The sequence below is a fragment of the Zonotrichia leucophrys genome, chromosome 18, assembly GCF_028769735.1.
Source record: "Zonotrichia leucophrys gambelii isolate GWCS_2022_RI chromosome 18, RI_Zleu_2.0, whole genome shotgun sequence".
Taxonomy (NCBI): Eukaryota; Metazoa; Chordata; class Aves; order Passeriformes; family Passerellidae; genus Zonotrichia; species Zonotrichia leucophrys.
This window is the reverse complement of record NC_088187.1, coordinates 11387811-12261182: the sequence shown is the minus strand read 5'-3', so window position 1 is coordinate 12261182 and position 873372 is coordinate 11387811. Positions and strand designations below refer to the sequence as shown.

Genomic DNA, 873372 nt, shown 5'->3' with positions numbered 1-873372 from the left:
CGCGCTTTACGGCCGTTTTACGACAGTCGCGCTTTACGGCACCTTTTACGACAGTCGCGCTTACGGCCGATTTGTCGACAGTCCGCTTTACGGCCCCTTTTACGACAGTCGCGCTTTACGGCACCTTTTACGACAGTCGCGCTTTACGGCCGATTTTACGACAGTCGCGCTTTACGGCCGATTTTACGACAGTCGCGCTTTACGGCACCTTTTACGACAGTCGCGCTTTACGGCCGATTTTACGACAGTCGCGCTTTACGGCCGCTTTTACGACAGTCGCGCTTTACGGCCGATTTTACGACAGTCGCGCTTTACGGCCCATTTTACGACAGTCGCGCTTTACGGCCGATTTTACGACAGTCGCGCTTTACGGCAGTTTTTACGACAGTCGCGCTTTACGGCACGCTTTTACGACAGTCGCGCTTTACGGCACCTTTTACGACAGTCGCGCTTTACGGCCGATTTTACGACAGTCGCGCTTTACGGCACCTTTTACGACAGTCGCGCTTTACCGCCGATTTTACGACAGTCGCGCTTTACGGCACCTTTTACGACAGTCGCGCTTTACGGCAGATTTTACGACAGTCGCGCTTTACGGCCGATTTTACGACAGTCGCGCTTTACGGCCGATTTTACGACAGTCGCGCTTTACGGCCGCTTTTACGACAGTCGCGCTTTACGGCACGTTTTACGACAGTCGCGCTTTACGGCCATTTTACGACAGTCGCGCTTTACGGCATTTTACGACAGTCGCGCTTTACGGCCGATTTTACGACAGTCGCGCTTTACGGCCGATTTTACGACAGTCGCGCTTTACGGCCCTTTTACGACAGTCGCGCTTTACGGCCGTTTTACGACAGTCGCGCTTTACGGCAGTTTTTACGACAGTCGCGCTTTACGGCACCTTTTACGACAGTCGCGCTTTACGGCCGATTTTACGACAGTCGCGCTTTACGGCACTTTTACGACAGTCGCGCTTTACGGCCCCTTTTACGACAGTCGCGCTTTACGGCCGATTTTACGACAGTCGCGCTTTACGGCACCTTTTACACAGTCGCGCTTTACGGCCGTTTTACGACAGTCGCGCTTTACGGCCGATTTTACGACAGTCGCGCTTTACGGCCGATTTTACGACAGTCGCGCTTTACGGCACCTTTTACGACAGTCGCGCTTTACGGCCATTTTACGACAGTCGCGCTTTACGGCAGTTTTACGACAGTCGCGCTTTACGGCACCTTTTACGACAGTCGCGCTTTACGGCCGATTTTACGACAGTCGCGCTTTACGGCACCTTTTACCACAGTCGCGCTTTACGGCCGTTTTACGACAGTCGCGCTTTACGGCCGATTTTACGACAGTCGCGCTTTACGGCAGTTTTTACGACAGTCGCGCTTTACGCCGCTTTTACGACAGTCGCGCTTTACGCACCTTTTACGACAGTCGCGCTTTACGGCCGATTTTACGACAGTCGCGCTTTACGGCACCTTTCACGACAGTCGCGCTTTACGCACCTTTTACGACAGTCGCGCTTTACGGCCCGTTTTACGACAGTCGCGCTTTACGGCAGTTTTACGACAGTCGCGCTTTACGGCCGATTTTACGACAGTCGCGCTTTACGGCCGATTTTACGACAGTCGCGCTTTACGGCACCTTTTACGACAGTCGCGCTTTACGGCCGGTTTTACGACAGTCGCGCTTTACGGCACCTTTCACGACAGTCGCGCTTTACGGCCGATTTTACGACAGTCGCGCTTTACGGCAGTTTTACGACAGTCGCGCTTTACGGCACCTTTTACGACAGTCGCGCTTTACGGCCGATTTTACGACAGTCGCGCTTTACGGAACCTTTTACGACAGTCGCGCTTTACGGCACCTTTTACGACAGTCGCGCTTTACGGCCGATTTTACGACAGTCGCGCTTTACCGCCGATTTACGACAGTCGCGCTTTACGGCAGTTTTACGACAGTCGCGCTTTACGGCACCTTTTACGACAGTCGCGCTTTACGGCCGATTTTACGACAGTCGCGCTTTACGGCCGCTTTTACGACAGTCGCGCTTTACGGCCGATTTTACGACAGTCGCGCTTTACGGCACCTTTCACGACAGTCGCGCTTTACGGCACCTTTTACGACAGTCGCGCTTTACGGCCCGTTTTACGACAGTCGCGCTTTACGGCAGTTTTACGACAGTCGCGCTTTACGGCCGATTTTACGACAGTCGCGCTTTACGGCCGATTTTACGACAGTCGCGCTTTACGGCACCTTTTACGACAGTCGCGCTTTACGGCCGGTTTTACGACAGTCGCGCTTTACGGCACCTTTTACGACAGTCGCGCTTTACGGCCGATTTTACGACAGTCGCGCTTTACGGCAGTTTTACGACAGTCGCGCTTTACGGCACCTTTTACGACAGTCGCGCTTTACGGCCGATTTTACGACAGTCGCGCTTTACGGCACCTTTTACGACAGTCGCGCTTTACGGCACCTTTTACGACAGTCGCGCTTTACGGCCGATTTTACGACAGTCGCGCTTTACCGCCGATTTTACGACAGTCGCGCTTTACGGCAGTTTTACGACAGTCGCGCTTTACGGCACCTTTTACGACAGTCGCGCTTTACGGCCGATTTTACGACAGTCGCGCTTTACGGCCGCTTTTACGACAGTCGCGCTTTACGGCCGATTTTACGACAGTCGCGCTTTACGGCACCTTTTACGACAGTCGCGCTTTACGGCCGATTTTACGACAGTCGCGCTTTACGGCCCCTTTTACGACAGTCGCGCTTTACGGCCGATTTTACGACAGTCGCGCTTTACGGCACCTTTTACGACAGTCGCGCTTTACGGCAGTTTTTACGACAGTCGCGCTTTACGGCCGATTTTACGACAGTCGCGCTTTACGGCAGTTTTACGACAGTCGCGCTTTACGGCCGCTTTTACGACAGTCGCGCTTTACGGCACCTTTTACGACAGTCGCGCTTTACGGCAGTTTTACGACAGTCGCGCTTTACGGCACCTTTCACGACAGTCGCGCTTTACGGCCGATTTTACGACAGTCGCGCTTTACGGCAGTTTTACGACAGTCGCGCTTTACGGCCGCTTTTACGACAGTCGCGCTTTACGGCAGTTTTACGACAGTCGCGCTTTACGGCGTTTTACGACAGTCGCGCTTTACGGCACCTTTCACGACAGTCGCGCTTTACGGCCGATTTTACGACAGTCGCGCTTTACGGCAGTTTTTACGACAGTCGCGCTTTACGGCACCTTTTACGACAGTCGCGCTTTACGGCAGTTTTACGACAGTCGCGCTTTACGGCACCTTTTACGACAGTCGCGCTTTACGGCACCTTTTACGACAGTCGCGCTTTACGGCAGTTTTACGACAGTCACGCTTTACGGCAGCTTTACGACAGTTTTACGACAGTCGCGCTTTACGGCACCTTTTGCGACAGTCGCGCTTTATGGCCGATTTTGCGGGAGGTTGTTCTTGCCCATCTTGGGATTTTCCCGGGTTTTTTCTTGCCAGTCGTGTGGGTTTTTTCTGGGTTTATTCTTGCCCCCATCTTGGGTTTTTTCTCAGTATTTTCTGTGGGAGTTTTCTGGTTTTTTTCTTGCCCGTCTGGGGGTTTTTTCTGTGAGTTTTTTGGGTTTTTTGTTGATTTTTTCTTGCCCATCTTGGGGGTTTTTTCTGGGTATTTTTCTTGCCCATCTTGAGGTTTTTTTCTGGGTTTTTTTTGCCCATCTTGGGAGTTTTTCTGGGATTTTTTTCTGGTTTTTTTTCTTGCCCATCTTGGGTTTTTTTTAGGTTTTTTTTCTGGGTTTGCTCTTGCCCACCTAGAGCTTTTTTCCTGGGATTTTTCTGATTTTTTCTTGCCCATCTTGAGGTATTTTTCCTGGGTTTTTGTGGGGTTTTTTTGTTGCCCATCTTGGGGTTTTTTCGGGGTTTTTTCCTGGGTTCTTCTTGCCCATCTTGGGTTTTTTTTGGGTCTTTTCTCGCCTATCTTGGGGTAGTTTTCTGGTTTTTTACCCGACCAGGACCAAGAAAAAAAAAACAGCGGGGGTGGGGGGGGAAGGCAGCTGGGGATTTTTTATTCTAAATTTAACAATGAGTTGCAAAACCTGAAAAGCAAAAGTCATAGACACACGGTTAAATCCAGTCAGCATGTGCCCACACATGCAGAGACGAGCAGACACAGACACAGCCACGTGCTCTCACACACGCTCACACATTCTTTCTACTTAACACGCTCGCTGCGTGAGACGCTGAAGAACATGCTTTGACACATCTTCTGGCTGCCACTCCTTGACATAAATGGCAGATCCTGGGGAAGTCAGCAGCGTCGGGGACCTGTGAGATGACAGGAAGGGTCAACGAGTGGCTATCTGACAGCTGGGACTTGTCCCCAATCTGGACTGATAGGTTTTCTACCCAAAATCCCATAGAAGACAGTTGAACAGTAAAATTTCTATAACTGTTCTACCTAACTGTGACTACGTACCAGGGCAGGGCAGCTCCACCATAAGTGGTACAATGTAAGTACACACAATATAAGCTGATGCATACAGTGCAAGTATACACAGGTGCAAATACACATAATATAGGGCGACGCGCTTACATACAGTGTAAGTACACACAGTACAAGCCACCATAGGTACATACAATGTGAGTACATACAACATAGGTCAATATAGGTACATACAATACAAGCCAGGACTGGAGATAACTCTCTGGAAGATGAATTCTTGAGCCCTATACCCTTTGAGAAGTTGGAATCTATAGAACTACTGCAGTCACGTGAGAAGTCCAAGAAAATGGAAAAAAGGCACTACCAAAGCTGGTAGTGAGAAGGAAGATGGATGGGAACATCTTGTCCTTGTGAGACATTCCTGTCTCAAAGAGTAAAAATGTAAAGATGCCGGAATAAGGGATATCCGGAAAGGAATGTGAGTAGAACACGGCCTATATGGCACAGAAAAGTGCCAATAAAGCATCGAGACGTAACAAAGGCCTATGACGTGGAAGACAATGGACACACGCTACATACCACAGACACGGACGACATAACATAGACACAGATAACATAACAGAGACAAATGGCAACTGCCTGGAACTTTCCCCTTAGTTACCTGAGATTCCTAGCACAAGATGAGCCAGAGGCTGATGATGCCAAAGCAAAGGAAGCCCTATGACAATAGCATGTGATGATGAAATATAACTCGTTAAAAGAAGTTAGTGCCAAAGCAGTTAAGAGGATGCTCGAGAGGAAAGAAGCAAGCCTAGAGAAGAAAGTAGACTGCCGGGTGACCGTGGCTATAGCTCCAGACCTGAAGGCAAGCTCCTCGGGGTAAAGATCCATGATGATGTCGAGTCGAGGAAGGCTGATGACGCAAAGTTCACGAGAATGTGGAGATGGGTCGGAAATGCCCTGCCTGGCAAAGGCTCTGGTGAGGCCGAGGAGAAACCCTCTCCCTTTACTTCCAGAGAGCCTGTCCCACTACAGACCTCTCCACTAAGCTGACATCAGATTGCCTCCTGTGACAGTAAAGGTTTTTCCTCTTCTCCAAACCACTGGCCCCAAGGCTCAGCTTTTGGAAGAGGAGAGGACAAAATCCATCCTCGGCTGGATGTGGACGTTGAGATGTGCTCCATGTGTGCTTCGGTGCTGCCATTTCCAAGCTTTGGCTACAAGCCTCCTCAGGGGACCTAAGACAAAACAGGACATGTGACTATTGCTCTCAAAAACAGTAATCCCCAGGAGTCCTCCACACCACTGCCCCAGCTCACCTCAAATCTTGATTTGACTCCAGAAGCCGCCCAGAAGACAACTGCAAAGAGAAAAAGTACACTCTTAGCATGCTGCTGCATAATGTTCACATATGAGTCAGCCTGCCTAAACGCCAACTTGCCTGCCCTTCTCTGTTCCTGGGCATGCCTAGGACAGCACCTGCAAAGAAACAAAGCAGAAAAGCATGCTGAGATACTGTAAAAACACAACATCCCTACCCTGACAAGTATGCCACACCGATACATTAAGCTTGCACCCACCTGGCATGGGTGTGCTCAGCTAGGATAGACTGCATGTGGAACACCTAAAATAAAAAAAACAAGAGGAGATGCTTGGAGCTGCACCAGAAACTGAGACTTCAGCAATAACAACTGCTTCTGTACCCTACTCAATGCTCACCTTGCCCACTCGGTCTTGACTGCTGCTCTCGCCCTTGACTTCCTAAAAAGAGAGGCAAAGAACAGTGCTGTAACAGCCACCATTTATGCTTCCTCTACAGCGACAAACAGTGACTGACCTGCTCGGGGAACCTCCTCACCTGGGATGGGGTACTCTGCCCTGGATTTTATCCCTCTGCATCTGAAAGAAAGTTAGGACAAGAGTCAAAGGGCTGCAGGATAACTTAAGGGCTCCAGATATCTTGTGTCCATCTACAAATCCCATCTAGAGTCCACCTACACCTCACAATACAAACTTCAGGTCCCCAGGATTTCCCCTATTGCACTAGGCTATGCGGCAGGGCAGAGCAGCTCCGGCACAAATGTGTGCTGACACCCGTGACACAGGACAGACAGGATGTGACAAACAAAGGGCACAAGACACGGACAGAAATCTCTTGGCAAGGAAAATGGCTACGAGGACAGAGAGAATGCAAAAGGAGATGACCGAGGCGAGACCGATGGTGAGATGATGAGGCTCAGAGAACCCTGGAGGAAGAAGATGCTAAACTGAATGATTTATACCAAAAACAGCAAAGATGGATGCCCAGGAATCCTACAGTCAGAAGCCTGTACCTAACCTCATATTACTACAAGTCCTAATCCACCACAATGGATCCAGGTGGGGCATAGCTGTCCGTACAGCTCAGAACAAGACCTGAAAAGACATCTGACAGGATGCTTCCAAAGAGAGAACTTTTGACTCGGGAGCTCAGACAGGTATCAGAATCGCATCAATGCTCTGGGTGCCAGGCCAAGGAATGCAGAGATCACAGATGCTAAGAATGGTGCCAGGGTTTCTGACAGGCTCCTCAAAGGCCTAAGGTAAAAGACATGACATACACAAACAACACATAATGCAAAATAGACAAGGCACACGAGACACACCGGGACTGCTCCGCCCTGCGCACCTCAGCACTTCATCAAAAGTAAGACTTTGCTTTTATGGGGCCTAAGGGGCCACTTCATGAACACCCCCCACCTCCAAAGCGGACTCAAAAACCTCTCCCAGTAATTACCAAACCAGAACCCTGCTTTCATCCCCTCTGTGGGTCTTAGCGCTCTACTTATCTCTCAGATATCAGGGAGTGCTGCTCCATATCAGGTGCAAAGAAAGGCCACCTCGTCAGCTGGGAAGATCCTGCTGGCACCGCGCTGGTGTCTCTCAGACAGCTGTATAAAAGAAAACCAAACATCAGTGCCTGATCTTGGCACCACATCACCCAAAACCCCACCAGTCTGCTACTCACCAGGCTTCTAAGAAGGCCCGGCACCTCCTAACCCTGACCCTCTGCCATGGATGCAATGCATCTGCACCTGAAAGAAAGTTAGAACATATATCAAACACCACCAGGATAACTCACAACATGCAAACAACTTGTCAATCTTGGAATAGCATCTAGAGCCAATGTACACCCAAATTACAAATGTCAACTCCCCAGGCTTGTCCTATTGCAGCAGGCTATGCGGCAGGGCAGAGCAGCTCCGGCACAAATATGAGCAGACACCCGTGACACAGAACGTGACAAAGGGGGACATTAAACACGACACATCATGCTTGTGGTGAGAGCATTGAGGGGAAAAGGCAAAAGGGACCCCAAAGACACACTAGATAACACGGCACACCGGACAACACGACACAGGCCAGAGCTGTTCTGCACTGCCTGCCTGAAAGCTGCCATCAAAAGTAGAGCCTCTCTCTCTCCCTATCCTAAGAGGCCCTTGGGGAAGATTGCTTTTCCCTCTGCTAATTTTTACATCTGCCCCAAGATCTCCCAACCCACCACTCTCCCATCTCCAGGCCGTGGCCCCCAACTTATCTTTTGGATGATGGGTGATGTGGATTCATGTCACGCCTGAAATGAATCTGCCTCGGAGAGCCCTGTGATGGCCTGTTAGGCTCTCGGTCAGCTACAACAAAGAAAACCAAAAGCAAAGTATGAGCTCAGAGTTATATGGGCCAAATCCCAGCAAGTCAGCTACTTGCCCTCTCCTGAGTGTGCCTGGCTCCTTCAGGCTCCAGCTTCATCCTGATTCCAAGGCTGTGGCCTTCATTAGGAGTGGCACCTGGGTTAGAGAAAGGCAAAGTTGAATGGCATTTCTGTGAGTGCAGTAGATAACCTTGTGTGCTGTAAGACATGTGAAAACCTCTGCTAGGCTTTTGAGAATCCTGGGATTGAGGGGGGGGGTCCTCAAATAAACATCCTTTTTCACCCTGCTGCCTTCAAACCCCCCCCCCTCCGCCCACAAGAATTCTTAACTGTATACCTGCTTACCCTCCCTCTCCCAGTCACAATCCTCAACTCACCTGAAGCCTCAATCTCAAACATCATCCTTGACACTGGGCAGATCCCTCTTGTGACATGATGAATCTGCTGAAAAAAGTGTTGTACTTGACACAACCAGGAACCTCTGGAAGCTGCATTCCTCCTAAAAGAAAATACAAAACAAAACAAGAACAAAACCAGAAATTACAAATGCACTTTACCACCCCTAATCACAAAATCCAAAATCACGAATCTAAATACTCCCTGTATTCCATGCTGTTTACTTCACAGAATCTTCAAAGCCTCTGTGCTTTAGATGCCCAGAAACACCTGCTGGAAACAAGCTGAGATGAGCTGAAAGAGCCTCTTCACTGAAATGAGAGGAGAGCTCTTATCCCAGCACATCCCACAGAGGGAATGAGGCCTCTCAGCCAAGGCTGGGGTTCATATATCCCTGATGGTGCCCGCCTCTCGTTCCCATGGCACCCAGGAAAAGGGAGGGGGCAAATCCCACCGGGTATAAAAGCCCTCAGAGCAGCTGCAGCTGTTTGGATCCTCTGACTTGAATGCAAGGGGAGTAAAGGGTTTGTTGTAGAAGAAAACTCTTCAGGAAAATAAGAGCACTTTCTTTTTTGCAGCAACTGCTTGGAGCAAAATGGCAGAAAACTGGTAAGAAATAAAACTTTCTGTTTAGGCAGCATAACTAGATAAATTAGGTAATTTGCTGTTAGCTTACATAATTATTCCTTAGTGGCTACAAAGTAGTACTTCCCATATGCCTAAGCTGGATGGAGAAGAATACTAATGATCTGAATAGTCTAAGTCTCCTTGGGACCTCTAATTCAGGCTATCTACATTATAAAGAAAAATAAGAAAAAAAAAAAACTCCTGGGCAGTGTAAGGGGTAAGTACGTGCTAGGCTCACCCTCCTCTGAGATACCTGGTCCAAAGGCACAGAAAGAATTTCTGAGAAATAAATATTTAAATCCTTAAAATGCTAAAAAAGACAGAGCTTCCTTCAAGTGAACCCCTAAAAATGAGAGAACAGGGCAATTACCCCCACTGAAACTGATAAAATGGCAAATGAACTGCTTCTGCCCTTTAATTTAATCTTTAAAAATATTGTAAAAAGAATTTCTCCTTTAATTTAAATCACTCCAGCAATTAAAAAAGATGCGTTTTTCCCCCAATCAAAACCCTTAACATGGAGTGACAGCTGGAGAGGGTTTGCAGGATGTGCTTGGGACTCACAAAGTAGCCTAACATTGCAGTGGCAGCAGCTTGGGTCTGGGAGACATCCTGTGTAATGCAGAATTTCCACGGTGGCAGCAGCTTGGGTCTGGGAGGCATCCTGTGTAATGCAGAATTTCCACCATGCAGCAAGCCACTCTGGGCCACAGGCCCCTGAACACCAGTGCCGGCCCCTTCTCCAGTAACAAAACTCAGCAGGTTGGGTTCCTGATTGCAGATTTTAGGAGGTGCTTGGCATTGTCAAAGCAGCTCGAATTGGCACTGGGACCAGCTTGGGTCTGGGAGGCGTGTTTTGCAATGTAGGGGGCCTACATGGACTAATGGGTCCAGGACTCATCACAGCTCCCACTAACAGTTGCTGTGGGAATTTGACAGTTCAGATGTGTCTTTGTCTCTCTCTCCCTCTCTTACTCTGTACTTCCAGTGGCTCAGTTGTCAGCCACCTAAGACATTAACGTCTTACAACTTTTACAGTATGAGGCTTCACAAATACACAGCCTCACATGTGCAGACACTACATGGTTACATATACAGGCCCTGCAGTGCTCAGCGGCGGTCTGCTTAGAGAAATTCTTCCTCACCCGGAGAGAGAGAGGAGATCCCAACACTCCTCTCCAGCAAGAATGACATGGTTTTCCCCTGAAATTTGTCACTTCTCAGACTTTGTCCCTGCAGCCACTCCCCCCACCTCCTTCCGCCTTCCCGGTCAAACGGGCACTCCTCGGAACGCAGTGCTGCCGGAGCTCCATCTCCACTGCGGTGACCGACGGCCTCGTGGACGACGACGCCATACGCACCGGGAAGACCGTGGGCTTCATTCGCCGCCCGGCATGTGGCTGGGACGCGCGGTAAGACGGGGCAGGCACTCCCGCCGAGACGAGCACCAAGAGAGCGGCGGGCGGGGGAGCTGGGACGGCATCCGCGCCCCGCCCGCCGCGTGCCCGTCCCTGCGGCAGCGCGCCCCGCCCCCGTCGCTAGGGAAGTGAGGTCACGCAGTATGGTGGCTGGGGGCCGGAGGGGCTGAGGCGCCGGTCGTGTCGGGAATCCGTGTCCATCTTGCTCGGGAGGTGCGGCGACGGGCTTGACTGTCTCGCTAGTGTCGAGCGGCGAGACCAAAGCCGCGATGGCATCCGAAACCGTAGGACTGTGAGGCATCAGAACGAGAGCCAGCAGACCGGGCAGAGCAACAGAACCGGGTCGCGGACGAGCCGAGCTGCCGCCATGGAGCTGAGGGTTGGGAACCGGTACCGGCTGGGCCGGAAGATCGGGAGTGGCTCCTTCGGGGATATCTACCTGGGTAAGGAGGATGGCTCGCTGTAGATTCAGCTGGCCGTTTTGTAGCTGTGTGGAGAACATCGAGGGCCTAGCCAGGTCGGGCAAGTACCTGGGCTAGGGACACAGCAGCAGTAATTTAATATTTCGTTGACATCATGTCCTAATTTGTATGGTGCGGAAATCGGGAATTCTGGTTTACTCGGCTGTCTCTTCTCATTGTTGTCTAGTGACCTTGGGCACCGTTCGAGTCTGTAAAATGGGCATAAGGGTAAAAATCGCTTCATCTCAAAACAAGGAAGGAAAAAAACCCAAAATCGCATAAACCCTGAAAACCCCACAACCCATTCGGAAAAAACCCCATTGCATTCGGAAAAACGTTTCGGAAAGGAAACATAGCACGGTTAAATATCGCTGCAGTGGACTAGGAAAAATTGTTGTCAGAAGGATGTTTCCTTCTCCTGTGAGGCCTAAAAAAATTACACAAGTACAAGTGAATAGATTGCAGTAAAAAAAAAAACTTTAAATCCTGATAGTTTGGCTAATCCTGTTGCTGACCATTACTAATCGTGATCGCTGTGCAATTGTAAAATATAAAGGCTTGGAATTGTCTTTGCCAGTCCATTATTATAGCCCTCTAACATAGCCTACTGCTACTGTTTATGACAAGCACAGGTAGCGGGTGCAAAACATTTTGAAAGCGGATGTTTTTAAAATACTTGCATATTTCGCAAACTCTCAAGCCATGTGAAGTGGATTAAATCCAAAGAAATATGAGCATTACGTCCCGCCTGGTAGACACAAGTGTTCTGCTTTTGAAAATTATGTTAACCTAGAAAAGCAAATCAGGGAAGGGGGAACTTGCAAGGGTTAAGTTTCATTGACTGCATATTTGTGGAAAATAAAAATAATGTCACTTGCTAGCTTATGTGGTACGCTTGCAGTGCATGCAGTATGAGAGGTGGGGGTTGTTTTTCCGTACATCTTGCAGTGCACAGCTGGCATTCCAACGTAATTTGTTACCTAAAGCTGCTTGTTTACAGCAAATGAAATACTGGTTATCCATAAGACAGATCATATGCTTGATGAAAAATACTCATTTCTAACTGAAGGCATGTGATGGTCTAGAGTCAGAGAATGTGATTCTTCCTCTCTACAATGCATGTATAGAAGATTGAAGATGTGACCATAGAAGATTGTGGTAAAGCTAGTGCAAAAATCCTTGTTAGCTTCCACTGGGATTTTGGGGGACAATTAAGACAGCAGTTAAAATCTGAAAAGTCTTAAATGATTTGAGAAATTTAAACTTGACTATTGCTCAGATAAATCAGATTGTATTACAGTATTTATATCAAGTGCCAGGGAAATAAACGTTTGTGTGTGACTTTTATCTCTATGAATACAGCTTACACCAGTGAAGTTGCACAGAATGTAATAGTTCCCTGTATGCTAGTGTATATATTAATGCTGTACTGAATTCTATGCAATAAATCCTCTGGGTTTTACATTTCTTTTTATTTCTGTATAATTGTCATGAATTTAGTCTCAGGGCTTATTGCAAATGTCATCCCATTTATATGAAGCATGGCTCAGGCATGGAACTAGCCTGGAAGTACATTAATGGAAGATCCTGGTGGCCTTTATTTTTCCAGGGAAAATTACTGTCTTTCAAGAACTGAAGCCTTTTGTAGAGTCCCATTTGCTTTGCCATCCATTATGTGGTAGGACAGATGTTTGAAAACTGTGGTTTTTTGTGAAAACGAAATGTGGTCAGTTTTTTAAAAATTCCATTTACTGCTCTGTTGTTCAGACTGTACAGTAGACACAAGTGTCTTAAAATAATGTCTAAAGTTATTTCAGAAGCCAATATTTATTTTTAAGTAGACGTGCTTTCTGATAGGCCTCAGTGAATTTGTGGATTATTTCAGCGTACATTCCCAGCTCAGTTTTGTGCTTTGAAGATGAAGATTTGACTATTTTTGCCTGTTTCTAGTCCCCAGGTTTTGTCTTAAATGCAGATACAAGGGTGTTGAAGACATGTCAGACTAGAGAGGAACTTCTAGTTAGGCTTTTGAAAGTGGGGATCAGATCGAACTATAGGTGGTGTACTTCACATAATCCTGAACCATGAGGTAAAGCAGAAAAGGGCCAAATTCCTGAAGTAGAGAGACTCGGAGATAATGTCCATGAAGTGTCACACGTTTCCTTTTGCTATTTCCTTTTTTTCTTATAGCTTGTAAGTTGCTTGGCTGTGACAGTGTGTATTTTCTTGACTGTTTCTATTTAAGAATGTCAGTTTCTCCCTACATACTTTGAAAGTGAACAGGTAAGCCTTTTTTGATTCTTAAAACAAGAATTTAATGAGATTTAAAAGAAAGCTTTTGCGGACTGCACATTCTTTAGTCTAGATAAGCTGCCTTCCAGCCAAGTAAAATGAGGTGTCAGGGTATAGCCGGACTATGTTGAGATCTAGGGAAATTGTAGCCTCTATTTCCAAGACATAAGAGGAGATGATTTGAATTCTTAGTACTTCTTCCATTGGCGGGTCAATTTGCCATGTTCATAAAGATTAATTCTGACCGTTTTTACCACAAACTGGAAGTGGAAAGACATTCCTGAGAAGACACACTTGATTTAGTTTTGTTGTTTATCTGGGGTTTGTTTGTTTGTTTGTTCCAATGGGATAGCAGCAATTTTGGATTCTCATTATACAATAGTTTTCTCTTGTAATCCTAGTCTGTTGGAGAGTGTCTGTAAAGTTTCAGAAGAATTTTTAGGTAATTGTGGCTGAAAGTACTTAATCACTAAACTACTCCTCAGTGGTATGTTTGCCATTGAGGAGTAGTTTGTTGATGCTCATTTTGTTTCGGTCTTGGCAAAGGAAATGCATCTTAAAAATATTTTGACCAATGTTTTAATTCTTCTGGTTTTAGGAACTGATATTGCTGCCGGAGAGGAGGTTGCAATAAAGTTGGAATGTGTGAAAACCAAACATCCTCAGCTCCACATCGAGAGTAAAATCTACAAAATGATGCAGGGTGGAGGCAAGCAAACTATTTTCCTTCTTCAAAGATTTTACTGCTTTTACACCTTTGATCTGTCTGCCACCTGACAGTTAATGTTTGGGATCTCTTTTGAGAAATAAGGAGAAGGTGGGAAAGGCAGCAGGATAGATAAAGAGCAGCATTTTAGTTCTGCAAGGGTTGTAGAGGAGCAGTTCTAAATCCACGGCTATCATGCTTCATGATAACCAGTAAGATCCTCCAAAGTTTCTCATGGTTCCCAAAATATTGAAGTGGGAGGACCTTGTGCAATGTGAAACAAAGTTTCATCTCAGAACAGTGCTTTATTTCTGATTCTCGTGGATCAGTGAAAGATGGTAACCGCTACTTTGGACCATTTCACTTGACTTGCGTATTATAGTAGCACAATTCTAAACTTTTAGCAATCAGGTTAATTTTTGTTGTGCATGTTAGTATTATTTTTGTCTGTGGTACAAATATTTCCTTGCTGGGAGAGTTCAAAGACAAAATGGCTCTGGTAGTGGAGAATTGGAATGCAGCAACTTCTTAGCTACTGTGTGTTGCTTTGCTACAGTAACTTGCTCATATATTTTGGAATTCTGGAAATGTAACATTCCTATGCAGTTCTGGGACATAAACCCGGTGTAGTTCAGTTTTGTGTTTGTTTTATAGTCCCTTGAATTCTTCCCAAATGAGGATGTGCTTTGCATGAAGAGTACATTCCATGCTGTATCTCAAGTACATGCCAAGTAGGGTAATAAGACCTCTAGAAATTGATAATAGTATGTATTTGCATTTAGTTACTTTTTAATTCCCTCATAATTCGGTTGCCACCTGTATGTAACCGAAATAGCCTTCATAGAATATCATGCTTCCTGTAAATTCAGCGAATTACGGCATTTCACACCAAAATGCATAGAATTAACTCTGAGTAAGGCATTTGAAAATCTGAATAAGGCTACCTACGTGGTGATTTATTTCAAAATATTTGAGCATTTCTGTTTTTTTTTTGTGAAATAAGGTTCCTGACTTCCTCCATAAATTTGGGCTAATTATCATACTGTAAAACTGAATGAATAATGCATCTCATGAACAATGCTGCTTTGGTAGAGATTCACCAAACAGCAAATACCATGAAACTGAAGGAAAGACAAGAATATGAAGGAAGGGCAGAAATTCATTGCAAATTTTGATGGAGGACACAGATATTTCATGGTGATTTTGTAGGCTTTAAAACTAAGTTAATTTCTAAGGCTTTCCTCGTAGTGGGTGGTCAGGGTTTTATTTTCAAACTCCTGATTTGTGCCTTATTGCATCCTAGAGACTACATGAATATTACTCTTGGTAAAATGCTTAGGGTTCAAATCCAACAAAGATGCTCAATACTTTAAAGTTACAAGATAAGCATGAAGACTAGAAGGTTTCTGGGGAAAAGAAAAAAGGCTCTTTTTAGACCTCTGTTGCTAGAATTTTGTATAGATTCTGCTAGAAGTTGTCCCACATTTAATTTGGAATGTCTGAACATAAAATATTAGGCTTTGCTGTAAATGGAAACATTAATGGGAATGACACTCAGAATTAATATTAAGAGCCTTGAAGATTTGTGTGCATCAATTATATAAATCAAAATGTTATACTGAATAAATTATTTATTTTTTCCTAGTGGGTATTCCCACAATTAAGTGGTGTGGAGCTGAAGGGGACTACAATGTTATGGTGATGGAGTTGTTGGGACCGAGTCTTGAAGATCTCTTCAATTTTTGTTCAAGGAAATTTAGTCTCAAGACAGTCCTATTACTTGCTGACCAAATGGTAGGTAATGACTTTGTTACCTTGGTAGTCAAATATGTTGGGATATAGAATTTTTTTTATCATATTCATTTTATTTCTAAAATTTAGAGCTGAATAGGCTGTATTAATAGAGCAAAAATCAAAAGTAGCTCTGTTTTTGTAAATCCAAACTATCCCATGAAAAGTGATTAGCCGTTCTTCTTTAAAAACTGAAACTGCACTGTTTGCAAACCGGGTGTTGCACTGTTCAAAGACTAAGAAATTTCCCCTAGAAAGTTTTTGGAAACAGATTGTCCTGGTTTTGTAAAATACACACGGGCAAAGAGCTGGAAAGGTTTGTCTGTTGTCTTCTAAATTGTTCTTTTTAATTCCCTTATATTTTACAATAGAAAGGGGAGTTGCCTCTTTCATTATTTAGACACCATTTCTAGTGTTTTTGTCAGAAAAAGATGTGTGCTTAGTCTCTTGACAATGATTTTTTTTTTTTTGTGGTTCTGTATTTAGATTAGTCGAATTGAATATATTCACTCTAAGAACTTCATCCACCGAGATGTGAAGCCAGATAACTTCTTAATGGGCCTGGGGAAGAAAGGCAATCTTGTCTACATAATAGACTTTGGACTAGCAAAAAAGTATCGAGATGCTCGAACTCATCAACATATTCCATATCGTGAAAATAAAAACTTAACGGGAACTGCCCGTTATGCATCCATCAACACTCATCTTGGAATTGGTGAGCTGGGGAAGGCAATAAATAGAAACTTCAAGAGTGTCGGTGCATGTAATCTTAGTTCAAGTCGATGTTGCTTTGGGGAGGCATAGGAGACAGTCCCTATTTTTGACACTAAGACTACAACTTGCATGGCCTTGTATATCTTTATTAAGTGGGATTCAGTCTATATTAGTCTGTTCAGTCTGAGTTTGTAATGCTTGGGATGTAGCAATTTTTTAATAACTGTAAGGATAAAAGGCTTTTCTTTTACTGAATGAGTTTGTCATGGGCATAGTAACACTCAACTGTCTCTTGTTTTGGAAGGGTTTTTATAACAATCTTGTTGCACAGACTTTTGTTTTGCCAGTAGAAAATGAAACCTAATGAGTTCACTTTTTTATGCTGTTGTAGAGCAATCTCGCAGAGATGACTTGGAGTCCTTGGGCTATGTACTGATGTATTTTAACCTGGGCTCCCTCCCCTGGCAGGGACTGAAAGCAGCAACAAAGAGGCAGAAATACGAACGTATCAGTGAAAAGAAAATGTCTACACCCATTGAGGTTTTGTGTAAAGGATATCCTTGTAAGTTACTCTTCTGTGACACTAGGACTATGTGTTCATTTTTTAGTGGTACATCTCCTTTCCTTATGTTAAATTCTGCTACTCTTTTTCACCATCTGTCTCTCTCCTTCTCCTCTTCCCCTTGCTTATCTCCCCATGATTTTACCACACGTGTGGTAAAAATACTATGCTGAAGACAGATCTTTTGTGTTCATAGAGCATTTCTAGGGATCCCTTGTCTCAACTGTTAAGTGCCCTCAAGAGGAAGGGTAGCATGGTACCCTGTTTTGTGCTGTAATTTTTGTGTGCCTGTTGGCTGGATAATTGGCAACAGACAAATAGCATTTTAACAAACTGCCTTTGTCTGTGCGGGTACTGTTTCTTGGATGAATTGGATTGTGTAGTCAGATGCATCTCTTATCTACTGCAGTTGTTTTGCTTGGGAATTATCATCTCAGGTTCATCTGGTTTCGCCTGCTGATGGATTAGAATTTGTGAGAAGCATAAGAAACACTGCTGTATCCTAGCATCATGCCTCGGAGCAGTTCTGTTCCTCAGTTTTTTACACCTCAACAACAATAAGCCATTTTTGAGTATTGTAAAATGATACTTCAGTTTGTTTTAAAACATAGTTACACTGGCTGTCATCAGAGACTATTTTAATTTCACAAAGAGTTCTGTCTCTTCACCCTCTTGTTACAATGACAAGAACTATAGTTTTTGTTTGGGTTGTGTGAAAATGCATCATTATGTGTTTCAAGTGTTGCTTCGTGCATGTTCCTTTACATTCATGAATTACATGTTTTCTCTGGGGTTTACAGGCAGGGAAGACTAATCAGATTCTCTTGTGCCGTTAGTTAGAATTTCTTTCTTAATATAAATTATTCTGTTATTTCATTTGGGAAAATCTAAAGTCAAAAGCTATTATTTTGATACTGCTGCTTTTCTCTGGTGCACTGAATTCACTACAGTATTCTTTTTTTTTCCTTTGTAATATTTTGCTTGCCCTTTAAAAAAAGTGTTCAGACTATTGTAAATTAAAAATGTGGCGTTACTTACCTGGGAGACAAAGTTTTTGTGTGTTTTGTGACACAGCAGACATGAATCTCTTGTGTGTCTTAACAAAGAAATGCTGTTCCATGTCCCACAATAAATTGTGTTCAATATGTTCCAAGCAAAGTTTTGAAACTTTTCTCCCCCACCCGCCAGCTGCTGGTTAAAGAACTGTGTTATTGGGTTCTCTGTGCTGTCGAAAAAGTGAGATCTTTGCCTGCTCTGTGATAGAAAAATAATTTCTTTTTCAGAATTGACATGACAGTGTTTCCTTTAGTGAATTTCTAGTATTAAATCATTATTCTTTTTCTTATGTTAAGAAGATTCCCTGCTTTTCAAGTTTGGAGTGGTTTGGGTGTTTTTGACACAGAATTACAAAAAGCCAGTGTGAAGCTCTAGATAAAAAAACAGGTTTCCTTTAATTACAGCTGAATTTGCCACATACTTGAATTTCTGCCGTTCTTTGCGTTTTGATGACAAGCCGGACTATTCCTATTTAAGGCAATTATTCAGAAACCTTTTTCATCGGCAAGGATTCTCCTATGACTATGTATTTGACTGGAACATGCTGAAATTTGTGAGTAGCTCACACAGCTTTCTAAAACTTGGAATTTTTAATTGTTCTGGATGGGTTCTGTTACTGCATTGTTAGTTTTGAGTACCTTAACTGATACTGTAAGATTGTCTTCCATATTTCCTCTTGGCAACTCTACTGTATAGACAGAAAGACCAGGAAATGAGGAGAAAGGCAGGAGATACAGGATCCATGCTATAAGGCTTGGATGACAACTGAATTGCAGTTTCAAAGCTGTTAATGTGGACAGCTTCTTAGATCTTTTAGGGCAGTCACCAGGCTAGGTTGTGGAATTACTACTTTCTCCCACTTTGATCTTTATCAAAGGTCATTTGCAACATTTGAGGAGGTGTCCAGCTGCCGTAACAGTACACGTGTACATTAACATTTTGAAGACTGTCCGAGCAGCTGTATGAACACAACTTACAGCAGTTCTCAAGAAATTTTACCAAAGCAGCTGTTGCCTTCTCAAACTTCAGTTCACACATTGTCCAGTACTTCTTTTTCAGTACTTTTATAAACATACAGTTGTAAAGAGTAATCCCCAAAGTTGTTCACTACTCTTGGCCCATAGGGTGCAAGCAGAGCAGCTGAAGATGCTGAACGTGAAAGACGGGAACGAGAGGAAAGATTAAGACATACACGAAATCCAGCTGTACGTGGATTACCCTCCACTGCTTCTGGCAGGATAAGAGGAACGCAAGATGTAGCTCCTCCTACTCCCCTTACCCCAACTTCACATGCTGGTGAGTAAGCAAGTAGCTGGGTAAGTGCTTTCTTGTAGACTACTCTAATTGGCAGTTTGTGTCTGGGCAGAGTTTGGCCTTTTGGTTTGGTTTTTTCTCCCTTGATTTTTAGTAGATTGAAGATATTTACATATGCTGCTTGCCTGGCAGTTGATACTTGTATTTCTATGAAATGGCGAACAGCCTTGATTCCTCGTTTGGTTATGTGGAATTTTTGTGTGCAAACAGCAAGAGTGTAATTTTTACAGTGACTGTTAACATGCCATTTCTCATTATGAGAATCTAATACTGTTTTTCTCACAGCCAACACCTCTCCTCGGCCAGTATCCGGTATGGAACGAGAAAGGAAAGTGAGTATGAGATTACATCGTGGTGCCCCAGTCAATATCTCCTCGTCTGATTTAACAGGCCGACAAGATACCTCTCGCATGTCAACTTCGCAGGTAAAAAAAAAATAAATCTGTGTATTGGAAAAAATGAGGGTGATTTGATAAAGTTAATTTGCCAAAAGAACTTGCCAGGTAATTGATGTAATTTCATACTGATTTTGCAGGTGATGTTCATTCATGTAAATGCTCAACATTTAGCCTGAATGATGTGGGCATAAAGAAATTTTTATTTTTATTTTTACCTTTACAGCAATGAGAGGATGCAAAATTGTAGAGGTGCAGCATTTTAACCTGCTGTTAAGGGATGTAGCTCCTTGACTCATAGAGTTTCTTATACCTGTTATAAGTGAGGAAGCAGAGTAAGAGACAATAGCGAATCTTGTTTCTGGATCAGCAGAGCACACAATATTGGTACAGAAAAGGCAAGAAGCATTTGGTGAAGAATAGAAGGTGCAATAGTGAAGAAACAGCATAGTGAATTAAGAGCACTGCACTACAACACTACGGTTGTAGTGCAGTGCTCTTAATTCAGAGCCCATAAGAGGCCACATACATGGATGCTGGATGTGTTGCAGAAGGCTCATTTCAAGAGAATGGCAGGAGGATAAATAATAATGATTCATAGTTGCACTGAAATCATCCTTGCTGCTCACAGTGACTTAGCAAAGAAATTCTAAGAATGTTTCTTTTTAGGGCTAACAGTGTTAAATGTGTTTCTATCCTTCCTCAGCATATTGACAGTCTTGTCCCAAACAGTGTGTGCCTTGGCTTTGTACAATTTACTTTCAGTCTTACTTACAAAATGGAAATCAGCCAATCTGTAGACATTCTGCAACATTTCTGGGAAAGCAGTATGTTAGGAGGACTATTGCAGTGACCTAGGGGTTTTTCCATCATGCCTCACTACTGTGCAGGAGCTCCAAGTGCATAATTTTTGCCAGGGACTTGTTCCTTGTTGACAGAGCACATTGACAAAAAATTAACTTGCTTCCTTTTAGCTTCATCATTTAATTGGCAGAGTTAATTACTTTTGGATAGTACAGGTTCTTACGTATGAAATCTTACTGCTTGAAAGAACAGTTTTTTAGATGGAGGCTGGGTGGATATGGATATTCAGACTGTACATCCCGATCTAATGAAGACTGAGAGTGAAGTGGGTTGGAGAAACAATTCCATTGTGATAAAAGCCAAGTGGCATTTGGGGTGGCGGGGAGTTTAAGCTGAATGATTTGTTTCACCATGTAGCTGCACAGATACTTGTGCTTGCACAAGGGGTGAACAGGAACAGAAATGACTGGGCAAGAATAGAGTGTAGGTGAGGTTTTCTGTACTGGCTTTGGTACAAGTTTCACCATCTTGTACTGTTCACTGAAGTGCTATTCTTGCCACCAGAAATTCTCACGTTTAAATATTTTTAATTAGTTTGAAAACAAAGGGGAGAATTGTGCATAGTTATGGATCTTGTAAATTTCATAAATACCTGGTAGAAGAATGTAAAGAAGGTGCAACCAGACTGTTTGCAGCAATATCAAGTGAATGGACTATGGAGAGTGGGCACAAATTGAAATACAGGAAATTCCGTTTAAACGTACAGAGAAACTTTCTTTTACTATGAAGGTGGGCAAGGAATGTAACAGGTTGCCCAAAGAAGTTGTGGAGTCTCCCTTTTCCAAATTGCTTGGAGCCCAACTGGACATTGTCCTGAGTGTCTTGCTCTAGTTGACTGTGCTTTGGGCAGTGGGATTGGGCTACATGATTTCCAGGAGTCCTTTTTGACCTTGAATATTATGTGAGGCTGTGATGCAGACTTCTCCCTGAACATTTACTTTAATATAAAGATGGTTTTGTGGCAAAATGTATATGCCAGATCTTTGGCATTCTGAGCAAATCTCTGATGCTTTGTCTCTGTTAACAGTCACATAAATGAGTTATAGCAGTAACAGACAGAAATGTAGCAATGCCCCTTGATTGTTTTAGGTGCAAGTACATCTTTAATGTTTTTGCTACGTTTGTGACATGTCACTCATTGTGCAGGTGACACTATTGTAAACATTTCAAAATACGAGTAATACAGTTGGTCTTGTACATCCATTTTGGTTCTGCCTGGCCTGTAGAATGTGAACATTGTGAGAGCAGTGAGCAGTTTTCTGAGTGGTCTTTGGGCTGTTTTCTGAGTGGTCTTTAAACATCCAGATGTGTAATTTGTGATATGGGCCCATAGTACCATCTGGCTTAATGGCACATTCCATATTTGCTCTTTTTCACACTCTGCTCCAAGTACAGGTCTGCTTGGTTGACTTCTTTACAGTCTCAAAAGCGGCCTAGTCAGTATCTTCTCTTGAGTTTGTTAGAACTAATAATTCATTGACTGCTGTATTCATTTAGTTCTTAAGACAGTGAACCACTGCTGGTATCTACTCATGGTGAACAAATAACGGTGTGTAACTAGTATAATTTGAACAGATTCCCATGGGCCTGTTGCAATTGGAGGGAAAGAGAGATTTGCAGGGGAAATGAGTTGGATTGGAAGGGACCTTAAAGATCACCTCATTCCAACCCCCCTGCCATGGGCAGAGAACCTTCCAGTAGGCCAGGTTACTCAGAATCCCATTCAGCCTGGCCTTGAACATTTCCTGAGATGGGGAGTCCACAACCTATCTAGGCAACCTGGTCTAATGCCTCACTGCCCTTATAGTAAAGAATTTCTTCCTAATAAATAAATCTACCCTCCTTCAGATTAAGGCCGTTCACCCTTGTTTTGCCACTATGTGCACTTTTACCTGCCATGAGAATAGCCCCTCTTCAGCCTTCTTGCAAGCCCCCTTTGGGTACTGCAAGGCTACTCTCAGTTCTCCCCAAAGTCTTCATCTTCTCTTCTCCAGACTAAACAGCGCCAACTCTCTCCGCCTGTCTTCGTAGGAGAGGTGCTCCAGCACTGTTGTCAACTTGTGGCTCTTCTCTGGACTCATTCTAACATTGTCAGCTTTGTTCTTGTGTTGGGGGCCCCAGAACTGGACACAGTACTCCACGTGGGTCTCACAAGAGCAGGATAGAGGGTAAAAATCCCCTCTCTCAAGTTGCTGGTCACTTTTCTTTTGATGCAGCCCAGGATATGGTTGGCTTTCTGGGCTGCAGGTGCACATTGCTGAGTCATGTTGAGCTTCTAATCCATGAACACACCCAAGTCTTTCTCCCCAGAGCTAATTACGATCCATCCATTCTTCACCCAGCCTGTACTTATGCTTGAGGCTGACCTGATCCACATGCTGGACCTTGCAGTTGACCTTGTTGAACTGCATGCAGCTCCCAAAGACCCACTTCTCAAGCTTGTTAAGGTCTCTTTGGATGGCATCCTTTTCCCTACAGCCGGTTGACTGCACCACACAGCTTGTTGTTGTCAGCAGATTTGCTGAGGGTACACACTTGTTTCCACTGTCCATGTTGCTGACAAAGATTTTGAACAGCGCTGGTCCCAATACTGAGGGACAAACACCACTCATCGCTGTTTTCCACTTGGACATCGAACTCACTGACCACAATTCTTTGAGTGCAACCATCCGGCCAGTTCCTTATCCACCAAGTGATCCGTGCGTCAAATCTGTGTCTCTGCAGTTTAGAGACAGGGATATCATGCAACACAGCATCCAGTGCTTTGCACAAGTTCGGGTGGGTGATACATGTGGCTCTTCTCTCATCCACCACTGCTTAGCCACACTGTAAAAGGTCCCTAGATTTGTTGGACTCAATTCAGCTTTTGTGAAGCTATGTTGTCTAACACCAATCACCTCCTTATTTTCCATGTGCTTTAGCATAGTTTCCAAGAAGATCTGTTACATGACTTTGCCAGGCACTGAGGTGTGACATATTTCCCTTTATAAAACTGGGGGTTATGGTTTCCCCTTTCCAGTCAGAGGGAGCTACACTGGACTGCCATGACATCTCAAATATGATGGATAGTGGTGTAGCCATTTACTCGGCCCGATCTCTCAGAACCCGTGGACGGACATGTGTCATCAGGTCCCACAGACTCGTGCACTTTCAGGTTCTTTAAACAGTCCCAAAGCCAGTCATCTTCTGCAGTGGATGGTTTTCATTTTCCCAATCCCTGCCTTCATCTTCTGCAACTTGAGTGGTGTGGCTGAAACACTTTATTTAGACTATAGCTTATAACACTACTGCTTGAGCTTGCTCGAGAAAATTCACTTTTCATTTTCCCAGTTGTCACTCTCTTGCAGGCAGGATGGTGCAAGTTGTAGGCGTTGATAGCTTATGCTCTTTACAGTTTTCATAATACTAAAGTAGCTCTTCTGTAGTCAGAATTTATCCTTTGATGTTAGCCAGGTCAATAGTTATAGCCATGAGTTTTCCATTATCTGTATACCTCGTTCTTAGGAAAACCTCAAGTATTTGAGACATTAGTTTTGTTATTTCATTTACTTTATGCTTTGGTTTGGTAAGGCAACAGTGCATCTGCAATCTCCACCTCTGTTTATCTAAAGGACAGGTTGCTGCTTGTTAAATTCTGGACAATGAAATGTACAGATGTTACTCAGACAAGGAAAGCTACTGGCCTCTAAGTAGAGTTCTTAAAGATGACAATTCCACGTGTTTATCTTTCTTTTTTCCAAACTGAATTCTGATCAAATAAGACTGAAACTGAAAAACTAAGGCTGTGAATGCAAATAATAGGAACCAGAGTTCTCTTAGGAAAAGGAGGCATTCTCAGAGAAATTTGATAATAGGAACTGCAGTTCTATTACGAAAACTAGGCATTCTCAGAGAAATTTAATGCTTATGGAAAAATGGTAATTGCTAAGCATAGCAAAATAGATGTCATTCCCAGCATCCAAGATAGCGTCTGCATAGCACCTAAGTCATTCTTCTCAGAAAAGACATGCAGTTTCTAACACTAAGTAACAAGCATTTATTGAAGTACTGCTGTGTCTTATGAAGTGGTTCGTGAAACTTAAATGTTTCTAATGAAATTATGTAAATTCTATGGCACATGTTATTCAGTACTTTTCTGGATTATATGAAGTGAATGCAACAGCAGAAAACCTGCAAGTTGTGAGTTCACAATGATAAACATCAGTGGGAGCCGAGCAGTCAAGCGCAGTCCATTCAAATGTGTGTTCCTGAAGTACTCCAAATTCTGGTTAGGATGAAGAAGTGGAGGCTGTTTTCCTCTAAGGGGGAGCTGTATCTGTGGTAAGTAATGACTGAGGAGGCAGATGTAATGTTGGAGAAGTTAGTGTGGTTTCCGTAATGAAAAGGCACAGTTTCCTCCTATGTATGATACAGTAATGAACAGAAGTGGACATGTTATTTTGTGTCATTAGTGAGATGGATTGGGAGAACAGATTGTACAGTGTAAGAGTTTCAAATCTACTTCCTTCAGTTTGTACTAAAAGCTAAGAAAATGTCATGAGTGAGTTGGTGTGGTGTTTGAGACAAAATGATTTTAACAGGAATTAATGTTTAAGGAGAAAATATGTGAAGAACCTAACACATAAAATTAAAATTAAAACCACTCACAAGTAAAGAAAGGCAAAATAGAGGTCTAAGTGAAAGTAGTTACCTACTGAAACAACTTCTAAAATAAGTAGATCATCTCTCCTCTCTGCCTTTGCATCGAGACTCGATTCATTTCTAAGTGTTGTGTTCAAGTTTAAAGCAAACCTAAATTTCAGCTCTGTGTGCAGTGTGTTAGACAGAAAGTCATACCAACTGTTAAAAGATCCATCTGCTCCTGAACACTCTGAGTTGTTCCCTAAGTCTCCTTTACACAAAGTTTTTAAGTCTCCTTTACACAAAGTTTTTAAACATTAAGGGGTGTAATAAAGGAGGTAGTAAATAAGGTAATGAGTATTCTAGTAAAAACTACTTTGAATCAGTTCTGCTGGTCCACATGCACAGACTGAATCCTGAAAGCATGATCATCTCAAGAGTCTAGTTGTGGGTGAGTAGTCTTCATTTCCTTCAACGAAAGGTTCAGTCTGACTGCTCGTGGTTACACAGTAAGTTGTTTAATATTTTTTTTCTTGAATGTAACATGTTCAGCACCCAACAGTCAAAGCTGTGGCAAATTCCAATTGGTAATAGAGGTATTCTCTGTAGTTGAAAGGAAAGATTGAAGTTCTGCACAAAGAAATATTTGATTATGGCTCTTTGATGGAAGAAAGTTTTAAAAGACTATAGCCAACACTGGCATTGAATAACTTAAGTGTTGTGCCATACTTCAAGTGCTTCTTCATTTTTCATTTCTGTATCCACAAATCTTTCTCCACCCATCTTAATAGGCATCATACTCTGCATTGTTCTTCTGACCCTGTCAGCTTCCTTTGAGGATTAATGATTTGTTTCTTTTACGCGCCTCTTAATATGATGGAAATGTCTTATAGAAGTCTGAAATCAGAGCTTCTCAAAAGATAGAGTTGCTACTACAAGTTCAGGTTGGATTTTTATTAAGACATCTTTATATATTGGGGCAGTGGAACTGTTAAAAATTACTGTCTTTTCCCCTACCTCAGAATAGCATTCCTTTCGAACACCATGGCAAGTAGCTGCTCGTCTCCTTTCGTTGGAAGGCAGCACTGGGTGAGTGCTTCTCATTAGACACCAAAACATTGTATGGGATGGGGAGAAAACTCTTTGGAAACATCCGACTTTGCTTCTTCTACTCATGTGATCTCATATTGTATCTGTGCCTTCTGGTCAGATGCTTGATGAAGCACTGATTTTTCTCTAACTTAAAAGCAAACGTCTTTCCAAAAGCTGAGTTACTACTGCTGTTCCACTTGGACTTATAAGCAGAGTTGACAATAATGTGACTTAAAAAGGTCCCTAAAATTGTTCAAGTATCAACAATAAAGTAAAATAACCAAGTCAAAATTTTAGCTGTATGAGAATTACGTGTCTTTCCAAGGATATTGATGCAGCAGTATGTCATCCATTAAAAAACAGATCTGCTTCAGAATCATAAAAGCAAAATACCTGTATGAAGACTCAATTGACAGTATTGCTCTGACGAGGCTCTGTCTTGTCTTTTCATTAATGGAATGTTCTACTACAGCCATGTCCATTTTTCACTGTTTTATATTCTTCTCCATGCCTTATGAACTCTCATTTTAAAAATACTCAGATCTGTTCAGATCTATATTTAAAACAAACGTTCACATACTAACAGGAATAGTTGACCATGAGCATCTCAGAGGTAGGCAGGCTTGAATTTAGGTATTACCAAGTCCTTTCCACTGTTCAGTGCAGTAGAAATCTCTGCCTTTCTGTGTGCAGCTTTTGGCTTTTTAGTCTGTTCTGCTTTTGGCAATAATAGGTTTCATATGAGAAATAACAGCTTTCAGTTGGAATCTGAACCTTAGTGGCTGAGGGATACTTTTCTTAAGTATTTCAAAAGCTTCTTTGATTTGCTATATATTAAAAAAAAGCTGTGAGATTTTTCTGTTCCTTAATAAATTCTGTTGTGTAACTCTTGTCTGCTGTCTCACTTTCTCTATAAAGCTTAAGCTTGCATTAATCCTGTATCTCTAGTTGGTGAAGAGTCCTGCTATTTCTCTTCTGTTTTCTCCTTCTGCTTTGTGTGCTTGGCTGACTCTGCACAACCTGCTTCTCGAACAGTGTATAGCATTAAAAAGATCCAACTGTAAATGACAGCTTAACACTTTAAAGACCAGTTATCAGATCTTAGTAAACAAATAGATGTTACAAAAAATGCAGAAAAGTAAACCTAGAGCTTTGCATTGAAAAGCCTGTATGCAGGAAACATGCACATTCTGGTCTGGTCTGGTATGTGGCTGCATTGGTTGGCCTGTACTGTATGCCTTAGTATTTGTAGTTGTTCACAACTGAAACAAATACTGAATACCGATCCAGCTACTTAGATGTTTCTCGCTTCTTAAATTGCAGAGATGTATGGTTTTTCACTTTCACAGTGAAAGTGGTAAGAAATAATGCTACGCTTGCTTCAGTAGGTCAAGCTATGGAAATACAAGAGGTATCAGTGTCCCATGGACAGAGAAAAGCTATTGAAAATAATGAATTTCTTTTTTACCTTCTTAATATTTTTTTTAATTAATTATCCATTGAGTCTATTACTGTGCGTTGATAGTGTTTTGATCTGGTTGGTTCGTTCTTCTGCACATGTTTATGCTCTAATTTTCTTCAAAACATCCCCTCTGACTGGAAAGGTGAATTTTCCGTGTTAACTTCTAATAAAAGAGGAAGATTGTAGGGAACTTTGTGTAGCTATAGGTGGATGTGAAACATAATATTGCTCACTGAATTTTAAATTCACACACTTATATTTTGGCAGTTGATAGTTTAGAAGTACATTGCGAGACACTTGTATGTTAACTGGAAGGATGTGTGCTGATGTTGTCTTGTTTTTTGGCTTTGGTAGATTCCTGCTCGGGTTACTACCAGTGTTCTCCAGTCTGCTGTGCACCGGTGAAAATTATTTTGCCATGGAGGGCAGATAATGCATGGCTGATCTCCCATGTTGCCAGTGGCTTTACTAGCAAATATACCCTAAACTAGAGCGGAAATTGGAGTTCTCCATGTGACCTAAAAAGCTCTTGGAGGAACATGCAGAGACTCCAGCAGCTGCCATTACAGGACGCTTTTCCCAGAAACCCAATGACCTTAAGAGAACCCTGTGGTAACAGGGCTGGAAAAGAAAGATGGTTTACAGAGTTCACCGCCTGTTACTGGATGGCCATTTCAGTTTTCCCTCCACAGGCGGCAGACTTTACTCCCTTTTTATTATTCTACTGTAACTATAAATCTTTTACTTGGTTTAAGAAAGTTTTTTGTATCATTTTGCTAAAATTATTGGCTTACTTCTCTGTAAAGAACTCTTGCTTTTGTCTGATTTAAAAATGTAGAGTATAAACAAACCTGAACTAAAGATAATGACTTGAAATTTCTTGTTTAAAAGATTAGTCTGCCAGGGAACATGTAAATGAATCAAAACCATCTGCTGTTATTTAAATTGTTTACTTTCACGTATTGTCCCATTCTGAGTCGGTTTTTTCATGAAGATTTTAAAACTGTTAGAGGTTTATGTTACTGTTTGCTGTCTTCATTCACACTGGACATTTAACTTTCTGTGTAGCACAAATGAATTTTTAAATACTCATTGTGTTTCATAGAAGAGGATAACAAAATACCCTGCAGGAGAGTCTTAAGTATAGTAGAGATTGTAATGATGAATTTCTTTTTTTGTAAAGAACATTAAGAACAAAGTAAAAGACTGACACTTGAGGGATTTAGAATTAGAAAGCTTGTTCTGTCTCTCTGCTTAGTTTGGGTGAATGGATACTTTCAAACATTGTTTTTACTCAGAAAATTTTGTTTCTTCTCCGCTGAGGCTGATTAGCTTGGAGACTGTTACAAGTGCAAAATAGACATTGCTGCTGAATCTTCAGAGAATTTGCATGTTTCATTCAGAATCCACATGTTTATAAATACATTGATTTAGGCCTTCTGTTACATGCCAAGACTCAAAAAAGGAATTCTTATACAAAAAAAAAAAAACCTAAATAACACCCCACAAACATAATAACCTATTCTTGCCATAAAATCCTGAGAATTTTTACAATTCAGATGCATATCATATTTAATTCTTAAGTATATTTAACCTGAGAATGCCCAGAGTAATTATCTAGGCATGAATGACTCAACATGCTCAGGTTGTTGCAGGTATTGTTGGCTCCTGTTGGTTATGAAATATGGGAAATTCTTCATACTGTCTGTTACTGTAAATGGTCTTGTAAAAGTACGTGTTCTGTCCTTATGGTACTTGGAACAGTACCAGAACTCTTTATGACTGAAATTATGGGAAGTTCTGTGCTGGAAAGTATGTACAGAGATTTTGTTTGAACAGTTAGGTATTTTGAGAAATGGAGACAATTTTTAAAGGTATATTGGTCTGCAGATTTTTATGAAGAGTAGTTTTTATTTTTTGGGTGTTTACAAATTCTTTTTTGCCCCCTCAAAAGTCCCCGTACCAAGAATTATCATTCTTCTTTGGATGCTTTCATAACAGTAGCTATTTGCTTGTGTTTACTCTGGGTCAGACTGGGGAAATGTGTGTTTGGGGAGAGTATAGTGGAAAAGCGCAAGAATTTGATTGACTGGTAAGTTTGCATAAGAGAATTATTTCCTCAGTTACTATAAACTTTGGTATTTTAGGCATGTGCACTACCATTTGAGCAGTTTTACACTTCACTGTGCTTTTCTTGTAAATATCTGTGGTTAATAGTGTAGTGTTTGAGGGACTGAAAAAAGCAGACTTTTTATTTCCTATGTATCTGGACCATTAGATTGCTGTACTATACTTAAAAGTTAACTGCAGATTTCTAGAATTGTACTCACTTGTGGGCAGTTTTTGTCCTCATAATAGCTAAATTCCATCATGCAGAAAATAGTTGGACTGTCTATATGAACCTGTGTATAAACCAGTATCTCAAAGCACTTCATTTGTACTACCACTGTATTTGTGTAATTTAACAGTTGTGTAAATACATTCATAATAACTTCTGTTCTTCTTGGTGTAACTTACTGACTTGCAATGAATCTTCACCATTTACCTGATGCAACTCTTTTCTTTTTTCTCTTTTCTTCCTTTTTTCTTCTCTTTTCTCATTTCTCACTTCTTTTTTCTTTTTTTCAAGGGATTTCTGTACCTACAAAGAATATTGTCAGTTGCAAACATTTGAAGATACTATCTTGGTAGCACAACTTTCAGTGAAAGAGTTTGGTAGTTATAATCCTGGGGTGTACAGGAAGAAAGAGAAAGCATTAATTACTTTGCTCACAGAAAGCATGCCTTTTTGCCAATTTAAAGGTAAATGTTTTTGTTTGGATACTTCTTTTTTTTCCAGAAGTTTTTTTATTCTGTACAAAAGCTTTCGCGTATCAAGTAATGCAGAGTATTGATAAGAAAGTATAGTAGGGGAATTGAGATTAGATCAGTTATGGGAGCTAAGATAAAGGCAAGAAAAATAGTGAGGTGTACTCACAGTGGTGCCCTGTATAATAAAATTCCAGATTTTGCTATATGATTCTCAAAAGTCTATTGTAACCTGAGGGTAGGCACACCTTCAGGAACCCTCCGTGTTTTCTTATTATCAGACATTTAGAAGTTGGAAGGATATTTTAATTTCTTCTCATGGTTTTCGCTTAAAATTGTGTATATGCTTTTATATGGAAAATACCACCTGTGCCGCTGTTTTACATAATCTTGAGTGGTTACAGAGTCCTTGAGTTTTTGCGGTACAAGTACTTTAAAAAAAAAAAGAAAATAAATCCTCTGCTTTAAGAGAGCCATTAAGAGAAAACATTTGAGTCCATGTATTCCACGTTAGCTTCATGAAAATATTCAAAGTACTCCTTGGAGGAAGGCACGTTGATGAAGTCATCGTTTCCAGTAGGAAAAATGTCATGAGTATAACTACTTGTCTTTGTTTCCTTATGTCCCAGACCCTTGAGGATAGCATTGGCTAGAGCAGCATACGTGTTGATTTCAAGAATATTTAGTTTCTCTTTTAAAATAATTAAATAAAAAGGCGTTTATTTTGTTCTTTGACTTTTGCTTTACAAGAGCTGCACTTTGTGTACAAAATACCAAATTAAAACAAACAATGCTACTGTTTTTTTAATAGTGCTGGGCCATCTGTTCAGAAATCAAAATTTAAGCTTTGAGATTGTGAGCAAGTGTAATCCATCATGAACTTAATCCTACAGCAGCTTCTAAAATTCACTGGATGAGTTAGGTTAATAATAAAAAGGTTTTACTGTGAAAGAATGCAGTATTTTGTTATTAAAAACAGTACATTTCCCTTTGATTCATTCAAGTGACAGTTATTGATTTTACATGCATATGTATAGATTTCAGTGACTGTCTGAACCTGAATTGGTATAGACTATGTGTACTGTTCAATACTTTTGTGCAAGGAGAGTGCTCAGAGGCCTGGTCTTCAGTAAGAATCTGTTTCACAGCCAAATCATACCGACTTTTTCAGCAGATATTTGCACAGTATTAACACTTTACAACTTCTTAGATATTGGTGGGTTTTTTCCTTGCTTAAGATTATTAAGACTAGTATGGTTTGGTTCTTCTGTCAAACCCATTATATGCTTCAGGCAGAGGGATAGTAGAAAATGAGCAGAGAACTGTACACAGAGAATCTACAAAAATATGCCTAAAATGTTCTTTGTTAATCACATTTTGGGCAATTTTTGATTCAAAATGCTTAAGGTATAGGTCTGAGATATATATGTATGCCTAATGGACAAAGAGGAATGTGAAAAAGTGGAAAAAGGGAAAAATGTCGTGGATCATCTTAAATTATTAAGCCCTAGTCTACAGTGTCTTTACCGTGACCAATCCAGGATGTTTGGGATGGGATGTGGAACAAGAATTCATTTGGTACATTATACACTAAAAAGAAAATACTTAGTCCTGAGCACTACAAGGAAAAAAAAATTGTTCAGTTACGGTCCTCAGCTTGGTTCAGACCTGCAAGCATTACAGGCACAAAGGCAGGACACAGCTTCTGGTATTTCCCTTAATCCTTAAGGAAAGGATAAGCCAGGGTAATTTGAGATCATGCACAGTTCTTTTTCTTAGATGACCCCTAACAGCAAATGTTTCTCTGCTCTCACGGCCAAAAAAAATGTATTTTGTCTGACACGTCATCAATGGATCTTAAGGCACGTTTTTCAACGAGACTCAGAAGGTCTTTTGCTGTTTAAGAATTTTAAATACTAAAATCTGTATATACTTTTTCATTGGGTTCAGAGTTTTATTGTGAAAGGTTTTAAACTGTTGAAAGAGTAGTAAATGAAAAGTCAGAAGAGCAAAAGCTATCCTTTCTTAATGCTCTGAAGTATTCATCTGGGAGTAGTGAGGAAGGCTGCCAGCTGAAATGTTGCTGACATGATGAAGCAAATACGGAGCTCAGTCAAGGAAATAACAGTGTATATCTAGAGGTAAGTAGCTTTTTACTCCGTATCTTAATTTGCCATACATTCTCAGACAAATACAGGACTGCTGATCTCACTGACTGTGTCACTAGCAAAATGCTTTTAAGAGCATAAGCATTTTAACTGACACAAAAATAACCTCTGTTTCAGAAGCATTGAGAAAGCTGCTGAAACAATCCATTCCAAAGCTGTTGCTTCTCATTCGCGGCGCCACTGCTGTTGTCAAGGTTTAGTCTTCCAGAAGTAGAGGAGTACTTTCTTCAACAGGTCCAGCAGCAGGAAACAGCAGCTGTGCAAATCAGATCAAGCACATTTTCCCCTACAGTGATTGGCCCTACTTCTTTCAGACTCAAAGACAGCCAGAGGCAAAGATAAATTCTGGTTTTCTGTCACAAGAGTGGGCTGACTACATGCTAGTAAGTTCTGTCATTTTAGTCCACTGAGTAATATTAATTCCTGCAGCAGTATATGGCTTGGTTTGGCCATTGGGTTGCAAAGCATTTGATTACACCTTAAGTCTTGCCAATTTAATTAAACTACCATAAAAGGTAATCGTGTATCTATTCAAATACTAAGGGGAGGATGTGTTTATGTAAACTAGACCTGCGACCTTTTCAGTGTAAATATACAGAGAAACTTTTTTAAGTGAGCTTTGAAAGTTTTCTCAAAGATCTCTTGACACAGATTAAGCACAAGTATGTACCTTCAGATTCCAAAAGATCGGTCTTGCTTGTGAATTACATTGCTTGTAATTTTGATTCACCTGGATGTAGCCTTGAGATTATACCTTGAGGAGCTAGTCCTAGCTGAGGTACCATAGGAGCCAAAAACCCACAACATAAATGTATGCCTGCACTGTGTTTTCTTAGGAGCTTTCAAATTCTGAAGAGCATCACTTGACAGTACAGACAGCTTGCCAACATGTCAGTGTTCAAAATATTTTGGGCTTTATAACTCAAGACAGTTCATAAAACTTTACCTGCAGACAAAATCTGGAGCACTATTCAAAGGAGAACATTAATATTTTTTACAAAGCACAGTACAAAATTAATTGCTGTTATTTTAAATTAGATGATGCTTTAAAGTAGTTTTCAGGATCACTTACAGCAGAAGCACATATCCATTTTGGAATTGGCCAAACTATGAGTCATGACAAAAGCAGTCCCCTTGCCCACATTAAATTGTGGCTGCCTGTCAGCTGAGTGTCAGCTCTTCTCTATAAACACTCTTGTCCCTGTATAGCGGTTTAATAGGTATGTGCAAATGAAGCCTAATATCCATATTGGGGTGCTAAAGTTAATTTTTCCTCAGCTTATTTTCTCAAACCCACAGTTTTTGACAATCAGATATTTATTTATTCACTACATTTGCAACAGTTTACTAGAAAAGCATAAAAAAAATTACTAAGTATAAATATACACATTACATTAAAGTGCATTAACAAGAAACAAAATGTCATCTCGCACAAAATTAATTGCTTCTCATAATCCTATAGATGAGTGTGGCAAAGAGACACAGACACACTACATAAGTCAATACTTACATGTTGTAACGTGTAAGAGTTTGCATTCTGAAATTCTTCCTTTTATAATTGTCTACCAAACTAAACATTTTCTTTGGGATGTGCCAATGGTGCATATATGAATTTTGCTTTTTCATTTTGAAGATTGGTTGCTTGATTAGGGGAATGTTCTAATTTATTTTTAAAGAATGATTCTATGTGGCCTAATACCCGTTTGTGTAGATGGAATTTAATATTACACAAAATCTCTCCAGTCCTTTACACCATATCTTCATACCATCCATCTCAAGTCTTAACTTTAGGGGACTGGCTTATTTTGAAACAGCTGCATTACTTTAAGACTTCTAGTTCTGCTGAGGTCTTCTAGGCTCCAAATGGGTACAAAATATTTAATTTAGAATTTTCAAAAAAGCAAACTGATCTTTGTATAGGAGGAAGAAAATAATTTTAACTCTGCTCACTGTCTAATAAATGGGCAAACTGTCTGTAATCTACTCCTGTGGGTATTTTGCGTGTTTACGTATATATTTTTATTCATGTATGTATGTATGTATCTACACACATATGTACGTATGTATGTGCAAACACATGTATTCTTTTTTATCTAGTCTCTGTGTATTACTGGCATTTATGCACATTTAATCTCCTTGCATCAGGCCCTTACTTTTCTAAGACCTATTACATAATCAATCATACAATACTTTGCCAATAAATCCTATAGTACACAATTTATAGAATGTGTGAAGATCCAAAATGCTTTCAAAATTTTGCCAGCCTGCGGGGTAAAAGACTATTCACGACTTTCAGAGAAAGAATCTTGGAAAACTGTTTTGGTTTTTTGATTGTTTACTTTCCAGACTTCTTAGATATATTCATGATCTGTGTGTCAAAAGAAATTATATATGTTTCAATAGTGTATGATGTAGGAGTAAACTAGAATCTTTGGATGCTTCGCAACTTGGTTGCATAATTACCTACATTCCCTTCCTTTTCCTTTTCCCTTTTTTCAAATCACAAAATTTTAATCAAGTGAAGGTGGAACAAAGGTTCATCTGGGTAGATGTTGCATGAAACTGTTCTGCCTGTGACCCTGAGCAATCAGTGTCTCCTTAGCAATGCTTTATGGCTTCGATGTGTACATCCTCAAAATATGTGGATGAGCACATCTCGCAGACCGCTCTTAAGGGCATCTCAGTTGGTACTGAGATTAAAGAAATAGAGTAGCAAAGTATCTGGAAGAATTTAAATCAGTTCCTTGCTTTTAAATATACAAAATACTTTTAAAAAAATATTTATCAATCTATTTAAATATTTACAGTAAGCAGAGTTAAATTAAAAAGAAGCCTGGCTGGACAGTGCTGGGAACCTAAGGACTCGATGCTTGTGGGGTTTAGTTTTGGTTGGTTTTGAGTTTTTAACACACTGGGGTAGAAGGAGGGAGATCTATAAAATAGGAGATGTATTGACATGGCCACAAAGGGTTATTGGAGCAGTTGGGTACATGCTTCAGCCCAGTCTAGTGTAATGGCCAGCAGGTGTTCAGCCTGGATATCTGGCATGGAGGTTTCCTTCCCATCAGTTTAACGAATCTCTTTCCAAGAAGATAAAGGCAGCTGAACAGAATGAGGACTGGAGGGCTACCACACACTTTGGTGTTACCTTGAGTGGAACTGAATGGGAGCAAGGAGCTTAACTGGCTCTAAAACTCTGAAGTACTCTCAAGCCTGCCACTTTGGATGTTGCTAAGAGAGCTACATTAGGAGTTTCTCACCTTTGTATTGATGCTTCTTGCAATTAATTAAAATGATAAAAGATTTTACACTGATAATATGTTTTTTTAAACTGCTTAGTGAATTAAATTCTAATCCTTTTTTTCCTCACAGTCAATAAAGGAGTCCTTTGATTTGACCACTGTCATTCAGTAAGCATCTCCTGCTGTCATAAATACTGCAAGCCATTGGTAGGCCTGTGCTGAAAACAGCACAAGAGCATTGGCAGTCCCAGTCAATGGTATTGGTCTTTGAGTGGAAGAAAATAACTTGTATTGGCAAATGAGGCCTTTCTATTAACACCAGTTTTGCTTACAAGATGATTTATGGTTTCTTGTTGAACCGTGTCTCCTTGTCTTCCTAACTTCTTTTTCTGTCTCAAATCACATAAAATTACAGCATAAAATTTTTTCCAGCTTAACTGTAAAAGTATTATGTATGGAAAATGAAACATAGTCTGGAAAGTCAGTATGATAAGCACAAATGACATTCTGTCACCTATAAAGCAGTCTGGACAATTTGCAGAATAACCATTTCATTCTGTGATAACTGCATAGCATTATCTAGCAAAGAAATCCAGTGATCAAAGCACACGGTAAGTCAGAAATGGCTGTCTGAGAATCTGAATTCACCTTTGGAAAGGTTTTCAGTTTCTGCTTTTTGAAACAACAGGGAACTCCAATCTGAAAGCTGTATCAGGCTTTCATGTATCATCTGAAGCAGCCTCCAAGGATATAATAAATTACTCTGTGGATTCCGTTTTTCTCTTGCCTTCTGGAGTTATCAGTGTTGTGCTTCAAGTACCAATTTAGTCTTTAGCAAACTGGAGCTAAGTTCAGTAAGCAAGCTGTTACAACTGGAAAATACCATTCACTACGATTGCTGCCACTAAATTAATAAGACTTTAAAATAATGCACTACATAGGATGTAAAACCAGTTTATTCTATGTCGCATCCATTTCTTTTTAAAGTTATATTTCTAACCTTCCGATTTCTGTGCAAGGTTGTCCTAACATTGCAAAACCATTTTGAAGAAACTTCCAAAATGGAAGTTGGTATCATTCATTAGAGAATGGTTCATGGTTTTGGCACTTTGTTTCCGTTAGAAATTTTAAGTGGATACTGAATTGTAAGGGATTAGGGTCTTTCAATTTTCAGTTATTAAGCAGAACAATTTTGGCACCTGAAAGCCAGTATTCCTTTGCTACTACTAAGAAAATTGAATCTGTTACATTTAGTCTGTTTTGAAGATTGTTACTGCAGTTACAAAGCCTATTCAGTTTTTTATAAGCAGATTTGAGAGATGAGATGCAGTAGCATGATTTTATATTTTTAAAAATTACATTTCTTGAGTGGTTTTGGGTGGGAAAAAAAACACAATGCCTTCCTTTTCTATTCAGTACCATGCCATCATAAAAATTATCAACAGTTCTGTCATGTTTCCTCAAACAGCAAGAATGGCACTTTGAACTTCCATAGATTAAGCTGGGGGGTAGGGAAGTGGGATAAATGGGGTAGAAAAAAACCTCAAAACTAAACATATTAAAACCTTTCCATGATGCTAACATTGCATTTTATGGATGACTAACATGTTTCAAAGTAGTTCAGTCTCTTCCCAAAGTCTACCCACTCTGTAAGTCATCCAGAAACTTGCACCATCATTTCTTTTGTATGCAAAATGGACACTTTTTCAGACTATTCTACTGATCATCTTGTCCATGTTACTTGGAATATTTTTCAATGCTCTAGAGAAATTTTACTGAAAACAATGCATGGATTTGTGGACTAATTTTGTTTCCTCAAGGTCTGTCAGGATCCATTCTGCTGTTTGGGTTTTTTTAGTACTATCTCAGAATACCACTTGTGTGATCTGCTGAGGACACTGTCTGTAATGTGCCTTTCCAAAAACAGGATTTCCAGGTGATTATTGCAAAGGTTACAGATTTAGGCAGAAATGCATTTACATAAATCAAAGTTACAGATCTTATCAAAATTAAATTAGGGCTGAGCCAATTATCTAAAAAAAAATCTAAAAAGGTAAGAAATTCTAAAACCTAATGGAGACCTTTAAGTTCCTGAGATTTTTATCCATCTCAAACTCTTTTCCCTTCACAGAGAACGTAGGGAAATTATATTTAGCCACACAACACAGCAATTTCATCAATATTGTCTGAAAACATACATATAATTCCACTTTTCTGAAAATATGCTTTTCCCGTATCTTCCAAGTGAGCAGTTTCTGGTGATGCATAGCAAGAGCCTACTTGTGTTCATAAAAGCTTTTTTAGTTTACATAAAATACATAACCACAATGTTCCACCTTTTACCAATAAAGCTAGTTTTCCGGTAAGATGTTGTCTAGCTAATCAGCTTCCAAAGAGACCTGATGAGCTGACTAGCCCCAAGTTACTAAAGCAGATGGCCCAACCCTAAACTATTTCTGTTTCTAAAATAAATAGCGTTGGAAATCTTTCTTTTCTAAACACTTCTCAGTTCCTTGTTATGCTCATACACATGTTTCTGGGTTAGTTACAACTTCGCCATTTTTTTCAGGCTCATCTTTCAGAAACTGCTCCACTTCAATAGAGTCCACTTTGGCATCTTCAGGAGTTTTGTTTTCACATTTGTTTAATTCCTCTCTTTCTGCTGCTTCTTCTTTTGTATGCGGTTCTTCTGATTTTTTCTTAATGCAGAAGAAATTTCCCAAGGCCAATACAAGGGCTGAGGTGGTAACTTCAATTCCAGCAATAATGAAAACAAACATGTACCTCCCCGTTGCATCCAGGAGTTTTCCTGAAAAAGGCAACATTCCAGGTAGTTAACAAAAGTGATTATCTTGCAGTGAATATTTTTCTGATTTTTAAAGCATTTTGACTCTCCTGTCTAGAATCACCATGACTACCTAACAAGATTTTTTGAAATAGGATTAAAACAAGTTTATAACAAAATATTTCTCAATTATTTCGGTTCAGTTTAACAGTCACTGACACTGCATGAGATATCAAAACACATAGTCTGCTGCACACAGAGGCATGCAATTCATCTGAAATAAAACTGGCCTCGCCTTCAGATGCGAAAGATCAAACAGATGCTTTGTATTTCAGATAAAAATATGGGCATCCATGAATGGTATCTGTGTCATCTGTATCATGATCTGATCATCTTTATCCTCTTGCTCCCAATTTCATTTACCTTTCTACACGGGTAGTGGACTGCCTGCTTAAAATGAAAATGTTATTCAGTAGTCAGTCTGGAGTAACTGACTGATTCTGACACTGGGAAAGGTAAATTTTTACAGGATGCAGTGGATGTGAAAGAACAGGTGGGAGGATATGAAGGAAGTGCCTCTCCAAACTTGAAGATTGGAAGAAGTGGTGCATAATACTGGTTTTCCCATGAAGGAGGTTTTGTTAAAATTGTCTGGTATAAACAGTAAGCATTCTATGGCAGTGACCTGGTGGGTTTTGGGAGGGAAAGTGTGTTTCAGTTCAGGGTCTGTAAAATGTATGTTCTTTGATTAGTAATTAATTTGTGTTTTGACTTCAAATTAATGAATTTTACTATTTTGTCATGTCCCCCTATTCTTGGGTTGTAAGATGTGCAATAGAAGCACTCCACCTTCCTTAAATCAGTCTGGTTTTATAGGCCTCCTTGTAGGATTTTATTTCGTCTTTCAGATGTTTTCTTTCCTCCCTCAAATCTACCATGGATATAGAGAATGTATCCTAATATTTCCCAAAGAAAATTGACAGGTTTCATATTCTGAATCCCAGTCAGCTATCTACCAATAAGAAGATCAGTGCAGGATTTCAGAAAGAAATAGCAGCATCTCGAGATGGCAGTTTAACCAATCCTGAAATAGACCCAAGAAGGAAACGGGTTATTCCATCCCTTCTTGGAGTATTTCAGAGTGCAACTGCAGAAAGCCTTCGAAAGATGTGCAACACTAGCACAATCTGCACTTCTTGAGTGACTCGCATCTTTTTCTCAGCTCCCTTATATTTTGTGTAAATGAATGCAATGCACACAATTTTAAATTCTGTGCTAAATGGCATACTTGCCTGCTGATGGTGGGCCAATCAGAACAGCCATAGCTTCTGCCAGGAGCACTAAACCGATAGCACTGGAAAACTTCTGCGTACCAACGATAGCCATGAGAACTTCAAACTGAAGAGCACCTACCATTCCATAAGAAATGCCAAAGAAAATGCAAAAGACCACCAGTCCACCATAATCAACAGACATAGAACCCATGAGATCTGTAAAACCATTAAAAATCATAGCAAAACTGAAGAGGTAGACACAGCGTGGTCTAACCCATTTAAGACCAGCTACCATTCCACAGATTGGGCGAGCAAAGATATCAATGAATCCCAGAATAGTCAGAAGAAAAGCTGCTTTGGTGTCTTGATACCCTAAATCCTTGGCATAACTCACAACAAACACTGGAGGAACAAAGAGGCCAAGCACCATGATAGATGCTGCTAGTGTATAGATTACAAAACCACTGTCTTTAAACACACTGAAATCCAGAAGTTTTTTCTTCACTTTCTTCTCAGCTGGCTCTTTGGTAGCTTCAGCCTTTTTGGGTGGCTCCAAAGGTCTCATTAGTGCTCCGCATACACAGCAGTTGAGCAGCATCCCACCCAGGATAAGGAATCCTCCTCTCCAACCGTACTCATGCTGTAATATCTGCCCCAATGGTGAGAGAGCACAAAGAAACACTGGACTCCCAGCAGCAGATAGCCCATTGGCTAAGGGCCGGCGTTTGTCAAAGTAACGGTTTAACATGATGAGTGAAGGCTGAAAGTTTAGTGCCAAACCCAAACCTGTAGTAGAGGGTACATAAAAATTAATACTGGCCTACAATATCATTGTTAAAGATATTCTAATTACAGTTTTTCTGACTCATGACTTAAGAGAAAATAGTTTTGTTCCAAATGGGCAGAAGAATCCTAAGATAACACAAAATATTTTACCCCCATAGTATTATTGTACTTTACGATTACACTTCATGCTAATAACAAAAATAAATGACCTTTAATTCCACATTTATCTGCCATCTTTATAAAAGCCCAGTTGGGTTATCCTTATGCTTCGGGTATTTTTCACTTAAACAAAACTTCAGCCTAAAGCTAAGATATAAGTGAACTCATTTTCAGCATAGTACTTACCAGTAATCACACCTGCAGTTAGATAGATCTGAACGATGCTTGTGCAGAAGGAAGCTATCACCATCCCCATTGAAGCAAAAAGGCCACCCACCAGCATGACAGGGCGACAACCAAAGCGATTGACACATACGCTACAAAGTGGACCTAGGCAAGAAAAGCAAATTACAGTTGCTACAATAAACCAACTTTACAACTGATTTTCTGATACTTTGTATTTCTTTGGTAGACTTCAAAGTGCAACGTTCATAGTAGGAATCAATTATCTTAAAGGTCTAAGGTCTTTCCAACTTCAGTGATTCTGACTTGTTTTGTACTTTGTCCATGAAGTCAGGCCAATCAGGAAAAATGTCCTTCCCTCTGTAGTCAAATACTTTTGTAGTCAAATACTTTTGACTATTTATAGTCAATATTTTTTGTCTTCATAGTGCCCTGTGATTTTTCTTTTTCATCATCTTTAGCAGCTACTGACTTACAAAGACATAATTTTAAATAAACTGGATGGGCTTAAAAATCTTCTGATTTATGTGATTATTAGTAATTCTTCCTTGGAATGCCTTATTTGCACACAACTAATGATATGCAGTCATGATACAGACTGTAAACGGCTGTAAGATTTACAAACTTAATTGTATGACAGTAATAATTGTAATAACAATAATTGTAATAAAAAAATTGTAATAACAATACTGTTTCAGATAACTACTCACCTGTTCCATAAAGCATGGCCAACAGAATGGAGGAAATCCATGCAGTGTCGCTATATCCAATGCCAAATTCCCGGATAAGTTCTTTAAAGAAGACACTAACTGCCTTAGGAAAGGCATAGGAGAATCCTGTGATGATAAAACAGCCAAAAAGGACAGCCCAGCCCCAGCCTCCATCAGGGGCTTTAACACCTGAGGGACCATCATCAGCTACTACAGCTCCCATGATGAAGAAGCTTGTGTGTTCCCTAAGAAACAAAAAGCAATTAGTATCTCTAAAATTGCACAACCATTTAAACTAAGGCTTGGAATTACTTTTAAAAAACAGTCTTGTAAATGCAGTGCAATTTTAACTATTTCTTGTTTAGGTTTTTACAAAGCTTGCAAAAGCACATGAAAATGAGATGCACGCAGCTGAGTTTTAAATGAATGGCCCTGCACAGCTCTCAAAGTCAAAGCTGGATTCCATCCAAAGCACTGCTTCATCAAAAAACTGAAGCCGTAACAGCATTTCAGGGGTGTATCTTTCACAAATATGTAATAATTACTGCATTAAAGTCTGCAAGATATTTTATATAAGACCTTTTTACATGAAGCTCCTGGCCTACTCACTTAGGACACCTGTTGCATCACAAATGCTCTGTGAAATGGAGGACTAATCACCCAGATTTTTTTATTCCGCACTGAGGACAGCTGTACAGCCCTGATACCCTGTTATCTTGAAAAGATAGAAAGGTCCCCTTGAGATGATGATGAGCTATCATTTTTCACACATCAAGTTCAAATGATAAACTGCAGTGAAAATCCCCAAGAGCCATTTTTGTGGGTGCTGGGAGTTAGTAACTGAAGCAATGCTCAGTACAGCTGCCTGCCTGACACAAATATTTGCCATTGTTGTTACTACATGATCAGTAAGAAAAAGTAATATATGATGAATCTCGGCTCAAATGTATAAAGAACAGGAATAAGATGTAAAATTGAAGCACTTCAGGGAGTATTGTCTCTCGCGCTACTTCCAAGTTGTCCGAATACTTCATTTGAAGTGAAGGTTGAAAATACTGGGGGAAGGGTTGGGCAGTTTTCCTTCATTTCCATTACCCGTCTAATAGCAACACAAAGTTAGTAATAATACATGAGCACGCTTTGTTGAAATACAGCAACTGGCAATCTCCCCAGACTGCTTATACAGTGCTGGGTGGGGATATTCATTGCCTTACAGCATTCGCCTCTGGGCACAGGCTGGGACTGTGTCCTTTACTGCGTCTACAGCAAAGTTGTTATAAGGGCAGCCTCTGCAGACCTAACAGGGCTGAACCCCGATAGCAAACTACATCCATGCCATATGAAGCGGCGAGTGGCTTTGAGAAGAAACACCGTTAAGAACTATTTGGCAGCACGCTTCTTCCTTTCAGGAGAGAACTGTCCAAGATTTTCAGGGGGAGAGAAGTCAACTCGGCACGCGGCGCAGCGAGCCTGGTGCGGCCGCGGTTCGGAGGAAGAGCCGTCTCCCCCCGCCGCACTCCGACCCTCGGGCAGAGGCTGCCGGAGCCGCCCCGCCCGCGGCCCCGCCTGACCCGCGCGGTGATGCCCCAGCGGGGCGCGCGCGGCCGCCGCACTGAGACGTGCGGGACGTGACTCCCGGGCCGGGGGCGGGCGCTGCCCGCCAGTTGCGCGCGCGGCCCGGGCGGAGCCGGGGCCGCACCCCCGCCCAGCGCTCGCAACGGCCGTTGCCGGAGCTCGGTGCTCCCACAGGAGAGGGAAATATCCTCCTTCCTGGCCGTTCTTGAGCTCTACCATGCCCAGCAGAGCAAGTCAGCCTGAAAGAGACACATTCTGATGCACCTGCCTTACGGAGCTTACCATCTTTGCCATGAGGAGCAGTCTCTAAAACGGTTTTATGTTTTGCTGTGATGAAAGAGGTAGACTTGCTGATGTGAGGGAACCTGGCCTACTTTCCAGCATTTCATAAAAAAAAGGTCTACAGGGGAGCACACAGTAATATCCATTTACTCTTTACATCACGACTACTACCACATTTGACTAAAAATCACCATAAGCCAGCACACCAGATCTTCAGGCACCATCCTTTCAAGAGTGGTTCACATTTGCACACACATGCCTCAAAAACAGCTCTCTTAAAGGGAAAGGCTGAGAGAACTTGGATGGTTCAGCATGCAGAAGAGGATGCTCTGGGGAAGCTTTATTGCACCTTTCCAGTGTCTGAAGTGGCTACAAGAAGGCTGGAGAGGGACTTGTTACAAGGGCATGCCGTGATTGAACCAGGGGGAATGACTTCAAACTGACAGTAGATTTAGATTAGGTATTAGGAAGAAATTCTTTAGTCTGAGGGTGATGGGGCCCTGGTTGCCCAGAGAAGCTGTGACCGTCTCATCCCTGGAAGAGTTCCAGGCCTGGTTAGACAGGGTTTAGAGCCATGTGGCCTGATGGAAGGTGTTCGTGCCCACAGCAGCGGGTTGGAATGAGATTAAAGTTTCTTCCAACCCAAACTACTCTATGATTCTACAATCAATGTTATTCATCTGGTTTTGTCCATTGATCATTCATGTTAACACATCAAAATAAAAAGACCATTAACCAGAACTAAATGAACCCTGTCTCCATAACCACAGCAAGAATGTACTTCATCCTGTTGCGGTGTACCTTACTAGGCTGGGCTGCATTCACCTCCTTAAGAGGTGAATAATAAATAATAAGGAAGTAGTGCAGAGGTTCCTTTACAAAATGTATAAACGAGGGGTACCACCTTTAGAAAAGGCAGGCTTCTGGTTGATCTGCACTGGCAAAATTTTTACTTAGGATTTCACTACAGTGCTGGGATGCCATCAAAGCCTGCTAAGATAGAAGGCTACTGCCTAACTATTGCAACAGCTTGTTTTGCTTTCTGCTTTTGCCAGCTCAGCCCTATTTAGAGGCAAAGGATTACATTTAACTGGCTGCAGCTCACTTTCATATCTCCACAACAGACATAACAGTATTGTCAGTATTTGTTCCAGATTCCTTCTATCATGAATGGATTCTTGCTTTGGTAATGTGCAAAACAAAGGTAGCATCTGGGGTTTCATCTTCCTGATATTATCTTCTTGTTGTCATGGAAACTAATATAGACTCAGTTAGGAGGAAATATTAGGTAGCATTGTGGGTGGTGTGATGGTGTGGTTTCTGGGATGACGTATTATAAAAAGGAGCAGCTAGAAAAGGCAAGAATCTCTTATTTGTGTTTAGCCACTAGTCTTATTGGCAACATAGCTGTACTTCATGGTCAGCAGTATGGGTAGGAAGGACACTTATGAGCGTGTACACTGACTTATATAGCTTGAGAACTTCATGTTCTCAAGAATTAATTTCAGGAATTTTCAAGAATAATTAATTTATTCTAACTACAGCTGAAATCTACACAACCTTGACTTTCTATGATACAAATAAGAGATGGTTATCAAAAATAGAACATAAGCCTCCGAGTAGGGTACCCAGTTCAGCCTAGACTTCAGTCTGGAGCCACACCCCGGTGAGATTTGTATAACTACAAAATAAGGAAGATGGGATAAGCTGAGTAATGTAGACATCCTCCTTCAGTTTCTCTTAACTGTGAACAAAGAAAATAATTTCTCTCTTCATAGGGTATTGGAGGTATGAATATCTTGAAAAGCATAGGCTGCTTAATGTTGTGCTAATAGGAATTATAAACCTCCTGTATTTGCCCAAAGGTATTAAAATCTAACTAAACAAAATATGCATGTTATTCTTGATTTTAAGAATTCCTAAGACTAACCAACTCTACTGAAATTTTTCAAGAAATGATTCCTGAAAAAAGTTTTTATTTTAATATTCTCCAGATCCTTATGGTGGCCCTCTACATATAGAACAACGACCCTTTGTATTGACATCACTGACATCTGCCTATTCAGCATGACTTTAACTCCTTCCTGCTTCTCCAAAGTACAAATGCATAAATCTTTAAATCAGATTTTATTACAACTCAGGTAACTCATAGTAGCCATTTAGATGGGCCACTGGTATAACCCACTAGTGCATTTCCTGTGGCTTACCTGCTTAAATATTAGCCAGTAGAATTATATGCTCATTCCAAAGGCTGTTCCCCACAAAATCATTACCATATTTATCAATGCCTATTTTGACCTCCTGTCCTCCTTGCAAGGCCCCACAGTGACTGCCACTGTCCCATTTTGGCCTCCTCCATTTCAAATGAGACAATTTTTCGAGGTCTGCTGCCTTTCTTAAGGGTTTGCCAGTTTTCCCCATTCTCTCATCTCCCTCTTAGAACTCCTAGAATAATTCTGTGCTGTCTGTAGCTGCAAGTGATGTTCCATACCAAATCTTGTCTATTAATTACTCTCCAGTCCCCATTTAGCCTCAAAACAGCTGTTCACTGCTGCTGCACAGTGAGTAACATTCATCACAAGTTATTAGCAGACCTCACTAACAGTAAATTCACACTGCAATTTTATGTGTAGCAGATAATGATAACAAGTTTAAATTCTATTATCTGGGTAAAGTGCTCTATAGGGAAAGTTGTGACTATTTATTTGCTTGTCCTATTTTATATCATGAAAAGTTGCAGAATCCCAACTTCACTTGAGAACAACTTACAATTAATTTTCATGCATCATGAAAATTAATTTCAGCTCTGTGACTGTGATGGCTTTGCAAAATGTTGAAGCTTTAGAAAAACATAAATGCTTGACAATTGCTTATAGTGAAGAAGTGTCCTTATATTGTTTAGTATAAATCCAGAAAGTGTCAGAGATAGATAAAAACTAATTAAGGGTCGAGTCCTGTCACCAGCTGGGCATCTCTGCTTATTTTTGCAGACTATAATGGAACTACCTTTATATATAAAGTGCTCACATGCACATGCACTGTATCTCAAGCTAGGTGAGCACTTGTAGCAGAATGTAGTGAGGAAAGATAATCTGGCTCAGAGGTAATTTTCACTTTGGACAGTGCACTTTCATAATAGGGTGTCACACATTGAGATATGTGAATTGCCACCTTCAGTCACAATTTAAAATGCCAGCTTTTTATTTCTGTAATATACCTTGAGTTATACTTCTGACTGAACCACAGAAGGTGTACTGTACTAATAGATTCTGATTTACATTTTAAAACCGCTGCCACACTGCTTCCTCTGAAATAAACACTGCAAAACCATACATGGCTTTACTCTACGACATCCTAAATTGAACGGATTGCCCAAGAGGAGTGCATTTACTCTAGTGCTAACGGTCTGCCCCTGTGAGGAAGCTGAAATACTGAAATTCAACTCCAGCTTTTTGTGCTTTTTCTTCTCTCCACAGAATTGCTTAGAAGGCAAACCGCAGACCCCTTCAGGTGGATTGCGAGCAGCATCAAAACAAGGCTCTTTCCCAAGAGATGGAGGGGCTTCGGCGGCCGCCGCGCGGGAGAGGCCCTGGGGGAGAGGGCTTGGGAATACAATGGTGGCGGTAGCGGCGTCGCCACGGCCACGACCGCTCGCGCGGCGCTCCGGGGCGGGCACGTAGTCCGCGCAGCCCTCAGCCGAGGCGGCTCCCGGGGAACGCTTGGGTCGCCGCCGCAGCCCTAATGCTCACGCAGACCGGGGAGACGCCGCGCGATTCCGTGCCCGGGTGCCCCACCGTTCTTAGTGTGCTCGCTGAACCGAGTAACGGGGCTCCTGCCTGGGGCTGAGACGATGTCCTTATGAGGGAACAGTCCCTCAGACTGCTCGTCATTCGCTTTGACGGACCTGAACAGTCACCGCTATGACAAAAAATTCCGAAATTCACTTCCGAGGGCTCTACACTGAAACAGGAGCTGAGCAGTAGCGAAGGGACAGCGGAGGCGAGAGACCCTCGTTCCCCAGTAACGGTGTGAAGCCACGAATGGCGGAAACAAAGCCCGAGCTCGCGGGCGTCCCACGAGCCACCGGTGTGGCACTGTACGTGCCCTCGGGCCGGCGGCACTACGTGCCTAGGCGTGACCCGGCTGCCAGAGGGGAAGCCGGGGGCCACGCTCTCTCGTAGCAGGCGGAGTGCTGCTCGGTGGCCAGCACCGCTCAGCGCCCGGACAGCGCTTTTAGGCTGGTGGCGCTGAGGACGTTGGGCGACCCATACGGCAACGCGGGTTTCCCGACGAAGAGCTGAGCCCGCGTGGCCCCACGAGCGAGGACAAAAGCAGCCAGTGGGACGACGCCGCGCCGACCCTCGTAGGGTGGTGCCAAGGGGTGCGAGAACAGTCCGCGTCGTGCCCACGTCCCCGCCGGCGCCCAGCGTAGCCTCTGGGCACAGGATGAACCCGTGACTCTTACGCCGCGCTTTGCCCAAAGCTTGGGCGGCGCAAGGGCTCGTCCGCCGGCCCGGAGACCCCCACGCAGAGAAGCGCCCTCGGTCAGGTCGGCGCTCTGGGTTCGGCTCACCCGGCTCCGGACCCCCCATTTAGCCCTCCCCGCGGCGTTCGTCCGCGTGCCCCCGGCAAGGACTCCGCAGCATCAGCCTCAGTACCTGAGTCACGTCCCGCGTCTCGGCGCGGGGATGCCCGTGCTGGAGCCGGACCGCAGCCCGCTGTGCCCGTGTGCCCGCGCAGAGCCGCACGGCCCGTCTGCTCCCGGGCTGGGGAGCGCTCCCGCGCGGCGGCTCTGGAGCTGCTCGCCCCGCCCTCCACACGGGGCGCGCCCTGGGTCCTATCGCCGCCGCGGCGACTCCCCCTCCGCTACAGGTTCTTCGGCGCCCGGGCCCCGGCTGCGCGCAGCGCGACTCCACCGGCGCCGGCTCCGAGCGGGGCCCCGGTGCCTCACAAGGCATCAGCACGAGCTTTGCGCTGCTTGCGTACAGTGCAACGCGGGGCTGGACCCTGCCGGCACGAATGCTGGGCTGGCTGTCCGGAGGAAGAGGACCTGAGCAGTGGACTTCAACTTATGAATGGATTTCTGCTGTTGAGGTTTGTTCTGTGCTACCGTTTCTGTTTTTTCGGGAGCGATCAGTTTCCTCATTGTCTCCTCCCACGAGAATTACTCCTACGAGCTTCCTTGCTTAGTTGTTTTCTTCTTAGAAATTTGAGTGTGATAGTGTGCATTCTGTAGACGACCGTTAGGCTTCCCTCCTCATCCTTTACCAAGGGAGTAAATATTATATTACTCCCTGCAAATGCAGTTTCATAACATACTCCTCCTTTTACATCCGGATGGACTGAGCTTTCTGCATTAATCTCTTGGGACTCAACTGGGATTCCTACAAACATTTGATTATAAAACTGATGTGCTGATCTATGAAAGTTGTGGTGGGATTCTTAAAGGCACCAAAAGTAGCACTCCTATGGATACCAGGGGCTTAGAAAATTCAGGAGTAGGTGACTCCATTCTTTTGTGTGCTTCTAGCACACAATCCAATATATACGGGAATGACACCACACCTGTGTTTGGTTTTCACTCCCTCACAACAAGACAACATTGAGGGGCTGGAACATGGCCAGAGAAGGGCAACAGAGCTAGGGAAGGGTCTAGAGCACGAGTCTGATGGACACTAGCTGAGGGAGCTGGAGAGACTCAGCCTGGAGAAAAGGAGGCTCAGGAGACCTTATCACTCTCTACAGCTACCTGAAAGGAGATTGTACCAAGGCAGGCATCTGTCTCTTCTCCCAGGTAACAAGTGATAGAACAAGAGGAAATGGCCTCAAGTTGTGCTGGAGGAGCTTTAGTTTAAATATTGGAAAAAATCTCTTCTCCAAACAGGTTGCCAAGCATTGGAATGGCATGTCCAGGGAAGTCATGGAGTCACCATCCCTGGAGGTTAACAGCTGAACTCAACGATCTTGGGGAAAAAAAAATTTCTAAATGATTCTATGATTCCTATAACCTATGTGGAGTTACCCAGGGGTAGGATTCTAAGTAGGAGAGGACAAGTAGGATACAATATTATCTTTTGAGAACTAGGATATCGCACAGATTAGTGGCTTCCAATGTAAAACCTACTTGCTGGAATCATGTAATACCAAGGCAGGAACTGAAGCTCTTTTAATGACTTCGAAGTTTTTTCTTTCCCTTGCGCATTATGTTTGCATTGGCTATTGGTTCAATTTTGCTGAAATATAGTACCCATTTGTACATGCTTAAGGATTCATTGCATTAATGTGTGAAGATGAGCAAGGCCATGTGGTTTATTTTGAGCAGATAACATACAGACAATAAGATTGACACTGCTAATCTTAAAGACTAGTAAAAGTAAAACCGGTTTTTGACTGTCCTGCTGTTATCTGAATTCAGGCCATTCACTTGCAAACTAGGTGTATTCAGATTTCAACATCAATCCCTGAAATGACATTGTGTAGTCTGTAATCTTTTTTACTCACCATTAAAGTTTGTCTGTTTGGGACACTACTGAATCACTGTAAGTTATCAATTACTCATTTAGGGAACTAACATGCATTTAACTATGTGACTAGGGGCTGATTGAAGGTACATTGGAGAAGATGACAGCTAATTTGAAAGGGGGGGGCAGGGGTGAGGAAGGGTTGAAAAGATAATGTGGTTGATAGGTTAGGCAATGGCTAATATAAGGGTGTAAAGAATGCCAGCAGTCAGAATGGTGTACGGACTTGGACATTTGCCTATTATGTGCTGATTCTGATGAGGGCTCTGAGGGGCCCACTGCACAATATAAATTATGCCGGGACTTGCGCTATAATTTTTGTGTGTTCATATATAGAAAATCATTTTAAGCCAGGTTTCACCATTGTATTTTAAACCAGAGGTGATTCATATAAGTAAATTAACTAAATCTCTTTAATAATTGCAGTATTCTGTAACTATATTTTGCTAAATATGGAACTTGCTTTATTTCGAAAGTCAAATTGTTAGTTCTGATTCTAATTTTCATTGTTAGTGGTGGAAATAAACCCCTTCTTTCTTTAACTGGCATGGGGCTGGACACGCAATTCCCTTCTGATGACATAAGGAAAATTATATAAGAACTACTGATAATGCTCTATCTTCTCTAAATTAGTGTACTTCAGATATCATTTGGGTGCAGCATTCGAGTTTCTGGAAGTTTATATGATCTAGAAAAACAGAAGACTGACACAACATTACAGGAAGTTTGCCTCATGACTTCCAGACAAGCAAGTCATCTAGTGTGACTAAGGGAAAATCATGCTTTAGGCCTGCTGCATGTTACATCTTCCTCTGTCTCACCTAGACAGTGTAAAGCAGTTTAGTTGATGGATACAGTTTTTAATAATTAAGTGCCAAGCTTTTTAAAGTTTTTCACATGATGCAGTGGGAGTTCAGAGAGGACGGGAAGTTTGTTCATATCTGTTAACGGCTGTACTCGTAAGGGGCAAAGAGTCTCCTTCCTGATCTGCGCTAGGGAGAAATTGATTAAAAATAAACGGTTGGATAAACAAAATGTATAGGAAGACAAGTGAACGAGAGAGTGAGATCTGAGAGTATGGAACAAGTACTAGCTGTCTTTTGGGAGAAGGGGGTCTTACTGAACGAGACGGGGGCTGCAAAGGAGCGTGCCTGCGCTCACACGAAGCAGAGAAGAGGCTGCTGCGTGAGAGCAGTGAGGACGGAACGGGGAGAATGCGAGGAGGAGAGAACACGCTGCCGGTTCCTGGAAGTGAATGCAATACGAGGAACCGAGAAACAGGAGGCAGACGGGGGCTGGCACTGCCTCCGGGAGCGAGGGCCGGAGCGGCGGCGGCAGCAGCGGCCCCGCACCGGCGGCGCCATGGAGACGGGCCCGCCCCCGCGGGGCCCCGCCCGCCGCGGCCCGAGCGGCCTGCGGCCGGGAGCGGAGCCATGCGGAGGTTCGTGCCGTCAGGAAGCCGGTCGCCACTGGGCTTCTCCATCGGAAGGCAGTGCGGTCGCACGGCATCCCGTTGTGCCGCAGGTTGTCCTTCGGAGCTCCCGATGCGTCGCCTGCGCATCTCGCGCCCTCTTCTCTCTCTGGGGACCCTCTTTCTTTTCTGTACTCTTGCTGCAACGTGCCCTCTCTTGTGCTGTCCCTGAGTCCAAAGCATTATCTTGTGCTCCTCTCTACTGCCTACATCTAACGGGTTTATCTTCGACAGTCTGCCTGCCATCTGCTCTTCTGCCTCAGAGCCCTCCATGGAATCCTTCCTTGTGGGCTCTGCTTCCTGGCAGCCAGTTCCCTTGGCAATGTTGTCTTTTGCCGACACTCGATTGTCTTTTCCTCCCACTGTGCACTTCAAATTTAGTTAATCTTTTTAACTGTAGTTAAACTGTGGTTTAACTTTTTACCTGATCCATTTGGAACAACTGTTGCTGAAAATGTGATACTAAAACAGCAGATCTTTCAGTGTTGCATGTTATAGGCAGGAAGGCAGTACTGTTCATTAATATCCATAATTGTGACTTTTTAAAAAGTCATCTACTTCTTACTCAAATGAAGAAGATGTTACTTACAGTAACACTAGCACGATCGTGGGATTTGAACATTGCCTACAAGAATCAGAATATGAAGAGAAAACACTGTTTTAATTAACTTAGGGATAAATGTGAAATCTTGGCCAGCAGAGTTGAAAGACCATCAGATCATTGTCCTTTAGCACCGTTTGTTCCTCAGTATACCTGGGAAGACCAAACTCGAATTTTTTTATACTTCTCACTTCCAACGATCAGTGACTCATTTTTCGATCCTAGAGACCTGGAGTTGTCTAGATTGTTTGTGAAGAAAAATGTTATTTAAATTATGACATCCTTTACCATAGAGATATTGCGTAGCATTTTCTGATCTGAAAAATCTCTCATTTAAAGAGATTAAAGAGACACTATTTGAAAGGCATGCTTGTCTGATTTGTTTTCTGCATCCCTGTGCTTATTCAGAAGGGATTATCTGCAAGCAGTGACACAGAATAATACTGTACAATGAGAGAAGCTATATTTCCCCAAATCTCTGGAGAGAGCTGAACAGAAATGACAATTTTTTAAAGCATCCATACTGCTTAAAAATGATGGGTTTTTTCATCTACAGAATTTATAATCAGATAAGAGGCAAATTGGAGAAAAAACAATATGGAAGAGGTGGATGTGAAACAAGTAAAGGGTTTTGCATGTAAAAGCACAGGCTCTCTCTGTTGGTTATTTTCTTTTTAAGTAAAAGCAGACAAATGGGACACAGCAGCTAATATTGTTAATGAAAGAGAGGGCTGAACTGTTCCTTGATTGGTCATACATATCTCAAAGAAAAGGTAAATATGTGTGCAACGTGCAGGGTGGAGGGAATAAACACTTATTTCTGTTCTGTCTGCACATAATTCTTGTTTAATGTAATTACTGTCTTCAGAAATAACAGTCTCTTTGGGGTTATTCTCTGCTTAAAATGGTAATTGTTATAAAATGCTGTAAACTGTGCTGGATCCAACTGCATTTATAATGTAGAGATGGCTGGCTAAGTTTTAAATAATTTTTTTTATTTACTGTGGGTGATCTGGTCAAGATTCTGGAATTCATCAAAGATTACTAAATGATTGATGTTAATATGGTGCATATGCAAATTCATTTAAAGTCAGTTTAGGAGTTTTACATGGAGCATATCCTTTGGGATTGGAATGAAGAATTTGAGTCTCTTAAATCCAGCAATTGCTTCTTTGCCAGGCTCAGCTGGATACTGATCACAGTACAGCAGTCGTTCTTCTGATCTGCCTTGCCCTTAAGGGTTTGGGGATGAACAAGGGAAGTGCAAAAATGTATGTCTAGACTACACTGAGACAGCACTTCTGACAGACTTGGTTTGTATACATGAGTGCTGGCTATGGGATTCAGAGTACTTCAGGTGAAGTGTAAATTTATTTTAGCAAAATCTAGCAGAATCTGAAAGTGAATATGCATTTAGCTGTTTGTTACTCTCCAGTTTTAGTTCAGAGTTTTGACTCTGTAGGTATTATATGATCAGTCTTATCTAATCTATTGCAACGGTCATTCAACTACACAAAAACCCTCTAATATAGAGTTGAAAGTAAATAGAAGGTTGCAAAACAGCACGATAGTAATACAGGTTTGTTTGGCTGTGTGACAGGCTGCTGCAAACCTGTTAAGTCTTTAAGGGATTAATGCAGAGCTTTAAAGGTTCAGTGTATCATTAGAGAACTCACTGGTCTTGATAGCAGTATCAGCTCCTCAGATTTGATCCTGACGTTACTGGTATTTTTCCACTGGATCACAGAGAAACTTTTTTGTTGATAGCAATTAAGAATATTGGGAGAGGAGGGGAAAAGATACAGAGCTGTTTCTATTTTCAAATGTATCTAAAAGATCAGATTTCTGCTGGTCAGCCCTTGTTCTGCAAATTTTTTCTTAACAGAAAATTTTGAGTCGAGGAGGAACTCAGTTATACTTGAGTGGAGATCTTGCACTACTTTTCAGCAGATCCTCTATATTCTGTATGCAACTAACCTTTGGAAGGATTGTTTGGGAAATAACATATACTGTTATAATTGGTTTCCACTAACTCATGGGGAAAGATGTTATGGTGCCTGTTTCTTTAGGAAATTACAGCATCCTCTATTAATAGGTACATGTTATTGTTCAAAAGATTTTATACGTGGATCCCTCATGCTTTTTAATGTAAATTTATTTTTGTTAGCTCTAAGAATAGTCATATAGGTCATCTGCTTGAGGATTATGTGAACCTGAAACTTCACATGGAGCAAAAGATTCAAGAACTGGAAGACACTGATGACAGAAATTGGTGTAAGCATGTTGGAAAAGCAATTTTGTGTTGCTGCAGTGCCATCTAGAAATCATTTTTCAGTTTTTTTTTTTTTATTATTAGCATGTTCTGGTTTAACATTGCTATAGTTGTATAAGCTTTTTTTTTGGTCTATTGTTTTATCTCTCTAAAAATTGATTACACTTGTAATTACAGTTTAGAAAATTATGCCTTACTTGTGTAGTAGCTGTTGCTTTGCTTGTTTGACAGCTACCCCTTGTAAGGAATTGCTTAGAATATGTTTAGTAATGTGAGAGTGCATAAGATTATTTTATGTAGTAAGCACGCTGCTAAATTCGTTAACCTTGAAACTACAGGAAAGGTCAGCATCTAGAAAGCAGAGGTAGTCTTAGGCAAGATGAATAAATGTACACTGTTTATCATACTCCTAATTACAAGGTGCTTCCCCCCTGCTTCTCCTTCTTATATTCCTGTATTTCACCAAAAAAGGATCATCTTACTAACGGTGAAATTTTATCTTCAACTGTGATACCCTAGGGAGGCATTATACCATCTCTTTCTATATAACAAACTTTAAAGAAAAACAAAACATTCCTTCTTTGTCTCTGTATAAAAATGCATTTGATATTGGAATTCCTTTTACTAATTTACATATGAATGTGTTTAGTCCTTAGACCTAGAACACTTAATTTTTGTCCTGCCAACCAAACCAATATATAATATAAATGGAAGCGGTATTGTTAAGCAATTATGTCTTCCACCCAACACCTGACAATCCAAGTCTCACTGCCCTCAGTACAGTAGTCCTGCTAAAATAATGAACCTTCATCCAGGACTCTCTTTCTCATGGGCTTCCTAAAGACAATTTATGAACCTACCTGAAGAAGTGTGAGAACCAGAAGAATATTTGATAACTGGCTTGGAAGTTATGGTGTTTTCTGTGGTTGAGCTGTAATGTTAAAGTTGGTTAGCTGCTGTCCACCAGCGTAAGGCTACATCATCTAATACACATGACTTCTCTTACCACACTGGAGAAGAAAAAAATTATCTCAGTTGTTTATGCTTACAACTAAAGAAGCACATCTTCCGTCCTTGCCACTGGATCTCCTGCAGTTATTCCCCCTAATCTAACATGACTTTGTATCAATTAGACAAAAAGCCTTGTTATCTCATTCTTTTGTTTTCAGTTGTATTTTATCAATTTAATTCATCTAAGTAGTTTCTCTCAAACACTTTTAAAAATACTTTATCAGTTTAGCCACTGGATGGCAGCTCACTGCAACCATTTAGTTTTCTGGAAAATCTATGGCTTCTTTATGAACAGTTTTTCACATACTTATAAAACATAGGTGTTTTGAGGCAAGAATTTCACATTTGTTCGTATCTTTACTGTGGTATCTTTACTGTTGTCTTTAATTTTCATGTTTTGGAGTAACTTGCAATGTTACTTCAGGAGAATTTCACAGTAAATGCACATTCTGTAGAACTGTACTTGAGTTTGAAATGTAAAGTCTTCTAACAACCGGTGATTCCCCCCCAAGAATGACAAACAAACAAAAAATACCCACAAAACACCCTTAGTTTTTATTCTGCTGAAATCAACAGCTTTGCTCTGTGTATCATAGGTCTAAACAACAACTGTCTCCGGCAGCTGAGCTAGAATGGATTCTGAAACAGAGTAAAATGCAAGCAGAAATTAACTGGCAGCAGCTCTGTGAGAATGCTGAATGTAATTGGTATCAGAAATCAGAGGATCCAACACACAACCTGTCTTCATCAAGAGAGGAGGTGAGAATTTCAAATTTACACTGTTTAAGAATCATCTACTGCATAGAGAGCTATGGAGTTTGTCACCATGGTGTTTCTCAGGGAAATATGAGTTTACCTTTCTTTCAAAAACCTGTAAAATTTACAATACAGTATTTCTGTATTGTGTACAGCAATTCATCGCATGTATCAGAAATCAGATTAATTTTCATGAACAATCTCTAATAGTGGCCTTTTCTCCCTTTCCGTGTAAGCAAGTTAGCTTGAGAGATGTTTTTCCTTTGCCATTGTAGCAAAAGAAGAAAGAAGTCTCTTAGAGCAGCCCGAGGGCAGAAAGAATTTCAGATCACAGTACCACTTGAATTCTATCAAGGGATCAATATTAGTTCTGAAAAGCTCTTGGGTACTTTTGTGTGGAAAAAACCACCTATTTTGTGCAGTGTAAAAACTTCAGCTTCTGAAAAATTAAATACATGTTTATTGTTTAGAGACTATTACCCAATGGTCTAACAATTCTCAATGCCCAGTTGCGCTGAACTCACAGGTACAGAGGAAACACTTGTTTCTGAAGTTCATAATGCTGGCATTTACTCTAGTGTTTTATTTTATCATTGTCTTTCCAGAATTATTCATAGGCATTAATAGCTGTAGCTAGTGAACACATGAGAGAGATAAATAATAATTTTCCATTTTACATGAAGAAGATAAGACAGTTATGCTAAATTATTTGTCTGTTAGGGCAGTTTTTGACAGAGACAAAAGGAATGTGCTATGTTTTAAAGTATCCTTGATTTCCTTCTTTTTCTTTTAACTTCCCTTCTCCTTTGCCTTTCCCTTTCCAGTCCTTACCTTTCTTTTTTTTTATCCCTTTGTCCTTGAGCTACTGACATCCTCTGCCTCCCCTCCATTCCTTCTGTCCCAGGTTCAAGGTGATCTACAGAAAACAGACTACAGGTTGCATGAAGTGAAGAGTGTTCTTTCTGCTTTTTCTGTTGAGAGAGAACAGACAATACAAGCATCGTTTAATCACAGTATTTCACCTGAAGGGGAGAAACAGGTTAGACAACACTTAGTGTAGACATGGATGAATTCATTCTAAGATAACAGTATTATGGGCCTTGTTTCCACTGAACTTATTGTAGGCAGTTCATCTGTTTCATATGTTTCATTCAAAATATAGGCATATCTATCCTGGAAAACACATAGATTGGGTGCCATGGGATTAATTATGGCTCTGATTCATTACCCACTAGCAAAAGGAGCAAGCTGAATATAGACAGCTGCTCCAAAATGTGACAACATACTGTACCACCGTGGTAATCAAATGGGAAGAATGAATTTCTGGAACCTCGTTCCTGAGGTTCTGTAGAGTTCAGGGTAGATTTTAAAGTTTAAAAGTTAAAATTTTAAGGCAATGTTTCAAAATACTAATATACCAGCCGTTTAAAATATTTTAATGTTTTGTATTTGAGTGTCACTAGCTAGTTTTCCTTTCATTGCTGCCTCTTAAACTGCTCATATTTTAAAAAGCCATTCAAAGTTGTAAATGTAATGCTGGTTTGAAGTCATGCTGAAAGATAATGCATTAATGGTAGAAAACTGCCTTCGGTAAGAGTGAAAGCAAAGTGTATGCTGCAGTGCACTCTACTGGGTGGCTACAGGTGCTCAACAGTGACCAGTTCAGAACATGTAACCAGAGCTTGCTAAGAAAAAGCAGTTTTGGTTTTGTTTGGTTGGTTTTTGTTTTTTTCCCCGGGAATTTTCTTCCCATTTGTTATCAGGGAGATGGTGAATGGACAGCGATCCAGAGACAAAAGACGTGGCCTTGGCATACCATTGTAATGGTTCCGGGGGAGTGAGAGAAGCGGGGGGAGGGTGCAGACATATTCTGGCAGTTTCTTAGCTGGGGGTGGGTAGTCCTTGCCCTGTTGGGAGCAGAGACGGTCGTGTGGATTTTCTTCGTCTGGGACCTGTCCTGCGCAGCGGTCTTTCAACACTGGCGCGGAGTTCCGTCTGCCGCCGGCTTCTGAGTCTGTTGCTTGCAAGAGAGAAAGGGCGGCTCCATTGACTGAGACTTCGCGGGCTGCCAGGGCCGACAGAGACCAGCACAGTCCCCGCGGGTGCCTGGGGAAGCCATTCCCTCCGCCCTCCTCCCGGAACCGCCGCTTGGAGGGCCCCTGAAGCTGGAGCAGCACGTCCGCTGCACCTCTTCTCTGTTCCGCAGTGGGACATCATAAAGCCCGGCCTCCCTTCCCAGCGTGTACCGGCTGCCGTTAGCGATGCCGAAGACCGATCACTGCTGGCGTGGGTGTCTGGGGGAGTCAATCCTTCCCCATCACCAGCGGGGAGTTCCCGATCTTGCAGCTGACTCCGCGGCAGAGTCATCGCAGCCTACAGCGCCCCTTGTCGGTTGTCGTCGTAACTACACCAATGGGGAAATGCTTGATGGGCGGGCAAAGGCTGTTAGTGGATTTTCTTCTTATCCTTGCTCCTGTTGATCGTTTTGTGTTTTTATATATATATATATATATATATATATATATATATATATATATATTTTCTAGTAAAGAACTGTTATTCTTTTTCTACATCTTTGCCTGGAAGCCCCGTAATTTCCAATTCATAATAATTCGGAGGAAGGAGGAGATCTTTCCATTCCAGGGACATTCCCCTCTTCATTGGGAAATATGTCTGTTTTAAACCAGAACAATGTTATTGTCAACAGATGATCTCCAATGACACTTTCAAGAATTTGACAAGTCAGAAAGGGGACTGCTGTTGAGCCCATAAGTTCCTTAAGGGGAAGTTTTACCTGCACATGGAAGAGAGATAAACCACACCTGCAGAACAACAGTTACAAAGCAGCTCTGGTGCCATGGTCCTCTCCATGTGTACCTCCTCCTATGATGTTCGCAGTACAGCACTTCTTTCCCAGGCAAATCTTCAATTAAAAAACACATTTATTTTCCTTCTATGGTACTTTTCTCCCACATATGTTCATGGGTTGAAAGTATTAGGATCTGTGTGTGTGGTGGTGGTGTGGAAAGAATATGTGTCACTTATTCATGAAGGGTTCTTTTTGTCTTGTACTTTCATTTTCCAGATATTTCCGTATGATGAGGAAAGTTCTCTGTATAAATATATCCCTGCTTTGGAAATAAAAAAGCTGCAGGAACAGAATGCCAGCCTTCGGGCTGCTATTGCACAAATGAGGAAAGAAATGGAGAGTCTTGATGAGCAGATGTTGTCTTCTCTTCCTCAAACAGAAGACAGACAGTTTGCAGAGCAAGGTGAAACTCTTGACAAAGAACTTTAAATTCAGTTAAGGAAGTTTGGGAGGTGCAGTCATAACCTATGAAGGCTCCCCAATCCATGAGTGTGTAAAAATTGTTTTTTGATCGCACCGTACACAAGAACACAGTGGTCTGAGATTCTGTTTACAAAACAATTATTAGTAAAAAGAAACACACGCACACACACTCGCACGCTATAAGTCACTACAAAATTACCACTAGAAAAGCAATCATGTCTTGATTTTGCAAGAATAAAGCAATTATATGTATATTACAGAATTCCTGATAGCGAAGCCAGTATGTAGAATCACAGAATGGCTTGGATTGGAAGGGATCTTTAAAGATCTCCTAGTCCAAACCCCCCTGCCATGGTGCTTAACAGTCCATTTACAGTGTATCTACTGAAGTGGTGTACAAAAGGAGGTTCAGGGGAAACTTACTACTATCTACAACTACCTGAAAGGGAGTTGTTGTGAGGTGGGGATCAGTCTCTCTTTCCTAGTAATAAGCAATAGGACAACAGAAATAACCTCAAGTTACGCCAGAGGAAGTTTAGATTGGATATTTTAATTAAATATTAAAAATTATGAAATATTAAATAGTTAAGTATTAAATTTTTTTTTTTTAAAAGACTTCTTCAAGCATTGGCACAGGCTGCTCAGGGAAATGGTTGAGTTACCATCCCTGGAGCTGTTTAAAAGGTATGTGTGTGTGGACATTTGAAGATGTGGTTTAGTGAAGGACTTGGCAGTGTTAGGTCACTGGTTTCACTTGATGATTTTAAAGGTCTTTTCCAACCTAAATCTATGGTTTTATGATTCTGTAACTAGACAAACTAGACATTTATATGCATAAGACAGTGTTCTGAAGCAGCTCTTGCTATGAAAGCCTAAACTCTCTATAAATACATATACATTCCTATTATCCTCCTCTTTTAGGTTCATTAGACACAAACAGAATTTCAACTGGAACCACACTGAGCAACATCAAAGTCAGTTCAGCTAAGTTGGATTGTTTAGTAAACCCAGACATGGAAGAGGTATGTTGAGATTTAAACCACCTAAAAATATCTGGATATATGTGCGTGTGTGTAATTAAATACCTAGTGTATTATTATTATTTGAGTAAGTATTATAAATGGAAGTAATATGTGCTTATGGGATTGGTCAGATAAAAGCCAGTAAAGATTTTTTTAGCCAAACTTACTCTTATTCTTTCCAGGCAATAAATTTTGACCAGTCAACCCTTGGCACAAGTCACTTCTGATCTTGCAAGCTGGTCTTGATTTTTTTTTTTTCCTACTTGCAAATGCTTAAACTACTGTGTGTTACTGCTTCAGGTTTTCCATTGCAAATCCATATTTTAATGCTGAATTACTTATGCTTTATATGTTCAGACATGTAGCAAATAGGGGATATGGAGGCCAAAACTTCAAGTGAATAAAATGCTGGAATTGTAGTTGATGCTGTCTTCACTGAAGTTAGACTATTGTTTCTTGCCTATTTTTTCAGTCTGCTTTATTTTTAGTTTTTTCAGTACATAACAAGCCTTCTTAGACATAGACTGAGCTGAAAGCAGTCCTGAAAATATCTTAAAAACAATGGGCAATACTTAATTTTACTTTCCTAAGGGATTTTGCAATTGCTTATCATTAGCACTTTTCTACTCTTTCTCTGTGCTTCTTACATTTATTTTTTAATTGCATACTAAGGATGTACTTAGGGCCATGAAGAATTACAGGCAAAAATATTTCTACCTCAGGGAGCTCAGAATCTGTTGAGCAATAATGGTAACTAAACATAGGGGTGCAGGTGAAATCAGTAAGCAAAGCCATATAGTGATAGTTTTCTTTTTTCCATTTAAAATAACAGAGTTTCTGTGATTACAATCGGGAAATTATAGGCTTCAGCACTAAAGAAGAAGAGAAAAGTTTATTGTGGAAACTAGTAAAAATAGCATGTAAACTTTTGCTTGTACTTATATTTTTCTACTTTTCTTTTGTATCAGCTACGAGGAGAGTTCTTCTTCCCACTCTTTTTTAGTATCCATCTTTCCAGTGTTTTCTCTGTTTTGTACTGCAGAATTTTGCTCTGGGTCTAAAGGTTAAAAGATTTCTGAGTTCCACTCCTAATTCTACAGCTTACAGTCTGAAAAAAAAATGTTCTGTGCAATGCTGTGGAATATTTTTCAGAAAAGTTCAGGGAAAATAAGTTTAAGCAAGTGGCATTCCTTGCCCCAGCCAGGTGATGTGCTTTTGTCTTTTGATCCGGTGAAGGTGATCCACAGCGTGACAGCCAGTGGTCCTATGACTAGTCATTGCCTTCACCTTGCTTTATGTTAAGCTTTAGTATGCCAATTTCACCAACGAAGGTAGACTGTAATAATTTCACAATCACACACACACAATCACACAGAATCACTGGGTTGGAAGAGACCTTCAAGATCATCGAGTCCAACTGAGCCCCAACAGCTCAACTCAACCCTGGCACCCAGTGCCACATCCAGGCTTTTTTTTAAGCACATCCAGGGATGGTGACTCTACCACCTCCCCATTCCAGAACTTTATCACCCTTTCTGTAAAGAACTTTTTCCTAATATCCATCCTATATTTTCCTTGGTGCAGCTTAAGGCTGTGTGCTCTCTGCCAGTTGCTGCCTGGTGAAAGAGACCAACCCCACCTGACTACAACCTCCTTTCAGGGAGCTCTAGAGACTGATAAGAGCTCTGAGTCTCCCCTTTTCCAGAATTAAACAAAGAAGGATTTGTAGCAGATTGCTATTTGGTATGAAGAGCTTTTTTCCACATTTTATCTTAAAATTAAGTGCTTTTTAGTTAACAGTTATACAGTGTTTATCCTATGTGTATTATTTTACACTTACAGTTGACAATATCTGTGGGAATGTCTCAGGCTGTTACAGTGTTTTGCTCCACAGTTTAATTTGCCTGATACTGCTAAAAAATCTGGAAAATGGGCCCGAAAAAATGGACTGTAGCCTTCAATTTTACTCTTTTTCTTCAACTGATCTCTCATGCATATTTGTACAAATCTTGAACCTGCAGACTGCATTTTCAAAATATTTATTATAAGCATTATCTGTTTTATTTAGGGGCCAGAACCCAAAGTTCTTGAAGAAAACATGGTCAATTTTGGACAACAGCTACCCGATGTAGGTACTGGTAATGGTTGTCAATATAGTGTCAAACACACTCTACAAGGAATGCAAAATAAACTCAAGGAAGCAGCAAGAAAAATTTCAATTCTGAGCCAAGAAAAGCGGCAGCTGATTGAAATGGGAAACAGACTCAGGGCAGAACTTGGAATGGTGTCAAAGGAAGGTAAATTTATTCTAAAGAAAAGTGCTAGCTTATATATTTAGAATAAAATTGACAGGGAATCAGTTCATCCTCTGAGCTGGAGAAAGCTAGGCTTCATTATGAAAAAAAGGTGCTGAACCTTAGTGATCCTTGATCTACATAGCTCATGTGAGACTGTGGTACTAATGCTTGCAAGTAAGATTAGGGTTAGGATACGAGATGCTAAGATAGAACAAAAGACTTTTGCTGATAAACATCTTAGATTCAGAACTCTCTGGTGGCTAGATGTCAGTGCGGGAACTGGAACTGTAAGACTTTGTTTATGAGCAGAAAAGAGGTATTGTATCTCTTGGAATAAAAACTAACACTTTAGGAAAGAGGAAGAGAAAGCAGAATAAGTTTACTGTAGAGTAAACTTGAATTAAAAGTATATATAATGTAAAAAGATTTCACTGTGGATATCTAAGTTCCATGCACAGTTTTTCTGGCAATGAAATAAAGGGAAAAAAGCATGAGGCCCATTTCTGCATTTGCAATGAGAAGGCCTGTGTTCTGTGGTTCGTTTATTATCTGCTGTAAACACTTGCTGGAAATGCAATATGGTTGACAAAATATCAACAAAGAATGCCTTCCTCACTATATTCTCTCTTTTGTAGGAGTCTGGCATCCTGTTAGCTCTAAACACTGCACAGTTTGTATTGCCTCTGGTAGTCTTCTTCCAAGAGAACTTGTCAAAAGAACACAGTGTCAGCTATCAGTTCTAAAGCATCTACAGCACAGACTCACAACACAGGTAATTGTATGCTGTTTGAAATTTAGCGATAATAAGCCATTAAGCCAGTTCTGATTCCATCAATATAACCTAAAATTCTGCATTTAAATTACTCTGAGTTTAGCTCAAATCTATCTTTGGAAGATTCCGTAGAATCATGGCATATCTGGAGCTGGAAGGAACCCATGAGGATCTTTGCACCCTGATGTCACACAGGACAACCTGGAAGTTAAGCCATTTAAGTTAGAGGCATTGTCCCAAATGCTTTTTGAACACAGAAAGGCTCGGGGGCCATGACCACACCCTGGGGAGATTGTTCCACTGCTTGACCACCCTCTCAGGGAAGAATTGTCTGAATTTTCCCTGATGCAGATTTAAGCCATTCCTTCACATCCTATCACCAGACACCAAAAACAAAAATCAGTGCTTCCTACTCTTTCATCATGAAAGGAAGTTATAGAGAGCAATGAGGTCATCTGCCAGCCACTTCTTTTTTTAGTTGAACAAGCCAAATATCCCCAGCCACTCCTCATAAATCTAGCCATCTAACCTTTTCACCATCTTTGTTGCCCTCCTTTGGACTTTTTTTCTAATATTTTTACATTCTTCTCATATTGTGGAGCCCAAAAATGCACACAGTACTTGAGGTAAGGCCATATCAATGCTGAGCATAGTGGGACATTAGATTCTTTTGGCCGGTTAGCTGCGCTGTGCTTAACACACTGAAGACACAGCTGGTCCTCCCGGCCAGCAGGATGCACTGTTGACTCATGTTGAGCTTGCCAACAATCAAAACCCTTTCTTCAGGGCTGCACTTCAGCCTCTTGTCCCTCAAATGTACGCAGTCCATGCCTGTAGTCCCAGGTACGGAATCCAGCCTTTTTGCTCTCATTAAATTTTATGCAGCTGGTAATTACCAAGCATTACAGTCTATCGAGGTCTCTTTGCAAGGTCTCTCTAGCCAGAAGGGAATCAATGAGTCCTTCTCATTTAGTATCGTCAGCCAACTTCGTGCACACTCAACTCATGCGTCCAGGTCATTGATCAAGGACTGGAGAATATTGACCCTAAAACTGAGCCCTGGCAAACACCATTAGTGACTGGCCACAAGCCAGATGGTTCCCCATAAGTTTAATTGGTTTGGGACTTCAAAAGTAATATTTTTAAACATGATCTTCAATCAAGGTATTTCAGAAACAAATGTATTTATGCAGTGTAAATGCAATCCTAAATTACAAATTTCGTAAGGCTTACTTTTAACTGAGCAGGAAAGGCTATTTGAAGGATTTGCACTATGTTCTGACATAAACTTTAAAATGATTAATCAGTCAGGGTATTTCCAAATACTCACAATGGTGGGATTTTAAAGCACCCATGTCCAAATAACTGTAATAGCACCTTTTCCATCTATAAAAGCAAGATATATAGTTAACTTGTCTCATATATTTTGTAATTAAAATGCAACATTTAATAGTTAAATTGCAGCTTTTATCAGAGAGACTAATGAAAAAAATCCTGGCTTCCCTAGTAGTTAGTGGCAGACCTCCCAGTAACTTCGATAGTCAGGATTTCACTATGTACTTTACTTAATTGATCAGCAGATTTGCTCCTGTGAGGATTGAGTCAGAGCAGTTGATTGTTGTTGTAGTTTTGAAGGCAGTAAACAGTGTTCTTTTAGAAAGGGTGAGGTTGTTGCTCTGAGGTATAAAACTCCAGTAGAATTAGCCAAGTTTAGCTGGGGAAACACTTCCTCTGGGAACCACTCTGTGCAAGTTGTTCCAGGGTTTGGTCACCCTCACAATAAAGAAGGCTGTCATTTGGTTGGGGTTTTCTTCCCCCTTATACTTAAGCGAGGTGTCCTGTACTTACCTTTTTGCTCATTATCCCTTGGTCTTCCACTGTATAGCACTGAGATGTCTCCAACTCAGTCATCTTTATCTCCTTATAACATCCTTATCAGATGCTTATACATGTTGAAAAGATTAATCTATCTCGTCTGGAGGCCAGCAAGGCCAGCTGCCCCAACCTCTTTTTCTACATCCAATGTTCCAATTCACTGATCATCTTTTTGGCTGTTTGCTATTTTGTGGAATGCCTCAGCGTGCTTGTGGATTTATAATTTTTTCTGTATGCTTGTGATCATCTCATTAACCTAAAGTCACAAGATTGGCATCCTTTGTTCACTTGAACTTTCAGTTCTCTGTTTCAGAAATAGTGACCTGTTCATTAAATGCTAACACTGAAAATAATTTTTACAAAGAAATTCAGGTTCAGCAAACCACTTGAGGAAACCTCTTGTGACCTACTTGTTTCATCTGTGCACTGCTGGGATTGAGGTCTGAAAAAAATTGGCAAAATGGTTATACCAAACATACATAAAAGTGACTTCCAGATCTGGGCAAAATTACCAAAATTCAAAACCATGTTTTTTTTCCTTTTCCACCTCTTTAATTATTCTTTCTTTCATAGCTCACCTTAGAACTTTGCTGACTCTCAAATTAAGACCAATGAATAGTCATATCCATCCATCCCAATCTTCTCTTGCCTTATTTTTAATGAGCAAGATACTGTGTTTGTATTTTTCTACATATCTTGTGTCTCCCATGTTCTGTTAAAAATCATTAAAGATGATTCTTACTTTTGTTAGAATAAATAGATTTTTAAAATACAGTATGACTATTGCACTTGGAGAGGTAGAATTTGGCTGTGACTTTCCAGATGGTGAGCTAAATGCTGGGAGTAGTAGTTCAACTGCTTCAGCTGATGGGTTGCTTGGAGGTCATGGCTGAAATGGCTGTCATTGAGGATCTTTCCACCTCTGGAACCTTTGAGTTCATAATTTGCCTATACTAGAAAGGATAGCCCTTCTTACATCCAAGCTCATACTCTCATTCCAGGCTGCTCTTTACTCAGAATATATCTGCTGAGGCTTCAGCTCCTACACAAAAGCTGAGCTCCAGACTGACTTTCCAAAGAACACCATTATTCTAGTTTGGGTGTTTTGATTCTAGGCGATCCTCTTACTGGCCGGGCTACATTTGCTCCTGCATTCCAAGATCTTGATCCTTATAAAAAACCAAGAAAATTTATTACTGTCAAAGCTACAGGAATTTTACTGTCAATTACTTTATGTGATGGGCTTACGTTTTTCTTTAGTCTTAATTACATAACCAAAGACTTCAGTGTTTATTTGCATCTCCTTTGACAGGGCTGAAGCAGTTAGCTTTTCATCAAATCTCAGTTTAGTTGCTATAAGTTGAAAGTTGGTGAAACTTTGAGAGGTAAATTAGTTCATTTTGGCTGCTAACTATTTACTTTTCCATAGCTGCTTTATTTTAGTTGAGATTTTAGGTATTGTTTTGGAGTTTTTCTTCTGTAGTTTAATCACGGGAAAATATGAAAGTGAAGGACGCTGATGATATAAGCTTGAGCAACAAGCAAGGTGACAGTAACCACACCAGGAAATGTAGATATTGAACAGATTTGATACTAGGTTTATTATAAAGGTAGTTTGACCCTGTTGATCCAAAGAGAATATAACTTAGTTTAATATTATTTATAACTGATTATTTTAAATCTAGCAGTGCAACAGCAAACTGAGCTATAAGGATGTTAGTTTTAGGGACCATGAGTTACTTGTGTTAATGTAATATTTCACATTAGGAGCTGCAGTGCACAAGGCAACAGCATCCTTTAAGGTTCGCTTCTCTTACTGCCTGCCCTAGCTTAAAGGAAGAAGAAGCTCCAAGCATCTGTGGAGAAGAAACAGGATTACCATCCAGTGAGGTACAGTGCAGTTTTATGACCAATGTAATTCACCTTCATTTGGCTTTTTCAATTTGAATTGCTCAACAGTCATCTCCTCGAAGACTTAAAAACCTATGTCTTTTTTAAATGCATTGTCTTTTTTATGCATTGTTCCTGTACAAAATAGTATTTGTTAACACTAAATAAACTAGGGTTTCTCAATCACTGCCATGATGTTGTAATTAATCTTCTTGTACAACCTTTCAAATTTAAAAATAATAATTTTCTTTTGTCTTGCCTCTTGCCAAAATCCTCTTTCTTTCCAAGTCCAAGATGCCACTATGAAATGTAACCAATTTTCTGATCTCTTTGATATGAAATGTATGTATGTCTGTAAGATTGTGTTTGAATTTTAACAGGTTTGGATAGATTTCTCTATTGAAAATCATGGGCCAGATACATTCCCAGCAACAAAGGAAGACACAACCACAGAGAGTTTTCAAACTCAGCTGCTCAGTCAGAGTCCTAGTCATGTCCAACAGGTTCAGCTTTCTTCATCTAGAATGCATAATTTCTGTCAAATTTTAGATACGGGATCAAGCCATTCTCTACTCAGTCCTCAAAAGAACACTAGCCAGGGTAAGCCTGCTTTGTAAAGCAGTCACAATATTTGACTCTTCTAGAAGTGTGCAATTATGGTGGATTGTGTTGTTGTTCACTAATTCTTTTACATGCTGCTCCTGGTGTTACAGCCCTGTGATCAGAATCTGAATGAGTTACTTGAAGGGAATTTCACGGTTGCCAGCAGAAGTAAGAATTAAGAGGAATGTCCATATAGCTGTCTGGTTTAAATGCCTTCATTGCAAATACTTCTTCACTGTTTTTAAGTACTCCTGTAGAATGCAAATTCTGTTTTGACATGCTCTAAAACTTAGCTGGGGCAGATAAAAATGTGTCTGTTTGAGAACTGTACAATCATATTCATATGCAATTAATCACATACAGACTGCAGGAACAAGAATGCAATCACTGGATTAAGGGAAGTGATTTGTTCCCCTAAATTTGACATTTGTGAGGCCACTGTGTCCGCCTTTGGACCCTCTTGTACAAAAGTGTGACAAGCTGGAGTCCAATGGAGAGCCACTCAATGGCTGGGGCATGGGAACACATTACACAAGAAGAGGTTTAGAGAACTGGGTTGTTCAGTGTAGAAAAGAGTAGGTGAGTGGTCTGATTAGTGCTTTTTAACTCTCTGGTGAGGGATTTTGGAGAAGACAGAACCAGACTCTTAGAGATGCACAGTGAAAAGTGGCAAATGGACACAAGCTGTGTCAAGATACATTCTGAGTAGGGAGTGATAAGCACTGTGACATTTCACCCACAGGTCCCATCCAGCCTATGTTACATCTATTTTTAAACCAGTGTATGAAGGCAATGAACCATCTTTAGTAGCTCACAAGAAAAAATAATACTTAAAAGGGCTTTCAAAATGAAGAGTGGATTATAAGTGTATTTATTCACAACAGCAGTGCATTGCAGGGACAAAGTAATGTGCACTGACAGACCTGTAGGACTGGAATGGACATAGTGCTGAGATTCATGATTCTCGTGCTTTTTTTGTCAGGCTAGGACTGAAATAGGAAGAGCATTTCAGGCCAGGCCGATATTGACAGGATAAAGCAAAAGGATGTCTTTGAAACATTACTGATAGTGCCATGCAGTTTCGTGCTGTTGGATGTGTGATGCAACAGCTCTGGCAGCCTTACAAGGACATCAGTTTCTTAATGTCTAGAAATTTCCAGCCACTGTTGCAAAACTTAATGTAGATTTTCTGGGATCTAGAAATAGCAAAAGGGACAGAGGATACTGCCAACGTGGAACAAGTGAAATGTGAATCAATAAGGGATAATATTTTCCTAAGACCAAGTTTAATTTGATCTCTGCATCCAGATTTATATGAGGCATACCACAGTGGAACTTCTTACTCAACTGTGCAGGCTCAGAAATACTGCATTGCAAGAATACGATTTTTAAACACACTATATTGCTGCTTAGCTTTCTCCTCCAGGAAAAGGTGTCCTTAATTCCGCTGGACTGAATTCTGTATTTCAGAAAAAAAAAAATGAAAGAAAAATCTTTCTCTTTTTTTGGAACAACATCACCTTAGAAGCATTATATACAAAATTTTCAAATTCTTCTCCTGATTTTTAGCAGAGGCTTGTATTATTTTTCAGGCCTGAGCTATGGAAATGAATTCAATCTTTCCTGTTTAAAACCACTGTCATTGAGACAGAGTGACTTGGAGCTGGGCTTTCAGGTGCAAGTGACGCATCCAGAGACTTGGAAGCTCAGTGGCAAAAAATGATTTGCAGCAAAGCATGCAAGTTAGTTTGCTTATTCAAACCCTTTTTTTTTCCCAAGTTCAATTCTGTCAAAATTGGTGACATCAGTAGATGTATTTTGTGGGAATTTCTGGTGAAACGAATTGTAGCTTGAAAATTATTTTTCTGAACCTGTTAAACAGTTTCATTTTTTTCATGTTACATGTACCAAACAGCCTACTGGCACTCAAAATGGTTGGCATGTCAAGTAAGCCCTGTAATTTGTTGTATTTCCAACCTATTACACAATGCAATGACTAAATGTGTTTTGAAGAGTTAATGACTACATCTTAATTACTGAAGTGGACTGTTAATATACTTTATTCATTTCACCATCAAATTCAGACCTTGTGTAAGCTTCCAAGCAAGTCAAAAGGCTATGAGATATTTTAATTTTCTCTCTCCTTACTCTACCTGCTAATTTTCAGTTTACTGTAAAAATTAGATGGATTTCATAGCTTGTATGTTAATTCTGCAGATAAGTAGAAGGAAGATGTTTAGAAGGATCACAGGTCCCTTCTTCAGGGGTTTTTATTGTTCTGTATTATTGAAAGAAAAAGAACCTCCTAGAGATAGACAGATACAAGCCATGATGATATTAAAAGACTAAATAGGATGCATAGGCTGTACAAATAAGAAATACACCTCTGTATTTCTTTACTTTTTAAATGCTCTATCCCAGAGTTTGAGAGCAGGTGGAGATTTTGATTGGTGATCCACATCATATGCACCTTGAATGCTGACAACAAGCCTCCCTCAAAGGAAAGCAGAGCCTTTTTTGATTTTAGAAGAAATGTCAGGCAGGAGGAGGGGAAGATTTGTAAAACATTTAGAAAATGGAAATTTATTTTCTTCTGTTTATCTTGATAAGTTTACTATTCTATTTGCTATATACCAGATACCAGTTTTTCAGAGGGGAAAAAAGCAAACATCACCTATAGAAGTTCAGCTGTAATAATGCATTTAGCATGAAGCCAGTACTGTGAAGGGTTTGGTGTGGTACTGTGTGAAATGCTCCTTATCAGCTCCAATCAGCTATCCTTGGGTTAGCAGAGGATGGGTCAGTGCAGGGGGAATATTGGTGTAAGGCAAGCTGTGTCCCCACTAGTCACTTGACTTATTTAGTATAGATGAAACTTTGTATTTTCCCATTCCACACCCCACCACCACAAGTATTCAGAACTCTGTCCTCAGTTTAATAATTTGGGTTTACATTGTAGCCTAACAAAGAACAGGAGTGAGCTGCTTTGAGGTAACTTTTTTTATTTACTACTTGAGTTTAGATAGGGAAGTTTCTTGTACTGTAATTCTCACTGTAACTTGCAAAGCTCTGTCGTCTGAAATTCCACACTTCATGGATCAAAAGTTATCTTAAGTGTTTCCACACTAGACAGAATTTCAACAGCTTTGACATCACTGACAGTTCTAAGAGCAATCCATGTGGGTAAAAAGCTGGCCAGAGAAAGAATCTGGTAAAATATTAACAAAGAGAAACAGTGCTCTGGCTCGGGCTTCATTCCAGCTCCAATCAGAGAAAAACTCATGATCTCTTTTCTGCATTACGTAAAACTTCATCTTTGAAGTGTTTCACAAATATTAACTAATGCCCTAGCTACATTTTCTTCATTTCTGTGTTCTTCTCCTGAATAGGAACTTGTTTGAGTTGGTGTTCCTTCAGAAGCGCTGTTAGCCATAAGCAAATATCTAGTGACAAATTTCTTAAATGAAACCTCCATCTGAGGAAATTTCAGTTTGCCTATACAACATGCCTGCATATATATCTTTTATCCTGAGGGGAAAAAATCTATGAATGTTCATTTGTGACTGAAGTTAGCACACGTCAAATGGAAGATATGTTAAGCATTTCAATACACTAAACACTTAGTTCCATTTTCAAAAGCAGTTTAGATGCTTAGCTATGATCTTGCTAGCTCTGGTTGCCACGGTCACTTCTGAAGTAAGTTGCAGGCTTGTAAATTAGGGGTGTTTTTTCATTGGTGTGCAAACCAAGCTACAGCATTTGAAGAGTATTTCTAATTCTGGGTATTGATTCTTTATCTTTTCCTAATTTTTGGAACTAACCTTACAAGATTGCGGTGGTTGATTTTAAATTTCTGTGTTAGTACACAGTTTTTACAGTCCAAAATTTAAAAATAGCCATGTAGAATGCTTGTATTCTGTGCTGTTGTTCCAAATACCTAACTAAGAAGCCTTTACTAGTTACAACTATAGTTTCTCTACTAATGACAGGAGACAAGCAGACAGAAGCCTTCACAGGAAGGGATGCAGTCATCCATTGGTGCTTGGTTACTTTGCCTTTAGAATTACACAATTAAGGCCTCCCACATTAATTTCTGAAAGTCATCCCCTTGGGTGAATACAAAAGGCCCTTGAAAACTGAGTATTTTAAAAAACAGACTGTCTGTAAGCAGTGTTAACTGTGTGCTATGGAGCACTGGATCTGCTCATTCCTGTTATTTAGACCACTCACAAGAAGTAGTATTATTCTACTGCTGTTCCTGTTCAAGACAGTAATCTTCGAAGCAATACCTTTCAGACACTGCTGCCTGCACTTTTTTAAATGGTTGTTGTTGTGAAATTCTGCTTTCTTATCTGCCAGATGTGGGAGAGGCATTCTAATGATTAAAGTCCATTTCCCATGCAGGAAAATACACCCAACGATCTTCATGGGCTCCAAGCATCCTCTTCCATACCTTCTACATCTGTAGGAAACCACTAGGTGGCAAGCTGAACCACAGGATATTGCATCCACCGCTCAGGAGTCCACTGAGCTTTTGTCACCAAGCTGATTCAGTGCAGAGATCACACACATGAGTGAACAGGTGGTTCAAGCTAAGCCAGTGTATAAAAATTATTTTGAAAAGTGTCATGTTTTGACATTAGCCACAGTGTCATGTGTTGCACAGAGCTATAAACCTTCAATCGATCAATCCATTCCATAATTCAGGAACATGCTGTATTTCCTGTTATGTAGAATTTTGTTTAGACTTTCTACCATGTTCAATCGACTTTGAAAATTTACTTTCTCCTACTAGTAACTGATCTTTGTCAATTTGTGCACCGTTTATTGCTGTGATTGAGTAGTATCTGGGACTGCAGACTGATGCTTATAAAATTAAACTAGTACATAATACTGTAGGGTGTGTCATCACAGGTTTATTATGACTACTTCTGCTGTCCGCTTTGGCTCTCCATAGAAAATCTAAAGTTAAGTCTCAATGACTTGAAAAATAAGGGTTAAGTGCCCGGAGCCAAACACCTGTATATATTATCTATAGTTTACAGTGAATAATGCGAATGAACAGTTCCACTTATCCTACCTAAAGAAATCTGTGATAAGACTGAAGTTCAGTTAGTTGGAGATAATAGTTTTTGGAGAATTATGTGAGAACTGCAAGATGCACTCTGACTGGTGTTAGGACCAGTCCCACTGCTTCCTAAACAAAGATGTTTCTTTTTGAGTTAGTCATTTTTGTAAAGACAGATATTTTAGATAACAAAACCAAATATTTACATACTAAATGCTTTCCTAAATGAAAGAAGATTGAAAAAAGACCCAAAAGATAATGGTAGTAATACAGCTTTGTCAAGCCAACAGTTACCTCTGAGTCTTTTATATTGTGCATATCCAAACACATTTTCTCAAAATGGAGAGAAGGGTAAACTTGTAAAATATGATGTTTTAAAACAGCTGAGCAGATAGGTAGTGCTTGACTTGAGCTGTTACACTGACCTTCCAGATGTCTTCCTTTCTTAAGCAATCTGATGCTAATGGAGAATGAACACGTACAGATGAAGGGGGGTTTGAGCAGAAGATACTGTGTTATACCATCAGTATGGCAAGCCTTAATGGACTGTTCTGGGCTCCTATGCACAGAAATGGTCGTGGTAATATAAGATTTTGATAATGTGGCACTATGGCAGCAGTATATTTAGAGGAAAAGAGTAGACCAGGTCTCTTCAACTATTCAGTCTCATAATTGGATACAAACATAACTACAAAGTATTTTTCTGTCTGTTTTTTGAGCAGGGGAGTTTGAAGTTGTACATTCAAGCAAGCAATCTGAAGAATCTTGGCAAAATGTCAAAGCCAAGGATAACCTTGAAACATCAGCTGAAGATTTGACAGTCAGAGGAACAAGGCTGGAAGTTCAGCAGAAGTTAAAATCCAGGAGTTTATTTTGTGCTCATCTATTAAAACCAAAAATCTCTTCCAGCATGACAAAAATCCGCAATTATAATATTAAAGACTGATTTCTATGTTGTCAGCATGTTGTAGGTTCACACTTGCTATGAACTTACTTTGACATCTGTATATCAGGTCTAATTATCAGCCTCAGTTTTGTATGTCAGGTTGAGATATTTGCAGCCGGAAGAGAGAACAAATACCCTGCTTCATACAGAGAAGCCTAAAATAAAGGGTTAATCTGTGTGCATTATGAGGTTACAATCTTTGTTGTTGATACTGATTTATTTTAATTATATATATTAAGATTTTCTTGCATCATGGATTTAGAAATGCTCAGTTAACACATAGGTAAAGCCTTGTGCCTTCAGGCAGGACTTGCACGACTTCAACAGATGTTTTGTTGAGAAACTATAGATGTGATTTAAGCTTAGAAGTGGGATGCCTCAACCTACTTGTCTTCTAAATAACAATGCAACCGTTAATCCTGTGCAGCTATCTTTCTACTTGATAGAAAGGGGTTTCAAAAGATTGCATCTGAGTCTGTATTATTTCTCATCTTCTCATCTTCTGTAGCTCTTTCCACTTGTTCAGAGAGCATGAAAGAATATAAAATTAAATTTCTATTGTCACACCAGTGATTGCATTTTCCCTTGACAAGAGATTGTTTGGACTTCAAAGCAGTGACAAACACTGCTACAATGTTAGAATCATATATTCATAATAATACAGACATGTTGTAAGAAGTAAGTCTTAAAATAGATGAAACTAGAAGAAAACTTGAATGAGTTGTGATGTAAGAAAGGATAGCTATGTAGTAATGATCATGCCAGGACACTAATACAAGTGTTCTGGCTATGTTTAAAAAAATCATTATTTTTGTAGCATTTCCAGTCGTGCTGAGCTGTCCTGCAACATTACAGAGATGACCTTTCCTATAAGTAAAGGAAATGCACATGAAAAATTAAATAAAAAACTTTTAATTGTGGGGATGGTCAAGCACTGGAACAGATTGCCTGGACGAGGTATGGGGTCTCTGTCTGTGGAGATACTCAAAACTCAACTGGACATGGGCCTGGCCAGACCGTTCCAGCTGACCCTTGAGTTGAGGGCTTGGACTAAGTGATGTCAAGAGGTACCTTCCAATCTAAGAGATTCTGTGATTCTGCAAGTGGTATCACTGAAGTGAATAGTACTTATCAGGTGCTGCTAAATATATAAAATCTAAAAAGGAAAAATGAAGGAAGAAAGCTACTTATGCATAAGTGGTTTTTTTGTGGAGTGTTTTTTTATAGAAATGCTTGCCTGATACACTTTGCAAAGAAGTGTTCTCTTCAGCACCTGATAATATGCTGAAGAGCATTTGAGAATTGGAATAATTATTTTGTATTACCTGCTGAAAATATTCTGCTTTAGTGCAAAGGTGCAGTAATATTATAATCAGATGCTAGAAATATGCAATTTCATGAGATTTCAAATTTCATGACATGTTGCTAAGTTAATATAAGGCCTGAGAGACCTTGTGAGCTTCTTTCTAAACATTTTCATTACTTGAAAATCCTGTCATTTGATTCAACATTGTTCAAAAGCCAGGACAACATGATGCACTCCCTTGAACCAGGCCCTGAATGAGTTCTTTCTGTAGCACAAAGCATAGTGGTTTCTAACAACTACAGGAATTTTGGCCCAGATCACACCAGTTAAAGCACTCACTGGTTATTTCTAGAACTCAATGTGTAAATTCCAGATTTTATAATAGCTGTAGATCATCCTGAAAATGTTTTTGTTATTTACGTGTTTAATATTGACCTACAGAGATGCAAAATAGTTTGGTGGTATGAGATTCTGTGCATGTTAAAAGCAGCATAAAAGAGCAGTTTGTTCCATGGTATTTGTAATACTACATCTGAACCTGGAAAACATTTCTCTTTATTCCTTACACCGTAAGTGTAAGCTAATGGGCTGCAGACTTCAGAAATGCCGTTGTGTAGGTTTGTATGCAGGTTTCTGTGGCTTGTTTGTTTGTTTGTTTGCTTGTTTGAGGGTGTTCTGTTGGGTTTTTTGGGGGGAGGGGGTTGGTATGGGTTTTTTTGTTTTGGTTTGGGTTTTTGGGGGGTTTTTTGGTTTTTATTTGTGGTTGTTTGGTGTGGTGTCCCACTTACTCCCCCTCCCATGTCAACTGGCATGCCTGTTCATGCAAATGTCTTGCCAGTAATGCAGCTTTAATTTATTCAGTTTCCCTGAGAAACAGGTTTCCTTAAGTCAACTGTAGGTAAGGAAAGATGATTGCTGGATTGTTTCATTTTATTTTATTTGTAGTAGAAAAAAAAGTAGTTGAGTTATTGAACAGAGTACATCTGAGAACATAGCATGTAAGTATGAAAATTAACAAAGCATGCATAATAATAAATAATATGGACATACTGTGTGGGGCAGTTGTGCTAAGGGTGTACTAAATACAGCAGGAAAATTCTCATATATTTCTCTTATGACCAAAATATTTAACAAACTGGGCACTGATTTCTAAGAAGCAGATTAGAAGAGTGGCAGCAAGGTACTACTGTGGACGCTATTGAATTGTACAAAGAAAGGAATGCCTACAAAGAAGAGAATTCAAGCAGATCACAGAGTACTGAAAAGGTAAAAGAGGACATTATTTATTGCTGTCCTTATCAAAGGGTTAAAAACCTGTTATGTTGAGGAATATATAAAGGCAAAAAGTCTGCCCGAGAAGGTCTAAATGGAGCTGTATTGCGAAGCGGCAGTGCAAGCGCGACCCGGGAGCGGGGCCTCTGCCCGGAGCCTGTTCAAAGCCATGAGGGAGAGACAAGGAGGGGAGACTTTCCTGCGTCCCCGTGTTCAAGCCCACATTTGCCGACCGAAAGACTTTTTTGTTTCGGAGAGGCAGTCGTAGGCAATACACAAGAAATTTGAGATTCGTTACTGTTCGTGTTTACCGAAGGAGTGCAAGTTAAGGGAAAGTGGATGAGAGGTGCCGGCACGCAGAGCGACCCGCCCCGTTCCGGTGGGAAGGGGGGCGTAGCAGGGGCACGGCGGGGAGGGAACCTCTGGCGCCCGCCCCCCGCCTCCGGACTCGCTCTGCTGCCGCCAGTCAGAGCGGCGCGACGGGCCTGGGCACGGGGCAGCGCATCCCTGGCCGGCGTGCCTGCTGCCCTGTGGTAACCCCGGGACCGCGCTCCGCCGGGGTGAACGACCGCCGCCGCCGGAGAGCGATGGGCGCTGCTCGCTCTGCCTGCGGCCCCAGCCACCCCTCAGCCGTCACCACATCGCCTTATCGCTTAGCAACACCGCGCGGGCCCGCGATTGGCAGGGCCGCGCCCCCGCCCACGTTCCCCCGCCTCCGCATTGGGTGCCGTCCCGGGATTGCGCGTCCTGCCCCGCGTCCTTTCCCATTGTGCGCCGCGGATGCGCGCGGGCGCTGCGCGATCCCACCGCCCTTGGACTGGCGCCCGTCGAGCCTTCGCCTCAGTCGCCGAGCCACGGTGCCGGCACGGCGCGGTCGTACGCCCCACAGTGTACCTACCCGCGGGGAGGTGGGAGAGGGACACGACAAGGTCCGCGCCCACGGGGGATCGGCGCTGCCGCGTCCCCGGCCAGGCCAGGCCAAAGCCAGGCACGCCCGCAGCGCCTAGTCTTCCACGGCCTCCAGTACGGGGCGGTGCAGGGCGCGAGAGCTTGGCCCGGTGCCCGAGGGCAAGCGGGCCCGCCTGTGTCCGCCCCGGCCTGGCCAGGGCCCCCTCCTCCCGCGGAGCGGCTCTGGCGGACAGGGGTTGGCATCACCCCGGGTCTGACCGGGCCGGCCCTGCCCCGGCTCTCATTGGACTGCGGCGAGGCGTAAACTGTCAGCCCATGTGGCGTGGCCGCTGGAGGTGGCGACTGCTTAAATAGGAGTGGGAGCTAGAGGGAGATAGTGAGGAGAGCGCGGAGTATCGGCCGTGCGCAGCCCGGCACCCGCCGCCGCAGCGTCCACCCCGCAGCATCTCGATCCCGCACTGAGCTGACGACGGAGTGTTACCGACACGAAGCCATCCGCACTTGTACAGGTATCGGCGGGAGAGCGGCTGCGGCTGCGGCGTGGTCAGGAGAGCGGCAGCTTCTGCTCCAGGCTCCGCGGGCCGCTGTGCCCCGCCGGTGCGCTGGGGAGGCTCCATCTTGCCCTCTGCGCCGGGTAGCCGATGAGGGTCCCTGGGCTCGGCGTGAGTCCGCGGGCTCGGTCCGCGCGACCGGAAGGTTCTGCTCCCGGCCCTGGGGTTGCCGCGCCCTGTTGCTGCGGGCCGCTCTCTCGTGGCCCACCGCGGTCGATCTGGGGACAGTCCCCCACTTCAGCGGCCGGTTACCGCGCCGCAGCCTCGCACTCCGCCCGCCCGGCAAGGTGGCTGCATTGTGGTGCTGGCGCTCGGCCATCTTGGTGGCGGACGGGGCCCGTCCCGCCGCCACGGCCGCGACCTCCCGCAGCCGGGCCGAGCGGGATCGGGAACGCGGCCGGGCCCCGCTGTCCGCAGTCCTCGCGCGCGCCCGGCGGCAGCAGCAGCTGCGTGAGGGGCCGCGCCCGCCGCGGGCCGGGTGGCCTCGCGCTGCCGTAGCTCGGGCGCCGAGCTCCGCCCGGCCTCGAGTGGGCGCCAGGGCCGCACGGGCCGCTCTGCCCGGGCAGCGGGGCCGCGTTCTGCACGCCGTCCCGGGTTAGCGCGAAGGCACGGTCCTGGCAGGCTGAAGAAGCTTGTGCGGGAGGATATCGGCGCTCGATATTGGGAAGGGAGATTCGCCAGTAGGTTCTGGGAATCCATCTAAGAAAACGTGCCGTGTGTATTGCTAAACTGTTCTTTCCCACTTCAGTATAAACCAGCGGCCCACACGAAATAGCCCGGTGATCGTACACCAGTATGGATTTGACGATGCGTTTCTATTAGGAATGTGATCTTCTCTCTTTGGTTGGTTTTGCACCTGCTTGGTTCTTAGTCCGAATTCCTTCCCTGGAACACAGCCCTATAAGATACCAAATGCGTATTGTCCTGGCTAATAGCTTTATTTGGATGCTTAAATTTAAACAGGCAGTGTTAAGGGTGTGTAAATTGCCTGCTCCGTCAGACCACCTTTGGGGGCTTTGGAGTATGTCTTGTCTTAAAAAATGGGAGAAGAAACCTCAAGCCACGTGAGCAAAGGATTCACCTTTTCCTGCAGCCTCTATCCTTCTTGAAACAAAGTGAAAAGAATAGTACATTGTGAAAGGCTGCATTTAGTGGGTGAATTCAGAGAATGAGGGCAGTTATGAACAGCTGTTTTACAAACATGATATAGTCATACTGGGGACTTTAGATTTTTATACAGGTAACTTCTGACAACTTGGGAATCAACCAAGCTGTGTTGATTCCATGAATAAAGCCTAACTTACTCTTTCTCCAGTTACAGATTTGAACTACATTGCATTTCCCCCTAAGTAGTGCTTTTTAAATATAAACACAATCTACTGCTTTTCATTTGTGTTGTGGTTGACAGGACAAATACTTACCTGAAGCAGAGGCATTTGAAAGGTCTTTGTTAAATTGAATCTGTAACATACAGATTGATGGTAGCCAAATGCTGTCAAAAGAATGAAAGCCAGACTGTGTTTGCCTCTCTTCTGTGAATGGGGTTTTTGGAGGCAAGCGTTATAACTCTTTGTAAGTTCAGTTTCTGTGTAAGGACAGTTTATTACAAATTTTAGAAATGATAGCCAGAGATTAGGAAACCTGGGTTGTGATGTAATCATACTGAAAAACAAAGAAAACAGTCCTTTTGTCAATATCTCTGCTGAGGAAGGCTATGGAGGAGTCATGAGTGTTTCATTTTACAATAATGAGAGATCCAGAAGAGGTGAAGATTTGGACTGTCTAGAAACAATAGCAGAACTAACTTTAAGGATTCTGTTCCACCATGATGAGAGCTATCAAAATAACAGTGAAATAAATACTTTGATCCCAAGAAAAGGAAATGTGCATCAGGCAAAACAAGATTTGGGTTTTATTTATCATTCCTTTGCAAACAGCTGTTTCTCCCTCCCTCTCCCCTTCCTTTCTTCACCAAACCCTAGGTGAACAAGGTACAGCAGAATAAGTTTATGTCCAGTGGTTGGCAAGTCAAGTATGAGCGGGCAAAGGCATCAGATTATACCTTCACTTCGTGGTTTGGTTTTGGATTTTTTGGCTTTTCTTTCTCTCTAAAAGCTTATATGCTTAATGGTCCAAGGGTAATTTCTGTAGGGAAGCAGTAGAGAAAAGTATTGTAAAAAAGTTGTACAGCTGCCAGGGATGGTAGAAAATGATGGTTAATACTTTTTAAATTAATTTTTGGTGCCCAGTTAGTGAGGGACTGGAAAAAATATTTTAAAGGCAATAGAAAACAGTATTTCAACTTAAGAGCAGCTTTGATACCAGAAGGGATTGTTAGTTATTACTAGTCACAAACTGAATGAGTCAGCAACACAATAGAATTGCTAAAAAATATTGTGCAAATCCAGCAAGATGGTAGTTTAGGCTCAACTGAGGTGTCTACTGCACCGATACTTTGAGGGGAAGGGAGGGAAGGGAAGGTCAGCTGTAGTGTGTTTGCTTCTCTCCACTCAAAAAGGCTAGCTGTCTGAGGAGAATTCACAAACTCAGTTCAAGCAAACACATAGGATAAACTGAGGAAGAAGAGTGGTAGATGTCTGGTTGGATTCAGAAAATACAGCCTTAAGAAACAGAAGACTCCTGTTTGTCCCTCTTTATCTTCTTTGTCTCCTATTTGGACCTGTTGCTTTTGAACACTTCACTCATCAGAGGTAGTAGGAGCAATCTGTTTGTATGTTTTCTGTAGTCTAATCTCCTTTAGAACATCTGTAGAAATAAATGTTCTTTCTTGATCTGTGCTATGCCCTATACTTGAAAATCTGTCAATGTACTGTGTTGCTGCATATAGTCAAAAAATGCTCTATGGAAAACACATCTCTAATAAAGTAAAATAATAATGCAATACACCATTTGGGGGCAAAGACAATCAACTTTAAAATTGTTTACCTGCTTACTATCTGTCAAGGAAGACTGAAAACATTGTTGGTAACTGTAACAACTACTGTAATCACTGTTTAATTGGGGATGGCTTAATATTCATGACTTTTCTTCTGACCACTCTTGTTTTTCAACAGCAGATGCTCTCTGCTGTCTGCTGCTTAATCCATAATTTTTATTTTATCTTAGATGTATGCATTTGGAGCTCTTTGTGGCAAGTCTGAATCTTTCTGGTTCTTTGTGTATTAAAATATTTTAATTTGTGGCTCTTCTTACCCAAGTTAAAATTATCTTCTTGGCTCTTATTCTTCTAATTTTGATTACTGCAACATCTTTTTCTCCACCTTTGACATAGTCTTGCTCAACTACATTCAAAACAAGTTGGCAAAAATTGTTTTGTTAATGAATTTTATTACTTCACTGTCTGAAAGCAATGTTTTGTGGATTGGTTTTACCCAGATAGAGTTTTTCTGATACTTCCGGAAAAGAGATGTGGGATGAGAAGGAACAATCAGATAAGTCATGTTTCAGTCCCCTGAAACAGAAATTATATTTCTTTCCCTAGAGATCATCACCCAAAGAGCTGAGGTATAAAATTGGGTCATACTTAAGTTATCGTTCTTGTATCTCATATCTTAAATAGTACACTTTGTGCCCAAGATCTCTCTTTCCCTGCCCCAGCACATAAATGCTGAAAGTGTAGTAGACTTGTGGCCCTGGGTTGGTTTTCATAGGTACAGTGATGAAGCCAGTAATAAAACTGACTTGCTAGTTTTGTGTGAGTGGTAAAGCTCTTCAGCTCTGAGTGGACTGGGCCTATTACTACCGACTTAAGTTTTGGGGACTAGTTTCTCAGTAAGGGCTTTGCTCGATTTGGCCTTAATGTTTTTGGCTTTTTTTTTAAACGAACAAGAGTTGAATAGACCTTCTGTTGCTTGGGTGTTTGACACAAGACCTAGAAATCCAAGATGTCCTTGTGGGAGCGCTTGTTTCTGCTCCCAGAAGGAATGGACTGGGTGAAGTAATCATCTCTTCAGCGTTAGGTATTGCATAATTCCACAGTTACTCCACAGATGTGAATCAGGATTACTGCTGAAAGAAAGAAGGGTGAAAGAAATCGGGCAGCCTCTGTGGTGTTACGTTCTGGCTGAGCTACACCTCAGCTGTACGGAGGCTCTGCTTTCCTTCTGCACAGCCCAGCAACCTCGTGCAGCTATGGGAAAGTGTCATTGTGCCTGAGCAGTGTAGTCCGTGGATGGAAGAGGGGCCTGTTTCTTGCTCAAAGGCATCAGGAAGTCCCAAAAGAGGCTGCAAAACAATGCCCAAATGAAACGTACTGAGTTGGAAAACCAGCCACTAAGCACTCATCAGAGAGACTCCATTAGTGCTGTATTTTGGAGAAGATGATCAAGCACCAGCAGCACTTAAGCAATGGGCCTGCATGCCACTATGTAGCATAATACCTGATGGAAGTCAAACTTCAGGTCTTTCATAACAAACCTTTTCCTTCAAAGTTTTTAAGGCAGACTTGCAGTTGTTTGAATGCCTAGTTTCCTTTGTGTTTTTTACTTGTTTAAAATCCCATGCATTAAAGAATAGTTTGCCTCTGCTTACCAGAAGGATTATTTGAGGAAGTACTGTGAATGTTTACTTTCTCTTTGGTTCCTGCAGCTGCAACTTTTATTTATTTTCATATTTAAAAAAGCTCCCCTCATATATATGGGTATTTCCACTACTCCTTTAACTTGCCTACTTAGGATCTAAAATTATAATTTGAATTTAACTTAAACATCAAGTTACCTTGCCTCCTCTCTACTTAGTTGTTAATAGGATTTTTACTGTAGTAGAAGATAAAGGAATGTATTATACGAGCTATCATTTGGTGCTGTGGTCTGATACAGGTGCCCTGCCATGCTTTGTTATGCAGCATGATGCTCTCCTGTGGTATTTGAGATTGGGATGTTGAATACAAATTTCTTGGGACAACAGCTGATGGTTTTCATCCTGTATGTATTCCAGATCTGTTCTGCCAAAGCATATCTTAAAGCACCACTCTCTATCATACAGTCAGTACCACATTCACAGTTCTTTAAACATGTGGCAGTGCAGAGTCCAGTTAGGAAACACTTTAGATGTAACACTTAATTCTTTGGTTTTAACATTTAAAATTATCCTGAATTGTACTGTAATCTTTGTGTTTTGTGTGGGTTTTCTCCTCTGTGTGTTTATAGGGGGGTTGTTTGGTTTTTTGTTGTTTGGTAGGTTTGGTTTGGGGTTTTTAGTCAGGTTTTTGTTTGCTCAGAGTTATTGGGGGGGGTTAGGGTTGTGTTACTTACCTGGGGGGGTGGTTTTGTGCAGTCTTGTAGTTTTGTTTGTTTGGGGTTGGTTTTTTTTTCACATCCAACAAATCTTTTGATTATTGATTCTTAAGTTAGCATTTAACTTCGGAATGATTGTAGAACTTGTTTTGCTACCTGTTAGGTTTGCCTTGTAATTATGTATTTTACTATATGTATTTCATAATTTCTCCACCCACCTGTGCTCCAGCATGTTAATCTTTCTTCTCTGCTGACTTCACAGAGGCTCCACATTTAGTAGAGGTAGATTTACTCATTTTCTGATTGTCATACAGAAACTGGTGGTTCTCTGAGCCTGATGCTCCTTCAGGATCGGGTTTTTTTCATCCTTATCAACCCCACAGGTCTTATGGTCCATTTGATTAGTTGGGATATCATTTTCTTTTTATTTTAATAGTAGAGACTCCGTGGGTTGTTCCTGTGTGGGTGTTCCTGCAAATATGCTTGTTTGTCACAACATGTCAGGAAGACAAGACACATATACTTTCCTCTGTGTGAAGTCTTACTAGCCTTATTGCTTTGTGGATCTCAGCAACAGGGAGAAGTTAAGAGATGGAGGACGTGGTGATTGCAGGCATTGCAGGAAGGCTGCCAGAATCTGACAACTTGCAGGAGTTTTGGGAAAACCTGCTTAATGGAGTTGATATGGTCACAGAGGATGATCGGAGGTGGAAACCAGGTGAGTGCTTATTGTCCCTCCTTTTGGAGCGCTGAGTTCTGAGTGTTTTAGAGGAATTATCCTATGAAAAGAGAATTTATGAGATTAAAATCCTTCCAGACCTGAATTAACTTCTGGTAAATCATCGAGAAATTCCATAACAGAATACTTTTTTGAAGTGATTTGCAGAAGTCAAAAGCAGCTTTTCTTTTTCTTTTAATTAGTGACTGACTGGAACCACTGCTTAGACTATATGTGCTTGGTACAACTTGCCAAATTAAAAATGGTTAAACTGGATAGTTGTCTTTTGCTGCTATATCCAGGGAAATCCTAAAAATTACAATTGTTTTTGCTAATGCAGCATTCTCATTCCCAGATGAGGTAGGTCAGTAGATACTCATGCAGCCCTCTGAGTACTGCATGTGGGAGTGAGGTTTCATGTGTAATTGAAAATCAACTGTGGTCATTCTGTACTGTCTCTCAGCTTGTAGCTGCTTCACTGTTTATGGATTTTGGGACTCTGTCAAATTTTTCTTCCCAGGAATTTATGGACTGCCCAAGAGAAATGGAAAGCTCAAGGACCTAAGCAAATTTGATGCCTCTTTTTTTGGGGTTCACCCCAAACAAGCTAACACAATGGATCCTCAACTTCGCTTGTTGTTGGAAGTTTCTTATGAAGCTATTTTGGATGGAGGTAAGTGGCTGAATGACTGAAGAGGGAGAATTAAGCTGTATTGTGTCTCTGTAACAGGTGTAGACATGCACTTGTGTGATGAGAACTCTGACAAGGGAAAGCCATCACATTAGAGAGGAGATCCAAGACATGCTATGGGGTTACTAGATCCCAGTATAAGGGTTACAACAAAGCTGTTGTCTCTGGAACGCAAACAAAGAAATCAGTGCTGACTGCTAGTAAATCTGTACCTGTATCATATGGTACAACCACAAACCAGTATGACAAAATCACTTCAACAGTCAATGGTTCTAGAGCTTTTCTGTTTTCTTCTACCCTAACATTCCATAATAATTCCTTTGTAAAAGGAAAATAAGGATGACTTGATTAGAATTCTCATGCATGGTCTAAAAGAATGACAGATGGCCTGATGTATTCCTGTCTAATGGCCAGATTCTTGGAAAGCCTGTAGAATTTGATCTGTTCCTAAAGAAGGCTTTCCTAGGAAGTGTGCTTTCAGAAATAGGAGTCTCTCTCTTCTATCACTTGCCAGTGTTTTGAGATTTTGGGTTACTTATCCACCGAGCCAAGAAGTTTATTCTTCATGTTAATTAGTTTCTTGTCAGAACATAAGCAGATAGGGAAAAAGTTGGAACCACCTCACTAGTACTGACTAGTTACAAATTGAAAGAGGGTGAATTTAGGTTAGATATGAGGAAAAAATTCTTTACTATTAGGGTGGTGAGGTATTGGAAGACGTTGTTCAGGGAGGCTGCGGGTTCCCCAACCCTGGCAGTGTTCAAGGCCAGGTTGGGTAGGGTCTTGAGCAGTGTGGTATAGTGTAAGATGTCCCTGCCTGTGGCAGTGGGGGTTGGGACTAGATGATCTTTTAAGGTTCCTTCCAACACTTAACATTCTGTGACTTACTGAAATGAATTTTTGCTTCTCTGCTTGTAAGCCCCCATCTGGAGATGGAGTATTTGTCTCCAGAACGCCTTAAGCACAGAGAAGAAACAGCAGAGGTTTCTGACAGTAGACCTTGCCATGTGTTTTTTTTAGAGCAAAGTTGTTTCTTGTTCTGGTTGTTGGCTGGTTTTATACTTAAGAATTCTCATGTCTGTCTTGTACTCCAGATCTCAGCTGGAGATAGATACTGATGTGCTCACATGATTTTTCTCCCATTCAGTCTGCTCCTTTTCTCTCTGCTGGAAATCAACAGTTAGCTTCTCCTGTCAGCATTTGTACTTTCCATAGTCCATACACTTTTTTGCACAAGACTCTAGCAATGCCCAGCTAAGCTGAAAAGCTTTGTCAGGGCAAAGTATGTTCTGGTGGAAAGCCAATACCAAACTTCTGATGGACTCTGAAGTAAGACATGTAAGGTCTGCAGTTGAAACTGTTGAAAGGTTAGTAAGGGTAAGGGAACAATGCTGCAGGCCTGCCAGAAAGGGGCAATAAAAAGTTTTTGGGGAACTGATGCAAGTGAACCTGATATCTCCCCAGTTTGCCCTTCATTTTGTTTACTATAATCTACCTTCCAATCCCCATAGGTATTAATCCAGGCACCCTCCGTGGCACAGATGCAGGTGTATGGGTTGGTTGCAGTGGGTCAGAAGCTGGTGAAGCCTTTAGCCAAGATCCTGAAGAGCTTTTGGGATACAGTATGACTGGCTGTCAGCGTGCTATGCTTGCCAACAGGATCTCCTACTTCTTTGACTTTAAAGGTAAGTGTCCCCCAAACCTGTTGATGCTGATCAGCAATTGCAGTTTCAACATGATTGTACCACAGTTGCTGTAGAGGACTGGAATGGGTATTATGGCACAGATTCCTTTTGGAAAGAGAAAATAGCATGTAACCGTTCTTAGGAGGCATACGAAAAGTAAAAAATATGTAGTGACTATATGATAGGACTCCCTGTAAGGCTTTTTATAACTGAGCTGCTGCTGCTGGTGTTCATTTGAAAGGCAGTGATGTCAGGAAGCCTTTATGGCCTTTGGACTGCTGTTTTGTACCAAGATGTGTGGAAGTCGGCTAGACCAGAGATAGACTGCTGTTGATTGTAGCAGTTGGGGTTTTTTTTTGAGTAAAGTGGAAGAAGTAGGTGAGCCACAGAAATGATGCAATTGCCAGCATGGGTATGATTCAGTCCATGTATGGTATTGAAGGGAATGGAGAAATGGTAGTTGATGTGGATTGCAGCAGAGAACAGAGATAATGGCAAAGGCAGCATCAGGAAGGACAAGGGATTTTTATTGACGAGAATGGGTAATTAGATGAGACTTTGCTGTAAAGCTGTGTTCTCTTTTTGATGGAGAGACAGAATTTTTAAAAATGCCCTTAAAGCAAATCTGTTCACAATTTTTTCCCACTTTTCTCATGCCATACCTTCTAAGTAGGCAGAGATGGTGATTCTAGCCTCCCATGGCATCAGGTTTATGTGCTATGTTCTGAAGCAACTCTTATTTAACATTGTTTTTAATATGCTTCTTGTAATCCCATCGTGTCATCTTTGGAGAAGAATTTAGGATATTAAGGTTGTTTTTCCTTATGTTTTTTAAGGACCAAGCCTCACTGTTGACACAGCCTGCTCCTCTAGTCTTGTTGCTCTGGAAAACGCTTATAAGGCAATTCGTCATGGGCGGTGCAGTACAGCCCTAGTAGGCGGGGTCAACCTCTTGCTGAAACCCAACACATCTGTGCAGTTCATGAAACTGGGTCTGCTTAGTCCTGATGGTGCCTGCAAGGCTTTTGATGCTTCAGGTAAGGCATAAGTACAAAAGCTTATGTTGTACGAGAGTAACTTACTGTACAGTTTGTGACCAGCTACTCTTTCAATACAGCAAAGAGCTAACCTTGTAGTTGTTCCAATGTGCACTGTTTGGGCCATACCCTGATCTATGTTGCATCTTCTATTGAACCTGGAAAATTAACTGTGAGGAAGAAACTGATACATATGGTTCATCCCTCTGCCTCTGGAGAAAAAATAGCTGTCTCTTGATGGAAAATTTCTGTTGTGAAATTTATGATGAGCACTGTATCTTTCTAGGTCATGACATTTTTCTTTAAAAGAAATAGATCTGTCATATTCTCAAAACAGTCTATTATAAGCTGTAATCTTCCTGCATGGTGTTTGGCAACATTTTACAAAGCAAAGCAGAAGTCATGACTTGTTCCCTCTCTGTTCTCAGGAAATGGATATTGTCGCTCTGAAGCTGCTGTTGTTGTTCTTTTGACCAAGAGATCTATGGCTAAGAGGATCTATGCCACAGTTGTAAATGCTGGAGTTAACACTGATGGCTTTAAGGAGCAAGGTAGGTCTTGAGCTGCTGAAAAGTGAGATACCTACAGAACTGTTCAGTCTAGAGTCTTGGCCATAAAAAGTGGTCTGTTGTAGGGTTCTTTAGATGTTTTAGAAATTTTTTTTGTGTTTGGGGATTTTTTTTCATTTTCTGGTTTTGATAATGCAAAGTTCAGGACCCTGTTTTGTAAAAAACTTAAAGGAAAAAAGCGGTGGTTTTTACTGAAGTAATAGCAGTGTTCTCTTGCTAGTTCAGCATTCCTTAAGACATCTCTGCAGTAACTTCTGCAGTGATGGTAGAAATGTAGGTATAGTATTATAACTGTAAAGCTCTTACCCTGCTGTTGTCCAGCTTCTCCTGCTCTCCAGTTGTGGTGACAGAAAGCTTCACATGTTTTACTTAACCTAGAAATCTAGTATTCTGTTAACCAGTATCTTTCCAACCTAGCCTAACTCATTGCTTTAGGTTAATTCCTGGTTCCTCTGCTCTTCTTACAAAGAGCCTGAGAGTTTGGTGCTAAGAACATGGTGAAAAGTTCTTTAGTTGGTTTTTGGGGAGAGACCTGGCAGCCTAAAGTAAATGAAAGGATGCTAAAATCAGAACAGGAGGTACCTGATAGGAGAGTGGAATTGATGGCAATTTTGATCCTAGGTGTGACATTCCCATCTGGACAGATGCAGGAGAAGTTGATCAGATCTTTGTACAGCGAAAGTGGTGTCAAACCTGAAGAAGTGGAGTATATTGAAGCTCATGGGACAGGCACCAAGGTCAGCATGGTCCCTTAGGGACTGAGTGTTTTCTTCCCTTGCATTTCTTGCCACACTTTCCATTAAATTATTCTTTGTTTTCCCAAAGTAAAATCCTTTTGCCTTCTACCAATTAGTAGAGTATATTCTGCTTCACAACTTTTGGACTTTGCCCAAACACCATAATCTTTCAGATTTCTCTTTTGGGGTGTGTTTTGGAAGTGCTGGCTAATAGCCATTCTGATTCTCTTCATACTAGGTTGGAGATCCACAGGAAGTAAACAGCATTACAAGTATCTTCTGTGACTGTGAGCGGGAGCCACTGTTGATCGGATCAACCAAGTCAAATATGGGTCATCCAGAGCCTGCCTCAGGGCTTGCTGCATTAGCTAAGGTAACAAGAGACTTGAGAAGGAAAATTTGGGATGGTGGGTAACACCAGTGTGTGGGGTTTTGTTTGTTTGGTTTAGGGAAAATCTGCATTGATTTCGGGTGTTCACTGATAATTATAAGAACTCAGATGTTTCTCATTAACTACTTGCCTCACATGTGAATACTTTTAAAAGCTCATGTGGCTGTCCAGCAAACCACCAAATGCTTAGGTGGCCCTCTGCTGTGTTCACACACTTCAGTTCCCGCTTCCTACTGAATTCTGTAGGACCGTAGCTCTGCTCAGAATGAAGGCTTTGGGATCCTTTTGTTAATCCTTGTTGTTTACTTTGTCAGTCCTTACACTGGACCTTCCAACAGAGCTCTGCTGCAAGTCGTTTGGGTTTGAGGCACATACATGTAGAGAGATTTAGATGTTTGGAGTAGATGACAGTGACCAAAGATGAGAGGCAGTGTGGGCTTTCAGTGCCAAAAGAGCAGCTGATCTTCTGGCTTTCTGTCAGGGATGTGTCATCTCTTCCTCTTCTCTCTTAGGATGGCAGGAAGCCAGGTGAGTTCTCTGGGATGAGGCTACCAGCATGAATAACTGTGTGTCTGTCTGTCTTAGCAACCAGCTTGCTAACTACTGCTGTAGGCAGACAGTCATCTAGTGGCTCTGGCTGCTAAACTGCTTAGCAGAGAGCTAGCTAATGTTCACACTTGTTTGTAAGCCTATTACTATAGAACCTTGCAAACCAAAGTCACATATACTGCCACTGCTAGAATTTTAGACTCTTCGAAGTGGTTGCTTGTGACCCAAATACAACTCACTGTGTAGTAGCCTCACCTGCATGGCAATAGCAGTGTCCATCTCTCTGTAGAGAAAAGTTTAGGGTTTTTTAGTGCCTTTATCTCTGACTGACACATTCTTCATAGAAAGAATGATAGCCTAGTCATAAAATAAGCTTCTCAATCCATACTGTGTTGTATGTAACAGTTTGTTTAGTGTAGTTCTGTGATCTGTCAGGACAGGATCATAACTTTGAGGTACTGTTGCCCCCCACCTCTACACCAAAACCAGTGTTTCTTAGACAGTAACTGTCTCAGTATGTCTTCAGTTTGTATAAGTGTTTTCTTCTGGAATTCCATAAAATGCTGCTATGTGAGGTGTCAGGAAATTTCATCTTGAAAGTATCAGGTTTCAGACTTGAAGATAATCCATTAATTATATGGATAGGTAGGAATGAAACTAAGGCTTGCTGAGGCCTCTTCAGTCAAATTCTGATGAGGAAGGGAAAACTCACCTGCATCTTTGAATTACTCAGCCTGTCTAATTACTTGCCTTGCAGCCAAGACAAAGCTTTTTGGTGGCACTGGTGGTATGCTCTCTATACTGTGCTCTCAAAACTAGGTAGAAACCATGGCAAACCTAAAGTACAATATATATCTGTGTAAACCAGCAGCACATTCAAAGTGCATAGTATTGTAGGTGTAGGACAGTGTGCATGAAAATCCTTACAGCTTTAAACATGTTGACTGTGAGTTGAAGTTGTATATTTATACTGGTTGTTCTCCCAGGTAAGCTGCCATGTCTGATAGTCAACTTGAAAGAGCAGTTCCCAAGACAGTATGTCTCTCTGACCATTCTGGGGTGATGAAGGAACTGTCAGACATACAGAGCACGCTGTGTTTGCAGCTGACCTTGTTGCCTGCAATTTACTGGGCTTGTTCTGCAGATGAATGTGGGCTTGGTGTCATGAGCTGTATGTAGAGAGAAGCTACTGAGAGAAGGGAGCTCTTGCTTTTTTTGGCACAGATATTTTGGTCCTCACACTGTTTCAGTACTTTCCTTTGGCTCTGCCAGTTCTGCCCAGTCTGCTGTTTCTGCTTTTTTGAATCAAGAAGACAAAAAATGGGTGTAAAGCATCAAGCAGACTTCTTTACCAGTGCTTCAGCTTGATTCTCTCACAGCAAAACAAGAAATAGGAGCATTTTGTTGCAATAAGGAAGAGGATTTGTGAATGCATGTGACTGGGAAGGGATGGAGTGGAATGTGATAAAGGGATAGGATCTGAAAGGGAAAAAAGATGATGTGATAGTCTTAGTACCTAGGCTGTTTTTCCAGCAAGACTGCATGGCTTGCCAGTTAGAAAGAGACTGGAAGCTGAACGCTCAGCTTCCCTGCTGACTTCCTGCATGGTCTGAAAATTTGCCTAGGTGATGCAGTTGCTACCTCAGTAACATCAGTAATGCTATTCTCTGAAATGTCCCCTTATCCAAACATAGAGAGCTGTTTCAGAATATGCTACATGGTCATTTGTAGTAAAAAAGTAACAAAAGAATGTGTGTCATGAGACAATGTGGAGCACAGAGCACTCTGTTTTTTCTTTCAGGTCATTCTCTCTCTGGAACATGGGCTGTGGACTCCAAATCTTCATTTCAATACCCCAAATCCAGATATTCCTGCCTTACAAGATGGCTCCCTGGAGGTAGTTTGTAAACCAACACCAGTGAAAGGTGGCCTTATCGGTATCAACTCTTTTGGTTTTGGGGGTGCTAATGCTCATGTCATTCTGAGGCCAAATAAGAACAAATGCCAACCTCTGGAGACTAGTAACATGCCAAGGCTGGTTCAGATTTCTGGCAGAACCCAGGAAGCTGTGGAAACACTAATTCAAGAGAGCAGAAAACATGAAGAATGCAGCCCATTTGTAAGCCTGCTCAGCGACATCTCTGCAGTTCCTGTGTCCTCCATGCCTTTCAGGGGCTACACACTGGTTGGCACTGAAAGTGACATAAAAGAGGTTCAGCAAGTTCAAGCATCTGGTAGACCACTCTGGTACATATGCTCAGGTAGGTGTGCAGCATTGAATCCAGGCTTTTCTATTCCTTTTTAGATCTGGGACTTGAGCAATTGTATTCTGTGCTCTAATGTTATTTTACAGTGTAGCATGAGGAAGTATTTTGCAACTCTGTGACACGTTTAGGAGTCTTGTGTTTTCTGTATTTTATCAAAACCTTCCAACTTAACTGTCTTCTGATTATAGTGAAGCCCAGCAAATAACAACCAGTGCCCAGTTTAAAGAATGTAAGAAATGTACAATGCTTTGCTCTTAGTTAGAATTCTTTAACTGCCAGAGGAAAGTGTGTTGTGTCTACTCCTGTTTCAGAGTATTACTAAAAGCCAGAGGAAAGTGTGTTGTGTCTACTCCTGTTTCAGAGTATTACTAAAAGCTCCTTGCATATCCTGCAGGCATGGGAACACAGTGGAAAGGCATGGGCCTGAGCCTTATGAAGCTGGATCTGTTTCGCCAGTCTATATTGCGTTCAGATCAGGCTTTGAAGAACACAGGCCTTAAGGTCTCAGAGCTGCTGCTGCAAGCAAATGAGAGCACTTTTGATGACACTGTTCATGCATTTGTTGGACTGGCTGCTATTCAGGCAAGACTCAGTGGGCTCGGGGAGGGGGGTAATGGACTCAATCTACATAAGCACCTTCTGCCAATGTGTCTGTTTGGCTGGTAACACTTTATATCAATTTGTGGAAGCTTGTTTTGTGTAATCAGCAAGTGGCAGCTGTTGGAAATACCTCTCTGAGAGGAGGGAGTGCATTGTGCCCTTGGCGGTTTCAGGCTTTGGCACTTCGAAGTACATGACAAACTTTTTGGTATAGATAGTCTTGGCTTCACTGCTTTTTTCTTACAAGATGTTTGGACTAATACTGGTCTGAACTGATTTCCATGTGTATCCATGTGTATATGTGACACAGTTTCTTCCATTAAGAGCTTTAGGAATGTCTTTAAGTTTCAGGCAAATGTTTGTGCCAAGGAGCAAGGTTCCATTTAATGTCTTCTAAAATTTGTTCTGAAATGAACTAAGTCAAGCTGAATGAAGCATCTTCATGATTCTGAGTGTCAATGTGGTACTCGTGGTTTCTTAATAAACTAGAGGCCAAGCTTTTAAAGTGATCTGGAAAGCTGGTCTTAGCCTCTTAATTTGTACAGATACATTCTTGGCAGCCTTTTATCGTTGGAAATACTTTCTCAGTGAAAAATTACATTGTGAAGAGGCCCAGACAATACTGGAGTTGCATGATGTTTCTTGGGATTGCTTTGAAAGGAGGATGGAGCTGTAGTTGTGGGGAAAAACAAAAGCAGTGAGGCCAAGAATGTCTGAACCAAAAAGTTCATTATGTACTTGCTACATGTGTGTACCTTTGAGGCCTGACACCTGCTTACTCTGGCATGGCATCTAATTTTACTTCTGCTTGCAGATTGCTCAGATTGATATGCTGAAGGCTGCAGGTCTGCATCCGGATGGGATTGTGGGCCACTCAGTGGGAGAACTGGCTTGCGGCTATGCAGACAACTCCTTAAGTCATGAAGAGGCCATTCTTGCTGCTTATTGGCGGGGACGATGCGTTAAAGAGGCCAAATTGCCACCTGGAGGAATGGCTGCTGTTGGTAGGTACACCCTTACCAAAAGAGTGATACAGGAATGTGCATCTGTTCTCTACTGTATGTCATTGGGATCAAACTGGTCTCTGAAACTATAATGTAAAATCTTGGCCACTGTATCCTCCTCTTTGTTTTCTTCTGATGTAGAACAGGCTCTTAAGTATTTAAGTGGATAAAATGGTAGTGATCTCTGTCCTGGAATACATCAGGATTTTGGTAACCATCCAAAATTTAAGTGGAAATGGAGAGATTTATTGCCAAGTGACCAATGAAAGGCTTCGTAAATAATACCTTGAAACAAGGTAAAAATGTAAAGCATTGAATTTTTTTGCTCTCTATAGATTTGTATCATACACACACAGATGTGTGTGTGTATGTATTTTGGGGTTTTTTTGTAATTTTTTTTCCAAAGGAGACTTGTGATTGTCTGCAGGAGTAATGAGATGTGAAAACAGTAAGCCACTGTGATGTAGCGGGCAGCTGGCTAGTGGAATTTACTATGGCCTAATAGCACTTGGGAATAAGCTTTGTCCTGAACAAACTTTACTTTGTGTCTGTGTAAGTCATATAGTTTTACCTACTGTCAGGTAAAATTTTGGACCCAGCAGTTTTGCTTTGTAGTGCAACTTTATAGTGACTTACATGCTTAAAAGTAAAATTATTATTGGTAGCACTGTTGTTTTTCTGTTTCTTATTGGATGCAGGGTCAATTAAAACCTGAAAACACTTTGGAGAAAAGTTGTTGCAGGTATAATGCTGTCTGTTGGATTAGAACACTTGCTATAATCTCAGATTTCTTAATTTAGGTAATGCTCCAAAGGACTACCTACCTAATTAAGCTTTTTTCCCCCCTTGAGATTAAATAAATTACACTCTTATCATAGAATTTGGAAGTCTACATATAGTATGTTTTTGATAATCTAATGTTGAGTTCAAGTTCTTCCTGTGACTTGTATCTGTGTAATGTTATGACCAGATGCTTCATATTTAATCTGACATGCCACTAGAGTTACTGATTTGTATGGCTATTTTCTGTCTCTCAGCAATCCAAGCTAAAGCAGGGGAGAGAACACATGGGCTTGGCTCCTAGAAACTAATGGCAACATGAGACTAAACAACCACTTCTGCAGCTTCTTTGAAAGTGTGGGGGTTACCCCCACCTCATTCATTAATGGGATGGTGCAAAGATTGGGCCTTGTGTTCATCTTAACTGTGATAAGTGTCATGGTAAAGCTCTAGGGTAAATATTCTTAGCTTTTGCAGAATTGCTTTGGAGGGGAGAGGGAGGTACCCATCAGTCTCTTGCGAGTATTTCCCAATTTTGCAAAGTGCTGAATTGAGCAGAGTGACTGTGCACTTAATATTTCCTCCTCTTATGAGGCTCATAACTAAAAACCCTTTTGTTTTCCTGTGGCCTTCCTTCTGCAGGTCTGACATGGGAGGAGTGTAAACAACGCTGTCCTCCAAATGTGGTACCAGCCTGTCACAACTCTGAGGACACTGTCACTGTTTCGGGGCCTCTGGTGAGCATGAAACTGACACAGTGTGTACCGGGATTGTGAGTAGGACCTGCAAAGTTCAAGTTTGAAGAAAGCATGAAGCTTACTTAGAGTGCAGCTGCTTGAAAAGGGGAGCTGATTGAAGTGGTGGAGTGAACATAATACATTGTATAAACTTACACAGTCAAATAATCTGTAAGAGGAAGTGATATTGGTGCCTCAGTAAGCTAGTAATAAAATCTCTTCTATCCATGGGCATAGAGGATGGTAAATTATAAGACTGAGAAGGGCAATAACTTCATCACTGCTGTGGCTCCCCTTAAATGGTAACTGATGAAGGGTATGGAGGGACTACACTGGCTTGTACAAATACCTAGTATTTTGTGAGCTTCTCTCTTAGTTCACTTATGTTTTTGTTCTTAGGACTCTGTGAATGAGTTTGTAGCCAAACTGAAGAAAGAGGGTGTGTTTGCAAAGGAGGTGCGCAGTGCTGGCGTCGCCTTTCACTCCCATTACATGGCATCTATTGCCCCAGCACTGTTCAATGCTCTGAAAAAGGTAATATTGCCAAACCATGACTTGCATGGCTTATGCTCTGACACCTGGGTTGCCTATAGGTTATGTTGAGCTTGAGGGGACTCCTTTTTTCAGAAGGAAGAGAAAATCTCTTGAAGAGCATGTAGACCTCTGTGAGATCTAATGTTTGAAATCACTTGGCCTGGAGCAGGAGGATGTCCTGAGCAATTAACCTGCAAAAAGGAGGAGCTGCTTGCTTTTGCTGATCCTGTTGTTCTCTATGACTTGTAACTCTTTCTCCTGTCCTTCTTTCTTGACTGTCTGTAGGTCATTCCACACCCTAAACCTCGCTCAGCACGATGGATCAGTACATCTATCCCTGAATCTCAGTGGCAAGGTGATCTGGCTAGGAATTCCTCTGCAGAGTACCATGTGAACAACCTCGTGAATCCAGTGCTGTTCCATGAAGGTCTGAAGCATGTTCCAGAGAATGCCGTTGTTGTAGAGATTGCTCCACATGCTCTTTTACAGGTATCCTATTTGATCATCATGCTCTTACAAGGAGTTTGAAGGTCTGATGACCCTCAAACTGGGGAAAGCTGCAGCTTTTTTTTTTTTTCCCCCTAGTTCTGAGAGTACTTGCTTCCTTCAGTACTTCTGAGCTTTTCCCAGTTTTAATGTTTGGTTTTTTGTTTGTTTCTTCATGATTTTTTAGGGGGTGGTGTATGTTAATATTAAAAATAAAAAAATTAAAAAAAATCCCTAACACACTACCACTTCCTTACTCAGAAATTCACATTACTGCTGCTATTTGTTCCTATGCACTTCAGATAACTGATAGCCAGCTTTCTGAACTGCATGTAATGAGTAAGGAAAGCATTTCATTGTTTGGATCTAATGGAGAGTGTGTACAAAATTTATGGTGGAGTGAGACATGCAAAGAATTAACGGACCTTCTCTATGAAAAAAATCTTTTACCATCTGTACTCTGAATTTGGGTTGAGGTTTTGTCTTAAGAGGTGGTGGATAACAGTGGTGTTTTCCCCTCTTCTCCTAGACCAAGTAGACTGAAACCACAGAAGCTTACTTTCTTCTTAAACTCCTTTCTCTAATGAGATCAGATCATTATTCTTTTCTTCCCACCCTATCAAAATTGATTCTCGTGGAATTAGCTCCATAGTAGAGAGTGCAGAGCATGAGGTGCATTGGGAAACACTTGCTCTTCAGGATCAGTGGTGTGGTCTTGTCTGTGTCTCTTAAGTCTCAAGGACTGGTCTTTTTTTATTTGGTCAGTGGCACGCAAGAGGAGAAGTCTTAGGAAGAATAATAATTACTCATGATCAAGATTAATAGTTACACAGTGCTTCTTAGTTTCAGCCCAGTGTATTTTTGCTATGTCATGTTAGTCTCATGCTTTGAAAGTGATTTGAAGGGAGAATCAAGAGTACTGTTTTTAAATTGGGCATATATTTTTTTCAACAGAGACTTTATGCCTCATGTTGAAATCATTGAACAATTTTGGACTCTAATGCAAGTGACTAAGACTTCATTGTCTGTGTTTGAAAGTATCCTGATTTTCTCATGTAAAGACCATGGGATCAAATTGAAGAGAAGATAAAAAATTGGGTCAGGTGTTCGAGGCTGAGTTTTTTGGTCTAATAACTTATGCTTGAAAGATGCTCTAGGATACTTCAGACCATAAGGTGCTGCTCCTGGCAAGGGAGTGTGTGCAAGTGGGAGGCATGAGACGGTGACTTAGCAGTTTTTCAAGTGCAGCTTGTGGTTTTACCTCACAGTCTACCTGGGAGTGTTTTGGCAGAATTACATTAATATTGTGTAGGTTCTGCTTTATTAGATGTGCAACAGCTAGGGTTGCTGGAAGGGTACTCTTCCCTGTTAAAGTGGTGTTTGTGCCAGCAGCTAGCACTGAACTCTTGGCACAGATGCATAAGTGGTTTGGACACTATAGACAAAAATTCTGAGACAAAGTAGTAAGTAATGCCTTCCACCAGTGATGTATGGATTCTGCTTGACCAGGCTATCTTGAAGAGAACTTTGAAACCAACTTGCACCATTCTGCCATTGATGAAGAAAGATCACCAAAATAATTTGGAGTTCTTCCTAACACAGATTGGCAAGATTCATTTAACTGGGTAAGGAGACATGGGGAAGAGGGTAAGTGGGATAACAGAAGGGAATTCAGGTCTCTTCTCTAATATGCATGTCTTCATATGGAATCAAACACTCCTTCAAGAAACCTTGAAATAAATGGGATGTGCGTTTGTGCTTTACATACTTAGCATGCTCACTTGTGAAGTGTTCCTGTGGGTTAGAGACTGCTTGAGCAGGGAAGGTGCCTTCGAAAGAGAAGTCCCATTTTAAAGGCCTAGGAACCTGGCACTAGCTTCTGGAAATAAATTTTGCATCTTATAGACTGTTAATTATAAATTTGGCTGCAGTAAGTGTTCATGGTACATCTGACATGGAGTTTGAGACCAATTACTGCCTGACCTCTTAATTATAACCAATTTTTTTCCTTACTTTTTCTTCCCATCCCTTCTCCCATGTCTTGATTATTTTTGTCTTTTTAGGATAAATGTTCTTGGAAATAACTTGTTCCCGTCTATGGAATACCCTGTCCCTGTGGGAACACCCCTTATTTCTCCATGCATCAAATGGGACCACAGTCAGGACTGGGATGTTCCGACAGCTGAAGACTTTCCAGCAGGTTCCAAAGGCTCTGCATCTGCTTCAGTCTACAATATTGGTGTGTTGCTCATTTGGGGTTTATTATTTGTTTGTCACTTTCCTGCTTTACCTGTGTGTTTGCTTTTGTAATAGTAAGAATAGAATACTCAAAACAGCATCCTGGAAGCCATCCTCTGAAGCTTAAATGTTTGGTTTGGATTGACAAAAACCTGTATCTGTTTCTGAAATGGGATGAGAGAACATGAACAAACCAGGAACCTCTATTGCTTTAGACTAAGAGTAATTCTAAGGGCTTCATATTGTCAGGCAGGATAGTTGGGGAAACTAGAGCCTCTTGTGGATATTGAGGGAGGAAAACCTCTTTTTTAGTGTTTTTATTATTTTTCTTCTCTTTGTTGTTTGACAGATGTGAGTCCTGACTCTCCTGACCACTACTTGATTGGTCACTGCATTGATGGCAGAGTTTTGTACCCTGCAACTGGGTACCTCGTGCTGGCTTGGCGAACACTGGCGCGGTCTCTTGGTGTGGCTATGGACGAAGTGGCTGTTACGTTTGAAGATGTCACAATTCATCAGGCAACTATCATTCCCAAAAAGGGTGAGTGAGGAGTGCTGGTATAACTGCACAACTGTGTAGTGAAGATGGAGGGAGTGGAAGGAAAGGAATGCATGGGAAAAGTGAGGAGGAATGCAGGAAAGAGACTAAAGAGGAGTGCAGCATGACTGAGCAAAGGAATGGATTCATATAGTCAAGTAGTATGCATTATGGTCATCTTATTACCTGTTGTGAGTGGTAAGTTTAGGGATAGTGAAGGAAAAAGTTCTGCTTGAGGATGGTAGAGATAAATGACCTCCTGTCTTCCTCAATGTTTCTTGCAGGATCAGTACAGCTGGAAGTAAGACTTATGCCTGCTTCCCACTGCTTTGAGGTATCAGGAAATGGGAATCTGGCTGTCAGTGGTAAGTGAAGGAAATATAAGTGTATATGTACAATCTTAGTAAATCCATAATTTATAAATAATGGTAATGATCATTATTCTTGTTACTGTGCCCTTCAGGGAAGATTTCGCTCCTGGAAGACACTGCTCAGAACAATTTCCGTAACCAGACAGATGGCCTTCGGACTCAAGCAGACAGGAGCTCAAAGCCTGGGCTCTTGAAAGATGACATTTATCAAGAGCTGCATCTGCGTGGATATAATTATGGACCAACTTTCCAGGGTGTTCTAGAATGCAACAGTGAAGGTAAATTTCCTTTCAGAAGAAGCACAGTGAGGCCTGGGTATCATAATGATGACTATTTGATCCTTTAATACCATTTGTATTAACAGTTCACCTGACTGTGCCTTGTGAGGTAATTATACTTTGTGTGATAGGAGATAACAACAAAGAGCATTGAGAAAGCTGTTCTTTCCAGTGTAGAACTGTGTGGTGGAATTTACAGGGGAAGCTGGGTACATACACCAAACTTGGCATTTAATAAGCAGTGACATTCTAGCATCTGATGAATGATGAAATAGTGAGGCTTTCTCTTCCTCTTCTGCAGCAACTGCAGGAAAAGTTCTGTGGAATGGGAACTGGGTGACCTTCCTTGACACTCTGCTGCATATGCTGATCTTACCTGAGACTGGCCGCAGTCTGCGCTTACCCACGAGGATTCGCTCAGTCTGTATTGATCCAGTGCTGCATTGTGAGCAGGTGTGCCAATACCACGACAATATAGAAGGTAATGTCTCTCATGCTTGAACTTCTGCTGGTTGCTTTGACTACTGGGTGAATGTGTCAATTCTGAAGTAGTAGGATGAATTTTGATGGGAGGGTCCTCTTAGTCTCCAAGCTCTTCTGCAACTCTGTAACCTCTCTATGAAAGAGCCCCACATAGCACTGTTCATCAAATCACCCTGAACAAAATATGTTTTTGTTTCCCAACTTACATTTCTTTCCTGACTTTCAGCTTTGGAAGTTCTGGTGGACCGCTGTCTTGATAGCCTTAAAGCAGGAGGCGTTCAGATCAATGGTCTTCATGCTTCTGTGGCACCACGGCGACAGCAGGAACAGATACCTCCCACCCTGGAAAAATTCTGCTTTGTGCCCTACACTGAGAGTAGCTGTTTGTCTTCAAGTGCCCATCTTCATGCCTATCTGGAGCAATGCAAAGGTAGAGTGGGATTGCTTTCTTGTCATACTAGGAGAGTCTTCTAGCCCGAGAGAAGCTGAATACTCCTTCAGAACATCCAAGATATTAAATATTGGTCTCTGTAGAAGACTTCAGCAAGGGTTCTCTGTATGATTGCTGGAAGCTAAAAGCCAGTTCTGCCTGAGCTCTGTAGAATGTGAGAAAGAGTAAAAGCCATGAAGAGGGACATCTTTCCTTCTATAACAGTCAGATGTGGTGTTAGATGGCACAACCCCTTCTGCAAGCAGAGAGACACAAATCATCTTTAAGGAGAAATCCAACCTAGTTGCTTTAGACACTGACAGGAGAGCTCACTTAAGTGAGATTTTAACCTTGGTTTGTTTTTGCTTGTGAACTGCTACAATAGGCACTTTGACTGCAGGCACATATCCAAACAGGGAAAATGATGTAGTGAGGCACACATCAAAGGAATTGTTTGCCACAAGAATAGAATAGGAGCAGTTCAGTCTGTTGTGAAACTGGTAGCTAAATATATTGTTTTTTGATGGGGAGACATCCACTAAACTAATCACTTTAAGTGCCTTTTCATCAAAGAGAAAAATGTTACTTTTTAAAAAAATTTTTACTCTAGTGATGAATTTTGCTTCATCTTGAGAGAATCATTTTTTTCATTCTGTATTGGTAGAGTGTCTTCATGCTCATCCTTAGATTTGACAATAGATTCTAAAGATTTCCTTTTTTTTTTTTCTTTCTCCTTAGTTTTCCCCTGCAGCATCCAAATACTGTCCCCAGAGCATATTTTTTCTAGGCTGTGGTGGGAATATTTTGTTTTTTTGTAATCCAGTTCCTGATCCTCAGTCAGGATTAACTATTTCCCATCAGTTTATAAAGCAAAAGGGCATTTTAGTATTTTTGTATCTTCAGAAACTTAAAATTTTCCACCACAGCTCCCTAAATCAATCAAAAGTTTTCTGTTAGTTGCCCTCTTTAGTCAGTCTTACCACAGGTAATTGTGGGGGTGTTGTTTGTTTGGCTACAAAGCCTACTTATTTGGGGCAACTACTGCACAATACATAATTATGTGAATGTAAGAGGCTGCACTGTATCTGTGTGTCTGGGCTAATGATATAGGATGCTGTGGTGCTGATCAGCTGGTGTAGCAAATGGAGGCAAGGAGGAAAAGAATTCTTGGAAAATCTTGACTCTTTCTTTCATTTCCCCCTTCTATTCCATAGGTCTGATCCAAAAGTTGCAGTCTAAGGTGGCAGTGCATGGGGTCAAATTAGTCATCCCTGGAGTAGAAAATGCAGTGGCTGCTACGGGGTCCTCGTCCACACAAAAGGGCCTTCAGCATATCCTCGCTGAGATCTGCCGCCTGGAACTGAATGGAAACCTCCATTCTGAGCTGCAACAAGTTGTGGTTCGAGAGAAAATGCACTTCCGAAATGACCCTCTTCTCAGTGGATTGCTGGATTCTGCAGAGTTGAGGACTTGCCTGGATGTGGCATTGGAGAACATGATCAGTCATAGGATGAAGATAATAGAGGTTAGTTGAAAGCCTGGGATGGGACTGTAGCTAGTGTTTCTAGGCCTTCCAGTAACCTGATTACATACTGCTGTTGTTCCGGTTATAATTCTGGATATCAGTCATGTTTTGATTTGGTTTCTGCTTTTCCTTCCCCTTCTTTTTCTCACAGGCTAATGCAGGAAGTGGACAACTGTTCTCTCGTGTGAAAAGTATTCTGAATGCTCAGCCCCTGTTGCAGCTGGACTACATTGCCACTGACTGCATCCTGGAAAACCTTTCAGCTGTTGAAACAGAGTTACAAGATGCTGGTGTTGTCTCTAGCCGGTGGGATCCATCTAGCCCTCCCTCTGGAAATCTGACCAATGCTGACCTGGTGGTATACAACTGTTCAACAAGTGTTTTAGTGAATACCACTGAAATACTCTCTAATTTGGCAGCTGCTGTGAAAGAAGGAGGGTTTGTTTTGCTACATACTCTTCTTAAGGGAGAAACCCTTGGAGAAATTGTCAGTTTCCTTACAAGCCCAGATCTGCAGCAGAAACACAGCTTCCTAAGTGAGGTAAGCCTCTTGGAAGGACAGATACTTTCACCATGGATAGTCTGAGTCTGCTGCTTGTAGATGCCCTGATGGTAAATGTATAGTAGGCATTGCTTGCATGCCTTTCCATTGAGGACTTCTGCAGAAATATCTAATGAACACTTCTTAAGAAGAGAGGACTTGCAAATTACTACATATTAGATTGAGAGAGTAAACTGTAGGTTCAATCAGGAAAGCCTTTCTTAATGCACTGAAAATTATTAATTGTCTTTTGAGCATCTGTCTAATCTGTATGAAAACACTGGCCAGGACAATTCCTTTATTGTTAAAATCATGTTGCTGGGTGGGGTACAGCTCTACCACTGTAGAATCCTGAAATGCTTCGGTATCAGACTATCTCTCTTACTTTTGATACTACTGCTTAGAGTGCGATTTTACAAGCTAGTAATTTCTTCTAATGTTAAGGTCCTCCCAGAAGGAAGGCTTTTCTCTTGTATTTTTCTTTTCTTCCTTTCCTCTTCCCTATGTTATCTGATCCCATAATGAGATACAGTAAATAAGCCCTGAGAAGCTGGAGAAGGGAGAGAAGAGTGTCAGCATTGTATCTTCCAACCAGTATATCATACAGATAAACTAATGCCAAAGCTGGTGCAAGAGGAGGAGAGTGAAAGGCAAGGGTAAGGGTGGAAACTGGGGCATCATCTTCTCTTGACATCTGTTAGACTCAGCAGTAATGGAAAAATGCACCTCTGCTGAACTTACCTATTTTTCCTGATTTGAGGGGATGCAGCCTCTCAGCTCTCTTCTTTTAGAACAAGAAGAGAATAGCGCTTCCAAGAGTTTGGGTTTTGTTTATAATTCTGGGGTGGGGTTGTTGGATTTTGAATTTTGCAATTACATGGATTCTAGCCCTTCCTGAATACATTTTTTCAAGGGGATTTGAGAAGAAAGGTTAGGTTCTTTGCTCTGAATCTTTCCCAGTGAACAGGAGGATAAAGAGAAGGCAGAGATGCTACTGGCACCAATAACAAAAACCAGAAATTTGTCATTAGTATCAGTAGCCTGGTATTAGCAAATCCCCGGGAGAAGATATCTGTCCCTTGAATGTTCCTTCTCTGAAGGAAATTATACAAGCCAGGCAAGAGTGTGCAGGACTTACATAGTTCTCAAAGTTTTCTAGATACAGACACTGTCCTTGGACCTTGATATAAGGGATCACACTGTAAAAAACCTTCTGCTGGTTTGTGCCTGACATAGGAAAAGCAAATGGATGCTTTTCTGAGAGACTGCATTCATCTTTATTTCATTCAGATAGTAATCCTCAAGTGTTTCTGGATATGCCATACATGCATTTACATTCCTTTGTTTTCCTGAAATGCCATTTCAGTGTAACTTAGACATATGGGTGCTTCTCCCCATCTCTGTGCAAACAGGGCTTATGTGACATAGGGTCATAGACACATTCAAATACACTGTGGAATTTGGTGGTATGGTCACAGCTCAGGTTTTTGTTTTTTGCACATCTGCTAGTGTGCTAAGACTGGTTGCCTAACTTGGACTTTGAGGTATTTGTACTCCCACTTTTGGAAGATCCTTTAGGGAAGAAGGAGTAGTCTAGATGTGGATAGAACATTATTATGTTAATCAAACCTGTATTTGTACTGTGACAATACAGAACAAGTTTTCAAGAAAAAGCAAGAAAAAATGACTTTTGATTTTGCTGTTAATTTTGTTGCTTTGCCTGATTTGACAGGCACAGTGGGAGGACTTATTCAGCAAAGTTTCATTGAATCTTGTTGCCATGAAGAAGTCATTCTTTGGCTCAGTTATTTTCCTGTGTCGTCGGCAAGCTCCTGTCAAAGCACCTGTTTTTCTGCCAGTAGATGAGACGAACTTCAAGTGGGTTGAATCATTAAAGGTGAGAATTCTTGTGTCCTAGGTATCTGAATTTCCAAATCATTATACTTTCTGAATGAGATATTTAGTAGTGTTGAAAGAAGAATGTGTGTGTGTGTGTGTTCAGTTACTTTTACTAAAATAGAAGTTACTAATCTCTGCCAAGGATATGAGGGCTATTTTCTTTGTAGTTCCTGGTAAAACAGTTTGGGGTTTGTCCTGTAGGAGATCTTGGCTGACGCATCAGAGAAGCCTGTGTGGTTGACTGCCACCAGTTGTGCGAACTCAGGAATTTTGGGAATGGTGAACTGCCTTCGCCTTGAAGCAGAAGGCCACCGAATCAGGTACGCGAGCATGCCTTTGAGTCACATTTGGGAGATGAGATATTTGTGTTAGTTTCTTCTCAGACCTATAGGAAAACAAACAAAATGACAACTCTTGTCTTCAGGTGTGTGTTCATTTCCAACTTGAACTCTTCATCTGCTGTCCCACCCACAAGTCTTTCTTCTCTGGAGATGCAGAAGATTGTTCAGAAGGACCTGGTGATGAATGTGTATCGTGATGGAAAGTGGGGCTCCTTCAGGCATCTTACATTGCAGCAAGGTACAGTCTTTGAGAGCTGAGGATCACTTGCAAGGCCTTGAATCTGAATGAACTTTGAATAGAAAATGAGTAGCTATTGTTCCTACGGTTACCTTTTATTATTATTTTTAATTAACAATTTTGAATTCTTCTGTTTCAGCTCAAAGTGAACAGTAGAACATTGTGGTGCTAGAAGGGATAGGCTATTTAGGGCATCAGTAGTATTGCAAAGCAAGAAAGGGCTCTCAGGATAGCAAATGGAGAAGGAGGTAGAAATTGCACAAGGAGTTTACTCGTTTTGGAAAGCACGTACCTTTGTTAATATGTCTAAGTTCTTACTGTTCCTTCTCCTGCAGCACAACCTCAGGAGCTGACAGAATATGCCTATGTGAATGTGCTAACTCGTGGAGATCTCTCATCTCTTCGCTGGATTGTCTCCCCACTTCGACACTTCCACACAACTGATCCCAATGTTTTACTCTGCAAAGTCTATTACGCATCTCTCAACTTCCGGGACATTATGCTGGCCACGGGGAAGCTTTCTCCAGATGCTATCCCTGGTGAGTTAAAGTTACACTTAAAAGGATATGTATTGTGGTTCTAGAATTAATCTCTTGATTGTTCGTTATGCACTGGCTAGATTGTATGCCAGAAAGCATGCTTTTGAGAAGGAAGTACAGCTCTGCTGCAGGGCTGTACACCAAAAAGTTCCCAAGTTCTACTTCGAGTTACAGTTCCATTTTTTTCCAATTAACAAACTATGCTCTGAGAAGTGTTGCTCGCCACATTGCACAGATACCAAGTGTGAGATAAAATATGTTGATAGAGGTTCCAGAGATGGGCATGGTAAATACCAAGGTGACAATGTCAAAGTTGCCTTTTGCCATGCTGATGGACATGCTTGAATTTCAGGGAGGAAAAATGCACGATGAAGTAATTGCCTGTTTACAAAATGGAGGTAGTACTAGCTTTATAGCAAGTTAAGAATTAATGTAATGTGTATGAAATGGTTTTAAAATATGTATTTAAAAGAGAGGGGATGGAGCATGTTAAAATTTGGTGATTTGAGTAGGGCTGGGTTTCCTTCATGACTGAACCACTTGGCATAATGAAAGTTGCCTCTGTGTATGGCAGAAGGTTGGAAGTAGATGATCTTTAGTCTCTTCCAACACAAGCCATTCTATGATTCTGTGACTGACATAAGTGTCTGCCTAAAACATGAATTATCAAAAATTCGTATTTTGCAGTGATCATCTTTATAGTTTATATATAATTCTTTTTCTGAGGGACAGAATTGCCTCTGAAACAAGGTGTTTTCATGACATTTCTCAGATGAAAACTGGAAACTAATGCAATGTCATCAAGGATAAGTGCTCATGATTTAATGAGACCAAGTCCTTTTCCACTACTCTTGCAGTGAGCCATTAACTATGACAATTTATGAACTGTGTACAGAAGAGACAAATCTCAGAGGTTTAGACTTTCAGGGTCTGCTGCTGTAGAATAGGAATTTTAGAAGATAATTTTCTTTTTTTGTAAAGGGTGTTAATGTTCTTTCAGGTAATTGGGCTTTGCAGCAGTGCATGCTGGGCATGGAGTTCTCAGGACGGGACACGGCTGGAAGAAGAGTAATGGGATTGCTGCCAGCAAAGGGGCTGGCCACAGTGGTAGACTGTGAAAAAAGGTTTCTATGGGAGGTGCCTGAAAACTGGTAGGTCAGCTTCTGTTTTCTGGTTAAGATTTGCCTTCCTGCCTGAGGCTGATGACAGCTCTGATCAAACCTGAGTGCTGCACAATGGCTAGATTCATCTCTGGCAAATGTTAACAGGGTTATAGTGTGCCAAGAAACTGTAGAATTTTGCATTAGATTCACTGCAGGAGTTCAGCAGCACTAGTTTTTGTACAGTGGCTTACACAAGGTTCTCATCTTTTTTTGGACTCTTAGCTTCACATGTTTCAGGATACTCTGGGATATCAGTGTTCGTTATGTTACTGGTTAGTTAGTGAAATATTTTTGCAGAATAATGAAACCTGTCTGTGTTTGGCAGCTGCGGTAGTCTGCTGTATGATTGACGCTTTATTATCTATATTTTCTATCTATCCTATCTTAACACTTTCTTATCTGTCTCAGCAGCAGAGCCTTTCTGTTGGAGAAAGGCAGATTTCATCAGGAGAATCTAGTAGTCTTTCCCAAGGCTAAAGATACCTCCTTCCACTTTGCTCTTTAGGACTCTGGAAGAAGCAGCTTCAGTGCCTGTGGTTTATGCCACTGCTTATTATGCTTTGGTGGTTCGAGGTGGTATGAAGAAGGGTGAGAGTGTCCTGATTCACTCTGGCTCAGGAGGTGTGGGCCAAGCAGCCATTGCCATTGCCCTGAGCATGGGCTGCCGTGTCTTTACTACTGTAGGTGAGTACTGAGGGCCCAAAGTCATGGGGAGAGAGAGATTATAGCTAATAGAGGAAGCATGTGTGTGTACACATATAGAAATATATATACCTATTTAGGTATATACTTACTCCCCTCCCAATGTGATCTGCTGTAGCTTTGATCTAGTTTCCAGGCTGAGAACTGGTTACATAGTAAATACAGCTACTGACTCTGTGCTTGAAAATTCCACAGCACAGTCAAATGTATCTGTCTCTGTACATTATATAATCAAAAGCCTGGAAGAAGAGCATGGCTTCCTCATTTTACATTTAGTAATATGGATCAAATGCCTTCCATTGAAAGGCTGTCATCTGTTTCTGGTCCTTGCTCTATCTCATAAATGAGCAGTAGCAACCAGACAGCCTTTGTTCTAAAGTCTGACATCTTGAGAGACTGAAAGCTTGGAGATGGCTTCTTAGATTTACAGTCCTTGGGCGAAAGATGTGCAGTGGAAAATGGGCTGTTTCATCATAAAAATGAAATTAGTGACATCTTTCAACCTGTCTTCTACTTCCAGGTTCCGCTGAGAAACGTAAGTATCTCCAAGCAAGATTTCCACAGCTAGATGCTAATAGCTTTTCCAGCTCCAGAGATACTGCCTTTGAACAGCATATACTTCGAGTTACCAATGGAAAAGGTGAAGTTCAATAAATATTTTTCCTTTTTTTGTCAGCTAAGCCACATTATCAGTTGTGCATTCTAAAGACAATATGAGTCACTAGAAGACAGGGTTAGGCTCTCAGCAGAGTTAAGTAGGTGCTTCTCATTTCATTGCAGGTGTCAACCTCGTGTTAAATTCCTTGGCAGAAGAGAAGCTGCAAGCCAGTTTGCGTTGTCTTGCTCGACATGGCCGCTTCTTGGAAATAGGCAAATTTGATCTATCTAACAACAGTCAGCTTGGTAAGATGGGGCATTGGAAAGCACCTCTCATTAGGTTTTAGCTCCTGCCCAACACCCCATGTGCCCTTTTCTGCAGGACAGCTCTCCAACCTTCCCAAAATTTATACTTATGTCTGGTGTTACTAGGGCTCAGGTGCACAACTGACATTTGTTAAATTTTGTATCGCTTATGATTGCTTGGTGTTCCAGTCTATCCAGACCCCTCTGCAAGGCCTCTTGTGCCTCAAGGCAGTCAACAGCATCTACCAGTTTTGAAGGCACAGGGCAAGATAACCCTGATTGCTCTTCTATGGGAAAAAATTTTTGAATTTTGTAAGGTGATGTGTCAATGAAAAATTACAGCAATGTTCTCCTGTTGTAGAATGATTGCATATAGCGTTGACAGCCTGCTTCCTTATTCTAATTAAATTTCAAAAATCCTATCATATTGGAAAACCTTGCTATGAGGAAGAGTCTCCTGTGGAGGTAGACATGATGTATGCAGGATTATAGCTCCCCTGGGACTCTAACTCAGCTGTCACTAGACAAAACCTGTTCTTTTTAATATCAGACTGACCATGATATAACTTGTCCTCTCAACACACAATTTTTTGGAGTTGCATTTCTGTGAAACTGGTCTGCTTGTAAGAGAACAACATAATGTTATGAATTGGAGAATATCTGCAAGAATGAGTTTGCAAAATGTAGAATTCAAGCGTGTGACTGCTTTACTCCTGTAACCTGCCCAGAAATGTTTCTGAAGCAGAGGGTAGGCTCCATTTTGAGATGTCAGCAGCATCAGATCATAACTAAGTTGCTTTTTCTAGGAATGTCTCTCTTCCTCAAAAATGTGGCATTTCATGGGATCCTACTAGATTCAATATTTGATGAGGGAAACCAAGAGTGGGAAGTAGTATCAGAGCTGTTGAAGAAAGGCATAAGAGATGGTGTAGTAAAGCCCCTGAGGAGTTCGGTCTTCAACAAAGAAGAGGTAGAAGCTGCCTTCAGATTCATGGCACAAGGAAAACATATTGGCAAAGTTATCATCAAGGTAATGCAATAATGATTTTGATTCTCTGATACCTCTGGCCATCCTCTGGTGACTGTTGGGTATTTTGATCCATTTTGAGTTGAAGGTCTATCAGTAGGGCAGCACAGGGTCAGTTTTTACTGCTGACACTGTCACAATTGTAACTGTCAAGTCTGGCACTGATTCTATGAGGTCCATTCCTATTGACTGGAGTAGCATAGCACGAAAAGATAAGAAATGCATTATGTATCTGATTATCTAATTGTAACTACCTTCTTTTTTGTGTGTGTGTTGTTTCTGGTTCTTGGTTGTTTTTTTTTTTTCGTGGGGGAAGGTCCAAGAAGAGGAAAAGGAGTATCCTTTAAGAAAGTCTGAACCAGTTAAAATCTCTGCAATCTCCCGAACCTCCTGTCCACCTACGAAGTCCTACATCATCACAGGGGGCCTGGGAGGATTTGGGCTGGAGTTGGCACAGTGGCTAGTTGAGAGAGGAGCACAGAAAATTATACTGACGTCTCGTTCTGGCATACGAACTGGTAAGCAAAAATTGTAAGGGAGCAGGGAATATGACTGCCTTTCAACAGACCTCAGTTTGTAGTTTCTCTCCATTTTAAGGGTCCTGTTGGTGACTAATAATGTCTAGATCTCTTTTCTTTCCTGTATTATCTCACTTCAAGTATCCTGTATTATCTCACTTTAGTTATTGTAAAGGAGGAACAATCTTTTCGCTTGACCTTTTATTCCAATTACTACTTTCCCCCTTTTATGCTTCCTATTTTTATCAACCCATTTTCTCTCTTATACAGGGTTTTTTTCTGTAGCCTTTCTTTTATCTTTATGCCCTCTGCAAAATCTGGCTACCTCGCTGACTTGTCCACTGGCTGTAGTATGTTAGATCACATGCCACAAGGAAGGGCCTAAAAACTCCTTGTTAAAGATACTTTGTTCCTCATGTGTGGATGCTCACTCTGGATCCTTAGATAGCTCATCTGTAAAGATGAACCTTACTATCTGATAGCATCCATAAACATTTTTACTGAGATTTAAGGCATTAGTTTGATTACAGTGGCAGCATTGAGATTTATCAGTGATAGTCTTCAGTATTTCCTCATACAAATTCACTCATAACTCAAATCCTCTCTGTCTCTACAGGTTTCTTCTTTCTTTTGGCAAGTTCACAATCACACCACTTGTGTGTACAAACCCATTGATCAAATACAACTTTTCAATTTCTGGTTGTGCTACTATAATCTGTTGCTTTGCTCTAATCTAACCAATTTTCCCTATCTCAGTACCCAAATTTTTGTTAATTTCTCTTCACAGTTGTTTGTTTTTTTCCTTCCTTCCTCCCACCACCACCCCAGCCCTTAGGTTCTCCCAGTGCTGTTCTCCACTTTATCTATGTAGAATTTCTGAAATTCAAAATTTTGAAATTTTGTTCAATTTTTATCTCATAGCTGAATCAGGAATTATTTAGCTATTCAGTCCCTATCTAGTCAGAGAAGCATAAAGGAGCAGCTTAACCAAAGCCTTACATTTGGGATTCTTCATGCAAGGCACTGTCCACCTTTATTTCTTCTAGGTTATCAGGCTAAACGTGTTCAAGAGTGGAAGGCACTGGGAATCAAAGTGCTGGTATCTACCAGCGATATTGGAACACTAGAAGGAACACAGCAATTAATAGAAGAGGCTTTGAAGCTTGGACCAGTTGGAGGCATCTTTAATTTGGCTGTGGTAAGTGACAAAAATGCTCAGGACTTGTAAGAAGCAACATCCATTCATGTGACCTTTTTAACTAAAGGCAGTCAGGCTTCATACAATTTTAGTTAAGTTCTCTGTGTTTCAAAGGACACTATACTTTGGTCCTACCTGGTGATTAAAGGCTTATGGGCCTGTTCCCTTGACCTGAGAAGCAACAGTATTTGGCCAGTGAGTTCAATTCTGTGATGAGACAAATGTTGTCCTAGCCTCTTGTGGACAAGAAAAGTCCCACATAGAGCTTGCCAGAATTTTTGCAGTGTCAATACAGAAAAAATACTGAAAAAAGCAGACTTGGCACAAGGCATGTTGTCATATTTTGGGATATTCCAGATATGTCTGTACTGTGAATTTACAAAAATACATTGTGTAGTGATATCCTCTCATATCTCAAGCCATGTGGCATATTTAAACAGAGAAACTAGATATACTGAAACTACACTTTTTTTTTAAATCCCTCTTCCCACCCCCCCATAGGTCCTTAGAGACGGCATGATTGAAAATCAGACCCCAGAATTATTCTGCGAGGTCAACAAGCCAAAGTATTCAGGCACCCTTCATTTGGATTGGTAAGTGTCTGTAGAAGGGACAAATAAGAATTGTTTTTGAAGTCAAGGAACTGATCAAGCTTAGTTGCTTTAGTCTTGCACTAGCCTTTGACAGTAATACACTACGCAGGCTTTTCTGATGAGGTTTCTCCTGCTCTGTTCCAAGGGTGACTCGTAAGAAGTGTCCAGACCTGGACTATTTCGTTGTATTCTCCTCTGTAAGCTGTGGAAGAGGAAATGCTGGGCAAAGTAATTACGGCTTTGCCAATTCTACCATGGAGCGTATCTGTGAGCAGCGGCATCATGATGGACTCCCAGGTAAGATAACTTTACTCATTGCACAGTATGTACTATCTTGCCAAACATCCAGATGAGGACCAGCTCACCAGAAACCTGTGCACTTATCTGGAGTTATAAAGTCTTTTGAAGGCTGTTTTCTGCTCCTAGATGTTATGCTGAGTCATTCACGTGTGAATGAATACTCACCATTTAACAGTACAAAGGAAATGTAGGCCTTAGCATAGCTCATTATTAAGTTCCTTTTTTATTAACTCACTCCTGTTCCTGCCAACTGCTTTAGTTAGCTGCTTAGTGTGTTCTTCTAATTTCTTCTCCAGGCCTGGCAATCCAGTGGGGAGCCATTGGTGATGTGGGTATCTTGATGAAGACAATGGGAAACAAAGACATTGTGGTGGGGGGAACAATTCCCCAACAAATGAGCTCATGCCTGGAGGTGCTCGATGTTTTCCTGAATCAACCTCATCCTGTCATGTCCAGTTTTGTCCTAGCAGAGAAAGTCTCAGCGAAAGCTGAAGGAGGTAGTCAGCGGGATCTTGTAGAAGCTGTTGCTCACATCCTGGGTAAGTGCTGTCACTCAAGTACTACTGGATGGTGCCTACTCTCTCATTACCTTTGGAAAGCAGTGGTGCTGCTGTAGGTCCTCTGCTCAGCATCTCTTCCTGGTCCCCTGTGTTGTACCAATGTTGCTGTTGTGAGACTGTTGGCGCTTTTTTTTTTCCCCCTTTACACTGCTCCTTCTCTCAAATAAGGACTGTTTCTTTTATGGGTTTTCCTCCGTTAATGTGTTTACATAGATATGCATATATACTCCAGAGTCTTGGGTTTTATTTAGAGTGAGCTGGTACCTTTCTCCAAGTGGAGAATCAACAGGGAACAGTCCCCAAGAGCAAAATTCTGGGACAGCACATAAGACAGTAAATACATAATTAACTTCCTGAGTATGGTTTCAGCTTTCAAATATTCACCTTGATATGTCACCATGCCACAAAAAATAGCTTTTTTCTACTTATTGCTTAACTGGTATTTTATTCACTTACCAACTCTGTCATCCCATGTGAACATCTAGTAACCATAGCTTAACTATGCATTACAAGTGCCATGTCCTTCTGTCTGTCTTGAATCTGCTTTCTTTTACCATTGTGTCTCTTATTTTTGTGTTGACACTGAATAATTGCTGTCAGCTCTGTCTATTATGTCCCACTTCAGTTGTCTCTGTTGCAGGCAGAACTGTCTAGTGACCCTTTGTTTTTTCCCAAAAAAGGTACTGATAAATAAAAGACAGTCTCCTGAGTATTACTTAAGGAGTTGTATGCAACTCACTGACACTGAGAAATCTGATTTCTCAGGGCAGATGTGGCTTTTAGAAGCAATAGGAAAGGGTCTGGGAAACCACACTGCTACGGGGTTACTTGGAAGAGGAGAGTATGAAAGCAACAAAGGAGGAGCTAGTAATGAAGCCTGATAGTGGGAAGGGTGGCAGCATGGGGCTGTTCAAAGTGCTGAAGATGCAAGTGTTATTATTAGAGGCCTTCTGCAGGTAAGGAAGGAGTGAGAGATTGAACAGTGAGAAAAATGAAGGAGAAAAGGGATATGAAGCCTAAATGTATCACCTCCTCCTCCAGCGTTGTAGACATCAAGTGTTGCAGCCAACCATCACTGACATTGATAACTTCAGTCTCGGTGTAGCTGAGTGTTAGGTCTAGGACTGCAGTTTTCAATTAGAGCCTCCAGTGTGTGGAATCTGTCTAGCTGACTGACTGATCTGTATTTGGTCTAGAGCTGATGTGAAAATATTCACAGCTCTTTAGTTGGGAGTGAGGTATCCCCTGTCATAAATCTGTGCACATTAATATGTACTCTAAATACTAGATCCCATATGACAAGGTGGGGGTTATAGAATAGGTGGTTTATGAAAGTACTAGATGATCCTGAAAGGTAAACTGCAGCTCTACAGCAGAAGTTTATTGAGAGAGAGAAGAGAGTGGAGAAGGCTGCTAGAGAGACCAAGAGCTGAAAAGAAATTGCCATTATGCTAGTATGCTCTTTTGTTCTCAGGGGTCCGTGATGTGAGTAGTCTGAATGCTGAGAGTTCCTTGGCTGACTTAGGCTTGGATTCCTTGATGGGTGTGGAGGTGCGCCAGACACTGGAGAGAGACTATGACATCGTTATGACCATGAGAGAAATTCGTCTCCTTACAATCAACAAACTGCGTGAACTTTCTTCGAAGTCCAAGACAGCAGAGGGTAAAGTGTCTGAATTAAGGTTGCTACCAGTCACCTGAATCCAAATAATTAAGCTTCCAATCTGTTGCTTTCATCTCTAGTGACATAAACCTCTATCAGATCATGAAATAAGGTTATAATTGAATAGCTTTTTAGTGACAGACATGTCACAGAAGTGTTTTGACCACTAGGACAGGCCCATCATTTCTGGGAGCAGGGTGTACAAGCAAGGCAAGTGTGCAATCTGCTTTCTTGCATGGCTAGCAGCTGCATGCATGAGTACTCTCATGTAGCTAGGTGTGGGATGCAATTTGAGACCTTTTACTTGTCTGGGGAATAAACAATGTAATGTCACACTCACAGGAAGCTAAAATCATATGCAGTTGCTGCAGAAGCAGCTGACAGTAGGAAGATTTCTGCTTCTATGACCTGATGATGTAGTGAGGCAGCAGGCTAATCTAGGGCAGCCCTAGCCCTGAAGTTTTCCTTTAGGAGTATGGCTGCATGACCAAAACTGACCCTGAAGCTAATTGGGTTTGTCTGGTGTGCTTTCCTTCAAAGAGCTGAAGTCATCCTCACTGATGAAGGCAGGCCCAGGCGAACCTCCAAAACTAGATTTGAACAACTTACTGGTGAACCCAGAAGCACCAACAATCACTCGTCTAAATGATGTTCAGAGCATGGAGCGCCCTCTTTTCCTCGTTCACCCCATTGAAGGATCCATTGCAGTTTTCCACACTCTGGCCTCCAGACTTCACATGCCTTGCTATGGGCTCCAGTGCACAAAAGGTATCTCAGTTCTTCAGCATCTTGAATTTGCAAATATAACATTCTGAACTGTAGTTGCTTTTAGAGAGGGCTTTGTTTCTAGACTATTAAACTTGGAGGAGCAAGTATCAGGTCTATTAGTCTGCAGAGGGTCATGTCAAACATCCCCGGTATCAAGAAGAATAATGGATGAAATTGAAGAGTTTACGTATACAAAAGTCAAAGCATCCTGTTCAACCTGTCCTTGGAAGGCAGCAATATTACTATTACTTGTCCTAAATGCAAGTTGTTAACAATAATTTAGTAATTTACCTGCAAAATAACCTGAATGTTTCCAACAGGATTGTTTCTGAGTGCATGAAAACATCATTTATCTCTGCCAGTGTCTTTTCACGAGTCTTTCTAACTCACTTCCATGTTCCAGCCGCTCCTTTGGACAGCATCCAAAGCCTGGCAGCCTATTACATTGGCTGCATGAAGCAGATACAGCCTGAAGGACCTTACCGCATTGCTGGATACTCTTTTGGTGCCTGTGTAGCCTTTGAAATGTGTTCCCAGCTGCAAGCACAACAAAATGCTTCCCATGCACTCAACAGTTTATTCCTTTTTGATGGGTCTCATTCCTTTGTGGCAGCATATACCCAGGTAAGGGCCCAAAGAGACTCTTCTTTCTGGGGACCCCATCCTCTCTCATCAAGGCTCATTTTTCTCAAAGCTTACTATTCTGGATATGAGCAATCTGAAAAGCTGACAGACTTTCACAAAGATTATGAAGACAGCTGTAGACAGTGGATGCTTAGAGATGGCTGAAGGGTAGAAGCACATGAGAGGTGGTCTTCATTAAATGGAAAGAGTTCAACCACAAATGTTGCTCTTGCTATGATAAATCATAATATTAGTATGTCTTCTGGAAGATCCTAGTGCAAGTCAAGATCCTCTCGTAGTGGTGTGAGGAAACCTTGCTTAAGGGTTCCCTTTAATTTTCACTGTACTTTAGAGAATACTAGGCTCTTAGCAATTGCCACCTGTGGATTTGCTTTCTAATCTGTCTTGAAGGGATTTTCCCCCTTCCTTTTTTTTTCCAGTTCACACCTTTGGTTCTATTATTATTTTTATCTGACTTTTAATATCGGGCACATTCCTCTCACATTCACATTGTATTCTTCTCTCTTCCAGAGCTACAGAGCCAAACTGACCCAAGGAAATGAGGCTGAACTGGAGACCGAAGCACTGTGTGTCTTTGTTCAGCAATTTACGGGCATCGAACATAATAAGGTACTGTGTCTTATCTTCAAAATCCATGTCTTGATATTGCACAAGAGGGTGTATGTTTTTTTTGTTTAATTGAGATGAATTCTCAGCTGTTGAGACTAATGTGAAAAAAAAATTTAATATTTCCAGCTGCTGGAGGTTCTTCTGCCCCTGAAAGATCTGCAGGCTCGTGTGAATGCTGCTGTAGACCTAATAACTGAGATTCATACAAACATCAATCGTGAAGCACTCAGCTTTGCTGCTACTTCATTTTACCATAAGCTGAAGGCTGCTGACAAGTATATACCAGACTCCAAGTATCATGGGAATGTGACACTGATGCGGGCAAAGTCTCGCAATGAATATGAGGAAGGTCTGGGTAAAGACTATAAACTCTCAGAGGTCAGTCATAGCCCCACTGATGACTGTTGAATTTCTTCTGGTATTTGGGGAAGCCAAAGGAAAGCATGGGAAATCACCCTTACTGAGAAAAAAAGGACAAAACCAACCTTCAAGACATTATTGTTCTGCAGCTGCTGTGCTCTAACAAGAATAAGAAGTCCCCAAAAGCAAATAAGTTTATTGGTTTCAGGCATTTTCTGTGGGTAGTGAGGGCCAGAAAGTCTTGCCAGTATATAGGAAATGTTTTCTATAGCTGATTCTTGCGGCTCTCTAGAATGACTTTGGATAATAATGATGTTAAAGGAGAGCAATCTCTTTTCACTGTAGACCCTGAAGCTAATTCACGGAATGAGGGCAGCCTTCTGAAGAGCAAGTGTCAGTCTTAGGACAATAAAGGCAGCTTTTTCTGAGTTACCTTTTTTTCACTTAGAAGGTAGTAGTTAAAGTGGGTTTCTTGTGGTCTAAAAAAAGTTGGGGTTTGGCCCATAGTCCAGATAAGGTTCTTCAGCTCCTGCTCACACACAAGGCTTAAATTGGTGCAAATACCAGGGAAAAGGAAGGGATTGTCAGAATTCCCTTCCTGCTTCTGGCATCTCCTATCCTTTCAGATACCCAGCTTAGTCATTATTGATTCCAGGCTAACTTATAGATTATTAAAGTTATATAATGACCTTCAAGGAAGCTTTCTGGTGGTGGGAGAAGGCGTGGGGGGGTGGGGGGGTGTTTTCTTTGTTTCAGGGCTTGGAAGTAGCTATTTTATCATTCATTCTTTGATACTGTTGGTAAATTATTCTTTTGGTACTAGGTTGGTTAACTTCCTGCCCAGCTTATATTTGAGTGGATCACCTGTCAGGTTGTCAGACTATTGTGCTTTAAAACACCCGTTCCAAACAGTGCACCACAGCTGATCTGTGAAAATGTGTCAGAGTAAAACTGGTGCCATTTTTAGCTGAGTTCGATAGAGACAGTGGTCTAAATTATGACTAACTTGGAAGACTCACAAACCCAAAGTGGCTAGGTGACCAGCTGGTTGTAAATTGTGAATGAAAAGTTTTTCTTTTTCATACTTATGCAGGTATGCGATGGGAAGGTATCTGTCCACGTTGTTGAAGGAGATCACCGCACCTTGCTGGAGGGAGATGGTGTTGAATCAATTATTGGGATCATCCACAGCTCACTGGCAGAGCCACGTGTCAGTGTCAGAGAGGGTTAACTTCTACTTCCTCACTATCAATGATGAAGAAAATGCCAACAACATTCCTAGTTATGACAGGCCCCAAGGAACTCTTCCTGTTCAACATCTCATCTGCTCTGCTGCCAGAGCTGAGAAGTCCAGCTGGACTCAATTGGTCTTTTTTGTCTCTTTCTTGCTTATCTTTTCCCACATTTATGGGTTCTGTCTCCTTCCTTTCCTATGGCTGTTTTTCCCCCTAGTCTCCCTGTCCATGTTAACTGCAGTGCTGTGACTCTGTCACTGTGCACTGCAGTGAGGGTTCCCCACAGGTGGTTGCTTCCTACACCCTTGGCAGTATAAAAAAAAAAAAAAAACAAACAAATTTAGGAGTAGATTTCTTGTGCTTTATGTTGTTTTTGTCTTAACAGTATTCCAAAGGGTATGTGATAGCACTTGTTGACCAAGCCTAGTGAACAGGGAGAGAAGAGGAGCTGCAGCTGATTTTGGAGATACTTTTTATCTGTGAAGAATCTGTCTGCAGTTTAGGTCAGAAAGAGAATTCCATTGAGGGTTTTGTAACTATATTTTTTAATTTGCTATATTCTAAGTATTTATTGTGTCAAACCAGAGACTTCTTACTTGGTTTTAATTTATTGTGGGTTATAGGAGCAAAGAAACATCCTTTGTTGGAGGGAAAGGTTTATTCTACAAGGGAAAGTTGCCCATCTTTGAAATAATCTAATTTCTTGTTGGTTTTGTTGGGTTTTTTTTTTCTTTCTCCCACTGCCCTGACCTTTTCAGAAAGCATTAGGTAGAAGGAAGGATTCTTGCCATCATGTACTCTTCAGGGGAGAGAGGGGCCTGGAGGATAGGGTGGATTGTTTGACAGATGCTGCTGTATTGAACAGCCATAACTTGGGCATGATAAAAACAGGCAAAGCTGTCCCTAGGCAGGTACTTTGTTTATATTTGTGCAAGGTTCTGTGGCCTGTTCTATCAGAACCTTAGTAAAGCATTAGGATTATTGCTTTACCTTATTCCCTTTCACCTCCAGTCTTGCCACCCAATGAAAAATTTGGAATGGGGAGGGCGAGGAGTAGAATTCCTTAACAATAATTGAACAAATCCTCCCATCCCTGCTCTCCCATAATCAAAGCTCAGGCAAACATACAGGTATCTGCCCAAGGCCCGTAAATATTTTATTTAGCACAGGGCTTGCTTAAGCCTTGTGTTCATTTTCCTTTTGGTAATGAGACTGGAAATCCCACATAAGTTAGCTAAGTAATCAGTTTGATGGTCTGATTTTAAAATACAGTAGTACCTTTTTAAAGGAAATTTGCATAAAATTGAATTGAAAAATTTCTTGCCTTTGCTATGCTGGATCTGTCCTTTCCGAAATCAGTAAATCCTTGTTACACTTATGATACAGAGGAGACCTGGGTAGCAACAAAGCACCAGCTAGGAGGAGTTATTGTTCTTCTCCAAACTGCTGTAAAACCCTTCTTCTCTTCATTCCCCAGTAAAGTATTCTGGTGGTACAGGAGCATTCCAGTGACAGGAACAGATGGCTCTTCACTGCAGGTTCTGACCTAGTGTCTTTTGCTTATACCACCCTCTGTTGATAGTGGCTGGGTTAACTGATTTTAGTTTTATAAAGTATTTCTTTTGTGAAATTGAAATAAAACAACATAATGTCAGCTTAAACCATTTTGAAATGTCTTGTTCTTTTTTCTTTTCTTTTTTTTTCTTTTAATTAATACTTTTTGGTCTGAAGAGTGTCTTTTTGGCTTTCCTAGAATTAAACAGAATTCATCACTGGTTGGGTTTTGAATTCTTTTCTACCATTTCTTAATTCCATGTTTCATCTGGAGTCTCTCACTTCTTGGTATAAAGCAAAAAAACTGCTGCTAACATATCTGATTTGTAGTCTATAGAAATAATAATAGTAATAATGATAAAAATAACAACAATGAAGGCTTAATATTCTGAAGCATGGCTTGTTGTTGCCATGATTTTGGTACCTTAGATACAACCAATTTACAGCCATAATATTCAAGTGGGGACTTTTAGATGGGCTTCTGTTTGCAGTATTGGACAAGCCATTAATACTCCTGCTTCAGTTTCCCTGTCTATAAAATGGGACCATAGCATCTGCCTCAGGGCCTCTCTGAGAGTCAGACACGCAATGGCTATAAATGCTCTGAAGTTTTTGGTATGATGTCCAAGTGTTAGACAGTAACAGAAGGAGGAAAGTGTCTGCTGTGTGAGGCATACTGCATACTAATACTGGAGTGGCTGTGTAAGCTGTGTGCATATACCATGGGCCTTCATGATATCTACTGCCTACTGTCCCTGCGCCTGCTGGCATTGGGTATTACATAAAACAAAACCAATGGGGACTAGTTGGTTTGGTTTAACTTCTGGCAGTTGTAGTGAGCCTGAAAAAAAGGGGAAAGAATCCTACTTTTGTGTTGGTTATATTTAAAACTGGAAGGAATAAGAAAGGATTAAATGTAAAGCAAACAGGTACAATAGTGCTGTGCTAATGTGTGTAAGATCTGAATGGACTGTGTGGAAGGAGCAAGGACTAATGCCGTCCCATCTCTTGAAGCAGGAGTTTGATAAGCTCCCTGTATAAACAAATCTGTTTGGTTTCATCTAAGCAGAGCTTGAAAATACTGTTTTAGTCAAAGAAGTTGCTGAAGAATAACTTACAGCTCATATACTGTTAATGTTCTTGTGGTTGTTATTTGAAAAGCAGAAGATTGTTATGTTTAGGGCTTTTTTCCCCATAATTATCTGATTATGAGCTACTGCCATGTAAACCATTATTATAACTGGCTGCTGGATGCAGTGTGCCAAAAATAAAAACCTTATTAGTGCTGGTATTGCTTGTTTCTCAGTAGCCCATCAGATTAGACACGTAGAATAATATCAGAGGGCAAAATCCAATATTGCAGTTTCTTGTTTTGAGAAGACAAGGACAGAAGTGAAGTCCCTCATACCTACCCTTTCTGTGAAACTGAAGTGGGGATTCTTGTCAGCTGATGCATTCCATCCTTTTCAGATAGCTTCTCACAGGCTAAAACCATGCTGATCTCAGTCTCAAGACTGAAGAGCAGTTCTCTGACTGGGGAAGTGTTTAGGATCACAAATGCATATTGCCATTTTGAAATGATGGACCATGTACCTTAAATCTGCAATAGAAAGAGTTCAAGAATGTATGGCACACAGCATATGTTGTCACCAGTATTAAAGCTATTATTTTCCTTTTCTAGTCTACCACTTTAGAAGGCAAAGAAATACAGCTCTCTTGCTGAAGATAGCAGTAAAAATAATGCAAGAAGGGCCACCGTTTAATAGAACTAGTTACATAAAATAGCACTACTGAAGCGATACACGGAATAAATAGACTCCACAACCAGAGATAGTTATGAAGTGGGTATGTATGTCGGCGCCCGGCACAAGCGAGATAGCTCTCGTGAAAAACTTGTGCCCCGAGCTTCAGTCTGACCCACCTCTTTATTCACAAAGGTGTTCCATATGCAATAATTTGCACAATTTTTTCATGCATATTCAACCCCTGGCCCCGCCTGTCCTCGCCTCGTATGCTAAATAGTTCCACGCCCTTCTGGGCATGCGTGGTTCGTGGTTCGCTGTGGTGGTCGCACGGGGGTCTTTTGGTGGTCTCTGAGGCTGAAGGTTGTGGTCTTCCTCCTGGCTGAACTTTTGAACTTTTCCATTTGCGCATGCGCCCTTGGTCTCTTGGTGGTTCTCTGAGTATGTCTGTGGCTTTGATTAACTTGGAGCCAGAGGAGCTCCTTTATCTGGGTTCCCTTGGTCTCCTCTGGTATTGTTCTTTATGCAAGAAGCTTCAGAAATTTGCATTTCCTATGCCCTTTGTACCATGGCAGGGGTTTCTTAATCAGCAGGGTTAAAATTCAACACATTTAAAATGTGTTGAAACTTAAATGCTTAAATCATATTGCTAATTCAAGTGCATTCAAAAAATCTCTATTTCACTACCAGAAAGTGAAGTTCTCTGATGCTGAGAATGGAGGTCAAGTAAAACCCAAAAGACTTAAGGTAGAATAGGAAGCAGGTGTTTGTTTCTTTTGCACTTCAACAAGTTAAGAGACATCATGCCTGCAAATCAGGTCAAAAGAAAGAAAAAAATACCTCTGGAGCAGTTTCATCACAGGAAAGGAGAGTGCTAATAGCAGGGGTGCAAAGGCTGTATATTTAAAATAGCAATCTTGTTCTTTAGGCTGCAGAGAGGCAGACTTAACAGGCTTACTGAGCAATGGAGTATACATGTAACTCTGTGTACACTATGGTGCTTTGTTACGATTTTGTTAGAGTTTTTCTCTCCTGAAGAAAAGAAGTCCTGTAACTCAAGTTACATTGCTGTTTTGACTGGAGTAGAGATAGAGCATTTTTTATATGCTGGAAGGTATTGGCTGAGAGAAGCAGAACTCCTCCACTGTACTTATCCTGGTGATGATCAAAAGCTTTATAAAATGATGCAAAATGAACGATATTGCCATGGATGCTGTTACATTTGGTTCAGTCATGTGGACCATTTTCACCTCTCTGCCCCTACCATCCGACACCAAGGACAGGACAGGCCTCGCACTTTGTCCGAGCGCTTGCAATGCTCAGTCACGGCGTTTCCCGTCGGCACCGGCTGCGGCGGAGGCCCAAGCGCTCAAAGACGCCTGGCTTAGGTTCGGGGACAAAGGACGGGAGTCGCTGCCGCGCTGCGCGTGGCGCGTACCGGCCGAGCGCCGGGGCTCCGTGCGCCGCCGCGGCACATGAGGGGAGACCGCCCGCGCACGGCGCCCCTCAGCCGCCCCGCTGCGGCTCCTCAGCCGCCCCGGGCAGCGCGGCGGGGCCCCACGGCCGCTGCGCCTCTCCCGCGCGCGGCCCCTGCTGGCAGCGCCGCTGTTTCTGGAGGGGACGGCGCGCGGCTGCACCGCTGAGCCGGCCGGAGCGAGATGGCGGTGGCACCGTCCGGCTGCGCCGGTGCCCGGCCCGGGCGCAGCGGTCGCGGCAGCCTGCGGGCCTCAGGCCGCGAGCCCCGGGGCGGCGGCGCGGGCCGCCAGCGGCCGCAGCGCTGCACGGGCGAGCAAGCGGGAGATGCCGAAGCTGCGCGGAGAAGCCTTCTGGAGGGAGACGTTGCGGAGCGCCCACTACGTGGTGGCGCCCATGGTGGACCAGAGCGAGCTGGCCTGGAGGCTGCTGAGCCGCCGCCACGGCGCCCAGCTCTGCTACACACCGATGCTGCACGCCCAGGTCTTCCTCAGGGACGCCAACTACCGCCGCGAGAACCTCTACGACGAGGCCTGTCCCGAGGACCGCCCGCTCATCGTGCAGGTGAGCGCGGCCCCTGCCCCGACTTCCCCTGTCAGCCCCAGCACCGGGAGCAGCGGCGGCGGCTGCCGAGAGCAGCTTCCCTGGGCTCACCTTGCGGTGCTGTTCTCGGGTAACTTTGAGGACGCGAGTCAGCGTTGCCAAACGCACCTATGCCTTCCACCCGCTCGTGCTAACAAATCCAGGCCTTTCCCAAATGTGCATGAGTTGAAGGTAGTCAGCCTCATCCACATTTTAACGTGATTCTAGAGAATGACAGAAATCTCATTTTCTTCATCTAAATACCGCTGACAGTTCATGAAGATGTGTCTTTTTCTGTTTATCCCACGTTTAGCAGAGGATTTGCTGTCCTAACCCAGGGGCCTGGAGCACTGGACTTCTCAGAGGGTTTCAGTCCCCCGCAACTCATCTTTAGAAACAGATTGCAGTTGGTCTTGTAGAGTCTGGGTGTGTCCTGGACCTGGTGCCACTCGAGGATCACAGCTTTTTTGAGTATTAATCTGAAACCCTGAACTCAGTGTTTAGCTATAGAGAAAGGATGCAAGGAAGATAGGACAGACTTTAAAGCATATGTTGCTTCTGTTTCTGGTCTACTGTGTGATGTTAAGGTATTTCACTCTAACCCAAAGAGGGAAAGTGGCTTGTGGAGCTGGAGAATAATGCCGGCAAAGACGGCTGTCATGAGCAGAGGAATGACTGATTTCTACACGTGGAGCAGTTAAATGGATGAGGACTCTTTACCCTGGAAAAGAAGTGTCTCCCTTGACAGAGGGGAGAGATAAGAGGAGCCTGTGGAAGTATTACTGGCTTGAGGATGATGAATGGGAAACAAGTAAGCGTAGTGGTAGTTATAAACTGTGAAATTCATTGCTGTGGGATGTACTGGATTCTGGAACATTACATGAGTCTAGAAAGCAAATGAAGGAAAACGCTTGAGGGTGTTTAGGTGCAACAAACACACCTTCTGTTTCCAAAGTCCATAAAGAAACTTTTTCAGCTTCTGGTGTTCCCTAGACATTTTGTTGTTGACCTTTGATCTGTCTCAGTACAGCTGTCACAGAATCTGAAATATTCTGGGTTGGATGGGACCCACGAGTCCACAGCCCACAAGTACATTGAGTCCAACTCTTAAGTGAATTGTCTGTACAGGGATAGAACTCACAGCCTTAGTGTTATTAGCTATACCATGCTCTAACCAAATGAGCTAATCTCAGCATCTCATACATTCTTCTTCTGTGGGAGGTAGTTTCGTTTGACACAGAAAAATAAAAGTGGCGAAAATTGAAGTGATCTTAGAAAGCTGTAAGTCACAGATCTTCAGCTCAGTAAGCTGTGTGTCCTGGGTGACACTACCAGAACAGGATCAGTTTCTGTGAGCTTGCTGTGTTACCCTTCTTCCCGCTGACCACTATTGGATATAAAGTGTGGAACTAGCTGATCTTTGGATTGATCTTGTGCAGCAGTCCTTAAAGATTTGGTCACACAGACTTGGAATTAGATTAGACAGAGGTACATCTGAGCTCAGCCTGCTCTGAAGACTTTGTTTACTGTGCTAACATTCTCATTATATGACATGGTTGGAGGCTTTCCGTAGTTTCAGTTGTCTCAGAGAAAGCAAAATATTTTTTTTATTTTAGTAGGTGTCAGTCATAATTTAATGTAGTGCTATAGGGTTTAAGTAGCACCTTCTGCTGAGAAGTGTTTAAATTTTGTTTCAGGTTTATTGAAGACATGATGGAATTGCTTTTTGTGAAAAATGAAGTTTAGAAAATCTGTTTAAAACCATAAATTAGAAGAAGAGTTTGTCTCTGTCCTCTTCAACAAATAAGCTTCAAATTAACTAATTTTATTAATTTGCTTTTTGCACAGTTTAAAATGTAATATTAATTACATTCAGTTAAGACTGAGCATTTGACTATAGGCCATATATCTGTTTCACATGCCATGGGAATTCATTTTAGAGGCAGTTTTGCTTATTGATATCTACAAAGTTTGAGCTGTCTCAAGACCCAGAGACATTATGGGTAACTGTTTTCTTAAGCGCTGCCTTTCTGTACTAAAATGCTATAGCTGTTGTTATGCAAAGGATTTTAAAAGTTGTTTCCACTTATTCTTGGGTACAACACGTAAAATATTCATCTGATATTTCTTTGCCTCTTGAATGCTCATCTTTCTCATTTTGTCATTTGAAGGTTGAGAGTCTTTAGCTGGTAAGTGTCACAGATTTTGTTTTGAGGTTTTTTTTAATAGAATCATTGAATATCCTCAGTTGTAAGGGATTCACAAAGTCCAACTCCTGCACAGAGCAGCCACCGGAATCCCACCAGTGTTGTCCAGATGCTCCTTGAGCTCTGCCAGGTTTAGGGCCATGGCCACTGCCCTTGAGAGCCTGTTTCAGTGTCTGACCACCCTCTGGGGAAGAACTTTTCCCTGACATCCAGCCAGAGCCTCTCCTGACACAGCCCCAGACATTCCCTCAGCAGCTGTCACTGGTCGCAGAGAGCAGAGCTGTCCCTCTGCTGCCCTTGTGAGGAAGTTATGGACTTCGACAGAGTCTCCCCTCTGTCTCCTCTTCCCTAGGCTGTACAAGCCAAGTGACCTCAGCCACTCGTATGGCCCCCATCTCTGTAAGCTCCTTTGAACACTCCCTAATAGCTTTGGATCTTTCTTATATTGTGGTGTCCCAAACTGTCCCCAGGACTTGAGGTGAAGCAGCCCCAGTGCAGAGCAGATGCCCCCCAAGGACATAGCTGGCCTTCCTGGCTGCCAGGGCACTGCTGGCTCATATTCAGCTTGCCATCAACCAGGACCCCCAGGTCCCTTTCTGCAGCCCTGTTCTCCAGCCTTTTGTTCCCCTGTCTGTCCATACATCCAGAGTCAACCTGTCCCGGGTTTAGAATAGGCTGGTTGTCTTTATTGAACTTCATATGGTCTGTGATTGCCCAGCCCTCTTACTGTCACAGTCCTTCTGCAGCGCCTGTGTGCCTTCCAGGGCGTGGACAGCTCTTCCCAATTTAGTATCCTCAGCAAGGTAACAAATGTCAGCAAGGTTACAAGGCATTTATGAAGCTGTTAAAGAGCTCTGGCCCTGTCTAAGATGGAGCCCTGCAGAACCCTAATCATGACAGGTCACCAGCCTGATGTCATCCCAGTCACTGTAACCCTTTGCACTTGACTCATGAGCCGGTTGTTTGCCCATCACACAATGTGTTTGTCCAGATGTGGGCTGGACATTTTGTCCAGAACCATCCTGTGAGAAACAGTATCTAATGCTTTACTGAGGTCCAACAAGATTACATCACATGGCTTCCCTTGATCATTTTGAGAAATAGTGTTTGGTGTTATTAACTCTGCATATTTGCCTATTTTCTGTAGCAGGTAGTTGCTTCATAACTACATCATAACTTTTTGTCAGTACTTGAAGAAAGCTATTGCCTGATTATTCCACTTCTCTTTGGTTTTCACAGTTCTGTGCCAATGATCCTGAAGTGTTTGTCCAAGCAGCACTGTTGGCTCAGGATTACTGTGATGCCATAGACCTAAATTTGGGTTGCCCCCAAATGATTGCAAAGAGAGGTATGTGCAAATCTGAACCCTGGATAAGCAGAGAAATGGCAAGTGGCATTTCAAATGGGAATGTTGGCAGTAAAATATCAAGAGGGCCAAGTCATGCCTTGGGGAGGCGACAGTACTGCTGAAGCCAGACTTAGTTACACCCAATGTAGCAGGTAATGCTTTTTGTAGTACCTAAAGCAAAAATTAGATATAATTAATTCTGATTTCTCTTAAGTGGCAGCTCCTGTGTCTAGAATATCCTTCAGAAACATTATTTTTAGTAAGAGCTTGGTTTTCTTTCTGATTTTTGCTCAAACAGCTTATTTTTAAAAAACTGCACTTAAAATTAGATCATTCAGACCCTTAGGATCTCCTGTTTCCCTGACACTTGCAGAGTTTTTTCACAGTAGTGTAGAAGAGGATGACACCTACTGAATCCCTTAGATACTGCATGTTTGAAGACCAGAGGCAGTGAGTGAAAATTTTGGATCAGTTAAGGTATTGAGAAAATATTTGTTCAGTAACTGCCCATTCTTCTTCTAAAATACCTTTCAAAGACTTATAGGAAATGATTAATGGTACAAATAAATTTTTCAGTCTGATCATCTGTTACCTAATAGGATTTATTAAACATCTGGTATAAACCCTTAGAAGTTGGACTTTCAGCTGCAAGTGTCAACACATCAGCCTTGGGGAGTACCAGTGAAAGTAGGGTGTGGGTATTCCTTGTTTATCCTGTAAATTTAGGGTGGCAGGGAGAACAGAATGATCCCACTCTTCCAGTTGGGGCAGGACAGAGCAATTGTGTTTCTGCCAGTGAGGCATATGAGTGTCTGGATCTTTGTGAGAGTTTATGAAAACTGTGCTTCCAGATCTTACTCTTCTGCGCAAGTCTGTCATGTGCTATTTTATCATAGGTCACTATGGAGCATTCCTGCAAGAGGAGTGGGATCTTCTTCAGAGAATGAGTAAGTATTTAGAGAAGGAATAGGATAAAGTAATTATTGAGAGGAGGTTTGGGGATTTTGGGGGACTGGAGATGCATCATATTTCTTTAGGCAGAGTTGTGTTTGGGTTTTGAAGAGATAGTTGTATTCTTTTTTTTGTTCTTTTATTTTTTTTATTTCATATGGTATTCCAGTGGTACCCTCAAGATACTTGGTGGTATCCCACAGCAAACTCACACTACGTCTGCTAAAAAACGTTTGTACCTGAAACAGACTTCAGGTGAAAGTGAGTCATTTAAGTCCCAGTCTCATATGATAGCTTAGTGGCTCTCCAGCTCTAGAAACAGTAGAAGTCCCAGTGCCTTGCTTTTTCATATTGAAGTTCTCAGGTGCCAAGGGTCGTGCTTCTGCTTGAAGCCACAGTTTCCCTTTTCTGATCAACTCCATGTACTCTTTCTGTCCAGAATATAGCAAATTATGCCTTTCTTCTCCTAATTCATGTAGGTTATTTTCAGGCTATCAGTAGCTGTTGTGATCAGCATCATATTTTTTTAAGAAATACGTTTGTAACTGATATAAAAAGCAAAGTTTTGGTCATTTTGTAGAACTGAGAATGTGCCTTCATCCCACTTCAAAGCAAGTGTTGGAACCATGAAGTTAGACAGTCCTATTTCTCTTTGCATTCCCAGTAGTGTGGGGAATCTTGAGTGATGTTTGGTACAAAGACACTGCTGGGAACCTGGAAGATAAGACAGTGCATCCTTGCCCAGCATGTAGTGTGGCTGTTGAGAAATATGCAAATCAAAATGGCCTCAAGGTGTGAAGAGAACCCAGGTCATCTAGTTGGGTGAACCCAGGCTGTCTAGTAAGAGAGGTATCTTGGGCTGTCCTCTTCCTCGTTCTTTTCCCAGCTGCCTTTAAATGGTGGAGCACTCTTTTCTGCTTGCATCTGTATACACCTTGCTTGCTCCTTTGAAAGGGTGATGGGAAGTACCTATCATTAGAGCTCATAGGATTTAGATTAGAAGACAGCAGGTCACTTCCTACATTGTATATCCAAGCTCTGTAAGAGACGAGAATTTCAGACGCAGCATTACTCACTGTTTTCCAGTTGGTTCTCTTTGTTAGCTCTCTTTTTGGTATTTTTGTGATTCCATGTACTGTGTAAGGACTGTGAGTTTACCATGTTCTAGATTTCACCCTGACTCTATAACCTACATTTACTACTTGATTGCATCTGCAGCCTACCTCACTTGATAAGCCTCTGCTTGCCATGGATAAGACTCTACTTATAATGATTTTTTGGTGATAAGTTGCAAAGAAGTGAAGTACCTTTTTGTGGGAAAGGTAGACAAGCAAGTGTTAATGTTGGAGGAGTACAAGCCATGAGGACTGCATAGCAGTAACTTCTTAGGCTTTTTACATACCATACCCAGTATCAGATCTTGAGGAGAGCAGACACTTTTCATAGCATTGTGCAGCCCACTTACCTGTGTTTTCAATCTTTCTCAGTTTTACTGGCTAACGAGAAGCTCTCTGTTCCCATCACATGCAAAATCCGCGTTTTCCCGGAGATTGACAAGACAGTGAAGTATGCACAGATGCTGGAGAAAGCTGGCTGCCAGGTAAGAAGGCAGCTGCTCTGTCTCCTCCTGCACTGGACACGTATCTTTTTGTAAAGTATCTGATGACCAGTTCTTGGTATACTGTGGATATGAATAGGCTGCATTATTTTACAGACAGAGCAAACAGAATGCAGACAGGTTCTGTGTGTTTGCAGCCCTAGGCTACAGGTCAGTGGTGTGGTACAAAAGACACAATGATTTCAGTCTTTTGTAATCACTGCACTGGGCAGCATCCTTCACTGTGGTTGAGCATTTCAATATTCACATAGTGCTGCAGGAGGCATGTGTGAATGCATAAAATCCACGGTACTGTAGAAGAAAAAAGGTATCAAAAGGTATCACTAGAAGAAGTAAGCAGCCTTCTAGGATTTAACTCCAATTAAATTGGAAGAGATGGTCTGCAGTTAGAGACAGTACTGACAGTATTTGGACTTTCTGCTGAGGAGAAAGGTAGATCAGTATATCACAAATTCCAAAGTGAATCACAAATTGAATCCAGTAGGAGAAGGAAAGGAAACCTGTAGGTTCTCCCATGATAGAATCTTTTCATGCCATGGAATAGCAAGATGAAAGGAGCCTAAGACCATGCCACAGTAGGTGAGCTGCTGATACTTTTCGGTGTTGCTAAACTCCCTGCACTCTTGAAATAGCAGCAGGAATTCAGTGGCATCCCTGAAGTGGTAGGGAGCAAAAGGAAATTTTTTTCAGTGGATTTATTCCAGTGGTTCATACATGTGGAAAGCAAATGTAATGTTCTGTTCCAGCTGCTGACTGTGCATGGCCGTACTAAAGAACAGAAAGGACCACTTGCTGGCGTGGCATCTTGGGAGCACATTCAAGCTGTAAGGTTAGTGAGCAGTACCAGTCTTAGTGAATTCCTGCTAACACACTGGATTTTAAACAGATTGTACAGTGGTATTGAAGAGCAAACAAATTTATGTGACAGGAGGAGAATTCCTGGGTTGACTCTAATTCTCAGTTTTATGCATCTGTTTTATTCATTGGAATAGAAAAGCTGTAAACATTCCTGTATTTGCAAATGGAAACATCCAGTGTCTCAGTGATGTGGAAGAGTGCATCCGTAAGACAGGAGTACATGGTGTCATGAGTGCAGGTAAAGAAAATTAACACTTCTACTCTGATGAGAATATGAGTTGTTTCTTATTCCCTTAGCAGCCTCACATACATTTGTTAAAAACTTATGTCAGATTGACTTGGTGAAGAGCTTTGCTTGACAGCTGAGTGGCCATTCTCCCTCATCTTACACTGGTCATCTCATACCAGGAATAGGAACCCCTTAAGATTGGTAAAGAATCGTTTTGTTGGACTTGCAATACCATTGACTCATTGAGCTCAAATGTAATTACCTGACATATGGGAGGCATATGGGGCTCCTGTGGTCCTGGAATATTTTTGTGACATCTGTTAATCAAATGGAACAGTTTTTGAATGGTTCTCAATGAACTAAGTGCATCTGTGGGTTAATATTCCTGCAGGTGGTTCATGTTGGGTTGGGACAAGAAAAAATTGACATAACTTCCTACAGGAAGAGCTTGGATAGGCATCAGAAAAGCTTCTAATCACTCACACAATCAAAGAAGGGTTGTAGAATCTTGGTTTTAGAGAATACTGGTTAACAAAAAGCTTGTGAAGCCAGTGGAGAAAAGCACAGTGAGAAGCTGTATTTGTGAATTTGGGCCAGACAAATATCAATACAGACATAAGGCAAGACACCTGTCATTTCAGTATTTAACCACTGGGCAACAAAAGCAGTGATTTCTCTATTTATTAATTGGTTTACTGTCTTCCTGTCAAGGTTATATGCCTTTCTAGAAACAGAACTTTAATTAGATATGAGCTGTTCAGTGCAATTATGAATTGCATAGTGAAATATAGTATCCCAAGGTCAGGCTGGAGTATTACGGACCCTGTGTTCCTTTTGAGAGTATGTGGGTGATGTGTCTGTGGCTCTAGGATCACAGAAGAGATGATCAAACTCCAGAGCAGAGATTTTGGCCTTTGTTTCAATCCTGAAATGAAAGTTTGAGTATTTATTTTCGTTCCCTAGAAGGTAATCTTCATAACCCAGCTTTGTTTGAGGGCCGGAACCCATTGGTGTGGGAGATGGCTGAGGAGTACCTGGAGATCGTGCGGAAGTACCCCTGTCCATTGTCTTATGTTAGGGCTCATCTCTTCAAGCTCTGGCATCACACGTGAGTATCTCCATAGAACTCTTTTATGTTTTCAGGGCTCATCCTGCTTAGAAAGTGTGTGGGCTTTCTGGACAAGGATTTGTTTGGCCAGAATGAGTATGCTGCAAAGTTTTCTTTCCTGGACCTGGCTGGAGAGGGTGTGGGCTGAGGTCTTTACCCTTTATTTCATATCAGGGAAACAGGGCATGGGGAATGAACAAGTTGCCACAAGATCAGCCAGGGTGTGATCTCACAGCACGCCAGCTGCAATGTGGTAATTGCCCATCTGCACACACTTCATGGCAAGCACAAGTTAACTATCTCCTTGTTCATTGTGAGGCAGAGTGCTGTTGCATTTGTTGTGGAGTGAGAGCATAGCTATGGGCAGTTACATAGTTATGGGCAGAGAAGCAGCTGATGGACTGTACATTCACGTTAGTTTATGTCAAAGTACCTTGGTTGTCTGCTGAGTCTTTATCTGGAAGAGACATATGTGTGCTTCTCTCTGGACTTACAAAGACGAATAAAAGCTTCTACCAAAGGCAAACGAATCGGGAAAAGTGTATAAAATGCTTTTATGCAGTTATTTTTAGTTGATTGCAGTCTAAATATAACTGATGTTTGGGCTTTACCTCAGGCTTCAAGTTTACCAGCAGCTGCGTGAAGAATTAGCAAAAGTGAAGACTCTAGAGGGCATTGTAGATGTCAACAGGGAGCTGAAACTGCGATGTCAGGTACCAAGATGGGCTCTAATCTCCCAGAACAGCACTGCCTGCACTTGGTGGCAATGTACCAAGTATGTCATAGAGTTGACATCCATTAGTCACTTCTCTGGGATTTGTGGCTTACTAATCTTGATATTCGTAGCTTACTACAGTAGCATCCCCTTAAGCCTGGTCAACTTTATGTGGGATAAAGTTGATTTAGGAGTTAGAAATGTGCTTCACTTCATCTGTCATGGATGGTTTTTTAGCCTATATGTAATAGTCAGTAATTGTTAGCTTAAATTTCAATTTATGATTTCCTGGAGTTTGAAGTGTTATTTAGTGTATTTTCTGACAACTCCAGGAAGACTGACTGTAACTCTATGCTGCAGGAAGAAATAGCTAATCAGAAAGAAGGAGAAAAGCCAAAAGAAGGGTTGCCTTTTTTCCACTGGATCTGTCAGCCATACATCAGGCCAGGGTGAGTTACTTTTATTGATACTTACAGGTACTCATAGGACTTTCCCACCCATACCATAAAAAAAAAAAAAAAAAAGAAAAAAGCCTTGAAGAAGACTTTGCATTATTTGTATTCTAGTTTGGTTGTTTCCTAGTTATTGCTTTGTTTGTGGGGATGTGGCTCATTGTTTGCATCTTCGCCTTTGGATCCTCCTCAAATTTCTCTCTCCCTCTCTCTCTGGAAAGTAAAACTTAGGAATCCCACAGCAGCTAGCAGCTGAGAACAAGAACCTGATATGCCCAATTTAGCGGGCCAACTTTAATTGGCTTTCCTACTGATATATCTGATAGTGTGTCTGTTATTAACTGCTAGTGTTAACCAAAACAGCTAGGTTTGTCTATCCCATTTCTAAGGGCAATGACACTTCATTTCCACAATAGAAAGGTTTATGGTTTACCCAGATTTCTGTAAACCAAAATAATGGTCAGGGAACAGCTACTCCTTCCCTCCAGTCAACTTATGATTAAATTCACTGTTTCAGGCCAAAGGAAAGATGCAGGGAGAATGGAGATAGTGGAACTGAAAAAGGTGTGCGAGGAAAACGTGCTCTGGAAGAAGAGGAAGATGGAAATTCTGAGCTTCTGTCAAAGAATAAACAAAAAAAGAAGTTAAGAAATCCAAATAAAAGCTTTGATCCATCTTTAAAACGTAAGTTCCATTTATTGGCATAAATATATGGAGATATGCTGATACCACTTTCGACATAACTTGCCGATAAGAATTTTCCTGGCTTGTGTACTTGTAGAAACTTCTTTGAAAAGAGGAGGAATTGTTGCTATTGAAATTTCAATAGCAGGCAACATGATTCAAATAATGTTCACTGGTAAAGGAAACAAGGTTTAAAGTAGTAGGTCACTGATTCTCTCTAAGCATCTTTTTAAGATCAAAATTATTTACAAACTGTATTGTAGCTATCATTAGCATTTGAAGTAGAAATTTTGTATGAATTTCAAGCTGATATTCTCCTGTTTTATGCTTGACTTGAGGATTAAAATTTTCAATGTTTGGATTTTAGCATAGAAGCACTTAAAAATTCAAAGTATTTTTACCTTTGTACTGTTACTGGAGGTACTGTATTTTAATTTCAAAATGAGTCTCTGTCTAGAAAAGCACCAAGCTTTTCTGGTTCTGATTTTTTTTTTAAACTTACTTCTTCCACATAAAAATACCATTGGTGAAATCAGGTTTCTCTCTCTCTCTTTCTCTCTCTTTCTCAGCCAAGTATGCAAAATGTGATCAATGTGGAAACCCTAAGGTAAGTCAGTACAGGCATCCATCAAAGCTTTTCCATTAAATGGAAATGAAATGTCCATGTAGGGATCAGTGTCTGGATGGAGATCAGTGACACGTGGTGTCCCTCAGGGGTCTGTACTGGGACCAGCACTGCTCAATGTCTCCATCAATGATGTGCGTAGTGGGATCAAGGTGTCCTCAGCATACTGGCAGATGACACCAAGCTGAGTGGAGTGGTGACACACCTGAGGGACAGGGCCATCCAGAGGGACCTGGACAAGCTCAAGCAGTGTCCTGTGGTAACCTCTGAGGTTTGACAAGACCAAGTGCAAGATTCTGCACTTGTTCAGGGCAACCATGGTATCAAATCCAGGCTGGGGGGAGGCACAGACTGAGAGCAGCCCTGCCCAGGACTTTGGGGTGCTGGTGGGAGAGAGGCTGGTCATGACTCACCAATGTGCACTCACAGCCCAGACAGCCCCTGTGCTCTAGGCTGCATCAAAAGCAGCATGGACAGCAGGTCACGGTGGGGGGGCATTCTGTGCCTTTGCTCTGGTCGCACCCCCGCCTGGGGCTCTGCATCCCCCTCTGGGGCCCTTGGTGCAGGAGACACAGGGAGCTGTTAGGGCAGGCCCAGAGAGGCTACAAAGATGATTGGGGGATGAAGTCCCTCTGTCAAGGAGACAGGCTGAGACAGGGGGGCTGTGCAGCCTGGAGAAGAGAAGGCTCTCTGGGGAGCCTCACTGCCCCTTCCAGTGCCTAGAGGGGACTTAAAAGAAAGACAGCAATGGAATTTTTAGCAGGGCTTGTTGGAGTAGGACAAGGGGCAATGGGTTTGAAGAGAGTAGAAGTCGTTTTTTATGGTGAGGCAGTGGACCAGGTTTCCCAGAGAGGTTGTGGATGCCCCATTCCTGGAAACATTCAAGGTCAGGTTGAACAGGGCTCTGAGCAACCTGATCTAGTTGAAAATGTCCCTGCTTTTTGCCTGGGATTGGAGTAGATGACCTCTACAGGCTCCTTCCAACCCAAACTATTCTATGATTCTATTCTGTTATTCCAAATCCAAAGGTAGGTCTGTGCCAGTGCCCAGTGACACAGGTGCATACCAAGTCCTGCTGATAAGTGTGTGTGTGGGGAGGAAAGCCCATACTTGGGCAAAAGCTTTTTAACCATTAACTGTAACCAATCTCTGAGGTTGAAGGTGCTGCACAAAAATCCTTAACATACATAACAGATTCTTTGAGAGACTTTGAGAGACTTTGCCTTCCTCTCCAAAAAAGTGCAGTCCTGCTGCTGCTCAGGGTATTTATTGCTGAGACAGTTGAGTGAGTTAATTGAATTTCTGAAGATATCCTGGAAACAAATCTCCAGACTTCTACACATGTATGACATGCATATTTTACTGTGAAATGAAAAACAACCCCCTCTTATTTGAGTTAGTGGTGGATGGAGTTTTTCTGCAAAGGGAAAATTTGAATAACTGGTGTGGTTCTTAGCGTAAAATAAAAATACTTCATGTCATCGCAGTACAGCCTGCAGCGTCAGGCAGCACCTGCAGCTGTTTTGTGTTGTGTTTGGATCTCTGCCCTTATCAAAACAAACCTAAGCACCTCCTCATCCTCAGTCCTGCCTTTGCAATAAATTAACATTGACTTTCACTATTAGCAGAGCGAAATGAGGCAGCTGGTTTTACAGGTTCTGTATTGAAATTTCAAATATTTTGATATTTGCAAAGAGCTCGTTTTGCTTTTGCTTGATTTATTTTTTCCCTTGGGGGAACATAGCTATTTGCTTGACAGGGTGATGTTGCTGAGCTGTGTAAGCAGAGTGTATTTATTGCTGCTAATATACCTGTAAAGTGGGGTGTAAGATATAAGTAATTTTGTGTTCTAGCTTAAAAATTAGCATTACATACACCTCAGGGGCAGGGGAGCCTGCAACACAAGCATATGATGTTGCTCCGTGTTGTAACACTGTTACTGCAGCGAAGCAGTGGCAGCCAGCTGGGGCTTAATTTGAAGTTGCAGCTACTGAAAAAAATGGGATTTTTTTTTGCTGTGTTCATCATTGGGAAAGCATTGAGCACTAGGCTGGTCTGCTTTCAAAGCCATCCTGTTTCATAGCTAATCCAGGTGTCATTGCTTGGTGCATAAAGCAAGATTGTCTGCACCAGGGCTTAGACTTATTTTTGTTTTGCTGTTGCATCACTGTAATGTTGCAGGTAGCTCTTGAAATCTTCTGACCAGGTCTGTAATTATTTTTTTTCCCGCTAGATTATGTGCTTCTGAGCTATGTCATGAAATGGGGTAGGGGTGTGTGGAGAAGGAAAAGGATAAGGAACTCAACTAAAGCCTCCCTAAACATGAAAGGTTTTCTGACTAGGGTGAAGGGAACCATGGTACACAATATCAACCCCCTTTTCTAAACTGTATGAGAGCAAAGCAGCCCCAAGACCCAGGCTCATTCTGCCACCTCATCAGGTAGCCAAGACTCAGCTGCTGCCGTCCCCTAAGGGTCACACATTATACTTTTAATAAATATGCAGGTGTATTTTAAGATACAAGTAGGGAAGTAATTCTGGTGGTAACATATTGTAGGCATAGATGCAGATGGTAGCGCTGTGTTTCATGCTGCAGAGAACTAGAGCAGGCTCGCCAGCACCAAATGTGTTCATGCTTGTTCCAGAGGGCTTATGGCATGTGGCCGCTTGTGGTGGGTAGCTCGGGCTGCCCAACAGGCTGTGGGGGCTGCACAAGTTGAATGAGGGTTTCTTTTTTTTGGTCGGTCGGGTTTTTTTTGTTCTTTATGTGCAAACAGCAGATAGCACCCAATATGACATCAACTCCATCATCTTCATTAGGCTGAGTACACGTTTTTTTCCAAAGATCTGAAAGTGCAGAGCTGTATTGTTACTTATTATAGTAAACAGTAATAATTTTATTTTCACCGACACAAGCTTCTTTATACCACTGTCCCAACCCAGGGCACTAAATGTGTGTTTAACATGTGCCGAGGATGCTGTAAGAAAAGAGCATTCAAGGAGGTAGCAGATTGTCCAGGTAAGTGCATCTGGCCTTAACAAGCAAACATCTTATCCACCTCCCATCTATATTCATTACTGAATCTTTGGGTTATGGGGTGTAGGTGAGTGTTAAAATCTACATACTTACCTACGTGTTATGTAAAAGTTTGTAGTACGATTTTAAAAGACTGCTTTTCCTTCTCTGTGTCATTGCTCCTGCTTCCAAAGCCTTGGGATGCAGTTTCCAGTCTGTAATGACCCGGTCTTTATAAGGCATGAGGTATTCCGTTTACCACTGTAGTCACCTCATTTCAGGATGTTGGTTTGGGGTTTTTTTCCCCCTTTTGCTTTTTCAGGTCATGGACTACTTTTTAAGACCAAGTATGAAAAATCCCTTTCATGGCAGCACAGCCAAAAAGGAATTCAGACCCCAGAGATCAGTCAGAGAGGAGACACAGAGGTGGGGGAGACAGCAGTGCTGAAGGAGGCTGGTGACAGTACAGGGTGAAGCTTTGGAAATGAACAGTCCAAGAGCTCCTGCCAGACCACTACACTACTTCCCTGGGCCAAAGAATGTGTCATCTCCAGCTCACTGTCAGCTGTGTGAACTTCTTCCACATAATTAAGTTCTGGAAAAGTTTTATTTAAGTAAAAAACTGCTTACTCAGGGAATTATCCTGCATTTGAAATAAAAGAGATGCAATTAAATGTCTAATGCTGTATTTGAAAGACTGAAAATGCTGCATTTTTGGGTGGAGACAATTTCTGTAAGCTGCCATTACACTCTGCCTCCTGTATGCTCCTTAACCCTTCATGTTCTGTTTTTAATACTGGCAACTAAGTTTATTGTATTAGAACAGCCTTCTGGCATACTAAAAATAGCAGTGTAAGTGACTTCCTCACAAACAGAAAATGTGTCACATTTGTTAGTGTTTTAGTAGGCTTCATTTTTAATGCAGAAAGGAAAACAGCAGTACTTGGAAAATGTGAATGTAAAACTGTAAGATTTTGCTATATCCACATTAACAATTCTTAGTTTCTTACAGTATGATCACACTTGACAGTCTTCCATGAGCCAAAGGTTGGGGGAGGATGAAATCTCTATTTTAACAGAGAGGGTTATCTAAAAATATGTGGGAAGTTGTAACCAAGTCCAGTAGTAGTTCCTTGCTCAAGGTCTCATACTTCATGATGTAGTCATTTGTCCTTTACATGTGATAAATTCTGAGAGATGTGACAAAACCAGATGCAGGTCCTACACGTGCCTTTTTTAAAGACGGAAACTTGAAACCACCTCTTCCACTTCATGTGGAAGTAGTTCACTTCTTCCCTTGCACAGGCATACATGCTAAAGCTGTCAAGTAGTCTGAGTTTCCTGGTCTGTTCCCCCTCTTGGAGTAAAAAACCCAAATATGTGTTATTCTAGAATTTCAAACTGTTTAATTGACCTCTCCCCATTAACAGTTTCCCAAAAAGATCAGAAAGCTCAGACATTCTCCTGCTCAAAGTCTGCAAAGGCAAAACAGCCAGTTCCAGCACAAGAGAACTGGGGCCGTGTGAAACACACAGATTTTATTTTAGATCACCCCTCCCTCTCATAAATACAGTGTCGTCACTGTATTTATGAAGTACCAGAAGTACTAGACCAGTGTGAAGGAACAGTCAAGGTGGCTTTTGGCTCCTAAATTCAGGAGGAGCCTTACACTTGAGAGTAGTAATTGGATACCATTCTATAAAGAAATTAGTGTTTAAGGTATATTTGTCCCTCCCTCCATACCAAGGCATTTCTTAACAATCACAATGGAGAAATGCAGGTAGACCTTATCTTGTCCACTCCTGTCCATGGCATGGCTGGAGGCTGCCACACCCCTGACACAGGGCTGAAAAACTGCTCAGTTTGGCACTGCAACATAGACCCACCTCTGTGCATCCAACTGCAAATCACCACACAAATGGAAAAAAGTTTCAACCTGAACTTTTGGCAGCTGTGCAAGAAGATGCCAGCCTTGCAGTACTACGGCAAAGCTGTCCAGATGAGCCACAGCTCACTAAGCAATGCTTGTGAACTCGGAGGCCCAATTGCAACATGAGCAAAGCCAAGCCACTTACTGTTCACACTGAGCACACCTGCACTAACAAGGGATTACTTTCAGGCTAGGCAATATACTAATTATTCTGTTTATCTCTAATCAAAAGATTGTAGTTTGCCAGCTCGGTAAGGTCAAGGCCTGTTTTGTTTCTGTTTCACAGGCCCTTAAGGAGATACACACTATTTTATTTTCATGGAGTAGGGGAAGAAAGGGCAGTGCTCTGAATGTAGAATGATGCTGAAAATGATGCTCAGTCTTCAGGAAAATGGGTTCTCACATCTAAATTATTTTCAGAGGCACACAAGAAAAAGCTGGGGTATTTCACATAAGAAAAAAAGAAAGCCAACTGCCTTTATTTGAGAAACAGGTTATGACATGAGATATGAGAAAGATCTAAAAAAAATTTAAAGACAAAAAGGTGCATCAAAACAAAGACTGAAACTCCGAGATTTCAGCATGTATTTATGGGGTACAAACTTTGAAGTGCAGAGAGTTCACAGTTGTATCAACTACAGGCAAAGGGAGTATAAAGCCTGAGCTGAAGGCTTAGAGAATTGAAACAGTGGCACCTGTAGGGTCAGCGATAAAAAGAATACCCAGCCTGATCTACCACCTAAGCCAGATTTTTCAGGTCCTGCCACTTGAGTTCTTGTTTAAATTAGACCATCTCTTGCTAATGTCCTGCAGTCTGTAGCTTCAGTAACTCTACCAAGGCCTAAGCTTATTTCTTTGATGTCAAAAACTTAATTGCATTATGAAGTTACCAAGCTTCTAATTAGTGAATCTTGTACATTTTCTCTTAGAGCTTGACATGACCTATTAGCCAGTTTCTGTTCCCCTTTCTAACTAATTTAGCCTAATCAAGTTATCCTATGAGAGAATCTAAAGCTACACAGCAACCCTATGAAATGTTGAATGGAGTTCAGAGATTCTTAAGAACACAAAAGCCAAAATAACATTACTTTAACTACAAAGTTCATTTGCAAAGCAGACAAGTAATCCTTTCCCTATTCTCTAACAGCATCAGAGGAAGCAGAATTCAGTTCCACACCAGTTTGGTGGTTTTCACCCTACTGCAAATTCACAGCTGATGGAATACCAGAGAAGTAAAACACTGACTTGTCTCAACCTCAGCTGTCACAAGCAGATGGTATAAAACATACTTAGAGCACTGTCTCATGCAGCACACTGCTGCCCCACTGCTATCTGCTTCATAAAGAGTAATGAAGATGGCAGAAGAATCTCAAATAGTCAAATTTATTTGGCTGAGACTTTAAAAGAAAAATGAATCAGTGCTTGACAAGCACTTTCTACCAATACACAATGTGTCTTTGTCAGATTGAAGTTTCCTCTTTATTCTTTCCCTGAAAGTTTATATTACATTGCACATATCAGAAATAATACCTTATTCAGTGGCAGTTTTGGGAGCTATCCAGAGGATGGAACAGTGCTGAGACCTTTGCTGCAGAGTCACAGAAGAGATGTACAGGTCACACTCACATGGCCTGGGACAAAGACCAAGCTCTGTTATTTTCTCCCTCACTTACTGACACCTTTCAGCCAAAAGCAGCTCATAGATGATGCTGCAACAGCCAAGGTCCTCTAAACAGACCTCCCCCTGCAAAACCTAGCAACACAGACCACAGTGCTGGACAAGTTCTGGGCAGATAATTACCAATCACCCCAAACTAACACTAATCTCACAGTGGCAGCTTCTACATTACCAGTTACAGTGAGTGTGCTAATTAAAACTGCCTTTGCCAAAAGAATAAGGTTTTTTCAACTGTTTTTCCTTTAGTCCTAGCAAGGCCATGTAAAGAAAGCAGGATTTACACTGCATGAGGAACCTGTCATGGCCTACCAGTGGCACTTCCTTAACAAAAAGGTGCTGCACAAGTTCATTAAATCCATATGAATGGGCCCCTCTGATCATATCTTAGACATACCAACATGCTACACATTCCACAAAACTTCATCACTGAATGACCTTGGCGGTCACAAGGAATCACTGAAAATTCAATCTTTGTTGGTCACTATTTCCCCATTTATTACTTGGGAAATTACATTGAGATTTAAGGTAAGAATCATTTTTACTGGGGGAGACTGCTTATGAATACAATTTTCCTAGAACTATATGCATACTGTGTTGTACTTTGCGGGGTTTGAGACTGGCAGGCAGTTAGGACTGAGGCAGGTGTTGGACAATATCTAGAAGAAACATGCCTGTACAGCCCTGACTCCCATCTACAAGATCCAAAAGCAACAGCAGCTTCTTTCACAGGCTAAAGGAGAGAGTTACATGCCAGTAATTCTGCACAAAGCACCCACGATGCCAATGTAATAAAAGAGAAATGCTTGATAACTCCCTAAGAGGCTGCAAGCACTTTTGTCTGGGGGGACAAAAACTTAACCATGCCTGCCAGCATACAGAATGGCCTCGGGCCACAGTCAGAGCTGGAAACTGCTGCTGCCACCTTGTGGGCCCCTTGTGGCTGCTGAGGGATGTGTGATGCCGCTGGTGTCTGGAAATACAGAGACTCCAGTCAGCTCAAGACACCACTGAGGAGTCCTGCAGCAGAAATCCTCCAGCAAGTGACTGATAAAAATAAATAAATAAAATAAAAATCCCAAAAGTGGGAGCACAGATGGTCACCTGGCATGGTGCACTTCACTGGGATGCAAAACCACCTCCTAAAGAGCAGAGTGTAACATCTTTTCCTGATAAATACTATCACTGGCCCATCTGCGGAAGAAAGCAAAAATGTTTGAGTAGCATTCAGGACTGAAAAGCTTCCCTTCAACACAAACAGAAAATGTAAAAGTACTTTCCCTGCATCTCTTATAAGGATATACAGCAATTTACCCAAGGACTCAACTTGCCTTTCTCACTAAACTGGCCATCAGCGATGCTTGACACTCAGTTCTTCCCTCAAAAATGGGAGAATTTTTCCATGCCAAATGTAACCAAAGACCTCACATACACTATTGCTTCCATTTTCAGCACCTAAGTAATAAAAAGCATGGAAAGCCAGGAGAGACCACTGTTGCTACAGGAATTTTGCTGTTCGAATGTTCCTTCAAACTGCACTTTCTTTACATTTCATCCAAGCTGCATCTCCCACCAGATCAGAAAGCAAAACAATCACCTATGAAACATCATGAAGCTTAGCAAAAAAACAGAGGCTTGAGATCAAAATACCTAAAACCCAACTTTAACACAAAATTCCAAATACTCAGAAGTTTTTTAATCCTGCTGTTTAATGCACTAGATATAACAACTTATTTTTTTTTTAAAAAAGCATGAACACATTAAAAGTAACATCTGTAGTCACTTGCCAGACCAGTCACGGATGGATCAAAATTCTCAGCTTGCCTTATGGTTTAGATGAATAAAAGGCAGCAGTGACTTCAGAAAATTCAGTGCATATCTCTTTTCATGAACACAGGAGGATAACACACACACACACACTGGGCTGCCACCTTTAACCCCTTTATAAAAAGAAAAGCAGAATAAATGCACCTGGAGAGTGGGCACTAGACTTACTCTTTTTAGGGCTTCCACAAGACTTGAGTGGTGTTCTATGGCATTTATCCAGTCTACCCAAAACAACTGTTGCACATGCGGGGAACCCATCACACACTATGGCAGTAAGACTGGGCAAGCGGCAATATTTGCATGAAGTAGAGATTTACTGCTATGATAACACTGGACCCTAAAGCCAGGTCACACACAAGAGGGAAACACATCAGGAAACAGTTCTTTGAAAATAGAGACCAGAGAGAGAGAGAACCTGGCTGCAGGTAAACATAAAACCCTAAAATAAAGGCCTGTGACTGAATGCATGGAAGCAATGCCATGTTTTCTGGTACAGGTGAAAATTCTCCAAGAGTTTCTCAAAGGAAATCTCCTCCCCCATCAGAACTCTAGTTCCATAATTGAGAGCAATGCACTTGTAAGTTTATTTGGAAAAAAGAAAGCTCAGCATTGCTCAAAATCGAGGCAATACTTTCAGGCCAGCAAAATTCACCTTATATCGTGTCTGTCCATTCAACTAACTATTTTTGCAACTTTGAAACAAGAAAACTATTAGCAACTGAAAAACTCTCAACTCAGAATCTGTACGGATAACCTGAAGCTCTTTATGGAGTGGTGGAAGGAGAGTGAAGGTTTCTACCAAAACTGAAATGAAGACTCATTTTTAGGGATGCTGTTTTTAAAAAGAATTTCTTTTCAAGGAGAATTGAAGTTATTGGAATATTCATATTATCCACCACCAAACCCTGACTCAATCCGAGCAAGAAGTGAGGGAGATAGGGACAGTTTGTGAAGCTCAGCAGTTAGTGGGTGAGACACTGGGTACAGTCCTGAGGGACCATTTCTTTTGGTAGTGCACGAAGTTTTTCACATGTTGGTGCTCATTCTGGATTGGCTGTTAGCTGGAGTGAGCTCCCCTTGGCTACCTTCCCTCGGAGGAGACTGCAACAAGACCAAAGCACATCCGAGTTAGTGATGTGTAAATATTCTGCAGCCTGCTTCCTGAGAGACAAAATAAAGCACAGGTGAAGCACAGCAGGATGGCAGCAGGGGGAGAGCATACCCCCAGGTTCATTAATGATGGTTTTGTATTAACAACTTCTACAGTTCACAAAAAGTTTTCATAAAGAAGTCAAACCAGAACTTTTAAGCCACTCTTGCCAACTATGTACAAGGTGCTGTTGACCCCAGGAATTGAATCCTATCTGACATTTAGTAATCACAGGGATTAATATACTATAGAAATTAACACATTTTGTGCAGATGGCCTATCCTCCCTAAAGGCATCCTTTTCAAACTGCAATCCAGAAAGAATACTCCTAACAATTAACGCTTCTTTTACTTCCTCTGCTGAAAAAATTACTTCAGACAATCTTTATTGAGAAGGTAGAAGATACGTCTACCAAGGACTGGACCAAAGGAGTTATTCAGAATTAACCCAACCATATAAACTTCAAAGGAGCTTCTGAGCTGTACAAACAGGTTAATCTACTGGCTAAAAACACTTGTTCCTTATATATGAAGTATTTACTACTGTAAGAATTTGTCCAATCAGGAACCTGATAGATTCGCTCCCTTCCAGAATCCTCAATTCACCAACTTTCATAGTTTTACTTAACCCTGCCTTTAAGTCTCAGATGAGCAGGGCCATACCTTGACATGGATCTGGTTGCGCAGGACTGCGGCTCGCAGGATCATTGCTTTGGCACGGCGCTGAAACTCTTTGCCCATCTGTAAAGACTTCTCAAAAGTTGTGCTGCGCTGATCTACATCTCGAGCATACAGAATCTGTAACCAATACAGAGAACTGAACATGGGAGCTGTGCCAGGGTTCCACAGCAGGAAAACAGCTAAGGCATTATGGAGCCTGAGGTCACACACAGTTCACCCCTACTGAACACACCAGGCCCAAGAGATGAATGCACCTTTCCAAGCCTCTCAGGAATGGAGAGTTTCTAAACTTAGTAAGCCTGTTCAGTCTCTAATTCATGGGTGAAATGCACTCACCTTACTGTGCGAGTCTATTCTGGCATTGATCAGTCCCTCCAAGATCAGCTGAGTGAGTTCATCTTCCAGAGCAGCCACTGTGGTGTTAAAAGCAGTGGCCATCTTGCGCATGTCTGCCGACACATAGGGGCTGAAGTACTAAGAAGAAGAAGAAAATATTCAGTTGCACACTCCACCCTTTAAGAAACTAGGAGAAAAGTAATTGCAAAGAAATGGCCTATCTCCCTGTTTATCTACCTCTGGGATGACAGGAACAATTACCTGGATAAGGGCACGATTTCGAATCTGGGTATAAAGTGTCCTGACATGAGGTGCAAGGTACATATCTAGCAGCAAGTTGTCCTGCGCAAAACAATAAACCACATCAGAAGCTGAGAAGCAATCTGGAAAAATATATTATTCCTGTGTTCTGAAACATTTATGCGTATATACTTAAACCTTAAGAATATTATACTACAGGAAGACAATACAATAAAACAAGAATGAATAAAAAACATAGGAATATGTTTTAAATATTTATAATTTCTCTCTACAAATAAACTGTTCCTAATTTCCATGCACCACACCAAGAGACACAGAAGACACAGAAGACCTGAACATTTAGTATCTACTTTTGACAATCACTGCTTCTCACAAAAGCCTAGGCAAAGGGAACTTTTAGGGTCTGCTCTGCACTGCTCTCCTGCAACTCACCTTCATCTCATCCAGCATCTTCAGGCATGAAGCATACTTCGATTCATAAAACTTGAAGATGATGTCACGAACCTGTGGCTCCAGCTCCAAAAACAATTTGAAGGAGCTACAGATAAAGATGGCAGTGATCAGACATTGGAACCTGCCACTTATATACCCCATAACCTCATCACTCCAAGTCACAAGGTTAAAAACTCTCACTATCATTCCAAGAAGATTCCAAGAATTTACCCTCTAACAGACCAGACAGCCCATTTTCACCAGGGCTAGGAGCCTGGAACACAGAGAGATAGAGCACAGCATCAGAGCTGTGATGAAGGAAGACAAAAGACTTTTGACAAACCAAAGAGTAGAAGTGTTTGTCCACACAAAACAAAATCATGAATGTGAATAGGTCAAAATCAGGCAAACAAATGCCATACTGTAGTCCATGCTGGCCAGCTCTGTGTCCCCTTTCAAAGCACAGCCTTCATTATGTAGAGCATGCCATAGACAAGACAAGCATGACAATTTCTCTGAGAAACAAGCTATTGTGAGTGTGGTAAATCTTAGGGATGTACACTTTTCCTCAGCACACTCCCAGTTCACCATCATAGATTTTTAAACCTTGAGATCTCACCCTATTTATCAGCCCATAAAAGAGAGTAACAACCCCTTTTCCACAGCAATTTAAGATTACTGCTTCTGTACATCTAGCTCCTGTACACCTAGCTGACAGGAATTCAGTAGCATTGCAATTAAATCTATGACACTCAATAACCACTTTCTTCCAAAGACTGTAATTATCTTAACCTTCTGTATAGTAAGATTACACTCCAAGGTGTACTAATAATTACTAAATTGTTTTAATGATTAACATACACCACAACAAGGGGCAACATGAAGGAAAGCTGCCTTTGACAGAGGACTGTGTCCCTCTACTCAATATCTGATATGAAGTACTGATGAAGACAGACAACTGGGCTATGCAGATGCTTAGCAGCATAGCAGGATTTAACCTGGGTAGGAAACTTATACTAAAAAAATTTCAGCTGTGATTAACCACTGTGTTTTAGACAGTGAAACACCACTTAATGCTAAAGGCAAATTAGTGCTCAGTGATTCTTTCTCTCCTGTATGAGAAATACTCCTGCCAAAATCCACTCTTAACCAAAGTCCCATGTTCCAAAAGATGTCCAGTACATACAAACATCACTCAAGGCATCACTCACCTACTGGAGATAACATTTCGTTGCAGTTCCTGACGGTCAAATGTAGCAAGGGCACAGAGCCCACCATACACAGCCACATTGCTGGGAGATAACAGCTACAGAGAGAGGGAGAGACAGAGAGCAAGCTGTCACTGACTACCAAAATGGTGTAAGGGTGGCATTGAGTCTTCTACCCCAGGCCTTTCTTTCAAGCAGTGACAAGATTAGTCCTTATCAAATGCAGTGGAAGCACTCAGGTTGCTCTCACCCACTGCGTAAGGTGACAGAGTCAGAGCAGTAACACTGCTAAGAGAGCAGACATCAATTTCAGGAGCTTTTGGTTGATTGAATTATAAATTATAAATCATAAATCTCACAGGTAACTCTTATGTGATCTAGAATAGAACATTTAGAGAAGCCAAGAACAGAGACTTAAAAAACCAAAACAAACCAACCAGCACAGTTCACAGCACCACCAAACTATATAGGAATGCTGCAAGAATAACTACAATATCTGAATTTTACAACCTAATACTAAGAAGAACTGCATCCCCTCCAAGACCTGCGTACAGCTCCCTCTTGGTCCTCACCTCAGGGAAATCACAGTGATCAAATGATGCCAACAAGAAGCACTTTGCTGCCTGTTTGTACTTCCGGGCAGCTAGTTCGGCCAAGCCTAGGAACCAGAAAAAGTTAGTCCTTTTTTTATGACAGTATACAAATTAGGGAAAATTGAAAAATCTAGGGAGTAGGAAAGGCCCCCATGGTTGCTAATGCCTTCACTAGTGAAGTAAAACAAGATCCTCAGACTGTATCAAGCATCCTTTGAACTACATTGACTCATACAGGTATCCTCTCTGAAGAAACTCAGGGAGATGGCAAAAACCAGCAGCTCTATCTCACCAGCTTCATTAAATTTTGCATGTCTGGTATGGAAATACAAAGTCTGTCAAATATGAGAGAAAAAATAAACCCAAGAGCCCTACGGACAGCTAACAGATAGAAAGACAGGCAAACCATACAGGAAGCTGAAGGATTCACTCACCTGCTGCACATTTCAGTTTGGTGAGAATTGCTTGTGTCTGGCTATCTCTTTCTCCTCTTTGCTAAAGCATAAAACAAAGCAGTAGTGAGCAAGCAGTATGAAAGCTATTTTGCTTACAACTAGGATAATGTCCCCAGGATATTTCACCCTGATAATTAACTTGCCAATTTCAATGGCAAGAAAACTTAATTTTATTTCTCTTGGGAAATATGGCAAAACTGAGGACAGGAAGTACCCATTTTTACCATAAGTCAGATTTTGTACACGTGCATCATGAGAGAAGTCATAAAGGGGGAAAGGAAGAAATCATTTTACAAATTTAGAAACAGAAAACAAAGGGAAAATGTATGCAAGTTAAAGAGCAGGAGCTTACTTCTGCAATTTCTGGTGTAGACTCAGCCTTGCTAACATAGCTCAGAACATGAGACCAATTCTGGAGGTAGACACTGACCTGTAGAGAGGCAGAAATAGTGTGGGGCAGGCACAGATAAACGGCACTCCTCAGCTAAGCCGCATCATTGAGGGCACAAGAGCCAAGGATGGGGGGCAACTTCACAGCAGGTATCACAAAGACACCAGGTACCTCTGCCTGCAAATCCTCCTACCTTGATAACATTGAGACACATGTTGATGACATGTTTAGCACTGGTGCAGTAATCACGGGCTCGCGAGTAACACTTGAGAGCATTGCTGAGGTCTCCACAGTCCAGGTAATGATCACCCAAATCATCGTGGCCTCTCCTGGAGGACGGCAATTAAAACATCAGTGAACTGTATGCTCAGAAACGGACAAAGGCAGTTTGTTCTCAACAAGTAACTCAACACACTGACCTAAGGGCACATCCCACGTTAACTACGGAGAAACAAAATGCTCTTCCTTGCTCCAGAAGAGCCTTTTGCATCTCACCTGATACTCTCCTTGATGGAGTTCCCTTTGTAATTTTTCAGATCTGTATCGAGTTTCTCCAGTTTAAGAAGAGCTTTCTTGCGTGTAGCTTCAACCCAAGCTGTGTCAAGAGGAGGAGGTTCAATTCCACTATCAGGGACAGCATCAGGTGTATTTTGCAGTTCTCTGAAAGAAAAGTATTTGAATGAGGCTATTAGGCTGAATATGTTTCAAAACAGAAGTCTGCTAAGTGCCTGGCAATGCTACCCTAACAAACAGTACTGCATACACAAAATAGACCAAAGAGAAAATAAAGGTAGTGGAGAAAAAGAAACATATTGCTAAAATGTCCAGTGCAAACAGTAACACAAGCATCACAGATGTTTACAAATACTTCACAAAATTATCCTAATGATCTTAGGATGAATATACTGTCACACACATGGTAAAGACTCCCCATGCAAAACAGACAAGAAATCATGAAATAAGCATAGCAACAAAAATAATACAAAGATGGGAAGCGTGGATGTATAAGTGAGATATTAAAGGTGATCCTTAACATCAAGCCTCTTTCTAGAGTGGGGGACAGAAAGGAAACAATAAACCAAAACAAGGCAAAAAGTTAGATTAGATATTAACTTATGAAAATAAAAGCATCTAGAACAGGCCTCCATAATCTGCCTCAGGAAAAACAAATTTATTCATTAATATTTGAGGCAGTTGCAAGGACTAAACTCACCTCAATATCTACCTGCAGCTTTTAAAAGCACAAAGATTTCAGAATGAGATAATGCCTTCTGTGCTCTATCTTTTAAAAAAGCATGAACACACATGTCGCTGCTATTAACTCTAAGGGCGAAGATAATTTGCATAAGGTACGTGCTGGTATTACATGCAAAGTATTCCATTGCAGCACATCACTCTTAACTCTGTCAGGAAAGCTCCCCACGTTCCCATGGCCTCTTAGTACCTCGTGGCCTCAGACAGCTTTCTGTGGATTTCTTCATACACATCAACATTAAAAGTTCTCTGGACAAATGACAGAGCCATCTTGAGAGCTTCCACCCGCAGCTGTGGGCAGTGGTCAGCGATGAACTGCAGCCGCTCGATTCGCATCAGCCCACTGTAGCTGGACGCATACTGCTCCAAATCCTGCCAACAAAACCTGGCCTCAGAAGGTGAAAATGGACAACTACATCAGCCTACTGCACTGTGACCTGCACAGCTTTTCCTGCAGACCTGATCCCCTCAAGGAGGGCAAACAAAAATCAGTAAGATTAGTCCATGTCTGCTTTCTTCAAATATAAGTAATTTCCTCAGAAATATGCTCTACACTACAATTTACCATTTCAAAATTTCAGTTGTGATGCTTTTGTGTTTAAGACTAACCAGCGTTAAGATTTTTTCAGAAGGGTCTTTTTCAAAATTCTTCAAGGAAGAGACCATGGGCAAGAAATGTACCCACAGCCCTCAGCAGCACGTACCAGCGTGGGGTTCTCCACCACATAGTTGATATCAGGTGAATTTTGCTGATCTTCTTGTGGATCTACGTCAATCTGCATGGGCTCCACTGCACCCTAAAAGAGCAAAACAAGGTCAAAAGCAGCTTATATGTTATTCAATTTACTAAGGATTTGCTTAAATATGTGTTAAATTTTAAAAATGAAAAAGCACTCCTCAGTCTTTTGATATATGCTTAGGACTTTTCTCTAGCAGCACCACCAGTCAGCATGATGCTTGGTCTAATGCAAGCAGCAGTATGGCTTAGCATTCACACAGAGCAGTTTACTTGGCTTGGTAAATTATCAAGCAAAAAAATGAAGGGGTCAAATAATCTGATTATACAAAGTATGTGAGGTATGCATATGCATTCCATTTCTCTTCCCTGAGCAAGAGCAGGTGTTAACACTCAGATCAAGAAGTTCCAAAAGGCAAAATGTACCAAAAAACTCACCACAACCTTTCAAAATTGCTTTAATGCTTAGAAATAATATTTCTGGGGGAGGGGGAAGAGGCAAATATTGTTAAACTTCTTAGAAGTATTAAAAGCCATAAAGAACAGAACGCCAAATGACAACTTCAGAGTTTCCAACACAGCAAGGAACAATTTGACTGCACTGCATGGATGTGGCATTAGTCAAACTATCTTACTATAGTTTTCAAGTTCAATTGCTCAGATAGAGCCTCTTTGGAGAAACAACAGAATTTTATTCTCCCAGTATATCCTGCACTGCTTTGAGTCATAAGGACTCACAGCAATGCAGTGACTTTGGCACAGCTGCATTGCTTCAGCTCCTGCATGTACTCCAGGTAAGACCAGCTTGCTATCCCATTCCACAAACTAACTGCTCTGCTGGCACAAAATTCATTGTCTCCTCCTAGTCCAAGTGTGCTGAACAGTCCTCCTAGGAATTACTGTGAGGAAATAAAGTGAGGAAAACTTAGCAGACTGTCTGCTTATAAAATGCTGACTTTGTGCACATAGTATATAAGCTTGATTTGCAAAAGTGGATCTCACAAGACAGACATGCCAACCACCTTGCCCCCATAAACATCCGATTATTTCCATATTTTTACTGTCAAGAAATCAAAGATTGAGGGGTTTTTGGACTGGGTTGATTGTTTAGTTGGGTTGTTTTGTGACAGGGAACAGGGCAGATGCAGATTTCCTATCTCTAAAAATTACACTCACCCACAGTCTGGAGGTCTTATTCTTTCACAAACTGATACATATCAAATGCACATCTCACCACTGAAATCTCCCAAAATCTGAAGTAAAAGCAAGTGAAGCGCAAAACCATCTGTTTCCTAGTTTACTAACCTTTCCATGAAGGAAAGGGAGGCAGGGAGGGCACAGAGGAAATTTTGGTTGTTTAGACCACCCCTCAGGCAAAATCCGCATAAAAACAGGCAATTCAACATATGCTGAGACCGCTACCTTTCCCACTTTTATCTACCTTCTATCTTTTCTAATATCACAAACACTACGTGCCAAGGTTAGTTTGTTTAGGCGGCACTTGCCTACCATAGTAAAAACTCAATTACAGACTCCTTAGAAAACAGCAAAAAAGGTAACTGTAATTCCAGCTGGTGGAACAGAACAATTTGTGTCTTGCTACAGTGAGAGTCTGCACTCTGCATTTCTCACTTAACTCCCAGACAAGGAAAAACAAAAGTGGGTTGAAAGCCCCAGTAGGACAAGCAAACTCAAACATTTTCAAGCTCTTTATTTTGAAAGGAAGATGCAATGCCAACTCAAAAACTACTCACAGAGCAAATAATAAACAGCCACTCCCCAAGATTTCCTAAGCCCCAAGGGCTGCTCTGCTGAGGGTACCTCACCAGGCCTCACATAAGCAGATATGTTGGTGCCTGAGCTGAAGTCTCCTGCTGTACTCGGCAGGAATAGGTGTGATCTGCTGCTGGACGGGGTGCAGTACAGATCTATTACTAACGAAGGGGCCGAGTTGGATGCTGAACCGTCCCTCGTCCTCTCTGCCCAAAGCCCCGCGCCCTGACGCAGATATGCTACTGCTAAAACTGGCAAAGAACAGCCTCCGCAGGTACGTCGTGTCACCGACCCCCTCGGCGCTCCCGGGGCTTTCCCTGCACGACAGACTCTTCAGTTCCTCCTCACTGGGCCACCTCACCGTACCCTCCGCCACCACTCCAACCCTACCCACGGCGGGGACCAAACACAGGGCCATCGCAGCGGCGGGGACACCACGGGTGCCGGAGGATGCTCGGCGGAGCATTGCTCCTCGCGAACGGCGACGGAAGAGACACAGACCCGACGGAAGGGCGAGCGAAGGCCCAAGGCCAGCCGAAAGCCGCTCCATGTCCGTGGAGCGCAAGGAGAGGGCCGCACGGAGGCCGCGGCCGAGCAGGGGTCTCAGACCCTGCCCGGGAGGGACGCGGAACGCGGCGGAGCGCGGCAAGGCCCGAGGGGCCGGGCCGGCAGGACGCGGCCACCCCATACCTGCAGGTTAAAGACCTGGACGGGCAGCGGCATCCTCCCCTCACGCCGCCGCTTCCGGCTACCCGCCCCTCCCGCTCCGCTTCCGCTTCCGTTTCCGGGCCGCGCGTCGCGGCGAGGCCGCGGCCGACAGGTGAAGCTCTTAAAGGGGCCGCGGCCCCGCGGCGGCGGCTCGACGACCTCCGGGCGCTCCTTCCGCGGGGCCGCCGCCACCTCCCAGAGTGCGGGGCCATGCGGTGGCCGCACCCTGCGGCGGGGGCCCGCGGGGCTGCAGCATGAGCGGTCCTTGCCTGGGGCTGCGCAGGGCCGGGGTTCTGCTGTCGCTGGGCGCCGCCGCGCTCCTGCTGCTGCTGCTGCCGCGGGGGCCGCGCCCCGCCGCGCCCCGCCCGCCGCGCCCCGCCGGGCCCAGCGCGGCCCCGCCGCACCGCGCGGGCTCTGCCGGAGCGCCGGGCGGCGGGCTGGGGGCCGGCGGGCTCGCGGGGAGCTCGCAGCTTGCGCGGAGGGGCCGCCTCGGGACTGCCGGCAGCGCGGCCAGGGAGAGCCTGGAGCTGAAGGACATCTTCATTGCCGTGAAGACCACGAGGAAATACCATAGGAGCCGGCTGGACTTGCTCCTCCAAACCTGGATCTCCCAGGCGAGAGGACAGGTGAGAGACTTTGCCAGCGGGCAGGGGCAGCCGGCAGCTCCGGCCCTGCGCTTCCAGGACAGCGAGTGCGCTCCCACCGAGTTTTTCTCTCTTATGTTAAAAAAGACTTTCTTTGTAAGACTGTGGAAAGTCGTTTTATATAAACGCTTAGTGTGAACATACTTCCAAAAGAGTTCGTTGCTGATTAGGCCAGTTACTTACAATATGGGATCGGTAGTCCAAGCAGACATAGTTTGCTGATTTTTGTATTACTGTAGAAAGTGCTTTCATGATAGTGAAATATTCCTGATTATGATGCATCTAAGCTAATATGTTGGACCAAGTACTTAAGGTTTTCTGTAGGTCATAAAGTTTGTTCCCTTGTTTCAGAATTTTGGTCCGTTCAAGTATATTAATGAGATTTTATCCAGCCATTGGAACAAGACTGTGTTAACCACCTCCCACTTCCCACCCTGACTTCCATTTTTTCTTCTTTACCTGCTTGGCAGCTGTGGATGATTCCTAGCCAGAGAGAGGAGGTAGTACCAAAAAAAGATCAAAATCCTTTCTGTCTGGAAATCAGATGTCTGTACCATGAGACAAGGAGGGTAAAATGCAGCCTGCTTTATTAAAATGACATTATTCTGGTTTGTAATGAAAAAATGTAACAAATAAGGCAGGGGTTGAAGTTGCTGGGGGGTCTCTGCACCCCTACTCCTTCCCCCTTTCCAGTGGCTGTTGTGAAACAAACTGCCAAGAGAGACAAAACACTCTGAATTCTAACTGAAACTGAGCAAATTTAAAATTAGAATCTGAAGTTCTTAAATGTGGACACACGGTTTTTGTCTCCCACAGACATTTATATTCACAGACTGGGAGGATCGGGAGCTGCGCCTGAAAGCAGGTGAGCTGTGTAGTAGCAGAGGTGCATGCTATGTATTATAACTGAGTTTTGTTTCTTTCATACTCTCTATAGAAGTCCTTATTTCATGCTGTACAAGCAACTAGGGAAGTTAAGATGGAGAAAATAGAGAAAACTTCTCTCTAATTGGCACCTGGACAAGATGCCTGGAACTTCCAGAATACTGGGTTCACTTTTGCACCCCTTTTCTTCTTGTTAGTAAACTTAAGCTTATGTGGTTCAAAGTCATAGTTGGTATTTCTTTCACACGCATCTCATGACACTGCTTATATACCTTTGCTTGTTTTAATGCAGTCACACAGTTTCATGACTCTGCAGCTTACACGCCAGATGGGTGACCTGTGAGCCCTGCCTGTCCTGCAGCTTCTTCTCCATGCGTGCACCATGTGCACCTCAGATGTACAGTATTAGTGCCAAATGTGCGCTTCTTTTGTAGTCTTTTTTGACTACACATGCTTCTCAGACCTGAAAGGGCTGATCTTTATTCTTCTAGGGGATCATATGATCAACACCAACTGTTCCGCTGTCCATACCCGGCAAGCTCTCTGCTGCAAGATGTCTGTGGAATATGATAAATTCCTGGAATCTGGGCAAAAGTAAGTGAAACACATTGTTCCGATTGACTTTGTTTCTTCCAGTTCTGTGCTTACAGGAAACTTGAGTAACCATCTCTGTTCCAGTAAGGAATGTAGTATTAGCTAAAATGTAGGGATGAGTGCAGGAGAGGGAGCACAGCATGCAGCAGTGTTTATAAACAAGCGCCATCTGAAAGGTGGAAAGGATTATAATCTAAGGAAGTTATTAATTTCAGCTTCTTTGCAGATTTAGCATCTGTGGGTGCTTTCATCTTCCCTATTCTGTAATTTGGGACAATAAGGAATACTTTCTGCTCCAAGCCTGAAAGACTATGACTCAGTTGTAAACTTATAACTCATTTCTTTGTCCCTATAATTTCTTGATTTGTTTTGTTTGAAGATGGTTTTGCCATGTGGATGATGACAACTATGTGAACCCTCGGACTCTTCTGCATCTCCTGTCTGCCTTCTCACACAGCCAGGATGTGTATGTGGGGCGACCGAGCCTGGACCATCCCATCGAAGCAGCTGACCATGTCCAAAGTGATGGATCAGTAAGCAAACTTTTTCAGTTTGCCTGAGAGACATTCCAATATTCTAAGCCTTTAAAACCTTGACAATTCATAGGATTCCCCCATAAACCCAAGGGATTTAATCTGCAAGAAATGAACCTAGTGATGGTCATTTTCAGAGGCAGGATGCTGAGTTAAATGCACCTTCAGCCTGATGTTGTGTGCATACATATGCACAATGGAGGTTTTCTTCTGGATGGCTGGCTGTTTCTGTGCCTTTACTCATGCATGCTGCGATCTCCCTCACACTGAGCTTAGTAGGGCCTCCCCACCTTGACTTATACCTTTCCTTTAGTGGCTGTGGGGGCAATATTCCTTATTTTAGGACTTGGGAGTTTGGGTGGGAGTTCAAGGGGTTTTTAATTTGTTTTGAGTGCAGTATCACACACATTGTCATTATCTTTAACCAACTTCACATGGGTGACAGAAGCTTTCTGGATAGATAAATCATTTGCAATATAAAGTGGTTATTAGGTTTCCAAGAACCAGAAGCAAACATATCTCAACCACAAGATAGATGTGCTAAGGAGAAAATCCTAGCCAGGTCACCTGCACTGGCAGATCTGTTTAAAGATATATCAATCCACTGGTTAGAACGGCATAAAAAGCTATAAAGCAGCTTGTTAGGGAAGACTGCACAACAAAATCTCCTTGGACATAGAGCCAATATATATATGGACCACCTTTGACATCCTCAGTAACACTGAGCTGGCTATGACCCTTGGTTAAAATGAATAGAGGACAGATGTAATTGTGTGGAAGTGGGACTATCCATTCATGTGAGCTACCTCCCTTATACTAATTTGATGATTCACCTGCTGTCTGTTTCAAGATAGTTTCATTTGAGAGAACAGCTAGCTGCTTTCAGCAGCCTAAACAAATAGGGATTCATCTGTAGGCTTGTTCTGACTCAGATGTAATATTTGATATGAAATAGAACCTTGAGTTCCCTTCCCTGCCCAGCGAATTGCAAAAAGCTGATTGTCAGTAACTGCTATGTGTTTGGTTTTTTTTTGCTCTTCAGAAGACAACGGTGAAATTCTGGTTTGCCACAGGTGGAGCTGGGTTCTGTATCAGCCGAGGTCTTGCCCTGAAGATGAGTCCCTGGGCCAGGTAAGCATTGTCCCTAGCTGAGCTCCATCAATACATGTCTGGGAGGTTTTAAAACACATTTTGGCTTGTCTCCTATGCTCTCTGTCACAGCCTGGGCAATTTCATTAGTACTGCAGAAAGAGTACGTCTTCCTGACGACTGCACCATTGGCTACATCATCGAAGGGCTGCTGGAGGTAAAGCTGCTGCACAGCCCATTGTTCCACTCCCACCTGGAAAATCTGCAGAGACTGCAAGGGGAGTCTGTTCTGCAGCAGGTAGAGCTATGCTTCATGTCCTGTTCTTATAGTTACACCTCAGTCTGATCAGAAAGAACAGACTATGTAGACTTGGCACTCTTCAGCAAAGAAGGATATCTACAGACTCACTCAGAGCTGTGACCTGCTCAATTCCTTCATTTTGGTGAAAAGCACTGTTTCACTCTAGCCAAGTAGGTCATGTAGCTGTCCCCTCCTTTGGGGACACATTCTGCTACATGAAGCCTAGGTAGGGTGGTACCTCATCTCCTCCTAAACCTTGATTTTTTGCGTGTAGCTGTAGCAGAAAGTGTAGAAGTTTGCTAAATAGTGTTCCTGGTTTTGCCTAACAAAGTTGCAGTCTTAATTCATGCTGTTAAGAAAGGCAGCTATATAAGTACTTGACAAAACTAAATGTTAATAATTTTAAAGAACAATTTGTATGAATCTCATGAAACTTAAAGTTGCTTCTGAAAAATCAATTTGCTTTTTAGTTGCTGGGCTACATTTTACCTCCCTGGCAGCAGATGGAGCCACAAGGCCATCCAGCAGTGTTGCCTGCATCACACTGCTTGGCACCATGAGTAAACAGGAGTGTGGTTTTCCCCTGCATGCTGGATGGTTATATTTTTCTGGCAATTGTATTAGGCAGCAGAAATGTTTGCTTGGGGCCAGATTCCACCGTGATGTCACCTCCCTTTATGTTACTGAATTTGACTGTAGCAACAGTCCAACAACTGGCCATTGTTTCACTGGTCATCATTGGTTCCATGAGACGAAGATAGCTAACCCAAAACCCAGGAAATGTACAATTGCAAAGAAAATACAAGTCTTCTTGCACCTGACACATGAAAAATTGTGCAGTGCTTGTGTGGAGGAACCTGGGGTTCCAAAGATATAAACTTTGTTTCAGATTTGAAACATGACAATCCTTTCTATGCTACTTAATATGCAAATATTTATATTTTCCCCCATGCTAAAATATTGCTATTGCAGACTTCAGGCAATGTCTGGTAAGGATGAAAATGTTATTTAGTGAAGGTACAAACAGTAGCAGAATTCATGTCCTTACAAAGCTTACAGTTGAAACTCATCTTGTCCTGTGTATTCTCCCATGTTGCCCTTAGTGTCATTCAGCGCCAGCGTTGCTTACGTCAGAACTAATCACTGTCCTCCAAATGTCATCCATGTTCAGATTAGACAGCATCTTTGGAGACTTTCTTGGTACCTCATTAATAACCCTGCTACTCCACTCTGGTTTTCTGCATTAGTGTTACAAGTTTTGAATACTTCCTCATTTTTACAGGTAACCCTGAGTTATGGTGACCCTGAGAACAAACACAATGTCGTTAGCGTGGGAGGAGTGTTTGGCCTTCAGCAAGATCCAACCAGGTTAGTGTCCTCTTCCAAAACAAGGTCTTCCTACCTTGTTCATGTTAGTCACCTGTAAGATGATCAGACCCACTAATGGGTTTATTTTGTCGTGTCAGCTCGCTACTGTGCCAAAAGCAGGTAGACGCACCCCCTGCTCCATCAGCCTGCTGCACATTCAATGCTAGTATGTCCCATGTATGGAGAATTCCAATCTAATGCTGTCTTTTTTTTTTTTTTTCTTTTTAATATAGATTTAAATCTGTCCATTGTCTGCTTTACCCTGACACTATTTGGTGCCCTGCTAAGAAGATGTCATAATTCTTGACGAGCCACTGACACCTGTGTCTTAGCTAGTTTGCATAATGCAGGAGTTGTGGAGTTTTTGGTGGTTTTATTCTTCTTCTGGGAGACAACCAGTGGTATCTACAAAGGAGGTAGACAGACTCTGCTTAGAAAAGCAATAAGGTATGGTTTGTTCAGCTGCAGCCTGGGACATTCCGGGAAGAATCTTTGTTCTTTTGTCTAGTGGCTCTTCATAAGATGGCCACAGTTCTGTGTGTATGAGTCACTTCATACTTTCATTTGATGTCATGTGAACCTGTGCTTGGGCACATCTGAGGCAAATGCAGTACTGGGAGTGAGAGTGTTTTTACTACCCTTAGGGGTTATTGGAAGCCACTGTGTTGAAGCTGGAGTGCTAGAGCAGACTGTAGTCCCCATGGTGACAAGAGAGGGGAAGTTTTCACTCGTCTTTCTTGGGAACAGAATTATTTAAGAGCTTCTGTGGCCTGACAGATTAAAACTGCAGCTGGCTAGAATACAGAAATCCTGGAATCACTAGGGTAAACAAGGCTGAAAGCCTTTGTCATGAGAAAACCCTGTGTGAGGGTAAGCTTACTCAAGACTAGATGAGTTGCTTACAATGTACATTCTCCCCTGTCATCCATGTGTACCTCCTGTGGAGGTAATTGTCAGACCTGGCTCGCATGCCAACTGAATTGCAATGGTTGATGATTATAATCTATTCCCTTGATATTTGATATTGAAAAAATATTTGCCTGACAGGATGGTAATTGTTCCTCCTACTTGGCTGATAGTTGGTCACATGAGCTGGGGAAGCTTGTGCTGGCAAAACATGCAGTGTTTCTGAAGTGTGAGAGGGGAGAAATGCTAGGTAGCTGCAATGCACCAAGGAGAGTTTTGATGGTATCATTTCAGGACCTTTAATTGTATGGCCATGGTTACTCCAGCTTCTTCAGATAATCTTTTAATTACCATAAAGCCAAGATCAGTGCTTGTTTTTACTCCTTAATAATTCAACAATTAGTTCATGCAGTCACTAAAAGGAGATTGCACATTTACAAGCAGAAGTTCAGTGCTCTAGCAGTATCATCTGCTGCTGCTTTTTAAAGAAAGCAAACTTAAGTTTTAAAGTGGATGGAATGGGGCTGCATATGTTTACTTTTTTGTTAGCCCAGACTCTGGCCATGCGCAAACCCTGCCTGACCTGAAGAATACATTACAAAAATATTCCTTTGCAAAATCACTGTTTACTCTTATAAAAAATACTTGCTGGTTTAGTGCTAGAGTTTGAGGCCAAATTAAGGGAAGAATAATAGAATGCTGTTGTATGATCTGGAGCTGTGATTGTTGGCTTGATTGTGGATCTAGCAGAGGTTTCAGGTTTCTAAATGGCTGCACTCAGCTGTACTGTGGGGTTCACCTAGTTTTTTAACTTCCTGGCAAATGCCTGTAGAGTATTCAAGTGTGCCACTTAGCACAGGGGTCAGCCTCCTCAATGTTCCCTGCATTTTAACAAACCTTTCAGTGTTTACCTCAGTACACATTGTCCTCTTTGCATGATTTTAGGTAGTTCTGCTGAGGAGCAAACAAGCTGACGGCTAGTTACTACAGTCCTGCAGCTCATTCTTGTATTTCTCCTTCCTATCACGTGTACTAAGGTACACATGAGGTATGGAAATGAGAAAGCTGCAGGGAGCTGGATCAAAGCCCAGCTAGCACACTGGCTGTTCCATAATGGGCTGTCAGTGTTACAGGTGTGCCTGTCACAGAAAACAGAGGAGGATTTGTGGCATAGTAGGTTCTACCTCTTTATTAGATCTTCTGCTAACTAGAATTGAGGCATCCTGTGGTTTAATTATTTTGTCATTAATAGTTCTGGAGATTTCCTGGTATGCATGTATTTTTTTAATATGGTTTTAAAGTCCTGTAGCAGAAAACTGTGAAACTTCATGAGCTCTTGAGGTGATTTTGTCTTCAAGCACTGCTTCTGAACTCTCCTCTTGGAAATCTTCTTCCCCTTCCACTGGAAGCACCCTTTTGTAAGACAACAGAGATCAAGCAAGGACTGGGCAGCAATTGTGGCAAACTGCATTTGAAAAAAACCACAACACTTTATATTGATGGCAGCAAAACTAAATGGTAGAAGTTTCACACTGGTCACTGGTCACACTAGGTATGCCAAAGAGGCAAGTGCCCTCAAAGCTGGGAGGGTGTTTATGGAACTTAAAAAGAACCATGTTCTCCTGCAGGGCAATAGGAAACTTCAGTGTGTTCAGGCTCATTCCAAGGTTTCTTGTGCTGAGAATGCATTAAGCTGTGTGGATCTATCAGGATGCAGCTTTTTTATCAAACTACTTTTTCATACATAAAGTGATTCTATAAAATAAATATTTAAATATGTCAAAGGCTGTGTTTTGTAATATTTCTTCACGTGTGCTCTGTATCAAAAATGGACCTTAAACCCACTAATTCAGAAAACTATGCCCTCCTGTCAGGCTTATGTGATGCCAAGGGCCAAAAAACAAGTAAGGTCAATGACTGGGATGTGCAGAACAGAGGTGGATGAGAAGAATCCTTGCAGCTGCTTCTTAATAGTACAATCAAAGAATTGAGATAATAAGGATTTTAATTGTTATCTTCAGCAGCAACTTCGATGGGGCAGAGCTGCAGGATTTTTTCACCAGACTCTAAAAAGCCTGTTTTTCTGTGGTCGCTAAAAGGAAACGTCACGAGTGAGAGCCACGAAACTTCACCTCTGCCTGACTCGCTGGATGAGCCTGGTGCCAGCTTCGTGCGCTCCCTCGGCGGAGGCGGGGAAAGATGGCCCCGCTCGCTGGGGCCGCCCCGCTCCCGGCCCGCCCCGGGCCCGCCCCGGCCACAGTCCGGCCGAGACATGGAGCAGCATCTCAGCTTCCGCGGCCGCCGGGCCCTGGTGACCGGGGCCGGCAAAGGTGTCCGCGGGCGGAGGGCCGGGGCGGGGGTCGGGCCGGGCCGGTCTGACGCCGTGTCCCTGCAGGGATCGGCGAGGCCGTGGCCAGGCCGGTCTGACGCCGTGTCCCTGCAGGGATCGGCCGCGCCGTGGCCGTGGCGCTGGGCAGGGCCGGGGCCCGCGTGACCGCGCTGAGCCGAACGGCGGCGGACCTGGAGAGCCTGGCGCGGGAGGTACCGGTACCGGCCCCCTCCTCCTGTCCCCTCCTGCCCCCATAACCCCGCACCGACCCCCGCCCACCGCGGCCGCCCTCGCCGCAGTGCCCGGGCATCGAGACGCTGTGCGTGGACCTGGCGGACTGGGAGGCTGTGGAGGCGGCGCTGGGCGCGGCGGGGCCGTTCGACCTGCTGGTGAACAACGCGGCCGTGGCGGAGCTGCAGCCGTTCCTGCAGGTGACGCGCTCGGCCCTGCAGCGGTGAGTGCCCGGGCCCGGCCCGCATGGCACCGCAGCTCCACGGGGAGCTCTGGGGCCGATGCCCGCCGAGGTCTCACCAAGCTCTGAACGTCAAAAACGGCGGCAGAGCTTTCCAGAAAAGGGTGGCACTAGAGGGGAAGCAGCTGGAAAGAACAAAGTCAGCAGCTGGTGTATAGACACACTGGACAGGCTGACATACACACTTTTAGCAATGCCCAGTGGTCGACTGTTACTCCGTATGTCCTTTCTCTTTACTGTCTTTTCATCCTTTACATCATCACCTTTCACCCCTTAAACAGCAAAAGGAAACAAAGCACTGGCTCTTACATCCATTTCTAAGTAGCCAGAACCTTCAGTGTCACCTCCAGAACGGCGGGGTGCACCTGCTATCCCGCTGGCAAGGCAGGAGAGTGCCTTTCTGCTCATCAGGCTCAGAGCTTCCAGTCTAGTTCCAGCTCGGTTAAATTGAAAGGCAGTTGTTGCTAAGACAACTCAGAAATAGAGACAACAAAGCCAGGTAAGGAAGTAAAAAATGGTAAGGGTGGGAAATTAAATTTCTTAACTACAATAACATGACTTCTTTATTCTCTGAAAAGGTCCATAGTTTTGTTGTGAGTATGCTTTAGGATACAGGCTATATTGACCACATTCTTCTGAGAAAATGAGTCATGCTGTGTCCATGAGTTAAAAATGGTTGTTAAGATTCTACAATAAAGGTTTGCGACTAGAATGTCAAATGTATGGATACTACTAAGATCATTCTGCAGAACTGGCAGGTGGAAGCCTAAGGAATCTTCTGTTGTGGCAAACAGAAGAAATGCTGCCTCTACCCACCTTACAGCAACTTTGCTTTGTAAATCTGCGTGAAGGGTTTGCTTGACCTAAGAGTCATCTGCCCTGGCTGAAGCCCAGGGCTCTGTTTAAACTTTGACAGAGGAATTCCATTACACTGCAGAAGAGCAGAGTCCTGTACAAAATGCACCTGATGCATGCGTGCACCTCCTCACACAGTGACAGGCTTGCAGCCAATGGATAGTTCTGGTTCACTGCTGAGATCCCACCTGACCATTCTGGCTCTCCTGACAACTTGGCATCTCTGTCCATGTCCTGGAATATCACCAGTGTTTCCAAGACAGCAGCAGCAGCACTTGCCCTCTGCTGCCTCCCAGAACAGCTCCCTGGGCTGGGCTACAACCACTTGGTAACTTAAATTTGATTTATTTGTAGGTCTCTTGATGTGAATTTTGGGGCTGTGCTTCATGTTTCCCAGGTGAGGAAGAACTGTCACTGCAGCTGCCTCCATGAATAGCAGTGATTAGACTGTTGTACATAGAGGGGTTTGTGTCTACTGTGGGGCCTGAAAGGACTGCAGTCCAAAGTCAATCCAAGAAATTACATGTACAGTCCCTTCATACTCTTGCTTTGACTCTCTTGTAAGCAGGAGGCAGTGAGGGCTTGGTTCCTCCAGATGTTTTTGTTCTTTGATCTACCATAATAGCCCAGCAAGACTCCTATGGAGTGAAATGATTTCTCTTGTTAGGATTCTGGCATTATTTTATTTTTTTCTCTCCTTCCCCTCCCAGATAGTTGCTCGGCAGATGATTGCACAAGGAGTGCCAGGGGCCATTGTGAATGTCTCCAGCCAGGCATCGAAGCGTGCACTGAAGGATCATGCTGTTTACTGTGAGTGTGTGCAGCTTTAGCAGTGCCCCTCTCAGGTTTGACCAGCTGGACACCCACAGTCAGCAAGCTGCCAGTTTTGGGCAGCGTGTTCCATAGCACCTCCAGACCAGGTGCTGTGCAGTTAAACATCTCCTCTTCTTCCCTGCTCATAAAGGTTCCACAAAAAGTGCTCTGGATATGCTGAGCAAAGTAATGGCAATGGAACTGGGACCCCACAAGGTAGGAGTCTGTGAGAGAAAAGTGTGAAAGCTGAACCTGAGCACAAGCACAGCAGCTGGATGAGACTGTTTGTTGTTCCTGGTCCCAGATTAGGGTGAACACTGTGAACCCCACCGTGGTTATGACTGACATGGGGAGAATTAACTGGAGTGACCCTCAGAAATCTGCTGCCATGATTAATCGGATTCCCCTGGGAAAGTTTGCAGGTCAGTGATATATGTGTCCCCCCAGGCTGTGCTCTCATGTTTTCTCCAAGCCTGCCTTCTCACTGACATCACAGCTGGAAGTTGCTGATTTTTGGGCAAAGTGATAGCTCTGCTGAATGCCTTTTAGCTGAATTCCTGCAGTATTTGATCAGGACAGGGTGAGAATCAACCCTCCTCTCGCTTTTTCTACAGCCTACTCATCCTGGGACAAGTGAAATGAACTTGCTCTATTGTTCATAAACCTGACAGAGTGTTTGCTGTCACCTAAGCGCCATTTGATCACAAGGACACTTTGATGTCCAGCTCTCAGCCACACTGTCCCAGACACTTCATCAAGCACAGTTTGAAGGCAGAAACATTTTCCAGCTCTAATTACCTGTAGATGTCAAAGGCAGACCTTTTTAAGTGCTTCTTTTTCTGATACACTTTAGGTGGGCATCATATGTTCTCTGTGTTTGATTGCAGAGGTGGATGATGTGGTGAACAGCATTCTCTTCCTGCTGAGTGACAAGAGTGCTATGACAACTGGCAGCTCACTGATGATTGACGGGGGCTTTCTTGTCTCCTAAGATGACACCTGCATTTCACACCTGGCCTCAATTTTTATATTAATACTGCCTAGATGTAAACTGGATAGAAAACAATGACTCACTTCTTGCTGAAGGGGCAGCAGGGCTGAAGACTGTATTAGAAGTGAGGCAGAAAATCAGCTTTGCAAGGCTGCTATATAATAAAGCTCACATACACCTTCATGGAGAATGTTTATTGCACCAAATAAGGTTTTATCTTGTCACTCTACATGATGATTAGAAATTGGACCTCTCTTCCAACCCTGTTCCCCCCCCACAACCCTTCAGAAGCTCTCCCTGTTCCATTCAAATCCAGAGTCTGTCTGAATTTTCAGTGGGAAGGGAAAGAAGTTAGCAGACTCCTCACTGCTTCCTTTGTTGTCTTTAGTAGAAAAGAAAAAAAAAAATAGAGGCAACAACCCCAGCCCTGCTCTGCAGAGACTGGATTTTGGGGGGAGGCCCTGCTAAAGACTAATGGGGGGAAGCAGCACCATGCTGTCCTAGGGTGTGCACACACAAAAAGGCAAATGCATTGATTGCAGAGCTGTTTCACAGAGTTTGGCTAGTACCCAATAAAGCACCTCATGATTCATTTTTCAGCTTCTCATTTACTCTGACCCCTTCCAGGGCTGGTTATGATTTTTCTAACAGTCTTAGGAACACTCTGCTAGAGCACCAATTTGTTAACTGTTAGCCACAGCAGGCTGGGCAAGGAGACCCTGCCATCCTCCCAGCTACTCTTGTCTTTCAGCACCATTGAAATCAGCTCCCTCCCTACTCCCACCACGATGTTCACCACCTGTTTCACCTGCAGGTTGAAAACAGGTGTTTCCAGAACAGGATGGATGTCTCAGCCCTTTCCACTTGGAGTTCAGGAGAGCCAAAACAGCTTGTTGCCTGAAGGAGCTACCTTGCCTTCCCCGCTGTACCTCCCCTGGGGGCTGTATAGTCCCCAGCTGGTCTCCTGTCCCCACTGCCCCTTCACATCAACACTGACGTTAAATCAAAGAGACATTTAAAAAACACTGACTTCGTACATGATGAAGGGCCCTACACATCCCAGCCCCCTTCAGAAACACCCAGCTTAATATGCAATCTGTCAGAGGATGACAGCATGCTGAGCCAACACCAAGGCCACAGCCCTCAAAACATGGTACACTTTTTGCCAGGCTTCTTCACAGGCGGTGGGCAGAGCACAGCCCGGATGGCTTCATCAAACACCGTCTTCAAGCCCCGCTGCGTCAGGGCAGAGCATTCGAGGTACTTTACTGACCCTGGGGAAAGAGAGCTGCTGCTCAAGCACTCCAGTTCCACCAGCACGCACTGTCGCTCACCCGCTCCCCGCCTGCTCACGCGACTCACCGATCTCCCGAGCCATGGCCAAGCCTTGAGGATAGGTGATGGGGGCCAGTTTCTTATCACGTAACCTTTCAATGGTGTCCTTATCATCCCTCAAGTCCAGCTTGGTGCCCACCAGGATAATAGGTGTATTTGGGCAATGGTGTCGGACTTCAGGGTACCACTGAAACAGAGAGGCATGATGAGAAAAGTAGTTATATGAGTGGCCATAACCATAAGGATCCATTTCTACTGTTGGGAATGAAGAGGTTCACTACTGACATGGTGGCAACACCTGAATAGGATACTGCTCCTACAGTTCTGATATGCTCTGCAAAAAGAGACTGGTGCAGATGTAATAATGAACTCACCAAGACAGAGAATCCTGACAGACACTGCCAGCCAACACTGTGCACAGTGCTTTCCTTAACTGCATGTTAGCTTTTAAGATATCCCTTATCTTAAAACACAGATTCAGAAAGGCAATAACCTAGCCAAAGAAGTCATTAATAAAAAGCAGGCTCCACTTAAAACCTGCAGACTATGATTTTCCTTCACCAAAACATTATTGCTTGAAGTTTTGGGCTTGTAGGTGTGGTGCTGGGTGGGGCAGGGAATGTCACTGGTTCTTCCCTTATACTGTTTCACCCAGGAGGAGAATACTTTACCTTAGCTCGGACATTCTCAAAGGAGGCTGGACTCACAAGGGAGAAGCAGATCAAGAAAACATCCTGTGCAGAAAGAAGAGGGTCAGCTGTGCAGACAGAAGCAGCTAGAGTAAAGGGAGGCTGCAGAGGGAGCCTGAGAAAGGACAACCTCCTCCCACAAGCAAGGGCTGCTGTGGCCATAAGAAATTCTTCCCCATTAAGGGTGTTAAACTAATTCAGAGAGGGAAGAAATGGACCATGAGTGTGTATGATTACATCTTCTTTCACAATGCTGGGCTCTGTATGTTAAGAGCCTGAGGCCTCAAACATCTTAACAGCACTAAGGGCTTCACCAGCAGCACAGCTGCTTAGGAACTGCTACACCCAGAAACACTCCTAGGGCAGCCCAACGGGGATATGCCCTGCTGAGAGAATGGGAACATGGAACTGGCTAGGCTGCACAGCAGCCCTACAGCATTCCTTCTACTTGAGCCTCCCTAGGGCACCCGTAACTCTTCAAAGATCATCACAAAGAAAAGACTAGAACAGGACAATGTCTTAGGAGAAAATCAGCTGTGATACTTCTTAAACAACCAGAATTATGGGTGTAGCTGCAGGAACTCAGACTCTCCTCCAAGGAAGGAAGCATGCCTGTCCTTGGGAGCCTCCCCGTCCCAAGGCAGTCCAAGCCCAGCACTCACCGTCTGTGGATAGGAAAGAGGCCGCAGTCGGTCATAGTCTTCTTGTCCTGCTGTGTCCCAGAGGCCCAGGTTCACTGGCTTTCCATCTACCATCACATTGGCAGAATAATTATCAAACCTGCCAATGAGGAGTCCCCATCAGTGACAATTTTGTGGTGACCTTCACATCTTTGTACAGAATTCAAAGGGGCAGTGAATCAGGAAAGGATACTGCAGCACAGTTCCAGTGGGGACAATCTGCCTTCCTCACACACACAGCCACAGCACCACCCTTACCTGTCAAGTTCACAGTCTGATTTGCAACAGCCACCTCCTCACACACAAACCAAACTTCTACACACACAAGCATAGAGATCAAAAAGCAACAGAAGCCCAAGCCATTACTTACACAGTGGGAATGTATTCTCCAGGAAAGGCATTTGTGGTGTAACTGATCAGCAAGCAGGTCTTCCCTACAGCTCTGCAGAGGGTAAGAGTGACAAGCATAAGGAAGGGTACAACATGGAGCACTAAGGCAGTAAAACTCACTCTTCCCACACTGAAAACACATGGTTAGGTAAAAAGCTACCATATGAGGAAAACAAACCTGTTGCAGGCTGGAATCCCCCAGTTGTCACAGATATGGCCTGAACTCAAAAGGTGCACCTTGCCTGAGTGCTTCCTAACCCTGCTCTCTACCACTCCTTTTCCCTACCCATTCATCAAAACATCAGTCAAAATAATACTGGTTTCACGAACCAAGAGGGGGAATAAATTAGAGTTGTGTGCTGGGCTCAACAGATGCACAGTACTTCAGCAAAATGGATAAACAGTGAGGTTAAAAGCATGCAACAGTGCAGATTTGCAAGCTTCTCAGATACAGGAATTCAGTATTAATAAACACAAAGGAGAAAAAGTAAGTATCCATAAACAAAAATGGACTTTAAAATTGACTGCAGGCAGTTTGGAAAAGATTAGTGAAAAAGGATAAAAATACCAGCTCAGGACTTTGCTGAAGGTTGGTGGGATTGGTCAGCCTGGCAGCGGCAGCTGGCAAGGGCCAGGCCAGCAATAGAATGAGCACAGGGCCTTTAACCAGCTCTGCAGATTTCCTAAGTTTCACTGTAGGAACAGAGGAGTACCAGCAGTGTGAGCTACCTTTGTATCATGGAGAAAGCTGTGTACTGCAGACAACATTCCAGAAAGAGACTGTGAGTGCCAGTGCCAGGGAAAGCTGGCTTTGAGGTGCCTGGGTGAAGCTGAACAGCCAGCAGAAATGGGTATCCCCTACCTAACTCTGCAGCCAGACTGACCTAAGAGCGGGTGTCAGAAGAGAGGAAGAGAGTTGACATCCCCTGCACACACCAGCATGACAGAAAGCACAGGGAGAACAAACCACTATTACAACTTTTCCTTTGGATTAGGTCCCCTCGGTCTGAGAAGAAAGAAGTTTTGTCATGAACCACAAGGCTGACTGGTCCAACTTTCCTCCTGAAGTGTGACTTCTGTTTCCCACCAAACAGGGACAATTGTAATTCACAAAAACCTGTGTATCTATGTGTTTCTTTCAGTCTGCACTACTGATTTAGTCTTAAGGCAAAACACAGGACGGCAAACCTTCAGCTGAGCTCCACTTACGACATCCTGAGCTCCCAGTCATTCTCCCCTCTGCAATAAGGCTGTACTTTCTCCTACTCCCTTTCAGCCTTCACAGGCTGGAACCTGGAAGGCCTCACCACAAATGTGTATTTGAGGGGATGGCATGCATGAGAAAGGGAAAGCCTAGTCCCTGCCTAAGACCAGTTCACATTTAGGTCTGAGTACCTCAGCTCCGTTCTTGCTGAGGCGATCAGAAAAGTAAGCTGAAATTGTGAGGAAAAATATGCAGGATGAACTAGGAAAGTTACAAAGCAGTATAAATCTAGTGCATGCCTGCATCTTGCAGGCAGATGTGTTCCCAAAAAAGAAGGCATTAAGGAAGAGCCTTAACAAAAAAGTAAAAAGGGCCACAAGGAGCACATGGTGAAACTAGAAAGAGAAATGCATTTCACCTCGGAACAATCAATAATAGGACATACGAGACCTGCGATCATCAAGATTTTCGGAGGACTCTGTCAGGAATCAAGTAGGTACAATGAAAAATAGCAAAATACCGGCACCCAAATGAAACAACAAGGAGACAAACGTAAAACCCAGGAGGAGGCTGTGTTTGCTACTCAGGCAGCACCCAAGTTCACGAACCACGAAAGGAGCAGGGCAGGGTTGCGGGGCCGCCGCAAGGCCCCCCGCTCCCGCCGGGACGCCCCGGCAGCCCCGCTCCCGCCGGCCCCGGCCCCGCCCGAGCCAGGCCCCGGTGGAGCCAGGCCGAGCGAGCCTCGCCGCCCGGCGCGGGGCCTGCCGCCGGCGGAGCGGCTCTGCCGGGCGCTGCCCCGGGCCAGCCCGCCCTCCCTCGTCCCCTCGGCGCCGCCCGGTGCGGGGCTGCGGGCCCGGGGCGCGGCCCCTCCCGCACTCACCCGTCGCCCACCACCACACACTTGATCGCCTGCATCTGCCCGCGATGGCGGCGCCGCGACTGCGCCGCAGTGACCGCCCGCGGGGTGGGGCGGACCGAGCCGAGCGCCGAGCGCCGAGCCGAGCACCGGGCAGGGCCGAGCCGAGCACCGAGCCGAGCACCGGGCAGGTCCCGCCGGCTCCGCCCCCGCCGCTCGCGCGGGGCCGGCTCGGCTCCGCCGCGGGCGCGGGGGAAGCGGCGGCCCCGCCCCGCCAGGAGCGGCGGGCGCTGCTTGGGCCCGGCCAGCGCACCGGGGCCCGCCGGCTCAGGGACAAAGCTTAAACCTGGTTACGTTGTAGCTGCATAGCGCCGCGCCATCGGCCCAGAGCTGCCGAGGAACAGAGACGGGGCAGGGAAACCCTGCAGGAAGATGGCTTTTGGCTTCCCCCACCTCCCCTGCCAGCAAAAGAGATGCCCACAGCAGCGGCCCTGTCTGCAAACGACAGCCTTTGCTTTTCCCTTATCTGTGGGTCTGCCCACCAGCCACAAACTAAGTGGTTATTGACACAGGTTCTCTTGGTTATGACTAGGGAACAGCTTTCCAGCTTCTTTGCTTTTATCTTAGTCCTGAACCGAAACCATCCCCATCTCATCCACCTGTAACAGCCGTTTAGCTGCAGGACAGGCTGACAGGGTCTTCAGGACAGCAACACGGCAGAGGGCCCCACCCTGCACATCAGCCAAACATGCACTGTGCCACTGTCCAGTGCTAATGGCAAAATGCAAAAGTTCTTTATTAAGCAGAGCAAGTAAAGAACCCAGTATAAAAATTGAACACAAAGCAACCAGTCCACAGAGAAACTTTCGTTTTCCAGGTGTCTCTTAAAAATATGTACTCTAAGGTATGTTCCCATCCAAGACTCACAGGAAGGATTCCTTCAAGGCTCAATATTGCTGTCCTGACAACAGCTCCTGCTTTCTCCAGTTCAGGCTCTAGCAACCCTTCACTTTCTCCAGGCCATGCAAGGACTTGCACTGTCTGTAGAGGAACCACCTTCTTCCCTTGTGCTCTTAGAAGCAATTCCCCAGTGTCACACCAGAAGCATCGCTCCTCTCCAGGTTAAGGCCACAGCACTCAGTTCCAGGAGCCTGAGAAGCCAGGAGAACAGTTCTGCCATTTGCCATAGTGCAATACTGGCCACAAAATCTTCAGCTAAGGGCTGCAGCTCACAGTGAAGAAGCACAATCGCCTGCTCACCTTTCCCTGCCACTCACTCTTGCAGAAGTAGAACCACTGCCAAAGCCCAGCTGTCCCACGGGGACATGGACAGCACTGCACCCAAGCCCCTTGGTGCACCCGGTTCTGTCTATGCCAATGTGTTTCTACAGCCCACCAATATGGCCAGAGCCACAGAGGGTAAACAAGCAGAGAGGGCCCCATCAGACTCTGCTTCTGTCTGTAAACACTGGGTAAAAAAGCACAAGTGGGTAATATCTGGTGTTTCCAGCAGTTTCAGGATTCCATCAGCAAGGCAAATTGCTGCAGCCCACAGCGAACTGTGAACACTCCTGTAAACATTCCTGTCACTTTTTCTCACGTTTCTCTGTGAACAGCCTGGCATCCAAACAAATGCTGCAGCAGGACCTTGCCAGGGAACACAGAGACCTCCCAGTAACCTCCTGCACCAATAGGCTGTGGCAGTGCAGGGGAGGGGGCTCAACATCATGGACTCAGAGCCACAGGCCCAGACGGTTGTTTCTTCCTCTCCTTCATGCTGTCAGGAGGAAGATTTTTGAACAGCAAGAGCATTTGACTATTTGCAAGCCTTTGTATCACCCCACTCTTGACAGAACTGTCCATTTAGGAAGAAGGAGTTGTACCTGAATTCTCACCCTTTCTCAGACTGCAAGCAGGTATTTGGACCCTTTAAGTCACAGTCTCACTTCCTAGAACTGTGGGTTCCCAAGGGAGATCCCTGCACATATGCCATGATGGCATTCTGCAAGAAACTTGCTCGCTGGGCCTCCTCTTCCCTCATCCTGGAGATCTCAGCCTCCTTCATTCTCAGCTTCTCCAGCAGCAAAGAGATCTCACCCTCCTTGTCCAGCAGTGCTTCACGGTGATTACTGGATAGGGCTGTGAAAAAGCAGCATTAGTAAAGAAAATCAAGGTATCCCTGATAAAAACAGGAGCAGGCCAAAGGCAATGAAGTGCTACAGCCGGCTAGCACACAAGAGGAGCAGCATGAGACAATATGAGAGGTTTTGCAAAGGCAGCAGGCACGCTTCACTACGCAGGAAATCCAAATTTTGCCTGCTACGCAGCTTTGGGTGGTCATCTGAGTCTTGGTCTCTACAAAATGAGGACAGGAATCCCTGTAAATACACATGGGTGGAGAGTACAACTCATAGGTGTACTCACAGGCAGGAAGCACAGCTGAGTTCCAGGCCCAATGCAGGGTAACTCAGAGTTACCATTTGAGAAGCAGGAAAGGACCCCTCACCTTTCAGCTGTCTTTCCAGAGCTGCAATCTTCTCTCTCAGCCCATCCTGGGCTGTGCGTTCAGCCTCCAGGTGCCCAATCTGTTCTTGTAATTCCACTTTCACCTTATTTAGCTCTGTCACTTTCTCCTCTTCCTTCCTGTCCACGTGCTGACACACAAAGACAAATCCATGAACAACCAAACAACTTCAGCAACTTGTTCTGGCCCTGCGGTGACTATCTCTACTCCACTCCAAACTACCTGCTGAAGTTCCTCCAGCCTCCTCTTGAGTCCATCAGCATACAGGCTCAACTGTTTGGCTTTAGCTTGGGCCTCAGCAACCATTTCCTTTTGCTTAAGGCAGCAGTTCTGAGCTTCATCCCTTGACTCAGTCATCAGCCGCAGCTTCTCTTCTAGGTGTTCTAGGCGTTGCTGCTGTAAGACACAAAGGAAAATGAATATTAAACAGTCCCACTTCATTCCTGTGAAGAGATTCTCCCCTCTCTGTTTCTAATACAGTGAACCCTTTATTGAGTCAACTGGCACTGACAAGCAGAGGACACAGTCCTGCTCCTTGCACTCAGGAGTGACTCCAAGCTCCTTCCTCTTGCCAGGGTGGCTGGCAGAGGACAAAACACTCAGCTGAGAAACAGAGACAGGTCCTTGGCAGATGCACTGATGTCACAGCCAGTATTTACAGCCAATGCTCCACCTTCACTTCCTCCATCCCTCAAATGGCTCTGCAGCACCACTGCATGCAACCCAGCAACTGCTGGATCCCATATGTCAGATTTCTATGTCTGTAATTCAATGAAGCATTTTCTTTTGTGATGCTACAAATAAGTAAATATTCTAATAGTTTTTGTGTATTTTCCTCATCGCTTGTTCTGTTTCACTATTAATATAGTGAATATTAATAGTTAATATAGTGAATATTAATAGTTAATATAGTGAATACTCATTAATATGAATATCCTATAATATAGGATATTAACTTAATTGACATTTTCACAGAGTTCAATACGACAGTGACTTTATTTACCTAGTAGCAGTAGCCACCTGAAGAAATTTCTCAGTGTTAGAGGAACAGGAGCACCCCATTAAAGTTGTCATTTAAAAGAAGGATCAACATCTGGGTGTTGGCTTCAGATGTTGGCAACTTAAACTGAATCTGCCATGACAATATTGACATCAGTTCTGTTAGTACTGAAGACAGCTCAAATTAGACTTTTCAGGGCTCCCTCCTCAGCAATCACACCATTTGTGGGTCAGTAAAACCCAGAGAGCAGTGAGTTAGCAGCTCCCCAGGACTAAGACTTAGCCTGGGTAGCCAAACCACTTGGTTCCCACAGCCAGGTCTGTCCTTACCTCCTCCAGGCGCGCCTGACTCCGCACTTTTATCAACTCCTCCTCTGCCCGTCCTCGCTCAGCTAGTGCAGCTGCTTTGGCTTGGCTCAGCTCCTGCCACAGGAACACGGAAAATCATTGCAGACAGAGAAGCTGCATTGCTGCCACACTGACCAGGAAACACGAGCAGCTTCCAGTCGCAGGCTATAAAATGACACAGCTCTCCTCACTCAGGGGCAGCAAAAGCAAACAAAGATACAAACCCTTCCTCAGTTCAAGACTGCTATCTAGGTTCAATGTGAATTTCAGTTATATGAGGGCACGTATTGGTTAAACCTTTCCAAAAAAGGGAACAGGAAAGAGCACTGCTGGATGTAGCTGGGGAAATAGATATGGATGAACATGCTACACTACTCGTAACAACATGAGAATCCTGTAAAGTCAAATCTTAGTAAGACTCTAACCATGTTCAATGGAATCCTCATTTTTGTCCAATCTGAATTTACAAGTTTCTCCTCGGAACCTTCTTTCTTAGTCCAAAGCAGTAAAAGTAATTTTAGCTGGTATACTGCTGTTTTCTGTTCCCCTTACAGCACATGACAATCTTTACAAAGGTCTACAGTCAGAGACTCCACAAAGGTTTCCTGAGTGTTCAAATGTGCCCAGAGCACTTTTTCTCACCTCGTCCAGAGATATCCTGATGGCCTCCAGCCTCTGGATCCTGTCGTGCATGGAACGTTCACTGGCCTCCATCTGCTGTGCCACACGATCCACCTGCAAAGCAGCAGAAACCAGCAAGTGACAGAAAACCATTCCACCTCCAGGCAAAGCAAGCAGCAAGACTACTCATCATGATAGTGAAGCATCCTCTCACTGACCCACCTACCAGCAAAGAAAAATTCTTACCTCCCCCAGAACTCCACCAGGAAACAGTACTACAGATGGAATCTGCCCTCTAGAAACTAGGAATTTTTTGACAGAGACCCCTCCCAGGCCACAAGGAGGGAGTCCAAGCTCTCGTCAAGTGATACAAAACACAACAGATTCATTTTTTAGCTGTAATGTTGGTAAAATCTTCCTGGCCTGTGACTTTTCTTAGAAGATTTCAATATCTTCAGAGAAATCTATTAGTATAATTTTATTTTGGAGAGATTTCAAACCTCAGTAACACTGCAAAGATAATTGGTTGCAGTCTGTTGGCCTGTCCACACTCAGACACAACCCCCTTTGAAACATAACAGAGAAGGAACTAGCATGCTGAGCCCTGTTAAAGGACTGCTTGTGTATAAGCAATTAAAACATTCAAATGTATTTATTTCAGAAGCTGGAAAAAATTCCTCATTTGTAATTACCTCTGTACACAGACCAACACAAAGGCCAGCCTCCCAGCCTCTCTTGTAGCATCACATACCACTCTGGCCCATACTCTTGAAAGCTAGAAAATCTTACTAGCTGGTAGAAAGTTTTGTGATCTCTTCAGTCAGGCTTTGCTTGAAGAAATGACCCATTATTCTCACAATAAATCTGAGGCCACTAAGTTCTAAACTTTTTTAAGAGCACATTACAGCAAACAACGACCTCCACTGGTCATGTATGTCAGGACCAAAGAAAGACTAACCAGGATGCTGCAGAAACCCCACTCTTACCTCTTTTACCCGAAGGGATTCCATGTCTTCAAGGCTTTGTTTAAATCTTCTTTTCTCCATTTCCAGACGTTCTGCAGATTAAAAGCAGGCATATCACAACTCTGGCATGCCTGCCACACAGCTGTATTCATACTTTTTCACACTCTGGCAACCCTTTCTCCTTGGCTGCCTGTGAAGGAACAATGATCCCAATCACAGGTGTCCCCAAACTGTTTCTACTCCCCCACTCACCTTCAGCCTCCACAGCCCGCAGCTTCAGCTCTGCTGTTGTGTTGGTCAAGTCTTGTTTCACCTGGAACAGCTGATCCTGCTGAACTTTGCACTTCCTCTCCAACTCATCCACCTACATAAGGAAGTTACCACCACAAAGGTTTTTCTTTTCCTATTAGCACAAAAAGTTGGCTGTACAGGACAATGAAGTGACACCCAACCAAGGATCAAAGCAGAGACCATAACATCTACGGAGCAAATGTTATACATGCTCAATTGCCACTTCTCAAACTTGGACTTGGTTTCCTACCTGATTTCTCAGCAGCAGGTTTTTCTCACTGGCAGCAGACAAGTCATGCAAAAGCTTGCTTTCCCGATCAGCACCTTCCTGCAAACAGAACCAAAATTAAAAACCTGTACTCCCCCTAGTTCTTGCACTACCAGCCTGTGCCAACCAACATCACACCCAGCTAAGTCCAACCTACACCATAAATAACAGGGCTCCTCATCACACCTGGCAACTATCTATCTAATTTACACAAGAATTTTTGTCATGGTGGCTTTAGCTAAGCAGTAATGGTAAAAATCATGCTTGACTATTGCATCCAGCATCCCCCAAATCTACACAAACCAGATATGACCTATAGCCCTGCTCCCAAACATAACTAGGACGTATCCAGCTCACCTGCTTTTGTTGCTGGAGCTCCCTGAAGTGGGACTCAGCCACAGAGTTTTGTTCCTGTTTCATGGCACTCAGCAGCTCTCCCAACGTGTGCACCTTCTGCTCAGACAGAGTCAGGGCAGCTTCAGTCATCTGCAGCCTATAAAGAAAATCACTTTATGGAGCCTTTTCCAAGGCAGACACTGCAGCAAGCTCTCTATGGCACCTGGTACAAGGTGCTAATGTCCATCTTGCAGTAGGTGAAATCAGGCTACCCAAATGAGGCATTTTTTGCTTCTGGGAAAAGGACACCACGGACCTCTGTACACAGCAGCACTGCAGTGACCTGGGACTTCTGAGGGCCCAGTGTGCTAGTGCCCACTGCATTAGCCCTGCACTGTCCTCCATGAGCCAATTTCCCTGCCCAGACCCCTCCAGGATTTGCCTGCTCCCACAGAACAAAGCCGGCTATTTTGTATCACTGCAAAGTTGTTTACAATTAGAGACAGGATTTTAAATGTGAGTAGCAGAAGCAATTTACTTGTTCTGTCCAAGAGGGACATGTCCACATCACTGCATGGCATGAAACACTGCCTTTACCTGGCAGAATTAAACTAGGCAGGCTCAGCAGTGTTTGAAGTCAAACCACGGCCACGTGCATATGGCTCTGCATAATCCAACACTTCTTTTGAGCACCCCTTCCTCACCGTTCCCAAGCCAGGCTCCTCCATACCTGCAGTGGTTCCCAGAGAACACCATCAGCTGCCAGAGGATACAGGCAGAGATTCCTGCCAGGCTGTAAACCATGCAAGGAACATGTCCCCATCCCATCTGCACAGTCCTTCTTCTTTCTTCCCACCTTCTGTAATTCACTTGCTTTTACACCAATGTAGTAATTTTACTTAAAAGCAAGCTAAGTATCTAGTGTGGCAAACTCAAAGGCTTGATCTGACTGTAATTTCTGGATATTACTGCAGAACTAACCAAAATAGTAATCCAGCTACCCTACAAGATTATCCCCTTTCTTAGAAGCTCTGCTTGGCACTGCTTATACAGCACAAACAGTGGGAAGACAAAGGTTTTCCTGCTCCATACTTGGTTTTCAGTGAATTCATAATGGAGTACTGCTCATCCAATGCTTCCTGCAGCTGGCTGACTCGTGCTGCAGACATTCTGCATTTGAGAGGAAAAAAAAGGAAAAAAAAGGTGGGTAATTTCTGACAGGAAATGGAGAGTGCTCAATTCTGCCATCAAAGAGAAGAAAACATTTAGAATCTAACTCACTTCTCACTCCTGGCTCTTTCTTCTTTCTGCTTGTCTACAGTATCCACAAAATCCATGAACTGTGAGCAAGGCAAAATTCAGTGAGAAAATTAACAGCATCAGCTACAAACCCTTACATTTCTCATCTTTCTCTTCCCAGCAACAGCTGAAGACATGTCAAGCCACTCTACCAGAAGCAAAGTGGAAGTCTGATTAGTTTATTAGCACATCTGAATAGGGTCATCAGCTACAGGGACTCTGCATCCCAAGGTGTCAAATGGAAAAACAGATCTCTAAGTTTACACCACTTGGAAAATATCAAATTGCAAAAGAAGGAACGAAAGCACAAATAACCAAAACTCCTCCAGAACCCAGAGTAAATATGTTCGGCAGGGATGTCCATACTCACACTGTCACTCGAATAACCCAGCTCAGAGGACTGAGCCTCAATGTACTAAATCATGCTGTGTGCATGCCCATAAAAATGCACGCGCAACTTCAGGTGCACAATAATACTGCCACTGAGCGTTCTGGGGGGCCTCAAGGGAAAGCAAAGGATTCCAGGTACCCCATTTGAACTGCCAACATCTGCTGACCTGCTTGTTCTTCTCATCCTTCAGACTCAAAACCTCCTTGCTGAGGATGTTCACTTGGTTCTGGGCCTCGCTCAGGATAGTCTCACGGTCTTGGTTGTGATCCAAGGCTTGTTCTGATGCAGACAGAGCAGGAGAACACGCATAAGCTTCTAAAGCAACAGAATAGCAAGCACTGCTGAAAGAGACAGCACTCAGGATGACCACTGGATATCAGAAGCACCAGGACAGTTGCCCTTCTCAGGCTGGCCCATGTAGAGATAGTCCCACCATACATCACAAGGTGGGAAGGGATCAAAGAGAGCAGTGTGTGTGGGGTAATCAACTCCTTAGCCTCAGGAAAACTCTTAACTCTGCTGTGGGCAGGACAATGACACAGCATGTGCTGCATAAGCCACATCAAAACTTGGCTCATCAGAGGCAAACTATGAGCAAGTCTCAAAGTCTCAGGTTCTCCCATATTCACATGGCACATCAATCTCTAATAACTCAATCCAATTTTTTTTTTTTTTTTTGCTTTTGCCAGTCAAAGTGACACTTCCAACTTGATTAGCCCTCACTAAAGGACAAGAGAAGGTGACACAGGGCACTGTGGAAATGCTATTGAGAAAGGGAGGGAAAGAGGGTTAGCTCTCTTCTGGAGCAGCAAGTGCCCTATATCCCCCTAGTGCTGGACTGGGAAAGAAGTATTTCATTACTGTACACACATCACACTTACCCACAGCTTTCAGGATGTCACCAGGAACGTTGTTCCCTGCCAGCTCCAGTCTCTTCAGGGTCTTGTTGCTATGCAAGCAGTTCAGCAATGCTCGGCCACCCAGAAGCCCAATGTTATTCCATCGCAAATCTACACAGAAATCAAACTTTCACCGTGGCAGTCACATCTGCTGAGATCCCAGATGGTCCTAGCAAAAACACAGGTGAATACTGTGGCCCCTTTCAAGATGAATGAGAGGGAGAAAAAGTGACAAAGCAGGAAAGGCAAGGATAAATCTTTATTAAACTGCAGGAAGCCATGACAGTTACAAGTCTGCGTCTCACATTTGGCTCTCACGAGCCTTCCTTCCACAGACAGAATCTGTGGATGAGAAAGAATCAGCGACAACAGCCACATTCTCCTGAAATTCCAGCAAAATTCCATATAAGGACAAAGTGAGTGTGAATTAAGTATCAAGAATCTGTCATGCGGCATTCCACAAATAGGAATGAAAACACTTCTTCCTCCACTCAAGACTGTTCTGCCCCAAGTACTCTGTTTTTCATCTGTAGGTTTGGTTCCAGAGATGCCAGTTTCATCTGCATTCAAAGGCCATGGGGCTGTGACCACTCCCTGCACAAAGCCATCAAAGCACTCCAGACTGACAGGAACTGGGAATGACACCAACCAGTTGGAAGAAATTGAGGCAAGAAACCTGAAGGCACATGTGCGTTTGCATGCATATATGTATACATGGGCAAAGAACTCTTACCCAGCTCCTGAAGACTGGTATTTTGTGTCAGTGCCATGGCCAGCTCTCCAGCCCCTTGATGGTTAATCTGGTTATTGCGCAGATCCAGACGTTGAAGAAAGTTGTTTGCTCTCAGTCCTTGGCAGAAAAAGGAGAAGCCCTCCTCCCACATGCCGAGGCTGTTCCATTCTAAGGTCAGGCTAGGGAAATCAGGCAGGATTGGTGTTTGTGGAGTCAATGGACAGCTGTGAGAACTTGAACGACACGCGGATCACGGCACACCCGGTCACACACCCAGCTCTGGGAGCAGACTCGGCTTCAGAGAGCAGGATGCTGCCAGGGCCCAGCATCCTCCAAAAGAGCACCTCCAGTTTTCGTGCCTTTGCCCATCCCACCCCTCACAATAAATTGCACCACTTGGCATTCCTCCCACCCCAATAAAAAACACCCTCAACCCCTTTCAAATCTTGGGCTCCATCTGGCAGGAATAGCACAAAGAGAGGTAGATACATTTTTTTACCTCCTGATGGATTTGTTCTGCCTAAGAAGTTTTCCCAAAGCCTCAGCTCCCGTGGTTCGCAAGTTATTTCCCTGAAACAGAAGCTCAGGTGATCAGCTAAGCCTCTCCCAGTCCACCTAGACCACAAACACCACCAGACACATCCCAGCTATAACGCAAATTTCAGCTGGGCAAAAATGGTCCAATCAACATTTGTTTCACGTATCGATCAGGCTTCCACAAAATGAGAAACCCTGGAGGAACAGTGGATCCATACACACCACTGGTCTTATGAGGGTACCATGACTGAGAGCTTGCAAAAATCACAGAATAGCACAGGATCAGCATGGACCACGACGAGGTGGAAAACAGCAATTCCAGATAAACATAACTATTTTAACACACTTCATTAAGAAGGACTCTGTTAATACTAGCACAAATGAGTAAGAAAGTTATGATGCAGTTTGTGACTGTGGAAATAGCTGTATGCCAAGGGAATACAGACAGAAAGTCACTCTCAGTAGAGAGACAATCACATCTGAAGGCAGATGCTTAGTTCAAAGCACACGCTAGTCAAAAGAAAGAAACACAAGTAGAACAGCTCGTAACTCACTGATCAATACAGAAATCCCAAAAAATCCTACATATGCCTGATCTGCCCAAGCAGCAACTGACAAAAGGTACATAGCAATAGCTTCCTATAAAAATAGAGTAACTGAATAAAAGTGGATAAAGATGACCTGCAAAGTAACTTCGGAAAATTGTGACATGGTGTTAACGAGTCAAGGAATGAGTCACTTGAAAACAAAAAACTTACAGAAGTATGCATCTTGTTGAACAATCCTGCACCAGGACTGTCCAGTTCTCTTTCTCATTAAGCCTGTGCTTTTTCCTTCTCCACCATAGAATACTGTTAATTTTTTTCAGACTCACCTTCAGATCCAAAGATTTGACTGTGGTGTTGGTGCAAAGACCATTCAACAAAAGTCTTACACCTGAGCAGAAAAAAAAAAAAAAAAAACCCTGTTTATTTCATCTGCGAAACTCTCTGCCTAAACCAGCTATCACCTCAGGGTATCACTCTGTTAAACAGCCAGCTCAGGAGACGTGGCTGCCATAAACAAATTATTTGATAAAGTGCCACTGCTGCTGGAAAGCTTGAGCCTGAGCTTTCAGGGCAGGAGAGTGTTTATATATTCTCAAAAAGGTGTCGGGGCAGAGAACTACCTGTCAGCTTGTACATCTACCCGACTCAACCCTGAAAAATCCCCACGTCTAGAGAGGCTCTGCGGGCTCGGACGGGCTGCCCACGGAGCCCCCTCTCACTGCGGGCCACTTTAACCGGCCGCACCGTCCCGTCCGTCGGCGGCCAACAGAGGCAGAGCTGCCCTCGCCGCCGGAGGGAGACCCGAGGGTGCGTGCCCGCCGCACGGCCACGGACCGGGCACCTCGGCCGGCCTCCCGCCCCGCGCCACAGGGAGAGCGGCCCCGCCGCACCTTCCTCGCTCAGGCCGCAGTCGCCGAGCGCCAGCGCGGCCAAGGGCGCAGCCCCGGGCAGCAGCCGGCCCAGCGCGCTGCACGTGGGCAGCGAGAGGCTCTGCGCCGCCAGGTCCAGGCGGCCCCCGCCGGGCCCCCGCAGCCGCCGCAGCACGGCCTCCTGCGGGGCCGCGCCCGCCGCCGCGCACAGCCGCGCGTACTCGCGCCCGAGCTGCTCCATGGCCGCGCGCGCTCCCCCGGAACCGCTCCCCCGGAACCGCTCCCTGCCCGCGCGCGCTCCCGCCCGGCGCGCCCCCGGGAGGCGGGCCCGGCCGCGCGCGGGCCATGGAGGAGCGGGGCGGCCACGCCGGCGGCTTCAGGAAGGTACGGCGGCCCTGGCGCGGCCCCGAGCGGCGGGCGAGGCCCCGGCCCCGCTCACCCGTTCCTCTCTCCGCAGGACACCGTGGATCGGCTTCTCCGCCTCCATTTCCGGGACGGGAGGACCCGAGGTACCGGGGCGGCGGCGGCGGGCGGGTCGGGCCGCGCCGCGCCCCCGCCTCCCGTAACCGCCTTGTCCTTGCAGTTAACGCGGACGCGCAGCTGCTGATGGCCGAGCTGCTGAAGGTCTTCGTGCGAGGTGAGCGCGCAGGGCCGCCCCGGCCCTGGGGGGCTCCCGGCTCCTCCCGGCACCCGGCCGCCCTGCGGCTGCTCCCGTCCAGCCCTGACCGGCGTGCGGAGCCTCCCGGGGCCCCGGGCCGCCTCCCTCCTCCCAGCACAGCGGCCCTGGGTCCCGGACGGGACGCCCCAGGTGTGACAGCTCCCGGACCCCCTCACTGCCCTTCCCTTTCTTTCGTTGCCCTGCAGAAGCAGCGGCACGGGCAGCTCGGCAGGCCCAGGCAGAGGACCTGAACAAGGTGGACATTGAGCAGCTGGAGAAAGTATTGCCACAGTTGGTACGTAACTGTGGAACTGAACAGCCTAATCCTCGTCCTTTCGGGAGTTGTTTTGAGAACCCAGCCTCTGTCCTGACTCACTTGCTGCTCTTTCATTGCAGCTTCTGGATTTCTAGAGGCCTCCTGAAGCACATGTCACCTGTCAGCAGACAGTCCTGGTCTGACACGTGTCTCAGCCTCAGAGATACTCTGCGACAAACAGTCTCAGCTTTTTCTTCCTCTGCCATTTTGCCTCTGTTTCCTCTCTCCTTTACCAAGCACAACACAGCCCAAAGCAACGATGCTATCAGATACCATTTTTGAAAAGAGGGTACCACAGGCTTAATTTGTTCAGCTGAGTACATAACTGGTTTCCATCTTGCTGCCTTACTTCTGTAACAGAGGCCTGTATTTCACAACATGGTAAGAAGCTGTTGCTTTCTCAGCTAATGTGAGAAAGAGGTGCTGCTTCACAGAGATGCATGGAAAGACTTAATGACTTAATGGGAATACCATCCAACCTTCAGGCTCTCACTGCCTCAAGCAGGCAGCTGTAACAGCAACTCCAGGTGCAGCTCCAAGCCTTCTTAATGAATAGGTCATTAACAGGAGCTTAGTCACAGGCTCTTGCCAAAAGCAGGTAACTGATCTTTATTTTATAAATAAACAGTGTGTGTCCCTCACTACCTTCCAGTATGTCTCGGGCTGTGACATCAAAGAATGCCTGAAACCTTTTAACCATTCAATATTCTCCTCAGAGGCTGCTCCCCCTCTGCTATAAATTTGTTCTCACAAAGAAACATCAGTAATTTAAAAACAAGTCCTTGTGTAGGCTCTTTGCTGCAATTCATCATCAAAAGTCAAGTTGCTTCAAAGACTTGCAGAGCTTCCCCCTCACCCACCCTCTTCCCTAAATCTTTGTAGGGCGAAAGGAAAAAAGGACAAAATAACAAACAGCATGTGTGAGAATCCCACATCACGGGACAGGCTGGCCCCTCTGGCAGCGCGGGGGGGCACTGTGAAATCAGAAACCTCACACATGTGGGCAGGAGCCAGGAGCCGGGTGGCGTTGCTGAGCGCAGGGCTGGCTGCACGGAGCGCTCCGGCGCTGCCCCGCTGCAGCAGCAGCCAGAGCAGCGCTCCTGGGCTCAGGCTCAGCGGGACACTGTGAGCTGGGCGCTATCGGGGTCATCCTTCAGGAAAAACTGCCGTTCCATACACGTTCTGTGACAGTACCAGCCTAAGCAGTGCCCAGCCCTCGGCACTGCGGCTTCTCAGCCAAAACAACTGTTCAGCTGTACAACACATGCAGTGAAGGAACTGACCTAGTTCAGTTGTCAGTCCCACAATCATAGGTAAAAAGAAAAGCCAATAGCAAAAAAAAAAAAGAAGCAAGTGATACTACCTTTGAATGCCCTAAAACCACAGGGATGAGTTTGAGTTCAGCTACTATAGCAAAGTGATATTTAAACAAAACCAGCAGGTACTGCTCTTCAGCAGGGCAGGAATCCTTGTAGCAATCCCTCCTTTAGTGAAGAGCTCACCATTCTAAATGTGGGGGTGTACTGTCCCCCTTAAAGAATTCACTCCTACTTCCTTGCCTTTTCCAGATTTCAGGTCCCTGTCTCTGCCTTCACCCTGACACCTACTGAAACAGCAGTGCCAAAGATGCTGCCCTAAAAAGTCTCAAGGTCCTTTCCCTGACACACAGAGAACTGCTGATGTGGACATCCACAGTAAAGCAGCAATTGAACAGCAGCAGCAGCTAAAAGTAACTCTTTGTATAGGGAAGGGGAATAAGACCTCTTGTCTAGCTATTGAAGGTAGCAATTTTTCATTATTGTGGTTAAAATGGGTTTGATGACAGCTGAGTTACACAAAGGACAAGCATGGCCAGAACTGCCTGAGGGAACACAGCGATGCAAAGCCCTTACACTTAACCCATGAAACTGCCCCAGGAATACTGATATTACTGTTTGTGTACCTAAACTTGTTTTTCCATGTCAGGTACTTGCAGGGGATAGTTATGGACCTAACCCTTTACAAAACCTGACATAATTAGAGCAGCTAAGAAAATCAGTTAAGCAGATAATATTTGATGTCACCTGTGCTCTTCAAAAAATAAGGACTAGCACATCTGAAGGCACACTGCAACTTCCTCCCAACCACACTGCTTCTGCATGTTCCAATCCTGGAAACCAAAAACACCAGCACAAGCATTTCACCACCTATCATTACCAACAGCTCCTGGTTTCCCCACGGGATATCCTGTACAAATTCAGCAAGGCAGCTCTACTTCTGATTTGTGTGACATGAGTAAGCCTGACACAGCACCTGAACCAAGATACTAACAGTCCTATGCAGCGTGGGCTCAGCCCACACTTAATCCACTAATAAACTTTAGAGTAATAAACTTTAAACATTATTATTTGACTGGAGTTTTTTGTTTGCTGTGGTATGTCTTTTATAGCCTATCAAGTGGCAGAAGGGCTTGCTTTCCACAGGGAGGGTTGAGTGCAGGAGCTGTACACAGTGCTCTCACGTTCCCTGTTCACGTCTGGGTGTCAAGTAAGAAATCAATTTTTTTTGCTAAAGCATTCTGCACTCCTGCTTTGAGTCTCCTTCTTCCTCTTCCACCTTTCTTTCATGCCTCCCCCTCCCTCCAAGTTTCTTCAAAGCATTTGTGAGCATTTGGAAGTAATTAGACCTGAAGGGAAATGCTGGCCAGGCAGGGAGACAATGACAAGTGCCAGGAACCCAGGGTGCCCTTTCTAGCCACTTTGAAGTTCATTCAGATGGTACAAAGCTCCGTTTTGCTTTGTTGAAAAAAAATGGGAGGAAGGGAACGAGGCATGACAGGCCAATTGAAAGGAGAGCAGGTTCCTGTGAACTGACAGACACACCAAGTGCCAGGGCAAGAAGATATCAAAGGCACTGACCAAAAGGGCCCCCGTGGCCACTCTGCTTTATTACACCTACAAATTGTGCAGATGCACACCTAGTGCAGAGAGGAAACAAGGAAAATGGAAAACATGGTATTACTGTACCATGGAACCCTAGCTCTCCACAGATCACTGATCCACGGAGAAGACTTCAAATAAAACCCAGCACCATGACTGCCATGGCACAACAGAGTTCATCTCCAGTGTAAGGGCAATTCTAACCAACATTCGTCCTCCCACGTCTGCAGGAGACAAAGATCTGGGCTGGGCCTTTTCCCTGGACACCCACTGCAGTGCAGAGCACAGCTACCCTGCTCTGGGAATACTCAGGCCACCAATCAACTGTCATCTGAAGAGACCCTTCAACTGGATGTTTTTTCCCTGGCTCTAACTAATTACAGATGGTAATTATACACAGTGAAAACAAAGCTAGAGCTTAGGGCAGAAACAAGCTCAACAGGCATTCCATGAACAGACACCTGTGTTCCTTGTTAACAAGATTCTGGCAACTGAACACAATACGAGTGCAGCAGCTTGGGTGCTTCACAGGAATGTTCACTGTTCTGAACTGGTTTAAGTAACTTAACTGCTTACTCTTCATTTATTTTCCAGCCATCTATGTCCAGAATTATCAGCAGCACTAACCCTAATCACTAAGAAGCAGCGAGAAGTCTTGTTCTAGGCACCACTTAACTATTATAGGTAAAACTGAACCAGATTTTATCTTGCCACTAGAATTGAGGCTAGACTCAAGTGATCTCTGAAGGTGGAACTGAGAGGATTTGAATTTAAAAGTAGGGATAGAAACAAAGTCCTTTGCAGAAAGTATATAGGAATCATGTCTCCCTTAATTCTCTATTCTTGTTATTTGCATGCAAGAAACCTTAAATTTAACATCTAAGCTTGCTTCTGTAGTCACAAAGACCACAAGCAGGCCCTCCACTCCTCCACCAACTGCAACTGGTATCTGAAATAGCCATTCTCTTTTTATAACTAATGTTCATACAGATTAGATCTCTCCATGGCCACCAACACCTTTTACACATTCTTAGTAAGTTCGCGGAGAAGAAGGCACAGCTGACAACTCAGTGATCCAGCAGCCCAGGATGCTTCATCTCTTCCCACCTACAAAATAAACAGAGCACCATTAAAACAAGAAAAATGGAATTATCACTTACTCATTTCTCAATAAAACAAGAAAAAATTATAATGGACACTTGGTTGCAATCTTAATTATGGAAAACCCCTACTGGTTTGCAGTGAAGATTAAAAAGAAGACCAACTAAAAAATTTAAGAGAAGTAAAAGTACTAAGACTACAGCAGCAAAAGCAAAGTTATGCCCAAGATTTAACAGATTACATGGGCCCTTGGTATGTACAATACCCTGCCCATTAGTATTTGAACTACACTGGCAGAGTGTAGAGCTCAGCATACCAAGAGCAGAACACAGCTAAAAATGCTACAAGATATGGATTAGGTATCAGACTTCCCGGTGTTCAGAATCTGCATTCATATACTTCTCCAATGAAGGCTGACGTTCAAGTCACCAACAAATTTGTGACTGACAAGCAGTGAACCAAATGTCCTGCAAGCATAAGCTGACATCTGCACCAATACCATCAATATCCAGCATGTCTGGCAGAGAGGAGGCTGCCTTTTGGGGCAGTTCAGAAGGAGCAGAGCTCTCCTATGATTCATTGATACCTGGAAGCTTCAGCCATTTGGGTATTTTCCCAGGGGCTTTTCTAAGCACTTGTGGAGCTCCCTGAGTGCTGGCTGCTTCTGGCTGCTCAATGGTCTCTTTGTCACTTCCCACTTCTGGTGCAGATAGGGATGGAACCACTGATGCTAAAGTTGATGAAGCAGAAGGAACTAATGATCTGGACAAACATCAGAGAAAAGAAATAAGCAAATAGAATTAAGCTTCATTTTTCATAATAGCCCCCTGTACCACCACCACCTTTAAAGTCAGATTGAAAAAGCTCTTCTTTTTCCATTATAGAAGCACTAGTATTTACTTAAGTCACTGAAATCCTACTTTGCAAAGGACTCACAAAGCTATGAAGTCGAGTATGACACTACGACTGCTTCTGGACAGGAGGAAGTCCTAGTATCTTCAAAGCACTTTTCTCTGTAGTAAGATGGGCTCATTTCATCCTTCCCACTCCTGAAATACTAAGGTATTTGCAACTCTACTCAACCCCAACATACCTGGCTACCAATAAATCAGCTGAAGAAGGAGAAACTGCAGAGCACAGCAGGTCTGATTTCAGGTAACAAGCTGTTTAGAAATGAAATCAAATCGATAATTTTTAACATAGATACATCAATCACCACAGTTTCACATAGCTCTCAGCTCAAAAAATATCTGCTATGTACTACAGTAAACCTACATCACCTTCCTCCAAATGACACAGAACATTACTAAACCATGCCTGTTTCTTTCACGACTCAGAGGTGTCCTATTTCATCATTCAAACCTCAAGACCTTGACGTTTTCTTTCAGTGCTCATCTCAGGAACTTTTCTGTGAAGCCATGGCATCCTCTGGGCCCTACAGGGATTCTAGGCATAAACCAGAGATGCCAAAGATTCAGATCTGCTCTACCATCCCCAGCCAGTCCACTACCACAGGAGCTCTGCAGAAGCATTTCGTAGACATTTGTCTGGTTAACATTTTGAATGGGATTTTTTTTCCTATGGAGTCATTCTTCCATCATTCTTGATCCCAGGGCAGACGATGCCCACTCCCCAGCCTATCAAATCCCATAACAGAGGTACAATGTCTACATCTGTGCTCAAGGTAACTGACCAAACCAGCTCTGAAGAGCTTTTGCCAGTCAGAATGGGGACATTCATCCCCAAGGACTGCAGTTTCTTTTGACAGAAGAACTCTGACAGAAAGGATGCAATACTGACTCTACTGCAGGAACTACACAGTCAGCTGCATGAGAAAGGAAATGCACTCACCCCTGCGCTCCTTGGATCCAAAATGAATCACAGCAGTTGGGAAAAGGTTAGCCTGAAGCAAAAGGGGAAAAGAAGGTATCACTGTCTGTAGATGCTTTCACAGTTCACTGTGAACATCAGAGGCAGGTTAGACAGCTACAGACAAATTCATGGAGTTCAAGTTAAGGTCACTAACCATCTGTAATTCAGGAAAACTTAAAACTTGTGCAGAGCACAGGCCACTCAGTGTAAGACATGAAGGAAAATGTTATGATCTGATGCACTAAACAGGTGATGAGACCTCTACAGCAAGTGCTCACTGCAGGAATGCCCTGCCATTCCTTCTCCTCTGTCCTCATATCTCAGGCCATTGTATTGCACCCAGATTCTCTACTGCTGAGCAGATAACATTAATATGATGAAGAATATTCTGAGTGGCTGATACCGAGAGAAGAAAAATTCAGCTATGCCTTTCCAAACTCTATTCTAAATAATTTTATTACATTTACACCCTGTCTATAGTTGAAACTTATCTAGTTTCACCACCTTTCCAGGATTAAGTATTTTCTTTTATAAATCCAACCTGAACTCCTAGTTCCTACTTATCAGAATAACTGCCATAACAAAACATTTTTTTTTCTATCCAGTGGGTTTGGTGGTTATTTTTTTTCCTTTTATTTCAATGGAAGTCCCTGTAATTGGTGTCCATTTCCTCTTGTCCTTTTACAGGGCACTGCTAAGCACTCTGGACCATATTCCCAGCTGTTTCCATCTCTTTTACTACACACATTGACAAGACCCCCCACAGAGCTTCTTTTTTTCCAGGCTGAACAACCCTGACTCCCTCTCTCCCTCTCCCCAGATGCAGGTCACTTCAGTGTCTTTTGGTCCTTTTCTGGGCACCAGAGAAACTGTGCGACTGGACTCGCACACCCCCTGCTCAACTGAGGAATCACAAATGCACCTGCAGGGATCAAGGAGGGACCTACCCATGGAGGTTGCTCTGTCACCTACAGTGGCCCCAGTGTCACACCACCTCTTCAAAAACCTCAGTGATACATTACAAAGCACTGCAACACCACACCCAGTGGTGAATCCAACTGTTACGAAGGGAAACACAGAGCAAGAGAGACAAACTGACTAAATTTCATTCTAAAAACTGACACTACTGCAAGCTCAGGCTCAGATTTTTAAAAGGGTATGATATACAGAAGATTAATATGATATGGCATAACCAACTGTTCCAGAAAGAATTCTGAAAAAATAACCATCATATTTATTACATGCATTATATGCCACTATAATACCACATAAAGAATAACTAGCTGAAACAATTCTGTTAAGTTTTTAGGAAGCTTTGTACTAAGAGACAGGTAAAAAACCAAGTCATTATGGTGTAAAAGAAGGAAGTACCACTGTAGCCAGAAACTCTACAGCCATGTTAATTAACAGTCTACATCTTCCCTGGCAAAATGGTAACATTAAACTTGTGACACGGATCCAATAAATAAATAAATAACCAGATAAAAGCAAGGCAATGCCCCACTTGGTATCACTCATACGTACTTGGGAGCTGTGTAGGGCAGACTGACTGCTCTGGAGTTTTCTTGAGCCTCTGTTGCCACCATCAGCCCAAGCTGGATACTGGAATGATGGTCCTTGGACCCAATCCAGCACAGCAATTACCAGAGCTCAAAAGAACCCTGATCTTCACAGAGGAGGCTGTGGACTGCTGTCTAATATGGAGACTAATAAAATTGTATTAACTGAAGGCAAAATGAAATAGCTTCACCTCTCTTCCTGCCTCCAAGCTTCAGAGGAGCATATGGTGTTATGCATTTCTTTGACATTAATCCAGAGGCCACAGAAGGCTGTGTCATGCAGCACAGTCAACATCACGCGAGGCTGAAACAGGAGACATTTATCACTCTGCTCCAAGACTCAGCTCCTGCTAAAGCATCCAGGCAAATTCACATCCTTGAACTGACATTTTAGCAAAATAATTATTTATTAGGTCTTTTAACATTTCATTCCTCAGTCAACAGGGCCTAAGGTTGCCTGTTCCAGTCACAAAGACAGCTCTCCATAAACTTTTTTAATTACAAAGTACCAGACATGGTTTAGAAATCCCAGGAAAAACTCTCAAAAGAGCTTTGATGTTCCTGCAGCATTCGTCTATTTAGGAAATGGGTGCCTTAAAAAAAGGCCCCCCCCAACACACATACACTCAAGCCCTTTTACACACAACATCCTTTTCATGCCAGCTGCAAGTTGGAAAATGAGGTTTTTGTAGTGTGTTAGTGTTGGAATTTTTTAATAACCTCCCCTCTCTTTTTTTTGCCTCCCGACCAATTATCTTGGTAAATAATTAACATTCTGAAGGAGATAAGTAAGCACAGAAACTCAGAACTCAAAGCCCTTTAGTTCAAAGCCCTGCCCTTTTCTCTCCGTTTCCCTGCTGCTGCCACTGAAACTTCCTTGTCAATCAAGCTCTGGGCACACACATCAAAGCCTTATGTGGGAATGGCCCCAAGGGGTCAGAGAAAATTCATGGCAGGGCCTGTGTGAGGCACAAAGAGAGAAGGAGTGAGAAATACAGACCAAGAGCTAGACAGACTCATTCAACAAACAAACATATAGACAGACTGTGCCCCAATATAAACCTCTACCCTATTTACTCACAGGTCATCAAATAACCATAGTTCACAGTTTCAGGATCCACGCTCACAACCATTTCCTACAGCTGGCAGAACACCAGTTTGAATGTTTCAGTTCAAAATCTTAATTGAAAGAAGCTTAAGGGGGCTACACAGCAGCCCTGCAGTACACAGAATGCAACATCCTCCCCAGGGCTCCTTTCCCTACATCCTATCCGTTCCTAGGGGTCAGCCAGCATGGAGTCCCTTCTTTCCAAACCTCCGCCCAATAAGGTTTTTTTCTCCAGTTCAAACAGACTATTGGCTCATGCACAGAGCCTTTGGTCTAGCTTTCTTTGTGTGGAATTGTCAGGTACCACCCCAATCCCAGCACTCCCTGAGGCTGCAGCACAGAAGGCAGCCAGCTACACCTCACCTGGGAATTCTGCAGCCAGTCATGGCAGGACCTAACACTGTCCCAGAGTTTTTTGTAACCTGAAGTATTTAAATCTGCAGCATTTTCACATGAAAAAAATAAAAGCAGGCCAGTAGAATGATTCACTGTCCAAGGACTGTCTCGGCATAAAGAGGAGAAGGTTTTAGATTCTGTCCATGAAAACACATGGGCCCAAAGTCAAAGCCTTCAGTATTCTCCAACACCTATGAATGTAATGATCAAACACTGGGCAAACCATCACCTGAAAACTGTATCCAGGTGTCAGCTGCTCTAATGTTTGAAGTTGTTCTAATGCATCTGACAACGTTTCTAGAACAACTCTGCAGTTCTTCACTGCATAGGGTTCCTGCAAGAACATCTGTGAATCAACAGATTTTGAGACCTCTTAGGAGCCTGCCAGGTTGACCAAAAGAATCAAAGGATGTTCAAAACAAGTAACTCAAAAAGCTCCACTCACTTATGTGCAGAGAATTACTACAATAGGATTGAGCCAACAGCCAGTTACTACACTCCAACACCCAGCATTTATCTTCCTTGCTGCTTTGATTTCCAGCCAAAAAACCTGCCATTCTGACCGGGGAAATTGATGCTATTAATCTATTGAACCATAATGTTCAAATCACACTGTCCAAGATGTATTTACAACATACAGTCATATTTACTGCACCAATACCTAAAAATTCAACTGAAAATGGTGTCCCGTAGTGCAATTATATAGATGCAATGTAACTAAAAATACTTTGAGTTTGTGGGTTGTTTTTATTTTTGTGGGTTTCCTGTTTTTCTTTCTGGTTTTGGGGGCTTTTCTTTTTTATGCAGATGAAAAACTGAGACCTAAAGAGATAACTTACTCAAGGTCACACAGGATGGCAGCAGCAGCAATAAGAACTAAGCACGCAAGTCTCAAGAGCCCCATCCAAGGTCATAATCACAGAACAGCTTTCTTCTGAAGGAACAGAAAGTCACTGAGGCAAGAAGGAAAGGAAGTCAATATCCTGCTTATTACTCTTCTCATTTAATAAGTATCATTCTAAATGATACTTACTTTTTCAAATCTCCTCAGATTTTAAAAAGATGTAACACAGATTGATCCATCTGCTTGGTTACAGTTGCAGAAGTTTAAATGAACACTTTCTATTTCAGAGATCAGAAGACCTCACCAAGCCCCATTTAGTCTGAAAGTAGAGCTGAGTAACTCCAATTTCACCCAGGGATAGCGAACGGCTACTCAGACACTGCGGCGGTGAGCGTGGTTTGTGACAGCCTGGCTGTGGAGTGGCACTGGGGCTGCTGCATCTCACATTCCATGACTAAAATATCCACTTCAGAACAACAGTCCCTGGTGAATCCAGCTGTGATACAGCAGAGACACATTTCTGCTTTGTTTTGCTGCATGCTTCAGTAACTTGTTCTCTAGAACAAAGAAAATATTTCAGGCAGAACCCTCCTCAAATAACACCTCAATACTTCCTGTTTCTCAGACATACATATGCAAAAAATCCTAGAACAGAGCATTGCAGATGATGCACATTATTCTCGGGGAGCCGTTCTCTTCCCTGGCAGCAGTGCTGTCAGCCAGGCAGAGGCTGCTGCTGAAGGGAGCTTGCAGCTGCCAGAAGGAGCAGCATTCTTTCCGTTACACAATCCGAGAAGATCAGAGTGCCACAGGTCTGCTGCTAGACTGATGTTAGGAAGATGAATAAGAACATAAGCACTTCAAAGGAACACGCACATGGAAGGAGAAACCCAAGCTACCAACATGAAATACTGCATAGTATACACACCCCAAACACATAAACTAGCTCTTGGAAAAGTCAACTGGAAGGCCGGTGGATCAAAAGTTTCTCCAGCAAGACTGCACAGCATTGCTGAGACAGAAATAAACACCACAGTCATGGTGAAAGAGGCAGATCAAGAGGTTCAAGTTTATAACCTGAGAACAAAGCTGCCCAATGTGGGCTTCAACTGCCAGAAGAGATGGAAATTCTGTGGCCAACATGGAGGAGATCTGATCCAGCTAGGGCAAGGGACCTTTAAAATTCATAAGGCAAAGATAAGATTTAAAACCATTGTTTTGAGAAGGCTACTTACAAAGACATCCAAGTACAAAGAACATTCATTGAGACCTTGATAGCTGAGATCAGAAAGATCTGGCCTTCAAAACTGGCAGTAGCAGTGAACATTCTGGGCAGGATTTCCACTCCAAACTCAGTTGCGCAAGAAGCCTCTCTTGGACCAAAGAACCCAGCTGTCCTGGAAGCCAGCATCGTGAGGCAAGTATATGTAACAGACCTCACCACAAAGGGAAGGTGAGATTGCTACCGAATGCAGTCAGACGATAAAATCCTGGATGGAGAAGACTAAGACTTTTAGGTGAATGCCATCCTCTGTGCTGGATGAATTTCAGTATTAATTGCAATTTTCTTTGCCAGTGAGTGCAATAACCACAAGGCCTGCCACAGGAAATGCCTCTGATGAACTGACTCTGATGAAGTAATTTTTTCTGAAATTGCATTCAGATTCTTGCCAAGGGAGAAGGTTTCATCCTGCCTGAGTCGCAGTCAGGTTCACCGAACAAGCCCGCCAGACACACTGCCCAAACTGGCATTAATAAATGGGATATGGAAAGAGAACCAGAGACAAAGAAAAGAACAAACAGCTCATCTGGATTTCTGCCTCATGGTATGTGACAGAGGAAACACTCAGCGCACTCTAAGATCTGACTAGAAGACCTAGGTATTTATGTGGAAGCCTGTGGAGTGCTGTAGCTCCTCTGTAGACAGAGGATGGCCTCCTGCCCTCTCTGCTGCCTCGACTTTTCCAGTGACTGGTACTCCTACTTTCTGCTAAATCTTTCCTAGTATTAACACAGCAATCAATGATTTTTTTTCCACTAATCCACTCCAGAAATGCACTACAAAACTGCCTGTTTCTGGGAGGAGAAAGAAGCTAAGAAGCAACTCTGAAAAGCTCAGACAGCCTAGAAAAAACACAAACAAGCCACTGGAGCTACAAGGAACTCAAAGCCAAGTGCTACAACAGGGAAGCCTGTGGTTGATCAGCTCTGGAGAGCAGAACATTATAAAACACTTCAAGGGACATGAGGAGAAGGCCGCCAGCAAAAACAGCAACAACAAAAAATCAAAGCAGTGCCTTGAAGTCTTTATGGGTTCCAAAAACTCCACATTGCTGCCAATTTGTGTGCTCACTATACTGTAAATACACACAGATTTTGGGAGCATTCACTTCAGACAGTTCTTTCATTCCAAGTATCTTGGCAAACAAGTCAACAACAATGGTCTTCTTTTCCTGGTTCTGCTAGCAGCGTAAAGGTTCTCCCTTCATTGTAAGTGGTCGAATGTAATGAATGTGGTGCCAAACTTGTCAGCTTGAATGGAGGGAGAGGGTGGAAAGAGCAGAAGTACTGGCAATATGGTATTCCACCATCTGCAGTCACTTCTGCTATTTGGCTTCAGCACAAATTTCAGTAATTTATAAATATCTGAATGCGCAAATGTGCCCACATTACTGCCTCAGACATCATCCATTTTTCCTTGCCAAGTAAACCAACACCATCTTTAGAGTGGAGGATAACCTACTGCTAACTTAGGACCTGGGATAACATGAAAATTAAATGTTGGAAACAAATCCAGAATGGATGGATACACTATGGTAGTACCTGCTTTAGAAAAATCAAGAGTCAGGTTATGTGCAGGCTTCTCTGCAAGGGGAGCACATCAAGTGCCAAGCATCCCAAGAGGCCACAGCTACCATGAGTGACATGCAGCATTTGGGGCAAAAGTGGCGAATTTTGGCAGTTGCACGATACAACCGGAACCCTTAAAGAGATGTATTACCACTAAAGACAAATTTCTTCCCGAACCTTTCACATATCCTCCAAACCCAACAAAGATACATCAAAAAACCTGAGCAATTAGTTGTACTGTTACTTTACCCAAGCTCTCTTTTTCCAATGATGTCTGGAAGAACTGCACACTCCACAGCACTTCATTCACAGTCACATCCTATGCACCACAACTCTGTTATTTCAGAACAAGCTTTCTCACTACAGGGGTGCTGTGTACTGCCAGGCCACCTTAGAGCAAAAGCTCCTCTATCCCCAGCCCCAAAGGCACATTATTTTACAAAGTACCTTAACCATCTCCTATCTTTACAGAGCAGCTTTGTCCTTTCACCTGTCTTCTCCCAGATCAGGGAACAGAAGGGGAGCTCTGACTAAAGTTCAAGATGTTTCCCTTCCATGGACCACAAGACGAATGAAAAGGGAAAGGTCTCTACAAATCCCCCTGCACAGAGCCCAGCCCCATCCAGGGCACAGTCAGGCACTGCAGCCTGCCCTATAACACTCAGTTTGCAGCCAGTGGGGACCCTTGGCCCACACGAACCTCCTCCCAGACTGAAGACTTCTCCGTTTGGAAGGCCACAGCCTCATGTGAGAAGCAGTGTGCAGGTGCCAACCCCAGTAATGAAAGATTACCTCTTTCATTCTTATTTCTGCTGAGAGCCCCGAGGCTCAGGCAGTGCAGCCTCATTGGGAACAGACACTTCCAAACACGGCATCCAACAACGACACAGCAGGCATGGACACAACAGCTGGAGTGATTCCCACATCTGTCTCTGTCCGCAGCAGAAAGGCCCTTCAGCCCCTTTTCTCCCAGGCACCCAGACCCCAGCAGAAGGGAAAACTTACCAAGCAGGAAAATTATGGCATGGGGCCTGCACTAACATGATGAACGTTAAAGAGGAATAAGAATTTACATTGGTTAACAGCAGCAAAACTTCTCCCACAATCAGCCGGGGCAAACAGGGATAAGGCACCATCCTGACAGGTCAGAGTTCTGTGGTCTTTGACAGCAGTTTGGGTAACCAGAAAAGCATGAAAAGTTCTCGTCAGGAATTGTTTCTTTCATGTTTGATGCTTCATCCAAGTAAAATGTTTATAAACACACAGAATCATTCCTGCCATAACAGACCGTGACCTGAAAGGGCTGAAGGGCCCCCAGCAAGGGACACAGGCTACACAGCCACTGGCATTAAATACAGCTCTCCCAAGGACAGAAGAACCATAGGCAGAGCAGAAGTCCATTCAATCCAGCCAGTACCCTAACACTGAACAAAAACCAGACCAACAAAAAAGAGTATCCTTGCTTACAAGTGATTAGCTAGCAATGGTTTTCAGTTCAGAAGCTTCCTGAAAAGGCTTCTATATATTAAGACACACTCACTAAATATCTTCCTTGAACTTGTCCAAATTTCTCTCAAATCAGTACATCCTTTCAGTATATGGCACCCCCTGACAAGGAAGTCTGCGCCTCAGTTTTCTGACACACAAACAACCACCTTCTTCCATCTATTCTAGCTCCTGCTTGCCTCACTTGATGCCATTCACTCACACTCAAGAACTCAATGCATTCCAGCTTCTCCTTGGCATGTAATTCCCTTTCCAGTTACAGCTTTTACAGACTGGCAAGTCCTGACCTATTCAGTCTTTCTGTGGACGGGAGACATTGCAGATCTCTGATGAACCTCACTCTGGTCTCTGAAGATGTGAGACCAGATCTGGATGTTATTCAGACAAACCCTGGTCCCTACACAGCGATGTTCTCTATTTTGTTCAGAATACTTCACTTTTGGAAGGAGGTTGTTTTTGATTTGACTGCTATTCAGTAATGAGCTGATGATTTCACCACCTTTGCTGCAAAGCCATAATGATCAATGCAAGAGCTCACTGAGCTGCCTCAAATTACTTTCCCTGCACATCATCACATTTATCTATGTAGAGCTAGCTGGGTAAGCCAAAAATACAAAGTCATACAACTGTTAACTAATGCAATAGTAATCTCTTTGTAATGTCATGTTACAATCCCTAAAAAATATTCTAAGGATGAGATTTTACTTGCTTTCCACATTTGGCAAGTAATTGTACAGATTCTGTATAGTTAAGATTGTGCTTAAAAACTCCATTTTACTTTAATTACACCCAAATTCTCAACATAATCACCAGTCTAATTTGACTATGGTGTGATTACATGTGGCATGAATAAAAACATATCTTTAATTAGGTTTAGATTTGACCCTTTATCTTAGTTGGATGTTACTCCTCTTTCATGGTGACAGAGAAGATATGAGAAATGAGAAAAAATATTTTCCTTAAAACAGTCCATTTGCAAAGAATTTTCCACTTTTGAGCACAGCATCTTGAGCAGTCCCAGTTCTGTATCTAAGCCAAGGCTTTTGCACCTTTGCCATGTGCCACAGCAAGCACAGCAATCCATGGAAAGCCACTGCAGACTGGAGATGTCTGACACTAAAATCGATCTGGTTCCTTACAAAGCTGTGATTTCTAATGAAGTCTCTAAGACTGGGCTGTAAGGCACCTCCAAGTCTTCAAAGAACACTAATTTAACATGTGTTCATGTCTCAGGGAGCTGCCATGAAGAATGAATTTCACAGTAAATGTCACAACTAGGAAACCGGGAAATTGCCACACGGATAACAAGCACCAGTAATGGTGCCAGGTACAGAACAAAGGCTTTAACACAGCAAATTAAACAAAATTCCTGCCAAAAGGTTTCTTATTTCAAAGACAACGAGATGCAATTATTCCTGTGGTGCTTTACTGAAAAAGTCATGTTTCAGGAGACATCCAGAGAAACATGAGATGTGCACTGAGAAAGAGAAAATAGAAGAACAGAACTGCAGGATGGGGGAGGCAGGCAAGGAGTAAACAGAGGTGAGTAAAGGATTTAGAAGATTTTAGAAAACAGACCAAGGTGAACAAGGGAAACCAGAACCAGCATCAGAAGATCAACAGGAGGCAGATACAGGTCTGAATATTCAATCATCTAAAAGCATCTGCCTGTGTATTTCTTCCACATGGCCTGGTCACAAGTTGTGGAACTTGGAAAACTCCATGGCAAACAACTTCCAAGGCATGCTAATCACTACCTAATTCACCATGCTGCCTGAAAAGTCCCTTTCTCTATTCCTCTCCCCACCCCAGCCTTTCTGCTCCCTCAGGGGCATCAAACAAGAATTCTCACTGCTGCTGCATGAGCCCTTACTCTGAAGAATCTCTGGTGCACCAGTCTGGAATGGTCCATGCAGTTCTGAATGACAGAACATTTTAAATACTGTGAGTTTAGGGCAAAGTCACATCTACTCCTAATGTAGATGTGTGATCTACACAGCCAATAGTCTCTGGCTAGGGACATCAAGACCACCTTATTGGACACTTGCAAAAAATCTCAAAGAATCTGTATGTGAAAACCTGTATTTCAGTGTTTTCAAAAAGAGAATGTGTATCCTTCAGCGCACATTGACTCTCACATAGTGATTTCAAAGAAGTCAGATTTTTGTCTAATATGGCCACTATCTCCCACTGCAGCAATTGAAAACAGTTCCCTGTCCACACTGAGTCTCATCTCTTACTATCCTAGTCCAGCTACAGATAAAGCACACTGAGCACAGCTCAGCTCTCACAATAACATTCCAGGTTAACTGCAGTGTGTACCAAACAATGGGAATCCCCAGCCCTGCCCAGCGTGCCTCTGCCTATTGCTGCACAAGGTGGACCTCTTCTGGTGAAGAGCTTGTGCTCCAAAACACCTGGCTCCACTAGCCTTGGCTCAGCAGAGGCCTACAGCACTACCCAGCTTCTTCTAAAAGTAAATAAAGCCTGAGGCAGGGGTAAGGGGAGCACAAAGCAGAGAGAATCAGAGCCCATGTGAGAGTCCTTACCTCAAACAGCGTCAGGCTTTCATCGCTCAAGATGATTCTGGGAGGTGCAACAACTGAAGTTAAAAAACAAGTTATAAAACACCTAGCAACCAGAACATCAAACATAGGTATGGGAGGCATCCCTGCTCTCTGAAGGAGTGACACATTCACATGTCCACAGAGGCTGCTTCTCAGGCAGAAGCATAACATGGCTAAGGGAGCGGGTTACACCCTCTTTGCACTGTGAAGCTGTGTTTTAGGGAAGGCATTCCCTTCCAGGCATCCCTCAGGCATCAACATCCCACAGCTAGAAACAGGCTTTATAAAGTAAGGCCAAATATTACCAACAGCACTCACATAAGTAAAATGGCAACTCTGCATTGGCAAGGTGGCTTCTTACAAAGTCTCTCAAAATGCCAACTGTGGAAAAAGGAGAGAAAGGTTTGCTAAATTACATTTGGTTCTTCAAATGTTGGGCAAGAAGACTAACTTGTAACAGCAGAAATGTCTTCTAGAAGGTATGGAGATTGCCTTTTACTCCAAAGTACACAACTGCTCTCACAAATTTCTTGTAGAAAAAACAAACAAATCACTTTGATGTGCTGGTCCCTTGGAAAAATCTAAGGATGCCTACAAAATTCTCAAAAAACTTTGTGCAGGTAACCATGGCTGACAGCTGAGAATAAGAGGATCTCCAGTAATAACAGTAAGAGCTACTTGGTGCATGGTCTGATTGCCTTTTGTAAACTGACAGAACCATAAATGTACATCCTCTCTTAGTAGAGTTGAAGTTCATTTTTTTAACTCCTTCCTGCTTTTTGCGGTAGATTTTGGCTTGGGGAAGGGGGTGAAAGACGTTTTACACACTAAGTCAGAGGAAGTCTCCAAATGCATCCCAGTAACACATCATTTAGACACAAACAGGGGGATAGCAAGTGGGACAGCTTCCTGTCTACACAAGGACAAGTATTTTGCCATCTCCACCAAGTAGCCCTTAGCTAACTTAACCAGCCCAAGGTCCCTTCTTAGTCCCTTCAGGGCCCTACAATGACAGTGTAACTACCTTCTGCTGCTTCCTCAGAGCAGCTTTACTTTGCCAGGCAGCAGTGTGACCTGTTCAGACACACTCTCATTGCGTCATTGGCTGGTCTTACCAGTCTCAGTGGGATGGAAGCAGCCTTGCAGAACGTGACGGTCTGGAAAATGAACTCTCACCACCACCTGAAGCAAAGACAATGCCCATCAGGACAGTGGTTCATCACTGCTCTGTAACACCTGTCCTTGGCTTAGAACCTGCAAGTTTTTATTTGTTGGTTTTCTTTAGCGGGGAGATCTGAGGTATTTACAGGGACAGAAGTGCAACCTGGCTAACAGTGCTGTGCAGCTCCTCAGGGAACAATGGCTCTCTGCCTTTCAGAGGGGGCACAAGAGCTCAATATGTGATGTAAAATGCAGCAGCACTTGCTCAGAGAGTAGGAGCTCCCTGTGCTAAATGATGCACCAACAGCAAAGACAGACCCTCATGGACAGGTGCAGACAGCTCACTGGCATCCCAGTGCGTCCACAGCAGTAGGAATCCTCCTGAGGTACCCCTCACCTTTGCACCTCCAGCTTGGTCAGAAAGCCCCTCACTAGGAAACTGCACAGGGATCAGAGTTGGAGAGTAAAATAAACCCAACCTGTAACATTGAATCATTTCACTTTCAATGAGTTTCTAACAAAATGTCTACAGAGAGCAGGCAGGAAGGCTCAGTGATACAGACTGATGTGTGCAAAACAGAAAGGTTTTGAGACATCTGGAACAGAACAGAAGCAACTCTACTGCCTGTCACTCAACCAGTGACATATTACCATATTACAGTACAGCTGTTTTCACATGGCACTCCTGTTATGCAAGTCCCAGAAACAGTTAATAGGGATGGGAATTTGAAAAGTCTCACAACTGAATCCCAAGGTACTCAATCCCTGAGTCTGGGATAGCTAGAGGAAGCGGAAAATGAACAAATACTACCTTGGGGTAACGCTCCAACTTCTCCTTCTGCTGAGACTCCCTCAAGGACTTTGTCATCAGTGGAGCGTCTTCCAGGCGTTTCCTACAGACATGGGAAGAAGGCAAGTTGTCTGTAATTTTACAATGTATTTTTACTTTATTAAGCTAGCACAAGATCCAAGCAGGGCTGATGAGAACTGATCAACTGTTTAATGCATCTCTCACAGCATTTTCCCTACCTCCTGAAACTACTGAGCATCAGCAACAATACTATATAAAATTACTTTTATTGTACAAGTTCATGACAGCAGATGCAAAAAAAGATTCTAAGAGGACAGGAAAGTCTGCTAAGACTACTCAAGAAGAGGTGGACTTATTAGTCCAATAAACCAGAGACTAGGGTTGACATTATTACTCCACAGGGGCAGAAGAGCTACTGAACTTGAAAAACAATGCCAGCACAAAAAATTAATAAGTATTAATTAGCAACAAGGAAAAAAATGAAAAGTTTCAGATCATTCAAGAACTGGCATTGTAGACGTCTATTAAAATAAGTAGTGGGTACAAAATAAAAGTCTACTTGTATTTAAGAGGAAACAATAAATGTAAGAAAATAATTACGTATTTTCCCATAAGCAAAGAAACTAGCTCCGACCCAAGAGATCCTGTGCTCAGCTTCAGTACATTTTCTTTGTATCCAAGTAACTGATGTGTAACTTGCCCTTATTTTTATCCCTGGCTGTAAGGGGAAAGCATCAGCAAATTTGGAAATTGGGTCTTTTTGGGGGGCCTGTATTCCAGTAATCCTCAACCAAATGACTCTACATTTGTACCACTAAATACTCCAGACCCACAAACAGCAGAGCAATTTTCAGGCCATATTCTGTGTACTCAGTGGCCTGTGGGAAAAAAATCAACTCTAAGTAAAAAGTTCAATTTGGACTTGGCTATAGCATAAAAGAGACTGCTTCACAGTCCTGGAGAGTTATTGCAATGTTTAAAGGAATGCTTTGACCCACTTCAAACTAAATACATTCATGAAATTAATTTCTTCAAGAAACATGCACACAGCAAAACGGTGCTGTGACAGGAAGGGCAGTTTATCTTCATCTGAGTTTTTACTGAACTGAAGTCTGATGAAGTAAAATCATGAATATTTGAAAGCCAGCTACCTGAACAGTGCGTGTGTGTGTGTGTGTATGCCTCTTCCAAACATTCTCAGGTCTTGCTTGTGGCTAAGTTGGTCTTTCTGATAAGGTCTAATAAAAGGCTAATTCAGTTACTTAGAAGATAAGGTGTTTCTTACAAGCTCTGCTGATCACTGTCACTCTGCTCAACAACAGGACACTCACAGCAGAAAGGGAACTTGCCTCTCATTCTGCAGCTGTGCCAAACGTTTCCGTACATCATCCACTGTGACTTCAAAAAATTCATCAGGAAGCTCTTCTGGGCCATCAGAAAGTTGTTCCAGTAGGTCTAGGTGACATATAAGGGGCTCACGTTCTACAAGCTACAGAAAAAAATGAGCTCAAATTACTTTTAAATGCATTGCTCTGCTTATCTTATAAGGTTCCTGAAAAAGAGTAACAGGACAGTATTTACAAACTGTCTTTTGACCTGTTCAGCTCTCTGAACTAAACCACTGCAGGGTTTCGTTGCACACCTTTTGAAGTTTTATCCTGGTTTCTCATGTGCAGAAAGATCCCTTAAACAGTAAAACTCTTGTTTTGCACTTACAAAGTGAGAGATCAGCCTTTGCTGCAACCAGAGCACACAGACGCAGGAGAGCAGTTCTCCCTGGACACCAGCTGCAACAAAGGTACTTAAAGCATTTACTGGCCAGCTGCCCTACACAGCAGAGCTGCGAGCAGGCACTCCAGGCTGCACTCCTTCTCACCTGGCCAGCAGGGCACAGAAAGCCTGGCTGCCTGCTCCCCCAGCTCCAGAGCCCAGGGCTGGGTGTCATGATGGCAAACCTTCCAGCGCAACTGGGCCTAGCCTACAGCTGTGGTTGCAGTTATGAAACAACCAAAACAAAACAAGCCAATACCCACAATCCCCTAAAAAGCCCAAACTGGAGCCCCAACCACTGAGATCAAGAGCATTTGCCATCTCTGCAGGCAGCAGGACTTTAATGGATCCCTCCCCAGGAAAGGTTATGTGCTGGCTACTCTCTCTTTTGCCCAAAGCAGCAGCTGTGCCTGTGTGAATACAAACCACGACCAGAGTCAAGCAATCGAGAGGCAGTTACATCTCCTGGATCTCAAACAAGTCAAACTTCCTAAATTCCAAAACTGTTTAAAGGAACAAAGCTTGCAAACAGAGAACAGCATACTGAAGGCTACAGGAGATGCAGGGAGGACACAGCTCATGGCTGAAGAGGCTCAGAGGAACAAAAATTTTGGTAGTTAATGCAGCATTTCTTCCTAGTCAGCTGCCAGCTTAACAATGCCACAGGCTCTGTGAATGAACCCACAGCCCATTTCTTCTCCCCTCATTCTCTCATACACTCTTTCCAATCCTAATTAACACCCAGATGTCCTCCATCCACTCACCCCTCCCCCAGGCACTGGCCACTTGGGAACAGGAGTCTTCTCAATTGTCTAAAGCACAACACAAATTACAAGGCAATGTTCACTCTACTTGTGGGCACTAAAGGGTAATTTGAGAAATTAAAAGATGGAGGTTGTGTGGGTGGGACCTTTGGCTACTTTTAGAAAGTTGAGCAGGGTCAGCCCTAACGAGCGGGTACAGGAGCCTGGCTGCAGCTTTCCCCAGGCCCGGGTGGGGTGGGGGTGCCAGTGCTGCAGGAAGGACCCCAAGTGCCCAGGACCATCTGCTGGGAAGCAGGTTGCACCGTGATCCAACCACTGATGCTCCAGTGAGGGCACATCTATGTCAGAGGCCAGAGGAGAATTAATCAGGCCTCCCCAAGAACCCAGTGTATTTTCATCTCCTCAAGCAGGCTTGAGTTTCATTTCATTCTAAACATGTAGTGAAAATAGATGTTTTCTGAACAAGCCCAAACCCAAAAGACTGAGGAGGTATATCCTATGGCGTGTTGTTAAGGGTGCAAGGATACGATGGAGAGAACTCCAAAGTATCCAAACTCTGCGTTAGCAAATCCTAAAGTTACCATTTAGTATTGGCGCTAACAAGGACTTTCGTTAATCCCAACAGCAGTGGGATTCCAAAGGGAAAGAGTCAGCCCCCATCCAAATTACAGTGACAGTTAATGGCATCTGCCAAGGCATTGGGAACCCAAGATGGCACAAGGCAGACATATATTCCAGTCCTAAGTGTTCCCTCCTCTTCCTTGTTGTGGGCTCCAACAATCCTAAAGTGCGGACAGAATCCAAAAATTAACTTCTCACAATGATTATGAAAGAGACTCCAGGAATACTAACCCACTTCCCAGCCCACTGCACACGCAGTGTTTTCCGCAATTGTGATAAAAAATAACCATCTCCTGTAACAATAAATGGCCGGATGTTCTACTTTCCATTATGTAAACCGGAGGAAAGCAAGCTGTGCATTTTGGTGTCCTACTTCTTCCAGGAGCCAAAGATGCTATGCTAAGGTTTGCCATCTTCCTTCTTCAAAGTCTATTCTTCCACCAAGGCTGAAATGTCAGGCACTTTTCCCCATGAGGCTGAAGCTGTATGTTCACAGCAGCATCTACTTAAGTGCAGCCTATGTGACAAAGCCAGGTGTCAGGAAGAATGCACTCTGGGGTCACCATCCTGCTCCCAGGGAAGCAGGTAAGCTGAGGAAAACTCTTATGATTTAAGTGAAATAGGGGTCATTGTGCTTTCCACAGCAGCAAGCTCTCCCCAGAGACCCACTTCCTCCCCACCACCTCTGGGAGCTCCAATCTCATGCTGAATCTGGTTTAAAGTTACCTTCTAATAATTAACATTCTGACATCAAAGTCAGCTTGCAGCTGTCTGTAAACCATCTTTAGCCCAAGAAACGAAGGGATGCCGGCACAGATTTTATCCAGCCTCTCTTCAGCTTCAAAAACCACACACAGGCAAAGCATTAATGAGAAGATTCTTTTACAAAAATGGACCTTTGATGTTTAAAAATAATTTGTTTTGTTTTGGGTTTTTTTTCCTCGGGACTGAAAAAGGACAAAAAGCAGATGCCATGTGGCTAGCCTTACTTGGCTGTTGCTGCTGGGAGGAGAGTGGAAGATGGCAGGAGTGGAGGAGGGAACAAAATGTAATCAATCAGCAGCAAAAGTACCAGAGATCAAAGGGCTTGAAAGCAGCCGTCAAAATCACATGCTGTTTAACACAAGGACACAACTCCCCCAACAGAATCTGCAGCTGCTTCCCAAGCTGCTCTCAGAGTGGAAGGCGGCTGGCTCCAGAAGTGGTTTGAACTGGACTGCGACTCCGAGAACGACGTCGCTCGGTGTGAGTCCGTCAGCCACCAGCACTCAGCCATGCCCAGGAGCTCAGCGGAATGATGGAGCTCTGCCTCTCCCACCAGGGCACAGACAAGTGTGGGCAACAAGACTGCTGAAGGGGAGCACCACAAACCCTTGCACTTCTTCTCTCTTCCCAGACACAGCACAAACTCCTCCTTTCCAAACCCCTCACAGACAAGAGTGCAACTGAAGCAAGCAACACATGAGACTGGACAAATCACCCAGCCTACTGTTTAATTCTCCATGTTAAGGGTCTGCTCCAAAAGGTTAAATAATACTGATTAGACAGACCCAAACACGCTTCTAATACACTCAAATATTCACCGCTGCAGGTTGGCATGGCCTCTTTCTGCTACTTGTGCAGTTCACAGCTGCTCCAGAGTCCTTCCACGGTCTGGCTTCTGCTCCTCAACAATTCAGAACTCATCAAAAATAGGCTGCAACCACAGAGAAGTCAACTAAGGTAGAGTCTCTACATCAACGTGAAAGCATCCACAGTCTTGCTAAATTCCTCCTGGACTAAGCTCCCTTTGAAGCTCCCCAGGCATCCTTTCTTTCTACTTATAGCTTTCTATTGTTCAATCCTGGCTGGATCAGACCAGCGGAGATTCAAACCTCCAACTCTAGGAGGTACCAAAGAGTCAGAAACAACAAAGGGGATCTGTGACACGAAAGCTGGCCAGTGATGAGCCAAAGGAGCAAGAAAAGAGCTGCTCACTGAGAATCCAGAATGGGAAACTCTCAGTGCATAATAACAAGGAGTAAATTATTAATTAAATGGCTCCTGTACTTCATGCTACGCTACTTGCCAGACATACCCAACCTTCCTGAAGGCATTCAATTCCATACAGCTGGCCTGCACAAAACACACTTCAATGTCATTCCCAGGTGACTCTGGGATGGCATCACAGCACTTTTCAGCCATCAGTTCTGGTATCTCAACATGGGCTCAAGCACTTTTCAGTTTTAACAAACACAGTTTTATTTCAGAGACCCAACAATGGTGAGATGTGCAATCTGTCCCTCTGGGAGATAGTTAGAGACAGGAAGACTACTTCAGAGGCAAGATATTTTAGATTAAGACAAAAACTACTTCTATAAGCAAGGAGAAGGACAAAAGGAAAAGGATGGAAGGTTTCTGCTTCATCTGCAATACAAAGAAAATTAAGTCACAGGGTCAGGTAACAAAGTGGCCATTTGTTCATGAAATCTGTGGCACTGAGGTGCAGGATCTTCTGGACTGTGATTTAAGGCAGCTGTGTTGTCTCTATTGCCTAACTCTGGACAGCAAATTCTTAAACTCAAATCCTTCCTACTTCCTTTCTGAACTCAGACAGAACTGTCTGTCATTAAGGCACCTAATTCTGTGACACAGGGAAAAAGTCCTAAATCTGGAAACATCTTTTTCCTCATGGGAGTGCAGCCTCAGGCAAGGCAGGATATAAAAAAAGCCCTCGTTGCCCAAACTGCAAATACATTTTCCCTTACCTGTTCTTGCTCCTTTCGCAGTTCTTGGCTGTTCTTAGACTTCTTTGGCTTAGAAGGACCGCCAGGGCTCGAAAAAGTTGTTGGCAGGTTTGAAGATGGTACAGCTACAGGAGAGTCCCCCAGATGCTCTCCCTCTCCAAAAAAAGGGCCAAGCGGGTCAGGCTCAGGCTCTGGGAAATGCTGCAGCTCCTCCAAGCTAGCATGAGAATCTTTAATCGAGTCTTGCTTGTGTGTGCAGCTGTTTAAAGATACAGCCACATCCCTGTGCTCCAAGTCCTTTGGAAATGTGTTTTCTTGAGGTAGTGGCACATCCATTGCTTCTTCCATGGAGCCTTGCCTCACTGTTGGCTCATTACAAGGCACCGTGGCACCCTCCCCACCAGATGAACGGCATTTCTTCATGACAACTCTTGAAGAAGACACCAAAAGGAATAAAAATAAAATCATAATCCTAGGACTGCTGCCCTCTCTATTCTTAATGTTTCCATGACACAAAGACAACATCTGACTCAAATACACCCTGATTTAATAACTTTCTTCTTCCAGGTCCTTACAGAGAACAAGCTCCAATTACTGTGAAGTGTGGGGTAGAGGGCCAGGGGGTTGTGCAGAATAACAGAACAGGGACCCACTCCTCTGCAAGAAAACTGCCTTCTAGAGAAAATCAGTAGGCAGTTGGAAAGCACAGCCTTCTAATCACTCCTGCCTTCTGTATATACCACAAAGAGCTGGTCAGGAGATCACAGAAAGGTTGTCCCTGTCCCAAACTCACCCCCCAACAGCCACCAGGGCCTGCAGCAGCTGGGAGTTAAGTGCCTGAGATCCAGAGCAGGGAAGAAGGAAGTGGCAGCTGATTGCCCTCTCTGAGAGACTTTTAACTTTGAATTGTCTGTTCCACTCAAAGGAGGAAGAAAAAAAAATAAATAAAAAAAGAAACAAACAAACAAACAAGCTCTTTTAATCTGCACATGACCGATCAGTGCCAGAATCTGCTGCTGTGCAAAGCACATCTGGGCAGCAGTTTGAGATAAACAGGCAAATGCAGTAATTTCTGAATGCCGCAATGTTTTAATTTGGCGTCTTTTCTTGTGACTTTTCTTTTTCTTTTTTTTCTTTCTTTTGGTACTTGAAACAAAATAAATTCACCATCAGAGTGGAAAGGGAAAATAAAGAGGCCAAACTTTGCTTCTCCCAACCTGATAATGGCATTGCCTCCAATCAGGCCAAGTGATTTCAGTGTTGTCCTCTCCAGGGCCTCTTTTCCTGATATCTACAACAAAACCAAAGGAGAGTAGTTACGGCCTCTGATTCCCCAGGAAAGCATGTAAAGCTCTTTACAGAAAGAAACCTGTATCTGAAGAAATACCACACAACACAAGAAACAGGTGAAGACACACTCCTGCAGTTGAAAATCAGACCTGAAATCCATCTGTATCAACTTGTACTGTTTCACCAAATTCGCAGTTTATTAAATCGTCTCAATGGAAGGTGACCTACATATATTTTCATCCCATACACACATCCAAGTGGGATCCAACTACAGCAAAGCTACTTTTATGTCAGGAGTTAAATGACAGGCAACATCTCAGGGCTGCAAGACAGACGATTTCCTTACACACACCTCCTATCTGTCTGTAATGACCTATTCCAGAATAAAGACGATCTGTCCACAGAGGTCAGTGGGAAGTAAAGGGGACAGCTAGGGAGAGCTGTCCATAATTCCATAATATCCACATACAAAATATTTAACAAAACATTAATAGCAAAAGATCAAAACAGAGAAAAGCAAATATTTATTAAAATGAAAACACTGTTTTGACTCAAGCTTTAAAAGAAGCTGGAAAGAAAAACACAAATAGGTCATTGAGCTCATTTTATGGGCTCAGAGGTCTCAACGGCACAAGGTTACGTTCCAAGAGAGCTTTTTTCCATACAGACACGTCATGCATTGAAAAGACCAACATTTTTTTACTTCCCCTCTCAAGAAAGTTCAAAAGAAACACTTTCCAGGTTGGAAAGCAGAACTAAGTTTTCTTATGTTTTAGGGACATGAGACAGTTGAGAGGCCTTTGCTGCCTTACCTCATCCCGCATGTAAATACAGACTGGAGACAATTCACCATCCTGTTCCATCAGCTCCCTGCAAGAAAGAGCAAAACACTGCAGCATCTGCAGAACAGCCTGCCCCCTCCAAAACCAGCGCAGAGTAACAGGACAAAGTGAAATCAGCAGGAAACACTGTCCTCCGTTTTTCTCCAGCAATAACCACTACACAGTTCACAGGACCACTATGAGACATTAAGTAAACAATTTGCTTCAATGCATTCATGCAAAATATTGTGCCTTCAGCATCACATAATTTAAACACTTATATTTTGAGATGCAATATTACCAGAAACAAAGTTATGTCAAGGAGTTATGTAGGAAAAGAATCCCTTAAATAACAGTCAAAATCCACACAGCCACTGAAGAGTGTGGTTCTGAAGTGACTGTGCATTGCACAGTCTGTCTGCTGCTCTTAGAAAAGCTTGGAACTCCACAAACAGACATGCAATATATCCAGGCAGCAGGGAAAGACCACCTCAGGACACAGGTAGCATTTTCTGTTATGTTAACAGGGAAATCACCTTTTGCACTTTAACAACCTGCTTGCCCAGCAGAACTCTGGAGTTTGCATAACCAACCTTAGCCCAGCATGAAGTGACAAAATAAACTGAACTGAGAGGGAGTCAACCAGCCTATGAACTGGAAAATTAAGGGAAACAGCCATCAAATTCCATGAAAATTCATCAAGGACATTTCAACTGAGACTTAAAACTCAGCTACAATGACATATAAATGAAACCAGAAGCCACTCAGGATCAAGAGAGCCATTGGAAAATTATGATACTCAATCTTTGAGTAATTCTCAAGAGCCAGAGAACATCAGTGGTTTCCAGTTGAAGCATATGAAGGACTAAATCTGTTAAGCAAAAACCACAACTGAGATGTCAGGCTTAATTGTAGCAGTCTATATGCCATCCTGATCAAATGGTTAAAAGCTTGCAACAGCACAGCGGTATGGGACAAGGCGAGTCACAATGAAACCCAGAGGTAGAGTAAATCCAAACAGAACAAACTATAAAACCAGTCCTGAGGGTCAGGTCTATTTTAGGAAAGACAGCAGCTGAGAACTGCTTCCAGACCAGTTGCAACATATTCCAGGGAGTTCATAGTACCAAGACTGCAAGACCACTATTTCAGAACACTTCTCCCAGCCACCACAACAAATCCCATTGTGCAGAAAGCAACAGACACACCACAGCATCCAAAATACTATATTCAAGTTTCAGATTATGAAACACAGTTAACTTCAAGGTGAACAACCAAACCAACACTACAATAGGTTTGCCTCCATTTGTGATTCTGCAATTAGTTATTCTCTTTCAGGAACAAAACACACTATACAATGCTCTGCAGGAATCAAGAGATTAAGTTGCTCATACAAAAGAACATTGTCTTGTGATATAAGACCCAGGCTCCAACCTCCCTCGCTCCTCTGGCAGCAGTACCCGAGGAAATTCCCAAGGCCAATGCCTGATGATGAAAGGCAGAAAAAAAAAATCTTGTCTCAATTGGAGAATTGGAACAAAAGATCACCATTAGCACACCATAGCAGGTTACTGCACTCAGACTTCTCCAGACAATCCAGGAAAGATACTCATTCCCACCTTATTTTCAATAGGATTTGCTTCCAATTAAGGTTAGCTGCATCCCTGGAGGAATCCTCAATAACAGTGCACAAAAGATAAAAGGACTGATGAGACACAGAGAAACAGTACAGAATCACAGAAAAGGCAGACAGAACAGGCCACGGAACACAAGCCACAAGCTTGAACCTCAAGCTGCTGTCTGTCAGGAAAGCTGGATGACAACCATCTAAGAGAAAAAAGTCTTAGGTGGAATGGAACATGTCCTCACCAAAGACTAATAGAGAGGAAGCCAGTGTGAGTTATAGAAATAACCTAGTTTCATTCACTTTTCCAAAAACCGCTTTCCACTTCAATCCAAGAAATTCTTTGAAGAGTTTTCTAAAAATGTGTGGAAAATATCTGAACCAAATGAATGACCGGTGTAGAAGAAGAAGCAGTGAAGCAGTGAAGAATTATAATGATTATCAAAGATGTCTCTGAGTCTCTGCATTGCAACTGCTCTATGGAGAACAGCCCATAAAGCTGCTGAAGTTGAAAGCAGGCAAGAGTGGAAGATAGAAATGCAGGATTCTTGCTCACAGGGCAGACAACAGTGTGCTTTCAACCAGCCTCTGCAGCACAGACTCCACACAAAGATCCCCAGAGACTTATTTTTGTCTAACTCTTGGAAGCAGCAGGCTCCTCCTCCAGCTGCTGCTAATCCATTACATGCACCCACTGAGGCAAGCACACACATCAAACATACTGTCCTCTCTTTGATGTGCTGCTCTTCAGAAGGGGAACGGCAAGCAGATTAGATTCCTTCATGTAGTGATCTGACAGGGCCTGTAAACATCTTGTGCAAGGACTGCCGCACGCTGAGAGGAGGAGCAGCCCTACAATAGCTTCCAGACCTTCTTCAGACCCAATTAGCCAAGATGGATGCTGGAAACCCAGGGGAAATTCCAGTGGATTTAGAATACTTCCCCTCACGCACTTAGAGCGGCCAAGCATTCCAGGAAAACGTCTCCAGTTGGAGAGCCCAAGGAAGGATTTCAGCAAACATCAACAACTAGCTGACTAGTTAGTCAACAGAATCAAAACACATTGAACAGTAACTCAGCCCATTAAATCCATACAGATGCCTGTAGATTCAGCTTGTTCTGTGACTAAACCACACACAGCACCTTTGCTGCTTGTTGAACTTAATCAAGATTGTAAAGTCCATCCAAACATCTGAAGTCAGCTTCCAGAGGCCAGAAAAGAGCAGCTGTGTTCTGAAGTTATGAATGCTTAGCACACTGCCGCAGTTAGAAGCTTAAGAAGAGCAACATGTATATGAGCTAGTAGTATTACAATGACCTGTAACCAATAAAACCACTTCAAAAGAGCAAAATTATATGAAAAGCTCAAAATTTAAACCAAAGAAACAATCAACTAATATGTGACAAAGCCACACAAAGGTTATTTGTCATTGTCAGTAACTACCACCTTCCACCAGTCTAGCAGTCCCCAAACTGCAACAGGCACTCCTCTCCTCACAGAGGATGTAGTAAGGGACAAGAGGGGGCTTAAAACCCTCAGGAAAATGATACCTGTGGTTTTTTCCTACCTCTTTCCTCAATTAAAAGAAAAATAGTTCATTTATCTCTAGCATTTACATGAATACTGTTCCTTTACTTATGAATAAATGTCACATTGTAGACATGGTCCATGATTAAAAACAGAACGGCTGTCACAGCTTCAAGGCTTCCTCTTCCAAACCATGAAAAATAGAAAAGAAGTGCCTCTCTCCGAGAAGTTTATTAGCTTGCCATTTCAAAACAATACAGCCTTCTAAAATCAAAACTAAAGACAAGAGGTAGCACTCAACGTAGACTAGACTAAAACAAGATTTCTAACCCATGTACATGTTCAATAAATACAGAACCAGAAATTCTTCCATTTAAACAGGATCTAATCAGTCTTTTGAAGATTCCACATAAACCTGCTGAGAGCTCCAGATTTCCTTGAAAAACTTGCACAACAGCAAGCCTCAAAAGCAACAGCAACCCATGTGAAAGAATCCCCTGCACTACAGGGAGCTGCAGCACAGAAATAGTGGGGATGGAGATCATCCAGGCTTGACACACACATCTCTAGCAGCAATCTGACTTCAAAGAGATATGTATAAAAGGAAGGTGGTGCAACATATCCCAGTATCTTCACAGCTTCAGCAGTTTGTTACCAGTTTATGCCCTGAATCAGGAGTGGTACTCCTGGATTAAAAAACAATAATAAAACTATGGATTGTCAAATACGAAAGAGCAAGGAAAATGCAAACATCTCTGTTATAGGAGAAATCACAATCAAATAAATGTAAATTCTACAAATTTGAAGGATTTAGCTGGGTCACTGTAACAAGTAATTAGTGGCATGCAGAAATCAAAACAAGTATTTTCTCACTGCATTGCTCACCTGATCTTTGCAAAATGGTTGAGAAGTTCCCACAAGGTCTGTTGACAGAGGAAGGTGTCTTGCAAGCGGGAGCCATCATCTAGTTGTAATGCTATCCGAACCTATAAGAACACCACAATTAATTCATCTGAAAATTGAATGAAAACTTATTTTTCTTCACAACTTTTTAAAATATTTTGGTGTTTCTTTTTCATCAATGCAGGCATTCTGGCCTGGATTCCTGTTCGTTGGGAAGAATGGCTCCTGAGTGTGGGGAAGGCCATCCTGGAATACTAACCAGCTTTCATGGGCCCCTCTCCCCTGCCCTATCTTGAACTGCAACATATTCAGAAAAATGCCAATGCAAACATCCCAAATAATGTGCCATCATGAGCAACAGAGGTGTTCTGCTTTATACCAGGTGAAACTTTACAGTAAGGGTCTTCACAGCTGCATAAAACAAATTCCAATAACCCAGACATGCCTGATGCAGCTGCACCATCTAAAACACCAACACAGAGCTGGTCTACTCCAGCGTCATTCTGCAGAACAACTTCCATGGGACAAAACTGTTCACTTGCATATCCACACACAGAAGCAATTAACACATTCCCATCCATCCCTGCTTTACTGAAGACCTAAACAACCGTTAGCAGTCTGAAGGAATGACGTTTGTAACTTGCAACTCACTAATGCTTCCTAACCACCACATTTTGACATACAATTTAAGAGTGAAGTAACAAAAAAATCTCAACAATAATTCTGGTCATTAAATTATCGAGTTCTTGAACACCTGCAAAAAAAGACAAGAGCCAGCTAGCTGCAGATTTTAACAGATCTTTTCCAACCTGGAATGTGAACATCCACGTATATTATAAGGCACCACACAATCTTTAGAGAATTGCTTCCGTACTGCTCCCCCACAAAAACAAATAAACAAAACAAAACAAAACAAAAAAAAAAAACCACCAAGACATTTCTAAAGTGAACACATGCTGGGGTCAGTCCTGAAGAGCTTAAAATTCCTGACCGTCCCAAGGGAAAAGTTTAGCAGCTAACCAAGAGGTAGACAGGTATCTATTATCTAGATAATATTCTGCAGAGCACTTTAGGTGTTATCTTAACCTTTTAGAGAATATTCAGCCTTTTCCAGAATGTCTAACTCTCAAGTTTTCCCAATTAGCTCACTTGTCTAAAGAAAAATCACACAAAGCCCTGCAGCCACTAGATACAACCTGGTTTCTCCAGTCAACTTTAGTTTGCAGAAGTCCACAAAAACTAGCCTTATTCCAAAGCCTGAGAAGGACATTAGGCCAAGATAGCCAAAGCCACTTTCTTTCATTCTGTGTTTTCATGTGTCCTTACTAATACTCTCAGCGCAGCCTCTCACCAAGTGCAAGGTGTGTGTGCAAGCATGAGGGCAGGAGCTACAGAGAGGTGGGAAAGTTCCAGTAATTCACTGTGATTTCCATGGAGGAATACATTTGTCATCTGCCTTGGCTCCCACCAGTCCTCACAGGACTACAAATGCTGATCTGCTGGAGACAGGAATTTTTCTGCATAAAGGAAACAGTGGCATCATCAATAATGAGCTGACAGTACAGTGTCATTACATCCCACCACTAACACAATCTCCCGGTTTCTCCTACATGGGAGACAAGCTTTAGATTATTCTCAGCTACAGCAGAGCGATGACAGCTGACATCACCATTCTGTAAGAATCCAGGCCAGAAATTCAGACTATCAGTTGCATCAGTTTTTGGGCAACAGTTCAAAGACAAACATGTCACGAAAGTCCTGTTCACTCCATTAGAAAAGTCGCTTCGAAAACCCCAGGTGCTACTTAGTATTCCAACAACCAGTGCCAATTATCGTCTAAGTTTACAAACATTTAAAAAAGAGGCTGACAGCTTTAACACCAGAGCTGTACTGATGGTGCTCCTGCATCACCCACTATCACAAAGGGAATTTGTTCCATTTTTCACTAAAGAACTGTCTTACAGGAAACAGTATTTTCCACAAGCACAGGCAAATCCAAAAGCTTTCTATTTTTAAAACATCAGATTTGCTGACCAAACTCATGATTTACCAAAACCTGTATTCTGTCTCTAGGGTAACTGCTGTCACTAAAGGAAAGCACACCTACTTCCACACACATAATCTTAATAGAACATACAGTAATAAAAGACACAGAATGAAATTCATCTCAATATTACTGCAGCCAGCTGGCATGACTGAGTCTGCATCTGAACTGCCACTACATCCCAGTCACACTCATCTGGCTGTTACGGAATTCCCTATTTTTTAACACATACTCCCTGTGGGAGGGAATTCTTTTTAGTCAGTTGTTCTGTACAAAGTCTTTTCTTACACTGTGAAATTCTCCCAAGTAAAATCTGCTCAAGTTTGTGGGGCAGGGATTCTTTAGGCTCCACTCTTTACATGCACATTTGCTGCATCTTCTCACCTTCATGACAGAGCAACCAGCACTCCCAGGGCAGCCTCACTGCTGTATATTGTGCTGTTCAACTGCAACTAAATAGTAACAGCTTATACTTCTTTTAGCTCTTCTCTTTTGTGATCTAATGTAACACTTCCACACTATAACCCTCTCCTAACAGTGAACAGTCCTTCTTGCCTTTTCTCGCAATATAATTCAGGGGAAAAAAAATAAAATCATTGTTTTCCTTCAGTACCTCCCAAACTGGATGCAAATGTCAGACAGTCATCACTGCACCATTTCAAGAGAAAGACTTTTCTCTGGAAGAAACCTCCATTCCACCACAACATTTCACTGAAAATTTTAAGCAGATGCTACTGTTTTGTGGTATTTTTTAAAGTAAAGACACTATTTCAAGCACAAATGTCCTTCTACCCCCAAATCAGAAAAAAGGCATGAGTGCCAAAGCTAAGAACATGGAAGTTTTACAGAGAAAAGTATGAACATCAGGGACCTCCAAAACTACGTTACAAAGTGAACTAAAGAAGAGACTCCAAAGCCTTCTCACACCACAAAGTTCACTGATCAGTTTCTCTCAGATTAACTGCCTATAACAAACACCACTAACACTGCTTGGCTGACAGACATTAAGAGATCAGCAGCAACAGACCTGAAACTTCCATGAAAATGGAGAAACTTCCTATGAGGAAGTTAACAAATAACAGGATGACTTAGTGACAGTCAAATTTCCATTGCCAGGCTACTTAAGTAAGACCACACATCATTTTTACACCACGAAAAGTTCACACTCAGTAACACCTATGCATCGCTTGAAAAGTTAGGCCTATGGCCACAGGAGTATGTATAGAAGATTTTTACACTCCTAAAAGTGGCCATAATTTCTAGAGAAAACAATGTCCAAAAGTCCTTTGCAAATAATAATACATAGGGACATTTGGCCACTGATGAACACAGAACATGTCACTGAAGACTCTAAAGCTGTGTAAACACACCATGAACACCAATGCTGGGAAAGCAGCAAAACAAGATTCTGTAAGAATCTGAGATTTACTCAAAATCCAGAGCTGGACAACAGCAACTGAAACAGAAATTAGGAAAGGGAAGTGAATTAGTCGTCACTGATGTTTAACATCTTAGCTATCCATGACCACTAGTTTTTCTCCTCTAGCACAGCGGGTATCCCATGCTCATGCAGACTCTAAGCAAAGACTTTCAGTTACCTAATTACTATTCTCGAAAGCACTGCAACCAGTCTTCAGCCGGCCTCTTGGTCATTAGATCTGATGAGATCCTATCAGCACAACTGGTAACTGAACAAAACAGGTCACATTGTGTAAATGAACATACCGTGGTTCCAGCTCCTGCTCTGCTGGAGACTGGCACCATCTCCAGTTTGGCATTGTTGGGCAGCCTAGCAAATCTCCACTGCAAAGACAGGTCCAACACATTCCTCTGAAACCTGAAGGAGAACACAGCCTATGATCAATACAAAGTCCAGGTATTGGGCAAGAGAATTCCCAGAAGGAATTCAACAAAATCAACAAAAGCTATTCTGCACACCAAAGGAGCTGCAGTTCATAGAAGTCACAGAGAAGGGACTCAAATCTATGTTCTTCCTTTAAAGGTTTTAAAAAGATAAACAGCAACCAACTACGTAGCCAAGCCTCGTTAAATACCAATGTACTTCCAATGTACTTTTTTTTTTTTTTTTTTTTTTTTTGTGTGCTACTCAGACAAACGAGTTGCAATGAAGACACCATAAAGCGGAGGGTCAAACCCCCAGGTAAGAGGGGAGACGGGCGCTGCTGATCTGTGCTCTGGATGAGGTGCACGCGTGGGTGTCCCGTGGCAGCGGCATGGGGCCTCGCCGTGTGTCCCGGCACCGAAAGATGCGTGGCACAGGGAAACCGGGGCGAGCCGCCCTGGGCAGAGCTCAGTGTGCGTCCCGGCCCCTCGCACTCCCACCGCCCGCCGCGGGCTCCGCCGGGCCCCGGCCGAGCCGCGGGCTCCGGCAGCGCCGGGCCCGGCGCGGAGAGCGGCCGCGGGCGGGGCCTCTCGCACGGCCGGGGCAGCCGGAGCCGGCCCGGCCCCGCGGCGACACTCACTTCAGGCCGTACTCGCCAGGGCTGCCACCCTGCTTCCTGCAGACCTCCTCGAGGACCTGCGGAGAGAACAGAGGCGTCACGGCCTGCCTGCTGCCCTGCCACCGCCTTCCCCGCAGCCCCCTCGCCCCGCGGACCCACCTGGAGCAGGACCGTGCCGGGCCCCACCCGCACCGTGACCCGCCGCCCGCTGGGCGCCAGCACCGACACCGCGGCGCCGCCCCCGCCCGCCGCCGCCATCTTCCCCTGCCGTGCCAGCCCTGCGCGGCCGGGGCGGAGCCGGCCTGGGGCCGTCCCGCTGCCGGCCCGCCCCGCCGCGCCCCGACCGCACCGGAGGGGAGGAGGACGGGGGCGCTGGCCCGGCCCGGCCCGGCCCGGCGGCTGCGGGAGCGAGCGGTGGCGGACGGTCCCGGCCTGGCGGAGCCGGCCCGCGGCGGGACGGGCCGGCGGCTCTGCGGGCGGAGCGGAGCGGAGCGGAGCGGGGCGGTTCGCCCGGGGCGCGAGGGGGGCTGGCGGCGGCCCCTGGACACGGCGCACGGTGGGCGGCCCGGGCGGCTCCCCCGGCGCTGGGCGGGGGCTGCCCCCGGCCCTGCCCGCCGGGCCGCGCTGGGGGCGGCTCCGGAGCCCCGCGGGGAGCGGGACGGGAGCCAGGCGCGCCTCCCGCTGTGGCTGTCGGCGCCTGTGTTGTCCCTTGGGTTTCCAGTGTCGGCATCCTCCCCCAGGGAAATAAAACATTCTCGCTTTACCGGGACCCTGGCCGGCAGCGCAGGCGGCGACTCCTAACCCAGGGCCGGCCGGCCCGGGCATCCCCAGGCAGCGCCGGGGCCAGAAATGCCTTGGGCAGAAGGGTTCGGATCTCCCTCCCAGGCAGTGGCACCGAAAATCCCCGCGCGTACAGGGAAGGCTCTCCTGGGCCAAATAACAGCCCTGGCGAACGCCGCATGTCGCAGGGGAATGGGGACCGTCCTGCCGCCTTCCCAGCGCCACGGCAGCGGCCCGGCACTGCCACAGCCGGGGCGCCGTTGGTCAGACAAAGCACAGCATCCTGCTGCTCCTGAGAGACATTTCATCTGGCAAAAAAAGGAGAAAAAAGTTCATTTGGAACCTCGTGGTCAGTGCTGCAAACTCAGATGGCCAGGAGACATGGCTGCAGCCAAGGAACCGAAATTATCATACATTTCACAACACACAATTTCCCAGAGACTTTATTTCATTTATGGGTTTTCCCTTCAGTCTCAACATGGCCACTGCATCAAAGGCACTCTCAGATTCGATGACAGTCTGTTTAGTTTGCTATCATAGAAAGAAAACAAAACAACTCACCAAAAAAAAAAAAAAAAAAACAAAAAACAAAAACCAAAACAAAAAAAACAGCAAACAAAACCCAAAACTTTTAGTTTAAGTAACCACTGGAATTTATTTAGCCTAAGTTGTAACCACATGCCAAATACTTTCTCCTTTCTCTACTTCTTCTATATTTATCCTATATGTTAAGTCTCCACCTCTACCCCAGCACCCACAAAAATGTCTGCTTTGCTTGGTTTATAAAAGAAAAAGATCCTTTCAAGGAAAGACACTTTCATAAAAGATAACGCTTGCTTGTGTTAACCACATCAGCAGTGTCAGAGAAGGGAGAAACATGGGAATTTTAGTGATGGAGAGACATCCCCTAGCTTATGAATGGGGACTCCGAAGTCCCCCCATTGGGCAGTATCATTGCCACTACATTTATAGAGCCACAGTGTTCAGGATATTTAGTTTTCTACCTTTTCAATTGTGTTATGCTGTAAATATACAGGTGAAGAGGTGTGAGCATTTAAGGGAAAGATTTTCTCAAAGTTGACACACTTGTCTAAAAAAGGGTGCAACAAATATCTGATATTCAAGTCAGATAGTCTGACTTCTTAGTCTTTAAAAGACAGAGAGATCCAAAGCTCTACAATTATCTCACACATAATGAAGATATCCCATTCTTCCACTAATTAATGCTTTTGCTGGAGGCGAATAAGCAATTAAGATGATTTTGTTAACTGCAGTGACTATCCCCTGCTCAGGCAGAGCAGCCATTCCAATCTGAAAGATACACGTTGGGTTTCGTGGCCCAAAACACTGGTCTCATTTCTGGATGGGTGTAGCTCCTATTTGATGTCTGAAGCAGGCAGCTGTTTCATCTTTTGCACCTTTTTTGCATCTGGAAGTGACACATCCCTTACAGAAATGTTGCTCCTGTTAAAAAGACACCAATGTAATTTGAGCTGAACATTTCCAAATTGTAGGATTAGAGGTGATTGTGATTATTAATAGTACGTCATAATCATAGAGTTGCATGGAGGAGAAGGGTCACATTTCATACCCAGAGCCACTTCTAATCTCAAATATTTATCTGAAATTAGAAGCATCAGGAAAGAAATGGGGGAGGTGATTACAACCTGGAGTCCATTAAAAGGCCACAAAGAAAGAGGATCTCATTTGGGAATGGCTGAAAACACCCTTATATCTGATTTCTGCCACTGTCAGGCTGGAGGATGCCTGCAAATCTACCAGGTGAGCCCCAGCCAAACATCCTCTAAAAATTGTCTTAAATTGCATTTTTTTGGTGATTAGAGTGAACACACTGCAGAATGACTTTCCCTAATCCCACTTTTCAGGCAGCTGGTGCCTTGCATTCAATACATAGCCCTGGCACTGTCTGCATCTGCATTGTCACAGGCATACAGGGAATAACACATATCTGCTTCTTCAAAAAGTAGCAAAACCTCACCTGCTTTTATTTTTTATTTCTTCTTTCAAAATGAACAGGAAATTAGCTGTGAACATCTAGAAATGTAGTAACAAACTCCAAAACATGATGCAGGACAAGCTGCTTATCACTGTAACAATAATTCTGGAGTGTTTCAAGAGATGGTTCCTACCAGAGCATCACCCAGCACATCACATCACATCCGTTCCCAGGTTTTAAGAGGGCTCTGCTGCTCTCCTGGGGTTCTTGGCAGCCCCAGGCCTCGGGGTCAGGAGGCAGCAGTAGCATGACTGTGTGAAAGCAGGATTCTGTCGGTGAGTGGTGCTGCAGGGGGTGATTTACACACAGCGCCAGGGCCAGGCAATGAGCCAGGGCTGCAGCGTGGCTCAAATCAGGAATGAGAGGTGGCTGTGAAGGGGAACCACACCTGTGGCACAAGCCCTTACACAGGACACAGCTGTCACCCTCTTGGTACTGGGTTTCCTTGGTAAACATCTAGAGGGCCAGTGCTGGGGCTGCCTCAGTCCTGGCAGGGTGTGAGGGAATTCAGAACTGCCTCATAAGCTTTGGTACGGCATACTCCAACACACTGAACATACGGGGACATATCTCAGGACCTAGTGGAACACATTATGCAGGACATTTCACTTTCAAGGGTATTAAATGAAAACAATACTTCCCACAACATTATTCTCATAAATTATTAATTTATTCTTATAAATTATTCTTATAAATTATTAATCATTAAAAGTCTCCTGCTCACCTCCTATATGCTTCACTCCTACCAATAAAAATGCCAAATCTCCAGTGCCTGGAGCAGGACTCCAATTCTTTCAGCTTTCTCTGGGCTTCTTTTTGCACTGAGGCCAATCTATTCAATGTAAGGAGGCTTCTTACCAAAAGATTAAAACTCAATGAACCTTTCATGCTGAACTATTATAAAATTCCCTAAAATATGCGTCACTTTGATGTTCATTCAAGTTCAGTATGTCAAGGAGTTGAACGGTACCAGATTTAAATGTTTAGAGATCAGAAAGGCTGTTACACCAGACCTACTGAGTTACATTCTTCCTCATAGCCCCTTGCTCAGCCACGAAAAGTAATACAACATTTTCCTGAGCTTTGGAAGGACAGCAAGAGTGCTCTGAACGAACCCTCCCCTGAGTGACCTGAACCAGAGGTCAGAAAGCTGAAGAGGGCTCAGTAAAGCCAAGCCACACAAAATTTGAATTTCTTTGCTTCACTTCTCAGGACAAAGATCTGCAACTTTAACATGCATTCCTCTCTGCCATAAGATGCCTCCCTGGTGCATCATAATCAGTCACCCCTCGATGCGCCAGCTGGTTACCAAGCAAGGCATTACAGAGTGCAGGAACTCAGCCCTCCGCGGAGAGGAAGAGCAGGGACACCAGGAGGAATGCAAGCCTGGCAACGGGAGGCACAGCAGCTTTGCTGTGAAGGATGCAGCTCAGCAGTCTCACCCCTTCTGGCTTCGTGCTGTACCTCGTGGGCTGTGGGGTGCCCAAGTTGTTTATGCCATCTTTTCCAGGGATCCTGGAGCTCTCCTCGGACTCAATGCTTCAGACTGTGCCCTAACTGACCAGATAAAGCTCTGCTCGGGCTGACTGACGAGCTCTTTAACTTGCCATAACTAGTCTCAGTCATCCATTGCTGGGACCTGGCAGGGACAGTGAGCAAGGGAGGTTTAGGCCATCGCAGAGAAAGATACAAAGATGCAGAAATGTGCTGGGACCAAAAATTTGTCAGGAGTGAACGTGGTGTACCTGAGGAGGTGCACAGTCAATTGAGTAGCTTGTCTTGGCTTTAAAGACACTGTTATCAGTATTAGCAGTTAAATAAAACATTTGAGGGTAAAAGTCTTAGTGAGAACAGAGCAAGAACTGAGAATACGTAAGAGTAACTGAAAGATAAAAAAACCAACATAGCAAGCAAACCAAAACCACATGCTACGTGTGTAGGAAACATAGAGCTGAGCCTACATTCAGAAAGTCCAAACACAGTAAGGTAAAAAATGTAGTTGCAGCAGTTGGACAGCCCTAATTCCAGCTTGACAAAAAAAAAAAAAAAACCTTCCACGTGCTATTTTAAGATTATACTATTTTCACCTTTTCTGATCCCAGATAGATTATATTTCCCAGTAAAGACAATCCTCCTGTTCCTTTCTGGAGGGCTGATGAGGAGCGTATTACTCAAAGCGTAGCATTTTCTCTGTTTTTCCTCGGTGTTTAACTCCGAGGTCTGCAATAAGGCCATTTGCAGGGAATTCCCCCTCTCCCAGATGACCAGCACTCTGGTGACAACACGGCTTTTTCTCCAGGATTTTTCTTGCAATTCCTGGAAACGTCCGGGCCCCGGGGGAGCGCGGCCGGCGGTAAACCTCGGGAGCTGCGGGGAGCACAAGGGCGCAGCCTCTACGGCGCGGAGACTCCGACCCCCGGGCTGCAGGGAGCCGTTACCGCCGCCCCCGGCCTGCCGCGGCTCCGGCGCGCCCGGGGCCTCCGCGTCCCCGCCGGTTGCCGGCTGCAGCATCCTCCGGCCGGGGGCGACCCGCCGCCCCGGGCACCCGCGCAAGCCGAGCAGACGGGACGCCGATGTCGGGGACCAAAGGGCCGCTTCCCGCTGCCCCGCGGGAGCCGGAGCCGGGCTGGAGCGCGGCATCGCGGGCCGGCGCGCGGGATCCCACACGGGAGCGACCGGGGGCGCGGGGCTGAGCTCCGCCGGCGGAGCGGCGGCGGCACGTCCCGGGGCGGGGCGGGCAGTGCCGCCGACGCGGAGCCGGGGAGGAGCTGCCGTCGGGGCTCCGGGGGGAGAGGGGCGGGCCGGGGGGCGCGGCGAGGGCCTGGGGCGCCGCCACGGGGGCTGCCACGTGCGGGGTCTCGCGCTCGGGCGGCCCGGCCGCCCCCCCGGCCCCGGGGAGAGGCCGCCCCGGGCCCCCGCCGCCCTGCGGGCGAGGCTGTCGGGCGCCGCCGCCACCGCCGCGGCCCCGGCGCCGGCAGGGGCGGCGATGGCGTCGCCGTCGAGCGCGGGGCGCGCCCCGACGGAGCGGCCCACCGTGCCGGTGCGGTGCGGCGCAGACCCCCCGCTCCCTCCGCCTCGCTCCGAGGGGGCGGAGGGCAGGGCAGGGCGGGGGCTGGCCGGCTGCTGCCCCACGCGGCGCCCGGGCTGGCGGCGCCCCCGGCGCGCTCCCCGCGCACTCCGTGCCCCTCTGTCATGCTCGCCGCCTGGGAGCGGGCGGCGGGCTCCTGTGCCGGCAGCCGCGCCGCCGAGCCCGCGCCGCCGGCGCTGCCCTCTTCGCCCGCCGCCGCCGACCCCCGTCCCCGCGGGTGGCGCGGCGGGGCGCGGCGGAGCGCGGGCGGCGCTGCCGGCCGCCGGGGACTGGCTGCTGCCGCGGCGAACGGCGGGTGGCGGCGGGCGGCGATGGGCACGGCGGCGGTGCACCTCCTGCTGCTGCTGGGGCTGCTGCACGCCGGGCCCGGCGGCGAGGGCAGGAAGGGCTGGCGGCGGCGAGGCCCGGCGGTCCGCGAGCGCGGCGAGGCGGCGGCGGCGGCGGCAGCCGAGAGTTTCCCGCTGGACTTCACCGCCGTGGAGGGCAACATGGACAGCTTCATGGCGCAGGTCAAGAGCCTGGCGCAGTCGCTGTACCCCTGCTCGGCCCAGGCGCTGCCGCACGACCTGCGCCTGCACCTCCTGCACAACGCCTCGGTCACCTGCAACGACGGCAGCCCGGCCGGGTGAGTCCCCGCGCCGCGCCGGCCCCTCCGGGCGCCCCGGGGCTGCCCCGCGCGGCCGCCGCCGCTCCCCCGGCCCGGCCCCGAGGGCTGCGGCGCCACCGCGCGGCGGCGCGCGGCACCGGCGGCGACAGGTGCAGCGAGCGCCTCCCGGGCGGCGGCCCCGGCCCGACCGGCGGCGGAGCGGAGCGGCGCGGCGCGGCCGGGCCCGGCTCCCGCTGAGGCGCTGCCCCTTGCCTGTGCCCGCAGCTACTACCTGAAGGAGTCCAAAGGCAGTCGGCGCTGGCTGCTGTTCCTGGAAGGTGAGCGCCGGCGCCCCCGACTTCCGCAACGGCGCCCACGAGCGGGGCGGCGACCCGAGGCTGCCCTCGGTGCCCCCGAGGGCCGCCGTCCCTCGCCCGCGAGCCCCCGGCCCTGCGGGGCGGCTGACCCGCTGTCCCCTCGCCAGGAGGGTGGTACTGCTTCAACAGGGAGAACTGCGACACCCGCTACGACACCATGCGGCGGCTGATGAGCTCCCGCGAGTGGCCCGCGACCCGCGTGGGTGAGTCGCCCCCTCCGCCCCGTGGGGCAGCCCCGAGGGACCGCGGCCGGGACCGGGCTGAGGCAGCGCCCGCCGCACCGCCCGCACGGTGCCCGGTTGCTGCCCCGCGGGCACGGGCTGGCTTTGGGTGCGCAGGTACCGCCGGTAATGAGTGCTGCTCCCTTCGCTCTCCTCTCGCCCTGCAGCCTCCTGGGCACCCAAACCTCCGTCACTCACACACATCGTCTAACTGAGTGTATTGGAATTTACCTGCTAGGATTTGTCTTTTGGGGAGGTACTTAAACAGGCATCACGGGTCTATTCTGTGCTACATGAAGCTTCTAGACGGGTTTCATCTGTAGCATGAATCAAATTCTGAATGTCAAATCTGCCTAAGGGCAAATTTAGAAATGTTCCTTCCACTTCCCTTGCCAATGTTTTTCATCATGGATGTTTGTTTTCTGTGTGGTCAGAGGTCTTGCATGAGGTTCCTACGATTCCTCTGAAATCACAGACTGTCATCTGTATGTTTTTTGTTTCTTTGTGCCCATCTGCAGGAACTGGGATCCTGTCCTCTCAGCCAGAAGAAAATCCCCACTGGTGGAATGCAAACATGGTGTAAGAAGGGACAACGGAGGGAAATAGCTTTACACTTAAACAGCATCTCATGCCTTTTAGGCTAGCAAGAGTGCTGCAGAGACAGGTTAAGACTTATACTTGGAAAAGGAAATTGTGTGATTCTTCATTTACTTCAGTTCAGCTCTCTAACACTTAGGGCTAACAAAGTCGAGAAACTCAGGTTCAATCTCCTTGGAGTTGTGGGGTAATCTAATGAAGAAAAACTGGGGATAGCTTAGAGAGCCTTGTCAAACAGCTGCAGTGGTGAATCCATCATGAGTGCTGGGCTGATAGTGTGTTACACATCTGACAATTTGAGAAGAATGTGGAGCAGCTCTCCTAGTTCGAAGAAGAGAAATGAGAGACACCAGTTTATATATCCATCTATACAGAAGGGATGTTAATTTGTCTTCTGCAAAACAGAGACATGTGAAGTTAATTCCTGCAAAAACCTCCAGTGGTTGCAGTCAGCATTTACACTGCACTGACTAGAGTCTTCTCATTTTCGTGTGAAAAACTGAAACATAGAGAGTTGCCCTGTGACAGGCCATCCACTGTGTTGGCAGAATAGCTGAGAGCAAAGTCATGCTCCATCGTTCTGTCCACTGAGCTTAGTGATTCAATTAGATTGATAAAAGACATGTTATTTATTGATTTAACTCAGTAAAACTATTAGTGTTGAGGAGAAAATTCAAGAAAATTACAGTTGTCACTTGGTGTGCAGGAAGGTAAGTTGTCAAACTGGACAGAAACTTTTCCCTTTTCCCCTTCCCTTTTCCCCGGGATTTATTTTTCTTCCAGTTAAGTGACCGCATCCTCACCCTGTTGTGCGTGTCAGAGGCACAGCAGGACTCACACAGCTCTCTCTTACAGATTCATCCCATATTGCTCAAGTGATGTTTGGAGCGGTGCCTCTTCCAAGTCTGAGAAAAGTGAGTGTTGCTGATGGGCCCTTGCTGCCCCAGACATCACACATTAAAGGATGTGGCCAGACTTCTGTGAAACCACGCGGACGAGAAACAGGCTTTTTCTTGCTGAAGGGCAGGAAAGAATATCAAGCTACTTCCAGATAAAACATCCTGATCTCTTTAGCTCAGGCTGTTTTGACATAGTTCAGAGCCACTGCTTCAAGAGATGTTACACTGATGCAGTATGCGAGGATTAGAAGACCAGAATTCCTTTTAGATGAATCCAGGTTCCAGCACGTAGCAAATTAATTGGACCGTGGACTGTTGCATGTAACTTTAGCACAGCTGACCTGAGAGGCAGGACTGGGAATTTAGTGTCAGACTTTAATCAGGAGGATACTTGGCCTTAGGCAGGAGCCCTTGTGTGTCAGGCTAAGGCTGTCTGCAGGTTTCTTTGGGAAACAGCATCGTTCATGTTAATGCAGGCTGCATTGCCATCCACGGTCATCCCAGTGGTGTCACAGTAAGGGAGGGACCTTTCCACTCCATCCCAGCTCCTTGGCCCTGTTCCTGTGGAGCCGTTACACATCAGCAGCCACGGATGGAAGCAGTGTCTTTGTACATGTAACATCTTGTGAAGCACTGCTTCTCTGAATTGGCTTCATGAACTGGGAAAAAGGGGAAGCAGTAAGTTGGAACTGAGACTCCAGGTGGTAGGAAGGTCTGTGTTTGTTTCTGCAGCATCTTCCTTCTCGTTTTCCTTTTCCAAGGCTGCTCATTTTTTTAAGCATTTTCAGAGAGGAAATAGACGCCTGAGCCTGGACAGGAAGCAATTTTGTTGACACTGAGCTGTCTTCCAGATGAATATGCCTTCATGGGGGCCCTGATCATACAGGAGGTTATAAAGGAGCTGGTGGGAAAAGGCCTGAGCACTGCAAAAGTATTGCTGCTAGCAGGGAGCAGGTAGGTATCCACAGGATTCTGTTTCTTGAAGTCAGGAGCTTTCCACAGTAGAAAGCTCTTAAGGGAGGAGGTCCAGCAGCTCCTGAAACATTTCTCCTAGGAGTACAGTAACACTAGCAGCAAACCCTGTATCTCTGGTTAGTTTTCTCAAGTCTGCACCAAGAATTCTGATTCCTGTTGGCCCATATCCTGTTGGCCTATATCACACACGCCTTCTGTGAATTGATTCAGGACACCGAAATAAAAACCAAATTTGCCTCGCACAGGTGCTCTGGATCATCCTGTGTTTCATAAAGCTCTGGTACACTCAGTGTATTACACAGAGCTGTAATAGAGAAGTTGCTAAGAGTGAATTTGTCTCACTTCAGATTCTTTTCATTTTTGGACAGCCAACCCCCTTGGAAATGATGGAGACCACATGTATTTCCCAGGAAAGAGAGTAACAACTGGACTTTGTTTCTGGGCTACCAGATTATTATTCAGCACTGGTTTTATTTCTGAGCGTTGCAAAGCAAGGAAATAATGTGGAGTCTCCCAGGGTGGTGGTGGATGGTTGGGTGTCTGTGCTGTGGCAGATGCAGGTGTGCACAGCTCGCCACTGCTGAGGGAGGTGTGTGTGCCAGCAGGGTCTGTGACAGCCTGAGCCCCTCGTGAGCGCAGTGCTGATGTTGCTGTTGCAGTGCTGGAGGGACAGGAGTGCTCCTGAACGTGGACCGAGTGGCAGAGCAGCTGGAGGAGATGGGTTACCAAGGGATTCAGGTGCGAGGCTTGGCAGACTCTGGATGGTTCCTGGATAACAAACAGTACCGCAGGACCGACTGCATCGACACCATAACGTGTGCTCCCACAGAGGCCATCAGGAGAGGAATAAGGTACAGTCGGGTGCTCTAAAGTGCACTGCTCTGAGTGGTTAGAGTGTGGAAAAGATGTTCTCCTTCGCTGTGTTCCTTCGTTTTGATACTTAAGGAGTAGTTATTGTCTACATCAGTGTTTTTACAATGATTTTATTGGAAAAGACAATAAAGTCTAAATGTTCAAAAGAATGTGTACAGTTACAGATGCTCTAAAATGTGTTGATGGGACAGTGCTGCCAAGAAAGCTGTTCTATCAGTTGAAATTCTAGTCAGAACAGGAACTAGGATTTGGAGAGGATGCATTGTTAGGATTGCCCTGTGCCTCCCATTCTTTTAATGCTTTCTCCTCTAGATACTGGAATGGCATTGTTCCCGAACGCTGTAAGCTGCAGTTTAAAGAGGGAGAGGAATGGAATTGCTTTTTTGGATATAAGATTTACCCCACTCTTCGATGTAAGTAGCAAAGGAGAGAGATCAAATGGTTTAGGGTTCCCTCTGTATTTGTAACTAACTCGGAGCAATCCCTTTTCCAAACTTTTTGTCCTTCCAGGCCCAGTCTTTGTTGTCCAGTGGCTGTTCGATGAGGCCCAGCTTACTGTAGACAATGTGCACCTCACTGGCCAGCCTGTTCAGGAAGGACAGTGGCTCTACATCCAGAATTTAGGTAGAGAGCTGAGAAACACCTTGAAGGATGTGACGTAAGTGTTTCATTGAGAAAAACCTGGCATATTTGTTTCTAAAGGATGTTCTTATCTAGTTCCTTGTGTTCTCAGATCTCTGCTGAAAAAGGAGAGCTGTAAATGTGGTAACTATTAGTTCATCTACATCAAGAATCTTGCCTTTTTCTCTTTTGTGTAAAATTCCACTCTTTCCCTAGTCTGGGAGGTTCAATTCAGCAGGTCCTACTTTGTCCTTCAAGACATAATCCATGTTTCTGTTTTCCTTTAGTGCGAGCTTTGCTCCTGCCTGTTTGTCCCACGAGATCATCACACGCAAGTAAGTGCTTGTGCAGGTCCTGCAGAGGTGAACAGGGATGGGGATGACCCTGTCCTGGCAGCCTGACCCCTCTGATGTCATCTGCACTGTTTGTCTTTTCAGTCACTGGACTGACATCCAGGTGAAGGGGACATCATTGCCCCGTGCCCTGCACTGCTGGGATCGGAGCCTCCACGAGAGCAACAAGAATGGGAAAGCTCCTCTGAAAGGCTGCCCAATTCACCTGATTGACAGCTGTCCATGGCCTCACTGCAACCCCTCGTGCCCCACAATCAGGGACCAGTTCACAGGGCAGGAGATGAATGTGATCCAGTTCCTCATGCACATGGGTTTTGATGTTCAGAAGATGGCACAGCAGCAGGGCCTGGAGCCGAGTAAACTCCTGGGGATGCTCAGCAGTGGTAACTAGAAAGGTCTGAGGGGCAGAGATTAGATCAGGAGGAGAGAGACTCTCAGCACTTCTCCCAAACTTTCTAATCTTCTTCCTAATGTTCCTGCAGGCAGATGCATGCTCATACCCATGGCACACTCACACCTGTGCACTCACATGCTCCCACACTCTTGCACGCTTATGGTGTGTCAAGAAAAAAAAAAGAAAAAAGGAAAAAAAAAAAGGCAAGCAGCAATTTCTTGCTTACATTGTTTGGCTGGAACTTGTTCCCTTCCTCCAAACTCCAGGGCTGAGTTTCAGCTGGTCACATCCTCTTCCTGTGCTACACAAGGCAGTCAGATACAGGGAGTAGCAAAGCCATAAATAGCAGCGATGAGAACCTTCCCCAGATCTGGGACATCTTCCCTTGCCATCAGTTTTACATCATAGACTTGTTACAAGTGGTGAAAAAAGCAAGCACTGGATTTCTTCTGTCCAACTAGGAGCGAAGGAATGGTTACATTACTTCCTGGAGGTTAGCATCTCATGCTGAATCACAGTATACAGACCCAGGACACGTGCTAGGGATGGACACTCTTGTACTCAATTTATTCATATTATTTTATAAAATGACTTTTTAATTACTTTTTTAAACTAAGCAAGAAATATAAAGGATATTGTAACATATTTTTTTTTTTAAATAACGAAGAAACCTCTTGCTACTTTGGCAACGTGGACATATTTATTTTAATATGTAAAACGCTATTTATAAGGGCTGACCAGAGAACCATACGTATGTCTTTGTAAAGTTGTATATGCTGCTCATTTGGATGGGTTATCCTGATGGTCACTTGTGCCTGGGAGAGGGCTAAGGGTGGTGGTGATGTTTTGTATTAATTAGATTTCTGTGTTCCCCTTGCAGTGTGCCTTGTCATTGTTTCTCTGATGAAGAGGTTGTAATGTAAGGTTTAAGTACAGAGACTTTCACCCAGCGCCTGATGTTTGCAGACTTTCACTGTGATTCCCCAGGTAGTCCAGGGCATTGCACTGTAAGGTGGAGGGAGATCTGGCTTTGCTGCAAAGGCCTCTCTCCCAGTGAGGGAAATGTTTGATCCGAGCATCAGAAGCATTTGGAGCAGAAAGGGCAGAGAACACAAGACAAGCACCAACATATTTCTCTTGTAATAATTTGGGAGCACACCCACCACAGCAGGGAGAATCCCCTTTGATGGCAGTGGGAGGAGAACAAGGGAGGGATGCAGCATGCAGGGCTGAGGCTGGAGAGGAGCGGGGGCTGGAGCAGAGAGCAGAGCCTCAGCCTGCAGGGCAGGGCGAGGGAGCCCTGTCCCAGCAGCGGCTGCACGGCTGCTGCACGGCTGCTGCCTCACCTGTGTGCACCTGCACTGCTGCACAGCTCCACCTGAGTGTGCCTGCACTGCTGTGCACGGCTCCTGCCTCACCTGTGTGTGCCTGCACTGCTGCACAGCTCCACCTGAGTGTGCCTGCACTGCTGTGCACGGCTCCTACCTCACCTGTGTGTGATCTCTTGTTTTGGGTAAGTAAACCCAAAAAATGAACCAAACTGTTGCCCTTTGGTTCCTCTTCTTGGACCTCAGGAAAAGTCTGGCAGGACCACACGCAGATCACCATAATCAGCTGTCCTGCTGTGCATGATGGGATTAACACAGACTGAAGATAAACTAAAGAGAAAAGGGTTGGTGCTCACAGTGAAACTGAAAAGCAGGAAAACATCAGTGGAGTTTGCCTGTGATCAGTTTGGAGATTACTGATATCCTTTATGTTTTACTGACTTGGGTATAAAAGTAGAATTGTCCTGATTACGCTTTTCATCTGTTTTGTGCTGTGCAGAAGCCAGTGACAAAAGGGCAAGACTGGAAGTCTTCAGTGCCATGTGTTTGTACTCTGTGATCTTTTGACTGGATCGGTTCTTTATTTCTGAGGGGACCGAGGCTGTGCTCTGTGAGGTGTGCTGCCCGCAGTGTGAGCTCTGATTTCGGGCACCTTTGCCCTCTGCCAGCACCAGCTGGTGCTGAGGGCTCTCCAGAGGGGCTCCACTTGCCACGGGAAGCAGAAGCTGCAGGAGCAGCTCTGCCTTGAGCCCCGGTGTCCCTGAGTGTCCCTGTCCCGGGCAGAGCGAGGGGATGCACCTCACGGTGCCACAGGGCAGAAAGTGACCCCTGCCAAAGAGACCCTGAAAACTGCTGGAGGTGAAGCATTAATAGACAGTCAGGTAGGGCAAGATTTCGGTATGAGAACCTCTTCACCTGAAGTGCCTCAGCCCTCCTGCTGCATTTCCTGGTTATTGTGATGTTAATTGTGCAGCTTCCACCCCAAATGAATGCAGGCTTTTGTACTTTTAGCACCAGAGGCCTCTCAAAGGAAAATGGAAGGGACTTGAGATGAATGAAAGAGATACTGAGGTTACAAGATGGTGACAAAGCTGAAGGTAGGCACATTTTACCATTATAGCCAAAAAAAGCACTGTTTTCATGTGAGCCATTCCAGCCGGGAAGTTTTGCTGCTTCCATACTGGGATGGGTACTGCAGGTGAGGAGTCAGCAATGCTGCTCTGGGGCAAGGGAGGAATTTCTCTGCTATGTTGTGGTGAAAACATTCACGCATTCCCATTCTGAAATTACATCAGAAATTTTGTTTGGGGCTTTTAGAGATATAATTAAGAGACTTCTGGGCAGAGATGAAGTCTGGGAGGCACTGTATACCAGGAATGGCTCACTGTGAAAGCTTTGATCTCACAGGAGGGAGAGTTTTACACTATTTATTAAAATCTGTGTTCCAAAACAGTGCTAAGAATATCAAAGCAATTTTTTTTTAACAGTTGTATTCAGTTACTGCATTCAGAGATACAAGAAAAACTGATTCCCACATAAGTAAAAGAGAGACAGGGAAGGGTTTCAGGAAATGTTGAGGACGGGCGCTTGTCAACCTTCACAGCCACAAGCTGTCGCACAAAGCACAGCAGGTAAATGTATCGCTGCTCCAGATCAACTGCAGCAAAGTGAGTCAGCTTTTATTCAGCCTCTGGCCTAAATCCCTTCTTTTATAGGGCTTGTGCTGCCTTTGGGCTTGTGCCCCCGCTCAGGGGCTCTTGGGTGTGCAGGACTGAGCGCTCGTGGATCGCAGGCAGAGCTCCCCTCCGCGAGCAGCAGCATTCCGGCGACCCCAGAGCTCCTGCAAGAGCAGCACAAGGATAATCAGGAGCCTTTGATGGAGCTCGCAACCCCAGTGTTAAATAACACCCGCTCCCAACAGCTGAGCGGGGGCAGGACTCATTCCAGAACTATTAATAAAGCCCCTATTTATACTGCAGGTTCCTGTGAAGGGTGCAGCAGAAAGCTACAGCTGCGGAGCTAAAATGGAATAGATGTCAGCCTGCGGGGGAAAGCCCCATCCCGAGGGGAAGGCGGCGGCCGGAGCGCAGCCCTGGGGCCGGTCCCGGAGCTGAGGGAGCGGAGGGCGAGCGGCCGCGCCCGGAGCGCGCCGGCGGTGGGCAGAGCCCGGCGGCAGCCGCAGGTCGGTGCGGAGCTGCCGGCGATGCCGCGTCACGGGCGGCTCCCGCTGCGGCCGGAGGCGCCGGCGGGGCCCGGGCCGAGCCGGCACCAGGTGTGACTGCGGCGCGGCGGCGGAACGGAGCTCGGGGCGGCTCGGAGCGCCCTGTGCTGCCGCAGCATGATGGAGAGCACGGGAGGGCCGTACCTCAACACGGCCGCCGTGACCTCCCCGGTGGGAATAGCCCGGCTGCTGCAGATGACCTTCGGCTGCGCCACCTTCAGCCTGGTCGCCCACCAAGGGGGGTTCAGTGCCGCCTACGGCACCTTCTGCATGTTCGTCTGGACCTTCTGCTTCGCCGTCACCGTGTTCATCATCGCCTGCGAGTTCACACGCCTGCACAGCTGCCTGAGCCTCTCCTGGGGGAACTTCACGGCGGCTTTTGCCATGCTGGCCACGCTCATGTCGGTCACGGCGGCGGTGATCTACCCGCTCTACTTCGTGCAGGCGGGCTGCTACCCCATCGGCTGCCAGGTCAGGGATTTCCGCATCGCCGCCAGCGTCTTCGCGGGCCTGCTGTTCCTGGCCTACGCCGCCGAGGTGTTCCTGACCAGGGCCAAGCCGGGACAGGTCACCAGCTACATGGCCACCGTCTCTGGCCTCCTGAAAATCGTCCAGGCCTTCGTGGCCTGCATCATCTTTGGGGCGCTGGTGAACGACAGCCAGTACGGTAAATACGTGGCGACGCAGTGGTGTGTGGCTGTCTACAGCTTTTGCTTTGTGGTGACGGTGGTGGTGGTGGCCTTCAGTGTCACAGGTAAGACTGCCTTGCTGTGGTTCCCCTTTGAGCGTTCGGTGGTCATCTACACCTTTGGGGCCGTGCTGCTCTACGCGAGTGCTGCGGTCATCTGGCCAGTGTTCTGCTTTGACAGCAAGTACGGCTCCCCACGACGGCCCGGCCTCTGTGCCAAGGGCAAGTGCCCCTGGGACAGCCAGCTGGTGATTGCCATCTTCACCTATGTCAACCTGCTGCTCTATGTGCTGGACCTGGCCTACTCCCAGCGCATCCGCTTCGTCTCACACATCTGAGCCGTGGCTCGGCCTCCGTGGAGGCGTCTCAGAGTGCCAAGCCCTGCAGGTGCCGAGGCACGGGGCAGAGCGCTGCTGGCAGGCGGGCACACACCACCATCAGCCAAACTGCAGTGAGGACTGACTACGCTAAGGAATTAATGACCTGGAGCAGGGGGGCCGAGCGGGCACCACACAGCCCAGCTCCCCGTGGTTCTGCCTCACCTGCCCAGGCCAGCACGGAGGAATGGCACAGCTCCACGGGCATCTGCAGACAGCAGGAGTGCTTGTGGCCACAGCAGTGGGGCTGGAGGCTATCAGGTTACTGAGCCAAACATTAGGAAACACATCCAGGATTTTGAAACTGTTAACCAGCGCCTAAGAGTAACCAAGTGACTTCTTGGGAAGTGGAAAAGTTAAAAGATGCATGAAGGAACACCAGTTCAGTAGATGAAAATCAATCCCTTGGAGTTTGTGTTAGTTTGGACTGTGTTGGGAGATGTGGAATGCCTGCAAGTGTGGGCAGTTCCAGGCTGGGTGTTTCTGAGAAGAGCATCATAGCCGTAACAGTATTTTGAAGGTTGCCAGTCATTTCCTTTCCTCTCCTTTGCTGTCTAGCACAGAAAATGAATATCCTCAAGTGTACACTTTGGAGGAGGCCTATTTAATGTAATATTCCTATTTAGCAATCACTGAGTCACTGCAGAAATGAAAATTTGTAAAGTCGGGGCTGTACTCTGAGGATCAGGGTGCAGAGCAGAGCCATCCTGCAGAGTGACCGAGTGTGACCTGCCATCCTCATCCTCGCTTGAGCAGCGCAAAAAATACCTTGGCACGTGCTCTTGTCTTGATCCATGGGCCACCATTTCTTTACACTGGGGTCAAGGGGTTTTTCTGGAGGCTTGACGATAAATTCTGGGGCATGGCAAAGGGGAGGCAGAGAGTGAGTGATCTCACAGTGCTGCACAAGGGACCCAGCCGGGCGGGGAGGGGGCACGGGCAGGACGGGACAGGGCAGAACTTGTGCCCGGTGCAGCTCGGGATTCCTGAGCACCCTGCATCACTGGGCAGCCCAATTTCCCAGACCTACCCCTGACCAAACACCCTCTTTAAAGCCCCACACGTCTCAGCTCAGATTCCAGGCCCCACAGGAATCCTCATTTGTCGCAGGAGAAGCCAGCGTGTCCAAGTGCTTGTGCAGCACGTGCAGACTTGAGTGCTTTGATTAAAATCTCCAGTAGCTGCCTGTCAGAAGCAAGATTTATTTTTTAACCAAAACAAAATAAAGCTGAATGGTTGATGTATGCTTACATCTCCTGAGATCTGTGTGCTGTCATCCTGCTCTCCACACTCATTGCAGCAGACACTTTCTGCATGAAGGCAGAGCTCAATTTATTCTGGTGCACAAAGCCTGAACACAGAACCAAAAAGCACAGCAAGACCTCTGAGGGGGTTCTCTGCAGCAGAATGACTCAGGAATAAGAAAGCAAACTTACTTTTCATCAGTGCTTTGTGTGGGGTTTGAAAAGCAAAGGGAAAACTTGTTGGGACAGACGATGTTGAATAATTCTGAGCAAGGACCAGCCCTTAGCAGTGGGAAGCATCAGCCAGGACATGGGGCAAGAATTGGGATCCAGCACAGAGGAACAGCCTGCCGAGGGGGTTCTCTCTTCTGTGAGTCCCAGGGAAGGGCAGGAAATCTGGAAGAGGAGGCTGTCAGGGCAAGACCCATGGCTATCTGCTATAGATATAAACCAGGAACTTTATTTCTTGCCACCCAAACAAATCATGGGTTGTACAAGAACAAAATGCTGACTTGGGAAAGGAAATCCACTTGTGTTGGAGGAGTCAATTTACAGGAGCCACTGCATACAAAGGGACCTCGAGCAATTATGATATATTCCTGTTAAACCCACCAATATGGACAAATTAAGCCATGTAATACTTGAAAATTACTCTTTTTTTTTTTTGGTTGTTGTTATTTCAGATTACTAAAAACCAAACAGGTGCCTGTGAAGGACCATGGCTTTTGTTGTAAAACCCAACCCAGAGGGCCCAGGAGCGTTGCTTGCCCCGTGCTGGGCTGGCTCTGGGGGCGCCAGGCCGGGGTGCCCGTCCCCAGGGATGGCACTGCCAGGGCCATGGCAGCAGCAGCAGCAGCTCCTCGGCTCCGCCAGGCACTCCCGGGCTCCTGCCAGGGAGATTTCGCACCGAGTAGGAGCAAGAGCAGAAACATGGTAAAACTGACAATGCCATGGGTTGGTGCGACTTACACCCAGCCTGGGTCCAAGGGCCAGAGAGGAACTGGTGCTTGGGAAACAATGAGGGCAAAATGGAGTGTCTTCAAATAAGGAGAAAGAGAATTTAACATGGAAACCATGATCCCACTGACTGGAGGAGTGGAAACACAAGTCATTGCCAAGAACAGTGTGTTCAGATTTAGCTTTCTCATCTGCCAGCCAAAGACTGAGCAAAAAATGTGAACATGGTCAAAATGGCAAAAAAAAGATTGTGTGGACAACAATCCTCTCTTTTAGGAGAAAAAAAATAATAAAAAAAAATAAAAATCAAAACCTCATGCTTCAGTGGTTTAAACATTCCCCAACCATTGGAAACTATGAGATTGCCCAATCCAGAACAGAGAACATCTGATATCTACTCATCAGGATTTACCAACCAGCTCTGTCATGATTCAGTTCTCCAGACCTCCTTCATTTCCAGAGAGCATCTCCCCCCCTTAATTAACAGATGATGATCAAGTAGCTCCCCATGAACCTGGTTGCCCCAGTCACCAACCATTTCCAACCTCTTTTGGTAAACTAATGTTAGCATTTATGTGTGTTCATTAATTATGGACTTGTGGCTGCAGCCAATCCAGTCAGCACCCAGAGGATTCCAGCACGGGTGGGTTAAAGTCAGAATTATTAATGGGTTTGGATTGGAGTTTTCCCTTCTTTTTAGGAAGCCCGGGGTTCAGTACTCATGAAAGATCAGCATTTAGGAACATTTATCAGCAGAAAAAACACTGAGATTTATTTCTGTCAATGAAAAAGTTAAAAAACCCTCAAAAAACTAGCGAGGTAGGACGATACTTAGGAAAACAATCATTGCCGGCTATGGGTTTTACAGGAACGCTCCGGTCCGGGCTCTGCACAGCCCGGGGCCACCCCGGTGCTCGGGGGCAGCACGGCCCGGCACGGCCCGCGGGGTCGGGGCAGCACAGCACGGCACGTCACGGCACGGCCCGGTCTGTAGGGCTCGGGGCAGCGCAGCACAGCACGGCACAGCGCAGCACAGCACAGCACGGCACAGCCGGCACGGCGGCACGCCGTCTGTAGGCTCGGCAGCGCAGCGCGCACGCACGGCACGGCACGGCCGCCGGTCTGTAGGCTCGGGCAGGCAGCAAGCACGCACGTCTGCGGGGTCTGGGGAGAGGGCGCGCCTGGCGGCGGGGCCGGCGCGGGGCGGTGCCGCGGGCGGCGAATGATGCAACACCGGGCGCCGGTTGCCCCAATCGCTGGCGAGCGCCGCGACGCTGGCCCCGCCCCCGCCCGCTGAGTGGCGGAACGCTGGCCGTGCCCCGCCTCCCTGCCCGCCGATTGGCTGCGCGCCCCCGTCCCGCCGCGCGGCCTCGCCTCCGTGCGCGCGCGGCCACGTGTACGGCGGCGGCGGCGGCGGGGCCGGGGCGCCGCGATGAGCGTGGGGTTCATCGGCGCGGGGCAGCTCGCCTTCGCCCTGGCCCGCGGCTTCACCGCGGCAGGTGCGCGCGGGGCAGCTCGGCCTGGCTCCGTGGGGGCGGGCGGGCGCGGGGCGGGTGCTGCCGGGGGTGCCGGTCCCTCGGGCTGACACGCGGGGTCGTTCGCAGGGGTCCTGGCTGCGCACAAGATCACGGCGAGCTCCCCGGACACTGACCTGCCCACCGTGAGCGGGCTGCGGGTGAGTGCGGCCGGGTAGCGGGCACCGGGTGGCGGCGCTCCCCTCCCGGCCATCCCGGGCCTGAGCGGTCCCGTTTCTCCCCGAACCGGTGCAGAAAATGGGAGTGAACTTCACGGTGAGCAACAAGGACACGGTGAAGAGCAGCGATGTCCTCTTCCTGGCCGTAAAGCCACCCATCATCCCGTTCATCCTGGAGGAGGTGGGCCCCGACATCGAGCCCCGGCACATCGTGGTGTCCTGCGCGGCCGGAGTCACCATCAGCTCCATCGAGAAGGTGAGCGGGGACCCGGCACGGCCCTGAGCTGGCTCCGCTCCTCTGGCCCCGAGGAGCCCATGCCACGGACTCGTGCTACTCAGGACTAAAGTCACACAGCAGCAGCCAACCTGTGTTCATCGGCAAATGCTGTTAGAGGCTTCATCCAGCTCTTGTCTCACATGAGGTGCTGTCCAGTCATGTTTATTTTAACAGCAGTGGGTCATCTCCCCTGAATTTCTGCAGATTTTATGCTAAGTGTCTGCAGGAGCTGTTTTGGAGATCTGCGGGTTGATGTGGGATTGAGGCCTTTGGGATGCTGTTTCCAACTCAGCTTTGCCCAGCTCCTGCTTTGCTGGTGCTGAGCAAGGCTTCACATTCACGGATGGGCTGCTGTGGCTCAAAGCAGGACATTTGAGATACAGGGGTCTCTCTTTTCCTTCTGCTTGTATTGTTCTTGCCCCTGGGGGGTCCTTTCCTGAACAACCCGTTGATGAAACATATGCACTAAAGCTCATTTTTCTCCCTTCTTTCTTTTTTTCTTACTTTCTATCTTCAATGATTTTCTGCCCTAAGAAACTCTCTACCTTCTGCCCCGCACCAAAAGTGATCAGGTGCATGACCAACACCCCTGTGATAGTCCGGGAAGGTGCTACGGTCTATGCCACTGGCACTCATGCGGATGTGGAAGATGGGAAGCTGTTGGAGCAGCTGATGGCCAGCGTGGGCTTCTGCACCGAGGTGGAAGAGGACCTCATCGATGCTGTAACGGGGCTCAGTGGCAGTGGCCCTGCGTATGTATGTGCTGCTGTTTCCTCAGCTAGTGCCATCCTAGGGAGAGCAGTTGCCTTTGCCTGCCATAAACTCTGTGCAACTTCAGCTTGTCTTTTTTTTTTTATTTTTCCCATCATGCATATTTGCAATGGGACATGTATTCCAGGTGTCCAGCTGGGACAGCAGGACAATTTTTTAAGAGTCAGATGAGTCTGAAGTCCATAGCCAGTGTGCAGTGCCTGCATGTCCATGTTGCAAAACTTGGGCCTGTAGTTGCATGATCAGAAGCTGAATTTCTGCCGTTCCCCCCACCCCTGAGCTGGAAGTGGTGGGAGGGAAGCCTGGCATGGCATCCATGAAGGAAAGGGGGAGGCTTTTGTCACGTCTGTGAGTGACAGGAGTCACAGAACAGTCCTGAGGCCCTGGATTCTCTCTTCCCTAAGCCTTACCAGTCTTTCAGTGCCCTTCTTTCCTTCTGTTCTCAGGCATTCACTGCCCTGGATGCTCTTGCAGACGGAGGAGTGAAGATGGGCCTTCCCCGCAGGCTGGCGGTTCGGCTGGGAGCGCAGGCTCTGCTGGTCAGTGTTACCTGCTGCACAGCACATCGAGCCTGTGCTGCCCTTTGCAGAGCAATCTGCACCTCTCAGTTTGAGGTGGTCGTGGTGCTCTGGCAGAATCTGCTTTAAGGAATGTGTTTGGTTGGAATGCACACAGTTCCTGGCGAGGGGCTGTAGGAAGAGTCTGCAGCAATCTGCTGGTGCTGGTGGGGTGGGAGCTGGGCCCTGGGGAACTCTGCTGCTTTGAGGCCTCATCAGCTCTGAATAGTGTTTTGGCGGCCTGCAGGAGCCCAGGTGTGCCTGTTGTGAGTGTTGGTGCTGCTCTTGCAGTGGAGAACAGGAGGGTAAGACAGTGGCTTACCCTCCTCAGTCAGCCTCTGGCACGTGTTTTCCTTGCTACAGGGTGCTGCCAAGATGCTGTTGGAATCGGAGCAGCATCCGGGTCAGCTGAAGGACAACGTCTGCTCGCCCGGGGGAGCCACCATCCACGCCCTGCACTTCCTGGAGAGTGGTGGCTTTCGCTCTCTCCTCATCAACGCTGTGGAGGCTTCCTGCATCCGCACAAGGTGGGCGCCTAGGAGCTAAAGAGCTTGCAAGACTTGTACCCCCACCCTCCCCATCTTATTTTTCCTATGTCTTCCTCTCCCACTACCCCACTGTAGGGAGCTGCAGCATTTGGCAGACCAAGAGAAGATTTCCCCGGCAGCCATAAAGAAAACATTGCTGGACAAGGTGAAGCTGGACTCTTCTTCTCTGTCTGTGGCATCTGCTAGCAAAGTCAGTCTGTTCACCAGCAAGAGCAAGAAGAACTGACCAGACTGCTGCGTTCTGGCAGTGCTGAATGTCAGTGTCCTGGCTGCAGCCAGGACTGGGTTAATCTTTGCATTAGCCAGGAATGGCATGGCCGGGACCCTGGTTATTCTGTAGACGTGGGCAAAGGGGAGGGGAGGGTTTGCAGCAGGGGAGAGGGGCTGAAGAGGGGTGGCGAGAAGGGGTCCCTGTGCCTGGGTGCATCAGGTGAGCAGTGGGAGCAGCATCATGTTACATGTGGTGAGCAATCGTGGGAATCCTTCCCCTCTCTTCTACACTCTTCTTAATATTGTCGCTGTTATTATTTGTTTTCTTATCTCATTACTGCTTACAGTAAATTGTTCTTGTAGCAAACCATGTTCTCTACCTTTTGTGCCTCCAGTTCTCCTCTCCAGCCCACCACAGAGGGAGAGGGACAAGAGGGCAGTGAGTGAGCAGCATGTGGTTTTAAGTATTTCAGTGGGAATGCCATTCCTAAGCCACAACTGTTAGTGTTCTCTGTGTTATTTCTGTTTTGTCCATGGGAAAACGCTCAGTCAGCATGCTGGTGTCCCCTGTAGCAGGCTTGTGGCTTGCAGCAGCTGTAGCAGAGGGTGATGCAAAATGCAAGGGAGTGTTGTGGAAAGAGTTCCCACTTGGCTGAAAAGTGGGATGTGGAATGAATGGATGCCTGAGCTTGAACCCCTGTGCGGGGAGATGTTGGGGATGCCCCTGGGTCCTCCCAGAGAGACAGAGCTACAGGTGAACTTCCTAGATGGTTATAGGCCCGTAGCTGTAACGGCAGCAGATGGAGCCCAGCCCATCAGGGGCTGCCACAGCCCCGCAGGGCTGGCGCTCACATCCCCTGTGCGCGGAGCAGAGAGCGGCGGTCCGGGACAGAGGAGCGGCCCCGGCCCGAGGGACTGCGCGCTCTGAAACGCGCGGGGTGCACCGGGGACACCGGCGGGCGGCCGTGGCTGCTGCCAGAGACGCGGCCGACCCCGTACTTCGGTGGAGCGGCAGCGCTCGCCGGGGGCCGGGCAGGGCAGGGCAGGGCAGGGCCGAGCCGGGCGCTCCCCGGTGCCCCGGAGCGGAGCGCGGCCCCCTTAAGGCCCGGGGCGGTTGCGCCGGGCGCTTCATGAATGGAGCCACGTGACCCAAATATCACGTGACGACTCCGTGAGCGGCGGCGGCGGCGGCTCGTGAGTCCCGGTCCCTCCAGCGCGGCCTCCCCGCCCCGCCCGGCCCGGCCCGGCCCGGCGGCCCCGGCAGGAGGTGAGCGCCACCGGCAGCGAGCGCGGGCGCGGCCGTGGCACCGGCCGGGGCGGGGCGGGCCGGTCCCCGGGGGCGGGCCGGGGCGGGGCGGGCACGGCGGGCCCCGGGATGGTGGCCGGGGCCGCCGCGGGGTCGGCGGGTGCCCGACGGGCCCGCCATCGCTGACTCACGGCGGGGCGTTGGGGTCGCGCCCGCTCGGCCCCCGCCCCGCCCGGCCCGGCCCCGCTCGGCGGGCGAGCAACAGGTGCGCGGGGCCCGGGGCCTGCCCCGCCCCGCCCCGCCCGCCGCTCCCGGCTCCACCCCGGGCAGCGCGGGCACCCGGCCCCTCCCTCCTTCCCTCCCTCCGCGGCTGCCGAGCGCCCCGATCGTGTTGCAGCCCGGCTGCCCTCGGGCTGAGCCTGCCCCGCTCAGCCCCGCCGCACCTCGGGGCGCTCCGGCTCCGCCGGTACGGCCGCGACCCGGCCCCGGCGGGGCCTCCCGGTCCCCGTCCCTCCGGGCGGCCCCCGCCGCGGTCTGTCATTCTTCTCCCGAGGACGGGAGGGCCGGCAGGCAGAGGGGCCATCGGGGCGCTCGCCCGGTGCCCAGAGCAGAGGCAGGCGCGGCCCCGCTGCCCGCGGTCGGTGCCGTGCCCTCGGGCCGCTCGGTGGCCGCTGCCGTGCGGGCGGAGGTGCCGCTCCGCGGGGGCTGCCCGGTGCCGGGCGCTGCGGGTCCCCGAGCGGAGCGGCTCCCCCGGCACTGCGGTGTCCGACCCGCGCCGAGGGGCCGCGTCCGTCTGTGCCGGGCACGGCTGTCCGGGATGTGTGAGCTCTGTGGTCGGGGGAGGGAGTCTCGGAGCTGGCCCGTTGCTTTAGCAGTGTGAGCAGAGCTAGGACCAGCTGGGTGGGCAGATTCCTTGAGGAAAAAATTGCTGTGAAGTGCTCAGTGTCGGATGACATCGCCAGGGGAGCCCAGGGTGGGGAACACAGCAGGCGCTGTCTTGGCTACACAGGTAATTTGGGGAGTCGTTGGATGAGACTGTGTGAGGCAATTTGCCGGCAAGCAAATAAACAGAGTATGAAATCCACGCTGGGAGGGAGTGTTTCTGTGCCGTGTGCCCCGTCGCTGCTGACAGACCAACCACGCTCCTGTGCCTGCCGGAGCCCTGGGGAGCACAGCCCTGCTCTGCCCGCTGCAGCAGGGACACCGCCGTGTTTACATGGGCTCGGGGCAGGGTTCTGCACCAGGAGCTGGAGAAGGGCCCGTGCTGGATCATGCGTGCTGCTGTCAGCTCCCCGTGTGCTGCCGCTGAGCTGAGGGGAGAATTGGCTGTGCTTGTGCTGAGTTCAGGCCTTTTGAGCTCTGGGGAAATGTGTTGAGGCTGCAGTTTCTTCATTGCAGCCACAGTGTTTGGCACTTTTCAGTGTGATCTTTCTTCAGGAAGCTATCAAAAGCTGATCCGTCAGCAGTCTGGAGAGTAAGGCAAAGTTTGGTCTCTGCTATGTAACCCATTCTCTGGGTGTCCTGTTTGTGAGCTGCCAAACAGCCTGGTTAAAACGGGACCCAGGAAACTCTTTGGGTTGTTCTTTCCGTTCTACTGGCTGCTGCTCCTTGGAAAGGTGGGATCACCAGGTTTTTGGGGCCACTCGTGTGGCAGCTCTGATGGCTGTTGAGAGAGGCTCCTGCCTGGGAGGTGTTGTGTTAGAGTGCGCAGAGGCAGGAATGAGTAGCTGCCTCTGCTGTGTGCAGCTCTGCCAGCAGTTCCCCAGCCTGCCGAGGAGCATCTTCCCAGTGCCCTGCCTGCTGCAGCATGCGTGTGCCCCGTTTGTTTCGGTTTGGGTCTGCTGTAATGAAGGCAGCCTGTGTTTACAGGTAGCTGTAAATTCTGTAGTGCCGCAGGGCAGGCAAATTCCTGTGTCCCACTGCCCATACCTGCCCTTGACTCCTTCCACTTGCAGGAGGATGGGGCACAGAAGTGCTGCAGGGGCAGGCACATTGGTCTCTCCAGCTATTCCCTTTCCTCTCCCCTTTTCCCAGCAGACATGTTGTTTGCCAGGTAGGAACAGAAGGAATAAGCAGCAGTCTGGGAAGGAGGGAAGAATTGATTCTGTGCAGCAGTTGCTTGCATGCTGCCTGTCCTGCCTCACTGCAGCTGCCTTCCTGGGGCAGCAGATGACCGTGGCTATGCCAGTGTGGCTGGGGGCAGCAGACATCTTGTTGGAAGGAGCATTGTCCTCTAGGTATGTATAAATAGCCTGGCTCCTGGCAGGCTGCGGGCTTCAGGAATATCTCTGCTGGTGTTCTGGGGACTGCTGGTCCTGTTCACCTCCCGTAGGTCGTAGATGCACTGGAGGGAGCCTGTGCCACAGCTGCTGAAAGAGCACTAAGCCCTATTTGCTGATGTGTGCATTTGGTTCTGGTCTGTAACTGGACATGAGTCCTGCTGGGAGCAAGGCAGGGGCAGACAAAATTGTTGTTTAACACCTGCAAGATGAAAGGGGCAGAGGCACCTGGAGGCTGCGCAGGAATGCTGGCCAGGGCTGCGTGGGTGCCGTGTGGGCTGTTTGAGGCACAGCCATGTCTGTCAGGGAGTATCTGTGTGCATCAATTCCTTGGGCAGCGTAGGAGCAATCTGAAAACCCTGAGGGGAGGAGATACGTGGGGAAGGAAGCAGGAGCCTGGGAATAAGTCTCTGTAAAGCAGGCCTGGGAATTGCTCTTACCAGTTCTGAAGTCTTGTTTTCCATGGCAGGGAAGGAGTCTGCTCTGCTCTGGTTTTCAGCACCTTAAATCTTTGTTTTCTTGTGAGCACACCTTGGCTCTTAAGATAAGGAGGAAGAAGGTGTTTCTGGGCTCTGGCATGCCAGGGATGGACAGGTGCCTTCTCACAGAAAAGACCTACAACTGGGGTCACTTTTGTATGACTGGGAGAGGTGAAGGCTGCTGAGGCATCAGCCCAAATTTGTGATGGAATTCCAGTGTACCCTTGCTCAGGGTTATGTCTTATTGAGCCATCCTTGGCAGGATCTGGAGTCTGGTAGGAGTGGGGAGCTCCTGGGCTGTGCTTGGGCACCTGTTGGAGGGCCGTGTGAGGTGAGCTGCCCTGCTTGGCAGTGACAAGGACGAGGCTGGGAGCGAGTGGTGCAGAGTGCCAGCCTGCTGAGTCAGCATGACTGGCCTGGAGCAGCCATGCTCTGGACCCTGCCTGCTGCTTGCAAGGCTATTTTTAAAAATGTGGCTTCCAAGTCTTCTGACTCCTCCTAGTTCTTTAATTTCCCACACCATAAACAAAAGCAGCATTGCCACAGAGTCTCCATGGGAGCAGAGGTGTGTAAGGGCAGCAGGTTCTGCTTAGGGACACTCTGCTCATTGTGAGTCCAGCCCAGCTGGCTGCTTGCTGATTGTCTTCCACGGCAGGGACCAGGATGTGGAGCACCCCGTGGCAGGGGCCAGGATGTGGAGCACCTCGGGGCAGGGGCCGGGATGTGGAGCACCCCGTGTCAGGGGCCGGGATGTGGAGCACCCCGGGGCAGGGGCCAGGATGTGGAGCACCCATGGCAGGCCGGATGTGGCACTGGCAGGGGCCAGGATGTGGAGCGCCCCGTGTCAGGGGCTGGGATGTGGAGCACCTCGGCGGGGCCGGATGTGAGCCCCTAGCAGGGCCGATTGGAGACCCTTGTCAGGCAGGATTGGCCCCCGGGGCTTGCTGCTGGACCTGCCAGAGGAATGCGTGGCTCTCAGTTCCCAGGTGCAATGTGACTCCTCCTTGCGAACAGCTGCCAAGGCTGTCGTGTTATGACGACCCCCAACAAAGGAAACAAGGCCTTGAAGGTAACGTGGCGGGGGAGGAACGGGGCGCGGGATGGGCGTGGGCATCACCTCAGGCTTCACAGGTGCGTGCTGCCTCTCCCCCAGGTGAAGAGGGAGCCGGGCGAGAATGGGACCAGCCTGACAGATGAGGAGCTGGTGACCATGTCTGTGCGCGAACTGAACCAGCACCTGCGGGGCCTGTCCAAGGAGGAGATCATCCAGCTGAAGCAGCGCCGGCGCACGCTCAAGAACCGCGGCTACGCGGCCAGCTGCAGAGTGAAGCGCGTCACCCAGAAGGAGGAACTGGAGAAGCAGAAGGCAGAGCTGCAGCAAGAAGTGGAGAAGCTGGCCTCAGAGAACGCCAGCATGAAAATGGAACTTGATGCTCTCCGCTCCAAATACGAGGCCCTGCAGAACTTCGCCAGAACCGTGGCCCGGAGCCCCGTGACCCCTGCACGGGGGCCTCTCACCTCCAGTATGGGGCCCCTCGTCCCTGGCAAGGTGGCTACCACCAGTGTCATCACAATAGTGAAATCCAAAACGGACGCCCGGTCTTAGTGAAGCGAGCGTTGCCTGAGCTTGTCTGTGCAGGGCAGTTAGGCACAAAACCAGCCTGGAATCCCCAAAGCACAAGCCCTCCCCACATGGGTCCGGGTTCCTTTGACTTGGCCCAGGACTGGCCTGCTGATCGCTCCAGTTTATTTTGTTGTGTCCAGATTGGTATGAGCAGTGGTGATGCATCCCTTGTCCTGTGCAGACAGAGCTTCCCACCCAGCAGTCTGTAGCCCTCGGATGCCCTGGGGACAGGCTGTGAGATTTTGGTTTTCTACCCAAAGAAAATCTGTGCAGCGTGGCTGAGAGAAGGGTGGAGGAGTGGCCCAAGGAAAGCTTTCTTCCTGGGGGCTGGGAACCCTTATTTTCAGTTACTTCCAAAGGCTTTATTCCATGACTCTTCCAGGTGGTGCATCTCAGCGCCTGAACCTGCTGCTTTTGTCTCCTTTGGTACCTGTAGTTACAGTTGGAGTGTTCTGTGTCCTAGGTTTTATTCCTTTCTAGGTGTGCCTCTGTGCCCTAGCCGTGGGTGTCCCTCGGGCCGTGCCGTTGGCTGTGTGAGCTGGCAGTGCTGGGGGACGGCGCTGCCGCGTGCGGAGCCCCCGCAGGGAGGGAGGGAGGGAAGGAAGGAAGGAAGGAGGGAGGGAGGCAGCAGCAGGACTGTGTGGACTGCAGGCCGGTTTTGTGCCTAATGTGTTGCACTGAACAAGACCAAAATCACTAGTTGTTCCCGTGTTTCGAGGGTATCAAGTGTCTCTAGTGTGATGGTTTACACAACCAGTTTATGTGGTTAAATAGCCCTTTATTTAAAGAGAGAAACATCATTTTAAGAATTATTAAATTATCTAAGTTTAAAATTGGACAGAAGAGAGAGCGTATTTATAGTCAGCTTTTTTACCTGAGAAGGCGAGAATATTTGACCATATGAGTGGGGAAATATTCTCAGAGACTTTGCTAGTTAAAAGTTAATAAATAAATAATTTTAAAGTTTCTCATGAACCTCCCGCAAACTGTTTGTGGCTCTGAGGTTAGTTTTTATAAAGAGTTATCAGACTTTATTTATAAAACTTAGAAAAAGACAAAAAAAGAGGCAAGTCCTGTTTGATATCTTTTTGCAATTGTACCAAAAGTGACTTATTCTTGACCTGGCTAGTTTCTGTGGTGTCCCCTGGTGTTGGGCGCTCTCTCCCGAGCTCTCGTGCGGCGCTGTGGTGTGCTGGTGCCTTTGCCATGTGCTGTCATTTCACACTGTTGTCGTTTTCCCTAAACTCGACTGAGAGGGTGAGTTGCAATCTCTCTGGATTCCTCCAGAAGGGTTCTGGTGCACAGGCGAAGGCGCTGCTGCTGTTTTTGGAGGCAGGAACGGCTGGCTGGTGCAGCGAGGCCTGCCCCAAGGAGCTCCTGCTCAGCAGCCAGTGCCAGGCTAGCTCGGTTGTCTGGGGAGGAAATCGCTGCGCTCTTGTTGTGCAGCAAACCTGTCAGAGAAGTACCGTGAGGGTCCAGGCTTAGGGGAACACTGATGGGATTGAGCTCTGGAATTAGGTCCTGTGGTCAGAACTTGTGTTGTGCTCACCTCAACAAGAGGGGCAGCGTGGGACAGGCTAGTCCTGGTGTCTGCACATTGCTGGCCAGCGAGCTGTGGCAGCCTCTCCAGGGCTTTAGGAGAGGGCTCAGACTCGCAGCTGGGATGCAGCTGGGAATCTGTCTGTGGCCAGGCTCTGTTTCCACAAACACTTTGACTTCCCTCTCCCCTTCCCAAAGATCTGAGCTGATTTACTGAGTTTTAGAGAAGCAGGGCATGAGGGGGAAGCCCGTGTGGTCTCCTGGCTGCTGAAGATCTGAGTGGAGGGGGCAGACTGGGGAAGCACGAGTGAAGCCACAGTCTGGTGGTGAGGTACAGCTGTCCTGGATAGGTTTTGGGGGTGTTTCTGAGTGCTGAACTGATACTGCTGTCCCCTGAGCAGAGGGGCAGGCAGCCTGAGAACAGCTGCAGTGTGGCTGCAGTGTGGAGAGGAGCCGGTAGCTGATGGGGATTTCCTGCTGGAGATCAGCTTTGCTCTGATTGATAGGGAGTTTAGGGAGTTGTTTAGGATGCTTTTCCAAGTAAACTTCCCAAAGGAGGAGCAGGTTAGAACATTGCCTCCACATGTCCCCCTTCTGGCCCTGGACTTTCTCTTCTCTGAAGTGTCTGGTGTGCCACTTGCAGCCATTCACCACAGCCCACACACTGCGCAGCACTCAGCAGGCTCTGGTCTTCCAGCTGGTTGTGTGGTGACTGGGACAAGTGAGATTTTACAGAACACAGAGGTGTCCAGTTGTCTTGGGGTCCCTCTTAGAGCCAGGCTGAGACTGAGCCAGGCAGAGCCCTTGGGACACAGCTGAGTCCTGATGTGGGCCAGCGCAGCGGGCAGGGTGCGGATGGGGCTGGCCAGGGTCTGGGTTCCACAGCTGGAGCCTCTGGTGTGAGGAGAGCCCGGAAGGGCGGCAGGCAAGGATGGGCAGCCCTGCAGCCGCGGAGAGCTTGGGTTTGGTGGTGCCGGGTGTCGGGGAGCTGCAGCCGCTGCTGTGCCGGGGCCGGCAGCGCTGCTCGAGGACAGCCGCCCTTCCTGCAGCTTCCCCCGGGCCGAGGTGTGCTCAGGGAGCAGGGGAAGGGCAGGAGCAGCCGTGCCTCAAGGGAGGCTGAAGGGTGCCCCTGTGCTAAACGAGCTCCGTTTGCCGCGCTGGATGTCAGCGAGGCCCCGGCGCCCTGAGCGTGGCTTGCCCGTGCTTTGGTTTTGTTCGCAGTGCAGTGTAGGAGCAGTGATGGATGGGATGTGTCTCCGCAGTGTCCGAGCGCTGCGGTCCGGCTCCGGGCTGCCGTGCCCGTGCCCTGCCCGTGCCGGAGCCGTCGCGCCGCCTTCTCTCTCGTATATAGTGTTCTGGAGTGTGACAGTTCTTGTTCCTGAGGTGCTCGTCCGTTTGGTTTTCTGCTGTGAAGAGTGTCGTGTTCCCGTTCTCCTTTTCCTGGTGCCGTTCCGGGCCGTCGGGGAGGGGTCGGTCCTGCCCAGCCCCGCGGGAGCGCCCCCGGCCCGCCCGGGATTTGTGTATTGTGAATTGTGTGCGGTCGCTCCCGGGCCGAGCCGGGGCTGGCGGGCAGGGGGTCCCGCCGGGGGCTCCGGGCTCGGTGCAGGCGGTATTTATTGCTAAGTTATTGCCGTTATTTATTCTGTACAGTGTCGGCCGCCTTTGTACTGACAATAAAGCGCTTCAACAGCCGCCGCCTGCGCGTCCTTGGGGGCCGCCAGGGGGCGCTGCCGCGGGGGGGCGCTGCCGGAAGCGGCGCGCGCGCGCTCCGGCCGGAAGGCGGAAGCGGCGGAGCCGGGCCCGGTGCGGCGGCGGCGCGGCGGGTCTGGGCCATGGCGGCGGGCGGCAGCCTCAGCCGCTCCGAGCGGAAAGCGGCGGCGCGCGCCGAGATCCTGCAGCAGGAGGAGCAGCGGGACCGTCGGAGACAGGTACGGTACGGCGCGGCCCGGCCCGCTCCACCCCGCCGCTGCGGGCCGCCGTGACCACGCGTGTGCGCCGGGCAGGTGTCCCGCATCTGGAGGAAGCCGCCGGCGGAGCGGAGCCCCGAGGAGTGCCAGGTGCTGAACGAGAGCGAGGACATCGTCAGGGAGCTGGAGCGGCGCCGCAAGCGGCGCGAACGGCTGCGGCGGCGGCAGGAGGAGGTGGGCGGCGGGGCCACGGGGAAGCCGTGCGGGGATGGCGCGGAGCGGGGAGGCCGTGCCGGGGATGGCGGGGAGCGGCCGGGGATGGCGGGGAGCGGCCCCGGGCGCGGAGAGGCGCGGCGGAGGCCGCCGGGCTGGCTGCGGCCGAGCTCTAGAGCCGCAGCAGGTGAACAACCGCCGTGCCCCGGTGCCGGCAGCCCGCCGGCCCTCCGGGCACTGCCGGTGTTTGTCTCCGGTCAGCCGCGCTCCAGGCGCCTCTGGCTGTGCGGACCGGCCTCCCGAGGGGCTGGGTCAGCAGCTACCGGTCTCCAGGAGGTTTTTTGCCGTGATCCTCCCACGAACAATGCCCACGTCCTTTTCATCTGGAAATGGCTGCTGATGCTGTGTCTGTGTTGCTTTTCCTGCGTGGCCCGAGCCGTGTGACCTGCCGGGTGTGTTTTGCAGGTGTGCGATGAGCCCGAGGAGCTGAGCAGGAAGGTGGCGGAGCTGGCGGCAGCCGTGCGCGGCGCCAGGCACCTCGTCATCTACACGGGCGCTGGGATCAGCACGGTGCGTGCCAGCCCCGGCCCTGCGGGCTGCTCTGGGGCCAGCACAGCGCCTGGGCCACGAGTCCTGCAGCTTCCGGGCTGCAGCCCAGGGCATTCCTGCTGCCCCGGAGATCCTGTGGCTGCAGGGTTGCTCAGGCACAGCCTGAGCCAGAGGACACTGCTCTGGCTTCACTCGAGTCTCTTCCACGACTTGGTCTAAAACCTCAGACCAGTTAGCTCAGCAATGCTATATGTGTTATCTGACATGCAGAGACAGCTGGGGATTATTGGGATTTATAAACAGCACTTTGAGAATTGCTCTGTGGCAGTAGCCTGGGACAAAGCAGCAGTCTGGTTCTACCTCTTCTAATGTGTCACCTCCCCCTTTGTGTGAGCTCTGTCACTCCCTTCTCTGCTGAAATGGAGCCTGACTCAGGGCAGGGGGCTGGGTGCTTGTGTCACCTGCATGTTCACAGAGATGCTGAGTGGGACGGGCCAGAATAGAGTCTAGGCAAAATAATAGAAGGCTCAAGAATGGAGTGCTGTGTAGCAAAGTGGGAAGTACCAAGGATGAAAAAGAGTTCTGGAGGGATTCCATAATCATAAAATTGGAGAAAGCTGACACTAGAAGTAATAATGAGAGCTGAAACGTAGAAGAGAGAGAGAAAACGGATCAAGAGGTTTCCCTGTGTTCAAGGAACAGCTATGCTGGAAAACTGGGAGTGAATGAAAAAGCAGTGATGGCTGGACTTTGTGTTGGTTGCCTGTGTCTGGTTGTCCTGGGCTGGCTGTGGCTGTGTCTGTGCACAGGAGCTGTGCCAGCCCCCCCATCAGCCCTGCTGTTCTCTCTGTGACAGGCAGCTTCGATCCCAGACTACAGAGGCCCCAATGGCATTTGGACCCTGCTGCAGAAGGGCAGGACCATCAGGTGAGGAGCCAAATTCCCTGAAAGCTGATACTGGAAGAGGTTAATGGCAATTCCAACTTTTTTTCCCCCCCTTGCTTCTTATCAGGGCTGCAGACCTGAGTGAGGCAGAGCCCACACTCACTCATATGAGCATTGCCTGTCTGCACAAGCACAACCTGGTAAGATATTTTTACCTCACCTCACTTGTGTTCCTCTGCCTAAAAATGATAAACCCAGCAGGGAATAGTCAGAGAATATTGCCTGACTGCATTTTTGGCTCAAGTGGCTGCATATCCATGTAGGAAAACATGTCCAAGCCTTCCTCAGTCAGCTGCAGGCTCCAGCTCTGGCAGTTTCCCCCAGTGCCTTTTCTTTAACATGTTGTATTTGTCCCTGGTGAGGCTGGTCTGGGGAGCTGGTCACAAATCAGCCAGCCCTAAAAATGTTCATTTTAGCAGGAGGAGGTTTCTGTTTAGCTTTCACAAAGGTCTGTTCACCAGGCTCTTCCCCTGTGGGTCCTGCCCTGATGTACAGGCTGTTGGTGTGGTTTGGGACACGTGCATCACTGCTTGGAGGGATCCCTGTGTGGTTTGCAGGAGCTCAGTGTTGAGTTCCCTGCAAGGTGCAGCACGTGGATCCCTGTGTGGTTTGCTCAGGGTTGTGTTCCCTTCAAGGTGCAGCACGTGGTGTCTCAGAACTGTGACGGGCTGCACCTGCGGAGCGGGCTGCCCCGAGCTGCAATATCTGAGCTGCACGGGAACATGTACATAGAGGTGAGTGGCCAGAGCAGGAAGAGTCAACGTTAAGTGGCCTCACAAAAAGAGAATGTAAACTCTTGATCTTCCACTAGCTCAGAAGGAATCAGTACAAGGGCTTGGCCTGTGTGCAGTTCCTGCCTTCAGACCCTTGGGTTTGGGGTGAACTGCCTAGGAAATGCCAAACACAGCTCTGTAGCTCTTCCTCTGTACATACTGGAACCTTTTGATTCTGGCACCTCTTCCTCAGCCCTTCTCTGAAATCCCTCCCAGCATGTAGCCAAAGGCTGCCTGTGGCTGGTTTTCAAAAAAACCTTGAGGTTTTCCAAGTTAGCATCTGATCCCTGATGTTTCTGTCTACAACTTCTGCGTTGTCCCCAAAAAATGCTTTTCTTCCAAGAGAAGAGGCTTGCTCCTGGCCTGGAGTGGGTGTGATGCTGATGGTGTGACGGGGTTTCTGCTTTCGTCCTGCGCCAGGTCTGCACGTCCTGCACACCCAACAGAGAGTACGTGCGAGTGTTTGATGTGACGGAGCGCACGGCCCTGCACAGGCACCACACGGGCAGGATGTGCCACAAGTGTGGGGCACAGTTGAGAGATACAATCGTCCACTTTGGGGAGAAGGGGACATTGAGACAGCCCCTGAACTGGGAAGCAGCAACAGAAGCTGCGAGCAAAGCAGATGTGATTCTTTGTCTGGGTTCCAGCTTAAAGGTAACTTTAGAGACTCGGTGAAGATTGTTAGCAGCATTCCCTCTTGGTGATACACCTTGGTGCTGAGCAGTCTCCTCCCAAACAGACAACTGTAAACTCTGGTGTCAGGATTCGCCCAACATCTGTGATAGTCTCTCTTCCTCCCTCTTTCCCCTCCTGGTAATACATTCCTTTTCCTCTCGCTGATACGGTTCACGGCTGCGTGTGCCTGTGGCTGTGCTGATCCGCTGTGCTTTGTGGCAGGTTTTGAAAAAATACCCACGGCTGTGGTGCATGAGCAAGCCCCCCACACGGCGGCCCAAGCTGTATATTGTGAACCTGCAGGTGAGACAGAGCCCTCGGCGCTGGGCTGGCCGGGTGCGAGCCGAGGGGCCGCGGGCGTGCGGGGCCCGGAGCCCCCGGTCCTGCCGCGGGGAGCCGCCTGCAGCCGGCTCTGCTCTCGCTCGCAGTGGACCCCGAAGGACGACCTGGCCGCGCTGAAGCTGCACGGCCGCTGCGACGACGTGATGCGGCTGCTGATGGCGGAGCTGGGGCTGGAAATCCCGCGCTACGACCGGTGAGCGGCGCGGGCCGTGCGCGTTGGGAGCCCGGCCCGGGGCCGCCGCAGCGCCCACCGCCGCCCTCTGTGCTTCCTCCCGCAGGGCGCGGGACCCGATCTTCGCGCTGGCCGAGCCGCTGCGCCCCGGCGAGGAGGGCACGCACTCGCGGAAAGCCGTGGCGCCGCCCCGGGAGCGGGAGGAGCCCCGCGAGCAGGAGCAGCCCCGGGAGCGGGCGGAGGCGGCGGTCGGGCGGCCCGGGGGGTGGCTCGGCCGCGGCTGCGCCAAGGGCGGCCGGCGCAGGAAGAGCCGCTGAGCGCGGGGCGGGGCGGGCGCCGGTGACAGCGCGGCCATGCTGCGCAACGGGGCGGCGGGCGGCGGCGGGGCCGCGGCGGGCGGCGGCGGCCACCGGCCCGTGCGCGTCTGGTGCGATGGATGGTGAGTGTTGGCGGGGCGGGCCGGGCCGGGCCGTGTCGCGGCGCCGCGGAAATAAACCGTGTTGGCTACGCCGGTGCCTCCGCCTCCTCTGTCAGCGCGGCGGGACGGGCCGGGCCGCGGCTCCGCGGCGCTCTCCGTGCCGGGCGAGCGGCGGCGAACGGGGCTGGGCACGAAGCGGCCGGGCCGGCAGCGCCCCTTCGCTCGGCCGCTTAACGGGCGCCGGTGCGGCCGGTGCGCTGCCCCGGGGCCGGCCAGCCCTGCCGGGCAGGTGCACGGAGGGAGCGGCCCTGGAGCACCGGGGGCTCCCGCGGGGGCCGGGGCAGCCCCGAGCCTGGACCGGATCGCCCGCAGCTGCCCGGCTGAGCCGGCCCTTCTCTTTGCAGCTATGACATGGTGCACTACGGCCACTCGAACCAGCTGCGCCAGGCACGGGCCATGGGCGATTACCTGATCGTTGGGGTCCACACCGATGGTAAGAGGTTCCACCAGGATTCCTCCCGTGCAGCCCCTCAGATTGCCCAGCAGCATTAGCCCCAAGAGCTCCTGATAGGGTCAGGCTTCATCCTGCATCTGCTCCAGCATCAGTAGCCTCCAAGAGAAACATGTCCCTTCTCTGGGAGTGGAGTTACCCCGTCATACTTTTGGACTGAGGATTAGGTGGGTCAGGTCTTGCAGGCTCCGAGGGTTAATCTGCCTTCTGTGCTATAAAAACAGTTGAAACAGCCAAAAATCAGTCTGCTTTTGCTGGTAGGAGGTGCAGAATTTACGTTTCTAAACAAATTACCTTGTGAAGAAAACTCTTTTTAAGGCAATCTGGAAGTTAAGTGTCAGAAACAAGTTCTGGCATGTCAAGATGTATTTTAAATGGGTTTGTGGATGCAGAATTTCCAGTATGAACCAGGGGTAGTATGAAGTTACTGTTTAAGAGGGAAATTTCTCCTGAGGGGATGCTGGGAGCCCCAGCTCATCCCTTCAGGAAGAAGTATCTGGGTACAGGGAAGCACTGAGACATTTTGCCCTCTGAGTGAATTCCAGGGCCCTTGTTAAATGTTTAGGAAATGCAACCGAATCAAAATATTTTCTGATCTATTTTGGGCTTCCTTTGCTACCACAGACTGATCCAAATCTGAGCATAAGCCTGCAGTGAAGTTCACCTGCCCATGAAATGAGAGGGGCAGTGGCTGAGAGTCACTGGAGTTGCAGGACGTGCTTCTAACTGGAATTTTGTTTCTCCCCCAGAGGAGATTGCCAAGCACAAGGGTCCCCCCGTCTTTACACAGGAGGAGAGGTACAAAATGGTGCAGGCCATCAAGTGGGTGGATGAGATTGCTCCTGGAGCTCCTTATGTCACCACGCTGGAAACCCTGGACAAGTACAGCTGTGACTTCTGCGTGCATGGGGGTGAGTGGGGATGGGGCAGTGGCTGTGCTGACCTGGGCTCCAGGTGTGCTCCAGGTGCCCTGCTGCAAACCAGCAGGGGCAGGGCTACCTGCACAGCTCTGCCTTCTCAACACCTGCACTGGGCAGCACAGCTGCTTCGGGTCTCGTGGTCTGGAGAAACATCAGTGTGCTCAGAATCTCGAGAGTGGCCTGGGCCCTTGGTTTTAACTTACAAAGGTGAAATGTGTCATTTAAAATTATCCCGAGGTTGCCCTTAGTACCAGCAGAAATTTGTGCAAAGGGGAAAGCCATTTACAAAACTTAAGTGTGAAAAACACTATTGAAAAGGAAAGCATGCAGAAATACAACCATGTTTATTTCTACTTATCCTGGGACAAGGTTAGATCTGAAAAGCTTCTCTCTTTATCCAGCTGATAAGCTGTTCAGTGGCTCAGCTGACTGTGTGGCCAGAGACCTAGTTCTTAGTGTGAACACTTTTGGGTGCACTGTTGCTAAAGAGCACCAGTGTTCTGAGGAAACGTTCTTGCTCTGGGACTCTGTCCCTTCCTGGGCTGCTGCCAGTGCTCATTAAGCCTCAGCCCTTCTTCCCTGCCCCTCTGAAGCAATTTTGTTACTTTGACCAGGAATAGTCTTTGCACTCATTTCGTGTATCTCTCATCTGATCCCAGCCACCTGCTGGTGATAAGCCAAGTATTTCACAAAGTGTAAATAAATCCCTAATCTTTAGAAGATAAATATTCTTTTTTCACGTGGATGGAGTGGTTATCAAATTCCTCATTACCTTCATTGCCTGCCCTGAGGGTGTCTGGTGTACGTGATCCCTGCAGGGGTGCTGAGGGGTTGTGGCAGCACAGGAGTGCCCGTGGCCCTGCTCCAGCTGCTTGCATTCGTCCCCTGTGCCACTCGCTGACCTGTCGCAATCACCCCGTGCTCTCCGAGCAGCACCCTGCCCCGGCAGCTTGGCCAGGCTGTGTTTGTGCAAAGGCTGAGTGTGGAAATAGCTGAGCTGACCTGAGGTGGTGGCAGCAGCCCTGCTGTGTGTGCCCTGCTGGCAGTGTGTGCCCTCCTGGCAGTGTGTGCCCAGCTGTGTGTGCCCTGCCCAGCTGTGTGTGTGCCCTCCTGGCTGTGTGTGTGCCCAGCTGTGTGTGCCCGGCTGTGTGTGCCCTCCTGGCACGCCAGGCTGTGCTCTGAGGGGAGGCTGTGGGGCTTTAGGGAACTGAGCAGGACTGAGGCACCCTCTGTGTGGGCACACTCAGGGCTGCCCACTGGCTCCTTTGGCACAGGGAAACCAGCTTAGCTTTTGCTTGTGAAGGCTTTGCACCATCACCAAAAGTGTGAGAGGTGTTTCTGCAGGGGGAGTTGGGAGCCGTGAACCAGAGATGAGCCAGAATGGCCTCTGTGGAAGGGTCCTGGATGTCACTGTGGGAGGAAGAACTTTCCACTGGATTAACTGTTTCATTGACTGAAAACTTGTAACATGAGCCAAGGGTTAAAACCAGTCCCAGAATAGCTAAAATGTTCATTTTTAACATTGATACAGATAGTGCTTGTTTATTGTCATTCAGACAATAGTCAGCTGTGCCTGCTGCTGCAGAGCACCCAGCAGTGCCCCAGATGGGTGATGGTGTTAATGTCCAGGAATATCCCTGTCTCCACAGACACAGTCGTCACAGTTGTCACTTCCCTGACATCTTTGCGGGGCACAGGACGTGTCCCCTGTGGAGGCACAGGGATTTGGATTGCAGAGTTGTAGGTGTGTGGGACCTGCACAGCTGCTGCTTTTGTGCAGGAGAGCTTGTGTCCAGTTCTGAGGCTTTTCTCTCCCTGCAGATGACATCACCTTAACTATCGATGGCAAGGACACCTATGAGGAAGTAAAGACAGCAGGGCGATACAGGTAACCTCTTGCTTACCTGTTTATCTTGTTTTGGGCAGTTAGACTTTGTGCCTTGAAGGAAAGTCAGATGAAACATACCATTCTTCAGGTCACACCTGAATTTGGCTGTGTGTCAGAGCTTCTATTGCTGCCAGCATTTTGGCTTCAGGGAAGGGGGGCAGCCATTCCTGCCCAGTGGGGCTGTCTGGTTCCTGGCAGGGCTGGCTCTGGCTTTAAAGCCTCCCTGAGAGCTGGCTGGAGGGCAGCCTGGGCGAGGGAGGCGTTCACACGAGCAGTGGCTGTGGCCGGAGGGTGATGCCGAGGCTCAGCAGATAAATGCTGCTCTTGAGAAGGAAGGCTGAGGAGGCCAGCCCCTGGTTTGGGTTTATCAGGTGTCACAGGTGCCCTGTGGCAGTGGTGGGAGGACAGAGCCTTGGCTCCTGCCTCATCCTTTGCTTGTCTCTGCAGGGAATGCAAGCGCACCCAGGGCGTGTCCACCACTGACCTTGTTGGCCGCATGCTGCTCATGACCAAGGCTCACCACAGCAACATAGTGAGTCAGGGGGCTTGGGGGGAGGTGGGGCACAGGGCGCGAGCAGCTCTTCCCTCTGCTGCCCGACTCGGAGCAGAGTGGAGGCCAGAGCTCCCGGGCCTGGCTCCTGCCTGCAGAACGGGCAGGGGCAGCAAAACAACCTGCTCATGTTTGCTTCAGCGCGCCTGAGATCGCACTGTGATGGGACACACTCTGGTGCCTCACGATCAGGGTGGGCCTCGGAACCTTAGGGGAGCTGCAGCAAGCCCATGACTCCTCCCAGGGTGAAACAACACAGTGCAGGCACATGGATCTGTCAGCCAGGTGCTGCCAGAGTTAGAAACTCCTCTCCCTTTCCACTGAGCTTCATGCTTCTGCCTTCTGTTGTCTCTAGTCTAATCAGACCTTTCTTGAGTCTCCTCAGCTCTCTCTGGCTGGGAGCTAACCTAGCCAGGGAAAAGTAAAGTCAATGGTTTTATGTCAGGTAATGAGTTGAATTTACTGAGTAATGAAGGAATCGGGGAACAGAATCACCTGGGCAACTGCAGCAACAAGTGACCCACAGGCGAATTGAGGGACAGAGGGACATGTTTTGGTGTGCTGAGCTGTTAAATTGGCTTAGCTGTAGCACAGGAGTTGAGAGCAAGATCTGCCCGGTGCTGCTGGCTGCTGCAGGTGCCTGAGCCTGCCTCTCGTGAGGGTCTTTGGCAGGAACAGGGATGCTGTCCTGTCAGGGGCTTGCTGGGCCGAGGGAGCATGCAGCTGTGCAGCACTCTTGGGGCTGCAGGTTGGGCAAGAGCCACCTTTGCTGGCAGTGCCAAGCTGGGATCAGATAAGGACACATTTCCTGTGACTCATGCTGGGACAGGACTCTGGTTAGGTATTAACCAGTTTGGCAGCATTCAGTGACAGGATCCCTGGTGTGCGTTTGAGCCTGGCCTTCCCAGCACTTCCCACACACAAGCATATCTTGGTTGGATGAGCTGTGCAAGTGCTTAAACATTTTGACTCTTTATCTCCCTTCAGGATGAGGACCTAGACTATCGGAAGCACACTGACAACTTTGGGAAGGTAATGTGAGTTCTGGTCGTGGACGTCTGGTTGTTGTCCTGCCTGAGAAGGATTCCCAGTGTGCTTTCTGGCCTGTTGCAGGCTTGTTTGTCCTCCCACGTGTAGCAGCCATGTCTCAGTGAGCGTCCGTGTCCCCACATGGCAGTGGGTGTGATGGGCAGGTGTGGCACAGGGTAGCATGAGCTGTCCTTGAGGGGGGCCGCAGGGCTGCTGTGCCCCCTGAGCCTCTGCTGGGCTCCCTCCTTGCTTGTCAGTTCCTTCCTGCCACTTCCCGAGTGCCCGTGGCTCCAGCCTGGGACAGCCTCTGCTGCTCCCTCAGTGCTCGTGTTGTTGTGCAGGTGCTGCGTTAGGTGTGGACACAGCAGGTGTGGCCACGCTGCTGCAGAGCTCCAGGGCAGCACAGCCCTCTCGGTGCTGCAGCTGCCAGGGCCAGCCTGGGGCTCACACTGCTCCTAAGGAGCCAGCCCTGTTCATTTCCATTGTCCCTGCTGGATGAGCTGCACCAGCAGCTCGAGCAACTCTTTTTTTTACTCACAGGGGATTTGCTGACTTGTCTGAATCTTCCTTAGTTGCCCACTGTTTTGGGGGTCTTGAGTAGGTGTTTTGGGGCATGTTGCTCTAGCATGGCTGTTTGCTGGGGCTTGGATCTGGGTAGGATGGCTCAGGGCACTGGGTACCCTGGGTGACCCTGACAGCTGAGCTGTCTGCGTGCTGCCCTTTGCAGGGCCTGCTCTGGCCTCAGCTGCAGCGTGGGTGTCCTGCCAAGGGCCATGGAGCAGCTTTGGGTGGCAGAGCAGGTGATTGTGGCTGCTTGCAGAGCTGCCACGCGGTGGGGACCGAGCTCTGTGCCAGAGCTGAGGGCCAGGCAGGCGCCCTGGGGCTGCCAGAGCGTAGCTCGTTCGGTGTTGTCTTGCTTCTCATGGAAATTCAAACCTGCCCTGTTGTCTTCCTCCTTCCTGAGCTTTCCTCTTGGCATCTCCTGAGCTGTCTGCTGAGGTGATGGTTTAGACAGGGCATAAAGGGCTTTTGTGAAACTGTCTGAACACTCGATGCCAGGAATGTAGAGAGTCCGAGGCGCTGGGAGTTGTTACAGTGGCCAGCAAATTCAGATGAGCAGATTGCCCAGCACTGTGTGTTGTCCCAAGCCCCTCGCAGAGCCTGAAAAGAAGCTGTGTCTGGTGTATGTTTCCGCAGGGGCCCAAGGGTCACAGTCCCTGGACTGGTGTCTCGCAGTTCCTGCAGACATCCCAGAAGATCATCCAGTTTGCATCAGGGAAGGAGCCCCAGCCAGGAGACACCATCATCTACGTGGCTGGAGCCTTCGACCTGTTCCGTATCCTTCGCTCTCTAGGGCTGCACCGGGGCTCTTTGGCTGATGTTGCCATGTTGGGAGGCACCACACTGCGTATTTGCCTCGTTCTTCTTCCTTTTCTGTAGCTGTGTGTGAGGGAGGAGTCAGGAGTGAGTTCTTCCTGGCAGTGTCTTAGTCACAGCATGCTGAGAAAGAGGCTGTAGCTCCTGTGTGGAGCAATCTGTGGCTGTTGGATTTCAGGAAGGCAGATAGATGGATATTCTCAGCACTTCAGTGATTGTGGTGCGGACTGGCTGCCACAGCACCTGGAGCTGACACGCTGTTCCTGGGGCAGGCTTTGAGGCTTCGTGCCAGAATATCTGAACAAGCAGAAATTCTGGATAGAGGCAAAGCTGAGTCCATGTAAGTTGGAGCTGAAAAAGTCTCTGGCTTTTGCCCAGAACCAGTGGAACCTGAGGAGGGAGGCAGCAGCTGTTCTTGGAAATAGGCAATAAGAGTGCAAGAATAAAATCCTAGGGATTCCTGACTCCCGCTGTCGTTTTTGGGTGATTCTATTTCTGTCCTCCTTCCTCTGTTTTCCACGTGAGCTTCAATTCCTTAAACTGATCTGCAGATGTTGGCCACGTGGATTTCCTGGAGAAGGTTCACCAGTTGGCAGAGAAGCCCTACATCATTGCTGGGCTGCATTTCGATCAGGTCCGTGTGGAACTGTCCCAGGGCAGAGCAGCTGGGCCTGCTCTCTGAGCCAGGCAGCCTGTGCTCCCACAGACAGGACAGGGATGTTGTTTTGGGACAGGGAGGAGGGAAGGGAGTTGCTCTGTCTCCCTCTGACTTGCCTGGTGCTCTGCCCTAGGAGGTGAATCGCTACAAAGGGAAGAACTATCCCATCATGAACATCCACGAGCGAACCCTCAGCGTCCTGGCCTGCAGGGTGAGTGGTGTCTCTGCACTCTGAGAGCTGCCCAGGGCCTGCTGGTGGGCACCTGTGCTCAGTGACCTTGCACGAGCTCCTTGGTGTGCCCTGAGAACACAGACAAGATGAATCACTTGAGGCTGCCAGAGGTGCTCTTGGGAGGCTCTGCTGGGCTCCTGTGCCATCCTGGCTGATCCAAGCTGTGCCCCATCCAGCTGCTCTGCTGGCAGGGCAGGGCTGGACGCCACAGAGGGAGCTGTGTGGTCAGACAGAAAACTCTGCTCCCTGCAGCAGGGGAGAAAATGCCTGAGGCAAAATCGTGGGGAACCCCAGAAATGTGTGCCTGGAGCAATTAACTTTTGGATTTGCTCTATAGGCACAGAAAGGACATTCTGTAGAGGAACAAAAAGTTGTTGTGTGACAAGCAGTTACTGCTGAACCCACTCCTCTGTTCCCTTATTTGAACTTGTGTAGCCAGGTGACCTGCTGGGGTCTCTTTAAGAAGCAGCTGGCTTCTGGCTTGGGATTGGGTTTTTCTTTGATGGTTTTTTTTAAATTTAAAAACGCTACCTGGTTCCTTTTTCAGTATGTCTCAGAGGTGGTGATTGGAGCTCCCTACGCTGTCACTGCTGATCTGCTGGATCACTTCAGGGTGAGTCCTTGCACAGGGCTGGACATGGAGATGTGTGTGGAGCTGAAGTGGTGCAGGACAGCACAGGGGGGCAAGGAGGGAGGGTCCTGCTCGCAGTGGGACTCAGGCTGTGCATGCACGATGGTGCCTTTGCTGGTCTCCAGGCTGTGTTCAGTGGGAGTAGTGGCAGGAAATAAATGCCCCTGGCATCCTCTGGATCTTGTCAGTGACTTTTGTGTCCTCCTCCAGGTGACACTTGTTTGCCATGGGATGACTGAGGTGGTGCCGGACAAGGACGGTTCTGATCCATATGAGGTAAAGTGCCACTTGCTTTGTCAGCATTTGATGGCCAGGGCCTGGCTCTGGTTGTGCTTCTGGACTGAGAAGGTACTGCAGAGGAGGCTTTGGCAGCTTTTCATCCATGCCTGAGGGCAGCATCATGGAGCAGTCAGTAAATCACTCCCAGCAGCTCCACTCTCCAAGCACTGCTTTGCTCTGCCTGTTCCCGATGCCTTTGTGGCAGAGGGAGAAATCCTGGTGCTCTGTGCTGGGCAGCTCCTGTGTGTGTGGAGCTTTGCTTTCAGCGAGTGTTTGCTGTGCCTGCGAGGAGGTCACTGTGCATCCTGCCTGTGCCACGGCTCAGCTCAGCTGGGCTGCACTCCCAGGGTGTCACAGCCCTGTCTGTGTCTCTCTGCAGGAACCAAAGCGACGTGGCATTTTCCAGCTGGTGGACAGTGGCAGCAATCTCACCACAGATCTAATTGTGCAAAGAATCATCAAGAACAGGTTGGATTTCTTTTTCTCCTGGTTCTGTCACGTACTGTTCCCTCCAGAGTGTCTGGGGACTGATGGATGGGACCAAACTGGGAGAGAAGGTGTTGTCTGAAGGCACAGAGCAACAAACTTGGCTTCCTTCCTCTGTCATGGCTTGGGCAGGCTCTAAATGTGATTGCATCAATCTGTACAGGGAAGGGAACAGCTGAACTCTGCTGTGTCAGAACGTGCTGCACTGCACATTTATTGGTTTTCTCCTTTAATGATAAATTTCCCTTGCTGTATCCCAGGGGAAAGGGCATGTTGCTTTTGGTCTTTTTAGGCCCGAGTGCTTTCAGCACCTTGGCTCACATCCGTGATAAATTTGATTTTGGTATTACATCAGCCAGAACAGCCCAAGAATGGAATAGCAGCTTCCACAGAGGGAGAAGGAAGGCAGTGTGACCAGTGTGGGAGTGCAGAGGGCTGGCAGCAGCCATGGGAGGCTCTGGGGGTCCTGGGGGGTTTCTGAAGGGCTCTCAGAACTGAGCAGCACAGAAGGCAACGCTGCCCTGCTCCAGGGGCTTTTGTCTACAGGCAGCGTGGGTGAATGAGAATCTCAGGCACTGTGTGGTACTTGCAGGCTGGAGTTTGAAGCTCGCAACCAGAAGAAAGAAGCCAAAGAGCTGGCTGTGCTGGAGGCCATGAGGAGGCTGGAGCAGGAGAAGCACTAGGCTGCAGAGGGGCGTGTGTGAACCACCGAGAGCTGCAGCTTCACCCTCTGCGAGAGCAGCTGCTCTGCAGGAAAGGAGCCCTGGAGGGGGCAGCCCTGCTGGCACGCAGGATGCGCTGCCCTAGCTCCTCCTGCACTAATTATGCAGACATAACGAGTTGGGATTCCGTTGCCTAGTTTTATCTCCGTTAATCAGTCCCTGTCCCCTTTCCCAGGAGGAGATTTGACAAAACAAAAAGGTTTTAATTATAACTAATGTTTTAACACGTTGATGTGCTTTTACCTTCTGCCATTTCTGGCTCTTGGAGGGAAGTGGAGGAGCTGCCCGCGCCCCCTGCCCTGCCAGCCTGGGCTCAGCAGTGCAGAGCAGCCCCTGGGCAGGGCTTGGTGGCTGCACAGGCCCTGGGAGCAGCCTGGGAACAGGACAGGGCTCCTGCGCTGCCCTGCAGCTCTGCTCAGGAACCAGGGGCTGCCTGCCAGCGGCGGTGCTGGCCCCGCTGTGCTGCCTCTGCTCAGCTCCTGCCCCTGCCCACACCCAGAGCTGCCCTGGGCAGTTCCTTTGCTGCAGGTGCAGCTGCTCAGGGGCAGGTGGAGCCGGGTCAGGCATTTCTGCCCACGAGGCACAGGGCTCCTGTCCCCAAAGGCTGTCCCGTGCAAGGCAGCAGGACCCGGTGCCTCGTGTGGGCTGTGCTGATGGAGTAGCTGAGGGCAGGGCCTGGCCAGGGGCAGGTTTGGGGGTGTCTCCTGCGTGCTGCCTCCAAAGGGAGGTGCAGCCTGCGAGATGGGTCCTGAGCTGTGAGCCCCCTCTGCCTCCCACATTCCAGGATCCTGAGCAGCTCACTGCACTGTGCCAGATGGTCCTGCCGGGCTGTGTCTGGTGTCCTCTCTCTTGTAAACTTTTGTTGCTGATCATTAATAAAATGTTGAAGAGTTGTGCATTGGTGTTTTTGGGGCCGAAGCGAAGGGGGCACGGGGCACACGTGCCCTGCTCCTGAGAGGGAGCCCCACACTCCCCGACGCTCCATGGCATGGGGGCTGCTCAGCCCCTCACCCTGCTGGCCCTTCCTGGGCTCTGCCTGGCACAGCAGGGCAGCTCCACGTGTGTCAGAGCTGCAGCCAGGGGCACTGGGGGCACTCCTTGGCTTCTCTCCTAATGAGCACGGTACCCATGTGGGTCAGGCAGGGCTGGCACCGTGTCTGGGATGGGCACTGCAGCCAGGCAGGGCTGGCATCTGGAGCTCCCAGGTCTGGGTGGGCTCCCCCTCCCCAGCAAGGACAGACAGACAGACAGAGCCATCCCGAGCACGTTTATTGTCATCCCAGGGCCCCCAGCCCCGCTCACTCCCCGGGGTACCGGGGCAGTCAGGCCCCGGGCGGCCCTGTTCCTCACCGCGGTGCGGAGCCCCGGAGGAGCGGGCCGAGCTGGGCAGAGCCGCCGGTGTCGGAGCTGAGAGCGGCAAGGGCCGAGAGCGCCCCGAGGTCCTGCCCACCGGGCCGCCCGCAGGAACGGGGCTCGGCGGGGCGGCACAGCGCGAGCAGCGGCACCCGGGCGGGGGTCCCGCCTCGCCCGCCCTGCCGCAGCGGCGCCGCTCCGCTTCCCGGGACGGCGGAGCCCGCGGGGCGCCCGGCGGAGTCACTGACCGGCCCCGCTCCGAGCACCGAGCCCGGGACACCGCACACAGACACGGACACGGACTGGCGTCGCACGTTTACTGGGCGGGCGGGCCGGGCCGGGCCGGGCGGGGCGGGTCACGGCCGTGCCCGGTGCCCGGTGCCGCCGTCACTCGCGGAACTTCCACTCCTGGCGGCACATGGGGCAGTGCTGCTGCACCTGCTGCGAGTTCAGCCACTTGAGGATGCAGTGCATGTGGAAGCAGTGCGAGCACTGCCCCCACACCAACGGACAGTCGTCTCCGGGAACCTTACCTGCGGCACGGACACACCGTCAGCCATGGCCGGCGCGCAGCGCCCGGTGCCGGTGCCGGTGCCGCACTCACAGTCGGGGCAGCAGCCGTTGAAGGCCATCCGGCAGATGCCGCAGTTCTCGTCGTTGGCCACCCACAGCCAGGACGCGACTCCGTGCCAGCTCCGCACGCGCACCCGCATGTCCCGCTCCTGCTCCCGGTCCCGGTGCCGCCGGAAGTGCCACCCGCCCCACAGAGCCTCGCGCGCCCGCCGCGCCGCGCCGCAGCCCCGCCCCTTCCGCTTCCGGCGCGGGCGCAGCGCGGCCGGAAGTGCGGGCGGGAGCGGTGCCGCCATCATGGCCGACAAGATGGACATGTCCCTGGACGACATCATTAAGCTCAACCGGAGCCAGCGCGGGGCCAGCCGGGGCGGCCGGGGCGGCCGGGGCCGGGGCGGCACCGCACGCGGGGGCGGGCCCGGCCGGGGCGGCGTTGGCGGCGGGCGCGCGGGCGGCGGCCCCGTACGGAACCGGCCGGTGATGGCCCGGGGCGGCGGCAGGAACCGGCCCGCGCCCTACAGCCGGGTACGGACCGGGCGGGCGGGGCTTGGGCCGCGGCGGCGCGGCGGGCTGGGGCGGCGGGCCCGCGCGGGGCGGGGAGGCGGGCGGCCCCTTTGTCCGGTCCCGGCGCGGCCGCGGGCGGCGGGGCCCCGGTGCCGGTCAGCGAGCTCCGGTCTCGTTGCAGCCGAAGCAGCTCCCGGAGAAGTGGCAGCACGACCTGTTCGACAGCGGCTTCGGGGCGGGGGCCGGCGTGGAGACCGGCGGAAAGCTGCTCGTCTCCAACCTGGACTTCGGCGTCTCGGATGCGGACATCCAGGTGCGGCTCGGGGAGAGGGAGGGCGGCCCCGTTCATCGGCCGGGCCGGTGCCCGCGGGAGCGCCGCTGGCCCTGCTCCGGCTGGCACCGGGGCCGAGCATTCCCGGGTGAATGAATCCCTGGTGATGGGGTTGGCACTACGTGTACCTGCTTTGGTGATCTCCTTGGGGCTGGAAAATTCGGTTTATAAGTGCTCTGTATGGGGCTGCCCGGTGCACAGAGTGATGCCGTGGCTCTGCTGGGTCACGCTGTGATGGGAGGGTGCAGTGTGACTCTGTGAGCTCCTGCTCTCTGCAGCTGTAGCTGTTCCTAGCGGTGCTGTGGGCTCTGGTGGGTGTCAGGGGTTCCCAGGGATGCACCCCTCCGTGCAGCCAGGTCGTTATTTGTCACAGCTGCCCTGGTGCCGTGGTGTCCTGTGCTCCACCTGTGATGGCCGTGCCCCTACAGGGGCTGCAGTCGAGTGCATTGGGGTGTCCCAGGCTCAGGAGTGGGCTGTGAGCTCTGCAGGAATTCAGTGCCACAGAGGGCTGCCATCACCCTGGCCTCTGGCTCTCGTGGCCTCTCCAGGGAGAACCAAACCACTGCTGCCAGACCTTCTTCATCATTCATTCCTTCATTCATTCATTCATTCATTCATTCATTTAGCCTCTCCGCACACCCACCTGGCTGCATGTGGGGAACTGGGAAGGAGCTCTGTCACTCACTGGGTAGTGTGCTGCCCTCCTGTAGGTTCAGACTGGGTTTAACAAGTTCCTGTTTGTTGCAGTGAGGCAGCAGTGTGTAAAACTCAGCCCCTGTGCCTCAATTGCAGCCGGGACTCTCCTTCCTGCGGCTGCATGAGCTCCCACTGGGGTTTGTTTAGCAGCAGCAGGGCTGACAGTGGCTTTGGCCTCCAGCCCCATAATTTGGCATTGCCTCAGATGTGGTTTTTCTTGCTGTGCCAGTGCCTCTTTCTGTGGTGTGAGAGGCCCAAGGTGCTCTAGTTGCTCTTGGTGTCCCCTGAGGCAGGAGCAGCTGACCCCAGGCTCTGGGCAGAGCTGACACAGCCTTGCCTGCCACATTCTGCCCAGAAAGCATCAGCCAGCTGCCCTGTGCAGCTGTGCTCCTGCAGCCCTGCCAAGAGCCCTGCTGTGCCTCGGGAGCAGGCTGACACAGGCTGTGCAGTAACCTTGCTGGCTTCCCAAATGTGGTGCCTGACAAACAAAACTGGGGGGCTCTGTGGCTGCCTCTTTATTTCCAGCCTTTGTGGCGGCACATGCCAGAGCTCAGCACAGGCCTTGGTTGGTCTCCATTTCTGGGGTGTGTTCCTCAGGGCCAGGAGTCCTGCACAGCAGAAGTGCTGTGCTCTCGTGGATCCCTGCACTCACATGGCCATTCTCCTCTGAGAAAGGTGTCTGGGCTCTGGAGTGTTTTCAGTTGTTGCTGCTTTGACTCGTCTTCAACAAAGGCCCCCAGTTCCCCTGGGGAAACAGGTCAGCATCCCTTGAATCTGCGTCCCTGGCTGTGGATGTGCCTCCTGCAGGACACGACTGTGGGGTCCTGCTTGCTTTTGCCACCTGTGACCATGCCTGGACTCTGGCTGAGGGGCTTGCTGTGCCTCTGGGAGCTTCTCCAGGCTGTCTGAGGTGGTTGGACGAGCCCTGACCCCGAGTGTGGGGCACTGCAGCGTTTGCAGCACTGATGGACGGGCGTGCTCCTTTCCCTCTCGTTGCAGGAGCTCTTTGCAGAGTTTGGGACCTTGAAGAAGGCAGCTGTGCACTATGACAGGTCTGGCCGCAGCCTAGGGACGGCAGACGTGCATTTCGAGAGGAAGGCTGATGCACTGAAGGCCATGAAGCAGTACAACGGGGTGCCCTTGGACGGTGAGGCTGCCTGGCCTGGCCCCACAGCTCCTGGGGCTGGGGCAGGGCCCTGCACGTCCCTGTCCCTCCTGCCCGTCCCTGTCCCTCCTGCCCGTCCCTGCCCCTGCCCGTCCCTGCCCGTCCCTGTCCCTGCCCGTCCCTGCCCCTGCCCGTCCCTGCCCCTGCCCGTCCCTGTCCCTGCCCGTCCCTGCCCCTGCCCGTCCCTGCCCCTGCCCGTCCCTGTCCCTGCACGTCCCTGCCCCTGCACATCCCTGTCCCCCCTGCCTGTCCCTGTGCCCTGCCCCGTGTGTGTGTGTCCCTCTCGGGCTCACAGCTGCTCTCCTGTCCCTGCTGCTCTCCCTGCAGGCCGCCCCATGAACATCCAGCTGGTCACGTCACAGATCGACACGCAGCGGAGACCAGCACAGAGGTGGGGGAGCCCTGCCCGAGCAGGGGGAGGGAAGGGCAGGAGCCCTCCCTGCTGGGGAGCCTGGCTCCTGCTCAGCTTCACTGGAGGCACTAAAACTGTTGCTTTTCAAACTTGCAGTGTAAACAGAGGTGGCATGACCAGGAACCGCGGGGTCTTGGGGGGATTTGGAGGTGGAGGCAACAGGCGAGGGACTCGTGGCGGGAACAGAGGGAGAGGCAGAGGAGCTGGAAGAACTTCCAAACAGCAGCTCTCTGCAGAAGAACTAGATGCACAGCTGGATGCTTACAATGCCAGGGTAAGTGCTGCTTGGGCACGGTAATGGGCTCCCCACAGCATCTCATCCTGGAAAGCACTGGCAGTCTGGAGCTGGCAGGAAAGGGAAAGCATTCTCCAGGGCCTTGCACGGAGGCAGTCTCGCTCTGAAGCTGCCTCTGTGCCTTGGCTTGGGCCTGAGCTTTGCTTTCCAGAGCAGTTTGTCACTGTTCCTGATGGCTGAGGAACAGGCTCTGCTCCTGCCAGGCTCCAGAGCTGGAACAGCCACTATGAGCAGCAGCTGCAGAACAAAACTCACAGAGCTGATGGGATGCAGGAGTGGGAAAACCAAGGAAAATCTCATGTGGAGGAACTGTGTGGTGTGCTGCTGGGAAAGGGCGTTGTGCTGGTGGCAGAAATGAGCCCCAGCCTGGGGAGCCACGAGCAGGTGGCAGCTGTGGCTGGAACTTGCTCAGCCTGTGCCAGGACCCCCGCAGAGCTGAGGCCACAAGGACACCACGGCAGCAGAGTGGGTGGTGAGGATGGGGTAGGTCAGGCAAGAGCGTGGAAGGAGTGGGATGAGCAGGATTCCAGGAGCAGCCTTGGAGCAGCGTGGGGTGCAGTGTGCTCAGCACGGTGTGCTGGGGCGTGGCCCCAGCTGTCCCTGTCCCCCCAGTGCCTGGGGGCTCAGCAGAGCCAGGCTGCCTGCAGAGGGGCTGGCCTGGGGTGAGGGGGTGCTGCAGGGTGCCGGGGCCGTGCCAGGGCCATGGTGACATTGCTCCCTCTCTTGCAGATGGACACCAGCTAAAGCGGCAGCAGTGGGCCAGGGAAGGACTCCAATCTTGCTCCACACTCCCGGCAGGGGCTGCGGCTGTGGCTACTACTACCGAGGATGGGATTTGTTTTACTTTTACGTTCTGGGATAGGTTTTAACTCCTGTAAAGGTTTTTTTTAATTCTCAGCAGACCTGTTTTGTACCGAGTTATTTTTGGGATAAATTTTTCTGGTTGCCTGTTGGGCCAAGGTGGCTTTTTCACCTTTGCCGTAATAAAATAGAACCATGTCTAGAGCTGTGGTTGCTGCCTTGCCGCGCCGGGCCCGCGCATGTCCCGCTCCCTCACATACCGTGATGCTCCGTGTCCCGGTCCCGTCCTGCCCCGCTGGTCCCGTTCTTGCTCCCGGGCCGCTCTCCGGGACCGCATCCCCGTGTGCCCCGCCCTGCCGGCTCCGCCCCGGCCCCGCCCCGCCCTGCCGGCCCCGCCCCGCCCGCGCGCGCGTCCCCCGGGCCAATCAGCGCGCGGCCCGCGGCCGGAAGCGCGGCGGCGGCGCGGGGCCGAGTAACGGGAAGTGCCGGGCGTGTCCCGGAAGTGCGGGGGCGCGCGGGGCCTGGGCGGATCCGCGGCGTTGGCAGCGCAGCGCGGAGCGAGCGAGCCCGGTACGGCGGCGGCAGCGGCGGGAGGGGGTGCGGAGCGGCGGGCAGGGCCGGGCCGCGGGAAGGGCCGGGCGCGGCCGGGGGGCGGGAGCGGGGCCCCGCGTGCCCTTGCGCGACCTTCCGAAGGCCGGGGGAGCCGCCGCCCCCGGTGGGGCCGTCCCGGAGCGGAGCGCGTGCGGCGAGGGCGGGGCGCGGCGGCCCGGGCTCCCCGGAGGGGCTGGGGCGGCGCCCGGGGGCCGTGCCCGGTACCCGGTGCCCGGCGGGCCGTGCCCGGTACCCGGTGGGCCGTTCCCGGCGCCCGGGGCTCGCTCCGAGGGGCGGTGCAGGGGATCGCCCGGCCCGACGCGTCCCGGGGTCGGCCGTGCCTCCGGCGCGTAGGGGCTGTCCATAAATGGCCGCTGGGCACGGAATGAGGAACTGGGAGCCGGTACCGGGGTCGGGCTGCTCCGTTCAAGGCAGGGCCTTCCACCGCGGGCCGGGTGCGCCTCCAGCCCCGGCGGGGTTCGCACGGCAGCCGCGGTTCCTGCGCTGCCCCACTCGCATGACCCCACCGGGAGCAGCGGCGTTTTCCCGGGAGCTGGGTGTGAGCCGTGACCGCCGTTTGTTTGTGCTGAGAAATCCCCGGCCACCCTTGTTCACTCGCGGGGTTCGGGTCCGCTCTGTTGCTCCGGCTGTCCAAGCGTTTTTGCAGCGTGCAGGATCTCATTCCGTGACTGCAGAGTGGGGACAGTTTCACTGCTGTGGGTTCAGCTGCTGACACGCAGGGATGGGTCCCAGCCCCGGCTCCGGGCACACACAGTGCTGGTTCCATCCCTGGTGCATCACTGCCAGCAGCCTTCGTGCTTCTGGAGCTTTGTGAGCCCTCAGCCTGGCTCTGCACCGCTCAGCCCGGCAGGTGAACGACAGGTCGGGGATGTGTCAGAGCAAAAAGAACAAAACATAAAACCCTCCTCCATGCTCAGGCTGCCGAGGCCCCGCTGGGCAGCAGAGTGTCCTCCTGTTGCCGAGTGCCTCCTGCCGGGGGCTGTGGAACACCCGAGGGGATCGGGCGGGATGGGAATTCCCTGGGTGCTCTTACAAAGCACCGGGGCCGCAGCGGTACCTGGGTGTGCCCTGACAGCCTCGGGCGGTGCCGGCTGGGCTCTGGGCTGTCCGTGTGCCCCGGCCGGGCTCTTTGGGCTGTCCGTGTGCCCCAGCCGGGCTGTTGGGGCTCTTTGGGCTGTCCGTGCGCCCCAGCCGGGCTGTTGGGGCTCTTTGGGCTGTCCGTGTGCCCCAGCCGGGCTCTTTGGGCTGTCCGTGTGCCCCGGCCGGGCTCTTTGGGCTGTCCGTGCGCCCCAGCCGGGCTGTCCGGGCTGTCCCGGCTACCGTCCTGGCCCAGCAGTGGCACAGGGCCCTGGGGCAGCCCTCGCTCACATTCCAGCGAGTTCTCCAGGGCCGCGCGGGAAGGAGGAAGGGTGGGGACGGCTGGAACGGGCCGTGCTCAGTGCGAGGCCTGGCGGGTGTCGGGGGAAGCTGATGAGCTCATCTGACGCACTCTGACTAATGCCGGCTCCGCGCTGCCCTGCGATGGGATTCCAGAGCCGGTGTTCCCAGCGTGCCGGGACGCAGCGGGGATGCAGGGACGCTGCTGGTGCTGCTGCCCGGCCCTGGCTGCTGCAGCTGCTCTGTCCTGCACAAAACGTGCTGGGAATCCGGAACAGTCTGCCGGGCTGAGGGAGCAGGGACAGCAGATTCCCGGGTGGGGATGAGCCTCCTGCTGCCTTCTACAGGCTGCTGGGAGCTGGGGTCCGTTTGTGGAGGTGCAGGAGCCCTCCTGTGCCCGTCCTGCAGCCCTGGCAGTGCCTGGGGAGCAGGGCAGCCCCAGGGCCTGTGCGTGAGCTGATGGGAAGGGTGAGGGCTGTTCCCCAGAGCCAAGCCCAGCCTGGCCTGCAGTGCTGACTGGAGTCACGCTGGTTGTGTCCCCAGTGGTGTTTTCAGTCCTGGTGGGCTCCTGTCACTTTGGGAATCCTGAAAAGATTGGGGTGGGTTGTGATTCATCTGTGTGCTAGGTGCAGCTCTGGGTCACAGAAGTAAGGCTGAAACACAGGAACGTGACCAAAGAGCTGGGGATTTGGGGTTTGGTTGGTTTGGGCTTCCTTCTGTGCCCTAAAATACCAGTTTGTGGCAGGGGCTCCTGGTGGCTCTGGTGGAGATGGGGCTTGTGATGTGTGGGAGAAATCTGTCACCATTGTGTTACCCCAGGGCTCAGCTGTGCAGGAGTGGCAGCTCTGTGCTGACACCAAACCAGGGCATTTCCAAACTGCCCAGGAGAGGATTCTGGCTCTTGGAGGTGCCCAGCTGCTGGCAGTCAGGGCTGTGAACACCAAGTTCCCAATCAGTGCAGCTGTCTCCCAGCCATGGGAGCTGTGCTGGGACTGGTGCTGTTGTTCACAGAGCACTGGCTCCAAGATCTCCAGGTGCTGGAGCAGAGGCTGCCCATGGCTCCTGCTGCCCCTGATCTGGCTGTCTGTGAGAGATTGTGTCTCTGCTTGGTCTGGAAATTGGAAGGTGGAGGGTGCCCGTGGCTGTGTGTGCCTACCACTCTGGAGACAGCTGTGTGGATGCTAGTGGATCCTCTGCCATTAGTGTGCTCTCACAGAAGGCTCGGCCGCAGAATTTGAGAGCCACCACAAGTTTGGGACCTTGATTCTGTAAAGCTGAAATTCTGTCACTTTCCTGGAAGCCGCAGGGATCCTCAGAGCAAGGTGTGAGAGTTAGAACAACCGTGGCCCACGGGAGGTGGGATCTAGCCCAGAGGTGAGCCAAAGGACGTGAGGAGGGGACTGGGCAGGGTGCAGGGAGGCGATGGAGCAGTGCCGGTGTGTAAGTGAGCGTTTGCTCAGCGCTCCTGGGAGTCCTCGAGCCTGGCAGCTGCTTGGGTTTGATGTGGAGGCACTGGCATGAAATCTCATCAGCTGTTCATCTGTGACATGAGGCTAAATGTCCTTTTGAAGAGAAATTTCCACATCGTTCAGTGTGAGGATGTTGGAGGATGCCGTGTGGCAGGGCCAGCTGTTTGCTGTGCAGCTGCAGCAGGAAAGGCTCCTGGCACAGATGCTTGTGCCACGCAATGCCAGAGCCCTGGTACAGCCCTGTGTGTCCCTCATCCCCCGGTGCCTTTCTAGAGCTGTGCCAGAGTGTTCTGAGCCTTCAGAGAGTCCACGTTGGTATTTGCCACAGGATAACCCTTCATACAACGTGCCCTGTGGAACCAAGAATTCCTGAATGTGTCATTGGCTTTTACTGAGGATTTTAGTGGAGTGTTGGCATCACCTTTGCCTTGCCCTTGGCGTGGCTGGGCATTTCCTGGGCAGAGTCCTGAGCAGGTTCCACATCTTGTTTATTTCATTGCCTGTTTCCCTGGCTGTGTGTGCCACAGATCCTTGCAAAAGGCTGAGCCAGGTGTCTCATCCAAGTCTGCCAAGGCACCTGGCACAGAGCACGGATGTGGCAGTTACAAAATGTGGGCACCAGCTCCCAGCAGAGGCTCCTGGCATTCGGGCCAGTGGTGAAACAGAGGCCTATTCTTAGCTGGAATCCTGATGTGGAGAGCAAAACTGGGTTTATTCTGGGCTCTAGTTTATTCCAATTGAAAGCCTCACCTGGTTGATCTTGTGGAGGAGAATGTCTCCCCTATGGCTTTGGGGTATTTACATTACAAGCAGAGCACTGAGGTTGAATTTTTTCTCACTCTTGCCTGGGCCTCTGTGGGCTGAAAATGAGACCTGGAGGGTTCGGCAGGGGCTGGGGACCCTGGGCAGGGCTGTGTCTCCGAGGGGCCGGGGGTCCTGGGCAGGGGCTGAGGGTCCTTGGCAGGTCTGTGTCTCCCATGGGCCGGGGGTCCTGGGCAGGGGCTGAGGGTCCTTGGCAGGGCTGTGTCTCCGAGGGGCCGGGGGTCCTGGGCAGGGCTGTGTCTCCCATGGGCCGGGGGTCCTGGGCAGGGGCTGAGGGTCCTTGGCAGGGCTGTGTCTCCCAGGGGCCGGGGGTCCTGGGCAGGGCTGTGTCTCACGGCCAGCAAGAAGGGCCCAGTGAGAGTGGGAGCCTGCAGAGGGACAGCAGGGCAGTTTGGGGAGTGCTGCTGTGGGGTGGCTGCTCAGGGCAGTCACAGCTCTGCTCTGTGCTTCAGTGTGGAGCACGTGTGCCAGGATGGCAGAGCAGGAGCCCACGGCAGAGCAGCTGGCCCAGATTGCAGCGGAGAATGAGGAGGACGAGCACTCTGTCAACTACAAGCCCCCTGCCCAGAAGAGCATCCAGGAGATCCAGGAGCTGGACAAGGACGACGAGAGCCTGCGCAAGTACAAGGAGGCCCTGCTGGGCGCCGTCACCGTCAGCGCAGGTGAGCCCTGTCCCTGCTGGCCTCTGCTCCCACGGGGAGCTGCTCTCCCAGCCCGGGTTTGGGCGCAAGCACAAAGCTCAGCCTGTGCTGCCCCGTGCCCTGGCTGGCCCGCAGTGAAGGGCTCAGGGACTGGAGGGAGGGTGGCACTCTGCCTTTGCAGGCACTCTGGGCTGCGCCTGCTGCAGTGGGAGCCTTTACAGAGGTGGAGCCTGTTTTTGCTGGGTTTTGTGCTCTTTCAAGAAGTTCTCTGGAAGGAAAAGGAGCTGTGTTGGCCAGCACTGGGGGTGAGTGTTTAACAGCTTTTTCTTTTGTCTCCAGATCCCAACGCTCCAAATGTGGTGGTGACCAAACTGACCTTGGTCTGTGCTACTGCTCCAGGCCCCCTGGAGCTGGACCTGACAGGTGAGCTGGGAGGGAACGCCAGGAGCACTGCTGGCAGGTGGGTGAGCCCTCCTGTGTCACAAGGGCTGGCAGCAGAGCACAGTGTTGGGCCCCAGCAGGTTCTGTACCTGGAGCCAGCAGCAGCTCCGTGATACCTGGGTGTTGTGTAGAGGTGTGAGGGGCCAGGTGGGGCAGGCAGATTCTTCCAGCCTGCACGGTGACATTCATGGCAGCTTCGAAATGGTGACAGCCTTGGAGCAAACATCTGCAAAGAAACAGCTTGGAATTAACTGCAGGGCTGTGCTTGCAGTGTCCTGTTGCAGGGCATTGCTTGCCTGGCTCTGGCAGCAGAGGGGGCTCTGCAGCTCCTGCAGCTCGTGCTCCAGCTGCTGTGCCACAGAAATTCACCCCAGAGCACAGCACAGCACAGGGAGCTCTGACCCTCTCCTGTCTCTATAGGTGATCTGGACAGCTACAAGAAGCAATCATTTGTGCTGAAGGAGGGCGTGGAATACCGGATAAAAATCTCCTTTAGGGTAAGGATTCTGGTCTGGAAATGGAAGGAATGGAACACCAGACGGCTGCAGTCCCAGCTTGGGGAGTGCCCATGCCCTGCAAGTGGGGTTGTGCTGGAGAAATGGGCTCTGCCCGCGTGGGGTGGGCAGCGTGAATGGAGACAGCCTGCTCAGTCCCCGCTCCTCTCTCTGCAGGTAAACAGGGAGATTGTGTCAGGATTGAAGTACATCCAGCACACGTTCCGGAAAGGGGTGAAAAGTAAGTGCTTCTCTTGGCTTGGTGAAAAGTGAGTGAGTGAGGGCTTCCTGCTCATCTTGCTGCTGTGACAGTGACAGGGGCTGCCCAGCAGCTCCTCACGGGAGGGGACAGTCCTCAGTGCCACGGGCCCGTGGAGCTGTGCAGGGCTGGGGCAGCCCGTGGTCCTGCACAGCGTGGATCCCAATGCTCCCGAGCAAGCAGGTCCCGGCTGAAGCACTGCTGGGGCTGACAGGTCACTCCCCGCAGGAGGGGCCGTTCCTGGGGGAAGGGAGCTCCGAACTGGGGGAGATTGCTGTCGTTGCAGCTGCTCTGTGGATTGTTGCAACAGTAACAGACCTTTCATTTGCTGCAGTCTTGCTCCAGATGCAGGGGAGGCTCCTGAACCTCTGGTGCCTCCACGATGCCTCCATACATTGTTTTTGTCTTTTTAGTTGACAAGACCGAGTACATGGTTGGGAGCTATGGCCCCCGAGCAGAGGAGTACGAGTTTCTGACTCCCATGGAAGAGGCCCCCAAGGGCATGCTGGCCCGGGGCAGCTACAACATCAAATCCAAGTTCACAGATGATGATAAGACTGACCACCTGTCCTGGGAGTGGAACCTGACCATCAAGAAGGATTGGAAGGACTAGCCCTTCCCGAGGCCAAACCCCAGAGAGCGTGAATCAGACAGTGGCTACCGTAGAATTCCCCCCCTGTACCAAAGTGCTGACATTGGAACCCTCTTACCTGTCACCCCCTTTATCATTTGACCAGAGAGCTCAGTTTTTTATGTGCCCCCTCCCCAGAGAATTGCTGAGTGCATTGACCAAACCATGCTGTCTGCATCTGGTCTCCAGCTGCCCGTCCTGGGGCTGAGCTGCCCCAGCACTGAGGGGAGTGCCCCCTCCCTTGCCAGGCCCTTTCTTGCTTCCCACCTTCCTTTATCCAGGAGGTGCCAAAGGGGAGGAACCCCGTTAGGATCCTGTGCTTGGCTTTCCTGCGCACAGCTCAGGGTAGCTACTGCCTCCAAGTAGCTGAAGAATTTTGGTGCCAGGCAGCTGTCAAATCAGTTTATTGGCTCCAGTGTTGTCTGCCTGCCCTTTCCGCCCTGTCAGTGTCCTGGGCAGCTTCATTTGTGGATGTTCCCTGTAACCATGATGCCTTAAATGTGTAACATGTATCCTCTAGGGAGGGGGTCCTGCCTCTGTTACACTTTTTAAACGCCACCTGCCCTCCCCGTCTGTTGGCATGGGCTCAGCTTCGTCACGCCCCTCATGTGTTATTAGGAAAGATTCACAACTTCCCACTTCACTGCTGGTCCATCCCTCACCCGAGACAGGACATCTCCAGAGGGGAGAGGGAGTGACATCCTGGGTGACACCTGCCCCCGAGCCCTGGCCTGGCTGGCCCCAGCCTGGCCTGCAGAGCCCCCCGAGCTCTCTGGGTGCCCCGTGGGGCAGGGCGTGCAGGGCTCACCAGGGCTGCCATCACCTCGCACTTCTCACTGCAGCCCAGGAGCTGCAAAGCACTGAGATTGCAGGACAGCACCTGCCCTCCCGGCTGCTTTGGGCTGAGGATGGACGAGTCTGTCTCTGCAGCTGCTCCTGATGCCATCAGCAAAGAGCTTGCGATGGACAAGTGTTCTGAAGCGGTTAATGCCTTATGTATCTGTTCTGCCTTTAAAATCTGTGCCTGGCCTGTAGTTACTGCCTTGACACTGGGCCCCGTGCCTGCCTCCACCCTGGGCTGCACAGCTGCAGCTCCTGGGGCAAAGCAGCCCCAGGGCCCTGCAAGGCCCAGGGCTGGGCAGGCGTGTGCCACCTCTGCAGCCCTCCGATCTGGATCTACCACACCGAGGTTACAACTGGGACCAAGTACATGTGGCTTCTCGTAGCTACGTCTTTGCCTCTAACTGCCCTCGCCCTGCCCCTAGAGAGATTTTTTTTTTGTTAATTTGATTTGGTGCGTATTGTCTGTAAGTCCTAGACCCAGGTTAACAGGTTTGGAATCATCGTCTGCTTCTCCTTTTATGACAGTTAAATAAAATCTTTGAACTGACCGTGTACTGTCCATGCTGGATCTTCAGCATGAAGTGGCTGAATGGGATTTCTGCAGACACCTAGGGTGGGAGAAGACCAGGATCTCTGGGTTTGCTAGAATGTGAAAGGGGAACTGGGACAGGAGAGGCCCCATTGGCAGCATGTGTGCAGGATCTGTCTCTTGCTGTTTGCCCTGTTCTGCAATGCCCATAGTGTGAGGGGTGGGGGTGTGTGAGGCTCTGAAAACAGGGATTTCCAAGGGGGGCCTCTTGGCAGCAGAGGAGCAGGCAGGCTCCAGCTGCACACACAAAGGGAAATTCCTGTGCAGTCACAGGAATGAGGGAGGCAATCAGAAAACAGTCCAGGAGAGGCAGCACGATAAGAGCCGGCGGATGTTTACAGAGCATGTGGCATGTTTGTGTTAAGGATAAAGGAAAGTGTAGCCATGAAAAGCTCTACAGAATCCATGGTGTGAGAGAACCTGGAGGAGGGGACTCAGTAACTGAGAACTCCATAGGCTCCCTCTGTATTTGGAGCTCACAGCACAGGCCCTTCCTTGGGCCTTGGAAAACTGCTGAAGGAAATGATGGAACTTGGAAAGGACAAGGACTGAAGGCAACAGTCTGGGCCGGGTAGGAGCTGGCATGTGGCCAGTGCCCTCTCGTTCTGCTGGCTATGGAGAGCAGCCCCCAGCCCTCACCCTCAGTGTGTCAGTTAGACAGAGCCCAGATGTGCCCGATAGCTGAACAAAGGCCCCTGTGCTGGCCCCAACAGCCACTCTGCGGCCAGGGGACGAGCACCCAGCTGATGCAACCCCAGCGCTTTGGCAAGAGTTTCCACACCCTGGGTGTCAAGGTTTCTGTTAGATGGTTTTTCCGTGGCAGGAGGCCTGCAGGGCCAGGACAGCTGTGCTGTGCTCCAGCTTCGGGGATTCTCTGCCTCTCTTCTTGGCACATTCCTCCCCCAGCAGGGTGACAGCTGTGCTCCTGTGCCTGGTGCATGCCATGAGCTGGGGATGGGTGGCTCCAGTCACAGGCTGTGTGGGACAGACCATTTGCATTAATTTGGTTCCCAAAGTAAACCCTTGGCTCCTTGCAGGTGACGCACCTTAAGGACCTCGGCCAGAAGTTGTGCAGGACCAGCCCGGGCTGTTCCCCTTTTCCAGCGCTGCAGCAGCTCCGTCTGACCCCACAGTGACAGTGCACATGCAGAGCTACCGCGGGGCAAGGTGGGCCCTTGAGCAGAGCCATCGCTGCCGGGGCTCTCCGGGCAGTGGCTTCCAGCCATGGAACCCGACAGGCCCCGAGGTGGCCGCACTAATGCAGCGCTGATTCCCTCCCTGCCTGCCCGGCCCTGGGTGGCCGCGCTGCCCTCACCGTGCCTTCCCAAACCTCGCTGCGCTCTCCTCGGGCCTGACAAGAGCGCGTGGTTCAGCACGGGCCGCAGCAATGAGCGGGCCGCAGCTCCTGGCAGCACTCGGGTTCGGTACGGGAGCTGGCGAGCTCCGGGCGCGGCCCTTGCCCGGAGCACAGAGCAGCAGCGGCCGCTGGCGATCCCCGGGATCCCGCAGCCCCAGCCCGGCCCCGCTCCGGGCCCTGCGCGCGCGGGAGCGGCGGCGCCGGGAGCCGGCCCGGGCAGCGCCCGGGGCCCTTCCCCGCCCGGCGCGCACCAGTAGCAGCAGCAGCCGGGACCCTCGGCAGTGCTGCAGGCAGACCGGGGCGGCGGGGTTTGCCGTGCCACGATCACCGGGCTCCTCCGTGCCCGACCTGTCTCCGTGACCGGCGAGCTTGCAGCAAAGCAAACCGGGCCGGTGCTCGGCCCAGTCGGAGCCCAGCGCCGGAGGCAGACAGACAGGTCGGGGCGGGCAGTGCTGCTGCCGTGACCCCGAGGGGAAGGCCGTGTCTAGGGGAGGTACGGGCAGAGCGGGACAGAATCGAACCTAACCGGGCCGGGCCGGGCCTCGCGCGCGGGGCTGGTCACGTGGGGCGTGCGACCCAGTCAGGATCCACCACGCGCCCGTGGCCATGCGCATGCGCAGTGCCGCCCAGCGGCCCTTCCCCACTGCCACGTTCGAGGGCAGGGGCCACGCGAGACGGCGGCGCCGACCAATGGCGAGAGGCATCGCGGGGAAAGGAGCCAATGGAGGCCTGCGGGAGGGGAGCGCGCCCGGCGGCCAACCCGAGGCTGCGGCCGAGGGGCGTGTCCGGAGCTCCAGCCAATGGGCGGCGCGCAGTGGCCGGGGCAGCGGCGCCCGCCAATGGCAGGCGGGCGGCGCAGCCAATAGCGCGCAGCGGCGGCCGAGGGGGCGGGTTTATAAGGGGGAGGCGGCGCCGCGGCCGCGCCAGCCCGACCCTGAGGCCGCCATCAGCCATGGCGGCGGTGCGCGCTCTGCTCCCGCTGCTCTGCACGGCCCTGCTGCTGCCGCTGCCCCACCGCGCCGCCGCCCAGGAGGAGGAGGATGGCGTCCTGGTGCTGCGCGCCAACTCTTTCGAGCAGGCGCTGGCCGAGCACCGATACCTGCTCGTCGAGTTCTGTGAGCGCGGCGGGGCCGGGCTGGGCCGGGGGGAACGGGCGGGCGGGGAGCGAGGGCGCGGCCGGGGACGGGGACGGGAGGGTCGGGCCGGGGAGAGGCGCTGCGGGACGGGCTCCCCCGGGCGGGTGTGGGGCCGGGCCGGGGCGGGGGTCTGCGCGGCCCCCGGCCCGCCCCTCCCCGGGGCTCCGTGAGTCCCGGCGGGCCTCGGTGCGCCCGGGAGTGGCGGCGGGGAGGCCCGGCCGCCGCTGACGCCCCATCCTGCAGACGCGCCGTGGTGCGGGCACTGCAAAGCGCTGGCGCCCGAGTACGCGAAGGCGGCGGCGAAGCTGAAGGCGGAGGGCTCGGAAATCCGGCTGGCCAAGGTGGACGCCACGGAGGAGTCGGAGCTGGCGCAGCAGTTCGGCGTGCGCGGCTATCCCACCATCAAGTTCTTCAAGAACGGCGACAAAGCTGCGCCCAAGGAGTACACGGGTGAGGAGGGGCAGGACGCAGGTGAAGCGGGCCTGGCTGCGCCGCCAGGGTGCAGAGGGCAGCAACGTGGCGCCGGGTCCCAGCACATGGCCCCGTGCTGGAGCTGTGCTGCTGTGCCCGGACAAGGTCCACTGTGACAACGACCTGGGGATGGTGCTGGGCCCATGGGGAATGGGCCAGCCTGCGATGGCCTCCCTCTGGAGAGATCCCTGAGGGCAGCCAGAGTGGAGGAAGCTGCTTTTAGCAAAGTGACTTGAGCTTGTTTTTTGTGTGGCTTAACTTGACTCAAGCCTTTCCAGAACTGGAAACACACCTGGGCCATTGGGTGAGGAGGCAAACACGGGTAATGAGAGGGCTGCAAGGAAGGCCAAGACAGAATTCAGCCAAGCCAGGCCCCAGAGTGCTGGTAACAGAGGGTGACATCCATAATAGAGATCCTGGAAGGAAAAGGTGCTGTGATAGCATAAGTAATACTGAGGTCATGGAGAAGTGTTGCATTACTGGTCAAAGTTTAAGGACGGGAGCAGGAGGTGAGAGAGGAATGGATTTGTGGGAGTCCCTTGTACCTTGACTTATCAATTAGGGATAAGCTTAATTACACTGTGAGTGAAAGGGAAAGAGTTGCGCAAATGTGATCCTGGTTCTTGCTGATCTCTTGACCAGCTGCTGAAAATCTTGTCTCTCCAAGCTGTAGGGCTTTGTGCTCTTGGCCTTGGCGGGGGGAAGGTGACTCCTTGTTCTCTCCTGTAGCTGGCAGGGAGGCAGACGACATCGTCAGCTGGCTGAGGAAGCGCACGGGCCCGGCTGCTGCCAGCCTGACTGATGTGGCTGCTGCCGAGGCTCTGGTGGACTCCAGTGAAGTGGTGGTGATTGGTTTCTTCAAGGTAGAGTTTGTGTTTCCCCTGGCGATGCTCTTGTGGGTGTCCAGAGCCTTCCCTGCTCCCTCCTGGCTGGGGAAGGTTCTGTGCCTTGTGCAATACTTGCTGCATTGCCTTCCTTGATCTTCCAGTTCTTCGGGCTGGGCCCTGGGATGGGAATGCTTGAGGTGATGTGGCTCCTCTGAGACACTTTTCTTTGCTCCACAGGATTCGGCATCAGAGGCAGCAAAGGAGTTCCTGCAGGCAGCAGAAGCTGTGGATGATATTCCTTTTGGGATTTCCTCCAGTGCTGATGTCTTCACCAAGTACCAGATTAGTAAGGACAGTGTCATCCTCTTCAAGAAGGTACTGGCTGGTGCCAAGCCTGAGCACCACATTGGGCTCTGCTGTCTCTTTCCTTTTATTTAATTAGTCAGACTCCCACAAGGTCAGTCCTGGATGAAGCAAAGGCCCCATGCTGCTGCTGCTGTAGCTGTTCTTGGGCCTCAGAGCCTGTGGCCCCTTTGTGGGCTGGGGAGCCTCAGGGCCCACAGGGTGCAGCTGTGTCAGTCTCCCCGCCCTGTGCTGCTCTCCCAGAGCTGCTGGGCTTTGGGTGCAGGTTGTTCCTTCACTCCCTTCCCTTTTACCCAGCTCTCTGCAGTGCAGCAGTGTCACACAGTCCTGGACAGGCCCAAGGGAACAGTAGATGAGCCCTCTGGCTGCCATGGTGCTGTTTGGCTGTGTCTTAGCAGAGTTGCTTTTCGCTGCCCACTGCTGACCTCTGCTGTGTCCAGGAGCTGCTCTGTCTCACTGCTGTGGCTTCTGCAGTGCAGGGATGCCAGAGAAGCTCCTAAGAGGATTTGCACTTCCAGCTGACTGGGCTGGGGCAGTGGATTATGTGCAGAAGGGTGCTGACTGCCTGCAGAACCACAAATGCTCTAATGGAGGCATGACAATCCCTGTCACTGGGATGGATTTCCAAGTCTGAGCAGACAAGAAGAGGTTCTTCAGGCTTGGTGGCTCCTCACCCAGAGGTGCTGTGAGGCAGGACTGAGTGCTTTGGGTTCAGATTTACTAAAGCTGTAATATCATCAATTGTGACTTTGCCCAGCGTGACCTAACACAAGACTTCCTTTTTGTTCACCTGAAACAATTGTTTTATTATACTGTACCTCTGACACTGTAGGTTTTTTATGGTGATAGAAGCTTGTAGACTTCAATTCTGAGTCAGAGTCCCTCAGGTCAGTGTGGCTGAGGAAATATCCGGCTAATGAGCTCAAAATGCATTAGCAAAATGGGGGGAGAAGGGAGGGAGGAGTGTTTTGTTCTTGTCTCGTTTGGTAGTTGTGTGCAAATGCATGAGTAGCTCTGTATGTCAGCTTTGTGTGCCCTGCTCTGGGCCTGGCAGCCTTTTGTGTGTGCTGGGAGCAGGAGTGACCATGCTGTGCCAGGCTGGGGAGGGGCAGGAGTGCTCAGCTCTGTGGGAGGAGCAGCCCAGATCTGCCCAGCCACTGGGGCTCCTCTCTGTTCTGTGCAATGGCATGGCAGAGCCACGGCAGCTCCTGGATAGATCTGCTCTGAACCAGGCACAAAAGGAGCACCCACAGAAATCAAAGGGCAGGAGACCTTCATGGCCTGTTTTGGGCTTTGGCTCCATACCATTGGTTGGGTCTGAACTGAGAGGGTTTGGCTCATTGTTCTTCTCTTACTCTGAGAGTTGTCCAGACTTGCAGAGGGCCTCACACAGCTGTCCTGATGGTGCTGAGGCAATCTGCAGAGCTCCTCAGAGTGTTTGCAGAGTTGTTTTCCTCAGCTTTTCCACTGAGGCTGGTGTACCTCCCCTTAACAGAAGGTTATCTGAGTCCACACTCTTCCTTCTGTCAACAGCCTTAGTGTGGCCTTGCCAGGGCACTGCTGTGCCCTTCTGCACATCCTCCCTGCAGCCAGGATGGGCCCTCTGCAGCTGTTGCTGTTTCAGGCTGCCTGAGGGTTCTGGGAATCCTGCTCGGGGCTGACAGGGGTGATGACCCTGTGGAACAGGACCTGGCACCTCCAGTGTGGTGTGCAGCCTGTGCTGTTGTCCTAACACAGACTGGAATGAGTCCCCTGAGCTGGGCAAGTCGCTGTTTGCTGTCAGGTGTTCCCAGCACTGTGTGGCTGCAGTGGCTGCTCAGGGCCCTTCTTGGTGACTTGCACCATTGGTGCAGAGCAAGGCTGAGATCAAAGCTGGCTGTTGCTGCTGCTTGCCTTCTGGTGGGGGGTGATTTAAAGCTTTGCTTGCAAGGAAGATGGGCACCTTGATCCAGGTTTTAGGTGGATTTTTGGTAACCTCGTTGAGATGGAAGCCTGCTCAGAAGGAGTGCAGCTGAGATCCCTTGGGGCAGTGAGAGATTTGTGTGAGATGCACAAGTGTTCTGATGAAAAATGTCTGTTCTTGCAGTTCGATGAAGGCCAGAACAACTTTGAAGGGGATCTCACAAAAGATAATCTGCTGAATTTCATCAAGTCTAATTCATTGCCTCTGGTCATAGAGTTCACTGAGCAGGTGGGTTTTAGATGTCCAACAAGGCCTTCCCATTGCTGCTGCAAGAATATAGCAGAGGTGCACTTGTAGATTGCATGGCCGTGTTTTATTGTGGAGCTGGCTTTGGGGTGTGGAGGAGTGGGGAGGACACAGAATACAGAGATGGGAGCTTGCTGTGCAGAGCAGGCCTGCAGCATTGGAGGCTGCTCTGGGCTGCTCAGCATAGTGGAGTTAAACTGGGCTGGATACTGATATGCCTCTGTTCCAAAAATAAAGTTTATTTTTTTACTCCTCAGACTGCTCCTAAAATATTTGGAGGAGAGATCAAGACTCATATTCTGCTTTTCCTACCAAAAAGTGTGTCTGACTATCAAGGGAAGCTGGACAACTTCAAGAGTGCAGCTGGGGACTTCAAAGGGAAGGTGAGCTGGATTTCTTGGATCATGAGCTAGGAGACCACCCACCTCTGCAGAGAGGTGTAGCACTGTCTTTAGCCATGGAGCAGCTGTGGAGGGGGACTTTAAGCCAGCTCTCTCCTCTGGGACAGGGGAGGAAAAGAGCCAGCTCAGCTACACTTGGTGTGAGCATGCACCTGAAGTGTCAGTAGCTACAAGGTACTCGTGTTCACCTCCTGCCTTTCCCTTTTTTCCTCCCAAGATCCTGTTCATCTTCATAGACAGTGACCACAGTGACAACCAGAGGATTTTGGAGTTCTTTGGCCTGAAGAAGGAAGAGTGCCCAGCTGTACGTCTGATCACCCTGGAGGAAGAAATGACCAAATACAAACCTGAATCTGATGAGCTCACAGCAGACAAGATCAAAGAGTTCTGTAACAAATTCCTGGCAGGCAAGATCAAGGTATGTGGATTAACAGCAGTGGTGATGAATGGGGTGGCTGAGAGGGAACAGAAATGCTCCCTGTGAGGGGCTGGAGAAGCTCCTCCACCTTGTGCACGGAGCATCCCGTGGGCTTTGTGCTTAGGAGTGAAAGGCAAAGCTGCAGGAGGGACCTGGCCCAGCAGGCAGCTGTGCTCTCCCTGCAGGGACTGCACTGTTGGTCCAGTTGCTCTTTCTGCCAGCAGTGTGTGGAAGGTGTGAATTCTGTGGCACAGGGGAAAGGGTTGTCAGCTCCCATGTGCTGAGGAGCTCTGTGTGGCTCAGCCGGCAGTGAGGGTGCAGCAAAGCCCAGTCCTTGGGGAACAGGGCTGTCAGCAGGGCTGGGGGCTTTCCTCCTGCAGAGCTCTGTTGTCATTCTCTGCTCAACAGCACCTGCTCCTCCTGCTGGGCCGGGGTGGGAGGGAGACTCTGTGGGAGAAGAGGAAGTGACAGTTCATCTGGTTGCTTACAGCCTGTGACAGGCACCAGTGGGGTGTTGAAACCTGGCTTTTCCGGGATGTGTGATTGCATGATCAGCCCCAGTAGCTATGTAGCAAACAGTTTGACTGAATTTCACATTTTATTCCAGCCCCACCTAATGAGTCAGGATCTTCCTGAAGACTGGGACAAGCATCCTGTCAAAGTTCTGGTTGGGAAGAACTTTGAAGAAGTTGCTTTTGATGAGAACAAGAATGTCTTTGTGGAGTTCTGTGAGTATCTTTCTACAGCTGATTCCAAGTAACTGATGTGAAAGGATTGCCAAAACCCCTGTGTGACCAGGATTAGGGGAAAAGCCTTTTGCAGCCCGGGCCCCAAAAGCAGTGCCTTGGTTGCAGAGATGTGTGAGAACTGTCTGGCTGGGGAGGAGTGGTGCCTCGTTAGATTGCTGGTGCAGCTGTGTGTCTGTGATTAACAGATGCCCCGTGGTGTGGTCACTGCAAGCAGCTGGCTCCGATCTGGGACAAGCTGGGAGAAACCTACAGGGACCACGAGAACATTGTCATTGCCAAGATGGACTCGACGGCTAATGAAGTGGAGGCAGTGAAAATCCACAGCTTCCCCACGCTCAAGTTCTTCCCTGCAGGCTCTGGCAGAAATGTAAGCAGGCAGCTGGGCTGGCCAGGGAGCACAGAGCACTCGCTGCTCGCTCTGCACAGGACTGGGGAGGGCTCTGCATCCTGTGGGCACGGAACACAGCGAGTCTGCAGGACACCCAGGGCCCTGTGAGGGGTCTGGGCTGTAGGGAAAGAGCCTGGGGGGCAGTGGGAAGTGGGAATGGGGAAAAGAGGGAGCATAGAGGACAGTGTGCTCATCTGCAGGCTATTCTTTCCTCGCAGTGATCTCTGAAGTCTAGTGGCTGAGCTGTTTTCCTTCGTCTCATATGGGTGAAGGTGAATTTTTAAATTCCCTTTTGCTTGGCATGTTCACTGTTGCTCAGAAAGAGAATTCTCCTCTCCAGGGGTGTGGGTCTGTAGTGCCCATAACCAGCATCCTTGTGTTTTCCTGTGTAGGTAATTGACTATAATGGGGAGAGGACACTAGAAGGCTTCAAAAAATTCCTGGAGAGCGGAGGTCAGGATGGGGCAGCAGCTGATGATGTGAGTAATGTGCATGGTTACTCTGGGCCCTTGGGAGCAGGGAGCACCGTTCTGTGCCTGAACCCTCAGTCCTAAATAAGATCCTGTGTTGTTTTCCATATCATGTTGCTGGTGAGCAAAGTGCCCACACCAGTGTGGTCTGGTTTGGGTGGCTGTGGGCCTGCAGTGGGCTCCTGTCCTGGAGAGCACCCCAAGGGTGTCAGGCAGCACTGCTGGGGCACTGGGCTGTGTGATCAGTGCCACATACCTGTGTGTCTGCTTGGAGGCTCTCACCTGCTGGGGGCTGGGGAGGCTACTACAGGTGTACAGGTGCCATCTTCTATAAGGCTTCCTAATCCTTAATGTCCTGAGTCTGAAGCTCTTGATAGAGGTCTCTGGATGTGTTGTTAGGATGGCAGCAGAGAGCAGTGACCAGATGAGGGGTGCTGCTCAGTGCTGGGTTCTGGGTCTGCCTCATGTGCCAGAAACCAGGAGCTGTCTGTAACCTCCGCAGGATCTGGAGGACCTGGAGATGGATGAAGAAACTGAACTTGAGGAAGGTGATGAGGATGAGCAGAAACTCCAGAAGGATGAATTGTAAAGAGAAGACTGATCTACATCACCCAAAAAAATCAGACACTAAATTGGCTGCTATGATGCAGCCCAGTGAGTCAGAAACCCATTAAGATTTAAAGCAGAAGGTAAATGACTGGAAATCCAGGGATTGGCTTCTAAAGTAACACTTTACCCTCACTTGTCTGTACACTTACCTTTTCTTTCTTTTGGCTTTTGAAAAGGGAACTGTCACTAGGGAGCCAGCCCAGCCAGCTGGGCTCTTTTTTCTATTGTGATGTACTTTTTTGTACACAGCTTTTGTCTGGAGAACTCTGTTCTTCTGGGCAGCAGGAGGTTGTGAGGTGGTACCAGGAGTTCAGTAGCCTGACAATCTGGAGCCTTGCCACTAACATCTTCCAGACAGCTTTTTTTTTCTCTTTTTCTTTTAAAACTAAAGCCCCTAATTGATTTCTGCACCTGGCAGGGTCCTTAATGGTGTCAGCTGTTCTTCCCTGGAGCTGGCCTTCAGCAGATGTGGGGGCAGAAGGCTGATGGCTTCCTGGGGAAAGGTGTATGTGAAGGTGCTTCTCTTCATGCTAGCCAGACGTTTCCTTTCCCTTCTCCTTTAAGACACTTGGAGATGTCTATTCCAAGCTCCTGGAGGGGTGGAATACTGTGTGCACTGGCTGTGGCAGGCTCTGAGGGTGGAGGTGGCTGCTGGCTCACCAGCTGTGTTGACATCCTTTTGATCAAAGACAAGAGTTGCAATCCCTTTCACGAATTATTTTGAGTGGGTTGACCCGGCAGGTGGGTGGTGGGGGAGGGCCTGATAAACAGATCAAACAGGACATTTGCAATTACTGGGGTTTGGGAATGTGGCTGAGGGAGTGCCTCACAGGCCTGAGCTGCATCAGGCTGGTTCTTAGCATTCTGCTACAATAACATTGGTACTGAATTTGATGGCCAAATAAAGTTGAGATTTTAATACTATTATGTCTCTTTGTCTTTATCAGCATGTAGGATATTTGAACCTACCCTGGAAGGGGAGATCAGAGTTGTAGGATGATTCCCAAGGGACTCTGCTGCAATGGGGTGTGTGTCACGCTCTCCAAGTAATTAGTGAAGGAAAAGAACATTCCAGTGCCGGTGTCCTGTCCGGATTCCAGGGCTGGTGCAGGTGTGAGCGGCCGTGGCTTGGCCCTGGGAGTGTGCAGCCCCTGGGCCAGCTGGCCGGGCTGAGGGGACATTGCTGCTGGGCTCTGCTAGTCAGGCTCACATGACCCCCTGAGCCACGCTGCTATTTCCAAACCTGCTGCTTGCTGCTGAAGGTATTTTGGTTAGAAAATATGCTATAAATGTCACAGGGAGGGCATGGCGAGGCTAGAGGACAACTGGGGGCAGCTCTGTGGATGGGATGTGTGCTGGAGCAGTGGCACAGGGTGTTGGACGACACTTGTGTCTGTCTCCAGCTCCAGCCTTTGCTGGGCCCCAGATGTGGTGTTCCCAAACTTGGGGCACAGCAGCGCCAGGGCTGGGGCTGAGCAGGCCCCCACTGAGCACGGGATGAGGAAGGGCTGTCCCTGAGAGAGCAGCAGCCAGGTGTATGTGAGACCTGTACCTGCAGTTACAGGGAGGAGCTGCCTCCCTCCAGGGCTGTGACTGAAGGCGGGCAGTGGCCGCTGCTGCCCCCACACACACAGCGGTGCTGGGGGCCTGGGCTGGTTGGTGACAGCTGCTTTGTCTTTTGGAGTGGGGAGGAAGGGAACCTCACTAGTGCAGTCCCACTGAAAGGAGGGACTAGAATTTGACTCCAATGGGTCTGTTTTGCACAGCCAGTTGAACTGTGACCAAGCCTGAGCTCTGCAGAGCTCTCCTCTCTCTGGGCAGACACCCACTGTGCCCGGCTTACAGGAGGTGCCTCCCCTAGCCCAAGGCTCCCTGTGGCAGGGCAGGAGCTCAGCAGCCATTGGCTGTACATGCCTAATTGCTGTTCCAAGAAAGAAGGCGGCAAGTGTTCTGTGCCGTGTTCAGGCTCATCCACAAGCGGATGCTCGGCCAAGGGATCGATGCATTTGCCAGCAGATAAACAAGTGCAGGAGTTGTGGGGTGTGTGCCTGCCTGTGCTGCTGGGGTCAGGGCGGGGGTCTGCAGCAGGGAGGCAGAGTGAAACCCCTGACTCCTAAAGCAGCACAGGGATTTTTTCTGACACGCCCGCCTGGACAATCCCCATCACCGTGACAAAGCACAAAATGCTTAATTGTCTGATGTGCCCAAACCTGGGTGGGAGAAAACAGTGGTTGCTTAAACCCTGATGGACCTGAATGACTCCTCTGTGGCAGATGGTTCTGTTTTGGGTCACGACAGTGTAGCTGGAGAGTATCAGAGGCAGGGGCTGTCTGGTGGTGGTGCTGTTCTTCTGCTGTTCCTCGAAGGCTGCTTGCAGTAGCCTGCCCTCAGCAGCAGCTGCTTCCCTGTCTCTAGGACAAGGAACAGCAGGGACCAGCAGGGCAGGCTTCTGGTTCTGCGCCTGTCCTGGGATCACCAGCAGCACCTCAGTCCTCGCAAGGGCACAGGGGCCATCAGACACTCAGGCTGTGCTTGCTGGCTGTGTGCTGTCACAGCTGGGCCGGGCAGCACAGCTCCTCCTGCTCCTTTCGAGTTGTCCCCTGCAGCTACAGGAGGGTGACAGCTCTGGATGTGACGGTGCCCACAGCCCTGGCACACCCACACTGCGCTGGGACAGGGCGGCCAGTGCCCCTTTCCCCACAAGGGCTTGATGTTGGGAAATTCCTTCCAGGCTCCCCTGAAGGACTACCCAAGCAAGAGTAGATCTGACCCCTTGGACGGGGCACATCAACAGGTGGGTGGTAAGATGAGACACCAACTTCTGCCCAAAAGTGGGAGGCTGCAGGCCCGGGCGGCTCGATTACGAAGCATCATGGCAAATAGCATGAGCTGCATGTCCCCAAAATAGCCCGGGGCAGCCTTTATAATGCGGTGCTCCCAGAGAACCATCAGTCCTGGGCCAAGGGCCTGGAGGTGAGCTGCGGGTGCCGGTGCCACGTCCTGCGAGTGCCCCGGGAGAGCAGCACGGTGCCAGCCACATCCCTGCGGCAGGGGACACAGCGGGACACGGCGGGGCCAGCACAGAGCCGCAGCCGGGAGGGCCGTGAGGGCCGCAGAGGAGGCAGCAGGGCAGCGAGGGGCCGGGCTGCGTGCTGAGCAGCCCCATGCCGCTGTGCCTGAGGGCTGCTGCCGCCAGCATGAGGGACTATTGCCCCGCGGTGCCGCGGTACGGCCGGTGCACGCCGCGGTACAGCCGGTACGCGCCCCGGCTCCGGGCCTCCCGCACCGTGCGCTTCCCCAACGACGTCGTCTTCCAGGACCACATCAAGCAGGGGGACCTGGAGCAGGTGGGCAGGTTCATACGGGCCAGGAAGGTGACGCTGGACACCATCTACCCTTCTGGTGAGTGCTGCTGGGCCGCAGAGCTGGGCAGAGCAGCGGCACAGCCTGGTGGGGCTGAGGGACACCAGGGCTGTGAGGGACACTGGAGCAGGGCTGGGCCCTGAGGGACACCGGGGCTGGGCTGGGCCCTGAGGGACACCAGGGCTGCGCTGTGGGCCACCCTCAGCAGGACTGAGCAAGCTGGGCCCCTCAGCAAGGAGCAGAGCCCCAGGGTGGCCCCAGCATCTCCCCTTACCAGCAGAGTCAGCGGAAAGGGGGAGCCTGGCCCCGGTCCCTGTGAGGCACCATCGAGCCCCCACAGCGTGCCCAGCGTCCCCAAAGGATGGCGGCAAGCACAGGCTGCGGGCTCTGGGCAGCACCCCGGGGCTCCTGCCTTTTCCCCTGACTGCGGGATCTGCATTTGTTCCTGGCTCTGCCCGTTCTCACAGGCACTGCTCCCTCTTGTAGGTCTGACTCTGGGGGCTCAGGGAAAGCTCTGTGTGCACAGCCTCACCAGAAATTGTTCATCATGGAACGCCTGATCTGTACAGGCTGATGCAGAGCCCAGATCTGTCCTTTCCTTGCGCTTGGCTTCTGCTCTCACAGGGCCATGGAGACCCTCCCAGACAGGGCCGTCATGCTGCCGAAGGGCAGCAGGAACCCACAGCAGTTCCTCTGGCTTTCTCACTCTGTGTTTCCTTCCCCACCGTCCTCTCCCTGAGCAGGAGAGTGCCTGCCCCCCTTTCCTGAGCTGCGAATGCAGCGTGCAGAGCGCTCCCTTCCCGGGCAGGGCTGACCCGCTGTCCCCGCAGGCATGGCAGCGCTGCACGAAGCCGTGCTGACGGGGAACCTGGACTGCGTCAAGCTCCTGGTCAAGTACGGCGCTGACATCCACCAGCGCGACGAGAACGGCTGGACGCCCCTGCACATGGCCTGCAGCGACGGCTACGCCGACATCGCCAGGTACGGCCCCGGGGCATGGAGCACAGGCACCGGCGGCTCCTCGGGCTGCCCGGGCCGGGCCGGTTGCTCAGCTCCACGCCCTGCAGGTACCTGCTGTCCCTTGGGGCCAGCCTGGAGGCCACCACGGACGACGGGGAGAAACCCTCGGACCTCATCGACCCCGAGTACGAGGACCTGGTGCAGCTGCTGGGAGGCGCCGCGCTGCGCTGAGCCGGGACCGGAACGCCGAGCGCCGCGGGCCGGCCCGGGGGCTGTGCCGGACCGGGAACCGGGGCCGCGTCTGCCCGGGAACCGGGGCTGCGCCGGACCGGGAACCGGGACTATTCCGGACCGGGAACCGGGACTAAGCTGGACCGGGAACTGGGGCTATTCCGGACCGGGAACCGGGACTAAGCTGGACCGGGAACCGGGGCTGCGCCTGCCTGGGAACCGGGGCTGCGCCCGGGCTGGGCCCGGGCGGCCAAGGGGCAGCAGCGCCCGGTACTGCGAATCGCGAACCACTTTGTACTTTTCCAATAAAGCATCTCGGTTGCCACCTCCGGTACCATCTCGGGTACCGCCTCCGGTGCCATCTCCGGTTTCACCGGGGAGGGGCTGTGGCGGGCGGGGGCGGGGCGTGGCGACGGGGGCGTGGCCAGCGCCGTGCGCAGGGCCGGCGCGGGGGTGTGTCCGCCGCCGGGAGGGGGCGGGGCCGCGCCTGCGCGGTGCGGCGCTTCCGTCTGTGCGGCTGGCGCAGGCGGGAGGGCCCAGGTGAGGGGCGCGCGTTGCCCGGCGACGGGCGGGGGGCGCCGCGCGGCCAGGCCCGGCCGAGCCCTCCCTTCCTCCCGCAGCCCCGCCGAGCCCCTTCCGGCCCCGCCGAGCCCCGCCGAGCGCCGCTGCCGACATGGCCAGGTGAGCCCCGCCCGGCCCCGGGCCCAGCGCGGCCCCGGGCCCGGCTCAGTTCCCCCCGCGCTCCGCTTGCAGCTCCCCCGTCTCCCGGGTGGTGTACAACGGAAAGCGGAGCGGCGGCCCGCGCTCCCCCGGCGCCGGCAGCGAGATCTTCACGCCGGCCCACGAGGAGAACGTGCGCTTCATCTACGAGGGTGAGCGGGGCGGCGGCCGCGGGGTGGGGGCGCGGGCGGCTCGGGGCGGCCGAGGCGAGCGGCCCCGGCCCTGGCTCTGGCCCTGTCCCCGCAGCCTGGCAGTGCGTGGAGCGCGACCTGCGCAGCCAGATGGGCTCCGAGCGCGGCCTGGTTGAGGAATACGTGGAGAAGATGCCGAACCCCAGCCTGAAAGGTGCGGGGGACGGGGGCACCGCGCCGGCCGGGCCGGCCCGGATTGGGCGCGCCGGGCGGGGGCTGCCCTGCCTCTGCCCCCAGAGTCTCTCCTGTCTCCCTTGCAGCGTTCAAACCCGTCGACCTGGGTGATCTGAAGAGGAGGAACACACAGGATGCAAAGAAGTCCTAAAGTGGATCCTCCCTGCGGGTCGGCTGCTCTCCTGAGGTCCTCAAGCAGATTTAATTTGAGATTTTGTGTTGATTTCCTCCTCTGGTCTGTCCTTCTAAAAGCCTGTGGGAGAGCCAGTCAGCTCTGGGGCTGGCTCTGAAGCTGCCTGAGGTCGAGGATGCTCAGGGCCTCACCGAGACTGCCCAGAGCCTGTTGCAAAGGATTCCAGTCCCCCGCTCATAGCTTTCTCTGGCGTCAAACCGCCCTTCCCCACTTCATGCTGAGCAACCCGATCCCCTGTTCCCCTCCTGTCGCTGTCCTCTGTGCCAGACTAGGCAGGCCGAGGCAGATGCGCTGTTGGATCGGGCAGCACGGGGTCTCGCTTTCCCCTGTGCGCCTCAGCTCCACCTCTGCTGGGGCTGGCCGAGGGCAGGTGGCACAGTCGAGTCTGTTCCTGTGCCTCCCGACACAGGGACAGCCCCTGTGCAGCCCTGCTGTGCAGCTGAGGGCTGGGAGGCCATAGCCAGGCTCCTCCCAGTTCCTCTGTGGCAGCAAGCTGCTGCCTGGGCTGCTTGCTGCTAGAGCACGTGGACCACATCTGAGGCCACATTTTCTACCTGCTTAGATCAGGCCTGGTCCCTGTGGTGCTGCAGGGGAAGGTGTTCCTCTCCCTGCAGATGGAGAGGTGGAGTGTCAGCACCAGCCCCAGGCTTCTGAGAGGTGCTCAGAGGGACCTGGGCCACCTGCAGCCCCACAGGAGACAGTGGCCGTGGGGACAGCCGTGGGGCTGCACGGAGCAAGGCCCGGGAGCTCCTTGCCCTGGCAACGCTGCAGTTTTGTACTAACACCATTTTCCAGATACGCAGCCCTTGGAAGAGACCCGGCCCCTCAGCCTGCCCTGGGTGGCCACAGTGGTGGAACCACACCAGGGGTGCTTCCTTTAGCCCCTCGCTCGTGGCACTGCGTGGATGGTTCCTGCGTCCCTGCCTGAGCCAGAGAGTGGCTGTGCCAGCTTTGCCCAGCCGAGCTGCGGGGCTGCTCCGAGGGAGGGCTGGCAGCCCCCTGCCCGCCCTTGCTCCGGGCTGGCGGGGATGGGGCTGCCAGGCCCGTGCAGTGCCAGTGGCTGTGGGGAGGGCTGCAGGGACTTGGGGCTGCCAATACCTTTCCTTTGTTGAGTCCTTGAGTTGTACTGTACCCTTTCCTTTCTGTGGTATGTCACTTGAGGAGTATTGTAAATAAACGCTGGTGTCCTTTTGGGGCGGCCTTGGTGTGGTGCTGCAGCCTGGCCCAGCTCTGGGGCGTGGACGAGGGGCAGAGAGCTGTGTTTGGTTTTGCCCTTGCTGGGCTCTTGGTTTCCCTGCAGGCAGGTGCAGCGTGTCGGTGGCACAGTGCCCTTGGGCTTGGGCAGCCAGCATCCCGGGAGCTGTGGCTGCACCCAGGATTTAAATGTTGAGACTATTAATACCCTCATATCCTCTTCCCTCTCCTGCTTTAATGGCATTTAGGCTATACTTAGCATTGCTAGAATTTCTGCTTGAGTGCATCTTGACACTTGCCATGACCCTGTTTACCTCCCATCACCAAAACATTCCTGCTGCTTGGTCCTGGCACAGCAAGATGGAAACTCAGCCCCTATTGCCTCCCGAGCCACCCCAGGCCCTGCATCCGTGCAGCTGCGGGCAGTGGGGGACAGGAGTGATGGTGTCACTGTCAGAGCCCCTCTCCTTTCACTCTTGTGTTGGGATAAGCCCTGTGGTGTGTTCAGGGAGCCTGACAGGCCAGTGGGGTGCCCTGCTCAAAGCCCTTAGCATGCCCAGGGCTGTGTCCTGTGTCCAGGCAGGCCTGTTCAGCTGCCATGGAGCCCAGCACTGCCCCCCGTCTGGGGCCATCCCAGCTCTGCAGCCCCCCACACGCCCTGGGCATGAGGGCCCTGCTGCAGCACCCCCACTTCTGCCTTGTTTTCCTCTGCTTGGGCACAGTAAAGCCAGAGGCAAAGCAGCTGCTCAAGCTCTAATGAAATGTACAAAAAATATCCTATAAGCAGGTGATTTTTATAAAGACTGATGCCAAATTGCAGGGCAAGGATGGTGAGGTGGTAGGGGGAGGTGGTGGGTGTTAGGGGTGTGAGGAGTGAGGCCACAGGCCAGAGAAATCAGGCTGTTTACCTATAAAAATCGACCTCATCAGAGTTTATTTCCCTGTGCCTTGGACACAGTGCTCTTCATTAGATTAAAGGGTGGGAGGAGGAGAGGAACGTGTTTGTCATCAAATTAGGTGGTGGGGAAGAGGCCTGGCAGCAGGCAGAATCGACTTAGGAGACCAATTTGTGGTGCTCAATTCCCTTGATAAAGTGGGAATTTTCCTACGAGGCGCCGCGCCTAGGGGTGCCTGCTGGGCAGGGCTGGGCTGGGCTGGGGGGCACTGCCCGCCGTGCCTGGCTGTGCCAGGAGGGCACTGCCTGGGGGACACAGCCCCAGCCACCAGTCTGGGGGTGAGGAACTGCCTCAGCCCCATTCCATGCCCCGGGACGAACTCACAGCCAGGGGCTGGCTCCGTGGCTGCGCTGTGGTTCTGCAGAGTCTCTGCTTAGGGCAGCGTGGTTCCAGCGCGGGCTGCCTGAAAAGGCAGGGGGTGCTTGGGTGCTCCATCCCTGGAGACACTCAGTGCCAGGCTGGACGGGGCTCTGAGCAGCCTGGTGCTGCAGGTGTCCCTGCTCACTGCAGGGGCTGGGCCAGAGGACGTTTAAAGGTCCCTTCCCACCCAAACCATCCTGCAAGTCTGGCCAGGCTGCTGTCAGCACCTTCATCCCTCTGGATACCAGGAATGAGCGGCTCCCGTAGGGCGGCTGAGGGCGGTGCCTGCCTCTGTGTGTGTACACGTGAGAGTGTGTGTGTATGTGTGTGTGTGTGTGTGTGTGTGTGTGAGTGTGTGTGTATGTGTGTGTGTATACATGTGTGTGTGTCTGTGTGTGTGTGGCATACATGTGTGCTGTATGTGTGCACACACCTGCACAGGGCTCAGCGCCAGGGGACACAGGACATTTCCCCAGCTCACCCATGGGCTGGGGCTGGCTTGAGGTCCCTGGAGGGTCCCATCATTGTGTGGCACACACAGGGCCACCCTTGCTGGGCACGGTCTGGGGGCCAGCCTGGCCCCAGCGGGGTCGGGGGTCCGCAGTGGGTGTTGCCACAGTAACGCTGGAGCAACAGGCGCAGGGCACAGCTCCGTGCCATGCCCATATTTACCTTCCCAGAAACCGCTTGGTGCTCCAGCAATTTGCCTCAATTAGGCTCGTTACCGCGTCAGGAAGGCCGCAGTGACGGCAGCGGCTGTAGGGCCGCTGGCTCCGCGGGGGCTGCCGGGGCCGCTCGGGCACCATGGCTGTGAGCGGGGCAATCCCTGTCCCTCCGCCTGTTCCTGTCCCCATCCCTGCACTTGGGGCCTGGGCAGACCCCCAGCACTGTGCGCCCCTTCCCTCGCCCGCTCCACGGCGCTGCTGCCCCGGCCCCACGGCCCCGAGCCCCGCCGCCCAGAGCCTCTGTGCCCGTCTCTGCTCCTCCCATCCCCGCTGCCAGCGCTGCTCTGCCTCTCGGGCGCCGGCTCCTGCTCGGCCAGGGCAGACAGCGAGTTGTCGAGTAAACAGAGGAAAATTACTGCGCGCTGGGCTGGGCTCTGCTGCCGGAGCCAAGCTCTGCGTGGCCCGGGCCATGGCTTCTTTGGCCGTGCCACGCCAGCCCCGGCGGTGCCTCGCTGTGGCCGGGAGCCTGCAGGCAGCGCGGCTCCCGAGGGTACCAGGGCAGCCGTGGGTGTTGGGGAGCCGTGGGTATCAGGGCAGCCGTGGGTGTCGGGGAGCCGCGGTTTCCGGGGGACCCGCGGGTGTCGGGGCCGCGGCCGGGCGGGCGGTGCTGCGGCTGGGTGCGATTTTCCGAGGGCAGCGCCTGCCCGGTGTTCCCCGGTGGGACTCCCAGCTCTCAGCCCCTGCGCCGGGCCGGGTGCGGGCCTCGGGCAGCCGGGGCCGTCACCCGCTCGGGAACGCTGAGTGACGGTGCCGGGCAGTGCCCACGGTCCGCGGGCGGCGGGGTCACGGCAGGGCGGCCGTCCGTCCCGCCGCCACCCTCGGGCAGGGTGAGCCCAGCCGGGGAGCAGCATCGGCCTAATCCCCACACACCAGGCGATTGTGGCGCCCAAAGCTGCGGCATCCGGGCTTAGCGCTCATGTGCGCAGCACAAGCCTCTTAGGGCACGGCGTGAGCCCGCCGCACGCAGCCCAGGGCCGGCACCGGGGTCCCGCAGCCCCGCACCCCGCGGCGCTCACCGAGCCAGCGCTGCCGCCGGCTGGTGCCCGGCCACGGCCCGGGCAGCGACCGGGAGAGCGGGGGTGCCGCGGGCAGAGCCAAATGATTTAATTAAGGGCTCCTGGCAGCGAGAGGACAGAGCCGATTAGCGGCCAAAGGAAAGCGCGTGCTGGGGAGCTGGAGCTGCCCCCGGCCGGCAGCGCTGCAGCGGCTGCACGTCTGCCCCCTCACCTGTGCGGGGCTGGGGCAGGCAGTGGCACAGGCGGTGGGGCTGGGCTGGGGTCTGGCAGTGGGGCTGTCTTCTGGAGCATCCCATCCCTGCCGGGTCACTCAGCTCCCCATCCATGGCTGTGGAGCATCCATGGGGTGCTTAGGAGCACGGCCCACACACGTGCAATGTCCCCAGAGTCCCCAGTCCCCACAGCAAGGCACACACAGAGCTGGCCCTGCAGCCCGGCACGGGCCCACACCTATTTACAGATATGACAGATAAGTTACAGCACTGTGCACAGGGACTCGAAGGTGCACGAGGAAGCACCACAGGACAAACTCCCCCCCTACAGATCCCCCTGGCCCCACAGTTCTCTCCTCCAGAGCTCCGGGTCCCCCTTGCCTGCCTCACTGTGTCCGTGTGCCCAGGCACCGGGGCGGACGGGGCCGGGCACGGCTCAGCGCAGCCCCCGCAGCTGGCTGCGGGCTCAGAAGTGGCTCTCGGCCGTGGTCTCCGGGAACTCGTAGCAGTGGTGGTGGCCCCCGAGGGCGAGGTGCTCTGCGGGGCTCCTCTCCAGGCGCTGGGAGCCGCCCGGGGGGCCCAGGCTGCGCCCCAGCCCGTTGGTGCAGCCGCTCACCAGCTGGTGCTTCTCGCAGGTGCTGCCCGCGCCGTTGCGGGCGCTGGGTGCGTGGCTGTAGGTGTGCTTGTACTCCTCAGCCAGGTCCTTCCCCAGCTTCCAGCGCTGCCAGCGCTTCAGCAGCTCTGCCTGCACCTGCGGGAGCAGCTGTCAGTGTGAGCCTGTGCCCTCTCTGTCTGTGACCCTGCTGTCTGTGCCTCGCTGCCCATGCCGCCTATTGCCTGTGCCCCCTGCCCGTGCCCCCGCTGCCCATGCCCTCCATTGCTCATGCCCCCTGTCCGTGCCCCCCTGCCCGTGCCCCGCGCTGTCCTGCTCACCTCCTTGTTGACGAAGCAGTAGAGAATGGCCACCAGCAAACCCTGGGAAGGGGGAGGAGAGGCGTGAAGAGCATAACCAGACCTCAGTCCAGTCCCTCCTGAGACTGCGTGTCCCCAAGGAGGGCTGGGCTCACCTGGAAGGAGCTCAGGAAGAGGTCGAAGAAGAGCTTGACGTAGCGCAGCGTGCCCTGGGCGTGCTCGTCCGTGATGAAGGCAAAGACCACCTCGTGGATGCCCAGCAGCGGGATCAGCGTCAGCGTGGACCTGGCCAGCCTGTGGGACGAGGGTCACGGGTGGGCACGCAGCCCTGTGTGCTGTGGGGACACGGGATCCACCCCACAGTGTACCCCACAGTGTACCCCACAGTGTAACCCCACAGTGTACCCCACAGTGTAACCCCACAGTGTAACCCCACAGTGTACCCCACAGTGTAACCCACAGTGTACCCCACAGTGTAACCCACAGTGTAACCCCACAGTGTAACCCCACAGTGTACCCCACCGTGTAACCCACAGTGTACAGCCACATCCAGCACCCACCTGAACTTGTAGTCAGTGTAGCGCATCTGGTGCGCACGGAGCTTGGAAACGAGGATCTGAATGATGCGGATGAAGATGAAGAAGTTGATCTGCAAAGGAATGGAGTGAGCCCTCAGGGGCACAGGCAGAGCCAGAGGAGGGGCAGACAGGACACCTCTGCTCCCCTGCCCTGGGCAGCCCCTCCACAGCCATGCTGGGCCCTGTGACACAGACGTGGAGCAGGGGCTGCAGGGGGCTCACCAGGATGGCCAGGAACACGGGGAAGCGAAGGATCCACCAGAAGCCCATGTTGTTGTTCGTGGACCAGCACCTGCAGAATGGAGGGATGGGGACTGCCAGGAAGCCCCTTGACCAGGCAGCTGCTGGAGACTGGCGTGGATTGGCAGCCCGAGTCAAGCAAGCACTAAGGCCCAGAACCCTGCTCCTTGCCATGGGCAATGGTGTGGAGTGACTCCAGAACCAGCACAACATCCCTAGAGTCCCCCACGCACCTCCCTGTGCCCTGTGCCCCCCGCCAGCCAGCAGCTGGAGCTGGTACTCACTGGATATTTTCGTAGAGGAACTTCACAATGACCCAGGGAACGAGGAACAGCATGGGTGCCCCTGAGGGGAGGTGAGCAGAGCACGGGTGAGGCCCAGCAGGGCACAGGGTCAGGGGCCCAGCCCGCCCACACTCACCCCAGCCGATGCACAGGTAGAGGGTGAAGTAGCTCCTCTCGGAGAAGACGGCCACCACCAGCAGGTTGTGCAGGTAGATGCCTTCCACCAGCAGCCAGCAGTAGTTGGCCACGATGCCGTACTGCATGAAGACTGTGGCTGCCCTGCAGCCTGCAGCTGCCTGTGGGCAGGGGTCAGGGCTGCAGCACTGCCTGTGTGTGTGCCCGTGCCCCCAGCCCCACCAGAGCCCCCAGCCCCACAGCACTGCCTGTCCCTGTGCCTGTCCCTGTCCCCATCCCTGTCCCTGCGCTGACCTCGTCGCTCAGCCACACTTGCACGTTGTAGCCGTCGATCTTGTCGCTGTAGTGGGTTTTGAGCAGGGCGTCGATGACCAGCACGGAGACGCCCTTCAGGATGAAGGAGGCGAACAGGTTCATGTGGATGTAGTTCCTCATGCAGTGCAGCTTGCTGCGGATTTGGAGGCCATTGTCAATGCCCGTGCGTGGGCCCCGGCGTCCCCCTGCCCAGCCTGGGGACAGCCATGCCCAAAGTCCCACCTGAAGCCCAGCAGCAGGGCCAGGGCGAGCAGCAGCGCACACAGGGACACAGAGTAGCCCACAGTGTACATCACCTTGAAGCTGCCATAGGTCCTGGCAAACTTTTCCTGGAAGAGGAGGGAGCGAATGAGGGCAGGGGCAGGCAGGGGGGCAGGCAGGGGGGCAGGCAGGGACCCCCACACCCCTGCTGCCCAGGTCTGCCCACCTGCGCCTTCAGGTCCTCGTCATCCTGCTCACACTGTGTGGCATCGCGCAGGGACTGTCCCCGCGGGCCTGTCACCCACCGTCCGTCCGGCCCACAGGTCTTGAAGACGTGTCTGTGCTTCACTGCGAGGGGAGGGATGGTGAGGAGTGCCAGCGCCCGTGGGCAGCGTGCACCGGCCCCGGTGTGACTGCCTGCAGCAGCACATGCACACAGCACACAGGTGTCCCAGCACAGCTGCACACGCGTGGGAGCACACTGCACAGGTGCGCACACACCCAGCACACCTGCGCACGCTGCACAGCTGCACACACCACCCAGGTGCACGTGCACACGCCCCTCCCCGCGTTACCTTTCTGGTACCAGGGCAGGAACCAGGGGCAGGGCACGCTGGCCGTGCTGTTGGGCATCGTGTCGGGCCAGCAGGAGAACTTGTCGAAGGTGCGGTTACAGACCAGCTCTGCAGGAGGACAGCAGCTTTGGCCTCCCCCTCCCCTGCCCCTCTGCCTGTCCCCATCCTGCCGGGCCCCATCCCCATCGCAGCAGGACCCTGGGGACGGCGGGGCACTGACCCGTGGGCGCGGGCTGGCGGCTCATGTTGCGCTGGCACTCCTCGCTGTACTCCTTCCACCTCTCCACGACGTTATCCGTGATCTGGGCAGAGGGACCCTGCGGGCACCAGGGACCACCCGTCACTCGTGTCCTGCTCACGGGGGCACGGTGCTGTGCCAGGCAGTGACCCCAGCTGGTGCTGCCGAACATGCCGTGCCATGCCATGCCATTCTGAGCCATGCCATGCCATTCTGAGCCACACCATGCCATTCTGAGCCACGCCATGCCATTCTGAGCCACACCATGCCATTCTGAGCCATGCCATGCCATTCTGAGCCACGCCACGCCATGAGGAGGCACAAAGGGGCACCAGAGGCTGTACCACATGCCATGATGAGGGGATGCAGTGGGGTGGGTGGCTCCGTGGCAGTCCTGCGTGGGTACTGGGCTGAGCGTGGGGCAGAGCACCCTCGTGTGTGACAGCTCATCCTTACCTGGCCGCAGAGCAGCAGCACCAGCAGGGTGAGGAGACGTGGCTGGGACATCCCTCCTCTGGACCCCATGCATGGGACACAGTGCAGGGCACACAGCTTCCTACTGGCCCTCAGCAGCTTCTCCAGGCTGGTGGTGCCGGCCCTGGCATGTGGGCAGCCCTGTGCAAGACTCCTGGTCACGGGGACTCCTGGGACACAGCTGGGGGAGATGGGGCTAGGGCAGGTGGGGCTGGAGACGGCCGCTCTGGCACAGAGCCTGTCCCCATCCCCACCCGGCCCTGCTTGGTGTCCACATTCAGATATTTGTTCACTCATTTTTGCACCGAGTGCCTGTATTATCCTCCCCAGGAAGGCACTGGGACAGCGACCATGCAGGTTCTCTGCCTGCCAAGCCAGTTTCAGCCCCCGTGTGGCTGGAGTGCAGTGGCAGTGCTGCCCCCAGACCCTCACAGGAAACCTGGGCTGGTGCCACCCCACGCTGCTGCTGGGGCCCCGCTGGGCATCACTGCTGAGTCTGAGATGCAGACCCCCGTGGCAGAGGAGACCCCTCCTCACAGCTGAGCACCCCCTCAGGCAGAGAGCCTGGCACCTGGGCTCTCCCTGCCTCCACGGGCTCTCCTGCCTGGGCCACCGACCCCCAGCCATGGTCTGGCAGCAGCACCCCGGGGATGGCCAGGGAGGGCACGGGGCAGCAGGGCAGGGACACTGCCACTGACCCGCAGGGATCCTGGGGCTGCTGGGGGCCTGGGACAAGCTCAGCTGGGGCTCCATCTCCCCCAGCCCAGGGCAGTGAGCTGGGGCCTGGCCTGACGCGGGCTCCGGGTGCTCCACAGGCCGTGGCTCACGAGGTGCCGTAATTCCCTCCAGCCCTAAGCCGGTTATGGGGCTCCTGAGCAGGATTTTGGCTCTTCCCACAAGGGCCCATTTTGGCAGCAGCCCCACGGCACAGCCCACTGTGTGGGGTGAGGGCAGCCGGGCCGGGGGCACGGACAGCGGTGCCAGGGCCAGCACGGGCACTGCAGCATCGCCGCAGCCCCTGGGCTCCCCCCGGGCACCAGCCACAGCGCCGCGCTCCCCATCAGTCTGCTCCCAGGGCTCGCCGCTCTGCCTGTGCCTATTTTTATCCCTGGGAAAGTCGCGTTTCCTCCGTCCGTGCAGACCCACTCGCCATGTCCAAGTGGCTGCTGGAGCAGCTCATTAATCAGCACTTGGGGCTCCAGATGCAGCTCGGGGAGCAGGACCTGCCATGGCCTTATTTAGCCAGTCCCAGGACAGAGGGAGCTGTCTCCGGGGACAGCTCTCACTGGGTGGGCTCTGTGAACAGGGACCTTTCTTGGGTGCCCATTAGCCCCCTCACCACGGCAGAATTCCTGTTTTTGTCATCACCCCAGCCCCACCCCAGCAGCACAGCTGCCCAACCACTATTCCTGTCCTAGTCCCTCTCCCATCCCACCTCAGGATCCCTGTCTCTCTCCTCCCACAGCCCCATGCCAGCATCCCTGTCCCTGTTCCCCACCATCCCTGTGCCGCCCTCCAGCACACCACCAGCCCTCCCTGTCCCGTACCACTGCCACTCTGTCCCAGCCCTCAGTGCCAGTCCCTGGCCAGGCATCAGTCCCTGCCCTGGTTGGGAATGGTCCCCCAGTCCTTGGGTCACAGGGATTTGCTGTCAGCCCCTCTGCGCGGCCGGGGAGCAGCTTTGGGGCAGAGGTGCCGCTATTTTTAGTGGCTGCAGTGGGATTTAGCAGCAGGGAGGCCTCTGCCCTGGACTCCCCCCATCTGGCAGCCGCTGCCAGCCCTGCCCCAGCGTGGCCAAGCCGGGCAGACTGCACTGGGTGAGGGGTCCTGGCACGGGGGCCAGTCACGCTCCAGCCCCATCATGGTCTTCCCCTGTCCCTGCCCAGGCCCTTTGCCCCAGCTGCTGCGGTGCTGCTCAGCCAGATCCCCACCAGCCACAGGAACAGGGTCCCTGCACACAGGGGCTGCTCCCAGCACAGACCGGGGGTGCAGAGGCAGCCGTGGACCAGCTCTCCCTGGAGCGGGGCCAGTGGGCAGTGGCAGAGAGGGAGCAGAGGCTCTGTGTGCTGGGACAGCGAGGTCTGGGCTGGCCGGGAGCCCTGGCAGCACGGGCCCCTCCCCGGGGCTGGCACTGCCCAGCAGCAGCACCAGGGGTGCCCTGGCAGTGCCTCTGCCAGCTGGACGGGCTGCAGCCCCTCCCAGCCGTGCCTGGGTGCCACAGGCAGCTCTGCACAGGGGGCCTGGCCCCACACCCTCATCGCCTCTCACTGCTGTGCCCAGCCGGCTCCCAGGGCCACATTCCCTGTCCTGGCACCTCATCCCCGGCTGGGGCCAGGCTGTGGGGATGCCCCACCACACCAGGGCATGAGCAGGACGGTGCCTGGCCTTGAACTGGTGCCTCTGAGGGGCTGCAGTGCAGGACAGCAGGTGTCCAGGGCACTTTTGCCCCACGCTGGTGCTGGACACTGGGGTTTGCTCCTGTGTCACGGTCTGTGGCTGCTGACCTTCGTGGAGCCAGGCCGCAAACACCCAGTGCAGCTCCACCTGGGGCCGCAGCTGTGGAGGAGAGACCTTGTGCCAGGAGAGCAGGAGCACAGCACTGGGACATGTGCAACACCACTGCTGGCAGCCCCTGTGCTGGGGCAGAGGGGTCACACACAGGTACCACCATCTGCCCTCACAGTGTGGCTGTGGCTGCATTTGCCTTTCCCGAGCCAGCAGTGCCAACCCTGCAGCCACAGGGGCAAAGCAAGGACCCCCACTCCCCTTGGCCTGTGCCCCTGGCGCCCCTGCAGCCACAGGGGCAAAGCAAGGACCCCCACTCCCCTTGGCCTGTGCCCCTGGCGCCCCTGCAGCTCATGGCAGCTGCCCCTGGCCCCAGGGAGGTCAGGAAGGGCCAGCCCAGGCAGGGTGCAGGGCAAACGGAGGCCGTGGGTGCACTGCTGCCATGGCATTGCACCAAGGGAGGGGGCATGGATGGGAAAGGGCCTGTGCTGGGATTTTGCTCCCCACTGGTGGGTGTGCAGCCTCCACGCTACCCTGCAGCAGCTCTGTGCCAGCACGGACCCCCACTGAAGGCTGAGGGCCCAGCCCTGCCCAGGAAGAGACTCCTCATCCCACCATGGCCCCTTTCCCCTGAGGATTTTGCCACCCCAGCCCCTCTGGCACTGCTGCCATTGCACGTGTGAGAGAATGAGCTCCACATCTGGGATCTCTATGGATGGTCATGTGGATCAGGGCTGGGTAACGTCCCCACAGGACACTCATGGGCATCTGCAACGTGACCTGGGAGCACCTTGGCACAGCCACAGCCCCGCACAAGTGCAGCGAGGCTGGCACAGCCCCCAGAGCCTGGTGCCACAGGACTCAGTGGGGTGGGGGCTTGGCCTCGTGTGAGCACAGCCCCACACCCAGCAGAGCCCCGTACCCAGCCCCTCACCCAGCACAGCCCCACACCCAGCACAGCCCCACACCCGGCACAGCCCCACACCCGGCACAGCCCCACACCCAGCACAGCCCCAAACCCAGCACAGCCCCACACTCGGCACAGCCCCAAACCTGGCACAGCCCCACACCTGGCACAGCCCCACACCCAGCACAGCCCCACACCCAGCACAGCCTCGCTGGCTCGGAGGCAGCTGTGAAGCTGTGGGGGCTGTGGAGCTCTGGAGCTCCGGAGCTGTGGGGCTGTGCAGCCCCTGGACACAGGGCTTAGCCCCCCGTGCGCTAATGCGGTGCTTTCCACGGCTGGCTTGGCTCGGAGCTCGGAGCTACATGCCAGCACGGCAGGGGCTTTGGCACTTGGCAGGGGAGGGGACGGTGCTGGGCCAGAGCCGATGCGGTGCCAGTGCCAGCCTGGCCCTGCAGATGCTGCTCCACTTCCCACCCGGGCCCAGGGCGAGCGGGGCAGGGCAGGGGACATGGCCCTGGCAGGGAGGCCCAGGAGCTCTGTCCTGCACCGTGCCTGCCCTGTGTCCCTGCCGGAAGCTCAGGGAGGTTTCCTACTCTCCTTCTCCGTTCTTTCCTTGAGAACTAAGTGCGAGGAACTTTGGCAGCAAAGGAGCAGCTGAGCAGCCCAGAACAGTCCTTGTGCTGCAAGGCTGTGGCTTGTTTGCACAGAGCTACGTGATTGTGGAATCGGTGGCACACGGAGAGAGCCAACATCACCAGGCCCTGGTGATGGCAGATTCTGTCTAACCCTGGACCAAGAAAACCCAAACCAGCCCTGACAGTGTTTTCATCAACAGGAGCCAAGGATGCTCTTTGCATCACCTCCACTTCAGCCTGGTCACCACAAGCCATGGTCAGGGGGCACCTGCACAGCTGCCTTGTACCAAACAGGGACCATGATACAGCCTGGCAGCAGCCAAATCACCTTGCTGCCCAGCTGGCTCTGGCATGGGGATGCTGAGCCACACAGCACCTCATCCCTGGCTCGAGGAAAGGGGTGTTTTTGTTCATCACGTTGCATGAAAACCGGTGAAACAGACGGAAGGCACAGGAGGCAGTGCGACACGTGTGGTTAGCATGTCACAGGGGAGGCACAGGGCTGGGAAAAGCCTAGGAAAAGGTCAGTGCAGACAGGCTGGTGCACACACTCCCCTGCACTGGGAGCTCCACAGCCGAGCAGCAGATCTGCAGCCCCAGCAAGGCAGGGGTGCTGCGGGGGCCACACGTGCCCAGCCATCCTCTGGCACCACAGGCGTGCGCACCCGACCCCAGAGCTGGGGCAGATCAACAAGGACATGGGGACGCAGGACAAAGCAGGAGGCAGTGGTGGAGCACAGGGGATGGAGCAGAGCAGCCATCCCATCTCCCCCATGTCCGGCTTCTCCTGCCCCAGTCCCTGCCTGGCACAGCGAGGTGCATGGAGATGCTGTGCTCAGTGGCTGGTTTTAGCCCTGTGCTGCTGATCAGGGTTTGTGGTCACATTTTTTCATTAACTATTTTTAATCCACATTTTGCCTATTCTCTGTTCAGCCTTTTCTCTTTTCCCCTCTCTAGGCAACAGAACATAAAAAAAAAAAAAAGAAATGCACCGCAGTGTGCGGAAAGGAGCAGGATTGGTGGGAAGCCACAGGAGCTGGCAGCTGGGGCAGCACTAACACGCTGACGAGGGGTCCTGCAGGCCCTAAATTTTCCTGCTGATGCACAGACAAAATCACAGGGGCAGTCACTGAATTTGGTGTGGGTCAGGACACCGCGGCAGGCGCCCCACGGGCAGGGGGCTCGGCAGAGCTGATGCTCCGTCCTGAGGCCATTCTGTGCCGGGGAGCAGGCTGGCCCCGCCGCCCCTGCGTCCCTCACCACCCGGGGGAAGTGCAGGGCCGGGCAGAGGGGACCCGCAGCAGCTTTGGAGATGCACTTGCAACCAGGAGGACGGCAAGGTCACATACCCGACATGTCCTGGTTAAACAAAGCCATTTACCAACACCGTGTTGACACAGCAGAGCTCGGGACAGAGTCACAAAGGGCACTCGCACCAGGCCCCCGTAATACCCATAGAGCTTGGGGAGAGCTGGGACCTGGCAAAGTGTCCCCTGCCTCGGCCCCTCGGCAGGACACGCGTGGGCACCGCTGTGCCCGCGGCAGGGAGACCACGCACGGCCCGCCCCGACCGAGGCTGCTCCGGGAATCGCTCCCAAAGCGGCGGGGTCCAGCCGGAACCTCTGCCCGGGGCAGAGCCCAGGGGTGCCGTGAGTCCGACGGCAGCGCCCCTGCCCAGGGATGCCAGCGGGCAGCGGGCACAGCCCTGCGGGAGCCCCAGGCCCAGAGCACCCAGGGGCTCCTTTTCCCCGGGGCCGGCGCCCAGCACCGGGGCGGCTCGGGGAGCTGCGGCTCCGGGGTCCCGGGGCTCCATTCGCTGCCCCGGGGCTGCGCAGTCCTCCCTCGAATCCACATCCCCGCGACGGGACCGGCGACATCCCGAGCCCCGAGCCCGCGGCTACGGGCGCTCCCTGCCCTCCTCCCTCCCTGCCCTGCCCGTACCTGTCGGGGCTGGGCTCGCGGCGGCTCCCGAACGCATCTCGGCACCGGCGGGGAGCGGGTCCGGCGCGCTCGGCGAAACTTTAGCGGAGCCGCGACGGCAGCGGCTGTGGCGACCCAGGGGGAGGGACCGGCTCGGGGGAGGGACCGCGGGCACGGAGCCGCGTCCCGCCGCCCCGCTCCTCCCGCCGGCACCAGGGGGGCACAGCCGGTGCCCGGCCCCGCCCGAGCGCCGGGCGCTGCCCCCGCATCACCGGCGGCCGCTGCCGGGAGCGCCGCCGCTTGTCCCCGCCCCGCCCCGCTCCCGGGCACCGGCTCGGCGGGGACGGGGACGGGCGGAGCGGAGGGGGCAGATAGACCCGCCAGCCCCCGGGGAGCGGGCCGGGGACCCGTTGCCCGAGAGGTTTCCCCGGTCCCAGCGCGCCGCCCGCTCCGGGGGCTGCTCGGAGCCTCCGGGAGCCGGGCGGGTCTCTCCGCCGGCCGCCTCAACACCCGCGCTCCGGCCGCCGCCGGCGGTGACGGGTCAGTGTCGGCCGCCGCCGTCCCGCTGCAGGTAAACACAGCCGAGGAACGCACCGGGACCGGCTGGCCGGGGCGGCAGGGGGACCCGGGGAGCCCCGGCCTGGGGGTGCCCTGTGCCGGCCTCCCGGCACCAACGCATTTACCCGGGCCGTGCCGGTTGAGCCCGCACGAAGCCCGGTGGGCGCTCAGCGCAGCCCCGCATCCCCGGAGCCGCCTCCCGCAGCAATTCCCCTGGCTGCGGGCACAGGAGCGCGGGGACCCGCGGGGGTCTGGCCTTTGCCACGAGGATCGGAGCCACCGCTGCCCCCGGAGATGGCCCCGGCACCTTCCAGGCCGGGAGGGGGCTTTGCGGAGGACGGGCAGCCCCAGCCGTAGCTGGAGCGGGCAGAGGTGCCCGGGGAGCCGCTGCCGGCAGCAGGGCGGGAGCAGGGGCAGGCTGGCACCGGCTGTGCCAGCCCCGCGTTCCCCGATGCGCAGCAGATCAGCGGTGCCCTCGCACTGCAGCTGCGGCTCGCGGCCGTGTCTGGCACACGCTGTCCTGCCTGCCAGTGTGGCTGCGGCAGTTGGGCTGCCACAGGGGATGGGGGACAGGGAACGCGCACACGGGAGCGCAGGGCTGGGCAGGGCTCCGTGCTGCGGGGGCCATGGGGCTCCATCGCTCTCCTGCTCCACGCGGGCCCTTTGCATGGCACAGAGCAGCAGCCGTCGCCCCCAGAGCCTGGGGTGCTGCAGGACGTGGGGGATGAGGAAGCACAGCCTGGCAGGGCAGCCCCCAGCTCCACGAGCCTTCACCTGCCCATGGCCTCTGCTGCAGCTGGGCATAAGCCCAGAGTGGAGATGCCAGCCAGCATCATTAGGCCTCGTTAAGGTGACGAGCTTTCAGTGCTCTGCTGTGCCAGTCTGCCGGAGCCCAATTAGTGTCACATCCAGGAGGCAGCTCCCGCAGGGGCGACGGGCGCCCTTGGCACAGCCCTGCCCTGGAGCTGCCGTCCAGCTGGGACCGGGCACAGCTCAGCCGTGGAGCCTGCCCACACGGCCAGGGGTGCTGGGCACAGAGCTTGGCACACCACCAGGGCCAAGCCTTGCTGCCCTCTCTCAGCTCTGGGGGGCTCAGCTCCCGGCCCATGCCCCCAGCCATGAAAAGGAGTGCAGCATCTCTCCCTCCTAACAGGACAGCAGGCCCTGCGCCACCTTCACTCTTTATTATACAGCAAGGTCTCAGATATTCCAGTTCTTTGATTCCTTGGGGCCAGCTCACACAGGGGTGCCATAGCAGAGGGGCTGGTGCTCACAGCCCCCTCACACTGGGCAGTGTGGGGTGAGGGGGCTGTGAGGAGTGGGGTCTGCCCAGCCGCAAGGTGAGAGGGGCTGCGGAGTGGTGGTGGGGACGCCCCCACAGAGAGCAGATCCAGTGTGGGGTGGGTGCAGTGTGGTAAGAGAGTACTGGGTCCCCAAGCAGGCATTGGCAGCCCTGCCAGAGCAAGGTCCTCTCCCCACCATCATTGGTATGAGGCACAATCCCTGAAGAGCCCAGCAGCCAGCGGTGCTGAGGAGCTTTGGCCAAGCAGGAGCAGGGGGTGGGAGGCCAGGAGCAGGGCAGGAGGTGCAAGCTGGGCTGGGCTTAGGGAGGAGCACGGGGGCTAAAGGCAGAGGGAGGACACGGCCTCACAGACCCTGCCCCAAGCCCCAGCCCACAGCTGCAGGGGCAGCAGCCCCACGGGCTCTGTGACAGAGCCTGGCCTCTGATCTCCGTACTCCCTGAGACAGCACAGTCCTGCTTTGAGGGCACATCAGGGACAAGGCTCAGGGGGGGCAAGGACACAACTCAGAGCCAGTAGAGAAGTGGGAAGACAGAAATCCCCCCCAAAACCCCCCAAAGCAGTAATGCAGAGGTGGAGATGCTGAGAACAGGGGTGAGAGGAAGGGTGAGTTTGTGAGGGGAGGTTGGCCACAGGTGCTGGCAAGGCACAGGAGTAGAGTTGAGAGGAGGGGGAATGGCACTGGCCCCAGAGAGCAGAGAGGGGTTCTGGGATCTTGGGGGTAACCCACACGCTCACCCCCCTGGGGCAAGGCAGGGTCCAGTCCCCCAGACTCAGGTGGTCACTTTGATCCCAAAATATTTGCGCAGCTGCTCCAGGAACAGAAAGGTGAGAACAGTCTGAGGAACCAGCCGGACAGCAGCAGGAACGAAGCCCTGGAAGGGGACAGCAAGAAGGGGAAGAGTCAGTGTGTGCCTGCCACTGGCTGTCCCAGCAGCCCAAGCCTGGCAGCAGCACGAGTGGGCAGGCGTGGGTCAGCACGGGCCGGGCTGTGGAGCAGGCACTGTCACACCACGGCCACCACGGTGCACACAGGGCTCAGCACCACGTGCCGACCCCTCTGGCACCTGCACTGCTGCTTGGGAGCTCGACGGGTGCAGCAGGGCCACAGCTGTGCGGTGCCTGGCCCAGCCTGAGTCCCACTGAGGCCAGGGCTTGCCCCGGGCCGGGCAGACAAAGGCCTGAAGCAGGCAGCAGCTGGGCTGCCACAGCAGAACCTGCAAGGTTCCCTGCCCCAGGACTGCTCTGGGCCACAGCCTCTGCTCCCAGCGCGGCCCAGCCTGCCCCACCCCTGCGCCCCCAGCCAGGTACCTTGTAGAAGGCAAGTGGTCCGAGCTTGGCGGTTTCCACGGCACAGTGAGCGACTCCCTGGAGCGAGAGGGCGACAGATGAGCTGGGAGGGGCTGGGAGGCAGAAGCTGGCACGCGGAGATGGGAGGACAGGCAGCAGCAAGGTGGGCAAGGTGGGCGACTCACCTGGTACTCCCCGTGGGAGTTCATGAGGCGGGTCTTGAGCACATCCAGGGGCTGGCACAGGAATGTGGCACACAGGCCCTGCAGAGAGCCAGCCAAGTCAGGAGACCTCTGTGCCAGCAGCTGCTGTGGTCACTGCAGAACCTCAGAGCCACCCTGGGACCTGGAGCCTCCTGGAGGCACTGTGCTGAGCCGAGCGCAGAGCAGCAGCTCTGGCAGCCCCAGCCTGACACCCTGACCCTGCTGCAGGCAAACCCAGCACTGCCCCCGGCCCCCAGCCCCACTCACAGCGATGACGCTGGACAGGAAGTGAGTGAAGACATTGTCTGACAGAAATCCAGTGGCGAGAACCAGCTGCTTGGCCTGGTCATAACAGGAAAGCTGCAGAGACATGGTGAATCAGCGACATGCTCCCCGTTCCTCGTGCACCAGGGACCATCCTCGTCCCTATCCCAGTCCCCTACTGCCCAGCAGAGCTGCCCTACCTGTCCAACAGTGACAAGGGCCCCACGGATTGATGCCACTGATGCTCCTGAGAAGAGATTCTTCACGCCCTCTGTGGACAGACAGATTTGGATCAGCACGGTTCTCTGCCATCACTCAGACTCCATTACCCCGGGAGTCTCACATGCCCAGTGTGTGTCCACAACTCTGCACACAGCCCTGCTTGAAGCCCACCATCGCAAACAGGCTGAAGGAGTCCTTCAAAGCAGCATGACCTCCTCCCTGCCTCTGCTCATCCTCTGCTCCACCCTCCTGTGCTGCTCTGTTGCAGCTCCCAGCAGCTCACCCTTTCCCACCAGGTATGTGCAGGCTGCCAGGCCCCGGCAGACCTTGCCCAGCCCCTGCCCCAGCCAGATGATGAGAAGATGCAGACCCTGCGCTCCCCTGCACACCCCCCGCCCCAAGGGCACCCCCGGCCCCTCTCCCTGCCCCGGCTGAGCGAACTTCCAGGGCGCCCTGACCCGGCACCTGCTAGGACACCGGAGCAGGCTCACCCACGCGGCTGGCACTGCCTCACCTTCCCGATAGACACGGTACATGCCATCCAGGGCATGGGAATAACTGGAAGGAGGGAGAGGGGAAGGGGTCAGGGCCCGAGGCTCCCCACACGGCGGCAGCCCCGCCGCTCCCCCGGGCACCGGCGGCCCCGCCCGGACCCCACCGAGCGCCCCCGGTGCGGTGCTCGGGCCGCGCCGCCGGTGCGGTGCTGCCCCCCCGCGGTCGCGCGGACCCCGGCCCCGGTCCCGCCGGCCCCTCCAGGCCTCCCCCCTCGGCCCCCGCGCCCCTCGCCCTGCCCCTCACTCACTTGCGCCGCTGATTCGGCGGCTGCTTCATGTCGTTCTGCATCCTGCAAGGCAGAGCACCGCAGGTGAGCGGGCAGCCGCTACCCCGCTGTCCCCTGCAGCACCGCGGACCCCAGCACAGGGCAGTAGTGTTGTGCTGCCCATTTACAAAGGCCCAAGAAAGCTGCCTTCAGTCCCACTCGCCCTGAGGGTCACACACTGCTGGGTGCGGTCACCAAAAGGCAGAACAGCTCTGGCCATCCTGGGCACAGAGCTCCCGGCCCACTGGCCACGGGGCAGGCTGGCCGGGAGAGATGTCAGGAGAACCCCAGCACAGCCAGCACCCCAAATGCCGTCATGCACGGGGGGCCAAAAGCCCTGGTCGTGCAGACAGAACTGACCTGACGTTCACCATGTCTGCCGGGGTTCCCACAAGCCCGCCAGTGAAACCTGTGGCCAAAGAAGAGCTGGGTCAGGGCGTATCCATCCTGAGGGAGCCAGGGCCAAGGGCCCCAGTGCCTGGCTCACCTCCTGCTGCAGCCATGAGCACTTTCTGGTAGAAGGGGGGAGGTCCCTGGTTGCTCAGGCGGTTCTTTGCGCTCTCATAGATGCCAAAGCGAGTCAAGGAATATGTCATCTGCATGGGGGACATGAGCGGCTGTGTGTGCACAGGGCAGCTCCCCGCGGCAGCAGCGGGGGCTGCAGGGGCTCCAGCTCTCACCTGCCGGCACAGCGAGGCGCTCAGCCCGTTGTAGAGCGCCAGGAAGCCGTCGGTGCGGATCACGTGCAACGCCATCCCCGTCATCCTCATCTTCACCTCCTGCTGCGTCTGCAGGTGCACCTGGGGCAGAGCGCCGCGCGTCAGCCCAGCGGGGCTGGGCAGGGACAGAGGGGCACGTAACAGGTGGGGACTGGAGCTGTGCCAGGACAGCAGCACTGGCACAGGAGCCAACTGCAAGACATGGACGGCCCGGAGCAGGCTGGCCCAGCCTGGCAGCGGAGGGGCGGAGGCAGAGAGGGAGGGAGGAGCGCCGAGGCTCCTGCCCGCAGCACCGCCCGGGCCCTGCCCTCACAGCCGCCCAAGGTGAAGGGTGCGCCTGCCCTCCGGGGCACCTCAGGGTGGAAGGTGTGGGTGTGTGGGTGTGCGCCCTGCAGTACATGAGTGAGCCCTGTGTGGGTTTGCTCGAGGGGATGCAGCTGGGCTGGTGAAATCACGGCCATGCAATGCAGCAGGCCTGCAGAGCCACTTCCCCTCCTCCTCAGTGCAGGAAGAGAACCCCACAGCTGGCCAGGCGCTCCCCTTCCTGCCTGCAGCAGCCCAACGCTTCCCACCATCTCCAGGGGCAACGGTGACAGGCACAGGGGCTGGCTGGGACAGGGCAGCCGTGTGGGCTGATGCTGGAGCACGCTCTGAGCGCTGCGGAGACCACATGTGGGTCAAAGGCCCCAGGAGATAAGCAGAGCAAAGGGCTGCTGACAGGGGATCAGGCCACTACGGAAGCTGTGGCACAGCTGGGTCGTGTGACTCTCTGCAGGATATTGGGAACAGCCACTGTCTCTCATATGAAGCAGCAGCAAGGGTGCAGGGGCCTGCCTGCAATCCCCACAGGTGGATTTTGGACATCAGGGACCAGAGCTTGTGGCAGTTCACAGCCTGGGGCAGCTGAAGCGGGCAGGGCCATGTAGGGACACGGTCCACTGCCTGCAGTCCCAGCTCTGCAGGAAGGGCAGGCAGGCATGGGACGGGCTGGCCAGGCTCTGGTCACTGCTGGTCGCTGCAGGGCCAGCAGCCCGTGGGCAGCCAGCAGCTGCACAGTTGGCCTAAGGGCACAAGCACTCTGTAGGTGAGCTGGCCAGGGCCTCTCACTGGGGCCAAAGTCCAGAGGTGCAATGAAGCGCCCTTCGTCCCCTGCCCTGCCAGAGCCTGAGGCCCCTTGTGCCTCCCCAGGCCTGGCACCAGCCCCTGCTGCGGGGGAACACATGGCCAAAGAAGGGTCTGCATTCAATTGTCAGTGCGATTATTGATCTGGCAAAAACAGCTGGCCAGGTTGTGGTGCTCGCACTGCAGGAATGCAGGGGCTGCTCATCCACACAGGACAGCATGGGGGTGCAGCCCAAACGTCACAGCCATCACGCTGGCTCGGAGACAGACCTAGAGGCAGGTGCCAGACTAATTCCCTTTCTTAGCGCCTCGCCAGGCACCCCACACAAGCTCCCACGGGCTGGCAGCCACCTCCACTGGGCAGACACGGCCAGCTGGGCAAGGCAACAGGCCGAGCGCTGGGGAGGCGGCACTGCCCTGCCAGGCTGGCTCCTCTCCTGGGCCTGTGCCTGGAACATCTTCCCCTCTCTCCGCAGGGTGGGAAGGGGCCGTGTGTCCCAGCCTCACCCACAGGCATGGCCCTGGGAAGGGCAGGCCCTGTCCTGGGCTGCCTCCTCCCTCCCCCTCGCAGCCTGCTCCGCTGCCAGGCTTGTCGCCGCTTGGCCGGCGCACAAGGCTCTGGGCAGCGCTGGCATTTGCCCCGCGTGTGGGTGCTGGCAGCGCAGGCTGCGCGCGGCGCCCTTTGTGCAGCAGCAGGCATGCCAGGTCATCTGCGGCGCCTAGGTGACATCTTGGCCGGAGGGCTCCGAGCCCAGTGGGCCAGCGTCCAGCACTGCTGGCCCCGGAGTCACCGCCGTGTCCAGGCAGGGCACCCTGCACAGCTCCTGGAGCTGGCACCCCAAGCTCCCGGACCCCTCAGCCACACACCCACCCATTCCCCTGCCCAGGGTCTTTGTGACCCCTCAGCCGTGTCCCTGCACGGCCACGAGACAGCTCCTCAGAGCAGCAGCTCTTTCCCCAGACCTCTACAGCTGTTCTCCAGCTCCCTCCGTTGCTCTGGGACCCTCACAGCCGTTCCCGATTCCTTCACAACCCTTCCAGAACCCCAGAGCAGCTCCCCATCCTCTCGAAGTAGCTCTGGGACCCTCACAGCCGCACCCCCGCAGCCAGGTCGCTCAGAACCGGTCCCGCAGCCGCTCCGGGACGCTCAGACCCGCTCCCCGTCCCGTCCCGGCCGCTGCAGCCCAGTCCCCTACGGCCGCTCCCGGGACCCTCGGAGCGCCTCCCCGTCCCCTTACAGCCACTTCCAGCGCCCCAGAGCCGCTGCAGGACCCTCGGAACGCCTCCCCGCTCCACCGCAGACTCCCCAGAACCCCTACAGCCAGTTCCAACTCCCCCAACCTCCTCCCCACCCTCTCCGGGACCCTCACGACCAATATCGCCCCCAAGCCCTAACCGATACCTGTCCCCATAACCGCCCCCAAGCGCTCACCGACACCGGCCCCCATAACCGTCCCCTCACGCCACCCGCCCCCGTAACCGCCTCGCCATCCCCTCAGAGCCCCCCCAGTCACCGCAGCCATGGCCAGCCTCTCACACTGCCCGCCGTGCCCCCGACGGGCTCCCCGCGCCGCCGGGGCCGCCCTGGGCCGGGTCCCCCCTCACCTTCAGCAGATCCAGGGGGTGCGTGCAGCAGGCGGCCCCGGACGACGCGAGGCCGCCGAAGTACCAGCGCGAAACGCGCTGCTCCGCCATGGGCGCCGCTGCTGCCACAAGCCACGCCCTCACCGGGACAAGGCCACGCCCTCTTCCGTTAAGCCACGCCCTCTCCCGGTACCGGAAGGGGGTGGGGCGGGCCCGGGGCTCGCATCCCCGACCTGCGGCGAACGCGGCAGCCGCAGGCTCCGGAATCCTCGCTCCCACCCCGCACGCATCCCCATTTCCAGCCCGGGGAAGGCCCTTCCCAGCCATCATTAAGGGATTAATTAATGGGGAGCTGAAGCCATCAGCCAGAGTGAAGAGGGGCGGGAGGCACAGGTACACAGGGCAGCGTTCCAGCGTGCACACACTGAGCGCAGGGACAATCACAGCTCCAGAATACACCTTCCCACCCCGCACGCATCTCCACAACCTGTGGGAGGGTGTTCTTCTCGTAAATAACTAACAGAGAGGTGAGGCATCAGCAAGAGGCAGTGTGAGGAGGTGGGTGATGCGCTGGTACACGCTTCCAGTACCTGAAGGGAGCCTACAAGAAAGATGGAGAGAGACTTTTTACAAGAGCGTGTCGTGACAGGACAAGGGAGAACGGCTTCAAACTCAGAGTAGGTTTAGATTAGATATTAGGAATAAGTTTTGGCTGTGAGGGTGGTGAGGCCCTGGCACAGGCTGCTGTAAAGAGAAGCTGTGGCCGCCCCATCCCTGGAAGTGTTCAAGGCCAGGCTGGACAGAGCTTGGAGCAACCTCGCCTGGTGGAAGGTGTTCCTGCCCATAGCAAGGGGCTGGAATGAGATGATCTTTCAAGGTCACTGTCGCCCTAAACCATTCTGATTCCATGACATGGGGAGCACGGGGACAATCAGCACTTGAGAAAGATGAACCACTGTACAGGTTTTTTTGGGTATTTATAAGGTAGAGTTCATGGTGATGGCAGAAGCAGCAGCTCTGCCCAACCGTACAGCATTCTCTGGGAGAGTGCTCCCACTGTGCACTCGGAAAGGTCCAGAGCCCGGCCGGGGCAGCAGCTGCAGCACCAGTCCCTCCACGGCGAGCCTACTCCAGAACAACAGTCCCTCCTGCTGCCTCCAGCGCTGCTTTGATCTTCTCTGCTTCCTCCTTGGAGGCGTTGGCCTTGATCTCCTGCGGAAGGGACTCCACCAGCTTCTTTGCCTGCGAGAGGGACAAAGTACAGGCTTGTAAACAGGCTTTCACTAACTGGATTATTGGATTTAGAGCCATGATCCTGACCTCTGCTTAAGCCAACCGTGGAAACTCAGTGACCAGCACAAACCCTGAGACTCGCACTTGAACTGCGGCACATCCCACAGAAGGCAGCTAACCCGGGCTGCCAGTGGTGACACACCTGCTGGGAAACCTTTCCTTCAATTCCTGCACAGGTGCTGCTGGCGTGCAGGCCACCCTGAGAGGAGGGGGTGCAGCAGAGCCCCTGCAGTGCCCTGCTGGGCAGCATCCGCCGGGCTGGCTCTGCTCAGGACCGTGTTTTGGTTCACATTCTTGTGCCAGCAGGAGGGGAGGCCACTGCAGGGAGCGGACACAGCTCCAGCACAGACTGCTCGACAACACAGCACTCTGACATTTCAGGGACTTTTAAAGCAGAACTACTGGTACTAAGCAGCACTGAGGCAAGCTGCAAAACTATTGCGCTAATTTAAAGAATTTACTGCAGTGCTGCTATAGAGAAGGAAGTGAGCCCAGGGGGACAAGCCCCTGCTGCTCTTACACACAGCAGCTCTCTGCCACAGCACTGCAGGTGTTCAGCACCCACTGGACTGGCCACTGTGCTGGCAGGAAGGTTTTGTCCCTTTAATTCCTGCTGGGTTCAATGCCTCTGTATCTGTGGTGGAAGAAAAATGCTTTTTTTGCTGGGGTTGGAAGGCACAGATGTGTGAGCAGTGGGCTGGTGGGGCAGGAATGCCTTTGCTCACCAGGACAGGATTTGGACAGGAGCCTGGACAGGCTCACTGTGATGAGCACAGGCAACACAACACAGGTTATTAATTTCTGAACTCTGCTCAGGAAGGCGTGACTCCATTCTAAAGCAGCCCCAGTCCAGAGAGGCAGCTGTTCCTGGTGTTCAGTGGGAAGAGGAGCAGAGCCCAAGCCAAGTGGAACCCGTGCAGCAGCAGCTGCAGCAATGGGGCAGAGCAGCAGCTCCCAGTGCTGCCAGAGCCCAGGGCTGGTGGTGACAGGGGGAGCATCTGCTGGGCAGCTCCCAGTGAGCTTCCTGGGCTGCAGCCAGCCCTGGTCCCGAGTGTGCTGGTCACACACCTGTCCCATCACACAGTTATTGCCACAGGACTGATGTTTGGGTCCCAGCAGTGCCCAAGGTAAGCACTGCCTGTGCTTCCCTCCATAACACCAGCAGCCCTAGAGACCATGGGCAGATCCACCCGAAAACCTCATAAAAACACCTTGACTGGATGGCAGCAAAATTTACAATAAAAGGGCTTTGGCTCCTCTTTGAACAGAGTCCCTGCAGGTAGAACCTCCACAGCTGTTTGTGTTGTGTGTGTGCTTCACCAGCGTGCTGGGCCTGGGTACATCACACTTGAGTTTAGCTGCAATAACTGGCACCACCAACAGCTCATGCAGCAGCTGCCACGTGCAAAGCCAGGCTCACTGGGCATCAGCTCTCCAGTTAATTATCTGTTGATTGTGTCCTTTACAGGGTTTGGTATTTTCATGTTTGCTTGGGGCCAATAACAGATGAACAAGTTCCAGGATAACTTCCTGACAGTCAGGAAATTATCCCCACAAGACAGCCAAACTTGTACCTGTGCCACTGACTCTCTGCTGGCTTTGCAAGGCAGCAACAAGAATGGATCAGAAGATTATCTGCAAACACTTCTGCTCTCCTGGGTTACAGCAGGAGCAGACATTGCAATACTCAACACTGCAGCTGGAATACTGGAAGTGCTACTATTGACCCCAAGATATGAAAGCACCACCCTGGAGATGTGCAGCACATTACATGCTTTGGCAGTAGCAGCTTCATCACCCAACATGCTGAGCCCACATCCAAGGTCAAGGGCTGAGCTCAGACACTGCCCAGGGCTGAGGCCTGACTCCTCCAAGGAAAGAAGTATCACCACCTATAAAATGAAGGGCCCTGAAAAGAGCTGGAAGCCTGGACTGCAAGAAGTGTGAATTACAGAGGCTCATTTAACTTCAGAAATACACTGACTTTGGGAAAGGCAAACCAAACCCAGCTGTAGCAAGAAATGCTGGCTACTCCTGAGCTCTGCAGGAAAGCTCATGCACGGCAGCTCTCAGGTTTGGAGAAGTGGAGGCTGGCATGGACATCTCTGAGTCCTTTGCTCTGAGCCTCCTCCTTATCACCCTGTTCTGACAATGGAAAATGCCAGATGAAGGAGCTACCAAATGCTGCTCCGCACGTCTCCCTGCACTGAGATGCACGCAGGCAGGCTGTGCTTCTGAATGCACACATCCAGGCTCCCCTTTGAACAGAGAGCCAAGGCTGCTGGACCTGGGGGCAAAACCCCAGAGCTGGGGCAGCACCACCTCACCTGCACCAGGTTCACTCCGGGCACGAAGTTCTTCACCTCCTTAATCAGCTTCACCTTGTCAGCGGCTTTAAACTCGGTCAGCCGGACGGTGAAATGAGTTTTCTCCTTCTTGAGCGGGACCACCTCCTCCTCCTCCTGGAAGCAGCCGGAGCGCGGTGAAGCCCCGCGGCCGAGCCCCCCGGCCGAGCCCGCCCAGCGGCCCCCGCGGCCCCGCTCCCGCCCCTCCCGGTACCTGCGGAGCCGCCTGGGCGGGCAGCAGGGAGGCGGCGGCGGCCGCGGGCATCACCCCCACGTCCGGGATCTTCAGCGTCTCCTGCGGGAAGAGCGAGCGGCGGCACCAGCGGCCGGTCAGGCGGCGCACGCGGCCGGGCCGGGCCGAGCCGAGCCGAGCCGGGTCAGGCCGGGCCGAGCGGGGCCGGGTCCCGCACCCACCTTGAGCAGCGCGTTGAGATCGGCCACCTCCAGCAGCGTCAGCCCCGCGATGTCCCGCACCAGCTGCCGCACCTTGGGCGAGTACTCCTTGGCGGCCGTGTCCAGCGGCGCCCCGGCCAGCGCCTCCGAGCGCCGCGCGGGGCCGGTGCCGAGCGCCCGCAGCCCGGCGGGGGCCCCGCGGCGTGGCGGCAGCGGCCGGAGCGGCAGCAGGAGCAGCGAGGGCCGCGGGAGCAGCGCCCGGCAGGCGGCGGGCAGCGCGGCGGGCAGCATGGCGGCCCGAGGACACCGAACGCTCCGCCCCGCCCGCGCTCCCGGCGGGCCCCGCGCGCCACTCCCAGCCAATAGCGACACAGCGCCCGAGCAGCGGTGCGCCATGGGAGATGTAGGCCAAAGCGGGCCGATGGGAAAGCAACAGCCGCCGTGATAAATCCATTACTATTTATCATTTCTAAACGAGATAGAAAAAATTCCATGTCTGAAGGAACAGAAAGTGCTTCCTCTCTGGAACGTTTGGAAGGAGAATTGGTTATATTTCTACACTGCACAGCACGGTTAACAGTAAACCTGAAGCATAATGAATGCAAATTAAAAGCAACAAGAATAGTCTAAAAGCCTTGTCATTTTACTTTTCTGACTTTCACTAAGTGCAGTATAACACATTCTAATGCTCCATAAAGCTTAATAATTTAGGACTAGGCATCTACAGCACAGATACATTCCAGACATTGTAGGGAGGAAATTTCAGTGGCCAGAGCTCAGTTTGAGCTGCAGCTGGCCGGTGCTGCGGGTGAGGTGTGACGGGAGCTGCTGCCCCCGGAGCTGCTGCCAGCCCGTAGCAAACACCGCCCCGTTCGTTCGCGGGGGATGCCCAGCACAGGAGCCGCGGTTCGTTCCAACACTTTATTGTCACCGGTAGCGCTCGGTCTCCGCCGGGACGGGCGGGACGGGACAGGCCGGGCCAGCGCAGGGCCCGGGCCGTGAGGGAGCGGGGCGCGGCGGGGACGGGGCAAGGCTGGAGGCTGCGCCCCTGGGGCCGTGCCACAGCCCCGGGACAAGGACAGGGACAGGGCGGGAGCGCTTGGGGCCCGTGCCCCAGCCCCGGGACAAGGACAGGGGCAGGCTGGCACCGCGGCCGGGCAGGGCTGGAGGCTGCACCCTCGGGCCCACGCCACAGCCCCGAAAGACAAGGACAGGGGCAGGGCTGGCACCGGCGCTGGGCAGAGGCCCGTGCCACAGCCCCGGGACAAGGACAGGGCAGGCCGAGCTCCCGCCCGGCCCCGAGCCGCCGCTGCCGAGGGCGGGTGGGGAGCCAGGGCTGCTGCCCCAGCTGCAGGGCCTGGGGCTGCCCCCCGCCCCTTGGTCCCCAAAGCCGGCAGCAGGAGCCTCGGGCCCCACCGCCCCTGGGGCACGGGGCCGGGGGGCAGCGCGAGTAGTCGAAGTACAGAGTGATTTCGGATGAAGAGTAGTGTTACACCGGAGCCCTGTGTCTGCCATCAGTCAAACGAGATGAGCTGGGCCTCCCCGCTGCCCGGGGGCTGCTGCCCGGGGGCAGGCGCTGCCGGGGGCTGCTGCTGGGGGGGACCCCCAGCTGGGGCCACCTGCAGCAGAGGAAACACCTTTGTCAGTGTGTGCCTTCATTAGCACACGTGCCCCACTGTGTCCTGACCCCCAGGGCTGGCGGCACTCACCTGTTGGTAGAGGGGCTGCTGACCGGGCAGGTAGGATTGCTGGGCTGGCAGGCTGCTCAGTGCTGTGTCCTGGCCCGGCAGGGCAGACATAAGACCCTATGGGAACGAGGGGGTGGCTGTCAGAGGGGTCCATGGGGTCCATGCAGCACCCACAGGGCAGTGGTGGGTGACTGCCCCCTGGATGGGTCCATGGGCTGGAGCCCAGCCATGCCCTGTCCCCCACGCCCAAGCAGGGAGTGCTCACCTGCATGCTGTAGGGCTGGTAGCCCATGGAGACAGACTGGCTGCCCATGTAGCCCATGGTGCCCGACTGGGGTGCCTGGGAGATGGCTGGGATGCTCTGCGACTGGGAGGCTGCAGTCTGTGGGGAGAGGTTGGTGAGAGGTGGCACAAACAATGGCTCACTTCTCCAGACAAGTCCCTTGAGCCCAGAACTGGATCTCACTCCAGCCCACTTCCACAGCAAGAGCAGCAGATGTGGAGATCTGGAACCAACCAGCCCGTCCTCCCTCCTGCTCAGAGATCTCGCTGCTGAGTTTGGGTACGTTGTCCAGCCCACAGAGCCCCCAGCCCCTGTCCCAGCTGGCTGCAGGCCATGCTGCCTCACTTGCCTGGTAGCCCTGCGTGGGTGTGGGCTGGTAGGATGAATACGCAGGGGTAGTGGTGGGCACCGCCGGCCCCTGCTGAGGCCCCTGCCCACTGCTGGCACCCGCCTGGTACATGTAGGCATTCACCATGCTGGGATCTGGCGGGAGAGAGCAGAGGTTGGAGAAACCACCCCAGACTCTCCCCTGTCCCCACAGGCTGAGCTGCCCGACGTACCAGTGCCGGGCATGGCAGCGTAGGGCCCAGTTCCCCCTTGTGCAGCCTGGTTCATGTACACGCTGTGCATGGGAGAGCCCTCCACAGAGCCAGCTGGGCTGAACGTGCCAGGGAAGCTGGTGGGCCCAGAGGGCTGGTAGATCACCCCGCTGGCTGCGGGCATGGCCTGGAGCTGGTGGGAAAAGGAAAGCCAGGTTAAAGCCGCAGCCCCTGGAACCTGGAAGGGGGAGCCTAGCCTGGCAGCTGTACCTGAGCATAAGGCAGGGAGAAAGCTGGCATCTGGGCTCTCATCTGGATGGTCTGCTTCTGCTGCTCCAGGCGCAGCTGCCTCTCCTTCTCCTGCTCCTGCAGCCTCTGGATGGCCAGCTGACGCTGCATCTCCAGGTACTCCTGTGGGAACAGGGCTGGGTGGTGGGAGGCACCACACCACACACCCCCGCCACCAGGGCAGCCATCCCTGCCCGCCCTGGGCTGCCCTGCAATACCCCGGATGTGCTCCCCTGCCTCACCTGCTTCTTCTGCCTCATGATCTCCAGCTTCTGTGCCAGCTGGATCTGGCGCTGGCGCTCTGCCTCCTCCGCGGCACGGCGCAGCTTCTCCTGGTGCTCCTCCCGCAGCGCGTTCAGGGCCCCGCGCGCGTCCCGGATCTGGGCCAGCTTGTCCTGCAGGCCCTCATAGTACACTGGGGAGGGAAGGGACAGCCTCAGGAACAGGGGACAGAGCGCTCGGGCTGCCCCTGCACTGCACAGCAGCCCCTCTGCAGTGAGCCTGTGCCGCGGGAGCGCTGAGCCCCGACACTGGGGAAGCCCCGGCTGCCGCCCACCCGCGCCCAGGCCCGCAGCTCCCCCAGCCCCCCCAGCTCCCACGCACGCCTGCGCTCGTCCAGCTGGTTGAGCAGCTCCAGCAGCTGCGGGTGCATGTTGTTGATGGACTGGAAGAGGGACAACACGGCAGAGTCGTTGGTGATGCTGCGGCCTCGCATGTGGTTGCTCTTCATGCGGTTGACGAACGTGGTGACCGCGTTCTGCAGTGCCTTCAGGAACTGCTCGTGGTTCTCCTCGGACTCACCGTTCTGGTACTGCTGCTGGAAGGAAGGAAGGAAGGATGGGGCAGCCGGTCAGCTGTGACCTCCCAGTGCCAAGAGCCAGCAGAGCCCAAGAGTCGGGTGCTTCTTGCCCCTCAGTGGGTGCCAGACGCAGGCCCAGGCCCCCCCTTACCTCAACCACCCCAAGAGGGGCAGGGTGGGCGTCCCCAGGCTGCACAGCAGGCTCTGTCAGGGACAGGGGTGCTGACGGTGTGGGGCTCTTGCGAACCTCCTCCTGCTTCTTCTCCCAGTAGTTGCGGTTCAGGTACCGAGCCAGCTGCCAGGGAGAGAAGGAAGATGAGCGTCAGTGCCTCGCAGGAACAAGCCTGTGCTGCAGACTAGCAGGGCCAGGACCCTTACCTCTGGGTCAATATCCTCGGCCAAGGGAGCAGAGGAATTCTGGAAAGAGACAAATGGAGAAAGGCAGTTGAGCAAAACCAGAGATCCCCAGGTCCCACACAGGTGCTCAGCTCAGAGCTGGCCATGTATGACCACCAGTGGTGAGCCTCAAAGTGGACACAAGCTGGGAGGCAGTGGAGGCACCTCAGTCCTGGCTTAGAACACACCTTCTTGCTCAAAACAGAGTGAACAAGCAAGGAGTTGAACGGGACAAATATTTTCCCTCAGTATGGGGATTAAACTGGACACAATCAGGGCAGGCTTGGGCTCAGGAAGGGGCTTGTGTCCAGGACTTCACGTGCAGGAGCTCAGGAAGGGGCCTGTGTGCAGCCACTGGACGTGCAGGAGCTGCCAGGGACGTACCACGGGTGGGGAGTAGAGTGTGCTGACTGGGGGAGCCGAGGACGTGACAGGAGTGGGCTCAGCCTTGGGGTACATGGAGTAGGTTGTTTTCTGCCTCTGCAAAAGAGAAAATTGCCAACTCAGAGAGAGCCCAGGCTGCTCCAAACCAACCATAACACAGCCTGTGCCAGGCCTGCTTTCACCCTCCCACTCCACAGGCTTTGATCCTTGCTCACACCAGGACATGTCCAGAGATCCGTTATGGCCCAGCACAGCTGGGCTGAAGAGCACCAACCCCTCCCGGACCCCAGGAGCCAACAAACCATTCTCTCCTTCTCCTCAGCCTCTGACTGAGACAAGGCAATAGCCAGCTGGAGCTCCTCTTCCTCTTGCAGCGCTGTCTCATCACGCTTTGGAGGCAGCTGCAAGTGGAAAGGTAAGGAGGTGGTCAGTAATGGGATCAACAAACAGGTCAGGATCACCAGATCACCTATGGGGCAGCTGCTCACCTGGGACTGCTGAGAGAGGGGGCTGGTCAGGTACTCAGGGGGCAGTTCAGAGGTGGCAGCAGCTTTACCCTCAGTTTTCCTGTAGTGACAAGTGATAGTATGGACTGAAACCTCCCTTCTCTGCACCAGAGCCCAGCTCTGCACCATGTTCCAGCAGCAAAGCCCACTCCCAGGAAGGAAGAGGGCCCAGCCCAGCCTGCACAGCCAGGGAAGCCCCCCTTGTGCTCTGCAGGGAGCTAGTTCCACACCATGCTTCCCCCCTCAATGTCCCAGCTGTCTCAGGCAAAGAAACCCACCACGAAGGGTACTGACTTGTTGAGATGCTCGTAGCAGGGCTCACAGACTCTCACTTCCTTCTCAATCCCAAACTTGGGGATGGTGGAATACTTGGAGGAGCATTTTCCACAGAAGATCTGCCCGCAGGCCCGGCAGTGGTGCTGTGAAGGGCAGGAGACGTGAGTGTAGTGGCAAGACATTCCTTCTCCCTTAGCCAACATCACTCAGACACTCCTTTCCCTGCCAGCCGCCAGGAAACGTGGCCTGACCCAGCACACTTCACACAGCAAGTCCTGCAGGGAGTCCTGCAAGCGCCAAGGGCTGTGCAGAGCAGGGAGCCCAGGAGCAGCACCCACCTTGCGCGTCACGACGCCAAACTGCACCCGGCACCTGTGGCACTCCTCTGCATCCACCCAGTCTGGAGCCTGCAGGGGCCAAGGGAAATGGAGTCAGGAGGGAGGAGTGCATTGGCACCGGCCCTTTCAGGAGCTCTGATGGCAACAGGGCTCTCTCCTGTCTCGTGGGGAGACTGGGGGCATCTGCAGCTCAACAGGAAATATTAATCCCCAGTTATCTCCTCTTGTGTTCCTCAGAGACTGTGATGTTTTCCCAGCCAGTACAAGATTTACTATGAAACTGTCTGCACAGCAATCGCTTCAGCAATGCCCTGCTGCCTGCCAAGCTGCTGCAAGGCCAGTGAGCAGGAGGAATGATGGCTCTGACCCCCTGTCCTGGCCGGTTCTCCCAGCAAGGTCTCCAATCAGCACAAAACGGGGGAATGTGAGACCTGCAGGTTTGCAGAAGGAGATGGGGAAGGGATGGGATGTCTGTCCCACGGCTGCTCCCCCACCACAGAGCTCACCCTCTCTGCAGCGAACATGGCGTCGCTCTCCTTGAACTCCGGGAAGACGTGCCCTGCAGGAGGAGAATGGAGAGAAAAGGGAGCTCGTTGTGAGAGGAATCCTCTGGCACAGGGAGGCCACGTGCCTGCAAGCTTGTGCTACAGGTGCCAGCTCAGCACCACCTCTTGTCTTGACCAGCACCCCCCTGTGACACACCAGGAGCAGGCTCCCCTCAGCCATGCTCTGAGGACAGTCCCCAACTGTTTCCCTTACACACCCACAAGGGACATCACAGGCCTCTGGATAAGGGGCCTCTTATTTATTTCTCAGTACTTTGAACCGAGGGGGATAAAAAGCACACTGGATGGGCAGGCAGGGCTGTGAGTTTCAGCCCTTCAAGGGCCAGAGCTTGGCAACACCAGCTCAGGATGCTGGACTGACCCTCCCAGCTTGTGCCACTGCCTGCAGAGTTTCTGGAGCACAGAAGGAAGCAGAGGCAGCAGCATGTCCCTGCCCCAGAAGTGAACACTGCTGTCCTGGACAGAAGGGAAAATGTCACACCAACACTGTGTCAGCAAGTGGGACCGTGGACCCATGACAGGAGCAGGAACAAAAGCCTGTGAGGAAGGAACTGCCCCACAGCAAATCCCTCCCAGAGGACACGATGACTTGCGGCCAGTCTCCCCAAGAACAGTTGCAGCTCCTGCTTTTCAGGTCTCCCTGGCAGCCCTGAAGGCTGGGCTGGAGGCCTAGAGCAAGGCTGCCCTGGTCCATTGCACTGTGCCATGTCTGCAGCAGGGTTTGGTCACCCTGAAGGGTTTGTTGGGTATTGGGAACCAAGGAAGAGCTCAGTGCTGCAAGTCCAGATTTTGCTCACACCAGGCACTGAAGTGCCAAGGCTCCTGCAGGGCAGAGCTGTTTGACCAGGTGCCCCCTCACCTGTAGCCACAGTCCTCACCTTCCACCTTCATGATCTGGTAGGTGTCCTGCACCACCTTGTACTTGGGCTCGTTGCGGAAGGCGTGAGCCCAGGCCTGGATGAGGTACAGGATCTTACTGCGGACACTTGTCTCCACTTGCCTCTGCACAGGAAGGGAGGAGAAAAAACCTCTCAGAAAATGCCCCTGAAACCCAAAGCATGGTGTGAACCCCCTAAGGAGAAGCCAGAAATACCACTCAGGAAAGAGAGACTTTAGAGTCCTCAGGAGAGGTAAGAGCTGTCAGAAACCTGCAGCAAGGACAATGCACAGCACAAACAGCCCCTTCAGCTGCCCCACTGTCCCCTCCAGCACAAAGAACACAATGTCCTTGTGCAGCACAGACTGAACAGAGCTGTGGCCTTGATGCTCAGAGCAAGTGCCAGCACCCCCTCACCAGAGCCCCCCATCCCACACCCAGAACTCTGCAGGAGCCCCAGCTGCCCAGGACAGCAGAGCCCACCCTGCCTGCCCCTGACAGCGCTGGGGGTGCCTGCAGGCTGCCAGCAGTGCCACTCCACGAGAACTCGGAGCCATCTCAGGATGTGACAGTGAGGACAGCTGGCACGGCTGCCCTTTGGAGGCAGGGCAACTGCACCACACTTCGGGGAACTGCAGGAAAGTTGGCAAGCCTGTTCTGACCTCAGCCAGCCTCAGGGCTGCCGTGTCATCAGCTGCCCAAGTGATCACATCCACATGACTGGCTCTTCCAGAAATCCCCAGGAAGCACAGCAGCACTGTTGAGCTCTGATGTTAGCCAAGACCTCGGCCCACACAGCATCACTTACTGACAATTCCTGGAGCTCCAACTTCTACAACATTTGGCAAAATCCTGCATTCCATACATGTCACAGCCCTGAACCTCTTCAGAACTTGGACTGTTTTACCAGCATAAAGTGTTCATAAGAAGCAAAGCTCCAAGTGTGGAAGGAGAATGGGGCAGTTGTGGAACTCCTGAGGCAGGCAAGGACTGAGAGAACCACGAAATCCCTGGATGTGATTCGATCTCCTCAGCCCTTGGAGTGGCTGTGCTACCACACCTGGCTGTCATGCTGTGGCAGTGCTCCTGCCTCAGGAGGAGATCCTGCAGGGAGACTGAGTCAGCCCTAACAGGAAGGTGACACATGGCTCACAAAGCTCGGCCTCCAAGGATCTGGGTCACCTGTTTGTTTATTTCTGGTGGAAGACAGAAGTACAATGCTAATGAGCTCTTGCCTGGGCACTGCTGTTCTGAGCTGGGAGCTGGAGACAGGAGTTCTCATTTCCACTTCACTAAAGGAATTCCCCAGTCCAAGGACACATGAAGCTCCAGCAGGCATCAGACTGGTGACAGCTTGTAACAACAACTCATCAGTGCCAGCAGCCATGGTCACATCCTGAACAACTCCAATGACATGGCTGTGATACGGAGGCAGCTCCAGCTGGTTTTTCCTTTGTTGCTTTACCTGCCTATGTGTCTCACACTGTTCCATGAGAGGGAAGTCACCTTGTCACTGCCCAGGTCCTTGGTACAGGTGCCCGGCCATCATCTGTTTTCCTTTGCTGTTCCAACCCAAGTGTTGCATCCAGGAGCATTTACCATGGAATGGCCCAGGCCCCCACAGCACATTCCTGCCATTTCACAGTGCAGGCAAACCTCTGCTCCCACCACATCTCCTCCTCCCAGAAGCCCTCCTCACTGCCTACACTCATCCTTTCACAGCACACGATAATCTGCTCTTTTCTGAAGTGCATTTCTAGTTTCCCTTCTGCTCCTTACCCAAAGAAGACACAAGAGAGGACACGTACATTTCTTCCTGTTGCTGCTGCTTTTCCATAGGAAAGAAACTGACAGTAAAATAAATCTATTTACCTTGAGTATTTCCTTCAGCTCCTCCATGGTCTGTTTATTGGCCACCTCGTCATGGACTGTTTGGCCACAGTTTTTAACCACCGACTCCATGACCTGCAAGGGCCAAGACAACATCAGCCCACAGCTTCCTGCCTCCCCTGCAAGCTGTGGGGGTCCCAGCACACACTGCAGGCTGAAGAGGGGGCAGTATTTAAACTGTGAGCTGTACTGGGGCCATGCCAATCCACTCCCTGTACTGAGAGCCAGCTGCCCTTCTCCTCCCTGGGGGCTGGGGGCCTTCTGCTCTGTGGAACCAACCCCAGTGGGAGCAGCCCAAGCCTCAGCTCTGCCTGTTCCAAAGCCAAGATGGAGCTAAAGCATGAAGGCCCTGGCCTGATCACCCCAAAGCGTCAGTGCCAGAGCCGGGAAGAGGCTGGCTCCACGCTGGGCTGCAGGGAGCTGTGCAGCCTGAAGGCAGTGGTGGGAAGCCCCTGCCTGCTCCCAGCCAGGTGCAGTTACCTCCAGCGCGTACAGGGCCACGTGGGGATTCTTGTCATTCACCTTCTTCTTGATGGCGTTGACGGCGTATTTCGCCCTGGGCAGGGGAAGAGGGGACACGTTCTCAGGGAGATCCCACCTGCTGCTGACAGCCACCAATCCCCACCGTGACACAAAGGGCACAGCGAGCTCAGGGGTGTGTGATGCACTGAGTGAAACCGGCAAGGAATAAGCACACTCCAGCTTGAGTTTCCCTGAGCATTTCAGGCCAGGGGAAATGTGCAGCTGCCAGGCTCTGGGAAGCACATCAGGGTGTGCCGTACAGCCCCTGCGATGCTCTCACGGAAGGGTATGAGAGATGTGTGTTACACGTCCGAGACCCTGGCAGGGTGTCTGTGCTTCCCCCGCAGCCGGCAGAGCCGTGCCCGCAGCACTTACTGCGTGTCTCCCTGGCGGATCATGTCGCAGATCTGCAGGATGGATTCCCAGTCTGTCTCCAGCAGGAGCTGGCTCGTGGCCTTATCTGCAGTGAACAAACCCGGTGCCGCCGTGAGCCGCGCTGCTCCCGCGGCTCCGCTCCGCCACCGCCGCTCCCGGAGGCTGCGGGCGTGGCGCTGCCCCGAGGCTCGGGGTAAACAAACCCCGATGGCACCGGGACAGCACCGACCCTCCCGGTACAGACACCCCAGCGCTCGGTGACCTCCCGGGCGGCACCGGGCTGCGGCACCGCCACCCGGCCCGGTCGGCCCGGCTGTGCCCCGGGCCCGCCCGCTCCCGGGGCCGAGCGCTGCGGACCCCGACCCGCTTCCCTTCCCTTCCCGTCCCGCCGAGGGAGCCGCGCCGGTACCGAGGAGCCGCTCGAAGGTGCCGCCGCCGCGCCCCATGGTGTCCGCCCGCCGCCGGCCCGGCCCGCTCGCTCCAGGCCCGGTCCGGTCCGGTCCGTTCCCCGCCCCGCCGCGGCCCTTCCGCTTCCGGCTTCCGCCGGGGCGGGGCCGCTTCCGCCGGGGCGGGGCCGGTGCGCGGGGCGGCTCCGCCATGGCCGCGGGCCGCTCCCCGCCCACCTTCCTGCTGCTGGGGGCGGCGGGCGGCGGCAAGAGCCTCCTGGTGCGGCGGCTGCGCCATATCCTGGCCACGGGGCGCGGGGCGCGGGGCACCGGGAGGGCTGGGCCGGGCTGCGGGGCCGGGCGGAGCGTGCCCTGGGCCGTTCCCGGAGCCGCCGTGTCCTTAACGCGAGGCACAGCTGAGCGCCGAGCAGCCCGCAGAGCTGGGCGAGCCCCCGGCCACGCTGCCCACGGTAGGTGCGGCCCGGCGGGCCCGGGCGGGCGCGGGGCGGGCGCGGGGCTCGGCCGCACCCCGCGGTACCGGTACCGGTGCCCGTCCCGCAGGTGGGCACCAACCTGACGGACCTGCGGCTGCCGCGGAGAGTCACCGTGCGGGAGCTGGGCGGCTGCATGGGCCCCATCTGGCCCAGCTACTACAGCGAGTGCAGCGCTCTCCTGGTGGGTGAGCAGCGCCGGGGCCGCGCTCCCGGGGTGCTCCCGGGGACACGGGCTTGTGGGCCGGTGCCCCGGTTTCGCCCCGGTGCGGGACCCCCTCCGCCGTGGCCGCTCTGGCCCGGCCCGGGTTGCTCCCGGCACTCCCGCTCCCCGCTTTCCCTGTTCCCTGCAGTTCGTGGTGGACGCCTCCAACCCCACGCAGCTCTCCTCGTCCTGCATCCAGCTGCTCTCGGTGCTCTCCGCCGCGCCGCTCGCCTCCGTGCCCGTCCTGGTGCTCTTCAACAAGATGTGAGGAGGAGCCCCCGGGGGTGCCGGGAGCGGGCTGTGCTCTGCTGCTCGTCCCAGGGGCTGGGGAGCGCTCAGCCGGGGCTGGCCGGCGCGGGAGCCTCGTGCTGGGCTGATGCTGCAGCTGCCGTCTCCCCGCTGCAGTGACCTGCCCTGCTACATGTCGCTGGTGGAGATGAAGTCGCTGTTCCGCATGCAGGACGTGGTGGCCTGTGCCACGCAGCCCATCACCATGCTGGAGACCAGCGCCCGCGACGGCACCGGGCTGGCCGAGGTGCTGCAGTGGCTCCGGAGCGCCCTCCGAGAGCCCTGCTGAGCCCAGCCGGCAGCCCAGGACACTCCTGCCGCACGGGGAAATGGCCCAGGAGCAGCTGCCCTCCTGGACAGCGCCTTGGGCTGCTGATGGACTGCATCCCCGTGGGACTTCACAGTAAAACCCCCACCACACTGTCCAGGCTGGTGCCTGCCTTGTGCTTGGAGGGAAATCCCGGGCTTTCAGGGAAGGGACAGGCAGAAGCCACAGAGGCCAGACTGTGCTGGCAGCTCCAGGCACAGGAGGGGTTCCTGCAGCAGCACCTGAGCTGAGCTAAGCATGGCAGGGGTGGCAAGGGGCCCCGGGTTTAGAAGTGAGTGCACGGGGGCTCCAGCCAGCAGCTCTGGCCCTGTGAGCCTCATGCCAGCCCAGGAACAGTGGGGTGACCCTGGGGAAGGCCTGGGTGACCTGCTGGGTGTCAGGAGCTAGGGCAAGGCCAGTGATGGGGCTGCTTCAGTAGGGATGTCTCACAAGCTGCAGCAAGTGCCAGCCCACAGCTGCTCTCCAGCACTCCCCTGGGCTCAGCAGCTTCAGAATGGGTCACTGGAAGGGATCACCCTGGGTCATCCCAGAGGACATGGCACAGGATTGCATCCAGGCAGTTCTGGACTATCTCCAGTGAGGAAGGCACCACACCTTCTCTGGGCAATCTGCTCCAGAGTGCTGTCACTGGCGCAGGGAAGTTCTAACAGAGTACCACAGAATATTGGAGGGGGTGCATCGAGATCATGTTCAGGTGGAACTTCCTGTGCATCAGTTTCTGCCTGTTGCTGCTTGTCCCACTGCTGGGCACCGTGGGGCAGAGCCTGGGCCATCCCGACACCGCCCTGCTGACAGAGGATGAGGTGCCCTGTCAGCTGTCTCTCCTCAAGGCTGAACAGGCCCCGTGCCTGGTCTCATTAGAGAGGTGCTTCAGTCCCCTCACTGTGTCCGTAGCCTCTGCTGGGCCTGCTCCAGCAGTTGATGTCCCTCCTGTCCTGAGGAGCCCCAAACTGGACACAGCGCTCCAGTGCTGAGCAGGGGGCAGGATCATTGTGAGCAATGCTGTTCCTGATGCACCCCAGAAGAGCTGGGGCTGTGTAGAGACTCTGCCCTGTGCCCACACCACTAAGCACTGTCTATCCATGCTGATAACACCCTGTGCCCTCAATGGTGGCAGCTGCCTCAGCTGGCAGCCCTGGTGCCAAGCCTGGCACTGGTGGCTGCCCGTGCCTGGCACAGCACAGCACAGCCTGCCAGGGCCTGTCAGCGCCGTGGCACCGGAGCAGCTCCATCCCAGGCATGTCAGGGAGTGGCTCCTGGGGCTGGGGGCTGCAGCTGCTGCACCGTGATGGGGAGGGGCAAGGGGGCGGCGGTGCCCTTCACTCCAGCAGTGTGGGCTCTGCCCCAGGCACTCCAAGGGAAAGCAGGCTGTGCCAAGGAGCCCGAGCACAGCCCTACGCTGCTGCTGAGTCACCACCACCAGCAGCACTGACACCAACCCTGCCTGCTTCCAGCCCGACAGGTCCAGACACCAGCCCGAGCACTCCTGCACAGCAGCACTTTAATTGGGCCCGCAGAGCCCTGCCCAGCCCAGCCCTCGGCAGCACGGAGATTCCTCCAGGTCTGTCCCACCAGGCAGTGCTGGGGGTGGCCCAGTGACCTCGTTTGTGTGGCTGCAGTCAGCCTGCTGCTCTCCTGGTGAGCACTGGGCTGCAGCTGGCCCCAAGCCTGCTGCCCCTAGGCAGGTGAAGGTGGTTGTGGAGAAAGCTCATGGTCCCCAAAGGATTCTGAGAACAGCCAGGGCACGCTGGCAGAAGGGAGAGCTGAAGGGCAGTCCTCTGCAAGTAGTGAGCCCCATGGAGCAGGGCTGTGAGGTGAAGCAGTCCTGCTGTGCCCTGGGGTGTGTAGGCAGGCTGGGTCCCGCGCCTGCTGCATCCCAGCAGCTCCAGGCAGCAGGAGCTCCTGCATCCCTGGGATGCAGCACTCCCAATGACACCTCCCAACGGGTCCTTGGCCATGGCAAGAGGAGGATCTTCCCCAGCACTCCATGGTCCCCCAGCTTCCAGCGCTGTGTTGTGATGCACAGATTCAGTCCCAGCTGCAAGCAGAGTCTGTTCCATCCCATTCCTTCCTGTGCACACCAAGAGGACAGAGTCCCTAAGATCCTGGGTCCCTGTCCCAGACCTGCCTCCATCCTCTTCCCTGTCTCTGGGCCTCAGTAACACAAAGGCATCCCTCGGGACAGGCAGAGGAGCGTGTGTGCCCATGGCTGAGCTCTGGCTGCCTCCAGCCCCTGCCCACTGCCCTTCCCGCTGGCCTCACCTGGCACTCAGGAGCGCCTGCCTCTGTACTTGTACACGGAGCGGAGCTTCTCCATGAGGAACAGCTTATCCTTCCCTTCCTGCAACATCAGAGACAGCACCGGGGGGCTGAGTGCCTGCCCTGCTGGGGCCAGAGCCCACACTGGCAGTGCTGGGGCTGCAGCAGGCGGTGAAGCAGCGGGGACGGGCAGGGCAGTGCTCACGTTGGCAATCTGCTCCTGCAGCAGGCAGATGACCTTCTGGCGGCCTCTCACCACCTGGATGTTGAAGTAGATCACAGCTCTGTAATGACAGCAGGGTGGGATGGTGGCATCAGGCAGGAGGCTGAGGGACGCTCTCCTGGCACTGGGATGGGGCACAGGGCTCTGGAGTGACACCTTGGCTCCAGCCCGCTCAGGGCTGTGACAGCAGGACCCTCAAAGGGAGAGCCTGGGGTTCAGCTTTGGCTCGGGTCCATACTCACATCAGGGCCACAGACATGAAGAACAGTAGGCATGTGTTCTCCAGCAGGTGCTGGTAGACCCAGGCAAACCAGGTGATGTTGGGGTTGGACTGCTCCAGCACTAGCACCCACCTCTTCCCTGACTTGTAGATGGTTTCCAGCCCCCGGAAGGGGCCGCAGGTTTCTGATGGCTGCATCCTGAGCAAACAGACCAACAGGGCGTTCAGAGCAACGGGCAGCTGTAACTGCTGTTAAAGCAACTGCTGCCCCCAGAGCAGGGCACTGCCTGTCTCAGGGGCCCAGCCCTCCAGGGACCCAGCCTCACTGTCCCCAGCACCCCCAGGGCTGGACAAGCGGGTCCTCATCCCTGCCCTGCACCAGGAGCAGCTGCAGGACGCGAGCAGGGCCAGCAGCAGGGAGGGAGGCACCTGCCCTGCCGGGGGCAGCCCGTCACAGCCTGCAGCTGGGCAGCGCCAGGGACAGGGGCCATGCTCGCCCCAGCCCTCCTGCTCCAGGCAGCCGGGCTCCGTGCCCGGGGCCGTGGCCTGGTGGGTACTCACGACCAGACGGTGTAGGAGAGGAAGGCAGCTGCACCCAGGAAGGAGGGGAAGCACAGCAGAGTGATGAACACGGTGCTCATGCGCGAGGCCTGCCAGGGCTTGCTGGGGGACTGGCAGTTGCGCAGCAGGCTGGTCTGTGGGAGGGAGCAGCGTCCCGTGGCTGCCAGCTCCTGAGAGCTGTGCCCTCCCTGCTGCCCGCGGGGAGCCAGCCCATGAGCTCGGCCGTGCTGTCCCCAGGGGCTGCACTCAGCCCCACAGGGACGAGTGCTCCGGGTGGCACCGCTGCAGCACAGGCTGACAGGGCACAGTGCCACCGCAGGGACTGGCAGGGGGTGGGGAATCACACCTTTTTGATATAGAACAGCAGCAGCAGCTTCAGCATCTGCACGGCTGGCAGGAGCGGAGCGAAGAGAACGCCCAGCCTGGGAGCAGGGGAAAGATGAGCTTGCCTGGGTCTGAGCCCCAGGGGACGCAGTGGTGGGCCCAGCCACAGCACCCACAGGGCTCCTGGGAACCACAAGGCATTTGCCAGCAGAGGAAGGAGCCACGCCAGGCAGAAACGTCTCACCAGGTCAGGGTCTGCCCATAGATCAGCTCCAGCACATTTCGGGCGATGTCAAACTCCGGCCTCTGCTTTGTCTTCAGCCTCTTCTCCAGAATCAGCCTGGGTGGAAATGAACTCTGCCCCACGCTGCCTGGGGGTGCTTCACACCCCACCTTCCCCCTCTGATGGCAGCAGAGCCTGGGTGCACCAGAGAGCTGGGGCCACGCAGGGATGGCACATGGGGGGGACATGTCTTGGGGTCTCTCACCTCCAGATGAGCTCCCCGAAGAGCGTGTCCAGCAGGGTGAAAATGAAATCCATCACCATGAAGCGATACAGCTCCTGCCCCACACACGTCTCCCAGCACTGGGGAGACAATCAAGCGTGGCATAGAATCACAGACTGGTTTGGGCTGGGAGGATCCCTAAAGCTCATCTCTCTCCCCACCCTCCCATGGGCAGAGACACCCTTCCACTAGACCAGGTTGCTCTGAGTCCTGCCCAACCTGGCCTTTTACAGTTCATGGGATGGGGCACCCACAGCCTCTCTGGGAACCTATGCCAGAGCCTCACCACCCTCACAGGGAAGAATTCCTTCCTGACATCTGACAGGGCAGATGCCACCAGCTCCTTGTGCTCAGCCCAGCCCTCCATGGCCCCGAGGCAGTGGTGCTCACCTCCTCTGTCGAGCAGATAACGCTCCGGCTGAGCCAGTGGTAGCACAGCAGGCTGAGAATCACCACCTTCAGGATGAGGTTCCTGGGGAGCAGGAGCAGTGCCAGAAGACCCTGAGCCCGGGGGACGGAGGGGCCAAACCCCACAGATGGGGTGCCTGGCCCCAAAGCCTCCTTGCCTGCCTCAGGTGCAGAATGCTCCCTCCACCAGAGCCCAGCCAGCCCACCTGAAGATGGCCACGGAGACCTGTGTCACTGGGGAGTCCTGCTTCTCCCACATGGCCAGCAGGTTGAACAGGTGGGGCATCAAGGCATTGAGGAGGGACACCACAAGGGGCAGGACCAGCAGAATGGCTTCTTGCTGCCATCTGCCACTGCCCTGTGCTTGCTGCTCCTGCTGAACCTGGTGAGCAGGAACTGGCTGAGCGCACAGCTGTTGGCAGCCAGCTGTGGTGTCCTGGGCAGAGCAGCAGATGCCCAGGCCAGGAGCAGAGCTGCAAGGGGCTGTCCCTGCCCCTCTCCCCAGTACCCCAGCCCTGTTCCTCCAAGGCCAGGGCAGGGATCCCGGGTGAGAGGCGGCACTCACCGTGTGCATGTGCTCCACGAGGTAGTGCACAGCCAGCACGCAGCCCGACACCCAGCCCAGCGCCAGCAGCCAGGCCAGCAGCACCACCAGGCCGTGCCGCAGGCGCTGGCCGCGGCTCTGGGAGCGGCAGCGGGAGCGGCGCTCTGCCAGCAGCTCCTGCGAGAGAGCAGAGCAGAGCTGCCAAATCCCCCGCGGGTCTGCAGCAGGGCTGTGTCCCCCTGCAGCACAGCGGGACCCAGAGGGGTGATGGACAAAGCACAGCCAGGCTGGGGTCCGGGGTGCTTTGCTCCTCCACCTTCAGCTGGGTGCAGATGTTCTCGCACTGCAGCTTCACCGAGCGCCTCTGGATCACCTTGAAGTCCCAGGCACAGAAGACCTTGATAGCCAAGTCCCCCGTGGCGCTCTTCACGCTCTCCCGAAAAGAGCAGGACACGCTGCAGCGAGGTGAAGGGCATCAGGGATGGGGGCTGGCTCAAGGGGAAGGCTGCAGTGCCACAGGTGCCCCTGACCCACCTGTACACCAGCAGGATGCAGGTGACAAGGAAGGAGGCCCCAACACTGAACAGGTAGGCCAGTGGCAGGTTGTAGGGGAGCAGGGGGGCTGGGAGGGGGCACACGCTGCCCTCAGGAGTGGAGGCGCAGGGGTCGTTCAGGGTGGCGTTGCTGTAGTAGCCGTAGTACAGCAGCGAGTGAGTGAAGTGGCCCTGTGGGAAAGCACACGAGGGGCCCACGGTGACCTCGGCAGTGCTCACAGCTTCCTGCCCAGCCTGGCACTGTGTGCCAGCCTCAGGACACAGAGCCTTGGGCTGGGGCAGCCCCACCCTGTGCACCCACAGCACTGCTGGTCCTGGGGCCCAGGCTGGGCAAGGGCAAGAGCTGGGGTATCATTGCAGTGGGAAAGCGGGGCTGCCCGCCAGGCCTGGCACAGCCTGGGGTGCCTGGGCCACGCTTACCGCTCCTGTGAGCAGCTCCAGCCCAGTGAAGGGCTGGGGGCTCACTGATGCAGCGGGGTACACAGCCTGCAGGACCACCACGAAGGCCAGCAGGATGAAGAATGAACAGAAGTTCAACATAAGGAGTGTCTTGAGAAAGAGGAAGTAGGACAGGACACTGGAGCCGAAGCGGCCACCAATCTGCTTCAGGGCATAGTGCCCGGGCTGGGCAGCGCGGAGCAGGGACAGGAGCCTGTACCAGAGACCTCGGCAGCCCTGGGGAGAGCAACGAGGGAGAGCAGTGGGGCTGGAGCCGGCACGGAGCCCTCCCAGCCTCTGTGCAGAGCTGTGCCTGACTTACGAGGCCGACGCAGACCCTGGACCACGCACAGGGTGAGAAGGGGTCCCAGCGCTGGGCGCGCGGCCTCACGGGGCCCCTCTGCCCGCTCAGCTGCCGCCTGCCGGGAGAGAGGGGTTCAGGGGTCCCACAGGGCCCGGGACAGCTCTGGCTGGGGGAGCCCTGCCCAGCAGGCGCTCAGGGAAGGGCTCCTACCGGAGGATGCGTTTCTCCGCCAGGCTGAGGGGCATGGTGAGCAGCATGTGGCTGCACTGGCTGGGCGAGAGGCTCAGCAGCTCCTTCACCAGCAGGCACCGCTTCTCTGGGGCACAAGGGCTCAGTGGGACACGGCCCGCCGGCTCACGGCCTGCCTGTCCCTAACCCAGCACGGGGACAGTGCCAGCCCTCCTTTCGCGGTCCGGGCACCCTCACCTTGCAGCGTGGCCCTGCTGGGGTCGCTCTCCAGGTCGTAGTGGCGCAGGCTGGGCCGTGCCGTGCGGCAGAGCTGCTGCAGGGGCGGGCGGACGCTCCGGCGCCGCAGCCGCGCCGTGCGGTTGCAGTACTGCGAGATGATGGCCCCGAGGCTGCGTCCTGCGGGCCACAGCAGGGCTTGGGCAGAGCTCCAAGGGCTCTGGGAGCTGGGGAAGGGGGGATGTGGGTGGCACCTACCGATGGTGCGGCTGGGCATGCTGGCCAGGATCTGCAGGGAGGCAGAGGAGTGGCTGGGGTGCTCCTCACCTTGCCTGGGCTCTGGCCAGGCCATGGCACAGGCGTCTGGAACAGCCAGGTAGGCTGGGGACTCTGGGAGGGAGAAGGCAGGATGCAGAGAGGCCATGGCTCATCCCTGCATCCCTGCTGCTCTGCTCCAGCACACAGGCTAGGTGTGTGCTCCTCCCAGAGCACCCCTTTCTCCAGGGATGCTTTCTGTGTCCCCAAGGTCTCCCCTGGATTGCCCTGCTCTGCTCTGCCAAGGCACCAGCAGGCTCCCGTGAATGCTTGGCCCCAGCATTTTGGCACAGCTGGCCCAAGCAGAGGGAGAGCCCTGGGCACACACACTGTCCCCAGCCTGCCCTGGCTGAGGCTGCAGTGCTTTACCTCTGGTCATCTCCTGCATCTCCAGCTCCAGACCTGCCTCGATCAAGCTGCTCTGCTCCAGGATGAGCTGGTGGAACGAGGTGTGCAGGGCTCTCTCGTTGTCCGGACTGGGCTCCTGGCTGAAGGAACACAGGGACACGGTGGCACGGACACCTGGCGCCTGCAGGGCGCGGGGTCGTAGCCCATCGTACCTGGGCACGGCAGGGCAGCGGGGAGGTCACACTCACCCATCGCTCTCGGAGCCCTCGGGGACGTGCAGGGTGATGGAGGGCGGCTGGGACATCCTGCGAGGCCGGGCGGGCCCCTCCTGCCCGGGCCCTGCCGGGGTGAGCAGCCCCGCTTACCGCGGCTCCCCGGTTTCCGCCGCTCCCCGGCGCTGCGGGACGGAGCCGGAGCCGGAGCTGCGGCGTGCGGGCCGGGGGCAGCCGGAGCGCGGACTCCGCGGGGCTAAGCTGGGACTAACCCCGGCTCCAGCCCGGCCTCAGGAAGGAAGAGAGGGCGGATGGGGCGGTTCCGCGGCCGAGAGGTTCCGCCCGCAGTCCGGGACCCTTCGGCTCGGGCACGAAGCCCCGAGCACCAGTCCCGGAGCTCGGCTCGGTTCGGGCCCGGACCGGCCCTGAGAGGTCCCGTCGGAGCAAAGTTCCCCCGTGCCCCCACCGTGCTCCCCGCCCGGTGCCGTCTCCCTCCTCCCCTGCTCTCCCTCTCCGCCCCGGGGCGGGCTAAGGCTGCTCGGGGCCGGTGGCCGCGCGCCCCGGTACCGGGCACCGACGGGACGCTCCCCGGCGCTCTCGCCGCCCGGGCCGGGGGTGCGGACCTGCGGGGAACGGGGGCTGCCGAGCCCTGTCCGTCCCGTCCCGTCCTTCTTGCCGCCTCCCGGTACCGGGCGGGGGCGGCGGGAGCCCCCCGAAGCCCCCGTTTCCCCTCGGCTGTGCTCACCGGGGCCCGGCGGCGGCCGAGGGTCGGGCCGGCGCTGCCGTCCCCCGTTCCACCGGGGCGGAAGGAGGGCACCGGGACAGGGTGCGGGACGGGCGCGGCGCTGAGCGCCCGGGCGGGGGAGCCCCTGTCCCGCCGGAGCCAGCCCGGCCGCCCCGCCCCGGCGTCCCGGGCCGCCAGGACCGGCCCTCCCGGGGCGGTGCCGCGCAGCAGCCGCGGCCGAACGCCATGGAGGGCGGCGGAGGCGCCTACGGGGCGGCCAAGGCCGGCGGTGCCTTCGATCTGGTGCGCTTCGTGCAGCAGCCGCAGGTGGTGGCGCGGATCGTCAGCGCGGTGAGTCGGGACGGACGGGACGGGACGGGACGGGACGGGAGAGCCCCCCGCGGGCCGGCGCCCCTCGCCCAACGGGCCCGGCAGCCCCCAAAGCGCTCCCCCGGTCTCGGTGCCGCCCACCGGACACCGGCTCCGCCCCGCAGGTCTTCGCCCTGATCGTGTTCTCCTGCCTGGTCGGGGACGGCTACACGAACCTTGCCGAGGACCCGGGGCTCTACTGCATCTTCAACCGCAACGAAGACGCCTGTCGCTACGGCATCGGCATCGGCGTCCTCGCCTTCCTCGCCTGCATCTTCTTCTTCATGGTGGACGTCTATTTCCCCCAGATCAGCAATGCCACGGACCGCAAGTACCTGGTCCTGGCCGACCTCGGCTTCTCAGGTACCGGGGGCAGCGCGGGCCGGGCTGTGCCACAATGGCCGCCTTGTCCCGTGACGTGGCTGCCGGTGCCTGGCCCAGGGAGCCGCTCCCGAGTCGCTGCCGTCTGGCGTGCTGCCCGCGGGCCACGCGCTGCTGCTGCTGCTGCTAATGCTGCTGCTGGTGCTGCTGCTGCTAATGCTGCTGCTGCTGGTACTGCTGCTAATGCTGCTGGTGCTGCTGGTAATGCTGCTGCTGCTGCTGCTGCTAATGCTGCTGCTGGTGCTGCTGCTGGCGCTGCTAATGCTGCTGGTGGTACTGCTGCTGCTGCTGCGAATGCTCCTGCTGCTGGTACTGCTGCTGGTGCAGCTGCTGGTGGTGCTGCTAATGCTGCTGCTGCCGCTGCTGCTGCTGCCGCTGAGTGCCCCGAGGAGCGGCTGCCCCTGGCCGGGTGCCTGCGCCAGCCTGCACGGTGGAGCAGGGTCTGGGCCCGGGGCTGCCCAGGAGCAGCAGGACCGGCCCTGGCCCCTCATGCCACTTCCCCCCGCAGGTCTCTGGACCTTCCTCTGGTTCATCGGCTTCTGTTTCTTGACCAACCAGTGGTCCTGGACACGGGCCGAGGATGTGTTCATTGGAGCAGACTCTGCCCGCGCTGCCATCACCTTCAGCTTCTTCTCCATCTTCTCCTGGGTGAGTGAACCCCTCTGCCCCACCTGGGGGGAGTGCAGAGGGGCCCCCTGCACTCGCAGCCTGGAACGGCCTTCGTGCTGCTCCCCTTCTCTCTGCAGGCGCTCCTGCTCACCTTCGCTTACAAGAGGTACAAAATGGGGGTGGAGGACTTTGCTCAAAGCTACACCGACCCCAGCCCGGGGCTTCCGACTCCGTACTCCAGCTATCCCAACATCAGCCACGAGAGCTACCAGCAGCCGCCCTTCACGCACACGGCGGAGGCCCCGGAGGGCTACCAGCCTCCCCCGGTGTACTGAGCCCGGCTGGCTCCCGCGGGACGGCTGAACGGTGCAATTCCTAACGCGGGGTGGGAGGGAGGGGTCTGTGCCTTGGAGGCCACAGCGGGGCGGGAGGGTGGTGGCTGCTTTGTTTGAAGGTGACTGGGCCTTTCCAGGGGGTGCAGGAGGGGCTTCTGCCTGGTCCCAGAGCTGAGATCCTCGCTGGAGGGTCCAGAGCGCGGTGTGTGATTTGGTGGGTGATTTGGCACACCATGATTTGCAGCTGCTGGTGAGCAGCGCAGCTGCGGGAGGTTGGGTGTGCGGGCAGCCCTGGCACGTACAAGCCTCTGCTTTGGCTGTGCTGCCGTGGTGGTGGGCTGCAGTTCATGGCCCTGCCCTGGCCAGGCTCTGCCCCTGTGACCGTGCCCTGGCCCGTCCTGTCTGCAGTGCCTTTCAGCCCTGCTGGCTGCATTCCCCCAGAGCCATCTCGCTGCTGCAGCACAGCCAGGCCCAGCTCTGCCTTCCCCCGCCTTCCCCTGCGGCTGCTTCTGGGCCAGCTCTTGCCAAAGCCCCCTCTGCCCTTCTCTAACGCCGTGCTGTGCCTTCCCCAGCCTGCACTGCAGCTGCTGGTGCTTGGATGATGTGGCTTGGGCTCTGTGGGAGCGGTGAGCACTGAGATCCTCAGCAGGGCCGTGGCTGAGGACATCCTGGAGCACTTTCTTTCCCTGGTGTGCCTGCCCGAGCGCTGCTGCGAGCCCGAGCTCCTGCGGCCTGCCCGCGGCTCCTGCCTGCACTCCAGCCACACCAGGAGCCCGTGGGCCTTTCTCAGGTTGTGTTTGCTGCTGTGCTGTGGTAAAGCTGTGCCCAGCAGCCGTGTGCGTGGGCCATCCCTGCTGGGGCCAGCGTTTGAGTAGTTGTCACTGTAGGTTGGAATAAACTTTTTCACCAAGCCACCCTGTGAGCCACCCTGTGCCTTTCCAGGGAAGGGGAAGCAGAAATGCAGTTCCTCAGGGGAAGCAGAAAAGGCTCCTGCAGTCCTTCTGCCCCTGCAGGGTTCGGGGCGCCCCTGCAGCTGCTGTGCTGCAAACAGCACACTCATGCTGGGGCCTATTTTTAGGCCACCCTCGTCATGCTCCAGCCCCTGCTGTCTCACTGGGCACTGCCAGGAAGCCTTAGTGGAATGCTCTGGTAAAAAAATACACACACAAATTAATTAAGTTATTTATTAACTTAAAGCAGCAGCAGGGCCTTCTCCAGCCCTGGGGAGAAGCCCAGCCTGGCAGTCAAATGCTTGTGAACAGAGTAATTCTCACTTGAAGCATGGGGGCAGCAGGCAGCTCTTGGAGCCTTGCGGGGCACAGGCAAACAGCAGCCCTGGACTCACAGATGCAGAGGTCTGGCCTGGCCAGAACAAAGAGCTGCTGCTCAGAGCCTGTGGGTGCTGGGAAAAAACACTTCAGGGAAAAAACGCTTTTGCAGACAATAAGGAAACAACAACCTTCCAGAATCTGAGTCTAACAAAGAGAGAAGAGGATCCTTCAGTCAGCTTAGAGCAGACTAAGAGCCTCAAGAATTTTGGAAGGCTGAGGAGAAAGCAAGAGACATGACTGGACTGGAGAAGCAGCTCCTCAGGAGAGCCCCTTTACAAAGCAGCTGGATCTTCCCTGGAATAATTGTCCAAATCTTGGTAGATGAAACTCTGGGCCTCCAAACCCCTGAGAGGTAACAGAGCACCAAAATGGCAGCACCAGCCTTGAACCTGAGAAAAACAGCCCTGAATTTGGAGGAGGCTCTTCCTGGGACCAGTTCCTCCAAACGAGTCTGTCCCAGCCTGCTAGAACACAGCCAGGCCCCGAGGCTCAGCACCTCAGGAGAGTCAGCTGCCAGGCCTCCTTCTGTTTCAGCAATAACTGACACCAGTGGGCAGGCTGGCAGAGCCTGGGGGCTGCCCAGGGCTGGGCTGACGCGTGTGTCAGTTTAAAAGCTGTCACAGCTCTGTGACAAGAGACAAGTTACCTCAGACTGCTAAGGAAGGAAGCTAAAAATTGCATTAAAAATACTAATGGCTGTACAATGTCTTGAGAAACCTCGAATGTAGCAACAGCGCACAAGGGCTGCATTCACAGGCAGCAGAAGCAGCACGGTGCCAGCCTGAGCCCGCCTGGAGCCGTGTGAGAGCCGGCCAGAGGCACAGTGAGCAGCAGTGCTGCAGCCTGGCCCCACGGGCAGTGCCCACAGGGCCTGTGTGTGGCAGCACCAGTGACTGTGCTGGTCTCTCTCCTTGTTCTGAGATGGGAACTCGCTCTAGCCAGGCTTTTGCTTCCGCTTCCACCAGCATCAGGTGTGGTGGATCCTCAGTTGTGACGCTTGGTGGGGAGGGCTGAGGCCCTGAACAGTTTGTTAAAGTATAGAGGGGCCTGTGCGCCACAGCCCTGAGCTCCCTCGCCCTCCGTTGTCGCAGCAGTCAAGTGACGATGTTGCGAGGGGCAGCAGTCTCCAGCTGCCTCAGGCCCAGGGGCACGTTCTCCTTGTTGTCTGGCCCGGGCTGCTGGGGCCGCGCGCGGAAGTAGCAGGCTCGGCACACCGAGTGGTACTTGTCAGCTCCTCCGATCACTTCCACCTGGCAGGGAAACACGAGTGGCTGCAGAGAGAGAGCCCGGCTCCCGGAGGGAGTCTCTGTACCAGCGGGACTGAAAGTGAAACAGTTTCTGTTCCAAGGGCACTCACCTCCCGCTCTGCTCCCAGCCTCTTGGTGTAGGAGGCCTCTCGGAAGCACTCCATGCACACAGCGTTCAGCTTCACCACGCTCTCCGCCAGCGGCACCAGGTTCAGGATGCTCCCAAAGGCCTGTGAGACAGCATGGGAGGTGCTGCTGGGTGGGCTCCACGAGGGTCCCAAAGCAGCTGCGGTACCAAAATGGGTGTTTTACCTTCCTCTGGAAGGTGCCATCCAGAGCAGCAACAATGACGGTTTTCCCAGTGTTGGCCATTTTCTCACAGAACTCCACAATGTCTGGGAACTGGAGTGGTACAGGACATTGTAAAGAAGGATGGGGGCAGCACTTGGCTCCAGATCCCACAGTGCGTGCCCAGACAGCAGCACCAGGAATAAAGGAAGTCAGAGCCACGCGCCCTGTCTGTGGAACGGGCTGCAGTCCCACCGTGCTGTCTGCAGGGACTGCAGGGAAGGAGGCTTTGATTGTGAGCACTTTGTCTGCAAGGCCACACGGATCAAACTCCCCAGGGCACGACCTCCCACCCTCTCCTACAAGGACACAGAGCCTGCACAGGAGCAGCGAGCAGCGTGTGTCCTGCGGAGCCCAGCACACCCAGCCCGGCCGTGCACTTACGAACTGGCCCTCATCGATGCCGATGACGGCGGCCCTCAGCGCCTCCTGGTACACGTCGTGGAGGAGCCCGGCGGGCAGGGCCTCCATGGTGCTCCTGCGGGCAGGGAGGGAGTGAGCCGGGCAGGCGGGCAGCCCCGTGAAGCGGGGAGCCCTCCTGCCCGGAGCTCACCTGTCGTGTGTGCAGACCCCGGAGGAGCTGTAGCGCGTGTCCTTGGCGTACTTCACCAGCAGGCACCGGTACTGGGCGAGCTGGAAGCGCCGCACTCGCCGCATGAGCTCCGTGCTGCAAGACACGGTGTCAGCGGCGCCCAGCCCCAGCCCGCCGCCCTCCCGCCCCCCGCTCCGTGCCTACCTCTTCCCGGAGAACATGGGCCCGAAGATCACCTGGGGGCGGAACGGTGCGCTCAGAACGGCGGCCAGCGGGCAGCCCCCTCAGCCCGGCGCGGCATCCACACCTGCCCCCGGCCCGTGCGCGGGGCAGCACCGTGCCCGTATCTGCTGCCCCCGGCCCGTGCGCGGGGCTCCGGGCCAGTACCGTGCCCGTATCTGCCCCCAGCCCGTACCTGGGGCAGCACCGTGCCCGTATCTGCCCTCGGCCTGTACCCGGGGCAGTACCGTGCCTGTATCTGCCCTTGGCCCGTGCTCGGGGCAGCACCGTGCCCGTATCTGCCCCCGACCCCTGCCCGTATCTGCCCCCGGCCCGTATCCGGGGCAGTACCGTTCACGTATCTGCCCCCATCCCGATGCCCGGCAGCGTTGCCGTACCCGTATCTGCTCCCACACCGGTGCCCCGAGGTGGCACCTGTACCTACCCCCCCGCCCGTGCCCCGGGGCGGGCCCGTACCTGAATCTGCCCGCGGGGCCGGCTGGGGGAGCCGGGGTGGACACCAGGCACCGTCAGGCAGTTCATGGCGGACTGCCGGCCCGAGCCCGCGCGCGCCGAGCCGACCGGCCCCGTCAGCCAATCGGAGGAGGCCTCTCCCACACGCGCCGCAGCGCTAGCCAATCGCGAGAGAGTCTGGGCTGCCGCGCGGCAAGCCTGCCCAATGGGGGTCATGGGCGCCAAAATTTTTATTTTCCTCTGCCCGCAGGCTCCGCCCTCCCGGCCCCGATCGACCAATGGGACACGGCCCCGCCGCCGGGCTCTGGCCTCGCCTCCACGATCTGGCCCCGCCCCCCAGCTCGGGCCTCGCCTCCGGGACAGCCAATGGGAGCCCACCCTCCCGCCCACTCCCCGCTCAGGCCCCGCCCCTCGGCGGGCAGGCGGCCGGAGAGCGGGACTGGGACCGGGACCGGGACCGGGACCGGGATCGGGACAGACACCGGGAGCGACACCGGGAGCGGCCCCACGATGGGAGGGTGGCGGGACATGTCCGCGGAGGTACGGCCCGGGGCAGGGCAGAGCTCGGGTCCGGTCCGGGCAGCCGGCCGGGGGTGCTGGCGCTGCCCCGCCGCTGCCCCGCCGCTGCCCCGCCGCCTCCCCGCAGGCGCTGGAGGACCACTACTCCCCCAGTCGCTGGTCCCCCCGCCTGGACCGGGACACCATCATCGACGCGCACCTGGCGGTGACGGCGGCAGGTGGGGATCGCGGCACCGGGACCGGGGCTGCGCTCGGTGCCACCGCGCCGTGCCCCACCGCCTCTCCCCGCAGGAACCGAGCGGGCCCGGGCCAGCGGGCAGGCCCTGCTGCACGTGCCCTACGGCGACGGGGACGGCGAGAAGCTGGACATCTACTTTCCCACGGAGCCTTCCGAAGGTGAGTGTCGGGGCGGCGGGGCCGGGAGCGGGAGCGGGCCGGGCGGACACCCGGCTCACCCCGCTGTGCTGCGCAGCCTTCCCGGCGCTGGTCTACATCCACGGCGGGTACTGGCAGTGCATGAGGTGAGCCGGGCTGCGGGGAGGGGCTCCTCGCGAAGGGACCCCTCACCGACTCCGGCTGACCCCTTCTCCCGACACCGGGGCTTGCTGCGGGGACACGGTCTGGCCGGTCCCCGGCGGCCCCGCCGCTCCTGCAGCCTCTCTCTCCGCAGTAAGGACGACTCGGGGTTTGCAGCCCCGCCGCTGGTGTCGCAGGGGGTGGCAGTGGTGGCGGTGGACTACGACATAGCCCCCAAGGGTAGGTGCTGCCCTGCAGGGGCTGCGGCTCCTGCGCAGCCAGCGCCTGCAGCCCTGCCCTTTGTCCTCTGCTCAGGCCACATGGACACCATGGTGCTGCAGGTGCGCCGCAGCCTCGCCTTCCTGGTGCAGCACGACCCCAGGATCAGGTGGGCAGCTCCCGGGCCGGGGCCGGTCTGTGGGAGCGGCCGGGGGGCTTCGGCACCTCAGCAGTGCCTGTGGCCACAATCCCATCACTGCACAAGGCAGCGGCTGGCGGATCGGGAAACATCTGAGCTGACACATTCGGGCTGTGCCACCTCCTCTGCACGGGGCAAAGCGTGCCCAGCTGTCCCCAGCTGTCCCCTGGTGTCCCTCTCAGTCGCTCCCTCCTTCCAGGGGCATTTACCTGTGCGGACACTCGGCAGGGGCCCACCTGGCGGCCATGGTGCTGTCCACGGACTGGACAGAATTCCAAGTGGTGCCAGATATCAAAGGTAGCGTTGCCACGTCCCAGGACAGGGTTGGGAGGAGAACAGGTCTCCCCACCTGGGACAAGGCTGAGGGGCTGGTTATGCTCAATATGAGGTCCCGGGGCTGTGGGAGCACCCAGGCTGCAGCTCCTCACCTGCAGCTCCTCCTCTGCCCCAGGAGCCGTGCTGGTGAGCGGCCTGTATGACCTGGAGCCCATCCTGCACACCTACGTGAACGATGCTCTCAACATGAGCCGGTGAGCCCACGGGCTGTGGGACAGAGCACGGGCAGGGGTGCCGGTGGCTCTGCAGCCCCTCTGCCCCTGCGCCCGCCCAGCTGGGCAGTCCAGCTGATGGCACAAAGGGCTGCATCAGCTCCACGGCGTGGCTCCTGCAGGGAGGAGGCCCAGAGGAACAGCCCCATGAGGCTCGTCACCCCAGCCGTGCCACCAGCCTGTGAGGTGCTCGTGGCTGTGGCCCAGCATGACTCCCCAGAGTTTCGCAGGCAGTCCCAGGAGTACAGCCAGGTGAGCACCAGGTGGTTGCAGGAACATGGCCAGGTGAGCTGCAGGCAGTCCCAGTACAGCCAGGTGAGCACCAGGCAGTCCCAGGACTGAAGCCAGGTGAGCTGCAGCAGCACCCTGCTCGGCTCTGGTGGGGACACTGCTCCAGGCAGCCCTCACCAACTTACCCAGCTGGGAGGAACAGCTTCTGCGCAGATCCAGAGCAGTTTCTGGCTCACTGGAGGTCCTGGCCAGGACATTATTCCTGCTGCTTGTCCGGGGCAGGGGGAGCTTGGGGTCCATCCTACACACTGCTCTGTCCGCAGGCCCTGCGTGCAGCAGGCTGGTCTGTCTCTGTGCTGGACCTGGCTGGCGTGGATCACTTTGATGTCATTGAGAGGCTGTCAGAGGACAGCTATGTCCTCACTCAGGTGGGCAGGAGGGCTGTGCCAGGGCGGATCAGGTGGGCTGCCACCTCCCTGAGGAGAGGTGCAGGGTCAGGGGCTTTTCACAGGGTTTGGTTCCTCACCCCAGGTGATTCTGAACATGATTTCAAGAGCATGATGGCACCTCAGCAGTAGAGAGATGGGGACCATGGCCCTGTGTGGTGGCAGTGGGCACCTGGCATCCCCTGCCCTCTGCCCCCTCGGTCTAACACAGAGCCACGGCTGTCTCAGACCCACACTGTGCCCTCTCTGCTCAGCCCAGCCCAGGCTGGTGCCCCTTCCCTGCAGTGCCCCTGCCCACTGGAGCAGAGGGGACTGAGGGCTGCAAGGCTCTGACTGGGCAGCTGGACCATGAACTTTGTTCCCTCAGTGTCCTTTAAACCGCACATTGGCAATACAAATAAAATGGGAGTTACTGCTGCCTGGGGTGGTGCTTCCCAGGGAGGCAGTGAGTGCACACCCGAAGCAACTGCTGCTGAGAGAATCCCTTCTTCCAGTGCAGAGCTCTGGGACTGGCTGACCCAGAACGTGGGGCCTGGGGAGCCCACCTGCTGCTGTGGGACAGAATCACATAGGCCTCTGTGAACAGGAGTGACACAGACATCTGGGCCAGGCTGGGCTCACGCTCTGGGACAGTCCCAGCCAGACACAAACCTTGGCACTGATGTGCAGCAACCCTGGTCCTGTGGCTGAGACGGTTCCATGTCCTCAGGAGCAACTGTCCCTCCGTGGGGACCTTGGCTGTGATGATGTCCCTGCTGCAGAGCAAGGAAAAGAGAGAAAACACCCCACACAGCGACAGCACCACCAAAGGGTGTTTATTTTGTGCACTGACTGCCTCAGGGGCTGCGGGCTCCCCTAGGCTGGGCTCACACTGGTTTGTCAGGCTGCCTGTGAGGGCTGATGTCACGTTTCAGACGGCTGGGCACACATCTGGAGCACAAAGGGGCCGCTCCCACTCCTTGCTCTGGGCTGCCCAAGTGCCGCAGCTGCGGGGCTGGCACAATGCTCAGGCTCCCCCCGTGCCTGGAGGCGCTCGATGCAGTCCCGAGGCCAATTCCTCCTGGCACTTCCTGGCCACAAACTCCAGCTTTCTCCTGGCGAGCTCGGTGCCGCGGGCCGAGACGTCGCGGTGCCAGACGGCGCGCAGGGCCCGTGCCGACCAGGGCAGCAGCAGGACGCTGACAGCCTGCCCGGCCTCAGCCTCCTCCTCCTCGCTGACGGCGCGCAGGCGCTCGCAGAGCTCGGCGGGGCACGGCCAGGCCCCCGGCACATCCAGCATCACGATGTTGGTCTCCACTGCTGCCAGGCTGACGGAGCACAGGGGAGAGTCCAGCGCCTGGACACCTGCGGGAGGCCCAGGTGTGCAAGCCCACTGCCCAGCCACCTGGAACAGGCTACCTGCCCTTCCCAGCGGTTCTGGGGGAAGGAGAGCCCTTTCTCCCGCCATGTGGTACCAGGGTCACTGAGCACAGCACGGGGACGGTCATGCCACGATCCTGGCACTGCAGCCAGGTGAGGATCCCAGCAGCATCCTCACCCGGCTGGAGACCCAGTGTGGCCGTGCAGGGATGTGCCCAAGGCACCAGCAGCAGGGCGGTGCTGCTGGGCAGTGCCAGGCGTGCCGTTACAGCCCAGCACCCTCGGGGCCCTGAGGTACCTTCTGCAAAGCTCCGGGCGTGCTCGTGGTCCCTGCTCAGCGTCTCCTCGGCGTGCTGCAGCCCGAGGAGAGCGGCGGCCGCCAGCACCCCCGCCTGCCGCATGCCCCCGCCCAGCAGCTTCCTCACGCGCCAGGCCTCGGCCACAAACTGCCCGCTGCCCGCCAGCACCGCGCCCGCCGGGGCGCCCAGGCCCTGCAGAGCCACCGCCGGGGTCACCCAGCCGTGCCCGGGCAGCTGCCCTGGCTCCCAGCCTGCCAGGGCTGCTCTCAGCCCAGCACCTGCAAACAGGGCAGGCTGCGGCTTGTGCTGGCCCCTGCCAGCCCTGCTGTCCCTCCCCACACAAACAGACCTTGGAGAAGCAGAGGGACACAGAGTCACAGTGCTGGGCAATCTGGGCTGGCTCCACGCCCTGGGCCACTGCTGCATTCATCAGCCGTGCGCCGTCCATGTGCACCCGCAGCCCGTAACGGTCTGCAAGCCCGCGCACCTGGCAGTCAGGGGGACAGCTCGTTTGGGAGGGACCCCGGGGCATGCAGTGCCACCACCACGAGCCACGTCTGAGCTCCAGCGTCCCCGCAGTGCCATTGTGCAGGGCCCAGCTGCCCACGCCGGGCAGGACTGTGCCAGCACCGTCTGTGGGCTCTCACCTGCCTGAGATAGGTGAGGGGCAGTGCCCGGCCGCCCGCCGAGCTGTGCGTGTTCTCCAGGCAGATGAGCTCAGGACGCGGGTGGTACCGGCTGCCGTGGGCCTCGCGGATGGTCAGCTCCAGCTGCTCCAGGTCGAAGGTGCCATTCGGCAGATCTGGCAGTGCCTGGGAGTGCACACCGGCGACCTGTGCCCAGGGCAGGGAAGAGCAGGGAGCTGACAGGGGGCAGTGGTGGCGCACGGCGGCTCCAGCCCTCTGTGCCCTCCATCGGGTGCGTACAGCCTCACTCGTGCTGCAGCCCGTGCCGCGGGACAGCGATCCAGGGGATGCCCTGGCAGCAGATCCTCCGCGGGGCCGGGCCCTGGCAGCCAGCGGAGGGCAGCACGCGGCCGCCCTCCTGCACTGCCACCAGTGCCACCGGCACCACCAGCGCCACCGGCACTGCCGCCGCGCTCACCTGCGCGGCCCCGCCGTGCTCGTAGACGTGCAGGTGGGCGTCCCGGCCCAGGAAGAGCTGAGCCCCCCTGCGCTGGCAGTGGCACATCACTGGGGGAGAAGGGCAGTGAGGGAGGGAGCAAGGGCAGCATCCCCAGCCTGGGGGCACGAGGGGCTGCGAGCGCAGCCCCGGACTCACCGGCGATGAGGTTGGCCATGGTGGCCGTGGGCACGAACAGAGCGGATTCGGTGCCCAGAGTGGCCGCGGCCCGGCGCTGCAGCTCTGCGGGGACACGGTTGTCGGGGGAGGGCTCGGGGACCCCCGGTGCCGGCTGCCCCCGGGTCAGGCAGGGACCCCCGGGAGCCCGTGACCCCCGTTCCCCCGCCCACCGTTCACCGCCGGGTCCTCCCCGTAGTCGTCGTCGCCCACGGCGGCGCGGGCCATGGCCCGGCGCATGGCGGCGCACGGCCGGGTCACCGTGTCGCTCCGCAGGTCCACCACGAGCGGCTGCCGACCCCCGGGCCCCCCCCCGGGCCCGGGCAGCCGCCCCCGCCGCAGCGCCGCCCGCATGGCCCGGACCGCCCCCCGCAAGGGCTCCCGGGCGGGGGCGGGATCGCCCTTCCTTCCTTCCCGGGAACGCGGGGCGGGAACGGGCAGCGCCTCCTTCCCGGGAACGCGGGGCGGGAACGGGGCAGGGCAGCGCCTCCTTCCCGGGAACGCGGGGCGGGAACGAACGGGGCAGCGGCTCCTTCCCGGGAATACCGGGCGGGAACGGGGCAGCGGCTCCTGCGCGGGCACCGCCTCGGAGCGCCGGCCCCGCCAGCCCCATCCCTCCATCCCCACCTCGCACCGGTGGGGGCTGCCCCGGCCCTGCGCTGCCCCCCGGCCCCTCCCCGTGCTGGGTGTCCGAGGGAGGGAGCCGGGGGGATCCTCTTTCCATGGCTGAGCCGGGGGGATCCTCTTTCCATGGCTGCGCGGGAATCGCTCCCGCCCCGCTGCCAGGAGGCTGCCCTGGTCTGGGCGCTGGGAGCTGCTCCGGCTGCCCTGGTCTGCCCCGGCCGCAGCCGATTGCCCTGGCGTGCCCAAAGCCCGGTGGCACCGCAGGTGGGCTGGCGCTGCAGCGGAGCTCTGGGGTCTCCGGGCAGCTTCGCTATCTCGGCACTCTGCCTGCCCTGAGGGGACCCGGGAATTGGGGGATTTCTTGGCAGGAATCCCCGCTGCCCCCCGGCAGGAGGGCTGTGTCCAAAGCAGCGGCGAGACCCCCTCGCCTCCCCTGCTGGGCGGGACCAGCCGGACCGCACTCCCTGCTCCCAGCACGGGGGGCACCGCTCTGCAGCGCCCAGCGCCTCTCCCGGCCTTTGCAGGGCACCAATAGGGCAGGTGCACCCATTAAGGCGCCTCTGCCCCTCAGCCCTGCCCGCCTGGGGATGCTGTGTGCTCCAGCCCGTGCCAAGCTGCTGCCTTCTCCCTCCCTCTGCCATGTGCCCCCCAGCCTTGGCCGCCCCAGGTCCCCCATCCTGAGCCCCCACAGCCGCCCCGCTGGTGCCCGCTCTGCCCATGGCCCTGCTGTGCCCCTGTCCATGAGCCCCTCCCTCGGTATCGCCCCCCGCGCTGTCAGCCCGCAGATGAGTGAGCCATAAACAGTCCTTCATGAGACGTTTCTCACACGCAGGGCCACATGTTAACAGTTTTTCTTTATTTACTGCCTCCATTTCCTCTTTGTTCCAGGAACTTGTCCTCCAACTTCAAGCTGCTCATGATTAGGCAAAAAGGCCTCTAATCTCCCCGATCTGATTTACCGTCACTGAGAGCAGACGCTTCCCGTTACTGGCCCTGGACCTGGGAGCACGGACAGCTGAGCTGTGCCGGCTGCTGAGCCCAGCTGAGCCTCCCCAAAGCTGCCCCGCCGCACACGCCGCCTTCCCGGCAGCTTCCCCTTCCAGTAAGCGCAGCCGGTCAGGTGAAGGGCTGGGGAGCAGCAGTGCGGGGCCCCAGACAGGGATCCCCCAGGGCACGGCAGCCTTGGAGCCGCTCGCTCTGCCTGGAAGGGACGGATGGCTGGAGCACCCCTCAGCTTGGCCTTCCCAGACACTCACCCATCCACTCCATGGCACCTGATGGGCTGGTTGGCTGCCCTGGTGTGCCCAAAGCCGGAGGGCAGCTCAGGGCTCTGTGTGCCCACAGCCGAAGGGCAGCTCAGGGTTCCGTGTGCCCAAAGCCGGAGGGCAGCTCAGGGCTCCGTGTGCCCACAGCCGGAGGGCAGCTCAGGGCTCTGTGTGCCCAAAGCTGGAGGGCAGCTCAGGGTCTGTGTGCCCAAAGCTGGAGGGCAGCTCAGGCTCTGTTGCCCAAAGCCGGAGGCAGCTCAGGGCTCCGTGTGCCCACAGCCGGAGGGCAGCTCAGGGCTCCGTGTGCCCACAGCCGGAGGGCAGCTCAGGGCTCTGTGTGCCCAAAGCTGGAGGGCAGCTCAGGGTCTGTGTGCCCAAAGCTGGAGGGCAGCTCAGGGCTCTGTGTGCCCACAGCCGGAGGGCAGCTCAGGGCTCTGTGTGCCCAAAGCTGGAGGGCAGCTCAGGGCTCTGCTGTGGGCAGCCCCCCAGCCCAGTCAGGGTCCGCAGCCGAGCAGGGGCTCCTTCAGTGGGCAGCAGCCACAGCTTCTGCAGCACTGTGCAATGTGTTCCCCAGAGCCCCTTGTCCTTCAGCCCTGTGCCTTTCCCTGGAATTCGCTCTGGGACCTGCCTGGAGGTCCCCCCTTGGTACCAGCACCCAGCAGGGCCACAGCAGGGCCAGCATTGGGACTGTGGAAGTGCTTGTGGCCTTATGTGGAGCGGCTGAATGGACACCACGGGAGCTGGGCACAGGGTGGGCAGTGCCAGATTCTGGCCAGGGGCTTGGCTGGCAGCTGGGCACTAGCAGGGGGCTCACCCAGGACCACACTGCACCGCAGGACTGCAGTCACCACCTGCCCACGCCAGCCTCTGTGGTGGGCTAAGCCCCTGCCCCGCTGGGCTCAGCTCCTGCTCCAGCCGTGCCTCCCCAGGGCTAAAATTAGCAGCTGAGGCCTGGCTGGGGAGCCGGGAGTGGAGCCCAGATCCCACCGCGGAGGATCGGGTTTCCCCCCTCCCTACCACAGGCCTGGCAACCACTGGGGCCGATTCCCGGAGCTGGGCCCCCCTGCTACCAGCCCCACTGGCAGCCCCATCCCAGCCTGCCAGCCCCAGCCGCTGCATCTGCACGTCCCCAGGGCTGAGCCTGGCGCATCCCGGCCGCAGGAGGGGCTGTGGGATGGGGGAGCACGGTGCCGCAGCTCCCGGGGCACCACCGGGCTGGGGCTGAGCCCTCTGCCCTGGCACAGGCTGGCAGCGGGCTCTCAGCCCAGCGCAGAGCATGGCTGCGGCCATGGAGCTGTCAGTGGCCAGGCAATGCCCCGGGGGTCTCGTGCTGGGTGCCCAGGGCTGGCTCAGGACTGGCAGTGACCATAACCCGCTCACCGTGAGCTCGGGGTGCTTTCCTGTCGGCTGCCTCAGCCCTGCGGCCACACCGCCGGTGCTGCTCAGCCTGGCTGCCCTTTGGGCTCCGCGGCTCGGCCCGGCACGGCGGCACCGGCCCGGCCCGTTCTGAGAGCCCCGCTCCCACCGGGGCCGGGGCAGCTGCCCTGCATCGCCCTCGAGGGACCGGGGCCACGGAGCCGAGCAGTTTCCTCTGCCGGGAACGGCTGGGCGATGCCCGGGAGCGCGGGGAGCGCCGGCTCCAGGCTCAGCCAGGCCGGGTCGGGCACCCGGGACCGGGACCCCGGTGCCATGTCCCGGGCTGCGGCAGTGCCCGAGCTTCGGCCCGGGACAGACCCCGACGGACACGGTGCCGGGGCTGCCGGGGCCGTGCCCGGTGCGGGAGCCGCGGGCTGCCCGGGGAGGCTCGGTCGGTCCCTGCCGGAGCCCGGTGACCGCGGGGTCCCGGCCGGTGCCCCGGCCCCAGCCGGCGAGGCCGCGGGTGCCCCCCCTCGCCGGCAGCGACTTTTCCAGTAAAACCGCCGCAGAGATCCCGGCTTCCCGACAGGCCCGGCCTCCGCGCCGGGGGGGCGCCGGCCGCCCTTAACCCTTCCCGGCCCGGCCGGCCGCGCTGCCCGCCCCACGGGCGGCTCCGGGCCCGGCACCCGCGGTGTTCTGCCCGCCCGGCCCGGCCCGGCCCGGCTCGGCGGCTCCGGGGGCTCTGCCCGCCCCGCCCGGGCGGCGATGGCCCCGCTCCCCGGGGCCCCGGCGGTGCCGGTGCGGGGCCGGCCTGACCCGCCGGGCACCGGGACCGGCGCTGCCCCCGTGGGCTCCGGCCGGGCCGCGAGCGGCCCCCCAGCCCATCGTGCCCCCCGTTTCCCTCCTCAGGGTGCTTCTGAGCAGGGGCTGTTCTGCGGGGCAGATGGGACACCCCGAGGGCCAAGGAGCCCGAGAACCGCCGGGGAGAAGCCCCCTCTGCCCGGGGTGCCCGGGGGGCTGTGGGGAGGGAGCAGCCGGGGGTCCCTGCCCGAGCCCTGAGCCGGGGCAGCTCCGGGGCGCCCTGGAGAGCGCTGGGGCCGGTCACGGCTCAGGGCTGGCGGCTGTGGCCGCTCCACAGCCCCGCTCCAGGGCTCCGCGGGCCGCCCCGGCCGGGTGGGCACGCCGGGCATGGCCGGGCACCGCGGGTCCGTGCCCGGAGCGGTGCCGCCGTGCCCTGCCTGCCACCAGCTGCTGCGCTGGCTGAGCCAGGGCTGAGGTAAGTGCTCTAATTGTTTTCTCTGTGGCCCGAGATGAATAATTGAGAGGTCTTTGAGGAGAATTAATTAGCCCGTTTATTGGCAGTAAATGCTTTTCTCCAGATGATGAAATAGATCCTGAGCCACACGTGGGGCAGGCAGATGCAGGTCATTGATGCAGCTCTGGAGCACGCCGTGCCGGGTCCGCAGGCCGCCGTGCTGGTGTCCCGTGCCCACTGTGGGCTGGCACCCTGGTTCTGGCTCCCAGAGCCCAGAGCTCACTGCACCCACGGCCAGCACTTGTGTGGGGAGCCTGGTGTTGGTGGGAGCAGGGGCACGGAGGGGCAGGCTGGGCTCTGTGGCACAGTTCTCTGCCCCCATCATGCCCATGTAGCTTCCTGCTTCCCCCCAGCTCACACCCCATCCTGGTGCAGACCCTGATCTGTCCCTTTGTGTCTCCTTCTTGGTTCCCTGCATGCCAGGGTGGTGCCAGTCTGGGGCTGGTAGCCTGCACCTCCTCCTCACCTCCTCGTCTTCCTCCTTCTCCCCTGGGTATGGGGTGAAGGGCCTTGCATGGCCAGAAATGCTTAAACAAGGATTTCCTTGTTGCTGCATGAGCTGTTTGCCTTCTCCCGGGCCAGCCGTTAATGAGGTTTGGCAGGAGGCACCGTCAGCCCCAGGCTCTGGGTTTCTATAAATCAGCCTGGAGCTGATGTGTGGGGCTGGGATGGAGCTGGTGCGTGGATTTCAGCCTGTGGGTCCTGGGAGCCCCTCTGGGAGTGGGAATCCTGGCACGGGGGAGAGGGGCAGGGGCTGAGTGGGGCAAGGGGGCTGCTTGACCCAGGCGGGTCAGGGCGGGCACTTCATGCATTTCCAGGAATGGCAGAAAGTGCAAAGCAAAAAATAAAGCAGTTTCCTATGGCTGAGGTGCTTTGTCCTGATTTTTCCCACATGCCCACCTGAGTGCTCTGAACTGGGATGATGGTGCTGCCCTGCCTTGGGGTGTGGGGCTGTGGCTGTGTCCCCGGGCAGCCTCAGGCATGCAAAGTGGGGCAGGCAAATCCTCCAGGCTGCTGAGAAAGCTGCTTCCTCCTGCTGGAAGCAATGCCCCAGGGGCAGGGCTGCCATGTGGGCCCGTTGTGCCGGACCGTGGTGGCAGAAGCGCTGTTTGTCACTGGCACAGGGACCCTGCCGGGCTGCCCCGTCCCTGGGGGGCACAGGGACACCCCAAATGTAGCAGAGAGCAGGTTCCCATTGCAGAGGGTCTCCCGGGAATGGCTGCTCCTGGCAGCCCTGTGTCCAGGAAAGGAGATGCTGGGAATGCTTCTCTCTGGGCTCCCTCAGCCACTGGCTCTGCTCTGCTCACCTGTGGGACGGTTTGGGAGCCAGCACAGCCCATCTGAGCTGTGCCAGGCTGAGAGCAGCCACAATCTCAAAGGTGATGTTTCATTTCCTGCTCTGAGTGCGCTTCCCCCTTATCCAAAAACACCTCTGCTCTCGCTGAGTTCTCACAGAGTTTCTGCTGTGTGTTGAAACGGAGAGAATCCCCAGTCCCAGCATGGCTGCAGGGCTGCTCGGGGTCACCTCAGTCTGCTGGGAAAGCTCTGGCCGCTCCTCCCCTTCTGTCTGGTGGCCTGGCCCGTGCTGGGGGCAGTGGTGTCCCCCCAGAGCAGGACAGCTCCAGGAGGGTGGCAGCGGCAGCTGGCAGGGCTTTGCCAGGGGCTGCCCCTCCGTCTGCAGCCTCATGCCTCCCCCTGCCCGCACTCAGCCTGGGGAGCCATCACCCCAACGGGGATGGGCTGTGCCTGTGGCAGAGCGAAGATGCTCCAGCAGAGCCCGCACTGCAGCTGATCCCCTGCACGTCCCCTCTCTGCACCGCTGCTGGGTGCGAGTGCAGGCTCGGTGCTGCAGCACTGCCTGGCGACAGCGACAGCCACAGCCACAGCGCTGAGCGGGGGAGCCCTCGGCCCTGGGGACCCGCTCGGGACAGGGGCAGCTCTGTGGGGCCCGGGGGCGCAGCTCCGAGAGCGGGCAGCTGCGGAGGCTGCGAGCCCGGCTGGCCCTGTCACCCCTGCACGGGCTGTGGGGCTGCGCTCCGGGCGGGGACCCCGTGTCAGGGTCCTACCGGTGCAGGGACCTTGTGCAGGGACCCTGTGCAGACTGGCAGGACCTGTGCAGGGACCCTGCTGACGATGGACCCTCTGCATGGACCCTCCGCAGGGACCCTCTGCAGGGTTCCCCCGGTGCCCGCTGCGGCTGCAAGGCCGGCCTGGGAGCAGCAACCCCGGCGAGAGGTTGTGCAAGAAGGGGGGACCCGGGAGGGCACGGGAGGCCAGTGTTGAAATTCCACGCTCTTACAGAAAAGCCCCCGGGCAGAATTCCTGACCGGGGTGATTCATCCCCCACTGGAAGCGATGACTTTGCCTCTCCAGTAAACACTCCTCAGTTCACGGGGTGCCGCTGCTCCCGTGGGGTGACAGGGCTGCCCCGAGCGCCGCAGGCAGCCCCGGGGGTGCTGAGGAGGGCCAGGGGGGCAGCGGGCGGCTGGGAGCCAACGCTGGGCAGCAGAGCGGTGGGCACCAAGGGCAGAACTGAATCCTTGGCTCCCTGCCCCGGCTGCCACCCAAACCCGGCGCGGGCCGTGGCTGTTGCCAGGTGCTTTGGGGGCCCCATCTCCCGCTGGTGAGGGCACACGGGACAGCCTTTTCCAGGAAGCACGCGAGGGCAGCCAGGCTGTGGAGTTCCCGACAGCAGCTCTGGTTTTAATAACAGCAAATCAATGTGCTTCCTCCCTGGCCTCCCCCTCCAGTGGCTTCCCCATAAGGCAAAAAACCCATAGGAGAGCCCCAACTCTGGCCATAGGACGTGGGGCTCTGAGTGCTGTTGGCCCAGGCCGGCCTGCCCTGCCTGCTGCAGCCTGCTCCAGCATGCTGCCTGAGCCCCAGCCCAGCTGGAGGGAGGGAGGGAGGGTTGGGGGTCCTCAGTGCCCCTGCCCTTCTCTGCTGTGCCCACTGCCTGCAGGGCTGCTCCACGGCTGGGCATTCCCAGCTGCTCCGGCGCCTGGCCTCCCGAGTCCAGCCCCGTGCTGTGATTCCGCCTCCTCCCGTGGGTTTGCACAAACCTCGCGCTTGCTTTGTGCTTGTTTTGAGAACAGATTAGTCATGGCTCTGAGCTGGCTTCCAGCAAATGCACAACAGCACCATGGAAAAACGAGAACAGCGAAGTGATGACTCAGCAGGGCTCCCACTCTGTCCCTGGGGTGCCCTGTCCCTGCTCCTGGCTGGCCCCAGCACCAGTGAGGGCCGCCCGGGGATGCCCGGCTGAGCCAGGGCGGGTGGGCGATGGCAGCAAAGGGCCGGGACAGCTCCTGCCTGGAAGCTGCAATAGGGCTGGCAGGGTGGGACGCCAGGTCCATGGGGGTGACAGGCAGTGTCCCCCTTCCCCTGTCCCCTCCTGCCCCTGTCGGGTGGGGAGTCCCCTCGCAGGTGCCTGCTGGCACCCTGGTGCCCCAATCCCCCGCTGTGTGTGTGGCTGGATCTCCTGCTGCTGGCAGCTCCAGCTCCGCGCCCGCAGCCCTGGCGTGCTCCGGGGATGCCACAGCGGCGGGTGGCTGCGGGGACCCTGCCAGGAGCTCACGGGCGGGGGATCCCGGCAGCCCCGCTCGGCAGGGCCCTCCCGCCGCCACCTGCGCGGCGCTGACGGGAACTCCCGGGCGGGCCCTTCCCGCACCTCACACCTTGCTCCGGCCCTTCCCTGCCCTGCCTTGGCGGCCTGCCCGGCAGCGCAGCGCCCTGCCAAGCCTCACTGCCAGGTGGCTTATCGCGATCCCGTGGCGCTGGACACCGACCGGTGTCGGCTGCCAAGGATGAACAATGTAATTACTGGAATTACAGTAAAGCGCTCCCATTCCCACTCATTAAATGCTGAGGCAGGGCCCTTGGGTCCATCTGGGGAGCATCTGCTCCAGCTGTGCCCGTTGCCAGCCGCACTCCCCATTGTTGCCCAAGTGGCGCCACTGGCACCCAGTGCCCGACCGGGGTGGCTGGGGCTGCTCTCTGCTGATGGCAGCCAGAGCCACGGCATGGCAGAGCCCCCCAGGCTGGTGGGGACCTTCGGGACAGCCAGCAGTGTGCACTGGTGAGGAGAGGGCGGGCAAGGAGGGCAGGGATTGCACACACAGGGTCCCACATCCCGGAGCTCTGTCCCCAGCCCCATGTGTGGCTCTGCCACAGCCGGCTCCTGTGCCATGGCTGAGGCCAGGACTGATGTGAGGCCAAGGGATGCTCCAGGGCTGGGCTTGGCACCTGCCCACGGCTGCTCTGCCAGGGTCATCTGAGGACTCTGTGCTGTGCTGGGCAAGCACACGGCAGGCAGCTGGCACCCTGCTGCCAGAGCACCACAGGGACGTCCCGTGCCATGCTGTGTGCCCGGAGTGACCACAGCCAGGCTGGCACACCACTGCTCCCTGTGAGTGCAGGTGCAACAGCAGCACAGCCCCGGGCCTGGGGCTCTGCCAGGGAGCAGAGCTGGGCCGGGGGGGCCGGGCAGAGCTGCTCTCCTCGCTGCTGATGGAAGGAGTGAGGAATCCACAGCTGCTGGCTCCCTGGCGCTGGCGCGGCTCTGGCGGGGGAAGCAGCAACAAAGCAGAGTTTCCATGGGGATGTACACAGCCTGCTGGGCTCAGCTGCATCCCAAAATTCTTCCTGGCCTGGGCACGGTGTCCCGCTGCCACCCCTGCTCCCTGCCTGCTCATAGCCCTACCTGGCCCAGGGAGAGCCCAGGCCAAGCCAGCCCCCCTGGCTCCCCCAGCCACCAAGGCTCTGCTCCAGGTCCCTGGCAGCTGAGCTGCTTCCAGGACAGGGGCTTTGAGCAGTACTTGAGTGCAGAGGCGCAATTTGAGGGGCAGTTGTGGAACCGAGGGGCTCTGGGGACACAGAGCTGCAGCCCTGCTCCCCCCCCAGCACAAGCAGCTGTCTCTTGTCCTGGGCCTGCAGCTGGGACCACCACTGCCAGCTCTGGGCTCTGCTGAGGAGCTCGTGCCTGTGCTTCCTGGCAGCTCACTGGGAGCAGATGTCCCAGTCCCCGTTCCCAAGCGTCCCCGAGGCCCTGGCCTGAAGAGCAATTGCCACGTAAGGAGCAGGTGGAGGCATTTACAGTAAGTTCCCAGCTGCTGCACAGCCCTTTCCTGCATTCTACTGGGAAGCGTGCTGGTGGATGTGGGAATGTCCTGGCGCTGCAGAGCCAAGCAGGAAGGAGTGCGTGAAGGGAGTGCCGTGAGCGCTCACAGCAGCTCCCTGCCTGCCTCTGCGCCCCAGGGACCTCCCCCGCCGGTCCTGGGGTGCTGCTTGGGGCTGGGGAGCCCTCGTGGGCCTGCCCCGCTGCCCTGTGAGCAGCTGGATGTTCTGCACGGCTGGTGCAGAGCTGCGGTGCCGGCCGAGCCCTCTGCTGTGCCCGCAGCAATCTCCGGCTGCCGTGGTTTCCTGTTTTGGCTCTGCAGGGGCTGGTACACACCAGAGCAGGTTTCCTGCACCCCTGACCCCGCAGAGTTCAGGTTCACCATCCCGGTGGATGCTTCCTTCTTGTGCCAGTAATGAGCCAGCAGTGTGATGGGAAGCACTGGTGGCCACCCTGCACCCCACGGGGAGGCCAGGCTGAGGCAGGATGGGGGGCTGCAGGGGCTGTGGGGCCTGCCCCTGCCTGACCACCCTTCTGTGCCCCAGCGCCTTGTCGGGCTCTCACTGGGGCTGGTGCCCTCACCCTGCTCGGCATGGCCACCCTCACAGCATGGAGGAGCTGATGGCACGGTGGGCATGCACTTACAGCTGCACTGGGTTCTGCTGCTGCTGCTTAGTGCCAGCCCCAGGAGATCTGGGGTGTGGAGAGCTGCAGGACACCAGTGTCCCAGCCCTGCCTGTGCAAATTCCAGCCTGGCTCCTGGCACCATCACACGGTGACAGGCTCTGATCACCCTGATAACACCTTCCCCATCCAGGAGCCCTCCCAGGGGGAGCTCAGCCGCCCAGCGCTGCCGAGGGGCAGAGGGGAACTGGCCACGTTTGATAGACTGCTTGCGAAACGCGGGGCCAAGTCCGCTCAGCTGCTCTGGGGCAGAGAGAGGTTTGTGAAACCTTCGGCAGGGATTTGCCCGCGGCCGCCGCGTCACTGCTGCCGCCAGCCTGGCCGCATTCCAAGGGAGCCGCGGGGCTGGCGGAGCTTCCCGGATTCTTGATTCAGCCGCGGGTTGCAGCACCGCGAGGGAAGAGGCCCTCGGTCGGCGATGCCAGGGCCCTTCTGGGAAGTGAAGGAGCTGGGGCTGCTCCCACAGAGATGGGAAGGCTGGGGTCCGGCTGGGAGGACACGGGCAGGGTCACTGCGGGCAGCCTGGCTTCCCACTGCCCCACGCTGGGGTGCTGCGAACCCCTGGCTCTGCCCGGAGGGCTGCGTGTGCTCATACACCCCCAGGGTTTTATTTTCATCCCTGATTCACCTCATCCTGCCTGGGGGAGTGGGGATGCTTCTGCCAGCTGGGGGATGTTGTGCCTGCAGCACTGCTCCCACCCCATCGGTGGCACGGGCTGGAGTCACCCGTGCTGCTGGGAGCCCCAAACTCAGGGATGTGCTGCGGGGAGCCCTAAGCTCACTCAGGGATGTGCTGCAGGGAGCCCTAAACTCAGGGATGTGCTGCGGGGAGCCCTAAACTCAGGGATGTGCTGCGGGGAGCCCTAAACTCAGGGATGTGCTGCAGGGAGCCCTAAGCTCGGGGTTGTGCTGTGGGGAGCCCTGAACTCAGGGATGTGTCTCGGCAGGGCCTGGCAGGCGGCCACCCCTGCGCGTGGGCATTCCTTGCATAGCTGCAGCGGGTGCCTGGGCAGGCCGTGGCACTGCTGGCAGCACGCGTGCCACAGCCACACGTAGTGGCCCCAGAATAGCCACTGGGACTGTGCCATGCCCACAGCCCGGGCCGGCACACTCACCATCCCTCTGCTCCAGCCTGACTCCTAAGGAAATCCTTTTCCCAGCAGCTGGGGATCCCCAGGGGGAGGGAGCACTGCTCACGATGCCAGGCATAATGCCTACAGCGTGGAGATTGCAGACTGGGGCCTGGGCACAAAGCACCTTGGCACAGCCTGCTCCGCACAGGCAGGGGCTCTGGGGGAGTTCTGGGGGCTGACCTGCTCCCAGGGGATCACCCACATCCCTGCATTCAGCCAGGCACAGCTGCAGGTTTATTCCCACACGCATTTCCTGCCCCCAGCAGCAGAGGACAGGCACTTCTAGGGCCAAGGACAGCCCCAGGAGAATCGAATCCTCTCCTCTCCCTTGGGCATCTGTACCCAGCTAGGGCTCTGCACAGGACAGAGGCTTTCTCTCCGTGCTGTGGGGGTGAGCAGTGTCTTGGCAGCCCGCTACACTCCCAGAGGGAGCACCTGCAGACCCTTTCCTACCCACGCCTCAAAGCGCCCTGCTCCTGCAGCTCCTCACGCTGGCACGTGCTGGGGGAAGGCAGGACTCGCTCAGCCCTTCAGGAGCCCTGCACTGGGGCTGTGCCACGGGCCAGCCGTGGCCCCCAGCTCGGCCCCTCCTGTGCCCAGGGCCGTGTCTGCTGTCCCGTGGCTGCGCCGTGTGAGCAGATCCCATCCTCGCGGCTGGCAGGCGGGGACGTCGCAGGGCTCAGACATACCTGAGTGCTGGGACAGAGCTTACGCAGCAGCCGGGCTGAGTCACCGGCGGGATCACCCGGCGTGGACGGGGCTCCAGGAAACGGTGCTTACGTGGTGTAAACACATCCCAGCATTGTGCCTTGTGCCGGGGCCAAGCGGCCTCGGGGGTGCGAGAGAGAAATCAAACCAAATCTGATGGTTTTCATTAAAAAATAGTGCTCTTTATTATAAATTATGGAAACATTTTCTTTCTGAATATAAATATAAATATGTGCAAAGTTTCATCTGAGTTTGGTTTTGGTTGAATTTTCAAGCATTGTTTTGCTCAGCCCTCAAGGCTGGAGGTGAAGATGGAATCTTTATAAAAGACAGTGATTCACGTTGGCCTGTAAACATCCCTTCGGTTAAAAAAATAAGAATAAAAATTAAAAAAAGCCAGAAAACCCAACCACTTCTCTGGGCGGACGCAGAAAAGCACTCACGAGATGACACGCTCCAGGGGATGGTCCTGCTGCACTCTCAGGGAATTGGGGCCCTGCAGAGGAGCACAGAGGGCTGCGGGAGTGGCTGGGCAGAGGGGGGTGTGACTGCAGGGAGTGGGGGCCCAGCGTCCTCGGGGGGATCCTTGCAGATGCGCTTGTGTGGGACTCAGCAGCACTGCTTCCTCTCCAGCTTCACGGCACATCAGCAGGACCATCACTGCGTCGTCACCAGCTGAAGCGCACTGACCCAGACCGCCGGGCAGGGGGATATTAAGGCTTAGTCCCCTGGAAAATGGCAACGCGGGGCAAAGGCATCGACCTCTTAGTCTGGGGCTTGATGTGAAAGGAGCTTTCACCCACAAGGAGGCAGCAAGAGGTACAGTATGGGCAAAAAACACCTTCCCCTTAAAACTGAGGAAAAGTGATCAGGCACTCCTGGGCTCCAGTGCTTTCCGTTTCTCAGGATGGAAGGGGCTCTCACCAGGACACCCCCAGGATGCGGCTGGCAGGGCACACGTTCCCCCGCGCTGTGGGAGCTGTCCTGCTTGCCCAAGCCCACAGGGGCTTTGCCATGGGTTCACTGTAACATCCACAGTCTGCTCGGAGCCGTCTTCTTCCCCGTGGAGAGGAGGCGTCACGCTTGATGAGGAGTCCCCGCAGCACCAAAGGTGCCCAGCTATGCTGGCCACAGCCCTGTGGCAGCCTGCCCCAGTTCCCCTCTCTCCTTGCCGTATGGAGAGGCTCGGCGTGCCCTGCCAGCGCCTGTGCCGGAGGGGCATTGTGCCTGTCCCCTGCTCTTGTGCTTGTAGATGAGACCTTGCCCCGCTGGCCCCTAGAGAGGGGCATCGTACTGGTCCAGGAACTCCTTGATGGGGGCTGGCAGCTGAGTCATCTTCTCATAGGAGTCCAGGTGCCCGTTGACGGTCTTGCGGCAGAGGTGCTGCAGGGTGGAGACGCTGGAGGAGAGCGGGCGGCTCAGCACCAGGGGGATCTTCTCGCCGCCCGAGTAGATGTAGTAGGTGCGCTTGGGGTGCAGGGCCGCCCCAGGCTGCTCGGGCACGGCGCAGGGCGTGGGTGGCATGTAGTGATGGACCAGCTTGAGCACGCAGTCGAAGCGAGGCACGGGCTGGCTGCTGTGGGGATCGCTCTGCAGGGAGAAGCTGCCGCCCTCGCACTGGATGCGCAGGTTCTTGGTGCCCGACTCCGTCTTGACGCTGAGGGTGAAGAAGTGCCTCTGGTCCGAGCTGTCCCTGATGAGGAAGGTGCCGGCCGGCTCGGTGCTCAGCAGCAGGTTGGCCTCGCCACCTGTCACCGTGCTCCAATAGAAGCCGCTCTCCTGCAGCTTGCGTACGGTGTTCACCACCAGCTGGTACTCGCTCTTGGAGCTGAACGTCTTGAGGCGCAGGCTGGTGTCGAGGGGGCGGCTCATCCCGGCGGCGGGGAACTTGCTGTGGGTGACCATGGCGCAGGGAGCCAGCTTCGTGTGCTCTGGATGCTGCTGCCAGCAGCAGCCGCTGCTACACCATCACCTGCGGCGGAGAGAGCGGTGAGTCCCGGCACTCCGGTCCCCGACTCTCCCTCCCCTCAACACCTGCACCCCCGGTCCCTGGTTGTTATCCTCCCGCAGCAACAGCGCTGCCGGTTCCCGGCAATGCCCTTCCCCAGCTCTCGTTCCCAGAAAAGCCGGCAGCCCCCCTGCCCAGCTCTGCCTTCCCGGGGGAACCGGCAGCCCCGTTCCCGGCGACTGTCCTCTCGCGACAGCGGCACTGCCGTAGCCGGCTCTTCCCTCCCGGGAGCACGGGCTCACCTGCACTCTCCCGCTCCCTCCCCTCGCTAGAGCACCGCTCCTGATGGTCTCCTGCTCTCCTACGCCTGGGGGCACATCGGTACCCAGCGCACCGGTTATCGCCCCGCTGAGGCACCAACATCCCCGGCGATCCCCTTCCCTGGGCGGCACCGGCATCCCCGGTGCGCGGCGATCGCCCCCCCTCGCGAAGGCATCCCCGCTGTCCCCCCGTCCTCTCCGGGATCCCTCCCGCGGCCGTACCTGTGGCGCGGGAGCCGGTCCTGGCGGCAGAGCGGGGCCGGTGCGCGGCGGCGAAGCTGCCGAGGCGGCCCGGGGCGGCCTCTTATAGCAGGCGCAACGCCCGCCCTCGGGTTCCTGGAACTGCGCGGCTTCTTGTAACGCGGCGGCACCGCCCGCGCCCCGCCCGGCCCGGCCCGGCCCGGCCCGGCCCCCCGGCGCGCCGCCAGCCCCGCTCTGCCAGCGCCGGGCCCCCGGCCTGGCCCCACCGGCCCAGCCCCGGCCCTTCCCGCTCCGGCCCGGCCCCGACAGCCCATTCTGGGCAGGGCGGCTGCCCCCGCCCGCGGCCTGCGGAGAAGCGGAGAGTCCGGGCCGGCCCCTGGGGGCCTTCGCCGCCCCCCGCTCTGCTGGGGCAGCCGGGCCGCGGGCCCGCCCTGGCGAGAGTGTGGGCCCGGCTGATGGGGGGCACACCGGGGGTACACCGGGGCACACGGAGCGGGGGCTGCCGGTCCCACGTTCCCAGCCCTGATTTCCGAGCAAGGCCAGCGTCGGCCGCGCTTCCTGGGGGACCCGCGGGCTACCCTCGGGCCGGGGACAAGGGGGAATCCGCGCCCGGGGCTGTGCGGGGGCTCCCGGCTCCGCTCCGGGCGGCGGAGGTTACGGGAGCCCCGGAGATCCGCGCGGTTGGTGCTTCGGCCGGTCTGCGGGCCGTGTGGGCTGGTGGGGAGCCCGGCGGAGCCGAGCTCCCTGCCCGTGGCTGCTCCCCGGGGCTCGGGGACTCCTCAGCCCCCCGCCCGCCCCGGGCCCACGGCCCGAGCCCCGGTGCGGACCGTGCCCGGCGGGAGGATCGGCGCCGGAGCTCCCCTCCCCACCCGTTTGGCAATTGTTGGTTCCGAGCTCGCACACAACCCGAGCTCTGTCCGTGGGTTTATTTTAAACAGTTTAATTTGCCCCGGAGGAGCGGCCGCTGCCCGGCAGAGACCAACCCCGTGCGGCAGTTCTGGGAATCAGCGCCGGCGAACCGGCTGCTCTGAAATGCAAACGAGCCCCGGAGCGCTGCCGGGGCGGGCAGGGATAGCGGGGGAGGGACGGGACGGGCACGGCGCGGCTCCGGGGCTCCCCGCCGGGACCGGCTCCCCGGGCTGGGGGGAACCCTGGCGGGGGGACCCGCGGTCCCTGGCTCTGACCTGCCCGGCGGGGCGGCGAGCGCCGGTTCTGCCGCGGGCAAGAACCGTGTACGTCCCTTCGGAGCTGTTCAGCCGCGCCGAGGCTCGCCCAGAAGGGAGAAGAGACACCGGGGGGTGACATTGCCGGGCAGGCGATCCCGCTCCGCGTGAGCCCGTCCCACGTGTGCGGATCGGGGGAGCCCTGGCGCGGCCCCGCCGGACAAGGAGCCCTCCGTGCGCTCGTCCCGGAGCCTCCCCGGCCCTCCACGGGCTCCGCGCTCGCAGGCCGGGCGGCACGGCGGGGAAGGGCGGCGGACACCCCGCGCGGCCGGGCCGGGGCTCCCGGGGGTCGCGGGCCGGGCCGGGCGGGGCGGCGGCGCGGAAGCGGAAGCGGAAGGCGGTGTCGCCATGGCAGCGCGGAAGCGGAAGGCGCCGGCGATGGCGGCGGGCGGCGCGGCGCTGTGGCGGCGGCTCTCGGCCTGGCTGCCGCGGGGCCGCCTCGGCCTGGCCGCGCTGCTTGGCCGCCTCTCCGACCGCCTCTCCCGCGGTCGCGACCGCCGCGCCCGCAGGTAAGGACCAGCCGGGACCCCACCGGGGCTGCGAGGCAGCGGGAGCCCTCGGCGGCCCCCGCAGTCGGTGTCGCGTTACCGGGGCATCCCCCGCTCGCCGCTTCCCCTTTCCGGCCCGGCCCAGTCCCTTGGAAAAGCCGCGTGGGTTGAGAGGCGGCTCGGTCCCCCCAGGCCGGGGTCGGAGCCGGGTTCGGCTCTGCTCTCGCAGACCCCTCTGGCTCGCCCCAGTGTCCGATCGCCCTCGGGAGAACAGCTGAGCGTTATTTCCCCTCCATTTCCCATTCCCGTGTCTCCCGCTGTCCCCGCGGCTGTCGCAGCTCAGCTCTCGGGGCGGCACCGGCCGGGTTTGGGTTCGGCTCAGTCCCCCCGGGCCCGGTGGTCGCGGAGGGCGAGCGGGACGGGGCCGGAACAGGAGTGAGCCCCCTCTGTGTCCGTGGGGCAGGAGCCGTGAGGGGCAGGGCACGCCGTGCCCGGTGGCTGGCACCGGGGACAGTGACAGGGACCCGCCAGCGGCTGTCACCGCGCTCATCAGTCTGTGCTCTTGTTCACACCAAGGAAACTCTTGCCACACTTGTGTTTTGGTCTCGCCGGTGTTTTTAGGGCACGTAAATCCGGCTGAGCCCTGGAAAGCAGTCGCTGCGCTGGCAGAGCAGCGCTGTGGATCCCCCGTGTGCTGCTGTGTGTGGGTGAAAGGACAGCGCTGTGTCCCGCAGTTTCACTTCACCTCCCGCTCTGAAGATGAGGTTTTACAGTGAATAGGGGTTTCAGCTGCATTGTGAGTTTCGTACCAAACCTACGTTTTAAAAAGTAGAACGCACCTCAGAAAATCCCTTGTTTCTATTTAGGGTAAACTTTTTATTCAGAAGGGGTCTGAGGTGGTTCCTTTTGATTCCGTTTTCTCTTTCTGGTTAACTCAGTGATGTGAAGTACGTGGAAAGGCTTCCCCCTAGTTCACTTTCTGTTCCTCTGAAACCTGTTTTGTCACAGTGTGGAATTTTGATGATTTCTTCATAATGTTACATGGTTTCTGATAGCTGTGTGTGCGTGGTTGCAAGGGTTGGTTGTACCGGGCTGATGTCAGTCACTGGTGAGTAGAAGCTGCTGCTCTGGGAGCCAGTTGCTCTGCCAATGGCTCTGTGGCCAGAGCAAAATACGGATTTATTTGATAATTCTAAAAGCCAAAGGTTCTCAATGCTGAATAAGGTGTAAATTTCAGTATTGGTTTGAAAGAGCAAACAATGTTGACACACTGTAAATTACTTAGGGAGTGAAAAATCTGGAGGATGCAATTAGCGAGGATAAATTGACCTATGCAGAATTAATCTGGACCAAACCAAATAGTACTGGTGCTGCAGGTTGAAGTTCTCCAAATGTTCCAGTCAGAGTCCAGATGCTCCAAGCTCACCCCATCGCTGCCTGCAGCCTTCAGAGCTGCCCTGGGGGCTGCCCCTGGCTCCAGGCAGGCAGGTACAGGGCCACAGGCAGGGAGGCAGGTGCAGTTGCACTCACAGTTCCAGCAATCCTTGCTAGAAAATGCCTTTGGGGAATCATGTTTCTGGAAAGTGTCTGCTCGGCCACTGGTCTGGCTTCTGGAAGGGTAATTGGGTTGGCCAACGGCATAATGAGGACAATATTATTCTTGTTGATTGTTATTGTAAAATACATAAAATTTTCTCCCTGGGAGTAATTCCAGAGGATGTTGTTTGTGACCTGCAGGGCTGGGTTAGAGCCCAGTGATGCCACTGCTCTGTGGGGTGAGCATTGGGTGGGTTTTAAAACCCTGTGTTTTTGGATCCAGTGTGAATTGCTGTAGCTCTGTGTGCCATGCTCCCTTGCAGAGATGGAACAGAGGGAATCTGCTCTCTGTGTGTGGCCTGTGAGGCTTGAGGTGAGCAAAGGTGTGTGAAGGTTGTGCTCAGGTTCTGTAGAGACTTAGGAGAATGTGCCTGAAAGGTGGCATTTCTTGTGTTTCTGTTCTGCTTTAATTTTCTTCTGCGCCTTTTAGGGGATGTTTGCATTGTTTTTAACAGCCTGTGCTGGTGATTTCTGTCACTTCTGGGTATTCAGGCTGAGCCCAGTCCACATGATCTGTTAAAACCCACCATCCCAGGAATTCCTGCGCTGACTGACTCAGATTTCGGTGCTCATGAATAGTCAGTGACAAACTCGTGGATTTGCCAGGAAACGCCACTGTGAACTGGTTTCCTTGTAAGGATGTTTGGAAACCTTGTGAAGATCCAGTGTTGTATCATGAACCAGATGAGTGAAATCATCTTCCTGGAATCTGTGTTCATTTGGGCTCTGGATTGTGGTAAAAAGCCAGAAGTTCCTCGTAACAGATTCTGGTAAAGGTTGTGATCAAGTTTCCCCTTGGTGTGTGGTGATGGTCAGGGTGGGATCATCAGGATGGGCCACGGGACAGTGGCTGCTGCTGGTAGGGGACCTGCTGTGCTCAGGGTGAGACAGCCAGCCCGCTTCCATCCCAGGAACCCCGGCTCCCATCAGTGGGGTTTGCGGACTGGAATGGTCCCTGTGCGTCCAGGGATGCACTTCAGTCCCTTGCTCATGGATTCCTGGATCTCCTGGGAGCTGCTGCTGCTAATTGTGCTGAAATGTGGTTTTGTCATGCGAGCAGACTCCTGCCGGGGGTTATTCTGTGACTGGATGAATTTGCATGTGGGAAACCTCGGAGAGGAGAAGTCGCCGCTGGCTTCCTGTCACCCGCTGCGTGATGCTGGCAGTAAGCTGGTTTCTTCCCAAAGCGACTTCAAAGAAATTCAATTTGTTCCGAAATTTCCTTTTGAAGAATGAGTTTCCTGACGTCTCCCTCACAGGGTTGTGAGGTTTTCAGGGGAAGTGTGACCCTCTGTCGGTGGCACTGCTGGAGGGGGATGGATCCCTGCTGTGGGATGGCCCTTGGCACATTCCTGCTGGGACATAGTCGCTCCTTTTTGGGGTCATTCTCGGGGTGTCATTGCTCTCTCTGCCTGTTCTGGGACTTGCACCTGGTTACCTTGTGTGCTGTAGATCTGTTTTTGGATAAGATTGAGGGATGGAGGCATTTTTTCCTTTAAAGCAGCATGATCTTTAAACCCGAAATGTGAACTTCAGCCCAGCTGAGAAGAAAGCTGACATGAAGGGAGTGTTGGCTGATGTGTGTGTGATGGAGATAATTCAGAAGTGTCTGGTTACAGGTACAGATGGTACCCGCACAGCACTGCCAGACACTTGAGCATCCCCACTCTCATTTGCTGCAGCTCCCGGCCTCCTTCCCCTCCCATGTTGTCCTGATGAAGCAGTTGTTTCCCCTCATCTCTATGCCAGCTCAGGGAGGGAGCTGGTGATGTTCAGATCTGTTCTCCCACATTTTGCCTGTGTCTCTCTGTTTCTACGTTTGGCTTTGGTGATCCAGATCAGATTATGGAAAGGGAAAGGCATTCTTGCCATTGTGGATCCCTGCCATGTATTGGCTCTGGCTGCAGCTCTTCCTTTACCTGCTTGGAGTCTTGCTGGGAAGCAAAAGTTTCACTACAAAGAATTTCTCCATCTTTCTTTGCACAGATCATCATGGCTCCTTCTAGCCCCACTACTCAGCCCTCCTGTTCCAGTGGTCACGGCCCCACCGTGTTCCCTCTGTCCAGAAGGAGCACACAGGTTCCAGTGGATCAGGAATCTGGTCCCAGAGTTTGGGATCTCCAGCTCGCATGTCAAGGTGCTTTCATCCCCGGCAGAATTCTATGAACTCCTCAAGGTAAGATGTGGGCTGCAGCTTGTGGGAATGGTTTGGTACAATCCCAGTTCTCCAGCTGCTGCCTGGTAACTGCTCTCATATGGAATAGGTTTAGCTGCAGGGAGTGTGCTCTTCAGTTTCCAGAAAGCACTGGTTTCTTCCTTCAGTTTTAGAGGCAGCAGTGGTGCTGCTGTGGCCCTGCAGAGCTCCGTGTGTTTTATGTCACCCCTGTCCATGTGTTACCTTTCCTCCCTCAGGGCCAGGGAGCCAGAGCAGAGGCTGAGGGCATCCTCCCAGGGGAGTGCAGCACTGCCAGGCCTGGGCTGATGGCTCCTCAGGCCCAGGCACCCTGTGTGAAATGGAACTTGTGTTTTGCTGCTCCCAGGTGCAGATCAAAGCAGCCAAGCAGAGGGTGGTGATGGCCTCGCTGTACCTGGGAACAGGAGTCCTTGAGCAGGAGCTGGTGAGTGGGGAAGGGTTGGGAAGGCCAGGAGGGGAGTGCAGGGGAGGGGTGTGCAAGGGAGGCACGCTTCTGGTTGAGGTCTGGTATAGAGCCAGGGAAGGGAACTGCTGCACTTCTTTGGGGGATAGTTAGCCTGGACATGTCAGGAGGGACTGGCCTGCTGTTCAGAGTGCTCAGGGGGGCTTTGTAAAACTCAGGTTGTGGGAATCTATTTTTCCCTGGCGTTTTTCTTGAACGGGATTCGAGCTGTAGGTGTGTAGTGCTGTGTCTGGTGCTCCAGGTGCAGGACACAGATGAAGGGTTGATTTTCTGAATTTGAGACTGAGATCAGCTTAGTTTCATGGTATTTGCGTTTTTTTGTTCTTTCCTCTGGAAACAAAAGAATTTTGCCCAAGGGCTTGAGGAAGTAGCCTGGCCTTGGCCAGGTTCTGATGTTAGGATGCAAATGCCCTGGCAGGGTAAAGGTGGATGGAACCTGCATAGAATTTATGCCCAACTTTGTCTGGACTTGCACACAGGATTTGAATTTGCATGTGACAAACAACCTTGTAATTCAAGAATAAAACTGCAGTGAATTCCTGCCAATGTTTGTCTTTGGTGATGTGAGTCTGTGATTTGGGAATGATATTGGGACCTTTTCTGTGAACATTAATTGCTCTTGTGGGACCTGAAGAATGTGGACATGTAAAACTGAGGCCTTTGATCTATGGCTTTAGGCTGGTGGAGGCTGCCAGGCTGGCAGATGCAAGGGCTGAAGTGGCTGTGCTTGGCACAAGGAGGAAGGACTCGCACCACGGTGTGGGAGCTGTCTTGGCCACAGTCTCCTGCTGCTGAGCACCTCCCTTGGAAAGTGTATTTGCTTTTGTAATGAGGAGAGAACTCTCTCTGCAGGTGTATTGCTTAGAAGAAACACTGGAGAAGTCACTGCAAGCAAAAGGCTCACCCGACCTCAGAGTTTCCATTCTCCTCGACTACACCAGGGGCTCCCGGGGTAGGAATTGCTGCTCATTGCTTTTGTCTGATTTTACTGTTAGGCTGGAGAGACAGTTCTACCAAGAGTGGGTATCTTGGCCAATTGGACCTAGTTGCTTGAAGCATGCACATTTCAGGATTGGCCTTTTGTATTCCAGAACTGCACATTCCCAAAAAAAATCTTCAAGCTGAACAGCTTTTCTTCCAAAAATAGGTGGTAGGGGCAAGAAGGGCCAAACTACTCTGTGCAACTTGTGTAGTCTTGCTTGGTTTATTTGTTAATGCATTTGCCCTTACCCATCATGCTCACTTACGTTTCATTTTGAAAGGAGAATGGGAATTGTTGGAAGCAGCAGCACACTGAATCAGGAACCTGTGGTCATCTACAGTGACTCTTGTAGATGTGTTGCCAGTGCTGGTGAGGCTTGGTTAAGAAGCTTGAAAAGTGTCAGAGCTGCCCTGTGGCCGATTCTGAATGTCAGTTTCAATATTGACATAGTACAAGTGAAAGTGATCTAAAAAAAACAGAGAGAAAAGGAAAACATGTGAAGTGCCAGTGGATGGGAGGGGTGCTCACCCTGTGACCAGCTGAAGAGCTGTGTCACAGTGTGTCCTGTCTGTGTGATGTTTGTGTGAAAGTCCCTTTCTGTCCCAGGCAGGAAGAATTCTAGAACGATGCTGGTCCCGTTGCTGCAGCGATTTCCCGAGCAGGTCCGTGTGTCCCTGTTCCACACCCCAAACCTGCGTGGGCTGCTGCGGCTGCTGATTCCAGAGCGTTTCAACGAGACCATCGGGCTGCAGCACATCAAGGTCTATCTGTTTGATGACAACGTGATCCTGAGCGGGTGAGTCGTGCTGCCTCCAGCCTTGGTGCCATCGTTCCCTGGCCTCTGGGCAGGGTGTCTGTGCTGCCAGCCTTGTCTGAGCATCTGGGCTCCATTGTGATGCTATCAGTGCTCTTCTGAATGAGACAGCAACCACAGCTCCTGCACATGAGATTCTCAGATGAAAGCAAGCCTTTCTTAAAGGGAGAAATATTTTGAGGTTCTGAAGGAAATGGCCAATTTGTGCTTTAGTGCAGCTGTCCCAGAGTGAGGCCCTTAGCCCGGCCTGGGAGGTTGAGAGTCTTGTGCCTGCTCTGAACCTGTGTCTTCCCTTTCTCTTCAGTGCAAACCTGAGTGATCTGTACTTCACCAACCGTCAGGACCGCTACGTCTTGCTGCGGGACTCTCCCGAGATTGCAGACTTCTTCACGGAGCTTGTGGACGCCATTGGAGACGTGTCCCTGCAGCTGCAGCAGGATGATACAGTCCAGATGATGGAGGGAATGGTGCACCCATACCAAGGTAGGAGGGAGCTGTCTCACCTGCTTGGGTGATGGCATCCAGAGAGAGGAGTGACAGCCAGGGCTTAAGGATGACTTAGACTCCATCCATGCGGGAATTGCTGGATGTCTGACCATCGTTCAGGCTGTGGGCTGTCTTGTTTTGTGCCTTCCAGTATTACAATCAAGATTGCTTGAGTTTCAGGACTGGGTCATTTGGGGTTTTCCCAGCACAGTGGCTGTCACAGGCTGATTTGACAGGGCATGCAGAGACTGGAAGTAAATCTGCTGCCTCATAAATGTGCTGCTTTTGGCCTTAAACAAGAATTCAGTCCTTTGAGAAGTTTTTCTGATATTAGCAGCTGCAATTCCAGGTGCTCTGTGTGTGCGTGTTCTGAAGGGTTTATGAATGTGCTGCTATTGTTGGTAATTAATCTTTTGTCGTAGAGGTTGTTCTGGGAATCAAATGGGAATCAGTTCAGGAAGACTGGGAACAAGCGTAAAATTGGGCAGAGAAGGGCAGTGAAATGCCAGGCTGATTGCGTCATCAGTTTTTGTCCTGGCCTTGCACTGCTGGGTGATGTAAGTTCAGGCTGGGGGTGGGAGTTTATTTGTTTGTTCCAGCTCATTCTTGGTTGTCAGCGTAGCCTTGCGCTTGCCCTCTCCTTTCTCAGAGGATTTTTCAGGCTGTTGCCAGTTGCTGAGCATTTCTCTTCTGTAATGTAGCTCTGCTGACCTTGAAACAGCTGGTTTGGGATTAAGACAGAGAGTCATGTGCAGTCTGTGTTGGCTCCTGTTTGTTCCTGTATCCATGTGCTGTCAGTAGTTTTCCCTGGTGTGTAAGAGGTGACGTGTAGCTGTGTGCCTGTAGACCTCAGACCCATCTCTGTGACTTTTCCTGCAGGAGACAAAGTGGCTTACTGTGAGATTGCCAACAGGAGGGTCATGGAGGTCATCAACTCTGCCCGCACGCGGCAGGAGCGCCTTCACGCCAAGACTTTCCACAGCAGCCAGCCAGGCAGCTCCCTCTTGTCCCAGCAAGGCTCTCAAGCACCTGGGAGTCTGAAACCAGAACCCGACACCTGGATCTATCCCTTAATCCAAATGAAACCTTTTGGGATTCAAATAGACGAGATGGTCACAGAGACCCTGCTGACAGAGGCTGAGCGGGATGCCAGGATATACCTCACCACTGGCTACTTCAACTTGACACAGGCCTACATGGACCTCATCCTGGGCACGAGGGCCGAGTACCGGATCCTGCTGGCCTCGCCCGAGGTCAATGGGTTTTTTGGTGCCAAAGGGGTGGCGGGTGCCATCCCGGCTGCCTACGTTTACATTGAACATCAGTTTTACAGCGAGGTCTGCTGCCTGCAGCAGCAGGAGAGGGTGCAGCTGCAGGAGTACTCCCGTGCTGGCTGGACGTTCCATGCCAAAGGTAAGGAGCCCTTGTCCCCAGGGGTCTCGTTCAGAGGTGTGTGAGAGCTGTGCATTTGGATTGCGAAAGGAGTGAGGGGCTGGCTGGGTGCCAGTGTGGGCTTAACCTTCAGAACACTCCTTTGAGGTTCAAGCAGCGTGCTTGAGTAATCCTGGAGGGTTGGATCACTTGGGGGATGCCTTGCCTTTGCCTTTGGTTCAGTACAGTCACAGGGATGATGTGAGAGCTGTCCCTGTGGTGGCACTGAAGCACTGCCTGGATGACAAGGCGATGTGAAGGAAAGGAAGCATCTGGATGTGTTTATGAGGCAGTCGGTGCCCTGGTGCAGTTTCGTGTATCCCCTGGCTGGTTTCAGCAGGCAGGAGTGCTGGCTCTGCTGGGGACCCTGCAGCAGTTCTGGGGGCAGGTGCTGGCAGGGAGCTGCTGCCGGGGCCTTCCCAGCAGCAGGGCTGTATGGGGACAGTGTCAGTGTTGGGGGATTTGCACCAGCTCCCGTTCCCAGCTCACAGGGGTGCAGTGTGAGGAGCTGCAGCATGTGCTTATGGGAGTCAGGGCAGCCAGAGAGCAAGGGCTGAGCAAGGAGTATGGGCTAACATGCAGTGAGTTAATGAACGCTGCCCTCGAGGTCTTCTCTGGGAGAGCCTGGGTTCCTGCTGGATACACTGTGCCCAGCTCCAGGGGCTCAGCACCGTGCCCCAGCTGGAGTGTTTGGGCTGTGATTGGAACACTGGGGCTCTGGCTGTGCCTGTTTTGAAGAGAGCTGTTGGTAGGAATGGCTCCATCCCCCTGCTTCTCGCAGGGTGCTCGGGGGAGGCTCAGAGGTGGCGGGGAGGGAAAGCTGCCCAGTCAGCCTTCTCTCGACTGTCGAAAATCCCTGGGTGCTGCTGGGTGCCTCTGTGTTGAAATGACAAACAGATCGCAGAGTGCCCCTCCCCAGCCCAGCCAGGAGTGCAGGGAAACCCTTATCTGACACAGGGCAGCACGAGGGAGGGCCCTGCCTGCCTGCCTGCCCGGGCTGTCCCGTGTCTTTCAGCATGTACGTGCTTGAGCAATCTGTGATTCCCAGATTCTGCCTTTGCTGAGCACTGCTAACTCCCAGTGGGATGAGGTTTGGCATAAACCAGAAACAGGGGCTGCTTTTCCCGGCTACCAAGGTGCAGATGGCCCTTGCTTTGGGCTCTCTGCTGTGGGCTGTTTGCTTGGAGAGGGATGCAGGGTTGGAGTTCAGCAGCTCCCGTGCTAGCAGCAGGGACAGCTGGAGACATTTGCTGCCGTGTTTCCATTCCCCTTCAGAGTGCTGGGAGGATCAGTGTGCAGCTCCTCCTCCGGCATGCTCTGCCCTTGGCACACGTTGGATTCACCTCATTTCCTTCTGCAGGAGCCACGTGGTGTGGCAGAGAGGACAAGGACAGGAGAGGGAAGGGAGGAAGCCTTGGAGATGTGAAGGGCATGTGCACAAGGAGCACATGGAGCCTGCTCCTGGCTGAGGACAGGAGATTCCCAGCAGCAAACAGGGCCTGTTGGTGTATCCTCTCTGGGCTGAGACCTGAGACACCCTTGAGTCTCCCATGGGATCCCCAGACACGGGGGCTGTGCTGCACGCCCCTCCTGCTCCCCTTAGCATGTTTGTATCTGCACGCAGAATGTCTCTCAGGGCTGTCTCTCGTGGGTGCCCATGCAGGTGTGGCAGAGCTCTGCACAGGTGGGGTGCACGTCTGAGCAGGACTGCCAGCAGCTGCCCCTCCCAAAGCCCACCTGCCACTGCCCTGGGTGCTTCCCTTGGGGTCAGGGTCCCTCCCAAGCCCGCTGTGGTGGCAGGGTGCTGGCAGGTGCTGTGTGCTGTGGGATAAACCCTGTCACTGCTATTGACTGGCGCTGGGAAGCCGCGCTTCCCCTTGCTGGAAGGTGAGTCACTGCTGGAGCAGATCCTGCCAGATGGCCGTGAAACCAGAGACCTCTAAAGGCTGTGGGGCTGCCACAGGACACTCGGGAAGGCAAGGAATCTGCTCCTCTGGCTGCTGCTTGGGCAGGGCTCCAGCCTTTGGCTGGGCAGGCACTACACAGCCCCTGGCAGGGTCCTGCTTGGTGGCAGAAGGTGACAAGCTCTGTGCCATGTGCTGCCAGGGCCCGCGGTGGGCTGTGCAGCCCTGCTGCGCTGGGTGAGCCCGCAGGGCTGGAGGCATCAGGGCAGTGCCAGCCCTGTGAGTGTGCTGTGGGGGCGGGGAGCAGCTTACAGGAACTGGCAGTGAATCGGCAGCATCTTACTCAAGGCATTCTTGGAACTGCTCTGGGGCTGAGTTGGGAAACCTGCTGCTATTTTAAGGCCGAGGTGGTTTTTATGCTACGGGTTCTTTGTTGCAGTCTGTGTGTGACCAGCCATGGGGATGAGCCTCTCATCCAGAGACTCACCCAGGGCTCTGCTGAGGAGAGCAAAGGCTTTCTGGCTCCATTTGTGCAGAGTGGCCACACAGCCTCTCCTTGGCAGCAGTCCTGATTCTCCTGTGGCTGTTCCTTCTTGCCCTGCTGCAGTGATATGCTTGAGAATAATTCCATCTTTCCCTTGAAAACCTGTCCTGGGCTCTGTCCTGCTCTCTGTGCTGGCAGAGCTGTGGGAGCTGTGTTGGTCAGTGGCAGTGGGGGCCAGGTGCCCTGGCAAGAGGCTGATCTCAGTCCTGGTGGCTCCTCTGGAAGTGAGGGTGTGAAATAATTTGCACTTCTCATCTATGTCTCTTCACAGTGGCATGTGAATTCACCTGCCAGAGCTGGGAGATGCTCTTCATGTCATGGTCCCAGGATGGGGGCTGCTCCCTGGTCCTGGGACAGGCTGGACAGACTTGGCCTGTCTGGCTGGGACTTTGGGGCTGGTTCCTTCACTGGAAACCTGTTTGTCTTCTCTTGGTGTTTGTGAATTCACTGTGGTGCATAACAGCCTTTAATGCAGTGACAGGACTTGCTCTGGGTTGTTCTGGGGCAGTGTGTTCCTGGGGCAGGCTGGGGGTGTTGTACTCAGTCAGAACACTGATTTGGGCTGTGCCAGGGCACCCCACACATGGCACACACCACACACAACGAACACACTGCACACACCCCACAGTGGCACACACTGCACACAGCAGAGCAGCCCTGCAGGCCCTGCTGGGCTGCTCTCTGCTCTTGAGCTCCTGTACAGAATCTGTAATCCATGTTTAAAGCATTTAAAATTCACTCTGAGTGAAGGCACCATGTGAGCCCACCCTGGCCATTCCCTTGGCTCTCACGCTGCCTCTCTTCCTCATTTTCCTGCAGGCCTCTGGCTGTACCTGGCAGGGAGTGACCTGCCCTGCCTGACCCTGATTGGCTCTCCGAATTTCGGATATCGATCAGTTCATCGGGACTTGGAGGCTCAGGTTGCAATAGTGACAGAAAATAAAGCCTTGCAGCAGCAGCTGCATCAGGTAAGCTGCAGATTCAGGGGTGCAGTGGGGATGTTGTACTTCTGGGGCACACAGGGAGTGCTGAGGACGCAGTGGCAGTAAAAACCTGCAGCTCCAATAACTCAGAAGCTGCTGGAGCATGGGGAGTCCTGAGGAGCTGTCAGTGAAGTGACTATTGATGAGCTGCCTGCTGCGAGTGCCCAGTGCTGGGAAATGAGGCCATAACGGGAAGGAATGTGTGTCCCCAGTGACCCCGGGTACCGGGAGTGCTCAGGGCTGGCTGTGCACACAGCCTGTGCAGGACCTGCTGACTCCTCTGCTGCAGCCACGCTGCCCCTCTGAGCCTTAGCCCCGCACTGAGCATTGCCAGGGCATGGCAGGCTCTGGGCTAGTGAGGCCGGGCCCTTGGAATGGCTGAGCTCGGACTGGAGGAGGGATGGCACTGGCTGGGACGCCCGTGAGGTTCTATGATAAAATTCTTATCTTGAATAATAATAATGACATTATATAATCTTGACACAAACATTTTGGAGTGGTTTGATATTCAATGTCCCAGGGTTTTTCTGTGCTGTTTTTAGTTAGGAAGCTTGTAATGCTCAGCAGTTCTGCTGCTCCTCCCGGTCCTGCCTGGTTCTCCAGCTGTCTTGACTGAATCTTCTGCTGGAACTGACTGTCCCAAGTCATTTCTCCTGCAGGGTTCTGTTTCAAAGCAGATGTTTGGTGCCTCTGTGTGACTTGGAGCCCTCAGAAATGCACTGTGTGAGGCAGGTGCTGGCAGAATTGTCTGCAAGATCAATGGGAATTGCCCTCTTGCATCAGGGCTCTTCCCTGGGATGAGTCAGAGTGTATCTAATCAAAAACAATTCTATTACTGGAAGAGTTGCTTGAGTATTTCAATTCATATCTTGCCTCTGCTTGTTTCTAATGGAAGGGGAAAATCAATGGAAATGTGACACAAAGGAATTTTCTCACACGAGGCTGCAGTGATCTCATTGAAAGGGCTTTAAACCATTCCCGATTGCTGGAAGCTGATTCTGAGATGGCCTGGGTGTTTACTTTCTGTGGTCTTTTTTAGAAGACTTAATCCATTCCTGGGATGCTGCCATGAAATCACTTTGCCTGTGTAATGTTCAGTTCCATTTTAAAAATGTGTGCTGAGATTTGGGAAGAAATGTGAGTGGTCTGGGTGTCTTTGGGTGCTTCTGTGAATGAACTGAGATCGATTCAGGGAACTGGCCTTGCCTCTGGTGCTCAGATCTCACCATAATGGATGGTCATGGAGCAGAATCCTCACAGCAGGGCTGCCTGTAGCTCTTTCAGCATTTGAGGGCTCTCAAATTAGAGTGAATTGGCAGATTAATGTCTTGATTCATCTTTTTAGTGTTACTTTCCAGTACTTGGTTCCTGCTTCCCTGTTCCACCCTGAATTTAAATAGTGCAGAGTATTTTCTGCTGTTTGTGACAGCTTCAATTATAAAAAACAGATGATGAACAAACTTCCAGGAGCTGTTCTGCTCCTTGTTTGCCTGCAGATCCTGAAACCTGACTGTTTGTGCTGAAACCCCCAGTTAGCTGTGATCAAAGCGCTGCTCTCACGTGCTGTGAGTGTTGTTATCAGCAGGGTGGTTCGTTTCCTCCCGGTGCAGTTGGGTGCAGGCTGGGGGGGCCCGAGTGTTTCTGGTAATTTAGCTGAGATCACGGCTGCACATTCATCTGCAAACACGGCGCCTGGGCCGTGTCTAGAAAGAGCCGCATAAGCCAGTCCCAGGAGGTTTGGGTGAGGTTTCCTTTTCTGGCAATTACAGCCTGGCCTTGAGGAGTTTTCTGAAACTGAAGCTCAGCTCATGCAGCTGTGGGGCACAAAAAGGCAAAGCCCTCTACCCTTGTTCTCTGTAGAGTTTTAATTGCAAATTCTTGCGGAGAAATGGTGCATACTTGTGGCAAGATCCCTGGTCAGCTTTATCTGAGAGTTTGCTTCTCTGAAAGACCATTATATAATTTAACACATGGGATTTACTGAGATGATGTTTCTTTCCTGTTCAGGAGCAAGAGCAGCTTTACCTCTGCTCAGGTGTAGTCTCAACATCAACGTTTGAGCAGCCAAGTCGTTATGTGAAACTGTGGGTGAAGCTGGTGACACCTTTGATCAAGAATTTCTTTTGAAAGGAGAGAAGTTGCTGCTTTGGGTGAGTTTGCTGCCATTATGGGGAATTATATTGCACTGACTGTAGTGAATAGCTGCAGTGCTCTGTCATGAAAGAAAGATTTGAACAATTAGTTCATGGACATGCAGATGATTGAGGGGAAAACCAGAACTTGTCAATTCCTCTGGGGTACTGGCTGCCATGGACTGGGATCAGTGCTCAGGTCCTGATTGAATTTTGTCTACTAGAATTTCTGGAAGGGCCACTGGCAGAGAACCCATACAGTGGTATTTTCCATGCCTGGAAATAAAACTCCCTTTCTGAAATGTCCCTTTCAGAGTTTTGCAGAGAGAGACTGTGTTTGTGCTGTCTTGACCAGCCAATTGAAAGCATTGCTGGAATATTTAAAATGTTTTGTCTTTGTATCCAGTCAGGGCTTTGCTTTGCCCCTGTAGTGTTGGTTAACAGGGGCAATTGGTTTTGCTTTTCTGTTTTGTGGTGTCCTGGGGTTCCTGGTGACTCCACTGCCCCGTGACTCCAGCCCTTGTGAGCTCCAGGCTGTCCCTCCTGCCTGTTCCTGTGCTGGGCACAGTCTGTGCAGTTGGCACTGCTCTGTGTGTGCCAGGTGTTCCCACATCCCTTTCACTTGCCTGGCCATGGCCTCCCCTCAGCAGGGTTTGCCTGCCTGCTTCACAGTCAGATATGTTACAAGTGTCAAAGGGCAGGAGAAGACTTCTGGTGCTGGTGTGGGTTTGGGATGTTCCTTGCTGGAAGTAGGAGGCTTGAACCATAACATCCTGCAAGGAAGGTGTTTGGAAGCCAGGTGAAAAGGTGTGAGAGTGCAGGGTAAGGTGTGAGCAAGGGTTTCTGATCTGGCAGTGCCACAAGCAGGATTTCTGGCACCTGAAATAAGCTGATGCTAAGTCTGAAACTCAGTAGTAACTGATTATAAATACTGCTGCTCTGTAACGAAATGAGCTGTTCTCTGGGGCTTGTCTGACTGTGAGCTGTGAGGGAAGTTTGAGGTAACTATTTTAGAGCTAATTGTTCAAATATTTCACAGGCTGGGATTTTGGTGAATTGTTTTATGCCAAAGGGACCAACCTTGGCAGATCTACTCACCTTAATGTGTGTTAATGCTGATACAAATTATTTGTTGTGAAGAAAAGGCTAAGTGGGTTCTGTACCCTAGAAATAGAAATAACATATTTCAGAGAGGAGCCTGTTTGCAGCTGGACCTTCTCTGGGCTGTGCAGGTTGGGTGTGGGTGAACTGGGCCAAATCTGCCCCTTTCTTCTCCCGTCTGCCCCAGGCAGACAGATGCTCCATGCAGGAGCATGAGGAGTTTCTGTTCAGTTTGCACTGAGCCATCACACAAAGAGCTGTGGGAAGATGGAGAGCCAGCAGAGGGAAAGGAGTCAGCGCTTGTGTGCAGTTGTTCTGTCTGGCTTCCCACGGTGGTCTGGCTCCCCACCAGCACCACGTCAGAAACCACCAGTGGAAAACCAGTATCCGCCCTGAGAACCCCGTGTGCTGCGAGAGCAGGCTCCTCACGGCAGCGCTTCCAGCACTGGCTTTATTCAAACTTTGCTAAAACGGTTCTGGTACAATCAAACATAGGCTGAGTTACACAACGGGGAGGTTTTTACAACTAAAAGTACTGCTGTTTTCCCTTGTCATTAAATCTAGGCCTCTAGGAGCAGAGCCACACCGGCCAGGACCCACTTGGCAGCTTTTTCTTTCGTCTTCAGGTTGAAGGTCCAGACGTAGGTGGGCCCTCGCGTCCGTGTCTTGTAGACGGGGCACTCGTAGACGTTGATGGTGTCCATGCGGTCCACGGGGATGGCCCTGAGCAGGATCACCGGCATCTCGGGCGTCAGCTCCTTCATGCGCGCGTCCGCGATGGAGCCCGTGGGCACGTCCCAGCGCGCGCCTGGGGACAGCGGGGACAGCGGGGACCGCGCTCAGGGACTGGCACTGGCTGGCACTGGCTGGCACTGGCTGCTCCCCGGGCTGTCCCCCAGGGCTGCTCCCCTGCCGGCCCCGAGTGGCTCAGTGGGGGCAGCTCTGACATGTTCTCATCTCACTGTGACCCACGACTGCATTTGCCTTACTGTGTGTGGGATGTCTGAATAAATTCTGTCCCCACCCCTCCCTTCAGCACGGCTTTTTGTGGGAATTGCAGAGTTTAAGGTGAACTGGCTGTGCTGGGATGTGTCACATGCTGTCCTGTGTGCTCTCTGCTTTCGTCCAAGTGGACCCCTCAGCTGCTCTGCTGAACTGCGTCCTTCCCTGTCATTAGCAGTAATTATCATGGATTTAAGTTTCTCAATCTGTCTTACTCAAGCATCAACTAACAATGTGACATATGTATTCACTAGAGCCCTGTAGCTCCAGAAGCCCTGGGGTTCATCAGCTGGAGCCTGAACTGCTAAAACACAGATCTCTGGTTTGGTAGGGCTGTGAGATGCGGGCAGTGCTGCCCTCAGCTGGCGGCTGAGCCAGGACCCAGGGGGACCCAGATGGACCCAGATGCACCCAGGGCTCCCTGCTCTGAGCTGCCGCCAGCAAGTGCTGACACTGCACGAGGGAGAAGGGCTGAGCTGGGCCTGCTCCGTGTCTGAAACACCTCAGAGATGCAGCTTTTACCTTCCATGAACAGCCCGTGCACGTAGGAGCCTTCTCTAGGGGGAAATGTTATTTCCTCGCGGGTTTTCTTGGTCACCTCCGCTGCCAGACACATCTTGTCCAGTGGCCACTGCTTTTTCCTGGCTGTGGACTGCATGATGGCTGTGAGGAAGGACTGGGGGTTGAAGAATCCCGCCAGCCACACTGTTGCAGGCAGCACAAAATCTGTTGACCAGACTTCCAGTTCCTGGAAAATAAAGCAGCAGAGTCCTTTAGGGTGGAGGGCATGCTGTGAGCTGCAGGGCACTGTGGCAGAGCTGATGCTCTGCTGTGCGTAAGCCAAGCTTCAGCTGATCTTGCAGAATGGAGGCTGGCTGGAGGTGGTGTGGGAGGAATAAGCAGCAGATTCCCCTGCAGCAGTGAAGCTGAAACCCTGAATTCATAGTGCAGAAAATGCTGCTGTTATTTTTTAACAAGGCCAGTTTTATTAATACTTTTTATGGGACACCCAGGGTTGTAATAAGAGGGAGGGGGAGCTGATGTTCTTTTGCCACAGTGATGTACTGTAATGGGAACCCTGGTCAGACTTTTGCTCCCATTCCTGCAGTACCAGCCCTTTTCAGGTACTTGAGGCTGGTTAAATTGACACTGAGAAATAAATCAGTTACCAATGAAGCAGGGCACTGGTGGCAGAGTCCTGGGCACCCCAGGCTCTGGCAGTCACACACACTCTGCTCACCCTGATCCGCAGGAGCAGGTCCGCGTACCAGTTGGCCAGGGTGAGGAGGGAGGGGTAGGCATAACGTGTCCATGATTCTGGAACGTTGTCATAGAAGAGAGCATTTGACAGCTCCTCCATCTCGGATGTAATCGTCAGCTCTCCCTTTGAGAAAGAGAAAAGCCCAGGCAGTGTTGTCACTGGCAGCTGCTGCTGGGACAGCCCGAGGGACGTGTGTGGGCCCGGGGAGCACAAGGCTGGGGCTGCCCGGTGCTCCTGGCCCAGCTTGGTGGGTGGGAGCTGCAGCAAAGGCAGCACAGAGGGCTTTGCAGTGCTGGGAGATGACCCAGGCGCCGCCCGCTGTGTACCTGCAGTCCCAGGTCCAGCTCCTTCAGCGAGCGCCTCATCTCGTTGGTCAGGATGTTCATCCTCTCACACTCCTGGAGGGCTACAACCGTGTATGGGGTTTTTTCCTTTGCCTTTCCCATCATCTCCTCCATGTTGAATGGGTCTGGCAGCTGCTGGACGATTTCATCCAGGACTGCCTTCACCTGAAATGAGAATGCCATAAACTGCTCTTGCCCAGAGAAAAGTGCTGCAGGAACCATTTAATTAAGTTGTTAAGATTTTTTTCTTTTTCTGCCCTGGTGTTTCTTTGTACCTCCTCCTCTGTTACTAACACTCCATTCTGTTATTAACTGCTCTTGGGTCTGTATTAGGGCTGGAATCCCCTCCCTCTGCTGTCCCTTCCTTCCTGCTATGGGCTGCTCTCTCAGTTGTCTCCAGACCTGTATCTGCCTCCCCTCTCTAGCCTCGCAGTTGTCACCCTTAAGAGGTTTTTTTCCCCAAAGTAATTACTTTCCCCACCTTATAAAAAATCAGTTATTTCTGCCACAAAGGGCTTGACTCGCCTGTTCCTCTCGGGAGACACCCGAGCCTCCGGCAGCCTCGGATTCCTTGGGCTGCAGCTCCAGCACCGTGCGGAAGAGCCTGTCCGAGGTGACGGTCAGGAATCCCATCTCTGCATTGGGGTGCAGCCCGTACAGGTGGGGGCTCTCTCCTGGCAGGTTGTCATCGATGTACTGGTGGTAGGCCTGGGTGCAGGGTCAGCCTTAGCTTGGAAGTGCAGGCAAAGGAGCCCAGAGTTCCCTGCAACCTTGAAAGCCCATCACCACTCTTGGGGCCCTTCACGGCACCTGCCCGTGGGCACGGAGGCTCTTTTTTAACTTGTGTCTCACCCAAGCTTTTCCCTTTCCATCTCAACCACAGGAATTACTTTTGCAGCAATTCTGCATATTCCCAGGGGACTGACGAATTGGTTGGCGAGCGAGGGGGAACGTGTGCTCATGCCCGTTTTTCCAGAGCAGGGGTTTTCTAGAGAAGATTGCAATGTTTCTCACCTCGTAATCCATGCGGGGAGGGATCATGAACCCTGGAGCCAAGGACACCTCCCCGTCCAGCATCTCGGGCTGCACGTACTCGCTCAGGTACGTGCGGCACAGCCGGCGGTCCCAGTCGTCCGTGATGTGCCCCCCGTACATGATCTCCCCAAACAGGTACCGGAGGTCATCCCACGGGACCTGCACAGAGAGGCTCAAGCTGGGGCTCTCCCTGGAGTTCCCCATGCAGCCACAGAGCGACGGCTGCAGGATTGTGTGTGAGGGAGGTGACGGTCCCTGGACACACAGAGGCTTGGGAAGAGGGGTGTCTCTTGGTCACCCACAGATTTCTCCCTGTCCCAGTATGAACACAGTCATCTGTGTTTGAATCCTGTCTTTTTTCCAACCAGCTCTGATCTCGTCTGTGAGGGCAGGTCTAAAGGTGAGTCTTCAGCGCTGCTCACTGCACCTGCATTCTTGGGGCAGGCTTTGCTTTTTAGGTGGAACCACCAAGGCATGGGTTGGAGCAGGCAGGTGGGCAGAGCAGGCACTTGCCTGGCTGGTGCTTGATGCCTTTTTCAGCCATCTCAGTCAGGCTGAGTACTCATCCCCTTCCCCTGCCTGAGCGTGCAGGGAGCAGAGCAGGAGCTGCTCCTGGCCCTGGGCTTTGTGAGATGATGTTTGTGCTGCAAACTGGTGAATGTTCTGAGCAAGGCCAATTGCTGCATGTGTGCTGTGCTGTGCTGAGGAGCAGTCACCTCGCCATCCCTCACCTTGGCGTTGGCCTCCAGGTAGTTCTGCAGGACGTTGACAGAGACGGTCAGGTCGCCGTTGTTGAAGGGGTAGGACCTGTTCCAGCCCTGGGTCCCGAACCTGCGCCGCTCGGCCACCGCGGCGTGGAAGTAGCAGAGGGCGAACAGGATGCACCTGAACTCCGACTCTTTGCTGCACTGCTCCAGAATTTCCTGCAGAGGAACAGTGAGGATGGGTTGCAACTGAACACTGCTATCAGATGCCCCTCTCATGAAGAACATTCATAGGCAAAAGAGAACCGAAAGTGTTAATTAGAAAAAAAGGCACACAATTGTATTTTAATGATTTCCTAGTTGGTAATTTTTGCACTCATTTGTTTATGAAGGAATTCGGAGTTCACACCTCAATGCCCTGCTGACAGCTGAGGCAGCTTGTTCCTGGCAAAGCTGCAGCAGCTCCAGGTTCAGCCTCAGGAAAGGCACCGGCAACCTGGCACTTCCTTGTGTTGGAAACCCTCGGGCAGCTCTGGTTACCCCTAAACCCCTGCCCGAGGGGGCCCCTGGGCACTCCAGGAGGACGTGCTGGTGAGGGCTGGCTCCAGGTGCAGTGTCCCTGGCAGCAGAGACACCCCCGAGGTGAGGTGCTCAGCCTGTGGAGCCCAGGAGAGGATGAGCCGTGCCTGGAGCCCAGAACGGCCCCAGGAGCACAGGGGTACCTGATTGAAGAGGTCCAGGGCTCCGTGCAGGTTGGCACGCATGCCTGTGGGCGGCTCGTTGGTGATCTTGATGGAGTTGTCCAGCAGCCCCTGCGGGATGATGTGTGTCTCGGGGCTGGGGGCTGGCTCGGCGCTCATGTACAGTCGGTACTCGGGGTGGCTTTCTAGGCTGTGGTGCTCCACCAGCTTCTCCAGCGTGCTCAGCCACCGTGCCACCAGGTGGATGTTCTGCAGAAGAAACTCTGCACCCTGAGAATCTCACTTCCCCCCACCCCGATTCCTGCTGTGGCTCCACAGGGGGAAGCTGCTGGGTGCAGCCAGCCAGCCCAGGCAGTGTCACTGCCATGGCCAGCAGGGTCACCCTGCGTGCTGTGCCTGGACTAGCAGGACTGTGTGCCCTGTGCTGTGTCCCACTGCCCCCACCCACCTGCAGGATGACCCAGTGGCCCTTGGCAGCCGCCACCTCCATGGCGTGCTCTGCCACCACCTCCTGGCCCTGCCCCAGGGACACGTTGTGGATCTTCCCGTTGTCAATGGTGAAGCCCAGCCTCGTGCCTGCGAGGGGAATGTCTGCAGTCAGTATCAGCACTGAGTGGGTCCCTGCAGCTCTGGCCGCTTGGCCAGGGGGCTGGTGCCAGTCTGGGGTGGGCAGCGCCTCACCCAGAGCCTCCACGTCCTTCAGTGGGTCAACACCAGGGGAGAGGATGAAGAACATGGGCGAGGAGGGGCTGCTCTCCTTGTACACCTCAGAGAAATCAATGCTCCTTCCTTTCACATACTTGCTTCCCATTTTCTCTTCCACAAAGTTCCTACAGAAAAATAGAACCACCCTGTGAGATGGGAACAGTCCCTGGTTGCAGCTGGAGTGGTGACACTCTGGGCTCTGGCAGGAGAGCCCTGTGCTGGGCACCAGGTACCTGATGGCATAGGTCATCCTGTCGGGGCGCAGGCACCGCAGCACACACAGCTTCTGCAGGGCTGTCTTGTTCTTCCAGTCCATGGGGAGCACCTCGTTCTCTGGCGCCTCCATCTCCACAAACCTTTTCCATCGCTTTGCTGAGCTCTCGATGTCGTTCTCCAGGCTGGTGAACTCGTCCATTTCTGAAAGCGCCTTCAGGTTCCCCAGAGAAGGACTGAATCACTCCTGGGCTCTGCTCATCCCCAGGGCCCCCCTGCAGGACCCGCTGCACCGTGCTGGCATTGCCTTGGCACAGCGGGTGACTGCACAGACCCACCTTGACAGCACCCCAGTTCTGGTTGGGCAGGAAGTCCACAGGGGACGTGACTCCAGTCTTGGAAGGGAAGCGCAGGAGAAAGTCCAGCTCTGCTGGGTTCACTTCTTTCTTGAGGGCCAGGACCTGAGAGTTGGGAGTGCAGCATCACAGCCACCCAATGCCCACGGCCCCAGTGTGAGGGGTGAGAGGCTCTGAGCATCCACAGTAAGAGAACAAGCTGCTTAAAGCCACGTGAATGCCTGTGGTACAGCAGGAGGGATTACCTGGAAGGTAACCTGGGCCAGGAAGATGAGTTTGTCTCTCTCAAAGAGGCCCTGAGCAGTGTACACATAGACAGAGAAGGTGATCTGGTCGGTCAGGTTGATCACCCTTTCCCGGGTGTCGTCGCTGGGGACTGCTCGCTCGATGGCTTTCTCAAAGACCCCGTTGAAGGCCTGAGGAGATCCCAGCAGGCATCAGCCTGTGGCTGCTGGGGTCTTGTCAGCAGCGTGAAAGCTCAAACACTGACTCTCCATGCTGCCCCAACTCTGTCCCACCCACAGACATCTCTGTCCCTCCTCACTCCCCAGCTACCTTGAGAGAGAACTGGTAGATGGGGTTGATCTTGCAGAGGTCACTCAGGATGAAGTACAGCAGGGATGCACGCTCTGCTGCCGGCCGGTAGTTCTCTCTCGCAACGTTTATTTGTACTTCAGTGACTTTGGCTTCTTTTACCTGGAGGTGCAGGGGGGTGGGTGTCACCAGAACCCCGTCACACAGCAAAGCAGTGCCCACCCTCCTGCTGGGTGCCCAGCCGAGCTGTCCCTCTGCCTGTGGCACCAGCTCCAGCGAGCACATTCACCTTTTCCTCAATTTCCTTGGCTGTGCGCTTCGTTATCTCCAGGTTCTCCACCAGTGCTGTATCCCGCAGGAAATCTCCCCCGGCAGCCGACAGCCGGGCGAGCAGGGAGTCCTCCAGCTCCTTCAGCTTGATCTTGAACTCGTTCTGGCTCTTGGTCAGGCTTGCCTGCAGGAGCAGCACCCAGGGATGTGTCACTCGAGAGCACACCCGAGGGCTGGCGCCGGTCCCCTGCCATAGGGGCACCAAGGTGCCGGTGGAGGGGGGGTGGATGTGGCCCTGCTGGCTCCCAGCATCAGCCCAGGGCGAGGTGATGAGTGCACCCAGGCAGTGCTGGCTGCTCGGAGCTTCCTTGGCTCCTGCTGAACAGCAGCGGGCACAGAGGGAGCTCTGACACTCCCTGCCCAGACCCTCCACAGTGCCCCGGCCTCCCCACCCCTCTGAGCAGCCCCCATGCCCCTGCACCTTCAGGGCCTCCAGGTCTGGCCGCTCCCGGGCCACCACAGCAGCCAGCAGCTGGTCCTCCAGGCCCTCCCGCGTCACCAAGAAGTTGATGAGAGTGCACTGAGCCTGCACCTCTGGCTTGTAGTGTGGGTTGAAACTTCGGGTATGCAGGATTAGGCGGAACTGCTGGTTATACTCTACTTCTTTATCTCCAATCCTAATGTATCTGTTCAGTTAATTAAACAAATTAATCCCCGCACACTGGGCAGTAACTCACCACCCACAGATGCCCTCAGCCTGTGTGCTGTTCCTGCTGGGATGAATTTCTTTGGTTGGGAAAAGGCACAGCAAGGGCAGAAGTACCAAACCAGACTTGGCAGGGCAAGGATGGAGGAACAGGAGCTGGAGGCTGCCCTGCCACAGCCCCTCATGGCCTCTGGGGTGCAGTTCCCCCTCCAGCTTTTCATGCCACATGGCAGGTGTCCCAGGGAACGTGTCCTTGAGTCACTAAATGAGCTGGATGCTGGGGCCAGGCCACATTCAGTACAGATGTCCTCCATGGGACATACTGGGGAGCACTGGGGATGTGGCCAAAGCAAAAGAAGGATCAGGCTCCCAGGCTGCCCACAGTGAAGGTGCATCTAGCAGCATTTTGGGGCAGCAGTGGCTGATGGGGCCGGTGAAACCCCTGAGCACTGGGGTGTGCTGACCTGCCCATTAAGGTCCTGCCCAGCAGCGGGTCCAGCACTGCCTCTATGGTCTCCCCGATGTCCTCGATGAGCAGCGTCTGTCCTTCAGAGACCGCCTGGGCAATGATGTCCAGGTATCTGAGGGGCGACAGGGGAGGTGTCTATGGCAAGCTTGTGCACTGTGGGGGGCTCGGGCTGCTGTGGGGGGCTCACGGAGTGCTTTCCACCCACTGTGCCCTGTTGGGACCCCGCTGTGCTCTGCCAGTCCCCCACAGAGCTTTTGGAGGTGTTGGGTACACCATCAGGGCTGCTGCCCTTGGGTGCCCTGGCTCTGATGGGGGACGGGATTGCCCTGACTCTGCACCCCTCAATGGCAGGGAAAGGGGGGCTGGTGCAGCCTGGGCCTGTGCCCACCCCACAGCCCCTGGCGCACCTCTTCTGGCCCAGGCGGACGATCTGCAGGTCCTCCCCAAATTTGTTCTTGATCCACTTTCCGCCCTGCTGCTGGGCGTCCACGAGCAGCGGCCAGCGCTGCGTGCTGCACAGGATGGCCGCGTTCTCGGTGGAGGTGCGGTCGCTGGGCAGCCCCTGGTTGTTCCAGGCAGCCACGTCGGCCGAGTCCGTGAGGAGGCTCAGGGGGTCCAGGTCCGGGGTGATGGGGATGGGCACCTGCCGGGAGGGGCTGTCGGTGCCTGGGGCAGAGGGGTGGGAGCCCCCGGTGCTGCAGGGCAGGGGGACGCCCTCTGGGGTGGAACCTGCGCCCCTCACCTTCTGCGCCTGGAGGAAGGGGAGCCAGTGCTTCTCCATCAGCTCAGCCCTGTACCTCTTGGTGAAGTATCCGATGTAGGACACGAAGGCAGAGACCAGCAGCACGTCCCCGCACAGCGTCTTCTCCTGCACTTTGAGATCCTCCACGGACTCAGCCCAGCGCACGTTCTCGGACGCCAGGCCCCCAACGAGCCTAGGGGTAGGAGGGGATGGTGCTGGTGCTGTGGTGCTGGTGCTGTGACCAGGCCAGGGGTGGGTGGCAACTCAGCCATGGTGACCTGGGGCCTTGTCACCAAACATCTCCATGGCTGCCTCCCCCCATCAATGTCTGGCCCAATTAATCTCAGAATTTTTTAATCTGGGGAGGGTATGGGGGCTCTGCTGCTCCCATGCCCCTGGTGTCAGGGCCACCAGGCAATGCCAGGGAGCAGCAGCTTGCCTTGGTGCTTCAGAGCCAATGCTTGCATGGTACCTGTTTGCCAAGTTGATGACTTTGCTGGTTTCATCAGCCTCCTGCTGGCATTTGATCTTCTCTGCTGTGGCTTTCTCAAACTGAGCAGTGAGAGTCGCCAGATTTTGATTCAGGGCCTTTGAAAGAGAACAGCCCCAGAGCTATTCCCTGCCCAGATGGGAAGCTCCATGGTCCCAGAACTCTGTAGCATCTCCAGCCCAGCGCAGTGTTTGGGCCGGGCTCTGGGTACACAGAGTTCATTTGCTCCTTTGGTGGCTGGGGGCTGTGGGGACGCACACTTACCACAATTTTGCTCTTGATTTTACTCAGCCTTGCCTGCGCCTCTGCCAGCTCAGCATCAGCATCGGCCACTGCCTGTCTCTTGGGCTTCACTATGCAGTGCACCTCGTAGAAGCGCACCATGTTGAGGCACCAGGAGCACAGCCCTGCTGCGGCCGTGGACTTGGACTTGATGAACTCGGGATTAAAGCTGGGGTCGTTCCGGTAGGGCCTGGAGCAGGACGGGAGGACAGCCGTGCTGTGGAGCTGCTGGCACCTGTCCCTCTCCTCCCGGCGCTTGGGCTGCCTCTGGGTGGCAGCGTGGCAGAGCAGGGCCAGCGCCTGCATCCCCTCCTGTCCCCAAACCCTCTGGGTGGCAGCGTGGCAGAGCAGGGCCAGCGCCTGCATCCCCTCCTGTCCCCAAACCCTGCTGAGCTCTGCGTCCCCCTGGCCTGCCTGCCAGGGCAGCTGGTGGCAGGGGCTGTGAAGGGGCAGGAACCAGCCATGGACTCACTCAAATGCCTTGAGACAGGGCTCAGGGATGTTTTCCCCATCAAAGTTTTTTAAGCTTGCAAGGAAGGTGTCTGCTTTTCCTATCTTGACTTTTCCTGCTGTCCAGCTCTTGTCCTTCGGAATCTTGCCGTTTTCAGCTGTCAGAATCAGCACAGCTGCCATCACGTTCACTACCTCTGGCGGTGGGGACCCAAAGGACTTCAGCTCTGTCAGGTTGTACTGGGGAGGGACCACAGGGCCCTGAGCATCCTCCTGGGCAGGGCTGCCGGCCCTGCTGGGCACCTGCCTCCCCTGAGAGCTCACCCACCTTGTTGAGCGTGTCGAGCGCCTCGCGGGCGGCCGAGAGCACCACCTCTGCTTCTGCCAGGTCGCTCGCGCAGGCTCGCTGCTTCTCAGCCACCATCTGGGGAGGGAGGACGTGGCATGGGGTAAGTGGCTGTAACCACAGAGCTCACGCTGCCCTGTCCCACGCTGGACACCACTCAGCACTTCGCACCTTGTTGATGGCCTCGACCTTCAGCTCCTCCTCATCAGCAATGGCTTTCTCCTTGCTGACCTTCTCCGTCTCAACGCCCACCACGTGGATCAGTTTGTCTGTGTCCTCATTCTTCTGCTTCAGCTCCACCTCCTGGACTGCCAGCATGGCTTTCAGGTCATCCACCTCAATGAGGGAAGAAACAGAGCAGATAAAAGGGCTGATCCTGCCAAGCCCTGCCTGGTGGAGCAGCAGTGTCTCGTTATGGGGCTTGGGGACCTCACAGACACTGTGACCATCCTGCAGGGATGTGCCTGCTCTCTCCCCCTGTGCCAGACCCAGAACAGGCATGATGCACAGGAGGGGCTGTGGGCAGGCACCTGTGATGCTGTGCTCCGCAGCTTCATCAGCCCCTTCTCCAGCCTGTCGATGCTGCTGGAGAGGTTGTTCCTTTTATCTGCCAGCAGGTTCTGGTAGAGCTTTATCTGCTCCAGGAAGGTCTTTGGCGTGGTGTAGTTATAGCGTCTCTCCACGGTCAGGTAGATCTTGGACATCTCCTTTGAGCTTGTGTGGACGAAGGACATGAACTCGCTGATGGAGGCCTTGACCTCTGGCTGCACAGGGAGCACAGACAGGGAGCTGCTGCAGCAGCTGGCTGTGGTGTGCAGGCTGCACTGAGCCCTCCTGCAAGGCTGGCTCTGTGTGCAGCCACAGAGGCCACAGCAAAGCGACCCCTTTCATCAGCAGCACAACGCAGAGCTGAGACAGAGCTGGTGGTGAAGGCGCTGGTGCTGCTTCCCATGCCCAGCTCTGTCCCTGACGTCCCTGTGTGGGAGCAGCTGCTGTTGCCTGTGCAGGTGTTTTAAGGACAGAATGGGAAGGGAGGGCTCATCCTCACCAGCACAGCACAGGCTGCAGGCTCTGATGCTGGAACCAGCAGTAAACTAATCCCAGGACCTATTCCCAGCTTGCTGTTCCCAGCCCTGTGGGTCATGCCAGGCCCCATCCCTGGGCACACTAAAGGCAGGGAGCAGCAGAGGAGCAGCTCACTGCCCCGTGCAGCTGTGCTGGGTCCCAGCTCACCTCGATGTCCGGGGTTTCCTCCAGGAAGCGGCTGCTGACGGACACGAGCGCGTCCTCGGGCCACTCGTGGAACCAGTCGATGGCCGTGCAGTTGACCACAGCTGGGAACCTCCTGGCCCGCACACGCAGGGTGGAGCCCACGGGCGAGAAGCACAGGACGACCTGGGGCAGAGCAGCAGTGCCTGAGGGTGGGGCAGCGTCTCTGGGGCTCCACAGGACTGCAGGGATCCTGCTGCAGGCCTGAGCTTTGCTGCCTTCCCATTGACTCCCACCAGGGCTGGAACTGGGTTCCTTTGGTGCCTGCAGTCAGCAGCTGAGCTCGGGGCTCCTGTGGGTGTCCCTGGGAGTGCCCAGCATGGTCTGTGGCTGTGGAAGCCACTGATCTGCTCTGCCCGCAGGGAGGTCAATACAGGGCTGTTCTGCCCTGTGCCTCTGGGGCTGGGGGCACCTGGGGAGTCTCTGACAACACCTTTTGCCTAAACCCACCATCCTGGGATGAAACCTCAGTGTTCTGTGGCCTGTTGCAAAGAGGTTTTGGATGGGGTAAATCAGGGCACAGAGAAATCAACCTGGAGAGCAAACACCCACCTTTAACTGGCGCCTGACTTTATCTATAAATAATTTCCAGCAGTTTTCCTTTGTATCCTCCAATCCAAGCGACTTCACTTGAGGCCTCATGGACCCGATGATGGTTTCCATGTCATTATCCTGAAAGAGGCCTGGCACCTCCCCGGACGCCAAGAAATCATTGATCACAACCAGGAATGATTCTTCAGCCACCTGGGAGTCTGTCATCAGGAACACGCTGGGGATGTTCTTCACAGCTGCTTTCATGTACTGGGAGGCAAGGTCCAGCTGGGACAGAGAGAAACGGTCACCCCCCAGTGCAACCCCCACGAGGTGTTCTCCAAAGTGACCAGTTTGGAGCAGCCCTGGGCTGCCCTGGAGCTGCAAGGGAGCCTTTGGGAAGGGAGCCTTTGGGAAGGGAGCCTGTGGGAAGGAGCTGGTGCCAGGTGCTCTGCCCAGGCACAGGTGCAGCACCAGGGCTGCCCACACCACCACCCCCAGTGTCACCAGCAGCCCCTGCCCATGCCTGGCTGGGGGAGCACTGCGGCCCCTTGGGGCAGGACTCAGGGGTGTCACCTGTGGATCCTCGTGTGCAAACGCAGTGTCACAAGGAGAGCAGAGCCTGTGAGCCCCCCAGGCACTCTCACTGCCAGTGCAGGACCCAGCCCCAGGCAGATTGCACTGCGCCAGGGCCCAAGGCTGCTCCTACCTTCAGGTCTGGGATGCCGTAGCCTTTCCTCAGCGTGATCTGGAACACGCTCAGGTTGCTGATGTGAGCTGCCAGCCGAGCCAGGCTCTGCTTCCCACTGCCTCCCACCCCCACCAGCAGTGCATTGCCCCGAGGGGACTCCAAGATCCGGCTAATTCTGCAAATGTGAGACACTGCGTCTTCAAAGAGCACCTGAAGAGAACAGGAGGGGAAGGTTTGGTGCTCTGGATCAGGGCAGAAAGAGCAGTGAATGCCCCATAATGCAGCAACCCAACCAAGCAGTGCAATGCTGCAGTCCCACATTTCCAGGCAGACCTGCCTGACACAGGCACTCACCAGATTCATCGCTGCATTCACCTCATTGTAGCTGTCCAGGGCTTCCCCGAGCAGGGCACTCAGGGATGCCCAGCTTGTCACTGGCATGTACTTGAACTCATCCATGCCCTGGGCAAAGTGGCAGTAGATGTTGGGCTTGGCGAACATCAGCTCCTCATTGATCTCCTGCGAGAGGTAATTCCAGCTGTGGGGCTCAGCTGTGGGGCACCTGGGGGCACCTGGGCTGGAGCACCTGACTTTTCAGCACAACTCACCTGAAAGGAGGCTTTGCTGATGTCAGCCATCACCTTCTTGAAGCTGTACTGATCGTCTTCATCGACAAGCTTGTCTCCATACACCCTCTCTGCTTCGTGGAGCCAGAGACGCACCAAGTCCACGGGGGTTTTCAGGCAGTCAGGCGTGGAGAACAGCAGCCCCTGACAAACAAATCCCGCAGCCCTTAGGGTCATTTTAGTGCTGCTCAGAGCTGATTGCAAAGGTTTGCTCTGGGGAGAGGCCAAGGCCCTTTTCAGGGACATGGTATGCTGCAAGGATGTGGGATCAGGAAAGGGAGGAACAAGGGTGATTTAGAAGAAACAGCTCTCCCATACCTGGAATATATTGGAGAGGTCCCGCAGGTTGAAGATGTAGTGGAACTTGATGGCTGTTGGCAGGAAGTTGGAGGCAACCTTCTGGTGCAGGGCTGTTGGCAGGACAGGGCGGTGAGCAGGTCCCCAGAGACCCCCGAGCATTCCCCAGGGGCCCGTCCCACCCTGGCGGGGCAAAGGCTCACCCAGGGCTGCTGCCACCAGCTTGGGCTGCATCTTCTGCACAGGCATGGCCATGTTGTGGCGGGCCAGGTGCTGCTCCAGGATGGTGCCGTACACGGTGATCAGAGCCTCGCGGCTGGGGAAGCACACGGCCAGCACGCAGAAGTGGCGCTGCACAAAGGGCACAAATGCACGTGGGCATTTGGTCCCACAGGGGCTGGTGCACTGCAGGGCGCCCTGCCTCGTTCCACCCTCTGCCCACCTGCAGCCGTGGGTCGATGGTGAAGGAGCCCGCGGTCGGGTTCATGCAGGCCACGTACTGGCAGTTGCGAATGTCCTTCAGGGTCAGCTTGTTCCTGTCATACCTGTGTGGGGACCAGCACCGTGACGCTTTCCCTGGGGATGGGCACAGGTTCCCCCCATCGTGCCGTGCCCCTCCAGCACCCACCAGTGCCCGTGGTCCAGGTGCTGCCGCATCAGCGTGTGTGGTGCCACCGTGCCGTACTTGTCCACCTCTGGCATGTTCATGTCGTCGATGAAGTAGATCAGCCTTTTGGTGCCAGGTGGGCCAAAAACCCTCCCTGATTTCTTCTCCAGGGGTTTCTCAAGGACGGCTGCAGTGAGAGGAGTGGGTGGGTGGGGGTCAGCACTGCAGGACCCTGCAGCACAGCCCAGTGTGGGGGCAGCTGCTGGCTCTGTGAGCCTTACCCTGCAGCATGGCCGAGGTTGTGTAGAAGTTGAGGGGCACAGACTGCACCAGGTATTCGTCTGTGCCGAGAGCTTCCAGCTTGTCCCACATCAGGACTGACTTTCCCGTCCCTGCGTTCCCCACCAGCATCACCGGCCGCTGCTTCTCCATCAGCAGGTCCATGAAGTAGCGGAGGCGAATGGTCTCTGTGGTGTGCACCACAGCAGCCTGGGGAGAGGAGAGGAGAGGCTCTGTCAGCCCCTGCACTGCCCTGGCACTGGCAGAGGCAGGATCCTCGGTGGGGGCAGCGTGCCAGAGCCCTGCACAGCGCTCCTGGCAGCTCCAACAGACCCTGCTCTCTGCAGACAAACCTGGTCCCTCTCTAAAGCAACACCTCTGGTGTGCTCTGTCGTTCTAAAGACTTGCTGACCAAAACCTAGTTATTACACAGAACAACGTGAACAGCTCCTGAAACCACCACACAGCCACAGCTCCTCGCCCTTTTCCCTGACAGCTTAGATAAAATCTGCAAGATGCCACTGCAGGAAACAACAAATGAAGTGCTAAAGGACAGTTTGCACTCAGGCAATAGTCACAGCTATTTTGTGAGACTCTCTGAAGCTGCAGGTTAATCTGAAGGTAAAGGAGACATGGAACTCACAGCCCTTGCCTGAGGCTTCTGTGGGGTAAAGAGAACCACTGGAAGCCATTGGGTTTCATGGGTGCTACCAGTCTGAATCCTGATGATGCTCCACACATTACTGAGGGCAAGATTGTGGAGTGACAGTCAAACAAACCAGATAAACACAGTGCTCGTGGGAAATACCTGTAAGGGGACGTCGGGGTCGAGCTCGAACGCTGGCACTCTTTCATCCCAGAGATTGAATGTCTTCGTGTTTGGATGAATGTAATAGTCAAAAACTGTCCCCTGACTAGGAAACTTGATGGCTTTAAATTCTGTCAGCCACCACTTGCTGAACTGCTGACGGTGATCCACCAGCTGGAGGACAAAACAGAGACACTCAGAGCCCAGCCACAGGATGGGATGCAGAGAAGGGTGGCAGTGCTGGGCAGGCCCTTGGCTGTACCTGGTCCTGGAACAAGGCCCCACCAAAGGCCCAGATGCAGGCAAAGACGAAGAAGAGCTCGTATTGCTCCCGGGGTGAGTCTGGTGGGACATTCTGGGGTGTCAGAAAACATTCCAGCAGAGACAGAACTGTCTGTATGGCCGTGACATCAGGAACAGGGGTGATTGTCTTGAACTCAGACTTGAGCTTCTCCAGGCATGGTGGCAGGTACTTGTCAAAGAGGATCGTCAGAGCAGCCTTCTCAGACTTCTCTGTCCTTGTCTCAATCCAGCTGGCCACAATGCTGTGGGAGAGACAAACAGGGCTGCAGCAATACCATCCATCCCCACCGTCCCATCTGCCATCCACCATCCCATCCCATCCCAGTCCCGTTGTCCCATCCCCCCATCCCATCCCATCCATCCCATCCTCCATCCCATCCACATCGTCCCTGGTCCATCCACCCCATCCCATTCCGTCCCATAGATCCCACCCTCCATGATCCCATCCATCCATCCCATCCCATCCCATCCATCACCATCGTCCATGGACCATCCCATCCCATCCATCCAATCCCACCCATCCTCATCACATCCATCCCATCCCATGGATCCGTCCACCCATCCCATTCGCCAGATCCCATCCATCTCATACCATCCATCCACCATCCATCCATCCTCCACCATCCATGGATCCCGTCCCGTCCCAGCTCACGGGCTCCAGCCCAGGTCTGCGGGGTTGATGTAGAGGATCCCAGCCCGGGACACGGTGGCCGGCGTGGCCGTGCGCAGGTGGCTGATCTCGAAAATGAGCCTCATGGTGGGAGTGAGGGGGATGCGCTCGTTGCTGGCCAAGGTGAGGACCTGGGGGAAGGGGCTCGTTGTGGGGGATGTCTGGAGCTGGTCCCCCCGACATCACAAATGAGCAAAGCCCCTGGGCTGTGATGGCACCAACCTTATTGTCATCCATGACTGTGTTCAAGGACTCGATCCACATGGGATCAATGTCTCCATCAAGGATGATCCATTTGGGCCCATCATGGGTGATGTTGGCCAGGTCACGCATGGCTGTGGAGAACAGACCTGCCCCAGAGAGAGACTCGGCTTGTTCCTCTCCACACGCAGTCCTTTGCTGGAGGACACGTGGGATTGGTGCTCCCATGAAACACATCCCTTCTCCCTCCCACTCTGGGAAAGAGCCCCAAGGAAAAGTCTTCCCATTACATCTCACATCCCACAAACTGAGCTCACAGCACTGGTGTCTCACCATCCTTCCATTCCCGTGTGGCTGGATGGATGATCCCAAACAGCTCATCACAGGTCACAGCCTTGGGGTCCAGGTCCATCGTGACCGGCCTCCTCTTCAGCATTTTGTATGTCTTGTTGAGCGACTTCAGCACCTGTGCAGAGAGGATGGTGCAGCCACAGGTGCTGATCCCACTGGGGCAATCTCAGCCTCTGCCTGCGGTGGGGCCATGGGGCCCTGCTCCCGCCTGGGTGGGAAAGCCCTGAGCTCCCTGAGCAGAGCCAGCCCCTGGACAGGGCCCCGTGTGAGCCCAGCCCTGCCCCAGCCCTGTCTGTCACCCTGCCGGCACCACAGCACGCCCAGGGTCAACCCTGAGAGCGCGCCCCTGTCTGCTCTCTGTCTTTGTCTCTGCTCTGCCCGGGGTATCCCTCAGGGCAGCCCCTGAGCTGTGATCCCAAACCTGCTCAGCTGCAGGGCTGGCACACGGTGCCCGAGCGCCTGGCACAGCTGTCCTCTGCCCGAACATGCTCTGGCAGGGCTGGGGGCTGCACAGCCCTCACCAAGGAGCCATGGGAGGCCACGGGATGTGCTTGGCCAAGGTCAGAGGGGGCCCAGGATGGTCTGGCCCTACCTGGGACTTGCCGGAGCCGGCGTTGCCGACGATGAAGACGGAGTGTCGCACTTGGAGCAGCTCCTCCAGCTGCACCACCTTCAGCACAAAGTTCTCCTCTGCCTGCAGCTTCAGCTCCACCACGGCCTCACGGATCACCTGGGAGGGAGAGCAGGCACTGAGCACCAGCAGCCTTGGAGAGGCCCTGCAGATGAGCCAGCTGCCCCGGGAGCGCTGAATAGAGCATCAGTCTCTGGATCCTGCCAGGACTGGCACATCTCTGGGGATGGTGCCCTGCTTGGGCTTGCACCTTCTCAAATTCGAGGTTCCTCTTCCTGGGAACGTCCAGTGCTGGAAACAGGTCTCCAATCAGCCCCAAGAACACAGGCAAGTCATCTGTCACGATCTTGGGGATATTGAAGTCTCGTAAAGCTCTCATCAGGACCTGGTCCTCTGCAGAGCCGGGGTCCCCCCTCTTTAAGGAGCCTGCCACCACCAGCACGGACTTGATGGCCCGCAGCCCCCAGTCATAGTGGTCCTGTGGCAGGAAGCAGAGAATCACCATTTCACTTTGGTGGGGGAGAACTGCTTCAAACAGCACTGCCGAGGAACACCCTCTCCATCAGCCAGGTCATCACATGGCACCCACTGGGCTGGACCTAAACTGGGCTCATCTACAGGAGAAGCCTCTGTCAGTCATGGGGGTGGTTTGGAACTGGGAACCTGACTTCCTTCTTGGAGGCACCTTTATAGTGTAAATCACCTCTCTTGAGATGAATAACATCTGAATGCTCTTAACTGGCCTAATTCTAATTCCATGTTATTCTGCTTTTGGGCTTCTTGATTCCTTCCTTAAGGCAGAAAGGTGCCATATGATGCACCTGGTAGAAGAGGATCTGTCCAGCCACAGACCTGAGCTGTGCAGAGCTGTCACTCTGTGTGTCACCTCCAGCAATCCCACCACAGAGTGTCAGCTTTGAGGATCAGATGGACTCTTTCCTCTCCCAGCCAGCACTGTGTAATATTGTTAATTACCTGTTTCGACAGCAGCTCTTTGCAGAGCGTGTAGAGAGTGATGAACTTCCTTGCCAGGAGCCTGGCATCGAGAAACCCCTCTGCCACAAGCATGATTTCGCAGATCAGTTCAAAATCGGGGACCACCATGGCGCAGGGTCTAGAGAGGAGCAGCTGCAATTGTCAGGGCTGCTTACCACGTCCTTACCCTCCCACAGCTCCCAGGGTTTGCCCCCAGGTTTCCAGTGTCACAAACACCCAGCTGCTGCAGTTACACCTGCTGGGGTCTCCTGCCCAGACTCCTCCCAAGCGGGGCTCATGTCCCACCAGGCTGGGGCACACCAGCCCTTCTGCAGCCACAGGCTGAGTTTCACCAAGGACAGGGTCCCACAGCATCTCTGTGCCTCCCCTTCCAGTGCTTCACCACCTTTTGGTCAACTCTCTGTTGAGGGTGGCAACCCACCTGAGCATGTTGTCCCCATGCTGAGCAGCCCAGCTCACCCCACCTGGCACCTCTGGGGAGTGACAGGACTGTGCTGTGGTGCCAAGGGCTCCCTCACACCAGGGCCACCACCCCTGGCTGAGGGTGCTACGGGTGTGGAACAGGAGTGTCAGCATGGAGGGAAGGGCTGCAGTGACACCGACCCACCTGCACAGAGCTGGCACCGACCCACCTGAACAGAGCTGGCACCGACCCACCTGCACAGAGCTGGCTCTGACCCACCTGCACAGAGCTGGCTCTGACCCACCTGCACAGAGCTGGCATTGGCCCACCTGAACAGAGCTGGCTCTGACCCACCTGAACAGAGCTGGCTCTGACCCACCTGCACAGAGCTGGCATTGGCCCACCTGCACAGAGCTGGCTCTGACCCACCTGAACAGAGCTGGCACCGACCCACCTGAACAGAGCTGGCTCTGACCCACCTGAACAGAGCTGGCTCTGACCCACCTGCACAGAGCTGGCACCGACCCACCTGAACAGAGCTGGCACCGACCCACCTGAACAGAGCTGGCTCTGACCCACCTGAACAGAGCTGGCTCTGACCCACCTGCACAGAGCTGGCACCAACCCACCTGCACAAAGCTAGCACTGACCCACATGAACAGAGCTGGCACTGACCCACCTGAACAGAGCTGGCTCTGACCCACCTGCACAGAGCTGGCTCTGGCCCACCTGCACAGAGCTGGCTCTGACCCACCTGAACAGAGCTTTCAGGTTCTCGGGCAGCTCGGTGCGCCCGGCGTAGCCAGGGTTCATGGTGATGAAGATCCCCACTGACGGGACCAGCGAGATGGTCTCCCCAAGGAAGTTGAATGTTTTCTTCCTGGCACGGATTGCATCCTGAATGCATTTTACCTGCCAGGTGAGCAGAGGTGTTGGCTCCCTGCCCAGTGCCCTGACTGCTCCCCAAGGTGAGCCTGAGGGTTTGGCTTTGCTAGGAATAATATTGAGGTCTTGCTGGAGCTGCAGCAGCAGGAGAGCTGCCCTTAAACCAGCTCCTTCCTAATCACCCCAACTCCCTGTGCCAGGTGATGGCAGAGCTGGGGGTGACAGGTCACCAGGATGGTACAGCTGCGCTGTGAGGTTTAACAGTGCCCAAATCCCCTGCACTGCTGGGATTCCACCCCCCACCCTGTGTCCAAACAGGACATAGTGGAGAGAACAGTGGCAAACTGTCCTGTGAGCCAGGTTTAACTGGGGCAGCATGCAGGACGTGAGCTGGGCAGTCTCTCTGGCAGCCAGTGCCACTGTGTTGTGGGGACAGCACGCACCTGCACCGCAATGACAGACAGGACCTCCACCAAAATGCGATTGAACTCGTCAAAGCAGCCCCAGGCGCCGGTCTGGGAAAGTCCTTTGTAGATGTTCCCACAGGACTGGAGAGAAACAGAGCGGTGGGACAGGGCTCAGGCACTGCGATCCCTCACAGTGCAGTGGGGGATTTGGTGACAGAACTCGAGTGCTGAGAGCTGCTCGTGCCTTACGGACTGTGCTCTTCCCGAGGGAAACTCCGCACAGGGGTAAAGCCTCCCTGCCGAGGCTCCCCTGGGCTCCCTGACACGGTCCCTTGTCTGGGACACCCCGTGGTGCTCACCTGGGTGCCCCCATCCCGGGCCTACCTTGTAGTCCATCTGCTCGGAGCAGTTGAACACGTAGACCATCATGCCCACGGCCCGGCCCAGGTCCTTGGTGGTCTCTGTCTTCCCGGTGCCCGCGGGGCCAGCGGGGGCTCCCCCCATGTACAGGTGCAGGGACTGGGTCAGGGTGATGTAGCACCTGTGCAAGGACTGTGTGTGTCAGGGGGATGTGGCACCTGTGCAGGGACTGTGTGTGTCAGGGGGATGTGGCACCTGTGCAGGGCCTGTGTGTGTCAGGGGGATGTGACACCTGTGCAAGGACTGTGTGTGTCGGGGGGATGTGGCACCTGTGCAGGGACTGGGTCAGGGTGATGTGGCACCTGTGCAGGGACTGTGTGTGTCAGGGGGATGTGACACCTGTGCAAGGACTGTGTGTGTCAGGGGGATGTAGCACCTGTGCAAGGACTGTGTGTGTCAGGGGGATGTGGCACCTGTGCAGGGCCTGTGTGTGTCAGGGGGATGTGGCACCTGTGCAGGGCCTGTGTGTGTCAGGGTGATGGAGCACCTGTGCAGGGCCTGTGTGTGTGTCGGGGTTTTGGAGCACCTGTGCAGGGCCTGTGTGTGTCGGGGGGATGTGGCACCTGTGCAGGGACTGTGTGTGTGTCGGGGTGATGTGGCACCTGTGCAGGGCCTGTGTGTGTCGGGGGGATGTGGCACCTGTGCAAGGACTGTGTGTGTGTCAGGGTGATGTGGCACCTGTGCAGGGACTGTGTGTGTCAGGGTGATGTGGCACCTGTGCAAGGACTGTGTGTGTGTCGGGGGGATGTGGCACCTGTGCAGGGACTGGGTCAGGGTGATGTGGCACCTGTGCAGGGACTGTGTGTGTCGGGGGGATGTGGCACCTGTGCAGGGAGGGCCGGGGCTGAGCGGGGCCGGGCCGGGGCGGGGCAGCCGAGCCTCACCTGTCGGTCAGGGGGGTGATGACCAGCCGGGGCGTGTTGCCCAGGTACTCGTAGGCGTAGCGCAGCTGCGCGTCGCAGATGTTGGCGAAGCAGTGCTTCTCCCCGTCATCCCAGCGGTGCCGCAGCTGCGACTGCCACGCAAACGCCTGCGAGTTCTCCACCTGCGGAGCAGCGGCCGTGGGCAGGGGGCACGGGGGCGCTGGCACTGCCCGGCTGCTGGGACAGCCACACACCCTGCTCGGGGCTGTTGCCACCTCCCAGCGCTAGCACAGGGGGCAAAGGGGTCCCAGGTCATGCTGGGGTGCGTGGGGACCATCCCTCCTCACGGCCCAGCCCACGCCCACCAACAGAGGTGCCCAGTCTGACTGCAATGGAATGACAGGAAACCTGTGCTCCAGAGTTCTGAGTGATGCTGCACCAAAAATTCCCTCTGGTACCAAATACCTTTGTTTGGATCATTTTGATTATAACATCCCTTGCATGGACATCAATAGTACAGATTGTCATGATCTTCATTCTGTCTCCAGCACTCAGGTTCCCAAGGAGCAGGGAAATCAGGGCATTCAGCCGAGCGATCTGGGCAAGCACAGAAACATTGGGCATAGAGACGATGCCCTCGTTTGCCACCTCTCGATGACTCCTGGCCTGGCAGAGGGGCTCAGGCCGGCTCCAGGTCAGGTGCAGAAGATGCCAACCTGCTTTTTGTTATAATCCTTCAGGGCATTCTCATAACCTTTCTCCAGACTCGCAAAGGCAACTCCAACTTCTGTAGTCCAGGCGATCTGGGTGCCCGTGAGAGCGATCTGCAGCAAACCATGGGGACAAGACGGCCATGAAGAGGAACCTGCTGTGGCTCCCGGGGCTCTCTGCCCCTCCTCCTGCCCCTCTCAGCAGCACCCACCTGGGCTGGGTAGTCAAACACCCACTCCTCCCGTGGCTTGTCCTCGTAGGTGCCCAGGGCCTGGGGCATGAGGCTGCGCAGCGTCGAGCGCATGCGCTCCAGCAGCCGGTTCAGCCACACCTCCACCTGAGGGGCACACCTGCACAGCTGAGCGGGCAGCTCCAGCCCTGCCAGGCTGCACAAACCTCCCCCTGCACCTGGCAGTGCCCTCAGAGAGAGCCCGGTGCCAGTCCCGCAGGGCACATCCCGCAAACCTCCCCCTGCACCTGGCAGTGCCCTCAGAGAGAGCCCGGTGCCAGTCCCGCAGGGCACATCCCACGGGATGTGAGGAGGGGTGGTCTGAGGGCAAACAGCCCAGGGGAAGCACCCTGCAACCCTCGAGGGACGGGGAGGCTGAGCAGGTTTACACCACTGTGCTGCTCTCCACCTACAATGCAGGTGCCATTTCTGGGGCTTTTGGCCAAAAATCTCTGTAATTGCATTTTTATACTCCTGCCAGGCTGTTAGAGCACAACCAGCAAAAGGCTCAGCCCATGCCCAGCCTGCCCCCTGCCCCAGGCTCCCTGAAGCCCAGCTGACCTGGCCAGACAGGTCACACTCTGCATCAAAGTCCATGTACTCCCCGTCCCGGCTGAACATCCCGAGGGCCACCTTCTGGGGCTTTTTGTCTGCGTCCTCCTGGAACTTCAGCTTGGCCAAACTGTCAAACAGCTTCGTCAAGTGCCGGGACACCTGCGAGCAGAGCACAGCCACTGTCAGGACCCCGTCACCTGCAGAGGGGTGATCAGCACTGGATCTACCCCTGAGCACTGCACCTGGGCACTGCACCCCCGGGAAGGCAGAACAGGGATGGTGCTCTGCCCATAGCAGTGAAAAATGTTCTAAAACTGCTCAAACAAGTGCGGGGAAATGGCAGAGGACTCAGCCCCATGCTCACACACAGCCTATACCTCAAGGGGCTCGGTCCCCTTGGATAAAATATCCAGTAGGTCTGCAGAGGAGACAAAATAGAACCGGGGAAAGGCCAATCTTTTGGTCTCCAGGTATTCAGCCAAGGCCTTCTCACAGACTGCCAGCCTGCAGAAAACAGAAAATCCTGCTTTAACCCCCATACATGGGCTTTAGCCTTTGCTCAGTCCTTGTCTTGCTGATGCTTTGGAGAACCAACCCTTCCGTTGGCCTCCCAAATGCTTCACCAGGATCACTGGATCCTTACCTGTCCTGCAGCGCTTCCAGCTTGGTGTGCAGCCCGGGCTTGTTGGTGCACTCAATCACGTTGGGAGTTTTTACTGCATCAGCCACTAGAGCCTGAAGAGGAAAAACACTTCAGCCACCCGAAGTGGCAGAGAGCTGCAGGGAAAAGGAGAGGTGGAATGGGCTTCTCACTCGGAAATCCTCGTCAATGGTGTCAAATTTCTTGGACTCCTCTGGCAGTTGACTTCGTGTGTCTTCGGATGCTATGAAGATTGTTTCCAGGTGACTCCACTTCCTCTGTACCTCAAACCAGGTGTTGATAACAGTGTCAGTGGTTGACAGCTTCTCCTGCCAGTCCTGTGCCCTCTGAAGGAAGAAGGCTCGGTACTTGGATGCCAGCACGTTCTGCAGCTGCATTTGGTTGTCCTCCAGCGTCTCAATGAGTGCCTCATCCATCTTGAGCAGTGGGAGCTGGGTCCTGCCGTGGGGCTCATACTCAAACGCCATTGCTGCCCAAGTAGTGTCCAGGGCATTCAGCACCTGTGGTTGGGGCAGGAGGATGAGCTGGGGGCCGTGGTGAGGCCCCAGCCCTGTGGGGCAGCAGGGGGATGGAGGAGTGGCAGCTCCAGGCGTGGCTCCACGAGCCCTGTGTGCTCCCTGTGGGCCCCAGGAACCGTAACACAGGGCCTGGCAGCCACGGAGTCACGCTGGCACAGGGGCCCAGCAAGGCAGGGGAGGAGCTGAGCCCCCTTTACCTTCTCCATCCCGGCCTCCTTTGTCGCTTTGTCCACAATGCCGCGAACCTCCTCCTCAAACTTGTGCAGGTTGAGCTGCAGCAGATCCGCCAGGGTGGTGTTGTCGGACATGGTGAACTCCACCTGGAGCAGAACCAGCATGGTTGGGCCATGGGCTCCCCTCCACAGAGAGGAGTCCAGCAGCTCACCCAGACCAGCCCTTTAACACCCACAGCTAGAGATGCCACACAAACATTTGCATGTGGCCAGATTTGAGCCTCACGGCCCCCTTCCCTTGCTGGGTGTGGATCTGGGGAGCCTCCTGGGCCGGGGATGGGCAGGAGGGCTCGGAGCACCTTGGCTGTGTGCATGAGCTCCTGCCAGTGCCGGTCCCTGATGGCCGGGTTCTGCAGCTCGCTCACGGCGCGCAGGGACGTCATCATGTTCTTCACGCTGCTGTCCAGCCCCGTGAACGCGTTCCAGCCCTTCACGTCCTTATCCAAACCCCGGATGTCTTTAGCAAATTTCTTGCACTCAATATCCATATCCTCAACGTTGAGCTCTGCCCACTTGGTTGTGTTCCAGCTGGTGATGCTCAAGTTCACCTGGACCAGGATACATTCGCACAGCACGGGATTAGCAGGAGCATTCCTGCCCGGGCAGAGGAGCAGCATACCCAGTGCCTGCACGCCCTGTGTGCCCACAGGGCCCCACTCATGCACACACCACGCAGACCTGCTCTAAGAGTAACAACCTGCCCCATGTCTCATCTTCCCTCTGATGGCCACGAGCTCTCTGAGAAGCTGCAACAGCCCTGCAGCTTTGGTCGGCAATGGCAGCTGGCACCAGGTGCCTGTGCTGGGTGCCCATGCCAGCCACGAGCAGCCTGCTGCCCAGCCCTTGCCTGGATGCAGGGTTGGGCACTGTGCCCAGCTCCCAGAGCACAGCGCATACCAGGGTGACCATGTCCCAGAGGTCCTTCAGCAGGCGCAGCTCCTTGCGGCACATTTTGAGCTGTTTGTACTCTGGGAATGACACCTCAAACAGCGCAGCTGAGGAGGCCAGGGCTTCCATTTCCTTCTCCAAGGCCGTGATGCTCTTATGTTGCTGTATGGAGGAAAGGAAAAGGTGTCAGCCAGGGACTGTGCATCAGGGACATGTCTCTGTTCCTGCAGGGGCTCCATCCCTGCTGCAGGTCCAGAGGAGAGCTGGAGCCAGACCTGGAGCAGCTGCCCCTCCCCAGCACCCAGTGTCAGGATGGCCAGCGGGGACAGCAGTGGCCCTGGTGTCCTCCCCTTCCTTACCTTGTTCAGTGACTTGTAGGGCTCTGGTTCTGTGTACGAGAAAGGAGCATTTTCCTGGAAGCTCTCCCGGAAGGCGAGCTGCTGGACCTGTGTGGGAGCACGAGGAGCACGGGGCTCGTGAGGGCAGCCGGGACCCGGCAGTCGGGAGGAGCAGCAGAGCGCCCCCAGAGCTGCCCCGGAGCTGCCCCCCTGCCCCGGCTGGCACCTCGAAGTCCTGGCACTTGTTGCGGATGACGGCGGCCTCGGCCGCCTGCAGCGGCGCCGCGCTCTCCGACACCCGCAGGCACAGCTTCTTGTTGTTGTCCCAGCTCTCGGGCAGCTTCTGCAGGGGGCACCACGTGCGGTCACCAGCCTGGCCCCAGCGAGCCCCTGCCCGGCCCCCGCACCCTGGCAGCCCACCTGGAGCAGCAGGTGGATCTCCTCCGGCATCTTGTCCCCGTAAGTCTTGAGCAGCGCCACCGTCTCCTTCAGGGGCTCAAACATCATGTCCGTGGCCTCCTGCCTCTCCCTGACCTTCGCCAGGTGCGCCATCACCTCCACCAGTCCTTCATAGTCTCCCTCCTCCAGAGGCTTACTCAAGCCGGCAGTGGACTCTTTGATGAAATTCTGCAGCTCCTCGAGACTGAGAGGACAGTGCTGCTCACCAGGTGTCCCTGGGCTTGGGGCTCACTCTGCAGGCCCCCAGAAACCCACCCCTGGAGGTGCCTGGAACCTTCCCATGGAACCTGCACCTCCAGGGCCGTGTCCCTGGGTCAGCCCTGCCCTGGCACACAGAGGTGCCTGTGCCACAGCTTAGCCAGGCTTCACTCAGTGGGAGCAGCCCGTCCCTGTGCCAGGCCTTACCTGCTGGTGACGTGGTGGGCGAGGAACTGCCGGAGCACCATGCTGTGGCCCCTGATGGCGCTGAGCAGCGCCTTCTTGAAGGGGCGGCAGTCGCTCTGCAGCCACCCCCCAAACACCCTGGTTTCCTCAAACTCCAGCACGTCTTCATGCAGCGCCTCCAACACGTCGATCTGGGGACAGGAACGGGTCACGGGCTGTGGCTGGCACCTCTCTGGGCACCCAGCATCCTCCAGGGCACCCAAGCACCCAGCACATCTCCAGGCACCCGGCCCACACCTCCTGTTTAAAGAGTCCCAGGGGCGGTACCCCAGGCGCCAAGGGCTTCTCTGGCTCTGCTTTGGGCTCTGCTTTGGGCTCTCCTTTGGGCTCTCCTTTGGGCTCTGCCTCGCCCTCTTCAGTGGCACTGTCCAAGGTGAGGAAGCGCTGCAGGAACTCATCGGGGGTCTCCTTCCACAGGTGGGAGTGCTCCTCAAAGCTGGCACTGAATTCTTCACCTTCTGCCATGGTGCTGACCACCAGTGACATCAGGTGCTCCTGCATCCTCAGGAGATCCTGCTGGTCCTCCAGCGCCGCCTGAAGGGCCGGGCAGGGGTCAGGGACGGGCTGGGACACGGCCACCCTCGCCCCCTCTCTGCAGAGCCGGAGCTGCTGCCCGCCGTGGACTCACCTTGTAGCTGATGGCCCCCTCCAGCAGCCGCGGCATGGAGGCTGCCACCGCCTCCGTGTCCCCCAGCAGCCCCTCCACCAGCACCAGGAAGCTGTCGCCGGCCCCCACCTCCAGGGAGGGCTGGTACTGCACGCGGCCCTCGGCCAGCTCCATGCGCACCTCGAACAGCGGCGACACCGGGGCCTGCAACGGGCCGGGGGCTGCTCATGTGCCGCAGCCCCACAGCCCTGCAGGCTGCAGGGAGCGCGGGCACAGCCGCCTTTGGCACTGACCGAACCGGCACCCGAGCCCAGCACCGGGACACGCACGGCCACAACAGCAGCACCTACCTCGGGTTCCATGTTGGTGAGCAGCAGCTGCAGGGACCTGTGGACGAGCATGCAGAGCCCATCCAGCACGATTTTGTCGATGTGTGCCATATAGTTGTGCCATATCCGTGAGGCTACATCGGCCTTAAACATCTCTGCGTTCTCCTGCCACGAGAAAACCAGCCAGGAGTGAACACCCAGCAAAGGCATCGGCTCCTGACACTGCTTCAAGCCCTTCCTCACTCCCCTGTGAGCCACGCAGGGCTCCAGGGCCGTGTCCCACCTGCACCATGCCCTGGATCTTCTCGCCTGTGCTCTCGATGAGGGCACGGCGCTGAGCTATGGCGTTTTCTCTGCCTTCGAGGTCCAGGAGCGCCGTTTCCTTGTTGTCCTTTCTTCCAAACAAGGGAGTGGCTGAACAGTCCTGCAGGGAGGAGAGAACGGGGCTGCTCTGCTGGGCCAGGGAAAGGACAGTCCCAGCTGGATGTGTCCCAGAAGGATGCTTGTGAAGTGCCAGCAAACGTTACCTCCATCAGCTGGGTGATGCTCTGCAGGTTCAGCTTCGCTGTCTGGACTCGTCTGTGCAGGTCGTGCAGGGTCTCCCTCATCTCCTGGATGTATTCCATGACACCTGGGGGGGAAATGGGCACACGAGCACATTGCGGACACACCCCAGGGCAGTGGGAGGTCGGTTGGTACCAGGGACCCCCAGAAGGAGGATTGCCAGCCTGGGATGGCCAAGGTGAGGGTTTGTACCTTCATGGCTCCAAAATAGAGTCTTCTCAGCACTGGACAGACGGACATCCAGGGCCTCCCGCTCCTTTGCCAGCAGTGGCTGCTCCACTGGCATCAGCTGCTGCTTCACCTGAGCCAACACACCACAGGTGAGCCAGCACACCCACAGGTGAGCACCGAGGAACAGGTGCCCACCCCACAGTGCTGGATGGCACAGCTGTGGCCTGGCCGAGCCTCGGGAGGGGCAGGGACCTGAGGTGCCAGTGGTGTGCCTGTGGTACCCAAACCTCCCAGTCCCTTCCAGCCTGGAAAAGCAGCTGGGATGCCTCCCCTCCAGAACCTGCCTCGTTGTACCAGCCCACGATGAGCGCCAGGTTGTCCCCTATCTTTTGGAAGGTCTCGTTTTGGGCAAAGAGGTTCTCAGCGTTGGTGGGGATGTCCTGCTGCTGCTGGATGTGCAGGTACTTCACCTCCCGCAGGACGGCCGAGAGCTGCGAGGGACACACCGCGCCCGGGAGGGCTCGTTATCACCGGGGCAGCGATGCTGGGGCCGCTGCCGCTGCTGCTGGGGCTCTGCCGTGCCGGCACCCACCTCTTTGCTGAAGTTGACGCTGAGGAAGCCGGACTCGGGGTCCCGCTGCAGCAGCGGCTGCTCCAGGCTGAAGTGGCAGTCCTTGCCGGGCCCGCTCGCCCATTCCTCGTAGATCCGCCGTCTGTAGCTCTGCAGCAGCCCCATCATCTCCTCGTACTTCCCGGACACCAGCTCAGCCTCGGCGCCCACCATGGCCCTGCCAGAGCAGCAGGGAAGCCGCTGAAAGCAGCGGGGCACGGAGGGGACCCGCTCCGGGCTGGGTCCTGCCCCACCACTGCCCCGAGGGACCGGAGCTGCACCTACGGGTGCCTCATGGCCAGCAGGTCCTGGCGCGGCCCCTCCAGGCGCTGCTGCAGCTCCAGCGCCCACTTCAGCTTCCCGGCCACCGGCGGCATGTTCTTGTGGATGGCGGGGCCGCCCCCGGGCGGCGGCGGGGTCAGGAACCGCGTGTCGTACAGCATCTTCACGCTCTCCAGCTCGGCCTCGAACATCCCCAGCAGGGCCAGGTAGCAGGGGGAAGCCTCAGCCTTGATCAGGGGCCGCTCCAGCACGGTGGCAAACATGTGCACCAGCTGCAGGAGAGGCGGGCACGGGTTCCTGCACCTGGAGCGCTCCAGGACAGGAGACACCCCCGGGTCCCGCGGGAGCTGTGCCCGTGCTGGGGCTCAGGTACCTTCACAGCAGCTGTCAGGCGGTTGCAGTCGTCAAAGCCCTGGCAGAAGATGGCAGCCAGCTGCTTGTTCGCATCCTCAACCTTCTTCTGGAACTCTGCAAAGTCTGTGTTCCACTCCTGCCATTGAGAGCAAAATGGTTCAAAGCAGCACAGCCCCTGTGCCTCCTTCTCAGATCCTTCAGGAAGGGTTTGCTGAACCCAGAGGGTCCAGAGCCCCATGCCGTGCTCCAGAGCCAGCCCTGTGCTGCTGTGGGGCAGTCCCTTGTGTGACTGCAGCCCGTTCTCACAAGAGATTTTTCTCTTTTCACTAAGCAATGTTAACATCTCCATTCCAGCACCCATTACATTTCCACTCCAGCGCCTGCTCCTCACCTCTTCATCGGGATCCAGGGGATCGTATTTGCAGTCAGCAAAAGCCTTGGTGGCTTCACAGATCTCCTCAGAGATCCTCAGCACCCAGGTCCCAAGGAAGTTTCCTCGCACCCCTCCCAGCACCGTCTTCTCCAGCCTCTGGAATTCGATGGCTGCCTGGAACAGCTCCTGGCAAGCACAAAGCCCCGTGTAGCTGGCTCCCCTGTGCCAGCCTGCAGGTGCAGGAGCTGCAGCACCAGCACAGCCCAGCAGTGCTGAGGAGCAGCCCCACTGGGGTGGCATGGCCAGGCTGTGCCCATCCTGCCGTGGGGGCTCGGGGAACCTGCCCTGGCAATGGTGGCACTGACTCCCAGTGATGTCCCACCGTGCCAGCAGCCCCAGGCTGCAGCTGAGCCCCCCCTGTGGCACTGCCTCCCCGGGATCCATCCCCAGGGCAGGGAGGCCTGGCTGAGGCTGGCACTGTGCCCTGAAGTGCTGTGCTCTCACCTTGATGGCCCTGAGCCTGTGCAGGAAGGCATCCATCCTCCCAAAGATCTGCGGCGGGGGAAACTCCCAGAGCTCCTTCTGCTCCTGGGAGCAAGGGGAGAGGGGCTGTCAGCCCGGGCGCTGGTGCGCAGGGTCAGAGTTCCTGCACCGTCCCTGCACCCACCGGGAAGAACGTGCTCGTTAGCTCAGAGCAGTAGGTGCTGTAGGACTGGAAGAACTTCTCTATGATGGAGATGGCGTGTTTGAGTCCCTCCAGGGTCTCCTGGGGCTCTCCTTGCAGCCCCTTCATCATGTCCTCTGGGTTCAGGTATTTGTAGGTCTGGGACAGACACAGGCAGGGTGTCAGGAGGACGTGCAGGCTCCTGCTGCCCCTTTCAGCCCCACAGACTTGCTGTGGTTGCCTGCAGCCCGTGCCTGCCCCAGGCTGCCCCCAGCCCTTGGGGGGCTCTGCTGCTCCCTTGTCTGGGGTGTCTCCACATCACCGTGACTGGATTCTCCACATCTGCCCGCGGAGGCAGCAGCTGGAGGGATCGGGGTGGGTCAGTGCTGGCCGTGGGGCCGTACCAGGCTGATGAAGAAGTTGCAGGTCTCCTGCAGGATGCGGGCTATGTGGGCAGGCGAGTGGTAGTGCACGCAGTGGGCGCGGAGCAGGCAGATGGTGCACAGCACCTTGGGCACCAAGGGCCGCAGCTGCGGGAGCAGAGCCTCGTCAGTGTTGGGATGTGTCCCCCCACAGCCTCTGGGGCTCTGCTGCTGCCCAGGTGAGGCCAGCAGGCTGTGCCTGGTTATTTAGCCACACATCAGTTACCTCGGGGTACTCCATTTGCTCCATGTCCTCCAGCAGCCCCTGCAGCGGCTGCAGGTGCAGGTTGACATCATTGGCTTCCTCCAGACCTAGGACAGGGAGAAAGCCCGTGTTGGGATGGGGACACCTGGCTGGGGGCAGCCACCACCCTGTCACGGGACCTCACCCCCATTGACGGCCCTGATCATGTTCTGCAGCGACGGCCAGTAGCAGCTGTCAGCCTTCTCCAGGGCCTTGGCCAGCCCTGTCACCTGGGGTGTCACCAGCTGGGGAAGAGGCACCAGGATCAGCACGGGCGGCTCAGCACGAGGACACCTGGCCACAGGTGGGTGGGACAGTACCTGCTCACTGATGCACTGCAGGCTGGTCACCCTGGTCTGCCAGAAATCAAACTCCACCTTGGGCAGGGGGTGCAGCCCCTCCTGCAGCTGCTGCGCTGGGTCCCGGCTGAAGATCTCCTCAACCAGCTGGAACCACTCGATGACCACGGTCTCGATGGAGTGCAGCACTGTGCCATCGATGGGCCCCACCAGGCTGGAAGGCAGAAGGGTTATGCCCCTTGGGAGGCCTGAACTGCCCCAGGGGAGCCCCAGACAGCCCTAGGGAAGCCCTCACTCCTGCTTGAGGCCATCTCAGCCGGGGCAGATGCCTGTCCTCAAGCACTGTCTGCTGCAGGGGATGGCTGTGCCCAGGGCTGTGCAGGGACCCAGCTCCCATCCCTTCCCGAGTGATGTTTGCTGCCCTGGGCCCCTGCCAGGCTTTTCTGGCCCCAAGTGGTGCCACCCACCAGTCCAGGGCGGCGCCTGAGTCCTCCCAGCTGACCAGATGCTCGGGCAGTGGGAGCAGTGGCTTCCCCTGGATCTTGCCAGTCATCATGAACATCTTGTTCTGCAGCTGCTGAGTGTGGTGCACGATGTCCTCCGCCACAATCCTGGGCCAGTTCAGCCCCTCATCCTGGCTCAGGAGCAGAGGGGTCACAACCTGCGAGACAGGGCTGGCTCAGGCACTGCGTTGTGACCTGCTGTACACAGGGCACTGGGCATTTCCCTCTCGCTGCACATTGAGGCAGTCTCAGTGCTGTCACGGCTCTCTTGGCCACAGATGGGTGCTGCTGGTATTTATCAGTGTGACCAGAAGGCCCTTTGCTCTGGTTTCCAGCTGTCATGGCCTGGGAAAGGCTGGAAGTGGCACAGTGAATGCATCTGGCAGAGTCAGGGGCTGGCACATGAGCAAAAGCCCCCAGCAATGAGGGGGAATAGTGGGGGCTCCTGGAGCTGATGAAGCTTTTGGGTGCTCTGGGCTGGCAGCAGGAATATTCATGGGAAGTTTGAGGGAAGTCCACTTCGACATTTCCCAGCTGCAGGGTAAAGGTAAGGGGGCATTATTGAGTTTCTAAAATTGCAGGGAGGAAGTGATCCAGTAGGGGCCAGAAGCAAACCAGCTTGGTGACCTTCACCCAGCTCCTGTCCTTGTGGGGTTTGTTCAGCATGGGATGGGAGCCACTGCAAGGTCAGGGTGAGGACCTGGCACAAGTTTTCTCTGTGAATTTTAGTTCATTTTGGAGCCCACCTGGAGATTTGGCTGGAGCAGCTGGGTCCCAGTGTGCCCAGGGAGCTGCAGTGACCCTGCTCAGCCCCAGCCTGTCCCTGCACAGGTAACCCACCTCCAGCAGCACGGTGATGAGCTGCTCCACGGGCGAGGCGCCCACGTCTCCCACCAGCAGCGCGCTCCGACAGTTCTCCCCGGTGATGTTCTCCTCCTTCTTCTTCACGCAGTAGAAGGCCTTGCCCTTCAGGGCAGGTGGGAAGGAGGTAGTGGGCTGGAGCTGCCCGGCCGGGGTCAGCGCCAGCACCAGCTCCAGCAGCTCTGGCTGCTTGAAGAACTTGTCCAGCAGGACTGAGGTCTCCTCGCTGGCCGCAAACTTGGCCCACTTGTCGGCCCGGACGCGCAGCAGCGCCGTGGCCAGGTTCTCCAGGAGGATCAACCTCTGGTCCTGCTCTGGGTCTGACATCCTGCCAGCACCGGGCTCCCCAGCACCTGGAGGGTCCAGAGGGAAGCCCCGCTCAGCCAGGGCTGTGCCGGCCCCACACCCTGCCCTGACACTGCCATCATCCCATCATCACCCTGCCCTGCCCTGTGCCTTCCCTCTGCACACCTCAGGGGAAGCTGCCAGTCCCAGCCCTGCCTGGGCCCAGTGGCCCCAAGCCTGTCCCATCCCTGTCTGCCCCATCACCACTTGGTCCTATTGCCCTCTGACCTGCCCCATCCCTGCCTGCCCCTATTACACCCTGACCTGCCCCATCCCTGCCTGCCCCATCCCTGCCTGCCCCATTACCCCCTGACCTGCCCATCCCAGCCTGGTGCTATTGCTGCCCTGGCTCACCCCAATCTTACCTGGCTCTGCTCCTTCCCTGTCGCACTCCTCAAGGCTCCAACAGCCTCCAGGCACTGGCAGACCCCACCTGCCACTGCCAGCAGTTCAACTGACAGTGTGCCCCAACCGACCCTGGCACCAGCCCAACGGGCACCAGCCCAACCGCAGGGCTGCCCTTCCCCTGCACAGCCCACTGCCCCATCCCTCAGCCAGGGCTCATTGCCCACCCTGGCCGGACCCTGGCTGCAGTGCCAAAGGCTGCAGTGCCAAAGGCTGCCCCATCCGAGGCACAGGATGGGCAGGGGCTGCAGCAGGGAATGCTCTGGCAGATCCCCCCATGGCACAAGGGTGCCTGACTGGACAACGCCTGCAGGCTGATGGCACCAACACAGCTGGCACAGGCTTGGCACTCCCAGCCTGGCTGTGATCCCACTCACAGCTGGCACCAGCCGGGCATGCAGCCCCCAGCCCGGTGCAGAACACGGTACCCGAGGGTACCCCCCGTCCCCACTGTGCCAGGTCCTCCACAGTGCCCGGAACGCCTCTGCCCAGCCAAGCCTGGTGCCCGCAGCAGCTGCAGCACCAAGAGCTGCCCCGGCCCGGAACAGAGCAGAGCTCACTGCCCTGTGCTCTGCACTGAGGCACCCAGGCACTGCCCTGGTGCCCAGGGCAGCTGGTGAGGCTCAGGGCTCACAAAGAGCCCCAGCACACCACAGCCTCGGGCTGGGAGGAGCATGAGCCCAGGCCAGGGCTGGGCACAGGGCAAGGGCTGACAGTGGCAGCGGACTGCTGCCCACCCCGAGCTGCACAGAGCACAGGAGGCCAAGGGAAGCGTGGTGCAAGTATTTATTTGTTGCTGATCTTCAGCACTAGTTTACAAGGCCATGGCAAATTAAAAAAAAAAAAAAGAAAAAAAAAGGTTAGAATAAAAAATCCTGCCCACCCGCCCCACTCCTGTGAGGCCTCTGCACTGAACCACCCACATACAAAATAATCTACAAGGAGAAAACTATACAGGAGTATTTACACCTCTGATAAATAGACTAATACTGATCCAGGTGCCTCCAGACCGCGCGTGGGGATGGGGACAGGACAAGACACAGGCGATTGTGAGGCAGAGAGAGAGCTGGGGCCACAGCCAGCCCCCAGCAGCAGCCATCCCGAGGGCAGGCTCCACCAGGGCACCATGCCACCCTGGCACACGGCCATGGCACAGGGATGTGCTCGGGCAATGCCACCAAGTGCTGCCACATCCCAGCCACGGCTCCCACAGCTGGGTGAGGGCACATCCCTGCCCTGCGTGGCACCACTGCTCGCCACCAGTCCCTGCCCTTCGTCCCTCCTGTGTCTGGGGACCACTCCAGTGCAGGGGTGGCTGGGAGGGTCCAAGGCAGCAGCGTGGGGACGCCCAGGACAGACCCAGGCCCGCTACAACGAGGGCCAGGAGCTGTATCTCTGCAGGGCTGACACCTGCACCCCAGCACCTGAGGCACCCCAAAACCGCCAGCTGCTCACCCTCCTGCCCAACACCCCAAGAGCGTCTGAGCACAGGGGCTGGGGGCCCAGTGCCCGTGGCCATGGCTTGCTGGGGGTCAGAGGCAGGGAGGTGCCCGTGGGGCTCAGGCCAGGGCTCCCAGGGGGGCTGTGTTCCCACCTGAGCCTCTGAGGATGCTGTCAGGTGATGAGGCAGTGATGGGGGCAGAGTCACTGAGATGCCCTTCCCTCCCCCCGCAGTAAGAAATGGCTAAGCTGAAGCTGGGCCCTGGGCCTCAAGGGCCAGCGTGCAGCGTGGCCCCCACCCCACATGCCCCCAGGACAGGGGAACACTTGGGCTGGCCTCGCAGGGCCAGTCTGGCTGCTAGTGCCGCTTGGTGGACGAGACCTTCTTCTTCCTGGCAGCCAGCATCTCGTAGAAGGGGTCCCGGCTGATGGCGGCCCTGGCGGGGAACAAGGGCTGGGTCAGGCCAAGCTGTGGCAGGGATGGGTGTCACCCGCCCGGCCTGGCCCTGGGCAGGCCCCTCTGTGTCCCTGGGGAAGCTTTCCTCCCCCATCCCTGCAGGATGCCCTGGGAAGCACCGTCCCCTTTAGGACAGCGGGCAGGCCCTGCTGTGCCCCCACACACTCCTCCAAGCACTCACTTGATGCACTTGATCCACTCCTCCTTCTCCTCGGGCGTGGGGGCAGAGATGCGATACACGGTGTGGTTCCCCTCCACCACGCGCCCATCTGCCTCTGTCTTGCAGGCCTTGATCACCTGGTCCTTGTTGTCAGGGATGTAGAGCTCAAAGCAGTTCTGGGAGGGAGAGAGCGCTCAGACAGAGCCCCCATTTCCAAAGGGGAGCCCAGACTGGGAGGGACAAAGCAGAGCCACACACCTGGCACAGCCACCCCAGCATGGCACAGAGGGACAGACACACCGTGATTGTCACCCCCTGGCCCTGCATGTGCCCCTGTGGCGACCAGCCCCGCTTTGATGAAGGCAGTGACCACTCTGGGGCCCCCTGCCCCTCCTGGGGACATCTCAGGGTGCTGCAACACCTCCCAGCTTCTCCATCCAAGCCAAAGCTGACCCCAAAGCCCAGAGGACACTCCCACAGCACTCACGGGCTTCTTTGAGTCCTCCACCTCACGGATGCTCAGGTTCTCCAGGGGGATGATGCCACGGGGCTCCTTATCCTGCAGCCAAGCAGATGTTGAGCTGTGGGGTGGGACACCCCCAGCGCAGCCCCTTCCCAGCTCACCCTGCAGGACACAACTCACCGTTGTGTACTCGAAGTAGTAAAGGCAGTTGTCTGTCAGGATGAACCAGCGCCGCTTCCACGTCTTCACCCTGCCTCCTGGGAGCAGAGAGGGCCAGTCGGGCACAGCCCTGCGAGCAGGGCCGGGCACACGGCACCGGGCCGGGCACACATGGCAGCTCGGGCACACGGCATCTTGGAGCCAGCCAGGCACACGGAGCCCCGGCGGACACACAGAGCCAAGCAGAGGCAGGCAGCGGTGGGCAGCAGCAGCAGCAGGCAGCGCACACCGCACCCACCCGAGCAGGAAGCGCACGGATGAGGATGGAGGCGAGGGCGGCAGCGCTCCCACCCAAACACACATCAGCACAGCCAGAGGAAACTGCGGCCAGGCAGCTCCCTGGGAGGACGCGGGGCTTTCTGTCCACACTGGCCACGGTCCTGCTCATCCTGGACCTCGGGTAAGGCAGACCCAAGGCCGTGGCCGAGCTCCACAGCTGCCAGCACAGCACAGCTCCCCCACCCGGCCCAGCTCCCCTCCAGTGCAGCCATTGCAGCAGCGCTGAATGCAGGATGAGCACCCACCCCTGCAGGATCCAGCATGGACACCAGGAGCCACAGTGCACACTGGGGGTCCTGCTCATCTCCTTCCCTGCCAGGAAGGCGCTGTGGCCCCTGCTGCCCTGTGCCAGCTGGCAGCCCACCCCTGGCCTGCCCCAGAGCAGTTCTGAGGGCCAGCACCAGTGCTCCCCGACAGCTTGGGGTGCAGGCATTGGAGCAGTGCTGGTGCCTCATGGGGACTGCTGTGAGCCCTTAGCACAGGGCAGCACGCAGATCGATCCCATCCAGCTCCAGCCACTTGGCACGCCCTAACCACCCGTGCACAGGCTGGGGCCCCTTCCCAGGACACCCCAAACCTGTGCCCATCCCTTGTGTCACCGGAGGCAAGGACCCACTGGCCAGGCTGAGCTGTCTGTGGACATGGTGGTGCACAGCTGGGCGGGTGGCAAGGTGCCACCGCAGCCCTGTCCTCCCCCGGCTGGCAGAGGAGGCCACAGGCCTTGGGGAATGCATGGCATGGGCAGGCTGGCACCCCACGTCCCTGCCTGGAGGTGGAGAGGGGCTGTCCTGCAGCAGGCGAGGTCCCCGGGTGTGTGGGGTTAGCAGCAACAGCAGCAGCAATGAGACTCATCACCAGCAATTAAAAACGCAAAGGAAACGAAGCCCCAGCAGTGTGAGCAGAGCAGGGAAGAGGGGTACGTACCTCCTGGAGTTGGGGGCAAGGAAAGGAAGAGCCAAAATCATGGAAACATATAAATGAGGGAGAAAAGAAAATTAAAAAAAAAAAGGAAAAAAAATAAAAAGAGGAACCCCAAAGCCCCCCCTTGCCCTGCGGGTCAGTGGGGCCGGGCTGCAGCAGGGAAGCTGTGAGGGGTTGGGCCAGCGGCAGGGCTGTGGGGGCTTGACTGCCCTGGCTCACTGTGGCTCTGTGGGATGGGGCTCCTTGGCTGCTGGGGACAGGGCCTGGCTCCCTCCACCCCCTGGCTGAGCAGCAGGGTCCTTCCCTGCCCCCCAGGGCAGCTGGGGTCCACAGCCACTCTCTGCCACCCCATCGGTGGTGCCAACCTGAGCCTGGGTGCGCAGGGCCCCTCCAGTCAGGGACAGGAGAGCCTGGGCTGTCCTGTGTGCCCCCAGCCCAGGGCAGGGAGCAGGCAGCTCTGGCTGTCCCCTCCCAAGGGCTGGCCACGAATCAGGAGTTCTGACCCCAGGCAGAACCCTGGGGAAACGCCCCACCGGACCCCGATCCTGCCAACGCCCATTCCCCCACCAAACCCGGGCAGAGGATCCCCCAGAGGTGCCAAGAGAAGCCACAGGAGCCAGGGCGCGGAGGCTCCGGCTGGGAGCAGGGTGCAGCAGGGATGCCATGCATGCTGCCTGCATGTGGAGCCGGGATGCGAGGTGGTAATGCCGTGGGAGGGTGAGGCAGGGCTGGTCTGTGGTATGGAGGGGACGCACGCAGCCTGGGGCAGCTCGCCGCTTGCTCCCGGGGGCCTGCTCCACATCCTGCTGTGACTCGGTGACCTGAGGGCCTCGAGGTCTCTGTGCTCTGACACCAGACCTGGTACCAGCTCTGTGCCCCGGGGCTTGCCCAGCCTAGAGGCAGAATCCCCCAGGACACCCGCCCAGCCACTCTGCAGGGCCTCATCACTCTGAGTCTGCTCCTGCTGCCCAGCCAAGGGAAGATGGAGGGCTGGATGTAGTGCCCTTCCCATGAAGGCTGTGCCTGTCTCTGTAGCCTCCTCATGCTCCAAAGAGCCAGGCCCAGGGGCATTGCACCCTGGAGACAGCCTGCCCTCCCTTGCTGCTGGCACTCACCGAGCTTCAGGAGCCAGCCCTCCCGGTCGGGGTTGAAGAAGGTGTGGGTGAGGTCATTGCCGTCATCCTCAGGGATTTTGAAGGGCTCATTCTTGATGCTCTCGTACAGGTTCTGGTACAATGACATGGAATCAGCTCTGCTTTGCCCTGCAGCCCCGTGCTGGGCCCTGCTCTGGGCCAGCTTTGCAGCCTGGCCTGGCCCTCACCTGGAGCAGCTCCTCAGGCAGGTCCCCCCCGTCATTGATGCCGCGGTTCATGGCGATGAATCGCTCCGCCGTGGGCTTGTCCTTCACGTTGGGATTGTGCAGGCTCGTGTTCAGCATGATGATGGCAAAGGACAGCACGTAGCAGGTGTCTGCAGGGGCAGAGGGGAAAGTCAGCTGTGGGGCAGGATGATACCAGGGGCTGGTATCTGTCTGGGACAGGTGCCCACCTGTGGACTGGAAGACACCAGGGTTGCACTGGCAGTACCGCTGGGCAAAGGCCTCCATCATCCGGTCAATCTTCTGGGCCTCCCCTGGCAGCCGGAAGCTCCACAGGAACTGCCTGTGGAGAGCCAGCTGTGCTGCTGCTCTGGGGGCTCCAGGGCCCCCAGCACCCGCCCTGGGCCACGCTCAGCTCACAGCCCCTTACTCACCGCAGCGCCTGCACAAGGTTGAGGTCAGTGAATTCATGCAGCTCCACGAAGGCATGCAGGACTTGGATGTTGAACTCATCCCTGTGGGAATAAAGCCAGAGCACGAGGGATGCATGATCAGCAATCCTGTGACTGCTGAGTGCCTCCAGTGTCCCTGCCCTTCTCCGGAGTCTACTCATGCATGGGGGAAAGCTGCTTGATCCCTGGTCTGCTCTGCACAAATCACCACTTGCAAGAGCCAGCCATGAACCGAATACCCCCAGCACCCCGAGTACCCGCAGTGAGCTGCCCTGTGAGCTCAGAGCTGCAGTGCCCCCTCTCTCAGGTGGCAGGAGCCCACAGCCCCCCCAGGAAAGCCGAGCCCAGCGCACCTCTCGCCCAGGTAGTCGCCGATGGCTGTCTTGTTGAGGCCCTCTCCCTTGTACAGGAACTGCGCAATGTCCTCACACGTGTTCTTCAGCAGGTCGTTCTCAATCAGGAACTGGATGCCCTGGAGGGGTGCAAGAGAGGTGCTTGGGGGTCTGTGGCTGCCCCCACCAGCCCCGGCAACCTGGACTGGGAGGTGGCAGAGCCCTGCACACCCCCAGAGGTGGGTAACCAGCCCTGCTCCCCACCCCACAGTACCTTCTTGGGATCCATGTTGAACTTCTTCCTGCCCATGGCCACCTGCTTGTTCCTCTGCATGTTTTTCCTGCAAGGCATGAAGCAGCTCTGAGCACCCGTCAGGGCCCCACTGGGGAACTGCACGGTGGGGAGGGTCAGCCTGGATTGAGGGGACCCAGGCCCCCATGCTGGGCCCATGGGGGACAAAGCCAACACACTGCTCCGTGTCTGCCCCACACCATGGCCTGGGGCTGCTCTCGGCCTGCCAGGCCCCAGAACAGAGCAGAGCTGCCACCCTTGGGGTGTCCCTGGGGTCCCCTGAGCAGAGGGGGTGCAGGCACAGCACCTGTCAGCTCACCCAGACACGGGCAGGCTTGGGCAGGCTGGCTGTGGCAGGGCTCTGGGGAGAGCAGGGGGGCCGGCAGAAGGGGACAGTCCTCATGCCCCACTGGGTAACTGGGAACGATGCTGGGAGTCAGCTCCCACCCTGATCCCAGCTGGCACCAGCTCAGAATAACAAAGCTCACCAGTGGCTGCAGCCAGACAGAGGGGCTGGGCTTGGAAAAACAGACCTGGGAGCAGCAGATCATCCTGGAATCCTGCTCCCAGGAGCTCAGGGCGCCTGGGAAAGCTGCTCACAGCAGCACCCGTGGGCTCAGCTGCCCTCGGGGGCGCCATGGGGCTGGACTCACCTCTCCTCCGTGGAGCCCAGGTTCTCGATCTCATTCGTCACTTCTGCTATCTCATCCTTGAGGCGCTGTGGGGAGAGGGGGCGCTGAGTCAAGGAGGTGCCTCCCCCAAAACCCCCCAGCCCTGGAGACAGCCCCACTCCCCCACAGCCCCTCCCTCCCTCCCTGCTCCCCCCACCCCGAGCGCTGCCCAGGGGCTGAACCAGCTCAGAGGGCACCGGCAGTGGGGCTGCCTGCCCCCCACTGCTAATCCCTGCCGCACTGCCACGCTCCCAGCATGCAGGAAGGAAGAGATTCAGAGGTTAACAAAATTACCCCTAATCCCTTCAGATCATGCCCAGCATATGGCAGTAATTAGCCTCTGCTGCCTTAATCGGGGACACGACTGACAGTGTCCCAAATGAGCCCCGACCTCACAGGCTCTTGCCAGGGCAGTGGCCTGGCCCAGATACGTGGTCCCTGCCCGTGCCAGGCAGGGGCTGGCACAGACTGGCACAACCGCACAGCCTGGAGCTCTGCAGGGCACAGGAGAAGGCATGGCTGCTTTGGCAGGGCAGGGACAGCTGGCTGCCACCCGGGACCCCATTCCAGCTGGGACCCTGTCCCCAGAGCCCCCCAGAGGAAGAGCTGTGGGGCAGCAGCACGAGGGGTCCTGGATGGGGCTCCAGGGACCGTGCCAGCCAGGCTGCTGTCCCTGGCCAGGGGAGCGTGTGGGTCCCTGGGTATTGTACCTGTATGTCAGCCAGCAGCTCCTGCTTTCGGCGGCGGATGTTCTCCAGCTCCTGGCACTCCTCTGGCGTCAGGTCACTGGGCACTGAGCAGAGACACGACAGGTCAGCACGTGTGCTCCTGGCAATCAGGCCTGCCAGGCTCCTGGCACAGGCTCTGCTCCCAGCCAGCAGCTGTGGGCCTGGCTGCAGGCAGGACGAGGAGGTGCTGGGAGGCAGGAGGAGCTGGGCTGGCGAGCAGTGTCCCCAGCCCCACACAGAGGCCAAGTGGCACCAACGGCATGAAAGGAATTCGAGGGCAAGGGCATCTGCTCCTTCAGACTGTGGCAGCTGCAGAGTGAGAACCAACACAGGCCCCCGCATCACCTCCAGCACTGCCCTGCCAGCCCTGCTGCCCCCCAGTGCCATTTCCCTCTGCTCTGCCCCAGCCGCGCTGGTGTGGGTGCCCATTCTGCTCCCCACAGCCAGGCAGCTCTGCTGTGCCCTGCAGCACAGCTCCACACCGACCTGCAGCCTGCAGGCTGCTCTGCTGCACCAGGTCAGCCCCAAACACCAACCAGCTCCTGGCAGCTCCCTCTGCAGTGGATTCATTGTTCTGGGGCAGAGCCTGGAGCTGGTGCAGCCTCCAGACAGACCCCACCTGCACACCATGACATCTACACCTTCCTGTCACCCTGGGGAGCCAGGCACCCCCTCTCCAACACCATCGCCCAGGGCCACCACATGGTCCCCGTGCTCCGGGAACATTCCTAGTGCTCCTTGGCGTGTGACCTCCTTGCTTCACGGTGACAAGGTTCCCATTCCTGTTCCCTCCAGTCCCCAAGGTCACTGCCTCCCTCAAGAGTGCTCCCAGCCCTCCTACTATGCTCCTGTCTCCCACCTGGTTCTGCGCGTTGCACCAAGGTCACCTGCAAGGACACCCAACACCTTCCCTCCAGTGTTGTCCCCAAGGGAGGTGGCAGCAGGATCTGCCAGCTCAGCTCTTGTGCCACCCCCACCTGCCGCCCTGGGGTGCTGGGAGCAGGCGTCTGTAGGGCTGTCCCCATCCTCCCTGCCCCAAGCGGGACCCCCTGACCCGCGAGGTCCCGTGTGCCACCACTGCCACCAGCCCAGACTCACCAGGGTCCCCAGCGCAGCCACTGCCCCGCGCCAGGGCCCAAAGACCCCGTGTGCCTCTGGACCAGCCCTGTCCTCAGCTGTGCATCGATTCCCCCTGCACCGCCTCAGTGGGAGCTCGCCGGGTGACCCTGCACGCTGAATCTCTGAGCTCAGCACTTCCCCGCTCTGCCCCGGCCCTGATCAGCTTCCTCCTTCACAGCCCCCTCCTGCTGCCAAGGCTGAGGCGCCTCGGCTTGCGACACCGGCCCTCAGACACGCCAACACTTCCCAATACTTGCAGTCTCCATGTCGGGGAGCCTGAGCCAGACAGGCCGGCTGGTGGCACCAGGTTAAAAGTCACCTACGGTACCAGAGCTGTGTGGATGCATCCCAGCACCTCCCGCCCGCCCCATTCTCAGCATTCCCACCGGCACCAGCCCCCACTGCCAGAGGGATGAGCCGTGTCACACCCGCTCATCAGACACAGAAACCCCCAAACCCTGGGCTCTGCCTGTGCCACAGGACCTCCTGCCCAGCTGCAGGACCCTCTTGTCCAGCCGCCAGACCCCCAGCCCGTAGGGAAAGCCAAATTCATGCCAGGCCTCAGGCAAGCCCTCAGCTCTGCCTCTTCCTGCCCACCTGGGAGAGGACAGGGGTTCCAGCCGGGGTCCCGGCGGCCCCGGGACAGGCGTGGGGCAGACGAGACGCTGCAGGGCAGCAGGACAGGGCGGCAGGGCTGCTCCAGAGCCCCGGAAGGTCCCTCCCCGGCGGAGGCTGAGCACTCGTGACAAGCAGCCCAGCCATGTCAGCAGCAGCCAGAGGAAGAGAAACCCCAGACGCAGGAGCTTTTCTGGGGAAGGAAGGCGGCATTAACCCTTCCCTGGCTCTGCACAGCAACTGCCCTGGAGAGCCCCAGCGAGCCTGGCCGCAGGCAGAGCGGTGCCGGGGGACGGGAGGCTGGAACACGCACTGGCACAGAGATTGCACAGGCACCCACCACACTGCAGGATCCCAGCACAGCCGGGCCTCCCCGCCAGTGCAGGAATGCGGGGGTTCTCCTGGGATCCTGTACCGGGCAGCAGGACGTGTCCATGGGGCTCACCCCGGAGCAGCACCCGCAGCCCCTCCGCACCTCTCCCGGAGCGCAGCCCCGCCGCACAGGGCTCTGCCGGCCTCGCCTCCGTCCCAGCGCCGCCCGCGGGCAGCGGGGCGCACACGGGGGCACACCCGGACCATCGGCCGCCCCCGCCCGGCCCCCCGCGCCCCGGCCCCGCTCACCGTGACCCTGTGCCCTCAGCACCATGGTGCCAGGGCCGTGCCCGAGCTGCCGTGCCGGGTGCGGACACCTGCAGCCGCGGTGCTTCCGCGGTGACTCAGGGCCCCGTACCAATGAGCTCCGCGGCCTCCCGGGCGTCATCCCGGCCTCGCCGGGAGCCGGCACCAGCACCACCCTGTTCCTGCCGCCATGAGCCGCCAGCACCTTAACTCCTGTGCTCCCGGCTGGGCGCGACACGGGCGCGGGGCCGCTCGCCCTCCCTGGCTCAGGGCCCTGTGCTGGGGTCCCAGCCAGGCAGGCCCCGGGCCGGCCCAGCCCTTCCTTCCTCGGAGCCGGCCAGGACACCCGGCCCGGCACATCTTGAGCGCAGCGCCGGGCTCCCCTCCCTTCCCCCCCAGCAGACCCCCGGCCCCGCAGCTCCCCCGTCTCTGCCAGAGCTGTCCACTGCAGGACCAGGCCCTGCGCTGGCCGTGGGACCGCTGGTGCCCGCTGCCCTCCCAGGCTCCATGGCATCGCCCACAGCGGGCTGGGACAGGAGCCATGCCAGCCCCCGCGGGATGCTGTTCCCCACTGTCTTGCCCCCTTGCTCTGGGGTGTCTGTAGGGACCCCACTGCTCCGCGCAGGACCCCGGTGTGGTGAGTCCGGGTGCTGTGGGGCCGTGCCTGCAGTGGGAGCGACCCCAGCACGTCCCTGTCCCCATCAGTTCCCTGAGAGGCTGCATCAGCTTCGGCTGCCTTGACTCAGCTAATTCCTGCTCAGCAGCAGGAGATGGAGACAGGGCACCCAGGATGCCAGCTATGGAGCAAGGGCAGGGTGGGCTTCAGGAGCCTCGGGGTGTCCTTCGGCCCCCTGAGCTACCGCAGCGGCCAGCCCTGCTGCCGGCCCACGCTGTGCCACGCCACAGGGACAACAGCCCCGGCTCAGGCAGGCCGTGGGGACGAGCCCAGGGTCTCTGCGTGCTGCTGCGGGTGCCGCCACCCCCACCCCTCGGTGGGGTCCCGTGGGGCCCCCAGAAACATCCTGCTTGTCTCCTCACACCACATCCTGTTTTCACCATGTGCACGCCCTGGCTTGCGTCAACCCCATCCTTCCCCACCGACAGCTGAGGTGCGTCAGGAGGAGGGTTTGGGGACAGGCCCTCCTAGGCTGCTGGACCCTGTGCTCAGGACACTCTCCTGCTTTTGTGCAGCCCTGCCCAACACCCCATTAACCCTGCTTCCCTGACCCAGAGCCCACCAAGGAACCCTGTCCACAGCCGCTACCTGTGGCTCAAGGCTCCAACATTCCCACGCACAGACCCCCAGCCTCCAGCACGGCTGGGTGAGCACCAGCTCAGCCATGTCTACAGACACTGTGCATGTGCAAGGGATTCAGCCAGGCAGGCACCTCACCTGCTCCCAGCACAGCTTATGGTGCCAGGCCTCGAGAGGAGCAGAGCCCAGCTCAGCCACAGGGATGGCCGAGGGGGTCCTGCAACCCCCTGCCCACTGCAGAGCTCCCCAGTCCCACAGCTGGGCGCGAGCCAGCAGGTCACAGGGGTGGCTGACCTTCAGCACACCCACAGCGTGACAGGAGCTGGGCTTTCCCACACAGACTTCCCTTTGGAGAGTGCCACCCTGCCCTCCGTAGCCACCAGCACTTGTGATGAGTGCGACTGAGCACTCACACATCCTATGGGGCAGGGCAGGGGGGCTGGGGCAGGACCTGCCACGGCCATCCTGTGCTGCCTGTGACCTCCCAGCCACCACCACCGGCTCCCCAACACCCCTGTCCCACCATGGCACCAGCTCCAGCACAGGGCAATGCCAGGCAAGGGGCCCGGCGCTTTCAGAGGCCCGAGCTTGGGAAGGCCGGCAGAGGAAGGAGGCAGAGAGACGGTGAGGACACTCTGTGCTGCTTTCAGCAGGAGCCATATGGAGCCAGAGCCATATGGAGCCGGAGCCATGGGCCTGCCGTGCCTGCTGGGGGATGGGAGCCCCGCGGCACAGAGGGGAGGGGGCACGCAGTGCCTACCTGCCTTGGCAGCCACCGAGGGGCAGAGGAACGCCTGGAAACTGGAGGCGCAGAGCTCGCTGACCGTCCCCATGCCGCGGGGGTCCCACGCAGGATGCCACCAGCTCCGGGAGGGCAAGGCAGGGACGGGCAGAGGTCAGGCAGGAGCGCACGGAGCCCGGACAGGTGCGCTGGCCGAGCAGCGGGCTCCCCGGTACTGGGCCGGCAGCCAGCGCCGAGGGCAGCTCCCCTGTGCCCGGAGCAGGGCAGCCGGAGCAGTCCCGGCTCTGCCTGGAGCCGGCTCTGGCTCTGGCTGTGCCAGGGGAGCTCCAGCCGCAGGAGCCCACGCGCCAGCCCCAGCCAATCCCCGCCGCACCGGCACGCCAGCCCGTGCCACCGCCGGAGCCACAGCGGGCGCCTCAAAGCCACTTGGAGGACGAGGAGTTTGGAAGTTGCCAGCAGCCCCCCTGGGCGGGCGGCCGGCCCCCGGCAGCCCCCTTGCCCCCGCGGGGGGCCGGCAGCGGGGTATTTTTAGAGAGGTTTTATCCCTCCGTATTAGAGCATTAAGCATCAGGAGCCGGCGGTCGCATAGCAACGAGCGCCGCATGAAGGAAGGAAGGTGCACCCAGAGAAGCGCGGGGGTGCCAGCACGGCCCCCGCTCCCGGGGCGCGGGGCCCGAGCCCGGCCCCAGCCCGAGGGGCTCAGCCGGCCCTGCGTGCCAGCACAAACTGACACTCTGGTCATGCCCCAGAGGTGCTGCCCGCTCCGCTGCGGCCCTGGAGCGCGAGGGCTCCTGCAGCAGGACCGGGGGTCGTGCCCTGGGATGCCAGGCTGCGGCACAGCTGTGGAGCTGGGGAAATGCACCACCCTGCCACCCTCCCAGCCCACAGGCACTGAGCAAACCCAAACCGGACTGACAGCTCCTCTCCTCAAAGCAGGAGCGATCCTGAGCGCAGGGCATGGCCATGAGTAACAAACCCCAGGGCCTGTCAGGGCAGGAGCAGCTCGACAGCTCCGCTCACCCGCCCCTGCATCCACCGGCATCGCTGAGCCAGGAGTAACTCGAGCAGGGCAGGCAGAAGCCCAGACGGGGCGGGCAATGGGGAAGGGCACCCTGGCAGGCAGGAGCAGTCCCTGATCCCTGACTGCAGAGAGGAGAAGGGCAGCTGACAGGGCAGCCAGGCCATCACTGCTGATGTGACTGACCTTCTGCTTTCAACACCACTTCCCCTTTCCCAGGGGCCAGAGCAGCAGTTGCCACATCACCAGGAGGCAAAAGGGCAAGCCAAGGGAGCCGGGGGCACAGGGGAGGCTGAGCTGGACACGTGCTCCTGCCTGGGCCTGGACTGGCATCTGGAGAAACCCCAGTGTGGCACAGGCACGTGGGTGCTGTGGCTGGGATGAGGCAGGGCCAGGTGGCCTCTCCCACACAGAGTGACCTGGATGCCTGGCTGGGTCCTTGCAGCCTGTCCAGGCAAGGTGGGGTGTTTACAAACCATAGATACAGCCCTGACAGGACTGCAAGTGTCACCAGCAGGGCTCATTGTTCTCTGCTCCAAACACCTCAGGAGAGGAACTGCCTCTGCCCAAGTCCCTGGCACTGCTCTCCAAGCCTGGTGCTACCCCAGCACTGTCTCTGCCTCTGACCTGGGAGTCCATCCCTGAGCTCTGTGCAAGAGTGGCTCCCAGGCTGGGCACAGCAGCTTGCCCAGGCTGACCCCACACTGTGCAAGGGAAGGGCTGGGGCACCAGCAGCAGCTCCCCCAGCAGCGCTCCCTGGTGCCCAGGGACACGCCGTGGTCCCAGCACGGGACAGCCAAGCCTGCACCAAAGGGGTGCCAGCACCCATTGGCAAAGCAGGATTTTGCAGCCTGGTGGCGAGGAGGGCAGGGACTGCCTGGGTGAGGAGCCCTCAGCCAGCCTGCGGCAGAGCTGGCAGCCCACCCTCCTTTGGGGATCCCCCACACCTTGCACAGCCCACCCTGCCCCAGACAGCGAGGGCCCCTGGCACAAGCTGCTTTGCTGGAGGCTGCATCAACCCTGCTTAGAGAAATCCCTTAATCCCCAGGCCAGAGTGAGCTGTAATCCCCTGGGGGCAGCGGGATTACCAGCACTGCCCAATCCCCCTGTCTCTGGGGCCAGCCTGAGCCGTGCTGGGGCCCAGCTCAGGACACGGTGCCAGGACAGGACTGTGCTCCCACATCCTCTCACCGGTGCTGCAGCTCGGCAGGGCAGGAGCAGCCAGGACGGTTCCCCGCCAGGACACCGCGTCCCCACGGTCCAGAGGCACCTGAGCCACGCCACTGCTCTGGTCAGTGCTGCGCCGGGGTGGGCTCGGTCTCGCTGCTGTCCCCACGGGGAGATGCTGGGAAGGGGGTGGGAGAGCAGCCCCGCGCCGGGCAGGAGCAGGGGGAGCGCACATCTGTGCCGCCAGCTGCTCGCCCTGGGATTTGCTCTCTGCCGAGGCAGACGGCTGCAGAGGGGCCGTGAGCCGTGGGGCAGACACTGGCGTCAGCACAATCCCACCACAAACAGACTGCCCGTCGGCTCCCACCACGCTCCAGCCTCGCAGAACGTCCTTGGCTAAACCAGCTCAGCTGAAGGGCTCCGGGGCAGGGGCTGTGCTGCCCCAGCACAGGAACAGTGGGGTGGAGGCGGCTGTGCACTCCCTGCCTTCCCCGCGGCAGGATGAGCGGCACATTTCTAATGCTGAGAGATGACCCGGGATGTCTTCCAGGTGATTCCGGGAAGCACCGAGAGGCTGCTGGCAGAACCACTCCCCACAGCGCTCTCCTGCTAATGGGCTGTGTCTGACAACACCCGAGCCAGGCCGCAGCCGCCGGCACCTCCTTATCTCACACGGCGAAGTCCTCGCAGGCCAGCACTGTCACTTCTGGGCTGGAACAGCAGCTCCTAATCGGCCGTGTCGCACAGCTGGGCAGGAAACCGGCCGCGAATCAGCACTGCCGGCAGCGGCACTGGGCTGGCACCGGCTGCTCCCAGGAAGAGCGGGCACCAGCACGGCTCCGGCACCGGGGCCATGGCCCCAGACCTCACCCAGGCTCCAGTCTCCCCTTAGCAAAGGCCCTGCCCAAGGAACACCACCTGCCGACACACGGCACCGGCCTGGGAGAGACCGGGCACAGGCAGGGCGTCCCTGCCCAGTCCCGCTCCTCGGCACCGGGAGGAAGGAACGCTCTGCGGGCACGGAGGGCGGAATGCACGGGCCTGAGAGCGGAGACCCTGCAACCGCTGAGCCACCGGGGCCCGCCCGGGAGCGGCTCCGGGCACGCCGGGAGCGCCCGAACCGGGGCTGTGACATTCAGCAGGAGCCATCGCGGCCAACCTGCCCCGAGCGCTGCGGGGCCGGGCTGGGCAGTGCCGGGGGAGCACCGGTGCAAAGTGCGAGCGGCGGACGGAAGGCGTGCGGGCAGTACCGGAGCTCCGCGGGCCCGGGAGGGCGGCCCGGCGGCGCGCCCGCCCCCCGCGCTACCGGCGGGCACCCGGTGCCAGTTCCGCCCGGCGCTTCCTCCGCCGCCGCCCGCACGATGCCGCCAAGGCCGCTCTGTCACTTGCGGCCGCAGGTCCCGCCGCCACCGCCGAATCCCCGCCCGTCCCGGAGCCACCGCCCCCGGTCCTGCACCTGGGAGCGGCCCGACCCAAGCGCGCCCCGCCCGGGAGAGGCGCCGCCGCCCAGCGGGGACCACGGCCCACCCCAGCACCTCGCCCCGGGCCGGGTGGGTGTCCCAGAGCCCCCCGCCCGCCCCCGGCCCGCACTGACCGCAGCCGCCGCCCTCCTCCTCCTCCATCCCGCCGCCGCCGCTCCGGCCCCGCCCGCGTGACGAGCGCGCCGCAGCCGCCACCACGTGACCCCCGGAGGGGCGGAGCCTGGCAGGCCCCGCCCTCTGCCGCCCGTCCCGGTGACCCCTCCCGGTCCCGGTGATTCCCTCCTCATCCCGGTAACCCCCACCCATGCCGGGGTTTCTCCCCTCCCCGTCCCGGTGATCCTCTCCTCCCCGTCCCTGTGACCCCCACCCGGTCCCGGTGGTTCCTCCCCATCCCGGTGATACCCCCCCGATCCCGGTGATTCTCCCCCATCCCGGTGCCCCCTCCCGCCGCTCGCCCCTCGCGATCGCAGCCGACCACGGCCGAGTGTCAAAGACCGGGATTTATTCAGTTCCATCCTTCAGTTCCCGCAGCCCCGGCAGCGCTCCGGCCCCGCAGGGATCGATCCATCCCCCGGTGCCCCCGCGCCAGCGCGGGCCGGGCCGACACGGGCCGGGGGAGGCTCTCCATGAGCTGGTGCAGGGCTGGGGCGCCACGGAGTGAGGGCCGGTGACGGCGGCAAAGGGGAGGCACAGCAGCACGGAGCAGCAGGGACCGGCTTGAGGCACTTGCCAGGAGCCCCCGCAGGCGCGGGCTGGGGCAGGGGGGGACAGGCACGGAGAGGATGATGAGGAGCCCGGCCGAGGCAGGCTGGAGGCGAGGCAGCGTGGGCAGGCTCCTGTGCGGCTGGAAAGCAGCTCCCCGAAGGAGAAGGCACAAGCCCAGGGCTGTGGCTCTATTCCCTCCCCTCTCAGCTCCACCGCCAGCTCCCAGGACAGCGCTGCCCTCGGTCCCTGACCCGGGACTGCTGCTGAGCAGTGGGGATGCAGATGTCAACCTGCGAGGAAAGAGCAGAGTCAGCCCCCAGCAGGCTGCCAGCCCCAGCCCCAGGCTCGCTGTGCCCCCTCACGGCTCACTCACCCGAGAGCCGGTGGCCCAGGCTGGCCATCTTGGCAGGATGCGACATCAACCAGAAGTTGCGCTTGTTCTGCAACTTCTGGAACGGATTTGAGTCTCTCCTCCGCTCCTGCTTCATCTTCTTCATTTTCTTTACCTGTGCAGAGGTAGGAGAGCGCTCAGGTCAGCGTGCAGAGCCCCAGCCTCCTCCACCTGCCCCAGGCCAGCACGCACCTTTCCTTTGTCGAACTCCTGGTCCCACTCGTCAATGACGGTCTTGCTTTGGGCCAGGGCTGTGTCCCGAATGGCATCCTGGCTCACGGCCGAAATCTCACCCTGCCACGTCAACACTGCAGAGCAGTGAAGTCAGCAGAGGACCAGGCTGTGCCCTGCTGCCCCAGGCCCTGCCCCGAGGCTGGAGCCCCTCGCTGCCCACCCTGTGCCAGCCCCATGCCCGGCTGCACCTGCCCGCCTGCACTGGCTGGGGGGGCTCAGGCCCTGCAGAGCTGGGGGGCTCTGCCCCCACCCAGGGCTCAGGGCAGGGGGCCTGCATGGCTGTTTGCCCACCAGGCGAGCCAGGATTACCTTGTTTGCCGTAAGCCTTGTCCAAGGAGTTCTGGAGCAGCTTGTCCACCACGCTGGACTCGCGGCCCTCAGGGGCTGTGCCAGCCCAGCTGCTGGCCACAGGGCTCGGGGCAGCCAGGGCGGGTCTCTCATCCCCAGCCTGGCTGCCACTGGGACGCGCTGCCACTGCAGAGAGAGGCAGGGTGGGGGTGAGCCAGGGGGAGCAAGGGCAGCCGCCGTGTCCCTCCCTCCCCAGAGTGATCCCATCCCAGCAAACACCATTTGGACAGACAGGTCCTCATGGCCGAGGGTGTCTGGGCACACAAGCGCCTGTCCTGGGGGTCAACCAAGGGGCCTGTCCCCCCCTCCTCCTCCTCCTGGGCAGACCGGCCGCGGGCTTGGCGCTGCCAGGCACCAGACAGGGCACAGGGTCACACCTGGGGTGGTGGCAGTGGTGGCAGGGACGGTGCTGGCAGCCAGGCTGCTGAGGCTTTCCATCCTCTTGCGCTTGCGGTGCTTGTGCTCTCCAGCCTCCACTGGGCTCTGCTGTGTCCCACAGGGCTCTGGCTCAGCTGTCCTGGAGCTGGGGAAGGCAGCAGGGTCAGCTCACACCAGCCAGACCAGGGCAAGAGAGTCTGAGCTTCCCACAGAGCAACAGGGCACAGAGACACCTGAGGTGAACCCACCCACAGGATCAGGGGGTCAGCTGGATGGACACTGAGGAGCATCCCACCTGCACAAAGGTGAGAAGCCCTGACTCAGGAGCCTGACCTCAGGTTCTCACATGCCCCTCGTCCCTCACCTGTCTGAGGACAGCACTCCAGAGCTGCACTCTTCTGTCTTCTTCAAAGGGCTGTCTTTGCTCCTGTTCTTCTTTTTCTTCTTCTTCTTCCTCTTGAGGGGTGAGGCTGGCTCCATGCCCAGGCCAGTACTGGGCTCTGGCACATGTTGCGTGGGCCCACTCTTCATGTCCTGACAGGCCAGACCATGGCAGAGACCCTCGTGTGCCCCCTCCTTCCCCACGACAGACACCAAGTCCCCTGGAGCAGCAATTTTCTTCTTGGGGGGCCTGGAGTCTTTATCAGCGGAGTCCTGAGAGGCAGTGCCCTCCTTCTTGGGGAGCCTGGACTCTTTGTCCTCGCAGCCCTCTGGAGAAACAATCCTCTCCTTCTTGGGAGGGCTGGAGACTTCATCCCCGTCCTTCACAGCCTCAGCACAGGGGCTCTGCTCTGTGCTACGGTGTTTCCTCTTCCTTCGCCTCCTTTTGAAGGAACCCTCCGGCTGTTGGTGGCCAGCCCCCGTGTCCCTGCCGCCAGAAAGGAGGAGGTGTGAGGGGTGGGCAGCGGAACCAGGGGTCAGCAGCGAGGCTGGGTGCTGAGCAGGCAGGGTGAGCATGAAGCTGAAGGCTGACTTTTCAGGACTGGGAAGGTCAAGAGCAGATGGGGACAGGCTGAAGGCCAGGAAAAGAGGCTGATCCAAAAGCCTGGAAGCCCCTCTCTTCCTCCCTCCCCTGAGAAGCAGGAGCACAATACCCAACTGCTGCCATATTGCCCACAAAACGGGAATCAGATGCTGCTCTGCAAGCACTCACAGGTCCCACAGCACACTGGGAAGGACTGGGTGCTGCTGCAGCCCATGCTGGTGCTGGAGGCTACGAGGGACACCCAGAGCAAGATCGAGACCAGGCTGGTGCCTCCTGATCCCATGGGACACTAGTACGGGCTCAGGGCCTGCAAAGCTCCCTCCCTCTGTGTGCCAGCTCTTCTCAGAGCTGGAGCAAGCCCTGCCAGCCCTGGGAACAGAGAAGCTGCTGCCAGGCCACACGGATGGAGCCCCCACAGCCTTCCTGCCATGCGGGAGCTGGCAGCAGTGGCACTGCTTACCTGGACTGGCCCAGAGGCCCGGGACTGGAGGCAGGATGGGTGCCTGAGGGCTGGGGCTGTGCCTGGTGCTCACTCACGCTCACCTTCTGAGAGGCTTTGCCCTGCAGTTATTGACACAAATAAAAACTTGGCCGTCTAACACCAGGGTTTCCATGAGCCAAGAGAAAAAGGGGAGCGCAGAAAAAGGGAAGGAGAACAGACACAGACAGGGGCAGGGAGGTGGGGGTGGGAGAATCAGAAGCATGTTCAGTTAGAAGAACAAAGGAAAAAAGGAGAGAAATTTAAACACCTGGAACTGCTGGCACCCTCCTGAGCCCCCTCACTGCCTGTGGAGGAGGCTCCCGCACACCCTCCTCTGTGCCATCACCCCCTGCCACTGACCCTGGGACAGGTGACACCAAGAGGGTGCCAATGCCCCCCCCCACTGCAGGGACTGGCACAGTCACCCCTCCGTGCCAGGCAAGCGGGCAGGAGCCATCCCCTGCATCACTCAGGGATGTGGACAAGAGCCAGGCCTGACCCAGAGGGTGGGAGCAGCCACCACAGCCTGGGCTGGAGCTGGGGGCTCTCCCCACCCACCCACCCCTGCTCAGGAGGCACAGGGTGTCAGCTGGAGCCCCTGGGCAGAAGCTCAGACTCACCTGCTTGGCTGAGAGCTCCGGTTTCCTGGCCAGCAGCGCTGCCGTGGTGCTGCCCCACTGCAGGGCAGTGCTGCCCAGCGGGGAGGGCTTCACAGGGGCTGCCCCAGGGCTTCTGGGGACAGCCAGGTCAGAGTCTTTGGGGACAGCCGGCTTGGTGCCAGGGCCAGCAGGGAGGGGGGTGCCACAGTCCCTTCCCTGAGAGGGGCAGAAGCTGCTGGAACTGCTCCGGGCCCCGTGGCTCTCCTTGGCCAGCTGCCCTGCTGTGCTGCCCCAGGAATTCTTCTTCAGGGTCCTGGCCCCGCAGGCACTGGTTTCCTGGCTGGACTTCAGCAGCTGGGATGAGGTAGGTGCCTTCTCACTGCCCGAGCCCTGTGGGGGCAGCCCGGCTGTGGCCCTGCACATGGCGCTGGTGGCATGGAAGCCTGCTCTGGGCATGCCAGGTGCCTGCGGCTTCCTGGGCCTCTGGCCTGTGTCACAGCCCAGCACAGCGGCCTCGTGGGTGCCTTTGTGGGGCAGTTTGGATGATGGGGTCTGAAAGGGAAGCTTTGACAGAGCAACTCCGTTTGTCAGCTTTGACCCCATCCCAGGAGAGCTGCGGGCAACAGGGACTCCAACATCACCTGGGGCTGGCAGCCCCTTCCCCAGCAGCTTGTCTTGTTTCTAGACACAGAGAAAGAGAGAAGTTCAGTGAGGAGAGCCACAGACACAGTGATACACCCTCCCCATGCCCAGCCAGGATCCCTGAGTTCAGCAGGATCAGGATCTGCCCTGCACAGCACCCTCCTGGTCACCCAGCCCAGCCTGGCTGCAGCCCCAGGGCCCGGGGAGCAGCAGCTCCTGGGAGCACCAACCTTCAGGACTCACCGGGCCCATGGGTGGCACACACAGGGTCCCGTTAGTGGCAGGTTTCTTCACTGGTTTGGAGTCACTGGCAGGGCAGCTGGGTGGGCTGAAGGCAGCCGTGGCCACGGGCCCTGCTGAGCTCTTCCTGGGGCTGCCCAGCCTGGGGAAGGCAAAGCACATCAGCCCTGGGGACGTGGGTGAGCAGCACACACGAGGAAGGGGAGGCTGGAGGAGGTGAGGTGCTACAGCAAACCATGGCAAGGGGCTGGACCCCTCCCTGCCACCCCTACCATGGGCAGCACACACACACACACACACACACATACACACACTTGGGGCTGCTTGGTCAGGGTAGGGGGCCATGAGGCACAGGGGGCTCTCTCACCTCAGGTAGAACAGCACATAGGCCTGCTGGTTGAGAACCACCTTGATGTTGCTGGGGTGCACCTCGTGGTCATTCATTCGATACCACTGCCCATTGCTGGCCTGTGGAAGAGAACATGGAGCTTGGTCAGGCTGTGCCTGAGGAGAACAGGGTCAGGCTCTGCCCAGGGAACCTCCTGGCCTGCAGAGCAGCAGGAGCAGCACCCACCAGCACAGCTCCTCTCCCCAGAACCCACAGATGGCCCAGGGGCAGGCCAGGGAGCTCTGTCAGGGCAGACCTTCATGTTTCCTGCAGCGGAGCACAGTCCGTGCCCCATGCCCAGTGCTCCACACCACCCACCCTGCCGAGCACGCTCCTTTCTGCACCCTGAGGGGACCCACAAGCACCTCCCAGGCCCCAGCCCAGACAGGGTGCCAAGGGAGCATCCCGGGCTCACCTTCACATAGCAGAAGTAGTGCCCAGCGTTGCAGCTGTAGCCAGAGTGCACCAGCACTGCATAGAGCCCATACGTGATGGGATCGCCCTTGGGCTCCGACATGTACGGCCGGATGTCCAGGATCTCAGGGTACCCCACGTCCTGTGCAAAGAAGATGTCTCAGGAGCTGCCATGGCTTTCTTGCCAGAGCAAGAGCAGCTCTGCTGTGCTATGAGCCCCATTTCTTGAGGGAGGGGCCCTGCCCTCCCCAGGCAGAGGCTGTGGTGAGGAAGATGCCAGGATGAACCCAACTTCCCCCACTGGCAGCAGGACTGCACCAGGACCACCTCCCACCCCACTCAGGGGCAGGACCTCGGGCCAGGACACAGCCCTGGCTGTGGATCACTGAGCTCTCACCTTGGTGATTTTCCTTCCACCGGAAGGGCCGCAGCTGCCAAAGCGTTTCAGTGAGATGGTGAGAACGTTGGAGGCTCGGTGGATGGTGAAACGTTTGCTGGCTGGCACTTTCTTCCTGCACCTGCCCAGGAAAGCTCAGGCTATTCAAGCTGTTCCAACATCCACATGGCTGCCTGCCCTGGCCACGCAGCAATGGCAAACCCGATGGGAACGGTGCTGCTGGCACCAGGCACTGCTCCAGACACCTCCCCACGGCCATGCCTTTGAAGACAAGGCAGCTGAGGGGCAGCAGGCTTCATCCCAGGCCCTGCACCTCGTGGTTTAGCCAGGCAGCAGGCACAGCAGCCCTCCCACAGCTCACCCATGGACCCCAGCAGCCCAGACTCACATGCTGCACCTGTAGGCGTTGTCCCCACCCAGCTGCTCTGGCTTCACAAACAGCTCCAAGGCCCGCACGATGTTTGCGGCTCGCTGCAAGGACAGGGCGGGGGTCAGCGCACCTGGGGCCTGCCCACAGCACAGCCCCGCTCCCTGCAGAGGCACTGGCCCCGGGAGAGAGCACACAGCACAGGGAGCAGGCTGCCCCAGGGCCCTGAGCCCGGCACGGTGTGGTGGCTGCTCTGCCCCAGAGCACCGCCAGCCTGCACTGAGGGGTCACGGCTCACGCTCAGGCCCTGCTCTGTGAGACAGGCAAGGAGGAGCAACAGCAAGGGTTGCTGCCCTCCTGCCAGCAGGTCAAGGAGCCTCAGAGCAGGAACAGCCCCCTCAAGAGCAGAGAGCCCCATCCCCAAGCCTGCAGCAGTACCTCGACCTCCAGGGTCACGTCCAGGTAAGGGTCGTAGGTATCCGAGACAGTCTTGCACTCCAAGCATTTCACTGCAAAGGAAGAGCCATGGGCACACCCTGGCACACCCCAGCATGGCACACACAGCTGCAGTGTCCCCCCAGCCCAGGCATGGGCTCTGGGAAAGCAGGTGATGCCAGACCGCTGGGAACAGCTCCCTGTGCTGAGGGCAGTGAGCTGGGGACCCACAGCTTGGGCCCCACAGGCAGTGGCTTCTCCCACTGCCACACCAGGGGGGGTGACCCACAAATGCTGCAGGACTGACTGACTGCAGCTCTGGGTAAGTTAAACATGTGAGCCGTGTTCCCAAAGGGTTTCCCTGCCCAGGCCCAGCCCAGGCTGCTGGTACTCACCACGGGAGCGCAGGTAACCGCCGAAGATCTGGTGAACCAGAGTTGTGGCCTGGGTCTGGCGATCCAGCCTGCAGAGAGACAGCAGCACAGATCCCACACTGCAGCAGCCAGCCCTGCTGGACCCCTCAGGACAGCCCCTCTCTGTTCTGGCCAGTGGCTGGGCTGCGGGAAGTCACAGCCCCTGCCACACTGCTCTCCCTGTGTCCCAGCTGAGGGGTGACACCAGGCTCCAGCACACGCCTTTCTCTTGAGGAAGCAGAAGCTCCTGGCTGGAGCTCAGAGCAGAGGCAGAGCTTCCCAGGACAAAGGGCCTGGGGGAAGATGCCCTTCTGCAGCCACAGGGCTGGGGCTGAGCTAGCAAGCAGGCCTGTATCCCTCAGCAAGTGGGATGTGATCCCAGCCTGCAGCAGCCTCGGGATTTGGGGGCAGAACTGCAGCTGTGCCGAGGTGGAGGAGTCAGCAGAAGGTGAACAACAGCCCAGAGCCCTGTCCCCGAGGGGCAGAGCTGGACCCCACACCCGAGGCCCCTGGAGCCAGAACCTCCCCACAATAAGGCTGACCTGGGGCACATGTTCACTCCACAGTCCACTCCCGTGAGTGCAGGGGACCAGCAAGGGAACAGCAAAGAGCAGTGATGGGCCAGCAGGCCCCACATACTTGGTGTAGCCATTCAGGCAGGCCTTCTGCATGGCATCGATGGTGTAGCGCAGGAACTCGTGTGCATCCTCCTGCCTGCCGAAGCGCAGGTTATGGGAAATCTCTGCAAGAGAGGGAGCGCTCAGCACGTGCTGCTGCAGATGCCATCCCTCCCTGCCTTTCCTGGGGCTAGGGCTCTGGGCTCTGAGTCCCCTCAACCCAAACCAGACACCAGACTCATGTCACAGAGGAAGCCCCTGGCAGCCCAGGAAGTCTTCAGGCACTCCAAGGCTCCATGAGCCATCTCAGTGGAGCTGTTTGCCGAAACGTGCCCCAGTCCCAACAGTTCTGCTCCCACATTAGTCACGGGGGGTCAGCCCTCCTTACTCTTGAGGTCTCGGATGATGGAGAGTGGCTTTATTGCATTGCCGCTGTTGGCAAAAGCCTGAATCGTGTGGTTCTGCATAGTGCACATCATGCAGAAGCTTCCGTGGGCACCTGGAGCAGGAGAGATGACACAACGTTGGGGACAAACCCGGGAGAGATGGAGGCAGGACAGGGATCTCTGGTCCAATACAGCAAAGCCATGCTCAGCTTTCCCTATGAGCTCAATGCCACAGGAGATGGGGACCAGCTCATGCCATCCCAACTGGCATGGCCCATATCAGGAGATGGGGACCACCCTGTCCCATCCCAGCTGGCACAGCCCATCCCAGGAGCAGCCAGGGCAGCTCCCCAGATGAGACAGCATTCACATTGAGAGAAAACAGGACCCAGGTATGCACTGGAGCAGCCCACAGCTCGGCCCTGAGGGGCAGATCCCGCAGGCAGTGCTATGGATGGGGCTGCAAGGTCTGTGTGCTCCCCACAGTGACAGCTCACAGCAGCGCCTGCCACGCTGCTCTTCCGCACTCCCCACAGTCAGGGGCTACTCGGGACCCCCCAGCTGAGCCCCCAAGAAGCCAGCAGGCCCCATTGGGCCCATCTCAGTCCTGGCTACACCCAGCAGAGACAAAGATGCCAAGCTTGGGAACACTGCTGTGGCCAGGAAAAGGGAGTAGGACTCAGGAACAGCCTCTTGACAGAGAAACAGGCAGAAAGGAGCAGGGCAGGGAAGGTGTGTCCCGGTATCTGCACTCCCTCACAGAGCCAGGCACAGAGGCGCTGAGAGCAGCACTGCGAACAGCACAGGCAGACGCTGCTCGTCCCTCCCGGCCCCTGCCCCGGGGTCCCCACTCACAGGTGCGCCCGTGCTCCCGGGACAGCAGGTAGTTGGTGAGCGGCGGGGTGTAGGTCAGGCACTGCAGCGCCGAGTTCAGGAAGCAGGTGTTGCCCAGGTTGCTCAGCCCGGCGCCCACTCTGTGGACCCGCTCCCACTTCATGGAGAGGCTGTGGGCCGGGAAGAGCACCTTCTGCGGCGGGGGGATCCCGTCCCCCGCGGGCCGCGGCGGGGCATGGCCGTGTCCTGCGGGGAGCAGGCAGAGTCAGCCGGGGCAGGAGCGCGGGGGGATCCCTTCGGCCTCTGCACTCACCCGGGGGGTTCTGCGGCCGCTCCGCAAGGCCGCCGGTGACGCCGAGGGGGCGGCCGGTGGGCTCGGCCCCGATGTGCTCGTACTTGTGCCGCAGGTGGCCCAGCTGCCCGGCCAGGCCGCGCCGGGCGGGCACGAACTCGATGCGCTGCTGCAGCACGGAGCGGGCGGCGGCGGCCAGCGGCCGGCCCAGCTCCGCCGCCGCCTCCCGCCGCCCCGGCTCCAGCGCCTCCCGCAGCTTCTCCGCGATCATCGCCGTGGGCGGCCGGCTCGGCGGGCCCGGCGGCCGCGCCTGCAGAGAGGGCGGAAAGCGGCGGCTGAGCGGGGGGCACCGGCCCGGCCAGGCCGCTCCCGCCGCGCTCCGGCTCTCAGAGCAGCCGGCCGCCGCCACGGCCCCCTCGGCGGGTCCCTGGGCCGCCACAGGCACCGCCAAGCCCCCGCCGCCACCCGCGGCCCCGAGCGCCGCCGCCGCCGCGCGGTCCCGGCCCGGCCGCCGCCATATGCGGCCCGGGCGGTGCCGGCGCTCCGCTCCGCACGGGCGGCCCCGCCGGCAGGGCCGGGGAGCGCGGCGGGACGGGGGCGCAGCCCCCGCGTCCCCGGGCCCGTCCCGCCCGGCCCGGCAGCGCTCACCATCCGGGTCCCGCCGTTCGCACGTGTCGCCACACCGCCAGCAGCTCCTTCCGCCCGGCCCCGCTCCGCCTGGCCCGGAGCCGCGGCCGCCCCGCCCCTTGCTCGGCAGAGCCAACGGGGACACCAGCTCCGCCCGCCCGCTGCGAGCCAGGCGCGGCCGGAGGCAGGACCGGCTGCCGAGGGGAAGGCGGCCGGCAACGCCGCGCCCACAGCGGACGGTCCCAGCAGGGCTCGTTTCCACGCGGACCGGCCTCCACGCGGTACCCGGGCCCGCCCTCGGCCCCTGAGTCACGGCCCCGCCCGCTCCCGCTCCCGGTCCCGTCGCATCCCGCCCCCGGCGCTGCCGCCCGCATTCCAGGGTGGGCCCGCAGCAGCTCTTCCCCTCCTGTCCCGTTCCCTTCCCTCCCGCGGGCATCGCTTCTCTCCGCTGCCGAGCAGGGCCGGCGGAGGCCGGGAGTCCGGTTGGGTTTGGGGGGTCCCGGCCGAGCCCCGCAGGGCCGAACCGGAGCAGCGTCCCCGCTTCCCGCTTGCCCCGGAGCTCCCGGCACGGACCCTGCCCGGGTACCGGGGCGGCTCCAGCGCAGGACGAGGAGACGGAAATCACGGCACAGGGACGACAGAGCCGGCGGCAAAACAAGTGGCGATATTGAAGTCAAAGACAGAGGAGCAGCAGCGACAGGAACACAACGGGTACAGCCATACAGAGCGCCCGGGATGCGCGGTCGGGACTGAGTAAAGGTTGGGGGGTTTTTTTCTTTTTCTTTCTTTTTAATTTTTCTCTTTAATATGTTGAAATTGCCCAGACTGGTCCAGTACGACATCTCAAACCTTACAGGGACGCACAGCATGAAAAGCCCACGGGCACGGGGCTGCAGGGAGCATTCCCGGCACGCTGCCGAAGCCATGGGTGCCAGTGCCACAGCAGCTCCGCGGCACACGCCAGCACCGCTGTGGCACGGGCATGGCTCAGAGAACGCAGGGCCGAGGGCTGTGAGGGTCACAGGTTTCCCTGCTGCCCGTTCCAGGCTCCACTCCCACACCGCAGAGAAGGGAGCTTGCCTGGCTGCGGTGGTGCTGGGGGGCACGGCACGGCCTCGATCTGCACGAGGCGGTGCTGGACACACATGCGGCCAGAGCTGCGGCCCCTGGTGCCCTGCCAAGGGTTCCAGGTCGAGCCTGTCCACTGGTGGCATCTGCAGAGGGATCTGTAGGAGGTTGCAGGGGAACAGAGAGCCCTGGAGAGAGGACCATGTGGAGAGAGAGGCAGGGGTGCGTGTCAGGGCTCACCCCAGAGATGCTACCATGCCCCTCCAGCTTTCTGGGACAAGGCACCTGTGCAGGAGTCGTCTGGCCCTGTGGAGGGCCCGGAGCCCCTTGCTGGGGGTTGTGCCCCAAGGTGAAGCCCCCCAGAGCCCCTGCCCAGAGGGGTGCCCTTCTGGCACCCCCAAGGGAGAGGTGGGTGCTGGGGGAGCGGTCAGCAGGGCTGCCGGGTGCCGCGGTGGGGAGGGCTGTGTGTCTGGAGCTGTGGGGGAGGCTCCCGCAGCGGGGCACTGGTAGACCTGCTACGCAGCCAGGGCAGCTCCCGCCACTCACGAGGGCTTGGTTCCTTCACAGCTGCCAGAGCCAAGCACGGCTGGGGGATCGTGGCCCTGGCAGGGAGCTCCCCACGCCCTGCTCAGCCCTGCCACGAGCGAAGGATGCCCAGGGCAGCCGGGGCTGCCGGGAGCCTGCACCAGAGCGGGGCCCTGGCCCCACACACGGGGGGCAGCCACCGGGGCCCCCTGCGGCCGAGAGGATTTTCATGCTGTCTCCAGGATTTGATATCAGCGTGGACCAGTCTAACATCTCGCAGGTTTTTCTACTGGCTACTGGAATGCGCTCGTTTGGCTTAGGGGTCCTCGATGTCGAGAAACTCTTGCTTGGGGGGGGCCATGCCGCGGTACCAGGCGCATGAGCCGTCGCTCCTCTTGATGCAGGCGTAGTGCTTCGCCTGCCGCCCGTCCACGTTGTTCTTCTCCATCGCCCAGTCTGTCCACAGACACTCATCCGAGGAGGAGACGAAGCAGGGGATGGAGAGGCAGCGCGAGATCTGTGCGTAACAGAGACTGTCACCCACCAGCCCGAGGGGCACGGGGCCGGGGGGAGGCAGGTGCTCTGCTTCATCCACCCCCCAGCTCTGGATGGGGATGCCAGGCTGACCCTGCCCTGTGGGGCACGGTGGGGATGCAATGCAGGGAGCTGGGGAAGCCCTGGTTGCCAGTGCCAGGGCTGGCCTTGGCTCCCAGCCGGAGGAACACACAGGCAGGGCTGCCCTTCCTGTCTGCCCAGCCCTTCCCATCTGCCCGTTGTGCTGTGTCCCTGCACAACATCATCCATGAAGGACAGGGAACAGCATCTCACTGTGGAGCCCACCCCTGCCTGGGGCTGCAGACCCTCCCTGGTATGGGGCACGTGGGGGGCAGCCTTGTTGCTCACCTTGCACTCGCAGCCCATCTGGTACCGCTGGTTTAGGCTCTTCTTCTGGGTTGGGGTCAGCGAGTCCCAGGTGGACACCAAGTCACAGAGCGTGATGTGCATCTTGCCATTGCCCTCTGACTTGCCTGGGGAGAGGCCAAGCAGACACTCAGGGGGGTTGCCCAGGGCCTCGAGAGCCTGTGCTGACTCGTGGTGCTGGGGCCCTCACTGTGCCCTGTGGGACTCTGGCAGGCAGAGGTTTGTCCCCAGCTGTCCCCACCATGGCTCGGGGCTGCCGAGCACAGCCAGGGGCTTCCCCGAGGGCTGCTGGCAGGAGCAGGAGGGGCAAGGGGAGAATGTGCCCAGGGAGCGGGCACACAGCAGGCACCTTGCAGGGCACAGGGGGCATCCTGGCCAGCATGTCCCCATGCCCCCCGAGTGTCCCCTGCCTCCCCACAGGGCTCACCTGCAATGAGATACTCCTTCTTCCCGCCGGTGTCCAGCAGCCGGCCGCACACGGCAGTGGATGGAGCCGTGTAGATGAACTCTATGTCCTGGTCGGGGCCCTTGAACATCTGGGGAGCAGAGGGGGCTGTGAGTGGCTGGTGAAGGGGCCACCCCAGGGCCCCAGCCTCCTGACCCAGTGTGCCCCCTTACCTTGATCTGCTTGATTTCATACTGGATGCGTTTGATGGGATTCCCGTATATGTCATTCCCCGAATCCACCTCCTTCGCAGAGACGGCCTTGGCTCGGATCACTGGAAGGGAGAGGTGAGGTAAGGGGGTGACCAGTCCCACTCAGCCCCTGCATCTCACAGGGTCTCCCACCTTCACAGGACACCACTGCCCGCAGCAGACGCCACTGCCTGCCTGGCTGCCCCCAGAGCCGGTGTCACCCGCTGTCCCCAAAGGGATGGGGCTGGCACGTGCAGGACAGCGACCAGCAGCATTGCAGCAGCAGCCTCAGGGTGGGTGATAAGGAAAGGTCACAACAGGATCACTTGGCTCCGGGGCTGCCGAGGGAGCCAGGGACGGCTCTGCTGTGGCAGGGTCCCTGCGGTCACAGCCCAGGATGTGTGCTCTGGCATGTGAGGGCTGGGCACGTGGCAGTGACCTGCAGGGGCAGGGCGGGCAGCCAGCTCACCCTTACTCACCCACGGGCTGGGACATGGGGCTGGCTCATGCTGGGCACGGTGCCTGGGTCCCTGCACTGGGACCTGCAGCCCCAGCTGTGCCCAGCTCCCTGCACCAGTGCAGGGCCTGAAGCTCCCAGGCAGCGCCAGGGATGCTGATGGTGAAGGGACAGTGGCAGTGCCAAAGCTAGGGCTCCTGCTCAGCACTCAGAGGATGCAGGGGCCTGGCTGCAGGGCAGTGGCTGGCAGGGCTCCCTGCTCTGCCAGGGGCACCCCCATCCAAGGGAAGGGCAGCTCCCCCTGCCCTGCCAGCCCCCCGAGCACTGTGGGGCAGGGAACAGGGAGCAGGGCACTCTCACAGAGTTCGTCCTGGTCCATGTCCCCACTGAAGGGTGCTGGGTGGGAGCAGCCAGGGACATGCAGAGGTCACCCACTGCCTGGCACAGAGGAGCTTCTCCCACCTGGCATGGGCAGGAGGAGGAATCTGACCACACTCTATAAATACACGGGCTGTAGGGGCATGCAGGCAGGCTATTTAAGCTCAAGGTCAGGGGGGCACGGCCCCACGTGGGCACCAGCAAATGCCAACAGAGTTTACTTTGGAAAGGTGACAGTGGCACCAACACGAGCAGGGACCAGGGGAGAGGTTTCCCAAAATGGCCATCCCCAGTCACAGTCAGCACTCATTCTGCACAGGGCTGGGGCAGCAATGGCTGCCCTGGGGCCCTTCCCAACTGCTCCCATCCCTTGGGAAGGGCTGGGCTGTCCAGCCACAGTGGCAGCACCTCAGCCATGCCTGGGACAGTGCCCAGGTCTGTGTCAGCAGTGCCGTGCTGGGATCCCCGCAGCCACAGCCACCCCGGCCCCGCATCTCCCGAGAGCCCAGCCCCGCACGCCGCCCGTGTAACCCGGGTGCAGCCAGCGCCGGCTCCCGTGCGGGAATGGCTGCTGCTTCAGTGGGCTCCAGCCTTTTCCATTCACGTGCTGATGAATCACTTGACAAAAATGCAGCCCGATTCTGGGTGGATTTGTTCTGAACAGTGCGGCTTTGTGGAGGGGACGACTGCGCTGTGCTTTCCCCGCCAAGACCCCGCAGCGCAGCCAAGCTGCTCCACGCCCGCCAGGAGCCAGGGCAGCAGAGGAGCCCTGAGGAGAGCCTGGGATGGGGATGGACGAAAGCCCCAGGTGCCCAAGAACCAGCAGCCAGACCTCCCCAAACGCCAATGCTCCCACTGGCCTTGTCACCCACCACTGCTGATGCCAACACGGGCAGCCACCAGCCAGGCTTGGGGCCCAGACCCTCTGTGAAATGAGCCAAGGCTCTCTGGCTCCTGGGGTGCATGGCAGGCACAGCACACAGTTGGCACTGGCTCTCCAAGCTGGACCAGGGAAATGCTGGAAACGCTCCTTCCCCAGGCAGGCCAAGCAAGAAGGTGCTCTGTGGGAGCAGAGGGTCCCCTGGCACAGTGGGATCCCCACTGGTGACATCTCCTGTGCAGGTCCCCAGGGCTGCCACTGTGGCCTCCCTACAGTGAGGACTCTGGGCCCTCGAGGGACAGAGGCCCTGCAAGGTCAGCAGGTCCCCTTGCTGCCCTCTGCCTCTGCTGGCATCACTTGAGGATACATAAAGTGATCCAGTGCCACAAAACCATCAGGCTGTTTCTCTGGGCTTGCCAGTGCTGGGGTTTGGCCTCCCTGGCCCCGTGTGGGGCTACCCCACCTCAGGGCCCCACTGCGTTCTCCTGTGCCCCATGGGAAGAAGGGCAGCACAAGGACCTTTGGCCATGGGATCCCCCTTCTGGCCCAAGACTCGCAGAATGGCTGCCCCTTCCTCTGCTGTGCCACCCCAAACCCACAGAGCCACCCTGCCCACATGCACCCACCGCTGCCCGGCCAGTGCCAGTGCCCACGGGCAGCAGGGGCCACTGCTGGGCTGGGTGCCCCGAGAACAAAGCTCCCTTCTCCAGGGCTGCGGGCAGCAGAGGGGCTGGCTGCCAGCGCCAGCACTGCCCGCTGCCTGCCTGGCACTGCCAGCCTGGCACCTGACCCCGTGGAGAGGGCAGCCCTGCCGTCACTCCAGCCCTGCTGGAGGCTGGCGGAGCTGGGGAGATCGCTAACCACCCAGGGAGGATTCCTGCACACAGCCCTGCCCGGTGCAAGGGCAACAGCCCAGGGGCTCGCTGGCATCCCGGTGCCCGCCCCGGCACCGCGGGGTGAGGCTGCTGAGGCTGCTGAGGATGCTGAGGCTGCAGGCACGCAGGGCTGAGCAGGGCAGCGGGGGGAAGTGGAGGCCACGGAGACACCCAGGTGCCCAGCGGTGCCCGCGGGGCGGCGGCGGCAGGACGTCTGTCCGGCAGGACGTCTGTCCGGCAGGATGCCGGTCCTGCAGAGTGCCCTCCGGCAGAGTGCCGGTCCTGCAGGCCGCCGGTCCGGCTCGCCCGCCGGGCTGCGCGGGAGCACGGGCTGAGCGCTGCCGTGGCCGCGTGCGTCATTCCGGCCGCTGACGGGAGCGGGACGGAGCCCAATCAGCGGCAGCCCCCGCGTCAGCCCACGGCCCCTCTGCGCCAGCCGCACGGGAGGGCTCGGCTGCCGCGCTCGGCGGGCGGCACCGGGCACGGGCACCGGGCAGCGGCACCGGGCAGCGGCACCGGGCAGCACCGCCAGGCTCGGCGCGGTTTGCGGGCAGCTGCACCCCGCGGGGACAGCGCTCACCGCGCCCCCGCAAATCCCCTCCTCTGCCCGGTCCCTGCTGGCCGCCGGCAGCCCCACACTCATCACCGTGCCCGAGCCGTGGGATCGGTGCGATCCAGCTGCACGGAGCCCTGCTCTCCCTGCCCCAGCCACCGCCTGCTGCCGGGCAGGGGCAAAGCCACGGCTGTGCCTGGAAGGGCTCAGCATCACCCCCACGCTGCTCCAGAGGCGATGGAGCAGGAGCCGGGTGTCCTCACGGGGCAGCTGAGCATCTCCTGCTGCAGAGCAGCCCAGCAGAGCCCGGGCACAGCCCCAGTGAGGGAGGCAGGATGGGGCAGCCCCAAGCCCTTGGGCCCTGCAGAAAAGCCCTGCTCATCTCATGAGCCAGGACAGGCTGGCAGTTCTAAGCCACCAGCCCCAGTGACACAACCCCAGCCCCTCTATGACCCTCAGCCCCCCAGGCATCAGCACCCAATGCAGAGCTGCATCTGCCTCCCCTTGCACCGCCTGGAAGTGCAGCCCTGGGCTGTGGCTGCCCCAGTCCCTGCACAGCAGAGCGAGCGCAGGGGCAGGGGAAAGGCCAGAGAGGCCATGGGGATGTGGAAGGCAGTGCCCACACCATGGAGAGCAGATCCCAGGCCCCAGAGCCAGGGCCCCACACTGTGCTCACCCTGATACCCCATACTGAGGGTTGAGCATGAGCCTTGGGGTCCCTTCACCTCGGGTGCACCCACCCAGCACTGCAGGACATCAGCCATCCCCACACCACCACATTTCTGTCAAGGGCCCAGCCTGGACACAGCTCCCTGGGAAAGGTCCCAACAGCACTGGGGGCCCAGGTTCTCTCTGTGCTCCACACACCTGCTTGGATGGAACTGGCTGAGGAACATCCCAGCTCCAGAGAGCATCCCGGGGAAGAGAAGAGACAGCACAAGGCCAGGGCACACAGGGCCATCCCAGGCTCTGTCCCCAAGCCCAGCACTGTTTTCACGTAGGCCCACACGAAGCACGTTTGATGCAGACGAGCTGCACAAGCCACTCGGGCTGGGAGCCAGAAGGTGCCAGCGCTGCCGGCAGCGCGGCTGGGAGGATGCTGCCTCGCAGGACGGGCACCTGCTGAGGGCCGGGGAGCACAGCTCAGCTCAGCAGGGCCCTGCCAGGGACGGCGCAGACAGCCAGGCCGCCAAGACAGACAGACAGTGACTCAGCAGCTGAGTCAGGGCTGAGCCGGCACCCCACGACGGGCAGTGAGTCACGAGTGCCCCGAAAGCTGATCCTGACAGCAGCGTGATGGGAAGCCACAGCCGCACTGCCCGAGCAGGCACAGGGCATCCTGTGCGCCAGGGACACCGGCCCCAGCAGCAGCTACAAAAACCCAGTGCTCCATTTTGTCTAAAAATCTCCCTGTCCCCAGCACGCCTCGTGGTGAGCCTGGGCACCCGAGGCAGCAGCCAAGCGCTGTGGGAGTTGCCCTCACGGAGGAAAGACGCCGGGAGTGGGGTCTGGAAGGGACGCCCGTGAGGAACATCCTGGATGTGGAGCAAGGGACAGGGCAGGGCCATCCAGAGGTTGGGGCTGCCTCAGTGTTTGGGAATGTTACCTCTCCAGCTGAGCCTGGGAACGGGCCCGCGAAGGAAAGCGCCGGGAACTGGGGCCGGCCTGTTGGGTTCATATGTTAAAATTTAATAAGGGCATTATTCATAGAAAGAGGAATCCAGATCCCGGCGCTGCCAAGCCCTCCCTTTCAGCAGCATCCAAGCCGAACAAAGTGGGACGGGGGAAAGGAAATGCCTGGAAATAAGGCGCAGACAGGGGTGACCGAGCCGTGGCGGCAGCTGCGGGGACAGGGGCTCCTCCGGGCTCCGGGCCGGTGCCGTGGCCGCACTCGGAGGGTCCCGGTGGCCGCCGGGCCCCGGCCCCGCGCTGCCACGTACCTCGCGGTGTCACCAGAGCCGGGGGAGGCCGGGCCCACCCGTGTCATTCACGGGGGGCGGCCAGCGGGGACCCGGCCCGGCGTAGCCGCGCTCCGTTCGCCCCTCGCGGCGGCGGCGGCGCCCCCGGAGCGCGGAGCCCCCCCGGGCCGGCGGGAGGAGGCGCGGGGCGGGCCGGGCACAGCCCGCACGGACGGACCGCGCCCGGCCGCGCATCCGCGCCCGCCGACACACCCCCGGGCCGGGCGGGCAGGTGCCGGGGCTCGGGGGGCTCTGCCCGCGCCCCGCCCGCCCCGCGACAACTTTGCGGGGCTTCCCCCGCCGCGGAGTTGCGGCGGGCGGGGCCGGGCGGGGGCTGGGGGGCTCGGGGCGGGGATCCCGCGGCGCTCACCTACGTCGGCGTTGCAGAAGGCCTGTTGCGGGTGGATGGGCGAGCAGCTGCAGGCGTCGGCCGGGCGGGCCCTGCCGAGCAGCAGCACCGCCAGCCAGGCCAGCAGGCTGGGCAGCGCGGCGGGCATGGTGCGGGGCGGCGGGCGCGGCCACCCGGCCCCGATCCCGCACCCTCCGCCGGGCCCGGCCGAGCCGCCGCCGGGAACTCGGGTCCGGCCGGGGCGGGCGCTCTGCCTGCGGCCGCCGCTCCGTTGCCTTCGCGGAGCCGTTCGCTTCCTCCCCGCCGCGCTCGGCCTCGCTCTTTAACGTGCTCCGGGGATCTGCTGCTCCTCCTCCGCGTGGCGCGGGGCCAGCCCGGCTGCGCCCGCCCTCCGCGGGATGCGGCTCCGCCGCGACCGCTGCCCCCGCCCCGGCACGGCCCCGGCACGGCCCCCGCCGCGGGCACCGGCCGCCCCCGCCCCGCGCATCCCGCCCGCCCCCGGCCCCACGGCCGCCGGACCCCCGCCCACGGAGCCCAGAGCCCTGGCCGAGCAGGGCAGCGCGTGGCCGGACGGGCGGCGGCTCTGGCTGTGCCCGAGGATCCCTCCCCACCTTCGGCCCCTCCACCCAGCTTGTCCCACAGCCGAGCTCCCCTGCCTGCTTCCCGCTCCCGCTGCGGGTCCTGTGCCCCTGCCCCGGGCCTCTCCCCATGGCCCCAGCTCCTGCCCTGGAGCACAGCTCCAAAACCCACCGTGTGTCTATCCTGGATGCACGATGGCGTTTAACCCCGGCGGGCAGCTCAGCCCCCAGCTGCTGCTTTTGGCTCATTCTTCCCAGCGGGGTGGGGAGAGAACTGGGAAGGGGAAAGTGAGAAAACTGCTGGCTGAGATAAAGCTGAAGCAAAAGCCACACATAAGCAAAGCAAAGCAGGGAATTCTTTCACCCCTCGCCACGGCAGGCAGGTGCTGAGCCATCCCCAGGGCAGAAGGGCTCCAGCAGGGGATGGTGATTGGGGATGACAAGCACCATCACTCCAAATGTCCCCCCTTCCTCCTTCTTCCCCCACCTCTGTACACCGAGTGTGATTCCATACAATGTGGAATATCCCTTGGGTCACCTTTCTGTGTCCTCTCCGACTCCTTGTGCCCCCCCAGCCCCTCATGGTGGGATGAAGAGAACAGGCCTCAAGCTGTGCAAATGCTGCTCAGCAGTAATGAAAACATCCCTGTTATCAACACTGTTCCCAGCACAAATCCAAAACACTTCTCTACACCATCTAGTATGGGAAAAACAGACTCTGTCCCAGTCCAAACCCACTCGCTGTGTCACGTGGGGTGTCAGGATGCTGCTGCTGTCACTGTACCTGTGCTCTGTGCCTGGCTGGCTGCTGAGAGTGCTCCATGTCCCCAGCAGTGCCACGGCTTTCCAGCACAGCTGGGCCAGGTGTTGGCAGGACAGCCACCACCACGGCTACAACACACGCTCCTGAGCCAGCCTGCTGCACGGCACTGCCATGGATACACGCAGGACAGGGAGTAACAGAGATGCTCAGCCTCCAGGAGGAGAAGAAACAGCAGAACTGGGCAGCTGGACCTGGCCCAGCCCTGCCTGAGCCTGCAGGGAACACGTGGGAGGCGGCAGCACTGACAGTGCCGGGTGCTGATGGCACCTGGGGATTGGGGGGCCCACGGCCTGCAGGGGCTCCAGCAGCAGCAGGACTCCAGCTGCTGCCCAGGGCAGGGGCCCAGGGGTGCTCCAAGAAGGGACCAGGCAGCAGGGACAGCCACTGGCACAGCCCTGGGGCCACAGCAGGTGCTGTGGAGCTGCCAGGGCTGGGCTGGGAGGGTGCCTGAGGCCAGGGGGTGACTGAGGCCAGCAGAGCTTGCCAAGTGCCAGTGACAGCTGAGTGGCCAGCATGGACTGTGGCCAGCTGGCGCCCAGTGTGGGCTGCAAACGCATCCTGGGTGCCCTGGCCAGGTGCTGCACGATGCCCAGGCCACGTGCAGGGGCCAGAGCCAGGCCTGCCTGCAGCACTGGGGACAGGTCCTGTCTGGAGAGGAGCGCAGCCCAGCGCTGGCCGAGCCATTGTCTGGCCTAAATGAAAACACATGTCTGGCCTGTAGCTCTGCATGGCTCACAGAGGTGCTGACACTGTAAACAGGGTGGGGGGAGCAGCCTGGCTGGGTTCTTGGGAGGGCCCCAACCCCTCTGCAGATCTTTCCACCCAAGCACAGCCTGACTGCTGCCCCAGCAGGCCCCCTCCCTCCCTGGCAGGGCTGGGCCCCCCAGCAGAGCAGTGCCAGGGCATGGCACAGGGATACAGGGGGCACCAGGACCCCCAAACCACAGCAGCCAGGCCCAGCTCTAAAGCCATACCTGCTGGCAGACCTGTCCTAGGGGCAGTGTTAAAGGGGGCCAAAGTGGGGACAGCACAGAGCCAAACACCTGTCCTGGTGTGAGGAGATGCTGCCCTGTGACCTGGGCAGGCCTGAGCCAGGTCAGCGTGGGCAGGCCAGGAGCCACAGCCCCCTTAGTCAGGGGTCAGGAGGGCCCGGGCCAGCAAATGCCCCTCTGACACTTGTGGCTTCTGAAACCACACGAGTTCCTCCTGGGGGCCACAGGCTGCGGCAGCAATTTCACAACACGCTGGCGAGCTGGGGAGGCTCCCTGGCCAAAGCCCTGGGCGGCTGCAAACGCTTCTCAGCTGCTGCTGCTGCCTCTGGGAAGCAGAGCTGCACTCCTGGCTCTGGGAAGCAGAGCTGCACCGAGCATGGCACCCCTTGCACTGCATGGCTGCACTGTTGCCAGCTCTCTGCAGCTCCTGCCCAGGGCTCAGCTCTTCCCAGGGCTGACAGCTCTGGGGCTGGAAGCATTTCTGGGGTCAGAGCCATGTGCAGCCAGGCTTGGAGAAGGCAGACGGCCAGCACACACACACCCCTCTGAGGGTGTGGCCTGGGAATGGCACCAGGATGGGCTCACTTTACATCTGGCCACAGCTGTGGCCCCATCACCCACACCCCCTGCCCCAGAGGCACAGCCACTGTGCTGGAGCCACAGTGGTGAGGGAACTGCTGCATCCCCCGTGGTCACAGGAGCAGAGGGACACAGACACTGCTCCCTCCCATGCGAGACCTCTCTCTGGAACAAAGAGAGGTCACCACTGGCCCGTCACCCCAGGCACCACCTCACCCAGTTTATGGGAAAAGGGAAGGAAATCCAGCTTCTCAAAAAAAAGCCTGATGAAATCCCCCCAGTGTGACCCTCTCTGGCTGCACACCCCACTCCACCCGGGGAGCCCCATGGCACACAAGGCACAGCTGTAGAGCTGGGGCTCAGCTGCAACCCCAGAGCATGGACATCACCAGAGCCACTGCAGATGGTTCTGTCGCAATCCAGGGCTGGGCACTAAGGGCTGCACTGGGGCCTGCCCAGGACCTGGACGAGTCCCCGGGCCGGGAGCACCCTGTGGTGGCGGTCCCTTGCCACCAGGTGCCACTGCCGAAACACTCGCACCACACCTGCTGCAGCTCAGTCAACACTTTACAGGAGAGCCCGGGGCCAAGGACAGAGCTGGGAGCGCTGCCTGACATCCCTCAGGGACCCGGGCTAGGAGCAGGCTAGCAGGGCCTGCCCACACGCCTCCGCTCGCTCCAATGTCTGTTAAATAAACTCAATGCCCTCGTACTTGACGCTCCCAATCCTGGTCTCGGGCAGCAGGAAGCGCCCGTCCAGCGTGAAAGCCATGATGTAGCTGGAGATCTTGCCGTTGTCCTCCTCCGACTTCAGCGCCACGATGATCTGGTCGTCGGTGTCCGGGATGAACTTGAAGGAGGAGAAGCCGTGGGTGGGCACCACGTCGCCCACGCGGCCCACGGTGACGTGGCCGAAGTCCTGCGTGGAGCTGAGCAGCAGGTTGGTGCCGCGCCGCTCGTCCGCGCGCTCGCTGTAGCGCTCGTGGCTGGCGCGGCGCGGCAGGAAGAACCAGCGCTGCAGCGTGTCGCTCCACGAGGCCGACTCGTGGATCAGGTACCCTGGGCAGGAAGGGCAGCGTGACCACACAGCCCACAGCCACGCTGGGGCGGGACCCTCCCCATCCCCTCCAAAACACCCCACAGCCCACACAGGCATCCCCCATGAACCCTCCCCCCTGCTCCTGCCCCACTGCCTGGCAGCAGCCCCTCAGTTCCACCCAGAGCCAGGCAGGGGCACCCAGCACACCCCACTCTGCCAGGCCCAGGGCCAGCTGAGCCACCTTCAGCTGCTCCTGGCACAGGCAGCAGAGGAAAAGGACCAGGACAAGGGGAGATCTCTGCCCTCCAACAGCCTTTAAATCTCCCCCAGTGCCAGCATCCCCTGGGAAGGTGACTGTATGGCTCTGGAGCCATCCAGAGTGTGGGATATGGGGTGCAGGAGGTTGTCCTGCTCCATACCTGGGGGCCGGATCCCTGCTGCAGCCCTCAGAGCATTGTAATTTGTCACCCAGTTCTCGTGGCTCACGTCACCCTTGTAGCCAATGACCTTCACCCACTGGGGGTTCTCGTTCACCACTTCCCCTGTCGTGGTGGTCCACTCCTTGCCCAGTCCTCCCACGTACAGGTGCTCATCCTTCACTGCCAGCCACTCCGCCTTGAAGCCTGCGGTGGAAAGAATGGCATGAGGGGGGCTCGGTCAGCACGTGGCCACCAGACTGTCCCACATGCCCCACACCCTTCACCCCTGAGCCCGGTGCTGGACACAGTGTCCCCACACAGCCAGCTGGTCTCTCGGCAGGAATTGCCCTCTCCTGGCCAGGCCCAGAGGTCACAGCAAAGGTGCACCCCAGCCCAGCAAGGTGAAAAGAGCCAAGGGCTTCACAGGGCAGGATGGGAGCTCACCTTTGCCCACGGTGCCGTCCCCATCTGGGAGGATCACCCACGGCACCACCTTGTTGCCCTCGATCTGGTAGACCACACCCGTCCTGTCGTCCACCGCATACAGCTTCCCGTTGAAAACCACCAGCTCCGAGAGCTCCATGCCCCGGCCCTTCTCAGCCAGGTGGGACTGCAGCGTGCTCTCGTCCTTGTCCCACTCCACTGTCACTCTGTCCCCACTGTCCGACAGTACCAGGTAGCCCTTCTTCAGGTAACTGAACCAGGTGTGCTCCTGGGGGCCGCGGGACCGCGTGTCCAGGTCGGCGATGAGGCCGATGCGGTAGCGCACGCCCTCGGGGTTGCGCTGCGGCGGGGACAGCGGGTACGTGTCGTTGTAGCGCTGCCCTGCGTGCGGGCCGAGCTGCCACGTGCGAGGGCTGGGGGGGCCATGCCGCGCAGGCGAGGAGCGGTGCAGGCACAGCAGCAGCAGCAGGAGCCCCACGCAGGCCGAGGACAGCACGATGGCCCTCCAGCGCAGTCGGAAGCGGGGGTCAGCGCCCTTGGTCATGGACGCGAGCACGGGCAGACCTCCCACGCTGATCCGCAGCGGGCTCATAGACTCATGGCAGGGCGGCACTGGCATCAGACAGGGCGCGAGCAGAACCTGCTGCAAAGGTGGGGGGAGAAGGTCAAAGAGCTGGATCTGGTGCTGACTGAGCTTGGGGGACACAGCCACGAGGCGCCCGTCCCCTCTCCTGCAGCAGAAGGTGCCCCCAGCTCCTGCAGGTAAGAGCCACCGTGCCCAGGGGCTGTTTGCTGCTGGAACCACCATTGGGTTCCAGCAGGCCCCTCTCACCTGGCTGCCTCTGTGACCCCTGACCAGGGGCCCCAGCGTGTTGGCAGGATTGCCCGGCCTGCCTGGCAGCTCTATCTGTGCCATTGTCTCTGCAGCTCAGGCAGCGAGCTGAGGCACCTGGCTCAAGGTGAGCCCCGTGTCACAGTGTCCTGGGGCACGTCCCCACAGCGTCCTGGGAGGACGTGGGTTCCTCTCGGGTGGCAAGGATGACTCTTGCTGCCTCCAGAGTGGTCGAGCAGCCAGGCCCAGCTCCCACAGCCCTGAGAACCGACCCCACTGATGAGCCGTGAGCTTGTCCCCAAGCCACACAGGGACACTGGGACACGTGGCAGCTCCGCCCAACCAGGATGCCGGCACCTGAGCAGGAACTACAGTGCCCAAGGGACACACCCTGACACACACCCTGCCCAGCCTCACAGACATGGCACCCCCTCATCACTGCCCAGGACACAGCGTGTCCTCCACATGCGGGCATTGCGAGCCCACCCTGGGCTGTGCCCACCCGCGGGCCCGGGGTGCCAGCAGTGCCCCTCGGTGCCACCTCCCTCCCTGCAGCACAGGGGACGTGGCAGCGCCCCGGGCACCTGCAGATGGGCACTCCGGGCTGCCCAGGTGGGCAGCAGCCACCACTGGACCCGTGCTCAGCCCGTGCCATGCAGCCCGGGGCAGAGACCCCCAAATCGGGACAGAGATCCCATGCCGGGGCAGAGATCCCATCCCGGGGCAGAGATCCCCAGCCGCCATCGCAGGGCTCCCACAGAGGGCCACGCCGCAGGGTCTCAATGCGCCTTTCAGCAGCCGGGGTGGCGAACAGAGGCGGCATTGAGCGTGGGGGGCCGGCCCGGGCAGCGGAGCTGCGGCACAGGCACGGAGCCCGCGGCACAGGCACGGCAGCGCATCTGGTCCCGCCGGGATCCCGGATCGAGGGCCCCGGGGACCCTCTCGGTGCACTGAGCCCACCGCGCTTGTAGCCGGCTCTGAGCACGGCCAAGGGGAGCCCTCAGAACGGCGGGGCACGGTCACGGGGAGCCCCGGGCAGGGACACGGGACGCCCCTCTAAGGACACGGGCCCGCCTGCGCCCCTGGGCACCCCCGCTCCCCCTCCCCGGCCGAGCTGCCGGGGCACCGCCCGCTCTGAGCGGGGCCCTGAGGTGCCCCGCGCCCCCGGGACCCCCGCCCCGAGGAGCCGCCGCTGCCGCCCGGGCAGGCTGCTGGAGGAGCGCGGTGTCCCCGCCCGGTGCGGACCCCCGCCGCCCGGCCCGGCCCCGCGCCCCCCGCCCGTGTCCCCGCTCACCGCGGCGCCGCCTCCCCGCGCGCAGCCGCCGCCGCCGCCTACAGCTCCCGGCGGCCCCGCGCGCCGCCGCCGCGCCTGGCAGCGGCCCGACCGCCCCGTGTGGCGCACAAACTACAGCTCCCAGGAGACCCCGCGCGTCACCGCGCCCCCGCCGCCCCACCCGCTGCGCCGCGGGGCCTGCCGGGAGCTGTGGTCCGCGCCGAGCAGGGCCCGCCGCAGCCGGGCGCCGCGCACTGGCGGCCGGAGCCCAGCGGCGGGGGCAGTGTGGGGCCCGAGCCGGCTGTGCGGGGTGGGCACAGCCCGGCTGTCCGGTGGGCATGACCTCCGCGCTGCCCTGCTCCAGCCCGGAACACATTCTGTCCTTGTCCCCTTTGCCCCCTGTGTCCCGCCGCCACTCAGGCTGGGGAGCGGGGCAGAGCCAGCCCCGCGCCTTGGGGCCCGTGTGCGTGTCCGACTGTCAAGGGCCGCAGCCCGGTGGGGCCGTGCAGGCCGCGGTGCCCTCGGCGCTGGGACCCTCGGAGCCGCCGGCACGGGGCAGGGTCCAGCGCCGGGGCAGCCGCACCCTGCGTGCTCCCGGGACCCGCGGCAGCTCCGGGGCGCCGCTAGCACGTGCCGCCTCCGCTCCCGGTGCGGCGGCCCGGAGCACGAGCGGCTGCGGCGCCAGTCCCGGGAGCACGCATGGTTAAGGCAGCCGCGGGAGCACATCTGGCGGGGGAGGGCTGCGAGCCTCGTCCCGTGCCTCGCTGCCTCCTGCGCTTCCCAAAAGTGCATTTCCGCCCGGGCCGGGCGGGCAGAGGCGGCTCCGGAGCGGGAGGCAGCGTCGGCCGCGGGCAGGCTCTGCGCTGGCCCAGGCCATGCCCTAGGGCGGCAGAGGCAGCGCGGCGAGGGAGAAGCCGTGCCCCGGAGGTAGGTGGGGGGCAGCTCTGGGAGCCCGACGATCGCCCCGCAGCTGCAGGGGCCGTGCTCCCATCGCGGGCGGTGCCGAGGCACCGGGGGCGGCTCCGCCTCGCCGAGCGCTCGGGTGTCCGGGCACACGCCCAGCCGGGGGGGCCGGTGCCGGAGCGCCCCCGGCCGAGCCAGGCCCTTGCCCTGCCTGAGAAGGAGCAGTGGGGGCCGCACGGCTGAGCCTCACAGCAGCCTGGGGGCGCTGCAACTGTTCCAGCGCCACCAGCAGCACATGGGGGACCTGGCCCACCAGCACGACCCCAGGGGCACAGTGGTTCCGGCTGCTGTGCAGGGAGGTTTGTGTCCACCACCCTAAACAGAGACGAGTGCAGGTGCTGCTGCCTCCACACTGCCCCGAGCCCCTCATCCCTCCCCTAGGGTTTGCTCCATTCCATCCTGGTCTTCATCTCCATCTGGAAAGTATTTTGGGATGTTTTGACTTGCAGTCCCAAGGCTTCTGCAGCCACTGTGTTTACATCTCTGACTGCTCCTGGAGAGCAGCCAACCCCGAGGGAAAGCGCGTGTCCCTGGCAGGGCTGTGTGTGCCCGAGCGCAGGTGGGCACACAATGCCCAGCACACCTGCAGGGTGCACGCTGGGGCCCGGCGATCCCCGTGTGCTGCTGGCAGCCCCTGCGAGCACCGCACACTCCCTCTGCTCCCCTCAGCCTGGGAAGCGCTGCCTTCCACCATGGGAACTTCCTGCTGAAGGGTTTCTCCTGGTGCAGCAGCTCCCTGTGACGCTGCGCTCTCCCCAGGGCCGAGGCTGCTCCAGCTCCCACAGGAATGCCTGCTGTGACGGAGGGAAAGCCACAGGATTCCCAAACCCTGGCACGCTCCGTGCTGCCCATCTGGCACAGCTGGCGGCCAGGCAGGCTGGGCAGAGCCAGGGCTGCCCCGGTGACACCTGCTCACCTGGCCCTGGCTGCTCTATCCCTGGGTCCGCTTCTCCCCTGCCTCACCTGGCAAGACAGCGGGGTGAGGGACAGAGGCACCGGGAAGTGTGTGCCGGGGCCAGGGCCTTGGCCAGGGCTCGAGCAGCAGGAAAAGCCCTTTGGAGCCTTTCCCAATCCCTCCGCCCCTTCCCAGCTCCAGTGACTCACAATGCAGGCATCCGCCCCCGGCCTCGGCCGCCCTCCGCACCCGCTGCGGGATCACGCTGCTGCCTCGGACCCGCACCTGGGGACACTGGTGACAGCCACCGACCACCGACGGAGAGCAGGGGCTCACCAAAACCACAGGATTCTGCCCCAAAGTCCCTCACGGCCTGGCAGAGCCGCAGAACAGAACACAGGGCTGAGAGGGCGCTTTGGGACCGGCGCTCCGGGATCGCGGCGAGGCCGGGCGGGCGGGCTTGGGGAGGGGACAGCGGCCACGGCCACACCCATGTCCCCACCCAGGGAGGCACCTGGCTGAGATAGCAGCCTGGGCACGGCCATCCCCGTCCCGGCTCCGAGCCCGCTGCCGCGGGATGCCCACCCCTGTTTGGCCAAGGCTGTCCCGGTGCCACCGGGCCAAAGGGCGCGGTGCTGCGTGCCCGGCCCCACGTCTCCGGCAGATACGCTTCTGATAATGGAGGGAGGGGTCTCGAAGCGCCCGGGCTGGGCCACGGTGCCACCACCACTGCAAATATTAGTTTTGGCCCCAGACAGGGTGTGGGCTCTCAGAAGGGTTTCGGCCAGCTCCCAGCTAGGGCTGCCAGCCCACATCCCCCTTTCTGGAGGAGTGGGTGTTGTCCCCTTGCTGGCAGCCCCCAGGGCACAGGAGCCCCTGGCAGGAGTGGGGTGCAGATGCCCTCTCTGGGCCCGGCTGGGGTCCCACACACAGGCAGGCTGCACCCTGACATTTGCCCCATGGAGCTCGCTGTAATTTTTCAGGTGCTGACATCCCAAATTGCTGCTCCTGGGCGCCCATGGGAGGCAGCTGAAGCCAGGCTGAGCAGGAGCAGCAGCACTTGGTCCAGGACTTGGCCCGCTCAGAGTCTGCTGCTGCTCTGCTCCACTCTCAGCTCCTGAGGTAATCCCATCTGCAGTGTGTGCCAGGGCTCAGGGGCTGCACAGAGCCCAGAGCCCCCTGACTGCCCCAGTGTGGGTCCCCACAGGTGCTCTCTGGGGTGACACTGTCCCATAGCCCAGCCAGAACCCAGGGGCTGTGCAGTGCGCAGGTCCTGTCCCAGGACAGCTCGGGCCATGGCTGGGCTGGGAGTCTCCTCACTCCTGTCCCCCTCAGCTGTCCCTGGCACCTCCCAGGGCACTGCCAAGGCATGGAGGGGCTGTGGGCGCACGGTGTCCTGCTGATCTGCCTGCTGCCCTGCCCTGTGGGGAGCCAGACCAGCTCCATCCCTGACCAGCGATGGTGGACAGACCCCAATGAGGCCCCATCCCAGCAGCATGCTGCCAGGTGAGGGGACCCCAGAGCCAGGGTGCTCTGCAGCGGGGCCAGGGCAGCCCTGGCACTGCAGAGGGCCCCTGTTCCCCTGTAGCTTCTGTTGTGCTCTGCTTTCTGCCTTGCCAGGGCCTCGCAGGAGCAGAAGGCTGATGGTGCCCAGCCTGCACAGCCCCGCTGTGTCCGCTGCTGCCCCCCACCCGAAAAGCGCTTCTACCCCCAGTACCAGCCCGTGCCTCAGATCAACATGACCATCCTGAAAGGTGAGGGCTGACAGGACCCCAGGCTGTGCTGCCTGCATTGCCCCAGGTCCAGTGCTGAGCTGGGCTTGCAGTGCCAGCTCCTGCACAGATTGGGGGTGAGAAACTGGGGGGGTGCCAGTGGTCCTGTGCCCTGCACAGACAGAGGGCAGGAGCCACGCTGGGGTGTGAGCAGCCCCTGCTCTGGTGGCTTCTGGGCAGCAGCATCAGAGCCTGGGGAGAGGCAGGGGCAGTACTGGTGGGTCCCTGCTCCCCCCATCCACCCCTGGGGAAGGTGCTGGGTCCAGCTCTGGCCCCTGCCTGACAGCCCACCTGTCCCTGCTGCTCTGCCCAGGAGAGAAGGGGGACCGCGGCGAGCGTGGCATGCAGGGCAAGTTCGGCAAGACGGGGGTGGCCGGCAGCAGGGGCCACGCCGGGCCCAAGGGACAGAAGGGCAGCATGGGCGCCCCCGGGGAGCGCTGCAAGAGCCACTACGCCGCCTTCTCCGTGGGCCGCAAGAAACCCCTGCACAGCAACGACTACTACCAGACCCTCATCTTCGACACCGAGTTTGTCAACCTCTACGAACACTTCAACATGTTCACGGGCAAGTTCTACTGCTACATCCCCGGGATCTACTACTTCAGCCTCAACGTGCACACGTGGAACCAGAAGGAGACGTACCTGCACATCATGCGCAATGGGGCGGAGGTGGTGATCCTCTACGCCCAGGTGAGCGACCGCAGCATCATGCAGAGCCAGAGCGTCATGCTGGAGCTGAAGGAGCAGGACGAGGTCTGGGTGCGGCTCTACAAGGGCGAGCGTGAGAACGCCGTCTTCAGCGACGAGTACGACACCTACATCACCTTCAGCGGCCACCTCATCAAGTACAGCGGGGACCCCTGAGCCCCCCACTCCTGCTGTGCCAGGCCAGGCGGCCAAGGGGCCCCTGTCCCTCTCAGCCCAGGAGTGCCACCCCCATTATGCTGTTAGTAACCTAGTGCCACTACGCCCAGCAGCTGCACCAGTGTGTGAATGTGTGAATGCCCTCACTCCAGCACCTCAAGGCTAACCAGACACACCTGGGAGAGTTGGAGCAATTGTCAGCCCCTGCCAGGTTGGTGACCAGGGAGCAGCTGCTCACCTGGGGTGGGCAGGGAGCTGACCCCCTCTCCCTGCTCCAGAGCTGGGTGTGCCAGGCTCAGCCCGTGGCAGCGCTGGCTGAGCTGGCACAGTGGGACAGTGTGACTACTGGTGCCCTGGTGTGAGGCAGCACAGACACCTGCACTGTGCCACTCTCACCTCCTGGCACAGCCCTGCTCCCTGGCCAGAAGGTGCTTAGCATCATCAGAAAGGCAATGAACCACTAAGGGCCCTCTCTCCCTCCTTCCCCGGTGCAGGTGTTGCACTGTGGGGAGTGAATTGTGTTCGTAGTTTTGCAGTCCTCACATTCTGTTGCTGCTCACCACAGCCTCTGCTCAGGAAGGGCTCTCTCCCCACCGGCAGCCCTGGGCGTGGGGCCTTGGCCTCACCACTTCCTCTTCCCCTGGGTTATCTGCTGGCCAGGCCTCATGTTTGTGTAGATGCAGCAGTAGCGTGGGCCAGCATGCTGAGCCCCCATTCCGCTCGTGCCACATTAAACACATTTCCAGCCTTGCTCACAGCCTCAGTGTCCTCTGGCTTTGTGTGTGGGGAGGCTCCGAGGGACTCAGGGCAAGGTACAGGGGCACCCCGAGAGCTGAGGGTGCTGCTGAGCTGGGGGTGGCAGGGAACAGCAAACTGTCCCTGGAGAGCCAGGACACTGTGCCAGGCCCTGCCCGGGCCAGCTGTGCCCCAAGGCACAGGAGCTGCGTGCAGTGACAGAACTGTCAGCCTGGGAACAGGACAGGCTGGGAAGGGTGGCAGAGCTGTCAGGAGTGCAGGTTATCCAGCACATCCGTGGAGAGGAGGTAGGGCTGAGGTGAAGCCGGCTGTCAGGGTCTGGGTTGGCAGCTCCTTGGCTGGGCTGAGCAGGGCTGCAGCTGGAAACCAGCACCCCAAGAGCAGGAGGGAGAGGACCGGGCTGGGGGACTCCTTAAATAGAGCCCTGGCCCCTCATGTGGGGAGTGGGTGGATGGTGGGGGCCAGGTCAGGCCGCTCACTGCTGTGCCTGTGGGCTGGGGGCATCAGCCCAGGGCCCCCGCCGTGTCCCCTGGCATGGGCAGAGCTCCTTGGCCGCACTGGGGACCGGGCACCATCCCGGGCTGCACAGCAGGGCCTGGTGCGGGCACAGGCGGCATCCCAGCACACGGACTGCACCCTGGCACAGTGCGTTCCCCAGGACACGCGATCCGCTCAGAGGCGTGCAGTTTATTCCCAGGACAGGCCGCCCATCGCAGGGCACGCTCCCGTCCCAGCACACGCGGCCCGTGCCGGTCCCGGGGGCGGGCGCTGCCCGGGGCGGTGCCCGGGGCGGTGCGGGCCGGGCGGGCGGAGCTGCGGGGCCGCGCCCCCGGGAGAGCCGGGCCCGGCGGCGGCGGCGGCGGCGCCGTCAGTGCGGCAGCGGCGGCGGCGGCGGCGGAATGGCGGAGGCGGCGGAGGGGCCGGCGCGGCGCGGGAAGCGGACGGGAGCCGAGGCCGGGGCCGCGGCGGAGGAGCCGGCGGAGGCCGAGCGGGCCGCGCGGCGGCGGCGGAGGTGGATGGCGGGGCCGGGGCCGAGGCCGCGGCCGGGATGGGGTCCGGGACCGTGATGGGGACCCGTGGCGGGGCTGGCAGCGCCCGGTGGGCGCTGGCCGCGGTGCTGGCCCGGCCCGGCCCTCACTCACCTCCCGGGACAGCTTGCAGCCGGCGGCGGACATCCAGGGAACCACTGTCCTGCATGAGACCATCAGCGACCGCCCGCAGCCCCTGCCCGGTGAGTACCGGGAGAGGCGCCGGCCCAGCCCCGGGCCCCGCCGGGATGGGACGCTGCCGGTCCCGGTGCTGGACCCAGCTGCACGGGCAGTGCTCGCTGCTGACCCTGTCCCGCCTCCCCATCGTTCCCAGCAAGGTACTTTGACACGAAGACCACGGAGCCCATCAGCTTCTTCTTGACCGGCCTGGAGGAGCTGCTGGCCTGGCAGCCCAACAGCAACGATGAGTTCAATGTGTCAGCCGTGCCCCTGGCCAAGCGGCAGCCCCCGCTGCACAGCAGCAGGCCCCGGACGCTGGTGTGCCACGACATGCGTGGCGGGTACCTGGAGGACAGGTACGTGCTAGGTGGAAGGTGAAAGGGAGGTGTGAGAGTGGAGCTCAGCGTCTCCAAGCCCAAGGCAGTTCTGTTTCTGTCTGGCACATCTCCTGCCGGCTCAGCCGCAGGTGAGCAGGGATGGGGTGCTTGGCTCAGTGCTTGGGGAGCCTCGCTCAGGCTGGGATGTTCAGAGGTGGCTCGGTGCCACAACTCTGCCCAGCTCCCGGCTGTGAGTCAGGCTCCTACCCAGCTCCACAGCGTCTGTCAGCGTCCTTCCTGCACTGCCCAACCCTTTTCCTTCTGCAGGTTCATCCAGGGCTCGGCCACACGCAACCCCTATGTCTTCTACCACTGGCGCTACATCGACATCTTCGTCTACTTCAGCCACCACACTGTGACCATCCCGCCCGTGGTCTGGACCAACGCGGCGCACCGGAACAGCGTCCCCGTGCTGGGTAGGGGCAGGGCTGGGCCTGGGGCAGCCCCAGCAGCGAGGTGGATTCACCAGGACATGCAGCTGACGCTGCCCTGGCCCCTGCAGGCACATTCATCACGGAGTGGACAGACGGGGAGAAGCTGTGCGAGGCGTTCCTGGCCGGCGGGGAGGAGGCGTACGGCGCCGTGGCCGAGCAGCTGGCGCGCATCGCCCAGCACTACCGCTTCGATGGCTGGCTGGTCAACATCGAGAACAAGCTGAGCGTGAGTCCTGCTGGCCCTGCTGGCTGCCCTGCTGTGCTTCTCCCCTGCCCCCTGCCCTCACCCACCTGTGTCTCTCCCTCCCTCTCTGTCGTGGCAGGCGGCGGCCGTGGGGAACCTGCCCCTCTTCCTGCGGGACCTGACGGCACGGGTGCACAGCGCCGTGCCGGGCGGGCTGGTGATCTGGTATGACAGCGTCCTGAAGGATGGCACGCTGAGGTGGCAGAACGAGCTGAACGATCAGAATAGGTGAGGATGGCAATACTGTCCCCGGGCAGGGGCACGAGCCCACCCCAAACCCGGCCTGGCGGCCGTCAGGCGCAACCTGCATGGCCCTTGGTGAGGCCACAGCGTCTGCCACTGTGCCCCTTGTCCCCAGGATGTTCTTTGATGCCTGTGACGGGCTGTTCACCAACTACAACTGGAAGGAGGAGCAGCTGGAGCGCTCGAAGAGGCTGGCTGGTCCACGCCTAAATGATGTCTATGTCGGCGTTGATGTCTTTGCCCGTGGGGATGTCATTGGTGGTGGCTTCGACACTGACAAGGTGGGTGTGACAGGGCTGGACCAGAGTGTCACCCTGACCTCCCCCAGTGCAGGGCTCTGAGCTCCCACTGAGGGCCCTGCTGGCCTGCTAACCTGGGGATGAACTGGTGAGGAGTGAGGGTTCCCAGAGTGCTGGCCATGCATGAAAAGATCCCAGTGCTGCCATGCCTGGAGAGGGAGATGCTGCAGCACACCCCTCTGGTGTCCTGCCCCACCATGGTGCCACTGGAACCTGGGGGGAGTGGGGACAGGACAGGGGACAAGGTGACCTGGCCTGGCCCATGCTGCTCACTGCCTGTTCCTGCAGTCCCTGCGCATGATCCGCCAGTTTGGCCTCTCTGCAGCCATCTTCGCTCCTGGCTGGGTCTACGAGCACCTGGGCAAGGAAAACTTCCTGCAGAACGAGAACAGGTGAGGGCAGCTCAGCAGGGTGGGTACTGGGGGTGAATGGGGCTTGGAGTGCCCTGGCTCAGGAGGGCTGTGGGGCGGTGGGACACAGCTGCAGGGACACTGTGGCTGTCAGAACACCATGGCTGCTGACCAGGAGCAGCTGGCTCCTTTCTGCCCCAGCTGAGGTGATACCTGAGGCCGTGCAGAGCAGTGACCGTAACAGGGGTCTCTGCCCTGACACCCACCTTTGCCTCCAGGTTCTGGGGCTCGCTGGCAGAGTACCTGCCCACGCACAGCATTTGCACACTGCCCCTCACCACCTCCTTCAGCCTGGGCATGGGCACCAGCACATTCCTGGACGGGAAGGTGGGTGCAGGGTGACAGCTCTGCCCTGGTCAGACTGGGCTGGGCTGGGCTGGGCAGGGAGGTCCCTGCTCTCGGCTCCCCCAGCTCAGCTCTCCCTGTGCTGTAGGATGAAGACTCTGGGCCCTGGTACGACCTGAGCGCACAGGACATCCAGCCGCTGTACCCGGAGCAGCAGGGCACGCTGAGCACCAGCTGCTGCCTGCAGGATGCCTGGTGTGGGGGCAGCTCCCTGCAGCTGCAGGGCACCATTCCCCCCGGCGAGGAGCGCGTGGCTGTCCGGTGAGCTGGGGCAAAGCCCTTTACCCCTCCTCAGCACTGGGCTGGCACCATGTCAGCCTGACATGGCCTGCATGGCCTGAGCTGTGTGGCCCTGGGCCTTGTGGCTAGTGTGCCCAGGCTCTGCCCACACTGCCCAGCACACCTAACATGATGCACCTTCTCTTTGTCTCTCTCTCTCTCTCTCTGTCTCTGTCTCTCTCTGGGTGGATCTGGGGTCATCAGCCTCTTCTCTTTGCAGATGCCAGCCCCTCCCAAGCTCTTCCTGACCCTGCTCTACAAGCTGGAGGGGCCACAGCCCGATGACTTCACAGTGGCACTGGAGGTCACCACCTGGGACTCAGGGATCTGCTTCGAGGGCAACCCCACCTCCCTGCCCGGTAAGGACCCTGTCCCCCCGTGCTCTGTGCAGGGGGCACCTGCTGCATCCCTCAGCCCTGACCTGGCTCCCTCTGGCAGAGCCCAATGGCCGGTACCACCCCCGGTTCCTGCCGGCGCCGCCGCCCGGCCTCGCCAAGCTGCTCGCCGCCTGCCACCGTGGCTCCCATGGCTGGACCAGCCGGTGAGTGCCCTGCCTGCCTCCTGCATCCACAGGCAGGTGTGGGATGCCAGGGCTCCCTGGTGCCATTCCTGCTCTGCCTCTTCCCTCTCAGGTGCTACGAGCTGGAGCTGCAGGACTGCAGCCTACGAGACCTGTCCCTGATCGTGTCCCGCCAGCAGCCCAGCCCGCAGGAGACACCGTTCACCTGCCTGCTCGGGGAGATGCGGGTGAGTGCCTGCTGCTGCCAGGTGGGGACACCTGCCCCGTGCCCCCTTGTTCGGGGAAGGTGGGGATGCCTGCCCTGGCCCTGACCGTGCTGCGGTTCCCTCGCAGGTGCTGGACACGGCCAGCGTGGCGGCCTCCCCGCCGCAGGTGCAGGGCGTGACGGCCTCGCAGCTCTGGTGGCAGGAGGGCCCCGAGCCCGGGCAGCTCTCGCTCAGCCTCACCCTGCGCTGGTCCTTCCCGCCCGGCCGGGCCCGGTGGTTCCGTGTGCTGAGCCAGGGCGCCCGGTGCCGCGGGGGCCAGACGGCGCCGCAGGTGCTGGGGCTGGCGCAGGGCTGCCTGTTCCGCGCCGTGGGGCTGGCGGTGCCGCGGCCGGCGCCCGCGCAGTCCTGCCGGCTGGAGCTGCTGGTGGAGCCCGTGCTGCGGGACGAGCTGCCCGTGGAGCCCGAGCGCTGGGGCCGCCTCTTGCTGGTCTATTCCGCACCAGGCAGTGGTGCCGGCTTAGATGGGCATTAAAGAGCTGTGGTGCAGCCAGTGCCGTGTCTCCTCCATGTGTAGGGTGGGCTGTGGGCGGGGGACACACAGGGAGGCTGCATTTCATCACCCGGGGCTGGTGCGTCCCTTTCCTCCCACCCCTGTGGTTGTGCTCAGCCCTCACTGTGGGGCCCACTGGGTGCTGACCAGCCACTGCCAGGGACCCCCAACATGTGTGAGCCCAGACTGGGGCACCTGCCCTGAGAACCCCACCAGCTCCTGCAGCCCTCACTGCCTCAGGCTGGCTGCCACAGGCTGGGGATACTGGCCCTAAGGCCCCACGGCACACAGCCCCCTCAGGGCTCAGCCTGGTGGGGAGCTGCCAGCACGGGCTCTGCAGCAGCCCAGCCTGGGTGACCGCTGTGCTCATTAAGGTGGACCCAGCCAGTGCCACCAGCCTACGCTGCCTCCCCTGAGCATCTTGTGAGGAGGAGAGAAAATTTATAGCAGCAATTATTTTCTCACAGTCTGGTGAGCAAGCAATTAGCAGGCCGGAGCAGCCGAGCGCTCCTGCAGTGGGGTCCCAAGCCCTGTCCCCACACAATGCAGGCTCTGCCAGGGACACCAATGCCAGCAGTGGAGCTGCTGCTCCTGAGGCTCAGGAATGTATTACCTGATAGCTTGAAGAATGAAGGGCTAGGCCCAGCCGGGAGAGGGCTCCTCATGCAGCACCCTGCTCCCTCACCATGGCGAGGCTGGGGGCCCCGAGGGTGCCCCACTTGCCCACAGGCTGTGGCCCCCTGCCCAGCCAGATCCGCTGTAGCTGCCACGGCCCCGCGCAACCAGTCAAAACCTGAGTCGCCCTGGTTGAAGAAAGAAATCTTTATTAATAATTTCAATAATAATAATAATAATAATAATAATAATAATAATAATAATACTGTTTATTAGAATGGTCACACTTTGAAGCATACAGGGTGGGCCGGCGCCAGCCCGCACGCCGGGGCGGCGCGGGGGTGCTGTAAGGGAGAAGCCAGTACAGCGATGGACGGAGCTTTGTACAGGGAGCGGGGCCGGGGCTATGTACACGGGGAATAGAAAAGGGGGAGCTCATCGCTGGGGCGTCGGGGGCGTCTGCAGACTATAAAGTGAGGTTTGAGGAGCGGCAGAGCCGGAAGGGCGCGGGACGGCGCCGCACCCCGGGATGGGCCCCGCAGCGCCCCGTGCCACAACGTGCCGCTGCTGCGGCCCAGCCTCGCGGCTCGGGTGGGTCCCTCGTGGGGGATGCAGCGGCCGAGACCCCGCACCCAGGGCTGGGGGCATCCCGCTGCCAGGGCAGGGACGGGTGGCCGTGAGCGTGTCCCGCGCCGCAGAGCCAGCGGGAGCGGGACTGGGGCAGGCCTGGCCCAGCTTTGCTCAGCGCTGGTCCAGGCAGGGCGGGAGCGCGGGTGTCAGGGAAGGAGGGAGGAAGAAGAAGGGGAAGGGGTCACAAGCGAGTTGCAAGCTCCTCTTAACAAAAATTCCCTTTAAAAGGCAGAGGGTCGTCCCCTGCAATACCTCAGCACCGCATCCGCGCCGCCGCCCCAGTTCCGCGCTGGAGCTGAGGCCTCGCACTCCTGACACGCCGATGGCCGCCAGCGCCGGGTGGCACCAAGCCAGGTCCCCACCCTGTCACCCGGCCCCGCGAGCCGGGCAGGGCGCAGCGCTCTGCCGGCACCCCCAGCGCTGCTGCACCGGGGAAAGGAAGACGTGGCGCCCAGGCCCTGCGCCCGGGCGGGGAGGGCCCCCCGGACCCCGCGGACCCTCACGCCTGCCTGCGCCGGCTCCCTCCCTGCGGGGCTGTGGGGCCGGGGGCTGGGGGTCCCTCCGTCCGGCGCGTCCGACCGCCGGGGCTCGCCGCGGCTCCTCTGGGACTCGCTCACTCCGTGTGTGTGGACAGTTGGGGCTCACTTGGCTGCTGCCGCTCGCCTTGCTTTCTCTTTTTTTTGTTTGGTTTTTCTTTTTTTTTTTTTTTTTTTTTGTCGCTTCGCTTTAAATTTTATATTTTGGGGTTCTTTTTTTTTGTTTTGTATGTGTGTGGATATTTTTGCCCTTCCTGGTCCCAGAAGGAAACGGCCACAGGTTCACTACAACAGAAACAAGAGAGGCAGGTCTTTCGCGGGAGCACTCAGGCCGAGCAGGTGGCCAGGGGCACTGTCCCAGCCCAGCCCATCACACCCAGCTCTGCAGCCAGCCCAGCCCATCACACCAGGATCCTGAACCCACCCCAGCCTTGCCAGCCCCACAGCTGGCAGCAAGCCCAGCTGGCTCCTCTCTCTCCTATGGGGGCAGAGGGGCTGCTCGGGGGGCTGCTGTCACCCCGAGCCCCAGCGCCTGTGGAGCGAGCATGCCTGCAGGCTGAGCACCCCCTGCCCCATGGGGGATGAGCCCTGAGCAGAGGGGGGACCCGGGCACTGCTGGGGCTCGGGGCTGGCCCCGGGGCGGGCGGATGCTGCAGGAGAGGCAGCAGGACGGAGCGGCTGAGGTAACCCTCAGGTGTGGGTGCTGCAGGTAACCCTCAGGGTGTGGGTGCTGCAGGTAACCCTCAGGTGTGGGTGCTGCAGGTAACCCTCAGGGTATGGGTGCTGCAGGTAACCCTCAGGGTGTGGGTGCTGCAGGTAACCCTCAGGTGTGGGTGCTGCAGGTAACCCTCAGGTGTGGGTGCTGCAGGTAACCCTCATGTGTGGGTGCTGCAGGTAACCCTCAGGGTATGGGTGCTGCAGGTAACCCTCAGGGGTGGGTGCTGCAGGTAACCCTCAGGGTATGGGTGCTGCAGGTAACCCTCAGGTGTGGGTGCTGCAGGTAACCCTCAGGTGTGGGTGCTGCAGGTAACCCTCAGGTGTGGGGTGCTGCAGGTAACCCTCAGGTGTGGGTGCTGCAGGTAACCCTCGGGTGTGGGTGCTGCAGGTAACCCTCAGGTGTGGGTGCTGCAGGTAACCCTCAGGTGCGGGTGCTGCAGGTAACCCTCAGGTATTGCGGGTGCTGCAGGTAACCCTCAGGGGTGGGTGCTGCAGGTAACCCTCAGGTGTGGGTGCTGCGGCCCCACAGAGCCCAGTGCCAGCCCGGGGCACTCAGGCAGCACCCGCGGCTCCTGCGCAGGCTCGGCCTCGGCTCTGCCTGGTTGGGTTTGGTGCTAGTGAGCATCGGGGGCAGTGGTGGGGGGGCTGGGTCTGTCTTGCTAGTAGGGAGTGAAGCGGCTGTACCCTCCTCGGTATAGACTAGCCTGCAACATCAAAGATGAAAAAAAAGCCAATCAGTATTCAGAGATAGCCAAAGCCCTTTTTCTCTTTTTTTTTTTTTTTTTTTTTTTTTCTCTCCTCTTTCAAATGTCACCAAATCGTTGCTGTCCTTGGGAAGTGAGGGGCAGGCAGGGCCAGGGTGCCCAGTGCTGCCCGGGCTCTGTGCTGGCCGTGGGCACTGCCCTGTGCCTCCAGTGTGGCACTGCCGTGCCACGCCTGCCAAGGAGCTGCCCCATCCCTGCTGTGGCACTGAGCTGAAAACCCCAGGGTGCCGTGCCCGTGCCCCCTCACTAGCAGCTGCCCAGGGAGTCAAAAGGCAGAAAAAGGCAGGTTGGCTTTGCGATCCCAGCCGTGAGTGCAACTTTTCATCTTTGATGCTGTCAGAGCTGGCCAAGAGCTGTGGTGTGCGAGGGGCTGCGGTGCCCCCCGTGTGTGGCTGCACGAGGGGCCCTGGGGACACTGTCCTGCACTGGGATGGCAGAGGGCTCCTGCAGCCTGCCCAGGGCACAGCCAGGCCCCTGAAGTGGTGTGGGTGGGCAGGACTGTGCGGGGTGTGAGGGGAAGGAGGGGCAGGGTGCGGGGTGGGGGTTCCTCTCCTGCAGACAGAGCCAGGCAGGGGCTGTGCCATTCCCGTGCCCTCCCACAGCCCCTGCCCTGTGCCCCACGCTGTGCCAGACCCCTCCCCGGGCTGCCTGCAGCCCCCCGGGAAGCAGAGGAAGGCCGAGGGACTGCTCTTACCATGGTGCCAATGCTGTACGTGGCGGCGGGGCCGATGGTGTGGTGGTAGGGGTCTGCTGCTGCGTACACTCTGCCGTAGCTAGGAGCAAACAGCGGGGTGTTAGCGACAGAGCTGGGGCCCTGTGTCCCCTCTGAGCCCTCCCTCCCTCCCAGCTGCACCTGGGAGCCCCTGGCATCTCCCTGCTCCCCCTGCAGTGGTGCCAACCCTTTCCAGCCGAGCCCTGAGGGGAGCAAGGGGTCCCTGCCTGCCCTCCCCATGCCTGACTCTGTCCTGGCCCACAGCACTCAGCAGCTGGGGTGCCAGGGTGGGACGTGCAGGGTGGCACGGGGCTCCCCCAGGTGCCATGCCCGGTGCTCACCTGTCGCTGTAGGCGGCCGCTGCTGCTGCGGGCTGGGCGTACCTGTAGGCAGCATAGCCCCCCTGTGGGAGAGACACTGGTCAGGGGCTGCACCCACTGGGAATGGGGCACAGAGACACTGGTCAGGGGGCTGCACCCACTGGGAATGGGGCACAGAGACACTGGTCAGGGGCTGCACCCACTGGGAATGGGGCACAGAGACACTGGTCAGGGGGCTGCACCCACTAGGACTGGGGCTGGGGGCAGCTGGGTGCCCCATGGCACTGCACAGAGAGGTGTGGGGCACACAGGGAGCTGGTGCCAGTGCCACTGCGCATGCAACAGCCTCATTCCCATTCCCCAGGGGCCTTCACAAACATTAACCTTAAAAAATTAAATTTCCAGAGAAGAGACTGTCACCTCCCCGCTCGCTTTAATGAGGTGTCACGTTAGATAAATCCTTCAGTGCCCGCCTGAAATATCGCCGCTGGCTGCTCAGACACGGAGGTTAAACGCGGGCGTAAGGAACTGAGGCTGTAAATCCTGTGTGGCACCAGCCCTGCAAGGGCTGGCAGGGGCACAGGGCTGGGCACAGGATCCTGTGTGCTGTGTGCCACCCAGACTGCTCTGCAGAAGCTGTGCTGGGTTCATGCTCTTGCTGCTGCCCAGGGGAAGGGGTTGGGGTGGGGCAGAGCCCACCAGGGACCCGTGTGATGCCCCCTGTGCTGGCATGGGGTCCCTGTCACAGCCCAGCCCTGGGCACAGAGTCACTTACGTAGATCTCAGCTCCGTAGAACCCATCCTGGTAGACGACCCTGGAAACGAGGCAGAGGCATCAGAGCCTGGTAAGAGCCCCGGGGTGAGGGCACTGAACAGGGCAAGGAGTGGCTGTCCAGGCCCCAAAGGCACCTCTGGGCTGGGATTCCGGGCAGGGACTTGGGCACAAGCAGAGGGCAGGGCAGGAGGTTCCCAAAGCAGGATCTCTGCTGGGGGCAGCCAAGCAGCCACAGATGGCCATGGATGTGTCTGTGACCAACGCCACCCCAGCTGGGTTTCCATTAAACCACCCGTCCTGGCTGGAATAGCGCCTGGTGCCTTGGTGGGCAGGAGGCTGCTGAGCATGCGGCTCACCCAGGGCAGCAGAGTGGGGCTGGGGCAGAGCCTGTGGCCAGGCAGGAGCCGCAGGAGCTGCAGGGGCAGAGCCTGTGGCCAGGCAGGTGCTGCAGGAGCTGCAGCCCGTTCCTGACGGGCCTGGCAGTGCCAGCACAGCCGCAGGAGCTGCAGCCCGTTCCTGACGGGCCTGGCAGTGCCAGCACAGCCCCGGGCGGCGTGGCAGCCCTGTCCCCCCCAGCAGCCCCCGGTACTCACGCGCCGTAGGCGGGGATGGGCGGCGGCGGCGGCGCGGCACGGAAGGTGTTGTACACGGCACGGCCCCGGCCCCGCAGGTGCGCCCCTCGGTAGGCCACGGCCGTCCCCGTGGCGGGGTACGGGAACCCCGTTACTGCAGGAGGCAGGGACACCTGTGGGCTGTGCACAGCAGGAGCACACAGCCCACACCGGGCACCTGTGGCACAGCCCACCCTGTCCCCTCAGGTCCCGTGGGGATGCTGGGCAAGGGATGGGATGGGATACAGGATACAGGATACAGGATACAGGATAGGATAGGATAGGATAGGATAGGATAGGATAGGATAGGATAGGATAGGATAGGATAGGATAGGATAGGATAGGATAGGAGGAACTGTCCAGACAGGTGTGAAGTACAGGGAGAGGGGCCAGGGGCTGCTCACAGGGCAGAGCTGAGGTTTGGGGAGAACCCACAGCAGGTACTGCTGCAGCCCGACCTTACCTGCGTAGAATTCGGGGCCATAGACTGCTCCCACCACCGGGTTCAGCTTCCAGCCTGTGGGCAGGGAGAGCTGGTGAGGACAGGGCACTCTCCATGGTGCCCTGAGGGGCAGCAGCCCCATCCCAGGCAGGGGGAGGGCATGGGGGCTGCACTCCTGCACTGGGCAGGAGCAGCTGCTCTCCCATTTGCCCGCAGTGTGGAGGGCACTCACTGCCAGAGCTGCACAGCAGCCAGGCAGTGCCGGTGCCCAGGGGTGCCCCTGCCTGCTGCAGCCCTGCTCCCCAGACACCGGCCTTACCGTTGGTGTAGGGGTTGGCCACCTTCTTGTTGGTCATGACTCGGGCCGTGGCGTTGTTCACCTGCGGAGAGAGGGACGGGCTCAGTGCCTGAGGACGTGGAGCTGGCCAGGCTGGGTCCAGGGCCCGCTCGGCTGCAGCCAGCTCCCCTTGCTGCTGCTGCTGCTGCTGCTGCTGCTTTGGGTGCTGGAGCAGAGGATGCAGTGCACCAGAGACACGAGACACGGCTCTGCCCGCAGCACCCGCTGTGCACAGCCCTGCCCGCGCCTCCAGCAGCCCAGGCCTCCATCCCCAGCTGTGAGCGTGGCTCAGGCTGCTGGCTGGTGCCCCCAGAGCTGCGGTGCCATGCTCAGGCTGAGCCCAACATGCTGCCCCTGAGCTCCTGCCCAGTTTTGTTGGATGATGTTTTCCATGGGGCATTGCTGTGCCCTGCCAGGCTCCCTCTCTGCCGTCAGCACTGCTGGGGACATTCTGTCCCACTCCCTCTGCCATGTGCCTCCCTGTTCCCCACCACTCGCCAGCCACCAGCGGGGAGCTGCTGGCACACGGGCAGAGCCTGATCCTGTGCTAAGCCTGGAGAAACCAAAGCCTGCGGGGCTGGGCAGCTGCTGGCACTGCAGGTGCGGAGCTGCGGGTGGATGCTCCCTCCCAGCACAGAGCAGGGGGGTGGCATGCGGGGCAGAGCCCCAGAGCTCCCTGCAGAGCCTGGGGCGGGCACGGGGCTCTGCCAGCCTGGTCTGTGCCAGCAGAATGCAGCCCCAGCTGGCACCCAGCTCTCCGTGCAGCCGGGAGGGTCCTCTGGGCCCGACACTCCTTGTGCCAGGCGCCGACCTTCCCGCAGACATGCTCCCACCGTGCCACATTCAGGGACACATGCACGCGCTGGGCACAGCCCCCTGGGCACCCGGGGCTGCCCCAAGCACCCCCAGCCCGGGCAGGGGACACGCACACGCAGGCATGGCACGGCACTAGCACACTTATCTGAGCACCTCAATCTTCCGGCCCTCTACGATGGTGCCATTCAGCTTCTCCCGTGCCCGGTCGGCATCTGTGCTAGTTTCAAAAGTTACAAACCCAAAACCCTGTGAGCAGAGGAGAAAAGGAGAAAGAAAGAGACAGAGAGAGACAGAGAGAGGGTGTGGGGACAGAGAGAGAGAGGGGGTGAATCAGGAGAGCTGGCGCAGGAGGTGAGGCTGCCACAGTGCAGAGATGAAGAGCCCGGGCTGGGGTCCCCGGGGGTCCCGGCTGAGGCCCCAGAATCGCCCACGAGATGGGAGAAGAGTCTGGGAGAGGGGCACAGAAAGCGGGGAAGATACAACAGAGACATCCAGACACAGAGGGACACGAGCTGCCCGTGGTGGGACACAGCGAGCCCTCTCCTCCCTCCAGTGCAGGGTGCAGGGACCTGCACCACCTCCCCAGCTGGCACCAACGGGGCACGGCATGCCAGGCTCCCACGGGACAGGAGAGGAGGGCAGAGCAGGTTACAGCACTGCTGGGCAACCTGGCTCCACTGGCACCCTCCCCGGGACTGGCTGTATGCTGCTGGCCATGGGCATCACCCACCTTGGAGCCCCGCTCATTGAAAATGATCTCCACGTCCAGGATTTTCCCAAATTGCTGCAAGTGGAGAGAACAGAGGGGTGAGTGCCTGCAAAGCCGCTGGCCCTGCACCCAGAGCTGCTGGCACGGGGCTCTGTGCAGGGATGGGCAGAGCGCTGCCTTGGGGCCAGACCTGGGCACCCCCGGGGTCATGCAGGGAAAGCCCTTGTCCCTCCCATGGCTCCCACTCTGACACGGCTTGGGGAGGGTCATCCGAAATTTCATTAACTAACACTGCTCTGAGTCCTAATGAGGGCTGGGAAGGGGACAGCGGAGGGGGACAAGGGCTCTGTGTCACCCCCTGCTCCTCACACAGGGCTGGGCAGGATGTGCCTTGGGAGGCGACAGTGCCAGGGGTGTTTGTGCAGCACTGAGCAGGGGCGTGATGGAGGGAGCTGTACTCACCCCAAACATTTGCCGCAGGTCGGGGTCCCGGAACCGAAAGGGAATGTTGGAGACGTGTAACCTCTTGGGCTGCTGCTTGTCTGTGGTGTCTGAGGAGTGTAGCTGCTGGCTGTCTGTCTGTGCCGCCTCGTCCGTCTGCTGGGGAGGCACCGCTGCCATCAGCCCCCGGCCCCAGCGGGTGTCCCTGCCCTGTGCCTGGCCCTGCCTGCCCACGGACACCCTGTGCTCCCCCCGTTCTGGGCAGCACCCACGGGTGTCCCTCCTCCTGCTGGGGCTGTGGGGATGCAGATGCTGCACCCGGGGCCGTGTGGGAGGACTGCAAAGCGCAGAGCTCAGCACCTCGCTGGTGCTGCATTCCAGCGCTGTAATTGCCACCATCTCCTAGAGCAGAGCCAAGCGAGGGGATTACGAGTGATGAGAAACGATGGGGGGCTCTGAGGGGGAGTGATGGATGGCAGGAACACCCAGCCTGGTACCCTGTGGGACTTGGGCCAGGCAGCACCACTGCCCCAGGGCCCTCCTGGCAGCTCTGGCACTGCCCTGGACCCCTGCAGCAGGACTGCCCCAGCACCCCCGGTACCCCTGGCACTGCCCCGTGCCCCCACAGCCCCAGCCCCCTCAGTGCCTCACCGGTACCGTCTGCGTCCCTGCTATGGACTGCGTGCTGGCGTCGCTGCCCGCCGGCTCGGGGTGGCTCTGTGCTGGTGTGTAGAGGCTCATGGCGTGCTCCGGGACCGTGCTCTGCCCCGAGTAGTCCTGCGTGGGGTGCGGGTGCGGCGGGGCGAACTCTGCGGGGATCCCGTTCTGGGGGGGCGGGGGGTACTGGGCGGGGGGGTAGGGCTGGGCCATGGCGTCCGGCGGGGCCGTGGCGTCCTGGTTACCCTGCCGAGAGAGCGGGGCATGCCCCTGAGTGCCGGCACTGCCCTAGGATGGCAGCCGAGAGAGCGGGGCATGCCCCTGAGTGCCGGCACTGCCCTAGGATGGCAGCCGAGAGAGCAGGGCATGCCCCTGAGTGCCGGCACACCGGGGCTGGCACTGCCCTAGGATGGCAGCCGAGAGAGCAGGGCATGCCCCTGAGTGCCGGCACTGCCCTAGGATGGGACGCCCTATGATCCGGATGGCAGCCGAGAGAGCAGGGCATGCCCCTGAGTGCCGGCACACCGGGGCTGGCACTGCCCTAGGATGGCAGCCGAGAGAGTGGGGCATGCCCCTGAGTGTTGGCACCTGGGCTGCCACTGCCACAGGATGGGGCTCTGATCTCCACCCCACTGCCCCCCAGCCTCTGGTGTCTCCCCCCAGCCCTGGGCTGTCTCTGTGCTGTGCTGGCTTTGGGGTCACGTTGCCAGCAGCTGAACCCCATCCTATCCCGCTCCCATGCCCTGCCTGCCCACTGTGCTGGCCTTGGGTAGGAGAACAGAGGCCTCCGTGTGGGGTGTAACTCCTGGAGCTGGCACATCCCTCTCCTTGGGAAGGGAGCCCAGCCCAGGGCAAAGCAGAGCCGGGCCAGCAGCACCGTGCTGGGAGCTGCACAGCACCAGCCCCGGCTGGGCAGCTGGGAGGGGCCCAGGGAGGGATGCTGATGGCCCCTCGGCAAACCCCAGACAGGGATCAATTAACTGCTAAATATTTAATTAGGCCCTTTGCTGTAACGCAGCTGGCGTGGCCGCCTTGTTTAAACGGGGTGAGCTGCACCCACACCAAGGCACAAGGGGTTTGCGAGGGGCTGGGAGGGCAGCGTGCTCTGCACACCCACCCACCGCCTGTCCATCCTCACCACAGCCTCAGCCTGTCGCCCTCGCAGAGGGGGGTGGCACGGCTGCAGCCCCCAGGGGCAGTGCCAGGGCCGGGGGCAGCGCCCGCAGCCCCTCGGATGTTCACACCGCGCTGCAGCAGCCCCGGCCTGTGAAACCCAGCTGTGGCTCAGCCCGCACAGACAAGCTCCTTAATTGCATGTGTGTGTGACCGATTTATGTCGGGGAGGGATGGCGGGGTGGCCGGGGATGCGCTGGCAGCTGCGGGAGGCAGCAGAGCCCACGGGGACACGCGGAGCCCCAGCGGGAGCAGCCCCGCCGCAGCTCTATCTGCAAGTCATCCATCGGCAGCCCCGGCACCGCCTGCCCGCGCTGACTCAGCTGCTGGGACGCGCCAGCCCCACGCACCTGCCCGTGTGGGCCGGGGCTGCCAGGCTGCAGAGCCCAGCCCCGGGACGGCCCTGCCCCGGGACGGGCACCGGGAGCTGCCCACGCCGCCCCTGCCCACGGCCCAGGTGCTGTTCCACCTGGCAGGACAGAGACTCCATCCTGTGCTCACCTGGGTCTCGGCACACAGCTGTTCTCCAGGGAGCTGACAGACACTGACAGTCCCTATGGCACTGTCCCAGTGCCTGCTGCCTCCCCAGTGCCCTGTGCCCATCCCTCCCCGCCTGATCCTGGTGCCCTGTGTCATCATGATATTTTATGAAAAATCCCTTTGCCAGGATTTTTCATAAAATATCATGGTGACAACCGCGTGCCTGTCCCTCCTGCCTGATCCTGGCCCCCTGTGCCCATCCCTCCCTGCCTGATCCTGGCACCCTGTGCCCATCCCTTCCAGCCTGCACGGGCAGAACCAGGAGCAGCCCACATCCCTCCTGCCTGTGCTGCCCTGGATGCGCCCCTGCTGTCACTGCAGCCAGGATCAGCCACCAACACGCTGACCAGGGTGTCAGCAGGGACTGTCCCCCCGTGCCAGCCCCTCGTCAGGCTGTCCCAGCAGCCCCGTCTGTATCAGTTATTAACTGGGGCTGTCGCAGTGCCTGTCAGCCCGGGCACTATTTCATTCAGGGACCATTAGGCTCCCCTGGTTGCTGCTCGTGGCGCTGGAGCTGCGGGTGCTGCAGAGACACAGATGCACAAACCCACAGATCCAGGGCTTCCAGCACCTCCTGTCTGCTCCCAGGGCCTGGCTACCCCATGGGGACAGAGCTGCTCGGCCAGGGCTGCTGTGGTGAGGGTGCCATGGGCAGGGAACGCTGACAGGCCTGGCTGCGTGCTGCCCACGGACACCACACTGCTCAGCTCACACCCCACGCTGCCCATGGCACTGCAACAGCCCCATCCCGGGCAGCCCCAGCACTGAGGGTGCCATGGGCAGGGAACGCTGACAGGCCTGGCTGTGCCACGGACACCATGGCTGCCCATGCACACCACACTGCCCAGCTCACACCCCACACTGCCTGCCCCACTGGAACAGCCCCATCCCCGGCAGCCTCTGAGGGTCCCTCTGCCCCTCCCAGGAGGGGGCTGGAGCCCCTTCTGGGGTGTCCCCCTGCACTGAGCACCCAGAGGGTCCCAGCGACCCACCCGTGCACCCAGAGAACCCCAGCTCGGAGCGCCTGGCCATGCAGGGAGCCTGGGGCACAGTGCTGGCCTGTGGGTGCCAGGGACAGGGCTCTGAGAGACACCCCCAGCTCTGCCAGCACCGAGCCCGCCTGGGGCACAGGGATGCTCCCACATGGTGCTTTTGACATTTGCAGTAAAAGAGATTCTGGTCCTTAACAGCCCTTGGGCTCATTCAAAACGAGACAGATCAGTGCCCTGAGCCTGCAGCAAAGCTGGCAGCACAGGGGGCACAAGCAGTACCTGGCACCTCTGCTGCCCACCTGCTCGGGCAGGTACCTGCAGGACAGTGGCACAGCCCTGAGCTCAAACACCACTGCCCCAGGGATGTCCCAGAGGCTGGGACAAGGAGCCCAAGTTCCCACGTGTCCCCTGTGCGGTGTCCCCTGCCCCGTGTCCCTGCCTGGTGTCCCCTGTGCAGTGTCCACAGTGTCCCCTGCCCTGCCCACAGCTCAGCCTTGCACCACCAGCCCTGCGCAGCGGCTGCCGCAGCAGGCAGGGGGTAGATATCATCTTTAGCTGATTAAATGTCCCTCATTAACGAGTTTCTTTAATTAATGAAGTTTTTTTGTTTGCTCCACTTGCTTCCTCCCGCCCCACTCTGCCTCCTCAGCACAATCCATGCCATTTCCTTTCCAGTCATTTAGCGTGGGGCTGGTTCCTGCCGACGCCGCAGTTCGGTGATGGTGCCTGGCAGCCCGGGGCTGACAGCGCCGATTCCCACTTGTGCTCCTTTCTAAGGAAACAGCGCCAGGAGCCCCGGATGCACAGGGTCAGAGCAATCACCTGAGTGCTAAGGATGGGGCAGCTGCCAGCCACGAGCGCTTACAAAGGGCCACCAAACCTGGGCTGTGACAGACGTGGTGCCAGCCCGGTGTGACAGTGCCACCCAGGAGGGCCTGGGCTTAGGGGCAGCATCTGTCCCCTCCTGCTGCCATGGACGTGCCAGCTTCCTCCAAGCCTCACGGCCACCCTGCTGCCTCAGCCTGACCCCAGTCCCATCTCCAGCCCAGGGCAACTCCCACCAGCCAACTCTGCCCACAGCTCTGCCCCAGCTGTGCTGCACAGTGCTGATGGTGCAGGGGTGGCACAGCACAGCATGGCCTGGTCACGGCATGGCACTGCCCAACCATGGCATAGCACTGCCAGTCACAGCACGGCATGGCCTAGTCACAGCATGGCACTGCCCAGTTATGGCACCTGTGCCATGCAGGCACCCCGTGCCCAGCAGGACTCACTCACAGCATGACAGACACAGCTCCCCCTCGGCCCCTGCCCATGCTAATGACTGTCAACACGGAACACAGAACGCGGAGGGGAGGAAAATTACTCCCTGAAAAGGAACTGACTGATCCCTGTCATTTCTCACAAAACCACTGACCTGTAAATATTTCATTAGCCCCAGAGCTGTGCCATCCATACAAAGCAGTGCCCGGCGCTGTGCAGGCTCCTGGCTGCGGGCAGGGGGCTCAGGGAGCCCCGGCAGGGACCAGCCCTGCCCCTGCCCACCCAGGGGATGCCAGGAGCCAGTGGTGGTCCCTTACCCCCAGAGTGGGGTCACAGAGGGCTGGGCTGGGGACGACGGGGATGCCAGGAGCTTGTGGTGGGTCCCTTACACCCAGAGTGGGGACACAGTGATCCCACAGAGGGCTGGGGGGCAGGATGGGGATGGAGCCTGTGCAGGAAGCAGGGAAGGGGCTGCAGGGACAGCAGCAGCTGCTGCACTCAATGTCTGCATTAGGGAGGGTGAGAGGTGGGTGATGGCATCTGCCAGGGATGCTGCGGGAGGAAAGGAGAGCTCCAGTGGGCAGGCAGCACCTGAGGGGGAGGAGGAGGAGGAGGAGGAGGAGGAGGGGAAGCAGAGCAGCCTGTTGGCATGGGAAACACCATTTTCCTGGGCTGGCACACATTTCCCACACTCTGCACCCCCTGCCCTGCTCCTGCCCGTGTCCCCAGCTCACAGACGCTGCTGTGCCCCTGCCCTGGCAGCCTGGGGAGCACAGGCAGGCGATGGCATGCCCAGGAGTGGCGATGGCACGGGACGTTGGCCCAGGCACACGGCAGCACGCGTGTCCCTGTCACCTCGCACGGGCACAGGGGGCACGGTCCGGCCCCGCTCCCGGCTCTGCCAGCTGGAAACTTCGGAGCGGAGGCTTCATGAAATATTCATGAAGTAAATGGTGCAATTTCATCTGCATTCAGCCAACTTCATGTATATTTCAGAGTATTATGAAATGATAATGTTGTGTAACCAAGGCGAGCCGGGGGTGCTGGGGGGGGGCTCCCGGCCACCCCCGCCCACACCGGGACGGACCGACGGACACGGCAGCGCCGGGACGGACACGGTGGGGCAGGAACGGACAGAGCTCCGGGATGCTCAGCCCTGCTCAGCCCTCTGGTCCCCCCGACACAGCCCGACATCGCCACGGGACCGGCTCACCTGGTGCCAGCGGTGCCTGGGCACAGCTGCAGGGGCACCAGTCCCTTGGTGGCATCCCCGGCACAGCTCTGCCCCCGGGCACACTCGGTGTTCGCAGCCTGGGCTGGGATTCCCAGCAATGCTCGGTCCCCAGTGGTCACCACAAGGCTGTGACAGGTGGCACAGGAGGCACAAACCAGGCTGCAGAGCCCAGGGTGGGCTGGAGCTGACCTAGAACCCCCTGAGCTCTGCGGGCAGCAGTGCCAGATGCAGATACCCACACATGGCACGGCACGGCACGGCATGGCATGGCATGGCATGGCGAGCACTCTGCTGCTCCTGCAGGCCTGGGGCAGCTGCTGGGCTCCCCTGGAAAGGGCTGGGGCTCCAGAACCCTCCCGTGGGGCTGCCAGAGCCCACCTGGCCTGACACCTCCCACACCCCACAGCAGCTCCCCGGCCACTGCTAGTCCCACACCTGCCCCACACCTCCCACACCCCACAGCAGCGCCCCTGCCAGCCCCACACCTGGCCCACAGGGCGCCAGGAACCCAGCTGAACACTGGTCCTGCACCTGCAGAGCACAGGCACTGACCCTGTCACTGTCACCCTGTCACCATGCTGGGGCACTGGCACAGCTGCGGGTGGCACCTGTGAGCCCTGTGGCACTGTCACCAGGGACCTGTGGTGCCTGGACAGCTGGTGGGACGCAGGGCCCTCTGCTATGGCACCAGGGCTAATTTTTCCTCTAATTACATATTCAGCACTCTTAGGAAAAGAATTTTCTTAATTTGCATTCTATTTGTTCAATTGGACTGAGAAGCAGCGCTATAATAAAATGAAATTTGTAACAATCGTGCGGTTAAATTAGTTAAATGGAGAGGAAGGAGCTGTGGAAAATTGACCCCTCGATCTCCTACAGACTAATCAGACATTTGAACCGGGCTGTGCTAACAGAACCCCCGGGCTGTGCGGCACAGAGCAGGGGAAAGCGGAGATGGCCCGAGGGAAGGGCTGGGAACGGCGGGTGTGCCACCTGGGGGGACATCAGAGGGGACATCAGAGGGGACATCCCGGCTCCTGGGGCTGGAACAGCGCGTGTGTCACCTGGTGGTGTCAGAGGGGACATCCCTGCTCCATTCTGATGGATGGGATAGCTTTGGCAGCGAGTGTGCCAGGCACAGCGCTGGGGCCATGCCCTCTATGGCACTGCCACTGCCAGGGCCTGGCCACTGGGTCCTTGCATTGGCCACTGTCCCCAGCAGCTCCTGGACACACACCATGTCCCTGCTGGACACACACCATGTCCCTTTCCACCAGAGGGGACCACAGGGCCATGGGCACACATGCCTGGCAGCGTGAGCAGCTCTGAGTGGGGACAGCAGGACACACGGACAGGGATGGCACCCATGCCAGGCCTCCCGTGGGTGGAGGGCTCTGCAGCAGGTACAACGTAATTAGCCTCAATATTTATCTTGTTGTTCGTCTTTTCTGTTTTTTCTTGTAAAAGAAAAGGAGGAAAAGACGAGTTTCTCATTTGCAAGTTAATTAGTCTAATTACCTCTAATTAAGGGCTCCCCACACAATGCAGATCACAAATAAGCTGCCACTGTCGCCTGCTCCCACTCCTTTCTCCCCAGTTTGGATTTTCCACGGGAGCTGTTGAAGGCTGTGCTGAGAGCCCGGCTGTGGATCCTGGCTGGGCACACAGGGCTGGTGTGGGAGCAGCCCTGAGCCTGGCAGTGCCCACAGCACCATGGTGCCACCACAACCCTTCCCCTGCTCCAGGAGTGAGGGGCACGCTGCTCACACTGCTCCCTGCTGGCCCCTGCAATGCCAAGGCAGGTGCTGCAGCCTAAAGCCCTGCCAGGGCTGCCCACGGGCACTGGAGGGGGGATCCTGCAGCTCCCAGAGCCCCCAGACCGGGGTTCCCATCCCAGAGCTCCATCCCACAGCTCCATCCCAGAGCTCCAGCCCAGAGCTCCAGCCCAGAGCTCCATCCCAGAGCTCCATCCCACAGCTCCAGCCCAGAGCTCCATCCCACAGCTCCATCCCACAGCTCCAGCCCAGCTCCATCCCAGAGCTCCCATCCCAGAGCTCCAGCCCAGAGCTCCATCCCAGAGCTCCATCCCACAGCCCCATTCCAGAGCTCCCAGCCCAGAGCTCCCATCCCACCGCTCCCAGCCTGCTCAAAGGCATTGTCACATCACTGTGTCAGTGGCCACGGCATGGCCAGGACTGCACAGCCCCTGACCCCACGCTGCTGGGCTCACACCAGCACTGGAAGATCCAGCTCCTTGCTGGGACATTCAGTTCTCCTGTGCCCAGGCACCCTTCCCAGCCTTCCCAGCACTGGCACAGCTCCCCAAGCCCTCCCAGCACCCAGGCCCACAGCTGCCTACAAAATCCAGCAGCACTGAAGTGACCAATGCCCTTCCTGGAGGGGCTACGGTGCCCCTTGGTGCCCCTGGCTCCTCCATGGCAGCCCACCATGCCACAGACACAGTGTCCCCACAGAGGAGCCCCAATCCCCGTGGGGACAGCAGCCAAGGGACCCTGGGGCTCCTGGAGGTGCCCAGCTGAGCGCCCAGCGCCCTGCCAGCCCTGGCTGCACACACAGCCACGCTCCAAAGCACCTTGCCGTGTGGATGGTGGCCCCTGAGCGGGGGCAGCCCCAGGGCCAGGGTGTGCAGCTGCTGGAACTGCTGGGGGGGGCCTGCACCCGCTCTGCTAATTAGCCTGTCCTTGTTACACCCCCCCTCCGACTGCATGTGATGCTTTAAGGAATGACAGATACTAAATCTAATTTAATCTACTCATTCACCCATCACTATAGCGTAAAAATAGGAATATACCTATAAAAAGAGCATTGCCAGGCAGTGTGGGCCAAAATCACAGCTATTGTGGGAAAAGCAGCTTTGCAAAGCTAAAATTAATGTCAGTGTTTTCAGTATGGAAGAACCCAAAGCAGAAAACATGTTTTGGGGGCTCTAGGGCCTGTGCTCACGGGCAGGGCAGCTGGCACAGCCTGGGCAGAGCAGGAGCTGCCGTGCTGGCTCTCACAGCCCTGCGAGGCACGGGCAGGGGGACAAACCCGGTTTGAAACGCGCCCGCTGCTGAAACCGCTCGGAATAGACCCGCTCCCTAAAAATACACCACGCTAAAGCTGGCAGCAGCCCTTCTGGAAAGGAATTTTCCAAGCAGGGTTTGCAGAGGCTGTTTCCCAGCGCTGCTCAGCCAGGGCTCCTGTGCGGGTGTGCCTGGGAGCAGGGGATGTTCCCAGCCAGGAGCACCCCAGGGACAGCACTGAGCCAGGAGCACCCCAGGGACAGCACTGCATCGCCTCACACACCTGGCTGTCAGCCTGGGCTGGGCTCACACCCGCACGGGGCTGCAGCAGGGCTGTGCAGGGCTCAGCAATGATGCTGAGCCTCAGGGTCTGCCCTGGGTCAGCACCGAGCCCTGTCCTGCAGCCATCACTGCTCACCCACAACAGCAGAGATGTGTTCTGAGCAGTGGCTGAATCCTTGTTAACCAAACTAAGCCACCAGAGGGTCCTTGCACACCCAGACCCTCGCTGAGCCAGAGCCAAATGTCCCTGCAAGCCCCAGGGAAGGATGCAGCGTTCCCTCTGGGCCAGGCTGCTCTGCTGCAGACCTGCACCCACCCTGCCCTGGCCCTGCCCTCCAGAACTCGTGCCCGTGGAGCAGGGCAGTGCCAGGGGCAGTTCTGGGCACGGTGTGGCTGCACAGCCCAGAATGCCACAGACCCACAGCTCCTGTGGCCAGGCCAGGGTGGCCACATGGGGGAAATGGAGCAGAGTGAGCTGAGAGGCACCACAGCTCCTGCAAGAGCCACTGGCACTGCTGAGCCCTCCCTGGCGCTGGAAGAGCTGAAGTTTTGCTGAGAGCTTCATTACTTGGTCATCCCTTGAAATGCCAGCCCAGCTGCAAACGCTGGGGCTGGAGCCACAGAGCATCCTCAGGCACAGGCTCCTGGCAGGGAGAGCCCTGTCTGCAGGGCATGAGGGCACTCACTGCATGCAGATCCTGGCATTACCCAGCTCCTGACCAACCGGCCAGCCCCAGACTCAGTCCTGGTCACTGGCTCAGGCACCACCATGGGACACCTCCTTACAAACCCACAAAGGGTTTGGACAGGGACCTGTAACCCAGGGGGTCACAACCAAGTCCCCCCAGAGCCCATGGCACAGCCAACTCAGGGAAAGTCAGGTGAAATGAACCCTCTCAGGTGCACAGAGGTGAGCCAGGCCAGCTGGCAGAGCCGCTCTGGGGTGGGCACGTGCCCCAGGCAGAGGCAGCATTGCTCCCTGTGGGCTCCTGGGGTGCAGGTGGCACAGGTGGGCAGCCTAAAATCCAGAGCAAACCCAGAGCTAAAGCAGGAGCCAGGCACAGCCACTGAGGGGCCCATCAGCCACGCATGGCCCATGCCCCTGCCCCAGTGATGGTCTCCAGTGATGTCCCTGTCCCTGACACCTTGCTGTGACACACACTGGGAACACCTGTCCCCAGGTGCTGGGTGCAGAACCTCAGCTCAGCATAAACCCCAGGAAGGGGACGGAGATTTTCACCTCCATCGTGCTCATCAGCCGGGTGAAAATCCAACTCCAGATCCTGTAACAAAACCGTCCTCCTGGCTCACAAGTCCAGAGCTGCTGCCAAGGAGCAGGAGGCTGCTGGGAGAGCAGGGAGGAAGAGATGCGGAACACCACGGTCAAAGCAAAGCAGGCAGGGTGATGGGAGAACCGGGGGCTGCCAGGGGCAGAGCTGCACGCCCAGGGAAGTTCCTGCCTCCCAGGGACCTGCAGCTCCTCTCTCCCAGCCCTGCAGGCCCTGGGAGCACTGCTGGGCCGTGCTGTCACTGCCACTGCTGCCAGAGCCAGGCCAAGCCCTGCCAGAGCGCTCCACAGGGCAAAGGGGAGCACAGCTGAGCCCAGAGTGTGGCCAGGGACAGGGGATCCCAGCTGGAGAGAGACATCCCCCATGCTGCAGACAGGGCCTTGCCCCTCCAGAGCATCCTTGTGCTCCTTCCTAGGGACAGAAACCATCGCCGGGACAGGTGGGGGCTCGGGGACAGGTTTGCTCAGTGTCAGTGTGCAGCAGCCACAGTGCAGCTCTGGGAAGGGTGAAACCCAGCTCAGCCCTGGCTGTCCCCGGGCTCTGGGTGCAATAAACCCTGGCCCTGCCTCGGCAGCCCTGCCGCAGCCCCCGTGCCCACGGCCAGCACCGGTATGGGAGAGACACCTGGGCCTCGCCATGCCCACCACCCCTGGCCACGCTCTGGCCACGACCCCGCTCGGACACCGGCCACAGACACCCCAGGGAGCCAGCACTCCTCGGCCTCCCCGCCGGGGTGAGGGTTGTTGGTTGGCACCCGCGTGCCCGTCCTCGCCGCTGGCTGAACCGCGCCGGCCACGCCGAGTGCAGCGAGGATGCCATGAATTTTTAAACTCCTGAAAGCACAAATGGAGCGGTTTGCCTGGCTGGCAGACGGGATTTCCGACGCAGCACAGAGGCATTTGAGGAAGATGCTGCCTCTCCAAGCCGCGCTTCCCCTGGGATGGTGGGCCCAGAAACCCGGCAGTCAGGGTCCAGCACAGGAACCAGGGCAGCCCTGGGGGACAGCGGAACCTTGGCCCAGGTGAAGGACCAAACTGACAACCTCAGCAGCCTCTGTTTGGGCTGGCAAACCCTAGCCTGGCACCCGCCTGGCACCACGTGCCCCCAGTCCCTCTGCAGCACCTCCAGCGACAGCGGGACAGCCAATGCCCGGCCGTGGGCACACACACACAGTGCACACACGTGTGCACACATGAGCTCATCACTTCCCTTCTGCTCAGGCCGCGCAGGAGCCTCGTTCCTCACCGAGCATCCATCATCGCGAGGCAGGAGCGCTGGAGCCGCGCCGGCGGCCCTGCCCTGCCCTGCCCTGCCCTGCCCTGCCCTGCCCGCTGCCCTGGCCCTGCTCCCCCTGGGCAAACCGAGAGACCCCAAAGCTGCGGCCGAGCACCAACAGCATCCCTGGCTGCCGGAGGCTGCGAGAAGCTGCCACGCTCTTACCCTCTGCCGAGAGGGAACCAGCCACAAACACGTGCGAACCGGAAAGCAAAAAAATCCCCTGGAGAGGGTGGCTTACCTGTTGGAGGTAGAGGAAGGCTGGAGGACAGGGGAGAGAGTGAGGAAGCATGCCTGAGTTGGAGACAAGGAGGCAGCCCGAGTTAGCCATGGAGCACAGCATGTGTCGACAGGTAGCCGTGGAGCTGCTCGCGGGTCCGTCCTCTTCCGCACACCGCTATCCACCGCTATCCTCGTCTTCCCGGCTGGCCCCTCGGGCTCTCCCCTGCTCGCCGTCCCTCCCGACCCCTCGGCGCTAGTTAGGAGGGTTCATCTGCGGCAGGCCGGCCGCGCCGCCGCCGGAGCAGCGCCTGGCTCTTCACTTCGGGGCCATTAGACACTGGCACTGAGCGCACGGTCTGCAAAGGGTGTGCGTGAGCCAGAGCGGAGCGGGAGAGAAAGGAAGGGGAGGAGGAAGGAGAGAGGGCTCGGGAGCGAAATAAAAGGGGTGGGAGTTGGAGGAGGAGGGGGAGTCCCCTGTGCATTCAGACATCAAACAGAGCTCTGTATAAAATGAAGAGAATCCGTAATGACATGAGAACAGCTGATCCCGCACTTAACCCCTCCGCCGCCGCCGCGCTGCAGATGGCTTCCCCGCCGGCCCGGCCGCCCGGCCGCACGCTGGGGAGGCAGCGGGGCAGGATGGGCCGGGCGGGCCGGGCCGGCTCCCTCCCGGCCAGCAAGGCTCTTACCGGGGTTCCGGCGCTGCAGCCGGTGCCGCGGAGCCGTGCGGGGCGGGCGGCGGGGCTGCCGGGGATCCCCCGTGCGCACCCCGCCCGCCGCACACGTGCGCTCCGCCGCGCTCCCGCTGCGAGCCGCCGGCGCTCCGGGCCGGGGAACCGTGCGGCAGCCCCGGCTCCGCCTCCCGGAGCCACCGGGGCCATCGGGGCCACCGGAGCCACGGCCCCGCACGGCCCCGCGGCCGCGGGCAGCCCGCAGCGGGCCGCGCCTCACCGCTGCCCGCATGCCCCGGGCACCACTGCCCAGCCCTGCCAAGGTGTGGGAGCCCAGGGAGCCCCCGCCTGCCTGCCCGTCCCCCTGGCACGGAGGGCTGCGGGGACCCCTGCCCCTTAGGGTGACACGGGGACCCCTGCCCCCTGCGGGGATCCCTGCCCCTTGGGGTGACACAGGGACCCCTGCCCCTTGCGGGGATCCCTGCCCCTTGGCACAGCCCTTCCCTGCGCTGCCCCTAGGTGACCAGGGACCCCTGTCCCCAGCGGATCCCGCCCCTGGGGTGCACAGGGTCTGTCCCTTGGGGTGGGTGACTTGGGGTTCCCACGGCCCTGCGCTCCCAGAGCATACCCTCTCCCAGATCCGCCGCTGGCCACAGGTCAGCCAGCAGGACCTCCGTGAGGTGCCTGGCGTTAGGGCCCTGGGTGTGCCCTGGTCCGTCCCACTCCACCATCCCAGCCTGCTGGGAGCCCCGGCCAGTGCCCCTGGGCCGTCTCCTGGTGCCACCGTCCCACTCCACCATGGCCCGCTGCGCGGAGGGTGCCAGGTGGCTGGCATTGTGCTGGGGCATGGAGGAAACGAAACCTGGGCTCGGCTCGGCTTCCGTCTCGGCCAAATGGGATGCACAAAGGCAGGGCTGTGCCAGCAGCTGCTGATGCTCCGTCCCTGCCGGAGCCTCCAGCACACGACCAGCCGTTTGGAGCTGGGATTTTCCACAGTATCCCCAGGCACAGTGACATGCTGCAGTGTCCTGGTACACTCGCAGTGCTACGGCTCCTGCTGCAGACACTCCAGAGCAGCAGCGTGTGTGGCACGGCCGGCCCGGAGGCACAGGGAGAGCCTGCTGCAAGCAGCTCTGCAAGAGCCACCCTGAGAAAGACGTGTGTGGGGCCAAGGGGGTGCCAGTCCCTCCCAGCAGGCCCTGACACTGGGGGAATGCACTCCAAGGGGACTGCAGGGACCCAGACTGGGGAGGGGATGCCAGGCCCGGGGGAGGCTTTGTCACCACCACCACCCTGTGGAACCGGGCACCAAAAAGGTCCAGCAGTGACATCTGCTGCCAACAGCATCCCCAGGCACTGCTCCCCGTGGGTGCCCACCACAGCTGCTCCCCCTCCAGCTCCAAGGACCAGGACAGATGCCGTGGCCCCGTTGGCACACCGTGATGCTCACACCTCACTCTCCTGCTGGTGCCCAGCTTCCCTTCCCTCCCATGCCATGCCCTCTGTGCGCTCCAGCACCAGGGAAGGATGTGGGACAGCTCTGAAAGGACAAATGTGTCCCTGCACAGCCCTTGGTGCAGCTGAGGGGAGAGGGGCTCCCCCAGGAACCCCCCCAGACCCCGTGCAGGGCAGGGGCACCCCGAGCAGGCAGCTCCAAAGGGCCTGGGCCGCTCTGGCTGCGCTGCAGCTCTGGAGGTGACAACGGCAGGGCATGCCTGGCACGGAGGCCTTGCGGTGCCCAACCAAGCGCACCACGTGAGGCAGGAGCGGCTCCAGGATGAGGTAATGTGCCCATCCTCCCCTGCGCCGCTCCGGCCAGGGTGACTCAAAGGCATTCCTGGCCGTGCTGGCACTGCCCTGAGCCAGCAGCACAACGGGCACAGCTCTGGGAGCTGAGGAGAGCTGGAGTCTCCTCTCCCCCTTCTCCTGCCATCCCCGAGGCGTGCCCGGCCGCAGAGATGTCCCTCTGCAGCGGGGACACTGATGGGCAGGGTGGCACCCTGTCAGCTCACAGGGACACCTTGCTGGCACCACCTCACCCTGCTGCTCCCGGTGACGCCGTGCCACAGTGCCAGCCAGCAGTGGTGGCACCAGGGCTGTGCCCGCCCCGCAGAGCCGCAGCCCCCGAGGAGCCCCTCCGAAACTGAAGCCTCCTGGAAGGAAAGTTTATTTATCTGTTTAATTAAGATGTGTTCACCAGGCGCACAGACCCCATTCCATCTGTCTCACTTACAGCCGTGTCCCAGTAAAATTAAACCTAATAAATATCAGCAGAGGGAAAGCAAAGGGCACGTGTGAGATATACGATCAAAGGCTGAAGTTGCACAGGGCTGCAGTTCTCAGCACATCTCTCTCTGCCCTTCGGGGCCGGGCTGGCACTGCGCTCCCCCGCTCAGGATGGGGCTGCCTTTCCCTCAAATCAGCACAATTCCCAGTTTTTTATTTATTTTAAATGAACCCTTCAGGGCTCCTTGGTTTTGTTTTCTGGAAGAGGGAGAACAACACGGCACCAGGACAGGAGTGGCCTTGGCCACTGTTCCAGTGCCGGGGCCAAGGGACAGAGCCTGCACTGGGAGCACTGGTGGGCACACACCCAGACCCCCGAGGGAAGCTGGCAGGGACAGCACAGCCCATCTGGCTGCTCCAGGCACCGGGATGGACGCGCTGCACAGTGCAGAGCTGCCGGGAGGGGCCCGAGGCAGCCAGAGCGGTGCCATCCTCTCCTTGGGAAAGGGCAGAAAGCTCAGGCCTGCTCCAAGGGACACCCTGGGACATCTGGGAGCTTCATCCACGAGGAACGAGCCCAGGGGTCTGCCCGGAGCCCCCAGCCCCACTGAGCACAGCTGTGGCACATCCAGGTGCCAGGGCCCTGCACCCAGCCCTGGGCACCTGTCAGAGCTGCTGCCCAGCTCCGTGCCCAGATTCCCACCCACAGGATGCAGTGGAATTCCAACACCTGGCAGCACTGGGAGCCCCGTGCTTCCTCTCCCAGCAGAGAGGACGATGCCATGATGCCATGATGCCATGATGCCATGTCCTGGACCTGCTGAGGGGCACAGCACACAGCCACGGGGGCACTGGGTGTCCCGGGGGCTGCTGGTGCTTGGTGGGACCCCCTGGTCCCTGCAGCACTCCCCACAGGGCAAAGCTGGGTGCTGGCACTCCTGAGAGCTGCCAGGGAGCTGCAGATCAGGCAGGACACGGCCTCTGCCTCAGGGCCATCGAGGCTGCGCTGGGACATCAGGTGCTCCAGCCCCGGGGTCACCCTGTGAGGGCAGTGCTGGCAGCCCACAGCACCCAGGGACACCAGCACCAGCCTAATCCTCTCCTGCCACCCACTCAAAATGCCCCCAAGCCAAGGCATTCATTAATTAGAAGCTCATTAGTAGTTATTCGAAGACATCAAGCAATTAGACGAAGGCACTGACAGATCAGAGCTGCTGTGTGACAAGGAGCATCCATCCCATGGCAAGGAAGGTCCCACGTCCCCAGCACCACAGGGATGGTCCCTGCCCCAAGCTGGGGCAGCGAGAAGGGGCTGACAAGCCCCCCTGGCACCCTGTTAAACCTCCATCTGTCCCTGCTCCTTCCTCCTCCTCCTGCTGCTCTCAGAGGTCACTGGAGACACTCTGAGCGCCTGCTCTGAATCCCAGAGATGGAGCACCAGGTATGGCCTCCCCAGGTGAGGAGGGGGCTGTGACCGAACCCAAGAAATGCACCCTCTGAACTGGCAGCCCTGTGCCCCACAGGGGGGCTTCAGCAGCAGCCCCAGGTGCCAGCACAGGGCACACCATAGGAGGGGTCCGAGCCACCCCAGGTGCCAGCACATGGCAAACGATAGGAGGGGTCCGAGCCACCCTGGGATGGGTCAGGGGTCCTGCACACAAACCTCAGCCACCCCTGGCACCGGGGCCTGGCCCTGGGGATGGGTCTGGGGTCCTGCTCACCAGCCCTGCTGCCCCTGGCTTGGCAGGCAGGCAGTGCTGCTCCCCTCAGGCTCAGTCTCTGTCCTCCAGGGGCACAGCTGGAAGGAGCAGGGGGACCACCAGCGCAGAGCCAGGCGGGGAGGGAGGGAATGAATAAGGATAAGGGAAGCACAGGAGTGAGGGGGGCAGCAGATGGGTCTCGGGGGCCCAGCTGGCTCTGACATCCACAGCCCCATAATCACATTCAGAGCAGCACCAGGCTGGAGGCAGCTCTCCTCCAGCACGGCAATAAACGAGAGCAACACTCTCAATAATTCAGCGCCAGGAGAGGGTGATAAAGCAGCAGAGGCACCACTGCAGGCAGCTGGGGCGGGGGGCTCCCTGCTCCCTCCTATATCTCCGTGATCCAAACCCTTTCCCCTCTCTCTGTGTCCTGTAAATGCAGCCCCAGCTGCTACTTGGGGTGCCCCCAGCCCTGCCAGAGCCCCCAGCCCTGCAGTATGGGACAGACAGACAGACAGACAGAGGGGCCCAGTGCAGCAGAATGAAACCCCTCCATCACCAGCAGACAGACTGGGCAGGGGCAGCAGCAGGGGCACCTCCCCAGCTCTGACCAGCTCCATCCCACCCTCTCCTTCTACAGCCACACCAACAGAGCCCCTGTGCCGAGCCCAAAGCTCCCACCCAGAGCGGGCAGGAGCTGCAGGACCCCCACCCTGCTGCCCTCCCCTCCTGCAGACACAGCCAGGGCCACAGCAGATCCTGCAGCCCAGGGCTGACCCCTGCCCTCCCACCCACACACAGCAGGGCACTGGGAGGGGCAAAGCCCCCTCCTCAATGGGGAGTGAACCACTGAGACACCAGCAGGCACAGGGTCCCCAGCCCACAGCACAGCCCAGCACAGCACAGCCTTCCTCCCGTCCATCCTCTCACCCTGCATGCCCATCCTGGCTCCCTGCACACCCTGCTCCCACCCAGCCTTCCTGCTCCTCCCGGCAGCTCTTTTTCCACATTTCCCACAGGATCTCAGGTCCCTTCCAGAGCACAATCCCCCCAGCAGGTCACCTCCATCCTTGTCCTGTGTGTGCCAAGGATGGGAGTGTTCCCTTTCACAGCCCTGCAAGCGAGCAGCTCCTGCAGCACAGTGCCACTGCCCCTGGCACCCCCTGGTCCCACTGGCACCCCCAGGCCCTGCCAGGGCCCAGAGCCCTGGGGACACCGTGAGCTGTGGTGACCCTCCCAGAACCCTGGGGACAAACATCTCCTGGGTGAGCACCTGCCACAGAACGGGGCCCCTGCCACCCCACACACGCAGGTTTGGATGCAGGAGGGACCCCGGGAGCTGCTCTGTGCCCCCAGCCCCATCCCTGAGCCCCAGGCCCTGCCCTGCCCATGCCAAGCCCCCTGCCAGCCCCACACACTCAGGTTTGGATGCAGGAGGGACCCCGGGAGCAGCCAGGGCGGAGCCAAGGCAGCCCCTGGCTGGGACCCCAACCCTCTGTACCTTTTACTGGGCCCAGCTCCTCCCGCGGCGCTCGCACGGGGCGCTCTGGAAAACACAGGCAAGGGGAGGAAGAGTTAAAATCAATGCTCATCATCATCATCATCACTAACCTGTCACAGTCAGTGCTGCCTGCCCATGTCTGCTCAGTGCTGGGATGTGAGCTGGATGTCAGTGACATTCCCTGGGCCCTGGGGAGCCTGTGCTGGCCAGGCCAGGGGCTCAGCCCAGGGCAGCCAAGCAGCATCAGCACCTGCCACCCTGGTTTTTTAAGATTTTCTAAGCCTTCTGATGCTTACATTCTTGTAATGAACTTTCTCACATGCTTTGTGTAAATAACCTATTGTTTTGCATTCTTTTATGGAGGAGGAGAAATTTGATGGGCTGTTGGTTTGTCCATTGGAGAGGTGGCACTGTCACCCTCCAATCCACTGTCACTTTTGGAGATCTGTAAGTGTTAGAGTCAAAAAATAAACCTCCCCTTTTTACCTTGGAAACAGCAGCGTGTCTGTGTCGTGTTATTTCATGTCTTACGGTGACAAGCACCCAGCAGCACCATGCCCGGGGTGGGGGGCACAGGATCCCCCCCCTCAGCTCCACCAGTGCACCTGGAACCCAACCCAGCTCCCACAGAGCAGGGGTCCCTTCCTGGGCCCCAGAGCCCTGCAGGCACAGCCCCACACACCCCACAGGGCACAGCTGCCGTCCAGTGCTGGCTGCACATCTGGGTCGCTGCATCCCAAGCCCTCAGCCCAGAGCAGCAGCACAGGGACACAGAGGAGCAGCCCCTGCAGCACGCTGCTGCTCTCCTGGCTCTGGGCACTTCTTGGAAATTAAGCCAAATTTCAAAGAAAACTTCCTGAAAGCTGCACTTCAACTAATTGGCTTTTGCAGCGTGGCCAAGGCAAACATTCATCAATCATGTTAGACCCTCAGAATAATGAGAATGGCTGATACATCCCAGGAGTGGCTAAAGAGTGAGGGGGGCTGTGTGTGCCTGTTGCTGTGCTTTGGAGGCCGGCAGGGGCTGGGTCCCACCTGCCCAGCAGCTCTGGAGCTGCTCAGCCCCCAGTGCAGGGCCAGCGGCCCCAGGTGAGGGTCCCGAGGGGGGTTCAGGACCCTGGGGGTGCCTGGGGGCTGCTCTGAGCCCACACTGGCCCCAGCAGCACCCAGCCCAGGGACGGTCTGACGGCTTAGGAAGCACAGACACTGCTCCCAGGCACTCTGTTAGCAAACACGGCTCTCAGGCACGCAGCAGGATAATCAATTATGGTAATTCCTGCCTCAATGAATCAGATTCATGGAGGAGTACAGCTCATTAGGCTGGTGCTGACTTCCATTAGCACTCTCATGATAAAAACCCTGCAAACACTCTCACCCTGCACTGGGCTGGGGGTCCCGTCTCCCCAGGCCAGGGCAGACCCAGCTGTGGGTGCCCTAACACAGATGTTTGGGGGCTCCCTGGCTCCCAGCGATGCTGACAGCCCTGCAGGCCTGGCAGAGCCTCCTGCCCCAGCTGTGGGTGCCCTAACACAGATGTTTGGGGGCTCCCAGCGATGCTGACAGCCCTGCAGGCCTGGCACAGCCTCCTGCCCCAGCCAGCACCCCCGAGCTGTGCCAAGGGAGCGCCCACCAGGGTCCTGGCTGGGAGCAGGGCATGGCACAGCAGGCCCAGAGCAGGGCTGGCAGGGCTGGCAGGGCTGGCAGTGAGGGCTGGGAGCGCTGGGAGCCCGGTCTGCCTGCTCTGCAATGAATAATTGACTCCGTGTGCTCCCGGGGGAGGCTCGGCGGTGGGTAACTGCATTTCCCAAACACATTTCCCAGGAAAGGCGCCTTCTGAGAAGCTCCCCACAGCACCACGGGGCCTCACAGCCAGGATGGGCCCAGCTGGGACGTGCCATGCTCCTGGCACACACAGGGACGGGCCAAGCCCAGCTCCAGCCCAGCAGAGGCCTCTGGTGGTCCCGCACAGGGAGGGGATGCTCAGCCACAGCCTCCCTGTCCAGAGCAGGAGAGGGAAACCCCTGGCACAGCATTGATGGAGAGGGGCAGGAGCAGCTCTGGGCAGGATCTGGGGGGATCTTGGTCCAGTCTCTGCTTTTCTGGCACAGGTCTGGGCTGACCAACTCCACCTGGAGCCTCACACAGCCCCAGAGGGACCTGCTGCCAGAACAGGTGATCCCAGCCCAGCCAAACCCACCTGCGTGGGAATCAGGGGGTCTGCACGAGAAATGTCCCCCAGCTGCAGGGATGCCATGAAAGCTGCACCCCATCACCCCCATCCCCACACTTAAACCAAGGCAGGCCTGGCTCGGATCTGCTGGGAAACTTCTTGGTACTTTCTCAAAGTACATTTTAACCCCCATTCCCTCCACCAAAAATCCTAAATTAATTTTGCTTTTAATTAAATTCATTAGCAAAGATTATCTGGCTGAGGAACAATAATGTCCCACCCTCCCCCCACAGCCCTCTCTATTTATATCCCCATATACAGAACAGCAGCAAAAATTTCTTTATGGGCCATTAAAGGTTTAATGTTTAATTTATAACCACCTTCTCCGGCGGGTGGGATGGCCAGGCACAATGTCAACATTTTTAATTAAATGAGAAGGGATTTTTTTTTTTCCCCAGCTAAGGAATATAAAACATCCCGTTCCCAGCAGCATCGGAGGCAGGGGCAGAGACTGGGGCAGAGGCTGGTCACCAAACCCCACCTGAATAACAGCTGTGACCTCTCAGCCAATTCCTGCTGGCCACCAAACCCACCTGAATAACAGCTCTGAGCATCCCAGCCAAAATCCTGCAATTCCTTCTGGCCACCAAACCCCACCTAAATAACACCTGTGAGCATCCCAGCCAAAATCCTTCCTGTAATTCCTGCTGGCCAACAAACCCCACCTGAGGAACAGCTGTGACCTCCCACCTGAAATCCTTCCTGCAATTCCTGCTGGCCACTGGCGCCTCCTCCCAGCCCATCAGCACCTCCTTGTGCTGGCCAGGAGATCAAAGAGCTTCCAGTGCCATTCCTGAACCTGCTGTGAGCCAGGGGCACCCGCTGGCACAGCGGGCACTGCTGGAGGAGCCTGGCACTCCTGGCATCCCGCTGGCATCCCTGGCACAGCCTCCATGGCACCCCTCAGGCACAGGAGCTGCGGGGAGCGTGCCCAGCATGGACACCCCAGCAGGGCAGCGCAGCCCCTCCTGCCCGGGCAGCTCCGAGCAGGCAGCTCTCCGTTCACGGAGTGCTTTATCTCACAGGAGAGATGAAATCTCTGCGCAGAGGAGAGCAAAAGCGCTGAATCAGCAGCGAGCTGGGGGCGGCAGGTTCAGCCATGAGCCCTTGGCTCCAGCACAGCCTGTCAGTGCTTCATCCTCCTGCAGCCACACTCTGCCAGAGCTGAGCATCCCCACACCCTGTTTGTTCTGTGCCCTTGCAGGGGCTGGGATGGCCCAGGGAGCCCCAGCAGCTCCTCACCCTGCCTGCCAGCCCCATGCCAGCCCCATGCCAGCCCCATGCCTGCCCTGTGCTGCACCAACAGCCCCAGAGCAAGCCAAGCTCCCTCCCTGCCATCCCCTGCCCAGCAGGATGGGCTGGCAGGAGCTGTCCTGGCACAGCTGCCACGTCCCCAGCAGCGCTCCAGGGTGCAGCAGGTCCCCATCCATCCCTCCCAGCTCAGCTCAGGGCCCCTCCCAAAGGCAGCTCCTGCTCTCCTGCCCAGCGTGGCCGTGCTGGCTCCCAGGCCAGGAGAGGCAGAGCTGCTGCTCAGTGCCCACATGCCCACATGCCCACACACGTGTGCCCACGGGAGCAGCGTGCAAGGGCCGGCTGCAGGAGCCAGCAGCGGGGCAGGGATGGCACTGTGCTGCTCACTAAAAGCATGAGTGTCACTAAATCAATAATTCATTTACTTTAATGAGATAAGTACTTGGAAAACTAATTGCAAACCTGCTCCATTTACTCCAACCCATTATAGCCTTTAATGTAAATGGCAGGGACGCTGCTGGAGGAAGGGGAAGGGCTTTGGGTGGAAGATTGTGTTGTCCTTCCCTTCTTCTAAGAAAGAGAAATATCAGTCACCAGCTGGGACAGCAGAAGCCAAAGGAGCGGGTGGGATCACCGTGGGGAAGTGCTGATGATGGAATCCCTGATGGAAGCACTGATGGTGGAACAGGGGGAAAACCCAGCACCCCCAGAGCCACCACTGTCCCTCTGCCCACGCTGCACCACAGAGGGCTCTCCCAGGCCAGGATGTGGCTCCAGGCTTGCCCTGCTCCACAGCCTCCCATCTGGAGCCCTGCTGGCCGTGCCCCTCTGCAGGTGTCACTGCAATGATCTGTTATAAACAGATATAAACAGAAATATAAACAGATAGAGAAACAGCGGCTGCATCTCTGGCATGGCGTGCCCTGTGCCAGCCCTGCCAGCTCCTCTGCCACAGCCACTGCTGCCCCTTGCCACCCTCCAGCCCCTGCCAGTGCCCGGGGTGCCAGGGTGGGCAGGGGTGTCCTGCCAGGCCCCAGCACCCTCCTGACAAGGAGCTGTGGCTGCGGGCAGCACGGCCACTGCATCCCTTAACCACAGGAGCTGCGTGCCAAGGGCTCACTTCTCGCTTGCTGGAGCAAATGGCAGGTCATAAAAAGGAGCTGTGACAGGAGAGAAAATGTTCCAGAGTCCACAAGGACCAGTCCAGGGTAAATCCATCTGCTCAGCAATTTAGCTAGAAAATCCTTTCCAATCATCCGTGCTGTAGGTCCTTCGTCCCCAGCTGGTGGCTCTGGGCAGGGCTTCTCCCACTCTTGTGGGGTTTGTGGTGCTTGGTGATCCCAGAGCAGCTCCCTCAGGGGCACTGGCGGGGGCCACACCTCGGGAGGGGTCTCAACAGCCCCTGCAGAGGGTTTGGCACTGCCAAGGGCCATGGGGGCTCCTTCCCAAGCTGCTGGCTCGCTCAGAAGAGCGCACTGTCCTTCCCATGTCCCATGCCCATGGCACCTTTTGGGGATGCTCCCAGGGGGTGCAAACCCCCCTGCAGCCCCACGAGCAGCCCATGGGCAGCAGCAGGAGCAGAGCTGGGATAATCCTGCCTGGCTGGAGCTGCCCAGCACGGCCGCCGCAGAGATCTCCCTGCTGCATCCACTGCATCCCACCTCAGCCGCTCCTGTCGCACAGCAAATCGATGGCAGGCATCTCAATTAATCACACCAGGGCCAAATTGATTAGGAGCCTAAATAAGGTCAACATGGTTGTCTGCTTATAGGGTGGGACCCCTTAATCATCATTTTATCTGCAGCGGGCTGCAGAGCCGGCAGTGACGGCGGCTCAGGAGCGCGCAGGGACCTGCACTGAGCCCCTGCAGCTCCCAGGGCTGGGGGCACCAGGGCCATGGCCCTGCCACAGGGAGCTGCATTCCAGCATGCAGCAGCACCGGGCACAGGCAACCCCAACAGTGGGAGCCCCAGCAGGGACCCCGAGGCCCAGCTGTCACCTCCAGCTCCAAGGTGACAAAAGCAGCGCAGCTCTGGGCACAGCACATCCCTCTGACCTCACACCAGCTCAGGGCTCCTTCGGTTTCTACTGTCCCAGTTGATGGCTGATATTTCTCCTTCTCAGGAGACACCATCTCCCACCCAAAAGTCCTTCCCTCTCCTCCAGCAGCATTCCTGCCACTTAGGTTAAAGGCTATGGCTGGGCTGGGGTGAGGGACAGAGCTGTGACTGCTGCTTGCTCCCCACAGCCCCGAGTGCTGCCCACAACCCCTGTGGCACTGGACACACCTCCCTCACTCACCTGCCCTCCCCAGCCACCCACAGCCTCCTTTTGTTGTAAATACCGGTATAAATATTATAATTTGGTTTAATATTTAATATAGTCAGGTTAAATAAGCATTCCCAGCCCCATAAATAATCATTAACGGAGGATTCTAATTGTGCTGTTGGGATCCGGCCTCATGACTTATTTAGCGGGCAGAGCTCTTCCCCTCCCCTCCCCACACGCTGTAAATTAACCTGTGGCTCAGCCTCTCCCTGAGAACCTGCGGGACAGGGCACAGGGAGATGGATCCACGCTGGGATGTGGAGCTGGGAGCCAGCAGGGACAGGGGGACCAGAGGGGCTGGAGGAGCCGGCAGGAACATGGACAGCTGAGCAGGACACCACTGAGAGAGAAGATCATGGATTTCAGGGAAAATCACGGATTTCAGGGCATCCTTTGTGGACACCTGGGCACGGCACGAGCCCTGGAGCAGAGGTAGGTGAGCCATGGACGAGGAGCACCCAGCCTGCGCACCCTGGGGTGGCATCAGCAGGGACACACGGACACAAACGCTGCCAGGCGAGCGGAGAGCACGGGATGCTTTTATCCCAGCCACAAACCCACTGTGAAATTGATTGAAAACAATAGGAAAAAAGGAAACAAACCCCAGAGCACCAAACGCAGCGCGCGGGGAATTGGCCAGGGGTGAGCGTTCTGAAAGCACTGATGGAGACACGAGGACAGGCAAAGTGCAGGAAAACCTGAAAACCTCCGTGTGAGTGTTTTCCCCTCGAGGGATGCACTGATGCAGTGCTGCAAGAAAAGGCTGGGGTTTTCTTTATGCAGCCTAATTTCATCTTGAAATGAAAAACGACAAAAGCAAATGGAAGGGGCCCCTCTGTGGGCCCGTGGGCGCCCAAAGCTCTGTGTGCCAGCTCCAAAGGGCACCCCAGGAGCTGTGGGGATACCATCCCCAGGGAAACAGGCTCCTCCTGCTCCCCAGACAGCCTGGGGTGCTCCTGCTGCACTGATCCCATCAGATGCTCACAATCAGGGTCCATCCCCACAGTGTGTCCCGTGCCCTCTGGATTTTGAGCACAGAGAGACCCCTGGGAGGTCTCCTATCCTATGAGAGATGCAGCAGAGGGGACCCAACAGTGACAGTCCTTTAGGGCAGCTTTCCTGTCCCTGGCACGTCTGCTCATCCCGAGCAGGGGTGCCCCAAACGGTGCCAATGCTGACTCTGGGCTGCAGCTCCACGGGAAAGGCCCTGCTTCATCTTTATTTGTCAGGATTTATACGAAAAGGGGATAGTTCAGCTCTGAATGTAATGATTTGGAAGAACAGCTCTCCAGTGGCCTCCTCAGCTAGCATGGCATCAATACCATCGATTGCTGAAATAACTGATAGCCCTGGCCCAGCATGCTGGGGAATGCTCCTTCCTGCTCCGAGACCCCAAACAACCCCTGCTCCAGGCTCCCAACCCCAAACCACTCCCTGCACCTCACCTGTGGGCAGCACAGCTCTTTGTGTACCCCAGAGGAGAGACAGTGAGAGTTACCTGTCTGTGGTGTCTCTGGGCAGGTAACACCAGCACAGCACAGCACTCTGTCCTGCCCTGCCATCTCACTGACCTCCCAGGACAGGAACAGACCCCGCACAGGGAAGGAAATGATCAAACACAAGTCCACAGTTAGGGAGAAAGAGTTATTCAGCTTGTTGAAAATGAGTCTGACTTAACAGAGAAGAAATAAAGCGGTTTAAAATTAACGACACAAATGTCAGCTCCATTGTGGGGATATTAAACTCCACAGTTATTTGACGACTTTCTGCAGAGTTTCATGCCTGCAGCGGGGACAGCACAGAACCCATCCATGAGCAGAGAAACACACACTGTTCCTGTAAAAGTGATTTCAAATCCCCAAAGGCTCATCCTGAGGCCAGCAGGGCTCTGCCACTGGAACAGGACCAGGGCGTGCAGGGCTCTGCGAGTGAGGGCACTGCAGCACGGCAGCGGCGCCTCTGCTGCACAGCCAGGGCACAGGGAGGGTCACAGCTCACCCCTGTGTCCCCCTGCCCCAAAGCCGCCCCTGGGAGCTGCAGCAATGAGGAGATGCTCAGGGGCACAGGTGAACACGCCTGTGACACGCGGCAGAACACACCTGTGCACAGGGCAGCGCGTGCAGCGCAGACGGAGCACAGTCATTTGTAAATAATCCCTAATTAATACAATGCTCAGGCCTGGACGGCTCAGTGGATTCCAGGCAGGGACAACGGCAACCTCCACTCTTCCCCTTCTCAGTTACAGCTTCGGGGAGGGAAGCAGGAACTGGCCAGGGTGAATTAGAGGGACTTTTGTCACGTTTAATATCACTTCATTCTGCAGACTGCTGACGCAGCGGGATTTCACAGCTTGGAATTTATGGTTCTTTTGAGAGACATGCGCAAAAAAAGGAGGAAAAAAAATACCCTGCCATCAGCACAAACCCATCAACTCTGCTGGGAAAGGGCTGGGGTCCGGGGGAGCCCCCAGGGATCCCCAGGTGGGCAGAGCTCGGCAGGGCTGGGGTGCAGCACCAGCTTTGGGTGGGTGCACCAAGGGGAGAGCTGGAGCTGCCCCTGGCTGGGGTCTGTGTGCCCCAGGCCCTGCCCCCTGCCCTCCTGAGCAGCAGCAGTGCTGGCAGTGCCAGGGACGGTGCTGCACGGTGTTATTCGGCCCCAGGGGGGTTTTATGCAAAATGACACACAATATAAATGACTGTTGTAAACAGAGAGTTTAATAAAGGGCTGTGTGCGAATTTTACAGCCTCCCCAAGGATAATTAAAATTATTTATCTACTTACCTAGCTTGCCACCAGAGCAGTCTATTAATTATTATCTATTACACAGGGCCTGCTTTGCATGCTGCTGGAGCAGTGCCTGCCACCAGCACCCACAGGAACGCCCGGCAGCACCAGGGCTGCAGCCATCACCATCCCAGGGGTGCCCTGCACCCCTCACAAACCCTCTGGGAGCACGAGGTGCTCGGGGTCAGCTGTTTCTCTACCGACCCATGGCCGGGTTTTTAAAACCTGCTTGGTTTTAAAACACAGCAGCTCCCCAGGGCCGGGAATGGAGCGGAACCCCAGGCAGAGGGTGAGACAACGCTGTCCCTGGGCAGCCACAGGCACCAGGGATGGGTGAGGGAGATGCCACCAGCATCCCCTGATTGTGCAGCCCCTTGAGGGCCAGAAATGCCTAAAAGAGTGCAGAGGGCCAGTGAGGGGCAGGGCAGGGAGGGCTCTGGAGCAGAGGCAGCCGCGCCGGTGCCGCAGCAGCAGCAGCAGCAGCAGCAGCAGCAGCCTGGCGCAGCGCTGCCCGCTCCTCTCCATCTCTGAGCGTGACAGAGCAATCACCGGCATCCCCCGGCTCCTCTCTGTGCACAAGGACACCTCAGGGGGCTCCACTGTGCGGGTACTTAACGGTGCTTTATTGGCTTAATAAACCCGGCCGTGCTGCCAGAGTGTCCGAACGGCCCCGGCAGGGGCAGCAGCACAGAATGGCACCCACAGCCCTTGGCCAGGGCACCCAGAGCCCGGCTGGCACCCAGAGCCCTCAGCTAGGGAACCCACAGCTGCTCCCTGCCACCATGGGCACCCCGAGCTGTCAGCTCTGCCCGGCTGCCATTAATCACTGCCGCAATTGCTCTCCCTGCCCGTCCTGCCCGGTGCCAGCGCCTGCCTGAGTGCTGCTGCCAGCACCAGCCCTGCTGGGACCCCTGCAGCCCCCAGGACTGGCTGTGTCCAGGACCTTCCCTCTCCCTGACTAAGCTTAGTCCTGGTACAGAGGTGCTGGCTGATGGCACAGGACAGAGCAGCCCCAGAGCTGGTGGCACTCAGCACAGGAGCCTGCTGTCCCTCAGCAGCCATTGAGGACTGCATGAGAGTGGCTCTGCCGTGAGGAGCTGGCGTCCCTCAGCATCCTGCTGGGGGCATTTCCATCTCCCAGGGTGGCTCCTCTCGCTCAGCCCTGCAGGTCCTGGTTCGCGGCACTGCCGGCTTCCCTTTGATCCTGCACAGTTACACTTCCAGTCTCACAATCTAATAAAAGCCGCCTGATCGAATTCCAGGTCATTCCTCAAGGTAAGAGACCCTCCCACACTGGCAGCAAGAGCTCCAACCCAGTTACAGCGTGCCCAGCACTCACAGCTGCCTGCCACGTGCCAGCCTCGGCGGGCCCTGCTGCCACAGGATGCAGAAATGCCAATGGAGGTGCCCGGAGGCTGTGCCAGGGCGTTCTGGTGCTCTGGGCGAGGCAGGGCTGCTGCTCCTGCTCAGCCCCAGCAGCACCAGAGCAGCTCTGAGCTTGGCACCCTCCTTCCCTCCTGCCCACCTCCAGCACTGCTGCAGAGTCACCCCATGGAATGTGGGTGAGCCAGAGCGAGCAGAGTTCAACCCTGGTCCCACCACCTTCCCCTCAGTGCCTGCACCAGCCCCAGCCTCAGGACACCCCCTGTTTGTGCCCCCTAACCCAGGGGGCTGCTTGTGCTCCGTTATGGAGAGAGCTCCTGCTGCAGAAACAGCAGAGGAGAAACCCACCCTGGCACAGCCACGCTGCCTGGGGATGATGGACGGTTATGGCCCATCTGCACTTGCAGGAGGGTATGGATTTATGGGCAGCACAGACACTTTGCACAGTGTCCATTACTATAACTCACTGGCCTCTCCAAGGCTGGGCTGGGCCACCCCTCTGCCATGCTGGGGGAAGTTTGGGTTAAGTGCTGGCAGGGAGGAAAAGTGATTTCCCAAACTGTTTTGAAGGTAAAGTGATTTCCCCAACTGTTTTTCACATCTGCGGAGCCGGGGAGAGCCATGGGTGTTTCTATCCCAGCTGCAGCCTGTGAGCACCACAGTGCCCTGATAACAGCCCAGGTTCACCCCAACAGCCCCAGCCCTCTGCCCCTGCTGCCCACGGGCCCCAGCTCCTTCCTCATTCCCCCTTCCTGTCACCTCCACCAGGAGGAAATCGCCACCAGCAGCACCAAGGATGGACCAGCATGTCCCAGGAGCAGCGGGTGCAAGGCAGCAGCAGATGGGACCTCTGAGCACGGGGAGAGATCCATGTTGAATAACAATGGCGAATTCCCCTGAGCTCTGGTGTTTTTAATGCTGGATTAGGCTGTCAGGCAGCAATTAAATGGGGCAATAAAAAGCTAAGTGCTCGTATTTCAAGGTTCCTGCCTGCTGCGCAGTGGGGAGGAGCGGGGCAGGGGGCTGCTCTGCTCCCCTCGGGGTCCAGCCTGGTGTTCCCAAGGAGGAGCAAGGAGAACTTTCCAAAGGAGGTTTGTAGGTGCTGCCGGGACCCCCTGACCCTGCAGTGCTCCCAGCCTGCCTCTCCCATGGTCCAGGAGCAGGCTGGCTTGGCCTGGTCTCACTCCCCTCTCTCCCAGGACCCCGAAGCATCCCCAGGGCTGCCCCTTCCCATCCCAACGCCCAGCCCAGCCCGTCAGGCTGGATCAGATGTAATGAACCCCCGTGCTTCTGTAACCTCCTCGTGCAGCTCCTGGTTGGAGCCCAGCTTTATCAGTTTTTATCCCGTGTAATATTCATCACGCTGGTTTATTTATGGGCCCCCTCTTCGGGAAGGTATTTTTCAGGCCTGGTGAATAAAACATAAGGCTGAGCGGGTTGTCAGAGGGAATGCGGCTCCTCTGATGTCAGCCTGACTAACGGCCTTTAGTTTTCTCCAACGACTGCACTTTGAGAGAAATTTATTTGTATTTGGGTTCCCGTTGGTCGCTGAGATGTGAATTCTCTTCCCTTCAGAATAAATGAGGCTCCAGCTCCACGGCAAGGGGTGGGAGCATGCTGGGTGGGAACAGACCCTGGGCCTGGGGACAGCACAGGAGAGGGACCCAGAGGGGCCTGGGGCTGAGCCTGGGGGTCTCTGGACACAGCACACACCAGGCAGCAGCTCCACATGCCCCGTGCTGCAGCAGCCCAGCAGGACACAGGGAGCAGGGCTCCATGCTCCCAGAAACACATTTGGTGTCACAAAAGAGGATTCCCTGGACAGCAGCTGCTGCTGCTGCAGGCAGGGAGCTCAGGCACACTCCTGTGCCGGAGGTAAATCCCTCCTGGAGCTCATGAGCTCATCATGTGTGTCCTGGCAGGAGGGACAGGGCTGGGTCCTGCCCCTTGCTCGGCCCAGGCACTGAGTGCCAGTCTGCGCGCTCCCTGCTGCCACTGCTCCGCTGCTCTGAAGGTGACCACAGGGAGAAGGACACCCGAGAAACTGCCCTGGCACCAGGGCACGTGAGGGCAGGGAAAGGAGGCAGAATCCCCTTTTCCAGCTGCGACCATCACAGCAAGCTCAGGGGTGATACCAGCAGCTCCCAGGGGTGATACCAGCAGATACCAAGGGTGATACCAGCAGATACCAGGGGTGATACCAGCAGACACCAGAGGAGATACCAGCGATACAGGGTGATACACACTCCAGGGTGATACCAGATACAAGGTGATACCGCAGAACAGAGAGATACAGCAATCAGGGTGACACGACAAGAATACCAGCAGATCAGGGTGATACCAGCCACCCCCAGAGGTGATACCAGCATCTCCTAGGAGTGATACCAGCTCCTGCCAACCCAGCCTTGCACAGCCCAGCCCGGCCTCGCCACCGCACCGTGGGGCAAACCCTTCTCTGAGCTGGGTAAGGAATTCTGGCCGTGACCCAAAACTCCTATTAACAAATCAAACCATAAAAACCCACAGCTGCAGCCAGGAGATTTCCCTCCATCAGCTGCTAATTTATGGGGTTACTGGTGTCAGCGGTTTGAAAGCAGCAAAATCCCATCAAAGAGCCGCCCCAACTCGGCGCTGGGCGCTCGCAAACAATCACAAACACTTCTGAGGAGCCTGCTTGGGATGCAACTCCTTGATGTTTAATTATTAATATTCCAGGCAAACAAGTTAAATTCCACTGAAGAGAAGGAGAAGCCAGAGTTCGAAGTGAGCTGAAGGAGCATCATAAATCATCCCGGGAAGCGTTTGGCAGGAGCCACACTGGAGCCAACGGGGAAGAGAGGGAGAGGGAACCTTGTGGAGAGCGGGACAGGCACCTGAGACACGGCAAGGCTGTGGCAGTCCAAGTCCGTGCTCTGCCTCCCTGGCGAGCGGGGACCAGGGCACCCCTGAGACACGGCAAGGCTGTGGGGCAGGTTCCAAAGCTCCGTGCTCTGCCCTCCCTGGGCACAGCAGGAGCAGGAGCAGGGAGGGATGGGCACAGCAGCTCCATCACAGAGCTCTGCCTGCGGCTCTGCCCTCCCGGCTCTCCTGCATCCCCACCCTGCCCCTCCTGCCAGCAGCCCTCTGGCAGTGACTGATGCACCTCATGGCCCTCAGCACCACACAAACTGCTCTTAACACCTGTGTTTCTTGGCCCAGAGCATCTGGGGACATCCTGCTGGCTTTCCAAACTCCACCTGACCCCTCAGCACCCCCAAGCTCTGGGTGGGGGATGCTGGGGCTCGATGTGCCACCAAACCAGTGCCCAAATGCTGGCAGTGCAGCACCTCCTGCCTGTACCGATTCTGAGGCCAGATCCACGCTTTTCTACCTTTCTCCAGCTCCCAATACACCTGAAATTCCTGCAAATTCCCCCAGCACAGTGCAGAGGGAGGATGACAGACAGCTCTGCTGAGCCAACCTACACCTCTTATAGGGTCACAGAAACCACTCACAACCACTCACTGGGGCACCCCTGTTCCCAGATCACGTACTTCAGCATTCTTCCCACTCTCCTTTCCCTTCCTTGCAGTTTTGTTTTCCCCACCCAGCAGAAAGGCCAGCAGCCAACACTTCTTGCTGCTTCATCTCGATTCAGTCAGTTTTATATCTCGCAAATGCATGTGCAGATTTCTCCACTTCTTTATTTGTTCATTAAGACTCCAATAAAAGCGTTATAAAAACGCCCTTTTCTGTGGGTAATTGCAGCTCCTGGTTTGATATGCAGGCAGTGCTGGCTCTCCTCAGAGGCTCCCCGGGCTCTGTAAACAGCTCGGCCGCCCAGCGCTGCGGGTCCAGCCCCATCAGCCCCATCCTCCCTCGCCTCTGCCTTTCTGCAGAGCAAGGCTTTTCGCTCTGATGTTCCCCACACCGAGCAGCTGCCTCGGGCTGGAATTCTGAGGGAAGTTTCAGCAAAAACAGTTCAAACATTTCCGAGAACAAGGCAGAGGAAAAATGCTGTTTTGACACATTGGGGGAAGAGAAGGTGTTCCACAGCCCTGATGCTCAGGAGGGTTCCTGTGGCCAGTAAGGAGCTGGAGCAGGGCTGGAGGCTGTGGTGTCCCTGGTCCCCACTCCCCTGCCCACCCTCCAGCTGCACACAGTGCCCAGCACTTCTCCCTCTCCCCACAGAGCTCATGGACAAGCCAAGAAAAGGCTGAAGCTGCAAAGCACCAGCAAAAGTACCAGACAGGGCAGTGAGACAGCCCAGGCCCACCAGTCCTTTGGGGGATTGTGCTTGGTGCTGAGCACCCAGCAGCCCTGGCATGGTCACACACAAGAAATGCATCCTGTGCTGTGATCCCTGGCACATTGGATAACCTGCTCTCAGGAACCAGATCCTCTGTGCCCTGGCAGTGGGGACAGCCTGGGGTCTGCACCTGCACTGCAAAATCCCCAAGTGCCAGGAGCACCAGGAGAGCAGGGGGGCACTGGAGTGGGCGCTCCCTTGGAACAGAGGATTTGGGAACCAGCAGCAGAAACTCCAACTTGTGGAGTGCAAAGAGCTCCTGCCAGCACTGCTGCAGGAGCAGAACGCACCCAGGAACCAGCTCGGTGTAAACTGCCTCCAACAGCCCCCACCAGCATGAAAACCAACCTTCTAGCTGCTAATTCTGGATGACTGAACTGTGCAAAGCTCAAGATTTCTTTATGCCATCATTTTTCACTCTGAAAAAACCAAGAAAATGCTGGGCTCTGGTGGCAAATGCCTGTTCTGGAAGGAAGATGCTCCAGTGGATCAGACTGCTCTGGTACCACATCACAGTCTATCAAAGTCGGAGTCCCCAGAGCAAGAGACATCAAACCATCATGAATAAAGTGCAACTTTGAGGCTGGGGTGGTGTGACAGTGTCAGGCTGAGCTCTGCTGTGCAGTGTGCTATCGATGCCTCCCCCGATCGAGCTGATGCTGGCTGAGCGCTGCCCACAGCGCATTCGCTCAATTACAGGAGAACAAATGAGGCAAGATGCCAAGATGGGAGTGGGGAGCACAGGGCAGGGCAGCCAGGGGCTGGGACGGGGGATGCCCACCCTGGTCCCCTCCATCTCCCTGTCCCCATGCTGTGGGAGCCAGCATCCATCTGTCCGTCCATCCATCCATCCGTCCATCCGTCCATCCGTCCATCCGTCCATCCAAGCTGATCTTGCAGCCACCCAAGGACCCACAGCTCAGAGAAGGGTGACACCACAGCTCATCATCCAGACATGGCAGCAGCTCCACAACCTGCCCCTGCTGAATGGGCACCACCACCGTGAGCATGAGGATGTGGGACCAGCACTCACAGGGACAGGGATTGAATTCCACGCCAACAGCACGGAGTTCTGCTGCCATCCCTCCCAGAAACACAAATCCTGTTTGTGCACAAGCCAGCAGTGCCACACTCCTGTGCCAGAGCTCACTGCTGTTCCCAGCCCCTGGCTCCCCCCGGGGCTGCCCTGCTCAGGGCTCTCCACATCCCCACCACCGCTCTGATCCTCCCAGCAGCTCCGGGGGGTTCTGGCCCTCGTGTGGTGCCTCTGGCTCTCGGTTCACACCTTCAAAGGCAATTAGAAAAGCCTGAGATTTGTCAGCCGTGCCTGGAGCGGCCGGGCAGCGCAGGAGGGGAGGGCAGGAGGGGAGGGTGTGTGTCACATCTGTCCCTGCCCAGGTCACCCACCTTGGCACGGGGGCTGGCGGGGAGCCACGAGAGAGGGATGAGGTGATCAATACTGAATTCCCCTGAGCAGCCCTGGGAGACAGGCTGCGCACAGAACCCACAGCTGGAACACCCTGAGACCTTCACTGCCCAGCAGCGACCAGCAAAGAGCCCTGCCAGTCCAGGCACAGTGCAGAGTGCCAGGCACCTCCATCAGCACAGGGATTAAAAACCCTCCTGCATTGCCTCTGGGCTGGGCTGGCACTGAGGAGCAGGGCTGTGACAGACAATCTCCAGCGGCTCCATCCAGTCTCACAGCATTGATCTGTGCAGCCCAAAGCACCCGGTGCCAGCAGCTCCAGCCTCACTGGCAGGGCTGGGCTGAGCAGAGGGGCACGCAGGGTGTGGGGGCAGCTCATGGCACCACAGGATTCACCAACACCAGGACCTCAGAGAGTGCCCTGCCAGGGCAGCACGGAGCCTGGCATCATCCTGCATGGCAGCACCCAGCCTGGCATCACCCTGCATGGCAGCACCAAGCCTGGCATCACCCTGCAGGGCAGCACCCAGCCTGGCATCACCCTGCAGGGCAGCACCCAGCCTGGCATCACCTGCATGCAGACCGAGCTGGACACTAGGCAGCACCGAGCCTGGCATCACCGCAGCAGACCGAGCCTGGCATCATCCTGCATGGCAGCACCCAGCCTGGCATCACCCTGCATGGCAGCACCGAGCCTGGCATCACCCTGCAGGGCAGCACCCAGCCTGGCATCACCCTGCAGGGCAGGACCTCACAGCCAGGCCTCTCTCTGCTCCTGCCCGAGCAGCCTCCCAGTCATTTTTCCCAGGTTTTAAGGCTCTGTCACATCCCACTGAGCCCTCACTGACAGATGTAAACTCACAGCCCCCAGTGTGGGGTTTCCAGCTGCCACCGTCCCTGCCAGCAGTGGGGATGGATTGGGGCACCTCAGCCCGGCCTCACAGATAATCCTCTGCCTTATCAGCACGGGGGGCACTGGGGAGAAGGGGCTGGAGCTCCCAGGGACCCCGAGCCAGAGCTGCCTGTGTGGGAGGGAGCTCCTGCCTGGCCGTGGGTGCCGATCCTGCGGCACAGCTCCTCTCCTGCTGCACCAAACCAGAGCCTTCCCCACCGAACCAGAGCCTTTCACATGGAACCGAGCTCCACCAAACCAGAGCCTTTCACACCAACCCAGCTTTAAAGAACCAGAGCCTTCCCCACCGAACCAGAGCCTTTCACATGGAACCAGAGCCTTCCCCACCAAACCAGAGCCTTCCCCACCGAACCAGAGCCTTCCCCACCGAACCAGAGCCTTTCACACCGAACCAGAGCCTTTCACATGGAACCAGAGCCTTCCCCACCAAACCAGAGCTTCACACGGACCGAGCCTTTCCCACGAACCAGAGCCTTCACACCAAACCAGAGCCTTTCACACACCCAACTCCACGAACCAGAGCCTTCCCACCAACAGCTCCCACCAAACCAGAACCTTTCACACCGAACCAGAGCCTTTCACACGGAACCAGAGCCTTTCCCACCCACAGAGGGACTTCAGTGCTGGGAGATGGGGGCTGGCAGGGCCGGGGGATGGAGATGGGGGCTGGCAGGGCAGGGGCACAGCCCCAGGGGGAGCAGGCACAGCGCTGTCTCTGCAGTAACACAATGAGTTAAAGCAGTAAAACGACGGCTCCAAGTCAGTGCTAAACACCCAGCATTGGCCACAGCAGTCCCTTCTCATCCTGTCACCCCTGCCAGGCACCCCCAGTCCCTCTGTGCCCTCCCTGCTGCCCCAGCCCAGCCCCAGCTCCTCCTGCAGACCCTGCCCAGGCACCCCACTGCTGGCAACGCGCAGGGCACCGGCACAGCACAAGGATTTAATTGCACGTCAAAATTAAATCTCTTTTGATGAAGAACAATTCAGCTATGGCTCTGCCTAATCAAATTAACAAAGTCTTTTTTGATTTTCAATTATCTCCTGCGCCGGAACGCTTTACCCGCCGCTCCTGATGCGGCCGACAAGCCCCGACTGACAATGGAGGCAGGGGGAGCCCAGCCCGGGGACAACTGCAGCCAACACCTGCAGCAGGACAGACGGCAGCGACAGCCCCTTGGCACGCTGGGGCGGGCAGTGCCACCTGGCGTGCACAGCGTGAGCAGCCACGGTGTGGCCAGCAGCAGTGAGCAGTGCCCTGGGCATGTGGGCACAGCCAGTGAGCCCAGTGCCACCCCAGAGTTGTGGGGACAGCCCAGCAATGCCAGTGCCACCCTGGGGATGTGGGCACAGCCAGCAATGCCAGTGCCACCTGGGGATGCGGCACAGCCAGCAAGCAGTGCCACCTGGTGTGGGACAGCCACACCCAAATGCCAGTGCCACCTCTCCATGCCCTGACAGTGGCAGCAGGGAAAGGTGAGCCCAAGGAGTCCCCTTAGCACTTCCTGAGGAGGAAACTCCAGGCAGAAGCACCCACGGGCTCTGCAGGTGCCCCATCAGTGCCCAGGCCCCTCCAGGGACACCCGCACCCCTTCCCCTGCTCCCAGGGGCACCGGGCACCTGTGAGGATGGATCTGCCTGTGCTCCCACTCCTGGCAGGCCCAGGAGGCTGCAGGAGGTGACAGATGGGACCCAGGAGCCCCAGAAGGGCTGGGCACCCAGCACAGGCCCTGGAGCCGCTCCCAGCTCCCTGCAGCTGCACAGACATTAAGCTGTGGTGGCAGGACAAGATGTATTAAAGGATGCTAATTTAATTAAAAGAACGCCACAGCAGCTAAATGAGCAGGAACACCTCTGTAAGCAGGGCACACAGAGCAGCACGGGGGATGCACAGCAGAGGCACAGAGAGCTCTGAGCTCCCTCCTGCACCAGGACGGGTTCCAGGGATCCTCTCACCTCCCCATCCCTCCCTGGTGCTCAGCACAGCCACCCACGGCTCTGCCCGGGATTATCTGAGCTCACAGCCAGCTCCTCCTCATCCTCCTCCTCCTCAGCGTGTTCCCAAACCCCGTCTGCAGGATCCCACCCTGCTGCAGCCCTAGGAGGAGCCGAGCCTCCCTGGTACCTGTGCCTGGAATGGACCTGGAGCTGAGCTCAGCCTCCTGCAGGCAGGGGACAGCGGGGGCCCCTGCACGGCACAGTTTGGGGTGCCCTGCAGAGCTTTGGGGTCCCTACACAGCTTTGGGGTCCCCTGTACAGCCCAGCTCTGCACCCCAGAGCTGTCCTGCAGCAGCTCCAGTGCAGCTTTGGAGCCTTTTCAGCTTCATTAAGCTGTTTTAGAGGGAAACCTTCACCCACATGGATCTGGGGTGGAGCAGTGTCCCTGCCTGCCTGCCTGCCTGCAGCCTGATCTGCCCTGCTGCCAGGGGACCTGCGGGGTGCCCACTGTGCCCCAGACCACGGGAGCCACACTCGGGGTCACACTTGGTGTCACACAGAGCGTCACATACAGAGGTCACACTCGGGGTCACACACAGAGGTCACACATGGGAGTCCCACTTGGGATCACACACAGGGTCACACACAGAGGTCACACTTTGGGGTCCCCCTGCAGCTCCCCGGGGTCATACATGGGGTCACACTCAGGGTCACACCCAGCTCACATTCGGGGGTCACACCCGAGGTCACACTCGGGTCACACCCGGGTTGGGGTGGGGGGGTGTCCCGCAGCCCCCAGCGCGGGCACACACCGCCCCCTGCCGGCCCCAGCGCTGCCCGCAGCCGAGACCCCCGGGCTGAGACCCCCAGGCCGAGACCACCGGGCTGGACCCTCCTGCCCGCACCCGTTCTGCCCCAGGGTGAGCTGGGCTGGTGGGGCAGGAGCAGCAGGAGCAGCAGGGGCAGCAGGAGCAGCAGGACCAGCAGGTGCAGGAGCAGCAGGAGCAGCAGCCCCCTCCCCTCTCCCCACACCAGGCAGGGCACAGGGGCTTGAGGAAGAATCCATGGCTGCTGCTCCTCCCCAGCACCGGCTGCTTCCACAGGAGCGCTGGATTCCCTCTGCATGGATAAAGGGATGGGCTCCCGTTCCCAGGTCTCTCCACTCCCAATCCCTTTTGTGCCTTTTCCAAAGAGGGGCTGATCACATCCTGGCAGATGCAGGGAGCAGACGCCTAATGGAGGCCATCTGCCACATTTCACAGGGAAAATTATTCAAACCCGCTAGGACTTTAATTTAATCAGCTGGCTCTGGAGTGGGCACCGGGTGATGGTGGGAGCAGGTGTGAGCTGGGACCAGCAGAGGTGAGAGCTCGGCCCTGCTCAGCACAGCGAGAACAGGAGCTCCTGGAGCTGCGTGCCCACCCGTGGGCACCACAATGGCACCGAGAGCCCCAGCCCTGGCTCAACCAGGACATCTCCCCACCCCAAGGCCAGAGGCTCCTGGCTCACACATCCCCAGCGCCCACGGGAGCCCCCGAGGAGAAAGCAAGCCCTGTCTGTCAGAGAGAGGAGGCAAACGCAGCCTGGCCACTGCTCCAGACACCTGCAGAGATCTGGGAGCTCTCCAAGCATGTGGCGCCTCCTCGTTCCCTCTCTGGAAGCTGCAGAGGATGTGCAGAAGCACCACAGCAGCCCCACACACACAGCTGGCACACCAGCCCTGCCAGGAGCTGAAGGGGAACGGCCCAAGGGCAGCACGGCCCAGGAGGGGACAGAGCTCCTGAAATCAGGCACTAAATCCCATTTGGCCGTGGTGAGCAGAGCCCTCCTGCACTGGGGGAAAGGACAAAGCCTCCAGCTGCCCTCAGCCACGCTGATCCAAAGGCAAATTCTTCCTGAGCCCAAACCTGGGGCACATTTACACCCAAACCATTAATCAATCAGTGATTACCGTGATGTGGCATTGATCACGTCACATCATGCACACACACGGTGGTGGATCAGTTCCTCCCTGGTGCTACAGCAGGTCCAGACTGCACCACTCAAACACATTTATATCAAACCTGAGCTCCAGGGCTGACCCCACACAGGGAGGGACCCTGGGCTGGGGTGCAGCCCCTGCCACAGCTCCCTTTTCCCTTCCAGCACCTTCCATGGGATACCCAGGCAGAGGGACAGAGCAAACCCAGCTGCTCTCACCCCACTGAGCCCTGCTCAGGAGCTTCCCCAAGGCCCAGCCTAGCTGGAAGAGCCACGGGACAGTGAGGCAAGGGGGTAACTTGGCAGCTGCTCACATTTAGTTTGCACCTTCTTTGCCAGTGTGGAAGGAAACAAACGACCTGTGAAGGGAACTGAGCGCGGTGATTCATTACCCCCGATGTGTGATGATGGCTTAATTATTTTTCTAACTGGGGAGAGACGTTTTCTGACAGCAGGTGCAAATTAATTCTCCACTGTTTTAAGGAGTGATCGGCCCAGGACAAGCAGAAAACTGGAAAACCTAATTAAATCGGGAGCTGGGTGGAATAAATGGAGCAGGGAGTTTGTTTGCACGGTGCTGATGGGTATTAACGAGCACGGGGAAAGGCACCAGGGCTCCCAGCAGGAAACTGGGGCTGTCCCAGGGCTCCCTGTGCCCACACAGCCTTTGACAGTTTGGGGCACGAGGTGCCGTGGTGGGCACAGCACAGAGATGGTGGTACTGCACAGAGATGGGCAAAACCAGGGTTATCCCCAGGCAAGGGAACCCAAGGGCCAGGAAATCCAGGGTTATCCCCAAGGAGAGAAATCCAAGGATTGGAAAATCCAGGGCTGTCCCTAAGGAAGAGAATCCAAGGGCCAGGAAAATCCAGGGCTGTCCTCAGGGAGGGGAGTCCAAGGGCCAGGAAAATCAGGATTTTCCCCAGGGAGAGGAATCCAACGGTCAGGAAACCAGGATTTTCCTCAGGGAGAGGAGTCCAAGGGCCAGAAAATCCAGGGCTGTCCCCAGGGAGGGGAATCCAAGGATTGGAAAACCAGGGTTATCCCCAGGGAGAGGAGTCCAAGGATGGAAAATCCAGGGCTGTCCCCAGGGAGGGGAGTCCAAGGATGGGAAATTCAGGATTGTCCCCAGGGAGAGGAGTCCAAGGGCCAGGAAAGTCCCCCAGGGCCCCTCCAGCCCCACTCTGGCCACGCAGACACTGCCACCACCGCCAGCTCCTGCACCGAGGAATGACAAATAACCAACACCTGAAGGGCTTTGCCACGGGGGGGAGCAGCCAGGGCTCCACAGCCGGGGAAGGGAGAGTTTCTGTTGAACGGTCACCATGGAAACACACTATTTATACTATTTATACTTTCCAGCAGCTCCAGATCCAGCAATCCCAGCCTGCCCACTGCTCAGTGCTGCTGCCCAGGCTGGCAGTTCCAGCACCCCCTGACTCCCATTCAGCCTTTGGGGGGCTGGAGCCCCTCTGGGACACCCTGAGGGTGCTGAGCCCGCAGCTGCACCCCAGGGCTGTGAACGTGCTCACAGGGGTGCCAGGATGAGGGAAGAGATGAGGATCTTGATTAATTATTTTATGATATATATTATATCATAATGTAATATATATAATAATATATATTATATTATATATACTACATATATACTAAATATGTTATATATATATATATATATAATATATACTATATATATACACTATTATATAGAACATATATACTAAAAGAATAGAAGAAAGGACTTCACCAGAAGGCTAGCTAAGAATAGAAAAGGAAGAAAGATAAGGCTTGTGTCTCGGACAGAGTCCGAGCCAGCTGACTGTGATTGCCCATTAGTTAGGAACAACCACATGAGACCAATCCCAGATGCACCTGTTGCATTCCACAGCAGCAGATAACCAACGTTCACATTTTGTTCCTGAGGCCTCTCAGCTTCTCAGGAGGAAAAATCCTAAGGAAAGGATTTTTCAGGAAATATGGCTACACAGGGCTGCTCCCCAGGGCATCCCAGAGCACCTCAGGAATTTCAAATGGAACGAGCGCCTGAGTCCCAGCTGAGATGATGCAAAGGTGAAAACGGGGGGGATCGGGAGGTGACCCGGGTGTGCTGCTCTCCCTCTGCCGCCGGAGGAGGCTGCTGCTCATCCCTCATCCCCCATCCCTGTCAGCCCCGAGGGTCCCTCCCTCCTCCCTCCTTCCTCCCCCGGCGCTGGGCTGCTCTGCCAGCCCTCCCCCTCCAGCACGCCCGCGATGCTGGGAAAAAGAGCCCTAATTGCTTTTTGTTTTTCTGCTTCTCCCATCATTAAATCCCTTCTTCATCCCTAATAGTTTGGGATTCTGTGAAGGTTAATATGTTTCAGGTTCCACACAAGTACAGCTAATTAACAAACAGTCCCCTCAATTCCCTTTAATGCTACACATGGAATGCAATCGCTGCAATTACCTGCTTCCCAAAGCCATTACAAACCACAGAAAATTAGCTGGAACAGGTGATAAAGCCCTTCCTTTATTGGTTCATGAAAGGAACTGATCTCCAGGCAGCAGCTTCCCATCAGGCAGATGGAAGGGGCCCGTACCCCTGAGCAGCCTGGCTGGGATCACCTGGCTCCTGGTGAGCCCTGAGACACCATGGACTGCAGGTTCACTGCCCTTGGCTGCTCAGGGCCAGAATCAGCACCTTGGGCCCTGGCACTGAGAGCCAGCCCTGCTCTGCCTCTGGGAGTGAGGCTGGAATTGAAGCAAATCCCACCTGGATGCATGGCGGAACCAGGGCAGGGGAAGAGCTCTGGTACCAGGGGACAGAAGGACAGAGCTCTGGCCTAAGGGACACCAGGACAGAGCTCTGGGGCCAAGGGACACCAGGACAGAGCTCTGGGCCCAAAGGACACCAGGACACAGCTCTGGGCCCAAAGGGACACCAGGACAGAGCTCTGGCCTAAGGGACACCAGGACACAGCTCTGGGCCCAAAGGGACAGCACCAACATGGGCGCAGCCTTCCCAAGGGACCCACACTGTGACTGTGCCCAGGGGCAGTGGGTGTCCCTGAGCAGTGTCCCTGAGCAGTGTGGGGTCACCAGGCACCCCCAGAGGCAGCTCTGAGTGTCCCCAGCCGGGCTTTGCCAGCCCATGGTGGCCCACAGCCCCTGCAGGCAGCCAGGGCTCATCACTCCCAGCCACTCCACAGCCCCATCTCCTCATCATCCTCCCCAAGGCCCATCTCCTCTCCTCATCATCCTCCCCGAGCGCCAGAGCACCCTCCAGTGATGGGCCTCCCATGCAGGAGCTCCTCAAAAATGTAAATTGAGAACAGCCTCACAGCACAGGAGGAAAATCACTGTAAACAAAATCGCAGTTGCTGTGGAAACCATTAAAAATAGATTCCCCACGCTCCCCCTTTTGTGCTGGGTATTATACAGCTGGGTTCCTTCATTCTGCATTATTATTGCTTTTTAATTATGAATAATTTCCTCCCTTCTATAGGAAGATGGAGTAAAAAACAGAACTTTCCAAACGAGAGGGGCCTTTAGGATATGTTTCAATATGCAAATGAAGGCAAACATGCATTCGGTGCTGTTTATGCCAGGGGGTGAAAATCTTCCTGCATTAACCCTTCCCATGCCACGTCCCCCTTACCCCGGGCAGGAAGGCCAGTGCCCACAGCAGCTGGAGCCAGGGTGAAGGGGATGCACAGACATGTGGGGTAACAGCTCAGCCAGCCTGGCACTGTGCTGCCCTGCCAGCCTTGCCAGCCCTGCCAACACCCTCAAACCCCTCAGCGCAGGGACAGGGCTGCTCCGTGGCAGGGACCAGCTCTGCCTTCACAGGAGCTCTCCAGACCATGAGTTTCCAGGCTCAGATCTCTGAGTTTCTCCAGATCTCAGAGTTTCCAGGCTCAGAAACACCGAGATCAGCACAACCTGTGGTGCCCCAGCCTGGCACGTGGGTGAGCACTGGCAGCAGGGAGAGGGGACACACTGCCCCAGGGGATGGGAGTGATAGAAATCCACTGAGCACCTGTCCTGTGGCACTGAGCACCTGTCCTGTGGCACTGCCCTGGCACGAGTCAGGCAGGAGGAAAGACTCAGAATTATTTGGACAATGATGATACCTGGGAAGATGGTCCAATGCCAGAGAGTGACTCAGGGGCTATTTCCAGCCCTGCTCCACGGGGGAGGATATTCCTGCCCTGTGTCACCCCCGGTGCCATGCTGGGTGCCAGCTGCAGCCCTGGCACGGTGCTGCCAGTGCCTGTGGCAATGGCCAGGGCTGGGGCACCCAGAGCTGCGGGACAGACGGATCCCTCTTATAGGAGAAGATTTTAAAATCATAGAAAATTCTATGTTAGAAGAGTTAGAAAAAGTTAGAGTTAGAAGAAAGTTAGGCTTGGTAGGCCCTGGGAAAATGTTAAATGTAGGCCCTGGGAAGTGTTGGGCCTTGTGTTTGCTGGATCGTGTGAAACTGCACCTGTGTAGCCAGTATGTGATAAATGATATAATTGTGAGATGTGATTAGATATAATTATTGTTTAAAGAATCATGAGAAACTGTGTTAGGGGTTTGAGGGGGATCACAAGAAATCCATGCTTGGATGCTCCTGTACATTTCCAAGTACCCACACGGAACGACACAGCCCAGGGCCAGAAGGGCCCTTGGACCTGGCAGTGCATTCCTGGAGCACAGGCCAAAGCTCCAGTGCTGTGTTCATCCCCTGACTGCCTTCCTCCCCGACAGATATCCCTGTCTGATCCATAGACAGCAAGCAGGAGAGAAACCCCCACAGGCTGAAGCCATTCCAGTGGTTAATTACCTTCCCTGATAAAAACACGCACTTCTTTCCAGTCAGGGTTTGTCTCATGGAGCTTTCAGAGCCTGGCTGCTTTCAGAGCCTTTCCCTGCTAAATTAGAGCGCTCTGTACCCACAGACATCTCTTGATCACAAGCTAAAACAGCCCACATCGTCAAGCCACCTCTTAAACTTCTCTTGGATGAAAAGTTCAACCTACTTAGGCTCTGTCTCCCACAGCAGAGCAGCTTTCCCAGCCCATGAACCATTTCTGCAGCTCTCCCCTGCACATTTCCCGTGCCACCAGTGTTTTTCCAGCACATACCCAAGCGTGGTGCCAGCACATCTGCCCTTCACTGCCCATTGCCTTTCACCCCAGCCAGAACAGGGCACAGCCACACTCAGCCTAACGGAGAAGGGGGACAGCAGCCATGGGGCAGGGGTGACAGCCATGGAGGTGCTGGTGATGCCCAGAACCCCCAAATCCCCCCAGCTCCACCTGTCAGCACATCCATCCCATCAGCACAGACTCCAGTCAGGACAGCAAGGGAGGGAAGGTGCTGGTGATGCCCAGAACCCCCAAATCCCCCCAGTTCCACCTGTCAGCAGTGTCCCCCTGCCAGCACAGCTGGGGAGCCCCAGCCCCATGTGCTCGCTGTCAGACGAGGCCCTCCTCCAGCCACAACTGCATTCCTGTTTCATTCTCAGCAATTACACTCACATGCTGCAAGACAAATGCATTTAGAAGGCCTCAGCTAAATGTGGGTAATTACGGCTGCCTGCACCAGGGGACAGCCCTGCCCAGGCTCAGGAGGAAGAAGCACATCCTGACTCCACCAAGGCTGTAAATTAGCGAGCAGCATCCCAATGGCAGCAGAGTAATTACCAGCTCCCCCTTCCCCCTTCCTGTGGGCTGCTGCTCCCCTGCTCCCCTCAGCACGGGTGTTCCCAGGCATATGCTGCTGTTAATGGGGCTTCTGTCACTTCAGCTGCTGGCACAGATTATTTTATCTCGGGAACCCTCTCCCAGTGCCAGAGCCCAGGCTTTCAGCTCTAAATCATCCACAGGGGAACTCACAGGTGCGGGGGAACGCGAGATGGAAGCACCAACTTTGTGACTGTGCTTTGTGCCACAAGGGCACTGGCACAGAGAGGGGGGACCCAGCAGGGCCTCCCCTGGCACAGCCCCAGGAATGCACCCAAAAATCCAGCAGGCACAGAGTGAGGGAGAAAGGGGGAACACAACCTGGGTATGGGCAGGGAGACAGTGATGGGTGAGTGTGCAAGCCCAGATCTACCCAGCACAGCACTGGCACTGATTTACCCAGATTTAGCCAGATTTACCCAGCAGGGCACTGGCACTGATTTACCCAGATTTACCCAGCAGGGCACTGGACAGCCTCCACCTGCACCGTGCTCCTCCTGGCAGCCCACACCCAGCCCTGCCATGGAGCCAGGGGATGGAGCAGGGGCTGTTCCTGCACCCCGGGCAGGCAGCACCAGCAGCCCCGGAGCACCAGGGGCTCTGCAGGGCACTGCCAGGGCGTGCCAGGGCACCACCGACCCCCCCATGCCCGGGCACCGCGCTCACACCCCGAGGAGAGGGGGCACCGCTCCACGGCTGGCACGGCGGGCACGAGCAGACGGAGGCTCAGCACGGCTCCTGCCAGGGAAAGCTCGTGCACTTTACCACTGCTGAGCAGCTTCTGTGCTCCTGAAATATCCTCTTCCCCTGGGCAACTTCATATGTGAGTCTTGGGACTTGTCGGAGCATTAAACTGACATCTAGGTCACGGTAAGGAATAGCTCAACGCCTCCAGGAAAAAGGGTTTTCCTTCCACATCCCAGCACCTCCTCCTCCACCAGCTCAGTGCTCAGCCCAGGAGCGAGCACTTAACAGGGGTGACCACTTCTAGCTGAGAGTGAGGGAGGCTGTGGGGGTGGAAAAGGGATTAAAGCCATTTCTGAGGCATGGTCTGCAGATTAGCTGCCTTTTCTGAAGCTCTCTTGGCTCTTCATGGTCCCTGGAGCAGCACCTCTGCAGGAGAAGGCACTGGAAGGCTTTAAGGCCCAGGGAGCGTGGCTGGACAGGGGCCAGCAAACAGAGCCTCACCATGGTCAGCCTGGCAGATGCCACGCCCAGGAACCACGAGTGATCCATCCTGACCACCAACACCATCACCTTGGTGGCAAACAGCCCCCGGGCTTGCTGGGCTAATGCCAACCCCTGGATGCTCCACAGCAGGGTAATGCTCTGGGAGTTCAGCCCTCAGCCCTCACCCCTGTTCCCATCCCCATCCCTGTCCCCATCCCTGTCCCCGGAGCGTCACAGTGACGGAGTGCCGGATGCAGGCACCGTAATGGTTTCATCAACTTAGCCACTTTTTATGAGAAATTTGTTCCAATCCCTTCCCTCTCCCGGGCTGCTGTCACCTTAGCAGATGTCAGACCTGAGAGAATAATAATCCTGGCAGAGCCCCTGAGCCGGAGCGAGCAGGGAGGAGCCCACAGCACGGAGAAATCTCATTTCTGCAGCAGCTCAGGAGCTCCTGGAGCTGCCCCAGCCTGACCCTGCCTGGGCTGGGAGATTGGCTTGTGCCCTCCTCCTCCTCCCTGGGGAAACCTGCCCCGTGCAGGTGAAACAGCTCTGGGGAGGAGCCCCCAGCCCCAGCCCATCCATCCCAGCTCCTTCTGGACTCCATCCGACCCCCATCTAGAGAACACCTGAAATCCACCTTTCCCCGACACAATTCCCACTCCTGCTCCTGTTCCTGGCACTCCATCAAGGGAACCAGCACAGGCAGAGCCAGTGCCAGCAGGATGGGCACACACACACATGGGCAGATCTCACCGTGCCCCACATCCTGCAGCTGGACTTGGCACAGCCAGCCTGGCAGAGATCCATCACACCCTCAGTCCTGCAGCCTCCTGCTCTGGGAGCTCACCCCATCCCCAGGCAGTGCCAGGGGACAGCACGGGCACAGCGGCACGGTGCCACCATCAAGGTGCCACCACTGGGGCAGCACCCCGGGCACTGCAGCTCTGCGGGCTCCAGGACACCTCAGAGGGCATCAGAGATCCCCAGGCCGAACCCACTGGTGGCAGCTGGAGCAGGGTGGGCAGCAGGGCGGGCAGCAGGGTGGGCAGCAGGGTGGGCAGCAGGATGGGCAGCAGGGTGGGCAGCAGGGCGGGCAGCAGGGTGGGCAGCAGGGTGGGCAGCAGGATGGCAGCAGGGTGGGCAGCAGGACGGGCAGCAGGGTGGGCAGCAGGGTGGGCAGCAGGGTGGGCAGCAGGACGGGCAGCAGGGTGGGCAGCAGGGTGGGCAGCAGGGTGGGCAGCAGGGTGGGCAGCAGGACGGGCAGCAGGATGGGCAGCAGGACGGGCAGCAGGGTGGGCAGCAGGACGGGCAGCAGGACGGGCAGCAGGGTGGGCAGCAGGATGGGCAGCAGGATGGGCAGCAGGACGGGCAGCAGGATGGGCAGCAGGGTGGGCAGCAGCGTGGGCAGCAGGGTGGGCAGCAGGATGGGCAGCAGGACGGGCAGCAGGGTGGGCAGCAGGACGGGCAGCAGAATGGACAGCAGGGTGGGCAGCAGGGTGGGCAGCAGGGCGGGCAGCAGGACGGGCAGCAGGGTGGGCAGCAGGATGGGCAGCAGGACGGGCAGCAGGATGGGCAGCAGGGTGGGCAGCAGGGTGGGCAGCAGGGTGGGCAGCAGGACGGGCAGCAGGGTGGGCAGCAGGGCGGGCAGCAGGATGGGCAGCAGGATGGGCAGCAGGATGGGCAGCAGGCAGAGGCAGCAGGGACACCGGGGTGGCTTCCCCAGCCCCGGGCACCGATGTGGGGATTCCCAAGGCTGCAAGTGCCAGACCTGCCCTCGTGCTGCCTTCCCCTGCGAGGAGCTGCTGCTCTGCGATGAGTCATTGCTGGAAGACGAATTCTATTTAAAGGATGTTATTCGTAGAAATCGAGTTTTAATAACGGGGCATCAAACAGGCAGAAAATACCCAACTTCCAAGCGGCAGAGAGAAGTTTCCCTGCGTTAATTTATACAGCACAAGCACCGCTGGGAGCAATGACACCACGCACAGAGCTCCTCTCCCTGACACAGCAGCACAGGGAGCCCCATCCTGTCCCTGGAGCGTTCCCTGGGCCCAGGGAGCAGGATGGGCACGGCAACGGGCACGGCAGCTGGCACAGCCGTGGCACAGGCCTGGGCTCTGGTGCTGCCGCGCTCCCAGGAGCCTTCGGGCTCTGTTTGGCTGCCAGTGGGAGGGCGGGAGGAGACAGCGCGGAGCTCGCTTTAAAAATAGATCAAACCCTCTGCTACGGAGCCATTTTATTAGAGCAGCACAAGCTGGCGGGCTGGTGACACCTCTGCCAGCACCCAGGGAAGCTCTCCCAGATGGATTTGCAAAGCCAGGGGAAAGAAACAAACACGGAGCAGGCTTGTTTTCCAACAGCAAAAAGGAAAGTGTGGGGGAGAAGCACTCGAGCCCCTCACCCCATTCCCAGTCCAAATTCCTGTCCCCAGCCCAAATCCCCATCCCCAGCCCAAACCCCTGTCCCCAGCCCACATTTCCCCACACACACCTCCCAGGCATCACCAGCTGCCTTGGTGCCACCACTGCAGCAAGGGCTGAACTTCTCACACGAGCACGAGACTTTGGCTCATCCCAAATCTGCTCCTCTGCCCAGTGTGGTGACTCCCATGCCCTCACCGGGTCACATACCATGTCCTGCATCCCAGAAACCCCCCAGAATCAGCCCAGGACATCACATCAAACTGCACTGGGGCACAGCACTGGAAAGCACAGCATGGAAATGAGAGGAATCAGGGCAGGGAAAGACCCCCGAGCCGCCCTCATGCAGAACAGGAGCTCAGCGAAAACCAGCATGGAAATACACGACAAACAGGAAAAATCTAACGTACCTCATGATCTGTATCTAAGATCTGCCTGTACCCAATGCAGCTCAGGCCACAGTAATTTGGGGATGTGAGTGGCTGGGCCAGCAGCAGCATCCCAATGGGATGGGGGGCAGCAGGAGGGGGCTGGCAGGCCCTGGGACTGAGCAGCACAAATCCAAAGCACTGAGCATGGCAGCATCTGCTGCAACCTGGGAACCACATGGAGGCACAGCTCCGTGCATTACTCAGCCACGGGCTGACTCTGAGTCACCAGCTCCAGCATCTGGGAGGAGAGTGAGTGAGTGTGAGCGTGAGTGTGAGCCTGTGAGAGTGAGTGTGAGCGTGTGACTGTCACTGCGCTCCAGGGCGGCTGTGCCAGCCTGGCTGGCACTGGATCCGTGCCATGGGATGGCCCTGTCTGGGAGGGTCAGGCTGCCAGGGGATGCAGAGCTGCTCCAGGAGCACACAGAAGGAGCTGGTCGGAGCCAAGTCAAAGCTTCTCTATAAATACATAGGGCATGGGCACTGGGAGAAGCTGGTCATGCAAAAGGACAAGGTTGGCACAAGAAAAATGGGTGTAAAAGGCTGCAGATAAAGGGAGGCAGGAGGAGGGCCGGGCACTGGGTGAGGAAAGGGGCTGCAGTGGGAATGCCCAGACAGTGGGACCAGGCTCAGGGCTCTGGATCTCTTCCTAAAACACATCTTTAAACAGCTTCAAACACCACACAGATGTTTCCCTGCTTCCATCCCAGAGCTGACAAGAGATGCCCACAGCAGAGCAGCCCTTGTCCCCACAGGCAGCGAGCACCCACCATGGAGAGCCAGCAGAGGATGGGCTGGGACAAACACCCACTGGCCACTCCACAGACCCCTTCCCACTGGAAAGCACCCCCTGGAAAGCTGCTCCCCGCGCTGCCCAGACTGTTTTGCTAACTGTGCAGCAATCCAGGCTGCTGTTCAGATGGAAAGTCTCCATCCCATAATAAACAGCGTACTATTTATAAACCCGAAAACATCTTTATTATTATTATTTTCCCCCAGAAAAAACAACCACAATAAACCCCCCCTGCACAGTGCTGTTAAACAGAGCCCGGCACGGCCCCGCAGGTCCGCGGCGCTGGTGCCGCTTCCCCAGGCAGTGCCCAGCAGAACAGATGGCAGTGTGGGCGTTAGGTACCAGCCTCCTGGCAATCCGAACATCTGTTACCGTTAGAAAATGCTAATTGCCATCAATCAGGACAGCACCTACCCACATTTACATGCAAGCACAAAAAAATTACGTCTAAATTTCTCCGAGTACAACACTCGCTGCATGTTAAGTGAGCGGAGCTGCTGGGGTGCTGCGCGGCAGCCCCGGCACACAGAGGAGCAGGACAGAGGGGCTGCTCGGAGCCAAATCAAAGCTTCTCCATAAATCCATAGGGAATGGGCACTGGGAGGAGCTGGTCGTGGAAAAGGACAAGGTTGGCACCTTGTCAGCGCCCGCGGTACACGGGGCACAGCCCTGGGGCTCATCCCACCCTGCCCCAGGCGCTGCAGGGCACCCCCATCCTGCCTGGGACCCCTATGGGGGACAGAGCCCATGCTCCAGGTGCTGCAGGGCACCCCCATCCTGCCTGGGACCCTTCAGGGGACAGACCCCGTGTCCCCCCAGCAGAGCTCTTGGCCCCCAGCCTGCTCCCTCCAGTGACCCCACAACACTTTGGGGTCCTGCGCCCTGAGCTGCTGTGCTTGGGGGCCACGGGAGCCCCGCATAGTCCCTGCTTGCCGCACCCTGCCCTCCTCACTCCCGGCTGAGAGCTCTGCCAGCCCTGGGGCAGGGGCCAGCATCCCAGGGGACACTGCCACACACGGGACACTGGCACACACGGGACACTGGCACGCACTGCCTGAAGCCAGCATCCCACGGGACACTGCCACACACCACCCAAAGCCATCCATGGGCACTGCCCGGCCCCGGCTGCCCCTCAGCCCGTGCCCCTTCTCCATCCCCAGAGATCACAAATCAACGGGGCACAGCCAGCTGCACCGTGGGTCATCAGAGACCCCACCACAGGGCCCCGAAGCCAGACGGCCGTTCCTGTGTGAAGAAAGGCACAAATCTTGGACAGAGAACTTGGGCACAAAGTTCAATGAGAGAAGAACGAGCACGAGGAGCCCGGTGCGCGGTGATGCCCCAGGCCCAGGGATGCTCCGGCAGCCGGAGACGGCAGCGGCCCCGCTCCTCGCTCCTCGCTCCTCACCCCGGGCTGCCGGCCCCCGCCTCCCTCGCAGCCGGAGCTGCGCCGAATGCAAATGATGCTCCAGGCGGGTGCCAAGAGCTCCTTGTTCCTTCCCCAATTTAGGACACCTCTCGGCGCTGCAGCCCGCACGGAGCTCGTAGGAGGCTGCAAGGGTGCCAGGGGAGCTGAGCCTGCCCAGGGTGACTCTTCGACAGCAAAGCTGCACCTTGCAGTGCAATTTTCCCTTCCCTTGGATCTGTTCCTGCAGGACCGCAGCCCTGGATCGCAGCTCTGACAGAAACTTCACATGGCAGAGGCCTTTCTGCTGCTGCCCTCTGGGCACACCACGGACTCCCAGGTGTGTCCCCACGCACCACGGCTGTGCTGCCACCGTGCCAGCTGCAGCTCCTGGAGACAGCTCAGGCCCTTCCCAAGGGAGAGCACAGGGAGGGAGCCCGGAGCAGTGATCCCTCAGCTCGGAGCAGTGATCCCACTGCTAAGGACGAGCAGGGATGCAGGCTGGAGGAGCGGATGGAGCCCCGAGCAGTGATCCCTGATCCCAGAGCCCGAAGCAGTGATCCCAGAGCCCAGAGCAGGGATCCCTGAGCTCGGAGCAGTGATCCCACGGCTAAGGAAGAGCAGGGACGCAGGCTGGAGGAGCGGATGGAGCCCCGAGCAGCCTCCCTGCCGACACCGCACACTTCCCGGAGCCACGGGCAGCCAGGGATCACAGTGCACACAGAATTTCCCCACAGCCCTCACGTTGGGGCTGTCGGGCTCTGGCTCCATCCCCGGCTCTCCCCAGGCCTGGCTCCCTGCCAGGCTCCCTCTGGCCCGGGCAGGTTGTGGCACCGCTGCCGCCTCCCGCGGCTCCCATCCCAGCGTTACTCAGCAGCCAGGGAACGGCTGGGAGCTACAAGGTCACTCAAAAACACCATCTGTCCTCGCACTGCTCCTCGCCCTGGGGAGAGCAGAGAGAAATGATTGCAATGCACTGAAGGCCACTGTGCCCCTCTCCGTGCCCTGCTGCACGCCAGCATCTCACGGTGCTCACTCGGCCCGGGTTCACGAGGGGCAGCCACAGCACCAATGCCCACCGATGCCCCCACACCCTGCACACCACCAGGGCACCCAAGGGTTGGCAGGGAACCCTCCCAAAGTGCTCATCACAGGTGTTCGGTGCTGGGGAGGGACAGCCTGTGCTGGCCAGAGCCACCTCCGTGACCCCTGGCTGGTGCCCCACCAGCACCATGGGGTGGAGGGCAATGGTGGGAGTGTAGCCCAACTTGCAGGAGGGGAAAAAGGCACAGGAGCACCCCAACATCCCCAGGAAGTGCAGCTCCAGGTCCTCTCCCCCTGCACTATTTCTGGGGAGCTGAAGTCACTTGCATTTGGGCTCTGAAGTCACATTCTGAACTCTCTGTTTGTGCTACCTCACCTGCACCTAAAAGTGTCACAGCATGGCACAGCAGCTGTGCCCCACATGGCCCGTCCCAGACGCTCCTGTGCTCACAGCCAGGCACTCCCCCAGCCCTGGTGGCTCACCAGGATGGCACAGGGCTGGCAGGTGGGTGCACTGGGGACAGACTCACACCCAGCTGCAGCAGTAAATAAATGCTTGATTTGGGCAAACCCAGCCCAGGGCGGTGGAAGGCTAAGCCTAGGCTGCTTAAGGTGAAGGCTGAGTAGAAGCTTAGGTGGAGGTAGGACATGAAGAAAGTTATAGATTTATGGCTATAATTTGTTGAGTCGAAATCAACTGTCTTGGTTAGACTAACTTTCTGTTATTCTGCTCATTCTAGTCCGCCTTGGGTTCATTCGTATACTAGTCCTAGAGTAAGAAGGAGAATAAGGGTGGAGGTTCAGGTCAGTCTCTCCCCAGCACCTGGCTGTGCCCCTCACTCATCCATGGGCATCTCAGCAGCTGCTTCCTCCATCCCAGCTCTGCATGGCCCCAGCTGACAGCAGAGCTGGGCACTGCCCCAGGGCTGCCCAGCCCCCTGCCCCCAGTGGGACCCTGCCACGCTGGCCCCACGGCCCCGCAGTGACCCCACTGTGTGCCAGATCCCCTCCATGCAGGAGCAGCCAGCGGAGCTGCCAGCTCCCAGCTCCAGCGCTTGCCGCTGCATCTGGAAACTCTTCTCACCCTTAATTGTTCCTAATGCCTTAACACGCGGAGTGACTAATCAGACACTAATTGGGCGGCGTTAGAGCCGGAGTGCTGGCAGTGCCTGTGCTGCCATCGGCGGTGCCCTCCTGTGCTGCCACCGCCACAAATCCCGCCGGACTCCAGCGCCTTTCCCTGCTCAGCCTCTCCCAGAGGGGTGGAAATCCCTCCCCAGCAGCAGGGAGAGCCACGGGACGCCGATTTCAGCTCTGCCAAATGGTGCCTGTGCTCCAGGAGCCAGGGCAGCGAGGGCACGAGGTACCCCCCGGCAGGGATGTCCCACACACCATCCGTCACCCCCTGAGCAGAAAGGCACCGGGAGACCCCAATCGCTCCCCTCTGACTGCTCACCATCACTGGGCACACACACTGGCACTGATGGGATGGGCATTGCCCACGCTGAGCCTGGGCGAGGAGACAAGCGATGAACGGCTGCAGGAATGCACCTGCTCCGGGTGATTTATGGCCGGTGGGCAGCCAGGGCACAGCACAGCTGCATTTGGGACCCCCCCGTGCCCCAGAGAGCTGTGGGGTGGTGCCCCCAGCCCGTTTGTGGGGCTGCCCTGTCTCCCTGGGAGCTGCCCCGGGGCTGCCAGCCCTGCCCGCACATCTGCTGCCAGCGCTGCGCCCGCCAGAGCTGCTCAGCAGCAGGAAAGAGGCACAAATCTTGTTACACACTGGCTAAGCCTCCCTGGGCATGTTTTCTATAAATCTCCTGGAATTTATTATATGATAACTAGCCTGGAAAAGCTAAATTAAATCCACAGCCAAGAAACTGACTTTCAAGTGTGACCTAATTTAGTTGCTGGAAAGGGAGGGAGGCAGGGAGCGGGGGGATCCCGGTGCCAGCCGTTCCCGGTCTGACCTCCCGGTGCAGCCGCGCTCCCCCCGTGCTCCCCTGCGCCGTGGCTCCGGGGACGGAGCCGCTCAGCCTTTCATGTCTGAGCGGATCTCACACTCCCACTCGCTGCAACAAAAGCGCCTCAAGGGCTCCCCTGTCAGATGTTTTCCATTGCTCATCTCCAAGCCTTCCTTGGAGGAGCGCTCTCCTCCCGGGGCTGCTCCGGCAGGCCTGGGATGATGGGGAGGGTTCCTGCAGGGGCTCTGTGCTGGCTCCAGGCTGCTCCCACCAGCCCAGTGAGCCCCAAGCTCGGCACCGGCACCCACACACCCCATGGCCGGCAGCCCCGAGCCTCACACAGGGCCCAGGCAGGCTCCGGGAGAGGAGGAGGAGGAAAGCAGCAGGGAGAAAACTGGAGAGGGAAGAGCTTTGGTGGCCTGAGCTCCAATGGTTGTGCTGCCCAGGTGCTGGCAGCAATGGCTGCACTGAGCCCACAGACAAGGCATGGCCCTCCCAATGCAGGGGCACAGTGTGCATTATGGCCAGGGTGACAACCTGCCTGCCATCCCCTGGAAAGCAGCACAGTCCCACCCCAGAGCCAGACACGCTCCAGAGCCAGACAAGGTCCTGGAGAAACTCCCAGTGCTCCCACTTCGGCCAGGATGCTCACAACAGCTGGATCCACAGTGAGGTGGGGCTGGGCAGGACCAGGCAGCCCTTCACCCCAAAACTGCCAACCCATGGGGCGGCTAGCTTAGGGCTGAGTGGGCACAGGAGGTGGAGCAGGGTGTGGGCAGTGCCCACAGGCAGAGCAGGGCGGGCACAGCAGGACCCCGTGCTCCGGCAGACCCGGGGGTGGCTCGGGGCTGGATGGGCACACACAGGAGGTGGAGCAGGGTGTGGGCAGTGCCCACGGGCAGGGCAGGGCGGGCACAGCAGGACCCCGTGCTCCGGCAGACCCGGGGGTGGCTCGGGGCTGGATGGGCACACACAGGAGGTGGAGCAGGGTGTGGGCAGTGCCCACGGGCAGGGCAGGGCGGGCACAGCAGGACCCCGTGCTCTGGCAGACCCGGGGGTGGCTCGGGGCTGGCACACGGACGCGTGCTGTTGTTCTGGAACGGAGTGCACTGGCACAGCGGCGTGTGGGAAGCTTGCATAATAGTGCCAGCCCACACTACGCCTGCTCCTTCCCAGCATGATCAGCCCCTTGCTTTCATGAGCAATAACATCCACCCAAAGTTTTCTAAAGACAAAAAAAAAGAGCTTCAAGGTGATGCACAGAGCTCAGCTGCCTCTGCTGCCTCTGAACCGATTAGTGCAGCTGGGGAATCCATCTGCACGGCCACTCTAATCCCACATTCTGGACAACCTGTACCCCAGCAAGGGACGAGGAGCCTCAAGCTCCCATTTCGTGATTCCTGAGCAGGCACCTGGGGCTGGGACAGGGCACAGGAGCCAGTGTGCACTGAGCAGCACTGTGAGGGGGCACACACAGCCCCCACACCGGCAGCTGCTGCCCCAGGCACAGCCATGGGAAGCAGCATCTTCATCCTCAACCAAAAAACATCTCCATGCCCTCCCCTGGCAGGACCGCTGGGTGGAAAGCACATACCTGAAGGCCAAGAGCAGGTGCCTCGGGTGGGGCGGCAGGTGGGAGCTCAGGCTCGTGTTCACCCCTCCACGCCGTCAGGAAGAGCTGTCGGGGTCTCACAGCAGCACTGAAAGAGAGAGAGGGAGAGGCTCCAGTCCCGTCCCTGTGTGGGCACCGATACCGGAGGAGGACGCGGCGGAGCTCGGAGCATCCCGGGGATGGCAGTGCTTGGCCCCCTGCTCCAACAGCGCAGGGTTCTCCTCCAACAGCACAGCTATCCCAGCTGGGAGCAGCTCTGGAGCAGCCCCTGACACGGGCAGAGGCAGGATCCAGGACCCTGCCCCGTGGCACAGCCCCTGAGGAGGGGGAAGCGTGTTCAGCCCAGGGAACAGGACCCGCACAGAGCAGGCCCCAGCTTGGGGTCCCCAGAGGGACACGTCCCAGCCTCTGCTCTGACAGGAAATGCTGAGGCTGGTCCTGCCTCCCTGAGAGCACCAGCCCTGGCCTCTGACAGTGCATGGGATGGAGGCAAGGAAAGCAAAGACTTCTTCCTAAAGGAATAAAGTCCCCAACCCACCTGCTCCCCCTCTGGAGGCCGCCAGCAGCTCCAGTTTGGTTTTCCCCGACCCAGGTTGGACAGGAGATAATTTAACAGCCTGTCCCCCACTGTAATGGGACTGTTTCCCTGCTCCCCCGGGCAGCCCATCCATCAGAGCACAGAGCAGTGACGTCCCCTGGCACCTCACCAGGCAGCCCCCCTGTGCTGTGAGTTACAGCACCTGCACCGTGCGCTGGGATGGGCTCAGAGCATCGGCTCCACACCAGGAACTGAGATTTATCCCCTCGGTGGAGCAGGGGCAGAAGCTGGGAGATAAGTCACAGCAGAGCTGCAGGAGTGGCGCTCAAGGTCCTCCAAGGTTGGCTCACTAAAACCCAGGAGAGGGGGAAGACAAGTCCTGCCTGCTGGGGTGGCTGCAAATCCCCTCCTGAGGCTGAACCAGCCGTGGCCAGCAGGGAGGTGGGAAGGGAGCTGGGCCCCCAGGCTGGCTCTGCAGCAATCCCTGCTGCCAGGGCTCTGTGAAGCCACCAGTGTCCCCCAAACATCCACCCAGCACGTTCCAATAACCCCAGCAGACAGGGATGGGCTTCCCAGCAGTAAAAATCCAGTAGCAAAAATCCAGCCAGTGAAAACCCAAGAGGCAGCCTGGAGAGGGGCTTGGATGCTGCCCCAGCAGCAGACTGGAGGCGCCCACTCTGGGGCTGGCACCTGCACTCACCCAGCACACGGAGCACGCGGCTGGGAGCGGTGTGAGCTCCCAATGGGCACCGTCACAGGTCTGGGGACAGACCACAGAGAGCCCACAGAGACACAGTGAGCATGGCAGGCGCTCCCCAGACTCGCTGGAATTCCCCTCCTGCTTCATTAGCCCTGCTCATTAGCTCTGCTCCTGATCAGCAGGCACAGCAGCGTCGCTCCCCAGCCCTTCCCTCCCAGCCTCTTTAATGCTGGTCTGTCACAGCCTGGGTGTCCCCTAATCCCCCTGGGTGTCCCCTAACTCCCCCTGGCTGTCCCCTTCACAGGCTCTGCCACCAGCCCCTCTTCCCTCCCAGCTGTGGTTGTCAGTGACCAGAGCCACGCTGGAGCTGGGGGCTCAGAGGGACTCACATTGTGGCGTTTGCCCCCCTCTGAACCCCTCCAATCATGGTCAGCAAGTGCAGGACGAGACAAACACTGGGAAAACCCAATTGCATCGCTGAAACAAACTGAACACAGCAGGATCTTCTCAGCACTTTCTATTTTCAACAGCAAAGCCACGTGAGTGCAGGACAGGGGCTGGCATGTTCCCCGCTGGTGCTGGGGGCCCAGCAGCCTCCCTCAGCACCAGCAGCATCCCCACAGCATCCCCGGCACTGGGAAGTGTTCCTTCCCCAGGAGGGATGGAGAGTGAATTGCAGATCCCTGCGGGGCATCTCCCCCAGGAGCCGCCGGGCTTTTACTGCACACTAAACCACAGCGATTAGATCAACAAGCCAACCCCTGCAAGGCTGAGAGGTTTTATCAAAGCCAGCAGCACCTCAGGGAGGAGATGGGAAGATGATGCAGCTGCCCACAGCATCTGCAATCCCTGGGCCAGCCTGGCGGCTGCTGCAGGGGCAGGACCAAGGCTGTGCTGCTCATTTTCAGGAGCCTGAGCCTCTGCTGCTGCCTCCAGGTCCTGGCCCCAGCCCGGTGCCTCCTGTCAGACCCATTTCTGTGGGGTGCCACGGAAATGCCCCTCAGCAGGCAGGGCTGGGGGCAGCAGGAGCTGGGGGGCAGCTGGAGCCACAGTGCTTTTCCCTGGATTGCAGAGGAGCAGGAGAGGGATTTTCTTTCAGCAGCAAACTCGCTGAAGCAGCACCTGAGCAGCCCCAGCTCCTGCTCCAGCCCAACCTGCAGCTATTCCCCACTTCCCTGCGCCACAGCTGATGTCTGTGAGTGCAGCAGCAGCAGCAGCTCACTAATAGGATTTTGATGCTCAACAGAAGATGTTTTTCTCCCCGGGTCTCACTTACGTCACACCTGGAGGTATCCATGGCCATGGAGGTGACACTGAGGAAGGCTAAAGAGCCTCAGCTCCTGCGCTGAGGGAGCAGCTTCTCCTTCAGCTGCCAAACAGCAGAGTTCCAGTGACCCAGCACTGCCTGCCCTCGTGTGCCCCCAGCCCAGCACTGCCCCGGGGAGGGAGAGAGCATGGCCCCAGTGCCACAGCCCCACTGCCCCCCTGGCTGGATGGACTCACCCCTTCCCCAGCTCCCACAGGAGTGAGCAGAGCCCCTTGCTGCTGGGGCTGGGCAGGGGAAGCCTGCATCCCATGGGCACCATCTGCTCCCAGTGCTCCCAGTGCTGGGGGAGCCTGGAACCCACAGGCACCACCTGCAGCCCACGGGCACCACCTGCAGCCCACAGCATCACCCCCTCCCGTGGGCATCACCCCCTCCCGTGGGCACCAGCCGCTGCCAGCACTCCCCCAGCCCCAGGCAGTGCTGCCAGCACAATCCCGTGCCACAGGGACCACCCACACACCACAGCAGCAGCAGCAGCAGCACAGAGACAGGCCTGGGTGGCAGAGCCAGCAGCTGCCTCAGGGAAAGGGGAGGAAGGCTCGTCACCCCCTGGCACCCTCCTCCCCACAGGAGCAGGGGGAAGGTCCCGCTCACCCCCACTGCTGGAGATGGGGATGTCTCTGCCTGCCACAGACAGAACCAGAGCGATGGGAGCCACCCCTGCAGGTGTGGGTGACATCTCACCCGTGGGAACGCTGCTGGCGTGGCGGCAGGGCTGGCACCAGGGCTGGCACCACGGTGGCAGGGTTGGCACCGCTCCCACAGCGCCGCTCAAAGGTGAAGGGCGCCACAGAAAAGCCACAGGCTGGCATGGTGGGAGAGGTGCCCCGAGGAGCTCTGGCACTGCAGTGAGGGAACAGAGCACTGTGCAGGCCAGCACAGCCCCAGGACAGCTGTGCCAGCCTGGCACACGGAGGCTGTGCCCACGGCAGGGCAGTGCCAGCAGGACAGGGTGCCAGCAGCCGGGGCAGCCCTGCCTGTGGCCATGCATGCCAGCAGCTGCTTGCAGTCTGTTTTCCTGCACTAGTGCATTAAGCATTCCACACGGCACTTTTGCTGTAAATCACTTCCTATTCAGGCTCACTGCTGAGGGTCTCTGAAGGTCGATTTTCCATGGTTATGACAACAAAAACTAAAATTGGGTCAAACCTGAAAGGTATTATCTTTCTCCAAGCTGCTAAATGCACAATAGTAATGAGGTTGGTTAAGCAGTTCACCCCCAGCCTGCATTATTTGCTCTGAAGATGTATTAACCAGTTAAACGAGCGTGATAAGGCAGCCCTGCACATCCCTCCCACCAGCCACACGGCAGATCTGAGCTTCTGGGGCTCCACGTCCCCGTTAACAACCGAGACCGTGCCCCACGACAAAGGCGGCTGTGCCACACAGCCCCGGGCCAGGCTCTGCCCAGCCTGACCCACGGAACACAAAGGCAGCTCTAAAGGCACCCAGCAGCTCAGAGCCGCTGGAAAAAATAATTATCCTTCCTCCGCCCCTCTCTCTTTCTTCTCCTCAACACTCTCCCTCCTCCGAGCTCCCGATGAAAGAGCGAGCCCACCGCGTGCCCCATCAAAGGCGCTTTGGCAGATCCCTGTCCCTGCACCAGGATGGATGGGGATTAGCCCTGGCAAACACAGGCAGCTGGCCCGGCTGCCAGCACCCAGCACGGGACCAGGGCTGTGAGGAAAACCCACCCGGGCACCCCGTGAGCACTGCAGGTCACTGCACAGCACCCCAAAGATGCTGCGTGCCCACGGCACAGCTCTCCATGCAGAGCTGCAGCCAGGGTGCAGGATGGGCCTGTGGGGCTGCAGGACCAGCCGTGGGACACAAACAATATTTGTGTTCATGGGATTCCTGCTGGTTTTCCTAAAACAAACACCCATCAACGTAAATATAACTGATGTAAACAAGCATGACCCTAAAATCCATGTGCAGCTGTATGGAACAGGGAAAAGAGAGGGAGGGAGGTTGGTTGGGAGAGAGGGAGGGGAAACACTTTAATTAATCTCTAAAATGAATGAGATGGGAAAACTCAAACTGCAGGGGAAGCATCTGGTGCTGCTGCAGGAAGGGGCTGTGCTCTGCTGTGGCACACCGGAGCCTTTGGCTCCCACACCGGGCACTCCATGGCACCAGGCACAGCTGGGAGAGCCACAGCACGCCCAGAGCACCCAGGGAGGGCAGCCTGGCCCGTGCCAGTGCCATGTGCCAGAGCCAGGAGCTGGGAGCATCCCCTGGTGAGTGCTGCAGCTCCCGGCTCATCCCCAGCCAGAGGAGCATCCCCAGGATCCCACGAGCAGCCTGTCCCTACAGGGGATGGGCACAGGGCAGGGGGATTCACTCCCTGCAGGACAGACCCTGCCACCAGGCAGGGAGCACACAGGGGAACATCCAGAGAGCCTCAGAGTGCCTCTCACGGAGATCCAGCTGGGGCTCTGCCAGGAGGAAGCTGCTGCATGGAGAAATGCCAGCACTTTCTAGCACAGGAGGACGGATGAAGATCCCAAGGTGGGATCTGTGCTGGCAGCTCTGGGACCAGCACTCTGCCCTCCAGAGTGACCAAAACGTGGCTGTGAACAGGCCTTGAGGGCCAAGGGACAGAGAGAAAGACCACAGCAGATCCAAGGAGCTCCAAGATGGAGGAAAGGGCCTGGGGGTCAATTAAGAGCAGATTCACAGTTTAAGGAGACTGCAGTGGATCCAGGCTGGGCTCTCCCACAAGCAGAGCTCAGCCCCACTCACACCCTGCCCCAGGCCAGCTCCTGAGGGATCCCTTCATCCCAACCTGGAGATCAAACACACAGTGTGGTGCTCTTGGAGAAACACCAACAAGCAACCAGCACAGCTCCTGCCAGGGCAGCGCTGCTCAGGAGTGATGGTAACACAGCCATCACCAGCTGTGGCACCCAGCTCTGCCCTGGCAGTGCCCACCTGGCACGGAGCTCTGCTCTGGGGAGAGCCCATCCCTTGTCCCCTCACCTGGGCACTCCCAGGGTTCCTCAGCGCAGGAGGCTCTGGGATGGCAGGAGGGACGATGGCACCCCCAGGACTCACCCAAGCCCCGAGCTGGCCCACACAGGGCTCTGCCAGCCCTCCTGGGCACCACACGGCCACAGCTCCCAGCACACGTCCTCCCCTTGCCCTTCCCAACTGTGCCAGTGATGGCAGGGAGCTGGAAATGCCAGGGAAAGCATTCCTTATGTCAGAAAGGCAGAGCAGCCAAAGATGGCACCAGCCCAGTGAGACCTGCCCAGATTTACAGCCAGCACAGCTGAGGAGACAGAGGAGCTTTAGAGAACGTGGTCAGAGCCTCTTGGGGAAAGGGACAGTGGGATCTGAGTGACCTGAGAGCTCCAGGTCTCCATCAGGAGAACAAAAGTGACACAGGAAAGGAGCCTGACAACCCCAGGGACTGCGGGAGGGGCTGCCAAGGGACAGGGACAACAGGGACAGCACACCCTGCCCAGGGAGCAGGGACAGGCAGCTCTGGGACAGCAGAGCATCGCTGCTGGAGCACCCTGCACTGCCTGCGGCACCGATCCAGCCTCCCCCTCCTCCTCCTCCAGGGCCTCTTCCTCTCCTTCCCCTCTTTGTCATTCCTCTCAGCTCACGCCTCTTCCCTGCTCTCCTTCAGCTGCTCGCAGCAATAATCCAGGGCACTGCCGCCCCAGCACATTGCTCAGCGCCGCTCCCCGCGGCTGACCGGGCGTTCAGCGACTCCCCCGGCCGTGCCGGGGCCGCTCCCACCTCCACCGGCTGCCGGGCTCTCCCAGCATCCCTTCCCCAACACCGCCCGCAGCATCGGCACCCCAGCAGCACCCACCAGCACCCCAGCAGCCCCACCACACCCCAGCAAGCACCCAGGCAAGCTCGGATCCTGCCAGAGGAGGGTCCACCCGGGAGAGCAGCTGAGCTCGAGGAACCCTGCAATGAGGAGGGTTGTGACCCCATCCAGGCAGAGCTGCGGCTGGCTCAGGGAACCCTAAATGGCAGGAGGGGATGTGAGCCCCACCCCATAGCAAGCTGCCAGGCTGGACCTGAACCAATGGACCCCAGGCAGATGGACCACAGCCCGGAGGAACCTTCAGAAGCCAGGTGATCGCTACAGCTAGGCTCCAGCAATGGGACAACACACAGCGAGGGATGCGACCTAGAGGAAGCTCAGGGTGCTAGGCTGCAGGGAAGCCTACAGGGTGAAATCAGGGCCAAAGGGCCAAAGGAAAGTGGGGAGGGCAATGGAGCTCCAAATACATTATTCTGTTTCCCAACAAATCCATCCATCCATCCATCCATCCATCCATCCATCCATCCATCCATCCATCCCCATTAGCAAAGCAATTTTAGAGGCGAGCAGCAGCCACCACAGAGCCACAAAGCAGAGGCAGTGCCAAGTGCCAACAACCACAGCTGCCTGTCCCTGTCCCCTGCCTGGCACGGCCCCAGCCCCGGTCCCATCTCCATGCTCAGCGAGGGGAGCAGCAGTGACCCCCCAGCCCCACTCATGCCAGGCTGCAGATCCCCACGTCCCGTCCTTTAATTAACATTGCACATGTAAAGTTGGGATTGTAATTACTGCCACTGATTAACGGGCCGAAGGCAGCCGGTCTCGGAGGGAGCAGATCGGCCGCGGCTCCCGGAGCTGCTGCTCCCACCTCGGTGCATCCCGAGCAGATCCCGCTGCCCCGGCCGTGACTAACGGGGCGGCCCCGGCTGCTGCTCCTCCCCTGCCCTGCTGGGGCACCGCGGGCCCGCACCCAGCAGCCCTGGGCTGGCAGAGAGGAGGGTGCTGGATGTGAGAAGGGATTCCCAGAGCCTCCTCTGCCTGCTGTCCACGCAGGACACAGAGGACAGCATTCCAAACACCAAGGTCCCTGGCAGGGAGAGGAGCACAGCGCTGAGACCCTGGATGTGAGAGCACAGGGAACATCCCCCATGCCCAGCTGGGCCCTTCTCTGCCCACCAGCCACGGTCCTGGCTGTGACAGGACCCTCCAAGCCACGGCCTCATCAGGCAGGGAAGGCAATCAGCTGTAATTAACGGCGGCTGCAGGCAAAGAGTGGCACGGGGACCTTTCTTCCTTCTTTTCCCCAAGACTGCAAAATAAATTATCCTGCAAAGTTAGCAGAGGCTGAGCTATGGAAACAATTAAACAAAAATTAAATCTAATTCATTTATACTCGGAGCACAAAGTGGATAATGTGGGGGTTTTCTTTGCTCTCCTCTCTTTGCCTTGGTGTTACAGAGGACTATTATGGGAAATTAATCACGGGGAAAAGCAATGAACGTGATCTATCGCTCTTTAAAAGTGCACTGTAGTGATTATATAAAAATCTATTAGAGAGGCCAGGAAATAGCAGAGTGACACCATTTAAAAGGAAAAAGGAGACCGGGGCTGGTGGCAAAGGGATCGATTCCTTAACTGACGGATCCGCGGCACAGGGAGCGGGAGGAGGTCGGGGCCGCGGGGCTGTGCATGCCCAAAAACCCCAAAATCACAGGTCCTGCTGCATGGCCCGGGGGGCTCCCACCGAGCACAGCCCAAAGGGACAGCAGCCCAGGAGCTGCAGCTTTGCCACATCCTCGGGGACACTGCCCAGCTGAGGGTGCCCAGCGAAGCGACCCCAGCCCTGCAGGGATGGCAGAGCAGAGTCCCCTGCTCAGCAAAGTGACCCCATCCCAGCAGGGATGGCAGAACAGACCCCATCCCCACAGGGATGGCAGAGCAGAGCCCATCCCAGCAAAGCGACCCCAGCCCAGCAGTGGCAGCAGAGCAGAGCAGAGCCCCCTGCCCGGCCCCCGGCACATGCTCGGCCCTTTAACAGCGGTGATAAAACCTTCACCAAGGCACGTTCCACCATAAATCCCAGCGGCAGCGGGGCCGGCCCCGGGCCAGCCTGACGCTTTAACGACACCATCAATCCCCGAGGAGCCCGGGGAGGGGCGGGGGGACACCCGGGCTGGGGCCAGGCAGGGGCTGAGCCCCCCGACCCTCCGGGGCTGCGGCACATCAGCCACACAGATCCGGGTGGGCAATCCCACATCTCTGGGTTCACCCACGGCCACTGCACACACCCGGTGCCATCACCCCATGGCTGCCACCTACAAAATGCCCAAGTCCCATATCAGCACAGGGAAGGGAACGCCTTTACAGGGATTTAATGGCAGCTTCTCCTGCCCACCAGGTGTGTGGAAGGCAAACGCACCGCACTCCCTCCACTGCATCGCTTAAACGATTTCGGGGAAAAAAAGAGTGGAAAAAAACCCCCTTTGATCTCAGCAGCCCGCTTGTTTAGCCCATGCAGGGATTTAATTGAGAAGGGATGTCCTTGAATAAATGCGGAGATGTCCTCACTCCCCAGGAAGGCTGCCGCCAGTTGAACAATCCCCCGAACGAGGCTTTCCGCTCATGCAGGGATATTCTGGGCCAGCACAGCCCCGGGGCCGCTGCCGCATGCCGCCCATCCATCACGGGAATGGCACGGTGGGCAGGCTGCCGGGCACAAGGGCAGGTGGGGGGATCCAGGGCCCAAGGGAAAGGTGCCAGGGCTGGGGGCACTGCTCTGCCCCAAACCCCGCACAGGGGAGAAGGAGCAGCCCTGCATACGGCAGGATGGGAGCAGGGCTGCCTTGGCACAGCACGGGGGCTGCAGGAGGGACGCGGTGCCCCAACAGAAGGCAGGGGCAGCCGGTGCCCAGGAGCTGGCACACACCCCCACAGTGCCAGCCCCGGCCCTGGCAATGCCTTCCCCGCTGCCAGGCTGGGCAGGAGCGGAGGAGCCGCAGCTGAGAGCCTGCCACCAGCACCACAGCGGGCAGTTCCTGCTCATTTCCTCCTGGCCTGCAGGCCCTGCCAGTGCCCAGCACACCCTGGCATCCGTGCCCCTCCTCTGCCAGCTCCCTGCCAGCGCACAGCCTCCTGCCGAGGATGGGGACCAGCCCTGGGGATGCCCCTGTGCCACACACCTCAGCCTGGGCATGCCCCTGTGCCACACACCTCAGCCCTGGGGATGCCCCTGTGCCACACACCTCAGCCTGGGCATGCCCCTGTGCCACACACCTGCCAGGGGAGCCAGGAGGGGCTCCTGAGCGCTGCACCCACAGATTTGGGTCTTTGCATGTGTGCCCCTGCCCCAGCCGGTGTCAGGCGCCGATCAGCATCCTCCTCCCTCCTCCTCCTCCTCCCCGGCGCAGCCGCGTGGGTGCTGTGCCGCAAGGCTCCCTCGCCGGGAGCGCCGCGCTATTTTCATCCGGCATCTCCCACCAGCCCAGCGCGGATGGCTGCGAGAGCAGCCCCGGGAGAGCTCTGCCCCGCGCCCCCGCACCGCTCGGGATGGAGGAACACCCCGAGGCTGCGAGGCACGAGTGGGCTGCAGGGCCCCCAAACCCAGGCAGGAAGCTGCTTTTAGCCTGGGAGAGAATTCGCGGCGATAAAGGAGAGGACATGGGAATTCCCAGCTCATTACAGTGCTGGCATCTGCCAGCCCATGGTAACAGCAGCTCCTCTTCTCCTCATCCATTGCAGTTCCTGTGCTCCCCCTGCCCGGGGGACTTGTGCTCGGCTCTGCAGCCACCCCATCACCGTCCCACGGCTGTGCCAGGGCAGAGCCAAGGGTGCCGGTGCCCACAGGGATGCCAGGCACCTGCAGGGCTGCTGCTGGGTGCCCACACGGACCCGAGCTGGTGCTCACACCGTGCCTGGCCGCAGCTGTGCTGCAGGAACAGAAGAGCTCTCAGCCCCTGGGCTCGCTCGCTGGCTGCGGTGGCTAAAGGCGAGCTGATTAAAGCAATTAGGATTTTAAATAGTAACACCAGAGTGGCTCATCAGCGCTGAAGAGGCAGTCAACTGACAGGCTGAGGAGCCTATTTAGGGATCCTGCTTGGCTGAGGATGCTCACGGGGCCCCAGGGCTCCCTCGCAGAGAGAGCCGGCACAGGGGTACCCCGGGCACCCCAGAACCCCCCCAGGGACACAGAGCAGCCCTGCCAGGGAGTGCCAAAAGGGACAGCCCTGCACACACAGCCAGCTCTGTCCCCTGCCCTGCGGCCACGGGGACACCAAGGCGCACCTGGCACAGCCAAGGAGCACCAGAAGTGCCAGTGAGTGCCCGCTGTCCACCCTCCCTTCCCTTAAGAGTGTTTATTTTCTATAATAAAGGCTGGGGAAGGGGAATGAGGAAGGAATCTCGCAGCGTTTCCCAGGAGGCGCTGCCGTGCAGCACAGCCCCACAGCAGCAGATAAAGTGCATTCTGCAGCAGCTGAAGCCCCACACACGTTTTGCCTGCTCGGGATCAAGGGCCGAGATGCTGGAGATTAAGGCAGCCTGGTGGGAAATCCATCTGGTTTGGTGCATGTGGATCTCCAGGCACAAAGGAGTCTGGACTGAGATGTGAGAGCAGCACAAAGAGCCTTGAAACGCTCCCTGCCCTTCCCTCTGCCCATTCTCTACACCTGTGTTTGCTCCTGGCTGTGCTGCCCCATGCTAGGGTGCCCACGGGCACAGTGCCAGCCTGGGCACCCACTGGGCACCCAGGGACAACAGGGAACAGCTGCAAGGAGCTCCCAGTGCTGTCCCCACGGGCCCTGTGGCCTTCCCTGCTGCTTCCAGCCCCTCATCCTCACTCCTGCAGCTGCATTCCAGAGGGATGGTGAGAGCTCCAGATCCCAGATGGGGGAAAAGGGGAAAAAGAAAAGGGTGGGAATGGGAATGAAGGGCAGGGGCAGAGAGGGGACAGGGGCAGGAGCAGGGCCAGGGCAGGAGCTGCAGCCCAGCAGAAGCCCCTTGCTGGCTTTCCTGCGAGCTCTGCGATGCCGTGGGAGGGAGCTGGCACAGGCGCATTCCGTTTATTTATAGGCATTTCTGTGGCACTCCATTAAACGCCGTGGTGGAGATATTGCAGTGTGAGGAGTATTTAGAGCCGTTTAACACCTCTTAGTCGGCAAAAGCCCATCTAATTCCTGCAGCGAGCTGGGAGAGCGCACACAGCAAGGGCAGGGGCAGGGAAGATGCCCTCTCAGCCCTGGGAAAGAGACCTTGTGGTCCTTGGTGCACTTGTGGCAGTGCATCCATGAGCCCCTGTGATGCCTTCAGGTCAGGGATTGTGTTCTGCAGCAGGACACACACCACACCCTGCCCAGCTCCCCCCAGCTGCTGCAGGGTGCTCATGCCACAATTGCAGAGGGTGCTGCCCAGCCCTGGCACCCACAGGCCCTGCCTGTGCCAGCCTCAGCACCCCAAGTCCTGCTGAAGGACAGGGCCCGCCCGAGGGAGGGCACAGGAGTCCCTGATGCTCAGGAGCAGCTCAATCCCAGCCCTCCCTCGGTATCTGTAACTGCTCTGCAGAACCTCCCTGTGCCTTGTCAGGGGGGCGAGGGGCTGAGCTGGTGAACCTCCAGAACCCAGGGGAGCATCAGAGTTCAAAGGAAAGGCTGCCAAGTGCACACCAAGGTGAGCTCTAATTGCACGGTGGCAGATCCACTGCTGGCCCTGGCACCCTTGGATGGCTCTGTCCCTGCTCCCCTCTGCTGCAGAGCTTGGCCTGCCCATCCCCAGACAGGGACAAGCCAGGGGGCACCCAGGCTGCTGGAGTGGCCACATGGCAAAGGGCCAATGGACTCAGGCTGGAACACAGGGAGATCCCCCAGCCCTGCCAGTCCCTGGGGAAGCTCATTCCAGGCTGTCCCAGGGCACTGCCCCAGCAGAGGGACCCTGAGCCCGGCAGGGCAGGGTTTGGTTCAGCCCAGCAGCCCCAGTGCCCGCACAGGAGCTGCCCCTTGCTGTGCCCACTGAGGGACCCTCAGAGCCCACCCTGGGCAGGGGGTGCCAGGCTGGCCCTGCCAGCTGCTCCCTCACACCCGGCCCGTGTCGGTTGCAAATGGATGCAATTAAGCCGGTGCTGCGGCCGCCCGTAATTGCTGTTTCCTCAGCCTGGCAGCACGACCCCGGCAGCCCCCATTATACTAATCACTGTCACAGGAACACAATCGCAGCACACACAAAAACCTGGTGTGCTCCGTGCTGAAATACAGCCCTGCCCGAGGCTGGGCCGTGCCATAAATCTGCTCAGCACTTAACGCTGCCGGCTAAATGGCCCCGCTTAATTATAGCTCCATAAACAGGGCTTTATGGCAGCATCAGGGCCGTCCAAAATCAATCCTGCTGATGGACAAAGGGATGGACTCTGCTGCCCAGGGGCTGGGCCACCCCTGCTCCCCTCCATCTCAGCTCCAGGAATCTCCATCCCAGATCCGGGAATCTCCATCCCAAATCCAGGAATCTCCATCCCAGCTCCAGGGAATCTCCATATCCCAAATCCAGGAATCTCCATATCCCAAATCCAGGGAATCTCCATCCCGTGCCCATCTCTGGGCCGTGCTCCCCCCAGCCCTGGCCTGGCACTGCCACAGAGCCACAGCCAGGGCATTAGCATGGCAACCCACACCTCTCTCTGTCAATTATGCCTCAGTATTTGAGCTCTAACCAGCCTCAAATTGAATCAGGGCAAAATCATCAGTATAAAAAGTGCCCGCACCAGCCCTTCAATTCCAGCACTGGGGAAAAAAAAAGTTCTACATCTCATAATGGCCTTCTACCCCATAATGAACAGGAAAAATAAATTAGATTCCCAGCTAAGGGTATATTTATACAATTTCATTATGTGCCCATGAGCAAGTCTGGTTTTCACCAAGATAAAAATGAGCTCTCAGCAATGCTCGTGCTAAATAAATGGAGTGATTTAACAGCTTAACAAGAGTGCGACAGAGGGGCTGCGGAACTGTGGCAAAAACGGAAAATAAAAATAAAAATATCCAAATGCTTGTGTTTCCTGCACTGCACGGGCACTGCCGGGTCAGAGCCACCCAGGAGGGAGGAGACAGCAGCGCTGGGGCTGTGGGAGCATCCCAGGCTCTGAGCACTCGTATCCCGCCCCAATGGAGCAGTTGGGAGCAGCTCCTGACTGCTCCAGCTCCTGGAGCTCAGCATCCAAGAGATCCCTGTGAGCCAAAGCCAAACTCCCAGTGCCTCTCCTCGCTGGCAGCCCCTGGGTCCAGCTCACTCTGGCACTGCCACAGCAGCCAGCGATGCCAGGGCCACCAGTGCCAGCTGCCTGCAGGAGCAGGGAAGGTTCTTGTGGCAGCTTTGGGGCAGGAAGGGGATATTTGCAGCCTGGAAGTCGTTCCCAGGCTCTGAAAGCATGGCTCCTCTCCCAGTGCTGCTGGGATATTCCCAATTCCTCCCTCCCTGCCTGCCAGTGGAAGGAACCTCCTGTTACCCAGCTCCCCTCCCCTGCTCCACCTGCACCTGGGGGCTGCAGTGTTCCCCCACCCTGCAATGTCTCACAGACCCAGCAGGGACCTGGCCAGAGTTTGGAAGAGCTCCTCACCCTCCCAAGGTTATCTGCAGCCAGGGAAGGCCCCTCCATCCCACCTCCCAAAACGAGCCCCTCGGCTCTCCCCAGTATCCATGTGGGCTCAGCACCTTCTCCAGCACAGCCAGGCTGATCCCAAACCCATAACCCACACTTGAACAGCTCATCCAGTTAACGGCAGAGCTGCCAGCAGGCAAATCTGTCCCCTCAGCATCAGCAGCAAAGCCAGACTGAAGCAGTCGCCTTTTTTTCTCCTCTCCTTTTTAAATCAATGGCGAGGCCCCGCGGTCCATCGGTGGGACCTGGAGAGCAGGAGCCATCTCCAGCACAGAGCTGCTGGCCTGGCTGCCTGTCACAGCTCTGCTGCCACAAGGTGACATTTCCACATTTCCCCATTTCCCCTCCATGCCGCCTGCCCCGGGGAGCCGCTGGATTAACGCTCCGCCGGGGTTTGCAAATCTGTGTGCGGAGTTACGAGCCTGATTCACACCAGGACTCCCCTCCCCTGCCACAGACATTAATCACCGCTGCAAATGCGAGCAGGGGCCGGGCTCAGCGGGCCCAAAGTGTGATACAGCTGGAGCGGGGCTGAGCCGAACCGAGCCGAGCCAAACGCTCCCGGCTCCCTGCAGAGCCCGCACCTCCAGCGCTGCGAATTCCTCCTTTCTGTCCCTCTAACGCACAACACAACCGGATCGTTTTCACCACACTACTTTCCCAGCCCCAAGCAGAGCTGTTTCCCAGGCTGCCGGAATCCTTTACAACCCCCAGAGGATCAGCAAACGATTTTTCACTCTTCCCTTTGGTTTGGAGAGAAAAAGGATCTGGGCTCAATCACAATTAGAGCGAACTGCAGGCAGGGAAAGCTGCGGCTCCACGGTGTGACAGGAATGATCTAATCAGGCACCGGGTCAGATGGCCAAAACACAAACCCCTGCAGAGATGATAACGGCTCACTCTGCCCGAGCCGAGCTGGCTGAGAGCGTGGGGCTGGGGAGGCACAGGGAGGGGTGATGGAGATCACACAGAAACCACAGCACGGGGCTGCAAACCACAGGTGAGGGCCTCTGACTGTGCCTGGCCTTCCTCCTGCGAGGAGGAGGAGGAGGAGGACTCCCACATGTCCCTGCTGAGGTTGGCAAAGCACCTGCCCAGCTGGCAGGGTGGGTCTGTGCCAGCTCCCAGGGGCAGCTGCTGGAGGACACCCCAGCTCTCTCCTGCTCCCAGCCCCAGAGCTCCCCAGGCAGGCCCAGGGGCTCCAATGCCAACGGAGGGGTCCCACTGCAGCACTGGCACCAGAAGGGAAAAATAATTTGCCTTCTTGGCCAACCCTTGCTCTGCCCTTCCCAGGTCCCCTCTGCCCCTCACCCCGAACCAGGGAGCTGCAGGTTCAGTGGGGCTGGACACCACAGATTAGATTGCATCTGTCTGGGTATAAATAATTTACTGCTTGATGGTCAGAGTGAATTTAATTAGTTCTTGTTCTCCTGATAGAATCAGCCCACCGCTGCTAAAGCATTTCACTCCGAATTAGCCTGAGAAGCACTAACAAGGCAGCGCTAATTTTACACACACGACATCCCCCACAGTCTCTGAAAATACAGCTCCACAGAGCAGGGAGCAGCCCCAGGGGGCTGGCAGAGGGGCAGCGTGGGGGATGAACCCGGGCACAGCCTGGCCAGGAGGGATGTGGGGAGGTGGCACCGATGGGCACCAGCACACAAACCCCATCCCTTGCCCTGCCCTCACTCCCACTCCCCAGGGATTTGGAGAGGGGGCAAGGGGCAGGAGCATGTGGCTGGCAGGGCTGGTGCTGCTGCCTGCCAGGTCCCCTCCCCGCCAGCTGAGCGCCCACCTCACCCCCTCCCTGCAGCTCCCGGGTCACGCCAGGCCGCTGCTGCTGCTGGAATTGCTGCCACAGCCTCGGAGCAGCAGCAGCAGCAGCAGCAGCAGCACACGTCAGCGCTGCAGGGGATGCGTGCCCGCTCACCTGGAAGGGAGAGCAGGGGGGGCAGCTGCGGGAGATGGGCACAGAGCGCTGGGCAGTGCCAGGTGTTGGCACCCCCAGCCCCAAGGGAGGGCCCTGGCACCCCACGCTCGGCATCCTGTGCAAGCCCAGGCTGCACACTGACCTCATCCAAGGTGGAAGCAGCCTAGGAGGGGGTCAGGCAGCACCCAAGGCATGGAAGGGACAGCAGGGCCCCTGCCCCACTGGCTGCACCACCCCAGACCACACACACTGTGTTCCCATGGGCACCCCCTGGCACATGCCAGCCACCCTCCCTGTGCTCAGCCAGGAGCCCCGGGCTCTGCTCTGAGCACGGAGCCGCCGTGCCCGCAGTGCTTCCAGCTGCTGCCTCCCTGCTCTGACCTCCCCTGTCTCGGCAGGATTTATGGTGCCCATTAAGGGCCTGCCCGAGCCTCCTCCTACTGGGCCGAGCTGGCACCATGGGCACACCGAGCCCTGCTGCTGACCCCTGAGCCTGTGCCACACCGAGCCTGTGCCACACCGAGCCCTGCTGCTGACCCCGAGCCCTCTGAGCAGCATGGGGTGACACCCCCGCAGTCACACATCCAGGGCATTCCCACCCAAACTGGGATTTTGGGATACGGGACTGCATGGAAAGGCTCCAACGGAGCAATGCTCTGGGTTGTGCCAGAGGGAACCTGCCTGAGAGGAGCATGGGGGAACTGATGCTGCTGCTGATTGCTGTCCGGAGCAGAGGCACCTCACCACGGGTGCCCACAGCAGCCTGGTGCCACCACTCCTGCTGGCACAGCCACACTCCTGCACACACAACAAACCAGCCTGTTTGATTAGCTCTGAGCTGCCAATCCTCACTCAATAAATCACCTGCACAGGTGAGGTGCCCACAGCCCCCGGGCAGAGGCCACCCCTCAATTCACCCCAGCCCGTGGCTGCTGGGCACTGGTGCCACAGACAGGGATCATCCCCAGGGCACAGCAGCACGGGGGCAGCAGCACCTCTCCTGCTTCCCTTTTTCCTCCCTCCATGAGCTCATGCTCTGCCCAAGTCACTCTCCCCCAGCAGGAACAGCTCGTCCAACCTCGCCCTCTCTCCTATTTACGCATAAGCCAGGCTGACAACTCCTCTTCATCACCGTGTCAGAGCCTTCCTCGGCAGCCATGCATCTCAAGCAGGACAGCACCATAAATATTGCATAGGAGGTGTTGCTAATCTAGTTACAGGCTCAGCCTCTCACGCTCTTCCATCAGGAAGCCTTGGATTGAAATTGAAGTGTATTAGTATAATTTTATCAGGTTTTATTAAGCCTGGGGTCTCACGTTTTTGATATATAGTTTTAATTAAATTTTAAGTCAAAGAATGCAGTTGTTCATATTTTATCTCGCCGTGGCACGTCGGGAGGAGGCCGTTAATCAGCACGCACCAAAACATCCCTTTGCCCGTGAGGAAACTTTGCCAGCAGAGCCCAAGTGCCCTCCCTCGCTCAGAGCCCGGCTGAGCCCCTGCACAGCTCCAGTCCCTTCCTGTGCCCTGCTGCCCTCCCGTGCCAGCACTCACAGGTGGCAGGAGGGAAGAGCCCCCGGGCTGAGCAGGGAGGAGGGAAGGTGGCACCAGGGCAGCTGGCACAGGGGCTGCTCCCGGCCGGGCTCCGCAGCAGCTGCCCCTGGCAGCAGGAGGGCAGGCAGGGACCCAGGAGCAGGGACAGAGCCAGGGGCTGGCTCCAGCACCGGGAGGGACCCTCAGCCTCCCCTGAGGGCACTCTGAGCTGAGCCATGCACCATCTGGGATAGCTCCCTCCATCGCGGGAAAAGGGAACCCCAGCCCTTGGCTGCGGGCACTGCCAAGCCCACAGAGGGTGCCCAGGAGTGCAGCAGCCCCTCAGGGATGGCACAGCCCCCCAGCAGCTGCACTCCAGAGCCAGGAGCATCACCAGCACGGTGCCCTTCTTCCTGCCAGGAGCAGCGTGGGGACACAAACTGAGCTGAGCTCTGTGCCTTCTGCCAGCAGGAGCAGCAGATGCCACCACAGCTGGCACTGCGCTGCCCTCACCTCGTGGCTCCCTGCCCAGGGAGGGCTGTGACTCCCCGGGGACACAAGGCCACAGCGGGGGCACATTGCTCCCAGGTCCTTGGGAAAGGCTGATTCATCCTGGCTGGAAGGAGCTGCAGCACCAGGCAGGGCAGAGGCAGCTCACCTACCCCAGCTGGGCACTGGCACATCTGGCTGCAGCTGTGCCCTCCCCATGCACAGCTGGGGCAGCACAGCTGCCTCCCAGCCCCTGGTGGGGCACAGCAAACCCTCTGCTGGCAGCTCCAGCCAGGCTGGGGCATCCAGAGAACTGACAGCACTGCATCAGCACTGCGACAGCAGAGCTGGGGGCACAGGGACTTTGGGACACACACAACACCCCCAACAGCAGAGCTGGGGCAATGGCGGCTTTGGGGACACACACAACACCCCCACACACGTGTGTGCCACCACTGCCTTAGCTGGGCCCAGGGATCCCAGAGAATTCCTGAGCGTGGAAACAGCTCAGCCCAGAAACATCTCCAGTCCTGGAGGTTCCCTGGTGTGGAAAGCAGGGGAGCTGAGCACAGACCTATCTCTCCCAGCTGAGAGGCTGAAAAAAACTGTCATCAAACTTGCCAAAATGTACTCAATTAAAAACCATGTGTAATGCTATTAGCTTAAAAAAAACCAAGTCTCATCTTTCCCACATGGAGGTCCCCACCTGGAAGAGCAGCAGAAACCACCAAGCACAGCACTACAGGTGAGAGGGACAGCCCTGCCAGGTGACAGCATTACAGGTGACAGGGACAGCCCTGCCAGTGACAGCCACGTCACCAGAGCACCCAGCAGGGCCAGGTGCCCACAGACCGTGGTGGCCCCAGGGGGATAAGGGACCTCAGGAGCTCTCAGTGCTCCCCAGTTCTGGTCCATCCTGGAGCAGCTGAGGCTCACAGCCTGTGTGACAGAACACAGCAGCGACATCCTTGCAGGAGCAGGGAGGGAATCCCAGGACGAGCAGGAATGGTTCTACTCATCAGCTGCAAGACTGATAGACTTGGGGGGTGGGGAGCACGCTTTGCGTTTCCTTCCTTCTCCTTTGCAAAGAAACGGGGATTTGGGGTTGGATTTGAACTTCATCCAGAAGAAAATAATTTCATTTGGAAAGGAAGCAGTTGGATTGCTGAACACACTCACCACACACAACACCCCAGCCCCGAGCCCACCACAGCACGGCAGCTGCCCACAGGCACCCTGCCACTCACCCTGGCACTGCTGGGGGCTGTGGTGCCACCAGGGCCCTGCGGGTGCCTGTGCCAAGGTTTCAGCTGAATTTGAGCTGGGCAGCGAGGAGCAGGGCAGCAGAGCTCAGTGCGTGCCACCGCGAGGCGAGTATTTATATCCTGCCCGCCGCAGCATCCCTTTGTAACGCACGGAGCCGTACAGGCAGCGCTGTCACTTCAGCCGTGTGTTACAAGTGTTTGATATGGAGATTTTGGCAGTGGGAATGGATGTACCTCGCTGAGAGGTTTATGTAAAATGACAGCTTCTGGAAAATGAAGCACTCAGATATAAAAAAAAAAAAAAAAAAAGAAGAAAAGAAAAGTACAAACAAAAGGGAGGGAGGGGAGGCCTTCACTCCGAGAGGCCAAAGCAGATCTCTCCTCCCTGCTGGCCTCAGCAGCTCCCACCCAGCACAGCAGCGACACAGCACCGACCCCAGCGGCCCGGCTGGGCTGGCTCAGCTCACACACACACCGGAGCTGCCCCATTTCCATCCCATCCCATCCCATCTCCCCTGTTTACGGGCTGTGCCCTTCATCGCCGCTGTGCAGGGGTGGGCACGGGCAGAGGATGCCCGGGAGGGAGAGCTGCTGTCAGCGGGCTGGGCACCGCTGCAACTGCTGCCCGGGACAGAGACGGGGACACGGCACCCACAGAGCCAGGAACTGCTGCAACTGCTGCCCGGGATGGGGACACGGCACCCACAGAGCCAGGAACCGCTGCAACTGCTGCCCGGGATGGGGACACGGCACCCACAGAGCCAGGAACCGCTGCAACTGCTGCCCGGGATGGGGACACAGCACTGACAGAGCCAGGAACACGCTGCAACTGCTGCCCGGGACAGGACACGGCACCCACAGAGCCAGGAACCGCTGCAACTGCTGCCCGGGACAGAGAGGGGGACACGGCACCCACAGAGCCAGGAACCGCTGCAACTGCTGCCCGGGACAGGACACGGCACCCACAGAGCCAGGCACTCTCCCCGGGCTGGGACTGCGGCTGCCAACACTCCCGTGCCACTGCTGGGACGGGGGATGCGGCACCCACAGACCCGGTCCCCTGTCACCCTGCTGTGCCAGGGGACAGTGCTGAGCTCCACATCCATCACAGCCTGCACTGGCAGATGCAGCACTGGCGGGTTGAGGCACTGCAAGGGGAACGGACGCAATCCCACCCCCAGACGTTTCCTGGGGAGCGTTTGCTCCCTCACTGGCTCCCACCACTCGCCTCACCCGACTCCACCGAGGCAGAGATAGGCACCTCCAGCAGGGCCATCTCAGCCAGCAAGGAACGTGGCAGCAGCCCCCAGAGGCTGGAGCCTGGCTCATCCTTCCAAAGGCACAGCCAGCTCCCTGCCTTGGCTTTACACCCTCCTCCAGCCCCGTGCCCAGCGGGGGGATCTGTGCCACGGCCGGGGTGGAAGCAATTCCTGCTGCAGCCATAATGATCCATAAAGAAGCTGACTTGTTTCTTACCTCTCTGAAATGAAGGATGGTGATTACCCTCCATCCCAGTCCACAAAGCCTAATCCAAATTGATGGCCTCCCAGAGATTGCTTCTCTTGCCTCTCACCAATCCAATACCCAGCTCCCCTACACACATCGACTCAGGAGCAGAACGTCAGCGTAATTCACGCAGGCTCGGGCTGGAAAGGCCATTTATCCTGCAGGAAAGGCTCCTGGACAAGACATTACGTTAACAGCACGTTAGGGAGAGCTGGCAGTGCCAGCCCTGCTCCTCCAGGCCGCAGGCAGCAGGGCAGGAGCTGCTGCAGCCTGTCAGGGACCCCTGTGCCAGGTGTGGAGGAGCAGCAGAGCCGGGCACGGCTCCCGCTCGCTATTAATATCCTGGAGCAGGACTGACAACAAAGGCAGCAGCTGAGGCAGCACCGTGCACGCCAGCAGCACAGCACAGCCACCCAGGGAGCTGCCCTGCCTGTCCCCACACCCCCGGGGACCTGGGGGAAAACCCTTTCACGTCCTATCCTGGGCAGGACCCTGGCACACGTGTGTCTGTGCCCCTGGCACAGCGGGTCCTGCAGGAGCCCCAGCAGCAGGGCAGGCAGCAGGGCAGCCTCAGCCACAGGCCCAGGACACAAACCCTGGGGATGGCAGGGGTGTCCCTGGAGCACCAGGCTCGGGCTCCACTTCACCGAGAGCCTCCGCCGGCCCTGGGCATCGCTGAGCAGGAGCCCCGGGGCCCCCGGCTGGGCACTGAGGGCCCCCCCAGCCCAGCTGGGCACCGAGGGCTCCCCCAGCCCGGCCTCACACCCCCGTGCCTGCCCTGCCTCTGCTGCCCCGATTTGCTCCTCATCGCGCTGCAGCGCAGGTGTGCGGGAGAGCCGGCTCTCTAATTACACTGATAACAGCAAATGATGACAACAGACCACCGCGGGGACCGGCGGGGCCGCTGCCGCTCCCGCAGCGCAGCTCCGGCCCTGGGCAGCCCTGGGGACGCGGCCGCAGAGAGAAAAACAGGAGAGGGAGGCAGGGAAGGAGGGGAGCGGGGTCTCTTCACCCGGGGCCCACTGCAGCCCTTCTTCATCCTCAGCATCGCACTCGCTGCTCCCTGCACACCCAGGGCATTGGGGGTTCCATCCATCGAGATGGGCAGGAGGGAGGGAAATGTGCCCTGGGCAGGGTGAGGCCAAAGCCATGGCACCATCTGCCCTGGGGGCACCCCTGGGAGCCCTCACCTGCATGTGCAGGGCACCCTGGGCACACCGCACCCACAGCCAGCAGCAGGGCAGGGGTTCCACGGAGCCGGCACAGGGAGGGACGCCCATCCCGGCCCCGGGAATGTCTGAGGAGCAGCTGGCAGAGGCTGCCGAGCCGGGGGAGCCCTGACTCACCGGCTGCCATCGCTCCCCCCGCCGCAGGTGGGCGGCTGCGCCAGGAGCGCTGAGCGGGGATGCGCAGGGGGGGCTGCGGGAGGGGATCCCCCAGAACGAGGAAAACAAACCCAAACCCCGGCGATATTCACGGAGCCAGCACCGTGCCCGGCCAGCAGGAGGATCCCGAGCAAAGCCGGAGGATCCCAGCGCTGCTCCCGTCCCTCATCCTCCCCAAAATTCCTCTTGAACCAGATGTGCCCTCAGCGGCAGGCCGCGGTGCGTGCATGCGCATGTGTTTTCATCCCAGCCTTCAAATGAGGTCTTTGCTGAGAATTTACAATTCCCTCATGGCCTCAATCTTGCAAAGATTGCTTTTTTAACACTGTTGGGCTTTAATTCTAATAAGCCTCCTCTTTATTACGGAACCAGGTCACATTGCCTTGACACGGCGAGAAAATCTTTCATCGGGAAGGAAAATGGAGACGGGAAAAGAGAAATCAAGGAAGGGAGGAGGAGGACGGGGACACGAGCAAACAGCAGCGGCTGCCCCGATCCTCTGCGGGCCGGGCAGGGCAGGGGCAGAGGCAGAGCCGCCCCGCGGCGCCGCTCGCACCCGGACGCGCAGGATTATTTCTGGTGCGGCTGCACTTCCCACGCAGCCTCCCACCCCGCGCTGCCGAAAGCGCCAGCAGGAGCAGGGGGAGAGCTTGACAAAACTTTGACAGAATGAGGACGGAGTCCAGCCCTGCCCGGACACGCGGCCAGCAGCCCCAGCCCGGCGCACGGTGCCGGTACCGGGCGGGAGCCGCGGGGATGGGATCGGCACCGCAGCAGCACCGGGAGCCGCCAGCCCCGCTGCCCCTGGCGGCAGAGAGCTCAGCCCCGCATGGCACGGTGCAGCGCAGCCTCACCTGGCCCTGCAACACCTGCTCGAGTGGCCACTGTCCCTTCTGGAGGCTCCAGCATCCCCCAGCACCGAGCAGGTGCCTCCCTGCTGCCCATCCCCTGGGGTTTGCCCAGCTCAAGGCACATAATCACAAACCACCTCTGTCAGGGGCTCACATCATGGCCATCATCACAGAAACGGGCTGATCTCACACCTCAGTGGGCTGTCCTGTGCCCACATCTGTCACCTCCCAGCGCTGGATTGGGGACAACTCATTAGGGACTCATTAAACCCCCTGGGCAGCGAGGCTGTGCCAGCCAAAGCACGGTGAGATGGGACTCAGGGCACTGGTTCCTGCTCCCAGTGCCTCCCATGCCAGCTTTGTGTCACACAGGAAAAGCACCCAGGCCGTGCTGGGGCACAGCAGTGTGTGACCATGGCACAGTCCATGTCACCAGTGTCACCAGCAGAGCAGCTCCTTCCCCACCAGTGCCACCAACAGAGCAGCCTCTTCCCACCAGTGACAGAGCAGCCTCCTGCCCCACCTGCTGCAGAAAAGGAGCCGCTGGACAGCCCAGGCTGAGCTCCACCACATCCCCCAGCCCAAGCAGGAGCCTTTTGCAGGGTGGGCAAAGGGACAGGCCCCACAGCCCAGGGAGGCAGCGGGGGAAGGCCACGGCTGCTCCAAATGGAGATGTTTAATTCCCAACACTGGCAGCTGCACTCAAGGCAGGAGAGGCAGGGAAGCCATGCACAGGGGTAACCATGGCAACTTCACGGAAGTTAAATAAAAACTTCTTTAAAAAAAGCTAACGAGGTCCCTGAATCATGCTTTATCAGCTGTGTTGCTATAAAGATCGAGATCCAGCCAGCTCAGGATTCCTAATTACTCCTGCAATATACTGGAGAGAGCTTTATTTAAAAAAAACCCCTGGCTATGCACAGAACAATTTGGGCCTCTCTCCACGCTGGGATTTGCACAGCCCATGAAGCACCTCCCCAGATGGATCTGCTGCTCTGAGCCTTGCCAGCCTGCTTGGGGGGCTCAGGGGGCTGCACCCCATGCCCTGTTCTTGTGGGGGGACACAGGGAGAGCCCCACCAGTGCTGCTGCCACATCCTGCTGCTCACAGCCCCCCTGGCACAGGGGATGTTCTTCAGCATCTCCCACCAGCCTGCATGCTAAACACCTGCACAGGAGCATCCCATGCACCCACCTGGGGCTGCATCCTGGCTCTGGTGCCTGCAGCAGGGGCTGCCCACAGCTCCCCTGGCACAGGGCATGTTCTCCAGCATCACTCACCTGCCCTGCATGCTAAACACCTGCACAGGAGCCCTGCAGCCCTGAGCCTGCCAGAGAGGGACTGAGGCACCAGGCAGGGACACCCTGACCTCAGGTGGCACCATGCCAGGGCCAGAGAGCAGCCAAGGCAGTGCCCACCCCAGCAGGTCCCATTTATAGGGCACAGAGCTGCCATCGCTGCCCATGAGCCAAAGCGCAGACCCTGAGAGCTCCCCAAATCCTTTTCCTACAAAACAGGCTCTTGGAGAAGCCCAGCGAGGCCTGCAGAGTGAACAGACCCTGCCAGCCCACAGACAGACTGTGCTGGAGCACACCCGCACCCCAACGGCCCCCACCCACCAGCGATGGCCCCAGCACTGTCTGGGAAAGCCCACCAAAGCCCATTTCCATCACCAGAGGCTGCTGGAGGAGCCAGCAGAGCCAAAGGGCTGTCAGCAGCGATCAGGGACCCCCCAAACCCATGAGCACAGCAGTGACCAAGGACCCCCAAACCCACGAGCACAGCAGTGATCAGGGACCCCCCAAACCCATGAGCACAGCAGTGACCAAGGACCCCCAAACCCATGAGCACAGCAGTGACCAAGGACCCCCAAACCCATGAGCACAGCAGTACCAGCACCCCCAGCTGCCCCCACACAGCCTGAGCCCCAAAGAACTCAGGGGCACCGACCCCCAAACCACCACGCTGAGCCAAAGCACGCCAGGCTCTCTGCTAAGGAGAGGGCTGCACCATGAGCAGCTTTGGAGGGTTATTTGAGTCTTTATTTTCACAGCTTATGGTAGGAGTAAGTGAATTACAAGTATTATTTACTATATTTTTAAACTCGTTTAATTTAAGCTGATTCTGAATGGAAATTAGAATCCAATTAAAATGTGGGGGGAATGTCAGCGTTTTGAAGCAGATTATTAAGCAAAGCTACATTAAACATGTTGGAAGCATAAATATTGGGGAACAAGTTCTATATTTACAAGAGGATTTATTCCGCTAAGAAGTATCATCCATGGCCCAGGAACTGAGGAACCCGTTATCAAGGTCAAGATTTTATCAGCAGGTCTCAGATTCTCACATCTGTGTTTCACCCAGGGCTTGATTAAGAGTTTAGAAGCCTGGAAAACTCTCCCTTTTGCTCCAGCTCCTGCTTTAGAATTAATTGTTTATTGATCCAACAGGAGGAAAATATTCTCTCTTGCTGCAGAGGAGCTGCCTGGAGCTGAGCCTGTTGTCAAAAGCTGTTTTATCACTTCCATAAATTCCAGCTGTGGTGACTTCCCCAGCTCCAGCCTCCCTGTTTGTGCACACACCCTCACAGATCCCCCTGGCAGAGCTCACTCCCAGGCCATGCCCACGTTCCCACCCCCAGGAGCCCCCAGACCCACCAGGCTGCCCAGAGGGAGCAGCGGCTCCATCCCAAACCCACCAGTGCAGGTTCTCTTGTAAATCCCATGGTACCCCCAGCTCCTGGGCAGTGCTGAGTGCCAGAGGGGCCCAGGAGGAGAGGAGGGAACCTGCTGGGGCCTGGAAACCCCATCCTCATCCTCATCTTCATCCTCATCCCAGCGTCTCACACCTCCCACAGCAGCACCAGCCCAGACTCCAGAAAAGCCATTTTTTGCTTTTTTCTCCCTCCAGGTAGAAAAGCATCCTGGAGGGGAAATGGAGCAACCTGGCAAGGTCCATGGGAGTGTGCATTTCCTTCCACCTCTGGGAAAACCAACAGCAAAGCACGGGGAGAAACCAGCTTTTCCCAGCCAGGAAACCCTGTGGATGCCCTTCCTCCCGCTCAGGATCCATCCTCTCAGCCCCTGAACCCCCCAGGTGAGAAGGGTGGCAGCAGGAGGGGACACCTCCACATCCACAGGGGGTACTGGAACAGCAAAAGGGATCCTGGGCTCCTGTGTGTGTTTTTACCCGTTAGAAATTCAATTTTGTCTCGCCAGGAAGAGCCAAGGATGCCTGGAGCATCTGCGTGCGAGCAGAGCAAAGGGGAGAGCTGCCTCAGACTGCTTTATCAGGGTGCAGAACAACTGGAACCTCAGTAACCAACAAAATGACAGACTCTGCTTCCTCATCTGGTACACCCCAGCCTGTCAATTAATCTGCAGGAACACACATCCCAAAATACCTCCAACAATTCCAGCAGAAAGCCCTGGAACAGCACCAACAGCAGCCTGGACAGCGAGAGGAGGAGGAGGAAGGAGAAGCTGCTGTCAGCAGCACCGAGCAGCCCAGGCCAGGCAGGCATGGAGCACTCCCATGGAACAGCTCTGGGCTGGCATCAGCAGCCCCCTGGTGATGCCCAAGGAGCTCCAGGCTCAGCTCCACGACTGCAGCACCTCCATCCCAACCTCCCCACCTTGCCCCGACCCAAACCTGCCCCCAGCGCCCCTTTCCCTGCCACGGCCCTTGGAAAGGAGCAGATCTGCTAGCAGGACTCATTACGCACTGAGCTCTCACCCCGAAAGGCTGTAAATTAAAAGAGAACTCAAATAAATTCCGGAACTTCCCTCACGCCTTTTATTATCTCAATAACCTTCAGAGGGATTTATCCACCGTCAGCCGAGCAGCCAGAGCTGCGCCGACAAACCAAGTCAGGGAATGCACGGCTGAGAACCCTCACACCCCAAAGCAGGAACGGGGGCCCAAGCTGCTGCTGCTGCAGAGGGCACTGGGGGGACCCTCAGCCCAGTGCCTGAGCACAGCTGGGTAAGCCCCACCAGGGACCCCCAGCCCCTGAGCACAGCTGGGTAAGCCCCACCAGGGACCCCCAGCCCCCCAGTGCCTGAGCACAGCTGGGTAAGCCCCACCAGGGACCCCCAGCCCCCAAGCACAGCTGGGTAAGCCCCACCAGGGACCCCCAGCCCCCGAGCACAGCTGGCTCAAGCCCCACCAATGCTGGGGAGGTTCCCCTCAGCCACGGTAGCACCAGAACTCAACTGTCCCATCCTGGTGGCACAGAGGGATCCGGCAGGGCAGCAAAGCAGCAGCAGCTGTGGAGGGACAGCTCTGCCACCAGCACAGCCTGCCTGGGATGCCATCCTGGTAATTCAGAACGACATGTTCTGGTGATGGGAGACGGAGAAACAGGGATAGGGAAAATCCCCAGCCCGTGTCACAGAGGGGCTGTGTGAGTGAGGCGTGTATGGAGGGCACACTGCTGGCCAAGGCTGCAAGGGGGGGTTTTCCAAAGCGGGCATCACAAACAGCAGGGTCTGTATCCTAAAACATCCTAAAGCCTCCCAGGCCCAGGAGCAGCAGGACAGGACAGGAGTGGCGCTGCCACAGCCCTGTCACCAAGCACGGAGTGCCCAGCAGAGATGCCAGCCTCGCACCAAGGGGGCTCCCAGGGAGGTGCCTCTCAGTGCCAGCTCCCTCAGCCCTGCAGTGCTGTCCCCACACCGTGCCCAGACTGCCAGGGAGGAGCAGGAGCTGCCGCTGCCAGCCTGGGCCTTCCCAGCCCCTCCATGCCCAAAAGCAGAGATTCACACGTTGTTGTGGCTGTGTGCCCTGTGCCAGGGCTCTCTGCCGTGCCAACACAGACCACTCCAAAGGGGGTGGGGGGAAATAAAAATTCCTCAGGGTTTTCTGTGAGCCAACAATCAGAGCCTCAGCACCTCTCCCCAGAGCCAGGAACGAGCTACAACCAACAGCCAGGCCCAGGCAGCCCTGCCAGCCCCAGCCACTGCAATCAGCCCTCCCTGAAAATTAGCAACTCCGGGCTCCTTCTCCATCTGTTAGCCAGAAAAAACAGCCTTAATTTCTCGCTTTGTGAGGCTCTATCAAGCCTCAACCATTTTAGCCTGGAAACAGGAAGCTGTTTGGGAAGCAGAGTGCCTTCATCTCTGCACTGTACCCAGCACGGCCAGGCCTGCAGCTCGGGGTAAGAGCAGATTGCAAACAGCACCGGGCAGCAGGATGCACCCCAAAACACTGAGAGCTGAACCACAGGCCCTGGACATCCCAGAGAACGATGGGCACATCAGAAGGGAAAATGAACAGGGTACTCATCAATGGTGAACTATGCCCACCCCGGGCTGTGCCCCCCAGGACACAGCACAGCAGCCAGAGCTGCCCTGCCCCAGCGCCAGGCATCGCTGGAGGCAGCGAGCGAGTGCCAAAGCCTCACCAAAAGCAGCCGAAAATAGCTGGGATTGTTAATGTCACGCTCACTGGAGTGAGAAGCTGAGAAATCCCTGCTCCCCCCATCCCTCCGCCTGCACACACGAGCGCTGCCAACGCCTTGCCAGGCTGCTCCCCCAGCCCCGGGCACTGCCCGTGCCCCCCATACTGCCCGTGCTCCCCCAGCCCCGGGCACTGCCCGTGCCCCCCAGCCCCGGGCACTGCCCGTGTTCCCCGTGCCCCTGCTCCGGGCACTGCCCGTGCCCCCGTGCCCCACAGCCCGGCTCTTTGCCCCAGGCGTGCCCCGCGGCCCTCGGGGGTGACGCTGCAGGGGATGCTGCAAGCGCTGAGCAGCTCCTGGCACGCACAGCTCCAGGGACCAGGGAACGGCTGGAGAACGGCACCGGGCGGGCACACACACCGCACACGAACCCCACGGGACCCCCGAGGGGCCCTGGCCACGCACCCGCTCCTCCCGGCGCACGAGCCCCGCACGTACCTGCACAGGAGCCCGTCCTGCAGCGCAATCCCTGGAGCCAGGCAGGAATTCAGGGGAAGAATAGCCCAGGGAAAGCGGCCTCGCCTGCCTGGCTCTGACCCACAACTGACCCAGAACCTTCTCTTGTGCCTCCTTTGTCCAGACTCCACCTCACCCAACTTTCCTGCAAATTACCTTCACCTGAGGCGGTGATGACCGTTAGCGCCAGGTTATTGTTTGCAGCTGTCGCTAATTAAGGGCCATAACGATCCCTTAGCACAAACTTAACGGGGCCCCTGGCACATCACGCGTCTGCCCCTTGACCGGGCCGGCTCAGCCACGAACGCTCACGGGCTCCGGCACCGCGGAACCGGATCCCGGAGCGCAGCGGGGACCGCCCGGTGCCGGGGTTGGCGCTGCCAGCCCGGCCTCCCTCGCTCCTTCGGGAGCCGCCGCCAGCCTCCCCCGGGATGCGCTGGGGCAGCGCCGCCCGCTGCGGCTCCCTCCGGTGGGCATCCCTCCCCAGAGCCGCCCCGCTGCCCTCCCCGGTGCCGCCGGGCGGGGGTGCCCCGGTGCCGCCGCCCCCGGTAACTCACGCGCTCAGACGGCCCCGCCGCGGCGGCGCAGGGCGGCCGCGGGTCCCCGCCCGCCGAGCGGCATCTCCCGGCGGCGGCTCGGGCTCTCGGCGCTGCCTCGGGCTCTCCGGGCTCCGCGCTCACCGGGCCGCCTCGGGCTCTCCGGGCGCTGCGCTCACCGGGCCGCCTCGCACGCGGCTGCGTCCGCGCCACCGGAGCCACCGAGCGCGCGCGCCCGCCCCCGGCCCCGCCCCGCGGCTGCCGCCCCCCGCCCGGGCTCCCCTCCCTCCCTCCATCCATCCCTCTGCGGGGAGACCCGGGTGGGATGGGGGGCTCGGGACCCTCTGCCCGCTCCGCACACGCTCCCGCCGCTGCGCCGCGAAAGGAGCCGCGTTTTGTCCGTTTCTGCCCCAAAACCGAGCCTCCAGCAGCGGCCCCGGCACCGAGCGGGCTGCCCGGGGCTTCCTCCCGATCCTCCCCGTCCTCAGCAGCACCGGCACCGCGGGTGGCGAGGAGCAAAGAGCCCCGGACAAGCCGAAGCAGGGACACTGATTCCATGGCTGTGCATGCACCGGGACACCGGGTGGGATGCCCGGGCACCGGCTGGGATACCCGGACACTGAAAAGGATGCCCGGGCACCGAGAGGGATGCCCAGGCTCGCGTCAGCCCCTGGCAGGACGAGAGCAGGAAAGGGATTTCCAATCCTCAATGCAAACACCGGGAAACGCGAGGCGGTGCCGGGAGCCCGCAGGATGCGGCTCTGGAGCATCCCCCAGCCTCCCTAAAGCTCCGTGCGCGTCTCGGCCCCTTACCCTTCCTTCCCTTTCCGTCACACCGGGGATCTCCGGAGCGATGCGGGCATTCCCAGCGCCGCTGGAAGCTTCCCGGGTGTTATGCAAGAGCAGAGCTCTGGCATTCGCGGCTCTCTCGCTCTCGGCTGCTCATCGCCTCCCCTGGGGAGCCGCCGGAGCGGGCAGAGCTGCGCTATGGTACCGAGCCGAGCCCGGCTGTCCGCGGGGCTGCTCTGCCCCTTCCCGGGCCCGCTTCCATCGCGGGCAGAGCCGGGAGCCGCTCTGGCAGCCAAACCCCCCGAATCCCACCGGCCATGGGGCTGCCACAGTGACCTGCTCCTGCTGGTGCTCCTGGAGGGGGCTCAGCGCTTTTTCCCGGCTCATACGATTCATTTGTGGTTCCCAATAGTTAACATTGTGGTGAAACTCCCCAAGCTCTGTTTCCTGAGAAATATCTGGAATATCTACAGCCTGCTCGAGCAGGGAGTTATCTCCTACGAGTTTAGCACAGGGTGATCTCTGACACTTTCTCGGGCTCCTGCAGAGCCCCCCAAACCAGGCACTGCTCCCCTCCCCTCCCGAGGCCCTGAAGCCCACTCTGGAGAAAACCACCAGGATTGTGAGCAGCCACCACGTGAGTGAGCACCCGGGCTGCGCCTCACCCATGCCCACATCTATTTTGTATGATCCGCGGGTATTTTTAGCCCTCGGGGCCGCGGCAGCCTTGTTCTGCCGACAAAGGCAGCCAGGCCCGCTCCCTGCTCTGCCCCGCTGTGCCGCTTCCTCACGCTTCACTGAGGCTGAAGATGCTTTAGGCAGCACATTTGGAGAGCGAGGAGCTGCGAATGCGGGAGAGCTCAGCTCTGCAAACCTTCCCCGCATCCCGAGCCTCGGAGCCGGGTCCTGCTGGCTGCCATCCCATCCATCCCACCTATCCGCTCCTGGAAGCGCACACCGGTTGTGTGGAGCACACCGAGCGGAGCGGGCTCGGGGGCCGGCATTGCTGAACAACCCACCGGAACGGAAGAGGCCCGGGCACCGGTACCGGTACTGGGCGGGAAACACCGCGGAACCACCGAGGAACCCGCCGGGGACCTCCGGAGGGCAAGCAGAGGGAGGAGAGTCCTCCCAGCCTGGGAGAGGAGGAGGAGGAGCAGGCGGGGGATAATGGCTGAGGATGCACGGAGCGGCAGCGGAGGGAAGAGCAGCCGCTGGAAACGGCACCAGGCAGCAAACCCTGCAAGGCTGTGTGTGAACCGCGGGAACGAGTATTACTCTGGGAAAAAGATGGCTTTCCTTTTTCCTCAGCCGATTTCACAGCCTATTTGCCATCAGGGCCTTCATTTGGAGGCAGTCAGAGCTGTTTAAATTACTGCTGCTGGGATCTGTTTCATCTTTAAGGAAGAGGAGGTTTTCCTCAGAGCTGTGGCTGGAGCACAGAGATGACAGGACCCAGTGTGGCTCCATCTGGGCTTTTCCCTGGACACGGCTGCTGGAATGCAGAGCCCCACAGCTCTGGGGATCCCTCGGGCCCCAGGGCTGAGCACCGTGCCCCAGCCAGGCAGCCAGTCCTGGAATCTCCCCCACGAGGCCACAGAGGCCACTCAGCCCCAGGGAGAGACACGAGACAATGAGCAACAGCCCCCACATCCCCCCAGGTTTGAGGTGCCCAAAGGGTGCCCAGCCCCTCCTCAGGACTCTGCCCAGATGGGGAGGTTTGCAGCGGGCACAGCCCTGGCACAGCCCTGGCAGCCCGAGCCTGGGCCTGCCAAGAGCTTCCCCTGCCAGTGCCTGTCCCCCCAGCGGGCCGGGGGCACGGTGCCAGCTGGAGCTGCCCCCAGAGAGCTGCCTCGGGTACCTGCAGCACCCCTGGCCGCAGCGGGGAGGCTGGGATGGCACGGCAGAACCCGGGGCTGTTTCCTGGCAGGTGTCAGATGCCCTGACCCAAAAAAGCCAAAGCGGAACGTGCAATCCCAGCGAGGCGCTGGGCAGACACGCTCAGACTGCAAAGCACCGTGGGAGGAGCAGGGAGAGCCATGCTGATGGGCTCCGCAATAATGCTGTTTTAAACATAATTTCCGATAGATTTTATAGCTAAGTTATGTAACGTAATGAGCAAATCTACAATGCAATTGTCACTGCACATTAACAGCGAAATCCTGAGCCTCTATTACACTAACAAACTTATTAAATCAGTGAACATTGCACTGCATCAGTCAATTATTGAAACAATGCCAAGATCGGGAGAACAATCTGATATCCATTACAGGGAGCAGGAGCAGGGATGTGACCGGGGCTGCCCGCAGCGCTGCGTGCTGTAGAGCTTTCCACGGATCCACGGCATCCTGGCCGCCTCACCTGCCGGCATTCTGCTGCTTCCCTCTCCAGGGAGGGAGGGAACGAGCCAGAGCCAGCCCTGGGCTCCACCCCAGGTCCCTGCTGAGACAGGAGCAGGGTGGGGGCAGCACCGCTGGGGCTGGGATTGCCCTGATGGCAAGGGAGGGGGCTGCGGCATGGGCTGCACTCAGGGATATAAACCACCCTGCAAAGGGGCAAAGAAAGCCTTGGAAAAGTGAGGGGCACACGGCAGTGGGTGCTGCCAACACTCAGACAGGCCACATGCTGGCCTCCACCTGCCACCCCAAAAGCAGCACTGCTCCTGTGACTGCCTTCCACATCGCTTGCTCACTCCCTGGTATCCTCAAAGCAGCAAAATGCTCATCCCCCTTAGGGTGTGCTCATCCTGAGCCCCTTCCCAAAGCAGCCAAAGCCTCGTCCCTGTGTGCTCATCCTGAGCCCCTTCCCAAAGCCTCATCCCTGCCTGCCCACCCTGAGCCCCCTCCCAGAGCATCCCTGCAGCAGCAGTGGATGCAGAACGGCCGGGACTCAGCTCCCACCTCGCTGCCCCTCTCCAGGGCGCTGGCAGCGCCAGAGCCGGCAGCTCTGTGCCCACATGAGCTCACCCCTGGCTCCAGGGCTGCAGCCACCCACTGCCACACACATTGCCAGGGCAGGGCACTGCTCCAGCCCCAGCAAGGGGCACGAGAAGGCTGGCAGGGGATTGGCCCTGCAGACCCCCAGCTCTCACATCGCCCTGGACCCTGCGAAATGCCATCAACGACAAAGTGACATGCTCAGGAGACTGTTAAATGTGAAATAGGGTGAGCCTGGGGAAACCTGCAAAGGTGTCCATGCAAACACCTCAGCAGAGTGTGCCTTGCACCTCGGTGAAGTGATTTGACACAGCACTAATTATGCAAATTAATCATCAGTAAATTAGATGCTTGGTTATTTATTTATTTTGCATTCTGTGCCGCAGCCCAGCAGGAGCAGCACCCGGAGAGAGGAGCAGCTCCGCTCCGGCTGGGAAGGAATGTTTGGTAACATGTTGCATGATCTGGCCTCCCCACATTCCTTCTCAGATGAAATTTGGAATTGATTTGCCGGTATCACACCGCTCCCAGCCCTCAATATGTCATGGCAGCTAATGAACCGTGCCACAGACACATTTATAACCCGCTATTAGCTGCTTCCATCGCAAAGAGGTTTTTTTTTCCCTCTTTGCTCTGATGTTCTAAGACTTGCAAAAACAAACCAAGCATCACATACACAGAAAAAAACCCCAATCACCAGCAACACCAGAATCACCACAGCAAACATGTCCTGAAAGTGAGCAACTTGTGTGACTCCCATCCTCCCTCCTGGACCCAGCTCTCAGGCTGCAGAAAAGGCCCTGGACAATGACCCAAAATCCCCCTGATTTTCCCCAGGCTCCTTCCCAGCCCTGCTCCCTCCAGGCAGAGCAGACAGAAAGGAGCTTCCACCCCCAGCTCCCTTCTCACAGCAGCAGCTGGAGCAGGAGGCGATGCTGGGGACAGCACTGACAGGCCCAGGGACATTCCCTCCGAGCCTCATCCACTCTATCGGGGGAGCAAGAGCTAATTCAATTTACCGGGATCACTAAGGAGGAAATTATTTAATATTCTGCATGGAATTTCGTATCTGAGAGCAGGAACGGCCCTGTTCCATCAGAAATCTGTTCCTCCCAAACACTCAGCTTTACTTTTGGGGGCAGTGGGCTGCCAGGGACGGACAGGGCGGGGCAGGGACTGCACTCCCAGAGCCAGGAGAAACAAACAGCAGAGAGCCACGGGTGCTCCCCACGGAACAGCAGCTCTGCCACAGGGACAGCAGCCTCCCGAGGGGCTCTGTGCCTGCTCCCAGGGAGGATCCTCCCATTGCCATGCACCTGTATTCCACGGGAGCTGCTGCTCCTCCCACATCCCCAGGGACCCTCGGCTGGTGGCCTGGCACTGCCACCCGGTGCCACTTCTGAGCCCCCCAGTTGGCTCCTCCATTCAAAGAGGAGCCTGCATTGGGCACACCAGGATCAGAAAGAGCAGAATTTTACCATGGAGAACCTTCCCCTTGGCTGTGGTGCTGCTCACCTGGATCAGCAGCAGGATCTGCAGGAAGATGCCAGCACTGAGTGTTCCCCAGGGTGTGCCACTCCCCAGGGCTGGTGCTGCAGGTCCCTGCGGCTGTCCCAGGGGTGGGCACACCCCCTTGGCACAAAACCAGCATCTCTGTGGTGGAGCAAGAGCCACCAGGGCTGGGCTCCCCCACGGACCTGCCAGCCTTGTGTGGAGACCCAGCTCCAGCCCCTCTGCCCTGGTGATGTCTCTTTCCCCTCACACACACACAGAAGTGATGATAAGCAGCAATAATTTTGCTTCTGTATTTGTGTCACCAAAACTTCCAGCTAATTCCTGTAGCTGCCAGCATGGAGGCACTAATACCTCTGTGAAAGACAAAGCAATTATTTCTAAACATAGCTTGTTCCTTGCATTGTCACCACCCCAGCCACCCAACCCCTGGGCTGCTGTTAGCATTTTCCTCTAACTAGCAGGGGAGGGAAGAAAAGGGATGTTTTTCCCCAAAAACACATCCCTGCTCTGCCCAGGTGACAGACACCCCATGCCTGACCCAGACAGAGGCACGGTCGCTGTGCTCCAGTGTCTCAGCTGGATGGAGACACCGTGTCTGCCGCAGGACCCTCTGCAGCTCCAGACCTCGTTATGCTGTGGGTCTGCTCTCCAGGCACTAAAGCGAGCCATAAAATGACAAGTGAGGTGAAATAAGGGATGGGAGCGGCAGGGAGAATGCAAATGGTGGCGCTGGCACGAGCACAGCACCCTCCAAGCGCCCGTCCCCAGTGCTGAGCACCCAGGAGGGGACACAGGCAGTGCGTGGGGGTCCCTGCCCTCCCCCAGGTGCCCTGGGCAGGGCACTGGGGTCCTGCTTTGGCTGCTCCCCATTCCATCCCAGTGACATCCTGCACACCCTGCCCTGCCCAGGCTCCTCCAGCCCCAGCTGCCGCACCTGGGGAAATGTCAGGGATGCTCCGGAGCCACCCCCAGCAGGAGCTGTGCCAGGTGTGTCACACCTGCAGCGCCCAGGGGAGGGGAGCCTGGAGCAGCCCTGAGCCCAGAACAGGGACAGCTCCCCGGGAACTGCCCTTAAAAATATTTCCATCACACTTCGTAGTCAACCTGCGGTACCACCTCCAGTAATTAACCGCTACATTTTAATTAAACATTGATTAGCAACTAATTAGTCTAATGATTAGTCACCTGAAGGAGACAAAGCAAAATACTGGGGCTGCCAAGATAGGAGCAGGAGAAGGCAAATGATGAAAGATGAGAGGCAGCTGAAATTTCTCCCCTGCTTCCCTCTGGGCCAAACACTTCCTTCACGGCTTGGCCCTTCACAATGAAGCTTCGAGGTGAATTTTTCTAATTGTGGCAATTCTGTCAGAATCTCAAGTGAGTGGTGGGGAGGAGACTGAGTTATTTCATCTTTCCCATCAGATCTCAGGTTGCTAACGTGGCTAAAGAGCTTCTCCCAGTCACAGTAACAAAGTCAAGGGAGACTTTTGTGCCTTCAGTCCTGCAGTGTCCCGATGAGATCCCAGAGAGCAGAAGCCCCTGGGCCCAGCACTGCATCCCCTGAACCCCTCAGAGCTCCCACACTGCCTGTCCCGGTCCCGCCTGGGCTGCCGTCCCCTGCCTGTGGCCTGGGAGATAATCCTATTTACCTCCATCACACCCCTCAGAGCCCCAGCACTGCCTGTCCCGGTCCCGCCCGGGCTGTCGCTGTCGCGCCCTGCCCGCTGGAGGGGCTCCCATCACTCCGCCCCCTCCCCACAGAAGCGCCGCTGCCACACGGCGTGCAGGGCTGTGTCAGAGCCAGCCCAGCGGGGCCGGGCACCCCCCGAGTGCCAGGGCAGGGCACGGCACAGCTCCCTCCCCTCCGGGATCCGGGCTGGGCACCCGCGGCCTCTGCCCTGGGCACATCCCGGCGCCACCCTGGGACCCGCGGGTCCCCGCAGGCTGCGAGCAGCCCGAGAACCGCACCGAGCCCTCTGCAGGACATCAGCTCACCCCAAAGCAGCCCCCAGGCTCCCAGCCCGGCGCGGACACGGCGCTGCACTCACAGGAGCCGGAGAGCCGGGCCGGGTGCCAAGGAGCAGCGAAACCGCGTCCCGAGGGCTCCGGTGCCGCTCCCGCCCCGCCCGGGGCTGTCCCCGCACCCCGCTCCGCACCGGGGAGGCGCTGGATGAGATGCTTGTTATCGCACTGGTCCCTTCTGTGCGATAATCCTATTTACCTCCATCACTCATGCCTCAGCAAGCCACTCTGGCTGCGGGTTATGAAAGCGCTCCCAGCGCTCCGCAGCTCCCTCCTCGCCCCAGCATCCCCGCAGCCCCTGCCCTCCCTCCCCGCTCCTTCTCTTCGCCCTCCTGCCCGTCCGACCCGCCGGGTCTCGCATCCCACCCCTGACCATCTCCAGCTCCTCCCGGGCTTTGACGGGAAGGCGAAACGATAACCCCGGGGTTATCGCCGGGGTGCTGAGCCCAGCCCAGCCCGGACCGGACCCCCCTGGGAAGGCCACGGCTCGGCGGTGCTGCCCGAGAAGCCCATCGGCATCTCCCCCTGCTCTGGCACGGGTCAATCTCCCAGGGAGGTCACCCGACAGCAGGATGGGGTCAGGCTCGCAGGGAATGACGCAGGGCAGGAACCACGAATGTGCAGCCCAGCCCGGCCAGGCAGCAGCCCCCGAGCCCCGGGGAGCCGCACGGGGGTGCGAGAAGGGTTAAAGCAAACCCTCCGGCCGTGCCTCGCTGCCAGGGCTGCGGGACATCGATCGCCTCGCACGGCTCCTCACGCTGCGACCGCTACAATCGATGGGGTCGGGCCAGGGGGAGGCGGCTGAGCGGATACCGACACCTTCCTCCCGCTCCTCCTCCTCCTCGTGCTGGGAACGGCCGCGCCCAGAGCGCCGGTTGGGGCTCCCCTGGCTCCCCCAGCCCCTCGGAGCAGGAGGCAGAGCAGCAGCAGCGGGCAGGGGCTGCCCTGGCACAAGGGCCGGGCTCTGCTGCAGGGCACGGCCTCGCTGCGGGCTGGCACACCTGGCACGGCCTCACTGCGGGCTGGCACACCTGGGCACGGCCAGGAGCTGCCCAGAGAGAGCCCCTGCCCTCCTGCCCTGCCCAGGTGAGCAGCTCCAGCAGCTCCGACCCCGCAGCCTCAGCCAGCTGCAGGCAGCAGGAGGGGCAGCGGCTCTGGATGTTTCACGCTTCCACAAAGCAATCTGCTCCTTGGGCTCCTCTGTTCCTCCCTCTTATGCAACTGCACAAAATGTAGAGGAAAACAATCCCCTGGATGCTAATTTATCCGAGGAGCTCGAGCGGCTTTGCACGAGGCAGCACTTTCAGCAGGAAAAAACCAAAGGGAACAGCCATGCCTGAAAGGCTGCTCCTGCAATGTGCCCTGCCCTCTGGGATCCTGCCCTGCCCAGCTCCCACAGGGGTGCCTGCCCACATTTCTGCTTCCTGCATCCATCCCTGCCCCTTGTCCCCCTCCACGCCTCACCCTTGTGCCCACTGGGCAGGCTCTGCTCCCCCCCTGGAGCTGGTGGGATCCAGGATCAATCAGGATCAGCCAGGACCAACCCTCACAGCCGCCCTGGGGCTCAGTGCCCCGAGGTGCCAATGCCAGGGATGCAGAGCCAGCCCAGCCTGGCACAGAGCTCCCACTCACCTGGGGGCACCTCAGGGTACCCGCAGTGCCCAGACCAGGGCAGCAGCACTGGGGGCAGCTGGGCAGTGCCCCCAACACACAGCCCCCAGTGCCAGGGCACCTCTGACAATCACAGCTTTCACGGTGCAAACCAAGGGTTTAGAGCAGCCGAGGCAGGGATTGATTTCTTGCTTTGCTTTAAGTGCAGCTAATGTAATAGGTAATTTATTTAAATTGATAGCACGGAGAGAAACTTGGTTTTTCTCTCCTCTGAAAGGATTCCACCGTGTTGGGTGACCCAGGTGAGCTGCAGAGCTGGGCTGAGGGCCCTGACACTTCCCAGTAGCTGCCTGCAGCAGCTTGTCATATTTCTCAATTCATTACAGCCATTTTAGCAAACAACCACTATGGATTTTTTGTTACAACAGCTCTTTCTGTTAGTTGTGTGCAAGCTGGTAGCTGCCTTAACCACTCACAGCAAAGCTTTCCCCCCAGGAAGGGGTCAGGGATCCCCACAACCCCCAGGTGGGCAGGGACAGGGGGTGAGGGGTACCCCTGTGCAGGCAGCCCAGCCCAGGGGCTCATCCTGCATTGGAGCCCTGTGGGGACGTGCCAGGGGATGCTCAGAACCCCTGGCATGGGCACAGCAGGGCACTGAGGGGAGAGAGGAGCAGCCCTGGGTGTGAGTGTGGCCCTGACACCCCTGGGGATCACCCTGGGTGCTCCCCACAGGACCCCGGTGCTGCTCAGCCCTGCAGCCGCCGCCGCACCGCGCTGATTGCTCGATGGGGAACATCGCAAATGCAACTTGTTGCCTCTTTCCCAGAGTAATTAATTTCATCTGTATTGAACAAATGACATAATTTGAGGATTTCTGGGTTATGGATTAAGTAAAGACCAGATGAGAGCATCCTCATTGGCTCGGAGATTAATTAACAGTGTGAAGTGAAGCGAGCTCTCTGCTCTCCTCTCCCGTGGCTGCTGCAGTTTCAATCCACCTGCCCTGCCCTGCCGTGGGAGCAGCACTGCCATCCATCGGGGCAGGAGCTCTGCTCAGCACTGCCTCCCACAGCAGGGCACGGGGGAATGCCAAGGAACAAAACCACACTTGGTGTTTCCTGCTCAAGGCCTCCTGCTCCTGCCTGGCTGAGCACGCTGTGCTCCATCCCCTCCATGCCCAGATCCATCTCCCTCTCCTCCTGGGGCACAGGCTCAGTCAAAGGTCTCCCCACACACCCCTCCAGCTCCACTGAGGGTTTTCTGTGTGGGGCCAGGCAAACAGGGCTTGGTGCAGCTTTTATTCATGAGCCAGGCGTTTATTTAATGTACCTTGCAATGCAGGATCTCTGATCCAGAGCAGCACCTAATTAATTATTTTTCCCTTCTCCTGCACCATCCCCTCACCGAGGCCCCGAACAGAAACACTCCCTTCCAATGACTCTGCATAATGAGATGCATTTGGACTCCAGCAAATTTGCTCAGTTTTATGGAGTATTATATGAAAACGCTGTGAAATTAAGTTCTGTCTCTGCTATCGCGCGTGGCCATCAGGGCGCTTTCATGTGCGGCGCTGGGAGGGAGGGATGGGAAAGGGAGAAAGGGAGTCCTGGCTGGGGGAACGGGGAGAGCAGGGAGAGGGAGGAGCCGCGCAATGAGGATGACACGGTGCTGGGCGACACCGGCACATAATGAAGCAAACAAGAAAGAGATGCAGATGAAGAGGGCTGCGAGCAAAGAACCTGGAACTGGAGTGGCAGCAGGCAGGAGGCTCCGGCAGCGGGGAGGATGGCGAGGACAGACAGGAGGGATTCCTTCCTCCTGAATTCCCTCTGTGAACTGCTCCAGGAGCCGCACTCACGACAGGAGAAGGCAAATGCCACCATCCTGGGGACACAGGAGGCTCCCCAAGGGGAGCTGACTCCTGCCCAGCACACCTCTGTCTCTGCCTGGCCTTTCTCCTCCTCCCCAGCAGCTCCTTCCCCGAGCCAGCTCCTGCACTGCCTGCTGATCCCTTCTGTTCTTTCCTCATCTCCTCCACCCCCGGCCTCCCGCCCCCTCCTCTCCTCATCACCCCAGCATCTACCCCAGAGCGAGCTATTTTCTTCCCTTGGCAACTTTATAACCCATCTCCTTGCCTGACAGCAATTAAGGAGCTGCTTCACTTCCAATCCCATGGCCCATAAACACTGGGAAAAGAAAACGTTATACAGGAGCAAACAATCAGAACTGCACACAGATGTACTCTCACACACACACATGTGTGCAGACAAACGGGGACATGGGGACAAGCTGGGGACACAGCTGAGCCCCTGTGCACAGTCTGGAGACCTCACAGGGGCTGCAGCCCCCAAAAGCTCAGCAGAGGGGAGAGATTTCCATAATGCAGGGGAAGGAGAGAGGCACCATCCACCCCTGGGGCTCCCCAGCCCCCGTGCCCAGGGCTGCCTTTCACTCTGCTCCCCCTCACAGCTCCGGAATAAAACGGCCAAAACACACACACACAAAAAAAAAATTAAAAAAAAAAAAAAAAAAAAAAAAGGCAGCTCAGCCCCCACTGTGATGGATGGGATTTTTTGGTGCCTGACAGCCCCTGAGCCTCTGGGGACCAGCACTGATAAATCACAGCTTTCAGTTCGCCGTGAACATCTTCACTGCCCCAGCCTGGCCGGCCGCTGGCACGGCAGAGCACGGGTCTGGCACGGCAAAGCACGGCCCTGGGTGGGGGCAGCGGGGCTGCCCCCCGAGAGCGGCTCCCATCCCGACCCTGCTGCACGGAGCCCTGGGCTCCCGAATTCCCGGCCAAGCTGCGCCGGCTCGGGAGCTCCGGGCCGTGCTGGAATGTGATCCCAAGGAATCCCGGGATCCCCGGGACCTGCAGGCACCGCCCGGGCTCGGCAACATCGGCACAGAGCGAACCCAGCCCGGATAAAGCGAGCTCCTCCCTGGAGCTGAAGCACAAACTGAGAAAGCAGCAAGCAGTGAGCAAGGGAGCACAAAATCCTGGTGATTACTGAAAAGCCCGGACGTAGCTGTGAATCCAGAGCTGCAACAGCATCTCCAAGCGATTAAGAGAAAAATCAAGACGTGGAAAGAACCGGATTGGCCATAGGTGAAAAATGGCTCAATTATTTGTGGTGCCTGAACCACCGAAGGACACTTCCCTCTGCTCCTGATCCACAACCTCGCAGTAATTAGCAGAGCCCGCAGAGAGAAAAACGCTCCGAGCTCCAGGAGGAGCCCCAGGGAGAGACCCAGGGTGCCTCACACACATCCCAGTGTGAGCTGGGACAGCACCAGCACCACCCAGCACGGCTCCAGGGGATGGGGGATCGGGATGGGCCAGCCTGGGGAGCTAGGACAGGCGGGGTGTGCCCTCCAGGAGAGCACCAGGCTCGTGGTGATGAGGAATGGCCAGGCTCCGGACAGGGATGCTCCTGCCCATGCGGATGCCATGGCACCGGGTAACAGCCTGTGGAAGCAGAGGACTTGAGGAAAAAATCAGGGATCCTTGAGGCTGGAATCCAGAATTCCTCATCCTGGAGAGGCTCTGAGCAGGATGGAGGAGCAGGGCTGACCTGTGAGAGCAGAGCTCCGAGCAGAATCCAGCCCAGCACAGCTCTCCGTGGGGCTGGCTGGAGGACAGAGATAATCACAGGCATTTTCTCCCCAGTCTCGCCACTCTGCTCTTTGCAGGGATCTTTTAAAGCCACCAATGCATAAAACAACAACACAAAAAGTTACCAGGGAGCCCCGTCCCCGCCCCGCCAAAGTTCGGAACATGCTGTCATCAAGAAAAATGATGCTGGCAAGAGAGAAACCCGCTGGGGTTGCTGGCAATTTCCCAGGCTCCAGCCCCGATGAGTGTTTATCAATAATCTCAGGATCCGGCTGTCGCAGCGCTGACGGGAGCGCGGGCAGGGACAGCGAGTGTCAGCACAGCCACGGCGGCAGCGCGGCCGGGAAATCAATTACCGGCTCCGCAGGAGCGGGACCTGCCCGCGCTACGGGGACGGGGCTGTTTGCTGGGCGGGAACGGGGAGCGCTGGAACCCTGCTCGGGGACACAGAGACCCTGCTTGGGGAGCGCTGGAACCCTACCCGGGGACACAAGGCCGGGGTGAGCGGATTCCAGGGCCAGCCCAGCCCCAGGCAGTCAGGGATGCTCAAAGCCGGGTCCAGGGTCACCGAGCTCCATGGCCAGCCCAGCCCCAGGCACAGCCGGGATGCTCGGAGCCGGGTCCCAAGCTGGGGAATGACAAAACAGCAGTACTGTGAGTGCTCAGCTGCCTCAGCCTGGCCCTGCTGCAGCTCAGAGCTCCCAGGCTCCATTCCTGCTCCTCAGCATCCTCACAGGGAAGTTTTGTCCAACTCCTAACCCAAACCTGCTCCCTTCCAGCTGCAAATCTGTTGTCTTACATATCAAGAGTTCTATTATCGTTATAGTGCAAGGATTCTATATCACCAGAGTTTCCTACCTCCTTGATGTTTCTTGTAGGCAGCTCCTCTAAGCACTGACCATTCCTGGTCCTTGCAGCAGCCATCTGACTCTAGTTCCCACCAATCCACTCTTTTATAACACCGTTCTTATTGGCTACAGGTGTGGCCTGTTAACATCAGGCCTGCTCCTAATCTTCAGTAATTGCTTCAGCTGCAACTCTTTAGGGGATAAGATTACATGCTATACCACCTTCATTTACCCATCCTGTATCCCCCTACACAAACCACTCCCCTTGTCAGAAGAAAGCAGAAGCAAAAGCCCAAGCACACCACAAAGCTTTGCCAGGACAGCAGAGACCCGCTGAGCCTCTCCAGATGGATGGCTCCAGGGGGCTCCTACAATTCCATATCCCCTTCTTTAGGACCTGCCCATCCTGCTGCCCACGACAGGACCTGTCCCTAGCACCCCGTGTCCCAGGCTGGCCTCCCAGTCCCTGCTGGAAGGAATTCTGCTTCCAGCATCCTGTGGGGACCAGGCTGGGAATGCTCATTCCTGCACTCTCTCTGCCAAGCCTCAGCTGTCCCTCCTGAAAGGAACATTCTTTAATTAATATTAATTCTCTGCATCGTGTCAGACCTTCTCCAGTTTTTCTGCTCCCTCCTGGAGCACCTTCCCTGCCCATCCCAGGCCCACAGTGAGGAGATTCTGCAGGCAGAGCTGCTGGGTGTTCCCGAGTGCTGGTGTGGCCCTAATGGATTGGTGACACTCTTACATTCATGGGTATTTCAGGAGGAAGGAAAAGGCTACTGCGTGTTCATACATTCTTGTTGTATTATTTAAGAGAAGCCATTTGAGAGCACAGGAGAAGCAGTGTCTGCTCCCAAAAGGAGGGAAAATAATGGAGGGGAATATTTGCAAAAAGCTCAGTTAAGTAAATATTTTATGCCAAATAATGTTATGGCTTTTGAATGATGCATGCAGGAGAGTTGAAAGGAGGTGAGGCACGGAGCACGTGGTGAGTGTGGAGGTGTCGGGGAGGGAAGAACACAGCGCCTGCTTAGGCAGGGCCTCTCACCCTGCAGGGCTGTGCCACTGGCAGGAACTGCACGGGAGCAGGGCACAGAACGGGCACAGAACGGGCACAGAACGGGCAGAGGCACTGCCCCGGCCCAGGAGGAAGAGGCAGGCAGGGAGAGCAGGAGGAAGGGCAGGCAGGGGGAGGAGAGCAGGGCCAGGGGCTCTCTGGGCAGAGGGATTCTCCTCCCGGCAGGAGCAGGGCGAGCAGCTGGCACGAGGGAAGCACTGAGAGGAGTAAAACACCACGAAGTGTAATAAGAAATGGAGTTAATCAATGGGCTCTGCAGCTGGGATCAATGGGAGGCAGACACAGCCATCAGCTGGGGAAGCTGAGCAGAGCCGGGGGGAGCGGTCGATGCCGGGATAACCAAGTGCAGAGGGAGGGTCCAGGGGAGAGCAGAGCCAGGCTGCAGGCACAGGGCTGACCCTGCTCTGTTGCACAGGGCTCAGACCCCAGCGAGGAGCAGGAGGAGCAGCCCTGGCAATCACCACGAGCATTCAGCAGCAGTGAGCAGGGAATGGGACCCGACCCCCTCATCATCACCCAGGGACGGTCCCTGGCTGCAGAGAGGAGACAGAGTCTTCCTCCCTGTTCTCTTGCTTTTGTGTCTCTCCTCACCCTGAGTGCTGGCCAGCTCACTCCCCAAGGAGCCCAGCATGGAGAGGGCATGGAACGGGGATGGAGCGGGGATGGAGCCTGTGTCCGGAGCAGCAGGAGGGCCAGGAACACCTCCAGGGATCAGGGGTGATATCACACCCCAATGGGAGAAAGGATCCCCCCTTTATCCCCGCTCCATCCCAGTTCCATCCCCTCTCCATCCCGGTTCCATCCCGGTTCCGCCGCTCCCGGGACTCTCGGGCCTCTCCCGCCCCCGCCGCGGCCCCTCAGCGCCCCCTGCTGGTCCGGCTCGGCCACGCTGGGGGCTCGGGGATCACCCCGGGGTCCCTCCCAGATCCCTCCCGGTTCCCCCCGGTCCCTCCCGGGTCTCTCCGAGCCCCCCGGCCCGCAGCAGGTTCCTCGGCGAGTGCCGCGGGCGCTGCCCGAGCCTTCACTGCAGGAGCTGAGGGTAGGGGACCATTTCGGGCGTCATTTCGGGGCTCATTTCGGGGGTCTCTTCAGTCACCCCCACGCTGCAGAGCGAGCCCAGCCCCGCGGACACCCCACAGCTCCCACATGGGCACCAAGGCAGCACTCAGGGGTAGCAGTCAAACTCCTGCCTGGGGGTACCGGCAGCCAACTCCTGCCCGAAGAGCCCCCACAGCACTCAAAGCTTCCTTTCCCACCTCCTTCCTCTTCTCCAGCCCTTCCAAGCAGCTTGGCTGGAGCACCTTCCTCCGTCCATCTGCTTCAGGGCTCGGGCCAAGTCCAGGGCTGCTCCCGGTTCCATCCAACCCCCGGCAGTGCTGCCCTGCTCCTCGGTGCACACCCATCACACCACGCACCTGCCCAGGTGCATCCCATCCCAAACAGCTCCACAGACCCCCAGAGTCACCCCAGAGCCCCACAGCCCTGCTCCTGGGGCAGCTTTAGGCCATAGCAGAGGTTTTAGTGACACTGATCCTTAGCTGATCCCTCCTTGGTGCTCAGCAGCCGCTTGCCCCAGCATCCATGTGCCATAGGGAGCTGCAGGTTTGCCCTGGGGTGCTCAGCACATCACACCTTCCAAAGGCTGGAAACAGGCTGGGACACCGAGCAGGACAGTTCCACTGGGCTCGTGTTCTCTGTTTTTAGCCCTTTCATCAACCTTCACAGAGCTAGCTGGTACACCAGTGCAGGACGGCCAGTGCCAGCCCCAGCAGGGACAGGGCTGGCAGCTTGTGGTGCCCCTGGAGCTCCCTGCCTGCTCTCAGCACGTTTCCAAGGATGCAGGATTGGTGCTCCAAAGGATGCTGAGCAGGGCCCAGAGCAGCCAGGGCCCCCTGGGCACATCCACACATGGAACCAGAGCCTGGGGCGTTGTTAGTGCAAAATCAGCCCTTTAGCTCGCAGTGTCCCCAGGCAGGGTGGCCAAAGGTGATGTTCTTTATCTGTGCCTCGTGCTCCTCAGATACCGATATCAAGATGTGCCGTGAAACACTCCTGACATCCAATATTCCTCAGAGACTGGAGCAGTGCTTCCCCTCTCTCATCCCTCCCCTCCCAGAGGAGCCGATGGACACGATACCTTATCAGCACCTTCCCGCGCTGTTAGCAGCACCACAGGGACTGCTGACCCTCCTCAGAACAGCACAGAGAATATTTAGGGCTTTCCCTGAGCTTGGCAAGCGATAACATCTTTATCATGAGCCCTTTAAACCCTCGGTGCTGCCAGGAAGCTCTGTCCTCTCTGAAGGACAATATCGAACCCAGGGCAGCGCGCGCAGATAAAAAACTGTTCCTTGAGCAAACATCAGTGCTGGGCTGGCAGAGAAGGTGCTGGGCTGAGGGAGTGGAGTGTGGGGTGGCAGACACCAGTGCTGGGTGTCTGCCAGTGCTAGCAGGAGGGCTGGCTCAGGGCTGGGGGCTCAGGGCTGGGGGCTCAGGGCAGGACCCACCCCAGCATTTCCACTGCAAATGCCCAGGGCTGCACTCCCAGCTGGTGTCAGCCCTGAGGTCCCTGCTGGGATCCCCTGGACCTCTCTCAGTGTCCTTGCAGGATTGTCCCATGTCACACCGGGGAAACACCCACTCTGGAAGAGACCCCAAAGCCCCCTGACAGATCAGTCCAGGTGGGAATACTTGAGATGCTCAGGACTACCAAGAGGCTGTCATTCCATCCAGGAGGAACAAACCCATGTGCCTAAGATTCATATACTCAACTCAGTTTTAGGGAGAAACATCAAAGAATGATCCCAGGCAGGGTGGGGAAAACCAGGTGGAGACAGCTCTGCTTGGTGAGGAGAAGGTGGCAGGCACTTGGGAAGCAAAGCACCGAGGAATAAATCTGCGACCGGAGCAGAGGAAGTTCAGCAAAGACATAAAGGTTGTGAGTTCAGAGCCCAGGGAACCAAGGCAACCTCTGTTACATAACTCTCCAAAAGCCTTAAACTCAGTTTTTCTGAGAAACGAGTCGTCAGCAATGATTAAACTGCAGAGAAGCCATAAACCAGCAGAGATTGATACGATGGGATGCTGATACAGCGAAGCTCAGCAGTGCACGAGAGGATGAGGGTCACCCGTGGGGAGCAGCGGAGCACAGAGGGACACGGGGGCTTCAGAGCTGGGCTCACCCTCAGGAGCATCTCCGGGGCTTGGTGCACGGTCAGGATCCAAGGAACAGCCTCCCTGTCCAGTGAGCAGCTCAACAAAGCCACACTGGAAAACCCTGGGTAAAAAACCCTGGGTAAATCCAAGCCCCTCCCTGAGCCCCTGAGCCTCATCTCAGGGTGGACAAGGTGTCCTAGGGTGAGTTTCCTTCTGAGGCTGAGCTGCTGAGCACAGAGCAGGGCACTGAGGGCCAGGAGTGGGGACAGGACACCATGGTGGGCTGAGATCCCAACCTCCCACCACACCAGGAACCTCCCTGCTCACACACACCACAACAGCACTGAGGGAAGGTGCAGATTTGCTGTTTGACCCAGAAAGAACTTTAAGATAATCTACTGCAGAAAAACAAGAGACACTTGTCCTGAAAGCAACTGCTGGCTGAAGCCACACACCCGATCAGCAAAGGCAAGATTAGATAAGGACCGAACTTAGTCCCACCGTGCAGGTATTAATGCGAGCTCTCCGGACACCTGCGCAGCTCCAGCTCAAGGCAATGAAGATGCTCCTGTCCCTGGGGCTGCTCTTTGCTGCCCTGTCCCTGGGGAGCTGCATGCCCCTGCAGCAAACTGCGTCCAACCGCAGCAAGCTGCTCCTGGTGTCCTTCGATGGCTTCCGCTGGAACTACGACCAGGACGTGGACACCCCCAACCTGGACGCCATGGCTGCAGAGGGGGTGAAGGCCAAGTACATGACCCCTGCCTTCGTCACCCTCACCAGCCCCTGCCACTTCACGCTGCTGACCGGTGAGTGCCCGGCATGGGAGCCGCAGGGGCCGGGCAAGGGCAGGGGCAGGGAAGGACAGAGGGCAGGAGGGACTTAGAACATCCACAGACACTGGGGCTGGGCAAGGGCAGGGGCAGGGAAGGACAGAGGGCAGGAGGGACCCAGAATATCCAGAGCCACTGAGGCTGGGCCAGGGCAGGGGCAGGGGTCAGGGCCAGGGAAGAATTGAGGTCAGAAGGGACCCAGAACATCCAGCAGCACACAGAGCTTCAGAGCAGACCAGGCAAGACATGCAGAAGTGGTAGATTTAAACTAGACACACAGAAATTCTTCCCCGTGAGGGTGGTGAGGCACAGATTTCCCCATCCCTGGAAATGTCCAAGGCCAGGCTAACAGGGCTTGCAGTCAGCCTGGTCCGGTGGAAGGTGTCCCTGCCCGCGGCACAGAGGTGGAATGGGATGGTTTTTGAGGTCCCTCCCAACACAAACCCCTCTGGGATTCCATGAACTGAACCTGTACTTATCAAAGGTAAATAGCACCAGGCCAACTCGATAGCCCCTTTTGATAAGATAAATTATTTTTTAAACAAGGGAGATGCTCCAAATTTAATCTTTCTGGACTTCAGTAGTGCATTTGATACAGTGCCACATGGGAAATCATTAGTTAAGATGGAGAAGATGAAGATTAGTACAAAATCTGTAATGTGGGGAAGTGAGAGGCTACGGGAGGAGGACAGAGTGGATGCTGAGAGGAGATTGTCAAGCTGGAGGGAGGGCACCAGGGGAATTCCTGAAGAATCGATTTTGGAGCCAATCTTATTTAAGATTTTAATTAATAACCTTGGCATAAAAGAGTGGAGCATGCTAATGAAATCTGCTGATGGGCAAAAGCAGGGAGGCAGCGTCAATATGAGGGAGGATGGGGATAGCTTGCAGAAGGGACTCTTCGGGACCAGAATAATAAAAATAGCACAAAATGTGAGAGTCAAAGTGCATCTCTCCCTTCCAATGGAAACTTCTGCTCACCGACCTCGCAGACTGTGAGCAACAGTGAAAGTGAAACACCTTGGGATTAGGTACACCCAGATAACAGTGAAACATGGGATTAGAGACACTGAGATAACAGTGAAACACCATGGGATTAGATACACCCAGATGACAGTGACACATTATGGGATTAGATACACCCAGATAACAGTGTAACATGGGATTAGATACACCCAGATGACAGTGACACACCATGGGATTAGATACACCAGATGGCAGTGACACATTTGGATTAGATACACCGATAACAGTGAACATGGGGTTAGATACACCGGATAAGCAGTGAAACACTGGGATTAGACATACCAGATAACAGTGAAACATGGGTTAGATATACCGGATAACAGTGAACTTTGGGATTAGATACACCGGGATAACAGTGTAACATGGGATTAGATACACCCAGATGACAGTGACACACCATGGGATTAGATACACCGGGATAACAGTGTAACATGGGATCAGATACACCCAGATAGCAGTGAAACACCATGGGATTAGATACACCGGGATAACAGTGAAACATGGGGTTAGATATACCGGGATAACAGTGAAACATGGGATTAGATACACCCAGATGACAGTGACACACCATGGGATTAGATACACCGGGATAACAGTGTAATATGGGATTAGAGACACTGAGATAACAGTGAAACACTTTGGGATTAGATACACCGGGATAACAGTGAAACATGGGATTAGATACACCGGGATAACAGTGAAACACCTTGGGATTAGGTACACCCAGATAACAGGAACCTGCCCATGCCCAGAGGGCAGCAATAGCTGCAGAGGGTGCCAATACCTGGCTGGGCCCAGGCGAGACCCACCAGGCATCAACCAACCCACAGGGGAAGCAGCACTCCCCCAGCATCTCCCTGCCTGCCCCAGGACCCCACCTGGTACAGGGCAAGGGTAGGAAGAGGCCAAAGGTCCCCCCTGCCCTACACCCAGCACAGCCTGGCTCACCCCTGCTCCCATCTCTCCCACAGGGCGGTACCTGGAGAACCACGGCGTGATCCACAACATGTGGTTCGACACCAAAACTGGCGTGAGACTGCCCTACTACACCACACAAGGCATAAGCAGCTGGTGGGACAACGGCAGCCTGCCCATCTGGATCACTGCCCAGAGACAGGCAAGTGTGGCACCTCCTCACACACACAGACCCTGCACAGACCCACCCAGCCTGCCATCCCCCAGGAAAAGCTACAGGCAAGCCACGATCCCAGGTGGCCGTGAGATCCCAGCCTCCCTGTGAACGTCAGGCTAATTAGACCAGCAAAAAACTGAAATCCCCAGACTCCGGCAGGAATAATTATGATCATTCTGCTAAAAATAGCAAAAAATAATAGATGCATTTCAGCTTTATTAAGACATTAATAAAGCAGGTTATCCTGCTCCTGTTTAAAGAAGCCTCAGCCAGTTCCTCAGGGAGCACCCTGAGCCTGGGAGCCCCACACAGCCTGAGGCACATCCAGGGTGGTGGCAGCGATAGGGAGGTACAGCAAGCCCTGCAGGCTTCCCTCTAGCTTTGAGGCAGGACATGAAACCCAGCCCAAGACCTTTGGCTCCTCGACTTCAATAAAACACACCTTAATGTCGTGATGGTCAAGAGGCAGAGGGCCCATGCAAGGTGCAAATGGGTCACTGGTTCCGAAGTTTTATCTGGTGTTAAAACACAGTGAAGGAGCCAGGTGCAAGGGCAGCGCTTTCAATTAATCACTTTTAAATGGCAATGAGCAAGACAACCTCATTAGAGGCAGAGGTAGGCATTGGGGACTGAATGAACTAATCGTGTTAGGAGGTGGCTGCACTGACAGATGGAAGGATGCTGCCGAGAGAGTTCAGGTGAGTTTATGGAATGTCTCCACTCACAGGGTTTGAAGACAGGCTCCATCCACTTCCCTGGAACCAAGGCGAAATACCAAAAGGAAGAAGTGTACAAGAAGTTGGTGGAACCTGCGTTGTTCAACTACAGCAACGAGACCAACTGGAGGCAGAGCATCGACACCGTCATGGAGTGGTTCACAGTGGACAACCTGGACTTCATCACGCTCTACTTTGGGGAGCCAGACTCCTCAGGACACAAGTATGGCCCTGAATCCACACAGAGGAAAAACATGATCAAGCAGGTGGACAGAACTGTGGGTTACTTGAGGCAGCGCATCCGGGAGAGCGGCCTGGAGTCCAACCTGAACCTCATCATCACGTCCGACCACGGCATGGAGACCGTGGTGAAAACCGACGAGATCTACCTCCGCAAGGTCACCAACTTCACCTTCAGGGACCTCGACTTCGAGCTCCTCGATTATGGACCAAGTGGGCTGCTGGTGCCCAAGGAAGGGAAACTGGAGCAAGTGTACTCAGCCCTGAAAAACGCCCACCCGAAGCTGCACGTTTACAAGAAGGAAGAGTTTCCCAAGAGGTTCCACTACGCCAACCACTCCCGGATCACCCCACTTGTGCTGTACAGCGACCCAGGCTATGTGATCCACGGGGTAAGGTGTATGCTCAGGCACATCCTACTGTCCTTTGGGATGTGCCTCTCACTCCTCCCCTCCCACAGCACCCACCCAGCTTTAGGCCCTTGTGCTAACTGGTCTCCATACATAGAGATATCAATTCCAGCTCTTTGTGTAATAATCTTCTCTGTTGTTGAGAAGAAAAAGTATCCAGAAACCTCAGAGTAGGAGTTGCATGAATGCAGAATATTCACTGCAGGATCCTCTCCTAGCCTGACTGAAGGGGAGGCCCAGCATCAAGGCCAGCAGGCAGTTTCCCATTGGACGCTCCTCAGTACAACAAAATTTGGCTGTGCCGACGTTTAGGGAGGGAACCTGCAGGATGTAATTGGTTGAGATTGGTGGCTGGAGGCACCTCCAGCTTAACACCAACAGATCAGCTCCCAAAACTGAAAGGAACCGACCACACCATCAAACCCTGGAGCTGCAGAACGCGGTGCAGGAGGTGGGAGAGGTGGGGCATGTGTGGGGGGCAGCAGGGCTGGGGTGCTCACGTTCCTGCTCTCCCCTGCAGAGGTACAAGGTGCAGTTCAACAAAGGAGAGCACGGCTTTGACAACGAGGCAATGAACATGAAAACCATCTTCCGTGCCGTGGGGCCGGCCTTCAAGAAGGGGCTGGAGGTGGAGCCCTTCGAAAGCGTCAATGTCTACGCCCTCCTCTGCGAGCTGCTGGGCATCACCCCCGAGCCCCATGACGGCTCCCTGGAGGCCACCAAGCCCATGCTGAGGGAACCCACGGACGGTGACGGTGGCAACGGCAACGGCAATGGCAATGGCAATGGTGATGGCAACGACAATGGCAATGGCGACGGCAATGGCAATAACAATGGCAGCAATGGTGAGCAGCGGGTGTCATGGGGGGCACTGGGAGGGCAGCAGGCACCGGCAGTGACAGTGGGCACCGGGAACAGCAACAGGAACCAGAAGTGGCAATGGGCACCGGGGGGCGGCAATGGGCACCGAGAGCGGCACCGGGAGCAGCACCGGGCACCGGGCGCGCTCCGCTCCGCCGGGATTCCCGCGGGAACAGCGACACCTGGCGGCCGCCGCCACCCCCAGCGGCTCCGGGGCACCGGGCCGTGTCCCCCCATCCCCGCCGCTCGGTAACCGGGCAGGGCTCACCGTGGCACCGGGGCGGAGCTGCTCCCGGCCGGGCGGAGGGAGGCGCGGAAGGGGCGGCAGGAGGTGACGGTCACCCGTCACCGGTGGGCACCGGCCCCGGGGCAGGGCTGGCACTCACCGCCCTCTCGGCACGGCAGGTTCGGGTGCTCTCCATCCCGCCGAGAAGCTGCCGCTGCTGCTGGGCCTCGCTGCGGTTCTGGGATGCTGGGGAGGAGTTTTCTGACCGCCACCAGGTAACCGACCCAAGGACCCCCAGGATGGGGGCAAACACCCCAGCAAACCGTGCCCCGGTTGGGTGTGGAACCCCCGGGTTTCCCCGGTCTGTGGAGCCCCCCGAAACCGCTCCCTGCAGGGCACAGCAGGGGCTTTGCACCTCACACGGGACTCTGAGTTTTCCTGCCCCAGATCAGCATTGGCACTGCCCAGGGCATGGGCTGGGCTGAGGAGAAGGGTGGGCACCCTCCTGGACCCTGCCATTGTCCCCTGCCCTGTCCCTCTGTCCTCTGCGTGCAGCCAGATGTGGACCATGAGCAAGGGAGGGTGAATCCTCTGCTGTTTGTGGAATCCTCGGCTGTTCGTGGCTCTGCTCGTGGCTGCCAGACCACAGTTGGTCCCTTTCCCTCACAGCGCAAATTCGCCCAGAGAACCACAGAACGAGTAACTCCGGATCAATTCCCTGGCACGAGGCGCCTCCAGCCGACTCCTGCAGGCTGCAGAGACCTGGAATGAGCACCAGCAGCGCCGTGCTCTCCTGTCCTGGCAGCCCCCGAGCTCCAGGCAACTCTGCCAGAACTCATGGGAAGGACAAGGCTCACAAAGACAACCAGTCCCAGGCTCGGGAACGGGACAGAATTCCCAAATCATCTCCAAATTCCTGACCCACGCTCCTCCAGCATGCCTGAGGCCCCGAGCAGATGCCTCTCCCGGGCTTTGGGGGACACTGGGATGCTCTGCTGGGGGATGCACCGATCCAGCCTGGCACGGTCACCCCGTGTGTGCATCCCCCCAAATGCGGGGGGCACAGCAGCTCCAGGGTGGGTTTGGAGCAGGGACAGCCGGTACTTAATGAGTGTCCACGCTAATTAAATCTGTTCTAAGTGAGCTGGAGCCTCCCCTGAAAGGCGCCAGGCCCCACCCGGGGTGGAGCCGCTGAGCCTGGACCTGCCCAGGACACAGAGAGGTTCTGTTTGTCCCTGCTGGCCACATGCAGGGCTGGCACCGGCACCCAAAGCCTCGGGAGGGTCCCAAAGTCACTCAGCACTTCCAGCTCCTGCCCCAGGAGCCCTGGGTGCGCTCAGCACCATCCTGCCTGTCCTTCTGTGCCTTGTGCCTGTGGCCAAAACTGGAAATGTCCCCCGTGCCCCCCTGAGCAGCAAAGCTGCAGGCAGGATGGGCCTGGCTGCACTGCTCCATGGCAGAACTGCTGAGACCTGCCCTGAGTGCAGCTCCAGAGGGTCATTGATGTATTTTGGAGACAGGGAACGTGGCAGTGCCAGGGTCAGGACCCCCAGCTCACAGCACACAGCTCTGTGACTCCTCTGAGCCAGGGGCTGGCAGGAGTTGTGCCAGGCTCCTGGTGGTGCCAGGCTCCCAGGAGCTCACCCCAGCAGGGCTGAGGCAAAGCCCCTGTACAAACCCAAAGCTCCCTGTGCAGGAAGCAGCCCAGGGCCCTCCAGCCAGGCTGGGGTTTTGGGGACAGGGAGCAAGAACCCCCCATCCAGCAGCCCCCCTCCAGCCCTGCCAGCGTGGCACTCCAGCACCCCCAGAGCCCTCCCAGATGCTGTGGTGCCTTTCCCCAGCCCTGTGCCTCAGCTCAGGGGCTCGATAAACATCTGTTGCCATAGAGACTCGCTCGCTGCATCGGCTTCACCCAACGAGATGAAACAAGAGCCGCACCCTCAGAAAAACAGGAAGAAAATGTTTGGCTTGAAACGGTGCTGGGGTGGGGGTCAGGGCAGCGGCAGCAGCAGGGAGGCTCCGAAAGGGGAGCGTGGCCAGCGCTGTGCACGCCGTGCAGAGTGGGATTAACGATAAGGGTGTGCACAGAAACCTTCCCAGCTCTGCTGCTGGTGACCTTGGGCTGCCCCTGCAGCTCAGCACTGCCAGGGCAGGGGCAGCCAGCTCTGCTGGTACCCTGGGGATCCTGGCAGAGCCTGCAGGGCTCAGAACCCGCTGGTGCCAGGCTCTGACCGTCCTCGTGCCCAGCACGTACAGAGCAGGATCACAAACACATGGAATGGTTGGAACGGACCTTAAAGCCCATCCAGTGCCACCCCTGCCATGGCAGGGACACCTCCTGCTGTCCCAGGGTGCTCCCATCCCCATCCAGCCTGGCCTTGGGCACTGCCAGGGATCCAGGGGCAGCCACAGCTGCTCTGGGCACCTGTGCCAGGGCCTGCCCGCCCTCTCAGGGAAGAATTTCCTCCAAACATTTAACCTAAATCTCTCCTCTCTGAAGTTTAAAACCACTTCCCTGTCCTATCACTCTCTGCCCATTTAAAATGCCACTCTCCCTCTTTTCTATAAACCTTTGAGTACTGAGAAGCTGCAGTGCTCATAGGGCTGGTCCCAGTCTGCTCCCCAGACCCACACAGGGAACATGGAGTTTGTGGTGACCCAACCTCCTGACACAAATCCCCGTCTGAGAGCTGATCCTCCCTCAGCTGGGAGCAGGGACTGAGCTCCTGACTCAACCAGCCCTGGGATTCTGAGCACACCGGGGGGGACCCCCCTCCCTGGCCCCATCCTGTTCCTTCATCCCCCCGTACCCATCTCCCACTGCCTCCTGCCCTGCCGGTGTCCCGGTGTCCTAGTGTCCAATGTCCCGGTGTGCCGGTATGGTGGTGTCCCAGTGTCCCAATGTCCCGGTGTCCCGGTGCAGTACCGGCAGCCGGCGGCCGAGGGCTCCCGAGCCGCGCTCAGGCCCCCGAGCTCCCGGCCCGGGCGGGGGAAGCGGCTCACGGTAACAGCCCGGCCCGGAGCATCCCCCCGAACCCGCGGCGCCTCCAGCCGCTGCCCCGGGGCCATCCAGAGCCCCGGCGGCTCCCCCGGAGCGGGATCCGCTCCTCGGCCCGAGGGACAAAGCCCGGGAACACCCGCGGCTGCCGCCGGGCCCGGGGGGACCCAGACCCGCGGACCAAGGGATGTCCAAGGGATGCTCCATGGATGTCTAAGGATGAAGATGCTCAATGGATGTCCAAGGTTCTCCAAGGGATGTCAGATGTCCAAGGGATGGTCCAGGGATGCCATCAAGGATGCTCCAATGGATGTCCCAAGGATGCTCCAAGGGATGCCCCAGGGGATGTCCCAAGGATGCTCCAGGGGATGCCCCGGAGACCCATGGCACTCACTGGAACCTCACCATCCCCTCCTGGCCCTGATATGTGCCCCGGGCTGAGGGATGTGTTATAAATGATCGACTATATCTTACAGACGCTTCCATGTCCCAGGCCAGACAGGTGAGAGGATCCTCCCCGCTCTGGGTGCAGTTTTATCCCCACAGACACACCAAACCTAAACCAGCCCCTGCTCCCCAGCCCGGGAGCCATCTCCAGCTCACCTCTCCAAGGAAACCCCAAACTGTCGCATTTTGCCTGTCCTGAAGCCTCTCCCAGCCCTTCCCGCAGCTCCTCACACCTCGTGCATGGGCAATGTGGGACATTTTCAGCCAACGTTTCGCGGTGACAAAGGCCAAAGCCCCGCCTGGCCATGCCCGGACGCGGCCGCTGCCGCATCCCCGCATCCCCTCCCGCCCTGCCATCCCCAGTAATTCATTCCCCAGCGCCCCCCTGCCCGGGCCGGGGCTCACGCAGCAGGGAGAGCCCCGCTGTGTATTGCATCCCAATTTGCCATGCATTTCCACACCATTTGCTTCCTTTTCTTTTTCCTGCACTGGGAAGCCGCTCGCTGCCCAGGGGTCCCGGCCGCTCCGGGATGGGAACAGAACAACAAACATACAAGGACACGTATTTATTTATGGCACACGGTGTGTGGGGACGTTGCTCCTCCCAAAATGCTGCTCTGGGGGCAGCACAGGCCCCTCTGACCCCCGCACAGGGCCACAGGACCCACACACCACGCGGGGCCCAGCCACCCCATCCTGGCAGCTGCACAGCTCCATAGCCGGCTGCAGTACCCAAATGAGATGCAGATCTCTGTGCTTTGATTGGCTGAGGCCTTGGGAAAAACAGCCACCATTTGCCCACAACAAACATGGCCATCATGGCCCGGCTGCTCCCTGGGCTGGGCCCGGCCTCACCCTCTGGGCTCAGGGACATCCCAGACACCCCATCACCGCTGCCACGGGGGTCCCGGGGCTGGAGGAACGGGGCACCCCTGCAATGCACCTGACTGGGGGGTCCAGCCCAAATCCAGAGGTCAGGGAGCCTTGGGAACCCCCCAGACCTTGACCTGCACCCACCAGGCCAGGGCTCCCTGCTCCACAGGGCCCCAGAAAGCAGCCGTGTCCCTCACCCAGCCTGGCAGGATGGGCAGAGCACAGAGCCCACAGCAGCTCAGGGTGACCTGAACTCATTCCCAGTAAACCCCAGTTTAAACATTTTTCCAGTCCAGGAGCAGCACATCCCTTTCCCCTCATCCCCATGCCTTCCTTCAACACCAAACCCCCTCTTGAGCCTGCCAGCCCCTGCTACAGACACAACACAGGACCCACGGCATTCCTGGGATGCCTGGCCTGCTTGGGAACAGCTACAAAATCAGGGTCCGTCAGGTTAGCTCGGGGGTCTGACTCTCATTTTAAGATGATGACGGTTTTCATGGTGATTGGTGAATTTATTGGCCCAATGTCACTTTGCCTGGTGGGAGCATGGGCCAAGTTATTCATTCAGTGGGTGTTCCTGAGTTTCCCCAGAAAGGTGAAGTCCCTGTTGGGGATGGGAAACTCTGAATTCATGGAAAAGGCACTTTCTCGCAGGTGGAGCCACAGCCCCAGCAGCAAGGGGGACATCTCATCCCACCCCAGGCAGCAGCCCCAGCGGGGGCAGCCCCAGCAGCAGCTCAGACCAGCAGTGCCCAGGGAAGCTCCAGGGCTGGGATGGCCTCCTCTGGCTGGCCAAGAGGGAGCAGGACATGTCAGGAGCCCTGGGGTACCCCACTCTGCCAGGGGTAAGAGGCTCAGAGCCCACAGCAGCCCAGGGACTGCCCAGGAACAGTTTTTAATAAAGCCCTGGGAGGAGAAAGGAGATTTCCAGCCCAGGGAGCAGCACGGTCCTTCCCAGGCTCAGCAGTGTGCCATGGGGGCTGAGCAGCATCAGGGATCAGAGTCCCCACGAGGGACCAGGGACAATGCTGATGGCACAGCCCCACAAATGCTGTGGTTCCTAAAGGGACACAAACCTCAAGGGCTGCTCCCAGTCCTGAGCCCCAGCCCATCAGGCTGGACGGAGCCTCTCCACTCACCCAGCCTCCCCTTCCTGGCCCCGGGAAGGCAGAGAACAGCGACCCTATAGCCCTGCATCCTCCTGGGGAGCACAGGAGCAGCAGCACCGAGGGGCGGCTGGGAGAGGAGCTCAGCCAGCATCGCCCGAATCAGGGCTCGTCTCTCAGAGCCGAATCCCCGCAGCCAGGAGAGCCCCAGGGCTCCTCATCCTCATCCCTCGGGCTGCCCCACACCGCCGGGATGGGCACGGCCCAGGCACACGGCGAGGGGAGGTCACACCGAGCTTCTAAACCTCGGAGGTGCCGCACACAAAGAGCCGAGCTGGCACAAGGTAAATGAACTCGAACAAAAAGTGCGGCGCTGTTACAATTCCGTGTCACCTTCGGCTAAAAAAACGCTCCTACAGCTCTTCCCATCAGCGACCGACCGCGGTAATTGTCAAAGGAAACAATGAAAGGTGACAGCGCCCGAGCCAGGAGAGCCCCTGGCATGGACCCGGCACCCAGGCACGTCCACACCCCGCGGTGCCCGGGTCGGTCCAGTCTCACATTGCCTCTACAGAGGGTCCCCGTGGTGACATCCCCCCGCGGCGGGGACAGCCCAAGGCACCCGCTGCCGCTCCGAATGACCCAGCATCGCTAAACCCGCCACGGCTACACCCGGCACAGCTAACCCGGTATCCCTAAACCCGGCTCCGCTAACCCGGCATCGCTTACCGGAGACGGCAGTGCCCGGGGTGCGGGCGAGGCCCCTCGCAGGACACCCCATGGCCCGTCCGGCTCCTGCTCAGTCCCTGCGCGCCGCGGGCACCCAGGCTCCGGGGCGACGGCAATTCATATCCCCGCACGGTTAACGGCAGGCTCCGGGCCCGCGGAGCACAACTCCCTGAGGTGCTGACTCATCTTCTTCCATGCCTGTAAAGCACCATATTTCATCCTTCCACGCCCACAGCGCACAACCGCCGTGCAGCGGCTCCCACACGCCTCGGTGCGTGCGGTGCCGGCGCGCTCGGTGCCGCCGCACCCCCGGTAACGCGGCTCGGGAGGGACCGTGGGCCGGGCGGGACCGAGCTGCGAGCGGCACCGCGCGAGGGTCACGGCCGCCCGCCCCCTGGGAAAGCTTTTATTCTATTATAATCAACTATTTTAGGACTAAAACGTGCCGGTGCTGCTGCCGCCCGCTCGGCCCGGCGGGGACCGGCGCTGGCTGCCCCAGCCACGGGCGCTTTGTGCCCAGGAGGGACCTCGGGTGGGGGACTCGGAGCAGGAGCCCCTCGCGGGTCGGACGGGGGGATCCCCCCGCGGGGCCGGCCGGGGAAGCCCCTGCGCCGCCCGGGCAAACAAAGCCCCGGGCCGGGCCACCCCATTGTCCCCGCTCCGGCCGGGCAGCGGCCGCCCCCGCGCGGGAGGAAGAGGAGGGGTCGCACGCAGACAATGCCTCCCCCCACCCCCCACGCCGGATCGCCCCGCCCCCCGCTCCCCATTGGCCGGCGGGGAATTTGGGGACCCCCCGCCCGCCCCTCCGCCGTATTGTGCCGGGGGGCGCGCGTGGATCTGGGGGGGCCGGAGCGCGCGCGGCCGCCGTCGGGGGCGCGCCCGGGGGCTCCCCTTGTGTGTGAGTGCGCGGGGGCGTGCGCGGGGCCGGGGCCATGGAGGAGCTGAGCAGCGTGGGAGAGCAGGTCTTCGCCGCCGAGTGCATCCTCAGCAAGCGGCTCCGCAAGGTGGGACCCGCCGCCCGCAGCCCCGCTGTCCCCGCGCCCCCGCCGGCAGCCGCTAACGCCCCTCTCCCGTCTCTCTCCGCAGGGCAAGCTGGAGTACCTGGTCAAGTGGCGAGGCTGGTCCTCCAAGTGAGCGGGGCGGTGCGGGGCGCGGGGCGCGGTGCGGGGCCGCGCGGATCGCGGAACCATGCGGTGCGGGGCGCGGGGACCGCCCGCCCGGCCGCTTTTGTTTGGGTCGTGCCGCTCCTTTTGTTTACAAATAAGCGCGGCCGCGGCCGGGCCCTCCCCGCCACCGCGTGGGGCTCCGCTCGCCCCCCCCGGGCCGGTGCAGCCCCCCGGAACCGCCGCACCCCCCCGGCCGTGGCGGCCCCGCCGCCGCTCTGTGCAACCGGAGCTCCCCCGGGATGCGCGGGGCTCGCCTCGCCCCGCCGCGGCGTGGCCGCCCCTTCCCGATCTCCCTCCCCCGGCCCCTCTCCCTGCCCGCCCCCCGGCTGTGCCGGCCCCCGGTTCCGCCGTGCCCCGGCCCGTGCCAGGCCCGGGTTAGCCCGGAGCGGCCGGGGGGGTCCGGCCCCTGCTCTCACCGCTCCGTGTCCTCTGTTGCAGGCACAACAGCTGGGAGCCCGAGGAGAACATCCTGGACCCCCGGCTGCTGCTGGCTTTCCAAAAGAAGTGAGCAAACTCTAAATGTTTCTAAGCAAACTGTAAAGTCAATTAACTTCTAATTGGCTGCACGTGTGGTGGGAGCCGTTGGAAACAACAGCCCGGAGCTGGCGGGGCCCTTTGTGGCCAGGCCCTTTTGTTTGTCCCCGGAGTCACGGTCGGTCCAGGTCTACCTAGAGCGGCTGTGCCCTGGCCGGGCAGACCCCGAGGGTTCGGGGTGCACCCGGGGAATGGGGCAGAGCCTGGCACGGACCGGCGGCTCCCTGTCCCCATCCAGGGCTCAGGGACCTTGGCTGTGCCTGGGGGGTGGCTGCAGACCCCTGGGTGTGCAGTGTGCTTGTGAGGCATTAAAGGGAACTTGTGGAGGGTGAGGCTCTGGGAGAGTGAGGGAAACTGTGGAAACTCCACAATATCTGGGAGAAAATCATAGAGAATGTTTGGATTAGGAAGGATCTTAAAGCTCTTCCTGATCCACCCCATCACTTCCACTATCCCAGGCTGCTCCAAGTCCTGTCCAACCTGGCCTTAGACATTACCATGGATGGGGCAGCCACAGCTTCTTTGGGCAGCCTGTGCCAGGGCCTCAGCACCCTCACAGGGAAGAATTTCTTCTTAATCCCCCATGTAACCCTGCCCTCAGTCAGCTGGAAGCCATTCCCTGTTCCTGTCACTCCAGGCCCTTGTCCAAAGGCCCTCTCCAGCTCTCTTGGAGCCTCTTTAAGTACTGGGAGATGCTCTGAAGTCTCCCTAGAGCCTTCTCCAGGCTGCACCACCTGGATGGCAGGACAGGATGGTGTCTGTGCTCGTGCCTGGAGCAGGCTGAGAACAGCAATGGTTCCAGAGCCCTGCACCCCAGAATCACTCACGGGGCAGAGGGGGAGCCAGCTGGCCATGGCAGACACAGTGCTGCCAAGTACTTTGACATAATAATAATAAAAACCATTAAAGTTTATGATAGGATTCAATTATAACTGGTTTGTGGATCAGTTTTATTCAAGAACAGGATCTGGTGTTGAGTGCAGACAGGATGGTGTTCAATCAGCTGGATGTGTTACATATGAGCACCATCCCATTTAAACAAAGCAAGGCTTAGCAGGGCTGGGGGTAGATCCTTCCCTCTGCCTGATCCCTTTGTGGCAGAAGAACAGCAAATCTCACCCAGAGCTGGGAAAGGCACAGGTTTAGGATGGGTGGCACCACATGGTCCATTGCTGAGTGCTGGGTGCCCACAGGGAGGCTGCCTCAGCTCCCCCAGATGATTTTTCTCCCCCATAACCATTGTCCTTGATCCTTGTTTCCTCAGGGAGCACGAGAAGGAGGTGCAGAATCGCAAGAGGGGCAAGCGGCCCCGGGGCAGGCCCAGGAAGAACGTGGTGAGTTCCAGCCATGGTGGGACAGCTCTGCGGGGCTCTGCCCTTGGAGGGCACTGGGGTTTGGGGCTGGCCTCGAGCACACAGCTCATCCCATCAGCTGATGGATCCCTGAAGATCAGGGAGATACACGGATAGAGAACCTGGCCACCCTGGAGGGTTTGTAGTGCCCACAACCATTCCTTGGTCGTTGCTGTTATCTCTCTCCGTCTCTGCTGCTTTGCAGGAACCAGAGATGCCTACGAAATCCAAGTCAAGCAGCTCCTCTTCCTCCACGTCCTCCTCTTCCTCCTCTTCCGAGGAAGAGGATGAGAGTGATCTGGAAGCAAAGAGAGGTCCCCGCAGCAGAGAGACGCACCCGGTGCCGCAGAAGAAAGCTCAGATCCTGGTGGCCAAGCCCGACATGAAAGACGCTTCCAGGAAGAAGCGCGGCAGGAAACCTCTTCCCCCAGAGCAGAAAGCAGCCCGAAGGACTGTGAACCTGACAAAGGTGCTGAAAACATCCCGGAAGGAGGCGGGGGGCAGTGCCAAGCTGGTGGGGAAGCTGCAGCCCCAGCACAGCACGCAGGGCTCAGGCCTGGCCATGCTGAAGGACCCGCCGGGCGCCCTGGCTGGGCTCAGCTCCGGGGGCTCCTCAGGGGAGAACCTGCCCAGCATGATGAAGAGCGGCTCGGCGAGCCCCAGCCAGGCCATCAGCTGGCAGAGCTCCATCGTGCACTACATGAACAGGATGTCCCAGAGCCAGGGTGCGGCCGAGAGCTCGGCCCTGGGCAGGCTGGCGCTCAAGGCACAGGCAGCCAGCAAGGGGAGCTTAGGGCTGGACTTGAAAATGAGGAGCCAGAAGGGCTCTGGGGAGCTGGGGCTGAACGCACAGGGACCCAAAACTGCAAAGGCTTCCGGCAGCAGCGCCGGAGGGGACCAGAAATCAGGGTTTGCTGCTGGAGGGCAGGTGCTGCCCAACGGCAGCAAGGCACCATCGAGCTCGTCTGGGGCCAGCAGCCAGGCAGCCTCCAGCCAGGAGCTGAACCTGCAGGCTCTGAACCTGCAGAGCGTCAGGAACGGGCCCAGCACGGCCAGCGGGAGCAGCGTGCCCCGGCACCTCTGCGGCTCCCTGGCCAAGGGCGCTGCTGGCACCGCCCCTGCGGGTGCCAAGGGCGCGGGCACTGCCAAGGGTGGCGCGGCAGGGGCCGGGCTGAACGCTGCCAGTGCCGCTGCGCTGCCAGGGGCGGACGGAGGCAAGAGCAAGAAGCAGACACAGCGGGCAGGTGACAGGGACTCGGCCAAAGGGGGCTCGGCGGGCGCTCCTGAGGCACACGCGGCCCCCGAGAGCCGCAAAGGCCCCGCGCTGTCCGAGGCCAGCAGCGGCGAGGACACCAGCTCCGACTCGGACCGCGATTCGGCCTCCCTCCCGGGCGTGGCTCAGAACATGTCTGTGTCCATCCAGACCAGCCAGGACTGGAAACCCACGCGCAGCCTGATCGAGCACGTCTTCGTCACCGATGTCACCGCCAACCTGATCACAGTGACGGTCAAGGAGTCCCCCACCAGCGTCGGGTTTTTCAACCTGCGGCAGTACTGAGCCCCGGAGCCTGAGAGGAGGGAGAGCGCCTTTCAGCCTCGCCCTCACCTTTGCCCAGCTCTTCCATCAGGTGTTTTTATTCCAAGTGAACACGGAGCCCTCGTGAGACCTGCTGGACCTCGTGCCTGGAAAGGCTGGACAAGTAACACAGTGAAACCCACTCCAAACTGCCAGCAGCTCCTGGATTTCCTCCCTGGCTTCTCTCCATCCTCTTCTGGAGCTGTGCCCCATGTGGGGTGGTCGATGCCATGCCCTGGGAGCGGGGCACGGGTGCTGCTGGGGTGCCAGGCCGGCCAGTTTCGAGCCAGGCTTCACTGCCTGCAGGTCTCTGCTTTGAGGCAGCAGATCCAAGGGCTGCAGCTCACTGACCACAGGGTGTGGAGCTGCCATGGAACACTCCTACACCTGGGAGAGTCTCTCCTGGGCCTCCCGTGGGTCTGTCTGTGAGCCATGGGGAACTGCAAGTCAATCCAAATGAGGCAGCTGCTGCTCCCAGCCCTCGGGGCTGTGGGGGGCAGCTGCATTCGGGGGTTTTTCAGGGTACACTCAGCCCAGCCACCCCCCTGGGCGAGGTCATTTCCAATGATGGGAAACCCACAGCGGTTCTGTTGGGGTTTCCAGCTGATAGGGAAATATTGTTTACATTTTTTCTTAAGGATTTTTTTTTTTTTTCATGAGGGAGGGAAATAGCCCCAGTCTAAGATAGGTGAAGTCCTGGATGCCACTAACAGAACAGGTGGCAGAGGTGCTTTTTTTGGAGGGTGTTTCCTTTCTGATGGAGGAAAGTCCTGCCTTGAGAGCCAGCAGGATCCACCAGCTTCTCTGCAGTGACTTGGCTTCCAGAAGAACGTGAATTTCTGGGCAGCCCAGGGAGCCCCCACACCCCTCCTGTGCCTCATCCTGGCAGTGCCAGCATCTCCACCTCCTGCTCAGCAGGTTCCAGGCGCTCACAGGGACGGAGCTGGGGAATAGTCTTTAAGCCTTGCAGAACGTGTGAACCCTTCCAGCAGCAGGTGGGTTGGTGCTGGGGCTGCCAGGACACCCAGGACTGCTGCTCCCTGGGTTAGACTCACCCTGATCGTCCGTGGTTTTCCCCAGAATGCTCAGAAGCTGCTCAAGGCCACCTGCATAGGTGGTGTGGAGTGGTGGGAAGGGAGAGGAGAGGGAGAAGGGCTGAGGCCAGTGGGTACCTCAGGCTGCTGTTCACCTGAGCACCATTCACCTTCCCCTGGCCATCCCACAGCTGGGGTGCTCCTTTGGGCTTGTATTGGCACCCAGTGATGGCTTTCCCGCTGCAGTGTTTTCCCTGCTGCAGATTTCTCCTAGAAGCCAAAATTAGCAGCAGTTCAGGCAGAGTTTAGTAGCATTCGAGGTCATTTTCGTTCTGTTGATGCCGAGTCCTTTTCTCAGAGGCAATGAACAGCTGGAGCTGCCCCTTCCCTGCATGGTTCTGATGTCCCTCCCCTGAGCAGCAGGTCACTGCTTAGGGGGTCCCCAGGTGGCAGAGGTGGCACCAGGGCAGGATTTCCCTTTGCCCCAGGCAGGGACACTCCCAGAAGTGTGGGTGCATGCACCAAACTGGGGGTGCAGGTGCTGGTGACCCCCTGAGGCAGCAGCCCCCATGGTCATGGGGTCATTCTCAGGTGATGCCAAAATGTCACAATCTGTGCAGTTTACCTTGTGCTGTAACCTTGCCAAACGAGCCCCAGGGCAGCACTGGCCTGTGCCAGCAGCCAGCAGTGCCCCGGGCAGGGTGTGTGCTGTGCCAGGGGTGCCAGTGCTTTGGGAGAAGAACCAAGGGCTCTGGGAGCATGGGGTGACGCTCTCAGCCACACACCAAACGTTTGCTGCCTGGTGTTTGTGAATCCAAACTGATAACAATGTGCCTTTGGACCGTCCTTATCTCAGCCTTGGCTGTGGCACCGGTCCCACCACAGGTTTGTGCCTATGCAAAGCAGGGTGGTCACAGGGTCTTGGGGACACGGTGACACTGTGGGGACAGTGTCCTGGTCCCCTGGGGGACACCAGCTGTGCAGAGCCCTGCTGAGCAATGCCCTGAGGGGAAGCTGGCCGGGCAGGGATGCTCCTGCCTGCAGCAAGAGGATGTGTGGGTTGGTTTCTCCAAGGGGAGAAAATGGTCTGAGGATGCTCCAAGGAGGGGCCAGGCCCCAAGGGCAGGGCAGGAGCTGGGCTGTGACAGCAGGGGAGGTGCTGGCTGCCTGCACAGCAGCTCTGGGCTGGCTGCTCCCTCCAGAGCCCTGTCCCAGCTCCCAGGGTTCGTCCCTGCAGGGCCTGGCTCCTGCCTGGCAGAGGGACACGTGTCCACAGCAGGCAGCCCCTCCATCACCCACCATGTCCCCTCTAGCAGCACAGGACTCTGCTCTCGCCACTTGCTATTGTGCCTTTTGCTCACCAGCTGGTTCAATTCCAAAGGTCTGACGATGGTGAAAATGATAATCCAGGATTTTACATTTCTTCCCCAGCCCCTTTCTCACTTGCTGTTCTGGGATCTTGGCTCTCCCAGCAGCTGGGGGGGCTGAGTGCACAGTTCCCACTGGGGTTTGTTTCCCAAAGACACATCCTGTGATGAATTTACTGGAATCTTTGTGGACAGGGGTTGGAAGACCCCTGGTTGGTGCAGACCCTGGTTATGTGCCGTTAGGATTCAACTTCTACCTTTTCTTATTCCCTTTTTTTTTTGAGTTTGCTGCTATGGGTTGGCATGTTCAGCCGGGTGTCAGACAGGCAATTAAAGGTTTGTCACTTGTCATTTTCTAAGGGGTTTCCGATGTGGAAATCCTGTGGTATTTGTATAGTGAAAGGATATTTTCCCCAGGCGTAATCTGGTTAAGCATCCTTGTTGTTTTCCATTGGACTGGAAGAGGTGGCCGATTCAGCCATCATCCTGAGAAACTGAGTCTATTTTTATATATATATTTTGTACCAAAAAAATCCCAGGAGCACACGGAGGGATGGAGATAGTTTGGGGGTTTGGTTCGTGTTGAGTTTCTGAGCTGTGTGTGATGGGCTCCAGAGCCAGGAGAAAGGTTTTACTGACAGAAATTTGAGATAGGTGAAAACAAACAATTGTTCTTGTAACTTGTGCCAGTCAGTGCTCTGATTTGTACGTTTTAATTAAAGAGAGAGCCAAATCGCTCCTGTATGACACTTATGATTGCTTTAAACCGCAGCTGTTTGTTTGCTTTTATTTTCTGAGAACAAAAGTCGGGGATGTTGTTGCCCTGGGAAAGCATGAGTGCTGTGGGAGCAGGAGCAGCTCCCCACGCAGCACCCCGGTCCCTCCCAGCCCCTCGCCCACGTTCTCTGAGCAGTTTTCCAGTGTTCCTGGACACTAACGCTAGCGTAGCCCCCAGCTCTAGGCTGCTTTTAATTTATTTGCAGGAAAACACTAGGAAATGGTTACGTCGGGTGGGGGGTTTTCTATGACTTTTCCACACTTCTTTTCTAGCATATCAATAAATATTTTTTTAAACTTTTCAGCCTCGTGTGGTAACTGCTTCGGGAGCGCTCCCGTTCCCCTCCGTACCCCCGGCACCGCCCGGGGCCGGCCTCGCTCCGGGGCTCCGTGTGCCAGACCCGGGCTGGGGATGTGCGAGGCTGGGACGGGAGCGAGGAACCGGAGCGGGGGAACGGCACCGGGGGAACGGCACCGCGTTCCCTGCGGGCTCCGTGCCGGCCGCAGCCCCTCCCGGCCGGGATCCGCTGCGCCTGGAGCTGCCCCGAGAGCTCCGTGAGCGGAGCTCAGGTGAGCGCCCGCACCTGCGGGACCGGGACAGGCACCGGGGCCGGGACAGGAGCGGGACAGGGACCGGGACCAGGGCAGGACCGGGGCCAGGCCGGCCTGCGGAGGGCGCTGCGCGGCCGCGGAAGGGCGCGGGCGGCCCCGGGCGCTGCCGTCGGTGCCGCCGTCGGGCGGGAGCCCCCGGGCCGGCCCCAGGCGCAGCCCCGCGGCCCGTGTGAACGGGCCCCCCCGGCGGCCGGCGGAGAAAGGCGCCATTGTGCGGCCCTTCCTCCCGCTCCGGCCGGCGCTGGCAGCTCCCGCGGCGCGGGGTCCGCGCCCCACCCGCCCGAGCAGAAAAAGGAGGTTAATGAGGACACGGCTTCAAAAAGCCACGAAGCCCCCCGCCCCCGCCCGGGCCGCGCTCGCACAAAGGCCGGGCCCGACGGGCAGGGGCCGCCGCCGCCCGAGCCGTCGGAAGGGCGGAGCGCCGCGGGCCGGCCCAGCGCCGGTACCGGGCGGCACCGAGCGGCCGTTCCTGCGCCGTCCCTCGGACCGGAGCCGCTCGCAGCGGCCGCCACCGCCCCCTCCGGGCACCGCGGGACCCCCGGGGGGCGCCCAGACCTGTGCCAGCCGCGGAGCCTCCGCCGCCCCCAGCCCCGTCCGGTCCCGGGCTGCAGGGCCCCCACCCCACCGGGACCCCCACGGTACCCCCAGGGCCACAAAGGGAAGCCAGACACGTTTCTATTTACAAAGTATATATTTAAACTGACATAAAAAGCAGGTCTCATATGGACATTCACGGCTGGCAGAAGACACGTAGTTAAGCTTCACTTCTGAGACTGAGATTTAGCCAAATCGGTTTTTTTTGTACAAGTCTTAGATTTAAATAATTCACACGCACGCGCCCGCACACACACACACGCAGGGTACACGGCTATGTACAGACACACGGATACACGCACAGGTACGGCTCGCTCCAGCTGTGCCGGACACACGGACACGGCGCTGGAGCTCCCAGCGGGGCGGCGGCGGCTCCGGGCTCTCTGCAAAGGGAAGGATGCTCCGGCCCCGGCGGCAGCGGGAGCACAATCAGCTCAACCCCCTCCTCCCTCATCCTCCAACAACACCGTGCCAGCACCGGAACCAACGCATCGGCTCTTCGTACGAACCAAGTTAAAAACCTCAATTTTACAAAAGATGTCTTTAAAAAAAAAAAAAATTAAAATGAAAAAGAAGAAAGGAAAACCAAACTGGGAACTGTCAGACACGATGGCTCCCTTTGCACAGCCAGTCCAGCATCCTGCCAGGCACCTCTCGGGTCCCAACAGAAGGATGGGGAAGGGAACGGGGCAAGGTGAAGCTGCCGAAGGGCCCTGCAGCAGAGATGGCCCTTGCCCAGCCCTTCCTTCAGCCTGTGGGAGCTCCCTGGGCCTTCAGGAGCTCAGGGATGAGGGGCCCTGGCTCAGTCCCAGCCCTCAGGCACTGCCGGGCCCGTGCTTCCCATCCCACTGACAGCCAGAGTAAGGTGTGAGGAGGACAGGGCCACCTGCTCCACCTCAGCCAGCCACAGCCAGGCCAGGCTCCCTCTCCGTGCCAGGGTGGCCGAGCTGGGGGAGCAGCAGAGCAGGGGCACCCCCAGCCCCACAACCCACAGCCAAACTGCTGCAGCTCGTCCAGAGCCCCCAGAGCCTCCCTATCCCAGCCAGGGAGGGATCCCAGCTCCAAATCCCAGCCAGGGAGGGATCCCAGCTCCGGATCCTGGCCCAGGAAGGGATCCCAGCTCCAGATCCCAGCCCCAACAGGGATCCCAGCTCCAGATCCCAACCATGGGAGGGATCCCATCTCCGGATCCCAGCCCTGGAAGGGATCCCTGCTCCGGATCCCAGCCAGGGAGGGATCCCAGCTCTGGATCCCAGCCCTGGGGGAATCCCACGGGCAAATCCAGCACCAAATCCACCCGAGGCAGCGGGGCTGCCCCACGCAGGAATATTTCGCCTCTTGGCTATTGTTTAACCACTGCAAGGAAAGGGACATATTTATTGTCTCTGAATGCACAAAGGTGACCCTGGGATTCGTCAGGGATGTGGATATTACAAAACACTTTATCAGGAGTCTTCCAACAGTCTGAAGTAAACTGTGATTGGGAATAAAAATAATGATAATAATAATAATCCACTTTCTGTAGCAGAATAAAGTAACTAAATATGGGCAGTGAGATGTTCCCTCCCCAACCTCTCTGGCATTTCAGGAATGTAAACAGAGGGGGGTTTTGTTGGGGTTTTTTGTTTTTAGTGGATGGGGGAACAGAATCAAGCGACCAGACAAAATGAAAACAGATATACTCAGCTCAGTCCCATCTCCCACAACTGCTACGACAACTCTATTAAAGTGCATTTCAGTATCATCCCTCAGGAACCTTACACACACAAACTCCTCTCCTCCGCAAGAAAAGGGAATTCAAGTTAATACTTCAACACTTTTAGCCTTTTTATGGATTTCTGCTTTTCCCCGCCCCGACTTTGTAGCAACATGACTTTTTTTGTTAGACTGGAAACACCCCATCCCCAACAACACTGTGAATTCAAGTGCTCACGTCAACTGTCAAGGGCAACAGTCCTGGACACAGCACACTTGATTGTACAAGCAACACCTTAAATCACAATCAAGAAATCCGGGCGCTCGGCCCTGCGAGGGAGCAACACGTCCCCCTCCACCATCCATAGCATCATATGAAAAATAATAGTTAAAAAAACCCAGCACATACTTAGCTATGAACACTGTTATGTACACCGGCTCCTGCGGCAGATGCGTGAACTCGTTAGTTCTCAGTTTTATTGTCCTTTCTAGGAGCAACTGAGCAGTCACTGTTGTCTCCATTTAAATAAAACAACTCAGAGTTGAAATATATATATATAGATATATATATATAAGCATTTTTTCTTAAATAACATATTTACATCTAATAGAAAATATAACTCTAGAGATAATCTTTCCAACGAAATGTAAGACGTGAAAAAAAAACAAAACAAAAGAATGAGTTAATGAATTTAGGACAGTTTCTAAATTCCCTCCAGGACCAAAAACAAAAGAAAAAAAAATTTAAAAGGAAAAAAAAAAAAAAAGGAGCATAAAAAAAAAAAAAAAAAAGAAAAAAAGAGAGGCCCACCAAGCTCTACCAAGCTTTTGTCTGGATCTGACTGAAGAAAACCCCAGCACCACCTCCACCAAACTCATCGCTTCTCCTTAAAGAATCCTTGGTCCGTGCTGCTCTCCTTGATGGTGACGGTCAAAAAGTTAGAGGTCACGTCAGTTACCACCACCTTCTCCAGGTTGTTGAGAGAGGGGCTCCAGGACTCCTCCTCGGGGTCCCCCAGGATCCTGGCAACGGGGATCCTGGCGATGAGCGAGGGCCGCCCGGCCGGGCCCCCCACGCCGTCGCGGTACAGGCCGCCCACGTTCCCCGGGCCCACGGCGCCGTGCAGCAGCTTGGGCCCGCCGGGGTCCAGCCCCCCCTGCCCCTTGGCGTCCAGAAAGTCCGCGCGGTGCTTGGCCAGGCGCGGGGGGAAGGCCTCGGGGCCCGGCTCGGCGCGGGTGGGCCCGGCCAGGGCGCCGGGCAGCTCGGGCTCCTGCCGCCGGGCCAGCTGGATCACGCTGTGTCCCGAGCCGAACTTGGCCGCCCCCGCCTCCTCCATCTTCCTGGCCTTCAGGTAGTCCCCCACCTTGTCCCCCGGCTCCCCCAGTTTCCTCTTGGAGGCGTCCAGAGTCTCCGCAAGGTCCTTGTACAGCTCCTTCCTGGGCTTCGGGCCTCTCTTTTTGGGGGTCTCCCCGGGCTTGTCCTCCACGCGGATCACCCGCTCCCGGATGCCGTCTGCCTTGGGGGTGCTGCTGCTGGAGCTGCCCTGGGGGGCCAGGGCTATGTTTCTCAGTCCTTCCCTAGCCCGGGACGTGGAGCCCAGCTCCTGGGGGGACCTGCCGGGATACGGCACCCGGATGCCCCTGGAAGAGTCGCTGCGGAACTCATAGGTTTTGGCTTTGGCTTTTGCCTGGGCCTGCAAAGAAGATAAATCACCCGGTGACTTTATTATCCTGCCATCCGGCTGGGTAATTGCAACTTACAAGAGGCCACCTTTGAGGGAAGCATCCTCCGAGGGGGCTGGAAAGGGACCCCTGCCCTGGCCTGGAGCCCTGGCACGCGGGCTCCGGCCTCCTTACCTTTAGCAGGAAGGTTTTGGGCTTGGGGCCTCGCTTTTTGGGCCCATAAAGCTCCATTTCTCGCTCCCTAGAGGTGTTAAAAGAACCAAAGCTTCAATTCAGCATAGCTACAAGACAGCAACATATTTACAAGCGCAACTGCTACAGCTAGTAAAGGCCTTGTACCTCTCCTCGAAGGCTGCGAGCAGCCGGGCATCCAGGATGTTCTCCTCGGGTTCCCAAGTGCTGTACCTGGGGGCAAGGCGGGACGGAGAGAGGGAACAGAATAAGGAGCCAGGAGGGAGCAAGACAAATAAAATAAAAAACCAGGGGCATAAAGGTTCTGGTTGTGGCACAAAGAGAGAGCAGGGGGTGCAGCCAGCATCCCCCCAGCCCCTGCTGCAGCCCCCCGCGGCCCCACGGGCCACTTACTTCTGCGACCAGCCCTTCCATTTGACCAGATATTCCATGCGGCCCTGCGGATGGGAAGCGAGGGAAATAAATATGCGTGGAGCGAAACCCGCGACAAACCCGCGACAAACCGCCCCGCAACAAAGGTCCCCCCGCACCGCCCCGGGCAGGGAGCGGAGCGCGGCGCGGGGTGTGGGGGGGGAGATGCAACAATGAAAAATAACGCGGATTTCACACACACACACATATGCATGCACACACACACACACGCACTCACACACACGCACCCCCCCGGGCGCGGGTTTAACGCCGCCCCCCCCCAAAGGCGCGGAGGGAGGGAGGGCGGGAGCGGCGGAGCGGAGCCCGCCCCGCGGCGGGGGGAGACAGAGCCGCCCCCCGCGGGCCGGGGCGCGGGTCGCGGGGCGGCGGGGGCGCGGCGGGGGCCCGCCGGGGGGGCACCTACTTTGCGGATGCGGCGCTTGAGCAGGGCCTCGGCCGCGAAGACGCGCTCCCCGACGGCCGAGAGCTCCATGTTTACGCGGCCGCTCGCAGCGCAGGGGCGGCCCCGGCGCAGCCCAGACCATAATACTCCGCCCGCTGACGTCACCGCGCCCCCCCCCCCGCGCGGTGGAATATTCCGCCCGCGCCGCATTGGCCCGGCCGCGCCCCGCCCCGCGACGTGCACCGCGTCCCGATGGGCCGGGGCGGGGCCTGAGGGCATGCCCACCGCCACGCCCATCGGGCCACGCCCACTCGTGCCGGGCCACGCCCCGCTCGGGGGGACGGCCCCGGGAGCGCGGGAGGGGCGCGGGGCACAAAGGGGGCGCGCGGAACGGGGAACGGGCGCCACGGGGCTCCGCGGTACCGGGAACGGGACGGGGGGTTCGGCGGCGCCAGGACGGTGCGGAACGGAGGTTCCGCCGCGGAATGGGCCTGGCCCGCCTACCGGTGGTCGGACAAAGAGAGCGGCGTCAGGGGTGGGAGCGATCCCGCGCGAACCGCCCGTCCCGGTAGCGGGTCCATCCACGGACAGGCGCGGTCCCGCGTGCCGCTCGGCGCCGCCGCCGTTGCGGGAACGCGAATCCTTCCCGGCGACCCGAACACGACAGGCAGAATTGGGTACCGCGGCCGCCGGTTTCGTTGTGCCGGCAGCCCCCGGCTGCGGTCCCAGGGGGGAGAAGAGGTGACCCGGGGCCAGCGGGGTGGCTCCACGCGGGATTTGGTCCATCTGCCCCGTTGTCTGTTAGCAAACTGGCGGAGGAACGGGGCTGCCAGCCGGTACCGGGAGGCTGCCAGCCGGTCCCCCCACTGGGTCCCCGCTCCGGCTCTGCCTCTCGCCCCGCGGCACGGGAGACAGCACCTTCTCCCCGAGGCGGCCACGGAAGAACGAGACACGCGCGAGTCGCGGGAAACCGGAGCAGCCTCAGGCAGACAGGAGGTCCCACGCGCCCGGTTCTCGCAAGTGGGCAGGGACCGAACCCGCCCCCCGCGCTGTCGATGTGAGCCCTTCAGCCCGGTGCCGCGGAGTGAAGCCGTTTCCGTGTCCGTGGGCAGCGCCGCCGCGGGGAGCTGCCCCGCGGGTGGGACGTGCGTGGGCTCCTTTGGCGCCTTTCACGACGGACGAGAGCAGAGGAAGCCCTCCCGTGGGTCTTTCCCTCCTGTCTCCCCTCCGCTAAGGAGCTCGAAGCCGACGAGCAGCGGGTCTCGGCGGCTGCCACGCTCACGAGTGGAAAACCCACTGCGGGAACGGCCGCGGGGATGCGGCTGCGCCGGCCCTCCGGTGAACGAGAGGGCACCCCCAAAGCCGCGCCGGCCTGGGGCTGGGGTACGAGACCCTCCCCTGGCTGGAGAAGCCGCCCGTGGGCGCGGGGACCGGAGGGCACCGGCGTTGTCCCCACCCCGAGCAGCGTTGTGTCCCGGGATCCTGCCTGCCGCCGTGCCACCCGGGCGGGCACGGACCTCCAACGGCGGACACGAGTGGGGCTTCGGGACCCCGCGGGGAGCGCCGACAGCGGGACCTGCACGGCTCCACGCGGCACGTGGACCTCGTGTGTCGGCTCTCCGTGGGCAGATCCCTCCTCCCGCCGCCCCCGGCCGAAGTGAAACCGGGAGGAGGCGGAAGATTCCCGCTCCGCGGCTCCCGTGTACTCCCACAGCACGGCCCAAACCCCGCGGCCACGGGAGCCGTCGGGACACGCGAGTTGTGCGCGGCGTGGCCGGGCCGGAGGGCAGCGCAACCTCCGCGGTCTCCCGGCCCCCGGCGAGCTGCGTCCCGGGAAGTTTTTCGTTTATGTCGAATTAATCGTTGTTAATTAAGGCTGGTCGCGGGGCGACTCGTGAATTGGCGTGGACGCGGCCCGCTGGACCCCGTTCCTGGGAAGGTGCTTAGTACAGGACAGAGCCGGCGGCACCGGGGGCACGGCCCGGCGGGGGAAGCGAGGCTGAGGGTCGGAAGCCGATGGTGTCCCCCCGGCACGACCGGCGCCCGTTTCCGTGGCCGTGGGGCTGCCGCAGCCCCGAGCATGTCGGTGTCTGCCCGGCACCTCGGCTGTCGGTATCCTCGGTGCGCGTTGGAACCGCGGATCCGAGGCCGTGCCGCCCGGTACCGGCGCCACACGCGAGCCCGGAGGGGCCGCGCAGCTCCCGACCGAGCAGCTGCCTTGGCCCCGCCGCCCGCGGAGGAGCCCCGCGGCCACGCGTGGGGGCGCGGAGGGGAGAAGCCGAGGCTGAGGTTCCGGCTGCCTCCCACGGCGGCACCAGCGGACAAACAGCTCCATCCTCCCGCCGGAACCCACGCGGAACCCGCGCGGGGCCGGAGCCGCGCCCCGGTAGAGGAGCGGGGGGGGCAGGCAGAAGGGGAGATGCAAACGAGAACGGAGCGGGGAAAGCAGCGCGGAGCCGCCGCCGCCGCGGGGGAACCGCCCGAAGCCCCCGCGCGTGGGTGAGCGGGGCCGGGGCTGCGGCCACTCGCGGTGGGCTTGGCACGGAAGGAGGAGCGGGACAGAGCTGCTCCAGCCGTGCGGGACGCGGCAGCGGCGGGCGGGACGGTACCCGGGCAGTTCCCACCGCCACCGAACGGTGACCGGAGAGCTCCGAGCCCGGAGCCGGCGACACCGCGGGGCCCCTCCCGCACAACCGGGCCCCCGGGAGCAGGGGCTGAGCCGGGGCACGGAGAGCCTTCCACGCTGCCAGGGTCAACGGCAGGAGCTGCCTGGACGCCCCACGGGCTCTCGGCCGGGTGGGACCGCTCATCCCTGCGGCTCCCGTCATCCACACCGGTCCGGGGCCCGGTTCTGGGATCCCGGGACTCGCTGCCGATAAGGGGACAGCTCCGAACCGGCGAGAGCGTGTGCTGTCTCGGCAAACCCCGTTTCCGCCCATTTGACCCCAAACCATCCTCTCGGCTGTGGGTTCTACGCTCCTCCAGCCACACTCGTGCGATGAACTCCTCGGGGCTCAGAGGGCTGCTGGGCAGCAGAGTGCCCGGCTCCCCCCTCGGTTCTCCCTGTGCCGAGGACACCACGGCAGCGAGTTTTGCAACGAAACCGGAGAGCTGGAGCCCCTCTCGGGGCCGCGCGTGGCGGCGGCGGGGCGAGCGCGCGTGTCCGAGTGCGGCTGAGCCGGGAGAACGGGGCGGGAGAACGGACCTGGCTCCAAGCCGACCGCCGGCACCACGGATCCCCCCGCATCGCAGCGGGGCAGCTCCCCGCCACTCCCGTGTGCTCTGCTGGCCGCGCTTCAGAAGCTGCTCCGTCCCGGGGCCACTCGTGACGAGGACGACAGGATCCATCACAGCCCCCCGCCCGACCGGGCCCGGTTCCCCGCGCGGCCGGGGATGCCGGTGTCCCTCAGAGACCCCTTCATGCCACGGTCGCGTCCCAGCGTGTCCCTATCTCCTGGGCGATCCGAGCACGGTCCCCACCCTGGGACCTCAGAGGGGAGAGGGGGAAGAGCAGGTGGCCCCCGCAGAACCCCAAAACTTGCCCGCCCCCGAAGCGATCCGGACCGGGCTGGCCCCGGGGTCCCGGGAGAGGCATCCCGCAGCCCGGGTACCGCCGCGCAGGGCAGAGCACGCCCCGCAGCCACTTTCCACGCGAGCTCCCTGCTTGCGTGGGCACTGCCCTGCACACTCGGAGAGGCCAGCCCCGGATTCCCGGTCAGCCCAGCCGCCCGGTTCGGCTGCGGGTTTCTCACGATTCGGTTCCGTGCCCGAGGCGCGCAGGAAAACTCTTCTCTCCCCCAGTAGCTGAATGGAGCCGGGAGCAGCATCGGCACCTCGCCGCCCCACGGACCGGTACCGGGCTGTGCCGACGGGGGGTGAGGACTCGGGACCCCCTGGCACCGCCGGCACCGCCGGCTCACGGTGCTGTCCGAGACCGGGGGCTCAGCCCGGCCCCCCAGACGCCGCCTTTTCGTTTCCGAGCAGCTCGGGAACAACTGGGGAGACAGCGACCGGCTCCGAGCTGCGGCACCGGTACCGCACAGTGCCGCGGGGCTGCTCCGGGTAGCGCGGGGGTGTCCGGTCCGAGGAGGGGACATCTCGGGTGGGCCCATGCAGCGGCGACGCCGGCGGTCCATAAGACCCCAGAAATTCCCGTGCAAGTTTTCGTGTCGAGTGTTTGACATCGAATTCATGACGGGGCAGAGCTTCCCCGGCGGCTCCGGAGGGGACGTGGCGGCGGGAGGCACCGTGCCCCCCCCGGACACGGCTCGGGTCCGGCCGACGCCTGGGAGGGCACCGGGTACGGTTACTGCCCTTTCTCCGGGCACCGAAGGGAGCTGGCGGAGCCACGGAGGGATCTCGGCGTGGACGGACACAGAGGGAGCGAGAGGATCCCGGCTTCGGGGACTCTACCGATCACCTGAGCAGAGGAACTTGTCTCTGCCCGTTCGATCGTTATTGCCCGGTTACGGAGGCTTTGGCCGGTCAGCGAAACGACCGCCCCGAGGAGACGCAGCTCAGCGCCCGTCCCGCTCGGGCCCCGCCGCCGCCCCGGGACCGAGCCGCACATCCTCCCCGGGGCAGTCGGTACCGAGGACCGTGGTGGCCAAACCCCTCTGATGCTCCGCTGCCGCCCGGGAGGCGGCGGGCGCAGCCCGGCCTCGTCCCGACGGTGCCGCTCGGAAGCGCTGCATTCATTTCCCGGCGCGTCCCCGCCGGCCCGGTGAATTCCAGGTGCTTTCCATAGGTGGCACCGTCCTCCTGGAAATGGCGGCTGCGGCCTCCGCGCAACCGGCGGTGTTCCTACCACCCCAGGGGGGCACTGCCGCCGCCTCCGCCCGGGCCGCCCCCCCGCACCGCCGGTTCAGCGGGGCGGAGCGCCCGCAGGAGCCCCGGGAGCTGTGCCGAGCCCCGGAGCGAAACGCGGGGCTTTTCCCTCTGCGGTGCCCGCGGCGGAGAGAAGGCGCCGTTCTTTCCTGGAGCACAGACCCACGAACGGCGGGGAGTCTCCCGAATCGGGCGAGCTCGTGGGAGAGCCCACGCGAGTCCCGCAGCCACCGGTTCTTGGGGGCGGCGTGCCCTGAGCCCCCGCTCCGGCCAGACCGAACGGCGGAACCCCCGCGCCGTTCCCTGCGGGGAGAGCCCTCGGAGCGCCCCGACGGCAAAGCCCCCGCTCCCGGTTCTCCGGGCGTGCCGGCACATACCGGAGCCCCTCGCGGCCCCGGCGCGGCGGTTCCGCGGGTCCCCTCGAACCGCCCGGGCGGGGAAAGCGCCGCTCCCGGGGGCGGCGGGCCGGGGGGCGTCGTTTATCGCCCGCTCCAGGCTCCGAGCGCTCCGCACAAAAGATCTTTTGTTCCCGGGGGTTCTGAATTTGCTCATTATTGGTAGGAACATAAACACGAGCTGTTTGCGGATGGGGAGAGGGAGGAACCGGCTCGAATACGGTGTGGGGCGAAGAAACGGGAATGTTCCGGGGTATTCCTGCACCCCGTCTGGTCGGCGCGTCTCCGTGCCGCCGGCTGCTGACCGCGCAAGGACGGCACAAGGACGGAACGGATCCGGCCCTGCGGCGGCCAAGGGAGTGTCACGCGTGGGCAGCGGCCACGCGAGGGCCCCGCCAGGGCGGGACAGAACGCGAAGCGCGGCCCAGCGGCCACGGCCCCGCCGCGGGGGGAACCGGGCTGGGATGTGACAAATGAGACGAAGTGCGAATCGAGCCGCCCGGGGGTGCCGCTACCCCCGTCCTTCACCCAGCCCAGCTCTGTCCCGGCTCCGTCCCCGCCCGTTCCCACCGCCGTCGCCCGCTCGCGCGCAGCCCCGCGACTCCGCTTTTAACAAAAGCAATTAGAGGTGAAGCGCTGCTCATTTGCATTCCGCTTAATGACCGGCGGTGGTTTCCGCGGGGCGGGCGGGGTCCGGCGGCAGCGGCGGGCCCGGGCCCGGTGGGGCGGGGGGCGCGGCCCGGCCCCGCCCGCGCTCAGGCCCCGCCCCCGGCCCCGCCCCCGGGCCCAAGGTACGTGCTGTATTTAGGATCATGCCCTTATATGGTGATGCGCGCTGCGCCCCGCGGACGGCGCGCACCATATAAGGAAACGGTGCCGGGGCCCGGGTGAGCTGGTGAGCGCTGATTGGCCCGCCCGTATCGCAGCAACGGCTCGGGGGGGGCAGCGGCCCCGCGCCCCCCCCCGCCCCGGCCGGGACCCCCGCGGGCACCGAGCGGAAACGCCCCGACCCCACGGGAACACCCCGACCCCACGGGAACACCCCGACCCCACGGGAACACCCCGATTCCGCGGGAACACCCCGGTCTCACGGGAACACCCCGATTACGCGGGAACACCCCGGTCCCACGGGAACACCCCGATCCCACGGGAACCTCCTGGCGGGACCCCCCCCGACCGTGAGACCCCCACCCGCCCGGTGCCGCTGCCGCCTCGCTGCCCCTTCCCGAGCCGGGGCTCCCGACCCGCCATCTCGCCATGGCTCTCCCGTGGACACCGACGGCACTTGGGAGCCCACGGCGCTCCCGAAGTGCGGCGGGACCGCCGCTCCTCTGTCTCCGCAACGCGGGGCACGGAGGAAGCCGGCCGTGCCTGCCCCACTGGCGGCAGAGCACCTGGAGGGACCGCGGGCTGAGACAGCCGGCGGGACGGGGCGGTCCCGTTGCTCCGCGGAGCGGGACCGTGCGTGGGCAAGGGGGGAACGAGCCCCGGCGCTGCACGGGCTGGGGTGACCCCGATCTGAGGCACAGGAATCGGGGACTTTGCGGACGAGGGCGGCCGGGGGGACAACGCTGGGCGAAGCATTCACAGAAGGCAGCGGCGCGGACGCCGTTCCGCGCTCGCGGGCGCCACTCGTGATGCGCCCCCACGGCGGCAAAGCGCCCTCGGTGTCCCCCGCCACGATGCGGACCGGCCGCGGGGGAAGCTTCTCCCGCTCTCCGGTGGGGAAAGGGCCCCCCATGTCGGCCCCCACAATCCCGTTTTCGGGACATCCCCTCTCCCCACAGACACCCGCGAAAAGCTCCGGCGGGGAGGGAACTCCGGCAGCGCGGGCGACAGCCGCGCACCCACGCGTGTCCGCTCTCGCCCCGCGGGCAGGCTGCGGGGAGCCGCCGCCGAGACGGGCGGGGGGCGGCGACACGGTGCGGCGACACCGGCTCGAGTTTTCGTTGCGGCTTCGCCGCGGAGCCGATGCGTGGCCAAGTCGTGGCCGCACGGTACCGCGTGCCCGCGCCCCGATTATATTTCCCTATTTTATTTTTATTTTATTTTTATTTTATTTTAAACCGAAAGCAAAACCGGGCGCTGCGACAGCGGCTTCGGGGCTGGTGCCGCTCCGGCGTGTCGGGCCGCGGGCGATGCCCGGCCGCCCTTCCGCCGCGCCCCCCGGGGCTCGGAGTCGCCGCCGCTTCGGCGGGCACCGGGCGGGGGCTGCGGGCTCGTGCACGGCGGTGGGGGCCGGGCGCGCTCGGGGGGGCTGCCCCGGTGCCCCAGCGCGCCGCAGGTGAGGCCACACACCGGGCACGGCGGGCTCTGCTCCGGTCCCGCCGCCCTGCGGAACCCCCGCCCGTGCCCCGCGCCGCCTGCCCGGGGCTCCCCGGGGGGGGGGCGACGGCTGCGCCGCTTCCTCGCCGTCCCCCCCACCATGGCAGGATTCAGCGGGCTCCGCCGAGCAGCCATTTTCTGCAGCTGCTTCTCCAGCAGAGCTCAGCCGGGCGGCGGCACCGGGCGGCGGCGCAGCCCCGGGGACCCCCGCCCCGCTGCCCTCCGCCGGGACGGGCGCCCCGAGGCCGGGCGGGCGGGGCCGGGGGTGGCCGGGCTCCGCTGCAGGGCTCGCCGTGACAATCCCACCCTTTCCCCGCCATTTTGTTACCGTGCTGGCGTTTTCCCAAAGCAGACACAGAGCGGGAGCCTTGGGAACGGGCCCCCGTTGTGCCGGGGCGGACGCCCCCCGCCACCCGTGTCCCCGTTCCGTCCCACCCCCGCCGCGCCGCACCTGGCAGCGGGGCCGGTCCCGGGACGCGCGGCCACCGCCGGCACCTTCCCACCGGGATCGCCCCGCTGCCCTTCGCGGCACCGAGGGTCGCGACTGCCCGGGTCCATGCAGGACCCTGTCACACGGGGCTGGCACCGAGTCCCGGGCCCCGGCCTCAGGAGGAGGATGCCCTTCCCGGCTTCCCTTCCCGACAGAGCGGGGACGCGGGGCTGGTCACCGCCTTCTGCACACCGCATGGGCATTGGCAGCGCCCTGACACCCGAGGGGACAGTCCCATCGCGGACGGCCCGTCCCGGGGCCGTGCCGCCCGGCACAGCGCCCTGCAGTCCTGCCCGGTCCCGGTGGCGGTCCCGGCTCCCCGCGGGAACAGCCCAGGCTCCCTCGCGGGAAACCCGTGGGGACAGTGGCTGGCCCACGCGAGGCCGGGCATCCCGTCGAGGCTCACGGCATGGCCAGACCGCCGGGGAGGGTGGCACGGGGACGGAGGGAGATGACGGGACGAACCGCGGGACAGCGCTGGCTGCGCGGGACGGGCGGGCGGGATAGGAATGCCCCGACGGGGGCGGCCGGTCCCTCCACCCGCGCGGGGCTGATGGGCGCCGGCTTGACACCAAGCACGGAACCCCGCGGGTGGGTGCACGGCCCTGTCCCACGGCTGCACTCCCGGCTCGGGGAGGCATTCCCGGCTCGGGATGTGGCACTACCGGGGGACCCCGGCGCGGCGGCCGCGGATGCCCCGCGCGAGTGGGAGCGGAGCGCGGCGGGGCCGGTGCGTGCCCCGGGCTAGGCCTCCGGAGCCGAGCGGCGGCGGAGGGCGGAGAAGGAGCGGGGAAGGAGGGGGCTCCTGCAGTGCTGCAATGCAGCGCCGCGCCGAGCCCGCCGGCCCGGCCGCGCTCCGCCGCCCGTCACTGCGGCAATGCGGATGGAAGCCCCGCCCGGGCTGGGCCGAACCGGTCCGGCCATCCCCCGCCTGCTCGGGCCGCGCCCTGCCCCAGGCGCGCCGGGCTGCCGCTCTCCCCCGCTTCCTCGGCCCCGTTTCGTTTTCCTCCCGCCCCTGCCGGGACCGCGGGACGTTTCCTCCCGCGGCGGGACGCAGCCGGCTTGTGTCCCCGGCATCGCCCTGTGTCGGGGGGCTCGCAGGGCTCCTCATCCTGAATGCCGGCGGGCGCCCCCAGCAGCCACCCTGGGGGCCCCTCCAGCACCCCGGCTTCTCTCTGCGTCTCCCCTCGACGCCGGGAGTTGCGAAGCCCCCGGTGCTCACCCACCGGGACGGATCCCTGGTCCCTGCCCTGCTCGGTTCCAGCTTCTCCCGGGAGATTCTCCCTCCTCCCTATGTATCCTCCGGGCCCCCAGGGTCTCTGTGTCCCCATCTCGTCCTCCCTGTCCCCGCTGTCCCCTGTGCGCAGTCCAGCAGCAAACAGCGCTGCGGGGCCCCGGGCGGGGTGGGGGTCCCACCTCGGCTCCTTTTCCCCGTCAGACAACCGGAACGGCAGCACCGCGGCCGCTCGTGGGAGCCCCCGGTGAGGGGAGCCCCGCGCCGCAGCCGCCTCTCCCCCCTCCCGAGGTGCCCGTGTGCGGTGATGTGCGGGCAGCGCCCCGGAGAGAAGGCATTATTCACCTTGTAACAGCCGCTGATAAAGGCACAACCCAGCAGGGAACGGCGGACCATGAGGTGCATAAAATATCGGGGCTTACGACTGGGGGGCCACCACAGCCCCCCAGCGCTCGCCCCTGCCCCACAGGCTCTGGATCACCCCCTCTCTGTTCGGCTTTTGCCGCAGCAACCTGGGGCCGGATCCAGGAATTCTCTCCCGGCCATGCCAGGCAAACCGGGTTCTGCCCTCCCACCTGGATGGGTTTTTTTCTGACGCGGTGAAAATGGCACCGCATTCCAGCTCCAGCTCCTGCTGGTGCGGACTCAGCCGCTGGATCCTGCCATGTCTGCATTTACTGGATTAAAGCTCAGCCGAGCCCCTGAATTTCTTCCCTGGGAGAACTTTTCGGGCTGATCCAGATGTCCTTCCCCTTCCCCTCGGGAGCCCGGGCACCCCCGCGGCTCCCTCCGGGGCTCCCCGCGCCCCCCGCCATCTCTGCGTCTCTGCCCGACTCCTCTCCAATATTTCAATGTCTCTCTCAGCTACCGGAGGCTGTTCCACGCGAAAGCGGGCTCACCAGTGCCACACACCGACAGCACCGCTCCGCCTCCGCTCGCCCGCGCCCGCGGGGAGCCCTCACCGGCGCCGGTGCCGCCCCGGTCCCTGTGCCTGTGCCTGTGCCTGTGCCTGTGCCTGTCCGGGTGCCACAGCTCCCGCTGGCACCGAGAGAGCGGCGCTACACGCGGTGCCCGCCGCGGAGCTTGGCTGGGGCTCCCCGGGCAGTGCTGAACGTGCACCCCTGAACGCAAACCGGGTGCTGGGGGGGTCCCCGTCCCCCGGGCAGGCTCAGCCCTGGCTCCTCGGCTCCTCCTGCCCTGGCTCCTCTCCGGGAGCGGGGAACCGGGGACGCCTCGGGAGCCCTCTGAGAGCCCGCCCTGCCCCAGAGGTGGCTGAGCCCCCCAGCCCCGCACCGAGCGGCTCCCGGGCCGGTTCCCTGCAAAGCCCCCGCTCATCGCAGCCCCTCGCGGGACTCGGTCCCAGCGCCCCCACGCAGGATCCCCGCCCGTGGAACCCCAGGTCGCAGCGGGCTGTGCTGAGCCCCCGGCTGGGCGCTGGAGTCCACGGGCACGGGGGGCTGCTGGTCCCGGCCCCTGAGAGCCCCCCCAGCTCTGCGTCCTGATCTCCCAGCGCTTGGGACGTGGCACCAGCGGCCATTCCCAGCCACGGGGACGGCGGGTGGCGAGGGGGGAGGCACGGGGCAAAGGCAGCAGGAAAGAAAGCGGAGTTCAATTTGACAGCCCGGGAGCAGAGAGACAATGCCACGGCCGAGACTTATTTGTCACATACTCAGGCATGAGATGGAAGGAATTCATTCCTGTGATAATGCTCGTCCCTGCTCAGCCGCTGCTGCTGAACCACAAATTGCTGCTTGCAGCACAAAATATGGAAATGGAATATATCAGATTAGACGCCTTCTTGCTGGGGCTCTGCTCCAGGAGTTATTTCTAAGTCCTGAGAGTTAAAGCATCTTCAAGCAGCAGAGCATCAAACCCTGAGAAAGTGGGTCTGCTTCAGGTGGCGGAGCTACAAAAGGAAGAACACCAGGAAATCGGCGACCGTGGAGCCACTGAAAGATTTTTCAGAGCAGAGAGAGAGACACCCAGGGAGGGCTCTTCCCACCTCGGGTTAAAAATGGCTCAGGGTCAGGTTGAGCCCTTAAACTCGAGATAAGGCATCGTTCCTGCAGCCGCCGGGGAGAGGGGCGGCCCCGCTGCTGTCCGAGCGCCGCAGCCTCCTGTCTGCACAAGGAGATCCCCGGGTTTGTGTGCTGCTGCTGGCTTCATGTGCCGAAAGGACGCAGGCGGAAGGAGGGCAGTGCCACAGTGTGCTGGATCCAGCGCACATTCCTGATGCTAAAATGACAGCCTGGCTCGCACCGCACGCCGAATGGGTGGGAGCAGCGGGGACAACGCTTCAGCCTTCATTTGCAGCCATGTGGAAATACTAACGTGCGAAAATTAACTTTTCCAAGCATATGTGAATATTACAATTTATTTTGTGCTTTGAGATGCTTCGGTGGCTCCTTGATACCGAGCAAACTTCCCCTCCCCTAACCTTGTATTTGGTATTTATAAGAACCTGAAGCTCCATTATATGGAGCGCAAAATATATAACATTTCTTTCCGAGGATCCCCGAACTTGAGGAGCCCGTTCCCCTCAGAGGCACCGGCAGTGGGAAGGGGTGCAAGGGATGGGGCGGCACCAGGTCAGAGCCCCAGAAATTCCGTGGGGAACCCCCCTAACCCTCATCTTCTGAAACACCATGTCCAGTCCGTCACAAAGGGCATTTCCAGGGGGTCGGGGCCGCTCTCCCAGCGCCGGGGCCGAGGGCTGCCCTCTCCCTGCCGCTCCCCGCGTTCCCCGGTGCGGTTTGGTGTCCCTTTCCTGGGATGAGCCCGTTCCGCCTGGCACAGCCCGGGATGAGCCCGTTTGGCATGGCACAGCACGGGATGAGCCCTCCCCGCCTGGCACAGCCCGGGATGAGCCCGTTCCGCCTGGCACAGCCCGGGATGAGCCCGTTTGGCATGGCACAGCCCGGGATGAGCCCGTTTGGCATGGCACAGCCCGGGATCAGCCCTCCCCGCCTGGCACAGCCCGGGATGAGCCCTGCTCGCCTGGCACAGCCCCCGCCCTCTCCCGCCGTGGCCATTTTAGCCCGCGCTCGCCCCCGCCGCTGCCGCAGCCCCGCTCGCCGCTCCCGCCGCTCCCTCGCTCTCTCGGCGAGGGCGGACCGGTCCCGCCCCGGGGCTGGCGTGGCGATGCCCACGCGGTTCCGCGGAACGTGCCCCGGTCCCCCCGGCTCTCCCTCCGCCAGCGGCGGCACCGGGCGGGCGGGAGGGGAACGCTGAGCCCCGAATTGCTGCTCGCAGCTCTGGGAGCTGCCCCGGGGCTGCGGGAGCCGAGGGACAGCGTGTGACATTTGAGTCATCCTGATTTTCCTGTCCTTGTGTTTCACACACGAAGTGACACCTTGCCCTGCTGGGCATCAGGGAGGGGGCAAACCCGGGGTGCCGGAGCCCTTTCCTGGGGCAGGGCGATTCCTCTGGGGCTCATTTCACAGCCATTACCAAACACCGCCATCCCTTGTCCTGGACATCCCACACTCATCCCTGCTGAGGACAAAGACGAAGCGCCCAGGGGCTTCCCAATTCTCAAACACGAAAAATTCCCAGCCAGAATTCCTTGCTCAGCATAGTCTTCATATCGAAATTAAACACACGTTTGTTAAAGCTCCCATCAGCTCAGACCCTCCATCCAGGCTTCTGTTAATGCATTTTCTAATAATATCCAAGCCCTCGCCCTGGCTGTTGCAGCACAACACCTCTGAAAGGTTTGGCTTATCCCTTTTCTCACCTCCAACTGAGACCTTCTGAGTGAAGCAGCTCTTCCTTCTCTGCTGAGGAGCTGTGTCCACATTCAGGCCACGGCAATGCCTAAATTCCCTGGAAAATGGGAGTGTGGCCATTCCCTCTCAGCAGCTCCCTGGGACAGAGCCTGGAGCCCTGGCGGAGCTCAGCCTCCCTGCCCTGCCTGGGGCAGCTCCTGTCCCCTCACCTGTGCGTTTCTTGGGAAAGGGCGCTGCTGTTTGACAGGGCTCCTGGAGGGCTCGGGGACCCCGGAGGCTTTGGAGATCCGGAGATTTGGCGGTCGGTGATGGCATTTCCCGTGTCCCACCCCGGAGGCGCAGGGCCCGCAGGGCGGCCCAGGGACAGCGCCCGGGGTGCTCCCGCTGTGTCTCACAGCGTGCTTGATGTGCCTGCTCCTCGGACAAAAATAAATCTCCGCGTTGCCGTTTGCTTTAAGCTACATCAAGGTGTCAGCTGAGCTGACGGCTGCTCTGAGAAACGACCTCAGGAGGGGCTGGCAAATGGCTCGGGGTGAGCCTGGGAGCTCACCCTGACTCGGGGGGCACCGGCGGGGAGGAGACCCGGCCTCCCTCAGCCCTGCCGGGGCCTGGCCCAAACCTCCATCACTGCAGAGAGCCCCATTTCTCTCCGGTTTGCACCCAGAGGTCTGTCCTGCAGTGCCACCCCTGCAGTGCCACCCCTGCAGGGACACCCCTGCAGTGACACCCCTGCAGTGACACCCCTGCAGTGACACCCCTGCAGTGACACCCCTGCAGTGCCACCCCTGCAGTGCCACCCCTGCAGTGCCACCCCGGCAGGGACACCCCTGCAGTGACACCCCTTCAGTGGCACCCCTGCAGTCTCCTCACGCTGCAGCTGCACCATGGGTCCCTCCTCCCTCCCCAGTCCCTATTCCAGCCCATCACCAGCCTCTTTCCCTCCCCTGGCAGGCTGCACACACCCGGCCACAGCCACCCTGCTCCTGTCTCTTGTCCCCTCTCCTGTCCCTCCCTGAGCAGCCACGGGGGTCCCTCCTGGGCAGTGCAGTGAGGGGGCCCCGGGAGCTCAGCCCCGGTTTCCATCCAGCCTCCTGCTCACAGAACAGCTCAGCCCTGCTGCTGCCTGGGGCTGGGCCATGCCTCACACCTTGGTGGGCCAGGCAGCGCTGCCCCGGCCACATCCTGTGTGTGAGATGCTGCACTTTGCCTGCCGTGGGATGCTCCCCAGCTCAGGGGGCAGCAGGAGCGTTCCCAGCACAGGGGATCGTCAGGAGCCACCACTGCAGAAGGCTCTGGAAGCACCTGGAGAGGGTCTGGGCTGTGCTGTCCCTGTGCAGCTGCCTTCCTCTTCTGGTGCAAACGTAAACAGAGCTGTGTCCTTGTGGCCGTGTCTGACAGATCTCACACGAATCTGGGCTGAGTCCAAGTGATCTTATCTGTGCAGACACTGAGAATTTTCCCCTACCAGGCTTTTCTGACTGCTCAAACCAGAGGCGGCCCTGTGGGATGGGGGAGATGAGGGAGTTCAGGGCTGGGCTGAAGTGGGGAGCCCCCTCTCCATCCCCTCCCAGTTGTCCCAGTTTGGGGAGGGCTGCACCTCCCACAGCTGCTCTGCCACACACAGGGACACCAACCCCAGCAGAACCCAGGAACCCCCTCAGTGGCTGCTGGATCAGCCCCACAGGTCCCGTTTTAGGTAAAATTGTTTGTAGCAGCTGGGTATGGCTGTGCTCAAAGGGGCAGGCATAGAAAAACATAAACCAAGCAGTGGCCTTCCCTCCCAAAAAGTGGCCATGAATGCTTTACCTGGCGGCTTTACCGTGGAGGATGGCTGCTGAGATCACCACACCATCACCTCCTGACACTGCACAGCAAAACCAGAGAAGAATGGGGAAATAAAGGAGAAATCTCACAAAATGCACACAATGGATGTGTGGAGGAGCTGTCCTCACCCCGTACATGAGCACTGAGTGCTCCAAGTGCCAGAGAAATCTTCCAGTTCCACTGCATACACCCACCGCCACCCTCTGCCCTCCTTGAGAAGCTCCTCTCCCATTCCCAGTCTGGATCTGAAGTCTGGATCCATTCTCAGACTGGACCTCCCACTTCCCACAAGGCTGTTTCTCACTCTGATTAAAACACATCAGCTCTGCTTTGTGTTTATTGAACACCCTTCTTCATCACAGCATCCTCACACCACGGAGGGAGCCCTTCCTCCCAGCCCTGGGGCCCACACTGCCACCGTGCCAGGTCGTAGCCTGGGGATGGCGTTTCCATCACTTTCCATGGAGCAGGAACCCCAGTGACACCTCCTGAAACCACACAGGGCCACGGCAGCTGCTGGAGATGGGCTGGATCCCAGCCTGGTGCTGGTGCTGGTACCACCATGGGGAGGGGAGAGCCTGAAAGGGTCAGCACGGAGCTGCAGCCCCTCCCTTGCACGCCCTGCATCCATCAGGCCCTTTCAGAAGGGCTCAAAGACGAGCACAAATTCTCCTTTTACATCAGCAAATGTTTGTCTGGAATAAATCCAAACCAAGCAGAGGTTAACACATTCCTGGGAAATACATTAAATGTAGCGCGCACCAGCCTTCCTAATGGAGCGTGGTGACGCTGCAGCTCGCCCTGGATCGCTCTGATAACCATTGGAAGTCACCGTGGACTCCACATTAATTTGCTCAGTAACAGGCATTTAGGCTTGATGCATTTACTGGGGAGAAAGAGAGGGGCAGAATAAGTAATTCATATCCCAACATTTCATCTCTCCCAGCCACCCGGCCCAGCGAGGGAAGGGCGCAGCTTTTAAACCAGTAACTACTTATCACACCTTTCACAGCACAGGAAGCTGCTGGAGTTGTGATAAACATGATCAAACTATTAGAGTAACAAATATCTGGCCGTGTGGTTTCCGGGAAATGGTGCCTCAAACCAAGCACGGCACAGAGGGAGCTCCAGGGGCTTCTGCAGCCCGGGGTGCAGGGAGGCAGCTCAGAGGGACCCTGCTCCCTCAAAAACCGGCTGCACAACACCCTCCGTTTGCAGAAATGCTGATGAGCGGAGCGAACTGCAAACCTGCCGCAGTTATTGATTGTCCTGAGCCTCGCACACCTATGGGGAAGGGAAGGGAGTCGAAGGAAGGAAGTCCGAGGAAGGTCAGAAGGGAAGTCGGAAGGAAGGAAGTTCCGGAATCGGGGGGAAGAGGTCGGAAGGAGGTCCGAAGGGGAAGGAGTCGAAGTGAGGAGTCGAAGGGAAGTTCGGAAGGAAGGGAAAGGGAAGGGAAGAGGGAAGGGGAAGGGAAGGAAGGAAGGAGAGGGAAGGAAGGAAGGGAAGGAAGGGAAGGAAGGGGAAGGAAGGAAGGGAAGGGAAGGGAAGGGAAGGGAAGGGAAGGGAAGGGAAGGGAGCTGCCGAGCCAGCTCCCCGTGGCAGCAGCGATGCCCGGGCTCTGGCCCGGAGCCTGCAGGCCCACGGTTCAAAGACACAACGTGCTGTTTGTTTGTGAGAAGCCCCGCTGGTTTCATGCACCTTTGTGTGGTGAGGAGCGAGCTGTGCCCGGCAGCCGCCCTGCCCCACGGCCCCGCTCCTGCTCCGGCTCCCCTGGCTGGCTGTTGAGCCGCACTTCCCCTTTCATAAATCACATTTTGCATTCTGAGCATGCGTCTCCTCTTCCATGCCATTTTTGTTTTCAGATAACCATTAGCTTAATTAATCAAGGGAAACGCATCATTTCTGATGGGATGTTCTGTTCCTGGAGCCTGGGATGGCAGGGAAACCCTTCCCACCACCCCATCCCTGGTACAGGATGGGGTTCACCAGCACCTGCCCCAACACTGCCTCTCCAGCACCCTCAGCACGTCACCCACGGAGCTCTGGTGACACGCAGCGTTGATTAAAACCCTCTTAACATTCAGCACAGCTATCAGGCAAAGGTTGATTTCAATCAGAGCTCACCATTTCCACTTGCCCTGGGCTCACCAACCACCAGCTCTGGGGCCTCTGTGCAGGCAGGTGAGCACTGCCCAAGGGTCCTTTGGCTCTGGAGCATCAACACCAACCAAAACTGGGCAGGACTGAGCGGTCAGCACTGTCCCTGCCCACGGAGCACCTCCCCAGTGCCATTCCCACCTCAGCCTGAGCAAAGCCTGCAGCTGCAGCAGTGCCCACAGGCATTGTCCCATTTGGGCACAAGCCTCCTCTGCTGCTCCAGCTGGGAAAATGGCACCCACACACCCAGTGGTCACTTTTCCACCAATTCAACCCAAACTGCATTGGAAAAGTGCTCCAGCTCTGGCATGACTGCTGGCAAGGCCTGGTTGAATGGCACACAGGGGCTCCTGCTGTGACCCACACCTGGCTGGGTGCTGTCCCACCTCCCCACAGACACCACACCACCCTCAGCTTTGCAAAGGCACAATGACCAAGATGGGTTTGGAGTTTTTAATAACTGAAATGGCACCTGGGAGGCCCAGAGTGGGCAGCACAGGATGGGAGGGGATTTGTGCTGTGGGAGCAGCACTGTGCCATGGCTGGACAGAGAAACACTGTGACAGCAGGACACAGGGCTGTCCCTCACCCTCACCAGGGCTCAGCTATCACTGCAGGCTCCAACTCCATTTGCTTCTCACAAGCTCGTGGCTCTGATCCACACACATCAACGTGCCTTCAACAATATTTCAACCAAGACCTTTGCTGGAGGAGACCTTGACTTTGACCAAAAGCCCAAGAGGAGCCAGGCTGGCAGCAGAGCCAGTTTTGCCAGCACTGGGTCGGGAGGGTGGCACTGCCCAGGCACTCAGCTCTGTCTGGGGAGGTGACAGGGGTCACTGTGGGGACAGAGACTGAGCACTGTGTCTCAGCCACCACGCTGTCAGCCCTCTCACAGAGAATGAGCCCTGCACTGCATTTCCAGCAGGCTCCAGCAATGATTAATCTGTTCAGACACAGCTGCAGCTTTCTTGGTGGAATTTGGACCATCTTCCTTTCTGGAGACCTTCAGCTTCTTACCCAGCTGTGACCCTCCCCAGCCCTGGGATGGCAGCCATCGCCCATCACTGTGCCACCTGCCCAGCCTGTGCCTCCTCAGCTTTCTCAGGTTCCCATCACAGAACCACAGACCTCCCCAGCCCTGGCAGAGGGAAGCACCACACCTCGGGCTCCTGCTGCCCACCCTGGCACTCAGGGTGCCCTCAGCACTGTGGGCACAACACTCTGGGGGTGAAAACTGAGTTATATTCAAAACACTGCACCTCTGAGTGAACATTTTAACCTGCAGGCACCAGCTCTGGGGCAGCCCAGCTGCAGCAGGCCCACACAGGCACCTGCCATCCGCAATGCTGTAACAAATGCACTCCAAATCCCAGTAGTTTTTGTAAAGGTTTATAGTCCTTTGCCATGATTGCATGATACATTTCTTCCCCTGTGACACAGCCCTCAGACCAGGATGCGCCGCTGGCAGCTCGCAGCAGCTGGGCTTTGCACTCCGATCTACACTAGCTGCAGAACATCAAATGCACTTTCAACATCTCCATTTAATATTTACATTCAAGCAATTAATAATTGGAAGCTTATAGTTTAGACATTTCTAATAGCAGCAATTTCTATAATAGCTCGTTTAGCTTTAGATAACGATTTTTTTTTTTGCACATAGAAACACCACATGTGTACAGTATCAAAAAATATATACGGGATGGTCCTGCGGGTCGTGGGGAGGGCAGGGGACCAAGACTAACAAATGCTCAATGGTTAAAAAGGAGAACAGAAAATAGTCGTTTGATATAGTTTATAAGGTGATCTAGGGACTCCATAAATCTAGGCTTTATATTTCATTATATAAATACCTACAAATAAATATATTAGCGTGGCCAGGGAGCGACCAGCTTTCAGCTCAAACAATACATTTCAAGAACACCACGTACAAACGGGAGCAAGAATCACTTGACAAGTTAGCACTGTTAAAATATAATACTATAACTCTGAGTAACTGGCGGGTCCCATCCTTTGTGTCCCACTGCCTGCAGGTCCTGGAGCAGCCCCAGCTGCGGGCCGGGAGCAGCGAGGTCACCCCCGTGGCAGGGACGGCCACCGTGCCTGGCCCTGTCCCGGCGTCCCCTGGCAGGGCACGGCGGGCTCGGCCGTCCGGGGGCACGGGGCTCCGGGGCAGGGGCACCAGCACCGGCAGGGAGGCGGTGGGGCCGGCGGCCCCGGGCGGGCGGGCAGCTCCCACGGGGAGCCCAGCTCACACCGTCACGTACTCCTTGAAGGTCACGGTCAGGCAGTTCGCGGTCACATCTGTGATAATTATATTCCCAAAGAAGGGCTTGAACTCCTGCAGGGACTCGGCCTCCTCCTCTTCCTCCTCCTCTGCGGCCTCCTGGGGCTGCGGAGGCTCCGGGGCCGCCTCCTCGGCCGGCGGCGGCGGCGGCGGCGGCAGCTCCGGCTTCACCTCGGCCAGGGCCAGCTCGCCCTCCGGCCGCGGCTTCACGCAGCGCAAGTCTATGGGCTCGTCCAGGTCCGAGTCGAGCAGGATGACCTCGGGCGGGGCGGGCGGCTCGGGCCGCGGGGGGCTGAGGCAGGTGGGGGCGCTGATGCTGCGGGAGGTCAGGCGCTTCTTGCCCGGCTCCCGCTCGGCGTGCGGCTCCGACAGGCAGCGCTTCCGCGAGCTGCCGCTCGACAGGTTCAGTCCCATGGAGGAAGGGCTGTGCTCGCACACGGGGCTCAGCGACCAGGGCACCAGGTCCGGCTTGGTGGTGAGCTGCAGGGGCTGCTCCGCCGGGGGAAGGGGCAGCTCCTTGGCCAAGGGAGTCTTTTGGGCACCTTCCTCCAGCTCCGCCGGGGGCTGCCGGCTCTCGCCCTCTGCTTTGCTCAGGGCGTTGCTGCCCACCACCCTGTCCTCCCCTGGCTTCCTCCAAGCCTCCACCTTCTCCTCCCCACCCTTCTTAGGAGTCCTCTCCTCCGCAGCCCGCTTCCGGGGAGCCTCCCCAGACTTGATCTTCACCGCCTGCATGCCGTTCTCCATGTACTTGCTCATCACAATCACAATGCGCCCGTTCTTGTTTTTGTTCTTGACGATCTTCATCTTTCCCCCAAGGCCATTGCTGGTCACCCTGTCCCGGGGGGGCGGCCCGGTACCGCTGGACAGGTTCTTCTCAGCTCCGTTTTTGCTCTCTGCTGTGAGGTTCTTGACCGGGCCCAGCAAGTTTTTGGCCGGGCCGTGAGCCCACTTGTCCGGGTGGGCGACCAGGGGGGCCTTGTTATTGTCCAAGCAGGCCTGGCCCTGCGGCTCCTTGCTGCTGGGCTGGTAATGGGGCTCGTACATCTTGGGGTCGGGCTGGTAGTGGTGGTGCTTCTTGCTGTTGAGCTGGTAGTAATACTTCCCTTTGCTGTGGGACTGGTGCTTCATGGCGCTCTCCTTGCCGTTGGGCTGGTACTGGTGGTGCTTCTTGCTGTTGAGCTCATACTGGTGCTGCTGGCTCTTGCCAGAGGAGCCGAGCTCCAGCTTGGGCCTGGTGTCCACGGCCGGCTCCTGCAGCCCCGTGAGGATGTTGGAGCGGCGGGCGAAGGACGGGAGCTGCAAGGCAAAACCGAAACGGGGCTGGAGAGCGCTGCCAGGGGCTGCTGGCCCGCGGGGGCCGGAGCTCCGGCAGGTGCTGCAGGCTCCGGCACGGCCCCCGCCCCTCGGGCCGCTCTCCTTACAGGATGCTGCGTCCCGGGGCACCGCGTCCTCGAGCAGGCGGCCCCAGCCCACTCCAACTTAGAGGCTGTGCATTGCTCCAGATTAATGAAGCAATGAAAAGAAGAAAAGCCCCCTTCAATCAGCTGTCTGGGAACGGGGGCCGAGCGGGACCGCGGCTGCCGAGCCCGCGAGCAGCGTGCTAATGCCAGCCGGGCACGGGCACGGCGGCTCTCAGCGCGGAGGGGAGGGCAGGGCAGGGGCACCCGCTGAGCTCAGCGCTGGGGGTCCCCGGGGCGCTGCGAGGCGCCGGGGCTGCGCGCAGGCTCATCCCGAGCATGATGAAACCCGCTGCAAGCGGCTCCCCGGGGATCCCGCGGGGCTGGGGCTGGGCCCGCGCGTTACCTGCACGACCAGCGGCTTCGGCTTGGGCCCCCGCTTGCGGTATCCCATCAGCTGCTCCTGCCGCTCCCTGCGGGAACACAGCGTCACGGTGAGCCCCAGGGCGGCACACGGACCCCCGGAGCCACCCCCCCGTCCCGCACGGCAGCTCCGCGGTGGCGGTGACCCTATGGCGAGCAGGGAGGGGACAGCGGGAGGGGACCGGGGCCCGCAGGTGGCAGCGGGCCGGGGCATCCTGTGCAAGCAGCAGGCGCCTTCCCCGCTGCTGCCTCCCCGCTGTGGGGAGGGGCTGAAGTTCGCAGTTTTGCGCCAAAACACTCCAGGAAATAAATGCGCGGAAAGAGAAAAAAAAAATTAAAAAGGCTTAAAAAAAAAAAAAGGCAAAAAGAAAAAAAAAAAAAAAAAGCCGAAGCCCGTCCAAGCGCAGCAGCAGCAGCAGCGCCGCCTCCTCGAGTCGCGGCATCGAATCCCGGGGAGAAGGAGCGAGGCGCGGCGTGGGGGGGCACGGCAAGGGGGGCACCGCGGCGTGGGGACCTTGACCCGGAGGCGTCGCCCGGTGGCCCCGCAGCACCGCCCGCCCCGCCGGGGCCGCGCCCCCCGCCCGGCCCGGCCCGGCCCGGCCCGGCCCCGCCGCGGCCCCCGGCTCCGTGACGCATCTGCAATTGCGGGAGCGGCCCGAGCGGGGGTCCCGCCGCCCCTCCCGCGCCGCCCCACCTGGGCCGCTCACCTGTTCTGGAAGGCGATGAGCAGCCGGGGGTCCAGGATGTTCTCCTCCGGCTCCCACGTGTTATATCTTGGAGAGGGGAGGAGAGCGGCCGTCACCGCGGGGCCCTGCCGGCGGGGCCGGGGTCCCGGGCAGAGCCGCCCCGCAGCCCCGGGCCCGGCGGGAGCGGGCTGTGGGGCCGGGGTCCCGGGGAGGGGGATGGGCGGGGGGGGCCGCGGGGACGGTACTGTTTATTTAGCGCAGTTATTATTCCGGAGGAATTCCAGGCATGTCATGATGAAATTTTCCAAATCCCCTTTCCCGGACCCAGGAAAGCGGCCGCGGGGCGGAGGAGGGACCCGGCCGCGGCGTCCCGGACCCCCCCGCGCCCCCCCGCCCGCACTGTCATGCGAACCCCGAACGCTCCGCAGCGGCCGCGCTCGCTCCGGTGCCGGTGCTGCCCCCGCCTCGGCAGCGGCTCTCGGGGCTGCGGGGCGACGCGGACCATTTTTGCGGTTATTCCCCCTTTCTCCCCCCTTCCTGCCCCCCCTCCCCGCTCGGTTCTGCAATATGGAGCCCGGCTCCCGAGGAGGGAAAGGGGGAAGGAGCCATTTTCTGGTGCACATCAGCCGCCGCCTGCTCGGCTCCCGCCGCCGTCACCGCCGGGCCCCGCCGCCGCCTCTCGCCGCCCGCTCGCCGCCCCGGCCGGGGCCCTTCCCGGAGCCCCATCCCCGGCCCCATCCCCGCCCGGCGCCGGTACTCACTTGGGCGACCATCCCCTCCATTTCACCAGGTACTCGACTCTGCCCTGAGCGGCGCGGGAGGCAAAGACACGGCGTCAGCGGGAACCGCCACCCCCGGCGCCCCCGGGCCCCGCCGCCCCCCGCCGCCGCCGCCCCCCGCACCTTTCGGATCCGCTTCTTCTCGATGCTCTCCACCGCGAAGACGTGCTCGCCCACCGCCGGCAGCTCCATCCCGCAGCCGGGAGGGGCCGGGCCGGGCCGCGCTGCAGCCGAGCTGGGCTCGGGCTCCGGCAGCTCCCGCCGCCGGCCCGACAGACACTGAGCGGCGGCACCGCAACCGTGCAAATCCCGGAGCGAGACGTCAGGGAGGCGGCGCCTCCCGGGCCCGGCTGCCCGTCAGCGGCGGGGCCGGGGGATTGGCGCAGCCCTGCCGGGGAGCGAGGCGGGGAGGGGGCGGGCGGGGGCCGGGCACGGCGGCGCGGGGAGGGGGGCGCGGGCGGCCCGGCTCCCGCCCCACGCGTGACTCAGCACGGCCCCACGGGGCTGCCGGGGGCGGCGCAGCCCGCGGGGCAGGTGCGCGACCCGCGGCCCGAGGGAACGGGCTCGGCCGGAGGGTCCCGCCGGGATGCGCGGCGGCACGGGCGCTCGGGAGGGCTCCACGCCGCGCCACGTCGCGCGGTGCCCCGGGCCCGGGGAGCGGCGGCGCCCACCCCCGGCACGGCCCGTGCGGCCCGAGCCCGCGGGGAAGCCCCGGCCGCGCTGCCCGCGGGTCCCGCGGCCGTGGGGCGCCCGCCCGGGGACGGCCGGCGGTGGCGGCAGCGGGCCCGGCCCGGGGCAGGTGGCGGCGCTTTCCCCGCCCGGTGCCGGAAGCCGCGCACGGGGAGCGCGGTGCGGGCGGCTCCGCGCACTCGGTGCTCGTGGAGCGGCTCCCGGGGAGCACACGCGTGTCTGCGGCTGCCGCGGGGCCGCCCCGCGCTGCTCGGGGAGCGGGGGGTGCCGGAGCGGGAGGAACCTTGTCCCGGACAGGTGGAGCGGGGCCGGGCCCGTCCCGGTGTGAGCCCCGTGCAGTCCCCGCCGTTCGGACCGGCAGCCCCGGGCCTCCCGCCGGCACCGCAGCCCCGGGCCGGACCGTGGGGCCGCGGGCACGCGTGGGTGACACCCGGGGGACGAGGAGCCCCCGACCCCTCCCGGGGCTCGCTCCTCGCAGGTGCCCGGCTGTGTCCCGGGGCCGGCAACCCGGGGGAACCGGAGCCTCCGCGCCCGCTGACAACGGGGCGGTCCCTGGGGCTGCCGTGGGGTCTCGGTGCCGCCGTCCCCCTTGTCCCCCCGGGCTCGGACGGGCCTCGGACGGGCCGATCGATCCCCGCGGGGCTCCCGCAACTTTCGCCGGGAGCGGCGGGGCCGAGCTCGAACGGCACCGGGGCCCCGAGCGGCTCCTTCGCCGGGGTCGGGCAGCGCCCCCGGCACCCGGGACGTTCCCGTTGCCCCGGGTCGGTGCCAGCCCGGTGATCCCGGCATCAGCCGCGCCCCCGGGGCCGTACCCGGGCCCGGCGGTACCGGAGGGGACACACCGGGAGGCACCGCTGAATGTCACCGCGCCGCAGCCCCTAACAAAGACGCAGCCGCCGCGATCGCAGAGCCGAGCCAATAAAAAGCAAACTGATATTACAATTTTGATTTCCCTGGAGGGCCGAAGGGGCTTAATGTAAGAATTATTATCCATTGTGAACAGCAGCCCAAGGAAAACACACACAGGAAGATTTAATTTTTTTTTTTTTTAACTTAGCGGTTTTCCTAAGAAACATACATTCATTGAAATTTATGCCAGCGGAGTTTGTTAACCCTCCCCTTTGACATTTCCAGCTTCTCCTGTTGCCAGAGGAGACAAACCGCTAATGCTCGCAATAAAACTAAATGCCCAGGGACGAGCACGGTTTGGTGCGATTCCTCCCCAGCCTGGGTAAGCTGCAGAGCACGTCCAGCTCCGGATCCCGGCTGGATGAGAGAGCTCTGCTCTGCCCGGGACTCAGTCGGGAACAGGCGATGAGGAGGGCAGAGTTTGGCTGGCTGCATAGATAAAAATATAAATTAAAAAAAAAAATTAAAAAAATTTAAATGTGTGACCAGACATCCTTGGCATCTTCTAGAAGCTGTGTCAGGAGCAATACAAGAGACTGTTGATGAAATATAATATATGTGTGTATGTGTGTGTATATATATATATATATATATATAAAGTGAAACAACACTGAAAACTAATATTAAAAGCATTTTAATCACTGCCTGGCCCCTGGCTCCCATGGCTCAGCAGCAGCTCCCGTCTTTCAGGTTCCTGTAGGATCTTCATCTGCTTTCTGTTACGGGGCTGATTGCACATGATTCACAATAATGATGGTAATGGTGGTGATTTTCTGTCTCTTACCTTGCTCAGGCAGCAGCAGTTCATGAACTGATACATCTTTCTCTTTGTCAGGCCCAAAGAGGACACCTTATTTGAACCACATAAAACAGCCTAAATAAGGAAAGTGGGAAGCATTTCCAACTGTTGCCTCGTGCTGACTGGCTGGGGCATATCGCAGGGATGAGGCAAGGAAAAGGGATTCCAGCGAAAGGAGCAGGAGCCAAGCGCTGCCTTTGGAGCCGGCAGAGCAGTGGGGCGGCCCCGGGCAGTTCCTTGCTGGTGGATCAGGCAGGGACGGGGCACAGACACATCCCTGCCCTTCACCGCACACCTGGCCAAGAACTCGGGCTGCTCTTTCTCTGCCGAGCATCAGCAGTCGGTGCTGGGCTCTCAGAGGAGGATTTGGCTGGGCGCTCCATCCCCCGTGTCCGTGATCCCCGGTGGGGCTGCTGGGGGGCAGCTGTGACACAAAACCTCCAGCAGCCAGGGGCAGATGTGCTTCCCACGGCTGCTGGGAACCCACCAAGGTGATTTCCCCTCCAACACTTGCTGGCCATGTTCCCTCCGTGTACCCAGAGCTGATGTCTGTCTCTGGTTACTCTTTCCATCATTATTTATAAAGTTTTTCCCCTGTAGCCAGAGCCAGCTCCATGGCAGTGCCCTGCCTGGGGTGGGTGCTGCCCCTCTGAAGGATGCTCCTGTTCCCTGGCCCCAGCAGCTCCTGCAGCCCCGCTCTGTGTTTGCCATCAAGCAGCACTGATTGCACATGCCATCATTTCTGATGTTGCTCATTAGTCGGTATCATTATTAGCAATTCAAACCAGCAATTCTTTCCCAGCTGTAATCCCCCAGCTCCACGGCTGCAGTTTGGGTGCTCACCTCCTCCTCCCCTCTGCCCCAGCAAGGCCGGGGGTTCCTGCTGGGTCTGCAGAGCCAGGAGCTCCCCGAGCACCAAATAATAACAGAAAGTTAATTCATGAATAGTTGCAGCGTTCCCTTCAAGGCCACTCTCACCCGGGGCCAGGCACCGACTTTGCCACGTCCTTGGAGCAGGGGGGAGGGCACTGGCCCCATTCATCCCTACCTGGCCGCCCTCAGCCTCGGCCAGCTGGGCTCCAGGATTTGCCCTTCTGCCTTTGTCAGCTCTGCCTCGCGCTGGAAGTTGTGGCCAGTCTGAAAAACGGATTATGACACAGCCCTTGCTGAGGTCAGCGCCGTGCTGGAGGAAGGCGAGAGAAGGATGAGTAGGTAGGCTTGGAAAAGGAGACAACAAAACCAGCAAATCCACAAAAACCTGAACCCACCCACCCAATCAATAGGATGCCATGAAGTACATGTGAACAATGAAACCCTGTTCCAGGTTGCCAAGGCAAATCTGTCAATAGAGTATTGAACAAGCAAATCTGACTTGCAATTATTGTGTCCTTCTAAATACAGGCTGCCCCTCTGCCTTGCAGCTCAGCCCTGTGCTGCTGTGGGGAAGCTCAGGGACTGCTGCCTCAGAATGGTGAGGGAAGAGTCAAGCCTGGCAGCTGGGCTGGAATTTGCTCCAACAAATGCACAAAAACCCCCGGAGCATCCCCACCACCTTCACTGCAGCAGCTGAAGTGACACGTGCCCTGCCCCCAGTGTAACAGGCAGCAGCAAAAACCCCTTTGGCAAACTGCTCACCCTCTAAAGCTCCCAGTGAAGCACCCAGTGCCACAAAGCGCACACGGGCATCCTCAGACACCGAGTGCCCAGGATTTGTGATGCTTAGGGAAGCACCACGGGCTGGGGCTGTCAGTGTGGTGGCCTTAAAATCCAGCACAGCAGCAAGGTCTGCAGCTGCCACCACCCACCCAGAGGCAGCAGCAGTGGGAAAATCCAGCGGCAAAACCACCCTGAACTGGGTCATCACGTGGAAATTTCAATGGCTCCACAGTGCCTGCTGCTGCTGCTGCACGCAGGGCCGCGTTAGGTGAACTCCTTTTTGTGGTGCTGCCTCCAGCACCAGCCAGAGAGGCTGTGAGCAGAGTCCTCAGGAAGGAGGCACCTGCAGGAGCACACAGGGTGCTTGCACAGCAGTTTAACACAGCCCAGTGGAGCCGTTTCTGTGTAGCTGCTGGCACAGCGGGCACGGGGCAGTGGTACCCAGGGCAGCTGCTGGCACAGCGGGCATGGGGCAGTGGTACTCAGAGCAGCTGCTGTGGCCACGGGGCAGTGGTACCCAGGGCAGCTGCTGTGGACACGGGGCAGTGATACCCAGGGCAGCTGCTGGCACAGCGGGCATGGGGCAGTGATACCCAGGGCAGCTGCTGGCACAGCGGGCATGGGGCAGTGGTACTCAGAGCAGCTGCTGTGGGCACAGGGCAGTGGTACCCAGGGCAGCTGCTGTGGGCACAGGGCAGTGGTACCCAGGGCAGCTGCTGTGGGAGCATGGCTGGGCTCCCTCACCACTGGAGCTCACCAGGAATGAGGCAGCCCCAGAGGAAGGAGGCAGCCCTGCTCTGCAGATCTGCAGCGAGCACAGACAGGGAGGGCAGCACCCAGAGCAGGTGCCAGGATGCTCCATCCCTGGGCACGGACCCCCCTTCCCCAGGGCTCTCCTCTGCCCTGCCTTCCCCCCACAGCCTCAGCCATGGGTGCCACTGAGGGAGCCTCAGAGACCATCTGTCTTTAATCTTCTTAGAGCCAGGCAAGTCGGGAGAAATTCAGGGGGAAGAGGCGCTGGGGTCCCTCTGTCCCTGGCTGTGACAGCACGGGGCTCTGAGCACACAGCTGGGGGAGCAGGGCCCGCCTGCCCCGCACCCTCAGAGCAGGGCTGAGACAGCAGGCAGAGAGTGCTGGGAAGCATTCCCACCCCTGGGGCAGAGGGAGAGGGGCGCCCCTTCCCCAGGCACTGCAGGAGCCTGGTACCCCCTCAGCCCCGTCCTGCCCTGCCCTTTCCTCCCCATCCTCCTCACATCAGCCCTGGAGAGGCCCTCGGAGCTCTTCCCCCTCTCACCGCCTGAGCTGATGCTGTTCCTTGGGAGTTGAGGGTGATTATGGGATTTTCTGCATCAGAGCTGGGTGTATGTGTGTGTGTGTGTGTGTCCACAGCAGAAACTCCTCAGGTGCTCCTTGGCTGCTCCTCCTGCTGAGCCTGCAGGTACCCAGGGCCACTTGTACCTGTGGGCAGGGGCTGTGCTGAGCCCAGCAAAGGGGATTGCAGCCCCCAGCGCCCAGCCCAGCCCAGTCCAGCCCAGCTCCTCCGGCTTGGCTTTGCTGTGGACAGGCTGTGCAGTCCCAGAGCTGTGAGTGCTGCTGGCCGGGATCGGGCGGCTCCGGCCGCTGCCGGTGCCCGGTGCCCGGTGCCCACCGCAGCCCCGCGTGCCAGGGGCGCTCCCGGCCGAGCCCCGCCGCGCTCAGGGCTGGGTGTGAGGGGGAGGAAGCGCTCGGCTCTGCGGTCAGGCGCTCTCCACCCCTGCACCTGAGCCGAGGCTCAGCTCAGCTCCCTCCCCTCCTTCCTTCCGCCCGCCCCGGCAGCTTCTGCTGAGCCCTGGCGGCTCCAGCAGCCCCGGCTCCTCATCCCCTGCGAGGATTAGACCGAGTATTTACGTTCCCAAGGCTTCCACAAGGGTTTCCTGGCTGCGCTGTCCACGTGTTGTGCTGTCCCTGGATCTCGGTGCCCCAAAGCTGCTTAGTGCGACCCCAGGGAGCTGCACTAAACCCAAGGGAGATGGGTACCCTGCCCGGGGGAAGGAGGCTCTGGGTCCCTGCAGGGCACAGCTGCGATCCAGGGCCCTGTGGGGGCTGCTCTGTGGCCCTGCTCCTGCTGATCTGCGGGGTTTGGGCGCCGATTCTGTGACTGGGATGATCCAGCACCCGCACCCAGCCCAGGCCAGCCCTCTGCGCTGCTGCAGGAAGCTCAGCCTGGGGCCTGCAGGACATTTCCATGGCCTGAGGATCCCTGTGACCCCGAGGCTGATGGTGTGTGAGCCCCTGGCAGTGTGCAGGCCCTGGGCAGTGCTGAGCTCTGCTCACGCCGGGTTTGTGTGGCTGGGAACAGCCCCAGGTGCTGAGTGAGCACAACTGGGAGGCACAACTGGGCTCTGACTGGTTGGACTGGCTCCTCCAACCTCTGCCCTTCCCTGCACTGCTGCATTTGGTTGAATGGTGCCAACCCTTTGGTGAGGGACTCCAAGGCACTGCCCTGCTCCTGCCTGGCACAGCGGTGCCATCCCACAGGGGCCTGTCCTGGGCTCCCTGGTGCCCTGCCTGACCCTGGTGCTGCATGCTCAGGTGCAGGCACTGCAGCTCACCGTGGGGATGGCTGCAGAGCAGGGCTGGGGGCTGCTCTGCTCCTTGGAAAGCTGCAGCCCATCTTCCTTCTCACTTCCCCTTCTCTCAGGCGGCTGCGTGTGCCCAGGGCAGCTATTTTTAGGCTGCTGCTCGCTGCCTGCTTTCCCCCGGGGATGCTGAGCAGGTTCTGGGAACTCCAGCTGTCTCTTGGGCAGCACAGCGATGCTGCTGTGCTTCCTGAGCTGGCTCCTTCAGTGCCCAGCACGTGCCCTGGCTCTGCCACCCCCCTGCAGCTGCCCTGGCGCTGGGCACGAGGCTGGGGTGCCCATGCCAGGGGTGGCAGCACAGGTGTGCCCATCTCAGGGGTGCCCATCCCAGGGGTGCCCATCCCAGAGATGCCATCCCAGAGGTGCCCATGTCAGGCGTGCCCATTCAGGGGTGCCCATCCCAGGGGCGCTGGCACTGCTGGGGGGCAGGGGTGTCTCCTGTGCCAGGGTGGTGCTGGTGCCGTGCCCAGGCAGCTGAGATTGCCGCTCTCCCTGTTCCTGGGGCTCTGCACGGCTGCCCGGGCTGGGGGCGGCTGTGGCACCTTCCCGGTGCAGGCCCGGCCCCGGGGAGGCTCCAGCCCCGTTCCCACAGCCATGTTTGGGCTGTGCCTGCAGCAGGGCCATAAAAGGCAGCGTGGGGAGGGCGCTGGCGCCGGGCCCGGGCATCGCCGTGTGCGGGGGCATCCCGGGAGCGGCTACCGGCAACCAGCACCGGGCACCGGGGCTGGGCACCCACCCGTGGGCAGCGGGCCCTGGCTCTCACCAGCCATTGCTGCCCAGTGTGTGTGCCACCGGCCCTCGGGAAGGGCCAGGCAGCCCCTGCCCCGTCAGCAGAGCCCGGGGGCCACCGCTGGTCCTGATGGGCACGGCTGGTCCTTATGGGCACCGCTGGTCCTGCTGGGCACGGCTGGTCCTGGTCCTGCTGGGCATGGCCGGGGCTCACCCAGCCCAGGGAGCACCGGCTGGTCCTGCAGTGCCTGTGCCCTCCCTGAGCCCTGGCAGTGCCTGTGCCCTCCGTGAGCCCTGGCAGTGCCTGTGCCCTCCATGAGCCCTGGCAGTGCTTGTGCCCTCTGTGGGCCCTGGCAGTGCCTGTGCCCTTCCTGAGCCCTGGCAATGCCTGTGCCCTCTGTGGGCCCTGGCAGTGCCTGTGCCCTCCGTGAGCCCTGGCAGTGCCTGTGCCCTCCATGAGCCCTGGCAGTGCCTGTGCCCTCTGTGAGCCCTGGCAGTGCCTGTGCCCTTCCCAAGCTGTGCCCTTCCCAGCACTCAGCTCCTGTCCCAGCACACCCAGCGCCTTCCCTGCTCCTGCTGCAGCTTCCAAGGCAGTTTTGGCAATGCAGGTGTGTAGCACTGAGCCCAGTGCAGCCATTTCAGACAAAGCAAAGCAAATCTACTTTAATGGCACCTCCCCACGCCCTGGGACACAGCCACGGGGTCTGGGGGCTCAGCCTGTGCCACAGGGGATGCTGCAGGGCTGATTCATCTCCCGCCCCGGCTCCTGCTTACGTACATTCGCATACGTACACTCCTGCTTACTCTGCTCATTCCCTGTACATTCACTGTGTTCATTCCCTGTACATCCACTCTGTTCATTCCCTGTACATCCACTCTGCTCATTCCCTGTACATTCACTGTGTTCATTCCCTGTACTTTCACCCTGCTCATTCCCTGTACATCCACTCTGCTCATTCCCTGTACGTTCACCCTGCTCATTCCCTGTACATCCACTCTGCTCATTCCCTGTACATTCACTGTGTTCATTCCCTGTACATCCACTCTGCTCAGTCCCTGTACTCTGCTCATTCCCTGCCCAAGCAGCTAAATTAAGCCGAGCAACAATGGGCCATCGATTATCCCATTACATTTCCATCGGGCCTGGCTTCCCAGCGGCTGCTGGAGGGTGGCACACGTGGCTCGGTGCAAGGAGTCCCTGCCAGGCCCTGCTCCTGTCCCCGGTGTCCCCACGGCCCTGCTCCAGCCACTGCCCAGACCCGGGTGCCAGCACTGATGCACCTGCACAGGGAATGGTCCTTTGGCAGGGGAGCCTCCCCATCCCAAGGGCTCTCGGGAACCCTCCCAGCTCTGCCAAAGTCAGGCCTTGCTCCACACCTGGGGGCTGTGTCCTCCTCTCTGCCCCTCACTTTCCACAGGGAAAGCTCTGTCCCCTCCCTGACTGTCTCTTTCTGTGTGTCGCCTATTCCAGCCCTGCTTGTTCCGAGGCTTTTTATCATCCAAAAGCTGCCAAGGAATCACTCAGGAGCAGAGATTGACCCGTGTGGAGCCTCCTCAGTGCCCTGCAGTGCCACTGCCCCAGCAGGGCTGTGCCTCAGAGCTCCGTGGGGCCTGTGTGGAGCATCCTGGAGCTCATCCTGGAGCTCATCCCGGAGCTCATCCCGGAGCTCATCCTGGAGCTCGGAGCCTCCTCCCAGCCGCAGTTTGCTGGAGGGGCTGGGCCAGGCCGTGGCACAGCGCTGGGCATCCCGCGGTGCCCGGGCGGTGCCATGGGGAGGTGGCAGCCCAGGAGGGCCCCGCTGTGCCCGCTGCCCGGGCTGCCTGTGCCGCCCACTCCCCGCTCTCGGAGGGCTCCGGAGCCGCTCAGGAGCTGCGGTGACGCTGCTGTGTCTGCGCGGGGATGCGCGGCAGATCCTACCTGCGTCAGCAGCTGAATTCCCTGCTCTCATCCCGCTCCGGCAGCGCCTTAACCCTTTCCTGCCCGCCTGAGCGCGGGCTCCGTGCAGCCGCAGCCAGGGTGGCTGTGACCCCTCCGGCTGGGGCACCCACAGCTGCAGGAGGGCACCCTGATCCCCGGCTGGGTGCCCTGCTGGGTGCCCCGGCTCTCCTGGCACCCCTTTGCCATCCCGGCCGGGTGGTGCTGCCGTGGCTGCCCCGGAGCCCGGGATGTGCCCAGCCCGTGCCATTCCCGATCCCTGGCATGTGCCCAGCCCCTGCTGTCTGAGCTGCTCTCGATCCCCGCTGCTCCCGCTGCTGTGGGCATCGGAATGGGCAGTTTGGTCACCTCTGAAGGGTGGCCGCTCTTTGGGCTGTTTGCAGGGATTCCAGCCACGGCTGGAAGCTTCTCACTGCCCAGCCTCACCTGCAATATGTGGAATTGGGTTCCTGAAACCAGGAAACCTGAAACCAGGAGCTGCTGGAGCCGATTTGGGCCGGGCAGCCCCTCCTGGCAGCTGCCTTGAGCACCAAAGCTCCCTGCTTCCATCACAGCCCCAGAGCTCTCTGCCTTCATCATAACACCAAAGCTCCCTGCTTCCATCACACCCAAAGGCTCTGCCTCCATCACGGCCCCAGAGCTCTCTGCCTCCATCACCGCCCAGGCTCTGCCCGGGGTCAGGCAGGGTTGGGGTCACCGTGCCGGGTCTTTGCCGTGTCCCTGGGCTCTGGGACAGCCCCGTTCTCCCCCACAGAAGGCTCCGGAGAGCACAGAGGACTTTGGCACATCCCCATCGCTCGGCACCTCCCCGGCTCAGACAGAAGAAGCTGAACTTGTTTGTGGTTTCTGAAAGACAAACCCCGAGCCAAACAAAATCAAAAGGCCCAGGAAGAGTCCTTGGGCTGCTCCTTCTCCTGCTGCTGCTTTGCCACACGGGGCAGGAGCTTGGGCAGGGCCTGAGCTTGAACTCAGAGGGACCTGGGTATGGGGCACTGGGAGCTGGGGCTGCCAAGGCACCCCCAGGGGTGGCAAAGGCACTGCCCAAGGTCTGCCTGGCACCAGGCGCCCTTGTGGGATGCCTGAGCTGTGTCTGTGCTCACTGCTGGGGTTTTGGGAAGCTCTGGGTGTGGGGCTGGGCTCTGTGTAGCTGCAGCAGGGCTCTCCCCACCCCGCTCCCTGGCTCAGGGTGAGCAGCTCCAGCGGCTCCCAGGGCGAGTCCGAGCTGGCACCGCTGGCACAGCTCCCGCTGGGCTCTGCCAGGGCTGCCCCAGCCTCTGCTTTTCCTCCAGGAGTCCCGAAAGCTCACGGCGAGCTGTGTTTGTGCGTAAAGGAGCCCAGGAAAGGGCTGCAGAGCCCTGAGCGCCAGCCCGGGGCAGGGCAGGGCCGGTGCCCGGGGCAGGAGGTGCCCCTGAGCTCCAGCCAGCCGGACAGGTCTGTTCTCATGGCCCAAGCAGAGCCACCCGGCATTAATCAGCCATCCAGGATTAATCAGCCATCCAGGATTAATCAGCCAGCCCGGGAGGACAGGCTACGTTGGGTGTGAAATTCTTTAGTGCCTGTCATAACTCCGGTGAGTCTCTTTGTTCCTGTCAGCTGTAATTTCTCATTTGACAGGCAGTGTCCTGTGACAACAGAGCCAAACCCCAACACACCCAGCCCTGGGATGCGGCACCAGGCCCCTCACCTGTCCCTGCCCCGCTCCCAGGTGACAATTTCCCCAGGGCAGGGACTCAGGGGCACTTTGGCCACTCCTGTGTGCTCGGGGCTCAGTGCCAAGGACAGACGATGCTGCCCCATTGACCCCTCCCGCGGGACAGCCCGGGCCGTGCCAGCTCTGTGACCCCGTGTGTCCCTGTGCCCAGTGCCCAGGTGTGCTGTGCCCAGCCCAGCCTCCTCTCGAGGTGTCTGTGCTGCTCTGCTCTCCCCTGCCAGGGCTCCAGACCGGTTCCCGCAGGGATTTCAGAGCACAGGACCGAGGAGTCGCCGTGGGTTCCTCCCTGCTCCCTTCCCCCGGCAGGCAGGAGGATGTGGCAGCTCAGGGCCGGCCTAAAGAGGCTTACAGGGATATTCACCCTGCCAGGGGCTATTCTGGGCTCTCTGGGCTAATGCCACGCTCAGGGCAGCGCTGGGGAGATGCCACGTGAGGGTCCCTGCTCCTGGCACCCCTTCCCCCTCTGCAGGGACCAGAGCCTGGCTGATTTCTTGTTCCTTGGGGGTTTTGTCAGATGGCAAAGAGTGTCACAAAGGGAAGTCCTGGGGATGGGGCAGAAGGACCTTTGAAAGGCACTGCCCTGTCCAATGTGCCATCCTTGCACTGCAGGAAATCCCAGGGTTGCTCCCAGTGCTGTCCCAGGCTATCCAGGTTGGCTTCACTGACCCTGTGTCCCCCCAGACAAGCTCAGAGGGTTGTGGAGCTCCAGCCTGAGCTAAATAAAGGCATCACAAGGCAATGGACAGGCTGAGACTGGAACTGGGTCAGTGGGATGAGAGCTGCTGGCCCTTGGGGACCAGCTCCATCCCTTTGTGTCCCAGTCAGGGCACAGTGGGCTCAGTGTGTGCCAGGGGCATGGGGAGCTCAGTGGGGAGCACAGGGACACACACCTGGGGTCTCCTGGGACATTCAGGGGACAGCAGGCATGGCAGAGTAGCCAAGGGTGGCAAATGGTGCCAGGGATGCCCACCCAAAGCCCAGCCCTGCCTCAAACAGAACCCAGCTCATTCCCCATGCTGGAAAGCTGCAGTGCAGAGTCTTTAACTGAACGAATCCTGAGTGATTTCCACATTGCTGAATGACATTTTAATAGTGGAAAAATAACGCTCCAAATTATCTACTTCATCTCTTCCTATTGTCTTTTACTGGCTGGGAACGAGTGCTGCAGCAAAAGCAGCCCTGGCCCTTCTGGGAGGGGTTTGTGGTGCCTCCAGCCCATGGCAGGGAGTGGGGAGGCCAGGAGGGGCTGTGCCCCTGTGCCCAGCACCCCATGTGCCCAGCAGGTGCCCAGGAGCAGAGCCTGGGCACAGCAATGCAGCCCTGGCACCCAGCACCAGGTGCCACAGGTGCCACAGGAGCAGAGCTGGGCACAGCAATGCAGCCCTGGCACCCAGCACCAGGTGCCACAGGAGCAGAGCCTGGGCACAGCAATGCAGCCCTGGCACCCAGCACCAGGTGCCACAGGTGCCACAGGAGCAGAGCTGGGCACAGCAATGCAGCCCTGGCAACCAGCACGTCCCTGAGGGGCAGCTCAAGCTGGGGGACGGTGTCACAGCAATGGACACACAGAAGCCTCACACCAACTTTTATTGTCACTGAAACACAAATCTCCACGAGCTCCCTGCCCAGGGGAGAGCAGCCCCAGCCCTCACAGGAGTGTCCCTTGCCTCGGTGCCCTGCAGCCCAGAGCTGTGCCATTCCCAGGGGTTTCCATCCAGGGGAAGGATTCCATCCTCTGGACTGAAGGCACACAAACCAGGAGCTGAGCTGTCCTTGTGCCACTCAATGGGCAGCCCCTGGCACGCTGCCCTCAGTGGGTCAGGGCTCCTTCCATTCTCTGCTTCCCTTCCCAGCAGGAACGGGCTCCAGGACAGCTCTGGGTAAGGCTTTGCTCAAGGATTCTGAGGGAAATGTGCTTGTCAGGTGCAGGAACCCACCCAGCTCTGCCCGTGGGTCCCCACGTGCTGCTGAGGGCACAGAACTCCTGAGAGGCAGGGCTGGGACTGAGCTGCCAAGGACAGCAATGTGGGGACAGCAGTGCCAGGGGCAGGACAGCCAGGGAGGGCTGCAAAGGAGTGACAGGGGCAGGACAGCGAGGGAGGGATGCAGAGGGATGCAGGGAGGGATGCAGGGAGGGATGCAGGGAGGGATGCAGAGGGGTGCAGGGAGGGATGCAGAGGATGCACAAGGCCTGCACAGGGATGCAGGGAGGCACAGCCCACTGCCACCTCAGCTCCTTTGCCACCCCCACAAGGAAAGTGCTCCCCTGGCTCCGTTTGGCACAAATGCTGGCTCAGGAAACGCCTTTGGAGGGTTTGGTAAGAACCTTTGGCAACAGGGCTTGAGGCCCCAGCTCCACTTCTGGCTGGCAAAATTTACAGCAGGCATGGGGAGAAACACTGTCCTTTCAAACACACCCTGAGGGAAACCTTTGTCAGACAGAGCTCAGCAAACACCACTGCCACAAGGCAAGTTTCATTTTCACTTTGGGATGTGGGACTGGCAGCACCCCTGGCACCGAGTGAAGGGCCTAAAACCCACACGGGCTGTTTGTGCCATGGGCTGTGGCAGTGACAGGCAAGGACAGTAAATATTCAGTAATTGAGGAGAGCCAAAGGAAACACAATGGGAAACATACTGGAAACAACAGACCAAAGTATTAAAGTCTGCAGCTGTCAGCATAAAGAAACAGCTTTGCTGTAATGTCAGAGAATCACAGAATGGTGTGGGTTGGGAGGGACCTTAAAGCTCATCCCATTGCTCCCCCTGCCATGGCAGGGACACCTTCCACCATCCCAGGTTATTCCAGCCTGGCCTTGGACACTGCCAGGGATCCAGGGGCAGCAGGAGGCTCTGGGCACTCTGTGCCAGGGCCTCACCTCCCTCCCAGGGAAGAATTCCTTCCCAATATCTCATGGAGAAGGGAACTTTGGGCAGTGTCTGTGAAATACCTTGACTCAGAGCAGCTGTGCTCTGAGACCTGGGGCAGTCCATTTTCTATAAAACTGGAATAAAATCATGCCAGCCAGTGTATCCTATAAAACCAGAGACAAGACTTTGAGGTGACCGGTCCTTCCTTGCTGACAAAGCAGACACCTGCCCTGCAATCCCAACGCTCTGCAGTTTTATTTTTGGCAGATTATAATTAAAATGGCTTTTATGGCTTTAAAAAGAAGCCACGAAGCTGCGTGTTTGGTTGAAGCAGAGAGGAGTGCTCTGGGTGAGGGGACAGTGGCCTTGGCCCTGCTCCTGCCACCTGCCCACCAACACTTCTGGGTGGCCTTGGATCCCTGGAGTGCTCTCATTTCTCACCAGCAGGTGAGAAAGTTCTGGTTGCTAACCAGTCCAGTCCCAGAGGCAGAATAAAAACTCCTTGTTAAAACCTAGAAAAGCTTGTTTCTAACAAAATCAAATCCAAACACAGTTCCTGGGTCGATGCCTTTCTCTCAGGTTCCATCACCCGTGCAACGGAACTTTCCCTACTGAGCAACTGAACTCCTCCTCCATTGCACACCTTCCAGTCTTCTCAGGAGCCTTGACAAGCCATTCCTCCATTTCTTTCTTTGACATTTTCCCTGTGCACATCCTTCCTGCCCTTCCCTGCCCTTCCGTCGCACCCTGTTCCTCTCCGCTATTTTCGGAAGGCAAAGACATCCCGTGTCCTCAGGCCCTTCTTGCCTTCGCTTCCTGCTGCAGGAGAAGACTCTTCCACCAGCCCCCCGTAGGGGCAGCTCTCGGACTCTGGGTGGTGCCCAGAGCACTCCACGGCGGGGATGAAGCCGCTGTCCCACATGCCTGTCCCACACAGCTTGCAGAGGTCGTGCAGGCTGCAGGGGATGCGCGGCAGCAGGTGGAACTGGTACAGCAGACTCCTGGCCTGGAGGGACAGAGAGGGAAAGTCACCCTCACCCCTTACCAGGGACCTACACCAAATTCACCCCTCACCAGGGACCAACACACAGGGCTGGGGTGGCCTCCCATCCCACCCCATCCTCCTGTTTGGCTGCCTGGCCTTCAGCAAAGGCGTGTCCTGCCAAACACCTGAGGGTTACCCAGGGCCCTGGGGACAGTGGCAGGTCACAGGGGCTGCCACACACACCACAGCTCACCCCATGGCCCCAGTCACTGCCAGCTGGTCATTTACCTTCCTGAGTACGAGCTCCCCGTTCATGTGCATGGCCAGGTTGCTGAAATGCAGCAGCATCTGGTCAGTGGGCAGCTGCTGCTCGATGACATCGTCCCCGTAAATCACCACGATGGCCACGCAGATGAAGAGGTGGAAATAGTCTGTCTGCAACGGGAACAAACACAGGGGCTGCTGTACAGCAGGTGGAGGCAGAGCTCTGGCTTCACCTCCCACCCTCCACAGGTGGCTCCTTGGTGAGAGATTTTGCTCCCTTCAGTTCTGCCCAGTGCTGAGAATGTGAGTTACTGGGGACTTCACAAAGCCTTGCTCCTTCACAGCACAGCAGCAAGCTCTGCACCAGTGTTTGCACCCCACAGCAGATTTTTGGGAAAACATTTCCCAGCTGTGTAAGAGAAGCCTGAACTTCAGAGGTGGGTGTTCAGCATTTCCTGAAACACCTCCTTGCGAAGCCCAGACATCCCCAAGGAGGAGAGGCAAGCAGGGCTCCATCCTCCTGCTACACAGACAAACCTCTGCCATAATCCCAGACCCGACTTGTTTTGGCTGCTTTGCTGTGAAGAGCCTTTGTGGACAGCCCCAGAGCCGGGGCTGAGCACTGCGCCAGGATGTGCCTCACCTGGTAGTGAGCCCAGCAGGCCTCCCACATGCGCAGCGCCTCGGCCTCGGGGAACTCCCTCTTGAAGCAGAGCAGGATCCAGCGGTGGCAGAAGAGCATCTGCAGCCCGTCCTCCCCCAGGGCACACAGGTGCTGGTGGAAGCGCGGGTGCATCAGCCGCAGCAGCTCCCGCAGGTACAGCTGCAAGGGACAGCAAGGGACAGCGGGGCTGGGGCACTGCCTGGGGCACCCCCAGCACCCCGGGAGCTGCACAGCTGCACAGCCCTTCTCTCTCAGCTGCCATTCCACCAGAAGGAGGGATGCAGCTGCCTCAGCATCAATTCTACCCACCAGGTATTTCCACAGAATCACAGAAAATCCTGACCCACAAGGATCACCAAAGTCCCTGCACATGGCAACCCCAAGGATCACCCCAAGGGTGTCGTGGCTCTGGAGTGTGATTTGGCATGCTGGAGCCCCCCAGCCCAGGAACTGGGGAGAGGAGAAGCCATGCCAGGGCTGAAGGGAGCTCAGCACTCAGCCTCACCAGCTGCTTCTCCATGTCCTCGTCCCGGGGGGAGCTGATGAAGATCGTGTTCTGCATCAACCCAACAAAGCACCAGAAGGTATCAGACTCATCCAGGACCTCTGCCAGGAGTGGGGCAACCAGGTCAGACATGCCCTGGGAGTAGCCAATGGCTGGGTTAAACACTGCATAGTTCAGCAAGATCCTCCTGGAGCAGAGACACAAACGCAGAAGGGACAGGTGAGGGCAGGCGACAGCATCATCTCAGGGACACAGGGCTTCATGTGAGGTGCTATAACACAGACAGGGAAACCCTGCTGCAAACCCCAGTCCTGTGGCACAGACTTCAGGAAAAAGTTTGGCAATCACAGACAGCAAAATATAAACAGAAAATGAGAATTTTAAAAGATAGGAGGACAGAAATGAATAGCCCATGGGAAAGCAGAGATGATGCCCAACACACCCATAAAGCTCCAAGCCATGCTGTTGGATGAAAACCAGCTCTTTTGGGGTCACACCTTTACAAGTCACACTGTCATGGAGCAGACTCTGGGGTGCTTGTCCTCTCCCCACCAGGAGAACCACACACCCAAGCCCACAGCCCTACCACGGCACCTGTGCTGTGCCTGTGAGTGCAGGGAAGCTCAGGGATGGCAGCAGGGTTACAGGGCAGAGAAGGGAGCTGCAGCAGCAGTGGGAGCACGGGGAAGGCCCTGCTGTTCCATCCCGTGGCTGCAGAGACACGGTGGGTGCTGTGCAGCATTCCCAGGCAGCCTGGGCTGGGAACAGGGAGCAGGACATGGTTGTTAGGAGACTGGAATCAGCCACTCCACCTCATGGTCTCCACGTTCGGGTTGCCCTCCCCTCGGAAGAACTGGTTGCTGCGGTCGGTCCTCACAACGTCCTTGTCCACCGTGAACTGCACCTGGCGCCAGAAATCCTTCTGCTCATCTGGACTCATGGACAGCCTGGGAACCACACAGCAACAGCACAGGGCAGCCACGACAGGAATGTGATTGCCACAGCGAACAAAAAGCCTCATTTCAGTCTTAGTTTGCAGAGAAAAACTATTCCTGTACCGAGTTTCCTCAGCACCTGAATAACAGACCAGCAGGTCTGCCCAGAACAGTGGATTGTCTGTCCCAGGGGATTACTGGAAGGAGCCTCCTGGGTTATAAACAGGGTGACATGATGTGTTCGCTGCAATAAACACTTCAGAAGCATCAGACTCTGTTCTCCACTGCCCCTTGGAACTCAGCACACCAGAACTCAGCACTCTGGTTTGATTGTCTCCTGATTATTAACAGTACTGTGCCCCTCCAGCTTCAATGTACCCACCTCCATTTAACAACACACAATTCTTGCATTATCAACCTTCTGGAACTACATAACCCTTCTCATCCCCCTTTTTAATGCACGTTTTATTCATAAAGAAATATAAGATCCCAATTTTACCTTCAGTGTTCTAACCCAAGCCTTGACTGTGAGGCGTTTCCCTGCGCGGTTCTGACAAGGCTGCTCCCAAAACCCAGGTAAGGAAATGTCTGAGCTCTGTGACATTGGCTCCAGAGCCTCAGCAGTGCCCAGCACCTCCTTCCCCATCCCTCCCACTCCTCTACTCCAGCCTCTCCTCATGCAAAGGATGCACAGACTGAGGTGTCACTGTGAGCCCACCCCAAGGAAGATGAGCAGGGGAGGATGATGACGGTCTGCTACCTTTTCTCCTGGATCTCAAAGTATTCTTTCCTCTTCTGCAGCCTCAGTGCCTCTCTCTCCTCAGAGGTGGACTCGTAGCTGTAGTAGTGCAGCAGGAAGGGCCACACCTCCCCACGGATGGAAAAATCAATCCCACCAAAGAAAATGGCCTGGAAGAAGGAGCAAAGTTATGGCTGGTACAGTTTCAGCATTCCCAGAAACAGCAACAGGCAACTGCCCGCTGCTGTGCTTTGGTGCCTCTGCAGCTCTTTCCTGACAAGTGACGCCTTGATTCAAGCTCCTGCAATTTGCACATGTTTAGAGGGAAAGTGCTGGCCCTCTATTCCCAGACCAGACACAAATCAGGCTCATTTCAATGTCAATAACCACCCCCGGAGAGGCTCTATGATTAACGTGTCGTTCTCATGTCACGGCTTAATCCCAAATCCTGGAGACTGCACTGCACTGCAAACTTCTGTCTCACAGCCTGGGCCCGTGCTCCCCTCAGCCCTGTTATTTCATACAGCAATCTCAGTTCATACAACCTCAGTTCATGCAATCTCAGTTCATGCAATCTCAGCTATTCCAACCATCTCAGCTCTTCCAGCAATCTCCAGTGCTCTCTGTGCCTTGGTCACACATGCTACAAACACAGCAGGCACTGGGCACTTTGGTTTATTGATTCCAACTGGCAGCAGAGGTGGGACAGCTCATCTGTCAGAGAAATGCTCCCCACCACAGAGTCACAGAATTGTTGGGGCTGGAGGGACTCTGGAGATATCCAGTCCAAAGGCAGGGTCACCTAGGGCAGGTGATAGAGGAACATGCCCAGGTGGGAATCCAGTCCCACAGCCAAGGCTTCACTCAGGTCTCCATCCTCCCCTGGCAGGATCACAAACTCCTGCAGCTGCCCTGGGGACCCACACTCAGCACAGGAGAGAGCACAGAGAGCCCCTCACCTTCCTGAGCCTGCACTCACCTTCCTGAGCCTGCACTCACCTTCCTGAGCCTGCACTCACCTTCCTGAGCCTGTACTCACCACCCTGAGCCTGCACTCACCTTCCTGAGCCTGTACTCACTTCTGAGTCTGCACTTACCTTCCTGAGCCTGCACTCACCTTCCTGAACCTGTACTCACTTTCCTGAGCCTGCACTCACTGTCCTGAGCCTGTACTCACCTTCCTGAGCCCGCACTCACTTTCCTGAGCCTGTACTCACCTTCCTGAGCCTGTACTCACCACCCTGAGTCTGCACTCACCTTCCTGAGCCTGCACTCACCTTCCTGAACCTGTACTCACTTTTCTGAGCCCGCACTCACCTTCCTGAGCCTGCACTCCTCCTCCTCAGCAAGGAGAGAGCACAGAGAGCCCCTCACCTTCCTGAGCCTGCACTCACCTTCCTGAGCCTGCACTCACCTTCCTGAGCCTGTACTCAGCTTCCTGAGCCTGCACTCACCTTCCTGAGCCTGCACTCATCTTCCTGAGCCTGCACTCACCTTCCTGAGCCTGCACTCACTTTCCTGAGCCTGCACTCACCTTCCTGAGCCTGCACTCACTTTCCTGAGCCCGCACTCACCTTCCTGAGCCTGTACTCACCACCCTGAGCCTGCACTCACCTTCCTGAGCCCGCACTCACCTTCCTGAGCCCGCACTCACCTTCCTGAGCCTGTACTCCTCCTCCTCAGCAAGGAGAGCACAGAGAGCCCCTCACCTTCCTGAGCCTGCACTCACCTTCCTGAGCCTGTACTCACCTTCCTGAGCCTGCACTCACCTTCCTGAGCCTGCACTCACCTTCCTGAGCCCGCACTCACTTTCCTGAGCCCGCACTCACCTTCCTGAGCCTGTACTCACTTTTCTGAGCCTGCACTCACCTTCCTGAGCCTGCACTCACCTTCCTGAGCCCGCACTCACCTTCCTGAGCCTGCACTCACCTTCCTGAGCCTGCACTCACCTTCCTGAGCCTGCACTCACCTCCCTGAGCCCGCACTCACTTTCCTGAGCCTGTACTCAGCTTCCTGAGCCTGTACTCACCACCCTGAGCCTGTACTCACCACCCTGAGCCCGCACTCACTTTCCTGAGCCCGCACTCACCTTCCTGAGCCTGTACTCCTCCTCCACCTGGCCGGCCTCGTTGAGGTGCTGCAGCCAGGCTGCCACGTCCAGGCGCTGCTGGCAGTTCTCCTCGGGGTGTGTCTCTGAGGAGGGCAGCTTGGGCCGGCGGATGGAGAACTGCATGCAGGTTTTCTCATCTGCGAGCTGCTGAGGGGGAGAGCAAAGCACAGCTGCACAGGAGCCAGCGAGAGCAGCCCAGTGTGAAACCCAGAGCAGCGAAACCTCTGCGTGGTTCGTGGGGGATTAAGCACTGAGGAGCTGCACTTGGGAAGGTTCTGTTGGCTTTTTTGTTGGTTTTTATTTTTTTTTTTAATTCCAACCATTACAATAACAAGAGTGATTAGAATAATTAAAATCCACCGCGAAACAGCTTCATCTTAAAAAAAAAGTAGTTTCCATTCCTCCCTCAATCTTATCCCTGACCTGAAACTGAATTAATGCTGCTTACAGCAAAACTTGCCCCTGCCAGGAATGCCTGCAATAAATTACATATGATTGGCCATATACAAAGGGATTGCTGTTAGGAGAGCGGGGAGCTGCGCTGCCAGGCTCTCTGAGGGCACTCAGGATCCCAGTGCAAGGCTGCAGCTGACATTTAATTTAAAAATCAAAGGTTGCTCAATGCAAAAAGTGAGCCCATGCGACCGTAATAAGAAAAGCAGCGGGGGGCTCTGTGGGAAGGATGGAAATTTAAAAATCACTGTTTCTAATAAGCACATACAATATCTTAAACAGATAATTAAAGAGCTCTTATCACATTTGTATGTAGATTGAACAAAATATGGCAAGATGCCTTGTCAAAACATTCTCCAAACGGAATGCTATGCGTCACAAGATGGATGAAAGGCTCTGACACCATTTCCAACCTATCTCTGCAGATTTCCAAGCACCTTCTGTGCCTAAAGGACACTGCTGACCTGTCATGTCCATCAAAATCACTAAGCAAATCTTCTGGATGATGTTCCCCCATATTCCACAGGTAGAACAGGAGTGGATGGACACAGACAGCTCCAAGGGACACCTTGAGCCCAGTTTGCACTTCCACCCTAAACACCCAGCACCTGGCAGCTTCCTGCCTGACCTGCTGCCATGAACCCAAAGTCTCATTTTCCAACACACCAACCCACGTGTGAAACCCCTGGCTCAGGTACCTGCTCCTTGAGCTGGGTCTCTGTGCAGTACTTCCACTGCTGGAACACCTCGCACAGTTTATCCAGGCCCCCGTGGTGAAAATGGAAGATCTTGTACTGGCTCTCCCTGCTCGCCACCACCAGCTGCCCACAGGTGCACGCCTCATCGCTGTGGGAACAACGGAGAGCAACCTGCAGGGGCCACCCAGCACCACGAGGGACCAGCAGGACATGGGGAGGGACAGAGCAACACCAAGCTGCCCCTTCCAACAGGGCACAGAGGCAGCTTCACACCCCTGGGACTCACTGATCCTCAGGGGTCACTCCAGCTGAGACATTTTATGATTGTATGACATGGTCATAGTGACAATTTTCTCCACTTGTGCCTGCTAGCAGAACTATTTTTACCCTTCCTTCACATGAAGGAATTAAAATTTGTCTTCCCTGGAGAAAAAACCACAGGAAGTCTGCCCCAGAAACATGAAGGCAGTACACAAAGTCAGCTCCTAGGGATGTGCAGACATGCTCACACACAGTCCAAAGAAACAGGGAGTGAGAGCAAAAAAAAGGGAGTAAAAATGTTTTTGCAATTATTTGAAATAAATTTTGTAATAATCTGAAAGATAACTGCAGAGGCTGAGAGCAGCAAGACTCCAGAGGAGCCTGGTGAGGGGCAGGCAAAGGAAAAGGTACCACAGATAAAGATGTTTTTCATATCCCCAGGTTATTTGAAGCATTTATGGTATGACAGCTAAGAGCAACCTTTACTTTACTAAAAATAAAATCCTTTCGACTCTGTAACTGTAATTCAGAGGCTCTCCTTGGGAAGGCTGACACTCACTTTCCTGGAGACAATTGTTCTGGAAAGGCTTCCAGGTAGGATTGCAGAAATCACCTCTGCCCAGAGCCCCAGCATGGAGCAAGCACAGCTCACACACAATTCACACACAGCTCACACACAGCTCACACACAATTCACAGAGCTCACACACAATTCACACAGCTCACACACAGCTCACACACAATTCACACACAGCTCACACACAATTCACAGAGCTCACACACAATTCACACAGCTCACACACAGCTCACACACAATTCACACACAGCTCACACACAATTCACACAGCTCACACACAGCTCACACACAATTCACGATTCACACAGCTCACACACAATTCACACAGCTCACACACAGCTCACACACAATTCACACACAGCTCACACACAATTCATACACAGCTCACACACAATTCACACAGCTCACACACAGCTCACACACAATTCACATGATTCACACAGCTCACAAACAGCTCACACAAGGATCCAGTACCTGAAGAAAAGGCGAAGGGATCTCATTTGTCCCAGGTCTACTCTGAAGACACCACACACCTGCTCGAGGGCAAATACCTTCTGCTGCTCATCCCATCTGGTGCTCTGCGTTTGCCCATTGTTCTCCTGGAACTGGGCACTGGTGTCCAGGCTGGAGGCAGAGCTGGTGGAGCAGGTCATGCGATTGTCACACGTGTCCCTGTGGGCAGAGCGTGGGGACAAAAACCCCGTCAGCCATGGGAGGCTGTGGGTACGTGCACCAATCACAGATGCTCCATGTTAAAAACCTTTAGTCAGAGGTCTCAAACCGGCATTAATCCACCAACTAAATTATTTTTATTTAAATTAATCCCTACCGTCCCAAAAAGCATCCTGGTTTTGGCCTTTTCCTAAAGTCTTGCATGCAGAACTGGGGAGAGCCAAACCACTCCTCAAAACATCAACTTTTGAGAAGGTAAAATGAAGAAGCTCAAGCAATGCCCTCAGTGTCCAGCTCAGCCACTGCACTTCAGGATGGGGACAGGAGGAATGAGCACATTCCAAAGGCAGCATGGACCTGAGACCTCATCTGGGAAATTCCCTCTTTGACCAGTGAGATCCAAAGATGTTTCCCCTGAACTTGAGTTTCTCATTACACCTCCTGGATTCATGGCTATAAACTCCAGACAAATGCCAAGCCTGGATTCATGGCTATAAACTCCAGACAAATGGCTTCCACCTGCAGTCTTGAACCTTGGCAGACTTAGGATTGGGAAATCACACCTGAGCTCTTCAATCCACCCTAAAGAAGAGAGAGTGAACCCAACCCTTTCCCAATCCACCCCAGATCTCCAGCTTTAAATGCAAACTGAGCTCAGACTCAAAAAGCCCCCATGTCCCCACCAGCCCCCATCCCAAACGAAAACTATCAGTGCTTTGGGAATGAAGTGAATGTGAAACTGTGACCCCTTGGCTCGTAAAAAGGCCAATGCACGTGAACAATCTCGGCGCGGGCTCTGAATGGGCTCTGCTGTGAAATTGGGGTTTGCCAGACAAGGCCTGGAGCAGGTACAAAGCAGCCCCCTGCAAGGCCACTTTATGTGGTGTTTTCTAATCCTCTTATCCAACAATGTGGGCACTGAAGGCTGGAAATCACACACTCAGCATGCACTTCACATCCGTGTGCCTCCCGCGCCTGGCTCGGGGCCTCTTCCCCAGGAGCAGCGTCCCGGGCAGCACATTCTGGGATTCTGGGATTCTGGGGCAGGGCTCTGGACAGCCCAGCCAGCTGGGGCCATTTCATCCCAGCCCTGCTCCAGGGTGGGACTCAGCTCCCCCAGCCCCTTCCTGCCCCTGTGGCACTGGATGAGACCAAGGCTGGTTGGCTCCAGCTAAAGGAGCAGCTTCGAGGCTCTCTGGGAAGTTCTGCTGCTCCGGTTTTTGGAAAGAAAGCAGCAAAGCAGAACTCACACTCAGGCCATTTGGAGGATGAGGACTCAGAAGGGATGTGGCAATAGGGATCCCAGCACACATCCAAACCCACTCCGCGTTAGACACCAGGATGACTTTGACCACAGGCACAGCTGTGCACCATCCCCATGAAGATTGTACTGGCCTTTATGAAAAATCAAGCATTCCTTTCAGATAAGGTGGCAAAATGTAACACTCTCTGAAACATGGAGTATCTAACATTAACACAGATGTAACAAGAGTGCTGGTACAAGACACTTGGGCTGGACTGCCTGCTAGGAGCAGCTGGTATTTATGGAGCAACACTTCATAACAGCCACAGCTGGTTACACAGGATTTTCCTGGAAGAGATGACTCAAACCAACTCAAAGATTAAGCAGAGGCAACCCATTTTCTAAAACTCTTGCAAAGAGAAGCTGGTCCATATGTTAAAGGAATGGGTTGGAGGATGGGTTGGTATGAGGATCATGCATGTCCTGGTCACAGAAGTCCAAATGCCAGCTCTTCAACAACATCATCTGAAATGACCAGCAGAGATGTCCAGAGAGGTGCCATGAAATGAGTGACCAGCAGAGTTGGCTTTGATGCTGGACATTGCACAACTCCTCAGCGCAGCATGTCCAGCTGCAGTTCCCTGTGCTCCAAACCCCAAACCTGCCCCAGATGCTGCAGCGCCAGCTGAGACCTGCGGGCAGGAGAGGCCGGGCACAGCCCTGGCACCGGGGGAACCTCCGGAAATGCTTCTCCAAGACAAATGTTTGCAGTTCCCATCCGGCGGCGGCGACAAGCTCGCACACGCATCCCCAGCACGGCAGCCTCCCGCGTCAGGGCTGCAGCCCTGCAAGGAGCACGGGCTGAGCACACAGGGGAAATTCCGGCGTTCTCACTGGTGCAGAGGGCGAAATCTGAAAGAGACACCTGTGCCCTCCCTGCCCTTCACAGGGCTCAATGGACACAAACACTCTCACAGGACAGAGCAGAGACAGAAGCGCCTCGTGCTGGTGCTCACTGAGTCACCGGGGAAATTCGGAAAAAACCCACACCGTGCCTAAAATGACTTTTTCCTGTACATATTGATTGAAAAAGAATTGAAAAACTCTAATCTCTGGACTACTTTTAAATAAAATTTTAATATTGAGATCATTCTGTAGGTCAGTGACAACAAGCAGTATGATCTCTGCTAATTTTGTGGGGTTTGGGGAGTCCTCTCACCAGGCACTGAAGACAGACAAATGCAGGGGAAGAGTTTATTGTTTGTCAGACTATTCTATGTGTTGGAGGAGGAATTTACCCCAGAGCACCCCATAAAAGCAGGAGCTGAAGCACTGCAATGCAAATAGCTGGAGGAACATTCCAGAGAGACTTTGGGTTGTGGGATCCAGGAAAAACAGAGCACCAGCTAGTACACAGCACTGGTCAGCAAAACAACAAGTGCAGTGGGCCACGGGAATAAAAGGGACAGGGGAAAAAATCAAGGAGGATTAGAAAACCTGGGTCAGGAAACTCTGGGCCATGCTCATGTGTTCAGTTCAAGAAGGTCAAGGAGGGGCTGGAGCGTGTCCAGGGAAAGGAACAGAGCTGGGAAAGGGGCAGGAGCACCAGGAATGGCTGAGGGAGCTGGGAAAGGGGCTCAGCCTGGAGAAAAGGAGGCTCAGAGGGGACCTTCTCATTCCCTGACAGAAGAGTGGAGCCAGCCAGGGAAAAAGGGACAGGACAGAAGGAAACAGCCTCAAGTTGTGCCAAAAGAGGGCCAGGTTGGTAATGGGGGGAAATTCTCCATGGAAAGGGCCGTCAGACATTGGCACAGCTGCCCAGGGCAGTGCTGGAGTCCCCAGCCCTGGAGGGATTTAACAGCCCCATGGATGGCACCTGGGGACATGGTCAGTGGTGACCCTGGCAGTGCTGGGGAATGATTGGACTCAGTGAAGTCTGAGGGCTTTTCCAACCCAAACAATTCTGTGATTCTGTGATTCCACTTCAGCCTTTTGCCCTCAGCCAAGTCCCACCACTCTTGCCCCAAAACACATCCCATTCCTGCTGGGGAGCAACAACAGGGGCTGATGTATTTTCTCCACTCTACAATCAACTACAGCAGCCAACCATATCCACATTCCTGGAGCCTCTGCAGCCCCAAGGAGCCACCACCCCCTCCCACCCCACGGGACCTCTCACACGCCCGGCTGAGGAGCTCAGGTGAGACTCAACCTGCAGCACTGGGACCCAACTCACCGTTCCAAAGCCTTGGAACACACCCACGGCACAGAGAGAGCTGAACCCAATTATTATTTCTGTTCCAGAGACCTGCCCTGATTACCTGGGAAGCCAATTTCAGCAACAAAGACCTAATAACTCATTTTACGATGTGATGTGACAAATATAATTACGAGGGAGAAAGGGGCTGAAGGCTGCAGCCATGATGTGGCAGTTACCCAAGCTGTCAGCGTGCACCACCTGATTCCCAGCGAGCCTCCTGCCAGAGCCAAGCCCTGCTGCTGGAGCTGCCTCTCCATCAGTCACTAATAACAGCTCCCACAGCCCCAGCATTCCCGCACGCCGGCTTGGGACCATCATTTACAGACAATGAGTATCATCATAATGTATGAGCATCCATGTAATGGGAATTACATGCCCCTTTTCCTCCCCAGGGGTTAGCATTTCTCTGTTTCTCCACTATTCCCCACAGGCACTGACCTTCTGGGTTCCTCTTCTTCCCAGCAAGGTGAAATAGCTCCTGGCAGCATCAGCTGCTAAGACAGACAGCTTCAAACAAATAATCTGCCAATAAAAGTTCAAAGCTATCCTGAAATGCCTAAAAATTTAGAGCAGTGGCTGTACAGAGTAAGGTAATATTGAGTATCTGGAACCCAAATCCATTGTTCTGATAAAAAAGCGTCCTTGACAATATACATATATTATAGACTGGAACGTGCTGAATTCAGTGACACAAAAGACATGCAAAGGAAACCAGATTGGTAATTTAGGATTAAAGAAGAGATGCTGAAATGTGTCTGCTTGCTCTGCAGAGCAGGGCTGGAAGGACACTCACAGGACAGCACCAGCTTCCCACAGTGTGGCACCCAGAGGCAGCCACAGACAGGGAATGCTGCTGTCACACTGACCAGCACAGATGAGTGACCGCGTTAAGAACTGCGTTAAAGCCACACTTTGCTGAAAACATTTGGAACTTGAAGTTTCTGTGCCTCAGAGAACCCAAATCGATTTCCACTGACCACGGTGACCAGGGAACAAGGTGTTAGATAGCCTGGATTTAGAAAGCCAGGATTTCTAAAATGAAATGTCAAAGCATCCTCATGTGGAAGCATTTCTATACATCTGCAAACACGTGGGAAACAAATCCAACAATTCTTCCTATTTGTTGGGGAAACCTGAGAAAAACTACTCAGGCTGTTACAGTACAAAGTACACGGACGTCAACTGGACTTTCCAAGAGCTTGTTCCACAGGCTTTCCATTGATCTGTTTGCTTTCAAAACATAAATTTCCCCACGTCGAACGGCACTAAATGCTATTTAGTAGCTAATTAACTTTCTGCGCTGAAAACCTCCTGTAATTGCACTTCTTTCACCTTTTTGAGCCCGTGTCCCCCGGGGAGCCCGAGCTGTCCTACGGCATTTGTTCTGCTCATTTCTATCTCCCAGGCACAAGTTCCTCCCTGACACCGGGCTGCCAATCACGGCGCCAGAGGTCACTGGAGACCAAATTAGGAGCACTCTGCCTCCGACAAACTTGCTTGGCTTAGCTCGCTGCAAAGGGAAAATAAACAGTTACGAAAAATAATTGTGTCCTTTCAAGCAGGGCACCGGCAAGCAGATCCAAGCGCTCGTCCAAGTCAGCGCATTGTTGTTAGTCACTCCTCGCATTCCTGTTATTAAGAGCAGCCCAGGAACAGGCTGTTTACATCCACAAGCGCTGGAACCCTCCCTCCCCTCGCAGCCAGCAGAGGGTCCCTGGCCAGAGCGTGCTCGGGGACTCCTCAGGCACCTCTGACCTTGGGCTGAGCCAGCAAGTTCAGCGGCAGGGACGGCGCTGGGAATTCACAGCAGCTCTGCCAGCGCCAGCCTGACAAACAAACGCTGCACCACGGCGAGGGACTCGGGAAACCCGATTGTGCAGCTCTGCCTTCTGACGGGCGTAATTGGTTTGTCCTTGAGAAATAAAGATCAAACCGATTTGTTCTGCTTTACGGGGCCGCTGCAATCCGTGCTCCCAGCGCCCTAACAGAGCTTCCCAGCACCTGGCACAGGTAGAACACGGATCTCCATCGCAGACACTGGTGACAGCAGCAGCCAGGGCACCCACCATCCTGCCCCATGCCCCAGAGGGGTGAAAGCCTCCCCACACTGGGGCTTTGTTGCTCCTCATTCATCCCTCCAAGCCCTGGAGGCTGGAGGGGAAGCTGAGTGATTCCAGCCAGCAAGGGGGCATTAGGAAAACAGCCCCACGGCCTCCAAAGGGTCCCCCCAGTGCTGGAGTTAAAGCAAAAGGAAAACAAAACAAACCCAGAGTCCTTGAGTTCATTATTTTGAATGTAAATGGAAAAGGCAAAAAAACAAGCAGAAGTTTGTAGTGGAGTAATGGGTGTTTTAACCTCTTTTCCCCAAAGCCTGGAATGTGACACACAGCTAGGACACAGACAATCTGCCTTCACAGCTGACACTTCCACACAGGTGTAGCTGCTCAGGTAAACCCAAGTGAGGTTTTTCTGGTTTTCTCTGTGACTTCTTGTTGCAGGGACAGAGAAGGCACAGAATGAGTGGTTTGATGCTTAGGAATAAAACACACACGGCTCCGAGCAGCCAAACACAACAAATCACCCAGAGCGAGCGGACACTGCTCAAGGATGCAAATGTTACCTTCACTTTAAAGGAGGAAAATGTTCCAGAAGCTCAGTGGTGGATTTTTACAATCCGTACGGAGAAGGGGCACCTCATGCCTGGGCTTAGACTCATTAATAAATCAATCGAAATGCAACACTTTAAAAAAAGAAATTCCTTAGATGGAAAAAGTGATTTCTCAGCAAAGCCCGAAAAAGAATGTTTGCTTTTCAGCCCATTCCAGTCTGGAGAAGGAGACCTTTCTTCCCCATGTTTATTTTATTTTTAAAATCAATGGATTATTTTGCTTTTTTTCCCCTTTCAGTTCAATCCATGCAAAAATAAAATTCTCCTCTAATTATGCTAATTATAATCAAGCCTTCAAACCGCCGCTCCCTTGAAAGACCTGCCGATTACCTTTGTTCTTATATTCCTGGCTCTGAGCGGCGAACGGGGAATTTCAGGGGGACATTTTAGTGGCAAAGTTAACCAACTGCCCGGACCCTGCTGCTGCCCCAGCGTGAGCTGAGCCGGCACCACCCAGGGAGGATTTCACTGTTTCCACAAGACAATGCGGATTTCCCAAGGGAAGGGCTTGCTTCAAGTAGCAGAAAAGGGAGAGGAAAGAGGAGCGCTGCCTAAAAGCATGTTCCAGAGTTATTGTAAATGCCTAATGCCGGGATAATTGCGAGGCCCGAGCCAAGGAGACAGAGGCCGTGCAGATTTATTTGCATATACTGTGGCGCTTTGGAGGGGACATGCTCTTTATTTTGATTCACTTAACGCAATTCTTCCCTCACAAAGCTGTGGATACCTGCCAGTGCCATTTATCTCTGCTCTCCATTCAGATTTCTGGGCGTTGCGATTGTATAAATAAATAACAGAAGAAATGCAAGAATATCCAGGGAAAAGGTGAAAGCAGCCCTGGGGAGAAGGACCGGGGGGTGCTGGTCATTCCCTGGCCATGTGTGCTGGAACCAGAACCCTCCTGAGCCTGGGCTGAGCCCAGCGTGGGCAGCAGGACAGGGATTGTCCCCTGTGCCCCTCAGGTGAGACCCCACCTGCAGAGCTGGAGCTGCTGCAGAGCCCAGGGGAGGCTCCAGGATGGTGCCAGGGATGGAGCAGCTCTGCTGGGAGGAGAGGCTGGCACAGCTGGCATGGCTCACCTGGGCAGGAGCTTTGGGGTGAGCTCAGTGTGGCCTCAGAGAGGCTGGCACAGCTGGCACTGCTCACCTGCACAGGAGAAGCTTTGGGGTGAGCTCAGTGTGACCTTGCAGGGCCTGAAGGGGCTGACAAGAAATGTGGAAAGTCAGTTTCCAAGGAACGGAGTGCCAGGACAGAGGGGATTGGTTTCAAACTGAGAGTAGATTTAGATCTAGATATGAGGAATGAATCCTTCCCTGGCAGGGTGGGCAGGCCCTGGCACAGGGTGCCCAGAGCAGCTGTGGCTGCCCCTGGATCCCTGGCAGTGCCCAAGGCCTGTCTGGACAGGGCTGGGAGCACCTGGGACAGTGGGAGTGTCCCTGCCATGGCAGGGTAGCACTGGATGGCACTGGATGGGGTTTTAATGTCCCTTTTTACCTAAACCTTGGCACGGCTCCGGGCTCTCCCGCCTGGGCCGCGCTGAGGGCAGTGGGGGGGGCAGCACCGGGGGTCCCGGGGGCACCGCTGGGCACAGCGCGCCCCCTGGCGGCCCCGCCGCGCCACCGACCGACCGGCCCCGGGCCCGGATCGGGACACGGCCACGGGCACCGTCACGGTCAGGGACAACGGCCACGGGACAACGGCTACGAGACAACGGCTATGGTCACTGTCACGGGCCACGGCCATGGGCCACGGGCCACAGTCACGGTCACTATCACGGCCACGGTCACTGTCACGGGCACAGTCAAGGGCACAGTCAGGGGCCATGGGCCACAGGCACCATCACGGGCCAGGGTCACAATCACAGGCATGGACACGGGCATCGACCACATCCACAGTCACAGGCACCGGCGGTGGGCACGGGTCATGGCCACGGTTATGGTCACAGCCACGGCCACGGTCATCAACCACGTTCACGGGCACAGGCATCAACTATGGCCACGGTCACAGGCACAGGCCGTGGTCATGGCCACGGGCACTGGGTCACGGTCACAGCCACAGCCATGGTCACAGGCACACACCATGGCAGTGACCCACGGTCACGAAAAGGCCACGGCAGCCACAATCCACAGCTCCACAAAAAGCCCCACGGGCCTGCCCACGGGGTTCAGGCCTTCCCCAGCATCCTGAGCAGACCTGAACCATGCCCGGTGCCCCAGAGCCCCGGGGGCAGAGGGGACCCTCCGTGTCCCCTCCTGGCTCCTGCTGCCTGCCCTGGGGTCTCCCTCCTGGGGACCACCCCTGTCATTCCCTCCATGACATCCCAAATAAAGAGCCTCACGGACCCCTCAGCTGCAATTCCCGATCCCAAGTTAGCTGTCACTGTTTTCTTCCAATGAAATCTGGCAGCAACCCAACAGAGGGAAGAAACAAACCTGCTATAATTAATGTTCTTGCTGTTCAAATATTTATATAAAGCAAGATAGAGCCGTATGCCTCTGCAATCTCTTGGATCTGTCCAACCTTCTCAGCTTTGCAGCCGGGAATAATTTTAATTGATTGTACAGTACTGCTGATGGCTCAGGCCAGCTCCCCTTCCCAGTGCCCAGCTCCACACAGACCTCTGCCTTAGGAAAGCTTACACTGACCCCAAAACACAAACAGGAGAGATCAAGGACTATTCTGATGGAAGAAGGATTTGTGGATGTTTTTTCCCAGGCATGGCTTTGGGTACAAATGGAATTAGGAGCTTTGCTGTCTTACATCATAAGTGGCACCAGTTCAGGCAAGTCCTGGGGAATTGAAGCCTGGACCAGGTACCCACCTCGCTCCTCCCCAGGGCTGAATTAATTCAAAACTGAGATGCTGCAAGAAGTTGCAGGAGATTTTAAAGTCTGTGACCAATTCCCCTGGTTCCAATATAATCACTTCTGTTACAACAGCGATGAATTCCCAATCTCTTGATGACTCCAGAGCTCCTGCCAGTTGACTCTAATTTCAGCTCATTTCCCTTATAATTTTGCCTCCTGTTTTTGCTGCAGAGGTCGGAACGGCTCTCAGCCCTTCAGGTGAGCTGCCAAAACAAGATGATGCAATGGCTGCGCTGCTCCCACCGGCTCCTGGAGCAGCTCATTTACTGATGAGCTCCTGGGAAGCGGCTTAACAACAGGATGTGCAACACATCCGTAAAAATTGCATCAGCTGCGACGCCAGAGGAGTTTTTCCCTGTGCTTGAGCTTCATCTGGGCTGTCTGTGATCGATCTGCCACACGAATTCATGTCTGCTGAAGAACATGAGAACTCACCATCACCCAGCTCCATTATGCCAGTGTTTCGTTATTTTTATTACTGCCTGCTAAAACGATCGATGTCCATGAAAGACGCTTCCTTCCTGCATTGATTCCACCTTGACCACGTCGCTTCTGCCCGTCCTGTGCAGCCTGAGCTGTGGGAGCACTGCTGGCCTCTGTCCCAGCACCTGTGGGGCTGCTCGTGGAGCCCCAGCCTCGGGCCAGATGTTGCCCCAAGCTCCACTCATACAATTCCAACACTGAGGCTCCTCAGTCCAAATTGTGACTGTACTGGCCAACATCCCAAGGTGAAGGGAGTGAAGGAACCAATGCCAGTGTGTGCATCTCCTCTTCAGCACTGCTTGTGAGGTATCAGTAATGGCAGTTGAGGAGTGAAAAGCCTCCTGAGCACCCATGAAAGCTCCTGCTATCCAGGGATCACTCTGGCACAGCACAAACCCCAAACCAAACCCCACTCACAGAGCACTAAGTGCTTCCAGAACCGACTGTATAGATCTGATGTCATGGTCAGTTCAATAACTCCAGCAGCATCAGTGGATGGACATTACAGAAGTGTCAGATGCTGTTTGGTTGCCTGGATGTAACAAAAGCCTTTTAGTTTCAATTTACTGCTGGGGAAAATGGAAGCAGAGGAATTTCCCAAGGCAGCAGCGAGCCAGAGCTGGGCACAGAGAGCAGCTGCCCTGAACTGTGTCCTTCAGGCCACAAGGCAAACATTTCCTGACAGCCAACAAACAGCGGGGACAGGGGAGGGAAGGGACGGAATGGAAAGATTTTATCTCCAGAATCCCTCCTTTTGCACAGAAACTCACGCCCTGACAAAGCTGCCATCAGTGCAGGCATTCCCCACACCAGCTGCCTCCTGCAGGAACCACGTGCAGGGAGCACTGAGGGTTAAGAAGGACACAAACCCCAGGACAGAAAGGCCACCTTTCCTTGAGGGATGAGGGCACCCTGCAGGAGGTGCCAGGCTGGTCTGAAGAGAGAAGCAGGAGTGTGCATGCTGCTGCTGGGACACTCCCACTGCTCCCAGCCCAGGAATTGTGTAAATGGGAGGAGGATGCATCAATCGCTGCGTGGTACCCCTGGCAGCCTGTCAAACTGAGAGGCAAAGAGGGGGAAAAAACAATGGACACGTTTTTATTTCCTTATGTTCCACCAGGCGAGTTGGTGACTTGCAACTGCCTCACTCGTTGTGCAATCCTGGGCTCCCCAGCCCACCTCCCTCCCTCCTCCTGCACACCCTGCAGAGTTTGTGGCTCCCTCATGCCCAGGTGGCCAGGCCACCTCCCTGGGGACACTCCAAGAGGCAGATGAGACTCGTGACTCCTGGTCACACATGAATTCTGTCAAGCAGCTCGCTGAGTTCCTACTCTCATCTGATCCAAGCGTACTGTGCATCCCAACTCTTCCACAGTGACCCCTTCCTCCATTTCTGAGGATATCCAACCACACAGGAAGCTGGGCTGAAATGCAACACATTCCTCCAGCTTCTGCAACAAGCACAGGGAAGAGCAGAGCTGTCTTTGCAGCAGCTCCCAGAGCAGAGGGAAACAACCAGAAACAGAAACTCCTGGCAGAGAGGAGGTGGTGACTGGGAGGTGGGGAGGGAAGAGAGCTCAAACAATCTGCCAGCAGCACAAACTTTGTTCCCACTCCAATTCTGGCTCAGAGGGGAAGCAGCCAGCAGAAAAACCCAAACCAAAACAAACCCTTAAGAAACAAGGAAGCTGTTCCCATGTTTGTAGTGACTTCTGAAACAGCATCTCCTGTCCCCCAAAATGCTGAGATGAAAGCAGGAAATATGAGATGCTTTTTGACCAGACTTTTGCCAAGGATTCTATGCAAAATCTCCCACTCAGCAGCTTGTAAGATCCTTCAGATTCCATGGAAGGCGGCTCAATGGGGAAGAACAAACTGGCACCGAAAATGCACACACTGGACAAAACCCTTTCAAGTCAAAAGTCCCAAACAACAAAAGCTCTGTTTTATTAATCTGCTGCCAATTGTGAGTGTCACGTGCACTGTGTGAGGCTTCAGACTGGCAGCACAGGGGTTAAAAAGGAAGGGAAAAAGCAGAAGCAAGCAGGCTGTGTGTGCAGAGCCGGCTCTGCCTGGCTGGAGCTGTCTGGGCTCCAGCAGCAGTGAGGAAGAGCCGGCAGAGGGCAGGGAAATGCCGCAGGAATTCACAGACAAGGCTCAGAAGATGCAATAAACCGTATTTCCTTCCTTTCCTGACACTATTTGCAGCTCAGAGCAGAAGTGTTGCAGCACAGTTAAACCACAGCACTCCTGACTCACTGGACGCTGCCTGGGACCCTCCTGCACCAGCTCCTTGTGGGAGAATCCAAGCCCACAGCATTCCTGGGACAGCATGGGAGCAGTCCAAGCCCACAGCATTCCTGGGACAGCACGCCAGGACTGGGGTTTCCCCAGCATGAGCTCAGCCTCCTGCTTTTCAGCAGCCAGGATGTTATTCCAAGTGTGTCCATCACTCTTCCCACTTCCCACCACTACAGCGGGTAACACCACATTCCTGTGCTTCACAATCCCTCCACGAGGACAGGAGATGATGCCAGGCTGTGCACATCTCACTCCTGCTCATTGGGGTTTCTCTCACCCACTGATCTGGCAAAGGCTGGACTTTATTACTGGGATGGGATGGGATGGGATGGGATGGGATGGGACAGCCACCGCTCACCCCACTGCACAGGTGCTGCACAGCTCAAGCCCAGCAAACCCTGGGTACATCCTGAATGCAAAGCTGACACAAAGTCTGACATCACCTCACAGAAGGGTTTTAACATATCCAGAGAGAATTGAATGCATTAGAATACTTCCTCACAAGCCTCGTTCTTACTGGCATTCTCTGGGCTTGAGATCAGCCCACAAAATAGAGGCAGAACCTCCTCAACTGTCAGTGCAGGCTGTGCATTGCTGACATGCACAAAGGAGAACTCGTTTCTCCTCATTTCAGGTGTAGTTTCAAAGTTGAGTTGTAGCCTAAAAATCATCCCCATGGTGCTTCAGGAATGCAGCACATCCATCCTCTCTGAGATGGGAACGAGTAACACAGCAACAGGGCAGGGCCCAGAGAGTCAGAACCACCGGGTATGGAAACAGGGAGTTATATGGGTGCCTTCCTGCTCCTTATTCCCTTGCCAAGGTGCCCTCACCCCCCTGTGGAGTTTACTGCAGGTGACACTGGGAAGCACTGACTGAAATACCCAGGTTAGACATGCAAGAATGAATGTTTATCTGTCTGAAGTGGGACCACGTTCTGAACTGCAGCAAAACAAGCTCGCACACGCAGGTTTCGTGTCAACACAGGGCCTGGAGGGGTGCCCACGGCTCAGGAAGTCAGCAGGGCCCTTTGATGTGGCTCTGCACGAGAAGCAACAAGCTCAGATCCTCAGCAGAGCCAATTAGGCCAACAAAGGACCCGTTTAATTTAGCAGGGCTGCTTCCAGGGTTCAAGACAGTTCACCTGAAAGGACGTACACAGCCCTGATGTTTGGGGCCAGGGTTCACTAAGCAGAAGCAGAACTGGCTGACAGTTTCCTGTAAACTCCATAGGAGTCTGAAGCAAGACAGGGCATTGAGCTCAATGCCACTGCGAAGTTTCTCAACCCCCTTCAGCACCTCCCAGCAGCCAGAGGAAGGATGCACTCACCTGCTCTCACTGTCCATGAACACGGAGCTGCTGCTTTTCCCCAGGGCTTCACTGATGGGAGAGAGGCAGAAGGGGGAAGAGAAGGCATCAGAATCAGAGTCAAAAGTGCTGTCCCTGCTCACATCGTCAGCAGACAGCTCCAGGGAGCCCTCGTCCTCCCTGCAGTCCAGGCCCTCCTCCGTGCCCTCGGACCTGCAGGGCTCCTCCTGGGAGCTGACGGTGGACGGGGTGCCCGAGTCGCTGCGGGGCGGCTGCGGGGCCGGCCGGGCGCTCTGTGCCAGCTTCTCCCCCTCCGAGGAGGGCACCCCGTCCCTGGGGGGCTGGGACACCGGCAGCCCCTCCGAGTCCCCGCCGGGGCTGGGCGCCCCCCGGTGCTGCGGGGGGGACGCGGTGGCCAGGCCCGGGCCGTGGCGGCCGCGCTTGCGGGGCGCCTTGCGCACCGGGGAGCCCTCGGGGGTGACGTAGCGCAGCGCCTCCTCGTCCTGCCGCTGGATGCGCGAGTTGGGCACCCAGGCCAGCATCAGCGTGGCGCCCAGCAGCTCGTCCTTCTCCATGTACAAGCACAGGTAGCCTGAGAGAGAGCACAGGAGCGGCGGTTGGCATATGGAGTCGTTGTAAGGGAACCGCATTGCCCTGAAGTTTCCCCTTCCCCATCTCTCTCCATCCCTGGAAATGTTCAAGGCCAGGCTGGGTGAGGCTCTGAGCAGCCTGGTTTGGTGAAAGGTGCCCATGGCATGAAGGCTCCTCAGGATCCTCCCTTTTCAGGAGATCCCGCCTAACCCAAACCATTCCGTCATTCCTGCTGCTTCACTGCCACTCCACATGGCAAAACAAACCCTTTAATTTACCAGGACAGAACTCTGTCAGAGGAATTGTGGAGTGCTCAGCATTATTCAGTATTTGCCAATAATTTCAAGTCTGCATGTAGCTTTTGAACAGCCTGAATTCCCTCTGGCCTAACTGAACACAGAAATGACATGCAAATACTTGGACTTCCTGGACAGATTTACTAATCAAGAGTAAATAATAAAATATGTTCCCACATGAAAAAGTTTTACTGTTTCTTAGTTAAACAATTTCAAGTGCCAGCAGAACATTGATTTCTCAAGAATATTTACCTCAGTGTAGCTGAAGGGCTACAGTATTTATGGGAAGCCAATGGAAAAAGAAGACACCCACACCAAAAGGAAAGCAAGGGCCAGTGCTCAGAGAATAATTCATTTTGTGAAGCTAAGCCAAGAGCCACAGGTCTTTGATGAGAACATGAAAGAGCACAGGAACAGATGAGAATAAAAGGACAGAGCGGGATTTATCCTCATTTACTCCAGTGCATGCAGCCACAATCAGGCTTTTTGGATTTTCCCTTCACCAGCAATGACAGCTACAAGAGGATACTCGGATTTCCTGAACAATTCAGGGATGTGAACCAGCAACAGAAGTTACTGTCCTCACATGACAACTTCTGACTGCTCAAAAGGACTTACTAAACCAGTAAATCCACGCTGGACCAGAGGAGAAAGGAGCAATATCACTAATCTTCCTACTAAAAGAGCTGATGGATCAGCTTGTGGATGGCTTTCCTGAGCCTTCCGCAAAACTGCCTTGCCCTGTCCCTCACTGGCACCTGTTCATTTCTTAGAGCCCAGGGTGCAGAGAAAAAGAGAGAAAGGGCAGGGTTTTGCCATCACCTGGGTGGTGCTCCCCGATGCCCTGCAGCAGCTCGGGGGGGTGCACACACACATTGTTCTTGGAGTAGATGATGTCCCCATCGAGCAGGGAGCAGGAGCCGCCGGCAGTCAGCGTCAGGAGGTCGGACGCTCTCGAGGAGGCTCGACGGAGGAGTCGCCCCAGAGACATCGCCAGGGAAATGTTTCCATCATCTGTCAGCTCTAGCCAGGAGCCAGATTCAGAGGATCTGCCAGGAAGGAGCAAAAAACAGGGTGAGAACCAAAATAACGACAGCTCAGCACGTGCCACCCACTGGCTGAGGACGAGTCTGCCATCAATGCACACCTCGGGCAAGAGCCCAGCGATGCTGAGGGTCTGTGACATCACCTTCATGCCCCAGAGGTGCTCAGGGACAGGATCCCAGGACATTTGTCTCTGCCATGAAGGCAGCAAAAGCCACATGTTCACAGTTACTGTGGGAGGAGGAGAACAGCAATGCTGCTCACTGAAATCCCACTGAGGGAACAGCTCAGCCCGTGGATGTGCCTGATGTGTCACTGACCTGGGGATGTCACACAGCCACAGCTGATCCCAGAGGCTCCTTCAGCACAGAAATGGCTGAGCCCACAGCACTGAGCATGGGGCAGCTGCTCCAGCCACAGCATCTCCAAAAACAACATCAATCAAACCCAGTCCATCCCTTGCTTGCCATTTCTGTGTGCTTGAGGTTTTCGGGGCTGGGATTTTTTTCTGTGAGGTTGTTTTTGGGTTTGGTTTGGGTTCTTTTGAGCCTTGCCAGAGATGAGGCTCAAAAGCCCTGTGTTCACCAGGGGGGCAGAGCCTGGACACAGAGCGTGGCACACCAACTCAGAGCAAACATTTCACCCATCCAGAGTTACACAGAACTGGAGCACAATCCCCAGAGGGTGGCACACCAACTCAGGGCAAACATTTCACCCATCCAGAGTTACACAGAACTGTGGAGCACAATCCCCAGCTCACCCCAAATAATCTCTGTGCTCAGGTGAGATGTGCTGCCTGCTGGGGCAGATGATGAGCAGCTCTGCAGAGGACCCAGAGGGGTCACCCAAGCTATAAAGCATTCAGCAGATGGACCAGGACGTGTTGGAAGAGCAGGAGAGTCTCACACAAAGCAGCTGCAGGCTCTCTGCAGCCATCCCCAGCTGGGAAGCACCAGAACCCGGGCAGTTTCTGTTCTGCCAAAGCCACAGGAGAAGAGGAAACTCCCACTTTTGTTCCTCTGGGTTTACATGGCCCAGCTGGCTGTGCCCAGGCCGGTGTGACCCAGCAGAGCCAGGCACAGCCACGCTCCCAGGCCTGGGGAGCTCAGCCTGGGGTGCTCCTGGGGACCAGCCCCACGCTGGGATGCAGGGCATGAGAGAGGAAAATCGAGCACAAAATAAAGCCCTGCCCTGGGGCACCTTTTTGAGGAAATACTTAAGGGCCTAAGCAAGCACTGTCTGATATTGAACAGCTCTGATTTCCTTAATCTGGTTTTGATGGCAAACGCAGCCAGCCCAGGAGGGCAGAAGGCAGAAATGGCAGAGGGGCATCTCCCAAAGGGCAGAGGGAGGGCTGCAGGGAAGGGAAATAGCTGTCCTGCCTCTGACAGATTGGGACATGCAGGAGACTGCAAATGAGGCTGCCAAGCTGTTGACAGAGCCTTCATTAAAGACAAACTATTGGTTTAACTGCAATGGCCACATCTGTCAGCTCAAATCACAGCAGAGGCAGCTCCTGCCTTTCAGCCTTTGCTGGGATTTCATGGAGCAGCCTCAGCCCAGCTCTGCACCAGCAAGTGCTCAGGATGAGAGAATCCCTGTGCCAGTCCTGCACACTGCTGTCTCCCTCTAGCACCAGACACAAGTATCCTCATGTCCCAGCCCCAAAACCAAACCCCAGCCAAGCCCTCAGCTCATTCTTGTCCACATTGCCAAAACCCACAGTTTCAGGCTCGGGGTTACACCTGGCAGAAAGTCATCTGCCTCAACCACATTTAAGGAGCAAAAATCACCTTTCCCTTCATTGCACCCTGCAAGAACAGACAGTAAATTCTGGTGCAACTTCTCCTTCCCCACAGTGAGTTACAACATGCTGTTCCCAAACAGGGCCAGGGGAGGCAGGGGCAGGGCTGTGGAGCCACCTGGGCAGGGTCACCTGTCAGCACAGCATGGCTGCAGCAGCACAGACCTTCATCCCCGTCAGCACTTCCTCAGAGCCCCAGAAACCAGGGGATGCACAGGAGGAAGGAGGCACAGCTGGCTGCTGGCCAGGGAGTGCTCCTCAGGACACACAGGGACAGGGCTGGGGAGGCACCTGAGGAACAAGAGGGCGTGTGATGTCCTGCTGCAGCTCTCTGGGTGCTCCCAGGGAGGCTGGCGAGGGTCAGCACGTCCCTGCCAACTTAACGAGCCCTCAGCAGGCACAGAGAGAACAAAGAGACAGGTAAAGATCAAAAGCTGCTCCCTGCAAAGCCAGAGGAATTTAAAGGGAAGTCCTGCTCTGATCCTGCAGAACACCTGTTGCTCAGCACTGCCTGCATGTGCAGGTGGAAGGTGCTGCAGGTACACACATGGCTGGGAAGGGGAAACCAAAAAAACCACAAAAGGTTTGGAATAGTGTCCTGCCAGCTCAGAAATTGAATCTGCTGGACTTGCCTTGCAGAAGAGCTGCACACCAGAAATCAGAGACCACTGCAGTGCTGCAGACAGTAGCCAGACACTCTGGGATATATAAATATCACCAGGAAACTCAATCCTTGCACTGTTCTCACAGGCAAGGGAAGTCTCTGTAGCTTTGGCTGAGGGATTAATGAAAAACAGATGCAAGTCACAGGACAGTTTCAGGGAGGGTGACAAGAGTTATCTGGGCCAGGGAGAGAGATTGCCAAGGGAAGATAAAAGTGAGGGAAATGTATTAAAAGTCCTCACACATGGGAACTGTCACTGCCACAGAAAGGAAGAGCTGTTGATGAAGGACAGGAGAAGCTGTAGGGCAGCTGAACTGTGGCAAGGAATACCCAGTGTTGTCATTCTAGTAGCTGGGACAATGGTGCACCAGAACAGGGAACCCCAAGGGGCCATTTACAACGCTGGGGTTTCAAAGGCCACAGAAATAAATACCCAGTCAGTCCCAGTGGGGACCAGATGGTGGGCTGGACCTCTGAAGGTCATCTAATCTACTGGTACAGACCCAAAAGTGCCTGAAACTCAGTTTGGGAAAGTGCTTCCCTTCCTAAAACACAGGAGTTCATACAGCACAAAGCAGCACATCCCAGAGACCAATCTGCAGGGTTTGCTGCATTCTCAGCCCTTCTCCACGTGGGACAACATCTGCACACACAATCCGTGGGGCCTGGGTCGTGGGGAGAGGCAGGAACTGCTGCTGCCTCTGGGAAAGCAGCAGGAACCATCCCACACCTCAGGCAGCAGCAAATCAGCACCATTCAAAAACCCCATTTTTCATATTAATTTCATATTTATCTGCTGATCTGAGGGGATTCTTCTCAGTGTGGCAGAGCCAGCTCAGCTCTCCAAAGCTGAAGCACTGCGTTAGCTGATAAGCTCTTGCTGAGTGCCAATATTTATTAAGCACACACACATTTTCTTCTCCCACACATCAAGCCTTGCCACTAAAAATCTTCTCTGCAGCTCCTGTGCCTGTTCACACAGCCCTGGCTGCTCTCCCAGCCGGTGCCAGCACTCCTCAGCTTGCTGAGTGAGAAATGCTGGGGAGCCAATTCCTGCAATCACCCTGGAGCCTCTTCCCCTGAGCCCGTCCAGCTCCAGCCAGCAGCATCCAGCCTGGCACCGCTGCTGCTCCCCAGGATGCCCTTCCCTGCCCAGAGCCATCCCCAGGATCCTGTCTGCCTTGGCACAGTGCTCCTCAACCCCTGCCTCTTTCCCCTCTTGGGAACAGCAAGTGCCAGCTTTGGAAGTCTCAAGCACAGAGCCTGGAGAATGGAGCCTGGAGAATGGAGCCTGGAGAATTGAGCCTAAAGTCAGGACCCAGCTCCTCCAGCCCCGGGTGGATTTGCTGTGCCACCCTCAGCTGGTCACTCACTTCACCTCTGCTGCTCTGCAGGCACATAGAGCCCTTGTACCACCTTCCCTTTGTGTTACAAACATTGGGAATAAAAGGAGAAAAGCTTCCCAAACTCCTCCCTGCGCTGGAGCCAGTGAAGAGGATCCAGCCAAATCAAGGCAAAGCATTTACCATGGGGAGCCACTCTGAAGTCATCCCATCTCATGGGGAGAGTTATGTAGGTCACCGAGCAGTGTTTCACTGCTGCCCTGCTGGAGCTGCAGCAGCTCACAGAGTGAGAGCAGAGGGAAGGGAACAGCCAAAATCTCCACAATTCCAAATGCAGTCGCTACAGGGGGACTGGCTTCACTCACATCTCAGCTGAGCAGTAAAAACGGGGCAGCAGCCTGAATCCTGCAGGGCAGTGACTCCGGGGATGAAAAGGGAAAGGCAATGCTGTGTCAGGGCTGGCTGCTCCCAGCCACACCTGCCCAGGCATCAGAAAGCAAACAGAAAGCAAACAAAGGGCAAACAAAACTCACCCATCCCCAGCACCACACTGACCAACAGCACACTGTCACTGAGGCACTGTGTGTGCCACATGTCCCTCTGTCCCTGATTCACCAGCCTTTCGTGTCACTTGTCTGCACTGCTCGGGCACAGGAAAGGCTTTTATGGCTTTTTATTTCCCACATCCTGTTGCTGTGTCCCGGTAACACCCTCAGGACTCGATGCTCAGAAAGCAGCAGCTCAAACCCCCGGAGGGAGTGTGGATCCCAATCCCAGCTCGGTGGGTGAGCTGCCTGCTCTGCTCTCAGTGTGACAGACACCAGACCAGCACCAGCCCTGCCACTCGGACACTCAGAACTTTCCCTTTTCTTCCTATTCCGAGCAGCGGCTGAGAACAAAGCACCTCTGCAAGGCGAGTCTGAGACCCGAGTTATTGTACAGCAGCACAGAGAGCAGGGCAGCACCACACAGCCCCTGCCTGCTCCTCAAACCACTGCCCGCGACCCTCCATCCACCTTCCCGCGGCTAACAGGGCTCAGGCAGGTGTTGGGCTCACCTGGGAGAAGACCAGGTCCCCAAAAGGAAGGAAAACATCGAAACACCCCAAACTGCACGGAGCCGCACCGAAAGAACAGAAGAGAAAGTTTAAGAACTATTTCCATTTCCACCAGCGCCCCCGGCGGCATCCCGACCCCCGGATAGCAACCCTGACCCCCGGACAGCATCCCGACCCCTGAACAGCATCCCGACCCCTGGACAGGATCCTGAGCCCCGGAGAGGATTCCGACCCGGGACAGCATCCCGACCCCCGGATAGGATCCCGACCCCTGAACAGCATCCCAACCCCCGGACGGCATCCCGACCTCCAAGCAGCATCCCGATCCCCGGATAACATCCCGACCCCCGGACGGCGTCTCGATCCCCGGACAGCATCCCGACCCCCGGATAGGATCCCGACCCCCGGTGGCATCCTAACCCCAAGCAAGCTCCCGTTGTCCCGGAGCTCCCGCCGCCCTCCGCGGACAAAGAGCGGGATCTAGCACGGAGCTGCCCGGTACCGGCAGGATCCCGGTGCCGGGCCCGGGGGTCCCGGGGCAGCGCTACAGGATTCCCCGGCCCCCCAACCCCGCCGCCCCCAGCCCGGCCCGGCCCGGCCCCGCCGTACCGGCACAGACGAGCCCGGCGGAGCTCCCGGCGCTGCCCAGCCCGGGGCGGGCTCGGAGCCGCCGCCGCCGCCGCTCCCGGCCCTGCGCGGAGCCGCTGCCGCCGCCCGCCCGCTCCGTCCGGCCCGCGGGGCTGTGCCCGCCCGGCGGCCCCACCCGTCCGGCCGGCCCGGCGCTGCTCGGCCCGAGGAGGGCACGGGGGACCCGCCCGGTGCCGGTACCGGGGCCCGCGGGCGGAACCGGGGCCGGCGGGGGACGGAGCGTGGCCCGAGCCCCCCCGCGCGCCGGGATGGTGCGGCCCGAGCCCCCCGCCCCCCCCGCGGCCGCGGTGGTGCGGCCCGTGCGGTCACGTGAGCGGGTGTTGATGCGTTACCTGGCAACGGCAACATGGCGGAGCCGCCGCGGGTGAGTCGGGACCGGGCCGGGCCGGGCCGAGCCGGGCTGGGCTGGGATTGCCCGGGACTGCCCGCCCGGGGCTCCTCCGCCGGCCCGCACCGTGCTATCCATCCCATCCTATTCCGCCCCGGCACCGCCCCTCCGCCCCACTGCTCCCCCAGTCCCCGTCTCGTCCCCTCCACCCCGGACCGGTACTGCCCGGTCCGGTTCCACTGCAGCCCGGCACTGCCCGGTACTGCCCGGTCCGGTTCCGCTGCAGCCCGGTACTGCCCGGTACTGCCCGGTCCGGTTCCGCTGCAGCCCGGCACTGCCCGGTACTGCCCGGTCCGGTTCCACTGCAGCCCGGCACTGCCGTTCCTTCCTCCACCGGCCCGGTACCGTCCGGCACGTCCCGGTACTTCCCCCATGCCCAGTCCTTTACAAAGAAAGAGAGGAAGAAGAACAAGAATAATCAGGCTACATGTGCTGGCTGGAAGAATTTCTTTAATAAATCTGTAAGGGATTTTTTTTGATAGCTGTGAACTCGAAGCACGTGGAACTGTAAGTGGTGTGGAGAGGTTTTGTCAGGATCTTTACGATCTCAGGGCTTGATGGATGACTATTTTTGTAAATGAGATTAAACTTCTAAATTAAACTCCTGCACCCTGTGGCAAAAAATACCACAGCATTAGAATGAAACGCAGATGGCCATGTGCTGCTTTTCACCTGTGCTGTGTGCCAGGCCTGGGGAGAATGGCAATGACCAGGAGAGTGTGTTCCTCTGGAGGAGCAAACAGAGTCACTGCCCCTGCAGGAGGAGAGCTCTGGCTGCAGGGCTGTTCCTGGGCTCTGCACCAGTGGGACACTGTAATTACATTTTGGGAGTGCTGGCTGTAGAGCCAGGCCCTTGTGCTGATCCTTTTGCATTGTTCATGTCCCATTACAAAAACGAGCAGATGTGCAGGGGTAAATAGAGTTAGATGGAAAAGGTGGTTTATGTTTCATGAAAAATCCCCTGAGCCTTCCCCAGACAATGCAGAATGTGACCAACCTTTGTCCCCCTGCCCAGGACGACATGGAGCAGCCAGGCCCAGGTGGAGGAGCCTCTCCCCCTCCCTCGGGAGCACCTGCAGCCGAGCCAGGTACCCCAGTGGCTGTGGCACAGCGCTGCCGTGTCCCTTTGTGGTCACTGTAACCCAGGAGAGGCACAGTGCTGTGAAACCTGACCCTGTGCTTTGCCTCTTCCCTTCTCTGCGGAGCAGGAGCCAGCTCTCACCATGCAGCGCCGAGCTCGGAGCTCCCCGGTGGCCATGGCAGCCAAAGAAGGGAGAGGGCAGCCGAGGAGCCTGAGAGGAGAAAACCGAGGCTGAAAAAAGGAGAAACAGAGCTGCTCGTCCTGGACCCAGAACATGTGAGGAGTCTTCAAATCTTGCTGTTCTTTGCAGGGCTGGGGTTTGTGTTTCTCTGAGACCTGGGAGGTGAGCTGTAAGCAGTGGCTGTTCAGCTGCACTGTGTGTGAAATGTGTGAAAATCAGTTTGGCCAGAGTATTAACTGCTGCCTGTGCCACTCAGTGCTGACCCAGAGCTGCAGGCTCAGAAGTGAGCAGTGTAGTGGGTAAATCTGGTCCCTGCAGTGTCCCTGAAAGAGAAGAAGAAGAGCCCTCCTTGCAGCAAGGATGGGTTCTCAGATGTAGCTCTTCTGGCATGGTTCTGATTTTCAAACATTCCCACTTTTTGGCATCGGCACAAACCCACGCTGTAACATCTCTCACTTGCAGTGAGTGCAGCTAAAATAGCTAAAGTAGCTGAAATAAGCACACAAATGTCTGTGGCAGAAATAAGTTGTTTTATTGGGTGGGGGATGTAGCAGTGAGCCTCCTTCATAATCTATTTACACAAGTATTAATATTAACAAGCTTCACTACTGTCCTTTACAGCCTCTGATGACAAGATTCCAGGCTGCCCTGAAGAACTACCTCACCAAGCAGATAGAACAAGTGAACCTGGACCTGCATGGAATGGTACCCAGCCCCTCCTTCACCTCCCCACAGCCCCTCCTGCTCAAACTGCTGGGACACAGCCCTCCATCTCTTGTGCCTGCAGAGAACAGCCATGAAGAGCAGCAAGGAGCAGCGGGAGGAGCTGGGGGTGATCCTCTATGGGGCCCAGCAGCAGCTGGGGCAGCTGGAGGAGGAGCTGGAGAAGAGCCACGAGCGCTGGTGGCAGGCGGCGGAGGCACGGCAGCAGCTGGAGGAGGAGCTGCAGGCCCTCAGGGCTGCTCACAAGGAAATGTGTCACAGCACCGAGGGGGAGCGCAAGAAAGGTGACCCGGGCACTCCTGGCAGTGTTTCCCAATTCTAGGGCTGTGTGCAGAAAGTAATTGGAATTTAGGCGAGCGCTGGATTGGACAATGCAGCAGAATTAATAATCAGGAATAATGTGCTCATTGAAAAGTTTCATGGATTCTCCTGGAGTTCTGTGAGCTGGGAGTGCAGGAATTGCTTGTCAGGATCTTTGGTTGTGGAGCTGTACTCCAGAGGTGATGTAAATGTGTGTCCTGGGGAGGGGCTGGTTCCCTGATGTGTGAGAGGTTTTGCTTCAGGTGCTTCTGTATTTCTTTCTCTTTTATCTGTGTTTAAGGTGTACCCTACAAACAAACTTGTCTGTCCCTACAAACAAACTTCTCTGTCCCTACAAACAAACTCCTCTATAACTATTTTGTCCCTTGTCCCCCCAGTTTCTACAATGCAGACCCAGATTGAGAACCTGGCCTTGGAGCTCCTCTACGTGCAGAGCTTGGACCAGGAGATGCATCACAGGCTCTTACTGATGAAACAGTCAGCAAGGAGGGCTGAGGCAGACAGGATCCGGGCTGAGGTGGAGAAGAAAAAACAGGTACCAAGAAAAGCTGTCTTTGAAATAAATGAATGCAGGTGCCAGCAGTCATTCCTGGGGGATGTACTACCTTATCAGGAGGAAGGCTGGAATGACTGAATCATGGAAAATGAGTGGGGATGTTTTTCTCAAATAACTGAAAAAAAAATAAATCCAGAGGCTTTTCTGAAAAGGAGGAGAAGCCCTGCCTGCCCCAGGATGGCAACTCTGCCCAGAGGGTTTGCAAGCCTCAGGACAGTAAAGCACTCTTCACTTGAGGAGAAGGGGTGTGGGGGAAGGAGGGTATTTAATGGAGAAATATCATGGGTGCAGGTCTTGAGAATGATTCTGAATCACAGAATTTCACAATGGAAAGTGAACTTTGGGAATGAGCAGAGCCAGTCGGTGCTGGAGCTCCCTCTGCTGCCTTCCAGGACACAATCCACGGGTACTGCTCTGCAGAATTCCATGCAAACTGTTGAAATACAGTGGGGTTAGGAGGGTTTTAACAAAGCATTTTCAAATATACATTATTGACATTCCCAGTAGCTGGACAGGTGAACTCAGGGTTGACAGGAGGGACTGTGGCTTCAGAGCTGACCTATAATCTACTGAGTAATAAACAGTCAGCAGAGGTTTCATTCTCCTGCAAGTCATCCCTGCTGCAGTCCTGAGCCCTTTGTGCATGAATGGGAGCGTTTCAGTAGGACTCCAATGTAACCCAGCTGCCAGTTTAAATTCCTTTTTTAGCTGATATTGTTATTAATTCCTTTTTTAGCTGATATTACTCTAGTAGGACACAGTTGGTTTGAGGTTCTGTGACTCACCCTGGACTGTTTGGCTCTGTAGGACATTTTCCTGGACCAGCTGACAAGGAGAGTCCACCAGCTGCAGGAACAAATTGCTCTGTTTGAAGCTCAGCTTGTGGCCCAGGCAGAGGACACAAAAGTGACCCGGCAGGCAATCACTGAGGTAGGAGGGCCCTTGTCCCTTGGGGTTAATATTTCCCTGGCAGGGCTGACCCCTTTGGCCCGTGCTCACGTGCTGTGCACAATGTGGGACAGAGTTTCACAGTTTGTTCCCGTTTGGAAGAATGAGGAGTTTTTTTTCTTTTCCTTTGTCCTTAAGAAGTGCCTGTAAATCACTTCCTCCTGCCCTTCTCAGCAGTTTTTCATGCAGAACTGTGCTCTGTGGGCTGCTCAGCAATGAACCAGCCACGGAGGTGAAGCTGATCCTGCTCAGCACATTATGAACAGGAAAAGAAAAAAAATTATATTGTAACACAATTTTTATCTTTTTTTAAACACAGTGTAGATTCATCCTGTCTGCCATGTCTCTGTTCCCAGGCTGGGCTGGAGGTCCAGGCTATTAACATGGAGAAAAAGAAGCTGATGGAGCACTGGAACAGCAGCTTGGCTGGAATGAAGCAGAGGGATGAGGCCTATGTTGTCACTCAGGAGCTGCTGAGGTATGGTCTGAAACCAGGCCCTGAGGACAGCTCAGATTTGGGCAGGAGGGATTCTAGAAGGGATTCCAGAAGGGATTCCAGTGAGATTTAGTCTCCTGTGGGTTCAGCCCTGTGTGGGCAGGATGTGTCAGGCAGAACAAATTCCCTGCTCTGAAATACATAATAAATTTAAAGGATGAGAAGCACTTTCTTTGTTGCTGTTTTGTTTATCCTAACCACATCTCTCCCTCAGAATGTGGGGAGTTCTTGAAGGTGCTTAGAGTTTTTATGATCGTGTTTTATTCCTTTGAAAAAGTTCTCTCACCTTTGCAACATTTCTTACTCCAACGACCTGGATGTCAGGAAGGGTTTATCTCTCATTATCAGGGTTTTGTGAGGACTTTGGAACATTCAGGAAAACCTCCCTGTGTTGCAAAGGACGTGTTTATTTGCTCATGAGCCTTAAAGCTTGACTGATTCTCGGAGAACAAACAATCTGCTTTTATATGGTGACATCCTGGTTGGAATGGGGGCTGGGACAGCACTGAAAGAAGGAATCAATTTCCCTACACACATTTACTTTTAAATCTTGATGTCTCCATCCATCTCCTGCTGACTCTGCACTGTCACAGCAGCTGAGCCCTTACAAACATCCTCCTTCCTGGGCAATTGTTGCTGCAATAACGTGCTTGAAAAGAGGAATTTGTGGGTGGCTGTTCAGCACCAATCCCTTTCCATCCTCTTTGCCCCTCCAGCAACTACAGACGTGACCTCAAGTCCCTAGAGGGGGACATCCATGGCTGTGGGAAGTCCATCAGGAAAGAGGAGGAGAAGAACGAGAGCCTGGTCAGGCTGCTGAACCGCTCCCAGAACGATGCCAGTGTGACAAGGCAGCTGATTGCCCAGTGCCTGCAGGAGCAGGAGGCCCTGCAGGTCCAGACTGGCGCCTACACTCGGGTTCTCCACGAGACAGAGGAGGCCCTCAGCAGGACCAGGATGGTGAGGACAGGCCATGGAACACAAATCCCTTTTGAATGCCCATCCTCAGACAGGTGTAGTGATCCTGTGTCTCCTTCCCACCTTTCAGGACCAGGCTGCTCACCTGAATGAGCTGCTGTCCATCAGGAAGGGAATACAGAAGGGAACTTATGCCAGCGAGCAGCTAGAGAGTGAAATCATGGCCAAGCTCCAGGACCAGAGGATATCCAGCAAAGTTGCAAAGCACTTCTCCCAGCTGGCTGAAAAGCTGCGGAACAGAAAGAGCGACCTGGTATGGCATCCTCCCCTTGGGAGGGCAGGGCAGGACCCCTGGGTCCCCAGCAGGGTTTGTCAGTGCCTTTGCTCTGGTTTCAGCTCTGCATTGAAGCTCTGCTGAGTTTGCCTCTCCAGTCTGGTTCTCCCCGTGATCTTACTGCAGGGTTCTGGGGTGTGTGAGAGAGCTTGGCCAAAACGGCCTGACACAAACCACACTGTCCTTTGCTTAAAAAATGGGCCAATGATGAGTATTTAGTATAAAGCACTAGCATTTCTTATGTACTAAAGAAAAACAGTGGGCCTGTGGTACTTCTGTAATCTCATTTTAACTAACTTTTATTTCTATGATTCATCATGGAATGGGATGCAGGCAGCTCTCAGTTCTGAGGAAGATCCAAAGAACAGTCCAGCTGTTCAGTCGGTCCCACAGCCCAATCTTTATTCCATGATAAGTTGCTCTCTCTGGGAGTGTGTAACTGGATTACTCAGAAGGATGAGAAAGCTGAGCCCAGCCCTTCTCACCCCTGTGAGGGCTGTGCTGGTTGTCAGGTGTGTGTGTGCCAGCTGTGCTGCAGAAGGGACAGTGCTGTGATGTCCTGGTACAGGTGGCAGGTAACTGGAGACAGCTGGCGAGACATTGCAGAAGGGATGAGTGAGGTCTCTTAAAGGTTTTGGGAATGTTTGGGCTCCTTAATGCTTTCCAACAGCTGTATGGGAGAGGTAGATATTGTATTACCTGGCAATTAATGGAGAAGCAAAGATACACAGAGGGTGAGCAGCTTGTGGCTTGTAGTACAGAGCAGGGAGTAGAATCTCAATTTCTCCTGAGCTGGACAAGTGGCATTGCAACCCAACGCGGGGCTGCTGGGGACACTGATGTGTTTTCTCTTTGATTTTCCCAGGAGCTGCATTTTTACAAGGTTGAGAACGATGTGGCCCAGATTATTCTGAATGCAACCAATACCAGCTGCAGGCTGACAGTTCACCAGAAAACACTCTGTGAGGTGGACAAGGAAATAAAAAATGTGAACGAACAGATCACCTGCCAGGAAAATGAGATTGCCAAGTCCAAGATCCTGGCTGAGAAGAAGGGAGGGATCCTCTGCCTGTACAACAAGAAGCTGGAGATGCTTCTTTCTCAGCAAGGGGTAGGTACTTTGGTGTTTCAGTCCCAATTTTGATTTTATTCTTTGTGGTGGCCACAGATGCTCCTGATCGATGTAACTGTGTTAAGTGTTGGGTAGTTCAAACATTCAGGCACCAGCACTGTGATTTAAAAGCTGTATTGGTTAATGTAGGTGTTTCTGTTTATCAGTTCATAATGCAGTGAAGGGAATTGTGAAATGAGGGTGTGCCTGGCATGGATCCTTCAGGGACCTGCCTGCACCTGATGAAAATGTCAAATGGCATCAATGAGTAAATAGGATCTTGTTGGAAAAGTCTGCAAACACTGAGGAGGGGAGAATGGGGCAGGCAGTGAGATTTCAGTCGTTTGAGGGTTGGCTCTATTGGGGTAAGACCTGATGGATACCCATGGGGAAATGAGTCCTGTGGCACATCCTCTGCAGACTTTGGAATGTCCAGATGCTGTGAACAACTCAGGCAGCTTCTGCCTGATTTAGCCCAAACTTTGCTCTCTACAGGGGCAAGAACTGGGCCCACTGGAGATTGAGATCAACAGGCTGAACCAGGAGATAGAAGACTGCAACTCCGAGGCGGTGACGTTGCAGAAGTACTGGCTGAGTGAGCAGAAGGAGCTGATGAAGCTGACACAGGAGAAGGAGGAACAGATCACCTCCCTGGACACGCTGCAGAAGCAGAGCATCATCATGCAGCAGAGGAAGCTGCGCCTGGACAGTTGGTGTTTCCTTAAAGTTCAACTCTGCCTTGAAATGTCCATCTGTGGAGGGGGAACAGGGAGGGGAGGGTTACAGGTGGGGAAAGCTGGGCCTGCCCCAAAGTGTGCCCCTGGCTGTGTGTGAGCAGCAACAGCACAGCCCAGGCACTGCTGCTGATTGCACCTGGTTATTCCTACAAGGACTGATCCTACTGTCCTGACAGTCGGACCCTAAGTGACAATGTCACCTGTTACACTTTTTAAATAAGGTTTGCAAGGAGTGGGTAGGTAAATGTCCCCAGCAATGACTGCACTTTCCTTGGCCAGACACAACTTTTTCCCACAGGAGTCTCCTTCAAAACCTGTTTTTGGTTTTTCAGCTTCTGGAACATCATTTTGGCTGGGGTCATTTTGTGGGGCAGGGGTGTCTCTGCCTGAGGTGTTGCCAGCTCTGATAGCCATCTGTTCAACCCAGTGCTCAGGGGAATTCTAAGACCTTTCTCTGTTCACCCATAGATGAAATTCAGCAGGAAATGAAAGAGCAGAAGGACGTGGAACGGCACATGAAGAACATGTCAAATGACTTGATTAAGTTGAACACGTTGATCAACAAGAACAACAGCAGCGTTGAGAACCTGCAAAATGGCAGAATTGTCACAGAGAACGAGTTTGTGCAGTCTCTTAAGGTACTGAGGCACCTCAGTCCCAGGTCTCAGCCTCCCCTGCAGATCAGAGACAAACAGTGATCCTGGAAAACCTTCTCAGCCTGACAACTCTGCATTGTTTTGTTCTTCCCAAATCTAGGCAGCAGAAAAAGAATCTATGGAGATGCAGGAGAGGCACAGTAAACTGACTGAGGAGAAGGAAAGGCTCCTGAACAGCCTGGTGGAAGCAGAGTAGGTACCAGAGTGCCACAGTCCTGTGGGACTGTGTCCACATTCCCATTCTCCTGCAGTCACCAGACCTGGCACCAGCAAATCTGCTTCTGGCCTTCCTGGAGAAGGGGATGGGTGTTTGAAAGGTGTTTCAGCAGTCTCTGGAGCCAACAGGAGCTGGGAGAATGCTGTCTTTAACAGTTCCAGCCTGTGTGAGCTGGACATTGCCAAGATCCATATGGGGACTCTGCCAGCCACTGGCAATGAGTGTGCTGCACTGGGCAGGTCACTGGGGGTCAGCTTTCTCCTTCCTTCCCCTTTCTTCTCTGAAGGCATCAGATCCTGCTGTGGGAGAAGAAGTTCCAGCTGGCAAAAGAGATGAAGGATACCACAGATGCTCTGACAGAACACGGCGAGATCCATGACATGAAAACAGAGATTCGGAGGATGCAAGTGAGGCTCTGGGAAGGGGGGCTGAGGAGGGGAAGCCACCCAGTGTGCTTAGCCTTGGAGTGGCTGAAACAGGAGGCAGGAGATGAGAAACAGGCTGGAGAAGTGGCATCTTCAGGGCCTGGGGTGGGACTCTAAACCCCTGCAGCACATCCAGCCCACACGTCCTGCATTCCCCATGCCAGCCTCAGCAGGATCTGGATACTCCCAAGAAATCTATTTAAATTGCAGTATGTCTGCCACCTGGTTATGTGACCCTGATTTATGTGCAGTGTTGATTGCTAAATATTGCATCACTTTAATCACTGGTTTAGGGAAGTGTTCCCTCTCCTCGCAGAGAAGCTCGTCCCCTTCATTCTCAGGATGTTTCTGCTTTTCTGCTTCTGCTCTTGCTAATGAGGTTCAGACTAACATTTTGAGTATTGGTGTAGACAGGTTGGTAATCCAGGCCTCTGCCTTCCAGATCCACACACAGCAAACCAGGTTTGGACTCGGACCAAATCTGGCCTGCAGGCACTCGTGTCCCATATATCTGGTTTGTGCTGCTGGGATGTGTCCCCCAGACAGCTTCCCTGGGTGCTGTTGGCAAACATTGGGCATTCTGAGGCTGGGTTGTGTCCTGGCCATCGGCAGGTGCGCTATGGGCAGCTGCAGAAGCAGCAGGAGATGCTGATTCGGGCCATGGAGGCGTGTGTTTCCCAGAGAGAGACAATCACAGACCGGGCAGAGGCTCAGAACAAGCTGAAGCACAGCACCAAGAGCGACGTCCAAAGCAGGAAAGAGGACCTGAAGAAGAAGATCAGGGAAATCCAGGAGGTGAGCAAGGAAAGTGGGGCTGCAGGAGCTCACACAGCTGGGCTTGGCCTTGTGGAGAGCAGCAGTGAGCACAGCAGTGACCCTGTGCCAGCACAGGGAAAATCATTCATTGAAAATCCCCCAAACCCCAGTTCTGGGAGGATGGTCAGGAGTGCAGCTGAACTAGAGAACTGAAATCTGCCATTCCCTTCTCTTCCATTTACTAGAACATTTATGAATGCAACCAAACCATGCAGGAGCTGGAGACCATCCAAGAGTCCCTCAAAGACAACTTTTCAGAAAAGCAGCAGGAAGTGTGCCAGCTCCAGGATGAGACTGAGAGCCTTATCTTGGACAGGGAATATCTTCACTACGAGAAACGATGGGTGAGCACATGCACTGCCCTACAGCACGTGAGCCAACAGAGCCTGTGCTTCCCCTCCTTCCTCTCTGTCCTCAGCTGGGCGGGATGGAATGTGTTAGAGCCACACAATTACTGAGCACGTTTTGGGGGCTCACCAAGAGCCAGCTTGGTGAAACCCTGTCCTGGCGAGGGTTGCCTTATGTATGTGGGAATTTCTCTGATTTATGAAACTCTGTGATGGCTATACCCCTCCAACACCCGGGCTGGGGGTGCTGTTTGGCTGTTATGGTGGGGAATTCACAGCACTGTCCTTCCCTTGTGCAACGTGATGGTCACAGCACCTGACACGAGTCCCTCCCATGCTTTTCCTGCTGTCACAGCCCCTTCTCTTTTGCTTTTCTCAGAACCTGTTGGAGATTGTGGCCCACCAGGCACGCCAGAAGCAGCTGCAGGCTCTGAGGCAAGGGAAGTACAAGGCCCTGTGCCACACTGAAGAGTCCTGCATGAACCAGCAGGAGAAAGTGGAGGATCGGCTGCAGACCATAAGCACCATCGTGCAGCAGATCCAGGAGGAGCAGCCCCAGCACCAAAGGGCTCTGCAGTGGCTCAGTCACTGCTTGAGAGCCAAGCTCGCGTCGCAGGAAGCCTGAAAATACACGAAAATACATATAGTATCTTTTATATTCTTCCACAGTCTCCAGACTTTGTAAATAGACAAATAAATAGATAGATAAGCAGGTGCGGGGTACAATATTTACTTTGCCGAGTACAATGTTTATTTCAGCCGTACCATTGTAATGCGTTCGGTATGTTTCTGTCTACGTTTCACTTTCCCTGCCCCGAGCAGCTCCGCCTCCCCGCCCCGCCCCGGTGGATCCCGATTTCCCGGCGTGGGGGCGGAAGCGGCGGGGCCGGTGCCAGTGTCGGTGTCGGTGCCGGTGCGTCCCCGCTGCCGGGAGCGCAGGCCGGGCCATGGCGCCGGGCCCGGGGCTGGCGGCCGCGCTGCTGGCGCTGCTGCTCCCGGTCCCGGTCTCGGTCTCGGCTCGGGGCCCCGGCGCTGCCGCCTGCGAGGTGTCCCCGAGCAGCCGCTTCGACTGCGGCCCCGAGCGGTTCCTGTCGCGGGCGGACTGCGAGGCGCGGGGCTGCTGCTACAGCCCGGGGCCCGGGCCGCGCTCCGGGCTCGGCCCGCCCTGGTGCTTCTTCCCCCTCGGCTACCGCAGCTACCGCGCCGAGAACCTGACGGCCACCGAGAGCGGCTTCTCCGCCCGCCTGCGCCGCCAGGCCGCCTCCTTCCTGCCGGCAGCGGTGGACGAGCTGCGGCTGGAGCTGGCGCTGGAGACCCCGGCCCGCCTGCGCTTCACGGTGCGGCCCGGCCCTGGCAGTGCCCGTTCCCCGCTGAGCGCTCTCCCCGCAGCTCCGGGACCCGGTGCCCGTTCCCCGCTTTCCCCGCAGCTCCGGGACGCGGCCCGGTGTTGCCCGGTGCCCGTTCCCCGCTCGCTGAGCGCTCTCCCCGCAGCTCCGGGACGCCGCCCGGCCGCGCTATGAGGTGCCGCTGGCCACGCCGCGGGTGCACGGCCGAGCCTCCTCCACGCTGTACGGGCTGCAGGTCAGCCAGGAGCCCTTCGGCCTCGTCGTGTGCCGGCAGCGCAGTGGGAGAGTCCTGTGAGTGCCCCCGGTGCCCCCCGAGGGATTCGGGATGGGAGCCCGCCCAGCCCCGCAGTGCCGGGATGGCTGCAGGGACACTCCGGTGACACCGGTGGGGTGGCTGTCGGGGCTTTACTTTCACTCCCTCTGCAGTTCCATGGCTGGGCAGGGAACCAGCAATCTCAGAGCTCACCCAAAACTTGTTTTCATTTCCCGTGGTGGTGAGCACCTGTGTCCCTGCCCTGCACCGGTGTCCCCAGCTCGGTGTCCCCAGCTCGGTGCCTCCCTCCCGGCTGTTGGCCGAGTGTCCCTCTCTCTCCGCAGGCTGAACACCACGGTCGCACCCCTCATTTTCACAGACCAGTTCCTGCAGATCTCCACCTCCCTGCCCTCCCACTTTATTTCGGGGCTGGGGGAGCACCTGACCCCGCTGTTCCTTGACACAGCATGGACCAGGGTCACCCTCTGGAATCGGGACATGGCACCTGCGGTACGGAGCGGGGCTGAGGGAAGGGGACACAGATTCATCTGAGCTCCTGGGGGTGCCCTGCGGCCTCTCCTGGGGCTGGGGAGATGTGTGTGTGCTGGTTCAGCTCAGCCATAACACTGCACAAACCCATGGCACCCCTGTCCCCAGCCCAGGTTTGTCCGCCTGGAGCTCTGTGCTGCCTGGGAGCATTTGCAGGGCTCTGGCTCAGGGCAGGGCTCGGCTGAGGTGACAGAGTTGGGATCACGGCCCTGGGTTGGCACCTGCAGTCAGTGCTCCTGACCCGAGGCCGGGGTGGTCGGGTGGGTGTGGGGATCTCCAGCAGAGCCCCACTGGCACACACCGTGCTCTGCTCCAGCCCCACGTCAACCTCTACGGCTCCCACCCTTTCTACCTGGTGATGGAGGACGATGGTTCAGCCCACGGTGTGTTTCTGCTGAACAGCAACGCCATGGGTGAGTCCTGTGGGGCTCCAGGCGTGGGCCTGGCCCTGTTCTCATCCTCAGCTTCCTCCCCTGGCCCTTGTGACCTGTCCTTACCCTCAGCTTCCTCCCCTGGCCCTTGTGCCTCCCCAGACGTGCTCCTGCAGCCCAGCCCGGCCCTGACCTGGCGCACGACAGGAGGGATCCTGGACTTCTACATCTTCCTGGGCCCTGACCCCAAGAGTGTGGTGCGGCAGTACCTGGATGTGGTTGGTATGGCTGAGCCACGGCCGGGGTGCTGTGAGCCATGGGGCCCAGCAGGGCTCTGGGGTGGCACTGCAGGGCTCTGGGGGGCCCAGCAGGGCTCTGGGGTGGCACTGCAGGGCTCTGGGGGGCTCAGAGGGCTCTGGGGTGGCACTGCAGGGCTCTGAGGGCACAGGGCTGGGCCATCCCTGCCAGCACCCACCCTCTGCCCTCCAGGGTTCCCCTTCATGCCCCCATACTGGGGCCTGGGCTTCCACCTGTGCCGCTGGGGCTACTCCTCCACAGACATCACCCGGCAGGTGGTGGCCAACATGACAGCAGCTCGCTTCCCCCTGGTAGGTCCTGGGGGCTCTGGGGGGCTGGAGGGAGCCCCTGGGGTGGGGGTCCCACAGCAGCATGAGGGGTCCCTGCTCCTGCCCAAGCCACGGTGCCTCCATCCACAGGATGTGCAGTGGAATGACCTGGACTACACAGATGCCAAGAGGGATTTCACCTTCAACAAGACAAGCTTCAGGGACTACCCCGAGATGGTGCGGGACTTCCACAGCCGCGGGCTGAGGTACATCATGATCGTGGTGAGTGGCACGGGCAGCCTGGCACGGGTTCAGCTGCCCCAGGGCGGTGATGAGGGCAGGGCTGGCCGTTCCCTGCTGCTGCCCTGGCTCTGTGCCCTTGCAGGAACCTGGGATCAGCAGCTCGGGGGCCCCTGGCACCTACAAGCCCTACGATGAGGGCCTGAAGCGAGGGGTGTTCATCAGGAACGCCACGGGGCAGCCCCTGGTCGGGAAGGTGCGTGTGGGGAGCAGCCCCTGTGCCCACAGACAGGGCTCGAGTGGCTGCAGGACCCCCAGAGTGGGGGAGAAACCTTTGGGGGGCCGTGGGGGAAGGTGGGGGCTCTGCCCAATGCTCTCTCTCCTGCAGGTCTGGCCAGGCCCCACGGTGTTCCCAGACTTCACCAACCCAGAGACTCACGAGTGGTGGCACGACATGGTGAAGGACTTCCACGATCAAGTGCCCTTCGATGGCATGTGGCTCGTGAGTGGCGCTGTGCAGCTGCTGGCCCTGGCTCCTGCCCTGCACTGTGCTGGCACCGGGGCCATCCTGCCCTTCCCTCCCCTCCCAGGACATGAACGAGCCGTCCAACTTCGTGGAGGGCTCCCAGGATGGCTGCCCCAACAACAACCTGGAGCACCCCCCTTACGTGCCAGGTACAGGGGCGGGTCCCAGCCCTGCCCAGGGCTCGGGGGAGCTGGAGGAGCCCGGGGATGCTCTGAGCTCCACCTGTGCCCCGCAGGCGTGTTCGGGGGCCGCCTGCAGGCCGGCACCATCTGTGCCTCCAGCCAGCAGTACCTGTCCTCTCACTACAACCTGCACAGCCTGTACGGGCTGAGCGAGGCCGTGGCCTCCCACAGGTGAGCCTGGGGCTCCTGCCAGGGCTCCTGCACGTGCTGGGGTGCAGAGCTGGGAGAGACCCAGTGTGGGCAGCGTGGGTGGTGGGTGAGGGCTTGGTGTGGACACAGGGCACTGTGGGAGCCCTGAGCCCCTTCCCCAGCTGGGGGGTGCTGAGCAGACCCCTCCCCCTGGCAGTGCTCTGCTGAGGGTGCGGGGCAAGCGGCCCTTCATCATCTCACGCTCCACCTTCGCCGGGCACGGCCGCTACGCCGGGCACTGGACAGGCGATGTGGGCAGCAACTGGCAGCAGCTCTACTACTCCATACCAGGTATGTATGGATACCTGTGGGCACTGGGGCTCACCCACAGCCAGGGGCATCTCCACAGGCTCCATGCGTGGGTGCTGCAGAGCCCTGGTGCCCTCTGTGCCCTCTGCAGAGGTGCTGCTCTTCAACCTCTTTGGGGTGCCTCTGGTGGGTGCTGACATCTGCGGCTTCCTGGGTGACACCAACGAGGAGCTGTGCGTGCGCTGGACCCAGCTGGGAGCCTTCTACCCCTTCATGAGGAACCACAACGACCACGGCAACCGGGTGAGCCCTGGCAGCCCTGACCCACCGGGCAGGGGGCTCTGGGCCCAGCCAGGGCTGCCCTGCCAGCGTGGGAAGGTTCAGCTGCAGTGTGCACCAGTGCTGGCAGAGTCCATCCTGCATCCCTGAAATGTGCCCTCCGTTGGTTCCTCCCCACGTGGGCTGAGCATCCCCTGTGCCATTCCCTTCCCTTGGGCTGAGCATCCCCTGGGGCCATTCCCTCCCCGCAGCCGCAGGAGCCCTTTGTCTTCAGCCCGCCGGCCCAGGCTGCCATGAGGAACGCCCTGCGCCTCCGGTACTCGCTGCTGCCCTTCCTCTACACGCTGTTCCACCGGGCCCACAGCGCCGGGGAGACCGTGGCACGGCCCCTGTTCCTCGAGTGAGTGCCAGCCCCGTGGGGCTCAGTGGGAGCGCCTGCAGGGTGTCCTGGCACTGCCCTCCCTCCCCTCCTTCCCCAGGTTCCCCACAGACCCCAACACCTGGGCCGTGGACCGCCAGCTCCTGTGGGGCGGGGGGCTGCTCGTCACCCCCGTGCTGGAGGCAGGACAGACCAAAGTCAGCGGCTACTTCCCAGCAGGGACGTGGTACAGCCTCACAGGGGTGGGTGCTCCTGCTTTGCCGTGGCATCCCGTGCTCATTCCTGCATCCCACCCGCCCCCGGGGGCTGTGTGTGGGTCTCGTGCCCCCCTGCCTTTGCTGGTGGCCGTTTGAGGGCTCTGGCACTGGGGCACCTTGTGCCTGCTCTTGCCTCTCTTTGTCCCCGTGCAGGACTCCACCATCCACAGCAAAGGGCAGTGGATCATCCTGCCAGCGCCCCTGGACACCATCAACGTCCACATCCGTGCAGGGCACATCCTGCCCCTGCAGGTGAGCCCCCTCTGCTCCGTGGTGAGGGTGGCAGTGCCCACAGCAGTGCCAGGACAATGCCAGCGGCTGCAGGGCTGGGGGCACGGCCGTGGCAGTGCCCTGAGCTGTGCCTGAGCCATGCCCTGAGCTGTCCCTGCCCTGTGCCCCAGGAGCTGGGGGGCATGGCTGTGGCAGTGCCCTGAGCTGTGTCTGCCTGCCCCGTGCCCCAGGAACCTGCCTTCAGCACTGCCCAGTCCCGAGGGAAGGGCATGGCCCTGGTGGTGGCGCTGACCCCGGACGGCTTCGCCAGGGGAGAGCTGTTCTGGGACGATGGGGACAGCTGGGAGACCTTTGAGAGGGGCGACTACACCGAGCTGCTCTTCCTGGCCTCCAACGTGAGCACGGGGAGCTGCTGGCAGGGGCTGGGCAGGGCTCCTGTGGCCCTGGCACACCTGGGTCTGCTCTGTGGCTGGCAGGTGGGGAAGGGCACGTGGAGGAGCCCTGGGTGCAGGTGGGGTGTCTGAGAGCACAGGGTGCCATCTCCATGTGCCCTGGGTGCACGAGGGATGGCTGAGGGCTGGCAGCACACGGTGCCATCCCCCTGTGCCCAGGACGCCGTGCTCAGCCAGCTGCTGCGGGCCAGTGCCCACCTGGACGGGGTCCTGCTGGAGGCTGTCACCGTGCTGGGGGTCACCAGCCCTCCCCGGCAAGTCCTGGCCAACGGTGCCATCGTCAGGGACTTCTCCTACCGCAGTGACACCCAGGTGAGTGCTGGCTGCCAGCCTGGGCAGGGCTGGTGGCCAGGAGGGGACCTGGAGCTGTGGGGTCTGGTCCCAGCGATGGCACAGCCCAGGCCATGGGTGCCCTTCCTGCAGCATCTGCGGGGCCAGGACTGTGCCAGGCTGTGGCTCTGCGAGGGGCAGGACCCCTCTGGGCTCTGACACCCCTGGCTGCTCTCACCTTCCCTCTCCCCTCAGGTGCTATGGGTCCCTGTGTCGCTGCCCATGTGGGAGCAGTTTGTGATCTCCTGGTCCTGACCAGCGTGGGTCACAGGGAGAGGCATGGCTGCTCCCCTGGAATCCGAGGCCAAATCCGTCCCATCCCCTGTACCCTGAGCTGCCCCTGCTCTTCCCACACTCCCGGCCTTGTTCTCCCTCTGGCTGATGGAGGGGCGTGCACAGGACTGGCAGAGGGAGAGGGGCCTTTCCCAGGGATAGGGAAAACCTCACCATCATCAAATCAGGGGAAAAAGACCCAAGTGCCTTGTGAGACAGCCAACCAGTTCCTCTGGGGGACTGGTAACTGGGGCACAGACTGCAGGGAGTTCCCTGGCTGTGGTTTTGGGGAGGATGTGCAGGGGCTGAGGGAGCAGTACTGTGAATAAAGCTGCTGTTTGCTGGGAGCAGCCCCAAGCTGTGTCCTTGTCCCCTCTCTGGTCCTGAATGTGCTCAGCCCCATCCCCAGCTGGGACACCCCAGCTCTGTCCCTGCCTGGAGGTCTCCAGTGGGACCCCCTGTGCCCCTTGAGGGCTTTCCCCATTCCCAGAGCACTGGGGGTCTCCAGCTGTTCCTGCAGCCCTGGCTGTGCCACAGAGACCTCGGCTGTCCTGCTGCAGGGTGTGCTCAGCTCCAGGTGAAAACAGATCCTTATCCTCCAGAGGCTTTATTGAGGGGCAGCTGGGCCCTTTGGCTCCTCCAGCTGAGAGCCAGGGCACCAGGAACCCTCAGTGCTCTGGGGCCAGGCGGTGTTGGCAGCAGAGGGCAGAGCTTAGTGGTGTCACCTGGGATTTGGGACCAGCCCATTGTGCCCCATGGGAACACAGCATTGTCAGGTTACAGGTGGGGTCTGAGCGCCATGGGAGCACTGTGGGGCACAGGTGGGGTCTGAGCGCCATGGGAACACAGCACTGTGGGGGCACAGATAGGGTCTGAGCGCCATGGGAGCACTGTGGGGGCACAGATAGGGTCTGAGCCCCACGGGAGCACTGTGGGGCACAGGTGGGGTCTGAGCCCAGGGGAGCACTGTGGGGCACAGGTGGGGTCTGAGCCCCATGGGAACACAGCACTGTGGGGGCACAGATGGGGTCTGAGCCCCACGGGAGCACTGTCAGGACACAGGTGGGGTCTGTGCCCCATGGGAACACAGCACTGTGGGGGCACAGATAGGGTCTGAGCGCCATGGGAGCACTGTGGGGCACAGGTGGGGTCTGAGCCCCATGGGAACACAGCACTGTGGGGGCACAGATGGGGTCTGAGCCCCATGGGAGCACTGTCAGGACACAGGTGGGGTCTGTGCCCCATGGGAACACAGCACTGTGGGGGCACAGATAGGGTCTGAGCGCCATGGGAGCACTATGGGGCACAGATAGGGTCTGAGCCCCATGGGAACACAGCACTGTGGGGGCACAGATAGGGTCTGAGCCCCACGGGAGCCCTGTCAGGACACAGGTGGGGTCTGTGCCCCACAGCCCTGTCCAAGCACGGGTGCCCCTCACAGCTCGTTGTGCAGAGGCTGGCACTGGGGGCTCAGTTTCTCCTCCAGCACAGCATCGGGGGCGCACACCCAGGGGTCCCCGGTGTCCCACTGCCACTGGAGGAGCTGTGCCCTGAGCAGCTGCAGCACGCTGGCATAGCGGGGATCGGGGGCCAGGTTGTGGCTCTCGGCAGGGTCCTGGCTGCAGTCAAACAGCTCCCAGCGGGGGCGGTAGTAGTACTGCTGCAGGCTCCTGTTCCAGTGCGTGGGCTGCCCCGCCTGGGTGCGCCCCAGCAGGTCCTGGAAGGTGGGCGACACGTACAGGTCCTGGTCGATGGGGAAGGGCATCCTGTAGTGCAGGTTGTGGATGAGGCGGTACTGGCGCTGCTGCACGGCTCGCATGGGGTAGTACATGGTCACCTCGTGGTGGCTCTGGCTCATGAAGGAGGTGGCCCAGGGCTGCTCCGACTCCAGGGCTGGCAGCAGAGACTTCCCAGTGAGCTGCACACGCCTCTTGCCAAAGATGCTGTAAGCAGGGTACGGGATGGAGAACCAGTCCAGAATGGTCGGCGTCAGGTCTGCAGGGGAGGAAAAGGGTGAGAGCAGGGACAGGCACTGTGGGAGGAAACTCAGCCCCAGAGAGGGGCAGAAAGGTCCCCGGGGATGGCGTCCCTGCAGGGAACCCTGTCCTGTCCTGTCCTCCCTCCTCTCCCTTCCCTGCACTGGCCCTGCCAATGCTGAGGGCTGGGGGCTGCTCCCTGCACCAAAACTCAGGGTCCTGGCCCTGGGAACAGCCCCCAGCCCCAGGCACAGCTGTGCTCTTACCCAGGAGGGAGGCGAAGGCCGGGCTGACCTGCCCCCAGCGCCGGGGGTGCTCGGGGGAGGAGAGCAGCAGCGGCTGGGCGGTGCCCGAGCGGTACAGGTTGGTCCTGCCCCCGGGGAACGGGATGCCGTTGTCGGAGGTGTAGATCACCAGGGTGCTGTTGAGGAAACCGGCGTGGAGCAGCTCCTGCAGGACCAGCCCGATCCCTGTGAGAGGAGAAACAGAGCTCAGGGGGCAGGGAGGGCGTCAGAGCTCAGCCCCAGCCTGGCCACGATCCCTGTGAGAGCAGGGACAGAGCTCAGCCCCAGCCTGGCCAGGCTCCCACCTTGGTCCATGCGCCCGATGGTCGTGTACTGGGCAGCCAGGTCCTCCCGGGCAGCCGGCGTGTCTGGGACAAAGGGAGGGACCTAAACGGAGACAGGCAAAGGGACACGTGGCTGACACAGGCAGCTCTTGCTGTGACACTGGGGACAGTGACAAGGTGGCTGCCACCACGTGCAGCCCCACACATCCCCACAGGCTCTCACCTGCACTTGGTCGGGCTGGTAAATCTGTGGCTTCCAGTCAGGGATCCAGCCCATCCCGCTCTGTCCATTGCCAAACTTCTCACAAAAGGGCCCATACTGGGGCTGGGAGTGCCCGCAGCGGTGAGGGTCGTGGAAGGCAACATAGAGGAAGAAAGGCCTAGGGGTGGAAAAGGGGAGGGGGTGAAGCCAAGTGGTGCCCAGAGACCTTCCTGGGCTGTGCCACGGCCAGCTGGGGTCAGCAGGACTGTCCCCACCTAATCTGGGTATGGGGGGACCCTGTCTGTGACCAGCTGGGCCATGGGGACACATCCTCAGTGCAGCCCTCCCCAGGACAAGGGGGCAGCCTCACCTCTCGTCCTGGCTCTGCAGGAAGCGCCGGACGAGCTCCTTGATCCGGGTGATGTTTCTCCCCACCTGCAGGACCGAGCTGTTCTCCTCTGTGTAGGCGAAGTCGAAGGGGTACACAGCCCCCGGCCCCACGTGCTTCTTCCCAATTATCCCTGTGAGAATGCAGACAGCTGCTGTGGAGGAGCAGTGCAGGGAGGATGTGCTGTCTCCTCTCTGCAGGGACAGCCACAGGTCCAGGGAGCTCTGTCAGTGGGGTTTGGTTTGGTGCTCCCTGCCTGTCCCAGCTCCTCCAGCCCCTACCTGTCCGGATGCCTGCGTGGCTGAGCAGCTGGGGCAGGCTCCTCACGCCGTCGAAGGAGTTGAAGTGATGCACGTCCTGGTGCAGCCCGTACATCCCGTTCTGGTGCTGTGGGCACAGTTGTGGTCAGACCAGGGCTGCCAGCCCGGTTCCAAAACACATCCAGCCGTGCCCGTGAGCCCCTACCTGGGGTAGGCCGGTCAGGATGCTGGCCCGGCTCGGGGAGCAGCTGCTCACGGAGGTGAAGGCGTTCTGGAACACCAAACCGCGCCGGGCCAGCGCGTCCAGGTTCGGCGTGTGGATGGCAGAGTTGTTGTAGGCGCCGCTCTCGAAGCCGCCGTCATCGGCTGCGGGACGGGAGCGGGGTCAGCCCAGGGGTGTCCCTGGGGTCAGCCCGGGAGGGTCCCTAACCGGGCTCGAGGGACACTGACGGCACCGGAGCATCCCCGGGCTGCGGGTGCCCCGGCCGGTGCTGCGGAGGGGATGCCGCAGAGGGGATGCAGCAGAGCTCGGGACCGTCCCTCCCTCCCGTCCCTGGGATGCCCCCAGCGCCCGGGGCCGGGCCGGTTCCGGGGCCGGGCCGTACTCACCCAGGAGCAGCAGCACATTGCGGGCCGGGGCCGCGGCTCCGCCGGGCGGGAGCGCTCCCAGCAGCAGCAGCAGCAGCGCCCAGGGCCGCATGGTACCGGTACCGGCACCGGCAGCGGCAGCAGCGGCAGCGGGGCTCGGCGGCTCCTCCGGCCGCCCCGGCTCCTCCTCACCCCGGTCACATGAGGCGTCCCGGCCGCTCAGATCCGGGGCGGGCGGAGCTGCGGGCTGTGCGGGGCTGGCCCCGGCGGCTCCGCGGTGTCCCGCTCCGTCCCCGGTACCGACCGGCGGGGGTCCCGTTCTGCCCTCGGTACCGACCGGCGGGGGTCCCGCTCCGCTCCCAGTAGCGACCCGCAGGGTCCCGCTCCGCCCCCGGTACCGACCTGCGAGGGTCCCGCTCCGCCCCGGTACCGGCCCGCGGGGGTCCGGGCCATGCCGGGGTCCCGGTGCCCGCTGCCGGCGCTGCCGGTGCTGCGCTGGCTCCCGCGGTACTCCCGGGCCTGGCTGCCGCTGGACGTGCTGGCCGGGCTGGCCGTGGGCCTGACCGCCGTGCCCCAGGCGCTGGCCTACGCCGAGCTGGCCGGGCTGCCGCTGCAGGTGCGTACCGGGCCGGCACCGGACCCGCGGAGCTCCGGCCGGGTGAGCCGGACCCGCTCCCGGGCACTGCGGCGGGCACGGCTGGGCTGGGCTGGGCAGGGCTGGGTGACCAAGGGCTGGCGCTGTGCACTCGCCCATTCCCCGGGCACGATGCCACCCGTGTGCCAAGGGCCCTGCGGTGACCCGAGAGCAGCCCAGCCCAGTCCGGGCCGTGCCCGGCCTCTCCCGGCTCCCAGGGCTGTGCCAGTGCCCTCCTGTCCCCCTGCAGTACGGCCTCTACTCCTCCTTCATGGGCTGCTTCGTGTACTGCCTGCTGGGCACGGCCAAGGACGTGACGCTGGGTCCCACGGCCATCATGTCCCTGCTGGTGTCCTCGTACGCCTTCCACCAGCCCGCCTATGCCGTCCTGCTCGCCTTCCTCTCGGGCTGCATCCAGCTGGCCATGGGGCTCCTGCGCCTCGGTGAGATGCCCTTGCCGTGCACTGATGTGTTTGGGATGTTGCTGCACAGCCTGGAGCTGCTCCTTCCTCCTCTCTGCTCCCCGGGACACTGGCGCTGTCCTGCTGTCCCACTGGGGTCAGGATGTGCTCACCGCCTCCCATCCCATGCAGGATTCCTTCTGGATTTCATTTCCTGCCCGGTCATTAAGGGGTTTACATCAGCTGCTTCCATCACCATCAGCTTCAACCAGGTCAAGGTAGGACCTGCCCTGTCCCGGTGCCTCTGCAGCTCTCTCCTGGTGCTGTGCAGCTGGGATGTTCAGCACGGGCTGGGCCGTGTGCTCAGTGTGGGGGGAAGCAGCCCCAAAGGGGTCCCGGGACCCCCTGCCCGTGGTTCTGCTGGGTCCCTGAGCGCCCTGCTCGGAGCAGACCGAGCTGAACACCCTCTGCTGGTGACCAGCTGGTGGCATCCAGGACACCAGCAAAGCCAGGACATGGCACTGGTCACCTGCAGGAGGCACTGGGCGATCCTCTGGCACGGTGGGTTTGCAGATTTGGGAGCTGGGGGTCGTTTGCAGCCCCGGGAGCCCCTCGGTGGCCTCGCAGGGACCGGGGGCTCTGCTGGGCTGCCACACTTCCCTTGTGGTTAACCCAAATCAGAGACTCTGGCAGCAGCTCCAGGCCGTGTTGGCTAATGGCTGCGGTCACGGGGCTGGGCTGGGCTGTCAGCAGCTTTTCTGCCTGCACAGAACATCCTGGGCCTGCAGGGCATCCCGAGGCAGTTCTTCCTGCAGCTCTACGAGACGCTGAGGAGGATTGGGGAGACCAGGTCAGCCCTGCTCCCCATCCCTGGGGCTGATTTCTCGGCTGTGACACAAAGCCCCTGCCCTCCCCTCTGTGGAGCTCTCCGGCGGTTTGGGTGGCACTGCTGTGCCTCTTGCAGGGCTGGGGACGCTGTGCTGGGGCTGAGCTGCCTGGCAGCGCTGGCAGGGCTGCGGGCCATGAAGAGCCACCTGCCCCAGGCTGTCCCCACGGCCCCGCTGGCTGTCAGGATCAGCCACCTGATTGTGTGGATCTGTGCCACAGGTGTGTCCCCTGTCCCCTGCCTGTCCCCTCCCGGGCTCATCTTGGGGTCAGGGAAGGCAGAGCCTGAAATGGGAAAGGCTGGCAGGGGCCAGGACCTGGAGGTGGGGCAGGGAGGAGAAGTGCCAAGGCTCCTGTCCCCGTGTCCCTTCCTAGGGCTGGGCAGTGCCCAGCAGTGTGGGCACCATCTCCTGCCCCTTCCTAGGGCTGGGCAGTGCCCAGCAGTGTGGGCACCATCTCCTGCCCCCTCCTGCTGCCCTGGCCTCGGGCAGGGCTCATGGCTGCTCTCTCCACTTTGGCAGCACGCAATGCCCTCGTGGTGCTGTTTGCTGGCCTGGTGGCTTACTCCTTCCAGGTGATGGGCTGCCAGCCCTTCAGGCTCACGGGCAGCATCCCCCAGGGGCTGCCACCCTTCCGGCCACCACCCTTCTCCCTGGCAGTGCCCAACGGCACCGTCCCCTTCCCCAGCATGCTGCAGGTGGGTGCTGCCATTCCCAGGGGCTGCCCTGCTTCCTGTGCAGGCTCCCAGCCCCCCTGATCCCCCCTGGATCCCTCCCTGATCCCCCTGGATCCTCCCTCCCAGGACATGGGCGTCGGGCTGGCCGTGGTGCCGCTCATGGGGCTGCTGGAGAGCGTGGCCATCGCCAAGGCTTTTGGTAGGGCTGTGCCAGGGCCTGCCCTGGGCTCCTGGGGGGCTCTGCGGGGTTTGGGGTGCTGGGGAGGGGTCTCTGTGGGGTTTGGGGTGCCGGGGAGGGGTCCCTGCAGGGCTCAGGGTGCTGGGAAGGTGCTGCTCCTTTTGGGGCACTGGGAGGGACCGGGCTCAGTTCCCAGCACGGGCTGGCAGGAGGGGCACTGGGGTGCCCAGCTGAAGTTTGCCCAGGAGGTGAGCGTTGTCTCGGGGTGCTGCTGTGCCCAGGGGTGCCAGGGCAGGGCCCACGCTGTCCCATCACTGCTGGTTCTGCTCCGTGTGCGTGGCAGGTGCCTGTGGGAGCCTCAGGCCAACGCCAACCTCTCCTTTCAGCCTCACAGAATGGCTACAGGATTGACCCCAGCCAGGAGCTGCTGGCTCTGGGTAAGAGCTGCTGGCTCGGGAGGGCAGGGGTGGGACCGGGTGTCCCAGAGCCCCTGGGCTGCCTGAGATCCTGTCTGGGCAGCCCTGCCTCCCTGAGCTTCTCCCTTCCTTCCTGAGCTTCTCCCTGCCTTACCTGCGTGCTGCCCCCACCCCAGGCGTTCTCTCAGCTCAGGAATTTCCAGAACAGGCTGAGTCACTCCTGCAGGGTCAGGGAGGGGACACAGACCCAGCAGTGCCCCTTTCCTGGTTACACAGACCCAGCAGTGTCCCCCAGCCCCTCTCCTTTCTCTCCCCAGGTGTTGCCAATGTCCTGGGCTCCTTTGTCTCCTCGTACCCCATCACGGGCAGCTTTGGCCGGTGGGTAGCACGAGGGGAGCAGGGCACTGGTGGTGGTGAGGGAGCTCTGCAAGGTCCTGAGTGGCAGATGTGCTGTGCCAGTGGGTCCCTGAGATCATGTCCTGGTCCCCAGCAGGCCACCTTGGTGGCTGGGCTGTGCTTGTGTCCCAGTGGCCACCCTCCCTTCCTCAAGGGCCACCTCCCTGCCTGCTGTGCAGTCCCTGAAGCCGGGGGCTCGCTGCTGTTCCTCCCTAACAGGGTGGGTTCTCCTGGGTGGGGTGTGGGCAGTGGGCAGGAGCAGCCCCAGCCCTGCCCAGCCTGGCACAGCCTGGCACAGCCTGGCACAGCCTGGCACGGTGCGTTTGTGTTTCAGGACAGCAGTGAATGCCCAGTCAGGGGTCTGCACCCCCGCGGGAGGGCTCGTCACAGGTACAGCCCTGCCCTGCCCTTGGGCGCCCCTGGGTGCTGGGTGCCCCTGGGTGCTGGGTACCCCTGGGTACCAGGTTCCCATGGCTGAGGGTCCCTCTCCCGCAGGTGCCCTGGTCCTGCTGTCCCTGGCATACCTGACCTCTCTGTTCTATTACATCCCCAAGGCAGCGCTGGCTGCTGTCATCATCTCGGCCGTGGTGCCCATGTTCGACGCTGGCATCTTCCGGAGGCTCTGGCGGGTTCAGAGTGAGGGCAGGGGCAGAGCCCCAGTGAGGGCAGGGGCAGAGCCCCAGTGCAGCCGTGCAGGAGCCACTCTGGCAGTCACAGCCACCCCTGAGCTGGGACTGAGCCCCTGCAGGGCTCCCCTGCCCCTCTCACACAGAGCAGGGCTCCTCTCTACCCCAGGATTCCCATAGCAAGGTCACAGACATGCAGATTCTTGAAATAATTTAATTCTGGTGCCATAGCTAAATAACAGAATGACAGCTCGAGATTCGGAGGAGGGATCCAGAACAAAGGAGCCTGTGAGCTTTTATCCTTTTATCCTCTCACAAACATTCAAAGTCTGGGGCTGGTCTCAGAGTGTTCCATCATGGTCTATGAGCATCTCTGAGTGTCCCATCACTGTCTGAGTGTCCCATCACCATCTCTGAGTGTCCCATCATGGTCTCTGAGTGTCCCATCACTGTCTGAGTGTCCCATCACCATCTCTGAGTGTCCCATCATGGTCTATGAGCATCTCTGAGTGTCTCATCAATGTCTGAGTGTCCCATCACTGTCTGAGTGTCCCATCACCATCTCTGAGTGTCCCATCATGGTCTATGAGCATCTCTGAGTGTCTCATCAATGTCTGAGTGTCCCATCACTCTCTCAATTGCCCATCATGTGCTCCAGGGTCCCTGTGTCCCTTGTCACGCAGAGGGGACACTTCCCAGCCCCTCCCCAGGGCTCCCACCCTGAGCTCAGCCTGCAGCTCCACCGCAGCTGCCCCAGCCCCTGCACTGAGTGGATTCCTCCAGACCCAGGGTGCAGCCTGGCTGTGCCCGCAGAGCTGGCACTGTCACCGAGTGCCCTGTGGCACCAGGAGCAGCCACAGCCAGCCTGGCCTCTCTCTCCTGCAGGGCTGGACCTTGTGCCCCTGTGTGTGACGTTCCTGCTGTGTTTCTGGGAGGTGCAGTATGGAATCGTGGCTGGGGTGCTGGTTTCTGGCCTTCTCCTGCTCCACTCCATTGCCAGGCCCCCAATAAAGGTGAGCTTCTCCCTTCTCCCCTGCCCTTGTGTTGGTTTTCCCAGCTTTTCAGAGATGGGGCAACTGAGAGGCTTTTTAAAGGATTTTATTCCATTATCAGTCCCAATGAAGGGTGAGACATAGGAGATGTAAAACATAATACCATTCCATCAGAAGCCAGCCTGTTTCCTGGTTGCAATCCCTTAGAAATGATTTCCAGCCTATTAGCTTTTGCCACACAGTGCTGCTGTTAACAATGCATCTTTCACAGCTGTAATTCTCCAAAATATCTGGTCTTTTTGCAAGGCCATCGTTTGAAACTTGTTGAAACTTGTTTCTAGTTCAATCTCCCTCTCAACAATGTCATCTCTATCCCATGGCCTTCCTAAGCCAGCACCCCTTATCTCTCAGAGTTTGCACGCACTGGTGCAGGACTGTGTGAGCTTTCTGTCAGGTTTTGGGAATCCTGACAAATCCATTTCTCACACCCTTGGACGTGGCAGGGAGCTGGGAGGGGGCTCCTGAGGGCAGGGAGGTGCTGGGGTGCAGGATGCCACGGGCACAGCACAGGGACCCCTCTAAAGGAGCACGAGGAGGGGAAAATCCTCAGGCTGGAGGGCAGGAGAGGGAAAATCCTTAGGAGAGAGCAGGAGAGAGCCCAGGCACTGCTGGTGCTGGGCTGAGAGCTGGAGGGGTTCCCTGAGGGATGGGGGCTCCTGCTCCTCCCACTCCATCCAGGAGGGCAGGGAGTGACATGGGAGCTGTCCCTGATGGGGAGGTGACATCCCTGAGCCCCTGTGGCTGTCCCTGATGGGGAGGTGACATCCCTGAGCTCCTGTGGCTGTCCCTGCACAGCCCTGAGCCCCTGTGCCTGTGTCCGTGCTTGGGGAGGTGACATCCCTGAGCCCCTGTGGCTGTCTCTGCACAGCCCTGAGCCCCTGTGCCTGTGTCCCTGATGGGGAGGTGACATCCCTGAGCCCCTGTGGCTGTCCCTGTGCTTGGGGAGGTGACATCCCTGAGCCCCTGTGGCTGTCCCTGATGGGGAGGTGACATCCCTGAGCCCCTGTCCCCCCCAGGTGTCAGAGGGGGCCGTGCTGCTGGTGCAGCCGGGGAGCAGCCTGCACTTCCCAGCCGTGGAGCACCTGAGGAACTCGGTGTGCAGCCGTGCTCTGGCAGGTACAGTGCTGCTGGCTGGCCTGGGGACACGGCTGTCACCTCCTGTGGGTGGCAGGTGCTGCCCAGGCCCAGCTCTGCGTGTGCCAGCGGTGACAGCACCACTGCCCCACCCTGGCAGCCCTGCCCTGGCTCTGGGACCCCTGGCTCTGCTGCTCATGGGGACATGACCTTGTGCTCTCCCAGCAGCATCCCCAGCTCGCCCCGTGCTGCTGGACTGCAGCCACGTCAGCAGCATCGATTACACAGCAGTGCTGGGGCTGGCAGAGCTGCTGCAGGAGCTGCACAGGCACGGCCTCCCGCTGGCCTTCTGTGCCCTGCAGGTGTGTGGGACCTTGGCCACGCCACCCTGGGCCTGGGGAGGGTGTGGATGTGGCTGATGGGCTCTGTGCTGGCCTCTCCCCTGGTGGCACCATCACCATCCCGAGCACCTTCATCTCACAGAGCTGGGGCTGGGGGTGCTGAGATGGGCTGGGGGCTCATGCAGGGATGGGCTGGGGGCCTGTCCTGGGATGGCTGGGGGTGCTGGGATGGCTGGGTGCTCATGCTAGGATGGCTGGGTGCCTGTCCTGGGATAGCTGGGGGTGCTGAGATGGGCTGGGTGCCCATGCTGGGAAGGGCTGGGGGTGCTGGGGTGGGCTGGGGGCTCAGCCCTAGGGGATGGAAGTGAGCAGCACTCCCAGCCCAGGTTTCTCTGCCCTCAGGAGCCCGTTCTCCAAGTCCTCCTGTCTGCAGACTTAGAAGGATTCCAGCATTTCCCCAGCAGGGAGGAGGCAGGGGAGGCTCTGGCTGCTCTGCCAGGATGGGGTGAGTGTGGCTCTGGGGACACCCGTGGGGATCTGACCTGTCCAGCAGCACAGTGGGGGCTGCAGGGGGCTGGGGGGGTGAGCTGGAGCCCCTGCCAAGAACTGGGTCTCCCCAGCCTTGGGGATTCGTGGTGAGCTCTGGTGGTTCAAGCCAGCAGCAGCTCAGCACCACAGAGCCCTTCACTCCCCCTGCAGAGGGGTGGCACAGAATCAGAGGAAAGGTAAAAACTCTTGAGCTGAGATGGGGCAGTTAAACAGAACAGAAACGAAAAGGAAAATTACCACAACCATAAAGGAAGATCCAAAGCCAGTGGTGCACAGGGTGCTTGCTCACCACCCCCTGAGCAGTGGCCAGACCCCTCGGCCACATCCCCCCAGTGTCTCGTCCAGCACCATGCCCTGTGCTCTGCAACCTCCTCTGGGCACTGGGGCAGCTCTGCTGGCTCTGCCCCTGCCAGCTCCTCCCTGCCCGGGCAGCCCGGGGAGTCCTTGGCTCAGTGCAAGCACTGCTCACAGCAGCTGAGCCATGGGGCTGTTATCAACGGGAGCCTCATCCTGAACCAAACACAGCTCTGAAACAGCTCCTGGGAACAAGAAAATGCCCTCTGTGCCAGGCAGAGGCAGGACGTGAGCCTTGCCCTGACTCTGCCTCCCCTCTCCTGTCCCAGAGCGGTGCAGGGAGCTGGGGGGCAGCAGGACAGAGCCCCCCACCAGCCCTGCCCAGAGCACCGGGCTCATCCAGTGACACCAGTGTGGGCTGAGCGTCCTGTGCCACCCCAGTGGCACCAGCACCTCCCTGGGAGCCAGCTGTCCCTCCTGGGCACGGGGATGGGCTGTCCCCATGTCCCACGGCGAGATGGACAGAGCAGTGCCAGCCCAGCCCCACACAGGCTGTGGGACAGAGCTGTTCCTTGTCACAGTGACCAGTGCAAAGCCATCCTCCCTGCAGGGAGCTGCTGGCATTTTTAAATGACTGTTTTAATTCTGGACCTTTTCCACGTTCTGGGCTGCTCCAGTGGTGACACAGGGGGAGCTCTCAAAGCTTTCAGGGCTGCTGTGCTGCCCTCCAAGCACCATGGGGCTCAGCCTCCAGCTCTGGGAGAGGGAGAACGTCTGGGAGTGTGCTCCTTACTGATTTTTATCCTTCCTTACCTTTTTTATCCTTCTCTTGTCTGTGGGGTGCTGTGCCAAGCACTGCCCCGTGTCAGGGCTGGGCTCACCCTGGGGTGCAGCCCCTGGCCTGGGCCCTGCCGAGGGGACAGGCACGGTGGCACCAGGCTGTGCCATGGGGACAGCACCTGGTGGGGCTGGGCAGGTCGGGAATTCAGTTCCCCTGAACGGCCCTCGGGACATGGAGGGTGCAATAAATAAATCAGAAACTGCTAATGAGCCAGTGTGATCTCTGCCTTCCTGAGGGAAAGCTTTTTCCTGTTGTGTGGGAAGGGGAGTTATCTTCTGGTGCTGCTGAGCGTGCCAGGGAATAGAAACTGAAAGCAAACTGGGGCGGTGCTGGTGGGGTGAGCCGAGCCCGAGGGCACGTTCTGCACAGCTCCTGCTGCCAGAGGTGCTGGAAGGGCTGCACATCTGCCCGGGAGCTGCATACCTGCACAGGAGCTGCACACCTGCCGGGGCTCCGGGTCCTGCCCGGGCTGCACTGCGCTGTGAGTTCCTTGCTGCACCGTGGGGATGCCAGGAGGGGGATAACGGGGCCATGGGGGTAAAACGGGCTGGTTGTTTAGGAATGTGTGTGTGCTCAAACCTGTGTGAGCACTGCTGGCGGGCAGGGCTGCTGGGAGCCGTCTTGGGCTGGGTCCTGGTGGGCTCCGGGAACTGTGCCCTCACTTTTGAGTACAGAATCCGCTTTTGGCCATCGGGATCAGCACAAAGCGCTCTCCTCCAACTCAGCTGCCCTCCCTGCTGCTGCCGGGCCTGTCCTGTGCCCCTGCCGGCCGGGGACACCTGCACCGGGCACGGAGGATGCTCGGGGGACCGGGAGAGGACCCCCAGAGATGCCCGGCGGGATGGGGGCCGGGCAGGGCGGGACCCGCCGAGAGCCGCCCGGGGCCGGGATTGGCCGTGATCGGCCGGGGCGGGCCGGGGCTGGGCGGGGACCGTGACTGCAAAAACGAAAGTTGGCGGCTCGGCGGAGAAACGAAACTTGTCCGGGCGGGAGTCTGCGAGCGGCGGGACGAGCGGGCGCTGCAGGTGCCGGTGCCACTGCCCGTGCCCGGTCACTCGGTGAGTCGCGCTGCCGGGGCGGTGAGTGGCGGCACGGGGCACCGGGCCTGGGGGGCTGCGGGGCGGGGGCAGCCGCGGCTCCGGGTCCCGCTGCACCCTCGCGGTGCCCCCCGATCTGCCCGGAGCCCTCCGGTGCGTACCCGGGGACTCCCATCTCCTCCCCGTTCACCTGGGACGCCTCTTCCCTGTGTCTCTCCCCGGTTCTCCTCGTCTCCCTCCCGGTTCTCCCCGTGTTCCCCGCGGTTCTCCCTTCTCCCCGGTTCCCGCCCCCGGTTCTCCCCGTGTTCCCCCCCCCCCCCGTGCTCTCCCTGTTTTGTTGCCCCCCCTCCCGGTTTTCCCCGTGTCACCCCCGGTTCTCCCCGTGCCCCCCCACCCTCCCGGTGCCCCCCGGGAGCCGCGCTAGCCCCGCCCCTCACATACATAACTGGCTCATTTGCATACAACCGCTCCTTCCCCACGCCATTGGCTCATCCACCCTGCTCGTTTGCATATATCCCGAAGGGGCGGAGAGCCACCAATCCGCGAGGCGCGCGAGCGGTCTATTTGCATACAGGCCCCGCCCATTGGGCAGGCCCCGCCCCGGCAGGGTCGGCTCGGGCAGCGACCCTCGGCCATGCCTCGGCCCGGCGGAGCGAGGCTCTGGGCCCGGCCCAGCCCAGCCCGGCCCGGCCGAGCAGCCCCAGGCAGGGCTCCGGGAAGGCGAACCGGGCTCTCGCTGGGAGCACGGGCCCTCAGCGCGGGGGCGCGCACGCTGTTTGTGTTGGTTCGCCTTTAAGCGCTGTGGTTCCTCTCATGCTCCCAGGCCGGCTCTCCAGCGTCGCTCCCTGACAATAAAACGGGCAGAGGAGGAGGTGACGCGGCTGTGCTGCCTCACGCTCTGTGTGCCGGTGTTTGTGTCCGTGCCCCGGGCCTGTCTGTCCCCCTTGGCTGCTGGGCAGGGCCTGTGGGGCCGCGCTGGGCCCAGGGACTGACCGGGGCCTGCACACTGACCAGGGGCTGCACACCCTGACCGGGGGCCTGCACACTGACCAGGGGCTGCACACCCTGACCGGGGGCCTGCCCATTGACCGGGGGCCTGCCCATTGACCGGGGGCCTGCACACACTGACCAGGGCCTGCCCGCTGACCGGGGCCTGCACACTGACCAGGGGCTGCACACCCTGACCGGGGGCCTGCACACACTGACCAGGGCCTGCCCGCTGACTGCGGCCTGCACACTGACCAGGAGCTGCCTGTGTCGCCTCTGTCACTGCGCGGCTCTGGGCTCTGCTCTGCCCAGCCCATCCCACTCTGCTCTGGTCCCACACTCCCCTCCCAGTCTCTCCTCTCTACCTCCCCTGACCAGAGACAGTTTTCTTCACTTTGCAGTGACTGTCAGGAGACAGACAAGTGATTCAGTTGGTGACACATCCTACACAGTCTCCACACTCAGGTCTCCAGTGTTGAAATAGTTTATTTTACCAATGAAGTAGTGCTGGTTTTTGTGTTAATAGACTGATTGAGTCCTCCTTGACACAGAATTTCCAATTCACAGCTTGTTGCTAGATTTGGAACTCACCCCTGAACTCTGTTTGATAACACACTAATTCTGCCTCGCTGAACAGAGACAGAATCAAGTACACAATACGGTTCTGCTGGGGGAAATGTTTCCTAATCTTTTACTTGTTTAAGACCGAATGACCTGGGCCACCAGAATGGCTTCTGGTTTGTTGGCAGAGAGAGTGTGATGCTAGAAAGGCACACTAAATCAGAATGAAGCTGCTGCAGTCCCCACAGGGTCAGTTCTTAGCACATCCCTCTGCACTCCAGCATGGCAGGGTTACAAACCTGGCATCTCCAGCTCTGGAATGCTGTAGGAAGAACATCCCAAGTAGCTGAGGTTCAAAACTTTTGCTGTCAGAGCTGGGGTGGAGGCAGTGTGGAGGAGCATGTGAAGCCCCTGCAGAAGGCAGAGATCTGCTCTGCCTGACTGGGCCCAGAGCTGCCCTTCCACAGGTTTTTGAAGGACTGGATAAAGCTGTGAAGATAAAAAGGGAGTTTCCTGTGCCTTCTTGGAAAGCTCTCAGCTGAGTGGGAGCGGTCACAGTGCCACCCAGGAGGCTGTGCCAGCTGGGAGGTGCCACTGTCCTGTCCCTGCTCATGCTGGGCTCCAGGCACTGGCACAGGCAGCTGCTTGCCAGCACTGCTGCTGCATTTGTGTCTGCAGCAGGGGCAGGGATGGAGCTCCACATCAGTGCTGGGGTTCCCTAATGATTCTGCATCTGGCAGGGCCCTGGCGAGGGCAGGAGGCTGTAAGGGTGAGTGGTGGCGTGGCTGGTGGGAGTTGAGCAGGGAACAACAACAAACAGCTCCTGTGTGTTCGTGACTTTGCCTGGGACAGTTTGCTGTTCCCAGGAGCTGTTTCAGAGCTGTGTTTGGTTCAGGATGAGGCTCCCGTTGATAACAGCCCCATGGCTCAGCTGCTGTGAGCAGTGCTTGCACTGAGCCAAGGACTCCCCAGGCTGCAGGGGCAGAGCCAGCAGAGCTGCCCCAGTGCCCAGAGGAGGTTGCAGAGCACAGGGCATGGTGCTGAAGGAAACACCGGGGGGATCTGGCCGAGGGGTGAGGCCACTGCTCAGGGGGTGGCTGTGCATGGCTCAGAGGGTGGTGAGCAAGCACCCTGTGCAGCGCTTGGTCTGCATATTCCTTTATATGGTTATTGTAATTTTCCTTTTCTGTTCTGTTTAACTGTGTGTATCTGAACCCAAAAGTTTTGCCTTTTTTTCCTGATTCTCTCCCCATCCAGGAACTTGGAGTGACCTGGTCCAGTGCAAGGAGCCCCTGCCTGTGGCTGGGGTGGGATGAGGTGAGCTTTAATGTCCCTTCCAACCCAAACCATCCTGTGACCCCTGGGAGGTGAGTTTCCAGTTTAACAATTAATTTCCTTCCATTGCAGAGAGAAGAGAGGTGTAGATCCCTGCAGGCCCTGATGCAGAGGAAGAGGTGAAGGGAGAAGGTGCTGCTGGGCCTCTTCCTCCACTGAAACAAAGGAGACAGAGGGCGAGTCACCGATGGACAGGGCAGGAGCTCTGCCTGACCCTGCAGGTGGATCCCCCAGCCCTGCTGAGACACAGAAGGAGGAAGAGGGATCCTCGCTGCTGGGGGATGTCACAGCTCCAGAGAAGCACACAGAGCCCTCGGCTCAGCACGGGGCTGGCGACTCTGCTGAGGTGGCGTCCCTGCTGAGGAAGGTGAGGATCCCGCTGGGGAGCAGCTGTGAGTTGTTGCTCTCTTGTGTGAATTGAGGAGGCCAGGCTGCATCCCCCCCTTCCCCCTGGCCACGCTGGGGAGCTGGTGCCTGGCTGTGTTTGCTGAGGCTGTGCTGTGTGTGCAGAGCTGCGGTGCCGGGAGGGGGAACCACAAATTACATGAGTCAGCTGAGACACTGCAGGCTGCTCCGTGCTCCTGCTGAGCAAGTCTTGAATATTAAACCTACACAGCTCCCAAGAGTTATTTGCATTTCACTGGCTGGCCTTGTCCCTCCTCTTCCTGATCATTCTCTCTTAGCCCTGTGTTGCAGGAAGATGTCAGCACTTGCTGCAATGGAGGGGGTGACAACGAATTTCCCTTTGGCAATGAATAAACAGACATTGTTGTCTTTGTTTTTCTCTCTTTAATAGAAAGGGAAGAAGACCAAAGCAAAGAAGTCCATCTCTGAGGAACAGGACTCTCTGCCTCCTCAAAGCACAGCACCAGCTCAGACCACAGAGCTGCCTGACACAGGTGCTGCTCCTCCAGAAACCCAACCCCCCGGCGGTGAGGGGGCAGACCCAGGTGCTGATGGACGTGCTGATGCCGGTGGAGACACACCTGGAGGCGACAGGGATTTGGCCCAGCTGGGGAAGGGAGCTGGCAGCCTGGAAGCAGAGGGGCTGAGCCCTGCAGAGCAGAGCAGCACTGCCAGGGGGGCTGCCCCAGCTCCCGGTGCCCCAGCCCCGGGGGACAAGGTGGGGGATGGCACGGCCCCGGAGCACGCAGGAGCAGCCAGGGACGATGTGGAACGGGGCAGTGGTGCCCCTGGCCAGCCGCCAGCAGCCACAGCAGGTCCCCAGGCCCGGGGCAGCAGCAAGGAGCGGCTGCCAGCAGGGCAGGGAGCCAGTCCCTCTGCCAAGGGAGCCGTCCCTGGCAGTCCCAGGGCACCCCCTGCCCGGGGAGCCCCCCAAAGCAAGGCTGAGCCCAAGGCCTCCCCTGGGGCTCCGAGCCCGCCGGCTGGGAAGGAGCCCAAGCAGAAAGGGACCAGTTCCACTGCCAAGGTGAGTGTGAGTGAGCTCTGGTGAGTGTTCAGCGGGCACAGCTCCCCTCTGCCGGTGTCACTTGCTCGTGCTGTCAGTGAGGCTGAGGAGCACCAGCCCAGGGGTACAGGGGTGAACTGGGGAGGCTCTAATTTGGGTTCTGTTCTCCTGGGTGCCAGTTGTAGCCCAGCTCTCACTGAGGGCTTGCTCATTTGCCCCCAGGACTGGGAGGTGTCTCTTCTCCAGCCAGCCATGCTCTCTGGAGAGCTCTGGGATCCCCTGAATGAGGGGATTTGGTGCTTTGCAGGTGCCTGTGCTCTGCAGGCCTGGTAAGGTGGAGGTTGCTGTGGTTTCTCTTTCACTTTCTTTATGCCCCATCCTCTGGGACCTGGGGCTCATGAGCTGACTGTGTGCTGTGTGTTTGTGTCGGGCTCCTCTCCATCGTGGGCTGTTTTCCTCAGCCAGCAGCTTCCCTCAGCGAGGGGTCAGTGTTTGCAGTGCTTCCAGGGGACTGAAGCTGCTGCTGCTCCAGTGTTGGGGGCAGGTGGGCAGTAGAGCAGAAGGTGCTGCACAGTTGATGGATGGTGTGGGCATCTTGACTCTGGTGGGCCAGAAGCCCTGGGAACATCAAACAGAAATGTAAGAGAGGAAACGAAAAGGAAATTGCATTGTTTGGAGGAAGTCATGCAAGACAGCAGGTGCAAGGCTGTGGTTAAGCTGTATAGCTCAAAAACATGAATAATGTGGTTATTGCTCAGCAATGAAAGATTTTACCCAAGGCTGTAAGAGTATATAAATGGAATTGTAGAAACAGTAAATGGCTTCTTGCTTGCACCAGGAGGAGATGCTGTGCTTCCAGGGGCTCCTGTTTCACTGGGCTCTGTTTGTCTCCCTGATGCAGAATGCAAACACAAAAGAGAAAAATCAGACCCCAGGTGAGAAAATGCCCAACGTGAGTGAGAAGACAAATCTGAACCAAGGAACCAAGGCTGCCAGGAAGGAGAGTGCTGTGGCTGCTGCAGACAGCCCCAAGAACAAAAAGGAGCAAAAGAACCAGAAACAGGTGGAAAATATTAAAGAGAGGTGAGAACAGCCCTGCTGCTCCCCAGCATTCTTCCCTAACAGGAGTTGCTGTGAGGAGGACTCAGGACTCCAGCCTGAGGTGCTGGGATGGGGTCAGTGCTTACCTTGGATATGTGGAAATGGAATTGTCTTGAAACTGAGGTGAAGTGGTTGAGCATGACAGAACCAGTGTTGAATGGGACCTCAGCACAGGGGATGTCCTGGGGGATGTGTTGAACCTGCTTGAGCATCTGATGGACAAAAAAAAGATTATTCTCTTAGTTCTTGCTCTAATGAGCACCATGTGCTGCACCCACACAACGCTTCAGGTGAATAGTGTGAAGAGCAGTTTTGATGTTTTGCTTAATGTGTATGAGCTGGAAGGGGTGGGAAGTGTGACTCTGCTGGGCCAGAGCATCTCCTGCTGCCTTTAGGAGCCCATTTTTCCTTTTTGCACTGGGCTTTGCCCTAGGCCTGCTCAAACATCAGTCTGAAGGAACTGCTGCCAGAGTGCATGGGTCTTGCAGCCACTCAGCTCGAGTGTGATTTGAGGTTTGCAGTGATTTGTGCAATTGAAAAACGCCAACAGAATCCCTTCTGTTCTTTTCTGCAGTTCTGTGAGCCGCACTGAGGGTGTCACAGTGTATTTCCATGCAATACTCTCCAAAGACTTCAAGCTCAACCCTGATACTGATAAAGTGTTCATCAGGGCCCAGGGCATTCCTTTCTACGCCAGCTGGAAGGACAACATCTGTGAGCTGAACTGCACCAGGTGAGTGTCCCCTGCCTGTGCTGGGGTGGCTCTGTGCCCACAGCTGGGGCTGCAGCAAAGGCTTTCACAGGGGAGAAAGCTGCTCTGAAGTGTTCCTGTGAAGGAACAGTCACTGTTCCTATTAGAAATGGAGCAATGCGTGGAAAAGGAGGTCTGTAGATCACCTAACGTGTCCTTTGCCTGCCTTTGCTGTGTTTGTGTCTCCAAGGGATCTGGGAGAACATGGATACCTCATTGAAGGCGCTGTAACTCTCAGCAGAGAAATCCTGGATAAATACATTCCTTACAAGTACTGGGTGTCCTGTGGGAAGGGGGATTATGAGTTCATCTACAAGAAGTCAGAATCCAATCAACCCGTGAATCGCTGCTTGCTGATAAACAGGTCCCTTCTCAACAATGGGGGTGAGCTCTGCTGCTGGACCTGCACCCTGGGGTGATCCCTGCTGTCCTGCCAGGCAGCCCTGTCTGGGCTGCTGGGGGTATTGCTGAGGCAGCTGGGAGGGAAAAGGCCCTGATTGCTATGGCTGTTTCCCTGTGTTCCTGTTCCAGAGTGGCACCAGTACGATGACATTGTCTGTGCAAGGCCTTCCAAGCTCAAAAACCTCTGGCAGATCTTAACTTTTGATAAAACCAAGGAAGTGGTGGAAGGGAAGAAAATAGCTGCCAATATTATGCTAGAAAGTATCTTCAGCATTCTTGGAACCTGGAGTCCTGACAATCTGAGGAATTTCTTCTGCCAGCTGAAGCAGTTCCATAACGTTGCAGGAGCCCAGCGAGTGTTTGATGGCAAGGAAACGGTGTGGAGAGAGTTAAACTTCAGCACAGAGCAGGTAATCTCCCTTCTCTTGCACAGAGACAGAAAACACTCTGTTACTGAACCCAAACTTTAATGTTGCTGTTGACCTCGCTGGGTTAATTTTGCTTTTCCAGTCCAAGTTCAGGCACAGAAGCAGTGGGGATCCTTCTGGGGTGGCTGTCACTGACTCCTTGGGGGCTTCAGTCAGCCTGTGCACCTCAGTGTGGTTCTGAGACCCCAGGGGGGTCAGCAGCAGAGCTGTGGCGTGGTGACTTCACACCTGAGTGGGTTTTGTGTCTGGGTATTGATTTCCTAAGCCTTGCCATTAAGTTTTGCTGCCAGTTGTTCTGTCACTGACAACTCTGCACTCATGTCTTGCTCCAAACCTGCCTGCTTTTTGGGAGAAGCTCCTGATCTTGTTCTAAGCAGTGATGCCAGCAGGGCTTCTGGAATCCAAAATTTCTTACTTGACATAATTAGGAAATGTGACAGAAATGCCACATTGTCTGTTCTGGTTGTTGGGGCTGCTCCTTCCTCTCCTGTGGCCTCGCTGGAATTGGCAGAAGACATTGGCTTCAGAAGAGAGACTAATGCTGTGCTTGCTTTGTTTCTTCTCTTCTTTGCCCCAGGTGAATGATTTGCTGCTAAAATACATGAAGAAAATAGCTGTCCCTTTCCTTGCACCAGAAGCAGCTCCAGAGGACAGAATCATCCAAAGCAAGCTGGCTCTGGGGCTCACCATTGTTGTGGTAGTTGAGAACTATTCATTCTCAGTACCTAAAAGTGACCTGGCCGACCTGTGCAGCCTCCTGTGCTTGGATCAGGTGTCACCACAAGCTGTACAGGATGAGATCCATCACATCAAACAGGCTTTTGCAGGAGTTACCAGGTAAGTGCTCCATGTACCTTCTAACTGACCAGGCTGGTGTTGCTTTGATAAAGCAACAGGAATCCAGCTCTCTACTGCCAGAGAACCAGAGAAAAAGCTACATTTGAAGGTATTTTTGGAGGTCTCAATTCCATCCTCCTGCCTGAAGCAGGGCTTACATCCAGGCAAGGCTGCAGTGCACCATTCCACACCTGTTGGTTGGTTTCCCCTGGAGTGCCTGTCTGCCAGGTTGTGATCTGACTGCTTAGCTGGAGCTGGATGTGGAGTTCTTCACTCACACAGCTGCAGCCATTGCATTTCTTTCTGGAGCCCTTCTCTGTGTGGCTGTCACTGGGCTGGGGTGGCTCGTGGGGAGGCTGTAGCTGAAGGATTGGATCTTCCCAGGGCTCCAGCAGCAGGGTCTGTGCAGAGAGATTCAGCCACATTGCAGCTCTGGGCCTTAAACCTGCACAGGTACCCTCTGCAGTGAAGAGTAGATGGAGCTGAAATAATGCCCAGAGGTTAATTAAAGGCACACAGGGAGATTGAAACGTAGCCTCCCACACCCTGAGGGTGTTCTCAAGGCTGGGATAAAGCTGCTCTTTCACTCAGTGTGTTTGTTTCGTTTTGTTTTTTTTTTAGCTTGAAGGTCGACCTGACAAGCTTGTGCCAGAGGTGCCTCGAGTGTAACGTGGAGCAGTGGGTGTGGGTCCTTCCCCTTCTGCATTCCTTTGCTGCTCCCCTGCAGCAGGAGCACGGGCTGCTGGAGGAGGACACCTGGGCAGGGCTGGAAGGGCTTCCATTTGCTGAAATCAGGAGGAAGCAACATGGGTGAGTTTTCCAGAGCTCTCAGTTCCTCCCAGTGCACTCCTCATCTCTCTTTTTTGTTTGTTTTTCCCTCCCTCATTTGTAAAGAGTATGAAATGTAGCACGTTTGGGGTACTTGGGCACAGGCACACTGGTGGCTCAGAGGTCACTGAGTCACGGTGTGACCCCTCAAACACAACACCCCAGTTCTGGCAGCCAGGGAGCAGGTGGGAGCTAAAGCTGCTCCTCTTGTGTACAGTCTGAGCAAGACCTGGAGTTTCTCTTCCCTGGTGCTTGTGCTCAGTGGTTTGGTTGTGCTGTGCCACCCCAGGGCCCTGGGGACTCCCACTGATCTCAGCTGCAGGGACAGAAGCACAGGAATGAGGAGGAGGCTCCTGTGTGGGCTGCACGAGCTCAAGGCCCTTTGTTCCTTGGAATGCTGAAGATTTTGTTTTGTCTCCCTCCAGAGAGACCCTGCTGGCACGAATGAGAGAAAAGAAGCACCTGATGGAATTTGATGGGACTCTGGTCAAGTCCTGGCTCTGTGTGCTGCCCCTGGAGAGCCTGGCTGAGTTCATAAGAGACTTCTCCAGTGAGCTCCTAGTTACCCTTCAGGGTGTTCTGTACAGGCTGGAGAATGTTGACCTCTTGTGGAGCCGCTCTCAGGTTTGTCATCTGGCAGCTCTGCCCAGCTCTGGGATGAGGGCTCACACTGGGCTCCTGGCTGTCCTTGGGCACCCCTGAGGGCACTGGGCTGGCAGCAGGTCACAGCACAGAGAGCTTCAAACCTGGCTGACAGCAAAAGCAGCTGCTCTGAAGGCAGACACTCCTCAGGGGGAGAGTTGGGGTTGTCTGCAGCAAAAAGTGGTGTTGGCATTGATGAGGGGAGGGTTTCTTGGCTGCGTTTGCTCTTGGTTACCGATGGCAAATATTTCATTCCTGACCTCCTCAGACATCTACTGAAACTGATTTTTGCACAGTAGGGTTGGGCAAGAAGCTGCTGGTTTGGGAGATTTTCCTGCTGTTGTGAAAACTCTTGTGTTGATGTGAGGACAGCAGGAGTAGGGCCTTGCAACTAATAATAGATTTGAGACCTCCAAATTGCAAGGACAGCTTGGGTTTGTGCATATAAAAGCTGCCCAGGTGTTGGCTCTGACATCCAGTAAATAAGTTCTGCTATTTTACAGTGTGTTTATAAAAATGTTGGAGAAGATGCAAAAGAATAGTGAGTTCCTTCTTCCTCAGCTAATCAGAAATCAGTCTGTACAATTTCTTCCACAGTTTCATATTTTTGTCTTTCCATTCTCAGGTAGAGGAGATTCTCACCACAGTGCTGAGTGCCTTGGATGAGCCCCCAGCCAGGTAAGTGCAGTGCATCTCTGTGAGAGCATTGTCTGCCTCTGCACCAGGGCTGGGGCCCTGCTTGTGTGCCTTGAAATCTCTGTGGAGAAAACAATCCTGGAGTTCTATCCCAATTTTAAACGCAGCTGAGGGAGGCAGCTGCCACACCGTGTGGAATTTGGTGGGGTTTTTACTTTGTTTTTAATTTTTTATTTTTCCTCTGAGCAGAAAATTAACTGTCCCTCTGTGTTGCTGCCCTGCAGAGCTCTGGGGGCTCCTTCTTGGCAGGGCTGCTTGTCCTGCTGCCTCAGGCTGCACGAGAGGCTCTGCAGGGCTGCCAGGACTGTGAGCTTGTTCCTGATCCCGGCCACTGCTGCCACCCTGATTGCCAAGGTTGCCCAGCTTCAGCCCCCAGCTGTGAGTACCAAGAACTCTTGGCTTGATACCAGCAAGGTACCCAGAAATGTCACAGGAGTGGCACAACACACTGGTTTTAGGTCAGACCCAGTCTCAGTTTGAAGAATTCACACTCTGAGCAAGACTGTGATAATCTCAGAGGTGTGGAGTCACCTGATGAGTTTGGTTCTTATTGAAAATAAGGTCAGGTGCTCAGGTTTGATGTGATAAGCTTTGTTTTAAGGCTGGTTTTGTTTCCCCTTAAACATTTGTTGTCTTTACTTCCTGGAACAAGCTTAAGCACAGCCTGCCTGTAAGCAGTGCACTTTCCCAGCCTCTGCTCTTTATTCAAGCAGTGCTGGGTCTGTTGCTGGCCCTCGTGTGTTCTGGGTGTGTTTGGGCCTTCTCTTTAGAAATACTGATTTAAATCAGTTGTCCATTGCTGTCCTGCTTGAACTGTGTTTATTTTGTTGTCTTCCCCTCTGTGTGGGCAGGTTCCAGGGGATGCTGTGCAGGAAGTGCCAAAGCTGCTCAGTGGAGCTCTGAGGGAAGCTCGTGCCTGGTTCAGAAACGTTTTAAAGGAGAAGTTACTGAAGGAGTACCTGCACCACGTGGCCTTCTCTTTGTTCTTTGAACTTCGGGTCTGTTACCTTCTGATAATGTCAGTACAAAGGGGCTTTGCAGTGGCTTAGCCAGGGTCTTGAGTCTGCTGCTCAGGGCTCTCTGCTGGGCTCTGCAGCTGTGGCTGGGTAAGGAATGGGTGGGGATGGGCAGTGTTGGAGCTCTGCTCATCCGTGGTGTTCCTGAAGGCCCTGCTGGGGTGAGGAGCTGCCCCTTGGGTTGTCCTGCTCCCAGTGTGTCCCTCTGGTTGTCCTCAGGCCTTCCAGCAGGCAGAGCTCAGAGCAGCCCTGCCAGCCTGAGCTCTGCTGCTCCCGGCCCTCCCTGGCACAGTTTGCAGCAGCAGGGTGGAAGTGGCTCACCCAAAACTCTCCTTCAGCAGCTGAGACACTTACACACTGTTTGGGCTTAGAAGCTGCCTTTTGCAGCTCTGGGAGTGCTCCTTTTCCTCGGGGTGGAAACATCTGGAAGGGCTGCAGGTTGTCTGAGGCGTGTGGGGCATCTCTACATTGTTCTTTTCATTTCCTTTCTCTGTGAAATCCCAGCACTCAGTGCTTTGCCTTGGTGTGCTTGTCCCCTGCAGGCTTGGAATAAGTTTGTGACTATCAGCTTTCCAGATGAGCAGTTCACCCAGACCTGGAGGAACACTTTACTTGCAGATCTGAAGAAAAGAATCCAGCAGGTAGGGGAGACTCCAGGCAGCCTTGGCTGCTGTCCAGAGCAGATGCAGTGGCTTGTGCTGAGCTTGGAGCAGGACAGGTGCAGAGTGGCTCTGGCCATGACAATGTCCCACGCTGTAACCTTGGTCAGAGGCCTGGCTGCAGGTCCTGGTGCTTCAGAGGAAATCCACATTCTGAACAATTGTCACCTCTGTGGGTTTAAGAACCAGCAAGTGCAAAGTAAACACCATGGGGCTCAGAGAAGCCAAGTTGGTGCCTCTCTTTTCCTTCCTTGTGCTGTTCAGGCTCCCAATGCACACCCAGCTGTGTTAGTCCCCTCCAAAGGGACACTGTCTATCTCCTCATCTCCTTCCTACAGCAGTTACACATTTCCTTAAGCCATTGATTTTCACAGTGAAAGCAGGAAACAAATATTTTCTGCTGTGAGCTTGGCTTGGAGAGGTGGATATTAAGTAATCACACTCTTTAGATGGAAGTCATTAAAATCTTTTCCAAGCATTTATTTGTTTGATCTCTCTCCCAGGCCCTCAGAAATGGGCTGATGTTCAGGTTCCTTTTATTGTCCTGATAGCAGCACTGCTTCATGCTGCCAGGAGAAACGCTTTTGAGTTGATGAGAAATCTCTCTTTTGCCCTTCAGGAGCCTCCAGTGAACCAAATCTTGGTGTATTGCTGTCAGCATCTCCAAATCACACAGATGGACCCCTCCATCAGCTGGTGCTTCCACAACTGTGCTGTAGAGGCTGTGCCTGCAGCTTGCCAGGTATGGTGTGTGCCCTGGTAGGGGAAGGGAGGAGACAGAAAAGTTAAATTCCCCAGCAATTCTGTTGCACAGGGGTGTGCCTCGTGGTGGCAGGGGAAGGTGGATGTTGCTTGAGTTGCTGTGGGTTGTTTGTTAAAGCAACAACAAAAATATCAACAAGAAATCAGGAAATGAGGTCCGTGAGGAATATTTGTGATGTGTTTCCACTGTGAGCTCTGGTGTCAGTTGTGTCCCAGGGCTGGTTTGGCAGGCACAGACACAGCGGGACCCCAGGGTCTGACCCACCCCTGCCCTCTCTGTGTGCCCTGGCAGATGCAGAGCAATCTCCTGGAGCAGATCTCTGCCTACAACATGGGCCAGTTCAGCCAGCTCGTGTCTGCTGTCATTGTCAAGTCGTGGCCAGTCAGGCCTGGGCAGTCTGAGGGTGATTTTGATACGATTCTGCACCACCTGCTCACGTGGCCTGACATCAAACATACCTTCAGCTTTAATGGTAGGTCTGTAGTTGGGTTTTAGGAGGCCAGAGAAGCTTTTCTCTGCCCCACTGCTGCCACTGCACAGAGCAGCAGAGAGGAATTGTCCTTCTCTTGTTTTAATCCCTATCTCAAAGCTTGAACTATTCAGCTTGGAGAGGGAACTATTTGGGTTTGGAGAGGGAAGGCCAAGGAAGAAGGAGCCACTATTCCACTTCTAATCCACTGCAGCTTCCTCGGGATTTGTGGACCATAACATCTTTCTCTGAGGAGTTCTCACAAGTTATTGGCTCACAAAAATGCCCAAAGAGTTGGCCAAGTGAATGGATCCTAGTGGCTTTTGTTTGCCCCACAGAGTTTGGGTCTGGGCTCTCCATGGAAGGTTTCCACATTGCTGTCCTGAGATCCTGGCTTTGTTCAAAAAGACATGAGGGCTTGGAGGGTGGTGTGAGTCCACAGGCTCTTGGGTAGGGTTCAGTAGGAAATGGAAGGACTCTGTGCCATGGCATGGAAAAGTTCCTGATTCTCCCTGTTGTTTGGGAAACATGACGTGCTTTGTGTCTGGAACAGGAACAAACAGAAACCTCCTGGACAAGCTGACAGAGGAAGCCAAGGATGTCATGGCCATCGCAGACTCTGTGCTCACGAGTGTCACCGACGACATCCACAGCGGCTGCATCCTGGTGAAACACCTGGAGGAGGTGTTCCAGCACCAGGAGCAGTTCCTCTGCATCTGGGAGACAAGTGAGGGATGGCTTCAAAGGGGCATGCTTGGCTGAGAGCATCACTGTGGTGATGCTGGGGATGCTCAGGAAGGGGCTGGGGATGCTCAGGAAGGGGCTGGGGATGCTCAGGAAGGGGCTGGGGATGCTCAGGAAGGGGCTGGGATGCTCAGGAAGGGCTGGGGATGCTCAGGAAGGGGCTGGGGATGCTCAGGAGGGCCTGCAGGGGTTGGGAATGCTCAGGAAGTGCTGCAGCAGTTTGGAGTGCTGTCCCTTGGCCTGGGCAGGCAGCTCCCAGCTCCAGTTTGTGTTGTCACTGCAGGGTTAGTGACTCTGCAGTTCCCAGCCTGAGTTGGGATGCAGGGCTTGGGAAGCTCTGCTTTGTGACTACAGGTGAGTTTTCTTTCAGAGCACCAGCAACGACCGAGTGAGGAAAAGGAGCTGCTCCAGAGAAGCCTGAAAGAGCTGCTGGCATTGAGGCATGAAGAAGTCACACAGCTCAGAAGAGAGGAAAAAGCAGTAGGAACCTTCCTGAGCATGTGCAGGAAGGTGCAGAAGTCTGTGAGAGGTAGAGTCTGGGGGAGCAGTCTGGAAGTGGCAACTCTAGAAAACAGCATTTTCCTTGAAAATCTCTGGGCTTTGGGAGCAGGTTTGATTCTAAGCCCCAAAGTGAGGGTGAGGAGGGGTGGGGGAAGTAAAACCAGAGCATTGAGGGGATCAAGTGAGTGGTTGTGCATCAAATGACACTTGGAGGGGTCCACCTGCCTGGCAGCATTTTGTGGCGTGAGGGGTGGGATGAAGGGAGCTGGAACCAGCCTGCACCAGCTGATCTCCCTCTGGCCTGTCTCTGGTTTACAGTGAATGTTGGTGAGGTGGCATTTCAACACTCAAAAGATCTTCGCTTCAAAAGACTGAATCAAGTTGTGCTGCTGGGAAGGAGGCCCCTGCAGGCCTTCTACAGCCTGAGCCCTGAGCTGAAAGAGTTTGTCCACAAAATGCACTCTTTCAAGGACAGCCTGATCTTCCAGCAGTTCTGGGAGGAAGCAGCACAGAAGGCAGGAGAGGAGTATGTGTGTGACAGTCCAGAGGAGGATGAGGAGGAGGACGAGGACGAGGAGGAGATTGCTCCTGAGCTGGACCTTGATGAGGTTTTGAACAGCGTGATCCGCCCTTGCTTTGACAGCTATGCCATGCTGTATGATGATCTCAGATCAGGAAGTCTCACGCTTTCTGCTGTGGATAGAACTTTTCAGGAATTCACAAATCATCCTGAGGATCTCAGGGTGGAGCTGAACACCATCTGTGGCCTTCAGCCTGCAGAGGACAGAGGCTGGGTTGACCTGCGAGTGCAGCAGATCCAGCAGTACCATGAAATGCATTTAACCTTGGATGCTGCCAAGATCATTGCCCATGTCAAAGAGAGTTTAGGCCTCTCTGGTGACTTCAGTATCCTGGAAAACTTGTTGCATATAGTAAGTATCCCTGACCTTGGCTTTGTACTGTCAGGGTGTTGGCTAAAATTGAACCTTCCCACAAGTCTGTCTCAGTCTGTCAAGAGCCATTCCTTGAAGCAAAATGCTTATTTGAGGTAAAATTCAGATGTTCCAAGTGCCTTTGTGTAGTCATTCCTTAAAGGGAGGTGATGATGCTGCTCTGTTGGGGTGTGGCTTTGCAGAGGGCTTTCCTTTCCCTGCTGCAGAAGCAGTGGCATTCCCAATTCCAGACTCAGTGTGTGTTTGCACCACTTGCTTTCCAGACAGAAAAGCTTGAATCCTACAAGACCCAGAAGCTGGATTCCATCAGCCCTGAGCTCGTGCAAGCCAAGAAGCTGCTGCAGGGGATCACTGTGCCCCGCCGTGGCTGTCTGAGGGAGCTGGCCCAGCAGAAGGAGTTTGTCTGCTGGGTCAGAGAGGCACTGAAAGGTGTGTGCTGCTCACCCAGGAATCACAGAGTACGAGAAGGGGCAGAAGGAACACTGAATCCCTGACCCATCTGCTTTGTGCAGCTTCTGGTGTTGAGAGTTCCATCTCTGCTGGGTTTTGGTGTGGAATGTGCTATGAGGACCCTTTAAACGTGCCCAGGCACTGGTGCAGCACACAGAGACCACCCTGCTGGGAGCTGGGCTGGCCTGGAGGGCTTCAGCAGCTGCTGCTGCTCAGTCCAGACCCGTTGTTTGAGGGGATGGAGCTGTGTGTGTGCCAGCTGAGCTGTCTGACCTGCACAGTTCACCTGAGCACACCCCCAGGCACTGCTCCCATCCTGGCTGGGGACATGTGGGGGTCCATGGATGGATGGATGGCCTGGGAGAGCTGGTGGGGAGGGGGCAGTTACCCAGGAGCTGCTGTTGAAGGCGTTCTCCCTTCATTTCCTGTAGAGGGTGGTGATGAGGGCTGCTGTCTGAGCTGCCCCACACGTTGCTCACTCCCGTGTGCCTCGTTTCAGACATCAACGAGCTGAAGGTGTTTGTTGACCTGGCCTCCATCTCGGCGGGGGAGAACGACATGGACGTGGACCGTGTGGCCTGTTTCCACGGCACTGTGCACGGCTACTCCTCCCTGCTCTACGAGCTGCGCCACGACTCGGGCTTCGAGGACTTCATGCGCTGCCTGCAGAAGCTGTGGCGAGCCCTGGACAGCGATGAGACCCTCCCTGAGAAACTGGTGAGCGCTGCTGGAGCGGGGCCTCTGCATCCTCCTGCCTCTCTGCCTTCCAGGAGTGGCTGGAAGTTGGGCTGCACTGGCCAAATGGCACCTATGACTCTTGTTATGGGAGGAAAAACAGCTGATATTCCTGTGGCACAAAAGTTCCCTGCAGCAGCTGGAGCTGGTGTTTCTCCAGGGCACCATGAGGCTTTCCAGTGTGATGTGGTGTGGCCTGGCTTGTGAAAGTTTGGTGGGGAAGAGGGGAGGCAAATGCCTGGGACCTCCTACCCTGTTGCAGCAGAGCCTGCCTCTGTAGCAAGAGGTGTTGGAGCACTGTGGGCTCTGTTCGGCCTCCCATGGAGTGGGTAAGGAAGAGCTGTGCAGAAGGAGCAGGCTGAGACCAGTACTCATTCCTTTCTCCCTCCTCCATCACAAAACTCTCGTGGCAGCCCAAGCTGTTTGTCCTGGTCAGGTGTGAGCAGAGATGACATTTCAGAGCAGTCGGGCAGTGCAGTGTCTCCTCTCCCCACAGCGTGCCTCGGCCCAGCACCTGGAGTGGCTGAAGACAGTGAAGGAGAGCCATGGCTCCGTGGAGCTGTCCTCGCTGTCCCTGGCAGCTGCCATCAACAGCAGAGGGGTCTACGTGCTGAGGGCCCCAGCTGATGGCCAGAAGGTGAGGCTGGGGTCACTCAGCTCCCTCTGCCCCTCCTGCCCGGGGGCTGCTGCCCCAGCCACGCTGACAGCTCCTTCCTGCTCCTGGCAGGTCTCCTTGGACAGTGTCCTGCGCTTCACCCTCCCGGGCAGCTCGGGGGACACCGAGGCCTCCTGGAAGTACTCGCTGGCAGAGCTCCGCGAGCTGCAGAACAAGCTGATGCTCATGTCGGCCAAGGGAGAGCAAGGCCTGGAGGTGGAGAGGTTCTCTGAGGTCAGATTCCAAACCCAGGGATTGCTGGTGTTGGGGCCAGGCTGGGCTTTCCCTGCTTTTAGGGCTGTGGTTGGCAGTGGAGTTGCTGGGGGTGGTGGTCACAGGCACGTGAGTGTTCCTGCCTTTGGTTCCTTGCTAAGATGGACCTAAGCTGGAGACAGAACAGTGAACTGGTTGGTGGCCTTATCCTCTGGCTGCACTGGGGATTGTCCTGGCTGGCAGCATCACTGTCATTTTGTAGCAAGCTGGGAGTTCCTTCCTGATTTCCTGGGGATGCTGCTGTTAAAAAGTCACAGAGAGTCTGTGGCTGCTGTGCAAGGCCTGACGCACCTTGGGGCCAAATACTTTCTCTTCATTGAATGTCTTTCCAGTGGTTTCGTGGCTGAAACTCGTAAATCAGCTTGTTTCTCTCTCCTCTGTCCTCCCACAGGTCTTTTCCAATGTCCAGAGACTTGCCCAGGCCTTTATAGACCTGTACTCAGCTGGGAACATGCTTTTCCGCTCCTGGCTTGCCCAGGTGTATTGTTCACCCCACAAAGAATCCTGTGTTTTTATAGACTTCTCCCTGGGCCCCATCCCAGTGCTGGAAGGGCAAGGGGATATGGCAGCTGTGCTCCCAGCCCTCTGCAAGACCATGGAGAGCTTCCTGGAGAGCTGGAAAAGCTTCATGAACGCCAAGCGTTGTGAGCATTTCTACCTGAACTACTACAGCGCGGAGCAGCTGGTGTTCCTGTGCTCAGAGCTGGGCAGGGGCAGCCCCAGCCAGGCTGCCCTCATGATGCTCTCCTTCCTCAACCCCCACTGCACCGAGCAGGATGTGCTCACCGCCCTCGAGAGCCAGGGCCCTCCCAGCTCAGCCCAGGCTGGCTCTGACTTCCAAGTGCTGCTGGATGGGGAGAGGGACCTGAGCGCGCGGCTGGAGCACATCTGGGAGTGCTACATGAGCAACATGGGCTCCTTCCTGCCCAGCTGCCTGGACATGGACACTCTGGGCGTGTGGCTGAAGAGCCTGGCCAGCAGGGGCAGGGATCGTGTCACCAGAGCCTTCCCTCAGGACCTGCTCTACGTGGGCCAGCCCAACCTCATCAGCTGCCCTCGCTCCGAGGTGCTCAGCTCCGCCCTGGCCATCTACATGAACAGCCCCGAGCAGCCCCTGCCCACCTTTGATGAGGTGCTGCTGTGCACACCCCAGACCAGCGCGGAGCAGGTGGGGCTGTTCCTGCGCCGCTGCCTCATCCCCTGCCAGGGGGGGAACAAGATCTACACCATGCTCTACGCCGATGAGCTGAGCTACGACGTGAGCAAGAGGGCAGAGGAGCTGTTCCAGCACCTGCAGTGCTACAACAGCTCCTACAGGCTCATCATCCTGTGCAACTGCGAGGGGGAGAACAGCTACCTGCCCTCTGCCTTCAGCCACTACAAGGTGCACATGATTCCCCAGAGGTCACGGGCAGAGATCCAGCAGTACCTGCAGCGCCACTTCCGAGTGCCTCAGCCCTCCGACTCGGCCGCAGCCGTGTTCAAGGAGCACATGTGTGTTGGGATTGTGTCCTCCAAAAGAGCTGGCATGGGTAAGATGGCAGGGGCAGCGTGGGCTCTGCTGAGAGCTCAAAAGCAGGGTGGGGTTGCCCTCGCCAGGTTTTGTGTCAAGATTTAAGTGCCTCGGTCAAAAAGAACAATTCAGACTAGTCGGTGCAGGGAGGTGAAAGCTGGAAGTCACCTTGTCCCATGGTTTGACTTAAAAACAAGCACAAAATAGAATAGATTCAAGTCCTAATAAAGAGTAAAGCTTCTCTCAGGCAGTGGAAGGAAAATAAACCTTCTAGATAAACAAGAGCCATGTGTTGGATTCCAGGCTCCAGCTGCTCAAACCAGATTTAGACTTTATTCTGGAATGCCTTTTAGGAAGCTCCAGAGATTTTAGGGCATAGAGTACTTAAGCATTTTATTTCCTTGTGTCTATTATGGTCTTAATGTGATATATCTGATATTGATGGCTTTAATTCTTGTGGTGTTTTTAATAACAGGGAAATCTCTGTATGTGAAGAGGTTGCATGAGAGACTGCAAGAAGAGCAGCCTGACTGCACAGAACTTCTGAAAACCATCAGACTGATTGAACCAGAAGTGGATGAAGATAAAGTGCTAAAATCTCTCCTGCCTTTTCTGAAGAAAGAACACCAGACAAAGCCCATGATATTCCATTTTGATATCACCTCCTCAGTGAGTACATCCCTCCTTCTCACAGCTGCCTTGTCCTGCAGGTCCTGTGTGGACTCTTGCAGGAGCTTTCTTTAAAGCTCTTGTTCCTCAACCAGCCATTTCCCTAGCATGTGTTCTCTCATTATTGTGTAAGTAACACAAATACCATCAAGGTGATTGAACTCTGGAGCAGTTGCCCAGAGAAACCGTAGAGTCTCCACCTTGGAGACATTAAAAACCTGACTGAATGTGGCCCTGGGCAGCCTGTTCTAGCTGGGCCTGCTTTGAGCAGAGAGCCTCCCCACCCTCAGCTGTTCTGTGATTCTGTGAAGTTGTGATGGATAAATAAAGAAGTGCTTTGCTGTCTCTCCTTGTGACAGGTGCAGCGTGGCATTCCAGAGTTCCTCTTCAAGCTGTTGGTTCTGCAGTACCTGACAGATAATAATGGCAATATGTGGCTAAGGCAGAAGTGTCACCTGTACATCATTGAAATCCTGGAGGGGTCCCCAGTGCCAAAGGCAGCAGCCAGACCTGTACGTACCAGCAATGCTCCTTTCTGGGAATTTCTCAGTCCCTTTGCACGTGTTTGTGCATAGCTGTGGTGAGCTGTAGAGACTGTAACTGTGAACACAGCACAGGAGTTCCCTGTTTCATTGGAGGTGTGCTGTATTCCATAACAAACTGGTGTCCCTGGTGTTGTACAAAGTGTCACTAACACCAGACAGCAAATTAGGCCTGTCTGGTTTCATTGGGTTGATGATTTCTGAAGGCATGTTGGTCCAAGCCTCACTGCTCCCACTGTAACATTTATAGGAAACATAAAAATGCAAAATCCAATCTCCCTCATGGTAATTTGCATGTTTGAAAATAGGGGAATATTTATATGGCTCTGTAAGAACAGAATGTAGAAGCAAGTGGAATAAATACCAGCAGTTTCTTGGGTTTAGTTTTCTTTGAAGCAGCCTTGAGAAGGGGCTGGAGGTGATGCCAGGCTCATGTTCCTGGAAGGAAAATGTAGGAGGGAAGAGGATTCCTTGGTGCACTTTAAATGGATGAAGGGATGCACGGGGAAAAGGCTGGCTCCTGTTCCTCAGGTCTGTGGTTTTAGGCAAGGAGACTGTTAAGAACAGATTAACTAAGCTGATGAAGAGTGAGGCTGCAGCTCTGTGATGACCTTTTCTTTTCTTTTTCTCTTCTCCAGATGTCAGTGAACCAGAAGTATCACTTCTTGGATGTGTTCCCTAAAATAACATGCAAGTCTCCCAAAGAAGTGCTAGAAATGGAGACACTTGGGAACCGTGCCGGGCATGTGGGAATGGACGAGGAGGAGTTTTGCAGTGAGGCTTTCCAGAGACCCTTCCAGTACCTGAAGAGGTTTGACCAGGGCTGTAACCTGGACAGGTTCTGCTACGAGGCGCTCTCGGTGGAAGGCAGCCCTGCAGAATGCCTGCAGCTCTTCCTGCTGCACTGCGGGGTCGTGGATCCCTCCTGGGCAGAGCTCCGCAACTTCACCTGGTTCCTCAACGTGCAGCTGAGGGACTGCGAGGCCTCTGTCTTCTGCAACCCTGACTTTGTCGGGGACACTCTGAATGGCTTCAAGAACTTTGTGGTTGGCTTCATGATTCTAATGGCGCGGGACTTTGCGACGCCCTCCCTGAGCATTTCCGACCAGAGCTCGGGAAGACGATCCTCCCACCTGGAGAACGTTCCGGAGGAAGATCTGCTTCCTTTCCGCATCAGGAAGAAGTGGGAGTCAGAGCCTCATCCCTACCTGTTTTTCAATGAGGATCGTGTGTCCATGACATTCATTGGTTTCCACTTCCAGCAGACCAGCAATCGCATTGATGCCATCAATCCTCTCAACGGGACTGTCATCAAGAAGGACATCATGACTGCCCAGCTCTACCAGGGCTTGTTAATGCAGAGGGTTCCCTTCAACGTGCCCTTCGATCAGCTGCCCCGCAACGAGAAGCTCGAGAGGCTCTGCATGGTGCTGGGGCTCCCCTGGGTGTTTGACCCTGATGAGACCTACGAGCTCACCATGGACAACATGCTGAAAATCCTGGCCATCGAGATGCGATTCCGCTGCAACATCCCCGTGGTCATCATGGGAGAAACGGGCTGTGGGAAAACCAGGCTGGTGAAGTTCCTGTGCCAGTTACGCAGGAGCTTCGTCGAGGTGGAGAACATGAAGCTTGTCAAGGTTCACGGAGGTACCACTGCGGAGATGATCTACGCCAGGATCAGGGAAGCAGAAGCCCTGGCCATATCCAACAAGGAGCAGCACGGCTTGGACACCGTGCTCTTTTTTGACGAAGCCAACACGACGGAGGCCGTGAGCAGCATCAAGGAGGTTCTGTGTGACCGCACGGTGCAGGGGCAGCCCCTGGCCCCTGGCTCTGGCCTGAGGATCATCGCAGCCTGCAATCCCTACCGGAAGCACACGGACAGGATGATCCAGCGCCTGGAGCTGGCTGGGCTGGGCTACCGGGTGAAGGCCGACGACACCCGGGAGAAGCTGGGCTCCATCCCGCTGCGGCAGCTCGTGTACCGCGTGCACGCGCTCCCGCCCAGCATGATCCCGCTGGTCTGGGACTTCGGGCAGCTCAACAACTGCACCGAGAAGATGTACATCCAGCAGATCGTGCAGCGCGTGGCCGAGCAGCTGCTGCTCGTGACCAAGGACGACGTGAGCACGGTCACAGAGGTGCTCTTTGCCTCCCAGCAGTACATGAGGCAGAGGGACGACGAGTGCAGCTTCGTCAGCCTGCGGGACGTGGAGCGCTGCATGGAGGTGTTCAAGTGGTTTTACAGGCACAGCCCCATGCTGCTGAGGGAGCTGGAGAAGTACCTGGCTGAGAGGAAAGCCCCCAAGGGCAGCGGTGACAGAAATGGTGTCATCTGGTCCTTGGTGCTGGCGGTCGGGGTCTGTTATCACGCGTCCCTGGAAGAGAAGGAACCATACAGGACTGCCATCAGCCAGGTCCTCCCAAAGCCTTATGATACCCAGAAAAAGATTTTGGAAGAAATCACTCTGATGCAGGACTTATTCCTGAGTGGGGTACCGCTCCGGGATACCATAGCAAGGAACCTGGCCTTGAAGGAAAATGTCTTCATGATGGTCATCTGTATTGAGCTGAAAATCCCCCTTTTTCTGGTGGGGAAGCCTGGGAGCTCCAAATCCCTGGCAAAAACCATCGTGGCCGATGCTATGCAGGGCCAAGCAGCTCATTCTGATCTGTTCAAGGACCTGAAGCAGATCCATCTCGTGTCTTTTCAGTGCAGCCCCCTCTCCACTCCAGAGGGCATCATAGGCACTTTCAAGCACTGTGCTCGATTCCAGGAAGGGAAGAACTTGGAGGAGTATGTGTCAGTGGTGGTTCTGGATGAGATTGGGCTGGCAGAAGACTCTCCCAAAATGCCCCTGAAGACTTTGCATCCACTTTTGGAGGATGGCTGCATAGATGATGTCCCTCTTCCTCACAAAAAGGTTGGCTTCATTGGGATTTCCAACTGGGCTTTGGACCCTGCTAAGATGAATCGAGGCATCTTTGTGTCTCGTGGTGACCCCAGCAGAGAGGAGCTCATCGAGAGCGCGAAGGGCATTTGCTGCTCGGCACGAGGGGCTCTGCAGAAGGTCGAGCAGTATTTCCATCACTTTGCAGATGCGTATGAAAACATTTGCAAGGCCCAAGACAGGGAGTTCTTTGGCCTGCGTGACTACTACAGCCTCATAAAGATGTTTTTTGCCCTAGCCAAGAGCTCCAAAAGCGAGCCCACACCTCAGGACATCGCCGCAGTGGTTCTTCGTAACTTCGGTGGCAAAGATGACGTCAATGCCTTGGAAATATTCACTTCCAAGTTGCTAGAGAAAGGGGAGATACGTGCTCATGATATCAGTAGGATAGAGCTGATCCGACAGAACATTTACAGCAGTGCTGAGGATGGGGACTGCAGGTACCTGCTGGTGTTGACTGAGAACTACGCTGCGCTGCAGATCCTCCAGCAGGCGTTTTTCACCGCCCGCCAGCAGCCAGAAATCATCTTTGGCTCCAGTTTTCCTAAGGACCAAGAATACACCCAGATATGCAGGAACATCAACCGAGTGAAGGTGTGCATGGAAACCGGCAAGATGGTTGTGCTCCTCAACCTGCAGAACCTCTACGAGAGCCTCTACGACGCCCTCAACCAGTACTACGTGTACCTGGCCGGGCAGAAGTACGTGGACCTGGGGCTGGGCACGCACCGGGTGAAGTGCCGGGTGCACCCCGAGTTCCGCCTGATCGTCATCGAGGAGAAGGAGGTGGTGTACAGGCACTTCCCCATCCCGCTGATCAACCGGCTGGAGAAGCACTACCTGGACATCAGCACCGTGCTGGACAGGGCGCAGCGGGAGGCCGTGCAGGAGCTGGAGCGCTGGGTGCAGGAGTTCACGGCCGTTAACACGGAGGAGCACTTCATCAGCCAGCAGCAGTACAGCCCCGCGGACGTGTTCGTGGGCTACCACGCCGACACCTGCGCCTCGCTGGTGCTGCAGGGCACGCAGCGCCTGCGCCCGGCCTGCGCGCCCGCCGAGCTGCTGCCCCGCGTGGCCGAGCGGGCGCGGCTGGCGCTGCTCAACTGTGCCACCCCCGACGCCGTCATCCGCCTCTGCAACTCCGTGGGGGTGTTCATGGCGCCCGCCCTGGCACACACCTACTTCAGGGAGCAGCACCACACCTCCTTCGCCGACTTCCTGGGTGCCCACGTGCGGGCAGGGGCTGGGCCACAGACGGCCTTCACCGAGGTGAGCCCTGCCGGGGCGCTGCCAGCCTCCAGGCATTTCAGCCTGCCGGGCGCTGCCAGCCCTCCTGACGCCTCTCAGCTGCGTGTGCCAGGCCTGTAGCATGGCACTGCCTGTGTGTGCTGCAGTGCTGGGTGTGCAGAGCTGGGTGCTGGCAAATAAATGCTGATTTTGGGGTGCAGTGCAGCTCTGCAGCAGCCCTGCAAGCACAGGTGCTGCATTGCTGCCCCTCTCTCCCCAGGTCACCACCTTCTCCCGGCTGCTCACCAGTGCCGACGTTGCCTGCCTGGAGAGGGAGGTGCAGGGCAAGGCCCAGAGGCCCCAGCTGCTGTTCCTGCAGCAGTTTGACACCGAGTTCTCCTTCCTGAAGGGCATCCGGTGAGTGTGGGCCGGGGTTTCCCTGCAATGGGCTGGCAGCTGTGTGCAGGGTGTGTGGGCAGAGCACTCAGAGCAGCACAGATGGAAAAGGGAGGCTGGGCTGGCACGGGGCTGGCTCTGCCCAGATATCTGCTGATAAGGGACAAGCCTTGTCAGCTCCATCACATGTGATGGGGTTTGGTGGTTTTTCTCTCTCCTCCTGCAGCAGCCAAAGCTAATGTGGAGTGACTGGCTCTGTGGTCTTTAATGTTTGATCTTTATACTCAGTGACTTCTGTTAAATCTCTTTTCACTCTTCAGGGATTTCCTGGATTCCACTACAGGAAATAAAGTCCTCATTATTCAGACAGACTTTGAAGATGGCTCTCAGAATGCCCAGCTCATTGCCTCAGCCAAGTGAGTGGGTGTGGAGTGCTTCAGTTCTGCCTGGCCACTCCTCCCCGTGTTTGGTTATTGGTGCTCTTTGGGGATCTCACACTCAGCAATGTGCAATCCTTTATTCTGTAGCAGAATGAATCCAATTGCACTGATCGTATTTCAAATAATGCATAACCCAAGTCAGAGTAAGCTAAGCTGGGTGAAACGAGCAGATAATCCCTTTGAAGTGTGAATTCTGGGCACTGGCTGCAGGATTCCTGAAGGGCTGAGGGTCACGGGATCATCCAGGGCACAGCTGGAGGTGGCAGCTCAGCACCACAGCTGGCAGGGAGGAGTGGGGGTCACCTGTGTGTGTCCTGGGACAGGACCCGTGTCCGTGGGCCCCTGTGTGCCCCTGCTGTGCCACCAGCATTTCCCCTCTGCTGCAGGTACACCGTGGTCAATGAGATCAACAAGGTGGACCTGGGGCAGGCCTCTGTCTTTGTTTACTTCATCATGAAGCTCTCCCGGCTGAAAGGAGGCACCTCCTACGTGGGATTCCATGGAGGTGGGTGTGCCCATCTGTCCCTTCAGGCAGTCTGTTCCTCTCAGTGCTGACAAGCTGGGCTCAGTGTGTCCTGTGGGTTGTCAGAGCTGCTTCCCTGTCCCACTGGGCTGCCCAGGGGAGCAGTACCTGGCAGGGAGCACCTTGCCCTGCCTGCTGGCAGACTGGTTCCCTCTGCAGTCATGGAGAGCAGCACAGAGCCATGAGGGTGACTCTGTGGGTGTGCTGTCCTCCAGAGGCTCTGGAGCAGGTGCTGGTTCATCCAGCAAGGTTCCTCTGGGTCTGGGGGCTTCTGAGAGCCTCAGAACCTTGGGACTGTCAGGCAGGGATGTGTGCAGCAGCAGGGTCTGAGGGCATTGTGCTCTCCCCTCCTGCAGCAAGAGGTGAGAGTTGGTGACTGTGAAGGTAACCCAGGGGCTGGCAGGTGATTCTGGGGGAGCTGCTCTGGAAGAACAAGGCTGGCAGTGATTCCTTGTTGCTCTGTGCCTGCAGGGCTGTGGCAGTCGGTGCACATCGACGACCTGCGCAGGTCCAAGGACATGATCTCTGACCTGACAGCCCTGCAGAACCTCACCATCAGCCAGGTGTTCTCCCAGGAGCCAGCTGCAGCCAGAGGTGAGCTGTGTGCTGGGGACAGGGGCAGCTGTGGCCCCACGCTTGGTGCTGCAGGAGCTGATGCCTGCCACAGCCTGTCTGATGACTTTCCTGGGTTTGGGGGGCTCCCAACTTGTATTTAATTCATTGCTACAACTTTAGGCCATCAAGCAAGCTAATTTGGTATTTATTTCTCCCTTTTATTTTTGACAAAACTGTGGCATTTGCACTGCTCAGCAGCCTGAGTGCTCTGTCCCAGCACAGGAGGCAGCAGATGCTGCATGACACAGACTGACAAGGATCTTTCTTTCCCCTCAGCTTTTTCTTACTCTCTTTTCCTTTCACCACACTGCCTGACAGGAGTCAGGGAGAGCTTAAGGCATTAGCTCAGTGTCACATTTCTTCCAGCTCTTGCTGCATGAGGCCTGACAGCCCGAGCAGCTGTGGCTGTGTTTGAGAGGTGACTCTCAGCTACTCATGCAGGTGCTAATGGCTCTCTGACAGATGTTCTGCTGCTCTGGGATGCAGTTGCTAAAATAAACTCTGATCTGACTGATGCAGGAGTGCACTGCTGCTTTCTAATGAACATTCTCCTCCTTAGCTGCAGCTCTGCCTGCCAGTGGAGAAGCTCAGCAGGAGGAGGTGGAGGTTGGAACACCAGTGCCAGGAGCAGAGCACCAGGAGGTCAGTTCAGAATACATTTGTTTGCCTCTCAGCTGTCACTGTGGCTCTCTGCTCTGTCATCCATGGGTGCAGCCCACCTTTTGTGTCCCCTTCACCTGACACCAATCAGCAATATTTGCATCATGAGTGTTACTGATCAGACACAAGTTCCTCCTCCCCACTGCCCAGTCAAAATCAGCATCACTGAAGAAATCGACCATTCTAAGGACTCTAATTCCTTTGTCATTTAATTATTCTGATTTTTAAACATCAGCTCTAAGAGTTTCTGTTTCCTTCCTTCCCCTGAGGTGGGAGCTGTGCTCCTGAGCCTCACTGCAGATGTGTGCTCTGAGCTGGAGCTGGCTGGGGGCTTGGCAGTGCTGCAGCCACATTCACACTGCCCTGTGTGCTCCTGGCAGCCTCAGCTGGGCATGGCCAGCACCAGGGACATGGAGCATTTCCCAGGAAGGGCACATTTTCCCTGGCCACATCCATTGTTTCCATTTCTTTCCTCAAACTGCTGAATCTTGCCCTGCAGGAGTCTCAGCTCAGCACTAATGCTGTGTCACAGGCCAGTTTGAGAGGGGCACAGAAGCTGCATCACGTTCCTGACAGCAAAGGGCTGAGAATGGCAGCTGGGAACAGGGATGGAAAGGCAGCAGCCCTTGGAGGGAGCCTGGGAGCCTTTCAGGGGAGGGTGCTGGGGCCAGGAGGGTCACTCTGGGGAAATGCTCCTGTTTTCCTGGGCAGGGGGAGATCCTGGACACCACGGTGCTGCTGAGGACCTGTGTGCAGAGTGCTGTGGGCATGCTGAGGGACCAGAACGAGGACCTGAGCCGCAGCAGGAGGAGGATTGAGATTCTGCTTGGCCTCTTCTCCACAGAGGATGAGCTGAAAGGTGTGTGCTGCAGGGAGGTCAGAACCAACCCAAACAGCTCACTGGGGATGCAGAGCTCCTTGCTGGGGTGCAGGCAAGGGGGCTCTCCCCAGAATGTGTCCCTGCTGCAGTGTGTGGGTGGGTGTAGGGCTTTTCTGCTGTTATAGTGGTGGCTTTTTCTCTGGCTGTGCTGCCTGGTTTTTCCCCACTTGGCCAATTATTGGAACAGTTGTCAAATGCTGTGCTTGGTGGGATATTTGGGTCCAAGCTAATGGAAAAGAAAACACAAGTTCCCTGTTGTTTTGTAGCCTCTTTCCTGAAGATAACCAAGGCTCGTCTCTCCAGCCTGTTGAAGAAGCAAGAAGAAAATTCCCTTCACCCAAAGAACTGGGTGCTTCGGGAGGCCTCCAACCTCAGTGCTCTGCAGGAGGCAGGTACCTTCAGGTGAGCCCTGCCTTGTCACCTGCAGCCTCCAGGAAGGGTCTGCGGGTGGCACCTGTGCAGCAGAGCCAGCAGCTTGGTGTAACTGGTGTGGACATTTGCAGTGTCAGTCCCCAGGCTGTGCTGGAACCTCTCTGAAGGCAATTTTAGCCTCTCCTGGGGAAGGGTGAGTTGGAGCTGCAGGGGCTGTACTGGGACAGGGATGCACAAGTGCTTGAGTGGCATTACAGGTGAGCCAGGAGTGAGAAGTGCAGGGTTTTCTGTTGGTTGTGTTCTTTCCCATAAAGGCAGCATTAGGATTCTGTCACGTGCCAAGGTCAGCAGTCATTCAGGACAGGCACCCTCCGTTTTGCTGATGGTGTTGCTCACGTTCCCTCTGGGTTTCTCCATCTCTCTCCCCCAAGGCACACCCTGTGGAAGCGAGTGCAGAAGGTGGTCACTCCTTTCCTGGCTCTCCTGGTCGCTGTCATGGACAGGAATGGCAATCTGGAGCTGCTGGCCAGGCCAGGAGCCACGTGGGTGACAAAGCTGTGGATGTTCATCTTCAGTGACTCCAAATTCCTGAGTGTCTCTCCCGGGGTGGGGAAGAACAGGTGAGCCTGGGGAGCAGCAGGAGGGATGGGATGGGATGGGATGGGATGGGCTGGGATGGCAGCACCAGGAGCAGCCCAGCACTGGCTCTAACCCCCCAAAGCAGAGGGATGTTGTTTGTTGGCTGCCCCAGAGGGCAGCAGGGCACTGCTCACAGTTCAGCCTGCTCTCCTCAGAGTCCTGCAATTCCCTCCCTTCTCTGTCCCCATCCCTCCTAGGGCTCAGTTGCTTTCTGCAGTCGCTGCTTTCCCAAAGAAAAGCCCTGTGCATTAATGACCTTTTAACCCCCCAGCCCTCAGCCAGAGATAATCCTGGTGCAGAACAACATGATGGTATCTGCTGATGCTGGGAATGAGATGCCCTTCAGCTGGAGGATAAAGGAGTACCTGGAAGAGATGTGGTTGGAGGCTCAGTACATCCAAAACACTGAAGGTGAGAGCCTGGCTTCAGCATCTCCATCCACTGCCCTTTGAGCTCTGGATTGTCACTGCCGTGTCCCTCCTGTCTCTGGAGTCACCTTCAGTCCCTCTGTGCTCCTGGGAGCCAGCAGAGTTCTGTGCAGGCAGCTCTTCTTGTGCTTCTCACCATTCATCTTTCTCACCTGTGCTGTGCCCTTGCATTCAAAGTGCTGTGGAGCAGCCAGGAGTTAATGACAAGGTGAGATTGCAGAAATACAACACGGTGCTGGGCTGACAAGGCCTGGCCTGAGTCCCTGCTCAGTGCCCTGGATGAGGGGAGTGCTGGATGCATCAGTGATTAATGAGGTGTCAGTGTCTCTAGGATAGATGCTGTGTCAAAGCCAGCTTCCTCCTAACATCCAGCTTTTCCCTGCATCCTCATTTTCCAGGCCATGCTGAGAAGTTTGTGGAATACTTCCAGAAAACTGCCCTGGGAAAATTCATCTCTTCTCTGACTGAGGGAGAAAGGCAGATGCTCTTTGAGTGCTACATCACAGACTTCATTGTCTTGAGCATCGGTGTGTCCTCCCAGGAGGAGCTGCAGGTCAGGGGCTGGAAATGCTTTGGGTGGGGAGGAGAGTGTGATGCCTGTGAATGTGTCCCCCTGAATCAGCCCTGCCCTGGGGAGAATCCCCTCCGAGACAGCAGCAGGGGACCCCCAGAGCAGACACTGAACACTGGGGTCACTCAGAAAGGCAGAACCTGTATAAATTGTCACATTTAAGGCTGTCTTTGTAGGGAAGTGACTCTCTTCTCATCTTTCAGAGAATTTAGCCAGGCTTTCCCGTACAAAATTATAAAATTATAATTAGATATAAATATATTACATATATATATATATAAATAAATTAGATATAAATATATTAGAGATATAGATAAATAAATTAGATATAAATATATTAGAGATATATATAAATAAATTAGATATAAGTATATTAGAGTAATTAAATAATAAATAATATATAGAGCTATATAATAAATTAGAATTAGATATAAGTATTCTATAGAGCTATATAATAAAATAAATCAGATTAATAGTATATTAGAGATGTATATCTATAAATAAATAAATTAGATATAAATATATTAGAATGATGAGAGCACTTTCTCACCTCTGGCTGTGTGTGTCCCACCCCGCAGTGTCTGCGCGTGGCGTTCCTGTCCTGCGTGGAGCAGTGGGTGGCAGAGTCCCCCTGGAGGAAGGAGCTGGTGCCCTCGCTGCCCTGGGCCCACCTGGCACACAGCCGCTTCAGGAGCCGCCTGCAGAACTTCTCCAGGATCCTGGCTGTGTACCCACGGGTGACTGGGCACCTCCTGGGCCAGCAGGGGTACAGGATTCCCTGCTCTGAGATGGTACAGTCACTGCCTCAGCCTGATTGCTGTGTTCTTATTGCTACAAGCAGGTTTTAGCAGAGTTTGCCTTGCTTTTGCACCAGTTAATAGGACATGCTAACGAGCCAAGCCACAAACATGAGAATTGCAAAGTTTAGGACATTATTCAGTAGAGCATGTGCTGTAGCAAGGCAGACTGAGAGCCCAGGGTCCATAAGTAATTCTGAAACGCTGCTGTTGTCACCCCTGGCCCTGTTGTGTGCAGGTTCTGGATGTGCTGGCTGCCATGGGCTGTGCTGAGGAGCTGGAGAAGCTGGTGCAGACAGCCGCCCCTGAGCTCTGGCTGCAGAGGGTGAAGAACCTCCACATGCCCATTGAGTTCCTGTGCAAAGAGGAGAGTGCCCAGCGCAGGGGCAGCCGCTGCCACCAGCTGCTCAGGGAGCTCAGGTGGGTGCCCAGCTCTGCCCACAGCCCTGCTCTTTGCCTCAGGGTGCTCTGGGGCGTTGGAGCAGCCTGAAGCTGTTCTGGTGCTGCTTTTCTCAGGCTTTGCAAACCTTTCCAGGTTCCTGCTGGGCTCAATTGCATACCAAGCAGCAAGAACCACATTTTTTTCCCCTCATCTCCTGCAGATTCTCTCTCTAAATTTGGCAGTATCATCTGGTGCATTCCATCTGGGTTCAGGGGTTATTTAAAACTCTCCTCAGGTTCCTGTTAACCAGCAGTGTCTCCCCACTTCATCCTCTGTGCATAAGGACTCAAGAGATGGGGAATTTCACTGCCTCTTGTGCTTTGGAAGGGAGCCCAGAGCACTATCCCAGTTTCTCACAGACCTTGTTTAGTTTATTTGAAGTGAAAAAAGTGCAGCTAATTGTGATTGGTATTTTAAAAATTTTTGGAGCTAGAGGTGTGGGAAGGTGTGTGCAGTGCTGCTGTCCTGCTGCAGTGCTGCCTCCAGGCCAGGCCCTTCAGCCCCCTGGGCGAAGTGCTGGAATGTTCTGTCCTTGACAAAAACCCCTCAGGGAAGCCAAAGGGCAGCGCCAGTGAGAAGTGCAGGGTGCTGTGGAGGGCAGCAGGAGCAGCAGTGAGCCCTGGCTGCCCTGGTGCCAGCCTGCTGTCCCCCCAGGGCCTGCTGGAGCCGTGTGTTTGCCATGGCACTCTTTGTGGAGCACGTCCTGCTGGGCATCCGCGCCCTCATGCCCGAATTCGAGGGCTTGGTGAGGAAATACACCCTGCTTCTTGCCAAGGTGAGCAGAGCTGCCATTTCACCTCTTCCCTCTTCTGCTGATCGTGGCAATTCTGCTCCCGGGTGTTGCAGCTCAGTCACTGGGCCCTGTCCTTTCCCTGTGCAGTGTTTCCAGCACGATTCAGACATGAAGTGCCATCCAACCTTTGTTGCAGTGCTGACAGTGCTGTGCCAGTGCAAGAACGAGGTCAGCAGCAGGCTCTACAGGTACTGGCACTGGGGCAGGCTGCAGGGGCCAGCAGGGACATTGCCAGCACACTGTGTCATGGCAGTGCTGCATGGGTGCAGTGGAAGCCAAGGTGCTTGGTTCTGCACCCTGGGCTGAGCAGTGAGCCAGCTCTTGGTCTAGTGCAGCTGAACATGTTCAGGGCTTTTGGAAGCAGCTGAGCTCATTGCTGTTTCTGCATTCCAGGCATGGTCTGGAGCCGTGTCCCATCTGCCTGGGAGAGCCCAAGGAGCCCGTGTGCATGCCCTGCAACCACGTGTTCTGCCACAAGTGCATCAGCCAGTGGCTGGTGCCAGCACAGATGTACTGCCCCTACTGCAGGGCTGCCCTGCAGGACGTGCAGTTGACTGTCTCTGAGGAGCTCAGGTACTGCAGCCACCCTCTCCAAGGTGGGAGCATTCAGTGGGGAGGCTTTGTGAGGAAATGCTCAACTCAGATGGTGAACATGAACAGAGTGGGGGGTGAACTCTGCTTCATCCCTCTGGAGCTGAACAGGCCCTGTCTGTTCTGTCGTTTTTAAAAAGGAAAAAGCTGCCTTGGCCTCTGTAAAAACATGCAAATCATAGAATGGTTTGGGTTGGAAGGGATGTCAAGGTTCATCTCACTGGGAAGGTTGGAAAGTGTCTCTCTTGGGTGACTTTTGCCTCTGTGTGTGCTGGATTCCTCTGTGCTTTAAGGGGTTCTGTGTTTGCTTCTGCCCCTCCCAGAGCTGCCATAGCAAAGAAGGCCCTGTTCCGCCAGAGGTGCAACAATTTCTTCATTGACATGGTCACCACCATGTGCTTCAAGGACAACGAGCCCCCTGAGCCAGAGGTGATCCAGAGGCTCCTGGACCTGCTCTTTGTTCACAGAAGCCTCGTGAAGGACCCAGGTGAGCTCCCTTCACCCTCACACTGTCCTATGGAGCTGGAGCTGTCCCCACCTTCTCTCACCTGCCAGACCTGTCCTTCCCTTGTCTCCACAGCTCACCCAGCTGTCTACACCAAATTCCTGTCCCCGTTTAATGATGAGGTGGATGAGACTCCCATCATCCGCTCTGTGATGCTGAAGCTGCTCCTGAAGTACAGGTGGGCACAATCAGCTGAGGGAGGTTAGGCCAGGCCAGGTTCAGCTCAGCTCCTCATCAAACCCATCCCATTGTTCTCCTCACCTCCCTGAGTTCCATTGAATCTCACACTCACCACAAAATCTCGCAATCTTTGCATTAGTCATGCAGCTTGGCTGGCTGGTGGTGCAGTGTGAGCAGCCTGTGCAAGGTTTACCTGGCTGTCCCTCACTAACCCTGTGCTGAGGGTGGATGCCTGGTTCTGCAAGTGGCTGAGTAGCTGCTCTGATCTAGGTCAGCAAAGCAAAACTCCTAATTCACTGAGATTTAATCAGGATTTAAACTGATCTTGTGTCTGCCTCAGAGGCCCCCCCATTCCCACAGCCCTCCCAGTCTCCCTTTGCAGGCAGGGCTCAAAGCCCCTTCTCAGGTGTGCCCACCCCTGAACCTGGTGCCTTTTGTCCTGAAGGGCTCAGTGAGCTCTGCTGATGACCAAAGCCCAGCTCACTGCCAAATGTCACTGCAGAAAATGGCACAAGGGCTTGTCCACCTTGCAGCTGGCTCCAGAGCGACCCCAGCTGTCCCCCAGCCCCTGTGGGAGCTGAGCTCAGAGCAGGGGCAGCCCTGCCAGCATGGCAGCTGTGTCAGGGTCTCTCTCTCCCCTGTAGCTTCAATGAAGTCAAAGATGATGTGCAGCGCTACCTGTCCCAGGTGGAGCACAACGAGCTCCTAGAGAAAAATGACAAAAAAGAGCTCTACCTGCTTTTTGTCAACTGCTTGGAGGTAAGAGCTGGGCTATGAAACTGTTGTAGTTTCATGAGTAAAAAAAGCCAAGAACAGAAATTCTTCTGCAGTTCTAGGTGTGTTTCTTGTGTATGTAGCTATTTTTCTCACTAGAAAGCCCAGAAGGAGTTGATACCAAATCACCTGGTCAGAGCTTGCTCTCAGGAATGAGCTTTGCTTTTCAAGGAAAGGCTTGAGTGGCTTTGCAGTGGCACATAAATTCTTTCCCTTGGACAAGAGTCTGGGTGTTAAACCTCAACCTCCAGCACAGGAGTGCAGCAAGCAGGGCCTTTCTCATGGCAGCAGCCCAGTGCTGAACTGCTTCTTGTCTCCACAGACCCTTAAATCACTGTGCAGAACTTAAATCATTGTGCCTTTTGGATTGTTCCCTTGCCTCTCCTTGCATAACCTTCAGGGCTTTGGACAACTTGGAACAAATGTGGCAGCAGGGGAGAGGTTTATTACTTACAGGATTTTGTAGTTAAAATCACCATTTGTTCTTGCTAAGGGACAGACAGGTAGAGCTTGGCATCTTGGATCATGGAATGTGTGTTATTCACAGCCCGCTCATGGCTCTTGCTCAGCTCCAAGCTTGGGGAGTTTGGGACAGCTGGGACACATCCTAGAAATGGTGTTTGGCAGGGGTTTAGGATGGGGGGCAATGGCAGTGGGGTGGAGGGTTAGGGATGGTTTGGAAGGTCAGGGATGCTTTTCTGTGCTCATGGCACCCCAGAGTGGGTAGGTGGGTGCCATGAGCACACAGCAATGGCTGGGTGAGGTGGCTCTGCCACTCACCAGTGGTTGTGGCCTCTCTCCAGGATTCCATGTGTGAGAAGTCGGAGGACAGCCTGGGATGTGGGCACGGGAGCAGTGTGCCTGAGGACAGAGCCTTTCCAGAGCACTACCTGCCCTGCAGCAGCAGAGGGGCTCCCCAGGAAGCCTCTGTGCAGTACCTGCAGGCCGTGGCCGAGGTGCGCCTGTGCCTGGCCAGGGCTGCAGAGCTCATCTTCCACCTGCAGCAGCACACACGTGAGTCTGACTGCTCTGCTGGGAGTGCTGGACACAGGCAGTGCCCTGTGCCCTGCTAGGACCTGTTCTGGTGGGACACAGGCAGTGCCCTGTGCCCTGCTAGGACCTGTTCTGGTGGGACACAGGCAGTGCCCTGTGCCCTGCTAGGACCTGTTCTGGTGGGACACAGGCATGCCCTGTGCCCTGCTAGGACCTGTTCTGGTGGGACACTGGCATGCCCTGTGCTCTGCTAGGACCTGTTCTGGTGGGACACAGGCAGTGCCCTGTGCCCTGCTAGGACCTGTTCTGGTGGGACACAGGCAGTGCCCTGTGCCCTGCTAGGACCTGTTCTGGTGGGACACAGGCGTGCCCTGTGCCCTGCTAGGACCTGTTCTGGTGGGGCACAGACAGTGCCCTGTGCCCTGCTAGGACCTGTTCTGGTGGGACACAGGCATGCCCTGTGCCCTGCTAGGACCTGTTCTAGTGCATGGCCAAGAAGGAAAGCAGCAATTCCCTTTTTCCTTGGGGGTATCAGTCATGTCTGTGCCCTGTACCAGGTGTTACAAGTGCTCTGTAACTGGTAGCAAGGCTGTGCTGGTGGCCCCAGTGTAGTTACTGTGGAAGGAGATTTATTTTATCCTCCTGATGCTAACAGTGAGATTTATCTAGAGCCCACTAAATTGAACTTTAAAGCATAAATGCTGCTTGAGACCCAGGACTGCTGTAAGGGTTATTGTTTTATATGAATGAGAGCTCTGCACAGCTAGGAGGGATTAAGAGTTTATATTGATGAGTTTATACCTTCCCTGTCAAAGAAATGAATCATTGTCTGAAATGTGGCTGAGGAAGTGCCCCAGACAAAACCTGAGGAAGGGAGGGCTCTGAAATTCTTCTGTGTAATTACACAATACTAATAAAGGCATTGGTGCTACAGCTGGGGCAGACAGAAGAGTTTTACAGGATGAGATGTGCTTTTGCCTCGTTGTTTTGACCTCTTTTTTCCCCTCCAGAGCCAGAGCAGATGAGGGAGGAGCAGCGTTACCTGGAGAGTGTGAAGGAGTTCTGCAGCCGTGCCAGGAACGACTGGCACCGTGTGTACCTGGTCAGGAGGATTGCCAGCCAGCACGGCATGGAGTTTGCCCAGAAGCTGGTCACAGAGCCACGCTTCAGCTGGGTGTTCCCAGCAGAAATCCTGCAGCAGGTAGACAAGAGGCATCTCCTGGTGGTGGTTCTGGTCCCCTCTTTGCCTTCACTTTGTGCTGCTTTGGGGTGTTCCTGCTGTTGTGTGGCTCTTGGGGTTGGGCCAGAGTGGCAGTGGCTGGGAGGTGACTTCTCCTGGCTCTCTGGTGAATGGAGATTCCCCTGGCAGCACCATGGCTGCTGCTGCTGCTGCTCTGGGGAGCCTGAAATGCCCTAGGGTTATAACAAACCGAAATAAATGAAATAACACAACTGTTCTCAAGGTGGGAAAGGCAAGTTTATTTTCTGACTCCAACACTTATAGCTTTCCAAAAGTGATAGTGGATTGGAGGGTGACAGTGCCACCTCTCCAATGACACTGGACAAACCAACAGTCATCAAATTTTTTCTCCTCCACAAAAGAATGCAAAACAATGAGTTATTTACAGAAAGTGCGTGAGAAAGTTCGTTACAAGAATGTCAACATCAGCGGGCTTAGAAAATCTTAAAAAAACTGGGTGACACCAGGGCTCGGCAGGAAGGGGAGATTGTGCCCCCTGCAGCTGGGTGGCTGTCCCCAGAGCTGTGCATGGCTGTTCCCTTGGCAGGTGCAGCACAGCCAGTCCAACCACATCGACCGCTACCTGGTGTGCGGGGAGCGCTACCGGGCCCTGCGCGACGCCGTGGGACGAGCCATGATGGAGGGCACGGCCCAGGGGCTGCTCCAGGCCCAGCAGGTACAGCCCAGTGCCCCCCAGAGCCCTGCTGGGCCCAGCTCTGCTGTGTCCCTGTGGGCACTGTCTGTTCCCAGCCCCTGGGGTTTGTGCTCAAGCACGTTTTCTTCACTTCCCCACCTGCACATCCCATCAGCTGGGGCAGCTCTGGCCTGTTCCCAGCCACATCCTTGCTTCTTCCCCAGGCCTCCAGCAGCCCCCCAGCTCTGGAATCTGCCCACCTGCTCCTGGCCATCTTCCGAGAGGTCACTGTCCTGTACGGGGATCCAAGCCTTCGTCCCAGGCAGCAGGTAGGACACCCCCCTTTGGCAGCAGGTAGGACACCCCCACTTTGTGGCAAACCTGCTTTGGGGGTAAGGAGGAAGGGGATCTCAATCAGGAGTGGAGGAGCTTTTGCTCCTGTGCCCCAGCCAGGGTGATGCCCAAGCTGAGCAGGCTGGGGAGGTTTTGGGAGCAGGGTAACCCAGGGTGGGAAGCAGCTGCCAGTGCTCTTTGTTTGGGTGAGGGCAGTATCCTGATGGCTTCAGCTCTTTCCCATCTGTGCTTTCAGCAAACAGAGGCCATGACTGAGTTCATCCAGAGCTGCCCAGTGCTGAGTTCCCCTGAGCTGCAGCACCTTGCAGTTGCCCTGGTGAAGAACACCCTGCCCGGGCTGGCCGTGGGGCCACGGGGACACGGCCAGCAGGGAGCTGTGCTGGAGATGGCCGTGCACGTGGCTGCTGTGCTGCTCTGTGGGCACAGCCCTGTCCTGCAGCCCCTCAGGAACCTGGCCTTCCAGCCTCAAAACATGCAGGTGAGGGCACGAGCTCATCCCTGGTTCTTGCCTGTGTCTGCTGGATCCTCTTTCCCAACAGCAATGCTCCAGCTCACCGGTTGAGCTGTGAAACACTGGGGGGATTATTGCAGTGCTGTTGGGGTTAATTAGCACAGCGCCAAGCTCTGGCATCTTTTCAAGGCACCTCTCCATCCTGAGCAGGATGAAGCAAATAGCTTTGCTGGTATTTGTGTGAGTGAGGCTGAGGGCAGCTGGCAGCTCCCCCTGTGCTGACCTGCCTGCTCAGAGAGCTCTGGCTCCTCAGGCAGGGCCAGGGGCAGGGAGCTGCTGCTCTGCTGCTCCTGGCTGCCAGGGTGTGAGGGAACACGCAGGTACACACCAGGGTGCATCAGCAGTGCACTGCAGGGTGGCTGGCGAGTGCAAGTCTTAATAATGCTGACCGATCTAAGAGGGGATTTTAGCAATACTGACCGTTCTAAGAGGGGATTTTAACAATACTGACCGTTCTAAGAGGGGATTTTAGCAATACTGACCCTTCTAAGAGGGGATTTTAGCAATACTGACCGTTCTAAGAGGGGACTTTCAAAGGTGAATCTGAAATTCTGCATCTGCATCACCTGCCTGGCCTCTGCTCTCAGATGTCTGCTGCTCCCCAGTGTGAACAGACCCAGTGAGTGGCTGCTGCAGGACAGAGCTGATTCCCAGGTCCTCCTGTGACTGTTTTGCCCTTTCCCTCCCCAGCACTCCTTTCTGCCCACCATGCCTGAGGACATGATGGCTCAGGCGAGGACCTGGAAGGAGATGCATGGTCTGCACTGGTATGGTGAGTGCTGCTGGCTGCCTGGGGAAGGAATTCCTTGGGTTTGGAGAGGGAAACTGTTCCAAATGTGAGGACAAACATACTCCTCAGCATGAGTTATCCATGGTAAATCCAGATTTGTAGACAGTTTGTGTGGGTGATGTACCAAAGGACATCCAGTGCTGTTTAGTCTTCAGCCTGCAGCTGTTCACAGAGCATGAGGGGGCACAAAGGCAACACAAACAGGGTGTGAGAGGAGAGCTCTGCCACCTTCCTGGCCAGCTTTGTCTCTGCTTCCCCCAGCTGCACCCGCCTGCAGCAGGGAAGGGAGGGTGAGAGCATTCCTGCCCTCAGCAGCACAATCTGTCAGGCTTTCATTCCTTGTTTCTCAAGGAGAAGCAGCACTGAAAAATTCCTTGGCTTCCTGCATGGGCCTGTCAGCCCTTTGGGCTTTGGGGCAGTCAGGGCTTTTGATTAGATCTTCAGCATGTCTCTTGCTCCAGGATGATGGTGCCAGTGAAAGGGAATAACAGGGGCTGTATAAATCTGTCTTAGAATGTTGTCCTGTTTGTTTCTCTCCTCGCAGAATGTCCCAATGGCCACTTCTCCACTGTGGGAGAGGTAAGAATTTGGGACTCGTGGGTATTTAAGCAGACAAAGCTTTCAACAATAAACTGTTTTATTTTGTTTACTGGTTTGGATGTTCTGATGCAGAGAGTTCCACTTCTAAACTCGATATTATTGATCATTTTGTCATTGTAATGTAAAATTTGGAATAGCCCTAGCATTCATACCACAGATTGGGAAACATCAGGCAGAGGCCCAGTTTGTAGCAGGGTTTGAATTAACCCCTTAGAGGCTGGATTTTGTTCCATTCCCTCTGTCTGCTGGAGAGGCTGTTGCTCTGGAACTCAGTGTTCTCCTGTTGCTTTTCCCAGTGTGGGCTCCCCATGGAAACGAGCCGCTGTCCCGACTGCCACGTCCCCATTGGAGGCACCAACCACAAACCCGTGCAGGGCTTCCAGCAGTCCAGGTGGGCTCTGCTGCAGTGCCTTTGCAGGGATAAATGAGGTGGGACCTGCCTGTGGTGCCCCCAAAGGCCACAGGTACCAAGCATTCATGCTGCTCTCTGGAAGGTGTAAGGAGGGGATGTGCAAGCAAGGGTAATCAGGCAGCAAAACCAAAGAAATTTGCTTTTCTGTGCACAAAACTGACTGGAAGCCTTCACTCCCCTGTGGCACTCTGAATTGGCAGCTTTTATGGCATTCAAAGACATTATGGGTCAAAAAGGCATTGCTGGGTATCAGAGATGTCTTGTATGGTTTTTGTCTAGGTTAAAAAAACCAACATATATGCACTTTCCTACAGGATCCGTGAGGACAGGACTCAGCCTGGGCACATCCTTGGAGATGTGGAGCACAGGAGGACACTGGGGATGTCTGACAGGGGCGTGTCCCCCGTGGTCTTTGTGCTGCTCCGTTTGCTCACCCACCTGTCCATGCTGCTGGGAGCCTCCAGAGACCCTCAGGTATCTCCAGAAATGCTTCCAAGGGGTCACACAGAATGTAGGGGAACCTTTGTGTGCTGCTGGTCCTTTTCACCACGCTGCCAAGTGGCCAGGGCAGTCTGGCAGGATGCAAGACCCAAATTCCCTCCCTCCTTGCCCAGGAGGGATTTTGGTTAATTCCTCATTTCCATGCAGGCACATCCACCCAGCCCTGCCTTGATGGGCACAGGTAGCAGGAATCCCACACGTGGGGTGCCTGGCAGGACAGAGCTCTGTGTGCTTTGTGCTTCCCTGGATGTTTTTGGCTGTGCTCAGCTCTTGCCTTTGCTGTCTTTAGTCCCTGGGAAGGATGATCAAGCCAGCAGTGGAGGATGTGGTGAGCTTCCTGCAGCAGCACGTTCAGGAGGACCTGGCACAGCTGACCAGGATTTTGGGGAAGAGTGTGGATGACACCATCAACATCGTGCACCTGGTGCTCAGCAGCCTCCTGCAGGCCCCCCAGCAGCAGCCAGGCCAGTGTAAGGAAAGCCCCCTGCCCTGTCACACCTGGGGCTGTGCTCAAAGGGCTGTGGCCATGCAGCCACCTTGCTGACAAACCCCTTCCAACAGCAGCAGTCAGCTGAGGAGGAAAATAGAGAGTTTGAAGCTGTTTCTTACTGTGGGGAGGGAAGAATTTTTGGCTGTTTGCTTCTTTCAGTCAGGTACATGAGGTTTGCAAGGTTTGGTGCAGTCAATAACTCTGAAAATGAATTATTGACAAAACCAGTGTCATGACAGATGGACAGAGCTTGCAGAGCTTGCAGCTCCTGAGCAGGGCTGCTCTCCCAGCCCTCAGCCCGTGCTGTGTGCAGTCCCTGTTCTGTGCTGCCTCTCAGTCACTCCCAGAATCTCTGGGAGAAGAGGGATGGCACAGTGGGGCTCATGGTGGGCTCTGGAGTCACTGTGGCACAGAGGCATTAATGTGTAAATGGCCCACATTTGGAGGGTGGGCAGCACCAGCCAGTATTCCAAGCTTCACCCTGTCATTGATCATGGTCTGACCTTGGACAGCCTGTTCAATATTTCTGGGGTTATGAAGGAGCTGTGTAAATGTCCCCATCATTCACATGAAGCTCCTGGAACCCTGGCTCACTGTGTGATGCTTGGGTGTCACTCTCCAGCTGGACCAAGATACTCAGTTAACTTCTGGCACCTGTGAATCTGTGCTTTCTTTTCACTGAGATATTGCAGATGTAAGAGGTGAAATATTCCTGTTGCAGGGCTGGTGCAGTTTGATGAGTTTCTGTCCACCAAGGGGAAGAGAAACAAATGGGAAGAAATTGTTGCAGACACAATTATTGTTCCTGAATTGGAGGTGAGAAATCTGCTATACAGAGTCAGCAGCTGAGCAGTTCAAAATCCACTGGAAATCTGATGTGCTATAATATCTACACTTTTCACCAGGCTATTCCTAAAGCCAGCCCTTCCATGGCACAGCTGCAGGTTAAGGATTAGCCACCTTTTATCTACCTGGGGAAATGGGAGCCTGAGGCTGGGGTTGTTCTGGGATGGATCTGTATAGCTGGAAAAGCAGAAATGGCTTAGCTCAGCTGAAGGTATTTCACACTATCCAGTAATTTATTACTCTTTTAATGCAGGATTTGGATAAAAAGCTTCTCAAGTTGAACCGCCGGATCCAAGAGGATGAGAGAATCTCCTCCAACCCCATAGTGAAGCTGGTGTATGGGGACCCAGCTGCCTTCCTGTCCCAGCTGCCAGGGGACAGCCACGTGCACCACTCCAGGATGTGGAGCTGCCGCAGGAGGGTTTCTGTGGAGAACCTGGGCCACGTTGTGCAGCAGAAGAACGCCAAGGACACCGTCCCTCTCCTCTGCAAGTTCCTGCAGAAGGTGGGGCTGGCACAGGGCTCAGAGCCTGGCATTGCCCAGGACTAAACCAAGTTTGGGTTATCTCAGTACTTGCCATGAGCTTGAGAATGAACACGGAAGATATTGTTGTCTTTTAAACATCTAAGAAGTAATTCCATAAATATTCCCAACTGCTTTGTCCAAGTACAACTTTACCCACAGGCTCCCTTTCCTCTTCCAGGAAAACGAGCTGAGGCTGGTGAAATTCCTACCAGAGATTCTGGCTCTGCAGAGAGATTTGGTGAGGCAATTCCAGAACACGGCAGAGATCAAACACTGCTCCATCAGGGAATTCCTCAGGGAGCCCCACTCAGGTGAGGAGATGCTGCCAAACTTGTAATTAATGAAAAATAAAGTGCTGGATTGTCCAGTTGAAAGTGAAGGGGAAAACTCACCTTTTCCTTTTAACTCTCACCCAAATGAACTGAGACTTGGATAGGGCTGGAAAAGTTACCAGATGACTTTAAAGGGAATTAAGTACAGGAGATTTTTTATGAGGGGTGGGAGCTCTGTGCAGTGCAGCAGCGGTTCTGTGGGCATTTTAAATTCAGCCCTAGAGCAGGGCTTCCCTAAGAGTGGAATGAACATTCTTCCCTTCCTTTCATGAAGTTTGTGGCAACTCCTTCAATTGTATTTAAGTACAATTACTGATGCTTTTAAGTACTTATGGAGAAGTACATAAAGGTCATGCAGGAGCAGACAATAATGGAAAAATAATAAACTGAGCCAATGACTCCATTTGATACCTTTCTAAAGGTGTTTGGTGTCTGTTTGAACAGTTGCCTGGAGTTCAGTGGTGTGCTCTGAAGATCCCTGTATTGGAGAGTTTCACCAGGAAAAGGCCTTTAATGGATTTATCTTTTTGTTGTTTCTCAGATGTGATGAGGGACCTGTTAGAGAGGAGAGTGAATGTGTTTCTGTCTGTCTGGAACAAGCTGAGAAGCTCCCTGGACACCAATGGTGAGCAGCTTCTTTCCCGGCCCTGCTCCTCGTGCTGAGTTCAGGTTCCTCCCATCACTGATGCTGAGGCATAGCCTCAAAACTGGGCTTGGCCATTGAATTTTAAGAATGTAGGTACAAGGGGAGGGATTTGTTTTCCTGATGTAGTATTCTTTCCTGAATTTATTTCCCTTCTCACCTGAACTTGTTCCCTTTCATGCTTGTCCCTAACACTGAGCGCGCAGCTTTTCTCAGCTCGGTACCTCCTGCCCTGGCTAGCCTGGGTGGCTCTGGGCCCCCTCAAACCCTGCTGTCTGTATTCCAGGGGAAATCAAGCTGCCCAAAGGCTACTGTGATGCTGAGCTGAGCCTGGACAGCAGGCTGGAGGTGCTGCTGCCACGGCGCCAGGGGCTGGGGCTGTGCTCCACGGCGCTGGCCAGTTACCTGATCGGGCTGCACAACGACCTGGTGCACTCTGTGCACAGGCACACCAAGGAGGATGACAGGTGTGCTGCTCCCTGGGCTCGGCTGCATCCCTGCTCCCTCTCAGGCAGCTTTCCCCGCTCCCCAGAGGCCTCTCCCTCTGAGCACGGGCCCTCTGCTCCCTGCAGGTACCTCATCAGCCCCGCGGAGGTGGCCGACCTGCACCTGATCAGCTACGAGGTGGAGAGGGACCTGATCCCTCTGATCCTGTCCAACTGCCAGTACAGCATGGAGAAGGGAGGGGAGACCTTGCAGGACTTTGACCTGGAGAGGATCCAGCAGCAAGTGATCAGCAAGTTCCTGCAGGGGAAGCCGCTGATCACGCTGACGGTAGGAGGGGCAGGGCTGTGCAGCCAGGAGGGCTCTGGGAGCACCATTCCAGGGTTCACATCCCTGGCTTTCTGTCCTGACAGGGAATCCCCACCCTGGTGCACAGACACGACCGCAACTACGAGCAGCTGTTCAGTGATGTCAGGAACAAGCTGGAGCAGGTGGGTTTCTGCACTGCAGGAAGCAGGGCAAGCATGAAATCCCTGCTTTTCCAAGGGTTCTCTGTGCCCTGCCTTGTCCATCCAAAGCCTTGCCTGCTGACTTCTCAGCATGCCTTGGGTACTGCAGTCTGGCCTTGTGCTGTCAGTCAGGATTTGCAAAGAGAAGGGAAATGCTGAAACAGTTCAGCATTTCAGTTTCCTGAATCTGGGTCTCTCTTGTCTTCCTTGACTTGAGCAATTGGAACAGAAAACGGAATGGCTCTAAAACAATATTAACCGTGACTTTGTGGTTTTCAGAGTGCCCTGCCCAGTTCTGTGATGAACATGATCAGTGGGGAGCTGCAGTCCTACAGTGATGTGTGTGATGCCCTGTCCCTCACTGAGATCACCCTGGGCTTCCTGGCCATGGCTGGTGAGAACGCTGACATGCTGCTGACCGAGTACATTGAGCAGGTTCTGCAGATGGGGGATCAGACAAACCCTCACGTGCTGCAGGTGAGTCCTGAGGGCAAAGCTCAGACCTTTGTGGGGTAAAATCTGGTTTATGCTAAATCGAGCCTGTGTGACAGAGCCCTCTCACTTTGCCTGTCGTGGTATCAAAAACTGGATTATGGAGGGCAGCTGGGGAAGGGTGAGAGGGCTGGATGAGCTCTGTGCTGAGCTCTCCTGGGCAGGGCAGGCTGGGGACAGGCTCCAAGGACACCCCTCACTTCCACAGCTGTCCTTCTCTTCCAGGCCCTGAGACGGTGCCAGCTCAGGCACAGCATGGCCCTGTGGCAGCTCCTGTGTGCCCACAAATCCGAGCAGCTGCTGCGCCTCGGCAGGGTATGGCACCCCCAGCCCCTCTGTGTGAGCCCCTCTGCCCTGCCCTGCCCTGCCTGCAGCTGCTCAAATGTGTCCTTGGGTTTTTCCTCCCCTCGCTGCATTTTTAGGATCCCTTTGCAGATGTCAGTCCAGACTACAAAGAAGAGCTCACCCCAGAGCTTGCCAAGCTCCTGCACACCTTCCTGGTGCACTGCAGGCTGGAAACCTTCCTGCAGGAGCTCCATGAAATGATCACCCTGAAGCTGAGACGTGCCCAAGCTGTGCAGGAATTCAAACCCACATGGAGGTAGGAGTTGCACACCCAAAGCCACCACAGTTGTTCTCAAGTGAAGCTTCTCTGCCTCTGAGCATGCACGCAGTGGGAACACTCCCTTGGCACATGCATGGCCTGGGGGACACGGCCCAGGCAGCAGCATCAGGAATATCCACAGCCATTTCTGGCAGGTGTCACTTCCATCTCACACAGGCTCTCCTGGGGACACTGCTGGCCAGGGCACAAACACCAGCACTTCTGCAGGCACTTGGATAAAATAATAACAGAATCACAAACTCATTAAGGCTGGAAAACATCTCGATGGTGCTCAAGGCCAGCCTCCAGGGATAGGCACAGCTCAGCCCCAGCGCTCAGCTCTGTCCTGCAGCCTGCCCTCACTGGGCTCTGTGCCTCCACCTGGCTGTTTAACCCTTCTCACTACACACACACCTGTTCACTTGTGGGTATTGAGTATTTTGGGTGGGTGCACTGCACTCATACTGTGGAACTTGCGGGATTTTTCTTTTAGCTGTTAATGCCATTCTGCTCTGTCTTCCAGCCTGAAGGAATCACTCTTGCCTTACCTTGATGACAAAGACTCTGACTTAGCTCTGGAGCTGGAAGACACATTCCCAGATGAGATTCTCCTGTCTCATGCTGCTGGTACCTGGAAAGCAGCTGCTGCCTTCAAGAGGGAGCACAGGGACAGTTAGGACAGAGCCCTGCCAGGGACAGCCACAACACCGTGTCAGGGCTTCTGCCACTCTGGGCATTTGTGTGGGGCTTGTTGGTTGTTCTTTGGGTTTGGGGTTGTTGTTTGTACACCTGATGCGAAGAGTGGCCGTGGAGGAAGGTGAAATTGACCCAGCAGCTCGGTGTGAACCCTGGATCGCCACAGCTCCAGAGCCACTGGAGGAACATGAAGGATTTTTTTTACAAGCCATGGTGCCGTCGTGCCGGGGCAGGGTTGGCGTTTTCCTGCCTGCCTTTCTGCGCTGGCTGCAGAAGCGGCTCCTGCCCGGCGCCCCCGCTGCGGCAGGGCCCGCACACGGAGCCCCGAGGGCCGGGGCTGCTCCGCTGCCTTCGGCCCGGCCCGCATCGGCCCGGCCGGCTTCTCCCCTCCCTTTAAATAAACTTGTTCAGCTCCCGCGCCTGCTCCCGGCTCCTTCCGCGATCGGTGTCGGGAATCGGGGCCGGGGATCGGGAACGGGATCGGTGCCGCCGGCCCGGAACGGCCGCGCCCGGCCGCGCTTTCCGGGGAGCGGCGGCGCTGCGGGACGGGCGGGCCCGGCGCCGCCATGGCCGCGTCCCCCGCCCAGCGGCGCCGCTGGGAACGGTAACGGGGCTGAGTCCGGGGCTGGGGCTGGGAGCCGGTAACGGGGGTCGGGCTGGGACGGTCCCCGGGGACCGCCCGGCAGCGCCGCTGGGAGCGGTAGCGGAGCTGGGGCAGTAATGGGGCTGGGGCCGGGAGCGGTAACGGGAGTCGGGCTGGGACCGATCCCGGGGACCGCCGGCGGCGCCTCTTGAGAGCGGTAACGGGGATCGGGGCTGCCCGGCCCCGCGTCCCCACAAGGCACGGGTACCCTCGGCACGACCCGCCGGTGCTCCGGCCCCGGTTGAGGTTTGCGGCTCCCCGGGGAGGGAACGGGGCGCGGTCCGGGACGGGGCTCGGGGAGCGGCCCGCTGTGATCGCGGCCGGCCCGCAGGGAGCAGGCCCGGCTGAGGGCCAGCGTGCTGGAGGAGGACACGGAGCCCTGGCAGAAGCAGCCGCAGTTCGCGGGGCTGCACAGAGTGGGAGGCGTGGATCTGTCCTACAGCAAGGGGGACGAGAGCCGTGCCTGCGCCTCCCTGGTCGTGCTCAGCTACCCGGACCTCGAGGTACCGCCCGGCACGGGGTCTGGGGCGGCGGGAGGTGGATATGGGGAGGAATGCTCACAGAGAGGCTGGGCAGGCCTTGGAACAGGGGTACGGAGCAGCAGTGGCTGCCCCTGCATCCCTGGCAGTGTCCCAGGCCAGGCTGGACACGGCTGGAGCAGCCTGGCACAGCGGAAGGTGTCCGTGCCTGCCCCAGGTGCTGTACCAGGACTGCCGCATGGTGCCCGTCACCGCCCCGTACGTGGCCGGGTTCCTCGCCTTCCGAGAGGTGCCTGTCCTGGTGGAAGCTGTGCAGAGACTTCAGCAGGAGGAGCCCCAGCTCCAGCCTCAGGTGTGCTGTTTCTCTTGTCCCGAGCTGGGCTGCAGAATCCCAGGGAAGGTGTTCTCCCTCTGGAGCCTGAGCTGCTGGGGCGGGAGGGGCATGGGCAGAGCTGTGCTGGAGCATCCCTTCCCTTTCCTTGGGGAGCAGGGATGTGGATTTGGGAGCAGCCAGGCCTCCTGTGGCAGTGGGAGCCCATGGTGTGTGCAGGGCACTGCCAGTCCCACACTGCTGCTGCTTCAGGGTCAGGCAGTCAGGAGGAGCCTTACAGGGGGAATTGAGGAACTAAGAGAGACTCCTCCTTGCTCCTGGGAGTGCTCTCAGTGCCCAGGCAATACCATTTGTGCTTTGGCTTTTTCAGGTGCTTCTGGTGGATGGGAATGGCCTGCTCCATCCCAGAGGTAGGCTGTTCCTGCAGAGCCCTGTGCTGCTCCTTGCCGTTCCTGTTGCCTGGTGTCCCGCAGCTACAGTGGCTCCTTGTTGGCAGAGTTTGGCATAGCGTGTCACCTCGGAGTGCTGACAGACCTGCCGTGCATCGGCGTGGCCAAGAACCTCCTGCACGTGGATGGCTTGGTCAGGGATGAGCTGCACAAGGAGCAGGTTAGGCCAGGCTGGGGTTTGGTTTTTCACATCCCGGGGGAATTTGGACAGCCACCTACAATGGCGTGCTAATGAGCTGATGTGTGTGTTTATCTCCAGGTTCGTTCCCTGCAGAGGTCAGGAGAGGCATTCCCACTGACAGGCACCTCAGGGAAGGTCCTGGGCATGGTAAGCTGTCCCTTGTCCCTCTCCACAGTGGGGCTGTCTCAGTGATGCCCTGCAGGTGAGAACAGGTGACCAGTGGCACTGCTGGCCCCTTCCTGAGAGCTCAGGTGGCTGCAGGGAGCTGGCAGCTCAGGTGCTGGGAGCATTGCTGTCCGTGGCTGTGGCACTGAGGTGCTCCAGCAGCCTGGATGGTGAGCTGCAGCCTGGGACAGGTGCCAGTTCCCTGGCAGCTCCCGGGGATCGGGCTGGGAGCGGCTGATTCAGAGCAGAGCAGGAACAGGCAGCTGGGAGACTCTTCCTGTGGGTGCTGTCAGCCTGGGCTGGCACAGCTCCTGCATCCCGAGCAGCCTCGGGCGTCTGGGGAAGGGACACGGGGACACTGGGATGGGGAAAGTGTTCAGGAAGGCTGGGAGCTGCCAACACAGAGCCCCCACCCCACCCCAGGGCTCTGGCTGGCTCCTAACTCCAGTACCCCTCTGTGTGTGTTCAAACGAGCCTCTCCACTGCCTGATCTCTCCTTTCTGGCTGCCCAGGTGCTGCGGAGCCACAGCAACAGCTCCAGGCCCCTGTACGTGTCCGTGGGCCACCGGGTGAGCCTGGGCACGGCCGTGTCCCTGGTCAGGGCCTGCTGCCGCTTCCGCATCCCGGAGCCCATCCGGCAGGTACGGCATGCTTGGAGCAGGAGGGGCACCTCTGGGGCATGGGGGGCACCCCCGGGGCAGGTACAGCACCCCTGGGGCAGGTGCGGCACCCCTGGGGCATGGGGGGCACCCCTGGAGCAGGTACGGCACACTCTGGGGCAGGTACGGCGCCCCTGGGGCAGTGTTTGCCGAGCCCTGGGCTGCTCAGAGCCTCAGCTGCCCCTCCTGTGCTGGGCACCCCTGGGGCAGGTGCGGCACCCCTGGGGCAGGTATGGCGCCCCTGGGGCAGTGTTTGCCGAGCCCTGGGCTGCTCAGAGCCTCAGCTGCCCCTCCTGTGCTTGGCACCCCTGGGGCAGGTGTGGCACACCTGGGGCAGGTATGGCGCCCCTGGGGCAGGTCGGGCACCCCCGGGACAGTTATGGCACCCCTGGGGCAGTGTTTGCCGAGCCCTGGGCTGCTCAGAGCCTCAGCTGCCCCTCCTGTGCTGGGCATTTCCCCAGCCCCTGGTGGTGCTCACTGGTCCTCCCAGGCCCGTTCCCCTGAGCAGTGCCCAGCAGCATTGCCAGCCCTGCCTGCAGTGCCAGCCTGACTGATGCCACGCTGCTGCCAGTCCCCAGGAGCTGGCAGTGCAGCTTTCCCGGGCCCTTGGAGCCCAGCGCGGCCGCAGTGCTGCCCCTCTGGGCCTCTCCCGCTGCCGCACGGAGCCGGCAGCCAGCAGGTGACAGCACTGCATCACCGGCACCGGCTGCAGCCGCCACCGCGGCTCAGCCTGGGCTGGTGTGAAATCGCAGCACAACTCGGGGAAAGGCTCTGGAGGAGCTCAAAGCCTCTGGGACTTCTGGCCTGGCCTTCCCTTCTGCCCGAGGTCACTCTGCTGTTGGTGGCTCCACAGCCCAGAGCCAGGAGCGATCCTGGGGTGTCCCTGTCCCTAACACTGCCCTGGGACAGCCCCTTGGCATCGCTGCTGTGCCAGGCTGGGGGATCAGGGGTGTGCCCACCTGAGCAGCCCCCGGGGCAGTGCTGGGTGACCCTGCTGCTCCAGAGCTGCAGCGTTCCCTGGAACTGAGATCTGCTCACAAACTACCCCAAAATCTGAACTCCTTGGAGCAGAGCAAGCCTGGGGCGTCCAAGCAGAGCTGCAGTTCCCAGTCCCAGCCCCAGTACCTGCCAGACTGGGGGAGGCTGCTGGAGCTCCTTATGTAACCTGCTCCAGCCAGGACAGATGCCTCTGCAGAGCTCGAGCCAGCTCTGCAGTCTGTGTTCAAAGGGAAGGGAGAAGCGTTCCCTTTGGAAACAGAAAGGTGTCTTGGAGCTTTTCATCACCCTCGTTTCGCTTCCAGCCATCTCCAGCATTCGCTCATGTTCGGAGACTCTTCAAGTTCCCTGTGACCTTTTTCTTGGAGTGATGGAATGAATTATTATCAATTTTCTTACAGAGAGATGAGAAATCCAACAGGGGAGTGTGTTTACTCTAGAGGGATGGCAGGAGATGAGGACACTTGAACCTTTCCATGAGACTGGTCCCTGCTCTGCTTCCTCTGTGTGGTGACTGCCACAGCTCTTGGCAAGGCAGGGCTGACAGCCTCAGCTCCTGAGCACCTGCAGCTGGGGTTGGGATGTAGGAGGCTGTGGAGAATCCTGCCATGGGTGGCTGGCGTGGCCTTTTTGCCATGGTACATCTCCAGAAACTGCCGACCTGATAGGAGAAATGCTTACAGTGTCAGGAAAGACCTGTGGGTCACCAGGTCCTGCTCTGGAAGTTCTGGCAGCCCTGGAAATGAAGTGGTTTGTGAGAGCTCAGCTTTGCACAGCTCCTGGGGTTTGTGTGAGGGCAGCATGTGCAGTGCAGCTGCTGTGGCAGCTCGGGCTCCTGCTCCAGGGGATGTGGTGCTTCCCAGGAATGCACATTACCCAGGCAGGGAGCAGCAGGCTTCCATTTGCATTCAGCCCACAGCGTGGCTGTGCTGCCAAGGAGCTGCCTGTGGTGCAGATGAGAGGAGTGAGATCTCGGAGGAAGCAGGGGGATGAGCTGCCCTTGTCACCTGCAATCAGTATTTACATCCCACTCAGTCCTTGTTCCACGTGCCAGGCCCAGGCAGCAGAGCTGTGCTCCTGGTGAGGCCCTGCAGGGAGCTCCCAGTGCAGCCCAGCACAGCCTGAGGGGCCCTGGAGCAGCCCAGGCCCTGCTGAGAGAGCTGCCCTTGCTGCTGGCACAGGTCAGAGCCCTCCCTGGGGCAGCCTGCTCACTCCCAGCTCCCTGTGCCCACCCTGGGGCAGCCTGCTCATTCCCAGCTCCCTGTGCCCACCCTGGGGCAGCCTGCTCATTCCCAGCTCCCTGTGCCCTCCCTGGGGCAGCCTGCTCACTCCCAGCTCCCTGTGCCCACCCTGGGGCAGCCTGCTCATTCCCAGCTCCCTGTGCCCACCCTGGGGCAGCCTGCTCATTCCCAGCTCCCTGTGCCCTCCCTGGGGCAGCCTGCTCATTCCCAGCTCCCTGTGCCCACTCTGCAGCTGCCAGGGCTTGCACCAGGAGCCTGCTCTGCTCTCTCTGGGTCAGGTTCTGCCCAGCCTTCTGCTCACTTGCTGCTTCCTTCAGCTGCCCCTGGGTGCCAACAGGTTGGTGCTGGCTCAGGAGTCGCTGCTGGCACAGCCTGAGGGTGCTCCAGCCCAGCAGGAAGGGCAGGACTGCAGCTCACCCTCTGTGAAACGCTGAGCACTTGCCCTCAGAAGAATGAGACAGGGCACCAGCCTCTTCTCTGGCACTGGGCAGCAGTCACTGCTGTCTCTGGGGGCACCCCTTCCAACCCTGCTGTGCCCAGGGACCACCCTGACCCCTCAGGTAACAGGCAAAGCAGCATTTCCACAGGCAGCACTGATCCCCTCTGAAAATAGCCCAGATCTGTGAGGATTATTGCTGGGCAGTGATCCATCTTATTGATTAGCCCGTGGTTAATCAGCACCTTAAGCTGACTCCAGTGCTGTGCTGGGAGTGAGCCCTGCCTGGGAACTGCCACCTCATCAAGCACTGGCTGATGTTCTCAGCACAATGTGCTTGGGGATTTTCTTCCCTAGAAGAATAGTTGGTAGCTGTGGCTCCTGCTCCTTGCTGTGCCCGTGGGGACCACTGAGCAGCTTCCTTGCCTGGTTATAAAATGCATCACGTAATCGCTTATCCTGAAGAGTGATCAAAGTTATTTGTCAGTTTGGTTATGAAACTGTCCAATTATAGAGAGGAGGGAAAAAAATCTCCCAAACAAACCACCCCTTACGTAACTCTCTCCTCTCAGCTGGCAGGAGGCTCTGCAGTTGTGGAGCAGGTTCCAGCAGCAGGCACGGCCTCCACCAAGGCCTGGGGGCTGCAGGAGAGGCTCCTGGGCAGCAGCACGGGCTGGAGAGCAGCAGAGCTTCAAGGACAGTCCCCAGGGATGTGTTAACCCAATTTCTGAGCTCGTCACCAGACACTGTGAAGCTTTTCCAGCTGGGAAGGTCACATCCTGCTTTGTAGGTGGGGAGAGACACTCTGCCTTTGAGGTGGGCACAGCAGCTGCTCGGAAATGGCACAGGAGTTTCTAAAAGAGGAAAAACTTTGAAGGACTGTAAAAATCAACTGCCACTCCTCAAGGTTGTCCAGGAGCCCGGGATGTGCCTGTGATGGCATCAGGGGTCCGCTGCTGGTGTCGTGCAGCACTGGAGGGCTGAGCAAACACCTCAGAGTAGGGACAGGAACACCCAGTGAGTGCCCAGCAGCGCTTCCTAACAGCTCTGGGTGTGCCTGGTGCTCTCCTTGGTGTGTTCCTGGTGGGATGTGCTGACAGCAGGGTGGATGGGCACACTGGGGTTACAGCCAGGCTGCTCAGCCCATGCTCACTCCTCCTCCTGTTCTGTTCCAGGCTGACATCAGGTCCAGGGAGTACCTGCGGAGGCAGCCCTGTGCTCCCGTGGAGGGGCTGCAGGCCGTGCCTGCCAGCCCCCAGAGGTGGGTGTGTGGGCAGAGGGCACCTGCTGCGCCATGAGCTGCACTAATGGCATTAAGGGTCCAGGCAGGGTAACCGGGTGAGCTCGTGGGGAGGTGAGGACGTGTGCAGCCTGCAGGAGGTGATTCCTGCTCCCTGTGGCCACGCTGCCTCGCACGCTGTCCTGAGCTGGGCAAGGGCAGCAGGGATTTGCTCTTTTTTCAGCAAAGCCAAACGCCCACAGGTGTGACCTGAGGGGGACAGAAATACCTGCAGGGAGCTGGTTTTGGCCCCAGGCCCTGGGGAGGGTCAGAGTCCTCCTCTCTTACATAAGGTGGGGCGCTGGGTGTCAGTGCAGGGCTAAACCTGCCCCTGGGCTGCAGGAGCTCAACTCACCAAGTGCCAGTTGTTTGTGCCTGTTGGCTTCTACTTCTTGTAAAACTGCTTCCTATTTTCTCATTTGTGTCCCTGCAGCAAAAACGAGACTGAATCAGAGGATTAGCATGGTGCCAGAAGAAAGTGCAGAGCTTCTCTTCACTGGGTCCTGTCCTGCACAAGGCTGAGTCCTGCTGGGTGCAGGAGCCCAGTGCCACCCTGGGGACAGCTGTGCCAGGCTGTGCCCCACAGCACAGCACCAGCCACTGCTCAGGGACAGTCCTTGCAGTGAATTTCTCAGGGTTCCTTTTCCAGTACTGTTGAAGTCTTTGTGCAAGCAAAGCTCACGTGTGAGTTTGCAGCACCTCCCTGGAGTCCTTGTGCAGCTGCAGGGTTGTGCAGCTGCAGGTCTGATTTACAGAGGTGCTGAGGCACTGCAGAGGCAGCCTGTGTGTGCCACCACACCTCCCTTCCCTCTGTTTTTGGAGCAGCTTCCCCTGTCCCTGCAGCCTGGGCTCTCCATTGCCCCTGCACATGATGGGGAGCAGCAGCCCCACTTGCAGCTCTCCTGGAGGAAGGATCATCTCAGGGGAAGGGATGGCAGGAGCCATCACCCATCAGCCTCCCAGGGGCATGAGGAGGCCATTCCTGGCACACAGAGAGCTCCAGGTGCCCAAATGCCAGCCTGGACACCTGGCCCAGCCCCAGCTCAGCCTGAGGAGCAGAGCCCAGAGCTTCTGTGCCCAAATCATCCTCAGCCCTGGTCCATCCTGCAGGACCAAAGCTGCTCCAAGGTGTGGGGTCCTGGCTGGGGCTGGCAGGTGGTTCCTGACTGTTCTGAAGAGCAGAAGGTGCTCTGGGAGATCCTGGTGTGGCTGTGCAAGATTCCAGCCTGAAGAGGAAGAAGATGGCAGCTTTATGGGGGTGGGGAGGGGCCCTGTGGGCTGTTTCACCTCCATTTTGCATAAATTTGTTGTACAACTCTTGTTCTTTTCTGTCTTGGAGCTGCTGTGGGTGGGGAGGACAAAGCCCAGCCCGTTGTGTCTCTGCTGTGTTGGGTCTGAACCAGGTGGGGAAAGGGGGGAAGTGACAAATCCTGGGGCCAGCAGGGCAGGGCTGGGGCTGTCCTGGCACCGCTGGGGACAGGGGAAACAGGGACAGCCATGTCCCCTCCTTGCAAGGACACAGAACCTCCTCTGCCCTGGCCTGAGGGAGCAGGGTGGGACAGCCACAGGCAGCAGGGATCCGTTCATTCCTCATTCCAGCCCCACACAGACAGTGACTTCTCTGGCCATGGGGACAGTGTCCTAACGCCTGTCACAGATTCAGGCACCAGTGACAGGGTGGGCAGGGGACAGCTCCTTCCCGGAGCTCATGGCAGAACACCAGGGAATCACCTGGGTTTCTGATTTGGCCTGTGCTGGGAGGGTCATCCCAAATTCTGAGTGACACCATTGGTTCAGCCCAGGTGTGCTGAATGGGGCTCCTCATTGTGGGTGCAGACTGAGCCAGGTGTGCTGAATGGGGCTCCTCATTGTGGGTGCAGACTGACCCAGGTGTGCTGAATGAGGCTCCTCATTGTGGGTGCAGACTGAGCCAGGTGTGCTGAATGGGGCTCCTCATTTGGCTCTGAGGGGAGCAGCTCCTCCAGGCTGGCCCTGGCAGAGCAGGGGAACCTTCAGAGTGTGGGACTGTGGCTCCTCCTGCCCTGGTGAGTGTCTGGCTTTCATCTCACTTTTAATGTCTGTGGTTTTAATCCCTGATCCATTGGTGATGTTTTTCTGTGTTTCTGGTTGGTATTTGACAGTGGGAGCTTTGGGGTGGGCTGGTCAGGGCAGGCTCTGCAGCCAGAGCTGTGGTTTGGGTGGGAGCTGGAGGAATCCACCCCAGCTCAGGCAGGAACACGAGGCTGTGGCTGCTCAGGGTCTGTCTCTGGGTGCTCCTGCTGGGATCTGGGTGTTTGGATCCATGTGTGCTCCGTGTGCTCAGCCTGTGAGGGACCCAGGGCTGGGGACTCTGCTGTCCTTGGCTGGCCTGAGCCCCCCCCCCCGCCTCTGCCCGTGGGTGAGGGAAAATCAGGTGAAAAATAAAAAAATTACAGCATAAAAACCAGCTCTGCATCACTGCCCTGGCTTCCCTCGGGGTGAGGCCCTGAGCTCCTCCCGAGCCCAGGTGAGCTCAGGTGACTCTGGATGAGTCACCTGGGCAGGGGATGGTGCTGCAGTGTCCTGTGAGCCCTGCTGGGGCTCTGTGCCTTTGGGATGCTCTCCCAGCTGCCCAAACGTGGCAGTTCAGCCCTTCCTAAGGGAAGGGACTAATCTCTGTGTTTGGTGTCTGCTTGTGGCTCTTTGGACACAATAAGGGATTAACTTGGTCTTTATCTAATTGGTTTATAACCCTGGGAAGGGAAAATCGCTTTGTAATGCTCGAAACCTCTTAACAGAAACTCAGAGACTGGAGCTTGAGTGTCCTTCGAAATAAACTCATAGATGGCTTGTCTTTTTTAACTCTCTGTTTGCTGGAGATTGGCTTTTCTGGGTGTACCTTGTTGGAATCAGAGAACGGTTATTGCTGACTGGTTGTGAATCCTCCTGTTATCACCAGGGGGGTTTCTCTCACCGTTTCCACCTGGGCTGGCTGTGTGGAGGTGCTGGGGATGAGCTGTGGGGCAGGGATGGAGCTGGGGCTGCCCAGGGACGGCTCCTGGGTGACAAATGAGGCAGAACTGCTTTGGGCTTGTGTTCCTGACTCCCAGGTGCTGAATGGCTCTGCTGCAGCTTCTCTGGATCTGTTCCCCCTGTTGTGTCCTGGAGAGCAGGAAGGAGGATCCCTGCGCCTGCCTTGTTTATCCTGGTCCCAGGAGAGGGAGAGGAGCTGCTCTAGGATGCAGCTCTGTTTGTTCGCTGGTTTCTGAGGCGGCCGTGCCAGGTGCCTGAGGCTGGGTGGGATGAGCTCCCACCTCCGTGTCTGGAGCCTGTGGCAGTGTAGGTGCTGCCTGTGCAGTCTGAGCTCCTGTGACTCAGGGTTTGTATTTTGGGACGCTCCTGGTGAGCACGGGGGAAGCGTTTCACGGGGATTTCCCCCCTCCCTGCCCCCCGTTCCCTTTGGCTCGGTTGGGAGGGTTCAGGAGGGGCTCTTTCGCTCCTGGCTCCCCAAACCAGGTCCAGCTGCAGCTCTGGGTGCTCGCCCTGGCTGTGGAGCTGGGCCCAGCAGCTGAGCCCCTCTCTCCCCCCATTCCCGGAGCCTTTGGTGTGTGTGGGGCTGGCAGGCACAGCTGTGTCCCCTGGACCTCGGAGCATTCCCCAGCTTTGGGCTCGAAATGGGCGCTTTTAGTGCTGCTGCCTCCCTCCCGTGGCAGCTGAGGCCTCTTGGATGTGGTGGCTCCTGGGCAGAGCCGGGTGTGCAGAGGGAGCTGGGAAACGTCATCGCTCCCTTGCAGGGCTTTTGGTTCCTTTTCTTTGTCCTTTTGTCCTTTTTTTTTAATATTCCCCTTCCTTTTGTCCTATAAATAGTTCTCCCCCCAACTGCTCTTCCCGTTGTTGGTGTTGGTTGATCCTCCCTGATCCTCTCACCAGCGCCCCGCCAGCCCCCCCCCCGGCTTTATTTTGAGGCCCCATTAATTAAAAGCAAATGAGTGGAATTTCTCTTGACAAGCAAATTAATAGCAAATGAGATGATTATGAGCTGTGTCATTAGGGTGATGGAGCAGCTTGTGCAGGGCTCAGCCCCAAGCAAGGCAGCAAATCCGAGGGGTAACAGATCTCTCCTGTTGGGGGCTGGAGCTGCTCCCTTCCCTGCCCTTTGGTAGCCCAGGAGCCGCTGCTGCTGAGCAGAGCCGGCCCTGAGACCCCTCAGGGGCTGCAGGAGGAGGGGGCAGAGCAGAGGTGCAGGGGGTGGCTGCTCTCGGGGGGGCAGCCCCGGATGCTCTGGGTGTCCCCATGAGCCGGGTCCGTCCATGGGGACACGCTGGGAGCGCCTTGTCCCCACCCGGGATCAGCTTTGGAACCACGAAGCGAGGCTGTGGGAGCAGCCCGTGATGGATTCCTGGGCCGGTTCCCGCCCCGGGGGCTCGGTGCAGGATGTTTCCTTAGGAACGCGCTTTTCTTTCCCTGCTTTCCTTGGCACAGCGTGCCCGTGCCCGCGGAGCCCAGCTGGGCACTGCTCGGAGCTCAGGGCTCTGCTCGTGGGGCTGTGGGGACACCCTGGGGCATTCCCTGCTCTGGGGAGGCACGAGGGGCTCCCCTCAAACAGCCGTCAGACCCCGCTGGCTCCTTCCCCTGTCCCTGTGTCTGTCCCTGAGCCACCCCTTCCCTGTTCCCTGCTTGGCCCCGACAGCAGAGTCAGCCCCCAGGGCCCGTAGAGAGAAAGCGCAGACCCTCTGTGCCATGTGCGGCTGAATAAAACATCTCCAGTTGCTATGCTAAGATCCTCTCTGCTTCCTTACCCCGGACTATGCTAGCAGCAATTCGGGCTGCTGCGGGGCTGCGCTCCGGGAGCTCTGGAGCGCCGGGCTGCCCGCGGCTCCATCTCGGAGCCGGGGCTGTGTTCGGGGGACTCGGTTCGTGGGGTTCGGTTCGTGGGGCTGCCCTCCGACCCCGCAGCTCCATCTCGGAGCCGGGGCTGTGTTCGTGGGCCTCCGGAGCCCCGCGCTCCCCGCGTGGGAGGCTCCACCGGCGGCTCCCGGCTCGTGTTGTGGCTGGAGCCGCGTGTCTGGCGAGGGAGCGGCTCCTGCCTGTGCGGGGAGGAGGAGGAGGCGGCGGTAGCCGGGCCGGGGATGGAGGGACAGCCCGCGGGAAGGGAGGAGAGGAGGTGCCGCAGCCGGCTCTGCCCCCGTGCATCGCTTCAGGGACAAATATCCGCTGTTTTCCCGAGGAGCAGCGCTGCCTGCTCTCAAATCCCCAGCGATCCTTGGGAGAGCGTTTAGAGTCTGTGATAAATCTGGCGGCTTTGTAACTTGCCGGAGGGATGGTGGGCAGCGCCGTGATTAAAGCGCTCTGATTAACACACAAACCTTGTTTGTAATGAGTGGGATTGGGAGGGTGTGGAAATCCAGCTGGCGTGTAATGAGGTTACTCCAACAAATTACTCGGATATCAATTACTCCGCTAGGTAAATGTCACCTGCCTTCTCTTTGTTTGCGGTAAACTGGGATCCAATTAGCTCGATGTGGCTCTTGCTCGTGCCTGAACTGCCGAGGCAGGGCAGGATTGCAGCCGGGCTCTGCTTCACCCGAGGGGCATCCCCGTCCCTTGGGGACGACATCCCCGTCCCTTGGGGACATCCCCGTCCCTTGGGGACAGCATCCCCGTCCCTTGGGGACAGCATCCCCGTCCCTCGGGGACAGCATCCCCGTCCCTTGGGGACAGCATCCCCGTCCCTTGGGGACAGCATCCCCGTCCCTTGGGGACAGCATCCCGGCCTCTCGCGGCGCCACCTCTGAGCTGAGTCCCCCTCCAAAGCCCCTCGGTCAGGCGGGTCTGTGCGGTCCCCCCGAGCCTCCTCACTGCAGGTGGATAAATTCCACATCCCATCCATTGCTGCAAAGAGGATTTTCCTTTCCTTTCCAATTCTCCTGCCCGGGCCCTGCCAAATGCGCCGGGACGGAGCAGCTCCCGAGGCCGGGTTGGAAAGGGCAGCAGAGCTGCAGCAGGAGCTGCATCCCAAATCCAGCATCGGTGCCCGAAACCTCCCGCGAGGGGAGGTTTTGTGTGAGCAGGGGGTGGGCACCAGCACAGGGGGCACCTGGGGTCCTGCTCCGCTTTCCAGAAGGAACAAATCAGCGCCGCCGTGTCCCTGTGGGGCTGTACAGCCCCGTCAGGTGTTGGGGGGCAGGTTCCAGTGTGGGATGCTCGGGTGCTGCCATTCCCAGCTTCCACCAGCGCTGACCCTGCAGCCCTGCTCGCCCCTCCGGGCACGAGGGGTTTGTGGGCAGCTCCGGAGCTCTCCATCCCTCCTGCCCCGGCTGCCCTGGGCACCTCGCCCCGCAGCCCTGGCAGGGTGAGCGATGCTCCAACGTGCCGCAGGCCATCGCTGACCTCATTTCAGCAGCGCCGTGGGGTTTGGCATCTGTTGCTGACACGGAGGGAAGTGGGGGCCTGGGGAGCCCCCAGATGTGCTGCCCCGATACCCCTGGGGAGCGCCGGGGGCGCTGGGGCAGCACAGGATGGGCTCTGACCCCGCTGCACCACCCTCTCCTCCCCGTGTGCCCCCTCCTGTGCTCGCTCTGCTCCACAAATGCTAATTAATCTCCATAATTAGTTTGATGCTGCATCTATTTTTAATCAGCTTTGGGAAGACAGTCTGCCTCTGCTCCGTGCACACCCACGGGCTGTCCCAGGGCGGAGCGGGGCTGGCTGGGGACCCTCCGGTGGGACACGGGCTGTTATTCCCCTCTGCGCCCCCAGGATGGGCTCGGGACCCCTCACGGGACCCCCAGCCGGAGGAGGATCCGCCCAGAGCTCCTCGGCGGGGTCTGGGATCCCAGCGCCTCCATAATCCGCCGGGATGGATGGGAAGGATGGAGGCAGCAGCTGCCAAGGTGACGTGTGACAGCAGCTGGAAAATCGCAGGAGGAGGAGCCGGGGAAAGGCTGTGACAAGATTGCGAGAAGGCAGAGCCGGGGGCAGCCCCGCGTTCCTGCGCTGGGCAGGGATGGGGTGTCCTGTGCCAGCCTGGCTGGGGCAGCAGCACCGTGGGCAGGCTGCAGGGTGTGAACAGCAGCGCTGGCTCTGGGACTGCCGGTTCTGGCTGTGTTCCCCGCAGGGAGGAGGGCTCCGTGCTGGCCGGGATGCCCGGGCAGTGCCTCGGCTGTAGGAACCGGTGCTGTGCCAGCCAAGGCTCCCGAGTGGCATTTGAGGGCCGCGGTCGCAGCCCGTGACTCACGGCCGTGACCGGAACGCTCTGTCGGCCTTGACTCGGTGCCCGGGGCCGTGTCCAGCTGCCCGCGGTGCCCCGGGCTCGGCCCTGGCACGGCTCGGTCCTGTTCCCCCGCCCTCTCACACAGGGATCCATCCCATCCCATCCTCATCCTCCCCGACCGGGATGTCCCCAGCCCTGTCCGGCTGCAGTGTTTGCTGCCCGCCCCACTGCCCTCCTCCTCCCGTGCCAGCCTGAGGGCGGCTCTTGGAGCCCCTCGGTGTCCCTGGGGAGCCTCGGGTGCTCTCTGGACCCTCCCCGTGGTGCCCAGAGCCCCTCGGCCCCGCTCGGGGAGCTCAGGCTGGAGCTGCTGTGAGCCCCAGGGCCGGGATCCCCCTGGGATGCTGCTGCTCCCGGCTCCGGGCTGGGCAGGAGGGGATGTAGAACCGCTCATGGGTTCCATGCTGGGGATGAGGGGATGTAGAACCCCCCATCAGCTCTGTGCTAGAGAGGAGGGGATGTCCAGCCCCTCACAGCTCTGTGCTAGGGAGGAGGGGATGTAGAACCGCTCATGGGTTCCATGCTGGGGATGAGGGGATGTAGAACCCCCCATCAGCTCCGCTAGAGAGGAAGGGATGTCCAGCCCTCCCACCAGCTCCGTGCTAGAGAGGAGAGGATCTCCATCCCCCTGAGCCCCGCTGGGAGCGCAGGCACAGCGCTTTCTGCAGCCACGTGCCCGCCGTTGCTGTGGTTTCCCCGGCCCCGCCGTGCCCATGCGGGGAGCGGAGCCCCCCTGGCTGTCGGGGCTGTCCCTCGTTCCTGCCTCATGCATTTTTAATCCGGGGCTCCCGCAGCCATGTGCTCCCGCAGCCGCCGCGCCGTGACACATTCGCTGCTAATTAATCCGACACCGGCATTGATGAAGCGCCAGGCCCGCCGCGGGCTGCGCGGTGATGCTGGGGATGATGGTGATGGTGGTGATGATGCTGTGGGACGCTGCCGGTCCCGCTGCCGCAGGCAGCTCCGCTCGCAGGCGGCCCCGGGCGCTCCCGTGCTCGCAGGGAGGGGGAAAGGCCGTTCCAGGACACGCTGGCTCCTTTTTTCGGGGCTGTTTCGCTGTAAAACGCAGCGTGTTTCAGTTTTGCTCTCCCCATCACGTCCTGCCACCCCTGGGAGCCCCAGAGGAGGATGCAGGATGGAGGGAGCCCGGCCCGGCGCTCCCTGCCGTGCGCCTGCAGAGCAGCCGGATCAGAGCTGGAAATCCCAGCTGCTCCTGCCCTTAGGAACCGGCCCTGGCCCCCGGCGGTGTTTGTGAGCCATCTCCCGGCTCCTGGGCCTGTCCTCACGCAGCCCAAGATCTCCATCTGCTCTAAGAGCTGCTGGATTTAGCGCTCGGGGCGGGCAGCGCTCCCTGCTCCCAGCTCGGGGCTGGCTGTCACCGCAGAGCTGCTGCCACCAAACCCGAGCCGCGCTCCCGGTGCTGCGGGAGTGCCAGGACGGTGTGAGATTGATGGGCCGGGCTGCTCCTCACGCTGCCAGGATCCTCCTTCCTTTCCTCCCTCCCTCCCGCAGGAGCTGGCACTGCTGGGGCCGTGCCTGGAGCTGCGGCAGGGACAGGGATGGGGACAGGGATGGCCCTGCCCGGGGCTGCTCTGCCTCTCGATGCCTGAGCTGAGCGCTCCCATCGATACCCGCAGGGTTTGGGGGGCCAAGAGCAGCTCGAGGGTCGCTCGCAGCCCCGGGAAGCCCGGAGGCAATGGGCAGGGTTGGTTACCTGCTGAGTGTGGGAGTTCCTGCCGCTCCCTCAGCCCCCATCCCATCATCATCATCCCATCCCATCCCATCCCCGAGTGTGGGATGTGGCACATCACCCTCGGCTGTGCCCGTGGGCTCAGTGGAGTGTCCTGAAACAGCTCTGGTGTCCCACCTTTCCCCTTTGTCCCACCTTTCCCCTGTGTCCCACCTTTCCTCTCGCCCCCAGCAGATTCCCAGTGCCGGCTGTCCCCTCCCCAGTGTGCCCAGCCCTTGTCACTCTGCTCCTGTCTGTGGCCTTCGGTGTGAAAGTGACCCTTCCGGTGGTCACTGCTGTGACCCTCCCTGTGGCCACCCCAGCCCGGTGAGCTGAGGGTCGCTGTCCCCAGCTGTGGCAGCAGCGAGGGCTCTGCTGAACTCCCCCAGCTGCGTCCCTCGGGGCTGTCCCCGTGTCCCCGCCGCTGTCCCATGTCCCGGGCTGGATCCACCCCATTCCCGTCCCCATCTGCAGCGGGATGGGGGCGTTTTGGGTGGGCTGTGCGGGAGATCCCTTTGGGCTGCCTACAAGGGGTAAATGATGCTTTTCCTCCCTGCACCTTCGGTGCGATTCCTGTGGGTCAGGGGGAGGCTGCAGCTCCCGGGGACAGCGCTGGGGACACTGCGCTGGCCTGTCCCCGTCCGGCAGGACCCACAGGGAGCTCCAGACAGCGGCTCGAGGGAAAAACACATCAGTTAGTGTGGCGTGTTACATAAAGCAGGGAAAGAGGGAACAGGAGAGGGAGACAGCCTGGCACAGAGGCTCAGCGAGTGCCTGAGCCAGCTCCGAGAGGAACTGGGCAGAAATCTCCGCTTCGTGCAGGCACAGAACCTTCCTGTGGAAAAAGACAAGCTGCTGAGCCCTGGCTGCTCAGGGAACAGACACATGAGAGAGAGGCCGGTGTCTTTCTTCACGCTTTATTGTGTAAAAATAAAGTCAACAATTCATGTAATCCCAGCAATAAAATGGAAAAAGCATGAGAATCCGTAGAAACAGTGCATTGTCAGAACTGCCGATGCGGGCCGGATGCACGGGGGGTCAGAACCCCTTCAAATCCCAAAGGAGACAGAGCCAGGAGTAGGAAAAATGTACAGCTTTGGTTAGCAAAATAATGACAAATTAAGATACATCGATTCTCTCCCCTACTGTACACTATGTACACGCGTTGACATCACACCCTTTCGTGGTTTTTTGGCAAATCCAACGCACCTGGGGCTGGAGTTAAACCCGTGCCGTGGTCTCGCTGTTGTTCTCAGCAGGTTGTGCCTGTGCTCGCCGATGTGGACGGGGGCTTGGGAGGAACTCAAATTAACTCTCGATGGTTCGGGGTTTATTTTCTCGCACCAAGAGCACGGCCGAGGCTCCGCTGCCCTGAGCCGTGCGCGGGGTCTGGCTCGGGGGTGCCGGGGCAGGTTCCGAGCTCCCAGCCCCGGCCGGGGCAGCTCCCGGCCCTGCCGCTCCGTCCGTGTCTTTGCCGCATCTTTGGAGTTGGTCGTGAGGCTCTGGAGCCCCGGGTGAATTCTCTGCCTCCTCCTCCGCTGCCGCCCAGGGGGGGCAGGAGGGGGGCTGGGGAGTGATTTCTGCAATCTGTAGTACAAACCAGGAGTTTAGAAAAGGAAACCATACAAAATGCATCTGTTATCTCAAAATACGCTTCTTTATCTCTTTTTATCCTGCAGAATCTCAAAGCACTTTTTTTTTTTTTCTCAGGGAGCACTGATAATTCTATATATATACTTTTTTTATCTTCATAAAAATACCCTTTTTTATTATTGGTAATAAACTTCCCTTTACAGTAAGAGAAACAAGAGAGTGTATTATCAAAAGCAGAAAGGCTTCAGACCTGTCAGTGGGAGCTGGGCTGGAGGGGACGGTAAAGGCTATTTGTCACCAGCTAAGGAGCCTCGGGGGGCTGCAGGCGGCGGGGCCGGGGGTACCTGAGTGCGGCAGGTCGGGGAGCGGGGCCGGGGGTCCCCTGGTGCCCGCCGCAGCCCGGGGCTATGGCTGTGGTGCCCGGGAGGGGCTCCGGGGCAGGGGCGGCTCCTCAGGGGGTTCAGCGGAGGGGTCGCCCCTCCTCGGGGTCCCGGTGGGAGCGCAGCTGGGCGGGGGGGATGTCAGAGCTCTCCCCCAGCTCCGGGGGCAGCGGCGTCCCGGGGGTCAGGCTGGGCAGAGAGAGGAGCCCCGGGCGGGCTCCGGGCCGGGCCCCGCGGCCTTTTCAGGCGCCGGTGCCCGAGGGAAGCGGCGGCGAAGCGGGGGCCGGGCCGGGGGGCGGCGGGGGGGGCGCAGCCGCGCCAGGCCAAGGCACGCAGGCGTTGAAGGACGTTGGCAAGACAGAAACCGGAGGGTCGTGGGGCTCCGGGGGCGGGCGCCCCGCTGCCGGAGCATCCACGCCGCCGGGACGAGTCGGGTGGCTTCGTTCTCGGTCGTTTTTGCGCAAAACAAGGAGGAAACAAATAAATAAATAAAAGAACCCGCTGAGGAGGTTTCTCTCGCTTGTCCGTGGCCCTAGTTGAGCTGGCGGCAGGCCTCGAAAGTCCACTTGGTGGCCCCGCCGTAGATGTCGATGTTGGCCTCGGCCCAGGCGATGACGTTGCCCGCGAGTGCCTTGGAGCTGCAGGTGGCCAGGCCGTACACCTCCCCCGGGCTCAGCTTGCGGTCCCACACGTTGAAGTGGGCCAGCTCCCCCACGAACGCCTGCGTGGCGTCGAAGCCGCCGCCCAGCGTGTCCTGCGGAGGGGCCGCGGTCAGCGGGGCACCGGCACCGGCACCGCTGCCCGCGTCCCCCCGGGGCACCGGCCTTACCTGCTCCTGGCCCAGCACCAGCACGCCCTGCGGCTTGATGGGGTGGTAGGGGGCCAGGTTCTCGCCGTTGCCCGTCTGCGTGCCGTCCTGGTACGCTTCCCACACGCCGTCCCGCGTGGTCCAGGTGACGCAGATGTGGTGCCACTTGCCGTCGTTGATGGCGAAGGGCAGCTTGGCCACCTGCGGGCGGGCAGCGGGGTCGGGGTGGTCACTCGGGGGTCCCCCCACGCCGCCCCCCAGCCCAGAGCCCTCCCCGCGGCCCCGGGCCCTACCTTGTCGTTGATGAGGATCTCCATGGGGTTGTTGCCCCACTCGATGAGCACCAGCTCGTTGGCCTGCCCGGGCACGGCGTAGGAGAAGGGGGTGCCCATGCCGGGGGAGGCGCTGGATTTGATCCACATGCAGATGCTGAAGGCGTACATCTCGGGCAGGCTCTTCTTCACCTTGGCGTACATGTAGTTGGTGCGCAGGTGGAAGGTGAGCTGGAACCTGTCCGGGGGCCGGTTGTCCTTCTGGCCTGCGGGAGCGCGGGGGCGGTGGGCTCCTGCCGGGCCCCCTTCCCGCCCCTTTGGGGGTTCCCCCCCTCCCCACCCCGTTATGTAACGGGCCTTGAGATGGCAGCGAGGAGCAAATCCCTCCGGCGCCGCGCGGCTCCCTAATCCCCGGGGCGGGCAGCGCCCGGAGCGTCCCCGGTACCGAGCCCGCGGGCACCGGCGGCCCCGGGAGCCACCGAGCGAGGGTTTGGGCAGGGAGGGACCTCAGCGATCGGCCGGTCCCGACCCTGCCGCGGGGACAGCCAAGCTGGGGGAGAGGGACCGATCCCGGGGAGGGAACGGGACGGGCTCGGCGGATCCGCCCGCGTCGGCGGCAGCGCCCGGTCCCGGCGGCGGGGGAGCTCCAGGGGTCCCGGGGGTGGGCAGCGCCCGGTACCTTTCTCCAGGTCGCTGATGCGCTGGTGCAGCGAGGTGAGGGTGCTCTCGATCTTGCCGCGCTCCTCGGACTCGTTGCGGGGGCTGAGCTTGCCCTCCTCCAGGCTGTTCACCCGCGACAGCACCTGCTTCTCCAGGTCATCGATCTTGTTCTGCAGGATGTCCTTCAGGTTGTTGGTCTGGCTGGAGGAGTTCATCCTGCTGAACTGCTGCAAGGGGCGAGCAGAGGAGCCGGGATGTTATTACCGGGAGGCGGCTCCCGCTGCCCGGCTCCGCGGGCTGCCCGCTGCCCCGGCTCCGAGCGATGCCCGCTGCCCCGGCTCCGAGGGCTGCCCGCTGCCCCGGCTCCGAGGGCTGCCCGCTGCCCCGGCTCCGAGGGCTGCCCGCTGCCCCGGCTCCGCGCTCCCCGCGCTGGGATGCGCGGCTGCCCCGGCTCCCCGCGTCTCCCGGTGCCCGGCTGTGCGGCTCCCCGGCTCTCCTCGCGTACCTCCAGGTTCTCCAGCCGGGTTTTCAGCGACTGCAGCGTCTGCCCCAGCTGGCTGAGGGTCTCGGCGGCGGCGGGCCGCGACAGGTCGCCCATGGTGTTCTTGGAAAAGCCCTTCCTGCCCTTTCCCTCGCCGGGCGGCTCCAGCACGCTCTGGCTCTCGCAGCGGCCCAGCTTGGCCGTGAGCTCGCGGATCGTCTCCTTCTGGTTCATGATGGTTTCCTTCTGCTGCAGCACCGTCTCCCGCAGCTGCAGCACGGTGCCCTTCAGCTCCTCTGCCGAGCCGGTGCCCAGCGCCGAGGCGGCGCACACGTCCCCGTCCAGCGGCACCGAGGTGCAGATGAAGCGCGTCTGCCCCAGGCCCTGGCCGAGCGCCGGCCCCAGCAGCAGCAGCAGCGGCAGGAGGCGGCTGCCGGGCGGCCCCGCGGCCATGGCTCCGCTCGGCTCCGCTCGCTCCGGGCCCGCTCCGGCTCCGCTGCGGCGCCGCCGCTTTTATGGCGGCCGGGCGGGGCGGCGCGGGGCGTCACGGAGCGCGGAATCCCGGCCCGGGCGGGGGAACCGCGTGGGAGCGCGGCGGGAGCGAGTGCGAGAGCGAGAGCGTGCGGGGCTGGGGCTGCGGGCGTGACAGCGCGCCCGTGCGTCCGTGTGTGTGTCCGTGTGTCCGTCCGTGTGTCCGTGTGTGTGTCCGTGTGTCCGTCCGTGTGTGTCCGTGTGTCCGTGTGTGTCCGTGCGTCCGCCTGTGTCCGTCTGTCCGTGTGTCCGTGGGCGGGAGCGCGCGTGGGCAGGGGATACTGTGCGGGGAGGGGCTGCGGGGATGTGCGGGGATGTGTGTGCGTGTGTGTGCATGTGTGTGCAGGCTGTGCGGGCTGTGGTGCACACGCGGCTGTGTGCGGGCTCTGCACCCACCGGTGTGTGCAGGGCCGTGGGTGCCCCGTGGGTGCCCCCCGGGTGTCCGTGCCTGGCTCCGGGGGCTGCGGGTGCCCCCCGGGTGCGTGCGGGGTCAGCGGCCGGGACAGCCCCGGGGTCGGTGCCCGTGGAGCAGGGGGAGCCCCGGGATCCGGGGCAGAACAAGGATGAGCTGTGAGGGGCTGCCAGCCTGGCGGAGGGCACGGACAGGCCCGGGCACTGCAGGGACAGCTGCTCCCACTGGTGCCGGTGCCCAGCCCCACTCTGGGTGCACGGGAACCGTTTTTTGCTTCTTCATTAATCAGCGAAAGAACCTTGCAGGTAATGTCTGGATCTGTCCTTGGTGGGAAGAGCTCGTGGCTGTTGGAGCTGTCACTTCTCTCATGTTCAGCTCTTCAGCCGAGGCCGATTCTCGTTCAGCCAGCAGTGTCCCCTGCCCTTGTTCCCCACGTCCTTGGCCAGGCCGCCCGAGCACAAACGGAGCTGTCCCAGCCCCCTGTTGGCTTTATCCTGGTCCTCTCTGGGATGTTGTTTTGTGTTGTGTTGGGGTGGGAAATCCCTGCAGCCTGCACGGGTGGTGGGGGGCTCTGGCCCCCTCAGCTCAGCTCAGCTCGGCACTGCAGCAGCACATATGGCTGGAGCATTTGCATAATGCCAAGTTATCCTGTGAAATATGAAGTAATTAATTTTGATTAGCGAAGTGGGTCAATAAAACACAAAGGTTTTCAGTTCACGGATTTGCAGAATATAAAACATAAGGGCTCCGTGGTCCTTTCCCCTCTGACGTGCCTGGGGCAGGCCTGAGGAGCCCTGGCTGGGGCTGGAGCTCCCTGAGCTGCTCTCGGTGCCTGGGGCTGGTTTGGTGCCTCTCCTGGAGCAGGTTTTTATCCAGCCCCGGGAGGTTTGTGACACACGGATGTGGCAGGGAGTGTTTCCTCCTCAAAGGCAGCTCAGCTGCCCCTGGGAGCCTCTCTCCCCTTCCAGCCCTGCTGTGGTACAGTAAAAGCAGCATTTGATGGCCAAGCCCAGGGCCTGGGGCTCTCAGCAGGAGCAGGGGGGCAGCCTGGCAAACCCCTGATGCTCTGCTGCCCATTTATGCCAGCCTGGGGAACCCAGGGCAGTGCTGGCAAAGTGGCTGTGAGTTCAGCAGCTGTGCCAGGGTGCTCAGCACCTCTGGGCACCTTTGTGGGCATCTTATAGTGCTCTCAACAGCATCCATCCGACCTGTCCCAGAGCTCATGAGACCTGGGTGTCCTTTGGAGCCTTCCTGGGTCTCACTGCTGGTCCTGCCTGTGCAGCTCAGAGCCACCTGTGGTGCTGCTCACCTGCAGGGTGCCCACACCTCTGGCACTGCTCCCCTCTGGGGTGTTGTGTGCAGGAAATTTGGGGGAAAATCTGCATTTCCAGCAGGCTGTTCCTTGTGGCTCCATCGCCCTGGTTACTGTCCCTGCTGCTGGCTCTGTGCTGAGCAGTGCTCAGAGCAGCAGAGCAGGGCAGGAGAGAGGAGGATGGGGAGGGGACAGACCCTGGGGTTTGCTGGGCAGAGCAATCTCCCTTCTGTGCTGGCTGGGTTTGGGGTTTTTGGCAAAAGGAGAAGCTGACAGGACTGCAGGTCTAATCCTGCCACACCACCCAAAAATGATGTTACTGCAGGCAGCAGAATGAGAGCAGTGTGAAGCAGTGTGAGAGGAGCCAGGTCCCCGTCCTGCTCACATCTGCACAGCCCTGACAGAGCCGAGCGTGTCACTGAACCAATTTCCCTCGCAATCTTTTGTCATCCCCAGCACATTATGCGGAGATGAGCCCAAGGTGACAAATGCAATAAAATAAACACTCGGATGCTATGGTGATGGAGACCAGGAAATGCCTGGATGGGAAAAAACAACAAAGCTGTGCTACAAGAGATAAGCAAAATAACCCCCGTGGCTCCTAATGCAAAGAAAGGAGCGGAAAACATGATCAGGATTTCAGCTTTCCCAGAATCACTGAATCATGCAGGAGGATCTGTTATTGCTTCTGTAGATTTAGGAGCTGTGTGGCTGTAATGGAGTAATGGAGCCCCTGTCTTTAACCCTTCCCTTGCCTCCTCCCCAGCGCTCGGCTGATTTATGGCTCTGTGGCTGGAAAGAGCTGAGCACAGCTCCCAAGGGCCCTGGCAGGTGATTTAGCCCTGAGCAGGAGCCAGCAGGCACATTTGTGCTGAGATGGACAGGGTGGGTTTGGGCAGCCCAGGGTGCTCCCAGCCCCGTGGCCTCTAGCAGGGGTGAGGGCTGTCAGTCTGTCTGCTCTGTGTGCGAGCAGCACAGCCCCCAGCGCAGAGAGGACAGCTTTTTCAAGTGGACAAATCTCTCTAATCCCAGGAGCTGGAGCCCCAGGGAGCAGTGGAAGCTTTCTCTCCTGCTTGTGCAGCCTGCTGTACATAAACCATCTCCTGTGGGGTGATGCTGGTTCCGCAGTGAAGCCTCCTCTGCGGAGTGGGAACGGTGAGATCCATTATGGGATGGAGGCAGCCTGAGGTGGGAAACAGCAATGGCTGCACCTCCAGGGGCTCAGATCCCTTTATCTGGCCATGGAGCTGCTGGTTGTGGCTCTGTTTTCACTGAGGCTGCTGAGGGACTGTCCCCTGCAGCCACATCCACATATCCCCATCCCCATTCCCACATCCCCATCCCCAGCAGGCTCAAAGCAGGACAGGGCTGACACTGCCACGTTGTTTTGTCTTTTTTTTTTACTAGAAGTACTTGTTCTTGGGGAAACTGCAGCAAGGACAGGGTGCAGAGCCCAGATGTGGGGGGACAAGATCACCTCCAAAGCCTTTTCCTGCTGCAGCTGGAGCAGGGAAGCAGCCCCCAGCCGCTCCATGGTTCTGCTGAGAATGCTGTATTTGCAAAATGGGGATTTTGGTGCCTTTAAGGGGTGCAGCTGTCACCAGAGCAGCTCAGGCACAGGATGCAGGCAGTGCACACGCCGTGTGTGAGATGGAGGATTCCCTTCTGAGACAGACACACTCTGGACAGGAGTTGGGGATTTTGCTGCATTTTGCTGCAGTCTTTCTTTGCAGATCTCTCCCTCTCTGTTTCTCTGCCTCTCTCTCCCTCTCTCACACATTCACTCTCTTTCTTTTTTCCCTTCCCTTGCTTTCATTGCTCCCATCTCACCAGCCAGTCTGCTCCTAAATTGCCTGACATTTACACTCAGTGAGGCTCGGGAGTGTGGTCTCTGTACCAGTAGGTCTCTGTGATGCTATAGGGACACAGATCCTTTCATTACAAATAATTAATTTAGCTCTATATTGCATAACATCCTAAAAAGCTTTCTAGGGCAGTCTCATGCTAGCTGGATGCACAGTTCCTATCAATATTACATTACATTTGGGTACAACAGTTATGAAGTTTCATTAAAAATTTAATTTGTGGTTTAAAACTGCAGCATCCCCTTAAAAGTGTGGCAGAGAAGCCATTCTGGGTGCTGCAGGACCTAGCTGGCCGTGGCCAAAATTGCAGAGGGGAGAACTGCATAGGGGCCTGGGGTGGGTGTGATGGTCCCAGCGCAGGAATGGAGCAGGGGGAGCTGGGCTGGGTCCCGCTGGGTTCCTGCCCCCTTTTAGAGCAGGGAGTGAATTTTTGAGCAGGAGTGAAGCTTTAAGTAGGGATTGAAGCTTTGAGCAGGGAGTGAAGCTCTAAGCTGTGTCCAGAGCGGCTGTGCCCACCTGGGGTGGCTTTTGGGCCAGGAGGGCGATGCCAGAGGGGCAGGGAAGGAGCAGGGTGGGTGCCAGGGCTGGGAGCAGGGCACTGCTGTGCCCCGGGCACACATCCCTGTCCCTGTCCCTGTCCCTGTCCCTGGCACCCTCCCGGCTGGGAATGGAGCAGGGTGGGTGCCAGGGTTTGGAGCAGGGCACTGCTGTGCCCCGGGCACACATCCCTGTCCCTGTCCCTGTCCCTGTCCCTGGCACCCTCCCGGCCGGGCACGGAGCTGCTCGGGCCGTGCCGGGGCGGGTGATGAGCTCGGCGGCGCCGCCTCGGCAGCGGAGCTGAATGGAGAACGGAGCCGCAGCCGCCCCGGCATTGATTTGTGCAGGAATTCCCCCCTGTCTGCACACACGCACGTCACGGCAGCCGCCAGCTCTCCCTCCCAGCCCATCGCTCCGCTCGTTTTTCAGCGCTGCCTGGATTTCCCCGCAGTGAGCGAGGCGAGGTGGGATGGATGGATGCCAGCCCAGCCTCCCAGCGCTCCCAGCGCTGCCCGGCCGGGCTGTGGCACCGGCCCTGCTGCCCCCGCTCTGCTCTGGGGTGTCACCGAGCTCCAGTGACAAACGGTGCCCCCGTGTCCTACAAACCCCACACTCATCATTCCTCCCCCTGCCCAGCGAACCAGGGGGAATTCACAGCCAGGGCAGGGGCTTTCAGAATTTAGCACGGTTCTGGTGTTTGCTGCAGGGCCGCAGAGATCACTTCCCCTCCCCCAGTGAGGATAATAATGGGGAGTGGGTTCCCAAATCCCTTAAGCTTCTTTGATAGCTTCAATATTTATCTGTAATCCTTCTGGCGCCTCTGAACAGACACAGCTCTGTGTCCCTGTTGCTCGGGAGCTTCTTCCCACCTTGCAGTGTTCCCTTTTCGTGGGAGAGGAGGCAGGATGAGAAGGAAACATCAAAAGCTGGTGACACTGCTGTGCCCTAGTTTTTTCCATGATTATTTATTATTTTGCAGTCTCTTGCTCCCTTTCTCCCACTCCCTGTGTTGTGTTCTGTTACTGTGCTGTGCTGGGTGACCCAGGCTGCAGATTTGGTGTCCCCAGAGCTCTGTCCTCAGCTGAGGGGGAGAGAAAATAGAGCAAAAGGCTCATGGGGCAGGATGAGGGCAGGGAGAAACCCCTCAGCAATCACCAGCATGGGCAAGCAGGCTGGATTTGGGGAAATTAGCTTGTTACCAATCAAATCAGAGCAGATTAATGAGAAATAAAAATTAAATTGGATGGATGGATGGATGGATGGATGGATGGATGGATGGATGGAATCCATGGATGGATGGATGATGGATGGATGGAATCCATGGATGGATGGATGATGGAATCCATGGATGGATGGATGGATGATGGATGGATGGAATCCATGGATGGATGGATGATGGAATCCATGGATGGATGGATGGATGGATGGAATCCATGGATGGATGGATGGATGGATGGATGGATGGATGGATGGATGGATGGATGGATGGATGGATGGATGGATGATGGAGGATGGATGGATGGATGGATGGATGGATGGATGGATGGATGGATGGAGGATGGATGGATGGATGGATGGATGATGGATGGATGGATGGATGGATGGATGGATGGATGGATGGATGGATGGATGGATGATGGATGGATGGATGGATGTGCAGCAGGACAAGCCTGGAAGGAGTTCCAGGTGCAGATGGGGTACACAGATCCCAGCCTGGGTTGGACAGGTGGGAGTGCAAGCACAGGGACAGGGATCAGGGATCAGGGATCTGAGCTGGCTCTGCCCCCAAACAGGGAGAAGCTGGAGCAGGGACAGGGAGGTTTGGAGGGGCAGAGCTGCCCAGAGCTCAGATCCTCGGTGCTGGCTGGGGATGTGATGTGCCAGAGTCAGTACATGTTGCAGGATTTAGGGTTAAAACACAGAAGGTTTCAAAGCCAGGATGGAGAAAACCACTCCAAGGCAGCAGGGATTCCCTGAGCTTGCTGCTGTGAGGGCTGACCCCAGCTCGAGGGCAGCTTTTAGTGGAGGAAGGCTCTGAGGATGCTGAGTCTCTGCAGAGAGGCTGCATTAGGGCTGGGAGCATCGATTCCTGTGCAAGGTCCAGGCTCCAGCAGCTGCAGAGACTGGGGGTGACTGGAAAGGCCCAGGAGCTGCTCCAGGCTCTGAGAGGAGCTGGGGACGCTTTGGCTGCTGTGCAGATTCCCAAGCCCCAAGTGATTCCCAAGCCCCAAGTGAAGGCAGGATAAGAAATTCCTGTAAAACACTGAATTATTTCTTATCGAACAAAGGGAAACGTCAGGTCCTGCAGCAAAAAGAAGGCAGGAATTTGGGGCTGAAGGCTTTTGCCGGGCCCAGGAGGAGCTCCCCGGCTCGGGCAGAGCCGATACCGATCTACACGGCGTTTAAGGAAACATTTCTGCGCTTCTAATGAGAAAAGCAGAGAATATCAGCCGAGGTGCCATCGATCACCGCTGTTGAACACGCACAGCCCGGTCACCCCGCAGACTGCCCGTTCGGGGAGCAGACAAAGGCGATAAGGGATGAGCGCCCGGAGATGGATGGGGCTGCGGAACTCCATTAACAGCTCCTGCAAACGCTCGGATCCATCGCATCCCCCGCGTATCGAGCGCAGCCCGCTCGGTGTCGGTGAGGAAATCATTGAGCAGCCGATGGCTGTGGGTGTGCAGGGGTCACCCGAGTCTCCCTGCCCGCCGGGAGCGCAGAAATCTTTACTCTGAAGGCGCCTCTGGGGTCAAACGCGGCGCCTGCTTCACGCTCTAAATGACTTCCAGCCTGTGCGCTACCTGGAGCCCGAGGATGTCAAATGCTCTCATTAACCCAACTCTCCAGCCTCTGATTCATCCGGAAACTCGCCCGGTTGTAGCTCAGGGGAGGCAAAGCCAGCGGATTAAAACTCCCCAATTTTCTGCTTCCAAAAGCTGCATCACCTTCCCTTTCTCCCCCTCTTTTCTTCCTGGGTGAAAAATTTCCCCTGGTGCCAAAATGTTTGTTGCACTGAGAGAGCAAGGGGAGATTTTTCACCCAGTATTTATTCTGGCCTTTTCAGAGTGAGGGGAGAACATGAATCCCTGTCACATTTCCAGCAGGTGCTGCTGAATAAGACACCACTTTGCACCCTTTTTTCAATGCCCCCCGCATTTTTGAGGCATCACACCAGGGGCTGGGGCACTGCAGAACACCTGGCTTGGGAAGAGGCTCGGGGGGCACCTCCTCACTCCCTAAAACTCCCTGGCAGGATGGGGCAGCTGGAAGGGTCAGGAAATGGCCTCAGGCTGTGCCAGGGGAGGTTCAGGCTGGATATTGGGCAAAATTTCTGGAAATGGCCTCAGGCTATGCCAGGAAACGCTCAGGTTGGGTATTGGGGAAATTTCTTACTCCATAGGGGTTGTCCAGCCCCGGCACAACTGCCCAGGGTGGAGTTTGGATCCCTGGGGGATTTAAAGGCACTCGGGGACGTGGTCAGTGCTGGGGAATGGTTGGAGTTGATGGTGTTTGATAGCTTTTCCAACCCAGGAGATTCTGTGGTTCTGTCTGCGCAGGGAAAGCCTCAGTTTCCCATCCCTGCCCCGGTGCCTGTGCTGGAAAACCACAGCAGGAGCTGCTGCCCTGCTCCGGGGGCACCTGTGGGGGCAGGTACAGCACAAATTCCCCCTGGCAGGTTTGGGGCTCCAGGAGCACCTGTGGGAGCAGGTACAGCCCCATCCCAGCTCACACCTGCAGGAGCAGAGGCAGCCTGGGCTGCACATGCACAAATGACAGCGCTGAAATCAGCCTCGGTTCAACATAAATCTAATCCTGATCAATATTTTACCCGCTGTCTTCAGGCTGCAAAGCTGCCCCTGGACTGAAATGTTGAAATGAAACACAAACCTCGTGGTTGGCCCCTAAATGGCCCAAAATGCCCCAAAACCAGCCCTGACCATGGAGGGGTGCCCTGGGGAAGGCAGGTGCCCCCTGCACACCAACACCTGCCCCAGGCAAGGTGGCCCAGTGGCCTTTGGGCTCTGAGAATGGAGCTTTGCATCCATCTGACTCACTTGGTGACCTGTGAGTTGAGTAATGAAATCGAAAGATAGGATCTCTGGTGATATTTATGAGCAACATTCTCCTTTCCATATCTGCGTTTCTTCCTGCCCAAAAGTGGAATTAGAATTAGATGGCTGAATGAGGCAAAACAAAGGACACTGACAGAGCCTGAGATAGGAGAGGATTTTTCATTAAAGAGAGTGACAGGTGGGAGAATGTGTCCAAACGTGTTTGTGGGAGATAATCCTGTGTTTTGGGTTTGGGGCATCACTCACTGAGCCTTACCTGGCACGGTGCTCCCACTCCTGGGATTCCCTGGGAACAAGGGGGGATTTAATCTGTTATTCTGTGGGACAGGGGGTCATGATATGGGGTTGGGAATAAAGATCTTTAAGGTCCCATTCCACCCAAAGAATTCTGTAATTCTGTTGTTTTGTGTGGCTGCTGTTGAGGAATTCATTAAGGGCCAGCAGAAACACAGCCATAAGCATTTTCTGCAGCTCGTTCTGATCACAATCATGCAGCCATCAGCAGCCATCAGCACAGGGCACCGTGAGGCACTGAATCAGGAAAGGCAAGGAGCAAAAGCAAACCTTGGCACCCCAGAAACATCCCCTGCCCATCTCCCAGCCTCTTGTAGAGAAAGGTCCTTGCCTTGGAAACACTCCACGAGTGTAAACACACCAAGAGTATTTATGGAAATTAATGGTGCTGTAAATCAAATTACACACGTATCCTTTCCTTTCTGCTTAGAAATGATTTTCACACGTTCAAGTATTCCAAATGTGAATGTGGAGGGGCTCGATTGCTGCCAGGAGTAAACACTGAGGAACCTCCTCAGCAGCAATGTTTGATTTCCATTAACCTTCAGTGCAACAGCAAGGAGGATCTGTGCCTGGAATCCTTCACCTGCCTTTCCTGCTGCGTGGAAGGACACAAATGCATCAGGCACATCTGCTGGGGGCTGTGCCCAGTCCCACCCCTCTCCTGGGCTGTTTTACCCCAGAATAAACGAGCACACAATAAAAGGGAACTCCAGGAAAGGGCAGGCTGGGCTGGCAGCTGTGCCTGGGTGTGTTTGGAGCAGCAGCTCACACCAGGGGGAGGCTGGCACCGCTCCCAGCCAGCAGATCCACACCAGGGGTTGGTTTTTAGCTGAATTTGAGGCGAATCTCAAACCCCACCTCAGCTCTGCAGGCACAGGGGGCTGCTCCAGGGACAGGGACCAGGACAGGGACAGGGACAGGGAAAGCGATGCCACAGAGGGACACCAGGAGGAATTTCCCCATGGAAAGGGTGACCAGGCCTCGGCAGGGGCTGCCACAGAGGGACACCAGGAGGAATTTCCCCATGGAAAAGATGCTCAGGCCCCAGCAGGGGCTGCCCAGGGAGGGTTGGAGCCCCGTCCCGGAGCATCCAAGGAATTCCTGGCTGTGGCACTCAGAGCTCTGCGCTGGGGACAAGGTGGGGATGGGGCACAGCTCCATGGGCTGCGAGGGCTTTTCCAACCTCAGGGATTTGGGCATTCTGGGCTTCCCCATGGCAACGCGCCGTCCCCATGGCAACGCGCGGTCCCGGCGGCGGAGCGCGCGGCGCGGCGTGTCCCGCGCGGCGGCCCGTACCGCGGGGCATTGTGGGCCGGGCAAGATGGCCGCCCCCGTGCCGCGGTGCTGAGCCCAGCCGCGCTCGCCGGCGCCCCGGGACGCGCGTCCCGTCCGCCGCCGCCCGCCCCCGGAGCGCTGCTCGCCGAGCCGCCCTCGGCCCGCCGGTGTGCCAGGGAGCCGCGATGGGCCGGGCGCCGTGCCCGCCGCAGGGAGCGCGGGGCCCGCGGGGGTAGAGGTGCGAGGGAGGCCCCGGGCCCGGGCCCTCGCCGGTCCCTCGGTGCTCCCCGGGCCGCGCCACCGAGCCCGGCCGGGGCCGCTGCCCGCGCCAGGTGAAGGCGCCGCGTGCCCCGGCTCCGTCCTTGCCCGCGCACCGGGGAGCGCCGCCCCCGCCGCCCTTGGCTCGTCGTGCCCCTCCGGCCGGAGAGACCCCCGGCCCCGCTGGGTGCCGGGCTGGACAGCGCTGCCCAGCCGGTGCCCGGAGCTCCGCCGCCCATGGAGTCTGAGATGCTGCAGTCCCCTCTCCTGGGGCTCGGGGAGGAGGATGAGTCCGACCTGACGGACTGGAACTTGCCCCTGGCCTTTATGAAGAAGAGGCACTGCGAGAAGATCGAGGGCTCCAAGTCTTTGGCTCAGAGCTGGAGGATGAAGGACCGGGTAATGCTCCAGGGCACCGTGGGGTTTGCACAGGAGCACTCGGGGGACAGGTGGAGCAGGAGTCGGAGCTCAGAGGGTGCTGAGCTGTGGCCAGGTGAAACTGGCTGTGGATAATGTGGTTTGTGTCCTGGTGAGGGGTGCTGAGCTGTGGCCAGGTGAAATGCTGGCTGTGGATCCCGTGGTTTGTGTCCTGGTGAGGGTTTAGGGCAGCAAAGCTGCAGCTGCCCCAGAGGCACTGGTGTGGTGCTCATGGCACTGGCTCGTGGAGCAGCTCCATCACTTGGGCTCTTTAAATGCAGCTTGGTGTGTTCTGGGCAAGGCTGTGGAGTGCCCGAGCTCAGGAGGAGCTGCAGGTGCAGGAATTGCAGCTCTCTGGGGGTGCAGGGGACACTGAGGCTGTCCTGTGCACTGACAGGCTGTGAGATGTTGTGAGATTTTGGAGGCAGGACATGGTTTTCTGATGGAACTCTGGTGTGTTCCAGGAGCTCCTGGGGTGTCTGGGGACCTGCTGTGTGTCACTGACAGCACTGGGGGTGACACAGACACGTCCCAGCTGGGAGTCTGGGATCCTCTGCTGCCTCTGTGGGACACTTCAATGGCTCAGTGAAGAGCAAAGCAAGCACCTAAGAAATGTCCTGGACATCATCTGCACTCATCCTGCCCTTGGGAGCTGCTTAGGGTTCCAGCCTTGCTGGCTCTCCCAGTTCTTGCACCCATAACTTTGGGTTTGTAGGTGTTTCTGGGTTTTTCTGGTGACCAGATTTCTGTCATGTTCATGCTCCTCTTGTAAAGGATGGAAGAACTCATTGAAATGCAAGCTGTAATTTCTGTGCCCAGGCTGTGCCTGAGTCTCAGTGTTCCCAGAGTGGAATTGCATTGCTCAGAAGTTCTGAACCATGATCTGAAGGTGGGACTTGGCAGCTCACTGCTGGAGCTGAGCCTTGGGGTGTGATGTGAAGGCAGCACAGACACCACGCTGGTGCTCTGCTCCAAAGGCTTCTGGCACACAGGAGACTTTCTCCACTAGACTGTGGAGGTGTGATGAGCTTGCTGGGCTATTTTAGGTCCTTCCTGGGAGCCTTCCTGTTCCTCCATCCCTGATCTGCAGAGTTGCCTGTTTCTAATTCAGGAATGACTTTGCCCTGCTTGTGCTGATCAATAGGTTGTGCAGCAGCAGCAGCAGCAGCACAGATCAGGGGGTGCTCAGGGCTTCTCTGTGGCTGCTGTGAAATGTTTCATGTGCCTGCTCCCATCAGTGGCCATCCCAGCCCAGCTCCTGCTCCTGGCTCTGTGGAGCTGCAGTTCCCTCCCCTGGGACTCTCTGTGCCATGAACCTCGTGGCTGTTGCTGCTGCTCTCTGGGATGAGCTCAGTGGGGCTGGGCCCTGCTCACTCTCCAAGAAGCTGAATCTGACTCTTGTGAAAGAAGAAAATAGAAGCAAATCTCAAATTTTCAGTTTAGTCCTTCTGCTTTCTCTGCCAAATGGAGATGACCTCAAACACCAGTACACCAAATGACCTCACACCAGGGCAGTGCTGCAGCTCAGGCATTGTTTGTGTCTGCATCAGGGATCCTCTGGACAAACTTGCTGTTGTGTTTAATTACTTTTTGTTTAAGAACAGGTGCCTAGGAAGATACCAAAAGCACGTAAAGACACCTGAGAGAGCAAGAGCAGCTGATTTGAGAATGCTCAACCTCATTACCTTTAGATCTCAGCAGCTGTTTGTCATGTCTTGTATTTTGTTCCCCTTTTCAGCTGTCACTGGCTGTCTCCTGAGTGCTGAATGTGAGGTAACAAGGGCAGAGCCTCAGCTGGGGAGGGAAGGGGCTGAGGAGGGGTTTGCAGTGCTGCAGGGGGATGGCTGGGGTGAATATTTCCATGCAGTGAGCTGGAATTTGGCTAACCCTGCAAACAGTTCACAGAATCTGGTCAGGTCTGACCTCGTGTCCATGAGCAGGAGGTGGAGGGAGGGCAGCTCCCTCCTGCTGCTGTTTTCCCATGGGACAGGTTTGTCCAGGGAATGGAGCACCTGCAGAAACCCCAGGAGCTTGGTGTTGTGGGGTTTTCCTGTGAGCAGTGGTGTGTGAGGGCAGCCTGTGCCATCAGGGTGAAGCTGATGGGCTGTAGATTTCCCCCTTTTTGTTCCTGAGCTGCTTTGTTTTGCTCTCTGGCATCACAAATTAATTACTTCCACTTTTAGCTGTTTTCAGGAAGTTTATTCTCTTCCCTCTCCTTGCAACACTGTCCCAGTGCCCTGCAGCCCTGTCAGTGCCCACAGCCCCTGGTGTCCCTGTGTCCTTCCAGCCCAGCCCATGGCTCAGCCCCTTCCTTCCCTGCAGGCCCAGGGGGAGCCTCTGTCCCCATCCCCAATTCCTGCAGCTCCTTTTGTCTCTTGGTGCCTTTGCTGTGAGCCAGGGCTGATGGAGCTGAGGTGTGCTCCTCTCTCTGGGCAGCTGCTGCTGCTGCAGGGGATGTGCCTCTGCCTGTGGGCTGAGTGTGGGGAACATTCCAGAACCTTCAGTGTGATCCGTGAGCTCCTCACAGCCCAGCCTGGGGCCATTCCCTGCCATTAAACACCCCAGCCTGGCCCTGAATGGAGAGGGGCTCAAAGGTGAGCCCAGACAAGGCTCTGCACTCCCAGGGCAGGTAAAGCTGTGGCATTTCCCTCTGTGAATTCCCATTTCCCCTGTGAATTCCCATTTCCCCCTGTGAATTCCCATTTCCCTCTGTGAATTCCCTTTTCCCCCTGTGAATTCCCATTTCCCCCTGTGAATTCCCATTTCCCCCTGTGAATTCCTGTTTCCCCCTGTGCATTCCTATTTCCCCCTGTGAATTCCATTTCCCTCTGTGAATTCCCATCTCCCTCTGTGAATTCCTATTTCCTCTGTGAATTCCCATTTCCCCCTGTGAATTCCCATTTCCCCCTGTGAATTCCCATTTCCCCTGTGAATTCCTATTTCCCCTGTGAATTTCTATTTCCCCTGTGATTTCCCATTTCCCCCCGTGAATTCCATCTCCTCTGTGAATTCCTATTTCCTCTGTGAATTCCCATTTCCCCCTGTGAATTCCCTTTTCCCCTCGTGAATTCCCTTTTCCCCCCTGGTGAATTCCTATTTCCCCCCTGTGAATTCTCTATACCCCCTCTGAATTCCCATTCCCCCTGTGAATTCCATTTCCCCTGTGAATTCCATCTCCCCTGTGAATTCCATTTCCCCCTGTCAATTCCCATTTCCCCCTGTGAATTCCTATTTCCCCTGTGAATTTCTATTTCCCCTGTGATTTCCCATTTCCCCTGTGAATTCTCATTTCCCCCTGTGAATTCCCATTTCCCCCTGTCAATTCCCATCTGCCCCCATGAATTCCCATCTGCCCCCATGAATTCCCATTTCCCCCCTGTGATTTCCCATTTCCCCTGTGAATTCCCATTTCCCCAGTGAATCATGGAAGCCCCGAGCAGATTTTGCCTTATTCATGGAGGAGTCATGGGCAGTGAGCAGAGCTCTACTACAGTTAGAGGAAGTGATTCACAGATCTGGGAGTGCAGTGACTCCTCTTTTCATCTTGCTTTGTTGCTCTACAAACCCCGGAGTTTATGTGGAGTTGAAGGTTCTTTAGAAGGCAGAGCTCTGATAAGGGGAGAATCAAATCAGCAGAGTAATGAGTGGTAAATGTAGAGAAAATAAGTGAGAATTCACTGGTGTCCCCCGCCCCTTCCTCCAGGAGGGCTGCTCTGAAAACATTTAATCCTTCCTCTCCCCCTTGCCTGGACTGCATATGCCATCAAAGTGACACTGCTTTGATCTATTATTTATTTAAAGAATATTTTTAACACAGGAGGGTTGGAATTATGCTTTGTGTATTGAATTAAATCTCCCAGCCTCTGTAGCAACCAAAGCATATAAGTTGATTTAAAGAAAAAGACTCCAAGTACACCAGGTTTTACTGACAAGTTGCTATTAAATTGAGAATATTTAAATTAAGATTTGCTGTATTTATATTGATTTCTAAGATAAGCAGAGAGCAACAAAGCTGATTGTAATAGTCTCACCTCAACATTTTTTTTTTCCTGCTGCCTCATAACTTGCTGAGTGAGAATTAAATCCTGTTTTTATGAGAAGAGGAATCCACAATTAGGTTTCTCTGGAAATGCAGATTTAAGCAGGACTGCATACAGATGTGCTTGATTCAGAGGAGCAGAGTTTACCTGCTCAGGATACCAGGGAGGTGCCAGCCCCAGGGCTGGTGGCCAGAGGGGTCACTGATCCCTCTGGGGCTGCACTGCCAGATCTGATCAACCCCTTGGTCCCTTTGTGTTTGTCTTGTTCCTCTGCTCTTCTCTGGCCTCTTTGAGTGGATTGGCTGATGAGTTACTCAGTGCCAGGGTTGTGTTAGGGGCATCCTGCAGTGCCAGGGTTGTGTTAGTGGGGTCTGAGGGGTTCCTTCTGCTCTCCTCGTGCCACACGCTGTGCCAGCAGCAGCCTCACCAGTGCTTTTATCAGTGTTTGCATTTATTGACCCGTCCTTGCTCAACTGGGACAGGGTGACCTCCTGCTCTTGCTGGGCAGGGATGGAGCAGAGGCTAATGAGTGTAATTAGTGCAGTGCTGCGCAGAGGGCAGAGCAGGGGCAGTGCCAGGGGAGGAGCAGCCAGGGCTGGGTCAGGCCAGCACTCTGCAGCTGTGGATGGAGCCCTGGGCTGGTGTTCTGCTGGGTTTCCTGCAGCAGGAGCTCAGGCTGCAGCCAGCTCTGTGCCCCCTGTCCCTGGCACAGTGAGGTTTGTGCCCTCTCCTGCCTGTGGCACAGTGAGCTCTGTGCCCTGTCCCTGGCACAGTGAGCTCAGTGCCCCCTGTCCCTGGCACAGTAAGGTTTGTGCCCTCTCCTGCCTGTGGCACAGTGAGCTCTGTGCCCCCTGTCCCTGGCACAGTGAGGTTTGTGCCCTCCTGTCCCTGGCACAGCCACAGAAAAAAGCTGAGAGCTCAGAGGGATGGAGGGGCTGAGCCTGGCCAGGCAGGGCAGCGTTCTGTGCCATGTTGTGTGCCATGTTGTGTGCCATGTTGTGTGCCAAGTTCTGTGCCATGTTCTGTGCCATGTTGTGTGCCATGTTGTGTGCCAAGTTCTGTGCCCTTCAGCCCAGCCTGACCCTGCAGGGGAGCTGCTGGGCTGCTCCTGGTGCTGCTCCTGCTCTCCTGGCAGCTGGGGAGGCTCTGGTGCAGGAAGGTGTTTAGTGTGAGCTCCTGGCTGTGCCTCAGGGATTGATTGCTCCTGGTCAGAGCCCCAGTGCATCCCCAGGCAGTGACTGTGGCAGATCTGAGGGGCTCAGGGAACATTTCAGGGAAGATCTGGAGCAGCATCAGCTGTGCTTGGGCAGACAGGCACCTCCTAAAGGCAGTGCCAGCCAGGAGTGGGAATGCCATGCAGCCAGGAGGAGAAGCCTGCAGGAATGCAGAGCACAGATGAGGAGCAAACCCTGTCACAGATAGATGGGGAGTGACACCCGGGACACGCCTCTTGTTGGTTCTTTGCAGGTTGTATGGAGAAAGCAAAGATCATGGGAGCAAAGTGTTTGCTTTCTGTTACTTTCATGATTTGTAAGAAGTGATTGGCAGGGAAGGAAAGCCCACTTTGGCTCTCAGCATGCCAGAGTGGTTGGAAAGCAGCATTTGGCTGCTGTGCTGTGGCAGCCAGGACCAGCCTGCTGCAGTCTGGAGATTTAACCTGGGGCACAGTGGGGAACCTTGGAGCTCTGAGTAACCACAGTGGGCAACCTTGGAGCTCTGGGGGCCCTGGATGTCACTGCTGTCCCACAGAGGAGCTGCACTGGGGAGTGCCCGTGGGTACCTGAGTGCCAGCAGGACTCAGCCACGAGCCTGGGAAGTGCTTCAGGGCACTCAGGGCAGCAGCTCAGAGTGAGCTTTGTTCTGTCTGTGAGGATGCAGCTGTGGGCAGGAGCAGCCTTTGCTGGGCACAGCAAAGCCCTGAAGAGAGTTCAGAGTGGCAGTGCTGAGTTCCAAGGTGAGAGAAGGAAACCAAGCCCTCAGGAGGAGGTGATCGAGGAATGTGGAGCAGGCTGGCACACCAGGAACCCACTCTGGGCTGCACATGGCTGGAGACAACCTGCAGAGCTCTTGAATTATTAATGCCAGCTTGAAGGAGTTCTTTGCATTCTGCTGCTTCTCTTGCTGTGGAGAAGCACACGGAGATTTTTTTTTTTTTCCTTAACAATTTATTTATCTTAAACTTTACATTAAAAAAAAAAATTTCCTTGAACCTGAAAGCTCTTCTTTTCAGGTGCTTTGTTCCCCTGGCTGGGGGAGAGGCCTGTCCAGGTGGGATAGGGAGGGAACCATTCCTTCAGGAGCCTGGCACTGGTTCTGTGCAGCTGTGAGGGAGTGCAAGGCTTGGTCTGCCTGTTCAATACCTGCAGCCTTTTCTGATTTCAGGCTGATTTCAGAAACTGATTTCAGAACCTTCAGCCCTTTCTGATTTCAGACTGATTTCAGAACCCTCAGCCTTTTCTGATTTCAGAGCCTTCAGCCTTTTCTGCTTTTAGACTGATTTCAGAACTTTCAGCCCTTTCTGATTTCAGACTGATTGCAGACTGATTTCAGAAACTGATTTCAGAACCCTTAGCCCTTTCTGATTTCAGGCTGATTTCAGGCTGATTTCCACTGTTCCTCAGTGGAAGGCGGTGCCAGAGCCCCAGGGATGATGCAGGACAGATGTCACCACTTGTCACCTCTCAGCTGGGAGCCCAAAGAAAGGGAAGTTTGGCAAAGAGCAAACAGGAACCTCTGGTGTTGCAGAGGGAATGAACTGAGCCCAAGGGAGAACAATGTTTCCTCCTGTTAAATGTTGCTGTTCTGCTCTCTCTGGAGACCTCCTTGATGGAACATTTCATGGCAGCTCTCCAAAGGAGCCCACAGGCAGGAGTTACCTGAGGAACTCCTCGCTGGTGGGGAAGAGGTTTGTGTTAAATCTCTAAATGTGGGTAGAGAAAAATGTGAAAAAAAGGCTTCAAGGAGGGAATGAATTTCCTGCACAAGCAGGAAACATCCTCCTGGCCAGGGAGGGTTTTCAAATGAGACTCACACGAGGGTTTGGAATTTGGAAATTTGTCCCAGGATCTGTATTTAATGCTGATAAGTTCATCCTCAACTCTGTAAAATAACTTAGCCTCATATATTTCAGTTTAATGCTGACTTAATCTTGTGTTTGTATTAACTCCCAGAAGCAATTTGAACTCACTGGCATAAACCCAGGCAGGTTTCTAACACTTGAGTGTTCATCTGGGTAATGTTTAAGCAGAAAGTTTTCAGCTTGCAAATTGCAGTGTGAAAATCAAATATTAATGGGGTCTAAAACGTCCAGTCTGAGATGTGCCACAAAATGCAGAGTTTCTCATAAATGCACTGACTTCTTCTTGGTATTACTTGAACTAAGATATAAAGCAGTTCAGTGGCTCTGAGTTCCAGACCTGGTCTCACCCAGGCTGAAATCAATGTGTGCCTTGGTTCCAGCCTGGCCTGGAGCCACTCCAGGGATGCTCCAGTGCATCAGGTGGGCTCCCTGGGATGATAAACCTTCACGTTTTCAATCAAAGCCAGAACATAATGGTTTTTTCCCAGCTGAAAATACCTGCAGATATTGCACTGTATCACCTGCAGATCTGTTTGGCCTCTAAATGAAATAAGAGGTGAATTAGGAATATTTTAGAAGGTCTTTAGCATAAGATGTAAATTTTAGTGTCAAATGCTTTAATAAGCAGCTTCTCCCTGAGCAGACACAGAACTCCCTCTGCTCCCCCATCCCATTTCTGATGGATTGGGATGAATTCTCTGCCATCACTCCTCAGGAAGAGCATTTTGCCCGAGTGGATTTGGCCATTTCAGGATTGCAGGTTGTGACCCAGCGTTATTAAATCACGGCAAATGGGATGCAGTACAAGCTGGGGAGTTGTAGCCCATTTTTTAACATACAAATGACACTCCAAAGTGCAGAGCCCTCAGTAAGAGCTGCTGTGGTTTGATCTTGAGCCTTTGCTGACAAGGCATTTTGGATATTGGTTTTCTTACAAACTCACCAAATGTTCTCCTGCTTCATTTTTTAATTCTAACAAAAATCCATGGAAATGTATTCTGATGGATGTACTCCTGAAACGGGGGAAAGAAAATTTCCACTGTCTTAATGACAGATGAGAATGTCCTCGTGCTGCTTGCATTAGGAACCTTTAAATATGCAGTGAAGTGTCTGGTGTGTTCCAAAAGAGTTCAGAAATGGGAAAAGCATTATTGGGTTTTTTTTTTGATCAGTCACCTGCATTGTCCCCCCCAAACCCCTGCAGAGCCTGGGCTGAGCCCAGCGTGGGCAGCAGGACAGGGATTGTCCCCTGTGCCCCTCAGGTGAGACCCCACCTGCAGAGCTGGAGCTGCTGCAGAGCCCAGGGGAGGCTCCAGGATGGTGCCAGGGATGGAGCAGCTCTGCTGGGAGGAGAGGCTGGCACAGCTGGCATGGCTCACCTGGGCAGGAGCTTTGGGGTGAGCTCAGTGTGGCCTCAGAGAGGCTGGCACAGCTGGCACTGCTCACCTGGGCTCTAGGTGATGCCAGGGATGGAGCAGCTCTACTGGGAGGAGAGGGAGAGGCTGGCACAGCTGGCACTGCTCACCTGCACAGGAGAGGCTTTGGGGTGAGCTCAGTGTGGCCTCAGAGAGGCTGGCACAGCTGGCACTGCTCACCTGGGCTCTAGGTGATGCCAGGGGTGGAGCAGCTCTACTGGGAGGAGAGGGAGAGGCTGGCACAGCTGGCACTGCTCACCTGGGCAGGAGAAGCTTTGGGATGACCTCACTGTGGCCTTGCAGGGGCTGACAAGAAATGCAGAGAGGCACAATTTCCAAGGGATGGAGTGCCAGGCCAGAGGGCATGGCCTCCCACTGCCAGAGGGCAGGGCTGGATGGGTATTGAGGATAAAATGCTCCCTGTGAGGAGCAGTGGGAGGCAGAGGGATGGGCTGTGCTCTCAGGTGAGCTCCTGCCAGCACAGCACACGGTGTGCAGTGCCAGGCTCTCCATCCTTCAGGGCAGAGGGGAAACCGCCCCATTTGTCTCTGCGATCAATGCCTGTTCCTCTCATGGCTTTGCTGTCAGTTTTCCAGGAGAAACACTTATTTAAAAGCCCGAACCTGGGAATGGAAAATAAATGCCAGCCTGTTCCAGATCAGCCACCAATCAGACGTTACCAGCAAAATACTGAAAAATAAGTCAGTATTAGAGTGCAAATGGGAAACAATAAATAAATGAGATGGAGAAGATTGCTTGGCAGGATACTTTCTCTTGCTGGAGTGATTTATGTGTTTCCAGGTCTAATAAGTCATTTTGTGTGTAGTTTTCTGTGTTTCCCTGGGGTGCTGAGTGTGTGTGTGGCAGCGTGGATGGCTCTGGCAGTGTTCATGCCCTGCTGCCCTGCAGCTCCCTGGCTTCCCTGGGGGCTGCCAGTGCCTGGGCTGCTTGGGGAGGTGTCCCCAGGGCAGGGCAGGGGCTGTGCAGTGCCCACAGGGGTTTGGGTGCTGCTTTTGGGTGGTTTTGGGTGCTCCATGGCACTGTGAGCTGCTCAGGGCAGTCAGGGTCTGCAGGGCTGGGCTGCTCCTTGCAGCTGCTCCTGGCTCTGCTTTTTCTGGGGTGTCCCTAATGGTGACAAAGTGCTCTAAGGGACATGTCCTGAGTGCTGAGCTGCAGCTCTGGGCTCCCACCCCATCCATGGGCACATCCTGATCAGGGAATTCCTGTTTCCATGTCCTGGGTGCTGAGCTGCAGCTCTGGGCTCCCACCCCATCCATGGGCACATCCTGATGAGGGAATTCCTGTTTCCAACCCTTGCTGCAGAGTGCTGGGTGATTCCTGGCACGAGGAGCTCCTCCAGGACTGCAGGGTTTGTTAGCCAGAGCAGGGCTTGGGATGAGGCCACAAACCACAGTTCTTGCTGGTTTTTTATTCCATGTTCCCATCACGGCCATGGGAGTGAGGAAACGCTGCAGGATTTCTGTCCTGGTCTAGAGCCTGTGAATGGTGTCTGGCTGCTCCAGTTTCTGGATAAATTACACATTTATGTGGCTCTAGGGTTTTCCCTAAGTGTGAAATTTGGGATTTTCTTCCCCTGCTGTTGAGGATTGCACGGAGCACCCTAGGGAGGTGGGGATGTGGGTGGCCTTGCTGCAGGCAAGCCCTGAATGCCTGGAATCACTGGGAGCCTCAGCACTGCTTCTGCTTTCCTCCTCTGGCTTGGGTGTTGGCATGAGGGAGTCTAGGAAAAGCCCATAAAGATGTGAAATTATAATTTCCAGTATTTTTAGCTGGCCAAGGTCATTGTCATTTGCTTAATGCAGGTTTTGGGTCCCAGCTGGGGCTGGGTGGGTTTTTGGTACATTTGGGGTGCCTGGGTGGGATAAGCCCATGTGGAGCAGCAGCTGGAGCCAGGATTCCTCCTTACGGGGCTCTCCAAGAAAACCCAACACGTGAAGAAAACAAAATAAAAAAATGCACTAAATATCTTTGTTTTGGTTTGTTTGTTTAATTTTTTTCATGGTTTTGTTTGTCACTTGGGGTTTTTCCATTATAATTCTTTTAGTTTCAATATTAGAGATCACACACTGCATTATAATATTGGTCAGGGGCCCTGAATAGCACTGCCTCATGTTTTAATAATGTGTTTCAGCTGGACAATGGCTAATTTAAGATGAGTAGCAGAAGTTCACTGGGATCCATTTCCACGCTCAGAAAGAGAAGAATGGGCTCTGGAAATAACAACAAAAATAGTAACATGGAGTCTAAGTGCTGTTCTAATAAAAAAATGAAAAATCTCATCAGTCAGGCCTTGCTTTAAATAGTCCATGTGCCGGAGCAGGTAGGAGAGGTTGGCTGGAGCCCTGCACAAGTTGTGGGAGGGTGCAGTGTGGGGCCCAGGGCTGCTGCTCTGCTCTAAGGCTGTGTGTGCTCTTGTCTTTGCAGATGAAGACTGTCAGTGTTGCCTTAGTTTTGTGCCTCAACGTGGGCGTGGACCCCCCAGACGTGGTGAAAACAACTCCCTGTGCCCGCCTGGAGTGCTGGATTGGTGAGTGCCCAGAGCCCCAGGCTCCCCTGCTCCCACAGACACAGAATCCAGCCCAAAATCCTGCATTGCCAGGGCTTGAAACTGGGCTGAGCACAAGGAGATGTGGGATGTGCTTTTTCTCTGGGTTAATGAAGAGTCCAGCTCCACCTGCTGCCGTGGGTCATCTCTCCTGCTGTGCTCTGAAATGAGATACCATGGAGGAAAACAGCTGTTAATGAGCTGCTTTGCTTGCTTGTAATTGTTTTAGATTTATAAATACCTGAAGGAAATCTCAGAGCTGGGATCTGCAGAGCTTTCAGTGCCCCTTCCCTGCCTCAGCCAGCAGAGCAGTGAGCTCTGTGAAACACCTTGAGCTGGCTGCTCTGGGCCTGTTTTAATTGGAATCGTTCAGGAGACCTGGAATTGTTCCCAAGGATGTTTTGCCAGCAGTTCAACACCTGGGTTTGCTGCTTTCATGCAGCATTGCACTCAATTCCTAGGTTTTTTGTGAAGAAAATAAAAGTTCCCTTGGTTTTGCAGAAAAAAGTCTAATTATCAAGATGAGACAATTCTCAAGTAATATTAGAAGGAAATATCTTGTGTACAGAAGCTTTTTCTGTAGGAGCTGGGAATGCTCAGCCTCCAGCACATCCAGGGCTCTGACAGCCCCAGGGGCAAAGTGATCACTGCACAAACAGAACCTCTTCACAAACTTCCAGCAGGTTTTCTACCCTTTCTCACCTGCCTTGTGAATCACAGCACCTCAGGTTTTTAACCTGAAATGCTGCTGGAAGCCCTGAGCAGGCACAAGCAGGTGCCTGAGAGCAGAGCACAGCCCTGATGTCTCATTGATACACGAGCAGAGGAGCATTGCAGAGGCATTTAAATAAAGTCGTTAGTGCCTATCATTAGCAAAGAGAATTTTGAACGCAGTTTTGTAATTAAATTTTCAGTTTGTTTATGTACACAAGTGCTCCTTCCACTTCCAACCAAGTTGAAATCTCTGAGAAAGGTAATTGGGGGAATATCTGATGTTTTTGTGCCATCAGTGTGAGGAGCAGGGAGGTGCAGAGATGTCTGTGCCACATGTGCAGGGGCTGGGAGCTCTCTGGGTGCAGTTGCTGCTGTTCACACCTGAGCTGGGGTCACCCCTGGTGACAAATGGCCTCAGAGCAGAGCCACGTGCAGCTCCTGCTGCTCCTTCCACGTGCAGCTTTTATTCAGTAAAGAAAAATAACTCAAAATCCTGCCTTCGTCCTGCTCTATTACATTTTGTTTCTAACAAAAGTATGTTTGCAAGAACTGGGAAAAAAAACCCTTCACTGATCTGGTTTAGTGCTTTTAAAATAATTGATATTAAATGGGAAAATATTAGCTTGTAGGGGTTTTTTTACAAAGAAAACTTGTTAATTGTTTAATTACATGTCCATGGTGTTTGAATAAAGCACATGGCCTGGAATTGTATTGCTATGTATGGATTGTGGTAATTATCTAGCAATAAAATTAACTTCTTAAATATTACAAATGGCACACAATCTCTGCAAAGGAAGCAAAGGAAGTAAATGAAGCAGGATTTTGCATTCATCAACAGAAAATGTTTGTCATCAAATATTTAACCAATTTGAGCTCTTGTCATTATTTACAATAGAAACCTTATTTCATTATTAAAAGAAACAAATGCAGTGCCTCTCCTGTCTTTCAAAACAAAATTGTGTTCAGCACCTCAGTGAGAGAAATCTTCCACATGTGACAGTCTGTAATGGAGCTGGATTTTTGTTGGGCTGAGGAATTTGGGGATAAGTTTTGGGAGTAAATTCCAGGAGGAGCAAGGTGTTAGTGAGTTTGATGATGAGAGGAAGCTGCATGGAAGCATCCCTGAGTGCTGCTGTGTGTTCTGTTCCCAGATCCTCTGTCCATGGGGCCTCAGAAAGCTCTGGAGACCATCGGGGCCAACCTGCAGAAGCAGTATGAGAACTGGCAGCCCAGGGTGAGTGTGGGCTGCTGCTGGGGCTGCCCTGCCTGGGGGCTCTCCTCCACCCAGCCTGGGGGTTTGTTTCCAAGGGTATTTGTGTCTTGGAGCTTTTATGGCAGATATTCGTGTACAGCTAAGACAAGAGAATTTCCTTTTTGTGTTTCTCCTCGTGGCACATTGACAATTTTCAAATCTCAGCAGTCCGAGAATTTAGCAGAAAATTCAAAAAGCGCCTGGAATCAAAGAGGAGGAAAAGCATGTTGGAGCAGAGGTGCAGACAAGCCGTGTTTTGTGTGTTGTGGCTGGGGAGGAGGCCAGCTCAGGAGCAGCAGGCTCCCTGCGTGGGCCTGGTGGAGGCAATCCCAGAGCTGGGCTGGTTCCTGCTTCCTGCAGGAAGGCACAGCCCTGACACATTGCAAAGCCAAACACGTCCTGCTTTATTGCACTCCACAGGGCTCTGGAGCTTTCTGCAGTAATAAAGAGAAGTTGGTGTGCCATCTGCAATAAAACAATAGCAGCATTATTGAATTTCCTAGAGCTTTCATATAAATACTAATACATCCACTTTGGTCTGTTTCTTGGGGGCTTGGAATGGTTGAGGAGTGGATGGAAGGAAGACAGTTTGGGGGAAACCAGGCAGTCTGGAGAAAAGAGCAAATCATAACAATCTTCTGAAACAGCTGCTATTCCCAGCTGGAGCTGCTGCCATCAGCTCCTTGTTGGGAATGCACGGGGGTGCTGAGTGCTGCCATGGATGGTGGCAGTGGTGCCCGCTGTGTGACCAGTCCTGTGGCACTGCTGCCAGCCAGTCCTTCTGTTCAAACATCCCCCTTTTGCTCAGTGCAAACAGCTTTTCTGTAAGAAATCTGCACGAGGGGTAAAACATGAAAATTCCTTGTTTCTGGAAGCTCCCAGGCTGCACAGCTGATGGATATTTCCTTCCAGGTCTTATTGAGCCCCTTTCTAAATAATTTATCAGCTTGCCATTGCTTGAAGTATTTGTTCTGATTAAATTTAAGACTTTGCTTTATTGTTGTGTAGCTACATAAATTTGTGTGCTGCGGGAGTAGAAACCACTTCAGCTGTTGTTTCCTCTGCAAAATCCTGCAGTTAAGCAATATTCAGTCATTTCATGCAGTTCTCAAATGAAGATTGTACTGGGGGAGAGGGTAGGAGATGACAGAGCTGTGGGCTCGATCTGTCTTGATAAAGACTTCCCTGAACAAGCACAGAGTTCTTGCAATTCAGTGCAGATATAATTGAGATGCTGGTGAAAAAGTGGAAGGAAAACTGAGACAGCTCTACAATAACAACTAACACCCCCTTGGGCTTGGGGCTTAAGCTTTACTGGGCAGGGAAGGGTTAAAGCTGAGGGTAATCTGGAAAGAGGCTCAATTACAGGGATCAAAGGGGCTGCTTAAGCAGCTGAGAATGGAGGGAGAGAAGGGAGTGAAAGTGAAGAGCACAGGGCTGGTAATGCCTGGGAGAGGGGAAACCTTCCCTGGGAGCTGCAGGCACTGGGGAGGGAATGAGGGAAGGGCTGCAGGAGCTGGGGCTGCTGCTGGCAGCACCAGGAAAGGAGGCAGAATTGCCCAGAATAAAATAACTGGAGTTTCTGTGGGATGCTGCTCACATGCTCTGTGTTTGAAATATTCAGGTAAGGAATTGATCATGTTGGAATGGGGTTTATCTGGTGCTGACCCCATTCAGTAGCCCTGTGGGAGGTGTAGCTCTGTATTTAAAATATTTAAATAAGGAATTGATCATGTTGGAGTGGGATTTCTCAGCTGCTGACCCCTTGCAGAACCCTGCCTGTGGGAGGTGTACCCTGTATTTAAAATATTTAGGTAAGGAATTGATCATTTTGCAATGGGATTTATCTGGTGCTGACCCCCTTCAGTACCCCTACCTGTGAGAGGTGCAGCTCTGTATTTGAAATATTTAAATAAGGAATTGATCATGTTGAAATGGGATTTATCTGATGCTGACCCTCTGCAGAGCCCTGCCTGTGTGAGGTGCAGCTCTGTAGCAGGTGCCCAGCCAGGGCCCAGCTTTGCTGTGCTGGCAGGGAGCAGCAAATATTTCCCTTTTGTTGGGGTGTAAATTCAGATTTCTTGGCAGCACTGCACCTTGTGCCACTGCAAAGCAGGGACTTGCTTTAGCTGAAGAGTCAAGAGCCTTTGCAAACCGGGCTGTGAGCTGCCAGCGCTGCTGCAGTGGGATGGTTTATGGCATGCAGGAGCTCGTGGGGATTTTTATGAGCAGGAATTACTGCTCTGCAAGCCCCATTCTGGCAGTGGGGCTGGGGAGCATGGAGGGGTTCTGCTGGCTGGGGCACTGAGTTCCTGCACCCTCCAGGCTGTGTGTGAAGCCCCTGTGTGCCCTGGTCCCTGAGCCAGGCATGGATTTGCTGCCTGGCTCTGCTCCCCTGTTCCCCTGCTGCCCATCTCGTGCCCAGCCAGCCCAGGGCCCTGTGCCTCCATCCCTGTGGGTGTGCATGCAGCCAAAGGCTGGCCTTGGATGAGGCACAGTTTACATAATTCAGGACCTGCTATGAAGTAGTCTGGACCATATGCTTATTAAATTTGCATGAAATTATAGATTTTTTTTCTCTCTTGGTTAGGTCTGGCTTTTGGCCAGGTTCTCCCTTTAACTCCACACTGACCAGAACACTCCCAGGAGTTTTTCCTCCTTCACTCCATCATTTTGCTGCTTCTGTTGGGATTTCAGTGGTGCACAGATCCCTGTGGCACTCCTGCACCAGCTGCTTTTCTCCTTTAATCTCTGTTGAGCTTTCCCAGTGCTGCCAGCCAGGCCAAAATCTGCAGTTCATAACATTCCTAGGAGAGGTGAGGATGCAGACACAGCTCCTGCATGGCTCCAGCTGAGCTGCTGCACTGGGATCTTGTGTGCAGAGACCTTCCGGCTGCAGGGCACCTCTCCTGTGCAATGAGGGGTTTTACATCCTCTGAGAAGCAGCTGAATGGAGTGTCAGGGGTCTGTAGCTCTGTAAGATTGCCCCCAAAGCAGTGATTTGCCATCAGCACTCCCTCTGCACCAGCCCACACCAGCGAGGCCAAGGGACTGAGCCTCCACATCCCCCTTACACCCACTTGCCTGCATAAAACAAAGTCAATTACAGTATTGATTTTTTAATTCAACTGCTACGGTTTTGCCTCCCTTTTTCTTCTCTCAATTTCCTCCTTTTTCTCTAAGAGAGTCGTTGGGGCTGTGTTAATTCTCTCCTGGAAGGAGCTGATTTCATTAGAGCTGAATGGATTATACCTGAATGGGCATCCCTGGGGTGAGGGAGATCTCTGAGCCATGAAGGGGGATGGAAATCCTGCGTGGGGAAGGGACTGGGGAAATCTAGAAGACAAGATTAAATAAACTTTTAGGAAGCCTTTGGGAAGGGTGGTTGAAAGCAAGAGCTGGTGTTTGGGAATGCCTGCAGCTGGAACGTGGCTCCATGGGCAGCTTGTGAGGAAAGGGCTTTCCCATTGCTGTCTGATCCAGTCTCACCCGTGTGTGCTGCCTCCTGTCTGCACCAGGGAGTGCTGGTCTCTGGGGGCACATCGCCCACAATATGGATAAATTATCTCTTTTGTGGCAGGCCTTCAAGGAAACAGTGATTTTCTGATCAAACAGGCTGCTTCTCCCTCTCTTCTAGTCTGCTTCCCAACAGTTTTCTCTTCATTTCAAAGGAAGTACAGCCGAGATACTTGAAGTGGATCATTGAAAGGCTCTACCTTTTAGTGCATGTTGTCTGTTGTTGATGCTGTTGTTCCCCTCATTAGAGATCTCTGGGCTTTGATTCGGTGTCTGAGGTTTCATTCCTTCATTGCTTTTTTCTGCCTAATTAATTGGGAAGTTGCTGCCGCACATCAAAGGGGGAGCATTTCCTAAAGAGTAACTACTTAAGCATGAAAACTAATTGAACACATGACCTAATTATTGGTCTCTCAGTGAGTCATACTTTTCCTTTATTTCTGTAGAGTTTTTCTTTTAAAACAACAGCAAATACTAATTGCTCCTGCAGAAGAAATACCGTAGAATTCCGAAGGGGAGCATGGAAAAACTGGTTTTGGTCTCCAGTAGGAGATATCTGCAGATGTAGGAACATGCAAGAGGAAAATGAATAGGAAGGAAAAAACCAAAAAGACAGTGTGACCTTGTTTAACAAAACCAGGTTTTCCTTAGAGGACTATGTTTGTTGGTTTTTATTTCCCAACAGCCTCTTGAATTTGGCAGCTATTTCAGGCTCTGCAAAATTCTGCTGTATCAATCCTTTGCTGTCTTGTTAAAGATCAACTGTCTTCAGCATAAACCAGCAGGGCTTTTATTCAGGGGGAAAAAAATAGTCTGCCACAGAAGTGGAGTCAACAAGTCTAATTGTCTAATTGTGAAACCCAATTATTGCTGTCCTTCTGTCTGAAAACCTGTCGTGGTCAGAGTGTCACTGCCTCACTGAAAACCCCTCTGGAAGCACTGGGCCAGGAAAGCACAGATTTCAGGTTCCAAGTGATGAACTCACTTTTTAATGCCTCGGGAATATGGAGAAAATGAGGAGCAATGAGTCCTCACCTGGGGCTCCTCCTGCCTGCTCTGGGAGCAGCTGTACCTGGCAGGGCCCCTGGAGCAGGGATAACTGAGGATTTGGGAATTGGCTGTGCCAGGGAGGAGCTGCCTGCTGCAGCTCTGGCTACAGCTCATGTTTGAATGCTTTTGATAGTGAGAAAAAAAACCCCAAACTGATAAATCTTTAACACAGCACTGAAAGTGGAAACTGTGAATTTGCAGCAGTGGTGTACTTAATACTGATTTTTCAGAGATTCTCCTGGAAAAATGAGTCACAAAAAGGCAAAAAGTAGTTGGAGGCAGGGAGTGCAGTGGGGAATGTGTTCAGAACTGCAGGGAGCAGGCAGTGGCGCTGGGCTGTGCTGGGCGCTGAGCTGGCCATGCACTGCAGCCACTCTGGAGCCAAGTCAGCCAACTTGCAGAGTCACTTCAGTGGGGAAATCTGAAATCCTGTGGGCCTCTGCACCTGCTGCAGGCTGGATTGTGTGGGCTGGATGTGCTGGAAGGAGGAGATCACCCAGCATCTGAACTCCTCTCAAAGCCCTTGCCTTCCCCTCCACACCTCTGGCAATAACTTCACTTCCCACGTTTCATCCTTCATGTCTGTTTTGGTTTGTGCTCTGCCATCAGAATGGGGCCAGAATTGGCAGGGAGGAAGGTTTGTGCTTTTGAGGGTGCTTTCTGTGACCATTGATGTCAGCTTGTCAGAGATGGGAAGAAAGAGCTGACAGGAAAAGGCTCTTGGAGAGCAAAGCAGCTCTGCCTGGCAAAGCTGATTAACGTGTTTCTGTAATTACCACCCAGCTCTGGGTGACCTATTTAAAAGCACCTTGGCTTTGTGCTGGGGGGGAGCGCAGAGTGCCAGGGATGGGGGACAGGGAGGAGCCCCCTGCAGATCCCCTGGCAGCACCCTGGGGCTCTGTGCCCACTAAATGCACCTGGATCCCCTGGGCAGGGATTCAGGGGTGCAGGGCTGGACACTGGCACAGGCATTGGGAGCTCCCTGCTAACAAACACCACCAGTTCTGTGCAAAACTCAGAGATAAAGAGGAAATTATTCACATTTTTATTTATATTGCTGCTCCTCTCTAAGGCAGAATGAGGAAATCCTGAGTGCTTTGGTTTGAACTCCTTTCCTGTGGAGATTAACAAGGCATAAGCCTTGGGATGATTGGCTTTCCTTCTCCTGACTCATTAAGGTGTTTTTAATCAGAAAATTGCTTCATTAAGCAATTACTTTGCAATCAGAGGAGCACTGAAATTACTAAACAATTATTTAGGATTGAGAAGATGAAGTTCTTGCCCTGCAGGGCTCCAGCCTTGCAGCTCCTCCCTGGAACACAATGCACTTAGGACAGGGTGTAAGGACAGCCAGTCCGAGAATTCACCAGTTTGTACTGGTTCAGAACCAAACTGGTTACCAGTTTGTGCTCCTGCAGCCTGAACTGGGCTCCCAGTAAGGTTCAGGTTTCTGTTTAACAGCCAGGAAGGTTCAGAGCCTTTAAAGAGTTCATAAAACTGAGGTTCTAGAGAAGGAATGGAGCTGACACTGCTGCTTAGGAGTTAGGTTGTTTGACTAAGCAGGTTTGAAAGATGTGACCTGGGGTGTTCCTAAAATCCAGTTAGGGCACCCTGTGATGGGACCCATCGAGCTGTGACCAGGCTGAGGGTGCAGATCTGCCATATGAGAAGCAAATTTGAATTCTTTTACCATTCCCTCTGTTTAAAAGCAAGCAATTATTTACACAGCCCTCTCAGAATGGTTATTTGAGCAGAGAGGGAAGGATTTGTACCAAACACAGGAGGCTGGTGGGTGGAATTTCTGTGAACTTTGGCACAAACCTGCAGTGTGAAGCAGCTTGTAGCTGCTGAGGAACACACCTGTCTTGTGGATGTGTTGTAGCAGCAACTCAAGGTTGGTTGTCCTGATTTTTGTCTTCCCTGTCAACATCAGTTCTCATGAACAAACTGCTCCGAGGCGTTTTTTTTGGAAGTGTTATTGGATCCTGAGCTGCACAGTGAGGATTAGGTACTTTGGAATTCATTTCACATTGGACTTGAAAGCAAGGTCAGAGACTGCAGAGGGAAGGTAAAGTCCCCACTGCTGGCTGCAGGCACAGGAGGGGATGTGCCAGGCTCAGAGCTGGCTCCTGCCACCTTCCTGTGCTGGCACCAGCAGCTCCAGAGGGAATCAGCACGGGGGAGATGGAGAGGGGTTTAAAATACACCCAGATATCTGCAGAGGATTGCCTCAGACTGGCAGGAGTCTCCCTTTGCCTTAGTTCAGTATTTAAATCAAAGCGTCTCGAAGTTATAGTTTGTCCTCACTGTAATGAATATTTTTCAAGTTAGCAATGACTAATAATTTTATCAGTAATGTTTTCTCCTGGCCTGTGTTAACCAGGTTAAGCTGCTGCCTGTAACGTCAATTTGGGATTTCCAGCACACTCCCTTGTACTTAAATATGCAGTTTTTATTATCTTGGCCTAATCCTCATGAATTTGCATCAGGGTAATTTTATGTGCCCACAGCCTAAAATTAAAACACCTTGAAGGAGGTGGTGTTTGGTTTTTTTTTTTAATATAAAATTAAGAAGCTTGGAGTCAGTGGATGTGGTTCAGAACAATTTGCATTTGCATGATGTGTCCAACCCAGGAGTTATTGTGGCCATATCAGCGTGGGCTTGAGGTGATTGGGTTTGTGATTGATGGGCAGTGGGGATGAGCTGCAGTCACTTCTTACAGGGCTGAGTTATCTCTGAGCTTAATTCACAGCAGGCTCGGGATGTGTCTGCTCCCTGGGCTGGGATCCTGCTCTGCTTCCTGCCCTGGGATCCTGCCCTGGGATCCTGCACTGTTGGATCCTGCCCTGGGTCCCACCCTGGGATATTTATTGTGGAACTCCAAACCCAAAAGTGTTCATGAGCAGCTGTAAATTTGTCTGTCCTGTGCTGTGTCTCCAGAGGCAGTGTAAATGCAGGATCCCAAGCCTTGCTTTGATGCAGGAAAAGAGCTGTGCTTCAGTCAGTACTGAAGTGAGATCAGAGGTGCAGGGCTGCGTTGTTAATCACCGTTCTGGATGAACCAAAGAACAAAGTATTTTTGTTTGGGAGTGGAGCCTGTAGTTTTTCACTAGAACAGCTTCCCCCTCAGCAGGCCTGGCAGCAGGCCAGCCTGGCAGCACATGGAGACAGAGCCTGGAGTGATGGAGTTGGAAGGGAAATGGGTGAGTGCAGCAGCAGTGGCAGTGCAGACCCTCCTGCAGGGATGGAGGATGGCATGCACTGCTCATGGCAGGCACTGCTGCTGCCCCTCCCTGCCAGGCTGCATGACTCAGCCTACAAACACATCTTGGAGCTTCCCAGAGCCTTCCCTCCACGGACAGAATTAGGGATTCTCCCCCACCTGCCTGTTTTATCAGCAAGGCGTTATATATGGACTTTCCTCCAAATCTGTGTTGAGATCTTGTTAAATATCCTCTGGGAATCCAAATGGGTTTATATCAAAAAGATGCTTCCTCTCATCTCCGTGCTCTTTGATTTCTTCAGGAGACTCTACAAGATAAGAGTTTGATTTGGAAAGTCTGGCTTCTCATTAGGGATGCTGAATGGGCTCTTCCCCAAAGTGTTTGTTCATGGCTCTGTTTATTTATTATTATTCCACCAACGTGCCCAGCACAGAGCTCAGCCTGGATTTCCTCTGGATTCCTTTGGAAACTGATGTCATTCTTCCTGCTTTCCCCTTTCCTGGTACCCAGGTGCTTTCAGGGGGATTTTACCATGTCCAGGAGATGCTCAGTAATTCAATACTTGAGATAACTCAGTTTATACTTTTTGGTCCCTGGAGATGGGATGGGGGTGTTGGACCTGGGGGTCTCACTGTGTCACCTAGAGTGGTTGGGGATGGCAGCACCAGCTCTGGGCTTCTCAATTTGCTGAAATTGTCTGGTCCTATCTTGGATTTTCCTTTTTTTCTTTTTGGTCATGTTCCTGTTCATTGCTTAGATGCTCCAATACGTTCAGGAGATTTCAAAAGTAAAATATAATGGTGCTGCTCTGCTGTGTGCACCACATGTTCATCCTGGCTGTGAATTTCTGACATATATGTGCCTGTTTTATGTGTCTGAGCCCCACTTTGTTCCAGACACTCTCAGGAACACATTGCATCAAACTGGCAGCTGCCTCATGCAAAGTGGAGTATGAATTAATTCAATTTTATGCTCTTCACTTAAAAGAAAACTTAATCCAGGATTTTCAGTGTTCATCTTTAACAGGTCTTCAAGCATCTCTGTCTGGGGTGTTTTATCCTTTGCCTTAGAGTGAGATATTTGCCTTAGTGTGGCTGAATTCCCAGGGAGGAGCAGGGATGCTGATCCAGGATGGAGCCCTGAGCAGCAGGGATGGGTTTGTAACTCAGCCAGGAGAGCTGTGTGCAACCTGCCCACCTTGCCCTGGAACCTGCTGGTGCCATTCCTCTTGGGTTCCAGTCTCTTACTTCTTTGGGAGGCTTCCTATAGTGGAGTTTTTCCAAGTTGGGCATTGTTCCAAAACCCCTCTCTTGGAATAATTAGCTTGCTTTGATTCCTTTTAATTAAATCATGTGGAGTAGGCTGGCTGTGTGCATGGCAGAGTCACAGGTTTAATGTTCTCTCTGCCTTTGGAAACTGGGATGCAGATCTGCTCCAAGAGGCAGCTGCACCCTGGGCTGCTCCTGGGGATCTGGATTAGGAGGAAGCACTGCTGAGGATGAGGGAAGGCTGCATCTCAGAGTGTGGGGTCCACCCTGGGGAGGCTTTGCTGACAGGTGATGTGCAGGTGATGGTTCTGCACTGGGAGAACTGGGTGGGACTGGTTCCTCCAGGAAATCCCATCTCAGAGTGTGGGATCCATCCTGGGGAGGCTTTGCTGACAGCCCAGTGTGCAGGGTTCTGCACTGGAGTAACTGGGACTGATTCCCCCAGGAAATCCCATCTCAGAGTGTGGGATCCACCTGGGGAGGCTTTGCAGACAGGTGATGTGCAGGTGATGGTTCTGCACTGGGATGACTGGGTGGGACTGGTTCCTTCAGGAAATCCCATCTCAGAGTGTGGGGTCCATCCTGGGGAGGCTTTGCAGACAGGTGATGTGCAGGTGATGGTTCTGCACTGGGATGACTGGGTGGGACTGGTTCCTTCAGGAAATCCCACCCAGCAGGAAAGGAAACCTTCCATCCCAGGGTTGTCCATGTCCTGCAGGTGTGGAATCATGGACTTGCCTTGGAGGGGACCCTACAGACCCCCAGAGCAGCAGTTCAGCATTGGAACCTCAAACCCTGCAGCTGAACTGCCTCTGCTTTATTTCTTTCACTCACCACATGCAGTGCCTTGTGTGTGCCACTTGCATTTGGGATTCTTTGTCACCCAGAAGCTGTTTAAAAAAAACCCCATCTCCAGCCAAATAAAGCTTTTATATCTCATTATGGATTCTGGGTAGGAGCATCCTTCTTCTGCAAGGAGGTGTAAAAGGCAGTTTCAGTATGAAATACTGAATGTTGGAGTAGTTTCTTCTGTGGATAAATTTGGAACACATTCAGTAAGGTATCTTGGGGATAAAAGGGGAGTGACTTCAGGATTTGTTCTGCTGAATGAGAAGAGGATGGATGATGTTAGAGCTTGTGAAGAGCAGAGGCTCTGGATGCCAGCAGAGACATTTGTCATGCATTTTTCATACACTTTGTGTCTGCTGGGCCAGGGTTGGGGTTTTGGCATGGGATCACACACAGGCTGTGGTCTGAGTCCTTCTGCAACAAAGACTGAGCTCTTGGGCTGCAGGAGAATGAAAGAGGAAACTTGAAGTGTATAGCTTTGATGAGAAAATAGGTTTATCCTCATGTTTTCTTAAGGGGAAAGTGTCCATCTCCCTGCTGACAGAGCCATGGGGCTCCAGCAGTGCCTGCTGGGCTGGGCAGTGCCAGAGGTGATGGAACCTGGCCTGGCTGCCAGAACTTTCCATTGCCACTGAGACTTGAGCAACATCAGCAGCTTCAGTCCCCTGTTGTGTCACCTCTGGCACTCTGCACTGTTCCTCCTCAGGGAGCTGATCCTGAGCTGTCCCTGGCAGGGTGAGCAGAGCTGGGCTGGGGAGGTGCTGAGGAGCCACTTCTGGTGGCTCAGGTGGCAGCCAAGCCATTGGCACAGCCACGGGGCTGCTGCAGCCCTGGCTGCCAGGGAAAGGGGCTCTGCCTGCGGCTCCTCCTCGCTGTCTTGTCCATTGAAAATTAAAGGCAAACCTGTCGTTAGGTGAAGTTTCCAATGCAGAGCCAGTAATTTAAGCTCAAAATCCAGAGGGAATTTCAGCAGCCAGTGCATCCTGACATTCCAGTGGGGCAGGAGTTGATGGATCCACTGAAGGGGATTTTCCCCTCTGTGTTGGAGAGGTCACTGCTGTGCCCTGCTAGGCACTAACACCTGGCTGGTTCGTTTTCCCTTTGAAAGGAGTAAATCCCTTGTGAAACAAACAGTAATTTGGGAGGTCATGCTGTGGGGATGTCAGGGCATGATTGACACCATGCTTCAGACTGTCACCATCTCCCTTCCCATTTCAGCATTCAACATGGGAAATGTCCACAGGAGAACCACTTGGGAGTTTTGGCACCCAAACCAGGAAAAGAAACCCCCAGACTGGTTTCTTTTCCTGGTTTGGGTGCCAGGACTCCTTTCTATTGAAACTCCTCCCATTTCCTGCAAATCAGTACTGTGTTTTATCTGTCCTGAAGTTCCAACACTGAGAGGTGAAATGTCTCAAAAACCAGCATCCTCACTGTCACAAATTAACAGGGACAAGGCTGGATAAACCAGAGAGTGCTGCACAGAAATGTGACAATACACAAGCAGAACTTTTGACTTTGCTGTGTGAGCAGAATAATGAGAATCTCCTGATCAGGCCACCAGGTCATTGCCTCGAACAGGAGCTCTCCAGTGGGGCAGGAGGAGCTGGATGGGAAGGAATCAGCACCTTGACAGGGAAGGAAGAGGAATAATGATGGGAGAAAGAAAAAGCCAAAAAAGGCAGCACCTGGGCTGGTGTGTTACTCACATACCTGGTTCTTGTCGTAGCTAAAACTCCCACCTGAGTCCTGAGCTGGCACCAGGGCTCAGACTGTGCTTATTCACAGCTCCCTCCCTCCTTTCCATTCCCTCCTCCTCGTGTTTCTCCAGGCCCAAATGATCTGTTTGCAGTGTGGAAATTGAGATCTACAGACTTTAGTTTTGGAGTCTGAATCCACCTCCATTAACTGCGAGCTGTGTTTAATATTGATGCTCCAGGGACGTGAGGAGGGATGGAATGAGCCTGTTCTCCTGAGGGAAAAAAGCTGAAATTCCCCAGCACTGTGCTCTGGGTGCCTGCTGAAGCTGCCAGCAGCCAGGCTGGGATTTAAGGGGCACATTTTTGCAAATCAGTGTCTTCATCACTGCTCTGAGTGCAGAGAGGAGGAGGTGGGAAGATTAATGCAGCCTCTGGGCTTTCCTGAGTGCTGAGGTTCCCAGAAAGGATGAGGGTGTCACATCACTGCTTCTTGCTTCATATTTTTCCTCCTTTTGCTTGCTTTTCTTGGGTGTTGCCATCATTAAATGCTGCCATTCATTGTTCCCTCTCCCCTGCTGCCTGGAGACTCTGACTGTTAATTGAGCAGCACTGTATCTGCTCTTCAGGCTTCTCAGATAAACAATTCAAGTCCTTCATCCTCTTCTCCTGTGACATTTTAACATTTTCTCATCTTTGGCTGTCACAGAGAAAAACCTAAAAAGCCCAAATTTCTGCAGTTTTGGTTTATAAACAGGCTCCCAATGGCAGCTCTTGGAGAGGTGTGTTTGTCCTGCTCTTAAACTTGGGTCTTTATTTCACTACATCAGATTGAAGGTTTTTATTGTGATTCTGGGGTTTCAGTCTCTGCAGAGACTGAAAGAAGACAGAAAGAGCCAGGTTTTTGTCTTTCAAAGGACAGTTGAAAGACTTTCAGTTATTATTTGGCCTTACTTCAAAAAAATGCACTTTTGAGCGTGACAAACCAGCTCCTACCTGGGTGTCTTGAACTGAGCCAAGCTAAAAGGGGTTGGAAGCATTGGGGTTTTTGCCAGTTTGATTTTCCCTCCATCCTCCAAAGTGCCCTGAGTTCAGTGCTCACAGGAGCAGTAACAGGGTGTCCACAGGCACAGCTGGGGGAATACAGCAGATTTAACCAAGGCAAAGGGCAGTTTCCAATGGCTCTCCATCACTTTTCTCCCTTCTTACCCAACTGGGTGAATGTCAAATTCCTGGGCCTTTTGTCTCAAGAATGGTGTTGACCTATACAATTTTCTCTCATCAAGAGAGGGAATTTATTCAGTTGGAGGTGCAGAGGGTGTGAATTGGAGGATTAGGGGGCTACTTGTGAGACTGGCTAATGTTGGAACAGATTTCCCCTTCCTAAGGCTTTCTGAATGTTAATAATATAAAAGTGAGCGAGCTGGGTGGGAGCTGGGAGCTGTGCTGAGCTCCCTCCAGCCCGTGCTGTTGGTGTGTGTGGGTCCCACAGCAGCAGACACACTTTGTTTATCCAGCCCCACTGCCAAAGGTCTGTGTTTGCTTTCCCAAAGCTGCCAGTTCCTGTCCACACTGCTTTGGGAAAGGAAACACAGAGCATTGGCAGTGCGGGGTACCTGCAGCAGAGGCTGGACAGAGTTAAAGAATAAAGCAGGGATTTATTGAAATGCCTCAAAGGATCCACCTTGGGCAGCACAAGAGCCCAGCCAGGGCTGCACCCAAGATGGATGATGGGTCACGGCTTTTCACACTTTTATAAGTTTTGCTCCACGTGTGCATATTGGGGTTCATTGTCCCATTACAGCTCCAGGTTTTGCAATCCCACCCTCCCAGTTTGGTTTCTTCAATTCTCTGTTGTTTACACTTTTTGGGCATTTTGAGGCTTTTTGTTGTTGACACTTTTTGTACTGAAGCTGCAGCGGTGTCCTTGGTTCTGGGGCTGGAAAAGGATTGGTTTGAGTGACTGAGCTGTGAGAGAACTGCTGACACTTTATGTGAAATTCAGAGTTATTTACCAATGCAGACTCTGGGAGTACAACAGCTCAAACTGCAGCCCCCATTAGCAGGGGCCGTGAGCAGTGACCGTGTCCCTGCTGTCCCAGGCCAGGTACAAGCAGAGCCTGGACCCCACGGTGGACGAGGTGAAGAAGCTGTGCACGTCGCTGCGGCGCAACGCCAAGGAGGAGCGCGTGCTGTTCCACTACAACGGGCACGGCGTGCCCCGGCCCACCGTCAACGGCGAGATCTGGGTCTTCAACAAGGTGGGTGTGCCAGCCCTGCAGCCTGGGACTCCTGCACCCGCACTGCTGTGGGATGGGGGGACCCTAAAGCCTGTCCAGTGCCACCCCTGCCATGGCAGGGACACCCCAACCGCCCCAGGGTGTCCCAGCCGCAATGTCCAACCTGGCCCTGGGCACTGCCAGGGATCCAGGGGCAGCCACAGCAAATCTGGGCATCTGTGCCAGGGCCTGCCCACCCTCACTTGTATAATAACCAGACAGGACTCAGCTTCTTCATGAAGGAAAAGCCCATTCTGTATTTACATTGTTTATGTTTCTAAATGTAAGTTATTTGGGGGTGTTCGTTAAGATGGAACAAGAGATGGAACCAGATCCTTCTTATTTCCAGAAAGGGAATTGTGGACACCTCACTCTGTTGAAGGCAGCTTTAATGGATCATTTGGAAAGTTGCACAGAAGCTAAAGCTGTAATGAATTTATAGGAAATTTTAGAAGGTATCTGTTAAACTTCATTGGTGAGCAATACAGTGAAGCTCAGTTTATTGGTTGGTAAGGGCTATTGTATATGTATAACAAATTTTGTCTTTCTAGAAATGTTTACATATTTTCTTCACAGATTCTTATGGGACAGATTTCTTGGTTTTGCAGGTGTTGTTGGATCAGTAAGGAGTCATGTTCTAGTTTAGTTGCCGTCTCCTAAGCAAATCTCAACGTGGCTTCAAAAGGAGAAAAAATCAACCTGCCCCTACTTCAGTTATGTTTATTTTGACATTTTGAGGAGCTTCTCTGCAAATTTTCAGTATCTCTGATTGTTCACTAAACAACTGGGGATGGAATCTGTTCACCAGCAGTTTTCAGCTGAGCTGTGGTTTTGGGAAGGGGCACAGAGGGATGGTGGGGCAGTGCTGGAGCAGAGACTTCTCCTCTAGGGAACAAACTGTGTGTCCAGCCCAGGGTGGCAGCAGCACCAAAGCATCACCCTTCCACTCTGCTTTAACACCCCTTCTTGCTTCAAACGGCCTCATTTACATATCATTAGCAAATTTGATGGTTTATGTGACCCCCACAGTGGAGTTGGAACATAAAATTCTTCTGCTTGGAAATACCACAGTATTAATCAGAGCTATAATCTGATCATAGCTGGAGCAAGATGCCTTGGAAATGTAAAGGTAAAACAATGCCTGCCCATAAAATGTCCTTGATGGGATGTGTCAGAGCAGGTTTTTATGGGGAACTTCCTGGGCTTGGCGTGTGCTGCACGTGAGGGGTGACCTTAAAAAAGGCTGTGCTGAGGACGGGCTGTTTGTACCTCATCCCACCCCACAGTGATTTGCAGAGCTCCAGCTCCCTAAAACTTCAGCTTTTATCAACAAATTTCCCTATTCATGTTAATGAGCCAACCCAAACTGTTACAAATGGGCAAAGCTGGGGTTTGGAAATGCCTTTCCCCTCCCTGCCTTGCATAACACATGGTTTATGGTACCTCCTGTCTTTATCGACGCTGATACGTGCCCTTGAAAATTTGATTTTTGTAAAAAGTTTACTGGTTTTATTACAGCTATTTTAAGTCTCTTGAATTTAAATGAGAGTTATGATCCCATCCATCATCCTGCTGATGTTAATAGGAACATCACAGCTTTTCCTGAGGATTTTGGGCTGAGCTCAGGCTTGGAGGAACACCAGGTTGCTCTGTGCCTGCAGCTGAAAAGGATCCTGCTGGCAGCCACTGGCTGTTTGGTGCTGACTCTTTGCAGGCAGGAATCTGTGGTTTATATTTTCAGCTCACTTGGTCCAGGATTGGCTCCTCAGAACTGGTTTTAAGTGGCTGATTTTTATCCTCTTGCCTCCAGTTATTTGGGGGCGTTCATTAAGATGGAAGACAAGGAACAAGATCCTCCTTATTTCCAGAAAGGGAACTGTGGGCACCTCACTCTGTTGAAGGCAGCTTTGTTGGTTTTAATTTTAATGGATAATTTGGAAAGTTGCACAGAAGCTAAAGCTGTAATAAAATTATGAAGCATCTCGTTAGGCTCAGGCGGGGTAGTGCTGATGGGCTGCAGGGGCTTAATTAGCCATCCTGATTTATTGATGGGGTTTTCAGTTTAAGATGTTTGATGTTAAATTAAAGACAGCTGGTTTGCATCCTTTATCAGTGTTGCAGAAATTTGGGATAAAATTGGACTATTAAATGCTGTTTGGAGTTGTTAGCACACATCACAGCTCTAAATATCTGATACTGAAAACTCTTGGCAAAGTTTTGGGCTTTTTTTTTTTTTTTTAAGAGTTGGGCGTTTCAAATAATGCCACAATAAAATCTGCTTGTTGCTTGTGTTGACTTGGGCTCACATCCTCACTATTGGCAGATCCTGACTGAGGTTTGTAGTCATTAATAATTCCAATCTAGGATTTATGTTGGGCTTTCAGAGTTGGGTTTTGTGGACCCAGTCCAAGCCCTGCTCCTTCCCTGGTGACTGCAGTGGTGCTTTCCTCTGCTCTCCCCCTGCAGAACTACACCCAGTACATCCCCCTGTCCATCTACGACCTGCAGACCTGGATGGGGAGCCCTTCCATCTTCGTCTACGACTGCTCCAACGCCGGCCTCATTGTCAAGTCCTTCAAGCAGTTTGCACTACAGAGAGAGCAGGAGCTGGAGGTGAGAGCTCAGCCTGCTGCCCTTCACTCAGCACAAATGGAGTTCAAGCTTGCTTTGCTGTGTACACTGAAAAATGGGTTTAAAACCGTGTTGGAAGGCAAATTAATTTGCAAATAACTTTGCCACTCTGATCTTTCTGGTTCAGTTTGCTATCCCATTAAACTTGGAATGATTTTTAATACAAGCACTAATTAAATGTTAATGTTAATAGAATCAATTTGGGCCCTAATGGTCTTTTCTGCTGAGATGAATGCTGAGGTGAACAAGACATCATTTTTTTGGTTGCAAAACTCTGGGATCTGGGGCTGTATTTTGATGCAGTTGTGGTTTTGTGGTGTTGAAGTGAATGCAAAAATGTGGAAGAACAAAAACCTGATCCACACTGGGATTGTCCTGGTGGTTCCAGTTCTGCAGAGTGTGGAATGTGTTCCCAATGAAAAGCTGCCTTTGGTTGCAAATGGAATTAGTAATAAATTTACTGAAGCAAATCTGAAATGCAGAGTGGAAGGGAAGGAGTTGGAATGTTCTGTGCAGCCTCCCCCCTGCTGCCTGTAGCTCCCATTTGTAAAGATTCACTTCTCACACTTCTAGGACACTGGATTAGCAACCCCAAAGCTTCAAGGAAGGAATATTAATTAATCAGGCAACTAAATGTCACAAATACAACCTCCAAACAGATGTTAGGTGTCCCTGCCTGTCAGTCCTTTCCTTTGGAATTCCAGATTTTGGAGATGCTTTAGTGGGGGCTCTTTGGCAGGTGGAAATTCCAATGTACTGAAGAACACAGCCTGACAGCCTGGGATATACAGATCATTTCATTATTCCTTCTCTTCCATAAAACAATTCCACAAGGAGAAAGTTCCCATGGTCTGTGGCTTGGGAAGAACATGGAACTGCCAGACAGGATCAATAGAATTGGAGCAGGAGTCAGAGAAGGGGGTCTGAATGTCCTTCCCCAGGTTTCCCCATCAGCCTGGGGCTCCACTGGGATATTTTGGGGCCTTTCTCCTTCGTGGGTACAATGCTCTCTCCAGCACTGTGGGTTGGTTTCTCATTCTGTTCCCCAGCAGGCTGAGCAGGTCTGACTTCACCTCCCCTTTCCCTGCTGTCTTCACCAAGCTCCTTTTGCCCTGGGCTGGTGCTGAGGACTTGGAGGCTCCTGAGGGGGCAGCAGCCCCAGGGACCCCTCTGAGAGGCAGATCCAGGGCTCAGGTGGAGTTTGTGCAGGGAAACCTCTGCAAATCCAGCCAGGGGAGGAGGATGAGCACGAGTGACAGAGTCTTTGTTCCAACAAACATTCCATTCCACCTTCCCTGGGATTTCCCATGCTCTGAGGCTCCATGGGACAGCTGCTTTAGTGCTGCAGCACAGGTTAACACTGCCAGTTAATTTGGTGATGAAAACACTTCCCGGGTTATGTGTCTGCTTTTCATTCTGTCCTTAGCTTTCATTAACTCCTGGTGCCTGACTGGGGCTGCTGCTGGTGGGGAGCAGGGAGCAGAGCCCCGCTCACAGCGGCGCGAGAGCGTGCAGGGGAATTCATTTGGAAAATTATAAATTATCCAATTGTTCAAATTCATGAAGAGTGAAGCAAAGCTGCAGCTCATGCTCCAGAGGGGCTGCCAGAGTGATCAGGATAATTGTTCCCCATTTCCCTGCAAGCAGATCAGAGGAGTTTGCTCTTCCTTTAATCTGCCACAGGGATTCTCACCTCCTGATTCCGCATCTTGCCCTAATGAAAAAAATGCAAAATGTTGGAAAGAAACTTTGGTGGCTGAAGTTCACTTTGTTTACCTGGTTCAGAAAGGTGCTGGGAAGATTATTGATGTTTTCACACCCTGAGTTATTAGTCTTAAAGATCATATTCTTAGTCAAAATCTTAAACAGGAGAATCCCTGTGCTTTTGGAGAATGGGAATGTTGGTCTGTAGGGCATTTTTATAGACTGAGGTTTGGTCTATGGGGTATCTCTGGACTTAGTTGAGTGCTGTTAATGGGATATGAGTTAAAGCTGTGCTGGTGCTGCCACTCTGGCGCCTCTCCCTGACTCCCCCTGGGGAATTGCCTTGTTCTCCACAGGTGGCTGCCATCAACCCCAACCACCCCCTTGCCCAGATGCCTCTGCCCCCCTCCATGAAGAACTGCATCCAGCTGGCAGCCTGTGAGGCCAACGAGCTGCTGCCCATGATCCCAGACCTGCCTGCAGACCTGTTCACCTCCTGCCTCACCACTCCCATCAAGATTGCTCTGCGCTGGTGAGTGGGGACCCCCCGACCCCCTGTCCCCTGCCTGGGCTTGGGGAACACAAAATCTGCTCCTAAAAGCTCCCCCTGCCCCTGCCTGGGGTACAAAAGCTGCTCCTGACCCAGAGCAACCCTGCAATATTGAACAGCGGGGTTTGAACAGGGCACTGGGGACAGAGGCTTATTAATGAGAGCTAGAAAGGTGAAAATATTGTTATCTTCTACTTATTGTGTTTTAGTTTCCAGCTCAATATCTAGGTTTGCTCAGATTAAGGGGCTTACTGATCTGGGAATTAAATATCTGCTTCCTCAGAGACCAGGGATGGTACACAGTGCAATACAGCTCTCTGCAAAGTGTCCTTTGCACAAATCACATTCCAAATATTGCAGTTGCTGTAAATAATGCAGTAGCTCTAAACAGTGCTGGAGTGAGAGGAAGGGAGTGATAAACCAGGGAAAGATGTTCTGGAATGACAGCCCAAGTTAATTAGGCAGGAAGGTAGAAAAGGCTGCTCCAGAGGGCAGGAGCTTTCCCAGAGCAGAGCTCACCCAGCACCAGGGACCTGAGCTCAGAGGCTCCATTCCCAAAGGCTCCATTCCCAAAGGCCCTTCCAGCTGCTCCTCTCAAGTTTGTGCCTGGTCCAGACTGGAAAAACGTCAGGGCATTTGCTGGATGAGGTTTGAACAGGCAGAAGCGCACAGACACTGCAGGTGGTGGTGAGGAATTGTCACCACAGCTCCAAGAGTTACTCACTGCCCTTTGGGGATATTTGTAATTAGTCACAATTCTGTTTCACATCAGCAGCAAACCGAGCGAGTTCCTGTGGCCAGGCTCAGGTTTGGGTATGTGAAGTTCTGTAGGAGAGGTTTTCTGGTGGGTTTTGTTTGTTAGCTATGCTGAGAAAGGTTTTTTGGGGATGCTGTGATCTGCTCAGGAATTTCCTGTTCCTCATCTCCATGGGAACGTGGCTGAGGGGCTGAGCAGGGCAGGTTCTGCACAGGCCACACCTGCATGGGAGATCCTCTGAGCTGTGTTTGACAGGAAAGGTGTTTGCAAAACTGCTCAGGGAAGGGTTTAAACACCTCAGCCTCAGCTGCAAGGTGCCAAGGGAGCTCCTGGGTAGTGAGGAATTTCCTCCCATTTCCACTGCAGTGATTGTGTGGTGTTCACTGCACTCTCAGGAATTTCATTCTCTGATGAAGGTTATGCTCCTTTGTGCTCCCAGGTGATTGGCATTGTTGCAGGTGTGGTTTTATCCATGCAGTCCTGTAAATAATAAGTGCTGCTGTGGATCATTGGTTTTTACTGATGTTAAACACAGCAAATGCAAAAGCAGACCCTCTGCTGCATTCTGAGGGTTTGAGCCAAGCTGTGGTTAACCAAAAATCAACACAGAGACCTTTGCCATTAAAACTTCCCTTTTCCTTCATCTCAGCCCTTGTCCTGAAGCTGACCCAGAACCCTGTGGAACTGCTTTTGAAATAGAACATTTGTGCAGCTCCAGACCGGCCCTCTAATGAGGTTTCACACAGGGAATTTATGGGCAAGTGGAAGCTCGGATAAACGTTTATCCATCCCGTGTTGTTCTCTGTAGCAAAGTCACTGAAGGACAGAATCCCTCATCAGCTGGGGCTGCAGCTGCAGCCACTCCTGTGTGATTCCAGGGAGGTGAAGCTGCTGCTGGGAGGAGGAGCACAGGCCAGCCAAGCCCTGGCATGTGGGGCAGGGAGCTGCACTGGTGCCAGCTGCAGTTCCAGGAGCCTGGAGGGTGCCCTGCCCGTGTGGATGCTCGCTGTCCTTGTGCGTGCACGCAGATCTGCAGCTATATAAAGCTGTGGGTGAGGCAGGCTGGGGGCTAAGCTGCAGGGATTGTTAATCCTGAGGCAGGCAGGGCTGCTGAGCAGCTGTGGAGCTCTGCTTTACTGCAGGGATTGTTAATCCTGACAGATCTGGCTGTGCAGCTCTGCCTTACGCAGCTGCCCTGCAGGCACAGCTCAGGGCTGACTCATGTGCCAGCGCTCCTGGAAGGTGACAGCGAGCTGAGCCACACACTCAGTGCCCTCAGGGCCTGGGGGCTGTGAGATCCTGTCCATACTGAGGGGTGGGATCCTGCAAAGGGCTGGAAAAGCCCCAAAGAGCAGAGCCCTGGGGAGGTGGAGATGGGCACTGGGTCCTGCAGAAGGCACAGCCAGCATGGGAAGGGAATGGGAAAGGATCAGAGCTGTGCCTGCTGCTGCTCTGTTTAAGGTGTTTTGTGGGGCTTCCCCTAATGTATTTATTGTGCTTTTCTGCTTGAGGTTTTGGGGTTAACTCAGCCAATCCTGTGTCCCACATTGGTTTAGACAAACTACACTGGGTTTCAAACTATTCCCGTGATACTGAGCACCATTGCTGGGTTTGGGCTGGGAGGGACCTGAAAACCCATCCAGTGCCACCCCCTGCCACGGGCAGGGACACTTCCCACTGTCCCAGGGTGTCCAAGTCTGTCTGACCTGGAGTTCGAGGTTTATCTTCTTTAATCTGGGACTGTCAGCACCTTCCACTGTGCCAGGCTGCTCCAAGCTGGCCTGGGACACTCCAGGGCCACCACCCTGCTTTGGGGGCAGCAGATGTCACCCTGCAGAGCTGTGTTGCTCTCATGGTCCTTCCAGGCACCCCCAGAAGGGTTAAACTCCCCAGCTTCATTCCAGAGACCTGGCTCTGCCAGCCTGAGTCTGCCTGGGGCTGTTTAGGAGAGAATTTCCCTGCATGGCTCTGTAATGCACTGTCATAAGAATTTTATATTTCAGCAGATTGCACAGGGATCCCAGTGCAGGTTCCTGGGATCTTTATGGCCTCTCTTTGTGCTGGATGACACACACATCAGGAGAACAGCCTGGGGACCACGAGCTTCCAGAGCCTGGGCTCCAGTGAATGCCCCCTCAGGCAGGGGATGCCACAGGGAAACTGGAGTGGTGCTCAGGATCTCAGAAATGAGCTCTGCATGTCCTGTTTTTAATAAATAATTGTTCTCCCCTTGATCTGGGGAGAAAACCTTTGGACATGGATAATGTGGCTCTGGTGAGATGGGACTGCTGGGCAGCTGAGCCCTTGGTGTCCCAGAGAGGGGGAAATGAGATGCACAGAGGGGCAAATTCCTCCTCCAACAGCAGTGAGGGGGTTCCTGAGGGGCTGGGGATGTGGGGCTCTCAGAGGCAGCCATTCCAAGCTGGAATTGCAGGGTTTCCACCCTGGAGCTGTGAGGGAAACCATTCCAAGCTGGAATTGCAGGAATTCCACCCTGGAGCTGTCAGGGAAGCCATTCCAAACTGGAATTGCAGGAATTCCACCCTGGAGCTGTGAGGGAAGCCATTCCAAGCTGGAATTGCAGGAATTCCAACCTGGAGCTGTGAGGGAAACCATTCCAAACTGGAATTGCAGGAATTCCACCCTGGAGCTGTGAGGGAAGCCATTCCAAGCTGGAATTGCAGGGTTTCCATCCTGGAGCTGTGAGGGAAGCCATTCCAAGCTGGAATTGCAGGGTTTCCACCCTGGAGCTGTGAGGGAAGCCATTCCAAGCTGGAATTGCAGGGTTTCCATCCTGGAGCTGTGAGGGAAGCCATTCCAAGCTGGAATTGCAGGAATTCCACCCTGGAGCTGTCAGGGAAGCCATTCCAAGCTGGAATTGCAGGGTTTCCACCCTGGAGCTGTGAGGGAAGCCATTCCAAGCTGGAATTGCAGGGTTTCCATCCTGGAGCTGTCAGGGAAGCCATTCCAAGCTGGAATTGCAGGGTTTCCATCCTGGAGCTGTGTTCCCAGTGCTGCCCTGTGCTCCCAGAGGGGCTGGAGGAGGGGGCAGCTCCCCCCTGCCCACACACTCTGCTCGAGCAGCTCTGGGGATTTTCCAGGCGCTGCTGACAGGGCTGCATTTCCAGGGCTGCTGTTCCTGGAGTAGTGGGATTTGTAAGGCTGAGCAAATGGAGTCAGCAGATTTTTTTAATGAAATAACAGAGGTGTCTGAACCCGATGTGTTCCTCCTCTGCCTCCCGTGCCCTAATCCAGGGAAGCCCAGGCAAGGCTAAGGACTATTCCAGCAGCACAACCACAACCTCCCTGCTCTGTCCTGCTCTCCCCAGGGGCTGTGCTGGATGCTTTGAGCCCTTTTCCCCCTCCCTGGTGTGCTGGAACACTTTGTCACCCTGACAGCTACAGTGGCCCAGTTGTGACACCTGGCGAAGGAAACGGCCCCAGAAGCACCAGGGTGACAAACGGGTGACAAACTGAGGGCCTGGCTTGGCTCTGATCACACCCTGCTGAAGTTCCCTGCCCAAAGAGCATTTTAAAGGCAGGAGCAGGGCAATGAAGAGCCCTCCTCCTGCCTCCTCCCCACAGAGCCCGGTCGTTAAGCACTCAATTAGTGAGCTCTGTTTTACTGTCTCTCCCCAGGTTCTGCATGCAGAAGAGTGTCAGGCTGGTGCCAGGAGTCACGCTGGATTTAATAGAGAAGTAAGTCAAGCTTTAACTGTACTGCTGTGTCCTGGAAGGGTCAGGGGAGCAGAATTGTGGGTGTAAGTGTAAATTCTGAGCAGGAAGGTGATCCCAGAGCTCCCAGGTGCTCAGTGAGGGGGAATGGAGCTGCCAAGGGTCCTGAGCAGTAATGGGGTGAGATCACGGCAGCTCCCATTGCCTGAGCCATTTTGGCATGTTTGCCATCAGCTGGGGTTCAAAAAGCCTCTCAGTGCTGCCAGCCCTTCACAGAGGTGTGCTGGGTTAGCCAGGTTCATCAGCAGGGTTGAGGATTTTAATTGTGTTCATTTTATATGGGGAAACTTGATTCTGTCCTCTCAGCCGGGGAGAGGGAGTGATAATGTGAATAAAGCTGCATTTCAGGGACACTCATGGGACCAAAATAAAAATACAGTTTACAACTGACAGAGCAGAGACAAACCCTGTCTCTCAGAGGAGGTGTCAGAGAGGTTTTCAGGGAAAGGATTCACCATTCTCGGGTGTTGCTGGCTCTGAAAGCTCTGGGGAAAATGCGCTGGGTTTTGGGTTTCTCGTGGCCTCGAGGAGATGGAAAGCAGGAAGGAAACCTCCCTGGGGCTCAGTGCCAAAGGGGTGCACGGTTTGGGGGTGAGGAGGAGGCTCAGGCCACCTCAGGCCACTGCATAAACAATGGCTGTGGCAAGTTAATGAATTTACAATTGCTACAAGAGTGTCTCTAATCAGAGACGTGGTGAGGTCACTGGAGGGCTGAGGCAGCTCTGACTCAGCCTCACAGAGCACTTGGAGCTTAAATCCTCTTTCAATAAAGGTTTCCTGGCAGAAATGGGTTTTTGTTCAGGCTCTTGGTCTGTCTGTGCCACAGCACACGTGTGTGCCAGCAGCAGCTTCCTGTGGATATCAAATATTTAAACCTCATCATCTTCCTCTGCTCCTTGTATCATTTATGGAAAACACAGATTTTTTTATTGCAGGCTGGAGACAGAGCTGGAATAATTCCTGGATTGCCTATGTGTATATTGTAATTTATAATTCAGTTGTCTTTAAAGCTGGGGAAGGAGTTGATATTGCAATTAAGCTGCAGCCTTTGAGGCTAAATGAAGCTGCACCTTCTCTGAAGGGCTCCAATTTCCAATTATCCAGGCTCAGCCCATGTCCTGATGAGGGAACGTGGGGTGGATCCTGATGTGCATTTCCATCCCAGATCTGAGATGAAGCCAAACAATGCCTCAGCTTAGAAATAAAGATCTTTGCTGGAGCCAGACAGCAAATACAAAGGAATTTTGGTGGAGTGTTGGGAATTTGGGAACTTCTGGCTGCCACCTGACGAGACTTTTGTTGGCAGCCTCTCTGTCCATGTTCCTCCTGCCTTGGGGGCACTTTTCTCTTTGATCCCAAGGCTTCAGATCATCTGTGCTGGAGGTGTGGCTGCTGAGTGAGCTGGGCTTTGTGCTGCTGTCAGAAAGTTTGGGAAAAACCTAAGGAATGGTTTGTGGGAATAAATCCGTGGTAATGGGAATCCAGAACTGAGTGCCAAGGATTACAAGAGGCTTTAATCTCTGTTGCTGCACTGGGCTCCCTCTCCCCAAATCCCCTCTCAGGGCACCAGCAATGGTCTGTGGCACTCCTGGGATTTTCAGCTTGGGTCCATTGTGCAGAAGGAGGGAATTCTAAACAAAAATCCCCCGAGAAGGGGAAAGCAAACAATGGCTGGGGTATTTTAATGAATTTCCAATTGCTACAAGAGTGTCCTAATCAGAGACTGGGGAGGTCACTGGAGGGCTGAGGCAGCTCTGACTCAGCCTCACAGAGCACTTGGAGCTTAAATCCTCTTTCAATAAAGGTTTCCTGGCAGAAACCTTCTGTGGGGCTGCTCAGAAGGGTCTGTGGCTGTGCTCAGGTCCCTGTCCCTGCAGAGCAGCTGGGTCCCTTGGGCCTTGGTCCCTGGGGCTGGTGACAAAGGGCCCCTGGGGATGTCACCACGTGGGGAAGGTCCTGCTGTGTGAGCCTGCTCCAGGCTGTGTGCACCAGCTCCCCATCCATAAAAGTCACCACAAATAACAAACGTGAGACTGAAATTAATGTTTGCTTCCACTTGAAGCATTATCAAATGTCAGGGGCTGGAAATTGCTCGTGTTTTAACGTCTGTTTATTATTTATGGTGGAAGGCGATAATTCATGGTTTGCCTTTGCCACCTGGCTTTGGCAGTTCCAGCCCCTTGTGGAGATCTCAGTGGAAGGTGTCAGAGGGGGTTTCTGTGTCCCAGGGATCCCGGGGGGGCTCAGCAGGGATGGATTCTCCCCCCTTGGATCCAGGGAAGCCCCCTGGCCCGGGGAGCTGAGCTCTGCTGCAGAGGCTGTTCTGCAATGCAAATATTGACAGGGAATCCTCAGCAGAGCCTCTGTGGCCTCGTGTTCCCCGCGCTCGCTGCAGGGGCTCCGTCAGCAAATGCTGCACACAGATCTGTGCTGCTCCTCTGCTACCCAGACAGACAGGAATTTTTCATAAGATGGTAATTTCTGGCTGGTTTAGAACTGTGTTTGTACATAGGGATGGTGCAGCTGCATGTGTCAGGAGTGAGTGGCCATAGAAAGGCTTGGTGCTGATACTTCTGATATTTAAAAACTGTCACAGAAAGGGAATTGGGTTAAATTAGGAATAAACCCACAGATGTCTTTGCAGGTTGCTGCATGTTTCTGAAACTTCCTCATCCTGTTGCTGGCACCTCCTCATGAGGAGAAAGGCACAGTTACAGGGGTCTCATGAAGGGTTTTATTTCCCCCTTGTAGGATTCCTGGGAGGCTGAACGACAGGAGAACCCCCCTGGGGGAGCTGAACTGGATCTTCACAGCCATCACTGACACCATTGCCTGGAACGTGCTGCCCCGAGGTGAGGCTGGGCAGGGAGGGGGATGAGGAGTCACATCCATGAGAGCCTGAAATGAGCAGAAAATGAAACTGGAAGAGCAGATCAGGGTAGAGCTGAAAGCTAGTTTGGTTTTTATTTGCTCCTTTTACCAGAGCATTGCAGAGACCTGATGATTAGAACCCAGAAAGGGTTTTTCTGTGCTAACACAATTGTTGTAGCTTGAATAATTCTCTTTCTTACTGAATTTGTACAGAGCAATCTGTTTTCTTCCAGCCTTGGTTAATAGCATGAATAAAGGCTTTTTTCCCCCTCTTTGCTGGTAAGGCAGTTTTGTTTCCCATGAGTAACTTCATCCCTCATTTCTCCACCCCTGTTGTGCTCTGAATTGGTACTTCTGGAGCACAAGCAGCCAAATTTGTAAACACTTCTCCAACCCTGCTCTTCCTAATGCTCACACAGCATCAATTCTCCTCTGCCCTGTAGAAGAGAGCACATTTGCTATCTTTTAGGATTCATTTTGGCTTCTCATGAGCACATCACACTGCCAGTTAACAGATGGATAGTTCTTGATTAAACAGTACACAGAGGTCCTGTTCTCCCTCAGTAATTTTCCAAAAACTTAGTCAGGATGAGCTGAGATGAGACACCAAAATGGGAATTTGATCCAGAAAAGGCAAAAAAGAGCCCATGGTAGGAAGTGTTTGAGTTAGTGGAGGATGGATGTATGGTGTCTGAGGGAGCTCTGCAGGCACAGTTTCCCTTTCCTGCTTGTCATCTCATCCCTGCAGAGCTGCTGGGGGTTCCTCCTTGCTGGAGCAAAATATTAACGTGGTTTGATGTCCTGAACCCTTTTACATCACACCTGAGGTGCTGGCAGGTGCCTGTGCTGACCCTGCCGTCTCTCTCAGATCTCTTCCAGAAGCTCTTCCGGCAGGACCTGCTGGTGGCCAGCTTGTTCCGGAACTTTCTGCTGGCAGAGAGGATCATGAGGTCCTACAACTGCACCCCTGTGAGCAGCCCCAGGCTGCCCCCCACCTACATGCACGCCATGTGGTGAGTGCTGGGCTTCCTGGGCCTGCAGGAGCACCCTGGGGTGCTGGTGGGTGGTGGCACTTCAGGGTCCCCTCCTGCCCAGACCATGCCAAGGTTCCCCCTGGGCCTGTGCAGGGGGGCAGGATTGTGTTTGGGATCCCCCCAGACCAAGGAAGGAACGGTGAGTCTGACTCCATGTGCTCAGAAGGCCCATTTGTTATTTTATGATACTGTGTTATATTAAAGATTACCATATATACATATACTATACATAAAATGATTAAAGAAAAATATTATTTTATGATACTATATTATATTAAAGAATAATATATATACTATATATATATTGATACTATATTATATGAAAGAATCATATTATTTTATGATACTATATTATATTAAAGAATACCATATATATACTATATATATAAGTACTATATATATAAGTACACTATATTATAATAAAGAATACTATATATACTATATATTATGATACTATATTATATTAAAGAATCGTATTATTTTATGATACTATATTATATTAAAGAATAATATATATAATATATATATTGATACTATATTATATGAAAGAAACATATTATTTTATGATACTATATTATATTAAAGAATACCATATATATACTATATATATATATAAGGATACTATATTATAATAAAGAATACTATATATACTATATATTATGATACTATATTATATTAAAGAATCGTATTATTTTATGATACTATACTATATTAAAGAATACCATATATATACTATATATATACAAGGATACTATATTATAATAAAGAATACTATATATACTATATATTATGATACTATATTATATTAAATAATCATATTATTTTATGATACTATACTATATTAAAGAATACTATTCTTTAATATAATATACTATATTATGCCAAAGAATACTATTCTTTGAAGCCCCTCCCCAGAGCTGCTCCTGCCCTGGGATGCTGTAATTCTGCACAATGTTCCTGTAATTCTGTGCTGCAGGAGCTGCCCCCCAGCCCTGGCAGCTCTCACTCACACCCCACAGAAATGGCTCAGCCTCTGCCTTTGTTTCCCCAGGGATTGTGTGGGGTGGGCAGATCCTTTGCTGCAGTAGGAGAAATTCCTGCTCTAGAGTTCCTGTGCTTTTACTGTTGCTTTTAAGGTGATTAATGGAAATGGAGGTGGCACAGTTATCAGAAAGCTCTTAAATGCAGTTCTGCCTATCAAACCAATGTCCCACAACAATTATAGTAAAAATAATAATAATAACAGTAATAACCAAAATTCTGGCTTTTATTTTCTTGCTCACTGTGATTAATAGAGCAGCACCAAACAGGGCCAGGTGCAGAGGGGGGCAGTGGCACTGAGGGGCTCCTGGGGACAGAGCAGAGCCTTGCCAAAGGCTGAGGGAGTGAGGGTAAAGGCACTGAGGGGGCTCAGCACTTCCAGGAGCTTTCAATGGCTTTGCTCCATGCAGATGTGCAGGAAGGTGAGCACAGAGAGTGGTGATGAATGAGTGCAGCACTGACAGCAGCAGGGCAGCTGGGACAGTGGCAGCTGAGCTTTCAGGGCCCTTCCAACCCAAACATTCCATGGTTTCTGCAGAGGATGGGGCCAGGCTGGCAGCAGGGAGCCCCAGGAGCCTGTGCAGGTGCAGCAAACACTGAGGAGGCATTTGCAGGTCCCACAGAGCTGCTTTAAATATTAAAACCCTGGAGGAAGCTGGGGAGCCTTGGCTGGAGCTGAACATTGTGAGGGCTGGGACATGCAGACAATGAACCCTGAGCGCTTTGGGTCAGCAGCTCCTGAGCAAAACTGCTTTGGGCACTTGTGACTGGGATGAGCTGTTCTGTCATTGTCACCTGGGCTGGGACAGGGCAGGAAAAGCCACCCTGGGGACCCTGAGCTGCTGCTGGACGTGGCAGGGCTCCAGCCATCAGCTGCACTCTGCAAGTGCAGCAGGGTAGGACTCGCTGTTGCAGGAGTTTCAAAATTAAACCAGTAAATTTCTGGAGTTATTTATGGCTTGCTTTTTTGCCAGCATATTAAAAATCTATATTTTCTGTTCCTTATAGGGACATAATTCATTCTTATTGCCAGCCTATTAAAAGCCTGTGTTTCTGGTTTCCTGTGGGAATATGGCTTGACTTGAGTTGGTGTTGCCATCCATGAGCCACAGGAATGAAATGGGAGCTCCTGGATCCCACTTTTATCTCTCTCAGACTCACATGGCAGCACAGTGGGGTCTACAAACACATTTTCTTGGCTCATAGTGTGGTTCTGGAGCAGAGTGGTGCTGGAAATTCCTTTGGGAAGCTGCAGGATGGTGCTGGGGACACCTTTGTGAAGCCACTCAGAGCACAGCACCTCTGCTGCTGCTGCTTTGTAGGATTTACCAGAAGAAATTCCATAAGAACAGGACACAAAGAGCTCTTTTCCACATGAATCCTAAACACTGGTGAGGTAGAGAGCAAGAGAGCAGGGAACTGACACACTTTATTCAGTGCCCTCCAAAAAACATGCAGTTTGCAGCAAATCCAGCAAAAGGGAAAATTCCACTTTTGGCCGAGGTGGCTCAGTGGTTATTAGGAACTTTTAGTAAGGACAGATTTAGAAACTAATTTAGGGCTCCTTGAAATATTTTCTAAAAATAATTACTTGTCTATCACCTTTCACTCAGGAATTTGTAATGGATGCCTGATCTGAAAGCTGCAGCCCCATTTTACAGATGGGATGAGCTGGGTGATGGACGAGGGCAGGGGAGTTGGCCACAGGTGCTGGAAAGGATGAAACTCCAGCCAGGGCATTGTGTGGAACCCAGGTCTGTGGCTCTGATCCAGCAGAGTTTTCTGATGGGTGTTTTATCCAGACTTTCCCCAGATTTTCAATCCCCAGGCATTAGTTTGGGGAGCAAGTCTGGCTGCTGTGACAAGGTCTGCATGTGGTGGGAGCAGCTCTGCAAACACCAATTGAGCTTCAATTTTCACCTCCTGGATGATTCCCACTGCCCTTCTGGGGCACCAAATGAACCTTTGTGCTCTCTCTCCTTTGCTCAGCCCATCTGTGCTGTGCAGGGTTCTGCAGGTGACCTGGGCTGGCTCTGAGCTGGCATCTGGCACAGCTGGGACACAGCTGCTGGAGCTGGGAGCTGCTCTGCCTTTTCAAAACTCAGCCCTTCAAGCTGGTGTTCTGGCCAATTCATTTGTGTCCACAGTACCCTTTTGAGCTGGAACTTGAGGAGAAGTGAGAATTTCCCTTTTTTGAGGGGATGTTTGACCCAGGAGCTGTCAGACTCCTCCCTTCACCAAGCAGGGCAGGGTGCTTTGGGTCAGGAGAGCTGATCTCTGTGGCTGTGCCCCTTGGACACAATCTGACCCATTACTTCTGGTTTTCCTGCTTTTCTTGGCTTGAGTTGTGCCTCTCAGCCCCTTCCCCTGGGGCTGTGTCTGTGCGCTGCCCTCACTGCAGGGCCCTAATGCAGGATTAATATTAACATGAATATTAATATCCATTGATTGGCTGTGCTGTGCAGCTGAGAGTGGCTCTGTCTGTGGTGCCTGAGCACAGAGCTCTGTCAGCACCTTGATCTGTGCTGTGATGGATGAGGCTTTGTGCATTACTTCTGCTGCCAGCTGCTTTTATTCACGGCCTCTGAAAAGACCTAATAATGTGTTTGGAAATATTTCCTAACACAGGTCATATATTAAACCCCAAGTGCCTTAATTATGCTTTGGAAGAGCTACAACCCATCCCTAATAGAAACACTGTGGTGTGTTTGCAGGCCATGAAATTTGGGTTGAAAGGAGCCATAATGTACTGCAAATCCAGGGAGCTGGAGATTGGGGCTGGAAACAAAACCATAATGCAGCAAGGCAATTGCAGGTGGAGCAGGATGGATCAGGGCTGCCCAGCCATCCCTCAGGGAAATGAGGAGCTGGAGCTGCACCCAGGCACTCAGGGCTCTGCAGGAGGAAGGTGATTGTTGGGAGAGGCATTTGGAGCTGCTGAAGGATTAGATTAGTTCAGATTACACTGCAACCTGATATTTTTTGTGTCTCTGTGTTAGCCTTACCATCTCCAAGCCCCATTATCAGACTAGCACACTTTGCTGTGGCACAGAAATAGCAAAGCCTGTGCCCTAAGTCGTGGCTGGAGCAGGGGGATGTGCTGGGGGAAGAAAAGGATTTCAGACTTGTGCCAGATATTCACAGCAATAACCAGCTTATAAAAATAGCTGTGTCTGAGCAGCTTCCAGCTGTGCCCTAAAGCAGCTTAGGGAGGTGACAGGGTGGCTGCCACACAGGTGAGCTGGGGCTGGCACCTGGGCAGTGTCACAGGGCATGGCTGGCACTGGGCTCCAGAACTGAGGGGGAATGTCTTGCCCAACAGACCCTGTGGGCTGGGAAATATTTAATGGCTCCAGAAATGGGGCTCAGAAGGAGGAGGTGCCCCAGGGCTGAGGGGTGGCTTCAGCCTCCCTCCAGCTGCTCCTCCAGGCAGGGAACCTCCTGTTCCTGGTACCTGGGTGGTGCCGGGTAATACCCACCACTCCCAGGGGGAAAGAGAGCGTTAAAAGACGTCAAGAATACATTATTAATAAAAAAAAACTCCAAACCCAGAGTTAAAAGCATTAGACATTGAGTCAGCCCAAAAATTTGAGTGTAAGGAAATCAGCCCCCAGGAGCTGCCAGCTAATGGGTACCCGTGGGTGCAGGCAGACAGCTCTGGCTGGGCTGGGACTCTGCTCTCAGAAATCTCACATCCCCAGTGCTCCTGGAGTTCCACTGCCTGGCAGTTCATGGTTTGGGCAGTGAACAGTCCCTGAGCAGGGCTGGGTTTGTGCTCCCTCTGTTCCTGGGGTTCCACTGCCTGGCACTGGGTTTGGGCAGTGAACAGTCCCTGAGCAGGGCTGGAACTTAATTCTAAACTTTGCAGCAGCTCTGGGAAACAAGGAGGCAGCTGATGAGTTTGTGTTAAATTTTTGAACATTCAGAGAGTCCTGGTGTAGTGAAAGGGTGCTGGGCTGAGGTGGGGTCCCTCCACACACAATTCCTGCTGTGGTGCTGCCTTGGCTTTGGGATAAGCAAAATCCCTTTATTTAACTGAGTCAGTCTTCCTGCTAAGGAGAGCTTTCAACTTTGTGCAATTACTGCAAGGTAATATTAAAAATCATCCTCTTTAACACCTTCTTTCACAGCATAACTCAGTGGAAGGCCTGGGTGTTTACAGGGTTGTCACCCCATGGATCCATCAGTGTGTCACTGTCAGGGTGCAGGGCCTGGGGTTACTGGGGAGAGCAGGGAGCAAAGAACGATGTTGAGCCCTTTGTGTCCCAAATGCAGTGAGAACAAATCTTGCAGAGCCCTTTGCAGGCAGCATCTCTGCTGAGGGGGTGCTGTGATCTCTGCCTTTCATAAATCACGGGTGGGATGCAGCTCCTCCCATCCCGGGTCCCTGCGCTCCCAAATTTATCTCTTGTTTGTGTGATGGGATTTGGGCAGCACATCCACGGCGTGCCCACCTTTCCTGTTCCCTCTGGGGTATTAAAGCTGCCAATCACTGCTCCTCCTCCTCCTCCTCCTCCCAGCCATCCCTGTCCCCAGCCCTGTGCCAGAGTTCTCCCCACCCTCCAGGGTTTATCCCTTTCCCGTTCGTTCGTGGCTTGGTTTGAATCCTGTAATTATTGCAACAGGAGTTTAATGGCATTGTCTGTGCAGCCAGCACAGTGAGTAACCTGTGTGTAACCTGTGTGTAACCCTGAGGCTCTGAGGAGGGAGCAGCTGTTGCACTGGTTGGAAGCAGAGAAGTTTTACTTTGGTTGCTGGTGTCCCATGGGCTGGGAGGATTTGTGTTTTGCACAGAAGCAGTGCTTTGGGTGGTTTGGAAGGGCTGGAGAATCATTTCAGGGCTGCTCTGGGATGGCTGGAGAAGCATTTGGCTTGAGTAGAGCCTCTTCCACAGCTGCCATTAATCAACAGCCCTTGGTTGTGGAGAGCAGGAGGGTTGAGGTTTCACTTTGTGGTTTTTGTTTGGGAAGGTTGGCAGAGGTTTGGATGGTTTGGGTGGTGTTGGCTCTGTGGCTCTTTCCAGCAGCCTGATTTTAGAAGCATCAAAAAGAGATTTCATTTTAATCTACTCCAATCTCTTTTCAAATTTTTTGTTTGTTCTTTCTGATAACACTTAAAGCCTTTGAGATCTGACCTCACAGGGCTGCTTTGGGCATTTCTGTAGCAGTATTAGTGCTGCTTACCTAAAATTACTGTGAGGAGCTGGGCATCTTCTGTGTGTGCTGCTGCAGTGAGTGACCCTCAGAATGCTTCTGTGGGCAGCCAAAATCAGAGCAGTTGTCTCTGCTTCCTGAGCCATTCTCCTGCATAGTAAAACACCTCAAAGGCCCTGTGGGCTGACACTCTCCAGTGCTGCAGAAACTCCTTCAGGTGTTTTCCCCATTTCTCCCTGGAAACAGGGAATATTGAGCACTCCTGAGCCAGATAACACTGCCCACATTCCTGGATGGTCACAATTCCAGTTTCCCTTGCTGTTCCTGAGGATAACCTGTGGTTCCCTCTCTCCCTGCAGGCAAGCCTGGGACCTTGCTGTGGACATTTGCCTCTCCCAGCTGCCCACCATCATCGAGGAGGGAACTGCCTTCAGGGTGAGTGGGCACTGTCCCAGGGTTGTTAACAGGAGTCACTGGGGGTTTTTCTGCTTTATTTAATCTCAGAAAACAAAAAATTTTAATATTCTATTTAGTTTAAATTCCTTTATTCAGAATGGATTTTACTTGATATTCCTTTGCCATTCCATGAAGTGAAACTTTAAATAATAATTGCTGTACAAGCTCAGGTCCCTGCTCCGCCCTGATGTCTCTCTAATTTTCAGCAGCATTTTTGCAGTTTATTTATATTCCCAAACTTCCCCAGGTTTTCTGGCTGTAATTGCAGCAGGAGAGCTGTGGGCTCCTGCCAGGCTGGGGGCTGATGAGGATGCCCTGAGGCCTTTATCCTCCCACCCTTCCTTCCTCACTCTGTGCTCTGCTTTACAACGTAGAAAATACTGTTTTTCCTCTCCTGGCTTACGTTCATTTTTACTTTCAGTCTCTAACAATGCCATTGGAGGCCTTTTTTATTAGTGTTAACCCTCAGCTGGGCATTCTCTGTCAAGTGAGCTGAAATTTGGGAGATTTCTGAGTGTTCTGGGGTGGGATGAGGCACAGACTGGCTGGGATCAGGCAGGAGGTCACGGACAAGAGTGGCCATTCTCAGCTGGACATCGATTCAGGGTGGGCTGGGAGCAATTTCCAGGCTGCTTTTCAGGCCTGACAAATGGGGTTTGGTGTGGGTTTGGGCTGGAATGGAGGCAGGTTCAGCCTCAGAGAGCAGCTGGGGCTGGGAGCAGCGTGCAGCCAGGTCCAGCCTGGGTGGGGATGGCCAGGAGCAGGGAAGGGACAGTGCCCGTGGTCACTGTGGCCACTGGCAGGGCTGGGCAGCAGCTGGGTGAGGCACAGGGACCTGCTGGGGGCTGCCAGTGCAGCCTGGCCTGGCACAGCCCTGGGCACAGCCCTGGGCACAGCCTCGGGGCTGGGGTGCATCAGCAGCACATCTCAAACCTCTCCTGGCTCTTCCAGGCTGTTCCTGCCTGCTCAGAGCTGGCAAACACAAAAACCTGCTGGGGAAGGGCCTGGGGGCTCCCAGTGCTCCCACAGGGATGGTTTGGGCTGGGTTTCTCTCCCTCCTCCATCTCTGCCCTCCCTCCTTCCCCACTGATTCCTGTTTCTCTGTGGGTTCCTGCTGAGTGCTTTGGTCAGTGCATTCTCACCCTGGGTTTGCAGCACATCCTCAGGGTGATGGATGGATGAGGAATTTGCTCTCATTGCACCTGGTCTGTGCCTCCCTGGCTGGGGCAGAGGCAGCTCTGAGTGCTGCTGCAGGAGTGAAACGGCCTCTGCAGAGCAGATAAATCCTCTCTGCTCCATCTGCTGCTCTGGGGAGAGCAGCCAGCTTCCCCAGGACCTCTGTGCTCACTTTTCCCCTTTCTCTCCCCTTCCCTCCTTCTCCCCACCACATCTAAGGGACGTGTGTCTGCTCAGTCTTTGGGGAGGTTTTGTGCATTTAGAAACCCCGAGCAAACACGGCTGAGTTCCAAAGCACAAACCTGGGAAACAGCGAGGGCCAGGGGTGTCAGAGCTCCTGCCTGCCCTCCCTGGTGTTTAACCCAGGCTGCTGTCCCTGTCTGCTCCCCCAGCACAGCCCCTTCTTCGCCGAGCAGCTCACGGCGTTCCAGGTGTGGCTGACCATGGGCGTGGAGAACCGCAACCCGCCGGAGCAGCTGCCCATCGTGCTGCAGGTCAGTGCTGGGGCTGGGGGGGTCCCTGCCTCTCCCTATCCATGCCAGGGGTGTCCCTGCCTCTCCCTGTCTGTCCCAGGGGGGTCCCTGCTATGCCATTGGGGTCCCTGCCCATGCCACGGGTGTCCCTGCCTTTCCCTGTCCATGCCAGGGTTGTCCCTACCTCTCCCTGCCTGTCCCAGGTGTGTCCCTGCTTGTCCCAGGGCTATCCCTGCCTGTCCCAAGGGTGTCCCTGTCTCTCCTGCCCCCTCATTGAACTCAGTGCCCTATGGGAACACAAACACCAGGGGCTTGTCCAGGGTAAATGAGAGCTGGGTGTGAGTTCACCACGTGGATGAACCCACAGTGCTCTCCCTGCCCCATCCCATGGCTCTGGTCCATGTCTGGCTCTGCTGCCTCTCTGAGAGCAGCACATCTTCATTGTCCCTCCTCTGACACCTCCTCTGTGTCCCAGCTCTGTCAGGCAGAGACTTTTATCTTGCCATTTGCAGAAAGTGGAAGTTACTGCAGCATGAATCGTTTGGAAATGTCTTTTATCCCTCTGGTACAGCCTGGGGAGTGCTCCCTTTAATGTGGGGCTGGAGCCCTGCTGCAGGAGCACCCAGCTCTGCACACCTGCAGGGTGGGGGACCCTGCTCAGATGAGGCAGAGCTCTCATTTTGGAAGGAGAGGAAATCCAGGGGAAGCAGAACTCAGTGTTTCAGGTGATGTTCCATGGCAGGGCCAGGATTGCAGCTGTCATCTGCAGCCTGCTCTGGCCTCCCCTCCCCTGCAGTTTGTGCTGACAGAAATACAGAAATACAAACCCCAGCCAGGCACCTGTGGGCAGCACAATTTAAAGCTTTTCTTTTAAAGGAATGTTCCTTGTCCAGGGATCTGGGAGGAGAGTCCCCTTCCCTGTCAGCTGGGCCTGTGACTGACAGCACCATCCATCTCTGCAGGACCAGATTTTAATTTCCTGAGTCTCCCAAGCCTTGGGAGATGAGGTGGATAAGCAGATGTGTGGTTTGTCTCTGTCAGTGCCATGGAGGCAGGCAGGATTGTGCTCCAGCTCCAACTTTGCTGCTTTCCAAGGGATTGTTTGGCACCAGCAGGCTCTGCAGGAGCGTGACTGCAGTGGAACTGAGAGGTCACCTGGCAAAGGAACCTGTGTTCCTGCCTGGAGCCATCTGAGCTGGGACAGTGTAATTGTTGTTATAATTATAGCACATTAATTGTACAGTGCAATGAGATGGGCTGGTAACAGGTCTGAGCATCCTGAGAACCCAATCCCAGCTGAGCCAGGGCAGGAAGGGAGGGAGTTTCAGACCCCAGGGGCAGAAAGCATCAGGGAGCAGCAGCACACACAGCCTGGCCAGCCTTGATCCCTGTGGGATTCACTCTGTGGGACCTCCTGTGCACAGACACTGCGGGCCTGACTCCATCCTGCCTCTGAGAGGAGCTGCCTGCTAAAACACAGCCTGTGCCATGGCCCTGAGCCCCTGTGTCCTGGCTGGTCCCTAATGTGGGTGTTGGATGGAATCAACTCCCCATTTCTGCCTGGGGACACAGGGCTGTGTGTGTGGGGCGGCACAGCAGCACCTCCAGCATCCCCCAGAAGGAATAATGGAATTAAGGAGATGTCCCCCATCCTCAGCCCAGGCTCTGCAATGTCTCTGGGCTCAGGGTGTTGTGGGGAGCTGGGAATGGGAAATCCTGTGAGGCCCAGGGCTTTGTTTGGGGTGACAATGGCAAACCAGAGCCTTTTCCAGTCAGCCCCAGAGCTTTCCCAGCCCCAGAGCCTTTCCAGCCAGTCCCAGAGTGCTCTGGGGGGATGTGCTGAGAGGGCAGAGTGTGGAGCTGGGGGTTCACCCAGGCACCCTTTGCAGTCAGTTCCCTTTCCTGACAGAGTTTGGGTCCCTTGGTTTCTCTGCAGGGTGCCAGCTGTGCCACATCTGTGCCCCCTGCCAGCTCCTGCTGCAGCCTCCCCTGCTCTCTGCTCCTGCTGCAATCCCCAGTGCTGCCCCTGTTATTGCTGGGCTGCCTGATGGGATAGGCTGGTGCCAGCCAGGGCAGGATGACCAAAGTCCTCTCTCTGTCACCTGCCCTGAGATCTGAGCTCTGATATTCAGAGTGTGCCCACAGCAGCAGTTACCACATCCTCCTGCTCTCTTCTGGACTTTTCCTGCACCACCTCAGTGCCCAGTACCACTCACCCAGAGTGTGAGATGTGAGCCAAGCAATTTAGTTATTCTTCAGTATTAAACATGAAAAATAATCTCATTTCAATATGCAGCATGCAAACACACTGAGGAGGGGGTGGAATTGGGGAGGTAAATCAAGGAGCCTCTTTCCCTGAGATCCATGCTGAAGGATGTTCCTCAATTTAAACTGAGGATTAAACGTTGCATTCCAATATCTTACATCTGTTAAGGAGATTAAGAACTGCAAGTCTATCTGTTAATATTTCACACCAGGGTAGGTATAAGCCAGCAAAGCACCACCTCATTAGCGTTGTCAGACTCCATTTTAATGAGATTTTTATTAACGACCAACATGACCTTTTGCTCCCTCTTAAGTCTGTGCTATTGATTTGGCAAGGAAAGCAAAGCCTCTCCCTGTGGTGCTCCTGGCCTGGCAGGACCAGAGGGTGGCCTAGGGCTGAGTTTGTGTCCCTGGAGCTCCATGCTGCAGAGACCGCACCAGGGGTAAAGAAGGCAGCTGGGTAACCCTCAGGGGATTGCGGTCGTGCCAGTGGGCATTGCTGGGTGCCAGGCTGACAGAGACCCTGCACAGGGGCATTGCTGGGTGCCCCAGGGATTGCCAGTGTCAGAGACCCTGCACGGCGGCATTGCTGGGTGCCAGGTCTGAGTCAGAGTAGGGCACCTGCACGGGGGCATTGCTGGGTGCCAGAGACCGTGTCCATGGGGCCCGGCGACGGCCATGCACGGGTGCCGGGTGCCAGAGACCCTGCACAGGGGCATTGCTGGGTGCCAGCTTTGTCAGAGACCCTGCACAGGGGCATTGCTGGGTGCCAGAGACCCTGCACAGGGGCATTGCTGGGTGCCAGCTTTGTCAGAGGCCCAAGAGAAGTAAAGAGAGAGAAGGCAACAGCGTGGTAAGAAGGATGAGAGGAAGAGTAAAGGAGTAAAAGAGAGAGGACAAAAGAGTAAAAGAGAGAATGAGAGGTTCTTGTTACAATACAATAAATCTTCTTCTGTGCTGAATATTCTAATTCTCACTAACCAATCTAGTACAAAATACAAATCCTACAGCATTTACATACAGCCTATAAGAATCATTACATTACCACACTGTGTTACATTTTAAACCCTAAAAACTCCTCTTTGGACCCTTCTGCCAAGCTGCAGGGTCTGCTCTGACCCTTGGAGCTGTCTGCAAGCAGAGGGTGTTGTTCCATCAAAAGGGGTTCACCTTCAGCAGCCACACCATTGTTTTCCAGTTGTTCAGTGACTGAGGGATCTCAGAGCTTGCTTTCATTTCAATCTCTCTTACAGTTTCATATTCCCAAAATCTTTTCCCAGGCAATCATATTGGTAAGGCTGTCCTGTTTGCTGTCCCCCAAGCAGTGACCCCTGTCCCTTGCTGTCCCTGCAGGTGCTGCTGAGCCAGGTGCACCGGCTGCGAGCGCTGGATCTGCTGGGCAGGTTCCTGGACCTGGGGCCCTGGGCTGTCAGTCTGGTGCGTGGGGGCTGCCCGGGGGCTCCATCCCCCTCCGTGTGCCCTGCAGGGTGGTGGGTGCATGCTGCCTGAGGGCAGGGAGCTGGGCAGCACAGCACAGCTCTGACAGTGAGCCAGCCACGTGCTGGAAAGTGAGAGGTGTCACAGTGTCACACGGGTTTGGTTCGTCACACCCAGCCCCTGCTCCTGCCCACTGCAGCCAGGGGAGCTCCCAGGGAGCAGCTGAGTGGGAAATAACGTCAGGGACAAACCAGGAGGAAATATATAAAATAAATAGCCAAAAAAAGCACATGCATTTATTATGTGTTCTTTCAGCTTACTGGCTGCATCATTTTCTTCTCCTCCTTGATCTGTTTGGTGTCTGGGTTTTACAAGCTCTTGTGAGCAGGCAGCAGCTGCATTCTGCAGTTTGCGAAGTGGCAGCACAGTGTGGAGCATAAATAAGAATTAAACAGGAGCAGTTTAAAGCACTCCCGTAAATGGAGCTGTTTGATGATAAAAGTGATGAAGATGAAGCAGCAGCTGGTCCTGGAGCAGCTCAGTGATGGCACTTTGTAGTGCTGGGCTTTACCTCCTCCTGGAGAGACCTGGTAATTCCCAGAGGGAAGGCTGGGATTCCTGAGCTCTGTGTTGAGCTGGGAGAGGCAGCAGGGCTGAGGGAGGTGAGGATGAGGAGCACAAAACAGCCCAGGTGGGAGGAGAGGAGGCTGGGCTGGGTTAACTCAGGGTCTCCATGGACCAGATGAGTCTGGAAGTACCTGGTGCCCTTCAAGGTGAAAATAACAACAACAAACACTGGGGACCCCCTCTTTTTGGGGAATTATTTCCTGCCAGATTTCTCAGCTGTGTCTGTAACAATGCTGCACCCTGGGCCCTGCTGAGTGATTTGGGTTTTACTGACAGGGATTTGCTCTCTCCCTCCAGGCCCTCTCTGTTGGCATCTTCCCCTACGTGCTGAAGCTGCTGCAGAGCTCAGCCCGGGAGCTGAGGCCTCTCCTGGTGTTCATCTGGGCCAAGATCCTGGCAGTGGACAGTGTGAGTATTCCTGCCCCAGGCACAGCCCTGCTGCTGGGCTTGCACATGAACAGTGCAGCTGGTGAGTAAGTGCAGGTGAATCTGTGGAGTGCTGTCTCTGACTCAGTGGTTTGGGGGTGCAATTAGTGGAGCACTGTGCAATTGTTAGGAGAGGTGCTCGCATTCGTTCAGGCACAATTGGAAGTCCGTGTAGAATGTCTGACCTGCTCTGGATGTTGGATCTCTCCTCTTTGGGGGTTATTTTTGTATCTCCTGCACTTCAGTATGGAGCACAGCACTGAATTCGTGAAGGTTTTCCTGCTGTTGATCCAGCATTGTCAGGTTTGGTTTTATAACAATATTTTCATTAACATCCTAAGAGGATTTGGGAAAGCAAAGAAAATGAAAGCTATTCATCTCAGAGCTCTTCTGGAAAGCTCATTCGTGGTGCCTCAGCCCCAGGTGTGTGCAGGGCTCAGGTGTGATTCCCATGTGCTGTCCTGCCCCTCACACCTTCCCTCCCATGCTCACTTGTTTGCAAGCTGAGCTTTACAGCAAAACACACCAAAACACCACTCTGAAGGGGTGGGTTTGTGTTTCTTTGTGCTGTTTCACTCCCTCATTGCAGCAGCACATGGTGGGAGTGGGAGGGAGCAGGAGGAGGTGCTGAGGATGCTGCTGGGGGGGCACAGGCTCCCTGCAAACAGAATATCTGCTGTGAGTCTGCACTGGCACAGCCAGCCTGCAGCCCGGCTGGGTCAGGCTGTGCTCCCACTGCCACAGGAGCTGTTTATTCCCTCAGCAGGAGCAGGAGGAGGTGTCAGTGCTGCTGGGCTGCCCTGTGCTCCCAGCACGGAGGGGTTCAGGTGTGTTCTGCTCCCTCCTGAGCCCCAGGGCCTGGGCAGCAGGGGCAGGGCAGCACTTTGGCCTGGGCAGCAGGGGCAGGGCAGCACTTTGGCCTGGGCAGCTCCCTGTGCTGCTGCCCAGGGGCTGGTTCTGTGCGAGGAACACACGGTGCTGACCCTGGCAGGCTCTGAGAGCAGCCTGGGCTGAGCAGGGCTCGGGGAAGCCTCTCCTGTAGCTGCAGCCTGGCAGCGCTCCAGGCCCTCTGCTCCTGGCTCTGCCAAACCCAGCAGCTTCCCTCTCCTCAGCACTCAAATATTCCCTTGCATCTCTGCCTTGCCACCCCCCCTCCCCTTTCAGCAGTCAGTTCCCTCCTTCCCCTTCTCCTCCTGATGAAAAATGCATGATCCTGTCCCGTGCCACAGGGAGCTGTGCCAAGGCAGGATTTCCTCCTTCCATTTTCACTTTCTCCACGTGGATCCTCTCAGAGTGACCCCAGAAGTGGAGCCTGAGCTGGTGTGTCAGCCCACCCTGAGCTCCCCCTGTGCTCCCCAGGGGCTGCTCTGCTGCCTCTGGTGGGACACACAAATTCCTGGGGAGGGTCAGTGTGCCCCAGAGGGGCTGCTCTGGCTCCTGCCCACACAGGGCTCTCATCTCCTGCTGTTTGTGGCACTCTGGCAGTGCCAGAGGCTTCCCTGCGCTGCCCCTTGTCTGGTGCAGCCCACAGGGAGGGCTTGAGCTTCATCTGGCTTCTCAAATGGAAGCAAGGTGGGAGAAAAATGGGAAATGAAAGGTTTATACATCATTGGAGGAAGGAGTGTGTGTGTTGTGGTTCTCACTGTGCTTTTCTTGTCTCCCTTTCAGTCGTGCCAGGCCGACCTGGTGAAGGACAATGGGCACAAGTATTTTCTCTCAGTCCTGGCAGATCCCTACATGCCAGTAAGGACAAGTCACATTTATTCACTCTTTGGCATTTCCTTGCCTGTTTTAGCTGGTGTGCTGCTGTTGGGTGCCATGTGGGGCTGCCTCCCCTGCAGTGGCACCCGGAGCTGGGCTGTGGGCACGGGCAGGGCCCAGCCAGGGCTGTACAAACTCCTTGGGGTTCTGCAAGCAGGGTCCCTGGGGGTGCAGCTGGGGCAGGGAACTGCCCCACAGCTCTGGCAATTCCCTCTGCAGCAGCTGGGTTCCCATGAGGGTGTTTGGGGTCTCCCCAGAGCTGGCTGGGAGCATGCTGGGGTGTAACAGGGCCAAGAAAGGGGAGGGAAAGCTGGCATTTTCTCACTCTTTACCATGGCACAGCTTGCTCTGGGGGTGATGCCCTGTTGGAGGGTGGGCTGTGGCTGTTCTGCCCCCAGCTCAGCTCAGTCTGTGCTGTTTTCAGGCTGAGCACAGGACCATGACAGCTTTCATCCTGGCTGTGATTGTCAACAACTACAACACGGGGCAGGTGAGTCCCAGAGCCCTTCCCCTCATCATCCTCTGCCACCTCTCTCTGCCTCATGCCTGGCTTTGGACAGCTGTCCTGGCTTGCACTAAACCTGAGCTTGGAAACAGAGCTGGGACGTTGTTTTCTGTTATTTCTGTGTGGATGAAGAGAACTGGCCTGGAGATGTGACAGGCATTCTGCAGCCAGCACCTGGCACTGGGGGACAAGGACAGGGTCCCTGCACAGCCCCTGGCACAGGAAGGGTTCTGGTGCTGTCCTGATGGCTGGGAATGCTCTGTGCATTGAGCCATAAACCCCGGGGCTCTCACAGGTGCAAGGAACCTTTCCAAAGAGGAAAAACTCAGCTTTATGCATTGCAGAAAGCATTTTAATGCTCAACTATCTAATCAGCTCTAGCTGCCTTCCCCTTCGTGCTGCTGGTGTCTGTAACAAAATCAGTCTGGAACCACAGAACGATTATTTTCTCTTGGCTTCCTGACTCCTTCAGAAACAGTCTGGTTGTGCGGGGACGGGGTGGGAAGCTGTCATCCCAAACAAAAGGCTCGGTTTGTGTTGCAGGAGGCGTGCCTGCAGGGGAACCTGATAGCGATCTGCCTGGAGCAGCTGAACGATCCCCACCCGCTCCTCAGGCAGTGGGTGGCCATTTGTCTGGGCAGGATCTGGCAGAACTTCGACTCAGCCAGGTGGTGTGGAGTGAGAGACAGCGCCCATGAGAAGCTCTACAGCCTCCTGTCGGACCCAATCCCAGAGGTAAAACTCCAGCTCTCCTGGTGAGCCCCACTGGAGCTGGCAGGGCTGCAGTTCTGCAGAGCAGGGCATTCTGAGCTTTGGGTTTGTGTGTCTGGTTCAGAGAAGGAGCTTGCTGCTGTTTCTGCAAGGTGATGCAAATCAAACAAGCCCAAAAATCAAAATTTATCACCCTGGCGAGTAGGTTCCAAAGAAATGCAGAGGGAGTTCACAGAGCCCCAAACCCCTGGGACCTGGGCACTGCAGTGCCATGGTTTTTGCTTCCTTGCTAACAGAAGCTGTTAAAAATGTGCTCCCAGAACTCACTGTGTTTTGCAAAAATCCCTCTAGTCTTTTTGTCCAAGTAAGAAAACTCTTCTCCCCTGCTCATTGTGGAAATGCATCTTTAATTGGCAGTGGTTTACCTCTGTGGCACTCCCAGGAGAGGAGGGATTGTGCAGGGCCTGGCAGTGACTGACAGAGCCCAGCACAGCCTGGGAGAAGGGAGCTGAGATAGACAGCTCTGATAACGTGCAGGGATTGGGGATGTGATCCCCTCCACATCCAGCTCTGTCATCCTCCTCCTCTTCTTGTCCCTGGCCCCGTCCTCCCCACTTTCAGAGCAGTGTTTCTGCACAGGTGGGGTGGCTTTCCAAAGCTCTTCCGGATTTTGCTCCATTTTTCCATCATCTAAGCCCATAACTGAAGACTGTAGTCATCACTCCTGTAAAAGATCCACATCCCAGCAGGAGCTGTGTGTACCTTGTTCCTGTTAATCAGTATTCAAGGCAGCACCAACTGGAAGAGCCACCCATGGGAAGGTCACTGAGTACTCTGGGAAATGAACCATGTCCTGCATCTGTGGAGGCCTAAAACTGAGTTTGCTGAGTTTGCTGGGGCTGCTGCTCCCCAGGGGCTCCCCTGGCCCAGCAGCTCAGGTGTGACCGTGTTCACAGGGGTCCCAGGATGAGGGAAGAGATGAGGATCTGACTCCATGTTTCAGAAGGCTTGATTTATTATTTTATGATAGATATTATATCAAAACTATACTAAAAGAATAGAAGAAAGGATTTCATCAGAAGGCTAGCTAAGAATAGAAAAGGAATGAATAACAAAGGCTTGTGGTTGACCAAGACAGTCCGGACAGCTGGACTGTGATTGGCCATTAATTAGAAACAGCCACATGAGACCAATCACAGATGCACCTGTTGCATTCCACAGCAGCAGATAACCATTGTTTGCATTTTGTTCTTGAGGCCTCTCAGCTTCTCAAGAGAAATCTTAAAGAAAAGATTTTTCATAAAACGTGTGTGTGACACTCAGGTTTGCAGCACTGACCCAGCAGCTCAGGTTTGCAGTGCTGCTGTGTGTGGGGATAACTGAGAGCCAGAGGGGACAGGCAGGGCTGTTCTTTGTGCCCCCAGGTTCGCTGTGCTGCCGTTTTTGCCCTGGGCACCTTCGTGGGGAACTCGGCAGAGCGCACGGACCACTCGACCACCATCGACCACAACGTGGCCATGATGCTGGCCCAGCTCATCAACGATGGCAGCCCCATGGTGCGCAAGGTGAGGGGATCTGCAGCTCTCCTTCAGCTGGGAGCTGTGCTGGGGCTGAGCCCTGGGGCTGCCCCTGCTCCCTGAGGCACGGCCTGTGCAGGGAAGGAGGGAGCTCTGGCCAGGGAAAAGCCTCCCTGCCCTTGGAGCCCCTCACAGTGGCTCTCCTGTGGTAGCAAACCCCCAGCCAGGTAATAATTATTGACTCCATCATCCAGAAGGTCTGAAAGACACTTTATTGTTAGCAATCTACACTTCTAGAAACAGTGGTGGAACTAAGACCTGGTTGGTCTCAAAGTGAAAATTTTTCACACACTATTGGTGGCCATCAATAACACACTCTAGAGAACCATATCTATAAACAGTGGTTGCAGAAAGAGAGATAATAATTGTTTGAATTCTTTTCCTCCAAGTTTCTCACAGCTTCTAGCCAGCTTCCCAGGATTTTTCTGGGAAAGTCTGTGCCTGCTCTCTGTGGCCAGAGAGCTGCTGCCACCCTCCCCAGCTTTGGGAGAGCTACAGTTTCTGAGGCACCATCGTACATCAATAGTACATTAAATGGTTTTTGACATTCTGGATTGTTTTTGAGGGCTGTTCTGAAGTGTCCTAATGTTTGTGTTTACTTTAGTGGAACATCAACACCCTGGCAGTTGTCAGCAGCATTGCAAAGATTCATTTCTGTTGTCTCGTTCCAGCATTTAATCAGTTTAATTCAGGAGGGAGCTGCGTGTCACACGGAATGCTCTGGGAGATTCATAAATCTCTCCTTGGGAGATCAGTCCCTGAGCAGAGACAGCAGCCAAAGGCAGCTCTGTCTCCTGCCTGCTGTTCCCAGGGGCCGGGCAGGAGGGGCTGGGCAGGGTCCAGCTGTGCCATGGGGGCTCAGTGCCCCCAGCCCTGGCACAGCCCTGGCTCTGAGGGAGCCACACACGCCCCGTGGGCTGGGCCAGGTCAGTGGCACTGCAGCAGTGTGACAGAATCAGCCACAAACCCCAGGGTGGTTTGGGCTGGAAGGGACCCTAAAGCTCCTCTCCTTCCCCAGCTCCCCTAGGGCAGCTGCTCCAAAGGAGGGAGCCAGGTAGGAAAGGCTGTGAGGAATCAGCTGTGAGACCCAGCCCTCTGCCTTTCTGCAGCTCAGCCCTTGAACTGAGGGAGAATTTCCACCCTGGATGGCCACCAGTCACACCAGCAGTGTGGGTCAGTGTTTGCCCTCAGTCCCCTGGTTCTCATGAGATGTTTCTTGTGCTCTTTCCCCAGGAGCTGGTGGTGGCCCTGAGTCACCTGGTGGTTCAGTACGAGAGCAATTTCTGCACCGTGGCCTTGCAGTTCATAGAGGAGGAGAAGAATTACCCTCTCCCTTCTCCAGCTGCTCCAGGTGGGGCTGGGCTTTGGCTGGCCAGGAGATGCAGGGCCTGGATGTACTTGGGGATTATTTAAGGAGTTTTCCCATCACAGTGAGCTTCTTGTGGGTGGGGGTTATTAAAGAGCCCTGTTGTGCCATGGTGGGTGACAAGGAGGGGACACCTGGTGTCTGTTGAGCCCTGTGAGATGTTACACTGGAGAAATCCATCCTGCACTGAGTCCCCAGCTCAGCCCTGGCTGCAGCTCACCAGGAGCCCCCTGCCCATGCAGAGAGATGCTGCTCAGGGCAGCACAGGCTCATTTTCTCTCTCCCCTCTGGAGCCACACGTGAACGTTCAGTGTCACAGTGACCTCTGAGAGCTCCAGCACACCCTGAACCAGCCCTGCTGCTGGGAGGGCCAGACAAGGAGGGAAAGAGCTCTGAGCCTGTGGCCCCATCCCCTTTGTTGTGTCTGAGGCTTTGTGTGAGGAGTGAGATGTCCTGGTGAAGTTGTCTCTGACCTCACCTTTCCTTTAGATGTAAACTGCAGTGCAAATCTTGAAGGGTAACAGGAGGATCTTGGAGACCAAACTGTGTGCTGTCTCTGCACAGAGTGGTTTGTTCTCCCTGTCCTGTGCATAATTGAATCATATTGGAAAATGAGCTCCTCCCCATTTGCTGCAGGAGATAAACACTGCATGTTTACAGGGCTTTCCACAGGGCTTTTCCTGATCCAAAAGAATCCTGAAGTGGGACACTCTGGGAGCATTGGGCCCCCACCACAGTGCAGCCACTCTGCAGGGAAACAGAGCAGCTCCCTGGGAGTTTAATATGATTTAAATCAGGCCTGAAATTTGGTCAGGAAACCAGAATTTTCATAGCTCCTGATGATGAGCAAATCCAGGGGGGTTGATGAGCAGCAGCAGAGAGGAGCTGGCCAAGGCTGTCCTGCCACAGGGGCTGGGCAGTGGCAGAGAGGGGTCACCAGGGCCCCTGGGAGGCGCTGGCAAGGCTGGGCTCACCTGGCCTTGTTGGATGTCCCAAACAGCCCTCCTGGACAGCAGAGACACAGAATCCATGCTGGATCCATGGCCATAGCATGTCCCCTTTTAGCCTGACAGAGAATGCCAAACTCTGTGCACATCAGGGCTGTTTTAATGACCCATTTGCATCAGTCTGACAGACTGTCAGAATCAGCCACAGAACCCCAGGATGGTTTGGGCTGGAAGGGATCCTGAGGCTCCTCTTGTTCCAAGCCCTGCTGTCCTAGGCAGGGACACCTCCCATAGGGCAGGGAGGTTAGTGGGGCACTGACCCAGCTTTGGGGCTGGCTTTGGTGCCAGCCATGGCCTTGCAGGGTCCTGGTTGATGGAGAAACCCAGCAAAGTTTGAAATTTTCAGGTTGGTTACCCCAACCACGGGGAGTGGCCTCATACAGAGGCCATTTCCCAGGGGAAACAAAGCCATTCCCCAGGGGCTGGGTGTCACTCACACGGGGCACTGGGGGCTCTGAGAGCACACTCAGCATCACTGCCTTGCCTTGCAGAGGGCGGGAGCCTGACCCCGGTGCGGGACGGGCCCTGCACGCCGCGGCTGCGCTCCGTCAGCTCCTACGGCAACATCCGCGCCGTCACCAGCGCCAGGAGCCTCAACAAGAGCCTGCAGAACCTCAGCCTCACCGAGGAGAGTAAGGCAGCTCCCTGGGGCCCTGGGCCAGACAGGGAACCTCCTGTGCCCCCTGTGCCAGACAGGGAACCTCCTTTGCCTCCTGCGCCAGCCAGGGAACGTCCTATGTCCCTGTGCCAGCCAGGGAATGTCCTATGTCCCAATGCACAGCCAGGGAACCTCCCCTGTGCCAGTCAGGGCACCTCCCATGCCCCCGTGCACAGCCCAGGCTGCAGCTGGCGCTTCATTCCAAACTGTCCAGCTCCCATGACCTGGATGAGGAGCCCCCTCATAATTAGTTGCAATTTTCTGGTCATTAGCATTGATTTTCTGAGTGTTTGGAGACTGAAAATGTGCCTTCTGGCCTCCAAGCATAAGTGGATTTTTAACTCAATCTTTTGCCCGTTCTGTGTTTAATCCTTCAGTGTGAAAAAGGGGAACTGTGGCTTTGCCCCCTGGGTGAGGGGTTTCCTTCCCTGAGCGTGGCAGGATTTAGGAAAGGGCTGTTTTGTCTGGGTGAGAATGGTTCTCCTGCCAGTCCTGGTTCCAGCACCTGCTGTTGTGTCCTGGCAGCTGGGAGCTCCGTGGCCTTTTCCCCTGGGAACCTGAGCACGAGCAGCAGTGCCAGCAGCACGCTGGGCAGCCCCGAGAACGAGGAGTACATCCTGTCCTTCGAGACCATCGACAAGATGAGAAGAGTCAGCTCCTACTCCTCCCTCAACTCCCTGATCGGTGAGCACAGCCCCCCTGCCCTGCCCTGGGGCTCCAGCACATTCCCCTCCCTGCCCTGTGTGCCCGGCTCACCCAGCACAGGGCTGGCACTGCCAGCTGTTGGCTCCAGGTCTGAGCTGCTCTGAAATCCCGTTAGGAATTCAGGCACAAAAACGTGGGGGCCACAACAGCTTGGCTTTAAAGCACCTGTAGCTTTTCAAACAGGCTGAGCCATTCTGGCACAGCATCACAGGCACCATGCAGCAGGACCTGGCTTTTGGAATGGCCTCCTTCCAGGGAAAGCAGCATGCACGGGGAAATGCTGGGGGAAGGCTCTGTGTTCCCTCTGTAATCACTAAATGGGCCCATATTTCACAGATCAGCGCAAAGAGAGTAACTCAGGGAGAAATCACCTTTGCCTTGACCAAAGAAACATTTTCCCTGCTCTGTTTTCTGGGAGAATTAATGGTGATTTGGCTCTTCCCAGCTGAAAGATTCAGGGATTGTAATTACTGAGCCCCTGTGGCAGTTTAAAATCATGAGTTCATTAGGAACTTGATCAGTTAATTTGCTTTTGATTATCAGTAATGACATTGGATCTTCTGAAGCATGGCAGGGATGTTAGGAAATTTCTCTCCATCTTGAGCTAGGACTGGAGTTTTCCCATTTCCAGTGATGGCTGGTGTGTGTCTCACCAGAGCTGTGCAGCACAGCTGGAAAGGGCTCTGGAGGGGAGCTGGAGGTGGTGAGGGGAACTTTGGAAAGAGAGAGCAGCTCTCCAAGGCCTCCCTCATTCCTGATCCATCAAAGAGCTCAGGCCCAGCTGGAGCTTGGAGAAGTGTTTAAAATTCATGACTCGCACAGAATCCCATTACCTCCCCATTTGCCTGCTGCAAGCCAGGCTTTTCTCATTCCTTCTGAGGCATCACCATCCTCCAGCCCTGTCTCCTGCTCCCCCAGGAGAGGTGCCACCAGCCCCAGCCACCCCCTCAGCTCTGCAGCCCGGGCTAACCCTGCTCCTTAATGTGCCTTGGGCTGCTGCAGGGGGGCAGAGACCTGGGCTGAGGGAGTGCTGTGCTCTGCTCTTGTCTTCTGAGAGGGGAAATGGGGCTGTGGCTCTGCAGAAATGCCTCTGCCAGGGAGTGCTGTGCTCTGGCCTTGTCTTCTGAGAGAGAAAGTGGGGCTCTGGCTCTGCAGTAAGGCATCTGAGATGGCCAGAGCAATGAAAAAAGGGTTTGGGGCACGTGGGGAGACTCCAAGTGAAGCAGGAATCTGGTGTGCAAGAGGGAAAGGAGAAATTTTCAGCCCCAGTTTGTGTTCTGTGCTCTGCATTCCTGTCCTAGGCTGATTCACTGATCACAGAACTCCAGAATGGTTTAGGTTATTCCAGAATGGTTTAGGGTGGGAGGGACCCCAAAGCCCACCCAGTGCCACCCCTGCCATGGCAGGGACAGCTCCCACTGTGCTCCAAGCCCTGTCCAGGCTGGCCTTGTGCCCTTCCAGGGATCCAGGGGCAGCCACAACCTCCTTTGCTCCTCTCTGGCAGCTTTAGGAACCTGCCATACAATAACCATACAATAGACTTCTTCCCAAAATCTTGAGGAGAACCTCTCCATTCCTCCTTGTCCCATTTTACGGGCAGTTCCTTGGCTAGCTGTGGGCCAAATGTGCCCATTGTGGCTCCCCAAATGCCACCACACAGGCTCTGAGCCGAGCTCTGTGTTCTCTGGCAGCTGCTCCTTGGCCAGACAGGCCAGCACCAGGAGAGACATTTATTTCTGGCCCACTTTTCCAGCTGGCAAGAGGCAGTTTGTGGTTAGTCAACAAAGACATCATTTTGGAAGGGAAGCTGAGCCTTGCTGCTTTTCCACACAGCCACTCATTAATCTTGGTGTCCTGGAAATGTTCAGCTTTAAGATAGGAAAAGGGATGGAATTAAGATGGGGGTTTGCATACCTCGAGGCTGATTATTCATATCCAAACTGCTCCATGAAAGCCTTTGTCCCACAGAGAGCTTGGCTGGAAAGATTATCTTAAGGAGTGATCAAAGAAGGAGGAAAATAAATCTGGGAGCCATGAAATGCTGGGGAATTGTTGTCTGCTCCAGCAGCAGAGGCTGGGGGTGGAGAGCTGTTTGCCACTTCCCTGGGCGTGCCTCTGTGAGGGCGGAGGTGGCTGCAGCGAGGATGAGGATGAGGATGAGGAGGGCAGAGGTGGAGGAAACAGAGGGAATTGGGGCAGGGGAGCCTCCTGCTCTGTGTTCATGAGAGGAGCTGGTCAGCCAGCAGTGTGTGCAGCTGGGAACAGGCACAGCAGCAAAACGCAGGGATTTGAGTGGGGTGTGGGAATGGGAACTGCTGCTTGGTTTGGGGCTGCTCAGAGCGGGCTGTGTCCCTGCTGGTGGTGCCTGCCCTGAGGAATTCCTGCTGTTGAGCTGCTCCTGTGGAGCTGTCACGGGGAGCTGCAGCTCTGCCCAGGGTCAGGGTGAGCTCAGGAGGGCTCAGGGGCTGGGCTGTGCCTGCAGGGAGCAGAGCTCAGGGGATTTGGGGTGTCCCCTTCACCCAGGGGCCCTCCTGGAGGAGGGTTCATGGCATGCACACTGAGCACTGAGGTGAAGCAGCTCCCCAAAACCTCAGGGCTGTTCAGGCCGGGATATTTCAGCTGCATTTCCCATTGCCTGTGTGCTGTGTGAGGGTTTCATTGTGGTCCCTGCCCAGGAGCTGAGCTGGGGCCAGGGGAGCAGCCTTGGTCTGGCTTTGCTGCCCCATCTGTGGGGCTTCAAACCACTGCAGAGATTTTTACAGGGGGTTGGAAAGAAGCCCTGTCCCAGGCTGGCAAAGCAAAGGGAATAAATAAAGGCACAATAAAGCAGTGGGGTTTGCAGGCACTGTGCTCTCCCTGGAGCTGCTGGAGCCCAGCCTGGCCTCAGGGCTCTCAGGTGAGCTGGACCCCACATGGGCAGGGAAAATCCAGCTCAGGGAAAGGCAGGCAGTTTATTTTTGCCATTCTTAGCAGGGAGGGATGGTTTTGTAAACACGAGTCCACCTGCAAGGTGCACTGAGCTGGCTGGGAGTCAGTGACTAATTACAGAGCTGTCTGCTTCCATCAGCGCCAGCCCTGCTCAGCTCCTGGTTTGCATCTCAGGGACAGTTTGGGCACTGGGGCCCTGGAGGTGAGATGGAGCTGCTGTTCCTGCTGCTGCTCCCTTTCCCAGGGACTGGAGCTCAGGATCTGGCAGGGAGCAGTGCCAGAAGTGTCACTCCTGCTCTGACAGTGGGCTGGTGGCAGCAGGAAAGAGCAGCAGCCCTGAGCCCCAGGTGCCTTTGGAGAAATTCCCTGTGTTCTCCTCAAAGGCTGCCAGGTGAAGGGGGAACTGCACTGGCCCAGTTCTGCTGAAAGTCTGGTTTTTCCCTGACACTTAGATGTATAAAAAATGCCGCTGGGTTTCTTGCTCTGTGATCGAGGTGTTACCAGGGCCCCTGGGAAATCAGCCGGGTGCCCCCCTCACTCTTCCCCCTCTCCCTTTGCTTTTACTCTCTTTTCAAGGGCTTTAAAGAATTGAAGGCATCCAGATTTCCCAGTGGCCCTTATGTAAGAGGCTGGAGTGTGGGAGGCAGAGCTCTGGGCACAGCTCTGGGCACACCTCAGACATTACCTGGCTGCTGCTTCACGAGCTGAGCCTTTCTTCCTCCCACACCTTGTAGCACTTTGCCTCTCTCCCTTCTTGTGCTTCATCCTTCCCCCTCCAGTTTTTCTTTGCTTGGTAATAGAAGCTTCCAGGATTTAACATTGTTATACATTTACAGCCTTTGCAATTTTACTGTATTATATAAATATTATACAATATTACATAAATATATGTTTATGGCCCTTCCAATTTACAGCCTTATAGCAATTTACATTGTTAGAGGTTTTACAGCCTTGCCAGTGCCCGAAGGGGCTCCAGGAGAGCTGGGGAGGGGATTTACACAAGGGCCTGGAGTGCCAGGACAAGGGGGAATGGTTTCCATGGCCAGAGGGAAGGGTTACATGGGGTATTGGGGAGAAATCCTTCCCTGGGAGGGTGCCCAGAGAAGCTGTGGGTGCCCCTGGATCCCTGGCAGTGTCCTGGGATTGTCTCCTGGTTTGTCCCTGGCCTGCCCTGGGAGGGTTGGGATCAGCTGCAGGCTCTGCATGGTCACCCCCAGCACACAAACAGCACAGTCCAGGTGCTCCCTTGTGAGATTCCCAGGTGCAAATGTCAGCAGACATCACTTGGAGCATCCTTTGGGTGGGACAGAGCCCCTCTGCAGGGCCTGAGAGGGAGGAGCTGGGTCTGGGGGCTGCCTTGGCCCTCTGCAGTGATCTGTCCCACTCTGGGCACCTGGGGCACAGCAAGGTTCCCCCTTCAGCCCAAGGGCAGCCTGCAGCCCCCTGGAGCTCAGACCTGCTGTGCCCCAGCCTGCTGTGCTGCTGCAGGGACCAGGTGTGGCTGTGCCAGGTGAGGAGCTGCCTGGTGACCAAGGGGCCCTCTCCTCCCAACTTTATATTTATAGATGCCTCCAGAAACACGAGAGGAAAAGCAGTAACAGCTTGATCTGTCATTTAGCACTGATTGTGACTCATCTGAAATCTCTATTTTAGCTCTTTTTTGTTGTTAGTGCAACCACTTTAACATTGTCCAAATGGCTGCACTCCCAGCCGGGGCGTTGCACGATCAGGCACCGGCAGGGTCGGAGGCAGAACAACAAATTCTCCCCCAAAAGCAGCAAAATAAAATGTTCACAGGAATTTGTCAGTTGTTGCAAGTGCTTATTAATTTGATTTGTACTTTGAATCTGTCAGTCCCTTCTGCCGAAATACCGAACAGCTGATGGGCTCATTAAATAACAAATTGGAGGAATTGATACAAATGTCAATGGGAAAGACTGAGCTGGACTCGCTGCTTCCTGAGGGCTCAGCTCCTAAAGCTTTGCTTTAAACATTTACTAAACTTGTAGAGTGTGCAAACCCCTGGAGAATTCAATAAAAAACCCACCACAGTATAGGGCAGTAACTGTGGGTTTACCCCATTCAGTATTTCAGACATTATCCACTTGGCCTTTCCAGGTGCTTTGCTTCAGGAGCCTGGAAAAGCAGGAGTTTGACTGGAGATGATTTAGGGAGTCTTTAATTTATTTTGCTTCCTCCCACTTTGATTTCACAAGCCCTTGCAGAGTTCACAGCCAGGCAAAAGGGAGGCAGAATGCCCATGTGGGATGTTTGTGAGCTCCTCTCTTGATGTTCCCCGAGATGCCATCAGGTTGTTCAGAGTTCTAATGAATTTTCTCACATCAGATCAAAGAACTGGAGTTGATGGATTGTCATGTGCTGCAGGGCTTTGGGGTTTGTTGTGGTTTTTGTTTTCCTAGGTGTGAGTTTCAACAGTGTTTATACCCAAATTTGGAGAGTGCTGCTTCACCTGGCTGCTGACCCCTACCCCGACGTGTCCGACCTGGCCATGAAGGTTCTCAACAGCATTGCCTACAAGGTGAGTGCCTGCCCTGCTCACCTGTGCCTGCCAGCTCTTTGGATGTGGATTTTCTCATGCTCAGGCAAGGCTTAGGCAGGCTGACCTGGATGGGTCTGTTGGAGGGCTCTGCCTTTTGCAGAAGGAGCTTTTAATGCTTCACCCTGATAAACTCTGCTCTGAACTCTGATCAGGTAAAATGAGCAAATGGGGGAGGGCCCGGGCTTGTTTTAGGGTGTAAATGAGGTCTAGATCAGTCCCTGGGATAAACCTCAAGTATCCTTCAATAAATTATCCCTTTGCAAACTGATTTAGATAATGCAAGTGGGACTGGCCTGCAGACTGAAGCCACAACGGCTCTCCAACCCAGGTGAACTAGTACATGTGAGTCAGCATGCAGACCCCTGCCCCTCCTCACCCCAGCCCAGGCTGGGTGCCTAAACCTCCATCCTCATCCCATCTCATCCTGGGGGTGCCAGGATGTCCTGGAGGTGCCACCCTGGGGCAGAGCTGCTCCCTGCCCGGGCCCGGCCGCCCCAGGGCATCCTCTCACCCCGTGCCTGCCCTGGCTGGGCACAGAAAGCTCTGTGGGACCCTTTCTGGCCTCTCAAGCATCCAGACCATGAGCCATTGCAATGGGAGCTCTCTTACTGGGCCTTTCCAGGGAATGAGCCCAGATCCTCAGCCCAGGGCTGCAGTAAGAGATGCCAGCATTGTGCACTGCCATCCTAATGCCTCAGAGATCTCTGCTTGGAAACCACTTTATCTCTTGAGACAGTAGTTACTGACTTGGACTCTGGTTTGTTCGTGCCAGTGAGTGGTAAGGGCTGGGTTTGGGACAGGATTCTCTTGGCAGTGGGGGCAGCAAGCTCAGCCCTTCCCTGGAGAGACAGGGGTACAACAACTGACAGGCTGGAGGTGCCAAACAGGGCAAGAAGGAAAGGAAAGGGGGGAAAAATTCCCTCTCTGCTGTAGATGCATGAAACTATTTCAGTTCTGTGTTTGGAAGGCTCTTTGCAAAATGAGATGTTGCTCCTGCTGTTAAAAGGGACATGAAGAGGAAGCAGATCTGCTTTTCCTGACCCAAATGTGCTCTCAGGAGTTGCTCCCTGGCCAGTGGAGGGGTGGGTCAGTGTCAGCACTGGTGCCCACGCTGCTGTGCCAGCAGGAGCTGTGGCCATGCTGCTGTCACATCCCTGGGGAGGGCTGATGGCTCTGACACGGGAGGGCCTGGCTGTGCTGTGCTGACCCAAACCCAGAGCTCAGTAAGAGATGCCCCTGGGACTCTGCATCTCACCCTGCACGCTGGGCCAGCTGCTCTGCCCCTGCTTCCTAAGGCAACAGCCCTTCCAGCAGCCTTGGAAACCAGGAAGCATTCCCACTGACAAGGGCTGGATCTGGGGATGCTTCAGGGAACAAAAGTGTTTGTTCTCCTTTGCCTTAGCCCCGAGTGCCCTAAGGACAGCATCGCTCCTGGGTTGTGCTGTGCATGTGGGGGCTTTGCTTTGGCCAGCACCACCTGCCTTGGGTGGCTTCTGACGAGGCTTTGTGATGGAACCAAACCCCCAAACTACAACAAACAGGCTGTGAGCTGTGGGCATCCCCAGCACAGGGGGCTGTGAGGCTCAGACCCTGCCCTGGCCATTGCCGGTGCTGTTCTGTGCCGTGAGCGGTGCTGTGGGTCCTCAAGAGCTCTGTGGGAGCTTCTAACAAGGCTTTGTGATGGAACCAAACCCCCAAACTACAACAAACAGGCTGTGAGCTGCCCAGCACAGGGGGCTGTGAGGCTCAGACCCTGCCCTGGCTGTTCCCAGTCCCATTCTGGCCATGCCATGAGCAGTGCTACGAGAGCTCGAGGCTCTGTGGGAGCTCAGGCAGGAGCTGGCCAGTGTCTGATGCAAATCAGTGACAATTAAATCCTTGCTAAGTGTGTCCTGAGACCTCTCCTGCGTGCTGCTGGAGCTTGCTGGATGTGGAAGGGAGCTCTGGACGTGGGCACTGCTCCTCCCCGGTGTGTGCATCGCTGCCCACTCGGGGGCTGAATTTTACCAGTGAATGCAAACAAAAATTGTTTTCCTTGCTTAAACAAAAATACTGCCTCAGGTGATGTAAAACACTTGAATGTTCCAGGGGTTTCACATTTTGGTTTAATTACTGTAAAATTCAGGGAAGGAGAGGCTTTGTTTTGGAGCTGGGCCAGCTGAGGTTTTCTTCCATTGGCAGAGCTGAGCAGAACCCAGCTCTGAGTCTGGGGGGCCTGGCTGGGGCTGGGGGCTTCAGTGGCAAACTCTCCATGGGGTTCCACATCTGGAGAGTGCTGGGGGACTAAAGACTGCAGAGCCATGCAATGGCTTGGGTGGGAAGGGACCTTAAAGCCCATCCTAGGGCAGGGACACCCCACTGGCCCTGGTGCCCCAAGCCCTGCCCAGCCTGGCCTTGGGCACTGCCAGGGATCCAGGGGCAGCCCCAGCTGCTCTGGGCACCTGTGCCAGGGCCTGCCCACCCTGCCAGGACAGAATTTCTCCTGCCTGTCCCATCCCAGCCCCTCTGGAGACATCCAAAGTGACACTTTCCTGTGTCACCTGCTCCAGGTGGCCCTGCCCTGGCAGGGGTGTGACCTGGGTGATGTGCAGAGTCCCTGCCAAGCCCAGTGCTCTGTGATTGTGTGATTGCAGTTCTCAAAGGAGAGCAGCGTGTCCTGCCCAGGATGTTGCTGGAGCCAGGGCTGTGGGTCTGTTCCTGCAGAAGGGCTGGGGCTGTGCTGGGTGTGAGCAGCCGGTGTGTGGGCAGCCCAGGCGTGCAGCCTTCCTGCGGGAGCTGCTGCTGCTCTGTTCCCCGGCCTCATTAGGCACTGCTGGGCCTCTCCCAGCCTCTGCTGCCTTTGGTGGTGATGGTGCACATGGGAATGGAGCAGTTCTCCTGCCCGGCCTGAGCCTTGGAAAACGCCCAGCCCTGCTTTTGTGAGCACCAAAACAAACAGCAAGGGCCCAGGGCTCAGTGCGGGCCTCTAGAGACTTGCTGAAATCAAAAAGGCTAAAGAGGGAAGTTTGCTTCAGTCCAGGCTGCTTTGTCCAGGTGTTTTTAATGGAGGCTGAATCACAGAATCATTTAGGCTGGAAAAGCCCTCTGAGCCCATCCACTCTAAGCATTCCCCCAGCACTGCCAGGGCCACCATGACCATGTCGCCAAGTGCCACATCCACATGGCTGTTAAATCCCTTCAGGGATGGGGACTCCAGCACTGCCCTGGGCTGGACAGCCCTTCCAGGGAAGGAATTTTCCCCAGTATCCAACCTGACCCTCCCCTAGCACCACCTGAGGCCATTTCCTCTTGTCCTGTTGTCCCCTGGGAGCAGAGCCCAGCTGCCCCCTCCTGTCAGGGCGTTGTGCAGAGCCAGATCCCCCTGGGCCTCCTTTCCTCCAGGCTCAGAATGTGCTTTATGATTTATGGTCATGGTGAGAGCTGCAGGACTCAGTCCTGAGGTGTGAGGGCCAGCCTGGTGGCTGTGGGGGCACTGAGGGGGCCCAGGCTGTGCCCCTGCCCTGTGTTTGGGGTGCAGGGCAGGTCCTGGCTGCAGCCAGAGGCACTCTGGGGTAATGCTCCTGCCCGAGCCAGCAGTGGGAGCAGCTGGTGCTGGGGGCAGCCTGGGGGCTTTGTTCTGCCCCCCGGCCATAGGGAGCTCCCTCCCTGCCCTGGGTGGCTGTGCCAGGCCATGCCAGGGCCGTGCCGGGCCATGCCAGGCCGTGCCAGCTGCTCAGGCCCCCTGTGTTCTCCCCAGGCCACGGTGAACGCTCGCCCCCAGCGCATCCTGGACACCTCCTCGCTGACCCAGTCAGCCCCTGCCAGCCCCACCAACAAGGGGATGCACATCCACCAAGTGGGGTAAGTGCAGCCCAACCTTCCAGTGCTTTCCAGCACCTTCTGGGGGTGGGCTGGGTGCTCCCTGCCCTGCCCCATCCCAGGGAGCTGCCCAGGGAATGGGGGTGAGGTGTCCAGGAGGGAAAGCTCTGGGAAAAGGGGGGAGTTTCTGCCTGTTTTCCTTTAGGGCAGAGAGTAACAAGCCCACTGGGTATCAGCTGAACTAAAAGGAGGAGCTGCTGCTTGGCTGCTTTTACCTTTCCCAAATTCCCAGTGACGTCTGAGCTGTGCCTGCTGCACTTGGAGCTGATAAAAGCTGGGGTTAACTGATGGACAAATCACCTGCCTGAGCTGCAGGGAAACAGAGACTGCTGGGGGCAAAGCTGGGGGCTGAGAATGGGAATATTGCCCAAAACAACTCTCCAAGAGAAAACAGCACACGTTAGATCTGCTGGTTCCGTACCCAGTGTGCACCAGTGAGATCCCAACAGAGGGCCCACCTTAAATTCAAATGGTTTTGAATGGTTTTGAATTCAGTCTCTGGTCAGGGTGACTTAGGTCAGGCATCACAGGTTGCCAGAACATTGAGGTTCATCCTCTGGAGTTGGCACAGTCAGAGTTCTCTCTTGGTTTGGGCTGGGTTTGGCCTTTGGAGGGGACATGGGAGCTGTGATGTGTCTGCAGAGGAGGCACCACAGCGAAACACAAACCTTGTGAGAAGGAAACAAAGTGAAAATGACACAATACGCACATAAACCTCATGTGCAGCGATACCCAAAGCCTGTCCATGCTCTGTCCCTCAGAGGGTCCCCTCCCACCACGAGCACCAGCAGCTCCAGCCTGACCAACGAGGTGCCCAAGCCGGCGGTGAGCCGGGAGCTGCAGCGCCCCAGCGTCACCAACGTGGGCGTCCAGTACACCCCCCACTCCCACCAGTTCCCCAGGACAAGGAAAATGTTCGACAAAGGCCCAGAGCAGGTAAGGAGGCTGCTCTGACAGCCTCTCCCCACTGGGGTTTGTCCCACTTTCTGCTGGTTGTGGTTTATTTCTGTGCATCCCTCGTTTGCTTCCAGCTGCTGCTAATCCAGGTTGGCTGCCTCGAAGCAGCCAAATAAAAATTGATTAATTTATTTTCTTCAGGATAAATTGTGTTTTACAGCTTTTGATAGGGCATTATTCACTTCTGCCACTAAGCAGTGTGTCTAATCAGAGTCCATGGCTTAGTGCTCTGTAAACATTTGTGTGCCTGAGTGACACCCCAGAGGCAGATCCCTGACCCTCAGGGCTCTCCAGCCCCAGCAGCAGCAGCACCTTCCTTCTCTGGGCTTTGGCAGCACCAGGATTGTATTTCTGAAAGCTGAAACCTGAGGGAGTGGAGCAGCTTTTCCCTTTTCCCTTGGGGTGTCCTGTGCTGTGAGACAGACACTCATCCACCTTGGCACCAGCTGTGTCTGGATCCTGAGTCATCCTCGCTGCTTCCCACACCCCATCCCTGGGACAGAACTGCTCTGGGACCTCCCTGAGGTGCCTTGGGGCTGCTCCAGCCCAAACCTGCAGCTGAGGGAGTGTGCACCTTTGCAAGGAGTGACCATAACCCTGACCAGATGTGCAGAGTGACCATAACCCCGATCCCAGAGCTGGGTGTGCAGAGTTCCCTGTCCTGGGCAGTGTGTGTGAGGGGTTGGTGCCTGGCTGGGGCAGGGGGTGTCCCTGGGGTGTCCCTGCAGGGGCTGAGCCCTGTGCCCTCCCCACAGACAGCTGATGATGCTGATGATGCCGTGGGACACAAGAGCTTCATCTCGGCCGCGGTGCAGACGGGGTTCTGCGACTGGAGCGCCAAGTACTTCGCCCAGCCCGTGATGAAGGTAACCCTGCTGAGCCCTGCCAGCCCTGCTCTGCCTCCCTTGCCTTCCTGGGGAGGCAGAGGAGTGATGAAGGTCACCCTGCTGAGCCCTGCTCTGCCCTGCTTCCCTTCTCTCTCCATGGGAGCAGAGGAGTGGATCTCCTTCCATCCTGCTGCTCCTGTCAGTAACAGTGAGCAGAGTGTCAGGAAAGTTAATCCACAAACACCAGAGGTTTATGTCCAAAAGGAGGCAGAGGAGTCCTTTGACTTTATTGGAATAAAGGGAGAGGCCGTGGGGCATTGCCCTGGGGTCTCTCCAATTTTTGGAGGATGCAGCCTCCTTTTTATCCCAATTTCCCAGCCACATTTCCCTTCTCTCTTTCCCCATTTCTGAGGTTCTTGAGAGGTTCAGACTTCCCAAAACACCTCACACCAAAGATTCCCCTCTAATGTACAACCCTCCCTTTTAATTTTTAATTCTTATGGAATTTAGGGGTTTTTCTTCCCCATTGTTTCTTTCATCTTTCAATGCCTAATTTCATTTATCAGCAACCCTAAAGTTTATTTGTACAAGCAAATCTCTTTTTCCATCCATCAATCAATGCAATCCTTCCCATTGTTTCTTTTATCTCACAGTGCTGGTTTTATCTATGTTTGGAAAGACAAATCTGCCATTCCTCTCAAGAGAGAGCACAAGGGTCGCTGAGGGTGGGACAGGCAGAGCCCAGGGGGGAAAGCTCAGCTGCCCATGGAGCAGAGCCCACAAAAACCAAAGGAAAGAGGAGAGGTTCTGTGTCAGATCCCCCAGCTTTGCCTGGCTGCACTGCAGAGCTGTTCATCTGAAATGCTGGGCTTCTCTGCATATAGAACATTGCATTATGGCTAAAATGAATTGGTTTTTAAAGTAAATAAATGGAATAATGAAGGCCCTATTTCCCAGAAAGGGCAGTGAGAGGCTGGAGAAGGAGAGATGCTGTTTTCTGTCTGAGCTGGCTGTGGTAAAGAGGCAGAGCAGTGCTGGGGAGGCTGCCCTGGGGCAGGACAGACCCTGTGCCCCTCTCAGGTGGGGTTTGGGAGCTGTGCTCTGCTCCAGCACTGACACCTTTAACTCACACAGGAGAGAGTGAGGGTGGCTGCATGCCCAGAGTGCCTGGGGAGGATTGGGGAGCATTATTGTTGGGGCTTCAAGTCTAAAATAATGTAAGAATTTGTGTTAAAGCAAAGAATAAGGGTGGTAATGACAAATTTACATCCAGGTCTCTTCAGAAGTGATTTGTTTGGGTAACTGAATTCTCTGTGTGTGAAGTGAGAGAGAAACTGAAACCTTGTTCCAGGAAGAACTCAAACCAGAGCTCTTAAGAGATGGGCAGAGATATCAGTGACTGGAAAGAGAAGCTGTTAAATTCCCAGAATGTTTTAGCTGCTAAATTCCCAGAATGTTTCATTCAGCCAAAGCTCAGGTTTCAGGTTCAAGTATGAAACAGAAGGAGCAGTAAATCTCCCTCATTAAAGGCAGCTTCCAGGTGCTCTGGGAGTCTCAGGGAGCCCGGAGGTGTCAGGGCTTGGAGCAGCATCTCTGGCATGGAGGGGTTGCCATGGGCAGGGCGGTGCCAGGCTCCATCAATGCCCTCCACAGCGTGTTTGTGTCCCTGAGATAATGAGGAAATAAATGGTTTTAGTGCTGCCTGCTCGGAGGGGCTGAGCCATCACCGGGAGCTTCAGCTGCTGGGCTGGGATAATTCCAGGTTTAGGGCTATCAGAGCAGGGCAGGCTCTGCGTTTCCAGAGGGAATCACCAGCGAGGCATTGCCTGACACTTCCTGAGCTGCTGTGAATTCTGAAATTCCCAATTCTGAAATTCCCTCTCTGCTGAAGCCACCGGGTAATTCCTCAGGGCACATCTGGGCTGTGGGGCTGCCTGGCCAAGCTTCCACCAGGGCTTCTTCTGCCCAAGATGAGCTTCAGAGCCTTGATTCAACCCAGACCAGGGCACAGGAGGAGGAAGATGATGTCTGAGCTCTTAGTTCTTATTAAAATCATTTGTCTGCTCCCTAAGAAAACTCTTCCCGGGGAAGAGGGGGGGTCTTTATTAATAGAATAAATCAGATTAGGCAGCCAGGCACGGGCAGGGGCAGTGGGGACATGGGGAGCTCTGTGGGGGAGTGGCTTTACTACTACTTCCTGCACATAAAATAGACTAAATTGCTTCAGGGGAGGCAATAAGGAACGTGGAGCATTCCTGTGCTAATTCACAGCAGGCAGGGAGAGGAGAGGCATGGGAAGGGGAATTTTCTGCTCTGTGTGTCCCAGGGAGAGGAGCAGAGCACAGCCCTGGCTCTGGAGGAGCTCCTGAGCTGGGAATTCCAGCTGGTGAGCTCTGGGTGAAGCTTGGAGAGAACAAAATCTGTGTTTTCTTATCACACAAGGGAGAGCATTGATCTCCCTGTTACTTCCGCAGCATTGGAAGGCCAAGGAGAAGGGAAGGCCAAGGAGAGGGAGTTTCCTGCAGGTGTTCCCTGCCCTGGCAGGGGATTGTAGGTGATTTTGGGGCTGGGCTGGCTGCTCTGTGTGCAGGCACTGCAGAGTTTCTCTCTGAGAACTTTCCCTGGGGTTTCTTGGCTGGAAGTCAGGAGTGACAGCTCGGGTGTGCCTGAGTTTCCATGGAGTCCCTGTTCCTGCAGCAACAGGGAACAGTCCTGCCTGGTGGCTGCTGCCTTTTGGGAGCTTCAGCCTCAGGAAAAAGGCAGAGAGAGAAGAGCACCAAGTGCTGATGGAGAAATGACATTGATGCTTCATTCCAGCCGTTCCTTTGGAGCTGCTGCTGCCTTCATAAACAGGGAAAGACAAGACAACTGTTCCTGTAATGAATAAACATAAAATGACTGTGAGTGCATCTTAGTCATATTTAATTGATGAATTTAGTTTTGCTTCATGGACCTTGCCCTGAGAATGCTCTCACTGGAAAGACTGAGGGATTAATTTCCAGTGTAAATCAGGGGCTCTGTTTCAAGCCATCACTCCAGGTTTGATTTATTGATTATCTAATCAAATGAAGGGAGAGAGGAAAAGCTGCACTGGAAATGCTCCCTGTGCCAGGAGGAGCAGGTCCCTGCCCAGCTCTGGGCTCTGCAGAAGCTTTTCCTGTCCCTGCAGCCCCTGGTGGCTCGGGGCTGTGCTGGGAGCCACGGGGTGCAGGAAAGCCTCGGTGCCAGCTGTCAGGAAGTCCCGAGGCAGGGAGAGCAGAGCCAGCATCTGTTGTTTGCAGGGCTGGCAGAACATGCAGGCAGGAGCTGGGAAGGATCCTGGAAGGTGAGAATTACATAAGCAGCCCTCCCTGCTCAGTCCTGCCGGGGCTGCTGCGCTCTGCCTTGGCCCTGGGTGCTGGGAGAGGAGGGGGATCCTGCCCTGCTGCAGGAATGGGAGCCAGGAGAGCTGCATTAACCTCTGGGGCTCGTGCCAAGGGCCCCCTGCTCCCCTCCTGGCTCCCACTGGGCTCAGAGAGGGAAAACTCTGCTGGGAGGGTTCAGCAGCTGCTCCCTGCCCGGGGGAAGGATCTGTCGTGGTCCCCATCCTGCGGCTGGAGCGTGGCCAGAGCTGGCCTTGGTGCTTCCATGGATCCTCCCTCCCTCCCTCCTGGCAGGATTGTCCCCAGAGCCACACGGGTGGGTGGGTGGGTGTGGGGGCCAGGACAGCCCTCACCTGCCTGCTCTGACCCTGCCCTGCTGTGCCAAGGCTCCTTCTTGGGCTTGCTTTAATTTATTCCCAGAGAAGCTGGGTTTTCATTAAGGTGTAGGTGTCATCTCTCCCCTCTCAAATTCCTTTGATGTATTTTAGCTCAGGTTTGTTTATTGCTTTTCATTAGGGGTCGTTTGTCATTGCTTGTCTAATAGGTGTTGTGCTGAAATGAAGTGCTTTTTCTTTGCCAGGAGGAAAGGTGGAGGGTGGGCTTTTATTTTTTATTTATTTTACAGAAGCAGAAGTCCAACTCAGTAGCAGCAGTTTTCCAAAGGATAGCATTGTTTGAAGGCAGTGTTTGAAATAGTGACAGATGATTTAAGGACTTTCTTACAGGGTTTTTTGTAGGGAATTTGTCTTCCTTTTCCAAGAGTTACTCCTTTGGAGCAACCAGCACCAAAGGAAGCTGGATCAGAACCCTGTGGCTCAGCTCCTTAATTGATCCAAGGATGGTTCTGGAGCAGGGGAGGTTTGGATAATTTTTAAAGTATGAAAAACACCTCATACATAGCTCCTGCCATGGTTTGGGGTGAGATCTCAGGAGTTTATTCCTTTTGATCCTGAGTAAGGTGGGAATTGCCATGGTGGGAGCAGCACTGGGGCTGGCCTCGTGCCTGGAGCACAGGTTTTGTAGGGGAGCCATGGAGTGCTGAAACCTGGAGCTGTGGGTGTGAGTAAATATCATCAAATGGCTCAGGGTGGCTGTGACTGCAGGGCCACTCTCCAGTTTCAGGGGGAATTTTGTGTATAACCAAAGCCAGGTGACACAGGGGCATCGTTTTCAGACCAGGGAACCAGAACAGGGCAGTTCCTGGTAAATGGTGGTGGGAACCTGAACATCCCGGGGATTTGGGAGTGTGGCCATGCCCTGCTCGGCCAGCAGCCCTTGATGAGCAGGAAAAGAAAGGTTTCAGTGTGTTCTGAGCTGGCTGTACAGGGCTGGGCTCCCTCTTTGATCTCGGCTTGCTGCGTGATGCTGAGGAACACAGGGAGAGGAATCTGCTGTACCCAGACCAGACCCACAGCGCTCAGAGGGGACAGGAGGGACTGTGGCATCACCCAGCCAGCTCCTGGGGGTCACAGCTCCTGTGTGTGTGTGTCCTGTGCTGCAGATCCCCGAGGAGCACGACCTGGAGAGCCAGATCCGCAAGGAGCGGGAGTGGCGCTTCCTGCGCAACGCGCGCGTCAGGAAACAGGCGCAGAAGATCATCCAGAAGGGTGAGTGCTGGGGCTGGGAGCCCCAGTTAGCCCTGGCCCAATTAGGGGTGGCCCCCTGCAGCCCCTCTGCTGCTGAGGGCAGGTGCTCCAGCTGCTGCGGGTGTTCTCTGCTCCTGCAGGTGTTTCCTATCTCCTGCAGGTGTTTCCCATCTCCTGCAGGTGTTTCCTATCTGCTGCAGGTGTTTCCTATCTGCTGCAGGTGTTCCCCATCTCCTGCAGGTGTTTCCTATCTGCTGCTGCAGGTGTTTCCCAGCTGTTGCAGATGTTTTCCACTTACTGCAGGTGTTCCCCAGCTCCTGCAGGCGTTCCCTGCTCCTGCAGGTGTTTCCCTGGTGTTCCTGCAGGTGTTCCCAGCTGCTCCTGCTGCAGGTGTTCCCCATCTCCTGCAGGTGTTTCCCAGCTGTTGCAGATGTTTTCCACTTACTGCAGATGTTCTCCTGCTGCAGGTGTTCTCCTGCCCCTGCAGGTGTTCCCATATCCTGTAGGTGTTCCCCTGCTCTGCAGGTGTTTCCCTGGTGTTCCTGCAGGTGTTCCCAGCTGCTGCCCCACCTCTCTGCTCTCAGCTGCTGGCTTTGGTCACCAGCTCAGCCTCTGCCTTTAAGGGGATGGAGGGTGCAATGCTGGAGGGTCAAATCCAGAGCTGCAGGCTCAGGGTTTGTGGGACAGACGTGGTCAGGAGGCACCTCAGGGATGTCTCTCACCTTCCCTGCTCTGCTGAGCTCTCTGGGTGCTGGTTTGCCCCTTGCACCCCATTTTGTTTGGGGTATTTGTGTGTGTGCTGCTCCCACCGTGCCCCAGGTCTGTGCTGCATCAGCAGGAGCTCCCCAGGGACCTGGGGCCGAATCTCTGGGGCTCTCTGAGGCAGCTTTGGGCTGGAATCCTCTCAGCACAGGAATTTATTCGAGTAAAGTGGAGCCTAACGAGGCTTCCTGAGGAATTTGCATTGCTCAGCTTTTCCCTGCCCCGAGCAGCAGAGGCTGGGGAGCCTCAGTTCCAGCAGCTCCTGGTGCCTCCCCAAGGCATTCCCAGAGCAGGGCTGGGGGCTGCTCCTCCCAGGGATGCTCCTGGAGGCACACAGGGCTGCAAACCCCGTGTGCTCAAGGAAAAGTGCCCAGGGCTCAGCCCTGCCACTGGGAGGCTGCTCCTGTGAGTGCAGCGTGGAGCTTCACACCAGGAAACTGCAGAATATCATCAGCCAGAGAAATGCAGCAGTGATCCTGGAGCCCAGGAGATGGCCTGGCAGATCTGATGGAATACAAAGAAGGGGATTTTTCATGCTTGCCTGGAGAAGTTAAATCTCTTTCTAGACAGTGTTCATATTTGGTTGCTTGACCTGAGTGACTGAAATGCCACTATTCATTAAAAAAATAATGAAAACGTGAAATATTAAAAAGAATTAAAATAGACTTACAAGCTTTTAATGAAAATTAGATTCAATGGATGCATTCTAAAACAAACTCGGGTTGAATGGATGTCTCCTGGGCTTAGGGGTTTGTGTGATGAATTCAGAGAGTGCCAGAACCCAGCAGTGCTGGGGTCCCAGCACTGTTTGTGAATAGCAAACTGCTCTGAGGACAAGATGGGAAAAGTCTTTACCCATCATTTTAAGGTCTCCATGGAAAATACATTTTTCATTTGCAAATTAACCTAAAATTTATGGGTACTAAAATGGAAGGTTCAATAAATAATCCACAAGCTACAGTGAAATGCTGTATCTTAAACTGAAAAAAAAGGGGCATTTTCATATTTTGTATTTTGAATAGTGTTGGTTTTCCCCTCAACACAAACTGGCATTTCCCCGGGTGTGGCTGGGCTTGTTCTCTTTGCTTGCAGTGTGTGACAAACCCTCTTTGAAGGATGAAGGGTTTGTCACCACAGTTCTTGGTTTAGGCCTCAAGAGCTGAGACAATTGGGGGTCTGAGAAACCCCTGGGAGGGCTGGGGAGGGTTCTGGTGGGAACTGGGGTGGGTTCCTGGTGGCACTGGGAGCTGGGGCTCTGCAGGCCATTCCAGGTGTGAGCTGAGCTGCTGCTCTCCCCCAGGCATCTCCCGGCTGGACGATCAGATCTTCCTCAACAGGAACCCAGGCGTGCCCTCCGTGGTGAAATTCCACCCCTTCACCCCCTGCATCGCTGTGGCTGACAAGGACAGCATCTGGTGAGGGCTGGGGACGTGGGACAGCAGCTCTGAGGGCTGGGGACGTGGGACACAGCATCTGGTGAGGGCTGGGGACCACATCAGGGACAGCTGTGCCCCTGTCCTGGCTCTCTCTCAGAGCTGCAGGTGTTGAGATCCTGCCCTGGCAGGGTGGGCAGGCCCTGGCACAGGTGCCCAGAGCTGCCCCTGGATCCCTGGCAGTGCCCAAGGCCAGGTTGGACACTGGGGATTGGACACCCTGGCACAGTTGGGGTGTCCCTGCCATGGCAGGGGTGGCACTGGGTGGGCTTTGAGGTCATTCCAATCCAAACCATTCCATGATTCTGTGATGTGTTATTAATCCAACCATGCCAAACTGCAAAGGAGAGATCCCAGACTGGGTAAGGAGTCTCTGCAGCTGGCACAGAGAGCTGGAAGCTCAGTGTTTGTTCCTCCCACAGCTTCTGGGACTGGGAGAAGGGGGAGAAGCTGGATTACTTCCACAACGGGAACCCCCGGTACACGCGGATCACGGCCATGGAGTACCTGAACGGGCAGGACTGCTCCCTGCTGCTCACTGCCACAGGTGAGGGACCCTGCACAGCACACTGTGTCCCACGGGGGCTGGGGACACTGCCAGCCCAGCTGAGCTGCTCTGGACCCTCTTCTGGCCCCTACAATCCGCTCCCAGCCCCATCTTCCCCCCTGTGTGGTTATTAATTGTTGTGGGTCTCCAGGATGAGGTGAGAGGTGAGAATTGACTCCAAGTTCTTAGAAGGCTGATTTATTATATTATGATATTCTATTCTATTCTATAAAAATGATCTACTAAAACTATGCTAAAGAAAGAGAAAGGAGCCATCACAAGGCTAAGAAAAGAATGATAATAAAATCTTGTGACCAGAGAGTCCAACACAGCAGGACTGGGATTGGTCATTAATTAAAAACAATTGACATGGAACCAATCAAAGATGCATTTGTTGGTAAGCACCCTCCAAAGCACATTCCAGAGGGACAGAACATGGAGAAGCTGAAGCTTCCCAGGAGAAGGAATCCTGGCAAAGGGATTTTTCAGAGGATATCACAGTGACAGCCCTGCACTGACCTCCTGCTCTCAGCTCAGGAGGATTTCCAGGCTCACACTTGCAGATTCCTGGCAGTGCTGAAACCTCTCAAGCAGAATTTCCAGGGACTGACCAGTCCAACACCTGCTGAAGCTGTTCCCACCTGAGTCTCTGCTTGTTGTCATTGCATTGTGGTCACCCCTGCTGTGGCACACCTGGGGAAAGGTGATTCCAGCTGGATAAAGGTGATTCCAGCTGAGGAAAGGTGGTTTCACTGGATAAAGGTGATTTCAGCTGCTTAAAGGTGATTCCAGCAGGGGAAAGGTGATTTCAGCTGGATAAAAGTGATTTCAGCTGAGGAAAGGTGGTTTCACTGGATAAAGGTGATTTCAGCTGGATAAAGGTGATTTCAGCTGAGGAAAGGTGGTTTCACTGGATAAAGGTGATTCCAGCTGGAGAAAGGTGATTCCAGCTGGGGAAAGGTGATTCCAAGTGGATAAATGTGATTTCAGCTAGAGAAAGGTGATTCCAGCTGGGGAAAGGTGATTTCAGCTGGATAAAGCTGATTTCACTGGATAAATCTGCTGCCCAGAGCTGAAACTGTGCAGCAGCAAAGCACAGGAGCTGCAGCTCTGTTCCATGAGCAGGCAGGGCTCAGCCTCAGCACCAAACCCCCAGGTGGTTCTGGGTTTCCCTCCAGTCCCTGTCTCACCTGGGCAGGGGCTGCAGGAGGAGACCTGGCCCAGAGGCTCTGCAGAGCTGAGTCAGATTGCTCCTCTCCCAAGGAACCATTCCAACCTGGCACTCTGAGTGTTTTCAGCAGCTCCTCCTGCTCAACTGCACAGGTTGGGTGGAATTAAGGGAGGGGGAAGGGGAGCTGAGAGAGCCTTCAGGACATATTTCTTTCAATTTATTGATTCTTAGCACAAAAGTTTCACAGATGGGGAGCAAATTGAAAAAAATACACAATGTTCTTGAAAGATTTGCTGCTGATGGGCTGGGCTTTGATGCTGCTGCCTCTGTGGGGCTGTTCTGTGTTGAGTGGGTACTTGTGTGGCCCTCGGCACCAATCCAGAGATGAATCCTGCAGAAAATGAATGTCAAGGAAATGGAGAGACACTGAATGTCAGGTGTTGTTCAAGGGAGGAGAAAAGCTCTTCCAGAACAGCTCCAGCAGAACAAAGCATGAGGTTCTGTGGATGTAAATTAGAGAGGGAAAACAACCCCAGCAGAAGGTGTTCAATGACACTCTGGGCTTTGGGGTCTGTGTGACTTCAGCTCTGCTTCTCCTCTCCTTCCTGGAGCACAAGGGGCTGCAGCACCACCAGTGACTTTGCTTTGTGCTCTTTCTTCCCCTGTGCTCCCCCAGACGATGGTGCCATCAGGGTGTGGAAGAACTTTGCAGACCTGGAGAAGAACCCAGAGATGGTGACAGCCTGGCAGGGGCTGTCAGACATGCTGCCAACCACACGAGGTGGGTGCCACTGAGCTTTCTTGGGGGAAAAGCTGAAAATCAGCCTTGGTGCAGCTTCCTGGGTGGCACCTGTGACCTCCTTCAGCCCCAGCTCCCACTCTGGCTCCTGTTCTTCCCTGGTTATTGTGGGTCAGGAGGGGGCAGAGGGACGTGTGCTCTAAATCTGGCACGTGCAGAAGGACAGCACAGTGAGACATTGGCCTGCTTGGAGTGCCAGGAAAGCTGGGCAGAAAAGGGTGTAAAAAGGAGCCCTGGCATCCAGCCACACGTGGGATGAAGCCAGAAAAACAGTTGGTGTAACCCTGAAATCTGTTTTAGGGCATTATGGGAGGTTTTAGGATATTACAGGAGGTTGTAGGATGTTAAAAGAGGTTTGGGGACATTTCAGGAGGTTTTAGGATATTAAAGGAGGTTCTAGGATATTAAAGGAGGTTTTAGGATGTTAAAGGATGTTTTGGGATATTAAGGGAGGTTTAGGATATTAAAGGAGGTTTTGGGATATTAAAGGAGGTTTTAGGACATTAAAGGAGGTTTTGCAGCATTCCAGGAGCGGGTGTTCCTCCTTCCCAGACCCCACCAGGTGCTAATGTTGCAATTCTCTGTCACTTGAACATTTCTAATCAAGGCTGCAGCTTTCCCTGGCTGTGCTGGGGCTCAGTCAGCCCTTGCTGGGATTGATGAGGAGGCCCATGCTGTGCAGGAGGTCACATGGGATGACCACCATCATTCATGCTGACCTTAAACGCTGACAGTTCTCATTTCTGAGCTGATGTGTTCATCCCAGGAGCCTGACCCAGCCCTTGCAGCTCTTCAGTGCATCTCTCTGCTGAGAGAGCTCTGGGAGCTGCCTGCTTCCATCTGCCAGAACAGGACTGGGGGAACTTTGCAATCTCTTCTCTTTAGGATTGGGTTTTTTCCCCTTGGCTTTTCTTTCCTTTAGGGAGTGAAGCAGTCTGGGGGCTGTTTTCTGTGCCTTGCCCCTTCCCAGCACACTGGGCAGCAGAGCAGGACAGAGCTGTTTGTGGAGAGAGAAATAAATGCAGCCACTTCAAAAGAGCTAAAGTGGAGCAGGTCCCCGTGGAGATGGATGAGAGCCCTCAGAGCCATCTGTGCCAAGCCCACAGCTGGTCCAGCCCTGCTCACAGAACTCAGGATGCATTTTGGAGCTGCAGAGCTCAGGAGTTTTACTGGAGTTTGTTTGCTCCACTATTGATTTCCTTCCTCCTCTCCCAGCTTCTCCCCTGTGCCACAATGTCACACTCACCTCTGGACTGCTCTTGAGAGCAGCCAGAACTTGGCTTTCAGGGCCATTTCCACTCTCAGAGAAGGAGAGGGGAATGTGTAATACCTGAATTCATCTTCTGGGAGGGGCAGCAGCCCAGAGCAGGCACAGAACTGGCACAGGCTGGCACAGAACTGGCACAGAACTGGCACAGGCAGGCACAGAACTGGCACATCCAGGCACAGAACTGGCACAGAACAGGCACAGAACTGGCACAGAACAGGCACAGAACTGGCATATCCATCTCCTCTGGGAGGGCACAGCTGAGCTGGCACAGCTGCTTCCCTGCTGCCCTCCCAGCTGTGGGCACACAAACCCTGAGCCATGGCAGCAGCCCCAAGCTCCCAGGAGCTCCCTCCCTGTCTGTCTGTCAGTGTGTCTGTCTGTCCTGGCAGTGCTGGCAGCAGCCCCAGCCCCAGCAGGGCTCCTTGCTCCTGCTGCCCTCCCAAAATTGCTGTGCTGCAGGGAGGGAGGGAGCCATGGGCTGCTCTGGCTGCTGCTGCTTCTCTTTCTCATTCCTCCATTGGAGTTGGTGTTTCTGCTCCCTGTTTGGGGCTGGGTTCTGCTCTGGCTGGCCCTGAGCAGCACCCCTGACCCTGTCTGTCTGTCTGTCTGTCTCCCACAGGCCTGGCCCGCAGGGTGTCCATCTACCTGGACAGAAGCAAGCAGGGAGGTGAGTGCTGCTGTTCCCTGTGCTCAGGGGGGTGGCTGGGTGGGGTTTGCTGTGCTTTGAGGGGTCTCTGGGTTCCTGTGGCTTTGGTGCCACCTGTGCCATGCCCTGCCCTGTGTCTGTGCCCATGGGGATGCAGGATCTGGGCTCCCAGGGCAGGCACAGCCCTGCTGGAGCAGGGGAACCTTCCTCAGAGTCCTGTCAGCCTCTCTGAGCCCCCTCAGCCACAGGAGGTGAGGGGGATTTGGGAATCTCTCTTCTCCAGGGACATTCAAAGCATCCCTGGGCAGAAGGGTTTGGGAGGGAGGCTCCAAATGGAGCTGCTGTGGGGCTGGCTGGGGTTTGTTCGTGAGGATCCTGTGGAAAGGAGGTGCTGGGGTTTATTTGTGAAGATCCCATGGAAAGGAGGTGCTGGGGTTTATTTGTGAGGATCCTGTGGAAAGGAGGTGCTGGGGTTTATTTGTGAAGATCCTGTGCCCAACCCCAATCCTTCTGGGATTCTGGGACTGTGACAAATGTCACAAACCCCACTCTGCTGCATGGAGGGAAGGTGGGGGAGCCCCCAGCCTTGTCCCACAGGATCTGCAGGCTCTGTGAGGCTCTGGATGCTGGCAGGGTCCCACGGGGGTGGGCAGCAGATGGTGGATGTGTCAGGGCATGCCTGGTGCTGGGGGTGTCACCTCAGGATGCTCATCAATGATTGATCTTTGCTGACTGATCAGGGCTGGCTGTGTCTGCACTGATTCATCAGCCAGGCCCCTGCCAGGGGCTGATTCAGAGCTCCTCAGTGCACTTCAGCTCATCCCTGTGCCCTGGGAGCTGGGGCAGAGCTGGGCAGAGCTGATGTGTGGCTGCTGCTGCTGTGCCTGGTGCTGGAATCCCCCAGCCAAGGCTAAAATTAGCAGGGCTTGGCTGCAGGGAATCCCTGGGCAGGAGCAGGAGCAGGGAATTCCAGAGCAGGAGCAGGTTCAGGAATCCCTGAGCATGTTCAGGGAATTCCAGAGCAATGGATGCAGCTGCTGCAGGGCCAGGGCAGCCCCTGCTCAGGGCAGGGCAGGGCCGGGCCATGAAATCCTTCTCCTGGTGGAGGGCAGCCCCAGCATTCCCCCTTCCCTCTGGAGAGCTGTGAAAATGTGTGGAATTGGTGCTCTCCTGGCAGCATCAGCAATGCTTGGGTCCTGCCCCAGGCCAGGCTGGGTGGGGGACAGAGGGACAGGAAGGACAGAGGGACAGCTCCAGCCTGCTCCAGGAGCTGGCCAAGGATCAGGCTCAGGCTCATCCTGAGAGCAAGGGACACAGGGAGCAGCAGGAGCCCCCATCAGCGGGGCGGGCTGGCACAGCTCTGGTCAGATTGTTTGATGGCAATAAATTCCCTGGAGAAATGGCAGCTCCAGGGGTTTGTGTTCTCTTAATTGAATTCCCAGCATCCCAGCTCCTGCTGTCCCTCGCTGCAGAGGCCTTGGCAGGAGGAGGGGGACACTTTTTGAGAGGATGTTGTAGAAATTAATGAGGAGTGAGGTCATCCAAGCCTCCCACTGCTTCCTGGAAATTGAAGCAGGGATGTGCTTCACTGCTCAGCCAGGAGGGCCCGTGATTAAAAATGATCACTCAGAGCCCAGGATGCTTTGTGTGGTGTTCCATGGATATTCCTGACTCCCCTGAAATGCCAAGGGCAGCCTGGCCACGTTCCCTGGCGTTCAGGGCAGTGCAGATGTTGGGAATGCAGCTGCTCTCACCACATGGTACTGGAGGTTATCCATGGAATTGTCCCATCCAGGCAAACATCTCTGGCTCAGGGACAATGCTGAGGGAGCAGCCATGGGCAGTTCTACCTGCATTTACAGCCAAGGGCAGTTCTACCTGCAGGAACAGCTGCTGGTGTGGAGAAACTGCCAGGGCTGGCTTTGAAAGGCTCAAAAACAAACAAACAAACAAAAACCCAAACCAAAAAGCACCAACACTTCCACCACAGCCATTTAAAAACTCCTTTCCCGGAGCTGTGGAGGATTTGCTGCTCATTATCTAAGAACAAAATATCCCTTAGGGGAAAACTGTGCTCTGGGCTGCTGATGCATTGCAGCAGTGCAGGGCTGGGAGCAGCAGCATTCCAGCAGCACTGTCCCGTGCCAGGGCTGTGCCAGCTGTGCCAGCTTAGGGCTGTGCCAGCTGTGCCCTGTGTGCTGCTCTCAGCAGCTGGGACAGTGACAGGGCAGGCAGAGCCAGATCTGGGGCTGGGCAGGTGCAGGATGTGCAGGAGGAGCTGGGGAGCAGCTCAGGTGCTCAGGGATACAGGAGGAGCTCAGTGAGGAGCAGCTCAGGTGCTCAGGTGCAGGAGCATCTCAGTGAGGAGCAGCTCAGGTGCTCAGGGATACAGGAGCATCTCAGTGAGGAGCAGCTCAGGTGCTCAGGGATACAGGAGCATCTCAGTGAGGAGCAGCTCAGGTGCTCAGGTACAGGAGGAGCTCAGGAGCAGCTCAGGTGTTCAGGGATACAGGAGCATCTCAGTGAGGAGCAGCTCAGGTGCTCAGGGATACAGGAGCATCTCAGTGAGGAGCAGCTCAGGTGCTCAGGTGCAGGAGGAGCTCAGGAGCAGCTCAGGTGCCAAGCCCAGCAGCCAGAGCCCTGTGGGTGGGCTGCAGGCTCAGTTGTAGCATCCTGGAGTAGGACCTCTGTTAATTAAAAAGGAAATGATCATTAGTATTCAATCCCACGTTCACTCCTCATCCCAAAGTGCTCTGAATTGAGCATGGAAACATGAGCCAATCCTGGATCATCTCTGCCATGCTTGTACATAGAAATAGTTCAGCTATTTCTGTCCCACTCCATACTGTGAGTGCCAGCTCTGGATGGAACATTTCACAGTCAGAGGAAGCTTTCCTTCCCCTCACACACTTCCAAGTGACTGACATTTCTGTGTGAGGGCTTTTCTGCTCCTCACACAGCCTGGAGTTGTGCTTCAGCACTCCCAGTTCATCCCTTTTGGCCAGGGCACACTGGGGAGCAGCAGGAGCAGAGCCCCCAGCACCCACCACCTCCATCCTTGCTTTGGGGTGATCCAAATCCTGCTCCTGCCTCTTCCAGGGAGCACAAACTGAGCTGAACTGTTTAAGTTTTAATAAGGAAGGCAGGAAATGCAAGGTCTCCAGGCACACCATAGGCAGCACCATCCCTGAAGTGTCCCTGGCCAGGTTGGAGCACCCTGGGGAAGTGGTGCCATGGTATGAGGTGGAATGACGTGATTGTAAAGGTCCCTTCCAGCCCAACCATTCCAGGATTCCATCATCATCTCCCTCCTTTTATTCCAGCCTTGTCCTTTCCATCTGCTTGTCTCTCATGGCAACCTTGGTGCAATCCCTGTGCAGCCTCTTCCCTCGGTGAGACCTTCCCTGCCCATCTGTGTGTCCTTCCTTGCTGGATATCCTCAGGGACAAATCCTGGCAGGCACAGCGAGAGAGGCACCAGAGATGGAAACTCTGCCCCCAAAAATGGCAATTCTGCCCCCAAAAATGGCAATTCTGCCCCCAAAAATGCCAACTCTGCTCCCAAACTCCCCTTCCCTGTGCCCCTGCCCAGAGCAGCCCCTGGCAGCACAGCTGGGCAGGACCTGGTGCTGCTCACAAGGAAAGGTGTTCCACAGCAGCCCCATCTTGTTCATGTCTGTAAATAACCCCCTGCCAGCATCAATCAGTGACCCCATGGAAGGGGCAGGACCAGGAGCCCACCCAGATGTGGTGCTCAGGGAGGAGACAGGGGCAGCGTTTCTGTGGAGCTGCAGAACAAGGTCATTGCATCACCTGGAGCAGAACTGGGTGTTCAGAGGATGAGCTGCTGATCCCTTTGTGCTCTGGATGTTCTGGTACAAGGCACTGGTGGTGGCCTTGGGGCAGGCCTGGTGTCCTGTGGGGATGGTTCCTGCAGCAGAGGCAGACAAAGCACGTTTGTACCTCGTGGAACAGCTCCTTGTGGGGTGAGACCCTGGCATGGAGGCACTGAGGGTGCTGGGGCAGGAGCTGCAGCCCTGCATTGCAGAGGGCTCTGCCTCCAGCTCTGAGTGCTTATGAAATGCTGCTCAGCACCACAGAGCTGGGCTGGCATCGAGGGGAGGGTGGGCAGCTGCTCTGAGGGGCAGGAGAGGCAGGAATCGTACTCTGAGAAGCAGGAATGCTGCTGTGGGAGGCTGGGGTGATGCCCTGAGAGGCAGGAATGACGCTCAGAGGCAGGAATGCTGCTCTGAGAGGCTGGGATGGTGCTCTGAGAGACTGGGATGATGCTTAGAGGCAGGAATTCTGGTCTGAGGGGCTGGGATGCTGCTCTGGGAGGCTGCTCTGAGGGGCAGGGATGCTGTTCTGAGACACTGGGATGTTGCTCTGAGGCTGGAATTCTGCTCTGAGAAGCTGGGATGCTCCTCTAGGAGACAGAAATTCTGCTTTGAGAAGCAGGAATGCTGCTCTGAGAAGAAGGAATGATGCTCTGAGGGACAGGAATGATTCTGTATGAGGCTGGGAGGATGCTGTTGTGTGAGGCAGGAATTCTGCCTCACAGGGGCTGGAGACAGACACCAGTCCTGGAGTTCTTCTCTGGTTCCCTCCTGTGGTGCTCCCGGGGTTTTGTTTGTGTTTCTAACGTGGTGTGGATGGGACCTGGTGCTGAACATTTTGTTCCTGAGGCCTCTCAGCTTCTCAGGAGGAAAAACATCCTAAGGAAAGGATTTTCCATAAAAAGATGTCTGTGACACAGGAGCAGCTGACTGAGTCTCAGCTGGAGCTGTGTGGGGTGTGTGTGTGTAATTCTGTGTGAGGTGTGTGTGTGTGAGGTGTGTGTGTGTAATTCTGTGTCTGTGTGTGTGAGGTGTGTGTGTGTAATTCTCTGTGTGTGTGTGTAATTCTCTGTGTGTGTGTGTAATTCTGTGTGGGGGGTGTGTGTGTGTAATTCTGTGTGTCTGTGTGTGTCTGTGTGTGTGTGTGAGGGATGTGTGTGTAATTCTGTGTGTGTGTGTGTAATTCTGTGTCTGTGTGTGTCTGTGTGTGTCTCTGTGTGTGTGTGAGGGATGTGTGTGTAATTCTGTGTCTGTGTGTGTGTGTAATTCTGTGTGTGTAATTCTGTGTGTCTGTGTGGTGTGTGTGTGTAATTGTGCATTCCTGTGGCACTGGCAGTGCCCGGCACACGCTGGTGCCCTGCACGCTGCCGCTGTGCCCGTGCTGGCACTGAGTGCCCCTGCCTTGCTGTGTGCCAGGAGCAGGGATGGTGGTGGACTGGGAGCAGGAGACCGGGCTGCTGATGACCTCTGGGGACGTGAGGATCATCCGCATCTGGGACACGGACCGGGAGATGAAAGTCCAGGTAACACACACTGCCTGCTTGTGCAGCCCTTCCCTGCCAGGGCCCAGCCGTGAGCCTGGCAGTGCTCTGGGAGGAGCTCCCAGAGCCCTTTCCCTGCCCAGGTCAGTAAAACCCCACAGACACTCAGGGATGTGTCAGGGCTCGCCTGCAAGCTGCTCTGCTCTTCTGGGTGGGCAGCAGAGGCTGTGCAATGCAGAGGAGGGCACTGGGATCTGAAGGCAGGCTCTGGGATGCAGAGGAAGGCTCTGGGATGCAGAGAAGGGCTCTGGGATGCAGAATCAGGTTCTGGGATGTGAAAGCAGGCGCTGGGATGCAGAGAGGGCTGTAGGATGCAGAATCAGGCTCTGGGATGCAGAGAAGGGCTCTGGGATGCAGAGGCAGGCACTGGGATGCAGAGAAGTGCTCTGGTATGTGCAAGCAGGCTCTGGGATGTGAAGGCAGGCACTGGGATGCAGAATCAGGCTCCGGGATGCAGAATCAGGCTCTGGGATGCAGAATCAGGCTCTGGGATGCAGAGAAGGGCTCTGGGATGCAGAGAAGGGCTCTGGGATGCAGAATCAGGCTCTGGGATGCAGAGAGGGCTCTGGGATGCAGAGAAGGGCTCTGGGATGCACAGAAGGGCTCTGGGATGTGAAGGCAGGCTCTGGGATGCAGAATCAGGCTCTGGGATGCACAGAAGGGCTCTGGGATGCAGAGAAGGGCTCTGGGATGTGAAGGCAGGCTCTGGGATGCAGAGAAGGGCTCTGGGATGCAGAGCCAGCCTCTGGGATGCAGCTGGGTTTCACACGGACAGGGAACTGCAGTAGTGCAGCGCTCTGTGAAGGCACACACACACCCCGTGCCACGGAACAGGGAAAGGCCCTGCAGAGCCCCTGGCAGCCGCCACACGTGGGAGTTTCTCAGAAATCCCCAGGAGAAGCAGGTGGTCGGTGAGAACGGAGGCACCATGCTGCAATGAAAGGGAAGTGGAGTTTTCAAAGCTTCTCGAAATTAATTACCCTTGGATGAACATTAATTGCGACACTTTGACCCTGCGATGCAGGATAATTAAGCCTCTGTTCATCTTAATTACTTTCACATATTATTTTTCTCTATGCAAATTAGGGAGCGGCAAAATCCGGGAGGCGAAAATCTTTTAAATGATGATGATTAATGATTGCGCCGAAAGTATCTAAAAAACCACGTTGTTTCTTTTTTTAATTGCAACGATCGGGTGTTGAAATTGGAGTGATTGGAACTTCCTGACTCAGTGCCTGGGAAAGTGCGAATCAGCACAAAGAGCAGCGATAATCGAGGCAGATAAAGGCGCCTCCCTCTTTGAACTACACAAACCCACACCTCTGGAGGAACAAGTGCTTCATTTGCACTTCTGCTGCTTCAAAGGGGGAGCTGGGGGTGCGCAGAGGCTGCAGCAGCCCCAGCCCTGGTGCCTCTCCCGGGATGGAGCAGCGGCTCAGGGGTGAACCTGCACAAAGGTAGAACCAGGAGTGAGGTTTGGGACGAGCTCCTGCAGCTTCTGGAGCAGCCTGGGCTGAGGAAGCTGTGCCCTGGCAGGGCTGGGATGAGAGGGGCTCTAAGGTTCCTCCCAAGCCAGCCCATTCCATCGTTCATTCCTGCTTTTGTAGTACTGAGGGGCTTTAAAGTCCTTCCCAACCTGTCTCTCCCAACCCAGCCCGTTCCATCCTTGTCATTCCTGCTTTCTCTGTGCTCATCAGCGTTTTTTGCTGGTTTTAACAGTGTTTTCCCTCCCAACAAGCACAGGGATTATTCTGAGCAATTCTTTGGCCTCCAGAAGGGAAAAGGGGGGAAGTGGCAGTGTGGGTGCTCCCAGCAGAGCTGTCCCTGCAGCTCCAGCTGCCTTTGCCAGGTCCCTTTCCCAGCACAGGTCTCTAAGGAGATGCTCTGGGCGTCCCTGTCACACGTGTCACAGCAGGGACAGGAGGCACAGCACTGCCTGCCCTGCTCTGGGGCTGTGCCAGGGGCCAGAGGGTCCCTTTGGGGCACCAGAGCTGCCCCACCCTGCTCGGTGTGAGAGTGGGGATGAGGAGGAGGAGGATGGGGCAGGACCTTGGTTCAGGCCCTGAGGGAAGCTGTGTGTCACAGCTGCAGCTGAACAGATACAATTGGCCATGACAGACCCCAGCTCCCAGCCTGGTTTGCTAAAAAATGGAAGTAAACGAGTCCCCAGGTGAGACAATGATGGGTCAGGTTGGAACTTAAACCAGAAACTCCATGGAATCCTGCAGGCAGACATCCCCCAGCCTGTGAGCTGAGCAGTGCTAGGAACCCAAGCAACCAAGGTTCAAGCACCAGAACTTTGAATCCTTTATAAAAGAGAGTGTCCATCAATGAGCATTGGCTGCTGTCACCTAAGCTCAGTGTGCCCAAGTCCCTCCTGCACTGAGAATGGCACAGGAGCAGGCGAGAGGCAGGATTGTAGAAAGTACAAAGGCTTTATTCGAGAGAACCGTGTGATTTATTTAGAGTGACACCACACATTCTGTTTGATTGGTTGGTAACAAATCCACCTTCCTCACACACATCCTTGAGAAGAACAGAGACAAAGTAGAAAACCACCCCCAGCAGATTGTTTGTACTTCACAAGTGATCCCATCCTTACAGCTCCCTCAGAGTTCCCAGAGCCGCTTTGCTGTTTGTCTGTCCCACGGCATCCCCGTGTCCGGCTGTGTGACCGACACCGGGGTGTGTCTGTGTGTCTGTCCGTGTGTCTGTGGCAGGACATTCCCACGGGCGCTGACAGCTGTGTCACCAGCCTGTCCTGTGACTCGCACCGCTCGCTGATCGTGGCGGGGCTGGGCGACGGCTCCATCCGAGTGTTCGACCGGAGGATGGCCCTGAGCGAATGGTACCGGTAACCCCTTCCTGCCCGGCCGCCGCCTCCCTGGGCTGCTTTTCCTTTCCTTGAAGTTTCCTTTCCTTGAAATTTCTTTTCCTTGAAATTTCCTTTCCTTGAAGTTTCCTTTCCTTGAAATTTCCTTTCCCCTTTTTCCTTTCCCTCTTCCTTCCCTTCCCTTCCCTTCCCTTCCCTTCCCTTCCCTTCCCTTCCCTTCCCTTCCCTTCCCTTCCCTTCCCTTCCCTTCCCTTCCCTCTTCCCTCTTCCCTCTTCCCTCTTCCCTCTTCCCTCTTCCCTCTTCCCTCTTCCCTCTTCCCTCTTCCCTCTTCCCTCTTCCCTCTTCCCTCTTCCCTCTTCCCTCTTCCCTCTTCCCTCTTCCCTCTTCCCTCTTCCCTCTTCCCTCTTTCCTCTTCCCTCTTCCCTTTTCCTTCCCCCTTTTTCCTTCCCCCTTTTTCGTTTCCCCCTTTTTCCTTCCCCTTTTTCCCTCTCCCCTCTCACGTGTCCCTTTGTCCCCAGCCGTGTCATGACGTACCGTGAGCACACAGCCTGGGTGGTGAAGGCTTACCTGCAGAAGCACCCCGAGGGCAACATCATGAGTGTCAGGTACAGGGAGCTCTCCTGGGGCTGTTGGCCACACTCACAGCTTGGTTTTCTCCTGGGGCTCTTTGCCATACAGTTTGGTTTTTTGGTTTTCTCCTGGGGCTCTTTGCCCCACTCACACTTTGATTTTCCCCTCAGTTCTGGCCCTGGTGCTCAGCAGCGGGCAGGGCGAAGCTCTGGGGTCTGACTCGTGCCTCAGTGATCACCTCCTGCTCCAGACTGGGTGGAGGGAGGCAGGAGGGATGTGGGGGCTCTGCTGGGGGGGTTTGGGGTGAGCAGGAGCTGGAATCACCAGGGGTGTGATGGGGAAGGGAGGGAGCAGGAGCTGGGTGTGAATATCTTGTGGTGAGGGGGCTTCACTGCCAAATCTCCGTGGGGACATCTGGGAGAGAAGGAGGTGAATGGTGCATCAGGCAGGCACATTCCTGGGCAGGATTCCTGTGCAATTCCCCAAATCCATCCCTGCTGCCTGGTAAATACTGCAGCCAGAGCAGCAGGTACTGATTTGGCCATTAAGGAGCAGCAGAACAGAATTTATTGTCACAAAGCCACCGTTTGCACACAAAGAGCCTCTTTCTCTTGATTAGAAAATGGAAACAAAACATAATTTTCTGGGCTTCAGAACATTCCTGAGGCAGGGGGATGGGCCAGCAAAAATGTATTAAGATTTTCAAACAGGGGATTATGTGATGCAGCTGCCAGATTTGTCGAGCTCCCATATTGGAGTTTTTAATCTTCCTCTCCATAAGCTCCTGCAGCAGCTCCAGGGTCAGTCCCTGTGCCCAGGGCTGGCAGTGCCCTCTCCCCAGAGCCCTTCCAGCCTGGGAGCTGCTCCTGGGGCTGCAGGGCTGGGAGGGAATGCTGGGCTCCAAAAGGTCACAGGAGCTCAGGCTGTGGGGCTGAGCCTCCTCCCAGTTCCTCCCAGTTCCTCCCAGTTCCCCCTGCTTCAGCTGGCTGCAAAATCCCAGGGAAAAATGGCAGGACCTGGTGAGATCCTGGTGTCCAGACACTTCTGGGTGAAGGGTGGCACCAGCACATCCCCTCTGCTTGCAGCTTCCCAAGGCAATTTCTGCTGTGCAAAGCAGCAGGGATTTGGGGCTGGGTGTGCTGGGTGTGCCAGGGCAGGGAGGGCACACTCAGCAATGGGCTGGGAGAGAGAGAGGCAGTGAGGGATCAGTGTGGGGTCAGCAATGATTGATCAGCAGTGAGGAAACAGGAATTTGGGATCACCAGTGAAGGATCAGGAATTTGGGATCAACAGTGAGGGATCAGGGATTTGCGATCAGCAGTGATTGATCAGCACTGTTGGGTCAGTGTGGGATTAGCAATGATTGATCAGCAGTGCTTGATCAGCAATTTGGGATCAGCAATGATTGATCAGCAGTTTGGGATGAGCAGTTTGGGGTCACTCCCAGCTGTTCCCTCAGCACAGAACGTGCCATGGGTGGGATCAGATCCTGGCTCTGGTGGAACCCAGCCCTGTCTGTTCCCTGTCCCAGTGCCCCATGGAGGGTTTGGCCCACAGGCAGCCCCACAGCTGCATTCCTGGGCTCTGGGGTCTCTGGGGTCTCGGTGGCCCTGTCCCAGCCTGGCTCTGGGGTCTCTGGGGTCTCTGTGGCCCTGTCCCATCCCATCTGTGTGTGTTGCAGTGTCAACGGGGACGTGCGGTTCTTCGACCCCCGCATGCCCGAGTCCATGAAGGTGCTGCAGATTGTCAAGGGGCTCACGGCCCTGGACATCCACCCCCAGGCCAACCTGTTTGCTTGGTGAGTGCTGCTGCCCCCCCTGCAGCTCAGGGAGCCCTGAGGGAGCTCGGGGTGATCCAGGGTGGTCCCAGGGAGGGAGCTGTGTTTTCCTGTCCCAGGTGCCCACTGTGGTTCTGGCCACCAGTCAGTGCTGTCCCACTGGGGGAATGGCCTGGCACACAGCTCAGCCATTCTGCAGCAGCAGTTTTGTGCCCTCCCAGCACTCCCAGTGACTCCAGTTGTGTCCCTTCCCTTCCAGTGGCTCCATGAACCAGTTCACTGCCATCTACAACGGCAACGGGGAGCTCATCAACAACATCAAGTACTACGATGGCTTCATGGGCCAGAGAGTGGGAGCCATCAGCTGCCTGGCCTTCCACCCTCACTGGGTCTGTACCTGCTGCTGCCATGGGGGTGGCACAGGGACCCCTCTGGGGTGAGGGGAGCTGTCCCAGCCCAGCCCTGCGGGTTCCAGCAGCTCCTGAGCCCTCCCAGCTGAGCTGCAGCCCCATCCCGGCCCCATCCCAGCCCCGTCCTGACCCCATCCCGACCCCATCCCATCCCATCCTGACCCCATCCCAGCCCCATCCCAGCCCCATCCCAGCCCCATCCCCATCCCATCCCCATCCCAGCCCCATCCCAGCCCCATCCCAGCCCCATCCCGGCCCCATCCCAGCCCCATCCCAGCCCCATCCCAGCCCCATCCCGGCCCCATCCCAGCCCCATCCCATCCCCATCCTGACCCCATCCCGGCCCCATCCCAGCCCCAGGCCTCTGGGCCAGCTGACCGTGTCCGTCTGTCCCGCAGCCCCACCTGGCCGTCGGCAGCAATGACTTCTACATCTCGGTGTACTCGGTGGAGAAGAGGATCAGATGACGGCCCCAGGGGGGGCTCCTGTACATAGAGAAATCATCGACTTGAATGTTTCGTGTTGGCTGCTGCTGCACCCCGTAACTTGAACATTTGTTCTTCTGACTTAGCTACTGATGGGTTTGACAAGGGGAAGAGACAATCTCCTGGTTTTGTTTTGTTTTGTTTCCCAGCTATATCCTCTCAAAGCTACAGAAAAGGAACATTTATTTTTGTTTCCAGAGGTTGGCTGCTCTGTCAGAACACGGCTCCTGAGCTCCAGAGGACTCGGATGAGGCAATGCCCTTGAGAAGGGTCTCGTTTTAGTCTCTGTTCCTTGTTTGGCTGCAGTGTGGGTTCTTCAAGGACTGTCAGGACTCACTGCAGCTCCACAGGACCCTCCAGCTGCTGCCAGCCCTGTGCCAAACCCACTGCCGGGCCAGGGCAGCCACCCCAGCGTGGGATGAGCTGCCAGGGAGGCAGGGCAGCATGAGCCTCCTCCTCCTCCTCCCTGCCTGCACCTGCTCTCACAGAAAGCAAGGACAGAGGGGGCCTGGTGGCCTGGGCAGGCAGGGGTCCTGCAGGAGGGGGCTCAGGGAGGTGGCAGGAGCAGGGCAGGATGTCCCACACCCTAAAGCTGCATGTGAGGATGAGGAGGGCAGAAAGGGAGCGAAGATCTCTGACATCCCAATGAGCCTGGAGCACATCAGTGGTGTCACCAGCTGCCACCAGGCCCAGGGTGCCCGTGGGGAGCTGGGGGCACCTGGGGCACTGCTGCCACTGTCCCTGTGCCACCTGCACAGCCACCGTGCCCATCCTGGGCTCTGTGTGCTCCCCAGGGCTGTGGGCACCAGGAGAGGCCAGGACTGGGCACCTGGAGCTGCTCACCACGGCTGGGGCTCACCTGGCCCTGTGGGAGCAGGACTGGGAGCACCTGAGGATGGTGAGGAGGAGGAAGGCAGCTCCGAGCTCCCTCGTCCCAGCTGTCCAGGCAAGGCCTGCTCCATCTCTGCACCTTCCACGTGTGAATAATGAATGTTTTGTGCCCTGGGATCCCTTCTGGGGCTGGGCATGGGTGTGGGAAGGCAGAGCACAGCCAGGGGACAGGTTTCCTTGCAGAGGGGCAGAACTCACTGAGGGAATTGCCAGTGTTCCCCCAGCAGTGCCACGGGAGCTGCGGGCTCCAGCAGGGTCAGGGAAGGGCTCAGGACCTTCTGTGAGTAAACTGGGGGGGATGCAGTGAGAGAAGGGCTCAGATCCCCTCTGTCCCTGTGCAAGAAGGGCTCAGAACCTTCTGTCAGTGACCTGAGGGGATGCAGTGAGGGCAGGGCTCAGAACCCATCTGAGCTGCCAGCTGTGCTGAGGGAACACAGTGAGGGAAGGGCTCAGAACTTTCTGTGAGTGAGCTGCCAGCAAACTGCCAGCTGTGCTGAGGGGATGCAGTGATGGAAGGGCTCAGAACTCTGATTGCCAGCTGTGATGGAGGAATGCAGTGAGGGAAGGGTTCAGAACCTTCTGTGAGTGAGCTGAGGGAATGGCTCAGAACCCCTCTGTCAGTGAACTGAGAGGATGCAGTGATGGAAGGGCTCAGAACCCTCTGAACTGCCAGCTGTGCTGAGGGGATGCAGTGATGGAAGGACTCAGAACTCTGATTGCCAGCTGTGATGGAGGAATGCAGTGAGGGAAGGGTTCAGAACCTTCTGTGAGTGAGCTGAGAGGATGCAGTGATGGAAGGGCTCAGAACCCTCTCAACTGCCAGCTGTGCAGGGGGAATGCAGTGAGGGAAGAGCTCAGAACCCTTTGTCCCTGTGCAGGGGGAATGCATTGAGAGAAGGGCTCAGAGCCCTCTGTCCCTGTGCTGGCCATGCCTGCCCCGTGCCCCCCGTGCTGCTGCTGGCCCTGGCACCGTGTCCCTGTGTGCCCCTGTGTGCCCTGTGTGCCCCCAGGCCCAGGGGGCTCTGCCTGGAGAGGTCCCCAAGCACACTTTGGGTGCCCCAGCACCATCCCCGCCAGGGGTCACATCCCAGGATAACCAATCAAAGGCTTTAAACCCCAAAACTACCTAAAAACCCCACGTGTAAGTTACCCAGAGTTAATTATGGTCTAACAGAGCTGTGCCTCATCCCGGGCTGCCCGCGGGGGTGGGAGCAGAGTTTGGGATCTCACCTAACCCTTAACACTCACAGCTTCAGAAAAAATGGATTTTTAACTCGTATCAGTGTGTTTGTGAAAGGAACAGGACATTCCTGGAAGTGGGAGCTGCTGCTCCTGCCTGGCTCTGGTGCAGCCCCACGCCCAGGACGGGGAATTTTAAGGAATTTTTGGGCTTTTACCTGAGCATGTGTGGGCTGTGCTTCCACAGGTCTGATGCAGAGATTCAATCATGGGATCACAGAGTTTAACCAAGGGTCTGGAGAGCGTCCTACCTTAAAAGTTCACTTATCTCTATTTATTTTACAAAAATAAAGTTTAAAAAAATATATAAAAACCCCCACACGATTGTAATGTGAGAGTAAAAACGATTACAGACAAATAAATGGTTAATAAAAAATAAATGCAGAAACACTTGCTGGTGTGAGGATCCTTCTGTGGGGCTGGGGGAGGCCCGGGAGGAGCCAGGTGGGATTTGGGGTGCAGGGCTCAGGGTCTGGCTGGTGCCATGGTGGGTGTTGGTGACAGATGTGTGTGCCAGCCCGGTGCAGCAGGAATGGCAGTGCCAGGGTGCCAGTGCAGCTCTGGGCACTGGCTGCAGCCCGAGGGATCCGTGGATCCTGGCACTGCCAGGGACATGGTGGGCTCAGGGGCTCTTCCACCCCAAACAATTCCATCACTTGGGAATGAATCAGTGTTATCCCTGTAACCCCAATGCCTACAGCCTCCCTCCATACCTGCCATCCCCTAGGTCCTATTCCCTACATCCCATTCTCTATATTATCCCCATTCCCTATATTATTATCCTCATTCCCGATATTATTATTATTTTTATATAATTATATAATATTTTATTATTACATTATTATATTAGCATATATTCTATATTATCTATTATTATTATTATTACT

General features: G+C 55.4%; 62 protein-coding genes across 115 annotated transcripts; 33 read left to right on the top strand and 29 right to left on the bottom strand.

Annotated features, from left to right (window-relative positions):
- Positions 1–8982: 8982 nt before the first annotated feature.
- On the top strand, positions 8983–31465 carry CSNK1D (casein kinase 1 delta). 3 transcript variants are annotated; one of them, XM_064728248.1, is made up of 10 exons: positions 10709–11036; positions 13945–14055; positions 15698–15846; positions 16330–16558; positions 16949–17119; positions 18580–18728; positions 19300–19471; positions 19775–19914; positions 26391–26457; positions 28277–31465. In XM_064728248.1, exons 1-9 carry the CDS (start codon positions 10961–10963, stop codon positions 26421–26423), a joined length of 1230 nt encoding a protein of 409 aa, XP_064584318.1. In that variant the 5' UTR covers positions 10709–10960; the 3' UTR covers positions 26424–26457; positions 28277–31465. The 3 variants fall into 3 exon arrangements, with proteins under 3 accessions (XP_064584319.1, XP_064584318.1, XP_064584317.1); XM_064728249.1 differs by lacking the exons at positions 10709–11036; positions 26391–26457 and adding an exon at positions 8983–9157; XM_064728247.1 differs by lacking the exon at positions 26391–26457.
- Positions 31466–33957: 2492 nt separating this feature from the next.
- Positions 33958–48682, bottom strand: SLC16A3 (solute carrier family 16 member 3). Its single transcript, XM_064728246.1, has 5 exons — positions 48553–48682; positions 42038–42282; positions 41331–41474; positions 40218–40985; positions 33958–38949 (listed from the first exon to the last, which is right to left on the bottom strand). Exons 2-5 carry the CDS (start codon positions 42258–42260, stop codon positions 38663–38665), a joined length of 1422 nt encoding a protein of 473 aa, XP_064584316.1. The 5' UTR covers positions 42261–42282; positions 48553–48682; the 3' UTR covers positions 33958–38662.
- Positions 48358–74898, top strand: CCDC57 (coiled-coil domain containing 57). Its single transcript, XM_064728245.1, has 10 exons — positions 48358–48988; positions 56367–56529; positions 57431–57565; positions 59612–59798; positions 60740–60840; positions 62909–63137; positions 63773–63909; positions 67552–67674; positions 68055–68274; positions 74068–74898. The coding sequence occupies exons 1-10, from the start codon at positions 48966–48968 to the stop codon at positions 74289–74291; spliced, it is 1542 nt and encodes a 513-aa protein (XP_064584315.1). The 5' UTR covers positions 48358–48965; the 3' UTR covers positions 74292–74898.
- A 3068-nt stretch (positions 74899–77966) lies between these two features.
- Positions 77967–120879, top strand: FASN (fatty acid synthase). Its single transcript, XM_064728748.1, has 43 exons — positions 77967–78287; positions 84156–84302; positions 84823–84975; positions 86505–86678; positions 87515–87715; positions 88144–88266; positions 88906–89021; positions 89260–89394; positions 91763–92222; positions 92623–92810; positions 93643–93832; positions 95255–95349; positions 95749–95883; positions 96169–96372; positions 97879–97994; positions 98433–98608; positions 98957–99148; positions 99430–99510; positions 99609–99794; positions 100096–100275; positions 100504–100707; positions 101922–102232; positions 102384–102773; positions 104506–104670; positions 104874–104992; positions 105097–105251; positions 105587–105790; positions 106791–106941; positions 107459–107637; positions 108176–108295; positions 108436–108558; positions 109365–109588; positions 109902–110103; positions 111150–111301; positions 111803–111894; positions 112040–112191; positions 112491–112733; positions 114229–114417; positions 114958–115185; positions 115589–115809; positions 116341–116439; positions 116566–116817; positions 117893–120879. The coding sequence occupies exons 2-43, from the start codon at positions 84176–84178 to the stop codon at positions 118028–118030; spliced, it is 7545 nt and encodes a 2514-aa protein (XP_064584818.1). The 5' UTR covers positions 77967–78287; positions 84156–84175; the 3' UTR covers positions 118031–120879.
- A 2129-nt stretch (positions 120880–123008) lies between these two features.
- On the top strand, positions 123009–137884 carry DUS1L (dihydrouridine synthase 1 like). Its single transcript, XM_064728499.1, has 13 exons — positions 123009–123367; positions 126832–126940; positions 127837–127887; positions 129379–129491; positions 130256–130338; positions 130502–130605; positions 131560–131704; positions 132321–132417; positions 132780–132868; positions 133389–133555; positions 134125–134162; positions 137124–137199; positions 137519–137884. Exons 1-13 carry the CDS (start codon positions 123131–123133, stop codon positions 137668–137670), a joined length of 1461 nt encoding a protein of 486 aa, XP_064584569.1. The 5' UTR covers positions 123009–123130; the 3' UTR covers positions 137671–137884.
- Positions 137885–139578: 1694 nt separating this feature from the next.
- On the bottom strand, positions 139579–152765 carry GPS1 (G protein pathway suppressor 1). The gene is made up of 14 exons (XM_064728498.1): positions 152588–152765; positions 150093–150185; positions 149579–149760; positions 148630–148794; positions 148328–148463; positions 148096–148173; positions 147723–147783; positions 147268–147353; positions 146699–146793; positions 145488–145593; positions 145056–145136; positions 144795–144932; positions 144441–144575; positions 139579–143729 (listed from the first exon to the last, which is right to left on the bottom strand). Exons 1-14 carry the CDS (start codon positions 152618–152620, stop codon positions 143655–143657), a joined length of 1464 nt encoding a protein of 487 aa, XP_064584568.1. The 5' UTR covers positions 152621–152765; the 3' UTR covers positions 139579–143654.
- A 94-nt stretch (positions 152766–152859) lies between these two features.
- RFNG (RFNG O-fucosylpeptide 3-beta-N-acetylglucosaminyltransferase) lies at positions 152860–160703 on the top strand. The gene is made up of 8 exons (XM_064728500.1): positions 152860–153231; positions 154066–154114; positions 154626–154728; positions 155108–155261; positions 156304–156392; positions 156483–156648; positions 157934–158019; positions 158253–160703. Exons 1-8 carry the CDS (start codon positions 152860–152862, stop codon positions 158317–158319), a joined length of 1086 nt encoding a protein of 361 aa, XP_064584570.1. The 3' UTR covers positions 158320–160703.
- A 395-nt stretch (positions 160704–161098) lies between these two features.
- Positions 161099–164568, top strand: DCXR (dicarbonyl and L-xylulose reductase). Its single transcript, XM_064728501.1, has 8 exons — positions 161099–161255; positions 161369–161466; positions 161554–161708; positions 162936–162978; positions 163292–163391; positions 163546–163610; positions 163699–163816; positions 164282–164568. The coding sequence occupies exons 1-8, from the start codon at positions 161198–161200 to the stop codon at positions 164383–164385; spliced, it is 741 nt and encodes a 246-aa protein (XP_064584571.1). The 5' UTR covers positions 161099–161197; the 3' UTR covers positions 164386–164568.
- RAC3 (Rac family small GTPase 3) lies at positions 164559–169748 on the bottom strand. The gene is made up of 6 exons (XM_064728504.1): positions 169564–169748; positions 167460–167531; positions 167072–167189; positions 166392–166454; positions 165748–165907; positions 164559–165659 (listed from the first exon to the last, which is right to left on the bottom strand). The coding sequence occupies exons 1-6, from the start codon at positions 169596–169598 to the stop codon at positions 165529–165531; spliced, it is 579 nt and encodes a 192-aa protein (XP_064584574.1). The 5' UTR covers positions 169599–169748; the 3' UTR covers positions 164559–165528.
- A 563-nt stretch (positions 169749–170311) lies between these two features.
- Positions 170312–181423, bottom strand: LRRC45 (leucine rich repeat containing 45). Of its 2 annotated transcripts, XM_064728494.1 has the most exons (18): positions 181189–181423; positions 180625–180686; positions 179713–179783; positions 179214–179392; positions 178463–178591; positions 177748–177860; positions 177173–177231; positions 176984–177061; positions 175913–176048; positions 175538–175615; positions 175249–175360; positions 175018–175088; positions 174053–174145; positions 173393–173485; positions 172286–172459; positions 172046–172193; positions 171435–171678; positions 170312–170690 (listed from the first exon to the last, which is right to left on the bottom strand). In XM_064728494.1, the coding sequence occupies exons 1-17, from the start codon at positions 181406–181408 to the stop codon at positions 171482–171484; spliced, it is 2013 nt and encodes a 670-aa protein (XP_064584564.1). In that variant the 5' UTR covers positions 181409–181423; the 3' UTR covers positions 170312–170690; positions 171435–171481. The 2 variants fall into 2 exon arrangements, with proteins under 2 accessions (XP_064584564.1, XP_064584562.1); XM_064728492.1 differs by having other exon boundaries at positions 170312–171678.
- CENPX (centromere protein X) lies at positions 181422–183490 on the top strand. Of its 2 annotated transcripts, none has more exons than XM_064728503.1 (5): positions 181422–181551; positions 181625–181676; positions 181751–181804; positions 182035–182120; positions 182222–183490. In XM_064728503.1, the coding sequence occupies exons 1-5, from the start codon at positions 181513–181515 to the stop codon at positions 182234–182236; spliced, it is 246 nt and encodes an 81-aa protein (XP_064584573.1). In that variant the 5' UTR covers positions 181422–181512; the 3' UTR covers positions 182237–183490. The 2 variants fall into 2 exon arrangements, with proteins under 2 accessions (XP_064584573.1, XP_064584572.1); XM_064728502.1 differs by having other exon boundaries at positions 181423–181551; positions 182032–182120.
- Positions 183491–185619: 2129 nt separating this feature from the next.
- On the bottom strand, positions 185620–224172 carry ASPSCR1 (ASPSCR1 tether for SLC2A4, UBX domain containing). Of its 2 annotated transcripts, none has more exons than XM_064728497.1 (16): positions 224151–224172; positions 217409–217464; positions 216651–216762; positions 212864–212964; positions 208818–208875; positions 207933–208006; positions 206737–207145; positions 202184–202323; positions 200835–200916; positions 199978–200044; positions 199181–199243; positions 198845–198897; positions 188012–188063; positions 187254–187323; positions 186747–186922; positions 185620–186166 (listed from the first exon to the last, which is right to left on the bottom strand). In XM_064728497.1, exons 3-16 carry the CDS (start codon positions 216687–216689, stop codon positions 186153–186155), a joined length of 1398 nt encoding a protein of 465 aa, XP_064584567.1. In that variant the 5' UTR covers positions 216690–216762; positions 217409–217464; positions 224151–224172; the 3' UTR covers positions 185620–186152. The 2 variants fall into 2 exon arrangements, with proteins under 2 accessions (XP_064584567.1, XP_064584566.1); XM_064728496.1 differs by lacking the exon at positions 224151–224172 and adding an exon at positions 217547–217674.
- On the top strand, positions 223567–230432 carry NOTUM (notum, palmitoleoyl-protein carboxylesterase). Its single transcript, XM_064728495.1, has 11 exons — positions 223567–223897; positions 224144–224196; positions 224343–224438; positions 224975–225035; positions 225909–225967; positions 226804–226906; positions 227587–227778; positions 228113–228213; positions 228311–228458; positions 228709–228756; positions 228859–230432. Exons 1-11 carry the CDS (start codon positions 223584–223586, stop codon positions 229163–229165), a joined length of 1482 nt encoding a protein of 493 aa, XP_064584565.1. The 5' UTR covers positions 223567–223583; the 3' UTR covers positions 229166–230432.
- Positions 230433–232396: 1964 nt separating this feature from the next.
- Positions 232397–235042, top strand: MYADML2 (myeloid associated differentiation marker like 2). Its single transcript, XM_064728692.1, has one exon. It carries the CDS (start codon positions 232835–232837, stop codon positions 233741–233743), a length of 909 nt encoding a protein of 302 aa, XP_064584762.1. The 5' UTR covers positions 232397–232834; the 3' UTR covers positions 233744–235042.
- Positions 235043–237350: 2308 nt separating this feature from the next.
- PYCR1 (pyrroline-5-carboxylate reductase 1) lies at positions 237351–240175 on the top strand. The gene is made up of 7 exons (XM_064728432.1): positions 237351–237482; positions 237588–237658; positions 237753–237932; positions 238488–238709; positions 239171–239263; positions 239645–239808; positions 239905–240175. Exons 1-7 carry the CDS (start codon positions 237416–237418, stop codon positions 240053–240055), a joined length of 948 nt encoding a protein of 315 aa, XP_064584502.1. The 5' UTR covers positions 237351–237415; the 3' UTR covers positions 240056–240175.
- Positions 240176–245060: 4885 nt separating this feature from the next.
- Positions 245061–248898, top strand: MAFG (MAF bZIP transcription factor G). Its single transcript, XM_064728725.1, has 2 exons — positions 245061–245112; positions 245197–248898. The coding sequence occupies exons 1-2, from the start codon at positions 245077–245079 to the stop codon at positions 245647–245649; spliced, it is 489 nt and encodes a 162-aa protein (XP_064584795.1). The 5' UTR covers positions 245061–245076; the 3' UTR covers positions 245650–248898.
- Positions 248899–249006: 108 nt separating this feature from the next.
- SIRT7 (sirtuin 7) lies at positions 249007–253102 on the top strand. Its single transcript, XM_064728394.1, has 10 exons — positions 249007–249134; positions 249210–249347; positions 249792–249896; positions 250732–250802; positions 250888–250960; positions 251456–251554; positions 252014–252250; positions 252494–252574; positions 252700–252806; positions 252892–253102. The coding sequence occupies exons 1-10, from the start codon at positions 249039–249041 to the stop codon at positions 253100–253102; spliced, it is 1218 nt and encodes a 405-aa protein (XP_064584464.1). The 5' UTR covers positions 249007–249038.
- On the top strand, positions 253089–263379 carry PCYT2 (phosphate cytidylyltransferase 2, ethanolamine). 2 transcript variants are annotated; one of them, XM_064728396.1, is made up of 13 exons: positions 253089–253224; positions 253608–253696; positions 254464–254625; positions 256456–256522; positions 256970–257054; positions 258060–258104; positions 259299–259437; positions 260030–260112; positions 260270–260347; positions 260916–260981; positions 261210–261275; positions 261658–261746; positions 262357–263379. In XM_064728396.1, exons 1-13 carry the CDS (start codon positions 253139–253141, stop codon positions 262445–262447), a joined length of 1146 nt encoding a protein of 381 aa, XP_064584466.1. In that variant the 5' UTR covers positions 253089–253138; the 3' UTR covers positions 262448–263379. The 2 variants fall into 2 exon arrangements, with proteins under 2 accessions (XP_064584466.1, XP_064584467.1); XM_064728397.1 differs by lacking the exon at positions 258060–258104.
- A 359-nt stretch (positions 263380–263738) lies between these two features.
- Positions 263739–264744, bottom strand: ANAPC11 (anaphase promoting complex subunit 11). 2 transcript variants are annotated; one of them, XM_064728661.1, is made up of 2 exons: positions 264373–264744; positions 263739–264280 (listed from the first exon to the last, which is right to left on the bottom strand). In XM_064728661.1, the coding sequence occupies exons 1-2, from the start codon at positions 264742–264744 to the stop codon at positions 264227–264229; spliced, it is 426 nt and encodes a 141-aa protein (XP_064584731.1). In that variant the 3' UTR covers positions 263739–264226. The 2 variants fall into 2 exon arrangements, with proteins under 2 accessions (XP_064584731.1, XP_064584730.1); XM_064728660.1 differs by having other exon boundaries at positions 263739–264372; positions 264444–264639.
- Positions 264707–268817, top strand: ALYREF (Aly/REF export factor). Its single transcript, XM_064728659.1, has 6 exons — positions 264707–264934; positions 265095–265226; positions 266940–267087; positions 267433–267496; positions 267614–267791; positions 268542–268817. The coding sequence occupies exons 1-6, from the start codon at positions 264707–264709 to the stop codon at positions 268554–268556; spliced, it is 765 nt and encodes a 254-aa protein (XP_064584729.1). The 3' UTR covers positions 268557–268817.
- A 221-nt stretch (positions 268818–269038) lies between these two features.
- LOC135455570 (basic proline-rich protein-like) lies at positions 269039–269569 on the bottom strand. The gene has a single exon (XM_064728899.1). The coding sequence runs from the start codon at positions 269567–269569 to the stop codon at positions 269039–269041; it is 531 nt and encodes a 176-aa protein (XP_064584969.1).
- ARHGDIA (Rho GDP dissociation inhibitor alpha) lies at positions 269047–276750 on the top strand. Its single transcript, XM_064728511.1, has 6 exons — positions 269047–269183; positions 273346–273555; positions 273874–273957; positions 274396–274472; positions 274647–274710; positions 275142–276750. Exons 2-6 carry the CDS (start codon positions 273366–273368, stop codon positions 275339–275341), a joined length of 615 nt encoding a protein of 204 aa, XP_064584581.1. The 5' UTR covers positions 269047–269183; positions 273346–273365; the 3' UTR covers positions 275342–276750.
- A 2306-nt stretch (positions 276751–279056) lies between these two features.
- Positions 279057–287113, top strand: P4HB (prolyl 4-hydroxylase subunit beta). The gene is made up of 11 exons (XM_064728522.1): positions 279057–279263; positions 279528–279734; positions 280485–280618; positions 280820–280957; positions 283032–283136; positions 283412–283537; positions 283773–283973; positions 284581–284701; positions 284908–285089; positions 285503–285589; positions 286083–287113. Exons 1-11 carry the CDS (start codon positions 279101–279103, stop codon positions 286167–286169), a joined length of 1551 nt encoding a protein of 516 aa, XP_064584592.1. The 5' UTR covers positions 279057–279100; the 3' UTR covers positions 286170–287113.
- Positions 287114–289353: 2240 nt separating this feature from the next.
- PPP1R27 (protein phosphatase 1 regulatory subunit 27) lies at positions 289354–290762 on the top strand. The gene is made up of 3 exons (XM_064728756.1): positions 289354–289591; positions 290383–290533; positions 290620–290762. Exons 1-3 carry the CDS (start codon positions 289354–289356, stop codon positions 290741–290743), a joined length of 513 nt encoding a protein of 170 aa, XP_064584826.1. The 3' UTR covers positions 290744–290762.
- A 477-nt stretch (positions 290763–291239) lies between these two features.
- Positions 291240–293213, top strand: MCRIP1 (MAPK regulated corepressor interacting protein 1). Its single transcript, XM_064728736.1, has 4 exons — positions 291240–291424; positions 291497–291615; positions 291710–291808; positions 291915–293213. Exons 1-4 carry the CDS (start codon positions 291417–291419, stop codon positions 291977–291979), a joined length of 291 nt encoding a protein of 96 aa, XP_064584806.1. The 5' UTR covers positions 291240–291416; the 3' UTR covers positions 291980–293213.
- Positions 293214–296694: 3481 nt separating this feature from the next.
- GCGR (glucagon receptor) lies at positions 296695–306540 on the bottom strand. Of its 3 annotated transcripts, none has more exons than XM_064728450.1 (14): positions 306425–306540; positions 300419–300617; positions 299945–300041; positions 299725–299832; positions 299376–299497; positions 299171–299277; positions 298928–299081; positions 298635–298794; positions 298499–298559; positions 298197–298266; positions 297957–298045; positions 297552–297690; positions 297418–297459; positions 296695–297235 (listed from the first exon to the last, which is right to left on the bottom strand). In XM_064728450.1, the coding sequence occupies exons 2-14, from the start codon at positions 300485–300487 to the stop codon at positions 296951–296953; spliced, it is 1503 nt and encodes a 500-aa protein (XP_064584520.1). In that variant the 5' UTR covers positions 300488–300617; positions 306425–306540; the 3' UTR covers positions 296695–296950. The 3 variants fall into 3 exon arrangements, with proteins under 3 accessions (XP_064584520.1, XP_064584519.1, XP_064584521.1); XM_064728449.1 differs by having other exon boundaries at positions 296855–297235; positions 300419–300577; positions 306425–306483; XM_064728451.1 differs by lacking the exons at positions 299725–299832; positions 306425–306540 and having other exon boundaries at positions 296855–297235; positions 300419–300607.
- A 1584-nt stretch (positions 306541–308124) lies between these two features.
- SLC25A10 (solute carrier family 25 member 10) lies at positions 308125–314791 on the bottom strand. Its single transcript, XM_064728467.1, is given in 12 exon segments — positions 308125–309137; positions 309574–309630; positions 309738–309815; positions 310023–310115; positions 310220–310290; positions 310756–310799; positions 311044–311085; positions 311422–311470; positions 311549–311657; positions 311742–311861; positions 314508–314719; positions 314722–314791. Coding segments are annotated over 12 exon segments (1038 nt in total). The 5' UTR covers positions 314783–314791; the 3' UTR covers positions 308125–309035.
- Positions 314792–315446: 655 nt separating this feature from the next.
- On the bottom strand, positions 315447–318928 carry MRPL12 (mitochondrial ribosomal protein L12). Its single transcript, XM_064728468.1, has 4 exons — positions 318539–318928; positions 318339–318419; positions 318107–318241; positions 315447–315728 (listed from the first exon to the last, which is right to left on the bottom strand). The coding sequence occupies exons 1-4, from the start codon at positions 318911–318913 to the stop codon at positions 315612–315614; spliced, it is 708 nt and encodes a 235-aa protein (XP_064584538.1). The 5' UTR covers positions 318914–318928; the 3' UTR covers positions 315447–315611.
- A 496-nt stretch (positions 318929–319424) lies between these two features.
- On the bottom strand, positions 319425–328783 carry HGS (hepatocyte growth factor-regulated tyrosine kinase substrate). 3 transcript variants are annotated; one of them, XM_064728464.1, is made up of 21 exons: positions 328654–328783; positions 328245–328329; positions 327828–327903; positions 327330–327422; positions 325459–325582; positions 324521–324573; positions 324015–324083; positions 323695–323819; positions 323383–323461; positions 323197–323295; positions 322895–322990; positions 322493–322531; positions 322266–322409; positions 321919–322132; positions 321558–321730; positions 321298–321438; positions 321049–321220; positions 320838–320971; positions 320471–320587; positions 320227–320322; positions 319425–320136 (listed from the first exon to the last, which is right to left on the bottom strand). In XM_064728464.1, exons 1-21 carry the CDS (start codon positions 328688–328690, stop codon positions 320032–320034), a joined length of 2271 nt encoding a protein of 756 aa, XP_064584534.1. In that variant the 5' UTR covers positions 328691–328783; the 3' UTR covers positions 319425–320031. The 3 variants fall into 3 exon arrangements, with proteins under 3 accessions (XP_064584534.1, XP_064584535.1, XP_064584533.1); XM_064728465.1 differs by having other exon boundaries at positions 321919–322129; XM_064728463.1 differs by having other exon boundaries at positions 321919–322129; positions 323197–323461.
- Positions 328784–328811: 28 nt separating this feature from the next.
- On the top strand, positions 328812–330039 carry ARL16 (ADP ribosylation factor like GTPase 16). Its single transcript, XM_064728470.1, has 5 exons — positions 328812–328927; positions 329046–329100; positions 329192–329305; positions 329475–329590; positions 329732–330039. The coding sequence occupies exons 1-5, from the start codon at positions 328842–328844 to the stop codon at positions 329901–329903; spliced, it is 543 nt and encodes a 180-aa protein (XP_064584540.1). The 5' UTR covers positions 328812–328841; the 3' UTR covers positions 329904–330039.
- A 1387-nt stretch (positions 330040–331426) lies between these two features.
- TMC6 (transmembrane channel like 6) lies at positions 331427–338446 on the bottom strand. Of its 2 annotated transcripts, none has more exons than XM_064728461.1 (21): positions 338309–338446; positions 337600–337748; positions 337373–337491; positions 336947–337078; positions 336710–336868; positions 336494–336599; positions 336302–336398; positions 335962–336216; positions 335522–335712; positions 335304–335442; positions 335009–335164; positions 334650–334825; positions 334426–334507; positions 334018–334115; positions 333774–333869; positions 333552–333627; positions 333206–333339; positions 332667–332843; positions 332407–332485; positions 332205–332283; positions 331427–332013 (listed from the first exon to the last, which is right to left on the bottom strand). In XM_064728461.1, exons 2-20 carry the CDS (start codon positions 337653–337655, stop codon positions 332212–332214), a joined length of 2400 nt encoding a protein of 799 aa, XP_064584531.1. In that variant the 5' UTR covers positions 337656–337748; positions 338309–338446; the 3' UTR covers positions 331427–332013; positions 332205–332211. The 2 variants fall into 2 exon arrangements, with proteins under 2 accessions (XP_064584531.1, XP_064584532.1); XM_064728462.1 differs by having other exon boundaries at positions 337600–337690.
- A 26-nt stretch (positions 338447–338472) lies between these two features.
- On the top strand, positions 338473–340895 carry SYNGR2 (synaptogyrin 2). Its single transcript, XM_064728469.1, has 4 exons — positions 338473–338638; positions 338782–339019; positions 339546–339685; positions 339784–340895. The coding sequence occupies exons 1-4, from the start codon at positions 338534–338536 to the stop codon at positions 339979–339981; spliced, it is 681 nt and encodes a 226-aa protein (XP_064584539.1). The 5' UTR covers positions 338473–338533; the 3' UTR covers positions 339982–340895.
- A 256-nt stretch (positions 340896–341151) lies between these two features.
- On the bottom strand, positions 341152–344336 carry TK1 (thymidine kinase 1). The gene is made up of 7 exons (XM_064728491.1): positions 344136–344336; positions 343644–343675; positions 343461–343574; positions 343292–343385; positions 342872–342961; positions 342670–342789; positions 341152–342562 (listed from the first exon to the last, which is right to left on the bottom strand). Exons 1-7 carry the CDS (start codon positions 344199–344201, stop codon positions 342407–342409), a joined length of 672 nt encoding a protein of 223 aa, XP_064584561.1. The 5' UTR covers positions 344202–344336; the 3' UTR covers positions 341152–342406.
- A 236-nt stretch (positions 344337–344572) lies between these two features.
- Positions 344573–347272, top strand: AFMID (arylformamidase). 2 transcript variants are annotated; one of them, XM_064728671.1, is made up of 11 exons: positions 344573–344672; positions 344779–344869; positions 344943–345047; positions 345124–345172; positions 345322–345407; positions 345483–345555; positions 345785–345882; positions 346037–346115; positions 346256–346385; positions 346688–346792; positions 346896–347272. In XM_064728671.1, exons 1-11 carry the CDS (start codon positions 344643–344645, stop codon positions 346923–346925), a joined length of 876 nt encoding a protein of 291 aa, XP_064584741.1. In that variant the 5' UTR covers positions 344573–344642; the 3' UTR covers positions 346926–347272. The 2 variants fall into 2 exon arrangements, with proteins under 2 accessions (XP_064584741.1, XP_064584740.1); XM_064728670.1 differs by having other exon boundaries at positions 345307–345407.
- Positions 347273–347604: 332 nt separating this feature from the next.
- On the bottom strand, positions 347605–350199 carry LOC135455449 (uncharacterized). The gene is made up of 7 exons (XM_064728669.1): positions 349941–350199; positions 349750–349833; positions 349573–349661; positions 349116–349301; positions 348818–348955; positions 348468–348660; positions 347605–348154 (listed from the first exon to the last, which is right to left on the bottom strand). The coding sequence occupies exons 1-7, from the start codon at positions 350119–350121 to the stop codon at positions 347817–347819; spliced, it is 1209 nt and encodes a 402-aa protein (XP_064584739.1). The 5' UTR covers positions 350122–350199; the 3' UTR covers positions 347605–347816.
- Positions 350200–362128: 11929 nt separating this feature from the next.
- Positions 362129–364561, bottom strand: SOCS3 (suppressor of cytokine signaling 3). Its single transcript, XM_064728768.1, has 2 exons — positions 364459–364561; positions 362129–363940 (listed from the first exon to the last, which is right to left on the bottom strand). Exon 2 carries the CDS (start codon positions 363871–363873, stop codon positions 363244–363246), a length of 630 nt encoding a protein of 209 aa, XP_064584838.1. The 5' UTR covers positions 363874–363940; positions 364459–364561; the 3' UTR covers positions 362129–363243.
- PGS1 (phosphatidylglycerophosphate synthase 1) lies at positions 363860–381813 on the top strand. Of its 3 annotated transcripts, none has more exons than XM_064728767.1 (10): positions 363860–363957; positions 369731–369920; positions 370285–370362; positions 371254–371353; positions 371990–372179; positions 372502–372680; positions 373563–374096; positions 377382–377530; positions 379553–379695; positions 381405–381813. In XM_064728767.1, exons 1-9 carry the CDS (start codon positions 363872–363874, stop codon positions 379670–379672), a joined length of 1626 nt encoding a protein of 541 aa, XP_064584837.1. In that variant the 5' UTR covers positions 363860–363871; the 3' UTR covers positions 379673–379695; positions 381405–381813. The 3 variants fall into 3 exon arrangements, with proteins under 3 accessions (XP_064584837.1, XP_064584835.1, XP_064584836.1); XM_064728765.1 differs by lacking the exon at positions 363860–363957 and adding an exon at positions 366009–366169; XM_064728766.1 differs by lacking the exon at positions 363860–363957 and adding an exon at positions 366009–366169 and having other exon boundaries at positions 381343–381813.
- LOC135455503 (dynein axonemal heavy chain 17-like) lies at positions 381222–396011 on the bottom strand. The gene is made up of 34 exons (XM_064728764.1): positions 395691–396011; positions 395431–395596; positions 395245–395347; positions 394824–395153; positions 394488–394649; positions 394234–394398; positions 393898–394089; positions 393210–393476; positions 392622–392783; positions 391919–392152; positions 391560–391724; positions 391371–391466; positions 391065–391282; positions 390575–390782; positions 390293–390408; positions 389821–390013; positions 389486–389721; positions 389074–389190; positions 388385–388589; positions 387923–388087; positions 387655–387795; positions 387345–387515; positions 387082–387204; positions 386764–386957; positions 386507–386655; positions 386274–386401; positions 385847–386074; positions 385152–385343; positions 384400–384579; positions 383911–384093; positions 383368–383550; positions 383021–383164; positions 382303–382528; positions 381222–381586 (listed from the first exon to the last, which is right to left on the bottom strand). Exons 1-34 carry the CDS (start codon positions 395851–395853, stop codon positions 381339–381341), a joined length of 6153 nt encoding a protein of 2050 aa, XP_064584834.1. The 5' UTR covers positions 395854–396011; the 3' UTR covers positions 381222–381338.
- Positions 396012–396052: 41 nt separating this feature from the next.
- Positions 396053–405249, bottom strand: LOC135455569 (dynein axonemal heavy chain 17-like). The gene is made up of 21 exons (XM_064728898.1): positions 404935–405249; positions 404765–404856; positions 404499–404625; positions 404128–404280; positions 403549–403674; positions 403343–403450; positions 403092–403223; positions 402648–402808; positions 401728–401884; positions 401380–401484; positions 400806–400963; positions 399628–399766; positions 398903–399130; positions 398543–398751; positions 398178–398229; positions 398004–398136; positions 397692–397819; positions 397452–397600; positions 396759–397041; positions 396497–396670; positions 396053–396106 (listed from the first exon to the last, which is right to left on the bottom strand). Exons 1-21 carry the CDS (start codon positions 405247–405249, stop codon positions 396053–396055), a joined length of 3183 nt encoding a protein of 1060 aa, XP_064584968.1.
- A 26-nt stretch (positions 405250–405275) lies between these two features.
- Positions 405276–414272, bottom strand: LOC135455568 (dynein axonemal heavy chain 17-like). Its single transcript, XM_064728897.1, has 27 exons — positions 413925–414272; positions 413049–413242; positions 412603–412795; positions 412428–412527; positions 412265–412350; positions 412021–412146; positions 411620–411775; positions 411457–411540; positions 410971–411138; positions 410599–410715; positions 410229–410497; positions 409926–410121; positions 409678–409824; positions 409355–409463; positions 409126–409229; positions 408882–409022; positions 408620–408763; positions 408291–408473; positions 407930–408196; positions 407624–407793; positions 407180–407402; positions 406986–407102; positions 406781–406867; positions 406431–406583; positions 405833–406081; positions 405498–405620; positions 405276–405332 (listed from the first exon to the last, which is right to left on the bottom strand). The coding sequence occupies exons 1-27, from the start codon at positions 414270–414272 to the stop codon at positions 405276–405278; spliced, it is 4311 nt and encodes a 1436-aa protein (XP_064584967.1).
- Positions 414273–415463: 1191 nt separating this feature from the next.
- CYTH1 (cytohesin 1) lies at positions 415464–430629 on the bottom strand. Of its 6 annotated transcripts, none has more exons than XM_064728277.1 (13): positions 430556–430629; positions 422410–422492; positions 421682–421746; positions 421011–421077; positions 420758–420876; positions 420387–420467; positions 420183–420295; positions 419956–420104; positions 419749–419861; positions 417396–417474; positions 417240–417311; positions 416774–416928; positions 415464–416572 (listed from the first exon to the last, which is right to left on the bottom strand). In XM_064728277.1, exons 1-13 carry the CDS (start codon positions 430581–430583, stop codon positions 416494–416496), a joined length of 1203 nt encoding a protein of 400 aa, XP_064584347.1. In that variant the 5' UTR covers positions 430584–430629; the 3' UTR covers positions 415464–416493. The 6 variants fall into 6 exon arrangements, with proteins under 6 accessions (XP_064584347.1, XP_064584349.1, XP_064584346.1 ...); XM_064728279.1 differs by lacking the exon at positions 430556–430629 and adding an exon at positions 429606–429610; XM_064728276.1 differs by lacking the exon at positions 430556–430629 and adding an exon at positions 426795–429591 and having other exon boundaries at positions 417396–417472; positions 419750–419861.
- A 294-nt stretch (positions 430630–430923) lies between these two features.
- USP36 (ubiquitin specific peptidase 36) lies at positions 430924–440706 on the bottom strand. Its single transcript, XM_064728926.1, has 20 exons — positions 440637–440706; positions 440010–440298; positions 439718–439942; positions 438865–438975; positions 438499–438601; positions 437842–437909; positions 437450–437520; positions 437033–437115; positions 436645–436765; positions 436249–436389; positions 435813–435913; positions 435449–435587; positions 434585–435244; positions 433944–434044; positions 432863–433366; positions 432498–432643; positions 432082–432246; positions 431731–431846; positions 431521–431653; positions 430924–431437 (listed from the first exon to the last, which is right to left on the bottom strand). The coding sequence occupies exons 1-20, from the start codon at positions 440637–440639 to the stop codon at positions 431433–431435; spliced, it is 3285 nt and encodes a 1094-aa protein (XP_064584996.1). The 5' UTR covers positions 440640–440706; the 3' UTR covers positions 430924–431432.
- Positions 440707–441258: 552 nt separating this feature from the next.
- On the bottom strand, positions 441259–449598 carry TIMP2 (TIMP metallopeptidase inhibitor 2). The gene is made up of 5 exons (XM_064728943.1): positions 449237–449598; positions 443748–443848; positions 443557–443665; positions 443112–443236; positions 441259–442725 (listed from the first exon to the last, which is right to left on the bottom strand). The coding sequence occupies exons 1-5, from the start codon at positions 449361–449363 to the stop codon at positions 442525–442527; spliced, it is 663 nt and encodes a 220-aa protein (XP_064585013.1). The 5' UTR covers positions 449364–449598; the 3' UTR covers positions 441259–442524.
- On the bottom strand, positions 443885–449005 carry LOC135455584 (transcription initiation factor TFIID subunit 4-like). The gene is made up of 2 exons (XM_064728930.1): positions 448849–449005; positions 443885–448705 (listed from the first exon to the last, which is right to left on the bottom strand). Exon 2 carries the CDS (start codon positions 447119–447121, stop codon positions 445796–445798), a length of 1326 nt encoding a protein of 441 aa, XP_064585000.1. The 5' UTR covers positions 447122–448705; positions 448849–449005; the 3' UTR covers positions 443885–445795.
- Positions 449599–452736: 3138 nt separating the features above from the next.
- Positions 452737–458470, bottom strand: CANT1 (calcium activated nucleotidase 1). Of its 5 annotated transcripts, none has more exons than XM_064728286.1 (4): positions 458261–458470; positions 454089–454731; positions 453645–453848; positions 452737–453245 (listed from the first exon to the last, which is right to left on the bottom strand). In XM_064728286.1, exons 2-4 carry the CDS (start codon positions 454705–454707, stop codon positions 452875–452877), a joined length of 1194 nt encoding a protein of 397 aa, XP_064584356.1. In that variant the 5' UTR covers positions 454708–454731; positions 458261–458470; the 3' UTR covers positions 452737–452874. The 5 variants fall into 5 exon arrangements, with proteins under 5 accessions (XP_064584356.1, XP_064584354.1, XP_064584355.1 ...); XM_064728284.1 differs by having other exon boundaries at positions 458337–458448; XM_064728285.1 differs by having other exon boundaries at positions 454089–454728; positions 458261–458283.
- C1QTNF1 (C1q and TNF related 1) lies at positions 456846–461444 on the top strand. Of its 3 annotated transcripts, none has more exons than XM_064728288.1 (5): positions 456982–457120; positions 459035–459173; positions 459387–459557; positions 459672–459805; positions 460137–461444. In XM_064728288.1, the coding sequence occupies exons 3-5, from the start codon at positions 459421–459423 to the stop codon at positions 460685–460687; spliced, it is 822 nt and encodes a 273-aa protein (XP_064584358.1). In that variant the 5' UTR covers positions 456982–457120; positions 459035–459173; positions 459387–459420; the 3' UTR covers positions 460688–461444. The 3 variants fall into 3 exon arrangements, with proteins under 3 accessions (XP_064584357.1, XP_064584358.1, XP_064584359.1); XM_064728289.1 differs by having other exon boundaries at positions 456995–457120; positions 459407–459557; XM_064728287.1 differs by lacking the exon at positions 459035–459173 and having other exon boundaries at positions 456846–457120.
- Positions 461445–462342: 898 nt separating this feature from the next.
- Positions 462343–466550, top strand: ENGASE (endo-beta-N-acetylglucosaminidase). Its single transcript, XM_064728280.1, has 14 exons — positions 462343–462455; positions 462598–462674; positions 462806–463007; positions 463296–463444; positions 463531–463688; positions 463786–463934; positions 464065–464230; positions 464537–464640; positions 464877–464985; positions 465092–465264; positions 465487–465641; positions 465721–465823; positions 465915–466029; positions 466136–466550. Exons 1-14 carry the CDS (start codon positions 462343–462345, stop codon positions 466538–466540), a joined length of 2178 nt encoding a protein of 725 aa, XP_064584350.1. The 3' UTR covers positions 466541–466550.
- An 815-nt stretch (positions 466551–467365) lies between these two features.
- Positions 467366–588938, bottom strand: RBFOX3 (RNA binding fox-1 homolog 3). 11 transcript variants are annotated; one of them, XM_064728935.1, is made up of 15 exons: positions 588673–588938; positions 530084–530189; positions 493038–493082; positions 486956–487292; positions 475635–475886; positions 475005–475142; positions 474564–474617; positions 473987–474079; positions 473000–473060; positions 472702–472755; positions 472221–472353; positions 471628–471667; positions 470874–470935; positions 470515–470593; positions 468642–469760 (listed from the first exon to the last, which is right to left on the bottom strand). In XM_064728935.1, exons 4-15 carry the CDS (start codon positions 487055–487057, stop codon positions 469716–469718), a joined length of 1113 nt encoding a protein of 370 aa, XP_064585005.1. In that variant the 5' UTR covers positions 487058–487292; positions 493038–493082; positions 530084–530189; positions 588673–588938; the 3' UTR covers positions 468642–469715. The 11 variants fall into 11 exon arrangements, with proteins under 11 accessions (XP_064585002.1, XP_064585001.1, XP_064585003.1 ...); XM_064728937.1 differs by lacking the exon at positions 588673–588938 and adding an exon at positions 560318–560391; XM_064728934.1 differs by lacking the exon at positions 588673–588938 and adding an exon at positions 559526–559690.
- On the top strand, positions 510738–560056 carry LOC135455567 (uncharacterized). Its single transcript, XM_064728896.1, has 5 exons — positions 510738–510882; positions 512367–512494; positions 521679–522015; positions 558638–558770; positions 559267–560056. The coding sequence occupies exons 1-5, from the start codon at positions 510738–510740 to the stop codon at positions 560054–560056; spliced, it is 1533 nt and encodes a 510-aa protein (XP_064584966.1).
- Positions 577632–582543, top strand: ENPP7 (ectonucleotide pyrophosphatase/phosphodiesterase 7). The gene is made up of 4 exons (XM_064728895.1): positions 577632–577881; positions 579903–580048; positions 580791–581411; positions 581950–582543. Exons 1-4 carry the CDS (start codon positions 577632–577634, stop codon positions 582541–582543), a joined length of 1611 nt encoding a protein of 536 aa, XP_064584965.1.
- A 600-nt stretch (positions 588939–589538) lies between the features above and the next one.
- CBX2 (chromobox 2) lies at positions 589539–596364 on the top strand. 2 transcript variants are annotated; one of them, XM_064728928.1, is made up of 5 exons: positions 589539–589676; positions 589759–589802; positions 590277–590342; positions 591637–591703; positions 591930–596364. In XM_064728928.1, the coding sequence occupies exons 1-5, from the start codon at positions 589605–589607 to the stop codon at positions 593280–593282; spliced, it is 1602 nt and encodes a 533-aa protein (XP_064584998.1). In that variant the 5' UTR covers positions 589539–589604; the 3' UTR covers positions 593283–596364. The 2 variants fall into 2 exon arrangements, with proteins under 2 accessions (XP_064584998.1, XP_064584997.1); XM_064728927.1 differs by having other exon boundaries at positions 591637–591706.
- Positions 596365–600164: 3800 nt separating this feature from the next.
- Positions 600165–602199, bottom strand: CBX8 (chromobox 8). Of its 2 annotated transcripts, none has more exons than XM_064728438.1 (5): positions 602090–602199; positions 601648–601691; positions 601402–601467; positions 601237–601327; positions 600165–601073 (listed from the first exon to the last, which is right to left on the bottom strand). In XM_064728438.1, exons 1-5 carry the CDS (start codon positions 602156–602158, stop codon positions 600255–600257), a joined length of 1089 nt encoding a protein of 362 aa, XP_064584508.1. In that variant the 5' UTR covers positions 602159–602199; the 3' UTR covers positions 600165–600254. The 2 variants fall into 2 exon arrangements, with proteins under 2 accessions (XP_064584508.1, XP_064584509.1); XM_064728439.1 differs by having other exon boundaries at positions 600166–601073; positions 601237–601303.
- An 18225-nt stretch (positions 602200–620424) lies between these two features.
- On the bottom strand, positions 620425–624987 carry CBX4 (chromobox 4). 2 transcript variants are annotated; one of them, XM_064728436.1, is made up of 5 exons: positions 624744–624986; positions 624603–624646; positions 623863–623928; positions 623139–623205; positions 620425–622631 (listed from the first exon to the last, which is right to left on the bottom strand). In XM_064728436.1, exons 1-5 carry the CDS (start codon positions 624810–624812, stop codon positions 621300–621302), a joined length of 1578 nt encoding a protein of 525 aa, XP_064584506.1. In that variant the 5' UTR covers positions 624813–624986; the 3' UTR covers positions 620425–621299. The 2 variants fall into 2 exon arrangements, with proteins under 2 accessions (XP_064584506.1, XP_064584507.1); XM_064728437.1 differs by lacking the exon at positions 623863–623928 and having other exon boundaries at positions 624744–624987.
- Positions 624988–637240: 12253 nt separating this feature from the next.
- On the bottom strand, positions 637241–668189 carry TBC1D16 (TBC1 domain family member 16). Of its 4 annotated transcripts, XM_064728925.1 has the most exons (14): positions 667941–668189; positions 667332–667383; positions 662242–662468; positions 660746–661124; positions 660554–660604; positions 647204–647401; positions 645893–646040; positions 644721–644888; positions 642653–642801; positions 641770–641904; positions 640958–641144; positions 640432–640611; positions 639813–639959; positions 637241–639545 (listed from the first exon to the last, which is right to left on the bottom strand). In XM_064728925.1, exons 2-14 carry the CDS (start codon positions 667367–667369, stop codon positions 639300–639302), a joined length of 2253 nt encoding a protein of 750 aa, XP_064584995.1. In that variant the 5' UTR covers positions 667370–667383; positions 667941–668189; the 3' UTR covers positions 637241–639299. The 4 variants fall into 4 exon arrangements, with proteins under 4 accessions (XP_064584995.1, XP_064584992.1, XP_064584993.1 ...); XM_064728922.1 differs by having other exon boundaries at positions 660554–661124; XM_064728923.1 differs by having other exon boundaries at positions 644721–644885; positions 660554–661124.
- A 110-nt stretch (positions 668190–668299) lies between these two features.
- CCDC40 (coiled-coil domain 40 molecular ruler complex subunit) lies at positions 668300–679020 on the top strand. 2 transcript variants are annotated; one of them, XM_064728918.1, is made up of 18 exons: positions 668300–668343; positions 669383–669455; positions 669576–669724; positions 670251–670334; positions 670417–670636; positions 671051–671208; positions 672037–672159; positions 672534–672655; positions 673390–673633; positions 673722–673904; positions 674791–675036; positions 675532–675745; positions 676242–676411; positions 676530–676621; positions 676933–677053; positions 677684–677866; positions 678073–678231; positions 678614–679020. In XM_064728918.1, the coding sequence occupies exons 1-18, from the start codon at positions 668326–668328 to the stop codon at positions 678857–678859; spliced, it is 2805 nt and encodes a 934-aa protein (XP_064584988.1). In that variant the 5' UTR covers positions 668300–668325; the 3' UTR covers positions 678860–679020. The 2 variants fall into 2 exon arrangements, with proteins under 2 accessions (XP_064584988.1, XP_064584989.1); XM_064728919.1 differs by lacking the exon at positions 668300–668343 and adding an exon at positions 668652–668874.
- A 107-nt stretch (positions 679021–679127) lies between these two features.
- On the top strand, positions 679128–685263 carry GAA (alpha glucosidase). Its single transcript, XM_064728921.1, has 19 exons — positions 679128–679571; positions 679726–679871; positions 680178–680343; positions 680699–680795; positions 680916–681035; positions 681243–681361; positions 681470–681601; positions 681705–681815; positions 681948–682061; positions 682150–682234; positions 682321–682438; positions 682614–682747; positions 682857–683008; positions 683236–683384; positions 683464–683605; positions 683774–683872; positions 684082–684246; positions 684463–684615; positions 684829–685263. Exons 1-19 carry the CDS (start codon positions 679182–679184, stop codon positions 684886–684888), a joined length of 2652 nt encoding a protein of 883 aa, XP_064584991.1. The 5' UTR covers positions 679128–679181; the 3' UTR covers positions 684889–685263.
- Positions 685264–685494: 231 nt separating this feature from the next.
- Positions 685495–689064, bottom strand: SGSH (N-sulfoglucosamine sulfohydrolase). Its single transcript, XM_064728755.1, has 9 exons — positions 688910–689064; positions 688506–688666; positions 688322–688427; positions 688023–688173; positions 687674–687830; positions 687472–687553; positions 687149–687352; positions 686284–686901; positions 685495–685834 (listed from the first exon to the last, which is right to left on the bottom strand). The coding sequence occupies exons 1-8, from the start codon at positions 688998–689000 to the stop codon at positions 686342–686344; spliced, it is 1512 nt and encodes a 503-aa protein (XP_064584825.1). The 5' UTR covers positions 689001–689064; the 3' UTR covers positions 685495–685834; positions 686284–686341.
- Positions 689065–689202: 138 nt separating this feature from the next.
- SLC26A11 (solute carrier family 26 member 11) lies at positions 689203–696948 on the top strand. 5 transcript variants are annotated; one of them, XM_064728612.1, is made up of 16 exons: positions 689204–689504; positions 689773–689965; positions 690116–690201; positions 690694–690773; positions 690888–691030; positions 691330–691505; positions 691611–691683; positions 692049–692099; positions 692396–692456; positions 692809–692864; positions 692970–693110; positions 693986–694113; positions 695169–695268; positions 695452–695588; positions 695970–696072; positions 696740–696948. In XM_064728612.1, the coding sequence occupies exons 1-16, from the start codon at positions 689340–689342 to the stop codon at positions 696814–696816; spliced, it is 1770 nt and encodes a 589-aa protein (XP_064584682.1). In that variant the 5' UTR covers positions 689204–689339; the 3' UTR covers positions 696817–696948. The 5 variants fall into 5 exon arrangements, 4 of the variants coding, with proteins under 4 accessions (XP_064584679.1, XP_064584682.1, XP_064584681.1 ...); XM_064728613.1 differs by having other exon boundaries at positions 689205–689504; positions 695455–695588; XM_064728609.1 differs by having other exon boundaries at positions 689203–689504; positions 690694–691030.
- Positions 696949–698197: 1249 nt separating this feature from the next.
- On the top strand, positions 698198–744025 carry RNF213 (ring finger protein 213). Of its 3 annotated transcripts, XM_064728251.1 has the most exons (67): positions 698206–698309; positions 701094–701153; positions 701244–701538; positions 701968–702600; positions 703481–703662; positions 704255–704413; positions 704622–704815; positions 704963–705243; positions 705839–706098; positions 706720–706908; positions 707352–707550; positions 708194–708246; positions 708489–708642; positions 709116–709262; positions 709823–709921; positions 710559–710681; positions 710994–711174; positions 711725–711898; positions 712286–712444; positions 712735–713348; positions 713633–713798; positions 714319–714536; positions 715051–715191; positions 715282–715443; positions 715874–717014; positions 717471–717664; positions 718024–718176; positions 718845–722429; positions 722668–722804; positions 723104–723199; positions 723610–723728; positions 724218–724340; positions 724921–725003; positions 725733–725880; positions 726168–726303; positions 726705–726893; positions 727184–727323; positions 727739–727893; positions 728490–728702; positions 728947–729128; positions 729805–729925; positions 730031–730131; positions 730337–730516; positions 730858–731021; positions 731115–731217; positions 731864–731978; positions 732797–733007; positions 733997–734187; positions 734774–734902; positions 735085–735189; positions 735450–735692; positions 736416–736497; positions 737060–737094; positions 737412–737506; positions 737842–738001; positions 738318–738498; positions 739240–739334; positions 739618–739869; positions 740069–740201; positions 740764–740847; positions 741152–741332; positions 741438–741639; positions 741723–741800; positions 742098–742295; positions 742536–742625; positions 742733–742911; positions 743438–744025. In XM_064728251.1, exons 3-67 carry the CDS (start codon positions 701359–701361, stop codon positions 743589–743591), a joined length of 15324 nt encoding a protein of 5107 aa, XP_064584321.1. In that variant the 5' UTR covers positions 698206–698309; positions 701094–701153; positions 701244–701358; the 3' UTR covers positions 743592–744025. The 3 variants fall into 3 exon arrangements, with proteins under 3 accessions (XP_064584322.1, XP_064584321.1, XP_064584323.1); XM_064728252.1 differs by lacking the exon at positions 701094–701153 and having other exon boundaries at positions 698198–698309; XM_064728253.1 differs by lacking the exons at positions 731864–731978; positions 734774–734902; positions 735085–735189; ... (15 more) ...; positions 742733–742911; positions 743438–744025 and having other exon boundaries at positions 733997–734150.
- A 114-nt stretch (positions 744026–744139) lies between these two features.
- On the top strand, positions 744140–767423 carry ENDOV (endonuclease V). 3 transcript variants are annotated; one of them, XR_010442308.1, is made up of 11 exons: positions 744140–744214; positions 744585–744756; positions 744950–745084; positions 745434–745473; positions 745560–745672; positions 745772–745840; positions 746371–746499; positions 750366–750451; positions 750903–752514; positions 766929–767051; positions 767304–767423. XR_010442308.1 is itself a non-coding variant. In XM_064728488.1 (9 exons), exons 1-9 carry the CDS (start codon positions 744177–744179, stop codon positions 750928–750930), a joined length of 810 nt encoding a protein of 269 aa, XP_064584558.1. In that variant the 5' UTR covers positions 744140–744176; the 3' UTR covers positions 750931–753347. The 3 variants fall into 3 exon arrangements, 1 of the variants encoding a protein (XP_064584558.1); XR_010442307.1 differs by lacking the exons at positions 766929–767051; positions 767304–767423 and adding an exon at positions 757208–758113; XM_064728488.1 differs by lacking the exons at positions 766929–767051; positions 767304–767423 and having other exon boundaries at positions 750903–753347.
- On the bottom strand, positions 760351–764261 carry NPTX1 (neuronal pentraxin 1). The gene is made up of 5 exons (XM_064728617.1): positions 763666–764261; positions 763180–763387; positions 762522–762766; positions 762250–762429; positions 760351–762174 (listed from the first exon to the last, which is right to left on the bottom strand). The coding sequence occupies exons 1-5, from the start codon at positions 764092–764094 to the stop codon at positions 761953–761955; spliced, it is 1284 nt and encodes a 427-aa protein (XP_064584687.1). The 5' UTR covers positions 764095–764261; the 3' UTR covers positions 760351–761952.
- Positions 767424–774020: 6597 nt separating the features above from the next.
- Positions 774021–872875, top strand: RPTOR (regulatory associated protein of MTOR complex 1). Of its 3 annotated transcripts, XM_064728375.1 has the most exons (36): positions 774021–774603; positions 785601–785703; positions 787587–787669; positions 801395–801553; positions 804038–804184; positions 806263–806438; positions 810853–810912; positions 813700–813800; positions 814688–814832; positions 821407–821482; positions 823072–823173; positions 826771–826854; positions 827779–827889; positions 829576–829650; positions 830093–830158; positions 830717–830908; positions 832309–832449; positions 833695–833812; positions 835326–835466; positions 836018–836176; positions 841546–841664; positions 841959–842027; positions 845422–845525; positions 846305–846479; positions 847256–847366; positions 852191–852296; positions 854338–854452; positions 854893–855017; positions 856865–856969; positions 858877–858924; positions 864155–864261; positions 867000–867127; positions 867632–867718; positions 869365–869481; positions 869720–869849; positions 870269–872875. In XM_064728375.1, the coding sequence occupies exons 1-36, from the start codon at positions 774442–774444 to the stop codon at positions 870335–870337; spliced, it is 4116 nt and encodes a 1371-aa protein (XP_064584445.1). In that variant the 5' UTR covers positions 774021–774441; the 3' UTR covers positions 870338–872875. The 3 variants fall into 3 exon arrangements, with proteins under 3 accessions (XP_064584445.1, XP_064584446.1, XP_064584447.1); XM_064728376.1 differs by lacking the exon at positions 841959–842027 and having other exon boundaries at positions 774023–774603; XM_064728377.1 differs by lacking the exons at positions 774021–774603; positions 785601–785703; positions 787587–787669 and adding an exon at positions 789187–789311.
- The last annotated feature ends 497 nt before the right edge of the window (positions 872876–873372 follow it).

Bases quoted from the DNA above. Each gene is read 5' to 3' on its own strand.
- CSNK1D (XM_064728247.1), top strand. From the start codon at position 10,961: ATGGAGCTGAGGGTTGGGAACCGGTACCGGCTGGGCCGGAAGATCGGG. The intron at 16,559-16,948 runs GTGAGCTGGGGA...ATGCTGTTGTAG, and splicing joins CAACACTCATCTTGGAATTG to AGCAATCTCGCAGAGATGAC. The intron at 17,120-18,579 runs GTAAGTTACTCT...CTTTAATTACAG, and splicing joins TTTGTGTAAAGGATATCCTT to CTGAATTTGCCACATACTTG.
- SLC16A3 (XM_064728246.1), bottom strand. From the start codon at position 42,260: ATGGGAGCTGTAGTAGCTGATGATGGTCCCTCAGGTGTTAAAGCCCCT. The intron at 41,475-42,037 runs GTGAGTAGTTAT...TTTCTTGCCTAG, and splicing joins GGCCATGCTTTATGGAACAG to GTCCACTTTGTAGCGTATGT. The intron at 40,986-41,330 runs GTAAGTACTATG...CCTCTACTACAG, and splicing joins AACTGCAGGTGTGATTACTG to GTTTGGGTTTGGCACTAAAC.
- CCDC57 (XM_064728245.1), top strand. From the start codon at position 48,966: ATGAATGGATTTCTGCTGTTGAG. The intron at 60,841-62,908 runs GTATGTTGAGAT...TGTTTTATTTAG, and splicing joins TAAACCCAGACATGGAAGAG to GGGCCAGAACCCAAAGTTCT. The intron at 67,675-68,054 runs GTACAGTGCAGT...GAATTTTAACAG, and splicing joins CAGGATTACCATCCAGTGAG to GTTTGGATAGATTTCTCTAT.
- FASN (XM_064728748.1), top strand. From the start codon at position 84,176: ATGGAGGACGTGGTGATTGCAGGCATTGCAGGAAGGCTGCCAGAATCT. The intron at 102,774-104,505 runs GTAAGCCTCTTG...CTGATTTGACAG, and splicing joins AACACAGCTTCCTAAGTGAG to GCACAGTGGGAGGACTTATT. The intron at 111,302-111,802 runs GTAAGTGACAAA...ACCCCCCCATAG, and splicing joins GCATCTTTAATTTGGCTGTG to GTCCTTAGAGACGGCATGAT.
- DUS1L (XM_064728499.1), top strand. From the start codon at position 123,131: ATGCCGAAGCTGCGCGGAGAAGCCTTCTGGAGGGAGACGTTGCGGAGC. The intron at 126,941-127,836 runs GTATGTGCAAAT...ATTTTATCATAG, and splicing joins CCAAATGATTGCAAAGAGAG to GTCACTATGGAGCATTCCTG. The intron at 137,200-137,518 runs GTAAGTGCATCT...TTGCTTTTTCAG, and splicing joins GGAGGTAGCAGATTGTCCAG to GTCATGGACTACTTTTTAAG.
- GPS1 (XM_064728498.1), bottom strand. From the start codon at position 152,620: ATGCCGCTGCCCGTCCAGGTCTTTAACCTGCAG. The intron at 146,794-147,267 runs GTGAGGACCAAG...CTCTCTCTGTAG, and splicing joins ATCACTGTGATTTCCCTGAG to CTGTTATCTCCCAGCAATGT. The intron at 144,576-144,794 runs GTGAGTGCATTT...TATTGGTTACAG, and splicing joins GAATAGACTCGCACAGTAAG to ATTCTGTATGCTCGAGATGT.
- RFNG (XM_064728500.1), top strand. From the start codon at position 152,860: ATGAGCGGTCCTTGCCTGGGGCTGCGCAGGGCCGGGGTTCTGCTGTCG. The intron at 154,729-155,107 runs GTAAGTGAAACA...TTTTGTTTGAAG, and splicing joins TTCCTGGAATCTGGGCAAAA to ATGGTTTTGCCATGTGGATG. The intron at 156,393-156,482 runs GTAAGCATTGTC...TCTCTGTCACAG, and splicing joins AAGATGAGTCCCTGGGCCAG to CCTGGGCAATTTCATTAGTA.
- DCXR (XM_064728501.1), top strand. From the start codon at position 161,198: ATGGAGCAGCATCTCAGCTTCCGCGGCCGCCGGGCCCTGGTGACCGGG. The intron at 163,392-163,545 runs GTGAGTGTGTGC...CTGCTCATAAAG, and splicing joins GAAGGATCATGCTGTTTACT to GTTCCACAAAAAGTGCTCTG. The intron at 163,817-164,281 runs GTCAGTGATATA...GTTTGATTGCAG, and splicing joins TCCCCTGGGAAAGTTTGCAG to AGGTGGATGATGTGGTGAAC.
- RAC3 (XM_064728504.1), bottom strand. From the start codon at position 169,598: ATGCAGGCGATCAAGTGTGTGGTGGTGGGCGACGG. The intron at 167,190-167,459 runs GTAAGTAATGGC...CCTCATTGGCAG, and splicing joins GGAGAATACATTCCCACTGT to GTTTGATAATTATTCTGCCA. The intron at 165,908-166,391 runs GTAAAGTATTCT...TCTCTGTTTCAG, and splicing joins TTGAGAATGTCCGAGCTAAG to TGGTACCCTGAAGTCCGACA.
- LRRC45 (XM_064728492.1), bottom strand. From the start codon at position 181,408: ATGGAGCAGCTCGGGCGCGAGTACGCGCGGCTGTGCGCGGCGGCGGGC. The intron at 180,687-181,188 runs GTGCGGCGGGGC...TTTTCTGCTCAG, and splicing joins CTGCGGCCTGAGCGAGGAAG to GTGTAAGACTTTTGTTGAAT. The intron at 177,232-177,747 runs GTCAGCAGATGT...CCTTGCTCACAG, and splicing joins AGGATGAGAAGAACAAGCAG to TTCATGGATTTTGTGGATAC.
- CENPX (XM_064728502.1), top strand. From the start codon at position 181,513: ATGGAGGAGCGGGGCGGCCACGCCGGCGGCTTCAGGAAG. The intron at 181,552-181,624 runs GTACGGCGGCCC...CTCTCTCCGCAG, and splicing joins ACGCCGGCGGCTTCAGGAAG to GACACCGTGGATCGGCTTCT. The intron at 181,805-182,031 runs GTGAGCGCGCAG...GTTGCCCTGCAG, and splicing joins GCTGAAGGTCTTCGTGCGAG to AAGCAGCGGCACGGGCAGCT.
- ASPSCR1 (XM_064728496.1), bottom strand. From the start codon at position 217,645: ATGGCGGCGGCGGGCGGGGGCGGCGCCGCGGTGTCGGTGCTGGCGCCC. The intron at 217,465-217,546 runs GTGGGTCCGCGG...TTCTCTCCGCAG, and splicing joins CCGGCACGGTCCTGCTCCAG to GTCCTCGAGGAGGTCTGCAG. The intron at 187,324-188,011 runs GTGAGTGCATTT...ATTTCTAAACAG, and splicing joins TGGATCCAAGGAGCGCAGGG to CTTGTTACCTGAAATCAGAC.
- NOTUM (XM_064728495.1), top strand. From the start codon at position 223,584: ATGGGCACGGCGGCGGTGCACCTCCTGCTGCTGCTGGGGCTGCTGCAC. The intron at 223,898-224,143 runs GTGAGTCCCCGC...CTGTGCCCGCAG, and splicing joins AACGACGGCAGCCCGGCCGG to CTACTACCTGAAGGAGTCCA. The intron at 225,036-225,908 runs GTAAGAAGGGAC...TCTCTCTTACAG, and splicing joins TGGTGGAATGCAAACATGGT to ATTCATCCCATATTGCTCAA.
- MYADML2 (XM_064728692.1), top strand. From the start codon at position 232,835: ATGATGGAGAGCACGGGAGGGCCGTACCTCAACACGGCCGCCGTGACC.
- PYCR1 (XM_064728432.1), top strand. From the start codon at position 237,416: ATGAGCGTGGGGTTCATCGGCGCGGGGCAGCTCGCCTTCGCCCTGGCC. The intron at 237,659-237,752 runs GTGAGTGCGGCC...GAACCGGTGCAG, and splicing joins CCACCGTGAGCGGGCTGCGG to AAAATGGGAGTGAACTTCAC. The intron at 239,264-239,644 runs GTCAGTGTTACC...TCCTTGCTACAG, and splicing joins TGGGAGCGCAGGCTCTGCTG to GGTGCTGCCAAGATGCTGTT.
- MAFG (XM_064728725.1), top strand. From the start codon at position 245,077: ATGACGACCCCCAACAAAGGAAACAAGGCCTTGAAG. The intron at 245,113-245,196 runs GTAACGTGGCGG...CCTCTCCCCCAG, and splicing joins AAGGAAACAAGGCCTTGAAG to GTGAAGAGGGAGCCGGGCGA.
- SIRT7 (XM_064728394.1), top strand. From the start codon at position 249,039: ATGGCGGCGGGCGGCAGCCTCAGCCGCTCCGAGCGGAAAGCGGCGGCG. The intron at 250,803-250,887 runs GTGAGGAGCCAA...GCTTCTTATCAG, and splicing joins CAGAAGGGCAGGACCATCAG to GGCTGCAGACCTGAGTGAGG. The intron at 252,807-252,891 runs GTGAGCGGCGCG...TTCCTCCCGCAG, and splicing joins GAAATCCCGCGCTACGACCG to GGCGCGGGACCCGATCTTCG.
- PCYT2 (XM_064728396.1), top strand. From the start codon at position 253,139: ATGCTGCGCAACGGGGCGGCGGGCGGCGGCGGGGCCGCGGCGGGCGGC. The intron at 260,982-261,209 runs GTGAGTCCTTGC...GTCCTCCTCCAG, and splicing joins ATCTGCTGGATCACTTCAGG to GTGACACTTGTTTGCCATGG. The intron at 261,747-262,356 runs GTTGGATTTCTT...TGGTACTTGCAG, and splicing joins CAAAGAATCATCAAGAACAG to GCTGGAGTTTGAAGCTCGCA.
- ALYREF (XM_064728659.1), top strand. From the start codon at position 264,707: ATGGCCGACAAGATGGACATGTCCCTGGACGACATCATTAAGCTCAAC. The intron at 264,935-265,094 runs GTACGGACCGGG...GTCTCGTTGCAG, and splicing joins GGCCCGCGCCCTACAGCCGG to CCGAAGCAGCTCCCGGAGAA. The intron at 267,088-267,432 runs GTGAGGCTGCCT...CTCTCCCTGCAG, and splicing joins CAACGGGGTGCCCTTGGACG to GCCGCCCCATGAACATCCAG.
- ANAPC11 (XM_064728661.1), bottom strand. From the start codon at position 264,744: ATGATGTCGTCCAGGGACATGTCCATCTTGTCGGCCATGATGGCGGCA. The intron at 264,281-264,372 runs GTAAGGTTCCCG...CTGAACTCGCAG, and splicing joins ACGGTGTGTCCGTGCCGCAG to CAGGTGCAGCAGCACTGCCC.
- LOC135455570 (XM_064728899.1), bottom strand. From the start codon at position 269,569: ATGGACAGCCCCTACGCGCCGGAGGCACGGCCGACCCCGGGACGCGTC.
- ARHGDIA (XM_064728511.1), top strand. From the start codon at position 273,366: ATGGCAGAGCAGGAGCCCACGGCAGAGCAGCTGGCCCAGATTGCAGCG. The intron at 273,556-273,873 runs GTGAGCCCTGTC...TTTTGTCTCCAG, and splicing joins CGCCGTCACCGTCAGCGCAG to ATCCCAACGCTCCAAATGTG. The intron at 273,958-274,395 runs GTGAGCTGGGAG...CTGTCTCTATAG, and splicing joins CCTGGAGCTGGACCTGACAG to GTGATCTGGACAGCTACAAG.
- P4HB (XM_064728522.1), top strand. From the start codon at position 279,101: ATGGCGGCGGTGCGCGCTCTGCTCCCGCTGCTCTGCACGGCCCTGCTG. The intron at 284,702-284,907 runs GTGAGTATCTTT...TGTGATTAACAG, and splicing joins GAATGTCTTTGTGGAGTTCT to ATGCCCCGTGGTGTGGTCAC. The intron at 285,590-286,082 runs GTGAGTAATGTG...TAACCTCCGCAG, and splicing joins ATGGGGCAGCAGCTGATGAT to GATCTGGAGGACCTGGAGAT.
- PPP1R27 (XM_064728756.1), top strand. From the start codon at position 289,354: ATGCCGCTGTGCCTGAGGGCTGCTGCCGCCAGCATGAGGGACTATTGC. The intron at 289,592-290,382 runs GTGAGTGCTGCT...CTGTCCCCGCAG, and splicing joins GGACACCATCTACCCTTCTG to GCATGGCAGCGCTGCACGAA. The intron at 290,534-290,619 runs GTACGGCCCCGG...CACGCCCTGCAG, and splicing joins GGCTACGCCGACATCGCCAG to GTACCTGCTGTCCCTTGGGG.
- MCRIP1 (XM_064728736.1), top strand. The intron at 291,616-291,709 runs GTGAGCGGGGCG...CTGTCCCCGCAG, and splicing joins CGTGCGCTTCATCTACGAGG to CCTGGCAGTGCGTGGAGCGC. The intron at 291,809-291,914 runs GTGCGGGGGACG...TCTCCCTTGCAG, and splicing joins GCCGAACCCCAGCCTGAAAG to CGTTCAAACCCGTCGACCTG.
- GCGR (XM_064728450.1), bottom strand. From the start codon at position 300,487: ATGGGGTCCAGAGGAGGGATGTCCCAGCCACGTCTCCTCACCCTGCTG. The intron at 298,560-298,634 runs GTGAGTGTGGGC...ACCTCCCCTCAG, and splicing joins CTACCTGTGCATCGGCTGGG to GGGCACCCATGCTGTTCCTC. The intron at 297,691-297,956 runs GTGGGTGCTGGA...CTCGTCCCACAG, and splicing joins TACACTGACTACAAGTTCAG to GCTGGCCAGGTCCACGCTGA.
- MRPL12 (XM_064728468.1), bottom strand. From the start codon at position 318,913: ATGGCGCACCGCTGCTCGGGCGCTGTGTCGCTATTGGCTGGGAGTGGC. The intron at 318,242-318,338 runs GTACCGGGAGGG...GGCTGCTTCCAG, and splicing joins CCGCCCAGGCGGCTCCGCAG to GAGGAGGAGGAGGTGGTCCC. The intron at 315,729-318,106 runs GTGAGGTGGTGC...TCCCTCTCGCAG, and splicing joins CCGGAGTGAACCTGGTGCAG to GCAAAGAAGCTGGTGGAGTC.
- HGS (XM_064728463.1), bottom strand. From the start codon at position 328,690: ATGGGGCGCGGCGGCGGCACCTTCGAGCGGCTCCTCG. The intron at 322,410-322,492 runs GTAAGGGTCCTG...TCTCCCTGGCAG, and splicing joins CCGAGGATATTGACCCAGAG to CTGGCTCGGTACCTGAACCG. The intron at 320,588-320,837 runs GCAAGTGAGGCA...CTCTCCCCACAG, and splicing joins CACCCACGCAGGGCTACCAG to ACTGCAGCCTCCCAGTCGCA.
- ARL16 (XM_064728470.1), top strand. From the start codon at position 328,842: ATGGCCGCGGGCCGCTCCCCGCCCACCTTCCTGCTGCTGGGGGCGGCG. The intron at 328,928-329,045 runs TATCCTGGCCAC...ACGCGAGGCACA, and splicing joins CTGGTGCGGCGGCTGCGCCA to GCTGAGCGCCGAGCAGCCCG. The intron at 329,306-329,474 runs GTGGGTGAGCAG...TGTTCCCTGCAG, and splicing joins GCGAGTGCAGCGCTCTCCTG to TTCGTGGTGGACGCCTCCAA.
- TMC6 (XM_064728461.1), bottom strand. From the start codon at position 337,655: ATGTCCCAGCCGCCCTCCATCACCCTGCACGTCCCCGAGGGCTCCGAG. The intron at 337,079-337,372 runs GTAAAGCACTGC...TCTCCCTCCCAG, and splicing joins GATGCAGGAGATGACCAGAG to AGTCCCCAGCCTACCTGGCT. The intron at 332,486-332,666 runs GTGAGTATGGAC...CTGTCATTACAG, and splicing joins TTCATGTCTGTGGCCCTGAT to AGCTGTGATCTACTTCAACA.
- SYNGR2 (XM_064728469.1), top strand. From the start codon at position 338,534: ATGGAGGGCGGCGGAGGCGCCTACGGGGCGGCCAAGGCCGGCGGTGCC. The intron at 338,639-338,781 runs GTGAGTCGGGAC...TCCGCCCCGCAG, and splicing joins TGGCGCGGATCGTCAGCGCG to GTCTTCGCCCTGATCGTGTT. The intron at 339,686-339,783 runs GTGAGTGAACCC...TTCTCTCTGCAG, and splicing joins TCTTCTCCATCTTCTCCTGG to GCGCTCCTGCTCACCTTCGC.
- TK1 (XM_064728491.1), bottom strand. From the start codon at position 344,201: ATGAACTGCCTGACGGTGCCTGGTGTCCACCCCGGCTCCCCCAGCCGG. The intron at 343,386-343,460 runs GTGAGCTCCGGG...CCCTGCCCGCAG, and splicing joins GGGGTCTGCACACACGACAG to GAGCACCATGGAGGCCCTGC. The intron at 342,563-342,669 runs GTGAGTGCCCTT...TTTCCCTGCCAG, and splicing joins GGCTGGGAGCAGAGCGGGAG to GTGGAAGTGATCGGAGGAGC.
- AFMID (XM_064728670.1), top strand. From the start codon at position 344,643: ATGGGAGGGTGGCGGGACATGTCCGCGGAG. The intron at 345,048-345,123 runs GTGAGTGTCGGG...TGTGCTGCGCAG, and splicing joins TCCCACGGAGCCTTCCGAAG to CCTTCCCGGCGCTGGTCTAC. The intron at 345,173-345,306 runs GTGAGCCGGGCT...CCGCTCCTGCAG, and splicing joins GGGTACTGGCAGTGCATGAG to CCTCTCTCTCCGCAGTAAGG.
- LOC135455449 (XM_064728669.1), bottom strand. From the start codon at position 350,121: ATGCGGGCGGCGCTGCGGCGGGGGCGGCTGCCCGGGCCCGGGGGGGGG. The intron at 349,662-349,749 runs GTGAGTCCGGGG...CTTCTCCCCCAG, and splicing joins CATGGCCAACCTCATCGCCG to TGATGTGCCACTGCCAGCGC. The intron at 348,155-348,467 runs GTACCTCAGGGC...GGCCTCCCGCAG, and splicing joins CGCCCGGAGCTTTGCAGAAG to GTGTCCAGGCGCTGGACTCT.
- SOCS3 (XM_064728768.1), bottom strand. From the start codon at position 363,873: ATGGTCACCCACAGCAAGTTCCCCGCCGCCGGGATGAGCCGCCCCCTC.
- PGS1 (XM_064728765.1), top strand. From the start codon at position 366,009: ATGGCAGCGCGGAAGCGGAAGGCGCCGGCGATGGCGGCGGGCGGCGCG. The intron at 366,170-369,730 runs GTAAGGACCAGC...TTCTTTGCACAG, and splicing joins CGCGACCGCCGCGCCCGCAG to ATCATCATGGCTCCTTCTAG. The intron at 371,354-371,989 runs GTAGGAATTGCT...TTTCTGTCCCAG, and splicing joins CTACACCAGGGGCTCCCGGG to GCAGGAAGAATTCTAGAACG.
- LOC135455503 (XM_064728764.1), bottom strand. From the start codon at position 395,853: ATGGACCTGCTGATGGAGAAGCAGCGGCCGGTGATGCTGGTGGGGAAC. The intron at 395,154-395,244 runs GTGGGCAGAGGG...CCCTTTGTGCAG, and splicing joins CCATCGACCCACGGCTGCAG to CGCCACTTCTGCGTGCTGGC. The intron at 387,516-387,654 runs GTAGCTGGGGAG...GGATCTCCTCAG, and splicing joins TCTACCAGTTCTCTCTCAAG to GCCTTCAACGGGGTCTTTGA.
- LOC135455569 (XM_064728898.1), bottom strand. From the start codon at position 405,249: ATGGCGTTTGAGTATGAGCCCCACGGCAGGACCCAGCTCCCACTGCTC. The intron at 399,131-399,627 runs GTAATTAACAAT...TTCCTGCCACAG, and splicing joins AAGAGCTGCTGTCGAAACAG to GACCACTATGACTGGGGGCT. The intron at 396,671-396,758 runs GTACAGCCAAGG...TTTGTCCTCCAG, and splicing joins GGGCCTTGTTCCAGGACCAG to CTGGTGGATCACCGTCAGCA.
- LOC135455568 (XM_064728897.1), bottom strand. From the start codon at position 414,272: ATGTCAGACCCAGAGCAGGACCAGAGGTTGATCCTCCTGGAGAACCTG. The intron at 410,122-410,228 runs GTAGGTGCAGCT...CTGCTCTGGCAG, and splicing joins CTGCTGGCCATGAGGCACCC to GGCCATGGTGGGCGCCGAGG. The intron at 407,103-407,179 runs GTGGGCTGCCAG...TGCCCCCTGCAG, and splicing joins AGATCCACCTGCTGCTCCAG to AAGCTGCCCGAGAGCTGGGA.
- CYTH1 (XM_064728274.1), bottom strand. From the start codon at position 423,057: ATGGTGTGCAGGTGGGGTCTGTCTGGAGGCTGCACCAGCTCCAGGCTC. The intron at 421,747-422,409 runs GTACAATACCCA...CTCTCCCCACAG, and splicing joins AGCTGCTGGCTGACATACAG to CGCCTCAAGGATGAGATAGC. The intron at 420,105-420,182 runs GTGGGCACCTGT...CTGCCCCTGCAG, and splicing joins TGGTGTCTTCCAGTCCACAG to ACACCTGCTACGTGCTGTCC.
- USP36 (XM_064728926.1), bottom strand. The intron at 438,976-439,717 runs GTGAGTGGGGAC...CTCCTGCTCCAG, and splicing joins CCGGGAGCACGGGCGCACCT to GTGCCCACGGAAGCTTCTGC. The intron at 437,910-438,498 runs GTATGTGGGGCC...GTCTCTCTGCAG, and splicing joins TGCCTGAATGGCTACACCAA to GCTGGATCGCCAGACCCAGG.
- LOC135455584 (XM_064728930.1), bottom strand. From the start codon at position 447,121: ATGCTGAGCCCTTCCAGGCACAGCCGTGGCTTTGCCCCTGCCCGGCAG.
- TIMP2 (XM_064728943.1), bottom strand. From the start codon at position 449,363: ATGCCCGCCGCGCTGCCCAGCCTGCTGGCCTGGCTGGCGGTGCTGCTG. The intron at 443,849-449,236 runs GTGAGCGCCGCG...TCTCCCTTCCAG, and splicing joins CTTCTGCAACGCCGACGTAG to TGATCCGAGCCAAGGCCGTC. The intron at 443,666-443,747 runs GTAAGGGGGCAC...TCTGCTCCCCAG, and splicing joins ATGAAATCAAGCAGATCAAG to ATGTTCAAGGGCCCCGACCA.
- CANT1 (XM_064728286.1), bottom strand. From the start codon at position 454,707: ATGCCAGTGCCGCCCTGCCATGAGTCTATGAGCCCGCTGCGGATCAGC. The intron at 453,849-454,088 runs GTGAGCTCCCAT...TTTCCACCGCAG, and splicing joins GGACGGCACCGTGGGCAAAG to GCTTCAAGGCGGAGTGGCTG. The intron at 453,246-453,644 runs GTATGGAGCAGG...CTTCCTGCCCAG, and splicing joins AGCAGGGATCCGGCCCCCAG to GGTACCTGATCCACGAGTCG.
- C1QTNF1 (XM_064728287.1), top strand. From the start codon at position 459,421: ATGGAGGGGCTGTGGGCGCACGGTGTCCTGCTGATCTGCCTGCTGCCC. The intron at 459,558-459,671 runs GTGAGGGGACCC...CTGCCTTGCCAG, and splicing joins TCCCAGCAGCATGCTGCCAG to GGCCTCGCAGGAGCAGAAGG. The intron at 459,806-460,136 runs GTGAGGGCTGAC...TGCTCTGCCCAG, and splicing joins CAACATGACCATCCTGAAAG to GAGAGAAGGGGGACCGCGGC.
- ENGASE (XM_064728280.1), top strand. From the start codon at position 462,343: ATGGCGGAGGCGGCGGAGGGGCCGGCGCGGCGCGGGAAGCGGACGGGA. The intron at 464,986-465,091 runs GTGGGTGCAGGG...CCTGTGCTGTAG, and splicing joins GCACATTCCTGGACGGGAAG to GATGAAGACTCTGGGCCCTG. The intron at 465,265-465,486 runs GTGAGCTGGGGC...TGGGGTCATCAG, and splicing joins GAGGAGCGCGTGGCTGTCCG to CCTCTTCTCTTTGCAGATGC.
- RBFOX3 (XM_064728935.1), bottom strand. From the start codon at position 487,057: ATGCTGTGCTCCATGGCTAACTCGGGCTGCCTCCTTGTCTCCAACTCA. The intron at 472,756-472,999 runs GTAAGGCCGGTG...CCCTGCCCACAG, and splicing joins GGCCAACCCCTACACCAACG to GCTGGAAGCTGAACCCGGTG. The intron at 470,936-471,627 runs GTAAGTGACTCT...TCTCTCCCACAG, and splicing joins TCTACGGAGCTGAGATCTAC to GGGGGCTATGCTGCCTACAG.
- LOC135455567 (XM_064728896.1), top strand. From the start codon at position 510,738: ATGGAGGCAGGGGGAGCCCAGCCCGGGGACAACTGCAGCCAACACCTG. The intron at 510,883-512,366 runs GTGAGCAGTGCC...GGTGTCCCGCAG, and splicing joins CCACGGTGTGGCCAGCAGCA to CCCCCAGCGCGGGCACACAC. The intron at 558,771-559,266 runs GTGACGCTGCAG...GGGCCGGCTCAG, and splicing joins GTGCCCCGCGGCCCTCGGGG to CCACGAACGCTCACGGGCTC.
- ENPP7 (XM_064728895.1), top strand. From the start codon at position 577,632: ATGAAGATGCTCCTGTCCCTGGGGCTGCTCTTTGCTGCCCTGTCCCTG. The intron at 577,882-579,902 runs GTGAGTGCCCGG...TCTCTCCCACAG, and splicing joins CCACTTCACGCTGCTGACCG to GGCGGTACCTGGAGAACCAC. The intron at 580,049-580,790 runs GCAAGTGTGGCA...CTCCACTCACAG, and splicing joins GGATCACTGCCCAGAGACAG to GGTTTGAAGACAGGCTCCAT.
- CBX2 (XM_064728927.1), top strand. From the start codon at position 589,605: ATGGAGGAGCTGAGCAGCGTGGGAGAGCAGGTCTTCGCCGCCGAGTGC. The intron at 589,803-590,276 runs GTGAGCGGGGCG...CCTCTGTTGCAG, and splicing joins TGGCGAGGCTGGTCCTCCAA to GCACAACAGCTGGGAGCCCG. The intron at 591,707-591,929 runs GTGAGTTCCAGC...GCTGCTTTGCAG, and splicing joins GCAGGCCCAGGAAGAACGTG to GAACCAGAGATGCCTACGAA.
- CBX8 (XM_064728438.1), bottom strand. From the start codon at position 602,158: ATGGAGCTCTCGGCCGTCGGGGAGCGCGTCTTCGCGGCCGAGGCCCTG. The intron at 601,692-602,089 runs GTAGGTGCCCCC...TCCCATCCGCAG, and splicing joins TCAAGCGCCGCATCCGCAAA to GGCCGCATGGAATATCTGGT. The intron at 601,328-601,401 runs GTACAAGGCCTT...GCTGAATTGAAG, and splicing joins CTCGCAGCCTTCGAGGAGAG to CTTTGGTTCTTTTAACACCT.
- CBX4 (XM_064728436.1), bottom strand. From the start codon at position 624,812: ATGGAGCTGCCGGCGGTGGGCGAGCACGTCTTCGCGGTGGAGAGCATC. The intron at 623,929-624,602 runs GTGAGTACCGGC...CCCCTCTCCAAG, and splicing joins TGGAGGGGATGGTCGCCCAA to ATATAACACGTGGGAGCCGG. The intron at 622,632-623,138 runs GTAACGCGCGGG...TTTGCCTTGCAG, and splicing joins CGAAGCCGCTGGTCGTGCAG to CTCCCGTCCTTCGCCCGCCG.
- TBC1D16 (XM_064728922.1), bottom strand. From the start codon at position 667,369: ATGTTTTCCTTCCTTTTGGGGACCTGGTCTTCTCCCAG. The intron at 646,041-647,203 runs GTACTGGATCCT...TTGTTCCCACAG, and splicing joins TCCCTTCGCCTTTTCTTCAG to CGATGAGGCGTGCACCTGTG. The intron at 641,905-642,652 runs GTAGCAGACCGT...TGTGGTTCCCAG, and splicing joins TTTGAGATCCAGGAGAAAAG to GCTGTCCATGAGTCCAGATG.
- CCDC40 (XM_064728918.1), top strand. The intron at 669,725-670,250 runs GTGAGGAGTCTT...TGTCCTTTACAG, and splicing joins TCGTCCTGGACCCAGAACAT to CCTCTGATGACAAGATTCCA. The intron at 676,622-676,932 runs GTAGGTACCAGA...TCTTCTCTGAAG, and splicing joins AACAGCCTGGTGGAAGCAGA to GCATCAGATCCTGCTGTGGG.
- GAA (XM_064728921.1), top strand. From the start codon at position 679,182: ATGGCGCCGGGCCCGGGGCTGGCGGCCGCGCTGCTGGCGCTGCTGCTC. The intron at 682,439-682,613 runs GTGAGCCTGGGG...TCCCCCTGGCAG, and splicing joins GAGGCCGTGGCCTCCCACAG to TGCTCTGCTGAGGGTGCGGG. The intron at 683,606-683,773 runs GTGGGTGCTCCT...GTCCCCGTGCAG, and splicing joins CGTGGTACAGCCTCACAGGG to GACTCCACCATCCACAGCAA.
- SGSH (XM_064728755.1), bottom strand. From the start codon at position 689,000: ATGCGGCCCTGGGCGCTGCTGCTGCTGCTGCTGGGAGCGCTCCCGCCC. The intron at 688,667-688,909 runs GTGAGTACGGCC...CCCGTCCCGCAG, and splicing joins CAATGTGCTGCTGCTCCTGG to CCGATGACGGCGGCTTCGAG. The intron at 688,174-688,321 runs GTAGGGGCTGGA...GCATTCTCACAG, and splicing joins CCACGCAGGCATCCGGACAG to GGATAATTGGGAAGAAGCAC.
- SLC26A11 (XM_064728609.1), top strand. From the start codon at position 689,340: ATGCCGGGGTCCCGGTGCCCGCTGCCGGCGCTGCCGGTGCTGCGCTGG. The intron at 689,505-689,772 runs GTGCGTACCGGG...GTCCCCCTGCAG, and splicing joins TGGCCGGGCTGCCGCTGCAG to TACGGCCTCTACTCCTCCTT. The intron at 694,114-695,168 runs GTGAGCTTCTCC...TGTCCCCCCCAG, and splicing joins TTGCCAGGCCCCCAATAAAG to GTGTCAGAGGGGGCCGTGCT.
- RNF213 (XM_064728252.1), top strand. From the start codon at position 701,359: ATGGACAGGGCAGGAGCTCTGCCTGACCCTGCAGGTGGATCCCCCAGC. The intron at 717,015-717,470 runs GTAAGATGGCAG...TTTTAATAACAG, and splicing joins CTCCAAAAGAGCTGGCATGG to GGAAATCTCTGTATGTGAAG. The intron at 718,177-718,844 runs GTACGTACCAGC...TCTCTTCTCCAG, and splicing joins CAAAGGCAGCAGCCAGACCT to ATGTCAGTGAACCAGAAGTA.
- ENDOV (XM_064728488.1), top strand. From the start codon at position 744,177: ATGGCCGCGTCCCCCGCCCAGCGGCGCCGCTGGGAACG. The intron at 744,757-744,949 runs GTACCGCCCGGC...TGCCTGCCCCAG, and splicing joins TCAGCTACCCGGACCTCGAG to GTGCTGTACCAGGACTGCCG. The intron at 745,673-745,771 runs GTTAGGCCAGGC...GTTTATCTCCAG, and splicing joins ATGAGCTGCACAAGGAGCAG to GTTCGTTCCCTGCAGAGGTC.
- NPTX1 (XM_064728617.1), bottom strand. From the start codon at position 764,094: ATGGCCGCGGGGCCGCCCGGCAGCCGCCTCCTGCCGCTGCTGCTGCTG. The intron at 763,388-763,665 runs GTACGCGAGGAG...CGCCCCTTGCAG, and splicing joins CCCGGCTGGAGAACCTGGAG to CAGTTCAGCAGGATGAACTC. The intron at 762,175-762,249 runs GTAAGGCCGGTG...GCCCCTCCGCAG, and splicing joins TGGTGCTGGGCCAGGAGCAG to GACACGCTGGGCGGCGGCTT.
- RPTOR (XM_064728375.1), top strand. From the start codon at position 774,442: ATGGAGTCTGAGATGCTGCAGTCCCCTCTCCTGGGGCTCGGGGAGGAG. The intron at 852,297-854,337 runs GTGAGTGCTGGG...GCTCTCCCCCAG, and splicing joins GCAGAAGATCATCCAGAAGG to GCATCTCCCGGCTGGACGAT. The intron at 867,719-869,364 runs GTACAGGGAGCT...TGTGTGTTGCAG, and splicing joins GGCAACATCATGAGTGTCAG to TGTCAACGGGGACGTGCGGT.